The sequence below is a fragment of the Stigmatopora argus genome, chromosome 5 (assembly GCF_051989625.1).
Source record: "Stigmatopora argus isolate UIUO_Sarg chromosome 5, RoL_Sarg_1.0, whole genome shotgun sequence".
Lineage (NCBI taxonomy): Eukaryota > Metazoa > Chordata > Actinopteri > Syngnathiformes > Syngnathidae > Stigmatopora > Stigmatopora argus.
Genome location: NC_135391.1, coordinates 16,169,599 through 17,323,031, shown reverse-complemented (window position 1 = coordinate 17,323,031; position 1,153,433 = coordinate 16,169,599). Strand labels below are relative to the sequence as shown.

The following is a 1,153,433-nucleotide window of genomic DNA, read 5'->3' as shown; positions in this document are numbered from 1 at the left end:
GAGGGGCGAATGAATAGTGCACATCATTAGCCTCTTTCAGTTTAATTGGATTGGAGTCTAGTGCCATCGTTGGCAGGAATGAGCTAACGAAGTGACCTAAAAATGCCCCAAAATACGGAAACTTATTGCATTCACCTTAAAAATGAAAATAGCCCTGGCCGTTTTTCAAATTAATTTATTTTTGGGGTTGTTTTTTGAATTATTATTTGTTTTAAACACAGGTTTTCATATTAATTTATTTTCTGGGGTTGTTTTTTTAATAAATTTTCTTCTTCTTAGTTTTTTGAATTAATTTTCTTCTTTGTTTTTTTAATTATTTTTTCTCCTTCTTTGTGTTTCAAATTAATTTATTTTTCTGGTTGTTTTTTGAATTATTTTTTTCTTCTTCTTTGTTTTTCGTTTTTTTTCCTCAGCCCGGCCGCACAGGGAAAATATAAATAATATACACACACACACATATATTATATATATATATATATATATATATATATATATATATATATATATATATATATATATATATGTTTATATATATTATATATACATATATATATATGTTTATATATATATTATATATACATATATATATACCATGAAGTGGACAAATAAATAATCAATAAATGATAATGATAAATATTAAATAGATTATCACTGAATAATAAATAAATAATCCAAAAAAGATGTAATACATAACTAGTGAACATTATAAGTAGTTAACATAATAAGTAGTCACCATGATAAGTAGTCAACATGATAAGTAGTCAACATGAACAAGTAGTCACATAAATAAGTAGGTACAAAAATGATTAAAGTGGTGAGCAGTTTTTGTCGAAGTTTGGTGAAAACTGGCTTTTGCCTTTTGTGCGCCATGATTTTGTGAAACTTTTAAAATCAAATGTATGAGAATTTGACAAAACTGTCAGACAATTACATTAAAAGGTTTTGCCGTTGGAAATGAATGGCGCTTTTTTTGGGCAAGACTGAATGTTATTCGACGTCAAATGTCAGTTTTGCTCAAAATATGTCAAAAGAAGATTCCTGCTAGACAAGGCCATCTTAACCTAGTTCCTGGAATGCCCCCTTTCCTGATTTAACGCGTGATGATGAGACTTATCGCCCATGTGGGGATTGTGACAGCCCGAGCCCAAACACGTGCCACTTGCGTCCGTGTGTTGCTTGCGCTTGGCGGCCCGCACCACGGAGGAGGCGACTGATGTGGCACCCACCCACCAGCCATTCAGCCGCTTCAGCGCGTCGGAGTTGCTCCGCATGGAGGAGGTGCTAGTGCTCCAGCTGGGCTCCGACACCCCCGCGCCCACAGCTTTCACCTTCCTGCACCTTTACTACTCAGCCTTGGGTGGCGTGTGCCATGACGAGGGGTAAGTCCCCATACCAAAACACAGCGAGGTTTGACTGCAAAAGACCAATATATTGTCGACTAATGCAGTGGTCCCCAACCAGCGGTCCCTGGACTGGTACCAGTCCGGGAGCCACCTAGTGCCGGTCCTTCAGAGTAAAAAATATTAACGTTTTCAATCTCGCCCTCCTACTTGAAATGAGAAAAGGTGTTATAATAATAATAATGTTTTTTTTGCCGTCGTGGGTGTCGTTCGTGCACTGACCCCACCCCCACACAATTTTGTCTTCAGTTGTCCCCCATACCCCCCCCCCCCCCCCCTCCCCATTAGCCGGTCCGCGAGAAAATAGAGAGCTTTACCGGTCTGCGGTGAGAAAAAGGTTGGGGACCGCTGGACTAATGGACAACGAGCTGATTATCAAATAAAACGGCAACTATTTCCATACAGTGGTACCTCGACATACGATCGTAATCCGTTCCGAGACTGAGATTGTATGACGAGCTTTTCGTAACTCGAGCGGATGTTTCCCATTGAAATGAATTGAAAACAAATTAATTCGTTCCAACCCTCTGAAAAAACACCAAAAACTTTTTTACCTTACTTCTACGTGTTGACACCACCCGAATGCTCCGCCAAAGTCTTCAAAACGAACGCATCAAGAGTTGTGTGTTTTTGCCTCCCCTTCAAAATGTTTAGAAAATGACGCGCACAAATGTCATCACAATATGATAACGCGCGACCATTTGCCAGCTTGTCAGGGTGCCTCTTTTCAACAAAATCCGAAAACTTGCCACTTCGCGAGCATGTGTTTGATATCTTTTGTAGCCAGGGGCTCCGCCTCTTCCACCACCTCAGCGCTAGTGAGTTCTGGCAACAAAAGTTCACTCTCCTGTAGGTCGATTAAATCCTGTGTCATGAGTTCTTCGAGGTGCTCGGCGATAAGGTCATTCACATATGCCTCGTCAACCCACAGCCCCAAGGAATTTCCAAGTGACATGATATCATCCACTTGCTGGGGAATGTAACTTTCCTGGGTGATAATGAAGGCAAAAATGTCTTGATAAATTCCTTTCGAATTGGAACTTGCCGCTTCCCCGTGTCGGATTACCGAGTGTATTCCAGATCTTTTTTTAAATTTTCCAAACCAGCCATGACTCGCTTTAAAGGGTTCTGAAGTTGTTGAAGGCTCTCCTTTCGTTGTTATCAAATTCATGTAAATTCCGCTGGCTTTTTCACATATGGTTGACTCGACTCGGTCATGCTATCTTCTGCTAATTGTTTTTCTTTTATCCACAATAAAAGAAGGTTCTCCATCTCGTCGTGAATGTCACTGCGCTGGTGGGAAATTATAGTTAGTCCCTTGGAAGGCCTCTTCTCCTTAATTGCGTCCTTCTGCTTAAGGATGGTGGATATAGTTGACGGATTCCTCTCGTATTGCCGAGCGAGCTCGGTAACACGTACCCCACTCTCACATTTTTCAATTATTTCGCGTTTCATGTCCATTGTCAACGGTCCCCTTTTCTTTGCAAAACTCTGCAGATCCATAGTATTGTTTACCTGGTATGTAAATGTAGACCAATGTGGGGGAAAAACGGTTGGGGAAATGCAAAGTCCGCCCAGTGCTCGTAGATATATTTTATACATGAAAGAGATGCAAAAAAGACAGTGCCATGGCCACCTGGCTTGGTCGCATCACGGAATTTTGATCGTATCTCGGGCGAATTATTCGATCTTAATTTCCGTCGTAACACGAGCATGTTGTATGACGAGCTGTCGTATCACGATGTACCACTGTAGATGATTTATCGCAGGGGGGTCCGGTCCTCGAGAGCCCCTATCCAGTCTGTTTTCCTTGTGTCTCTCCACCAACACACCTGAATCAAATAATCGGGATTGGTATGAAGCTTCTGGACAGCTTGCTAATTAGTTGATCATTTGATTCAGGTGTGGTAGAGGAGGGAGATATTGAAAACAGACTGGATAGACTCCGATAGAGGCTCTCGAGGACCGGAAGCTGACCTAGAAATTCTCAATAGCAAACATTTTCTTATTAATTATTCATTGATTTTCAGTACCACTTATCCTCACAAGGGTCGTGGGGGTGCTGGAGCATATCCCAGCCACGACGGGTAACAGACAGGGGATACACTGAATTAGTGGCCAGCCCTGCCCAAGACACAAGGAAATGGACGCTCACGCTCATACTTAGGGGAAGTTAAGAGTGTTGAACCAGCATGTTTTTGGGATGTGGGGGGGAAAGTATAATACTCACGCAAGCCCAGGGGGGCCCGGACCCGCGATTGAACCATCAATCTTGGAACTGTGAAGCTGCCCTTATTAATTATATTTATATTTTTTATACGTATACTCAATTCTTTAAGTCTGGTTTTGTGTTTTGGGCTAATGGGGTCAAAGGTCACAGGGCCCAATTGAATTTGTATGTTTCTACTCAAGATAATGCAAGAATGAAGGATGGTATTATTGTCAAACTTGCAGGATATGTTTGTCGTATGGAACGGAAGCGTAATCTTGGGTATAATGCGGTCAAAAGTCATAGAGGTCAGGAATGGAATTTGGCAATTACTTGTTTCATACTTAGAGAGTGCCCACTCTAACAAATTTGCCCATGCTTTGAGTTTGGTTGCGCTCAGTGCCTCTCTAGTTGTTGTTGTTGTTTTTTAATTTATACATCATTTAATTAAAAATTAGAAGGGACCAGTGGATTGCTCTCTTATTCATTCATTTTTCAATTTTAAGAAAAAATATTAGAAAACTGACTTTTCACTTATTTCTGTAGTTCTTTCTTTAATTGAGGACTATTAGTATATGCATTTTTTCAAGGTCACGGGGGGTGCTGGAGCCTATCCCAGCTAACTATGGGCACCACACGCGGGACACCCTGAATCGGTGGCCAATCCAATTGCAATTACACTCATACTTTAGGGCAATTTAGAGTGTTCAACCAGCTTTGCATGTTTTTGGGCTGTGGGAGGAAACTGGAGTACCCAGAGAAAACCCACGCAATCCCGGGGAGAACATGCAAACTCCACATAGTGAGAACCAACCTGGGATGGAACCCTCAATCTCAAAACTGGGAGGCCGACCTGCCTACCACGCAGTCAGCGGTCCGCCCACTATTAGTATAGTGTAGTAGTTTTTTAAATTTAAACCCGAAATCAAATATTCTTTTTATTTTTTTTTAAATATATACTTGGAAAAAAAATATGAATATATAATTTTTAAATCTTATTGACATTTAGAAAAGTCTAGGACACTAATTTTCTGTAGTATTACTATTATGTTTTCAAATTGACAATGAGAAAAAAAAAATCTAAAACAATTATTTCCATGTTTAAATCATGTTCATTAATTTATTTGGGTGTGTATTACCTTTTATTTTTTTTTATTTAAAAAAATATATTTTTAAGAAAGCAAAAATAGTGGTTAGTGCGTCGGTTTCACAGTTCTGAGGTCCTGGGTTCAAGTCCAGGTCGGTCCACCTGTGTGCAGTTTGCATGTTCTCCCAGGCCTGCGTGGGTTTTCTCCGGGTACTCCAGTTTCCTCCCACATTGCAAAAACATGCATGTTAGGCTGGTTGGACAATCTAAATTGCCCCTAGGTATGAATGTGAGCGTGAATGGTTGTTTGTATCCTCGTGCTGTGCGATTGGCTGGCCACCAATTCAGGGTGTCCCCCACCTCGTGCCTGAAGTCAGCTGAGATAGGCTCCGCCACCCTAGTGAGAATAAAGCGGTTTAGAAAATGAATGGAAAAAAAGAAAAAATATTAAGAGTACTTTAGGCTGAGTTTATTTATACTCTCTTCAAAGAATAGTATTGCCTATTTTAATTTTCTTTACTTGGAAAACAGGTAAACAATCACCCTGCCTAATTTCAGTATTTGTCAATCTTTCACTGAGGACTACCAAAAATGTATTTCAATTTTATCACTGCGAATAACATGATTTCATTTCATGGCCACACAAACCGATGTGACCTGTCAGACTGAGTTTGACACTTGTGCTTTTGAAGAACAGAGATGCCGAGTGTGGTCAAGCTTGAAGCTCAGCTGAAAGCCTGCTTGTGTCGCCTAGTTTTCACCAAAGCAAAAGTAATGTATTTGCCTGACACTTTTGACTGGAGTTGTGCACTTGCTGCCGCTGACTCATCTGAGTGTCTCCTTCCTCTCCCCACAGCCATCCGTGCTGGCCCTGGCCCTCCTGGCCCACGACCTGGGGAGCTGGCAGTCCCCTGCCGCGTCGGAGGTCCTCCGGCAGCTGCAAAGACTAGCAAAGGTACGCTGCCGATGAGGGCTTCGACGATCAACACTTATCAATTGCCTATTAATTGACAACTCTTAGCCAATGAGTTAAAATCAGCATTTGTTGCTCATTTTTCAGAATCATTGCTGGCAGTAAATGTCCAATTTATTTTAACCAGGAGGCCCGAATAAACGGGAGATGTTCATTGTCCCCTCCCATTTAGTCATTCATTTTCTGTACTGCTGATCCTCACAAGGGTTGCAGAGGTTGCTAGAGCCTATCCCAGCCAACTCTGGGCAGTTGGGAGGTCACCATGAATTAGTGGCCAGCCAACCGCAGGGCACACAAGGAGACGAACAATCATTCATGCTCACATTCCTACCTTGGGGAAATTTAGAGTGTTTTGGGGATGTGGGAGGACACCAGAGTACTCGGAGATAACCCACGCAAGCCCAGGGAGAACATGCAAACTCCAAAAAAGGAAGGTCGGATGCCACCTGGGATCTCATCTCATCTCAGTTTCTGAACCGCTTTATCCTAATTAGGGTCACGGGGGGTGCTGGAGCCAATCCCAGCTGTCTCCGGGCCAGAGCCGGGGAACACCCTGAATCGGTGGCCAGCCGATCGCAGGGCACAATGAGACAGACAACCATGCACACTCACACCCATACCTAGGAGCAATTTAGAGTGTCCAATCAGCCTACCATGCATGTTTTTGGAATGTGGGAGGAAACCGGAGTACCCGGAGGAAATCCACGTAGGCCCGGGGAGAACATGAAAACTCCACACAGATAGACATGACCTGGATTTGATCCCAGGACCCCACAGCTGTGAGGCCGACGCGTTAACCACTCGCGCCACTGGGCCGCCCGCCACCTGGGATCGAAACCCTTAATCTGACCCGCTGACAACTTGGGCCACCGCAGCCTTCCCAGTCAAAATGAATTGGACGTCTGGCGCCGTCAATGGAATATAACAAGAAAAATGCAAGAATATCCTCCATTAATATCAAGACTAGTACAAAATCAAATTTACCCAATAAATACACATCTTTATAATTGCATTTGTGTAGTACTTGTATTTTTGTATTGGCGTGAAAACATGTAGTATGGTAGGAATAGTAGGGGTGATCCTACTTTTTTAATTATCGTGGCCAGGTTTGGTCTACATTATCCGTGAAATTTGAGGAATTACTGTTCTTTCGGCTTCAGGTGGGAAAGGGTGATCTGCGTCACTGGCGGCTTCTGGTGGCTAAGCGTATGACGGAGTACCGCTCTACTCGGTGCCACAAACCAGATGGCAGAAAGCTGGTGTGGCCGCTTTCCAAAAGGACGATGCAGATTCTGCGCACCGCCCGCTGCACTGCCCCGGGCCTGCCCACCATACTGGAAGACGTGTGGGACCAAAGGTCACCATAATACCATAACACATGACAACGATGGCCATTTTAGATAATACTAATCTCATTCTCTGTTTTTGACGCCGAAAGCCGTTCAATCAATTTTGACTGAAAGCGCCGTTCGATCAAAATTGAATTGGAGGTATAATGGTGTAATTGCAGTGAATGAGTTGAGTGACATAACCGGTGCATCTCATCTTTGTTTTAAGTTTATAAAAATAAGTCAATGCTTGTGGTTAACTCTTCACGTATAGACATAGTAGGTAGAAAAGTCACTTATGAGCAGTTTTTTTCTGGTATGATACTAAAACGTGTTTTTTCCACAGCGAGGAGGACATCAGCAGTGCAGAAGACAGCCCATGTGGCTCTCTAGGCAGTGTCGGTGAAGGCGCCTTCTTTCCCACTTCTTGTTTGTGATTTTTTTTCAATGTATTTAAATCCACGGTTATATAGTATGTATTTTTATAATTCACAATGATACTGTACAACATGATGTTATACATCGCCAGATGGATATAAAGCTTTCTATTACATGTCTAAATGGTTATTCATTCATTCATTCATTTTCTGAATCGCTTATTCTCACAAGGGTTGTTGTGGGTGCTGGAGCATATCCCAGCTGACTTCGGGCCAGAGGCGGGAGACATCCTAAATTGGTGGCCAGCCGATCGCAGGGCATGAGGAGACAGAAAACCATTCACACTCATTCATACCTAGGGGCAATTTAGTGTCCAATCAGCCCAAAAAGCATTGTTAGCATAGTTTGCGACTTTATGTTATCATGTATTCCATCTCTCTCTTTCACTCTAATTGGCAATGAATATCGTCGGGCTCACAGTGGGGGTCCTGGGTTCAAACCCAGGTCGGTCCATCTGTGTGGAGACTGCATGTTCTCCCCAGGCCTGCGTGGGTTTTCTCCGGGTACTCCGATTTCACTCACACATTCCAAAGACATTTACGGTAGGCTGATTGGACACTCTAAATTGCCACTAGGTATGAGTGTTAGCGTGAATGGTTGTTTGTCTCCTTGTGCACTGTGATTGGCTGGCCTGAAGTCAGCTAAGATAGGCTCCAGCACCCCTGCGACACTAGTGAGGATAGAGCAGTTCAGAAAATAAAATGGAAAAAAAGGAAATCAAGAATGTGCACAGGCGTCCTGGGTTCAAACCGAGGTCGGTCCACCTGTGTGGAGTTTGCATGTGTGTGGGTTTTCTCCGGGTACTCCGGTTTCCTCCCACATTCCAAAAACATGCATCAGGCTGATTGGACACTCTAAATTGCCCCTAGGTATGAGTGTGAGCATGAATGGTTGTTTGCCTCCTTGTACCCTGCGATTGGCTGGCCACCAATTCAGGATGTTGCCTGCCTCTGGCCCGAAGTCAGCTGGTATAGGCTCCAGCACCCCCTGCGACCCTAGTGAGGATAGAGCGGTTAAGAAAATGAAATGTAAAAAAAAAATGAAACCACGAATGTGCACAACCCCCTACTTTCATTATGTTATTGACTCACGTGCGCGCGCACTCAGGCTTCATCTCCTTGATGAAGGAGGAGGAGGAGGAGGTGGAGGAGGAGCAGGAGGAAGGAAGGAAGGAAGGAAGAGAAAGGCAGCGCTAGGAGGGAATGCCAAGCATCCGAGCTCCATCCCCACCAACGTCTCCCTCCTCATCATGCAGCCGAAAAAAAAGCATCCGAGGTCGGCGATGAACCGCCGCGGATGAGCGCCCGCCCGAGCACCAGCGCTAGGAGCAGCAGCGACGCCTATGATGCGCACGCTTGACCGGATTACAACGACGACGACGGCCGCTGAGTGAGGGACGGAGGCCGCTTCCCTGGCCAAGATGGTCCGCGTAGCCAGCGCCCTGGGTTTGGTCATTCTGTGCGTGGCGGTGCTCATCCTTTCGCTCATTAGCTACGTCTCACTGAGGAAGGACAGCCTCTTTGGGACGACCGTCAGCGGGCCCAGGATCATGTTTCACGCGGGCTTCCGGTGAGTGATGAGCGGGGCTCGAAGGTGCACGCATGCGGCCAGGTGGCTGCTTGGTCGATGCAACACGCCATGCTGGTGGTCGAAAAAAAACTGAAGGTTGCACGCCAGATTTTTTACCCCATTATAGGCCAAGTAACAACGTATTTCGGATTTAAAAACACGTAAAGGTGCAGTACCTTTAGGCTTTCTGTTGCAGGGGAAAGAATCTCGTTCACCTAATTGGCTACTATTGATTTGGTAGCAAAGAAATGGCTATTGTTATTGATATGATATAAATTTTTAAAATGTAATTCCAATAATAAACAAACTTTTCCCTAATATTCAATTATTTTAAAATTCCATTTCTTAAAAAAATATTGAAAAATTATTTATTAATTTGTTATTTATCATTAAAATGATTTTTTTTTATTTCCATAAGAATTTTTTTCACAGTACTCTTTTTCAAAAATTATAATTCTATTCTAAAAAAATTAGAGTATCATGTGAAAATATATATTTTTTTATAAAACCTTGCTAGGTGTCCTGCTGAAAGAGTGGTTAGCACATCTGCCTCACATTTCTGAGATCGAGGGTTCGAAGACTTAGGGCCTTCCAGTGTGATATATGCATGTTATTGCCTTGTTTGTTTGAGTTTTCTCCAGGTACTGTGTTTTTTTTCCAAAGGATGATCGCTCAAAATTCTCCCTTGGTATGCGTGTGTGTTTGTGTGCGCATGCATGCATGGTTGTTAGTCTCCATGTGGCCTGCGATTGGCTGGAAAACAAATTCAGGATGTAAGTTGCCTACTGCCTGCTGTTGGCTGGAATAGGCTCCAGCACCCCTGCGACCCTCGTGAGGATACGCTGCTTAGAAATTGAAAAATGAATAACATTTCTTTGATTATTTTTTTAAATTATTTATTTACAGAACAAAAACGTTTTCCATGGTACTCAAATTTATGAATTTAGGAGGGATAGGAGTCTGTATTTGTGATAACATTTGTAAACGGAAACTACTTTGACAATTCCATTCAAATACATTGCTCACTTTTGATATTTGGGGACTCTTTAATTTATTAACTACTGTTGACCGTGACAGACATCCAATCTATTTGGACTGGGAGATGCAGGCAGTGATCCCTCCCAGTCCAAATGGATGGACGTATATTGCTGTTGATGGCCATGGATTGGACTGCCAATGTCAGTTACTGAGTAAAATTCAATTCAAATAAACATGGAGAATAGGCAGTAGTCCATTGCAATGGATGAAAATATTACAAATGCTTCCAGGCATCTTTTGTTGGCAGAGACATGTTAAAAATATGTCAATTTCAGATCACAGTTTGCCATGAACTTCCTGGACCCTTCCTTCATTCCACTGACCAACGCCCTGAACGAAGAGCTCCAGGGGAAACCATCCAAGTGGAAATTCAACAAGACTGCCTTCTTCCAGCAGAGGTAAGATAGAGGGAGACGTTTGGGCTAAAAGGAAATGAGAATGATGGGAGAGAATTCCCAGACTGATGGAAACAGGGACATTCCAGCAAGATTGGCTTTAAGGGGCCTCAAACTGGGAGCACAGGTGCCAACTGAGGCCCGCAGGGCAATATTTCTTGGCCCCCGATTTGTCAAAGCTCAGTGTTGTATGGATATGTACATATAGAGGGTAGGTTTGTTGGCAAGGAATGAGAATTTGATGGCAAACTGACGATACTTTAACTCTCCTCTTGTGCATCAGGAAGGACATCTTCAACTTCATTGACATTCCGCACAACTTCTCTCTGACTAAAAGCAGCGTGCGCGTCGGCCAGCTGATGCACTTTGACTACTCCAGCCACAAGTACGTCTTCTCCATCAGCAACAACTTCAAGTCCCTGCTGCCTGACGCCTCGCCCATCCTGGACAAGCACTACGGCACGTGCGCGGTGGTGGGCAACAGCGGCATCCTGACGGGCAGCCGCTGCGGCTCCGAGATCGACGCCGCCGACTTTGTATTCCGCTGCAACTTTGCCCCCACCGAGGTATACGCCCAGGATGTGGGGCGCAAGACCAACCTGACCACTTTTAACCCCAGCATCCTGGAGCGCTACTACAACAACCTGCTGACCATCCAGGACCGCAACAACTTCTTCCTGCACCTGAAGAAGCTGGAGGGTGCCATCCTGTGGATCCCCGCCTTCTTCCTTCACACCTCAGCCACTGTCACCCGCACTCTGGTGGACTTCTTTGTGGAGAACAAGGGCCAGCTGAAGGTGGAACTGGCGTGGCCCGGCAACATTATGCGTGATGTCAATAAGTAAGACCGCCGTCCTCATTTCCACTGATATCTAACAAACTACTATGTACATCAAGTAAAAGTATTTCAAAGTCACCAACTTGCACGAGGCAAGCCCAACCATTTACTAGTCCTTTACATCAATTACTGAGCCACAAGGCCTCGTAATAAGCCCTCTAGATCTTAAGATTGTGGCCCGGTGGAGCGAGTAGTTAGCACGTCGGCCTCACAGCTTTGGTGTCCTGGGTTCATGTCCAGGTCGGTCCACCGGTGTTAAGTTTGCATGTTGTACCCGGGCTTGCGTGGGTTTCCTCCGGGCACTCCAGTTTCCTCCCACATTCCAAAAACATGCATGGCAGGCTGATTGGACACTCTAAATTGCCCCTAGGTATGGGTGTGAGTGTGCATGGTTGTCCGTCTCCTTGTGCCCTGCAATTGGCTGGCCACTTATTCAGGGTGTCTCCGCCTCTGGCCCGGTGTCAGCTGGGATAGGCTTCAGCACCCTCCGCAATCCTAATGAGGATAAAGTGGTTCGGAAAATGAACGAATGATTTTAAGATTAGCATAGATGCTAGCACTCATTGTAAACTACTGCAAAGTTCCACAAAAATTACCTTTGGGTGGCATGTTAAAATTTGTGCAGGGAAACCCCATTTGATTTGTAGTCTGCTGCTATCAGCGCTGAGCCATAACAACCTGTAAACCGTCTGCTAGCACTAATTTTAAACTACTAAGACAAAATGCCAGAAGATCCTCATCCAGAAAGAAGACCGGTGTTGAATCCTCATTCCGCTGTCAATCTAATGGTGTTTCCGAACCACTGTACCGCGAGCAATGGTCAGGTGTGCTGCGGGAAATTGCAAGAAGTCACACAATGTAATATTCAGAGAGAAAAATGAATATGAATATAACAAGATTAAAATTGAACTATTCCAGGGTTTAAATCAAAATATGATTAATGTTAAATTATAGATTATACTGTTACACGATTCAAATTGTGAAACTGTCATTTTGTTGCTTATTTTTGTCTAATATCAACCGGAAATTGTTTGGCTTGTAGACCCCAGAGCTAGCTTCTACGCGACCATTGCCACCAAAGTGATCTGGGGCCTAACGAAGCCATTTCTGCACAACAGTAGCAAAATCCGGTATACCCGAGACGTCTGTCCACATCTGCCTCTTCAGTTAATCTGACGCATACAAACGACATTCACTGTTATTTCACACAGCTTCCTACAAGTCTGACCTATTTGATAGGTTGTCTCATGACATTGTCGTTTAAAATTCAAGTAATAATGAGAAACACTGAATTTAACTGTAAGACATCTTTGCTCTTAAAGCCTCTGAAACCAGCAACAGGAAATGAGACTTTTGCAGTGGAGTTCGTTCGTTGTGGTGATTTCCTGTCTCGCCACGCAACCGCAACTTTTTTTCAACCATCATTCTCGCTCAGCCATAATTTAGTGTTTTCAATCATGAATTCACTGTTTCTCAACATTAGTCATTTTTCTTTTACAATATATCCAACAATGATGGACACTTCTCTTATCTCATCTCATTTTCTGAACCGCTTTATCCTCATTAGAGTTGCAGGGGGGGGTGCTACAGCCTATCCCAGCTGACTCCGGGCCAAAGGCGGGGGACGTCCAGAATCGGTAGCCAGCCAAATCAAATCAAAAGCATTTATTGTCATCATACACAGCTGCGTATAATGAAATTGGTGGTGCTACTCCAAGCTTTTCAAAGTGTGTTTTCCCAGTTAAAAAAAAAACATAAATAGTAGTATAAAAGTATACATCCCGGCTAGGTGAATTCTAAAATATTGCACATAATTCTAAAATATTGCACAGATTCTAAAATATTGCACAGATTCTAAAATATTGCACAGATTTCTAAGATATTGCACATTGTTATTGCACACCCCAAAGTTATTGCACAGAAGGGATTGTGTGTCGTGCTAAATAAAGTTCAGAGTCCTGATGGCTGTGGGAAAAAACTGTCCTTAAGTCTATTTGTCCATGCTTTGTGAGACCTGTAGCATCTGCCAGAGGGCAGCAGCTGGAACAGGTTGTGACCAGGGTGGTATTGGTCCCTGACAATGTTCCTGGCTTCTGCTGAGGTAGCATCCTCACGTAGTTTCCATGTTGCTCCAGGTGGCTCAGTGCTGTGTGTAGAGCTACGGCGATGGTGTCCTCAGTGGACCTATTTGCTCTATAGGCAAACTGGTGAGGGTCAACTGAGAGAGGGATTGTATCCCTGATATGGCGGGCGACCAACTTTTCAAAGCACTTCATGATCACAGGCATAAGTGCAACAGGCCTATAATCATTCAGGCTGTCAATGGTTGGCTTTTTAGGGACAGGGATAATGGTGGCAGATTTCAGGCAGGATGGGATGATGGATTGTTGCAGGGAACAATTGAAGATCTTTGTGAAAACACCAGTCAGCTGGTCAGCACAGGCTTTGAGCACCTTCCGAGGTACTCCGTCAGGGCCAGCAGCCTTCCTGGTGTTCACAGTCCGCAGTACCTGTCTCACTTCATGTTCTTGAAGCTCCAGTGTACTGCTGCAGGGTGGTGGTGGATGTGTTGAAACTGGGTATGATTTGTCAGTCTCAAAGCGGGCAAAGAAACGGTTCAGTTCCTCTGCTAGTGAGGCATCTGCGTTAACAGACACCTTATTGTCATTGTAATTGGTAATATGTCGTATTCCCTGCCACATCTTTTTTGGGTTATTTCCTGCCAAGTGCTCCTCAATTTTCCTTGTATATGCTGCCTTGGCCTTTTTAATGCCTCTCTTCAGCTCTGCTCTGGCAGCGCTGTATTGTACTTTGTCCCCTGACCTGAAGGCGATGTTACGGCATTTGATGAGTGCCTGTGTCTCACTGGTCATCCAGGGTTTTTGGTTAGGAAAAACCTGTATCCGTTTGTTAACAGTGACGTTGTCCGTGCAGTTTTTGATGTAGGAAAGTACAGTGTCGGTGTAGTCCTGGAGGTTGTGGTGTTCAAAAAGTTCCCAAATGGTGCGGGAAAAACAGTCCTGCAGCTGAGAAAGGGCGTCCTCGGGCCATGTTTTTATTATCTTCCTTGGTGGCCTTGTTAGCCTCTGGAGTGGGGTGTATGCCGGGGTGAGGGACAGGCAGAGATGGTCTGATCCAGCTAGGTGAGGGAGGGGTGTGGCTCTATAAGCACGTTTGATAGTAGAATAAACATGGTCTAGAGTTTTATCTCCTCTGGTATGACACTTCACGTACTGGATAAACTTAGGCAGAACAGGAGACAGACAACCATGCATGCTCACATTCATACCTCAGGGCAATTAAGTGTGTTCAATCAGCTTACCATGCATGTTTTTGGAATGTCGGAGGAAACCGGAGTACCCGGAGGAAACCCACGCAGGAGAACATGCAAACCCCACACAGGTGGACGTGACTTGGATTTGAACCCAGGACCCCAGAGCTGTGAGGCCGACGTGCTAACCGCTCGCTCCACCGGGCCAACCTTGATGGACACTTTTTCTTGATTATTTAACTAATAGACATCAATTAAAGCCTGTGGTGAAGATTTTGTGGAATGTTTTCCTGGCTTTGTTTGCAGATACTGGAAGACCAAGAACCTTTCACCCAAGCGACTGAGCACTGGCATTCTCATGTACACGCTGGCTTCGGCCATGTGCGACGAGATCCACCTGTACGGCTTCTGGCCTTTCGGCTGGGACCCCAACACGGGCAAGGACCTGCCCTACCACTACTACGACAAGAAGGGCACCAAATTCACCACTAAATGGCAGGAAACCCACCAACTGCCCAGCGAGTTCAAGCTGCTCTACAGGCTGCACCGCGATGGCGTCACCAAGCTCAGCCTGACGCATTGCACGTAGAGGGGAAAAGTGGGTTACATCTGCGCGGGTGTGTGGCAGCGTTCCGCATGCCGAGCGCTCATTTCGCACGTCTGCCTCGTTTGCTTTTCGTATTCTGGTGTGCATGCTCGCCAGTGGTGGGGTTGATGGGGGGACTGCAGTGGAACCTCCGTGAAAGAAGACCTTCACAAAACCTAAATATTACAAAAGGTAATTTTTAAACGTTTGTTACAGTGCAACAAATACCCCCAAAACATTTCAAATTATCCACCAATAAACTCCTAAAATGGGCAAAATGTTGGAGGTTCCACTGTAAATCCGAGTTGTATTAGTTGCCATTGATGGTGATAGACAAACCAGATCTGCCACATTGGCATATTTACATTATTGACACCACAATAAGGAAACGATTAAGAACCATCTTCTTGCTATGACATCAGTATATAATTTTATTCATAAACTCTTTGCTACTGAGTAATACTTTAGATTGATTATTATTTTTTTAAATCTAAAAATGTTCTAAATCCTCCTACCTAAGCCCCTCAAGAGGAAAACAGAAAAAACGTCTCTCATCTCATTTTCTGAACCACTTAATCCTCATTAGGGTCGTGGGAGGGGGCTAGAGCCTATCCCAGCTGACTCCAGGCCAGAGGCGGGGGACACCCTGAATCAGTGGCCAGCCAATTGCAGGGCACAAGGAGACGGACAACCATTCACTCACACTCTCATACCTTGGGGCAATTTAGAGTGTCCAATCAGCCTACCATGCATGTTTTTGGAATGTGGGAGGAAACGGCGTACCCGGAGGAAACCCACGCAGGCCCGGGAGAACATGCAAACGCCACACAGATGGACATGACCTGGATTTGAACCCAGGACCCCAGAGCTGTGAGTCTAACGCGCTAACCACTCGCTCCACCGGGCCGCCCATATACAAATATAGTTTAATATTTCTTAATTTTTAAAAATTATTTTAAAAGCCACATAGAAATAGTCTGATGGAAGAACCACTACTCCATCTTCCATTTCATATTGGAAATGCTGCAAATTCTATAATGATCCATTGCTTATTTTGAACACACATAAAAGTTACACATTGTCCAACTTTTACCATTTATAATTTTTGGTTTAGGAGAACATTTAAGGGGTGGCCCGGATGGGTGGTTAGCGGGTCAGCCTCAGAGCTCTGGAGTCCTGGGTTCGGATCCAGGTCGGTCGGAAATTGCATGTTCTCCCCGTGCCTGCATGGGTTTTCTCCGGGTACTCTGGTTTCCTCCCACATTCCAAAATCATGCATGTAGGCTGATTGGACACTCTAAATTTCCCCTATGTATGAGTGTGAGCATGAATTGTTGATTGTCTCCTCGTGCCCTGCGATTGGCTGGCCACCGATTCAGGGTGTCCCGCCTCTGGCCCGGAGACAGCTGGGATTGGCTCCAGCACCCCCCGTGACCCTTGTGAGGATAAAGTGGTTCAGAAAATGTTTTAGACACAAACTAATATAACAGTAAACAACATTTAGTTTATGTAATTCAATTTGACCTGAACTTGCAAAAAAATAAAAATAATATAAAATCTCTGGCTGTAATGTTAACTCATTGGCATTGAAACATCATCTTTCAATGCCAGCCATCCCATTTAAAATTTGATGTCTATCGCAATCAATGGCAATGAATCAGCACGACACAACGTAAGAAAAAAAAAAGAATCACTGCCTAATCTCAGGGAAGGAGTTAGATCAGTGTTTTGAAATCCGATCGGGCGCGGTTGACCACAAGATGATTTATCCGACAATCTGCGCTAATCTTGTTTACAACACTTTGTGTCCCAATTCTAAAACTTTTGGATAAATAACATTCCAAATAATAAGCCATAAATTCACAGAGATAGGTCATATAATAGATATATATTTACAAACAAGATATTATTGTGTTACTCAATATTGTCAAGGAGTTTGTTACATGCAAAGATGTTTTTAGCCTTTTAGGGTGACAAAATGAATGTCACAGTACTGATAAGAAATTATAGCGCAGGAAGAAAATAAATCAGCTTTTTGTTTTCCAAACAAAAAAAATGTAATAGAGGTAGAATAAAATCGTAGAAATAAAAGACCCTGTTGAGTGAAGTATTAAAAAGGAAACTATGTCGTTTTTACATTGTCATTTTACATCTGAAGTTAGTTCCTCTTTTTTATATTGATAACACTTTTTTCAGGACTTAATTAGGGAAAATTACACTTCAATGGGGTAAAACACATTGTCATCCTTTTAGCTTTATAAAATACTTGTTTAGAACCAAAAGACAGTTCTTGCGCTATAAAATATAAGACTATTCTGTTTACATATTTTTTTCCATGCACAGAATGACCAATCCAACTAATCTCGTAACATAACTTTTTCACTTAACATTAATTTCCAGTATAATTACAACTTGGATCTAAAGAAAATGACATCTACTTTTGCAATTAAAAATGCAACAACTATTTTGTTGATGTCAATTTAAGACATTGTTTTAGGATTACTTTTTACTCTGTGGTGAAGTGACATCTATTTTCTTTCAACGCTTTTTCTTTTGGTCAAAAAGTAGGACTGTACTCGCATAATGTTAATGACATTCCACGTGAATTAAAACTTTTTTTCTATGTAAAATCATAATTTTCTCGTACAAATTCATACTTTATGCTGGGCTAACATCAGCTAGTGTGACTAAATCTTAAAGTCATAACATTTTGAACCAAATTCAAATTTGCAGCTTGGATTCTGACCTTCTTTATGGAAACCCTCAATGACAGAAACCCATAGAGACTTGCTGCATCTTGTTACGATAGCATGCTCTACTCAACCTCACATGCATGCGAGAGGCACCTAACAATTCTTTTCTAAAATCTTCTTTGAGGGGAGGTACATTGCGGATGGCTATTTTGCTTAAAAGTACAGTGGTACCTCGAGATACGAGCTTAATGCGTTCCGGGACTGAGCTCATATGTCGATTTTCTCGTAACTCAAAAGAACGTTTCCCATAGAAATGAACTAAAAACAAATTAATTTGTTCCAACCCTCTGAAAAAACACCCGAAACAGGATATTGGATTGGAAAAACATTTTTATTTGTTCTAATTCGCCATCTATTAACAAAGTAACAAATAACTAGTGGTTTAATATTACTAAAATGTATTTAATAGTTCTAAAATTAGACAGATTTTGCGGAAGGGAGAGAGAGTGACAGAGAGAGGGGGAAGAGGGGGGAGACTTTTTGCACAGCAACGCGCTCGTAACATAACATAAACAAATGTAAATGAACTTGGATTACGATGTAGACACTCAAAAATAAACTGAATTTAACCTTACACTAAACTTAATTCTAAATTTGTTTTGAATTTTGATACCTTTCTTCTCCCGGGTTGGCTCTATTTGCCCCGCCTCCACCCTGACTTTCAGATGCAACATATCGAGGATTGTTTGCTTTTGTATTCCCTTCAAAATATTCCGAAAATGATGCACACAAATGTCCTCACAATAGGATAACGCACGACCACTTGCCAACAAGAAGTAGTATATACTCCTCTCGTATTAGCAATCGCTCTGCCATTCGCACTGACTAACGGGGGAAAAAAACACTGAAAAAAAATCAACGCTCTGCCCAGTGCTCATAGAGACATTACATGAGGGAGTTGCGACTACAGATACATTACACGAGGGAGTTGCAGGGAGAGAGAGTGCCCATGATGTTTTTATGAGCAGCCTCTCGTGTCCGCTGTCTGCTCGTACATCAAAATTTGTCTCGTATCTCAAGATAAATATTTGCTCAAAATTTTACTCGTATCTCAAATTGCTCGTATGGCGGGGCACTTGTATGTCGAGGTACCACTGTACAGAGTTTCAATGAGCTAATGTTCACAAACTTGCACAAGACAAAAGGCTTTAGGGTTCCGATGGTCACCCTGTTCAGTGAAAATGATGAGAAAGTCGTAGGAATCAAGGTGCAACTTTGGCACACTAGTATGACAACTACATGCTATTAGAGGGGAAAAAATGTACCCTTATTGGTATGTGTATATACTACTAATACACCTTTGGATTGTCTGAAAATTTCAAATTATATTTATTTATTCATCAAATTACATATAATTATTATTTAGATAGTTCAGGGGATTCAAGAATGGAGATAAAACATGTCAAGCACTCACACAAAGCTACAACCATTAATTCATGTTATTGTTTGTATCCAAATTTTTAAAAAAATAAGCCACACTTAAGGGTAAGCGGTCATTACAGCAGATAATTCAAAAGTTGACACTTGAGATCTTTAACCCTTCATACGGGAAGGGACTTTTTGGTCATTTAATAAACGTAAATTTGAGAAATTCTGTATTTTACTTAATAATTGTTATGCATTAATAGATACATGAAAATGAATAAAAACAAACAATGGTTACGGTTGCAAATAACTCCCCAATTTTTTCCCCATAGTATTTAACTCGTTGCATGCCATTAGTGGTAATAGATGTCCAAATCATTAAAATTTGGAAAACTGAACGCTGATCTTTCAGTGCCTTAGACAGCGCTAGACGTCCAAGCCATTTTGACTGGCAGGGGCGAATGGATAATTTGATTGGATATCTAGCTCCAGAAATGGCAACAAATTAGTTAATTGCTGTTCCCTCCATTCCCCATAAAACAAAATGAATGTGTTTATTTTTGCTCAATTTCCTGACATCCCAGTGGCAATACAACCGTTGTTAAAAGGAATGCCAAAGTTGTACTCTCAGTAAAATTAGTATTGACTAAATGTTCCTATTTCTGCTGTAAAGTTCCCAAATCTCAAGCAGATCAGGATCATCTGTTCACATTTTCCCAAAGTGAGGTAGTAGGAAACAGGACCACCCAAACGAGTCGTTGGTGGTCTTGAATAAAGTGGAAGGCACATGACTGTATGCCACTTGACTGGAACCTGTGAGTGGATGGACGTCACCGGCACACTCAGATTGAGTTGTTGTTGTTGTTGCTTGGACTCTTTTGCCTAAGTCAGTGTTTTTATTTTTATTTTCATTAATATTGAATTGAGTTGAATGCTTTTATTGTCATTATACAAGTATAATGAGATTTAAAGCTTCAACATGAATGGTTTCCAGGTGAACAAAGGAATGTATTACAAAAATGGCTTTGAGGGAAATTATATTAATTGGGTCCAAAATATCTAGCTAAAATGGTGTGACAAATATAGTTAAAGAATGTCAAGCATGAAATTATCTTCCTTTGATTTCTTGTTTTGGCGATTTTTTTTAAAAGTGTCATTTTAGCTATTTATAATAGTATTTACATATTTTTTTCCTTGAATGATTGCCAATTCAATGTGCAGAATTAAAGGAATGGAAAAACAATCTGAAATATTTTCCTCAAAGACATTTTTTGTTTAGGATGATGTGATGACTGTAATCCAGACCAAAACTATGGAGGGCCAGGAGTGCCAAAATAAAATGAATCAAAATGAACAAATATAAAAATTATAATAACATTGGAACGGTAAATTTGATATAAAATGTAAAAAATTAAATAAATGTATGTTGAATTGAAGCAAAACTTTACTAAATAAATGTGAACCATATCCCTAAAAATGTTGAGATACATGTATAACATTTTAAAATTTGAAATATATGCCAAAATACATCAACATTTGATATAAATAAAATTCAAAATTTAAAAACAATGAAATTACATAATTAAAACAAACAAATCTTGAACTACATCTTTAAAATTACATGATTAATCATTGGGGGGAAAAGTAAAATTTAAGCTAAATATATAACAAACCAAATGAATAAACATAAATATTAAATGAGATCAAAAATCAAATGCTTAACTTTTGAAATAGAGTCAAAAACAGTCAATGACGCATTTAATTATGTATACATTCATTTAATTTTGCTACCCTTGGTCCTCCATACTAAATTAATAGAAGTAAAATAGCAAGAATGTTTTCTCGTTATTTGAAATGATCAATTTTCTACCAATCTGTACATAGTACTTAAAGTGCCACCAACAAAATACTAACACGAGTTATATTTCTTGTTCATTTTGCTGTGTGTGCATGGCTAACATAAATACTGAGAGGCCTAAATATAAAGACATCAGTGTTCGTTGGGTCCCTTCGACCAAAACATCTGTATATTTCAATGACTTAATATATTCTATGATAAATATGTGCCTGCATATTTAACTCATCAATGACTCAATTTGTCCAATAAAAGTTTTTTTCCTCTGATTGATTTTAACTAGTGAAGATTTCTATTGACTGCCATGCAGGTCCAAATAGATTTATGTATCTCTATTACCATAAATGGGAGCCATTGAGTTAATAAAACTGTTCCACATTTTAATTTATTATTGAACTGATAATAAACAGTAAAAATCTGCATGGCGTCAGCAGGCACACCTTCTCCAAAGGGCAACGTCTTGAGTTGCCACCGTCGGGCCGCCATCGCCGTTGCGCTCAGTTTCAGGCGCACTCTGCTCCATCCGCTTCATTACCATATCCAGTAAAGTCTGCACTGCTTTGTCCACGCCTGAGCCTGCCAAGGCGCTCGTCTCAAAATAGGGTATGCTGTGAATCAAAAGAATAAACTTCAACATTGATGAACATGGGAAAATTCGGTGATTGATGTAACACAACGCCAGGAACATTTGTCCAATATACAGTGGTACTTCTACTTACAAAATGAATTGGTTACAGAAGTGATTTTGTAACTTGGATTTTTCATAAGTAGAGGCATACTTTACATTCAATTGGCATCATTTGTTCCACAATCTTTAATACTAGGCAGTATAAACCAGTGGTGGACCGTCAGGGCCTGAAAGGCCTTCTCTGCTGGCCTAAAGAAATGTCTGAATCACAGACTGTTGTTAATTATGTTTGGCCATGAATACTTATACTAAATAATTCCAAATTGTCTATCAGCTTCCTTTCATTGCTTTTCCCCTGGTTGCACTGCTTCCAGATGTGTGTTTTGATATTTAAGCATCTAACCAATCACATTTCAGCCATTATTTGTTGCCAGGGTCAGAAATCTGCCTTGAGGACTTCACAATCAGTTCTGCAGGCTCTGCTGCATAAAACAAGCGTTGATAAAACTGTTGCTTTAACCAATCAGATTTTGAGTTGGCGACACCAAGGCCTTCTCACAGGCGTATGGATACGTCATTGCTTTCACCAACTATGATTGGCTAGTAATAGAGTGGACTAGCCAGAGCTACCAAACTGTATCTGGAGCGAGCTGCATAAGCAAATATATTGTTGCTTTGATTTAATAGCGGTTTTGTCAACCCGCAATGGCTGAAGGAGGAGAAGAAATTGATTTGTTTGCAGATTTACTGTCAAAGCCATTTTCAAGACGGACTTTTCAAGAAAACCGGGACATCATTAAGAAAGGTCGGACAACTCCGAAGCAAGCAAGCCTGTCACAACCGGGAACTAATATTTTCAACACTAAATTGAACAAAAATTTATGCCAGAAATATGACAGGACAGGCTCGACTTTCAGCATTAGCTTCGATGGTGATAGAATAGAAGGAGGAAAGAAAGGAGGATGGATATTGTGTGCAGTTAAAAGGATTTTTAGTGAGTAAAATATGGCTATATTCCTAAATAATATTTCAATTGTATGAGGTTATTATTAATTGGATTGGATAACTTTATTCATCACGTATTTGGGAAATTTCATTGTGACAGTAGCAAGAGGGTGAGAATGCAAATACAGCAAAGGCATAGTTACACAGTTACAAGTTAGACAGTCCATCACAAAGGCAGCAGAACAACAAAGCAAAAGCACAAAGTACAAAGCAAAGCAAAGTAAATGGGATCATTAAGAATCACTAAATCAAATCATTAAGACAGAAAAGCAGCAAAAACACAAAACGAGCAAGAGTGGACGGAGCTACCGCCACCAGCTGCCACTTGAACGGCGCCATCTTGGTTGCGGTAGCAAAAACAGATACAGACTCAAGGAAAAGACGTTGATAAAGATGATTTGTTATGTGTCGCAGCTGTAGCTGCAGTAGAGGTTTTATAGCCATAAAATAGTTTTTGAGTGTTGGATTGTTTCCGACAGCTGAAGGCGTCACTAGGAAATTCACGGACCGCCACTGGGTTCTGACAATAACATTGCTACATTTATGAGGTGGCGCGTGGCACAGTGGCAGAGTGATTACCATGTCCGCCTCAGTGCTCAGTTTTCAATCACCAGGCGGTGTGGACTTTGCATGTTCTCCCCGAGAGTGTGAGCATGAAGGTTTGTTTATGTCATTGTGACCTGCGATGGGCTGGCGACCAATTTGGAGTGTCCCCCGCCTACTGTCCATCATTGGCTGAGATAGGATTCAGCAACCCTTGTGAAAATAAGCAGATCGGAAAATGAATGAATGAATATTTACATGTTGTCAAGAGATGGGTGGTTTGACAGATTTAGGAAAAAACAAAAGATATCCACACTTTGGGACGATCATGTTATGCTTACGCTGTGCCCTTGATGGACTAAGAGGTTAATTATAACTATTAGATCTTTGAATGATTTTATAGGAATGGGTATCCATAGTATGCTACAACCGAGTTGTTACGCTTGGTCGAGATTAGATTTGAACTTTATTTCATCCCGTATTCGGGAAATTTCTTGGTTGCAGTGGCAAGACAAACACAAGACACACAAGACATTGTAGACCTAGGTAAAAAAATGGAGCCACACACAGGAAGTCCACAAGTTGGGGACCTTCTGCAGACTGAGACTGAGGTTACCACACAGTCCCTCAGTAGTCTGGAGATTTTAAAGATCATCTTTCTTGCCTAGACCCTCCTAAAATGTCCTATCACCTAATCAGCAGCAGCGGAGAGGCTGGTGGGGGGCTTCAAAGCAGCTACCGCTGACAGTCATCAGCAATGAGTTCATGGTTCATGCGTTATTCATTAGCGTATTACCAATTTAAATACTCAGATTAGCGCGTCGGCCTCACAGTTTTGGGGTCCTGGGTTCAAATGCAGGTCAGTCCTCCTGTGTGGACTTTGCATGTTCTGTGGGTGCTTCGGTTTCCTCCCACATTCCAAAAACATGCATGTTGGGCAGTTTGGACACTCTAAATTGCCACTAGGTATGAGTGTGAGCGTGAATGGCTGTTCGTCTCCTCATTCTCTGCAATCGCCTTTTGCCCGAAAAGTCAGCTGGGATAGGCTCCAGCACCCCCCGTGACCCTTGTGAGGATAAGCGGTTCAGAAAATGAATGAATTAATACTCAAATTAAGAGAACACATCAACAACTTTCTTACTGTTCTAATTGTTTAAACATTATTTATAATTAGTATTTACCTCATTGGCTGCAATCAAACTTTGTTCAATTGCTGCCACCCCCTCATGAAAAATAAATTGGACGTCTATCGCTCAAATTAAGAGAACACATGAGCAACTTTCCTACTGTTCTAATTGGTTAAACACTATTTAATTTGTAATGACCTAATTGGCTGCAATCAAACTTCATCCAATTGCTGCCAACCCTCCCATTAAAAATAAATTGGACGTCTATCGCTCAAATTAAGAGAACACGGTTCAGAGAATGAATGAATACTCAAATTAAGAGAACACATCAACAACTTTCCTACTGTTCTAATTGTTTAAACATTATTTATAATTAGTAATTACCTCATTGGCTGCAATCAAACTTTGTTCAATTGCTGCCGCCCCTTCCCATTAAAAATAAATTGGACGTCTATCGCCGTAAACGGCATGAAATGCAATCATTCAATGCCAAGCATCCCAGTTGAAAACGACTTCATGTCTATTGCTGTGAAAGTTGATGAATCGTTCCATTGATTTGATCAGCCAGATAGTCTATGAAAGCCAGGCCAAACCTTAGTACAGCACTGACCCGTATTTGTCCGCCATATCTCGGGCCTGCCTGGCGTGCACGTCCCTAATGCTCCGGAGATCGCCCTTTGTGCCTACCAGTACCACATCTGGGTTGTCACAGTAGGCGTTGGCCTGGAGTTGACCTGAGGACAGCAACCGTAAAGCAGGGCCAAGTCCATTCAAAAGTAAATAAGAGAAAACAGGGTGGTGATTACTATATACTATGTCGTTTGTGGATATACACAATTTTAGTGGGTGTTTTTTCTTCAAACACATACTCATCCAGTTCCTGACATTGAGGAAGCTTTGCTGATTGGTCAGGTCAAACATGAGCAGAAAGCCCATGGCATCCCTGAAGAAAGCTGTCGTCAGGCTTCGAAATCTACCCAAAAAAATCTATTTTAGATATTATTTAACACAGTTAATTATTTTGAATTGCACATTGATTCATTATTAACAACCCATGTGTTTGTGTACTGCCATATGCCTACATGCAGTAAATATAAAACCTCATATTTTTAATAGCTTTTCAAGGCTATTGTGTGGAATAGATTCTGATTTTGCAGAGTTTTGTAACATGTTACAGTTCAATTGTGTACATACAGTATATTCTATAGATGTATGTAGTATACTCTTCCTATTAAATTCAAAAATCTAAATGCCCAATCCTCTACACTACAGAGATAAATTCCAAGAACATCTGTGAGCTTCTAAAAATATGCATTGAGAGTTGTGAATCAAAGAACTCTCATTTTGAACATTGTGATTTCAATTTGTTTTGCTATAGTGTGTCATGATGTTTAAAATATTTACTTTTTTGAAAAATTTGAGCTGCATTTTTGGGGGTAAAATTTGATATTTGAACCGAAAAGATGTGGTTGTGTTTATGTAGCTTTAAAAAAAAGTTTGTGGTCAGACAATGCGGAAAACAGTAATTCTTGAAATATAGGTGTCCCAATTACATTTTTTCGGATGACTGGTTAGCGCATCGGGGTTGGTTGGGTTTTCTCCAGGTACTCTGGTTCCCCCCCCACATAAAAAAGACAAAAAAAACCATGCATGGCAGGATGGTTGAACCCTCTAAATTGTCTGTCGGTATGAGTGTAAGTAAGCATTAATGGTTGATTGTCACCTGCCCTGGGATTGGCTAGCAACCTTTTCAGGGTGCCCATACCCATAGTTGGCTGGGAGAGACTCCAGCAGCCCCTGCGGGCCTTGTGAGGTTAAGCACGACAAAAAAATGAATCAATAATTCATCATTCACTTTACAAAGAGAGAATAGAAGACAGTGCCTAGTAATTAAATTGGATACCATGTTATCATATATACATATACAGAACCCAAATGCATTTCATGCATTTAGCGGCTGTTTGGATGTAACCGTGCCTCTCTTGTCCGGCCGTGTCCCAAAGCTGAAGGTGGACTTTGAAGTTCTTCTCTGTTGTACCATCAGCATTTGTTCCTGTGTACATCTGCCAGAAATAAAGGTAATGATTTTGGGGGGGAGCTGTTTTATTGAATATTTTTTTAAGACTAGCAGTGTAAATCAGAAAAATAAATACCGTATTTTTCTGCCTATAGGTCATACTTTTTTAAATAGTTTGGCTGCGCCTGCAACTAATACTCAAGTGCATGCAACCAGGGGCAAAGGGGGCCCGGTCCAAGCCCGGACCCAATTTTATGCACTATCAGGTGTACCTTCAATACATAGATGGCCTACGTATTTTAAAACGGTTTCTATATAAAGGTCGCACTACATTATAAGGCACAGTAGATGTAGTAAAAGTAGTGGTTGGGGAGTTGCATTTTGCATTCACAAGATCAAGGGTGAGCAAACCAGTCCTCAAATGCCACTGTGGGTGAAATTTTGTTTCAACCGATCCAACACAGACAGTTTAATGAATTAAGTTTCTGCTGAAACAAGAAACACCTGACTTGTTACGTGAAGTGCTAATTATGCGTGGCGTCGTAGTTGGACTGAAATGCAGGGAAGCAATCGAGGACGTGGAATGCAGTGCTCCCACAAAATTAAGATCAAATAACAAAATCAAACCTGACGTGGTTAGTGGGTCGGCCTCAAAGTGGGGGACCTGAGTTCAAATCCAGGTCGGTCCACCTGTGTGGAGTTTTCATGTTCTGCCGTTGTCTGCGTGGGTTTCCTCCGGGTACTCCGGTTTCCTCCCACATTCCAAAGACATGGATAGTAGGCTGATTGGACACTCTAAATTTCCCCTAGGTATGAGTGTGGGCGTGAATGGTTGTTTGTCTCCTTGTGTCCTGCAATTGGCTGGACACCAATTCAGGGTGTCCCCTGCCTGGTCCCCGAAGTCAGCTGGGATAGGCTCCAGCATCCACCCCCCGCAACCCCAATGAGGATAAAGCGGTTCAGAAAATGAGATGAGATGGGAAACTTGGCATGAATCAAACAAAGTAGACAATCCAACAATGACTAACAAACACACAGGGTTTAAATAGACAGACAAGGGCTGATGATCAATCACGTGCAGCTGGTTACGAGAAAAAGGGAAGGCCGGAGGGACACAAGAGCCAAAAAGCACACACACACACACACACACACACACAAACCCTAACAAGACAAGCTCCCAGTGGTCAATGGAGCGTATTTGAGATAACGCTTCGAATACAGATGTGTGCCAATGCAAGGCTCCCATTGGTCGATGTAGCAGCAGTCTTTTGAGAAAGCTTAGGTTTTTTTATGGTGCACCTCATAGTGCGTAAAATACAATGTTTATTTCTCTGTCTACCAACTCTGTAATTTCTTTTTTAAGGCTATAGTTTTCTGAAAAAACGCTATGATAACAGATACCTAGTCAACCTATTCTTCTCCATTATACTGTTGTTACTTTAACGTGTTTGTTCTTGGTTTCTAGTTAAATAAAATATTCCTCTCAAAAATGTGACATACTCCAGTGTGACGTACATATAATTTTTTTCTCCTCATTGTGTTCTTTGGCTAGTGCAACATATAGTTTGATAAATACGGTAAATGAAATAAAAGTGTAAGGAAAAACTCAACAAAGTGAAATAGAGGGGAAAAAAATAAATGCATGCAATGCATTTTAATTAATTCAATTTAGATTCTAAATTGAATTAATTAAAATGCATTGCATGCATTTATTTTTCCCCCTCTATTTCACTTTGTTGATTATTCTAAATTTTAGAATAAATGAAAATTAAAAAAGACTGGAATAAAGGAATGACTAACTTTAAAATATATGGACAATAAGTAAGAATAGAAATAAATGAACTGAAAAGTATAAACAGAAATAAATAGAAATAAATGCTGGAAAAAAGAGAAAATTACATAAATTTTATGACATAAATGTAGAAACAAAAATATACTGAAAATTTAATATACGCAATGAGACATTTAACTCATTCAACAAACATTCATTCGTCCATCCACGTCAAAATGGATTGTACGTCTAACACGGTGAATGCTTTGAAAGGATTACCATTCACAGTCAGCCCGCCCAATTAAAATGAATTGAATGTTTATCATTGTCAATGACAGGCAATAAGCAAATAAATGATGTATTTACTGACTTTTGGCTCTCCTGGTCCACTAGAGTCAAGTAGACGTCACTCACCAGCCGTTTTTCCCGAAAATCGATGCCCACAGTGGAGTTGAACTTGCGGCTGAACTTGTTATCGGTGTACCTGTAAAGGAAGGTGGTCTTGCCCACACCCGAGTCACCCAATGCCAACAGCTTGATCAGATAGTCGTAGTCCCACTCGGCCATGGTGCTGCTTAGCCTGCTTACCGGGGGGTTAGAAAGTTGACGTAAGCTTAAGGCGGCATCTTAAAACTGCGATCAGAGCGCGTGACTTGGCCCGAGCTGCGTCCACATGAGCAGTCAAAAGGGTTTTTAGATCTCCTGTTGGGCTAGACAGAACCCCTTTCATGAGGTGCATGTCGGCGCTTTCTCTTGCCGTGGCCAATCACATTTGGCTGACAGGCCCACAAGGCCATGATAACAGCAAAGTTTTGTCGGCTTAATGCCTTTATTTAGAGGATTTCCCCATGGCTTCCAGTGAATGATTCTAAAGTCAGAAAGCATAGCCAATCAGCAGCGCCAGTAGTTAATTAAACACAAAAAGAGCAAACATTATCTGTAAATGTCATTAATGAAAAGATCATACTGGTGAGTTCAATAAATAACCATCACAATTAATAGTAGTGTGATCCTTCACCACTTCTCGGCTTCAGTACATCGCAGATTTTGAGTTAAGTATAAAATAGTTTATAAAAATGGCAAAATTGATGCTGAAATCGTAACGAAAGATGGGAGATGAAAAATGGCGGAAGTCAGAGCTACCCTTCTTCTTTGGCACTGAATTGGGTGGCACTCAGCGCCAAAGAAGAACAATTTCATCGCAGTAGAAGAATGATGCGCCGAAGATGAAGAATTTCACTGCAGAAGAATGATCTGACGAATATTATAAAATCTGAGTCGGACCACATTTTGCCTTCTCCTGTTTTGTTGCGAATGAATTTCCCATCGCGCACACTACCACTTTGATAAAGACTTCGCCGAGCCTTTTCCAGCTTTATTTGGATTTTGAATCGTCTTTTAAAATGCCTCCGTGGCCGGATGATTCGCCTAAAGACGTTTCGCCCGCCTCCGTGGCCGGATGATTCGCCTAAAGACGTTTCGCCCGCCTCCGTGGCCGGATGATTCGCCTAAAGACGTTTCGCTGATGGACGTTTGACAGACGGACAGGTCGCCGAATGGACGTTCCACCGAACGGTCATTCGGCCGAACGGACGTTCCACCGAACGGTCATTCGGCCGAACGGCCGAACCTCCGTTCGAACGGAGGTTTCTCCAAAACGGGATTCGCGCGCTCGCCCCGCCCCCGGATCGTGTGTGTACAAGTTTTTCAACCTCGGCTCGCGGGCCGAGTACCAATGCCTCCGAAAAGTCCTGCCGAATAATCGCGGTGACTTAGCCTAAAAAGCGGAGGCACCTTGATGGGCCAGTCGGCCCCGTGACCCGGCCCCGGCCGGAACAGTTAGCGACACGGTTCGTCTGTCGAGGAAGAGTTCCCTAACATAACTGAAGAGACTGGTTATCTTCCAGAGCAAGTTTTTTGGAAGAGGATGCCTTCCTGGACATTCAAAGAAGAACTGAAAGTCCCAGAGTTCACATGGATCGCCTGACACTCATCATGGTAAAGCCAGCCTTAAACTACAAGTTCAACTGTCCCCATGCTTTAAAAAAGAAGAACCAAGACTTGCTGCCTGTCTACTGGATGAGCAACCGGAAAGCCTGGATGCCAAAAGCCGTCACAAACGGTTTCATCCCGAACATGAAGCTGTATCTTGCTGACAGGGGGCTGCTTTTCAAGGTGTGGACTGTTTTATTGCTGGATATTAATCATTAAATTTTATTATGACCAGATCATTTATGGGTAGTAGAAATGCACCTACTGAAGGCAGGTATGATACTGGTGTGTGGCCATAGCAAGCACTTCTGATGTTGCTCACAGTGGTCCTCACTATATATTGTTTGTATGCCCCTCATCCTCATCTTCCATACCGCCCATCCTCGAGAGGGTTGCGGGGGTTGGTGGAGCCTAACCCAGCCATCTTCGGGCGAAGGCGGACTACACCCTAGACTGGTCGCCAGTCAGCCGTAGGGCACACAGAGACAAACGAACATTCGTACCCCCAATCATACCGCCACCAGCGGGAACTTAACCTCTACACCATGAGGCAGCGTTTGTATGCCCCGACATATGAAAAATTGCCTGGCTCTCAGGAGAGCTCCCCCACATCGAGAGGACCCAGAGGAGTTGGCTCGAGCATCGTCTTAGGATGCCCTCTGGACGCCTCCCGGGTGAGGTATTCCGGGCATGGCTCACTGGGAGGACGCCATGGGCCCGACCCAAGACACGTTGGCAAGACTATGTCTTCTGGCTGGGCCAAGAACACCTTGGGATCCTCCCGAAAGAGCTGGATGAAGTGGCTGAGGAGAGGGAAGTCTGGGCTTCCCTGTTAAAGCTGCTGCCCCCGCAACTCAACCTCGGATAAGCGGAGGGAGATGAAGGAATGATATCATCTCATCTCTTCTTATTTTCTGAACCGCTTTATCCTCACAAGGGTTGTGGGAGGTGTTGGAGTCTATCTCAGCTGACTTCGGGCCAGAGGCGGGGGACACCTGAATTGGTGGCCACCCAATCGCAGGGCACTAGGAGACAACCATTCACGCTCACACTCGGAGCAGGGGGCAATTTAGAGTGTTCAATCAGCCTACCATGCATGTCTTTGGAATGTGGGAGAAAACCAGAGTACCCAGAGAAAACCCACGCCAGCCCAGAGAGAACATGCAAACTCCACACAGGTGGACAGACCTGGATTTGAACGCAGGACGCCTACTGTGAGGCCGACGTGCTAACCACTCAGCCGCCGGGCCACCCACAATTGAACTGTACAGCGCAAAATGCTAATGAATAACAGAAAATTGAAAATGGACCTTGCTACAATATTCCTGAAAGGTCAGAAGTTCAAATCCCGGCTACAACTTCCCTCGGTCAAGCCCAAATGACTTGTGCATTACTGAAGGATTGAATGGTAAACCATTTTTGAAAAGCATTGTACAAATCTTTATTTGTTACAAGTTACAAGAATCATCCATTATTGAATATCAATGACAGAGTTCTACTTTAAGTCCAGTATTCTTATTTTATTTCTACCAAAGGCATAAAAACATAGTGAAAAAGGCCAAAACCAAAATACAGAGCTGCTTTGGGAACAATTAGAATAGCTGAAGAAATGAGTCAAGCTTGCCTGTATTACTCAACAACAATATTTTAGGAATTTGGGTCAGAATGCATCACGTGAACATAAGCACTCATAAAAGTCAGATTGAACTTGACTTAACATTGCAGTTTTTATGGAGGCAATATGTAGTGATTTTCCATCATTTTATGGTGCCAGGAATTGATTATTATTTATATATGTATTTTTTTCCAGGAAATTGTGTTTGCCATGATTTTGTAGTGTCAGGAAACCAAGTAGAAGTATAACTTAAGGAACTTTTTACTGAAGAGTACTTTTGTGATCACCTGGTCGCATTTCTTGGATTTTGAAGCATTCATTTGTCACCTCTTTACATGGGCTTAAAATAATTCAACAAACTGTTAGTCTGGCTTCCCTTTTTAGTGCTTTTCTTGTCGTTGGCCTTCTTGGAAGCAGCGGGGATTTTCAAAAGTGGCCTCCGCTGTTCCCATTCGCTGAAAAGTTCCATTTGAAGGTTGACAGGGAGCTGGGAAAACACCAGAGGGTCCACATTACACGGCAGTCGATGTGTCGTGCTAAGGTCTGGTGTACCGCAGGATGACGCCGCTGGATGGGAGGCCGCCTCGAGAACAGAACAAGCGCTCTGTTTAGGTCTGACCTGATGTGGTGAGCAGAATTCATCAACTGCGCCACCTGCATTTTCAGAGTTAATCTAAAAAGAAGTCAAATGGGAAGATGGAAATTTCTTGTGTTTTGCTCGATATTATCATGAAAACTACTACTATTTACTAAACTTTCAGCTTTTTTTCTATTTCACGCTGTCCTTTGCATCATCTTCCCTACACAAGCTACTTTTATATCCTTCCTCACTACATTCATGTAGTAACTTCTCCTAGGCTCACAGGACTCCGAGGTCAACTCATGGCTACTAGGTGTCAAACAGCTCAAGGCTCTGGTGGTGAGGCAAAAACACAGAAATAGGTGAGGCCATGGATAAAGACTTCCGGACAGATCCATAGCAATTTTGTTCACCATTGCTCCGGCATCTGATTAAGATGCGTCCTGGACGTTCGGAAAATCGTTGGGAGTTTGCCTAGGAAAAGGGACGTCTGGCCTTCTTTGCTGCCCTCGGGACACGACCTCTGATCAGTGGGACAAAATGGATGGATGGGTAACTGCTTTGGTCATATTTGAAAAATACAGTTTTGAAAGGCCAATTATGAAGATGACTATAAATGGACAACGCTTTACCTCGCCCGTTGTCAATATTATTACTATTATTACGATTACTATTAATATCATTATCATTATTACCATTATTATCATTATTATTATTAATATTAATATTACGATTACTATTATCATTATCATCATTATTATTATAATTATTATCATTACTATTACGATTACTATTATTATTATCATCATTATTATTATCAATATTACTATTACGATTATGATTACTATTATTATCATCATTATTATAATTATTATTAATATTACGATTACTATTATCACTATCATTATTACTATTACTATAATTATTATTATTACTATAATTATTATTGTTACTATAATTATTATTGTTACTATAATTATTATTATTACTATTACTATAATTATTATTATTACTATAATTATTATTATTACTATAATAATTATTATTATTACTACTACTATTATTATGATTATTATTATTTTTGCATAGATTAGATAACTTTATTGATCCCGCATTTGGGAAATTTCACTCTAACAGTAGCAAGAGGGTTGAGAATACAGACAGGAAAAGACATTTTAGACATAAATAAATAAGTAATAAATAAATAAATAAGCGTGTTGCATGTTTATATTCCTACTGAAAGTATTAAAGCCACTGAAGAAAAAAGGGCGGGCAAGTTGATTTTAAAATCACAATTCTGAGATTAAGGTCAGAATCCAGACTTTAAAAAAGATTAAAGTTGCCTTAAATTTCTTTCATTCGACGTAATAATATTTTTTCGCCTCTATGATGCATAAATAGGGTGGCTCCCTGTCGTCACGATGTTATTACTATTTTGAACACGAGAGGACGACATTACACCTTCTTTGTGAATGCCAACACTTATTATTGCTATGACTTTGGATCCTTTTTTTGTTTTTTCCCCATTATATTTATTTAACAGCAATTCCTGTGCATCAAGATGCCCTGCCATGAGGATTAAATGCAAACAAAGTAGTAGTGTTAAAACTGAGAGAGTTCTGTACCTGGCTTTGAGTTGATCTTAGTAGGGCGGTAGTGGGGGTGAAAAAGGAAGCGATAGACTCCCTGCTGCCGGTGATGGGAGCTTGGATCTGCAGGTTGTTGAAGCACACGCTGATGAGAGTCAGGTGAAACGGTGCAGCCGTGTCCATCATTTTGGAGAAAAGTTTCAGGCCTAAGGAGAGCAGCTGGGCCAAGGTGTCGGCACTGCTGTCTAAATAATGTTGCAAATTTTAAAACTAATAGTTATTAGGAGGGGAACTTTAAAGCGTTCTTACCTGAGATTATCTCGTGCCCGACGTGGTTGGGAATAGGACACTGACGAGTCTCCCGATTACACCACTTGTTGCTCGCTGAATGTTTGCGAATGGAGAGGCGGAAGGTTCGCGGTTTCCTGCCGTCGTTGCGCATCCTGGATTTCACGCAAAAGTTTCATGTTAGAGAGGGCTGCCACAATTAATCGACAACTCATCCAAGGTTCTAAGTTTCAATGAGAGAAATATGAAACTTTCACAGCCAACCTCACCCAAATATCTGTAAGTCCTAAAATGTCAGAAAGTTCTACAGACAATTTCATCACAATTAAAAATGGTACCTCTACATACGAAATTAATTTGTTCCGGAACAGGTTTCATAACTTGAATTTATATACATAGCCGCGTTCTGAAAGTAAATGACCTAATCCAGGGGGCTCAAACTTTTTTGCTCAAAGATCTAATTTTCAAGGAGCCAACTTTGCACGATCTACCCCTTTTTTCCGGGCCCATGACAAAGCTCTGCAGTTACGTACATATGCTGATGATAGACATACCTGATGCCAGCAGGCCAAAATAGTGTAGGCAGGTAGTAATTGTTATTGGACTCGCGATGGCGTTGTTTCCCAGTTCAAGTCCCATATAAAATATTACTACAAATCCAATCTTTGAATCAAATCTTACTGTCATGCGATCTACCAATACTAGTACCTTAGCGATCGACTGGTAGCTTGCGATCAACGTATTGAGTACCCCTGCCCTAATCCTTTCCGAGGTTCCCAATACATACTACTAACCCCTAAACCAGGGGTCGGGAACCTTTTTGACTGAGAGAGCCATAAACAATTAATATTTTCTAATGTTATTTCTTGAGAGCCATTCTCGGAATTGAAAAGTAAAAATATATGAGTGTAATTTTTATTTATTTTTGTCATTTCATCACTTTTAACGTACAAAAAGTCTCTGATTTCTTTTGACAACATTGTTATGTGGTGGCTTACAAAATCAGTATCAATGATATCATGCATACAGAAGAGTAATAACAAACAAAATTATGATCAAAATAGGGGTACAGGTAGTGCCGACGCCGCAGTGACGCTCTTGTTAGTGCGTTCGGGACTCAGCTCTCTCACCAATGATTTCCATATTTTACCTCACAGGTTAGTGGAGAGCCATATGTACCCATGGAAAGAGCCACATATGGCTCCCGAGCCATAGGTTCCCTACCCCTGCCCTAAACCCGTCAAAAATAATAAAATTATACAAATTTTAAATCTAATTTCATAAGTAGAGGCACCACTGAATATTCCTGCTCCTGAGAATTTTTTTTTTTACATTTTGATAATATTTAGTGTCATAACATTTGTGTCTAGTCTTATATGCCAATGATCACCTTAGTTATTGTTTATGCATGCCACCATCCTTAGTGTGGACGTGATGGCAAGTTGTTGACAGGACTTCCTGCTTTCCCTCCAGTTGCTAGTGAGTGAGTGATGTGCCGGATCGTTGATTGTCGAACATTTTGCTTTTCAATATTTTCTACTGAAATTTTTAGGGAGATGGGAATTTCGTATCTGCTTATTAGAACTAAACAAATTTTTAAAATGAATTATTGATGATGAAAAATGAAAAGAAATTTTCTTTTGTCTCCCAGTGTTTCAAGTGATTTTTTAAGACACTGGAGTGCTACTAATTACAGTAGAATGGACAAACGTTCACTTGCTGCCATCCCTCAACTTCAAATGTCTTGGACGTCTAATGATGGTAAATCCATTTAAATTAGATTAAATTAGATAACTTTATTCATCCCGTATTCGGGAAATTTCATTGTGACAGTAGCAAGAGGGTGAGAATACAGACACAGGAAAAGACATTTTAGACATAAATAAATAAAATACATGTATAAATAAATAAGCGTGTTGCTGAAATATATATATATATATATATATATATATATATATATATATATATACACATATATATATATATATATATATATATATATATATATATATATATATATATATATATATATACACACGTACATGTATACATACGGTTGGTCTTGAACAGCAGAGGGACGATTGGATACGACAAAATTGTATGTTTGACTTCATTTTGGGAAGCTAGCTTAGGTAGGGCTGCTGGTGCTTTGAAACTAGGTCTCGAAGTTATTTTGTAATACTCCCTGATATCCCTTATGTAATTTTAGGGCCATATTGGTATTGGGGCAACATGAGTAAAAATAAGTAATTATCAAACTAATGGTAACTCAATGGCTCCCTTTGACGGCAAACCATTTGGACTGGGAGGGGCTGGCAGCCAAATGGATTGGACGTCTAACACCATCAATGGCACTGAAACATTCACTGCACCATAAAAAAGTGTGGAAAACTGACTCAAACCTCTTTAGCAGGGTGGTGAGGAGCTGCTGAATCTTTTCCGTCACTTCTTTCACACATGACATTTTCTTGAAGGAGTCTTCGTCACTGAGGGACTAAAATCAGGTGATAAACACGGACTTTACGCAGCGAAGAAATGTCGCCGTGTTACCTGAGGAGCTCCAGCGGGATGCACGGGAGAGTCATCCAGGCCCAGGGATAGATTTTTCAGACGTATTGCGCAAGGAGAGCCCATTTCCTTGGCTAGCTGGGTGGGCGGAAAAAGCTGCAAGTCCTTGATGCTGAGCAATCCTAGTGATTGGAGCCTTTTGGCCGTTTGGTATCCAACCCCTGACAAACACGATGAATTAGCAACTGTATTTTTATAAAGCTTCTACATTTTCTTTGCATTGTACAAAGCACCATTAGCTTGATTTGCTAGGCTAATCATCCCAAGGTTACATTAGTGAGAAGATGAATTATTCATTTTCATATGTAAAACATGTTGTCAAGACAAAATAGTGTGGGCCACTATCGAAGAACCATTAAGAGCTAACCATCCACAGTTTAGTATGACTAAGCTAGGTAGCTATGAGAAAAGAATGAAAATCCATAGTGCGCTATACGTGTCCGCTGCAAGCTATAAAGCCAAGGTCAAGTGGATTTTGATTGTTTTTCTTGGTAATTGTAGCCAGGCCACCCAATTGTGCGGTGGTTCTTTCGGATCATTTCTGTGCAAATTGCATGCGTTCGATTCATACTCAATGGCAGTGAGATTGTGAGTTTGAATGTTTGTATGTCTCAATGGGTGCCCTATAACTGACTCCCAACCTTTTTAGGGTGCAGTCTACCATTCACCCAATGTTAGCCGGGATTAGCTAGAAGTTTTAAGAGTTTGAGTTTCATTTATTTAATAAGGGACAGTACATATTAATGAACATATTCATATTCATGTTAATGAACATATATATGCAAATATGCAAGATTGTAGCCGACGGCTAATTTCCATCTTTAGTCCCTTGTTTTACTTTTACTTTGGTGCAACATTTCTCTCTCGCACTTTTTTCTGTTTCACTTGTTTTGAGCTTTTTCCATTGTTTTTTCTTATTCTCAACTTAAAAAAATACAGGGAGGAAAACAAAAAAATCGGGAAAAAGTGCTGTATTGTTATTTTATGTTATTATGACTAGTGCTCAAGTGTGACAGATAATAATATTAAAATAAAAAATACATACATAAATATTAGATTAGATAACTTCATTCATCCCGTATTCGGGAAATTTCATTGTCAGTAGCAAGAGGGTGAGAATACAGGAAAATACATTTTAGACATAAACAAATAGGTAATAAATAAGTTAATAAATAAATATTAACATCGCATCTCAAAATTTTTCTCGTATCTAGAGCGAATTATTTGCTCGAAATTTTCCTCGTATCTCGAGCATCTCGTAGGTAGAGCTGCTCGTATGTAGAGGTACCACTGTATATATGTACATACGTATATATATAAATATACATATACATACATACATATAAATATACATACATACATATATATAAATATACATATACATACATATATACATATACATACATACATATATATAAATATACATATACATACATATATATATAAATATACATACATACATATAAATATACATACATATATATAAATATACATACATATATAAATACATATATAAATATACATACACATAGATGTACAATATGTATTTTTTCTCTTCACCACTGACAGCTTGTTATGTTTATTTAGTCAGTTGTTCTGCATTTCACTATTGTTATTTTTTCTATGTTTGTCATTATGTTCAAATAGAATAAAAAAATGCCCTCACAAAAATGCGATTTATACTCTAGTGCGACTTAAAGTCTGAAAAATACGGTAAATCCGTTTTTTGGTTAAAAAAAAAGTCCATAACTCCTAGCCCCATGATTAGAAACTCATTTTTACACTTGTAAAACTTACCTGGAATTTTACGAAGGCTGCTGAGGCTACCCATGATGTCGCTGATATTCTCCGGCAGGAGTGTGGTTTGCTGGTTTGGCTTAAATGTGCCAGACACCAGCTTGGCCAACAGTTTGTTGTCAGCCACACCAGCACAACCGGTGAGTCCAAGTCGGCTGTAGATGGCTTCTCTCAGCTCGGCGGCGATGTGCGAGCCTAACGCCAACTCTGAGTGTTTGCTGGCTTCAGATTCTGCAGCTTTATCTGTGCATGCATAAAAATGAAAAATGGACGAATACATTTTTTAAACAACTCATCATAGCAAGTTTGGCATGTTTTGAGTCTTACATGACGAGCCGTAGACGTGGCCTTTAAATGAGAATTGGGGTGTGTGGGGCAGGCGTTTCTTGACCATCTCTGTGATGTCTACAAAATTCTCATCAAAGCCAAGCCTCTCCACCAGTGGACAGTAGGACAGCAGCAAATCTAGGAAGGTGGAAAACAAACAAACAAAATAACAAGGTAAGAAACAATGAACACACACTTGCATATATTGAGACTGTATCAGGGTATTTGTTGTTTGTTAGAAACATGCACTAACTTCATTTTAGTCCAATTGGAATTTCAAATCAGCGAACTCAAAACACTGTACAATACAGTAATACCTCGACATACGAGTGCCCCGACATACGAGTAATTTGAGATACGATTAAAATTTTGAGTAAATATTTATCTTGAGATACGAGACAAATTTTGATATACGAGCATACAGCGCCCCCGAGAGGCTGCTCATAAGAACAGTGTCTTTCTGGTCGCAACTCCCTCGTGTAATGTCTCTACGAGCACTGGGCATTTTTCCCCGTTAGTCAGAGCGAATGGCAGAGCGATTGCTAATACGAGAGGAGTATATACTACTTCTCGTTGGCAAGTGGTCGTGCGTTATCCTATTGTGAGGACATTTGTATGGATCATTTTCGGAATATTTTGAAGGGAATACAAAAGCAAACAATCCTCGATAGGTTGCATCTGAAAGTCAGGGTGGAGGCGGGGCAAATAGAGCCAACCCGGGAGAAGAAAGGTATACAATTTTAAAACAAAATTAGAATTAAGTTTAGTGCAAGGTTAGATTAAAGTTATTTTTGAGTGTGTCTGCATCGTAATCCAAGTTCATTTAAATTTGTTTGTTATGTTACGAGCATGTTGCCGTGCAAAAAGTCTCTCTCCCCCCTTCCCTCCACGAAATCTGTCTAATTTTAGTACTATTAAACACATTTTAGTACTATTAACTCACTAGTTATTTGTTACTTTGTTAATAGATGGCGAATTAGAACAAATAAAAATGTTTTTCCAATCCAATATCCTGTTTTGGGTGTTTTTTCAGAGGGTTGGAACGAATTAATTAGTTTTTAGTTCATTTCTATGGGAAACGTTCATTTGAGTTCAAGTAAATCGACATACGAGCTCAGTCCCGGAACGCATTAAGCTCGTATCTCGAGGTACCACTGTACATGTGAATTCAGTTTCTGAAATGAGACACTGGCAGCAAACAAAGCCCAGTCTAGTAGCAATGTAGTCCATTGGGGTGAAGGATGATGTTAAAGTGATACATCTTCATTCAGAGGCAAACATATCTACTGCAGTGTTTCCCAACCACTGCGCCGTTAAAGATGGTCAGGTGTGCCGCGGGAAATTACAAGTCATGCATTGTAATGTTCTGAGAGAGAAATCTTAATATTATGAGAATAAAATTAAACTTTTACAAGATTAAAATAAAAATATAATGAACATTAAATGATAGATTGTATTATTACAAGATTCAACTCGATACAATGAGATTAAAATCATTTTGTTGCTTATGTTTTGTAACGCGAACCGGAAGTTGTTCGGCTTAATGGGCTTTAACTTTTGATGACGTTAAATCTGTGTGAGCACAAAACTGCTCTTTGTGTGATGTTATGAGATTTAAGTGATATTGAGAGTTAAAAAAAAGGCGGAATGTTACAAGATTTAAATCATTTTGTTGTTTCTACGTTACGTTGAACCATAGGTTTTTTGGTTGCTAGGGCATCAACTTTTGGCGACGTGTGTGTGTGTGTGAGATACAACATTACTTTTCATGTAATATTAGTATTTTTCAGTAAGATTGGGAGTAAAACTCATACAATTATGAGATTTTAAACGTTACATTACTTACTTTTACATCACTTGAACCGGGAGTTGTTCAGGGTTGATTTTGGAATGATTTTGAGGATTTATTTGATTCCTGTCGATAAAACTTTGATGAGAAAGACTTTATATTGTTAATTTAGGGCACATAGATTAAAATTTGTAGATTTTTAGCTCGTTCTGTGCCTTGAGATTTCTTCAATGCAAAAATTGTGCCGCAGCTCAAAAAAGGTTGGGAAATCCTGATCTACTGTGGACAAGATAAATTTAGCCAATATTCATAACTTTTCAGAACAATGATAAACGAAAACCTAATCAAGTAACTTTTCCTTTATGAATCAACATGAATTGTCTCATGATGAAATGCAATGTTTCCCAACCTTTTTTGAGCTGTGCCACTTTTTGCATTGAAAAAATCTCAAGGGACACCACCATCTCAAAATCTTTTAATTAAAAACTATGTCGCCTATATATAACAATAGTCATTCTCATCAAAGTTTAATCAGCAGGAATCACATAAACCTCCAAATTATTCCATAATCAAATTTTTCACACTGACCTAATGTCACCAAAAGTTGATGTCTGCGGACCTTGAACAACTTCCGGTTTGAGTGATGCAAAAATAAGTAATATGATGTTTTTAATTGCATCATTTTATGACTTTTCTCCAAATATTACTTAAATCTCATCCTATTACGCAAAAAAAAGTGTTGTGCTCACACAGACTTTACATCGCCAAAAGTTGATGCCATACAAACCAAACAATTTCCGGTTGATATTAGATACAAATAAGCAACATAATGACTGTTTCACAATTTGAATGGTGTAATAGTATAATCTATAATTTAACGTTCATCATATTTTGATTTTAACCTTGTAATAGTTCACTTTTAATCTCGTTATATTCATATAAATTTTTCTCCCTGAATATTACATTGTATGACTTCTTGCAATTTCCCGTAGGACACCTGACCATTGCTCACGTCACACCAGTGTGCCGCAGCACAGTAGTTGGGAAACACTGATGTAATGAGTTTCGGCATTGTCCAAATCTATTTTGTGCCAACCTGTAACTTGATAGGACATTTCTCTGTAGGGCGTCAGGTCTTCCCCTTTGACCAAGACAAGCTCAGGACACTTCTCCATGGCATCGGTGACAGACATCAGCTTTGTAACACCCTGTTGTCTCGCCACATAATTGCATGTGACTACGATGTACTTCTGTTGGACACCTGGTTAAGTCAGATGACATTTAGAAAAAAATGTAAATGAAAAGTTAAGTTTCTGCAGTGCTTGCCAACTCATTCTGTATAAAATTGTATAAATTACAGTGGCTTACTTTTCATGACATTCATAGCCAAACGTAATGTTGGAGAAGTTTGATGGATTTGGGAACTAAGTCTAATTCTTTGTGTAAATGCACGTCCTTTTTTAATTAAAATGTAATATCAGGGCTATTAAATGTTGTAACATATAAAAGAGAGAGGTTACCTAGAGGGACATCCCTCAATGTTGGATTTCGAATCATTTCCACTTGAGCATAGAAGCAGTCAAGGTCAAAATGCAATATGACTCTCTGTGCAGGTGTGGGTGTCTCATTTAGTCCCAATTCCGAGGCTGTCATAAAAATATGGGCACACTTGAAGATATTTTTTAACACCCAGAAATAGGTATTTAACAAAATAGGTGTTGAGGTGTTTTAGGTTTTTTTTTACCAGAACGAGAGGCTCGCGACGAATCTGGTAATAGTTGATCCCACTCGTTTTCCTCTTCTATCTCGTCATCGCTGCTTTCCATTGTTAAATTAGTGTGTTAGTTTGTAATTAGTTTGTATCAAAGTGTAAAAGTTAGGATTATAGTCTCAATGTTTGGCTCGCTGTTAGCAGAGAGTAACATCACAGAGTAAGAAACCAATGATGTGGTTATAAACAGCGCCATCCTTCGACTGGCGAGAGTACTGCGGAGTCATGCACAATATTGACCTTCATTTCTGGTGATAGAATTGTAACCATGATGCATATTGCATTATATCTTTAAATATAAATGTTTAAATAACAAAATTTACGTTTTGAAAATGTATATTAACTGCCAACTGCCGTCGAAAGCTTGGAAATAACGTCTATATTTACGCTAAGTGTTAGCGGATTGAAGTAACCACAAAGCAAGATATCAATGCCGCACTCTCAAACAGCGCCACTTATCGACAGGGAGTGATTACTACAAAGTCGTTGACAAAACTGACTTTATTTTCTGGAGATAAAATTTGAATTGCGGGGTATATTGGTCATATTTTGGAGGATGACGCGTTTAAACAATAAGATACATGATTTTAAATTGTGTCTAAACTTTTGGAAAACCGAAGCCACCGCGCCCCGAAGGCTATATATAACTCGGCCCTGTCCGAAGAACTTGACGCATTATGATAATTAGACTACTGACAGACGACCGTGTGGATGATCAACGATGTTCCCGTCGTCTGGCCTCTTCTCCCGGCTGCCCTGTCCTATATCCCGGCGAGGCTGCGGCCGAGTCCACTGTTGGTACAAACATGCCGAGAAGGTGCGCTGTTTAAGCACTAATTCTCCGCCGTCGTTGAGGTCTTCATTAGCAGGTGAGCGCCAGGTGGCCGTTGCAGTTAGTTGTTTCTTTTCAAACTTTTTTAAAAATGAAACTTAAAAAAAACATTTGTCACTAATATTTTTCGCCATATTAGTTGTACTATTTAATTATACACGGAAGACAATCTTTTTGTGGACAAAATGAAGTGTATATATAGGAATTATAATGGAGTCGCCTTTCGGGCTAATGCTAGGAGACTCATCGGGTTTTGAAAATGAAGCTGAGTATTACATCTCATCATTTCATCTCATCTCATTTTCGGAACCTCTTTGTCATCACTAGGGTCGCGGGGGGTGCTGGAGCCCATCCCAGCTGACAGGGGACACCCTGAATTGGTGGCCAGCCAATCGCAGGGCACAAGGAGAAAAACAACTATTCATGCTCACACTCGTACCTAGGGGCAATTTAGAGTGTCCAATCAGTCTACCTTGCATGTCTTTGGAATGTGGGAGGAAACCGGAGTACTCAGAGAAAACCCACACAGGCCCGGGAAGAACATGCAAACTCCACACAGGTGGAACGACCTGGATTTGAACACAGGTCCCCCACTGTGAGGCCAACATGTTAACCACTCAGCCGCCAGGCTGGCCACATTGTGTATATTGTGCATATTTTGTCAAATTATTGATGACTTGGAAAATATGTAACTGATGAACAAAAATAGTATGCAACTGTGATCCAAATATTGAGAGCTCACCATGCTCTACCATTCGGGTTGCTGAAAAAGCGCTTTGCAATGTCGAATCATCCTGGTTTATCATCACAATGTTGCATTTCAACCAGAAAAGAAAGTGGCTAACAAGCAACATTCGGAATTCCGGAATTTTCCAGTAGACCAAACTTTTCCACAAATTGTGTCTGTTAACTCATTGGCTGCCTTGACTTCGCTAGACGTTTTAATTCATTTTGACAGGGAGCATGGCAATGAGTGGGTGACACTCAAACGTGAGTTATCAAAACCAGAAATCCCAACATTTAAATGAATTGGACATCTATCGTTATCAATACCAGGCAATGTCTTAAGACATTCATTTGTTTACAATAATGTTGAATTTATGTCAAATGGACTGTTCATATATCCGTCAAGGAAACATTTCACAAGTCCATCTCGGAAACATTTCACAAGTCCATCTCACAAAGAACTTGATTGAGACTATTTTTCCAGGAAGCTTGAAAAAAATATACGCTGCTAATTGGATGATGGCTCTTCTCCCACTCGTCACCAAACAATCCACGTTGAGCCATGGTGTGATGTATTGGATGTGTGCCAGTTGGGAAAAGAGCAAAAACATAGTTTTCGGTCAATAAAATCTGTTGGTGTTTTTTTAAATTGTTTTTTAATGAGGAGATTGAGTGTTTGGATTTCCTGAACAATGTATTGAGAATTTTTGTTAAGGGTACATAGAGGATCCCAAACGTACTTGAATCCGTGAGAAATTCAAATCCCAAATCAACTTAATCATTGGGTGGTATGGACGTGGGTATGTCCAACAACCTTTCATTCATGTTTAGGTTTTGTGTAATTTGATAAAAGCAACTGAATTACATCAACCACTGTGAATATCCTTGATGACAATATGCAATTTCCTTCCTCTAAAATACTTAAAACACATGCTTTTGTCACAGCTGCTAACTCAAAGGCTCTATGTTGAATATTTCAACATAAAATACCAGAAAAACTATAATTTTGTGTAATAAGTGTGCTTCTGTAAAACAAGTGTGGCTCATTTGATTCCTTCCTTATAGGTGCCCAATACAGCCAGCCATCCATCTGGGGTGTTTCGCAGGTCGCAGACAATGTCACAGATGAGCTTGATGAGCTCCATCGCCTGAACAAGGAGATCGAAGTGACCAAGTACGAAGTTGAGCAAGAGCAGAGGCGCCTGTCGGGCTACTGTGCCACACACGTTGCCCCCACTGAGGCGGAAGTCCAAAACGGTAATGGCAGTCGGTACGGACAAGGCAATACAGTCAAAGAGCCTTCCCAATCCAGGAAGTATGTGGTTGATAATTCCAAGCCAAGAACTGACTTGGAGTACGACCCTATGTCAAATTTCACGGCCGAATTTTCATCCCTCAATAAGACATTAAAAGGAAAGGGCCTTTACCAGTGTGGTGGAAACAAGCCAGTCAGTCAGCAGACGTGCTCCAATGAAGTACAAAATCATACCGATGATGACGGCATATTGATCATCGACATGACATTATCGCCTGACAGGAAGTCGGCTAAAGCAGATTTGGCTGACAATGATTTTGATGCACACATTGGACCGGTGCTTGAGGTTGGTATTTTTTATTTCTTACCCAGTACTCTTAAATTGAATTTCCTCATCTGATCTGATCAGAAGGCCCAGGAGAAATCATTTGAAGTATCTGCCGATGCTCTGATCGACCTGACTCAAAGTCCAGAAGGCTTCAATGGAAAGGGTCCCGATACCTCTGCGTGTTCTCAGTCTGCCGTTGAAGTAACGGCACAACATCACATTTCGGACCCGTATGAAGAACCAGTTGCTGTGAAACTCCCCGACCGTGTTGAGACAACGTGCAGTGCAGAGTGCTATCCTTCCAAGGAGAGCGTTGAGGAATTGGGCTCCACAGCTAGCTGCACTATAGGCCCTAGCCACCAGGAGCCGACAGAGGATGACAACGTCATAGTTATCGATTCCAGCTCAGATGAGGACCATGAAGATCTGTACATGGAGATGTCTGACAGCGACCCTTTAGAAGAGTGCTACCGCATCTTCATGGAGGCCTACAACGAGGAACTGGAGCACCAGGAGCAGCCGGAGCTTTCTGTAAGTTTGTTTTACGATAACCTTTCACACGGACGGTGAAGCAAACAGTTTTTGTTCTTGCAGGTAAAAAATACAGCTGTGGTTATGGCCAGCAAGGATGAAATTCCAGCGGTCCAGCCCCAAGAATGGCCAGAAAAGACGGATATTGCGGTGTCCAAAGAGACAGAGGTTGGCCAGGACGCATTCTTACTTATTGACAATTTGACTATACAGTAATCCCTCAATTATCGCCTCTTCACTTATTGCGAAATCACTACTTTGCTGTTTTTTCGGCTTTTATTTTTTTTTCGATGTTTTTTTTTAATGTTCATAAAAATGTGAAAATCCACGCTGAAGCTCAGAAGCGGTAGCCACTCTTGCTACTAGGATTCAGGACTGAAGAAAGTTGTAACAGGGGTGACCCTACTTCGCCATTTTTCGACGATCGCGGCCATGTCTGGTCTACATTAACCTCGATATTCGAGGGATTACTGAACTCACTCTAAAATGTCAAACTGCAGCCAAAAACTAGTGTAAATGGGAAAAGTAGTGTTATCAAGCAAATATATTTGTGAAGCAAACAGTTTTTGTCCTTACAGGTAAAAAATACAGCCGTGGTTATGCCCAGCAAGGTTGAGATTCCCGTGGTCCGACCCCAAGAATGGCCAGAAAAGAGAAGGATTGCGCACGAGTCCAAAGGGACAGAGGTTGGGCAGGACACATTCTTATTTATTCACAATTTGACTATACAGTGGTACCTCGAGATACGAGCTTAATGCGTTCCTGGACTGAGCTCGTATGCTGATTTATGCACCGCTCCGCCCAGTGCTTGTAGAGACATTACACAAGGCAGTTGCGATGGGAAAGACAGTGCCCATGATGTTCTTATGAGCAGCCTCTCGTGTCCGCTGTATTCTCGTATATCAAAATTTGTCTCGTATCTCAAAATAAATATTTGCTCGAAATGTTACTCGTATCTCAAATTGCTTGTATGTCGGAGCACTCGTATGTCGAGGTATTACTGTACTCATTCTAAAATGTCACAAGCTGCAGCCAAAAAAGTGGTGTAGTCAAGTAAATATATTTGTGAAGGTTATGAATTGAACAGGAACTGACTTTCTATTTTAGGGTATTGTTAAATCAAAATTGATATTTTTAAACTCTTGGGGTACCCGTCCAATTTACATACGCCATTAGGCACACTGCTTCACCATCTTGGACGTCCACTGCTCGTTTTTCTTTGTGTAGTTGTACAGCAGTTGAAAGGCAGCTAATGCCTGTAGAAACCACATGCATAAGCATTACAACAATGGTCGAATGGTAAAGCTTCACAAAGGCTCTGAAATAGCAGTATTGGGTGCTGACAGAGTATCGGATCAGGACTTCATGATTACCTACCCAAAAATGGGACTTATATTTGGCTGGTGTGAGTTCAGAGATTACAATAATTGTAATTATGCTATGTAGTTCCACTCTTTATAAAACTCCAAAAATTTAGTTTTTGCTCACATTTTATGAGTTGAGCTCAAAGGTGGACGATTTCTAAATGAAGATGTCGATTGGGCAAAGTGGGCTTAAGGTGGCCCTTCGCTGCGCATGTCTTTATTGGCATTAAAAATGTTTCTTTACCAGGTTCCGTTAGCAAAAAGGAGACCAGAGCCTCAGATTTTGGTTCCGTTTCGAGGACCAGCAAACACAGCGCCCACGTCTCAGCAGAAAATTGCAATTGTGAAGGCCACCGTGAAAGGAAACGGAGTCGTCTATTCATCCGTCGGTCAGAGACAGCAGGATATCCAGTCTGCAACAGTTATTTCCACACCTGCAGCAGCTGTCACCACTTTGCCTACTCCTCATCACAATGGTAAACATTATATTAACACATGTACACCTTGTATACCATGATTAGGATGGGTGAAAGACATTTTCTGTCTTCACAGTGTACGCCAACTACGTAGCTCTAGGCTCTACGGTTCTCAACGTGGGCAACAACTTGCACCTGATCCTGCCTCAGGGCGCAGTGCCAATCACCTCCAACTCCAGCAGCATCACTTCCGTTCTTACTCCAATCACCTCAGGATGCCCAGGCTCCGTTGTCGACCAGACTGCCAGCACGTCAGTGCTAAGGCATCGCTCAGTCACCCCAGTGCTCATTCCTGCCACCCCGCTGAGACCTTCCAGGCACTCAGTGGCAATGGTGCTTTCCACGGCTGCTGGTAATCCGCCTAGCCGGATGGCTTCTAAGGTATGTGGCAATGTAATGTCATGTTACATTTTTTTAATTAAAATTAAAAAAGTCTTCTCAATCTGCAAACCACCAGATTGAGTTACAAAAAAATGCAGTCTAAAACACCATTGTAGGTGACTTGTATACAGGAATTTTCAGACGATTTAAACTACTACATTTTCTATTCAAAAAACTGCGGCCAGGTTTTTGGATTATTATAAGAGTGTATTTTTTGCTATAAATATTCCATAATGTGGACAACTGCAGCTTGTGTATGAGCATATACATTTTTCATGTACAGTTTTGGGGATGATGTTTATAGTTGGGGACGCCTTGTAGTAAGGAATTAGTTTTTTTTATTTTTTTATTTTTTATAATTTAGCAAATCTGTTCACAACTGCATCAAAGCTATTGGAACAGATTTTGCCAATGCTAGGCTACTTACTATATTTCAACACTGTAAGGTATCATTTGTACCAGAACAAAAATACACTATGGATGAGGAACAAATGCAGGAGTCCTTTTTGTGGGATTTTTATTTAGAGACAACAAAGAATATACATAATATTCATAGTAAATTGGAAAGCAGTAGGCAAAATGGATGACTAGTAACATAAAAGCGGTCAACGTGGTTGGGGAAATGCATGAGCCAATCAACTATCTCAACCAATAATTAGCCGCTATGCGATCACTCGTATTCCGCATGCTGGCATGTTTTACATTGTATTTTTTTTTATGGAAGCCTGTCACCACGAAACGAAAAGGGAAGCAGCAGCAGCTTTATGAGGCCAAAACTAAGGTTCCTCACGACATTCGACAACGCTACGTCACTCAGTTTACTGAAGCGTTCCTCGACACAGTCACCGATGTTGACGAGGCCTTCAAAAAGGTAATCCCGTCACCGGCCGCAAAGTCCCCTTGTGACTCTTGTCTCGTGCTGCTTGGCAGGCGGTGGCCGAGGAGAAAGCGGTGTACAACCGCAGCGTCAACAAACTCAAGTATCTCAGTGTAGCTGTGAATGCCCTTAAAAGGTTGAAAAAGCAAAATTGTGCCACTACAAAAGGTAGGAAAGACCTATGGTTGACACTGAAAAGTTTTATTGTCTTGACTTGTGCTATTCTTCATGTAGATGAAAAAGTCTATGGCAAAACAAGCAAAGGATGTATTCCGCTCAATTGGAAGAAGCTCAAACCAAATGGTATGTGCCATGCCCCCGTCCATATTAAGCAGTACAATAGTACATTTAAGAGCTTTCAAGATATTTGTGCATTTATTTCAAATTATTTTTTAAGACATTGTTCATGGTGGCTGAGCAGTTCAAAACACTTCCATTTCAGAAAAGAAAATAACAAATAGAAAAAAGATAGTTTTGCATATTGACACATTTTCATTTGGGATGACATGAGGACAAATGCTGAAATACATTTTTATTGTCCAAATCTGATGGACAAAAAATCGTAATAAATTAACATTGTGGAAATCAGATGGACAAAAAGCCAGTGGAAAATGCATCTTAATAACAGGTGGACAAATATGTTTTGCACCTCTTCCCACCATCAGGATTTTGTTGGCGGTATTGTGTAAATTGGCCTTTCTGTTACACCAAAATCCAGCAATATTAGCGCACAAGGTCTACACTAAGGGGAGTGGTAAAAAAATGATGGGTGAGCAAGCCTACTAAAAAGCATCATTTTGTAAAATTGATTTTTTTATTTATTCATTTATTTTAAGGTGACTCTTCTTTGTATGACTTTTTGCGGGACTACATCCTGAGTGAGGAGGAGTTAGTTGAGAGGAACTTTCCTTTACAGCACCCAGAAAAAGCCAGTTCTGCTGTTCTGTTCGCCAACAAGAAGGCCAGCAATGACCGTAAGATCACAGACATATACAGTGGTACCTCTACTTACAAATGCTTCATTCATTCATATATATGAAATTTTTAGGTTATGAAATTCTTTGATTTGCAAATTGATGTTCCGGGCTACGAAAATATGTAAAACTAAGATTGAGTACAAGCAGACACTTTGATATATAACAGGGTTTAAAAGAGTTGCTCTTGAGTGCTATCTCTGGACTAAAGGCAAGACAGCTTCACTTACCACTCATTTCACTCACCACATCCAGGCAGCTTTGTAGCCTCATTGAAATCTATTTATACAGTCATGGGCCCAGTACCCATCAGCCCTTGAACGCACGAATGCATCGCGTTGCCACAGACAAGCATAGCTACAATACACTTTCAGTACCGAATATTTTTCCTTCTTAAATTGTTGTGCTGGAGTTGATTTCCTTGTGGCTCTATGAATCCGCAAGGTTAGCACACTATAGAAACAAGCCAGTTTAGCAGAGGACCCATTGCGTCAGAGTAATTAGTGAGTCAATATATGGCACCCTCCTTGTCTCCCTGGTGGTGGGTTCCTGATTCCTCACTGAGCTGTTGAGTGTTTCCTCAGTGTGCTTAACATACTTTGAAGTTGTGGATTTTTTTTTTAATGTTAGTAGGTTTATTATTATATTTTTGTCTAATTTTGTATACAATTGGGGGAGAGACAGAGAGAGACAGGGCTAAAGAGCGTGACTTGTTTTTTATTCAGGGTTGTCGCCATTTCAATGGTTTAATAAATCATTTTCTTTTTTTCTCATTTCTGGATCTTTCCTCACATCTTTCATACCAAATTATTTACATCATTATTTACATATTCTAGTTGTTAGTTTTTTGAGGGCCGTGGAACGAATGAGAGAATTTACATATAAAGTACTGCTCTACTTGCAGAAATCCAAGTTTCAAAACTAGTTCTAGAACTAATGAATTTTGTAAGTATCGGTACCACTCTACTGACTATTTTTGTCAACAGTGCACTTTAACTGTACCATTTTGACTCTGCCTGACATCAGCCCTGAAGAGGATTTGCTGTCGTTGTGGAGCCATGTACTCTGTCAACAAAGCGGGTAAACACACCCGAATGGAGGAGTGCAACTATCACTATGGCAAAGGAGTAGAGAAGAGAGGTATGTTACTTTAAGCTAGTCTGCTGCCATTGAAGGTGATGGACGTCCAATCCATTTTGACTGGGTGGGAAGGCTGTCCGCAGCAATCATTGAAAGTCAAAATAAAAATGGATGTCTGTCACTGTCAATGGAAATTTCTGAGAGCTTGTTGCATTACTTTTGAGAAACAAACTCCAGTTTTTACCAGAATAATTCATTTTGTGGCTTTTTTTATTTTAATTTTTTTAAACTGTTTTTGTCTTTTCAAGAATAATTTCTATTTTCCTGAAGTTCCCCCAGCTCAAAAGTGTCTCGAACAGACATATCCGTTTTCCCTGTATTTTATTTATTTTATTATAGGGGCGCAATTGGCTGAGGTTGACCGGTATGTAAACATGTGCTAAACCTAAGACTTAATAGGAAAACAAATATTGAGGGGGGCAAAAGTGAAAGGGAAAATGGGCAAAAGCTCAAAACATTACAAATATTTGATGTATAAACAAAAAAAATCTGGAAAACCATTAAGATTATACAAACCAAACCTCAGGGAAAAACTGAAAATTGTATTTACATGGAACAATTTGTCTATTTAACTTGTCCAAATCTTTGAAAGGGGTCAAGAGTTGATCAACCCCTACCCTAGTTTACAGTCATTGTGCCATTGACATTTGTTGAAATTGCAGTACCCGGTGGAGTTGAAACTCGCTACAGTTGTTGCCAGGGAGTGATGGGAGCGCCTCCTTGCCAAATATTCAAGGTGGGAGGCACTTCGACGCTAGACGAGGCCGACGGCTTCCATTAAGCAGTGTGTCGTCCCTTACAGTTGCACGTGCATGATTCCCTGGAAATGGATGGCTTTGTGTCCAGCAGCCCCCGACATCCTCAAGATAGCGGCTGCCCTGGAGTCTACGCACTTGACTGTGAAACGGTGACCTTTGCACTTTGCAAAACATCAAGAACTTTTTTTGTAGTTGATGTTCCACCTATTTTCCCAAAAATGCTAGTTAGGATGATTTGTCATTCCAAATTCACCTTAGTTGAGAGCATTTTTTTGGTGCGCCCTACATTCTGAATGCCAATTAACTCATTGAAGGTGGTAGATGGCGAATCCATTTTGATTGGGAGGTTTGGCAGCAATTATCCAATGGCATTGATTTACTTTTTTAAATTATATTTATTTTAATTGTGTATATTGTTAGGTTAAAAAAAACATACACTGCCTGTTAAAATGAATCAGATTCAAATTTCTGTCAATGGCCCTGAAACATTGAAAAAAACTAACATGATAATTTTTTGCAACTATTTCTTTTTTTTAATCTGAAAAATCTTTCACTGCCTCAACAAATTCATTTGATGTCTATTGCCTTTAATGTCCCTGAAACGATCGTTTACGTTTATTTTTTTAAAGCATTTGCTATCAGTTCAAGTTCAAATGGATTGAACTCCTATTGACATCCATGGCAGCCATTAAGTTAAATCCTGGTCAAAGAACTGATAGAGATAACCCTAGCATACCAATGCAGTTTTAAACCAATGACGAAGATAGCTGCCCAAACTAAAGTTTGTTTTTAAAATCACACAAGCTCAATCCTGACTTTTATCTATAGCAGGGGTGGTGAACAAGTTAGACAGAGAGTAAATTTAAACTGTGAGAGTCAGTCACACCACACAGTGACCTGCCATAACAGACCCCCCCCACACACACACACACACAATTAAAACCATTTCATTCACCATAACATTTTCTTTCCTTTACAAAACGTACACCCTCAACACACACACAGCACATGCAACATATCCAGAGTTAACAGATCAACTATGAAGCAAAGAGCCACATTATATACAAAATATGATTAATACGCTCAAGAGTCGCGTGTTTACCACCCCTGATCTATAGCATCATTTTGTCTTCAGTGTTACACCATTCAAGGCCTGGAGCTATTACGAGTGACCGTCGTGGACCCGAGCCTCCAAGTGATCTATGACACTTATCTCAAGCCGTGCAGTGAGGTCATTGACTACAACACCAGGTAAGGAATTCATTCATTTGATGCGTTCAGGAGGCTGCTGACGGGGCCGGTGTCCAGATTTTCAGGTATAAGTGAGGAAGACATGATGGACATCCAAACGTCTCTTGCGGAGGTCCAGAAGTCCTTGTTGAGCTTTATCAGAGCTGACACCATCCTGATTGGGCATGGTCTGGAAGCTGATCTCTGTGCCCTTAAGGTGACATGGACGTTTTCACCAAATAATGCTGTCACAATGTTGCTTGATACATTTTCAATACTCTATTGATAAAAAAGCTAAACTTAAATATATACATGTATGTTTATATAACAACTCTTTCATTTCCCTTGAAGATGATGGACGTCCAAAAATGTGTCTCTTAAAAACTAAATTCAAGCTAGTTAAAGAAGTAATCATGAGTGGATGATCCATCCATTTGAAATGGGAGGTATAGCAGTAACTGATTTGCTGTTGCAAGCCCCTCTTCAAATGGATAAGACATCAAGCACCATAAGTGGCAGCCAATGTGTTATCAAGGAAAATATAAAAGTATCCTCCATTATTATCAAGAGTAGCGCCAAATCCAATTCGCCTCACGGCAAATTTTGGGGACTATTGGTAATGCAAAACAAAAATAGAGTATTGATAAATATGCAATTAAATATCATATCCGCATATATTTCTCTATTGATACTTCAATCATTTTCACATCTCTAACCCATCTCATTTTCTGAACCACTTTATCTTCATTAGGGTCGCGGGGGGTGCTGGAGCCTATCCCAGCTAACTCCGGGCCAGAGCTGGGGACACCCTGAATCGGTGGCCACCAAATCACAGGGCAGAAGGAGATGGACAACCATATAAAATCACACCCATATCTAGGGGCAATTTAGAGTATCCAATCTGCCTACCATGCATGTTTTTTGGAATGTGGGAGCAAACTGGAGTACCCGGAGGAAACCCACGCAGGCCCAGGGAGAACCTGTACACTCATAGGTGGACGTAACCTGGATTTGAACTTGGGACCCCAGAGCTGTGAGGCCGATGCGCTAATCACTCACGCCACAACTCTAACATGCAGTATAATTTTTATTTTATAGGTCCGTACCTGCTTTTCATCAACAAGCAATAGACTTTGGCATTAGTACCATTTTGGCTATTTTACCTGATTTCAGAACGCACTGTAGTCCAATTTTTCTAATCTTAATTCAGACATGACATTTAAATTTGCTGCCCTTGATATGAGCTATATTCAAACCTTGTGCTCAGTGGTAGCTGAAATAAGGGTTTTAGTCCATCTAGATCAGGTGTCTCAAACCGATTCCACCGAGGGCTGCAGTGGGTCCTGGTTTTTGTTCCAACCGATCCAGTGCCGACATTTTAACCAATCAGGTGTCTTCTAAAATAAGTAGCACCTGGCTGCAATCAACTGATTAACTGATTACACTTGCAAAAGGTATCTTCTTGTTGAGTTGGAATGAAAACCTGCACCCACTGCGGCCCTTTGAGGACCGGTTTGAGACCCCTGAATTCTAGATGGATCTTTGGTACAGTCACAGAAATCTGATTTTGTGAGATGGATCGAAACAACACTTGGAAGGTAGTTTCATAACCGATATGGACAAGGTGCTTGTCAGTCTGAACAGTTGTGATGAGCTAAAATTCTCCTGGATGTTTAATTTTTGTGGGCATGTTGCAATTTGGTGTTACACACACAGTTGTACTCCAACTTGTGAAAGTGTTTATTTTTCTCATCTCATTTTCTGAACCGCTTTATCCTCAATAGGGTTGCGGGGGGCGCTGGAGCCCATCCCAGCTGACCTCAGGCCATAGGTGGGGGACACCCTGAATTGGTGGCCAGCCAATCGCAGGGCACAAGGAGACAAACAACCATTGACGCTCACACTCGTACCTAGGGGCAATTTAGGGTGTCCAATCAGCATACCATGAATGTCTTTGGAAGGGAACTGGAGTATCTGGAGAAAACCCACGCAGGGGTGAACATGCAAACTCCACAGAGGTGTACTGACCTGAACATCATTACAAATTTGAATACACTGTGAGGCTGCCGGGCAGCCCTTGTGCTTAGTTTTGTATCCCTAAATCATCAAAAAGATCCCAAATGGCTTTAGACACAATTGACTCTGAAATAGTTTTAAAATGATGATTAAATCACAAATAGGCCTAAGAAATCAAAAACATGATGAAACTTATGATTTAATGTTGAAGATTAAAAACAAAACGTGCAGATTTTTAAAACATGCAGACGGTTGACACCCAATCCATATAGAATGTCAATGGTGCTAAATGCATTAATGTTTTACATCAAACAAATGTCAAAGATACTCCAATTAGTATGCACAAAATGCAGTTTTATGCCTGTAGTCAAAGAAATTGTTGCTGTGTCACTTGTAGTTGCTCCACGGCACGGTGGTGGATACAGCAGCCGTCTTCCCCCACCGCCTGGGCCCACCGCACAGGTTGAGCCTCAACAGACTCACATCTGAATACTTGACCCGTATCATCCAAGAGAGCGGTGGGTCTCACAGGACTCCTTAAAGAACATCTAAGGCTATTAATTGTGGCCATCGAACAAACGACAACAAAACACTCTCGTCTCTCTTAGTGTGCGGTCACGACACAGCGGAGGATGCCACCGCCTGCATGGAGCTAATGTTGATGAAGCGCAAAGACGCCAAAGGGAAAAAATGAGGGAAATAACGCTACGCCGTTGCTAAACACATGTTTTGAGTTATATTAATACTATACTTAATTTTCATGTTTGGATATTGTTTACCTGTTTCAAACCCATGACACAGAAATTAACCCTCAATTGTAAAGTTGGAGATGGTTGAGGATGGTTGTTATTTTGTCATCACTAAGTAAAAATGAAATGAAAATAAAAGTTTTTAGTTGTCTTTTTGAGTCAGCCAATGAACTGCTGCCTTTTAATGAGCTCAGGTGGTGTAAATGCAATTAGGCCACACCTGTGGAGTATGTGATTGCTGAAAAGAGCATTCCACTTTCATTTTCCATCACAGTAGCTACACCTGCACATGCAGTAGTTGAAGGTAATCTAAATCAACTTTGTTGCATCATACATCTAGCAATTCAAATAAAATTTCAATAACGTCATATTTTGAAACATTGAGGTATAAAGAAACGTTGACTTAAATGCATAATGACTGTTTAAATTAATTTAATGTACTCCTCTTATCTGCAAGAACTAGTCATTCTTTTTTAGCAGTGCATAGAACATTGACTTAAGAATATCAATCTGTTTCTACACTTGGATGTAATCAGATTTCCACAACTATAACTTCAAATTTGTCTCATAGCCCAAATATTCAAATGTGCAACATTGATGTTATTGCAGCAAAGTGCTGTTTCTAACATTTCTGCACTTTTTTTTACTAGCTTTTCCATGGATTCATGTGTCCTTAATATTCTGCTCTGGTGAGTATAGTAAAACATCAAATTCAAGTTACAGAAACTGCCATTTTCATTACTCAGCCTTCTTTTTGATTTTTCTGCTTTGCCCACAGAATCGGCGCCAGCAACAGCGACACATCTGGATGACAATCAGCGCGGAAAGCAAGGCGGCTGCCAGCAGGAACCCGATCACATCCAGGCTGTGGTACTGGTACCAGGTGAGCTCATGGGAGCGCACCCTGAGGTGCTTGGCACCCTTGTGTCTCATTGTAAACTCAATCCAGAATACAGCCTCATCCAGTGCCTTCATTGGTCGGTCGTGGTGGATCACGGAGAGGCGCTTGGCGTTCTCCTTGTACCTTTGCAAAGTGACATAGGAGTGCCAACATTAAATGAGTAAATTTATTCATTCATTTTCCATACCGTAATGGTCGTGGAGGCTTCTAGAGCCTATCCCAACGAACTAGGGGCATCCTGAATTGGTGACCAGCCAATGGCAGGGCACAAGGACACGGACACGCCATAGACTCTCACACTCCTACCTAGGGCCAATTTAAAGTCATCAATAACCCTACCATGTACTTTTGTTGGATTTTGGAGGAAAGTGGAGTACCCATAGAAAACCCATGCCTGGTTAGAACATGCAAATTCCACACAATGGATACTGACCTGGGATTGAACCCTCAACCCCAGAACTGCGAGGCCAACACGCCAACCACTTGCAAACCGGGTCATTTAAATCAAAAAATATTTTATTAAATTTTACCAGTCCTTCCTTGTTAAAATAAATTGCTTGTCAAAAGTCAGTGGCAATAAAACCTGATCATTCACTGGCAACCTTGCCAGTTCAAATAGATTTGACATCCATTAGCAGCAAATGAGTTCAATTTTCAGTATATATTTCAACAATAAACAAAAGGATTAAACATTTGTATTTTATAATTTCTTGATTTCAGTTTGCATTTTAACATTTAAGCATTCCATATTTTTAAGTGTTTTTTAATTTTTTTTGTCTTGTTTTAACGTGTCTGATCAAACATCAATATTGATTTATCTATATGTATTTACCTTTTTAATTCATTCATCCATATGTGCAGTGTATCCCATGAAGGTTGTGAGGAGGCTGTAGCCTATCCCAGGCATTTATGGGAAATAGGCAGGGTTGCCAGCCAATTGCTTTTTTGTTCATTTGATTGTATTGTATAATTTTTTTTTGTTTCATTTTCAATGTTATACATTCAAAAGTTAAATTCAATATTTATGTACATATACTTGTTAGTTTATGTATTTGTTATCATTTTGACTCTACTTTTCCCCCTATTTAATCCTTTTATGGACTGTGGTGACTACAGTCACTCATTCCAATCCCAGATAACACTAAAGTTGATTTTTTTTCTTCATTGTATTTAACTCATTGCATGCAAATGATGGTTATAGACGTCCATTTTATTTAAGATGTGATAGAATGCTTATATTTTCAGTGCTGTATATTCAATGAGTGCCCTGTTAATGAAAAAAAATCATAATTCATGCATGAAAGGGTTAATTTTATTTTTCATTCTCCCATTAAGCACAGTGGGTCTGAACTAGGCGAGGTTAGTGTCAAATTCACAAAATTCGACGATCAAGTTAATCTCTTCTGATTCTACGTATTTCCCAAATGTCAGTTCATAAAGTTATAGGACCCCAACTCTAGCGGAGCATCAAAACTTACGATTTCTCCTCAATGACGGTCCTGATGGCTTGGGCGAGGTCCTCTGACGTCATGAAATTGAAGTTGGCGATGATGGCGGCACCCTTGGCCTTCATGTGTACCATGTTGTCCGGCTGGTCGGCAAACATGGGAATGCCTACCATTGGCACCCCATGATAGATGGCTTCGTAAATGCCGTTAGTTCCGCCATGAGTGATGAAAGCTCGTGTCTTGGGGTGACCTGGGTGGGGTAGGAATCATGTTGAACCGTTTACCCAATTAGGCTCTGAAAAGATGGCGGCTGCTAACCCAGTAGGTCGTTTTGAGGGATCCAGTCGTAGACTCTCGTGTTGGGGGCCAAAGTCGAGGGTTTTTTTCCACTGTATCGCCATAGCACCTATAAAATAATCATTACACTGGCTAACAATGTTCATTTTCTGTGTTGCCAGTGCTATCAGCCAGCAAGTGTACGTGCCACTAAAACCAGTCCAACCTTTTGGGGGATCTGCCCAAGGCCCGTAGCAATCATGTCAGCCTTTTCGCTGCTGACGTTCTTGACCATGGATCCCAAAGAGAAGACAACAACGCCATCGTCACCTGAACTCTGCACAAACTCTTCAATGTCCTGAATAGAAGACAACAGCGCAAACTGGTAAGTTGAACACACTGTAGTTCATTCTTTTCAATAGGAAATGAGCCTGTCAAAAGAGCTGGTAGTAAAAGATGCTTAAGTTGCTCATTGAGCTGGAATCTGAGACTTTTTACCGACATCACTTTTTAATCCTCCTATTTGGTTCACCTGGGGTAGTGCTTTGGCGGGTCTGCAGTGGATGCCGCCAACAAACTTGAAGTTGGGCAGGAAAGGACGAGGGTAGTCAAAATCCCAGTAAGTCCTTATCAGCCAGATGTCTGCCCTGCCGATGATTTCACAGGCACTCGTGGGCTTACCTGTTAGCAAAAACGCAAAAATGTCCATTTGTAAAATTGACTCAGTTGATGTGTATAGAGGATGCTAAAATTCAGTAAGCTCTTTAGCTCATTCAGTTCCATTTAAGTTGAATGATGTAAACTACATTTTTACTGGCATTACTGGCATTTAGTGAGTGACGTTTCACTGCCATTGAAGACAAAAGACGTCCAATCAATTTTGACAGAGAGGGCTGATAGCCAATCACTGTTTAAAAAAAGTATCACCTCAACGGGTACTCCGATAGATTGTGCTTAACTGAGCCACAACCCATAGTCTTTTTCTTTGTAATATAAACCAAAAACCGCAAAACACAGTTTAAATCCTATTTCGTTGACCCTTCACCTGAAGTAATGTCGGCAAAGGTAGGACTTTTTACGCATGCGTCTTCCTTTAGTTTTATTGCTGTGGCGGCCCGTGTTTTATCTGTTTTACTCAGAAATTGAATTGAAATATATATCAGAAAAATGGTTAATACAGTAATCCCTCGAATATCGCGGTTAATGTGGACCAGACATGGCCGCGATAATCGAAAAATCGTAAAGTTGGGTCACCCCTACTATAACTTTTTTTTCTTCAGTGCTGAGTCCTAGTAGCAAGAGTGGCTTCCGCTTAGGAGTTTCAGCGTGGATTTTCACATTTTTATGAACTTTAAAAAAAATTAAAAATTAATCATTTCTTCAGTGCTGAGTCCTAGTAGCAAAAGTGGCTTCCGGTTCCAAGTTTCACATTTTTATGAACTTAAAAAAAAATATTAAAAAAAAGAGTGGAAAAAAAAAAAAATTGCAAAGTAGGGATTTTGCGATAATTGAAGACGCGATAACCGAGGGATTACTGTATTAAAGACTTTTGACCAGTTTGACAAATATTGTGTTGCCAATGAAAAGTTATTAACAATGACATGAGAAACAAAACAAGGATTTAGCCGACCCGTGTTAATATTTTCAGATGATAAATATTAGTGTTTCAATTGGTATGCTTGCTCTTTAGTCAAGGGGTATAAATGTAGTAACATATTTACCATTCGGTAGGCCTTTGATAGGATGCCTCATGTTGGGCACTTAGTCTGTTTTTCTTTCTCACTCCCGATTTGACTTTGTGTAGTAAAATCTCTGCACGTGCTAACCAGTTGTCCAACGGGCCGCACGTAAATATGAATTTTATTGAAAAATTTTAAGTTTCAACGCATCCTATTTGTTTATTTTTGAATACTCTTTGACAGGAACCTATCATTTAATTATCGGATTGTGTAAAATGTCATGATAGTGGAACTTTAATAAAGGAACCAGGGGTGGATGTTGATGGTGCTGGCAGTGTGGCCAGACCCAGACCTCTAGGGGGCCCAGTGTGTCGTCATAGAGGGGGCTTGGGTGGGAAAGGAGAGCAGAACAAAACATGCTTGACTCTATGCTAGCTTTCTGCTAACACTAATATAGCATAATCTTGACCTCATAAATGTACTACAGTCTTTGTCGCTTATTCTTGGACAATGCAATCTAGCTGGTGTATCCTGAAGACGTATAAACATCGATACTCAAGCCTGATTTTTAATTCTTTGTCACAGGGCTGAGAAATTACCATAATCGATTGCATATACTTATTATTGCCTTCTGTTTCTGAGTTAGCCAGTAGAGGGCATGCGTGCTCTTGGTTGGTGCTTTCTCCGGTCATTTAGTGAGTGAGCCGGGCGATCGTCGTTCATTTTGAACTTGTCTGTTTTTAAACATAATTTTATCATGATCAGAGTTAATCTAAGAAATGTTCAATTTACATGCGTAAAAAATTTGAGCAATCATCTTTCACATGAACGTATTTTCTACTAGTTGCTATCAATGATGTTTTTAATGGTGATGCCTCAATTCAAATGGAGTTGACATCCATCGCTATGCGCCTCCTACCTTTGAATTCCGTGTAGTATTTATCCGCATCTGACCAAATGGTGAATTCAATGAAGACGTCATTTAAAGCGTAGAAGAGGAAGTTCCACAGTCTCTCAGAGAACGTCATGGTGTCGGTCAATTTGCTCATAGCGGCGGGCACAAAAGACGGCGGTGATGGTAGTTGGCCGCAGTAACGCTCCCAGTTGTAGGCCATGCTGAACCGCAGCGAGTAGACCAGTGGAACGTCCAGGATCTCAGCCACGAGATCGCTCCCCGGGTATATGGGATCAGCCAAGAGGAGGTCGTACTGGCCCTCCTTGAGCTTGTTTAAAAGCGTGTCTGACTTGACCACTCCATCTAGATACTTGAATGCGTACTGCATGTCGCGCTTCATCAGTGCAGCAAATTTAATGTACAGTTGGAAGTAGTTAAGGTAGTCAATCTCGTACATGGAGAAGGACAGAAATTCATCCAGAAAGCTCTCCATCTCCTCCTGAGAGAAGGAGACGTTGAAGGGCAAGTAGTGGAAGCGTGACTCATCGCTGGCGTTCATGAAGATCGAGGCGCTGGGAATCAGGACGCTCACACTGTGTCCACGCTCCACCAGCGTCTCCAGGACTGGCTTCATGTTGATCCAGTGGCTGGCCTCGGTGTACCACACCAAGATGCGCCCACCATGGGTGCCCACCGCTGCGCCCAGCAGCAGTAGACTGCAAAACACCACCTTCTCCAGCGCCATCCGTGTGTGGAGTTGGAGTGACCTGAAGCTTTTTTTTAAATAACCTGATCGTAGGAAAGGAATCATTAACTAGATACAACTGAACTCTGCCTTGTATTTGGACTCATAACAAGTGCTTATAAGTCAGAGGTGGTGACTTTAACGGTCCATGTTGGGTTACTTCAACAATCTCTCCAAGTTGTTGACTGAACCGAAGCTGCAGACTCGGGAACATTCAGTCATATTTCTTTTCATTTTGCCCACTCTTGCTCAGTGGTAAATAAACAAGAAATCACCCAGTAACAAGAGTACATTTCTACATTTAACATCAGTGACTGAAGTTATCTTAATTAGGTTAATTATTAGTTAAAAGGGGGGGCAGTACTGTAAATGGCACAGTAAATTGTAATCAATCTTTTCCTATAATGATGACAACTTAACTATTACCAAAGGTAACTCTTAGGGCGTTTTCAGAATAGAAAAGTCCATAGTTCACTTTCTTTGCTCCAGGGCAAAATACATTTGGTCTGGACTTTTTAGTGCGGTTCATTTCACAATTTTTGCAAGCAACCCAGTATTTCACAAAAAACTATATATTTTCAAACATCGTTGAATTATTGGACAAAACGGTCTGAGTGGGGTAACATGGTAAAATACAGAAGTAAACAATCAGAGCTCTAGCTTGCGGTACTCGTGCTCATATTGATATGGTTCATTCAGCTTTTGGAATAAACTTTGGCGAATCAGACGGTATTGATACAACTTAGATTTTATGTGCAAATATATACATGACATCCGGTCTCCTCATCGCTCCATCGAACCCCACTTCATGTTAGACGACGTAACCAAACAACATATCCCATAACACCAGTGGTTACTGGGTGCCTTATTTCTTAATAATTACTTATACTACTCATAATATTATTTTTATGCATGTATTAGTGCGGGTATCAGTGCAACTCTAATTTCAATGGCAAAAAAATTAATTCATGAAATAACACTAAAACAGGAAAAATACTTGGAATGATGTTGATGGTTTCCCTGAATTTGAGTCTTATGAGTGGTAATGTCAAAAGTTACAATGTGCGGAATTTAAAATCTTTTCATTTCTATAGAAACACTGGTTTGTCTATCATTGTCAGTGAGTTAAAATTCCCAATAGGAGAAAGGTTTCTTATGGAAGGTTTCCCAAACCGCCCCCTTATTAACATTTTAGATTTCGTTCTTGCGTCACATTCAGTGGCATTTGGGGGGGAAAACAATATGCATTTGAATGCACTAATCCTACAGTGTGCGCTAAAGGGAACGAGACTTGCTGCACATTTAGAAAAACAGCGAGTAATTAGCCTGGCGTCTGTGGTTCTTCAATTCACGACCTCAAGCCAACTATAGGCAGTCAGCAGGGGACACCCTAAATTTGCAGGGCACAATGATTGAAACACGCACAGTTACGTACAGACAATTTGGAGTGTTCAATCAGCCTAGCTTGCAAGTGTTTAGGATATGATGGCAAAATGGAGCACGTATGAGGGCACTCCGGAAGGTCATAACCCACCAGGGATAAAAAAAATAAAAAAACACTGCAATAGAAATGGCATTGGAATATGCACATTCACAGCTAGTTTTCCCAGTTTAAATGAGTTTGAGATTTATTATTGTCAATGGCAGAAAATTAGTTAAATACTGATGTTAAAATATGAACACTAACAACTTTGCAGTGTTATTGAGGCCCCTAACCTTAATACATTTTTGTTTTATACAACATATTAGAGCATTGTAACTGTATTTATTCATGAATATATATATATATATATATATATATATATATATATATATATATATATATATATATATATATATATATATATATATATATATATATATATATATATATTTTATATATATTATATATATATATATATATATATATATATATATATATATATAAAGAATATATTCTTTATTCATCCATTGTATGTACCCTTTATCCTCACAAGTCGCTGGGGTGCTAGAGCCCATTGCAGGGCAGCAGGACAGGAATACACCCTCAATTGGTTGCCAGCCAATCACAGGGCACAGTGAGACGAATGACCATTCACGCTCACAAACATAACTAGAACATTGTAGAGTTTCACTAGCCTAGCATGCCTGTATTTGGGATGTGGGCAGAAACCAGGGTACCCGGAGAAAACCCACATAGGCCCAGGAAGAACAAGCAAAATCCACTCAGGAAGGTTGGAAGCCAACGGGGATTGATTCCTCGATTTCAGAACAGTAAGGAACCCTATTTTCTTTTCTTTTTTTTTTCTTTTCTTTTTTCCTTTGATGTTTTGTAACTTGGACCGTTTTTCATATCTTGGAACAAAACGTATCCAATCAAAGCTTTTCGTAACCTAAATATTTCAGGTATATTTTTTTCCCTTAACAATAAAAAGTAACTTGCCCTGTAAAGCAAGGGTGTCAGACTCGGGTTGGTGATGAAATAACGTCAACTTGATTTCACATAGGCCGGACCGTTTTAGATATAATATTTAGATTTTTTTTAATAAATGGATTAAAAGAACTGGATTAAAATCCCTGAATATTCAGTTTTTTATAGATCTAAGACAATGTTTATTTTAGCTTTTTTTAATATATATGTTTAGATTTTACAAAATGATTTTTGAACTAAAAACACAAAAAAAAGATTAAAAAATTACAATTATTGATTTAAAAGGGGGAAAATCAGGAAATTTAATATACATCTATACTCTTCATTTTAATTTGATCCTAAAACAGAAAGTCGGCACTCATGATTTACTTTCCCGGGCCACACAAAATGATGCGGCGGGCCAGATTTGGCCCCCCGGCCGCCACTTTGACACATGTGCTGTAAAGGGTTAACAAATGTTCAATGAGTTATAGATATTTTCAACTGATTTAGGATTCTAGTTTTTTATATACGTAATTAGTTTACCAACTTTTAAATCATTGGCTGCCATTGATCACAATAGCACTCCAATCCATTCAAACTGTTCAAAAAGATTTGACATTTATCACCGTCAATGGCACAGGAAGACAATAATTCACTGGATGTGTCCCTGTTTTATTTACAGAATCCAGCACTTACCAAAACAGCAAAATAGAAAACAACATTTTAAAAAAAATGTGATTGGCTCCGCTCTCCCCAAGCGTGCATACGGGTAATGCTCTATTGAGAGTGATTTTCCTTATCAGCGTCGTGCACGCCTCCTCAATCCGTTATCACAATGGGCCAGATCAGCGCAGGCGGAGAAAAGAATTTCTGGAGTTTTTGGGGCGCCGGCTGAGAGGCCCCCTAAAGCACATTATCCCCTCAAAGCCAGTTGGCTCTGGCCGCGTTGAAATATCCCGACTCGACCCCGGCGCCGGGTGGCTGGGTGGGTTGCAGGTGCGGGCCGTTCGTGGTAGGAGTGACGTGCCATTGTTGGACCGTACAAGCCCTTCTCTCCTCTAGAGCACCCCGTGATGGTGAAGGCTTCCTAATCTGATTATGCAAATGTCTACTTCAAAAAGCAAAACGCTGTAACCTCTCGCTCCGCCAGCGAGAGGGTGCCTACTGGGGAGGAATTTCCAAGCGCGCTTTGTGCTGAAAACTTTAATTTCATTAAAATCTAAGTTATAAAACGATTTCAAAGTTAACTCATTGGCTGCCATTGACAGAGATATACTACATCCTCTCCAATATGAAGGGGTGACTAGCAACGATCATTCACCAGCCTTGTAGTGAGCACTTAACTTTGAGAAAGTTTACTATAAACAAGCCCACTCACTAAAGTTATAATGGATTTAATTTTAATATCAATCAATAGCATTTAATGAATTCATCTAAATCAGGCGCCCCTGCGGCTTGAGTGGTTAGGATGTCGGCCTCACAGCTCTGGAGTCCTGGGTTCAAATCCAGGTCGGTCCACCTATGTGGAGTTTGGATGTTCGCCCCGGGCCTGCGTGGGTTTTCTCTGGGTACTCCGGTTTCCTCCCACATTCCAAAGGCATGCATGGTAGGCTGATTGGACACCCTAAACTGCCCCTAGGTATGTGTGTGAGTGTGAATGGTTGTTTGTCTCCTTGTGCCCTGCGATTGGCTGGCCACCAATTCAGGGTGTCCCCTGCCTCTGCCCCAAAGTCAGCTGGGATAGGCTCCAGCACCCCCTACGGGCCTAGTAAGGATAAAGCGGTTTAGAAAATGTATGAATGAATGAATTCATCTAAATATAATCCCACTAATTTGCGGTCAGAATGTGTCCAGCACTTTCCAGTACATAACAGTTATGTAGTGTAAAATAATTCCAAAAATAAACACATTGTTGAATGATTGTATCAAGCAGACTTTGTGATGCCGCGCTTAGATTGGATATCCCGTGCGCTTTCAGTCGTAAACTCCTGTTCCACGGTGGTCTGCTGAGGCCCCCCCTCTATCAAAATAAGAGGCGGTTGATGTGAACTGAGCCCAAGAGTAAACAGCTATTAAAGGGAAGCTAATGGGCTGTTCAAGGGAGCAGAGGGCAGCTGGACACACTAGCCAGCTTGTGAAATCTTACAGCTGACTCCTTTTGTGGAGCGCCCGAAACAACGTCACCCCATGCAATAAATTATTTCCAACGTTAATGATTCAGCTTAATTTTACAGTGGCTAATCATCAATTTTAATGTACAGTCTAAGAAAAAGTGCTCACAATGTCAATAGATTGGAAGTCTATTGCAAATAATTGGCAGCCAATGAGTTAATGTTTTATCCCTTTGCATTTTATTTCTGTATATTCATTTATTATTTATTGCGTGTTTTTTTTTTTGTGATTACATCCTTTTAGCAAAAACATTTGTATCAATTTTCAAACCTTATTGCCATTGTTGAAGACCTAAAATGAAAACCATGTCTACTTTTTAATATTTCCTTTGTTCCCAACAAAATGATTGAGAGAATTCTATCCATTTTTGGTGGAATTGCCAGCCAAAGTCAAAATTAGGGTATTGTGAGATCTTTGCGGATAATAATGTACACTAATACTTTGAGATACAAGCTTAATGCGTTCCGGGACCGAGCTCGTGTGTCAATTTACCCGTATCTCAAATCAATTTTTCCCATAGAAAATAACTAAATATAAATTAATCCGTTCCCACCCTCTGAAAAAACAACAAAAACATCATAATACAATGGAAAAACATATTTGTATTTGTTTTAATTCAGCACTTATTCAAAGAGAGAGAGAGAGATTGATAGGAACACGCTCGTAACATAACATAAACTTTAAATTTAACTTAAATGAACTTAGATTACTAAACACACACATTAAAAATAAGTTTTAATTTAACATTACACTAAATTTAAACCTTCTTGTGGAATAACCGAGGCAAAGATATTAATATATTCCATCACAGCTTTTAACCCTTTATATGGCATTCATAATACAATGAGAGGAAAGTCACTTTAGGGCTCCATAGCCAGTTTATTTGAGATTAAGGGACAATACATATTAATGAACATATATATTAATCTTTGGTCCCCTTGTGTAGGTTAAAAACACAAAATAAAATCAACAAGGCGATAGTAGGGCAGAAGAGGAAAAAAAACATGACAAAAGACTAGAAAGCAGGATTGAAACGATGAGACATACAAAAATAGCACAGGTTTAGGCATTGTTGTGATAACAATGTTGTTCATCCAGCAGCCAGGGTTTAAGATGATTGGCAAAGAGGTTCAGAGATGGGAGTTCACGTATGGTATTTGGTATTGAGTTCTAAGTATGTGAGGCACGAAATACCATGGAAAATGTCAGTTTATTTCAATTGCCAGTACTAGTCAGTTGCCTTGTAAATAGGTAAAACCCCGCATTTAAGACAATAGCTGTCCAATCCATTTGGACTGGGAGGTCTCCTATTCCAAATGGATTAGATGTCTTTTGATTTCAATCGCACCCCAAGTGTTAAAAATATTTATTTGCTGTATGCATGCAGAATGCTTATTTGCAATGTAATGAACTATTTAACAGGAAAACCAAAGAACAACAACGACTTGTGCTTAAGTATAAATTTTGTTTTGAACCAGCCTTTTTGGGGAAATTCCAACTAGCACTTTGAACCATTTGGCCTAAATAAGCCCCCACTGAAAGTACAGATTCTAGACAGAAGAGGAGTTCAATCTTTTTCAGTATTCTTTTTTTTTCTCTGAGCAGTACAAGGAACCCTTCATTGACCATCCATAAGGTCACTGGCGGGTTAAACACTGGGTAGTTCAGGGGCTACAGGGGTATTCGAGTGGGCCGTCCTCCCACACGTTTGCTTAACTGGACAGCGCTTGACTCTCAGGGTCACAAGTTAAGCTGCCTCTCTTCTTGCCCGCTGTTAGCACCGCTCAGCTTTGTGTCCGGCCGGCTGAAGCTTTGTTGAACGCAAACAAAAAGGAGGCAGTCCCAATGTTTGACTTTTGCTTAGTGCCAAATCAATACACCAGCTAATATTCAGTATGTTTCTCTACTGAATTTTAGTTGTATTTGTATGATATTATACATCAGAAACTTTGTTCCCAGTAGAGCAGTGAAGTGGACTGAAATGAGAATTGAAAATGTCTTGAAAACTTGAAGTGATTCTCGAGTTTAAAAAAAGAAAAGAGATTTTTCCATCAGTAAACAATACCGTGCTTTAAGGAATTTCTCTTAAAATCAAACGCAATATATATTACTGACTTGTTTCCGGGACAGAACAATTCTGCTATAGAATACGGGGGTATAAATAATTTAAAATGCCGTCTGGCGTAAAACTTGACGCCAAATCTGACGTGCTATTTTACGGAGTTGCCATGCCTATCTGTAAAGGGATACGCTGAAAGTCCACCCAACGCCTAAATAATAATATCTTTTGTAATTGTACATATCGTGCATTTACGATCTTCAACTCTGCAAGCGTCACACAAATAATCCATGTTCCCGGAAAAAGATGAGTAAGTGCCCGGAAAAGGGGCTTCTGGTCCGACGGCATGCTCAAACTCTGCCAGTGGCCGCTACCCCTTAGCGGGCTGGCTCTTGCGTCCGCTTACAGCGCGCTAACCTCTGGTCCGGCATCATGGAGATGCAGCTTCCTTGCAGACAATGGGAGACTAGCGAGATGTTGGGAGAGTGCCAACGGGAACGAGAAAGCAACTCTAAAATTACATTTAAAAAATATACTGTATATAAGAAGCTTCTTTAAGTTTCAGGAATGTTTGATTTTAGTTTAAGGTCGTTTGATTTGTTCGTATCTTTGGTCAAATTTATTTCCCATTGAGCCTTTTCATATTCACATTCAGCCGTTATAAAGGGAAATGTAAAAACCCATGTTTGTCCGCCAGATGGCGGCACGAGCCCGTTCTACCAGGGCCGAAAGCCGTCCACTTTGTAGTACATTGTAGAGTTTTACGTGTGCCCTATGTGTGTGTGTGAAAATATGTGCCGTGTTGGATTTGTACAGTTTTTAATCGCTTAATCGGAAATTGCAATCCTTAATAAGGGGAGCATTTAACCGAGGTGGACAGGTATGTAAGAGAGAATCTTTAAACATGGATAGTGGTTGTTGTGAGACAGCCATTGAAAGCCCAGTAGAGGGTAGCAAGGTTCTAAAGCAGGGGCCCTGAAACCGGTCCTCGAGGGCCGGTGTGGGTGCAGATTTTTGTTCTAACTGATCCAGCACAGACAGTTTGACCAATGACATTTCTGCAGAAAACGAGAAACACCCGACTGCAATCCACTGATTGCACTTGAAGGACACCAGATTGGTGAAAAGGTGTCCACTCAATGGGTTGGAATGAAAACCTGCACCCACTGCGGCCCTTTGTGGAATAGTTTGGAGACCACTGTTCTAAAGTGAGAATCAATGCATCCGTGAAAATATTTTCAAAATGAAATAACGGATAAGGCAATGCATTTACTATTTGGGGATTTTGTAACTTGGATCTTTTTCGTATCTCGAGTCACTCATTTGCATATAAAAAAATTGTAACCTGAAAATGTCGTACTTAGAGGCATTTATAAGTAGAAGTATGACCGTATATGTTTGTATTAAGCAACTGAAATGCACTTGTGTTGTGACCCCTAATAATACTCGAAAGCTGAATTCATTGTTACTATTTTAAACTCATTCACTGTCATTAACAGTGATAGAAAACAAATCCATTTGAACATTCAAAAACGGGTGTCTGGGGTCAATTGCAGTCAATTGGGTTAATATTTGTAGTATACTGAAATGAGAGGGTCAAAAATGGTTAAGCTGTTTTTCGTAAACATATGCATTCCAAGCAGGCAGCAATATTAATTAACAAACAATTTATTCAATAAATAGTTCAAATAAATAACATTTATCACAAGTGGGAACAAAAATATCTTACAAAAAAGAGGTAAGGGATGCTAATTGTTCTAATTAGCTTCACAGTAAACAATCAGAAAACATGAATTAATCTTTGGCGAGATGAGATGCAAACTGTACAAATTTGAGTCCACACTTTTGAAAGAAAAAAAAAGACTGCACAATCCGGTCAGAGAAAGGGATTTAAAAGTGCTTTCAGAGGCCATCACAGATATGACAGCCAAGTTTTTAGTCGACAACACCTAACGGTACGAGTAAAACATCCATGCACGATACAAACACAACGCTGCTAATGTGCAGTCCTCCAAAGATGTCCATTTGGCGGTTCTACCAGGGCTCAGAACCGCCGCAGCTGGACCCGGGCGAGGAGGGCGCTTCGGTGTCGCTGGCAGGCGTCCAAGGCCGTGAAGGCGAGCACAGCTGCTCCATGTTCCCGCGTAGAAGCGTTAGGAGGGCGGCGGGGGCGTGTGGGTGCACGGACCGCTTGGCATTGGCTCCGCCCTGGCTCTCCAGTAGGCGAGCCAAGAAGTCGATGTAGCGCATGGCCAGCCGCAGGATCTCGTTCTTGCTCAGCTTCTTCTCGGGTGGGTGTGTGGGGATGAGCTTGCGCAGTTCCGAGAAGGCACTGTTGACATTGTGCTGGCGCCAGCGCTCGCGCGTGTTGGTGAACACCTTCCGGGTCATCACGAAGGAGATAGGTAGACCTTGGCTTCCTGTGATGGTACAAAAAAAAAGTTGCGTCTGTTAACGGTGGTGGCCAATGACAACAATAGATGAGGCAGTTTTTCTAACAGTGAGTTCTTTTGCTGTATTATCACATACATTGGGTAAATTTACATAGACACATTTTTTCAGGGTGGCCCGGTGACTGAGTGGTTAGCGCGTCAGCGTCACAGTGGGGGGACCTGAGATCAAACCCAGGTCGGTCAACTTGTGTGGAGTTTGCATGTTTTCCCCGAGCCTGCGTGGGTTTTCTCCAGGTACTCCGGTTTTATCCCACATTCCAAAGAATTGCATGGTAGGCTGATTGGACACTCTAAATTGCCCCTAGGTATGAGTGTGAGCGTGAATGGTTGTTTGTCCCCCGGGTGTCCCCCGCCTCTGGCCCGAAGTCAGCTGGGATAGGCTCCAGCACCCCCATTTTGCCACTAGTGAGGATAAAGCGGTTCAGAAAATGAGATGAGTTGAGAGACATTAATTCAGATTACGTATATGCCTGATCGGAATAAAAATAGGCTTCATGTACATACCCCATTTGGATTATTCTAACCCAATAAAACCCACGCCATTCAAGATTTTATTCCAAATGAGAAAGTGTGATGCATGAATATGCAAGTGTCCGCTGAAAACAGGTCATGTGATCACAATTATAACCAAAATTCTGATCGGGTTAAAGAGATTTTGTCCACGTTAACGTCGCTAGTGAAACTAAGGAAATACTTCAACAAACGTCCACGTGTGGTGTAACAGATTTAATGCTATTTCAGCAATTAAATTAAGCAACAACAACTCAGGAGGAGAACCATCTGTACCAGTGTTCCTATGCAATTTTGCAACAATAAACGGTGACAGACATCCAATCCATTTGAACTTGGAGTGAAGTTATCAATGAGTTAACATGTTTAAGTACCATTGATGTCCAATTCCTCTCCGTGACATTTAGAAATGGTTTGAATAATTATTCCTGCTGTTTGCGAATCATATTTTAGTTGATATCTTGAGTTACGTCAAGGTCAACGATTGATTAAAGACAAACTCATTTGCGCTTTAGTTGCATTTGCCAGTGCAGCTCCACATTATGGAAGTTAATAACACTGCTAAAGTTAAGAAATGCATATTGAAATTGAATGTATATTGTCAAATGCATTTTACCACCTGTACAAATTTTTGTTTTGTTTTTTTAAACCCTCGCAGGGCACTCATTTATCTCATTATTTGCCATTGGCAGCACTAGATGTCCAATCCATTTAGAATTGAAGGGGCAATAGAATATTCATTTGTTCAAAACACTGAAAGATGAGCGTTGACAGCCACCCTTCCCAGTTTAAATAAATTGGACGTCTATCGCCGTGAATAGCATGCAATGAGTTAAATGAGGTTTTTTTTTAAATACTTTAGTATTGCTTTGGCCTTTAAATTTCTTTTTAAAAAATGTCATTTAATCCAGTTTTTATGGATGTATATTTTTATTTAATTGTTTAAAAATAATATGAAAATATAAGAGTGATTAAAATCTGTAGGATAAACCAAAATTCAGTTAAAAGTTTTAAAATAGATATACGATTACTAATATTTTTGCTTTTTGAATAACCAAAAATAGTCTTCTTTCCCCAAAATAAAATGTCTTCAGTGTCAACATTTGAATCGTTGAAACATTTTCTTGTTTTTCTTTCCTCCCGTTTGCTTCTCCCTGTTTCAAATTCCTAAATCTGAAATATTACGTATGAAAGTGAAACGAAAGAGCGTACTGGGAAAAAAAGGGTCAATAACGTTATCAAAAAGAAAATCATCACAATTTGCGAAATCCGAGTAAAACCGCCTTGCATATCCAATCAAGTACTCCAAAGTAATCACTGCCACACCAAATGTCCCTGCAGCAGAATGAATAACAAGTAGGTGGCTCACTTTAGTTGTCGGTATCCGCATTTTTTTCTGGGGGAGATGAAAATATTCTTACCTGGTGGTCAAAGTTGTTTCCTGCGGATCATGAGCCAGAGAGCGAGGAAGGGGGAAATAATGCAGCATAATGGCAGCTCACCTTTTATAGCGGATTTTTGTGTGACGTACTCATTGTGGATGGTGAGGAGGGGGAGATAGCGGTGGCGGGGGTCTTGCTCGTCAACGCCCCCCATTAACCCCATCACACCGCCCATCTATTAGAGACACAATAAGGAGTCAGACCACTTATCACTGTGTGAACACTTGCTAGCAAGCATTCTCACTCCCCTCCCCAAATTCAATTATTATTTCATAGCCATTTTTCCCACAGCAAATTCCAATTAGCATGAAGACTATTGGTGTCATTTTTAAGGTTAAATTCCAATCTTTAATCATAAATTAAAGGCATAAGTATGTCGATGTAGAATGAAAACGTTTTGGTTTTGTATTTAGGAAAAATGTTTTGTGTTAGCTTTTCCGCCTAACACGATGTTGGGTTTATTTGTAAGGAAGTAGATTGTTTGTTGATCTGTCATATATAGCCTTGTCATTTAAAAAAAAAAAATTCTTATGTTTAGGACATTTGTGTAGATTATTTATCCACTTGTTTACGTTACTTTTCATCATTGTCTTTTTTTTCTTTATTATTTAGGATATATTTTAATAATCTTTTTAACATTTCCAGCACCATTGATGATATTAGACATGTAATCACGTGGCTTGTTCCATCTTACTGCTACGAATTTAAATGCGTTTGTCACTAGTAGATTCCCAATACATTTTAAAAGGAAGTTGTAGCAGCAAATGAAAGAATGGGTGACAGTTTTAGCAATCATATTCGCTGACCTGCTATCCGATGGTGCAGTGGCTTTGGAGTGAGCATTCTGGGTTCGATTCCCACTCGGTGGCAGTGTGAGTGGGTTTCTGTCTCTCTCTTCTGGCCTACGACTGACTGGCGACCAGTCTAGGGTGTAGTCTGCCTTTTGCCCAAAGACAATTGGGTTAGGCTCCAGCAACCTTTTCGAGGGTGGGCGGTATTGAAGAGGAAGATGATGATGATGATTCGCTGACCTTAATTTTTTCATCACCTAACCGTTTCAGAGACAGTGTCCACTCAGTTCACAGTGGACAGCTATTCAAAAGTCACAAGGGTTCACCGGGGGTGCCAGAGCCTAACCCCCGCTCACTAATAAACCTGAATTGGTGACCAGCCAATCGCATGGCACAAGGAGACAGATAATCATTCACGCTCACACTCATACCTAGTGGCAATTTAGAATGTTCAACCAGCCTACCATGCAAGTTTTGGGGATATGGGAGGAAACTGGAGTACCCGGAGAAAACCCACACAAGCCCGGGTAGAACATGCCAACTCCACACAGTGAGGACCGACCTGGGATTTAAACCTCGACCCCGGAACTGTGAGGCCGATGAGCTAACCACTCAAACACCGGACCACCCGTTATTATTATATATAATTTTTAAAATCATTCATCATTATTAGATTCTGTAATCATTATTAAGGGAAAAATACATTATTTAATTCAGTGTTCATGAAATTAATTAATTAATAAAAAATTAAAATGACAAACACAAATACACTGTTTGTGGACCCATTAATAAACACTGTAAAGTTGATTTAAAAAAAAACATATTTAACTCATTGCTCACCTTAAGGGCGTTGTGGCTTAGTGGTAGAATAGTTGTTTTCCAACCCAGAAGGTGTGGGTTAGTTTCCTCGCCATAGTGACCTTGTTCAAGTGTCCTTTCGCAAGATACCGAACCCCACGTTGCTTCTGATTCTGTGCCATTAGTAGGTAAAGAGGACATAGTGTCCAATCGCTTTTAATGCTTTGAAGATGGAAAAGTGCTATACAATTGTAAATCCATTCAGTATTGACAGCAATAGTTGTCCAATTCTGTTAAACCGAGCAGACTGTTCCAGTGTTATTGACTGCCGTTAATGCCGATGAGTTAAATGCCTGTAAGTGTTCAAAACATCTTAATTTGTGCATGAAAGGGTTCAACTGTTAGCACTTTCACATATTGTCATGCTCGGAGGTTTTGTTTTCATTATTTGTTTTTCTGCACGCGTGTGGAAAAAGTGACGTTTCCGTAAACTGAGACGTCGCATACTCTGATCCGACTGCAGCAGACATATCGGCCAACCCACCACGTATAGGGCATCACGGCATTTAACGGGGTTTCATTTTAATATAACCCGAAAAGGTAAAAGTAGCACATCCAGATTGACAGAAGAACAATGTGGGTTTTGTGCATCACTGTGGTAATCTTGTCCAGACCTGCACATAAATTAGCCAGGAAACGCTTGTCCACGCTTCCCAAAAAAAACCAGCCCTGCTTTCAGCGATTGTTACTGGTTTTTTTTCACCCTTCAAGTGTCGTTTGAAAGACGTAGCCCTCTCCGCGTGGAGTAGGAATTTGCATAATCCGATTAGTGGAGCCGGGATTAGCCCCCTCGAGCCCGTTTTGGGGAATCAGCCATTCATGGACGGCACCCTCACATCCAAGAGGCTGCACCTGCAGGTCCCGCGCCATCACGCTGACCTTTTTCGCAGCTAAACTTTTAACATTATTTTACAGCCTTTTGCTGTTGTCCTTTTGGACACTATTTTAGAACAGCTCCCCAAATGGGGATTAATCATGGGATTAGTCAATATCTTTGATTGTTTTAGGTGTTTCCAAACATGATTACAGTGGTACCTCTACTTACAAAATTAATTGGTTCAAGAACTTGTATGGTAACTTGGATTTTTCATAAATAGTGCAGTATTTTATATACGAATTCTCTCATTTGTTCCAGAGTCCTCCTATAAAACAACCAACTAAACCCTTTAAAACGTAACAGTGTACCTATTTTTTTAATAAAAGAAACACACAAATATGAGACAAAATGATGAGAACATTATTTTATAATGTATTAAAATGAATAACAAGCTAGCTGGCTGGTGGTCTAGTGCATGGGGCGGGAACCTTTTTGACAGAGAGCCATAAACAATTCAAATTTTATTCCTTGTGAGCCATACTCAGAATTTAAGAGTAAAAATGTGAAAATGAGATGTGGTTTTTGGGGGGTCATTTTATTTCATTTTAATTCTAAATGAATTATTTTGACAACACTGTTAGGTAGTTGCGAATCAATGAAAGGAGAAAAGTCTAATGAAAAAAAACATGATTTCAGTTAGAGGTAGTATCAGCTCCACGGTACTCGGACGTTTGGTCGCCTGGGTGAATATAATTTTGAGAGCTGGTTTCAACAGTAGATATTTAGATATTAAACTCTCTCTCTCATGAATATAATTTTGAGAGCTGGTTTCAACAGTAGATATTTAGATATTAAACTCTCTCTCTCATGAATATAATTTTGAGAGCTGGTTTCAACAGTAGATATTTAGATATTAAACTCTCTCTCTCATGAATATAATTTTGAGAGCTGGTTTCAACAGTAAACTCTCCGTAATGTTGTCAAACGTCCGGCGACCAAACGTCCGGTCACGCAGGTCCACAGTGCCGACTTGCCGCTCCTATTAGTGCATTTGGGACTCGGCTCTGTCACCAGTGATTTAAATACATATTTTACCTCACAGGTTAGCGAAGAGCCACATGCACCCATCAGAAGAGCCACATGTGGCTCCCGAGCCATAGGTTCCCTACCCCTGGTCTAGTAGTTTACTTGCCTGACTTCGTTGCGGGCAGGCGTGGGCTCGATTCCCATTGGTGACGGTATGTGAGTATGGATGGTCAACTTGCTCTCTCTGTGCCCTTTGGCTGATTGGCGACCAGTCCAGGGTGTAGTCTGCCTTTTACCCAAAGTCTGCTGGGATAGGCTCCAGCAACCCCCGCAAACCTTACAAGGATGCGTGGTATGGAAGATGAATGAATGAATAATAAGGATGCACAACCATTGCTATTCGAGCAGGTGCATAAGTGCAAGGAGGAATCTAATGTTAGGCAACAGACAATGCATACGAACAAATGCACATAAACACACACCTAAACAACCTCAAATTATGAATTCAAAACAGCTTCGCATTAAATGGGTGTTTTTTCAGAAATAATTGACGATGTCATTATGTGCTGTAATTTCTTCGTCCTACACCTGATACTTTCCTCCAGCTGTTCTAGCCTTGCCTGAACACGATTCTTCAATTCCCTTACACATTCTCCATTACCCTGAATTGTTGTTCTTTGGTACAGTGGTACCTCGTCATACGACCGCTCGTCATACAAAATGCTCGTCTTACGGGGGAAATTTCGATCGAATAATTCGCCCGTGATGCGGTCAAAATTTCGTGATGCGACCAAGCCAGGTGGCCATGGCATTTTTTTTTGCATATCTTTCGTGTACAACAATATCTACGAGCACGGAACTAATCAATTCAGATGAGTTTCTCATACGACCAGGAAACGCACAACGCGCGGGCAAAAAGAGGGCTTTCTGGGTAATGAAGTATACTCGTGCACACAACAACCATAGGCAATGGCAACCTTTCTCAGAATAAAACTTCATTACCCACAATCAATACGTGGGTTAGCTCAACTATTATATTTCCTGTTATTCTTTCTCAGGAAAGATGCTCCCGCGATCGTTCTTTAAAGACTATTTCTCGTTGGCAAGTGGTCGTGCGTTATCCTATTGTGATGACATTTGTATGCGACATTATCGAAATATTTTGAAGGGTAGACAAAAACAAACAACTCTTGATGCGTTCGTTTTGAAGACTTCGGCGGAGCGGCCAGGTGGTGTCAACCCGTAGAACTACGTAAGGTAAAAAAGATTACAACAAATTTAGAATTTAGTTTTGTTTGAAGTTACATTAAACGTTGAGTGTCTGTATATAGTTATCCAAGTTAATTTAAATTTGTTTGTTCGTTTACGAGTGCATTTTTGCCGTGGATAAAGCCCCCCCGAGCTCAGTCCCGGAACGGATTAAGCTCGTATCTCGAGGTACCACTGTACTTGATACCCTCTACCGTCTTCACATCTACTTCTTATAACTTTACTGTTCCCCTTGGGATCTTTTTATTATTTTATTCTGTTTAGCTCTTGCTCACCTTCATTCCTCTCTTTTCTAGAGCAGACCTTCACTTCCACCGACTCAGGGTGTCCCCCGCCTCTGGCCCGGAGTCAGCTGGGATAGGCTCCAGCACCCCCACTATTGAGGATAAAGTGGTTCAGAAAATGAGATGAGATGAGACATATTCTAACTCACAGGCATCAAAGTGGGCCACATCATTTTGTGCGGCCCGAGAAAGTAAATCATGGTTGCCGACGTTCTGTTTTATGATCAAATTCAGACGATCATTAGAGATGTATAGTGAATATTTCTAGGTTTTCCCCCTTTTAAATCCATATTGCAAATATTGCAATCCCAAACTGTATTTTTTTCTTTTTGTGTTGTTTTGAGTTCAAAAAGCATTTTTTTAAAAAACCTCTAAATATTATGTCTAAAATGTTTTTTCTTTCCGCTTTTATTTTTTACTGTAAATAAACAGATTTTTAAAAACGCAATAGTTATGCTTTCCTTTTAAAATAAAAAACAAAAGGTTAAAACACAATAATATATTTAATATTTACCCTCTTTTCTGATTAAAAAAATGGAAATAAATGTAAAAAATCCACTACAAGAGAATATTTGCTATTAAGAGGCTCAAAGAGAAGACTAATTTTAATTTTCAAAAATGATCTGTCGATCAGCACAATCGGAAAAGCTGTCACTTCATTAATCGATTAATTTTGGCAGCCTAGTTGGAAGACATAACGGCCCTCCGGATGAAATCGAAACTACGATGTGGCCCGCAACAAAACATGAGTTTGACACCCCTATTCTCACCGTTATTAAGTATATTTAATACGCAAAAATATAGTTTTTCCTCTTAAGGTAGTTAAATGAAATTTTACTGAATTTTGTGTGTTAAGATCATGTCCCTCCCGGCAGAATAATTGCAGTCTTGGAAAACGTGTACATCAATTCACTTGTATCTCAAGGCAGCTTTTCAATGCACTTTCTCCCATCGTCACCTGCATTTTGATGGATGCCGCCGGACACTTTAAGTGCCCGGCGATCCGCGATGGCCGATAAGAAGGTGACCTTTCCACAGGCGGCCCCTTTCCCACACAACACTTCGGACAGGCGCCCCGCCCCCTCCCCGCGTCATTAAACAACATTGTCTCTGTCTTTTTTTTGTGCGTCACAGGCTCGTTAGTGGGTTATTGATGCCGGGCAGTCAGTGTGGGATGAGCTCGTCCAGGCGCTCCCAGTCCAAATCCCCGGGGGGGACTCTTTGTCTGGAGGACTTGGGCTTGTTGGGGGGTGCTACTGTGGATCATTCCTCAGGGAGACGCTTGACTCTGCTGGCTGCTAAAGATAAGCGTTTTCTCTCCACATGCTTTGGTGGCGATAAGGGGATTGTTGGGCTCTGCACTTGAATCTATTTAACCCACTCAGCTTTTTATTGTTTCATTGCACAAATCAAGTATGTAAAAATACAGTTTCATAAAAATCTAAATTGTCTTACTGCGATCATGTCATTAAATACAATTTGCTGCATGTCAAATTTTGGTGTGATTTGAGGAGTTTAGCTCATTGGCTGCCATTGTCAGCGAAAGATGTCCAATGCATTTCAACTGGGAGAGATGTGATCATGTTGTCCTATATATATATATATATATATATATATATATATATATATATATATATATATATATATAGTGTATATTATATACAGTGGTACCTCAACATACAAGTGGCCCGACATACGAGCAATTCGAGATACGAGTAAAATTTTGGGCAAATATTTATCTTGAGATACGAGACAATTTTTGATATACGAGCAGACAGCGGATGCGAGATGCTGCTCATCAGAACATCATGGGCACTGTCTCTCTCCCCGCAACTCCCTTGTGTAATGTCTCCAGTCGCAACTCCCTCTTTGTAATGTCTCTGGTCGCAACTCCCTCTTTGTAATGTCTCTGCGAGCACTGGGCGGAGCGTTGCATTTTTTCAGTGTTTTTTCCCCGTTATTCAGTGTGAATGGCGTATATACTACTTCTCGTTGGCAAGTGGTCGTGCGTTATCCTATTGTGAGGACATTTGTGTGCATCATTTTGGGACTATTTTGTAGGGAATACAAACTCAAACAACCCTCGATATTGACTGAAAGTCAGTGTGGAGGCGGGGCAAAAAGAGCCAACCCAGCCGGGAGAAGAAAGGTATCAAAATATCAAACAAAATTAGAATTAAGTTTAAGTTGAAAATTTAATTTATAATGTTAGGGCGTCGGCCTGACAGTTAAGAGTTCAAGGGTTCGAACCAAAGTGGGTCCTCACTGTGGAGTTTGGGTTTTCTCCAGCTACTGCGGTTCGCTACCACATTCCAAAAACATGCATGGTAGGCTTGTTGAGTGTGAGTGTGTCTGGGTGTCCATCTCCTCGTGCCCTGTGATTGGCTGCCCATCAATTCAGGGTGTCCCCCGTCTGGTGTCCGAAGACAGCTTGTATGGGCTCCAGCACCCCCCACACCCCTTGTAAGGATAAGGAATGAATAAATAAAAAACTATAGGGCCACCCGATACCAACTACTTCCACTTGACTTCGGTGCGGTCAGTCTGGGTTTGATTCGCACTTGGTGGGCGTAAGGGTGTTCCCCGCCTGTGTCCCATGGTTGGCTGTGATATGCTCCAGCGTTCCCTGAGGAGGATAAGCGGTCTGGAAGATGAATTAAAAAACTAAGGTTCCGGCACCCTGAAATCCTCACAACAAAATTAATGAGTGAAAGAATGAATGAATAATAAACTTTGATACTAAACTTTGAATACATGTTGATACTTTTAGAGCCTTTTATGGTGCAAATGAAATAATTTGACAGTGGAACCACTGACATCAGGTAGTTTTGAGAGAACTGTGCACTAACTTTTATATATATTAGGATGCCCTCATCTTTTGTTTGAAGGGCCATGACTCACAAAATGTTTGCGCTAAATAAAGGCTAAATGGCCTAATAATGCACTAATATTTTTAAAAATTATGCAATTTGAAGAAGAGTCCGTTGGGAGATTCTGGGCATTGATGTGGAATATATATTTCATTTCGCCTTCTGGCACCCGGTGGATGATTGGTTAGCGCGTCGGCCTCACAGCTCTGGGGTCCTGGGTTCAAATCCAGGTCGGTCCACCCATGTAGAGTTTGCATGTTCTCCCCGGGACTTCTTGGCTTTTCTCAGGGTACTCCGGTTTCCTCCCACATTCCAAAAACATGCATGGTAGGCTGATTGGACACTATTGTCGCTTAGTATGAGTGTGAGCGTGAATGGTTGTTTGTCTCCTTGAAAGCCACTGTCTCCACTGAAAGCCAAATTCAGAGTGTAATAGTGCCACCCAGTGAGTGATTTTCTCACTTACAGTTTTAGTAGACCGCTTATTTGTGGCAGGGTTTTCTTTTAGAGCAGGGAACTCTTTACGTGACCACCCCCTCATAATCCAGACCTAAATAAAAACGTGTACCACAGAGATTGGGTCGTTCCATCTGTGTGGAGATAGCATTTCCTCCCTGGGCCTGCGTGGGTTTTCTACGGGTACTCCGGTTTCCTCCCACGTTCCAAAAACATGCATGGTAGGCTGATTGGACACTAAATTTGCCCTATGTATGTGTGTGAGTTTGAATGGTTGTCTGTCTCTTCGTGCCCTGCAATTGGCTGGCCACCGATTCAGGGTGTCCCCTGCGTTGTGCCGAAGTCAGCTGGGTTAGGCTCCAGCACCCCCCGCGACCCTAGTAAGAATAAAGCGGTTCGTAAAATGAATGAATGGATATCACTTTAAAACAGGTATGAGTAGGTTTTATTTTGTTCTTTGGCTGGCACTGATGATCATTGTCGTCTAATCCATTCTAACTGTTTGCTTCTGTCATTGTTTACTACATTTATATATGTTGCATCTCAAGAACCTTAATAGATACAAACTTGCTTGGTAGTGATAGAGTCTCATTGTTTTTGCCGTTTTGATCTCTGAAACGATACAAAACTGCTGCCACAGAAACAATGACACCCAGTTTTAAAAAAAAAAATCAGGTTACCTGACTCAGCTCCATATGTTTCTTTGATTTGGGGATTTTTACTTAAATTTTCAGTCAAACAAAATCTAAAATTATATGTTGGTAAACAGTTTATATATATATATATATATATATATATATATATATATATATATATATATATATATATATATATATATATATATATATATATATATATACACATATATATGTAAACTTTTGTTTACCACGATATCAATCTCAATTTTGAATTTAAAATATGTGACACATTTTTTTGAATGGAGACCAACTTTTAGGTATTGGCTTTTGGGGGTTTAGTTTGCATTTCTCGTCTTGGCTTTTTCCCCCTGTGTGACCTGTCTTTGTGATTATCAACCCAAGTTTTACCCGTGAGTTTGGTCTATTTGCTTTAGTTTTTCAGTTTCTCCTTTTTTTGTAAAAAAGTTTTATTTTTGTGAACAAATTTATGTTAATAAAAATTAAGTTAGTCCACCCTCATTCCTCGTGTCCACCTGCTTCCCTTAATTAGGGTCTTACGCCGCACACCACATGAAACGTTAACACCAACACATAATGCATGCAAAATATATTTATTTTTCTTTTAATTGGCATTTTTTTCTTAACATAGACTTTTTTGTCTCTAAAGCAAAGTTTCACTTACAATGAGACACATTTGCAATTAAAGGACAAATAAATATACATTTGATGTTAGCTTTAATTAGAATTCAAATGTACTAGCTATGATAATATGATAAGCAGATTATATCATTATTGCAGTTTTTCTGCAGTACGCAAAAATGAGGCACAACTTTATTAGGCAAAATTATATTAACTCTCATTAGCTGATCGTTCACTGCCAGAATTTGTCCAGTTATGCTTTTGTTCATTTTTTGCGCTCCTCAATCTGCTCCACCTCGCTGGACTCGTCCACCACTTTGCCGTTGATCATGGTCTGAGTGACCACCTTGACGATCTTCCTGGTGCGCACGTCGGGTTCTTCTGACAGGGAACAACATGATAAGCTGTGCAATCAACTCATTCATTCATTCATTCATTCATCTTACGTCATTGCTTTCTCACAAGCGTAGGGATACGTCATTGCTTTCACCAACTATGATTGGCTAGTGATAGAGTGGACTAGCCAGAGCTACCAAACTGTATCTGGAGCGAGCTGCGCAAGCAAATCTATTGTTGTGTTGATTTAAAAAGAAATTGATTTGTTTGCAGATTTACTGTCAAAGCCATTTTCAAGACGGACTTTTAAAGAAAAAAAAGCTGGACAGCATTAAGAAAGGTCGGACAACTCCAAAGCAAGCAAGCCTGTCACAACCGGGAACGAACATTTTCAGCACTAAATCGACTAAAAACATATGCCAGAAATATGACAGGACAGGCTCGACTTTCAGCATTAGCTTCGATGGCGATAGAAAAGAAGGAGGAAAGAAAGGAGGATGGATATTGTGTACAGGTAAAAATGATTTTTGGTGAGTAAAATATGGCTATATTCCTAAATAATATTTCAATTGTATGAGGTTATTATTGATGATTTTTTATGTGTCGCAGCTGTAGCTGCAGTAGAGATTTCATAACCATAAAATAGTTTTTGAGGGTTGGATTGATTCCGAGAGCTGAAGGCGTCGCTAGGAAATTCACGGACCGCCACTGCATTTCACTAAGGGTGAAAGGCAGACCACACGGCAGTCAGCGGCACTAAGGCACACTGGGGGAGAAACGACCCTTTGCACTCACAATCATACCGCCACCAGTGGGAATCAAGCACTGAAGTCAGGCGAGTGAAACACTACACCATCAGGCGGGCCTGCAATCAACTCACACGATATTGATTTATCAGTGAATTCCGTACAATCAAGTTTAAGCTTTAACTTATAATGTATCAAACATTTCCAAGGAGCCCTCTTAATCGAAAAATAAAAAATAAAAATATACAGTACCTAATCCCTCGAATATCGCGGTTAATTTAGACCAGATAATCGAAAAATCGCGAAGTACGATCACCCCTATTATATCTACCTTTTTTTCAGTGCTGAGTCCTAGTAGAAAGCGGAGGACAGGGGAGTGGCTTCCGCTTACAAGTTTAAGCATGAATTTTCACATTTTTATGAACTTTTAAAAAAATCGCAAAGCAGTGAATTCGCGATAAGTGAAGTCACGATAATCAAGGGAAGACTGTGTACACCGAGTGCCACAGAAATAAAATGGTAAAAAGAAAATGCAAACAATATTACTTTAAAAATGAGTTTTAGTAGGTTTTATTTTAAGTAAATTTTAACTTTTTACTTTAAGTACAATAAATATTTTTACAGCTACCTTTCACTGCCATTGACAATGACATTCATTTATTCATTCATTTTCGGACCCGCTTTATCCTCACTAGGGTCATGGGGGGTGCTGGAGCCTATCCCGGCTGATTTCGGCACAAGGCAGGGGACACCCTAAATTGGTGGCCAGCCAATCGCAGGGCACAATTAGACTATCAACCATTCATGCTCACACTCATACTTAGGAGCCATTTAGATTGTCCAACCAGCCTACCATGCATGGTTTTGAAATGAGGGAGGAAAACAGTACCCAGACAAAACCCACACAGGCCCAGGGAGAACACGCAAACTCCACACAGATGGACCGACCTGAATTTGAACCCCGGACCCCAGAACTGTGAGGCCGCAATATTTTATTTGAAATCAATTTTAGATGCATCAAGTATTAACAGCGTTGATCTTAATATGGCATTATTAGTACTATATCGAAGAAAAACATGGTGTAATAGTGTCCAATCTGCCGTCGCTCTCCTAAAATAATTCATTAGAAAATGATTCCAAGAATGATTAAAATTACTCAGAAATACCCCCAAAAAATGGCTTACAAATATGTATAGAATAAAAAAGTGTAACAGTTAAACTGTTGGGCGGCTAGGCAGCCGAGTGGACAGCCTGTCTGCTTCACAGTTCTGGGGTTCTGGGTTCGATCCCAGGTCAGTCATCCTGCGTGGAGTTTGCATGTTCTTGCATGGCTTTTCTCTGAGTACTCCGGTTTCCTCCCACAATCCAAAAACACGCATGGTAGGATGGTTGAACACTCTAAATTGCCCCTAGGTATAAGTGTGAGCGTGAATGGTTGTCCATCTGCTCGTGCCCTGCGATTGGCTGGCCACCAATTCAGGGTGTCTCCTGCCTGTTGCCCGTAGTTAGTTGTGATAGGCTCCAGCACCCCGCGACCCTTGTGAAGATAAGCGGTTCAGAAAATGAATGAATGAATTAAAGTATTGCAAAAATATTGTATTGTACTACGAGTGATATACAGAGGTGGCAGTGTGAAGAGTGGTCATTACTTCTGCATCACAACTCTGAGATCAAGTGTTCAATATCGGTTCCAGCCTTCATATGTACGTGTTCTCCCCATAGTTAGTTGGATAATGGCTCTATCACCCCCACGACCCTCACATGGATCAGTGGTACAGAGGATGAATGAATGATTTGCAGTTGTACATATAGGGTATGTATTTTGACGTCATGGCTGAATGAAGCAATTTGCTGACTTACTTTTAGGAGGTGGCAATATTTCTTTCACCCTGCAGGACGATAAAAAAGTGTTTAATGTTGCCATGCTTAACCTAGCGTTGGAGCACTCCCTTACATTTCCTCTCCCTCCAGCAGCTTCCGATAGGTGGCGATCTCCATCTCCAAGGTCTGCTTGATACGCAGCAGTTGTTCGTAGTCGCTTTTATTGCGCTGCATGTCAAGGCGCAGCTGCGACAGCTCGTCCTCCAGCTGCGCCAGGGCCGACTGCAGATGCTCCATTTCCGCCGAGTACTTGTGGGTCGTCTCCACCAGGTTGCCCTCCAGTACGGCCGTCTAACAAACACACCCGCCACGTATTGAATTAAATGCTTTTATTGTCATTATACAAGCAGGGGGGCTCGGCTTTGCTTTATTGTTGCGCTATTTAAAAAATCTGTTTTGAAAAATGGGTTATATGAGAAAGGAAAAGTTCAGTGGGTTGCAGGGGGTGCTGGAGCCTATCCCAGCTGACTTCGGGCCACCCTGAATTGGTGGCCAGCCGATCGCAGGGTACAGGGGGGACAAACAACCATTCACGCTCACACTCATACCTAGGGGCAATTTAGAGTGTCCAATCAGCCTACCATGTATGTTTTTGGAATGTGGGAGGAAACCGTAGTACCGGGAGGAAACCCACGCAGGCCCGGGGAGAACATGCAAACTCCACACAGGTGGACGATAGCTGGATTTGAACCCAGGTCCCCAGAGCTGTGAGGCCGACGCGCTAACCACTCATGCGACCGGGCCCCCAATAATCAATAATAATAAATAAATCATCAACAAATGAGTAATAGTAACTAAATAAGTAGTCAACAACATAAATAAGTAGGGAAGTGCACAAATAACAACAACAAACAAACAGATAATCAATAAAAAATAATAAAAAATAAATCAGTAATAAATAAATAAGTAGTCCAAATAATATAGTATAAGTAGTAGTCAACATAGATAAGTAGTCAACATGAATAAGTGGTCACATAAGTACGTAAGTACAAAAGTGACTAAAGTGGTTAGCGTCCTATGGAGTTTTAGTGCAAGCACAAAATAAGTCTTGTTTCGGTTTGAGGTGTTGAAGTCGAGTTGAGTATGGTGAGGGCTCTTGGGAAGAAACTGTCATTGAGTCTGTTTGTCTTGGCTGAGTTTGTATAGGCCAGAGTTGCTCTAAAAATCATCACAGTAATTGGCATATTACCACTTGCAACACTAAATATTTCATAGAATCATTCGCTATATGTACTCAGCTGTCATTTATTGTCAATCATTTTGACATCGTACAATAGCACTATGTAAACGCGACATACAGCCTATCCGTATAGTAAAATGATGTTCCAACGAGACTCATAAAGCGAGCGTCCTGTTTGCTCAGCACAAACACCTTGTTAATCACAATGATATCATTGTGTTGGCAGTTGTTGCCATGTTGCTTAACTCAGAGGTGAATAATGATTAAGGTATGTCACACGTGTTTTTTTTTTAATTTATATCATTTGTTAACAATTACTTTGTTTTGATACAGCAACAACGTGATGTGGTTTACAGGGACAATTTCAATGACGTCACCAAAGCCCACTGTAACACATCTTCACGTGTCACAGTATTTATGGAAGTATGACGACGTCTGTGCCATCAAAATTTGCAGCCATTTTGAGTATTTTATGTTTCCCCTAGCTAACATTTATAAAAGAAAAGAAATGAAAAGCTATATTCTACAGTTTTGTCCGCATCTTGTTGACAATGTATGAGTTGCATTCGTGCGGATATGCGCTCATAATCCACAGATTTTGGACATACATCCGATTTTCATCCAGATACAAAAGAATCCGAAAAAAATGGAATTGGACTGTACCCCCCGATGAAGGGTGTGCTTTGGAAGAACGGACCTCCTGATCAGTTATCCAAGTGGTGTTCTATTGTTGGACTTCTGCACTTGCTGTGGATTAACAATAATGAACACCAAGACATGCTAGGCCGCAGTTCAATGATTGACTTTGTGGTCATGTCATCGTATTTGCGGCCGCATGCCTTCCACATTTGTGTAAAGACAGGGCTCGGAGCTGTCAATCAATCACCCCCTGGTGGTGAGTTGGCTCCGATAATGGAGGAAGATGCCGGTTTTGTGAAGGTGACTTTTTTTACTCCCAATATTACTTCAATCTTCTAATATTACGGAAAGAGCAGTTTTGCGCTCACATAGACTTCAGCCAGGCTTTAAGATGATTGGCGAAGAGGTTCAGAGATGGTAGTTCACGTATGTTAATTGGTATTGAGTTGCAGGCATGTGCACGTAAGGGAACTACACAGTCACCTCTAGAGCCAGCCCTTGTTGATGTGTTGGATTTTTTTTGTACAAAATGTTGCAGTGGAGCAGGGGCTTTGTGTTGGAGGATTTGGAAACTAAGGTGGCATCTGCATATTTAATGGTACTATTTTTCCAGTTCAGGCATTTGTGTGTTTTTAATATCTGACAGTGGTGGTGCGTTTTGGTGTTCCGTGCAATAGTTTCAAAGTGTGCTTATAATGGTTTCAATTGGTTTTAGTGTTGTTTTGCAGGCCGATGACCAACTTGTTAGGCAATAAGTCGTGTGATATGAGATATGTGGGACAACATGTGGGGTGTTGGTGCTGTTACCTGCTTGCGAAGACCATCCAACTCCACCTCTAGCGCCTGCAGGAAACGCCGCCTCTCGCTCAATTCTCCTTGGGCGCAGCGAAGAGCCTCGTTGCTCTCCTTGACCTCAGACTGCACCGCATCTAGCTGTGCGCGTGAGCAGCAAAACCATTCAAAAATGCTTAGATGCCATATTGGAGCATCTCTCTGTTTTGTGCCTCTAAGATGCGTGGCCTAGTGGGGATGTTGTGTGATTGACTAGGTGTGATTGAGGGCAAAAGTAGTCCATATAATCTGACCTTCTTGAGATACCAGGCCTCGGCCTCCTCCTTGTTCTTGCGCATGATCCCTTCATACTGGACCCTCAACTCTGCCATGACAGCACCCAAATCTGGGCCCTGAGTGGCGTCCACCTCCACGTTCAGCTGCCCGTTGGCCATGCGTGCCTTCAAAGAGCTCTTTTCCTTCATTTAAAAAACGACAAAAAGCAGATAACTTCAACTTACTTCACCTTCACCTTTGCGGTAAAACTAACAATCGCAATTATTTTGGGGGGAAATGCCTGATATATATACACCGTACTTTCACGACTATAAGGCGCACTAAAAAGTCTTAAATTTTCTCCAAAATAGACAGGGCGACAGGGCGCCTTATGATGCGGAGCGCCGTCTGTAAGCTCTAAAGCCAGACTGAGAACACTTCTTGCCGACACGCTTCTTATATAGAGAGAAGGCGGACGTGGGTGGGTTCAGATGCTAAAGGCACGCCCCTACAAGGTACCCGTATATAGTGTGGGCATGTGTTTATTGCAAAACAATTTTGGTTTGGTTTCTAAGGCCCCCCAAAGCAGCGGTGAAAAACCAAGTCAAGAAAATGAACTCTGAGCTTGCCGTCATTCCCGGAGGCTTAACTAAAGCGCCGGGCTAGTTACGCCACTATTTGCGAATGGATTGTGGCCGCCTGGACGAACGTGTCTGCTTGCACTGTTGTTAAAGGCACTAACAACAGATGCTTGAAAACCGCTGGACATCGGCATCAACACAGCTTTAAACTGGGTTTTGGACTTTGTCTTTCTCATCCTCCACTGTGCATTACGACGCTCAGCTGGTTTATTATTTGGGAGGGGGCCCGGAGCTCTGTAAGGATCAATATTAGGAATAAATCATCTGTGGAGTAACTCGCAAACCCTGGTCTCTTCCTTCGATGCTGAACACGCACAGTTGTTAGACAGGATCAGACTGAGTTAAGAAATTAGGGATAGGTGCTAAAACTGTACATCTAACATTACGCTAGCTACTATTTGTGAATGGATTGTGGCCGCCTGGACGAACGTGTCTGCTTGCACTGTTGTTAAAGGCACTAACAACAGATGCTTGAAAACTGCTGGACATCGGCATCAACACAGCTTTACGAAGGGTGGCAGGCGGCACCGGGCTAGTTACGCTAGCTACTATTTGCGAATGGATTGTGGCCGCCTGGACGAACGTGTCTGCTTGCACTGTTGTTTGAGCTTTTGCCAAAGCCGGCATCATTTCTGTGGAGCCACATGGCAATGACAGTGACTCTGACAACGAAGAGAGGGAACCCGGCCTTTTTAAAAACGTGTTTTTAGCGTGTGTCCATATGTTTAAGAAAATGAATGAATCTCTCTCTACATATGGAATATATATATATATATATATATATATATATATATATATATATATATATTCCATATGTAGAGAGAGATTCATTCATTTTCTGAACCGCTTATCCTCAATGTTTGCGAGGATGCTGGAGCACATCCCAGCAGACTTCGGGCACGAGGCGGGGGACATCGGGAATTGGTGGCCAGCCAATCGCAGGGCACGAGAAGTCGGACAATCATTCACGCTAACACTCATATGTAGGGGCAATTTAGAGTGTCCAGCCTTCCATTCATGCATTTTGGAATGTGGGAGGAAACTGGAGTACCCGGAGAAAACCCACACAAGCCCAGGGAGACCATGCAAAGTCCACATGGGAGTACTGACATTCGGTCGAACCCAGGACCCCAGAACTGTGAGGCCGATGCACTAATCATTCGTCCACCGGGCCCTATACTGCACTTTAAGATGGTTATTGGGACTTTTGTATACACTCAGGATAAAAATGAATCAAAATGAACATAAAAGTACATCTATGTCAATTTATTTTTGAAACCTCATAGAGCATAAAAGTACACGTTTTTGTTCTGTGTGTCAAAGTGAAACCACCTATTGATTACTTCCACCTTTGGATGCCATTAATTCTATTTGGACGTCCAATCCATTATGACTGGGCGTCATTCAAAAAAAATGTGGAACAAGCTGCATGTCTTTCAGTTGTCTTCATTGATCGAAGGCCTCATCACTGTATATCCTTGTTTTTTCTGAATTTGTAATGACTAATTAGGCATTGGACATTGCGTGTGTGTTTTTTTTCTTTCTCTAGTGGAAGAATATAACATTCATTCGGACTGGTCAAAGTGGTAGCAAATTAGTTTACATAGCTGTGGCAACCTGGACAAAGTCCAAGAATTGTTCTCGTAATTGGCTGATTACATGGGACATGCCTTGTAAATAGAATCAAAACAATAGCAACTTTTCAGATCGCAAATCGTCTTTTAATTAAACCATTGAGAACCCAGTTTGAACTGTTTCCAAAAAAAGACATGGTTTTTAATGTCTTTTGAAATATTGTATTATTCAATGAATAATTGAAGTCCAAATCTTAAATTTAGCTTTTTAAAACACAATTTTCCCAGGCATTTGTCGTCTTTGAGGGTTAAAGAGGTTTAAATCATTATTTTAGGTGTCGATTAGCAGGATGAGCAATTCATAGACAAACAGAGCCTACTAGTTTTACTATATTTCCCTGTTTGAAATGTGTAACATTTCATTCACTGTAAGATACATATCCTGGACACAACGGTGTACCGGCCTTCCAGTTCTTCTTGCATTTGCCTTGTTGAAGGCGTGCCTGTACATACGTGATGTTTTTCAAGACTGTTCAAACAAGGCAGCTTTGCTCGCAGCTGCCCGTATCTTTTGTATGTTACACAAAGTCAGATAGTAATTAAAAAAACACTTTATGAATACTTATGCTGTTTAAGACTAAAGGGAGACACATAAATAAAATATGAAATGTGCCACTTGACAGCGATGGACTTCGAATCCATTTAAAGTTGGAGGGTTGTTCATTCGCTGCCAAACACCTACTTCAAATGGATGGGGCATTTATGAGGGATAAACTCATCTAAAATTCATGTAAATTCCCAGAAAAATATAACAGAGCTATCTATATATGATTGGATGTCTATCATCGAGAATGATAGCGAAAAAGTTAATGATTTTTCTTATAACATATCTTCGACAATGTTGGGGATTATTTCCTGATTTCTAAGTAAAATAATGCCTCTTAACTCAGGGTATGTTTTTAAAATGTAATTAAATTTTGGAGGAATGGGGTCAAAGGTCACAGAGGTCAGAAAAGGAATTTCTCATCTACTTTCTGTGTTATACTTTTTTTTTGGGGGGGGGGGTATTTATTATACACATTGTTCTACTTAATGTTTTATATTTTTTATAAACTGTACTGCTAGATTATTTTGATCTGAATCAGTTTAAAACACACATTAAAGATCCTGACCTCATCGTGGTTCTTCTTGAGGTAATACAGCTCCTCCTTCAGGCTGTCCAAGTCTCCTCTCAGTGAGGAGATGATCTGGTCATGGTCAGACTTGGCCCGCCTCAAGGCCTGGCAGTCGCGCTCCACCGATTGACACAAGACGGCCTCCGCCTCCCACCTGGACACAAAAATATTATTGAATTCTTTTTACCAATGGCACGACGTAGCAAGTTGTCGCGGGCCGCGGTCGCTAAGTGTTTGACAAGCCTGTGGAAAGGGTGGAGATGGAATGGAATGTTCCAAATAGACACCTTGTCCGGCTGTCATTTCGCACGCCGACGAAAAAGTCATAATTCGTAGGACTTGGCAGTCTGGCGCTCTAATGTGAAGGCCGAAACTAGGAGTCATTGTGTGTTTGCGGGCATCTCACTTGACCCTGAAGTCATCAGCAGCCAGCTTGGCGTTGTCGATTTCCAACATGATGCGGGCGTTCTCCAGGGTTCTCTTCCTCACCTGAGAGAGACGGTCGTAACTCGTTTATTCTGATTGACTTTGATAGACAAATCATTTAGATGTAATTAGTTTGGTAAAAACAAGTACTTTGATGGAAATGTATTCTGGCTCCGAGGTGGCTAGTTTAATTGGTGAGCTCGGATCATCAAGAAAAGCATCTATATTTATGTAAAGACTATAACTAACAAATACATGCCCAAAACCACTGAGTTGAAGCCACAACCAAGAAATTTTGTCTTCATCCAAGATCAGTGTGCAACAGGGGTGGCCAAGTTCGGTCCTCGAGAGTCCCTATCCAGTCTGTTTTCTCCCTCCTCCACCACACCTGAATCAAGTGATCAACTCATCAGCAAGCTGTCGAGAAGCTTCATACCGATCCCGATGATTTGATTCAGGTGTGGTGGAGGGAGACATGGATGGAAAACAGACTGGATAGGGGCTCTTGAGGACCGGACTTGACCACCCCTGGTGTGCAATGTATTATCAATTGGTGGGCTTTACGTTTGATTTTTGGTCCAGACCTCTTGCCCGATGGCGTGCGCCTGCGCCATCATGTTGTCCACATCGTGTCCCCTGGGATGCCTTTCCACCATCAGCTGCTTGATCTTCAGCTCCAGCTCGGCGTTGGACTTCTCCAGAGAGCGAACTTTGTCCAGGTAGTTGGCCAGACGCTCGTTGAGTCCTTGCATGGTTTCCTTCTCGCTAGCCGCCGGCCCGTTAAGGGACAGGCCAGCGCTCAGCAGGTGGAGACCGTTCCCCACCGACACCGAGCGGGACAGAGACAGTACGCCGGCTGTGGACGCCGGAACTTTGGAACGGGCCCTCACCGAAGTGCTGGAAAAGGACGGCTGGCGTGCCGAGTAGCTTCGCACGGACAGTGTGGATGCCATCTGGTACAGTTGTTACATACATAAATGCACCTGGGGTAATACTTTGTAATATAAGAAATAAAACTTCCTCTAAATCATGAATGGTTAATATTTTTAGTAGATTCGATTAGATAACTTTATTCATCCCGTATTTGGGAAATTTCACTGTCACAGTAGCAAGAGGGTGAGAATACAGACACAGGAAAATACATTTTAGACATAGATAAATAGGTATTAAATAAGTCAATAAATAAATGAGTAAGCGTGTTGCTGAAATATATATATATATATATTTCAGCATATATAAATGTCTCTATATATACATATATATGTATGTCTCTATATATACATATATATATGTCTCTATATATACATATATATGTATGTCTCTATATATACATATATATATGTATGTCTCTATATATACATATATATATATGTATGTCTCTATATATACATATATATATATGTATGTCTCTATATATACATATATATATATATGTCTCTATATATACATATATATATATATGTATGTCTCTATATATACATATATATATGTATGTCTCTATATATACATATATATATATATGTATGTCTCTATATATACATATATATATGTATGTCTCTATATATACATATATATATATATGTATGTCTCTATATATACATATATATATGTATGTCTCTATATATACATATATATATGTATGTCTCTATATATACATATATATATGTATGTCTCTATATATACATATATATATATAGGTATGTCTCTATATATACATATATATATATATAGGTATGTCTCTATATATACATATATATATGTATGTCTCTATATATACATATATATATATATATGTATGTCTCTATATATATATATATATGTATGTCTCTATATATACATATATATATGTATGTCTCTATATATACATATATATATATATATGTATGTCTCTATATATACATATATATATATATGTATGTCTCTATATATACATATATATATGTATGTCTCTATATATACATATATATATATATGTATGTCTCTATATATACATATATATATATATGTATGTCTCTATATATACATATATATATGTATGTCTCTATATATACATATATATATATATGTATGTCTCTATATATACATATATATATGTATGTCTCTATATATACATATATATATATATGTATGTCTCTATATATACATATATATATATAGAGAGAGAGAGACATTTATATACATACGTATATAAATGTACATATACATACATACACATAGATGCACATGTATACATATGATTCAAACTTGCTTGTGCTCAACATAATTGAAGATACACCAATACAAGTGCAGAATATGTTTCTAATATAAAACGAAAGAGGTCATTAAATTTGAGGTCAAAAGTCACGAAGGTCTCAAATGTTCGTGATAGCGTCATAATGGGTTCGCCTATTTGAGTCAAATTTGCAGGGTAGGTGATGTGACGAGAAAAGAAAGGGTGACAAGTCATAAATAAGGTAATGCTTTAAATTTGTATTGGAGCGTATATAGTTATACATGGAAAAAAGTTTTTAAACATTTTGAGTTCAGAGTAAACCAAATTGAGTTTTCAGCAACAACTTGAATTTGCTCATTTTTCAAGTAAAAATTGTTTGATTTTAAATTCCAACTTTTTTTAACAGTACCCCCTTAAAACAAAATAAGTTTGTTCTCAAATCCTGTATTGAGGCTTATTTCTATTTTCAAAGCATCATTAGAAATCCCATTTTTTAAAATCAATTTAACATTACAACAAAATATAAATGCAAAGCGTGGTTTGAACCCACAACCGTACAAACCTAACCCAGACTAAAAACCATAATCCTCTCTTAAAATCCTGATTTTGAAAGCCCATTAAAATCCAAAGCAAACAACTTTAATTTTGAACCTAAATCCTGTCTGAAAATGACATTTTTAAACCAGTTTTATAAATTGAATTCATTTAAAACTGAACAATTACAACAACAAAAAAATCTCCATAAGGTCCTGTTCACTTTTTGTCATGATGACACTTACGTTTTATTGAGGTTCTGGTTTTCCTGATGCGTCCTCTTCGTGAGAACCGGGGAGGTGCAGGTGAATGTACCAATACACAGACTGGCCTCTCTGTCCCTTAGGGTGGAGACAATGAAGAGGAAGGGATGAAACCTGACACCTTGGAGGTGGGGAAAAAAATGCTTACCCTAAACTCAACTTGTTAGAATACTTTATTATTTGTCTGCTTAAGAATGTCAATCACTTGAACCAAACTTGCTCTAAAAGGGAACCGCAAATGTGACATTTTATCACCACGCTGAACCTACAGAGACACATTAACAACCTTGCTATTGTTCTAATCTTTTAGTAATTTTCATAATGGAAGCCCTCCCGGTCCAAATGGACTGGACGTCTGTCGTCGTCAATGGCACGAAACATGATCTTACATTTTTGCAGTTGTCACAAAAATGGCCCGACAAGACGGTAGTGTGAGAAGCGATGCCGTGACACCACGAACAATGGTGCCAAAGAATTAGGAGAAAGCAAAGACCCCTGGGAAATGGAGCAAAGGCGTTCCCGGCCCGGATTGGAAAAGCAGCCATGTTGACTCATCTATAGTTATTGACTTACATTTCCTGTAAGGTATCCGTCAGCACAAAGCAATGGCTGGCCTGAAAATTGGTATTAACCTATTTGGAAATGAGTTATGATTTTATCTATACTGTGATCCATCAACACATTGTGGCCTCTTTCAGAACAGCACATTTTCTTTATCTTAAGTATATTATTATGGATTTTGAGTTGGCGTTAAAAATGCCACCTAAGCATCCTGGCATCCAATGAGCCCAAGAAAAAAGACATGACCAAGAAAAAGTGACGTTACTAAGCTACAGGGTATGGCACACCATTGTGGCATAAGTGCTTCTGCGCCATAGAAACGGTCGCGAAGCTGGCATGATGATAGGATGTCACCACACTGCATGGGGCCACTCAGAAGGAGACTCAACGCGGAGATTGGTGACAACATGGTCGGAGCCATTGAATTTGGCAATCGTCTTGAAAGTGTCAAGACAACAACAACAGCAATCTTTCTGAAAGAAAAGAAATGGTGGTCGCCAAATTCCTTGTGCGCCGAAAACCTCTTGCTAAACCTCCTCAAAAGCTCCCCTACGGCACCTCCTGAATATTCCATCGATGATCCAACGCCTCTCGAATCTGACGAAAAAGACTTGGGCTAATGCTCCCTAATAACCATTTTTTATTTTTATTTAAATTAAGCGGAGAGGAACTATTTGCACTGTGAGTACACTATTTAAAGTATTTACATTTTTTCTATATAGATTATATTTACAAATTTATAAATTACAGTCTTTTCACATGCTTATAGCTGAAATCATAAATACACTTCTTGAAAATTGTACTTTTTTGTACTTGTATTTTTGTATTGGCGCGAAAACGTAAATTCGGTTGTAATAATAGGGGTGATCCTACTTCGCGTTTTTTCAATTATAGCGGCCAGGTCTGGTCTACATTATATGCGATATTTGAGGGATTACTGCAGTGGTGTGCCGTCAGGGCCTTCAAGGCCTTTTCTCCTGGCCTAAGAAATATCTGAATCACAGACTGATGTTAATTATATTTTGTCCATGAATACTTAATTAAATAATTCCAAATTGTCTGTTAGCTTCCTTTCATTGCTTTCCCCCCTGGTTGCACTGCTTCCAGATGTGTGTTTTCATATTGAAGCATTTAACCAATCACATTTCAGCCATTATTTGTTGCCAGGGTCAGAAATCTGCCTCAAGGCCTTCACAATCATTTCTGCGGGGTCTGCTGCATTGAACAAGACTGTTGCTTTTAACCAATCAGATTTCGAGTTGGCAACCCCACAATGATTTTTCATAGGCGTTAGCATTTTGCTGGCTGGGATACGTCATTGCTTTCACCAACTATGATTGGCTAGTAGGCGGGCCAAAGCAGTACCCGAGGCAGCCAGAGATCGCAAACTCCACCCACAATGGCCGACAGAAGCAAAAACAAATGGATTCTGTTGCAGATTTGTTCACAAAGCTATTTTCCAGATGGACTTTTCCAGAAAAAAATGGACATCATTAAGAAAGGGTGGTCAACTCCGAAGCTAGCAAGCCTGTTACAGCCAGGAAAATGGTGTGTGTGGCACTTTCAGTGTGCTAACTTCGCTGCACAAGCAAATAGTATATTGTTGTGTTGATTTAATGCTATTTTCAAAACGGACTATGCCGGAAATATGACAGGACAGGCTCGACTTTCATCATTAGCTTTGATGGCGATAGGAAAGATGGAAGAAAGAAAGGAGGATGGATATTGTGTACAGTTAAAAAGAATTCTTGGTGAGTATAATGTGGCTATATTCCTAAATAATATTTCAATTGTGGGCCCGGTTCTGATATCTGAAAAGTTCCAGTGTTTGTATTTAATCACTAAATGCTGCTAGGATGTGGATTTTACCCCAGTTTAATTTTTGCCTTGTCTTTTCCTGAGGAAATCACCCCCCTGGTCTGGTTGTAATGTCTCAAAAGCTCCAGTATTTGTATTCAGTCAATAAATGCTGCTAGGAAGTGGATTTCACCTAATTTTAGTGCATTTTTTGTCATTTGACATATGGACGTATCGACGTTCATCGCTGTCTTTTTACCGGGGAAATGATACACCGGGACCAGTTCTGATGTCTAAAAAGTTCCAGTATTTGTATTTAATCAATGGATGCTGTTTTCGGCTGGATTTTACCCCATTTTTGGGCAATGTTTGCCCGTACGCCATTGACGTTCATCGCTGTCTTTTCCCGGGAAAATTACCCCCTGGCCTGGTTTTAATGTCTGAAAAGCTCCAGTATTTGTATTTGATCATGAACTGCTGCTAGGAAGTGGATTTTACCCCATTTTTGTGCATTGATTTATTGATTATTTTTTATGTGTCGCAGCTCTAGCTGCAGTAGAGGTTTTATAGCCATAAAATAGTTTTTGAGGGTTGGCTTGATACGTTGAAGGCGCTACGAGAAAATGCACCGACCGCTACTGATATTCATACACATACATATACACATACACCTACATATATACATATGTACATCTGTTTATTACTACACTATTTTACATATATACATTATTTATATGTAAAATAGTGTAGTAATTTGTGCACACCATTTGTTCGCTTTGCTTACTTTTGACCCAGACGGTTCGCTGTAGCGTGTTGACGTCACGTCCGGTTCATTTTAAATTCATGCGCGCGGTTGCAGCGTTCCACGTCAGTTATTATTTTCCCTTATGCCCCATCGCTTCGCTAAAGAAGAAGCAACATGGACCGGTATGTAATGTTAATGTACTTAAATTTCCACTTACACTGCCTTTCACTTTTCTCGCCGTTCCACGAGAAAGAAAAATTACTATCTTAAGTTTTTGTTTACGTCCTCTTACTATCGTCCTGTCAAAAAATGACCCTCTCTAAATGATGCTTTATGAAAGCCCGAAAGTAAACAAGCTGAAAGAATGAATAAATCAAAGGGGCTCAATTCAATTTAATTAAAATAACTTTTTTGTGAAATAATCCCAAAAGACGTCGTTGCATTCTTTTATTTCTTCTCTAAATCGCGATCCAAATGACATGAGCATTTTCAACTGCTCAAAGTGTTTTGTTTTTTGGATTGGATAACTGACCTATTTTGCTATTTGTGTATGTCTCATTGTTTCTATGCTTTCTTGTCTTTTATCCTGTTTTTCCCCCCTCTATTGCCGAATTATTTTTATTTTTAACATCAACCTACACAAGGGTCTAATTATAATATTTCATATTTGCATGTATATGTTCATTAATATGTATTGTTCCTTTAATAAATAAATCAAACTCTTTATTGTAATTTTGGGACTAGTGGACGAATGAGCAGGACCACCGGCAGGCTGTCCCACCTGCCATTGCGAGTGCAAGACCCCAGCAGGATGAGCAATGCACTCACAACTCCCCGCAGGTTGGTGCTTTTTCTTATGAACAAAACAAACTTGAATAGTATTGTTACTTGGCTTGGCCATGGTGCTTTCAAAATAAAATCTCCTTTGTGATGTAGTTCACAAAAATTTGAATCACAACATTTTTCATGCCTAGTATGTCGGCCTTGCAGTTCAGGGGTCGAGAGTTCGATCCCAGGTTGATAACTCACTGTGTGTAGTTTGCATGTTCGACCCGGGCTTGCGTGGGTTTTCCTCCCACAGTCCCAAAACAAGCAGGGTAGGCAGGTTGAGCACTCTAAATTGTCGCTGGGTTTGAGTGTGAATGTGGTTGTCTGTCCTGTAATTGGCAGGCCACTGATTCATGGTGTCCTCTACCTGGTGCCCAAAGTTAACTGGGATAGGCTCCGACAACCCCCGTGACCCTTGTGAGGATAAGCCATTCGGAAATGAATGAATGAACATTTGTTCATTCTCAAGTCAACCATTGTAAAATGAGCTTTTAAATTTCATGACCTCTGGGAAACGTTTTTTTTGTTACACAAATATTCCCCCCAAATGCCTGCCCACAGGTATGCTTTTGTTTTGTAACATAAACTTTACATAATTATTTATTATCTTGAGTAAATGATGATCATGACAATAAACAGGTAAAATGCTGGTAGAAAGTTTTGTGTCATTTTACCGATTTATCTTGCATTGTATCATGCAACACTCGTATACGTAATAATGAAGCCGTTTCAACTCCCAATTTTCAGTTTTGTCATTTTATTTCCCATATTGACTACCATGAATACATTGCAATTTTGTTTAAAATGTGCTAAGCTTAATTTGGGAAAGTTAAAGGGGGCTGGTGGAAAAAATGACAATTCAATATCTTTTTTTTTTTGGACAGTGAAAACTTTTCAATGGGAAAATTCAGCGTCGGTAAATCACTGTTGCAGACATCTGAGAAGCGGACAAGCATCTTTGGTCAACGGTATGTGAAGAATGGAAATGCTGTGTAAATGATCAGTGTCGATCTATGGAAAATAATATAGCCATATTTGATTTTATAGAATAGAACTGAATGAAGCCTGTTGCATCCTTTATAGAAGGGGTCACCAACTTTTTATGTGAGACTTTACTTCTTGAGAACTGATGGATCAGTTTGTTTGATGTCACAGATAAACCTGACATTTTTCTTTGTTAGATAGTGGCAACACAAAAACTTTTTGTCTGGTGGCAATTGGCAACAGCGCCCAGTAAGAGCCTCGCTCGAGAAAAATAGATGTTCAAGTAGTGCAAATCCTAAAATCTCCAATTATGGTGCCCTATTGTCTGTCAGGATGGGAGGTGGAAAAATAAAGTACATTGTGAAATTCAGGTCACTATACATATTTACTTGTTTTATTTTTTTAGGGTACCAAGAAACAGTGGAGCTAGCATGCCACGCAACAGCTCCATTTATGGTTTCGGAGCACCCGAGAAGCTCAAAGATACACGCCCTCTGCACGACAAAGCTTATGTTCAACAGTGCATCAGACAGCTGTATGAGGTAGGTTTGGGTTCAGCAGTGTAGATTGCTCCTGAATTGTAGGATGTAGCTTAAACAGCATTTGAATCTTTTCTTTTGAAATTGATAATTATTTCTCAATTCTTCAACATGTTTGTTTAAAATAAATAAATTTTAAAAAAAGACCACGATTCTACATCTGCAGACATCACATTTTGGGTCTTGTAGAGCACAATTAATAATTTGTAGTTTGGAATTGAATAGAATATGTAGATGCCAGGTCTCAATAACATTTATGTATATATTTTTTAATTTATGTTACTAAAATTTGCATTTAAGAAAAATGTAATGGGCATCTTTCATATACATACAGTATATACAAATCTAAATGAAAGATGTTAATACAAAGAGAATTACTGTGGTACCTCGACATACGGGTGCCCCGACATACGAGCAATTTGAGATACGAGTAAAATTTTGGGCGAATAATTATCTTGAGATACGAGACAAATTTTGATATACGAGCATTCAGCGGGCGTGAGGCTGCTCATAAGAACATCATGGGCACTGTCTTTCTGGTCGCAACTCCCGCATGTAATGTCTCTACGAGCACTGGGCGGAGCGTTGCATTTTTTGAGTGTTTTTCCCCCCTGTCGCTAATACAAGAAGAGTACTACTTCCCGTGCAAGTTGGCAAGTGGTCGTGCATTATCCTATTGTGAGGACATTTGTGTGCATCATTTTCGGAATATTTTGAAGGGAATACAAAAGCAAACAACCCTTGATAGGTTGCATCTTAAAGTCAGGGTGGAGGCGGGGCAAATAGAGCCAACCTGGGAGAAGAAAGGTATAAAAATGTAAAACAAAATTAGAATTAAGTTTAGTGTAAGGTTAGATTAAATTTATTTTTGAGTGTGTCTGCATCGTAATCCAAGCTCATTTAAATGTATTTACGTTATGTTACGAGCGCATTGCCGTATAAAAAGTCCCCCTCCCCTGTCACTCTCTCCCTTCCGCGAAATCCGTCTAATTTTTAACTATTAAACACATTTTAGTACTATTAAACCCCTAGTTATTTGTTACTTTGTTAATAGATGGCGAATTAGAACAAATATAAATGTTTTTCCAATCCAATATCCTGTTTTTGGTGTTTTTTTGGGTGAAACTAATTAATCTGTTTTTAGTTCATTCCTGTGGGAAACGTTTATTTTAGTTACGAGTAAATCGACATACGAGCTCAGTCCCGGAACGAAGGTACCACTAATCAAATTATAGTTCAGTTCAGAGCCCCAACAACATTTTTTTAATTTTTTTTAAACAGCAACTCATTACCTGCGTTTGATAAAAACAGACTTTCAATTCATTTTGGGAGTACTGGCTGCGAATGCTCATCTTTTCAATGCCATTGATGCTGCTAGCCCCTCCCAGTCAAAATGCATTGGCCGTCTAGTGCAGTCATTGGGAGCCATTAAATGTGTACTATAAACGGTTAACGTGTGCGGTCTTTTGGTCGCCCGGACCCAAACAACGGGTGACCAAAAGACTGGCGACAAAACAAGGTAAAACAACACGGTCTACGCATCAATAAAAGCCAACAAAGGCCCTGAGCAGTTTCACTGAGCGGACGTGTGAGTGTATAAGAGTTTGTATGTACATGAGTTGTCCCCTTAGGAAGGGACGTCAGTCAGGGTCTTAACAAGTTCTCCAACAAAACACAATAAAAGTGCGGGAAATTTGGAGCTTTTCTTTAGCCTAATAATTAATAGGGCATTAAGTATGACTAAATAATAATTCGCAGTTTGTATTTAGGGAATTTGAGCAACGATTTAAATTGTAATTATCAATAACCTTCCGGGCGACCAAAAGACCGGCGACCAAACAACCGAGTACCAAGGGTTAATGGGTACTATACGTATTTAGTGTGCGCTTAGTTTGCCCTTGCATTTTTTTGGGGCTTGGGGCATTCTAGACCTGCCGTTACAATCACATCAATGAAATCTTGACACTGGCCCTGCGGCTATTTGGGTGAGCTGTGTACATGTGCTATCATTCTTGATTCATTGAATAATTTAATGTATGTCACATTATATTTATGGAATGTTTTTCCTTTAATATTTAAAGTAGCGTAATCCCCAAATGTAGGCAATCACAAATATCATAGTACTGTAGAATAAGCTGAACAAATAAATGATTGTACTGTAGTATCTTGTTAAATTAGTAGACTGTCCATTTATTATTTGCTTTTCCTTTGCAATTTAGTTCCTGTCAGAGCGGAGCTACAATGTGGCATTCAAGACCTTACAGTCACCTTCCACAAAGGAGTTTGTCAAGATCTTTGAGTTCATCTATCGTCAGCTGGACCCCACTTTTGAAATGCCAAACTGCAAAGTGGAGGAAGAAGTTCCAGCTCTCCTCAAGTCACTTGGGTTACTAAAGAACCTTTTTACTTCAAACAGTTCCTCTCTAAGATATGCCGATGAATTTAACCTATGAGATCTGCTCGTTAAGTAATGTGTTGATCTTGGACACTTGAAACGTGTGCCGCAATTATGTTTCATTTCCGTGTCCTTTACCCCATCCCACCCAACTTAGTGCTATCCAAGCACTTGTTCGATTGATCCTAAGGTCTGTTTAAGTATGCTGCACCTCTTAATCCTTAGGGTATTTTGACAATTGGGCATCTGTGAAGTGTTTTAAGTTGTGATCTAACATGTTCAATAATATCAACTTTTGCTAACTATGTATTCTATCTATCTCTGTGTTTCTGTTTCAGATATCCTTTTGTGCTGTCCAAGTCCTCCATGTATTCAGTGGGTGCTCCCCACACATGGCCTCAGGCCCTGGGTGCCCTTATGTGGTTAATTGACACCACCAAGGTAAGCTACAGCCCCTTTGGCATTGAAAAATGTTTCCTATGTAAAAGTAATTGCATGAGATGTTTCTAGAAAAAGATTGAGAGAACAGGAATTATTGTGTCACCAGATCTTCTCAGGCATAAATCAGCAGGATCTCCTCTTCAGAGACTTCTGCGAAGATAGCGAAGACATTGATGACAGTGCAGATTACAATAGGGTACTTTCAAGATCTCTCTGTGTGCTAACATCTTGGCTGGGCATCTCACAAATTCTTCTGCCTGCAGCTCTTTCTCAACTATACAGCAAGCACATATGAAAAATACATGCAAGGCGTGGACACCTACGAGGAGGACGATGAAGCCTTTTCCGCTGAATTGAGTAAGTTCCAGTTGAGCAATTAGATGAAGTTCAGTATATTTGAGAAAGCTGGAATGCCATTGTGTTTTCTCTGTCCTTTGTATTTTCCTCTTTTTGTGCCTGTGTTGGTACAATTGTTCCCTGTGTGTTTTGTGCATGGATTCACAGAGAAGATTTGCAATTATGATGAAGATATGCTGGCTGTAATGGAGGAGAAGCACAGAATGCTAATGGATGATGTTGACCGACTGGAGAAGGAAAACCAAAAGGTTTTGTGATTGTGACTTTGCATCCAACTTAAATTTCATGTATGGGGTGTGCCATCGAGTATTTAGTTACCAATGAACATAAGATCATTTGCTGTTGGCCTCTGACTATTTTATCAAGACGATCGGCAAATGCATCTCTCTTTCTCCACAGGACCGTCTCGAATCCAAAAGGATGGAGATTATGAGAATGCAGTCAGACCTTCAGAAGTTGCGCGACTATCGTGCTGATGTGGAAGGCTACCAAACAAACATAGAGAAAAAGTCCCTGGAGCTGGATGATGAGTTAAACCATGCTGGTAAACAGAAAGCAAAGTGGTTTTACCCCCAAAAATACCCTTTCCCCCCTCATATAGCAGCAGAGGGTGCTCATTTACTTAAAAATTCAGCGTGACATGGGAGACTGTTATTTTTATGAACGGATTCTTCCTGAATTTTTATGTACAGCTAAATTGCAAAGCATCCACGCTTATTTTGAATTATGTGGAAAAGGAAAGGCTGTGGCTTTGTCGAGCGACAAAGAAAAATCAGTGCATTCATCCGCGGAACGAGAGCGCTCAGCTCACTGGTTGGACTTCCAGTAAATTGGAATAAGACTACTTTGTTCCAATTGGAAGAGATAGCAGAAGTGCTTTGCCTCACCTAAATATGTATTTTTGAATTGTTCTGTTCTCTGCAGCCAGCAGTCTGGAGTCCCTGAAGGTTGAGCAATGTGAGCTGCAAAAGGTTCGGCAGAACCAAAAGTACACGCCTGCCGACATAGAGAGGATCAACCAAGAAAAACAGGAGCTCCAACAAGCCGTCACTAATCATGGCAAGTCTCTAGAACAAGCCCAACAGCACCAGTGGAGCGAAGAAATAACGCTGGCCAAATTAAAGGAGAAGGTATTCCTGTTCAGTGACTATGGAAATTAGGAATTGAGGTGATAACTGTCATTATTTCAGTTTATAGATGCGAGCTAGCCACTTCATTTGCCCAGCGCAGATATGACCTGAAACATATCTGCTGTTTTATTCATGGGTTGTTAAGTTTTATGTACGGAACTTTTTAAAGCTATGTTTCTTTCCTCTATAAACAAAGTTGAATTGAATGGATTTTTTTTTCTACTTCAACACCCATTTTTACCTGAACCAATGCTAAAGAATTGAATACGCTAATAAATAGCTGCCTACGGTAATTTTTTTATTACTAGTTTACATTGGCCATTCAAGTTGTGACATGCTGTCGATTACAAAAAAACCTGCATCTTTTCCTATGAACACGTTCCAGGTTGAGTCGAAGCTTAACGACTACCACAAATTGGCCCGCAAGCTGAAGCTGATTCCGATGTCTGCAGAGAATGCCTGTGGGCATGACTTTGAACTCAGGCCTTTTGAAAATGGCCCAGGGAACATGCAACTCAAGCCACAGAAACAGGTAATCGATCGATTTATTCCACTGAGATATTTTTGCTTGAATCTTGACCAGTTTGTGTGTCTCACTGTAGAATCTTTTGAGAAAACTGCTAAGTGATATGGAGGATGAGCGCAGCAAACTGTCCAGTGCCAAGTTCAACCTGGAGGAGTCTGTCGAACAGGTGACAAAAACTGTTTCTCATGGCCTCTCCAAGTACACACCTATATTTCTCTTTTACTGATATAAACACGTTTTTTTTAATGAAGACACAACAATGTTGGCTTTTGTTTCCCTCGCTTTTTTATTGTCGCTGGACATAGTAATCTTTACTTTTTGAAGTCACCTTATACTAAAAGATTTACATGCACCAGACATTACCACTCTTGCACCAACTGATTAGCTTCCAGAAGGTTCTCCTTTTGGTGTTGTTGACAGTACAGTAATCCCCCAAATATCGTGGCTTCAACTTTCGTGGTTTCACTACATCGTGGATTTTTCATTTGTAAGTTCATAAAAAATGAAAATCCACGCTGAAACTCGCAAAAGGAAGCCACTCCTCTGTCCTCCGCTTGCTACTAGAACTGAAGTAAAATAAATAAATAAATAAATTTTACCCGATTTTTTTTTTTTTTTTTAATAGAGGTGACCCTACTTCACAGTTTTTTGTTTATCGCGGCCATGTCTGGTCTACATTAACCGTGATAATCGAGGGATTACTGTACTTCCTCTTCCACTGTTTCTGGGAGATTTGCTGAGGATGATGCACCTCTTTTTTGATTGGAGAACCCTAAAGTGAACGCGCCTTTGCTCCTGTTTTAGGTGAACATAAACATTTTGGACAAGGAAGTTGACCTGAAGGATCTGAGAGAGCAGATCCGCAAGTTGGACGAACACTGGGATGCCGTCCAGAAGGTACGAATAGGTGTCCTTGTACTAAACAGCCTACACACTTAAGTTGTTCACTGTTACTTCCATAGATGACTATTTTGAAAATGAAAGTGGTAAGATTTGCTAATTGCTTTAACTGCCTGTGGAACCAACTATTGCACCTTTTTATCAATTTGCTTTGTTTAAAAAAAAAAATTAAAAGTTCAAACCAAAGAGAAAGCTCTATGTTTAACGGTTGATCTTCGTTTCTACACTCATCTGTGGTCACGGGCTGTGGGTCATGACTGAAAGAACAAGAAAAAGTAGAACTTTGCGAGGCTATATGATGAACAACAGTGGGGATTGGTTGGTAGCAGAGGGGGACAATTATTGTTCAAAAGATTTTTACTAAACCAGAGAAATTGTGTAATCTTATCTTCGCTGATGGTGAGACCTGGTTCCCATGCGACACCACCTATAAAAACTAGGGCTGCCCCTAATAAGAAGCACTGATCAATTTGTCGTTCCCGCTTGCAGGAGATTGCTCGAGAGGAACAAGAATGGGCGAATGAAGTGGATATGGTCGAAAGCAAATTCAATTTTCTGGAGGAGAAGGTCAACTGCGGTTACGATGAAGCCATGCAGCAGAATAAGTCGCTGCAACAACAGTGAGTGGATGGCATGAAAGACACTTGATTTATTACAGCACTGAGATCACTTCGAAACCTGGTCTCCTCTAGGTTGGTGATTTTCAAAGAAGCATTCATTTGTAAATATTGGAAACATTCTTGTCTGACACTGTTAAGCAGTGCCAATGTAAATAGTCAACATTATTTTAGTGAGGGCAGACTTACTTTGTGTTTTTGACAATTGGGCATCTGTGGGGTCCGCTGTATGCTCGTTTGTCAAAATTTGTCTCGTATCTCAAGATAAATATTTGCTCGAAATTTTACTCTTATCTCAAATTGCTCGTATGTTGGGGCACTTGTATGTCGAGGTATTACTGTATCTCTAAATTTGACTTGTATAAATTGAGGTACCACCTGGTGGTGCTGGAGTCAAATGAGGAGAGACGTATGGTGGCCAACAACCTCACGATCGTGTTCACCAAAGCCGCAGCCCACCTGTCGGCCATGGAGGTAATTACTGAAGAGCTGGCCCCGTTTTATTTCCTTAAGTAACCAAGAGTCCTTCTCAATTACTGTATTGTTATTGCCGCCGTTTCGCAGGATTTAATAAAGGACTTGGAAAGCCACATGCAACTCATGTACACCAAAGCGCTGGAAGACGATGAAAAGTTTGTCTCTGAAATGTTGGAACTCTCCAAGCCAAGGTTTGGTGTACCTTGATTTTTTTTTTTTTTTAATTGAAGTTCAGTTTTTTGTTGTTTGCAAAAAGTTTCTCGTGTACTGTTAATAGGTTGAATAAATGATACTCATCGAAAATGTATTTCAGTGCTCTTTTGTGAAACTTTATCCCAAAAATTGCAAACGTACGTGCGCTATGTGACTGTATTGTTATGTCTGATTTCTATAATGGAGTCATGTGTTTAATTTTGCTATGCCTTTTTGGTAAAACTGGTGGAGCCAAGGGTAGTAATGTGTAACAGGGCAATCATAAAGTATTGCGTCCCAATTGTGCTCTTGAGCTAATGGAGAGACAATGTATAAAAGACAAGTTCCATCTAGTTTTAGAGCTGAGCTGCAAGAGAATGTTGGCTGAATTTAAGCTGGGGGGGGGGGTCCAGTAAATTGGGAGGTGGTCTGACCCGCAAACCTTGCATCAATACAGGAAGTGTGCGAAAGTGGGTGGCAAGGAGGGGCCGTTGGGGGCATTGAAAAGTTTGCCAGAAATCAGTGGCGCTCCGTGCATTTTCTCGTAGCACCTTCAACGAATCAATCCAACCCTCAAAAAGTATTTTATGGCTATAAAACCTCTACTGCATCTACCTACAGCTGCGACACATAAAAAAATAATCAATACATCAATGCATAAAAATGGGGTAAAATCCATTTCCTAGCAGCATTTAATGATTGAATACAAATACTGGAGCTTTTCAGACATTAAAACCAGGCCAGGGGGGGGTGATTTTCCCGGGAAAAGACAGCGATGAACGTCAATGGCGTACGGGCAAACATTGCCCGAACATGGGGTAAAATCCAGCCGAAACCCGCATTTATTGATTAAATACAAATACTGGAGCTTTTTAGACATCAGAACCAGGGCCGGAGTATCATTTCCCCGGGAAAAAGAGCGATGAACGTCGAAACGTCCATATATGTCCATACGCAAAACAGCAAAAAATGCACTAAATGGGGTAAAATCCACTTCCTAGGAGAATTTATTGATTTAATACAAATACTGGAGCTTTTGAGACATTACAACCAGGCCAGGGGGTGATTTCCCCGGGAAAAGACAGCGATGGACGTCAATGGCGAAATGGCTAAAATTGCACTCCAATGGGGTAAAATCCACTTCCTAGCCGCATTTAGTGATTAAATACAAACACTGGAGCTTTTCAGATATCAGACCCGGGCCCACAATTGAAATATTATTTAGGAATATAGCCATATTTTACTCACCAAAAATCATTTTTAACTGTACACAATATCCATCCTCCTTTCTTCCTTCTTTTCTATCGCCATCGAAGCTAATGATGAAAGTCGAGCCTGTCCTGTCATATTTCTGGCATAGTCCGTCTTGAAAATGGCTTTAAATCAACACCACAATATATTTGCTTGTGCAGCTCGCTCCAAATACAGTTTGGTAGCTCTCTCGTAGTTAGCGCACTGAAACTGGCGGACACACCCTTTTCCCGGCTGTAACAGGCTTGCTAGCTTCGGAGTTGACCGCCCTTTCTTAATGATGTCCATCTTTTTCTGGAAAAGTCCGTCTGGAAAATAGCTTTGTGAGCAATCTGCAACCAAATCCATTTGTTTTCCTCCGTCGGCCATTGTGGGTGGAGTTTGCGATCTCTGGCTGGCTCACTTTGGCTTTGGTCCGCCTACTAGCCAATCATAGTTGGTGAAAGCGATGAGGTATCCCTATGCCTGCGAAATGGCCTTGGTGTCACCAAATCGAATTCTGATTGGTTAAAGCAACATTCTTATCGACGCTTGTTTAATGCAGCAGAGCCCGCAGTTCTGATTGTGAAGGCGTTGAGGCAAATTTCTGACCCTGGCAACAAATAATGGCTGAAATGTAATTGGTTAAATGCTTCAATATGAAAACACATCTGGAAGCAGTGCAACCAGCGGAATGAAAGGAAGCTAACAGACAATTTGGAATTGTTTAATAAGTATTGATGGACAAAATATAATATATGATTCAGCTATTTCTTAGGCCAGCAGACGGCCCGCTACTGCCAGAAATGTTTTGACAGATGTGATGAGGTGACGCTGAGGGGCTTTGTGGGGAGCCGCAAAGAAAAAGAGTGATGGATAACTTCCACGTGGAGTTTCTATATGCACTGTGTGTTGGCTGCGAGGGTGCACACAGGAAGACACAGTCAAGGTAAAGGCTCGTGTGTGTGCACCAGTGTGTGTGCACCACTGTGTGTGTGTGTGTGGGGGGGGGGGTGGGGGGGGGGGTGGGGGGGGGGGGGGGTCGGTGTGTGTGGGAGTGGTGGGTGGTGCATTTCACACATCTGAATCAATCTCAGCCTCAATAACTATTTTATGCCTATAAAACCTTTACTGCAGCTACAGGTTTCCTCCCACATTCCAAGGACATGCATGGTAGGCTGATTGGACACTAAATTGCACCCAGGTATGAGTGTGAGCGTGAATGGTTGTTTGTCTCCTTGTGCCCTGCGATTGGCTGGCCACCGTTTCAGGGTGTCCCCCGCCTCTGGACCAAAGTCAGCTGGGATAACAGCTTGACCATCCCGATGGAGTCTTTATTGTTGCTGGTGACTTCAACAAAGAGTGTTTAAAGACTGTTCTACCTAAGTTTATCCAATACGTAAAATGTCACACGAGGGGAGACAATACTCTTGACCATGTTTATTCTAACATCAAACATGCTTACAAAGCCACTTCCCTCCCTCACCTAGCTGGATCAGATCACCTCTGTCTAGCCCTCACCCCAGCATACACTCCACTCCAGAGGTTAACAAGGCCACAAATAAAGACAATAAAAACTTGGCCCAAGGACGCCCTTTCTCAGCTGCAGGACTGTTTTTCCCGCACCAACTGGGAACTTTTCGAACACGACAACCTCCAGGACTATACGGACGTTGTACTTTCCTATATCAAAAACTGCATGGACAACGTCACTATAAATAAACAAATGCAGGTTTTTCCTAACCAAAAACCCTGGATGACCAAGGAGACATAGGCACTCAACCAGGTTGGTTAGATGCTTAAATATGAAAACGCACATCTGGAAGCAGCACAACCAGGGGAAAAGCAATGAAAGGAATATGACAGACAATTTGGAATTATTTAATAGGTATTCATGGCCAAAATATAATTAACATCAGTCTGTGATTCAGATAGGATGGAGCCTTGATTTTTTTAAGTCCCCTTCTCACTTCAAAGTGGAACACGATTGTGTATAAAAGAAGAAACAAAAATGTCTGATAATATTGTTCTTTTCCCATTGATTTAAAGCAAAGAAAAACGAGTTAAAATACACCAAAGTGTCTTATTGATCAGTGCGACAAGTGTAGCCTGTTGCTACAAGCGCTAAACAATGTCGAATCAATCAATGTAATTTAGATGTATAGATTGGGCAAAATTGGTGGTAATAATGCATGCAGGAAGTCTTTACGACTTTACTCAGTATCCATTTACATCAAAGCAATTGTTTACCTGAAGCTATTTGACACAAATGCACAAGACGCTGAATGTGTTTTGTCATGTTTTTGTGCCAACAAGACAAAAATGTTTCAAAGGGTAATAGATAGGAAATAGATGATTGGCTGTAGCCGAATGGGAAAAAATGTCAAAATCCTCCTCTGTTTTGAAATTTCATGCCTCCACTATTTGAAAGTTAAGTTAGGCTCCACCACCCCTGTGATCCTTGTGAGGAATAGCAGTTTGGAAAATGAATGAAGTAAAAACAAGTAGGATAGAGAAATGACTAAATAATATATAGAAACACAATAAATTCAGTGGTAGCTCTTTTTAATTCTTTGATTAATTGATTCCAGAACTTGTTTTCTGACATGGATTTTTCATAAATATAGAACAATATATTATATGTAAATTCTCAAATTTATTCTATGGTCCTCAAAAAACTACCAACTAATGCTTCAAGACACCCAAAAATGAGAGAAATGATAAGAAAATGATTTAATAATGTGTTGAAATGAATAACAAGCATGAAAAAACGTTTTCTATTCACGCAGGAAGTGTGAGGAGGAAGCTAACAGACAAAGCACACGAACACATGCACATAAACACAAATCTAAACAACTCCAAATTATGAATTGGTGACCAGCCAATCACAAATAATAACAATGAAAAAATAAAAGATCGTATACCTTTTGTAACAAATAAATAAAAACAACAAATTTAGAAATGACATAAATACTGAAAAATTAATAGATAAAATAAATATATTAATGAATAATTAAATAAAAACATAATTTAAATAAATCTTGAAATGAAGACATAAAACAAAAAGCACTGTAATATGATACCATGTTTAAATCATTGGCTGCCATTGCGTAGAGGTCTAATGCATTTTGACATCGATATTTTGATTTTGTTCATTCGCCCATCCCAGTCAAAATGGATTGGACGTCATGGCACTAAGATGCCAGCATTCACAGCCAGCCCTCCCAGTTTAAATGAATCGGGCATTGATTGTTGTCAATGGCAGTAAATGCATTGGGAACACATTTAATCAATTAGCATATACGCATGTATTTATTGAAGTTAAGTTGTCAGTAAAAACAAAAACAAAAAAGTAAATATCAAAATAAATAAATATCTATTGTTGGAATATACTACTACATATTATCGTAGGAGAGTGGATGCAGGATTTTAGCGGCTGATGGGCAGTCGCGAGAGAGGAAGCCCCGGGTGGGCTGCAACTGCTGTGATGTGATGACCTACAGACAACAGAAATGGGCCTCCATTACAGCTAGTATTTTTCTTGTAGAGATCGACCGATTTAGTTTTTTCAGGACCGATGTAGTAGTTAGAGAAACCCGATAACTCCGCTCTAATTTCGGAGAAAGGACAGCTAAGACGTGTCTCTTTACCAACAAAGGACACCGAATTGAAGCATAGTTGCAGCAAGTCTCTTGATATGTTTAAGATAAATGATTCCTTACTGAGCAGCTGTGACAGGTAGTTTATGATCGTGACTGGATGTTTGGTCGCCGGACGTTTGGTCGCCGGACGTTTGGTCGCCCGGACCCAAACAACAGGCGACCAAAAGTCCGGCGACAAAACAAGGTAAAACAACACGGTCTACGCATCAATAAAAGCCAACAATGGCCCTGAGCAGTTTCACTGAGCGGACGTGTGAGTGTATAAGAGTTTGTATGTACATGAGTTGTCCCCTTAGGAAGGGACGTCAGTCAGGGTCTTAACAAGTTCTCCAACAAAACACAATAAAAGTACGGGAAATTTGGAGCTTTTCTTTAGCCTAATAATTAATAGGGCATTAAGTATGACTAAATAATAATTCACAGTTTGTATTTAGGGAATTTGAGCAACATTTTTAAATGGTAATTATCAATAACCTTCCGGGCGACCAAACGTCCGGCGACCAAACGTCCGGCGACCAAACGTCCGGCGACCAAAAGTCCGGCGACAGAAAGTCCGGCGACCAAAAGTCCGGCGACCAAAAGTCCGGCGACCAAAAGTCCGGCGACCAAAAGTCCGGCGACTAAACGGCCGAGTACCGTTTATAATAGGTGTAACTGTGAATGGAGCATGAAACAGCAGGCAGGAGAGAGAAACAAAGTGTAGCTGCATCTGAGCCAAAATAACCCACTTTCAAATCGATGTCTTCATATCGGCTGTTCGGATTTAAAAAAAAAGCCTTATATACGTCGAACTGCCAAATATCGGCGGCGATAATCGGTCGATCTCTATTTTTTAATCATTAACAAAGAATGGCGAAAGAGTAGTAAGTAGGTAGCAGTAGCCCCATAAAATGTATTACTTTCCATGTATAGAGGTCTGCCCTGGCTGGTGAAGGGAGACAATTGGTTGTGGTCATCCCTCAGGAAAGTGGAAGAGAAGGAGGAGGAGCTTTGACGGGGAAATCCACTGATAGAGGGCGGAGCAATTGGTGGCTGCTTTTTGTGTCGAGCGCGGCAATTTTGGAACCAAACCTGCCACCAATCCCGCATCATATAGCCGCTTTAACCAGTTACAGGAGAGGTCTCCAAACCGGTCCTCGAGGGCCACTGTGGGTGCAGGTTTTTGTTCCAATCGATCCAACACAAACAGTTTAACCAATGAGGTTTCTGCTGAAAAAAGAAGCACCTGACTGCAATCCACTGATTGCACTTCTAGGATACCAGATTGGTGGAAAGGTTTCCTCTTACAGGTTGGAACGAAAACCCGCACCCATTGCGGCCCTTTCTGGAATAGTTTGAGGACCACTGAGTTACAGTGAAGGTTGGTACCTGTATGACCCGCCGACTTAGTCCTGTAATTGCCGCCACTTTCTCCAGCGTTACTGCATCAGGGTTGTTGTCTCGGGCAAAGTGGCTCTGCATCACCTGAAAAAAGACGGATATTTTCATGAAAGAGCAGTGAGATAGTTTGGTGTTAAATTGCTGCCACAATTCCATTATACTAACGTGAAATACCGTAACGTGAATAATGTGTTTCATAGGCTTAATTTGAAGTAGCTTGAACAATAAAAAGTAAGATAGGACCCCGGGTTGGGCCTACCTGCAGCTGCTCTGCCGTGAATGATGTCCGTGCTCTCTTGGTGGGCTTGGGTTGGCAGTCATGGTCACAGGGCAGGGCCCCCTCAAGGGTCAGGCCTGTTCCTGCAGTGAAACCCAAGTCAACTGATTGTCAGATTTAGAAAATGCGATGGTTGGCATTGAAATATCCAATTTGAATTTGCCCTGCCATTCAAAATAGATTGGACGGCTCTTGCGGCATCAGTGGAAGCTAATTACGGAGAACCAAATCAATCCTTCCTTTTTTAAACCTCTAGGTTGCAAAAATGTCTTATTTTTGTACATAATAAAATAGCCTTTTTTAACATTAATGTAATTACCAAAACAAAATAAATGAAAGCAACTTGACTTTTTTTTTAAACAACATAGCGTTATAGACTTTTTTTATATTATCATATTTTTAGTCTATTTTGTGTTAAAAAACAAGTAAATATTCTGTTTCATTTCTCTATTGTTTAAAAATCAAATTTTGGGATAAGTAAATATTCTCTTTCATTTCTCTTTATTGTTTAAAAATCAAATTTTGGGTCAAGTAAATATTCTCTTTCCTTTCTCTTTATTGTTTAAAAATCAAAATTTGGGAGGAAAATGAATGTGAAATTAGAAAAAGGTTAAACTGTTCGTATCTATCTTTTTTTTATTAAAGTTTTTCCTAAAAAGAAAAAAATCGAAATGTTTTTTCAAAGATTTCTCTTTGAAGAATTTCAGACAGACAAGTGCTAAAGTGGTTAGAATGTCTGCCTCCTAGTTCTAAAATTGAGGCTTCAATCCCTGGTGGGGGCTAGTTTTCCTGTATGGAATTTGCATGTTCTCCCTGTGCCTGCGAGGGTTTTCTCCGGGTGCTCCAGTTTCCTGCCACAGCCCAAAAACATGCGGGGTAGACTGGTTTAACACTCGAAATTGACCCTAGGTAAGAGTTTGAGCGTAAATGCTTGTCCGTATCCTTTTGCCCTGCAATTGGATAGTAACCAATTACCATATTTTCTCGCATATAAGCCGCCGCCGCGTCTAAGACACACCCTTAAAATTGCCTTAAAATCTCCATATTCATGGTTAAAATAGGGAGTGCAAATGTGTTACTTTGAAGGGAAAATATTAATCATCGCACGTTATATTTCTGAGATACTGTATGAATCAAAAGCACATTATTAGGGCCAATATCATAAGGAAGTTAGTAATTCATCCAGTAATGGTTGTTTGCTTACTGCAAAACAGAAAATAACCACAAATAATAAATGTTAATTTGCAGACATATACTGGTGAAAAAGAGTATAGCAACGCTGTAAGTCTTGTGCGCATATAAGCCTTACCCTTGATTCAGTCATCATTTTTTTTTGTTACAAATGCGGCTTATATGCGAGAAAATACGGTAGTAGCTGGAGCTTCAGCAGTTGGGAACTGGATGAATGAAGAATTAACAGAATAAGAATAAATATATTTTCCAATTCCTGTAGTCTTTGATGAAATGACATGGATATGCCATTTAAGGAAGATATTACAAAACATTGGCTTTTACTTTGCAAAATGTATTTAGATCATATTCATATTCTGAATGTACCATTTCTGGCAGCCTGGCGCAGGTTGTCGACGACAGCGTCATAGTGGAGGCGGCAGAGCACCCTGCCCTCCAGCAGGCCAAACTCCTCTCCCGTGGAGAGCTGGCGTTTGCAAGAGAAGCAGGCGAAGCAGGCCAGGTGGTAGACGCTGTCCCGCGCACGCCGTACCCAGTCGCTGGCGTGCACCTGACGCCCGCACTGCGCACACCGGCTGCCAAACCTGCTGCAACACATCAGTACGTTGCTCAAAAAAATACCTCCATTTATTCTACAAGTCTACTACTACTAAGTGTACTGAAAAGCCCCCAGATGTTTTCATTTACGGGTGACAGGGCTGATATACTGGTACACGGACGATTGGTCGCCGATCTTTTGGCCGCCGGTCTTTTGGTCGCCCGGAAGGTTATTGATAATTACCATTTAAATCGTTGCTCAAATTCCCTAAATACAAACTGCGAATTACTATTTAGTCATACTTGATGCCCTAGTAATTATTAGGCTAAAGAAAAGCTGCAAATTTCCCGGACTTTTATTGATTTTTGTTGGAGAACAATGAACAAAGGCTCTCTGTCTGAGATTCTTTTGAGGTTGATTACAGACAGCTTCCATACAATGCCAAGCTGATAAGGAGTGGAGCTCCAAGGCCAGCGGAGTTACGGAAGCGAGTGGACAGACAGTGGAAAATCCGAAGAAGGATGGCACCTTTCAAGACAGTCATGGACCAGTCACCATCTTATTGTTAATCAGCTAATGAATATTCATATTTGTATTATTATAACTGGGCAAACTCGGGTTTGGGCATTGTCTTTCTCATCCTCCACTGTGCACAGAGACGCTCAGCTGGTTTATGTTTGGGAGGGGGACCCGGAGCTCTGTATAGATCAATTTGTCAAGAATAAATCATCTGTGGATTAACCCGCTAAACCCCGGTCTGTCTCCTCCAATGCTGAATATGCAACATTGTTAGACGAGATTTAGGAATTGGAGTCAGATGCTAAAACTTAACGTCTAACAGTTATCATAATATTTCTTTTCTGATCTCTGTAACCCCAAAATTCAAACACCTCATATCCTGCAAATTTGATAATATATTTATTCCATCATGGGTTATCGTAAACACAAATGACCTCCACTTCTGTAGGTTTCACCTAGTGGTGGAGGTAAATATAACACAATAAGAACTAATAAGTCGAGCTATCAACAAAAATAATTGGTAGTGAGTTAACTTAAAAATGAATTGTTTGTGATGGCCCTGGAACTCATTTGCTTGTTGCTGTGTCTTACCTAAAGTAGTCTAATTTGCAGTAGACTTGTTTGTTCTTGACATAGCAAGTGCTCTGCCGGCGAAGCGAAGTCCTGCAGACGGAGCACTCAAGGCAGCCCAAATGCCAGTGGTGCTCGTTTACCTGACACACAAAGTATACCATTATTATGCCTTCACAAGCAGTGAAATTCATCGTACGTGGACCGACCTCGAGCAGGTATCGGTCGTGGATGTCCGCACCGCAGCTGACGCACAGCCGCCGTCGAGGCACGTCAGCCCCTGGAGGAAAGCACCGACAGGCGGCCTGCGGAGGGCTGGCCACCCGGGCCTCGGGCTTCACCTCCGGCTCGTACTGCGGCGCAAAGGTCGGACAGTTGACAGTTGAGTAGTTAGAACTAGTATACGTATGTATCAAGTACGCCATAAAATGAATTTGTATTCTGTATACGTATGTGTATATATACACATGTATATATATATGTATATATATATATATATATGCATATATGTATATATATGCATATATGTATATATATATATATATATATATATATATATATATATATATATATATATATACACATACATATATATACACATATATATATACACACATACATATATATATATACACACATACATATATATGTATGTATATAATATATATATATAATCTCATTTTGTCCCCCGCCTCTGGCCCAAAGTCAGCTGGGATAGGCTCCAGCACCCCCCGCGACCCTAGTGAGGAAAAAGTGCTTCAGAAAATGAATGAATGAATAAATCTTACAGGCCATATGTATTAATGACATTTTCTAAAATATGTAGTTAAATTGAAAACATTGCTTTACTAAGGCGAGAAAATATTAAAACTAAATAACTAAAAAAAGATGGAATTTTAAAATAAAAGTATGTTTGAAAAAAATCTACACTAAACATACAATACTGTATTTAAAATAAAATCTATATAGAAATTATGTATAACATATGCTTTATAAAATGGATTCATTTTCCAAACAGCTTATCCTCTCAATGATGGGGGGGGGGGGGGGGGGGGGTGCTGGAGCTGGGTGCTGGGATAGGTCCCAAATGACTATGGGTGCCCAGCAGGGGACACCCAGAATGGCCAGCCAATCGCAAGGCACAAGGAGACGGACAACCATTCACGTACATACTCATACCTAGGGGCAATTTAGAGTGTTCAACCAGCCTAACATGCATGTATATGCTGCACATAAAAATATATGTTTTACAATCTTATACATTTATGGAAACATGCAAACTCCACACATTGAGGACCGACCTGGGATCAAACCATCAACCCCAGAACTGTGAGGCCAATGCACTAAACGCTCCATTTTTTTCAATTATTTGTATTATTATTTTTTAACACTTACAGGACACTCTTTGAACTCATCAGATGCCATTTGCCGACCCGTCCCAGGCATTATGAATTGGACATCTAGCATTGTCATTGACACTCATAGATGAGCGTTCCAAGCCATTCCTCCCAATTTAAGTGAATAGAACATTGATTGACATCAATAGCCTACTTGGGGAAAAAATCAGCTTTAGACTGTTACTTGGGACTGTAACCAGTGTGTATGTATTTCTGTTTTTATTCTTGTTTATTTTATTTAGTTTTAATATTATTTTAATAATTTATATGCTTATTCATAAATATGGTAGTTTATTTAGAACTAAACTAAAACAAATCAATATGAGTGATAACTTCACAATAATAAAGTCTGATATTTATTTATTTATTCATTTATAAGAGCAAAAATAGTCTTCAGTGTCAACTTTTGAATATACTAGCTGTCCCCTGTAGTGACCACTTTCCTCGAAAGGGTTAAAGGTGAAAAATAAATGTCTAAATGTAAACATATATTGAGCACATGTAACAAAATGCAAACTCATGTCATAAGATTTAAAATGGTAAAATAAGGTTTTTTTTTTCATTTAAGCCCTAAAATAACTGATAAAATGAGTGACAGTTTAAACATTCTGACTCTCTCAAAATCACTGCAATCTTTTAAATTAATGTTGTTGTTTTTTTTAACAGTTCAAATACAATTTGAGCATGATTTAAGAATAATTATTTTATTTCCCACTCGAGTATTTTTTTTACTGCATTTTCAATGGTTATTTCTTCCTTTTCAAAGCAAAGCCACTCACCATATTTTGTCCTTTGGAGCTTGCCCGCTTGCCAGTAATAACGCACAGACAGTGCGGCTCCTTTTGCACATTTTACTTCCGGCGCCCCTGAAAATAAAATAACTCCCCAAACCCCTCGCCCTGCTGCATTTAAACCCAGCCCAAGACAATGAGACACAATTAGACGACAAAATCGTATCGATTAAAAGAGAAAATACGCTCGCAATTAGTGATGGATTGAAAGGAGAGTGTCAATTTCATGTGCCAATCAAGAACGACGGGGGAAAGCATGTTAATAGCCCATTTCGTCATTCAAAGTGCACGTGAAAAAAAAAAGTCAAGAGGCTGCAAATGCAGATTGGGCTATTGACGATAGACAATAGTAGCCCATGAAAAGAGCTTGATTGTCCCACTTTTTGGGGGTTATTAAAGCTGCATTCAATGACAACTTGCACTTAAGGTAGTCGACGGAGCATTAGGACCACACAAAGAAAGAGGGGGGGGAAGGCATGTGGCAATATAAAGTTTTGATATTACAAGATTTACCACTGTGCCACTGTAATTATGAAATGAAAGTCTGCATTAGAGTCCAAAGAGCCCATTTTTTAGTCTGCAGCAAATTCAGAAAATAATATTGAGTATGGCCTGCACAAGAGATTCAGCCTACATTCTGTGCACTTCTCAGCTAGTCAATTAAACACTGAATCTGTTTTTGTCAAATCAGGGGTCAAAAGATGATGTTTAAATAAGTGTAGGAAACTTTAGAATTGCGGTATTTTGACAAAAACTTATTTATTCATTTATCTTCCATACCGCCCATCCTCAAAAGGGTTGCTGGTGCCTAACCCAGCTGTCGCCAGGTTAAAGGCAGACTACACCATAGACCAGACCTGGGCAATCCGGTCCTCGAGAGCCGCTGTGGGTATAGGTTTTTGTTCCAACTGATGCAGCACATACAGTTTAACTAATCAGATTTCTGCTGAAACAAGAAGCACCTGACTGCATTCCACTGATTGCACATCTAAGATACCAGATTGGTGCACAATGCCCTGACGAACAAAGGTCAAAGGTACACAAATCAGGAACTCACCACTGGAGTGGCTCCGCCATAGTGCTTCAGAAAGATGAAAAAGTGCCCGCAAAGGGGTTTTTTGGCCAGCCTGTCACGCTCATATTTCGCCGGTGACTGCTATCCCGCCAATAGCTAAGGGCAATTTATAGTATTCAAGCAGCCTACAATGCATGTGTTTGGGATGTGGGAGGAAACCGGAGTACCCGGAGAAAACCCACGCAAGCCCGGGGAGAACATGCAAACTTCACACAGTGAGGACACACCTCGGATCGAAGCCTCAATCACAGAAGTGTGAGGCCGATGCGCTAACAACTAGGGCACTGGGCCGGCATTAGAATCACTCGGCTCTCCATGATATTGTGTCTGTTTCCACAGATTTCCAACAATGATTCCTAATAGTAGTATAAGTCCCAGGTTTCTGTTTGATACAAACTTCCTCCAGCAATCCTCTGGCTTGTCCATGTCCAGACTATAAATCTAGAAAATTGACATAAAAATGAATAGTACAGACTCTATACATATACAGTAATACCTTGACATACGAGTGCCCCGACATACGAGCAATTTGAGATAAGAGTAAGAACATCATGGGCACTGTCTTTCCCGTCGCAACTCCCTCATCCCTCGTGTAATGTCTCTACGAGCACTGGGCGGAGCGTTGCATTTTTTTCAGTGTTTTCCCCCCGTTAGTCAGTGCGAATGGCGGAGCTTGCTCGATACTTCTTGTTGGCAAGTGGTCGTGCGTTATCCTATTGTGAGGACATGTGTGTGCATCATTTTTGGAATATTTTGAAGGGAAGACAAAAGTAAACAACCCTCGATCGGTTACTTTTAAAAACTGCAGCTGAAAGTCAGGGTGGAGGCGGGGCAAATAGAGCCAAACCGGGAGAAGAACGATATAAAAATGTAAAACAAAATTAGAATTAAGTTTAGTGTAAGGTTAGATTAAACTTATTTTTGTGTGTGTGTCTATATCATAATCAAAGTTCATTTAAATTTGTTTATGTTATGTTACGAGCGCGTTGCCGTGCAAAAAGTCCCTCCCTCTCTCTCCTCCGTGAAACCTGTCTAATTTTAGTACTATTTAACATCATAACCGCTAGTTATTTGTTACTCTGTGAATAGATGGCGAATTAGAACCAATAAAATGTTTTTCCATTTCAATACCCTGTTTTTTTTGTGTTTTTTCAGTGTTGGAACAAATTAATTTCTATTTAGTTCATTTCTATGGGAAACATTGATTTGAGATACGAGTAAATCAACAAACGAGCTTATTCCCGGAACGCATTAAGCTCATATCTCAAGGTACCACTGTACCTGGGTTCATGCAAAAATTGACTTGACTAATAAATAATGTGCTTACTTGGCGCACTAGGTGAAGGGCGACAGCGGTGAGGGCGGCGTAATACGGAAGGGTCTGCTCGTTGGAGATCCCGACCGCAACCAGTCCACCTATGGAAGCTGCCGCGAAGCCCGTCAACCAAAGTTTGGTGTGCTCCCCGAACCTCAGCGCCGTCGACTTGACGCCTACCTTGATGTCGTCCTCCTTATCCTAAGCCGCAAGAACACAGATGCGGTCTGGTTTGTATGTTCCCTCCAAGCCACTTTGATTTCATCTTTTCATTTGCTTTCTGCTCTCTCTGTTAGATTTTCTGTCCCCGTTGACATTATTTGCAAAAATAATACATTTAGTTTGACATTCATTCAACCCGAACAAACACCTGATGTGCGTAAATGGTATCGTAGATGAGCGTCCACATGACTCCGGAGAAGTAGAGGGGGAGACACACAGACCAATCGCAGGCCCCCTTGACAGCGGCCCAGCCCAGCAGCGTCCCCCAGTTGAAGACAAGACCTCCAAACCACACAAGCAACAATGTAAGAATGATTAGAAGAATAAAAATGTGTGAGATAAAAAACTTCTCACCAAGCACCAACTGCGGCCAGTAAGTAAACCTCTTCATCAGCGGATATGTGAACACGAGAGGCAAAGACGCGACACCCAAAGCAATGCTATAAAAAACAAGTAAAAAAAGACACAACTAGCTGAAAAAAAAGTTAATATTACAATTATTGTCATCGTGATTGTAATGATTGAAACTAAAGACGAAAATGTGTATTTGTGTCTTCTAAAGGAGAGCACACCTTACTGTTTGTCATACTTTTTTGTTGGAATGGATAATTGACATTTCCATTTAATTGGATAGTGAAAGATGATTTGGGAAATGATTAAATGGGTCCTGTTATTCATCGAGGAAAAACAGAAGATAAGAGAGTGCCATGTGGTTGACTGACATTGCAAGGCAATATGGCTATAACCTACCTACAGCATCACTACGCTATTGAGGTAGAAAGAATCACTAAACGCGACGACTCCTTGTTAAATCCAATTTGACTGGGGGTCTGACAGCGATCCAATTCTGATCTTCTCTTTAACAAATGAAAATGGAAGAATTTCAAATTGGCTTTCGCACCCTGTGATTTTTATGAAAGCGGTCCTTTTGTTCTCTAGACACTAGTAAATATTTGAAGTAAACAGTTTGTAAGCATGGCGGCTCGGTGGGGCAAGTGGTTAGCGCATCGGCCTCACAGCTCAGGGGTCCTGGGTTCAAATCCAGGTCATGTCCATCCGTCTGGGGTTTGCATGTTCTGTGTGGGTTTCCTCTGGGTACTCCAGTTTCCTTCCACATTCCAAAAACATGCATGGTAAGCTGATTGGACACTCTAAATTTTCCCTAGGTGTGGGTGTGAATGTGCATGGTTGTCCGTCTCCTTGTGCCCTGCGATTGGCTGGCCACCGATTCAGGGTGTCCCCCGCCCCGGAGTCAGCTGGGATAGGCTCCAGCACTCCTGCGACCCTAATGAGGATAAAGTGGTTCAGAAAAAGAGTTGAGTTAAGTTCTTAAGCAGTAAATTTGAATTTGTTTGTAGTTTCAGCTGAATATAACTGAAATACAATTGGTTAATGCACCATTATGAATTCATTCATTTTCGAAACGCTTATTCTCACAAGGGTCGCGGGGGGCGCTGGAGCCTATCCCAGCTGACTTTGGGCACCAGTCGGACTACACCCTGCATGGTGGCCAGCCAATCAAACGAGAAGACGGACAAACATTCACGCTCACCCTCATACCTTGGGGCAATATAGAGTGCTCAACCAGCCTACCATGCATGTTTTTGGAATGTGGGAAGAAACCAGATTACACAGAGAAAACCCACGCAAGCCCGGGGAGAACATGTAAACTCCACACAGGAGGACTGATCTGGGATCGAGCCCAGGACCCTAAACCTGTGAGCCCGACGCACTAACCACTAACCTCCCGGGACGCACCACCATTGTGAGTTAAAAAAGGCGTTTGACACAATCTGTTGTGTATTACAACATACTGTGCGTACCGCCCTTTAATAACTGTGTTAAATGACAAAGGTGTGGTCATGGTGTACAATACCTGTAGTAGTTGAGACAGAGGAGCACCCCAAGAGCGAGCGAAAGCTGACCTCCAAGGAAGACCAAGGCCTGCAAATGGGAAACGTCCCCACAAGCAATGGGCCGCGTGGCCGTCCGACTCACCTTGAAAATAAAAAGCATCAGAAAAGTGAACTGTCATCCAAGAAAGGGCCAACATCCCGCCCGGTACCTTTTGGTCAAAGTTTTTGTCCCACATGTCGTTGATGGTGCAGCCGGCCCCTCGCATCAGCACAGCACCCGTAGCGAAGAGGGTTAGCATTCCTATGTCCGGAAGGGAGCCCGGCTCGGCGGCCAGCGCGATGCTCCACGTGCACGGGAGGTACAGCAGCCATGTGCCTGTCAAAAACGGGCACACAAATCAACACGAAGTGACCTGAATATGGCTGAAATTCAACAAGATGTGACCCAAAATAAATTCTTTGCCTTTTGAATGATCACTTTCAGGCCTCCCAGTTTGAGTGGATTTGACGTCTACTACCGTAAATGTCAGCGTTAAGGTGGGTGAAGTATCAAAAGATGTAGAAAACAAAACAAAAATTCTCTTTATTCCTCTTGTCGGCTGCAGAAGGGACTTTTTCACCGAGAGAGCAGTGATTCACCGAGATTCGTGTATAACGCGCACCCAAACTTTGCTTCAGTATTTTTAGTACAAAATGTTGCACGTTATACCCGAATGAATACGGTATGTACAACTAGTATTGTGATGAGACGCACCTATTGGTTTGTCCAGCCTCATTAAGCGCAGATATGGTCGTACAGGGGCACAGGCTGCATCAACAATGGCTGCCACAGATGAACTGAACCGTTTCCTCCCGTGACTGACATTGGAGAAGACGTTTCCGTAGATTCTGGGATGCACAAGGAAAGACGGGGACCGGGGCTTTTCCTCGCGGGGAAGAGTGAAGATGCCCGAGGAGCAAGTTAGGCTCCAGCTCAACCTTCTGAGAGCCATAAGCTTAACCCAGCAGGTGGGTTTCATTGGCAGCATTGTGGTCCTTATGGTCTTATTCAGTGTTGCAGCATATGTGCGCCTAGGATACGCAAACATGTACAAAGAACAGCAAACATCTGTTATCAGTTGTGTATGAAATTTTGGAGATGAACCCTTGAGTCATGAAGTTTAACCTAACAATGGCAAGCATGTCTTTTGCTTTTCGCCAAATGATACATCAGTAAATACTAAGGTTGGCCTGACATGTCTTTGTGCTCGAGTCTTAAACCCCTAATTTTGAAGCTCTATCTAAGCCCTGGCAATGTATTAACTCGACTGCCATAGACAACTATAGACATCCAATCAATTTAAAATGGAAGGAATGGCAGCGAATCGACATTCATTCATTCATGTTCCATACTGTGCATCCTCAAAATGGTTGCAGGAGTTGCTGGAGCCTAACCCAGCTGTCTTCGGGTGAAAGCTATACTACACCCAAGACTGCTCACCAGTCAGCCGTAGGGCACACAAAGAGACAGACAACCACTCACACTGCCACCAAGTGGGAATCGAACCCAAACTGCCCGCACCAAAGTCAGGCGGAAGAATCACTGCACCATCGGGTGGCTTCGAATGAACATTCCCACATCAAATGGTTGGTCATCTACTAGTGGGTCCCAGCCCAAATGGGTTGTACATATATTACACTTATTGACATCTTGTAAATTATCTCATCTCATTTTCTGAACCACTTTATCCTCACCAGGGTCCCAGGGGGTGCTGGAGTCTATCCCAGCTGACTGCGGGCCAGGGGCGGGGGACACCCTGAATCGGTGGCCAGCCAATCACAGGGCACAAGGAGACAAACAACCATTCACGCCCACACTCATACCTAGGGGCAAATTAAAGTGTCCAATCAGCCTACCATGCATGTCCTTGGAATGTGGGAGGAAACCGGAGTGCCCGGAGAAAACCCACGCGGACCCGGGGAGAACATGCAAACTCCACACAGGTGGACCGACCTGGATTTGAACCCAGGTCCCCCACTGTCAGGCCGACGCGCTAACCACTCAGTCGCCGGGCCACCCTTCTTGAAAATTAATCTTTGAAATAAAATTAAAGCAAATTGAGCTGTAGTAAAGTTGTTGATGTCTTTATTTGGTTTGAGCGTCGTAAGTGGTAATATGCCAACGATACCAAGCAGTCGATGTAAAAACAGTGAATTTTAAAGCAACTCTGGTTCATTTACCACACAACAAATAACAAATAAAAAAACTCGCTTACACGCAATTAGACTGCTCTGCTTCCCGTTTATTTCTCCTTATGTCCGATGGCCTTTGTGATACATGTTAAGAAAGTGTGGAATTAGGGCAAGGGATTTCTCATGAAAGTCTAGAAATTACCTTCAAAGTCTAACCTGTCATTTGCTTCAAAACAAACACAAAATCCTGTTACTTCCTTGTTTGGTGGTCCGTCTTGAAAATGGCCTCGGACGGAAACAAGGTTACTCACCATGGAAAGGTTCCTGACGCAAGATGGCTGCCAGTCACTCAATTAAATGTATTTTTCCAAACATTTCAAATTTTAATCCTGGAGTTGTGAACTTAAATGAACTTCACTGGTAGATGTCCAGTCCATTTCACCTCAAATAGATTGGACGTCTATCACCGTGAGTAGCAGACAATGAGTTAAAAAAAAAGTTCCAGATGCACCCCCAGACCAATTAGTTTCTCACTAGTACACTTACAGTAATACCTTGAGATACGAGCTGAATGCGTTCCTGGACCGAGTTCGTATGTCGATTTACTCGTATCTCAAATCAACTTTTCTCATAGAAATGAACTAAATACAAATTAATTCATTCCCACCTTCTGAAAAGACACCAAAAGACAAAAAAATATTACAATGGATTTTTTTTTTATTGGTTCTAATTCATCATCTACTAACAGAGTTCAAAATAACTATCTTGTGGTTATGATGTTCAATTCTAAAATGATACATTATTCAGTACTACGCGGAGTGCTTATAACATAACATAAACATAAATTGAACTTAGATTATGATACATCTCATCTCATTTTCAGAACCGCTTTATCCTCATTAGGGTTGCGAGGGGTGCTGGAGCTTATTCCAGCTGACTTCGGGCCAGAGTCAGGGTCACCCTGAATTGGTGGCCAGTCAATCATAGGGCACAAGGAGATGGACAACCATGCACACTCACACGAAAACGCAAAAAAAAGAAACACGAAAAACTTAAATGCTTCGTCCAGTGCTCATCGATATCTTTAGACGAGGGAGATGCGGCGAGAAATACAGTGTGCTGTTATCATAAGCAGCCTTTCGCATCTCGGCTGTCACGTATGCTCGTCTCTCAAAAATTGTCTCGTATTTCAATCCAAATATTTGCTCTATTTGCATTTTTACTCAAATGTATCTCAAATTTCTCGTATGTTAAGGTATTACTGAAGTCCAATCCATTCGAACTCGGAGGATGGCAGCAAATGATTGGACTTCTGTTGCCGTCAATGAGTTAATCAGAGTCATAAAGCTGAAGAAAATCCCAAATCCGTCCAACTGCTGATCATTCTATTCTAGTATCACTGTCACTAACACGTGTCTGTCTTGTCTGTTTTTTGTGTTTCTCCCTCCCGCTTTCAGCACCAGATGGTTTTGTATTGATCACGGCAAAAGACGCCCTATTTATTTGGACTAGGAGTCACTTGATCCACTCAATGGCCTCATTTTGCGGAATTATTAGTGTCAGAAACATGAGCACGAATGAATTAAAACTTTATTTCAGTACCCCATGGAATGGGATAACAAGAAGTGCGGACGAAGAGCAACGAAAAAAAATTATAAAAGCAAAACGCATTGCATTTTGAAATATGAACATTTCTGTCTCTATCAGCTCGTTGCAGCAGCATTAATAAATGAATAGCAAAGAATCTACAGGGGAAATGGGATGGGATAACAAGAAGTGCAATTATATGAAGAGCAACGGAAAAAAATTATAAAAGCAAAACGCATTGCATTTTGAAATATGAACATTTTTGTCTCTATCAGCTCGTTGTAGCAGCATTAATAAATGAATAGAAAAGAATCTACGCCTTTCAATCAAATGACGAGAAGATGTGTAAGGAACATCTACTCTTTGGATGGAATCACCTCCCTTCCAGCGACATAAACCTCCACTATGTTCCGATCATCGCCTGCACGACAGGAGCAAAATGTTTTACACTGGCATACAAACGGAATTATCTGGCATTGTAATAACTGGTCACTCACCCAAATTCAAGAACTTTTCCAGTAGAATCTGAAAGTAAATGTGGTTTGTTAACTCTCATCTGAAAAGACCATTTTAAAATCAAAGTATTTAAGCATACAAATGGATCTTTTTTTTTAGACCTGCTTATGATGAAAATAATTTTCAAACACAAAAAAATGACACCAGTTAAAAGCGCAGCCATTCTGTGATGCGAATTATATCAACACATACACACTGATATATTCCACCACAGGTTCAGGTGATAAGTTTAAATTTACTGTCTGCCAGTGACAGTGATAGATGACCAAGAGTTGCTCTAAAAAACATCTCATCTCATTTTCTGAACCGCTTTATCCTCACTAGGTTCGCGGGGGGTGCTGGAGCCCATCCCAGCTGACTTCAGGCCAGAGGCCGGTGCACACCCTGAATTGGTGGCCAGCCAATTGCAGGGCACAAGAAGACAAACAACCGTTTACGCTCATACTCATACCTAGGGGCCATTTAGAGTGTCCAATCAGCCTACCATGCATGTCTTTGGAATATGGGAGGAAACTGGAGTATCCGGAGAAAACCCACACAGGCCCGGGTAGAACATGCAAACTCCAAACAGGTGGACCGACCTGGATTTGAACGCAGGTCCCCCACTGTGACCTAACCACTCATCCGCCGGGCCGCCCTGCTCTAAAAACAAACTCTTTATAAATTGCCCACGAAAACTAAAGAAATAATCCTGGACTTTCGCAAACGCAGCATAGATCTGGCCCCACTCCTCATAAATGGAGTATGCGTAGACAGGGTCCAGTCCTTCAAATTCCTGGGGGTCCACGTCACGGACACGCTCTCCTGGTCTGCCAACGCCACTGCAGTGGTGAAGAAGGCCCATAAGTGACTCCATTTCCTGAGGGTACTAAGGAGGAACAACTTGGACACTAAGCTTCTGGTAACCTTCTGTAGAGCCACTGTGGAGAGCATCCTGGCATACTGCATTACAGTGTGGTACGCTGGAAGCACGGCATCGGCAGCAGACAGAAAGGCCATGCAGAGAGTGATCAACACTGCCCAGAAGATCATCGGCTGCTCTCTGCCCTCACTGGATGACATTGCCAGCCCTCGCTACCTCAGCAGAGCCAGGAACATTGTCAGGGACCAATACCACCCTGGTTCCAGCTGCTGCCCTCTGGCAGACGCTACAGGTCTCACAAAGCACGGACAAATAGACTTTAGGACATTTTTTTTCCCACATCCATCAGGACTCTGAACTTGAGTTAGCACGACACACAATCCCTTCTGTGCAATAACTTCGGGGTGTGCAATAACAATGTGCAATATCTTAGAAATCTGTGCAATATTTTAGAATCTGTGCAATATTTTAGAATTCTGTGCAATATTTTAGAATTCTGTGCAATATTTTAGAATTCACCTAGCCTGGATGTGACTTTTTATACTTTTATACTACTATTTATGTTTTTTTTTACTGGGAAAACACACTTTGAAAAGCTTGGAGTAGCACCACCAATTTCGTTATACGCAGCTGTGTATGATGACAATAAAGGCTTTTGATTTGATTTTGATTTGATTTTACCACACGGTAACAATAGTCAAACTAAGGAAATGCATCAAAAACCTTTATACTGTCCTAATAGCTTTAATCCTTTATAGAGAAAAGGACAATTTTGAGTCATACAAAGAAACACAACAAACAGGTGCACTTGACAATAAAAGCTGTGTTAAATGAGTGCCTTATAGAGAGCTAATGTTATTCATGTTTTCACTACAATACTGATGTACTTTACCAACCAATGTGTGTATTATCACCAAAATCTGGGCTTGAACCAGAAATATGCCAGTAAAAAAAGGTAATTTTTATTTTGGAACTTGTGAAATATTAATGGTAAAAAACTAGTATATTCAAAAAGTAGCTCCTATATCTGAAATTTGCTAACCAAAAATGCCGATGAAAACGATTTTTTTTCAGTGAACCCAAAGAGACATTTTTTGTATTTTAACAAGAAACATGAAATCGATGCACATGGATTGCTTACGCAGGCAAAAATAAATAAATACATCATGGCGCGAGTCAGACCTCTGCTCTTAAGCTTAAATGCTGCCAAATTGGACATCTTTGGTGACATACCTTTGGTTGTTCATGCTGGATTAGGTCAATGGGTCCTCCAGGGACTGCAACATTCACCCTCAGTGCATCAAAGTCTTTGCCCACCTCAAAATTTCCTATTTGGTCATCCAAGGACAAAGCTAGAGACAAAAATATCATCTTCACATATCAAGACGTAGTCATCGGCATGACTTTGTATAGTACCTTGGCTGCCCCCCAGCGTTGCCAGCCTGAATGCTTCCTCGAAGGTGAGCGTCTCGTGTTCAGGGTCCTGTATGGTCAAAATTTTGGAAGTGTCCAAGGCTCTCCTCACGGCATCCAGCATTGAGGCTGAATAGCCCCCTGCCACGTCTGCAGTGGGATAAAGCCCCGTCCCCCCAAAAAAATGCATGAAGATCAAGTGAAAAGGTGAAATGTCACTTCTTTTTGCCAGGTGCTCCTTTAAGTCTGCTCGTACCTGTTCCGAGGCCCAGCTTCACTTTGTGGTTCAGCACTTTACGGACATTGAGGAATCCACTGCACAACCTTGGAGGATGAATCGTCATTCAGTAGGTGACTCACAGATAGTGTCGTACTACCGATATGGCACTAAAATGGTGACATCAGTATCGGGGAGTATATAGAAATAACGGGCTAAATGCTGCGGATTATCAGATTTACTCGCATATAAACCGCCCCGCGTATAAGCCGCACCCTTAAAATTGCCTTAAAATCGTTGAATTTTACAATTTCACATGTATAAACCGCCCCCTGATTCACAATTTTCACCTCCATATTCATGGTTTTAATAGGGAGTACAAATGTGTTACTTTGAAGGGAAAATCTTAAGAAAAATAATCGCATGTGGTAATTCTGAGATACTGTCTGAATAAAAGCACATTATTAGGGTGAATATAATAAGGGAGTTAGTAATTCATCCAGTAATGGTTGTTTTCTGACTGCAAAACAGAAAATAACCACAAATAGTAATTGTTAATTTGCCGACATATACTGGTGAACATATAGCAACGTTGTAAGTCTTGTGCGCATATAAGCCGTACCCTTGATTCAGTCATCATTTTTTTTTGTTACAAACACGGCTTATATGCGAGAAAATACGGTATGTACTTTTTTAATGTAGTTTACAACTGACGGTCACCCTAGTCAAGATGGCCGCTGGCTGCACATGCTGCCATAAACATAAGAGCACTTGTCTTCTCAAGACAATGATAGATGTCCAAACGTGTGGAGTACAATTATTCTTTTGCTATGAATTAAAATGAGTTCATCATGAGTATGCATCCACTCATTGGCTGCCACCATATGCTTTAAATGGATTTTACGTCTAGGGCTGTCAATGGAATCCAACGAGTTTGATGGGACCGGCGTGATGAAAGTCTCTTTCATCCTTCTGCCATGAATTAAAATTATTTTATCATTACTAGTGGACGTCCAGTTCATTTAAAGTGGGAGGGAGCAGTGAATGTACATTTGTTCAATGGCTGACATATTTATTACATCAAATGGATTGGAGGTCCATCATTTTTCGAGGCCCAAAAAAGTATAAATCACATACTACATTGACTTCATGTTTTATGCTAAACTAAATTCTGAATGTAAAATCTGCTTACTCCACAAATGGGGAAATATTTACTGTTTTTCTGTTTGTTTGTTTGTTTTTCTTTTAAATCCATGAATAAAAGAGAATTTTTGTTTTTTAATAACTGCATGTCAATGTCAGATTCAAATGAAAATGTCATTAAAAAAAACTATTTTAATATTTTAATTACATATACGTACATCCTTTTTAAAATTAAAAATACTAAAAAAATAATGTTCAAATATAGGGAAATTAAAGATGTATGTCTCATCTCATTTTCTGAACCACTTTATCCACATTAGGGCGCGGGGGGTGCTGGAGCCAATCCCAGCTGTCTCCGGGCCAGAGGCAGGGGACACCCTGAATCGGTGGACAGCCGATCGCAGGTCACAAGGAGACGGATAACCATGCACGCTGACACCCATACCTAGGGGCAAGTTAGAGTGTCCAATCAGCCTACCATGCATGTTCTTGGAATGTGGGAGGAAACTGGAGTACCCGAAGGAAACCCACGCAGGCCCAGGGAGAACATGCAAACTCCACACAGATAGACCGACATGGACTTACTTGAACCCAAGATCCCAGAGCTGTGGGGCTGACACTCAGATGGCAACTGTGCGCCTTTTTTTGTGTGTGTATATATATATATATATATATATATATATATATATATATATATATATATATATATATATATATATATATATATATATACAAAAAAAGGTAAAGAGACCAGAGTGCCTGAATTAAATTCGCAATTCAATAAATAATTCAATGTAAAACTAAAATGTTTATATTTCAATATTTTCTTACTCATTTTAAGATTTATTTTAGCATATATTTTTTTATTTTAACATGTATTTAACTTTTTAGATAATGATTCACATGCTCATCGATGAATCCGTAGTTTCATTCAAAATGGATTGAACGTCTCGCACCTCCACTGGTAGCCAATGGTTTGATGGTGCTACTCAGAGAGCCAATTATGTTTGCTTAGCTCACAACACAAAGTAAAGTGTTTTCAGAGGGGGATCAGAAACACTTACGAGAGGTTAGAGTTAGGACAGTGTGACAAAGAAGCTCCAGTGTCTCGGAACAAGGCCAACTCTTCATCACTCAGATGGCAACCGTGCGCCATCACTGTCTGTTGAACGACGATAAAAATGTCAAGAAAATGTGAGGACCCCAAAGTTTGTAGCCCCACGTGGGATTGTTCTCACCTTATTGGTAAGCAGATTGTGTTTGTGGTAGACATCAGTGTAGGAAGCAGAATCAGGAAACAGCTCCTTTACAATCTTTACTTCCTCAGCATTTTCACTGATATGACTCTGCAAATGAACACAGTGATCGTTTTAAGGAAGGGCAATGCAGGATTAGACTTTTTCATGTCCTAACCTTTTGAAAATTCTTGTTTGTCCCTGTGTTCAGTAGTAAGAGTAACTTACTATGTTATTGATTAGTATGTACTTAGCAGAAAACCAGAAAAGTGAAGGCTTATTTTTCAAGATTTTTGCAACTTTCCCCAGCTGAATTCGAGAGCTTTGGTTGCCACGACAGCTCACCTGAATATGCAGGTTGTTATTCTTGGCGAGTTGTCCCAGTTGTCCCAACAAGGCTCCAGAGCATGACAGGACAAAGCGAGGCGTCACCACGGGCTTTACCAAAGCATACTGACAACAACACAACGCTGGACTTGGGATTTGTCTTTGATTTATTTATTTAATTATGATTTTCATCATCCAGACTCTTACCTTTTTCTCCAGAAGCTTAGTAATGAACCTCAAAGAGGAGAAAGAAATCATTTGGATTATAAAAATCTGCAAAATTAAAGTAAATGTTCTGATATATATAATATGTATATATATATATATATATATATATATATATATATATATATATATATATATATATATATGAATTACCCATTTCCATGTGCAATGATTCAGAGTTGTAAATAAATCGGTTTATTCCTTATGCGCATCATTACTGCAATGGTGAACATGAATTCATGACACTGAATTGGCATAACTCCAAATTTACTTAAACTTGAGAACATCTTTTAAACTTTATCCACATGGAAAGGAGACGTGCTGAGTCCAGCCAACACATGTTTTGCCTGATGTGATTGTGTGGTGATCTCTGTCCAGTTTACCAACACAGTTAGCAATATTCTCCCAGACTACAGGGGGCACTAAAAAGTGTCAACTGCATGCAAATAAGACTACAAAGCAGCCGATGACTGATAGAAAATCGGAACCGTCTAGAGCAGGGGTGCTCATCACGTCGATCGCCATCGACCGATCGATTGACAGGGTACTATTGGGAGATTGTCTGAGAGTAAAATTTGATCCAGTCTGTTTCCTTCGGGCCTGAACAATGTCTCGTTTTTACTGTGACATTACAATGTCCCCATCGTAATACGTACTGATACTATTTTGAACATGCATATTTGACTCATTTAACAATCATTACGCTCTCATCACGATCTGAAGTGTGGTGCCGACAGCCTCAGCTAACATAGAAAAACTTGCCACAGCTGCTTGTTAAGTCATTCCTTTGATGTTGAACACATAAAGAGACTTGCTGCATCTATGCTTCATTTTGGCCCCCTTTGTTGGTAATGAGATGCGTCTCAGCTGACCTCCCTCCAAATTCCGTGACGACTGACACCCTCCTCCTGTCCTCCGAGAGGTTGGCTCATTGAACAAGGTAGATTAATAAAGGTGGACTCCTTGAAAAGTAGATCTTGGGGCAGAAGAGTGTGAGCACCCCTGGTCTACAAATGTCCATGTGGTTTAAAAATGGCAGCAAAGGAAAAGATACATCTATACATATATTTCAGCAAAATGCTTATTTGTTCATTTATATATTTATTTATGTATTCATTAATTAATTAATTTATATATTTATGTATATATTGATTTATGTATTTATTAATTAATTAATTTATATATTTATTTAGATATTTGTTTATGTATTTATGCATGTTTTAATTAATTAATTAATTTATATATTTGTTTGTTTGTTTATTTATTAACTTATTTATTACCTATTTATTTATGTCTAAAATGTCTTTTCCTGTGTCTGTATTCTCATCCTCTTGCTACTGTGACAATGAAATTTCCCGAATACGGGATGAATACAGTTATCTAATCTAATCTAATCTGAAGGAGAGATCACTTAACCGATTTCAAATGGGTTATTGGCTGATGTATAAAATTAAATATTGCTTGTACCAACCGGCGTGTTTCCTCCAGGGACTCTTGAATGGTCTCTTTGTAATGTTTTACCGAATTGTTCATGTCCATACACACTTTACCCACCAAGGCTCGCTGTCCCAAATTGTCTAGGAGGCAAAAAAAAAACACAATTCCACAAACAGTTCTCGAACAATAAACTTGAATCTTTTTTAAATGAATTAAAATACAACTGAACCGTACTTGATTAATCGACTGGAGTGCTTTAAAAGTTCGATGAACATTTGCTTGCATATCATACATTTCTACAACCACTGAGCAAATGCATTCTTACCTGCAATGTGGCCGAGCAGGAGAGATGAGTCTGTATGTATTGTGGCAAAATAACAAGCGGTGGTTGTTCCGTTTCTCAGAGTTCTCCTCTGTGATGAACATGGATCCAATTACAGGATTAAGACATTTGTTTCTTCAAGTGATTATATATTGTTCAAGCAGCGAATAGTTCTCATATTTCTCCAACGAGTTGTGGTACGGTGGCCCGGCGGCCGAGTTGTTAGCACGTCGGCCTCACAGTTCTGGGCTCGTAAGTTCGATCCGAGGTCAGTCCTCACTGCGTGGAGTTTGCATGTTCTCCCCGGGCTTGCGTGGATTTTCTCCAGGTACTCCAGTTTCCTCCCACATTCCGAAAGATTCTTAGGTATGAGTGTGAGTGTGAGTGTGAGTGTGAATTGTTGTCTGTCTCCCTGTGCCATGCAATTGGCTGGCCACCAAATCATGGTGTCCCTCAGCTGGTGCTCGTAGTTAGCTGGGATAGGCTCCAGCACCCCCCGCAACTCTTGTGAGGATCAGCGGGTCAGAAAATGAATGACTGAATGAGATATGGTACAACTTGGATAGCTTTTATTGTTGCCAGGGTTACTAGGTTTTTCTAATCATTCTATCCATGTTCACTGGAGTGAGCAAATAAACTTTTGTTCTGCCGTCAATGGAACAAAACGTCCCCTCAGTCTAAATCATGGGTGTCCAAACTTTTTTCTTCAAGGATTCGTTATCTCATTTCCCATCTCATCTCAATTTCTGAACCGCTGTATCCTCGTTAGGGTCGTGGGGGGTGCTGGAGCCTATCCCAGCTGACTCTGGGCCAGAGGCGGAGGACACCCTGAATCGGTGGCCAGCCGATCGCAGGGCACAAGGAAACAGATGACCGTGCACACTCACACCCATACCTAGGGGCAATTTAGAGTGTCCAATCAGCCTACCATGCATGTTTTTGGAATGTGGGAGGAAACCAGGACATATCAACGTTCATCGCTGTCTTTTTACCGGGGAAATGATACTCCGGGCCCGGTTCTGATGTCTAAAAAGCTCCAGTATTTGTATTTAATCAATAAATGCTGTTTTTGGCTGGATTTTACCCCATTTTCGGGCAATGTTTGCCCGTACGCCATTGACATTCATCGCTGTCTTTTCCCGGGAAAATCACCCCCTGCCCTGGTTTTAATGTCTGAAAAGCTCCAGTATTTGTATTTAATCATGAAATGCTGCTAGGAAGTGGATTTTACCCCATTTTTGTGCATTAATTTATTGATTATTTTTTATGTGTCGCAGCTGTAGCTGCAGTAGAGGTTTTATAGCCATAAAATAGTTTTTGAGGGTTGGATTGATACGTTGAAGGTGCTACCAGAAAATGCACTGCCCGCCACTGATATATATATATATATATATATATATATATATATATATATATATATATACATTAACCACTATAATGTATTAATATTTAAATATCCACTTAATTTTAATTTAAAAAAAAAGATTTGCTGCTTAGGTTATTGAGAGCTCTATTCCAAGTCAGGTAATGCCTCTTTGTCAGATTCGATTTTTCAAGGCACATAGTGCAGGGGAGTTGTGACTGCTGTTTCTTTTTTTCTGCAAATATGGTTTTGTAAAAGGACAGGCCACCTGTCTCTTCTTTCTCACTCTCCAATTACATCATTTCCACAAGATTCTCATCAGTTTGGGGAGTTGAGTGTCTCGCGAGCACAACTCCATCATCATTTCTGAGAAGCCAATTTAGAGTATTCAACCGGGCTACCATGCATGTTTTTGGATGTGGATCGGAGTACCCAGAGAAAACCCACGCATGCGTGGAGAGAACATGCAGACAACACACAGAAGGTCGGAATCCACTGGGGATTGAACTCTCGGTCTCAGAACTGTGAGGTCCGCGCGCTAACCACTCGGTCACTGGGTCGCTCCCATTGAAGTCAATGCATGAAATTTTTCAAAAATCGTAACTGTCTTATTTTTGCAGCCTAGTTTTAAAAGATTATTTGATCAATGTCAAAGCAACTGTCATTTACTCAGTGTTTTTTTAACCATTTCATGCATGAAATATTTTTTTTTCTTACTAGTGTGTATTTCTGTTTTTTCTATTTTGACTTTCATTAACTCACCACGACTCGAGTGTAGACGTCCTGAGCAAAAGAGAGGTCTTTAAAGCGTGATTCCACTGGAAAGGTGTATTTGTTGAGCCAATCAAGAAGAGGCAGGTCCAGGGCCGTACCGGCGTAGCTGTACTGCGGGGCATGGATGTGGGTGTCCACCATTCCTGGCATGAAGAATTCACTAGAGAGAAGCAGAGTTTTGTAAATTATTTTAGGTGGACTTCCAAGAAACTGACTTTAGTGTCTACTTTGGCACACTGACTGTTTTTCCAGCTGCGTTACTGCTGTTGGACTGAATGAAAACTCTAGAGAGAGTCGATTGAGCTCTTTGCCTTCTCCAATGAAGGTGATCTGATGACAGAATGGACATTACGTAGTTGATTGGCAAATTATTGATAGAGGCATGCATGCTGGCAAAAATAATATTAATTATTTACTCAGTTCAATGACAATTAAAATGTTAAAAACGAGTCACTTGTTTTCATTACCATTATCCCTACAAGTGTCACAGGGCCTGTCCCAGCCAACTACAGACAGCAGGCAAAGAACACCCTGGATTGGTTGCCTGCCAATCACAGGGCGCAATGAAATAGCCAACCAGTCACACTCCCAATCACACCCCCACCGAGTGGACATTGAACCCAGACTGCTCACAATGAAGTCAGGCAGAAGAACCACTGCACTACTGGGTGGCAGTGCAATTACACAAACAAAAAATCAGTTGAAATCAATTTTTAACAGAAAGTGACAAGGTGCCTCTTACAAACTTATTATTTTGTTCCAACTTGCACACCACTGTGACAGTAGCCACATAATTTCTCAAAGCAGTTTAGTGTTCAAAATTGTTGTCATGGGGCGCCCCGGTGCCACGAGTGGTTAGCGTGTCGGCCTCACAGCTCTGGGGTCCTTGTGTTCAAATCTAGGTCATGTCTACCCGTGTGGAGTTTGCATGTTCTCCCCGGGCCTGCGTGGGTTTCCTCCGGGTACTCTGGTACACTCTAAGTTGCCCCTAGGTATGGGTTCGAGTGTGCATGGTGGTCTGTCTCCTGTGCCCTGCGATCGGCTGGCCACCGATTCAGGGTGTCCCCCGCCTCTGGCCCGGTGTCAGCTGGGATAGGCTCCAGCACCCCCACGGCAAAAAATATTTCAAGATAATTATCGTTATTGTTTTATCGCCCAGCTTTAATTTGAACTAAAATGGACTTTAACATTAGTATTCTTTAACATAGGTAATCTAAGTCTGTCTAGGTTTAACTTTGGACAACCTAACATTTCAAGTTAGCCCAACCGATCAAGTTCTGTTCATTTAGAAATGTAATAACACAAAACGTGATGATTCAATCTACCATAACTCATAAGAGCTGCAAATACACAATGTAAGAAAAGTTGAAGATTTTGAGTTGTGGTAATTTAAAATCAACAAACACGGTCTTCTTCACTGTATACTCTTGATCAAAAGTTTTGAGACTTGTTCTAATTCAACTGAATCATGAAGTCCTTGGAGCTGTAATCACTCTAATAATTTGCTTCAATGTAGTTCATTTTTTCATCTTTCATACCGCCCACCCTCGAAAGGGTTGCAGGGATTGCTCCAGCCTAACTCAGCTGTTTTCGGGCAAAAGGCAGACTACACGCCTAGAGTGGTTGCCACTCTGTCGTAGGGTACACAGAGAGACAGACGACTACTCACTCTCACAATCACCCTGCCACCGAGTGGGAATCGAATCCAGACTGCGCGCACTAAAGTCAGGCAGGAGAACCACTTCACCATTGGGTGGATTTAATGTAGTTCATTGAGCTGTCATTCACATTGCGTGAATTTGTGTGTGAATTTGTAAAACTATTTATAATGAATGATATTATATCTATTTATATATATATATATATATATATATATATATATATATATATATATATATATATGCATATATATGCACACACACACACACACACACACACACACACATATATATATATATATATATATATATATATATATATATATATATACGCACATACATACACACATATTTATATTATATGTATATATAGTATATATGTGTGTTTTTTTAAATAACTTTTTAAAAAATCACTAGCCCTATAGAGTTAAGAATGTGTCGAAATTGATTTTTTAAAGGGTTAAGATAAAAAAACAGCAATAATAATGCATTAAATAATACCGATTGTATGATTTACAATAAATATATGTCATACTTTAAAAATCTACTACATATCTGGGTCGCATTTGATATTAATAAGAATACAATTTTGCCACTTCTACTCCTAGTAATAATAATTCAACCTTTCCGTCGGGTCCGACTCCGAGCAGCGCATCTTCCCGGACTTGGACGGCTTCTTCCGGGGTGGCATGGATCAAAGTCCCCCTGAAGACGCGTTTAATCGGGGTGGTTCTGTGCGCGTCAGCCATGGTTCCTCCGCTGCCTTGCGTCCGTGACGCGCACCTGCAGCTAGCTCACTGCGGCTTTAAGTCGCGCGTCCGAGAGGTCGGTCGCACCTGACAAAGGAGGAGGTGCCTAACCAATCGAAAGGGCGTGGGCGCGCGTACATAAACTCTCTTTGATAAATTTCAACTTGCTCCGAGAATGCAGTCAATAAATGGCACAAAAGATTATATAATGATGAACAAATGAGGATTTGCTTAAAAACAAAAACAAACAAAAAATAACAACAAAAAATATTTAACTCATTGTCTGCTATTGACCTCAAAATCCATTTACATTGCGAGGAGCAAATAAATGTTTGTTCAATAACGCCTCCCGTCAAAATAGATTGGACGTCTAGCGCCGTCAACGGCACTGAAACGTTGAAATGAAATTAGAAGTCTCTCACTTGCAATGAGTTTCACTACATCAAACTTAGAGTGCTACTTGACGCAATAACCAGTTCGTATTTCAGTTTTTTAAATCAGTTTTAATGTCCATAATTTAGTTTCTTCATTAACATTGTTTATAAATGGATTAATGAATTCCCAAAAAGGGGCGGCCCAGCAGCTGAGTGGTTAGCGCGTCAGCCTCACAGTCAGGGACCTGGGTTCAAATCCAGGTCGGTCCACCTGTGTGGAGTTTGCATGTTCTACCCGGGCCTGCGTGGGTTTTCTCAGGGTACTCCGGTTTCCTCCCATATTCCAAATACATCCATGGTAGGCTGATTGGACACTCTAAATTGCCCCTAGGTATGGGTGTGAGCGTGAATGGTTGTTTGTCTCCTTGGGCCCTGCGATTGGCTGGCCACCAATTCAGGGTGTCCCCCGCCTCGGGCCCGAAGCCAACTGGGATAGGCTCCAGCACCCCCCGCGACCCTAGTGAGGATAAAGCGGTTCAGAAAATAAGATGAGATGAGAGATGAAAATTCCCAAAAAGAAATGGTATTGAGTAATATGTTTTTGCAAATGGAATATTAGTTGCTCATATATAGGATTTTTTAAAATCCTTTCATGCATGAATTTGTTTGTGTTTTTTCTTAAACTTTTTTTAATTACATTACATACAGGAGAAAGGTCACAAACAAACAGCCCAGGGGCCAATTGTGGCCCGCTGGCCAATATTTGATAGCCAACTGTAGTATTGTCCACACACTTTTTGTGATGGGCAAAATAATTATATATTAATAAAGCAAATGAATTAATTGAATGTTCCACTTTGGGATTTAAAAAATATTTTAATATTAATTGGAAAGAAAAAAATCCGTTCTACCCGCGACCCTAATGAGGATAAAGCGGTTCAGAAAATGAGATGAGAAAATCATTTCTATTTTACATGGGGGGTATGAAAGCGATCATATGAACGCTAGAACATCCAAACTAAGGTTTTACATCAACAATTTTGCACTATTCTATAGTTTCAATGTTTTTTTTTCAGGTGCCCTGGTTCAAATCCTGGAAAACCTTGGTTTCCTCCCACATTCCAAAATTTATGTATGCTAGATTAGGTATTTAAAAACTCCCCGTTGTCCTCGCTTTATGTGAATGTATATAGGTTTACATTTGCCCTCTAATTAACTGGTACAGGGTGTATCCTGATTTTACCATAAAGACAATGAAGCTACTGAAAAAGGGTCACATATTCACAATACCAGCAGTGTTTGAGCCAAGGTCTTTCTGCTAATGCTGGTCCCATAGTAATCAATTGAAGTTATATACAGAACATACATTGCCGTAAATACATTGTTTTCTATTTATGGCATCACACTGATGTCACGATGATTTGTACTGTTTGTCAAACTTTTGCTGTATCTCTCATATAGCAATGTTTTTTTTTAATTCATTTATTTTCCAGACCGCTTATCCTGAAAAGGGTTCCTGGAGCCTATCCCACCTGACTTCAGGCACCAGGAAGGGGTCCCTATGAATTGGTGGTTAGCCAATTGCAGGGCGTGAGAAGGGCATGACGCAAACCCACGCAAGCCCGGAAAGAACATGCAAACTCCTCACAGCGCAGGCCAACCTGGGATGGGACTCGGACGTTTTGTCGAAAGACGTTTGGTCGACCGGACATTTGGTCGACCGGACATTTGGTCGATCGGACATTTGGTAGAACGGACGGGGCGTCGACCGGATGTTTGGTAGAACGGACTCTCTCTCTCTCTAGGTCTCTCTCTCTCATAATTTGACAGCGAGCGAATCCGGCGACCAAACGTCCGGTCGACGGCCCGTCTGTTCTACAAAACGTCCAGTCGACCAAACGTCCGGGGACCAAACGTCCGGGGACCAAACGTCTGGGGACCAAACGTCCGGTCACAACCTGGGATCGAACCCATGACCCTAAAATTGAGAGGCTGACGTGCTAACCACTTTTCCGCCGGGCTGCCGGTTTTAACTATTTGTTGAAAAATTATACAACAACACGCTCTTTATTTTCAGATTGAGATTCAACAGACCTGCCCCAAATTTTAAATGAATCAAGTAGTGCTGAAACCTAAAAATATTCAGTAAAAAAGAAGCAGCATGATAGCATACATATTTTTGCTGAAATGTAAAGACATCTAATCATCTACAAATACTTTGGATCAGTCGTTTCGGCTGTTGAGACCATTGTATCTTAATTTAGCACAATATGATTGAGAATAAATGAATATTGAAATTGTAACAAATTGTGTTGTCTGTGTTTTGTGTGGAATTGGATTGGATAACTTTATTCATCCCGTATTCTGGAAATTTCATTGTGACAGTAGCAGAGGGTGATTAGACAGAACAACAAAGCAAAGGCACAAAGTACAAAGCAAATCAAAGTAAATGGGATCATTAAAAATCACCAAATCAAATCAATAAGACAGAAAAGCAGCAAAAACACAAAACGAGCAAGAGTGGACGGAATAAATGTATTGCTATTTTCAATTATCTTGCTCACATTACTCATGTGTCCTATTGGACAATCTGAGGGTGATTGCTGGTACTGAAAGTGGATATGGTCTCTCAAAATGCAAATCACCACAAATAAGGTAGATAGACAGAAGATAGACAGGTAGCCATGTTGTGTAGGGCAACCAGTGATTGTAAACCCAGTCTTGAAACATACAAATATGCCTATGATATAATTTCACTGGGCGTCCCATTAGCGCGAGTGGTTGGCGTGTCGGCCTCGCAGCTCTGGGGTCCTGGGTTCAAATCCAGGTCATGTCCATCTGTGTGGAGTTTGCATGTTCTCTCCTGCATGGGTTTCCTCCGGGTACTCCGGTTTCCTCCCACATTCCAAAAACATGCATGGTAGGCTGATTGGACACTCTAAATTGCCCCTTGGTATGGGTGTGAGTGTGCATGGTTGTCCATCTCCCCTGCGATCGGCCACCGATGGGTGAGATTGGCTCCAGTACCCCCTGCGACTCTAATGAGGATAAAGCGGTTCAGAAAATGAGATGAGATCCTTTCACTGCTCTTCCGATACTAGCTTTGGCATCCGTGCGAAGCTAATTAAGACATGTTAACTTGAAAAGTCTGACTTTTTCTTCTTCTTTTTTTACAGTGTACTTGTCGCACGTCATTAAAAAAAAAGGACAGCGTGATGAAAATGGACCCAGGGACGGACTTTGGACACGCCTGCCTTTAGGTAAAGAATTACTCAAGCAGTGCCAGCATTGTAGTGAACTCATCCAGAACTGTAGACCTTATTCACACGATTGAAACACCTTACTTCACGCTGTCTTGAGCACATGATCATCCTGTGATCTCACCCTGAAGAGAGTGAGGTTACTTCAGGCCATGAATGGGTTGTCCTCAGCACTTTCATACTGTTGTGAAATGCTGATTGTTTTATTTTGATTCTATGAAACACTTGTACTGCTACTACGACTTCCACTGACAAGAGAAAATATAGGCAATATGAGTAATATAGAAAAAACAGTTTAACATAATCTATTAATGGAGTAATACAACCACACTCTAAAATAGTGCTTAAAATGAATAAGTGTAAATTGGTCCATTTTTTTATGTAGGTGCAAGGTGCAAACAGGAATAAAACCATTTAGTGCGAGTGGATAATTGACAAGTTATAATATATGGCCAATATTTAGCAGTAGAGTTTTGCACCGCAATTTGCACAATAAAAGAACAGGATTTTTCTCATCTCATTTTCTGAACCGCTTTATCCTCATTAGGGTCGCAGGGGGTCGTGGAGCCTATCCCAGCTGACTTCGGGCCAGAGGTGGGGGACACCCTGAATTGGTGGACAGCCAATCGCAGGGAACAAGGAGACAAACAACCATGCACTTTGTTAAAACTGAAATGTGATCAATTCATCAGTAGATCCATTTGCAGATTAAAAATATTCTTATCATTGACATTTAGTTAATGTGTTGGTTATTCCAGTTTTGGTTTGGAGCCGTGCGTGTCTAGTTTTGCACCCGACACTATCATTTATCACATGGCGCCGAGGTAATTATCACAAGATTTCCTTCCTTTACTTCCTCAATAACATCCAAATAACACCATTGCAAGGATGAGTCATTGAATTGATAGGATTCCCTTGTAAATGTAGTGTCAGAGAAAAATGATGTCCATGTCATAAGTGGACGCCAGGGCCTTGTATTCCAAAATTTAACATTGTAGTCTTGTCACAACCAAAAATGTGATGTCCACACGTGTGGACACCAGGTCCTAGGAAGTCAAGCCAACCAGAGCTTGACCACATTTTGGATCGTCTTAATTCAATTCACTGTTAGTACCTTTTAACCTTGCCTTGTGTTCATATTTGTCTTACCTCCGAGTTTTTGATTTGCCTTAGGACCACGTTTCTCACCTCACGCCATGTTCAGACCTGCCAACGCTGCTTCCCTTGTGTCTTCGCTCTGTCAGGGTACATTTCAATAAAGAGAAATTGCCACGAGCAAAGCTATCTTTGTGGCTGCTCCGGGGCCCTCCATTCACAATCATAACAAAAAGAGCCATGTGATTGGACGTCAATTATCGGTCGGCAATGGCACTGAATGAGTTTACAGAAATTTTTCTCATTTTTAAAATTTGTCAATTAATTTTCCATGTCGCAGGGGTGCTAGTCTAACCTAGCAGACTTTGGGCATTGGGCGTTATGGCGATTTGTCGCTGTTACCTAGTAGTTTAGTGCATGTCAAGTCTAATTTGTGCTCCTATAACCCATACCCTTGATTCAGTCATCATTTTTTTTAGCTACAAATACGGCGTATACGCGAGAAAATACAGTATGTCCCTCACGGCACCCCCGAGTGGAACATCCATTTATGTTCACACTTATACCTAGTAGCAATTTAGTCTGCAACCAACCTACCTGGCATTTGGGAGATCAATGTATCCGTTTTTTTATGTTTAAATTTATAGTCCTTTGATTTAACACACACAAAAAACAGTAAATACAGGGTAACCCCATAAAGATTGGGAATTTTTGTGCGTATTGGCAGACATGAGCAAGTAATCACTCTGCCATTATAAAACCCACATTAAATTCAGGATGAAATTCACATATCCAATCTGAGATGTAACGACTTTAACAATCCATTCATACACAAAGACGCCACCCAAAGGGAGTAATTTGGAACAAATAACAATTCAATATACTATGAACAAAGTTTTACTTTCATCACTTTTGGTTTTATTCATTCATTCATTTTCTGAACCGCTTATCCTGACAAGGATTGTGGGGATTGCTGGACCCTATCCCAGCTAACTACAGGCACCAGGCAGGGGACACCCTGAACTGGTGGCCAGCCAATTGCAGGACACAAGGAGACGGACAACTATTCACGCTCACACTCATATCTAGGAGCAATTTAGTGTTCAGCCAGCCTACTCTGCACACAGTGAGAACCGACCCGGGATCGAACCCACGACCCCAGAACTGTGTGGCAGACGGGCCAACCACGTGACCACCATTCTCGGTTTTATTGACTTAAAAACCCTGAAGAGTGAGGTTACTTCAGGACATGAATGGGTTTCCCTCAGCACTTTAATACTGTTGTGAAATGCTGATTGTTTTATTTTGATTCTATGAAACACTTGTACTGCTAAAGAGAAAATATAGGCAATGAGTAATATAGAAAAGAAAAGTTTAACATAATCTATAAATGGAGTAATAAAACCGCACTCTAAAAGTGCTTAAAATGAATGAATGTAAATTGGTCCATTTTTTATGTCAGGTGCAAGGTGCAAACAGGAATAAAACCATGAGTGCGAGTGGATAATTGACAAGTTATAATATATGGCCAATATTTAGTAGTAGAGTTTTGCACCGCAATTAGCACAATAAAAGAACAGGAGTTTTCTCATCTCTTTTTCTGAACCGCTTTATCCTCATTAGGGTCACGGGGGTGCTGGAGCCTAACCCATCTGACTTCGGGCCAGAGGCAGGGGACACCCTGAATTGGTGGGCAGCCAATCGCTGGGCCCAAGGAGACAAACAACCATTCACGCTCACACCCATACCTAGGGCCCATTTAGAGTGTCCAATCAGCCTACCATGCATGTTTTTGGAATGTGGGAGGAAACCCACACAGAACATGCAAACTCCACAGTGGACGTGACCAAGATTTGAGAGAAAGAGAAAGAGAGAGATAGAGAAAGATATAGAGATAGAGAAAGATATAGAGATAGAGATAGAGATAGAGATAGAGATAGAGATAGAGATAGTGATAGAGATAGAGAGAGATAGAGAAAGAGAGAGAGAGAAAGAGATAGTGAAAGAGAGAAAGAGAAAAAGAGAACAGGCCAACTACTTGACCACCACTCTCGGTTTTATTGACTTAAAAAAATGCATTTTATATTGTACAAATAAACAAGAGTGAATACTGTTCTCCTTCTACACCCTGTATTTCTGTCCTCTAAACTTCTGCAGGTTTTTGGATGGGGAGGATACTCAAGTACCCGGAGAAAAGCCACATAAGCTTGGGGAGAACATTCAAAGTCCACAGAGTGAGGACCAACCTGGGATCAAACCCTCTACCCCATAACTGTGAGGCCGGTGCGCTAACCACTTTTTCACGGGGCGTCTACAATGATACAGTGAATTGCAAATATAGTAATTTAATTATTAACGTCTCAATAAACAACGTCATTTTGACTCCCTCCCATTCAAAATGGATTGGACTTGGCCGTTATTGTTTTAAATATAAACTTTCATGTACGAACTACCAGACCACATACGCTGTGAAATCTATTGCACATATACCTTGGCTGGACTAAATGTTTTAATGTTCAAAGTTACCCCCCTTTATTTAGTTTAACTATTATTATTTCTTATTCACTAAATGGCTCTCATTGAGGGCGATGGTCCAGTCCATTTTTCCATTCATTTAATTTGTGATTTTCATTCTGGACACATCAGGAAGTTGATCACACTTGCTTTGTGTCTCCTTAGGCACTGATTTACTGTCTTCCCCTTGGTCCTCAAGGTCACTGAAGTCATCTTCGTCTTCCACAATAAAAAAGTCGTCATCACTTTCCAAGTCTTCTAGCTCACTCTTTTTGCAGCTTTTGCTTTTCTTTTTGCTGTCTTTATCCTCTTCTTCTTCTTCTTGGTCAAGATGTAAGTTAACTCTATAGTAGTGGGAGATAAATGAGAATCATGATCATTCATTGTAGATATTATCCCGTCAACAAGCAACTTGACTATTCAAATTGGAATTTAATTCAACATCCGAAACCACCAATGGGAGCTGCTCCCAACGCTAGTAGCAGTGCTCAAGTCTCACTCTGGAATGTGTGCGATACTAATGTATTTTTGCTTTTTAAACAAACGTGAGTTCTACTATTTTTAATCAGATAATTGACAATGATTTGAAGAATAGATTAATTTCCTTTATATGTAAGTGTTAACTGAGGTTTTGCAATATTCACTACTTTTTCTACAGTTGGACAGTTTTACAGAATTACAATGAAACCTAAGTGTGACCTCTAGTGAACAAAATGAGCTACAAAAGTTCATGTAGTTGGAAAAATAGGATTCAATATGTTTTCTGTAAAAACTGATGGTTCTGGCCCATTAGCCGTCTATCTGCCACCACTGCTCTCAGGTACAACATAATTACTATATTATTTAGTATTAGTGTTGCACTGATATCATTTTTGTTCCTGATTCCAGTGCCTGTTTTGTGGTGTCGTCTAACACCGATAATGTACCAATACTTTTTTTAAAAACTCAATTTTCCCATTTTTTTACACGAAATAACTGTATCCTCACTTCAATGTGAATTAATTGATAGCATAGCTTGGTCAGGAACTGCCTAACTCATAGCCTTTTTTTATAGTAGGGTCGCCACCTTGGGTAAGTCGCTCGGTGGCTGAAAACGAAATATCGAAGAGTACATATTGTGCAGCTTTGATGCGTTATTTCTCAGTAATCCCTTATACGAAGGAACCCATTTTGATGCGGTATTGGTGGAACACTAATGGTATGCTCAATGTTGCCTAATATCTCAAATGTCATTCATTAAAAATCATAATTATTTCTGATATGAATGAAAAGGTAGAGGACCACCCACTTACGGAATGACAATGTCCTCTTTCTTCCCACACTTGCAGCATATCTCAAGCTGAAGAGAGCAGGCCTTACAAATGACATGATAAGCATCTTTTATAGTCTTCTGAGAACATTTGACGCTGAAATAGAAAAATATATGCACATTGAGCAGGGGCATAAATGTATTGTTATCTCCCAATACTAAAGCGTTCACAATATAAGGCTCACGATAACGATTAGCTGACAATATGTTGATATAACAATTATCAATGCATGGAGTCTATGTTTTATAATGCAGATATTACATGAAAAAAACACTTTTCTAAATGTAATATAAGCAATGTATATTTATTGCACTGTCGTGGAGGTAAAATGCATTTATTAAAGACTAAGGGAATATTTTAGTGCAACATTACTTGCATAAATATAGCAACACTATATTATTGACACATTTCTTGCACAAAAACGAGGACCTTTCTTAACTCATTGCCTGTAATTGACAATGACAGATTTGTTTATTCGCCTCCTTCCATTCAAATTGCAGAGCTGCCAAATGTTAAAAATCATATTTCATAGTGGGTAAAGAGAATTTTATGATTTTGTGACACTTTTTCCTAGTGCCATTTACCAGCGACCCAAATAGCTTATTGGCATACAAAATATCGCGATATATCATATATCGATATACAGTGGTACCTCGAGATACGAGCTTAATTCGTTCCGGGACTGAGCTCATATGTCGATATTCTCGTAACTCAAACGAACATTTCCCATTAAAATGAACTAAAAACAAAATAATTCGTTCCAAACCTCTGAAAAGACACCTAAAACAGGATATTGGATTGGAAAAAATGTTTTATTTCTTCTAATCGCCATCTATTAACAAAGTAACACATAACTAGTGGTTTAATATTACTAAAATGTGTTTAATAGAACTAAAATTAGACGGATTTCGCGGAGGGTACAGAGAGGGACATAGAGGCAGGCGGGGCACACCGGTGAATCGTAATATAACATAAACAAATTTAAATGAACTTGGATTACAATGCAGACACACTCCAAAATACATTTAATCTAACCTTACACTAAACTTAATTCTAATTTTGTTTTACATTTTTATACCTTCTCCTGGCCGGTTGGCTGTTTGCCCCACCTCCAACCTGACTTTTAGTATCGATGCGCAGTTTGCTGTTGTATTTATTCTCTTCAAAATATTCCGAAAATGATGCACACAAATGTCCTCACAATAGGATGACGCACGACCACTTGCCAACGAGAAGTAGTCTTGAATTAGCAACCGCTACGCCAAAAGGAGCCAACGAGAAGTAATATATACCTTGTATTAGCGATCGCTCCGGCATTCGCACTGAGTGACAGAAAAAAACACTGAAAAAAATGCTACGCTCCGCCCAGTGCTCGTAGATATCTGTTATACACGAAATAGATGCAGCAAAAAAGACAGTGTGCTACAATGATAAACAGCCTCTCATGTCTTGGCCACCTGGCTTTCTTGCATCTAGGAAATTTTTCTCGTATCTCGAGATAATTATTTGCTCGAAATTTTACTCGTATCTCGAAATGCTCGTATGTCGAGGTACCACTGTACAGTGGTACCTCGACATACGATCGTAATCCGTTCCGAGACTGAGATCGTATGACGAGATTCTCGTAACTCGAGCGGACGTTTCCCATTGAAATGAATGGAAAACAAATTAATTCGTTCCAACCCTCTGAAAAAATACCAAAAACAGGATATTGGATTGGAAAAAATGTTTTATTTCTTCTAATTCGCCATGTATTGACAAAGTAATAAATAACGAGTGGTTTAATAGTAATAAAATGTGTTTAATAGAAGTAAAATTAGATGCATTTCGCGGAGGGGAAGGGAACGGCACACACGGAGGCGGGGGGAGGTGTTGGGGGGACTTTATCCACGGCAAGGACGCACTCGTGTAAAACATGTTTTATTTCTTCTAATTCGCCATGTATTGACAAAGTAATAAATAACGAGTGATTTAATAGTAATAAAATGTGTTTAATAGAAGTAAAATTAGACGCATTTCGCGGAGGGGAAGGGGACGACACACACAGAGGCGGGGGGAGGTGTTGGGGGGACTTATCCACGGCACTCGTAAACGAACAAACAAATTTAAATTAACTTGGATTAATATATAGAGACACTCAACGTTTAATGTAACTTCACACAAAACTGAATTCTAATTTAGTTTTAATCTTTTTTACCTTTGTAACGGGTTGGCCCCACCCCGACGTTCCGCCGGAGCCTTCAAAACGAACGCATCAAGAGTTGTTTGGAACTTGCCGCTTCCCCGTGTCTGATTACCGAGTGTATATTCCAGTTCTTTTCTTTGCAAAACTCTGCCTATCCATTGTTGTTTACCTGTTATGTAAATGTAGACCAAAGTGGGGGGGAAACGGGTATGGAAATGCTAAGTCCGCCCAGTGCTCGTAGAAAGATTTTATACACGAAAGAGATGCAAAAAAAGAGTGCCATGGCCACCTGGCTTGGTCGGATCACGAAATGTTGACCGCATCACGGGCGAATTATCCGATCAAAATTTCCGTCGCAAGACGAGAATATTGTATGACGAGCGGTCGTATGACGAGGTACCACTGTAGTATTGACCCGCTGCTAACATATAGTATACGCGAGTGTGTCCATTCGATTTTACCCACCATTTTCGGAGCTGTGTTAGACTTTTATACTTGTTGTACTTGACTTTCCACTCGAGAACATCCTTGCATCGGTGACAGAGTCCATCGTGGGTCTTGGAGTTTGCCTTCTATAAAACCACGTTAAAGAAAAGATTACATTCTGTTCGATCACTTCAATCTGCTGAAAGGCGAACTGTGCGCGCTAGTTGATTTTCGGTCGAGATTTATTATGAACAAGTCTTACCTTTGTTTGTACAGTCGTTCCAAATTTGTTGTTTTTGTACGCGGTGGTGTTTTGGTGTTTTTGAGCTCGCGAACGAGACGCGTTACCCCTCTGTGAGCTCATAATAGTTATTAAATATCTGACTGCTAACTATTTATCTCTACCAAACTGCACGCTGCTGGTCAGCTGACCCGGAAGCAGTTCTCACGTTGCTCTACCATTGAAAAAAAAAATGTATGTTATTTTTAGTCAGTTTATCTTATAATGAAGCCAACATATGATGTATGTATCTATATTAGTATACTATCAAAATTACTAAGTTGGCTACAAATACATCAAGTCAGTCATAAAGTAAGCGACCATACATATAGATATACATCGCTTTTATATGCAGCTAGATGGAACATGCGCTGACAACTGTCGGCCATTTTGTGTCAGTGCTGCTCGTTAAATATTAGTCAATGGAGTGGGAATATACTTTGAAATAGCGACAAATTACTCAATTTTTAACAGACTTAATCTTGTTAAATAAATACAAGTTAGGGATGCAGTCAACAAAGTTCAACCAACCCGAATTACTGCCATGCGATAGACAATACCGTTTGAAAATACGTCAATATTTTGCTTATTTAATAGTATGTTAGTGGAGAATTTAAAATATTTACATACTCAAGAGATTCACTGCTTTAAGATGGGCGCTGTTTACTATTACCTTTTGCATCTAGTTCTATGTATGCTATCTATAACGGGAATTCCCATCAATATCATATATACAATAGATGTCTGATACATGCTACAAGCCAATTAGAAAACGTGACACAGTTTGTCGGCCTATTTGCATCAAGACCACCTGATAAATATACAGTAGTCAACAGAGCGTGTATGTATGTACTTTGAAATAGCTATTAATTGGTCACGTTTCAATTGTCTTAGTTTTTTTGCATAAACATGAGAGGTGCATAAAACAAATTATATAATTTATTTTTTATTTCTGCACACCATGATCTGCGATTGGCTAGTTACCTATTCAGGGTGACCCCCGCCTGGTGTCCGAAGTCAGCTTGGATAGCTTGGATAGGCTCATGCACCCCCCGCGACACTTGGGAGGATAAGCGGTACAGAAAATGAATGAATGAATGAATAGTACCCTTTGGGATACTTTTCTGACCCAAGATGGCCACCAGTTACCTACACTCGCGACCCCGCCTTTATACGTGGCGAAAAAAGTTCCAGCAGCGCCACATATAGTTAATGTTGATTGGTTGTAGTCGATATCAGTCAAAACGTCAGCCTCTCGTACTCGCAAAGACGACCCCACCCATTTAAGACATACAAGAGGTGCAATTGGTCGGTGTGGCATGTAAAGGCAGTGACAATTGGTTTTCACATCTGTCATTCACAAGCCTTTATCCGCTTGGAGCGATGATGTCTCATGATTTACATCCCATTATGAGTCAAGCGATACTGCGATTAACTTCGGGACGATAGGCGAGACGGACTGACGCCGAACCGCAAATAAGTTTATAGATCAGCGTTTATTTTATACGTACCTATGTTACTTTCAACCCGTTTGGAATTTAATGTTTCCTGACTCGATTAACGAACCGTCGGGTTTCTATGGTAAGGAAAACCGAGGGCAGGAAGAAAAAGGAACCGTCACGGAAGCTGCCAAAAGTGGAGGACGAAGCCTTTTCTACGTGAAAATCGTGCCTCGTGATTTTGTTTGCACATCTTTCTGTCGCCTCGAAGGATAATATATATTCATTTATTTGATTTGAAGACAATACCAAAGGTGTCGCCCAGAAGACTGAGGGGAACAACAGATATCTAGGTAATGTCACTTGCAGGTATCCTCATATTTTGCCTTTATTAAAAGAGAGAAAGAGAAAGGACAAGGCATCACTTGGAAATACGTTTCGGCGTGTATTGCTAATTACAACCACCCGACCAGTTACTGCGACCTCAACCAACCAGTTTAGAATCAGTGTAATCTCGCTCACTCCTGCCTTTTTCCACCATTTTAGAGCGCCTGGCAATGCACCACAAGTAGGGCGAAAACGATGGACTGCTGGGCTTTTTGGGGAAAATGAACAAGCTCTCCCTGCTTTCCTGCTTTTAACTATACTGTGAGATGCCACGGCATCCTTCGCTAGATCAAATCGGGACTCTTTATTGTGGTACTGCCAATTAAATAGAACGCAGATCACATCGGTGTCATCAAAATGCCCCAGTACTGCAGGGCAAAGACTTTATCCAAGTTGGACTCGATAAGATGTGTTTCATTACTCTCATCTCATTTTCTGAACCGCTTTATCCTCACTAGGGTCACGGGGGGTGCTGGAGTTTATCCCAGCTGACTTCGGGCCAGAGACGGGGGACACCCTGAATTGGTGGCCAGCCAATCGCAGGGCACAAGGAGACAAATAACCATTCACGCTCACACGCATACCTAGGGGCAATTTAGTGTCCAATTTGCCTACCATGCATGTCTTTGGAATGTGGGAGGAAACCAGAGAATCCGGAGAAAACCCACGCAGGCCCGGGGAGAACATGCAAACGCCACACGGGTGAACCGACTTGGATTTGAACCCAGGCCCCCGACTGTGAGGCTGACGCGCTAACCACTCAATTGCCGGGCTTCCCCGTTTCTTTACCAACTTTAGTATAATTTGATATTCAGGTCCCCAACAGTCTTGTTAGCATTTTTCATCAGGCGAGAATCTGCTCTAGGGCTGCCACAAACATAGATTTTAATACTGGATTAATCACTGATGAATCAGATCATTTGGCTCTTTTACTTTAAATGAGTTCACAGTCAAATCTCATTACTATGACACCCATTTTAAAAACGATTTTATTGTATAAAAAAAGGCTTTACTTTCTCATGTTATCCATTAACTCATTCCAAAGCTCTAAAAAAAAAATGTCACTGGCGAATCTTCTTTTGGCGGATCTTGTGCATCTCATTGTCTAACTGAAGTCCGGGATGGGCATAAGCTTGGCCAGTTTCATCGCCTTCACCTTGATGAGATCGTCGCTGACAGGCAGACTCTGTCCTCTTGCTTACTTCAGCTACATGAGCATCCCCTCATCAAGCTTTGGGTCTTGGAGCCTGCGTCAGCTTCATGCGCTTTGATGGAACTCCAGCTTTGATTGATTTTGATTGGTTCTCTTAACTTCGATGCCTCATTTCTTGCTCATCTTCCTGGCTAGCTTGGACTGATTCGACTCCTTCTTCAAAGCATCAATGATCTCCTTCTTCTCCTGCAGTGTAAAGTCGGTTCTCTTGCGGTTCTGAGCTGACATTGTGGGCTAAATTTGAAAAATAAATGAATTCGAAAGTACAACACACAAAATAGTGACATAGTAGCGAGATTAGGGGGTGGCATAGTAAATTTATTTTGAATTGAATTTTGAGCAAAAGTGGCATAGCATCGAGATTTAACTATATCTGAGATGCCCATCCATTTGAACTGGGAGGGCTGGTAGTGAATATTATGTCCATTCACTGACTTCAAATGGATTGGGGTCAATGTTCCCCTCTAAGCTGCGCGCGTGCGCAATTGCGCACTACTCTCGTCTTCTCTGCGCACAACAAATCATATGGAGCGCACAAAATAAAATCCCAATTTTTTAATTAAAAAAAAAAAAAAAAATATATATATATATATATAAATATATAAATAACTAACCATATAACCACTCATCTGCCGGGCTGCCCATTCATAAACATTAATCATTACATTTTATTATTACTAAATCATTAATGTGTAGTAGACATGCACCTGCTTATGCCAGGTGTGATACTGGTGTGTGCCCATAGCGAGCAATGATGATGTTGCTCACACCGGTACTGTGTGCTCAGGGAGGTTGTCTTTCTGCCCAGACAAACAAAAAATTAGAGGGAACATTGATTGGGGTTCTATTGTGGTCAATGGTAAATAAAATCATCATTCATTTTCTGAACCGCTTTACCCTCATTACGGTGATGAAGGGTGCTGGAGCCTATCCCAGCTGACTTTGGGCAGCGGACACCCTGAATCAGTGGCCAGCCAATCGCAGGGCACGAGGAGACAGATAACCACACACACACTCATACATGGGGGCAATTTAGAGTGTCCAATGAGCCTACCATGTGTGTTTTTGGAATGTGGAAGGAAACCGGAGTACCCTGCCTCTCTCTTCTTACATCCTAGGGTGGTGCACTGAGAAATTATAAGATTTTTTCTTCATCATCTGATGCTAGGATAATGGCCAGCCAGCTAAATGGTGACTGTTGTTACTTCCTTCAAGGTGGACTCATTGATTTTTGAATGCATGTCTACATTGATAAGACGGTCCCTTGATGCAGTTTTGTTGTGGCCAGTAAATGTAAGGTTGTAGTCGCCCAATTGAAAAAAGGAAGGGTGGGGAAGTCTCATGTGATTGTGGGACATGCATTGGCCTGGAGGCATGTGGCAAATGCTACAGAAAAGGCTTTCACTCCTCTTTGAGACATGCAGTGAAGCATACAAGCAGAAGTACTTTGTACACTTGATACATTACGTGATACAATCTTATTCTTAAGCCCTGTGTGTGGAATGGAGACAAGAGTTCTTCATTTCATCACCTATGTCTGAGAATAGACATTTAAAGAAAGGCCCAGTTATTGCTGGAAGGGAATCATACTTTCCATTGTTCTAACAAGGCCAAGTTTACCAAAGATGGGCTTCTGTAAAGGGCCACCCAATTATTTGACTTTGGTGCAGGCATTTTGAGCTCGATTCCCACTCTGTGGTGGTGTGATTGTGAGTGTGAGTGGTTGTCTGTCAATCTGTGTGGCTTACAGCTGACTGGTGACCAGTCAAATGTGTAGTTTGCCTTCTGCCTGAAGTCAGTTGGGACATACTCCAGCAACCCCTACGAGGATGCGGAGTATGGGAGATGAATACATTCTTCTGTAAAATACAAAACTCAATGTTTCATAACAAAGGAATCGGTTTAAAATGTACAACCATCTGAGACTTTCTGTAGCTCCAAACCACGAACAAACTGGATCATTCATCTTAACTATAGGTTTCTATGCTTTTTTTTTCCAGGAGCATCAAATAATTATCCTTAGGTTGGGGTCAGGTGCCAATTGAATGATGCTAGAGTGCTTTTAAAGCCTCTGGGCAGACAGAGATCTGGCTCTATTTACAGATGGGGCCGTGTCCTTATTAACCTGCTTTTCCATATTTCTGCATTAAATTCCTGTTGTCCCCAACAACTAAGCCTTTGTACATTAATTGCTATCATGAACAATACATTTTTTAATTGATTCATAATATAAAATTAGGGCTGTCTCGATGACATAGGGAGTACAAATGTGTTATTTTGAGGGGAAAATCGGAAGACAAATCATCACAAGTGCTATTTCTGAGATACTGTATGAATCAAAAGCATATTATTAGGGTCAAGATCATAAGTTAATATGCCTGTCTTTGTAAATGCAAAATATCACATTTATTCAATTTGAAAAAATAAATGAGTATCTTGATGAGAACATGATGCTTTCTAATTACAGAAATTACAATTTTCTTGCCAGAAGTTTAAGATGTCGTGGCAGCCATATTGCTTCTAATGTCAAAATATCTCTATTTCATATTACTCCAATAGTTGTCACTTTCGGCCAAAAAATAAAACAAAAAAAATCAAAGTGGAATTTTGTTTCATTTCAAAATCAAGGCTACTCGTGTCTGGCCAGTCAGAGCACGTTTAACTAGGTTTAGATGGCAGTGCCCTAGCTAAGATGGCCACCCCCCACCTAGGTAAGATAGCCATGCCTCGAGCGGGCAGTGGCGGGAACGTGAGTTTTTTTCACGTTTTATGCAAGATACGTACGTTTTCTTTCTTGAATTTCATTCTTCGACGTCAAAATAAATTTTGTTTAGCGTTTTATCGGTTTATCTTTTCTCTATTTTGAAATAAATGACCGTATCGGGGGCAGTCGCTTGCGTCGTGACGTCAACTTGCAGTTTCGTGCATGTCATGTTTTTATGCGCATATAAGCCGTACCCTCGATTCAGTCATCATTTTTTTTGTCCGACAAAAGCGGCTTGTATGCGAGTATAGAATATATGAAACATAGAAACAGCAACAACCTCAAAGCCTCAACCTGAGGAGCAGGTGTGACGTGTCCTTTATTTTAGGCGAGGCTGCCAGTACCACGTATAAGAAGATCCTGATGAGCCTGATGATTGTTAAGAGTCATATATGCATGTTCATAAAAGGTGCAAGTATTGCGCATTTCAGGGTTGTGGTACAAAGGAGACATCTGTGCTGAAATAACCCAGTTTTAAATAGATTTAATAAATAAAAAACAGATACTACTTGTATGCGTCGAATTGCCAATGGATATAAACTCTAAAACCAATTTGCTTTCTCTTTCAAGGATGAACCACTTATCCTTCAGCGAGCTTTGTTGCCTCTTCTGCTGCCCGCCTTGCCCCAGCAAAATCACAGCCAAACTGGCTTTCCTGCCCCCAGAGCCCACCTACACTCTGATGTGCGATGAGAGTGGCAGCCGCTGGACGCTCCACTTGTCCGATCGCGCCGACTGGCAGTACTCGTCCCGTGAGAAGGAAGCTATCGAGTGTTTTATGACGCGCACCTCTAGGGGAAACCGCATCGCCTGCATGTTTGTCCGCTGCTCGCCCAGCGCCCGCTACACGCTCTTATTCTCCCACGGGAACGCGGTGGACCTGGGCCAGATGAGCAGCTTCTACATCGGTCTGGGTTCCCGGATCAACTGCAATGTCTTCTCCTACGACTACTCTGGCTACGGTGCCAGTTCTGGGAAACCCTCCGAGAAGAATCTGTACGCTGATGTCGACGCCGCCTGGCAGGCGCTCCGCTCGCGGTAAGCAGGGTTGAAATTGATGGATGCATGCATATTATAGTCTGTGGCTGAGAATGGTAAACATCAAATGGGAGTGTTTGCATGTGGATTTTCCGAAGCCTTAAAATTGATTTTTTTCTGACCATTTTTATGATCCTACACAGCACATTTTAGACATCAATTTTCCAAATACTAAAATATGCAGTTTTTGAGTAAATGTACTTATCCTGAGACCAAATCTAAAATAACTGAGAGAAAAGAATGCTTGAAAATATGTATTTTTCAAAAGAATAAGACTTCCATTTTCTCTTGCCTTTTCCCTCCAAATAACTACATTTAATCTCATTCATTCATTTTCCGAACTGTTTATCCTCACGAGTGCCATGGGGGGTTGCTGGAGCCATACCCAGCCAACACATCCTGAATCGGTGGCCAGCCAATCGCAGGGCACAAGGGGACGGACAATTCATGCACGCACTCATACCAAAGGGCAATTTAGTGTTCAACTAGCCTAGCCTGTATGTTTTTGGGATGTGCGTGCCAATGAAAACCTCTGATCGTATGGTACTTTACATTATTCATGTTTAAGTGTTACTCTGCCAAGTATGATTTAAATTTTTAAATTTTCCCATTGCTCTATAAATAATAATTATTTTGTAGCACTTTAATTAAAAAAAAACCTTTAAAAACCCAATCTTTTTCCACCCTATTCTGATCTCCTCTAAAAGGCTTACCGTATTTTCACACCTATAGGGCCCACTTAAAAGTCTAAAATTTTCTCTAACATGGTCGATGCGCCCAATCGGTCGGTGCGTTTTGTCTGTGCACTAAACTCAATTTTTGTATGGCCCTGACCGCTTGAGTGACTGGTTTTATTTCTTGCCGGCACGCTACTTATTGCGATCAACCCAGCGGACGATCACCCTAAAAATAGCCTCCCTGTGCATTCCAAGCATTACGGTAAATCCATTCAAAACATCCCAGGGGAGTGGCAAGGCATTTGACTTCCGCAGCGCCTTTAACCCTAAAAAACACTCAATACTTAAAGAAACAGCATATCAGCGCTATACAGAGGAAATGACTGGCGTGAATGACAACACAATGCAGGTGTGAACGCTTGGAAAATGGACTGAAGCCATGGATCGAACACAATTTAACAGCTTTGCTAACGGATTGCTAACAGATTGCTAACGGATGGCCAACAGATTGCTAACGGATGGCCAACATTGTAGTTCGGCAGGCAGCATGACGATTTGGAATGAATTGTCGATGCCGATATAACAGCAAGGAGAATCCAAGGCTTCGGAGTGATGCATGTAGCGAGTTACAATGGATTGTGGATGACTGGGCTCAGCAATGTTGTTCGAGCTTTCCCCAAAGCTGGAATCAAGGTCCCGGAATACACAACTCTGACTGACAGTGGAGCCTAGCATGTTAAACGCGGAACTCTTTATATCAGAGTGTACCTTTGACCTCAATAAAGCATTATCAAACTTGGTTTTGCTTGTGCTGTCTTTAAACAAACAAGCTAGTGACAAGCCTAACATATGCTAGCAGCTAGCATAACATACGCTAGCGGATAGCATAACATACGCTAGCGGATAGCATAACATACGCTAGCGGCTAGAATAACATACACTAGTGGCTAGAATAACATAGGTATGCTAGCGGCTAGCATAACATACGCTAGCCTAGTGTCATGCTAGTGCCCTATCGTTCAATGTATTGACAAAAAACAGAAAATATACCCGTAAATGAGACTGCGCCCTATCACACGGTGCGTTATATAGGTGTGAAAATACGGTAATTTCCAATCACGCAGTCAGATTGGGGACATCCTTAATCGTATACCTCTGGATTATTTTGTTGTTTGTTACCCTTTGCTTATTCACTGCCACTACAGCAATAGGAATTATATTTATTTAAACAGGGAAACTGGGTGGCAATTTTGTTGGTCATTCTACTACGACTTCTTTCTATTAATGTGATGTTTGACTTGTGCATCCAGTCGGGCTGCCGAGATAAATTAATCAAGAATTTAATTAATTGACAAGCATTTTGATAATAACTTCAAAAAACGAAATGTAAAAGAATTTCATTTCAACTAATTTTCTGAACCGCTTCATCCTCATTAGGGTCATGGGGGGTGCTGGAGCCTAATTCAAAAGAATGTATAAGAGAAAAAAATGTACTCTAATTATTTACAACAATACATTTTTAAAACTATAAATACCTTGAGCGTAAAACAAGGTAAATATCCTTTTGATTTATTTTTACAATTATTGTATTCATTAAAAAGACAATGATTAAATATGTGGGTTTAAGTCGTTTTTTACTTACATTTTTGTGCAACCCTAGTGTCTGTTTGTTTATATGGAGGAGCAGAAGAGGGAAACTATGTTTTTGGTTTCCTGCTGTAAGACATGCATACGGTGGACAAAAGCTCCGGCTAAAATGGTTGGCTATTGTTAACTGGAAGAACATGAGCTGCTTCTGTTTCTAAAATGTTTTTTCCTTTGACACCTACTGAATTTTAGCAAGTTTTTGTGCAGCCTGCTAATGCTTTTAATGACCTGCTATTAGTTGACCTATCATTGTCAGTCACATGAATTTCTTCAGGGAAAAAAATAGGTTTAACAATGTTGCCCAAAGTAAATTTAGAGCATTTTCTGTTCATTTATTGGGTGTTTACCCTTTTTGCTCAATGAACGCTAATGTCAGCCCACGCCTTTTAACATGCAAATTCTATTTATTGCCCATCGACCGGGTTTATGAAGAGACATATTTTGAATGCTACTGACAAAAAGGGACATCCAATCATGTACAATCAACTAGCTTTGATATCAAAAATTACAAATGTCGGATCTAATCCATATACATTTAATAACTTAGAATTAAAGGAAGCACACAGCCGTGATGAGTTTTTCCTAACTTTAGCTGAAGGAGGGGGTCAGAGTAGCCAGCGCCAGGAGATGTCTATCCTCCAGCCTGACCAGTTTGAATCTCTGCCTGCCTCCCACAGATCACCTAGCTATATTGACAAAGATCATGTGACATAGAAATGGGTGCTGATATGAACTAAACTTGAGGTGGGAAAATGTGAACAAAGAAATGGGCGTGTCATGGTAGATGACGCGCCCCTAACTCATAGGCGTCACGGACGGAAATTTCACTAGACTATGCAAAATTCTATCCTAGTGACTACACTAAATAAACCAATTGACTAATAAAAGTATAAGAATACATTCCATACTCCACAACAAATAAGACGAAGATAGCGATGGGTAAGGCCATTATTGACTAATTGACTAATCGCCCATGCTTTTGCCATGCTTCTTTTTATTGGGCATTGGCTGCCATTGATGGTGCTAGACATCTGATCCATTTTGACTGGGAAAGGTGAATTAAATGTTCAATAACTGCCACAATACATACTTAGCATATACATGTGCTGGCACTGAATGAGAACAAACTAAAAATCCTTATTAAAAATCATTAAAAACAGAAATGAAGAACATTTAGGCAAATTAATTTACAATTATCTTGAAAATAAAACATTTAAATTATTGAAGAAAAATAAAATAAATAAAAAGCACATTTATTGTATTCCTTTGACTTTTATGCTTTTTTGCAGTTGTATTTATTAAAATTGTAGCTGTACTTTTAACACTATTTTTATATACTTGTGTAATCCTCCAATGCTTTACGTATTTGTTGAATCTGTTTGTGAAATGCAAAATCAGGCAACAAGCGGTTAATTACAAAACTTAATTAACTTCCAAAATAATGATTTGCGACATCCCTAGTGATGGGTTGACAAAGTTCTTGCATCTGTTTTACTACAATGTGCGTCACTTGCAATCTCCTCCCTTGAAAAGTTTGCTTAGTCATGGGACAAGAGGTTCTTTCACCTGAGCAGGGAGTGGTTCAGCTATTAGTCAACGCGCTCCAAAGCAGAAGACCAATTATCATTCTAAAAATGGCTAAAGCTGGTAGTGCATTGTGCAAACTGGAACATATGGTCGTGTTTCTCGGTTGAATTGGATCATTTTCCTTGCTTTCGGTGATAAAAACCGGGCCAGCAGTCTAACCGGCCAGTGTAATCTTCAGTGGTAACCTAGCAACTGATTTGCAATGAGCATTCAGACCTAGGTCTTCCCACACTTTGGCCAAGCAAAAACAAACAACCAACTTCCTGCTTCATTGTTATATAGAGCAAGTACCACTATCAAGGACAACAGTAAGGCTCCCATTGATTGGGCGTCTACTAGAAGGATGAAAACAGCCACATGATTGGACCTCTATCTTAGTCACTGGTAAAGGCAGAGTTTTTAGAGAGGTAATCTTCAATAGGTTTTTCAATTGTGCCACATTTCGACATTTCTCAATGGTACAAAATAATAGTAATAGTTATAAAAAAGAATGTGGGTGGCCCAGCAGAAGTGTGGTTAGCCCGTCGGCCTCACAGTTCTGCGTCGTGGGTTAGATCCTAGGTCGGTCTACACTGTGTGGAGTTTCTATGTTCTTCCTGGGCTTACGTGGGTTTTCTCCGGGTACTCCGGTTTCCTCCCACACCCCCAAAACACTCTAAATACCCCCTAGATATGCGTGTGAGCGTGAATGGTTGTCCTTTGTCTCCTTGTGCCCTGCGATTGGCTGGCCTCCGATTTAGGGTGTCCCCTGCCTGGTGCCCGTAGTTTCCTGGGATAAGATCCAAATGGTTTATTTTTCTATCACGGTCAATGGCAGACGATGAGTTAATACTTAAAGATAAATAAATACATTTCAAAAACATGATACAGATCCTTTGAAAATGATGTTATCAGGCCCGATTTCCGATATATGGAATTGAGCATTGCCAATAGAAACCAATGTCATAATGTTGGCTGTGATGGTGGTACAAGTATTCTTTGATTTGGTAAAGTGTAAACTATGTGTTCTCTTTTGGTTGGAAATGCAACCAAAAGTCAAGATCAAGTCAATTGACATGAGGCATAACCCCAGAGTTATGTCAAGACGAATATATGTGGGGTATAAACATTGGTCACATGGCTGGCTATGGTACGGTGAGGTCTGTCCAAGGCTAGATTGTCGTTAAGGGTTTTAGTTTGATTTGCTAAGAGGCAATTTAAACACAAGTGCAGCTTCTTCGCTAGATGCTGCCAAGACAGAAGGCAGTTTGTTTTATCTCTAGTCTTTCCACTGGCGCTGAATACGGCTTGTTGCTTTGTCATTTTGAATGATAATCCTGGTATGAAACTCATACTGTATCCTGTTTCCTGATAAGCAGGTCTACGCGCCGTACAATATTGTAACATGGACTTAATTGTGAAACTGAAGTAATGATGGTTGTTGTTGTGAAATTGGCGTATATGAGAAACATGAGAGCTGCCTCATTGAGTTATTTTGATAGCTGAAAACCTTATTTTCCGGACTATAAGCCTTTTTTTTTTACATAGTGTGGTTGGGCCTTCGACTAATGCTCCAGTGTGACTTCTATATTGATTTATCCTCTTTATTATGTATTCTCTGTCTGATGTGACTTATCTGAAAAATAGAGTAATCACTGTTTATTTTTGCGATTAGTTAACTCATACTTATGTCTATCATGTGGGAGGGGCAGTTGAGTATTAGTTCATTCACCCTTCATAGCCCAAATAGATTGGACGTCCTGCGTAGCCAGTGGTACTAAAACATAAGCTTTCGTAGCCAGCCTCCCTTTTTTAAATGAAAAGCTATTGGCATCATATCATGCAATGAGTTGAATACTATGGTGAAAAAAATCAAGTTCAGAGAGTTGCTTGGGGCTATAACTGGTGTGTATTTTTAAAATTTCTAAAATTTATATTAACATCGTATTCATCTGTAAGTGTATTTATAATTATGAAAAAAATATAATATGCATGCGGGCAGCCCGGTGGATCAGTAATATTAAATTTTTGGAAAATTACCAAAATAGTCACTTGCTTTTTAAAAAGTTAAAAGTCTTAAGTGTGTTAACCTGCTCACTGTCCCTGAAAGGCTTAAAATATTGAACACCAGCCTTCCCAGTTCAAACAGATTGCTGTAAAATGCATGGAATGTGTTGATGAAAGTGACTGTTTCTTTATTTATTTCATTACTGTTATTTTGATGACAACAGTACCTCTAATTCCACAAACACCAAATATCAGCACATGGTTAACGTTGTTCTTGATAGTAGTCGGGTGTCAAGTACAGAGAAAACAGTGGGCCAGTGTTCTCTGCTTGGATTTGGCATAGTCAGCTGACAGGCTGCTCGCTGCGGCGCGCCGTGATCAAAATAATCGGCTGTGGAATGTCTTTTCTTTTGCCTTTTTTTACGCTACGGTTGCGCTTTGACAGTGAGTTTTACCATAGTGTCATTACTTACTTGCGTGCTTAATATTCGAGGCAGCAAACGGTGAGTAAGTGTTTTATTGGTGTGGATTTGTGACTGTAAATTTCCAACCTCACCTTAACATCTTTGCTGTCATTGATGGTCATAGATGTCAAATGCATTTGAACTGCAATGGTTGGTATTGAATGAATGTGCCCAGGGCAAACAGATTGAGCCTCTATCGCTGTCAATTTAAGGCAATGAAATAATACATGAAATAACATTGGACTATTTAGAAAGTAAGTGTTGATTACCCCTTAGTACAAATGTTAATACGCTAAAATAATGTAAAGTATATATTAAAAAAACATAAAAAATCAGTATCAAGTATTTATTTATTTATTTTTTAATAGAAATAATTAAGATTTAAAAATATTACCTGTTTTTGCATTAAGTAGTTGGCAAATCAAGTTGGAAAGTTAATATACTAAATTATAATTAAAATCAAATCATCAACAAAAAAAGAACTAATAATAAAATAGGTATGATTTATGTATGATGTAAATAAGTGACACCAGGCATTAAAGTTTTAGATGCAAACATACTATATAAGAGAAATTTTATGAATAAGTCACACTAAATACAACAATTTCTGTATTGGCCCGAATATAAGACGACCCACTCGTTTTCCAGACTTAAGTTTGGAAAAAAGACATTTAGAACACCCAATTAAATTTTTATACAGTAAATAATTACAGAACATCTCAAGCAAAGTATTATAGCCACATATTCAAAAGAAATAGCATGTTTTGCCTCTTTCAAATGCAAAAAACTGTCTATCATATTTTAATATCTGAACATTTAAATATGAAAACTAAAGTGCAATTACATTTGTAAATGAATGGCTTCTGTTTTTTTAAATGTAAATTAACCAATCTACTGTGATAAAACAACAAAATTGCAATACGGTATTCGACGATCAAAACTGTTCCTGATGAATTTGATTAGTTCTAACACCCCTTTTTCAGTGCCATTGGCAGAAATAGAAGTCCAATTTATTTGAACTGAAAAATCTAGCGGCGATTGAATAATTAATATTAAATGCACTGAAAATTCCCTCAAGTGACCTGCATGTGTCTTTCCACACAGGTATGGCATCCGTCCAGAAAGCGTGATTGTGTACGGCCAGAGCATTGGTACGGTGCCTTCTGTGGACTTGGCCTCTCGCTACGAGAGTGCTGCAGTCATCCTGCACTCCCCCCTCACCTCCGGCATGAGGGTGGCCTTCCCTGACACCAAGAAGACTTACTGTTTTGATGCCTTTCCCAAGTAAGTCAGGAAATGGAGGAATGGTGTGGTGGTGGTGGGGTGAACAAAACATTTTTTGTGATATTCTTTGACTGTTTTTCCCTTTTTCACACGCAGTGATTTTTAGGTTGTTTTCTTATCTGACATGTCGTGGCGTATGACTTCCGCCTTTATTAGAGTGTTAGTGGTGTAGGTGTGTCGCATCACTAAGAATCATTGTCTGAAAAAGGAACAAAAACAGTCAAAGAATAATAAAAGAAGACAAAATGAACATAATATAACCATTATTTTGATAATCGGCCATAGTTTTGAGTCCATGAATAGTTTTAATCTTATATTAAGCACTCACTTACTAGCTCATTGGCTCCCATTGACGCCGCTAGACGGCCAATCCATTTCGACAGGGAAGGGACGAATGATTAGCCCCCTACCAGTCCAAATGGATTGGATGTCTGGCGCACTCAATGGCACTGAAAGATGAGCATTTACAGCTAGTGCTCCTACTTTAAATGAATTTAAACAATAATGAGTAACAAAAACAAAGATTTATAAAATAATCACTTGTCCTATGAAGGGTTAACCCATTCACTGTCTTTGACAATGATGTAGATTATATATTTATAGGGATAAAATGATAAACATTCTTTAATTCATACATTTATTTTATTTCCTCTTTTGTTTGTATTTGAATTTAAAAACATACCGTATTCGAGTATAACGAATACCAAAAAATTGAAGCAAAGTTTGCATGCGCGTTATACACGAATCCCGGTGAAACACTGCCCTCTGACGGTGAAAAGGTCCCCTCTGTAGCCGTTATGTAGAATGGAAGACGTAGAACCTGTCTTTGTCCACCAGATGGCAACAATCTACCTTCTCTTACAAAAGACACCCCTCTCCAAATAGCCTTCGGCAAGTTTATAAGATAATATAGGGTTGTATTTTTAAAAAAAAATTTGCTCCAGGGAAACAAGTCCGCCCAGGCAGCGCTATCCTTGCTCAAGTAGAATGGAATCAATTGTTTGGTGAATCTGATGATAATCAATCAGACTTTGACATTTTTAAAAATATTATGATGATTAATTAGACTTTAAAGATTTAAAATGGTAAATTCCAAACGAGAATTGTGTTCTTATTGGTAGTAGTTTGTTTTGCCAGGTTTCCACACCATATGTTGTGAATAAACGTTTTGTCATGGCGACATGTGTTCAGCATTTTCCAGTTACCGGTACTGGAGCAATCCTTGGTGAGTTGAGGAAAACTAAAAAAAAAATGTTAAAACCGATTTTTAGTCACAATTTATGGATGCGTGTTATACTCAAATAAATACGGTAAATAAATATTAAATTTTTAAAAACAGTTTCTTTTAAATATTGCATCAAAGTACAGAAAATTTATTTGTAGATCCACTTTTTGTCTTCAATGCTCATTTCCAGCAAAAAATAAAGCCCACTATAATATAACAGGGTGGCCCAATGGATGAGTGTTTAGTGCGTCGGCCTCACTGTTCTGAGATCGAGAGTTCAAACCCAAGTTCGGACCTTCCTGTGAGGAGTTTGCATTTTCTCTAGACCTGGGCTTGCATGGGGTTTCTCTGGGTACTCCGCTTTACTCCCACATCCCAAAAACATGCATATTTATGGCTGGTGGAACACTAAATTGCCCCTAGGTATGAGTGTGTGCGTGAATGGTTATGCACCTCTTTGTGCCCTGCAATTCTCTGGCCATCAATTAAGGGGTGTCCCCACCTGGTGTCTGTAGTTGGCTGGGTTAGGCTACAGCACTCTGTGACCATCGTGAGGATAAGTCGTGTGGAAAATTAATGAACACAATTTACATATGATCAGATGAGTGGAGGCATGTCAAAAATAAGTGGTGATTTGTCGATTGTGAAAATATTGGTTTGTTGCCTCCCTGTTTGACCAATGCGAACCGTTGTCTCTCCAAAGCATCGACAAGATTTCCAAAGTGACTTCGCCGGTGCTGGTGATCCACGGCACGGATGACGAGGTCATTGACTTCTCCCATGGACTGGCGCTGTACGAGCGCTGCCAGCGCCCCGTGGAGCCACTCTGGGTGGAAGGAGCGGGACACAATGACGTGGAACTCTACGGACAGTACCTGGAGAGACTCAAGCAGTTCGTCGCGCATGAGCTGGTGAACTTGTAGAGGAGGAAAGATTTTCGGAGAGTTCGTTGTTAGTTGGTTTTGTTCGAATCTTCAGATTTTTTGCTGGGTTGCAGGCGCCATTGGCCTGTGGGGAAATGCTAGTGGTGGAATTTTGATGATAAACCACTTCTCCTGCTCGGAGCTCCACTTCCCTCCGGTCCATTCCGCTGCAACTGTGAACTTTTGAACACACTTTTCTTTTCTGTTTTGAATTAGTTGTTTTTTTTTCAACATGTTGCACAATTGCACAATGCTTCGGTATGCAAATGCAGGAGGAAGTAGATGACATAAAAGTTGAAGGAGAGCCTGTGTGACATTTTCTTTCTGCCTTTTACTAAGGATGCCGTCCTCATTTGTTAAAGGAGACCTTTGAGCCGGCCGCAAAGGTGCTGACGTTCTCACTAACAGCCTTGATCCAAACTGGAAGGCACTCTCCAATCCAATTTACAGTTTTCTTTTGTATCATTGCAGTATGTATACATGATATTTGCACATATCAACTGTCACTGAAGAACTGTGAGACAAACTGCTGTGCCGGTCCTTGTTGCCAAATGTTTAGTAGAATATATTGCAACGAGGTGGGCTCCACACTTTATCATATTATTTTTACTCTCAGATTAGCATCACTATGCAGACATGAGTTTTCAACAATTGTCTTTTGAGAAGATTCTTGTTTCTGACAGTGTTTCTTTCTTTTTCGTTAACTTTTAGGGTGAGAATCCATATCTATAGCTAATATTAAAGATACTGCTTGTATAACTACTATTTAAAAGAATACATTTTACATATGTTGAAAAATAAATACCGCTAATGCCCATCCAGGCCTATATTGGCACCTGGAGTTCTTATTTATGTTCAGTTCAGGAAGATTACAAATGAACTTTTTTCACTATGCTTACTAACTCGCCATTTTTTGTACTGTATTTTTTGGAGTATAAGTCTCACCAGTAAAAAACTATAACAAATTCTAAGTCAAATTTGTTTTACAGAAACAGACCAACAACAGACAATTGATCTTGTGTTTTTAAGTAGTTGGCTACCACTGAAGAAGGCGAGTAGGAGGTGCAAGTTAATGAATGTTGATTAACAAAATAATATATAAATATAACAATTGAGACATACCATCCACATGTGGATGTCCCGTTTTGAGTCATATAGGCTACATCCCACACCACAGACTAATATTACATGACTCAAAATGTATTGCCCACATATAGTATGTGCATGCCAGTTCTTTAAGATCTTTTTTTAATGGCACAAAATCCTATAAAGGCTTAATAACAAACAAAGAAAAATAGGCTAAGTAGTTATACAGTATGTTGGCCAAAACCTTAACCTGGTTATTCAGCCACACAAAGTGTAAACGACACATAACTTTATGCAATTTTTTGGGATGTGTTGGTCAGTATGAAGTAACATTTAAACCTATGAACTTTGATGTCGTAATAGATACAATTCAAACTTGAGTCAAAATGTAACAGGACAAGAGGATGATGGGGGGGGGGAGTGCAATTTAGAGCCTGAAAAATACGGTCTACAGTCTATAAGGTCATAGATCAGCATTAAAAGACCCTTGTTTTACTTTCATGCTCTTGCCTGCATGCCATTTCTGAGTCCATTGTTGATGGTTTACTTGCCCTTTTATTGCTGAGTGAACCCATTTCAATGTACAAATGACTATTTACTATCAGAGCTGAGATAAGCAAATGTCAATGTTCAAACAATGCCAATCCCTATTTGTTTTTGGCCTACAAGCCGGAAATCAGGTATGAAGTTGGACCATATTGAGGTTGCGTATACTTGCGTCGCATCGACTGATTGGTCTTGGGTTTCTCTTTTTACAAGAGTACCAGTCATTTCTGTTTAAGCAAAATTAAACCTTTGTGCAATTTGTACATAGAACATTATATTATGCTTGTGCTTTTTGTTCCACAAAAAAGCAGTTGCCATCTCTTATACTGGATTTTTGATGTCAGATCAAGGTACAGTCCTCAATGTTTTGTATTGCTCTGATTCAGGATTTTTTCTTTTTCGTACCGCATATTTCGATATAAATGGAACTCAAACTGTAATGACAATATTAACTTAAGCAACTCAAATGCGGATGGCAAAAATAAAATGTTCATTTAGAGGAAATTACGTTTGAGTCTGACCTTTTTTTGCTAGAATTTAAATAAGTTTAGGCATTTAATCCATGGTAAATGTGGCTGACAGATGAATGATAGAATATACTATTAATATACAGTGAGTTCAATACGTATTTGAACACCCTGTTATATTGCAAGTTCCCCCACTTAGAAATCATTTCAATATTATTATTGGTTTTCTCAGGTGTTCAAATACTTATTTGCAGCTGTATAACACAATAAATTGTTAAAAAAAATCAAACATTGTGATTTCTGGATTTGTCTTTTAAGATTATCTCTGTCACAGTGTACATATGAATAACATGAATAATTTTAATTGGGGGACCCAATGGATGAATAATTTTAATTGTTTTTTTCCCCCCCCAATGTTTTGAATTTTAATTAATTTATCAAAGCAACCTTACTAAGAAATTGATTTGTTTATAATGAGCTAAATCAATGAGATTATGTTTTGGAGTGAATGTTTAATTATTAAAAAAAATATTACACTAAGTATTTAGTAAAAAAAAATGTATACTGTGGATTTACTGTATATATTTGACTTTGATACTAAACCAAGAAAATTGAATTGAATTGAATGCTTTTATAGGCCATTATACAAGTATAATGAGATATAAAGCCTGACCATGAAGTGCACAATAACAACAACAGACAAATAACTAATCTAATAATAATAAATAAATAACTACTAAGTAGTCAACAACATAAATAAAATGGGAAAATGCTTGAAAATTGAGCAATCCATGTCCCCCCCACAAATTTAGTGCTCAATTGACTGCTAGAAGTGTTTATTGAACGGGCCCGACGCAAAATGGCGGACCCTGTGCAATTTAGCTCTCAATTCGCATCAGACATCGAGCCTTATTTTTATGATATCTACTACCAAGCCCAGCTATATTTTATTCCCGCCAGCAGATGACAGTATCACATTGGTTTTAACAAGACCCTCCCGTAGCAGACCAGTGCCCCATTTTGAGACGTTCAAGAACTCATTAAAGAAAGACTAAGCAGTAATAAAATGGATAGACAAAGTGTTCGTTGCAAAACACAGCTGTCATCAAACATTCCATCAGGTGTTCCAAATATTGCAAAATGCACAATTTGAATGCAGAAAAATCATTTTAACTTGCCCCACCACGAGAAATATCGGGATAAAATTGTCTCCTACTCTATTCGGCTGTCTCTTAACGCATCGTCACTTCCTTTCCGAATGTGTCCAGGGTTGACCCGACTGTTGGAGGCGGCTGGGGGGTAAACGACTGCCCCTCGACAGGCACACAAAACCCACCATGTGTACAAAAGGTGTATATAAAAGCCACGCGCAGAGCTAGCGGTGAGGGTGAAGCTACTTGCTGCGTCTCAGAGTTGACTTTCAGAGCGGATGGACCAGAGTGGCAGCGGGAGCAGGACAGCACGACCACCGCCGAAGGTAACTCACGAGCCGCTTCAGGATGCCTCGTTGCTGGCGTCTACAAAAAAGGAGAAAGCTTCTAAATGGTTATTTGCTTTGACTTTGCGTGGTATGTTACATCTTTATTTTGTGGCCAGCTGTCAATGGTTGACAGACGAACTGTTAACTAGTAATTAAGAATCTCGATTTTACGCTTTTTGTGTTAATTGCGGTCAAAACAAGACCGTAAATCATTATTTGTACTGCTGCTTGAGCAGAAGCGGAACCCCTTTTAATGTAAGATAGTGGAAGTGATGAGTGTAGCAAGAATAAGGCGAGTATAGTACATACTGCGCTCCAAGGATCGTTAACCCACTGGCTGCCATTGACAGCGCGAGACGTCCAATCTAGACCCCAATTCGCAATGGATGTCGCGTCTCTCGCACTCAATGGTACCCAATTAGTCATTTAACAAACAGGACTCGTGTTGATTTTTGAAAAGTCGAATTACATTTGACAATTGTCATTATTTATTTACTGAAATGCTTTGAATAATTCAAAGCACATTCGTACCTATTTTAAAAATTTGATTTTAAAAAAGGTGCGATTTTCCTTTAATGTGTGTGTGTGTGGGGGTCCTTTTTTACCGATTTACTATTGTGACAACAAAGGAATCCCGTGCATCCATCTCATCTTCTGAACCGCTTTATTCTCACCAGGCTTGTGGGGGGGTGCTGGAGCCTATCCCAGGGGACACCCTGAATTGCTGGCCAGCCAATCGCAGGGTACAAGGAGACAAACATCCATTCACGCTCACACATACCTAGGGGCAGTTTAGAGTATCCAATCAGCCTACCATGCATGTCTTTGGAATGTGGGAGGAAACCGAAGTACCCGTAGAAAACCCACACAGGCCCGGGGAGAACATGAAAACTCAACACAGGTGGACCGACCTGGATTTGAACCGAGGTTTCCCTCTGTGAGGGTGACACGCTAATCACTCGCGCCGCCGGGCTTCCCCCGTGCATCCAGTTTAGCGGAATTAACAAAACTGAAAAAGTCAATGCAACCGGTATCTTTTTAAATAAATAAATAAATAAATAAATTTTACTCCTTTACAGTGCTAACATCAAACATTGTTTTCATGTTGAATTTGATAACTTTTGTCCCATCTTCTACAATTTTTAGGAGTGATATTCTACCAATCTTTTTCCTTCTTGCGAGATTTTACGCAAGCGTAGCTAAACTTAGCTCTGTCAAATCAATGTACAGTATTACCTCGTGTATCACAGTTAGTAGGTTCCAACACCATCCACAATACGTCAATCACCACAATGTAGGACAGTATTTTTACGTGTGTATTTAATATCATTTAGACTTTCAATACATTCAATCCATTGATCTAGTCTCCAATTGTGACTCCAATTTGCCTCGGTTCTTGCACAAGAAGGTTTAATTTAGTATAACGCGTGTATAGTAATCAAAGTTCATTTCAAGATCAAATAAAATCAAAAGACTTTATTGTCATCATACACAGCTGCGTATAACGAAATTGGTGGTGCTACTCCACAAAGTGCGTTTTCCCAGTAAAAAAAAACATAAATAGTAATATAAAAGTATAAAAAGTCACATCCCGGCTAGGTAAATTCTAAAATATTGCACTATCTAAGATATTGCACATTGTTATTGCACACCCCGAAGTTATTGCACAGAAGGGATTGTGTGTCGTGCTAACCCAAGTTCAGAGTCCTGATGGCTGTGGGAAAAAAACTGTCCTTAAGTCTATTTGTCCGTGCTTTGTGAGACCTGTAGCGTCTGCCAGAGGGCGGCAGCTGGAACAGGTTGTGACTAGGGTGGTATTGGTCCCCGACAATGTTCCCGGCTCTGCTGAGGTAACGAGGGCTGGCAATGTCATCCAGTGAGGGCAGAGAGCAGCCGATGATCTTCTGGACAGTGTTGATCACTCTGCATGGACTTTCTGTCTGCTGCCGTGCTTCCAGTGTACCACACTGTAATGCAGTATGCCAGGATGCTCTCCACAGTGGCTCTATAGAAGGTTACCAGAAGCTTAGTGTCCAAGTTGTTTCTCCTGAGTAACCTCAGGAAATTGAGTCGTTTCTGGGCCTTCTTCACCACTGCCGTGGTGTTGGTAGACCAGGAGAGGTTGTCCCCCAGGAATTTGAAGGAGTGGACCCTGTCTACACATACTCCATTTATCAGGAGTGGGGCCAGATCTGTGCTGCATTTGCGAAAGTCCAGGATTATTTCTTTAGTTTTCGTGGTGTTTAGTGTGAGATTGTTCACCACACACCACAAAGACAGTTTGTTGACCTCATCTCTGTAAGCAGACTCATCCCCCCTGAGATGAGTCTGACCATAGTGGTGTCATTGGCAAATTTGATGATGGAGTTAGACTGGTGGGTCGGTGTACAGTCATATGTGTACAGGGAGTACAGAAGAGGACTTTTACGTTAAATTCAAACTTTTATGTTAAATTTAAAGTTTATGTTATGTTACAAGCGCGTCTGTCAAGTCTCTCTCCTGTCCTTTCTCTCTCGCCCGCTCACGCCGTGGTAAGTCTGTACTCAGTAATGTCACATTTTAGTATTGAAGATCATAACCACTAGAGAGGTATTTAGTGCTTATGTTTTTTCAGAGAGTGGGAACTAATTAATTTGTATTTACTTTTCTTTGGGAAAAAAATATTTGCGATACTAGTAAATTGACATACAAGCACGGTCCCGGAACGCATTAAGCTGATCGGTCAAGGTATCACTATACAGTGGTCTCGACGTACGAGCACCCCTAAATACGAGCATTTCGAGATACGAGTAACATTTTGAGAAAATAATTATCTCTAGATACGGGAAAAAATTCGAGATGCGAGAAAGCCAGATAGCCAAGACATGAGAGCCTGTTTATCATTGTAGCACACTTTTGTAGCGCATCTTTTTTGCCGCATCTCTTTCGTGTATAACAGATATCTATGAGCACTGGGCAGAGCGTTGCATTTTCCCGTGTTTTTTTTCCCCGTCACTCAGCGCGAATGCCGGAGCGATTGCTAATACGAGGTATATACGAGGTATATATTACTTCTCGTTGGCTGCTCATAAGAACATCAGGGGCACTGGCTCCGCAACTCCTCGTGTGATATCTTTGGTCGCATCTCAGGCTTTGTAATGTCTCTGGTCGCAACTACCTCTTTGTAATGTACACTGGGCGGAGCGTTGCATTTTTTTCAGTGTTTTTTTCTTCCCCATTAGCCTGTAAGCTCCTGTTGGCGGAGCGATCGCTAATTCAAGACTATACTTCTTGTTGGCAAGTGGTCGTGCGTTATCCTATTGTGAGGACATTTGTGTTCATCATTTTCGGAATATTTTGAAGGGAATACAACAGCCGTAGTAGGTTCAGGTTTTCATTTCAACCAATGAAGAGAATAATTTTTTGCCAATCTGTTGTGTTAAAATTGTTATTAGTTGATTGTGGTCATGTGCTGCCTGTTTTAGCAGAAATCTCATTAATGAGACTGTCTGTGCTGGATCAGTTGAAACAAAAAACCTGCAGCCCTTTATAGAATAGTTTGGACAAGCCTGCTTTTCACGGTTAGAAATGAACAATAAAAGTTTTTTTTTCCGAGCACATGGTGCTTACCTCCCATTTGACATCCACAGGAAAAGAGCATAATTAGCCAAGTGGACCCAACTTCAAGGAGATTGTGTCACATTAATAATTGACATAGGGGATAATAATACAGAAATATAAAGTTCCAATTGACTGGAAACCAATTCAAGGTGTGCCTACTGCTCAAAGTTGGCTGGGATAGGCTCCAGCACCCCTGTGACTCTTGTGAGAATAAGTGGAACACATGAGTAAATGAATATAAAGTTCTAAGTTTTGATTCTGAAGGATAGACGGCATTTAAACGTCATAAAATAACACATTTATCAAGTTTTTTTTAATTATAGCAGAACATAAACGTTCAATTTTTGCTACCATGACTAACCCTGTTACATAAGGATGAAACACCCGACTAAGTGATGTCATTTCCTCATTCTCTGTGTCTTTGAGCAATGACTGGACCACATTACTTTATGTCTGGTGTCTTTTTTTTCTTTTTGGGGGGGATTTGGTCATAAATTTAATTTCAATTGCATCAAAAATGTCCTGAATTGAACTTGCCTTGATCTATAAGAACCCTGATTAAATGACATAATGACATAATACATGATCTTCTGGAATTTTTTCACAGTGTAGTGCAATAAGAAAAAAAGGACTCAGCATGTGTGTGATTCGATGAATATCCTTTTAGTGTGACCTTATTTTTATAGGACAACAGTTATTTTCAAAATGTGATACGCTTATATTGTTGAATTACTTTAGTGCTGGGTATGATAAGTAACTAAAAAAATAAGTTCAAATAATAATTGAATTAAATTATATTATCACTGGAAGACGTCCTATCCATTTGACTGGGGGGACTGTTCGACAGCTGCCAAACCCCCCTAGCCATAATGAATTTGATGCCTATTGCCGTCAATGGCAGCCAAACAGTTAGCTGTATGAAGACACAAGAGATTTATAATACATAACATACCTAAAAGCACACAGGCCACATTAATTTTAATTAATTTCCTTTTTATTCTTTAAAAAATACCTTAAAACATTTTTTTTATTTTTTTTTATTAATTGGATTATATTTAGAATTATTCATATTTTCATTACTCATGACTTTTTAAAAGAAATTGTGTTATTTATTCTTCAAAACTCTGAGGCAAAGATTTTGCTTCAACTATTTTTGTAATCAAACTATTGGATTGAACACAGGAGGAAAAGAAAGAACAGAAGTCCAAAACTGACACACAACAGATAGCATGGAAATCATGTGACGAATACAACCAGATTGTTCATCATGGACGCAAACTGTCTGTGTTCATAATGTCCAAAGTCCAAAAGGTGGTTGTAAACACTGAATGATGACAACATTCTCAAAAGTATATTAACATTATTGGACCAGATGGCACTAATTAGAGTTGGACAGGGGTGTTCCACTTTCAGGTCGGGTTAGATAACACAAGAAAGGAAAGCACAAAGTAGGCTGAACAAAATTTATACAAACATTAATATATCAGGCACACCTGCTCACAACAGAAGCAGAGGAAATGAGGCTGCAGAAACAAAAACGGTCTTAGCAGTAGAGTTGGTAAGCTCTAGGTATGTGTGATCCAAGTTTCACAATAACGATTATCTCACAATAAGGCATTACAACAATACAGTCGTACCTCTACTTACGAAATTAATTGGTTCCAGAACATTTTTCGCGGTTCTAACACAACTAAACCCTTTAAAATTCAGTGTCCCAATTTTGTATGAAAGATGTGAGAAACACACAAAAATTAGAGAAAATGATAAGAAAATTATTTGATGTCTTAAAATGAATAACAAGCATGCAAAATCTATCCGTGTTAAAACACAGGTGAACAAGAGGAAGCTAAGGGGAGGCAAGAGACAGCACACGAACACATGAACGCACATCTATTCAATTATTCATTCATTCATTCATTTTCTGAACCGCTTTATCCTCACTGGGCTTGCGGGGGGTGCTGGAACCTATCCCAGCTGACTTCGGGCCAGAGGCGGGGGACAGCCGATCGCAGGGCACAAGCAGACGGACAAGCATTCACACTCAGACTCATACCCAGAGGCAATTTAGAGTGTCCAATCAGCCTACCATGCATGTCTTTGGAATGTGGAAGGAAACCGGAGAACCTGGAGAAAACTCACGAACATACAAACTGGATTTGAACCCAGGACCCCAGACCTGTGAAGCCGACATGCTAACCACTCAAGCCGCCGGGCCGCCCGAGACTTCTTTATTTTTACAAATTTGGCCTCAAACTAAAAGTTGCTGTGCAATTGGAAATAAACAAAATAATCAACGGAAGACATCATCACCATTGGCAAGCAGACTATTTTAATCCTCACAAAAAGAAACAGTGGAAATTTACCTCCTATATGGCCATTTACAAAAAAATAATGAATTAATTTTGAAGTTACTTATGATGAAGACAGTTTAGCTGGAACTGTAGCATGTACTGAAACAACATTCTTGTTCATTTAGGACGTGGAAAAGATGGGTCAGCATTGAGCTCCACGTGTTTAGCCTGCTGGCCCCCTTACGTGATTCACTGTTATATTCCTACTAATAAATAGACATTTCAATCCGATGGGTTCATTCAGTGCACACACAAACCTGATTCCAAGTTAAGTTTTGCAATCGATGCTATTGCAAAAATGTTCCATGTTTTTTTATCTTTTTGCTGCACTTTTCCAAATTCTTTCTAACCGCCTGAGTGACTCATTTGTGCAAACATGCAGTGTTGAATGACTATTGTTTGTCTGGCCCTCCTTCTCCAATTCTGTTCCCCCCCCCCCGTTCAGATAGCAGCAGGCGTCTGCAGACGTAACTACCATGCCGGCAAGTGATGGTCCGAGCCGCTTCCCGGTCTTTGCGGCTCCCCCCAAAGGCAATCACCAACGCTCCCCGGGTTACGTACCGGGTCGGGTGGCTCCAGTCCGCTCATCCCCACTGGTGAAAGCTCCGCCTCCACCGCCGATCAAACCGCAGCGACAAGCTACTTTCAGCTTGTCGGAGGAAAACCAGAGGCGAGAGCGTGTTCAGAGCCTCAAGCTCAGAAAGAACACACTCATCTGCTTCGGAGTATCCATGGCAGCTTTCTTCTTATGCCTCATACTTGTACTTAGTCTCACTAGTGGGGACATTTTAGATGGTAAGCATTGTTTAGCCTTTAAAGCAGCAAATACCAGCCATCATGGAAAATGTCAAAATACACTTGTATAATGGGTATTCACCGGTTCAGAAAATGAATGAATGAATATTGTCCCATGGGCCTCACTAAATAAGTCGCAACTTTGTGATCGGTTCCTTACAGGGATTTATTTCTGACACCTTCTTGGTTTTTTTTTTGCAGAGAATTGCCCTGACCACAGCCCGTCCTTGAGTAATTGGAACCCAGGCCACCAGCCAGAAAAAAATATTGTTGTCAAGAGAGGAGATCTATTTCGACTGGAGTCTTCTGCAACTTTCCGATCACTCAATATCCAATCCGGAGGTAAGAAATCTAACAAAAGTACTAAATATTGAGCAGTCACGTGGAAATCTCCATTAACAAGTTGTTGTTTTTTCTTTTGAAAAGGCAACAAATTTTATTGAGGTATTTGACGTGAAGCGTTTTTTTTCTGCAAACGATTAAGAAATATAATTAATTTTGAGTTTTTTGGTAGTGTTGTATTTTTTTTCAAAATGGAAGGATTGTATTAAATAGATTGTTTCTTTGTGAAACTTTCTTTATAAATGGGGGCAGACAGCACAAGCAGAATGAGAGAAAAAAATACATACGACTGTTTTGCACATTATTTACGTTGCTTTTGGTCAATGTTCTTTACCCTTTTTAACCCTTTAGAGTGCAAGTGGCTTTTTGGAAAATAAATAAATAATTCCATAAATTGCACTCATATACACATTATATTTTGGATCATGTCACTTATTTAGGTCTTTTGCCGAGTAAACGCAGCTTATGGAGAAGCACCACCAATTTCGTCGTACGCAGTTTCTGGGTGTGATGACAAGTAGGCTTTTTGTTGTTGATGATGACGACAGGGCCTATGTCCGATTATTATTATGTCGTTTACAATATTAACATTTGGAATTCCAAGTGGGACCCAAAGTCATGTCCAGATGAAATTGATTTATTTCTTATTATCTTTGGAGGAATTTCAATAATGTTCAACTCATTACCTCCATTGACAACAATAGACATCCAATGTATATTTTAAGTGGGAGGATTGGCTGTGAATGCCCATGTTTCAGTTTCATTGACAGTGGCTGATGTCCACTGGAAAGGTCGAATGACCAAATGCTTTATTGAAATAATATACCCATTTAATGAACAAATATTCAATTGGCCCTCCCAGTCAAAATGAATTGAACATCTATTGGACTTGGCCACCCCTGCTCTAAAGGGCTCAACTTAGTTAGGTTATTCTGTCTTTTGTTCATAAAAATGTAGGGGAGATAATTTTTTTCTTGATTGAATTGGGCATTTTATCTTTAGGCCATATCGCCCAGTCATTGTTTTGAAAGTCGAGTCCAAGTCCTCTTTCCTTCCTTTTACAGGTCGTGTAGTCTTTGCCGACAAAGCAGACGGCTCTAAGAACATAACCTTGAGAACACATCACATCCTGATTGAAAGCGGTGGCGCCCTATATATTGGCACACCCAAATGTCGCTACCGTTCCCATGCTGCTATCGCCCTGACCGGCCGCTACGACAGCAAGGACATCGCTGAAGTACCCGGTCTGGGACGCAAGTTCATCGGCGTCATGAGCGGCGGAACCTTGGAGCTTCATGGCACAGAGAGAGTCTCGTGGTCACTGTTGACTAAAAGCGTGCCTGCCTCTGGCCTGGCCACAGGGGGCGATAACTTCCAGCGGAACTTCAGCAGAGGCATCAACCTCCGCGTGGTGGATCAGGACACTGGCGACGTCCTGCTCAGGGAACGTTATGACACCCATGATTCACGCAATGATAGTCGCCGGCTCACTCGTCTGCTTAGGACCCTGCCAACTGGTCGCATCGTGGCACTCGCTGTTGGAGACTCCGCAGTCAAAAGTCTTCTGGATGAAACCAAGAAGGCTATCGAAGACTCGCTCGGCAGCAGCTACGTCTATGATCTCAAGTACAGGTGAGGAGGCCTTTTGCACCACGAAAGAATTTACTCTTGTCCCGTGATCTAATCTTTGTTGCATAGGTGCAAACACGTAGCCCTGGGGCCATATTTCGGCCCTCACTTTTTTTTATGTGGCCCGCAAAACTAATCCTGTGAATCCTCATCTGTTGCTACACAGTAATACCTCCACTTACGAATGCCTCTAGGTATGAGATTTTCAGGTTACGATTTTTTTTTATATGCAAATGAGTGACTCGAGAAACGAAAAAGATCCAAGTTACAAAATCCCCCCAAAAGTAAATGCATTTCCTTATCCATGATTTTATTTTGAAAATATTGTCATGGATACATTGATTCTCACTTTAGAACATCGCTACCCTCGACTGGGCTCTCATTTCATTGCTCTCATTCTATCTCATATAGTAATGACAATAAAAGCATTCAATTCAATTTAATTGGCTGTCTTGCAACAACCACTATCCATGTTTCAAGATTCTCTCTTACATACCTGTCCAACTCAGCTAAATGCTCCCCTTATTAATGATTGCAATTCCCCTTATTAAGCGATTAAAAACCGTACAAATGCAATGCAGCACATATTTTCTCTCTCACACACACAGGCCACACGTAAAAGTCTAAAATGTACTACAAAGTGGTCAGCTTTCAGCCCTGGTAGAACGGGCCGCGGAGGGAACTATTTCAGCGGCGCAGGGCACATTTTCATATGCTTTATATATTTTAAGACATTGATACATCATTTCCTTATAATTTTTTCTCATTTTTGTGTTTTCTCACATCTTTCATACAACATTGGGACACTTACTAATTTTAAAGGGTTTAGTTGGTAGTTGTGTGAGGACTGGGGAACGAATTAGAGAATTTACATATAATGTACACCCCTCTACTTACGAAATTTTCAAGTTACAAAAAAAGTTATGGAACCAATAATTTCGCAAGTAGAGGTACGACTGTATTACTAAATAGTAGATTGTTGTCAATTTTTAAATGTTGAGATTAAGCTTGGCAGATATGACAAAAATTGATTAAAAACAACTATCAGTCTGTTGATAATTATCACGATAACTAGCACCTCTTTTTGCAAATTTGAAACTTCAAACTTCTGTCAATAAGTAAATGAATTACTCTCATTATTCAATCATGTAAGTAACTATGCAACCTTTAAAAGAAAAGCTAATCTAAAATATGATGATTTTAGGTATTTTTGTTGGGCAATAAAGATAAGATAACTCCCTCCTTACACTATGAAAAGTAATGAATATTAAAACCTGCAGAAATTTTGACAGATGTCTTTGTTTTTATAAATTTACCTTCAAACCAAAACTTGCTTCGCAATCTGAAATAAATAAAATCATCAACTGAAGACATCACCATTGGCAACCAGGCTATTTTCAGCCTCACAAAAAGGAACAATGTACAGTTATTTTATGATTTTTCAATGTTTTCATAACATTTGCAAAAAAATCAGGAAACTCTTTGATATCATGTAAAAAAGGAATTACAGGCTGTCCTCTAATGAGTTCAGGGAGTTTTCAATAAGGCTAAATAAGTGGGTCTGTTTTTGCACATGTATATAATGAGGCATTTAAAAAAAAGAAAGAAAACGACAGGGAGCCTTTAAATCTCATTATACTTGTAAAATGGCAATAAAAGCATTCAGTTAAACTTGGACCTTGTAGTGCAGGGGTGGCCAACTCCAGTCCTCGAGAGCCACAATCCGGTCTGTTTTCCATATCTCCCTCCACCAACACACCTGAATCAAATAATCAACTCATCAGCAAGCTGTCCAGAAGCTTGCTGATGAGTTGATTATTTGATTCAGGTGTGTTGGTGGAGGGAGATATGGAAAACAGACCGGATTGTGGCTCTCGAGGACCGGAGTTGGCCACCCCTGTTGTAGTGGGTCGGCTCGGAGTTGTTCTGCATGCAACCATGCACACTCACACCCATACCTAGGGGCAATTTAGAGTGTCCAATCAGCCTACCATGCATGTTTTTGGAAATGTGGGAGGAATCCGGAGTACCCGGAGAAAACCCACGCAGGGCCGGGGAGAACATGCAAACTCCACACAGATGGACCGACCTGGACTTGAACCCAGGACCCCAGAGCTGTGAGGCTGACTCCCTAACCCCTCGCGCCACGGGGCCGCCCAATGTTAACCGCCTGCCTGCTCCTTCATAGCTGAAACCGATGATGTAGGGGGAGGTAAGGGTAAAGACCCGGAGAGTGAACAATCGAGTAGGTAGACGAATAGACTTGTCTGTATCGTGCGATGAGTTAAAATTAAAAGTTGAAAGTCCTGAAGAACATGATTCTTGGGTGATTGAATTTCTTGCAAAATACACAACAAAAATGTTGGCCGCTGCAGCAATGAAACTAAACGGATTAAAAAGCGAACCTTCCCTTATATCCTTTGCGGAAAATGTCTCTGGCTTCCTGCAAGATATTAATGGGATTTAAAGAGTGTTTAGCGCTTTTTTGATTTATTTTACAAAGAAAATGATAATGGGTTATGGTTCAATGAATTCCAATCTACTATAAAATTCAGTACAGTACCCCCTGAGGTGCTAGTGAGACTAACAATGATAAGATGTCTAATTATGTGCCTCTTTTCATCTTTTTGCTTTGAATTTAAATTAGTTCTTTACTAGCAAATGTCCAATTTTGAAGTGGACGCGTTAGCAGTTAATAAATGTTCATTTGCTGGTACCTTCGCACTCAACGAATTGGATGTCTTTTCGGCATAAATGGCTGCTAATGCGTTAAAAACAGTGTAACCTGTTATCACGTTTCATAATAATAGTTAGCTCTCCTAGCCCTACTTAACTTCTACTTTAGCTCCCCAGTAACTTGACTTTTCACCCATAGTTTACTGTGTTTGGGCTACTTTTGTGTGATATGTCCACATTAGCCTCTCATCCATAATCCAAGGGGATAGGCTCTAACGTCGTCCCTAATGAGGCCCAGACCTCCAAACGTTGAAGCCATAACATTTGTTCTGTGATTCTTTAATATCTGGAATGATGCCCTATCTTATACCGTGCCATTGCAAATCCTACCTTGAACGAGTCCATATTTCTCTTCCTGTTTTCTCTGGATCTCTGCTCTTTGTCAGGAAAGGAAGCACACACCGGATAACAAGGTTATGGGCGTAAAATTTCCAGGATTTGTGCAAAATTGAGTGATTATTCAGGAAGTGTAGTGTCTCTCTCTTTGGATTCTTCAAAGGACAAATATGTTGACAGAGTTGGTCAGTTTTCCAATTGTCTATTGAACACAAACTACCAAAATTTTATACCTCTTCCATGCAAGGTATAGCGCGAGACTCGATTTATTTATATCCGGGCCTGGCTCGATCCTTGCTTGGCAGACAAATTGAGCACTATGCCAGCTTCTCCAGTGTCACATTTCACCTCAGGGTACCGAGCCAGCACAGAGGTCTTTACAGAAATCCACTCAAAACCACACCGTAGCACTTCAAGTTAGTTGATAAAGACCTACCAGTGCGAACGCTTCTAATCTTTTACCGTTTATTGAATGGAATTTATCTGTGCTCTTGCCTGAAACCAGACCTACAGCTGACATACTCAACATAGACATGCAAGGTCCAAAGTCTCACTGGACTTGAGTGCTTCAAAGCCAAGATCTAACGAGGAATGTGACTGTCACACCTACACGTTAGACGCAATTATGTCAACACCATTTATTCTCCTGCTCCAGCAAATGTACGGAGGTTTTTCTCCCTGCATGACTTTAGAGCCATTTCAACCAAATAATGCACTATTGCAACACACGGCTGCTTTGCACATAGATCAAAACAGTTTTGGGGCTCTGGAAATGAACTTGTACCTGCTTTTAACTTAAGTGGACTATCCATCAGCAGACCCTGTGTATTTAATGTCTCTCAGGAGAGCATTTAGCTGCCCGCACACACCCAGCAATAATGAGGCTGTTTAAAGGCTGTGAAGCTCAACCAGTGGCAGAGGCTGCAACTAAAAGTGCGGCGTTTACGCTCTCCCTTGGGCTTGCTGCTTGTACTTTTATCAGTACACGCACAGCGTGCAAGTTGAAAAGATCTTTTTTTTCTCCCAGGACGATCGACAAATGACACACAAGTTGGTGTGTAGCCACTCAATGCACTTTTTGAGATGTTTTAGCACTACATTTTTAAAATTGGATTGTTTTTAAACTTTCTTTAAGTGTTTACTTTTGTGTTTTACTTTATTATTAATTAATGTATTTGTATTTAATTGAGTACTGGGAATTGGTAGTCGAGTAGTTCCCGTGTCGGCCTCACAACTCACTCAAGGTTTTCATCCCAGAGTCGTGTGGAGTTTGTATGTTTGGTTTACTCTGGGTACTCTTGTTTCCTCCCACATCCCAAGAACATGGATGCTAGGCTGGTTGAACACTACATTCCCCCTAGGTATGAATGTGAGAGTGAATGGTTGTCCGTCTACCAATTCAGGGTGTCCTCCGCCTGGTGCACATAATTAACTGGTATAGGCTCCAGCACCCCCGCAACTCTTGTGAGGATAAGCGATATGAAGAATGAATGAAAACGGATGGAATCAAAATATGACTAAAATAGTTCTGGGATAGTCCACCCCTGCTGGGTGGTCCTGTTAAAGCATGTTCATCTCCTTGTCTGATATATTATGTCCGCCAGACACCAAATTTTAATAGATTGTTTGGATACCGGAAATTTTAAAAGTAATGATGACATTTTAAACTAAGGACTGGATTACACGCCTTAATCAGAGGCTCTAGCCTTTTTGCAGCTGCACCCTTTGGGCTTCTCCACTTGGATGATTTCATCTTTGTATATTTTAAGTGATTTTTCCTCTAACATGCCCACTTTCTTAACTCTTTATAAAGTGACTATTTTGGGGGAATTTAAAAAAACAAACTCAACTTTAATATAATTAATTATAATTACATAATTTTGATTTTGGCTCCTGGTCAGGAACATCAATCAATGGCCACCCATTTAAAAATGATTAAGAAAATAAAATCTCCAGTGATTTAGCTTATTAGGCTCACAGAACTGAGCTGAAAGGGTTAGTTCTGGCACTCAGTCACTTCTTATTAATTTTGAAGCATTTTCATGAGGAATGGAGTTTGAGATTAATTTGAGTTTGATTTATTTGATAAGGGACAGCACATATTAATGAACATATTTATATTTATGTTAATGAACATATATATGTAAATATGTAAGATTGTAGCCAAGGGCTAATTTCCATCTTTAGTACCTTGTGTAGGTACAAGATAAATGATGATGACATACACGAGACCAGACCTGGGCAATCCGGTCCTCGAGGGCTGCTGTGGGTGCAGGTTTTTGTTCCAACCGATCCAGACAGTTTAACTAATTAGATTTCTGCTGAAACAAGAAGCACCTGACTACAATCCACTGATTGCACTTCTAAGATACTAGGTTGGTGGAAAGGTTTCCTCTCATGGGTTGGAACGAAAACCTGCACCCTGCGCGGCCCTTAGTGGAATTAATTGCCCAGGTCTGCACTAGACACACACACACACACACACATACACACACACACACACACACACACATACACACACACACACACACACACACATACACACACACACACACACACACATACACACACACACACACACACACATACACACACACACACACACGCGTAGTAAAATTTTAGACAGCGTCGTGATCACAATTTTGTTCGTCTAACAGCCAGGCTTAAGATGATTGGCGAAGAGTTTCAGAGACGGGAGTTTATGTCTGTTAATTGGTATGAAGTTCCAGGTATGTGCGGCGTGGACAGATAAGGTGCTTTGGCTGAAAGCACTCTTTTTGAAGGGAAATACACAGTCACCTCTAGAGCCAGCCCTTGTTGATGTGTTGGAATTTTTTTGTACAAAATGTTGCAGTGGAGGAGGGGCTTTGTGTTGAAAGATTTTGTAGATTAAGGTGCCATCTGCATATTTAATAGTACTATTGTTCCAGTTCAGGCGTTTGTGTTTCTTTAATATCTGACAGTGGTGTTGGGTTTTTAAATTTCTGTCCAGTACTTTCAAAGTTTGCTTATAAATGGTTTAAATTGGTTTTAGTGTTGTTTTACAGGCTGATGACCAACTTGTTAGGCAGTAAGTCATGTGTGATATGATCATTGTGTCAAAATATATTATTATATATTATATTATTTCTAATGAACCTAAAATTGGACAAATTTTATTTAATTTTATTTAGCTTGTTTTTTTTTTACATCTGTCGTTTGAAGGCTAGGTGAGAGCCAAGAGTGATTCCTAGGTATTTAAATTCTTGGACTACATTGATTGTGTTTCCTCGGACAAAAACGTTGGGGTCGCTGATTTTTGTCGCTCTTTTTATGGTCCTCAATGACTCGAGATTTATTTTCTAATTTCCTATCATAAAGGTAGGACACCTTGAATTCCAAAATCACTCAAAACATTACAAATGTAAATAATTATTTCTCCTGCTCCATTGTCTCTGCAGGCAGGCCTGGGCTTTGGTCTCGGTGGTGAGAGGAGGTAATGTGTCATGCTCGGAGGATGTTAGGGAGCACGAGAATCATGACACTGGAGGTAGAGCCCTGGCAAGAGGGAACTTCACCACCGTCAATGGTGTGCACTTCTCTGTCACAGCTTACAGCGAGTGGAAGAATGGTGAGGAATGCCTGATGGTGGAAAAGCTCTATGATGATACAATTTGCAGTTGCTGCCAGCCCCTGCCAGTTAAAATGAATTGGATGTCTGTTGTCGTTAATTGATGTGTTTAATTTAATTTTACTAGTTACCACAGCACATACAATGGAAATGATAATGCTACTGTACAGTAGATATATACTTAGGCTGGCAGTGAACTAGTTAAATATCAATGTTAATTGCTTTGAGACAAACTACCACAGCATATCCTATGTTAATTATAATGTCCATTTACCTGGGGTGGCAATAAGAGTTAAGTAACATTTGTACCTGTAAATGAGTTTAGTAGTATTCTAGGCTTTGAAATTGTTAAGTGTTATGTTTTTGCTATTAATGGGTGTTTTTTTTAAAAAAAAAATAACTCAATCCAAATCATCTGGTGAAAAACATCATTTTTAATATTACAATATATCACAAACACCCTAAATGTAATTTTGTTCTCATATTACTATATACCGTATTTTCACGACTATAAGGCGCACTAAAAAGTCTTAAATTTTCTCCAAAATAGACAGGGCGCCTTATAATGCAGAGCGCCGTGTGTATGCACCGAGCTCGCTCCAAAGCCTCACTGAGAGCACTTCCGGCCGACACGCTTCTTATATAGAGAAAAGGCGGACGTGGGTGGAGTCAGGCATGCGGAGGGGGTGTGTTTAAGAAGACGCTTTTACTGTCGTTCTTGGTTGCCATGTTAATGGACAGAACCTACCACCTATAGTGATTTTTAAGCGAAAGACGTTGCCAAAAGAAAAGTTTCCAGCCGGCGTCATTGTGAAGGCAAACCAAAATGGCTGGATGGACGAGGAGAAAATGAGAGATTGGCTACGTGAGGTGTATGTTAAGAGACCGGATGGCAGAGTAGGAGGCAGCGCCGGGCTAGTTACGCCACTATTTTCAAATTGATTGTGGCCGCTTGGACTAACGTGTCTGCTTGCACTGTTGTTCGAGCTTTTGCCAAAGCCGGCATCATTTCTGTGTAGTCACATGGCAATGTGAGTGACTCCGACAACGAAGAGAGGGAACCCGGCGTTTTTGATAAATCATTTGGACAATTGTTCAATTCGGACACAGAAAATTAGGACTTTGATGGATTTGTGGGTGATTATTGATCAAAAAATGTGAGTACATTGTAAAATGGCTAAATAAAGTACAACCAAACTCAGTTTTGCTTCCGTTGCCTTTTTAAAAACGTGTTTTTAGCGTGTGTCTGTATGTTTAAGCTGGTGTATGTTTTGCCATGCCTGGCTGCGCCTTTAAATGTGGTGCGTCTTGTGTGTGTGTGTGTCAAATACAAAAATAGCACTCGTCACTGACAAAGGCAGTGCGCCATATAGTCGAGGAAATACGGTATATATATATAAAAATATAAATATTGGATAACTTTATAACTTTATTCATCCCGTATTCGGGAAATTTCATTGTCACAGTAGCAAGAGGGTGAGGATGCAGGAATAGGAAAGGCATTTTTGACATAAATAGATAGGTAATAAGTAAGTTAATAAATAAATACATCAATAAATATATCGTTAAACATAACCTTTCAAACTATTTATCGATGGCAGCTTTAAATATCCACATTTTTAAATGTTTTTAATAGTTCCAATCAATTCTACAGTGCTCACCTTAGAGATTTTTCTTTGAAAAATGTGATCCCATTTCGCAATTAAAATGTGATTATTCCCCTCTCCCAGGTTTCCCTATTTCAGGATTTCAGGTGGATGCCGTAGATCAAGTGGTGCTCAATCTGCAGGATGAGGTGCAGCAAACCTGGCAGCCTGGCAATCAAATTGTCGTTGCCAGCACCGATTATTCCATGCATCAAGCAGAGGAGTTTACACTTTTGCCCTGCCCGCATTGCACTAGTCAGCAGGTCCGAATTCAGGGTGAGTCAATGTGCTGTTTCACCAAGTCTAGAAATAATAGGAATATAATTTAGATTTCTTTAAAATAGTTTGGGTTTTGTCTTATTTGCTCACACCCTGATGTTCTAACACTTTTCCCATTCTACTGTGTAACACATTTCCTTTTTTCATGAATCTGTTGTCACCAAAGAAAACACTCCCTTCCTGCAGAAAGACGTGATAAAGCGCTGCTCTGATAGTGTTAAAACCAAGCAGGTGCTTTGCGTTATCTTTTCAACCAGCACCCTATGGCCGTAAGCACTTTTTTTTAGGTGTCTCACTGGTTTTCTTCACCAGATGTATATTATTTTAGTGGGTCAAGTTTAAGGTGCGTCTGAGGTTTAGCATATTTCTCTGGTTGGCAGTAAATTTTTAATTGAATTACAGTAGTGTGTTTGGAATACTGAAACTTTGGTTAATATGTTGGAACATCCGAACTTGTACCCAATGCGTTATCTGACACTGGTGATTTACCATGATTGGTTCCCATGGGAAACAATGGGAAACACTTTGGTGTGCGTTAGTAGGAGTTGCCATTGAATGGAGTAGACACCCCAGTTTTTTTAACTACATAGGTTTGCCGTGAGATATTCATTTAATAATAGTTACAAAGTAGTCTGGTATTTCTTGTTTTCCTCTTCTTTTCTGAGGGGTCACAATATGAGGAAGGGATGGACAAACTAACCAATGTGTCAGGAAGACAGAGGACAGGAAAGGACAGGGTGTGTAGAATAGTGACAGCTAGGCCTACCGCAATCAAGTGACTAATCAATTTGCATCAAGAGGAAATGACTAAGGGCCACATCATTGGACAGTCATCGTCAATGGCCCCGAAAGCGCAAAAAAATAAAAATAAAAATAAACTTTTAACTTTTTTTCTCAAATGTAGTAGCAATTATGGTATTGAGTATTTTTCTGAGATTTGATAGTAAGGTTGAAAAGTTGGCCTCCTAAGAATTGCCCAACACCTTTGTTGAGCCTCTCATGAATAAAATTCCTATATATTTTTATCTATATTTTCTCATCTCATTTTCTGAACCACTTTATCCTCACTAGGGTCGTGGGGGGTGCTGAGCCTATCCCAGCTGACTTCGGGCCAGAGGCGGGGGCCACCCTGAATTGGTGGCCAGCCAATCACAGGGCACAAGGAGACAAACAGCCATTCATGCTGACACTCATACCTAGGGGCAATTTAGATTGTCCAATCTGCCTACAATGCATGTGTTTGGAATGTGGGAGAAAACCGGAGTACCCGGAGAAAACCCATGCAGGCCCGGGGAGAACATGCAAACTCCACACAGGTGGACGTGACCTGGATTTGAAGCCAGGACCCCAGATCTGTGAGGCCGACGCGCGAACCACTCGCGCCACCGGGCCGCCCGTTTCAGAAAATAAATGAAGGAATTTTTAATAAGAATCAGCTTTACAGGTGGACCGACCTGGATTTGTACCCAGGTCTCCCAAAAGGCTGACATGTTAACCATTCAGCCGCCGGGCCGCCCCCACATATATTTCTATTTTGTTTAAAAATTAAAAACAATACATCACTTTTTATTGATCTACTTTATTTAAAATAATGGAAAAATAACCGTAAATATTTTATTTCTCTTGTCCCTATGAAAGAGGATTTCTTTGTAATAAATTAACATTTGCATATTTGCAAACAGAGAGTTAGTTAAATAATAGTCATGAGATTTTTCTCAGTAGTTCTTGCTTCCAATACACATTTCCAGCTAAAATCCAGAATAATTTAACAAAAAATAACGTCATTTATACATCACCCAATTAGTCAAAGCTGGGCGATTTGCTTGATTATCAAAATAATGTTTTTTTGTCTCCAGTCCTCTCATGCTGATTGCATGTGTGTGCTGCTTAGGGAAGCCTCTTTACAACCATGTTGGCGAGATTGTAGATGGAGTGGACATGCGTGCTGAGGTGGCCCTACTCTCAAGGAACATTCTCATCTACGGGGAAATGGAAAACTCATGTTACGGAAACAACCTCTGTCACTTCTACAGCCATGATACCTACGGAGGGCACATTAAGGTGTGAAACTCAATGGCGTGGACCATTTTGGTTTGTGCCTGATTTTATTCTTCAATTCAACTCTGGGAATGTTCTATTTTTCTGCTCGCATTTTTGCATAAAGAACTACTGTCTTTCTATACTACTCTCTGCCATGGCCATTTTACTCCTTATTCTCTGAGTTTTAGCTTATCGTTTTCCACATTCCATCTGGAAATATACAGTCTTAATGACTTCACCTGATGCATTTAGGTTCCCAAAAACATGATATTTCCATCGTTTGGAGGATCCTGGAATTGGTTAAAATTCAACTCAATTCCTATAAATAGACTGAATAGGTAGGCTGTAAGAAGATGTATTTATTTATTGGCTGCCATTTTTATATACACAGAGCTGCCAACTGCCCTTGGCCCCATTTCAGGAGTACCCTTGTCCCATTTGCGGAGTTTATCCGGAGTGAATGCGATTCACGCAAAATCCATTTGCGCTGAAGTCGCACAAGTCGAATCATTCATCAGAACCTGTATCTTGGAAATGATTCACAATGCACTCTTGTTACCAAATTATTTCGGTTTACCGTGCAGTTGTATCAAGATGGCGGAAGCCGTCGCGATGGTGTGAATTTCGAGGCATTTAAATTGGAAATTTGGTACTTTTCTGAAATGGTTGCTTAAAAAAAATTTAAGTGACAATTTTGGGGGATTTCCGGAGTTTAGGGAGGTTGTCCGGAGTCCCGGAGTTTGCGCTGCATTTCTGGGTAAACTGAAATTCCGGAGTAGTTGGCAGCTCTGTATACATTTCAAATGGAGTGTCGGCCCGGTGGAGCGAGTGGTTGGCGCGTCGGCCAGGTGGAGCGAGTGGTTAGCGCGTCGGCCTCACAGCTCTGGGGTCCTGGGTTCAAACCCAGGTCACCTCCACCTGTGTGGAGTTTGCACGTCCTCCTGCGTGTGTTTCCTCTGGGTACTCCGGTTTCCTCCCACATTCCAAAAACATGCATGGTAGGCTGATTGGACACTAAATTGCCCCTTGTCAGCTGGGATAGGCTCCAGCACCCCCCACGACCCAATGAGGATAAAGCAGTTCAGAAAATGAGATGAGATTTCAAATGGGAGGGCAGACTTTCCAGTCGAAATGAATTGGACGTCTACCCCCGGCAGTGGTTTTGAAACATGATCACTCACTGCCAGCGCTTCTGGGAGAAGTATCGCTATTTACTGTACATGACAGCCATTGAGTTAAATATCGTAGAATTGCAGAATGGAAAGATACATCAAGAGTAAAGTCCTGATTGTTCCCTTACTCAGTTTGAAACATGTCTGGTGTATAGATGAATGCCACAATATGTTAGAATCATCAAATAATTCCCTGCCCTTCGCGTTCTATGGATTGGATGTTCTTCGCGGTAAATGAAAGGGTTAAATTTCTGCTTTACGTGCGACAAACAAGGCTGTGCATGGATTGAGTCCCAGTTTGCTTAAAGACCTCAACAGAACCTGGGGATTACGCAGTCCAGACACGTACCAAAGACCCCCTAGAGACTTTGTTTGCGCTTCATTATTACGTACTTGTGGTTTATCCTTTTGAGCTTTTCTGTCTTTATAAAATGAATAACAAGCAAGCCATTGTTCTCTACTTTTGTATAACATGTATTATCTCAACGACCCCCTCCTCAAACCTCTCTGTCAGATATTTGGAAACTTCTCCTCTGTGCATCTGTCTTACGTGGAGCTGAAGCACATGGGTCAACAACGGGAGAAGAGTAGCTACCCCATACACTTCCACAAGTGTGGCGATGTGGACCAGAAGGGAGGCTACCGGGAGCCCACCTATGTCGACGGACTCTCGATTCACCACTCATTCTCTCGCTGTCTCACCATCCATGCCACTAATGGCTTGCTGGTTAGTAATTATTTGCTAAATCTAAATCAGGGGGAATTTAGCAAGATAAATGCTCTATTTCAGAGTTGTCAAAATTGTGGTATGGTGCCCACATCTGGCCCGCAAAAGTAAATCGATCGAATAAATATAATGAATTGGAAGTAAAATTACTTTTGTCTTTTATGAAAGGCTGGTGAATACAGAAGTATTTCAGCCCACGTCAGTGTCACTTCCTGTTGATATAAGGGCCCCTACAGGTCATTTTTTTGTGATTTTTGAGTCGCTGTTAGGACAATTTGGGGGCATTTCGGGGTCACTTTCTTGACATTTTAGGTCTTGTTCTGTTAATTTTTGAGCAATTTGTGGAAGTTTGATTTCTCAAAATTAATTACCCCCACTGGAGATTTTTATTTTAAAAAAAAGTGAATGGAAACGTCTTTGTTTGAGTTGAAGGTGAGGCTATCTGCCTGCTAAATAAACCACCACTTTCTTTGAGAAAGAGTGGTTATTTTATTGCAATCTTTTATCTTGAATGTTTTTTTGCTATATAATACATATATGTTAGATGACTTACTGCTTTGACTTGTGGATAAAGTTTTACATTTTGAACAAGTACCAAATAGCCACTTTTGGAGCCACACAGGGATGAAACTAGGAAAACATTTAAATAGGGGAAAAACACAAGATTAATTTGAAAATTGGGGCTTTCTGATATTCTTCTGCAACCTTTATTATATATGTAGATACTGTACAGCTAATTCTCGGATTAAAAGCGCATTTTGTATTCAAGTTTGCCTGTTGACAATTTGGCTGACATTGCTTTGACGTCAATGGCTCATCATGTCATTTGACCTTTGTCATTAGGGCTATTGGAATGACATCAAGGAAATGGAAAGGACAAATGGTTTTAGATCATATAATATCAATGTAAATAATATCCCCACGTCTATCTCATCCCTGAAGTTTTCCTGTCAACACTCTGCAACTGGCAATTGCCAGCCAGTTTCCCACAGCACTAATCAGTAAACCCTTTTTTGGAACAACACCAGCATCTGTGATGCTTTCCCATCACTGTTATTGTGCAAAGAGGAAGCCAGACACAGTTTGTGACGTGCTAAAATGCCTTCATATAAACCTTGAACAAGGTAATAGTAGATAATTTCTTCCTGAAAAGACAGGATGCTTAAAGCTGTGGAATTTTCCTCTGGCCACCTGGCTTCAGCTGGACTTAACTGTGAAAAATTGCTTTATTATTCAACTTTTATGTTAGGGATTGCATTGCAACCCATCTAATTCATTTCAGCTTAAATAATAAAAAAACTCCAACTTTATTTTAAAATGTTTATTAATTTCTTTTTTTTTTACAAGATGTGATGTCCACGTAGGTGGATGCCAGATTTGTATAAGTTATTTAAAAAGGGGGGTTCAAATGATCAAAAATAGTCCCTTGCCCTATAGAGCACGTGTCAAAGTGGCGGCGCGGGAGCCAAATCTGGCCCGCCGCATCATTTTGTGGGGCCTGGGAAAGTAAATCATGAGTGCCAACTTTCTGTTTTTGGATCAAATTAAAAGAAAAGTATAGCTGTATAGTAAATTTCTTGATTTTCCCTCTTAAATCAATAATTGTATTTTTTTAAATAATTTTTTTCTGTTTTTATTTCAAAAATCATTTTGTAAAATCTAGAAATACATAAAAAAGCTAAAATAAACATTGTTTTAGATCTATAAAAAACTGAATATTCTGGGCTTTTAATCCAGTTCTTTTAATCCATTTATAAAAAAATCTCAATATTATATCTAAAATGGTCCGGCCCACATGAAATCGAGTTGACGTTAAGGCGGCCCACGAACCAACCCGAGTCTGACACCCTTGCTATAGAGGGTTAACAACTGAAACAATAGGTGCAGTGTGCATCTGTAATATTTATACGAAAAGATTAACTGGTAATACCTTGTTTAGTCTTCTCTTGTGTCTGCTTGGAGTTTGAATTTGGTCTTGTCTCTCGAGCAGATAAAGAACACTGTGGGCTACGACACACTAGGTCACTGCTTCTTCTTGGAGGATGGCATCGAGCAGCGTAACACGTTCTACCACAACCTGGGCCTGCTAACGCGACCCGGTACCCTGCTTCCCACTGACCGCAATGAGACCCTCTGCCTCAGCATTAAGGACAGAGTCTACAAGGGCTACACTCCTTCACCCAGCACAGAGTGCAAGTAAGCCAATTCACTCAGAGTCAGTGCAGCCAAAAATTATGAGTTTTTCCTCTCGGGCTAGTGTAGTTTATTAGAGACTGAAGGCTTGTCAAGGTACCATTTAAGTATTTGTTGTTGAGTTCTTTTTGTGGATTATAACTTTGAAGTCTTACTCCCTGTGAAACAGTTGTTTCGAAACTTGTTAGCTATCTAGCATGATTATTTATTCACTCAGCTATTCATTTTCTGGACCACGTATCCTCACAAGGGTTGCGGGGGGAGGTGCTGGAGACTCTCACGTAACTACGGGCACTTGGCGGGGGACACCTTGAATCGGTGGCCAGCTAATCGCAGGGAATTCATGCTCGCAATCATACCTAGGGGCAATTTAGAGTGTTCAACCAGCCTACCCTGCATGATTTTTGGATGTGTGAGGAAACTGGTGTACCCGGAGAAAACCAACGCAAGCCCGGGGAGAACATGCAAACTTCACACAGTGATGACCGATCTGGGATCGAACCCTTGATCCCAGAACTGAGGCCGATGCGCTAACCACTTGAATTTGCTTAAAAATAATAAAATACAAGAGCCCCCAATAGAAACTTTCTGTAAACAAGACAGGAAAAAAATACCATGTAACGTGCAATTTTAAAAGAGGAAATGTATAAAACGCCACACGGCCCGGCAAATGTGTGGGTAGCACGTGAAAAAACTCACTTACTTGTGACTGCCGTTGCTCACTCAGGGCTCCGCCATCTTACCTTTTACCGGTAGTTAAACGTGCTTTGACTGGCCAGACGCGAGTAGCCTTCATACATGTGTTCGTAGTGTTTACCATGTCAGCACATCCCAATAATTGTTAAGGCTGATCAGAGGTCTTGCGGTCAATCATTAAAACATCAGCCTTGATACCTGTGTAATGTGTATCTCATGCTGCTATTGCATCCAGAGACTTGGTGAAAACTAGACCGCTACAAACACACACTTTCTGGTTGTACTGCTCACGTGACTTCCTTTTTTAATTCGTCTAAGTGCGATGATTTTTCTTAAGATTGTCCCTTTAAAATAACACATTTGTACTCCCTATTAAAACCACGAATATGGAGGTGAAAATTGTGAATCGAGGGCGTCTTATACGAGAGAAATCGTAAAATTTAACGATTTTAAGGCAATTTTAAGGGCACGGCTTATACGTGGAGGCGGTCAATATGCGAGAAAATACAGTAGGTGTCCTGGCTGCGCAGCACATTTAAATGAAGGTCTCCCTTACAAAAGTCTAGATGTATGGCGCTTTTAAATGGCTAGTCTGAAAAAGGGCAGCATGGGAATTTTTTTTCACCTTCACCCTAATAGTGGCTATGCATAAATGAGGCTGCTGTGGGAAGAGATGATGGTGTGGGCAGACTTTGAAAAACACCATATAGATCTGTTCTATGTGAGAGACACAGCTTTATCCGTGAAATAACATCCACCTCTCTAGTCTAGATGTTTTCCTATCATAGTCAGAGAAGGGCCACTGTGAGAGAACCAACGACTTGTGTGTTTTGGCAGAGCTGTTCCTGTCCAGGTTTATGTTGGAGCACTAGATTATTTGGGAATGTTTGAGAATGTGCACTGATTTCATAGTCTGGTCATCTCTTGTGATTGTTTTCCAGGGCGGTTTCAACCTTCTGGATCGCTAACCCCAACAACAATCTTATCAGCAACGCCGCTGGTGGTTCTCAGGTAATGACATCAAGAAGCCTCAATAAAGAAAACGATCCTTGTAGTGCTGAGAAGAAAATGAGCTATCAATAAAACAAGGCTTAAGAGTCTTTATTTGGATTTGGTGTAATTCCAAAGTTGAGAGCTTTCCGCTAATAAAATGGAGGATCGGGCAGTCTACATGTGAGAGGATATTTCATTTTCCTCTATGCAGGGGATTTTTTTATTTAAATGTCCAGTAAATTTTGATTAGGATGAAGCAAAGTTTCTCTAAAAATGAACAGAGTGAGTAAATGTTGCTAAATGTAATGACGAGAAGGCTGCTGCAAAATACTGTTATTGACCTTTGTTGTGAATAATCTCACTTAAAATGTACCTAGTTTCCCAATTTGCCAGGAGTCATGTCTAACTAAATGACTCTTACAACTATTCAAAAAAATGTTTTACTGTTTTCTTTGCTTAAATTAATTTATTGTTATAATGTTAAAACTCTGCCTTGCTTCACATTTTATTTTTCAATAGAAATTTATACTTCCAGTATTACAAAATGTATTTGTTTTTTAATTTTGAAATTATAAAATAATCCAGGCAGTTCTGAAATTGAAGGTTCAATCCAGGTGGGTTCCGACCTTCCTGTGCGGAGTTTGAATGGTTGCCCGTCTCCTTGTGCCCTGCGATTGGCTGGCCACCAATTCAGGGTATCCCCCGCCAAGTACCCATAGTTAGCTGGGATAGGCACCAGCACCCCCCGCGACCCTTATTTAGATAAGCTGTTCAGAAAATAAATGAATGAATATGAACTGTATTAATTTTAAAAAGTCATTTTTTTACAAATGTATTTTATACTGCTGTGTTATTTATTTTTAAATCCATCTATTTATCATCCAAATGCTGCCATTTCTTGGCAGTCATCTTTTAAAAAGGTCCTTTATTTATTTTTAAATTCATATAATTACTTTTATGTTTGCTTCATCTAAAAATGCTGCCTTTCCCCAAGAAAAATGAAAAAATGAAGTTTAATTGTCACAATTCAGTTTTCCCATAACAGTCATTTTTGTGGTTGTAACGGCAGCATGATAGATACAAACTTCAAAAATATATTTTCTGTCTCTTCCTCTTTATTTCTTTCAGGATGCTGGCATATGGTATGTGTTCCACAGCGCCTCCACAGGAGACTCTCATGGCTTGGAACCAGAGACAAAAGCAGAACTCACCCCCCTCGGGATTTTCTACAACAACCGTGTTCACTCCAACTTTAAGGTAGTGCTGTAAAGATGAATAAAATGAACATGAATAAATGGGCCAGATTCATTATCATATATCATAAAACAAAATGTTCAAACTGGATGTACATAAATTTGATATATTGTAGGTCGTGTGTTAATGGCTGGCGGTTAATTATCATATTTGTTGGCTAGTGACAGTTATAAATGTCCCATCCATTTCCGTTCGTTCATTCACCGCTCCCAGTCCAAATGGCTCAAACGTCTATTGCCGTCAATGGCAGCTAATGACTTGAATCCTCCATGTCTGCAAGCCCATGTACAGTCTTTTGCTGTGTATAGTATGTACTGTACATTGTCTCCTTGCAGTGTATATATAGAAGGACTGAAATAGATTTACAACTTTTGATAGTCAATGAATCTCTAATTACATTCAATCATTTTCTGTACCGCTTATCCTCACAAGAGCCACGGGGTGTGCTGCAGCCTACCACAGCCAATTACGTGCACCATGCGGGGGACACCCTGAATCAGTGGCCAACCAATCGTAGAGCACAAGGAGACAGACAACCATACATGCACACACTCATAACTATGAGCAATTTAGATTGTTCAACCAGACTACCCTGCATGCTTTTGGGATGTGGCAAGATACCAGAGTACCTGGAGAAATCCCTTGCAAACACAGGGAGAACTTGCAAGCTCCACACAGTGAGGATCGAGCTAGGATCGAAACCTCAGCTGAGGTGCTAAGTGCCCTCGCTAATGACATAAATTACATTAATATAAAGTATATATGTTTATATGCGTGCATATATATATGTATATATGTATGTGTATATATATGTATATATATTTATATGTATACCGTATTTTCACGACTATTCGGCGCATTGTATTTTAAGCCACAGTCAGTAACGAGTGCTATTTCTGTATTTTAGACACACAAAGCACGCACCGTTTCATTACACGCATATATATTTATATTATTTATGGATGAACATCGAAACGCAATAGCGCTGGCTACCGGAAGCAGCCTATTTCCGGGTTCCGGTGCGCAGTGACTGCTGAGAAATATAGTTCTTGCACGCTACACCCACACGCTAAAAACATGTTTTAAAAAGGCAACGGAAGCAAAACTGAGTTCGGTTGTACTTTATTTAGACATTTTACAACTCACTCACGTCATCACCCACAAATCCCTCAAGTCCTCATTTTCTGTGTCCGAATTAAACAATTGCCCAAACGAGCCTTCCAAAAAGCCGGGTCCCCTCTCTTCGTTCTCAGAGTCACTGTCATTTCTATCAATCCATTCACAAATCTTAACGTAAGAGGCCCGGCGCTGCCTGCCACTTTTCGTGAAGCCAGGCATGCCATATATATATATTATTCATGGATGATTATCGAACCGTAATAGCGCTGTCTATGAAAGCAGCCACAGACGCTATTTCCGGTGCGCAGTGACTGCTGGGATAGATAGTCCTTTTGTCTATACACCGAGGTTGACGGCTGTGATAACTTTGCACTAATAATATAAATATACTACAACGGCGAAGACACTAATTTGGTGCTACATGTACCAAATGCACGCTACACCCGCACGCTAAAAACACGTTTTTAAAAAGGCAACGGAAGCAAGACTGAGTTCGGTTGTACTTTATTTAGCCATTTTACAATGTACTCACGTCATCATCACCCACAAAACCATCAAAGTCCTCATTATCTGTGTCCGAATTGAACATTTGTCCATCGAAAACGCTGAGTTTAATACGTTTGTCCAGGCGGCCACAATTCATTCCCAAATGGTAGCTAGCTAGTGTAACTATTCCAAGGCTGTCTTCCATGGTTTGCAACTGTGTTGATGCCAATCGCCAGGCCTCAATCCGTTCACAAATGGTAGCTAGCTAGTAGCTAGCGTAACTAGTATTCCAAGGCTGTCTTCCATGCTTCGCAACTGTGTTGATGCCGATCGCCAGGCCAGTCCATTCGCAAATAGTAGCTACCGTAATTACCCGAATATAACGCGCACTCGAAAATAACACGCAGTTAATTTTGGGCCAAAAATATCTGGAAAAACGCAGTACTCGAATATAGTGCGCACCTAAAATTCCCCGCTGACGAAAATCAGAAATCTTACCTTTTTTTCTTCGTTTCACGATTGTTTTGTTCAAACAAATTTATTCATTAGAATTCTTCAAATGAAGAGTTCCTCTCTCTCTTTGTCTGTCCTCTTGTTATGATCGCGCCGCGTCGCTGGGTCGTCGCAGCGCGATCGGGGGCATCTGTTACGGTCGCGCCGCGTTGTGCGACGCGACCGTGGATGTAGGTAGACCCAAATACAGGAAGCAGGATAGGACGAGGCATTCAGCGTGATACGGAGTCCTTTAATGAATCAACCAAGGCGTGGAAACAAACGTGGCCGCATGCGGCGCGCATACGGACAGAGGCAACAGAATAACGACAGCTAGCGACCGCTAGCAACCGCTAACAACAGTCAATGATAGTCAACGATAGTGAACGATCCGGCGACGTGTGATGACGCGTCGCTACTTAAATACAGGAAACGAAAACAAACAATGGATTGGCTACAGCCGGTATGCGTCAACTTCCTCTTCCTCCCACAACACATCATCCGATTGGCTTTACAAGATGACGTAAAATCCATGCGTCGGCTTTAGGAGGTGACGTAAAATCCGTGCGTCAGCTGTACGAGATGACGTAAAATCCGTGCGTCAAAGTGAGTTTGACAATGCTTTTTTCGATCGAAAATTTGTAATTTATTTTAGTTCTTGATTATAACACGCACCCCCAACTATTGGAATTAATTATATAGCAAAAATCTGCGTGTTATATTCGAGTAATTACGGTAGCTAGTGTTGATGCCGATCGGCACCCACAATGCATTGGGTGTATTGACAAAAAAAACTACATATCCCAGCAGTCACTGCGCAGTACTACGGGAAAATAGAGTCGCAGGCTGCTTGCCATAGTTGTCCTATCGACGGATTTATTTTATTTTATCGTGATAACCATTTTAGTATTGGTCCATCTATAAAGTGCACTGGATTATAAGGCGCCCTGTCTATTTTGGAGAAAATGTCAGACTTATGTGCGCCTTATAGTCGTGAAAATACGGTATGTATAAATATATGTGTATATATATGTATGAACATATACAGTGGTACCTCGACATACGATCTTAATCCGTTCCGGGACTGAGATCGTATGACGAGATTCTCGTAACTCGAGCGGACGTTTCCCATTGAAATGAATGGGAAACAAATTAATTAGTTCCAACCCACTTAAAAAACCAATAACAGGATATTGGATTGGAAAAAATGTTTTATTTCTTCTAATTCGCCATCTATTAACAAAGTAACACATAACTAGTGGTTTAATAGTAATAAAATGTGTTTAATCTAACTAAAATTGGGAAGATTTCGCCGACGGAAGACAGAGACGTTTGGGGGGGTGGGGTTCGTTTTTTTTCCACGACAACGCACTCGTAAACGGAACAAACAAATTTAAATTAACTTGGATTAATATATACAGACACTCAAACATACGTTTAATGTAACTTTACACAAAACTGAATTCTAATTTTGTTGTAATCTTTTGTTACCTTTGTTTTCCGGGTTGGCGGTTTGCCACGCCTCAACCCTCACGTTCGCTATCGATGGGCTGTTTGCTGTTGTACTACGTATTCCCTTCAAAATATTCCGAAAATGATTCACACAAATGCCCTCACAATAGGATAACCCACGACCACTTGCCAACGAGAAATAGTCTTGTAGTACATTTTAGCGATCGCTCTGCTGCTCATAAAGACCGGGTCGCAACTCCCTCGTTGAAATGGCTCTGAATGCAGCCGCTTTGAACGGCGCCTATGAGAGAGAGTTGCGACCAGAAATATTACAAAGAGGGAATTGCGAGCCAGTGCCGCTGATGTTCTTAGGAGCAGCGAACGAGAAGTAATATAATACTCCTCGTATTAGATAATAAAAATAACAGGAAATGCAACAGCTCACCTTACCCACGTATTGATTGTGGGTAATGAAGTTTCATTCTGAGAAAGAGTGCCATTGCCTATCGGTGTTGTGTGCACGAGTATACTTCATTACCCAGAAAGCCCTCTTTTTGCCCGTGCATGCGCGTTGTGCGTTTCCTGGTCGGAACTCGTCTGAATTAATCGTTCAGTGCTCGTAGATATTGTTATACACGAAAGATATGCAAAAAAGGCTTGGTCGCATCACGAAATTTTGATCGCATGACGGGCGAATTATTCGATCGAAATTTCCGTCGTAAGACGAGAATATTGTGTGACGAACGGTCGTATGACGAGGTACCTCTGTATATATACATGTATATTATACATATATATATATATATATATATATATATATATATATATATATATATATATATATATATTTATATATATACATACAAACACACATACTGGTGTTATTTTTGCAGAGTCCACTTATCGGCTTGTATATTAAATCAAAATAGTATTTTCTTTAAAGAGGCTGGTAAAAAAAGGTTTTGTTACATTTTAAAACAGCCTTCCTAAGTACTAAATCCCTGATCAAAATAGTTCTTGATTAATTTACTAATTGTCAACTATTCCATTAATTGCGACAGCCCTTCATACAATAAATACTTGGGTCAAGGGATTGCTCTAAGTGAAATATTCTCACAGGCACCTCATAGTGATATTGACTTAAATGTTTTTATATCCTTTTGGTTTTATAGATTTTTATGATTTATATAACCTCGTTGACTTCCGTGATTGTTGCTTGTGCACACGCGCACACACACACACACACACACACACACACTGGCTCGCAAACTGGCTGTAGAACAAGCCTCTCTGTTGTGTTATGACAGCGGTCGTCAGGTGAACTGTGAGTTCTTTGTCCAGGCTGAGAGAGCCAGAGAGGGAGAGAGAAGTAACAGTCCAACTATACTCTGCCTTAACCGCAAAATTGACACGCAGCATGTTTTCGTAAGCCCAACACCCACATTCATCTACATTCAAACCATACAAAACTAATGATCTTATTAGGTGTGTATGTATATGTATACAGCCCTCAACCCACAGGGGTCTTGTGTGATGACCGTGAGTAAATTAGCTTCTGCTATCACGCCATGAAATACACCACCGTCTTTTGACTTTGCAGGCCGGGTTGTTCATTGATAAAGGGGTGAAGACCACCAATGCAAGTGCTGCAGACCCCAGAGAATACCTGTGTCTGGACAATAATGCCAGGTGTGTTTTACGTGACCTGTTTTGTGTCGGACAGAGATCCGCCATGTAAAAATTAAATAAGTCATTAATTGATTTGTGTAAGAATAGTATTGGATTCTTTTAGGATTTATATTTTTCTAATTTTGTTTCAGAATTTATGGATTTATTTTATTTTTTATTTATGTATTTCTATATGTAAGCATTTCAATCTTTATTTAATTTGATTTGTTTCCTCAGCATTAATATACATTTTTGGGGGATTTGGGCGCACTTATTCCCTTCCAAAAAAAAAAAAACAATTTGAAGTATCCTTCGCCCATCAAACTATACAAACAAATTAAAATGAAAAATGATATATATACATAGAAATTTAAACAAGCCAAAGTTCAAATTAATATAATCAAAATAAATGAATAAAAACTTAAATCATTAAATGCTGCGTAAATAAAAATCCAAATAAATAATAATAAAATAAATAAATAATTTTTTTTTAACTGTATGACTAAATATTGTAGTAAATCATAATATGAATGAACACATTAACTCGTTGGTTGCCATTGACGGCAATAGAGCAAGAGTTTGGTTCTTATGAGGTTATAGTTCCCCAATGAATCACCATTTTTTTTCTCTATACTATGGCCTTGACTGAGGATATATGGATGATATTACTACAGTGTCGCATTTTGGTGGTGGTCCTGACAAGCTGGTGTTGACAGAAATAACAAGCTTGAACACATAGTGTCCTCTCTTCCCAAACTTGGCTCCACGGAAAAATCCTACACATCCACGGGGACTGTTGGCCACACTGAGTAGTAGGTCTGGAATTGGAAATGCTCAAATGTGTGCTCAGTATTAATGTTGCATGCCAAAGAGAGCATGGTTAAGGACACCCGGAAGAAGCTTGTAGATGAGAAATGATGCTACATTCACTCCCTAAACTGCATTTGTGATTTTTTTATTTGCAATTGCATGGGAATCAATGCATCCTGTTTGTGACTTTTTGATCAAACAAGTTGGCCTGGCTCGAACTTTAACAAATGGGTCCTCAAACTATTCCACAAAGGGCTGTAGTGAGTGCGGGTTTTCATTCCATCCCATAAAGAGGACACCTTTTCACCAATCTGGTGTCATACACGTACAATCAGTGGATTGCAGTCAGGTGCTTCTTGTTTTCTGCAGAAATCTTATTGGTTAAAGTGTCTGGTTTGCTCACTAACCCTGCTTTAACATCTCATAACCATACCCTAAAAACGCACATGCCCACTGCCAGCTAGCTAACTCATTCATTCATCTTCCGTACTGCGCATCCTCTATGGCAGGGGTGCTCAAACCTTTTTTGCTCAAAGATCTACTTTTAAAGGAGCCAACTTTGGGCAATCTACCCTTTTTTTCCGGGCCCCTGACAGAGCACAGTAGTCATGTATGGTGATGAAACACTGCAGGGGTGCTCAATACGTCAATCGCGAGCTACCAGACCATCGCTAAGGTACTATTGGTAGATCGTATGACAGTAAGATTTGATGAAGTAAAATAATAATAATTATATTGGGCCTGAGCTGGGAAACTGTGCCATCGTGAGTCCAAGGATGATTACTAGCTGCCTACACTATTTTGGGTCCTGCTGCATGAGGTACATCATCGGCATATACATAACTGCTGAGCTTTGTCAGGGGCCCAGGAAAAAAAATGGTGGATCGGGGCAATGTTGACTCCTTGAAAAGTAAATCTTTGAGCAAAAAAGTTTGAGCACCCCTGATATACCAGATGGCACCAAGACCCAACATAGTATAGGCAGGTAGTAATCATGCTTGGACTCACGATGATGCTGTTTCCCAGCTCAAGTCCCATATAACATTTTATTACAAATCCAATCCTTGGATCAAATTTTACTGTCATGCGATTTACCAATAATACCTTAGCGATCGACTGGTAGCTCGCGATCGACTGGTAGCTCACGATCGACGTATTGAGCATATCCCAGCTAATTTCGGGCGAAAGGCAGACTACACCCTAGACCACGTGTCAAAGTGGCGGCCTGGGGGCCAAATCTGGCCCACCGCATCATTTTGTGTGGCCCGGGAAAGTAAATCATGAGTGCCGACATTCTGTTTTAGGATCAAATTAAAATGAAGAGTACAGATGAATATTAAATTTCCTGATTTTCCCCCTTTTAAATTAATAATTGAAATTTTTTTGATCTTTTTTTTTCTGTTTTTAGTTAAAAAATCATTTTGTAAAATCTAAAAATATATATAAAAGCTAAAATAAACATTGTTTTAGATCAGGGGTCTCGAACTCAATTTACCTGGGGGCCGCTAGAGGCCGAGTCTGGGTGAGACTGGGCCGCATCAGGATTTCCACAAGAAAAGCACTGATAAAACTTTCCAACGTTATCAAATATCTTTATTTTTTAACAAAAAATAATGAATTAAATAAATTAACTTAAAGATGAATAAAAAATAAATCAATCAGTAATATAAAACCAAATAATACTAATGAGCATACAGTAGATATACACTGGCTGGCTAAGTAGAGAAAATGAATTATTTTTATTCCGTTTCAAATGTCTGTATTAACAGCTCTTTAACCTTTAACTTTCTGAACTTGAATGGAACATTGAACATGAAATATTCTGAACACGGCTTCTTTTGCCTACTCCTTGCTGCTAGAGACCTGGCAGCGCTTCTTCTCACATAGTCACATTTGGCTTGAGGGAGGAAGCAGTGGAGACCCTCAGTAGAGCTTGAAGATGCTCATCAGTAAGTCTGGACCTGTACTTGGACTTATTGAAGTTCAAGGTGGAGAAGAGCTTCTCACACAAGTATGTGCTCCCAAAAAGGCACATGGTCCGCTTGAACCTTCGGGAAAGTTCAGGGAAGCTGGGGGTCAACTCTCTCAAAAATTGCCCAAGCTTGTCTGCTTCTCCACTCACCTCCCTGAACTTGGCTTTGAGTGCAGAGTTGCACTGCAGGTCAATGAGCTCCATTTGAAGCTCAGGAGGGGCATCTTGCACATCAAAGGAGAAGGGGTCCGCAAAAATTTGAAATGTGGCTTTGTTTGTCTTGAAGTCTGCAAATCTGTGATCAAATTCCTCCTGTAGCTTCGAAATGGCCTCAACATACTTCTCACCACTGAATGGTGTGCCTGCATCCACGAGAGCCTTGCATGCTGGGAAATGGCAAAGGTTTGTCTGAGAGAGCTGGGCTTTCCATAACACAAGTTTAGTGCAGAATGCTCTCACGTTGTCATAGGCAGCACTGACAAGTTGCCCCTGGCCTTGTAGCTTCTTGTTCAGTACATTAAGCTCATGTGTGATATCAACAAGAAAAGCCAAGTCCATGAGCCATTTGGGATCACTTAGCACAGGATCAATCAACTCACAAACGGCGTAGCTAGCTTTGACTGCTGCATTACTGTCTTTGGTAGCCTTCTTGAAGAGATCCTGTTGCCTCAGAAGACGTGTTTTAAGACTGGCAACCTGGTTGGCTCTCTAATCTCCCTGGTATTTTTCGTACTCCTCAGCATGTCTCATAGTACAATTACGTTTCAAATTGTATTCCTTGTGCACCGCAACTTTTTCAGTGTAAATGAGACACGTCGGGGTGCCCCTGTGTTCAACAAAGAAATATTGCACTCCCCACTTTTCTTGAAACTGTCTGTGCTCATCACCGACCTTTCTCTTCACGGCAGGCTTTGAAAGAGACATCTCTGGGGCTCTGTAATATGTTTTTCCACTTGGAATGAGTCTCGGGTTGATCTTTCACATTCAGTCGCGCGGGTTTGTGGCGCATGTGCACTTTCGCTCTCCGTTTCAATCGCGGAGATGGCTACAGACACTGACACAGGCTGGATCACGGATCATAGCGCCTCATTCAGTTCTATGCTGAGAGCAGCGGAGGAGTGTGCGCGCCGAGCGGAGTGATCGGCCTCACGGCTTCCCCTCCGCCCAGCTGATTGGAGGAATGAATGAGTGAGTGAGCGAGGCACTGGACAGCCCGGCCGATGTCCCGCCCTCCAGAGCCGTATACCTCACCGTGATTGGTTCATTCAGCTCCGAACCAAAGTTCCCTCTATTTTTTTGTTGGTCTGAGCAGAAAGACAACCTCCCTGAGCGCACTGAGTACCAGTGTGAGCGACATCATCGGTACTCGGATGATTCGCCTAAAGACGTTTCGCCGACGGACGTTTGACAGACGGGCAGTTCGCCGAATGGACGTTCCACCGAACGTTCATTCGGCCGAACGGAGGTTTCGCCGAAACGGGATTCGAACGCTCGCCCCGCCGGATCGTGTGTGTACAAGTTTTTCAACCTCGGCCCGCGGGCCATATACGGCCCGTTAGGATTTTTAATCCGGCCCGCCGCCGGTATTGTCCAAATTATAGTAAAAATCAATGTTCGTCTACCATCAATGGCAGTCCGGGAATAAGCACTCTTGGGCAGGCAGATGTAGCAGAACCGAGCCGTAAAATGACAGCAATCGGGTCAAATCCATCCTAAAACAGCATTTAATGATTAAATACAAATACTGGATGATATCGCGATGGAGGCAAAAAAACGTCTATAGACGTCCATTCGCCAAACGGCTCAAAATGCTCTCAAATTCGGTCAAATCCAGCTGAAAACAGCGTTTAATGATTAAATACAAATACTAGTATTTGTATTTAATCATTAAACTAACAAATACTAGTACGACCTGTCCGTCTGTCAAACGTCCGTCGGCGAAACGTCTTTAGGCGAATCATCCGGTCACGACATCATCATTGCTCGCTATCGGCACACCAGTATCACACCTGCCACAAGCAGGTGCATGTCAATGTTCCCTCTAATTTTTCATGTAAAACATGCTGTAAAACAAGAAAAACATGAGTGGACAGAGCTACTGCCACTGGCTGCCACTTACACGGCGCCATCATGGGGAAAGGGGTAAAAAAAAAAAAAAAAAAAAATCGATCTTTCATATTAAGACGGGGGCCGCAAATTGGCCCGCGGGCCGCAAGTTTGAGACCCCTGTTTTAGATCTATAAAAAACTGAATATTCAGGGCTTTTAATCCAGTTATTTTAATCCATTTATTTAAAAAAATCTCAACATTATATCTAAAATGGTCCGGCCCACGTGAAATCAAGTTGACGTAAAAGCGGCCCGCGAACCAACCCGAGTCTGACACCCCTGCCCTAGACTGGTTGCCAGTCAGCCGTAGGGCACACAGAGAAACAGACGACCTTTCGCATTCACAATCATACTGCCTACAGCGGGAATTAAGGCTACACCTGCCCGCACCGAAGCCAGGCAAGTGAATCCCTACGCCATCAGGCGATGTTACCAGCTAACTCACTACATATAATTAATCCAATTACTAATCAGACCTGAGACAAAAAAATAAATAAATCAGGCTCCGAGGATCGATTTCCGATATTCATTTTGATCCATCCACGAATAAAGGAGAGACATTTTAGTTGATGTGTCCTCACCAAAAACAAGAAAGCACGTGATATCTAGAGCCCTGCCTCCGATTGGTATAATAAAAATGTGCACATTAGAAAAGTGTCAATTGAAGTATATTAATGATGTAAATAGGTAGATATGAGAACCTTATAGTAATTACATTCCAATAGTTTTTGGTCAGAAATATATATAAATCTGTTAAATAAGTAATGTAACATGAGTAAGAAATGGTGATGAGATTTTTTGGGAAGGTTTTGGTGAAAAATCGTCCAGTCTTGATCAGAAATATTAAAAAAAGAAAGGTTTTAACAATTTGTTAAAATCCAAATGTGTGTATTGAATATAATATGAGTAGGAAGTGTGCAAATGTGTGATGCTGAATCTGGCAAAAAATGCAAATGTAAGTATTGCCCAATTTTAATGTATCTGTATTGAATGACACCCAATTAAGAATGATTTGCAATTGTGATGCTGAATGTAGAATTGAAATTTCTTTGGTTGAAAATGTAGATTCTCGCACAAAAATGTCTCGAGTCACATGAATTTTTGGAAAGTGTTGAAGTTAAAGCAATATGAATTCTACCTGCCAGATTCCGACCTCACCAAAATTCCGACCCGACCCAACCTCGAGTGGCGGCGGTTATCGACACGCTACTCTCCTTCAAGAACAATGACATGGGGGCGTGGATACGAGGTGGTGACATCGTGATCCAGAATTCAGGGTGAGACAAAAAATACTGTTAATTTTTTCAAATGTCAGCCATTTATACCAAGTTGTTTGTCTTTTTTAACAGCTTTGCAGACAATGGAGTGGGATTATCCTTTGCCAGGTACGCAAAGCTCGTATCAGACCTAATGCAGCTATTTTATCTTTGTTAACGCTTCTTAAATAGACATTCTTAGGTTAGATAGTTGCACCCTCTAGTGGAATGCAAATGAATCACTTCATTCATTTCAATTCACTTAATAATACAGTAAAACCTTGAGATTCAAAGATAATGCATTCCGGGACCGAGCTCTTATGTCAATTTACTCGTATCGCAAATAAATTTTTCCCACAGAAATGAACTAAATACAAATTAATCTGTTCCCACCCTCGGAAAAAAAACATCAAAAACAGGATATTACAATGGAAAAACATATTTTTATGTGTTCTAATTCACCACCTACTCACAAAGTAACAAATACCTATCTAGTGGTTATGACATTCAATACTAAAATGTGACATTCAGTACAAGCAGATGGTAGTGTTTACAGCGGAGTGCATGGCGGAGAAGGGAAAAGACAGGATAGAGACTTGACGGACAGCAACACACGTGACAATAACATAAACTTTAAATTTAACTTAAATGAAATTAGATCACGATACACATAGTTAAATTGGTGTGAGCTTGTTGTGCTATAACAGGGAAATTTCAATGTATTCTACCGCTGCTTTTGAGTCGGAACTTGCTGCTTCCGCGTGCCTGTTTTCCCTTAATTTTGCACTGATTAACACAAAAAATGCAACCAGTACAGACGCTGCTCGTAGATATCTTTACGCGAGGGAGATGCGGCAAGAAAGACAGAACGTTGCTGTTCTCATAAGCAGCCTCTCGCATACATCGGGAACCGTCTCATATGCTCGTATCTCAAGGCAAAAGTTTCCTTGGAATTTTCCTCTTATCTCAAATTTCTCAAGGTATTACTGTATGCATACTGTACAAAAATATTTTTTGGTCTGTAAAAGATTAATCAACTAATTCAAATCTAATTAGAGAAATGACAAAATATACATAATGTAAACTAATTCAAGTATTATAACAGGGAATACTTATTCTAACAGGTTCAAAAAGAGTATTTGGACTTTGTTTTTCAGTCAACAATCATTATTCACTATCTATTCAAAAAGTTGTCTATTCATCTGAAATTTAATAATTGTGATTCAAATTTATTGTAGTGCACTGCTCGAAATGAAAGCCTTACATGAGTTTTTGTATTTCTATTTCTTCACTTGCTCATGATGCAGTGATGGCAGTTACCCAAAAGACGAGGGCTCCAGTCAGGAAGTCACGCAGTCTCTGTTTGTGGGAGAAAGTCAAAACCGCGGTACTAATGGCGGTCAGAATAAATACTGGGGTTCAGGAGGCACTGATGAGAAAATGAGGACTCTCCCGAGAAACAGGTAAAGGGAACATCTTTTTTAATATTTCAGCCAATGAATTATTTAGGATGACACAAATGGAAAATAGTTGTAGTATACAGTTTATAATATGTATACATAATATTTTTTTCATTATTAAATTTTCTTTATTGTGTTCTGTTCAATTATATTAGCTGTTTGGGATACATTTTTGGAGTGGTTATTCCACCCCAAAATATGGTAATCATAGGTATAAGCCCCTCCAACACCCCCTGTGACCCTTGTGAGGATAAGTGGTTCAGAAAAAGAATAAATGAATGATTGGAAATGTTTTTTTTTTTTTTTTTAATCTTTAAACGTATCTGCTGATCACAGAATTAGAATTTCCATCCTGTTCTGCTCAGGACATTCCCAATCCGAGGCTTCCAGATCTACGATGGGCCGGTGCGGCTGACCCACAGCACCTTTCGAAATTTCATCCCCGTTCCAGATCGTTATACCAGCGCGGTGGGCTTCAGCCTGAAGAATACCTGGCAGCTGACGCCGCGAAACAACGTGTCTCATCTCCGTTTCCATACTAGTGTAAGCACACACCCATCCACTCTTCATTCCCGAAATCCTACGAGCAACGCCCGGGTTTCCTTTGCAGGTGGAACTGCGGTCCTTCTTCGGTCGTCCTGGGCAGTGGTTTGATGGAAACGACCTGGATGGAGACAAGAACTCCATCTACCATGATCTGGACGGCTCACTCACAGGTTATAAGGACTCTTATGTGGGAAGGGCTGACAACTACCTCATCCAACATCCAACTTGTGTGAAGAAGCCTCAGTGGAATGGAGTGATTTGCAGTGGCCGCTTCTCTCAGGTAGGATTACGCTCTGATAAAAGGCAATAAGTGTTCACTCGGAAAACAATTTTTCAAATTGACCTTTCTAAAAATACATTTTAACGCAATTAAAGTTTTATTTCACTGAAATAAAGATCGGTAAATGATGGAAAGTGTCATTTTGGAAAAGCTACTCCACCTAGACTTTTTTCCCTCATTTCCTTACCGTTTGGTAAATACCACATGGGGTGGCCATGATTGATATACTGAGATCCTCCTTCACTTTACGGCTTCAACTTTTGCAGTTTCACTACATCGTGGATTTTTTTCTGAGAGATATTAAGGGGAGAGGGAGAATGGCCGCGTCAAACATCATATATATACAGTGCCTAGATGCGTCTTTCCATTTCCTCTTTTGTTGTGAGTGAATTTTGCATTACGCTCGTCACGTGTGGGAAAAGACATTTGTTTGAGTCGCCGTTGAAAATGCCTCTTAAATATTGACGTTCCTCGATATGCTAAAGGAGTAGGATGTAATTGCAGCATAAATAAATCTACACTGTTTCGTTCTTTTGTACATAATTCAGCTGCTAGGAACCTTGTTAATCTTAATGGGGTCCGCCGTGCGGTTAAAAGTGACATATGAAAAATGAATGCATTTCCCCTCTGGTGATGCACGCGTGTTGTGGCGATTTCTATGCTGCAAATAAATAAAAATAAATTCTCGTGAGGTGAAGAGGTCCGAGGTGTAGCGGCTGGTCTCTCCGGCCAGCTTGCTGTGCTGCATATTGCAGCGACCGTTCTTCTCCCCGAAACGTTGCTTTCCTTGGGAACAGTCGTGCAATGCTGTTGTTCACCGCCCGAAGCTCGCATCTTCTGAGGTGCGAAACTGCAAATTGTTGTGTGTACGAAGAAACCCCGACTCCGAGGGATAAAAAAATTAACCAGCATTATGATGGATTCACACCATTAGATAGGGCCTTGAAGCTGGCATGACGATAGGACGCAGGAATAGAGGTGATCCTACTTCGTGGTTTCTCGATTATCGCGGCCATATCTGGTCTACATTATACGCGAAAAACGAGGGATTAGTGGATACTGTATCTATATGAGTTTAGATATAACATGTACGCTGTGAGTATGAGTTTGGAGTTTGTCACTGAATTGAATTGAATTGAATGTGTTTATTGCCATTATACAAGTATAATGAGATTTAAATCTATCACCACGTAGTGAACAAATAACAACAAACAGACAAATGAGTAATCAATAAATAATAAATAAATAAGTAGCCCAAGTGAGATCAGCAGAGCGGAGCAGCCTTGTTCCGTCTGAAGTGCAGAACGAGTTCCATGGTTTTGGAGACGTTCAGCGCCAAGTTGTTGAGAGCGCAACATTCGCTGAGTTTATGGACTCAACAATAAACAAACAAACACATAGATAATCAATATAAAATAATGATAAATAAATAATCAATACATAGTATACAGTGGTACCTCGACATACGAGTGGCCCGACATACGAGCAATTCGAGATACGAGAAAAATTTCGGGCAAATATTTATCTTGAGATACGAGACAAATTTTAATATACGAGCAGACAGCGGACGCGAGATGCTGCTCATAAGAACATCATGGGCACTGTCTCTCTCCCCGCAACTCCCTCGTGTAATGTCTGTGGTCGCAACTCCCTCTTTGTAATGTCTCTGGTCGCAACTCCCTCTTTGTAATGTCTCTGGTCGCAACTCCCTCTTTGTAATGTCTCTGGTCGCAACTCCCTCTTTGTAATGTCTCTGGTCGCAACTCCCTCTTTGTAATGTCTCTGGTCGCAACTCCCTCTTTGTAATGTCTCTGGTCGCAACTTCCTCTTTGTAATGTCTCTGCGAGCACTGGGCGGAGCGTTGCATTTTTTTCAGTGTTTTTTTTTCTTCCGTTAGTCAGTGCGAATGGCGTATATACTACTTCTCGTTGGCAAGTGGTCGTGCATTATCATATTGTGAGGACATTTGTGTGCATCATTTTGGGAATATTTTGTAGGGAATACAAACTCAAACAACCCTCGATATTAACTGAAAGTCAGTGTGGAGGCAGGGCAAAAAGAAGCCGGGAGAAGAAAGGTATCAAAATGTCAAACAATATTAGAATTAAGTTTAGTGTTAGGTTCGATTAAACTTTTTTTTGAGTGTGACTGCATCGTAATCCAAGTTCATTTAATTTTTTTTGTTATTTTACCAGCGCATTGCCGTGTAAAGTCTATCAACAGAGACGAGTACCCCAATGTTGTTCCTTTCTCAGAAAATGAAAAAATACATAATTTAGATTTACAGCAGAAGGATTAATAGATCAACATGATTGGCTGTCTATCAGTGAGACTGAAATATCATGGACACGTTAATGTTTTTTTTAAATAAACAAAATTGTTGGGAAAGGTGTAAAAAGTTCTGTTCAAGCGTATTTTAGTTGTGGAAATTATATCTTATACCACTATCATAGCTCCTTTTCACAAGATGGCTGCCAGTTAGTTATGCTGACAATTCCAAATTCCAAATGTTCTTGTCAGGTTATGCATGTGCAAATATATAATAGCCACTCTTTTTCAGGTGTACATCCAGACCCAAGGTGCTCCCAGCCTCACTCTGTCTATCAACAGAGACGAGTACCCCAATGCTCCTCATGTTCTAAGGGGCATTAACAGCCAGGGGGCACCATCGCAACAGTATCAGCCAGTCTTAATGATGAGCAAGAGCTACACTCTGCACTGGAGCGGAAGGGCACCCAGAGAAGTCGTCCTCTCCCTCATCAATTTTGACAAGTGAGTAAAGCTGACTCCTATTAGAAATTCACTCATTCATTTTCTGAACCGGGCGGCCCGGTGGTGCGAGTTGTTAGCGCGTCGGCCTCATAGCTCTGGGCTCGTGTGTTCAAATCCAGGTCACGTCCACCTGTGTGCAGTTTGCTTGTTCTCCCCGGGCCTGCGTGGGTTTCCTCCGGGTACTCCGGTTTCCTCCCACAATCCAAAAACATGCATGGTAGGCTGATTGGACACTCTAAATTGCCCCTAGGTATGAGTGTGCCTGGTTGTCTGTCTCCTTGTGCCCTGCGATCGGCTGGCCACCAATCCAGGGTGTCCCCTGCCTCTGGCCTGGAAGCAGCTGGGATAGGCTAGAGCTATTCCCCCGCGACCCTAAAGAGGATAAAGCGGTTCAGAAAATGAGATGAGATTTTCTGAACAGCTTATCATCACAAGACTATGCGTATCTGGAGTACCCGGAGATAATCCCCATGCAAGCTCGGGGAAAACCTGCAAACTCGGGGACCCCAGAACTGTGAGGCCGATGCGCTAACCACCCATCCGCCGTGCTGCCCTCCAATTTGAAATGACTAATTTATATATACATATGCCATTTACTGATGTCGACAGCAATAGACCGGCTATGAATGTGAATGAATAACAATAATTCAAATGAACCATATTCAGTTTCACTTATATTCCTTCTATTAGAGATGACTGGGTGTTGTTTGGACTGTGCTACCCACCGGACACCACTTTCCAGATCATGGCAGACATTAACGACAGGCAGAGCAACACATTTGATGACATCACTGATTTTGGGCCCGTGTTTTCTCTCGCCGAGTTGGAGTCGAGACCATTGGATAGGAAGTACTACTTTGACCAAAATGTTGGGTAAGAGAATAGTTAATATTATGTGTGAGTATGTTTATTTTGAACAAAAATACAATCTGCTTCATAAAAAAAATGATCGCAATTTCAAGCCATCGCAAATTATTATTTTTCAACTAGCTAAATAGTTGACGATTACTGCAGTGTTTCCCAACCGTTCTTAAGATGCGGCACACTTTTTGCATTGCAAAAAACTTAACATACACGACAATTGAACACCTTCTAATATAAAAGAATTTTATCTATGTTTGCAATATAAAGCTATTCTCATCAAAGTTTCATCAACAGAAATAAAAAAATATATATAAAAAAATTTACACTGACCCCATGGACCCCAAACAACTTCAGGTTCACATAATGTAAAAAAAAAAGAAGTAATGTACCGATTTTATTCTCGTAATTGTATTACTTTTTCTCTCAATATTATTTCAATCGTAATATTACTATTTCATGAAAAGCTATGTTGTGGTCACACAGACAATATATCACTAAAAGTTGATTCCTGTAAAAGTAAATGACTTCCGGTTCACCTTACATTAAAGTTAGCAACAAAAAGACTTGAATTCTGTAATATTACAAAATAGACATATTGTTCGTCATATTTCAATTTAAATCTCGGAATATTACAAATTTTCTCTTGGAATATTACATTGTATGACTTCTTGGCAGGTAATTTCCCACGGCACACCTAACCGTTGTTCACGGCACACCAGTGTGCCCCGACACAGTGGTTGAGTGATAGGTTCATTAATAGATATACTTTAATAAAAGGAAGACATCTGGGCACATATATCCAGCTTTACTTGCAAGTGAGAATCAATCCTGACTCGTCCTCGTCACAGACCATTCTAAAGAAAGACATCCTCTCCTGTCCATTTAGTTGCATTAGAATCAAAACAATTAAGGTTATCTTATTCAAAACAATTGCATAAGCGTCTAACCGAATAACACAATTAAGGTAAAAAAAACACCTGCAACAACAATTGCATATCAGGTATTCAAAACAACAATTCAGGTCGGAAACCAAAAACAACTGCATAAGAATTTAAACAAGCAACCCTCCATTCAGCAAAACAATTCCATATTAGGTGAACCGAGCAACACTATTTTAAAACAATTTGCGAGTATTTTCGGAAGTCGATTCGATATCGCCATCTGCTCCGGAATCCAAGTCAAAGCAATTTAAGAGTCCTTCACAAATCTTCATTGCGAACTTGCGACTGGGTAAAGGGTCGAGGTTTTAATCTAGATCAACAGTCCTCGGATCCAGGGACTGGGTGAGCTGTCAAGTCAATAGTCTTCAGATCAGGGCAAAACAATTAAACGTCCTCGGAGCCAGCTGCAGGGGGAAGTGTCCTTCGGTAACAATTATACTAAGCGTTTGTCTGCTTATAATGATTAATATTTCACATATACATATAATGATTAATATTCCACACATACATATAATGATTAATATTCCACACATACATATAATGATTAATATTCCACACATACATATAATGATTAATATTTCTTCGTTGTACACACTTAATAGTACCCCAAATAACTCCAACATTGAGAAACACTGGATTACTGTAATTTCTGAGCTTTGCGGCACACCTGACTATAGACTGACTGCACTGACCAATTTTGACAAGAAAATGGCATTTGTTCATGTATTAGTGGACTATCAGTCCCCCAGTTCAAAGCTGGGGAAAAAGTAGTGTGTTATTGTCTGAAAAAGATTGTAATTTTTTAATCATCGAATAGTTGTCACTTTATTCTGGCAGCACTACAGGAATTCCAGCCGAACTTTACGTACGCTACTCTGTTCCCACCAGCTTGCTGTGGTTGTACCTGCGAGCCCGGCATAGTCGTGACGGTCACAGTTACTGCTCACTCAAAGGCTGCGAAAGAGTCAAAGTCACGGCCACTACGTCTTCCCAGCAGAAGTGCAACTGTACCAGCGAGGCATACCCCAAGTATGCCAAAACCCCCTCGGCCATCCTCCCCATGCCAGCCCCACACACGGAACTCTGCAAGGACTGTGGAGCCAAACAGGTTGATAGGTGTTCAATAACGTGGCATGTTTCATCCTACTGCAGAGCTGCTAACTACTCCGGAATTTCAGGAGTTTACCCGGAAATGCAAGGCAAACTCCGGGACTCCGGACAACCTCCCTAAACTCTGGAAATCCCCAAAAATTCTCACTTATTTTTTTTTGAAGCAACCATTTCAGAAAAGCACCAAATTTCCAATTTAAATGCCTTGAAATGCACACCATCGCTACGGCTTCCGCCATCTTGATTCAACTGCACTGTAAACTGGAAGAATTCGGTAACACAAGTGCATTGTGAATCATCCGAGTTACAAGTTCTGACGAATGATTTGTCTTGTGCGACTTCAGCGCATATCGATTTTGCGTGAATCGCATTCACTCCGGATAAACTCCGGAAATGGGACAAGGGTACTCCTGAAATGGGGTCGACGGAGGTTGGCAGCTCTGCTACTGTTGTAATTTCTGTGACTTTAGCGTTAGTGAACATCCAATCCGTTTGAACTGGGAGGCCTTACATTTGTTCATTAACTGCCAACCCTACCATTTCAAGTAGATTTGATCGCAAGCTCTGCCAAAGGCAGCTAATGGGTTAAATCAGGGATGTTCAAACTATGGTCCGGTTTTATTGACCCGTAGCAAATTATGAAATTCTTTGATTGTGACCAGCAGAAAAGCTTGAGTTCAGCCTACATTGTATTGCACTTCACATTTTCAACACAAGGTGGAGTTAAATAGTGCCTCACCTTGCTCGCTCAGGGATCAAAAGTTTACTAACTTTAAATGTTCCAATCAAGGAACAAAACTTAATAGATTTTCAATTCATTTATTTTTGTTTTTTGTTTATTTCCTCAGCTTGTGTTTACCAGTGAACCGTGGATGTCTTACCTCCAGACGCAAGTCAAGTCTGTCAGTGTGAAAGAGCAGCAAAGAGGAGACAACACATCCTTTATTGCTGTGAGCATATATTTGTTTACCATAGAAGAAAATATATTGAAACACCGTCATTCTATCATTCATTTTCTGAACCGCTTTATCCTCATTGGGGTTGCGGGGGGTGCTGGAGCCTATCCCAGCCGACTTCGGGCCAGAGATGGGGGCCAGACGAAAGCAGGGCACGAGGAGACAGACAACCACTCACTTTCACACTCGTACCTAGGGGCAATTTAAAGTGTCCAATCAGCCTACCATCCATGTTTTTGGAATGTGGGAGGAAACCGGAGTACCCGGAGAACATGCGAACTCCACACAGGTGGACCAACTTGGATTTGAACCCAGGACCCCAGAGCTGTGAGGCCAACGTGCTAACCACTCAATCCGCCGGGCTGCCAACACCGTCATTATTAATTTTTATTCACTGATAATCAGATCTCAATGTTTCATTACTTTGCTACACTAAACCAAAACATTTGATGCTGCAGATTTTTGAGCCATCTGTTTTCTCTCTGCTAGGTAAATGAAAACATGATGCCTCTAACTCAGCCTGGCTATTTGGTAGTGTCTGTAGACGCCTGCTTTGGCAAAGTCACCAAGAAGGTCTCCTTTTCCAAGATGGACGCAAAAATGAAGCAGCACCTAACAAGTGGAATACCTAAGAGGTTAGTTGGAGACTAACCTTGACTTTTGGGGGCAAGGAACGTCGCTCTCATGTTTCTCATCTGGGTGAACAGGTCCATTGTGCTGATGGCAACGCGAGGTCAGCCCGAGGGGCTTCTTGATGTGGCACCGTATCTTGTCTCTTTCGGTTTGGCCAAGGCAGCAGATTTGCACAATAAAGGTTTGTAGTGATGACAGAATCAGATGGCATTAAGTGAAATGATACATACAAAATTGTACAAAAGTTCAGTTTCTGAGTAAATGGAATTGTCCTGAGAATAGGGATTTTTTTTCCAAAAAAATAATACATTTTTGCCACAACCTTATGGGTTAGTTGCAAAATCGAAACGGAACTTACCGTATTTACTCGCATATAAGCCACATTTGTTGGACAAAAAAATGTTGATGGAATCGGGGGCATGGCTTATATGTGCATAAAAAGGCGACATACACGAAACTGCAAGGTGACAAAGACGAAACGCCGTAACGCAAGACAATGCGGCCGATACGGCTATTTATTTCAAAATAGACAAAAGATCAAAAGATTAAACGCTAAATAAAATTTATTTTGATGTCTATGAATGAAATTCAAGAAAAAAAACGTATCTTGCATAAAACGTGAAATAACTCACTTGTGCTTGTCACTGCTCGCTCAAGGCGTCGCCATCTTACCTAGGGCGCCGCCATCTTACCTAGGGCGCCGCCGTCTTACCTAGGGCGCCGCCGTCTTACCGAGTTGAATGTACTCTGACTGGCCAGACGCGAGTAGCCTTGACACGTGTTCGTAGTGTTTACCATGTCAGCACATCCCAATAGTAATTAAGGCTGATCGAAGGTCTTGCGGTCGATCATTAAAATATCAACCTTCATACCTGCGTATTGTGTATCTCATGCTATTATTGCACCACAGGCTTTTTTAACACTATACGGCTACGGACTCTATGTCAGTCCGTCGTGGTGAAGAAGCAGCTGAGCGAAAGGCCAAGCTTTTAATTTACTGGGCAATCTATGTTCCTACCCCCACATATAATTACGAACTGTGGATAATGACCAAAAGAACAATATCCCGGATACAAGCGGCCAAAATGAGTTTTCTCCGGGCTTTTGCTTAGAGACAGGGTGGGAAATTCGGTCTTCTCGCATGGGCTCGGGGTAGAGTCTTTGCTCCTCCGCAGCGAGAGGAGCCAGATGAGGTGGCCTCCACAATCTGATCAGGATGCCTCCCTGCTCAGGTGTTCCGGGGAGGAGGCCATGGGTCTCCCCTGAAAACTTGCAGACTATGTCTCCTGGCTAGCCCAGGAATGGCTTGGGATTCTCCCGGAAGAGCTGGATGAAGTGGCTTGGGGATGGAAGTTTGGGTTTTCCCTACTGAAGATGTTCCCCCCACAATCTAACCCTTCGACTAAGCAGGAGAAAATGGATAGATGGATAGATTCTCATATGAATTCTAAATCTTTCTGAAACAATCTTTACACTGGTGGTTTTGGTGGAAATAAACAATACAGTGGATGCACTTCCTCAATCGTCCACCAGTTGACAGCACGCAGAAGCTTTGCATTGCAATCTGTCAAAATAAATCCACAAAGAAGTGTGCTGAAAGCAAAGCATGTTCACCAACTTGTGTTTGTTTAAAACAACCAAAAGCAAAAACACTAACAGTTTTGGTTTAAATGGCCAAACAACAGTGTCAGTGTTGTTGCACCCAAGTTATGTTGTTACTTGAAATTATTTTTTTGTCTTTTGGTGCTGTGGGATTTTGTTTACCTGGAATGCTCAGGGTAGTGTTCTGACCTGCCTTTTAAAAAAATCATTAACAGAGTGGTATAAATGTTTTTTTTCAAATATCCGAATGCCAACTTCAATATCAGAATTCTGACTTTAAACTCAGAATCTTGGCCACTTTTTATTTTCGGTGGCTTTAATCCTCTTCTGTACGAATCTCTCCCTGCAGAAAGCGTGGCACTCTGGGCTTTTCATGGCAATGCCTCCCCGCCTCCGTGGGTGTGTCTTAAGACAGGCGACAGGGACCTCGTCCTGGGCCCTCAGGAGCGGTATTTGCCCCTGGCGCTTCCAGCCTATGGCTGTCCCCCATCCGCGGGTCAGCAGACGCGCAGAGACCTGCAACTGCTCAAGCGAGCCACAGGGTCCCAGTGAACTAGCGTGAAACCCACGCAAGTGTATAATGAATGTGAACTGCTGAACTTTAATTTATTAACAATGGCATATATGTTGTGTTTGAAATGCTGTGGCTGCGTGTGCGTGTGTGCGTGTATCTGTGAAAGTACAGGCCGATGAGTCAATGCACTTTTCTACAAACAAATGGACCTTTTTTAAAAAAAATAGCCAGTAAAAATGAGAAAGAAGATTACAGTATTTGGGGACTGTATGTATATAAAAAATGCACACTGAATGGAAAACAAAATGTCACATGTTCAGGGGAATTTCATTTTCTCAGAGACCAAGAACAAGCATACATTATGGATTATAGACTAGATGAACGTCTGATAACATAACATATTTAAGACAATAGCTTCATGTGCATCTCAGCAGAAAAAATGTATAGTTTGAGAAAAAAACTTCTTTTTTTCTGTAAGTGTATGAAGACTAAAAGCCAGTATTTCCAGAAAGTGGTCCCCCAAAATGGGGGGGCATCCATTTGATCAACGCCAATCAAATATGAGCATTCCACATAACCCGCCCTTTCTCTTGACATAATAATTCCCATTATGACATGCAGCTAGGCTCAAATCTATGTACGTGCATGGGTGTAACTTGTGTCAAAAAGTGATTGCAAGTTCTGTCATTTTTTTGATAAAACATTTCCTCTATTATCAGAGGTCTACAAATTTCACAATTTACATAATTAACGCATTCACTGCTATTGACACTGATAAGGATTCAATCCATACTGTTGCTAAATCGCCTTTGCATGTTGGAGCCTTTCATGGAGGATATTTTTTAACTTGCTCAACCGATTTTCAATTGGTTTGAGGCCTGGACCATTTTTAGGTCTTGATCACTGCCAACCTCTCCTTGTATAAATGGATTTGACGTTTTTGGCCAATCAGTTAAATATTTTGAATGCCGTTTTTCACGGTTATTTATACTAGGTGTTGTTTATTCATTTCAATAACTACAGCTTAAACAACATACCAAATTTATTTCCAAGCCCTTGATTTCACTAAAATCACAACAAAATCCATTAGTCGTCATCTTCAGTTCTGAAGAACTCAGCACAGAGAGCCCTTCTCTTGAGAAAAATAGTCTGCAGCAACAACAACGATGTACATTCACATGCTTATTTAACAGTTTCTTCTACTTTGCCTTTTTCATTTTAATATTGTTTTATAACTGGAAACATGTCTATGTAGGAGTTTAAGTGCAGGCCACTCAAGGGTTGACTGTACACAATACGAGAAAGCCTTATTAAATATACAAAGTGGACTGTAAAGACATTCTGGGGACATTTGGGCAAATGTGTTTTGAGTGTAAATCATGAAGAGGCCTTTTTTGGATGTGAGCAGGGCTCCCCCACTCAGCATTGTGGATGTGCATACGTGACTATGTGTGGCCTTGTAACCACTCATTGGTTGAACTCATTCTCTGCCATTGACAGCGATGAACGCCCTAGCGATCGTCCGATCACTTTAAATAAATTGCATGTCCATCACAGTCAAAGGTAATGAAGCATAATCATTCACTGTACTGGGACAACTGGTTGTCTATACTGTCGTATGTTTTTTGTTTAAAAATGGATAACTGCCTTTCTTATCTTAATTAAAAGTGGTAAAAAGCTGCTTTTTTGTAGTCTAACAGTCTGAAAGAATGATCTACCTTTAGGTGTTCACACGCAACCATTCAAACTGTCACATAACGGAGAGTGAATTACTTTAAAACAGTAGTTATGTACAGTAAAAGTTAAATAAATACCTATGCAGCACCAATGATGTTTCCAAGGGAGCTTCATGGCCTTTTCTGCTGATCTAAACCCAATCAGAAATAACAATTCTACACTTTTTCCAACTTTTAATGAAATTAGTTTAAGTTTCGGACTGTAATTTAAACCAATGAAGAGGAAAAAAATATAAATATAATTCGCACTGCAGTACATTTTTGGGAGAGCATTTTTTTATTTGATCAGGAACAAAGAACAAACGTGTTTAAGTAATAAGGGTGAAATAAAGAACGGGGCTAAATCTGTTAACATCAGTTTTCAGATAACTCTAAAAACTGATATAACAGGCTGTCGTCGGTGGTCAGACAGAATAAACATTGATGTAATTCACACATTGAGTCAAAGTCACAGGCCCAACCAAACAATGAAAAGAGGGCACTGTATAGTGCAGAGAAAAAAACGGTTCAGACCAGTGGTTCTTAACCTGGGTTCGATCGAACCCTAGGGGTTCTGTGGAGCCCCTGCCGCGGAGGTCAAGACCCCTTCGACTCATCATTTCTATTCATGATAACATGCCTCACTTGAGCAGATGATCACGTGACATTGCTTGGCCAATCAGTGCTGTGAGGAATTTATAAATCTTGAATTTGAAAAAGAACATATTTCATCTTTCACTAAAGTAGGGTTCGGTGAATCCACATGAAACTGGTGGGGTTCGACGAATGCGCATATGAAACTGTTGAGTTCGGTAGCTCCAACGAGGTTAATAACCATTGGTTTAGACAGTGGTAATTCTACTTACGAATGCTTCTACATACGAAATTAATTTATTTATTTATTTTTATATATATATATATATATATATATATATATATATATGTATATATATATATATATATATATATATATATATATATATATATATATATATATATATGTATATATATATATATATATATATATATATATATATATGTATATATATATATATATATATATATATATATATATATATATATATGTATATATATGTATATATATATAATTTGTTTGTTTATTTATTTATATATAGTTTCATGACGTGGTCATGTGATTGGGCTGCTTTTCCGATTTGGCAAACCTGGGCACGCACTGGACTGATTGCTTCAGGAACTTCTGACTTCCAATTACAAACATGATCTCCAGAGGGACATATATCCATGAAAAATATTATTTTTACAAAGCGGACACATAAGGAAAAACGACACAATGTAAGGACGGCTCACCGAACAAAGTATGTACCTGTCTGGGATCGCGACATAAAAAGATTTATTTGACTGTTATGGCAGTAACAACCTCTGCTAGCCAGCTACCAACCACACCTAGTAATATTAGCTTCCCTCGTAAGTATTATTTTTTTTTACTTCCAATATTTAAAAACAATAACTTTTTTTTCCTGTGCCAACAATGAATAAATTTAGTTTAAGTGAGAACTCTTACTCCTGTTTGCTGTTACCAATTTGACCACATGGGGGCAGCTTCGCATTTCTAGCAATGGCGATAAAAGGATGCCTTTTAACACCCCACGCCTTTGGCACACTTTAAGTCACGGTTGGGCAAACTATTGCACAAAGGGCCACAGAGGGTGCATAAATAGGACACCTTTTCACCATTCTTGTGTCCTACAAGTGCAATCAGGTGTTTCTTGTTTTCTGAAGAAATCTCATGGGTCAAGTGCCTGCTCGGGCTCGATTGGACCAAAAACCTGCACCCACAGTGGCCCTCGAGGACCAGTTTGGTCACCCCTGCCTTAAGTGGATGGCTAACTAAATTCAATTTTTCTTTCTGACTGAATAAATCCCATTTAAAAATGTATAAATGGACAATTCAACACAGACTCAGAAAACAATGGCGCTGAACTACCACATTGTGAATAAAATCATTAATTCAGTTATTACATCAAATATGTTGTTAATTTGATATCTATTCTATTTTGGACTATTACCGTATTTACTCGCGTATAAGCCGGATTTGTCGATCAAAAAAATGCTGACTGAATCGAGGGTACGGCAACTATAGGACACCAATTTTATTTACTTCCTTATGATATTGACCCTAACAATGTGCTTTTGATTCATACAGTATCTCAGAAAATCCATGTGCGATGATTATTCTTAAGATTTTCCCTTTAAAGTAACACATTTGTACTCCCTATTGAAACCATTAATATGGAGGTCAAAATTGTGAATCAGAGGGTGGCTTATATGCGAGAAATTGTAAAATTCAACAATTTTAAGGCAATTTTAAGGATGCGACTTATACGTGGGGCGGCTTATATGCAAGGAAATATGGTAATGCTGCAATATGCTACCATTTGAATATTGCCATCACATTTAGAGAAATGCCAATCCTAAAAATATGACACTATGTGGCCAGAGCACCCTGCAACTATTAACTTATTGGCTGCCATTGAAGGGTATAGACATTGAATTGTTTTGCACCAGAAGGGGATGGCAGTGGTTAATAGTGATAAATGTTCAATCATATGGTTAGCACGTCATCCTCACAGTTCTGGGGTCGAGGGTTCGATCCCAAGTCGACCCTCACTGTGTGCATCTTCTCTGGAAAAGTAGCAACCAATTCAAAGTGTCCCCCATATACTGACCACAGTTGGCTGGGATAGGCTCCAGCACCCCCGCAGCCTTTGTGCGGATGAAAGGTATGGAAAATGACTGACAGAATGAATTATATCACTAGTAGACGTCAATCCAAGGTTGGTATCCCGTTGTCACGTCAACCCAATCACTTAAAAACACCTATAAACGGCCAAAACATCAGGGTTATCAATGTTACTTAACTCATTTACTGCCAGTCCGACTATACGACTTACGTTATTATTAGTCATGGAATATGTGCCATTGTAGTCAGCAAAATTCATCTTAAAAATACACCCATTATGAGCAAAGCTAGAACATTTAATGATTTTGAAGCCTTATGCCTAGTATAGTCCCAATCCAAATGGATTAGACATCCATCGACGTCAATTTCACTGAAACATGATCCAGTAAATATTGGTGTCTGAGCATGTAATGGAGGGGGCTTCTCCTACTTAATGGTTTGAACGGTTCCACTTGATTCCCTGCTGATGCGAGTCCTGAATAATTAATTGATCTCGACTGCTCAGAGGGGGGGTCTGTCTCCATGGCGACCTCTCCTCCCTGAGGAATGATGTCAAGCAGCCTATTGTCACCTGAACGGACGGTGAAACAGACAGGCGATAGGGACCCTGTTTTGGAAGGCTTGAGGTTGATATTTTTCCTTTCATTGGAATTTACTTGCTTTTTTATGACATTGTCAGCATTTTAAAAAAGGCATAAACTAAATGATTACATAATTCTCAATTTTCATTCAAATGCTTTTTTTGTCATTTGAGTTTGCTTCCCTATTGACACTGCTGTCACTTTGATTTTCCATCTTCAAATTCAATCATGTTTCTGAGTGAATATTTCTTTGTCTCACAAATGAATTTGCCTCTTGTGTGAATGGTTCTATTCAAATAATTATGCCTGGCCTTTTGCGAAAATTGAGACTTGCGTTTCAAATATTGAGATTTCTCTGGATTTAACTCTCTCCTTGCCTCTGACAACGATAGATGTTCAATAATGTGGCTCTTTTCGTCCTTCTGCTGGATTAAAATGAGGTAATTGAAGTGGTAGGATGGGCAAATGAGTGTTTATTCATTCTCACTTCCACTCACTCCAAATGTATTGGAAGTGTATTGCTGTCAATGCCAATGGCAATGAGCTACTAGTATTATTAGCAGTAATGCCAAGTCCTTTTCCGCGAGACGTTGCACTTTTTGTAATCAGGTTCCACAAACGCAATAAAAAAAGGATTACGACTTAGTTGTTTGTCTTGCAAAGTGCTTACGCCGAATTCTTAATTCAAATTGGTTATTTGGACGCGAGGGAGTCGCTGTGTTTAAATGCTACAACCCAGCGTGGGATTTATGAAGGCACCACTCAAGCCATTTAGTCGCATTGTAACCATGTAGCGGTGTGCAGTCGTGACTACTTTAACAGGCTCTCAGTGGGCTTTAATGTCGGTCATATTGTTTAAAGAAAAATGATGGTCTAACATGAAATATTTGCAATTATGGTATTAAACAATGCCTGGTCCCCCAAAAAGTTGCCACCTGCATTTAACTTGATAAATAGGTACGAGGCCCCTATTGGATAATTACATGCATATCTATCAGCACAACAAACTATTTAACCCCAACTGGTGCAATGAGGTATTTTCTTTTTTTCCCAAGCAACCACTTGGAAAGACACATCTTGTGGTCATTGGCATGCATCGGGCAGAGAAAACATTTACGGCGATTGCAGAAACTACTCAAATTGGGTTAAGAACTGTCTACTCTAAGGCATTAATGAAATCTGGAGGCCAAAATGTGGCTGGCAAAAAATTCTCAACCATGAAATCAAATCAAAGAAAAAAATGTGGTAGAACTCAGGGCTATGTTTAATAATGAGAGTACTTGGAAGTATTTTCACATGCACAACATAAAGAGAACGCAAGGAATTGGGACTGTGCATCTGCAGATTTTTTTCGACCTCCAATCACATCCAATTTTTTTCAAGATGTTGTGCTGAATGGGCGGCCCGTTGGACGAGTGGTTAGCGCGTCGGCCCCATTGTTCTGAGATTGTGGGCTCGATACCAGGTCCAGACCTTGCTGCGGGGAGTTTGCATGTTTTCCCCGGGCTTTTTTCCGGGTACTCTGGTTTCCTCCCAGATCCAAAAAACCTGCATGGTAGGCTGTTTGAACACTCTAAATTGCTCCTTGGTATGAGTGTGAGCGTGAATGATAGTGCATTTCCTTGTGCCCTACGATTTCCTGGCCACCAATTCAGGGTGTCCTCCACCTGGTGACTGTAGGTTACCCCTGTGAGGATAAGGCAGGAGTTGGCAACCCAAACTGTTGAAAGAGGCATATTGGATGAAAAAAACAAAAAAACAAATAAATATGTCTGGAGCCGCAGAAAAAATAAAAGTCCTTATATTAGCCTTATAATGAAGGCAACACATGCTGTATGTATCTCTGATTGCTTACTATCAAAATGACTAAGTTGGCTACAAATCCATCATAAGCATTAGTGATTAATTATTTATTTTCCCTGCAGTACATTCTGTAGAGAACGACACACCATATGAGTGCTCTGTTGTACCATGCTGCCTCAAGTTTAACTTCATGACAATATTAATGAATTATGTTTCATTGCTTTGATGAAATTAAAGAAATGGAATTTAGAAAAAAATCTGATTTCTGATGTCATTTTTATTTTGAGGATTCGACAAAACCACAACAAAATGGAATGTGCACAACATCCATCTGTGAATGGGTTTCCTTCCACGCTTCATTATCTCCAGGGTTCCAACAATGTTTTGCTGATTCGATACTTATATTTTAAGATTAGTAAAAAAGTAAATGACGAATCCTATTTTATTTTTATTAAAGCGAGCCATGCAGATTTAATACTTTAACTAAAGAAAAGCCCGCGAGTATTAAAAAATATAAGTAATTATAAAAAAATAATTTCAACAATACAACTTAAAAATAAAAATGAAAACAAATTGTAATCCATTGCATAAGAGGACTTAATTGATTGCAATATTTTGGGACTTTTCTTGTCAATGACTTCTTATCTTTAATAAGAAGTTACAGTGAGAAAGTTTTCTCAAATATTCATGTTGAATACTACTATGTAGACTACTTATTTATGATGACTATTTATTTTGTTGACTACTTATTTATTTATTACTCATTTATTGATTATTTGTTTGTGCACTTCATGGTGAAGCTTTAAATCTCATTATACTTGTATAATGACAATAATGGCATTCAATTCAACATATTATGACTTTTTCCCCTTAAACATTTAGCATTTTTAATTTCCTATTTCTTTCAGATTTTTCAGAATATTTTCTCTCTCTTGCTTTTGCATTACTCCCATACTGTACCAACTAAATATACCAGCTCTTCCATGAAGTATGCTGTAAATATGACATCACTCATTTGTTGCCCGACAACAGTAAAGGATGCGAGGACCTTAAAACGAAAAGAGGCATGACACTGGTCCCGACTATCCCGTTCTGTGTTGCTGTGGCATCCCAGTGATGTCGTTATTAATTGATTGCGCAAATGAACATGTTTAGCCACCCACTGTTGACTTTACTTTATTTGCAAGCATTAAGCTTCCTCCCCATCCAACTGCATGCCTTTGTGTGTGTGTGTGTTTTGGTGAGCCACATTGCTTCCTCACCTAGCAACTGGTCCTGATGCCATGCTCAAATGTTCTAAGAACACATGCATGCCACGTGCATTTCCCATTGGATTGCTAATCCTATACTGGTACCTTGCGAGATGCTTCTGGTAGCTCCACACCACGCAGGTTTACAAGCAAATAGCAGGGAGGTCGTCTCTATGGTAGCCAAATGAGATCATCGTGGTTTCCCAACATTTTATGTCAACCACATTAGACCAGTCCAATGATAAGAGAGTGATGTTCATTTGATGAGAACAAGGGACAGTTGTCTCTAAGTTGGGTTAATACAGATTGACAGTGTGAAACACGTGCGCAGGCGCTCTTGCTCGCACCAGGACGTCTTGCCCACCTGTGGCTTTCCCTGACTCCTGGAGCCAGCCATTTTCTCCCAACCTCCATTCCTCTGCCAACCACCTGTGTGCTCTTCTCCCCTCTCCTCGTCTCTTCACTTGTTAACCTTCTGACGTTTTAATATTTTATTTTTTTATTTTCCTGCTCTAATTCAAAGGAAGAGGGATCCTGTTTGAGCAGAAGAGGATTCAGAAGGTCACGCAGTAAGTCCTGTAAGGAGCATCCGTGATTGAGAAGCGGTAAGAAACCAACCATTTACGCACTAACTCAATTACTCCTACTAAGAGCGATTGATGTCCAATCTATTCTGAACAACATATGGCCTTCATTGCATCACAGTCAGAATAGATTGGACATCTATCGCCAACAATGGCAACCAGTAAGTTCAAGAAATCACAAGTTCAAGACTATGGCAGGTACAACAGTTAAACGGTTGTCAATTTTTTTCCCATTGAGTGTTTAAAGTATATTAAAGTTATTGTGTTGACAATGTCAAATCTGTACATTTTTAGTGGAGATTTGGTTCTTGTAAAAGTTGATTTATGAGCAGATCTGCTTAATTTTAGAGTTAATTTATGAAATAACATTAAAACATTTTCAAGAGTAGGAAGATTGTTGATCTGGTTCCTTGGTTACATGGTTTTGTGGGGTAATTTTGCAAAGTTGTTGTTGGTTAATGTAAAAACAGTTCATTTTTACAGCAACTCCGGTTTGTGTATCTCCATCAATAGCATCAAAGGCTTTTATAATAATAATAATAATAATAATAATAATAATAATAATAACATGACATAGGCTTTGTGATCATCATTGACTCGACAAAAGCCTAATTGTCATCATACCCAGCTGTGTATGACGAAATTGGTAGTGCTTCTCCACAAAGTGGGCTTTCCCGGCAAAAGGCCCAAATAAGTGATAATTTCAGACTCGTTTGCATTTGCCTTTATGGATACATAGCATCACCCCTCGAGCGCAACCAAATCCCGGCGACTGCAGAAAAGGTTTGCCTCGCAGATGCCAACAAAGAAGAAAACAGATCACTTGCCTCTCACTGTCTCCTCACTTACCTTCAGTCAGCCAGCAGGAGGCAGATCACCGCCCAACGTCCTTCATGTTACCTCACCCCTAAGTTATTTCACAGAAGGGATTATGTGTCATGCTACCGCAAGTTCAGAGTCCTGATGGCTGTGGGGAAAAACTGTCCTTAAGCCTATTTGTCCCTACTTTGTGAAACCTGTAGCGTCTGCCAGAGGGCAGCAGCTGGAACAGGTTGTGACCAGGGTGGTATGTGTCCCCGACAATGTTCACGGCTCTGCTGAGGTAACGAGGGCTGTCAATGTCTTCCAGTGAGGGCAGAGAGCAGCCGACGATCTTCTGGGCAGTGTTAATCACTCTCTGCATGGCCTTTTTGTCTGCTGCCATGTTTCCAGCATACCATACTGTAATGCAGTATGCCAGGATGCTCTCCACAGTGGCTCTATAGAAGGTTACCAGAAGCTTAGTGTCCAAGTTGTTCCTCCTGAGTACCCTGAGGATTTGAGTCGTTTTTGGGCCTTCTTCACTACTGCCGTGGTGTTTGTAGACTAGGAGAGCTTATCCGTGATGTGGACCCCCAGGAATTTAAAGGACTGGACCCTGTCCACACATACTCCATTCATGAGGAGTGGGGCCAGATCTATGCTGTGCGAAAGTCCAGGATTATTTCTGTATTTTTCGTGGTGTTCAGTGTGAGATTGTTCACCGAGCACCACGAAGACAGTTTGTCGACCTCATCTCTGTAGGCCGACTCATCCTCTCCTGAGATGAGTCCCACCACAGTGGTGTCATCGGCAAATTTGATGATGGAGTTAGACTGGTGGGTCGGTGTACAGTCATATGTGTACAGGGAGTACAGAAGAGGACTCAGTACACAGCCTTAAGGGGAGCCAGTGCTCAGTGTAATGGAGGAAGAGAGGTGGGGACCAAGTCTAACAGTTTGTGGTCGGTTGGTTAAAAAGTTCTTTATCCAGCAGCAGATGGAAGAGGATAGTCCAAGGTGGTAGAGTTTGTCTGCCAGAATGTCCGGTATTAAAGTGTTGAAGGCTGAGCTATAGTAAATGAAAAGCATCCTCACATAGTTCCCATGGTGCTCCAGGTGGCTTAATGCTGTGTGTACAGCTACGGCGATGGGGTCATCAGTGGACCTATTTGCTCTATAAGCAAACTGGTGAAGGTCAACTGAGGGAGGGATTGTATCCCTGATATGGCGGGCGACCAACTTTTCAAAGCACTTCATGATTACAGGCGTGAGTGCAACAGGTCTATAGTCATTCAGGTTGTCAATGGTTGGCTTTTTAGGGACAGGGATAATGGTGGCAGATTTCAGGCAGGATGGAATGATGGATTGTTGCAGGGAACAATTGAAGTTTTTTTTAAAAACACCAGCCAGCTGGTCAGCACAGGCTTTGAGCACCTTCCCAGGTACTCCGTCGGGGCCAGCAGCCTTGCTGGTGTTAACAGACCACATTACCAGTCTCACTTCATATTCCTGAAGCTTCAGTGAACTGCTGCAGGGTGGTGGTGGGGGTGTTGAGACTGGGTCTAATTTGTCAGTCTCAAAGCGGGCAAAGAAACGGTTCAGTTCCTCAACTAGTGAGGCATCTGCGTTAACAGACACATTATTGTCATTGTAATTGGTAATATGTCGTATTCCCTGCCACATCTTCTTTGGGTTATTTCCTGTGAAGCAGGCTATAAGCATGTTTGATATTAGAATAAACATGGTCTAGAGCAGGGGTCCCCAAACTTTTTCCTGTGAGGGCCACATAACTTTTCCCTTCTCTGATGGGGGGCCGGTGTCAGTTTGTAACAGAAAAAGTGTGACGATCGTAGGGGAGCTTAATTTTTTTTTTATTGTTTTCCAGAAAGCCACACATAACCAAATAACCCTTTCCAGGTTCTTTACAGAAAAAAGTCAGAAAACAAATAATAACACTATTAATGAAATAAATAATAACTAAATAACCCCCTCTGAGTTCTTCACATAAAAAACAGGAAATAAATAACACTATTTATGAAATAAATAAGAACTAAATAACTCTCTCTGGGTTCTTCATAGAAAAAAAGCCATGGAACATTAACTTTCTGTTGTGCCATGCACAATCTTAACAGATAAAAGTTCAGCTCAGTTGTCAGAGCAGAATCTCTCTGACACATATGAGCAGTCTCCTAAAGTTCTTGTGTTTCTTCCTTATAATCCTTTTGTTCCAATAGGCTTGTAGACACCGCTGTTTGCAGCTCTCTCATCAACTTCCCTGTGAAAACCACAAAGGAAGCAGGTTGAGAAACTGAACTAAGTGAAACCGCACCTACACAGCACAATACATTTCACTACCAGTATGGTTGTAAAGATGGATTTTATCCCAGTAGATTTTATTATGATTATATTTGTTTATGCTCAGAATGACTCATTCAAATCAGAAAAGTGAGCTTACCTATGTCTGTTCATCAGTGTGAACTGTGGGCCTGCATCTGGCTGGTGAGAAGTTGAATATCAGGTTCCATTCTAGTTACAGCCAGTCTCAAGCACTGATGCAAATGTTCATCTGTCAATCTTGATCTCATCGGAGTTTTCAGCAGTTTCATGCGAGAAAAGGTTTTCTCGCAGATATACGTGCTGCCAAAAACTGAGGACATTTTCATTGCATGTTTTTTAATGTTTGGATATGTGTCGTTTGGGAGGGAGGCATAGAAGTCAATGAGACTGTTGAGCTTGAATGCGTCTTTCAGAACATCACAGTTCTGTAACTCAGCCAACTCAAACTGATATGAAGGCTGGGCTTCATCAATGTCGGCAACAAAGGGGTTCTGAAAAAGACGGATTTCTTTTGCATGAACATGTAGTTCAGTGAATCGCACACCGAACTCCGCCTTCAGCATTTCCAGTGCTTCCACGCACTTTTCAGCTGGGAACGGGACCGCTGGGTTCTCTGTCGACAGGTTTTGGGTAGCAGGAAGATGGACAAAGTTGCGCTTTTTCACTTGTTCCAAAAGCAGCGCTAATTTCACCTCAAATGCTTTTATGTGTGAATACATGTCGCAAATGAGTTTCCCTTCGCCTTGTAGCTGCAAGTTAAGGTGGGTAAGTATTTCTGTCACGTCTGTTAAAAATGCGAGGTGCCATTTCCATTCTGGGTTGATCAGCTCTGGGACCGTTTTGTCTTTTAAATGAAGAAACGCGTTAATTTCGGGTGGAAGCTCGTAAAAACGCCTCAAAACTCTGCCCCGGCTCAGCCATCGGACCTCTGTGTAGTACAGCACATCTCCGTGCGTAGACTCCAGTTCAGACAGGAATTCTTGGAACTGCCTGTGTTTAAGTCCCTTTGCCCTGATGAAGTTTATGCACGACACCACGACCTTCATTACAGAATCCCACGTCAACACTTTGCAGCACAGTGCTTGCTGGTGAATTAGGCAGTGGACTCGTAGCGGGGCGGTGAGACCCCTTTTTTCCAACTCACGGTTCATGCGTCCTATTAAACCGCGAGTTTCGCCCACCATGCTAGGAGCCCCGTCAGTCGTGATGCTAGCCAGCTTTGACCAGTCCAGCTCCAACTTCTCCATGGTTTGGCACACTTTGTCAAAAATATCCTCTCCCGTTGTGGTCCCTTTGAGACTTTGGAGGGCTGCCAGATCCTCGCATATCTCAAAGTTTGCGCTAACTCCACGAATAAAAATGAGCAGTTGCGCTGTGTCTTGCACGTCCGTGCTTTCACTGAAAAAAAGTCAAATTCTTTCGTCTTCTGCTGCAGCTGGGCATAGACATTATTCCCGATTTCTTCAACGCGTCTGGTGATTGTACTCGCCGACAGACTTACGGCATTAAATGCATCTTTCTTCTCGGGACACACTTCCTCCACGACAACATCCATACATTTCTTAAAAAACTCTCCGTCAGTGAAAGGCTTACCGTTGCTTGCTATCAGTTTAGCAACCCGAAAGCTGGCCCGAACGGATGCCTGGTTCAGCTGAGCTTGGCGTAGAAATGTAGTCTGCTGAGATAATAGTCCAACTTTTAGCTTTGAGAGTTTGTCTCCTCGTATTTGGCCTTGCACGCTATCGTACTTGTCCTTGTGACGGGATTCGTAGTGCCGGCGAAGATTGTATTCTTTGAATACTGCGACCGTCTCTTGACAGATGAGACAAACAGCCTTTTCTTTGCATTGAACAAAAAAATAATCGTTTGTCCACTGCAGGTTAAATACCCTGCATTCTGAATCAATTTTTCTCTTAACTAACCTTTTCGCCATTATTCCGTTCTCAAACAGGTTCAGGTTGCACAGTTTTTATATGCTTGAATAGCATCGCAATAGCCATGGTACCAGGGCTCCGCCCTCACCTGCGATCGTCCAGATGTCTCGCTAACACTCTGCTCACACATGCAACGGTGGAATGCCCGCATGCATCAAAGGCAAACACTCTCCCCGCGCGTGTCACCAAAGGAGCAATGCGAAGGCCCGATTCACTGGGAAGATTTGTGGGCTCAGCAGGGGTGCAATGAACCAAACACAAGATTAAAACGTCCCAGTCTTCAAGGCCAAATAGGAAAATAAATCCGATAGCGTCTCTGGTATTGTTCAGAGGGCCGGTCCAAATGTGCCGGCGGGCTGCATCCCAAAAAAAATAAAATTAAAAAAAAAAAAAATAAAAACTATAGCGTCTCTGGTATTGTTCAGAGGGCCGGTCCAAATGTGCCGGCGGGCCGTATCCGGCCCGCGGGCCGTAGTTTGGTGACCCCTGGTCTAGAGTTTTATCTCCTCTGGTGTGAGACTTCACATACTGGATAAACTTAGGCAGAACAGTCTTTAAACACGCTTTGTTGAAGTCACCAGCGACAATAAAGACTTCATCGGGGTGGTCAGGCTGCTGTTTGTTTACAGCCGTTAGCAGGAGGCTAAGTGCCATGCTAACATTAGCATCCGGTGGGATGTAGACAGCCATTACAATGACAACCGTTAGCTCCCTAGGTAGATAGAAGGGCCTGCACCGTACCGCCAATAGCTCTAAATCAGGGGAGCAGTGAGTGTTAATGATCCTACTGTCGCAACACCATTCATTGTTTATGAACACGCAAAGTCCCCCTCCTGTGCTTTTCCCTGATAATTCTTTCGAACGATCATTTCGGAATAGCGTCCGGCTAGCTAGCGATACCGCGGTGTCGGGGATTTGCGGGTGTAGCCATGTTTCAGTGATGAGAATAATGTTGGTGGCAAGCTGAAGTTCCAAATCATCCATTTTGTGGGTGATGGATCTGGCGTTGGTCAAAAAGATACTCGGAAGCGGTGCTCAGTGTGGTTGCTGCCTTAGCTTAGCAGCTAGGCCCGCCCGGCATCCGCGCTTTTGCTTTCTTTCCCTTCGCCGCCTCTGTCGTACTCTGAGTGGGCTGACTATCCACGGAGATCTCGGAGGTCTCGAGATGTCCTCGGGGATATCGTAGGTCCTTTGGTAATCTGTTGTGATGGATATATCACATCTCCTTCCGAGGGTAATTAAATCCTGGCGACTGTAGAAAAAGTTTGCCTCGCGGATGTTAGTAAATAACGATAAGATTGAGAAAACGAAACCCCAAACTGGAGAGCATTGAGCCGCTGCACCCGTGCGCGTCGCCATCTTGGAAAATAAAAAAATAAAAACATAAAGCAGTTAAAAGACTAAGGAGCTTGGTTCCTTAGTTTGAGTTTGGTATGATTAGATTAGATTTAGATTAGCACTTTATTTCATCCCGTATTCGGGAAATTTCCTTGGTTGCAGTAGCAAGACAGACACAGAAGACATTGTAGACCTAGGTAAAAAACTGGAGCCACACACAGGAAGAGCACAAGGAGGGGACCTTCTGCAGACTGAGAACGAGGTTAAATATGCAGAATCACTCTTTCAAGCTGATCCTCACAGTCCCTCAGTAGTCTGGAGGTGATCATCTTCCTTGCCTAGGTTCTCCTAAGCTGTCCTATCACCTAATCAGCAGCAGAGGAGAGGCCGGTGGGGGGCTTCAAAGCACACAAGCACACGACTCTCCCATGGCAGCCCAGCAAGCACCGACAGCTCCTCCATCTGACTGGGGAGAGATCTCACGCTCCCATAACAATGATGGAATGCACGGTCTGGAGCGTTGCCTCTTCTCCCGGCACTATCGTCCACTGCTCCCAGCTGATCCCGCGTGCATGACAGCGGATGCACGGCTGAATGGCTCCAAAGACGTCTAGGACTAGCACAAAGAAATCAAGCCACGCGACGGGTGCAGTGTAAAATAACGCCTCCTCTTTGGTGCGGGCAGGCACGGGCTCAATTCCCGCTGGTGGTGGTCTGATTGGGAGTGTGGATGGTCGTTTGTCTCTTTGTGGGCCCTACCACCGACTGGGGACCAGTCTAGGGTGTAGTCTGCCTTTCGCCCGAAGACAGCTGGGTTAGGCTCCAGCAACCCCCGCAACCCTTTCGCGGATGGACGGTATGGAAGATAAATGAATGAATGAAAAGTGCTTATCCCCACAAGGTCCATGGGAGTGCTGGAGCCTATCCCAGGTAGGAGTACCCGGAGAAAACCCATGCAAGCCTGGGGAGAACACGCAAACTCCACACAATGAGGATCCACCTGGGATTGAACCCTCGACCCCAGAACTTGGAGGCCGACGTGCTAATCACTCGTCCACCCAGGCATAATTATTTCATACAAAATTTATATACTTCTATCATTTCAAAAGCTTGTCAGGGGTAGTATTAAAAATCGTGCAACAAAGTATTGTAATTCAATGTAAAAAACATGTCTCAATTTACAAAAAATACCAAATTAAATAATAAAAATGAAAATAATTTTAAAGTAGTTTTGGTTTGTCTAATCAATGGCAGTGAATGTGTACATTTTTTAAATAACCTTGAAGCAACTGTAGGAAGTTTGTTCATCTGTTTCCTTATTTTGCCTGTTGTAAGTGCTGACATGTCAGATTTACTTTTTGCTCAATTTAAAAACATTAATTTGCAGAAGAGATCTGGTTCATCTAATCGCCTTCAATGATAGTCAATAAGTTAAGTAATGACCGACTTTGGTTGGGAAGAGTGCACTGAATAAATAATATTTGCTACCCAATTCCTTCCATTTCTTGTTTCATCCCTCCATCTGGTGACTGTCAAACACCATATGCTTGCTCTACATGGATAAAATATTATCAGCACCTACATAAATCATAAAATGAGTCCACACTTTTAGTTTTCTATTTTTTTTTCTCTCCCTCTCTACTTTTAGACCTGGCCTGCTCTTTACTAATCACCTGTTTGGAAGGTACACATGGTATTTATGGACTACTGTGAGCATACAAATGCAACCCTGTTTCGTTTGTCCAACCGCACACTGATCAGTAACTTTGCCTCTAGGCGTCTATACGCGCCAGACAGGTTTTTCCCTCATTAGAGTCCAATGCTTATGCACAAACTAAAAATTGAACAGCGCCTGATGTTGAGTCAACCAATTTCTCATGTTTCCTTAGTAGGAATATACATTTGTTTTTTCTCATTTAAATAACAGCTTGTCATCTGAAGGTATTTGTGTGTTTGTTTTTTTGAGACATTGGAGGAAAATGGGCCTAGCTGCACAGTTGATTTGCTTTTTGATTGGATACATGGAAAATTTCATGTAAAGACGTATCAGATACACAAAGCCAAAGTATTTGGGTAAATGTACAAATAGTAGCAAAAGAGCAACCCCCGTAGTGCCTGTATATAGAAGCTGCACATGAATTATTGATGGCGGCAGCCTGTTTAAAAATGCACCTCAACCTTTCCGTCACACAAAAAGAAAAAGTCGCAATTAGTGTTAGATGCGGTGGTAATGCAAACATCACATGCCGATCATTTTAATCAATCTTACTTTGGATATTGTTTTGTTTTGTCAGATACTATTTCTTATCACAGTCTTGACAAAATAAAACAAACAAAGGCCAGGAAGGATCAATTGACTATCAAAATATTTGTGGCTTAATTTGATCATCAATTAGATTTGGCATCGCTAATTAACAATATGAAACAACGAACAATTATTTTGGACATATTACAAGCAAGTACAGTGGTACCTCGAGATACGAGCTTAATTCGTTCCGGGACTGAGCTCATATGTCGATTTACTCGTAACTCAAATGGAACGTTTCCCACAGAAATGAACTAAAATCAAATTAATTCGTTACAACTTGTACAACATATTGACTGCTATAATTTCAAGATTTTTTTTTCATATTTAGAATTCTGCATTTAATCAGATTTGGTCTAAAGCAGGTCTGCACTAAGGCCTGAAAATTATAAAATGATTACTCCGGTTTCCTCCCACATTCCAAAAACATTCATGGTAGGCTGATTGGACACTCTAAAATGTACATGGTTGTCCATCTCCTTGTGTCCTGCGATCGGCTGGCCACCGATTCAGGGTGTCCCCTGCCTGGGGCCGGAGACAGCTGGGATAGGTTCCAGCACCCCTTGAGACCCTAATGAGGATAAAGCGGTTCAGAAAATGAGATGTGTATCTGTATATGTATATATATATATATTTGTGTGTGTGCGTGTATATGTATAAAATGTTCTCGATTACTGTAAGGATAAGAGAATTTGTCTGCATACAGCTGATAAAACTATAGAAACATTTACATATTCGATCAAAGTTTCAGGCTAACATCTCATTCGGATTCAACAGCAGAGCTTAACATTGGCACATTTGCTAATGAATGATTGTAATGCAAGAGGCCGAAGTGACCGACAATTCTCACATAAAGGCTCTTTGCTTCTCTTTCCTAACTTTTCATCACCACTGGTTTCTTTCATCCTGCATGAGCCCGCCTTCTTCCGTGAGCAAATCTATCAAAGTTATACCAGAATGTGAGATGAATATATTTTGACTGGCAATGAAGGATGACAAATCTGATGGTCGATAAGAGGATCATTCATTTATTCTCCCATTGACGACAGTGGACGCTCAATCCATTTGGGCTGGAAGTGCGGATGTCTCGGAGCCGATCATGCCTGTGGAAACCCGGGACATTCGTTTCATTTTCAGGGGATTGGAATGACGACAATAGACATTCAATCCATTTTGGCTGTGTGTGGTATGATCATTAATTGTTAGCTAATCTTTCATTCATTTTCTGAACCGCTTTATCCTCACTCGGGTCATGGGGGGTGCTGGAGCATATCGCAGCTGACTTCAGGCCAGGGGCCTGAATCGGTGGCCAGTCGATCGCAGGGTACGATGCTCACAGGGGTCATTTAGAGTGTCCAATCAGCCTACCATGCATGTTTTTGGAATGTGGGAGGAAACCGGAGTACCCGGAAATACCCACACAGGCCCGGGGATAAAATACAAACTCCGGGTGGACCGACCTGGATTTGAACCCAGGACCCCAGAGCTGTCAGGCCTGATGCGATGCCAGGGGGGGGGCAAACCGCTCCTGTGGGTGCAGGTTTTTGTTCCAACTGATTCAGTACAGGCAGTTTAACCAATGGGGTTTCTGTTGAAACAAGAAGCACCTGACTGCAATCCACTGATTGCACTTGCAGGACACCAGATTGGTGAAAAGCTTCTCCTCTTTATGGGTTGGAATGAAAACCCGCACCCACTGTGGCCCTTTGTGGAATAGTTTGCCCACCAATACTGGCTAACCACTCAAGGCGTCGGGCTGCCCTATCCCATTTCAGAAAAAAATAATATTTATTGCTGCATGGGCACCTGATGGTGCAGTAGCTCACTTGCCTGACTTCGGTGTGGGCAGGTGCAGGCTCGATTCCCGCTGGTGGCAGTGTGATTGTGGGTGTGATTAGTCGTTTATCTCTCTTTGTGCCCTATGGTTGGCTAGCTACCAGTCAAGGATATAGTCTGCCCTTCACCCGAAGTCAGCTGGGATAGGCTCCAGCAACCCTCGCAACCCTTACGAGGATACGCATTACGGCAAATGACTGAATTAATGCTGTCATGGCAGTGGTTGAGTTTAAGGGCTACAAACCACAAAATAATCCTGAGGAATAAGAAAGAGAAAACACAATCATATATCCAATACAGCTGTATGGAAAAAGAATGAATATATTCAATCTTTTTCCTTACAGCTTATCCTCACAACGGTCGTGGTGGGTGCTGGAGCCAATTCCAGCCAACTATGATCTCCGGTACTCGGCCGTTTGGTCGCCGGACTTTTGGTCGCCGGACTTTTGGTCCCGGACGTTTGGTCGCCCGGAAGGTTATTGATAATTACCATCTAAAATTGTTGCTCAAATTCCCTAAATACAAACTGCGAATTATTTTTTAGTCATACTTAATGGCCTATTAATTATTAGGCTAAAGAAAAACTCCAAATTTCCCGTACTTTTATTGTGTTTTGTTGGAGAACTTGTTAAGACCCTGACTGACGTACCTTCTTAAAGGGACAACTCATATACATACAAACTCTTATACACTCACATGTCCGCTCAGTGAAACTGCTCAGGGCCATTGTTGGCTTTTATTGATGCGTAGACCGTGTTGTTTTACCTTGTTTTATCGCCGGACTTTTGGTCGCCAGTTGTTTGGGTCTGGGCGACCAAACGTCCAGCGACCAAAAGTCCGGCCACCCAAAGTCCGGCCACCCAAAGTCCGGCCACCCAAAGTCCGGCCACCAAAAGTCCGGCCACCAAAAGTCCGGCGACCAAACGTCCGGTCACGATGATCCCCAGGCGGGGGACACCCTGAATTGGTGGCCAGCCAATTGCAGGGCTCAAGGAGATGGACAACCATTCATCCACACACATACACCTAGGTGCAATTTAGACTGCTCAACCGGTCTACCCTGCATGTTTTTGGGAATTGGAGTACCCGGAGAAAACCTACGCAATCGTGGGGAGAAGATGCAATCTCCACACAGGAAGGTTCAGACTTGGGATCGAACCCTTGATATGTTTCTAAGGTATTAAATCCATTGTGTATAGCAGATGCTTAATATCAGGTGACTTGGACTCACATGCAAAATTTGACGTTAAACCGACACCTCAACTTTATATGCTTGTTGTTATTAATATAGATTTGTTGGGAAATTGTTGTTTTAGGTTTGATAGTTGCTGTTTCAGTGCACATTCTAAGAAAAGATTCCACAAATTTATTTTGTCAAAATACATTCAACAGACTGATCTCATTTTGAAAGCAATATTTGAACTTATTTCTTTGCTGAATGTCTTCTTCTTTCCTTTTGTCCTCAAGGGAAGATGACAAGAAAATCTCACAGTCGAAGAGTTCTCACTCCGCTCTGTACAGAGATCAAGGTAAAGGCCTGGCAATTAATGATCATAATAGGCTTTTATTTTGGAAGTCTATGTCCTGTAATCATTCATGTGGGACCCAATAATATTTTTGGCTCCTGATACTGATTCTAACAACTAGCTCTATGGCATGACTTAATGTCGAAACTGAACCAACCTTTTTTTAAAAATCTTTATCCACTTTTCTTTTCATACTTAACTGCATGCACTGCTTTACTATTTGTCTGCCATTAATTGCACTCGTCAGTATGGACAACAAGTCCTCCTTTTTTTTTACAGAGGCATGTGTTGTTGGACTATTAGGTGAAAAGTACAACTCTAAAGGTTCATATTGCAGCTCATCGGTGTGCTATTTTTTAGTACTCTAACATATTGATCACATAATTTTAGTGCCTTTTTGGTACCGATACCTGATTGGAGCAACACTAGTAATCATCTCACGTGTTACAATTTGAGTGTCAAACAGTAGTATAATTTTTGCCGGGTTTCTAGATACTCAGGATTTAGAGACAGCAATTTCAAAGCTCAGATTTAAGGCAGAAACTAAGCCATGGATTTATGAAAGTTCAATAAGGAAGCGCACAATCATTTTTCCCCTCCTCACCAGCAGATTAACTTCTGCATTTAAATGTGGAGAACATTTCAACACCTCACATGGGTGCTTTGGAACAGACATTATTACACACGTGAAAAAAAATCACTTTTTTTTCTCTATTGTGTGAAAATGTCTAGTTTTTTTATTATTCATTATCCTGCAAATACAAAGCACTTTTGCTTGAACTTTTTTGAATATATATTTTTTCTATATTGAACATAGAAAAAAAGCCTACCATTTTGACAAGCCTATTAAAAAGACTCACCAGTAACAATGTTAGTGATGACCCGAAATGACCTGATAGTATATTCACATTCATGACCAATAATGAGCTTTGTATGTGGCATGCATGCATTTTTCTTTTTGGTGAAGTAACTTCTGTAAATGAGAATGTTATATTCATAGGCTGTGGATATTGTAGAAATTGGACATGGTTGCTGGAGGTTATACATGGTGTATACTGGATGAATATAATAGAAAGCTGATGCGATATCTAAGTTCTTGGTTGCCGTGGAAACCTTGTGGAGGAGGACGCGTGATGTTAAACAGAGGGATAGATGAGAGGCTGACATGTCATAACACTATCTACGAATTCTTCAAAACTGCTGTTTATTAGTCTGCATTGGATAATGTCCTTTCATTGGCGGTTCATGAATGAATGCAATTACGTACTGTCACTTGTTATTTATGCTTGCTGATCTTGTACTATCGAAAAGTCTCAGAGAAAGTTGGTTTGTGTTGAGTGAATTAACTCATGATTAGCCACAATGTAACATAGATTCATGCGTGCGACACATTTTATTAGAATTAGAAACATTAAACTATATGTGTAAAAATATTGTTCAGTGGTACCTCTACTTTCGAACATTTCTATGAAATATTCAGATTACGAAATGCCTCAATGCGAAAATACGAAATAAATTCATGTACGAAACCTAAAATCTAAAATTTAATCAAACATCGCCCAAAACCAAAATATACATTCTCTATCCTCTATTTTCTTTTGAAATTATAGAAATTATATGAAATGAAAGAATTGCTCTCCCAACACTTCCTCTCTCACCTTCGCACTCACCCTTTAAGAAACATAGAACATTTTTTGCACGTTTTTTTAAAATTAATTTTAATGGCTCAATAAATATTTTGATTTTTTCTCTGTGTTTTTCAGCAATTTAATACAAAACTGGTAATCTTAGATAACTTTTAAAGAGTTTAGTCAGTAGTATTGGGGAGCTTTGAACAAATTAGGGCTTTTATACTTAAAAGGCATCTCCATCAATTGATTTTGTCAGTAGAGGTACCATTTTATATTGAAACGTCTGAAAAACCTCCCATGAAAGCCACATTGTTTAATTGTTTTAGAAACACATTTCAGAACTCGCATCAACAGGAAATTGTAGACTTTGTTCTCCTGACACAAGCCTTCATCTCACTTTTTGTGGAGAGATCATGAAGTGTTCCCAGAATAGCTGCCCAGAGTCATTACAGGGACATGTCACCTGAGACCACAACCTAACCAGATGCCTGAACCACCTCCATGTAAAGGAAGAATGGCTCTTCTCTGAGCTTCATCGTTTGCTCCTTTTTGCACTCAAAAGAGACTCGGGTGATTCATTTCCTTGTCCATGACAACGAGATGGTGTTAAAAGTGAGAGAACATGGCATTATCTACAGGTCTTTTTCATTCCACTCTTTCAACTCAAAGCGGAGCTCCTATTACCTAAAGGTTCTTTTTTTTCACCTGCATCTCAGAAGCCCTCAACCGCGCTCCTCCTCTCTCACTCATATCCCTCCCTCTGCCTGTGAGGAGGAAAACGACGCACACGAGCAGAACATGCAACAGGGTGCAGCTTCTGCGTCGCGGCTTATCCGACTGGGCTGAAATAGGGGTTTTGTCTGCTTTTTTCTCTGACCACGAGATCAAACGCTGAGACAAAAGTGACAAAAGGGAACATTTGTCTTTTGTCACTTCTCGGACACTGACAAGAAGCTGCAAAGAGTTTCTCAGTTGGCAGAGCAACATGCCACCTGTGGCTGCTGTTTGAGGAAGAAGGCTGGCCTACTTTGAGCATCTTCTTCACCAATGTCTTCCAAGAAGAAGTGGGCTGAGCGCAGGGACACGCGAAAGGAGCAAACCTTTGCCACCCGCGACGATGCGTCCGTGGCGTCCGGGGCATCGGGACGTCTCACCTCGAGAGGACGTTTCTCTGAGTCTTGGAGAAGGCTGAGCTCCAGAGGGGGATCCACCAAGAGGGGGCCGCTGGGATCTCAGCAGCCACCGGTGAGATGTTTTGCTGCTCTCCATTCATTTCACTGTATACGACTATCGGGGTCATGGCAGGGGGAAGTAGGACAGCGAGCTGTCAACTACAAAGTCGAATGTGACAGCAAGTCCTGCAGCGAGGGATTATGGGAATGTACTTGACCAACTTCTTGGTTTTTTCTGGGTGCTTCGGTTTTCTCCCACATGCCAAAAACGTGTGGTAAGATAGCACCCTAAATTGTCCCTAAATTAACTTCTTGGTTCACTGCCATTGATAGATATCTGAGCCATTTGGACCAGGAGGGTTGTCCAGTCTGTCCCAGATTTCTCTATTTCGGGATCTTTTGGAGCTAATGTCTGCAACAATTCTGCCTGTGTTTGAAATGTAACTTGCAGTTAAAATGGTCTATAATGTGGACATAGATCTAGATTCTGTGCCCAAATATTAGTTAAAAGTACTGTGTAATACTGGACTGGCTGAGAAGTTATTAAGTGAGGAAAACAATTTGAGAAGTTAAGAGAGTCTATTTCTTATCATGGTTGGACATTGGTTTTGGAGTCCGCCAGGGTTCAGTAAATGTTATTCTTTATATGAATTGTATGCAAAGTGGTCACAATCACAAACACTAAAATGAGTTTTATTTATAGATGACACAAATATTTTTTGCAGTTGTAGTTTGAACCACTGGGGAGAGGGGAGGCGGTGCGAGTGGTTAGGGCGTCGAGAGTTTGATACCAGGTCGTTCCTGAGGGGGTGGAGTTTGCATGTTCTCCCCGTTTTTGTCAGTTTTCTCCAGTGAGTCCGATTTCCTGCCACATCCCAAAGACATGCTAAATTGCCCCTGGGTATGAGTGTGAGCGTGAATGGTTGTCTTTCTCCTTGTACCCTGCAATTGGCTGGCAACCGATTCAGGGTGTCCCTCGCCTGGTGCCCGTAGTTAGCTGGGATAGGCTTCAGCACCCCCATTATCTTTGTGAGGACAAGCAGTACAGAAAATGAATGAATACTGAGGAGGGTCTCTGATGAAGTCCGTAAATTAGAGCCCTGGTTTGAAAGAAACAAATTATCATTAAACCAAAGTAAAACCAAATTCATTATATTTAACAAATACAATAAATAAAGTTAAATATAAAGACAGGTAGATGGGGTGGACATTAAAACCGTTTTTCTTGTGGTCATTATTGATGGTGGTTTACTGCAAGGCTCATATAAAACAATCAAAGTAATTTGTCCAAAAGCATTTCTGTCCCATGTAGAGCAAAACACATTCTTGACCATAAATCACACCACATTCTTTGCTGTTCTCTAATCATGTTATAATTACACCACTGTGCAGAGGCCTGGGGTAGCATTATATATTTTTTATTTTATTTTTATCATTATTTTTGAATGGCTTTTCTGTGTGTATATTTTCTTTTTCTTTTTTTTTGTCTTCTAGCTTATGTCCAAAATGAAGCAATAAAAAAAAAAAAAAAAAACAAGAACTGCTGGACATGAAACAGTGATTAGTGATTGATAATTAATTCATTTTTTTCCATTATGAAATGCCAACAAATTCTGTAAATCTGGGATTTGACTAAAACATTTCAGACGTTTCTACTTGTTGCTAAATAAGTGGTAGGGAAGGGAATAATAATTTCCAGCTTTAACAACGATCTCAGGTTTGAGTTTAAAAAAATTCAAAAATCACTATTGATAGGTCAAATATAAATTTGAAATTAATTATACATTTAAACAAAAATGCATCTACTCCCCTTTAACTTTGTTTTATGGTTGAAAGGCTCGACAGACTTGATGGTCATTTTCCTTAGTGTACGTTTCTATCCGTGCCTTGTATCTACTCATGTCTGCTTGATCTTGGGAAGGACGAGTAGCATGTCTGCATTGATACATAAAAGTCAACCTCGCAATGATGAAACATCTGCTCTATTTTTCAAAATGATTGCTAGTATTTGTGGATGAAGGTAAGGGCACCAAAAATTGACTGCTCATTGCCAGATTTGATTTGGGTTGTCAGACACCGAGGATAACTGCAGGAACTCTTGCAATGCCACTGACAATGTTAAATGTCCAATCATTTGCTTCTTTTCATCCTTCTGCTGTGAATTAAAACTATTTTGCCACTAGTGGACGTCCAATCCATTTGAACAGGGAGGCCTGGCAGCGGACAGTGAGCGAGTCAAGTCTACACGTTTGGATCAGAAATGTAAATGAATGAATAGGATAATTGACAGCAGCATCGACTGTTTTTAGCCTCATGGGTCTCATGCAACAAATGTTTTTGTCCTGCAGAAAAAAAACTAAGCTTGAGCCTGTGGGATTTGTGTTGCTTGGATATAAACAGCAGTGAAGTAGAGTGTACAAATCTCTAAGAGAAACACTGACAGGAGTACCGGAGTATATATACAGTGGCTGAGTGGTTAGCGCGTCGTCCTCTCTGGACCTGCGTGGGTTTTCTCTGGGTACTCCAGTTTCCTCCCACGTTCCAAAGACATGCAAGGTAGGCTGATTGGAAACTAAATTGCCCCTAGGTATGAGTGGGAGCGTGAATGGTTGTTTGTCTCCTTGTGCCCTGCGATTGGCAGGCCATCAATTCAGGGTGTCCCCCCCTCTGGCTCGAAGTCTCTATCGAAACTATGCATGCAAAAAAGTTGTACTTCCAAATTTATTTTACCCGTATGTAAACTTAATTGTTTTCCAGAGCAAAAGCAGATGTTTGCAATTATTTTTTTTAATCATTTACTAAATAGTCAATATCATTTAATTGAAGAGCACAGACTTCAGAATATTTGGTTGTTCCGTTTTTTTATTAAAAAAAATTAACATAAATACAAATTATTATAATATATAGTATCTAGAAAGAACATAAATACAAATTATTATAATATGTATCTAAAAAGATGTCCCTTTTTGTTTCCTTTTTAAAAAAGAGAAATATATCAATAATTTTTAAAGAAGTGAAAGGACCCTGGGAAATAGCTAAATATTTAAAAACAGTTGATCTCTACCTAAAGTAGTGGTTGATTAATCGATTATTTGATCAATCGTGGTGGCCCTGAATTTTTCCCTTCAAAGTAACACATTTGTACTCCTTTATTAAAACCATGAATATGGAGGGGAAAATTGTGATTCAGGGGGCAGCTTATACGCGAGAAATTGTAAAATTCAACAGTTTTAAGGCAATTTTGTTCCGATTATACGCTCGGGTGACTTATATATGAGTAAATACGGTAGTTTAATCACATCCATATATGCTCATCATTTTGCTTTGGGCAGCTGCAAGCAGCCCATTGATATGAAAAGTCTCTTCAACAACAATTTGTAAGCACTGAGCGGAATGTAAGGGCACAATTAAATGCTAGAGACAGATTTTTTTCTTGCACGACACAGCAGAGCTCCAAACAACTGGCAATTTTCTGCAGTGGCTGCTTTCAAAATGAGCTACCAGAGTTGTCCTATCAACAAATGGAGATAATTACATGCCAGTGAACATTATTTGATATCTCATAAACATTCTGCCCCTTTTATTACTATGTAGATATGTTATCGTTCCTTAACCCAGCTACCCAAATGACAAAACATGTGAGTAATTGCGTTGAAAGTAGGGTCTCCCATATGTGGCCCAGGGAATCCAATATCACATTATTATTAAATATGTTAATATAATTAATTTTATTCATTCATTCACTTTCTGAACCGCTTATCCTCACCAGGGGGGAAGGCTGGAGCCTATCCCAACTGAATTCGGCACCAGGCTGGGGACACCTAGAATTGGTGGCCAGCCAATCGCGGGGCACAAGGAGACAGAAAAACATTCACGCTCACATTCATACCTAGGGGCAATTTAGAGTGTTCCTACCCTGCATATTTCTGGGATATGGGAGGAAACCAAAGTACTCCAAATAAAATCCACGCAAGCCCACATAGAACATGCTAACTCCAAACAGTCTGATCTGACCTGGGATTGAACCATTGCCCCTAGAACTGCAGAACCGATGCGCTATCCACTCGGTTACTGGGCCACCGTAAGTTAATCTTAGCTTCTTAAAATTAACCTTAGCATGTTCAGAATAGGAGGTTAAAAATGCAGTGACGAAAAAATCATTCACAGATTGCAATTTCCTATATTTTGACTATATTGGATTCGAGAGATATTTAAAATGCAATGGAGCATCCCAGCTAATATTACCTAGCCTTTGACCAGTGTAAAGTCCAGTTAGAAAATATCAGTAGCATCCATCACTCACGCTTAAATGTATATACGAAAAAGGCATAGCTCTGGTCATGTCCCTTCCAGACAGTATTTCGATGCCCTTATCAGGCTGTCTCGTTCCTCTGTCTGGTCCAGGTGACGCCATCCTCACCTTGATTTTCATTACTGCAGACAATTCACTTTTGCAAAATCAACACATTCTTGCATTCTTCCCCATGCCAAAGGACCCCGTCGGACTCTCTGAGATCTTTTCATTCTATGGCCCTGTTAGTAATGTGCAAGGACACATTGCTATTATTAATGCTTTTGCTGGAAATTTGCACTTATTCTGTTAGTATTTTACTCAACTAACGACCCAGACATATGTGATTCCTTCAACTGTCATTTTTAGTTTAAAAAACCCAAGTTGAATCAATGCCAAATCGCGCAAAACAACAGAAAACCCTCAGCTTACTACTGATCGACTTTTTCCCCCCACTCACAATGTCATTTTAGTGCACTTCAAAGTTTTCCAGGGTCTTGATTCTAATCCTAAAATTGATTCTGATCCTAAAAAGGCATTGCATTTTGTCTGCTAGGTCTTAACGTGGTTTTTAAATTGTGCCTCTGAAATTTTCTAAAATTCTATGAGGTACTTAGTATTTATTTATTGAAGTTGGCTGTTAAATCTGACCCAGAAATGGCATGGATTCTGTTTTAGGTGGTCTCGAAAATCACTTAAAAAGTCTTAAATTGTACTTGGTGAAACCTGGAAACTTGATTTTCTAGTTGGTGATAGTATATTGTTGTTTTATGTTGAATATTAATTATGACTTGATGTGATGCTGATGGTGATTTTTGAGTCAGAGTCAAAATAGTTTGGACATCAATCATTAACAATGGCGCTTAAACTTGATCACACAATGCCGAACAGCCGGACAGCTCAAACGGATTTGACGTCTATTACTGCGAATTGCAGCAAAGAGTAAATGTAGGAAATACTTACATTATATTTAATTTTTGGATTGTAAGTGGTATCTTACTGCACAATCAATGTAAGAAAAAACAATTCAATTTTAGATTAAATTTAGTTCAGGTATCATCAATTGCACGTAATGAGTTAAAGAAAGAGCAGGTTATATTCTGTGTACGTTTCCATTCTGTGTGACTTGCCAGACAATGGCTCATGTGTCTAAAATGTTAAATATTCACAACTTAATAGGGGGCAGTACTTGACCAACCGTTTTTAACGTTCTTTTGGTCAACTCGTAAAATGAGTCAAAGCTCCAGGGTATAACTTGATTTATGCTCTGGTGCACAGTAGTTTTGTATACGTCAAACTACCTCACCTTCACAGGCAGAAGATTGGGTGATTGACTCTGCCCCCCTCCTATTATGTGTCCTGCCAAACCTGGAGAACAGAGAAGTGATGGTGGAATGGTGGAAAACTGCTACCTTGAACTCATTATTTTTAGCATCTGTGTCATTATTGCTATGCCCTGCAGATGATAGAGCCATCTGCAGATCATGGAAGAAGTCGGTTTGGTTGTGGGGGTGGTTGGGTAGCCTTAAATCCCGCAGCCATTCACAAACCTTGTGCTGTTTGGCTGACATCTTGTGACACAGTTGGACTGAGTGGTATTGAAATCAGGCACTTCGCCCACTGTCATCTCTCCCCTGGCATTGGAGCTCCACTTTAAACTCTGGTTTGGCCCATTTCTCTGCTTTCCCTGTTGGTCTAGAGTTGATGAGGCCGCCTTGTCTCAAGAAATAAAAATACCCAATTATGTCACAGTTTTAGCCAAATGATGCGTAGTAATTAGATTGTCACAATGAACTATTTGCTAGTATGCTCCCATTTCCAATGGTGATGTTTAGCCAAATGTCTGTGGTGATTATCTTTGCAAATAAGATAAACCGCAAACAGCTATTAACTTATCGGCTGCCATTAAGAGTGGTAGACTTCTAATCTCTTTTGACTGGAAGGGCTGAGAGTGGTAATTTGCTGTCAAACTCTCCCATTCAAAGGGGATTGAACTTTATCACCGTAAACGGCACTGAAACATGATCATTCAATGCCAACCACTACAATACACTTTTAGCAACAAGTTAGAAAAAACAACTAAACCCATCCCATCAAGTTCATGACATCACCTGTTAATCTCTGACATATAGTGGTACCTCTACTTACGAATGCTTCTACATATGAGATATTCAGGTTATGAAAAGCTTTGATGGGAAACCCTTTGTTCGAAGGTACTAAAAAAAGTTGAAAAACGTCGAAAAGAAATCAAACATCCCCAAAACATAAATAAACGTCCTGTATCTGTTATTTATTGAATTATTTTTTAATTTACATTTTAATAGACGTTTTGCTGGCCTCCCACTCAGTGGCAGTAAGCTGAAAGGTTAGCACGCTGTAGAAGAGAGCCTGCTTGTACAGCGGAGCGGCCACCGTGCGGCAAGGGAACACTGCGTTGGTCCAACCCAAAATGGTGCGTTCGATGCGTATGCCTGGATGCTAGAGCTGGCCCGAAATGGGGACGCAGCGGAGTATAAGAGCGACCGTTCTACAGAAAGCCTCTTTTCCTGTGCTTTTTCATATTCTCCGGGACCATCAGCTCCGGTCGGCGATGAGTTCCTAATCCGTATGCCTTTGGCCCTGGTTTTTCACAGAATACTTTCTCGAGTTTTTCTGAGTGTGCGTAACCTCATTTTAAGTTGTGTGTTGACAAGCGTGTGTACGTATGTTTACTCAGCTACCATTCACAATTCTATGGAATCACACGAGTGCCAAGACTAACAAAGTGAGAGTGAGAGTGGCACATGGCGGCCTGATGAAGCTATCTTCATTCTCCCAAACCATTTTCTTGTCTTTTGGTGTAGTGTGTGTGCGGTCGATTGGTCGCCGGTCTTTTGGTCGCCGTCTTTTGGTTGCCGGTCTTTTGGTCGCGGTATTTTGGTCGCGGTCTTTTGGTTGCGGCCTTTTGGTCGCGGTCTTTTGTTTGCGGTCTTTTGGTGACCAAAAGACCGGCGACCAAAAGACCGAAGACCAAAAGACCGGCGACAAAACAAGGTAAAACAACACGGTCTATGCATCGATAAAACCCAACAATGGCCATGAGCAGTTTCACTGAGCCGACGTGTCAGTGTATAAGAGTTTGTTTGTACATGCGTTGTCCCTTTAAGAAGCTATGTCAGTCAGGGTCTTAACAAGTTCTCTAACAAAAAACAATACAAGTCCGGGAAATTTGGAGCTTTTCTTTACCCTAATAATTACTTGGGCATTAAGTATGACTAAATAGTAATTCGCAGTTTGTCTTTAGGAAATTTGAGCAACGATTTAAATGGTAATTATCACTTACCTTCCGGGCGACCAAAAGACCGGCGACCAAAAGACCGGCGACCAATCGACCGTGTACCGGTGTAGTGCCCCCCACCCCCTGAAGAGTTTTAAAAAGCTTAGAATAGTTGGATTTGGTCATTGAAAGCAACTGATTTTAATGTTGCGTTCATCCCGCTTATGTTTTCTAACTAAATTAGTTTGGGCACTAGACACTTGGTCAGGGCATTGACTATTATCATGCAAAATATTTAATTTTGTATGGCTGATTACTCAGAGTCCTCCTGCTACTGTCTTTTGTCCATGTGGAGACTGCGACAGTGGCAAAGGCAAGGTTATACAAGGATAATAGTTAGGATGATCTTTGCTGCGTCAATTCATCTGACCAAAACATAAATAAAACCTTTTTTTCTTCGAAGATACCAATTTTACTTGAATAACTGGAGTAATAATATGATTCATATCTTACCTCATTTTTTTTCTTTTTTAAATAATTGGAAAGGCATTGAATAGTGGGGGAACAGAAATGTAATGTATCTCACTTTTGGGAAACAACAATACAACACATCTCACTTTTATTACAAATGAAGAATAACAATTGCTGCTCCGCAGACATATGTGGGTGCTGTAGCTCATCACTGCAGAGTAGTGTGAACTGCTCTCATAAAAATTGTGAGAGTAACAGTCAATAGCGCAGATGGTCTGGTGAAGGCATATTCTTGAATACAATATATTTGTCTTGTTTCAGATCAAACTGATGAGCACCTTGAACAACAAACATTTAAAATATCCCATTATTATTATACGTTGTCATTGTTTCATTTAATTGTGACAGTATTTATTGATCATCTGTACCGCTTATCCCCACAAGGGTCAGGGGTGCTGTAGTCCTATCCCAGCCACCCATGGGCACGCCGAATAGTTTTTTTAACAGCATGTCTACTAATATGTTATCATGAATTTTCCCAGCTGATTTAGACTGAAAGTGTACCCTTTAGAGAGTTATTATCACTTGTTAAGAATGGTGCTAGTTAAGTGACATAATTAGTGAATTATTAGTGTCTAACAATGTGCCTCGCACTAATGAAAAGGATTTTCATTTTAAAAGCAAAGGGAAGTGGAAAGATGTCATGTGGCGCTACGCAGTGTGTGCGTACCAAGTAGTTGGCCTGTCTGTGTGGCATTGAAGCCACTTCTTTTATCTCCACTTCCTTTAGTGAGGTGCTGAGTTGAGTCATAAACCCAAGACTGGACTGACGGACGACATGTAGTAATCCGCTTAGCAGGTTTCAGTAGATTGCACAAATATGATGGCTTTTTTGATGGCGGTGATGCTGTGTGTGATTGACTGACATCCTTAGCCACAGTGGAAACGGCTGGAAGTATCCAAGTCGTTGGCTGCACTTAACGGCAATAGATGTCTAATCTATTTTGGATTGGTTTTTTAGTTTTTTTATGGATTGATTTTAAAATAACTATTTTGTAAATAATTCATAATTAGCCTGCTTAAATGGCTCCCCTAATATTTTTTCTTTTTTAAATTAATTTTTTTAATCAATTGCATTTGTTTACTGATATCAGTTATAAACACGGTGGCACGATGAGGGAGTGGTTAGCGTGTTGGCCTCACAGTTCTGGGGTTGAGGGTTCGATCCCAGGTCGGTCCTCACTGTGTGGAGTTTGGACGTCCTCCCTAGGCTCGCGTGGGTTTTCTCCGGGTTCTCCAGGTCCTCCTCCATCCCCAAAACATACAAATTGGCTGGTGCGTGAATGGTTGTCCGTCTCCTTGTGCCCTGCAATTGGCTGTCCACCGATTCAGGGTGTCCCCCGCCTGGTGCCTGTAGTTAGCTGGGATAGGCTACATCACCCCCTGCGACCCTCGTAGCAGAAAATTAATAAAGGAATGTTCTAAACACAGCTCTCCCAACATAGCTATATGTACATAGTACGTGTTGTGGTAGTTACTAAAATTTAATCTGGAAATCATCCAAGAACAGTAATAAATTCAATCCATTTGGACTTGGTACGATTGCTACGATCAATCCACGGACATTGAATCAATGGTAGCCAAACAGCTTAATGGGTCTTATCGTGTTCAAGAAGAATTGTGGTTTTGGTGTGAAGGCATGTTTCAATGACTTAACTGAAACATTTTTACACTTTGACTTTTGTTGAACTTGTTTAATGTGCATTTAAATTAGGCTCCCTCATTTTGTGTTTATTTTTTTTAAAGTATTTTTTGTGGTCAGGAAGGCACTGAACCCAGCCAGAGTGCTTTTTTTAAAAGCTGATTTCATCTCACGCTTTCTATTTGAGTGGCTTGCGTTTGTCAGATTTGCAGCCCGGGCTCTGATCAAAGCTCTATAATTGGAGTTTCTTCATCTAATGTATTCTCATTCAGGCAGTGGGCGAGTGAAACAGCAGAAATGCCTGAGAGGGAGAATTTTTTCAGATGCTCAGTCGTGCCTCGGCTGGAGATAGCTTCCATTTAGATGGCTCAGATTCAATTGAATTATTGCAAAATTAAATCTGATCCCCGTTTTCCCCATTGCTGTCTTTCAAAACACTAGCCTTCATTGATTTTTGCAGGCAGTGATTGCAAAATTAAAAAATCTCAAGTCTTTAATATATTGCAAAAAATGTTCAGCACTAAACTACAAACTCAGCTTTCGTCTTACTGAGATGTAGAGAAAGCATGATATGTTCTTAATCGAGCCTTGTCATTTTTACAATTAAATATATACATGCTTTACTGCTATATCAACATTTACGAATGAAGGTCCACTGACGTGTGCCTTTGAACAACAACAACCAGGCAAAGCGTCTGATGCAGTGGGCTTTAAGACTGCAATGCTTGCTGCGATAAAGCTGCTTTATAACTTTTTAATGAAATGCTTAAGTAAACGTTTATTACCCCAAACTGTAAGACTGTGGTTACACAAACAGGCTATTCTTATGTTGCCATAGTGACTTGAAGGCTGCTGCACTTACACTTGCAACACTAATCTAGGAATAGGCTCTGCATGCTTTTTAGATCTGTTTCAATTCACACTGCACTGAGTTCAAAGAGTCTTTGCTTTTGTGATGATGACACTGAATAATGCTGGCCAATTTTTTTTTCTAAAATTGATTGGACGTCTAGCCCCGTCAATGGCAGCTATTGAGTTAAGATGGCATCCGGGTGTACAGATTTGGAATGAAATGATCATTCCAGCACCTTGTGACACTGAGCTGTGTCTGCGTTGCTCTGTTGACTCAGAAGATTAGCTCGGCAAGCACTAAAGTGTGGTTGTGTACTGGGTGGTGTGTGCGGATGTGTGCAGATCTCTGAATTGACAACAGGGCTTTTGGAGCTAAAGGTATTAACAGATTGCAATGAAGTTATCACGTTTCTAAAGAGAAATACTATAGTGCTGTTTTAAAATTGTGTTGAACCTACCATATTTTGTGGCATTTGCGTCATCAAAAAGACACCTATAATTGAGAGAAAGCAACATTTTGATAGCAGTATATATCTATATCCATCCATCTCTCTCTCACTCTCTCTCTCTCACTCTCTCACTCTCTCTCTCACTCTCTCTCTCACTCTCTCTCACTCTCTCTCACTCTCTCTCTCTCTCTCTCTCTCTCTCTCTCTCTCTCCATATGTATATATACAGTGAGGCAAATACGTATTTAGTCAACCACTAGTTGTGCAAGTTCTCCTACTTTAAAAGATTAGAGAGGCCTGTAATTGTCAACATGGGTAAACCTCAACCATGAGAGACAAAATGTGGAGGAAAAAAACAGAAAATCAGATTGTTGGATTTTTAAAGAATTTATTTCCAAATTAGAGTGGAAAATAAGTATTTGGTCACCTACTAACAAACAAGATTTCTGGCTGTCAAAGATGTCTAACTTCTTCTAACGAGTTCCAACAAGGTCTCCACTCGTTACCTGTATTAATAGCATCCATTTTAACTCATTATCGCTATAATAGACACCTGTCCACAACCTCAATCTCTCACACTCCAAACTCCACTATGGCCAACACCAAAGAGCTGTCGAAGGACACCAGAGACAAAATTGTAGACCTGCGCCAGGCTGGGAAGACTGAATCTGCAATAGGTAAAATGCTTGGTGTAAAGAAATCAACTCTGGGAGAAATTATTAGAAAATGAAAGACATACAAGACCATTGATAATCTCCCTCGATCTGGGTCTCCATACAAGATCTCACCCCGTGGCGTCAAAATGATAACAAGAACGGTGAGCAAAAATCCCAGAACCACACCGGGGGACCTAGTAAATGACCTACAGAGAGCTGGGACCACAGTAACAAAGGCTACTATCAGTAACACAATGCGCCGCCAGGGACTCAAATCCTGCACTGCCAGACGTGTCCCTCTGCTGAAGCCAGTACACATCCAGGCCCGTCTGCAGTTCATTAGAGAGCATTTGGATGATCCAGAAGAGGACTGGGAGAATGTGTTATGGTCAGATGAAACCAAAATAGATTTTTTTGGTAGAAACACAGGTTCTTGTGTTTGGAGGAGAAAGAATACTGAATTGCATCTGAAGAACACCATACCCACTGTGAAGCATGGGGGTGGAAACATCATGCTTTGGGGCTGTTTTTCTGCAAAGGGACTGGGACGAATGATCTGTGTAAAGAAAAGAATGAATGGGGCCATGTATCAAGAGATTTTGAGTGAAAATCTCCTTCCATCAGCAAGGAGATTGAAGATGAGACGTGGCTGGATCTTTCAGCATGACAATGATCCCAAACACACAGGCAGGGCAACAAAGGAGTGGCTTCATAAGAAGCATTTCAAGGTCCTGGAGAGGCCTCGCCAGTCTCCAGATCTCAACCCCATAGAAAATCTGTGGAGGGAGTTGAAAGTCTGTGCTGCCCAATGACAGCCCCAAAACATCACTGCTCTAGAGGAGATTTGCATGGAGGAATGGGCAAAAATACCAGCAACAGTGTATGAAAAGCTTGGGAAGAGTTACAGAAAACGTTTGGCCTCCGTTATTGCCAAAAAAGGGTACATAACAAAGTATTGAGATGAACTTTTGGTATTGACCAAATACTTATTTTCCACCATGATTTGCAAATAATTTCTTTCAAAATCAAACAATGTGATTTTCTGTTTTTTTTCCACATTCTGTCTCACCCTACCATTCATCATTTGAACAATGTTGATCTTTTGATTCAGGGATGGCTTCATTTTTCAGCTTGTGGAGCTCCCGTTTGTTTTAAAGTGACAGGAAAGGTCAGGTGTTCAATATGTTTCGCGTCTTGATGAAGTTAAATTATAAACATTGTCAAATGCTCTAGTGATTATCAAACACTTTTCAGTGACTGGCACAACAAAGGGTTCTTTGAATACATAAAAGGCCAAAATTACTTATTTGACACTACTGATGGTGCTGGATGTCCAATACATTTAGCCTGAGAGTGGCTAGCAATGAATGATTGCTGGCTGGCCTTACTGTTAAAATGGACTGGACATCTAGTTTCGTCAATAGCACACAAAAAAAGAGCATTCATAGCTAAATACTTTGAATATGGATCCTTTTCATTGCAGGCATAGTTTATTTATTGTGAATATTCTCAATTTGTTCATTTTTATACATTTATTTAATTTTTTTAAATAAATAAAAAAGAAAAAAAAGTAAATTCATTCATTCATTCATATTACACACTGCACTGCACATCCTTGAAAGGGTTGCTGGAGCCTAACCCAGCTGACTTCGGGCGAAAGGCAGACTACACCCAGGACTGGCCACCAGTCAGCCGTAGGGCACACAGAGACAAACGATCATATGCACACACAATCATAGCGCCACCAGCGGGAATCGAGCCCGTGCCTGCCCACACGGAGTCAGGCGAGTGAACCTCTAAACCACGAGGCGGCTAAATGTGAATATTTTCTCGTTTATTTGTATTTTATATTTACTATTTTCATTTCATGTATTAAAATAACTTAAATATAGATAAAACTGCAATTGTCTTTTTTTATATAAAAAAATGAATATTTTAAAGGTGGTTTTTATTACAGTCAGAGCAGTGCGCAAAAGGGTCAGACAAATGAAAAAAATACATTATTTTAACTGTGCATTAACCAGAACTGTCCCCTGACTACTTGCTATAGTTGGCTGGGATAGGCTCCAGAAACGCCACGGCCTTTGTGTGGATAAGCGGTATACTAAATGAATTTTTGCATGAATATCCTAAACATTAAATGTGGATCTTTTGTTGTTGAAGTTGAATACAACCAAATTGTGATTAATGGACTGTATTGCAGGTGTGTCAAACCAAATGATTCGAACATCGTTCTTTAGTGAATTAAAAATGGTCATTTGAACTTTTTATTCAGTCTTTTGCGTACCAATAGAGGGAGTCAGCGTACCACTAGTCTTTCTTGTAACATGTGGAGAACCATTGTAGCACTTCATGCAATATTTGAATAACGTTAATCTTACATTACGAACATTTAGATCCGATAAGAGCCGGTTAATCTCTTACAGAACCTCCACATCGAAATTTGCGTTGACTTTGAGAGCGACTTTTCATGGAATAGCAGACTGAATAATCATCCACTTTCTGTGCAGTCTAAGCCTTCAGTTAAAAGATGTAATGAATTTAAAAAGGCACCTTTCAGGCTGATTGGTTCCAGCATATTAACTGTTCTCAATGATACCCGAGTGAGTAGGGAAAATTGTTTTTTTAGCACTAATAGAACACAAATGCAAAACCATTTCCGCGAAGCTTGCACACTTCCGTTGTTTTATGCAAAAGAGCCATTATCTTAAGCAACTTGGACATGTGAATACAGATGTATTTAGCTTTGTGAGGTATATATACAACTTACTGTATATTATCTTTCTCATACTTCTATTTCATATATCAATGCATTTGATTATATACTTAGTCAAAATGATAGTAAATTATGCATTGTGTTAATTCCTTCTACCATTGATTTTTATAATATGTTCTAAAAACATACTTTAATCAACTTTACATTGCTGTTACTATTAAATAAATCATGTGGAACAACCACAAGATGTCCCTATACTAGGAAATCAGGGGTGTGGAAAATGACCACACAACACAAACATATGGTGCGGAAACAAATCAAGCACACTCATTGGCTGCCATTCCTGGTAATAGATGTTTAATCCATTTGAACTGGAAAGGCTCATCATGTTTCAGAGACACCGATGGCCATATATGTCGAATGTCGGATTAGATGAATTAATAAAAGTGGACATGCATAGCCACCACCACTACTACTGCACTGGGAAATAATCAGACACCAAAACAAAAAAAGACCTGTGTCTTGTATTAATGTTTTTCTTTAAATAATTAAGCATTTAGGTAAATTGTGATTTAAAAAATGTTTTTTTTCCATATCGCCTAGCTCTAATAATGACTAGACAGTCAGAATTTTTAGGGTCGACCATTAACTATTCAGACGTTATTCATTATTAAAAATATTTGTAGGAATGCTCCGGCAGCCTGCATCAAATCTCCACTTTAGTTTTTTCTTGCCCAGTTTTTGTTTTTCTCCTCAGGATCAGGAGGTAGAGTGGCTATCCTGTAATTGCAATTGTAGTGACTACCTTCAGAGGCGCTAGCAAAGGATCCTTAAGAAGAGGGACCTTCAACGCTTTATTTCTAAATGCGGAGGCAGCAACTTCATCAGAATTCTTTTCTTTATTTGCAATATTTGAGTTTTTTTTTTAAATTGGCTGCTATTACTGGCAAAAGACTATTTAAACCGGGAAGGCCTGGAAGCATCCAATCCCAGTTCAAATGGTTTAAATTGTGTCATAATTTCAAATACTTGCCATCCTCTTACCTTGTTTGGAAAATCAACCACAAGGCTGTCTGGTCAAATGCACCGTTTACCCAGCTGATAACGTCTAACTGTGTTGCTGTGGGTAAATGTTGATGTTCCGGAATAGAAATAAAACATTTAAAAAGATTTTCATTGTCAAATGTTAAATGCAAAAGATTGCTACCATAGCAACAAAGAAGTCTATTTTAAAAAAGCCGAAAAATCAACATTTCTATGAACGCGGTAGCATACACGTGATCGTAATCATTGCCCGTCTCCAGATGGAGGACGATACTCGACACAGCAGAGGTCTTCCTGCTTCCTCAGGGCAAGACAAGTAGGGGGTCGCTGTGTTTGTGTGTGCGTGTGCATTCACAGAGCTATTGAACTGTCATCCTGAGAATAAGTGGCGCACACAGGCAGCCAAATTTGATAAAAGCTTTTTCTAGCGTCCATCCAGAACGCAAAACTTTGTTAGCGCATACCTTCAGTCACATTTTTCCATATATCTAACAATATTTCTACTAGGTGTAAGAATATACTTTCTGGATGGATCAGCTCATCCACAGATGATACTTATGCCTTTCAACGTGTACTCAATCATAGTTTTCAGTGCTTTAGAGAACAGAAAATAATTTGGACGTCTCATTGTCTGTGAATAGTAAATATAAATATTTTGCCGGATCGTTAGGGCTGCACAAAAAACAAAAACAAAACAAAAAAAAAAACATTGATGGTTTGTGCCCCCTTTAAGAATTTCTAGTTAAAGGGACAGACAACACATTTATTATGTGCCTTTCATCAGAAACAATCTTGTTTAGCAAATTAAAAAAGAAAGAATGAGTTTTTTCCAATGTACAGTGGTACCTCGAGATACGAGCTTAATCCGTTCCGGAACTGAGCTCGTATGACGAGGTTCTCGTAACTCGAACGAACGTTTCCCATTGAAATGAATGGGAAACAAATTAATTCGTTCCAACTATCTGAAGAAAACACCAAAAACAGGATATTGGATTGGAAAACATGTTTTATTTCTTATAATTCACCATCTATTAACAAAGTAATAAATAACGAGTGGTTCGATAGTAATAATGTGTTTAATAAGAGTAAAATTAGACACATTTCGCGGAGGGGAGAGAACAACACACACGGAGGCGGAGGGGGGGGGGGGGACTGTTCGGGGTGACTTTCTCCACGGCAACATTGCACTCTTAAACGAACAAACAAATTTAAATTAACTTGGATAACTAAAAAAACAGACACTCAACCTTTAATGTAACTTCAAACAAAACTAAATTCTAAATTAGTTGTAATCTTTTTTACCTTACTTAGTTCTACGGGTTGACACCACCTGGCCGCTCCGCCGAAGTCTTCAAAACAAACGCATCAAGCGTTGTTTGTTTTTGTCTACCCTTCAAAATATTTCGATAATGTTGAATACAAATGTCATCATAATACGATGATGCGCGACCACTTGCCAGTTTGTCAGGGTGAGTCTTTTCAATAAAATCCGAAACCTCTTGCCACTTCGCGAGCATGTTTTTGATATCTTTTGTAGCCGCCTCTTCCACCGCCTCCTCGCTACTAAGTTCCGGCAACAAATATTCACGCTCCTGTAGGTCGATTAAATCCTGTGTCATGAGTTCTTCGTGGTCCTCGGCGATTAGGTCATTCACATCTGCCTCATCAACCTCCAGCCCCAAGGAATTTCCAAGCGACATGATATCATCCACGAGTTCATCATGTGCAGCAGGGGCTGCTGTTCCAACGTCACTTTCAGCGGAAGCTGGCCAACACGTACCCCACGCTCATGTTTTTCAATTATTTCGCGTTTCATGTCCATTGTCAAAGGTCGCCTTTTCTTAGCAAAACTTTGCCGATCCATTGTAATACGTATTGTTTACCTGGTATGTAAATGTAGACCAAGTGGGGGGAAAACGGGTGTGGAAATGCAAAGTCCGCCCACCAGTGCTCGTAGACATATTTTTTACACGAAAGAGATGCAAAAACAAAAAAATGCCATGGCGACCTGGCTTGGTCGCATCATGAAATTTTGACCGCATCACGGGCGAATTATTCGATCGAAATTTCCCCCGTAAGACGAGCATTCCGTATGACGAACGGTCGTATGACGAGGTACCACTGTATATATGACTCACAAATAGAAATATTATTTGGAGCTATACATGAGAAAATAAAATAAAATAAATTGCCCTTTCATATTTGATTTGTAATTTTTTGGGCCCACCATAGTCAGAAGTGTTTTGAAAAAAGGACAGTACCCTACATTAGTAGATGAAGTGCCAATATAGCTGTATTGCTAGTCTTCTTCGATTCCTTTTCTATAAATATTAACTGTCACTGGAAGTGGTGAACTAAGATTCCCTCCCAGTCAAAATGTATTAAACGTCTCGTGCCGTCAACGACACTGAAACATAAGCACTCCAAGCCAATCCTCTCAGTTTAAATGCATTGGACATATATCATGTTCAATTGTGAGCAATGAGTTAAACACCGCTCCATTTATTTTCCGAGCCGCTTATCCCCACAAAAGTCACTTTGCTGTTGAAAGCCTATCCCGGCCAACTGTGAAGAAGAACCGGGAGACACCATGTTGGTTCCCAGCCAGTTGTAGGGCACAGTCCAACGAACAACCATGCACACATACTGATAACAAGTGACAGACTTGTGTGATCAGTCACCCTACCATGCATGCAAGTTTTTGGGATGTGGGAGGAAACCGGAGTACACGGACAAAACGCACACAAGTACGGGGAGAACATCCAAACTCCATACAGAAACCCACCAGGGATTCAATCTTCAATCTCAGAAGGTAGAGGTGCTTACCATTTTCTACTATTCCGCCCATAAAAACCGCAATGCACTGTTAATTTATATTAGCCTGTCTATTGCATCTTTACTGTAAATTAGCATTAGGCAAACAGGTTATAGTACCATATTTTCTCGCATATTAGCCGCCTCCGCGTATAAGCCGAACCCTTAAAATTGCCTTAAAATTGTTGAATTTTACAATTTCTCTCATATAAGACGCCCCCTGTTTCACAATTGTCACCTCCATATTCATGGTTTTAATAGGGAGTACAAATGTGTTACTTTGAAGGGAAAATCTTCATAAAAATCATCGCACGTGTTATTTCTGAGATACTGTATAAATCGATTGCTGGATTGCACATTCCTAAAAGGTGTTGCCTGCACGTAGACAACTTCAAAAAGGAAGTCACGTGAGCAGTACAACCAGGAAGTGTGTCCGTAGCGGTCTAGTTTGTCATCCCTAGGTAAAATGGTGGCGACCTGAGCAAGCAATGGCAGGCACAAGTAAGTGAGTTTTTTTCACGTTTTATGCAAGATACGTTTTTCTTCTTCTTGAATTTCATTCATAGATGTCAAAATATATTTTGTTAAGCGCTTTATCTGTTTATCTTTTCTCTATTTTGAAATAAATGACCGTATCGGCCGCATTGTCTTGCGTTATGGCATTTTATCTTTGTCACCTTGCAGTTTCGTGCATGTCAAGTCTAATTTGTGCCCATATAAACCGTACTGTACGGCATATTTGCGAGAAAATACGATAAATCCTTTCAATTGTTGCCAGCCGTCCGTCACTGTCAGCCAATAAGTTAATGACACATGAATGCATCTACCAAGTCTCTAACTTGGTTTGCACCCCGTCTCTTCAAGAGCATACTGCTTGGTTTTGTGTGATTGACAAGTAGTACTGGAGCTCGCTGTCACTCCTGTCACTGGGCAAATAGATGGTGTCACTGGGTCTGCTGGTCCTGTTGCCCCAGTAAGGAGACCGGCTGTCATGAAACACCTATTGAGTGTTGCTCCACGTCACTCTGCGATGTACAATTTGGAAACCACACATGAGGACAACTTAGAAATACAGAACATACACATTATTTAAAAGAGCCAAAAATATGTTTACGTGCTGTAGGGAAAATGAAGTTTACTATATCTTGAAAATGCCAATAATTATGAGTGTTGTATTCCATTTCCATATGTTTATTGTTGTCCCAACACCATCTGATTCTGAAGCACTCAGAAAATTGCACATTTGTCAAGTTAATTTTGCCTTGGGGGAAATGAAACACTTGTGAGACCATCTTGTTGAGTCTTCTTGTCGGCGAGGGCCTGAATATATGTTAATATTGTGGGAAATGGGAATTAGTGTCCCCATTCCCCTTTGGATTTGAATATTTTAATTGTATGTGTGTAATGCCATCTTGTGGTGCAAAGGAAAAGGCCTTGAAAATCATGGGAGCACAATGTAGAGTCTACATTGCAAAATAACATCAGGCCAAAAGCTGCAGACCCAAGTACATTTGCGTCTATGTACATTGTACACGCAAATGTTGGGTTTGCAGCTTTTGGTCTGTTGTTATTTTGCAATTGTAGGCTGCCATCTAGAGTCAAGAGAGTGATAGAGCAGATTTGTATTTCACGCTTGATGTAAAAGGACAGGACATCATTCTTTTTTTTCTGCACCGGTCAAAATCTGTACAGAAAAAGAAGTAGAAACTCAAAGGTGGCTTGTAATGAAAGACTTTAGCACACATACTGTATGTACAGAGTACACACAAAGTCCCCCCACTGAATAGCATTGCACATGATGGACAGCTCCTGCGAGGTCTGGGAGGCCCCTAGAGAAGGCGAGGCGGTGGGAGGTGAGCTGAAGATTCTTAATGTCAGTGGCTGACTGTCAACTGTGACTTGGAAGTGCAGGCTCAAAGGCAAAGTGGGATACTTCACATATAGTAACAACAATGTGAGCGCCATCAGGCGATTATGCTAATCTGTAATGAAGTTTTCTGTAGCTATTCCTGTCTTTAATTTAAGCGGGAATTTGGAGATGTGCTTCAGTTGACTTATGTTGCTGGCAGCAGAAACACAATAGTTTGCTTTTATTGCAGATCACTCGGTTTTCCCCTAAAGGTTTGTCATTTTAAGACAAACTGTTCCATTTTTTTATTTGCACATACACTTAGCTGACCTCAATAACTCATTGGCTGCCATTGACGATACTAGATGTCCAATCCATTTCAACTGGGAGGGCTGCCAGCAATTTAGTTAATGTCAGCCCTTCTAAATCAAATGGATTGGACGTGCAATTTGTGATAAATCCTTTTAAATTCACAGCAAATGGATGAAAAGAGTGTAGTTACACGACAGAGTTAACTGCAGCTGTTATCTTAGTTGTATTTTTGTTTGTTTAGTCATTAACAGCCACCCGATGGTGCAGTGGTTCTTGCGCCTGACTTTAGTGCGGACAGTCTCGGTTTGATTCCCACTCGGTGGAAGTGATTGTGAGAGTGAGTGATCATCTATGACCGACTGTCGACCAGTCTAGGGTGTAGTCTGCCTTTCGCCCATAGACAGCTGGATTAGGCTCCTGCAACCCCTGCAACCATTTTGAGGATGGGCGGTATGGAAGATGAATGCATGTTCGTTAACATTAATTTATCACGGGTGGTGGATAAGTAGTCAGACTGCCCTGCTGCTGTTGTGATGGTATCTGTTTGATTCCCGCTTAAGTGGGTTGTGTCAGGAAGCTGGGCGATCCGTTACCTGGGAGGTTGTGAATTAAGAAACTTTTTGCCGTTGTAGAATAAAGTTTCAGGGCGGCCTGGCCGGAGAGTGGTTAGCTCATTGGCTTTACAGTGGGGGCGACCTGGGTTCAAATCCAGATTGGTCCACCTGTGTAGAGCTTGCATGTTCTCCCTGGCCTGTGTGGGTTTTCTCCAGGTAATCCGGTTTTCTCCCACATTCCAAAGACATGCATGGTAGGTTGATTGGACACTCTAAATTGCCCCAGGTATGAGTGTGAGCGTGAATGGTTGTTTGTCTCCTTGTGCCTTGCAATTGGCTGGCCACCAATTCAGGGTGTCCCCCGCCTTTGGCCCGAAGTCAGCTGGGATAGGCTCCAGCATCCCCATAGTGATGATAAAACGGTTCAGAAAATGAGATGAGCTGAGATGAGAATAAAGTTTCATTGCACATTCACTCGGTGGAAAGCAATGGCACGCTTACTTTGAGGTCACGCAGAAAGTTATGCAGAGGTGTACTTAGAATTTTATAGAAAAATACTATTATTCTGTTGATGGGGGGCAAAATTGAATTGTTCCTGGTGGGGGGGGGTGCAACAGAAAAGAATTGACAAGCAACTGAATTAGTATAAGTCATTGCACGATAATTAAGATTAACCCTTTAAAAATTATAATATACGTATATATGTACATTTTTAATTAAATATTTATGCCTAGGCGGGCCGGTGGCCAAGTGGTTAATCCCTTACAGTTCTGGCGTCGAGAGTTCAATCCCAAGTGAGTCCTCACAGAGTGGAGTTTGCATGTTCTTCCCGGGCTTGTATGGGTTTCCTCCGGGTACTCTGCTTTCCTCCCACATCCCATAAACATGGTTGGTAGGCTGGTTGGACACTCTAAATTGACCCTAGGTACATGTGTGATAGTATGAGTGGTTGTCCATCTCCTTGTGCCTCGCAATTGGCTGGCCACCAATTCAGGGTTTCTCCCAGCTGGTGCCCATGTTGAGCTGAGATAGGCTCCAACACCCCCACGATCCTTGTGAGGATAAGCGGTTCGGAAAATGAATGAATAAATGAATATTTATGTATGTACTAAAAAAAGAGAAACAATTATAATATTCTTTATTAAGCCATTAAAATGAACAAGAAACAAAATGATATTTTCCAATGAGGTGGAATTGCAATTGGCAGCTAACCCCTAAACCAGAGGTAGGGAACCTATGGCTCGCGAGCCACATATGGCTTTTTTGATGGGTTTATATGGCTCTCCGCTAACCTGTGAGGTGAACTTTAGAAACAGCTGGTGAGAAAGTGCAGGAATAGGAGCGTTACGTTGGTATTATGGCATTGACACTACCCCAGCGCCTTATAATCATTTTTTTTTCATTACACTCTTCTGCATAGATATTCTCGTTGATACTTATTGATTAGCAACGTAACAATGTTGTCAAAATAATTCAGAGACTTTTTGTACTTTAAAAATGGTGAAGTGACTAAAAAGGCATTTTCATGTATGTTGACTTAAATTCAGAGCATGGCTCTCAAGGATTAACATTTAAAAAAATATGAATTGTTTATGGCTCTCTCCATCAAAAAAAGGTTCCCGACCCCTGCCCTAAACATACGTACACACGCACGTAAAGACACAACTAGACATCTTAAAATTATGGCTCTTGCATATGCCAGTGTGCCATTTTTGGGTTGGACTGGCGTCATTTTCTGCTGGGTTCGGGCAGCTCTGATGTGCGCCTACAGTGCGCCAACCTCAGTTCCGGCATCATAGATACGCAGCTTCGTTCTAGTCAATTGGAGGTCAGCGAGGTGTTGAGAGATAGCCAATGGGAAAGCAACGCTACCATGACAACTAAAAAATATTTACATACTAGACACAGGAAGTGTATTTACATTTCGTCGGATATTTGATTTCGTTTGACGTTTTGTAACTTGGATTCGTATCTTGGAACAAAACGTTTCTGATTGAGGCTTTTTGTAACCTGAATATTTCATATGTAAAAATATTCGTAAGTAGGGCCACTGTATAAATAATTTAAAACAATGTGATCTGAAACTATTTGGCAGTACATTTGATTCATTAATTAGAGAAAATGTAACCATCGTGATTTTGAAATGGACATTGCTGTTAAAACCTCTTACATTTGCATTTTTTCTTGTAAGGGAACTTTTTTTAACTACTTACGGTTAACAATAAACATGCAATTACTGACAAATAATGGCCAAGGCATTGAAACTCTATTTAAATACTGTGGGGGTGCCTTGGATGATTATTAAATTGAATTAATGTAAAAGCATGATAAGACGCTAGTATTTTCCTCAGCTTTGAACCCTGTGGTTTTTAATTCAGACTGATTTGTTTATGGATTTTTTATTCCTCAATTTGAATATATGGATTTTTAAAGGCTGGTTGTCGTGTGGTGTAATAAATACTCCATTATACAATGTGGACACCACGACTAGCACTGTAAAGGGACAAATATGACTTTCTTGTGAATATTTGTGGGTCTGGCCTATTTACAGCATTTGATACCTAATCAGACTTTTTAAAAATCTACCTACAAATTTTCCCAATCCTGGGGACACTAATACTTCGTTACCAGCCAATCGCTGGGCACAATGAGACAAACAACCTCACATATGGACAATTTAGACTGTTCCATCAGCAACAACAACAAGAAAAACTAAATATCTTCTATTTATTTATTGAAAATATGTGTTTAATTTACTTAAATCAAAATTAGAGTTAGCATACTTGCTTTTGCATTGGATAACAATGAGACTGTTATGTAGCATTCCTAGTTCAAATTTTAACATCTCATTTTATTTGCTTCCGATGCACATTTCCAGCTAAAATGTTCAGCCTATAGTAAAGTAATAGAAAGCAAACAAATATACATATATAATCATTAGAATCAAAATCTCAAAAATATTCAGTGCTTAGTCAACAATTGGGGCGGCCCGGCGGATGAGTGGTTAGCGCGTCGGCCTCACTGTTCTGGGGTCTTCGGTTCGAATCCAGGTCGGTACAGCTGTGTGGAGTTTGCATGTTCTCCCCGGGTCTAGGTGGGTTTTCTCTGGGTACTACAGTTTCCTCCCACATTTCAAGTTCATTCATGTAAGGTGGGTTGGACACTCTAAATTGTCTCTAGATATGAGTGTGAGTGTGAATGATTGTCCGTCCACTCCTGCCCTGCGATTGGCTGGACATCAATTCAGGGTGTCTCCCGCCTCATGCCCGAAGTCCGCTGGGATAGGCTCCAGCACCCCCCGCAACCCTAGTGAGGATAAAGCGGTTCAGAAAATGAATGAATAGTTAACAATTAACATGGTAATTTTTTGCAGCCCCAGTGTAACCAACATTTCTTAACAGCCGTGTTAATTTTATTACTATTGACGGTGATCATTAAATCGCCAGTCCTGCCAGTCCAAATGCATCATCCATCGTCTTTTTTTAAATATCTCGCGGAACCAATTTAAGGAGCATCTGCACGTCAGTAAGTAGGTCGCACTCCTTGTAGACACAGGGCTCTATTTTTTCCCCCGGTCTGCTTCCATATTCAGTCTCCATCCAAATTCCTTGTGAAAGACAAAAACGGCCACTGGGTCCCACTTGACCATTAGCCTCCCTCTCTTCACTACTTCGTCCCCCCTTCATTTTAGAGTCAGTACTTCATTCTCTCTGTCAGTATCATCAAAAGACAGCCACTCGGTCTCCGCGATCCATCTCTTTCCCGTCTGCGCTATTCTGCAGCGCACCGCTTCCCTCTTTTCTCACACTTCTCCTCCCCCTCTCTCTCTTCCTCTACCTACATCCTCCTCACTCCACATGCGCCTTTATCTCCGGTTCCGCTGCTCGACTTGGGGAAATACCGTGTACTCTTGTTTCCGTCTTGCACGAAAGTGGAAAGTGATGCTCCTGGTTTTCCAACCTCGCCTGGGTGGACTCCGATGATTATCGTGGTCCTGACGAGGGTTAGTGGGTAGAGGGACCCGACAAGAGGGGGCTTCATCTCCTCTGGGAAGCTTCCAAGTGGTGCCGCTGGTTGCGCCTGGAGGGTCATGCCCCGGGACTTGGAGATCTTCTCCCTTTTCTGCCCCACCTTGATCCTGGTGCTGGAGGCAGAAGCTTCCCGGTACCCAGAAGAGTGGGCACCATGAACCAACTGGATGCGCCGCGGCCAATCAATTGGACTATCAGGAAACTGTGCCACGCAGCCTTCCTGCCATCTGTACGCCTACTTAAGGTAAAAAGAATACAATTGGAACTAGATGAATACCTCCTGTGTCACATCTTTGGAATGGATGCTTCCAGGAATGTACAAGTGTGGCAGAACTGCTGGTGCAAAATTGACATGGTGGGGAAGGACAAAGATGGAGAGTGGTTGTGAAATGATGAAAGGATGTGTTGAAAGGATTGCAGATCTGGTTAATACAAGGCAAAAGAGTGTGAAAGTGAAAATGTGGATTTGGAGTTTAGTAGTCACTGAGTGGCAAGGTGAGAGAGATTAAATAGGAAGTTGAAGGTTGACGTGAACAGCAGGAGGCAGATGAGAACATTTGTACAGGCGGATGAGTCGGGATGTTAAATGAATGATGACAGATGCGCAGAGGAGGTGTAGGGATGGAGACTAGGTCGATGTGAAACCAAAGTTGGCATGTTTTCGAATGGATTCAACAGTGCACCTTGACGGAAAGTAATTTTTTGTGTTTTTTCCCCAAAAGAGGCTTTGAGTGTCATCCTTGGTTGTGTTTTCATGATCAGCACAAGTGTCGTAGGAATTGCGCAATAGTCCGGATGACTGTGTTTACGGACACATGGCAAGCTTTTTTTTCTTTTCACTGCACACATGTATTTTGAGAGCTACTTCACCTTGTCCTGATCTGAGGGAAGTCCGTTGCTCGGATGTTCAGGCACACTGCCGGTGTTGCGTGACTTTCATTTGCATATGTACTGCCTGCTTAAATGGATTTTATTGTAACACGTGATTGAATGTGGATACGTCTGCGTGTGTGAGCGTGCCTGCATTTTGATTTCTTACTAAAGGGGTTGCCTTAAACCGACGGCGTCATTGATCTTTTTCTGCTTTTCTTTGGTTTTTCATTGTACATTATTTAGACAGTAAGTACTATGAGAGGATCAACATCATGCCAACAATAAAATACAGTAGTATAGCAGGTCAACATGTTCCGAAAAAGGCAGTTTTTTTTAATAAACAATAGCTGGAATTGTGCCTACATCCCAGCCGACTTCAGGCAACAGGTGGGGGACACCCTCAATTGGTGGCCAGCCAATCACAGGGCACGAGGAGACAAAGGACAACCAATTATAGCTAGAGGCAATTTCATACCTGTCAACTTTGGCCAATTTCTCACCTTATTAATGATTGCAATTCCCCTTACTTAGCAAAAATTTACGTGTTAATGCAACGCGGCACATATACTGAAAGTTAAATAATGAATGAATTTATACCTTTTTATATTTATTCTGTCACAAGAAGAAACAAACAAAAATGATAGGGTGACAGGAATATAGATGTTCAAGCCATTTCAAATGAGATGGATGCAACTGTTGGCACTCTCAATGATCCCAGTTCAAACGGATTGGATGACCATTCCTGTCAATGGCGTTGAAATATTATAATTCGTTGGCAGCCTCCCCAATTCATCTACAACCGCAGCATTTAACAGTGTTATTATTAGATGGTGGTTGCCTGGAGTGCTTGTTGAAATTAATGTGAAATGAGCTGTACTCTATTACAGGAAATGATGCATTCATCATAGTTTGCAGCCAGTTTGCGTAAGTCACGTTGAGAAATGCCAAAGCAATCCCCAAATTGTACAAGACTGAAATGCAGATGACTGCAGAATTTGTAATTTTGCCAATGAGTGGTTTTCCTGCTTTCTCTTTTTTCTCTTCACTGATGCTAACAATATACTTTATCTATAAAGTTAGACTACTGAAAATTAAGCATACTAATATGGTGGTACGTTGAGTCCATTTGTCAAAGACGTTTTGATACCTATTCAGTCCTTTAGGATAGAGCCTTACCAGATGATGAATGGTTGTCGATTGACAGCCTTTTGTTACAAGAAGTGTGTGTGTGTGGTAATGTTATAATGTGTGGTAACCTCAGTCTCAGTCTGCAGAAGGTCCCCACCTTGTGGACTTCCTGTGTGTGGCTCCAGTTTTTTAACTAGGTCTACAATGTCTTGTGTGTCTTGTGTCTGTCTTGCTGCTGCAACCAACACATTTCCCGAATACGGGATGAAATAAAATTATAATCTACTCTAAAACAATAGTCTGTTACTGTCATCTGAATCATTGAAATTTAATGTCTGTGGTATTCTGAAGGATGCTAATTCTAATGCTAACAAGAAAGAATAGTATTTTCATTCATTATGATCTCATTGTTAATGCTGGTATTCAAAGCGTATTTATTACACATGACTATCTTTATTCTCCAAACACATTCAGGACTGTAGTCTGTTTTCCGTTATTTGCACATTGTTGTGAACTAACAACAGTTTGTTCCTTAGGTCTGTCTGTGTGTACATTATCCTATTTGCAATTCAAAAGCAGGCACGCTTGCTTTCTTGTGTTTTTTTTCCAAAGAATCTATATTTGTTATGAATTGAATGCATTTCAACCCATGATATTGTATTGTATGATTTATAATACCATGTCATTTAAAAATGCCTAAAGATAATGTATACCATAAAGCACTCTGAATTGCATTTTCATTGATTACGTATTTCACAACTAATTAAATGCTCCCAACAGTTTCCTATCAATTCTTGGTTGGGTTCTGTCACTGCACAAGAGTGATGGTTGTCCTCATCTGGCCACGAAAGAATTAGAAAGTCTAACCAAGACTCTGAGCAAATCACCAGTGACAGGAAGTCTAAACTAACAATTGTTAAGGCTTACACAATATGGAGTGCCCTAAGGATAGGCTTTTTGGATTTTGGGCATTTTCCTCCTTCTTCTTAGGAAACTGAGGTTTTCTTGTTTCAATCTTAAAAACCTTAGTAAGATGTTGATTCAAACCGAATCAAGATCGTGTCTCTTGTTGCCCCCTCTAACCGCTTGTTTCTTGGCTCTGACACTCTTTATACCTGCTGCTTGTTTCTCCTCGTTTCTTTTATTTCCTTCATTGCATTTGACAGACAGTACTTGAAATCTCATCTCTGTCAGCCTGTCTCTCGCTTCCCAGGTCGGAGACATGTTGGAGAGGTTTTTTTTCTTCCTGTACAGAAAACACAAACAATTTGACAGAAAAAGGAAATGGAAATGATTTAACTAGCTTTTTCAGTAACCATCTGTTGTTTTGATATGACCCCTATACATGTCATTTATTTTTGCATCTGGATTACTGTTACAGGAATGTACCTTGTCCTTCACAAATTATTTTGCAAAACCAAATTCTAATTAATTTTTGATTGTAAAATGCAGAGCTTTTCTATATGTATTCAATTCGACACATTACAAAGACATGATATTTCGAACTGGTCAGCATTGTTTGTTTTTGCAAATATTCTCGCATCATAATATGATCCCTGCAACACATTCCTCCAAAAAAGATGGGATAGCATATTAAATCATGCCACACAGGCTCAGTTTCGCTCAGAAAAGTATTCTCACTTGACACTTTATTGCAACATGCAATTACAATTGAAAACTCCAGCATGTAGAGAAAAAGCCATTTATCAACAACACCCAGGCCTGAGCTCATCTGAGACCGGCTGATGTAGAGTGTGCTGTAGTAGAACATGTCCACGCTTCAAATTATTTGTGAAAATCATGGTCATTTTGTCATCTAGGCGCAAGAGGAAAAGGACCATCCTTTCTATCGTAAGGAATGTAATGTGGTAGCAATACAGTGAAATTCCAGCCATCAAAATTGCTGTTTTTCTTTCTGCTTTCATTTTTTTTGAAGCTTGAAAAAAGATAAAACTTAAACAAGCAGACAAAAACAAATAAGGGTATCTAATTCTCCGCCCAGCCCACCTGACAACAGGCCCCCCCTGAAAAAAATGTCATACACTATCTTTCGTTGAACCGCCTCGTGACCGGCCGTTTGGTCGGCGGACTTTTGGTCGCTGGACGTTTGGTCGCGGACGTTTGGTCGCCCGGACCCAAACAACGGGCGACCAAAAGTCCCGCGACAAAACAAGGTAAAACACCACGGTCTACGCATCAATAAAAGCCAACAATGGCCCTGAGCAGCCTGAGCCGTTTCACTGAGCGCATGTGTGAGTGTATAAGAGTTTGTATGTACATGAGTTGTCCCTTTAAGAAGGTACGTCAGTCAGGGTCTTAACAAGTTCTCCAACAAAACACAATAAAAGTACGGGAAATTTGGAGCTTTTCTTTAGCCTAATAATTAATAGGGCATTAAGTATGACTAAATAATAATTCGCAGTTTGTGTTTAGGGAATTTGAGCAACATTTTTAAATGGTAATTATCAATACCTTCCAGGCGGCCAAACGTCCGGCGACCAAAAGTCCAGCGACCAAACGGCCGAGTACTGAACCGCCTTTAACTTTCGCTATGGCACACATTCACTGTGGCATTGTTTCAATAAGCTTCTGTTGTCACACGATATATTTGTAACCAGTGTTGTATTCATTTTTCACCAATTGAACTCCAAGTTCAGCTTTGTGTAAATCACACGTCTATCCGTTTCTATTGCTCTTTGTTTCTCCCCCGCACAAAATCATGAAGCAATATATAACACTGTCTTATGCAAAATTCATGAGGGGTGGAATGCTGCTGATAAAAAATATATATTTCTGTTTAATGCTAAAAATAAATGCATTACATAAAAAGATCCTTGACTGCATATTACATCATCCGGTTGGAGCACGCCAGTGTGGAACATATGGAAGTCTATATGTATAAACATTAGCAGAATTGTCCGGTGTTATTGAATGCCATTGATGCCAATAGATGTCAAATTCAATTGAACGGGGAGGACGAGAACTATAGGATCATGTTTCCGAGCGATTGACAAAGGGTAACAGGATATGTTATGTGTGTGTTAGGGTGTGATGTCAGAGTTGTTTGAAACTAAGCATTAGTCAAGTTCCTGATTCTTGATAGTGCATTTGAGGTTTGACTTCCTTTCATTTTTCTACTCACATTTCCAGAAAGTATGGAAAGCATACATGGTTTTAGAAAAGAGTGTCATCCCTTTTGACTTTGCCCTTTCGTCGCTTGTTTGCAACTCACTTTAGCAGCAAAAAGCCCATTTAGAAGGATTTCAATCAAATCATCATGCCGCTAATGAGCTGCAGTGAAAACATAAGCTTCCAATTCACACATTTTCTTTCATTTCCCATCTGGCATTCTTGAACATTCTTTGAGAAATGATAGCATTTCTTCTAGGTCAGTGGTTCTTAACCTTGTTGGAGCTACAGAACCCCACCAGTTACATATGCGCATTATAGGTGTGTTGCACTGAAGCAAGAGAGACAAAGAAAATGTTGGTCATATGATCCGAAATGTGTTCATATTAAAAGGAGAATTTTAATTCTTCATAATAAGCAGATAGTCATACTATCCTTAGACATAATAAGCTCATTTGCATTTGAGGTTATCGTTTGCAAGACTGTGATTTCTGACATAGCCCAAAATGCACCTCTTGTTAAAAAATAATGGAGAAAACAGCCTTGTCAGAAATTGGAGTTTGTGCAACTCCACTCTTTTTCTTGTCTTCGTATTTGTGCATGCAGTAGCGGTGTTGACAGATTAAGCGAACTTCCCACTGAACTGAGTGGGTTATATTTACGGTTGGATTGGTTTGGAAGCTTTGTGATCTGGCAACACTGAGGTGCAGAGCACCCTGCACTCATGATCGCCATACTTGAGTGTCCATGGTGCCTTGTGTGTGGGGGGGTTTAAAACATTAATATTTATTTCGCTGATGAACCAGCAACAAATTGCTTGCGGACCGGTACCTGTCCATGGACCGGTGGTTGGGGACCACTGCTATAGAGGGTGAGGATGAAACGGGCTCCAGTCAACAATTGTCATGTATATTACTGCTTTGTTTTTTTTGTCTTATCTGGGAAATGAGTATGTCTAGAATGGCAGTGCAGGATGACGATGCTTACCACTCAGATGCTGAATCTTTGATGAGAACGGGGACGTTGAATGGACCTGCATAATTTGGCAAAACACATCTACCTGTCAGCACGCAAAGAGTGCCTCAATATATATACATCCACCCACCCACATTTTCCAACTCGTCGTGAGCATCTCAATGCCTTTGACACCAGCAGTGGATGTATGAAGTCTAAACATCGACCTTACACCTTTAAAGTGCTATAGGGAATGATTTACTGGCGATGAAACACTATTTAATAATGCATGAGGGCAATATATCCCCATAAAATAGCATGGAAGCACTGACACTTGAAGGTACATTCCTGGCCAGCCTCCTTTATATTTACTATATATATAAATAAATTGTGTGAATGGTTGTCTGTGTGTGCCCTACGACCAACTGGTGACTAGTTTAGAGTGTAGTCCACCCTTCACCTTAGGTCAGCTGGGATAGACTACAGTACCCCGCGACCCTGAGAAGGATGAGCGGTGTTGAAGACTAATGAATAATGAATGAAAAACTTATTGAAAGATGCAACGTTGAACTTTCGCATATTACAATTTCATTCACACATTCCTACTTCATAGTTTCACATCTTTCACATTTTAACAAAACTTCATTTTACCACTGCAAGTCCAAATGAATTGGAAAAAAAAGTTTTCGTTGCACTCCCCTCTGTGTTTACCCCTCACGTCTCTTTTTGACATTGTTTACAGCCGATCAATGTCTTTTCAATCACTTAGTATACATCCATGAGTAAATGCATTCGTCAATGCATTTCCTTTGAAGCATTCCCGCTTATCTGTCAAGGCTGTTACGGTAATGAAAAGGGCCGCTGAGGTGTGAGACCTAGTGATTGAAATGGCTTCCCCCAGGACGTTAAATTTAGATGAGCTCTTTAGGGAGAGTCCGACTTATGCTGCCAACGATGACGGTGATCAATCAAGCTGCGGTTATTGTTGCCGCATTACCCAACTTTGTCAGAACTGCTGAAATGTCCAAAATGAAGCGACATGTGCAGGAGCGGTGCAGCATGTCAGTATGAGGTCTCATAATAAAAATGAGGGGGGCAAATACACCTTGCTTGTGTGGTGATTGGTGGTTTAACTCGGGTCCTAATCCATCATAAATCTTCACCAATTTTAGTCAATGTCTCGCAAAACTTCCCTAGGTAGTTTTAGGGTATTAAGATGTGTTTCAATGGCAATTGCTTTTCTTTTGCCAGCATAGGTAGAAGAACCATTTTCTTCTTTTGGAGCGTAATGTGAATTAAAGGGGGTAAAAAAAGGCAAATATACTCCCGGCATACAAACATGGACAACAACACTGGTTCTAGGTACAAAATAGCCGATGATTTGCCGGCGCCATAAAGTCGAAACATTGCAGGTCAATGACATCGTAAACCATGGTCTTCCTATACATTTGTTATGTGATATCTGCTGATTGTCTCCTATGATCTGAACCATCAGAGGAGCAGCAGAGAATACTGTACCCGTGTACGTTTAAAAAAAAAAACAGCCGCCTGATAGGCGTTCACACGCCTGAATTGGGCCAGGAATGAGCCAGATTCCCGCTGGTGGCGGGATAATTGTAAGTGCGAACGGTGGTCCATCTCTGTGCTCTACGTCTGAGTGGCGATCAGTCGAGGGTGTACCAGTATGCCTTTTGCTCGAAGTCAGATAGACTCCAGCAGCCCCTGCAACCCTTACGAGGTTGCGCAGTACGGAAGATGAATGAATGAATAACAAAACCGAACACTATTATCTTTATGTGCACTCAACTTCACTTCGCAGTTTACAGTCCTTTCACTGAAGTTCGTGTACAGGAGAGCACTTTGAGAAAGCTGTGCATGGCTGTTTAATTGAAATAAATTACCTTTCCAGTCAAAAGGCTTGGCAGTAATGATCAAATGTATCTTTCATTTGTAAATGGTCCTCTCAAGTTCAGTACATGCTTGTCTTTTCCATTTTTTACTGATGTATGTGCCCTTTTAATACAGTGGCAAGCTTTAAATCTTGAAGAGCAATAATAAAAGAATGCAGCAATTGTCATGAAAAGAAATGTATGCATGGTATAAATTGGATCTTGGAATGCGGAAAATGAAAGTGGAAAGCATGGCCACTGCTATTTCAGTCCTTCTCTCCCTGGCATTTCCATGGTTATATCAAAGCAGCCAAGCTATTCCAGATAACTTAAACAAATAGTGAGTTGCGAGGAGCATTTATTGGAACTTTTGTTCCAAATTTACAAATGTGTTTATGAATTTAAAACATGTCAACTCATTGGTTGCTATTGTAAATGTCCAATTCATTGAAATTGAATTGGCTAAACACGATCAAAGGACGCATAATCATTCCCTGCCACCCTTTCCATAATCCATCTCAGAGAATCAAAAGCTGCCGTCCTCTAAGATATGTGGAATGCCCCTCACAACTCAGAATTTCTAGTCTTTCCCTAATTCATTACATAACGTTTTGGCAATGTAGTCCATTTCTATAAATGTCTCTATTGATGCTGCGCCGAAGTAGACCGCTTTCACTGGAGAATTATTCAGGCAGTTATACATCTACATCTACATATATCCCTCTCCATCCCATTTTGGTCCTTTCCATCTTCTGTGCATCTTTTGCAGCAGACAAGCCAGCTGTCGTATATTTAACTCTTTCGCTGCCATTCCTGAGAACATCAGATTCGGGCAACGATGAATGTGTGTCTGGTGCAGTTAGCAGTTTTTGTGTTTCTGCAGCCCTGCCAACAAACTTATATAATGAATCGAGATGGCCGTCACTCTGTCTGCCTTCCTTGAGAGGACATCTTTATCCATAATAAGCTACATGAGTGTGTCTCGGTCTGGTTGTCATTTTTGGTATGAGAGTATATCCCTGTTTATCAAGCCTATCAGCCCAATTGGACCATTTTCAAGCAAAAATATAAAAAACTGCCTCAACATGAACAGAAACCACCCCCTCCACTCGGTGACTCACTCCAGGCTTAACCAGCTTTAAACATGCTGGCGATTATAGTGTAGAAAAAGAATAACTTTGATTTTTAGTGCTCAAATTCCCAAGTTCTCTTGAGTACTTACTTTTGAGTATTTTTAACTTTATAAGGTTATTTTTTAACTTGATTACATGAGTGGAATTACATACATGATGTATTGTAAAGTCTTAAGGATTAAGACTTCCCTACACCAGGAATGTCGAAACTCCGAGGGCTTAATCAGAAATATCTATCTATATATATGTATGTATATATATATATATATATATATATATATATATATATATATATATATATACATACATACAGTGGGGCAAATAATACCACCAATTGTGCAAGTTATCCTACTTGAAAAGATTAGAGAGGCCTGTAATTGTAAATATGGGTAAACCTCAACCGAGAGATAGAATGTGGGAAAAAAACAGAAAGTCACATTGATTTTTAAAGAATTTATTTGCAAATCATGTTGGAAAATAAGTATTTGGTCAATACCAAAAGTTCATCTCAATACTTTGTTATGTACCCTTTGTTGGCAATAACGGAGGCCAAACTTTTTCTGTAACTCTTCACAAGCTTTTCACACACTGTTGCTCGTATTTTGGCCCATTCCTCCATGCAGAGCTCCTCCAGAGCAGTGATGTTTTGGGGCTGTCGCTGGGCAACACGGACTTTCAACTCCCTCCACAGATTTTGTATGGGGTTGGGATCTGGAGACTGGCTAGGCCACTCCAGGACCTTGAAATGCTTCTTACAAAGCCACTCCTTTGTTGCCCTGGCTGTGTGTTTGGGATCATTGTCATGCTGAAAGACCCAGCCACGTCTCAGCTTCAATGTCCTTGCTGATGGAAGGAGATTTTCACTCAAAATCTCTCGATACATGGCCCCATTCATTCTTTCCTTTACACGGATCAGTCGTCCTGGTCCCTTTGCAGAAAAACAGCCCCGAAGCATGATGTTTCCACCCCCATGCTTCACAATGGGTATGCTGTTTTCCGGATGCAATTCAGTCAGTATTCCTTCTCCTCCAAACACGAGACCCTGTGTTTCTACCAAAAAGTTCTATTTTGGTTTCATCTAACCATAACACATTCTCCCAGTCCTCTTCTGGGTCATCCAAATGCTATCTAGCGGACCGCAGACGGGCCTGGATGTATACTGGCTTCAGCAGGGGGACACACCTGTCCGTGCAGGATTTGAGTTCCTGGCGGCTGATAGTAGCCTTTGTTACTGTGGTCCCAGCTCTCTGTAGGTCCTTCACTAGGTCCCCCCGTGTGGTTCTGGGATTTTTGCTCAACGTTCTTGTTATCATTTTGACGCCACGGGGTGAGATCTTGCATGGAGCCCCTGATCGAGGGAGATTACCAGTGGTCTTGTATGTCTTCCATTTTCTAATAATTGCTCCCATAGTTGATTTCTTTACACCAACTAATATAAATCGCACTGGAATATAAATCACATTTTGGGAGGGCAGTTTTTATTTTATCAGAAACCAAGAACAAACATCCGTAAAAGTAACAATGATAAAATGGAGAACATTTGGTTAAATAAGCATCTGTTAACCTAACATTTTTCAGGTAATTATTCAAGTTTATTTTTGTAAAACAAAATATTGTGGGTCCCAAAATATTGAAATTCCAACATTCATTAGAAATAATGGAGAGGCACTCTTTAAGAGACTAACTCCTTCTAGTTTTAAAGATTAGAAATGCAACAGATTTTAGGTTGCATCTAAGGTTCTTTTTTTGGCCATTTTCTGGGATATTTTCATTATTTGCTCCAGGTCAATACAAATTGGACACCACACCTCTACATGCACAATACTTTCCCCATTTGGTCTTCAGTAGCTCAGTAGTCAGCGCTCTTGACTGCAAGGGTGTGGGTTCCTGTCCCAGCCAACTCTGGCGAGCAGGCGGGGGGCACCCTGAAGTGGTTGTCAGCGAATCGCAGGGCACAAGGAGACAGACAACCATTGGCTCTTACAATCACACCGCCACAAGTGGGAATCGATTCCATGTTTGCCCGAACTGAACTCAAGCAAGTGAACCACAACCCCATCTGGTTGTCTTCAAAGTATAATATAATTACAAATTTCCTTTTTTTCTAATATGAGTTTTGGTAAAAAAAATCTGTAGAAATTGATCGTCAAATTTACGGTAATCGTGCTTCACACAACACTCATGTAACATATATTTTTGAATTTTTGAATTTCTGATATTGTTATTCTGACAAACACAGCTGCCGTTATTTTACCGTACAAGAACACTGTGATGTGTGATCTCGATTGAATGACCAGAACAAGAGGGTTGTTGGTCAATTTTATCCCTGAATCTGTGACGCTTGATGACATCATCCATATCTGGAGAAAAAAAACCACGATAACCTAAATTCTAGTCGTGAACTGTACGTTTGCTTAGGGAAACTTCTGAAACAAGAGTGTACATCTCTATAATAATCAGAAGCCTAGGTGCTGAAGACAGGCTTGTGCCAAATGGAAGCAGACAATAAAAGCCTGCAGTGGGGCTATAAATGAGAGGAGCTATTTAGGGACACTCCACAGCTTTGAAATGCACACTCTTTGGACCCCTGCCACGTGTTAGCATGCATAGCACGTATATTCTCAAACATGTGCTATGTTGCAATCCAAGCAAACTGTAACACACCTAGTACTATTTTCTTATTTACATATTTGTGTGGAGGTATGTCCCCAATGGGAGTGAATGAATTGATAGAATGGGCTCACCAGGTGGGAATAGAGGAGGGGAAATGCAATTAGAGGGGCAGTGGTGCAGCCGAGCATCAGATGGAGTCAGTCCTCGCGTTAATTACATTTAACCCCTCTGAGTGACACCGTGAGATTTGTCGCCATGACACAACCATGCCAGCGACAAACATATGACATACAACCTAACTCATTATTAGGCATGTGCTTGCCCATCACTTAGAGGTTGTTTCCAGACAGTGACATCTAAATCTGATGTCCTAAAATGAAGTGTAATAATGAAAAATAACACTGATTTTTATTCTTTCTCGTATTATAATTTTGCAATATGCCAGAGGGATGTAGAATTGGATGCAACATTTGGCACTCACAAAGTGTCGTTTTTTAATTATGTAAAAGTTACTACAATTGTAAAAAAATGAGATGATTTGTGGTATAGTGAGTAGTTGTGGGCTTTTATCTTTAGCATACTAGAGTTTAAACAGTGAGAGAGACCGCTACATAAATTACAGTTTTACTACGCTACTTAGAGCAGTAAATTTGGTGTTGCGCTCCGATTTCTGGACAGAAATATTATCTGCATGTTGATAAAAAAGAAGTAAAATACAGTTACGGAAGTTGATAGATTGGACTTCAATGAGGCACAATTCACAGTCTTTTTAATCCTAAAACATACCAAAGTAGCCTATCTGGCCGTTTGAAGTCTGATTTTATGATTAAGCTTTGGCCATCGACCATTTAACGGAAGTGACGTAATATACTAAGGTGTTATATTTTCGGTACTCGGATGTTTCGTCGAAAGACGTTTGGTCCCCGGACGTTTCGTCGAAAGACGTTTGGTCCCCGGACGTTTCGTCGAAAGACGTTTGGTCCCCGGACGTTTGGTCCCCGGACGTTTGGTCGACCGGACGTTTGGTCGACCGGACGTTGGGTCGACTGGACGTTTGGTAGAACGGATGTTTGGTCGCCGGGTTCGCGAGTCCCGAGGTTTGAGTCACGAAACTTTCATTTGTTTAACCCTAACCCTATTCACTCAATGTTAAATAATAGTCATTAAATCCCTATTCACCCAATGTTAAAATCTATCAATTGCATGCGAACCTGTTCTACCAAACGTCCGGTCGACCAAACGTCCGGTCGACCAAACGTCCGGTCGACCAAACGTCCGGGGACCAAACGTCTTTCGACAAAACGTCCCGTCACGATATTTTCAGACAATGCCGCTTTTTTCATCCCTCTCTTTAATCTTCACTCTAACTCTGTTAATAAGATCACATTTTAATTGAGCTAGCTCTGGAGGAGCCCCACCTGTATACTGCGAATGGTGCAGTTTCCTAACCCTCAATTCGGACTCATCACATTATAAAATCACTGCGTCAGAATTGGCTATTGAACTCAACTGCAATGCTAACTGTTGTTACTCTGGCAAAGTCATTTTTTTTCAGGCTTATGCATATTTCATATTTACACATCGTTGAGCATTATTTTCACTTGACAGTTCCAAGTTGTCAGGTCTGAAAAACTGACAAAAAAACAAGATTATTGAATTTGGGACTCCAGGACCTGAAATCTATTGCCAAATTAAAATGTAATTGAGCACCGAGGTAGTATTTTCAACTCAGCCACAGCTTATATCCGCATCTCAACTAACCTGCCACCATCCGCAGGTCGCCCAGACTCTCCACCTGACACTTGTGACAGGGAGGGACATGGGAAAGAGGTGTAATCAGTAAAGCGATGAGGTATTTGTGCACAACATGAAGATCTATTACCAGGGAGGGAGACAGAGCAGCCAAATTCCAAAGCCAATCACAGGGTTGCTGGGCGAATGAGACAAGCGAACAGCAGAGAAAAATTGGAAACCAACAAGACAACTCTGCTGTCGCTTTAACATCTGTAACCTTTGAAATGTCAAGGTATTTGTACATTTTGTGACCTTAACATGACAATTGGAGTCCTATTTTACTCTACTCAACCAGAATGTAACCCTCATAACACAACTAATCACAATCTGATCTGGGCATATTTTGGCTGCTGATGTATTGCAGCCATTCTTGGAGGAATAATACTTGGCTACTATCTATCGTCTGATAAAGTGTAGACAGAAGAGTGCAACCCCTGTGAGGGAAGGTGGGAGCTGCAGGCATGTCAAAAAGAAGAGTGAGAAGCAGCTCACGAATCAGGGTGTGAAGGACAGTCAGAGAATCAGGCATGAGGTTTGCCACGCTTGGTTGTCCGCCAGCTCTCTTTTGCCTTATCAGGCTATTCCAGACATGGACTGGAAACATAGTACTATACCCACAATGCACTGAAGCTCTTGTCCATCTACTTATGCGCATACCCTAACCTCCTTTGCTGTCAGCTTGGAGGTCAGTTTTATCCACTGGTCAAGGCCGTATTGCATTTATGTAAGCGGACGAGAATAAGTTATGGATATCACAATACTTCAAATTGTCGCCTCATTCACTGCAGATAAAGAAAGACCAAGACAAATTATTATAATTATTTATTGTACCGTTTTCTCTTTTTCAATTTACATCAGGCGTGCTTAAAGTTTTTTTTACCTGAAAATCTATTCGTTTTCAAGTACTCCACCTCCCACCTTCTACCTTGTTTTCTCGGCCACCGACAAAATGTATTGTTGCAATCCTCGCATCACTAAATGAGCCAATACAGTGATCCCTCCATACTTTGTGGTTCACGTTTCATGCATTCAGTGCGTCTTATGGTTTTATAAAGTATTCATCAAAAAAAGAAAGAAAAAAGATACACATTTTCATGTTGAGGTCATGATGAGGTGCGAGAGAGTATATTTTGCAGCACGGCAAACGTAACTCATAGGTACTCATATAAGACCCGAGATTGACCAATGAGAGCACTGATGGGCATTCAACACAAACTTCAAATAAGAGTAGCTTTATCTTTTGAGCTGGTTGGCTACTGACATATTATTGTTGTGCGAACTATCAATAGAAAGTTGGCGATCTACTGGTAGAGTTTTAATTGTACGTAATTACATCCAGATTTCCTTTTTTTTCTTGCCCTACACACCATTGAAAATTGATAAAACTGTTCAGATAAAAAATGTTGGACTTGACATCAGCTTACTATTTTACATAATCAATAATTCATTAAGCAAGCCCAAATGTCCTCCAATTTTGAAATCACCAGGCTAGGCTGACTTTTCACACACGCAAAGACCTTTTTGTGGCATCGCGTGTTCTTCAAGCTCCCACTGATAGAGTGTGACTTTCACTCATGAACTGATAAGGTGCTTGATGAATCTGCAGGGACATCTCTACAGCCTGGAGTTTCATCATGAGTGCTTTTAAAAATCAGTAGATATCCATTTCAAATGGCATATTGTTCATAGTGTTGGGAATGCAGAGGAAAATGTGTGGGTGTGAAATGGTAATAATAGACTCCCGTGACTGGATCTGAAATGGACAAAATAAGCAAACCTGACATACTAAACAAATGGTGTGTAAGGGTAAGACATAAATTCCACGCTAAAGCCGGCGGCCCGGCGGCTTGAGTGGTTAGCACGTCGGCCTCACAGCTTTGGGGTCCTGGGTTCAGATTCAGGTCGGTCCACATGTGTGGAGGTTGCATGTTCTCCTTGGGGCTGTGTGGCTTTTCTCCAGGTACTCTGGTTTCCTCCCACATTCCACAATCATGGATGGTAGGCTGAACTTTAAAAAAAAAGGAAAAAAATGTTTTTTTTTTCTTCAGTGCTGAGTCCTAGTGGCAAAAGTGGCTTCTGCTTAGGAGTTTCAGCGTGGATTTTCACATTTTCATGAACAACATTTTTTTTAAATAATTAATAGCGTAAAAAATTGCGAAGTAGTGAAGATGTGATAATTGAGGAATTACTGTATGATCATTTACCATCAACCCCCTCCCCAATTCCACCCTTGTTTCTGTTCTACTTGCACTTTAAACAGCCTGAAGGGAAAGAGTTATGTAGGATGTATTGAGTGGGTGATAACCTATTACATTTGTATCTATTATTTCCATACCTAAAAGAAGATGCTTCACATATTTCATTTGGAATCAGGTTGTTAAATTCGCTTGCTTTTCCAGATGATAAAGTAAAGGAAGTGGCATGGAAACATGGAAGCTTGTCTATTAATGCCTGATGGAAGCTACACTGATTCTTATTGTGCCTCATTTAAAAGTAATCCTGCTGTGCACACATTTCCGTTGGTAAAGTGCTCACTCGACTCCATTGATCTTGCCAATCACCTGTACTAGTCCAACACTTTAACAGCTCTGAGATAGGATAGGGGATAAAAACATATGTGACAAGCACCCCCACGACCCGCGTGAGGATAAGCGGAATGAACAATGATCAAATAATAAATTTAAGTGAATATATACTACGACTATGATAATTACATTTTTGACAGCCTGAGGATTCTTAAATTGAACACGGTGTGAAATTTATCATGCTGCAATCTGAATTTTATGTCGTATTTAGTCATTATTATAGTAGTCCCTCGAATATCGCGGCTTCAACTATCACGGCTTCACTACATCGCAGATTTTTTTGTGGGGGAATTTTTTTTAATTCGATTTTTTTTGTAAGTTCATAAAAATTGGAAATTCCACGCTGAAACTTGCGAGCGGAGGCCACTCTCCAGTTTGCTACTACAACTCAGAGTTTTTAAATAGGGGGGCCATGTCTGGTCTACATTAACCGCGATAATCGAGGGATTACTGTAATGATACATCGATCTGGAGTGACACATTGATCCAAGGCTCTTTCGTGTAATTGTGACAGACTTTGTTATATTGGCAAATATCGTACTATCACGGAATTGCTCATTTAAAAACAAAATCAAGGTTCACTTATTTCTTTCTTTCTGTTTTTACAAAGGGAAAACTGTTAATATTCTCTGGATAAATCAGTGAAACATGAAGTTCATGAACCTGATTTACTTTTGCAGGCCACACAAAATGATTTGGTGAGCCCGATCCATCCCCCGGGCCTTGAATTTGACACCCATTTTGTACGGGTTTTAGTACTCGATAAATTGGGAAAAAGACTACTTTAAGCATCGTTCTATCACTATTCCATTGTTGGTCTTTGTGTGAATTTCACAGTACATATAATAGCGAGGGACGTCCAATCTATTTTTGTCACCGGCGAACACAGTTGGACTCAAATTTACAAGACAATGGCGAGAGGCACAGAAAAATTATAAGCCGGCTACAAGGTACAACAAGAAACACATGGTACAAAAGTAGAGCCAGGGCAAAAGACTAAAACATAAGGAAAAGCTCTTGGTGGTGACGTTGCTTCCGACAGCTTCCTTCAATTTAAGTGCGAATATGTCCAAAATAGATTGGTCGCCCATCGCTGCCGATACGCTAATCTCTAGATTATATACAGTACATGGACAAAACATTTAATTATCCTTTATAACCTAACCATGCCACTGACAAATGCACCTTCCAAAAGTGATTGCACAGCATTATTTCCGGGGATAAAGTTGATAAACTCATGAATTTATCGAGTGAAAACGCTTGAGCGTTATCACCGGTGTCATGCTCAGCATTTTACATAATATCTCAGATCTCACCTGAACGCATTTAATGTGTGCATTTAATCAGTAGCCCGCAGAAGGCGAAGACCCATCTTTCATTTTTACGTAGCAACATGCACTCCGTTCTCCGACACGCACAGCTAACATGTGTAATGAATGAATCATTGTAGGATTAATGAATTCTGTTTGCAGTGCAATTAGAATTCATCATTGGCGTAGAGGCAGTTACAGTTTGACTCAAGCGTATTTCAGTCCCCTCATTTAGGTGTCAAATTGGGATCCTTTTCTTTTCTCTGTGTATTATGAGCCTAATTATAATGATGCCGTATTGTCTTTATTGCTGGCATGGATGGGTTTATTGAACGCTTTATTACATTAGATTTCCTATTATTAATGGATCAGGACTGTTGCACTTGTTGATGCAAAGCAACTGTAGTGTTATGAAAAGTATATATATTTCTATGAATGTGATTCAATGTACAATTGCAGTATAAGGGGATTCTCTTTCAATAATATTCTCATCTCATCTCATTTTCTGAACCGCGTAATCCTCATTAGGGGTGCGGGGGGTGCTGGAGCCAATCTCAGCTGACACCCTGAATTGGTGCCCAGCCAATCGCAGGGCACAAGGGGACAGACAACCATGCACAATCACACCCATGCCTAAAGGCAATTTAGAGTGTCCAATCAGCCTATTATGCATGTTTTTTTTTGGAATGTGGGAGGAAACCGGAGTACCCGGAGGAAACCCACACAGGCCCAGGGAGAACATGCAAACTCCACACAGTAGTACTATAAATGTATGGTCATTAACTAACTGCATTAAGCAATTAAAAAACTCATTACACGATTAATCTTAATTTTCTGCCATTGCTGCCTGTTAAAATTCAGGGCAGAAGAATGAAACAAGCCATGCGACTAGACGTCTATCACCGCTAATGGGACTGAAAGAGATAATGTTGATAATAAAAATGATCATTTGAAATCATTTTTTTCTATTTGCGTTATTAAAATGTGAAATGTGAATTTCTTTTAAAAAGAGGCAGAAATGACCAAAATTCTAGGTCAGTTAAGCGCACATAAAATTAAGTGTGGCTTTTGCCCTCTCTAAATTTGCAAATTCAATGAAATAATCTTTCAGCCTAATGCTGAAAAATGTCAACCTTGGATTGGCTCACAATTCATGGTGGCGATAAATCTGAAAGTCAACCTCTGAATATAGGAAGGTTATACTTAGCTCTCAGGGCAAATGTGACATTAGCTGGAATGACAAAACTATTCTTGACATGGCTGAGGGGATCATAACTTAATTTATTAATTTTGTTTACACAGATTCTGAGGTCTGACTCACGGACAGTGCAGTTTAGTTCGGTAGTTGTTTTCTCTCGTTTCCGACTGTGTTGCGTCAGGAGATCCTTTGCCGGATTTTCTCCAAAAATGCGACAAATCATTTTAATGAGACTTGTTTTCCCCCTCCCATTTTCTCATCTGCCTTGGAGGCTGAGCTTTATGATGATTTACATGACAGGCTTGGCTGGGAGTGTGCACAACAGCAGAGCCTTGATTAATTGCTTCACTTATTTAAACTAAAGCAAAACATGAACCTGCACTTCACCCGACGTACTCTGAAAATTTGTCTGTAAACTAGCTAATTAGAGGGTTGTGGTTATGTTCTTAATTCAGTCACTGCCATTGACAGTGATAGAACTCACATCCATTTGAGCTGGTGTTCTGACAAGTTGAGTTACCTCGTCGAAGTAAACTCCTCGTTGCTGACAGCAGCCTAAATCGAATGCAGTCATTGTCATAAATTTTCAAAATCAAATTTTCCTTGCATACCTAGTTGCTTGTACTGGTTAGGTGTTTAAACGCACTACAAAATAAATACACTTTCGAATTACCGTATTTTCTCGCATATAAGCCATATTTGTCGCTCAAAAAATGATGAATTATAGCCTGGGTATATGTGTTCGTAGTGTTTACCATGTCAGCACATCCCAATAGTTGTGAAGGCTGATCGACGTTCTTGCGGTCGATCATTAAAATATCAGCCTTAATACGTGCGTAATGTGTATCTCATGCTATTATTGCACCCAGAGACTAGTTACACACTTCCTGGTTGTACTGCTCAAGTCACTTTGTTTTTGAATTTGTCTACATGCAGACAACAGCCTTTCGGAACACAGAAAGAAAATGATTAAACATTTGTGATTATGAAATAAAACAAAATTCTGCTTTGATTTTTTTTCTTTTTATTTCTTGCTCGAAAGTGACAACTATTGCAGTAATATGAACCGGCGAAAGAATTGAGATATTTCGACTCTAGAAGCAATATGGACGCCACAACATCTTAAACTTCTGATAAGAAAATTGTTATTTCTGTCATTAAACAGCATCAGGTTCTTGTCAAGATAGACTTATTTATTTTTTCAAATTTATTAATTTGATATTTTCCATTTACAAGGACAGGCATATTAACTTCCTTATGATATTGACCCAAATAATGTGAAATCCAGCAGACGATCCTTTCCATTCATACAGTATCTCAGAAATACCACGTGCGATAATTTTTTTAAAGATTTTCCCTTCAAAGTCAAACATTTGTAATCCCTATTAGAACCATAAATATCGAGGTGAAAATTGTGCATCTGCAGTGTAGCTTATCAAATCAAATCAAATCAATCAATCAAGTAAAAAGCCTTTATTGTCATCATACACAGCTGCGTATAACGAAATTGGTGGTGCTACTCCACAAAGTGCGTTTTCCCAGTAAAAAAAAACATGAATAGTAATATAAAAGTATAAAAAGTAACATCCCGGCTAGATGAATTCTAAAATATTGCACAGTCTAAGATATTGCACATTGTTATTGCACACCCCGAAGTTATTGCACAGAAGGGATTGTGTGTCGTGCTAACGCAAGTTCAGAGTACTGATGGTTGTGGGAAAAAACTGTCCTTAAGTCTATTTGTCCGTGCTTTGTGAGACCTGTAGCGTCTGCCAGAGGGCAGCAGCTGGAATAGGTTGTGACCAGGGTGGTATTGGTCCCTGATAATGTTCCTGGCTCTGCTGAGGTAGCGAGGGCTGGCAATGTCATCCAGTGAGGGCAGAGAGCAGCTGATGATCTTCTGGGCAGTGTTGATCACTCTTATACAAGACAAATTGTAAAATGCAACAATTTTAAAGCAATTTTAAGGGTACGGCTTATACGCGGAGGCGGCTTGTATGCGAGAAAATACGGTAGTACTCACTTGGAGCAGCAGCAAAAACAATGACATTGGTGTCAAAATGGAAGAAAAAAGGAATAGCTTTACTTGTCCGCAGTAAGAAAAAGGTTGGGGACTAACGCTTTACAAGATATTTAGAAATTTTATATAGGTAACATTACACTGGGGCAGCACGGCAACTTGAGCGGTTAGCGCGTCGGCGTCACAATGGGGGACCTGGTTTCAAATCCAGGTCGGTACCCCTGTGTGGAGTTTGCATGTTCTCCCTGGGCCTGCGTGGGTTTTCTCCGGGTACTCTGGTTTCCTCCCACATTCCAAAGATATGCATGGTAGGTTGATTGGACACTCTATGAGGTATGAGTATAAGTGTGAGGGCGAATGGTTGTTTGTCATCTTGTGCCCTGCGATTGGCTGGCCACCGATTCAGGATGTCCCCCGCCTCTGGCCCAAAGTCAGCTGGGATAGGCTCCAGCAACCCCGTGACCCTAGTGAGGGTAAAGCGGTTCAGAAAATGAGTGAATGAATAACATTACACTGAATGTACAGTTGTTAAACATGTAAAATTGCAAGTTGGTAAATAAATTAACATTAAACAGTTAATTTGTATTTCATGCCTTTATTCAGATTTTCACATTATATAATGTTATTCACATACTAACTTCGGCAACACGTATTCTCACAAGGTTTACACTAGTGCTGGAGCCGATCTCAGCTAACTGTGGCCAGGAGGCGGGGCACACCCTGAACTGATTACCATCTAATCGGAGTAACATAAATTGGGAATTATTTTTCCACAGTGTGTGTGGTCAAACTAAACACAACTCATTTTTAGACCAGATCTGGTTCGTCTATCACCATCAATGTTGGTGATGAATTCAGATTCACAGCTGCCAAAATGGAAATACAGTAGAACCACCAAAGTGGATAAAAAAAGAAAATCATTGCCATTTAATTTTAGACTGTCCCAGATGTCAAAATCCAACACTTTCTTGTGCTTACTAGCCAGCTCTAACTTGATGAATTCACTCACAGAAGCATCCGTCAAAGCTTGCGCTCAGCTGCTCATTTGGGCTTCACCTTCCTCCTCGTTAGAGACAGCAGAGAGGACTCAGGTGTAAATTTGACCAGATTGTGCGAACTGCTATCCATTTTCACTTGTGTGAACTCCCACAAGATGAGGCAATGCTATGCAACAATATGTTGCCGTGAACAAGCTATGAATAATCAATTTCCAGGTTTAATTCCCAATTGCGCACAGATTCAAACATAGGCTTGACATCTTTGTAAGGTGCGTTTATATTCTTTCACAAACTAATCTTCATTTTTTTATGTCAGGAATAATATGGCTTGTATTGCGCAAATCCAGGAATGCGCAAATGATTGCGTCCTCAGCTTGACTTTGAAGCCGCTATGTGCATCTTCGGCTGACTCAACTTTTATTTTAGTAATAGCTACACGCTAAATATTAAGTGTCATGCAAAGTTTTTACTTTATCATTCTGAAGTCAATACAAGAAAAGTTTTATCACTCTGAATATTTCTTTAATGGATGCCAACTTATAGTGCTATCCTCCAGATAGACTTTAATTGACTTTGCTTGAAATGCTGTTGTAGGGGTTTGGTGTTTTCATCAGTTGTAGTGGTAACAAGGTTACTTCTGCCTTTACTTTAGTAAAAAAAACTGACATTTGTCTTGGTAAAATAAACATGAATCACAAAGTTAGAATTTGTGTTGAGGCAGTGTAAAATGTAAGCTTCTCAAAATTGGCCTGAAATGCTGTCAAGGACCGAAAAAATGCCAATATTGACACTCAGTCCAAATCATGATGTTGTTATTGTGGTTGTTGTTATTGATTCACCTAATGCGTCCGAGGATAATACTCAGAAGCGCTAGACTCGCTATTGGGAGGCTGGCAAGTTCGCTGAAGGAGAGACCCAGCTCCCGGCAGTACCGGGCAGACTGAGAAAAATAAAAATAAACTGAAATAGAACTGAAACTGTGAGAAACTGAGAGAAAAGAAAAACGCCTCCTATGGCACGAGTCTGGGTGTGTTGAAATGGATTGGTTGGTCTCCTGGGGGAGTCCTTCACGGGACAACACAAGACGGTTCCGATATCTTGTCCCGCAAACAATTGCCTATCACTGGCTCAGGAAACCTGGCACGTCCATCTGGGAAATGATTAATTTAGGACCACTTTCAGGGGAGTGATTGTCAAAAATCATATGACTGCCGATTGGACGACGGCTCTTCTCGTCACACTTGTCACCGACCAATCGACATTAAGCCTTAGTGTGACCTAGAGTAATACCTTGAGATATGAGCATAATGCGTTCCGTGTCCGAGCTTGTATGTCAATTTACTCATATCTTCATTAATTTTTCCCCTCAGAAAATTATACTAAATACAAATTAATCCGTTCCCACGCTCTGAAAAACCTTAAAAACAGGATATTACAATAGAAAAACATTTGTATTTGTTCAAATTCACCACTAAGTAACAAATACCTATCTAGTGGTTATGCTCTTCAATACTAAAATGTGACATTTTTCAGTACGGACTGACGGTAGAGGCTTACTGCAGACAAGAGAGAGAGAGAGAGAAAGAAACAAAACTGACTTTGTGATATTTAGGACTCCTCAAAAGCAGACAGCAGTAGAGACAACAGTGCACAAGGTTGTCTTGAATGGCAGCTAGCAGTGTAATTCTTTTTTCCAGTCAATTGACCCGATTAAGGTAAGACAGACAGCTATTTCCTAAAATGGAATTTCACTTCGTTAGGCTTCAAAGCAGTGTTCCTTGAAAGCAGTTTCTTGACCGAAAACACTCACTATCTTTTTTTTAAACTAAGATTTGTAGCAAGGCTCATAGAAAGGAATGCTGTACATATTCAGTGATGTTGCAGTTAGACCAGGGGTCCCCAAACCGGTCCTCGAGGGCCGGTGTGGGTGCAGGTTTTTGTTCCAACCGGTCTAGCATAAACAGTTTGACCAATGAGATTTCAGCAGAAAACAAGAAGCACCTGACTGCAATCCACTGATTGCACTTGTAGGACACCAGATTGGTGAAAAGGTGTCCTCTTTATGGGTTGGAATGAAAACCCGCACCCACTGCGGCCCTTTGTGGAATAGTTTGGAGACCACTGAGTTACACAATTGCATACCTGTCAACCTCGGGCAATTGCTCCGCTTATTAATGACACACTTAAAAGTCTAAATTTTTTCCCCAAAGTGGATGCAGTGCCCAATCAGTCAGTGCGCCTTTTGTATGCACTAAATTCAAGATTCTGTAGATGTCACTGCATAATGCTGACAGCTTAACTGTCTGGGTATATTGCTTGCTGACATGGTATATTTATATAGTGAAAAGGCAGACGTGTGAAAGGGGAACGCTCGTGCGCATATCTTGCTTAAAGCAATACAATATTAGCATTTGACGATGATCTTTTCGTCTGCTACCAGTGACCAAGACCATCCGGATTAGAGCCAAAATGGGTAAAACGAGATCGGTTTTACAAAAAAATTACTTTAAAAAAATCCTGTACAAAAGTTTTTACACGGGTTACACAATTTGAAATTATCCAAAAACGTATAAAATACGTAAAAAATGTATAAGTTGACAGTTATGCAATTGGGGCTACCTTTGATGGCAATGAATATCTGGTTCGATTTAACTTTCCAATAGCAGCCAATGAGTTAATAGTCTCAAATTTTGCAAAATTTTTAGTTAATGTCTCTAAACAATTAAGTTATTGCGAAATTAGTTGTCAATTACCTTAATCATGAATTAGCTGTGCTCTTATCAACATAATGAAGGTGTAATGCAGTGATAGTCACGCCGATGTCACATTGTTGTTACTGTCACTTCAATCTCTGATCAAGCTATTAGTAGCTTTCCCTATTTTCCACTGTAAATTATTGTTTTAAATCATGACTGTTGAGAAAGCTAGTGTTAGTAAATTCCCACTTCACTTGAAAAAAACATGTTTCATAAATGTGAGAAATTATCTCCGTTGGGAGGAATAAAAACATGCAACTTTTCTCTATGCTCTCATTGCTAAAATATCTCTTTCAATGAGGATTTAAACATTTAAACACCCAAGTGTGGATTGAGTGGTAATCTCAAGTGGAAATGTCTCCAGAGAGTTAACTGCATGAGAATAGCTGGTAAACGCAGAATACTCTTAAGATGTACATGGACCTGACAAAAAGAGAGCTCTACAAAATTGAAGTGAAAAATACAAAAGTGGTGTTCAGTGACCAGACAAAGTGGTCCCAAAATGAAGGATTTTCCATAAATGCATCCAATTTACAGTCAGTGACATTGAAATTATTGATTCATTTATTTTTTGAACGGCTTATCCTCACAAGGGTTGTAAAAGGTACTGGGGCCTATTCCAGCTGACTTCAGGCACGACAACCATTTACCGCTCACAATCATACCTAGGGGGAATTAAGAGTGTTCAACCAGCCTACCATGCATATTTTTGGAATGGTGGAAGAAACCCGAGTACCTAGAGAAAACCCACGCAAGCCCAGGGAGAACATAAAAATACTCCACACATTTGGACTGACTGAACCCAGGCTCCCAGAACTGCGAGCCCGACGCGCTAACCACTCGGCCGCCAGGCAGCCTCATTGAAATTATGTTCCACATAATGGATATCTACATTCCATTCCTTTTCCAAGGAGTGTGAAATTAAATTCACCTGCTGGCTGAAACAAAATATTGTTTGAAAAGACCATCCGTCAATCATTGGCATCAATCGTTTCTGAGTAATCACTTACACCTTTCATGTAGCATAATCTTTGTCCTTTAATGAAAGCAAATGCAATGGGAAATTAGACATGGCTTTTTAAATATCACCTGGCACCTACAATCATTTTTAGCAGACAGAACATCAGATAAAAAGTCAGCCCAATCAATCTCTCTCTGTTGACATTGAACTTGCTATGTGAATACATTTCATATCAACAGGATTGAGTGATGTATGGGTAAAAGTTTAATTCAATATTAATGCTGCTTGCATTTAGGCAAAGTGAAGTACCTGGTAGTGTATGCCACTACCAGGATCAATAGGCTGCCATCTTTGAAAGATTGCTGCCAACCCCTCCCAGTCCAAATGGACATCTAACATCGTCAATTGCGCAAAAAAATGAGCATTCACTGCCAGTCCTCTGAGTTCAAATGAATATGACATCTTTTGACAGCACCAAGAGAAAAATAATGTACGTATAAGGTACAGAACATTGGATTAAACTAAATAATCTAAATTAAATTGAATTGCAATAAAGCTCAATTATTCACTTGTTTCATAAATGTAACTGTGTTCGAAATTAATATATAAACATTCAGTCAAGCCTGCGATTGGATGGCCACGAATTCAGGGTGCTCTCCAGGATTAGCCTCCAGCACCCTTCGCGGCCCTTGTGCAGTTCAGAAAAAAGAATGGGTGAATACAGTGATGCAATTAAATACAGTTCCTTTTCTGCATGTGGCAAATACTGTTTATCCGCGACATCTGGTGGGCGTGTTTTAATTTCCGCTGAATATGTTGAAATCTTATGGACATAGGCATCAAGGATTCCTGGGAGAATAATTTAAGCAGATGTACTATGCAAAAATGTTGAAATTATCGACAGTTTAAAAAAAATCATCTTTTTAAAAGCCAGTTAGAGCATTAACACTGTGCGTTGACTTTGGGAAAGGAGCATTATGTAAGAATGGTGGCCAAAAATGAAACTGCAACCATCGTAAAAACATTGCACTCACAACATCTCTTCCCTTTGGATTGCTAGATGAGCGCTTCGCCATGAAGAATCATGCCCACGTCCTATTAATGCCCAATGCAGCGAGTACTTGTTTTTTTTTTTTTTAAGTCCTATTTGACATTTTCATTGCCTATAAATGGTGTGTTTTCATTTCATGGCTTATCTTGTGGAGACGGACAACCATTCACGCTGACACTCATACCTAGGGGCAATTTAGAGTGTCCGATCAGCCTACCATGCATGTTTTTGGAATGTGGGCGGAAACCAGAATACCCGGAGAAAACCCACGCAGGCTCAGGGAGAACATGCAAACTTCACAGACGTGGATCAACCTGGATTTGAGCCCAGAGCTGTGAGGTCGACTCGTTAACCACTCAAGCCGCCGGGCCGCCAGGAACGAACTTGCCAATTAGTATTCACAAATATATGTTTACCATGTTAACACAAAGTTATAGTTAGAGAACCGAGTAAGGAGCCCCACATAATTTGTTTCTTTCAAATGAAATCAGGATCTGTTATTCTGACAAAACATTTCACTTTCCTTGGAAAATTTCTCAGTAAAACCCACATTGAACCACTTGCTGTGAATTATGCGAGGAGTTAGACACAAGAGTTTGGACACAAGCATATTGATTAGAGGGTGAAGGTAAATGGACTTGCCCTAGTATTGACTTTGACTTCAAGGTACTGAAAGTGTTTCACACTGTCTCAATAGCTTCCTCAAGGACATGTCCACATAGGCCAGGATCAAACCTACAACCTTCAGACTGGGAAATAAACACTACTATCTTGTCCAATAGTGTCAAACTCAGGTCTTTTGTGGCCCGTTAAAGCAAATCTTTAGCATTAACTTTATGTATCTTGCTAAAAAAAAACACAATTTCGAAAACATGAATAGGTTACAAGCATTTTAGGTGCCAATCTTCCTTCTAAATTAAGTTGGATAGTTTCTCGCTTCTAATTTGAAAATTAGATATCACGCACATCAAAAATTTGACCACGTGCAATTATCGTATCTGAGTATAAGTCGCACTAGCCAAAAAAATGCTAAATGAAAGGGGACAAAACATATTTAAGTTACACAGAAGGTGTGGAATGATATCAAGTCGCACTGGAGTATAAGTCACGCCCCTCTCCAAACTATTATAAAAAAACTGTGAATTATAGTCCGTAAAATTCGGTAAATTTTTAATGCAACCGGTAGATTTGCAGATTTTACATTTGTTTTAATAATTACTATTCTTGATTTAATTCCCTGAACCACCAGCACCAATGTAATTTTTTTGCAGACAAAGCGCCAAAATACAGTATTCATCAGTAATAAAGTGAAAATTAATGGAATTATTAGTAGTTATATCACTTTTTGACTTGCAGCCCTGAATTTCAAATTAAAAATTGTATTGTGAAAATAAGTAGTCTCAAGCCGTGGTAATCAAGTTTGTTGTACTGTATATTCAATGATAAGCCATCATGTATTTCTAGAGCAAATGTATTTTCTAAAAAAACAAAAACACACCTGTTATGTCGACTGTGACAACGATGATGTTTTGTTCCTGGAAAATAAGGCATTTATCTTCTCTTTATGTAATAACTGAAAATGGGCATCTCCTTCAGTTGATCCAAACGTCACAACTGAATTGATAATGCATAGTGTAAGGGTTACTGCGCTCTTAACCCAAGCATATGTGCCATCTGTCTAATATACATAGCTGGCAGGGAAGAGATACCGAACATTAGCAAGTGATGATTCTCTGCGAAAGAAAAAATCCCACGTCAGCTCTTTTTCCTTCCTTCCACAATCTGACGGATTGTTCATCTTTTTCAACTCTCAATTCCAAATACACACTCCAAATCCTGATAGGCTCTAAGCAGAAGATGCATGAGAGGCAATTTCCGAGCACTTGGCCTAAATAACCTCACACAGGCACAAGCATATGCCCAGGCAAAAAGCAAATTGCTTTGCAAACAGGTGATGATCAACTTGTCATCCTTCCTTCTTCATATTCCTCTCTGTTCTTATTTACAAAGCCTCAGGTGCACCCGACACCAACTCCTCTGACTCCATGAGGATGACCCTCCCTGTCCTCCCCCCTGTATCATAAGCAGAATGGCAATGCCACTGCGGATTAGCTTCTGCTTGGCCAGATGCTCAGCTCGGCTTAAGCGAGGCCTGTGGGAAAGAGCGCTGCTTATTCTGTCCCTGGGAGATGGGTTGGGCCATGACGGCAGATAAAATAAGCAAGCGTCACTTACACTCACGCAGGGCAAATTCTCAATTAGGTTGGCATGCAATTTGCATTTGGGTAGCATGTCACATGCAATATTCAGGTGTATTCACAGAAAAGTTAAGTGTAACAGATTTCCATATTTGGAGCTCAGGGAGGCATTTAATTTTAATGTCTGCATTGATGACGAATGAAATCCAAACCATTTGGAATGGTAGCAATTTTCGCTGCCAGCCCATCCCATTAAAATTAATTGGTTTCATTTTATGTGTAGAATGCCTTTTTTCTATTTTTATAATTTCGAGTTTTGTGTGGCTATTCAAGCTACCCAAAGTATTTATTAAGCTATCATGATGGTCTACAATCTACACTTACTCGACAAATCCTTTAGACCGGCCAACAAAAAATGCTGAACACTTAATTTTTGTCACTGAATCCAAATCTGAGACCATTTGCTTGGTACACGGTCGATTGGTCGCCGGTTTTTTCGCCGATCTTTTGGTAGCCGGTCTTTTGGTCGCCCGGAAGGTTATTGATAATTACCATTTAAATCGTTGCTCAAATTCCCTAAATACAAACTGCGAATTACTATTTAGTCATACTTAATGCCCTAGTAATTATTAGGCTAAAGAAAAGCTCAAAATTTCCCGGACTTTTATTGTTTTTTGTTGGAGAACTTGTTAAGACCCTGACTGACGTAGCTTCTTAAAGGGACAACGCATGTACATACCAACTCTTATGGTCGTCGTTTTTTTGGTCGCCGTTTTTTTGGTCGCCGTTTTTTTGGTCGCTGGTCTTTTGGTCGCCCGTTGTCGCGGTCCGGGCGACCAAAAGGCCGCGACCAAAAGACCGGCGACCAAAAAAACGGTGACCAATCGACCGCACACGATTTTTTTCCTCTAAATTATACCTTCTTAGAAGCCAACATTATTTTGTGCAATGCAAAATTATTGCAAATTTTTAACAGATTGAGCAAATAGCTCGCACTGGAAATATTTCCCAAGCGTAACATTATGCAGCAAAAATCATACTTTCTATGCTACCTTTTAGACCACTGTTTCCTAACATTTTTTGACCTGCTGCTCACTTTTTGCATTGAAAAAAACTCAAAGGCACACCACTCGCTGGAAATCTTCTCATTTAAAACTCTGTCACCTATATTAACAATATAAAGTCGTTTTAGGAATTAAAAAAACTCCAAAATCTAATTTTTCACACAGCCCTAATGTCACCAAAAGTTGATGTCTGCGGACCCCAAACAACTTTCTGTTCGAGTGATGTACAAATAAGTGATGCTTTTAAATGTCATAATTTTATGACTTGTGCTCCCAATGTTACTGAAATCTCTAATATTACGTGAAAATTAATGTTGTGCTCGCAGATTTTACATCGCCTAAAGATGATGCCTTGAAACAAAACAACTTTCGGTTCACATAACATAAAAACAAGACAAATCTTAAACCTTGCAACATTATGACTTTTTTTACTCCCAATATTACTTTAATCTCCCAGCATTACATGAAGAGCAGTTTCGTTCTCACACAGACTGACCGTCGACAAAAGTGGAAGCCCATCAAACAACTTTTGGTTCACGTTACATAGAAATAAGAAACAAAATGACTTCCATCTAATAATATAATGATTTGAGTGTTTTAATAGTAAAATCCATGATTTAATGTTCATCATATTTTGATCTCGTTATATTTCGATCTTATTCTCGTAATATTACGATTTTTCTTTCTGAATATTGTAAATTATGGCTTTTTGTATTTACCCGCAACACACCTGACCATCACTCACGGCACAATAGTTGGAGAACCACTATTTTTGGTTTGATGTGGGTCCTTTTCACATTGCAATTTTAGTGACAGTCCAAGGATTTGACAACAAACCCACACTTGCAAACATTATTCAATCATTGGAAAAAACGGTCTGGGTGGGCTAACTTGGTGAAATATGGAAGTAAAAAAAATCACAAAACTTGAGTTTACTGCAGTCTTGTAAGCCTTCCTCCTTTATCCTAGTGTTTAACATCTTAACTGCATCAACATTTTTATGTATTTCAACGCCTAGTTTTTATGTTGGCGTTTGACCAAATATCAGGTGGACATTCCATCTTCTTATTGCTTCATCCAGAGAACCTCGACTCATGTTTGCCGATGTACTGCTAACCACAGACTAACATTTTGCACCATGCCTGTGGAAAGCCTGTTGAGTGCAAATAGGTGTGTGATTTCAGAATTGGCTCAAACCACAGTGTGGTCACTTTCCCGCATATAGCTTAATAACTCCATCACGGTTCCCTTGGAATTTGCTGATCTGTGTTTACACCAGACCAAAAGTTGCGCAAAACGAGCCTTTTGGGCTTCAAGCTACACCATGCAGGGCAGGTGGAATTACGTCATTAAATTAGATGCCTTACAAAAGATTTAAATCTTAGCACCAATGTGTCTGGTTTCTAGTATAAATATTGTATCTCATCCCACATAATCTAAGACATAATCCTTTAAAAAGTTTGATTTCAGTAAGATATGAAGGGTCATTTTGAAACAGTTTTCCCTTCATTCCATTGGCAGGTATTTGACTTTTTGTTTTTTAATTGTTCCAAATAAGAAGTCATTTGTTTTAAAGAAGTTTCTACTCATGATTTTACTCATTTTTCTATTTTCCAGTGGGCATGTGTGTGCAAATGCTCATGCATGCCTACTAAACTCACGTGTACAGGTCAGTGGATACTACAGTAGTTCGGTTATGAGAGTGCATTCTATCCTTTTAAATTAAATTCAAGACACGGTACTGTTATTGGCCATTACGGGTCAGGATTTAAATGAGTCACTCGACTGCTGTTTATCCAGAGCATTTGCATGACTGTAATAGATGGAGTTTAACTCTTTGTCTGCTGTTGATGATGATCATTCAAATCGATGTGAATTCTACTTGTGATGGGTAGGAATTAACAGGTTAGGCTTCAGTGCGCTATGTAGAGCTGTGACAAACACACCCAGTTGGGCTTTTTGGTGTTTGAGGTAGGGGAGGAGACTGATGGTTTTAGAATTACCGGTAGTCAAGGGCTGCCTCATTGTGCACTGTGAACACGCGCGCGCTAATACACTCATAATAGCTTGCAGCAAGAATCATACGTCAAAATGCTATCTGCGGTTTGGTTCATTAGTGGAAGCCCACAAGACTGCAACCTGATGCCAGATTCTGGTGAGTTGGTAAATTGTCACTGAAAATGTGCTTTGTTTTTGTCCAAAATGTTGAACAAAAGCTCACTTTTGTAATGATGGTAGATTGTGTACTGAGAGTGTAAAAAATGTGTTGCTCTTGTATTTAAACAAAAGAAAACTTATGAACCATTTAACATTTTGGGAGAATGTTAACTCAACGTGATGTATTTTGTCTTCTGGTCTCGATAAGTGGATTTTTAAAAAGCAGTTTATTTTTATACAATGGTGCCAAGTTACGACAGTAAACATTGGTAGCTAATAACCAACAGTCACACATAATTATAATGTATCCTTCCACAATACAGTCGTACCTCTACTTACGAATGCCTCTATGCACAAAGGTTTCAGGTTACGAAAGCGTTTGATATGCAAATGACCCTCCCAACATACTAAAACAACACCCTAGTTACAAAATCCCCCAAAACATAAATACATTTCCCGTGTCTGTTATTTTATTTAGAAATTGTCACGGTAACAATCTGGCCTGCTTTACCTCCGACAACAACAACTCTCTTTTGACCACTGTCACAGAGTTCTTCATTTAAAATTATTAGTTTGAATGAAATGAATAAGTGGGCCCTGTTATTCATCGAAAAGCAGAAGATAAGAATGTGGCGTGACTGATATTGCAAGGCAATGCAGTAATACCTTGAGATACGAGCTTAATGCATTCCGGGACCGAGATCATATGTTGATTTACTCGTATATCAAATCAACTTTTCCCTTAGAAATGAACTAATTACAAATTAAGTCGTTCACACCCTCTGAACCCCCCCCCCCCCCCACCAAAAACAGGATATTAGAATGGAAATACATTTTTATTGGTTCTAATTCACCATCTACTAACAGAGTAACAAAAAAATATCCGGTGGTTATACTAAAATGAGACATTATTCAGTACTACGCGAGTGGCTGGAGAGCGTACCTGCTTGCTTTGGACCCATTGTTTTTCCATTAATTCTGCACTGAATAATGCAAGAAAAACCCAGAAAAAAATCCAATGCTCTGCCCAGTGTTCTTAGATATCTTTACACGAGGGAGATGCGGCCAGAAGAACAGTGCATTGTTATCATAAGCAGCCTCTCTTGTCTCGGCCACCTGGCTGTCTTGTATGCTCGTATCTCAAAATTTGTCCCGTAACTCAAGGCAAATACTTGCTCGGAATTTTACACGTGACTCAAATTTCTCGTATGTTGGGGCACTCATATGTCAAGGTATTTCTGTATTACCGGCCTTGACCCACCACGTAGCACTGCTACACTATTGAAGCAGAATGAAGCATTGCCTCTCTGTACTGAATGACGAGATGGATAGACTGTTAGTTCTTTGGAGTTCTGTTTAATGTTTAATGTTTAGATTTGTTTTTATGTGCATGTGCTCGTGTGCGGGTTATTCATTTTAATACATTAATAAATCATTTTCTTATCATTTTCTTTCATTTTTGTCAGTTTCTCACATCTTTCATACAAAAGTGGGACACTTTAATCTTTTTTAATGGGTTTAGTTGGTAGTGTTTTTTAGGACCGTGGAGGAATTACAGAAATTATGTATAAAGTACTACTCTACTTACAAAAATCCAAGTTACAAAAAAAACAATTTTTGTGTAGATGTACAACTGTATACTTAAAGAAGTGCACTCATTATCAATGGCTTTTAATTCTGACTGAGAACTGAAGTGATATTCTTTTGCTTGCCATACAAAATCACGTAATGTTACTGACTGCTATCACTTATGAACCATGCTCAAAAGGTTTTGTGTTTCATTGGGTTACTAAGTCAGAAAAAAATACATTCACAAGTACAAAGCAACACAACTTGCATAAACTGAAAAAGTTAATTATTGGAACAATCGCTTCCCAATTTTTAATTAAACTAAAGTATTGTATCAAATTCTGTTGTATAGTAAAAAAAATATAATAATAGTAGCAGATGTTGAAATTTCAAGTCAGCCTATTTTACTTGGATTTGGAAGTTTTCATTGAAAGTTTCATTCCCAAACCCAAGTTATCACCAAAACCACACAATTTGAAGAAAACTGAACTTATTTTAGATAAGGAGAAATCCCAATTTTAAGTGAACTGAATTTAAATTTAAAGCTTCTTCCATTCGTCTATCATTTTTCTCTCCCTCTTATCCAATGGTGGGTTGCGGGGAAAGCAGTTTCACTAGGGAAGCCCAGACAGACCTGCCTCTTCCCAGTCACTTTGTCCGGCTCTTTCAGGGAAGACAGTTTTCTCCAGCATGCCTTGGCTAGACCCCGAGGCCTTTCCTCAGTGGGACTTGCCTGGAACACCTCACCAGCGATGCATCCAGGAGGCTTCCTAATTAGATGTCGTGCCACCTCATTTAGTAGGAGCTCTATTATGAGCCTCTATCGGGTGACCAAGCTTCCCACCCTATCTTTAGTGAGAGCCTGGGCACCCTGTGGAGAAAACTCATTTCAGCCACTTGTATCCGGGATCTTTTTCTTTTGGTCACAACCCGGAGTTCGTGACCATAGGTTAGAGAGTAGGGACGTAGATCGACCGTGAATAGTTTTGCCTTTTGGCTCAACTCCTTCTTTACCTTGACAGATCAATACAGAGTTTGCGTCACTGCTGACTCTACAATGATGGACTTGTTGATATCCCACTCCATTCTTCCCTCTATTGCGAACAAGACACAAGTCAAGTTACTTGAATTCCTCCACTTGGGTAAGGACTTTTTCCTTGACTCAGAGAGCGCATTCCACCCTTTTCCACGAGTACCATGGTCTCATATTTCGATATCTTGATTCTCATCCCGGCCGTTTCACCCTCCGCTGGAAAAAAATGCATCAGTGAGAGTTGAAGATTGCAGTTTAATGAAAAAAACAGAACCACATCGTCTGCCAAAGTAGAAATGCGATACTGAGGCCACCAAACCGGACACCGAATGCCTCGACTGCACCAAAATATTCTGTCTGTAAATGTTATGAATAGAAAGGGCAGCCATGGTGGAGTCAAATACTCACTGGAAAAAAAATCCAATTTACTACTGGCCATGCGACCCAATTCGATAATCCAAGTTAGCACAACTTATTTTATTACTTAAACTTGATGAGTTACGAATACGGGAATAGACAGGTTAACGAAGAAAATATAAAAAGTTGGGCTTTTTTAAAATCTTTAATTATCACAATTTATTGGAAATGTGATTTTTTTCTGGGTTTTAGTTGGAATTACCTGCAAATTGTAGAAACAAGTGAGTTGCTCGGTTTTGTTTTCGTGACCTGCTTAGTCATTTGCACACCCCAAGACTCAAGTCTGGCCTCAGGCTAAGTGTGGTCCAGTCCGGTTTGTGACGGGTTTGCAGTGGGTTTAATAGCGCTGTGGTTTGACAGCATCAGTCAGGCGGATGCGCACTGTGTTGTAACAGCGGCGGCGTTGGTCAAAGGCTTTTACAAGCAAGTCTCAGCGCTGCTGGATGGGAGAACGGACATGACCGCTCTCCCACAATCAACAGCAAAATGGAAGGAGGCCATTATTCTTGATGAAATTATGTTCCTTCATTTTGTTTGCCAATGCATGACAAATTCCCACCTAAATTGGCTTGTATAAAAAACAAAAATGAACCTAGGTTGGCACTGTAAGATATTTCACATGGCAAGACACAAATTGCAAACAAGTCAGAACAATGGCACATTTAACTGTATCCACACTATACTAAATGTTGTTTACACTGTTTTGCTGCAATTGATGGTAAAAGGCATCCAACGTGCTTTTTTGATTAAGTCGCATGCTTAATACTGAGTAACAATTTGAAAAAAACATTTTGTATCTGATTTTCATGGGAATTCAAACAAAAATTGGCACACAGATTCTGAAATTGAAGTCAACTTTTTTTCTAGATATTAAGTATCCTGTACAGTTTACCTAGTCATCATGTTGTTATTCTGCACAAAACTAGCCTTATACTTTGCCTTAACATTGCTAAATAAATATTGCAGTCATGGCTGTTTAGCACATATTTTATGTCGACATTTGATTTATTTTTTAACATGTCTTTTAACTCAGTGGCTGTCACCGACGGTGATAAACATCCAATCCAAACTGAGAGTGCTTGAAGAGAACCAGTTAAATGGTTTGGATGTCTACTAGTGATAAACACATTTAAAATTCACAGCAGATAGATGAAAACACTCACATGACTGCATGTCTATTATTGTCAATGGGACTGAAAGCGTTAAGAATAACATCTTTCATAATTTAATTTTTTTTGGTCAAGAAAATGGGAACCTATAATGTACCTCCAGTGAACTTGTTCCCCAATGTGGTGTTCTTTTTTCATGGAATCTATTTTCTGTTCATCAAGGATTAAAATATGTATTCTGTCATCACTTTAACCAATAGCATATCTACTATAATCCCGTGCCGCAGGCCCGCTCTTAATGTGCACAGCAAGATAATTCAACCATGTGTGTGTAAGCCTCACTCACACCTGCAGAAAACACGACTAACGAATGCACAATTCCACTGCGACTGCAAAATGTTGGCCACTTATTTGGATGTTGTAGGAAGCAACATCAAGACTACTTGCATATTAATGATATCCAATACAAGAGCTGTGTGTTATGTTCTTATGTGCCCATGAGATTTTTTTAAACTATACATATCCTCTTTATGTGGCTGTCTCTCCTTTAAAATATTACATGGATATAATTGTGATTCTGAACAGTTGCAAATTTATTTCAAATGAGGTAGGATCTTACCTCGAATGCATAAAATATCAGTAAGATGGCACACACTTTGCTGGCTGCACATCACTTAGCAATGCCACATGGACTAACATCATTTACTGCCTCGGTGCATCTAACTTCCCTTTTTAGTTTTCTCCTTTCTGTAGATTGGACTCAACTTTAAAAGACATAAACATTTGAATCACAGGATTTTGAATTATGTGTGAGGGACTTAATTTAGTGTGGACTTTTTCGGTGTGCTGTCGTCATCCGTGAATTATGTTTGGAGGTGTGCGTCCCATGGACAGTATGCGTGTTGCCAAATTACTTGTCTTTGAAAACACCATGTTTTGAATTATGCCTTGTTGCATTAAAGGTGATGTCTCAAAGAAATAAAGTCAGATGGTGTAAGAATTTCCCAGTTTTTTCATTTAAAACTTTTTATCTTGTTCCACAGGCACAGAAATCATGGATAGAGAGAGCGTTCAGCAAGAGGGAGTGTGTCCATATCATTGTGAGCGCCAAAGACCCCCATAGGTAAGTACGATTCATAAATTACAAATGTTCATGATTAACTCTTGTTGTCATTGACGGCAACAGATGTTCAATCCATTGCAGCGAATGATTTAATTAATAGATTTAGAGCAATTTTCGACTTAAAATCTTCGATGTATGCATTTTAAAATATTATTATTTGATTTAATCTTTATTTTCATACCACCTGTGTGGAGTTTGCATGTTTTTCCTGGTGTGGGTTTTCTCCGGGTACTCTGGTTTCCTCCCACATTCCAAAGACATGCGTGGTAGGCTGATTTGACACTCTAGATTGCTTCTAGGTATGAGTGTGAGAGTGAATCGTAGAGTTTTTGCTTTGGAAAACAGTGATGGTTTTACATAATATTCAGTCCAACTTCTTTCGTCCAATGCTAAAATATGACACAGCTGAGTTGAGTTAAATGTTTGAGGCAGCCTCACACTTAAACATGATAATTTGCTGTCCATTGAAATTATAATCCTTCCATTTCTCTCTCTTTCGCACACAGTTGCCAGCAGTGTGAATTGCTAATGATAATGAAAACCGAAGTAGGAAAAATCTATTTTTTTCTTGTCATGTTACCCACAATTCTTGTTTTACATAACCCCTGCTTTTTTATGGAAAATTTCGTCCCAACATAGCTGTCACCTGTGTCCTTGCCTGCGTTTATTGGCGCACGCCAAAGACAGACACATTCTATTGCGTCATTCCGCAACTGAGAAGTTTATAGGATTTTGCATATGCCAATCAATGGTTTTGTGAGTAACACAACATTAAGGATGCTATTGATGATGCTAGATTAACACTAGTCAAAATGGATTGGACATCAAGCGTGGTGTCAAGAGCACTAAAACATTTTTTTTTTTTCTCATTGACAGTCGAGTTGACAATGAGTTTGAATATGTTATTGTAGTTCGCTGAAATGCTCACGGAAACGGCAATGGTTTTATTTTTATACAATAATGTGCTTAGAGTTTGGGAAGGAAATTGTAACGTAATTTAGTATTGAGGAGAATAGTATTATATACAAATGTTTTACTGTTTAAAAAAAAAACTGTTCTAAAACATTCAACGTGGATCTCCAGTGGTTTAAATCGAATGCAACTGAACTGTACGTCATAAATCCATCGCAGTGGATTATAAAAAAATGTAATCCCTCTGGGGCTTGCAAGATGGTGACATGTCTAGAAATGGGAGCGTGTCAGGCCATACTGCACAATAAAAAGCTAAACTAAAATAAAATGCTACCTAAATCACATCACAAAGAAGCACTAACACTAATTTACATAGGTCGTTACATTAATGTAATACTATATATCTCCCAGATTAGCTTCTCCACCATTTCTTGTTCTTAAAAAATTATGGCCACGTACCTAGCTCTCTGTTAAACACCTCTTCGACAGGGGTTAGGGTTATGAATAGGGCTAGCTTCAGACCATGTGCCAGAGGAAATAGGGTGTGGTTGAGGCTAGGGCAGTGGTTCTTAACCACGTTGGAGTGACCGAACCCCACCAGTTTCATATGTGCATTCACCGAGCCCTACTTTAACACAAAATAAAAAGTTTTTTTTCTTCAAATTCAAGATATTTAAATTCCTCCCAGCACTGATTGGCCAAGCAATGTCACGTGCAGCCAGTGATAGTTAGGCAGGGCATGTTATTGTGAATGGACATGATGAGTCCACATGTCTTGACCTCCGTAGCAGAGGCTCCACAGAACCCATGAGACCGCCTCACCAAACCCCTAGAGTTTGATCGAACCCAGGTTAAGAACCACTGGGATAGGGTTAGCTAACCCCCATCTGGTAAGCTGCAGACACACACTTCCTCAAAAAAAGTAATTTGAAAAATTAATTTCACGTACCACTAAAGCAGTGCTTCTCATTTATTTTCTGTCGCTCCCCCCAACTCTCTGCCACCACTGTAAATAGTATTTTTTTTTTTCAAGTAAACTTCTGCATAAGATTGTATCCTGAGTGAATGTGCAATTACAAAAAAGTATGTCCCAGGCATTGCCTCACGCTGCCTCCTGGCATCGATTAGACCTTCCACTTGTCATCAGATATGTACATTAAGGTACGTACCTCAATTTACACAATCGTTCCAGAGTTCCAGAGTCGGTTTCGTACTTTAGATTATCTGTGAGTAGATACGTATTTGAAATTGGAATGGGTTATGGTTTAATGCGTTCCAACCTTCTGAATACTACAGCCTAAACCATTTACAAATGATAAAAGTACTATACCAATTTTGTATCAAATATATGAATAGAGCTTCATGAAGGACATGAAGAAAAATTGAAGAGACCACGTTAGAACTCGTGAAAAATGGGGGTCAAAGGCACATGAATCAGAAACTTGCCGCCACTGGAGCAGCTCTGCCATGATTAAAAAAAAGATTAAGAAAGTGTCCCAATGCGAGAGCAACTCTATCACGGCAATTTCAAAATAAAATACTGGATGCTACTAGAGGCTGTTTAAATTCCTTAGATTTCACGTTTCGTAATTTGTAATCTTTTGTTTCTAGAGACAATTTTTCAGGAAGCAGAAAACTGAACTATACGTATGTTGAATTCCCAGAGAAAAATTACTTAGACAGTTATTTTAAGGTGACGATGATCATTTATGACCAACCAAACTTGCTCTGACACATTTATCAGGCTTCTTTTGTAACTAAACCTGATCTTAGGATGGGCTGGTACTGGATTGCCAAACAAAAGCCAAATATGGTGAGCAACAATGCACCACCATCGTTGAAAAGGAACAAGTTCCTGAAGGCAACCAGCAGTGTGTGAAGGCATCGTTACTTGTTAGAAGAGTTGGCATCAGACGAACGAACCTCAGCGTGAGGAATGGGTTGATCAGTCAGACGGGAAGGATAGATGTTTGGCTCCATGTGCCCGTTATCGTCACCGAACAACAAGCAGAAATGTACAGATAAAGCCGACAAATCTCTCTTCTCTTGGCTGATGCCAACCCAGACTCGGAATCCCTTCGTTTCACTCCCACAACTTCTCTACACTGCAGTGGTGTTCTACTTTTAGTTGGATCCTCCTGCTGGATATTATATTTGCAACATCAATCGCAGTTAGTTAAGTAATGATTAGGGATGTACCAATCACATATTCTTGCACCTGAGTCCAAGTTAGCTTATTTTGAGGATTTGCCGATACTGATATCTGATACCTCAGCAATACATATAAAGTAAAGAACAAAACGCGCATTCAAATGCTTATTGCAGGGGTACCTCGAGATACGAGCTTAATTCGTTCCGGGACTGAGCTCGAATGTCGATATTCTCGTAACTCGAACAAACGTTTCCCATTGAAATGAACTAAAAACAAATTAATTCGTTCCAACCCTCTGAAAAAACACAAAAAACAGGATGTTGAATTGGAAAAAAATATTGTATTTCTTCTAATTTGCCATCTATTAACAAAGTAACACATAACTAGTGGTTTAATATTACTAAAATGTGTTTAATAGTACTAAAATTATACAGGTTTCGAAGGGGGGAAAGAGAGAGAGACGGACGGACAGAGAGAGGGGGCGGAGAGGGGGGGGTCTTTTTGCACGGCAACACGCTCGTTTCTTTACATGAACTTGGATTACGATGCAGACACACTCAAAAATAAGTTTAATCTAATTTTACACTAAACTTAATTCTAATTTTGTATTAAAGTTTGATGCCTTTCTTCTCCCAGGTTGGCTCTATTTGCCCCGCCTCCAACCTGACTTTCACTATCGATGGGCTGTTTGCTTTTGTATTCCCTTCAAAATATTCCGAAAATGATGCACACAAATGTCCTCACAATAGGATAACGCACGACCACTTGCCAATGAGAAGTAACATATACTCCTCGTATTAGTGATCGCTCCGCCATTCGCGCTGAGTGACGGAAAAAAAACCCTGAAAAAAATGCAACGCTTCGTCCAGTGCTCGTAGATATCTGTTATACACGGAAGACATGCGGAAAAAAAGACAGTGTGCTAAAATCATAAACAGCCTCTCATGTCTTGCCCACCTGGCTTTCTCGTATCTCGAAATTTGTCTCGTATCTAGAGATAATTATTTGCTCGAAATTTTACTTGTATGTCGAGGTACCACTGTATTGCTATTTGAAAAAAAAACTATCCCAACATCATACCATTTAAAGCAGGGGTCGGGAACCTTTTTGAGATAGAGAGCCGTAAAGAAATGTCATTCCTTGAGAGCCATATTCGGAATTTAAAAGCCAAAACGTGAAATTTTAAAGTACAAAAAGTCTAAGAATTTTTTTGAATTGTTACGCTGTTGCTAATCAATCACGATCAATAAGAGTATGCATGCAGAAGATTCTAATGCAGGCTCGCAAGCCATATGTGGCTCATTTGTTGGGTGCATATGGCTCACCGTTAACCTGCAAGCTAAAATGTACCTCTACTGCCGCTATAATCTTTTTTTTTTCTTCTTTTAGACTCCCTTGTGAACGCACACTCTCGTTGATCCTCCCGCTAGCAACAGTGTAATCATGTGGTTAAAATAATTCTGAGACTTTTTGTACTTTAAGTGTTGAAAGGACCCCAAAAAACCCACACAATAAAAAATATTATAGTTAAACTGGCGCTAAAGGTTCCGTCAACACCACAGGGCCAACGTAACGCTCCTATTGGTGCGTTCGGGACTCAGCGGTTTCCATATTTTTGCTCACATGTTAACGGAGAGCCATACGCACCCATGAAAAGAGCCACATGTGGCTCCCGAGCCATAGGTTCCCTACCCCTGATTTAAAGGATTAGCATAGCAGTGTGACCTGGTGACCACATTAGGATATCACATTTTTGGTCACATAAGCCTCAATATTAACCCTAACCCATTTTCTATCGTAAAAGTGTGGCCTATATTACCCAAATTGGGATTTCCATGTATTTTCTGGTTGCCTTCTTTTTTGCGTACTCTTATGTTTATATCCCCATCTAGATTACCCCCACAGACCTCTGCACATCGCCTGTGTGCTGTCTCTTTTTTGGGAGATGAGCTGCAATCTGTTTTTTCTTTGAACTGGAATTATCAAATTCATAACATAGACCAGGGGTAGGGAACCTATGGCTCGGGAGCCACATGTGGCTCTTTCGATGGGTGCATCTGGCTCTTTGCTAACCTGTGAGCTAAAATATAGAACCCGCTGGTGACAGAACTGAGATACTACGTCCAGTGCTGCTTTTGTCTTCTTTTTTTGCATTAGACTCTGCTAGAATGCATATTCTCATTGATTAGCAACTGCATAAGAATGTTGTCAAAAGTATTCTTTTTTTCCACTTTAAAAAAGTGGTGAAATTACTAAAATAAAAGACACCCCTTTACATGTATTTTGACTTTTAAATTCGGAGTATGGCTCTCAAGGAATAACATTAGAAAATATGAATTGTTTATGGCTCTCTTCGTCAAAAAGGTTCCCGACCCCTGACATAGACCATCAACGTACCTGACAAAAAAAATGACAATAAAAGCAGCTGCAGTGGAACACTCCCAGTCAGGTACACTGTGGATTTCTGGAACAAATAGAAGATCGTGTGCCTGCCGAAGCTGTATATCCAGAATGTGGAAGATGGCTGGTTAGATTCATGTTGGTGGGATTTATGGTTTTTGGAGTTGGCAGAAACCTAGCCTATTTTTGGAAGGCGATGGTGGTACACCATGATTTGGATGAGCTGCCATTTAGTACTTGGTGGAATGCTCAACCAAAATTTGAACTTTGCAGATCAGAGAGGTCTAAAGCAAGCTGGATGTAGTGGGTGACCAAGTCACAGGGGGCAACTGCAAAATGGATGTTGTGCTTGAGCATCTCCATCAGTGGGATGAGAACTAAAAGAGGAGCAGGCAGCTTGGCTTGAGAGACACAGACAAGACATTGAAATTTAGCTAATTGCAACCTGGAACCAAAATGCAGAAAACCTTTACACTGCAAGTAAACATCTTTTTTTTTCTTTTGCAGTCCTATCTCCCGCAGAGAGGACATATTTTCTTTCTTTTTTTCCCCCAGAAAGCGACATACGTATTAGCTGCCACAGTAGACTCAATCCAATTTGAGCGGGAGGTCTGGCAACGATCAAATGATGCAAATAAAAGATGTTCGTTCAATACAAGCCATCTGAAAAAGTTCTCATCTCATTTTCTGAACCGCTTTATCCTCATTAGGGTCGCGGTGGGGTGCTGCCAAGAGGAATAGGGAGAGTTCAGAACAGCAAATCAGATTACACAGATCTTGTAATAGAGTGCATCTGAAGCATAGGTGTCAAATTCAAAGCCCAAGGGTCAGATCAGGCTAGTCACATCATTTTGTGTGGCCCGTGACAGTAAATCAAGTGTGTCGACGTCATCTCTCTTGCTGAAACTAAATCAGTCCTCAATGAAAGATTGAACATACACTAATAAGATCAATCAATATTTATTGTTAATTTCTTTAAAAATATAATAAAATTAGTGTTTTTTTCTCTATTTTCTCTTTTTAACACACATGCACACACACACACAGAGGCATTCTCTTCTGGACTAAAAAATATCTGAATCGTAGACTAATTTTAATATATTATGTCCATGAATACTTTGTGTATAAATTCAATGGGACTGAAACATGATCATCCACTGCACGAGTCCAATTTTTTTCACTTATGACTTTGTTCTCCTCTATGCAGGTGTTGCTGTGGACGCCTGATAGGACAACATGTAGGTCTTCCCCCTGGAATTTCATCCAGTCACAATGAAAATAAGGAGCGGCCAGCCAAGAATGACAGTCTGTCGGAGAAATGGTCCATCAGCAAACATACCCAGCTCAGCCCCACTGATGCATTCGGCACCATTGAGTTCCAGGGAGGAGGACATTCCAACAAAGCCATGGTGACATAAAACATAGAAACATTTTATAAAGTGGAGGTTTTAGCATAATCACAAAGAGAATAAACTCAACTTTACGATGACAAACCGTATATAATCTGCTTCACTATGATGTTTTATCTCCTAGAAATTAAATAATGAAGAGAAAACATATTCTGCAAGTTTTGACCAAACTTGACTTTGCAACCACCTTTAGTGACAACTAACAACACTGGCAGATAAATTTAGCTCTTCTGGAGGAACAACTGATTGTACATTTCTCAAGCATGAAACGAAGAGCCGTTTGAATGCATTTCATTTTACTTTTAAAATTATTCCTCAAACAAAAGTTGCCATTGAATTTCATTTACTACTGCACACTATTGCGTGATCAGTTCCAGTTCAGACCTAACCATTATTGTCATTATATTTAATTGATTCATCATCCTTCATTCAATCATCTTCCATACCGCACATCCTCGAAAGGGTTGCAGGGGTTGCTGGAGCCTAACCCATCTGACTTCATGCGAAAGGCCACTTTTGAGTCATTCTCTGATTCTTTCTCCGCTGCCTTCACATCTATTACCTGTACGTGGACACCAACCAGTTTAGTCCACTGCCATGCATTTGCAGCACCATCCAAATTGCAAACAGGCAGCTGATGTAGATTCTTAGCAACTTCAGTCTTTTTCAAAAGAACTTTTCGATCTTCCTAACTCATTGGCTGCCATTGGGATAGTCATCCAATCTCTTTGAACTACAAGGGCTGTCAGTTCAAATGCATTGGAGATCAATAAACACATCTAAATTCACAGCAGAAGGATGGAAATATCCAGATGATCTACCATTACACAGCAATGTTATGTTTTCTGAGTTTGGCCTCGGAATCCTACCATCCACCTTGCACAAAAATTAGACCAATTGGAGTCTGGTATTTTGAAATATGATAAAACGTCATTTGAGGGCGGCTCGACGGCTGGGTGGTTAGCGCAACCGGCCTCACAGCTCTGGAGTCCTTAGTTTAAATCCAGGTTGGTCCACCTGTTTAGAGTTTGCATGTACCGGTTTCCTCCAACATTCCAAAGATTTGCATGGTAGGCTGATTAGACACTCTAAATTCTCCCTAGGTATGAGTGTGAGTGTGAATGGTTGTCTGTCTCAAGGAGCCCTGCGATTTGCTGGCCACCAATTCATGGTGTCCCTCGCCTCTGGCCCAAAGTCAGCTGGGATAGGCTCCAGCACCCCCCGCGACCCTAGTGAGGATAAAACGGTTAAGAAAATAAGATGAGAAATTAGATGAGATGTCTTTTGAGTCAGACCGCTGGAACAATTGGTTAGTGTGTCGGCCTCACAGTTCTGAGTTTGAGGCTTCAATCTCAGGTCCTTACTGTGTGGAATTTGCATGTTCTCTCTAGGCTTGCTTGGGTTTTCTCCAGGTACTCTGGTTTCCCCCCACATCCCAAAAACATGCATGGTAGGCTCGTTGATACTCTAAATTGCCCCTAGGTATGAGCGTGAGCATGAATGGTTGTCTTTCTCAAGGAGCCCTGTGATTGGCTGGCCACCTATCCTGAGTGTCCCCCGCCTGATGCCTATAATTGGCTGGGATAGGCTCAAGCAACCCTCGCGACACTAGTGAGGATAAGCCGTATGGAAAATAAAAATGATCATTCAATTTTCAGCTACAAATGACAACAACAAACAAAACACTTTAAACCATTATGAATCACTATCCATCATCCAAGCAACACAAGGCAGCATAATCAATTAAATCTGTGGAATTGGAAGATAATTAAGTGCAATGAGTTTGTTTCAAATGACTTTTGCGTGTGATCCTTCCACTCAATGTCACTTTTCTTTGAATCGCCCATGCATTGTGCATAAATTATTATAGGGATACGTATACATAGTTGCTCATTTATTTCATGTTTGAATTATTCATCCCATGCATATGTCATATTCTGTCTGAGGATAAAATTGATAGGGAAACAGATGTTTTCCTAATTCATTTGGCCTTTAATTACAGAAAACATCTGTCTCCCATGTTTGTAGCTTAAAAAAACACTCACTATGATCTATTACACATATCCTTCTCTGTGCATAGTACGTGCGAGTGTCTTATGACACCAAGCCGGACCTACTGCTGCATTTGATGACCAAGGAGTGGCAGTTGGAGCTTCCCAAGCTGCTCATTTCAGTCCATGGAGGGTTGCAAAATTTTGAATTACAGCCCAAACTCAAGCAGGTGTTTGGCAAAGGACTGATAAAGGCTGCCATGACGACCGGAGCCTGGATTTTCACCGGAGGGGTCAATACAGGTACAAATATTATGAGTTATTGAATGTGCATCAGTAGATTGTCAATATGGTGAAAAATGTTGTTCCCTATCCCCCATTTGGTCCTTATTCACACATACAAAACAGGAGTTATTCGCCATGTGGGTGATGCGCTAAAAGACCATGCCTCCAAGTCAAGGGGGAAGATCTGCACTATTGGTATAGCGCCCTGGGGCATCGTGGAAAATCAGGAGGATCTGGTTGGCAAGGATGTAAGTAATAAAAAGAAAATCAACTTGTGCTGCACCAATACTATTTTTGGCTCCCTGTATAAAAGGGGAGTGATTCCGAATTGAGGGATATTTTGTCTAAAAATTGATGTGTAATGAAACAAATGTTCCCAAGTCACAAGAAACAACAGTGAAACAACTAAGAACCCAAAATAAAATTTTAATTTCACTTTACCTTTTTAAAGAAGAACATGCCTCTTATATTAGTTTCATTCTCACCAGTAATTTTGAATAAAAATAATCTAAGATAAAAGTTACGATTTTTTAATGTGGATCTTTTTTCCTATATTGCAGTAGCAATTTTAATTATCAAAGGGTTTTGCTATTCCATTATAGGAAAAAAAGATGCACGTTAAAAAATCGTAACTTGGATCTTACATTAATTTTATTCAAAATGACTGGTGATAATGAAATTCATCTCAATTTGGTCCCAGGACTAGAAAAGTGACAAAAAACGTGCCGGTTTGAATAATCTGTATATGTAGTATTTAAAATTTCAAAGATGTCATATGTAGGAATGGGTAAAGACTATGTTTTTATTTTTGCAGGTGGTGCGTCCTTACCAGACTATGTCCAACCCGATGAGCAAGCTGACGGTCCTGAATAGTCTCCACTCACATTTCATCCTGGCCGACAACGGCACCACAGGGAAGTACGGCGCAGAGGTCAAACTGCGCCGACAGTTAGAGAAACACATCTCCTTACAGAAAATCAACACACGTAAGTGATTAGCACACATACGCTATTCGACTGGCCTGCTTTTGTCCGAGTCATTGGCACAGTACATTGAACTGCTTGATGACTCTATAATCCATGAACAACCCAGTGGGTTAATTGAGTTTAAATTGTACTATTTTGCCGCAGGCTGATGAATTACTTGATGCGATACTTACGGTGCACATGCTCTGTTCAGGATATTTTTTTATCCCTAATGAATGGGCAGCCATAGACGTCCAACTAATTTTGACTGGCAGTTTCATTCATTTTCTGAACTGCTTATCATTACAAGGGTCGCAGGGGTTGCTGGAACCTAGGAGACGTACAATCATTGACGCTCAGACTCATACCTAGGGGCAATTTAGAGTTTTCAACCAGTCTACCATGCATGTTTTTAGAATGTGGGAGGAAATCGGTATACCCGTAGGAAATCCACGTAAGCCCAGGGTGAACATGCAAACTTTACCCAGGCGGACCGTCCTGGGATTGAACCTAGTACCCTAGAACTGGGAGGCTGGCGCGCTAACCACTCATTTGCCAGACGTCTCCTTTATCATTCACCCAAAAATGTTGCTTCAATAATTTCATGGTGTTATTTATTTGATTCAAAATATTTTTTGGATTGAATAAACTTCTTCAAAAATGTTGCTTCAAAAACAAAAGAAAACAAAAAAATACACTTCTATCAAAGAAAACATTTTAATTCAAAGAAAAATAGTGTTTACATGCATTTTTTTTCTTTATTTATGAATCCTAACCCTTTTTTTTCCTGGATTGAAAAAGTTTGTTTATCTTAAATGCTTTTTTTAAAAACTGAAAATTTTGAGTGAATAATAAAGAGCTTATAATAATAATAATAATAAAAAAAATCAAAATCCAGCCCCAGATTTCATGATTAATTATTTAACTGTACCATATTTTTCAGACTGTAAGCCTCTACTTTTCCCCTCGCTTTGCTATCTATAGTCTCTTGTGGGTTTCATGGATCTATAGGCCAATTGATCTTTCTGTCTTTTGGTGTGAATATCCCTATTTTTCAATGTAGCTTATTTTTAAATAAGTCGCGTTTTTTGGTCAAATTCTGGGTACATGTTATAGTCATGTTTTTCTTATAGTGCAAAAATTAAAGTATTTGTTTGAGATTTTTGAAAAGAAGAAACAAAAGATGAAAAAATGTTTACTTTTTTCACTTTTTCATGCATTTGTCGATATTCTGTGCCATTTTTTTAAGAGGGGGTTGCGGGGGTGCTAGAGCCCATCCAATGTAATTATGGGCAGGAGTCTGGGCACACCTTGAATTGGTTGCCATCTTCCCAATGGGTTTATTAATGTGTTTGTTTTAAGTAAAACTCCCAGTAGATGTTCTCTTGTTTCTGTAGTGCACTAATCAATGAAAAAAAAACAATGATACAGTTACATAGTTGCATAATATCCATTTTTTTTCTCATTCCCATGTTTGGTTCCCAATCCTCATTTACAGCAAAAATGTTAAATTCACCGTTATATTACGTTAAATTACGTGATTAATAATCATCGATTAAGTGACTATCGAAAATATAGTTTTATGGCAGCCATACTTGTAGTTTCTACATATTCTTTGTGTGTACATTTTATAATGCATATTTTGCAGACATGCGCTCGTTTTTACTTGTGTTTATGGCCTTCAATTGGTATGCAGTCGCTGTCACATTGTATTTCTCAGTTTTCAATGTCCATTTAATACCTTAGCTGGAAACCAAATGAACCTTCACAAACACAAAATGCATTTTGCTTCCTTTTTCTCCCCCCTCATATGCTTTTTCACACTCAGACAAAAAAGGTGGAACCACACTCAAGCCCCCCTGCCTGATTCCCACTTTAAATATATTTCTCAACAGCCTCTATCGCCGTAATGTTTACAAAGTGTCAGGGACAGCAACCTGATTTATTTGCCATTCCCTACTTTTGTTGTAAAAACACACACAAACACATTTTGTAATATCTGAAGGGTTTTGCTGATATGAATCCATTATTTTCAAAGCCAGAGAGCAAAGTTAAATGGTAAATTGAGTTATACATGTATAACACCTTTGCACGTTCAAGGCACTAAAAGCGCTTTGATACTATATCATCAATTATCTACTGCTGACGCATCAGTAGGTGAAAATAATATTGCACCATATCTTTGACGACAGCATATTTTGCTTCCTCTCTTGTAAAATATCTGTGTTTAACACCATATTATGCGTACTTTCTTTCTGCTCATGGCTGCAGTCTTGTGACCTGTGGACTTCCCTTTGTCATCCTATGCCTGGAATCATACAAAAGGGGCTGGGAAGGCAAAGGGACGTCCAGTTGCCACACAATCACCAGGAAGTGGGATGCTGAATTTTAAACTTGCTTTTTATCAAATTGTCTAAGGTATGCCACGACTAACACATACAGCATATCTTTAACAGAGGTAGGTAGAGTAGCCAAAGATTTCCCGCAAGCAAAAGTAGCATTACTTCAAACTAATATTCTTCGAGTAAAAGCTAAAAAAAATATTTGGTGAAAAGAATACTCAAGGAATGAGGATTGTGATCTTTCTTCACTTCCCGGCTTCAACTTTCGCGGCTTCACTACTTTTTCAGGAAAAAAGGTCATAAAAATGTGAAAATCCACACTCAAACTCGCAAGAGGAAGCCACTTCCCTGTCTTCCGCTTGCCACTCTCCTGTCTTCCGCTTGCCACTAGGAAAAGGGCAGAAGACAGAAGAAGAAGAAGGTCAAGGTCAACTGAGGAAAAAAAATGGCGGGCAGTGGGCGGTGGCCGTCTTTTTTATTCAAAAATAGAGCTCTCTGAGTGGCCGGGAGCCCGTGTGAGGGTGGATTTTTATCAGAAATGCGACAATACGGCGAGGATGGCGGGACGTTGAGGCGGAGCAATGTGGAAGTTGAGATTCCATTTAAGTCTGGGTAGTGGGCTGACGTCGTTGGCGCTTATTTGAAAATAAAACTTGCTCGGGGAATTGGACGGCAGAGAGTACAGGCGAAGGGGGATTTTTTTTTAGAAATACGAGCCCTGGGTGACGTTACGACAGATGGAATAGGCCTTGTCCGAAAACAGAATACTTTGGCCGGCGAGGATGGCGAGACGTCGAGTTGGAGCAACATGGAAGTTGAGATTCCATTTTAGTCCGGACAGTGAGCTGACGTCATTGCAATTATCTGAAAATAGAGCTCCCTGGACAGTTGGACTCCGCTGAGGAGTTTAAATGCGGTGGCGCATGCCGGCCGCGTCGGCAGGCGATGCGGTGGTCCATGCCGGCGACGAGCGAGGCCTGCCCCGCTCGGAACAGGCAGCAACAGGTTTTTTTGGAAGCGGGTGCCTTCCCGGACATTTCTGTTCAAAGATTAACTGAAAGTGTGAATCATCATCATGTGTGGGAATGCTTCTACCTGGCTTCATGGTAAAGCCAGCTTTAATCAACAAGTTTGACCGTCCTCATGCTTTCAAAAACAAGAACAAAGCCTATGTTTTGACTGATTCGTTTAGAACAGACAACAGTGATTTTTAGGTCGTTTTGTTACCTGACATGTTTCCATCCCACGCTTAGACAGGCGAGTACAGTAATCCCTCGAATATCGCAGACAATGGACCCATGGCCACAAGAAGACTGTTAGGTTTGGTTTGGATTAATATTTCATTTTCTCTTCTGTGTATGTTTTGTTACTTTCTTTGGCTCCTGTTAAATTTACTAAAGTTTTGTTTGAGCACTACTTCTCTCGTCCTTGCCTGCCTCCCTGCAATTGGGTCCAACTCCGCATTTCCTCGCCACGATGTCACCAAAGACAAAATTAATGTGTATTTACATTTTAAACTTTTATCCTTCTGCTCTTAACTAATTGACTGACATTAAAGAAGACAGCGGTTCAATCATTGGAGTGAATGGAAATCAAATCAAGGTTGAATTTGTAATATTGGCAAATATCGCATTGTCACGTCATGTCAATGTTTCGAGCAAACGTCTATCGTGACTTTGGATATACAGTAATGTAAATGTAGAGGTAGTATAGAAAAAACATGGATTAAGAATGTTGTTAGGCGGCATTCAAAATGTTGCTTTGCAATGATTTACTGTAAGAAAGTGAAGAAGTCACAGGGAATAAAGGAAAAGAAGCAGACAAGACAGATCTGACAGGGTGAGCTACAGGGGAAAGCACGAATGCCAAGTGAAAAAGAAGCTTGGAGCTGATCACATGGCTTGACGGAGATGACACATTATCTTGATGAGCCTTCAGTGAAAAATAGCAAAAAGGCGACTGCTGAAAGGCCAGCTCATCCATAAATGTTTTTTTTCTAACTTCTGTCATAAACCTGAAGAAAAAAATGCATAGGATTTGCAGCGATATTCCATATTCTCCTTAGAAGCTCTTGTAACAAAAGAAAATTTCGTAAAATTCAAATCTAGTCTAGCAGAAAGAAGGAGCCACTGTGAGTGCTTGTGCTTCCAATTTCACTTCCATTTCCAGGAATATCAGAGTGACACAAATGCGTTGTAGTATATGAGCTATATGTGCTTTAACACTGGTAACCTTCACTCACCCTCCTCCATGGGGAGTTTCTTTAATCACGGCACACGCACAAAAAACATGAAGTAGGCAAAGTAATTGAATCTCAAAAGGCATCAAAGCTCCTGTTGTCGATTATCCATGAGATCATGACCTCCTCCATGGAGAAACCCATGTACAGTAGATTAATGTCTAAATAATGAAGTCTTTATATCGTCCACAGTAATGTAGCCAAATTAGCCCTTCCAAAACTAAATGTAAGGAAACATCAACAGCATTAACATAAGTTCATAAATTTACTTGTTGGCTTCCATTGATGGTGAGAGATGAACCTAAAAATGAATGTTTTTTACATTAACCGCACAGTCATTTAGGCTTATTACTATTTGCAACAGGGCGGCCCGGTGGAGCGAGTGGTTCAAATCCAGGTCGGACCACCTGTGTGGGGTTTGCATGTTCTCACTGGACCTGCGTGGGTTTTTTTCCGGGTATTCCGGTTTCCACCCACATTCCAATGACATGCATGGTAAGCTGATTGGACACTCTAAATTGCCCCTAGGTATGAGTGCGAGGATGAATGGTTGTTTGTCTCCTTGTGCCCTGCGATTGGCTGGCAACCAATTCAGTGTCCCCGCCTCTGGCCCGAAGTCAGCTAGGATAGTGACCCTAGTGAGGATAAAGTGGTTCAGAAAATGAGATGAGACTATTTGCAACATTCAAACTTAGCAAAAATATAATTCTTCCCAATGGTCCAACAGCTTAATTATTTTATAAAGTAACTCCCTGGGTGCCAATAACGCTGATAGATGTTCAATCCATTTTGGCTTGTTGGCAGTAATCAAACCCACTGAAACATGATTATTTAATGCCTTCAACTCATGTTAACATTGATTGGAGGTCTATTGCTATCAGTAACTGCCAATGATTTAAAAGTGTATATTCTCTTACCTTTTTCATTTGATACATTTTATTCATCATTTAGATATTTTTCTATTAAAAAAAAGAAAAAAAACAGCACGTCATTTTTATGAATTTATTTTGTATTCTTTTATTTAAAACATTTTAAAGGAATGGTGAACTTCCTTAGTTTTTTCAAATATTTAAAAGTATTTGTATATTTTCTGTAGTATTTTTTTCATTATTATTTGCATGACTGATTTCAAAGATGCTTTCGTTTTTAGGGTTATAAACTTTAGTTTTGATGGAAATTGCCTTTTGACGTTCTAATATTAGTGGTATTTACAAGTATTTGACATATTTTCCTTCAATATCAGTTTAACTTTTCAATCATTTGTATAGTTATATAATTTTTTATGAATTGATGTCAACCCTATGTTGCCTTAATTGACTTATTTTAGCATAATGCTACACAGCACGTCACCTTCTCCTTATTGTTTGTCTCCTGTGTCTCCTATCATCTAAAACATGGCACAAGCTCATTTTGCAACATATTGCTAAATTGTTAAATGCCAGCTATGTCCCCACTTTTTAAAGATCGCTTTGTTTTTGCAATATTTTGCATAGCAAATTTAAAAAAAATGTCAAATTTGAAACCAGACTCCCAAATTGCATAAGAACAAGTGTCTGCTTTACTACATTTTAGTTTCCTTTTTAGTTATCTCTATAATAAATAAATATAAAATATTTACACACATGAGCATTACTAGCATTATCATAATGTTTGGAAAACCAGTCTTTCAATTTGTGTTTCTTTTGTGTCTACAAGTGTAAGGGTTAAAATTCTTGAATCATTAACTGCAGCCTTGCACCAAAAAGATTGTGTGCAATATTTTTCCAAGATGAAAACTTTTTAAAGCTGTATGACCTCCAATGAATCCCAGCACATGATAAATGTAAGGGTGTTCTGCCGCCTTAGCAATAAAAAATAAATAAATTCTGTTCATGAGTTTTCTGTCATTTTCGTAGATATTTCCAATCAGTGAACTCATTGGTGAAATGATGGACTTCAATCACCGTCAATGGCAATGAAATAAATGTACAGTGCTTCACAAACAGCTAAAATGAATCATAGAACATTTCTGCCCAGTATTATCTCCTGGGTTTGTGTATGTTTTTGAGTGTGCATACTTTTGCCACTATTAAACCCTACCACAGATGTGCCACATGGTGACTTTTACTTTAATGATAATTATTTTTTGATACCGCAACATTGCCTCTGCAGTCGTCAAAACTGCCTAAACAGCAACGTGGAAGAGTCCATTCTTGCTATTCTTCTTCCTCTTTTTCTTTTTCCGCCTTGCGTGTGTGTTCTCTTGTGACGTATCCACTCTTTGAAGTAGACGAGGGGCCCTAAAATATTCCTTTATGTAACTGTCCCGCTTGCGAGGATGTGTGAAACAAAATGTCACAGTTTTTCTACATGAGAGAGGTTGCGTGAATTATGTAGAACTGGGGTGAGGATGTGGGAATGGATGGATCAAAAAATGCACAGCTTTTGAAGAAGAGTCAAACAGGACAAAAAGGGTGATGGGTTTAGGGAATGGTTTGGACAGAGACCACTAAATATGCAGGCTAAGAACATATACCCATAAACTCATGTGCTCCAAACATTCCTAGTTGTGCTCACGAGAGCTAGGCAATCTCATCTATTTATCAATATATTATAATATGAAGACAATGTTCGGGTTCAATATATTGTGTTAATATCTTTTTGAGAAATCCATAATTGTCCATTTAGCTTGTTAATGAATTTTTCTCATAGACAATGATGTTACCAAGTAACATAGATCAAGGTCCTGCATATGCGTGATTTTTTGTTGTTGAATCGAGCTCTAACTATTGACAATGAACACTAGACAACTCACTGATTTAGACATACCAGACCCAACTACAATTCATATCTTAATAATAATCAACTTTTCACACAGTAAACAACAAATAAGGCTTAACTATATGGCTTTAGCAAACTAGTGGCTGCTGTGATGAGATTATTCCTGAAGTCCAATTTAGTCAATATGTGAGTTCAAACTTATGAAACTGAAGGCTTTTTACTTAGAATTTTGAATTGTTGAAGTGTTACTCTTTTGAGTTTACCGTGAAAACTTGGAAAAAGCCAGTGGAACTGATTGGCTTGAAATGTGTTCGAAAAGTGTTTGTTCTTAATGTGCTCTGCATTCCTTGACTCAGCATTAACTTGCAAGAGCGATTTAAGTGGGAGGGTTTTGCTTCTTACTTGGTTCAACTATTCTACTAATGAGAGAGCTGCCATTAACCGACTACTAATCAATTATAAAATTAATTGACCATTACTTTGATGAATCGCTCAGACACTTTGTTGAACTAAAAAAAATGTACGTAATAAAATATGTTTTTTTTCAATGTTTCATATTTATTTGTACTTTTTTATTTGAAAAAAAAATCAGTGATGCTTTCTTTCATTAGTTTTAATCATTTTTTTAGGAAAAGTAAATAAAAAATACTAAAATAACAAACTTTTCTCCTTTTCTTTTTTACGTTAAAACATTTTAAATGAGTGATTAATCCAATCAGTCATTCGTTTTTCGGTCCTTTATCCTGACATGTGTTGCGGGATTGCTGGAGTTTATCCCAGCCAATGTTGGATAGCAGGTGGGGAAACCACTAATTTGTTGCTAGCCAATCACAGGGCAAAAGGAGATGAACCATTCTCAAAACTGTGAGGCTGGCGTACAAACCACTCATCTACTGTGCCGCCCCAGTGATTAATCAATTAACAAAATTATAGTTTGTGGTAACCCTAATTTGTAGTAGGAATGTGTTGCATTCATATGGGGGCAGCAATGTAATAAAGTGGTTAGCATGGTAACAAAGTGGTTAGCATGGTAACAAAGTGGTTAGCGCGTCTGCCTGACAAATCTGAGATCAAGGGTTCAATCCCTGGTGGGTCCAGACCTTCCTGTGTGGAATTTGCATGTTCTCCCCATGCCGGTGTGTGTGTCTTCTCGGGGGATTTTGGTTTCCTCCTACATCCTAAAAACATGCATGGTAGGCTGGTTGTCCTACTCTAAATTTTCCGTAGGTATTTGTGTGATTGTGAATTTCCTGCGATTGGCTGGCAACCATTTCAGGATGTCCCCGCCTACTGCCAATAGTCGGTTTGGCACATGCTCCAGCCCCCCTGTTACCCTTGTGAGGATAAGTGGTACAGAAAATGAATGAATGAATATTGATCTGTCATATCATTTTTCCTCATTGTTTGTTCTTCTTTTTATCATTGTTGTCAGGAATTGGTCAGGGTGTGCCAGTGGTGGCTCTCATTGTGGAAGGAGGCCCAAATGTGATCTCCATCGTGCTGGAGTACCTCAGGGACACCCCACCGGTCCCTGTAGTGGTGTGCGACGGCAGCGGCAGAGCCTCCGACATTTTGGCATTTGGTCACAAATACTCGGAGGAAGGAGGGTATGCGCTTAAAGAATAACGTTTGGACCTTGGACGTCTGCCGCAGTCAGTGGGAGACAATGAGTGACTAAATTTTCTTAGTAGTCGAAAACTGTCGTCCAAGTCAATGTAAATGAGTGCAATTAAGGACAAACTATTATTAAAATAAAAACATTTCCAGCTAATTAAAAACATAAGTGCAAAATATGCTAACGTTTGATTTTAATGTTTCTCAGGAGACCCAGCTTGCAAAATAGTTTTTACTAGTTTATCTTGCAGTGTTCAGTTCCCCTCACTTTGTTCTTTCTTATTCTCCTTGTTTTTTCTCTTTCAGCATAATTAATGAGTCTCTGAGAGACCAGTTGCTGGTGACCATCCAGAAAACTTTCACCTACAGCCGCACACAGGCACAACATCTGTTCATCATTCTAATGGAGTGCATGAAAAAGAAGGAGCTGGTGAGTGTTGTGTAACATAGACCCATCCATCTTCCATAAAGTGCCTCCTCGTAAGCATTGCAGTGATTGCTGGAGCCTATCCCAGCCAACCTTGGGCGAAAGGCAGACTGTACCCTAGATTGGTCGCCAGTCAGTTGTGGGGCAAACAGAAAGACAAACGATCATTCACACTCACAATCATACCGCCACTGAGCGGGAATCGACCCCACGTCTGTCCACACCAAAGTCAGGCGAGTGAACCTCTACATCATTAGCATAGACCCGAATATCCTCAACCAACATTTGACTGAGACATTGACAAGAAATTCTTATCTTGGAAAACAAAAAACATTCTATTCCCCCTACTACCGCTTATCCTTACAAGTGGCACGAGGGTGCAGGAGACTATCCCAGCCAACTGTGGGCATTAGGCGAGGAACACCCTAAATTGATTGCCAGCCAAACCAAGGGCACAACAAGGCAAACAACCATTCATACTTAGAGGAACAATTTCGAGTGTTTAACCAGCCTACCACAGATGTTTTAGGATGTGGGAGGAAACCAGAGTACCCAGAGAAAAGCCACACAGGGAGACAGAGAGAACATGCAAACACCACACAGAAATGTCTGAACCCCCCATGATTTGAACAAAGCAGTCGTCCACCCTGTTGCCTATACGTCTTATTATTTTTTTTTAACATCTATTTTACTGTACATGCTACTAAAATCTGCCTGTCCAATTAAACGGTATCTGAACTGCTATACCCGGCTCGGGGGTGTATGGTTGTTTGCATGTTCTCTCTGGGTCTGCGTGGGTTTTCTCCAGGTACTCTGGTTTCCTCCGACATTCCAAAAACATGCATGGCAAGCTGATTGATTGGACACTCTAGATTGCCCCTAGATATGGGTGTGAGTGTGAATGGTTGTCTGTCTCCTTGTGCCCTGCGATCGGCTGGCCACCGACGATTCAGGGTGTCCCCCGCCTCTGGCCCAAGTCAGCTGGGATGGGCTCCAGCACCCCCACGATCCTTGCGATGATAAAGTGGTTCAGAAAATGAATGAATGAATGAACTGCTATACCTCAAATTGACCGCACAGGGTGGGTTTATACAAGGTTCATGGCATAAGCACATCCTGTTGAGTGCACTCATCACACACATCCATCTCTCAGCTCCCTTCGGAAAGCTGTCAGTCACATAAAATCAACTTCTGACAGGAATTTGTTTTAATGGCCAGTGTGAGAATATGCCTTGTGCAGAACTATTCAATGTTTGCTGCATCACCTGTGTATGCAAATGATTTGGGCGCTATGGCAGTGGGAATCAAAATATTTCACATCATTACAATATATAGATGAAATGGCCCATATTTCGTTTGTTTACTTGCAGTATTTTAGTGGACATGACTAACTTTACTTTTGAAATAACATTTTAATTGGGGGTTTTAAGATGATTCCAAAAGTATTCAATTCAATTCAATATAGCCTACAATGATAATTCAGCCAACATTTTAATTGGGGGTTTTACGATAAGTCCATATAGCCTACAAAGATAATGCAGCCATGTTCTCGGTGAATATGTAGAATCGGTGAATGTGTGAGTGCCCTTGTCACACACAGGCACACACAAATCCCACCCCCCATCCCCCACACACATATATATGCCCTTTAAAATTTTAAAAACTGCATTATACAAACTCTGCTGCCATAATTGTGTGTGCACATACAGTAACATTGAAGAGTAGAAGTTGAGCGAAAGCTTTGTTAATCTAACTTTTTTTTGGCTTATGTTGTTCTATTGCTTTTCTATGAATATTTCTGAGGCAGGGCTTATATGTAGTGTGACTTTTTTCCCCTCATCATATTAATAGCACCTTCCATTTATATTATCATTTTGATAGCAGATTTTTGGGAGTAAAAGGAAAGGTGTGTTTTGCAATTAGTTGCACAGTACAATAGTACTTTTTGCGAATGATTCCACAAACTAAATATTCAGGTTATCAAAAGCTTTGAACTAACTTTTTGTTCCAACATGTGAAAAACAGTCCAACTTATGAAATAAAAAACCCCAAAACGTAAATACACTTCCTGTGTCCGATTTGATTTATATATTTATTTATTTATTTCTCGTGAGAGAAAGTGCTTTCCCATTGTCTTCCAACATCTCCCAACATCTTGCTGACCTCCTATTGTCTAGTGGGACTGGAGACTGATTGACAATCCAGTCTGTTTTCCATATCTCAACTTCAACACAACCGAATCAAATACCCTCGATCGTATTCTGCCTTCTGGAAAGATTGCGGAGGAGTCGATGGTTTGATTTAGGTAAATTGGAGGAGAGAGACATGGAAAACAAACTGGATAGTTGCCATCAAGTACCAGAGTTGATGACCCCTGTTTTAGGGGACAGTATTCAAGATTGTGGGATGACTTATGCTAATTCAATGTAATATATGCTTCTACTTACGAAAAATCAAAGTAAGGAAACTACTTCTGGAACCAATTAATTTCGTAAGTCGAGTTACAACTCTATTTGACATCTTTGATGTTTATTCTTACTTTTAAAATTTAGCTCAACCCCCATGTAATCAATGTGAAAATGATCAATATCTGTTCACTTTGTTATCAGTCTTCTGGACATGATGTTATTGGGCCCAATTTCTGACCATGTGATTGTATATCCCTATTTTTAATGTGTTGCTGCCGCAAGCACTTATTGACTCCTTACTCTTTATTAAGTAGTAGGTGTTGAATAAGTGATCACAAGCCAATAGAGGAGTAATTAGTTATGCATAGAAGCAGCTTCTTGCACTTAACTATTCAACGGTGTTCTAATTAAAATGAAATGTATTCAATCTGTTGTAAATGCAAGCCAAATGCAAAGCAGTAGGTTGGAAGCCTAGCATCAAGCTCAATTCTTACTCCATGTAAGAGGATTGATGACAACCCCAATGGGCTTCTAGCAGTCGACTGATGGATATTCTCAGTACAATACAGCAAAGCTGAACAATAGTGCCTGCATCATTCAACAGGAGCAGGTGTAGAGCCCAGATAATATGCTGTTGTGAACTTACACGATTACAATGGAAAATAGAGTCGGAACGACACAATATTGAGGCTGCAGTTCATCTGCATCTCGTTTTAGGTGATTTTTTGGGGGATAAATTTCACTAACACGTTAGTCACATTGCGCTGGTTTGTTTTGGAGTAAAATATTGATGAAGTGTCTTTTTGCTTATGTATTCAATCACAAATTTCTCTTCCTTGTTGGTTTGTATAAAAAGTCAGACATATCAGGAGACTGCCCAAGTACCATGGAGGTTCTCAAAAAGCCGAAATGGATTACACTTGTCTATAAGCCAGAGAGCAGTTTGCAATATGTGGACATGACGCACACAAAATATGGAATAATATCACAAGACACTCTTGGACCGCAATTTAAAAAGTAAAGAACTACACACGCATATTCATATGTAAGATTCTTTCACTCATTTTCTAAACTGCCTACTGACTTTGGGCACCAGGCGTGAGACACCCTGAATCGGTGGATGGGCAATTCGCCGGGCACAAGGAGACGGACAACCATTCACTCATACCTTTTTTTGGAAGGTAGGAGGAAACCGGAGTACCTGGAGAAAACCCACGCAAACCCAGCGTGAACATACAAACTCTACACCAGGGGTGGCCAAGTCCGGTCCCCGAGAGCCCCTATCCAGTCTGTTTTCCATGTCTGCCTCCACCCACACACCTGAATCAAATAATGGGGATGGGTATGAAGCTTCTGAACAGCTTACTGATGACTTGATCATTTGATTCAGGTGGGGTAGAGGAGGGAGATATGGAAAACAGACTGGATAGGGGCTCTCAAGGACTGGACTTGGCCACCCCTGCTCTACAGTGTGAGAACCTCTATCTAAAAAAGTGTGTATGCACCAAATGACAGCTCAGAGTACCCACCCCTTTTGGAGTCCGTGGAAGGGGTGCTGGAGAGTGCTCCTCCTGGGGACTCCCTCATTCTGCTGGGGGACTTCAATACTCACGTGGGCAACGACAGTGAGACCTGGAGAGGCGTGATTGGGAATAATGCCATGTCCAGGAAGAGCTGGGGGACATTGAGTCCGAGTAAACCAAGTTCCGCGCCTCTATTGCTGAGGCGGCAGACCAGCGCTGCGAAATGACTTTCCTTCACAAGGTGTCCGGACTCTCCCTGGGAGATAATGTGAGAAGCTCGCTCATCCGGGAGAGGCTCGCAGTAGTGCCGTTGCTCCTCCTCCACATTGAGAGGAGCCAGATGAGTTGGCTAGGGCATCCGCTTAGGATGCCTCCTGGACGCCTCCCTGGTGAGATGTTCCGGACATCTCATTGGGAGGAGGCCATGGGGCCAAGGCTCGCTGGGGCGACTATGTCTCCTGGCTGGCTCGGGAACACCTTTGGATCCTCCCTGAAGAGCTGGATGAAGTCGCTCGAGAGAGGGAAGTCTGGGCTTCCCTGATGAAACTGCTGCCCCTGCGACCCAACCTCGGATAAGCGGAAGAAGATGAGAGGAGAGATGAGATAAAGAGGTCAATAGCATAAGTCAAACTGGCATCTTTTCAAATTAATGAATTTAATTAATAACACCTAATCCCCACTAATGTAATATGTAAAACATGCTAAACGATGTGCAAATGCCACAAACAAAGTAACCTACACATGTAAAAAGTGGTGCTTTCTTTTCTTTGTTTTACAAAATGATCACTTTTCATTAAAAACACACCAATAAGTGCACTTTTTGCCTGTACAGCTTCTAACCATAAGTCTTCAATCTTGTTAGTTATGCATGAAGTTGGCCTTCTTCTTCCTCCCTTTAAATATATTGTTATGCAAGTAAGGGAGCTGAATAAGTGCCTTGATAGTTCCCATCTTCCCATGAATAATTGAGTGAACAATAGCCCTTATATGTTTAATTCAAATTAAATATTCATCAGTAAAAACTGTTTTCCTTGGGCTTCTTTACAAGGGAACTCAGTATGATGCGCAAAATGATCTTTTAGGAAAAGAGAATTTTCAGAAAATATGTGAATTTAAGAAAAGATGAAAGCCGGCCAATGAGCTTTAGGGAGAAAAAAGCTGATCAAGTAGCCAGAAAGACAGTTTATTATCAGGTTTATATGTTTAAAAATGTACAAAAAAACTCAACCCCCACTATTTTCTCTCATCTTTGTCATACTGTAAAATTTTTACATTCATACAAAACAAAACTGTTTTTACGTTTACCAGAGTTGAACTTAACTCGCACCCCAATGTGGCTTTTTTAATTCTTCTGCTAGAAGATTAAATGAGTCCAATTTATTTCCATCTACTAGTAAACAGATTGAATTTCTGTTGTCGTCAATGGCAGCCAAGATTTAAAAACTAATACTACATCACACTGAATGTTTTTTCTAACTGCCACTATGAACATATGATGCAGGCAAAGGGGTTTAGTGAGCTAAAATGTGGATTGCACAGCAGCCTCTTTAAGTGAAATGAAGCATATTTTCTAATCAGCTTGCCACACTGCAGCATGAACAGCATTTTCCCCCTGATCCCCAAAGCATGTAGCTGAACATGTATGAAGATGACAGTATCCTCCAGTCAGAAAAAGATTGCGCAGCTTTCTTTCCCACTGGCTCCAAAACTACGTTTTTATGGTTGTTAATTTTTCTTGTCTGCTCAAAGGTGAAAACTGAGGCATGTTTCCATCGAACTTTCATAATGAAAGACTGGTCATAAAAATATTTTTTAATATTAAAATTATATTGAAATGGAAACACCTCTTTTTTAAATTACTATATGTCACCCAGTTGCATGGTTACTTCTCCTTTGCACTTGTTATGGACATCCATTTACTTTTAGTAAACTCTTGCAGAATGAGACTGAAAGAGAGTTGCAAGGCTTTTTGAAGGCAATTATACTTTGCAAAAGCATTTGAAAATGTTTCTTTTGTTTTGCACAAAACTGTCATTGAAATGCTACCTGTGAGTAAAAAGTTAGGAATATTACATCTGACATGATTTCATTTTTTAAGAATCTTAAATTTTTTGGTCTTCAAGGTGGTTTAAAGGTGACCCCGATCGAATCACGTGATTGTAAATGTGGCACGATAATGTAATTGTTCAAAGATCGGTAGTAGTTGAAGAAAATTTTATTTTTTTAAATATACATATCAATTTGAGTGGGGGGGAAGCAATTATGCTTTACTTCTATTGTGGAAAATTGATTAATTTATCTTTTGAGATTGGGAGAATTTCCACGATTCTATTTTTAATACAATATATTTATTTATTGATGTAAAACTGAATATTGAATTTGTATACAACCTTATTTTGTGCTGCACAAGTGTATAATAGGGGGTTATTTACTTTGGGATCGGATTACTAGATTGTGACTGTGGCGTTGATGTTCAAAATCAGGACATTCAAGAGCAAAAATATGTGACCAGGACCTCCCTACTCTGGGTCCACGAGTCTTTTTTGAAACAAGGTTTAAATTTCGAGACTATAAAAAGAGGTCAGATGGCCCTCTGAGATTATTTGCTTTGTTGTTGATGTGTCTGCATCGCAAGCATACTTGAAATTAATTTAATGGCTAACAGTGACAAGTAATAGACATCCAATCCATTTGGATTTGGATCAATTGGACTTCTACTAGCAATAAACAAATTTTAATTCACAGCAGAAGCTTTAAAAGAGCCACACATTGATATACGTCTAGCATCATCAGTGGCAGCCAAAGTATTGACGTAGCTTGCATTGTCTAACAGATTATGTTGTTTACACGGGCCCTCTATTACAAAAGCACAGGAGTCACCTTGGGGATATGATTGGAGAATGGGGGAGAGATAGGACAAGGTGGGGTGCCAGTGGGAGGAGTCATGGTGGGATTTGGTGGGGATGAAGAAGATGGCTGGTAGAAGGAGAGGTTGAGGTGGACACATCTGGGGAAACATGAACAAAAATGATGGTCCACTAACATTATGGTCTTTCTTTAATGACTCCATCTGTCTCCTGTACTTTAGGTTGTAGACTGTATAATATACGTTTGGGAATTATTTATTGTGCTTAGTGAGCTGGTTTGGGGTTAAATGTTACAAATTGGATAGCTTACACATGTAATGAATACAAAGATCTATCTGAAATATTATCCAGTGTGGTCATCATGAGGCCACTTAGTCATGATTTTTCCTCCTAACTGCTTGGAAGAAAAAGCATACATTTATTTTTGTTTTTTGTAGATGTGGAAAAACCTCGACATTAGGGATATCCTAATGATTTTTTCGCAGTGCCATTCTGATACCCATATTTTGAGATGCATAAAAATAATGTGTCGGCCTGGTGGATCGTGGTTAGCATGTCGGCCACATAGTTCTAAGATCGAGGGTTCAAACCCCAGTGAGTTCCGACCTTCCTGTGTGGAGTTTGGATGGAAGTTGGACCGCTTATCCAAGTGTTGCGGGGGTGCTGGAGCCTATCCCAGCCTAGTATGGACAACAGACGGGCTACAGCCTGAATTGGGGGCCAGACAATCGGAAGGCACAAGGAGACGGACAACCATTTACACTCACTCTCATACCTAGAGGCAATTTAGAGTGTTGAACCAGCCTACCCTGTATGTTTTATAAAGTGGGAGGAAACCGGACTACCCGAAGAAAACCCACATAAGTAAGGGGAGAAGATGAAGACTGCATACATAATGTCCAAACCTGAGATCAAACCCTCGATCTCAGAACCTTGAAGTGGCCACGCAAACCACTTGTTTCTACTGCCAATACATTTTAAAACAAAACTGGGAGATCATGATGGCAAAGTCACCCACTACTCGAGGTTCAGTCTGATTCAATCTGAGCAAAGAGATTACTGTTCTGCAATTCAGTTCAAATCCACCGAAGCATGTCGCTTTACTCATGCTCTTTGAAATGGAGGGTGATAATATTAAGAAGAAAAAAATATTTGGGATCCACACCTCGGTGTCTATGCAGTCTTGCAATTACACACGTTATCTGTGTTCCCCCTCTCAAAGACCGGTAATCAATACCTGAAAATCCCTTTGCACTATCATTGCACCTGGAAAAAGACCTTGTGATCACATGGCTGTGTGCATGTGTTCAACATAAAAACACATTAAACTGCTTGCCCCATTGGTGATTGCGTGACACAGGTCTAAGTTTTTATGCCAAGCTTCATTCCTCATTTCCCACAGGGATGAATCCGCGACATCAGCATATGCGGCACAAATGATTGTGTCAAAATAATAGTTATTATAAATCACCAATGAGGATGGGATTAGTCTTTAAACTGTCATGTTTGTATGGAATAAAACCTAATTGGAAAAGGGAGTAAGAAAAAATGGCTGGCTTGTAATATTGCTGCGCTGGCCGAGAGAAGCGCACCGATTCCCAGCGCTCTATGAAATGAAGCCATTTAGAGGAAGGAGATGGGAAGGGAGATGGGCTGCGGGAAACAAGGGAGGTGGGAGGAGATGGATGCCTGGATTAGACGAGGAACTCGTCAGGGAATCAGAGCACGCTCTTCAAGGTGCCCTCCACGCATCAACACACACACATATATATATGTATATATATATATATATATATATATATATATATATGTGTGTGTGTACATGTGGAGTGCGTGCACTTTGCCCAGATGTTTTAGGTTTGATTTATTTAATAAGGGACGGCACATATTAATGAACATATTCATATTCATCTCATCTCATTTTCTGATCCACTTTATCCTCATTGGGGTTGCGGGGGGTGCTGGAGCCTATCCCAGCTGACTCAGGGCCAGAGGCGGGGGACACCCTGAATTGGTGGCCAGCCGATCGCTGGGCACAAGGACACAAACAACCATGCACACTCACGCCCATACCTAGGGATAATTTTAAAGTGTCCAATCAGCCTACCATGCATGTTTTTGGATTGTGGGAGGAAACCGGAGTACCCGGAGGAAACCCACGCAGGCTCGGGGAGAACATGCAAACTCCACACAGGTGGACGTGACCTGGATTTGAACCCAGCACCCCAGAGCTGTGAGGACGACATGCTAACCACTCGCACCACCAGGCCGCCATTCATATTCATGTTATTGAACATCTACGTATATGTAAATATGTAAGACTGTAGCCGAGGGCTAATTTCCATATTTAGTCCCTTGTACAGGTTGAAGGTTAACGATGACACATACGCACACACATACAAGTAGCACAGTTTTAGACAGTGTTGTGATGACAATTTTGTTCATCTAATTGCCAGGCTTTAAGATGATTGGCAATGAGGTTCAGAGACGGGAGTTCAGCTATGGTAATTGGTATTGAGTTCCAGGTATGTGAGGCACAGACAGAGAAGGTGCTTTGTCTGAGTGCACTCTTTTTGAAGGGAACTACACAGTCACCTCTAGAGCCAGCCCTTGTTGATGTGTTGGAATTTTTTTATACAAAATCTTGCTGTGGAGGGGGTGCTTTGTGATGGACCATTTTGTAAATTCAGGTGGGATTTGCATATTATGTATTGGCCCTATTCGGGCGTTTGTGTCTTTTAAATATCTGACAGTGGTGGTGCTTTTTTTGGTATTCTGTTCAATACTTTCAGAGCTTGCTTATAAAAGGTTTCAATTGGTTTTAGTGTTGTCTTGCAGGCCGATGAGCAACTTTTTGGGCAGTAAGTCACGTGTGATATAATCATTTTGTCAAAATACAGTTTTGCTGACTCAGGAGTTAGATTGTTTCTAATGAATCTAAAATTGGACAAATTGAATTCTATTCAGTGTTTTTTTTATTTGTCATTTAAAGACCAGTTGAGAGTCAAGAATGATTCCTAGGTATTTAATTCTTGGACTACATTGATTGTTTTATCTTGGACAAATACGTTAGGGTCACTGTTAGACTGACAGACAGTCTCAGATATGTTTAAATATAGTTTTGATTTTTCAAACCAGGTATTCACGCTTGTAATTGCATCTGTGAGGTCCTGTGCAGCATGTTATTTGTCTTTCGCATGAACATATAGAATGGCATACATTTGGCAGGCAAACATACACAAGCTAGACCTGGAGCTTTGTGTTGATTATAAGTCTCCAGTGTGTAGGGCCAGGCGGAGGTACAAGAGGAGAAGCGTAGAGCAGTCGTTTTGCGTAGCGTGGAGTTCGATAGCCGAGAGCTCTATAGAGGGATCCCAAGTGAAGGTACAATGCGTAATCGAGGCCATGGTCGTGGTCGTAATCGTGATCGCAATCGTGATCGTGATCGTGGTCGTGATCGTGGTCGTGATCGTGGTCATAATTGTGGTCGTGGTCCATGGGCAAAAACAAGAGGTTGAAGATCAGGTAAGACGAAGCAAGGAGGTAACGCGAGAATGCACTTAACAGTAAACTGATTAAGATGATCCCGCAATGTGGTCAAGCTCTGGTTGTCTTAAATAGTCCTTGATGTCTGATGAGCCTCACCTGCCATTGCTTAACCCATCAGCTGTTGAACCTGTGATTGGGTGACAGGAGCAACCACCCACCTGTCTGGCCCTGGGCCTGACAGGCGGCCAGCCAATCGCAAGGTACAAAGAGACGGACAACCATTGACGCTCACACTCATAACTGGGGGTAATTTAGGGTGTTAAACCAGCCTACCCTGCATGTTTTTGGGATGTGGGAGGAAACCAGATTCCCCGGAGAAAACCCACCGAAGCCCGGGGAAAACACGCAAAGTCCACACAGGGAGGTCCGACCTGGGATCGAATCCTCGACCCCAGAACTGTGAGGCCGACTCATTAACCAGTCGTCACTGGGCCAAGATCAAATATACAGTATTAAAAAAATATAAAAGAATGCTTTAAACTATATGTTAAAGACCAATTAAGTCTGTATTTGTTCATAAATACCATTACTGAGTTAAATCTAAACTCAAACAGCAAAAACTTTGATGCCATTCACTTTATTGCTGTCTATTTCAACTGTGGAAATTTTGGTATTAGTACATTTATCCTCTTGGATAACAACAAAAAAACTATTTTGTAGATAAACAGCTAGTTTTTACTCCCGAGAAACCTCTAACATTCAAATCAATTTAGAATCCTGTTATACTGTGAGTTTGCCAAGTTATGATATTTACAATACAAAATGAGGCGCCTCGTGATGTAGAGTTTCACTCGCCTGACTTCAGTGTAGGCAGCTGTGGGCTCGATTCCCGTTGGTAGCATGATGATTGTGAGTGCATATGGTTCTCTAGGGTGTAGTCTTCCTTTTTCCCGAAGTCAGCTATGTTAGGCTCCAGCAACCCCCGCAACCCTTTCGAGGATGCACGGTATAAAAAAAGAGCCATTCATAGCAGAAAATAAGAAATGGGGAGGAATTGTTAACGAATTTTGAAGCCAAAACGTCCTCTATTTCTGGAATGACCCATATTTTCATTTCTCATACACTTTCTGTCCCCCCCAGATAACAGTCTTTCGAATGGGGTCTGAGGGTCATCAGGATATTGACCTTGCTATCCTCACTGCACTGCTAAAAGGTAGGCCATGTTTATGTGTGCCGAAGCATGAATCTATAGTAAGTGGCTTCCATGTTGCCCCCCAGGGAAGTTATTTAGTATTCAGCTACTGTGTTCAAAAGAGGAGGAGGGAGAGGTTGGTGATATCATTGCAAAAACCATTGAGGTGCACGTTCAAGTTGCTCAAACATGTTTTCATTTGTATGCGTGTTCATACTTCTTTTATGTCTGGAGGCTTCTTGTGTTTGCATCCTAAGGAGATCGTTTAATACAATTAAACCATTCAAAGCCAGTTAAGTAAATTCTCCACCTTGGGCCTACGTATTTATCCATCCTTAGACAAAAATTGTCCTTCCAAGTGCTTGGCAAGATGTTATACTTTACTCATCAGACATTTATCCATTTGAGCTCTGCCTCAGCAAATAAACAGAACTAACACTAACACATATAAAAAGTTTTACATTGCAACAACTGCATAGAAAAAAAATGAAAAGACTACTCAGGATTACTTATTGCAATTTGAAGTGACATGTTTCTCCACTAATGAGTAATATTAAAAAAAAACTGTGTTAGCAGGGAATTCTACTCACCTCACTTTGTCAGAAGTAAAATTTGCCAACAGATAATCGGAAAATTCAACGAAAAACCAATAAAAATGAAAACATTCTAATAGTTTGGTATGTATTTTTTATCCTCTGTAAAAATTACTACTTCTGAAGTTTACTGAGATATTGAGAAACACGCAGCATTTTTCATTGTGCCATTTGAAATGGGAGTGAATGATCAGTGGGAGTGTATGATCACTTACTACTCCAGTGACTGTGATCCAATCCATGATTTTTTTGTTTTGTTTTTTTAGGGCATATTAGATATATATTGATGTTCCTGGTCATTTAGTTTTCTAAATTTGACTACTTTGAAAGTTAATCTTTGACTTCTATCTTCTCCTCCATTGTATCATGTAGTTCCTAGTAGTTTTCCCATACCCTTCCTTCCACCATCTCACACAATTGATAGATTTGGTTGGTGGCTCAGGATCTAGGCTTGATCAGAGTAATTCTGATGGTGCAACTGTATGCTATCACGTACAAGTGCAGTTGCACCCGCAAAAATAGGAGCGGGAAATGTTTTAAATAATTTATATGTACCATCGTCACGATGCGCAATTTCTTCACCAATTTGTGCCTTTTATTGCCTTGGAAAGAAACATTCTGTTATTGCTTCAATGTTTTTTTTCCCAGCAGCTTTTTAAAAAACATCTCTTTTGACACTGTCCATTTTGAATTTAAATTTTAAAAAGTGGTAAAAAGAAAGGAAGGAAAATAAGTCATTTTATATGCGCATTTTACTTGCAGCATAGTAAATGAAGGCGTGTGAAGGCTTTGAGTGTAAAGTGAAATCCTGCCACTGTCACATCTGCCCAGGAGTATTTGACATCACTGGATTAGACACAAGCAAGCTACCGCCTAAATCACAACAAAAGATTGAATACAGTGCAAAGTGGGAAAAGAGCAGAGAAGAGGTTGTGAATTTATGGAAGTGGTGGAACAACACAGACTTTGGAAAAATTAATGGACCACTGCTTAGGGGAGTCGGCCCGGTAGCTGAGTGGTTAGCGTGTTGATCCTCACTGGGTGGAGTTTGAATGTTCTCCCTGGGCTTGCGTGGGTTTTCTCCGGGTACTCCGGTTTCTTCCCACTTCCCAAAAACATGCAGAGTAGGATGGTTGAACACTCGCGTCAATAAAAGCCAACAATGGCCATGAGCAGTTTCACTGAGCCGACGTGTGAGTGTATAAGAGTTTGTATGTACATGAGTTGTCCCTTTAAGAAGGTACGTCAGTCAGGGTCTTAACAAGTTCTCCAACAAAAAAACAATAAAAGTCCGGGAAATTTGGAGCTTTTCTTTAGCCTAATAATTACTAGGGCATTAAGTATGACTAAATAGTAATTCACAGTTCGTATTTAGGGAATTTGAGCAACGATTTAAATGGTAATTATCAATAACCTTCCGGGCGACCAAAAGACCGGCGACCAATCGACCGTGTACCCTAAACTGCCCCCAGGTATCAGTGTGAGCATGAATGGGTGTCCATCTCCTTGTGCTCGGCCACCACTTCAGGGTGTTTCCCGCCTGGTGCTCATAGTTGGCTGTGATAGGCTCCAGCAGCCCCCCGCGACCCTTGTGAAGATAAGCGGTTCAGAAAATGAATGCATAAATGTTTAAGAGAGTCAATATCCTGAGGTTTCTCTCGATTAAAAATCATTTGCTGCAGTTCAGTGCTGCAAGGTCACATGCCTTCAACACCCTGCATAATAATGCACACAAATCACCAGTAATGTTCTTATTAGCGAGCTTTTCCTCTTATTAGCGGGGCTACATCTCAAATCACAGCATGAGGCTCCAGTAATGCGCTCACAGTCCTTAAAGTCAGATCACTTTGTCGAGTGATTATTCAGCTGGGTTCATTGAATATTCTTGTCTACACACCAAATGGTTATTGCAGTTTAATTTGCAACAGACTGATTTCTCAAATTAGGGAGTTCAAAAGGCTTGCGTTAACTACTTCACACTTGTAGGCTGTATGGATGTACTTTGAGCGAACCCTGAAAGTGATAAGTACATCTGATATGATATCCTCCTTTAGGTGCCAACGCCTCCGCTCCTGACCAATTGAGTTTGGCTCTCGCGTGGAACAGAGTTGACATCGCCCGCAGTCAGATATTCATCTACGGACAGCAGTGGCCAGTAAGAAAATAAAGTCTGATTGCTAATAAATGATAGTGTGAACAAATGATTTAGTTACAGAAACAAGTCCAGTTAGGTTATTGGTTGCCAGTGATGACGATAGACATCCGCTCCATGGTCAACTATTTTAATCGTTGATTAAAATTTTAGACACAGTGTTAACCTGATGCTCTTTTTTTAATCATCCTTTTTTTACTTTTAATTTTTTTATTTCATTTTTTTAAACAAAACTGGTAATATATTTTTTTCCATTTCTGTAGTCCTTTGTCTTTGCAGATAACTGTCTTATTAATTAAGCAAAATTAGATGTGCAAGCAATTGCTTTTACGTTGAAAATCACTAATAGTTACATGACATTTAACTTAATAAATAATGTATATTTATATCGTTGCTAGGAGACCAAAGGACAACTAATTGCAAAAATAATCAGTGATTAACTCTGTCATTCCATTGACGATGATAGACCTCCAATCACATGGCTTTTTTCATCCTTCTGCTTGAATTGAAATGAGTTTGTCACTAGACTTTTCCTGTCAGTTAGTTCATTTCAATTGGTCGATAATGCTAGTGAATGACAGCGATTGAGTTTAATCAATTATCAGGCTAATCAGTTGCGGCAGTCCGACTAAAAATCGCTTAACAAAAAGAGATGACCTTTGCTCTGCCTTTCTTTGATTATAGTCTTGTTTTTCACTCCTTTTTTAACCAAATATTTTGCAACAGTAATGTGGTGCAGTGGTGTTTTCTCCTATACAGAGTTAGTGGTAATGAAACTGCTTCATTTGGCAGCTCTGCTAACATCAGTATGCATCCCCTCACACAGGTGGGTTCCCTGGAGCAAGCCATGTTGGATGCCTTAGTTCTCGACCGAGTGGACTTTGTTAAGTTGCTGATTGAAAATGGAGTCAGTATGCATCGTTTCCTCACCTTGTCCAGACTGGAGGAGCTATACAACACAGTAAGAAGACTTTTGAGTCCTACCCAATTACTTTGCAGAACCCAGTGTACAGTCATACCACTACTTTGAAAAATTATTTGGTTCCAGAACTTTTTTCGTAACTTGAAAATTTCATAAGTAGAGGTGTACTTTATATGTAAATTCTCTCATTCATTCTACTGTCCTCACACAACTACCAACTGAACCCATTAAAATTGGTCAAAGTGTCCCAATTTTGTATGAAAGATGTGAGGAAACACAAAAATGAGAGAAAATTATAATGAACTGATTCATTAATGTCTTAAAATAAATAAAGCATATGGAAATATGAAATAGTTCCCTTGGCGGCCCATATACTGGGAGACGTAATACCCGTGTTTGTCCGCCAAATGGCGGCAAGAGCCCGTTCTACCAGGGCCGAAAGCCGTCCACTTTGTAATACATTTTAGACCTGTATGTGTGCCCTATGTGTGTGAAAATATGCGCCGTGTGCGCATTTGTATGGTTTTTAATGACTTAATAAGGGGAATTGCAATCATTAATAAGGGGAGCATTTAGCTGAGGTGGACCAGTCCAAATGTAAGAGAGCTTCTTGAAACATGGATGGTGGTTGTTGTGAGACAGACAATTGAATTGAATTGAATGGTTTTATTGTCATTATATGAAATAGAATGACAGCGATGAAATGAGAGTCCAGTAGAGGGTAGCGATGTTCTCAAGTGAGAATCAATGTATCCGTGACAATATTTTCAAAATAAAATAACGAATAAGAAAATGCATTTACTTTTGGGGGGATTTCGTAACTTGGATCTTTTCCGTATCTCGAGTCACTCATTTGCATATAAAAAATTCGTAACCTGAAAATTTCGGACCTAGAGGCATTCACAAGTAGAGGTATGACTGTATTACATTTCCTTCTTTCTGATTGCAGAGACACGGCCCGTCCAACACGCTTTACCACCTGGTCCGGGACGTCAAAAAGGTATGAGCATCACTTGCACCATTTGGGTATGTTGGCTGGAATGTGTGTGTAATAAAGAACCACATGTAGCTTCTCTAGTATCATTTGCATTGTAATGTTTGTGTGGCTAGTTCTAGTTGCTCCGAACCGCAAATAGAGGCTGGCTGTTTCTTTTTCAGCTGGTGCTGCAGGCTGCAGTAGCTATGTAGAGCTGTGCATGATGATCGTCCCTTTGTCGATTTCCATTTACTCATTCACTATTTACTCGGTTCTTTCTCCAAGGGGCACGGCACCATTGCAAACAAACACCACACGCATTAAACAGTCTTCTATTCACAGATTTTAAATTTGAGAAAACAGCTGTGGAACTGCTGGCTGAGAAGGAATAAACTGCGATGTGTTTGTGTTTTTTATCTGTAATGTGTGCAGGTGAATTTGCCCAATGGCCATATATGTAAAATATTGTTGCATCGCAAACATGTGAATTTCATCGTGAAGATCATGAAATGGCTCTCTTGACTTGTTGCGAGCTCAATCGACAAGATTTGCAGATTTTTTTGGTTGCTTACAACTTGATTGGAACATATCACAACAACATTGTAATCTTTGCGTTCAGTCCTCATGTCCTCTTGCCAATCACCCCTTCAGGTGAGAATTACTGGAAGGGTCACCATCAGTAGGTTTAGTGTCAAGGTGTTCATTAATACAAGTGCTACTGATTGCAGTTGCAATCCTGATTTGGGCTTTAAATGGTCACAAACAGCTTACCCAGATGGGTTCATCAGGTGCAGGATGTTCTGCTACAAATTTTAGAATATGTTGTATGCTACAGTCAATTCCTTTTCCATTTTAACTTTTGATCTACTGCCTATCTGTCACCCACTTGTTCTCAATGTCTCCGGTTTCCTCCCACATTCTAAAAACATGCATGTTAGGGTGATTGGACACTCTAAATTGCCCCTAGGTATGAGTGTGAGCATGAATGTTTGTCAGTCTCCTCGTGCTCTGCGATTGGCTGGCCACCAATGCAGGGTGTCCCCCGCCTCTGGCCTGGAGTCAGCTGGGATAAGCTCCAGCACCCCTTGCAATCCCTGTGAAGATAAAGCGGTTTGGAAAATGAATGAATTATTGTTGAAAGAGCGCAGTGCAAAACACAAATTGGCTTTGTTTGCAGCAGCTGCTCAAGCAGAACTGAACTTTTCCTCAGGAATAAATGAACGATGACTATTCATGGTAGCTTTTAACCTTGCTTCCACATTTTGTCGGGGAAAATAAGTTTGTTGGTTTTGTCACCCGATATGAAATATCAACAAAATATACTATGGATCCATAGACGAACTTACATTTTCTACAATATTTATACACGGGTGCGATTTAAACATTTTCATTTCAAATAATTATAAAAGATTGAACAAGATGAAAAAAAAACGTTGTTGTAGTCCTCAGAGGTATGGTTGAAATCCAGATCAAACAACTCAAATAAAGGGAGCGCGTTACAAAATCTAATGAAGTCGGAAACACGCAACCACAAAAAGGAAGTAACAAAAAGGGTTTTTGACAGCAGCTCGACAGGATCTAAAAACTGAGGGTAGCTGAGGACATATGCAGAGTGCCACAAGAGAAGGATAGGAGTGGAGAGTCCTTTATGCATCGGCGCAGATCTCACTGAGCGAACTCTCGCCTCAATGCATGTACAACTTTGAGAAAAGTCAATTTCCTGCCATCTTCTGTTAGACCAATCAGAATTTAAATCTATTTCAAATTTGCTATTTTTTTTCTGCATGTAAAAAGTCACATTTGTCTTACGTAGCTCTCTGTCCCTTCCACGCCTTGCGAGTTTTTCCCCCAAAGTAGGAGAAATTGTAACACCTGAAGCCCAAACCATTAGAGATTCTTATTTTCCTCAATAAAAAATGTGATACAAATTCAAAATCAAATCAAGTGTCTTCAATACACGTACTGAGGCAACATCACACTATAATAGCTTTACTCTGGTTTTTAGTTTATTCACATTTAACTTTAGTTTAAAAAATATCAGCCGGACATTTGGAGTATACTAAAAGTAATATAAAGGTCTTAGTCATTTTAAAGAACAGTGTATAAGCCATTTAACAATTGCAAGAATATTAAGATCCATCAGTTGCCACCACCAGGTGATAGTGACACCGTATTGCCATGCATTGGTGCATGATAGCCAAGGTGCCGGGCCCCTCTTAGTGTCTCATCAACCATCGCTATCAGAAATACTTAAGGCAGTTGAGTTCATCAGGTTTAAAAAAAAAAACTGAATTTGAGCATAGTCGGGCTTCTGAATATGTTTACATGGTCTAGTTATGGCTGTTTACTGTCTAAAACGTGGCTTATTGGCTGGTAGGAAACTAATATACATTTTTCCATAGTTATATACAAATATATTAATATATTAATCGTTCAATATCGGGATTAACCAGGATCGAATCAAATTGTGAGCTGTGAATTGTGATATGAATCGTATTGCCAGATATGTAGCAATACACACCCCTAGTCAGCATCTTGTTTCGTGCAGTGTTCACCGACCACCGGTCCGTGGACCGGTACCGGTCCGTGAGCCACCTGGTGCCGGTCCATCAGCGTAATAAATATTGAGATTTTCAATATCGCCCTCCTACTTGAAATGAGAAAAGTTGTTATGATAACAATAAATAATTGCTATTATGCTTGGGACTTTTTTTTTTTTTGCCGTCGTGCACGTCATTTGTGAACCGACCCCAACCCAACAAAGTTTTGTCTTAAGTTGTCGCCATTTCCATTAGCCGGTCCGCGAGAAAATAGAAAGTTTTACCGGTCCGCGGTCAGAAAAAGGTTGGTGACTGCTGGTTTAGTGGGATCCAGGAAATGCACATGTTAAAAGCATTGCTGTATAGGTTCTTGCTTAAATGGAAAACTGACTGACCTATATGGCGGTAGGGTCAGGCCAGAAAGCAGTGACGACACGAATATTAAGATCCATCAGCAACCAGACACCATCTGGTATTTTTAAACCCACCTAAGAAAAAAACTTCAGAAATCTTATCAAAAGAGTTGCTGCCTATAACTCAGATTCAGAACTCATTTGTTTTCAGTACTTAGTTTCAAACAGATTTCATCTATTTAGAAGAAAATCATCAAAATTACTTTCCTGAAAACAATGCACTGAAATGGGTTAATTACAGTTTTACTATTTATATTGTCTGTTTCCATTCGTTCATTCACTGGGATTTTTTTTTTTTTTAAGTTTTATGGACCATGAGAGGTTTAGAATAAAATTAATCAAGATTAAATGATTACAAGTCCTTAAATTGTTTTTGTTTTTTATTAAATCTATCTTTTTTGGTTCAGTAATCCCTCGAATATCGCGGGTAATGTAGACCTGACATGGCCGCGATAATTGAAAAATCGCAAAGTAGGGTCACCCTTATTATAACTATTTTTTTTCAGTGCTAATTCCTAGTAGCAAGAGTGGTGTCCGCTTACGAGTTTCAGTGTGGATTTTCACATTTTTCTGAACTTAAAAAATATATATTAATAGCGGAAAAAATCACAGTGAATTCGCGATAAGTGAAGACGCGATAATCGAGGGATTACTGTATGTATACTACTCCATCCCTGAGAAACAGGGTACATATAAGTCTTTTTCATAGTTGCTTGTTAGTCGTCTGTCATTCAACCATTCTCTTCCAGGCTGTCTATTTCTTCGAATGAAATCCCTAAAAGTACATGATCCATGTTTCTTCATTTTTCATAATAGCGCTCCAAAATACACATGCACATTAAGGTTATTCTGCACCCACTGAAACTTATTCATGGCTTTGGAATTTGTGTTTAGGGCCATACCTGTTGAAATCTTGTCAATGTTTTTAGCACTTGAGAAAAAATGCCAAGGGCTGGAAGAGAGATCTTGTCCGTGGTGTTCTGTGTTTTTCATTTCTCCTGCTCGTACTTATTGTGCGTTTTACTCACTGACGCTGTGTGTTCTTTCCAAGCGAGAATATCCAGGGTTCAGTTGGCTCTACTTCAAGGTGAATCCAATAATCCCGTTTTCTTTTATAGCCACCTCAGTTTGATGTGGATTTGTTGTTGTTTTTGTTATTGCAGTGTGTATTTTAATTGCCGTTGTAACGTGTAGTCAGCAAATTTTAATGTTTTGTTCTTTTCTAGGGAAACCTGCCACCAGACTACCGCATCAGCCTCATTGACATTGGATTGGTCATTGAATACCTTATGGGCGGGGCTTACCGTTGTAACTACACTAGGAAAAGATTCCGAACTCTGTACCACAACCTTTTTGGGCCCAAACGGGTGAGCATATTTTTTGTGTGCTCTTTTAACACTCATTGTTTTTCCAAGGTCGCAGCTTGCTGTTGCACCAGACAAAAAATAATCAGCATCTAGAAACTCTTATGACAATCAAAGCAATTAAAATGACAACTATCACATACAAATTTCAAGATTTGTCCATTGTCACATTCAAACATGATATTTGTTTCAACTGAATAAGTGTTCATGCTTTTAGTACATGTTCATGATCACATTTATAGATAATTGTCACATTTGGGTATTAGTGTGCAAATGCCTTTTTGCATTTTTACATATTAATGATCGCATTTTTACATGTTTCATGTAAATTCTGATATCTCTCATGTAAGATTATGATAGCAGCAGTGTGCTCTCAACACCCCCTTTAATTTCCCTCATATTAGTCATTTAGAAAAAAAAATACTTGTTAGTCTTAGTCTACTTTGAATCGACGAATACTCAAAACGTTTTCTAAATACACATACAATAAGGATATATGTCACGAATTTTGAATATATGACAGAAACTTGTCACGAATTGTGAATATATGACAGAAACATATGTCACATGTTCGTCTTGTCTTGTAAAATCTAGCAATCGTCTCAATATGTTACATTCAGCCAAGACACGTTTTTAACTTTTCATTGGCATAAAAAAAAAGATGTTTGTCAACTAAATTGGGAGTTTTCTGTAATGCCATTTTTTTCATTTAATACTTTTAATCATCGCACTTACCGGCTCCCATTGGCAGGAATAGACATCGAAACCCTTTGTACTGGGAGGGTTTAGCAGCAGTCAATGGCAGGCAGTTAATTTGAATCATTTTATGCTTTTAAGATGTAGTACATTATTATATAAATATAATATATTGCCCTTTTTCCAGATTGTAAACAGAAACAGGATATTCATCATTTTTATTAACTGAAATTGTGGCAGCCAAGCAAAATCCAATTGTTTAATGCATAGAGGAAAACAAAACATTTACGCACATTTGCTTTGTAACATGAAACTAAGCAACAGACGATATTATAACATTTAAATCAGAGGAGTGTAAATTGCAAATTGTGGCCAGTGAGTGGTCCATCTATTCCATATTTGAGCTACTATTATGATGCTATGCTAGGAATCACCAAAATATCACATACTGGTAACTTAACTGCATTGTATCATTAAACCCACAATGATAACAATTTTCATTACAACCAGTACCATTCATCTCACTGCGTGACAAGAACATTGCTGGTCGTACACACTGTGACAACAAATGCATTCATTTGATTTCACATCTTTCATTAAAAAAAAGCAAAAACAAAACAGAAAACAATTAAAATGAATTTGGAGGGTCTCAATTACCACCGATCTGCTTGATGGCACTCCTTTTACATGTGTATGTTGTCATATCTCTGTTTGCATGTCTGCGATAGAAGCAATTAAAGCATCTTAATGGAAGAAGATGGAGACATACTAGTGGGAAACGAGAGGGAATCTGTTCTTATTTGATCTTTTTTTTCAGAGTAGCTCAATCTCACACATCACACGCTCACATACACACACATAAATACATGTTAACAAAGAACAAAGCCTTTAAATAGATGCAGATATCAAAATCCCCCAAGGAAAGCATGCCTATTTTTACCAACTGGGATGCTAGCTCATGAATGCATAATGCAAACATGGCCTTGTTTTTTTTCTATTACACATACACAGTAGTGTACTAAATCCACCCATGCATTTTGCTTTAATACATGTGTGGAGGTTCCAGCTGTACACTTACAGTAGTACATAATAGTGTTTTTAGCAGCAACAGATTACTCCATGAAATACATCCCAAAAGGTTCTGTTCAGTCTGTTCATGTTCTTGTTGCTTTTTTAGCCCAAAGCCTTGAAACTGCTGGGGATGGAGGTGAGTGTTTCCATCATGGTCATTTTCTTCACTGCTCGTCCTCCAAATTGTTCTTCCAAATGATGTGCTAGTAGTCTGTGCTGGTTATGTGCTTTTGTCTCTGAGTCAATCAGTGTCTTTTTTTTAAGTCATCACTCTTCCACGTCTCTGAACAGTGTAAATATGTGAGTCCCAAATATGATACACCTCTTAAGAGCATCTTCTCACAAGAATTTAAGTAGGATCTCATACAAAATGGAATGTGACCGACATTTAAAAAAAAAAAAAATAGAGAAGCATTCAGAAAGAGCAGTCTTCCCTCTTCCCCAAATTCAAAGCATCATCTTAAATTGTAGTGTTTGCACTGTTAGGTTTGTCTTCTTTTAGACTGCTTTCACCTGTTGCCGCCTCCCCCAAGATGTCTCAGCCAGATCTGCTGCCTATGTGTCAGCGATCTTTTCTCAATGTCTCGTTAACCCATGTCTTTGTATTTAATTCCTCTCTGTTTGTTCATTTTTTACGTCCTTGTCAATGTCATGTCATTGTTAGGTGTGTCCAAGCCTTGCCCTGGTCTGTTAGACTATGAATCTTTTGATTTACCTTGGTATTTTTTGGATTCCCTGCCTTTGTTTGCACTTTGTTTTTTTAAATTAAACCTTTTGAGTTATCTGAATCATTCCTGGCCTCCCTATTTCCCTGTAATTGGGTACATCCCTTGTTACACACTGGCTTGCTTGCACCAAAGTATTATATTACAAACATCTTGCAAGTATCATAAAAATCACCTAATTCATTCTTGAGTTATTGATAAAAATTGCTTTTCTGACTTTATTGACTTTTGACTCCTTATTTTAAATATATCCTGCTTGTTTGATATAGAAATTCATGAATTCGTTCTTGAGTTACTTCTTTAACCTCTTTAATCCAAAAATGTAATCTCCTCTATTTCATATTATAAACATATTCTGTAATATGGGGGAAAAACATCATGAATGTTTAATTATATTCCCTTTATTTTTTCAGCGTTTATTATAAAAATCCTCTTATGACCCGTTTAACCTTAGACCTCATCACCCCAAAATGTTATCACCTTTCATTTGTTTTTCATAATTATTGCGTTATCTTTAATAGAAAGGTGGAAAACAGATGAACTCAGATTTATTTTTGTACCTGCATGTGAAACTAAATTGGAAATAGCAAAATTTGACTTACTTTGTGTGTGTACGTTTTTTAATAGCAATAGCATCCCCAACAAACTGCGGTAAAAAAAAAAAAATGAGTTCCAAGGCGAGGGGCCTTTTCACCAATTTCTTGAAGTAAAATACATACAATGCTTTAATATAACGCAAACCTCTGACTCTTCAATTGCAGGTTCACCAAACTTTCCTAAAAAGCCCTTTCCTCCTACTACTAGTATTTATATGCCATCACTAAAATGTCGATTTTTTAAAATTACAATTTGTCAACTAGTTCAATATTTATAGAGTGTATCGTTGCCATCAATAAGTATTTTGACAACCGTACTGGAACGTTTACAAAATATTAGCTTGAATGAAAGGGTCTTCCATTTTTGTACAATTTTCTGCAGAATCCTTGTGAGAAAACCTTAGTCTGAACTCATAGATGCACAGAACTGGCAGAGTAAAGACAAATCTATTGTGTGGTCCCCAAATGTGTAGAAGCTGCAGTTTTCTGTCAATTGTGTTTCAAGAAAAACATGCATGCCCTTTACCAATTTGTGTGTGTCTTCTTGACAGTATCATTTTGCCTTCCTTCGCATTATCGTCAGCTTTGTCGTAATCAATTTTCAACACAAAATGTCAAATTTATACTTATTTCAGGCTGATTGAAACAGTTTTATCTGTGACAATGGAGCATTCTACTACCGCATATTCTTTGGTGTGGTTATGTTTCAATGAATGTAAAATATCTAGAGCGGCTAGCCATTAGATTTTTTAAATTGACCATCAAGTGCTCCAATGATATGACTTGAAATCAATAGCTTTGTGATGACCTGCTGCTGTGTTTACTAGCGGTGCCAATCTCTCGAGGGGAATACACGGCTAACAAGTAAGAAGAGGAATCAAATTTGAAATGAGAGAATATTCTTTCAGAAGTGATACGTAACTCACGAGCCACCATTGATAGCATTAAAATCAATCCATTTGAATTAGGAGGGGTTGGCGTCAATTGAATTATCTTTTGTCAGCCCCTTAACTATTCAAACCGTCATTGTCATCAATGGTAGTTAATTACCTGAGGTCCAGTCAACAAAAGAAATCGCATATGGATTTACAATATCATGTCAATTTCATTCATTTGTAGCCGTTAACATACTGCGTTGAGAATGGTTTAGGGCTGCCATATAATATTTATGAGCTTCATCACCCACAATTATGGCTTGCAGGGAGAATTTACATAGCCATCTATCTTTTCCTTCCCCTTATTACATGTTCTGGACCACAGGATGACATACCGATCCGCAGAGGCCGTCAGAAAACCACACGCAAGAGAGAGGAAGAGGTGGACATAGATTTGGACGACCCGGAAATCAACCACTTCCCATTTCCCTTCCACGAGCTGATGGTCTGGGCCGTGCTGATGAAGCGGCAGAAGATGGCGCTCTTCTTCTGGCAGCACGGTGAAGAGGCCATGGCCAAAGCTTTGGTGGCGTGCAAACTGTGTAAGGCAATGGCGCACGAGGCTTCTGAGAACGATATGGTGGATGACATCTCACAGGAGCTCAACCACAACTCCAGGTGGGTGGCCGTAAACACCATGGTGTGTTTTCCATGCTAGAAAAATAACTCCATTCTGGCTCTTTCAGTCCCCAAACAGTAGAAGTGAGATACACAGAAATACTTAGTAACACGCATCATTATTTAAAGATACGTATGTTTTGGTTATTATTCACCTAGAGGCGTGCATATTGCTCAAGGCTTTTTGATTTCTAGCACCGTCAATGGCAAGCAAAGAGTTACTAGCAAATATTCTTGTATTTATTTTTAAAATCCCCCCAAAAATGTTCTTTGTTTTTCTTTTTTTCATTTTTATTCAAATTAAATATGTACAATTTTATTTTATTTTTAATTAAGTAGCTTTGATAACAATAACATTACAGCAAATATTCAGTTTTTCCCAATTCAAAATGTTTGTTAATTTTTGGTAAAAAAGGGAAGTTTTAAAAAGGCTTATTTTTAGTGGCCCGACGTTGGAGTGGTTAGCGTGTCAGCCTCACAGTTCTGGGGTCCTGGGTTCGATCCCAGGTTGGTCCTCCTGTGTCGAGTTTGCATGTTCTCTGTGGCCTTGCATGGGTTTTGTCTGTATACTCCAGTTTCCTCGACCATACCAAAAACATTTAGGGTAGGATGGTTGAATACCTAATACCTTGACATACGTATGTCCCAACATACCAGAAATTTTAGATACGAGGAAAATTCAGAGCAATTTTTTGCCTTGAGATACGAGGAAAATTTGAGATATGAGCATAACAGATGATTTCCAATGTGGCCGTCCAAGTGGCTGAGTATGCGAGAGGCTGCTTGTGAGAACAGCATCGCTCTATCTTTCTCGTCGCATTGCCCTCGCGTAAAGATATCTACGAGGACCGGGCCGTACAGGCTGCATTTTTTTACTGGAAATAGCATGACCGAGTCAATAATCTTTGAAAAAGCCAGTGAAATCTACATGGACTTCAGAGCAAAGGATGCATCTGAAAAAGTGAGTCGTGGCTTGTTAATAATTTAAAAAAAATGAACTGGGATACTCTGAGTTCTGAGGCATGGAGAAACCGGAAGATACGACTTGAAAGCCACGGTGGAATACATTAACATCTTTGCCTCGGAAAAATCGCACAGGAAGGTAAAAACTTGAAATTTTGTGTAACGTAAGATTAAAACATATTTTTAAGTGTGTAGTAATCTAAATTCATTTAAGTTGAATTTAAAGTTAATGTTATGTTACGAGCGCGATTCCGTCAAGTCTCTCTCTTGTCTTTTTTGCTCTTCCTCCTCCGCACACTCCACGCTACGTCTGTCCTTACTGAATAATGTCACATTTTAGTATTGAAGATTATGACGTCCAATGTTCCCTCTAATTTTTTGTTTGTCTGGGCAGAAAGACAACCTCCCTGAGCTCACCGAGTACCGGTGTGAGCAACATCATTGCTCGCTATGGGCACACCAGTATCACACCTGCCATAACCAGAAGCATGTCTACTACATATAAATGATTTAGTAATAATAAAATGTAATGATTAATATCTATGAATGGGTGGCCCAGCGGATGAGTGGTTTGCGCGTCGTCCTCACAGCTAAAAAAAATTAAAAAACAATGGGGATTTTATTTTGTGCGCTCCATATGATTTGCTGTGCGCAGAGAAGACGAGAGTAGTGCACACTTGCGCACGCACGCAGCTTAGTGGGAACATTGATGACGTCTATACATAGGTATTTGTTACATTGTGAGTAGGTGGTGAATTAGAACAAATAAAAAGACGTTTTTCTATTTTTATATCCTGTTTTGGGTGTTTTTTCAGAGGGTGGGAACAAATTAATTTGTATTTCAGTATTTTCAATGGGAAAAATTGATTTGAGATGCGAGTAAATTGCCATATGAGTTCGGTCCTAGGAACGCATTAAGCTCGTATCTCAAGGTATTACTGTACTTAAAATTGCCCCTAGGTATGAGTGCGAGCATGAATGGTTTTCTGTTTCCTGGTGACCTGCGATTGGCCGGCCACCATATCAGGAAAACCCTGACTCCCCAGCCTCCTCGTGCCCGAAATCAGCTGGGATAGCCTCCAGCACCCCCCGTGACCCCTGTGAGGATAAGCTTTCCAGAAAATGAATGAACAAACCTTAATTATAAATTGTGTTTTTCTTTTTTTTCTAGAATCAACTTTAGACTGTTTTGGGGGAGAGCACAACCAAAGTGTATTTGTGTATTGATTTGTTTGTTTGAATTTAATTTTCACTCCCTTTTTTTCTAATTTAGAATTTTATTTTTTACCAAAAAAGTATGTAAGATAATGAATGATAGGCTAACATGTTACATGACCACTCGCTGCCAAAAAAAAAAATTCAGATGCTGGGGGGGGAAATAGGGCTGCTATACACACATATATATATATATATATATATATATATATATATATATATATATATATATATATATATATATATATATATATATATATATATATATATACATTTTTATGTCTGTCCTCCTCGTTGATAGGCATATTATTAGGATTTTTTTTACAAATGTTTTGAACATTGCGGAATTCCATGACAACACACTGAGAAATATTTCTGTTTGTGTAACAGCTTCATGAAGCTAAATGGCATAACATAATAAGCTCAATGTCTATCTGTGTGTTTCAGCATTAAAGTATTCTCTCATGACTGCTTCTGTTTATATGCAAATCTAATTTTGAATAAGCACCAGATGGTCTGTGATGTCTGGATCAATTTCATGGTATCCTTACATGTTGCGGCAAGGCACACTACAATCTCTGTTCATGTATTTTCGTGTGTGTTAATGTCCCGCATATTATTTTCTAGGGAGTTTGGCCAGCTGGCAGTGGAACTTCTGGACCAGTCCTATAAACAGGATGAGCAGATGGCCATGAAGCTCCTGACATACGAGCTGAAGAACTGGAGTAACGCCACCTGCCTGCAGCTGGCGGTAGCGGGCAAACATCGGGATTTCATCGCGCACACCTGCAGTCAGATGCTGCTGACAGACATGTGGATGGGACGCCTGCGCATGCGCAAGAATTCGGGACTTAAGGTAACATAGCATTTATTATTTTTGGTTTTGGTTAACATTTTGGAATTTCATTTTTCAATGCCTTTGATGCCAAATTTTGACTTAATGATGCTTAGGAAAAAATGACCTAATGAGATTTAGAACCTCCAAGATTGCTGACACTTAGAATATCTTTTATCTGATGTTATTTAGAAATTATTTTACTTAATACTCCATAACTATGGTAAATTTGAAAAACATTGACTGAATGACTTTTATAAAGTATTTTTGACTTCCATTTTGAAAAGTTTTGACTGAATGACCTTTAGAGAAAAAAAATAACTCAATAACATTTAGAAAAATTTTGACTTCCACCGTTGATGATGCTTATATAAATTTTAAACCAGTGATCCCTTGGAAAAAAAATTGACTACCTAAGTCAGGGGTGTCAAACCGGTCCTCAAAGGGCCGCAGTGGGTGCAGGTTTTCATTCCAACTCAACAAGAGGATACCTTTCGCAAGTGTAATCAGTTAATTAAAGTCAGGTGCTACTTATTTTAGAAGACACCCGATTGGTTAAAATGTCGGCACTGGATTGGTTGGAACAAAGACCAGGACCCACTGCGGCACTCTGCGGAATCGGTTTGACACATGTGCCCTAAGTCAATGCACTCTTTAAACTGAAGGCTCTTTTTGTATGCCCTCTACTGGCTAATTTGTAAACTAAAGACAGCATAGGTCCATGTGTGTTGCACAGCCTTTACTGGAAAATTCCCAATCTACAGAAAGCTGCCCTCTGCTGGTTAACTCCTAACTGGAATTCTGCAATAAATTCAAGCTTCAATGCTAGATACATACTGGCCCGTTCTACATCGCTCCCAAGTTTCAAGACAATTGGTTTACAAATGACGGAGGAATAGGACTCCAAAGATAGTGTCCACAAAGACAACCACAATCTGAGTAGCGACTTGATGGGCGGGCTGATGTTGTCACCCAAGAATGATGACTCAAAATGTTGACCCATGACTTTTGGGAAAAAAACAACATGACCGGTTGCACTTAAAAATGTGAATGTTTGCTTCCAGTCCCTTTCAATTCAAATGTATTGGATATCGATATCAGTCAATGGAAGTCAATGGGTCTAACTCATCACTTAGGAGAATGAGTCTACTCAGAAACCAAGTAATAAGCCATCTGCCATTCTGTTGTCACTTTAAGCCTCCTGATCCTTCTCTGAAGCTAGAGAACAGAAGAACTGACCTTATTACTGGAAATCCTTGAAACCTTTATACCATTTTTCACTGTCATTGCCTACTTAATTATTGTCTCTTAGATGAAACAATGTTCTTTTCCCTCAAATTTTTTTGTTCAGATGTGTAAAATGAAGAGTCGAGGTTGTTTTTTTTTCAGCTAAATTTGACTTTCTCATGTCCCGTGGAACAAGATGAAGGCAAATTAGATAAGTGCTTTAATTTAGGGCTGTTTTCTTCTGGGTTGCTGAGGGTGCAGTCAGGGAGAAGTGTGTGTGGGGGAGGGGGGACACCCTTTTTTGGGTTAGTTTCCCATAACAGGGGTATTCCTTGACCTTTGAGTGTAATTCTGAGGCTCATGGAAGCAGAAAGACAACCAGCACGCCACAAGTTGAACAAACAAGATGGTTTGCCCTGAGGGTATGATGACACGGTGCAAATAACACAGTCCAAATATTGTCAAAGTAATGTGGGTGCACATCTCAGAAAGGTTATATAGATTGCAGGCATCCATTCCCGACACTGCAACTCATCATGACCGAGTCACTGACTTAACAATATCGATTTCAACACACGTTCAAGTCTAACAAATGTGTGACATCTTTTGATTCTCGTAAGTCATGACAACAGTTGCAGCCCACACGCTCAACATTTCATTGTCACGGTAGCAAGAGGGTAAGAATACAGACACAGGAAAAGATGGACTGGGATGGATGGATGGATGGATGGACTGGCAGTGATTCTTTCATGGCTGGCCTCCTTCCCAATCCAAATGGATTGGACGTCTATCGCATTCAATGGGTCTGAAGTGATATATTGTAACAAGCAGTGGGTGTTATGCCTTTATACTACTGCAAGTTGCTGCTGGCAACACATTGCCATTAAGACACAGAATGGTTTCTCATACTTACAAATGACCCCTTAAACCTGAATATAAATTTAAATGAGTGTTCAGTGCATTAAAACCCCCTAATAATTACTTCGAAAGCGATTACAAGAGCGGCTTCTGGCAACTGTAATCCATCTTCTCTTGTTTTACATGCTCAAAATGAGAAATATGGAACACATAAGCATGTTTTGAGTGCACCTCTGTGCTCTTTGTGCACATAAATATGTTTTCTGCAAGGACTCACCCTTTTTTAATTACTATATTTTCTAACTAATGCCAATTTCTAAATGTACACACAAGTAAATTCGGAAACTAGACTTTTACCCAAAATACAGTTGCGTCTTCTTGCACAAAACATGTTTTCTCTTCACAAACACACACACACACACACAAAGATGTACAGACACAAAAAAATATTTCTGTGCACACAGTTATGATATTCCCATCTGAATTCATTGAAATGATGGAAGTCAATTTTAATGTGCCACAGAGGAGTTTGTTATACTCCCTTTGTGGTAATTTATATTATGATGTTTATTAAGAAGATGCAGCTGGACAGGAGAGAGCTAAAAGGGTCAGACAAAGATGGAACAAAGGGAATGGTGACAAAATAACAAGCTATAAGTAGTGTAATGAGATTATTACCATTTACCAGCAAACAGGTGTTCAAACTCAAGGCCCGAGGACTAGATCGGACTCGTCACATAGTTTTGTGTTAGTTTTATCAGGAGCCATCACAAGACTGTATTATGTACTGTTTTCATTATTCATTCATTCATTTTCTGAACTGCTTATCCTCACAAGGGTTGGGTGGGGTGCTGGAGCCTATCCCAGCTAATTTCGGGCACCAGGCGGGGGACACCCACCCAATCCCAGGGCACAAGGAGATGGACAACCATTCACGCTCACACTCATACGTAAGGGCAATTTAGTGTTCAACCACCCCACATGCATGTTTTTGGGATGTGGGAAGAAACTGGAGTATCTGGAGAAAACCCACGCAAGCCTGGGAAGAATATGCAAACTCCACACAGTGAAGATCCACCTGGTATCGAACACTGAACCCCAGAACTGTGAGGCCGTTTTCATTAATTTTCATTTAATTACATTTCTTTTTTCAACATGTTGATGAGAGCAGATAGTTAAATAAGATAAAATGTAATGAAGTTATTGCAAAATTCATTTTCTCTCCTCTGTGACCTTTAACATTTGATCTCATAACTCTGAAATATAATCACAACTTCCGTTTCATACCTTAATAAAAACATATTCTGCAGTTTGATAATAATCCCTTTCTTCGCTCTTGACTTATATTGTATATAACACAAACATGCAGACATACTGAACCGAATATATGCATGTAAAAAATATAAAAATGATTAATAATTTATACTAATAATAATAAGTGGCATTGAAAAATGTTAAATATCACATATTAGGGCATGTAGGCCTCTCTTATGTATGACATTAATATTGTGGGCTGTATTAAACAAAAAACATGTTTAAGGATTTTTTTACATTAAGAAAAAATCGTCACAGTTCCCTATGAAGAGTTATAAACATTGACATATTGCAAGTAGTATTTTATTGTTATAAATCCCATTTTTTAAATAAATTAAATCATTATTGAATAAGTTTTTGTTGGCTTGTCATTTAAAAAACAACTCTCTTTAAATATATTGTATTTTCGGTAAGCAGTAACAATTCTTGATCATCCATTTACAATAAACGAGTTCAAAGTAATAACGAAAAGCCATAACTGCAACGTGAACTCGGACAAAAATGAGTTTGACACTCGAATATAGTAGAGGAATAGCAAAAACAGGAAAGAATCGGTTAAGAAGCTAATGATATGGAGCGTAATATGACTAATCACCTGTGAAAAATTGTCATCTTAAGTATAATTTGTCCTTGGTATTTCTTATTAGGCACAAGTAATTGTAGCAGGAATCTATTACCATACTTCAGGCGAGTGGGATTTCTACCACGACAACTTTGTCGGCATCCACGGTCACGTTCACGATCATTGAAATCCCATTACGCGTCACATTCACAGATGATCAATGATGGTCTTGAGCCGCGTCTCACCGCAATAACCTCCGCACCACTTCTCACTCATAAAAGGGGTCATTTCTATCTCATCTATCACTATAAGCACCCTCGCCTCCCCACAGGTGATCTTGGGGCTGCTCCTGCCGCCGTCCATCCTGAGCCTGGAGTTCAAGAACAAGGACGAAATGTCGTACATGCCCCAGGACCAGGAGGCATACTTACAAGAGAAGGAGGAGGAGGAACCTGAGAAGCCTGTCAAGGAGAAGGAGGAGGAAGACATGGAGTTCACAGTAAGATCTTACTGTGAGGCGCAGTACAACTCCGTGGTGAGAGAACCCACCTCAGCCCTGCATCTCAGAACCTGTGCACATATTTACACATTCACTAGTCAGGTCCAAATCTAGCAGACTTTCATTCTGCCCCAAATGATCATTCGTTTTAAGCCTCACCCTCCTTGCAGCATCAAAATCAACAAATACACACAACACGACCAACATTCCTGTTTCTCGTTGTCTTAGCCAAAACCTGGTGGTGGAGTTGTAGCGTCTCTTGTGGGTTTTCCTCGTGAATGTTTCTACTTCCATCGATCTCCTTTTCTCCCCGTAGCCCCTCTTGTTCTCTCTCCCAAACCTCCCCCCCTTGCTTTTTCCTTCCCCCTCTCCGAATTGTGAGGTACAGTACAATGCCAGCTGACGGCTGCCTCTCACGCTCTCCTGGTGATGGCTTGCTGCTGCGGACCACTCCGCATGTGGGCTGCTGGGGATTTGCATTTATGTAACTGTGCCTTCCTGTTGCTGCACATCTTTTAAATCATCCAGAGTCTGAGCAAGCACCTTTTCACTGCCGTGGAGTTGCTCTTGTGCGCATATATCGACTTGGATGGCAGGCAGCACTTTTTTCCCAGTTCAATCTAATCAGTTCAGGAAATATATCAGGATCCAGTCTGTACACTAAAATCAAGAGCAGACAATTGATTTGGTATTCACAAGCTGGGTCTTATATTGTCCATTTAACTGATTGCATTGAAGTTGAATACCTCTCAGCACCACCCCCCAACTATTTCTCATCTGCACCGAGCGCAGCCAGAAAGCAGGCACAAAGAAACAGACAATGTGACTCCGTAATAGAAGCGGCAGTTTTGGGCTGTCTATGAGTCTTTTTTATATAATGATTAGTGTTTTTTCATAACTGTTTATTTTTACAAAAAGTACTGGAATTCTTGTGGATGTGTTACATTCGGAGGTTTGTGCCAGCTTCTGACTGTACAAATGCACCGCCAAATACTTATTAGCAAGGGCAGCGAACGAGTTAATGAGAAATAATGTGTGTATTATATATCATAGAAAGGCTGTATAAAATATTTGCATTGCAAAGGTGCTCAGTTTTATTTTTCAATGCAGAGTAGAAGCTTGGTTTTTATGAGCAAATGGAGATAATTATAAATATAAAAATAAGAGTAATTTAAAAAGGGAACAAGTTATCCAATCCAATCCAATCCAATATAATAACAAAATGTATTATGTACATACAGATTTAAAAAAAAAAACTGTTTAAAATACAAGATAAAGTATTTACAAATAAAAACCTCTGAAATCTGAGGGCATTTGTAGTTTCTAATTTTTTTTATTAGAAATGGGAAGAGTGAGTATGCAGCTGTTTTTCTTATTTAAATATCTTTAAATATTCTAAGTTAATTAGAAAAAGTAAAGACAAAAAGTATAAAAATAAATCAAATGAAAGAGTAGTTACTACTAAGAGAATCAAAGAAGAGGTTTTAGCCATTTTTAAGGTAGGCAATGTGTCTAAGTGATACGTAGGTGTGTTGTGACAGCAAGCAGTTTCCAACACAGACTCAGGAGCATGAAATCATATGCCTAATATTGTGACAGGCGCCTTCCCCTAGGTGCTGAAAAAAAGTACGAAAAATGAGAGCAAGACACAGACATGACAAGATGTTGATTAAAATGATGATCAATTAATTGTCGATTAAGTCGCCTCTTTGCAAAGCTTTTCTCAAAGTTTTTCCAACTGAGCATTATACTCTATACAATCCAAATATTTCATACAGCTGATATATTTGTATAACTTATGATTTGTGAAATTCCCTGAGAGGCCTGGTACCGCTTTTTCATTAAACACATGACCCATGAAATGGGGGCTAGAACTGTCGCTCATGGATTTAGCAATTGTGTCCCAGATGGAAAGTCGATCTCTTCCTTATTCAGTTTTTTTTCCGTCTTCTTCTCGTCTTCTCTGGCCTGTCTTGTTGTCTGAGACACAATCCATGAGTGTGTCCCCTTGTGCCATGGTGTGTAAACTCACTCCCATTCACCTCAAACACACATTTCACATTTTGGAATGACAACATTGCCTGTGCTTGCTTCTTTTGGATATGACATGATGAATGAGGAAATTATGCACTTGCCTCGAAAGTAACCTTTTTGTGTGTTGCTTCTGTCTTGTTTTTACCACTCCCCATCCTGGCCGCCTTCTTGGGATGGCATTTTCCTCCCATCACTCCATTCTCGCATCGGCAATTGCCCTCAGGCCATGCTGGGGAAAGTAGCCACGGAGACGTCCAGGAAGAAGGATGTAGAGGAAGTTCAGAACCGCCACCGCCTCATCCCCATGGGACGCAAGATCTACGAGTTTTACAACGCTCCTATCGTCAAGTTCTGGTTTCATACGGTCAGTTGGTGGTTTGGAAACAATGTAATTCATTTGACTCAATGCTCACAAAGTTTAGAGGAGGTGACAGGACATCTGCTTCATACTGATTAGGTTCGGGTCTGAATCTTTGCAAGGACTTGCACTACACCAGTGGTCAGAAGTTTGGGGTCTTTTCTTTTGAATGACAAGGAGTCTCAAAACCTTTGACTATAGACTGATCAAAAATTTCTGGCCAATTACTCATCTCATTTTCTGAACCGCTTTATCCTCATTAGGCTCGCGGGGGGTGCTGGAGCCTAACCCAGCTGACTCAGGGCCAGAGGCACGGGACACCCTGAACAAACAACCATTCACGCCCACACTCATACCAAGGGGCAATTTAGAGTGTCCAATCAGCCTACCATGCATGTCTTTGGAATGTGGGAGGAAACCGGAGTACCCAGAGAAAACCCACGCAGGTCCAGGAAGAACATGAAAACTCCACAAAAAGTGGATGTTACCTGGATTAACCCAGGACCCTAGAGCTGTGAGGCCGACGCACTAACCACTCGCTCCACCGGGCCGCCTTGGCCAATTACTCATTTTTGAAAAGCTGATCTCAATTTTTACTGATCGATCTTTTTTTCCATAAACAGCAATAAGCACCTTTAACTTATTGTCCGACAGTGACAGCGAGCAATGAATTTAAAGTAGACCTTACTGTAATTACAACATGGTCTTGCTTTTTTGCTTCCTCACCAAGCCTGACTTCTGATTTAAATATCATTCCCTGTGATCAGCATGGCGATGAGCCGCAATCCAAGTGCCGTTGGAATCAAATCAGTTAGTTGATGTCAGATGTTAATAGGCACGACCACAGGAGACATGTAATGGATATTTCCAGGCCAAGTGTATAGTTGTAGCAGTGAGGTGTCTGGACATCAGACCTCTATTGTGAGTCATCTTGTCTCTCATTTAGTAAGTGGTCATTTCAATTGGCAACTGTCACTGGAGTCAACTCCCTCAAATCATAACTTTTTTTACATGATAGTGTACTAAATGGGGTGCCACAACTGATAATTTTGGTAGCTAACTAAACGCCGATGTGTTTCATGAGACACCATATGTAAGTCATGCATTATTACTGGTTATATTTATCTGGGCTTTGCATTTTAGCTGCAAATGTGGAATGAACAATGAAATTTCATTTTTATCCAAAGAAAAAGGAACTGTTTGCAAATATCTCATTTTGATTAATTGCAAAGATAACCATTGGTTTTCTTTAAGTACACCAGAAATCAGAAAATATTAATTCATTTTCATTCATTCTCGCTGCGTGGGGTGCTGGAGCCAATCCAAGTTAATAACGGGCAGTAAGGCAGTGGAAAGCCTTAATTGGTGTTCAGACAATCGCTGGGCACGTGGAGATGGATTATGATCATACCTGGGATCAAACCTTCGATCTCAGAATTGTGAGGCAGACGCAGTAACCACTTGTCCAACGGGCTGCCTCAAATATGCCGCAAATATCACATTATATATTCTCTTTTTTTCTCTTTTTTATAGAACTAAACAAAATACATAGAAGGAATATCGTATTTTTTTGATAAATAGGTTAAAAAATTAAAAATTAAGGCTGCCTGGTGGGTTGTAAGAGAATGATTAGTACGTCCGCCTCATAGTTCTGAGATTGAGTGGTCCGACCTTCCAGTGTGAAGTTTGCAGATTCTTCACGCCCCCCTGTGGTTTTTCTCCAAGTATACTCCGGATGTTTTTTATTTTAAGCATTTTTTTTAAATTGTTTCCTCTTCTTTACAGATGGCATATGTGGGCTACCTCATGTTGTTCAACTACATTGTTTTGGTCAAGATGGACCTGTGGCCTTCCACTCAAGAGTGGATCGTCATCGCTTACGTCTTCACAAATGGCATTGAGAAGATGAGAGAGGTACTCCTTTACGTGCACATTTACATAAAACATGCTACACCGGTGACTTTACTTAATGCTTAATTCCGGCTGAAATGTCAGACTGCTTTTGAGGACAGAAATGAACTATTTATTGCCATTGACAGCGAGAGACGTTTAATCTCTTTTAACTGCATGTGCCTGGGCGGGGTTCATTCGCTAGGAATGGACATTTGTCGCCGTCAATGGCACCTACACATTATTATTCAATACCAGCCTTTTCAAATGAGACTGTCTTCAGTTGTGACATGTTTGTGTTGTAAATGTATGAAAACTACTCATGGTTTTGTCGCATCTATTTTTGCTGAACAGCTGCTCAATTCTGTCAGTGATCTCATACTGTCCTCTACTGGCAGTTGTTTTCTAATGCATTTTTCTGACAGGTCAAAACAATATGTAGTCCTTTATAGTATTCACCTGCTCTTTTTTTTCTCCCTCATGCCCCTGCGGTCTCCCCTCCCAGATCTAATTGTTCTCCAACCCTCTTCTAGATCCTTATGTCAGAGCCAGGGAAGTTGTTACAGAAGGTCAAGGTGTGGCTTCAGGAGTATTGGAACATCACAGACCTCATGGCCATCCTCATATTTTCTGTCGGCATGGTTCTGCGTCTCCAGGAGCCCCCGCTCATGAGCTATGGACGGGTCATCTATTGCGTCAACATCATCTACTGGTACATCCGGCTGCTCGACATCTTTGGTGTCAACAAGTACCTGGGTCCCTATGTGATGATGATTGGCAAGATGGTGAGATGTAGCTGGAACGTCATCGTCCGTGCTCGCCGTTACTAAATGACTTGTTTGTATGGGCTGCAAGATCCTTTATTCATTCAATTTCCGTTCTGTTTATCCTTTCAAAGGTGGTGGGGGTGCTGGAGCCTATCCCAGCCAACTATGGGCAGTAGGCGGGGGATTGGTTGCCAGCCAATCACAGGGCTTAAGACGACAGACAGCTAATCATGCTCACATTCATACCTAGGTGCAATTTATGGTGTTCAACACACCTACCATGCATGTTTTAGGGATGTGGGAGGAAACTTGAGTTCCCGGATAAAACCAACAGAAGCACGAGGAGAACTAGTAAACTTCACACAGGAAGGTCAGAAGCCACCAGGAATTTAACCCTCAGTATCAAAACTGTGAGGCAGATGTGCTAACCACTTTTCCCACCATGCCGCCCAAATAAATCATGCAATTCATACAGTGGGGCAAATAAGTATTTAGTCAACCACCAATTGTGCAAGCTATCCTACTTGAAAATATTAGAGAGGCCGGTAATTGTCAACATGGGTAAACCTCAACCATGAGAGACAGAATGTGGAGTAAAAAAAAGAGAAAATCACATTGTTTTATTTTTAAAAAATGTATTTCCAAATTAGAGTGGAAAATAAGTATTTGGTCACCTACAAACAAGCAAGATTTCTGGCTGTCAAAGAGGTCTAACTTCTAACAACCTGTATTAATAGCATCTGTTTTAACTCATTATCTGTATAAAAGAAACCTGTCCACAACCTCAGTCTCTCACACTCCAACGTCCACTATGGGCAAGACCAAAGGGCTGTCAAAGGACACCAGAGACAAAATTGTAGACCTGCACCAGGCTGGGAAGACTGAATCTGCAATAGGTACAACGCTTGGTGTAAAGAAATCAACTGTGGGAGCAATTATTAGAAAATGGAAGACATACAACACCACTGATAATCTTGGTGAGCAAAAATCCCAGAACCACACGGGGGGGACCTTAGTGAATGACCTACAGAGAGCTGGGACCATGTTGACAATTACAGGCCTCTCTAATCTTTTCAAGTAGGATAATAATAATAATCGGACATAGGCTTTGTCATCATCATTGACTCAACAAACAAAAACAAAAGCCTAATTGTCATCATACCCAGAAATTGCGTATGACGAAATTGGTAGTGCTTCTCCATAAGGTGTGTTTTCTCGGCAAAAGACCCAAATAAGTGATAATTTTGGACTCGTAATTTTGCATTCTGCCGTTATGGATACATCGCATAACCCCCCCGAGCGGATCTTTTCATATTACCTCACCCCGAAGTTATTACACAGAAGGGATTGTGTGTCGTGTTAGCGCAAGTTTAGAGTCCTGATGGATATAAGAGCATAGAGCCGCTGCATCCGTGCACGCCGCCATGATAATAACTTCCACAATTGGTGGTTGACTAAATACTTATTTGCCCCACTGTATGTAAAATGAATTAATCAGGCCTCTGGCCATTTGTTAGCTATTTTTTTGTCAAGTATGTAGCAGGGAATCAGAAAACTGATGTCCTCTAATTGTGGAACGACCCTGTGATTTTTTTGTGGTGATTATGTGGTGATGTAAACAAGCTCTCTTTGCGATCACTCAGCAATAGAGTGGGGATGGAATCATTTAGTCAGGTAATTGTTGTAATTAGTTGTTATGACTTTGACAAGCAAGATGGTTTGTGGGAAACTTTTAAAAAAACACACAACACAAAAAAGAACATGTCAGGTCATTTTGGAGACTTTGTGGAATTCAATTGGCAGGAATGTGATAACATAGTTCGTATCCATCAACGAGCATAAGCGCTGAACAATACAGTAATCGAGTACTTGAGCATACCTGATTTATTTAGCTCTTTATTGTGCACAGGAATCAATGTTTTTTTTTTGGGGGGGGTTATCTTTGTCAATGTCAGGCAATGAATTAAACCCTTTCATGGCCAGTTGTCACGCAGTGGACATCGCTTCAAAAGTTCATTATCTTAGCAGTGCACCCAGTACTATATGTTGTGGTAGTTAGAAAAATTGTGTAGTCAGTAAAAGAGGTAAATTGAAATTGCCAGTGATGAATTATACCAGTCCTCCACATTTGTGAAATTACATTTTTGATCATGTTGGCCACATAAAGTAGTGTTCAAAATAATAGCAGTCCAATGTGGGTAACCATGGTTAAATTCCATTTTTGTGTATTGAGCCACCTTCTTCCTTTAACCTTCCTCTCCACCCCTTCTGTCAGATGATCGACATGATGTACTTTGTGATCATCATGTTGGTGGTGCTCATGAGCTTTGGGGTGGCACGGCAGGCTATCCTTAACCCCAATGAAGATCCCTCCTGGATGCTGGCACGGAACATCTTCTTCATGCCTTACTGGATGATATACGGAGAGGTGTTTGCCGATCAGATTGACCGTAAGTTCACATTCAACAGTTCTTGACTCTGGCGAGAAATGCAAGTGTTTTTGTTTTTTGTTTTTTCCTCTCACAGCAGAATTTGAAACCAGACTTCTAATCGTTGAAATTTACCGTTTGACTACACAATGGAAAAGAATCATTTGGTGTTTCTAGGGCTGCCACTAACTAATCAGCAGCTCTTTTATCATATAATCAGCAACTATTTGGTAGTCGATTATTTGTTTTGATACTGTGTCTTAAGAGTAAATTCTCTCTTATTTTTTTATTTTGGAATTTACAAAAATGAAAATAAACTCTTATTTGCGCATGTTTAGATTTTTTTTTTTAAGTACACAAAATATTTTCAATTAAAAACCAAAAGAGGATAAGAGACTTTTCATTATAGTTTCTGAATTCTGAAGCAAGGGTGAATCCCAAAGCAGACAATCCAAAAAAGGAGATAACAAAAATGCCTGTGAAAGCAGGTCAACGGGATCTAAATACTGAGTGGAACATAGAAATGTAAACAAAACAATCAATTCAACATCAAGACATGTTAAAGAATGAAAACAAGATGTTGCAGCGAGAAAACGTAAACAAGACAAGGGCCTAGCTAGTGATGAATAGCAATAACATGAGGGCGCAGGATTACAATTTGGAAAAGACAATCAACAATTGAACCTTCGTTCTGCATACCGCGTATCCTCACAGGGTTAGCGGAGGGTGCTGGAGCCCATCCCAGCCAACTACAAGCACCAGGCGGGGGACAACCTGAATTAGTTGGGAGCCAATCGCAAGGTACAAGGAGACCAACAACCATTCAACCTCCCACTCATACCTAGGGGCAATTTAGAGTGTCCAATCTTCATACAAAATTGGTTTTGGGGGTAATATTGAATACCGTAGAACAGTTGGAATAAATACCTAGGGGAAATTTAGAGTGTGCAACCAGCCACCATGCATGTTTTGGGGATGTGGGAGGAAACCGGAGTACCCCAAGAAACCCAGGGAGAACGTGCCAACTCCACACAGGAAGGTCCGAACCTGGGCTTGAACCCTCGATGTAAGGCAACATCTGGGTCCAAATACCCTGCTGATAAGATCCGCAGGATACTGCATCTGAGATTTCACCCACTGCCTCAAATCTGGCCTTTGCTACAGAAGTGAAACTAAACTAGCAAATGAATGTGACTTTTTTTTTTTTAATGTAATAAATTACACTCCAGTGGTACCTCTACTTACGAACGGCGTTTTGTAACTTTTTCATTGGAAGAAAAATATTTTACATTGAATTAGTATAATTTGTACCATGATCTTTAATACTATCTCATAATTCCTTTTGAAAATGCTAAAAATATACCAATTTTCTATAAATATGTATCCAAAAAAGAATAAAGAAAATTATATTATAAGACATGTGTCAAAGTGGCGGCCCGGGGGCCAAATCTGGCCCGCCACATCATTTTGTGTGGCCCGGGAAAGTAAATCATGAGTGCCGACTTTCTGTTTTAGGGTCAAATTAAAATGGAGAGTATAGATGTATATTCATTTTCCTGGTTTTCCCCCTTTTAAATCAATAATTGTAATTTTTTAATCCATTTTTTCTGTGTTTTTAGTTCAAAAATCATTTTGTAAAATCTAAAAATATATTTTTCAAAAAGCTAAACTAAACATTGTTTTAGATCTATAAAAAAAACTGAATATTCAGGGCTTTTCATCCAGTTCTTTTAATCCATTTATTAAAAAAATCTAAATATTATATCTAAAATGGTCCGGCCCACATGAAACCGAGTTGACGTTAAAGCGGCCCGCGAACCAACCCGACTCTGACACCCCTGTTATAAGACGTTAAAATGAATAAGAAATGCAAAAATATTTTTCAATGGGGTGGAACTGTGTCAGCTGTGTAAACACACAACTTATCAACTTAAAATTATTAAGTTATGTTAAATTATTACATATATTACACACACTCAGAAAAACTAAACTCCTTAACCAACGAGAGTTGAAGACACACAAATCCGGAACCCATGATCCCGGAAAAAGTGCACAAAAAGGGGCTTTTGGTCGGATGGTCGAGCTCATACTCTGCCGGGGGCCGCTACCCCATTTCAGGCTAGCTCCGGCGTCCGCCTGGAGTACACAATTTTGGCTCGGACAGGCGCCGTTCCCTCCGTCAAACCCAGTGGCCGCTCTCCTGCATAAACTGGCTCTTGTCCGCTTAAACCGTGCTAACCTCGGTTTCGGCGTCATGGAGACGCATCTTAATTCTAACGAATGCGAGGCCAGTGAGTTGTTGGGAGATAGCCAATAGTAAAGCAACTCTACTACGACAATTAAGAATATAATAATAAAAAAAATACTGGACACTTCACATTTTGGATTGTTTGCGTTTGCAAAGTGTTTCCCATCAAGGATTTTCATAACCTGAATATTTGGGTGGACTTTTCAAATTTTGAAATAGTTGCCCAATACTTATTGGTTCCACTGTCAATAATTTGCAGTGAAACAACAAGAGTAAATATTCTCTGATTCCTGTAGTCCTCAAATTAATATATAATTATTTATTGAAAGGAAAATAATAATTGTCTAATTCCTGTCATTCTTGATAAAAGCAGATGACTATCTTGATGATTAATAAAAATGATTCAGTAAAATGTTATAGTTAAACTCCCATAGTAGTATTGTATAAGGGCTCATTGCAAAAATAATTGGGGATTAATTGACTATCTAATAATTGTTTGTGGCAGCCCTAGCTCTTTCCGTGTCACAAACGGTGCATTTTCTGTTACATCACTACATCAGTCTTCTGTTTTTGGTATTAGTTTGTCTTAGTCTTTGCCTTTTAATGTCACCATAGAGAAACACAAATACCGTAGGGTCAGAGTGTATTTGTTTCCTGTTGCTTTTTTTGAATATATTTGCTTGTCCATTACGGGAGGAGCGGCCCAAAGAGAAGAGATCTGAAATAATGTTTTCATTCTGTGTTTCAGATATGCATAGTAGGAAGTTACAGCACAGGCTGAATGAAAAACTCTGGCTGGTCGAAAATTACTTACGAACTCTGGGAACCTGGCGTAGTAGTGGCGCATCCCACATTGCCCAGTGCTCTCAAAATTCCAGTAAATCTACTCACTATAGGTTTAGTAAGGATAACACTGACCTGAAATCACGCCCTTTGCTTCCTCATCCTCATTTTACCTCCACACCATGCCCACTCTTGCCACTAAAGGCCGCAAGTGTGCATGCAACACCATACACTTGGTTGAAGTTGCCCTGTTTGGTGTCTTGGGTCAATTACTATATATTGTAATACATGGTGTCCCCAAAAAATGTGACATAATTTGAAGTGGGAATAACTTATGAAATAATTGTCTCCCATTGACGGTGCTAGACGTCCAATCTAGTTTGACTGTAAGACAGGATATTGTCCAAAATGGAGGGCGGCCTGGTGGAGCGAGTGGTTAGCGGGTCGGCCTCACAGTTCTGGTGTCCTGGCTTCAAATCCAGGTCTGTCCACCTGTGTGGAGTTTGCATGTTCTCCCCAGGCCTGTGTGGGTTTCCCCCGGGTACTCTGGTTTCCTCCCACATTCTAAAAACATGCTTATTGGATTGGATTGGATTGGATAACTTTATTCATCCCGTATTCGGGAAATTTCATTGTCACAGTAGCAAGAGGGTGAGAATGCAGATACAGGAAAGGCATTTTAGACATAAATAGATAGGTAATAAGTAAGTTAATAAATAAATACATGAATAAATATATAAATAAATAAATAAGCGTGTTGCTGGAATATATATATATAAATATACATATACATACATATACATACATACATATATAAATATACATATACATACATACATATAGATACATACATATACATACATATACATACATATACATACATATACATACATATACATACATATACATACATATACATACATATACATACATATACATACATATACATACATATACATACATATACATACATATACATACATATACATACATATACATACATATACATACATATACATACATATACATACATACATATACATACATAAATATACATACATAAATATACATACATACATATACATACATATACATACATATACATACATATACATACATATACACACATATACACACATATACATACATATACATACATATACATACATATACATACATATACATACATATACATACATATACATACATATACATACATATACATACATATACATACATATACATACATATACATACATATACATACATATACATACATATACATACATATACATACACATACATACACATACATACACATACATACACATACATATACATACATATACATACATATACATACATATATATAAATATACATATACATACATATATATAAATATACATATACATACATACACATAGATGTACATGTATACATATGGTAGGTCTTAACATTCAGCCATTTGTTTTGTTAAAGAGCCTGACAGCTGATGGGAGGAAGGATCTGCGGAAGCGCTCCTTCTTGCAATGAGGGTGCAGCAGTCTATTGCTGAAAGAGCTTCAGAGGGACTCCACGGACTCGTGCAGGGGGTGGGAGGTGCTGTCCATGATGGACATCATCCTGGTCAGCATCCTCCTCTCTCCCATTTCCTCCACAGAGTCCAAAGGACAGCCCAGAACAGAGCTGGCCCTCCTGACCAGCTTATTCAGCCTGTTTTTGTCCCTCTACGTGCTCCTGCATCCCCAACAGACCACTGCATAAAATATTGGACACTCTAAATTGCCCCTAGGTATGGGTGTGAGTGTGCATGGTTGTCCTTCTCCTTGTGCCCTGCGATCGGCTGACCACCGATTCAGAGTGTCCCCTGCCTCTGGTCCAGTCAGCTGGGATAGGCTCCAGCACCCTATGCATCCCTGATAAAGTGGTTCAGAAAATGAGATGAGACAGTCCAAATGGATTGGATGTCAACCACTATCAATGCTTCTGTTCTCTGCCGGCATTGGGTGTTCATCATGGTTAAATTATTTTAAAATGATTACTAAACTATGAAATGATGTCACAAACTGTCGGGACAGCCTGTATTATAAGTCTGACATGAGAAATACATGATGGATATATTAAGCCATGTCAAATCTGTCACACATCACCCTGCCTTAGCGCTGACTCCGTTTCATGCTGAAGCTGCACAGCATACGCCAGACTACCAAATATAAGAGGAATTAAAAAAAATGCAACTCAACGTTTCATGATCAGCCACCCGTCATCATGTATAAATTGTTTTTTCACGTGGTTCAGTTGTCAGAGTTCTTGATTTTGAGCGTACAAAATTGTGAAAATAGACAATTACTTCAGTTCTCTGTCTTTGGGCTGCATTGTGTGAACAATTGACGAGCATGACTAGAATGAATCTGAAAAAAAAAAGCAAACAAACCAAAGAACCCAGGCTTAATGTTCCACTGGTAATCCACAGCAACTGAACCATCACAGATGGAAAAAACATGGAATTTATCTTAACGACATTACAAAGCGCCATCAAAACAGGTTATGGCTAAGCTAGCCTAGGTGGGACAATGTATTTAAAACATGATCATGTTTTAAATACACTGTGTTGATACATGATGAACGTGTTTTTGTTTGCTCCCTCATTATGGAAAGAAGCATAAAATAATATATGCTTCTTGTTTCTAATTGCCAAAATATGCATTTTGTCCTTTTTCAGTTTTGATATATTTTTGTATTTATTTATTTTACTTTTGCTTGCATTTGTCGCATTGATCATGTCAGCTCATTTATTTCAGTGAACTTTGCACTTTTGATGGAATGATACGACGATATGAGACTATTAAGCGATGTTATTCATGTGTGCAGCTCCCTGTGGGCAGAACATCACCACCCAGGATGGCGCGGTGGTCGCGCTGCCTCCCTGTAAGACGGGCGCCTGGATTGTCCCGGCCATCATGGCCTGCTATCTGCTGGTGGCCAACATACTGCTGGTCAATCTTCTCATCGCCGTGTTCAAGTACGTGAGGCACCCTGATGGCATTACCTTTGAAATGTTATTATTTTACCATTATTTTACCATCATTTTATATCTTATTTTTAAATGAATACAACATTGAATAACTAAATTGATTACATTACAATACATTAAAAGCCGCCTGATGGTGTCGTGGTTCACTCGCCCGACTTCGGTGAGGGCAGGCGCAGGCTCGATTCCCGCTGGAGGTCCAAATAGTCGTCTGTGTCTCTGTGTGTCCTACGGCGAACTTGCGATCGATCGGTCTAGGGCAGGGGTGTCAGACACGGGTTGGTTCGCGGGCCGCGTTAACGTCAACTCGATTTCATGTGGGCCAGACCATTTTAGATATAATATTTAGGTTTTTTTTATAAATAGATTAAAAGAACTGGATTAAAAGCCCTGAATACTCAGTTTTTTACAGATCTAAAACAATGATTATTTTAGCTTTTTTTATATATTTTTAGATTTTACAAAATTATTTTTGTACTAAAAACACAGAAAAAAATGATTAAAAAATTACAATTATTGATTTAAAAGGGGGGAAATCAGGAAATGTAATATATATCTATACTCTTCATTTTAATGTGATCCTAAAACAGAAAGTCGGCACTCATGATTTACTTTCCCGGGCCACACAAAATGATGCGGCGGGCCAGATTTGGCCCCCGGGCCGCCACTTTGACACATGTGGTCTAGGGCTTTCACCCGAAGTCAGCTGGGATAGGCTCTGGTAGCCCCCGCAAGCCTTTCGAGGCTGCGCGGTACCGAAGATGAATACAATACATTAAGAAGAAAAAAATCATAGTATTTAACTCAATGCATGTCACTGATGACATTAGATGTCCACTTTTTTATGTGGGAATACTGGCCATTGATGCACATGTTTTGGCACTCGCGTCCAATCCATTTTGACTGGTTGAAATGGATTAGAAATCTAGTGGTGTTAATGGAAGCCAATGAGTCAAATGAGTTTTCTGTAAAGGGTTAAAATAAATACATTATTTTTGAGTGAAAGAAGAGAACCCCTTTTTTAGACAAATTGAGGATTGCTTTAAAGATGATTGGAATTTTGGGGGGTTAAAAATAATCGGGCGGCCCGGCGGATGAGTGGTTAGCGCATCGGCCTCACAGCTCTGGGTTCCTGGGTTCGAACCCAGATTGAGCCACCTGTGTGGAGTTTGTATGTTCTGCCCGGGCCTGCATGAGTTTTCTCCAGGTATTCCGGTTTCCTCCCACATTCCAAAAACCTGCATGGTAGGCTGATTGGGCACTCTAAATTGCCCTTAGGTATGGCTGTAAGTGTGAATGGTTGTCCGTTTGCTTGTCCCCTGCGATCAGCTGCCCACCGATTCAGGGTGTCCCACGCCTCTGGCCCGAAGTCAGCTGGGACAGGCTCTAGCACCTCTCGCAACCCTAGTGGATAAAGCGGTTCAGAAAATGAATAAATAAATGAAAAAAAATACTCTTTGGTCAAAGGTGAGGAAATTTTTTGTCAATTGTTTTAGTAATATGCTGCATTATTAGTGAGGTAAATGGGTAAAGATGTCAACCTTGTTAATGGGAGTTAGTAAGATTTTTTGGTACCAAAGTTATTACCGTAAATGGTCAAATTTAGGAATGTTGAAAAAGTGACAATTTCTGTAGTAATATGTCAGTTGAAATATATATGATGTCCATCGACTAAGGTGTAAACCTTTTCTTTGAATGCTTCCATGGGATTTAATGGTAATGTTTTGGTAAAATTAAAGACCAATTGGTAATGACACCCAGAATTGGTTGCCACCCAATGGCAGGGGACAAGATATGGACAACTATTCGAGCTCATACTCATAGCTAAGGACAATTTAGAATGGCTAACCAGCCTACCACGCATGTTTTAGGGTTGTGGGAGGAGACCGGAATACCCGGAGAAAATCCACACTGCCAGCGGCACAAAAAAATCCACACAAGGTCGGAAACCACCGGGGGTTTCATCTTAAATAATAGATGTTCCATTGGAAATTTCTAGCTTTTATCTGAATTTAAATGTAAATTTTGGTGGGAACCAGGAGGTTTTGGGCAAAAGTGAATATCCTGTACTGACAAAAAAGTGAGTGGAACAAGATTAACAAATTTTAATGCATAAAGTGTAGAATTTTTATACTGTATGTGAGAGTCATGTTATCTCAAGGCATTTTGCATTATCCTTAGTATATTAAAAACAGCTAATGTGTTTTGTTGTTGAGTTTATCTGAGTGAATCCTCTTCTACTGTAATTGTTTTTATAGCAATACATTCTTCGAAGTGAAGTCCATCTCCAACCAGGTTTGGAAGTTCCAGCGCTACCAGCTCATCATGACCTTCCACGAGCGTCCGGTCCTTCCTCCACCGCTTATAATCTTTAGCCACATAACCATGGTCCTCAAGCACTTGTGTTGTCGGTGGCGTAAGCACGATGACGACGAGAGAGACTACGGACTGAGTATGTGGTGTTCAAGCTTTTTTACAGTCTTAAGTCTCGAGTATGTGAAAGTTTTTAGACGTGAGCCCAGCATAATCACCAATTGTGTGTGGCTCCAGTTTTTTACCTAGGTCTACAATGTGTTGTGTGTCTGTCTTGCTACTGCAACCAAGAAATTTTCCGAACACGGGATGAAATAAAATTCTAATCTAATCTAATTTGTCAATTATCAAGTGAATCGACTATTTTGCTAGTAGAATTGTTTAGAAACATTTTTTACTTAAATTGTCCAACTCCTATTTTTGAAAAGTCTAATTCGTAAGGTTTTTATTATTGTTATTAATTGTCTCTCTTTTTTAATGATCAATCAGAAATCATGTTGTTGTTGGCTGTTTATCGGTTCCTTAAAACCTGAAACAATAAGGTAGTCTATTGATGATCCGCCATTATAACCCGCTTGAAATTGTATCCTACGCAGAACTTTTCATCACAGAGGACGAACTGAAAAAGGTCCACGACTTTGAGGAGCAGTGCATAGAAGAATACTTCAGAGAGAAGGATGACCGATTCCACTCGTCTAATGACGAAAGGATTAGAGTCACTTCAGAAAGGTTTGTCTACTATACCAACAAGTTCAGTTTTAATGCAATGTTCAGATTAGAGTTAGCGGGGATTTCTGCATCCCTATTAGAGATGAGTCATAACACATTGATGGACTACTTTTCTGCTTACACCATGGGTGTTGAAACCCGTCCTCAAGGGCCGCAGTGGGTGCAGGTTTTCGTTTCAAGCGAACAAGAAGAGACATTTTCACCAATCTGGTGTCTTAAAGTTTGAATCAGTTTATTACCGCAGGTGCTGCTTGTTCCAGAAGAACCCTCATTGGTTAAACTTTTAGTGCTGGATTAGTTGGAACTAAAACCTGCACCAACTGCAGTCCTTTGTGGAATAGTTTTGACACCCCTGGCCTAGACTGATCACATGACTACAAACAGAGTGAGCATGAAAGCAACATTAACTTATTAGCTGCCATCATTAGACATCTAAAATACTTTGATTAGTAGGGGCGAATGAACGAATGTTCATTAAACATGCATTCACTGTCAGTCCTCCTGGTTTAAATGAATTAGACGTTAGTTGTTGTCAATGACGGTGAGTTAAAGTATGTAAGTGTACTAGAGAGATTAGCATTCTTTTTCAGTTTGAACTAGTGTTGATTCTCTACCACATTGTTTTGATTTTTTTTTTTCCTTTTAGCATTAAATAACTATATTCACTTAATCAAATAATTGCTGTCATGGCAACACATCTTAATAACCTTTGTATCTAGGCTGTATGGGTGAAAATAAATTATTGAAATGTGGTGTTTGTAACTGGCAGCCATTTTGAGAAGGGCTGCGCGCAGTTGGGAATTTATTTTCGAATAATATGTATTGCTTCGGCAGCTTCGGCGGGCCACAACACGGTGACCGTGATCACGTCCGCCTTACATATCTGAGATCGAGGGTTTAAACATCGATGGGTTCCAATACTCATATCGCGATTGGTGCAACACTAGTTTTAACACTATCACTGCAGTTAAATTTTAATTAAATTAAAATATGTGAATGTATTTGAAAAAATTGAATATTTTGTAGACAACGAATTGTACTTGATTTATTGAATTCAGTCAACCTTTTGCATATACACTCACCGTTTTTAAAATCAGAAAATGTGGTTGCTTTGTTAACAATATCACTGTTTGTCAGGGTGGAGAACATGGCGATGCGTCTTGAGGAAGTCAACGAGCGGGAACACTTCATGAAGGCCTCTCTGCAGACCGTGGATATCCGTTTGGCTCAAATGGAGGAGTTGATTGGACGGATTGCTGTGGCATTAGAGCGCGTGACGGGTGTCGAACGCGGAGAAGTCAACAAGGTTCGATCTCGTACATCATCCGATTGCACCGACTCCGCATACATCATCCGTCATGGGGAGTGCACAGACGCGGCATACATTCTCCGCCAAAGTAGCTTCAACAGCACCGAGGGGAATGCGTACCGTCTGCAGGAGGCGCTGGAGTGCAACGCCGAAGGCTCCATGTCCCCCCCCTCTCCTACACGAACGAGAAGCCATTCCTTTTATGTGGGTGGCGGACGTAGTGGCGAACGCCCCAGCGGTCCCGAACGGGCAGACAGCTTCTTTAAAGAGCGCTCACTCAGTCTCCATCGAGCCAACAGCTCACAATCTGTGTCCTCGTCCGCCGCCAACAAAGAACTGAAGCCTTTACCATTGGCAACGCTTTCGGTCTCCCAGCAACACCGTCCCTCATCGTGCATCGATATCTACGTCTCGGCCTCTGAAGAGGTGGCTCCCGCCGAGTTTCTTTTGGATCCCCTTCGTGTGGTCCCGCCCTTCCAGAGAGACACGTCGCTACAGTCAGACATCATTGAGGCAGCGCTGCCAGGAGGCCGGGACTTTAGCGTCGCCGACAGGCACTCGGATGGGGGGGCTGCAGCCGTGTTCGATGACGGCGCTGCGGCCGATTTGTCCTTGTGTTCCGCTCACCTGTTACCGGACAGCGCCCTGCCCGCTTGGGATGCGGAACCGTCACCGCCCCCCTTGACCGGGCCGTTGGAGCGATCTAAGAGCAGTCGCCTCCTCTCAACGGTGGGCACGTCCTTCCTGGAAGAGCCCCCATTGGTCAAGTCCCACAGTCTCATGTTCACGACGAGGAGCTGCTATGGCGGACTGGGTGCGGGCGTCCAGGTCAAAGCTGCAGAGTACACCAGCATCACCGATTGCATCGATACACGCTGCGTGTCATCACCATACACACCTGTAGAACGCACGCACTCCCCGGGAGCCTCCACCTCGTTCCCTTTTGATAAGCCCTCAGATGTTGGCTCTTCTCATCCAGAGAGAGAAGCCGAGCTAAGCCACACTGAGTCTGATCCAGAGGACCCTGAAGACCTAGTGGCAGTCCCCGATACCCCTCGTCTGGGGACCCTCAGCGGACCCGGCGGGGCCCCTCTCTGCTTCCCCATCTCCAGGCTGGAGCGAGCCAATAGCTGCTCTTCTGATGACTCCCATCCTTCGCTCACGCTGGACCCTCCGCACAGGAAGAGCTTGTCAGTGAGTGAGAGGATGGAGAAGGGACCGGGTCTGGGGGCAGACAGGGGGCCCGGGGGTCGAGGTCTGGCGGGAACCAGAAACCCCTTCCTCAGGAGCAAGTCCGGGACACGGCCTGACGCTGCTAAGACTGACAGCCTCTCCATGAGGAAGCTGGCTGCTCCGTCAGCATTCCGCAGCTTTGATAGACAGAACTACACGTGACACGCATACACATCACACACACACACAGTTTAAAGTGAAAAGGGAAAGCGTTAAAGCAGGACCTGAACCAGATCTGCCATGCATTCAGAATCAGCAGCCCAAGTACGTGAGCGGGTCCTTTTCTCCACATGTCAAAAAACAAAGAGCTATGGATTTAGATTAGTGTTTACCCACTCCCATCTTGTATCTAATTCAACTCTCAGTGGAAACTGTTTGTGCTGTATGTACGCCAACCACTCCCTATTATGCCATCTTTGTATCTCATTCACATCATAGAAGAAAAGAAACAGAAACTACGAAGGTAAGACAAATTCAAGGGGATCATACTACACCAGATCGTTGTTGTGGTAACACTTAACATATCATTCATTCATGATGTGCTTATCATATTTAGGCCACGTAAGGCATTGATTAAAATTGCAGAGATTTGCAAAATAGTTATAAATTCCAACAGTAAACACTTGAGGGCTAGATAACTACCCTACTGAGTTCCCCCCACCCCCTAAAACATTCCTGTTATATATACTGCGAGCACTCACAGTTAGTTAAATAGTTAGTTTTGATTATCAGTTTCATAATTATCTTATATTTCGCTTCTCTTTACCTGCAACCAAAATTGACTTTCTATCCAAAGAATGGTCGTTGTTTCAGGTGCACCGTTATTCATTGGCTTTCCTTCACCTGGATGTAAATTAAAAATACAATACCACTCAACTGACACTAGGTCAAATTATGCCCAAAGGACTTTGCTTTACAGCATTTGAAATTGCACAAAATTTACCCCACAAATTCTGCTGCTCTTTACTCTTTGAGTTCATACATAGTCTTATTAGTCTGTTCTGAAACTGGATCTAAATATCCTGACCAGTATATGTTCACATATTACTGTGCAGTAGCAGTTTTAGGCCATTTACATTCTATAATAAGATAAAAGTATTACCGTATTTACTCGCATATAAGCCACATTTTTTGGAAAAAAATGATCGAGGGTACGGCTTACACGCACGAAATTGCAAGGTGACAAAGATGAAACGCCATTACACCATAACGCCATGATGCCATAGCGCAAGACAATGCGGCCGATACGGTCATTTATTTCAAAATAGAGAAAAGATAAACAGTTAAAACGCTAAACGAAATTTAGTTTGACGTCTGAATGAAATTCAAGAAATATATATACGAGAAATTGTAAAATTCAACAATTTTAAGGCAATTTTAAGGATGCGGCTTATGCGTGGGGATGGGTTATATGTGAGTAAATAGGGTACATTTACCCTTAATGTAAAGAAATCACACCAGCTGTCTCCCATATGATGGTCTTCAGCCTTAGGCTGCAGTTGAAGGCCTGATATGTCACAATGTTGAGCAAAAACGTGCCAATTGAGTTTTTCTAACTTGTGAACGGATTCGAAACACTTACATAAGCCAGCGTGTTTTGCTGCTGCTTCAAGATATCCGCTTAAATGGTGATATATCGTGGCCACACAACATATATTATAAATATACGGATTCAAAACTTTACTTATTGAAACATCTAACATCATGTGCGTGAAACCAAAACCTCCAAATTCACTGAAAGTCTATGACTGTTAATACTGAGATACGGTTCGCTTGACGCTTCCAAATGTTTGAGGTCCAAAGGTTGCTCTGTAAATGTAAATTATTTTATGGCAGCAGAATATAGAAGAAAGAGGGGTCATTATATATTTTTTACTCTTTTCTTTTTAACTCGTTCACTGCCATTGACAATGATAGATTTCCAATGGATATTTGTCACTAAAACCTATGAGCTAAATATTGCATAGCTTGTAAGGATAAATGCAAGTGAATGATTAAGAATAATTGGGCTAAAGTGAGTGACACACACGTGAAAGTGCCTTCCAACCTCCACGACATATCAAAGATGGGTTCCAAGTTTAGATGTTGGATCAAACGATTTTGAAACAGTTGAGGAGAGAATCTGGTAAAGAGGGCTAGATTATCTTTTACATGAATCAGAATATATACAGTTACTATAAATCTTCATTGTCTGACCATTAATTCCCATTTGTCTTTATCATGAGTCCAAATGATTCTATTAAACCTTTCATATCATGAATGTTTCATTTAAATAACTGATAACTTCTTGTTTGATTTCCAACTATATATAGAACCTCTTGATATTTCTATAGTTTTCTAAAAGAAAATTCACTAAATGCTGATGTATTTATGAAGTATAAGAGTGTCTCATAGACATTGTACAATTAATAAAGGTATTTAAAATAAATTTTATCATATGTTTAAAAACAAAAAAAGGAATGATACAGCAACTTGCAGTTGCCTGGTTACTATACTTCGGGGTGCCTTCAGGGCATTGGCGAATTATGTTGCTGCTGAGTCACATATTTTTGACTTTCTATGTTCCTCACACAAAATTGAATGTGGCCTCAGCACAAACATCTGCTTTAGCTCATATAAGTCTAAAGAGTGGAGGCTTGTCAGAAATGAACTAGATCCAACAAGTTTTTCTTTGCATAGTGTCTCACAACTACCTGTATGTTGATGATGGTGAAACTACAACATGTTCATCTTGAAGACATTAATAACATTAGTTCCAGTGTTGTCCATTTAAGATGGGTCAAAATTCCTAACTACATATGGAGCTACAATGGAACCTTTAAAGTTGAACAGAATCCCGAATCTGACAGTGTGTCAAATTTCTACCGGCCATCCAGTTTTTCCTCTGGTACCCGATGAGTGGTGCAAAAATATGCACTAATAATTTACATGGAGTATAAGGAAGTTTGCTAATTAGTGTGCATGAGTTGCCTGTGTACCCTGGCCTATTTCTAAAGTGGACTTCCAGGAAAGGGTCAAAACCTGGTCTAAAGTACATTGTAAAAGATTAGATGTTCATTTTATGGTAAATTGGTGGCAGCTGTTTGCTAGAGTTTTGCCATTTACACCATTAAAAATAAATGGGAAAGTGATGGTTTTCTATTTCTATGTGTGCCCTGCAACAGACAAGATGACGACCAGTCTAGGGCGTAGGCCGCCTTTCACCTGAAGTCTGCTGGGATAGGCTCCAGCACCCTTAAAAGGATAAGGGGTATTGCAAATGAATGAATGAATGAATGAACACCTGAAAATGGTCTAGAGCACATGTGTCAAAGTGGCGGCCCGGGGGCCAAATCTGGCCCGCCGCATCATTTTGTGTGGCCCGGGAAAGTAAATCATGAGTGCAGGCTTTGTTTTAGGATCAAATTAAAATGAAGAGTATAGATGTATATTAAATTTCTTGATTTCCCCCTTTTAAATCCACAATTGTATTTTTTTAATCAATCTTTTCTGTGTTTTTAGTTCAAAAATCATTTTGTAAAATCTAAAAATATATTTTAAAAAAAGAAGCTAAAATAAACATTGTTTTAGATCTATAAAAAACTGAATATTCAGGGCTTTTTATCCAGTTCTTTTAATCCATTTATAAAAAAAATATCTAAATATTATATCTAAAATGGTCCGGGCCACGTGAAATCAAGTTGACGTTAAAGCGGCCCCCGAACCAACCTGAGTCTGACACCCCTGGTCTAGAGCTTGAGTCACCATTTTTCATTACTTCGGTGCTGAGTCCTAGTAGCAAGCGTAGGAGAGGGGAGTTGCTTCTGCGTGGATTTTCACATTTTTATGAACAAATCTTATTAACAAAAAGAATTCCCCGCAGAAAACAAACCGCGATGTCGTGAAGCCACTATAGTTGAAGCCGCGATATTCGAGGGATTACTGTACATTATGATATTTAAAAAATAAATAAATAAACATCTCAGAGATTCTTTGCAGTTCAATTGTAGATAATTGAAAGGGAAAAGCTTGACCCAAAGTCAATGCTCAGGGACAATATTAATCAGTGATATAAGATTATAAATATGTCAGGAAAGATGAGACTAAATGGAAACCAAGATATAGATTCGAAAACCTGCACTGGAAGTTGAAAGAAAAGCTTGTTGTCTGTCCTCATAAAATACATCAAAATTTATGTCCGTACTTAATGATTTCACAAGCATTTCCTTGCTATTGGCTACAACAACAATGATATTAAAAGTTTTTTTCCCCCTTCATGTGAAAAAGCAAAGCTTTTTTTTTAATCCAAAGAAGAGATGAGTTTTCTTTTGACCTGCACAGCCAAGGCCTCATATGAGGCGGGCCTCCACTCAAGTTTCAAAACAGATGTTTGGGTGGAGGAATACGTTGACTTGAACATTTACAGTGACATGATGCTATAAATGTGGAATTCCTGTTGTGCGAAAGGATCAATCTAATGAGGAGTGTGTGTTTGTGTGCATTTACCTGTGTACAGTATTTTCCTAAAACATTATTCCATGGAAGTTTAAACATTCGAAGATAATCAGGACACTTTATTCCCTCCTTGTGATGCTCCAGTTAACTCATTGGCTGCCATTTATGGTGACATAGGACTAGCATTTAAACATGATCATTCATTTCCAAACTTTCTGGTACAAATAGATCTGATGTTTATCACTGCCAATGGCAGTGAATGAGTTAAAAAAGAAGTATCCTATTCCTTGCAATAACTTCTAAGAAGGTGTCCTCACTTTTTATTTATTGGATCAAGTCCTTGAGATGCATGCTATTCTTCCACTTAATGTGTACAGAGATGACCCATAAGGACAGAGACAGAAAGATTATTCTTTGAAATCAAAGTAGTGAGTATTTGGATGCAAATACAAATCTGTATTCTTAAATGTTAATAGGATCATGTCTGGCATGCATTGTTGAATAAACAAATAGATTGCCAAACTGATAGCCATGGGCTTTGTTTATTTGTTTGTTTGTTTTCTGTTACCTAAACTAATTGTTTTAACTCAAAATTGTAAACATCCACTCATTCATTCATCCTCTGTACTGTTTATATCCTGTCACAAAAATTGTCATTTTTAAGGCAAAAACGAGGCTTTGGATCTTATCTCTCAAAATTTCTACTCGTAACATTCAATTCAATCATTCATCCATTTTCTTAATCGATTATACTCACAAGGGTCATTTGGTTGCTGAAAGCCATCCCAGCTAACAACTCACACACTCCTAGGGTCAATTCCATGCATGTGTTTGGGATGTGGGAGGAAACTGGAGTACCTGGAGAAAACCCACACAAGCCCAGGGAGAAAATGCAAACTCTACACCGGAAGCTCCAAACCTATGATTGAAACCTTGATCACAGAACTGTGAGGCCGCCGCCCCTCAAGGAATATAAACAATTTATAAACACATTGCATATGCCCTAAGCCACTCAATACTGGTAAAACACTCAGTGTTTGCGACCAAAATCCAATTTTTCCAAAAATATCCCACTATGACTTAGGCAACTAAACTATAGGTTATTTGGCTAACAATTTAAAACAATCCAATTATTCATTCATTTTCTGAACCGCTTCATCCTCACTAGGGTCACAGGGGGGGGGAGCTGGAGCCTGACCTAGCTGACTTCGGGCCAGAGGCGGGGGACACCCTGAATCGGTGGCCAGCCAATCGCAGGGCACAAGGAGACAAACAACTATTCACACTCACACTCATACCTAGGGCCAATTTAGAGTGTCCAATTAGCCTAATATGCATGTTTTTGGAATGTGGGAGGAAACCAGAGCACCCAGAGAAAACCTACGCAGGCCTGGGGAGAACATAGAAACTCCACACAGGTGGACCGACCGGGATTTGAACCCAGGACCCCAGAGCTGTCAGGCTGACATGCTAACCACTCATCCGCCGGGCCGCACAAACCAATTAGTCACTACAAAAGAACAAAAGTAATTTTACTATCCAATTGTGTGAGAGTAAACAGCTAAACTGAGGTTTACCAAAAAGAGCTATTCATACTGTCAATAAACTTCCCTGGGCCTTCGATTGCTGGGTAACCTGACCTTACCACCAACTGTGTGTGTGACCCACTGGCCATTCATGGGGGAGAACATAAGTCCCCCCCTCTCCAACACACACACACACAAACACATTCCTCTTCATTGCAGCAGCCGCTGACTATTTGTAAGCAACCTGATGACGACACGTCTTGCTGACCCACATGTGCGACTCACCCGACTAAAATATGTATATATATTTTTAAATAAATTAAAAAAATAATAATAATTATATATATATATATATATATATATATATATATATATATATATATATATATAATAGGGTGGGCGCGCCCCTTCTGCGTACCCTCCAAGGAAATGTTTATAGCCTTGGAAAAGGAGAGTCAGGAAGACTCAAGTTCCATATCATAATTCCTAGAAGTGTGAGGCCAAGAGGAAAGTAGGCTGGGCTTGAGTGAGAGACTTTGTCAATGGAGTGACGTGTGTGCACACCGTTTAGGTTACAAGGGACAATAAGGCATGCTCAGCTACAGCTGAACTTTCTGTTTTTCCAATTCTTTGTTTTTTATTTATGACCTCGGAACTTTTTCGCTCAGTCAAGTAGCATAGAGATCCATTAAGCACACACAACCCCCCTTCAGCTCCAAAGGGTTTTCGAGGAATTTTGCCCCACAAAAGAACCACCCACTTGCACTATGTTGCGGTACAAGCGGTCCTCCCCCACCCTTTTGCGGGCCTTACTGTATATTGTATGAGACCTTGAATGTATGTTTTGTCCGTCATAAACCATCTGCACAGATGCAGCGCACACGTGTTACCATTTTGCAACATGAGTATGCCTAAACTTTTACATTCACGAGACCAAATCTGGGACATTTGGGCTTGACAATTCCTGAAAAACAAACCTTCATTTTTTACACTTTCTGCTAAATAATTATCAATATTAGCTATTAAACGACCATGAACCTGATTGGCTCCGTTTACATATCAATCTTAGCTTTGTCTCAGGAGTGGAATCTATTTAATTAGTTAGCTCTCTGACTGATGACTAAAAGGATAATCTTAGTTATGTAAATAAGCAAAGGAAAAACAATTTTAGTCAGATTTCAGTCAAAATAAAAGCTTTTACCAAATAGAGGGGCTGTTACTAATAAAACTGTAATACTTCGTTGGATATTAAACCAAAGGTTTAGGCCAATGACTGAGAGTACACGTGTGTACAGGAACAGCTCAAACTTTGCAAGTATGTGCCATTGCGTTCACATTTTTCCGAAACTGGAATACTTATGGGGCGACCCGGCGTCTTGAGTGGTTAGCACGTCGGCCTCACAGCTCTGGGGTCCTTGTTTGAAATCCAGGTCGGTCCATATGTGGAGTTGGTCTGTGTGGGTTTTCTCCGGGTACTCTGGTTTCCTCCCACCTTCTAAAAACATTCATGGTAGGCTGGCTGATTGGACTCTCTAAATTGCCCCTAGGTATGAGTGTGAGCGTGAATGGTTGTCCGTCTCCTCGTGCCCCTCGATCAGCTGGCCACCGGTTCAGGGTGTCTCCCATCTCTGGTCCGAAGTCAGCTCGGATAGGCTACAGCACCCCCCGGTACCCTAGTGAGAATAAAGCGGTTCAGAAAATGAATAAATGTATGAAATAATGTGCATCAAGCGTGTATCTGACAATCCCCCCATTTTATAGATATACTATTTAGATATATTGGAGATATGTGGCTCCCTTCTGCATATTGTCATGTCACATAAATGGTATCTGATGATTTGTTGGGACTTGGAGGACATAGATTTATAGATGTTTCATAATGGATATTAGTTGAACAATCATTAGAGCAAAGTTCATTCAGACATACACAAAAAACAAGCAAACAAAAATACTCGCTGTCCGCCTGACTTCGAGACTTCATGCACAGTGTCAAGTCATGTCATGTTGGACAGAGAAGCTAATTTGGGATGAGCACCTTCCTTGTGCAAGACTGCTGGGACTTTGTCACTACAAGTCACAGCAGGTGGCTGGGATTACATTAAGAAGAATCAAAACACGGAGCTACTATTTCCTATCACACAATTACACGTCATCCATTGCTCTTCTGAGCTTCGCTATAGCTACTTATCACGAACCAATGAAAGAACAGGGAGCCTGTGTTGGTCCATGTATACGCATCAGGAACACATCAGCCAGATATTGCTATAATGTTGGTTTATTCAACACAAGACATCAGAGGAAGACCTAAGATGCCATTTTTGGGGTCCTGAAAATTTCACAAGCTGGTAGTTGAATCAGAATTCCTTTACTGTCAGTGGGCAAGATTCATTTATTTTCAGAACCGCGTATCCTAACAAGGGTTGCAGGGGTTGCTGGAGCCTATCCCAGCTGACTTTGGGCCACCCTGAATCGGTGGCCATCCGATCACAGGGCACAAGGAGACGGACAACCATTCACACTAACACTTAGAGGCTATTTACAGTGTCTAATCACCCTACCATGCATGTTTTTGGAATGTGGGAGGAAACCGGAGTACCCAGAGAAGACCCACACAGGCCCGGGAGAACATGCAAATAGTTTGGACACCACTGGCTTAGTGTTTAAGGGTGAAGTCAGCTGGGTTCGGCTCCAGCACCCCTTGACCCTGACAAAGATAAGCCGTTTTTGAAAATGTTTATGCGTGTCAATTGTCAATGCATTACCACAGTAACGAATAATATAACGATAATGCTTGCAAGTATCTCTTAGCAATATCCAGAATGCTAGTTAAAACAACAAACCATACCATAACTGCCTTTACAGATGTGTTTTATTGTTTTTAAAAATGTGTAGTTTTATCAGTTAAATTGAAATCCTTGTAACGTTTACTCCCACTTTTAGCAATAACCACAATGCTAGTTAAAACATCAAACCATACCACAACTGCCTTTGCAGATGTCTTTCATTGTTTTTAAAAATGTGTACTTTTATCAGTAAGATTGAAATCCTTGTAACGTTTACTCCCACTTTTTATTGTCGACGGTAATTTTTCCCAGTCGATCCTCGTCATTGAAAGCAACACTGTTACGGTCCACCCCCTTTCTGCCCATCTCGCCTTATGATTGGCTGACGCACCCGGGTCGAGGACTTCCGTGAATTGGCAATTCCCTAAAACAACGGCTCACGTTTCCCGTGGGCCAATGGGCGTCCGCCTCCACGATGACGCCGTGGGATTCCGCGAAATTGTTTCTCGGGAGTACGAGGACACAGCAGCGGCAAAGCAAGAAAAAAAAGCGAAGACGCGTGTGGAACAACAGTCAAGTTAGAAGAGACGCTGGGATTTCTGGACCTCCTTAAACCAGGAAGCTGACAAAGAATTCAGGAAGCTCCCCCTAATTGCCGCGTCTGCCTCATTTTGCTGTATTTAGTTGGAACGGGCCATTCTTGGTGGGACAGTCACATTGACGCCGACACGTGTGAGGAGGATCTCGCTTCTTGCTTTTTGACACACTTCGTCACCAGTCATGTCCGAGGCGTCTGCGCCCCCTGTCCGGACGGACGACCCCCTGAAAGAGAACCAGGAGCACCGAACTTTGCTGATGGTGGCTATGATTCTGTTGGACTTAAACAAATGCCGGCCCGCGGCCGTGCAGGAGGAGGAGGAGGAGAAGCCGGTCGAGAGCAAGAGGAGGGCGGACGAACCGCATGAGCCCTCGGAGAAGAGGCACCGCTGCCCCTTTAGTGGTTGTGGCAAGATGTACGGAAAGTCGTCCCACCTTAAGGCCCACTTAAGGGTACATACTGGTAAGTTAAACTCACCTGCCTGATTTTTATCTATTTATTAAGGAACTATTTTTAACAGAACCACATTTTCGTGACGTTTTCTGTCGACGTCGCAGCTAAAATAGGTTTTTGTCAAGTTATTGCGTCATTGGATCACGATATAAAGGCTCGTGGGTGCGTGTCGTGATGCTGAGTGAGGAGGCGGATCGATAACTAATAATAGGAATCATCGTGTCAAACCAGCAAGGAGGAGGTGTGTCGTGTGTAATGGGCGTTTCTCTTGATACCGCTGAGCTCATTGGCTGCCCTTTGATGGGTGACTTAATATTAATAAGAATTGAACCCGTTATGTTAAGTGACTATTGTTGGTCACGTAATTAACTGAAATATGAGTGTGTATTACACTATTTTTTTCAAATTATTATTGTATAAGTGTATCGCCCACTCAGGGAGGGTTTTTGCAAAGGGAAATATAGGCAACTGCCCAGGGCACTATCTATTTGGGGGCGCAGGAGGGCCCTCTGCCAATTTTTTTTGTTGTTTTTTTCCCCCAAAAATTACCAGTTGTCTCTAGACCTCTAGACTGGGGGTGGCGAACAAGTTAGACACATAGGAAACATTTTAAACTGTGAGAGTCAAAGAGCCACAGGGATTGTAAGGATAGGCGGAAAGAAACAGGAATGAATATACATTATAATTCTAAACCGTATTGCATTGATACAATTTCAATAAAAAGTAAATTACCAACAATATAATAAAATCAGGGCGGCCCTGTGGCCTCACAGAGGAGGGACCTGGGTTCAAATCCAGGTCGGTCCACCTGTGTGGAGTTTGCATGTTCTTCTCGGGCCTGTGTGGGTTTTCTCCGGGTACTTTGGGTACCCCAGTTTTCTCCCAAATTCCAAAGACTGCATGGTAGGATGATTGTACACTCTAAATTTCCCCTAGGTATGAGTGTGAGTGTGAATGGTTGTTTGTCTCCTTGTGCTCTGTGATTGACTGGCCACCAATTCAGGGTGTCCCCTGCCTCTGGCCCGAAGTCAGCTGGGCTCCAGCACCCCCCGTGACCTTAGTGAGGATAAAGCAGTTCAGAAAATGAGATGAGATGAGGAAAAAAAATCAAATACAGTAATACATAAGTTTATTTTAAATTGTTCGTAGTATTTAACTCATGCTTTGCATTGATGGCGATAGACGTACAATTCATTTAAACTTGGAAGACAAGGCTCATGTTTCAGTGCCATTGAGGGCGCTACACCCAAACTATTCCACAAAGGGCCGCAGTGGGTGCGGGTTTTCATTCCAACCCATAGAGAGGGCACCTTTTCACCAATCTGGTGTCTTAAAAGTGCAATCAGTGGATTGCAGTCAAGTGCTTCTTGTTTTCTGCAGAAATCTCATTGGTCAAACTGTATGTGCTTGATCAGTTGGAACAAAAACCTGCACCCACAGCGGTCCTCAAGGACCGGTTTGCCCACCCCTGATTTACACAGTCATTATGGATTGGATTTCTGCTGCCGTCAAAAGTAGCCAATGGGTGGATTCACTGTTCGAATGAAGTGGACGTCTATCAGCGTCAATGGCACTTAACTCAACCATTTCATGCCAGCTAGAGTGTGCAGCGCGAGCGATAAGAAGGAAAGCAGTAAACACGAACGTGGCAGCAGGTCACTGCGACACGGTTGTCCCAGCGCCGGCGCACACATGCTGGAGGGATAACAGGCCCCAGCGGGCCCGCCCCTGCTATCCGCTACTTCCTTCTACATCATCAACACCACCCCCATAAACGGCTGCTTGTAAACAAGAGGAAACACGTGGTCGAGTGGTGCACATGGTGGTGGAAGAAACCATTTTTTTTAACTCATTGTGGCTGTGTCATGACTCACTTTTGCTCAATCAACGTGTTATGGATTTTGTTCCTACGAAACACGTGCGGGCACACACCTCCCACAAATTTTGTTTTTTCACTGACAAAGATCGAACAGTTTGTACTTTTCCTGACAATTGCCTCATGTTTTTTTTAAATTGCTTTTTCGGGAAGCAAAACAGTTTCAAAAGTTCTAGTAGTTAGACTGAAACTATATTAACACTATACAGCAGGACATACACGATTCTCTCCATTTCTCCACTATATAAATAGAGAGCAGTGTTGAAAATGGATGACAAATTAATCATCCCAAAAATCAATCATTTCAGAGATTTTATTTAATCCTGTTGCCACCCAATCAACCCACAATATAAAATCCAGGTGCATAGTTCACCCTAGGGTCGCAAAAATATGATGAAAAGTTTTGATTTAACCCTTTAGAAGGAACTCATTTGACTTTAACTGCCTGTGATGTGTGCTAGACGTCCCCAGTCAAAATGGATTGGACGTCCAGCGATGTCAATGGCCCTAAAAGATGAGCATTCAACAGCCATTTTCCCCAGTTTAAATTAATTGGGCATCTATATTTTTCAATGGGAGTCTTCATCTCATTTCACCTCATTTTCTGAACCGCTTTATTTTCATTAAGGTCGCGGGGGGTGCTGGAGCTAATCCCACCTGTCTCCGGACCATAAGCGGGGGACACCCTGAATCGGTGGCCAGCTGATCGCAGGGCAGCAGGAGACGGACAACCATGCACACTCACACCCATACCTAGGGGCAATTTAGATTGTCCAATCACGCTACCGTGCATGTTTTTGGAATGTGGGAGGAAACCGGAGTAACCGGAGAGAAAAAAAGCTATGGGAAAATACATAGGGGTATTTATGTTTTTTTTCCCATGTTAATTATATTAAAGTGATTTTATTAATTAATTTGTTTATAAATATTATTTTTTCTGAAAATGGGGGCGGCCGAGTAGTTTCCGCGTCGGCCTCACAGTTCTCAGATCAAGGGTCTGATCCCAGGTTTGGAGCCTTCCTGTGTGGAGTTTGTTCTCCCCGGGCTTGTGTGGGTTTTTTTCAGGTACTCTGTTTCCCTCCCACATCGCAAAAACATGCTTGGTAGGCTGGTTGAACACTCTAAATTGCCTCTAGGTATGAGTTTGAGCTTGAATGGTCCTCTGGCTCCTTGTGCTCTGCAATTGCCTGGCCACCAGGCAATAGGGTGTGATCTAGCTGGTGCCCATAATTAGCTTTGATAGTCACCATTACCCCGCGCACAGGGATTGCTTCAATTTACATTGAACTTTTGTAGCTCAGTACTTCAAGCGTTCGACTGTCAAATGCAGTGACCTTTTCACCTCCACCAAGACAGGTTGCTTGTGGATTAGAGTAACATAAAGTAAAAACATCTGCCGTAACATCTACAGGTACTGTCGTACTTCTACTTACAAAATTAATTGGTTCCAAGACTTTTTTCGTAACTTGAAAGTTTCCCAAGTAGAGGTGTACTTTATATGTAAATTCTCTCATTCGTTCCACGGTCCTCACACAACTACCAACTAGACCGTTTAAAATTGGTCAAAGTGTCGCAATTTTGTATGAAAGATGTGAGGAAACACACACAAATGAGAGATAATTATAAGGAAATTATTTATTCATGTCATAAAATAAATAAAGCACATGAAAGTGTGTCCTGCGCAGCTGAAATATCTCCCTCTGGGACCGTTATAGATGTAATATCCGTGTTTGTCCGCCAGATGGCAGCAAGGGCCCGTTTTACCAGGGCCGATATGCCATCCACTTAGTAGTACATTTTAGACTTTTACGTGTGCCTTATGTGTGTGTGTGTGTGTGTGTGTGTGTGTGTGTGTGTGTGTGTGTGTGTGTGTGTGAAAATGTGTGCCACGTTGCATTTGTAGTTTTTAATTGCTTAATAAGGGGAATTCAAAACAAAATAATGGATTTACTTTTTGGGGGATTTCGTAACTTGGATCTTTTTCGTATCGAGTCACCAATTTGCATATAAACAAATTCATAATCTGAAACTTTCGTACCTAGAGGCATTCGTAAGTAGAGGTATGACTGTACTGAAGCACCAGAGCCAATTGCTCCCTTTATTAAAGATTGCAATTCCCCTTATTAAGCGATAAATAACCCGTACAAATGCAACGCGGCACATGTTTACTCACAAAGGGCGCACTTAAAAATCTAACATTTTCTCCACAGTAGACAGGGTGCCCAATCAGTATGCACTAAATTCAAGATTCTGTAGATGTCACTGTATGATGCTGACAGCTTGATGTCTGGGTACATTGCTTGCTGATGGTAAAAAGGCTGACGTGTGAAAGGGGCCTATAAGCCAATAAGGGTAAAACAAGCTCGGTTTTACAAAAATATGTACTTTAAAAAAATCCTGTACAAAAGTTGTTACACGGCATACAGATATTGATCTTTGTAATCCACATCTGGTTGTTCCACAGGCGAGCGTCCGTTCGAATGCACCTGGCCGGCCTGTGGCAAGAAGTTCTCACGGTCGGATGAGCTGACCCGCCATTACCGCACGCACACGGGGGAGAAGCGCTTTACGTGCCCACTCTGCGACAAGTGCTTCATGAGGAGTGATCACCTGACCAAGCATGCCCGCCGCCACGCCGGGTTCCATCCCAGCATGCTGCAGAGCGCCGGCGCCGCCGCCAAGAGGCGCCGCTGCTCCGTTTCCGTGTCCTCGTCCGACTCCGGAGACCGAAGCCCTCAGGCAATCTAAATAGAGACACGTGGACACACCCACTCGGGTGCTGCCCTCTGCTGTCACGGAGGGTTTTTCCGTGTCATGCATCCTTTCGTTACCAATGTGACAGGTATTTATTCAAAATTTTCTGTCATCTGGGATTATTTTTAATCATTTTTTTAGTGCCAGCGTATTTTTTAACGGATATGACACCGTCGAATCAGTCGTAGAATTTGCATATCCTCCACATGCTTGTGCGGGAGTTTACCGGGTACTCTGGTTTAACACTCGCAGAGCCAAAACCAGCGTGTTAACTTCACTCTACATTATCCTTGGCTGTGATTGTGAATGGTTGCTCATTCATGATTGGCTGGCGACCAATCTCGGGTGTTGGGCCAGGAAAGGAATTGGTGATCAAGCACCACTATCTTCAGAGAAAGGGAATAAATATTCAAATATAACACAGACAGTAGAACTGTATTACCATGTACATAGAGGGATAATTGATGCATAGCATTAGTGGAAAAATAGAGTATTATCTAGATTAGAATTTAAATAATTGCAAAATTACTTCATTTGAAGAAAGTACCTTGATGAGCATCATTCTACAAATTATGATGCATTTTGTGCATCATGCAAATTGTTTTCTTCACATGATGTCTGTGCCTTCTTGGGGTTGTTTTCCCCATTACTCGCCATTACCCGAATGAATTATCATTATTATCTTACTGATACTAAGTGACTTGTCAGAACAAGCTGATGCACACTTTTTTCCGTATTGTGCCATATTGAATTTTTGTCAGGGATTAAAATGAACTTTTCGCACCTCTTGGTGGTGATGTTGAAGCACAACATATCACTGTCTGGCTGGGATTTCTGATTTAGTTCATAATTTTTTATCTGTTCTGTACACTGTGTTTTTGTAATGGTTTTATCTTATTAATTCTGCCAGCCCTCACAGTCAAAAGGTATTGGAAATACGTATATTACTGTTAATGGCAGCCTATGACTAAATGGGGTTTTACTTCTCAACATGAGCCACTAATTTTTTTTCTTTTGTTGTGACATCTGTGATTTATTGTTGGTGACTTTCAAGTCGAAGGCCTTATGTTGCTACTCTAATTAAAGTCACTGAAGACTCTAATGCATTCAAAGCATTGTCATATTTAATGCTTAACATTAAAAACGTTCTAAGACTGCTCTTATACATGCTTGATTGGATATATATATATATATATATATATATATATATATATATATATATATATATATATATAGAAACACACACATATATATATATACATACATATATACATACATATACATATATATACATACATATATATACATACATATATATACATATATGTATGTGTATATATATGCGTATACATATATGTATATATGTGTATATACATGTATATATGTATATATATGCATTTATACACATAGATATAGAAATATATACATATGTATATATATATGCATATATACATACATATAAGTTAATTACAGCTGTGTTTACTGATTGTATTTTTTACAGGGCAGAAGCAAAGGCGGTGCTAAAATTACATTAGCTGTGTGTTTATTTTTCATCCAGCACATGTAACAATAATGTTAAATTCCATCATGTAAGTGTTTACGGGATAAAATGGATTAACAAATGGTCTAAGGTACAAAAATAAAATCAAGTTTCAGATTTTCTTTGAAATATTATAACAAATACCCACATCTTGTTAACTTTTTTGTACTTAAGGCAACTCTATCTGCAAATCAGTTCATTCATGAGAGCTTGTGCAAGTGAAGCTGCGAGTTCCAAATTTTTCCAATAACTATCCACAATAATGGCATGGGATTTACAGTATGTATGATACATGCATGTGTGTGTGCAAAAACTGGAGTCAAATCATTTTCTTGTCTGATGAGTGGAGCTATAAAATGTATAGTGAGAATAAATGTGTCCTTTGGCCGCAACCCTTCATGTACATGAATTTTTAGAGAGAAAAAAAAAATGTAAACATTTCAGCAGAAACTATACCACTTGTGTGTGCAAGAAAAAGGCCCAAAAGGGTGAAAATATATTGTGCAAATTGAAATAATCCAACACACATTGGAAATAGGCTGGAACTGAACTGTGCAAATGCTCCCTTTTTCCCCTATTTCCCTTTTTTCACTTATTTAGTCCAGTCATGCTACATGGCAACCTTGTACAGTACAATGTTGCAGTTTGGAGCCCCAACACTGCAGTCTATAGTTTTTCAACAAACAACAACCAAACAAATATTAACCCTTTCAGTAATACGGGTCACTCCAGTGAACAACTATTCAAGAGTTTAACCCTTAATAACGCAGGCAACTATTTTTGTTAATTTATTATTAGAAGACCTTTAATACTTTGTAGGGTAAATGTTTATTTTTTGGTCATCTAAAAAAATGTTAGCAATTGTTAGTATATTATCATTTTCAGACTACCAATATTTTTTTTAATAAATAAATTTAAACATTCATATAAATTTAAGCAAAACAAACAATCACGCACTGTTTATGTGCCCCCAAGTAACACCAAAGGTCATTGCATTTCATTGATGGCAATAGACATCCAATTCCTTTAAATTGAGATGACTGGCTACAAATGCTCATGTTTCACAGCCATTGATGTCAAAATTTTGACTGGGAGGGCGAATGAACAATTGTTCGCCCCTCCTAGTCAAATTGAATTGGACGTCTAATGGCAGCCAATTAGTTAAATAAGTGGTTTTAAAAATGGGTGTAAAAAAAAAAAGATAATTCATGCGTGAAAGGGTTAAAGTCTTGATGAAAACAACAGTAGTTCAAATTGTAAACTAGATTTCAGGTAAACCGAGTCAGCAATAGCATCCTTTGACACACGTTGAGGAGAAGCAAATGTCCTACCATAGGAGGAAAACACCAGCATTCATATATATTATACGTATACTCATAAAAAGTTAGGGATATTTACTATTTTCACTTTATCCCATACTTTTGATATAAATGACTGAATGGGTCATTTCTATTCTAAAACATTTTAGCTTGAACTGAATGTTCTCACTCTTAATAACAAAGAAAAGTGATTAGATGAACATTGGGGTTAAAGGCTGGGTTACTGGATTTGACAGGTGGTGGAGGGTGCGGCCTGGCAACAAATGCAGGTGGGGTTGACTGACTTGGGTGGGATCAGATCCAGATCCTCATCGTCCGGTATCTCATCCAAGCGGTAACCGTCCTTCAACAGCTGGATGTTGAGATCTTGGTTGATTTGCTAGAAGAGACAAGATGAGCAGGCACGTTTTGTGGTATACAAAATGAAATTGGATGGACTAGAGAAAGCCTCGTAATCACCTGTGCCTACCAACAAATAGCTGTTTTCCTAATCTCCAATGGCAGTTTTTAAATGGTAACATGTTCAAATGATGTTTATGAGTGTACAATAGGGCCACAATTAATCCAAAACTAATCTATTACAGTGAGGAACATTTAGGTTTACAGTTTCAAAGTAGGGTTTCAAATTAGGATTAGGGTACCAAATAAGGGTTTCAAACTACAATTACAATTTAAATAAAAGGCAAGAGTTACAAATTAGCGTTAGGGTTTCAAATTGGTGTTACAAACTACAGTTAGGGTTTCAAATTAGTGTTTCAAAATACAGTTAAAGCTTTTAAACCTCAAAATAGGGCTAGGGTTTGGATTGGATTGGATTGGATTGGATAACTTTATTCATCCCGTATTCGGGAAATTTCGTTGTCACCGTAGCAAGAGGGTGAGAATACAGATATAGGAAAGGCATTTTAGACATAAATAGATAGGTAATAAGTAAATAAATAAATAAAATAAATACATGAATAAATATACACATACATACCTATATATAAACGTACAGACGCTCCCCTACTTACGAACATTCAACTTACGAACAACGGTACATACGAACATGTCTGCAAATTGCGTCCAAAAATGTTCGCAAGTCCAATTTTGTATTTCGCGCCTTTTTCGGAGTAGTACTTCTTTCCGCCGCTAATACCGACGCCTGGCGCTGTGAGAGCTCAGCTCACCCAGCATCTACCTTCTTCTTCGTTGCAATGCGGAAGTGCGTGAATGTATCTCCAGTGTGCAAAAAACCTTTTTCATTTGTATCATTAAATATCTCATGCATCCAATATTGAATATGGTTGGTAAAAAGCTAAAGGCTTCTATTGAGGGAGTTGCAAGGAAGAGGCAAGCCATTTCATTTGAAACGAGTGGCAATAATAACGAAGCTTGATGCGCGTGAGAGTGGTGAGCGTTTCACGGGCATTGAATCGTTCGACCGTCAGTACCATTTATAAACAGAAAGATCGAGCAGCAGGACCCAAATATTGAACGTTGCACAAAGTTTGCAAATCAATTGAATGATGCCATACAGTGCTACCGCATCATTTATGATGAAAAAAAGAAGAAAACTGTGCAATCGTCATTAGGTCGCTTCTTTTGGCCAGTTTCTAATACATAAATCTCTCTCTCTCTCTACAGTACTGTACATATTCTCTCCATTTTATTAAATGTTTTTTTTTTTCAGTACAAACCAATGCGTGTTACTTATACAAGCCTTAAACATACAAATGCACTTATATAAACCTTCAATATACTTATATCGGCCTTAAACATAAATTATAATACAAAATATAGCACTGAATCAACTTACAAACAAATTCAACTTATGAACAATCGCTCAGAACCAATTGCGTTCGTAAGTAGGGGAGCGTCTGTATATATACATATGTATTTGGGAGTAGAGTTTCTGACTAGGGTTTCAAAGTATGGTTTTATACTAGGATTAGTCTTTCCAATTAGGGCTTCAAACAATGGCTAGATTCCAAAGTAGGGTTTATTTATTTATCTTCTTATTTATTACCTGTTTATTTATGTTCCCGAATGAATAAAGTTATCTCATCTCATCTCATCTAAACGCTGAGTAAGGGTTTAATATTGGGGTTTCGAAATAAATTCTTTAAACCAAATACAATCTTTGACTATGAACCAAAGACAGCAGTAACCAAGTTCCTTTCTCAGGGATTTCTGTGTAAAGCAAAGTACCTTCTGAAATGTGCACAGTAACTGAGCATCATCCTCCTTCCTGGAACAATTATTTTCTTGTCATGACACATGCCTCGCTTTCAGTCAGCTATTACGCAACGCTGAAACCGAGACCATCTACTTTCAGACACTAACGTAGTTTTGTTGCAAGGCAGGAACTCACCTCGGCAGAGGAGTATCCTGACGACGAGTATCTTGACATGTCGAAGTCATCATCACTGAACAAAAGCAACACATGTGAAGCGTGACTTCTATTCGCAAACGCGAGATATGTTCGTGCAGCTCACCTATCTGTGTCTAATGCAACCAAGGGCTTCTCATCAGGACTCTGGTCTAACGAGGAATAGCCTTTGTTTGGCACCACCAATCTGTGCAGGAAGAACATTAGTAGAGATAAAGTGAGTGGGCTAAAACAAGATACGAAAGAAATAGAAGAGGAACATCACGTAAACAACAAAATGATTGGAGAGAGCGAGAAGATAGATGGAACAGGCAGTGTCTCGGAAAGCCTCAATCAATGAAACTCTTCCTGTTAAGAGTCCATGTGACAGACCAACATAATGGATGGGAGATAGCATCTATTGTACAACTCAAACATCTTCCTGGAAGATGAGAATTGACCCGCACAAGGAGTTCAAGTTGGACATATTATTATTGCAATGGCATATTTAAAGGTCTTAAGAAAAAAAATCCGAATTCTGCAGCTAATCCAGAATGATGCTGCCTCACTAATACAAGGAAATTGGACCGTATTTTGACTGCTTCCAGTGAGTCAAAGCATCAAGTAGAAAATCTTACAGCTGGTCTACAAAATACATGCTGGATTTGCTTGATGCCTATTATTATCCTGACACCTTACGTCATCAGGACCTGGTTTGTTGTGTGTCCCAAAAACAAGAAAAAAAGTACGGTGAGGCGGCATTCAGTTATTATGCTCTTCAACTGTGGGATAAATTACCAAATTGGTAATTGCTTTAAATGAGCGCTAATAACACTATTGTTTACTAAAGCATGTCCCTGAACAAAGATCGGGCTGGAGTGAATGGATGAATGGTTTTAGTGTTGTTTTGCAGGCCGATGACCAAGTTGTTAGGCAGTAAGTCATGTGTGATATGATCATTGTGTCAAATTTAAACTGCCACTCGAACTCCATAAAAAATAAATAAAATGACAGAGCGACTTCACTTGGATCGTTTAGTGGTTCGGCTCAGTGTTGTCCTGCATCACAATCGCTCATTTTGGCTGTGTTATACCCCTATATATAACCATGGTAAAAATAGCTGTTTGTTCTATAAGATCTTCTTCTACGGAACGTTGGTCTGGAATTAGATGCGACGTGAACGCTAATTCCAGACCAACGTTCCGTAGAAGAAGATCTTATAGAACAAACAGCTATTTTTACCATGGTTATATATAGGGGTATAACACAGCCAAAATGAGCGATTGTGATGCAGGACAACACTGAGCCGAACCACTAAACGATCCAAGTGAAGTCGCTCTGTCATTTTATTTATTTTTTTCTATTTTTTTAGGCCTCTTGAGTACCTGTGCACAGCCAGCAGCCTTATTGAAAAATTTCTTGACACATTTTAACTCACTCTCCTCATTTGAGGACAGCCTGTAATTCTTTTCTTACCTGATATCAATGAGATTCCCAATTTTTATGCAAATGTTAAGAAAATTTTGCAAAAATCATACTTTTATTTATTTCCTATTTCACAGCAACTTTTCGTTCGAAGGCAAATTTATAAAAATAAAGACGGCTGTCAAAATTTTTGCAGGTTTTATTATTCATTACTTTTCATAGTGTAAGGAGGGAGTTGTCTTATTTCTATTGCACAGCAGAAGTCATTTATTTACTTTTAGTTTCAAATTTGCAAGAAAAAAGATAATTATTGATGTCTACTGTAATCAGCTAAGAACAAATTATTAGAATCTTGACCAGGGATAGGGAACCTATGGCTCAGGAGCCACACGTGGTGCATATGGCTCTCCGCCAACCTGTGATGTAAAATATGGAAATCGCTGGTGAGAGAGCTGAGTCCTGAAAGTACCAATAGGAAGCATCACGTCGGCCTTGTAGCGTGACACTACCTCTAGCACCCCTTTAATCATTTTTGTTTTCATTACCCTCTTCTTCATGCATACATTGATCCTCATTGATTAGCAACAGCATAACAATGTTGTCAAAAGAATTCAGACTTTTTGTACTTTAAAAGCGGTGAAATGACTAAAAAATATGTACACATTTTCATGTATATTTTCTTTTAAATTCTTAGTATGGCTCTCAATGAATAACAGTTGAAAATATGAATTGTTTAAGGCTCTCTCTGTCAAAAAGGTTCCCGACCCCTTATCTAGACAGTCATTTTCCTCTTTGGTCAAGAAGATGTGACTTCTATGATTTGTATATTAATAATTTATATTATCTATTGATTGTACACCTTTCGCAGTCAAAGGTAGTGAATGAGTTGAGAAATGTTTGTTTGTTTCTTCTGAACTCTATTCCAAAATCTGTTTGTCAGTGTACGCACCGTGTTCTGGCCATGACGTTGTTCTTTTTAGGCTGATTGTTGACTGGGCTGCCCACACTGCTGCCATTCTTCAAGGAGCCCTTCTTACCCATATCTCTCTGTTTCTCTGCACAACAAAAACAAGACATCATCTTTAAAAGAACAAGTAATAAAGGTCAGCGCGCTTGGTTTACATGTAGCACACACTTTTGAGCTTCCGACAATCTTTGTATAAAGTTGAAATTTTTCTCATTAACCATCATGTAGCTATTTGTAGCCTTCACTGAATGTTTGGGGATTTTGGAGGTAACCTGAATAGCTGGAGAAAAGCCACAAAAGCCCATGGAGAACACAGTGAGGACCCACCTGGGATCGAACCCTCAACGACGGAACTGCGAGGCTGACGCGCTAACCACTAGTCACCGGGCTGCCAAAATAATAATTCAAGGCATACTTTGTAAGGCTAAGTAACGTACCATGAGGGCTCTAGTCTCCTCCGTGCATGAGGAAAGAGAGAGAACAGGCATACGCTCGAAAGAGAGAAATATCACGACACCTGGCAGGATGTCGAGACACCCGGACACAGCAAGCGAGAGAGAGGCTTTTGTGGATTTATCACTTGTATGTCAAAATCTGCTCACATATCGAGACTCATTTTCTCCCTAGAGGATGCTCGTATTGTGAAAAACAAGTGACCAGCTCGTGTGATGAGGGTCCGCTAGATATGTGCAGTATTTTCCGGACTATAAGTAGCCGTTTTTTAAAATAGTTGGGACATGGGTGCGAGTTATACTCCATTGCGATGTGTTAATTTTACACTGAACCGCAAGAGGGCGCTCTAGGCATGTGTGGATGGATAATTTCAACATTGCAGATAAGTGGACCGAACTGAATGACAGATGGACACTAACTGAGCGCGTTGAGGAGCCACAGGAAATGCTAAAATATATTGTAACATCGACAAAGGAGTCGCCAGCTTTCAATCATTTATTTCAAATTTGAAAATAACACGGCTACTGGCCGCCCTAGCCCACCCAAACAACAACAAAATCCGTAAAACCTCAGTCCAACACTTACACACGTCTCTTCTCTCTCCCTTTCCCCACTCCACGGTGCGTTCAAGGACAGTACATAAACAAAACTTTAACATCGTTACAACATCTGATTTGAGTGTTTTTTTTATAATTAATTCTTTTTTTTTAAATCAAGAAAAACTTAAAACAGTTGCATTTCCACTTTGTTTGTGTAATTTACAATATTTTGCAGCATTAATAAATTAAAAACGGAATAAAATTTTCTTTTTCGTTGTTTTCATGCCCTATAAATATTTAATTAGACAATTAAGAGGGGCAAAAAGAGGATTTAAAAAAAGTAATATTTATTCTTTTAATGATTGATCTACATCAAAATTAGATGAACGATTAGTTTTTCGATTGACTGTCCCACCACCTTCTAAATTAGATCATTCTGATACTTTTAATTTGGTGATACATTTATGCATAATAGCAATGCCAATCTGACTCAAATATGCTTCCCCTGAACTTTTGAGGTAAATGTTGATGACGTTTCATTTTTTCCAATGACTTAATTTCAAAGGTCACAGAATAATTAAGCCTGCACCGGACAATAGCTCTGACATTCTGAATAGACTGAATACAATTAAATGTGACTGCATTCATGGTTCTTATTTTATTCGGGTGACGCTGCAACATCCAGAAGTAATTGCCGGAGGCTCAGACTAATTTATGTGAGTGGGAATGTTTAAAAAATACATACATAAATAAATAAAAGATTGACAACTCAGTGTACGATTTCATCCAAGGTGTTGTATAGACTCTTAAATGTACTACAAGTTAAAGGTCGACCAATATATCGGGCTGATATATGGACTTTTTCCCAACATCGGCCTTTGGCCGATGAACAAAAAAAAAAGTCCATATAATGAGATTTTGATCGGGCATCTGTGCGGGCAACTACAGTACCCAGTGCCTCTGCTCTGATGTCCTAGAGTTACTATTAGACTACTGTTAGACTAACCTTAACTCTTTACCCAGCCAATCCCAAGGAACCGAAGAGCATTATTTGTGGCAACACTGTAAGCATAGGAACTTTTTTTTTGGCAATTGGAAGTATTATTATATTTTGTGGATATTGTGTTTTTCCTAGCTACTTGAACCAGCACTTTACACTAAAACCACTTTAGTTTACAGTTTGCATTAATTAATGGTGCTGCTTGATTCTGTTATGATCGATTATATTTTCGTCAGTGATACTTGATGTCATGATGTTTGAAATAAAAAAAATTCACTGATTTTTCAGAATACCCTTTGATTTGTTTATTTTTGGGGTAGAATTTAAGAAACTTGAAAATGTCAAACAAGCTCTTTTTAAATAGTGGGTTAAGATCCCTTGGAAACATGTTTTACCGTTGGTATCGTGAAGGGCTTTCATAACTGAATCTGTTTATTAAGAAAAAAAATATCAGCTTTTGATATCAGCAATCGGCCCAAAAATGTTTTAGATATTGGCATTGGCCTTGAAAAATCCCATATCTGTAGACCACTCCAAGGTTTATAGCAATTAAACATCATTAGATTGGACTGGGCTTCTGGGAGGACAAAAATAGCAGACATTGCAAAAACATTTTCATGCTTTAAAAAGATTCTTTCAATCCTCACCTATTTTCATCTGCAGGGGGGACGGCTTGTAGTTGATTGTAACGGGTTCCCCCTCTCTCGTATCTGAGTCGGTCTCCGAGGCCGTGGACGAGGTTGGGTCCTGGCGATATGGGTGCAAATATATTCATAATTTGAGTGAGGACTTGCTTGCCATCGACAGCACTTGACATTCAGTCCATTTTGTGTGGAAGGAGTGAATAGTAGTAGTGTCAATGGCACTGAAACATGAGCATTGTTAGATGGTCATCCCAATTCCAATGAATTGGATGGGTAATTAATGTAGATGTCCTGTTGATTTTGGGGCATTTCTGGGTCACTTTCTGTTCATTGAACGGTCACTCTTGATTTTGGTGGATTTCAGGTCACTTTCTGTTGTTGATTTTGACTTTTTTTCCGGTAATTTGGAGACATTTCTGGGTCTCTTACTGATAATTGTGTTCTATTTCAAAGAAAAAATATTTTTCTTTTGTCATAACTAATGACCACTTCTGGAGAAACACTGAAAGAGGTTTTTTTTAAAGATCTATATTGAGTTGATGATTTTAGAATATTGACACCAGCATTGTGGACTTCCTGTGTGGGGCTCCAGTTTTTTTCCTAGGTCTACAATGTCTTCTGTGTCTGTGCTTGCTACTGTCTTGTTACTGCAACCAAGGAAATTTCCCGAATACGAGATGAAATAAAGTTCTAATCTAATCTAATTGGTCAAGTGCAGTGTCATTTTGATATAACCGGATGAATGGAGACGATAATATTCTATATACATTCTGCGCTTTCATGGGTCACTTTAATCCCATGCTCATCATCATTATCTTTATTTTCAAATGATTTGATTTTTTAGCTAAAAGCTATCAACGAAATTAGAGGCCGTAGCAATTTGCCGGTGGTTATGTGGATGTAGCTGGCATCACATAACATTTGACGTAGGAGCACACCGCGACCCGAATTTAACATAAAACACCACATTTCGTTCACGCTCTTCACTGTATATGTGTAAGGGATATAAAATAATGTGGTAATTACAAATATCTCAACACCTTGTCGTAGCGTGAATTTGTCTTTGGTATGACTCGCAAGGCCAAACGCGTTAGCAGTCGGAGGGTAAATATGTATTTAAGGGTCTTTTTTAGAAGAAACCCAACCAGTGGAAAAGAAGGTGACATGCTGACGTACCAGCGGCTGCATCTCTGATTGCATCTCCACCTCCTGCGCGGAATTGGGGACTTGAAATCGGTCGATTTCCTCCATCATGTCGACTCCTGTTCACCAAGCGAGACGACGAGGACGCGTTTGGATGCCGATGTTAGACGCGGAAAAGGAAGACCTGCGCTCCCACGGAGGCAAGCTTCATCCCAGCTGGTACCAACGTCGACGCTGCTGGTGGGGTGACCGGTGGGCCACCACCCACTTCCGGAAGTGGGCCAAGCTGAGGCACGGGGACTGAGCAGAGGCCTTGAACGCCTCATTGACAACCTATATAGTACATGTATATGTATTATTCTGAGCCAAGCTCATGCACGGGGACTCAGCAGAGGCCCTTGAACACCTCATTGACAACCTTTATATATGTATTATCCAGCCCGGTGGATGAGTGGTTAGTGCAGACCTGGGCAATTAATTCCACAACGGGCCGCAGTGGCTGCAGGTTTTCGTTCCAACTCATAAGAGGAAACCTTCCCACCAATCTTGTATTTTAGAAGTGCAATCAGTGGATTGCAGTCAGGTGCTTCTTGTTTCAGTATACATAATTCTGATGAGTTAAACTGTCTATACTGGATCAGTTGGAACAAAACCCCCCAAAACAGAGGTAATGTGTCTTCTTTTTATTACTTAACTAAAACAATTGGTCCCAGGTTGGTCCATACTGTGTAGAGTTTGTATGTTTTGCCCAGGCTTTCGTGGGTTTTCTCCGAGTACTTCGGTTTCCTCCCACATTCCAAAAGTATGCAATATACACTGGTTTAACACTCCAAATTGCCCCTAAATATGAGTGTGAGTGCAAATGGTTGTCTATCTCCATGTGCCCTGCGATTGGCTGGCCACCAATTCAGGGTGTCCCCCGCCTCTGGCCCAAAGTCACCTGGGATAGGCTCCACCACCCCCCGCGACCCTAGTGAGGATAAAGCGGTTCAGAAAATGAGATGAGATGAAAACCTGCACCCACTGCGGCCCGTTGTGGAATAGTTTGCCCACTCCTGATATATATGTTATTGAATGTACAATTCATCTTTCTGTGTATGACACCAATACAACAGAGAGTTAAGGGGTTGAATTTGTGTTGTTGCTCGTGTGTCTGTGTTTATGTCCAATAAAGGCTGTCATGAATTGAAGCATAGCAGTCGCAACAATATTAAAGCCCTCGAGTTAATGAGCTGCTGGTCATTTATGTTAGAGAGAGTTAGAGAGAAAGAGTGAGGACAAGCGCGGCTACGTCTGACCTGAAATAAATTGATTTCTTCGTATCGGCCGGTCAAATTAAAAAAAAATCGATACCAATATACGTCAAATGTTTAAATATCGGCCCCAATAATCGGCCCAACCGATTATCGGTCGATCACCACAACAAATCTATTACTACATTGTTATTGACTGTCCTGTTGGGTTTCAAATGGGTTTCAAATGACAAGTACATATTGTAACACTGTACAATTGCACAATTAATAATAGTAAAGCATCCAATACCTGTTGGAAAGCTATCGCTGTCAATAGAACCAAATCATGATGGTTCACAGGCAGAGAAAAGCATTTCACAATTTTAAAATGTATGCAATGCTTAAATCACCTGTAATTGATTGGTGACTACCAGTCAAGTTGATAGATCATGCAAGTAAGTCCCAGTCGTGTTTGGCTCTGTATTTAAATGACCGCCAGAGAGCAGCATTGTCACGCTTTGTGCAACTCAACACTCCAGTGAGGAATTTCACAACTCTGAATGAATTCACTTTGTAGTTTTAGCCTGCAGGTGGCCTCTACTTACGAAATTAAAAGAACGAAAACAGTTTTGGAACCAATTAATTTCGTCCGTAGAGATACGACTGTAGTATTCATTTTCAATTCCACCTATCCTCACAAGGGTCGTGCTGATCCAATTCAACCTTGGGCAGTAGGCGGGAGTCACCTTTAATTGGTTGCCAGCCAATCGTAAGGCAAAATGCGACAAACAACCATTCAGACTCACACTCATATCTCAGGAAAATTTAAAGTGTCCAACCAGTCTTCCATGTATGTTTTGGGATGTGGGAGGAAACCAGAGTACACAAAGAAAACCCACGTAAGCATAGGAAGAGCCCGGAATTGAACCCTTGATCTCAGAATTGTGTGTCGGACACACCACCGTGCTTTCTAACTGCAACATCCTTAAATTAAATGGAAGACTTTTTAAAGGTACAACTTCTTAACCATGTAATTTGCATGTTTTCCCAATTCCCACATATTCCCACATATTCTCCAGACTCCCCGGTTTCCTCCCAAATACAAAAAAACATGGGTGTTAGCCTGGTTGAACCCTCTATATTAGTGGTCCGTGGACTGGTATTGTTCCGCGAGCCACCTATAGCCGGGCCGTCAGAGTAAAACATATTAAGGTTTTCAATCTCGCCCTCCTACTTCAAATGAGAATAGTTGTAATAATAAAAATAATAAAATATTGCTATTATGCTTGGGTTTTTTTTGCTGTCGTGGGTGTCGTTCGTACACCGACTCCACCCCACACAATTTTGTCTTAAATTGTCGCTCTCCCCATTAACTGGTCCCCAAGAAAATAGAAAGAGCTTTATCGGTCCGCGGTGAGAAAAAGGTTGGGGACTGCTGCTCTATATTGACCCTAGTATGAGTGTCCATGGTTGTTTATTTCATTGTGCCCTGCGATTGGCTGGCCACCAATCACCGCCTACTGCCCAGAGTTGCCTGGAATAGGCTCCAATTCACAGCAGACGGATGAAAAAAGCCACATTATTGGGCATTATCATCATCAATGGCACTGAAAGAGGGTTTTTTTAAGCAGGGAGGGACAAAATAAGATGAAAAAAATACCCACAAAAATTTGGGGTGGATAAAAAGTTTGATGTTTTATTTCTGGGACACATAGCGGCCTTAGCCCTTATACTGACGCTTTCAGGGATGTTCCTTTTAAATCCAATCATTGCACTGATGAAAAAGTAACAGCCTTAGCTAGTGAGACGTCAATTTTGAAATGTAATCACTTCATTGCATGAGCTTAACTAAAATTACTTGAATGACTATGTTCGTGGGATCAGAACTGGCATTTCTATAAGGTTCCTCATTTTAAAATTTGATTATAAATGTTATTACACTTATCAAATATTCATAGACAGGAAAAGTAACATATATCGCTACTACATCCACTCACACATGTTGGACCTCTTTGTGTCAGCAAAACCATTCAACATTGGCCTTTTGGTGCACACATGACCAAAAAAAAAGATTAATTTTGGATTTCTTTTGTAATGGTTTGACAGACTGATGAGTGTTACGTAAGGCCTCCAGCAGTCCAGATGGAGCTGCAGATTACTGGCCCTATGTCCCCTGTTTATTAATAATCTCTAGGTGCTATTTCTCCCGATTCTTACATAACAACTCGCTTTCATCTCAGCTCACATCGAACAACCCCGGAAATTGCCCCTCTTGAGATGTAAGGGAGCAGTGACTAATGGCAATTGCCTAATCTCACATCCCCATGAACACCATCCAGGATGCACAGTACTCTCCCAAAGCGGAGGGATTACATCGCAGTGGAGCACAGGAAGAGCTAAATTCTCATTTCTAATTTGCTTCCTTTTGGTGAAGCATCCCAGTGAATGATAACCTTGTTCCATTTATTGTGCTAGGAATCAATAAACATTTATCCCGAGCAGCCCAGAGGTTCATTAAAACGTGCCGACCTTCAAATCTTATGCAAGAATTTACTCTCACTACCCTTCAGGGCTTGCTTTGGACGCATTGTTTTTTCACTTAATTCTGCATTGATTAACGCCAAAAAACGGGTAAAGAATGCGAACTGTACGGCCGGTGCTCGTAAATATCTACGTGATGGAGATCCGACGAGACAGAGCGATGCTGTTCACGTAAGCAGCCTCTCGCATACTCGGTCACCTGGCAGCCGCATCAGGAACTGTCTCGAATGCTCATATCTCAAATTTGTCTTGTATTTCAGTGCAAAAATTTGCTCGGAATTTATTTATGTTGGCACACTCGAATGTCAAGGTATTACTGTATGCTGGCGTATGCCCAACGAAATGTAGCTGTGTAGTAATCGTACTTGGAAGCACAGGGGTCTTGTTTCACAGCTCAAGTTCCATATTAAATCTTACTAACATCACATCTCATTTCATTTTCTGAACCGCTTTATCCTCACTAGGGTCGCGGGGGGTGGTGGAGCCTATCCCAGGTGACTTTGGGCCAGAGGCGGGGGACACCCTGACTTGGTGGCCAGCCAATCATAGGACACAAGGAGACAAACAACCATTCCTAGGGGCAATTTAGAGTGTCCAATCAGCCTACCATGCATGTCTGTGGAACGTGGGAGGAGGAAATCCACGCAGGCCCGGGGAGAACATGCAAACTCCACACAGGTGGAGCGACCTGGATTTGAACCCAGGTCCCCCCACTGTGAGTCAAACGCGCTAACCATTCAGCCGCCGGAGCCGCCCTCTTACTAAGATATATTTATTCAATATGTGGTCCCTGGACCTGTGGTGATGGTTAATTTATCTTTGTTATTGAGTGCTATGCATCATAGCTCACAGGATGAGCAATATTGAAGATGAATGAATGAATGAATGTTTTTCAAACATAAAACAAAATCATGTGTATGTACTTGTACTATGTGTACTGTATATATACTATATTGAATTTTCAAAAAAAATTAATAATAATTGTCATGGTAGAGTAGCTTTCCCATCTCCCAACACATTGCTGGACTCCCATTCGCTAGCAGGAAGTTGCATCTCCACCATGCCAGAACCAACGTCAGGTACCAGAAAACAGCACGCTCCAGACAGACATCAAACCCGGACCGAAAGGGGGGAGAGACCACCAGTTGAGTTTGAGTGCAACCATCTTACCTAAAGCTCATTTTTCAGGCACCTTTTAAACTTTTTACGGAACCATGGTGGAGTATTTGTGGCTGGCGGTGAGTTTTTGATTCGTCTTCCTTCGACGCTGGTTCGTCACAGACTTATTTCTTGAGTTTGTATGAGTGTGTGGACAAAATTCTATGTTGTGTGTTTGTGTTTACTAAACTGCCACTCGCAATTTCACAACACTGGAAAAAGTACATTTCTTAGTCATTTTAATGGCTTAATAAATCATTTCCTTCCATTTTTTTTCATACATATATACATTTGCATAATTAATTCATACAAAATTGTTATACTTTTAAAGGGTTTAGGGCAGGTGTTCCTATCTCTGGTCCTTCTCTATTGACTAAAAATCCAAGACTTCACTTGTGAAACCAATACATTTTATAAATAGAGGTAGCACTGTACATCCATGGGTAGAAATAAGACTTGATAATAATTGGCCATCTTTATTTTAGTTGAGAGCAATTATTGATAATCATTCTGTGTAACTCTTATTCTAAAAAATGATATTAAATTACTATCAATTGTCATTGACAAAGATAGGCATCCGATTCATTTGAACTGTGAACTCGTTTTTGTCCTTACAGTTAAAATACATTGGATGTTGATCACCTTTAATGACAGCCAATGAATTAATGCATTTTCTTAGTCTATCAATTAAATCGGAACAAAAGGCACGTTAACAGTAATTATTCAATATTTCAACAAAACATCACAGAGGAGTTTGAGCAATGGAAATGTAAGTTAAACTATGCGCGACATCATTAGTGGTGGAGGTCCCTTCTCATCCAATACCACTATGTTTGGTTTGCCCACTCCAGTTGGATGAAAATGAGTGGAGGATATCATGGTCTGGCTGTGTGGAGCAGTGTAAATAGGCTGACAGATGGACAGTCCCAGAGACACAGAGCGGAGATAAGAGGATTGGGGCAGCTTCACGTTGCTCTTGGTCTGCCTTCAACTTTTTACACAGAGAAGTCATCCACAGAGACCAAAAACGGGAGCTCCTTTTCTGTCACTTTGCATTACTAGGCCGCCAGAAGATACTTTTTATCAGGCTTTTGCTTGGTCTTCTCCGGTTCTGGTGCAAAGAAGGGTTTAGATGGCACCTGGCAAGCCTTGTATAAAATGACCAGGAGGATGAGGATAAGAACACCTACAACCGAGTTGCAGACGATGGCGGCGACTGCCCATGCCGAAAGCCCCGTCCTCAGTTCATGTTCCATAGCTGGATGCTTCCACAAAATTTACTTCCTGGGTTGCGCCATTGAGAGCCTGAAAGAAAAACACAATGCCTTTCATTTCCAGCCCCATGCACACACGCACACGCACGCACACAAAAATGCCTAGCTGAGTTTAGCGTGTCACATGGATCTTGCTGAGTCCACAGATGAGCTCGCTAAAGACCACTTTGTCGCGGCCAAGTTTGTCACTTTTATCCCTGCAGTCTCTAACTTTAAATCCAATTGTGCATGTTAGGAGATACATCACTGCTTCTTTTGTGCAAGATTTGGTACTTAAAAATGATTTCAGTGGGGTGGAGATTCTTGGGTTTTTACTTGAGTACTTAGGAAAGCATTTATAATTTCTGTTACATCTTATTTTTGTATTCAAAGCAAATGCCCACTTAAACAACAAAAATTCTCTCCATTATCTATTTATTTTCTTCACCATTTTTTCACACACAACATCTTACTATCTGTGGCTTGACAGTTCAAGGACAAGCACGTTTGAGTTTTGTTTGAAGCATAAACAATGGATGCTAGATGCTTCAATGAATTGGACATGCCAGATGGAACTACAGACGTCAATATTTTACAATTTCATATGTTGTTTAAGCTGATGTAAATTCGAATTTTCCATGATATACTATTATAATATAATGTTTGAATGCACATCCGTTCACATTAATTAATTGTTAATTAATTATGATTAATTCCTTTCCCTTAAGATGGCTATCTCAAATGAGCCAAGGCTTTTAGAATATATCTGTTTTAAATATGTACCTCTGAAATATAATTACAGAAGTCATGTATGTAACATGTGTATATATATATATATATATATATATATATATATATATATATATATATATATATATATAGTATATATCAGAACTGGCATTTCTATAAGGTTCTCTCTCCCTCCCTCCCTCCCTCCCTCCCTCCCTTCCTCCCTCTCTCCCACCCTCCCTCTCTCTCTCTCTCTCTCTCTCTCTCTCTCTCTCTCTCTCTCTATATATATATATATATATATATATACATATACATATGTTACATACATAATGTAATACAAATTATCACTCTCAAGGCTGACAAAGTGAATATGTGAGGAGAATCGAAAAGCAACTGATAAGAAAAGAAATGTTGAAAAGACACGTTTGGAAGTTTTAGCCGCGGAGTGCTCAAAGGAAATGTGTTCATGTTATCAGCTTATACAGCTGGGTGTATGTGTGTGTGTGCGTCTTCTTTCAGATAAAGAACGTTCGCACACACCCACACAAATGCACACACAATGCATTTCTAATGAGGCATCATCATGTATGCCTTTCTATTCGAAAAATTCCACCATCCCTCCAAACATCAACTTTTTTACAGTGTTTGTCCTCAGGAACAGTTTTTGACCAATTAGCCTGGATTAATCACTGACCAATTGTAGAGCACATTCACACAATGCTTGCCACAAATTATTAATTTGATAATTGATGAATTCATTAATTAATTTTCGACACCACTTTTCCTAGTCAGGATCATGGGGAGGTTATCCCAGGTGACATGAATGGCGGGCTACACCCTAGAATGGTCGCCCGTCAATCGTAGGGCACACATAGAGACAGAAAACCATTCACACTCACGATCAGACCGCCACCGAGTGGAAATAGATCCGGTGCTGCCTGCACCAAAGTCAGGTGAAAGAAACAATTCAATATTGGCTGGTGAGTCGATTATTCAATTTTTGAGATGAGTGTCCTGATTGGTTCATACAAGCTAATGAACCAAAAGGAATGTGGTAAAGAATAATTGGACTAAGATTACTTAATTTACGTACTTACTGTTTTTTCCTAAGAAAAAGTCAGCTGATAGCACTAGGGAGAATATTTAACAGTTCACAAATGTTCCATCGTTATTTTAAACAAATTTCTGGGTGGCTAATAGAAAAAAAAATCTTAGTTTTTCTACGTCACGTCCAGTGAGTCTCCCAAGTAAACAAAACTTCCGGGAAAAAGTGCCATTAACGTGCGTCTTAATGGATTTTTTTATCCATTTAATGTTATGAATGTAGATTAAAAAAATGAGTGTATTCTAGAATTTCCTGTGCTGTACGCAATTTCAAAGTGGTTCTCCTCATTATTATTAAAGTAAATTGCTTTGAAATAATGCATTTACCTTTAATACACTTGTCATAAACTCTAAAGTATTAATGGCCAACATGGAAAACAATATTCAATCATGATTTGATGTATGTAATATCCTTAAATGATATGCCACAATTCTAGTAGACTTTCCGAACAAAATGCGATGCAATACTGCTGTGTCTTGAATACCTGGAATAACTAAATAACAAGTCTAAAATTAATGAATACACAATTGACTATTGACCTCAGAGAGAAAAACTCAAAATCAGGCCCTGAGAATGGAAATCCTTTGAAAATACCTATCAAATTTCATTCTGATGCATGCACAAACAACCACGTTAAGAAGTGGTGGAAGTAGTATAAATAGTATTAGAAGAAATAGAAGTAGTATTGGAGGAAGAGTATTAAAATAATTTTTAAAAATATATATACCGTATTTTCACGACTATAAGGCGCACATAAAAGTCTTAGATTTTCTCCAAAATAGACAGGGCACCTTATAATCCAGTGTGCTTTATATATGGACCAATACTAAAATTGTTATCATGATAAAATAAAATAAATCAGTCGATGGGGTACACCATCCTCTACAGCTCTCACAACTACGGCAGGCAGCCCCCGGCTCTACTATTTTCCCCGTAGAAAAAGTACTGCACAGTGACTGCTGGGATATATAGTTCTTTTGTCAATACACCCAATGGATTGTGGCCTGGACATTGATATAAACACAGCTTTACAAAGCGTGGAAGGCAGCGCTGGAATAGTTAAGCTAGCTACTAGCTAGCTACTATTTGCGAATAGATTGTGGCCGCCTGGACGAACGTATAAAACTCAGCGTTTTCAATGACTAATTTGTTCAATTCGGACACAGAAAATGAGGACTTTGATGGATTTGTGGGTGATGATGACGTGATTACATTGTAGAATGGCTAAATAAAGTACAACCGAACTCAGTTTTGCTTCCGTTGCCTTTTTAGCGTGTGGGTTTAGCGTGTATGTTTAAGTTGGTGTATGTTTTGCCATGCCTGGCTGCGTCTATAAAATCGGTGCGTCCTTTGTGTGTGTAAAATACAGAAATAGCACTCGTTACTGACACTGCGGCTAAAAATATGATGCGCCATATAGTCGTGAAAATACGGTACTAAATATGTGTTTATCTTCTTGAGCTTCTTCCAAAGTAGTAGTGGAATATGTGCTCACGTCGTTTAACCGTTTGATTCATTTCTGCACCAATTTGTTCTGTGTGGTGCTTTTCATAGGAACTTTCTGCATCATTTAGTTAGGTAAAGTGTCTTTTTTTAATTTTATATTATGAAAATACAATCGTGACACTCGTTTATAATGATACACATTTTATTATCAATGTGCCCATATACTGTTTATAGTATATCTCAGCAGTACTGTATTGTTTATGTATAACAATACATAATTGATGTAAGTGAAAAATGGTCATCACAATCAGAAGGTGAAATCTGCATTATTCCCACCCCCAAAAGAGAGTTAATAGTTATTTTCTTTTTTATTACTTAACTAAAGCAATTGATCCCAGGTTCGCCCCTACTGTGTAGAGTTTGCATGTTCTCACTGGGCTTGTGTGGGTTTTCTCCGAGCACTTCGGTTTCCTCCCACATTCCAAAAGTATAAAATGTACGCTGGTTTAACACTCTTAATTGCCCCTAAATATGAGTGTGAGTGCGATTGGTTGTCTGGCCCCTTGTGCCCTGTGATTGGCTGGCCATGGATTGTTGGCTGGGATAGGCTCCAGCACCCCCCACAACGCTTGTGAGGATAACTGTTCTGAAAAGGAAAAAAAGCAAAGCAATTGTATGGATTTTTTTGTTTCATGATTTTTAAATGTGTCTTTAAGGACAGTTTAAAGTTCAAAAGTCATTTATAGCGTTCATGATTTGATTAACAACAGAGCATCGGTTAATAAATGACACTGCACCAAACTTTTGGTCCGTAAACTGACAATACACAGTGATGAGATCGCACTGTGCCCCTCTTCCCATTGATATAAAACAACGTTTGTGCTTATGCTCACATGAGCCAATAAATGAATGTAAATTGATGCAAAGATGGGCTTCAACATAGAATGCTGTCTTTGTTGAAATGTGCATTGCACACAAAGCTGTCCTTGCACTGGACATTCTAATCAGGTGAACTTTTGCATAATGCATCTCTGCACGATGAAGTAACTTCATCTCATGTGACAAAGTACCGGTGACCGTGTCACAGAAACAAAAGTACAAAAGTTGTTGTCCACTAATCTTTGTCAGTTTATTAAGGGATTGCCTGCCATTTACGGCGATAGACGTCCAATCCCTTTTGACTGGACATAAGTTCATTCACCTCTCTATGTAAACTAGCAGTCAATTTGGAAATTGTTATTAACATGTCTTCATCGAACAAAGACCAGGAAACAGATTGCATGCACTGTAAATGTTTAACCTAAAACAAAGCAATTTAAAAAACAAGTCAAAAATGTTCTTCCCGGTATATTGTCTACTGTCTTACATTATTTTGCCCTATTCTGAATCAATACCAAAAGTCTCACACTTTTCATCAAAACCCAAACTTAATAACAAAGCATAGTTTTTGTGGGAGGCTTACTTTTTTCCTTTTAGTTGATTTTCATCCTCCTTCTCTCCCACAAAGAATGGCTACACATTGTCAGCCCCAGTCCACGAGGAAAGTCCTAAGGGATGGAGGGAAGTCATAAAAGTAAGCCCAAGCCCTCTTCGTGATGAGCCGGGATGCCGATCACGATTTTTTTCCAGTGTCATTATTTGTATGAATTCTATTTTATGGAGGAAAAAAACATTGCATTCCACGTGAAAAAGAATGGTCAGTTGTTTTCCAAAAAATATTGAAAAGTTAAAAACTATTGTCTAAATTATGACATCAAAATACAGACATCTTTTGATTCACAAAAAGAAACATCAAGGTGAAAAAAATGATAAATTAGATTTCTGCAGAAAAGAACTACTGAATGATGTAAGGTTTATAAATCGTTATTTGTATCGTATCTTAATGCATTTAATTTTGGAACAGTTGGAATGTGAGCCAAAATGTTAGCGTACATCGGACGGAATTTCAAAGAAAAGAAAAGGAAAAATAAAATAAAATAAAGCAATGTAGCTGCTTCAAACAATTACCACATCCTGACGATATGGCATGCTAATACAAATTTCACTATTTTGCACATTAACGTAGCAAAGAAGGTGAGACGTGCCAATCATAAACATTATGTTGGGGATCGTAAGGTATGAAAATACTCAACAGCTCATATTAAAACCATATTTAAATGCCAGCAGGCTAATGTGGGGGAGTGGTTAGCGTGTTTGCCTTACAGTTCTCGGGTCGAGGGTTTGATTCCAGGTCGGTCCTCTTGTGTGCAGTTTGCATGTTCTTCCTGGGCTTGAGTGGATTTTCTCCAGGTACTCAGGTTCCTTCCCACATTCCAAAAATATGTATGGTAGGCTGGTTGAACACTCTAAATTGCCCCTACGTAGGAGTGTGAGCGTGAATGGTTGTTTGTCTCCTTGTGCCCTGCGATTGGCTGGCCACCGATTCAGGCTGTCCCCCGCCTGGTGCTCATAGGTAGCTGGTATAGGCTCCAGCACCCCCCGCAACCCTTGTGAGGACAAGCAGCTCAGAATATGAATGAATTTGGTTTTGTTGGTAGTTCACTCATTCGCTCTCTTTGATGTATATATGAGTCAAATGAAAAACATCAACAAATATTCTGCATTTGTTAAATGTGCTTTTCAATGGTAGGTTTGGAAACAATCGTGCCTGCGTTTTTGTCACATTGAATTGAAAGAAGAATTTTCAAAATAGATAAGTAACATAGACAATGGAGAAGAATGCTAATATACATTGAAAAGCGTAACATTTTTATACGTCACATTTGTACATTTGGCGGCCCGGTGAAAGAGTGGTTAGCACGCGCTTCTGGGGTCTAGCGTTCGATCCCAGGTTGATCCTCATTGTGTTGAGTTTGCATGTTAACCCCTGGTTTGCGTGGGTTTTCTCTGGGGACTCCGGTTTCCTGCCACATCCCAAAAGCATGCATGGTAGACTTGTTGAACACTCTAAATTTCCCTTAGTTACTCTACCCAATCCCAGCCAAATATGTCACACGAGGGTGCGGACAAGCATTCACAATCATAACAAGGGGCAATTTAGAGTGGTAAACCAGTTTATCCTGCTTGACCTTGGGACGTTAGAGAAAACCAGAGTAGCCGGAAAAAATACCACACAAACCCGGTTAGAACATGCAAACTCTACACAGGAAGACCGAAACATGGGATTGAACCCTCAATCTCAGAACTGTGAGGCTGATGCTCTAACCACTCATTCACCAAGCCACCCATCTGCTCTCATCTCATTATCTGAACCCCCTTAACCTCACTAGGGTCGCGGGGGATGTTGGAGCCTATCCCAGCTAAATTCAGGTCAGAAGTGGGGGACTCCCTGAATTGGTGGCCAGCCAATCACATGGCCCAAGGAGACAAACAACCATTCACGGCCCCATACTCATACCTCAGGCCAATTTAGGTCCAATCAGACTACCATGCATGTTTTGGAATGCAGGAGTTAAACCGGGGCACCCGAAGAAAACCCACGCAGGCCCGGGGAGACCTCCACACAGGTGTACCAACCTGGATTTGAACCCAGGTCCCCCCACTGTGAGGCCGACACGCTGCCCACCAAACCACCCAATAACATTTAATAATAAATTAAGTTGTAGCTCCCCATTATTGTGTGAGAATGATAACTCCTCCTTATTTGAGCCCTCTTGCATCCCCCCTTTTTTCTGGTTACCATGCAACACAACAGCAGGGTCCCTTGTCCTAAATCTTGTGTCAGACAAAAGCATTCTTTTCAAGGCAAATTTAATCCTCCCCCACTTCCTTCAAGTAGAAAGTTCAGTTAACATTCATAGCAATGTGTTCAATCCATTTAAACTAGGATGGCCTGGCAGCGATCGTTGGATCCCACTTCAAATAGATTAGTCGTTTTTAGAAATATTTACATAGATATATGTATATTTATATGCGTATATATACCACTGAAATCTAAATGTCAGGTCATTTTGTTTTTCAGAGCTCCCCCCGCATTGCCTGCTTGATTGCATTTATGAAGCAAATACAGAATGAATAAACAGTTTATGTAGTTTTTCTGGTGTTCTTGCTTATTTGAAACAGTTTAATTTTCAAGATACATACTTGTTTCCCTTCACTTGTATTCACTATCTTTCTCTTTCAATTACACATGCACAGAAGTGAATGAATTCCCATGTAAGCCAAAATGCCTCACAAATGTAACCAATGAATAAATGCGTGGAGCATAAGACTATTTCATTTTAGGAGAATTGATATCGTTTCTGCTCATGATTCTCACACGAGGCTCTGTCATTGCACTGAAGCACATAAATGAGAAAAGTGTTCATCTCAGCATTCCGAATGTCACTCTCCTCGTTCTTTATTATCACAAGAATATGAGGTCAGATTCCCTAGCTGAGCATTATGGAAGGATATTAGTTCCTTATTTCATAACGTAGTAGACGCCATTCACTGATGTTATGAAGCCTGTTTTTTTGGAAGCTATTTTCGGCACATCTGCTTGCTTGTTGGCTGCCTCTCATCTTTCCACTGTGGTTGATTATACACAGTGTGAAGATGTCAGACTCAATCCTACAAGACGAACGTGTGAGGACACCTGCTGGATAATTCTGTACATTGCGTCTAAACCAGGGGTGGGCAAACAATTACACAAAGGGCCGCAGTGGGTGTAGGTTTTCATTCCAACCCATAAAGAGGACACCTTTTCACCATTCTGGTGTCTTACAGGTGCAATCGGTGGATTGCAGTCAGGTGCTTCTTATTTTCTGCAGAAATCTTATTGGTTAAAGTGCCTTTGCTGGATAGGTTGCAACAAAACCTGCACCCACAGTGGCCCTTGAGGACTGGTTTGCCCACCCCTGGTCTAAACAGACAATCATTTATGTAGAATTTTCAAATGTAACTTGTATTGAGACGGATTTTGTTTGTTTGTTACATTGGTGCATTCCAAAGAGAATATTGCTCTACTTTTTCCCCCCATTTTTAATATGCTGCCTTTTTGGAGCCTATCTTGACAGCCATTGACATTTGACATCTAACACTATTCCAAATTCCCATTAAAACCCATTCACATATTCAAAGTCACAAATTCATATCATTCCCATTCGTATTGCATTCCATTCCCATATAGTAGTTACAAGAATACTCATTGATATCTCTCATCTCATTTTCGGAACCGCTTCATCCTCATTAGGGGTCGCGGGGGGTGCCGGAGCTTATCCCAGCTGACTTCGGGCCGCAGGTGGGGGATACCCTGAATCGGTGGCCAGCCGATAGCAGGGCACAAGGAGAATGACAACCATGCACACTCACACCCATACCTAGGGGCAATTTAGAGTGTCGAATCAGCCTTCCATGCATGTTTTTGGAATGTGGGAGGAAACCCACGCAGGTTTGCAGAGAACATGCAAACTAGACACATGGACGTGACCTGTATTTGAACCCAGCACCCCAGAGCTGTGAGGCCGACATCCTAACCACTCGGGTCACCGGGCCGCCCAGTCATTGATATATTTAAATAAAAAATTCAAAGGAGGAGCGGCCCCATCGGTTCAATTATGTGTTCAGACCGTTTGCATTCTGTCCCCGGGTTGAGTGGGTTTTCTCCGGGTACTCTGGTTTTCCTCCCACATCCCCCTAATGCTTTATAGCAAGGGTGTCAGACTTGGGTTGGTCCGCGGTCCGCTTTAACGTCAACTTGATTTCACGTGGGCCGGACCATTTTAGATATAATATTTAGATTTTTTAAAATAAATGGATTAAAAGAACTGGATTAAAAGCCCTGACTATTCGTTTTTTATAGGTCTAAAACAATGTTTGTTTTAGCTTTTTTTATATATTTTTAGATTTTACAAATTGATTTTTGAACTAAAAACAGAATAAAATTGATTAAAAAATTACACTTATTGATTTAAAAGGGGGAAAATCAGGAAATTTTATATACATCTATACTCTTCATTTTAATTTGATCCCAAAACAGAAAATCGGCACTCATGATTTACTTTTCCGGGCCACACAAAATGATGCGGCGGGCCAGATTTGGCCCCCGGGCGGCCACTTTGACACGTGTGCTTTATAGGCTAGTTGAAGACACGAAATTGGCCCTCGGTTTTAGTGTGAGCGTGAATGGTTTTGCATCTCCTTGTGCCCTGTGATTAGCTGGCCACCAGTTCAGGGTCCCCTAGACACCTGCACATAGCTGCACACCCTTGTGAGGATAACTGACATGGAAAATAAGTGAGTGAGTGAGCAACATAGTTACACCCCCTGCTATTTCTTCATAATCTTCTGCATCAGTAATATCTCACTTGACGCCACCACACAAAAATGTTCTGAGAAAATCTTAGGGGAAAAAAGTAAACCCCCCGTCACCAACATGAACTCATGTGCTGCAATTGATGGAAAGGGAAGGGTTCACAGTGGCTGAACATGTTTTCAGTTTCCTCATATCATGTTTTTAATTGAAACATCGTCACGCAAGACAAATTAAGTCAGTTTGGTAGTTTTATTGACACTTCATTATCTTTAGTTGTTCATCATAACCTAGAAGACAAATTTTGAGAATTAGATGAAAAAAGTAACAGTTTTTTTTCTTCCACGTGTACCTGATCAATCCACTCGTTGAAGGCGGACACACGAGTGAAGACTGTGGGCTTCCTCACATAGTTGCAGCCCAGACCAGAGACAAAGCTAGCAATGCCGTGCACCTCCCAGGCTCCCTCCATATTCTTACAGTTCAGAGGGCCTCCGGAGTCACCCTGAGAAGAAGGACATGATAATTTATTCTGCTGAAGTTACATCCACACAGCGCTGACCAGCACAAAAACACCATGCAGCGAAAACAACCAAAAATAAGGGTCAGTAACTGAAAATGTCAATGATAAACATGGTGTAAAGGCAAGAAATCTCCTTTTGAGAGTGAGTAAAGTGTAAGATATGAAAATGGACCATCATTTTGAGGGAAAACTGCATCTAAATTACAAAAACTTCAAATACTACCGTCCTGCTAAGAAATGGCATATCACTTGGGACCTTGGTTGTGGAAGCGTGAAATGACTGATTTACTTTTGTCTGGCTTTTAAAATATTTAATCCAAAAGAAGAATTTGCCTTGACAAATGTGTTAGGAATAAAGAAAAATGTGTCATATTTGTGTTCAATAGCTCACCATCAATTGCTACCCACGCAAGTCGAACACCGTCAATGGCAGCATATGAGTTAAAGGGTCAGTTCAGATTTTTCAGGGAATTGTATGTGCCACCCTTCAAATTTGAAATCATCATCATGTAAAATACTAAAACTTGCAGTTGAGCACATTTACTTGTCCTGATAACAAATTCCAAAAAAATGAACTGGGCAATCAACCATGTTGGCTTAATATACACACAATCTCCATCTCATCTCATCCCGATTTCTGAACCGCTATATCCTCACTAGGGCCGCGGGGATGCTGGAGCCTATCCCAGCTGACTTCAGGCCAGAGGCAGGGGGACACTCTGAATTGGTGGCCAGCCAATCACAGGGCACAAGGAGACAAACAACCATTCACGCTCACACACATACCTCGGGGCAGTTCAGTGTGTCCAATCAGCCTACCATGCAAGTCTTTGGAATGTGTGAGGAAACTGGAGTACCTGGGAAAAACCCACACAGGCAGGAGAACATGCAAACTCCACACAGGTGGACCGACCTGGATTTGAACCCAGGTCCCCCACTGTGAGGCCGACGCGCTAACCACTTAGCCGACGGGGCGCCCACTCCACACAATTCGATATCAAATTCAAAAGCAATGTCTAGCACATTTCTATCATAAAAGCCAATGGAAATATATAATATAAGTAGAACTGGGCAATGATTACGCAAGCAGTTACTGTAACCTTTATCTGTAAACTGAGCTAAACAAACCTTTCATAGTTTATTTCTGATTATTGACAAATATCTAGCGGAAAAAACACAAAAGTGAAGGCTTAGACAGATTCAGTCAATTCTGGAATGACCCTAAAAAGAGTTCCGACAAAGAGTGTGATCCTTACATTACATCCAGCCACGACTCCATCGCCACCGGCACACACCATGGTGGTCCTAATAGCGATGCCCCACCAGTCAGGCTGAGAGCAAGTGGAGTGGTCAGCCACAGGCATCAAAGCCTGTTGCAGCTCATCAGCAATGGGGCCTCCGGCTAGAAAACGAAAGCCCACCTGATGACAAATGTTCAATTTAGTAGCACTATACAAGCAAAAACACCTACTGTACAGTCGACCCCAGCCAGTGATGAAGCAGGGATAGAGGTTGGTCAATACGGTGCCAGCTGGTGGGACGCACGCCAGCTGAACCTGATCGCTCAAAGTCACCGGCTCAGACAGCTTGATCATGGCGATGTCATTTCTGCAGGGTATAAAGGAAGTTCATTGTTTGTACTGGAGGTTGATTTAGAAGCATCAAGTGAGTGTTCAGAATTTAGATCGTCAGAATAATAGAAGACTGTTTATTGAGCTTTTCTTCCAACACGTGCATTCGGAAGATGAATTCTTCTTGGAAAGAAAAGATCAGACTGCAGAAAACTTTGCCAACTCAAACATTTCTAGAATGAGTTATCCAAGTTCATGAACGTTGCATTCAACAATCATGTTACAGTTCAGTTCAGGGCGGTCGCGATTGAACAATAATTAGATGGGATAATCTCCAGAATCCCTGCAGCCCTTGTGAGAATAAAATGCTTTTCCTGGAGTTTGACTAGATATTTTCTCTGTGACAATCCAGTGTGCGACCTCTGAGCCAATAGCACAGTAGTATTTTAACTGGCCCAATTTTTATGGTCTTGTCAATTACAATGTAAATCATTCATTTGTTGAACTGCTTATCTTAACAAGGGTCACAGGGGGATATATATATTTATATATAGTAATATTTTTTTCTACCTTGATTTTTCATTTATAACAAATCCACAAAGGTCTACTGTAAATTTTACACTTACTGAAGCAGTATAGCATTTTTATGTTATGTTTACATGTATTTAACAGTTTTCTTTTTCTTTTTAAATGGTATGATTCTGGCTGTCACATTCAGCTGCCAGTCTGGTTATGTTGTGCATTACAGAGCCCAGGTGCGTAGGGGTGGGCAGAGTTCCCTGCCTCGCACCTGCGTCCTGTCTTGTCAACAGAGTATTTAAACACAGGTGAGCCAATGCTGAGAAATATTGCTTTCCTAGTCACCATTACCAATTCCAAATCTTTTCCCCTTTGCTGGTTGCTATTCTTCATTAAATGCTGAGTTGTTTTTTATTTACTTTTTGCTATTGGTGTTTGGTATCTTCAGCCTTGTGTAAGTTTTAATGTGAAGGTATTGTATGTTTTAACAGTGCTGCTTTCAAAATCACAGTTTCAGACCTTCCCACAAATATTAAGATATTAGCCTTAATATCACAATTCTGTTTATCCTCCTAAAATGAACCACATGGATCAGGACTTTTTCAATTTTCAATTTTCGTACCTTTATGAGTATAAAATGCACCCGACTATAAGTCGCACTAGCCAAAGAATGCATAATGAAGGGAGGGGTTACTGGAGTAGTTTTCATTCTTCAGATATTTTTCTAAATGTATTAAAACGAAGAACAAACATGATAAAATATAATAGTATAATACTACAACAGACAAAATAGGCACCTGTTAATGTAACACAATTTTTTTTGGGGACAACTATTGCATAAAAAACAACACATCCCGGTTACAGAAATGTATTTTTTACTGCTGTAAAAGAAAATTCATTTTTTAAGCATCTTATTCTCACAGGGGCCACGTGACTTTTTATATTTATATTTTTATATTACTTATTTATGTTTTTACTGGGAAAATGCACTCTGTGGTTTCATTATACGCAGCTGTGTATGATGACAATAAAGGGCTTTTGATTAGATTTTTATTATAAGATGTGGCAGTCAAAGTGAAAAGTTAAAATACATACAACATATAAGTCGGAAAAGGTGCAACATATAGTATATTGTAATATGGTATATTTCTTCTTACCCTAAAGCCACGAAAATGGGATTCCATTTCTCATGCACAATGATCTTTTCAGGCAAAATGGCCTTGGAGGCGGCCTCTTCCTCCACCAGGTTGTGTTTGCCCACAAACACCCTATATGAGAACTTCTTGCTACACAGGCACAGATGTATGTACATGCAGCTTAGTATTGAACGGAACTGACAATAAATATGATTCATTTATAGCGGTGTAAATTTGCTGTCAGTAAACTGGGCATCTTTCCCTCTCCTACTTGATGCAATGAGCAGCAGTCATAACCCAGTTTTCAGCAATCAGAGATCCCCCACAAGTGTGCCTCCACTCTCCATCCCTCTCATACTGAAGCGAAATCTGCACATTGAACAAAAAAGGTTTGGGGAGCTCATTTCACCGGCAAACATCTAACTACTACTGCGCTTGAGTGTGCCATCTAAGCACCAGATGCAAGGCGTGTGACACTTGCCAGCGCATATGAAAAGGTAGACAGATGTGTGATTCAGTGTATCGGCGTTACCTGCCAAGGCCAGCTGTGAGGCCTGGCGTCTTCACCGTTGACCACGCGGGAAGTTTGCGGCTCAATCGGTGGCGTGCCGCAGCCGAGGGCTGATAGGGGAGGACGTGTGAAGGGCAACAGGTGGAAAAATGCATTATCTTTTAACATTTTGAATCACCAATCTCTCTGACATGGATCATAACATAAGATTAGCCCGGAAAGTCCCAAACCTAGTGTAAAATAATGTAACAGTGTCTGGTAATGTTTGGATTTGATGGTAAAATAAGAACCTATTTTTCTGAGTTTACAAATTTATTTTCAAAGGATTGTCTTTTTAGTGTGACCTTAAAACTAAATGATTTTTCAACTTCATTTTTTAAAGAATTAATTGTTTTAAATTTTATTTGACATAGAAATATTTAGCTTACAAGATGTTCCCCAGCCCCCAAATCGGATCCCTCCATTAATTAATTCTCATCTCTCATCTTATTTTCTGAACCGCTTTATCCCCACTAGGGTCGCAGAGGGTGCCTATCCCAGCTGACTTTGGGCCAGGGTCGCGTCGGCCTCACAGCTTTGGGTTCCTGGGTTCAAATCCAGGTCATGTCCATCTGTGTAGAGTTTGCATGTTCTCTCTGTGCCTTCGTGGGTTTCCTCCGGGTACTCCGGTTTCCTCCCAAATTCCAATAAACATGCATGTTAGGCTGATTGGACACTCTAAATTGCCCCTAGGTATGGGTGTGAGTGTGCAAGGTTGTCCGTCTCCTTGTGCCCTGCGATCGGCTGGCCACCGATTCAGGGTGTCCCCCGCCTCTGGCCCAAAGTCAGCTGGCATAGCCTCCCCCCGCGACCCTTGTGAGAATAAAGCGGTTAAGAAAATGAATGAATGAATAATAATTGATTACTTAAGTTAGCAACAGTTTTGTTCTTTATTTTTTACAGTGCAGTTAATCTAGAAAAAGAATTTTCCAACATCAGCGGAAGACAAAATGCCCACAAAAAAATGTACAGGAAGGCTGGGGCGGCCCTCAAAAGTGAAAAAAATCCCCACATGAACCATGCAAAGAAAAATTAGACAATCAAGGGCCATCTGGCAGACTGTCAAGAAGTGGATCCCTCTATCCTTAATATGGAGTCATTGATTTACCTGTGGCAATCCCCTCAACGTACGCACACACACACACGCACGCGCACACACGCACGCACACACACACACACACACACACACACACACACACACACACACACACACACACACACACACACAAACAAGGCCAGATGTTCTTACCAGCAGCAAAGAGAACTGAGGCCAACACAACAGGAATCATGTTGATAGATGCTTCTCTAAAGAGGCCACTCAACACTGCTCACTTTTAAACGTTTTTCCGCAGGCACCCCCCGCCTTTGGGAATTCAGTGGTACATGCTAATAGTATAATAAAATGCGCCAATGGCAAAGCAGCCAGCACAGGTGGATTCTCTGGAAAATTTCTCATGACCTTTATCTGGAGACACAAGTCAAGTCTATTTATTTGTTTTTACTGGTTAGCACATACAGTGACAGATGTCCAATTCCTTTGGACTGGGACTGACATGCCTCCTCGTACAAATTAGTTGGATGCCATCAACGGCAGTGAATGCTTTACGGTGTCAGCCTCGGGTTGGCATTAACGTCAACTCGGTTTCATGTGGGCCGGACCATTTTAGATATAATATTTAGATTTTTTTATATAAATGGATTAAAAGAACTGGATTAAAAGCCCTGAATATTCAGTTTTTTTAGATCTAAAACAATGTTTATTTTACCTTTTTTATATATTTTTAGATTTTAAAAAATTATTTTTGAACTAAAAACACAGAAAAAATGGATTAAAAAATTACAATTATTGATTTAAAAGGGGGGAAATCAGGAAATTTAATATACATCTATACTCTTCATTTTAATTTGCTCCTAAAACAGAAAGTCGGCACTCATGATTTACTTTCTCGGGCCGCACAAAATGATGCGGCGTGCCAGATTTGGACCCCGGGCCGCCACTTTGACACCTGTGCTTTAACCGTTAATATGGGACTCATTAAAATACTGGAAAACAATCTTTAAGGTTATAATAAAACCATAAGCAGAATTTATTGTCATGGAAATGACCCAAAAGTACAGGAAGTGACCCAGACAAAGCCCCGAAATACACAATAAGTGACCCCAAAAATGTCCTCAAATCAGAAGTGACTCAAAATTATAAAAGAGTCACTTGGAAATATACCGCACAATCATAAGACAGTCACCACCGGTGGATTTGAAATTAAAGAAATAGAAAGTGACTCAAAATGAACAGGAATACATCTTGAAATAATCCAAAAAAAACTGGAAGGCACCCAAAATGAGCAAGAAGTGACCCAGAAACATGCTCAAATTAACAGGAAGTCCCCTGTAATTTAACTTATATCAACAGGAAGTGAACCAAAGAACAGGCAGGGACCAAGGAATACCCTAAAGTAATGTAAAAAGAGGAGGTGACCTAAAAACACAACAAAATCAACAGAACCAAATTAATCAAGAGGTGGTCCCTAAATGCAATAGTAAAAGACTAAAATAAATCAAGATGTGACTTGTTAATGTGCCAAAAATAACAGGAAGTCAAGCAAAAAAGGGAAGTGACCCATAGATGCACATTAGATAACAGTAAGTGAACCAGGAACCAGAGAACCACAGGAAGTGACAGACATAAGATCACTGACCAGCAAATTTTGGCATCCCCAAGCAATTTCTCAAATAATTGCATTTTTTTTAATTAATGCCTTATTTATTTATGAATATACTATTATAAAAATAATAATGACAATAAGAACTAATAATATAAAATAACAATTATGTAACTTTAACTCATTATACTACAGTAATGTGTTCAATTACCCACAATAGTCACCTAACCTCTCAAGAGTTGATTACACTTCACTGTAACCTGGAATTAAATGCTTGCATAAGAGCATGAGAAGCCAACATCTGGATAACTGGCACACGGAATGTTTGTTCTGAAATGCAAAATGAAAATTCAAGGAAGGGGGCATTAGAATAATAAATAACCAGATGGTGCCATTGGTGCAGCTAATATTGAACATGACAGAACCTGTAGAAATCGGTCATGATTTATATACAAGGCATTTATTGAACTATTAAGGCTCCTTGATTATTTTCATATTCTAAGAATTGACATGAAAAACGTATGATTGATACATTTGCATTTGAAATTATTCACTGAGCATTGCACATAATTTCACTTTTTGATTGACATATTCACAATCATACCGCCACCGAGCGGGAATCAATCCCATGCTTGCCTGCACCGAAGTCAGGTGCGTGAAGCACTACACCATCAGGTGGCTTCAATGACATATTTAACATCACAAATATGTATCATTCCTATTTTTGTTACATTTGACCTGCATGTTCACTCAAGATTTGACATTTTCAGCAGGCAGCCTGGTGGAGCGGAGAGCACACATGCCTCACAGTTCTGACATTGAGGGTTCAATCACCAGTGGATTCCAACCTACCTGTATAGAATTTGTATGTTCTCCATGGGTACAGCAGTTTCCTCCTATATCACAAAATGATGCTGAGTAGGCTATTAGAATGCACAATTTTTGACCTCCCAAAAAAAATAAATCCCATTACAAAATACTATGTACACATTCAAATAAATATACAAGGTTGATCTTTGTCCATGGCCGGCCCGGTAGTGTAAGTGGTTAGCGAGTCGGCCTCACAGCTTTGGGGTCCTGGGTTCAAATCCAGGTCACGTCCACCTGTGTGGAGTTTGCATGTTCTCGCCGGGCCTGCGTGGGTTTCCTCCGGGTACTCCGGTTTCCTCCCACGTTCCAAAAACATGCATGGTAGGCTGATTGGACTCTCTAAATTGCCCCTAGGTGTGGGTGTGAGTGTGCATGGTTGTCCGTCTCCTTGTGCCCTGCGATCGGCTGGCCACCGATTCAGGGTGTCCCCCGCCTCTGGCCCGGAGACAGCTGGGATTGGCTCCAGCACCCTGCGCGACCCTAATGAGGATAAAGCGGTTCAGAAAATTAGATGAGAAATCTTTGTCCATTAACATCTAATTCATCATATTGTCAAAACACATCCTGTTCTCATTTTTGGATCGAAATGTCACCATCAGTTTGATTGCATAGCCACAGAATTTCCCCATGAATGTCATCATCTAATTATCATCAGTAATTGAAAACAAAAACATTGCATTCAGTGAGCTGACCACTAGATGGGACAATTTATCTCTGAAATTTTGTTTCCCGTTTTTGCCTTTTATTTTGTTGAGAAAAAAAACACGGAAGTATTAATTGAAAATTCTAAAGAAAATCTGAAACGTTCCTTTTTTATCCACAACGTTGGATTCAGGCGAGCCTTTTTCCCCCTTGCTCTGTGGAAACATATGAATGACAAAACAAGAGAAAACAATGAGATAGCCCACATCCCTCTGTGACTTCCTCCATAGCCCTGATATGCAATTATAATTGAAAGCTAATTAAAATTCTTCATCAAATCTGCCAGACATTGTTGTGCTTATCGCTGCTCTGTGCCCACAATACATGACCCCCAGCCCCTTTCCACCTCGCTGTGTGATGATTAAACCTCTTGTATGCGTGACATTGTTGGTGGGCAGAAGAGATACCTGCAGCACGGAGCATGTGATGGATCTACCGCAGTTCTGGGCCAACCTTTGGAAGGCCCCCTCTAGGCTTTGTAGCAACTGGGTCTCAGTCTGTTTTACCTGTCAGCAACCACTGTTGAACTCTCTGTGACTCTCAATGTTTATGGTTGCCTTCTATCTATTTGGACCAGCAAGGATTGCCTCTCGATGATAGCTCGTACAGGGCAAAGCGATTGCTATCAACAAATATCATGAGTAAGCGCTTCTGCACATTGCCTATCATTAAGTTCTTTGCCACTCCTTAAGTTCACTAAAGAGTTGAATTGAAGAACTAAACTGGAAGCTAAGCCACCTGATGGTTGAATTGAATTAAATGCTTTTATTGTGATGATACACGTATAATGAGATTGGAAGCTTTCACCAAGAAGTGCACAAATAACAACAACAAACAAACAGACAAACAAATCATCAATAAATAAGTAGTCCAAGCGAGATCACGAGAGCGGGGCGGCCTTGTTTGTCTGAAGTCCAGGATGAGTTCCATGGTTTTGGAGACATTCAGCACCAAGATTTTGAGAGCCCATTTAGCGGTTCACATGCCTGACTTCGGCGTGTGAGATCGATTCCCGCTTGGTTGGACGAATCACGGGTTTAATCTGCCATTTTCCCGAACTCAGATGGGATAGGCTTCGGTAACTCCCGCAATCCATACGAGGATGTGTGGTATGGATGATGAATGAATGAACTCTAGGCCAGTGTTTCCCAACCTTTTTTGAGGCACACTTTTTGCAATGAAAGAATCTCAAGGGACACGATCAATCAGAAAATCTTTGAATTTACAATTATGTCACCTATAATAACAATAAAAAGTCGTTCTCATCCAGGTTTTATCCCCAGGAATAAAATAACCCCCCCAAAATATTCCCAAATAATTTTTTTAAGGGTACGTTGCATGACTGCGGTATAATTGAGTGTGGTCATCTGTCTCTCTAATATGTTCATTGATTCATTCCTTTTCTAAACCGCTTATCCTCACTAGGTTCACAGGGGGTGCTGCAGCCTATCCCGGCTAACCAGGCAGGGGACACTCTGAATTGATGGCCAGCCAATCGCAGAGCACAAGGAGACGGACAATCATCCATGCTCACACTCATACCTAGGGGCAATTTAGACTGTTCAACCAGCCTACCATGAATATTTTTGGAATGTGGGAGTAAACCAGAGTACCCGGAGAAAACCCACGCAAGTGAACATGCAAACTCCACACAGGAGAACTGACTTGGGATCGAACTGTAAGGCTAATGCGCTAACCGCTCAGCCGCCGGGCTGCACTCTATTCATTATCATTTAATTTGTTTAATGCTTTTAATTGTAATTTGTTCCCTGTATATATATATATATATATATATATATATATATATATATATATATATATATATATATATATATATATATATATATATATATATATATATATATATATATATATATATATATATATATATATATATATATATATGTATGTATATATATATATATATATATATATATGTATATATTATATACATACATATATATAGTTTTTCTTGCTCAATGGGGTTTAGATCAGGGGATGTCATCAATTATTTCAAACTTTATTCCATACAGGTGGTGCATTTTACTACCCATTAAAAAGATCAAAAGTGACAAACAAGAACAGGCAAATACTTTATCCTCACAAAGGTGAATGCTGGAGCTTATCCCAGCCAACCGTGGGCTGTAGTCAGGGGACACCCTGAAATATTATTGTATAATTTAATATCAAAGATTTGTTTGTGCAGTCCTTCTCCATTTTCAATGGATCATCTTTCCTACCAATCAACATTTTTTCTTTTGTTATTAAATTGCACCCCAGGATTCCCTGCCATGTTAGGCGCTAGAAAGAGCACGCGGCAAGGAATAAGCTGTTTAATTAAATCTTCACAAGTGCCTCGTGCTCCGACTGGTCTTCGGGCAGGTCTTGTTCTTACTTGTAAGATTTCCTGTTAACTCATATCTCGCGGTGTGGAGGCTTGCTACTATGAAGACCTAGTATTTGTTTTGATTTGGAGCAGTGCTCCTACGCTGGGACGTGCTGTTTAATACGAATCAAAAATCAGTTCTCTCTGCTATCTTTCATAACAGTTTGTGAAATGAGCAAATGATTTTGTGTGGCAAAATTGGTTGCACAAGATGACATCGGGTATTTAGATAAGAAACAGCAAGATTGTTACATGTCATATCTAAGGTCATTAAGTCATTGGCTGTCATCGACATTGACAATGGACATGCAATCCGTTGTCACTGAGAGGGGTGAGCAGTAATTATTAGCTTTTTTTCCCTTCGGTTTTAATTTTCATTCAAATAAAAAAGCCATTAGTTACTGCTATATCTGAAAAGTGTAAAAAAAACCTCACCCCACATCTTAGAAAAAGCACATCAAATATTTATCCTGCCGTAATAGCTGCAGGCAAGACATCCCTCCACACAAAATATCTACTTCTCAACTTCGAACAACCTGAACTCATATATCACACAAAGAATGTACACTATGTGGCGGGATGCCACTTTCAAATCTGCCCTGGTTATTTGTTTTTATAAAATCCTGTTGTCAAAATAAATAATTCACGCCTCTTTAGGGGAAATACGAGCAGGCTTTAAAATGTCACTTAAATAATTACCGGTTTGAATATTGAAATGAGGATTCGACACCTGCACATTCCAGCAAAACAAACAAGCTGATTCTGCCTATTACAGCTTTATATAATTCAACCCTTCCTAAGGCAAGGGATTTTTAGTCATTAAAAGAACAAAAGGGCGGCCTGGCGGCTGAGTGGTTGGCGTGTCGACCTTAGGGTTCTGGGTTGGGGTTCTTTAGCCCCAGTCAACTTTTGGCACTAGGTGGGGGACTCCCTGAATTGGTTTCCAGCCAATGGCAGGATACAATTAAACCAAAAAAAAACATGCACGCTCACTCACACCTAGGGATAATTTAAAGTGTTGAAACAGCCTTCCATGCATGTTTTGAGGATGTGGGTGTAAACCCAGAGAAAACCCACGTAGTCACGGGGATAATATACAAACTCGACACAGGTAGGGCGGAAACAACCAAGGATTGAACCCTCAATCTCAGAACTGCGAGGCAGATGCGCTAACCCCTTTACACAGTGCCATCAAGTAAATTTTATTTATTTAATATGTTATATTTAATATTCTTCATTGTATTTTACCCCTTGCGGAGGATTGGTGGTCGGGTTGTTAGCACGCCAGCCTCACATTTCTGAGGTTCAATCCCAGGTGGGTTCCGATCTTCCTGTGAAGTTTACATGTTCTCCCCGGGCTTGCGCAGTTTTATTCCATTTTTTTTCTTTTGATTAGCTGGCCACAAATTTGTGGTTTCCCCCACCCAGTGCCCATTGTTGGCTGAGACAGGGTCCAGTACCCCCTTGTGAGGAAACTGAATGAATATATTTTAATGAAATCATAAATATATACTGGTTATGGTCCCTAACACTGTAAAAATTGACTTCCATTTTTTATTTCAATGGTACTTAACTTTGCAACTGTCATTGACAAAGAGAGACGTCTGTTTTTTTTAAATTGGCAGAACTTGCTTGATTGGGTATGGCAGCCACTGAGTTAAATAAGTGTCCTATAATGTGTTAAGGCTAGTCATGTGGATCGCAACCATTCTGTTCATTATAAACAACATTCATAATGTATTATGTCATTCATGGGAAACAGTAGAAAAAAAAGTTGAGACATTTTTTATGAGCAGTGGTTTGATAGCGTGACTGATATACCTTAGTTTATTTCCAGTGAACGACTCTTGAACTTGGCACAGATCCCAGAGTCTAAAGGCTGTCCTCTTCAGTGGTCCTGTACTTAAGAAGCAGTGTTAAGTCTCATTCAGTGCGCACAGCAAGCGGCCAAGCATGTCCAAGACCACAAATCCCCAGCCAAGTGAGTAGACACCATTGTATATCAACGAGATGAAATTGCCAATTTGTGAATGAAAGATTTGAGCAGAGGCTTGGCATTTTTCCTGGGGCAAATTTAATTAATTTAGAGCTTCACTTTGACAAAAAAGGAGAAAAGGCATAAAAGTGTTCGGTTGACATTTAGGATAAATCGGAATAACAATATCACTGGTCAAAGTCTAGCTGTCGGCTTTTATTGCTATGCGTAAACAAACTCACTTACAAGGAAGCAGTTTACGGTGCGTAGAATCGCTAATCAAGATGCTAGATTTCATATCATGAAAGAAAACTTGATTTTTTTTCAAATGATTGTTGTGATGTCCTCATTAGAGATAAGTATAATTTTTCACACTCATACCTAGAGGTAATTTAGAGTGTTGAACCAGCTTATCCAGCATGTTTTCTGGGATTTTGGAAGAAACCAGAGTATCCCCCGAGAAAACCCACACAAGCCAGGGGAGAACATGCAAACTTCACACACTAACATCGGATCGAACCCTCGACCCCACAACTCTGAGGCCTATGCGCTAACCACTTGGCCAGGGGGCTGCTTGTTTCAAGTGTTAATATAAATAAAGAAATATTATATGTCCCTGGCCTGAAGTCAGCTTGGATAGGCATCAGCACCCCCCGCGACCCTTGTGATGACAAGCAGTTGAAAAAATGAATGAATCAATGCTGTTTAGTATCTATAAATCTTTGGATGATACTTATAGATCATTTTGTTGCTTTTGATATTAATTCATTAACTGCCAGAGGGATCATATTTCACTGCTATTGACAGTGGGAGGTGCCCAATCCAATTTGATTGGGTGGCTGGCAGCAATTGAACGATCTTCCCAGTCAAAATGGATTGGACATTTCTCGCAGCCAATTGCATCTAAAGAGTTATAGTATCTAGAAATGTAAACTAAATAAATTTAAAATCAATCACCCAATCTCGATCCTCCGAAAATGACACCACCGTCCCCTGCTTTCGATAAATTCCAATCCGATTTTTGATTGGGGACATCCCTAGTTCATACAAAAGAAATGTTGCGAATTCAATTTGCTTTAAAGTGCTTTAAGTGTGTTCCAAAAACACCCTAAATTGGTGGCCGGCCAGCCAATCACAGGGCACGAGGAGATCCAACCATTCGCGCTCACACAAATACCTTGGGGCAATTTAGAATGTTCAACCTGCTCAATCGTTTTAATTCCATTAAGTTAGGTTTGAGCATTTCATTAATTTACACTTCTATAAGAAAGATAATATAAAATACCTTAATGCGTTGATAATAATAATAATACATTTATGAAAAAAACGAATAACTCCACGTGCAGCCAGATTCACAGCATGTATCACCATATTCTTGGCTTCTCTGACATTTAAACCTTTCTTTTACCATCATATCACCTACGCTCTTTACTTTCCAGTTACAAATGCAGCCTGAAAATGTGCTAATCCTTTTATTCGTTCTTGAGCTATTTTGTCCATAAACATTCATTCATTCCAGGGTGCTGGAGCCTATTCCAGGCAACTATGGGCAGAAGGCAAGGGAAAACATGAAATGCCTGTCAGCCAATCGCAGGGCACAAGAAGATAGACAACCATCCGTGTTCACATACCTAGGAGTAATTTAGGGTGTTTACCCAGCCTACCATATATGTTTTTGGAATGTGGGAGGAAACCGGAGTACCTGGAGAAAACCCATGCAAGTCTGGGGAGGACTTGCAAACTTCAAACACGTAGGTCCGAACCCTCAAACTCAGAACTGTGAGGGTGACGTGCTAAGCACTCCTCCACCAGACCGCCGCATAAATATGTAGATTAAGAAAAAACAGTCAATCAGACAGACATGCGGAAACACTGACAGTTTCACCTACTGGCAGAGGCTATAAAAATATATTATAGTTAACTGCGGATAGTACCAAAGAAAGTCACTTTCCTTATAAAGGCACGTCTATTGCCAGCAATGCCATTGATACAAGCTATTTTTTTCAGGCAAATACACTTCTGCCTCAATGAACGCTGTGGTAATTGCAGTGAATCCTCAGCTCCTTGACGTTCAAGAATCGTTCAAACCCTCCAGCACTTATGGATGCACCATTTCTAATTTTAATTGTCTGTGTTATTAGCACAAGAACACACCTAATTTAGTATTTCCTTTATTCCATTGTTGGGAATAGTAAGGAAGGTGTAATCACGAGCTCATCACGTATCACTATTGAACCGCAGCAATGATTTGCTCTTTGCATGAATCTGAAACAGCAGGTAGCTATAACAGGAAAACGAAAGGAAATGCTTCTTGATGGTAGATAAGGCAGGAGAATGAACAGGTGTCATTCACAATGCAGAAGCCCCGGGGTTCGTGTCACAGTGGTACAAAATGTTTTATAATCTCACAAAGGACACAATAGACTTTAGATTGTTTTCCCAATTCGCACAGTTCAATTAGAGTGCTGGCAGTAAAACTTTACAATTGGAGGTGAGTTGGCTAGACTGAAGACTTTTTAAGTAGGGACACTGAATTCATTTAACATGACTTAGTTCCACTGTCATTATTTTATTTATAGTATAAAAATAGTTGGCCTCACTGTTCTGAGATCGAGGTTTCGATCCTGGGTACGGACCTTCATACGTGAAGTTGGCATGTTCTCCACGGGCTTGGGTGGGTTTTCTATGGGTACTCCGATTTCCTCCCACATACCAAAAACATGCAGGGAAGGCTGGTTAAACACTCTAAATTACCTCTAGGTATGAGTATGGGCATGAATGGTTGTCCGTCTCTTTGTGCCCTGCGATTGATTGGCCACCGATTCAGGGTGTTCCCTGCCTGCTACCCATAATTTGCAAAACCAGCACCCCCGTGATCCTTGTGAGGACGAACTGTGAATTACCAGATTTAAAAAAATATATCCTTTCAATCTATGAATATCCTATAATGTATGATTCGGTATAAATCTTTCAATTAATATTTTAAATATTATTACACTATTAACAGAAATACCACAAATCCTCTATTTGAGCGGCATCTCCATTTGAACGGCACCTCTAATAGAACGGCACCTTGGTGGAAGAATTGAAAAATAGAACGGCACCCTCTAATTCAGGGGTGTCAGACTCGGGTTAGTTCGCGGGCCGTTTTAACTTCAACTTGATTTCACCTGGGCCGGACCATTTTAGATATATTTCAATTTTTTTTTAATAACTGGATTAAAAGCTCTGAATATTCAGTTTTTTTATAGATCTAAAACAATGTTCATTTTAGCTTTGTTATATATTTTTAGATTTTACAAGATGATTTTTGAACTTAAAACACGGAAAAAATGATTAAAAAAATTACAATTATTGATTTAAAAGGGGGAAAATCAGGAAATTTAATATACATCTATACTCTTCATTTTAATTTGATCCTAAAACAGAAAGCCGGCACTCATGATTTACTTTCCCGGGCCACACAAAATGATGCGGCAGGCCAGATTTGGCCCCCGGGCCTTCACTTTGACACGTGCTCTAATTGAACGGCACCTCTAATTGATGATGAACGGGAACTCACTCAGACACTCGACGCTGATGCCTTGAAATAGAGGTTTTACGATAATTTCTTTCCTAGCCACCTTGTGGTGTAGAGGTTAACTCGCCTGACTTTCATGCAAACATGGGTGGGCTCGACTCCTGCTGGTGGCGGTATGATTGTGAATGCAGATGATTGTTTGTCTCTCTGTGTGCCCTACAGCTGACTGGTGACCAGTCTAGAGTCTAGTCTGGCTACGTTAGGCTTCAGCAACGCCCGCAATGCTTTTGAGGATGCGCGGTATGGAAGATGAATGAATGAATTCATTCCTTATCCGAGCCACCTATCCCTAAAAATTACAATAAAAATAAAAACAACATTATACAACTATGACTGTATCTGAATTCCTTATAGAAGAGTTAAATATACCCTCTTTGTTTTACTTTAATATATAGTTTGCTTTAAAAATACATTAATTAAAATGTACAATTAATTCTCGCATAAGACTGTTGTCCTCTTTGATTAAAAAAGTTTGTATTTTATATACTGCAATACGTATTGGGACTTTAAAGTGCACCCAACTGTAAGTCTGCACCCACCATATTTAACTTTTTCCCCCCATAAATTTTACTGGGCCAACTGTTGGTGCAATGATTCTTCTGCCTGACTTTGGTGCGGGCAAAATAGGTTTGATTAACAGTTCGTGGCAGTGTGATTGTGACCATGAGTGGTTGTCTGTTTCATTGTGCCCTGCGATTGGATGGCAACCAATTTAGGGTGTCCCCTGCCTGCTTCCAGTGGTTGGCTGGGATATGATCCAGCACCCTCTGTGATTCTTGTGAGGATAAACAGTATGGTAGATGAATGAATGAATCATAAAGTGTACTGGACTAAAAGCCTCAGGTGTCAACTTTTTAATTTAGGGTTTTACACCCAGACATTTAGCGTATTAGCCTGTATTTTTTTTTTTTTAAAGAAGCCCCAAGCACCAAAGCCGCATGGTGGGTCCAATTTCTTTCAAGCACAAAACCAAGTAACAACTATATATTTTTTAAAAAGGTTCGAGTCATTATTTTCCTTTTGCAATTGTAGTATGCCTGCTAGCCTAGTACTAATTGCAAACATGAACACACATGAAGAACCGTGTGTTGCCCTGATTATATGCAATCTTCCGTGTTATTTTATTTACCCATAAACTGTATTACTGAATTTTTGGGATGATAATTGCATAATGATTATGATTATTTCTATGCAGTCTCCAGCAGGCAAAGATGCCCCAAGGCCAAAGGTTTGGAGAGTGTGGCCCCTCTAGTCAGCTCTGTGGCGGAAAACCCTCACCCCATTGGCACCACCATCAAGGGAACGATCCCAACATGGATCAATGGCAGCTTTCTGCGGAATGGTCCGGGAAAGTTTGAATTCGGCCAAGACAAGTAATCTACTATTCATTGTCCACCATTAATGTCGATAGATGTCCAATCCATTTGAACCAGGAGGGGCTGGTCAAATGCATTGGATGTCTAGCTTCGTCAATGGCGCTGAAACATAATCGTTAACTTCAACTAAAAAAATGATGCCCCCTCAGATACACCCACTGGTTCGACGGCATGGCCCTGATGCACAGGTTTCACATCAGTGATGGCACGGTGACTTACAGTAGTCGCTTCCTGCAGAGCGATTCGTACGTGTGCAACTCAGCCAAGAACCGTATCGTGGTATCAGAGTTTGGAACGCTGGCCGTGCCCGATCCTTGCAAGAACATCTTCGCCCGATTCTTCTCACGTTTTCAAATCCCAAGTATGAGAAATGTAAATTAATCTACTGTCTGACATTACTGAACGCATTAAATCTACAAATGAAGCACGAGCACAAAAGCAGATGTGCCGCACGCTTGCAGGCAAAGTAAAACAAATGAAAACATAATAGCTTGTCTTTCCGAGTTTATGTGCATTGAATTGGCAGTTTCTACAATTACAACAGGTGCATCATAATGACTAAAAGTCGGAGGAAACAAAAAGAACCCTGTCTTAAAAAGGTTGCCACGGAAATATACACTTACCTACTGCGAAACATTGATTGTTTATTCTGTTATGGGGCCGCTCCGTTTACGAAAAAACATTTATTGTTTCAAAGCAACGGATGTCAACATATCATTTTCTTTCTCCGTCTGTTTTGCTATGCCAAAAACAGAGTTCCACATAAATTTGACAAAAACATTCCCATTTATTTCCAATGGCCCTGGATATTCCCAAAGGAAAAAAACGAACTCCATATCGTTAAGATGGGACCTGAAAACCCCATTAATCGACAGGAAGTGACCCTGAAATGCTGTAAAATCAACAGGAAATTATCCAAGTCACTGAAAATCAATGATGATCTGAAAGTATCCTAAAATTAACAAGGAAATGACACAAAATTGTCACACGGATAGACATTGAATTCATGTCATCTTAGAGAACTGACTGTGAATGCTCATTTTTCAGTGACAATGACGACACTAGATGTCTAATCTATTTGAGCTGGGAGGGTCGAATGAGCAAATGTTGACCCCAACCAAACCAAATGGAATGCACTTCTAGTGCCATCAATGGCAGCCAGTGAGTTACAAAGGAAGTGACCCAAATTTAACAGAACCTGACCAAAACTCTACACGAAATCTTGCATGGGGAGAGATGGCAAAGAGTTTTGCATTTCCTAGTTTATTATAGAAAACATTTGGACGCTTCACCTTGACCTAATCTCACACCAAATTAAAATCCCGAGAGCAGCAGATTTAACCTCACCATCGTGATGCAATACCATAATTCATAACCTACTTATCAGAGGTAACCTACCTGAATTCCCTATCTTCTTTTGTTGTAAGTTCTTCTATACACTGAGGTGAGAGTGAACTATTTGCATTATACATTTAACTAAATATTTAATTCTATACATACACCCAATGGGTGAGATTGCAAATTTTATTCTAAATCAAACCTAGTTCAAAGGGTAAAGACATATCAGTTGGAAAAAAATCAGCCTGTGCTGTTTAATATTAACCCTAAAAATATACTTTCCACACTTGTTTAAAATGAATTAGTATATCATAGATGCATTGTTCCACATAATTTGATCTAGATAAATTGCTGATATGCACTGCTCTAAGGCCAATTAGTTTATATTCGCTGTATGGTACACAGCAACCGTTTGCCTTTGACAGCCAACTCTGAATGTGAAGGACATGCAGGTTTTTTGTAGTTTTTAATTTTTTGAAACTGTTAGGTTTTTTTTAAACTTTGGAAAGTTTTACTCAATGAAAACAATAGAATCATAAAACTCAGCACAAAGAACCTCTTAAAAGAAATTTATTAAGGCACCTTGAATGAACAACTAAGCATAAGGGTCCACAGCATAGTCACCTAAACTGTGAGATTAGTGTAAATTGTCAGGAATAGGACAGGGGAAGTAAATGCAAAGGCTGACAGTTAGGTGTTTGTAGTCATGGGCACAGGCGCATAGTTCAGAAGCAGGTAAGTAGTCAGAGGAGCAGGTTTCATTGAGCAGGACACATTTAAGGCAAAGATCAGTCAAAGATGAAGAAGTTGATTCGCAAATGAAGTGACACTGAATGTCAAGAGACTGCTCCTTAAATATACCCAGCAGAGCAGCTGGTAACAATGTGCGGGTGGCGGTTTCCTCATAGGTGTAATGGCAGCAGGGTGTGGTGGAATCTCTCCCATTAGTGGAGTAGAAAGCAGAACCATGTCATAAATACTATACTTAAAACGACAAGGAGTGTTGGTTTAATTGTTAATTACATTCGGACTTAATTTCTATATATTTTAGCTTGTTTTATGAAACATAAATACAGTAATCCCTTGAATATCGCAGTTAATGTAGACCAGACATGGCCGCGATAATCGAAAAATCGTGAAGTACGGTCACTGCTTTTTTTCCCTTCAGTGCTGGTCCTAGTAGCAAAAGTGCCTTCCGGTTATGAGTTTCCGCGTGGATTTTCACATTTTTATGAACTTTAAAAATAATAATAATTAATAGCAGAAAAAATCACGAAGTAGTGAATAATTAAAGGATGACTGTACAATCAATTTTCAGTTATTTTTCCTTTTAATTAGTTTTTAATCATTTCAACCATTTTTTTCAATGATAGTTTTCGTAATTTTCGTTAATTGTCGATGAAAATCAATTTACGATTTCCTCTTTAGCAGGTCAATGCATGCTCAATATTATTTTCCCCCGAAGTCAGCTGGCACCCTCTTTTGAATTCCTTTTCACCTTCCCCCTTCCTTGGGAATTTCTTGAATCTACAAATCTTCGGTAGAAATTCAATTTTCAAATATTTGTTGACAGGGAAGAGATAGCCGACTTTTATTGTGCTTTAGTAAAGTGTAGGTAAGAAAGGGATTGCTATTTTAACCCACTTTTTAAAAACACTCCCATCGTTATTAACACAGCTGTATACATTTTTATTTTGTTTTGTCAACAGAGGCCACAGACAATGCAAGCGTGCATTTTGTCAAGTACAAGGGAGACTTTTACGTGAGCACAGAAACAAACTATATGAGAAGAATTGATCCCCAAACTCTGGACACGAAGGAAAAGGTAGCCAGATGACACTTTCTCGCCATGTTTTACCATACAGATGCCATCTTGATTCATGTCAATCTTAGGTGGACTGGAGTCAATACATTGCTATCAATGCAGCCACAGCTCACCCACATTATGATCGTCAGGGGGCCACGTACAACATGGGCAACTCATATGGAAAAGGAGGTAGCACACCTCAATGCGACATTTGATAGTGCTGCACACCAATCGACTGACTAAAAGCTTACTTTGCAAAAACACAAATGCAATATCATATCATATAGCATTTGCCCTGTGTAAACCTATGACGTAATCTACACTCGCTACCTATTCATTTTTTTTAAACAACCTTTTTCCAGGCAGGCCCATGAGTGGTTAGCACGTTGGCCTCACAGTTCGTTGGTTGCCATTCACAGTATGGTACCCGGACATTTCGTTGAAGGACACTTCGTCCCCGGATGTTTCATCGAACGAACGCTTCGTCGCCAGACAGTTCGTCGAACAGACATTTCGATGCCGGACATTTCGTCGCCGGACACTTCGTCGCCAGACAGTTCGCCTACCCTTAACCACTAACCTTAACCACTATTAAAGAAGACAAAGGAAATTCAAATATTCTTTATTAAAGAAAATAAAACAGCAAAAATTCGCTCGACAACACAAACACATTAACATTTGGGCGTGTGCGTACTAAATGGACTCGTCTCTAAACACACTACGCACGAAAGGGTTCCTACGTTAAACGGTTCCTACGTTGAGCGCTCCATTTTTAAAATAAAGGGCAATAAATAAAATTATTTTATTAAAAATGTTATTAAAAAGAAGACAAAGGAAATTCACATATTCTTCGTCATCTTCCTTTTTTTTGCTTGGAATTCCTATAGGTATCGTGTATACAGACTAGATTTCCGATGCGCGTTGTGAGGCATTGTGAGGAGCGAATGGGCCTGTTCCTAAAGATGGCTGACAAGCGACGACGTCTAGCTCCGTTGCCTCACAATGCGCGTCGGAAATCTAGTCTGTATACATGTCTGTTCGACGAACTGTCCGGCGATGAAGCGTCGATTCGACGAAACGTCCGCGGACGAAGTGTCCGTCGACGAAATGTCCGGTCACGCACAGGGTAATATGATACTGATCAAAGTATCAGTCAGAAAGAATTGGATCAATCATTGTCAATGGTATTCATTCATTTTCGCTTATCCTCTCACGGGTCGCAGGGGGGTACTGGAGTCTTTTCCAGCTGACTTCGGGCACCAGGCATTAGAAATCCTGGCTTGGTGGCCAGTCAATCGCAGTACATAAGGAGACGGACAAACATTCACGCTCACACTCACCTAGGGGCAATTTAGAGTGCTCAACCAGCCAATCAAATTAAAGTACACCACATTCTCCCGGCTACCCTTTGACGCAAATACTAATTACTTTCTTAGTTGTGCTTTCTACACAGCAATTTTTTTCTCAGTTGGAGATTGGTTAGTTTTTAGCAACGTTATTTGTTCATTATCCTTTTTGTGCTGTACATGCGTCACAGTCATCACACATAATTGGTGTGCTCATAACCGGTGTAAGAGTGGCAAAAATGTGTTATTTGCATACCTCAATGGACTTGGAGCAACCATCTATCCTTTATGAAGTTTTTTTTTAACTAGGTGTTTTCTTTTCCTTTAACATATCTTTGCAGAATCAAGTTTCTGGCAAGTTTAATTTTCTCAGTTCATTACAAAATTTATTCATGCATTTTCTGTACTGTTTATCCTCACAAAGGTTGTCCGGGGTGCTGGAGCTTATCTCAGGAGGGGACATCCATGAATGGCTGTTCATCTCATTGTTCCCCTGCGATTGGCTGACAACCAATTCAGGGTGTCTCCTCCACCTGCTGCCCATGGTTGGCTGGGATGCGCTTCAGCATTCAGCAATGAATGAAATAATGATGTCTGTCATTGCTTATTTATGTGTTTAACTCTATCACTGCCTTTAACTACACAATATTTTATACACCTCCACACAGCTTGATGCATTTGCGGTCTGCCTCAGGTTTCTTCTACAACATCATTCGCGTGCCCCCACCTGAGGAGACAGGGGCAAGAGAGGACTGCGCAGACCTCCATGGAGCCCAAGTGATATGCTCCATCCGAGCCAGTCAACCTAGAAAACCCTCCTACTATCACAGCTTTGGTGAGATGAGGCGCGTCACCAAAGGGATAAAGTCGAATGAATCCATTCTATGAGAAATGCTCTGGCGCCTGCCTACTTTGACAGGCTTGAGCTTATACTTGACTGTTTTTCCCCCTACTCTTATTAATTACTCATTTAAAATTATAGTCTCACTTTGCTTCTCTGTCACTCGCAGTGCCTTTGTATTGTGTTCAGCTCTCACCAGCCAAGCGTTTGACTGTCCTTATTCCTCCCAATAGGAGTTTTTATCCTGCGCTTTGGCTCTTCAAAAATCATTTGGAATAATAAATTGTAAATATTAATAACTAAAGTCACGAAGGAGCACCAGCAAGAGAGGTGTCTTTGATATGTAACATGATTGATGACCCATTCTTTCACTGGATTGGTTGTGGACTAGTCAGTGCCATTTTTAAGCAGACCTCCATGCTATTCCTGGACGACATTATAAAGCCTGCCAAAGCGCCCACTTGCATGCCTTGCTAGATTAACATAGAACCAGATGATTTGTTTATTCCCACACTCGATTTATACAAATGCACATATTTTAGTAGTCTTCAAATTCCCCTGTGATTGATTTCTGTTATTTTGCTTTAAAAATGTCAATGGCCTTTGGGTTCCTCTAGGACAGGGGTGGGAAAACTATTCCACAAAGGGCCGCAGTGGCCGTGGGTTTTCATTCCAACCTGTAAAGAGGACACCTTTTCACCAATCTGGTGTCCTACAAGTGCAATCAGTGGATTGCAGTCAGGTGCTTCTTGTTTTCTACAGAAATCTCATTGGTCAAAGCGCCTGTGCTGGAATGGTTGGAACAAAAACCTGCAGCCACAGCGGCCTTTGAGGACCAGTTTGCCCACCCTTCTACCAGAGCTATACGACTCATCTACGATATCATATTCTTAGTTTCTTTCAGAGGGTCATTATGTCTACCAACTAGGGCTGATTGAATTATCCATTCATTCATTTTCTGTACCCCTTCCTCTCACAAAGGTCACAGGGGGTGCTGGAGCCTATCCCAGCTGACTTCAAGCACCAGGTGAGCGACACCCTGAATTGGTGGCCAGACAGCTCTGGTGTCCTGGGTTCGAATCCAGGTCGGTCTACCTGGGTGGAGTTTGCATGTTCTCCGGGTACTCCGGTTTCCTCCCACATTCCAAAAACATCCATAGTAGGCCAATTGGACACTCTAAATGGCCCCTAGGTATGGGTGTGAGTGTAAATGGTTGTCCGTCTCCTTGTGCCCTGCGGTGGGCTGGCTACCTATTCAGGGTGTCCCCCGCATCTGGCCTGAAGTCAGCTGGGCTAGATTCCAGCACCCCCTGCAACCCATGTGAGGTTAAAACGGTTCAGAATGAATATTTTTATTTAGTAACATTTTTTATTTACAAAAAAAACTAAAATAAGTAAAATCCTCCATTTTTTTTGGAGTGTAAAAAAAATAAATTTGTTAGTATTGTTGTGTTAAATGGTTGAATGCACATGATTTATACTTTTGCGGGCTTCACAAAATGTTTGGGTAGGCCAGAGCAGGCCCCCAGGCCTTGGTACTCAATTGAGTTGCATTCATCGACATCAAAAAGCATTTCTAACTACGTATATTCTGTTGCTGAATGAAAATTCTATAAAAATAACTAAACTAATATTGTACCAAAAAATATAAATGGAGTCAGTTGTATCTCACAGCCCTACTTTCCTCTTGAAATAAATGTCAGAAAAAGAGAAACACTTGTCGGGCTACAATAATTCACGCACTTGCCTATGTTTATGTCTCTTACAGTTATGTCTGAAAACTACATAGTCTTTGTGGAACAGCCCATCAAGCTGGATCTTCTCAAATTCATGCTGCACCGCGTTCAAGGAAAGAGTTTTCACAAAGTCATGACCTGGGAGCCCCAGTACGATACAATCTTCCACTTGGTCGACCGGCACACGGGCAAAGTGAGTCAGACATTGTGAATTGGTGGCCAGTCAATTGAAGGTCACAAGAAGAAGAACAGCCATTCACACTCGCACTCGTACCTAGGGGCAATTTAGTGTGTTCAACCAACCTGCCATGCATGTTTTTGGGATGTGGGAGGAAACCAGAGTACGCAGAGAAAACCCACGTAAGCCCAGGGGGAACATGCAAACTCCATACAGATGGACATGACCTGGATTTGAACCCACTGACCTGGGATCGAACCCTTGACCCCAGAACTGTGAGGCTGAAGTGCTAACCACTCAGTCACCTGAATGCAACACCAACCATCTCATCTCATTTTTTGAACCGCTTTATCCTCACTAGGGTCACGGGGGTTGCTGGAGACTATCCCAGCTGACTTTGGGCCAGAGGCGGGGGGGCACCCAGAATTGGTGGCCAGCCAATCGCAGGGCACAAGGAGACAAACAATCATGCACACGCATACCTAGGGGCAATTTAGAGTATCCAATCTTCCTACCATGCATGTTTTTGGAATGCGGGGAGGAAACCGGGGTACCCGGAAGAAACCCATGCAGGCCCGGGGAGAACATGCAAACTCCGCACAGGAGGACCAACCTGGATTTGAACCCAGGTCCCCCACTGTGAGGCCGACAGGGCCGCCCATTCAATGCAACCAATTTGTTAAAAATATATCGTGCAAGTTTGATAATAATCCCTGCATTTGCTGTTGAGTTCCAAGGAAATTCCTTTTCTGACCCTTTGTAACCTTTGACCTCATGACCCTAAAATGCAATCGCCTCTTTAATTGCAAATTATAAATTTACCCTGCAAGTTTGATAGTAATCCCTTTATTCATAGTTGAGCTATCTTGAACACAAACTGACAGTAGTAAAAAGGGAAAAAAATACGATGAAAATAATCAGGTTAGGATTAAGGTGATTAGCAATTGCAATAGCATTAGAGGAAGGTTTGTTGTTTTCAATTCAGGGTTCTGCTCGATGATTACATTAATGGTAAAATTAGATTTAAAAAATGTTGCCTAACTAATCGTTTAAGTCCTAACTTCATTTGAAAATAGGCCTTTGGTGTCAAGGAGTGAAAATAACCTGGTGTGTGGAATGCGATGTTTGTGATTGATGAGATATGTCACTTGTGAACAGGAGAGTGAAGTGAAGTACCGTGCGGCTCCCATGTTCACACTGCATCAGATCAATGCCTTTGAGGATAACGGCCTGCTGGTTATGGACATGTGCTGTGGGGATGATGGGGAGGTGATTGGAGACTTCACCTTGGAGAACCTCCGTCAAAAGGAGATGGACAAGGTCTCATTTTTAAATGCAGATATCCTATTAAAACAGATACGCTAATATTGTAAATTTTGCTAGATGAACTTATACCTTTTCCTTTTTTGCTATGACCTTATTTATATTTAGGATATAAATGAATTCATTTGTGATAGATGTTAAATCCTTTGGTTTTGAACACATTTATAGATAATAAGAATTGTTTGAAAATGCATTTTGCTTGTTATAAACCCACTTTGCGTATGTGTGTGTTTTTTTTGTCAGTTCTACGATACTTTGTGCAGAAACTTACCGAGGAGATACGTCTTGCCATTGAACATGAACAAAGAAACTCTTCTGGACCAGAACCTGGTGACCTCTCCTAACTATACAGCCACAGCCAAGATGACCAAACCCGGACAGGTACCATAAAATAAGTGTGTAATTACATGAACCGTAATCAGTAAATCATTTGACTCACTCGTGCCAATGGCGGTGCTACACGTCTAATCCATTTTGACGGGGAGAGGCAATTGACTGAATAAATCATCAGGCTTTTTTTAACCCTCTGCTGTGAATTTCAATGAGTTCATTTGTAGAACATTCATTCGTTGCTAACCCTCCCACTTTGAATGGATTGGACATCTATTGCCGTCAAAAGCAGCCAGTGATTGAATTGAATTGAATTGAATGCTTTTATTGTCATTATACAAGTATAACAAGATTTAAAATTTTAAAATGCCCAGTTTTAAACTTGACATTTTAAAGAAAGAAAATATCTTCTTCATATCCCAGTGCAAAGAAACATCTTTGACAAAAACACAGAAATAGAATTTTCTTATCTGTGGTCTATGGTAAAAATTCTGGATGTAAGCAAATATTTTCAGGAAGTGGCCTTTGTAGATGGTGGCATTGCTAACATTTATAATTGATGATCATTTAGCCAATTAGGTGTGACTATCACATTTTTTCACGATGTCACTCATAACCATTATCACAAACACCTTCTGCAACAGTCTATTAGCATGTATCCGCGTTGGTAAAACTGAGACCACAAAATGGCTGCTCCTATAAACTTTTTTTTTCATGTTTAAAAAATAGTTGCTCCAATAACAGATATATAACAAATTCACCATTTACGTAAATACTTTGAGTACCGTAATTACTCGAATATAACGCGCACTCGAAAATAACACGCAGGTATAACTTTGGGCCAAAAAAATCTGGAAAAACGCAGTACTCGAATATAGTGCGCACCTGAAATTTCCCGCTGACGAAAATCAGAAATCTTACCTTTTTTTCTTCGTTTCACGATTGTTTTGTTCAAACAAATTTATTCATTAGAATCCTTCAAATGAAGAGTTCCTCTCTCTCTTTGTCTGTCCTCTTGTTATGATCGCGCCGCGTCGCTGGGTCATCGCAGCGCGATCGGGGGCATCTGTTACGGTCGCGCCGCGTTGTGCAAATGCAGGAAGCAGGAGAGGACGAGGCATTCAGCGTGATACGGAGTCCTTTAATGAATCAACCAAGGCGTGGAAACAAACGTGGCCGCATGCGGCGCGCATACGGACAGAGGCAACAGAATAACGACAGCTAGCGACCGCTAGCAACCGCTAACAACAGTCAATGATAGTCAAATACAGGAAACGAAAGCAATGAATGGATTGGCTACAGCCGGTATGCGTCAACTTCCTCTTCCTCCCACAACACATCATCCGATTGGCTTTACGAGATGACGTAAAATCCGTGCGTCGGCTGTACGAGATGACGTAAAATCCGTGCGTCAAAGTGAGTTTGACAATGCTTTTTTCGATCGAAAATTTATAATTTATTTTAGTTATTGATTATAACACTGAACTGAGAGAGGGTGAACTGAGACGAGTAGGAGGCTAGAGGGGGGCAGTGGTGGTCTCGGCTTTCCGATTTTCGATCGAAATTACGAGATGACGTAAAATCCGTGCGTCGTCTTTACGTGATGACGTAAAATCCGTGCGTCAAAGTGAGTTTGACAATGCTTTTTTCGATCGAAAATTTATAATTTATTTTAGTTATTGATTATAACACTGAACTGAGAGAGGGTGAACTGAGACGAGTAGGAGGCTAGAGGGGGGGCAGTGGTGGTCTCGGCTTTCCGATTTTCGATCGAAATTACGAGATGACGTAAAATCCGTGCGTCGTCTTTACGTGATGACGTCAAATCCGTGCGTCAAGTGAGTTTGACAATGCTTTTTTCGATCGAAAATTTGTAATTTATTTTAGTTCTTGATTATAACACGCACCCCCAACTATTGGAATAAATTATTTTGCAAAAACCTGCGTGTTATATTCGAGTAATTACGGTAATTGTCTTTTATACGAATGTCATTTATGTATTTGGGGCGTCTTGCGCTTTAAAGCTTCTTTTGAAAAAATTATATTTAATGTTTTTACTTGGTTTTTTTGTATTTTCTTTTTGAATTTACAGCATTTTTTTCAACAGTTGTTATTAAATCTGCTTTAAAAAATGTTAAATTATTATTGAAACTAAGAGGAGGCCTACGTTTATAAAATTTTAGTAAACATTGTTTTTTTGTGGCCGGCCCGGTGGATCGAGTGGTAAGCGCGTCGGGCTCACAGCTCTGGGGTCCTGGGTTCGAATCCAGGTCATGCCCCGTGCGTGGGTTTCCTCCGGGTACTCCGGTTTCCTTCAACATTCCAAATAAACATGCATGTTAGGCTGATTGGACACTCTAAATTGCCCCTAGGTATGGGTGTGAGATTGCATGGCTGTTCATCTCCTTGTGCATTGCGATCGGCTGGCCACTGATTCAGGGTGTCCCCCGCCTCTGGCCCGGAGTCAGCTGGGAGAGGCTCCAGCACCCCCCGCGACCCTAATGAGGATAAAGCAGTTCAGAAAATGAGATGTGATGAGATTAGATTGTTTTTTGCTTAAGTTCTGAGTTACACTCTGAAAGTAAATAAAAAGATTCGGTTTTCATGTTGGTTCAAGAAAATAAAATGATCACACAAAAATGTCCTTTGTGAATGAAATTTGGGCCTCATCCAGGTCTACCTGACCCACGAGGAACTTCACAATGATGAACTGCTGCAGTACGGCGGCTTGGAGTTCCCTCAGATCAATTACGAGCACTACAACGGCCGACCTTACCGCTACTTCTACTCGTGTGGTTTTGGCCACGTCTTCAGCGACTCCCTGCTTAAAATGGATGTGCACACCAAGGAGCTTAAGGTCTTCACAAATTTGGGAATATTTGTGATAGATTCTTATCACATCGGCATAAGAGAACAAGCAGCAACACTTTGAGACATGGCAACTTTTTTATTGTCGCCGGAAAATCAGTAGAGCAAAAGATTTTTGTTTTTCAGGTGTGGCGGTATGCTGGTTTGTTCCCGTCCGAGCCTGTCTTTGTTGCTTCGCCTGAGGCAACCGAAGAAGATGATGGCGTTGTGCTGTCAGTCATTATAACACCGCGAGAAGTGAGTACCCTTCTTCAGCAACAATCAAAACTATAGATTTTCATTTCAGATGTTGAATACTTCGTATGATACTGTAATACAATATACAAAAAAAAATTCAGGAACACGTTTTTTACAAATTGATCTTAATTAGGGGTGGGGAATTAACATTCCATGAAGGCAATTTGCGAAATTGGAACCACCTCTATTATATTCCATTCAAATTTAATTTATGCCAATGCTACTCTGGATTTCTCCTGCATCCCAAAAACTTGCATGTGAGGCTGGTTAAAAACTAAATTGTCCCTAGGTATGAGTATAAGCGTGGATGGTTGACCATCTCCTTGTGCTCCAGCACCCTTGTGAGGCGTGACGGACCTTAACCACTATTAAAGAAGACAAAGGAAATTCACATATTCTTTATTAAAGAAAATAAAACAGAAAAAAAGTGGTTAAGGTTAGGGGAACTGTCTGGCGACGAAGTGTCCGGCGACGAATTGTCCGTCGACGAAGTGTCCGGTCAACGAACTGTCCGGCGACGAAGCGTCCGTTCAACGAACCGTCCGGGGACGAATTGTTCGTCGACGGACACTTCGTCGGGTACCTTGTGAGGTTAAGCGGTACGGAAAATGAACGAATATGCTGCTGTTTATGTCGATATAGTATACAAATGTAGTGTTATGATTATTAATTATGTCATTTTTCATACCGCTTATCCTCACAAGGGTTGCAGAGGTGCAGGCGCCTACCCAAGGCAAATATGGGCAGTATGTGGGGGACACCCTGAATTGGTTGATGTGTAAATGAAGCAAAAAATGTCACTGTCGAGAGCATTGTATACGCTACACATAGCATTTTTTTCTGATTTGTACCATTTACATCTGTATGCATCAAAATGAATGCAATTCTTTTGTGGGGATTGGTCAGACTTTGTGGTCAGATGTGGTCCCTGGGCTATATTTTACACAGGCTTGATCTTGATAAATATAGCGGGCAAAGCTATTTTTGTTGTTGTTGTTGTTGTCATTTTATGCATCCATCAATGATTACTGTGAGGCAAATGTCTTTTTTCTAGGACAAAAGTACATTCCTTCTTGTTCTGGATGCTAAGACCTTCACTGAACTGGGTCGAGCAGAAGTCCCTGTCAATATCCCATACGGAACCCATGGAATCTTTAACCCTTTGGCCTAGAGGATCCATTTTTAGGGACCCATCAACCAATCCACAGAAAGATTCGTCCATAACACTGATTAACTTTCTAGCTGAACAAGAGAGAAAATACGCGCTGGAATGCTGTTGATGGCTTAAAAATGGGGTCAAGAAGAAGAATGTCACAATGATTGGGAAGCAAACACATCATAGAGTGCATTTAACTAAAGCTCAAATGTAAAGATTTGAAGGACAACAATTTTCAAAATCACATAAACAAATGCCAGCAGAAGACAATAAAAAATCTATTTGCCACTTTTTTGTTTAAATCTGAAGTGCTTTCACATCAGCGTGCCACTTGAAACGTGACACTCCCAGCGCTGGCGCAGCCTGCACTTGAGAAACATCAAAATGCATCGGCGCAAATTCAATTTCTGTCAAAGTAATGTGATAGAAATGGACATGGTGGAGAAATGGCTGGAAAACAAATGGATCCGGATGGTCGATAGCCTCCTGAGAGTCTGCCAGAGGTCGCGTCACAAATTTGCTGCTGTTGAAATGAGCAAAACAACGTTGACATTCACTTAAACGCCGAGGTGTCGGAGCAGATGAGGGAACCGGAGCACTTTGATGTCGACATAACAACAAAAAACAACTGTAATAGGCAATGTCCAAGGCTGCTTGAATCATGGGCTGAATATGAAGTAGTTTGTCAAGTCCACCATTGACACCATTGGTTACTTTCAGTGGTTTACCTGAGCACAGGCGCCAGAGCGTCTTTAAATGCGACATAATCAGTGCTTGATTAATAATCACCAGCTCACTCAATTAATTGCTGACCATTGATGGCGAGAGGCGTGCAATCAATGTCCACTGTGGCGATGCATTCATTCGCCCGTCTAAATCAAAAGGGAGTGGCCGTTTATTGCTGTCAATTGCACTGAAAGATGATAATTTACTGGCAGTCAAATGGGACTTCATCCCAATCATGGGGCTCTCATTGAAATAATAGGAATAAAATCCACGCTAAATGGTTATTATGAGGCCTAATCAAAAGTTATTATGTGTGTATTATGTTTATCTTCATTTAAATGTATTTTTATTAACATGACATATCTCATCTCATTTTCTGAACCGCTTTATCCTCACTAGGGTCATGGGGGGTGCTGGAGCCCATCTCATCTGATTTCGGGCCAGAGGTGGGGGAGTCCCTGAATTGGTGGCCAGCCAATCACAGGGCACATGGAGACAAACAACCATTCACGCTCACACTCATACCAAGGGGCAATTTAGAGTGTCCAATCAGCCTACCATGCATGTTTGTTTGGAATGTGGGAGGAAACCGGAGTACCCGGAGAAAATCCACCCAAACTCCACAATGGAGGGCCAAGCTGGGCTCGAACCCTTGACCACAGAACTGTGAGGCATTCAGTCGTGAACATTAGTAGTTTTAGAGAACATGGAAACTCCACACAAGAAGGCCGGAACGCACTGGGGATTAAATCCTAGTACTGTGAGAGAGTCATGCTAATTACTCTAGCATAGCTATAGACCAGGGGTCTCAAACTTACGGCCCGCGGGCCAACTGTGGCCCTCGGGACGATAATTTGCGGCCCCCATCTTAATATGAAAGATTAATGTTCGTGCGGCCCGCAAAATTGATATGAATGACACTTGTGTTCGGAGCAATGTTCCCTCTAAGCTGCGCACGTGCGCAATTGCGCACTACTCTCGTCTTCTCTGCGCAGTAGCAATCATATGGCGCAGTAAAAAAAAAAATTGATATTTTTTTTTGTATTTTTTTTTTTTTTTTTTTTTTTTTTACCCCTTTCCCCATGAGGGAGTTTAAGTGGCAGCCAGTGGCAGTAGCTCTGTCCACTCATGTTTTTCGTGTTTTACAGCATGTTTTACATGAAAAATTAGAGGGAACATTGACATGCACCTGCTTGTGGCAGGTGTGATTCTGGTGTGCCCATAGCGAGCAATGATGATGTCGTGACCGGATGATTCGCCTAAAGACGTTTCGCCGACGGACGTTTGACAGACGGACAGGTCGTACTAGTATTTGTTAGTTTAATGATTAAATACAAATACTAGTATTTGTATTTAATCATTAAACGCTGTTTTCAGCTGGATTTGACCGAATTTGAGAGCATTTTGAGCCGTTTGGCGAATGGACGTCTATAGACGTTTTTTTGCCTCCATCGCGATATCATCCAGTATTTGTATTTAATCATTAAATGCTGTTTTAGGATGGATTTGACCCGATTGCTGTCATTTTACGGCTCGGTTCTGCTACATCTGCCTGCCCAAGAGTGCTTATTCCCGGACTGCCATGCCCGCCCAAGAGTGCTTATTCCCGGGCTGCCATTGATGGTAGACGAACATTGATTTTTACTATAATTTGGACAACACCGGCGGCGGGCCGGATTAAAAATCCTAACGGGCCGTATATGGCCCGCGGGCCGAGGTTGAAAAACTTGTACACACACGATCCGGCGGGGCGAGCGTTCGAATCCCGTTTCGGGGAAACCTCCGTTCGGCCGAATGAACGTTCGGTGGAACGTCCATTCGGCGACCTGCCCGTCTGTCAAACGTCCGTCGGCGAAACGTCTTTAGGCGAATCATCCGAGTACCGATGATGTCGCTCACACTGGTACTCAGTGCGCTCAGGGAGGTTGTCTTTCTGCTCAGACCAACAAAAAATTAGAGGGAACTTTGGTTCGGAGCTGAATGAACCAATCACGGTGAGGTATACGGCTATGGAGGGCGGGACATCGGCCGGGCTGTCCAGTGCCTCGCTCACTCACTCATTCATTCCTCCAATCAGCTGGGCGGAGGAGAAGCCGTGAGGCCGATCACTCCGCTCGGCGCGCACACTCCTCCGCTGCTCTCAGCATAGAACTGAATGTTTTATCAGTGCTTTTCTTGTGGAAATCCTGATGCGGCCCAGTCTCACCCAGACTCGGCCTCTAGCGGCCCCCAGGTAAATTGAGTTCGAGACCCCTGCTATAGACTCATGCTGAAATCGATCAAAATGCAAAATATAATTTTTTTAAAGTTTTTTTTTCCATTTTGTTAAAAGCCAAAATTTTACTGGCCAACATTTCCCCATTTTCTTGTTAAATATTTTATAAATATTTTTTAAACCTATTCTAGACATTGCTGTGCTGATTACAAATCAGTTTTTTTAATGTATGCTTTAGTTTTCATGCAATCAGTATTTTAGACAGACCTCAATCTGCACTAAACTCAATGCTGTTCAAGTTTTTTTTACTGTTTTCACACAGATAATTAATTTTCACATGGCTTTTCTTCATCACGCAGGAAGGTCTGAGCGGCAGCATATTTTTCCAATTAATGTAAAATCTCATTTAATATACTAAAAATTAAAAACAGTTCTATGTTGTCTTCTGCCTCTTAATAAGCATGCAGCACGGGTCTCCCAAAATACGCATTAATTAGCTCATAATACTTAATCTAATCAGTCATGCTTAGCCTCTCTTTGAGAGTCTGACCCTGTGTGTGTGTTCACTTTATTAGCGCAAGAAGACAGACCCATCCTGGTGACCTTTGCCCTTCGTTAACCACAAGAAACCCCTTATCAAGGGAGCAGTACTGACATTGCATTTAAACTATGAGCAATGAGAATCAGCGGTCAGTCCGAGGTGTTGTCAATAAAAAATTGGGAGGATTTTCTGAGGGATTACGGCCCGAGGGGTTACCGTATTTGCATGCTGCCTTATCTCGCCTGATTTGAAGCTGACACTCACCCACAAGAGGCCTCAACTGTTGTCGCCATCATTGTTTCCCTACAAAAGCCTCATGATATGTCCCATATTCCGTGTATTAGTCACACTTGTCAGTAGCATCATCTCCTCTGGATGCTGACAGCACCGATGTGCTTTTTGTTCACGCACGCCATATACTTATCTTCGCCATCATCAGCATCAACCGACGTGCTGATTACACCATTTGTGTATGCAAGTAGTTATTCTTACAATAGTGAAATTGTTGTCCCCATATCACAAAAGAATATAGGAGCACAAAGGCATGCATTTACATGAATTTGTGAGCATATGTCAGCCTTGGCATAGCATTTTAATGAAGTCCTACATTTATCAGCCACAATATTAGGTATATACATGAGATTCAATATGAACGATGTATCAAAATTGTTCTTTGGAAAAAATCTTTCATAAGTTAGACCTGCATGGATAGCCATTGTCGTTGGAAACAATATAATATTCAGTTTAAAAAAATCATTCATTCATTCATTTTCCATTTTCCAAGGGTCGTGGGGGGGGGGGGGGGGGTGCTGGAGCCTATTCTAGCCAACTATAGGTACTGGGGGTGGGGGGCACTCTGAATTGGTGCCCAGCCAAATGCCGGGCACAAGGAGACGGACAACCATTCACACTCACACTAATACTTATAGGTGCAATATAAAGTGTTCAACCAACCTACCGTGTACGGTCGATTGGTCGCCGGTCTTTTGGTCGCCGTCTTTTGGTCGCCGGTCTTTTGGTCGCCGGTCTTTTGGTCGCCCATTGTTGCGGTCGGGGCGACCAAAAGACCGCGACCAAAAGACCGGCGACAAAACAAGGTAAAACAACACGGTCTACACATCAATAAAAGCCAACAATGGCCATGAGCAGTTTCACTGAGCCGACGTGTGAGTGTATAAGTTTGTATGTACATGCGTTGTCCCTTTAAGAAGCTATGTCAGTCAGGGTCTTAACAAGTTCTCCAACAAAAAACAATAAAAGTCTGGGAAATTTGGAGCTTTTCTTTAGCCTGATAATTACTAGGGCATTAAGTATGACTAAATAGTAATTCGCAGTTTGTATTTAGGGTATTTGAGCAACGATTTAAATGGTAATTATCACTTACCTTCCGGGCGACCAAAAGACCGGTGACCAAAAGATCGGCGATCAAAAGACCGGCGACCAATCAACCGTGTACCCCAACATACCATGCATGTTTATGAGTGTGAGAAGAAACCCACGGAAGCCCGGGGAGAAGATACCAAGTCCACACAGGAAGGCCCGGACCACGGATCAAACCCTCGATCTCAGAATTTTGATGCTCTAACCACATCCATAGAACATAACACCAACCAGGCATCATATTTTGGGTCATGTTAGCCAAAATATATTAATATTTTTTATGCAAGTAAAGTTTTCAATTCTGATAACATATTATATTTTGAATGATTTATCATTATTTTATACACAGGTACTTTTTTATGAATGAAGAAAATTATAGTTACAAAAAAATTCAAACTATTTAAATATTAATACAATTTATATTCACTAATCATGGCTCATACTTACACTCCGAAGGTTTTATTGATTTCATATTCGATTTAACTCTACACACTACGGACAAAAACAGACATCCAATTTGTTGAAACTATAAGTCTTGCTTCTGGAAGCGTTCGTGCCATTCACGGCGATAGCCATCCAACCCATTTTGACTGAGAGGGGTCACCCATCCATGACCTTGCATTCTAGTTTCTGAGGCTGTAAATTCCAATTTTGAATAGTGTTACTTAAGCTCACAATGAAAAAAAAGGTTGGATTGAAATATTCGTCAAATTGACTTCTTTTATATTACAGGGTAATGAAAATGTCCCATCACTGTTGCTTAGGAAACAGAAATGATGCTTTCTGCTGAAATAAAAGAAAAACAGTACCCTTTTGGATTGAAGCCGCTCCCAAAAAGCCATTTTGTGGCGGAAAAATGGAGAGCAGATGGCAGGTTAAGCCCAAGTTGTAATGACTAAGCCCGAAACTCTTGGAGGGGATGTCAAGAAGCTAGGACCAACACGAACAGGATGAAAAATTTGCCGTTTGGGCTGACAGTCAAGCATCATTACTATATATGAGTCAGTCGGGCGGCACTTTGTCACTGTCACTGTTTTTAAATGGAGACTTTTGTTTTCAAGATTGGTAAGGATTTATGACTTTTTCACTGCTATTTGAGCGATGATGTACAACAAAGTCATTTTGTTTAATGTGAAAGCGCTTTGAGAAATGGCACATTCTGCCAGCTTGTCCATTCTCGGAGAACAAATACAGTATAATACCATGCATTGTGCTAACGGCTTTAATCTCCCTTTCAGTCAAGGGAAACATAGATGCCATTGCCAGGATATTGCTGAAATGAATGATGTCATTTGGTCGGGCCGACCTGAAATTCACTGGAACAATTCTTCTCCGAATCGCTTTGATTTAATTCTGTCAATCTGAAATAAAATATGTGGAGGACGTCTGAAGTCAACTATAGTGGACAAAGCCTTATGTTTCATATTGACACTGCCAAGGAGGTATTCATTCAGCAAGAAAATCATTATTTTTCTGCAGTATTGCGCTGCATCATACTGCCAGCTAGTTCTAATGCAGTAGGCAGCAGTGACAAAGCCACATGAAGTCAACTAATTCAAAAAGGAATTAGAGAAAATATATAACTGCCTATGAATGACAGTGTTTCCGTGGGTCAGATTTAAAATTTAAAGGGGAAGTAGTAAAAAAACAAAACAAAAAAAACAGCTGAGGTGGCTAAATTTCAAAATGTCTAACTCCCGCATTTGCAAAATAATACTTTTACAATTTTGGAGACACTGTTGACATATTTCTGGAGCCACAAAAAAATTAAAAGATATCTAGCCTTATAATGAAGGCAGCAAATGCTATATGTATCTATATTAGCCCACTAGCAAAATGACTAAGTTTGCTACAACTACATCATGAGCATTCATGATTAAATGTTTATTCTTGCAGTGTATTCTGTAAAGAACGATGTTCAACTATCTGTGAATGGGTTTCCACCCTTTATTATCTCCCAGGTTCCAACAAAACATGCAGCAGTAGTGGAATTTGGAGATCCAATCCATTCTTAAATCTATTTTTTCTCTACTCTCATTTCTCGAGAAGTAATGCCATCTCACATTTTCTCGGTACTCGGCTAAAAATGTAGCATGCCTTACCCGGAAATGTTTTTCTAGATGCCTCTTTTTGTTTTTTGACAACTTCTTGCTACAAAGCAAACAGCATTCAGTGTAATCCTTCTTCATTGGCAATTTCGCAAACACAGTACAGATCTGGCCCCACTCCTCATAAATGGAGTATGTGTAGACAGGGTCCAGTCCTTTAAATTCCTGGGGGTCCACGTCATGGATAAGCTCTCCTGGTCTACAAACACCATGGCAGTAGTGAAGAAGGCCCAGAAACGACTCAATTTCCTCAGGGTACTCAGGGTAACCTTCTATAGATCCACTGTGGAGCGCATCCTGGCATACTGCATCACAGTGTGGTACGCTGGAAGCACGGCAGCAGAAAAAAAGGCCATGCAGAGAGTGATTAACAGTGCCCAGAAGACCGTCGGCTGCTCTCTGCCCTCACTGGCAGACATGGCCAGCCCTCGGTACCTCAGCAGAGCCGGGAACATTGTCGGGGACCCATACCGCCCTGGTCACAACCTGTTCCAGCTGCTGCCCTCTGGCAGACGCTACAGGTCTCACAAAATACGGACAAATAGGCTTAAGGACAGTTTTTTTCCCACAGCCATCAGGACTCTGAACTTGCGGTAGCACGACACACAATCCCTTCTGTGTAATAAGTTCGGGGTGAGGGAACATGAAGGACGTTGGGCGGTGATCTGCCACCCACTGGCTGACTGAAGGTAAGTGAGGAGACAGTGGGAGGTAAGTGATCCGTTTTTTTTCTTTGTTGGCATCTGCGAGGCAAACTTTTTCTGCAGTCGCCGGGATTTGGTTGCGCTCGAGGGGTGATGCGATGTATCCATAATGGCAGAATGCCAACGAGTCTGAAACTATCACTTATTTGGGCCTTTTGCCAGGAAAGCGCACCTTGTGGAGAAGCACTACCAATTTCGTCATACGCAGCTGGGTATGATGACAATTAGGCTTTTGTCGAGTCAATGATGATGACAAAGCCTAGGTCCTATTATTATTATTATTATTATTATTATTATGAGTGCAATGATTCATTCCAAGAAACGTTGATTTCTCTGATATCCTCAGTTATTTTTCTTGTTTCCCCTTGGAATCCATGGCCCAACACATAGTTGCCGGTTTGTTTACAACAGCCACCTGCCTAGCATCCCACCCTGCTGATAGAAATGTGTGTCGCAGACTATGACTCAAATCTTCATTGACAGAAATGCTGACATTTACTATTTATTCTAATTACAGCATTGGAAAACATTGAGAATGTTTGTGTCATGTTTGTCCTTGTACAAAAACCATATAAATACAAAAACTATATTTCTCTCCCCCATTTTCAAACATTTTTTAAAAAGCTCCTGGGAGCCACTAAGGCAGCGCTAAAGAGCCACATGCAGGTCCAGAACCTATGGTTGCCGACCCCCAGGCTAGATTAAGGACAGGAATACGAATCTGTGAGCGGCAGTATGGCTTCATGCCGGAGAAAAGTACCACAGTCATAATACTTGTGTTGAGCCGAGCAATGGAGAAATACAAGGATGGTCAGAAAGAGCTGCATTGTCTTTGTAGATCGACAGAAAGCCTATGATAGGGTACCTAGAGAGAGAGTGTAGTACTGCATGAGAAAGCCTGGAGTAGCAAAGGAGTATGTCAGAGTTGGTCAGAACATGTATGACAGTTGTACTATAGCAGTGAAGTGTTTAATTGGAGTGACAGAAGAGCTTGGAGTTGAGGTGGGATTTCACCAGGGGTCAGCTCCAAGCCCCTTCTTGTTTGCCATGGTGATGGATAGACTGACAGATGAGGTGAGACAGGAATATGAGGTTTGCAGATGATCTGCTGTGAGACCAGGGAGCAGGTGGAGGAGAACGTAGAAAAACAGAGGTCTGCTCAAGAAGAGAGAGGAATGAAGGTGGCAAGAGTAAAAGAGAATGCATGTGTGTCATATTTAGATATTAAACTCTCTCTCTCTCATGAATATAATTTTGAGAGCTGGTTTCAACAGTAAACTCTCTGTCATGTTGTCAAACGTCCGGCAACCAAAAGTCCGGCGACCAAACGTCCGGGCGACCAAACGTCCGGGCGACCAAACGTCCGGGCGACCAAACGTCCCGCAACCAAATGTCCGGCGACCAAACATCCGGGCGACCAAACGTCCGGGCGACCAAACGTCCGGGCGACCAAACGTCCGGCGACCAAACGTCCGGCAACCAAACGTCCGGCGACCAAACGTCCGAGTACCGACTACACCCTAGAGTCTAGGGTGGGTGCAGGTTTTCATTCCGACCCATAAAGAGGTCACCTTTTCACCAATCTGGTGTCCTACAAGTGTGATCAGTGGATTGCAGTCAGGTGCTTCTTGTTTTCTGCAGAAATCCCATTGGTTAAAGTGTGTTTGCTGGATCGGTTGCAACAAAAAACTGCACCCACAACGGCCCTCGAGGACTGGTTTCCCCACCTGTGCCCTCAACTGGTAGCCAGCCATCCATAAAGCACATAAAGAGACCATTCACACACAATCATAGAACCACCAAGTGGATGGGAGGTGTCGGTGTACCTAATAAAATGTCTTTAAGCCTTAGTGACTGGACCCTACAGTCTTTCATAAAAGGGTAAAAAATGACCCATGATACAATGAATGTGTTTTTACGTGATTTTTGTCATTTTGCTTAAGAATAATCACTTGTATAATATTTAGTATTATACATATTTAGGACCATTCAGAATGATTTCATGTTTGAAATATCTTTATTTTTCACTTTTGTATGTCTGTCTGTCTGTGTGAATGTATATGTCGTACTCTCCAGTCATTGATTGACAGTCCGTGTCTTGTTTCCCTGTTTTACCTGTTTCTGGCAGTGATCATTGCACACAGGTACATTGCATTTCTCACACCTATTGTTGACTTTGCAATCTTTGTTACTTGGGCAGATCTGACCCTGTGTATTTCTTTCCTGTGTCTGGGTTGTGGCTTTTGTCACCCCGCACCTTTCCATTGCTTCAATAATCAGGGTTTGCAGTTGGGGGCAACTTTCCAGTCGACTCCTCACGTGTGGTGTGACAAGCTGCTTTGACAGCTCTTTGAGGAACAGACGTAGTGGATTGGTGATGTCTTTCTTGAAATCTGGGTGCTGAGCCATGAAAAAGGGTTGCCATTCTGGGTGCCGATGTCATGTTGTACCACCTCCGTGTTTGGCGCTTGCGTTTTTCTCATTGTAAAATGTGATCACTTCTGTTTTTTTCTTTCTGCTATGCTCATCCACTGCTTTGTTGTGGTGTATCGTGCTCAGGAGCACAACAGAATTCCATTGAAAATGGATGTGGGTCATTTTTGAGTCACTTATGGAAGCTTGGGGTAGTAATACAAAAACTGAAATTTCTTCAAATGTAGAAAGGGTAAGTTATAATTGTGAATGACATTATATAAAAGACGTTTTGGGGGAAATCCTGGCATATGAAATGATAACTAATTTGCTTTCCGAATATATTTCAAGAAAACAACCTCACCGGGTCATTTTTGACCCACTTATGCATCTGAGGCAGGGGTGGCCAAGTCCAGTCCTTGAGAGCCTGTATCCAGTCTTTTTTCCATGTCTCTCTCCACCAACACACCTGAATCAAATAATCGGGATCAGTATGAAGCTTCTGGACAGCTTGCTGATGAGTTGATCATTTGATTCAGGTGTGGTAGAGGAGGGAAATATGGAAAACAGACTGGATAGGGCAGACCTGGCAATCCGGTCCTCGAAGGCCACTATGGTTGCAGGTTTTTGTTCCAACCGATCCAGCACAGACAGTTTAACCAAAAAGATTTCTTCAGAAAATAAGAAGCACCTGACTGCAATACACTGATTGCACTTGTAGGACACCAGATTGGTGAAAAGGTGTCCTCTTTCTGGGTTGGAATGAAAACCCACACTCACTGTGGAATACTTTGCCCAACCCTGGTTAACTAAAAAGATTTCTACTGAAACAAGAAGCACCTGACTGCAATCCACTGATTACACTTCTAACATACCAGATTGGTGGAAAGGTTTCCTCTTATGGGTTGGAACGAAATCCTGCACCCACTATGGCCCTTTGTGGAATTAATTGCCCAGGTAGGGGCTCTCGAGGACCGGACTTGGCCAACCCTGATCTAAGGGTTAAGCATAAGAGCAACTCAGGTAGGTCAAATGCGTTATTTGTTCCCAAACCTACTATGGAGGGAAAGTGGGAAACAAATCTCTCGCATTCCGCACGTACTCCAATGAGGTCAGAGCACACGCCCCCTTAACTACCACATCGCACGCAGCGCCCTCTAGCGACCGCCTCAATTCAGCAACCCACCCCCTTTCCTTAAAACGCTGGCGATCCCCCACACGCGCGCAGTCAGTGCTGCGTTCATCGCGAGGCTGACACTTCCCGAGCTCAATTTTGCGCACGGACTTTTCTCTCACTGCCGCGAGACTCTAAATGCTCACAATTCCACGAGGGAACAAAATAGTGTCGGGGAGTTTTAGAATGCTGACAGATGAGGAACTCTTACTAGTTGGGGGTCGCTGTGAGCGCGCACGGATCTTGACTAACTGCGTTCATGGATTGACTGGCTTTTGACTTTTTCACATCTACCATTATTTTTTCCCGATTATTTTTCAGCAAGCCTGATTAGAATATTTGCTCTAAATTTAAAACGCTGGATTATAATGGCATCCAAGGGACGGTAATTTGGAGTTGAATGAGGATATTGTGTCCGCCTCCTTTTAAAACACGGATTAACCTTTGGGATACTATTTGTAAAACAAAAATTGGAAAGCCATTTTTTGCTTCAACATGAGGTCCCACACTGCGTGGATTTGCCTGTGCAGTTTTCTTCTGCGCTTAGGTGAGAGGTTATCCAAACAAATTCATGTCTCATACCATCACTGTTAGGTTGCAGGGTGCACTTTAATAATGCGTTGTAATGTGCTTAAATTAATTTAAAATCATTTTTTTACGTTCATAACACCATGTAACTAATCGGATGCCATTGACTACGATAGACGTCCAATCCAATTGGACGGGCAGAGAGCTTCTGATTGCTGCCACCCTTCCCGAGGCAAAGTGGATTGGACGCCTATTACTGTCAATTGTGTCAATTAGTTAATCAGCACATTTGATATTGTCGCATTCAGCGGAAAGTTGATTAATTATAGTTCAGCACATTTTATATAGTCGGATTCAGCGAAAAGTTGATTTATTCTTTTCACCACAAGGGGTCACTCTTGTCCTTTTTCTTTCTCATTGCACTTCTTTGGGACTTCTATGAGACTTGTGCCCCTGTCGTGCCACCGAATTACTCAAAATCTATTGAAACTATGATTAAAAATAAAATAAAATACATGCCTCTGGATGTGAGGTAGATTCAGTGGCGATTTAACAGTGTGTGAGGCAAACAAATCATATTTCCATGGCAACCAGAACAACAATTGCACAAAAACTGGGTATCTCAAAAGGTTTTGAGGGTATCAAAAGCGAATATTAGTTGTCACCATCTTTCACACCATCACTTAAAAATTCCCTAACACTTTTTGTCTCCCGGTAGATGATGCAGCGAGTCCCTGGGATGGCTCATCAGCGTTGTCGGCGCTCCTGGCCGATGGGCACGAAGTGGCCGGAACGCCGTTGGAATGGGTGGACTGCATCCAGGCGAGCGACATGTGCAACCAGGATCCCCGCTGCAGCTCCCGGTACCGTGTGATGCGCCAGTGCCTGGTGGGCAAGGAGAAGGAAGCCCTGCTGGACACCAACCGAGAGTGCCAAGCGGCCCTCGGGGTCCTGCTGGACAGTCCGCTCTACGACTGTCGCTGCAAAAGGGGCATGAAGAAGGAACTTCAGTGTCTGCAAAACTATTGGACCATCCATATGGGAATCTCTGAAGGTAGGAGGCGCGTGGATGAGTGTCTGTCACTGTTTTAATAATAAATAGAGCAACTTGATATTCAATGGAAGACCATTTATCAAGCCATTTTCTGTAATCGAGTGTATGCCAGATTACTATTTGCTATTTTTCCATGGCAAGAAATTAGGGACAATTGGTAAATGAGACAAATTCTATCTGAGGGCTGGTGCCACAAATGGGCATTTTTTTCCTTTCAAACTGTAGATTTAGTTGCTAACTTTTTCAGTTTGGGTTTCCAGCTGAGTTTGAGTCCTCATAATAATCTTTTTTTTTTTTCATTTCAAAAGCAATTGGGGGGCTAAGGATTCATCAAAGTGTATTGACATATGCAACACAATCTAATCTGCATCCATCAAAGCAAAACCTCGATTCAATGTTGAAAATGTGTCTGCAGCAAATTTGGCGAAATCATAAAAATAGTTTCACATATTTTGTCACAAGATTGTTTCAAAGGTGTACATATTGTAGTAAAATAATTGTATTTATTTTTAAATATTGCAGCGTCCAAAGAACACATTTAATCTCGTCATGAAATGGGTGCTTTGTGTTCCAGCACATTTCTATAATGTTATAAACTCAATGTCAACTCACTTGATAACCTCTTTCCCTCAACTTGCTGTTGTATAACCAGCAGTGTGGACGTATTACATTTTCAACCTGCACAAGGATATACATAATATCCCACTATCAGAGCATAGAGCTCTGACTATTAAACTAATCTCTGCCATTGATGGCAATTGAGACCCACAATTTGCGGGACTAGGAGGGCTAGTAGGTGACTGTAAACCCTCCCATTCAAAACGGATTGGACGTCTCGCTCTGTCAATGGGACTGAAAGATGAGCACTCCCAGACTGTTCTCCTAGCTTAATCCAAATAGACGCCTATCATTATCACGGGCGGTCAATGTTAATAAATAAAATCAAACAGAAATCAGAAAAATCGGACAACTTTTGATCGCTGCCACACTTTCCAGTCCAAACGGATTAGACACCTACTGGCGTTAATGGCAGCCAACAAGTCAACAGCTTGGAAGACGTACACCAGCATGCTATTTGCTGATGCTTTGTACCCAGGTGTCCTCTTAAGGCGATGCGGATGAAAAATACATGCTTTTCCTACTCACTCCATCCTCTCCAAGGTAATGGAGCCATAATGGGATTACATTAGGAGGACCTGTTATGGGAGACTTATTGTTTTTCACCTAAAGTGTTCCATATTACCATATAATTAGTTTACGTTTGTATAGCCCGATGGCCCTTATTCGTCCACTTACCCAGCACATAAAATAGCACTCTTGTTGTAACCCCTGGCTTTTACACCGAAACACGTTTAAAGGGTGAAAAAGTCATTTGGTGTTAAGATTAGGACATCAGCTGCTGGTCTCTTGTAGATGAGGCTGAAGGGGGTTTGACTTGGGCAGGACATGATGCACTCAGCTGTTGTGACATGCAGGCTAATGGTGGGAACGTCTTTGAGGACTGTGGACTTTTGCGTGGTGATCCGTGAAGCGATTCTCCGGCTGGGGTGCTCACAGCAGCATCGGCCGGCTTCACTTCATCACACTGATGGCAACAGAGGGTGCCTGTCATGAGTTCAAGGCAAATTGAATGACGCCGACGCGCCCCGGGCCTCGTGTCTCTCTATCCGCTGCACCATGTTCTCTTCACGGCCTGTTTTTGATCTTTCGGAGACTTTTTCCTTGTTTTGGAATTTGTCGTTCCAATTGACCGGCTCTCTCTCTATGAGATTCAGTTTCATTCCGTTGTCTGCCCTTCAGGAGTGGAACATTTTTATTACGGATATTGTGCACTCGAGTGTTTGTTAAGAATATCTGGAGTACAATACCCTTCTGTCACAAAACCATGTCATGTGGATTTTACTGTGATAAATAAAAACGGACCTGCGATTGGCTGGCCACCAGTTCATGGTGCCCCCACTTACCTGGGATACGCTCCGCCCCCGACCCCTGTGAGGATAAGTGGTATGGAAAATTAATGAATAAATAATATAAATGGAAAAATCTGAAAGATACAATGTTGGGAGTAGGAGTTTTTTTTAGTGCTGTGGGAAAACAATGCACATCTGGCAATCATGTCACATGTGCTGCCATTATATATAATGTGATCCTTTTTTGTTGTTAGGACTGATGGCTGTTTTTGTCAAATTTTTGGGTGAGGAACTCAAAACTAATCTCAGTTTGTTGTAGATGTCATGTATTTTTAATATGGTTTTCTTAAAAAAGAAGAAGAAAATATTATCATTCATAAGGGTGGCTCGGCAGCTGAGTGGTTAGCGTGTCGGCCTCACAGTAGGAGGCCTGGGTTCAATTCCAGGTCGGTCCACCTGTGTGGAGTTTGCATGTTCTTGTGTGGGTTTTCTCCGGGTAATCCAGGTACTTTGGGTACTCCGGTTCCCTCCCACATTCCAAAGACATGCATGGTAGGATGATTGGACACTCTGAATTGCCCCTAGGTATGGGTGTGAGTGTGCATGGTTGTTCGTCCCCTTGTGCCCAGCGATTGGCTGGCCACCATTTCAGGATGTCCCCCGCCTCTGGCCCGAAGTCAGCTGGGATAGGCTCCAGCACCCTCGTGACCCTAGTGAGGATTAAGCGCTTCAGAAATGAGATAATAATACATACAAATAAAAAACATAATATAATATAATATTTATGATAAATTATTATTATTATTATTGTTATTATTATTATTATTATTATTATTATTATTATTATTATTATTATTATTATTATTATTATATAGTAGTGATCACTCACCAGCAGCCCCTCCAATTTTTTGCCGTCATTGGGAGTCAATGACATATCCAGTCGCCGTCAAACAGAAAGAACCTTGTATTTGTCTTGTGGTAAATACCTTTTTCACTTAGTACGAGATTCTGGAATAATTACGGGTCTACTCACAAACCAACTCAGAAAATAATGTGATTAAAATCTCAAGTCAGATAAAAGAGCTTTAAAATTACTAAACCAAATGCACTTAGTAGAGGCCTTGGGTGCCAGTGAACATCAACATTTGATACATGAGCTGTTATATTATATATTGCAAAATAGTTTTGTTTCTCAAATGCATAACATACAGATTTGCGTTCATTATATATTTGTTCATTGGTCTGAAATTGACGTGTCTTTAAGTAGTCTTGGATGTCAGTTTTGATAAATACATGATGCAAGGTCACTTTGATGCATTGTGTACAGATTACCAATCTGAAAGAAACATGAACACTTGAAACAAAAGAAGATACTTGAAAAGAACAGTTTAGCGGCAAAGGGGGGCATGGCGGATTAGTTTTTAAAAGAGAGAAGATACGTATATTAAGAATAAGGCAGTAACCTCATCATGATTGTCTTTCTTCTTTTGAACAAAGCAACTTTACCATCTATAAAGGAGTGCAAAACATAAAAGCATTTTGCACATCAGTTCACACACAGGACATTTGTGAAGACCTTGATAAAGTCTGCGTCCTCAAACGCTACAATTTTCTGCAGCTCTTCCTTATTTAGAATAACCCCAAGATAACCTTGAGCCTTAACTACTGTGACATGAGAGACTTTTGCACTTCACTTATACATACAAAACTTTTTTATTGCACACTCAAAATGACTTGCATACGAGGATGTGAATATATATGCGTATATGTATGTGTGTATGTGTGTATGTATATATATATATATATATATACATATATATATATATATATATACATATATATATATATATATATATATATATATATATATATATATATATATATATATATATGTATACATGTGTGTGTGTGTATATATATATATATATATATATATATATATATATATATATATATATATATATATATATATATATATATGTGTGTGTGTATATATGTATACATATATGTATATATGTGTGAGTGTGTATTGGATTGGCACCAGTGCCCCATGACACTTTTGAAGATAAGCATTTCAGAAAATGAATGAATCTACAAAGTATTTTGAATTGAAATTAATGCTTATATTGTCATTATACAACTATAAATAAATTTAAAGCTTCACCATGAAGTGCACGAATAACAACAACAAACAAACAGACAAATGAATAATCACTAAATAATAAAAATCGATAGTACATAAATAACAATAACACAAATCACACTATAATCAATGAATAAGTAATAAATGAATAAGTAGTTAACATATGTAGTCAACAACATATAATAAGTGCACAAATAACAACATCAAACAAACAGATAAATAATCAATAATAATAACAATAAAATAAATCATCATTAATTAAGTAACAAATACATAAGCACTCAACAGAATAGATAAGTAGTCGTCAACATAGACAAGTTCAACGTGAATAAGTGGTCACATAAGTACGTAAGTACAAATGGGACTAAAGTGGTTTGCAGCCTATGGAGTTTCAGTGCAAGTACAAGACAAGCCTTGATTAGATCTTCCTAGGTGCAGAACTTGAGTTGTGTATGGTTACGACTTTTGGGAAGAAACTGTCCTTGAGTCTGTTCGTCTTGGCTGTTATGGTCCTGTAGTGCCTGCCTGCCAGAGGGCAACAGGTTGAATAGGTGGAAGCCAGTGTGTGTATTGTCTTTCATGATGCTCTTTGCCCGTCCAGGGACTGCGATTTGTAGGTGGTGGACAGGGGGGGGGATAGGGGGAAGTTGATGATTTTTGGGCTGTGTTGATCACCCTCTGCAGTCTTTTCCTATCGGCTTCTGTGCAGCTTGAGTGCCACACTGACACTGCGTAGGTCAGCATACTCTCGATGGCTAACCGGTAGAAGCTCACCAGCAGGTTGGTGTTAAGGTGCTCCTTCCTGAGTACTCTCAGGAAAGGTAACCTCTGCTGTGCCTTCTTGACGTGTGCTTTGGTGTTTGCTGCCCAAGCAGCGGAGATATGGACCCACACAGGAATTTGAAAGTCTTGCTCCACACATTCACCGTTGATATACAGGAGGCACGGAACGGCCTTGTTCCGTCGGAATTTCAGGATGAGTTCTCTGGTTTTGGAAACGTGCAGCTCCAAGTTGTTGAGAGCGCACCACTCGCTGAGTCTGAGGACCCCATCTCTGTAGGCTGTCTATTTTGTGAATGTTGCCCTTGTTACAGCTTGTCTATATTGAACACCATGTTCAGGAATAAGGGTGACCATATGTACACTTGGCACTAGGACACCCTAGGAACAGTTTGATGGTCTGGAAGATGTCGTCCTGGTCGGACAGGCCTAAATATTTGTGGGGGTCTGCTGGTAACACCTGGCAGAGTCCTCTGTTAGAAGTAGTTTCAACTCAAATACTGGCATAGCTCTGCCCATGTCCAGGGAAAGTCGGGGGCAGTGAGGCCGAGTGGACGGTTGTCCATGTTCTGTGCCTCAATTGCTGAGGCAACTGATGGGTGCTGCGACCAAAAGGTGGTTGTTGCCTGCTGTGGCGGCAATCTCAAAACACCGGCATTAAGGAATGCCGTCAAGCTGAAGAAGGAGTCCTAATGGACATTTCTTGCCAGATGGATCCTGAATGACCGGTGTCAGAGTCTGGTCCACATAGCCAGCAGTCGGATCTGTTTCCAGTGAGGTGGGTTGGACTCCGCCAAGGCTGCCCTATGTCGGGGTTCGGTTTGGTGGCCTCCGTGTTGGATCTCTGTTTTTGGCAGATAATGCGGTTCTTTTGGCTTCATCAGGTCACAATCTTAAACTACGAGGGCTGGATCGACATGTGGATCAGGTCACTGGAAAGTCTACTTTTAGTTTGTTGATCAGTCAGCACTATAAACAGTACTCTGGCTGGACTACAAAGCATTACATGCCTGGGAGTATTGCTTATTGACCTCTTATATGGATAAGTCACGAAGCGAGAGAACAGAACTCAAACGTCGTTGAAACGTCTTTTAAAAGGTGTAGGAGTAGTTGAATATAAAGATGAAGAATATAAAAGCAAATTCTTTTGATCATGCTTCCCATCAGGTGTGGGAAATTCACTCTCCAATGGCGCCATGTGAGAAACTGAAGCTTTTGTGAAAGGCCACACCAACACATCAATTTGGGGTGCGTTCAGTAAAAACATTGTCTTTGCTGAAAGCACATGGTTTTAGGGTTTTACATATTTTTCTTATAATTGCATTTTTTTTATTTCAAGTTGGCCAATAAAGCCATTGCCAAGGACATTGCAGCAGTCATCAACAAATGATCAGTGGTTCCTTTTATACATGTAAAACGTCAATGATAAAAAAAAAGATAACACATAAAAGCACATATAGGAAATTGGTTCCCTTTCATTCGCACCCTAGGATTGGTGAGCGTGTGGCCTTGCGAATCAAAACATTCAACGGATCACTCCCACACCTCCGATGTACATTATTTACTGGGCTTCGCTGCAAAAGAGCTTTCATGAGGACCTTTCCGAGCGCTTTAATTAGCTGAGCCAGCTTCCTCTGGAGCTAGAGAACAGACACTACCGCCACCCACATTCACCAACCCCAATCATCCACATGACAATTTAGCTGGAAATTGTTCAAAGGCAAATTAGCATGCAAGCGCCACTGGCTGAAGTTCACAAGTGCGCTCTTGGAAAAAGTGTGGATGACTTCAGTCCTATTGTCCAATCCATAAACAGCCAGGTTTCTATAGAAGATAGACAGTCATAGACAAGTTTCATCCTCCCATTGACCAACTAAAGCTTGTCTTTACAATTTTGTAAACTGTATTTATTTTGTGGGCATGGGAATGTGTGGAACTTTTACTTTTCTTTTCTCATGGTGACTCAACCGCAAGTAATCCCAACTAAAGGGTGCGTTCAACAGCTACCCGGAGAAAAGTTTCGAAGTGATCTCTTTAATTACTGTCCAGAAATACAGAACAGTACAGTGTTACAGAACACCAAGACACATATAGAAGGCACGTATAGTAAAAAATAAAGTACAGGGAGGGTGTCTCTGAACCAATATCAAATTTTTATTAGCAATTCCAACTTGCTTTTCACTCTAAAGTGAGTGAAGTTCAACTTTCAATTTTGAGTTTTATCTCATGCTGTTGCCTAAATGTCCATATAAATAAAAATAAAATGAATTTGCATTATCTTAGTAAATCAAATCAGGAATAATTATGAACATGAAAAACAAAAATGTAACAAATAGTTGGCTTATTTGTGATTGTATTTTTATAACTATAAATAGATCAATTCATATAAAGCACTATTTAAATAAACATTTTAAGTAATTGCTCACAGATTTTGCCTCAATTTTCTTATATGACCTTTTGGGCAAGGAATTTTAATTTCAGTGAATTCCAATCCACGTAGGTGAAGGAAAGGAGGCCTTAAAGCCCTTCAGTGTACGCCACGGGTGTTTCAATGCCAATGACTCTGCTTGATGTCCAATCCACATTGAGTGTGAAGGGTGAATATAGGTCAAAATGGATTGGACGTCCATTGCTTTCAATGGGAGACAGATAATTTAAAAAGTGCCTTATCAAGAGTTGATGTGGTTTTGTGTCTTAAAAAAGAAGGGCAGGGGTTATTTGGTTATTTGGCTTTATCGTCAAAATCGACTGTATGTCTAAACGAATAAAATTACTCTAAATTAAAATGTGAGAAAAAAACAAGTGCACTGACTATTGTACACATATTTTGGGGGGAATTGAGAGAATTGTAAATGAATATTAGTATTCTAAATAAATAAAAAACAAGTGCACACTTTTTGGGGGTATATATTTGGTTTATTTGCAGCTTTTTCTTAAATGTCACCATTTCAAGATCATCCACGGAGTAGTCCATTCCATCATGGTAATATCATAAGTTGCTTATGACGTGTGATATCATGTGAATATCACACGCTACTGCCACCAGCTTAAGAGGGTGTTATGAGGCAGCGGCTGGGTTGAGCCAGAGAAAAGAAATAATGAGGGAGGAGAAGTGAAAAGAATGAGTAAGGCGGCAGAGGAGGTTTTACAAAGGTACATAGTATTCCTGGGTGAAACCATCATTACTATGAGCAATGGTGGCAGTCACTGGCCATTACCTTAGCCATCCACTGTCATAAGCAGAACATTTTTCCAGGCTGCCCCTCATGTCAAGCGGATCAGGAGGGGAAGCAGCCCCTTGCATGCTGAATACATCCTCCCGCCTGCACCCTCCTCTAAGTCTGTCTTGCCGCCGATACAGCCAGCTGCTTCATCATCATAAGAAAGAACCTGGCAATGGCTTCTTTGGGTTTGGGGTGGGGGGGGGGGTTGAATGATCAATAAATTCTCTCTTTTTTTGCAGACCATATTTTCAGCTTTCTTCCTTGAATATGATGATGCACATCCCATTTACCTTTCTTAGTCAAAGGTAAATGGCTTGGCTATGAATGTGGTCGTGATGAGTTAGCAATATGGGATAGTAAAATAAAATTCTGAGATTTTTTTTTTAAACTAGAAACAAGTTTACCTCTTTTGGGGCACACATCGAACTCAGTGGCCATTATTGACTGGCTGGGGCGAGTGAACAAAAGTGCACTTTTGTTCATTCACGCTGCCAGTGAAAATGGATTGGATGTCTAGTGTTGTCAATGGCAGTGAAAGATGAACATTCAGAGGCAGTCCTCCAAATTGAAATGAATTAGACGGCTATTGTTCTCATTGACAGGTAACAATTTAACAATTTAAATACATAAAAAATCTCATCTCATTTTCTGGGTCGCCCGGCTGACAGCAGGATGCATTCCTCCATCTCTTTAGGTACGCATTGGACACTAACAGACTAGGGTCGCGGAGGGTGCTGGAGCCAATCCCAGCTGTCTCCGGGTCAGAGGCCTTGAATCGGTTGCCAGGACACAAGTAGACGGACAACCATGCACACTCACTCCCAAAACCTAGGGGAAATTTAGTGTCCAATCAGCCAAGCATGCATGTTTTTGGAATGTGGGAAGAAACCGGAGTACCCAGAGGAAACCCACGCAGGCCCGGGGAGAACATGCAAACGCCACACAGATGGACATGACCTGTTTTTGAACCCAGAACCCCAGAACTGTTAGGCCGACGCGCTAACCACTCGCCCCACCGGGTCACTACATAAAAAAATAAATAATAAATTTAGACTTAAGTTACTGCAGGGCATGTATTTCAGTTTTTATACATACTGAACTATTTTTATTGAAAAATGTGTAATTTAAAATTCAAATTAAAAAAATAAAAATAAATATTGAATGATTAGTACATCCGCCTCACAGTTCTGAGATCAAGGGTTCAATCCCTGGTGTATTCCAACCTTCCTGTAGCATGGGTATTTTTCCAGGTACTCCCATTTTCTCCCACATCCCAAAAACATGGATGGTAGGCTGGTTTAACACTCTCAATTATCTCTAGGTATGAATATGTGAATGGTTGTTTGTCTCAGTGTGCCTGTTGTTGGCTGGGATAGGCTCCACCACCCCCGCGACCCTTGTGAGGATAAGCAGCACAGAAAATGAAGGGATGAATTGATTATGAAAAAAAAAAACATAAATAAACATTATTATCATTAAGTGCCTGTGCCACTTCACTTGCATTGAAAAATGTTAACAAAATGTGATGCCCATTTGGGTGCAGACAGGATCTTTATGGTGTTAAGTTTTGTTCATTTTTTAAATCAACAAAAAAAGTAAGTTACCCTATGTGGATGGAAACTTTTAAAATGTTGAACAAAAGTAAATAGTGCAAAACTCCCTTAAATATCTCTTTATCTCCCTCTATTTGTGCTGCCTGCACCCAAATACAAAGTAATAACTTCTCAAAGAAAGAAACTCAGTTTTATTGAATAATATCAAATAATGTGTTGCTAGATTTCCTTTTTGACCCAAAAAAAAACAAAAAAACAAATTTAAAACTAATTCACTCTAATTTCTAGAGACACGTAAATTATATGCCGTATTCGACTTTTACAAGAAAGCAGTCTTCGTTCATTTATGAAATTTCCCAAATACGGGATGAATAAAGTAATCCAATCCAATCCAAATCCAAAAAAACACACACCTCATTAGCCTATGAAAATAAATATTTGCAATGCATTGGACTATAAACTAAAAAAGTAGTCTTGTGCTCCATCAAATACGTTTTTTAATCCTCTGCTATAAATGAATGCAAATTAATTCATAAAAATCTATTTCTTACTATTTCAATCAAAAGTAATAAAATGTAAGTAAATGTAGATGTTTTTGACAATTTTGCTGCTGTAACAATTTATACCTCATCTCATCTCATTTTCTGAACCTCTTTTTCCTCATTAGGGTCGCGGGGGGTGCTGGAGCCACACAGGTGGACCGACCCAGATTTGAACCCAAGACCCCAAAGCTGTGAGGCCGACGCGCTAACCACTCGCTCCACCGGGCCACCCACAATTTACACCTTTGAATGAAAATCATTCTTTTTAACAAAATGCCTCTAAGGTGACAGTATTAATTGACCCTTTACCTTTTGATCCATCTTGGTGAGTTTTTTCTTAACTCACTGGCTGACGTTGACATTTGTTCATTCACCTCCCAGTCAAACTGGATTGGACATCTACCCCTGTCAATTGGCCGGCAATGGGTTAACACAAGCATTTACTGATCCAGATGGAGTTTTACACCCCTACCAGTTACCATGGTAACCTCGCATTATAATACATTTCTAACAACTTGCACATATGGCTTTATGGGATTTGAATAAATAATTTGAGGCGGCCCGGCGGATGAGTGGTTAGTGCGTTGCCTGGGTTCAAATCCAGGTTGGTCCACCTGTGTGGAGTTTGCATGTTCTCCCCAGGCCTGTGTGGGTTTCCTCTGGGTACTCCGGTTTCCTCCTACCTTCCAAAAACATGCATGGTAGGCTGATTGGACACTTTATATTTTGCCTAGGCATGGGTGTGAGTCTGCATGAAAACGAATGAATGAAGGAATGAATGAATAAATTATACATTAAAAAAATTGCAATAATTTTGTAATGTACTACGTTTTTAACGTGGCGCCTCCTAAAGTCCGACTCGTCACTATGCCGCTAAATGAATGTGTGTTTCCCAAGTCAACTTTCAGAGCCACAGGCTAACATCACAGCACGTCTCGATACAAGCTTTGTTAATTGAAATTGCTGCACGCTGTCAGCTGAGGCCTCCCCTCTGCTTATCGTGGAGTTGAATTATTTTGTAAATACTTTGTCTGGCAGATTAATTATTTTGCTGCGTTTCCTGGGGGGAAAACAACGCACCCATAAAGAAGCACTAATCATGTTTTTACATGAAATATTGAAGAGCTCCATAGCAACATTTAAGCTGTTTTACTTTTATGACAAACCAAATTCCGCCTTTGGTTTTGATATAAAAATAGGAAATTTGAAGGCTGATAGAACAAGAGCGCAGAGCTGCTTTTAATGATCCCCTTGACCTACAGCGATGCAATAAAATGATTTTTACTCTTTTTTTCTGAAAGTTTTCAATCACCAATTGCCAGACATGCATAAAATGGTGATTCCAGCTAAGTGAGTGTGTAACTCCATATTACAATTACACATCGCCCAAGGAAATGTAAGGGAAAGCGTTTCTATTTGAAGGTTTTCCTCCCACTGGCCTGAACGCGCGCCGCCTCGTTCGAATATATGACTTGAAATATTATCACGGGCTAATCCAATATCTTATTTGTCAGGTTTGAAATTGAGTTTAAAATGTCAATATCACTTCAAAAGCAAAGCTGTAAACGGAATTTATTCTCTCCGATGCCTTCGCGGCAGCAGAATTAAAGGAAAGACATACATTCACACTAAGAGTTTCTTTCACTCCGTATTTACGACTCATGCTAATGTAATGAAGTTGACGTTTTACAGCGTCGCCTCCTCAAGCGCAATTGGACTCGGCAGGTCTCCGACAGCTCATTTGGCAGGTCTTTTGGAGCTCTGACGGAAAAAGTTTGTCACTCTTCTTTGTTGTTTCCCCTTGTAGTGAGCGCCACCAGCAGTTCGTCTTTGTGTGTCTCTCAGGCTGCCTTTCATTCTGCTTTGGTTTAACACAAGTGTCATATTTACGATCAGGCCGTGTTGTGACTTTTCTCCAACATTAGCCTGCAGAAAAACAGGGAATGGGAAATCAATCAAACAGGAGCACAATAAGGGGAGCTTTGAATGACAGTTATTAAAATTGACTTTGCTGGCAGCCATTAGGAGGTTGCCAAGAATGCCGCGGAAAATCAAAAGGACAATCTCCACCACCTCGGGAATTGAGCTTCATTGATAATGCATGCGCGGCGATGACGGATGCGGCGGCAGGGCGCGCGGGCCTGACGGTCTGTCATGCTCTGCTCTGGCGGAGAAAATGAAGGCAAATGGAAGCTTAATTACAGCAATAAATCGTTGCCCCGCAGCTAAAAACATATCACAAAACAGCTGGGAAGACTTTCTATCGCTCGATGATGGGATGACGCGTGATTGGCTGTGGGTCAAAGAGCAGTGGCATTGGAGTGCGTGTGATTAATTTCATTACATGCGTTAAGGATTGCAAACGGCATTCAGTGGGTGTTGAGACTAAACATGCTTTTTGAAAGCTTTTCTGAAGGAATCTGTTGGGCTTAATTTGAAGAAAACATCTTTTGATAAGAATTCCATCAGATTTTTGCGCTGTAATTATGTGACTTATTTGGGGTTGAAAAGTGAGCTAACCAAGCTCTCATCTTAAAAATTGTGGCAAAATGCAGCATGAAAGAACTGCTCAAAAATATTTTTATATGCTTTTCTTTTAGGAAAAGCAATCTCTTGGTTGGGTTTTCTCTGGGTGCTCGGCCTTGCTAAAAATGGATCATGACTTAAAAAATATAACTTGTTCTCACATCATTATATTATCAATGTTGTCGACAATTAGGATTGAATTCACAAGTAGAGGTAAGTTGTAACGTGCTACATATTCTGTATAATCACTATTGGTAATTTTTTTCAGATTAGTTGAAACGTTACATTAGGCATTACAGAAGTATTTTTTACGAATAAATGTAAAATGTAGTTGAGTGATTTGTCATTTATCATATTTCACGCATTGACTGTGATTCCTGCTCCGAGACAAATAATTGAGACAATCAAATAAATCGGACTACGAGCGCAGTCAATGGCAGTAAATAAATTTATAAAGACTGATCAATTTTTGTGACCTCGGCCAATAGATGAAACTTAAGGAAGGCGGAGTTTCATTCATTCATTTTCTGAACCACTTATCCTCACAAGGGTTGTAGGGTGTCTGGATATCCAGCAACATATCGCTGGCCTGTCTGATTTACTTCATTTCAATTAATCTTTTCATTCACGAATTATGATATATACAGTAGTACCTTTTACCTTTTAAAATACGTACTTTGTTCCAGAAGTGGTTTCATAACTTGGATTTTTCGAAAGTAGAGACACATTTTACATGTAAAATCCCTTATTTCTTCCAACTGTTCTAAGGTCCTTAATAGTACCCCCAAAACTATTTAAACATTGTAAAAGTATACCAATTTTGTATGAAGATTGGACACTAAATTGCCCCTAGTTATGAGTGTGAACGTGAGTGTCTGTCCACCAATTCAGGGTGCCCCCCCTTGTGCCTGAAGGCAGCTGGGATAGGCTCCATGCGACCCCGCCCCACGATCCGAGTGAGGATAAAGCGGTTCAGAAAATGAAATGGAAAAAATAAAATGAAAATATGTACAAAACACAAAAGATTTGAGAAAATGATTTATTAAAACATTAAAATTAATAAAACAATAAAGACGTGTTCCTGTGGGCTGGATGGAAGACTGGGTATTGGGAGTTTGTCACCTGAGAAAACATACGTACACATGCAGACGTAAACACGCAACTTAACAATTGTGTCAGGTGTGGTGAAATATCAATTCAATGATGATTGCTTTTGAGGTCTTTTCATAATCACCCTAAATACATCTCTTTTCATTTGTAATACATTTTACAGCTATTCTACCGATCTCTAGTGCTGACTTTCAATCTCAGCAGGAGTGAGCGTTTATCAGGTTTTTGTTCCAGATTTCTAGGCGTGTTCTGGATGTTATACAAAAAACATATTGCAGTTCACACTGAAAATCACTTACTGTTTTTTGACATTGAACACACAATAACTGTGTCCACTGCAGAGAAACTAGACATAGAATATTGATACAAGTTCAGCATGCTGCTTTCCAACCCCCAGAAAAGCTTCTGAAGGAGCATCACTTGCGGAAAGCAAGTGTAATTAAACACACTGTGGGATGTCCCCATGTCTCAGGCAAGCAGGCGTGCAAGGCAGCCAACATATGCTTCCAAACAAGCTCAGATGTATAATTTGATCAGCACGTACAAACAAAAAGGAGAAAACAAGAAAAACTCCACGCACTCACTCCAAACTTTGAGGATTAGAGGATTACATTTTCCCTTCCATTTCTTCCTCTGTCGACACACGCACACACTGTGCTCAACTGCCAGAGGCTCCATGAGCACTTCTCTATCTTGTTATGATTGTTAATATTGATGCAACGGGGGTCGAGAGCTTCACATAAAGCAATGACTTTTCAGATGGAAGACCTTCCAAATATTTGTTTTCGTTCCTTTGCAGCTGCACAATTGAACATACCCTTTTACAACATGGAAGTCTACACATGTGCAGGGTTTTTTTCTGGCTTTTCATCGCTTTTTAATGCAACACATATTTTTGGAAACTCAACTCACCCCTGATGTTTCTGCGTTCAGATTTGGTGATTAGGCATTCTCACAAGACATAATACAGTAAAATGCTGGGAAAGACTCAAATATTCTGTAAGAGCTGATTGATTCTCTGATTGTGCATGCACCACCTCTTGTAGTTTACACAGAGCGAAATGGACAGAAAGTTATCATTCAAATTCAATAGATGTTAACTTAATTCGTTTTGTAGTTTGGAAACGAACAAACAAATTCCAACATTGATTGGCTACAAAAATTGTTAGGGTGGAAAAAAAGTTTGAATGTTGACAAAGTGTTGATAGGACGAACCATTTGTAGTGATGCCCCGATCTGATACTCAGTTATATTGGTATCGGCACCCAAAATGGCTATTTTTAGAGTATCGACAAAATCAATTTTTGTCACAAGATTGACTCTGAAACCAGGATTAACATGTGTTTTCAGTACCATCGAGCTTTTCCACTCCAGTAAACAAAAACGACTAGGCAAGCATGGCCACTGAGTGGGATAATTTCTCTTTAGAAACTAATGACGGCAACAGAGCTTGGTGTAAAATAGAGCATTTCTTATTCAAGTGAAACTTGGTGGTCTGGAAGCTACCACCAGGGCTCACTTTAATACTTACCGTTTTTTCTCGCACATAAGTAGTATTTGTAATAAAAACAATGACGACTGAATCAAGAGTATGACTTATATGCGCACAGGACTTGCTACATTCTCTTTCACCAGTAGATGTCGGCAAGGTAACATTTACTATTTGTTGGTTATTTTCTGTTTTGCAGTAAGACCAGTACTAGATGAATTAATTCCTTATGATATTGACCCTAATAATGCGCCTTTGATTCATACCATATCTCAGAAATACCACATGTAATGAATTTTCTTAAGATTTTCCCTTCAAAGTAACACATTTGTACTCCCTACTAAAACCATGAATATGGAGGTGAAAATTATGAATCAGGGGCAGCTAATACGCGAGGGGGGGTTATATGTGAGTAAATACGGTATGAACTTTATTACACAGTACAATATTTTTAGCATTATTTTTACTGGATGAAAAATTCTGGCTCGGATTTGTATTGGATCGGTAACAGCCCAAAAATTATTGGGACATCTATAATCAGATGTGCTGTAAAAGTGTATTGTTTTCATTTTTTTTTTCAAACAGTGACTGATATATTATCACCCACAACACCATTGTTCTAACTGCTCTAATGTTTATTCATACATTTGCTCTTCCACTGACAGCGAAAGAGGTCCCATCCATTTTCAGTGGAAATGATCACTTCCAGCCGATCCAATTCAAAATAGATTGCAGTGAATTAGGGAAAATAGAATTCTTGTTTTTTGTTCACTGGTAAAGCATATGTACCTCGCAAGCAAAGATAAATGTGCTTTTGACTACATGGCTAACTTACATGAAACCCTGAGGTGCAATACCGGAAGCTAAATGACCATGAACATTTTTTAAAAAACTAAAGCATGTACAGCATTGGATAGGGAAATGTGATAACCATTGGGTCTGGAAAAAGGAAAGTCAAGATGAAGCGTCCCTTCATGACAACCAATGAAATACTGTAGAAACGGGTAGCACGGAAAACTATAAACACTCATGTCTTTTCAGGCAGCGATGTGGACGACTCGTCTCCGTATGAACCTGTGGCACCCGGCCGACAGCAGGATGCATTCCGCTTGGCCTCCATCTCTTCAGGTAGGCATTGGACACTAACAGACTAACTTTGAAATACACCACACTTTGCATTAAATACTAGTTTTTGTTCTTAAAAGACAGACAACTTGTCAAACAGCCCTAGCAGAAGAAAAATCATATTTCATACATTTAAAAAATATATATGTTGTGTAATTTGTGGAGTGAGGCCACCTAATGGTGTAGGTTTCACTCGCCTGACTTTGCTGCGGTTAGGCGTGGGATCCATTAGCACTTGGGGGATTGTCTGTGTGAATGGTCGTCTGTCTCTCTGTGTGTCCTACAGCTGACTGGCGACCAGTCTAGGGTGTAGTCTGTCTTTCGCCCGAAGTCAGCTGGGATAGCCCCACGGGGATGTGTGGTACAAATGATGAATGAATTAATAATAATGGAGTAAAATGTAAATAGAGGAAGTGGCTGTCTGACATAGGGGCAGCCATTTTATCAATGGTGGTACGATTTTAGCCAATCAAACAATAGATTGCCTGCTGCTCCCCATGACATCAGTCATACCCATTGCACATTTCTTTGAGTCTGTCAGGGTTCACGTGCGTGGCTATAAATTACCTTTAAAAAAAGCCAATTTATTTTGTTTATTAATCATTGTGTCAATGACGCTCGTCAACTTGTTTTTATTTTGTCTTTCATAATGTCTTTAACTGATTATACCAAAAAGTTGCCAACAGATTTTTTTTTTTCATGCGTTCAACACTTATGATATTATTGTTCATTCATTCATTTTGATCCTTATGTGGGCCTAGCCCAGCTAATTTTGGAATTGGTTGCTAGCCAATCACAGAGCAGTAGGAGACAAACCCACCAATTATGCAAACTCTCAAACCTAAGGACAATTTGAAGTGGTCAATCAACATACCGTGCATGTTTTTAGGATGAGGGGGGAAACTGGATTTACCTGGAGAAATTCTACAGATTATTCACATATTTTTTATCCAATTACCATTTCAGTCCTTTGCCTAGTACTGCATTTTAAATCGTTGTCAATATTAGTTTGTTATAGTTGAGAGATTTTTAGATATTGGAACACTTTGTCCCTATTATTGGTCTCTTGTGTCTACAGTTGTCATGCACTTGGCATAACAGGTAGTATTTTGCCACATTCTGTTCCTTTTGGGGTATCTTTTAACTAAATGATTGTGCTAGCTTTCCAGTCTATTTTAAGTGGGAGGTGGAGGTTCTACAGCAGGGGTAAGGAACCTATGGCTCGGGAGCCATATGTGGCTCTTTTGATGGGTGTATATGGCTCTCCGCTAACCTGTGTGGTAAAATATGGCAACCGCTGGTGAGAGACCGAAGTCCCGAACACACCAATGTGGCGCCGACACTATCTCTAGCGCCCTTTTAATCATAATTTTTCTTCATTGGACTCTTCTGCATGCATACTCTCATTGATACTCATTGATTAGAAACAGTGAAAAAATACCTTTTTTTACTTTCAAAGTGGTGAAATAATTAATTAATAAATGCACACATTTTCATGTATTTTTTCTTTTAAATTCTCAATATGGCTCTCAAGGAATAATGTTGGAAAATATGAATTGTTTATGGCTCTCTTCATCAAAAAGGTTCCCGACCCCTGTTCTAAAGTGTCCCTGAAAGTGTGAAAGAAAAAAGGGAAAATTCAAGTGTTGTATTGGAGTTACAAGTCCACTGGTTAATGGACCCTCTATTGCCATTTCTCAAAATGTAGCAACCGAGGCTATTCCATTGGTGTAAAATCTATAAAGTTCCTCTGCGTTAAATTACCCAACGTTGCTTTATAGACCTTTCCTTTGTGGTTCTTGGTCCACTCCCAAATCCCCACAAAAAAATTGGTATTCCCGAAACTGTTCGTTCAAAATTAGAAGTGAGCAAACAATAATGTTTTAGTAAAAATGGGGAAAAAAGGAGGGGCTAATGTAGGAATTGGCTACTTTTTCTATGTCGTAAATCCTTAGAAATTAAAGAGTAGGCGTAAGAATATGTAAGGTCATATCAGTGTTCGTGATTTTTGTGTGTTTTGTGGGCATGAGGTAAACTACACAGCAAGCCCATATTGTATTGATTTGGCTTCCAGGTTGATTTCCTCTTTACTAATTAAACAGCTTGGACTCAGCAGGCGCCATAGAGCTAATGATTTAATTTACCGCTTATTACCATCATGGTGCCGCAAATCAATGCAAATCTAACTTTCAAACAAAGCCGCATGAGTTGGATGCTGCTGTTCAATAGGTTTAGCTATGTTTTCAGGCCGACAAAACGCCACAAATGCACATCCAGTGGTTCACTTTCATCCTCTTCTGTCAAGACATTACCAGAGGATGTTCTTTTACTTTTTTACCCTTGTTTTTTTTTTTTTTGCCAAAAGTAATCTACAAACACTAAAGACAGCATATTTTGTCCTTGCGCATTTCTCGCTTTGTAGGGATGTACCAGAAAGGCACGCTTTTTGCATAATCTTCTTAACTTGGAATCAGCGGTGCATCACTTGGTCTCACATTTAATGTTTGCATGTCAAAATAAAGAAGGATGATTGCACTGTTAGAATTGATTATTTAGGAATTACGGGGAATACCGATGGGCTTTTAAGTTTTACTATTTGGAGGACAACACATTTTTTTAGGCAGGTTTAGCGACAAATAAAGAAATGTAGCCTGAATGGAAATGGCATGAACGAATTGGAGACTTGAGAATTTAAGGGGTTAATTTGTTTTGAAGAGATTTTTTGAGGCGGTACTTTGAGTAAGATGTTTGAAGGGGATTAAATACAGAGATGTTTCGATTTTTCTTTGTCTTTCTTTGTCACTAAAAAACGTGTGATGAGTGACGACAAGGATGAAAAGTATGATGAGCAGATGATCACCATAGAAACAGGATGGCAAGTGATTGCAATTTCGGGAAGTGGCTCTCTCGCACGTCTTTGGCGTGCTGGCTCAGGAAAGTGCAGCTCGAAAAAAAAACTAAATTACAAAAATTCCGATGCCACTTGTTTCAGAGAACAACTAAAAGTATAGGTAATTTCAAAACGTAATTAATTTGCAGGCAATCGACTTCCATTTTTTTGGTCGTTTCGTGTCAGCTTCTACAACTCCAAATGAAGCTGACTTCTCTCAGTTAATAGCAGGCTAGCATTTGTAATTTCTAATGAATTAAAAATCCCTTAAGATCAACAGTTAAGGTAAAGAAGTACAATTTGTCACCTCCAGTCAAATGTGTAATGATTGCATGCCAATTTCTAGTCCTCCCAGTTTAAAACTTAAGCATATGATACGGTCCATTTAGTTGATTAAGATGTAACAGGGGATTCATTAACCTAGCCATTTTCATTCAGCTGTTTTCCATCATTTTCCCAGAGGTGAAATATCGGATTTGCTCCCAGGAATCTGCCACACTGCCAGCTTACCTCATTATTTATCATTTCTGAGCTCACAGAGTAATTGATTGCCAGCCTGAAAGAAATTCCCAGAAAAACAAACATTATTTATACTATTTTACCGATGTAGTCTAAAAACCAATGAAAACATTATGTTTTGCTTTCAAGTGACATTAATTAAACATGCAAAAGATATTCTGGTTAAAATTTGAAAGTACATATTTTTTATTTTGAAGTGTACAGGGCTGTAAAATAATCATATTCCAATAAAATAAAACATTCTTTTATTCATGCCAACTTGAAATTTTGGGTAGGCATAGCTTCTTAAAGCTACTATGAAAAACTAAAACTAAAAAATACTACTACAAATTCAGTCAAAAGTCCTCTTAAGTATCTTGTCATTTTTAGTATTTCTCACCCATTTTATCAAGGTAACCCTTTTATGTTGACACATAAATATTATTTAAACATGTTTCATTTCATCAATAGTCAATCAAATGTATTATATTATGATAAATACTATAATAATACCTCTATATTACAATTTAACGATAGTAAAGGTGAAATGATTAAAACCATAACTACACTCTGTTTACAGCCCCAAGTAATGTAGTTTTTTTTACATAGAATTTATGTCTTTGTATGCCATTGACGGCAATAGACAATATTGATAATTCTAAACTAGGAGGATTGGCTGTGAATTCTCATCTTTCGAGTTCCACTAACGGCGTCAGAAGTCCAATTCCTTTTAACTGGGGGGTGAATGAACGTTCATCACCCCATTTAAAATACAGAGAATGACTAGCATTGTCAATGGCAATGAGTTAAATGAATGCTCTCTGAGGTTAAAAAAACAATAAAAAGGCACCCCCCGCCCCCAATTGTATGTCAATAATTAATGCAACATATTTGGAAAAACCAAGGGTCAAAATACATACCCAGATGAGACAACACTGTATGTTACAAAATTGTTGGCTAATTATTCACCGAATAATTAAAATGTATGTAAAATGTAAATAAAATAACCCTTTGTCCCAGAAGATTTTTTCCCCCATATTGCATAGAACTACTTCCTGTCCTCAAAATACCAAGATTTCTTGCCGGTGCAATACACACGGAAGCTATCCCGCTAAACAGGTTTGTTTGCCCGTTAGGAGGTAAAGCTAGAAATCTGATTTTAAAAAGGGCATTATTGGCTTTATGTAAACATGGCCAGTGTTTTTAAGGCAATGCCGCAGGTAGAACTTAAGTCTGTTCTATTTAGGTCTTGTCTTGTTTTGTCGCCACTTATTTTCACATGCACTCAGACAATGAGGCAATGAGTCACTTGAAGCTGCGGGGTCCGTCTCCCTAACAAGAACACTAGTCGCATTCAATGACTTCATCTGCATTAGCTGCAACATGACTTCATCAGGATGTTTGGACTGACAAATGCTTACTTGTTGAATTGCTTGGCATTAATGGGAATAGTCCGATCCGTTTTGACTGCGATCGAACTATCCCCGATAGCCTGGATTGCCCATCTTTCCCCGTCAATGGTAGTGAAAGAGTGATGGAATTCAAGATTTTCATTTGATAAACCAATGTGAACAACCTTGAGTATAAAAACAATGCCGTCTGATGCATACAAGTCAAAATCAGGAACAAATTATCATGTGAAGGTAAAAGGCTTTCAGAACTGTATCCTTGTATGAATATCTCTTGAGTTTTATAACATTAATAGCTGAGTGAAACACACGACCTACTGCATACTAGCGAGTCAGCTTGAACTCATTCTACAACATTAAATGCACCACTTACAGTGATAAATACGCATTTGTCGTTTGTGTTGTTGCAATCTCAACCCCTGGAAAAATGACTTTTTAATGATGACAAATCTTCTTTTTTCTTTTTTCAACTACATTAAGACAAAAATGTATTTGTATTGCTACTCACAATTCGCTTTACAATATTAAGGAAATTATAATATTCAGCTCTGGAAATCAGAAAAGTCTAGCCCCTTTTTTTCAAGGAAAAATACCAAGTCAGTCCTTTTATGTACTTAGCATCATGTAAAAGAATGCCAGGTGGTTTGGAGCGAGTGACTACGGCAATAATGGACTGATATTATTATTATTATTTTGAAACGGTTTGCATGGAACAGTTTCAGGCCTGACAATCATTTGAAACTCAGTCCTTATATGAAAATTAATTTAATCAGGCCCTCATCATCAGAAACACTAGCAATCACATTCCCTTTCCTTCCACTCTATTTGATACTTCACTAACTACATTTAAATGCTAATTACGCCATGTTGATATGTCGTCCGCTGGCATCCTGACTTCACAAAATGTTAACTAATTAATGCAGAATTGTATTTGGTGGCGCCATTTTTATATTTTCTTGACCTAAATGAATGCATATTCTTTTTATAAGCACATTGAGTTGATCATACTAGACACCGCTGTGCACTATTATGCATGTGGATGGCATGTAACACAGTCACTGTTAGTGCCTAATTATATTTTGCGTGCACATCACTTGTACACAATGCATTGCCTCTTACACGATTAAGTATGAGGAGACAGGGGCAATGTTCACGTAAACTGTTTTAATAGAATTTAGTGGGACTTGCGGGAAAATATCACGAAACATTATTTTAGCTTTCTAAATTTATGAATCTCTTCAGGACAGAATTAAGAAGCGTTGGTCCTCAGAGATTATACTTTGGTGCCATGCTTTCACATGATGATAAAGATACAATTTAAAGAACTTTGAGTTTCATATCTTTAGCAAAGACATTTGAGACAATCAAAAAAAAAAGAACTATTGTGAAATGTGTCGAATAGAGCAAAGTAGGCTGCAATTTGGAAAGTTAAATTTTAAAAAAAAAAAAAGCGGCTTTGTAAAATGGCATTTCTTGCATTCAATCAAAAATGCAGTGAAATTGCGAGTTTTCATGGGGATTATTTTATAAAGTGTGGCATGATGAAAGAGTGGTTAGCACTCACAGTTCTGAGATCAAGGGTTTGATCCCGGGCTTTCTGTGTGGAGATTGCATGTTCTCCCCGTAGATATGTGGATTTTCTCTGGGTTTTCCGGCTACCTCCCGCATGCAAAAGGTGCATGGTAGTCTGAGTGTATATTACCCATTGGCGTGAATGGTTGTTTGCCTATATTCGTACCCTGCAATTGCCTGGCAACCAATTGAGCGTGGACCCCGGCTCCTACCCATAGTTATTTGGGATAATCTGTAGCAAGATGGTGATCCTTAATGTCGATAAGCAGTACAGAAGATGAATGAATAAAGGTTATAAAGTGACAACAAGCTGCAACCAAGCTATATACTAATAAAAAACTAACTAAAATATATTGAGCTACAGGAAATGTAGGAATGACCTTTCCCATTTTGAATTCCAAACACATCCTGAAAGTTTGATAATAACTTTCTTCAATCTTGAGTTATTATAAAATAACTTTTCTGGCTTCTGACCTTTGACCTCATTACAGCAAAAACGTTGCTCCTCTTCTGCTTCAGAGTACAAACACATCTTGTATGTTTGAAAATAATCCATCCATTCATTCTTTAGTTATCTTTGACTGTAACATAAAGATCAACACAGAGGTAATAATAATTTACCATGGCTACACTTTCACTAGTACCTGTGGTTAAAAACCCATTCCATTTTAATTGCTTTCTGATTTTAATTACAATCAAACAATTTGGCTCCATGCATCACATGGGCACCCGCTTGACTATATTCAATTTTAATTGAACTAGAAATAATAATGATGAAAAAATATACATAACTTTAGTAAAAGCTGGTTTATTCATTAAAATTTCATGTTTGCCTTTTAAACATGTTCTATAATCGCCCTTTTTTTCAAATCTCACTTTGGTGTCACCCAAAAGACAAAGCCAGAGCTGACAGCTCTTTCATCAACATTTTTATACACAATTTGTGCAGCGCCTTTAAAACTGCAGACGATCAAAACACTAAAAGCACGGTGTTGAATTTTACAGCAATAGGTAAAATATGCACTAAAAGCTTAATGTGTCTATTTATGACCAGCAGCCCAGCGAGTGTATGGAAGTGGTGGAGAGAAAGCCTTACGACAACTTAATCATTTCAAAAACAGTTGTATTGCTCAATTGATGATCACTCCGATGAAAAATGATAAGGATGGTGTAACAAATTAGGGGGGTATGAAATGACTTTGGCAGCTGTACAAAATGTGACAGCATCAATGTTCATGTTTTCTTCCGCTGGCCAATACCCAACACTATAGTAGATATTATAGAGGTGAGATCTTAAGGCCGAACCCAAGACCTGAAATGTCAATCATTACTACGGGTTCAGGACTGGTCGGCTTCTCTGTCGCGGAAAAAAAATGTATACTAAAACGCAGTGATGCCTTCAGCAAAAACTATCTTATAGCTATAAAACCTCTACTGCAGCTACAGCTGCGACACATAAAGAATAATCAATAATAACCTCATACAATTGAAATATTATTTAGGAATATAGCCATATTTTACTCACCAAAAATCATTTTTAACTGTACACAATATCCATCCTCCTTTCTTTCCTCCTTCTTTTCTATCGCCATCAAAGCTAATGCTGAAAGTCAAGCCTGTCCTGTCGTATTTCTGGCATACGTTTTTATTCAATTTAGTGCTGAAAATGTTCGTACCCGGTTGTGACAGGCTTGCTTGCTTTGGAGTTGTCCGACCTTTCTTAATGATGTCCAGCTTTTTTTTCTTGAAAAGTCCGTCTTGAAAATGGCTTTAAATCAACACAACAATATATTTGCTTGTGCAGCTCGCTCCAGATACAGTTTGTTGGCTCTGGTTAGTCCACTCTATCACTAGCCAATCATAGTTGGTGAAAGCGATGACGTATGCCTGCGAGAAGGCAATGACGTATCCCTACGCCTGCAAGAAGGCATTGTGGTGTTGCCAACTCAAAATCTGATTGATTAAAGCAACAGTCTTAGCTTGTTTAATGCAGCAGAGCCTGCAGAACTGATTGTGAAGGCCTTGAGGCAGATTTCTGAACCTGGCAACAAATAATGGCAGAAATGTGATTGGTTAAATGCTTCAATATGAAAACACACATCTGGAAGCAGTGCAACCGGGGGGAAAACAATGAAAGGAAGCTAACAGACAATTTGGAATTATTTAATAAGTATTCATGGACAGTCTGTAATTCAGATATTTCTTAGGCCACCAGAGAAGGCCTTGAAGGCCCTGACGGCACACCACTGCTAAAACGATGTGTGGTCTCTCTCACTGACTTTTTTAAAATAAATATATGTTTATAAAAATGTAGACTAAAATGCGATGTGTGGATACTTCACTAAGGAATACTTGTTACAAAACAAAAAATTGGATAAAACAGAGAAGGCACTGTAATGTAATTGCTGTGTTACTATTAAACAGGAGCTGCAGAGCAAGAGCATGCTCTGCGCACGTCACATGAACGCCGCCCTCATAATAATCTTCCCCTCCGCAATTCCGCATCTATTTTGACCTCGTATCCCCAATATGCAGGAGCAAGAAGTTAAGAATAAACTAAAGACAGGAGAACTGAAAAAACAAACACGTGAGGTGTGGAAAAGCTTCAAATTGATGACACTCGTATGTCATGGTATAAAAAGAGGTGCTGGTTGATCTGACGATATACAGTAAATCATCAAAATGGTACAGATGTTTTATTGTTAAAGAAATTCTTGGAACAGCCAGATATCTCATCTCATCTAATTTCCTGAGCCTTATCCTCATTAGGGTCACGGGGGTGATGGAGCCTATCCCAGCAGACTCCGGGCCAGAGGCGGGGGACCCCCTGAATCGGTGGCCAGCCAATCGCAGGGCACAAGGAGACAAACAATCATTCACACTCATACCTAGGGGTAATTTAGAGTGTCCAATCAGCCTACCATGCATGTTTTTGGAATATGGGAGGAAACTGGAGTACCCGGAGGAAACCCACGCAGGCCCGCGGAGAACATGCAAACTCCACACAGGTGGACGTGACCTGGATTTGAACCCAGCACCCCAGAGCTGTGAGGCAGACGCGCTAACCACTCACTCCACTGGGTCTACAGCCAGATATAATAATCTAAAAAATAGTGGTGGAAATCACTAGTTTTGTTACAATAAAATAACGATTCTTTGGACGATACAATATTTGCCGATATATTACAAAGTCAGCCCCACTTTGCTTCAATTTGAGAACTGGTTGGACACTCTAAATTTCATGATATAACTGTGTTTTTTTGTTTCCTTTTCGCACTACAAAGGTATTCGCACCACCAAAGAAATGCTCTACACATTTTGCTCATTTCCCGTCTGCCACACAATCTACATGTCGACAAAGTCAAACAAAAGATGAAGCACGTGAGTGCAATACGAAGGAACATTAGTCTTATTTACAATCCCGCACGTGGTGTTGGCAGACAACGCCTCGCCCCACTGAGTTTCGTTACCTCTGAAGATGAATCATTGGCGCTTCATACTGCGGCTCCACTGCTTTTTGATGCATTTATGTCATTTTGTGCTTCTGTGGTAAAGTCTGCAAAAAACATCACATGTGCTACTATAACTTTGGTTGGTTAGTTCGTACCCTGGTGGAGTTGGACTCCAGGTGTGGACCAAGAATGCATTCTAGTGTTGAATAACTGGAGAAGCCTGCTTTCTGTCGTGATTTTGTTCCTCAGGCACCAAAGACTTCAAAGGCCAGACATAAAATCTTTGCATTAAAAAAAGTATTTAAGGCCATGTAAACTCAAATAAAACCATAAATATGCTCATATTCTTTTTATCCAAAATTAATAATAACAATTTAAAAGGTTAAAACAAGAAATGATTAAACCCTCTCTGAGTAAATTGGGGGGGGAATGCATTTAACACATATTTCTGATTTGTAAGAATATAGAAAAGAAAACAAGATTTCCTGGAAATGGCCATTGTAGGTGCTGGCAGACATTTTAATCGATGTGGATGTCTGTGGGTCCAATTGATGTCACAAAAAGACTGCGCTGGCAATCGTTGTAATTGTTTTGTGTTTAAATACTAATATGAGAGGTCGAAAAAATTCACAATTTACAAATGTATTAATTCATTTTCTGTACTGCGTACAATCACAAGAATTACAGGGGGTGCTGGAGCCTATCCCAGCCAAGTATGGGCACCAGGTGGAGGACATCCTGAATTGGTGGCCACCCATTTGCAGGGCAGAAGGAGACAGTCAACCCTACATGCACGCATTCTTACCTAGGGACAATTTATCATGTTCAACCAGACTACCATGCATGTTTATCGATTGTGTAAACCAAAGTACACAGAGAAAGCCCAAGCATGCCCGGAGAGAACTTACTGAGATTGAATCCTTGATCTCAGAACTGTGAGGCTAACATGCTAACCACTCAGTTACCTGGCCGCCCCATTTCCATGCTCAGATAAAATTAATGAGCGACTTCTCATGAAGGTCACTAATACTAATTATTTTCTTTCCCTAAAGGCCCACTCATGCTTCTCTGTTACATCCAAAACCATCTTCCCACATCCTAGCCTATTGATTATATTTTAATCCCATATACTACACCTGCACATATAAACATGTAATGTAGAATGCCTAAAAAAATCAACTGATTATTGACTTTAACCCGAATGCTGTCGTCAAATAAACTTGAGCAATGAATGACTTTACAATGATAGCAGAAGCTCATCAAAGTCCAACTAAATAGGCCAATCACATCCACCATACAGAGCTATTTTGTTTTAATTAAATATAATTGTTAATATTCAGCAAGAGAAATGCATTGTGGTCTTTTGACCCAACATTGAGCTAATGAACTTAATGGGGGCGTACGGTAGCATAAAATGACGAATAGTGAGGTCGCTCAAGGAATTAAGTTGCACATCTTAAAAGTGTGAGTCACTAACTCTCGCTCATAAGCTTCTCATCTCGGCTCTGTGTCTCCTATCCAATTAAATGCCCAGAGCTACCACGGCTTGTGGAATGGGGATGGGAGGGAGGAAAACATTATGGCTGAAATATTTGACATTTTCACATTGTCCCCTTTACAATTACTTTAGGCAAACAATGACAATTAGGCAGACACAGAGGTCTTTTTAGACATGCAGAAAACATGGCTTTTTTGTCATTAGAGCTTTGAAAGGATCGCGGCATGTGTTCGGCTGCACGTTAATGTATTTGCATGCATACTGTAAACCTTGAGTGTGTTTTAGCATTGCTAAAGTCTGCTTTTTTAAAGCTTACTTAACCTAAATCTATGATTTATTTGAATCAGTATATTGCTTATTAAAGTATTATTACATAAACATTTCAATGTAATGGATGGACAATAGCCCTGATAGAGTTAATGTCCAATAAAAAAATTGAAGATGAAATTTAATTTCTAAATTAGTTTAAAAGATCTGAAGTCTTACACCTTTTTTTAAATACAATTGTTTTGTTCACCGCTTATGATGTAACACACAATAGTTTGTTATTTTAAAAAAAGGGTGTTTAAAAATCTAAAATGAAGAAAAGCGCATTTGCAGACCAATATAAAGGGAAAGACTGCATCCCAACAGAAAAAAAATAATGTTTAATATATTTACGTGCAATAGTAGAGAAAAACATAACAAAAAGCCAGTAATTCCAGGAAGTAGTCATTTTATTAACAATTTTAGCCAATTAAATGCAACTATCCTAGATGAGCCGCCCTTGATTGTCACATCAGCAATGCTCCGAATCCTATGCACCTGCGCTCAAATATATATCAGTGTGTAAGTGGTTATGACTGGTATCACAAAATGCCTGTGCTGCGATTTATCTGGTGTTTAAACATTTTCTCCAGAGAGCAAAGAAATTTGACATTTGCATACTTAAGGACGATGAGCAACGTTTTTTTTCACGGGAAGATCATTTATGTTGGCTGCTGTCTGTCCTTTTAAAAGTATTTGTTGAAAGTGAATAAAAAAAAACGTGGGCACTGCACTTTTGCTGCCACACGAATAAAAAACAGAAGCACTGGCAGATGCGAATGTTAGCAGACTACTGATGCTTCTTAATCGTCAGAGTGTTTTCAAGTGTGCTTACACTAAATTTAAATTCCATCTATCTCAGCCGTACCCCCTCAGCCGCTCTGCACACGCTCACACTTGAAAATGTTCTCATCAGACACGGATGGCAATCATTTCCTGTTCTGAGGTACAGTTCAGCTGGTCCACGCTCTTAAAGTCTTCCTGTGAGGATGGCTGTTTGAATGATTTGCCATCTGAGGTTGATATTGTAGCCCCTCTTTGTGCCTAATGCAGACCCCGCTGCAAGGGCGAGCGCATCGCTAATGACTGATGAGCCCTTTGACACAGCCATGCTTGACATGCTCCTCAGGGTCCGGACTAAAGACTTCCCTAACAAGCTCTCACACACTCACCCAGGGCCATATTAAATCCAAACTTTGGCACCTTTCCTAATTACTGAGAACATACGCATAGCCAAGAGCTTCTTTCTGAACCTGGGATGAAGCCCCCCCCCTCTGTGGCTCTGCGTCCCTAGAGTAAGGGATGATATATGAAATGCACAATTCAAATTAGGCTGACGGAAAGCAATTACTTGGAAAAGAAGATTGTTCTCTTTGGGAAATGGTGAGGAAGGAAAAACATCAAATTCCAGATAGTGTACATTTTCTCCACCTCTTCTGGAGTAGAGTTCACCGTTATCTAGCTTTATTTTCAGCCGCCTCGCTTCTCTGTCCCTATAGGGCTCCTCAGTCAAATTCAAACTGTTCTACATGTCTGCCTTTCTCTCCCCGAGTGTGCAAATGAGGCTGACGTCCGCAATGCTGGCATGATGCCCATTAAAAGCCTAGTTAGAGTCTACACGGCCAGAGCCTTAGATAAACAGTAATAAACACTGCTAATCACACATTGCCTTCTGAGCAAAGTTTATACAAACATTATAACAGTGTCCAACAATGAAGGCCTTCAAAGACTACTCCGATGCATTACTTGCATTTAGAACTTTTTCATTCATTTCATCTTCCATACCGCCCATGCTCGAAAGGGGGGTTGTTCGCAGACTACACCCTAGCGTGACCGGACGTTTGGTCGCCGGACGTTTGGTCGCCCGGACGTTTGGTCGCCGGGACGTTTGGTCGTCGGATGTTTGGTCGCCCGGGTGAATATCATTTTGAGAGCTGGTTTCAACAGTAGATATTTAGATATTAAACTCTCTCTCATGAATATAATGTTGGGAGCTGGTTTCAACAGAAAACTCTCTGTCATGTTGTCAAACGTCCAGCGACCAAACGTCCGGCGACCAAACGTCCAAGTACCACACCTTAGACTGGTCGCCAGGTAGTCGTAGGGCACATAGAGAGACAAACGACCATTCACACCCACAATCATACCAACACCACCGGGAATCGAGCCCACGCCTTCCAACACCGAAGTCAGGCGAGTGAACTTCTACACCACGAGGCGCCTGCATTAAGAACTTGTGAATTTTGAAATTTATATTCATAGGCTTGTTTTCATTTGATAGTTCAGCTTGCAAAAACGGTGTACTTATATTCTAATTTTGGATAATGTATTTAAAACCAGAGGAGGACTTTAGACCTTCACCAAGGCAGCTATTTCGGACTTTTATGAACATTTGACCCTCTCTTATTGCATCACTTAACTTGCAAATTTGAGTTTCATAGTTCAAGTTATCGCAAAACTCATTTTCTCATCTCTGTGACCTTTCACCCTATCATCAGAAAATTTTAATTGCGTACTCCTTTTCATAAAATAAACATATCCTGCAAATTTCATAATAACCCCTTCCTTTAATATTGAGTTTTCCTGAACAGAAACAAACAGACATGAAATAAAATACATAATACACTTCCTTTTGTAGGATTCGCCTACTGGTAGAGGCAAATAACATTTACTTTACTTACTGTAAATTTGACCATACCGGATACCCATCTTAACGTCCAAAATTGCACCCATTCTTTGTGCTCTTTTTACTCATTAATTAATTTTCAACATCGCATGGCAAAAAAAAGTCACAAGCACAATAGCAATTATTATTTATTATTATTATTATCATTATTGGCATTAGTAGCATTATTAGCATTAATAGCATTATTATCATTATTAACATTATTATCATTATCATAATTATCATTATTATCATTTGTATCATTATTATCATCATTATCATTATTATCATTATTATCATTACTATCATTACTATCATTACTATCATTATTATCATTATTATCATATTATCATTATTATCATTATTATTATTAATACAGACGCTCCCCTACTTACGAACATTCAACTTACGAACAACGGTACATACGAACATGTCTGCAAATTGCGTTTAAGTCCAAAAATGTTCGCAAGTCAAATTTTGTATTTCGCGTCTTTTTCGGAGTAGTACTTCTTTCCGCCGCTAATACCGACGCCTGGCGCTGTGAGAGCTCAGCTCACCCAGCATCTACCTTCTTCGTTGCAATGCGGAAGTGCGTGAATGTATCTCCAGTGTGCAAAGAACCTTTTTCATTTGTATCATTAAATATCTCATGCATCCAATATTGAATATGGTTGGTAAAAAGCTAAAAGCTTCTATTGAGGGAGTTGCAAGGATGAGGCAAGCCATTTCATTTGAAACGAGTGGCAATAATAACGAAGCTTGATGCGCGTCAGAAAGTGGTGAGCGTTGCACATTCAGTACCATTTATAAACAGAAAGATCGAGCAGCAGGACCCAAATATTGAACGTTGCACAAAGTTTGCAAATCAATTGAATCATGCCATACAGTGCTACTGCATCATTTATGATGAAAAAAAGAAGAAAACTGTGCAATCGTCATTAGGTCGCTTCTTTTGGCCAGTTTCTAATACATAAATCTATCTCTCTCTCTACAGTACTGTACATATTCTCTCCATTTTATTAAATGTTTTTTTTTGTCAGTACAAACCAATGCGTGTTACTTATACAAGCCTTAAACATACAAATGCACTTATATAAACCTTCAATATACTTATATAGGCCTTAAACATAAATTATAATACAAAATATAGCACTAAATCAACTTACAAACAAATTCAACTTATGAACAATCGCTCGGAACCAATTGCGTTCGTAAGTTGAGTCAAGTGTCTGTATAACAACTTTTCTCATTTCAAATAGGAAGGCGAGATTGAAACCGTTAATATTTTTTACTATATCGCTCCGGCACTTGGTAGCCCGCGGACCGGTACCGGTCCAAGGCCCTGTGTTTGGAGACCACTGGACTACACTAAAGACTGGTCGCCAGTCAGCTGTAGGGCACGCACAAAGGTAGACAACCATTCGCACTCAAAACCATACTGCCACCGAGTGGGACTCGATTCAACGCTACCTGCAGCAAAGGCAGCGTAAAGAATCACTTCGGCTCATTTCATGCTCATTTCATAGTCTGAAAATAGCACAGTGATTTTCTAGTATTTTGTGTTTTGTTTTGTACAAAGTTACGAGCACTGTCACACTTGCATGTGGTACGGAAATGTTAGCACTCTAATTTAAGAAGAACTTTTAAAGTCCCATTATCACCGATTGGTACAGTCCATTAAATAGTAGTATCTTGTCAAAGAGCATTAAAACAAATTAAAAATCGATCAAGACTCATGCAGATCCATAACTACTGAAATTGTAGCAAAAATGTCATTTATGTAATGTTGCCACCAGCTTTCTTTAAAGACCGTGATATAACGAGAGTAGAAAATCTAGCAAAGGGCTGAGTATCCTCATTTTATTTATCATGGAATACAAAATTGAAAGTTGACCAAAGGAGTAAACAAGTCACAAAAAAACAGGAGATTTTAGCATACAATTTCAAACTGGAGGCTGACGGACGATAACACAACCCCCGTCCGTGATAGAGAGAAAAGAAGACTAACTACTGGCTGCTTCACTTCCTCCAATGTGTTCAATTCAATCAGTTCATCACTCGCTCGGCTGGAAAAAAATAGAGGCTTACATTGCCAGTCTTCTGGTCATGTCAATTTCCAACATGTTTTCCGCTAAAATAATTGAATTTCTTCAAAAAAGAAAACATGATGGCCACCACAGTCATGAAACTAAACAGAAGAATGTGAAAACGCCATAAACCAGTGGTATGACTCGGTAACAACTGACCAACAGCGAAATGGGATTAAAACGCTTTCTTTGTTTTTTTTTATTCATCTTTTTACAAAGAAACTGACTATGAGTCAACTCAGCAGGTCAGTGAAGTCCAATCTATTGAATTCAGAAAAAAAGTAGATTTGTGTTAGTTGGCCTTTCAAATAACTGCCCAATAAATTGTTGGGGTGGCCTTTTTTTGTATGAGGGGGTAATGAGGGCATTCATTAACCATTCAACCCATCAAGGTCCTGTTTATTTTTTCCGTCAGCCTCACACACTTTCTGGATAACGTTTTGTAGCGCTTCCAGCAAGGTAAGTTAATAGGTATGTGTAGAGTGTAGCCATGAGAGCTGTTGATGGGCGGGGTTAATTACGAGGAGCAGGAGTCGCGCATCTTTGCTGAATTAGTCGCGATTAATTGAACGCTTTCCTCAGAATGTGTGTGCGTCTAAGTGGCAATCCTCTCATCACAATCCTCATATATGTCATGAGCAACAACCATCTTCCCACTGAAAGCTTTTTCCATTTTATATGTCTTTTATCATTAGCTTATCAACCGCTTCCCTTATGTGCTCCAGCAAAACAAACCTTCTTTGAAATGCACTCGGAAAATCAATTAGTAACACAATACTGCACTTTTCCCCTCCCATTTGCAGTCTTTGCATCCTTCCCTCTTCCCCCCTGTTGTTCCTAGTGCATCCTGCGTGTGTGTTTGGGAGTGTACGGAGCCCCATCACTGCCAGGAAGTGAGCTTTGTGTCTTATGTTCACCCCAGGACATTTTTTTTTCATTTGAGCACCAAATTCAATCTGGGCTCGGCAGTCAGCGGTGGTCGCAGAAGAAAAACAAGTTGAAGCGGCTTCAACCCGGAATAATCTCTGTAGTTCATCCGTCTCCTCCTGGACCCCCAGTGGCCAACATTTGAGCTTGCAGATGGTCAGTGGAGATTTGAGAGCTGCAATTCATCAATGTAACTGGACAAGGGCCCTGGAAAGCTCTCGTCCAGCTGGACCACTGGGCCCGTGGGTGCGCCTCATTCAGTCAGGCTTCTTTCTACCCTCCTTCAGATACTTTTTTGGACTTTATTTTGGCAAGGCCCTAGTCAGAAGGAAACATCTTAGTCCCCCTAGTCACAGGGGAGACCAGGGATGGAGATTTAGGAACATTTCAGATAAGGAACAAGGGAAACCAATGTATCGGTTACTGTGATTGTATTGTACTGTTGTGCTCAAGACCACACGATGTGAGACCAAATCACAAGACAATACAAAGCGCTTCAAAATGTGGTGTGAGGTTCTCACATTTCTATTTGATTTTAGATTAGATTAGAACTTTATTTCATCCCGTATTCGGGAAAGGTCTTGGTTGCAGTAGCAAGACAGACACACAAGACATTGTAGACCTAGGTAAGAAACTGGAGCCACACACAGGAAGTCCACAAGGTGGGGACCTTCTGCAGACTGAGACCTAGGTTACTGCACAGTCCCTCAGTAGTCTGGAGGTTTTAAAGATCATGTTCTTTGCCTAGATATAAAATGTTTATTAAACTACTGTGATTTTTTTGGGGGACAGCTCGGATGAGGTCTAAATAATTTGTTTGCTTTATTCTTGGTCTAATTCTTCTCAGGGGAGACATTCATGGATGGATCACAATGAAGTTGTGAGTTCACGGGAAAAATCACTGCCCATGATGAAATATTTGAACACCCTTTGAGCAGTTTCTTAAGAGCAAAGGGTTAATTTTTCTCGACTCTGGATCTGAAACCAGAGAATAATTCATTTCAAGGGCTACCCTTTTTCTTTCCCATTGTAATGCACTGCGTTGTACGTAACCCCATTTGTGGGATTGATATTGCGTGATACACTACTTGGAACAATGTGGCTTTCGTGGTGCACCCCTCCAAAAACAAATGTTCTTCTTCCTGCTGCAGGCTGTTTGATAGACACATTGAGAGATTGGTTGTGTTAAATAAGAGATTAATCTCTCTGGTCCTCACTATGGCGCCATGACCTCAGAAATATCATTATCTACAGGGGAGAGAGGTTAAATTCTCAAATACTATAGCTTGAATGCAAGTGAATGGGGTACAAAAGAAGTGGTATCTTTTTTTCTGAGTGCCCTGTGCTAGAATGCAGCACACCTAATGGCATCGCCGTTTATCAACAAATATCAGGGTTAATTACAGTGTTTCGGCCTGTCATTACCCCTGAAAAACAGAGGGGGATTTAACCGTTTACCATTTATAATGGCTGACAACAAAGTGGGAGATTCAAATAAAAATACAGGGGTCTGAGGCTTGTATTTTGAGCACTGTGATATTTACTTATCTCAAGTCTTTATTTAATATGTCAACATAGGACATAGAAATCAAAAGCTTCAAGCGGCTCATAATAACAGTGTAGGTTCAAACTCTCATTGCGTGCTTTGCGTAATTTAAATTATTTATTGACGAACATCTCATCTCAAATGTGGATGAAATTTATTGAAGCCTCTGAGACACAAAATCAGTATTTCAGATGGAGCGAATCTACAGGGGTTGCTTCTCCAGTGAGTTTCTAAGACAATCTGATGAGATTGAAAAATGTGCATCCTGTTTGACCAGGACTCAAGATCAGTGCTTTGTTTGTTGATCATGCTTTAGTGGCAAGCCTTGTGTGTGTGGTCTATATAAATATATTGACCTAGTATTATTGTATATTTGCGTTGTTATTGTTTGTTTTGAATGGGCTTGGTTTGTCTTTACACTTTGTTGCAGAATGTGGGGAAAAAAATTCAGATTGACAATCCCATCCAACCATCCATCATCACTTTTTTCTCATAATTTTGCAGGAAGCTTCCTGATCAGAGAAATAGCTACTATTCACATTCATGTTATAGGTGATATAGAGTCTTTTTTTTAACCAAAACAAGCAGTTTTTTTAACCAAAAATAATCTTTTTTTCCCTTTTTATATGTCGGGTAAGTCTGCAGGCCTGGAAACAACCCAAACCAATATTGGGAGAACATGCAAAGTCAACACAGGAATGACTCCCAGCCAGATGTGCTAACTGCAAATCTACCATGCTATCATGAATCAACTCTGCCATCCCCTATGGGCTTCCATGTACTGTAATTTTGTTCCATATTTTAAAAACATGCGGCCTGGCGGCTGAGTGGTTAGCGCATCGGCCTCACGGCTCTGGGGTCCTGGGTTAAAATCCAGGTCGGTCCACTTGTGTGGAGTTTGCATGTTCTCTCTCCCCGGGCCTGCGTGGGTTTCCTCCCGGTACTCTGGTTTCCTCCCACATTCCAAAAACATTCATGGTTGGCTGATTGGACTCTCTAAATTGCCCCCAGGTATGAGTGTGAGTACGCATGGTTGTCCGTCTCATTGTGCCCTGCGATCGGCTGGCCACTGATTCAGGGTGTCCCCCGCCTCTGGCCCGGAGTCAGCTGGGATAGGCTCCAGCACCCCCCACAACCCTAATGAGGATAAAGTGGTTCAGAAATCAGATGAGACGAGATGAGACATTTTTCTCTTTTTTTTCAGATATTTTAATAACATTTTCCCAGGTTAAAATTCATTTCAAATATTACTTTTATCCTATTTTAACATTTGTCAAAGTTATTTTTTAAATAGGTATTCATGTAGTTTTCAAAAATATCTAAAAATATTTAGGAGTGAATTGTTTTCAAAATCATTTTTCATTTGCCCATCAAAATGGACTTAACATAATAGTCAAAGCAGAAGAATAAGAGGACATGTCTTGATTGGACATCTGTCATCATCAATGGTACTGACACACCTAAGTGAAACCAATAAAAATAAAATGTACCTCTCTTTGATTAGGGATGCTGACAGTGGCCCCGAAAGGTTTGCACTGCGCCGATACTGAGCGAATCTGCAACCCTTGCCTGGACGCAGCCAAAGCCTGCAACCTTAACGGCACCTGCAAGAGACACCGCTCAGCCTACATCGCCACCTGCCACAAAGAGGACCCCAACAAGGGGGAAACCTGCAGCAAGAAGCGTTGCCACAAAGCGCTACGGCTCTTCCTGGACCGCGTGCCTCCCGAGTTCAGCCACCGCCTGCTCTTCTGTCCCTGCCAGACGGAGGGCTGTGCCGAACGCCGTCGCCAGACCATCGTGCCCGACTGCTCCTATAAAGAGAGAGAAAAACCCAACTGCTTGGAGCTCAGGACGCTCTGCCGCCAGGACTCTCTCTGCAGGTGTGTGCAAATTAATCAGATGCCAATTGAAAATATCTCTTTTCGTGTTCGGGGGCCTGAAACCACGGCTTGTCAGGGCCCGGGGCCGGTCTGGTTTTAGTGTCCTCTAATCGATGGATGCTTGCGATTTTCAGCAGAGCAGTGTTAAGCCTTTTGAATCATTTTGCAAAAAAAATGTTTTGCTTTTGGCAAAGCAATAGTAAATCTAAAAAATGATTTCAGTGGAATGATGAAAATTCTCAAATTAAGAATTTGGGGGAATTTGTTCTTCCGTTCTTCCATTTTTGCCTACTTTGTACAATTATTCCGCGAGGCAGCTTCTAAACTTACGCCCCAGGAAATCAAGTACCCACCATCCGTATGATACAAAATCCTCTCTTGTGGGATTGAACTCATTCCAAAACATGAAGTATTCAAACTCATGAATGACAATTCACGAGGGGTGCCAACTCTAGTGAGCAAGATTGAAAGCAAAGGTTTATTCACCACCAGCACTCATCTCTTGTGTAGCCTTTTATGTTTAAAATTCTTGAATTTATTCATTGCCATTGACATCAATAGACATCACATCCATTTGAACTGGGATAGCTGGCATTCACTGATCATGTTTGAGTGACATCGATGGTCATAAAAATCCAAGTGTTTTTGTGTGGGTAATGGTGGCTTGACCCAGTCCAAATGTAGTAGAGGTCTAGTGCTGGAATGGCAAAAAAAAAGCACCCCCGTCATTTGTTAATACCGCAAAAATAGTAACAATGAGCATGGTGAAATGATTTTGTCTTCGTCTTTACCAAATGAACTGCAACAATGTGAGGTTCCATCTGCAGCTCCACAGTCATACCACTCTGTCATGGTCATTAGATTGCTACCCTGTCTCCCAGTCTACGTGGATAGGATCGCTATCACCATCTATGGCAGCTAATGAAGTCGTTATGAAAGAAAATTCAAGCCACACACAAACAAAAAAATAAAACAGTCTTAGCCAGAATGCATGTTAAGGTTGTAGCATAAAATATCTAATTTCAAATAAAATCAGAAACATTCCCTTAAAATATATATAACATTTTAGAAGTGATATTTTTGTAATGACATAACTCTGTGCGTTTGGACAAAAGGAAGGTTCTTGATGGGATTCCAGAATTTCAGTGTAGTTCATTTTTAAAGCAACTGTGATTAGTCAAACCATCGTCCGTGGCAGGGAATTAATTAACATCTTCAAAATAAATAATATGCTGTATACCAGGATATCTCGGCAGGCGAGTTGGTATCATAGCGGCCCCACAGTTCTGAGATGGAGGGTTCGATCCCAGGTTGGGACCTTCCTGTGTGGAGTTTGCATGTTCTCCCTGGGCTTGCGTGGGTTTTCTCCGGGCATTCCGGATTCCTCCCTCATTCCATTCCCCTAAGTGTGATTGATAGCGTGAATGGTTGTCCGTCTCCTTGTGCCCTGGCTGGCCACCAATTCAGGGTGTGTCCCCCGCCTTGTTTGGTGGGAACCAAAAAATTTTACGGGTACAACACTACTCTTCATTATAAACTGGTCTTGATGAGATGGTGGTCAATTAAGCAGAAAAAGAACATTAGTGGCTCACTTTGAGTCCACAGTGACACTGTTGGATCCAGACAGCCACGTTCAATTCACACCTAGCCAGCCGTGACATGTCTGCTTATGCCGGAGTCCCCGCGAACAGGCACATCACACTCAATGTACTACTCACTTAATCAACTGTAAGACTCTTTATAATTTTCAAAACTGTGTGTGTCCAGCCAGTTCATTAGCCTAATAGCATGAAAACGGTGGGACATTGAATAATTTCAAGTATTTAAAACCTCATTTGAGAGCCTAATGGAGTTTGACCGAGCACTAGACCCTTCAACGTCGATCGCTAAAAATAAAAATCCATTCACTGAGAAGCATCAGAGGAAGGAAGAAAAAAAAAGTTATTGGCTAATTTTCCTACTGTGACAGATGATTAGGCAGGTGATACATCTATTAGTGCCATGTCTCCGTTTGAATACTTCAACTTGGGGTGAGGAACCAAAGCTTTTTGCTGAAAAATATACAATTAACTTTTGAGCAAGGTGTTCCTTCCATGAATTTTGTACATTTTGCTAAATGAAATTAAATAAGCAAATAATACAAAAAATTCTTTTCAAGTAACCCCAAAATGTCCACATACCAATAATTATTGCATTTTTGTTTGGTTTTAAAAAACATTATCTAACTCACAGAACAGAGTCCTTTTGTGCATCACATCCCAAAATATTTAGTTTTAACAGCTGCAACTGCACAGTCCCAACAGTCTAATTTCTCCTGCTCTTAAATGGATTACATCTTGTATCGTATGAACAACATAATCCCTACGTAATTACATTTTGCAGCTCTTTGAACACTCTGTTACATTCTCTTAGAGAAATCACAGTAATCTTGGCCCCAAACAAATGAACTCAAATGAACCGCCCAATGCCAGGAATTGAAACAAAAAAAACTTTAACAGGAAACAAATGTTTTACTGTATGCTGCCAAATTATAATCATGAACATCTTTCTCAGTCATCATGTTTCTTTCATTTAATGTTTTTGCATGTGTGTGGATGTGTGGATGAGGTGTGTGAAACTCGACGAATAATCAAAATGTATTTGCCTTTATGTGGTATAATTCAGCAGTGTTACGTCCACGGGAGACGTCGAGGCGAGGTAGAAAGGATTAGGACCCCGTCGCGGGGAAGCAGGTGAGGACGAGGCAATTTGTGCTCATAACAACAACTTTAATCATTTAAGAGGGACCTTACAAAACAACAAGGACTTGTGAAACGAAACACGAACGAAACCGGACTAGGGAGAACAAGTGGAATCGAGGAGCAAGGTAGCGTGGCTGCATGGTAGGGAATCTACGCAGACGATCCGACAATGACACTAAACTCAGTGGTGTTTAAATACACAACTCAGAGACTAATTACGAATCACGCGCAGCTGCGCGAACACAACGGCAGGGCAGGAAGGACAAACCAGAGTGGGAAAAACAGCAGCAGGCTGCTCCTGACAAGCAGTTTTGATAGCTTATTTTTCACTTGGCGGCCCGGTGGAGGAGTGGTAAACACGTCGGCCTCGCAGTTCTGAGATCAAGGGTTCAATCCCAGTTGCGTTCCGGTTTCCTCCTATATCACATCACATTAGTGAATGTTTGTACGTTTTCTTGTGCCCTGCGATTGGCTGTCCACTAGTTCAGGGTGTCCTCCGCTTAGTGCCCATAGTTCGCTGGGACACACTCCAGCACCCACCGCGACCCTTGTGAGAATAAGTGGCACGGAAAATGAATGACTGATGAATACTTGTCATGGAGGGGATGATTTGCAAAGCGTCGGGGATGTATTAACACCCCCCACCACCACCACCAAGTCATTATATTACTTATTTTTACGTTAGGTGAACCGGAAATTGTTTGGGTCCGCTAACGTCAACTTTTAGCGATAAAATACTGCTATAGGCGATGGCCCCGAGCGTAAGCTTTAGCTGTTGTGCCTTGAGATTTTATCTTTTTATTTTATTTTTTATTTTGTGAAAAAAACGGTTTCATCTCAAAAAACATCGGTAAACACTAGTCCACATTTGAGAAACTACAATCAAGAGCCACTTTTTCACATTCAAGCCATCCAAAGTGGCCAACCCTTCTCCTCCAATTTACGATTGTCCTGATAATTGCATGTGTGTGGGAAGACTGAGATTATTTCTTTGACCTGATACCCCGTCCGTGTCAGGGGTTCACCTGTGCATTGAGAGAGATGTAATAGGACATAAAAGCTTATTATCTGTGGGCACGCAAGGTCAGTAACTCGATGAGCACGTGGCTACACGTAATTGTACGCTCTAGTCACTTGCGGGCACTCCCCCTGACAGTCCCTTACCCTTGCATGCATTCAACAAAATGGCATATCTGTGCGATCATGTCCTTCATGTGACATGAGGCATTAACAAAAGAATATTTGTCCATGAAAACATCAGAATTGATTTAATTTAATCGGATCAATTATTGACACGGCAGCATTGGGTTTAATCTGTGCTGCAGCCTCAATATATTCTAGACGGAAATTGAATTTTAACTCATTTGTCATGCTAATAAAAAGGCATTGGAGCGTCAGCTTGTGGCTCCATGTGAAGAAACCCTGCCGACAAATTTTAAATTAGAGCCCACGGTACCTCAACGTTTTTGGGGGCGTGGGAAATAAAAGTTAACTCCCAACAATGCACATCAGGAAAAAAGCCAGGGGAAACTGTTTTTTCTTGCTCTTCCCTCTGGGAGATGTGTTGATTAAAGGAAGGGATGATCATTCAACGACGGGCTTGTCTTCCCTTGGGGACATCCACCTCCAAACAGGAAACACAGCTCACCCGTCTGAGCTTCCTTTATCCCAAATTCCAGGGTTATCTTTGGAGAGAAGAGGGAATGTGTTTGTAACGTGACAGAAAGACAAAGAAAAGAATGAAGAAAGTCTCCTGAGATGAATCAAACCCTGGGAAAGAGCAGCAAACAAAGGACAAACAAGGAAAAGGGAAGTTATAATTGCCACTCATAAGGGGATTTAATCAGATGTTATGTATTCATTCATTTTCCAATATGCTTATCTTCGCAAATGGTGCGGTGGTGCTGGAGCTTATCCCAGCCAACTACGGGCAGTAGGGGGGGGTTGCTGAATTGGTTGTCTGCCAATCGCTAACCATTCGCATACGCTCACAGATACGGACATTTAGACAATGGTTAGTCAACCTAGAACACATGTTTTTGGCATGTGGGAAGAAACCAGAGTACCTGAAGAAAACCCACTCAGACATGGTAAAAACGTACAAATCGGCGATTGACCCCTCAATGTTAGAACTGAGATGGACGTGCAAACCACTTTTCCGAGTCGCATTATTTATTAATAGATAAGATGGGGGCACATCGGAGATGTATGGCGAGAGCTGGAGTTGCTTTAGCATCGTTGACGGCTATCGACGTCTAAACTATTTGGAGTGTCAAAGTCATCTTTGTTACAGGTGATATTGCAGTTAAGGTTTCCTTCGGCGTGCCATTATGTCTGTCAACTAGGACTCCCACAGTTGATCGAAATAGCCGAAATGCAGAACTAATTGATGATCAAAAGAATTAGCATCTATTTTGAATAACTATTTCACATATTCGCTACTTTTAAAAATGTTGACCAACAAAAAAAACATCTATCAATCCTCGGAGCCGATTTATTTTTTTTAACTGAGCTGATTAACAAATTGGGGGTTTAGCGTAAAACCTCAATTTGAGCGGCACCTCTTTTTGAACGGCACCTATAATAAAACGGCACTTTGGTGGAAGAATTGAAAATTAGAACGGCACCTCTAATTGAACGTCACTACGGGGGAAAGTTTGAAAAATAGAGCGTCATGCCGGTGAAACAGGTTTTTCCTCAACCTCAGAAGGTGGTCAAATGGCAAGCTCTTTCTTGCCTGGGATTCATACTGTTGTCACATTAGCGATGCCACCAAGAATTGAAGAAGCTCCATATTTATGTGGCCGTGATTTTAGGAGGCTGCACCAAATTTATACAAGCCCCGAGGTGTACTGGAACGCCCCAATCAAGGCCAAAGTCCGACAGTTCTACGAGAACTGGATGTTGCACGGCGAGAAGAGCTACACCAAATTCGGCAACATGCGAGGACCAACAATGGAAGTTTATTTGAAATGGATTGTCGATACTTGGGATCATCTGGCGAAGGATCTAATCATCAAGTCGTTCAAGGGATGCGAACTGACCAACACTCTCGCCTGTAGCTTATGAGTTTGCCGTTAGGGTGTGTTCTCACAGCCTTCACCCTCTGATATTCCAACCTCTGATTTTGCCCAAAATGGCGTGCATAGTTTTGAATTTGTTTGGCTTCCTAAAAACTCAATCAGCTCCAGTTAAAAGTTGCACAAGTCAAAATCCCGATTCTCGTCAGCAGTTGGGACTTTGCAGTGGGACGATTCTCTCTATTTTGTTTCACTGTCATTTCACATTGGTTGTACTTCCAGGAGGTGCGCAGAGTCCCTCTAAACAGAAAATAGATATTTGACAAGAGTTCAAAGATATATTATTGGCTATGTTTGTGGTGGCATTGTGCACAAAGATTTCATTTTCTACCTGCTCTCTGTCGAGGCAATTGTTGATATTCAGTGGAGATCTGGGGACTGGACGACAGGCACGCGTTAAATGGAGCAGCACTCATTTCTTCCACTCGGCTGTACTTCTGCCGCACTCTGCTATGATGTTATTTTGTTCCATAATCCAGGACAAACAAACAAATACACACACCCCAATCCTCCTTTGCTTTTCAACCTTCAAATGAATGCTCTCCTTTGAGAACCGCGTAGTCCAACAGCAGGCTCAATTTTGACGCCCATTTTGACCATAGGAGAACTGCAATTCTGTGTACGTGCCTGTGTCAAACCAAAGAAAGTCCCGATCCATCTCTATGTCAGGCTGAATCCAGGGTGCCTTGAGTGTACAGTGAATATGAAGTACATTGATAGGCTGCGGGATCAATGCAACGCTTCTACATTTGATTAAATTCCCAGGCATCCCCACGCTCACTGGGGGCCGCTTGTTCATCGAACGCTTTGCCCCCCTGCTTTTTGGAGCGGAGCGCTTAGTGACGATCGATTACCCAACAGGTAAAGATAAACGTGCACATGCACAGGAAGCTTTGTGATAAAGAATTGTGGGCAGAGTGACTGACCCAAATAGAAATTCCATGCACTCTTAAACGTATGTAAACATCCTACCTGCATTCACTTCCCGTGAATCCTTTTCCAATTGACTCAAGGACATTTTTTACTCTCGCTCTGCGGATAGTGTTTTGACTCTGAGGAGAAGTAATTTGTTGTTTTTATGTATGCTTAGATAGACTTTTTAGATACCTTTCACGACGATAGACGTCCAATTATTTTAATTAAACTTGGAGGAGTAGCTCTGAATGCTTATCTTTCTATGCTATTGACACCACAAGATGCCCAATCAATTTTGATCTTGAAGACTGGCAGGGAATAATCAACAATTCTTCTCCTTTAAATTATTATGTCCGATACTGTCTCATCTCATCTCATTTTCTGAACCGCTTTATACTCATTAGGGTCACGGGGGATGCTGGACCCTATCCCAGCTGACTGCGGGCCAGAGGCGGGGGACACCCTAAATCGATGGCCAGCCAATCGCAGGGCACAAGGAAACGGACAACCATGCACACTCGCACCCATTTAGAGTGTCCAATCTCAGCCTACCATGCATGCTTTTGGAATGTGGGAGGAAACCAACGCAGGCCCGGCCGGGGAGAACATGCAAATTCCACATAGATAGACATGACCTAGATTTGAACCAAGGACCCCAAGAGCTGTGAGGCCACCGCGCTAACCACTCGCTCCACCGGGCCAGCCATGGTCTATACTACTGCTTTTGTCTGGATTGTCTGGAATAAATATTTAAACTTCTCTGTCAACAAAGGTTTGCGTCATAGCCTGATCCATAAGTTTCTAGCAGGGTAGCATGACAGCCAGGTGGCTGTTGTAAACAAACGAGTGTCTGTGTGATGGGCCAAGGATCTCAAAGGGAACAGACATATTAGTTTTTTCTTTCAATATTTTGAGTTGCCAACTCCTAGGTCAACTTCTAACCCTGTTCCCTGGCCTTTCTACTCTCAACATCCTTCTACCAATATAGTCGCTATCTGTCCTCTGGACATGTCCAAATCATCAAAGTCTGGTCTCTGTGACGTTGTCTCCAAAATGCCTAACAGCCACTCTCCCTTTGATGTATTTCTTTCTATGTATTTATTTATCTACATATTTTTATTTATGTTGTTCCAATATTTAGTTCTATATTTAATTACATTTTCCATATTTTTTTTCAGAATGCTTTTCCTGTTCTTATGAGTTTTTGATGTATATATTTGTTCATATGAATTTAGGCATCATAGAGTTAGTATCACAAAAACCAAGCCTAACATGAGTGCCATGAGACAGCAAAATATTTTGTGTTAATTTCGACCGGTTACATTCACATTAGCCCTTCAGTGTAATTCAATATCTGCCGCTCTGCCCAATCCAATTGAATTGGACAGCTATCATTGACAGTGCCGCTTAAGTATATTCTTCTTACACACATTTAACATTTTAGAAATATTAAAAATAAAATTTAACCAACTTTATTCACCCATTGAGCTTTCACAATACTTCCTAATTAGCTATTTCCTAATTTTGTGGAGAAAATATGAACCATTGGTTTGTCCTAGACCTACTAAAAAAACGTGTAGCTTTAATGTGCAGCTAATGGTTGTTTAATTACTGGTGATAAGAGCTCAGTAGTGCACAATTAACTCACTCTCACCTTTTTCAAACACATTTGCTTGCATGGGAAACGTCTGGTTGCATGTTTAGACAATATTTAGGCAGTTAAGATAACCTTGAATAATCTGTTTACAGCTTCGTGCTTGATTTAGCACTCTCATTCTAATGACACAACACTCAGTATGGGTTCGAAGTCATTTTACAGCTACTGGAATAGAATCTGCAAGTAGTGTGGCAACCAAGTATACAGAGAATTGTGGTAAATGTTTTCTAACACAAGAACTTCACTGGGAACATCTGTGTTGCTGCATTATGACTATGAAAACGTCTCAGGCCATATTCCACTGGTTAAGTAATCCTGCAGGAATCAGACAGAAGAAATCACAAAGGTTCTCACGAGAAGCTGCAAATTCAGGTGCTTTCGCGCAATAGTATGTGAGACTACCACAAAAACATGCAGAAGGAATATGTAACGTACTTGTAAAATAACGATGGTTAAGGGCAATTGTTATTTGTCCTTGTTTTATCACAAAACAAACTATAAATATTGTCCCCCCCCTGGGCTAGCATGGGATTTCTCCAGGTACTCCACTTTCCTCCCACATCCCAACAACATGCAGAGTAGGCTGGTTGAACATTTGAAAAATCCCTTAGGTATGAGTGTGAGTGTGAAGGGTTGTCTGTCTTTGTGGCCTGCGATTGGCTGGCCACCAATTCAGGGTGGTATGCTGTAGACATTTCGCAGGCGATGAAATTTGTCAGATTGGCGCCAATGTCGTGAACACAAACAAACTGCAAGTGGTATAATTGAGCCTTAAACAAACCATAACAATCAATCAAAACGGGCAAGAAAAATACAATACTAGTGACTCTTCTCTGTCTTTCCATTGAATACCATCTGTCCGCATGGGTCTTTTCAAATGGACTGGGAATTCCAATGACCGTAGGTAGTCTGGCCAAAAATAGCAGCTGCTAGCTAGCATGGTCAACGAAAAAAGAATCTACAAACCACACGATAAGAAATACATGCACAAGCTAATTAGAAGAACAAGCGATATGAACAATCTGCCTCTAAAGAATTTTTTAATTAAAAATGGAAATTGGGGGTATTACATGTAAAATGGTGCTGCAACACTGGTTATTTTAGAATTCTCACTCTAAACCACAAGTGCCCCAATACTTTGATCAAGATTGGGTGGTAGATCTCAAAGACCTCACACCAGAGGCTGAAATCAGTTAAGTTCTATGTCAGAAGCTCTTTAGCCTATCAGTTATCCTCCCCGACCTTAATTGGCATTCATGACAGCAAGTCAGATCTTGTTTTTGCATGAGTCACAATACATGCGCAGTCAACCTTGTCCACGGCCCCCTATAAACATCACCCAGAAAAAACGTTAAAGCGAAGGCTTCATTCAGGCTTGAGTTGCCATTTAGCACAAGTTGTCAGAGCAAGGTCATGACCAAAAATATCGGATTTTTCTGGATGATAAGGTGCAATTAGGTCCTTTATTCTTACTCAAGATTGACAGTGTGCCTTAAGTATAAATTCTGGTTGTGCTTAAAGATGTCGGACTTACAAAGTAGACAAAATTATATGGTGGATTTTGGCAAAATTGAACACACAACAATATGCATCGTAAATTTTGGGTTACTATTAGGTAATGCCTAATTATAAGGCATGTTAGCGGTAATATTTTCATAATAATGATAATTTTCAGCTCAATATTGATACTGACACAAATATCCAATACCATTCTTAATCCAGTTGAAATTAATTGATTGCAGAACTTTTTTCGTAACTTGAAAATTTCGTAAGTAGAGCAGTACGTTATATGTAAATTCTCTAATGCATTCCACAGTCCGCACACAACTACCAACTAAACCCTTCAAAATTGGTCAAAGTGTCCCAATTTTGTATGAAAGATGTGAGATGTCATCCCGGATAAAACATTTCAGTATTGATACTTTTGATAGTCCAAATCACTGTACTGCATTTGCCTTGTTTAGCTTTTAACATTCTACTTGTTTTATTTATTCAATTTTTCATTTGGTGAATGATGAATGTGGATCTTGAGCCCTTTACTAAAGCAATATAACGCAGTTATGCTAAAACAAAAGACAAAGTCTTAGAAAAACTATGTTTGCATTCACCACAGTAATACAAACTAAGACAGGCCAATCGCACGGGAACAAACATCGTGACTGGAAAGTCAGAGATGAGAGTCAAACTAAAAGCTCAAAGTAGTGAGGTGGATTTGCTAACCATTAGGCTATATCATGCAGTAAAGGTAAAATTTCAGCATGTTTTGGTGTCTAAGGCTACATCTACATTGTAAATTATGTTTTGTTTTTTTGGGCAACAACACGTATCTAACAACAATAAACATGAATAACCAATTCTGATATTTTGAAATCTGACGTGACCCTTTTTCTGATGTGGATATAAATCAGATGTGTATATATTCAATTCTCTACACCATGAATGCTCATCCATCAACAAGTAAATTACATCGCCACTGTTTGATAAAACAAACAACAGACGTGAAGCAATGGTGGAAAAAAGACACAAAAAAATTCAATTTGCATTTTGATACTGAATTTGAAGCAATCGAGTTGAAAAAAAAACAGTTGGCTTTGGTAGCATGAAATCCTCTAAAACTGTGGACTGAGATAGTACTTCTGCAAACAGTTCGACATATCACACATGTAGCAGTGTGCATGAATGTGACATCACAGACGTATTCCCTTCTCACTGCTTGTAGCATATTTTGGTGCCCAAAAACAATTGATCATCATGCGTTGCGGTGTGAACCTATTAGCAATTTAGATTGCACAAGTTCACCTAAACTTGCGGCCTACCACTTATGAAGCAAAGTAAAGAACTTTCATCAAGGCCACCGAAGAAAGTGAGGTGGCAGACGGAATGAAAGTACATTGTAAAGTGAATGAGTTCCATGAAACCACGTCGCCGATGGGCGCGAGGACTTTCTATCAACATGGCGTTTCAGCTCCCAACGCAAGGTCACCATGCTGTCTTTGCCTTTTTTATAATAATTTTTGACGTAATGAGCCACGCACCACAATGCGTGCAAGCATCCGTCATCAATGCTGACCATTGTTTGCTGCTGATTTTAATCAAACCGACAAAGTCACGCACGCAAGACTGTGACTTTTGCTTTGGCGCCTTTGCAAATAGTAGGACACTTGAGGTTGAGGGCGGAGGATATGAATGAGATAAAAGACAGAAAGCACCCCTTTTGTTTTTTCATTTGCCTCATCCAAGTGCTTTTATGCCATCCCATTAAGTGGCCGCCATTGTCCTAGCTGTTGTTATGCTTTGTGTGGTTGGTGGCGAGATAACGTTGACAGCCTCAATGTGCTGAAGACAAGTGATAAGGGAGAAGAGCGCTTATTTCTCATTTGAAGAGAAATAATCATCCTTTCCATGCTATTAGAGGATTTAGGAAGTCTGATAGCTATTTTGCCTCTTCCGTCAGCAAATAGTTTCTCAGACTGACACTCATCTGATTGGACTCGCGTTGTTTGTTACGACCGTCAAGTGATCGGAATAAGAATTTATATAAAAACCCATTAGTTTTCTCTTACTGTCAGACTGGACGGACATGCACTCGGCGGCAAGCGGAATGACTGTGTTTAAAGTGTCAGGTTGGCTGCGAGAAGCCTACCTCTGTGGGGGCTCCCCTGCCACTTCCCCGGGGGGCTGAGAGGCTGAAATGACCAGAAAATTCTGTTGAGCTAGACAGCCTGTAATTTTAGAAGCAAGTGGTATTGGCTGGCACTATAATGGAAATCCTGTGGAAACCTTGAGAGGGGCTGTATCCTGTTGTTGGACCACCATTGTGTGAAGACTCAGCACACCTATATAAACGTTAAATTACTGTCTTTAAGTCATCATTGTCTCACACAATTCTGCTTCTAAAAAGTAACCTAGACCTTTTTCTAATTTTGCTTGAGCTTATATAAACACGGCATCGCCACCTTAAAAGAACCTTTGCTCGTACACGGTAGAAAACCTATTTTCGCTTTGTATGTGGGGCTTTTAAAGCCCAAACCAATAAACCTTTTTCGGGCAGTCATTGAACCCACTGGCTGCCACTGACGGCGCTAGATTGGGGCTGGCTGTAATCATTTGATCAGTTGAAGATCAGTGCACAACACCTAGTTTAGAGGACATTCATATCATTGTTGTCAGTTACTCCCACGCACAATTCAATTTAATTAATCTCATCTCATTTTCTGAACCGCTCATTAGGGTTGCAGGGGGTGCTGGAGCCTATTCCAGCTGTCTCTGAGCCAGAGGTGGGAGACAACCATGCACAATCACATCCATAACTGGGGCAATTTTGAGTATCCAATCAGCCTACCATGTATGTTTTTGGAATGTGGGAGGAAAATTGAGTACCCGGAGGAAACCCACGCAGGCCCGGGGAGAAGATGCAAACTCCACACAAATGGACCTGACCTGGATTTTAACCCAGGACCCCAGAGCTGTGAGGCAGACAGACTAACCACTTGTTCCACCGGGCCACCAATTCAATTCAATACACACTAACAGATTAACACGCTGAATTGGTTAACAGACAATCATGGGGCGCAAGGACATGGGCATGCACACTCACACTCATACCTTGGGGTGATTTAGAGTTTTCAACTAGCCTACGATGCACGTCTTTGGGATGTGTCAGGAAACCAGAGTACCCACGCGGGCCTGGGGAGAACATGCAAACCCCACTCAGGAAGATCAGAACCCACCAGGGTTTGAACGCTTGATCCCAAAACTGTGCGACGGATGTGTTAACTATTCTACAGCAGTCCGGCTTTAAAGGGGTTTTAAACACAGTACGTGTGATTTTGAACACAAAAATGTGTAGTGTATCAAACACTTAATTAAGGAAGAATTCTTCTTTGTGTTTTTTGTATCACAAGAAGGCCAGAGGGCTTTCAAAACAATCCCTGCTAACAGTCCAACAAAACGCATCATTTGAATACCCTTTATGTCGCATTATTTGCATTTAAAATGCGGGGAAAAACAGTACATGTATACATAGCTGAATAAGGGTTTTAAGTCCAAATGCAAAACAAACAAGATAGATGTCAGCATTTTGACAGCAAATAACCTATTTTTCCCATTCATTCCTTTTCCAAACCACTTGCCTTCACAAGGCTTGCGGGGGGTGCTGGAGTTTATCCAAGATAACTATGGGACACCCTGAATCGGTGGCCAGCAAATGGCAGGTCACTATCACTTACAGCACTCAGGAAGCTTTAGTGTCATTTTATATAATAACTCATTGGTGGACAACCTTTCTTCCAGGTACCCCGGTTTCCTCCCAAATTCCAAAGACATGCATGGTAGGCTGATTGGACACTCTAAATTGCCCTTAGGTATGAGTGTGAATGGTTGTTTGTCTCCTTGTGCCCTGCGATCGGCTGGCCACCGATTCAGGGTGTTTCCCCGCCTCTGGCCCGGAGTCAGCTGGGATTGGCTCCAGCACCCCCTGCGACCCTAATGAGGATAAAGCGATTCAGAAAATGAGATGAGGTGGTGGGCAACCTGATGGACGGGTGGTTAGAGCATCAGCCTCACAGTTCTGAGATCTGTGTGGAGTTTGCATTGTTCTCCCCGAGCTTGCGTGGATTTTCTCCGGGTACTCCAGTTTCCTTGGATTGGCCTTGCAGTTCTGGGGGGTTTGATCTCAGGTGGGTCCTCACTGTGTGGAGTTTGCATCTTCTTCCCAGGCTCGCATGAGTTTTTGCTGGGTGCACATGCCAAAAACATGCTGGGTAGGCTGTTTAAACACTCTAAATTGCTCCTAGATGAGTGTGGGCATGAATAGTTATCCGTTTCCTTGTGCCTTGCGACTGGCTGGCCACCAATTCAGGGTGTACCTGGTGCCTATAGTTAGCTTGAATAAGCTCCGGCACCCCCCGCGAACCTTGGGGGGATAAGCGATTTGGAAGATGAATGGGTGAATCGCTCAAAGGCTGCCACTGACAACGATAGAAACCTAGTAATCCGTTTTTACTGGCGGCTATCATTCGCTGAGGCGACAGTGATTGATCGCTGCCAGCTCTCCCAGTCAAAATTGATTGGGTAGTTTGAGGTAGGATTGACCCACTTTCTAGTGCCAGGAGAAGGACAGCCTTTGACATCCTCACCTCATAACCCTACCTCAACATATACAACTTGGTCCACTCTACTCGCAGGATGTGGCAAAATACTAACACACACTTTGTCTTGGATGTCACCATATTTTTTCTTGAATACTCCCATCAGACTTCCATGATTGACAATGTTGCCTGCACTAATGGCAACAGGCTCAACATCAGCACAAAAAGAAGAAATGTACGGAGAAGCCACACGGTAATACATTCGTGATTGAGTGGCACTTATGCACAGCGACTGCGTATTTAAAATGGTGACTTACCGAGTGTGGAGTGGTTGTAAAATGCGAATGTGATTTGTTTATGTCAGACTTCATCTGTCAGTGTCATGCAGCCAATCTTCAGGTTAATGACAATATTATATTTTTTAGATGGAACTATTGATTTGCATGCAACAGTTGTATTTCAATCGGCATCTTCTTTCATCACGCACAGGAAATGGGAAGACGCAAATTGTGAACACATAATTTGCGTTCAGGGCGGCCTGGTGGAGCGAGTGGTTAGCGCGTCGGCCTCCAGGTCATGTCCATCTGTGTGGAGTTTGCATCTTCTCCCAGGGCCTGCGTGGGTTTCCTCTGGGTACTCCGGTTTCTTCCAACGTTCCAAAAAACATGCATGGTAGGCTTATTGGACACTCTAAATTGGGTACTCGGACGTTTGGTCGCCGGACGTTTGGTCGCCGGACGTTTGGTCGCCGGACGTTTGGTCGCCCAGACGTTTGGTCGCCCAGACGTTTGGTCGCCGGGCGTTTCGTCGCCGGACGTTTGACAACATGACAGAGAGTTTACTGTTGAAACCAGCTCTCAAAATTATATTCACCCGGGCGACGAAAACGTCCGGGCGACCAAATGCCCTGGCGACCAAACATCCGTCGACCAAATGTCCGGTCACGCTAAATTGCCCCTAGGTATGGGTGTGTGCATGCATGGTTGTCCGTCTCCTTGTGCCCTGCGATCGACTGGCCACCAATTCAGGGTGTCCCCCGCCTCTGGCCCGGAGACAGCTGGGATTGGCTCCAGCACCCCCCGCGAACCTGATGAGGATAAAGCGGTTCAGAAAATGAGATGAGATGAGAGGTTTCCGTTCATGTTGGAACTCTCGTTATCCTGGTCATTCCTACAGTCAGTAAAGAACTATGTTCAGGTCATTGATTACATTGATGAATTCATGAATTCCATCCTCACTCTAAATGTGATTTTGTGGCCAATCTAATCAGCCGGATTTCTTTGAATAATAAAAATCATGAAAATAGATTAGGATTTTTTTAAGGGATAAAAAGCAGCAAAATTATTGAGATTTACAAATATATTACTATAAGCAAGAAAAATATCCATGTTTTATTCTGTGTTACAGTGGAAGTAAACACCACTGGGGGAACATTCCCGTAGGATGCTAATGTTAAGATAGCATCGTACTAGGCTTCTAATGTCTGCACTATGGGGTTATTTAACTTTTAAATTAGCTTTTTTTCCCAAAATAAATTGCTCAGGTATTGGAAAGGGACTCGATATCTACAAATCCTGAAAAAATCAAGTGATTTGGATGCAAAAATATGCAACTGAGAATTAGCAATTAAGAACAAAACAACCATTCTTGTATGTTTTTTTAATTTACCGCCAACAAAAGTCTTACACTACACTCAGGAAGTCATAATTTTCCCGACTCCCTATGAACATTTTCGGGGTTTTGAACATTTTTATGAGGCCTTGTACTATCGCGTTACGCCGTAAAAAAAAACAAAAAAACGGTATGTTGTATGATCCCACAAATAGATCACACAGTGTAGTCAGGATGTTGAAACACATCATTTAGTTTGTTCATCTCCTTTATTCGCTTTGCTAATGAACTCATCACATTTGTTAAAAGGCAGCATATCTGCAGGGGGTACACACAGTATCTGTGCACGAGGTGATTATTTTCCCATCCGTTTTGAGGCATTAAGATGATTAAGCGCCCCAAAGAAGACCATCATCATGATAAGATTTCCCTTTTGTGAGGTGGGCTCATTGAAGGCTTTGTAAAAGACATCAACAAAGAAAATATTGTCCCCTCAACACGCATGAGGCTCAATTTGCATACCCTTGGTGCACAGCAAAACGAACGAGCCCACAAAAAAATGTAAAAAAAACATTCATAAGTGAAGCATAAAACGTTCAGCTCGGATGGCCGTGCTAGTTAGAAAGTTCAGTAAAGACAGCAGTGTTTTGTAACAAAAAAAGCCATTTGTTTTTTTGGTAATCGAAGCGAACAGCAGGATCTCATGATAATTTAGCCGAAAATACACGTCAAACACAATCAGCATGTTGGTTTTCTTCAAATTGGTCATATTTCAGGAACAATAAGATTTTGGAAATAGCGCATCCATCAATTTTCGCGAGCGCTTGTCCTTATTAGGGTTGGGTGTCAGCTGGAGCCTGTCCTCGCTGACTTGAATTACAGTTTTTACTCGGCAACAGAAGTGCACATATGACAAAAAAAAACTCACACTAACATTTTTAGAAACCTTGTCCACTCTTGACTATTTAAATGAGTGTTTTTTTTCATCCAAAATGCTGCTGCATGGAAGCCAGTCAGTACATGTTGGCCTTGATGGTGTTTCTTGGCAAGCCATTAATTTTTTGAGTTGATACTTGTTTAAGAACCACTGTTTTAATCTAAGTTCATCATTATTCTTTGTCAACGTTGCCACGCTTTTTTCAAAGTCAATGAAAAAAAATCACTTGCAATTCATCTATTTTAGACACAGTCTGAGTCTCATGACATTTAAAAAAAATCTCTAAAGATTAGCTAATGTCATGCTCACATTCCATTCCAAGTTTTGACCCAAATGAATCAATTTTTGAGTGCTGAATAAAATTCAAACTGGACTCCTCCCCACAGCTACGTTTAGCTTACCTGAACTTCTTTTACATACAAAAACAGGTGGCAATGCATATCCAAAATTGTCTCATGAAACACTGATTCTTTCATTAGCCTTGCAAAATTTGGCTACACTACATTAATCAGACATTTTTGTCAGGGTTAAACCATTCAAAATTCTACTAAACCACCTGTGATTTTTACAGCAACTTTAACTCTGTTGCAATACCCCGACAAAGTGGTCAGAAGAAGTGTGGATGAGGAGAGTTAAGTGTGATTCACATAGTGGGCACCAATGACGTGAACAGAACAGACAGAGTAACTTTCCTCAAGCTCCTCCCAATAAACCTACTTAAGTGGATTAGCAATGCCACCCTGGGGGCCTCGGCAGACTTAAAGCTCTTATCGCAAACACAGTGAAGAACAACAACATCAAAAACACACGCACACACTGACACACCACTTTTATCGGCACCCAAGGTTGACGCCTAAAGTGAATTTTGGGAAACGGCTGAGATTTGAAGGATAATCGTGGAAGAATTGGTCTAAAGAAGCATAACGCTCTCATCATACATTAATTAATTACTGCCAGGTTGGTTGTGCATGTTGTCAAGATAGGGAAAACAAAAAAAAACTAAAATCAACGCTGGTTCCGAGTCCTGGTTGGTATTTAGTCCACCTGTTTGACTGCCACAAAATACATCCACATTTTGTGAATGTATGCTTTTGATCCTGGAAAAATTGTGACATATATGAACAAAGTTTTAATAGGACATCGTATTTTCATGTTAATTTCATGAAATCGTGTTTCAGCACCATGGACAGTGATAGGCATCCAATGCAATTTAACTGGGAGATGAAATGATCACTGCCAGCTACTCCCAGTTCAAATGCATTGTATATCACTTTCAATGGTATGCCAATTAGTTGATGACCTTCTTATGTATTATATGAACATTTTAACATGCAAGCATAATTATACATGCATACACATAGTTCAGTTAAAACTCATGTTACTGCATTTCAAATGTGACAATTATGAAAGCTGGTTATATTTGGAAGAAGAATAAAAACGTAATTGTGAACATTTTTAGATCAATCTCGAGACTTGAGTGCCAATTCTGGCTTGCTTTGTGGCCAGTAAAATCAAAAGAGATGAATCGATTTAATGCTTCTCGCTAAAATACTGAATTGTAGTGTCCTTTTTTCAAATGTTGAGACGCTGAAAATATTATTTATTACTGTTAGGGTGCGACTCATTGCTTATTATTATGATTTGGATCATAGAGATTTTCGTTTTCACGGAGTTCTATTCTTTGTGTCTCTCCATAGGAAATATTTATTTTCTTAAACTATTTTGTAAATATATTTCTTAAATAAAAAAATATATTAATTTGTTTATTTTAAAAAACTTTAAATAGTATTTCGTCATCAGAATACCTTAAGCCTAAAAAATATTACAGTAATTTTGTTTGGTTTTAATATTAAATAATTTCCCATGTTTTTGTCTACATTAAGGGAGTCACAAAAGCAAAAAAAAAATTGGAATTGTCTTTAAAATGTGTCTTGTGTTTTTGGCCAAATTTTGGGATTATTCTATCCTAAAAAGGGAACAAACTTTTTTTTAAATAAAAAATGGGAGTCTAATTTTCATTTTGGTAGATTGTGTTAATATAGCCATAGAAAACAATATTCTGTGGGTCATGAAAGATCCGACAAAATTGTAAAAAATGACTGGTACGAAGGGTGTTGCCTTGTCAAATATGAAAAATAAAAGAACAGAAGAAAAAGATTGCATCATTTCGTATCATTTTCTAAATACAGAACAAATGGGTGAAATGTCACTAGATGAAAGACCAGGATGAACTGTCTTTTCTTTTCAGCATCTATATGACATTTTTGGCTTCTATGTGCGATTCAAGATGTGCTTATGCTCCATTTGTTTTCATGCCCTCGCTGTCTTTCTTACTGCTTGTCCTCTTGATACGCTTGTTGCACAGGTCCAGGTTGGCTGATTTCATGGCAAATTGCCGCAGCATGCCACCCACCGTGAGCACTTGCCCCAACCAAGACAATCACCAAGCCTGCCTGGCCTCCTACACCAGGCTCATCGGTCAGTATCACCGCTGTGACGCTAGTTTGTTTGGGAAGGCGCAGCGGCTTCTGGGAGATCTCACCGTACTTTTCACAAATGTCAGCAGCACTATGAGATTACAGACAATAGTTGGGGGTCAGGAGAGGAAGGAGCAGTGCTGCAGTCTCCTAGCCTTGGCTTTATTTTATTTATTTTTTATCTGGTAGAGTGAGGCTGTCAGCTTTTCCCAGGCGGCTAAGTTATCTCCCCCAGCGACGTGGACACCGGTTTACTACTAGAAGTAATTAGCGAGGCATAGAGAGCGTGTTTACTTAATTAAAAGACTTGATGACCATCTGTTTGCTCATATTTAATGTTGCTCCAACAATGTGCACTGGCTAATGCGGCCATATTTTGATAACGGCACCTCGGTGTCGACATCCGGGCTCCTCGGAGATTATACTCGGTACGGAATTGGAATTCATTTTTCGCACGCAGTTGCATAGATTGCACCCAGCGACGAGATAAGTCACGCTGCTCACACAAAGTGGATGACATGGCTGACTCCAGCTGACAGACCTTTCAAAAAAGTGAAGTGTTTTGCCGCGCCGCTGTCCTCGGCCGACATCCTAAAGCGAAAATATTCATAAGCATAATGGCCTCTTTACATGAAGTATTATGACGAGCACTCGCTTCCGATAAAAACTACAACAGTGCAATGTCATTCCCGCGTCGTTGTTTTCTAGAAACTATTTGCAATAAATGCTATCCATTAGTGACCCATAGATGGTCTACACTCTACATAAAATGCGGTGGTGTCTAAATGTGCGTGGATGCCTTCGCAGGGACCGACATGACGCCCAACTATGTGGACAGTAGCTTCACCCATTGGACCGTCTCGCCATGGTGCACCTGTAAGGGCAGTGGAAACCAGGAAGAGGAGTGTGCCAACTTCCTACGGAGCTTCACCGACAACACTTGCTTGAGTAAGTCAAGTTTAATGGGTTTTATTATTACTGTTATAATATGGAAAACTGGGATTTTAACTATTTCATGCACGGATTATGACATTTTTTTTCTAATTTAACAAAGCACTCATTTAACTAGACCTGTGAACTAGATGTACGAGTTGACCTTCCCAGTCAAAATGGATTGGACATTTTAGCGCCATCAATGGCATGTAAAGACGAGCATTCGTGGCCAGAACTTTGTACATTTAAATGAATTTGGCATTTAGCTCTGTCAATGCCATATTACTATGAAAAAAAATCCACTAAATCTACTTGTTACTTGGGGCTATAAGAAAGTGTATTTGAGTTTCTATTCAATTAATATATATTTTATCAATATTATAGTAACATGTATACTCATTTAGGATTAAATAAAAATAAAATACTAAATTGAATACAGTGGTACCTCCATTTACGAAATTAATTGGCTCCAGAACTTGTTTTGTACCTTGGATTTTTCATAAGCATAGCAGCATTTTACATTAAATTAGCATAATTTGTTCCACAATAATTAATAGTAGCCACTATATCCCCTTTTAAAATGCTAAAAGTATACCACTTTTATATGAAATATGTTTGCAAATGTGTGTACATGCAAAAACAGTAAAAATATGTCATTAAATGATATCACAACACCGAACTAACTAAAACGAACTAACTAAAATAAAAAAGACCAGTCTTCCCCACCTCAGTTCAAACATGTCATGGCTCAAGGGGTTGATCTAGCTCAAATCTCTCTCTCTTGCTAGCTCACTCCCCCGTCACTCACGTTGATACTATGTGGCCACGTGGCGCTCCTCGTGGTGCATTCGCCACGCGCAAGGTCTGATGCGTTCCTCAGCTAGGCTTTTATGAATTTGGCTTGTCCGCAGTAAGCTTTAGCATGAATGGATTTTCACGCCCATTCCCTACTGCTCCCATACATGTTAATAGACTCTAATAGACTCATGCAACACGCTTATTTTATTTACTTATTTCGTACCTATTTATCTATGTCTAAAATGTCTTTTCCTGTGTCTGTATTCTCACCCTCTTGCTACTGTGACAGTAAAATTTCCGGGAATACGGGATGAATAAAGTTATCTAATCTAATCTTTTATTATATATGCAATAGCTCTTCATGTTGTACCTTGGAAAAATTATCGGACATTGGAAAAACAATTTTGATATCAAAGTGTTTCGTAAGTAGAGGTACCACTGTATTAATTGTTAATCATTCTGGGGTCCTGGGTTCAAATCCAGGTCGGTCCTCCTGTGTGGAGTTTGCATTTTTTCGCCGGGCCTGTGTGGGTTTTTTCCAGGTCCTCCGGTTTCCTCCCACATTGACTTTTTTGTTTTCCAACACTCAGACTGTTGTTGTTGTTGTCCTTGTGGACACAAACTTTGCGGTCATGCTCCTCCGACATCCACAAAGCAAGCGACTTGAAACCTGATAGCTAAGATGCATTGTCCAGCATCTCTTTATCCTCAAAGCAAGAGGCTTTTTATTTTTGTATCGAGCCTGATAATTTCCTTGCGGAATCATCGGCCAGTTGAGGGCAATACGGACTTATTGTTCATGACTCAGGCTTGCTTTATTTATCGGCAGGACAGTCACACTTATTTTTCGTGACTCATGTTCGTTTAACTTGAGGACAGATGAAGACACATAACTAAAAATTTAAACAGTTGACCCAGAATATTCTGCTATGGTCACAATTTTGGACTGTAGTTATGTGTTCGAGCACAGCTTCAGGCTTCTCAGCCCCTGGAATTAACTTGAATTGTGGCAAACTTTAGCTTTTAATAATGTTAAGGAATTATTAAAATATGTATAAAATTACGGCCGCTTGATGGTGTAGTGGTGCACTTGCCTAACTTCGGTGCAGGCAGGTGGGGGCTTGATTCCTGCTGGTGGCGGTATGGTTGTGAGTGCTAATCGTGACCGGACATTTCGTCGAAAAACGTTTGGTTCCCGGACATTTGGTCCCCGGACGTTTGGTCCCCGGACATTTGGTCCCCGGACGTTTGGTCGACCGGACGTTTGGTAGAACGGACGTTTGGTCGCTGGGTTTTTGTCAAATTATGACAGAGTTTACTGTTGATATTTTAATATTAGATATTTAGATATTAAACTCACTCTCTCTCTCATGATTATAATTTTGAGAGCTGGTTTCAACAGTAACAACCCGGCGACCAAACGTCCGTTCTACCAGACGTCCGTTCTACCGCACGTCCGTTCTACCAAACGTCGGGTCGACCAAACGTCCGGTCGACCAAACGTCCGGGGACCAAACGTCCGGGGACCAAACGTCCGAGTACCGTGCGAATGGTCGTTTGACTCTCTGTTTGCCCTATGGCTCACTGGTGACCAGTCTAGGGTGTAGACTGCCTTTCTCCCGATCTCAGCTGGAATAGGCTACAGCTACCCCCGCAACCCTTATGATTATGTGCGGTACGGAAGATGAATGAATGTATAAAAATTTCAACACTTCACACACGAAAGGTATTTGTATAAATACTGATTTCAAATACGCTCACCAAATAAACCATTTCGTCTTATATCTGTTTGCTATGCCAGCTCACATAGAGCATAGACAAATAATCATTCCAATAGTGGAAGTGAAAAGTGAAAATAAAGTCTAAGAAAGGATTAATGTAACATCAAACTTGTCAGCTCTACACTTTCATTCAACTTCAGTAGACGTCTCCTTTCCATCTAATAAAGTCGGAATTACAATGAATTAATTTAGTCCGAAATAAGACATTTCTTTTCTGTTCATTCTTCCTTGCAGCCACATTTGCTCAGACCTCAACACAAAAGAAACCATTTACAAGTCATTTTCACAAGCAATCTCAGGCTTATCGAGTGTCGTAAAAATCTGCTTCAAAATTAAATATTACATATCTCCTGTACATCTCTTGTTCATGTAGACAGCAGCTGCGGTTAAAACATTTTGGCTCTTCCTCAAGTCGCAAGCGGAAAATCCTTTCTTGGTGCTAGGCGGCACCTTTAACATGTTCCACTGTGTGGATAAATGCTTTCAGACCATTTCAATAGATTGCAGGGGTTCTGTTTTAGCTGAATGTGCAGGATGAAGGATGAGGCTCGCAGCTGAAGAGGCGTCTTGAAAAATAACGAAAATGCAGCATCTCCCTCCTCTGCAGCCGAGGGTGATAAACTTCCACACACCGGGGAAAAGAGGGTGAATTTTAAAGAAGGTTGTAATGTAGAAGGCTAAATCTTTGACTCATTGGCTCCCATGACAACGGTAGACGTCCAATTCATTTGGACAGCGAGGAGTTATCAGTGATCAAATTATCCCTGGGCTTGCGTGGGTTTTCTCTGGGTACTCCGTTTCCTCCCACATTCCCAAAAAACATGCACGGTAGGCTGATTGAACATTCTAAATTGCCCCTAGATTGGATTGGATAACTTTATTCATCCCGTATTCAGGAAATTTCATTGTGACAGTAGCAAGAAAAGGCATAGTTAGTTATAAGTTAGACAGTACAGTCGCAAAGGCCACAGAACAACAAAGCAAAAGCAAAAAGTACAAAGCTAATCAAAGTAAATGGAAACTGGAAAATGGAAACAAAAACTGGAACCACACACAGGAAGTCTTCCACAAGATGGGGAACTTCTGCAGACTGGGACCGAGGTAGAGAATATGCAGAGTCACTCTTCCAAGCTTATCCGCACAGTTCCTCAGTAGTCTGGAGCTGAAGACAACAGTAGCAGAGTAGGGCACCTCGACTCCGTTGCTGGTAAGCGCCGACAGCTCTTCCATCTGCATGATTGGTCAGAAGCGTTGCCTCTTTTCCCGGCACTTTTGTCCAGCTCCGAAACCCCGGCGGCACCGAGGTGTTGCTCCTTCTGCTGCGTATTGTAACAGCTAGTCCCATGTGTTTGACAGCGTAGGCATGGCTGAATGGTTCCAAAAAAGAAGTAGCCGAAAGAAGCCAGGCTAACTGAACAAGGAAAGTTGTAAAAACATTAAAGTAAAAAGTATAAAGTACAAAGTAAAGTAAAAAGGAATGTGTTAAGAAATATTAAAATGTAATTTAAAAAAAGATAGAAGGGCTGTAAAACACGAAAAACATAAGAGTGTACAGAGCTACTGCCACTGGCTCCCGCGTGAACGGCGCCATCTTGGTGCTCAATTATGCGATATGAGCGTGAATGGTTGTCCGCCTCCTCGTGCCCGGCGAATGGCTGGCCACCATTTCAGGGTGTCCCCCACCTGGTGCCCCAAGTCAGCTGAGATAGGATCCAGCACCCCCCGCGACCCTTGTGAGAATAAGCAGTTCAGAAAATTAATGCATGAATATGGCTAAAAAAAATTAACACACGATTCAATGTGGCATGTTTATTTACATACTCCAAGGATAAACATATTGGATAATTCATTAGGTATGTCACTATCTATCAGAAAAAAAATCTGCCTTTACCGTGATAATAATGTTCGTGTTTATTCACCTGTCAAGGAGGTTATAATTTAAAATTATTGGATTTGCATACACGTCCAATAAAACACAGTTACTGTGAAGTGGTATTAATTATAAATGAGTATTTATGTGATGGTCGGGAATGATGGAGAATAGATTACCAGTGCAGCATAAGGGGATCTCATTCCTTTATAAGGCACCCACTCATTGACTGCCATTGACAGCATTAGACATGGAGAGATGGCAGCGAATGATCAAAATAGATCTAGCTAGCGCTCTGAATGGCACTGTCAGATAAGCATTCACAGCCACTCAGTTTAAATAAATTGGTCGCCGTTCCCTATTCGCAATGAGTTGATAAGTATGAAATTTAAAAAATTGCAAACATTGTGACTTCTATGACCCAAAATGTCATGTCCACGTATGTGGACTTGAGTTTATTTTTTTTTGTTTTGTTTTTTAATCATAAAACAATTTTTACTAATTTTTGGTGACTCTTTGACTAACTGAGGATAGAGCATTACACGTATCTCTTGATAGTGCTTGGTGATATTGGAAAAATATATCACAATTCGCCATAAAAAATGTTATTATTTCATGATAATTGAGAGATGTATCCTTCTCAATATACTTTGACAAGAGAAATAAACCTGTGATGAATGTGAAATTTTTCAATTAATGCTGAATCAATAATCCAGTATGTAGTGTGAACAGGATTGGCACAGTAAGATACATATCTTTGCACAAATCGATCAGGCCTCAAAATCAAATCTCTGATTTTCTCGCGAAAAAAACATATTTCTTATTTTTTCTCCCCCCTACTTTTAAGGTGACAATAAGAATATAAGACAAAATAAGGTTAAGAAAAATGTAATATATTTTGTCTGTTCACTCAAAATTATTTTTCACGAACCTTTTGTTTTATTTATTCACCAACTTTAGGAGGTTCTCATTCCAGCTATAGTAATGAACATCTTTTAATTTGAACTCTTTCACATCCATTTACCACATATTGTTTCTTTTCATCCTTCTGCTCTGAATTAAAACGCATTCATCAGAAGTCTATCGCCAGCAATGGCAGCCAATGAGTTAACATTAAAATTGTTTTGCGTCCTAATCTTTATAAAAGGCACATTTCGTTTACGCAGCTTTTGCACTGGCTTTCATTGCTCATGTTTGCATGGAAAAACGTAAAGTGTGCAGCTATAAGGTATTGCGTAGGTGTAAACTGAATGTGACCAGTGGTATAAAATCTATTCAATCATCTCTATATGCTGATTTTATAATGGTGATGGTTGCTAAGCAATTATCAGGCTTCCCCCCCTTCCGAGCAATGAGACACAAGGCTTGTGCTTTACAGAAGCAAAAAGGTACACCGCCACCATTTTGCCACGTGTCTGAAAAGCCGACTGAACGGGGGTTTATCACATTTCTGCAGAGGCTCGCACATGTGCTTAGACACAACAAATGCACCCAAGGCGAAGTGAAGCGGCTCATATGTATTCACGCACTAACACTGCCCCGTTAGAGACGAACGACGGGCTAGTTTTAAAAGGATTCATTCCTCAGTCTGCGCATGGATCGCAAAAACAAATTGGGGTTCATCATCTCAAAGTGTGGGTGTGTCATTTGCAGGCGAACCAGCCATATGAATGCGCCTTTATTGAACGGAGGACGGAGGACACGAAGCAAAGATTTTATGAGTACATCTATTGAATCCCTGAGGATTTTCTTGCAGAAAGTTAAATTGACTACACGATCAAGCGGCATTTCCGTAAGGAGCCCATCTTTGATTATTGAAGACAGGCCAATGTTACTAAAAAATCCTGAGCGGCCTCCCTGTTGACAGATTTGAAAACACAAATCTCAGTTTGTTTTCGATTAGTTTGGCATACAATTCTAAATCCCACTTATGAATCAAAACGTTTTGGCTCATGGCTACCTCTTCAAACATCTCCCCCATAGCTTCGCTTGCCAAAGATTGGGCGGGCGACCAAGCAGTTGGCTCGCATGTTAACACTGATACGGTTGTGGGCGGAGGGCCCCAAAGCAAGCGACGGAGAAGGCAGGGTGTAACGGACGATAGTTTAATTTTAACGTCACGCCTGAGTAGTGTGGACATCGGTGAGAACAGGCGTGGCGGTAGAGAACTGTAGAGTCCATAAAAAGAGTCCGAGGCCAAAGTATCAGGTAGGCTGGGCGAAGTCGAGGACGACAGCGGTTCTACAGGTTGGGCCACAGGGGTGCTGGCCCCACCTCTACTTTTTGTGGCTCCTGAAGTGCCCTTGTTTCGTCGATCAATTGGCGAGGGAAACAATGAACACTACAATTCCCCCACTGAACTGTTGATAGCAGTGTGGTCCTATTGTGTCAATACAACTGAAAGGGAGAAGAACAGACCTGCAGATAACTTGATTTTCTCAAAGGACAAGCCGAAAGAATTAGTACTAATTCTCGCATTTTCTGAATCGCTTTATCCTCACCAGGGTCGCAGGGGGTGCTGCTTTTTTTTTTACCTAGGTATACAATGTGTGTCTTGTTTCTCTTGCTACTGCAACCAAGAAATTTCCCGAATACGGGATGAAATAAAGTTCTAATCTAATCTATCCCAGGTGACTACGGGCAAATACATACGTCTCCATTCCGATCCACTCACCCGCGGACTGTAGACGCGGAAAACGTAGATCACGAGAAAATATAATCTCGGAAAAACTCATAAGACAATTATTAATAATTGTGATTGTTTTTTCATGAAAATATTACATAAAAAATGAAAAGTAAAAAAAATCTTAACATTTAATTAAGCACTGGTGCCCACTTACCACTAAATATGATAATAATATTACATTTAATTTTGTGGACTAGACGACGCAAAGGTTGATGCATATATGCACTCCAGGTCTTTGTGGGGTTAATTTTATTCTTCCCTATAAAGCAGGGGTGTCAAACTCATTTTTTGTCGAGGGCCATGTGGTAGTTTCAATTACATCTGGAGGGCCGTTATGTCTTCCAACTAGGCTGCCAAAATTAATCCATTAATAAATTGACAGCTTTCTCGATCGTGCTAATCGATAGATCATTTTTGTAAATTCAAATTAGCAATTATTGATTTAAAATGAGGAAACACAAGAAATAATCTACAATCTTCATTTGAATTTCATCATAAAACAGAAAGTTGGCACTCATCATTTACTTTCTTGGGCCACACAAAATGATGCAGCAGGCCAAATTTGGCCCGTGGGCCGCCACTTTGACACCTGTGCTATAAAAGATAGACAAACAAGGGAATAGCAGGCATAAGGAGACAAAAAAACAGTCACTCGCACAGTCATTTTTAGGGTATTTCAACTAATTTCAAACTGTTATTACCTTGGTGAATTAGCTCCACAACTCAATACCTAGCCGCCTTATGGTGTAGTGCAGTGGTCTCCAAACTATTCCACAAAGGGCCGCAATGGGTGCAGGTTTTCATTCCAACCCAGAAAGAGGACACCTTTTTTCACCAATCTGCAGAAATCTCATTGGTCAAAATTCCTGTGCTGGATCGGTTGGAACAAAAACCTGCACCCACAGCGGCCCTCGAGGACCGGTGTGGGGACCCCTGGTGTAGTGCTTCACTCACCTGACTTCGGTGCCGCCTGCCGCAGGCTCGATTCCCGCTGGTTTCTATGTGCCCTACAGCTGACTGGCGACCAGTCTAGGGTGTAGTCTGCTTTTCGCCCGAAGTCAGTTGGGATAAGCTCCAGCAACTCCCACAAGCCTGACGAGCATGTGGGGTACGGAATATGATTGAATGAATGAAGTTAATATCTTAACTCACTCAGTCGTACTTCATGTAGTTCATTTAATAATATGAAATAGTTGTGTTAATTTTTATTAAAACGGTATTCACAGACAGTCCAATTAAAACACAGATCTGGTTCCTCACCATCAATGCCAATCAAGGAGCTCATTAACTTATTGACTTGACGGTGCTAGATGTCCAATCCAATTGGGAGGATTCCCAGTTCAAACAGGTTGGACGTTTACTAGTGACAAACTAATTGAAAATAAGTGGCAGAAGAATGAAAACAGCTACATTGGTTGACTAATGTGGTCTTTTTGGCTAATACACCACTTGCAAACTATTTTTTTCTTGCAGGAAATGCTATTCAAGCCTTCGGATACGGACTGGATTACATGGTCGGCAAGAATGGGTCTCTCGGCGACCCGGCCGCCACGCTGAAGGCGGGGTTGGATCAGTTGGCAGAATCAACAACCGAGCCTCCCTTTGTGACCATTGTGAAGGTAAAAAAAAACTTCTTTCTAAAGTATTCCATTCATATGCAAGATGTATCGTGTAGAATTTTCTTATCTTGTCACATATGGGTAAAATAAAGGTTAGTCTGTATGCGTATCAGTGGGTACATCGCTGCAGTCTTTGCATACATTTGTTGAAATAGGCCTATTACTTGAAGAACCACAAAAATCACCTCTCAACTCAGCAAGCATGAAAGGAGGATTTTCAGCCATCCAAATTTACATCAAATTCAATCTCTACGCCTTTTGAAGCAATTGGCACATCAGATTCGACGCTTCGTGATAAGACCGTTTGGGCAACACCCAAGATGATGACATTTGTTGAAATCATTTATTACTCTGGCACAGAATGGAACGGTGAAAGAAAATTGAAGGTGGGGGATTTAATCTGGATTAAAGCTTCTAAAATACTGGCCCAGGGCCTTTTCCACTGAATACTGTCTCATCGGAACGGCGTAGTCAAATCGACTGGAACTGGGTTCAATGTCTGGTGCGGAAAAAATGCACAAATGTTTGTCTTTTAATAGAACGATGCATCAGTTTCCATTCAAATAAAATTTGACAGAAATGACAGGAGCCCACTGCCAAAAACTCCGCCTCCATCATCTGGTAGAAATATTTCACGCTGTGGTTTTGGCTGGGCCACATTTTCCTCCCCCCAGTGCAGCCTTCTATGAAAAGACTAATGATGTCTACTCACCTTTGCAGGAGATATGCTTCCAAATCTGGGCTAAATTAGACTTCAATAATTCTACTGCTGATTGTGATGTTAATTCTTTTTTATGTATGCAATGTTTCGGAATGCAATTTTGCAAGCGGAACGAACAACGTCCATTAATATTATCTATTTTGAGACATTACAACCGAGGACTATTGTGTTTGGCTGCCCCTCGGAGAAGGCATTTTAACCTGAACTATGGTTGTAATGAGGAATTAATAAAAAATAATGAGCTCCATCGGTAAAAAAAATTATGTTACGGACACGTGGGGGTCGGCATTGGTTTCTCTTTTACGTTTGTGTGTACATGACGGTATAGATGCATCGATCCGTGTCTGTTTAACAGCAGGGCGGCCTTTAATTTATTGTAAAAATGGTAATTAGGAAACAATAAGACATGTGATTACTCAAGCACGAAGTCAATAATTAGTAAGCGAGCTGCAGGGACATTTTGGGCAGCCCCGTGTTCCACACCCGGCAATTAAAACTTGTCAAACTCTGATAACAGATAAATTGGGAGAAGGTTGTTAGACTACCGTTGGCAGAGCTTGGTAATAGACGTCTTAGCCTACATGTAACCTGGAGGGCATCCTAGGAGACGGACGCAAGCATGCTTGAATGGCTATTAATACCGCACGCATGAATACCTGGTCCATTATAGAGCAAAAGTCCTAGATTTGTTGTTTTCGGAATGCTAATGAACCAATATGGTACAACTAGATGGAAATCAGTCATTGTGAAACCAGTTCTAAGACTTTGGTGACACACATATAACTACCACAGTACTAAAGTAATAATATATAATAAAATGATGAAAAAATAATCTTGTTATACTTGTATAATGACAATAAAAGCATTCAATTCAATGCAATTCAACTAAAATATAATTGGTATGAAAACTATGTCTTGCTATTGTTAGGGCTGGGAAATTTTATTTTTTTTTGTTTTGTTTTTATTTTTATTTTTTTTATCTCAAACTTTGTCAGCCATGTCTTACTTCATTGAATGCATGTATATGCAGATGCAATCTGACTAATTTGACAAATATTCAAACAGCCCAGTCTAATAAGTATTAATCATTTTCAAGGATTTTATTTCACTCCAGATGAGATAATGGTAAAACTAAAAATTCATTCATTCATTTTTCATTCCACTTATCCTGAAAATACTAAACACAAAGAAATGTGGACTAAAATACAAAATGCATTTTATTTTGTGCATGTACCTTAATGCTGTTATGCAAACAACATCCTACATATAATAATAGTAAAAATAATAATGATAAAAATAATGATCACCGCAACCCTAATGAGGATAAAGCGGTTCAGAACATGAGATGAGATAATAATAATAATAATAATAATAATAATAATAATAATAATAATAATAATAATAATAATAATAAATAATATTAATAAACAGAAAAACTTTTTTTCAAAAATCAAGGTCAGACAATGTGAAAAAAAAATGGTGATGCTTTTTTTAGGCCAGTTTATCCATTCCAAAACTAAACACACAACGCAAATTACCCACATTCTGCACTAAAATATATGTCATTCTTTGTGTATACGCTAACCTAAAGCTAATACACAGTACTACATCTATTGTATAAAAACAACCAGATTAAAAAACAACAACAATATGAAAACCACAAAAAACAAGATTATTAATATATATATATATATATATATATATATATATATATATATATATATATATATATATATATATATATATATATATATAATATTTAGATATATTTTTTTATAAATGGATTAAAAGAACTGGATTAAAAGCCCTTAGTTTTTTAATATATTTTTAGATTTTACAAAATGATTTTTGAACTAAAAACACAGAAAAAATGATTAAAAAATTAAAATTATTGATTTAAAAGGGGGGAAATCAGGAAATTTAATATACATCTATACTCTTCATTTTAATTAGATCCTAAAACAGAAAGTCGGCACTCATGATTTACTTTCCCGGGCCACACAAAATGATGCGGCGGGCCAGATTTGGCCCCTGGGCCGCCACTTTGACACATGTGCACTAGATTAATTAATCCAGGACCTCCCAGGACTTTATTGCTGTCAATGGTACCAATGAGTAAAAGATTTAACGCTTCAAAACTTCATAATGCCTTGTTATTGCCAGATACTATTTAACATGTTTTAAAAGACAAAACTCTGACAGTAGCTTAATATTTGCACAGCACTGGATGGGCTGCGGTAATAAATCAACTTGTAAATGGTTTGTGCACTTGCAAAATATATTGATGTATGGATTGATGCCCAGTTGAAACTTTTGTGTGTCCCTATGGAGAGAATTGATAACTGATTATGTGAGGTGAAGTCAGCTAAATAAAGCGTGTGTGACTAAGCCCACTCAGGTCACTCATGCTGAGTCTTTACAGCTCATTTAGATGCATAATTATTCAACACGTCACTTCCACTTCTGACTGTGGGCTTTATCCCGTACTGAGTGCGTAAACGTGTGGGTGGAAAACTCCGTCTTGTGAGCTTTGCAAGTCTCAGGAGTAGACGTTACCAGCACTCATATGTTTTATGACCTCATATTGCGTGTTTTAATGAGAAAGAAAATCATAAACCACCAGCAAAATTATAGTTTTAATTTTTTCTTTGAAAAAAAGGAAAAGGAATGACTCCAGCTCAGTCGTGACTGAAAAGAGTAAAAAGCTTCGAATGAATGGATGGCTAAAAGTCTGCTTTTGACTTTGCAGGAGTGTCAAACACATTTTTGTTGTGAGTCACGTCGTAGTTACAGTTTCATTTGAAGGGCCGTTATGTCTGCCAACTAGGCTGCCAGGATTAATCAACTAATAAAGTGACACCTTTTTTGATAGCCGACAAATCGTTTATAAACATAAAAAAATCCAAATTTTTTTAGCCTCTTAACTTAATTTACAATTTAGAGAGAAAAAATGTAAGATATATATTCTTAAAAACATATTTTAGATAGGAAGAAAACATTAAACATATTTTTTCTCTTTTTAATTAACAAGAAAAACTGTAAATATTCATTTTTTATTTATTTACAATGAAAAATTAAATGGAAAAGGATCATATTTTCAGTTTAATTCATGTATTTTTAGATTTTTGAAATTCCTTCTTTTTGATTAAAAAAATGCTTACTGAAAAAAATTGTAATAAAAAAGATTTAATTAAAAATGTAATTTGTAAATGTAAATTTTAAAAAATCCTTTATAACAGGGGTGGCCAAGTCCGGTCCTCGATCCGTTCCCGATCCAGTTTGTTTTCCATATCTCCCTCCTTTACCAAACCTGAAGCAAATGATCAACTCAACAGCAAATTGTCAAGAAGCTTGATACCAATCCAGATTATTTGATTCAGGTGTGTTGGTGGAGGGAGATATGGAAAACAGACCGAATAGGGGCTCTTGAGGACCGGACTTGGCCACCCCTGCTTTATGACAAGTATAAAATAAAATACAGGGATACTTCTACTTACTTTCCTAATTACCAAATGTAAGGTTTTCCATTTAAAAAAGGGATACAGGATAATTATATTGAAACATTTTCATCTGTAATGTGATATCATCAAATTGTGTTTGACACACACACGCACGCACACACAAACACACACAAAAGTAAAAAAAAATAACTAGATCATTTTCTCTAGTTGGTGGCTTGCTTTGAAAAAGTGTCTCTTCATCATTTATCTGGGTCTTTATTTTTTTATATCGCAAAACCCTTTTTCTTGAACAAGGGTATGTAGACTTTGTTTGTTATTTTAAACCACAGAGATTAATTAAATGTAGTCAACAACGGACAGACACTATGCAAGTTTAAGTTGCTAAATCACAGGTTTAAAACTCAAGGTTGAGGGGCTAGATCATGTGTGGACTATGTTTTCTTCATGTTTCCTGCTAAAATAACATTTAAACATCATTCATGCACTCCTTAATTTAAGACTGAGCAAAAAAAAAAAGATCCTCACATGGGTTGTGCTGGAGTCTATCCTAGCTAAGGATAGGCACTCAGAGAAAACCCACACAAACCCATGCACATGCAATCTCCTCAAAGTAAGATCCAGACCTGGGATCGTACCTTTGATCCCAGAACTGTGAGGCCATCGCACTAACCACTCATCTACTGGGCCACCCAAATATACTTTAGTATTACGTATATTGATTTATTGATTCATTCCTGTTCTGCTCACCCTCACAAGGGTTAATTTATTAATATTATCTACTCTATGAATACAATACAATTTATAACATACAAATGAGACATGAATACAAATACAAATACAAAACTGAACATTTACAGATTCAAAATTTTAAATATTTTAAAACGTTTTTTTAATTCTAAAATTTAAAATTAATATTTTAAAACGTTTTATTTTATTTTAAAATTTAAAATTAATATTTCAATACTTTTTTTTTATTTTAAAATTTAAAATAAATGTTTTAAAACGTTTTCTAATTTAAAATTTCAAAACATTTTTAAAGAAAAAAAGGATTATATCTATGAAGACACTCAAAAAGGATTTGTACTAATTTTCAGTCAACAATGTCTAAATATTTTTAAACGTTTTATTCATTTTAAAATTTAAAATAAATATTTTAAAACGTTTTTTTTTATTTTAAAATTTAAAATAAATATTTTAAAACGTTTTTTTTATTTTAAGACATTTTTTAAAGAAAAGAAAGATTATATTTATAAAGACAGTCAAAAAAGATTTGTACAATTTTTCAGTTGACAATGTCTAAATATTTTAAAACGTTTTTTATTTAAACATTTAAAATAAATATTTTAAAACGTTTTTATTTTAAAATTTAAAGACATGTTTTAAAGAAAAAAAGGATTATAACTATGAAGACACTCAAAAAGTATTTGCACAATTTTTCAGTTGACAATGTCTAAATATTTTAAAACTTTTTTTACTTTAAAAATTTAAAATAAATATTTTTAAACATTTTTTCTTTTAAAATTTAAAGACATGTTTTAAAGAAAAAAAGGATTATATCTATGAAGACACTCAAAAAGGATTTATACAATTTTTCAGTTGACAATGTCTAAGTATTTTAAAACATTTTTAATAAAAAAAAACAAAAAAAATATTTTAAAACTTTTTTGATTTTTTAATTTAAAAACATTGTTAACGAAAAAAAGGATTTTATCTATGAAGACACTCAAAAAGGAGTTGTACATTTTTTCAGTTGACAATGTCTAAATATTTTAAAACGTTTTTACTTTAGAAAAAGTATTATATCATGAAGACACTCAAAAAGGATTTGTACAATTTTTCAGTTAAGACGTTTTTTTATTTTAAAAAAAGTATTATATCTATGAAGACACTCAAAAAGGATTTGTACCATTTTTCAGTCAACAATGTTTCTAAACAATTCATTGACTCCCAAAGATGTTGTCGATGCATCACAGTAAAGGCAGTTAGCCAACTTAATGGCCCTTGAACGAAACACAACTATGATGTGACCGACTTGCTCTTAATAAATTGTATCGCAGTGCCAACCTCGTAATCAATTTGAAAAAAGAGCCATCATCTATATTATGTGTAGTGACCTTCTGATAAACAAGGTGGACTTTCCTTTGTCAACAATTTATCTTCTGGCCAAAGTTGGCGAATTTGGTCTGTGTGCATTTTGCTGCAGGAGCTTGAGTAAACTAGTGCACGTTTAGACATTGTCGGCTCCGTCACGGTGTCCAAATGCGTGGGTGTGTTTGTGCCTACTCAAAGGCCTCGGTGTATGTGTGGCTTTTGGCTGCCGCCACAGATCTGGACCCATGTCAACAGGCTACTGCCACACATCGCTGCCCCTGCTAATTAATTGGCTTTTAGTTGCAGATGTGTCTGGTGCATTGTCAAAGCAACCCATGTTGTTTTTCCCCCATACTCTTCAATTTGAGGTCTTTAATATACCATTTATTTTTTACTGTCCTTCCTCAAATAAATGTAAACTTTCCATTTCCTGCAATGATAATTCAGTCCAATGTTTCCATTCTGGATATTTTTCCTCATACTTCTTTTAATGCAGTGCTTCACAATTATTTTATGTTATGCATGAAGAGAAGAATTCTACGTTTCAAAGATAAGCCCATCCACCCACTTCCCCAACTCTCTTGTAAATAGTATCATTTTTTTCTTTAAAATTCCTACTACACCTCAGCACAAGATTGTATTAAAAAATAAAGCAAATGGGAAAGAGTATTAAACAATTAAGAATAACTTTAACATTTCTGTCTGTAACAAAAGAGACTTAATGTGTATCCATTTATTTTGTTGCTTATGTTTTTTGTTTGAAATTTTGCAAATATTCAGCATGTTCTCGCTGAAAAATAACTCAAGCGGATTATACACCTGATTGGGGTGTAACGTCTTTAAATGACATCCTAAATTATTTGATTTCATACTGTCCTCTGCCAGCCTTTTTTGGCAAAGCAAACATATCATATTTCCTCCTCTTGGCTTACAGGTGACTTATGTTTGAATCACTATCTTTGATGCTCTCTGCCTATCTTTCCATCGCTGTCAAATGCTTTTCCACGGTGTTTTGCTGTAGCAAACTCTTAAGGGAAAAGCCAGAAGTCAGTCAGTCGGTGTTGCTGACTTCTAGTAGGGCAAAAGTCAGATGCTCCCGGGTATTGCCCCACTATTTGAGAAGATTTAATGAGAGATGAACTTCTGAGAGATGACCTTTTTTCCACTCTACATTTGGGAAAATGGTATGAAGTGCAATTTCTGCAAAGGTTACATTGAAGGAGATGAGTTGAGAGGACGGTGGAATAGAAAATGTTTCTGTACGGCAGCCCGACAATAAAAATGATGCCTCCCGCAAATTGAGTGCGACTGTTTTAACTTTGAGGCAAATTGTTATTCTTTTGTGTTAAGAGGAGGTAGACAAAAAAAAGTTCTCCAAATGCCAACAGATGCGAAGGATTCAAAAAGAAAAAAAAACACATTAGACTATTGTGATGTGTAGCAATAACTGCAATTCCAGAGACCACACATTTGAGCTGCCAAATGTGGCTGCCATCAACGCTGATAGAGCAACCAAAGTTGCTTTAAAAACCAACTGTTTTTGCACTGACCACTCAGAACCACTTACAAATCTTAAACAAGGGAAACAGATCAAAAACCTTTCTACTGGTCTAACAGCTTAACAGCTATTCCTAAAAGTGTGATTTTAGAAAAATATAATTGCAGATTTTGTAATGAATTTTTATGTATTGCGTCTTCATTGCACTGTAGTATTTGTCCCCTGAAATATTGTTTTATTTGAATACATTTTGTGAACAACTGGATAAAATACACACAGGCATGCGAACATTACTATTATATACTACATTTAAACAGATTTACATACAAAATCGTATAAAATAAACAGAAAATATCCCTGGCCAAATTTTTTTAAAAAAAACATGCTCCCGCAGAGGGACAGGAACAGGCTGAATAAGCTGGTCAGGAGGGCCAGCTCTGTTCTGGGCTGTCCTTTGGACTCTGTGGAGGAAGTGGGAGAGCGGAGGATGCTGACCAGGATGATGTCCATCATGGACAGCACCTCCCACCCCCTGCATGAGTCTGTGGAGTCCCTCCGAAGCTCTTTTAGCAATAGACTGCGGCACCCTCATTGCAGGAAGGAGCGCTTCCGCAGATCCTTCCTCCCATCAGCTGTCAGGCTCTTTAACAAGACCTACCGTATGCATGCATGTACATCTATGTGTATGTATGTATATATGTGCTTATATATATATATATGTGTGTATGTATGTATGTGTATATATGTGTATATATATATATATATATATATATATATATATATATATATATATAGCAGAATTTTTAAGTAACACCACAACATTTCAGTTAGATTTAAATTCAGAGTTTCAATTTTCAAGCGTAGTATTTTTCAGATATTTTTATATATTTCAGGAACACGCTTATTTGTTTATATATTTATTCATGTATTTATTTATTAACTTACTTATTACCTATCTATTTATGTCTAAAATGCCTTTCCTATTTCTGCATCCTCACTCTCTTGCTACTGTGACAACAAAATTTCCCGAATACAGGATGAATAAAGTTATCCAATCCAATAAAGTTATCCAATCCAAAAAAGAAAACTGGCAAAAATCAGACCAAAAGAGTTTCTGCCCATAAATCTGACTTCAGCACTTATCTTCAAACATATTTCATAAGAAAATCATGAAAATGTCTTTACGGCACCTATAATAAGTGTTCAAATCCTGCTCTGTGTTAGCTCACAAAATGATTGATTAGCTGCCAATAACGGTGCGAGACGTCCAATCTGTTTGGAGTGGGAGAGGCTAGCACCAATCATTTGCCTCCAGTCAGAATGGATTGAACGTCTATCAACGTCAATGGCGCTGAAATAAGATCAATCAATGTTGGCCTATTGCTGTCGGTGGCAAGGAAATGGTAAAAATCTGGAGTGATAATGCAATCAATGTGCTACATTTTTCAAATTTAGCACACTATGAAAAAGTATCATTTTGTTTTTCTGTTTTCAAAACCACATATGACAATTGATCTTACAAGTGTGTTGTTCTGTTTTCCTCCCATTGTAATTTATTCCAAATTGAATATTGAAGCCAATTCCCGGTCGCCAAAAATTTCACTAGATTGGCTCGCTAGCATGTTTTTCTTATTAATAAACTCTGTAATGATAGATTTAAAAATGGGTTGGCTCAAACAGAAAGAGACAACTCACAAAGCAGCACGATCTACGAATATCCACGCATAAACACATTTGCTACAGCAAAGATTTCAAGTTTGTGCAAAAGTGGACATTTTGACTGTTTGACTAATCATTTTTTTCTTCTTTCTCTGCTCGCGCTCCAACGATGTCACCTCCTGCCCGGATCAAATGCCACTAGATGAGACAGAGAGTGAGTCACGTCTAACCTTTTACGCGTCTAACTCTCTCCCTCTTTGTGTGTGTGTGTGTGTGTCAGTATCCCGAACCGCGAGATGGCGGATCCGGCAAACCCGAGGGCCTGCCAGAGGATCACTGCGCCTGTGTGCGTGCCAACGTCTGGGCTCTGCTTCCCGGCCTGGCTTTGGCTCTGCTCCGGGCTCAACATGCCTTATAGAAGTGCCAAGAGGGGGAAAAGAGGTCACCCTCCCATGAGCTGAACCCAAAAGCAGAAGGTGTTATTTCTCTGACTGATATTAAGAAGGCAGAATGCTGGACATCTGACATGAACTAAACTAAACATCCAAGAGGAGAACGGAAAAAAAAAGAAAAAAAATACATAAATAAAAGGATGGAAGTTGAAGTGCTTGACCACACGGATGGACCATATGGCTTTACAAAAGGACCTTCCCGAAGATGAGGGCCATGATTCTACAAAGATGGTCAAAGACCGACAAAGGTTTAGAAACAAACACATTTGTGCTATTGGTCTGCTTTTTGTCGTGTTCTTGACTCAAGGGGATCACAAACATGATGATTACAACGTGTAATCTCTCATCTTTAAAGTGTATTCAGTGTTCTATGTGTTGGTATAGTATCTGTGACCATAAAAAATGAAGAAAAAAATGAAGAACAAAAAAAAAAGGCTCATTCATTTTGGGTGCCCCAGTGAAATTTGATGAAAGTCAGTCAAACTTGTATGTGGTTCTTTACTCATTTGAGATGTAGCTGTTGACATCCACTTGCACATATGAATATCTGTCTCTATGTATTATATGGAAAAAAATGGAGAACAAACACATTGCTTTCCTTATTTCAGCCAAAATGATATCTGCAGTACAGTCAACTTCTGATGACCGTCTGTTAACTTTGGATTTGCTACTTATGGAAGGCCTTTATCAGTGTTTGTGTCTGTATAAGGAATGATGACAAAGAATGTATCCAGGAATGAGATTAAATGAACTGTCTGCTTTGAAAGCTACAAAACGTTTGCGTGACTTCTTGAGTTTATCAAGACAATCATTGCCATGTGTTTAAAGTGAATAAAAATGTCTACAAAGCAAGTCAATGGCTGCCATTGACGATTAAAGATAGAAAATGGATTGGACGTCTATCTTCGTCAATGGTACTGAAATGTGATCAGTCGCTGGGTTGTGTAGACTTTTCATCTCCAAATCGGCATCAGATCTATTTTTCTGTCCACTTCAATCTGTTAGTGCAAAATTTATTTGACAAATGCAAAATGTATTTTTATTTGCTAAAAGTTAGATGGACTGTTTTTCCTGTATGCAAAATTGCCAAGTGTAGTTGCCACTTATTTTAGCTCCGTATAAAGATTGGAAATGAGAAAATGGCTTGTCTGTTTTGTCACGTTATCTCTAAAGTGTTCACCTTACTTTTTGGGGGGGTAGAAAAGACATTTTAGACATAGATAAATAGGTAATAAATAAGTAAATAAATAAATAATTAAGCATATGTGTGTGTATATATATATATATATATATATACATGCTTAATTATTTATTGATTTACTTATTTATTATACATATGCATATACACATATACATATATATAAATATGTACATACAGTTGGTCTTAACATTTAAACATTTGGCAGCATTTTTAAGTAACACCACAGCATTTCAGTTAGATTTAAATTCTGATGTTTCAATTTTCAAGCGTAGTATTTTTCAAGCATTAGTATTTTTGAATTTCTCATGTGGAATTGTATGCAATTTTTTACAATACTATATATTTTTACCCATTACTACTTTAACCTTCCATTGCATGGTTGTACAGCAAGAAAATTCCTCATAAAACTAACAATTCTTTTTACTACGTGTGTTCTGAGATACATTTACAAAATGGACATTGCTGTGTCCCTGTATGCACATTATGAAAATTCCTGGCAATCCAGTAATAATGGGCTGTGATAACTGCCAAATCATTATTGGTTTAAAGCCCCCCTACCCACACACATACATACGCAATCTATGAAAGCTAACCAACAGTAAAATTCTATATTTTATATATAAATGGTTTTGAAAAAAAAGTATATATATATATATATATATATATATATATATATATATATATATATATATATATATATATATATATATATATAGATAGATAGATACCAACTATATATATATAGTTGGTCTTAACATTCAGACATTTGGCAGCATTTTTAAGTAACACCACAGCATTTCAGTTAGATTTAAATTCTGATGTTTCAATTTTCATATAATATAGATATATATATATATTTTTGTTTTGTTTTGTTTTTTTGTTCAAAACCATGTAATAAGGGTGTGTAAATAGAAAGGAGAAAAGCATACACCTGCAAAAGCTGGCGTTAACGGCGACACGGTCATTCAAAGGCAAGGGTTGACACGTGGGAGGAAAGAATTGCTTTTTAAAGCCATGTAATGGCTGTTTCCCCATGAGGCTTGTTGTGGCCACTCTCATCTCACGACACCAACTAATGATGCTGCTCAGTCATCCAACAGTCCCACTTTCTCTCAGTGCCCACATGTGCTGGCAATGCACATCCTTTGCAAGGCGCTTTCAACTTCATCTTTTTATTCCTCCTTAAGAAGAATTTGGGTTTTGATGTCAACATACAGTGCAAGTTGCGTGCCGAGGCAACATAAACAACCACGGTATTTGATTCCGATTTGGACACTGTGGCCAACGGTTAAATAGTCATGATTTATAAACATTGGAGCTCAACTGCGTTCGCACAGTAGCTGCAAGCGACTCGCATCCGACTTAAATTGGAGTTAATTAACAGCCTGCTGCATCTCGTACCGAAGCAAAAAAAGCTTTCTTGTACACAAGTATCTGATGCATGGCGTTGCTTTTGATGACTGTCTCTTCAGGAATTCATAAATTATGTGCTTTTAACTGCTTGGGATGATTATTTATATTCCTGCTTTTGATTTTCCAATATTGCAATCGTGAAAATAATTGCTTTTCTGGCTGTGTCTAGCTTCCTCTTTAGAAATATCAATTCTTATTGTTTATAAACAGTGGATTTAGGCTCACAGGTGTCTAATGCGTTTGACTGAGAAGGACAGCAGTAGATTATGTTTCTGTGCCATTGATGGCAATAGATGTCTAGCAGGAATACACTACTGAAAAAAACATACATTCCGTATATATTCATTAACTTTATGATACGCATAGCAGTAAGCATCCCTGATTTTTCGAACCAATATTTTAAAGGAATATAAAACACCTTGATCATGAGCTTCCCAGTGGAAAATACATATTTTTTCTGATGATTAGTGATGAATAATGCACACAAAGCTGATTCTTTCCAGAAGTAGGTGAAGTCACCATTACCAGACATATTTAAACGCCTTTCCTATTTTAAACAATCAAATCATCTGAGATTGCCCCGTTACTTGTTAATCGTCGTCTGTACTCTGCATTAATCACAGCTTTGGAGAGAAATAAGCTTTAATGCACCCCAAAGATCAAACATTTTATAAGTAAGTCTCAAACGGAGAAAGCCGAAAAAAAAGCGACAGGTTGAACAGGTACAGAAACCATAAAGAGTGTGTGCCTATTTTCTTTGCTACTTTTCAACATACTTGAATACCTTGTACCACTGTTTTTCATATGTGGATGATTTACATAAGTATAGTTTTGGGCGCATTTGGTAGCTTGCGTTGTCTTCGGACCAAAATTCAGATATTCAATTTCTGCATTTTTGTCCCCAAAATTGTTCATCCCTGCTATAAATATCTTTAAAAAGGGAAGGTGGGAGGGTAAATCCTACAGTTCCGGACAGAAATCACCCTCCCTTTCCCAGGGCAGACGTAGTTGCAGGGGTACTCGGACGTTTTGTCGAAAGACGTTTGGTCCCCGGACGTTTTGTCGAAAGACGTTTGGTCCCCGGACGTTTGGTCCCCGGACGTTGGGTCGACCGGACGTTTGGTCGACCGGACATTTGGTAGAACGCACTTTTGGTAGAACGGACGTTTGGTAGAACTGACGTTTGGTAGAACGGACGTTTGGTCCCCGGGTTTTTAGTGTGGAAACCAGCTCTCAAAATTATAATCATAAGAGAGAGAGAGTAAGTTTAATATCTAAATATCTAATATCAAAATATCAACAGTAAACTCTCTGTCATAATTTGACAGCGAGCGAACCCGGCGACCAAACGTCCGGTCGACCAAACGTCCGAGGACCAAACGTCTTTCGCCGAAACGTCCGGTCACGAGTTGCAGGGCTTCAATTCGAGTGAGATTCTATTTAATGCCAGTTGTCAAAGGAAGGTAATGATAAAAAAGAGCGTTCAGTGAGGCAAAATACATGCACACTTACACTCTGCATACAAGTGTTGGATTTTGGGTTGGCCATTTGAAAAGAAGCTCAAGAGGCATAAATCTGTGTTCATCATTGCAGTATAAGATGTCTACAGACTGACGTTTTTTGAGTCTTTGGCACTAACCATAAAACCTAATTTTGATAACAGTACATTTATTTGTTTCACGTAAAAACCAGGCAATTAAAATGGCAGCTGACTTGGGGGTCCTGATCCACGGAAAACAAATTAATCAAATATTCATGGCTGCCTATGTTTGAGGTTAAAAAACATAGCAGATCAGCAGTTCCTTAAGGCGACTCAAGAGGGTTCTTATGCAGGAGTTTCAAAACAAGCAGCACAATTTAGGCACATTTCCGACATTTTAACCTCGCGCGGCAATGTAGCCGTGAGACAGCTTGAAAAGGGAAGTAAAGTGCTTTTACAGCAAAGAGAAGTGCTTGGTGGCGGCTGGCTAGGCTTGTTAAATGTACAGCCAAAGTGATAGCGTTGTGTGTCTGCACAATTTAAGCTCCACAGATAGAAATGCGTAGGTCATGCATCTGCATTTGGGGCTGTTGTGTAAAAACTTTAAAGCACTAACTTGTTGGCGCTGCTTTTGTAGCCGCATCCCTGCGTCGCTTCCTGTGTTCAAACTCCAAACCAATGTTTACTCTCCTCTCCCGGCATGTGAACACTTGTGTGGAAACAACTGAGCATGTGGATATGACGAAAACAGGATCTTGATCGTGTGTGTAAGTCAATTAAATTAATTTACTTTTTTTATACCAGTAAAAGCACATGAATAAAACTCCAGGCACGAGGGCCAACTCCAGCTCACCTCTTATCTTAGTTGGGCCCATGCGTGACCGGACGTTTGGTCGCCGGACGTTTGGTCGCCGGACGTTTGGTCGCCCGGACGTTTGGTCGCCCGGGTGAATATAATTTTGAGAGCTGGTTTCAACAGTAGTTATTAAACTCTCTCTCTCATGAATATAATTTTGAGAGCTGGTTTCAACAGTAGATATTTAGATATTAAACTCTCTCTCTCATGAATATAATTTTGAGAGCTGAATTCAACAGTAGATATTTAGATATTAAACTCTCTCTCTCATGAATATAATTTTGAGAGCTGGTTTCAACAGTAAACTCTCTGTCATGTTGTCAAACGTCCGGCGACCAAATGTCCGGCAACCAAACGTCCGGGCGACCAAACGTCCGGGCGACCAAACGTCCGGGCGACCAAACGTCCGGGCGACCAAACGTCCGGGCGACCAAACGTCCGGCGACCAAACGTCCGGCGACCAAACGTCCAAGTACCGGGCCCATGAATGTTAAAACATGTGCTTCGACTTTGTGTTTCTCATGAAGGGTGTTTTCTTTTTCTTGAGTTTTTGTCTTCAAAATAAAATAAATGAGAAGATATATTATTTTAAATGGAAACAGTTTTTTAAAGGATTTTTAAAAATTAAGACTATTTAAACATGTGATTTACCTTTTTTTGATGAAATATTTAAATATAGATCAATTTCTATGATTAAAACAAAAATTCTGGTCTATATATATAAAGCAATTACTGTTTTAAAATATTTGACTTCATTTGAATGCATCTTGTGACAGCGTCATAAAACTCTCATAGTTATAACATGATCATCACTTATCAAGAATCAAGTATATATATCATGAATTAATAATAATAATCGGACATAGGCTTTGTCATCATCATTGACTCGACAAAAGCCTAATTGTCATCATACCCAGAAACTGCGTATGACGAAATTGGTAAAATGCTCTTGATGAACCTTAATTTCAATTTTCTTACCTTCCTAACTTATTTCACTTGTCTGATTTGGTGAAGTTACAATAACCACAATTACTAATAACATCTGTTATAACCATTCATTTTTGTTAATAACATGAGTCATGACTATCATCCTATTCTTATGACGCTGTCATAAGAAGCATTCCACTTAAGTACTTTGTCCAAAAATGAATGATAGGTTAAAAAGTAATATTTTATCTCTTTTACAGAAATATTTTCCTTCATTCATTCATTTTGTGAAATGCTTTAACCTCACAAGGGTTGCGAGGGGTTGTGGGGCCAACCCCAGCTGACTTTCGCGCACGAGGTGGGGGACATCCTGAATCGGTGGCCTGCCAATCGCAGGACACGAGGAGACAGACAACCATCCACGCTCACACTCATTCCTAGGGGCAATTTAGAGAGTCCGACCAGCCGACCATGCATGTCTATGGAATGTGGGAGGAAACTGGATTACCCAGAGGAATCCTACGCTGGCTTTGAACCCAGGACCCCGGAACTGTGAGGCCGACGCACTAACCACACAGGCGCCGAGCCACCCCTTTTACAGAAATACTTTTTTTTAAATGCTCCAAAAAAAGAACATTTACTATTCAAATAGTTACAAATTCATTTGATAATCAATGAGTCGTCCATCGATGGCAGCCCTAATCGGCAGGCATAATAACATTCAGAAGTAAAGCAGAACTAACTTCGATGTGGCCCTCAACACAGATAAGTTTGACACCTCGTAGTTAAAGTTGTTCTTTTCTTTCGTCGCCATTTCCAGGCACTAAATGGTACGAGAGAACATCGGCGAAGCTGAACATTTGGAGAATAAGAATAAGCGTCAGGTAGCTTCACAATTGATTAATGAGTCAGTGGGATAACGTCGCTTATCAACATTCTGCACGTGCTGGTAACCGAAGGTTTAGCAGGGCTGGGAATACTGCAATCGCACTCGGCTTCCATCGGAAATCCCATCACTGTACGTATTCAGTTTTTTTAGTGGGGTTTCTCTCGTCTTTGAATAGCACACAGACTGCTTTTACCCCGATCCAATTGGGCTATTCTACCCTCGGTCGAATAAAGAAACAAATAGTTTTGTCTGAAAAACAATGAAACTTCTCTGCGTTTTTTTAAAATCTATTTTAAATTAGCATTAGAAATGATGAAATACAATCTTAATGAGATATTAATGAGTATGTAGGCAGCTGAAAAACATCCTGGCTAAAATATTTCGTGATGGATATGCTTAAAACAAAGGCACATTCGCAGCTGACGCACCTGAATGTATGAGACCATCTTAGACTGATCCATTTTGATACGCTTTGTGGATATGTTGCTTCTTAATAAATATGGATGCCTTGCTACATTGGCTTGCTTAACCACTATGACACGAACATGGCATGACAGTAAAAGAATAATCATTTTCATTGTCATTAATTCCCACTATTAACAAAATGTGTTTCCTTCATTTCCATCATCATAGTGAACATGAAGCATGTAGTGGAGAAAGGTGGTTTATCGCACTACAGGGAGCAGTTTTAGGTGACATGCAGTTCCATAGCAAAAGTGATGAATTTTTTTAATTGGGTGTGTTGTAAAAAAAAGTTTTGTAATTTCTTATATGAAAATAGTGAGCATTGTTGAGCACATTGTCCCAGCTACTGTAAAATTTATTCATTCATTTTCCTACCCCCTTATCATCACACGGGTCCGGGGGTGCTGGAGCCTATCCCAGCCACCTATGCGCACCAGTCGCGGGACAGGTTTTGTAATTTCTGATATGAAAATAGTGAGCATTGTTGAGCACATTGTCCCAGCTACTGTAAAATGTATTCATTCATTTTACTACCCCCTTATCATCACACGGGTCCAGGGGTGCTGGAGCCTATCCCAGCCATCTATGGGCACCAGTCGGGGGACACCCTGAATCAGTGGCCAGCCAATCATGGAACACTAGGAGCTGAACAACATGGTGTAACATGCAAACTCTACACCAGGGGTGTCAAACTCGGGTTGGTTCGCGGGCCGCGTTAAGGTCAACTCGATTTCATATGGGCCGGACCATTTTAGATACAATATTTAGATTTTTTTTTATAAATGGATTAAAAGCCCTAAATATTCAGTTTTTTATAGATCTAAAGCAATATTTATTTTAGCTTTTTTTATATATTTTTAGATTTTACAAAATGATTTTTGAACTAAAACACAGAAAAAATGATTAAAAAATTACTATTATTGATTTAAAAGGGGGGAAATCAGGAAATGTAATATATATCTATACTCTTCATTCTAAAACAGAAAGTCGGCACTCATGATTTATTTTCCCGGGCCACACAAAATGATGCGGCGGGCCAGATTTGGCCCACGGGCCGCCACTTTGACACATGTGCTCTACACAGTGAGGTTCGACCTGGCATCAAACCCTCGACCGGAAAACAGTGAGACCGACGTGCTAACCACTAGACCAAGAGTAAAATTAATCAATTAAATTTTTTATTCCTGAAACCATGCTCATCTTTACCTTTTTTAGAATTCAAATGTTATGATAATACATCATAATAATAAATGATATAATATATATTTTGTAATGACAGCCCATGAGTAGCCACAATTTTAAGGTTCATACACTTTTTGAACAAACTAGATCAGCAAGGTTTTATTTGTATTACGCATAATTACCACACATTTGCCACTTTTGCCAGTTTTACTAAAAATACAAACTTACTTCATAACAGAAGAGGCAACCTGGAAAGAAAATAGACTTAACCTTTAAAAAAAAAGTGCACACGTAGTTTATTAGCTTTCCAGAGTAATTAGCTCAATTAACACCCTAAGAACCGCCACTACGTTTAGCCAAAGCAGCAAAAATCACAGTCACAGGTGACAGCGTGAGGTTCACTCAAGCAAAGCAACGAACACAGATGAATGCAAATCATTCATTCATTGTTCTTCTGTTCCATTCCATTTCCACATTAACAACCCTGTTTATTGATGAAATATCTCAGAAGCTGCACTCATGATTCGGCTGTCCTTGTCACTTCTGAGCAACATTTTAATCAAAATCTTATAAATGGTTCCTGCTTTGAGGTCGTTTGTGGCATAAAGGAAAAATACCATGATATAATAAAAAAATGAAAAAAGAAAGGTGCCTCTTCACAGCAAGACTCATGGATTGCAGGTTAAAGCTCTGACATTGGTGTTTTTCTGAAACCTTTGAATTCTACAGGACATAAAAGTTTTTGCAACATCACTTTGGAGACAAAAGCAATAATCCTTTAGACGTCTGAGTGGTCTGAAAACCTTAAAAGAAATAATATTCATTTTTCTTAAATGTGCACAGTTTTTATGCTTAACTTATTTATTTATTGTGAGAATTTTAAAACATAGATGCTGAGTAATTTAAGCCTCTTTTTAAGAAGGCCTCCTTCCCAGTGCCAGGGGAGGTCGCGTTAACCTTTGAAAGAATGAGTATGATTGACTATCCCCAAAAACTGTGCGAGGCAACACAGGCGTATTTATCAAACCTGAGGTTCGGTTACTATTATCACATCAAGACAAATTGCCATTTATCTTGTGGCTGACAAGTTAGTATGTCAAACAAAGCAAGAAATCATCTGATATAATTCGATTATCACTTTATTAGTTTGCAAGTTAATTACAAATCTAACTTTTGGCAGGTTCGCACGCTTTCATTGTTTTATTCAAACCCGTAAGTAAGTGATCACTCGTGACCTCGTATACATTTCAAATGAGCAGATAAATGCTTTTATGTTATAGTTATATAAACCTGCGTGGGTTTTCTCCAGGTACTACGGTTTTCTCCCACATTCCAAAGACATGCATGGTAGGCTAATTGGACATTCTAAATTGTCCCTAGGTATGAGTGTGAGCGTGAATAGTTGTTTGTCTTCTTGTGCCCTGCGATTGGCTGGCCAGCAATTCAGGGTGTCCCCCGCCTCTGGCCCAACGTCAGCTGGGATAGGCTCCAGCACCCCCCCCCCCCCCCCAATTGAGGAAAAGGCACTTCAGAAAATGAGATGAGATGATATGAGACGTCATTATGAAGTATTTCACATTGAGATGTGTTGCTGTATTTTGTGCAGGCGCAAAGGTCGCCGTGTCTTTTTTCACCATTTCTTTTTGGTGTTATTTGATAAGCGGTTACATTTTTGACAGCAGTCACAATGCTTGAATTGCCACTTGTCTCATGTATGCGTTATTTCATTTTGTAGCATTTCCCCCCCAATTTATATTGCTTTACAAGTTCTTTATGTTTCAGGTAGTATTTATATTTTCATTTGACCTTTTTCCCCATGCAGACAAATGACATTCGCTAGTAATCAAAAAGTGTGTGCGATAACATAAAAACATCTAATCGTAACAAACTCATTTCAATTCACATAATTGGACATCTAGTATCGTCAATGACACTGAAAGACCTAATTTTAAAAGGCATTGAGAAAATCCTTTCTAAAATCCCAAAATCAACATCCATTTAAACATGCCATTGAAATTTTGATGAGATGAGATGTTTGTTCTTGGTTACTGATAAATAAATAAAAACACTGATCCCCAAAATGCTATTTATACTCCAGTGTGACTTGTATATATAATCTTGGCCATTCTTTGGCTACTGGAATTTATATTGAAGTCTGAGTTATAGTCCAAAAAATATGGTGTATACTGTAAACTATATTTTTTGGAGTATGTATGTTTTTCTTTTTTGGGGATGATTTTTTTTTAAAGATCTTAGTGTTGAATCAGTGTAATACAATGTTGCAGTGTATATTGAATTGGATTGGATAACTTTATTCATCCCGTATTCTGGAAATTTCATTGTGACAGTAGCAAGAGGGTGAGAATGCAGATACAGGAAAGGCATGGTTACACATAGTTACAAGTTAGACAGTACAGTCGCAAAGGCCGCAGAACAACAAAGCAAAAGCACAAATTACAAAGCAAAGCAAAGTAAATGGGATCATTAAGAATCACCAACTCAAATCATTAAGACAGAAAAGCAGCAAAAACACAAAACGAGCAAGAGTGGACGGAGCTACCGCCACCGGCTGCCACTTGAATGGCGCCATCTTGGTTGCGGTAGCAAAAACGGATACAGACTCAAGAAAAAGACGTTGTAAAGTTGGATAAAACTGGTACCACACACAGGAAGTCTTCCATAAGATGGGGAACTTCTGCAGACTGTGACTGAGGTTGAAAAAATATGCAGAGTCACTCTTCCAAGCTTATCCGCAGAATTCCTCAGTGGTCTGGAGCTGAAGACAACAGTAGCAGAGTAGAACCCCTCGACTCCGTTTCAGGCCTGGTAAGCGCCGACAGCTCTTCCATCTTATCCCATGATGGAATGGTTGGTCTGAAGCGTTGCTTCTTCTCCCGGCACTTTTGTCCAGCTCCGAATTTCCAGCGGCATTGAGGTGTTGCTCCTTCTGCTGCATATTGTAACAGCTAGTCCCATGTGTATGACAGCGTAGGCATGGCTGAATGGTTCCAAAAAAGAAGTAGCAGAAAGAAGCCAGGCTAACAGAACAAAGAAAGTTGTAAAAACATTAAAGTATAAAGTACAAAGTAAAGTAAAAAGGAATGTATTAAGAAATATTAAAATGTAATTAAAAAAGATAGAAGGGCTGTAAAACACAAAAAACAAATAAGAGTGGACAGAGCTACTGCCAATGGCTGCCACGTGACGCGCCATCTTGGTTAAGGCATGTAATTGGCAAGACTGTTTTCAGACACCATGTGCAGTCTAATTTTCCACTGCCAGGCATATGTATTTACAATTGGTTGGTTTACATATTTAGTTTTGCTGATTGTAAACGAGTTGGGGCAGGCATTATTCTACCCCACAAGGGCCTGAGGCTCTTGGTTTTTAATTAACATGTTTTGTTTTTCTTTAGCATCCCGGTGGTCATGTGTTTAGCATGTCGCCCTCACAGTTGTGAGATTGAGGGTTTGATCCCAGGTCCAGACTGTGTGGAGTATCCATGTTCTCCCCGGGCTTACGGAGGTTTACTGCGGGTACTCTGGTTTCCACCCACATCCCAAAAATACTCACAATTGCCCCTAAAAATATGTGAGCGTGAATGGTAGTTTGTCTCCTTGTGCCCTGCGATTGGCTGGCAACCAATTCAGGGTGTCCCCCCGCCTTGGTGCCCATAGTTGGATGAGGTAGGATCCAGCACCATCCACGACCCTTGTGAGGAAGAAGTTTTCTTTATCATTATAGGGGGAACAGTTTCGTATCAGGCTACTAAATTAATCACAGTCCTTTTTGGCACTTAATTTTTTCCATGTAATAAATGTCAGTGACTTACCAGCAATAAAACTAAATGCACATCAGTGATCCATGAGTGGATTGAACTGCTTAAACAAACGCGTCACATCCTTGAGATGAGATCGGTTGACAATGCTTCTGGGCTCAGTGATGTGCACATAACAATCATAATTGCTCTTTTAAACAGGTTCACAAGTTTAATTTTGAACATATTGACCTAATTTATTACGCTTCCGCTTTAATACTGAATTGGGCACTCATTTAATTACAATGAATTAAAAATTAATTCAGTGTAATTTCTGGACAGTAAAGTATACCTGACTATAAGCCTTAACAACCTAATTTTAACAGATAATTTGTTTATATTTAAACATCAGTACACTATGAACTGCCGGTGTTCACATTGTCTTATGAGATAATTACGTCAAAAGACTTTAGCCTGTAAAAATCGTTAAATAAGCCATACTGGACTAAAAACCACAGGGTTTGAAGTTGGAGGACAAAAGTAACAGTGTGAAGTCCGGTTTTAAATAATAATTATAAATAAACCAAAAAATCTACATTACAGTGTTATTACAGGTTATACCCAGCATTTATTTTGAAATTTCTCATGGACATCATTTGAAAGTGACCTAGAAATCCACCCAAATCCTGGAAGTGACCTGGAATTGAACTTAAAACAGCAGGAATTGACTGAATAAGCCAGGATAGGCCCATAATAAATTAGGACTGAAAATCAACAGGAAGCGAACCGCATCAGCGCCACAATACTGGTACATGAACAAAATTCAACAGGAAGTAAATTCCCCAAAATTAACAGGAGATGTGCCCCATAAATGCGATACATTCAATAAAAGATTACCATGCATAAATTACAAAAATAATGCAGTGCAGTTCAGTAAGGTGGTGAGAAGCGTGAGGACACTTGACACAGTTGCTAGAGTAAGGGAATTGAACCCAGAAGCCCTGGTTTGGGGCATAACTACTACACACCTGAGTCAGGCTGCCCCATAACCTATTAATGGACAAAATCATCTCAAACTGTTGTAAACTGGACATTCTTTTACATCAATGAAAAATAAATGAGAAGCAATACTAACAAAAAGACACAATAATTTAAAATAGGGAATGACAAAGGAATGTACATCATGTATATTATTAGGCAACAGTTTTGCTTGTGTGGCTTGCAGAGGACAGCAGACCACTTGAGATACAATTCCTTGCTCCACTCAATTGTCGGGGAAAAAAAATGAACGTCCAAAAGTAGTGGGCAGAGGGATGAAAGAATAAAGGAACGGCAGGAACAATGCGGTATCGGGAAAGAGAGCAGGACTCAAGCTCTCGGAACTGGGCGACTTTGACTGTGCCAAGCACATGTAGTAGTGGTTATTGATGGAGCCATCATATCAAATCTGAACATCTGTAATGAAATTCTTCTTATTTTATTGAATTTAGCAATGGGATTGCATCTCTCGTGCCGCTGTGGTCTGGCCTTCAATGGAAAGCCACCAAGCACCCTATGACGGGTATGTGCACACATCCAAGCCCTCCTTTTATGATGCGCATTAATACTCTTTGGATGCTATTTGTTACTCACCACTGATGCTGCTATATTGGCAATTAGACCTGCAGATGTGGCAACACTGTTCATTTCATCCCAATTTAACCATGCCACTGATGATGCTAGATGCCGAGTCCATTTTGACTGGAAGGCGTGATTAAATGTTTGTATAAATAAAGGGTTTATTCACAAACACTTAAAAAAATGTTAAATTTACTGTGAAATTCTGGCAGAATATTGTTGTTAAAATAAATGTATACAATTATGCTTCAGTGATAGTACATTTTATGATTTTTTTTATGGAAATGGATGGTTGAAGACCGTCATCTTCGCATTCTAGCAAGCCAAGTACCAGGCCGGTTGGAGGAAATACTGTGCGTATAATAGGTTCACACACAAATGGTTACTTAGAAATTAAACAACTCTACCGACGACTAAAACTAAACTGTGCTGTTAGTGCAGTAGTCAGTATGCTCAACTGGCATTAACTATGCAGCTTCAAACCCCAGTTGGAGAGGGAGGAGATTAAGAAATAAAGTGCAGTGATCTCACCATTAAACCTTAACAACTTTTAAATTAGTTTGCTGTAAAATATAAATTAAAATACAGCTCTTTTTACAATAGTTTGAGTTTTACAGTAGACCTTGTACAATTTTCTGATCTTTTTAATAGTTCAATTTTGAAAACCGTAGTATACAGGATTTTCCAGGGCTTTTGAAAATGTCAAGGCCGCCAATTTCATCAGAAAGTGAATTTAGTTCACTATTTTTGAATATATTCTTCCTAGATAATGCAAGATCCAAACACGAACACCAAAAAGGCCACCAGTGTATGCCTACAGTCGTTGCCTGCTGATGAAAGTATACAACTAACAAAGGGGCAGGAAAATGGGCCTGTGTGTTATTAAAACAGAATGGAGAATGTGTATTATCTAACACATATATCTGCATTATTCATTATAAATATAGGACGGTAACTGAATATTTCATTGGACTTGGGTTCATGATCAGACTGTTCCAAGGGGAGGCGCTCAAATCCAAATTTGCAAAAAACGAAAACTGAAAACCAGGAAAGCGAGAAAGCAGAGACAGACTAGAAAATTCACTTGACAGGTTTGGTTATCTTGAATGCTAGTTGTCTGCTGACTCTTTTTTTCATTGATAAATGTAGCAGAACTAGGCTATAATATCACATAGCCATACATTTAGGAGGGAACTGGCTAATAGATGTAGTCCAGATCAAGACAAACTTTTTGGTCTACACCACATGTGTCAAAGTGGCGGCTCGGGGGCCAAATCTGGCCCGCCGCATCATTTTGTGTGGCCCGGGAAAGCAAATCATGAGTGCCGACTTTCTGTTTTAGGATCAAATTAAAATGAAGAGTATATATTTATATTAAATTTCCTGATTTCCCCCCTTTTAAATCAATAATTGTAATTTTTTAATCATTTTTTTCTGTGTTTTTAGTTCAAAAATCATTTTGTAAAATCTAAAAATATATAAAAAAGCTAAAATAAACATTGTTTTAGATCTATAAAAAAAACTGAATATTCAGGGCTTTTAATCCAGTTCTTTTAATCCATTTATAAAAAAAATATCTAAATATTATATCAAAAATGGTCCGGCCCACGTGAAATCAAGTTGACGTTAAAGCGGCCCGCGAACCAACCCGAGTCTGACACCCCTGGTCTACACAGTACTCATCACGTGTGCATGTTTATTATGTGCACATAGTGAAAGCATCATAATTCCTGTGTCCTGTGGTGATTTCAAATGCTGTGGGTGGATTTTTTTTTTCAATTTACAGGAGCATTGCAAAACTTGGCAAGTCAGAATATTTGAATTTAGAACGGGTGACCCATCAGGCTCCCTGCTTTAAATACAACACAGAGCAGACCCTGCGGGATTTTTTTTCATCGTGAATAAGATTTTCAAAATATTTAGTTCACGTTTAAAGCAGAGCCTGTGAGGGCCAAAAAAGTATTTGTTTAGAAACAGCGAGAACGAATTGGCAGTGAGGGATTTTTCAATGCTTTCGATGGTGGTATACAATTCAATCCATTTAGATTGGCCGGGGTGGGGCGGTATGGGGGGTCAGTCAGCATTCAATCGCTGCCAGCCTCTCCCATTTCAGATATCAAGTGTTTGAAATTCTAACAAATATTTGGAGGTCATACAGTGTATGTAGTTAGTATGTGATACATCGCTGAGTAATCATGAGTCCTTCATAAAATTATTATCAACTGTAAATGCATATTTTTAGGTTTTATATTAACATGATTTTCTACCATTAAATTTGATTTGTCTTATAGAATAAAACATGAAGCGAAAGTATTTACTAGTTACCTTGTGACATCAAAGTTCAAGGTCCAAGGCGTGATTTTTGTTTGCAGCGAGCTACAATCATAGATAATTGATACAATGAACAACGGATGTATTGAAAATAACCACCCTTGCGAAAATGATAACTCCCTATCTTTTTATTTTTCTTTACAAGTGATAATTTTGGAGAAGCAAAGATTCCTCCCAAAGCCAGCGTTAGGACAAAAAAAATCATAAATTCCATTTGTGCTGAGTGTTTAGAGGTTCAAAATTCAATCACAATGTACCTCCATTACAGTGAGCGAGAGCTTCCCTTCACTGTGAACTCTGCACAATAACTTGCACCCCCCGCCTCCCTCCCCATCAATTAGAAAATTACCCCTGTGTATGAAATACTGTTTAATGCAGTGCTATATCAATTACTCTAAAACAAAGTTTTTTGCTGTCCAAGCACATTTGCTGCAACTGTACAGATGCTCATATTTATTCATTGGTGTTAACAGTCCTATCAAGGCTGAATGGAAATCATATGAATTATTGTCCGAGAACAAGTTTGAGATGACAGATAAGTAAATCAAACATTTTTGGAAGAATGGCATCATGGTGACGGAGATTACGAACACTGATATGAATTAGTGGCTATTAAGGTGAGATCTTTAAAGCAGGTAAAATGTTATAGTAAAATTTAGCCTGACTAGAAATAGGAAAGTTATCTCTTTTAAAAATAGTTTTGAAGAAAATGCATTAATCCATGTCACATTTCTGCCATTGCGGGTGATAGACGTCCATTCTATCTTAAATAAGAGGGTTGGTTAATACTATAAAAAAATAAGAAATAAACGTTTACAGTGTTACTTAATTTAAATTAGAATTTTTAGTTTTTATTTACATACCCAGGGAGCAGCCTGGTGGACAAATGGTAAGCGCATCGGCCTTCACAATTCTGAGATCGAGGGTTCAATCCCTGCATGGCTATACTCTGGGTACACGGTCGATTGGTCGCCGGTCTTTTGGTCGCCGGTCTTTTGGTCGCCGGTCTTTTGGTCGCCCGGAAGGTAAGTGATAATTACCATTTAAATCGTTGCTCAAATTCCCTAAATACAAACTGCAAATTACTATTTAGTCATACTTAATGCCCTATTAATTATTAGGCTAAAGAAAAGCTCCAAATTTCCCGGACTTTTATTGTTTTTTGTTGGAGAACTTGTTAAGACCCTGACTGACGTACCTTCCTAAGGGGACAACTCATGTACATACAAACTCTTAAACACTCACACGTCGGCTCAGTGAAACTGCTCATGGCCATTTTTGGCTTTTATTGATGCGTAGACCGTGTTGTTTTACCTTGTTTTGTCGCCGGTCTTTTGGTCGCCGGTCTTTTGGTCGCCCGTTGTCGCGGTCGGGGCGACCATAAGACCGCGACCAAAAGACTGCGACCAAAAGACCGGCGACCAAAAGACGGAGACCAAAAGACGGCGACCAAAAGACAGCGACCAAAAGACGGCGACCAAAAGACCGGCGACCAATTGACCGCACACGCTATACTCTGAGTACTACGGTTTACTCCTACATCTCAAAAACATGCATGGTTAGTTGGTTGAACTCTCTAAATTTCCCCGAGGTTTGAGTGTGAGTGTGAATGGTTGCTTGTTAGGCAACCCTTGTTAAGATAAGTGGCACGCAAAATGAGTGAATAACATACCCAAATGGTGGTTGAGTGGGTTGTGTCAGGAAGGGCATATGGCATAAAACCAAATCTGCCAAATTTATCATGCGGTTTTGCTGTGGCGACCCTTAAAGAGATAAGCCCAAAAGTCAGTCACAGTTTATTAAAATTTTATTGATTTATTCATCATTCCAAAATAAAACATAACAATGATTAATACTGCGACAAGGTGTCCCCGGCCTCATGCCCATTGTTGACTGGGATAGGCTCCAGCAACCCTCGTGACCCTTGTGATGATAAGCGGAACGGTAAATGAATGAATGGTTAATGATTAATCGTCAAAAATATAGTAATATAGTAACAAAATGACGCCGTCACGCGGAAGCCAGTGGCAGTAGCTCTGTCCACTCTTATTTGTTTTTCGTATCCTTCTATCATTTTTTTAAATTACATTTTAATATTTCTTAATACATTCCTTTTTACTTTACTTTGTACTTTATAGTTTTTACTTTAATGTTTTTACAACTTTCTTTGTTCTGTTAGCTTGGCTTCTTTCTGCCACTTCTTTTTTGGAACCATTCAACCATGCCTACGCTGTCATACACATGGGACTAGCTGTTACAATACGCAGCAGAAGGAGCAACACCTCAATCCCGCCGGAAATTCGGAGCTGGACAAAAGTGCCGGGAGAAGAAGCAACGCTTCTGACCAACCATTACATCATGGGGTAAGATGGAAGAGCTGTCGGTGCTTACCAGGACGGAAACGGAGTCGAGGGGTTCTACTCTGCTACTGTTGTCTTCAGCTCCAGACTACTGAGGAACTGTGCGGATAAGCTTGGAAGAATGACTCTGCATATTTTTTCAACCTCGGTCACAGTCTGCAGAAGTTCCCCATCTTGTGGAAGACTTCCTGTGTGTGGTTCCAGTTTTATCCAACTTTACAACGTCTTTTTCTTGAGTCTGTATCCGTTTTTGCTACCGCAGCCAAGATGCCGCCGTTCAAGTGGCAGCCGGTGGCGGTAGCTCCGTCCACTCTTGCTCGTTTTGTGTTTTTGCAGCTTTTCTGTCTTAATGATTTGATTTGGTGATTCTTAATGATCCCATTTACTTTGATTTGCTTTGTACTTTGTGCTTTTGCTTTGTTGTTCTTTCTAATCACCCTCTTGCTACTGTCACAATACAATTTCCCGAATACGGGATCAATAAAGTTATCCAATCCAATCCAATTATGAACAATATTTGATTTTTTTTTTAAATGACCAGAAATTGTGATTTGTCCTTTCATTGGTTTAAAAGTTGGTTAAATTAATTGCTTAAACAAAACTTTTAATTAGCTATCCACTGAAGTACTCACTGTCCATGAAAATGTCAAAATACTGTTTTTGAACAATAACTTGTCTGAGTTTTTCGTCAAAACTTTTGAATGAAGGTGAAATTTTTTGACATGTCAACGTTTTTACAATGTAATTTCCTATTGAATCTAAACGAATCAAAATCAATTGTAGGTATCCAAAGAATGGGTACCCTGTTGCCCAAAAAATTGGTGAGTTACATTGCTATTATAAAGGGTATATCTCTGGACCTAAATAAATATTTTCTTTATCCCAGTCAGTCAAAGGATTTGTCTTTGGTTGCATGGACAGAGGTGACTTGAGTTAAAAGGAAAATCCACCTGCAACATAAGGCAGCAGCTGGTCTCACATTCAATTTGTGTGTAACTGCACACCGTTTGGACTATCCGAAGCTTGTGTACATTGTAGAAGCATTGAGGCATGGAAGAAAAAGGAGGGGGAGCAAAAAGGAGGTGGGTTTGTGAAACCAGGGACCTAATGTTGGCTGAATGATGGGAGTACAAAAGAAAAACAACAGGAGCAAAGCCAAATCACACTTCTACCCTAGTCGGAGTGAAGCTCCAGGTTTGTATGTGCAACGAGCTTGTTAGCAGGACAACCACAACGCATACAAGCAACAAGGGCCAACCCCACAGGACCCCTCATGCCCCTTCCTCCAGCACTTGTAGGCTGAAAAAATCCAATGTCGGGTCCAAACATCTCCTCGTACAAGCACTCGAGGTGATGGGGGTAGGAAACAGAAGAAAAGATGGGGGGAGAATATAAAAAATGAGGGAGGCACAAAGGACAGGTGGATGAGAAGATGTGAACACTGACATATAATGAAGAATGAAACTGAGGAAAAGGAAAATGGAAAGCAGGGGGAGGGGTATTGTTTTAGCTGCGGTGATTGAGATGCCGTTCGTGTGCACGTATGTGATTATTAGAAGCACAAGGCAGATAATGTGTATATTTTAAAAAAGATGATAAGGAAATCTGCCAGTGAAAAACACATTAATATTGCTCTTTGTTTTCCACTGAGTCAATCTGCAGAGCTATGCTTCTCTCTTTCCACAGACACATTCGGTACACCTGCACACTGTTTTCTGAATTTATAGAAGATTTAGTGGGTTGGGGGAAAAAACATCAAAGTCTCTTCTCTGAGCAAATTCTATGCTTTTAGGACTTGTACAGGATACTAAAGTACAATCACTATCTCAGTGGCAGCAATAGGCTGTGAATGGCAAACGTAAGTTGTTTTTAATTCTCGTCTCATTTCATCTCATTTTCTGAAACGTTTTATCCTCATTATGGTCGCGGGTGGCGCGGGAGCCTATCCCAGCTGACTCCGAGCCAGAGGCGGGGGACACCCTGAATCGGTGGGCAGCCGATCGCAGGTCACGAGAAGACGAACATCCATGCACACTCACATCCATACCTAGAGGCAATTTAGAGTGTCCAATCAGCCTATCATGCATGTTTTTGGAATGTGGGAGCAAACCGGAGTACCCGGAGGAAACCCACACAGGCCCAGGGAGAACATGCACACTCCATCCACACAGATAGACATGACCGGTATGCCAGGTAACTTCAGGCGAAAGGCGGACTAGACCCTACACTTATCGCCAGCCAGTCGTAGGTCACAAATAGAGACAGATACCCACTGGCACTCACAAACACTCCGCCACCGAGAGGCAAACCACTACAACCTCAGGTGCCATTGAGCTCATATCAAAATTCTAAATAACATTTTATCACATTCCTGAAATTTGTAAACAATCAATTAAAATTGGAGAATTTTTGTAGTCAGACCACCACCACTACACCATCATTAAGCTTATATCAAAAATCTAAAGAACATTTTATCACATTCCTGACATTTTTGTACAGTCAGAGTAAAAATTCAGAACACCACATTCCATTTTTTATTCATCACTATATTAATAAATACCATTTTATATTTTAGTTAATAAAAATGATTCATGCTATTATTTTAGATTCTATTCTTTTACATGATTTATATGATATATTTTGATGGAGGCGGGGGTGTCCCAGTGGATGAGTGGATAGAGTGTTGGACTCAGTTCTGAGATCGAAGGTTCATTCCCAGCCTTGGACTTCCTGTATGGACTTTGCTATGTTCTCCACAGACTTGCATGGGTTTCCTCCCTACATCCCCAAAACATGCAGGGTAGGCTGATTAAACACTCTAAATTGCTCCTAAGTGTGAGCGTGAATGGTTGTCCGCCTTCTTCTGCCCTGCGATTGCATGGGCACCAATTCAGGGTTTCTCATACATTGAGCATATCGCTAGTTGGGTTAGGCTCCAGCACTCTCCGTCTACCTTAGGATAAGCGGTAAGGAAAATGAGTGAATGATATTTTCGTGGTGCAGTGGTTCTGATGCCTGACCAGAGGAAATCAGTCAAAATAAAGCCTGCGCCATAGTTTATTGCTCAATGTGATGAATGTTAATAGTCCAAAAAGAACTAAAAGAAATGGGTATTCCTTTGACTTTTACATATTATTTTCATAATAGTGAACGCCCTGTGGGAGGGCGGTGATGTTCTCGTGCTAATATCCAATATTGAATTTGTTTCGGAATTTAAGAGGGAATCAAATTAAAAGATGAGTGTTATAACTAAAGTATATACTCCTTTCCCTAATGCAGTGCTTCTCAAATAGTGGGGCGGGCAACGCCAGGGGGTGGCAGAGCGATGCCAGGGGGGCCACAAAGTGACACCTGGGGGCTTGTGACTTAAGAAACATACCTTTTGCCAGAGTAGAATAATGTTTCATTGCACAAACGTTGCTCGCCCTATCCAAAATTGCCACCATTATGCATTATGCACACTGCTGTTTAAAAAAGGAGTCCTTGTCACACTTCCCAAAAAATGTTCTGGTGTCCAATCAATTTTCTGTTGTGAATTCAAATGAATCTAATGGTAGAAGATGTCCAATTCATTTGGACAAATAGATTCGCCAATGGTAGCCAATGTGTTAAGCAGTATCTGGCCAAGCCATGATAGAATTATTTACATTAAAGTGCGTGTTGAGAAAAACAATAAACAACATTGAGAAGAAAACCAACAGCATACACAACATCATAAAATAATATAGATGACTATACATGAGAGATAGCTCTTCATTAAAAGTGAACGCACAATGTAGTGCACATCACCAAGTGATGCATTTATCACAAATGATTACTCGCGCCTTCTTGGGTGTCTAGCTCCACATCATGATGAGTGCATGTTATCAAAAAGAAATCAGCGGAAATATCTGTGAGTTGGAAAGGAAACACATGGAGGGGAGTGAACATGTCATGGAAAATATGATTAATTGATGAGGTCAAGTATGTTGAGTGAAATGACAGTTGCAACTAATGGAGGAAGCTAATAAGACGGTAATGGACAAACTTGATTGGTTCTGAAGGAGGCCAAATGCTTGCTATCAACAGGAGAGCTTTTTTTAATGGGAGTTTGCTTTTAAAGGTCTGACGAGAGGCTTGGATTAAGGCTCCATCTTTTAAAGTTTAAGCGTTTCGACGACAGTACTTTGAGGAGCAAACAATCAAAGGGCTTGGCCTTCAAACACCCAAATCCTAGTCGGATTTCTGCCCTCAACTATTCATTTTAAAGCTAAATAGCCTCTCGATGCCTATAAGCATCATGCACAAAAGGGAATATATTGCCCATGTAGGATGGAGCACTGTGTATATACTATTTGAGTTATGGATTAAAAAGTGTTGTTTCTTTTGGCTATCTTCTTTCATCTTCAGACAGCTGGGACACGCCATTGATAGGCTACATCAGGGGTCTCAAACATGCGGCCCGCGGGCCAACTGCGGCCCGCGGGACGATAATTTGCGGCCCCCGTCTTAATATGAAAGATCGATTTTTTTTTTTTTAATTTTTTTTTTTTTTTTTTTTTTTTTTTTTTTTTTTTTTTTTTTTTACCCCTTTCCCCATGATGGCGCCGTTTAAGTGGCAGCCAGTGGCAGTAGCTCTGTCCACTCATGTTTTTCTTGTTTTACAGCATGTTTTACATGAAAAATTAGAGGGAACATTGACATGCACCTGCTTGTGGCAGGTGTGATACTGGTGTGCCGATAGCGAGCAATGATGATGTCGTGACCGGATGATTCGCCTAAAGACGTTTCGCCGACGGACGTTTGACAGACGGACAGGTCGTACTAGTGTTTGTTAGTTTAATGATTAAATACAAATACTAGTATTTGTATTTAATCATTAAACGCTGTTTTCAGCTGGATTTGACCGAATTTGAGAGCATTTTGAGCCGTTTGGCGAATGGACGTCTATAGACGTTTTTTTGCCTCCATCGCGATATCATCCAGTATTTGTATTTAATCATTAAATGCTGTTTTAGGATGGATTTGACCCGATTGCTGTCATTTTACGGCTCGGTTCTGCTACATCTGCCTGCCCAAGAGTGCTTATTCCCGGACTGCCATTGATGGTAGACGAACATTGATTTTTACTATAATTTGGACAACACCGGCGGCGGGCCGGATTAAAAATCCTAACGGGCCGTATATGGCCCGCGGGCCGAGGTTGAAAAACTTGTACACACACGATCCGGCGGGGCGAGCGTTCGAATCCCGTTTCGGCGAAACCTCCGTTCGGCCGAATGAACGTTCGGTGGAACGTCCATTCGGCGACCTGCCCGTCTGTCAAACGTCCGTCGGCGAAACGTCTTTAGGCGAATCATCCGAGTACCGATGATGTCGCTCACACTGGTACTCAGTGCGCTCAGGGAGGTTGTCTTTCTGCTCAGACCAACAAAAAATTAGAGGGAACTTTGGTTCGGAGCTGAATGAACCAATCACGGTGAGGTATACGGCTCTGGAGGGCGGGACATCGGCCGGGCTGTCCAGTGCCTCGGTCACTCACTCATTCATTCCTCCAATCAGCTGGGCGGAGGAGAAGCCGTGAGGCCGATCCCTCCGCTCGGCGCGCACACTCCTCCGCTGCTCTCAGCATAGAACTGAATGAGGCGCTATGATCCGTGATCCAGCCTGTGTCAGTGTCTGTAGCCATCTCCGCGATTGAAACGGAGAGCGAAAGTGCACATGCGCCACAAACCCGTGCGACTGAATGTGAAAGATCAACCCGAGACTCATTCCAAGTGGAAAAACATATTACAGAGCCCCAGAGATGTCTCTTCAAAGCCTGCCGTGAAGAGAAAGGTCGGTGATGAGCACAGACAGTTTCAAGAAAAGTGGGGAGTGCAATATTTCTTTGTTGAACACAGGGGCACCCCGACGTGTCTCATTTACACTGAAAAAGTTGCGGTGCACAAGGAATACAATTTGAAACGTAATTGTACTATGAGACATGCTGAGGAGTACGAAAAATACCAGGGAGATGAGAGAGCCAACCAGGTTGCCAGTCTTAAAACACGTCTTCTGAGGCAACAGGATCTCTTCAAGAAGGCTACCAAAGACAGTAATGCAGCAGTCAAAGCTAGCTACGCCGTTTGTGAGTTGATTGATCCTGTGCTAAGTGATCCCAAATGGCTCATGGACTTGGCTTTTCTTGTTGATATCACACATGAGCTTAATGTACTGAACAAGAAGTTACAAGGCCAGGGGCAACTTGTCAGTGCTGCCTATGACAACGTGAGAGCATTCTGCACTAAACTTGTGTTATGGAAAGCCCAGCTCTCTCAGACAAACCTTTGCCATTTCCCAGCATGCAAGGCTCTCGTGGATGCAGGCACACCATTCAGTGGTGAGAAGTATGTTGAGGCCATTTCGAAGCTACAGGAGGAATTTGATCACAGATTTGCAGACTTCAAGACACACAAAGCCACATTTCAAATTTTTGCGGACCCCTTCTCCTTTGATGTGCAAGATGCCCCTCCTGAGCTTCAAATGGAGCTCATTGACCTGCAGTGCAACTCTGCACTCAAAGCCAAGTTCAGGGAGGTGAGTGGAGAAGCAGACAAGCTTGGGCAATTTTTGAGAGAGTTGACCCCCAGCTTCCCTGAACTTTCCCGAAGGTTCAAGCGGACCATGTGCCTTTTTGGGAGCACATACTTGTGTGAGAAGCTCTTCTCCACCTTGAACTTCAATAAGTCCAAGTACAGGTCCAGACTTACTGATGAGCATCTTCAAGCTCTACTGAGGGTCTCCACTGCTTCCTCCCTCAAGCCAAATGTGACTATGTGAGAAGAAGCGCTGCCAGGTCTCTAGCAGCAAGGAGTAGGCAAAAGAAGCCGTGTTCAGAATATTTCATGTTCAATGTTCCATTCAAGTTCAGAAAGTTAAAGGTTAAAGAGCTGTTAATACAGACATTTGAAACGGAATAAAAATAATTCATTTTCTCTACTTAGCCAGCCAGTGTATATCTACTGTATGCTCATTAGTATTATTTGGTTTTATATTACTGATTGATTTATTTTTTATTCATCTTTAAGTTAATTTATTTAATTCATTATTTTTTGTTAAAAAATAAAGATATTTGATAACGTTGGAAAGTTTTATCAGTGCTTTTCTTGTGGAAATCCTGATGCGGCCCAGTCTCACCCAGACTCGGCCTCTAGCGGCCCCCAGGTAAATTGAGTTCGAGACCCCTGGGCTACATGAAGCGACTCAAGACGGAATGGAACTAAAGAGAAAAATGTGGGGGGAGTAAGGTATGAAAATCTAAAAATCACAAAGTAGTGTATTCAAATGACAGCGACATGCTCTGTGTGACGGAGCTTTAAATTCAATCTAATATTCATTCTCACTAACTGTCTTCTCTCATTTTTCACTTCGTATCTGCTTGCCACATGTGAGTACTGCTCCAGGCCTCTTTTAAAACACAAGTTAAACTCCCTTTTAAAAGACATTATAGGTAATTTGCTGAGATTGTAAAATGTGACATATAATTTGAAATGTTAATATTTTAATATGCATCTGGGGCATATAGAATCAAAATGTTGAAAGATTTAATAATCATCAAAATTTCTATGGCATGTTTAAATGGATGTCGATTTTTGGATTTTAGAAAGGATATTCTCAATGCCTTTTAAAATTAGGTCTCTCAGTGTCATTGACGATACTAGATGTCCAATTATGTGAATTGAAATGGGTTTGTTACTATTAGATGTTTTTATGTTATCGCACACACTTTTTGATTAGTAGCGAATGTCAATTGTCCGCATGGGGAAAAAGGTCAAATGAAAATATAAATACTACCTGAAACATAAAGAACTTGTAAAGCAACATAGATGCTACAAAATGAAATAACGCATACATGAGATGTTGAAAAGTGGCAATTCAACCATTGTGACTGCTGTCAAAAATGTAACCGCTCATCAAATAACACCAAAAAGAAATGGGGAAAAAAGACACAGCGACCTTTGCGTCTGCACAAAATACAGCAACACATCTCAAAGTGAAATACTTCATAATGACGTATCATATCATCTCATCTCATTTTCTGAAGCACTTTTTCCTCAATAGGGGGAGTGCTGGAGCCTATCCCAGCTGACTTCGGACCAGAGGCAGGGGACACCCTGAACCGGTGGCCAGCCGATCGCAGGGCACAAGGAGACGGACAACCAGTCACACTCACACCCATACGTAGGGGCAATTTAGAGTGTGCAATCAGCCTCCATTCCATGTTTTTGGAATGCGGGAGGAAACCCACACAGGCCCGGGGAGAACATGCAAACTCCACACAGTTGGACTGACCCTGGATTTGAACCCAGGACCCCAGAGCTGTGAGGCCGACACACTAACCACTCGCACCGCCCCATAATGACGTAACACATTTTTAAATATATAAACTAAATGGTTTAACATTGTAGGGATATTAAGTTTAATGTAAAAAGGTTTAATTTCTTCTTTTTTTAACTTTAAACTAGAGACATGTGTGAATTGACACTATTCTCAATTGAGATAAAAAATACGTATTTTTTTTAAATGACGCAGTCAGACTTGTTATTGTGGATCACGAATGCACTTGGGTTAGGCGTCTATCACCATCAATGGCAAGACAAGTATATACTATTTTAAATACTATTTTGAAGAACTTAGAATTACTTTTGGAATGGTATCATTTTAACAGCTCTAATTTTTTTTCATTGCGCAGGTGTGAACATTTCATTATGATAGCATCACAATTGCAACATGATTGCAACATAATTTGTATGAAACGCACATGTTAAAGTTAAAATTAAGAAAACAAGTGCTGGCTCTGGTGATCAAAAAGGCTGTTCCGGGGGGTCTGTGCATAAATGCTGACGGAACCGAGACCCCGGGGAAACAGCAGAGAGGCTCTCATGTGTTGCACCTCTTCAATTCCTTGTGCGCACACCCTACAGCACTCAGTTGTAAACTACTGATGTTCGTGTATGAGCATTAGACCAGACCAGACCGCCTCGCCCTCGCAGGCTCACTTATCTGTGAATGGCCTGGCTTCTGTTAAGCTACACCAGCAGCAGAAACAAATCAGCCCTGTCATCTGCTTATTCTTGAACTAGGAAGAAATGATCTTCTTTTATTGAACTTTTATCTGTTTATGGGATAATCTCATTAGGGTGTAATGCATTTTACAAGATGGGCCTCCTTCATCACGAGCCCACCTGGGTCAATAACCACTGAGGCTGCGAAAGAGGAAACAGAGTGCATGTCTGTGTTTTGAACCAAATCTATTATCATGCTCTTTTCGGTAGGATGCCGTTTAGCTCATTTCGGGTTTGCATGCACACTGCATCATTAGTTTAACCCTTTTCAGGGCAGTCATTGTTGACTGATGACGCTAGAAGTCCAATCAATGTTGACAGTAATTAATGACTTGCCCAGTAAAATGTCCCATTCCATAATTTTATTCTGATGGAGTGAGTAGATCAATAAATTGATCAATCGATAGATAGATATTGATCTAGCGAACTGGATCGAATTCAAAATAAAGGACACTGCTCGACTCGAATTAGCCTTTGGCGAGATTTTGGTAGTACTTTCAGTTGCATTTTGATTGTTTAATGTTGTAGTAGTGTCACTCACAAATCTTTACAAGTCAACAGAGGGCTCGTCACTGAAATATTTTTTATTTAAATTAATAAATGAAAATTGCTTGCATTGGATCCCTCGACAATGATTCATTTCTTGTGCATAATAAAGGGTCGATGATCACAAATTTGCTGTTTATTCCACAGTTACGGTCAAAGTGTTGTCATAAATGAGAACAAATGCATGCATTTATGTACAATATTTGTACAGCTTGATCAAGTCAGGAAATGCCATGTAATTTCTACTGTACATTAAATCAATCTTCATAAAATGAGCCTAAAGCTAAGGATTTCTCACAAATATAAAAGGCGTCCATTCAGCTTGATATGTGAGGGAGTGTTGCAAGCACGGATCCATATGATCGTTTTGACCTATTTATATAGCACCTCTTTTATGCACGAAAGGTGTCTCATACATTACATACATTTTTCACTCACAAGTGGCAGTGATCGACATCTATTCCATTAGAATACGATCCTCAGGCAGCCCTCCCAGTTCAAATGGAATGGATGTCTATCGCCTTCAATAGCAGTGAATTACTAGATTGGGGCACCATGGGTTCAGAGTATGTGAAAAGGACAAAAAAAAGGAAAATTCGAATCTTTTTCATGCTTCATGAAGTGGGATGACTCCTGATACTGAATCCAATAGAACCTTTGACCCTAGAAGAAAAACTGAAAACTGATTGCCGCATTGATGCTCACACCCAAGGCACATGTGGAACTACCATTATGCCTGTAAAATTAGGTTTCAGTGAACGAGAAAAAGACTGACAAATGAATATGATTCCTCTCGTTTACCTCACATCCCAAAAATGTGAAGTGCCAGCATCAACATGCATCTACTGATAAGTCGATACTTTCAGTTTTTGAGTTGGGCCGAGCCATGTTTTTTTTAACCCAGGACATTTTAAACAAGCAATGCACATCCAAAGAAGATGCACAGAAAGTAATTACTATTATCAAGTCAACGATGAGTGAGACAAGTCGCATTTGTGCACCATTCCAACTTATCAGCACAGTGTTTGTGTCCACGCTTGTTTTCTTCCTAGTGCTACAATCAAATAACACACAATTATCTAGTCTCCACAGCCAGCTAGCTCATTTTAGTAATGACATTTACAATGAATAACTAATATAGATGTGACAGACACGTTTAATAGAAGGGTGCTTTTGTTTATTAATTGTTTTGCTACCAGTTGGTTGCGATCACACCTGGACATTTGATATTTGTTTTTTGTTTTTTTAAAAGGAACGACTATGATGAAGTGATTTTCATGAAACCAATATTTTCAGCACAGTTTGAAATCTTCTCTTTTCCCAGAGTTATTATCCACTGTAGATGCCCATCCACAGATAATGACAGCTTCGCTCCAGAGCTAGGAAATTAACAGGAACCCGTCTACCCTTCTAGCACAATGGAGCTGGGGCCCCCAGTGTCATTGCTCAGCTAATTGTAACCTAGGGGAGGGGTCTGGGGGGCTGCTGTTAATACCGTCCCCCTACCTATCAGAAATAACATTATTTCATTGCATGTGTGAATTGATCAATAAGATATTTTATAGAAAAATACATAGAGGAACTGGGGAGTTGGGTGATAGAAATGTAAACAGTGCCCCCTTGTGAAGCCCTGGTGCAACTCATCTGCATGTTTGTCAAGGGATTTAGCAATATTCTAATTATCCAAAGCCCATTGGACATGTTCACACAGACAAAAACTGCATGTGGGTAAGTGGAGAGTGAGAGGTAAAAGAAAAAGGGGGTCATGTGGAGAGAGAGTGAGGTTATCTTATGGAAGCAGCTCATGACCATGTTCGATGAAGGAATTAGAAGATGGGTAAAATACCAGGGCAGCCACGAGCTGGTGTTTTATTTTTTATCTTTTTAAGTGCATTAGTGCAGCAGAGGTTGAGTTTTAATTAGCTTAGCGGGTATTAACACATTTGTTTAGCCTGTTGCCATAGCGCTCGCACCGGCTTAATTATATCATAGTCATTTTTTACCAACATGGCCTCTTCGGAACATAATAACTTGTGGATTACGGACCTCATCAATATTCAAACAGGTGCACTTGTTGAAAATGCTAGTACATCCAAGTTGTAACAGTGAACAAATCATTTTGAGCAGAAACTAATAAGATCATCATTGCCTGACTGTGCCCCAGCAAGGCAGAGAGAGATGTTTACGTTGTATTCCATCCACACTACACTTTATAACTCGGCTGCACCCCATATAATCCCTATTAACAGATGTTAAGACTCCTCAAAGCAGTTATCTGTTGTTAGCCTCTGATGTGCCAACCACGTGGTGAGATGAATGGCTTTATTTGTCTAATTTACATCACGCACGCGGCGAGACAGACAACACCTGGAGGACAAGGCGGCGAGATCAGGGTGACTTTGGCGCTCCATGCCCGTGCACTTCCACATCAAAAACTCAAATCATCCACTCACCACTTCCTCTATTAACTGCGTGACTTTAATAGGATTATAAGGAAAATCCAGTTTGAAAGGTAAAACGAGGGTGAAACAGTAGCTGGGGGGTGCAATCAAAGACGTCTTGGAGGGGTCAAGATGAGAATTGATAATCACATCTGTGCATTAAGTAAAAGCAGGCCTAATCCTCTTATATCATTGAAGACAATCCTCGTATGTTGACGAACGGGAGCCTCATCAAACTGCGGCTTACTGGATTCGAGCGCGTTGAATCAATACTACAACTACAAGCCAAATGTTTATGTTCCTATCAGTCTACAGGTCCCATCAACATCAATGTCTTTTGTACTTGACGAGGTGTTACTGTTGGCCAGGCCGACGACTCCATTGTCCTTATGCGATCTGACAGGCTCTTGCTGCTCTCCCTGACCACTTGCTGCCAGCCTTATTTATATGCTGGCAGTGAGAAGCAACTTAGAGCAAGCAAATTGGCTCTGCACAGAGAGAGACAGCCATCGCTGCTTTGAAGTGAGAGCATCTGTGTGCCTGACAGAGGTGGGGAGAGGAGCCAAAAATTGGAGTCAAATAAGAATGCTACTACTTTACAATAGGACTGCAACAAAAGAGCTCGTTGGCCACCACTGGCGACGACAGACGACTGATGCGTTTGGACTGGGAGGGGCTGGCAGGGTCAATGGCAGTTAATAGAACAATTTGATTTGGATATAAATCCAGATAAAATCGAGTAATTTGGTTCTCATTTCACTGTGGGATGAGAACGATGATTGGTGACCAGCCAATAGCAACAAGTGAACTCATGCCAAAATGCAACTAGTGAATCCAGAGTCCTTCTCAATGAATTGCCCAGGTATTACAACAGTTCTCCACAATTTTAGTTTGCACTTGATCGTTGAATTTTTTTGCTAATCTTGGGGTTTTAATTATAACTCTCCCAAATGTTGAGAGTTTTTGTTTTTGTGTCTGTCTCAAAGAGGGAGGCCTTTGGATTTTTCTCTCAGGACAAACACTTCTACTTCATGATTGAAGATTTTAAGTAAAACCACTTCGTAACACACAAATATAATTGTTTTCTTGTGTAACCAGCATTCGACAACCTTTAAAAGTGACTGAAACCTTGAATGGAAAAGACAACACCATTATTATGTGCATCCACTGGAAAGAATCATGTTCAATAAATTGAAAAACAACCATTTAATTATTCTGATGTGGATTAGTAGAGAAAAACAAATAAAAGACAGGATTTCTAGGAAATGGCTATTGCAACTGGTGGAAGCCAGCTATCAACCCAGGTATTATTTCAGCCAATCAAATGTGAGTATTCTAGATTGCCCACATTTCCTCATCAGGTCAACAATAACATTATCACATGTATTTGTGCTCAAAGTTGGTGTGAGTGGGTATAAAAAAAATGGCAGCACTCAAGTTTAAACATTATTTTCTCTGTTATCAGAAGTTTAAGAAATTTACCATTTGCACATTAACATTTTCTAATAAGTATTTTTAAAATATTGTTTTAGGATCTTGGTCTCATCTTTGTCTTGACTTCCAAAGAGCACAATTTAATCCACAAAGTACTACTACTATCTACTACTTTATTCTTCAGGATTTCAGAAAACATCGCATGCCATAGTGTGTTTGGACAAATAGCCTACAATTTATATTCAGCATTTGTTTGCAGTTTGACCTTGGCAGGGGGGAATCATAACGCGAGCTATAATATTTCAATATTTGGTTTGCAAAATGATGTAGCTTCTATCAACGATGCAATATTCGTTAATCCATACAGTTCAATACTCTGAAATTTAAAGTGTAGTGTTAATTAGTGTATCCACATGTAACATTTACATTTTGTGTTGTACTTTGCAATTTTCTAATAAAAAAAATGGGTTGTAATGAGTACTATTATTGTCAGAGCACAAATGTAGAAAGTGCCCACAGCAAAACAAGTTTCTTTAGAAGTCTAACAAGAAGGTGAATGCCTCTTCCTATGTTATGTGCTATTGCATATGTACTCCCAGGAATGCAGTTCCATACCTGTCGTGGCAGCCTAACAGAAGGTCTCTGCAGTGTGCAAGTCCCTGCCTAGTGTCCCTTTGTGGAGACAGCAGCCATGCATCATCCGGCCATGTGTGTCCTCTGTGGTAGTGACAGACAAAAGTTAACCCAATCAGTAAAGTCTTAAGGGATTTCAACCTCAGCACACCGAAAGCCGTCTCTGGGCCACTTCCACAAGCTTTTCTCACTCAAAATGACACCTCATCTCACATCATTTAGTGTGTAGCGCAAATAAATTATAAAATGAAAAAAATATGTAATAAATAAAAATGTTTTTATGGTAATTTAAAAAATGAATTACCTAACAAAATAGACTGATAAAAAACTAAATCCTGTTTTACCTTTTTTATTGAAAGTGTAATACAATAATAAATAAAAATGAAATTTGATGAAAAAGATTTTCTGTTTTTTTCCCTTTTCAAGTTAAAAACTAAAATGTATGTATATAAAATCTTCACCCTTTTTTCCCCCAATGAAAAATAATAAAACAACAACAAACACAAATAAGATGCTATTAATAGGCTCAAAAAACCTCTAAATGGTTAATTGATTATCTAAATAGTTAATTTGACAATTTGTCATGTGCCAATAAATCATGCCAGTCATAGTTGGCAAACAATGTTTGACACACCCGACATAATGCATTCATCTTAATCCAACTTGTGCCGTATAATCTCAGTGGGCCCAAAATCCGTCTTGGGTGAACATGAAAATTCATGCCTGAGCTCTCAGCATTGACTGAAAAGGAAGTGGGGGGGAAAAACGCTTTAGATCTAAAGGAGCAACAGTGAAGTGAGGATTACTGAAGGCCGTTGAGCTTGTTAGCACAGCCATACCTTTATCGCACCAATACATACTTTTTGTTTCAACAGCATCTGAGTGATTCTCGCTACGGAAAGCTGAACATTGCCCAAAAATACAGTTGAAATAAAGAGTCGTCGAACACTGGTACCAGTGCTTTTAGAGAGCTGGAGGAAGCACCAGGGAGTAGTTGCAAGTAATTAAACTGGGGCATCAATGTCACTGCTACCTGTTTATGACTCTAAAGAGAAGCATTTTTGTTGGCGCAAAGGCTCGCTTTTCACTCATTACTACCGATTAACAGTGTGAAGTTCTCTCACAAAGACATCCGAATTTTTAGATAGAGAAATAGATGCTCATGAAAACACTGCCTTGGGAAATACCACGTCTTTACTGATAATTATCATGTTTAGTTTAATAACTCTTTTGGTATAAGCGGGGAAAAGGCCAACTTGGTGAGTCAAGTCAAGTCATAGTTATTTGTATGGCACTTAGTCAAACTAAATACCTCAGAGAGCGACAATGATAAATACCAGATTAGTTCAAAGTGCTATCATGACAAACACACAGTAAATAGTAATGAATATTAATGTGGTTAGTGAAAGTGACATTAAACAACTCATGTAGTTCTAAAGTGCTGAAAACAAAATAAAATACTCAAATAATTTTACAGCGTTTTAGATGTCCTCATAGCTAATCTTAGCTACAAGCAAAGCTTATTATAACATTAGATACACAGCAATGGTATCAATAGTCAGTGAATGGTGGGTCCAAAATTATATTGTACACAGATCTTAATGTGGGCGGCCCGGTGGAGCGAGTGGTTAGTGCGTCGGCCTCACAACTCTGGGGTCCTGGGTTCAAATCCAGGTCATGTTCATCTGTGTGGAGTTTGCATGTTCTCCCCGGGCCTGTGTGGGTTTCCTCTGGGTATGCCGGTTTCCTCCCATATTCCAAAAAAACATGCATGGTAGGCTGATTGGACACTCTAAATTGCCCCTAGGTATGAGTGTGAGTGGGCATGGTTATCCGTCTCCTTGTGCCCTGCGATCGACTGGCCACCGATCTAAGGTATCCCCTGCCTCTGGCATGGAATCAGTTGGGATAGGCTCCAGCACCCCCCGTGACCCTAATGAGGATAAAGCGGTTCAGAAAATGAGATGAGATCTTAATGTGACATTAGTCATCATCAGACATTATGTGATGATTTATTAGTATAAAATCAAGGTAAGCTAAAGTAAATTATTTTGCAGCGTTATCAACAAGCTAACTTTAATGATTAAAGGCAGAATTGTTTTAGTGTAGGATCGATTTACAACTGCAAATGAGAGTGGATGTGTACTGAGGGGGGAAATTTCTTGGGCCAGCTGGTTCAACAAAATTATGCAACATTATGCATGATTCTTCTACTCAGTGAGATATTGATCATTTGGCTGTGAGCGCATACTTGATGAGATACAAGACTGGACCAAGGAAAATTGACATGTTCTGAATGAGTTACTTTGACAGAAAATTCCATGAAAATCTGCAATTCATTACCACTCTCTTACTGGCTGACACTGACATGAGTAGACGTCCAATCTATTTTGATTAGGACGGTCTAGCAGAGATTGCCAAACTGCATTGGATGTCTATTGCTGTAAAGGAGAGTTATATATACTCCTGCTCATGTAATAATGTCTTATTCTCCATTATGAGGCACGCTTTTAAAGCTAGGAGGAATTGCAGTGCAGTCAAAGCATTTGCAGAACATGCAATTAAATATAGGCCACATTGAAGTACCTTCCTACCAGATCTGGACGTTACAAAAAGCAAACACACACTCATGTTGTATGCATGCTGTTTTGAAAACAGATTTGTGCAACAAGAGGCAATCAAAAACTGCAGAAAATGACTGATTTTTAAATAAGCAATTATTCCAATGCACATATTTAACACCCAGAGTGATCTCAGTAATATGTTGAAGTCTAGTAAATGGTAGAGTGTAAAGGAGAGAGTACCTCTGCACCTTGAAAGATAAGTCAAAATCATTAAAAATTGCCATTTTAAAGAGACTGTCTTAAAAACAACCGAAAGGTGTCAGGGGTGTCCAAACTTTTCCACAAAGGGCTGTAGCGGGTGCAGGTTTTTGTTTCAAATGGTCCAGCAAATACAGTTTAACCAATGAGATTTCTTTGGAAACCAGCTGCACCAGACTGCAATCAACTGATTATACTTTTAAGACAGCAGATTGGTGAAAATATATCCTCTTCATCAGATGGAATTTTAAAAAAATGCACCCAATTATGGTGGAGGACTGTTTTGGACAACCGTGATCTAGGTCAAGGGTTGGCAACCCAAAATGTTTAAAGAGCTATATTGGATGAAAAAATATATATGTATGAACCCGCAAAATATTGAAAAGCCTTATAATGAAGGTAACACATGCTCTATCGAGGAGGCCCGGCGGCTGAATGGTTAGTGGGTCAACCTCGGAGTTCTGGGGTCCTGGGTTCAAATCCAAGTTGGTCCACCTGTGTGGAGTTTGCATGTTCTACCCGGGCCTGCATGGGTTTTCTCCGGGTACTCCGGTTTCCTCCCACATTCCAAAGATGGATGGTAGGCTGATTGGACACTAAATTGACCCTAGGTATGAGTGTGAGTGTGAATGGTTGTTTGTCTCCTTGTGGCCTAAGATTGGCTGGCCACCAATTGAGGGTGTCCCCCGCCACTGGCTCGAAGTCAGCTCGGATAGGCTCCAGCACCCCACGAGGCCCTAGTGAGGATAAAGCAGATCAGAAAGAAGACATGCTGTATCGATATACATTAGCCCACTATCAAAATGACTAAGTTGGCTACTAATACATCATGAGCATTCATGATTTAATGTTTATTTTCCCTGCAGTACATTCTGTACAGAATGAAACGTGACGTGACAGGTGTTGTATGATGCCGCCTCAAGTTAAATTGCATAACAGTATTAATGAATAATGTTTCATTGCTTTGATGAAATTAAATAAATGCAATGAATGCAATGATTTGAGTATTCGACAAATCAACAAGATGGAACATGCATAACATGCCTTTTCACCATCTGAGAATAATAGTGGTGGAGTTTGGAGATGAAATTCACTTCTAAAATCTTTTTTGCACTCCTCTAATTTCTCCAGAAGTAGTGCAATCAAAGTTTTGCACTCCTTTCCAACTGGGTACTCGGCTGCAAATTTAGTATGCGTTACTTGAAAATGTCTTTCCACATGACTTTTTTTGTTATTTGATAACTTTTCGCGACAAAGCGAACATTCAGGCAATCCTTCCACATTGGCAATGGGTTTAAATGATGTGTTCCAAGAGAAATTGAATTCTCCGTTTTCCTCAATTATTTACTCTTTTCCCCTTGGGTTACATGGCCCATCACAGAGTTGCCGGTTTGTTTACAACAGCGACCTGCCTAGAATCCCGGCCTGCTGATAGAAACATTGTGTCAGGTTTGTTGAACTTTAAAAATTAATCTACTGATTCTTACAGCTTTGGAAAACGTTAAGAATGTTTGTGTCTAGTTTGTCCTCCTACTGAAACCATATTAAAGCAAAAACTATATTTCTCTCCCCCATTTTCAAACATTTTTGAAAAAGCTCCAGGGAGCTCCAGAACCCATGGTTGCCCCCCATCTAGAGGAACCAAATGCTATAGTCAATTAGCATACATTCACACTTTACTGTCACTATATTCGTGACTGCAAATTTTAAGGCTCAAGCCTACCAAGAATAGAAAAAAAACGCTGTGTGTAATTTTAAAGGCAAATTGGCAGAGTTCAATTATAGAAGTAAGTCTGCAACAATTACCCCGAACGTGTCAAGACAGCAAAGACCCACCAAGAGCAAAACGAAAACTTTTCAGGCAGAAAATATGACTAATTCCAAACTTGATATTCACGGCGTGACAGCAGTCAAACTTTGATACTTCTAATTGCAATGCAAGAGTCTGTGTGCAGCGTTTTACGGAGAAAGATTAGCAGTGGGAATCGAGGAGGGAAGACCGCTGAAGAGGATAGACAGTTCAAAAGAGGTGACATAAACAAGACAGAAATGCAGGCATGCAGGCGAATGACGGGCACACAAAGAAAAAAGAGGATGTAGTCACGTTTCAAATCATTTTCCGCCCAAGATATTCCAATGGAATTCATTCCCATGAGCTTGGTAAGTAAACACCGTGGCACAGCCAATCTCGTCTTACCTTATTATTGTCAATCGCACGCAAATGTCACAAAGAACTACATCCTGCTCATTCTAAATAGTTCCTGATTGAAAAGGAGAAAAGTCTGACATTTCTGATACTATTACACAATCATTATAATGTTGGGAAATGATTTACTTTTTTCAACTTGTGCATGCAGACATTAAATAAATCAAGCATAAAGGGAGTAAATAGATTTGTAATTTACTTCATGCCAAGGTAAGTCCTTTATATATAAATTTGTACTATCAACAAGCAAACCAAGCTAATTATAGCAGTAAAAGCGTGATTGTTTTCCATGGATAAGCTTAAAACAAAATTTTAAAAAAATATGAAAGCTCCATTGATTCACTGTATGTATTGCGCTGCCATTTTGGATATGATGATATAACTTGCAATGCAGGAGCATGAAAAACATGTTGTTTTGACTAATTACATTTTCTGGTGTTGAATTATGGAGGACAGAATGGACATCAAAAGCCGGAGAATCCAAAGCAGCCAGGTTCAGAAAACATGCAGGCTTGCAAGCATAAAGAACTCTAAAGTCTAACTTCAAAGAGGTTAAAAGGAAATATACACAGTGTGTGTATATACATATATAAAGATATACGTATATATATATATACACCGTATTTTCACGACTATAAGGCGCATATAAAAGTCTGAAATTCTCTCTGTGTAAAATGGCTAAATAAAGTACAACCGAACTCAGTCTTGCTTCCGTTGCCTTTTTAAAAACGTGTTTTTAGCGTGCGGGTGTAGCGTGCATTTGGTACATGTAACACCAAATTAGTGTGTTCGCCGTTGTAGTATATTGATATTATTAGTGCAAAGTTATCACAGCCGTCAACCTGGGTGTATTGACAAAGGGACTATTTATCCCAGCAGTCACTGCGCACCGGAAATAGCGTCTGTGGCTGCTTTCGTAGACAGCGCTATTACGGTTCGATAATCATCCATAAATAATACATATATGCCATGCCTGGCTTCACGAAAAGTGGCAGGCAGCGCCGGGCTTCTTACGCTACGATTTGTGAATGGATTGATGGAAATGACGGTGACTCTGAGACCGAAGAGAGGGGACCCGGCTTTTTGGAAGGCTCGTTTGGGCAATTGTTTAATTCGGACACAGAAAATGAGGACTTTGAGGGATTCGTGGTTGATGATGACGTGAGTGAGTTGTAAAGTGTCTAAATAAAGTACAACCGAACTCAGTTTTGCTTCCGTTGTCTTTTTAAAACATGTTTTTAGCGTGTGGGTGTAGCGTGCAAGAACTATATTTCCCAGCAGTCACTGCGCACCGGAACCCGGAAATAGGCTGCTTACGGTAGCCAGCGCTATTGCGTTTCGATGTTCATCCATATATAATATATATGCGTGTAATGAAACGGTGCGTGCTTTGTGTGTCTAAAATACAGAAATAGCACTCGTTACTGACACTACGGCTTAAAATACAATGCGCCGAATAGTCGTGAAAATACGGTATATATATATATATATATATATATATATATATATATATATATATATATATACATACATACATATACATATATATATATATATATACATACATATACATATATATACATATACATATACATATACATATATATATATATATATATATATATATATATGTATATATATATATATATATATATATATATATATATATATATATATATATATATATATATATGTATATATATATATATATATATATATATATATATATATATATGTATATATATATATATATATAACAGGATTGCAATTTAAATATGAGTTCTGCACAGTGGAGCTCCGTGATTATTTATTGATTATTATTTAATTATTCACCCCATTACCCATCTGTATTCAAAAAAACAAATTTTCATGTTCTACTATTCTTTTGTTCCCCCCTTAAAGAGTCACCAATAATCTTGTGTCCCTTTAACATGGGTGCCAATATTTTAAGACTTCCCTATAGGAATATACATATCAGGTACTGGTATTTTGTTTAGAATTTATTATTCATATATAATTTCATCATTCATTTTACATGAATGCACTAAAGATTTTAGTTTGGTCTTTAAAAAATATTTGAGGAGGCATTGGATACATATCGCAGATATATCCACATCTAAAAGGCTATGATTACAGAGCTTTTCAATTCCAACTGTTTTTTTTGCCGTACATGCTTACATTTTTATGCAGTACACCCAGTCCAATTACGATATTTTCAATTCTGACCTGAGCCTTTTTCAGTTGTCGACTAAATTTCCAGTTGGGCTGGTTAGGTTTGTGCCTAAAAAGCCCCACGTGGAAAGAGACCAGAAGAGAAGGCGAAGGCTCTGCTGGAGGAGGATTTAGTCGAGCTGTGTTTGGATGATGAGTGACGGAGCGGAGTGAGATGGGAATTCAGGGGGGAGGCTACAAAGACACACTGTAAAGAAGGGGCGGGCAGAGAGAACTAAAGCGACTTTATGGAGGAATGTGAGTGTTCACTGGATGGACTGATAAAACCATAGTTTGCTGTTGACAGGAGGTGAGAGGGGCACTAGAAAACACACCAAAATCTTCATCATCTTTAGCAACCGTCATCCAAAATGCTGTTTTGGGGAAGAACTGCCCATGACTGAAAAACAGGTAAGTTTTTATTCTCCACTAATATTACATGTCCAAGTTACAGTGTTTGATTAGGCAACTTTTAACTTTAGCATACCTTATCTGCCGTAGTTAAATAAAGGACAGCTTTTGTCCACTGGGATGTACCGTTACTGAACAAACCAGTTTTAAACATGAGGGTGTTGCAGTAGTGACCTGAGGGTGTCCCAATCATTTTAAGTTCCAAACAATATTCATGTATAATTTCAAGTAGAAATATGGGATACACTGGGAATTTGTTTTTGTTTTTCGTTAGTTTTTGTTTTTTTACTGGTCAAACAGCGTGGAGTGAAACAGCAGTTTATGTGAAAACAAACATGTTGTTGGGGTGTTCCGGGATTAACGTGCATGTCCAAACATGCACAACATTGCTGTGCATTGAGTTCACTGAACATTGGTTGTTTGACAGCTTTTTGGAGGTTCTGCACAAATCCACAGCAGGATATAAAGAACATGTTGTGTATATCATTGTCAATGGCACTGAAAGTTAAAAGTGCACAAAATTTCTTAGTTAACTGATCTATTGCCTTTAAATCCAATCAAAATAGAATTCTGGCAGATTTTGTTGGCTGGTACCATCTTGTTGGAAAAAGATTTTATATTGTATTGTCACGGAAATGATGACATAAGTTTAAAAACAACCTCTTTGCTTGTATTTTTTTTTCACAAAGATAGACATTCCATTCAAATTGACTGGACGACTATTCCCTTCACTAGCAAGTGGTGAGTTAAAAGAATTGGTAGCGCTCACATTAGACCTGATAATCGTTCTGTACATTGTACTTAAACAGAATTTTGAATCCGGCTCTGTCCCTAAATGTAGGATGCACCAATGGTGCTGTTGCGACCTACTGAGGCACACTCATCTTAAAATAACCGTCCCAAATAGAGCATCCCCCTCGTGAGTGAAGCCCATGAGTCAGTGACATTCAGTGTCACTCCATTCCTTGATTTTCATCCTTACAAACTAGCCCTTAACACAGACATTCCAGCCATACATCATGGCCTTTCCCTTTGTAGTAGACTATACCGAGCGGTACAAGGTCAAATGGGTTTTATTTTCGAGTTGTGCGCATGTATCGCCTGAGAGTGGAAAAAAAAATTAAAAAGGAAAATCTTGACCTCCACGAAAAGTGAGCTCATTGTTCGTTCTCTGCCTCCCACATTACAACACGCACACACATGAAGCGTGAGCAGATTAAGAGGTGGGAGGATGGTTATGCTCCAGAACGACAACCTTATCACTCGGTGTTCAGCTTGCAGGGTCAATGGGCCCCAGTGCCAGGAAAGGCCTCATTCTTTTCTACCTTGCTATGCACATATAATGCTTCAAAAAGACCGGCTGACTCGCTGTGTGCATCATGCACGAATGTGTGTATTACATGCTGATTTTGTATTTATTTTTTTCCACATGTAATTTGTGCCTCAAAGGGACAATCATGCAAGACAGCGTGCATTAAACAAACCATGAAAGGTGGTTTAAAAAGGATAAGAGATGGGTAATAACATTAAAAGTCATTTAAAAAATCCACATCTAGGAAAAAAAAACATTTTGCTGTTTTTACTCTGTGGTAAAAGCCTTGAGGCAGAATATTTTATTTAATGGGGTAAATGACTTAAGAAGAACTCAACAAAACTCCCTTTGTAAAACATCGGGTCAAAATATTAGCTACACCAGTTCATTACATTCAATACAAGAAAGGTCAATTTTAGCTCAATAAATTACAAAATTACATGCTATAGTCATTAAAACTATCCCAAGTGCAATACAACTCACACTCTTTTGTAAATTTTGCCAACTATTTACTATTTTTACATTTGGTCACAGTGACCCATTAAAAATTAAACCCTAAGAGATTAAAAACAGCGACCAGTTACTTTTACGGTGGACAATTAATGAATTGAATTGAATTCTTTTATTGTCATTATACAAGTATAAAAAGATTTAAAGCTGCACCATGGACTACCCAAATAAATAATCAATAAACAATAATTATGAATAATCAATAAATAAGTAATAAACAAGTAGTCAGCTCTGGGGTCCTGGGTTCAAATCCAGGTAATGCCCACCTGTGTGGAGTTTGCATGTTCTCTCAGGCCTGCGCGGGTTTCCTCCGGGTACCCCGGTTTCCTCCCACATGCCAAAAACATGCATGGTAGGCTGATTGGACACTCTAAATTGCCCCTAGGTATGAGTGTGGGTGTGTATGTTTGTCTGTCTCCTTGTGCCCTGCAATCAATCGGCTGGTCACCGATTCAGGGTATCCCCGCCTCAGCTGGGATAGGCTCCAGTCCCCCCTGCAACCCTAATGAGGATGAAGCGGTTCACAAATGGTCAAATAAATAAGTAGCTACAAAAAGTGACTAAAGTGGTTAGCAGCCTATGTAGTCCTAGGGCGTGACCGGACGTTTCGTCGAAAGACGTTTGGTCCCCGGACGTTTGGTCCCCGGACGTATGGTCGACCAGACGTTTGGTAGAAGGGACGTTTGGTAGAACGGGGGTTTGGTAGAACGGACATTTGGTAGAACGGGTTCGCATGCAATTGATAGATTTTAACATTGGGTCAATAGGGATTTAATGACTATTATTCAACATTGAGTGAATAAGGTTAAGGTTAAACAAATGAAAGTCTTGTGACCCAAACCTCGGGACTCGCGAACCCGGCGACCAAACGTCCGTTCTACCAAACATCCGTTCTACCAAACGTCTGTTCTACCAAACGTCTGTTCTACCAAACGTCCGGTCGACCAAACGTCCGGGGACCAAACATCCGGGGACCAAACGTCTTTCGACGAAACGTCCGAGTACCGTTTTAGTGCAAGTACAATATACAAGATTGGTCTTGATTAGGTGCAGAACTCCAGTTGAGTATGGTGACGGCTTTTGGGAAGAAAATGAATGTAGCAGAACTGAAAGTGATTCTCTAAGCAACAGCTTTCAGATACAGTATGAATGGCTGGCTTTCTCAGTACATTTCCACGTAGTATTTATGCAATTAGTCTGTAAAACCATATCAAACAACCAAAATTTTGGGGGATTTTGGAACTGTATTTATGAATTAGTTGGTGTTTTCTGTGCCCTACAGGTACTGGGAACAAATTTAACTCATTAGCTAACATTGACAGTAATTCGTTCATTCATCACATTCTGCGAGTATTCACTTGTTATTCTTCGAGTTTAAATAATTTGGACGTTTACTCTTCTTGGGCGGCCCGGCGGATGAGTGGTTAGCGCGTCGGTCTCACAGGGTTCAAATCCAGGTCGGTCCACCATTAGGATCGCGGAGGGGTGCTGGAGCCTATCCCAGCTGACTTTCGGGCCAGAGGCGGGGGGACACCCTGAACTGGTGGCCAGCCGATCGCAGGGTGCAAGGAGACGGACAACCATTCACACTCACACTCATACCTAGGGGCAATTTAGAGTGTCCAATCAGCCTAACATGAATGTTTTTGGAATGTGGGAGCAAACCAGAGAACCAAGAGAAAACCCACGCAGGCCCGGGGAGAACATGCAAACTCCACACAGGTGGGTCGTGACCTGGATTTGAACCCAGGACCCCAGAGCTGTGAGGCCGTCGCTCTAATTACTGAACCGCTGGGCCACATTTTTTAAAATATAATTTATTATTTGTTTTTAATGGAACCTGATGAATTTGAGTGTGTTTTAAGGGAGAATAAAAACAAGAGAAACATGAAACAAGGCAAAGAACCACAGTATATACAAAATATGATAAGAAGCAAAGAGCCGCATTCCTTTTGGGCAGGAGCTGCATGCGGCTAGAGAGCCACGTATTCACCACCCCTAATGTACATGATCACATCTTCAAATGCTGAAATTACAAAGTTTTACTTTGCCTATAATTTTTAAAACCATTGTTTTTAATACACAATACGCGTGTGGATGATAGGCCAAACTGTAGAAAACTTTTTCCTGGGGGTGCTGGAGCCTATATAGCCGATATACACATATTGATTTAAAATGAAGCTTCAAGTGTCATTGGTCACGTGATATATTCCTCGCCAAAACACGTCACAACACAACAATTTTAATTTAATGCTCCAACTTTTGCTGGTCACAAGCTTTCAAGGCCAGTGCCCTTGGGCCCAGCACGACTTTTGATGCTTGATGAAATTCTACAGAGACAACGCCCGTACGTACCTTGTTTTACATTTCCAGTTGTTTACAGCTTGATTGTAAACTCAAAGGCGAGTTATGGAATTATTTTGTACGCCGTGGACGCCGACTGAAACAAATCTTTTGCATGGGGCTATTGCCATAATAGCAGTTTTGTTTTAATCGCAGATTTACCTTTCCGTTCATTTGTTTGATTTCGTTTCCATTTTTCATTATTTCATTCTGCAAGGCTTTGATGTTACTAAAGGCTCACTAAAGGCAGAAAAACACACGGACTTCTGGCATCATTCTTTTCCGAGTTTATCTCACTGGATAACTTAGCCCGAGCACTTTTTCACTTCTTTTACTCAGCGGAAGATTTACTAGAAGGCCGTCGTTTTTAATTGCGTAACATACACACTTATTAAGCACAACTGAATAGAACGATAAAAACAAATAAATAAATAAAAACCCAAAGAGACTCACGTGGTACGTCCGTAACGAAGCCATGCAAAAAGAGTTGTAACACTCCCATTGGGACCTATTTTACGTTTTTTCTTGGTTTATAGAGTCGCGAATAGGACGGGCGACCATCGTTTAAATGCTTGGCGGAGGTAAATTGAGTAAATGTATGTGAATTTTCAATTCTGTTCTATCTGCGCTCTATATGACGTATATTTTAACATTTATATGTACATTGGATTTTTTATTATCTTAGTTAACTAGCGATTTTCTCCACCTGTTTTTTAGCTGACTTTGGTAAGTGGAAAGATATCTCATCTCATTTTCTGAACCGCTTTATCCGCATTAGGGTCGCGGGGGGTGCTGGAGCCAATCCCAGCTTTCTCCGGGCCAGAGGCGGGGGACACCCTGAATCGGTGGCCAGCCGATCGCAGGGCACAAGGAGACAGACAACCATGCACACTCACACACATACCTAGGGGCAATTTAGAGTGTCCAATCAGCCAACCATGCATGTTTTTGGAATGTGGGAGGAAACCGCAGTACCCGGAGGAAACCCACACAGGCACAGGGAGAACATGCAAACCTCACACAGGTGGGACATGATCTGGATTTGAACCCAGGACCAATGTTCCCTCTACTTTTTTGTTTGTCTGGGCAGAAAGACAACCTCCCTGAGCACACTGAGTACCGGTGTGAGCAACATCATCATTGCTCGCTATGGGCACACACCAGTAACACACCTGCCATAAGCAGGTGCATGTCTACTACACATAAATGATTTTGTAATAATAAAATGTAATGATTAATATCTATGAATGGGCGGCGCGGCGGATGAGTGGTTCGCGCGTCGGCCTCACAGCTAAAAAAAAAAAAGGGATTTTATTTTGTGCGCTCCATATGATTTGCTGTGCGCAGAGAAGACGAGAGTAGTGCGCAAATGCGCACGCGCACAGTTTAGAGGGAACATTGCCCAGGACCCCAGAGCTGCGAGGCCGACGCACTAACCACTCGCTCCACCGGGCCGACCATCAATTTGTAATCTTTATATCAACATGATTTACAGTCAGTTCAATATTAGTATTATCAGCATTAGAACCCCCTTGCTATATTGCAAGTTCTCCCAAGGAGAAATCATGGAGGGGTCTGAAAATTTCATCATAGGTGCATGTCTACTGAGAGAGATAATCCAGAAATCAAATGTAGTGTTTTTTTTTTCAATAATTTATTTGTGTGATGCAGCTGCAAATAAGTATTTGAACACCAGGCTATCAGCTAGAATCACCTCCTGCAGTATGTGCTAACCTGGTGAAAAACAACACACATTGTGATTTCTGGATTTTTCTTTTTAGATTATCTCTCACAGTGGACATTCACCTACGATGAAAGTTTCAAATACCATAACTACTATTAGGACTTTATAGCAGGGGTGTGCAACTCTGGTCCTTGAGGGCCCCTATCCAGTCCATTTTTCATATTTCCCTCCACTGCCAGATGTGAATCAAATGATCAACTTATCAGCAAGGCAGAAGCTTGGCTGATCCTGATTTGATTCAGTTGTGTTGGTGGTGGGAGACATTGAAAACAGACTGGGTAGGTGCCCTCGAAGACTGGAGTTAGGCACCCCTGCTTTATTGCGTATGCAGTGTATCCAGAAAATATTCACATTGCTTTGCCATTTGCACCTTTTACCATGATACAAACTCATTATTAATTCTATTAATCGCTTGCATAACAATTACATTCTGCATTATGACCATGTGAAATAAGTTACTTTTTTACTTTTTGTAAATTTATTAAAAATGTGGAAGTAATCCAATGTATACATAAATATTCACAGCTTTTTCTTAAGACTCAGTTGATCCACATTTGGCAGCTATAACAGCCTGAAATCTTTTTGAACATGTTGCCAAAAGTGTAGCACACCTTTCGGCAGTTTCATCCATTGTTCTTGGCAGTACTTCAAGCTACATCTCATGTGAAGAACTCTGTGTACAGCCACCCTTAAATCTTTCCAAAGATATTCAATTGAATTCAAATCTGGACTCTTTTTGGCACACTCCAGGACATCGATAGTGTAGTTCTGAACCACTCTGTAAAGATCTTGGCTCCAGCCATTGAAAAATGATTCATCGCCCTAATGTGAGTGAGGTCAAGAGCACTCTGTAGATTACATGTGTCAAAGTTGTGGCCCGGGGGCCAAATCTGGCCCGCCGCATCATTTCGTGTGGCCCGGGAAAGTAAATCATGAGTGCCGACTTTCTGTTTTAGGATCAAATTAAAATGAAGAGTATAGATATATATTACATTTCCTGTTTTTTCCCCTTTTGAATCAATAATTATAATTTTTTAATATTTTTTTTCTGTCTTTTTAGTTCAAAAATCATTTTGTAAAATCTAAAAATATATATAAAAAGCCAAAATAAGCATTGTTTTAGAGCTATAAAAAACTGAATATTCAGGGCTTTTAATCCAGTTCTTTTAATCCATTTATTAAAAAAAATCGAAATATTATATCTAAAATGGTCCGGCCCACGTGAAATCAAGTTGACGTTAAAGCGGCCCACGAACCAACCCGAGTCTGACACCCTTGCTGTAAATGGTTTTTACTCAGTATGTTTCTCTACATCCCTATAGCATGATGTTTCCTCTACCAAGCTTCACTGCAGGGATGCTATAGACCCGGTGCTGAGCAGTGCGTGGTTTCCTCCATTAACAATGCCTGGTATTTACACCAAAAAGTTCAACCTTGGTTTCATTCGACAGGATTTTTTTTTCCTTTGCTTTTTGGCAAACTCCAGATAGGCTGCCATGTTTTCCTTCCAACTAAGGAGTAGTTTTCATCTGGCCATACAGGCTTGATTGGTGGAGTGCTGAAGATACGATTGTCAAGGTTCTTTCCAAAGAGGACCACTGGAAAAGTGGCCATCAGGTTTTTTTGGTCATCTCCCTGACTAATATCCTTCTCCCTCAAATGCTCAGTTAAGACAGCCAACCAGAAAAAGTTTCTTTAGTTACAAACTTTCATTTAGGGGTGCTGGAAGCCACTGTGCTCACTGTAAACTTTAAAGCAGCAGTTTTTTTCTGTATTCTACCCCAGATTTGTGCTTTAAGACAATCCTTTTTTATATGAAGTCCTAGGACTTTATGCTTGGTGTTCGCATTTTGGCATACACTGTCTTCAGTGGAAGCATACATACAGGTGTGTGTCATTCCAAGTCAACTAAATTACCCACAGATGGACTCTAATTAGGCTGCAGAATGATTGGTGGAAATGGAATGAAACTGAAGTCAGTTTTGAGCTTCATGGCTGAGGGTGAGAATAAATCTCATCTCATCTTATCTCATTTTGTGAACCGCTTTATCCTCTTTAGGCTCTTGGGGGGTGCAGGAGCCAATCTCAGCTGTCTCCAGGCCAAAGGCGGGGAACACCCTGAATCGGTGGCCAGCCAATCTCAGGGCACAAGGAGACGGATAATCATTGACACTCACACCCATACCTAGGGGCAATTTAGTGGCCAATCAGCCTACCATGCATGTTTTTGGAATGTGGGGGGAAACCGGAGTACCCGGAGGAAACCCACGCAGGCCCGGGAGAACATGCAAACTCCCCACAGATGGACATGACCTGGATTTGAACCTAGGACCCTAGAGCTGTGAGGCCGATGGGCTAACCACTCGCCTTATCGGGCCGCCGACAATAAATCTTCTCATATAAATATTAGTTATTTTTAATAAATTGTATGGGTATTTGTGTGTAGAATTTTTAAACAAGAGATTGATTAAATTCAATTTATGCTAACAATAAAATGTAGAAACATTAAAGCAATGTAAATATTTTCAGGATGTACCGTAAATATGAAAACGTGAAATCGACCATATTGGTTAGTTTCCACCCCAACAGTGACAGTATGTGAAAAAGCACAATAAAAACTGTAATGACAAATTTCATGGTAATTGTCATGAGTCAATGCAGCAAAGGGAGCATCAATTTAGTGCTAAAAACACTCTTATGAACCATTAAAGACACATTTACCTCTCTATATTCCCAGCTGTTCATCCTATGCAAATGCATAGAGTGCCTTATTAGTATTTAACCAGCCACACAAACCCAGTCGACTTCCTTATCGGTTAATATTTGAGGCGCCTGATTGTTTGGTTGACCTGCTGTCTCATTTTAATGTGTCATCTGAAGGCAATCTCATTTCACCAGAGGGGGTACGTCATGAAAAGCTGGGCCACTATCAAAGAGGAGGCCAACAATGAGCACAGATGATGTGATAAGCATTTGATTAAAATAGAACACACATCCCGTGCTTCTAAAAATCCTTCCACAGACAAGAAAATGTGTCCAGGACAATGTAGCAGTCATCAGTTGATTATGCAGTATTACACTTTTGCGCTATCATGCTGCCTCATAGGCACCCGGCTCACGTCTTCCTCTTTCAGTCCGAGCTGTGGGGCCCGTAATGACTCTCTGCTATTCTGCTCTCCAGCACAGAAGCGCCCATTCATGCTCAATCTCCTTTTACAATGCGCTAAAAGGATTAGCCAATTAGACGTTATTTGGTGTCATTGTGAGTGCACGACCGTGCGTGGTCAGTGTTAGCGGTGAGAGTGAAAGATTGATAGCTTGCTGTACCGTACACTTCATTCCCGTTTGATTTTCCACTGGAGGTCACATTAGTCATCCGTATACCGGCTGTGTCTGACAGGCCACAGTGGATGACAGAGAAAGTGATGGAGTATTACTTCTCAATAATTCAACCTATCATTGGGAGTTTCCCCCATCCCCCTCCTTCTTCCTCTTACTCCTGCTTTAATTTGTGAGTTTAATTTCCCCCGTGTCATGGCTATGATAAGGGGAAGTGGCCGCTTCATTACACGCGAGTCATCATCAGTTACTTTGCATGAAACATAGATTGATTCCGGTTATCCAATGTGTTAAATAAATTACTCGCAGCAGTATATGGGTCATTTTCACATAATTCAGCAAATAACGGTAAAGACACTTTCAGAAAATGAATAATTTACAAAATGCAATTCAAGCATTCTGATTATCTCTAATTAGCAACACTAGCACTGCCTGGAAATATCTTAGCTGGAACTTTAATGAAAACATAATTAATTAAAATTTAACCTGGATTTTACTAGTCTGAGCTCCTTGTACTGGTGAATGATACGATATTGGTGCCCCATAAGAGCCACAAGGTCTTTCTCAAGGTCATCACAGAGTTTCGCAATGGTGACAGATTTTTCTTTCTTCTGGATGACAACAACATCAATTGGCCCATTATTTGTCATTCTGGTCTCTACTCCCTTCTCCCATTCGTGGTATAACACTTGCTCCTTTGATTGCCTTATGTCATCAGTTCCATCCCTGTAGATCTTTTTGATGTATTTCTTGCAGACAGCACAGTTTCTAAACATACAACGGTAAAGACAAAATTTATTAACGGTAAAGACACAACATTCCACCTCAGCCTTTGACATTGGTAGATGGTATTTCTTGGCACTCAGTAAATGATAGTGTTCTGCATGCATACACCATGCCCAGTTCATTAAAAAGCAAAGTAATTATGTTCACCAAGTTTTTAGGACATCGGTAAAGACATGGAATTGTTACGACATTTCACAGGTATGGTCCTTACCTTGGTTTTAGTTTCATTCTCATGGCTTCTGCTTAGCTGGCGTTGACAATATGGCTGACAACATCCTGGTACTTCTCCCACACCAGCCACCTGGTGTATTTACTGTGAATTTTTTGGTGTATTTCTCATGTGATAACGGTAAAGACACACTAACTGATATGAAAGGTACATCAGTAAAACTGTTTGCAGTTGCAATTCTTTTGCATTTTTCTCAAAGACAACTTGAGTGAAAATACTATTGAAACAAATCTAAACAACACATTCTAAATAGAGACAAACAAATAAATCATAACCCGACTTTTCATTCCTATAAACTGTGACACTAGATTCTGGACATCTAACGGAGTGGACAAATTCAACATAAACTGGCTCTCAATGTATTTGTGTCTCAAATAGATTTCTCTTAAAATTGGTGCCAAATGTAGTATAATATGTGGCAAACAAAGCAGTAGTAATTAATTTTTATAACTTTGTAACACATAAAGGGAAAGTCCAGGGCCATATCTTTACCGTTATTTGCTGAATTATGTGAAAATGACCCATATCCACATTTTTGCATCATTTTAAATATACTGGATAAATCCATGTGTATGTATGAAAAGTTGAAACAGTTGTACTGTTCACGTATGGAATGAGTACTTTCTTGTGCAGTTTAAATACCCAAACTAAAGGAGTACTCAGAGAGTAGCCCTCATAGAGCAAACTTCTGCCTAAGCAACCACATTCAAATCATTGCCTACTATATATATATTGTGAAATTCATTCTCTGACCTTTGACCTCATTAGCCCAAAATGTATTCACCTCTTCTATTCATATTACAAACCCTTTAACCATAATATAAGGTAATGGGACATTCATTTTCTGACCTATGTGACCTTGGACTGCATTAACACAAAATTTAATCACCTCTTCTCTTCATATTATAAACACACTGAAATTTTGAGACAACTCAGACAGACATCTGAAGCCTAATTCATAACCTCTGCCCTTTCAGCCAGGTGTCAGACATAATGCCCACGTGTCGGATCTGGCTTTCATCTTTCTATCTAACAATAACAAAAGCAATATTTGTAATAGTTGCCATTTTTAAAAAAGTTGCTGTTGCAAGCAATTTTATGCTATTTTCCTTTTTAAAATAAATGGAATACTTGTTGGTTTTTTTCTGTTTTATTTTAAACCAGAAAAAGGGACCATTCATTCAGTTTCAAATCAAATCAAATATTCAATAACGAAATTGGTGGTGCAACTCCACAGTGTGTTTTCCCAGTAAAAGTCAATGTGCGTCGGCCGGGAATTGAACCCGGGACAACTGCTTGGAAGGCAGCTATGTTAACCACTACACCACCAACGCTGAATTTCTTATCCTCAAAGATTTGTGCGTGGTGATGCAGTCTATCCCAGCTAACTACCGGCACCAGGCAGAATTGATGGCCAGCCAGTCGCAGGGCACGAGAAGACGGACAACCATTCATGCTCACACTCATAGCTAGGGGCAATTTAAAGAGTTCAACCAACCTACTCTGCATGTTTTTGGGATGTGGGAGGAAACCACGCACGATGTACGAGTGGTTGGGACGTCCGTCTCATAGGTCTGAGACCAAGGATTCAAACCCCTGTGAGTTCTGACCTTCCTGTTTGGAGTTTGCATGTTCTCTCTGGGCATGCGTGGGTTTTCTCCAGGTACTCCAGTTTCCTTCCACATCCCCAAAACATGAACGGTAGGCTGGTTTAACCCCAGGTATGAGGGTATGACTTGTTATCTGTTTCATTGTGCCCTGCAATTGACTAACCAACAATTCAGGGTGTCCCCCACCTGCTGCCTATATTGGGCTGGGATAGGCAGCATTTAACCCCCCCCCCAACCTCCTGAACTTAGTGAGGATAAGCAGTATGCTAAATGAATAATTGTAGTGAAAATGATTTACTCTGGGTAAATACTACTCTCCTTAATTTCAGGTTTGTTAATATTCAATTTCTATTATATTTTATACTCCATGAGATTAAAGCAAATAAATAAGAAAAACAAACCCATACTTTTGTAGCATTAATAAAATCACAATTCAGTAAAAGTGCAGCAGCCACAATGGTAAGTTTCTAAGCTTAAGCCCACCCGACCCAAAGAACAATATGGCGGCCGAGAGTGACCTAAAAAAACAGACAGCTTGAACCAGATAGATTATACATGCATCTGTTCAAAATTAACATACAGACATTGAGAATTAAAGCGGTGCCATCTGGCATAGTGAAGGTACAGTGAAAGGTTTCATGCTTATTGTGGAAGAGAGGCAGGTATAAATCTCACAACATAGTAGCAAAATGCTGCCTTCCAGTAGCTGTGCTAAAAACGATTGGTTATGCTGGGGGTAGGGGGTGCATTGTGACCAAGCCTTCCTTTGTGTCAGGCGTGTCAGCGGTGGATCAAAAGCTAAAACGCCTTCCCTAAATGTGAAAACGAAGCGCAAACACTTCGGTGCATATAATGGAGGAACATGTGTTTCTATCAGCCCTTTTTGGCTGACTGTTCATGAATAGGGATGGACATCAAATTCATTTGAAATGGGAGAGTAAGCAATGAGCGCCCAATCCATTTGGACTGGGAGGGCTGAAAATGACTTGGAATTTGATAAACATAGCTTTTGCTACTATGATTGGTAGGGAAGTATGAATTCTTTTTCTGAACCGCTTATCCTCACAAAGGCCATGGGGGTCCTGGAGCCTATCCCAGCTAACTACGGGCACCAGGCGGGTCACCCTAAATTAGTGGTCAGCCAATCGCAGGCCACAAGGACAACCATTCATGCTCACACTCATACCTTGGGTCAATTTAGAGTGTTCACCCAACCTACCATGCATGTTTTGGGGATTTGGGAGGACTATTAGTAGAAAACCCACGCAAGCCCAGGGAGAACATGCAAGAACCATAGTGACCTGTGATTGAGCCCTCGGCCCCAGAACTGTGAGGTCGATGCGCTAATCACATACCACTGGTCTGGTCTGCCTAAAAAAATTGTTTAATTTCTTTTACATGAAACCAGTTTACTTAACATTTTCATGTATTGTGATAACTAGACTTTAGAAGGAGTAAGAAAGAGCTTGAATAGTCAAGTGAATTTCAAACTTGGTTAACTTTATTTTTTAAATTGGTGCACTGAGATACTGCAGTGTGACAATGGTCAAGCAAAAAACTAACAGAATGAGTGTGAAATAAAAGACACTTTTCTTATAAGATGATGTCACAAAAATGATCTCATCACTGATTTTATTTTGTGTAACAATGACAACAATTCAGCAGATGTGCTGCAAACATGTCTGTTTTATTCACATTAAGCAGAAAATATAAGCCCAATGACGACATCTAGGACTTGTTAGATTTACAACTGATTTGTCTGCACCCTTCAGGGACTATCAAATACAGTATATCTTCAATTATTATTTTTATTTATTTTTGTGAACACCTCAGATATCCTCAGCCGTTGAATACTATGAGGCAGTGAGGTGGTAAATCACAGTGAAAGTGAAGCTCTTCAAGCCCTTCTCCATTGTGAGGTAGAGTCCTTTATTTAACGCTCAAATACGGGGGCCGTTTGGGGAAAATACGTCAACTGGAGTCCAACACAAAGAGCGGCACACTTCAAGACACAAAGAAGCAAAGGCTTGTTTGCTCGGTGTGGGTGCAGGGCAGAGAATGATCGGTGGGATAAACCAAGAAGGGTCGCTGATCTCATCCAAGGTTGATGCGGGAGCAGGAGGTGTCTGGGGTGACAGTGGGGAGGCGGATCTACGGTGGGATCTTTTGTTAGGGCCTTCAGTTAATCACTTGTGCGGCACACGTCCATTCTGAGAGTGCGCATGTTGTACACTTACTCCCATGGGGTTGCTGGGGGGGTGAAAAGAGGGAGGTCCCAACGCAAACACACCAAATTTCCATTTACATGTCAGTTATAATGCAAAGCTGACCCAACCCCTCAACTGCACATTAGCAGATCCACTTGGCCCAGTAGCACTTTAGTGTTCAAGAGCATAATACGTGTACATGGCAGTGAGGTTTGGGGCTACACGTGCAGGACTGGATGGTCACTCTAGAGAGGCTGGCTTAGAAATGGATGCTTAGCAGGTAAAATGCTATTTCATTTTCTATGGGGGTGCTGGGAGGGTGATACCGAAAGATGGATGAACAATGGTAGTAACATGGTTTTGGCAGTGCTTTTTTAGATAATTGTTTCTGCGTACCGCTTTGTTTTCATGGATTACATGACGAAATTTAGGATAATCTATAACAATCACACCATTGTTTTCTTTCAGTATAACAATTTCAATGCCAGTTGTTGTATCTTCCCATTATTTTCTTCATCGTGCCATTCGATTGCAATGTGCCTTCTGCTTATTGCTTTTCTGATAATGAAAAAAGATCATCGAATACAATGCTATTCATGATTTTGGCTTCTACAGCACAATCAAATGTCATTGTCAGGGTACAACATTAGTACACTTGCCCTCATTGACGGTCATAGATGTCCAATCTTGATGAATTATCAAGCTTCAGTGCCATTGACGTCAATAGATGTCCAATCCCTATGAACTGTGACAACTGGCAGTAATTAAATGTGTTTACATCAGTGGTTATTTAACATAATCCATTATTTTTTAGAAAAACACACCTCATACTATGCCTAAAATACAACAACTTTTTTTACTCATTATTAATAAGGTAATGTTCAATGTGTGGCCTGGCAACCAAGCGCTAGCATGTCGACCTCACAGTTCTGGGTTCGAGGGTTCGATCGTAGGTCGGTCCTCACTCTGTGGAGTTTGCATGTTCTCTGTGGGCTTGTGTGGGTTTTCACCGGGTACTCTGGTTTCCTCCCACATATCAAAACATATAAAGAAGGCTGTTTGAACAATATAAATTGCCCCTTGGTACGAGAGTAAGCTTGAATGGTTGCCTGTTCCTTGTGCCCTGCGATTGCCTGGCCACTGATTCAGGGTGTCCCCCACCTGGGGACCGTAGTTAGCTGTGAGAGACTCCAGCACCCCCCGCAACCCTTGTGAGGATAAGTGGTTCAGAAAATGAATGAATGAATGTTCAGTGTTAATAAATTTGACAAAAATACATACTATACGTTGAAATAAATGTGATAAAACTTCATTTGTATCGAACACAAATTCTTGCTGCCATTGACTGCAAAAGATGCCCTCTTCATTCATTGCCAACTTTTCCAATTCAAATAAATTGTACGCATACTAGTGACGAATGAATTTAAAGTCACAAGAGCGGGATGATAATAGCCACATGATTGGACATGTGTCATAGTGACATCCAGTAATCCTAAACGACCCTTAAGTCAAAGCAATGTGATTAAATACACTTTAGGTTGAGCCTTTGTTGGCGTGGTCATTATAAAGTGGTGAGGGGCTAGGGACCAGCTGGTTAGGGGCCGCTTGCCCCTGAGCCTGATCGCCACCACTCTCCAAATCATGTCACACAACATCTGTGTGCCTCATTGTCTTTCACTGTGGCTGGAGAACAGAGATGGAACCTGTGGAATTATTCCTAGCAAATGACAAATGAGAAGTAAACACTGGGAAGAGAAGCATATTTTTCCAGTAAAATGAATGCTAATATTAATTAAACATTTGGAAGCGGTCAGACCAAAAATCTGAGCACAAAGGCCTTTTGAGTCCAATCTGACGGTTAAGCCATAAATCTAGACATACAAAGTCAGGCACGCTGCCAAGATGATTCCACTATGTTTATTTTGCAAATGAAAGCACACCTGCACCATATGTCGCCTCTTCGCTGAACGGGAAGGAATGAAGTTAAGTAAACAACAGTTAAAATCGCTTTAACGGCAGAACTGGCATGAATTTTATAAGGGGATGGGGGGGGGGGGGTTGGTGATTTACTACTTAACTTTAAAGCGCTATGTTCCAGATAAAGTCCTCTGGAGGTCATGAGTTGAATCATTCCTTAACTTGCCTGCAGGAACATGGGGAGCGTCAGCAGCCTCGTTGCCAGTGACCAACTCAACAGTAAACACTGCAAGGCGTCAGAGTTGAGACTGAAAAACAGAACAAATCAGCCTAGGCGCGATGGAGGTTGCAGCCTCGACGGCTTGCTAAAGTGCAGCTTCACTCAGGCTTCCCTCTCCCCCGTTCATCCCTCCAAAGGCCTCTCGCACTCTCCGTCAGGGCGAAGTGAGGACTTTTTTTATATTAAGGTGGGTTTACGTGCGAACATACCATTATAAATACACAATATTGTTAGATAATACCAAAATGAATGCGCTTGTGGAGTGAAAGCTGTATTACACCACAGGTGAGCCATAAACCAACAGCAGCACATCACAGAGGAGGATCAATGGAAGACGACATCAGCGTGGACGTGAAATCTAATGAGAGGCCGAAACTGTTTCTCATATCTGGGACTGATGGGGTAAGAGTACAGACGCCCCCCTACTTACGAACGAGTTACATTCCGAGCGATTGTTCATAAGTTGAATTTGTTTGTAAGTTGCTCAGTGCTATATTTTGTATTATAATTTATATTTAAGGCCTATATAAGTATATTGAAGGCTTATATAAGTGCATTTGTATGTTTAAGGCTTGTATAAGTAACACACACTGGTTTGTACTGAAAAAAACATTTAATAAAATGGAGAGAATACATACAGTACTGTATACATACATTAGAGAGAGAGATTTACTAGAAACTGGCCGAAAGAAGCTATCTAATAACTATTGCAGTTTTCTTCTTTTTTTCATCATAAATGATGCAGTAGCACTGTATGGCATCATTCAATTGATTTGCAAACTTTGTGCAACGTTCAATATTTGGGTCCTGCTGCTCGATCTTTATGTTTATAAATGGTACTGACGGTCGAACGATTCAAGTTGTATTCCCGTGCAACGCGCATCAAGCTTCGTTATTATTGCCACTCATTTCAAATGAAATGGCTTGCCTCTTCCTTGCACCTCCCTCACTAGAAGCCTTTCGCTTTTCACCAACCATATTGAATAATGGATGCATGAGATATTTAATGATAAAAATGAAAAAGGTTCTTTGCGCACTGGACATACGTTCACGTACTTCCGCACTGCAACGAACTGGGCAGAGGAAGGTGGATGCTGGGTGAGCTGAGCTCTCACAGCGCCAGGCGTCGGTATTAGCGGTGGAAAGAAGCACTACTCGGAAAAAGGCGCGCAATACAAAATCGAACTTACGAACATTTTTCGACATAAACGCAATTTGCAGACATGTTCGTATGTACCGTTGTTCGTAACTTGAATGTTCGTAAGTAGGGGAGCGTCTGTAGTATTTTGTTCAGTTATAAGTGTTAGGTTTACTGTGGCTCTCTAAGCATTAGCTCATTAGCTGCCACTATTGGCGATAGACTTACAATCCATTTGGTCTGGGATGGGGTGGCATGACTGTGACTCACCATGCTGCGCCAGGTTATGCCTGTCATCATACCAGGACTGACCTATTAGAAAATAAAAAGTAAAGGATTATGAATTACAAACAATCATTTGGTGCAGTATGGATACAGTTGGACTAGTGGTTTGCGCACAGTTCTGAAATCCAAGGTTCAATCTCATGTGGGTTCCAACCTTCGTGTGGGGAGTTTGCATGTCTTCTCTGTGCCTGCGTGGGTTTTCTCTGGGTACTCCGGTTTCCTCCCTTGTTGCAAAAAAATCATGGTAGGGGTGGTTGAACACTCTAAATTGGATTGGATTGGATAACTTTATTCATCCCGTATTCTGGAAATTTCATTGTGACAGTAGCAAGAGGGTGAGAATGCAGATACAGGAAAGGCATAGTTACACATAGTTACAAGTTAGACAGTACAGTCGCAAAGGCCGCAGAACAACAAAGCAAAAGCACAAATTGCAAAGCAAAGTAAATGGGATCATTAAGAATCACCAAATCAAATCATTAAGACAGAAAAGCAGCAAAAACACAAAACGAGCAAGAGTGGACTAAGCTACCGCCACTGGCTGCCACTTGAACGGCGCCATCTTGGTTGCGGTAGCAAAAACGGATACAGACTGAAGAAAAAGATGTCGTAAAGTTGGATAAAACTGGAACCACACACAGGAAGTTTTCCACACGATGGGAAACTTCTGCAGACTGTGACCGAGGTAGAGAGAATATCCAGAGTAACTCTTCCAAGCTTATCCGCACAGTTCCTCAGTAGTCTGGAGCTGAAGACAACAGTAGCAGAGTAGAACCCCTCGACTCCGTTTCCGGCCTGGTAAGCGCCGACAGCTCTTCCATCTTATCCCATGATGGAATGGTTGGTCTGAAGCGTTGCTTCTTCTCCCGGCAATTTAGTCCAGCTCCAAATTTTCAGTGGCATTGAGGTGTTGCTCCTTCTGCTGCGTATTGTAACAGCTAGTAAATTGCCTCTAGTCATGAGAATGAGAGTGAATGGGTTTCTGTCTTCTTGTGACCTGCCCACCAATTCAGTGTGTCCCCGCCTGGTGCCCATAGTTATCTGGGATAGACTCCAGCACTCCCCGCGACCTTTGTGGGGATAAATTTAACGGAAAATGAATTACAGACAGAAGAAAATTGAGCTAACTTTTACCTTATATAAATAGACTTGGCTTTGGTTGTGTTGCTTGATTGACAGAAAGTAGCCTTGCCTATGGATGTGACATCCCATTACACCATTATGCTTCATTAATAAGTCAGACTTCACAGTGCACTCTTTAAAAAAACCTTCCCTCTACGTTAGGATAGAAGTCTCTCAGCAGGTAGCAACAATTTCTCATAGGCACTTGTGAACCTTGCTGGCTTCATAATGACCCCTTTCCAAATGAATGACCTACAAATACCTTGATCTACTCAGGAAAGTGATTTGAGAATACCTTGAATAATGAGGTGAAATGACCTTCTTTAAATGCTCTATATGCCTCAGGCCCCAGAGTCCAAAGTAGATGGCAGAGGAGGCAGCAAACAGCAAATAGAACAGGGAGATTTATATTTTAGTAAACCAAAAAGGCACCCCATATCCCAGTCAAGTAATTGGAGAGAAGAAATGCTGAGCTCAGAAGCATCCCATGTTATTAACTACACAGTAAACGGCTATTCATCTTCCCCGTGGCTGCATATTATGGGTGGGTGGTGTGCTTTACAGATTAAAGGAGAAGGGGACAGAAAAAGAACATGAGGTACTCAGTGGTACAACTTTAGATAATTTAGCATTCAAGATATACATCATTCAAGTTTTATATTGGTAAATACAGCAATACCTTGAGATACGAGCATAATGCGTTCCAGGACCGAGCTTTTTTTTTTTTTTAATTATCGAACCAGCCACAACTCGTTTTGAAGGGGTGCGCTGTTGTCTTTTTCAGATGCTTGCTTTGCTTTCAAGTCTATGTAGATTTGTCTGGCTTTTTCTCAGATTATCAACTCCGTCACGCTATCTACAGTAGATATCTTTATGCGAGGGAGATGCAGCGAGAAAGACAGAGCAATGCTATTCTCATAAGCAGCCTCTCCACCCGGACGCCTGCATCGTATTTCTTGTATGTTGGGACACTCGTATGTCAAAGTATTACTGTACTATAAATAGGTAGGTGTAAGTATATGCATGTACCGTAAAAAACCCACAACCACAAACGGCGGTGAAAAAAACATAAGACAATCTTGAAACATGGAGAGTTGTTGTTGACGGCGAGTACGGCAAAGGCACTCGGCCACAGCTTCTTCAAAGCATAAGTTTAAGCACACAACGGCAGTCAAAGAAACATGGAGGGTTATTGTAGGGAAATTGTCAGGCAAGAAGAAGTGGCTCTGCGAAAATTTCAAACTAAAATACTGGATATAGGAAATGTATTGACGTTTTCGTAACTTGGATCTTTTTTCGTATCTGGAGGCACTCATTTGCATCTCAAAAGGTTTCGTAACCTGAAAATTTCATTCCCAGAGGCATTCGTAAGTAGAAGTATGACTGTATTGCGTTTTTGAAGAGGTTCCTACCAGTGGCATGATAAAACCTTCTGAGCCAGAAGGCTCAAAGCACCCAATTTTTTTAGGGGCAAAAGGTTAAACATTTGCATGCAAGCATCAGATTACTAACAATGAGCAAAAAGGTGTGCCAAAAGCATGAGACTTCAGTCAGCCAAAATGACTGTTCTTTGCTCAACATCAAGACATCCCAAAGCATGAATAAGAAAATTCGTTAACCACAATGACTCCATCAGTCACCATTTTATAGCATCTTTAAATTTAGTTGTCATAATGCCAAAGATTTTCAGTGTGACACATCCTCGACTCAGCGAGGCATAGAATGAGTTGCTTTTGGTATGGCTGTCAGCTAAAGGGAGTTAGTGAGTATTGATGGGGGTGAGGGGCACAAAGCGGCGAGGGCAATTCTGACAGCGTGTCATTTCACTCTTCTAGACCACTGCTGAGAAGTCACTGGTCCGATCCACTGCATATAAGCCTTTAATTCCCAAGAGTGAGCCCTCCACAAAGGCACCACGCAACAGCCTGGACAACATCCTCAGCCAGCTCAACAAACCAAAGAGTCCAGACATTCTTCACAAGCCAGACACCCCCCTTGGTCCATATCTAAACTTGAAAAATACAATCATTGGGGTCAAATGCCAATTTGCCCTAAAATGATTTATCCTCACCTTTCTTTTCAGGGAATCTGTCGGACTCCGGACACAATTCCATGTCAAGCCTCCCCACCCAGAGCACCAACGGAAGTGCTTCCATCGGCCCTCTCAGTCACAATGATCACCCCAACTGCTCCTGCAAGGGAGCTGAATCCAATTTGTGCCCCTGGGTGTACAGCGGTAGTCGAGATGGCAACTACAGGGCTGGTTTGAGCCTTGGGGTGCTGTCAACAAAGAGTCATGGTGAAGGTGGCTCCCCAATGTCTTCAGATGGATCCATACGTTTTTCTGAAACTGTGGGCGGGAGTCGGACCCCTCTGACCACAGATGAAACACTGATTGAAACATTGGAACAGAAACTACAAGAGACAGACAATGAAATGCAGGAATTACAGGTAACTGGACTGTCATGTCACCGTATCTAACACATCACTTTAAGTTAGCATTTTAACTCTCGAGATGGGTTTTGGTCTCGTGGCTACATTTTAAGGGTCTCATCAAAACAAGCACTTCACATTTATTTCACTTTCTGGCCAAAAGTGATGGTCTCCCGTTCTGCTAACTTTTGAGAAATCGTAGAAAAACATGTCCCGATCCGATAATCTGTGTTAGCGCTCGATATAGCGATTTTTGGACAATTGGATTTTGTCACAAGATCGAATCCGACCCAGTGTATATTTTAAACACCATTGACCTTTTTTAGCTTTTCCACTGCAGTAAATCAAACCACGAGGCAAATGTCTGCTGGGTGTGACAATTTCGCTTTAGAGAATAATGACAGTAAGAGAGTATTGTGTAACCAGAAAGGGCTCCCTTTGAATACACTCTTCCCTCGATTATTGCGACTTCACTTATCGCGAATTCCCTTGTTTGTGATTTTTTTCTACTATTCTTTAAAAAAAAAAAAAGATTTTTGCAAAGTTCTTAAAAATGTGAAAATCCACACTGAAACTTGCCTTGCAAGCGGAAGCCACTCCCCTGTCTTCCGCTTGGTACTAGGACTCAGCATTTAAGAAAAAAAAGGTAGTTATAATAGGGGTGATCCTACTAAGCTTTTTTGATTATCGCGGCCATGTCTGGTCTACATTAACCGCGATATTCGAGGGATTACTGTACAGTTCTATTATTTTTTGGCATAATTTTTACTGGATGAAAAATTCTGGCATCAGATCGGTATATGATTCCTATCGGCAAAACGTCTTGAAAGAAATGGTATCAGATCTGAAGTAAAAAATATCCACATCAGGACATCTTTAGTCATCCATTTCCATCCTTACGAAACATCAGGTGAACTGTGAAGTAAAAAAAACAGCAACTTGCCAGTTATTTGAAGAACAGCAAAAGAAGTGTACCAATGAAATGCAAGCGGTTAACCATCGATGCTCCGCAACATTGCAACAGGCCTCGCAGATGGCGGCGAGTACCCAGGAAGCACTGCAGGTCAGCCAACTCCAGGTCAGAAAATCGCAGCTCCTTCTCCAATGACTAATCTATTGGCACATTCTTGATAAACAAGATTCATATTATGCAGGCAGAAAACGCGAGGCTCAAGGAGGACCTTGCCAACCTCAGCCGAGAAAGAGACCTCATGGAGCAAAAATTGAAGACCTATGAAGCAGAGAGTACGCAACTCGCGCCGACGCTTGAGGAAACTCAGTGGGAGGTGAGAGACAACTGTGACATCACAATACTCGACCCTGTTGCAGTCCATGTAAAGTAAAAATTGATTCATTATGAAGAATGATCATGTTCCAGTGCCATTAAAGGTACTAGACGTCCAATCCATTTTGACTAGGTGAGGCTAGCAGCGAACAGTTGCTGCCAACCCTCCTAGTCAACATGCACGAAACGTCTAACCCCATCAATTCCAGTAAATAATTTAAACAGGGCCAAAATATCAAGAGTGAAGAATGTTATTTTTGCATGAAATTGTATAAGTTGTTTCCTATTGCCTAGTGATCAGATCACATGCATCGAGACCATTTTCCCAAAAAATTGTGAATGCCCGAAAAGGTTTATTTTGTGATGAAAATAATTTGAGGGAAAAAAATTCAAGTATTTGGATAATGAATGTTTAATTTTTTTCAAGAAGATAATTTCAATATCACAATCTCAAGAATACTCTAAATTGCCCATATGTGAGTGCCCTGCAATTGGGTGGCCACCAATTCAGTGTCCCCTGGCGGATGCCTGAGGTTATCTAGGATCGGCACATTCTATGTGTTTTGGGAATCAAATTAGAATTACAGATTTAAAAAAAATATAATATCATGCAACAGTTTATTCTAGTTTATTTTACTTCCAATTTTGGGGTAAGAGACTGTTCCAAATGGCAAATGAGAGGTCATTTTGCCATTATAATTATTAGCGGAGTTTTATTAGTCATCAGTAAAATCCCTCAGTTTTAAATATGAAGAACAAAAAGCTACAATATACCAGCAGGCAGTGATGAATAAATGTTCTTGTCTGTAAAATTGGAGCATTTACTACTACCGTGCTTGAACAGGCCCCAGTAGGTTAGAAGACATAGAATACTGTGATCTTTGTGCCACGATGTAGGTGTGCCAGAAAGCGGGGGAGATCTCTCTTCTGAAGCAGCAGCTACGAGACAGCCATGAGGACGTCAGTCACAAACTCAATGAAATAGTCAGCCTCAGGGCACAGCTGAAGGAAATCGCAGCGAAAGCAGACAAGTTGGCCAAGGAGAACAAAGACAACGGCGACAGACTGCGCTCCCGCACCATCCAAGTAGAGGTGAGGTTTCTACCCAAACCTATTACACGCTCGGGATCAAACACAAAATCTCTACTTACTCATATTGCAATTTTAGAGGAAAGCAGTTTACTTCGTAATCATACCCAGTTTGCAGTTAATATAAAAGTACGCTTGAAGTCACAATGCAAATTCATGTGACTGTGCTTTTTAATTGCTATTTCCCAGCAGGTTTATATTAATTCATTCATTTTCCGAACCACTTATCCTCGCAAGATTCCCAAGGGGTGCTGGAGCCAATCCCAGCTAACTATGGGGACCAGGTGGGGGGCATGAATTGGTGGCCTCCCAATCCCAGGGCACAAGGAGATGGACAACCATTCATGCTCAGACTCATACCTAGGGGCAATTTAGAGTGGTCAACCAGCCTACCTTGCATCTTTTTGGTATGAGGGAGGAAACTGGAGTACATGTAGAAAACCCACACAAGCCCAGGGAGGACATGGCACCCATGGAATTACTAACCAGGCCTGACTCTGTTTAGCAGAAGTATAAAAGTTAGTATTTTCTATCATAGTCGTTTGCTAAGGAACTATTTGACATTCTCAATTCTTGCGTTTTCAAGCAGAATCACTGTAATTGCTTTCTAATTTCTTTCCTTTTGTTAAAATCACTGCTGTGCCACACGCACAGGCATGAGCACTTTAACAAAATTAGAAAGCACACAAAACGGGGCGTTTAAGGTGATTTTTAAAGTCCTGCTATCACAGATTTTTACACATTAAATGATAGAATCTGTAAAAAAGGATTAAAAAATAAATTATTACCGAAGACTCACACAGATAGATAACCATTGAAATTGTACAATAAAAATAATTTATGCATCGCTGTGACTGGCCGTTGTCAAAAATCAATGACTTAAGCACCGTGACCAGATGTTTGGTCGCCGGACGTTTGGTCGCCGGACGTTTGGTCGCCGGACGTTTGGTCGCCGGACGTTTGGTCGCCGGACGTTTGGTCGCCCGGACGTTTGGTCACCCGGACGTTTGGTCGCCCGGGTGAATATAATTTGAGAACTGGTTTCAACAGTAGATATTTAGATATTAAACTCTCTCTCATGAATATAATTTTGAGAGCTGATTTCAACAGTAAACTCTCTGTCATGTTGTCAAACGTCCGGCGACCAAACGTCCGGGCGACCAAACGTCCGGGCGACCAAACGTCCGGGCGACCAAACGTCCGGGCGACCAAACGTCCGGCGACCAAACATCCGGCGACCAAATGTCCGAGTACCCTTAACGCAGCACATGATCTGGCAAAGGTGTATGACTCAATGGAAAACTGTAGTCGAGACTTGTTTGTCTTTATCTTGTGGCGAGACAGAATACGAAATTTAAGGTGGGTCAGAGGAGGAAGTAACTGTACAAGTCCAAATCAGAAAGTGAAGCACTGTATTATGGCCCCAGTGACTGAGAGACAGGAGAGTCTGACAAAAAGGCATCTTGGGCTCAATTAACTTCGGATCTGCCAAATGGCAAAAATGTGATCTGTACTTGTAGACCAAAGTATTGTTGTTTTTAATTTATAGTTGAATGTCAATATGGTTGCATTTACTATGAATTGTGCTCAATAAACCTTGGGCATGGATTTTTATGATTTCCTTAATCACCTCATTTAGATAAAATATTTTATGTATTCCGTTCCATATACATCTGTGTAATTATGTTCGAGATAAGGTAAGAATGGAAAATATTGGAATTATAATCAAACTTGCAACATGTTTGGAATATGAAATGGAAGCGGTGACTACATTTTGGGGAAGTTTATCATAATTTGATAGCAGGTTAGCCTATTTGATTTAAATTTGCTGGGTAGGTGATATAATGAGAAGAGGTGAGAAATATGGAAATTATTTGAAGTTGGCTGCTTTGCGGGAAGGAAGTATGTTCGCTTAAAGTTCTCCTTTATTTAAGATATGAAGTTTTTTCTCATCTTATTTGCAATTCCTTTTAAGTTGCTGATTATTTAAGTCATTCTTGAATACTACAATAATGTATTTTTTAATGACGCATTTGATGGTTTCCAAAAAAAATATGAAAATTTTAATAATTTTGGTTTTTAAAAAAGTGACTTGTGTCAGGGCGGACCGGTGGTGCGAGTGGTTAGCGCGTCGGCCTCACAGCTCTGGGGTCCTGGGTTCAAATCCAGGTCATGTCCATCTGTGTGGAGTTTGCATGTTCTCCCTGGGCCTGCGTGGGTTTCCTCCGGTTTCCTCCCACATTCTGTAAACATGCATGCTAGGTTGATTGGACAATCTAAATTAGGTATAGGTGTGAGTGTGCATGGTTGTCCGTGTCCTTGTGCCCTGCGATCGGCTGGCCACCAATTCAGGGTGTACACCGCCTTTGGCCCAGAGACAGCTGGGATTGGCTCCAGCACCCCCCACGATCCTAATGAGGACAAAGCGGTTCAGAAAATGAGAGACAACGTGTCTATTCAAAAGTAAATGATGGATTACAACATTCTAAAACACGTCTACTCCAATGGAATACGGAATCCATTCGAATGCTGCCAGTGCTCAAACCGTCAAATGAATGAGACGTCTATCACCTTCGTTGGCATGAAAACCAAACATCAGATCATTTACTACCAGTCTGATTTTCTCCCTTTGCCCCAATATAGGTTTGCCAAAATGAACTCCAACGCAAGATGAATGAAGCCAACCTACTCAGAGAAAAAGTGGGCAAACTGGCCAAACACATGGAAGGCACTTCCCAACTTGAACCTTGCGGATCAACGAAGGAGGAATACGACAAACAAACCTCCACAGAGCTCCTCCATAAAGAGGTGGAGAGGCTACGGCAGAAACTCTGCGAGGAGAAGGCAGCTCAGGCCAGCCTAGCCTTAAACTTTGATCAGGAGAGATGCACGTGGAACAAGGAGAAAGACAAGGTCATCAAGTACCAGAAGCAACTCCAGATTAACTACCTGCAGGTGCACAAGAAGAACCAAGACTTGGAGCGGCTCATGAAGGAGTTGACTGCTGAGCTGGAGGCCCGGGCAGACCTGGGTTTGGAACTCACATACACCACCTCAAGGTTAAAGACCTACGATGATGTCATCGCCACTGAAATATGATTGCCCGATTAATACAAATTCCACTCACTACAGACACTTGAGGTCATGGCCAATGCTAATTAGTGTTATTGTAGCACTGGGCATTCCAAATTGAAGATTTGAGCTATAGTGGCATTTAGTAAAAGGAAACAAAAGTTGGGAATTTTTCTTTTGTTTAGTAAAATTGTTAATTTATTAAGGGTAATTTATTGAAGGTTACGTTTTTTGATAGTTCTTTTTGTACTCTGCGGGATTTTTCATCATTAAAATGGCGAACTACTAAGACAGGAAAGCACAGTGAGCAATATTCACTGCCATTCTCGGCGATAGATGTCCAATCCTTTTTGACTGGGATAGAAAATAATCGCTGCCAGCCCTCCCAGTCAAAATAGATTGAATGTCCTATGACCATCATAGGCAGCCGATGAGCTAAACATATCTGTACAAAAATGACCTAATGACTCTACTTGAAACAAAAAAAAATCACTGTGATTAGATTTAATTATATTACATGTTTTTTTTATTTAAATGCATTTTGAGGATACTTTATTTTCTTAAGACTCTCCTGCATTTTTTTCCTCAATGTTAATCAATCCAACCCACATTTTATTCATTTTTTTCCATTCAACTTTAAAATATAAGTTGATTTCTTGGCATGGAATATCAGAATAGTACAGTATGTACTATAATGCAAATTTAGAGAGATTTTCGATAAAATACTGTGTGAAAGCGCGCGTAAGTGTGGGAGTAAGGAATTGATTAATGGGTACCAGTGAGAATAAAAAGAAATAAATTCTCGAGATGTAGTGGAGAAGAAATTGAAAAAGTGCTATCTCACCATGCATCTTCATTCTCTTCATCCTTTCCTATACATTCAACTTTGTTGAACTTATTTGGAAGGATTCCATTTGGATCATTTATGGAGGGAGAAAAATCCCCCGTCATGTTACTCACTACGTTGTACAATTTGATAACGACTGCATTTAATATGCTTTTGCATATTTTAGTCTGCGTTCAGAGTGCTGATTGATCTGATTCCAATTGGATTCCTCCTCAAATCCTGTTTTAAGGCTGTCTGTTCACAATATTTTCAGCAGGTGCCCAAATCGGGTCTGGGATTATTCACACATGGCCACATTTTTAGCCATTTGACAGGTTGTCTTCCCAACGCAGGCGTCATCAAGCGTAAAGTGACGCCATGAACATTTGAAACCCATGGGTGCCATCCAGACTGAGAAGCGTCTTGTCAGATATGAAACTTTCTCATATGTGGTTTCAACCCATCTTGCAAAAAATCGGTGCTTTGTAACTGTTCAGACTACAAAAGAGACATTCCGTTTCAATCTGGATGAGCTAGGCTACCAGTTTGAATAAGATTATAGAATGTTTTCTGAGTTTACTTGAGATGGTGCACTTGCTGATATCGAGAAAGTAGTCAAAAGAGAGCTCATATGAATGGTAAAACAAAACAAACTAAATTTTTCACAGCAGGCCACTGACAATCTGGCATATTGTGTTTTCCAAAGCTTTGTTGGATCCTTCTGTCATTGACAATGGCACGTTTAAAAGTTCATGTTATGGAAAGAAATAATGACCAAATCTGTGTGTTCTGACAAAATGTTGAGTCACATCATTTGTAATAAATCTTTTATTTTCATGCTTTGTAATGGTGAAATTCAAATCACGAGTTTATTGAAATAACTCCCATCTCATTCCAAATTGGTTCATTTACATTGTATTTTTTATCCAGGGTGTGTCTGAAATGTTTTTCTACCTACAGTTTTGGTTTTATTTACCCGTGTGTGAAAGTATCAATAATTGTAATTTTTTAATCAATTTTTTCCGTGTTTTTAGTTCAAAAATCATTTTGTAAAATCTAAAAATATATTTAAAAAAGCTAAAATAAACATTGTTTTAGATCTATAAAATAACTGAATATTCGGGGCTTTTAATCCAGTTCTTTTAATCCATTTTAAAAAAATCTAAATATTATATCTAAAATGGTCCAGCCCACGTGAAATCAAGTTGAAGTTAAAGCGGCCCGCAAACCAACCCGAGTCTGACACCCTTGATTTGCACCATTTTTTATTCATTACAACTAGTTTGTGGTAACACAAGAAATGCAAACCAATCAATTTCAAGTAATTTCTTACTATTAATTGTTTTTTTATTTTCTGAACCGCTTTATCCTCATTAGGGTCGCAAGGGTTGCTGGAGCCTATCCCAGCAGACTCCGGGCCAGAGACCCTGAATGGTTCCCAGCCAATCGCAGGGCACAAGCAGACAAACAACCATTCACACTCATACCTAGAGGCAATTTAGAGTGTCCAATCAGCCTACCATGCATGTTTTTGGAATGTGTGAGGAAACTGGAGGACCTGGAGAAAACCCACGTAGGCCTGGAAGAACATGCAAACTCTGCAGAGGTGGACCGACCTGGATTTGAACCCAGCACCCTAGAACAGTGAGGCCGACGTGCTAACCACTCATCCCCAGGCTGCCCACTATTAATTATGAATTCCAACATCACGCTCATTTTTAAGTGTAAAAATGAGTGAAAACCTCATTAAGTTATCTGACTTTGAACCACCATTGTACATTCTTTCAAAACCAAAAAAAGCACTTTTCAATAGCTATTTCTTGGAAAAAAGCCTCATCCCAAATCCTTTGTCTCTTTCTCATTGTCATTCTCCAGCTTTTGTGGATTTGACAAAAGTGTCTTTGTCTTGTTTAATCATCTTTAAATGAACTGATTGGAACAAAATCAGAGGTGAAATAAAATCAAGGCTCATGGTCAGTATGCTGCCCTTGTGTTAATAACATTTATGGAAAATGACAAAAAACTGATACCACTTTCAAAATTTGATTGAAACATTTACATCCAATACATTTATACTGTGTGTAATATTGTATATTTTATAATTTACATTTAATAATAAACATTAATCCATTTTAAAATATTTTTAAACAATGGCACATCCAGCTCACAGTTTTGTGATCAAAGGTTCAGTCCTGGACTCTGCCCTGCGATTGGTTGGCAACTGATTCAGAGCATATCCCGCCTACTGCCAGTACTTAGCTGGGATAGGCTCCAGCTCCCCTGCGACCCTTGTGAGGAAGAGCAGCTTGGAAGATGAATGAATGCAATTTTTAATTCATAAATACATTCATAGGGTGGAAACGTGGTTAGCATGCCACCTCTGAGATCAAGTGTTCAATCCCGGTGGGTTCCAACATAGCATGTTCTCCCTGGCTTGTGTGGATTTTTGCTGGGTACTTTTTTTGCTACTACCTTTTTGCTGGTTTCCTCTGACATACCAAAAGTTTGCATGGTAGGCTAGGTGAAGACTTTAAATTAGCGGTGGGCGAACCAGTCCTCAAGGGGCACAGTGGGTTCTGGTCTTTGTTCCAACCTAGCCAACACAGACGGTGTAGATCTCTTACTTTTGCAGAGATGTACTTGGTCACAACATATGTTCTAACTCTCCCAGTTCAAATGGATTGGACGTCTATCTCTATCCAGTTCTCTATCCAAAATGGATTGGACATCATAGCCAATTGTCCAGATGTAAATGATATGGTATGCAATGAGTTAAATACTATGGGGGGAAACCAGTACACTATCAGGCAGCTTAGTTTTATTCATTCATTTATTCAATTTCTGAACCGCTAATCCTCACAAGGATCACACGGGTGCTGGAGCCTATCCCAGCCAATTACGGGCACCAGGCGCGAGACACCCTGAATCGATGGTCAGCCAATCGCAGGGCACAAGAAGCCATTCACCCTCACACACACACATACACCTGGTGTTATGATCACGCCGCTGTGTCGTGGCGCGATCGGGAATGGATTAGGACCCAGTCGCGGGGAAGCAGGATAGGACGAGGTAATTAGCTTCAAAACAACATCTTTAATAACTCAGAAGGGCTTTACAAAACAACAAAGGCTTGGAACAAAACGGGAGCGTGGGCAACGGTACCTTGTAGCGATCGTGTGCCGTAACACGGAGGGTGTCACTCAGGAATATGCAGGAGCATGCAGGACTTACAGGAACGATCCAACAATGATACTAGAACTCATTGATGTTTAAATACAAACTCAGGAAGTAATCAACAGATTGATTCCAGCTGCTCTGCCTTGACGGCAAGCCAGGATGGACAAACGGGCCGCTCCTGATACCTGGGGGTAATTTGGAGTGCTCAACCTGCCTATCATACATGTTTTGAGACGTGAGAGAAAACACGCAGAACCCTGGGGATAACATGCAAAGTCTGCAGAGTGAGTAGCAACCTGGGTTCGAACCCTCGACCCCAGAACTGAGAGGCCGATGCGCTCTATAAAAAGTTAAAGGCCTTAAATGCCAACTTTTAATTTGCTGTGACCACTATCCCTGTACGGGATTACTCATTTCCTGCCATTGACAAGGATAAACGTCTAGTTCATCAACATAGGGAGCCGTGGGACTTTAAATTGTCATGTTTTAGTGCCATTGGCAGCGCTAGACTTCCAATCCATTTTGACTGAAAGTGTTGACGACGAATTTTCGCTGCCATCCTCTCCCAGTCAAAACGGATCGCGCATCTAGCGCCATTGAGTAAGATGAGTGCCATACAAAGGATTCAAAAGATACGCCCACAGGATAATAATGCTTTGCGTTATAATGAGTCACGGTCCATTGATCTCTTCTCTGTGTCATTGGCCAGCCATTAAGAAAGCCCTGAGAAGACACCTTCTGATAACTGAAGCCTGCCCTGCAGTGACATGATAATGACACTCATATCCTGCTGTGATTCTCCTCACCGGCTGCCGGTCAAGAACAAGAGTGGGGGCCTGAATTCATTATCGAGGGGGAGGCACTTTTGCAAACCATATTCACTGCAACATGATCATATTTTCAAGAGGAGTAAAGAAGAATATGCTTATCTATTTTATGAACAAAGTTGTTCCATGAATGTAAATACTGCTAAATAATAAATGAGTCAATAACCATGTATCAGTTGCTAGCTTCCCCTCATTAGTCATTACACTCACAGACACCAATGTGCGACCATACCCTTGAGCAATTAGTTGCTCCTTAAATATCAGGGGGCTTGTTATTTAGTCCTGTATTTTATACTTTTTATTGGTTTATTCCAAGAGCTGTGCTACGGCAAATCCCCGAGCTCCTCTGCAGTCAGCAAAGTAATTGGGGAGGGAGTCCCAATGGGTCCGCACGCAATGTTCAAGCTGATAAGATGACGTGGTAGCAGGGGGGAGATAGGAACGAGTATAGTGTAGCTGTGTGGAGGATGGGAGTAGTACATGCATGTATGCGCCAAAGAGAATAGCTTAGCGGTCTTTAGAGACTTACTGGTTGGCTGGGACACCATCTGGACCCCTCCAGTTGCATCACCCGGGGTGCGCCTTTTCTATAGGGATGTCAATATGAGGAGGGGGGTTGTGCACATGCCAATTCAAAGCCCCCCTCCTCTTCAGCTGAAAATTAGTTAATTAACTGTGTCTTTCGGAGAGAGTGAGAAAGAAATGCCCTTTTGTTTGTGCCATTCAATGTAAGCCAGCTCTTTATCTGAAGCATTGCCAAATTAGCAGAAACAGATGAAAACCCAATCAAAAGGCTCTTCGGTGAGTCCCTATCTTTAATTAATTTGGGTTGGCGTCAATGGAAAATAGATATGCCACATGGAGGATGAACATTCATCATCCGCTGCCAGCCTCTCCCAGTTCAAATGGATTGGACGTCTATCTCTATCCAGTTCTTTGGAATTGTACCGGAGTAAAATCTCATCTCATTTTCTGAACCGCTTTATCCTCACTAGGGTAGTGGGGGGTGCTGGAGCCTATCCCAGCTGACTTCAGGCCAGAGGCGGGGGACACCCTGAATTGGTGGCCAGCCAATCGCAGGGCACAAGGAGACAACCATTCACGCTCACACTCATACATAGGGGCATTTTTTTGTGTCCAATCAGCCTACCATGCATGTCTTTGCAATGTGGGAGGAAACCAGAGTACCCGGAGAAAACCCACACAGGCCAGGGGAGAACATGCAAACTCCACTGTTACGACTCTCCCTGGTGGTAAGATATTCCAGGCAGTCGCAACTACCACAGCAGAAAAACCCGGTCAATGACGAGCCAGACACACAAGGGCAAGGCACTGAATCCTAATTTACTTCCAGTGGATTAGACATGCCTTCCATATGAGCTAATCTAAAGCAGTTTGTGCATGCTAAAAAATGTGACCGAAAATCTACAGCAATCAATGGGAGCGCAATTCAGGGTGTCCCCCACCTGGTGCCCGTAATTAGCTGGGATAGGCTCCCGCACCCCCCATGACCCTTGTGAGAAAACGCAGTACAGTGGTACCTCTACATACGAGCTTATTTCGTTCTGGGACTGAGCTCGTATGTCGATCTTCTCGTAACTCGAACGAACGTTTCCCATTGAAATGAACTAAAAATAAATAAATTTGTTCCAACCCTCTGAAAAAACACCAAAAACAGGATATTGGATTGGAAAAAAATGTTTTATTTCTTCTAACTCGCCATTTATTAACAAAGTAACACATAACTAGTGGTTTAATAGTAATAAAATGTGTAAAATTAGACGGATTTCGTGGCGGGTACAGAGAGTAGGACATAGAAGCAGGCGGGGGGAGGACTTTCCGTTGTAACGCACTCTTAACAGAACAAACTAATTTAAATTAACTTGGATTAATATATACAGACACACTCAAACATACGTTTAATGTAACTTTACACAAAACTGAATTCTAATTTTGTTTTTTTTGTTTTTTTACCTTTGTTCTCTGGGTTGACTCCACCCGGACGTTCAGCGGGAGTTTGTAAAAGGAACGCATCAAGAGTTGTTTGTTTTTGCCTTCAAAATATTTCGAAAATGACGCGCACAAATGTCCTCACAATACGATAACGCGCGACCACTTGCCAGTTTGTCAGGGTGCCTCTTTTCTACAAAATCAGAAAACTCTTGCCACTTCGCTAGCATGTCTTTGATATCCTTTGTAGCCAGGCGGACCACCTCTTCCACCTACTCCTCGCTACGAGTTCCCGCAACACCTCCAAATGTTCACTCTCCTGGAGCTCGATTAAATACTCTGTCATCAGTTCTTCGTGGTGCTCGGTGATGAGATCATTCACATCTGCCTCGTTAACCTCCAGCCCCAAGGAATTTCCAAGTGACATGATATCATCCATGACAACGAGCAAGCTCTGTGACACGGGAAAATGAAAGCTCGCCCAGTGCTCGTAGATATCTGTTATACACGAAAGAGATGCGGCAAAAAAGACAATGATAAACAGCCTCTCATGTCTTGGGCACCTGGCTTTCTCGCATCTCTAAATTATTCTCGTATCTAGAGATAATTATTTGCTCAAAATTTTCCTCGTATCTTGAGCTGCTTGTATGTAGAGGTGCTCGTATGTAGAGGTACCACTGTATAAAAATAAATGAATGAATTCCTGGTTTGAAGTCAAAAACTTCTTACAAACATTCTGCTCAACAAATATTCCATTTATTTTAAAATGAACATTGTAAACGAACAGTTTTCAACATTAACATTTTTTCCAAGTGGTGACATTTTTTTTCAAAAATTTTACAATTTTTGTGAAAAAGTGGAAGATGAATATATTATGCCATATATGTCACACAATATATGTCAGTGTGGGTTTGGCTTGCAGTCCTTGAATTTGACAATGGTTTTTTTCATCAGCATGAGAATTCCACAAGAAAATAAATGTTCAACTGGAATGTGAAGTAAATATAAACAGTTGCAATATATTTATCTCTACTTTACATATAAAGCGATATCAAGATATATAAAACGTTTAAATGTGTAAAAATGATGTGTCTCAGTGGGGGGGTGCAATTATCATTTATTTACACCAATTCTGTGCACAGACACAAAGTGATCGTATCCCGAGTTGATGATAAAACGAAGGTGAGTGGCACTGCTTCCATTTAGCTAGAAAACAAAAAGAGGTCAGGATAAATTAGGATTTTGCCCCAAGTTAATTATCTTTAAATAAGTTTGACAAGATCACATTTGACATACTGAAATGGAATTTGACTGAAGATTTCCCTCCGTGCGCTTTAACTCTGCAGGAAAATGAATTTGTGAGGATTTAAAAAGAAAGTGACTAATACATGCATATATTCATCATGCCTACCTTTTTCTGCCACAAACTCAAAGTGAGAGGCATTCTGGGATGTGTTCTTTTCTACTTTAAGGTGCTTGACTGCAAAAAAACAGAGAAGGAAGAATCACGAGCCTGTCCGGCAGATTTAATTAACTCATCCCTAATTTACACTAAAATGAAACGGACAATGACCACGCTTAGATTAGGACACAGCCTTTGGAGAACTTGTAACACAATGAGTCATCTGGTTAGGCTTTGTTTTAGGGCATAATTAAAGAAAAACAAATCCCCTTTTCAATTAATTTTCATGAACATCTAAACCTTTAAAAATAAAATAACTGCTTAGCTTAAATTAGACCCGACACGTGTATGCTGCTTCACATTAAATCAAAATTCAAAGTGAAAAATGAATGAATAACTACGTTGACTATTTTCGTGCTTGTCTTGATTACAGCCATTACTGAGTTGAGGCCAATCCCAACTGACCTAAGGCCACAGTTAATATTTATACAATACTTAGGCTTGGCATTTAGCTTTAACATTCAGATTTAGATAAGATTAACATTAACATTTAGTGGTAAATTTAGCATTTTCAATTAAATTCAGATACAACTTATTTTGACTTAACTATTCAGCTAATTCCTTTATGTTGACAAATTGACGCAAAAAAAGTTATGTTTATTCTTGGCGACCCGGTGGCCGAGTGGTTAGCCAGTCGGCATCATAGTTCCAATGTTTCGATCCCAGATGGGTCCACAGTGTCACTGTGTGGAGTTTGCATGTTCTCCCCTGGGCTTGCTTGGAATTTCTTTGGGGACTGCAGTTGCCTCCCACATCCCAGAAACATAGAGGGTATGCTGGTTGAACACTCTAAATTGCCCTTAGGTATGAATGTGAGCGTGAATAGTTGTCTGTCACCTTGTGCCCTTCGATTGGCTGGCCACCAATTTAGGGTGTCCCTGATTGCTGCCCGTAGTTGGCTGCGACCTTTTTTGAGGATAAGCGATACTAAAAATGAATACACGTTTATTCATGGATGCTAAATGTGACCAAAATAAATAAGTGCCCTTGCATTCATTCATTTTTTAATCGCAGTCTACCAATGCATGTTTTGGGGATGTGGACTGGGAACTGGAGATCAAGGATTCCGTCCCTTCCTACCTTTATGTGTGGGTTTTCTCTGTGTACTCCAATTTCCTCCCACATTGAAAAAACATGCGTGGTAAAACTGATTGAACACTCTAAATTGCCCCTAGCAATGAGTATAAGCGTGAATGGTTGTCCATCTTCTCGTGTCCTGCTATTGGCTGGCCCCCGCCCGGTGCCAAGTCAGCTGGGATAGGCTCCAGCACCCCTCGCGAGCCATGTGAAGGATAAGGGGTACAGAAATTGAATGAATGCATTAATCTTACACCACATACAAAAAATAGTCATCGAGTATTGAGTACATTAATGATCTGCATCAAAATCTCTTAACAGAGAAAGTTAACACGTGATGAGAATTTTCATTTTCCAATGTAGCCTACTATTGTAGCTGTCCAATGTCACTGAAGAAAAATGCGTCATTTCTCCAAAACGAATGATGAACTCTTGAGGATACATTCCCGTTGACATCCAAAATGTATTCGTGTTTCTGGTAAGACGAAAAGAGAACGCACAATATCATTCCTATTTGAAAATGAAGTCTTAACCCTCGCAAAACCAAACTGAAGCGATACTTACCCGTCGATAATATTTTCTGGGGGATGGTTTTCATCGTTGGAGGCAGCCAAAACAACTGTGGCCCCCAGAGAACGAAGCGATGCCTCAATCATAGGAAAAAATACGGCCCCAAATGTGGTTAATATGCCGCAAATAGAAAAAAACAGAAACAACCTCGCGTTGCCAGGCCAACCTTTCACGTCGCGTGAAAAATACGTCACGAGGCGCGACATGCGTCATTTCGTCGACGCATGTAACGCGTTCGCTGTTTAGCACTTAGCTGTTGATTTAGCCACCGTTTTCTTATGGCGAATGGATGCCAGGATGTGTTATTCACGCGAGGGGGCGGGCAGGTAAGTTACCTCACACTGGTACATATTAACATGAAAAACGACATGTTTGAGGACGGTGCACTTTTGTGTAGCATCTATGAGTTAGCTTGATAAGTTAGCCACATACCAACACGCTGCAGTATGAGTGAAACACTAGAGAAAATAAAGACATCAGATCCAGAAAAATCGAAGTGACGAACCCTATTTTGCTGAAGGAAGGGAGAGAAATAGTTTGTAATTAATTGTCGGAAACGGGTGCAAATTCCACATAAATGAATCTTCTGCACTTAACTCCTCACTCCTTAAATTTAGGAATTTGCGTAAAATGTTATGGGTTGGTTTTCTTGAGTGAGACCTTAATAAGATGGTTATGTGATACAAACTTTAAATTGGCAATATAAGACAAGACCCATTCCGGCGAATTTACAGTACAGGGCTCAAGATATTTAATAAAAAAAGACAAAAATATAGGCCAAATATAATATAAATCATATTAATATCAATCATATCAAATTGTTTTGGGAGATTTTATGTTGGGTAAAAAGGTCTTTAGTGAAACATTATTTTATTTTTCCAGAGTGATGACTCCGATATTTGGGATGACACAGCATTGATTAAAGCCTACGACAAGGCTGTTTCTTCATTTAAGGTAAAAATAAATCAATAAACATTTATATGCAATTATTTATCATTTCGTATTAATTACTCATACATCTAGTATACTCTTGCTGTTGTGCCAGGCTGCTCTTAAGGGAGAAAAAGAACCACACAACTCAATCAAAATCCCCCCAGGAAAGAAGCGTAAGAATAACAAAAAGAAGGACAGCAGGAAAAGAACCAATACATCGACGGATAAAGAAGTGAGGATCTAGATCAAATATGCTACTATCTTATTTGTTTAGAGGATGACACAAGAATTTACACCCATTATTGTTACAGTGGCAAGTTGGAGATTCCTGCTGTGCCTACTGGTCAGAAGACAGTCAACTGTACTCGGCTACCATCTCCTCTGTGGACAAGACAAAAGGCACGTGCATAGTTGTCTACACAGACTACGGCAATGAGGAGGAACAGAAGCTTGAAGACTTGCTATCAGAGATTTCGGAGGGCGACCACGAAACAAAGACCTCGGTAAAATATTTTTCAATATTGTATTATGGTTTAAAACACATTGGAGCTACAGCTCCAGTTATACACTCTTGCTTTATAATTACAAGAGAAAAAATAGAGATTGGAATATAAAAAAATCAATCCACAATTAATTACGTTAAGACTATTAAAGAGAAAACCAAGCTATTTTCAAATAGAGAAATAAACCGTTTATTTTTTGCACTCGCAGACATTTTTCTTTTTTCTTCACAGACTGGGATGGTACAGTAATCCCTCAAATATCGCGGTTTCAACTTTTGCCCCTAAACTACATTGCAGATTTTTTCTGGGGTCAAATTTTTATTTTTATTTTTTTTAAGTTCATAATAATGTGGAATTCCACGCTGAAACTCGCAAGCAGAAGCCACTCCCTTGCCTTCCGCTTGCTACTAGGACTCAGCACAGAAAAAAGCTAGTTATCATAGGGGTGATCCTACTGCGCGGTTTTTCGTTTACCACGGCCATGTCTGGTCTACATTAAGTGCGATATTCGAGGGATTACTGTACTTCAGGCATCATTTAAAAAAAAAAAGATACAGCGACACTACTTTATTGCAACAATCTTGTCAAAACAATATTGGTGTCTTATTACATTGCCTGCTATTGAGAATACAGATGTCCATTTCATTTGACCTGGGAGGATTGGCTTTGAATGCTCATCTTTGAGTGCCATTTACAGCACTTAGCATCTATTTCGTTTTGGCTAGGAGGGGGCAATTAATCTTCGTATGCCCCATTTTTAAAACAATGCATGGATTTTTAGTGGGAGCATACCTTTTAGGATACAAAGTATTGCAATATAGTCTCACCATAACAATATGTTGTCATTCCCTGAGTATAAAATTTTTAATAAAAGAAAATTGGGTCCTTGCATAATTTTTTCTGATTGTCAATGTGCTAACAATGCTTCATAACCATCCCACTTTAGACTCAGGAGGGAGAATCTTCCACAGAAGAGAGTGACCGGTCGACAGAACCAAACCAGCACAAACAGCAGCTAAACAGTAAAAACCAAAAGGGTAAATTCCACAAGCTTCCTCCTCCAATGTGGGCTTCTGGATTACCGCCTCATTGCCCACCTCCAATGCCACCATTTAGAAAGGTAAAATGAAATCTACTTGAATAACGTACACGTTTTTGCATTGCCATTGAAAAAATAATTTACCTATTTATTTTGGTTGTAGGTAGCAGATGATAGTGGATCTAGAGTGGATTATTACATTTTAGTCACCCACGAGTTTTTAAAAAGTTAGTAAATGAAATTACAAAATGAAGCCCAGTAAAAGGGTATTACATCAACTTTTATGAGTGATAAAATTTTCAACAGTCCCAAATCTCATGATTTTGCCAGTAGGCTTCCTGTAAATTAGTCCAACTCATTTTGAGCATTTAATAGAGCCTTCTTATCCGCTAGTAATATTAAACCATTTATTATCAGCATGTATGGAGTCATTCAGTGCACATGACAAGTCTCTATGCTACCATAAATTGTGAACTTTTATTTATGCTAATACCCAGTAACCACTTCTCACCGGTCAGATAAACCCCTGTTCAGGAAATGCGTTTTTACTCACTTCCACTACAATTATGTTTTCACTCCCAGGGTGGAAATAAACAGCCTGGTAATCGTGGGCATTTCCCTCCCCCCTGGCCACCAATGCAGTTTGGCCCACCGGTGAGTTCATCGACAGTTACAAACACGGGCATGCATGGATTCTTACAAAATCACATTGTTTTTGTGCAATTTCAGATGATCCCACCACCTCCACCCATGAGTCCAGATATGGGAGATGACGAGGCCATGGGCAGCATGCTCATCTCATGGTACATGAGCGGCTACCACACGGGCTACTACTTGGTATGCTTGTTTCATCCAGAACTACATATTTACTGTGCACTGGACCGTAATATATTTCATCATAGGATTGTTTTTTTAATGAAATTTCACTTTTGTAGGGTTTGAAGCAAGGTCGCAACAACGCTGCCAACTGGAGCAAACCGCACCCAAAATGAAACAAGAAGATAAAGAGTTTTTCACCAAAAGTGGCTGCTGTATTTCTTTGTGAACATTCATCTGTGGGAGGAGTGTTTTGTATTCACTGTAAATAGATTTAAATAAAGGATGCAAAAAAGCGCTTTGTATAACTCCCTCAAATTTACGACAATATACTATGAAACTAGAGACAGTGGTTAGCATGTTGGCCTCACAGCTCTGGGTTCGTGGGTTCAAATCCAGGTTGGTCCACTTGTGTGGAGTTTGCATATTCTCCCTGGGCCTGTGTGGGTTTTCTCTGGGTACTCCGGTTTCCTCCCACATCCCCAAAATATGCAGGGTAGGCCTCTGGCCCAAAGTCACCTGGGATCGGCTCCAGCACCATTCCCCCCTAGTTCCATTTCATCAGGTGATGCTGATGTACCCAATTAAGTTTTTGGTGACTTGCATGACAGGCAAAGGACAAACATGAGCTTGTAATGGCATTTGTTGTCCAGCAGAAGTCAGGATCGTACAGAACAGTCAAGTATGAGTGAAAAAAATGCTTTCATAGACCAATAACTTGTACATAGTAATACATTTTGTCAATCTCTGAAGATTTTCCTCATGTTTTCTTCTTGCCTCGTTCTGTAAATTTGAGCTTCCACAGCAGCACTGCCTCTGTCATTTTCACACCCTGCCTCAGAAGACATACAGTAACATATGGCAGACATGATTACAGTCACACATCGATGAATGTAATCCTGTAAACCCTCAGGACGCTGGCATGGAAGTGATTTACTAGGGAGAGAGAAATTGGAAAAAAATGAGTCAGTGTAGGATGTAGCATTTATAAGTGTTGATCATTGAATAGGGGAGAGAAAACAAGACTTAAAGCCTCAAAAGGGAAACAGATGCAAGTGCCCTCAGATGTTACCCCATGCTTTGATTAAAAATCTTGATTTGTGTACAATTATTTATCATTCCCATGGATCTGACATTCTAAATATGATTCATGCCATAAGAAGTGCACTATAACTATGTTCTTTTATATTTAGAAGAGACAACCACATGATTGTAGACTCAAAAGCCACAGCTATGCCTCTGGGTCCCAAATACTTGAGTTCATTGAAAGGGAGTGAAATTGAAAAAAATGTTAATGCTGGTGACATGATACGTGTTTACTCCCACTTTTTCCCAAAATGTACGCTTCTACAAGAATTTGTCAAAATTTAATTCCCACTGGCCCCCTTTATTCCCAATGAGGAAAACAGCTTGATATCAACAGGAAGTAGTGACCTACAAAAAAGCCCCAAAATTTATAGGCAGCGGTTATAAAAACTACCCGAGTTAAAGTGCCCCCATCGCCACGCCTCCAACACCCATGATCATCAATTCCTTTGTAACATTTTGTCACTCCATGTATTGACTAGTTATGTTTGTTTTTGCTACAAGTGGGCATAAATAAAGGGGAAAAATATAGTTTGCAATATTAAAAAAAAGAAGATTCAGATAAAAGCAAACCTATCTTTTCCTCCCAGATGGATTTCAAATGTGCCATGACAAAGCGAACGCATAAGCACATTGCCGTGTGGAGCTGATCTGCCTGAAGGGCTCACATGGAGCCCCCGAGAGGACTTGAAAGGCGGGTGGCCTGCTTGGGGAAAGCATCCCTCAAACCTCCCGACCTCCTACTGACCACAGCGACATGAGGCCTGTAAACATAATCTGCAATTCCCCAACAGGCATCTCCCAGTTGGATCACATTGCTGCATGAGATGCAGCCCTTTAGCTATTTACACAAGCACGCATCAACAAACATCCTGCTTATAAATAAGGCACCAATGGGTGGGTCCTTACTACCGCAAACATGTAACTAGTCGTCTCTACATTGCATCAGAACTTGTGGTCCAAAGCCAACAAAGAGTAGCAATGTTTGTGTGTGGAAGAATAAAAAGTCTCATCAAGATAATGTGTAAAAAGACTGCACAATACCGTTTTTAAGAAAATCACTCATGCAATACTTTCTTAACCCACTGGCTGCCATTGATGGTGATAGATGTCTAATCCATCTGCACTTGAAGAGGTCGGCAGCGAATAATCGCTGGCATCCCTCCCGGTTACAATAAATTGGAAGTCAATCACTAAACTCACTCACTCATTGTAGGATAATAATCGATAATAATCCTTATATTCTAGTCCATAACTGTCACAGATCTGTTTTTAAGCTGCAAAGATCAAGTAGCAAGGAAACAAATAGTATCTTTCACGCTAGAATTATTATTTTTTTATATTCCTGAACCATCCTAGAATCCAATTTTGTTGAATCTAATAGGTATTGAGACAGGAAGAATGTAGCTTTGCCCCAGAAATAACCAGAAGGTCAGTTTTGTGGATCCGCATGTTTAGGTGGACCAATTCTATTGTGTGACCTGAGCGAGCATATAGGTATTCACCCTGTGTGCTTTCATCTACCCTGCTGGTTTCTGCTACTATGTGGATGTGGCCTCTGTTTGGCTGTGACTGATTTGTCCTGACCTCTGTGAATTCCACTCACAGCAGGTGCTTCAAATTGCTGGTACTGCCAATTGTCAGGCAGATTCCATTGTCATAAATTAAGTATTTAAATCTCAACCATGGTGACAAAGGCTACTTTACAGCCATTGTTTTACAGCTGTCGGTGGAATAAAATTCACGTGTAAATAATAGCCACAGTATATTGAAGTAATCAAGAAAAAGCAATACACATTAAAGTATAAAAAGAGAAAAGCACATCAAAAGCAAATATAATATAGTGAAAACACATTAAACACATCAAAACCAAATATAATAAAGAGAATACTGTTCAAATGGTCAAAACAGAAGGTTTTGGAAAACAATGTCCATTAATACTGGTCATCAATAACTATTTTAGCATTGATGCAAATGTGCAATTTATAAATCCAGATAACTATTTTAGCATTGATGCAAATGTGCAATTTGAGCCGGATAAATCCAGATTTCACCTTATTTTTATATAATGTAAAGTTTAACGGTTCTTTTGCGATCATAAATGAAAAATATGTACAATGTAACAAAAAAAGCAGCTGGCACTCACGAGATTCTTCATAGGAGTGACCAGGTTGCATAGGATTATTCTTATTCTTAAATGAGACAATAAGAGGGGGCGGCCCGGTGAACGAGTGGTTAGTGCGTGGACATCACTGTTCTGAGATCGAGGGTTCGATTACAGGTCTGACCGTTCTTTGTGGAGCTTGCATCTCCTCCCTCGTTGCATTTCTCTGGGTACTCCGGTTTCCTCCCACATTGCCAAAACATGCAGGGTAGGCAGGTTGAACACTCTAATTTGCCCCTAGGTATGAGTGTGAGCGTGAATAGTTGTCCATCACCTTGTGCCTGGCGATTGGCTGGCCACCAATATGGGGTGCCCCCTGCTTGGTGCCCGTAGTTGTGTTGTACAAGTTTAAGTTGCACAAGTGATTATAGACTGATTTCCAGTGTGTCGTCAGTTTTCCTCCTGTATGATAAAGTTGTCATGCAATGTCATTGGCAGTGGCTCCTTACCCGGTAACCGGTCAAATAATCCCATGGGCTATTTAGCCAGTAAGAATTCTGTGTGGGGTAAATAGTAAGAAACTACGACTACGGAGCCACTGCCTAAATAATAGTCATTAGATCCCTATTCACCTAATGTTAAAATCTATCAGAGTTGTGTTTTATTGCCATTGTTGTGCATGTTTATGTGTGCTTTTGTTAATAAATGTATGCCATAAAAGTTGAGAGTTATCTTTATATAAAGGTCCTTATCAATTATCATATTAAGGAAATAAACCTTATAAAATGTAGTTTCTTACTATTTACCCCACACTGAATTCTTACCAGCTAAATAGCCATATGGGGCCATATAGGCTATTTGACCGGTTACCGGCTAAATAGCCCCTGGGACTATTTGACTGGTTACCGGCTAAGGACCAACTGCCAATGTCATTTTATTAATTTCATCTGCACCAAAAATTCTCCATGATGACAAACGGCGGCCAAAAAAGAGTCTATGTTGTGATGCTCCAATAGGACGTCACTGAGTGTCAACCAAGATGCAGGACACTTTCAAAATAAAATAACGGACATAGAAAATGTATTTACGCTTTGGAAGATTAATAATTGTTTCGTAAACTAGAGATGTCCTATTTAGAGGCTTACGTAGGTAGAGGTGCCACTGGATTTATTTATTTATTTATTATTCAAAATAATTTACTTTCACGAATTTGGCGATTTTTTTGACTTATCATAAATTCCCAACAAGCAAGAAGGCATTCCTGTCACGTTACCGGTAGAAGTTAGTGTAAACTGGGCAGGGCAAACTTTGGTCCCGGGTTCCCTCCGGTAATTTTTGGTCACCGCACTAAGGGGTACACGCATTTAAAGTTGCCTCTGACAAATAAGCGACCCAAGTCATTTTTAACTTTATACCGTTTCGACGTGCTCGCTCCCCTGTGTGTGCCACCATCTGTATCCGGTGTTGGGCTCTCGTTTTCGGATTGAAGTCTCTACGGAGAACCGGCGGGGACTCCCCGCAGATGTGAGGCTGCTAGCAAGTATGTTTTGTCGGAATCAAACAACGAGAGCCACGGTTGCCCGTTGCTCGGCTCTTGAAATGGAAATACGACGAGGGAAGTTCAGAAAAAGTTTTTACGTCAACACATCACAGGTAGGCAAAGCATCGACACGCCATTGGGGGCAAACGCTCTATTTAAGTCTCTTGCCCTCTCAGTGAACTTCTTTTTCCAATTTAAATGCTTAATTTGAAGTCCCATTTGTGTCTCAACAGACATGCAATCCGTTAGAACAGGAACGGTTGGCAGTGATTGCTCGTTTCAGTGATGATAGATGTCCAATTCATTTCAACATTTCAACTCAACAGATCAATTGGACGTCTATTTTCGTCAATGGCAGCCAATGAGTTAGCCTTGTCTTTAAATTTAGAATTCTAAATAGTGTCAAGAAGTACTAGTAATGTTGAAATATATGAACTTTGAACTAATGAAAGGGCTTGATGTTACATGTAAAATCTTACTTTTTTCCCCCAATTGTGAGTAAGAAAAATTATAATATGCCACTGTTTACATCTAAAACTGGGGCTCATGTTGAACTAACTCATTTGGGGCATTTATAACCTCATTTTGAAGTCGTTTCGCTTTAATTACACAAGAGAGGTGCATTGCATTTTGCATATCGTCAAATAAAGTTTTAATTGCCTTTCCTATTTACACTAATATTCCCTTCTGTTTAGCATTATTCCTCCCCTCAAGCAAAGCATCCTAACTTCCCAACAGGGATTTGAGGGTTTTTGGTGTACATTTGTGGTTTGGTTGCAACTGAAACTTAATTTCATGTCTTCTACTTAATATTCCAAGATAGTTTAGTAATATAATTGTGTGCACCAGAAGGTTTCTACCTTGCTCAGCATCCAGTAAAAGTTGAAAACTATGGTGGAAACCCATCTCTGTATGAGAATGTTCTCTTTTATCCTGTTAACATCTGCTTCGAGTTGGCTACTGTATTTGAGCGATGCAGACTGTCTCAGACGGATTTCTAATCTTGCTCCCTAACTACTTTGACAGCAAGTCCTCCATCCTGCTTTGATGGAAAGTCTCTTCCTGCCTTTTGAATCCATGACACCAACTTTGGTTTGCTTATGGCTTTTGGAGTCGTAAATAGTAAAGCTATACTGCATGCAGCTAACATACCAGTAACATCACTAATATGGCACAGTAGTGAGCCCCTCCAAAATTCATTGATCCAGTGATTATTAGATGTGTAAGAGTGTATTGATCTGGATCGAGACATCGATTGTTCATTCATTCATTCGTTTTTCAACCTGCTTATCCTTGCCAGGTCTCGGGGGTGCTGTAGCCTATTCCAGCCACAAACGGGCAGTAGGCGGGGTACACCGTAGTTGCGACACATCGATCGAAAGACCTTACATCAAAACAAATTGTGGAAGCTTTAGTAATACCCACAAATATTGCTTAAGGAATCAATATTGTATCATCGTGAATTTGGTGATTTATAGATGGAACGATACAATTTGGTTTGATACATCGATCATTCAAGCAAGGATCAATCAAATTGATCAAATTCCACAGCATTGATCAACCATCTTTTAGAATATTTTTTAATTCAAAAAATGTTTCCGTAACAAAATCAAACTCAAAAGTGTTTATTTTGCTAGGTTTGTATTTTTTGTTATATCATTTAAAACAGGTTAGATTTGTTGCAGTACACCAAACCCTTCTTCTCTCCAAGTTCTGCCTGCTTGTAATTTAACCAGCAGTCAAAATTCCCATTATAGCTTTTATTATCTTTTTAGTGTTGTGTTTGTGTCTGCAGTTCATTTCCATATTTTTGTTTTTGTTGCCTGGTTGTCAGTGTTAAGCTTAAGTAAAATCAAGGTTACAGTTGGTGCCTTTTGAAGTCAGACACTGAAATAATAAGTGTTTACTGTGTTGTCCACAAATGTGAGCAGCTGTTTCAGTTAAGTCAAGTAAAAAAAATACCCACAAAAAACATTTAGTTTGTTTTGGCATCAATAGTTGGGTTGTTTTATCCAAAGAGGAAAAAACATGAGTACATTGATAGCCTCCCTGTTAAATAAAAAATAAAACCCAGTGAACTGTTGTGTAGTGCAATGGAATCACCTTGGTAACACAAGCAAAGTTACATTATTTGGAGTCATAAACAAAATGCTGACATGTGCAAGGCACCAAAAACTTAGATTTGAATAGATGTTCTTCTATCAGCGCACTTGTATTATTGCTGTTGATTTATTTACAACCAAGATGAGATAAAATATCGTGGAAAAAGTTCATTTTGTTTCCTGACAGACTCAAGATGACAGTTGCTGACTCATCTTTTAAGAAGTAGCCCAAGTTCGAAGTTTCTTATTGTGGCGCTGATAATAAGAATGTGGTGCGTTGAGAGAATTGTGTTTCTGTGTGTGTTTTGAATTTGGGGACTGAACTTAAAATTGAGGCTCCCTCGAGGAATGGTAATGGTAGAAAACGAAAAAACCCCATTAAAGATAAGGTATTGATTCTGTCTCTATTTCCAGCTGTGAATGTGTTTTGCTAATATTACAATGAAGTATTACTGTATACTGGTTTGCTCGGGTGCAGTTAACCCATTGTTGGGGTCCAATGTATTTTTCCTGGGAAGTGGAAATGAACAAATGTTCATTCAACGCTCCCAGTCACAATGGATTGGACATACATTGCCATCAAAGGTGATGTAAGACGACTGTCTTTCACATTTATTCACTCCCAGTTCATATGGAGAGTCAGCTTGAAATATATTTGATGTTCAGTCAGTGGATATATGTGATCAAAATGAAATGGTTAAAATGTTGTGAATGCAGTCTGAGCATTAAATCGTTTCTTTAGCTTGCTTCGGCATAGGGACAAATGTAGCTTGAAATCAGAAATTGTCAAACGTAATGACCTACTCTTATTGTCAAACATATTCTAAAAATAATGAAGAATCAAGCTGTAGGGAATTTGAGCGTTTCTCAGGGAATCACCTAGATTGGATGAAACCAAACTAAGCAAGCAACTCCATAGACTCCAGGCTTATTAGGAAATTTGGCAAGTAACTGTATAGATTCAAAGGCTGTTCGTGGCATCAGTCGTGGAGGTTTTGGCATGGAACCGCTTATAGGTGGCCCGTAGTCCGCTGGGATAGGCTCCAGCACCTCCCGCGACCCTAATGAGGATAAAGCGGTTCGAAAATGAGATGAGATGAGATTTTATTTGATTTTAGACCTTTTGTATGGAAGCATATTGTTTTTCATTATTCATTTTCCATACCGCCCATCCTCAAAAGGGTTGCGGGGGTCGCTGGAGCCTAACCCAGCTGCCTTCGGGCGAGAGGCAGACTACACCCTAGACCGGTCGACAGTTAGTCGTAGGGCACACAGAGAGACAAACCACCATCTGCACTCCCAATCACACCGCCACCAGTGGGAATTTAGCCCTCGCCTGCCCGCACTGAAGTCAGGCGAGTGAACCGCTAAACCACAAGGCGGCTGGAAGCGGAATTTGATTCACTTAAAAAAGCCATGACTTTAAAGCTTATATATTTATATATATATATATATATATATATATATATATATATATATATATATATATATATATATATATATATATATATATATATATATATATATATATATATATAATATAAAAATATATAAAAAATATTTCCCAAAAATAACAGCTAAAATAAATTATTTAGAAAAACTGAGTTAAAAAAATAATTAAAAAAAAAACACCCCAATAATAAATTAGTCAGAAAATTGGTCAGGCCTTTATTCATTTATTTTTATTTTTTAAAGTGAATGCAACACGCCTCTGTACTATTGTAATGAAACAGCAACAACGAAAAATATTTTGAAAATATTCTCTATTCCTTTTTTTTGTTTTATAACATTTTAAAAGAAAAAACAAAAAAGGAAGAAAAGTTAAAATTTAATAATAATACCATGTCAGTGAGTAACATTTATTTATATATGAGCTGATGATTGGCTCATTGCACAAATGATCTGTGATTAAGCAGCTATCATACTTATCTTAAATCGCTGCCCTAATATGACGGAAATGTTTTGCATTTCAATCCCTCACACTTTCTGTTCTGTAGTTTTTTTTTTTTTTTTACGGTCTTGGGAACAATGACGCCTCATTTGCATTAATTCTAAGTCTTCTGTGTCAGCTAAAGCCACCCAAGGGTGCACTGAGTGTTATGACAATAATTAACATGAAATACAGTATATTCTATTTCACTATTTTAATACTTTGAGTTATTTTCTAACTCGGCAATGGTCACCTAACCAGTCCACTTTACTGTGGTTACCACCAACTAAGCCTTAAAGTGGTTTGGATAAATATTGTGATTGTGTGAGAGACAGAGAGGGAGATGACACACCCACTTGGACACAACCCTCCCAGATACATGAAGGTCGTCATTTATATTAGTGAAAGCTTTTATAAGTGTTTAGTTTTTGTTTCTATATCCACCATGTACATCCAAAACTAATATGGTTACAGAGAATTTGCCTTTTTTAATTAGCATTTCTGTTGTTTTTCCTTTTTTTTTAAGTTAACATTTTCAACCTTTTCAGGGACAGGTTTGCAAAAGATAAAACATACGATTTTTAACCCTCTGAAGAGCTTGTAACTGTCATTTAAAAATAACTAAAAATATTAAAATCATTAATATAATATTTTTGATAATAAACATTGTGTTTTTATATTCCAATTATGTTTGTAGAATTATTATTTACAAATAAATACAATGTTAATGAAAAAATCTAAATTAAAGAAAATGAAATTAATAAAAAAGAAATACACATACAAACCCAAGTGACACTCAATTTTAAAAAAATAGTATTTGTGCCATTGGCGGTGCTAGACCTTCAATTTTTTTGTGATTCGGGGGGTGAATGAACGGATGTTTAGCTTAATAGCTGCTAAAGGGTTAAAAAATAAATCACTCGTTAAAAGAGTGCTCTAGGTGTACTGAACAGCCACAAAATATCTGAAATAATCAACACCAGCCCCTCCAAACAAAATAAATTGACTATTATTGCCATCAATGGCAATAAATCAGTAATTTACACATGAATTTTTCAACTCCTGGTAAATTCCCATGGGTGCAGACTTCCAAGACAACCTGTGTGGGAACTGGTTGATGAACTCAGCTTGCTAATGTGCCTGTACACCGGAAATAAGTAAATAAAAGCCGAATCTCAGACCGTGAGCCAGCTGAGGAAAGAGTGGTTTCCAAGGAATGACAAAATGTTCTTTCATCGCCTCAAAGGGGCTCTTGTGTACCTCATGAACAATGGCTCTTCGCTGCTCTGCAGCTCCAAACTCTTTCCTACGTCATAAAATGCTTTGCAAACAACCTTGTGGTGCTCAAGATTGGATGCTAAACTTCATCCTTTTGCCAGAATCTGGCTGTCGAGGAAGTGTTTTTGGGCTTTCACAAATTATTATTTTGAAAAGGTTTTCACATGTGGCGTCATAATTACAACCCAATACTTACCCTCTGGAATAGTACACGTGCCAACGTCTATACGTACTCTGATTCAAACGTATAATTGACACTCTTCATATAGAAAGAATAAGACACAACTTAAAAGAAAGACTACAACATTTGTTAAATATAATTTATTATTTATTTTTAATCGGCCCTGGTGATTTTCAGTGTGTTTTAAGAAAGAATAAACGTAAGAGAAACATGAAATGAGACAAAGAGCCACCATATATACAAAATATCATTATAATCAAAGAGCCACGTTTATTTTGGCCAGGAGCCGTGTGTTCATTACCCATGCTATTGATTATTTGTGTTCTTTTCTCTTTTGGTGGGGGGGGCCGTAAGGTTGTTTAACCAATTTGTTTGTTTTTGTCTTCTTTCTACCCTATTTTTCTGCTCGGTTTGTATGTTACAATTAGGTCACCTTACTTTGTTTATTAACTACAAGCAGGGGTTTCCGGCTTTGCCAGTTCCACCTGCTTGTTTAGAACTAAAAGACAATTGTTTCGCTATTTAAAAATATCTCTTTTGAAAAAATGGGTGTTTAACAAATAAAAGATTGGGTTTACACACTTAGAGAAGGTGAAAAAAATCAATCACTCGTCTATTAGAAAATTCAACTCTCTACGTTGCACGGTTTGGACAAACATAGGGAGAGAAGCTTAACATACACACACTCACCCATCCATAAATCACGCTTTATAAGGATTAAAATCTTTTTTTTTTTTTTTTCGTTTGAAATAAGAACATATTTATTTGTTATTCGTTTTAATATATAAAATTCAAATGTTCTTTCAGAATAATGAATTCAAAATAAAATATTAAATGTTTCCCCCTTTTTAATTTTATAAAGGGCCATTTTTCAAAAATGATTGAACAATCAAATAACAGATTGTAACTAATAAGAAGCTCAGAAAAGGTCTTTCACTTTAATGACTGCGAAAATAGTTGACCACTAATTTCATTGGAATAAACTTGTTGATGAATATATTTGCTTTCTAGCAGAAAAATGCTCTTTACATTCCAAACAAAGTTTGGCAAGCTGCCTCTTTTGGAAGCTGTCTTTTTATGCTGAGGGATTTTTCGCCAACTAATGTTCAACACGTTTTGCTATCATTACACAATCTTTGTGTGCATATTGCTGTGAAGCTATATTTCCTCTTTTGCCCAAGCATTAGCGTTTAATCTGTTTCTTCACTTACTTCAAGCCATGAGAACAAATCAGCCATCTCCTACTACTAAGCATATGATTTGAATGGGCTGTTTATTGCAGAACAATCCGTTATTGTTCATCTCTAAAGACTTTATGTATTTCGCTGCAAAATTCAAATGAAACTGTGTGTACTCACACACTAAGATTTTGAGCATAATACATCTTTTTCTTTTAGAATTTCACACATAACTGGTAATGTCCTTGTCGCAATGCAGAATTCGCCCCTTCAATCTATAACGGTCTCATTTGCATTTTTACGCACTGAATATTACCTCATTTGTTTGTGAGGACAACAAAGCCCTGAAGGTATCTTCTTTCCCATTCTGCATGACACATGAACACTCACCTGCTGTCTAGTAGTAAAAAGATGTTGTCATCCTCTGAGTCAGAGCTGCTCATCTTTGTCAAAAGCAACATTGTGCTTGTGCTTTCCGTCTGCCATTGACGACACTAATCATGACATTTAAAAAAGAAAAAAAACAGGAACTCATTTTAAGAAATTTCATTTGCTTTCATTTTTGTTTTGTATATACGTTTTTAATGTAAACATTCTCTTTCAGTGATTTTCTTAATAATAAAAAAACGATAAAACTTATGTACTGATTTTAAATCTTAAAAAAAGGGAAAAAACAGTAAATTGATCTTTCTACAGAAATTTTACATGAATTTTAATGTACAAAAAAACAAAGTTGACACTATACTATTTTTTTCGTTATCTCCAACGGACCAGTTAAATATAGACATTACTTTCACAGACTCGTCTTCATTGTATGACAGAATAATACAGCAATTGGTTTGTACATTTATTTTTGGGATTATGTGTCATTGGATTGGATTGGATAACTTTATTCATCCCGTATTCGGGAAATTTCATCGTGACAGTAGCAAGAAGGGGGGAATGCAGATACAGAAAAAAACACAGTTACAAGTTAGGCAGTACAGTAGCAAAGGCCGCAGAACAACAAAGCAAAAGCACAAAGTACAAAGCAAATCAAAGTAAATGGGATCATTAAGAATCACCAAATCAAATCATTAAGACAGAAAAGCAGCAAAAACACAAAACGAACAAGAGTGGACATGTAACCAAATGAAGCAAGCATCATGTCAAGACATATGAGCCAATGTAACAATAAAATCAGCTCTTTTTTGGGGTGAAGATGAGGGTGGCAGTGACGCCTTTCTTAGAACAGAGATTATGTACATTATTTTTTTTACCAAAAAAAAAATACTCACGGACCAGTAGAGGCCCGAGCCCCAGTGGTTGGGGACCACTGATGCATGTGATTTACTCTTGCTGGCGACAGGTTTCATATCTGTGCCCTGACTTGCTCCTGATGATCTCATGTAAAAAAATAATAAACTCCAGTATAGTATCCTATCAATTGAGACCTCCAACGTTTGAGTCACACATAAAACATGGGGTTTGGCATGTCTACACACGAACCAAAGGCTTCTCTTCATACATCCATTTAACAACTGGCTGTGATTAGTCATTCATTGCAACTGTTCCTTGTGTTGGTTTGGGTTTCAGTCACTTGTACAAATTCACATGTGGACAGTGACTGAGCCCTTAATTGTAGCACTGAGCAAAGTCCACCGGATTTTCTCAATAACATGCGCTTTGCTCACCTGACGTTTGGGTAGACAGATGGAAGTGATAGCATCATAGGAAATTCTCACGGCAGTTGTGCAACTTTTTGTATTTTTGTTGCAAACTATTCAATGAATCGGCTGCTCATCAATCACATTCTTTCACATTCATTTCCTTTCTAACTGTACCTACCTCAAGAGATTTGTATTATGTGGGGCACTCTCCTGCTTTAAGGCTCAGGTCCCCGGATGCCACAAATAAAATGTTCCTTTTTTTATCTCCTCCTCTAAAGCACTAACCCACTTTCCTGAACACTCAGGAAGTCCTCTTTTGTCTTTTCCTCCGAACTGTCAGAGAAGATTATTGTTTGTTCTGCGACTCTCTTTTTTGATTTATCTTCATCTTCTTTTCGGCATTTGCTCATCACCCGACGTGACCTTCGCTGAAGCCAGTTTGTGCCGATGTTAACTGGGTATAAAATAAGAGCTTGGCTGCCATATGCCAAAAGTATCTTCTTGTGAATACGAGACCTTGACATTAAACAAATGCTAACCCACTCCCCCACCCACCCACCACACATACATACTCACCACTCACCTATACGAATGTCTGGATATCATTTACAGTCTGACATTTAAGGCTGGCCCCCTATGAGTTATTGTTCAAGTTTTAGCAACACGAGTCTCTTGCGCAGTGTTCTTTCTTGTTCCTTTCTTAGACTTCTCAAATGCACCCACAACTGTGCACTGTTATCAGTCTGTAACCGGTACAAGTCGTTAGGCTTATGATTACACACCTTTTCAACCATTCCATGCCCCGAACAAAGACCCTGCTGTGTTTTTCTGCTATTCATCAAATAACCATCTGACCCAACTGTGAAGTAGATGGAGTCAAGGCCCCTCTTTTGTACATAGGAATGCACTGTCAAGGCGGGTGCCGCTAAGGAATGTTCTTACTCTGTGTATTTTAAAGGGTGAAAATGCATTTGTACTGGCCAGTTAAACTCGATGTGATTATTGGTGACCAGAAAAATCATTTTATTTGCTACATTTTCCCCCCCACACCAAGACACTATATTTTTGCAAAATCAACACAATCTCGCAGAAAAATAAAAAAACTCAAAGACCCTCAAGTGTTGGAAATTCCATTCCACTGGAAAACTCTCAAGTTGAATACCTCTTCCAATTCTTTCATAAAAATATTTTGGGGAAAAACCTGCGGCGAAAGGGTTAGGGCTGCCATTTTATATCAGCTCATATATGTATTCTGTTACTCATGGTTTTACAAAAACTGAGAAGATTTGAACTATGAATATTATTTGCCTGACTTTGGTGCTGGCAGTCTGGTTTCGATTCCCACTCAGTGGCAGTGTGATTGTGAGCGTGAGTAGTGGCCTGTCTCTTTTTGTGCCCCACGGCTTACAAGTCTAGGATGTAGCCCAACGTCAGCTGGGACAGGCTCCAGCAACCCCCGCAAGCCTTACCAGGAGCTACGGTATGGAAGATGAATGAATGAAAATATTTGCATAGAAAAATCCCAATGTCTCATTTTGATTAATTAAAAAGATACTTATCTGCTTTATTTTTTTATTACATGTTTTGTCTTTTTCGGCTGCCCTGCAAATTTCAGTTAATTCAGCTAATCTTTTAGCAAGATATTGTGAAATTTGTTTTCTGACCTCTGTGACATTTGGACTTTGACTTCATTACGTGACAATTTAATCTCCTCTCGTATTTCATATTGCAAATTTGATAATAATCCTGTAATTCATTCTTGAGTTAACCTAATCAAAAGAAAAACAAAACAAAAAACAAAACAAAAAACAATTCCTCCGTTAACACGAATTTTATTGCTGAAATGAATTTTTAATTGTTCTCAAGCGATTATTATTGTTTGAAACTTAATCTCTAATAACTGTTTTAATGTCACCCCTCCCTTTGTCTGTGAATCTGTTGAGCTGGACTATTCGAGAGCAGATGGGTCATAGAAGGCCCAGCTGGTTCGCCTGAGCTTTAATGTGCTCTTTACTGAACCCCGGTGGCAAATTGGCTTGTCCATTCTGGTCGTTATGGTCGCGCTGTTCCTGCTGGTTCTGCAAATGTTATGTCCACTAAGGAAATCATGTGTTCATTATAGTTTGTTTATTTTTGTCATTAGCATGATCACCTAAAGGCGGAAAGCATGTTCCCGTGCAAAAACATTGGACAAAACCGTGGTAGCGTGATGAAAAGTGGTCCATTTAATTGATTTACAGTTTACTGCTTAGAAAATTACATTTAAAATGATTTTTAAGTTCCATTGGTGGATATAGAATTCCGATCCATTTCAACTGTAATGGTTATCATTCGATTGCTGCCAGCCCCTCCCAGTTCAAATGCATTGGCTGTCTATTGCTGTCAATGACAACAAGTGACTCCATTGACTTTTGTCTGTCACATATTTTTAATTAATTAATACATTCATATCCCGTACCGTGCATCCTCGCAAGGGTTGCTGGAGCCTATCCCAGTGGACTTTGGGCGAAATGCTTACTATACCCTTGACTGGTCGCCAGTTAGCCATAGGGCACATAGAGAGACAGACAACCATTACTACGCCCAATAATTCCACCACCAAGCCAGAATTGATCCCACCCTTGGTCACACCAAAGTCAGGCGAGTGAAAACCTAGACCAGGGGTGTCAGACTCGGGTTGGTTCGCGAGCCACGTTAACGTCAACTCGATTTCATGTGGGCCGGACCATTTTAGATATAATATTTAGATATTTTTTTTTATAAATGGATTAAAAGAACTGGATTAAAAGCCCTGAATATTCAGGTTTTTATAGATCTAAAACAATGTTTATTTGAGCTTTTTATATATATTTTTTAGATTTTACAAAATGATTTTTGAACTAAAAACACAGGAAAAATTGATTAAAAAATTACAATTATTGATTTAAAAGGGGGAAAATCAGGAAATTTAATATACATCTATACTCTTCATTTTAATTTGATCCTAAAACAGAAAGTCGGCACTCATGATTTACTTTCCCGGGCCACACAAAATGATGCATCGGGCCAGATTTGGCCCCCGGGCCGCCACTTTGACACATGTGACCTAGACCATCAGGTGGCACATATTCTTAATACTGATTTAATATGTTCTCAAATGTGACAAATTATTGGACTGCATAATGTTAAATACACCATGTTAAATACTACACACACAATTAAATTAAGTGAAAAAGCATAATAGTAGTAATACTGTAACAAAAAATGTCAAGCTCAATATCTATAACATTAACTAATTATTTGAAAAAGCATAACAGTATTAATACTATAACAAAAAATGTCGATCTCAATATCAATCACTAACTGATTCTATAAACCTGTTGCTCACTGTTTTCAAATACGCCATTATTATTTTCTGTATGATTTAGTTTTCATGCATTCAGAATTTTTATATTCTTATATTAGTAGTATTTGGACAGTTTATGTATATTTTACCCCATAGGAGATTGATTTTTCAGGCCTTACACCAGGGGTAGGGAACCTATGGCTCGGGAGCCATATGTGGCTCTTTCCATGGGTACATATGGCTCTCCACTAACCTGTGAGGTAAAATATGGAAATCATTGGTGAGAGAGCTGAGTCCCAAACGCACTAACAAGAGCGCCACTGCGGCGTCGACACTACCTGTACCCCTATTTTAATCATAATTTTGTTATTTTATGACTCTTCTGCATGCATGATATTGTTGATATTGATTTCGTACGCCACCACATAACAATGTTGTCAAAAGAAATCAGACTATTTGTACGTTAAAAGTGATGAAATGACCAAAAAAATGACACTTTCATATATTTTTACTTTTCAATTCCGAGAATGGCTCTCAAGAAATAACATTAGAAAATATGAATTGTTTATGGCTCTCTCTGTCAAAAAGGTTCCTGACCCCTGCCTTACACAGTAATATACATTTTTCTGAATCATTGTCCACATTCACTTGTCATAGTTAACTGGTTTTAACATATTATAGCACTTTGGTAACATCTTTGGTTTCAGCATCCCTATAATGCTACATTATAACGAGTTTTTGCATCAATGCACCACATTTTTTTGTTCACCAGTATGATGCAAATCTATATTTATTTCTCTAACAAATGTGTTCCTAAATCCAAAAGAGGGCGCCATTGCTCCACTGCAGTCTCTGTAACGTAAAAGGTTACAAGTGTCTATTTATAAATCTATGACATGCATTACTTTGTTGAAGAGTTCACATTTTTGTTCTGTGAGCACACGTTTTTAGCACACTTCTGATGTTCAAATCTCGACTTCAGCTTCCTTGTGTGCAATTTGCTTGTTTTAGTTACTCTCAATGCTGTCTTTATTCCCCCAAAAATTATCTTTAATCAATTTGAAGACTCAAAGGTGTTAATGCTGAATGTGTGCGTGGCTGCCAAGCAGTTTTGCGTCTACTTGACCTTTGCCAAGAGCTCACATTTGACCCATGTGAGGCAAAGATTTATAGAAAATGGAAGGATATATATATTTTTTTAAATTACAAGTCAGTATAAACTTGGACAGGCCTTCCGAATATACTGGAGAAGGAAGAACTCTTAACTGTATATGCTAAAAAGTATTTTTTTTCTTAACTCTCTGAATGATTTGTGTGTCTGGCTTGGAGTATAATTTTTTTAACATGACTCTTTGCGACGCCCCTTTCATCTGATGTTAAATTAGAAGCCAGATCGGTGAAAATTTACTGAGTCAAACTAATACACCTAATAACAAGGTAGACTGCGGATGATATTTATGATGTCGTTGCGGTGCTGCCGCGGTGACAGTTATGAGTGTGTAGCTGTCGAGGCAAGTCTTTTCTTCACGCTTTGTACCCAAGGACTGAGCTCCAGGGGGATTTCTCCATGATACGTCTGCTTTCGCAGCTCATCACTCGCTGCTGTCATCGGCACAGCAGATGTGAGTCAGTGCCTACCATGACTACACCGAAGAATTGAACACCTCTTGCCATAATTTTTTTTATTGTTCTCGGGTAGACAAAGAAGCATCATAGGGTTTTACCTTTCAGACACACTTCACAAATGGATGACCTTGCTTCATGGAGCAAATGTCAAGTTGTATGCATATATCAACTGTCAGATAGCTGTGCCCTAAAAAAGTATTTACACCCTTTCTTAATTCTTAATATTTTTTTCATCCTTCTACCATGACTTTAAATGAATGTGTCACTACTACATGTCCAATCCATTTGAACTGGGAGGGCTAGCCACGAATAAACATTTATTGCGAACATCCATTCATTCGTTACCACCACTCCCGGTTCAAATGGATCAAACGTCTATCTCTGCCAATGACAACTAAAGAGTTCTTGTTTGAGGTATTCATCCAAACATCTCCCTTGAGATTTTCTAAACCAGGGGTCGCCATTCTGTGGCTCCAGAGGTGCAGGAGGCTCTTTCCTCTATCTGCTCTGGTGCAATTTTAAAAATAAATAACTACCGTATTTTCACGACTATAAGGCGCACCGCATTATAAGGCACACCCTTAATGAATGACACATCTTATTTTTTTCCATATATAAGGCGCACTGCATTGTAAGGCGCACTGCTCTGCATTACACTGGTCTACCGCACCGCATTATACGGGTCTACAGTAAACGCTGGGGTTACGTTATGCATCCACTAGATGGTGCTGCGCTAAAGGGAATGTCAACAAAACAGATCAAATCTAAATCCAGTTTCTAATATTTTGCAAAATTACAAAAGATTGGTGTGTAACTCGCTAAGTTTCAAGGAAATTAATCACATTTGGCTGCCTTTATAATTGAGTTTTGACATTGAGGGGTGCACCGTCGAGAACTTGCTCCGGGGTGCAAAATTCCTCGGTATGCCACTGTAAGGAATTAATCAAAATATTTTCAATAATTGGGCAAAAATTATATTGGCGCTTAGCATGAGAAAACTGCTATTAAATCAAAAATTAATAGCATACTTCTGATGTTCAAACTGCTATTTAATCAAAAATTAAGTATTGATGACCCCTGGGACTACAACAAAGTTCCCACCCAAAATCAAGGAGAAAATTGCGTTTTTTGGGTTAGTGGTTGTGGATTTATATGAAAAAAAAATAAAGAACTATGGGGAACCTTCCGAAGGAGCATTGGAGGATACGATACAAGAGACGAACCCGCAATCCCAAAATGGAGTATCACCAGCACTTCGTTCTTCTTGGACATGTTGAGTCAATGTTGAGTACGGAATAATGTTCGGAATTAGTGGTGCGCAGCTCCAAGCATGCGGTCAACGTGGAGAAAATCATGAGCCAATCAACTAGCTCCAAGTGTCCCAACCAATAATTAGCCGCATTGTGATCACGCAGTGTGTGTGTGCACTGTGCACAGCGCACACAGAATTTGACTTTGAATGCATGGAGAAATGTGAGCAATGTGCATGCAGGTGTGTTTTCTGCGCATTTACAAATTCCTCACACGCTACGGAAAATGGCTGAGGAAAATTATAGGAAATAATTTTGCCTCGGCAACCAATAATTGATCATTTTTCAGCATAAACATAAACATATTTACACCGTGAAAGCTCAATTGAAAATGTATTTATGGCAATATACTGCAATAATTTTCTACCAACTATTTCTTGCCGACCCATGGCTGGGATAGGCTCCAGCAACCTTTACAACAGGGGTCCCAAACTTGCGGCCCGCGGGCCAACTGCGGCCCGCGGGACGATAATTTGCGGCCCCCGTCTTAATATGAAATATCGATTTTTTTTTTAAATTTTATTTTATTTTTTTTTTTTTTTTTTTTTACCCCTTTCCCCATGATGGCGCCGTTTAAGTGGCAGCCAGTGGCAGTACGTCTGTCCACTCATGTTTTTCTTGTTTTACATGAAAAATTAGAGGGAACATTGACATGCACCTGCTTGTGGCAGGTGTGATACTGGTGTGCCGATAGCGAGCAATGATGATGTCGTGACCGGATGATTCGCCTAAAGACGTTTCGCCGACGGACGTTTGACAGACGGACAGGTCGTACTAGTATTTGTTAGTTTAATGATTAAATACAAATACTAGTATTTGTATTTAATCATTAAACGCTGTTTTCAGCTGGATTTGACCGAATTTGAGAGCATTTTGAGCCGTTTGGCGAATGGACGTCTATAGACGTTTTTTTGCCTCCATCGCGATATCATCCAGTATTTGTATTTAATCATTAAATGCTGTTTTAGGATGGATTTGACCCGATTGCTGTCATTTTACGGCTCGGTTCTGCTACATCTGCCTGCCCAAGAGTGCTTATTCCCGGACTGCCATTGATGGTAGACGAACATTGATTTTTACTATAATTTGGAAAACACCGGCGGCGGGCCGGATTAAAAATCCTAACGGGCCGTATATGGCCCGCGGGCCGAGGTTGAAAAACTTGTACACACACGATCCGGCGGGGCGAGCGTTCGAATCCCGTTTCGGCGAAACCTCCGTTCGGCCGAATGAACGTTCGGTGGAACGTCCATTCGGCGACCTGCCCGTCTGTCAAACGTCCGTCGGCGAAACGTCTTTAAGCGAATCATCCGAGTACCGATGATGTCGCTCACACTGGTACTCAGTGCGCTCAGGGAGGTTGTCTTTCTGCTCAGACCAACAAAAAATTAGAGGGAACTTTGGTTCGGAGCTGAATGAACCAATCACGGTGAGATATACGGCTCTGGAGGGCGGGACATCGGCCGGGCTGTCCAGTGCCTCGCTCACTCACTCATTCATTCCTCCAATCAGCTGGGCGGAGGAGAAGCCGTGAGGCCGATCACTCCGCTCGGCGCGCACACTCCTCCACTGCTCTCAGCATAGAACTGAATGAGGCGCTATGATCCGTGATCCAGCCTGTGTCAGTGTCTGTAGCCATCTCCGCGATTGAAACGGAGAGCGAAAGTGCACATGCGCCACAAACCCGCGCGACTGAATGTGAAAGATCAACCCGAGACTCATTCCAAGTAGAAAAACATATTACAGAGCCCCAGAGATGTCTCTTTCAAAGCCTGCCGTGAAGAGAAAGGTCGGTGATGAGCACAGACAGTTTCAAGAAAAGTGGGGAGTGCAATATTTCTTTGTTGAACACAGGGGCACCCCGACGTGTCTCATTTACACTGAAAAAGTTGCGGTGCACAAGGAATACAATTTGAAACGTAATTGTACTATGAGACATGCTGAGGAGTACGAAAAATACCAGGGAGATGAGAGAGCCAACCAGGTTGCCAGTCTTAAAACACGTCTTCTGAGGCAACAGGATCTCTTCAAGAAGGCTACCAAAGACAGTAATGCAGCAGTCAAAGCTAGCTACGCCGTTTGTGAGTTGATTGATCCTGTGCTAAGTGATCCCAAATGGCTCATGGACTTGGCTTTTCTTGTTGATATCACACATGAGCTTAATGTACTGAACAAGAAGCTACAAGGCCAGGGGCAACTTGTCAGTGCTGCCTATGACAACGTGAGAGCATTCTGCACTAAACTTGTGTTATGGAAAGCCCAGCTCTCTCAGACAAACCTTTGCCATTTCCCAGCATGCAAGGCTCTCGTGGATGCAGGCACACCATTCAGTGGTGAGAAGTATGTTGAGGCCATTTCGAAGCTACAGGAGGAATTTGATCACAGATTTGCAGACTTCAAGACACACAAAGCCACATTTCAAATTTTTGCGGACCCCTTCTCCTTTGATGTGCAAGATGCCCCTCCTGAGCTTCAAATGGAGCTCATTGACCTGCAGTGCAACTCTGCACTCAAAGCCAAGTTCAGGGAGGTGAGTGGAGAAGCAGACAAGCTTGGGCAATTTTTGAGAGAGTTGACCCCCAGCTTCCCTGAACTTTCCCGAAGGTTCAAGCGGACCATGTGCCTTTTTGGGTGCACATACTTGTGTGAGAAGCTCTTCTCCACCTTGAACTTCAATAAGTCCAAGTACAGGTCCAGACTTACTGATGAGCATCTTCAAGCTCTACTGAGGGTCTCCACTGCTTCCTCCCTCAAGCCAAATGTGACTATGTGAGAAGAAGTGCTGCCAGGTCTCTAGCAGCAAGGAGTAGGCAAAAGAAGCCGTGTTCAGAATATTTCATGTTCAATGTTCCATTCAAGTTCAGAAAGTTAAAGGTTAAAGAGCTGTTAATACAGACATTTGAAACGGAATAAAAATAATTCATTTTCTCTACTTAGCCAGCCAGTGTATATCTACTGTATGCTCATTAGTATTATTTGGTTTTATATTACTGATTGATTTATTTTTTATTCATCTTTAAGTTAATTTATTTAATTCATTATTTTTTGTTAAAAAATAAAGATATTTGATAACGTTGGAAAGTTTTATCAGTGCTTTTCTTGTGGAAATCCTGATGCGGCCCAGTCTCACCCAGACTCGGCCTCTAGCGGCCCCCAGGTAAATTGAGTTTGAGACCCCTGCTTTACAAGGATATGGAAGATGAATGAATGAGTTTTTGGTTGAACATAGGGATTGTACAAATAATTGCTTAAATCAGGGGTGTCAGACTCGAGTTGGTTAGAGGGCCGCGTTAACGTCAACTCGATTTCATGTGGGCCGGACCATTTTAGATATAATTAGATTTTTTTTATAAATTGATTAAAATAACTGGATTAAAATCCCTGAATATTCAGTTTTTAATAGATCTAAAACAATGTTTATTTTAGCTTTTTTAATATATATCTTTAGATTTTACAAAATGATTTCTGAACTAAAAACACAGAAAAAATGATTAAAAAAATACATTTTTTGATTTAAAAGGGGGAAAATCAGGAAATTTAATATACATAAATACTCTTCATTTTAATTTGATCCTAAAACAGAAAGTCGGCACTCATGATTTACTTTCCCAGGCCACACAAAATGATGCGGCGGGCCAGATTTGGCCCACGGGCCGCCACTTTGACACATGTGGCTTAAATTATTGTTTTCAACTGGAGGGTCAAAGCAACTCTGTAATTGTAGCACGACTGCAAAAATCTAGTACAAAGCCATATTTTTAACAGCCAATCATCTTTCAGGGACAGAGACTCTAAAAGTTTTCTTTACAAAGCTTTAATCTACATCCTCTTAGTACTTGGCTTTCTTCTTTGGCAAAAGTAGTGGCTTGAGTCACCTGCCTGAATGCATATCACTGTGACCTGTCATTGTGATAATGACATAAGCCTTCTCTCTGATTTGTTCTGTTAGGATGGTTTGGTCCAATGGTGAGTCAGTCTGTTGTTTTGTAAGATATGCCTGTGGTGTTTCATGTTCTGAGGATTTACTGCTGGTTTATTGCGGATGCTAGAAACACAACTATAAACGTTGGTGTATATGTGCTCAGCAGAGTCGAAACTGGTGACACAAACCACTGTGTTTCGTCCACTGGCTCAACACATTCATTGTTGTAACATTTATATCCTTTGAATATTCTTTGAAAAGAACCATGTGCTAACCCTGCCTTGATTTGTTGCTGTACCTTAAAATAATAATAATAATAATAATAATAATAATAATAATAATCGGACATAGGCTTTGTCATCATTATTGATTCGACAAAAGCCTAATTGTCATCATACCCAGCTGCGTATGATGAAATTGGTAAAATCTCTAACTCAATTGAATCATCATGCTTCAGTGTCATTGACGCTTTTAGACGTCCAATCTTTTAGGACTGGAAGGGCCTAGCAGTCCAAACGGATTGGATGTAAATTGCCATCAGTGGAAACTAATGAGTTAACATATGAAATAACATCTCTGTAGATTAAACAATACAAGCTTTGTTGATGTGTTTCTTTAGTATGAGTGTTTGGATATGCCAAAATGACTGTTTGGTCAATGTTAAAAAAAGTTAATTTTGAGAATAAATGTGACTTTTCTCTCACCATCAATAGCAGCCAATGAGTGTAGTTTAGAAAACCAATATTTGCAATCTGAAAGCTGAGACCAGTCGGTGAGCAAAATATGGACGACGGCTTCCTTGGCATCTTTAAGGTCTTAAATGTACAAAACTGGACAAATTGCCTTCAAATATCTTTGAAAAGTTTGCCGTGGAGTTCTTAATTTCCTTAAATCTTAATTTGAAATTGTGTCTCAAATTCAAGCAACAAAGAAAAATGTTCTGACTGTTAACGCAAATTAATGCATTTTCCGACAATTTAAGAGTTGATTGATTGTTTTGCAAGGTCGAAATTGTCACTGAAAATTCCATTAAATTGTGTTCTAGATAGTCATGAAGTGATCTTTAAAAAATACATAAATTTCTTTTTTGAGACCAACTGAAAATAGGATTTTTTGCACAAGAAACATCCTCTCCATTTTACCTCAAAAGAAATGGGCTATTCAGCTTCTCATCCATCTGAAATTGTAAGGAAAGGCATCACAGACGTTCTTGTGGATGGATAGAAGGTATTTCCCCCAGATGGACTCTAAAATCCTGACTCAGACGAACGGCATCACTAAAGCTACAAAGCTCAGTCCGAGTCCACATTTCACCCATTTTCACTTGCGCATTAACTCACATTCTTCCGGACGTTCCAGAATGCTTTTGCATGTGTCCACATCCCGCCCTTTGCACCAGCCACTCAACTATTTCTACCTTAAGAACAATAAATCTGCACCGTAAGTGTGTGTATGTTGATGTCTGCGACACATTTGAGGGGTGATTTAAGATTTGGAGGGCGCAGGCTTTTCTTTGGGAAGTGACCCAGCTTGCTACTGCTTCCCCCCCTTCCTCACAAGTCAAAAGGCTTGGGAAAACTCATTTTGTTTTTACTGTTTGACTGTGTAAAGGGCATGTTGCAGTGCGCCATTCGCCCTTTTTTGTGGCTCTCTAGAAGATTCTTGAAAGGAAAGAGCTTGATCCACTTTATGATGACATCAAGAAAATAACAAGGGATCTATTACAGTCTAGTAGATGAATGAATGCATGGTTTGATTAAAAACCCTCAGACAAATATGCTAGACTCGTTTCCTGTACTGCTCCTGCCTGCTACCGTATCACTCACATCGCAAGGACACACCCAGGCACTACATCCACATTACTGCTGTAGCAATAATGAAAAAAATGCAGGTTGTTTGCTTTCTTTTGGTGTACATTAGGTGGAGGGCTTGTAAACTACCCCGAACTCCTGGATACTTGCTGCACCACCCAAAATTCATCAATTAAGGAAAATATTCACATAAGACAGCAGCTATCAATGCTTTACTGCAGGATATTTACATAGGCCGATTTCACTCTGGTTCACTCGACAGACTTTGCTGTAGGCAGGCGCTGGTTTGATTCCCGCTGGTGGCGGTATGTTGTGAGTTACAATAGTCGTCTGTCTCTCGGCTCCAACAACACGCACAACCCTTGAAACTTCCAGAAGTAAAATTCTTCTTAAAATCCCCATAGAGCCCGAAATTGGGCTAACCGCTGTTATGTTTTTTTTAAAAACTATAATTATTTAAAAAAATGTATGTTAACAGATGCCTATTTAGCCAGTTTTTCTCCATTATATTATTGGTACTTTAGCGTGTTTGTTTTTGATTTTTGATAAAATATAATAATATAATAATATGTGATATATATATATATATATATATATATATATATACGTATATATACATATATATATGTATATATACATATATATATATACGTATATATATAGTGTGACATATAGACTGAAAAATATGGTACATTTCTATAAATTTATTTCTGAAACCTCATTCAGCTCTGAAGTTTTTGTTTTATGTTTGAACAACATATGGTCTTCATTATATTTATATTTTCTCCGTTTTTTTGCAAACAGCTATAGCCCAAAACTGCTTAAATGCAGGATTATAATGAAATACAACATTAAAGGATCTATAACATTTGAACATTCATTTAATCATTCATTTTCTGAACCGCTTTATCGTCGCAAGGGTCGCGCGGGGTGCTGGAGCCTATCCCAGCTGAGTTTCAGGCACCGGGTGGGGGAAACCTTGAATCGGTGGCCAGCTGATTGCAGGGCATGAGGAGCTAGACAACCATTCACGCTCACACTCATACCTAGGCACAATTTAGAGTGTCCAATCAGCCTACCATGCATGTTTTTGGAATGTGGGAGGAAACCGGAGTACCCGGAGGAAACCTACGCAGAACATGCAAACCAAGTGTCCAACCAGCCTACCATGCATGCCTAAGTTAGTGCGTCCAAGCACAAATACTACCTCAACATACCGTTGTGCAGTTATTATGATAACTGAAGTATAATTATACCTCAGATTGTACTGCACCTTGGCTTGTTGCTGCCAACTAGTGGAAAGTAGTGGAAGTGCGGCAACCTATTCTTTATTTCCACCAAAACATCTGCAAAGATTGATTCAGACAGATTTTTAATTGATATGAGAATTGAGCAACGTAATATCTCCGATATGTCGCTGGATTGATTTTTTTTTTTAAAACACCTTTAGTCTTCTGTCATGACACTAAGCATCCTCAGGGTGCTTAATGCCACTTTATCGGTGATAGCTACCAAGCTATGTTGGAGCAAGTGGTGTTTATCCATTTAAAAAAATATATCTCACCTCTCAAATAAAGCAAAGGCTCGCTAGGAGCACATGCTGTTCAGTCATTTGGAGAATGGGTTATGATAGTGGGTCGAGACAGTGAACACACCCTAAGTGCTCAGTCTTTGGAATGCAGAGCGTCATGCATGTTGGATAGCGCCAGAATCTCCGGTATGACTTGTAATGAATATTTAAAGGGCTGCGATAAATGATTGAAGCGCTCTTTGACACCGGGTTTATACGTTGTAAAATATACATGTAATTTTGGCTCAATGCGGCTGACCTGATAACCCATTAATGTATTTCTTTTGAACTTGAATGTTGATGGTCCGAATTTTTAAGGAAAACATTAAATATACTTGTATTCATTAGCCAGTACATCAGTTGATTAACCCAGTAAGGGGGATAGACGTCAGAACCGATGATCGCTGTCATCCTCCCTGTTAAAATGGATTGGCCGTCTATTTACATCATTGGCTGGCCAGGAGTTTAGATATTGTATCTATACGTTTTATAGTGGAGTTTACAGTCAACAAGAAGAAAACTTTCCTTGCCTTGCTTGTGTGAAATGTGGAATGATTATGTATTTTTTTTCAAAGAGGCGTGGAAGCTGCTTCAGTAATTTTTCATCTCTTAAGTTCTTCTCTGTAGGTGAGTCGTAGGGGTTAAGTCAGCACGGAGGGAGGGAGGGAGTTAGAGGGTTTTACTATAGGAGAGAAGGAGGGCGCACACTGGGACAGTTGTGCCGGTCACTCCCGCAGAGGCGATGGCCTTTTTGTCAAGAGCTCTCTTGTCTTCGCACAAGACACTCTGTCACATTCACAATCCTGACAGTGGTGCACAAAAGAGGAGAGGGATGCGGTTTAAAAGGCGCTATTCTTCCCTGGATGGGTGGTAACCGTAGGCGCCTTGTGAGGATCATTCATTGGAAAAGTAGGAGAAGAACTTGCAACACTGCAGAGAAGGCTGCCATTGGGGATTTGTTTTGGGTCCCGTACCTGTTACAGTGATGTGACGTCTCGGAGAACAAACTTCTAAAGGATGCCAGTTGATAACCTGACAAATATGGAGGAAAAACTGTGGATATTAGAGGATCTCAATATGATGTACATCCGCCAGATTGCTCTCAGTTTGCAGGTAACGCTTTTACATAAATGGTATTTCTATCCATTATGTGATTTATCATAATTCTGCTTTTGAGGCTCTGTATAACATTACATAATAGATTTAAGAGAAAATAAACCGTGTTAACATCTCTTTATGCATGGGTGTAGAACTGCATACAGACTGCTGTTTTTCATAGTCGGTGACATGCTAAAATTCAAACCATCCTATAACAGCATAAAATTGATTAGATTAGAACTTTATTTGATAAATTCTATTGGTTGCAGTAGCAAGTACAGACACAGAATACATTGTAGATCTAGGTAAAAACACAAGGCATCACTATTGCCACTAAAATTTTCAACTCAATATAGCTACCTAAAAATCTACTCTATAATTGATACAATTATCAAATGAATATAATACAGTAGAGAGATAGATATTCAATCATGAGGTTCTTAAAACCTTGAAAAAATAGATCATTCATTTGGAACAACGCTTGTCCACGTCATGGTCGCAGTGTGTTGGAGTCTATCCAAGCTCGGGCGAAAAGTAAACAACTTTGACTGGATTCCTGTCAATTTTAGGGCACACATAGGTACAGACAACCATTCGCACTCACAACGAAACTGCCACGAAGTGGAAATCGATGCTCTGCTGCTACTTGAAAATCAAATTTACCCCATGACAACAAATTTCTGGTAACGTGGTCATGCAAAACCAAATACCTGAGTATTGATACTTATATCAGTATGTACTACTACAATCTGATGCATGGTCTTGAAGATCATTTATCATCTTTTTTCCGTTTTCATATGATGCAGTATTTATTTTCCGTTCCGCCACCTATAATTGTTATTACATTATGCATAACATTTTACTATTGCCCAAATGTGTCCAGTCATTTTGTTGTCAAAAACTTGTCTTGTTTTTTCAATCACCCTTCTATTTTTCAATCTTTTTGCTGCTAGCTTTGTTTTTCTCCTTTTCAAAAGAGCCTAATAACCACTCGTAAATGATGTTAATGTTTACAGTTTTGTTTTAGAGTTTTAGAACTGTTGTTGTACGTTACCGCTGGTACATCTTTGTAGCAGTATCTATAAAAACACTGTTTAGTTTGTTCAACTATACAAGTTGTTTTCAAACACCTTTCTACCTTCTTATTTAAACTATTCAAATGCCACAGTGGCAATGAATGCTTTTATCCACCTCCCAGCTTACTTGTAGGACCCCATGGTAGCCAAAATCTATTTTCAGAGTATGGTGCGTTCCCTTTAGTGGGCTGTTGATCCCGCAGCTGTGCCCTGGTGTTGTTGAGTCCGGACAGGGGTTTGTGTGCTCATGCTGACGCTGAAGAGCACATTGGAGTGAGAGCAACAATGTGCATGCCATCTATCCCCTTAGGGTTCATATGCAGTGCACAGCTGCACATTTCATGTCTCGCAAGTCCCTTTGGGAGTATCTGTCTATATGTGTTTTAACTGTGTCTTACACATTGTGTTCAGATAGAGGAAGGAGTCATGCTATTCTGCCAGTGGCATTACTACACAAACTATCTCTGTCTTTTCATTTGAAAGGGGTAAAAAGGCTCCTTCTTATCACTGACTGGATGTTGGCTTTGGCTTGCTTCATTTATGGATTCATGATTGTTAGAAATGTCTGTGGCGCACATGGGCAACTGTGTTTTTAATCTTAAATATTTTTTTAGCATGACTTGAAATCAAGGCATATTGAGAATCAGTTTTTCCACATACAATGGAACCTCAGTATTTGAAAATTTGGATTTTCGATGAATTGTTTGCCTAAATTTCTTTTTAGTTTGTTTTTGTTTTTGTTTTTTAGTTATCAACAAAACATGACCAACAAAACATTGATTCAATTCATATGAATAAATTAATAAATTGTGTAAAATGCATTATTTTTGTATGGTTTGGTCAAGTCAGACATTCTTAAATGTATGAATAATCATTAAAAGGAAAAAAAAACAGTTCATTTATTCCACTAATCTTTTAATATGCTTGTTATACCATGGAACAATTCAGTGATCATGAGGTCTATTTGGCCTAAATTGATCAGTCGCCAATAAACATATTAGTTCTTTACACAGAGGCTTTATTTGTTTCACCCCTAAATGAAAGTGTCACTTTGTCTACTGCTGACTCTGGCCAATTACAATGTGAAGCAATGCCAGACATTTTAACCGTTACTATTTTATGCGGTTATTAGTAGAGGAATTTATTACAACGAGAAAACAATTTGGGTCAGTCTGCATGTCGCTACACAGCGAGATCAGTATTTGGCGGACATAAATTTCTACATGGTCGAACTTAACATCTTCCTCACTTGTTTGCCCTCCCAACTGACTTGGTAGGTTTGAGACAGGGATTCTTTGTGTAAGGCAGAGTGTTTCAGTTTGCTGCCTAACTGTAATTTCTAGAGGTTTATTTGCTTGCATAAAAAAGCTCCTGCTGGATCATCACAAGTTGCCGTTATTACAGTGGAGAGCCATTTGGGATCCCCCCTCTGGCCCTATATACCTGTAATCCACAACCACCTCATCCACATGCCACATGAACAAATGTATGAGTCACAAAGGAGTAGAATATAGCTTTAAAAAAACTATTATATTACTAAAATGACACGTTTCCACAAAGGGTGTCATCAATGTCGCTGCATTATGTTTTTGTGTAATGGTGGTTCTGGGCAGAGAAGCATGTTTCCATTCATATACTCATACTATTTAGTTATTGTTTAAAGTTCCATTCAAAGACACGTGTTGTGTATGTTTTTTGTTCGAAGGTTGTTGCATTTCTTCAGGCATATAATTTCTTGGTCAGGAGTCACGCGTGCAGGCATAGTTATTTTCATGCCCCGTAGCGAGGCACTTTCTGGGTTTTCACGTTTTAACAGGTCTGTATGAGGAACGGCTGCATTCTTGGCTTCTCGGCTTTTTTCCCTCTTTACTCAGAAGTCTCTAACTTCATGACTTCTTCCTGAGTCACATGTGTGAGGAAGCCTGTCGTCCACATAGGCAGGATTCCCCCCTCAAAACGAGAGACGGGCGATGTGAAGCAGGAAATGGTCTTGTGTAATTACTGTTTCCCACCGAGTGTGACGTCATGATAGCATTGAGCCCTTTGCCATGAATAGACTTAAACACAGCATTTCCTGTCACCGCAGACGGATGCACAAGGTTACTTTTTTCTTTTATCAGACTTCCGCCTTGTTTGTAACCCTGCTATGTTATTCTAACCCTACCTCACCTTGACTAATACTTTCTGTACCCCCTCATTAAATCCAGAGTCCCTTGGATGGACACTTTTTCTAATTTTGGCTGCTTCACAGACCTTGGATTTGTATCTGGGAAATGGTCGTGTGAAAAAATAGGACGTTGCATTCTTACGTTCATGAATGTGTTCTCCTTGATAACATCACCTGAGGCATTGGATTGTGCAGTAGTCTTGCCAGAAACAAATCATATACAGAAAAATATCAAACATATGTTTTTTCATTCATTTTCTGAACCACTTATCCTCACAAGGATTGCGGGGGGTTCTGGAGCGTATCACAGCTAACTACGGGCATCAGGCGAGGGACACCCTGAATCGGTGGCCAGCCAATCGCAGGGCACAAGGAGACGGACAACCATTCACGCTCAGACTCACACCTAGGGGCAATTTAGAGCCTAACCTGCATGTTTTGGGAATGTGGGAGGAAGCTGGAGTACCCGGAGAAAACCCACGCAAGCCCAGGAGAACATGCAAACTCCACACAGTGATGACCTGGGATCGAACCCTCGACCTCAGAACTGTAAGGCCGACGCGCTAACCACTTGCACGCCAGACTGCCTCAATATTTTCCCCATTTTACTAGCTAGATTCATAGCACTTTCTGACTGATTCCACTAATTAAATCAGTTCCCAAGACCATTAAAAAAAACACAGCAATGGTATACAAGGAGGGAAAAAAAGCAGTTCGGCTTAAATTTTGGTTTTAACGTGATAGCGTTTCCATGTTTTCACACCAGTTTTTGCCAGGTATGAAAATGGGAGCTCCTCCTGCAACTTATTATGGTACATCCGGTGCTGAGACGAAAGTCTTAAAAGCTGTGCAGCTCTCAATAATGTACTTTTTCAAAATACAGTGATATCTCTACTTACGAAATTAATTCCTTGCAGAAGTGGTTTCGTAACTTTTTTTCGTAAGTACAGACATTAAGATAATTGGTTCCACGATCATTATACTACAAACTAAACCCTTTAATAAATTATAACGGTATATCAATTCTACTTGAAATGTGTGCAAATGTCTGTATGCTCCGTGATTGTGCCACATTTTTAAGGGAATGGTAGGAGCCACTTTCATGGGAGTCAGCTGTGTTCAGATTTCAAATGCACCAGCTTGTATGCATCTGGCAAATTTAATGGTGGCATGAGAGACCATATTTGTCTTGAAGTCCAGGCTCAAGTGTAACTGACCCACGGAATGGAACATATTACAGCCATGGTGACTGAACCCCTGACCTGCCCTATGATGAGCAGGGTTATGTGGGAGTTTCTTCTTGGTGTCATGTTTGACATCTCACACGGTCCCACTATGCTAAAGGTAGCCGTGGTCATGATTTGGATTACTGTGAGATTCTCCACTAATTTTAAATGGCATGTAACTAGTTCCAACAAGATTCTCCTGTTATCATTTCTTTTACCTTTTAAAAAATTACCATTTGCTTCTGTGCTTGCGGAGTTCCACACCTAATGCTCTGAAAATGTGAGGTCTGCGGATGCCAGAGCTCAAGTTGACAGTATTTTATCTCTGTCTGCAGTCAGAGAGTAAACCAGTATACACTCGAGCAAGACTGATCAATCTCTTCCTTGCTGGTAAATTTCTAGTGGCAGGAAAGGTTAATCCTATTTGTATTGAATACAAAAAAAAAGTTTTGGAAGAAATTCTGGGCAGCGCTGAGTGTCTGATTAGCAAGTTGTTGCACGTGTGCCACGGGAATATGAAATCGGCTACAAATCGGGCTTGGGCCGAGGTTATTATTCAGTGGAATGAGTAAAAAGATTTTTTTTAAGAACAAGGTGATATATTGTGGCTAGTAAAGCAGATGTTATGGTATTTTTCCAATTTCTGCATGAGGCTGTTCAAATAGTCATAAGTACAGTAAATGTGTGTTTGTACTGTAGGTTAGCATAAGTAAACTCTGTTTAGCTACCATGGATGTTTTCCTTTAAAGCAAACAGTCACGTCTGAGCCAATACACATTCCTCTACAATGGAGTACTTCATCGAACACGCCTCCCTCTGCTGTGGATGTGGAGGGCTGGCAATGAATGATCATGTTTCAGTGCTTCTGACACCGATAGACGTCCATAGACTCCATTTTGACTGGAGGTCAATTCTAAACCAGTCAGATTTGATAGGACCTCTATGGCCTTCAGTCCCAGGCATGGGTTAAAGGTCACATCTTTGTCTCATTTTTATATCACAGTGTGTGTGTGCACTTGTTTTTTTGCCAATCAGTAGGTGGCATGTGCTCACTATGTTCCATTTCTTCTGCAGTTTCATGCCAGAAACAGGCGGAGTAGTAGAAAGAAGGCTTTATATCGCAATCTGCACACACCCATTGCATTCTTGGAACCCAGAAAAAAAATGTAAGGCTCTCTTCCTACCAACCCCTTGTCAACTGAGTCGAAACATTTCCGTCTTACTACAGCACCCAAAAACTTGGAACCACCCTTAAATGTAACACTTAAGTTCACACCCAAGCCCTTGCAGCAGTTGAGGAGCAGAATAAGTGCTCTGTTAAAGATGCTGAGGTTGGAACCAACTTCCTTCGAAAAACAGAAGGCAAAGAGAGAAAAATACCCTGCCGGGTCGACAGGTGCTGTTATGTTATTGCTTCTTTTGTTTTCATTCTCCCACATTTTGCACTACATTCACTCTGTTAAAACTCCAACTTGTTAAAATATGAATGTGGCATGGGATTTTATTTTTATTCTCCGAAATATTGACTCCCCAACAAAGCACTCATTTTTTTGCAGACCAAAGATAAAATATCAAGCGACAATATAAAAGTCAAGAAATTCACAGAGAGCTCAATTTTTCATATTGCAGTCATACCTCCGCTTACGAATGCCTCTAGGTACGAAAGTTTCAGGTTACTAATTTTTTAATATGCAAATGAGTGGCTCAAGTTGCAAAATCCCCCAAAACACACACACACACAGACACAGACACACACACACAGACACACACACAGACACACAGACACAGACACAGACACAGACACACACACACAGGTCACACGTAAAAGTCTTAAATGTACTACAAAGTGGACGGCTTTCGGCCCTGGTAGAACGGGCTCTTGCCTCCATCTGGCGGACAAACAGGGGTATTACATCTATAACGGCCGTGGAGGGAGATATTTCAGCTGCGCAGGGCACATTTTCATATGATTTATTTATTTTAAGGCATTAATAAATAATTTCCTTGTATTTTCTCTCATTTTTGTGTTTCCTCACATCCTTCATACAAAATTGGGACACTGACCAATTTTAAAGGGTTTAGTTGGTAGTTGTGTGAGGACCATGGAACGAATTAGAGAATTTACATATAAAGTACACTTCTACTTACGAAATTTTCAAGTTACGAAAAAAGTCTTGGAACCAATTAATAAAGGTACGACTCTACATTATTTCTTGTAAAAAATATCCAGATGTTTATAGCAAAAAATACATACAAAGTACATTTTATTTATTCATTCATTTTCTGAACCACTTTATCCGCACTAGGATCGTAGGGGGTGCTGGAGCCTATCCCAGCCGGGCCAGAGGCGGGGGACACCCTGAATTGGTGGCCAGCCAATCGCAGGACACAAGCAGACGGACAACCATTCACACTTACACCCGTACCTAAGGGCGATTTAGAGTGTCCAATCAGCCTACCATGCATATCTTTGGAATGTAGGTGGAAACAGGAGTACCCGGAGAAAACCCATGCGGAACATGCAAACTGGATTTGAACCCAGGAGCCCAGAACTGTGAGGTCAACGTGCTAACCACTCTAGCGGCCAGGCCAAGTACATTTTAACATTCTTTTACAGAACAAATAGAACATAAATGTCAAGAAAATCACAAAAAAGAGAGCTGAATTTATGGCATTGGAATATTTTTTAAATTAATTTCTTCATGAGAACCAAATATTTCAACCTTATTTGTTCGCAACCTTATGTGATGAAGTCTTTGTTTTAGCTGATAACCCTCTGATATTTCTTTAATTTTAGTTAGTTTTGATCAAATCTGGGTTAAAAAAGATGTTTGGATGTACTATTTTTCCCAGCGTAATACATTTCCGAGGTACGTACCTGAATTCGTTATTGGTTCCACAAAATCAGGTGGCTCGGACTCGGCTCGCTTGCAAAAATATGCAATCGGGACATCCCTAGTTATTTTTCTTGACGTGTCCTTATGGATTCAATTTGTGTTCCTATATTTTTGTGCCAGATTTGCTGGTTTATTATTGATTTTTGTGCACCACAGCGAATGTTGCATTCTATTTCTGGTTTTATTTCTTCTCAGCATCATGACTTCCACTGGCATGGAGTCGCTACACGTCAAACAACTTGGGTTAAAGTCATCATAATGCTCATTAAATCAACCCATTTCCCATGGAGTAACATTGGCACCGAATTAGATTATTATAGAGGTGTTTACTGGGCCAATGGGTGTGTGTGTGTGTGTATTTGGCAGATGGAAGGAACCCTATCACCCCCATCCTGCTGTCTGACAAAATGTGGTACCATTATGTATGTAGGAGAATAAGGAAGGGTCATTTTTTCCAATAGTTGAGGAGGATTTTGTTCATAAAGTAATCCATATTTAACAAACAGAGCTGCAGTGTTGCTGCTTGCATGTTTACTAAAGGTAGAAGGATACATCCATTGTGGCAGATTTTGTAACCTCAACAAAGAGTGCCACTGTCTAAAATAATAGCTTTTCTTTCATCATTAAATTGGTGATTTACGACTCCAGTTTGATCTTAAATCTGGTTTGACAGATCTTTCAGTTAAGATCCAATCAAATCAATTGAAATGAAAAACAAATGAATCATTATCGTGTTTTGCATATGTTGCTTTGCTAATAAGAGTAGTTTTCGTTCAAATGTCTGAGATGTTTCAGCGACAAAATTGTCAAAAACATAAAAAATGTTTCCTATTGTCTATTCCTTTAGTTGAAATGTAGCTTTCTTGTTTGAATTAAAATAGAATTTTTCATTATTTTTTATTTATTTACACCCCTATGAAATTAAGTTAACATCTTAACTGTGAGAGCAATGGTTTCAGTTAAGTGACATGTTAAAAAAAGTCACCAACATATAGCAATACGTATATCGGATAATGCTTTTGTCATACTAATCTAAGCAGATGTTCGCCATTAGTTTTAGTTTCTTAAACTCCTGAAGGTGAAAAAAAACAGGAAAGCATGAGACTCTTGCAAATCAAAGAGAAAACACTAGGGAGAGCCAGTGAGTGCTGATTTGTACCATAAAATGTTATGTTGACAGTTATTAGATTAGATTAAACTGTATTCTTCCTGGGAAATTCATATGGAGCCAAATATAAAAAAGTATTTCTATTTTCAGTCAACCTCTTTCGGTATTGAGGACGGAGATAAAATCTGTTTTGACTAGGAGGCGGTGGCAGTGATCGAGCGATAAGACAAATTGGAGAGAATGTCTAATGTTGTCAATGGCAGCCAATGAGGTAATAGCATTTAGCCCATGACTGTGCTATTAGAAATGCCACAGTCAAGCATTTTATGGGGGAATTCCAAATTTAACAGGCGAGTTCTTGGGAGTAGGAGGACTATGGCGGAGATCTGCTGAAAGGGGGCTGTTGTTGTGGTTTGAAGTGCTGAAAGGCTTTGCTGAGCTGTTCTGCAACAGCCCAACTTGGCACGATGAGGTCAGTGGGAGCAAGTGCCCAGCAAAGTGATGTCATGTTTCAGGTTCACATTTTCACACAGTCGCCTCGTTAAGCCTCCTGTCATTTCCTTGCAACCTCCACTTGTCCATATGTCCTCTTGCAACCTCAGCGCCAACAGGTGACCATATGTCATTAGACTGACTGCATGTGTTATAATCCGTCGTTATTGGGTGATGGAAAGGTTAATCCATGTGTGCCTCCGTTTAGCAAAGCGTGAGGAGAATCTTGGTAATTTTGATTGGGTGCAGCAGTAATAATCTTGCCAATGACACTTATTTACTCCTAAAATGGCATAAATAATGGAAATGAAATTATTTAACATCTTGCCATACTTCCTTATGTCCAGAGGAGGGCAGATGCACCAGTTTTTTTAATTGTACTACTGTTGTGTACAGTCTACAACATTATTAAAGTTGTATTTTTTTATATTAATTTCATACCTGTGCAGGTATCCATTTTTACTTCATATAATTTGCATTTTCTCACATTTTTTCAGACTGAACTATCAAGTAAAAAAGTACTCATGTTTAGTTATATAGCCCTAAATGACCCAAAACATACTAAAGAAAGGACTTCACAGACACACAACATGATTTTCAATAATACACACTAAAAGAGCATTGATAATTTAAAGTCAAAAAATGACAAAAATCGCTTCTCCACAAGACCACTATATATATATATATATATATATATATATATATATATATATATCATTTGCCAATTCAACTGATGCTTAATTCTCTTGTTTTTACAGTTTTTCCACTTTTATTGTGTTGCTTCAAATAGTGTCTCCAAATATAATTATTATTTTTCAGATCTATTGCATTGTTTTCCTTATACATTATATTGCCAATCCTATGATTTCAAGCTAATGATATTTAAAAAAGTCACATTTAATAACTGTACAGAACTTTTGGGTGCATACTGAAAACAAATTACTGTCTCCAAATTCCCCTTAAGGCACCCAAAGCATGAAAATTGTAATCTTATAAACTGTGCAGTGACTGCTCAGAGTTGTCCTTATTTATATTTTATTATGGTGCATGAAAATGCAACAAAATGAAAGCAGGCGAAAGGATTAGATGTGCTCCTGAAAATGGCCTTAACTGTGTGCAATGGTAAAGAGAGAATGCAGCATTATGTTGCCAGTCAATCAATAAGAAGTGCTTTGTATTTGGAGCAGTAAAGAAAAGAAAGGATGCTGGATGGAAAAGTACAGTAAATGAGCATGATGTTTATTCATTATGTTGCTTCTTCAGGTGCACGCACGATTTATTCGTCAACAAATGAGGTTGACCTGTGAGTGTAAAGTGTTCAGAGGATGCGCACTTTGTCACAGCTACCTGCTGATGAAACCTTAATCTGATTAGCTGCAGTATATTTACAGCTCTAAATCCTATGTCATCAAGCCTCATCTTGTTTGGGTCAATCTTGTCTTTTCTCTCATGACACATTAAGACAATTAAATCAGAAAAAAACATAACAAGCAATTTCAAAATTAGAAAGAGACAGGAGATAAGCAACTTCACTGCCATTGATAAAGATAAACTTCCGATCCATTGTACTGGGAGGGGCCATAAAATGAACTAGCATTGAGAATGAATTAACATTTAGAACATCCCAGTCAAAATAGATTGGACAGGTATCACCGTCAAAGGCAGTTGACTGAGTTAATTAGGATGTTCTGAATATTACCATATTACTTTCAGCTATTCTCTTGAGAACATGTTTGATTGACGTATTATTAAAGCAAAGAGTTGCACTTTGTTGTCATGTTGCTGCAGGCAAAGCTGCCCACAGTCCAACTTTCTCCTCATCCTCCTACATGTCATCTGCTCGCTTTTTTTCATTTCACCGCTCATTCCAGCAACAGTTCTTTGCTGCAGTACAACAATGCAGTTTGACACCTACCTTTTTATATTCTTTCTTCCTCTTGCGGCAAACGAGCATGACTTCTGTCTCCTCATGTTTGCCAATGACAACTCGGATGCCCCATTAATCAATTTATAGTGTTGAATTCACTTAAGTCAACTGATTCCTTCTCCAATTTCTGTTTATTCCCACACTCCAACATTTCCTCCTTACGACCTCACCACAAATGGTGCCTCAGCAGTTGACAAGGCCAAACGCTTCGCTGCACAATTTGGCAGCGTGAACACAGACAGGCGTGCAGGAAGATGCAGTTTGTATTTTTATCGTGCGGGATGACAAGGCACTGTCAGTAATTACATATACACTGAGTTAGTGTGGGGTTGATATTATTTGTGATGCCTGTCTTCTTGTAGCATAATGGGGTCAAACATTGACAAGCACATGATTTTATCGTACTAGTTTTGCAGTGGTTCACTCATGCTGCATTAATCTATGTTAGTGTAAGAATTGAAATTGTGGTTTATCAAATGTCTGTATCATTATTTTTGCAACCACCAACTTCATTGAAGTAAACTGCACCGGCCATACTATTAAAATCTCTAAATAAAATGTGCTTATACGCCTCCCGTGACAATAAGCCACACGTGGCTATGCTGAAACTAAATCTTTGTAGTAAACATAGAGATCATTTTGAATGTTTAATTATTAAACATGATAATAATAGTAATTTCACTATGAATAATCAATTTTGATTCAGAAATCATTATTTCAGAAAGGTTATTTGAGGAATTCATTCAAATCAGCAAATAAAACACATCACGTAATAAATGGCCCGGGTCAAAATTTGGGAATAAAGTAGTAGTTGACAGCTGACCTGAATTCATATTAGTTATATATTTGTAGATATTTCATCATAAAACAGTTTGTCTACATTATTTACGAACAATACATAGGTTTAGCTTTAAAAATCATCGCAATCCTGCACGACCGTTGTGAGGATAAGCGATTCGGATAATGAATGATCACCGTCAAATAATGTAACCTTGTAAAAATTAAACTATGTTTCTTATTATCATTTTTATTTATAGACTAAATCAGCCCCCATATATTGCAGAAAGTCACACTTTACAGTGAACTGTGGGATGAATTGGGGAATTGGTAATTGTGCCCACGTCATACTGTCCCAGAAAGTTTAGTCACTCCTTAAAATAGAAATAGAAAGGAAAAAAAAAGCTAAGTTAGTCTTTCTTTTCCACCGTGGGTTGCCTGTGTCAGCACCAACTTGGCATTCAGCTTCCTTGGGATCTTATGTTGACTGTTGTGTGTATTTCTAGAGGAGCCTGGAAATCTATGAATGTCAGGGGCTGATAAGCAATCAGCTCCCCAAAACTGCTTAGCTTTTTCTATTATTTTTGCAAATATACTCCATTTATTGGCTCACATACAAATCACATTACTTACCCTATCATTGTTTTCCAAAGCAGAGGCAGATAAAAATATATTTTTGCTCAATGCGAGACACATTTTATCCATGTTTTTTAATCACACAAATAGGCAAATTATTATGTTTAAAAACAATCATCAAAAAGTTTTTCCTAATTTATTATTATATATTTTTTATTATTAGTTTGAAATAACTACAGTCAAAATGTTTTATATGCAAATGAGTGACTCGAGATATGGTAGAACGGGCTCTTGCCGCCATCAGGCACATTTTCACATGCTTTATTTATTTTAAGACAATAAATAATTTCCTTATAATTTTCTCTCATTTGTGTGTATTTCCTCTCATCTTTCATACAAAATTGGGACACTTTGACCCATTTTAAAGGGTTTAGGTGGTAGTTGTGTGAGGACCGTTGAACGAATTTAAGAATTTACATATAAAGTACACCTCTACTTACGAAATTTTCCCTTGGTTTTATAGTAAAAAAAGAAAATGTAACTGCTCCCAAAGTTCCTTTGATTGAGACCGATAAAACTATACTTCAACTATAATGCTTATCATTTATTGTTCTTCAACAATCTCCGTTAAACTTCTGCTGATGAGCCACTGAAAAAAAATGAATAAATCTAAAAAATTAAAATATATTGTGGAAAAATACTGCAAATGCTAATTCCTCCTTCATCAATACATTTTCTGGGTGCTGGATCCTATTCCAGCCAACAGTTGATAGTAGGTGAGGGACACCTTGAATTGTTTGCCCTCCAATGGCAGGGCACAATGAGAAGAACAATCATTCACACTCTTATCTAGGGCAAATTTGTTTTTTGGGAGGAAACCGGAGTACCCGGAGAAAACCCAGCAGCCAAGGGGGGAACCTGCAAAATACAAATAATATTTTGAAAAATAAACATTCATCTCTTTCATGTTCATCAAAGGACTTCAAACATTCATTGATACATTAACTGAACAAAGTGGATTTTACTCACTTTAAAAAGATAACCATTCTAATGCTACACTGTCACCAAAAGTACAAATTTTGGTTTTTACTTTTCAGAAATGAAGGTAGGTAGGTTGGTAAAATTTGGGCTGCTTTTAACAAAATCTTATATTGGATAATAGGTTGTAATTTAGGATGTTTTTATTTTTTGAACTGGGTTTTATGGCGTGATTGTGCTATAGACTGTATTTATGATCGGCGACTTTGCTTTTGCGTGTTTGACCATTTATAATATAATCTTTTTGTGTTTTTACTCCATTGTTGTGTAAGAAGCTAAAAAGTGAGAGCATATGCAGTTTTTGGGATCTCTAAAAAACTAATTGCTGTTTTTTTTGTCATTATGATGTTAATTGTTGTTAATAAAAAGAATCAGTTATATATAATATATTTATAATCGATACATTGTGGCAAACCTGTTATGCCGTGTACTGAAACCCCTTTGATCCATGCCTTTGACATAAAAGAGGTGTCACTTCCAATAGACACCCATTCCCTTTGAGCCCTTTGAACTGAAGTGTGTAATAAACAAGGATAGATCGTCTCGTCCAGTTCATTTGGACTGTATTAGACATCTGCCGTTATCAATGGAAACAAAATAACCCTGACTGCTCATGACGTGAAGAGAAGCCTTTTGGTTGGCCCATTCGTTGGTCACTCTTCGCCTCCCCTCGTGTTGCGGCGGCTTGAGAGAGAGAGAGAGAGCGAGCGAGGGAGAGAGAGAGAGAGAGCGAGCGAGGGAGAGAGAGAGTAGGGGGGAGTCAAAGCCGAGCCGAGGAGCATTCGGGACTATAAGCGAACACGATGTCAGCGCAGAAGACGATGGAGTGCCTTGTCACGTAAATAAGCGACTGTGTGGACTGCGGGGATCCTTAGAAACTTGCATTTTTTTCCTCCCTGATCAAAAATCTACTTGATATTCCGTCTACAACGTTCGAGTTATTTCCAGTTTGTATGCAGGACCTTTGTGGACCAACACTATGAACTACACGAACATCCAAATGGTAAGATTGGCTTATTTTGGTTGTTTTATATATCGGGACAAAAAGGCATCTACCGCTGCGGGCTGCGTGGAAAATCTCAGTCACTTGTCATTGTCGACGTCAGACGTCGCGTGAACCACGTGGATTGACCGTGCGGTAGGGCCAGCACGTTTGAGCCAACCTCCTCATTGGTGCCGAGTGGGCTTTTATTTATCACTGATTAGGCGCGCGGCCAACTTTGACGTGCCGGCATGTGGGATCACAACATGAGCGACTGTGCCTATGGTCAACGCAAGACAGGGGAAAGTTGTTCTGCATTCAGCATATTGACACTGTAGGGGCGTCCCGATCCCATATTTTTGGATGTGAGTCCGAGCCACCTGATTTTGAGGATCTTCCGATACAACGATTTGATGAAAAAATTACAAAAAAGTACAGCAGTAATTTCAACAAAGTAAATCTGAATCACAAAACCTTATGTTTTGCTGACTACTTGTGCAGTACAAAACAAGTTACTACATGTGTATGAATATGCATATATATATATATATATATATATATATATATATATATATATATATATATATATATATATATATATATATATATATATATCAGCAAAACATAAGGTTTTTTCACAACGCAATCGTAAACGGAACAAACAAATTTAAATTAACTTGGATTAATATATACAGACACTCAAACATACGTTTAATGTAACTTTACACAAAACTGAATTCTAATTTTGTTGTAATCTTTTGTTACCTTCGTTTTCCGGGTTGGCGGTTTGCCACGCCTCCATCCTCACGTTCGCTATCGATGGGTTGTTTGCTGTTGTACTACGTATTCCCTTCAAAATATTCCGAAAATGATTCACACAAATGTCCTCACAATAGGATAACCCACGACCACTTGCCAACGAGAAATAGTCTTGTAGTACATTTTAGCGATCGCTCCGCTGCTCATAAAGACCGGCTCGCAACTCCCTCGTTGTAATGGCTCTGGTCGCACCCGCTTTGAACGGCGCCTATGAGAGAGAGTTGCGACCAGAAATATTACAAAGAGGGAATTGCGAGCCAGTGCCGCTGATGTTCTTAGGAGCAGCGAACGAGAAGTAATATAATACTCCTCGTATTAGATAATAATAATAACAGGAAATGCAACAGCTGAGCTTACCCACGTATTGATTGTGGGTAAAGTTTTATTCTGAGAAAGAGTGCCATTGCCTGTCGGCGTTGTGTGCACGAGTATACTTCATTACTCAGAAAGCCCTCTTTTTCCCGCGCATGCGCGTTGTGCGTTTCCTGGTCTGAATAACTCATTCAGTGCTCGTAGATATTGTTATACACGAAAGATATGCAAAAAAGACAGTGCCATGAGACCTGGCTTGGTCGCATCACGAAATTTTGATCGCATGACGGGCGAATTATTCGATCGAAATTGCCGTCGTAAGACGAGAATATTGTATGACGAGCGGTCGTATGACGAGGTACCACTGTATATGCATATATATGTGTGTGCAGCAGCTGCATGTCAGGATCATTGAAATACTGGGTGTCAGCCTCTATATGTCTTATGTGTCTAAGTATAAGTTAACGTGACTTAGGAGGCTTATGCATGTGAATGGATATACAGTGGTAGCGTGACTTATAAAAGTGACTCAATACTGGAAAATCAAATTTCCCATTTTTATTGAGTACTGTAGTCTGACTGCTGCTGCTACTTTGTGACTGCGGAGACCAAAACTTAAGTTATTTTTTATCACATAAGATTTTTGTACTAGTAGATCTATGTTTTCTTAGATATATGAAAAAAATCGTTTCTTTCATTGCAAGTTTAAAAAAAATAATAGTAAAGAATGACTATATGTGAAAATTGGCCATTAACTGATATTAAAATATCAAATAATTAAAGAATTTCTTGCTTAAACCTATTAGGAAAATATTGAGAAGCACTATTGTAGCAGTGAATTCAACTGACTTCACAACAGGCTACTTCTTGGCAGATAGAAACAAATACAGAACACTTTACATCTGTTTTCCTGAAGATCCTATTTTTGCCTGATTTCAGTGTAAAAATAATAGAAGCCATGCCTTTTCTCGCTTAAAACTATCATGATTCATTCATGCATGTGACATGACCAAGGCAGCTTCAATCCAGCCGTCTTCACAGGAAGTGATGAGCAACACACATTAAACCACCATTGTTGTTTTGATTGCGACAAATTTACACATTGCTCACACAGTGCTAATTTTTTACTTTTTTTAAAACATAAAACACTAATATATTAAAAGTGTCATTTTGAAAGTTTACTTTGTAATTCATTTTAAAATTTTGTCACGCATATTGGGACTTTTAGTGAACATGGCAGGCGCTTCTACACTTGTGACTCTGCACAACCTCCTAATCAACGTTTGTGTTGCCACTAAAAAATCAGTAGAATCAGAACACTGACTCCTGAGCTGTATTTAACATAATGATAGGCTTAAACTTGATGCACAAGGAAAGTTTGTCTTTACATTTTATGCAAAACTCCACAATAGTGCACTTCTTGATGCTGGAAGTGTTTAATTTTGTTGGAACGGACAGACGTCCATTCTATCCTATCTATTCTGCCAGTGAGCGACCTCAGCCAGCCTCTATCAATTCAAATGGATTGTACGTCTATCATAGACGTTGGTATCCAATGAGTTAAATGTCTGTGCTGATTTTTTTTTTGTAATCATGTGTGCGCTGGATTTTTAAAGGCCACATGTATCAGCTAGAAATTGGAAGCGCTTGACATGTGATCTTTCCATTCCCGGAATGCATGCAGCGCGTCGTCTGTGTGCGCGCAGAATTTAGCACTACGTGTTCCATGTGTCCCTGCTGCTGTTACAGCTTCAGCCATGTTGACTCATTAGCTGTGAAAAGGTCACTGAAGGTCTCCTCTTTTCATGCTTTCTGTGCAATACGACAATTGAGGTCGGCACCACTTCATTGCATTAGGCCATTACAGCAATTTAGCAGCGCAAGCTAGAATACCATCCCAACTCTGCTTTTCATTGTGTCTGCAAATTCTGCACGGGCAGTAAGCGAGAATGGAATCTTCTTGCAATCAATAACCACTCACTGCAGAGAAGATGAACTAGCTGTCAGTAGATGTGCCTTGCACTTCTTTTTGAATATGCATGGAGATAAATGTCTTGTCTTTTTCCCTTCACTCTGCTCTGGAGTGTGCTCTGGAGGTAATTGTTTTTGTCTTTCTCCAGAGATGCTAAGTACTATATGGATCACAATTCACAGAAAGGGCCAGTCCTTCCTTTGATTCATCTGTTATTTTGACGTACAGGTAAAGTAGTCAGGTTTTATCAGAGGAATCAATGTCAGTGCCCTTTTAGCCTATCACCCACCGTCCTGGCATCTTGCCTCTGATCGACATATAGTACATGACAGCAAGTCCGTTCTCATGTTTTTCTGCACTAGACACAACACTGGCAGTGCATACAAAGTGGAAAGCAGAATGCTAGAATTATTAAATACTCAGAGGTAGCTGAGATAACTGTAATTTTTTTAAGTGGCTGACCTCTTTATAAAAGCAATGGCTGTATTTCAAGGGTACTCGGTCGTTTGGTCGCCGATCATTTGTTCGCCGGTCTTTTGGTCGCCTGTCTTTTGGTCGCCGGTCTTTTGGTCGCCGGTCTTTTGGTCGACTGGAAGGTTATTGATAATTACCATTTAAATCGGTGCTCAAATTCCCTAAATACAAACTGCGAATTATTATTTAGTCATACTTAATGCCCTATTAATTATTAGGCTAAAGAAAAGCTCAAAATTTCCCGTACTTTTATTGTGTTTTGTTGGAGAACTTGTTAAGACCCTGACTGACGTCCCTTCCTAAGGGGACAACTCATGTACATACAAACTCTTATACACTCACACATCCGCTCAGTGAAACTGCTCAGGGCCATTGTTGGCTTTTATTGATGCGTAGACCGTGTTGTTTTTTCTTGTTTTGGTCGCCGGTCTTTTGGTCGCCTGTTGTTTGGGTCCGGGCGACCAAAAGACCGGCGACCAAAAGACTGGCAACCAAAAGACGGCGACCAAAAGACCGGCGACCAAACGACTGCACACGATTTCAAGTGAGTTTCCAATCAGCGCAAGTTGTCAAACCAAGTTAATGGCTAAAAATATACTTTTTTGTGATCCCATAATACAATGTGGACACCAACAGTTTATAGTCCAGTATGTATTATGAATGAACAAATAATTGTTTTGTTGAAAAAAAATGGTGTCTGGGCCTTATTGTCCAAAAAATTATATTAACTTTCTATACATATCATAGTTTTCTGCTTTTTCTCTCGCCTTCAACCCTTTGCCTTACAGTGGAGTACGTTTTATATATATGAACAAATGGCCTTTCTCTTGTTTGGTAAGTTCAGTTAGGTGCAGCTGTATCATATATAATAACGCAGTGTGTGTGTATTTATATAAATAAATATACGTGTGTGTTGGGCCCCCCAGTTTAAAATATCTAGTGCACAGAGAAATGTAACGTATTCCTCTGCTCAAAACGAATGAGTGGATTGGACTGTGTAAGAAAATAACAGCTGTTTATACTCTACTGCTTCATAAAACATACACAGCCACATACACCAATTACTATATATCTTTTAACCCAGAACAAATGTACATACTCTTTTTTTATATGTAGTTTAGGCTTTTTCAGTCTTCTATTGCTAGCTTTTGGTCATCCTGCTTTTCGGGCTTTGACCTCAAAGCCACTTCAAAAATGGCTTTTCTCAGTAATATTCTTTTTAGTTGTTTTCCTCCTGCTTTTTTATACACAGAAGTTTTTAGCGACCTAAAAGATTTATTCTGACCATGTGAATTGTAAAAAGAATGATAAATGTGAAGAATAACATAGAAGCAAACCTCTAGGGTCAAACAATACATTCCATTCGGCTGGTTGTCCTACAGTTAGGAAGTAATGCAAATAATGTATTGTTGTAGCGTACATAGAACTGATGCCAACATAAATGTTTATCAACATTAAACACATTTGGAAGTAATATTCTACCGATCTTAGTAGTCAAGCGTATTTAAAGACATTTAAGACTGTATCTACTGTACAATGTACAAGTTAAGGATCATTACTGGAAAAATGCAAGGTTTCCCACTTTGGCAAAAGTAGCAAATCATTATGTTTACAGGATTTTTATAGTGGTAACATTTTGGAGTATATTGGTTTACAGCTTCCAGATGCTTATGTTAATATTTTTTAATTACAAGAATGTGAAGGGATTTAGCTCAAAACCCTCTGGCTTCTCGGATTTCCTGTCCTTCTCTTCTGCTTTCTTTCATTAATTCAAACACAGCATTTCACGATTCATTCTCAAAAGAAACTACAGGAATATCAATCCAAGAACAGTAATGAATGTCCAATGTATTTTTACTGTTGGCTAAATTGAAATAGTAGAATTGGTTGGTAGTTGCTCAAAACTACCAGGGGGTATCCGTTAATATAAGTTACGGTTGAGCATCTGCTTGCTCAGATAAACGAGATATAAAGTACACACTAACTGAGGTTGGTTTTGATGCATTGCCAGACACACTGCATCAACAGCAGACAGATAACCACACCACCTCCTCACCTCTGTGACTGCCACACAATTACTTTGCCACCAAACTGTCTTTTTAATGTCTACTGCAGCTGTAAACGATCGCATAACACTGTGATTGACGGCGATAGACGTCCAATTGTTTGTTTGCCCCCACTCCCTGTCGGAATGGATTGGATGTCTCTCGCCGTAAATGGCATCCAATAAGTTCATGTATTACTAATATGGGTACCAGGAGGGGGTCACCCTTAGTTGGTGGCCAACCTACCTAAAGGCAATTTAGAGTGTTCAAACAGCAAGGCATGCATAATTTTGGGGATGTGGGAGTAAACCGGAGCACTTGGAGAAACAAACCCACGCAAGCCCAGGGAGAACATGCAAACTCCACACGTGATGCTTGGATCCCAACTGGGAATTGAACCCTTTGAACTGTGAGTCCGACACGCTAACCACTCTTCCACTGGGCCACAGCGAATAAGTTGAAGATGTTTAACTCAAGGAAAAATAATGACAACACATTGTGGACTTTTTCATGAAAGACCATGGCTTATAGCAATTAAGAGGTTTTTGTGGGACCTCCGAGAAACTAAACACAAAAAAATGACACTGATCACATTTTGTGAAATCAGTTTTCCCCATGTACAACCACGAAGGTAGACCTAAACATAGGTGCATGTGATGATGAGTAGTAATCACATGACGATGAAGGGTGAGCAATCTGCGATACTCGTAGCTGATTGGCTAAACTATTAGCGATATTGAAAAAATATCTGCCACCGTTTAAAATGTCCACTTGTTGGTAATACTTCCTCTTTTCTTCACTAATACACATCTGAAAAAGGAAATTGTCTTTTTAATCATAATTATTCCAACAAGATTCTTTCCATTGGATTGCACATAATAAACGTGTTGTATGTCTCGAGACATCTCGGCATAAGAAGACCAAAAGTAAAAAAATGACGGAATTACATGTTTTTGATATAGCTCAGCAAAGAATCCAATCTATGGTATTCTGTAAAGTGCCTTGCTACGTGATAGGGCACTATTAGCCCAATTAGGCCACATCACATTGTTCTCTCTGAATCTGGAGCATCAGTAATCAGAGCTGGTTTAAAGGACTCATAAGATGGAAAAAGATTTGATAGTTGTCTCATCTTACATCTGTCACTCATGTTTGTCAATAATTCATTCTTTCGTTTTTCTGCTTCTGGGTTCAATCACTCTGTCTGCACCCTTTTGCAACAATGCTGGCTTTTCTCCTTCGTCTGTGCAAACCAATTTCTGTCCTCATATATTCATAGTATGAACGATTAATGAAATTATTTTTGTCCATATGCACGCTCCAGAAGCACCAGAATATTCCCTTATTAAAAGGGTCACCAATTGAAAGGCTTTATGAATATTTTGATTGCCTACTTTGACTTGAGGGTTATTCCAGGATGCTATTAATTCAAGGACACGAGCACACATTCCCTTAGCAAGATGGGGAGCTACTTTGTCATGATTGGGCGTCTTTGGCTCCGTGTACCGTCTTGTCAGACAAAAGTGGGGGCCAGCACATGTGCTCCATAACACATGTAACCATATATTGTAAATAAGACAGCACTACTAACAGTTATGAATTATGGAATGCAATAAAAGCAGGTTTGACTATCGGCGCCCTTGGCTAAAGAGTGAGACAGGGAATAAATGAGTGCTTTTCCACAGCTCGCTTTATACAACAACTGCATGCAATACTGTACTTTCTCATGTACACTGTCTGCAGCATACACGAATGTTAGATTCCGCCTCTAAATCAATTATCTAAGATTTACTCTCCGATTCAAAGAGGGAGGCCGTGTGTGAATTGAAGTCGTTAATTGGCATGGCAAGTTAAACTCAGCTGATTTGCAAGCGTCAGCTCATTAGAGCTCTTTAAATGCGCTTGAGTGCATTGCTTGGCAAATGTTGAGCCTGGACTTATGAGAAGATAAGTGCCCACCCGCTTGTTTCCCTTAATGTTTGCAGCTCAACAGGGGCTCCTGCAAGCTCATCCTCATTTCACCCTCCCTTTTGCTCCTTTTGCTGCAGCTTCTTAGGCTATCCCACATACAATTCGGACCTTTTTTTGTTGAGACATAGATACAATTCCTACTGTTTTAGGAATGCAACCAAAAGAATGTAAAGGAATGTAATTTACATCAACAATTTTTTAAGGGTCCACACATACTCAAACCACTTTAATACTTCATTGCAAATGCTTTGTAGTCAATTACAGCCTGAAATCTGGATCGCATTGACATTACCAGAGATTGGATTCCATTCCTTGTGAATTTCTGCCAGGTGAACTGTCTTCAGTTCCTGCTTGGTTTTGATTCCAGTAAGTGAAATGCATACTCAATTGGATCCAAGTCAGGTGATGGAATTCGCCATTGCATAAAATTCCACTTTCTCTCAAAAAGCTTAATATTCAATATCCAACTGCCCTTTGATGTCTCCTACTGTGCATTGTGAAGCATTTGGATTGGATAACTTTATTATTTATCCCGTGTTCAGGAAATTTCATTGTGACAGTAGCAAGAAAAGGCACAGTTATAAGTTAGACAGTAGTCGTAAAGGCCGCAGAACAACAAAGCAAAAGCACAAAGTACAAAGCAAATCAAAGTAAATTGGATCATTAAGAATCACCCAATCAAATCATTAAGACAGAAAAGCACCAAAAACACAAAACGAGCAAGAGTGGATGGAGTTACCGCCACCGGCTGCCACTTGAACGGCGCCATTTTGGTTGCGGTAGCAAAAACGGATACAGACTCAAAAGACGTAAAGTTGGACAAAAACTGGAACCACACACAGGAAGTCTTCCACAAGATGGAGTCTTTTCAGGGATTAGGGTTAATTTGTTGGTAGGTTAGATTCAAATTGTGTTTAAACCATGCTTGAACGCGCAGGGAGAATATTGGAACTCAACTCCAAATAGGATAGCCTTGGCCACTCGTAAAAAGATACAACACATTCTGACGATTGTTGCATGTCGCCTGGAGGTGTGAATCATCTTGTCCTACTGAGAAGTGTCATTCACAGCTATGCGTGCTGGGCTTTGCTAATTTAAATCACAAAATATAACACCTAATTTTTTTAATTGGTATTCTGATGTCTTCAAGAAAGAACTTGACTGATGAGGTCAACAAGAGGTTGTGTGTGGAGCACACGTGTGGATAGTGTGCAGGATAGTATATGCAAGTGCTACACAAATCAATAATGAACGAATGTCCATTCCAACTAGATGGGATGTTTAGGGGTGTCTGTGGCACTGAAAGATGAGCAACAAATGTTAATTTTAATTCACTGTCTGCTCCTCCAATCTGTTTTAACTGGGATGTTCATTTGCTGCTAACTTTTTCAGTTCAAATGGATTGGATGTCTATATGTAACAAGATTATTTCAATTCACAGAAAAAATTTGATTTCTCATTGAACAGTGGCGCTCAAAGAGTGTCAAATAGTAGTATCGAAAGGGTATTGCACTTTTTCTGTCAATATTGAGTTGAAAATTTTAATGTGATGAAAACAAGCATTGCCTGATTGGTAATGATGACTGATCAGGTAATTTTGCAAAAAAATAGTATTTTTTATTTTTTTTACATGGATATTGTCAAAAGAAACAGGAAAAAATTGAATTGATACTAAACACCACCGGTAGTAGAAATTAGCTTTCATGGCAAGCTAACATTAAGATCACATTATGGAAAAGGTATAATGTCTGAAATGTGGAAATATTTTACATTTGGATGTGCTTTTTTTTTCTTTTCCAACAATTAGCAATGTTTTAGATCAGCACTTATCCTTAGATCTTCAAAATCAGGTTAGTCGCACTCTCACTCAGGTAGAAAAATATAGGATCGGCAGAATATCAGACGATACATGAGCCATTGTCTGTGGAGGTCTTAATTTGTTAATTGCCTGACAGTATGTCCTGCTAGTTGCTTGCATTAGTATTTGTCCATCACTGTTGAAAAGCCTCCTACTTACATGTTTACTTGTCCCCATTTTGAAATCTTATCAGAAGCATGAGTACATATTTGTTTTTTTTAATGACCAGACATTTTTTAACCACAATTCCATGTCCTGTATAACCTAAATAGGATGTTCTTTTCACATCTTAATGTTGGTACTGAAAATAAACACACATTGGTCACGTGCAACATTCTTTTCAACCCAACAGTTGTTGATAAGATTTCGTCTTGAAGCGGCACCTAGGCACACATAAATTTAAACACGGCAGCCGCATGGTTTATATGCGGGGGGACCACACAAGTAGTCATAAAGTAGATAATAATGTATCTGTGTGTAGCGGACTAAAATTAACTTTGCTTTTACATGAGTCCGCTTTAGGATTTGTCTGTTGGCAGATTTCAGCTGCAGCAGTGCGATTCTATGATAATGCATGTCCAAAATCAATCTATAGCATATGAGCTTTCACTTTAGAATGCGATTAAAAGGAGACACAGTACTTTACTCCTGGTGCTGTTTCAGCACTTTGAACAAACACACTCTATTCATGCACTCTTTAGGACAAGACGTCTATTTTCCCCTCAGTTATTTGATGGCAGCTGCAATCTACAACACTTTAGGGATGTTCTTATTAGAATTAGAACATTGCTTATGATTCCTGTGGGTGTTTTCGCTCATCATGCTTGTTACTTCCGCCTTATCTCATGCCAGTGGCTTATGTTGTTAATTAGTGTGGTATTTGATAGATTATCATTGTAGTAAAAGATGGATTTGACGAAGTGAAAGCAAATGATTTAATATGGTTAACCCTAAACCAGGATAAAGTGTTGTTGTTGTGAAATCTCTAGTAACTCATCAAGCAGTGCAAGTAGGAAGAAGTTTAAATTATGAAATACATTACAGCATTTACAACAGCCATTTGTTTCAAATTACAACGTTGGTTTCCTGGGTTTTAGTGTTTTAAGTCTAAATATGACATTGTAAAAATAGTTCCTTTTTATAGAGCGACTCTGGTTTATCTATCCTGGTTATTTGGAGCAAATGTAAAATGACATGACCTTTTGAGTTTGGGGCCAACAGAATCATTTTCCTTTTTTTCTTCTCCATATTTCTTATGTTACTGTTGCCCCACATGGAGGAAAAGTGGGAAACAGTGAAAAGGAAGGGAAACACATCATTGTCATTTGCTGTGTGTGGGTAATTCTTTGTCTAAAAAAAACCCATGTCTTTCTACATGCACATGGGGGCTTAAAATGCTTGTATGTCATCAACCCATTCTAGAAAACCACTAGCAATGGGATTAATAATGCCAGGCAATGAGTTCTATTTTTTCCTAATATATTTCGAAGAACAGATATCCGTAAGCTTTTAACTGTAGTACCACAGTGTGGTTGGGGGGAATGGATACAGGGCAGAGTTCAAGGGTTGGCGATCTAACAGCCAAAGCCTACTCATGTGGAACTAGAGATCGTAAACAATCCATTACACACCATCTGCGGGGGCGTCAAATCTCCAACCAACACTTAAAGTATGTTTGTCTTGATGTTGTGTGAGTGTGATTTGTGTGTAAAATCACACTAACGGGCACACTAGTGAGGATAAACGCAGACACAACCTGACCAGATGGGGACAGAAAGGTCATCGAGGAAGTGACCATCTGGTATGGACCCCTACCTAAACTTTACTCTTGCATAAGTTTTTCTTGCTGTAAATTCCTAGAAAATGTAGAGTTGATTCCATTCATAAGATTCTTTTCCTAGTCCGGTAAAATTCTGTGTGAATAGCGAAATGATAATTTGACACTAAGTCACTGTACGTCAGACCACCACCTAAGGGAGAAGTCTTGAATAAATTAATGATGAGATGTAGACCTGACATTTCTGTTAGCAGTAGGAAGGATGAGGAGTGGATTGTTGATGGCTGAATGTGTTAGGAAAAGATAAAAGACAGGTCATTTCAGTTTGTTTCTAAATATAAAAAAGGAAAACAATTGTAAAATGTGAAATCAATTTGCATCTCCGGCATGTTTGGTTGATTAAATATGTCACAGATGATCATTGAAATTTTGGGGGACTTTGATCTTAATATTGCCAAGCCCCAAAGTATAATATTCAAATTGCTATGGCAGTTGATAAAAGAAAAAACATTTTTTTTATTTAAAACATTGAATTAAATTTAAAAAACGCCTATTACTGGACATAGACGTTCAATCCATTTTGACAGTGACGGCTGGCAGTGATCATTCACAGCCAACTTCTCCCAGTTAAAATGGACTGGATGTTTTTTGCGTTAATAGTGAGGGTTTGGGAAAAAATTGAAGTGCTGAAAACATAAATCAAAGGGCGCAATGGCAGCCATGTGAACCACTATATAAGCATGTTTGATGGGTTTATTTTTCATCGGGTATCTGGTGGTATGCTGCTTGCTTAGCTAAAGGCTTAGTTTGAGATCTCGGCTATTTGTCTTCTATTTTGAGATGCCCAGAAGGAAAAGCCTGCTAATTAAGCCGCTATAAATACAGGACCTCCGCATAGCAGGTCACACTTGGACCTGTTTCAACTGGACTCATCCTGATAAAGTCTGAGCTGGGCTTTTGCTCATTACGCCATTTAGCCCAATTCAAAGGAGAGAAATGAGAACGTATCCAATATCGTATATTTTTTAAGGGTATTAGCGCTGTGAAATGTTTTATGCTTTTCTTTGGAAATTTTTGATGAACTGATTAGCATCAATCGACCCTGCGGATGAGCCCGTCGGCCTGGGTTCGAATTCAGGTCGGACCGGACCACCTGTATGGGGTTTGCATGTTCTCTCCGGTCCTGTGTGGGTTTCCTCCGGGTACTCCGGTTTCCTCCGACATTCCAAAAACATGCATGGTAGGCTGATTGGACACGCTCTAAATTGCACCGAGGTATGGGTCTGAGTGTGAATGGCTGTTCGTCTCCTTGTGCCCTATGATCGGTTGGCCACCGATTCAGGGTGTGTCCCCCCCCCGACCCGAAGTCAGCTGGGATAGGCCCCAGGACCCACTCTGGCCCTTGTGAGGATAAGCAGTGCGGAAAATGAATGTATGAAGAATATAACATGTTTTCTTGTCAAGAATACATTCAGCAATACGTAGTCTGAAAATCAAGTTTGTAATTACTATATTCAGTCTTGTACATTTGATTTTCTCCCCTGATGTTCCATTGCATATCACAATGAATGTATTTAGTGGTTTGGCTTCACAGTCCGGGAATATATTTGTGATCTTTTTGGTGATTTACTGCTCTTTTGGAACATTTCACTGCCATGTCGTACTGTTCTCCAAAAGCTGGTAAATCTGCATTCTCCACTCTGTGAGCCTGTCACATCAGGCAGGATTCATACAGACAGGTAGCGGAGGTATTTTGAGGACAGTGAAGTTGTACTAATGAGGGTCCAGAGGAAAACATAAGTAGAGGAACTGAAATGAAAAGAAGAAAGAATTAATGAATGTGACTAGCTAGAGTCAAGGAGGTAAAAAAACGGAGCATGAGATTAATTGTGTGCATTTGTCAATCAATCTTGTTTTTTGACAGCCATAGACGTCGATGTTGTTGTCCATTTTATAGATATATATAGAGAGATATATACTGTCAATGGCAGTTAACAAAAACATTTCTTGGTATGTTTGTGAGTGCGAATAGTCATCTGTCTCTTTGTGTGCCCTACGGCTGACTGGCGAGCAGTCTACGATATAGTCTGCCTTTCGCCTCAAGTCATCTGGGATGGGCTCCAGCAACCCCGCAATCCTTACGAGGATGCGCGGTATGGAAGCTGAATGAATGCTTATCCTGACAAGGGTCAAAACGGCACTGGAGTCTATCCCAGTCATTTATGGGCACTTGCCGTTGGACACACGAATTGCTTGCCAGCCAATTGCAGAAATCAATTGTTGTCAATAATTTTTGAATAAACAATTATTTGTCAGTCGGTCAAATAATTTTAACAGCCCTACAGGTTAATTTAGTTTTAGTGGCACCTAAATGAAAGGGCAAATGCAGCTGATGTGCAGATATATGCTGGAAGTTCATCCCAGAGGTGCCAATTTACATATATCCCAGTGTTGGACAGCTTCTTTCTGAATGTATTTCCTATTGGTGCTTTCACCCTTGTCCATCTGTGAAATTAAGCCATTTTTGATGTTCTTCCCTGTCTGTGTAGGACAGTGACATCCAGAAAAAAATCGACCATGAGATCAGGATGCGAGACGGGGCCTGCAAGCTGCTGGCTGCCTGTTCCCAGCGAGACCAGGCCTTGGAGGCAGCCAAGAGCCTGCAGACGTGCAGCACTCGCATCATGGCCTATATGTCCGAGCTGCAGAAGATGAAAGAAGCGCAGGTCATGCAGAAGGTCACACGGAGGTCGTCGGATGCCGGCCCCATGGATGACAGGCTGCCGTGCAAAGGGAAAGTAGCCATATCAGGCAAGTACTCTCTTTTTTGGACTTATTCATAGTATTATCCTTTAATGCCAAAGAAAATACATCTAAAACAAAAGCCCCATTTCTTGTTTGCTGAGTAGAAGGCAAAAAAGCTAATAGAATCTTGAGTGTAATTTGATTCTGTGAGACCAGCTCTTCATTAGTGCATACTTGACTGTGCGTATTGACTGTGGTGAGCTTGCTGACGAGCACACTCCGCCCATCACATCCGGTGAAGGCAGGCAAATGAATCATTATTGAGTGCAGAGCACCACTTGTCTCTTCTAACATAATTCACACCAGGGAGCATGAAATTCAGGCTGTTTATTAACTTGCCAATGGCAGATCACTGTACTACCGTATTTTCTCGCATATTAGCCGCCTCCGCATATGAGCCGTACGTGAGCGGTACAACCAGGAAGCGGTCCAGTTTTCACTAAGTCTCTGGCTGCAATAATAGCATGAGATGCACAGTACGCAAGTATCAAGGCTGATATTTTATTGATCGGCCGCTAGACCTTCGATCAGCCTTAACAACTATTGGGATGTGCTGACATGGTAAACACTACGAACACATGTATCAAGGCTACCCACGTCTGGCCAGTCAGAGCACGTTTAACTACGGTAAGGTGGCGGCGCCCTTAGCGAGCAATGGTAGCCACAAATAATTGAGATTTTCACGTTTTATGCAAAATGCGTTTTTTTTTTCATTTTTATTTCATTCATAGATGTCAAATTAAATTTTGTTTAGCGTTTTATCTGTTTATATTTTCTGTTATCATTTTTTTGTGCGACAAATACGGCATATATGTGAGAAAATACGGTAGGTATTAAGTTTATCCTGGATCTGTGATTAGCATGTTTGTAATCTCCTCTCCCATGTGTTGTTATGGCAGATCTCCGTATACCGCTCATGTGGAAAGACACAGAGTACTTCAAAAACAAAGGAGGTAAGGAGGAGCTGCTGTGCGACCACTTCAGAATTTTCAAGAAGCAGATACAGCCTAATAGAGCCCAAAGAGTATTTAAAGCTGGAGTCACAAACTCCGGGCCTCGAGGGCACCTATCTAGTCTATTTTCTATGTCTCCCTCCACAAACCCACCTGAATCAAATGATCAACTCCTCAGCAATCTCTCCAGAATTATGGTTATTTGATTCAGTTGTGTTGAAGAAGGGAGATATGGAAAACAGACTGCATAGGTGCCCTGGTGTTGGGGACCCCTAATTTAAGGTATCACAAAACTTTTTTCCATGGCATATAACTACTTCACACAAAGTACAATTTGTGCTTATATTTTTTTCATCAAATTATAGCATATAATTGATTTCTTTTCCCTGATAGGCTATGTGCTTATGTTAAAGCAGGGGTGTCAAACCCAGTTTGGTTGGCGGGCCACATTCATGGTGACCAGATCTCATGTGGGCCGGACCATTTTAGATATAATATTTAGATTTTTTTATTTTTATAAATGGATTAAAAGAACTGGATTAAAAGCCCTTAATATTCAGTTTTTTATAGATCTAAAACAATGTTTATTTTAGCTTTTTTATATATTTTTAGATTTTTAAATTTTACAAAATGATTTTGGAACTAAAAACACAGAAAAAAATGATTAAAAAATTACAATTATTGATTTAAAAGAGGGGAAATCAGGAAATTTAATATACATCTATACTCTTCATTATAATTTGATCCTAAAACAGAAAGTCGTCACTCATGATTTACTTTCCCGGGCCACACAAAATGATGCGGCGGGCCAGATTTGGCCCCCGGGCCGGCACTTTGACCCGTGTGTTAACGCATTGGACTTTCACACTAAACTTTCCAATGACCTTCCGTTTTGTCTAACTTCCTCTTGAGGAAGTCAATGTGGGTTAATTCGTGCACGGTCTCTTGGCACTCGGCTGGAAATAATCTACATGACCTGCACATACAAATGAACTCAGGAGACAGGTAGTGGACTTTTAACCAAGCTTAATGAGGTTATTAAGCGTACAGAGACACAGTCTGAGCATTTAGGGTATTAAGAGAGTAGGTAAGAGGTAGACTGTTTTTTTTAAGTGATCTTTTTGTATAAACCTGGTTTTCATCTTCTTGCAGAGCTCCACCGGTGTGCAGTGTTTTGCCTCCTGCAGTTAGGAGGCGAGATCTTTGACACGGACATGGTCATAGTAGACCGCACTCTCACGGACATTTGCTTCGACAACACCATTGTGTTGTAAGTTCCAGACCTGTTTCGCTCAACACATGCAATTAAATGACTGCATTTTGTCGCTAGTGAAGTTGATCGTATTTCTCCTTGTGCGACAGCAGTGATGCTGGCCCTGCTTTCAAGCTGCGTTTGGAGCTATACAGTTGCTGCTCAGAGGACGACTTCTCAGCAGGGAATACACCCAGGAAGCTAGCCAGCAAGCTCAGCTCCTCATTGGGTCGCTCAGCTGGGAAGAAACTGCGAGCGGCTATTGAGCCTGGCCCATGCAGCCCAATCAGTAATGGGGGGGCCTCTCCTCTTCTTCTGCCAGTTCCCTCTGTACCGTAAGTAGGATAATAATATAAACAAAAAAGCTTGGCTAACTCTTTCAGGGTCGTTGTCGCCGATAGACGTCCGATCCATTTGAAATCGGAGGGCTGACAGTGATTGAACAATCGCAACCAATGATTAAGGACTGAAATACATATTTTTCAATCTATCCACAGGGGACCCAAGTACCACCTGCTGGCCCATACCACCCTGTCGCTCTCACACGCGCAGGATAATTTCCGCACGCACGACCTCACCATCTCAGGCAACGGTGAGCGTCAGCCTTCATCCGTCTGTCTTCCTCCTTTTCTTTGCCAAATTAGCCATCTGTCGTTTTCACCGCTTTTTGTGTCGCTGCCTTCTTGCATACGTCATCATTTTCCAACGTCACCTCTCCTGCCTTTCTCCTCCTTCTTTGTCCTCCCATACTCTGTGACTGACAGTCAAGGTCACAGGAATAAAGATAGGCAAGGCAGTGTAAAACAGAAAACGTAATAAGGGCTTGTGATGTTTTATTCTTGAGCCACTGTGTAAAACCTTTCCTTGGCGATCTCTGCCACAGACCCTGCAGCTGCTATTCTCCATGTCTCCTTGTGTGTTTTGTCGTAACAGGCGACATTGTATAATAACCCTTTGTAGGTTAATTTTATAAGAACTTTTTTAGACATCATTAAGTAATTATAAAATAATAGTCTATCTTATTAATTATTTTTTGTGTTCATGTTTTTGTCATTTTTAATTGCTCACAAGGATCATGGGGGGTGCTGCAGCAACCCGCCTACCATGCATGTTTTGGAAATGTGGGAGGAAAACAGAGGATCAAATCAAATCAAAAGCCTTTATTGTCATCATACAGAGCTGCGTATAACGAAATTGGTGGTGCTACTCCACAAAGTGCGTTTTCCCAGTAAAAACATAAATAAGTAATATAAAAATATAAAAAGTCACTTCCTGGCAAGGTAAATCCTAAAATATTGCTAAATCTAAGACAGGGGTGTCTGACTCGGGTTGGTTCACAGGCTGCTTTAACGTCAACTTGATTTCACGTGGGCCGGACCATTTTAAATATAATATTTAGATTTTTTTTTATAAATGGATTAAAAGAACTGGATTAAAAGCCCTGAATATTCAGTTTTTTGTAGATCTAAAAAAATGTTTATTTTAGCTTTTTTATATGTATTTTTAGATTTTACAAAATGATTTTTGAACTAAAAACACAGAAAAAAATGATTAAAAATTACAATTATTAATTTAAAAGGGGGAAAATCAGAAAATTTAATATACATGTATACGCTTCATTTTAATTTGATCCTAAAACAGAAAGTCGGCACTCATCATTTACTTTCCCGGGCCACACAAAATGATGCGGCGGGCCAGATTTGGCCCCCGGGCCGCCACTTTAACACATGTGATCTAAGATATTTCACATTGTTATTGCACACCCCGAAGTTATTACACAGAAGGGATTGTGTGTCGTGCTAATGCAAGTAAGTACCGGGAGAAAACCCACGCAGGCCCGGGGGAACATAACCTCCACACAGGTAGACTGACATGGGCACTTAATAATACATTTGACAAAATATTTTGAATAAGATTTTATTTATTATTAACAAATTGGTAAGAAAATTGTTAATAAAAGAAAATTGTTAATAAAAGTAAATTCACGAGAATATTTAAGAATAAAATTGTGATACAATGCATAGGGATGTTTTCCTAAACTCCCACTTGTCACTTCCTGAGCATTGTGAGCCATTTACGCCCCAAGTCTTGTTTCTTTTCATTCACTTTTAAATTTGGCACCTCTCCACGTCACTTCCTATCAATCTTGCGGGATTCCTGGGTCACCTCCGGTTTATTTTAAAGGTCACTTCCTGTTGATTTAGGGCCGACTTCTGCTCGATTTAATTATTTTCTGAGAGACTTTTTCTTCATTTTGGGTCGCTTTTTGTTGATGTTGGGCATTTCTTTGAAAACTATGGTTGTAGTCCCCAATAGCACTCCAAAGTTAATTTTGTCTAATATTTTAATTGATATTATTTCAGTGAGTAATAACAGTTTGCATTTCTGCCCTGTCTGTGTGCAGAAGAGTGTTCATACTGGCTGCCTCTCTATGGAAGTGTATGTTGCCGCCTTGCAGCCCAGCCTCAGTGTATGACGCAGCAAATGATGAGTGGACCTTTAAAGGTGTCGGTGAGTTCAGAACAGCGCGAGCACCTTTGTGCCTGCTCCAAGCCTTATTAATCTGAGATTACGTTTTATACTTTTTAAAGCCAAAAAAACTCAAAAGTGGTGATGTTTTTTAAATGGCCGAAAAATGAGGAGAAAAAAAGACTTCATTAAGACCCCACACAAATGGAGGAGAACCATTTCTACTTTTAACTTATTAGCTGCCGTTGTTTGGGAGCGAATGAACGCACGGAGATAGCACGTCTACTAGTAATTCTCTTATTCAAATTAACAACAGAAGAATGTAAAGAAACACATGATTGGACGTCTGTTATTCTTGTCAATTTGACTGAACGACTTATCAACTTGAGTCTATCTTGATTTCAGTCATGACAAATGAAGTTCCTCTATTTTCATTGTTAAAACAGCTGGGAGCCGGACTTCACAATTGGACTAAAGTGTATGCGGTCCTGAAAGGAATCAGCCTCTTCTGCTATCAACGACAAGAAGATGTGAACGTGGGTGGCGTCGACCCGGCTTTCACCATCGCTATCAACAAGGTCAGAAATGTGTTCACACATAAGCTTGCAAATTTGTGCATAGTCTTCTGAGCTTCTAGAAGGCCTCAAAAAAGAAAATTGAAGTGCCCTTAGGCACATTCAACTTCATTTATGGTGTAAAAATAAAACAAACAGTTGATAATGATGAATTGAGCACAAAAAGTGATTTATACTACCTCAGGAATAAATTAGCCACCTACTAAAACAATAGTACAATGGAAAATTAGGGCCGTAGAAAGAGGAAAAAGTGATTACTAGAATAAAATCTTCATAATACAATATTGAAGTTGTAGTATTTCAAAAGTAAAGTTTTATCTTGAAATATGACGACATGAAAGTTGCAATATTATGAAGAACATGGTTATATTAAGATATTAAAGTGATATTTTGTAATAAAATGAGATTAGCTGCAGTTCTCCTAGTTTAAAAAAATCAGTTGGATCTCAATAATATGTTTTGTACCTCACAATTTATATTTTCATTTTAACGGAGGCGGTCAAAGTTACATAAAATATATAGCAGCAAATTTAGCTACATTAGCCATACTGAATCCATACTTTCACTTTTAATCCTTTAATCATGCCATATCTTCCTCATAATTTTACAACTTTAATCTCATATTATTTTTCCTTTTTTTTGTTTGACCCTAAATCCACCCTTGAACAACACAACACCTTATATAAACTTTTTACAAGAGACCAGTGTTAAAACATATTGTGGTTGATTCTTGCCCTAAATAAGTCAGCTGAAAGGATGTAGTTCTCTTTCTAAAGCTTCATACTTTTTAAAGAAACAATTTGTTCATAACACAGTCTCATTTAATCTTGGGGACCTGCCTAATGAAGCATTTCGACCCGCTCATCAATAGTTATTGTAATTCTGATATGATAATAATATTCTCATCGCGTGTGATGCCGATGCCCGCAGGCCTTTTCATTTGTATCTGGCCCTTTTAATGGAGCTCAACTACAGCAAAGTCACACTTTTTTCAACTGCCTGGCTCTTTTAAAAAGAGCACTAGAGGGCAAGTGAATGGAGCAACACTGCCATCTAGCAGATGTTGAATACACACATTCCAGAGTAGGAAAGCAGTTGCTGGGATGAAGAATAATGAATCATTTAGTGGAAGCTCATTGTAGGGTTTTTTCCCCCCATTTCCCTCAGGAGACTAGGATACGCGTGTCGGAAAAGGATGCGCAGGGCAAAGCTCAGAACGTTTGCATCAGTAACCAGTACGGCGGCGAAGACGTCACGCACACACTGACTACTGACAATCAGGAGGAGACGCACAGGTGGATGGAGGCTTTTTGGCAGCACTTTTATGACATGAGTAAGTCAAATTCATCTTTCAGTAGTCATTGTTCTTATTAACTCAGTCGCTGCCATTGTTCAACAGATGCCATCAATGGCTGCCAATTACTTAAGAATGTTAAATGCTATAATTGTACCATTAGGTTTTTAATTCATGTCACACTGATTAAACCAGTCCTTTGACACTTTGACCTCAACGTTTCATAGAGTGATGTGGTTTTATGCTTGAATTTGTATGATTTTTTTCAATTGTACCACCATGATTGATGAAGTTTTCAGACTCTGAATTGATCATTCAGATTCATACATCCCTTCTCATACTGTACTATAGTGACATTTAGTTGTTAAACATTTAAAATACATTTTCTAAGTAACATGAATATCTATCATTTCAATATGGCCCCCCGCTGCTATATAGGTAAGTGCATTTGTGTTTTCATTATATTTTTTTTCACAAGCTTCAGGTGGCCTTCTAATTAGGTGCAGAATTTATAGTCATTTAAAAGTTCAGATTGTGATATTTTCTGGAATAAATAGCAAAATTTGAACAACCATTTGGATTACCGTAATGATTGCATAATAAGAGGCTACTTTTCCCCCCTCATTGTCAACCCAGCGTCTCATAGTGCAGGCCAATGTATTCATGGATCCTTACATCTTAATTAGCTTGTTATCAATGTCCCATAATTCAATGTAGTCAGCTGTTTTTTATAGTCCAGAGCAATTTAAGTATGAACAAATCTTTCTACATTTTTTTGGTGCGTTTATAGTCCAAAAATGACAGCTTACTTCACGTAAAAGACACACCAAACCAAACATTTCCTAACACACCCTAATAACTGTGACGCAGGCTTGCTAACCATCATCAAGTTGAGTCCAATGTAATTCTTTTCAAGTGCACCAGACATGTTTGTTCGCTGATTGCTTCCTGCCTGTTGTCTCCATTTCTGCCACACAGGCCAGTGGAAGCAGTGCTGTGACGACTTGATGAAAATTGAACAGCCGTCACCACGAAAACCGGCCCCCGTCACGCCTAAGCAGGGCTCCCTTTACCACGAAATGGGTAGGACATTTGCATACCATTTTCTGCATGAGGGGGAGTAATGTGCGTTTGCGATATCTCTAATTTCACAATCTGCTTGCTTGTTCTGCACTTTAAGACCGTGACTCACTCTGTCCTATTTTCTCTACTCCTCCTCCTTCCTTCATGACCCCTTTACCTTTTAATTTGACCATTTCACCACCTTTTATCTACCCGTTCATCTACCTCAATTAATCTTTGACACCTCGCCGTGTCCTATCTTGTCTTGCCGTCTCTTTTTTTTCCCCTCCCTCTGGGCTGTTCCTAAATACCGCTGGCAGCCCCGCTTGCCGCACCCTCGTGTGAGGGTCTTCTGCTACAAGACAATGCTGTCTCCGCCGAGATTCGGGCTCTCCTCTCATCCTATTACAACGACAGGTGACGTAGCAGGAGGAGAAGCCTGTGTGATGATTTCCAATGTTTTAGGTTATTTAGCCTTGAGACAATCCGTCATGAAGATTGACAGTTTTAGCAGCCATTGAGAGTGCTGGGCGTCCAATCTGGTTTGACTGGATGGGTTGTTCTCAGTCAAAATGTCCATAGGCGTCCAATCAATTTTGACGCGTAGCACCCCCAATGGTAGCCAATGACTTCATAGTTTGAACGGTAAATATGTCAAATGCGAATGCTCAATGTGACATTTTCAATTGTAAAGTATTATGGCATGTTTGTGTCTTCAAAGAGTGAGGAAGATGCACGTTGAATTTAAAAACCAAAATTAGGAAATTTAGAAAATTCGAGAGTACAGCCAGTGTTGCAAATGAGTTCAAAATTAAGATATAGAACAACAAATGAACAAATTCATATAATTAAATAACCCCTTCTAAAGAGCATTTAATTAGGAATGCAATGATATATTGGCCAAAACTGAATATAAATATTAATCATTAATAACTGAGGCTTAAAACACAAATCTTTTATTATTCTAAGTACTTTTCTTAAATTAAAAACATGCTTGTTTAAACCAATTTATATATTTTTTTAAATGTTTCTAGTGCTTAGAATTACAAAGCTATTTGCTAATACAGACGCTCCCCTACTTACGAACATTCAACTTACGAACAACGGTACATACGAACATGTCTGCAAATTGCGTTTAAGTCCAAAAATGTTCGCAAGTCCAATTTTGTATTTCACGCCTTTTTCGGAGTAGTACTTCTTTCCGCCGCTAATACCGACGCCTGGCGCTGTGAGAGCTCAGCTCACCCAGCATCTACCTTCTTCTTCGTTGCAATGCGGAAGTGCGTGAATGTATCTCCAGTGTGCAAAGAACCTTTTTCATTTGTATCATTAAATATCTCATGCATCCAATATTGAATATGGTTGGTAAAAAGCTAAAGGCTTCTATTGAGGGAGTTGCAAGGAAGAGGCAAGCCATTTCTTCTGAAACGAGTGGCAATAATAACGAAGCTTGATGCGCATGAGAGTGGTAAGCGTTTCACGGGCATTGAATCGTTCGACCGTCAGTACCATTTATAAACAGAAAGATCGAGCAGCAGGACCCAAATATTGAACGTTGCACAAAGTTTGCAAATCAATTGAATGATGCCATACAGTGCTACCGCATCATTTATGATGAAAAAAAGAAGAAAACTGTGCAATCGTCATCAGGTCGCTTCTTTTGGCCAGTTTCTAATACATAAATCTCTCTCTCTCTCTCTACAGTACTGTACATATTCTCTCCATTTTATTAATTTTTTTTTTTCAGTACAAACCAATGCGTGTTACTTATACAAGCCTTAAACATACAAATGCACTGATATAAACCTTCAATATACTTATATCGGCCTCAAACATAAATTATAATACAAAATATAGCACTGAATCAACTTACAAACAAATTCAACTTATGAACCAGCTCGGAACCAATTGCGTTCGTAAGTAGGGGAGCGTCTGTATATGTTTTGACGAAAGTTTGGCGACACTCTTTTTCCTTGTCGACGATAATGTCAAATATTTATTCATCTTATTAGACGTGCTTCATAACTGAGCAAAGAATACCCCGAGATTTGGTACAAACGTAAAGCTGGCATGCAAAATGACTTGAATGGCTGGACATCGTAAGGCTTTTTCTTTTAAAAAAAGTGGTCTATGTAAAGTAAAGCTTTTATTTGTTTAAAAAATAAATACTATGTATATATAGTCAGGCTTTTTTCTTTAAAAATGACCATGTATATTAAGGGTTTTTATTAAAAAATGACCATGTATAGTAAGGCTTTTTTATTTTAAAAAAAACGACCATGTACAGTAAAGCGTTTTTCTTAAAAGACGACATAGGGCTTTTTTTCTAAAAAAATGACATAGTATTGTAAGGCTTTTTTCTTTAAAAAAACGACATAGTATTTTAAGGCTTTTTTTCGTAAAAAACGACATAGTATAGTAAGGCTTTTTTCTTAAAAAACAACATAGTATAGGCTTTTTTCTTTAAAGACGACATAGTATAGTAAGGCTTATTTTCTTTAAAAACGACACAGTATAGTAAGGCTTTTTTGTCTTTTAAAACGACATAGTATAGTAAGGCTTTTTATTTACAAAAAAGACCATGTATAGTAAGGCTTTTTTCTTAAAAAATGACCATGTATAGTAAGGCTTTTTTGTTTAAAAAAGACCATGTATAGTAAGGCTTTTTTTCTTAAAAAACGACATAGTATAGTAAGGCTTTTTTTCCTAAAAAAAACGACATAGTATAGTATGGCTTTTTTCCCCTAAAAAACGACATAGTATAGCATGACTTTTTTTCTTGAAAAACGACATAGTATAGTATGGCTTTTTTTCTTGAAAAACGACATAGTAGAGGAAGGCTTTTTCCCTAAAAAACGACATAGTATAGTATGGCTTTCCCCCCTAAAAAACGACATAGTATAGTAAGGCTTTTTTCCTTTAAAAAACGACATAGTATAGTAAGGCTTTTTTTCCTAAAAAACGACATAGTATAGCATGACTTTTTTTCTTGAAAAACGACATAGTATAGTATGGCTTTTTTTCTTGAAAAACGACATAGTAGAGGAAGGCTTTTTCCCTAAAAAACGACATAGTATAGTATGGCTTTCCCCCCTAAAAAACGACATAGTATAGTAAGGCTTTTTTCCTTTAAAAAACGACATAGTATAGTAAGGCTTTTTTTCCTAAAAAACGACATAGTATAGCATGGCTTTTTTTCTTGAAAAACGACATAGTAGAGGCAGCCTTTTTTTTCTTAAAAAACGATATTGTATAGTAAGGCTTCTTTTCTTAAAAAACGACATAGTATAGTAAGGCTTTTTTTCTTTAAAAAATGACAGCAAGTAAGGCTAAGAGAGTCGGAGAATAAATCTGACTTCTGATTCTTCACCTTCTAGTTGTTGCTGTGGTCCACTGGCAAAATCATTGGGTCAGAACATGAGGTGGGAATCAGGAGTGAGTTCAATTCCACTCGTTGCAATTCTCAAATTGTTTATTGAGGTAATGAAAAGGATAAATACAACTTCCAACTTTACAGTGGTGCAGTGGCAAAGACAATGGGTCAGAACTTCAGGTGGACTCAAGTTCAAATCAGAAGTGAGTTTGATTCCACTCTTTGCAATTCTCAAATTGTTTATTGAGGTAATTAAAAGGATAAATATAACTTCCAATCACATCATTTCAGAAGACACTGTGGTCCAGTGGCAAGAACAATGGGTTGAAATTGAAGTTGGACACAAGTTCAAATCTGGAGTGAGTTCAAGTCCACTCTTTGCAAATCTCAAATTGTTTATTGAGGTGATGAAAATGATAAATATAACTTCCAATCATCTCATTTCAGAAGTCACTGTGGTCCAGTGGCAAAGACAATGGGTCAGACAGACCTCAAGTTAGTGGATTTGACTGCCATGTGGGAGATGGGGTTCGAATCCTGCTCTCGTTTGACTAATCACTATACTAGTAGTTCAGTAAATGGGTAATCCTTTTTTCATTCAAATAAAGACTTAGTCATTTTTTTCAGCAAAACAGTATTTCCGGTCAGCCTTCGGCTGACCGGAAGACAGTTGGGAGGGGGGGTTCGACAGTCGGCCTGCGGCCGACTGCCGACACCATACAGTCGTTGACTGGCGACACCGGGACGTGAACCCTCGACACCCACGTCGCAGGCAGGTGACTTACCCACTACACCACGAGGCGGCCCGCCTATACATGATTGGAAGTTATATTTATCCTTTTCATTACCTAAATAAACAATTTGAGAATTGCAAAGAGTGGAATTGAACTCATTCCTGATTTGAACTTAATCCACCTGAAGGTCTGACCCATTGTCTTTGCCACTGGACCACAGTGACTTCTGAAATGATGTGATTGGAAGTTATATCTATCCTTTTCATTACCTCAATAAACAATTTGAGAATTGCAAAGAGTGGAATTGAACTCATTCCTGATTTGAACTTGAGTCCACCTGAAGTTCTGACCCATTGTCTTTGCCACTGGACCACAGTGACTTCTGAAATGATGTGATTGGAAGTTATATCTATCCTTTTCATTACCTCAATAAACAATTTGAGAATTGCAAAGAGTGGAATTGAACTCATTCCTGATTTGAACTTGAGTCCACCTGAAGTTCTGACCCATTGTCTTTGCCACTGGACCACAGTGACTTCTGAAATGATGTGATTGGAAGTTATATCTATCCTTTTCATTACCTCAATAAACAATTTGAGAATTGCAAAGAGTGGAATTGAACTCATTCCTGATTTGAACTTGAGTCCACCTGAAGTTCTGACCCATTATCTTTGCCACTGGACCACAGTGACTTCTGAAATGATGTGATTGGAAGTTATATCTATCCTTTTCATTACCTCAATAAACAATTTGAGAATTGCAAAGAGTGGAATTGAACTCATTCCCGATTTGAACTTGAGTCCACCAGAAGTTCTGACCGTTTGTCTTTGCAACTGGACCACAGTGACTTCTGAAATGAAGTGATTGGAAGTTATATTTATCCTTTTCATTACCTCAATAAACAATTTGTGAATTGCAAAGAGTGGAATTGAACTCACTCCTGATTCCCACCTCAAGTTCTGAACCAATATTTTTGCCACTGGACCACAGCAATAACTAGGAGAAGAATCAGAAGTCAGATTTATTCTCCGACTTTCTTAGCCTTACTATACTATGTCGATTTTTTAAAGAAAAAAGCCTTACTATATACAGACGCTCCACTACTTACGAACATTCAACTTACGAACAACGGTACATACGAACATGTCTGCAAATTGCGTTTAAGTCCAAAAATGTTCGCAAGTCCAATTTTGTATTTCGCGCCTTTTTCGGAGTAGTACTTCTTTCCGCCGCTAATACCGACGCCTGGCGCTGTGAGAGCTCAGCTCACCCAGCATCTACCTTCTTCTTCGTTGCAGTGCGGAAGTGCGTGAATGTATCTCCAGTGTGCAAAGAACCTTTTTCATTTGTATCATTAAATATCTCATGCATCCAATATTGAATATGCTTGGTAAAAAGCTAAAGGCTTCTATTGAGGGAGTTGCAAGGAAGAGGCAAGCCATTTCATTTGAAACGAGTGGCAATAATAACGAAGCTTGATGCGCGTGAGAGTGGTGAGCGTTTCACGGGCATTGAATCGTTCGACCGTCAGTACCATTTATAAACAGAAAGATCGAGCAGCAGGACCCAAATATTGAACGTTGCACAAAGTTTGCAAATCAATTGAATGATGCCATACAGTGCTACCGCATCATTTATGATGAAAAAAAGAAGAAAACTGTGCAATCGTCATTAGGTCGCTTCTTTTGGCCAGTTTCTAATACATAAATCTCTCTCTCTCTCTACAGTACTGTACATATTCTCTCCATTTTATTAAATGTTTTTTTTTCAGTACAAACCAATGCGTGTTACTTATACAAGCCTTAAACATACAAATGCACTTATATAAACCTTCAATATACTTATATCGGCCTTAAACATAAATTATAATACAAAATATAGCACTGAATCAACTTACAAACAAATTCAACTTATGAACAATCGCTCGGAACCAATTGCGTTCGTAAGTAGGGGAGCGTCTGTATGTGCTTTGCACTGCATTTCAACAGTGAATAAAAAAAATAAGGTTAAACTTAAAAAAATAATTTAAAAATCTAATAAAATTTGGAAAAACCTACATGAAAAATATTCATAATTAGGTTTAAAACAACCAAACATGAGCAAAAAAATTAAAATGTATTTCTTTAAAGATTTTTTTTTAAATCCTCAATATTTTTGTGTTTTTATTTTTTAATATCTAAATATAATAGTTTTTATTAGTTTTGTTTCATTTATTCTAATGTTTTATCGTTATGTTTTTTTTCTTTTAGAATTTTCACATTTTATTTTCTATTTTTGCTATTTTTTATTTAATAAATTTTAATATACTTATTTATTTGCTTTACGTATAAGTACGTGCTTATTCAAATAGCCTTTAGGATTTCTTATTTTATTCAAACGTGTTTTCATTTCCTCTTTCTTATGAAATGAATTTCCTATCTGAAGATGGATAGTAAAAAGTGTGACTTGTGTCCATAACTACTGTTTGATGGTCCCTGTTCAGTCTTTTTTTCTACCGTGCTATGTTAATAGTATGCCCAGTCTATGGTAAATGTTGTAGACCATGAACATTTTTGCAAGGTGTTGATAAATGATGCAATTCTGGCTTTTCTCCTTCAGTTATTGAGTCCTCAGAGGAGTTGGGGTGCAGCGTTTCGGACCTGTTGGCCCGGAGGATGCGAGAGTTGGAGCTGCGCAGCCAGCTGGGCGTCTCTCCAAACTGGATGTCCCTCTTCGAGGAGGACGCCATCCCCCCCGGCCTGCGGACCCACCTGGACGCACGTCGCCTCTCTCCGCGGGGCCTCCCGTCCTCGGACGCCAGCCTTGCGTCGGATAGCGACCGCAGCGCCAGCCCCTGCTCCCCTCGCCACGGCTTCTCGCTGTCCCCGCCCCCATCCCGCATGAGGCCGCGCACGCTGTCGCTGGACGCCAAGCTCAGCACGCTGCGGGGGAGGGGCTACGGAGGAACGGGCGCCTTCCTCCGCCCCTGCCGGCCTCCCTCCTCGTCACCGCTGTCCCAGCGGAGCACGCAGACCACGCTGTCCTCCTCTAGCTCCTCCTCCAGCAGCAGCTCCAGCAACAGCGAGGGCGGCGGACACAGTCCCGAGTCGTCCGAGTGCGCCGCTTTTTCGCGACCCTCGCCGGCCAGACGCAGTCTCAGGAACCTCAGGGCCAGACTGGACCCCCGAAACTGGCTCCAAAGTCAGGTGTGACCTTAATCCCAGGGGGTGCTCTTACCAGACGTCAAACAAACTATGGAATTTAGGGTCAAACCGCCCCAAAGCACCTGCCCACCTTTCCTTCATTCAAACTCGATGCTACTTGGGACTCTTTCCCATCCCGCTTCACTCACGTTGTGTCATATGTTCATGAATTTGTTGTTGGGACTAAATCTTATGTTTTTATAACGCGTAACTCATTGTATGCCAGCAATACAAGCTAGCATGTGATGGAATGCGGAAAAAGCAGTGGCATATTTTTCGTCGCATACAGTAAAATCTTTGACAGTTGGTGCCTTGTGAGACTAGTGAATTTAGTGACAACATTTTTTTTTAATTGAAACTACCAAAAAACGAGAGATATATCAGTGTATGTTGGCTGTGAACTCAACTTTAACTCATTAGCTAGCATTACCAGTACAAATATTACTGTTATGACAGAGTATAGGGATAAACAAAGCGAAGAAAAATAAGATTACGAGAATGAAGTTAATATTATGAGATGAGAGTTATAATATTACGAGAATAAAGTCATATATTGTAATTCATCAATAAAAATTTCCAGTATTACAAGAATAAAGAAAAACATCGTAACCTAAGGAGAATAAAGTCGTAATATGACAAGAAAAAGGTTGTAGCATTGCAAGATTGAATTCTTTATATTATTTATCTTTATATAATTTGTATAGAACGATGTACAGCTGATTTCAATAGTCATTGCAACATAATCTGCATTTTTGTCAAAATATTACTATTTTAATCTAATTATATTATTAAACATGACTATTGTCTCATAATATTGCGACTTTTGCATAATTATACAAAGTTTGACTTTATTCAGGTAATATTAAAACTCATAATATTCTGACTTTATTCCCATAGTGCTATTTTTTTTTATTTTTCTTTGGCTGTTATATGCTGTTTTATACTGCACTTTTTCCAGTTAATGAGATCAGCAGAAAATGGCTGCCCTCCCCAAAAAGTATGTATTCAAATTCCATAATCATTTTCGATGCAACAAATTACTTAAAACTTCCATCTCAACGCACCTTTACTGTATTTACATGCTCAAACTGGTGTTAAAGATTTTTTTTCCTTCAAATCTCACTCTACCAGTAACAAAAACTCTAACACTGAAGAATAAACAGTTTACTACAGCAAAATTCATGAATCAGGATTCTCTGGTTTCTGTAATAAGGTCGTCTATATAATATATATGAAAAATTTGTTAAAATTGTTTTGCGGTATCTTTTCTTGCGCTAATGTGTTGACCTTATGTTGAATAAAAAGTGAAAAATACTGAGGCAAAGTTTTTTTTAGACACCTCTGCTCAAAATGTGTCTCCCAATGCTGTGATATGGAACTATTTAATAATATTCACACAAAAGTATCCTGTTATCACCCCAGTATGAACGGTTGTACTATTTATGTTTTTTTCCAATCTTATATCATTTGACTGACACTTCAACTACTAAAAATGTGATCATTTTATTATACACGTACTTACTTTGGGTTCAAATAAAAGATTGAATAACAGATTATGAAGTGCAACATTAAAGTTAAAAATAAAAAAGTTGCCTTTAAAAAAAAGAAATTGTTTTATTGAACTGAATAAATGTTAAGATAACATTGGCAATTATGAAAAAAAATCATTTTGAATAACAGATTATGAAGTGCAACATTAAAGTTAAAAATAAAAAAAGTTGCCTTTTTAAAAAAGAAATTGTTTTATTGACCTGAATGTTAAAATAACTGGCAATTATGAAAAAAATTAATTAGTATTCAGTGGTTGTTAAAGTATTTTTTTTCAGGTTAACCTGTTTTTAATGTCAGCATTCACAACAAATGCAAACAACCATGTAATTGTTTTTACTAAATAAATATTTATTATCATTTTGTTGCCTATCCCAAAATCACGCAAGGCCAGCACTAATACTAAATTAGTTATACTTAAATTAGTTCCTATAAAGGGTTAAAACCGCAAAAGCTAGTCAATTGGTTAGATCGTGTTGGTAATCTATTTTGCGGCAAAGCCTCTCAGGATTCATTTTTTTCAAATATGAAAAATATGTATAAACATCTTAAAGGAAGATCGGAAGAAGGCTTTATTGTCAATCTTAAGGGCACCAAGCCTTAAATTCACCAATAGTACAAAGCACTTAAACATACAAGGGAGGTAGCAGATGCTGAATGTGTGCAATGTGCATAGACAAATAGTATGGCCTTTTATACTGGGCTTCAATACCTTCAGTGTTTGTGCTATTTTCACTTCACATGTGCTATACATATTTAAAAAAAAATCAAGTTACAGTTTAGAAAGAAATAAAGAGACCTGTGGGCTGCCACCAATTATTTTGACAGTGGACAAATCCCTAACTATTCAGTCAACTCATCACTTCAGATATCAAAATTTGGCTATATATGTGCATTGGAAACAAAAACTATGAAAAGCTGGACTATGAACACTAATATATATTTATGTAACTGCTTCTATTAAATGTATCTTGTTTTTTATTTTAATTATTTAAAATAAATATGTAATGTTAACTTAAAGCATCATTCATTTTCTGACCGCTTATCCTTGCAAGGATTGCGGGGGGTGCTGGAGCCGATCCAAGGTGACTCCGGGCCAGAGGCGGGGGGACATCCTGAATCGGTGACCAGCCGATCGCAGGGCATGAGGAGACGGACAACCATTCACACCCATACATAGGGGCAATTTAGAGTGTCCAATCAGCCTACCAAGTATGTTTTTGGAATGTGGGAGGAAACCAGAGTACCTGGACAAAACCCACGCAGGCCAAGGAGAACACACAAACTCCACACAGGAAGACCGACCTGGATTCTTACCCGGGACCTCAGAACGGTGAGGCCGACCACTCATTCGCCAGGCTGCGACTTCAAGTATTTAATATTAATATATATATTTGTGTTAAATTTGTATCAAATAAAACAGGGAAGTCCAAACTACCGTAAGGGGGAACTATGTTTTTTTATTGGTGCGCAAGAAATAATGAAAATAATAATTGAATACGATTTACCAAGATCCTTTAACTCAGCCTACATTCTATTTCACTTCTCAGCTTCAACACTAGAGGGAGCAAGTTACTCAAACAGCTTGTTCATTATTTTTAAAACCTGACATGTTGAAATCAATTTTTGTCAAATGTGCAGAATTTCAGCTAATTAATAAGAAAGATAGTGGGAGAGTAGTTCTTATATAAAAATTTTGGGTCTCTTAATTTTTTTCCAGAGCTGCATATTAACCTCGAGCATTACATCAGTAGACTATCATAACATTACATAGGTCAGTACAGTTCATGGCAATAAATCAAATTTGGCAACAATTACATTGTATTTTGTTTTGTACAGGATGCTATACCGCATGGGTGAACTCAGCAAACACCCCGCGGGTGCGACGCCCTGAGCGCCACACCGGCCAAGGTGCTCCACGCCCAAGTAGAAAACTTGGCCGGGCATGTTCCGGCTTTGCTAATGTATGAACTTGCAATGCGGTGGAGGCGTTTGGCGCCGAAGGTGTTATAATGTCCTGGCAGGACTTGATCCACCTGCGTGTGAGATCGCAATTAGATTCTCACGCAGTGTGTCGATGGGTGGCGCTGAAATGATCTTACCTGCTCGCTGTCCACCAGGCCTACCAGGCGCTCGCAGCTGCCGATGTAGTCGCTGACATGGCTGTACGGCAGCCAGTCGATCATGGCACCGTCGTACACCACGTCGCCGCTGAACAGAAGCTTGTTGTCAGCGTCATGGAGACAGATGCTGCCCCGTGAGTGGCCCGGCATGTGAAGCACTGTTAACTGCCTGTCGCCCAGATTGATGACGTCACCTTAAAGGGGATGCACGGTATGGAAGATGAATAAAATGAATGAATGCATGGACATATTGAGAAATTTTATGTCAATGTTTTAAATGTACCGTATTTTCAAGACTATTTGGCGCATCGTATTTTTAGCCGCAGTGTCAATAACTGTATTTTACACACACAAAGGACGCACCGTTCTTTTAGACGCAGCCAGGCATGGCATATATATATTATTTATGGATGAATTTCGAAGCGTAATAGCGCTGGCTACGGAAGCGGCCCCAGATGCTATTTCCAGTGCGCAGTGACTGCTGGGATATATAGTCCTTTTGTCAATACACCCAGGTTGACGGCTGTGATAAATTTGCACTAATAGTATCAATATACTACAACGGCGAACACACTAATTTGGTGCTACATGCACCAAATGCACGTTAAACCCGCACGCTAAAAACACGTTTTTAAAAAGGCAACGGAAGCAAAACTGAGTTCGGTTGTACTTTATTTAGCCATTTTACAATGTACTCACGTCATCATCACCCACAAAACCATCAAAGTCCTCATTTTCTGTGTCCGAATTGAACAATTGCCCAAATGAGTCTTCCAAAATGCCGGGTCCCCTCTCCACTGCTCCCATGCTGCTCGCAACTTTGCTTTGAAAGCCTGGTTGATGTCGATGTCCAGCGGTTGTAGTTCTCCGGCCTCCGGGAATGACGGCAAGCTCCGAGTTAATATATATTATATTTATATATATATATATATATATAGTTCGCAGTCTAGCTTTGAATGCTCTTTTGACGCCAACATCTAGCGGCAGGATTTCTTTTGTAAATACAGTCGAAATGACGGCGAGCACCAAATTAGTGTGCTCGCCGTCATACTGGGTGTATTAAGAACTCTATATCCCAGCAGTCACTGCGCAGTACTTTATCTATGGGAAAATAGTAGAGTTGGGGGCTGCTTGCCGTAGTTGTCCTATCGACTCATTTATTTTATTTTATCGTGATAACAATTTTAGTATTGGTCCATATATAAAGCGCACTGGATTATAAGGTGCCCTGTCTATTTTGGAGAAAATTTAAGACTTTTATGTGCGCCTTATAGTCGTGAAGCTACGGTAGTTGAGAAATAGGGGCAAACAGAGACCGTTTAACCCAATGGGTGACGTTGCCAAGGGTTTGACTACTTCTTTTGTAAGTCTTGAATGTCCATAATGCTATTCATTCCTTGCAAGGGATTAAACACTGCTCTGAGTCATGCATACATGCAGTAATTATTGACACAGCAGAACAGGTGTGTGCGTTTGATGGACTTTGAGTGCAATAAAGAGACGGAAGCACAGTTTAATAAGTGACCTATTTTTTTATAAGATCTTTTCAACCATTGCCAAAGTCAATGTTATTTGTTTGGTATTTCTGCCAAGAGTAACGAGGCATGTCAACTTCTCAGCCGGTGAACCCTATTATCACACTTAAATATCTAGTAATTGCGTCAAGGATGCTTTTACAGCAAGAATGCAATCCTTTGCCAGGTCAAGTCCATCAAGGGCCATTAAGAGTGAGAATTTAAATCATATATGCTCAAAGAAATCACTAGGAAATCACTAGGAAATATTCCAAAGAAATGCATGGTAGGCTGATTGGACACTCTAAATTGCCCCTAGGTATGATTGTGAACGTGAATGTTTGTTTGTCTCCTTGTGCCCTGCGATTGGCTGGCGCGAAGTCAGGATAAAGCGGTTTAGAAAATGAGATGAGATTAGGAGATTTAAGTAATACAGTGGTACCTCGTGATACAACATGCTCGTGTTCCGACGACAATTTCGATCGAATAATTCGCTCGCGATACAATTAAAATTTCAAGATGCGACGAAGCCAGGTGGCCATGACATGAGAAGCTGTTTATCATTGTAGCACACTGTCTTTTTTTGCCGCATCTCTTTCGTGTATAACTACTATATCTACGAGGACTGAACGATTCATTCAGACTAGTTTCGACCAGGAAACGCACAACGCGCATGCACGGGCAAAAAGAGGGCTTTCTGGGTAATGAAGTATACTCGTGCACACAACACCAATAGCCAATGGCACCCTTTCTCAGAATAAAACTTCATTACCCACAATCAATAAGTGGGAAGCTCAGCTATTGCATTTCCTGTTATTCTTTCTAAGGAAAGAAGGTCCCGCGATCGTCCTTTAAAGACTATTTCTCGTTGGCAAGTGGTCGTGCGTGATCCTATTGTGAGGACATTTGTGTGCATCATTTTCGGAATATTTTGAAGGCAATACAACAGCAAACAGTCCACCGATAGTGAGGGTGGAGGCGTGGCAAACCGCTAACCCGGAAAACGAAGGTAACAAAAGACAAAACTAGAATTCAGTTTTGTGTAAAGTTACATTAAACGTATGTTTGAGTGTGTCTGTATATATTTATCCAAGTTAATTTAAATTTGTTTGTTCGTTTACGAGTGCGTTGTTGCCCTGGATAAAGTCCCCCCGAACAGCACCCCCTCCGCCTCCGTGTATGTCGTTGTCTCTCCCCTCTGCGAAATGTGTCTAATTTTACATCTATTAAACACATTTTATTACTATTAAACCACTCGTTATTTATTACTTTGTCAAGATATGGCGAATTAGAAGAAATAAAACATTTTTTCCAATCCAATATCCTGTTTTTTGTGTTTTTTCAGAGGGTTGGAACGAATTAATTTGTTTTCAATTCATTACAATGGGAAACGTTCGCTCGAGTTACGAAAAGCTCGACATACAATCACAGTCTCAGAACGGATTACGATCATATGTCGAGGTACCACTGTATTTGGAGAAAAGTCCTAAAATTATGCGATTTAAAACATTACATTATTTATTTTTGCATCACTCGAACCAGAACTTTTGGTGACATTAGGTCAGTGTGAAAAATTAGATTTTTGAATCATTTTGGAGGTTCCTGCCGTTAAAACTTTGATGAGAATGACTATTGTTTATATAGGCGACATAGTTTGAAATTAAAAAGATTTAAAGATGGTGGTATCCCTTGAGATTTTTCCAATGCAAAAAGTGATCTAATACTCTCCCAGTTCAGATGGATTAGACATCTATCGCCGTCAATGGCATCCATTGAGTAAAAATTGATGGCTAATCAGCCAATCAAGCGTGGCCCCCCGTGACAGATGGAGCCACCGATCCAGCGTCTTACCTTCCTGCAGGATGTGCGTGGGCTGCACAGCCTTGACTTTATAGTGCCTCGCCCTCCACCCAGGACTGGGAGCCTCGGCGATCTCCCGGTCGCTGAGCCAGGTGACCGTCTCGTAGTTGTCCCCGTTGGCCAGAGCCTCCACCTCGGCGCTGTGGACGCCCACCTGTTGGAACTGATGCAGGCCGCCCGAGTGGTCGAAGTGGGCGTGGGTGGCGATGGCCAGCAGCGGGTTCTTCCGCTGCGGGTCCTTGCCCAGCAGCCCCATGGCGTCGATGTAGTCCGGCAAGCTCCTCAAGCCCAGTCCCGTGTCGATGACCAGATCCTGATGGGAGCCGCGTAGCAGCCATATGTTAGCCCGGTTCTCCGACTGGTAGAAGCGTTCCTGGATCCAGTAGAGGCCGTCCCCCAGACTCTTGTGAGCGTACCAGTCTGCCGCGGACATCCCAATTCATGCAGGTTTCACGCGTGGATGAAGCGCTAATCGGGCTGTCAGATCGCTTTAGTGGTCGCTTTGGTGGTTGCGCGGACGCTAGCTCGAGGGGAGAGCCGAGAAGCGGGTGTTTCCATTGAGGCTAACGCTGCGGCCGCGGACACGCCCTTTGCAGAGGGAGACCGCGGGGATTGGACAAAAGTGCGGAAGTAAAAATTATTCACGCTTTCAACGATTGGCTGCAAATTCACGCAACGTCACGCATGGCTCGTTAAAGCCAGCTGAGCACATGCAAACGCTGACCGGTGTGGTGTGGTAGCAAACACAACTCTTGTCAAATTAACGACAAAGTAGTTGTATACGAACGTAATGTGGACGCTAAAGACAAGATAGCGCTTGACGACAAACGTCGTTGACTTTTGAGGTAGCTTGACAGCTGTTAACACCCCTTTAGTTGTAAGTATGATCACACCGTTACACACAGTTCTGCATTTTTGAAGAGCATGACTGACCATGATGACGGCATTCATCAGGTGCAGTGGCGGTTCTGTCAGCATGGCAGGGAAGGGGCGTGGGGTGGCTGCGTTCACCTTCAATATTGAGGCACTGGGCATCGGCAGGGGCAGCATGCCAGAAGCCAGGGTGGGGCCCAGTCCACTCTTTCCTGTAAGTGTCCAGTGCATACATACCCACACTGAATATATTATACACTCAATCTATTGTGAGATTGGAAATCGGGCCCGATCTTGTTAGTTTCAGAAGATCGGAATCAGGTAAACATCATATTTAAAAAATGTATTAATTGATTTTTTTAATCAATTATTTTCAGAAGATCGGAATCAGGTAAACAGGTAAATGTCACATTTAAAAAATGTATTAATTGATTTTTTTAATCTAGGTTGACACAAAAATGAGAACTTTTTAACAATCCAATCAAACTAAGTGATGAAACATTTTGTTCTTAGTAAAGGACAACGGGCAGCCCGCTGGAGCGAGTGGTTAGCGTGTTGGCCTCACAGTGGGATATCTGGTTGGTCCACCTGTGTGGAGTTTGCATGTTCTCTGTGTGGGTTTTCTCTGGGTACTCCGGTTTCCTCCCACATTCCAAAGACATGCATGGTAGGCTGATTGGACATTCTAAATTGGCCCTAGGTATGAGTGTGAGCATGAATGGTTGTTTGTCTTTTTGTGCCCTGCGATTGGCTGGCCACCAATTCAGGGTGTCCCCCGCCTCTCGCCTGAGGTCAGCTGGGATAGGCTCCAGCACCCTCGTGACCCGAGTGAGGATAAAGCGGTTCAGAAAATGAGATGAGTAAATTACACCTTTGAAGAAACAGTGATGAAATGTTCCTTTGTTTAAATTTACGTCCTTTGGATAGCATCTTTTTATACATTTTTTTTTTAAATTAAAAGCTGCTGTTGAGATTACCACTGGCTGTGGCAACATCTCAGATGGGATATAGTGAATTTCATTCAGGAATCAACATTGTTAAAAATGGCAGTGTTAACTTGTTGAATGTGGTTGTCATTACTTGCTCATGTCTGCCAAATACTCACTTTGAAACAAAATCATCCTTTTGGGGTGGGGGAGTGGCGGGTTGTCCTGTTTCTTCCAAGTTGTTGCTGTGGGGAGCGATAGACATCCAATCTATTTTGACTAGGTAGCATGGCAGAAATTGTTCAATCACTGCCAGCCTTCCAGTCAAATTGAATTAGAATAGTTTGGTTTTAAATCCAATTTGCTTTTTTTTTGCTACATTAAATTTTCTTTTAACTGATTTTTATTGACCTGCTAACCCAGGGTTGGGGAAACTTTTCGGCCCGGGGGCCACATTAACTTTAAAAATTTGACAGGCGGGCCGGGTCAGCACAAGATACGATACATATAAAAACTGCATCCGTTAACAGTACATATGAAACATAAACAGAAAAAAGGACTAAAGTATGAACATACTCGTCACTCATCTGGGATTTATGGGGTGCTTTCTTGGTTTTCATCAGACTAAAGGTCTGTTCACACATATGTAGAGCCAAATAACACCAGAATCCTCTGTGCCATCTTCTGGATGTTTGGAAATTTGGCTGCACTTAATGAAGCCTAAAACTCAGAGACTTTCAGGGAGTTGAACTTGTCACATTGGAGCTCAATCAGTTCCAACTGCAACTCTTGTGGAACCGTTTCCGGGTCTTGTGAGAAAGGGCATGACACCAGCTGTCATTTTTTCCAAAATCACAAAACCGACGGCAGAATTGCTCATGCAGGTCATCCAATGATTTCCTGTATTTTGACCGCATAAAAAAAAAATAATAATAATTTGGACAACGTCGGCGGCCCGGATTAAAAGGCCTAACGGGCCGTATATGGCCCGCGGGCCGTAGTTGCCCATGTCTGTGCTAACCATTCTGCTGCCATGCCATCCGTTTTACTAATTATTTGGAAGAAATTAATACTCAATTTTTCTAAAAGTAAAATTGCCCAACTTTCTTCTGAGGTATAAATTGGAATAATACAAGGTAAGTACATTAGTCCATTCCTGTTATAATAGGTGTACTACAAAATGCTAAATTTAAACTTGTAAATATATATTTTTTACTTTAAAAAAATTAATTGCAGGTCAACAATGCATTTGGAAAAATTCTATGGCTCTACAGCACTGTCTTAACTACTGTTATTGTACCAAGTCCATCTTCATTCTTTTCATAGCCCATCGACTTCAAGCCTGTCCCGCTCAGAGTGGGCGAGGATATGGAATACATGCTGGCTCTCAAACAGGAGATGCGGGGAGTAATGCAACGGATGCCACGCAACCTCAAATTTCAGACCAATAAGGGGGGTGAGAGCTTTTCAAACATGTTGTTAGATAGGGAAGATCCAATAAGAATTGGCTAGAAGACAAGACAGCACTCAACAAGGGAGACATTTTCTATATGATCCTTTTATAAGGGGTAAAAGAGATGGCTTTGTGGAAGAATGTTGTTTGATCTCCTGCCAATATCCCAGACAGGTCCATCTATGGATTTTTAATATGGGACAATTGACTGATGGAACAAAATGGATTCTTAGCAATGCTGAATTTCTGAGTTCCAATCTCATTTATTTTTTTTTATTTTTTTTTTACTTGAAACAGATCTGGAGAAATACACAGAGAGATACTTGAAGGAGAAACAAAAAACTGCAGATGAATGGACACCAGGTTAATTTTCCTATTTTCTTCTTTGACACATCTTTGCAGGATTATGAGGATGGATAATAATTTTTTGCCTGTTTGTATATTTTAAAGACTGGAGCATCTTTCCCAAAGAATTGATGCCGCAAAAGAAAACGGGCAAGAAAGAAGGTATACAGTAGTATTTAAAATAAGGGGAGGGGAAAGCATCATTTAGTTAGTTGGCTACCATTAATGTAGGTAATGTGTTAATTATCATTATGGATTTATTTTTTAAAGAAAAAAATGGTTGAATTATTTGTCATTTTTGTTTACTTATGCAAATTTCTTTTTTTTAAACTTCCTTTCAGAAGAGCTTAAAAATCTGACCATTTTCCAAATATTTAAAGTAATTTTGGTGTAAAGACTAAATAACTCCATGTTACAGGCCCAAAGAAGAAAAGAGTGAAGATAAGCAGCAAAGCTGCAAAAGAAGTACTGAACAAATTGGATGTGAGGACAGTAGTCTGGTCTTTTGTTGTGCTTTGCTTGAATGAAATGTTCCTGTTCTTTATGGGATGTTCTTGTCGATAAATAAGGAGCTGGAAAAGAAAGGTGACAATGACAAATCAGATGAGGAGAAGCCAAAGAACAAGGAAAATGAGGGTGGTGATGATGAGGAGGAAGAGATTGAAGAGGAGGAATATGAAGAAGAGGAAGTTGAAGTGAGTTATTTTTAGAACCATCTTTTGTGATGTTACTGTTTTTCATTGAATCCTGGTTGTGCGTGGCAAGATTTAGGGTGTTTTAAGAGGCAGCTTGATTGTTTTGCATGTTTAGAAAAGGACTGCAAAAACCAAGATATATCTGAAAGAGGGGATAAACATAGCGTTTTGTCACTTTAGCTTACAGTACACATGAAAAGCTGCATGAACACATGCAATGTAGGTCAAAGTACTTCATAACATCGTTGAGAGCTGTACTCACAAAATTAATTGATTCCAGAAGTGCTTTCATAACTTGAATTTTTCCTAAGTAGAGTCTCATATTACATGTAATTGCCCTCAAGGATCTCAGTGGGCGCAGGTTTTCATTCCAACCGAAGAGAATATATTTTTGAAATCTGGTGTCTTAAGAGCGGATGAACAAACGTTCAGTCCAAAAATGTCTAGATGAGTCAATGATGAATTTGTGGTAAATGAGTGCCATGCTAGGGTTAAGAAAAACGAACAAAATGTGCATGATAGGGTTAATCATAAAAAGAAAAGATGACTGGCTCTGACACAGTACATCCCATGCGAGGCTGACTTTGTGATAAATTCCAATACTTTGTTTAAAAACATGTTAAATTAAAATTGTGCAAATTATACACTATGTACTTGAAGCATAACCAAGGTGTTGTGCTTTGCAGAATAAATTGGCCCAACTTCCCTTGAACCAAAGTAATTGTAAAATCTAAAATATGTATTGGCAACTAAAGGATTTTAAAGTTCACCTTAAAACAAATTTGACATTTCACATGCCAACTGCCTCCCATTGTTTGATTAGTTGCTACCCAACAAACTGCAGATGTGCCAACAATATGTCAAGGCTGGAAGATAGATTTGTGGTCTGTAATGCATTAAAATCTTTTGTTTTGTAACAGGACAATGACTATATTGACAACTACTTTGACAACGGTGAAGACTTTGCTGCAGGCAGTGATGACAACATGGACGGCGAAGCAACGTATTAACTACCTCAACTTATTACGTTTCCTTTAAGATTGTGAATGACGCCAAAAAAGTGTAAATAAGACACCAAAGTGTATGCACGCTGGCAATATTTGAAAATAAATTTATTTTACTCTCCAGCCTATATGCAACAATTACAGCTTTAAAGGCACATTGTCAACAGAGGTGATGTTATAAAAAAGTCCTATGGAAATTATGTGCAATTTCTAATTTTCATCACTGAACCTTTTTTATGCAGTACCCAGGCTATCAAAAAGAAAAATATGGAGAAAGTGAACTCAAGACTTTTGAATACTAATGGTTTAGACTGGCTCAATAGTCTTGAATGAAATATATTAAATCTATATCAAGCACATTGTGAATAATCATTCTTTTCAAACAATTGTAATTAAAAAAAGGACTGACTAAGAAATTGACAGGGATAGGAATCCAATCCATTTGGAAGAGGAGTTTAAACGGAATAAATGTCTATCACCATCATAGGCAGCTAATGAGCTGAGGAAATATATTTTTGGTGACTAGTGTTATATTTGATCCTTATTTTGACAAAAAAGACAGGAATAAGAAACTTGGGAATGATCTTAAATTGCTTAAATCTAACTCTGATGACCAAAAATTAGAACTAAGCCATTTTTCTTCCTAGTGCCAAATTACTGCCAGTATTACACCTTTGCACATATTTAAACACGAAAATGTTGCTTCGCATTAAAGTAGCAGCTTGGTTGGAATGAACCACAAGTCCAGGTTCGCTGAGTTCGAAATGCATAAATGTGTTCCACTAGAAAGACACTAATCAAGTCTTTGCATGTGGTGGACTGTCCACTTTGAGTCCTTGCGGGGCTTCCTGAGGGACCCCTGCAGCGTGGTGTGAGGGGTACGTTCCTACTTGATGGTTTTCTAGAGGAACGTGCTCATGTGCGGCGAGCACAAGGCTGGGAATATCTACATCTGTACCGTGATGCCCAACTTCACCTTTCATAAGGACTTCATAGTAAAGCAGGTAAAAGACGGGCGTGATAATTCCAACCACCAGCATTATGACCACCGCCGTCCACCACCGCATGCCCCAATCGGCGCCGTAATACGGGTCCTTTTTCTCCGCCGGTTTGTATTCCACTTTTCCCGGCGAGGGTAGCACGGGCTGGGCCGTCAAGGAGGACACGACCTCGTGGAGGTTGCTCCTGGACGGTTCAGAGGATTTGACCAGTTGCTCGATGTCCTTGTCCTTCACCTGAAGGTAGCCTTCCACGCTGTCTGTGGAAGAGGAAGAATCGGTAGACAACTCCGGCGGGTGGAGGTCCGCGGAGTAACTGGGATTCGGGCGCCGGGATTCGCCGGGGGAGGCCTGTTTGAGAGGTCCGCTGTTGTAAGTTTCAGTCAGCATGCTAAAACGCTTGACGGGGATTTTCACTGAACGCAGGGCGAAGAAGTCCTGCTCTGCCACCAGGCTGTTGGAGCGTTTTAGATCTGTCACCTGAGAACACAGAAAATTGCAATTGAGGCAGGCTTCCGAAACGTGGGCATTTTATGACAAAACAACTGTTATAAAAAGACAAACAACACCTAGTATAAATGACCTCATGAAACATGGTTTCTTTAGGTATTCATGTTAATGGATTTTTTTGTCAATGATCATAGCTCTGTTACAGTAAAGCCTTGAATATGGCGGTTAATGGAGAACGGACATGGCTGCGATAATCGAAAAATCACGAAGTTGGGTCACTCCTGTTATAACTACCTTTTTTGTATTTTTTTTCTTCAGTGCCGAGTCCTAGTAGCAAGAGTGGCTTCTGCTTACGAGTTGCAGCGTGGATTTTCACATTTTTATTGAACTTTAGAATATCTATTTTTAATAATAGCAGAAAAAAATCGCAAAAGAGTGATTTCGCCATAAGTGATGTTGCGATAATCAAGGGAAGATGGTAATTGGGAAAACTTTTTTTTAAAGCAGAAAAAATGACTTTCATTCTGCAGCACGAGTCTTACCCATGCACTTCAACACTGACAGATTCGAGCACAGTTGCGTGTGATAATGAGTCTTAACGCATTGGCTGGCAGTGATGGTGAGAGATAAAGAACCAGATTTGCACTGAAATTGAGGTGTTTTCACATTGAACACAGCATTTGAACCCAACGAGTTTAGTGGACTTGTTTTCAAATTTCATATTTCATGCTGAGCAAAGGCGAACTAATACGGCATTTCCCTGCGAGCCGTCCGGCGTCGCCACAGCGAATCAACCTTTTCCATTTCAACCGGTCCTTTCCATCATCCTCCCCTACATCAGTCACTTTCATGTCCTCCCTCACTATACCATACCCATGTATATTCTTCTAGCCCTCTTTCCTGGCATTTCCACACTCAACTCCCTCTGACTGATATAGTCCCCAACTCTCCTCTACACACGTGTAGTTGTGTACAAAAAAATGAATATACGCCAGTTTTTTATTTCATTAAGAAAATACTTTCAGCCAAGATGGACATGGTAAATGTGTTTTTTGTCTATTTAAGTACGGGGCCTGGGTGGAGCGAAGAAGCTACTTTTAAATAATAACCAGACTCCATCCAATGATAAACTCAATGTTATGTGTAAAGGTATGCAGTGTGTTAGTTATCAAGGATTAACATTTGCTATGAGATGTGGATTCGGATGATAATCAGCAGGCACAGTAATCATGGTAACCGAGTAGTGAAACAGAATGACTAGGTCAGATCAAATGCTATTTGGCTGCAACTATTTTTTTTTCAGAATAGCATATTCTACTTGTAATGCCAAAAGTTAGTGATTGGATCAGACTTGACTTTACATTGTTTAACATAATAACGCACAAACAATACAACATGATGTGATAATCATTTACTGAGTAGCAACAAAAATATTAACTTATATTGTTAGCGCGTTGGCCTCAGTTCTGGGGTTGTGGGTTCAATCCCAGGTCAGTCCTCAATGTGGAGTTTGCGAATTCTCCCCCGGGCTTACATTCCAAAAACATGCATGGTAGGCTAGTTAAACACTCTAAATTGCCCTTAGGTATGAGTGTGAGTATGAATGCTTGCCAATTTCCTCATGCCCTTCAATTGGCTGGCCATCAATTCATGGTGTCTCCCGCCTGGTGCCTGAAATCAGCTGGGATGGGCTCCAGCACCCCCCACGACCCTTGTGAGGATAAGCGGTTCAGAAAATGAATGAATGAACTTTGTTGTAGCCTTACTGCAAAGGTTCAGTGATGCTTCCTCAAAATAGTCCAACTCCTTAAAATCAATAGCACAAGTGCAAATAAAAGGAATAATGGAGCCCCTTAAATCATTTATGTATTGAGTATGACTATGACATTAACTACTGGAAGGCTAATGAACACATTATTGGGTTCAAAGTAGTAACTGTAAAAAAAAACAAAAAAAAGCTGCAAAGTAGTGTACTTAATTTGTTTTATATATAAGTCAGTGTGCATGTCCAGGGAAGAAGTCATTATAATTGAGATTGTACTCCATTAAAAACTGAAAATTATAAAGTACTTTGTCACAACATTAGAAGTACTTTGGGATAAAGTCAAGCAGATTCAACAAACCAGAAAGTCCAGATGCGTTTTATTGAGCTTAGTGAAGAACCACCACAGGTTACATGACGGACAACCTTCAAGCCAAATGTTAATGGGCTTACAGGCAAAAAAAATTGAGACCGTTTGACTCCAGGGTCGGCCAAACTAAAGGTCCGCAGTGGGTGCGAGCTTTCGTTCCAACCTCTAAAGAGGTATGATATAAGTGCAATCAGTGAATCAGTCAGGTGCTTCTTTTTTCGGCAAAAACCCCATTGGGTTAAACCAGGGGTGTCAGACTTGGGTTGGTTCGCGGGCCGCTTTAACGTCAACTTGATTTCACGTGGGCCGGACCATTTTAGATATATTTAGATTTTTTTATATAAATGGATTAAAAGAACTGGATTAAATTCCCAGAATATTCATTTTTTATAGATCTAAAAAATGTTTATTTTAGCTTTTTTAATATATTTTTAGATTTTACAAAATGATTTTTGAACTAAACCAGAAAAAAATGATTAAAAAATTACAATTAATGATTTGAAAGGGGGAAAATCAGGAAATGTAATATACATCTATACTCTTCATTTTAATTTGATCCTAAAACAGAAAGTCGGCACTCATGATTTACTTTCCCGGGCCACACAAAATGATGCGGTGGGCCAGATTTGGCCCCCGGGCCGCCACTTTGACACGTGGGTTAAACTGTTTGTGCTGAATCAGTTGGAACAAAAACCAGATTTTTTTTTTTTTTTATAGTTGTCTATAACTAGTAGATAGACGTCCAACCCATTTGAACTTTGGATGACAGATGAAGACGATTTGACATCTAGTTCTGTTAAATGCAATAAATGAGTTTTTATCAAATGATTTAAGGTCCATTTTTTGGATTTGTTTTTGAGAATTGCGAACTTCTATTTATGACGGAATTACAATATACTGAAACTAGGAATTATTGTGGTAAACCTTTTTTTTCTGTTAAGCAAGTATGAAAAGCAAACCATTTTGGAGCTGACAGACGAGGTAAAATAGGCTTAGAGCTATTGCACAAAAAATAGGCATAGCCACTCCAACAATTTAAAGAAAGAGCTCTGAAGAAAAAAAAAACTCTAAAAAGGAACTGCCAACTTCCAGGGGTGAAAGCGTTACAATCCATTGCTCCAAGAAGACTTTGAAAGAATAAATATATATAGAAGCCATTCCAAAAGATGCAAACCACTCATCAGCAAGAATAATCTGAAGGCCGGCAAATAAGTACAAAGATCACCTACTAAAGAGTTTGAAACAAAGCGTTACGGACTGAGCAGACCAAGATTAACCTGTACCATAATGATGGAAAAACCAGAATATGGAAAAACAAAGTATCTGCTTATGATCCAAAACATACAAGCTCATCTGTAAAATATGGAGGAAGTAGTGTCATGGCTTGGGCTTGCATGTCAGTTTCTGAGAACATAAATGAGCAGTGATAGCTACATCTTAATTGCTCTAATTATATGCTTGAATTTGGCACACTTTGGTGGGACAGGACCTGTTTCAGCGGTCTCCCTTCTCAACTCGGTGCTGACTGACAAAACCACCTTCGAACTGTGTTTTAATTTCCTCTCAACTTCTTCCTTGTGAGAAAAGCTTGATGCAATCACTTAGATAATTGGTTTAGATTGTTACACTTTGAAGGGATGCAGTTACTCAAGTTTACATTTTCATTGAACCCTTTAACCCAGCTGACTTCGGGCAACAGGCGGGGGACAACACCCTGAATTGGTGGCCAGCCAATCGCAGGGCACAAGGAGACAAACAACCATTCACGCTCACACTCATACTTAAGGGCAATTTTAGAGTGTCTGATCAGCCTACCATGCATGTCTTTGGAATGTGGGAGGAAACCGCAGTACCCGGGGAAAACCTACAAACTCCACACAGGTGGACCGACCTGGATTTGAACCCAGATCCCCCACTTTGAGGCCAAGGGCGCTAACCACTCATCCGCGGGGTTGCCAGTAGATAAAATGTGCACTATGAAATTAAAACCATTTCAGAAAGCTTATTTGGATTAAAATGTATTTTTCTTATAAGGGTTTACATAAAACTTGAAAATATTTTAGGAGAGAAAACAGCCTAAATAAAGAAAAATTCATTTTTTTAGTTAGTTAAGGCCTTGAAAAAGACACAACCAGATAAAAATCTTAAAATTTTGACAACTCTTAGCCTACATTAAAATAGTCATTGTTACCTATTTTTTATCAACAAGAAATAAATAATAATAAAAAAAAAAGGATTTTAATTTTTAACACCAACCTTACGTTGACAAAAGTTGAAGATCACGGACCCTGCAAATTTTCTGGTTCAGGTAACATAAATCTAAGCAATATAACTTTAATATATTTATTTATTTATTCACAATTTACTCCCTCCTTTTAATTTTTTGACATCACTAAAAATAATGCATTATATAACAAACAATAATGTGTTTATAATAACATGTGCAATTTCTTAGACTGCAATATTTTAGGATTACCTTGCCCGGACGTGACTTTTTAAATTACGTATTTATGTTTTTACTGAATCACGCACTTTGCGGAGTAGCACCACTAATTTCATTATATGCAGCGGTTGTATAATGACAAAAAGGGCTTTTGATTTGATTGATTTGAAACACACACAAAAAATCCGTCAGGTTTTTCCATATCATTCAGCCCTGACAATTTTTTGCGTGTTTGTTATATAATGCATTATTTTGCAGTCATTTATTTCCTCTAACTCTCCGAATAAAAAGTCTGAAAATACATACGCTAGCATGCATGCTATGCTGTGTGTCATGCTAGCACAACGATAGCAGTGCGTCCTTTAAAACAAAGCACCCTATGTATTGACAAAAAAACTGAATTTTTTAGACTTAAGTGGGTCCTATAGGTGTGAAAATACAGTACAGACGCTCCCCTACTTACGAACATTCAACTTACGAACAACGGTACATACGAACATGTCTGCAAATTGCGTTTAAGTCCAAAAATGTTCGCAAGTCCAATTTTGTATTTCGCGTCTTTTTCGGAGTAGTACTTCTTTCCGCCGCTAATACCGACGCCTGGCGCTGTGAGAGCTCAGCTCACCCAGCATCTACCTTCTTCGTTGCAATGCGGAAGGGCGTGAATGTATCTCCAGTGTGCAAAGAACCTTTTTCATTTGTATCATTAAATATCTCATGCATCCAATATTGAATATGGTTGGTAAAAAGCTAAAGGCTTCTATTGAGGGAGTTGCAAGGAAGAGGCAAGCCATTTCATTTGAAACGAGTGGCAATAATAACGAAGCTTGATGCGCGTCAGAAAGTGGTGAGCGTTGCACATTCAGTACCATTTATAAACAGAAAGATCGAGCAGCAGGACCCAAATATTGAACGTTGCACAAAGTTTGCAAATCAATTGAATGATGCCATACAGTGCTACTGCATCATTTATGATGAAAAAAAGAAGAAAACTGTGCAATCGTCATTAGGTCGCTTCTTTTGGCCAGTTTCTAATACATAAATCTATCTCTCTCTCTACAGTACTGTACATATTCTCTCCATTTTATTAAATGTTTTTTTTTCAGTACAAACCAATGCGTGTTACTTATACAAGCCTTAAACATACAAATGCACTTATATAAACCTTCAATATACTTATATAGGACTTAAACATAAATTATAATACAAAATATAGCACTAAATCAACTTACAAACAAATTCAACTTATGAACAATCGCTCGGAACCAATTGCGTTCGTAAGTTGAGGAGTGTCTGTATATACATATTAGCTTGACTACAGCAGTTTATTTCACCATGTTTTCTATGCATTGTGGACTCAAGTAAAATTGTTAGTTATGAATTTGAACAACGCGGCAAAGCAGGTAGGGTATGTTCCCATTCCTCCTTTATGACCGAAAAAAACTGTGCGTGCGAATGTCTCTGTTCTGTAATTACCAGGCGAATTAGTAGCAATCAGTCCAGGGTGTATTCTGCCTTTCAGCAATGAACTGCACAAACTTAGCAATAGAAATTTGATGAATAGAGAGCTTGGTCAGTCTAGTGCATAAAAGATTACCATGGGAAAATGTCTCTGGCAAAATGTGAGATATTGTTGAAGAGCTTTTTGTTGAATTTGACAATTTCTCGCGTATAAGCCGCCCCCTGATTCACAATTTTCACCTCCATATTCATAGTTTTAATGGAGAGTACAAATGTGTGAGTTTGAAGGGAAAATCTTAAGAAAAAATCATCGCACGTGATATTTCTGAGATACTGTATGAATCTAAAGCACATTTTTTTGGGTCAATATCATAAGGAAGTTAGCAATTCATTCAGTATGTTTTCTTACTGCAAAACAGAAAATAACCAATATATAGTAAATGTTACTTTGCTTACATTTACTGGTGAAAACAAGTATAGCAAGTCTTGTGCGCATATAAGCCATACCCTTGATTCAGTCATCTTTTTTTGTTACAAATATGGCTTACGTGCGAGAAATACAGTAAGCCGATTAATTGACTCATCCCCAAAATGATCTTTTTGACACTTTTTGCATTGGAAAAAATCTCAAGGCACACCACGAGCAGAAAATCTTCTTTATATTATTTTATTTATTTATTAAACCTTATTTTAATTTTGGGCTTTTTCTCCCAATACTACGCAAAAGTCATGTGCTCAGAGACTTTACGTCGACAAAAGCTGAAGCCTCTGAAACCAAATAACTTCCGGTTCACGTACCGTAAAAACAGGAAAACGACTTAAATCTCGTAATATTACGACTTTGTTTCCTCCCAATATTACTTCAACCACCTAACATTACGAGAAGAGCCGTTTTGTGCTCACACAAACTTAATGTCGACAAAAGTTGAAGTTATGGGTGAACACTTACTGAGCAATGATACTGCAAGGCAATGCTGTTCAGCGTGTCCCCCTCGTGAATGTCTCGGTTCAGGTAGATGATGTCGTCCATCTTCTCCCTGGAGGTGCTCCTCCGATACCGCTCCTTGCCACGCGGCCGCAGCTCGTATGTCTCCCCGTCCTCCTCGGACAGTTCGTTCTCGGAAGCAGTGGCCGAGAACAGGCAAGCGTGACCCCCGTTGGCAGGTTGAACCATGGTGGGCGACTGGAAGCCATAGTTCGGGGGCCGTGCACTCATTTTCACTACATTAGAGAAATTAAATAGTAACTTATACTGATATGACAATAAGTGTGCACTTTTTTCTGAATAGTAAATAAAAAAACATGTTGCTACATTATGTGCGAGCTAGATTTGTTTTCTTATTTCACGGCACCTTCAGTTTCCGTCTCAATGTAACCACCGACATTGACCTAGAAAGGGTGACCTGATTTTAGTTACCACGTGAAAAACTGTCAACATTTCCTGAATTTGTAGTTTAGAAATTGCCTTTGAAAACTGTAAGATGTTATCAAATCCATATTCCCATATTTAAGGAGGTATTTTTATGCTTCCGCAAAATATAAGGAAAATAGGTCAACTTAATTTCCCTTGAAACATTACTCTCATTGCTTACTTAAATGCTAAATGTATCAGTTTGAACAAATAGAAATGGCCCTAAATTGATTGACCAAATTTACAACAATAAAAGTCATAACACAATACAGTCCTATCAGCAGTACCGTAGTACATTTATATTGCTTTATATTTGAACATAACAAGAATTGAAGTTTTTTTTATTTAGCAAACGTATTGTTAATATCATTCTTGAAAATAAGATACATATGAACAGAAGTGTTAATCATTTAAAACTCAAAAAAGGTCACAGTGAAGACAGTAAAAGGTGTTCACTCAGTGAGTTTCTTCACATCAAAGGCAGCCAATTAGTTAATTAAAAATCCAATACCTTTATTGTCATTCTGTGATCAATGTAAGAAAAATAGTAAAGAAAAATTTAGACACTATAATTTTAAAATAAATAAACCAGAGTATGACGTTAATTAGTGCCCATGTTGTCTACATTATTGCTCTTATTGCACAGATTAGTTACTGATTATGTTGGAAGTAGTGTTGCTTTCCACAATTCAGAGTATTTTAGAGCATTATGGCTAAGCATGAAAATAACACGTAAAAGACAAGCTACAAATCACAATCTAATTATTCATATTATAACTTGATATGACTCCTAGGATGCTTGATTATAATGTTTTTATTTATCCAACACTTTTTATCTGTGAAATTCGAATAACGTTTTTGAAGCTACAGAAATGTAATGCTTTTCCAGTGATTAAATAGTGAAAAAAAATCTTAAAACCTCAAATACTCAGCGACATAAGTAAAATAAAATCACATCTGTTTATCTCGGGCTAATGCTAACTAGCCTTGTAAGGCTGCTCGGTGACCACATTTCAATCGATTACTAATCTAGTTTATAGAGACATATAGCGGAGAGGTTAAAAAAATGAATAAATAACTAAATAAATCACGCTTACCTGAAGACGTGAACACCGATCAGTCGCCCAAAAGCATAACTACGGGCGGTACTACCGCCCGTCGCACCTTACCGTTTCAGATCCTCGGAATATACTAGTTGGCTACTGTTTAGCAAGCGTCTTCGCTCAAGGCCACGTCCGCACACGCGTGACGTCACAACACCGGCTGCCATAGACATATTACTTTTCTTAAACTAGATGTCTGAAGCATGCTGAGAGCCAATGGGGACGCGCGTGTGTCTTGTAAACGAGGAGGAGCGTGTAATTTAAAATAGCTATAAATCGCTCAATTTCAAAACGATTTTCAAATGGTTAAGTTTTTCATGAAACTGAAATGTGCATTTTGTTTATCACAACAACGTGGATCACAGGCACGATTATTCGTTTTTTTATGCGTCTTCAAACCTATTGAGAATTCAACAAGAGTATTTAATGGAGAAAATCACCTACTAACGCACAATGGTCATAAACTACTTACGCCGCCGATTCCCCGATAATTGAATTGAATTGAATGCTTTTATTGCCATTATACAAGTATAATGAGATTTAAAGCTTCACCACAAAGTATACAAATAACAATAGCAAACAAACCTACAATAAATAGTCAATAAATAGTCAATAAATACTAAGTACATAATAAATAAATAAGTAGTCAACATACTAAGTAGTCAACAACAGAAATAAACAGGGAAGGGCACAAATAACATCAACAAACAAAAGAACAGTTAAATAATGAATACATAATAACAATAATAATAATAATAATAATAATAATAATAATAATAATAATGAAATAAGTAATACATAAATAAGTAGTCAACATAATAAGTAGTAGCCAACATAATAAATAAGTCGTAGTCAACATAGTTAGTAGTCCACATGAATAAGTGATCACATAAGCAAGAAGGTACAAAAGTGACTAATGTGGTTAGCAGCCTAAGTAGATTATTGTTTATGTGTTCTATATGTCTAACGCGGCAAAACTACTAGAAGGGAATTGATATACAAACTATAAAATATTTTTTCAGTATTCCTCAACGTTTTAATTTGTTTGTGGCGCCAGTTATACATGTATTTAAAGCCAAAAGACAAAATGTATTTGCTCAACATTTGCACAAATAAAATAAAGAATATTCATTATTTTCACATTTTTCTTTTCATTTGAATATACTAGGTTGAGAATAATTTCCAGTATATTTTTATTTCATTTGAAATGCGGTTTCTACATGATGAGGTTGACTTAAAAAAAAAAAAAAAGTACAGGAATTATGCTAGTTTAGAGATATAACAACATAACACCTCCTGAAAATAATAAATAAATATTGTTCAACGACAAATTTGACACATTTCAACTGTTATAATGTCACTTTTCCGTATGTAATTTGGCCTAATACTAGTTATAGTACTACATACCCTTTGACCACAGCACCAATATACAATTTTCCCACACGATGGCGCCGCAAGACACTTTAAAACGAACAAATGTGACCAGACGAATCCTTAGTGGGGGGATTAAATTTAACATCGTGTCTCATTAGCTTCAAGCACCTCGAAACAAACCGGACGTGCGCGTGGATCAACTCGCTAATCTTTGGACCGGCTCGGCGTGCGCGCTCCCGCGTGTTTGTGCGTTACATCTTCCGTCACATGGCCGCAACGGACCGGTGGAGACAGATAGAAGTCCTCATGATTTAAATGGCATCCTCTCCACCTCACATTATTACTTGGAATCCAAGCACGGCCCCCCCAAAGGGGATAGCCGATTTATAACACCGTCAAGGGGATTGTCGAAGGCTAATTTACCCATGTTTTCCTCAACTTGAAGGACGTTTTACAAGAATTCGAAATGGACTTGGAGTGGTCAGGTAAGTTGTTGTTTGTTACATTAAAAAAAAGTTGATTTATTGAGTTTAAAATACGTATTTTGCTTCGCAACGTTTGGGATGCACAGTGTGTCATGTTTAAAATTCTTATAGTAGTGGGGATGTTTCACTTCTTGCTTACTACGAACTCAGTGCACATGAATTGGACGTCTATCGCCGTCAATGGCAGGGAAACATGTCCATTCACTACTAGCTGCTTGTTTAAATTGAACGTCTACTGTTGTGGTTGGCTTAAAAGTGACATGATGCTAATTTTCTTTCACCCCCGCCTCTTCCCCAAGAGCCTAAATATTGATTAAACGCAATCAGTAAATGAATGGCCGGCGAGTCCATTGACGACAGAGACAAAACGCTTCCATGGTTACATGCAGGATCTCCAGTGTGACTGCTACTCTTTGTGTGGGCTCTCCCCCTCGCCCACTGAAATCAAACAGGGATCCGCACACAATTGTAGACCGGGAAGGGAGGACCCTCTTGTTAAAAAGTCCCCCAATTTATAGTTGAGCTTTAAGTCTTCTGAGCGAGCGCACTTGTGAAACGAAGCCAATGCGGGTGGATTTCATAGCAACGCTTGATATTTTCCACCACTTGATCAATTCCTAAGTATAATGTGTCCAATTTGTTTGTAATTGCTTTGATATGATGTCATCTTTTCTTGTAAATCTCTTTTGTTGCCTGGGTTTAATCCGCCGTCTCCCACCAGCGCAAGAAGGGAGGGAGCAGCAGTTCTGTATCCATTCAGCACTTACACCTGCTCCTCACCAACTGTCTTGCAATTGTTTTACCACAAAGCCTCACTGGGTCTTGTTTGAAACCTGCGCACATTGATTAATATTGTCCATTTTGTCCACATACAACCCCTGAGATCTTCTCTACTCTTCTCTCTTTGTCTGCCGATGTTTATGTGGTCGCCCCAGTGGCCCGTGTGAGGGCCCGAATGTGATTCACGGGGAGGAAACTGTTTTAGTGCCTGCTTCGCCCTCCTTCTGTCTCGGCCTCCTAATGGCAACGAGGAACAAAAGGGGGTGGCTCCTGTAAGCGGGGGCTACTCATTGATGCAAAGTGTTGCACACATAACAGACAGGCTGAGATGGATGATTGCTGCCTATGAGAGAGGATGTGTGTATTGAGGAAAATAAACATGACGATAACTGTATTTTTTGACTACGTGTCTTCGTTTTTCAAACTTTTTTAGTCATGATTAATAGTTTCGATAAGTTAAGAAGAAAAATGTTCAAAGTATTCTCTTTTTTGAGACTCATTTCATTAGATGCAATGGACAGCGATGGACATTTGAACTAGGAGAGATTTGCAGCGAATGGGCATTCATTCATTCATTTTCTGAACCACTTATTCTCACATGGTTTGCGGGTGGTGGTGGTGCCTATGCCAGCTACGGGGCAGCCTGAATTGGTGTCCAGCCAATCGCAGGGCACAAGGAGACAGACAACTATTAGTGCTCACACTCATACTTAGGGGCAATTTAGAGTGTTCAACCAGCCTATTCTGCATGTGTTTGGAATGTGGGAAGACAGTGAGGACCGAACTGGGATTGAACCCACGACCCCAGAATTGTGAGGCCGACACGCTAACAACTCGTTCAACGGGCCGCCTAGCGATTGGTCAGTAACAGTAAATATTCTCTGATTTCTGTAGTCCATGAAAGAAAACCTATTACACTAATCAAAAACAAAAGTTAAAATAACTAAAAAAAAAGTCAAACGAATAATTGTTGGATTGAGTGAATGCAGTATTTAGTGATTAAATACAAACACTGGAGCTTAAATACAAACACTGGAGCTTTTCAGATATCAGAACCGGGCCCACAATTGAAATATTATTTAGGAATATAGCCATATTTTACTCACCAAAAATCATTTTTAACTGTACACAATATCCATCCTCCTTTCTTTCTTCCTTCTTTTCTATCGCCATCGAAGGTAATGCTGAAAGTCGAGCCTGTCCTGTCGTATTTCTGGCATAGTCCGACTTGAAAATGGCTTTAAATCAACACAACAATATATTTGCTTGTGCAGTGAGCTCCAGATACAGTTTGGTAGCTCTGGCTAATCACTTGCCAATCATAGTTGGTGAAAGCGATGACGTATCCCTACGCCTGCGAGAAGGCAATGACGTATCCCTACGCCTGCGAGAAGGCAATGACGTATCCCTACGCCTGCGAGAAGGCATTGTGGTGTTGCCAACTCAAAATCTGATTGGTTAAAGCAACAGTCTTATCGACGCTTGTTTAATGCAGCAGAGCCTGCAGAACTGATTGTGAAGCCCTTGAGGCTCACCCTGGCAACAAATAATGGCTGAAATGTGATTGGTTAAATGCATCAATATGAAAACACACATCTGGAAGCAGTGCAACCAGGTGGAAAAGCAATGAAAGGAAGCTAACAGACAATTTGGAATTATTTAATAAGTATTGATGGACAAAATATAATATATGATTCAGATATTTCTTAGGCCAGCAGAGAAGGCCTTGAAGGTCCTGACGCCCCGCCACTGTCGTATTATTAGGCAGCCTTCTTTATATTCATATAAAATGTGGAAGCAGACAAAGATTCCGTTCACAGCATGATATTTGAAAAGAACTTTCTGTTGCCCCTCGTGACCCTAGTGAGGATAAAGCGGTTCAGAAAATAAATGAATGAATGAATGAGTTTCTTTTGTTTGTTTTAAAACAGTACAAGCAGGAAAGGCAAAGTCAGTTTGTGGAAAAGAAGGCCGTGTTTAGTCATGTGCGTCACTCGAACGCAGCTCAAAATGTTACTTTAGTGTTTCAGATTGAATGTGAATGGAGACCATTAGGGCTAGAAATCCTGTAAAGTTTTTTTTTGCCTGGCACAGCTGACACATTATAAATCAAAATCGTAGTTAAGTCCCGTATAATGGCAATGTTGAATGCCATGTTTCCGTAAATCCTATAATTGTTCATGCTGCCTGATGGAAGACATGTTTCAGTGGTTGCTGACCTTGGAGCAGCAGGACATGGAAGTGGTGGACCAACAAGGATGGCCAACAATCCTGAGGTCTCTTTGTCAAGTTGTTTTTTGGGATACATTGAGTTGCCCATTCTATTTGGCCAAGTAATTTCCTCCAAAATGATGGAAGTGTAATAAATAGTGTGTTCTCAGTGTATCACTGCAGGTGGGTTGCACTTGTAGCAGCTTCTTTTTCCCTTTTTGATGTCCTTCATTGTTGTGTATTTAGTCTTGGCAGAGGAATTTGAAAAGTTGGTGGGGGTGGTTGAACACAAAGCGCTTGTATTTGTCTCAAATAGATGCATTCATCCACTTTTTTAATGTTTGGGTTTTACTCATAATGAATAAACCACAGCAAATTGGTTTATAATTCATAACTATTTTGATAGTCGACTTATCATTTAAAGGATATTTTTGGGAATTAAAAGTGATGCAAATTCTTTTTTGAGGGTTTCTATCCTATTTGTTTATGTTTATTCTATTTGAGGGAAAGGCAAAAACAGTTCATATTCTTTTAATACTTATTTAGTTTTATTTATTTAAATAAATTCCAGACGGCTCAATGGATGAGTGGTTAGTGCGTTGACTTCACAGTTCTTGGGTCGAGGATTTGATCCAAGGTGGGTGGCTCCTCACTGTGTGGAATTTCCATGTTCTTGCTGGGCTTTCATGGTTTTTCTCCGGGGACTCCCGTTTCCTCCAACATTACTTACTTGGTAGGCTGGTTTAACACTTTTAATTGTCCCTAGGTATGAATGTGAGCGTAATTGCTTGTCCTTCTCCTTGTGTCCTGCGATTGGGTGGCCACAAATTCAAGGTATCTTCCGCCTTAGTTGGGAAAGGCTCCATTACCCCCCGCAACCTTTCGGAGGATAACCAGTAGGGAAATGAATTAATGAATATTTAAAAATGTCACTAATTCATAATGACAAAGCAGGACTAAAGCAATTAATATTCTATCATTTCTATAGTAATTGTGGAAAGCAGTTGATTATTTGTAATTAATCAAAATGAGATATTTTTAAACATTTGGAGTTGGCAATTGCTGTTTGTTTCCAAAGCATCTTGAATAAGCATTGATTTTGTGAAAATTTGACTTCATGCTTTTTTGTTTTTGCAAAGCGTTTGGACTATGAATTTCATCTGATACGTATCGGGCACAATAGCTATTACTACTTTGGAATAAATATACAGTTACATAGTTTTAAAATGCCAACTTGATGTTTTTGGTTCCAATAAATATTTCCAGCTAAAATCTGAAGACTCAGAGTTATTTACTGTAACAACAAATAACATTTACACGTGAGCCAATGAGTCGACTCATCGCAAAAATAATCTAATTAATTACATTTAGCCCGTCCCGCTGGATGAGTTAGTGCGTTAGCCTCACAATTCTGAGTTTCAGGGTTTGATCCCAGGTTCGGAGATTCCTTTATGGAATTTACATGTTCCCCCGGGTTTGTGTGGGTTTTCTCCGGGTACTGCGATTTCCTCCCACATCACAAAAACATTCAGGGAAACCTTAAAATTTCCCATAGGTATGACCGTGTGCGGTCGATTGGTCGCCGGTCTTTTGGTCGCCGGTCTTTTGGTCGCCGGTCTTTTGGTCGCCGGTCTTTTGGTCGCGGTCTTTTGGTCGCCTGGACCGCGACAACGGGCGACCAAAAGACCGGCAACCGAAAGACCGACGACCAAAAGACCAGCGACAAAACAAGGTAAAACAACACGGTCTACGCATCAATAAAAGCCAACAATGGCCATGAGCAGTTTCACTGAGCCAACGTGAGTGTATAAGAGTTTGTATGTACATGCGTTGTCCCTTTAAGAAGCTACGTCCATCAGGGTCTTAACAAGTTCTCCAACAAAAAAACAATAAAAGTCCGGGAAATTTTGAGCTTTTCTTTAGCCTAATAATTAATAGGGCATTAAGTATGACTAAATAGTCATTCACAGTTTGTTTTTAGGGCATTTGAGCAACGATTTAAATGGTAATTATCAATAACCTTCCGGGCGACCAAAAGACCGGCGACCAATCGACCGTGTACCGCCCAAAGTTAGCTGGGATAGGCTACAGCACCCCCTGCGACGCTTGTGACGTTAAGCGGTTCAGAAAATAAATACTTGAAATAAGTAAAAAAAAAATAAAAAAAACATATGTGCTGGAACTTACTTATTCATAATAGGATTTTGATTTTGGTGTTATTTTGCTATCAATATATCAAACAAATTACAATTTCAGATTAAAAAGACCTTTGAAAGTGACAAGCATGTGTGCTGCCATCTTGCACTTTGGAGTCTTTTAAAGGGTCGCCTCGACACCCAAAATACTGGGAATGTGTGTACTTCTACGCCTTTGATTACAACGGAGGGGAAAAGGACACGCTGAATAATACGCTTTGGATTTTTCTGGAGTGGAGCGCTGCTTGCCAAACGTTGTAGAAACAAAAGAAAAGAGAACTGTGCCCATGTCAGTAACGCGCGCAAAACCTCAAAAGTACCATGCGAGAACAAAAGTTTGCTCCTTTAAATTCAGTGAAACGTGAAGACCGGCTTCTCCCCAATGAAAACACAGCCTCTGTCCCTGGCTTTTGAAAGGCAATTAGCATTTCATCCAGGCCCAAGCGGTTACATGCAATGAAGTAATATGCGTTCCTATTTGGCCCATTGGTCTGCGAGGTTGTGGTGAGCACAACCAACGTTGTTTAATCCCCTCAAAGTGTCTTTCTGTCTGGCTCCATCACTTTTTGTCACACAAAATAATCAGCCCGGAAAATGCTTTTTCTTTCAGACCAAGCAGCCACTATTAGCTTAACTGATTCACTGCCAGTCCAGGTCACAAAGTTTAGGTTGTGTTGGTGAGTAAAAGAGTGGGATTTATTTTGAAAACACCCATTGACGACAATAGACGTCCAATTCATTTTAACTGGAAGAGGCTGGAAGCCATAAAATGCTTGTTTCGAAACCTCAGTTAAAATGGATTGAACGTCTTTTGCCCTTAATAGTAATTAAGGTATGTGAGCAATGTTCCCTCTAAGCTGCGCGCGTGCGCAATTGTGCACTACTCTCGTCTTCTCTGCGCACAGCAAATCATATGGAGCGCACAAAATAAAATCCCAATTTTTTATTATTATTATTTATTTTTATTTTTTTTAGGTGTGAGGCCGACGCGCGAACCACTCATCCGTCGGGCCGCCCATTCATAGATATTAATCATTACATTTTATTATTACTAAATCATTTATGTGTAGTAGATGCCCATAGCGAGCAATGATGATGTTGCTCACGCAGGTACTCAGTGTGCTCAGGGAGGTTGTCTTTCTGCCCAGACAAACAAAAAATTAGAGGGAACATTGTATGTGAGGTCTGATCTCATCTCATTTTCTTTGCAATGTGGGAGGAAACCAGAGTACCCGGAGGAAACCCACACAGAGGAACAAACTCCACACAGGTGGTCCGACCTGGACTTGAACCCAGAGCTGTGAGGCCGATATATATATATATGTGTGTGTGTATATATATATGTGTATATATATGTATATGTATGTATGTATATGTATATATATATATATATATATATATATATATATATATATATATATATATTAGGGCCACAATCAGATGTAAAATGGGGGTGCCAAAAAATGTTTAACTACACAGTTGGAACCACTCTCTTTTCATACATTGCTTGTTTCCTAAGTAGGGGAAATACATTCTTGCTTTTATTTGGAGGTATGCGAGGTATGGACTAAACCTCAGGAAAGCTGTTTTCTTTTTCACAGTAAAATGCACATTTGATTGACAGACTCTCACCCCCTGAAGAAGAAAAAGGACGGTGGGAAGTATCTTCTGACAATAGGCTGAGGGGTGACCTCATGCGTTTTTGTTCTTTTAAGAGGGGATTCAATTCGAACTTTTCTATGTTGGAATGGAAGAATTTCACTGCAATTCATCACCTTATTTCCTCCCGCACTGCTCCTCTTTGTTGCTGGTCTAATGGCAGGGTGTTCGATTTTGCCCCTAAAAATAAACACTACTCTGTTTTGGGATAGAGCTCTCTAAAATAAGTATGTATAATGCAAACCTTTGGTGCATTTCACAATGTATGTTTTAGCTGTACTCAATTATTATGTTTCGTTATTTCGTCCCTGTATGGCGACAGCACTGACTGATCTAAAAATAGCAGAACCAAAGACTTCATGCAAAGTGCAATTATGGGCTAGTGAGTTGACCCGGAATGCTAGCTGTGGCTATGCAGACTGTGGGTGGTTTCTGAGGCTCGACACTTACTAAGGTGGGGGCACCGCGGCTCATCACAAGGTGTCAATAAACAACAATGACTTCATTAATACGTGCTGTATTCACAATCAACTTGAAGTGACTTCAAAAGACCACAAAATTTACAAGAAATTATCTTGAAATACCCCCAAATATACAGAAATGATGCAAATCCAGAAGGAAGTGATCTGTGGGAGTTGACCGACGAACAAAGTTTCCTCATGCCATTTCTACAGAAAATGCCCTTTTACTTCACTGCTCAGGAGAAACCTGTTTCTGTGCAAGTTTATGTTCAAAATAATTCAAGGACAAATAAATGGTTTAAATATGTTTGTAATATGACACAAAAGAGGTGACTACATTTGGGTGTACCAAGATCAAAGGTAAAAAAGGTCAGACAATGGTTCAGTTTTTCTCCTTAGGCAGGTTTGATATATTAGAGTGCTCCTCATGTCTATTAATATACATATATATAACTCTATGTATAACTCTCATCTTATCTCATCTAATTTTGTGAACCACTTTATCCTCATTAGGGTCGCAGGGGGGTGCTGGAGCCTGTCCCAGCTGACTCCAGGCCAGAGGCGAGGGACACCCTGGATCGGTGGCCAGTCGATCGCAGGGCACAAGGAGACAGACAACCATACACACTCACACCCATATCTAGGGGCATTTTAGAGTGTCCAATCAGTCTACCATGCATGTTTTTGGAGTGTGGGAGGAAACTGGAGTACCTGGAGGAAACCCACGCAGGCCCGGGGAGAACATGCAAACTCTTGTTTGAGACCCTTGTGAGGATAGGAGGTACAGAACATAAACAAATGAATAGAATAGAAAACAATAGTTTTTGATGTCACCTTACCTTAGAGACTATCAGAGACAGAGGTTATGGATGTAGAGGAGGAACTTTAAACTTTAGAACTTGAAACGTTGTTGGTTTTTTAAATGTGTTTTCATGTTTTATTTTTATTTTTACATTCAGCCTCTTCTCTCACTCACTCCAGGTGTTTCATTTCCTTGCTTCACATCCACTTTCTTCATCACGATCACAAGTTGTCGGTCGCTGTCATGAAAGATGTAAAGCTGTATCTTGAGACACATTTTGGGTCAAACTTTACATTGTATGCCGAGGTACCAATCTATTGTATTTTCCTTTTTGAACAGCCAAATATTAACTAATTGGCTGCCATTGACAGTGAAGATGAACCAGATCTGCTCCAAAAATTAATGCATCTTTACCAAAATACCACTTCACTGCAAGCTCTCCCAGTCAAAATGGATTTGACATCTATGGTCATCAATGACAGTGAAACATGGCAGGCTACGAGTTAAAAATAAAAATTCTACCACATTTAGGGGTTTTGACTTTGAGGATTCCACTGCATAATACAAATGTACACAAAGATATGCGGTCAGTCCGTATGTTGCTATTTTGTGGTCTTAAGTGACCAAAATGTGTTCTGCATAGGCATCTCTGAACTGTGGCAGCCTTATGTTATAAAAACCACATGGAAAAGCCCTTGATTAAACTCTACAGACTGATATCCTACACACACCCTCTTCCAAAAGGGAAATACAAGTATCGTATTCCACTTCAAAACCTTCAACAACTTGGATCTTGTTGAAATAATTACGGCAAAGGCAAAATCCGCAATCTAATTTTAGTCACAACAAATTCGGAAGTCGGACATATTTCAAATGATCCACTGTCAAACGCTCACCAGGCAACTAAAATCATCCGCCGTCACACTTTACTACTACAGTCATCTTCAAAGTCTAAGCGTGCCATTGAATAATGAATGCGATAGATTACGACACACTGGCCGCTGTCAGGCGAAACCCAAGAGTCATCTTCGGCGCAAGTTCGGGAGCTGCCCGGCAACCGGACACCTCTTCGGCGTGTGCGACTGAGATATCTCGTAGGTCAGTGAGCAAGTGAGGGTTAGTCATCAAGAGCGGCACTTTGTGTTCATCAAGCTAGAAGGAAAGGTTGACAGGGTCAAGCCACAGCAGGCCCTATTACCAGCATGTCCTCAGTGTTCTTATCAATGAACCTGCTGAGAAGGGATTTTGAGCAAAAAGCCTTCCGTATTTTCATGACTATACGGCGCATCGTATTTTTAGCCGCAGTGTCAATAACGAGTGCTATTTCTGTATTTTACACACAAAGGACGCACCGTTTTCATAGACGCAGCCAGACATGGCAAAACATACACCAGCTTAAACATACACGCTACACCCACACGCTAAAAACACATTTTTTTAAAGGCAACGGAAGCAAAACTGAGTTTGGTTGTACTTTATTTAGCCATTTCACAATGTACTCACGTCATCATCACCCACAAATCCATCAAAGTTGCTTTGTAATGCTGAGTTGGTGCCGATCCCCAGGCCGCAATCCATTCGCAAATAGTAGCTAGCCAGTAGCTAGCGTCCATGCTTCGTAAAGCTGTGTTGATGCCGATCGCCAGGCCACAATCCATTGGGGGTATTGACAAAAGAACTATATATCCCAGCAGTCACTGCACAGTACTTTTTCTACGGGAAAATAGTAGATTCGGGGCTGCTTGCCGTAGTTGTGAGAGCTGTAGAGGATGGTGTACCCTATCGACTGATTTATTTTATTTTATCGTGATAACAACTTTAGTATTGCTCCATATATAAAGCGCACTGGATTATAAGGCGCCCTGTCTATTTTGGAGAAAATGTAAGACTTTGATGTGCGCCTTATAGTCGTGAAAATACGGTAATCCATCACCTCTGGTCATTTTGTCTCTTCTGATTTAGGGTGCTCACATTTTCATGTCGGACAAGACATACATGACAGCAACGTTTTAAGAAGGGGAATGTGCAGGGAAAGCACAAAGCACCCACCAAAATCCACCTGGAAACTGTCTCTGGAATTGGCTCGTTTTATCTTTTTGCTGTGGATTCAAATGATTGTATGATTTTTCTAGCAGACATCCAGTCCATTTGAAGTGGGAAGGCCATCCCTCCCACTTCAAATGGATTGGACAGCTGTTGTTGTAAATTCCAGTGTCACGTCGTGCGGACGTGCAGACGGGAAAACAGGGGGATGGCCCTAATTGCAGGGAAACAGGGAGGCCGGGAACAGTGGTTTACCCAAAAGGTTTTATAAAGAGACCAAGACAAAAGTCACTAACTTCACTATAACTATACTTTCATGGTTTCCATTAAAATAAGTTAACAATTTTCCCGCAAACATTTTTTGACAGTGCAACACAAATAATGATCATTTTAATATTATTATTGTTTTTTTTGTTTGTTTTTTACCAAATGTCTTTCTTTAAATTAATAGTGTTCAATGTTGAGTCTGAGAAAAGTCCGAAACTTTTGGAAATGAGGACCACGACAGGAAAAGTGTCTCAAAATATGATTTTGAGACTCCGACTGTTCTTGAGAGATTCCACACACTGCTTCTCATATTTTTATTCACTTTTTTGCTGAACATGCATCTTTGACAATTACGATTGTGTGTAGGTATGAAGGTTTGTATTCCATTCGTCTTATCTATATTTAGCGACATGATCTGGTTCCTTTTGTATGTATAGAAATAAACATTTCAGTAAAGCCTAAGTAGTAATTTATCATTTTTAATTTAAAAGACATTCAATGATTATAGGTGTGCCTGTATTATGGATAGTAGGTGCTGTTATTTGCATTCTAGGTCATTAAGTCATTAATTTGGTAAGGCTTTCATGACACTGTGTGTGTTCCTTGAAAGAAAGAGGCACAAGAATAAAGATAATAATGAGTAAGACAAGTGAGATCACAGAATCTGTCACTTTTGAAGCTTGGCCGTGGTAACTTTCCTTAAATGTGGTGTTTTATTTGGCAAGCTAAAGTTTAACAATACATTACATCTAGTGATGGACAGTGTGTGTTATGCATTTCAAAGAATTTCTCTACCAAGATTTTTTTAAATGAGAAAGCATTCTCCAGCCCTGGCAACAAGGGTTGCGAAACCCGTAACCTCTTACGCATGGGTGTGCATAGATGTCTCAATTCTGTGTGCTAAAGCTATATAGAAAGTGTTAGAGGTTTGAGCCAAACACACCACGATGTCATCTTCTTGACAGGCAGGTCCTTGGTCTGCCTGCAACCCCTGGGGTCATGCCTAGCACATCGCAAAACAACCGAACAAAAATACCCCGCTAATTGTAAAACCGGTTGGCGCCATTCACACAGCATCTGTTTTTTTTTTTCAAATCAGGCACCTTGAAGGGACTGTGGGATTCATGGTCCATAGACCACCCTTCCTTTGTGAGTGGGCTTTCCAGAGAACCTGTTTTAATTGATCTAAGATGATCAATTATGATTTTCCTCAACATAGAGTGTTGGCTTTAAAAAAAAGAGCAAGTTGTGGTTGTGAGTAGTGTTGGTTAATGTGATGATTTACATTTGCAGTTAAAAGTTTATATGCTCTTTTAAAGAACATAATTTCTCTTGTCTCTTGAATTTTCAGTCATTTCTACAACTCAGATTTGACCAAAAGAATGATTGAAAAAGATAATATTTATGTCGTTTGGTTCTTTTATGGCTTTATCATTATATTATTATTAGAGATCCTTCCTCTCATCTGCTGTCAGGCTCTTTAACAAAAGAAATGGCTGAATGTTAAGACCAACCGTATGTATACATGTACATACATCTATGTGTATGTATATATTTTATATATATATATATATATATATATATATATATATATATACGTATATATATAATGTTAAGACCAACCATATGTACACATTTACATATATCTGTGTATGTATGTTTATATATGTGTATGTGTGTATATATATATGCATAAATAAATAGCTAATAAATTAATAAATACATAAGTGTGTTGCTGATATATATGTATACATTTACATACATCTATGTATATATATTTATATATATATATATATGTATATTTATATATATGTGTATATATGTATGTATGTATATATGTATATGTATGTATATATATATATATATATATATGTATGTATATATATACATATAAATATACATACATACACATAGATGTATGTAAATGTATACATATATATATATATATATATCAGCAACACGCTTATGTATTTATTTATTAGCTATTTATTTATGTCTAAAATGTCTTTTCTTGTTTGTATTCTCACCCTCTTGCTACTGTGACAGTGAAATTTCCCGAATACGGAATGAATAAAGTTATCTAATCTAATCTATTATTTTATTAATAATATTATTGTTGTTGTTTTTATTATTACTATTATTATCATTATTATTATTTTGATTATTGTTAATCATATGTTAAGACTTAACTCATGGACCCTAAAACTGTGAGGCCAACACACTAACCACTCAGCCGCCGGGCCGCTATTATCATCATCATTATCATTATTATTATGTTAATGGTTAACTCGTGAGCTGCCATTGACAACAACAGATCTGCTGTACGATAGCATTGTCAAATACCACTTGCAACTCTGAAACTAAGGACCTTGCTACTGTTCCATTGGCTTTAATATTATTTCACGAATTGACATTGGAGGCTGCCTGATTTTGTAGAGGTTCACTCACCTGACTTTGTATGCGGGCAGGCGCAGGGCAGGAGATGAGTGCACAATATACTGTAGCAACTACTACTGCTACTACAGTATACATTAGTTAAATACACTACCACTAACAAAACCAATAAAACCTAATCCTAATATTTTTTCACAAAATACTATCTCAATATAGTTAAAATTACTAGTACCACTAGGTAATTACGTAGATATCCTGAAATCTATTTTGACAGATTTTTTTCTGTATCGGACCAAAATGTTCAATTGAAAGGCAATTTAATAGTTTTGTTATTAATCTGTGAGGAATGTCGCGACATCCCAAAGTAAAAGTAAAATAACAGGAATTTAATTAAATCATGTTTAATAACAGGATTTAGTCTGTTTGTAGGGTAACACACAACCCACTGGTTTTAAATCCTCTTTTGATTGCTTCCCCACTCAGCTTTGTATTGTGCACACAAAATCACCATGTAAGATTAAACTGATTAACTAATTCACTGCCATTGACAGCCATAGACGTCCAGTGCCTCTGAACTCCGAGAGAATCGGGGCGAAAATGATCATCATATCAAAAGAATGTTTTGATGTTAATCTTGGCAAGTCTGCGTTGCACAGATTATGAATGAAGGAGAACGGCCACAGTCCTCAATTGGCTCCAACTCATTTGTCATGCTTCGTTGTGTTGTTGTGTTAACCATGACAACTGTTTTACTGGCTCTATCCAGCCGCGGGATTATTCTGGGGGAGACGGTTGGGCCGAAAGAGATTCAATGCTCATTGGAGGAAGCAAGATAATTAGAGGGGGAGAATGAGGATTGTTGACTAGCTAGGAATGCATTGAAGTCGAACTACTGATTTGATCATGTTTGGTGAAGAAAAATAGTCAACAGCAAGTGCGTTTGCAGTTTTAACAGCACGAGAACAACAGCTAGTGGAATTATGACATATTATCAGTTTGTTATCTATCATGACCAGATGGCCTATTTTTCTAAACATATGTCTACTTTATTCTATGCAACCTATCATTTGTGTTGTACAGTGGCGGGCCGTGCATTTGACACCTAGGCCTTCAGTAGTGCTGTGTGAATCAATCCAACCCTCAATAAGTATTTAATGGCAATAAAACCTTTAATGCAGCTACAGCTGCGACACATATAAAAAAAGAATCAATGATAACCTAAAAAAATGAAATATTATTTAGGAAAATAGACATTCATTTGGTCCTAGGTCAAAATCCAAAAATTGTGTTTTCTTCTTTTTGCAATTATTTGTACAGGGATGACTACTTTCCTCCGTTTGGCTGGGTTGCTTTTGGCACTGTCTGTCCCTGGCGCAAAATCAGAGTCAGCAATTCTGCGATTCTCGGGGCGAACAGATTTTGTCGTCAACGAGAGCAGCACATCGGTTGTCCGACTGGTCGTGGAGAGAGTGGGAGATCCGGTCAATGTCACGGCGTTGGTTCTGGTAGGATTTGCACTTTAGTATATGCTTTTAAAAAATGAGGAAATCATCCATTATAAGTGAACTGTTTTTATTTTTTTTTAGCTGGAGGGAGTGGACACTGGAGATTTTGAGGCTGTCACAGCTGCTGCCTTTTTGTTGTCCACTGAACGCAGTAAGACCATATTCATTGCAGTGAAAGATGACGAGCTGCCAGAAGCAGATGAGACATTTACCTTCAACCTCACACTACAGGTAAAAGCTCCATTATTTTGGTTATGAGGTAATACGTTTTTTTAACCTAGGTCTACAATGTCTTGTGTCTTTCTTGCTACTGCAACCAAAAAAAATCCCAAATACGGGATGAAATAAAGTTCTAACCTGACCTAAGTTAATCACTTTATTGTACACCTCAATCATCCTTGCTACAAACTCTCACTGTTCTCATTCATAAACCTTAACACTAAGCAATTGTCCTGTGGAGACGTCAAGCGCTTTAAGCCTTCTTTTTAGATTCTTTGATATGTGTCCCCCATAAGCCTTTTGCTTGGGTCAAACAAGGTGGGGGGAAATGTACAGGACTAGAGCGCCTTTGAATTGTCCCTTCTAAAAGACAACACTTTCCTTTTAAAACCCAGTTACAGATTAAAGCATGCAATTATTGGAATTGAATACGTTTTTAAACAACATATGACGACAAAATTGCATTATGCACAGATGGCGTGGAGCTACATTATAAATCTTTCTCAAGAGAATGACTTTCACAGCGAGAAGCCATTGTTTTAGTTTCCTTCTACTTATCAAGTTTAAATAATGAGTTCAGAGGTCTAAACTGGTCATTGCTGTCCCATCAGTTGACCAAAGTGGAAGATGGAGAATTGTGTGTACAAAATATCCTTCACATTCAACATCCATTCATTCATTTTCCGAACCGCTTATCCTCACAAGGGTCGTAGGGGATGCTGGAGCCTATCCCAGATAACTATGGGCATCAGACGGGGGACACCCTGAATCGGTGGCCAGCCTATCGCATTGCACAAGAAGAAATATACTAACAGTTCACGCTCACACTCATACCTAGGGGCAATTTAGTGTTCAAACAGCTGACCCTGAATGTTTTTGGGATGTGGAAGGAAGCCGGAGTACCTGCCGAAAACCCGCCTGGGCAGAACATGCAAACTCCACACAGTGAGGACCCACCTGGGATCAAAACCTCGACCCAAGAATTATGAGGCCAACGCGTTAACTACTCGGCCCACCGGGCCCGCGTTGAATATGTTTACTTTTTATAATTTGTCGCTCAAGTTTTAGTTACTGTGGGTGCAGGTTTTTGTTCCAACCAATCCAGCACAGACACTTTGACCAATGAGATTTCTGCAGAAAACAAGAAGAACCTGACTGCAATCCACTGATTGCACTTGTAGGACACCACATTGGTGAAAAGGTGTCCTCTTTCTGGGTTGGAATGAAAACCCGCACCCACTGCGGCCCTTTGTGGGATAGTTTGGACAACCCTGCCTTAACTTTTTCAATTGCTTTCGCTCTGCAGAGCTCCTCCAACGGTGTGACACTGGGAACACCCAGCAAAGCGACCATAACCATCGTTTCCAATGATAATGCCTTCGGAATCATTGCCTTCAACTCAGTAAGAAAATCCAACATCGCCTAGTCGAGTCTTCTGGTCAAATATTATTAAACTGTTGTTTGTCAGCTAGCATCTACGTGATGGCGAGCATATGCATTTGTTATTAATCTTATCCAACGACAAATTGCACTAAATGAACCCCTTCAAAAGATTATGTATAAAGAGAAATTAATTTGTTTGCCATCATTTATCTTTTTACGTCCAGACGGAGGAGGTCATAGTTGATGAAAAAAAAGAAAACAACCAGTTTGTGCCTCTCACGTTAATTAGAGAAAAGGGGACATACGGAACAGTGACTGTGAATTTTGAGGTGAGTTAACATATAAATCATTTACCTATTCCATTTGTTTTTCAAAACGTATTGCAAACTTTTGCACTACGTTTATTACGGACATTTAATAAACTGTTATTTTCTGCGTATGATATTCATGTCTTATATTTGCCCCAAAATTCAACCTTCAGATTAGACATTCTTTTTGGTAGTCGTGGATACTGTGTTATGTCCCATACATTCACTGGTATCTATGCTCAAAATTTGAAATAAATATTATCATTGTAATCATTTGGTAATGTGTTCAGCTGTCTGAGAGAGCAATGCTCCATTCTGGACTATTCACAAACTTTGAGCAATGTTGGAATGTAATGTATTGTTTTGTAACACTCAAGATCGGTTTTGTTTTCTGAGTCCACAAAGATAAAAAAAATTGGTCTTGTTTTGGTCTCGGTAATTTTTGGTATCTGGCAAGTCATGGTCACGGATTGTGTGGTCTTGGTAATGGGACCCTACAATGCACAGGACAATCTTAATTTTGCATGCACTCATGTATATTTGACCTTTCTCTTTCAGGTCTCGGGAGGGCCCAATCCTGCCTTAGAGGACCTTTCTCCAGACAGAGGAAATATCACTATTCCTGTTGGACTTTCTGTCGTTCACTTCAACATCCTAATTCAGGATGATCAGGTAACTAGCAACAACCACCAGTGATCAATTGGTTGCAGTACGTATTGATGAACCGTTTCGTTTATTTGGAACAGATTCCAGAAGACGATGAAGTATTTTCAGTCCGGCTCACAGGCGTAGCAGGCGGAGCTCTCCTCAGGCCCAACGGCAGTATTGTTCACCTGAGGATCCGACGTAATGACAGCCCACTGAGGTTCTCACACTCCTTTGTGGCAGTTACAGAGTCTGCCGGAATCATCGCCTTGAATGTGACACGGGGTCGATTGAGTGAGGACGGGCCACTTGTCGGTTCTGTTGACAGTGAGGTACTTTGGTCAACTTAGTAAATACAGTGTTTGGTTCACCACTGTGTAATACAGACCATTTTATATCTCCAGGTCAGTGTGGATTATATGCTTTCAAATGTCAAAGGTTTGGTCAAGGCCACACCTGATGAAGACTTCCTCGACCTGCAGTCAGTTAGGACCATCACCTTCCCTCCATTTGTCTACCAGACCAGGCTGCTATTTAATATTACAGATGATGAAGTGCCAGAAATTGCAGAGTCATTTCAAGTGGTCCTACTGGAGGCGAGCCTCAAAGGAGATGCGGTGTTAGTTTCACCTAATTCCGTGCTCGTGACCATCGAGCCTAATGATAAGCCTCATGGCGTCCTATCAATCAGCAATAGTGCCGTCATTCAGCCAATCAGTATTGATGAGGATCTGATACAGAGGTACATGACACACGCTATATTGTAAGGGACAATGACATTCCAGTAGACTGACACGTTGTCATTGTAATGTATTTCCCCCCCAGATTTAAAGGCCTTGTTATTGCAAGAAATGGAGGTAGCTATGGCCAAGTGTCTGCCAACTGGTCCATTAGTCGAAACTCAAGTGTCCTCCAGCCAGTATCTGACGACTTGGCCCCTGAGTCAGGGGTGGTGACATTTGCCCCTGGCCAGGTAACTGCTGTGATTCCAATAATCATTGTAACAGATGATCTACCAGAAGAGGCGGAAGCTTTTGTCCTGAGGTTGCTACCACACTCCGTCACTGGGGACGCTGAAGTGGACGAACCCATGGAGGTCAGTAGAGCAAAAGAAAAAATCAGCTGAGGAGGGAGAGAGGGGGAATGGATCAGAGTTGGAGAATATTAGGAGTCTTTGCATAATAGTCCCTGTATAGTTGCATGCATGAAACAGCATGATATATCGCCCAATTGAAAAATGTCAGTCCGTTTGATGACTGCAGACAAAATTGAGATGTTAATGTGGAAACAGTCTGAAGTGTTATGCCTGTGTTATTCGCAGAGGTGGATAATATGAGTAATTTTTGGGAGAAAATGTTCCTCTTACCTCTCTTTCTAGCACACCATACATTTTACTTTTACTTAAGTAGATTTCAGAAAAAGAACTGCTATGGTTACACTGCTACTTTGAGCAATGGTAGATTCCTTTTTTTTTCTTTTCCTTCTACAAATTTTTCTCCAGAGATTGCCACAGTGGCTCTACCAGTTTTACAAATGTGACGTTTCAGCATTAATCGAATAACTCAATGATACCAATATGTCGTAACAGTACAGTCATATGACCACACACAAGTTTACAGTCAGAGGTCCTAAGGTCATGCCGCCCTGTTCCATAACTTAACAACTACTGTACTGGAAAAATACAAGTCTTCCACATAAATAGATATGATCGTTTTAATTCATGGTAGGAAATATGTTTTCGCCACTAGACGACATTCAGTCTTTTTGGACATGTGATGTTTAATTTTTCTCGTCGTAATTTGAGGTTTTTGATGTATTTTCTTTGTGCTAATATGGTCATGTAATGGGTGTAATAGTTCTGTATGAAAATAACAGTTAACATAGATGACGTGCTGAAAAAATGTGTTAAAAGAAAAAAACTCCCAATATAAAGCACTTACTCATTACTTGTGTATTTTTTTCACCAAATGCATTTCTTACTTGTATTTAAATAAATTTTTGGGATGCCTACTTTAACAATAGCCAACTAACAAAGGCAGCTGACAGCAATTGTTTTGGTTAACAAATTTGGTGAACCTTTTTCAGGCAAAGTTAAGTGTCAATTTCTCTTAGTTGAGAGCCTTTTAGTAAAGGAGTTTAAGAATGGCATCCAGCTTGGAATTTAATTGGCAACCCGGCCAACCTTCTTCTTCAAGATGGACATTTTTTCTATTTAAATCCAAGAAATATTCACATATTTGTAACATTTCAATCACCCTACTATGCTCTTGTTTTTTTTATTGCTTTGCATGTGGGTTTAGTTCAAGGGTGTCAGACTCGGGTTGGTTCGTGGTGCCGCTTTGACGTCAACTTGATTTCACGTGGGCCGGACCATTTTAGATATAATATTTAGATTTTTTAAAATAAATGGATTAAAAGCCCTGAATATTCATTTTTTTTTTAGATCTAAAACAATGTTTATTTTAGCTTTTTTTAAATATTTTTAGATTTTACAAAATGATTTTTGAACTAAAAACACAGAAAAATTGATTAAAAAATTACAATTATTGATTTAAATGGGGGAAAATCAGGAAATTTAATATACATCTATACTCTTCATTTGAATTTGATCCTAAAACAGAAAGCTGGCACTCATGATTTACTTTCCCGGGCCACACAAAATGATGCAGCGGGCCAGATTTGGCCCCCGGGCCACCACTTTGACACATGTGGTTTAGTTTAACTCTGAATGCTATCTTACGTAGCATACATCGTTCCATATGTTTCTCTTTCATGTGGTTGACATAAATCACAGTGATTCTGTCGAAGCACTAGTGAAATTGTGTTAGGCTCTTACTGTATGCTTTTATTTTCATCATATCTCTGTGGGAAAACAGTGGTTAGATTTAAGTCTGATTTGTGCTGTTGCATTTAATCTTTGGTCACACATGAACACACACACACACACACACACACACATGGTCACGTCCACTTGGAGTGCTGCATCTGGTTGCCACTTGTGCCCATTTACTACTCTTAGCAGAATGTGTAAACAATTCACAAATGTAGATTTTCTTTCTAATATCATAATAAGATTCGTTCTCAACATATTTTACAAAATTGTGACTCACACATGAGGCAAAATATCGCATGCAGGACTCACAGAAAGAAATAGGCCCTAATTAAAGCAGTCATCACAACTGCAGTTGAGTTAATTAAAGAGAATGAATGGTTAAAATTAGCTCAAAGGTCTGTTTTTTTCAGCTTTCTCAATCCTTCACCTCCTCATTTCACTCGTTGCATTAGAATAATTCTTTTTTTACTCAGTGGCAAACTTGATCGCCCACTCTTTTAATTCAGATAAGATTTTGAGCCGAATGTACACTTACTGACCTTATCCACTCTTTTCTCAGATGGTGTTTTACATTCAAGACAGTGATGACGTCTATGGGATATTTCTCTTCAACTCTGAGAAAGAGCAAAGCATTAAAAGCCAACCAGAAGGTCGTTTCCTGTCACTGAACTTCCTGAGGGACGGTGGCATGCTGGGCCAAGTCTCAATGAGTCTAACAGCCCTGTACATTCCAGCTGGTCCATTAGACCCACTTTTGGCCCGAGACCAGGTTCTAAATGTTAGCAGGACTGTGAATGTTGTCTTCTCTCATGAAAGTACGGTCCATGTTGTACTGCCAATCAGGAACGATGCTTTTCTGCAGAGTGGAGCTCATTTTTTCATACAGGTAACTTGAAAAGAATGTCCTCTGAGTCTGAACCATTTGAAGTTTGGAGTGTCTCTTTGGAATATGTGAGTTGTTTTAAAAAGTAACTCACATCAGGTCAGCTGTCATGGGAACCTCCTATCCTATTCCCACTCTACAAATCCAGCCTTAAATTCATTTCTAATATCCTTGCAAGAAATATGAAAGTGTTTATTATAACCAGAAACAAGCAGATATCAGAAAAGCACATTGTATCATGTTTCTTCTCCATTTAGTTACTACATCTGCCTTTGTCTTTATTTAACAAAAATAATTATAAAGAGTAAATGTATGGAATTTAATATTTTCGTTTTTCTCCCACAAGTTGAATGCACTGCACCTTGATGACATCACTCCCCTGATTCCTTCAAAAAGTCCAAGATTTGTGGGACCTGTCAATCTCACCCTAACAGTCACTCCTGATATTGCAAATGGCGAAATTGGTTTTACAAGTAACACGACATTGGTGGTACACGAACCAGAAGATGCCCATTCTAGCATGGTAGGATTCCACCTTGAGACTAACGGCTAACAATCTTGTATTATATTGCAGTTGATGGTCATAACGTTTGTTATAGATGAGCCTCCCACTCCGGCGGGATGGTACCGATGGCCAGGCTGTTGTGTTCTGGAGCCTCAGGCCGATCGGAGCGAATCATGAGGACGTAACCTTAAGTGACCTAGCACCTCTCAACGGCTCTGTTGTTTTCATGTCAGGACAAAGCGAAGCCTCCATCAACTTCACTATCATGGCTGATAAAACACCAGAAGTCAACGAGACCTTATTGCTTACCCTGGATAGGTAGGGATTTTTTTTAAATAGGTAGTTAACTCTTTCATTGCCAATGATGATGATAGATGTCCAATGTGGCTTTTTATCTTTTTGATGTTAATTTAAATCAATTTATCACTACTAGATGTCTAACCCATTTGAATTCTAAATGGAGTGGACTTCTATCACTGTCAATAACAGCCAATAAGTTACTAAAGTATGTGTTGTGGTCTCTGCCATCCTCTTATTTATTTAAGTTATTGAGCCATGTAACGTGCTTCAGATTTACTCAAAATATGTTTTTTTTAATTGTTCATGCTTTCTTTTAACTGATTTTTGGGCACTTATACCAACTCAATAGAATTCAGAGTAAAATTGTTTCACCAATTATATCAATTAATACACAGTATCATTTTTAACATTTACAGGAGACTCCCATGTGGCACATTTAAATTGTTCTGCCTATAAGGACACGCATTCCCAGTTTGTAAGCAGCTGAACAAGAAAAGTTAAAAATTGGAGAATTTATTTGTTGTGGTGTTTGGTAAAAGAACGAAAGAATATTCTATTTAAAAAAAATGCTGATGATGCGAAATATCAAATCAATTTAGACTTGGAGGGCTTGCAGCAATTATTCAATTATTGGATTGGATGTCTATTGTGTTTAATAGTACATGAAAACAGAAATAAAATCAGGTATTTTGAGCAAGTGGCAACCCAACGTTTAGCAGACATTTTGTCAATATTGGTAATACTCATGTTTTAGCCAACCAAATCTGAGTCCCCCAAATTGCCTGCCATTATTACATTAGCCTATATTCAAGTCTATAAGTGCATATTTGAAGGTTTTTTTTCCTGACTCCACAAAATTGTTGTGCTTGTAAATGCTATCATTTTGTGTTCATACATTAATTTTCACATTCTCAAAAGTCTAAGAAATTCACCATTGGATACATCAGTTTTGAGCAAACAACTTTAACATAAATTAAAGTCATTTTTGAGCATGTTTTGTCTGTTCTCCAAAGGTGACTTTAATATTTATATTTATTTACTTTGATGAGGTTGTGTGCATGCGAAAGGTAGGCTTTTGGTGTCCCGTTATGTGTGGATGTCCTAATAGGAAGCACAACTTTCTCTTCTCCCACGCCTTCTCTGCAGGGTGGAGACTGCACGCTTTATTGTATTCTTCGGGTAAGTGAAGTGTGGAGTGAACCTGGGCCTTTGGTGAAGCTTGAATCGGGACTTTATTTTCCAGAGAAAGGGCCACTTCAGGATTTCTGGGGTCTTTGGTTGATGTGGGAATGAGAGGCACTAGTGATTTTGTGCTGGTGCGAAAAGAGGGAATCCAAAAGAAAGTGGTGGTTGGGAAGTAAACAGAGAATCCTCTTCACGTGGTTTACTTCAATTTAAGGAGATTTGATTGCTTGCCCTTTTATATCTTTAAAAGTTGGAGTTTGTATGCATGGTGTGGCTTTGCTGTGGTTAGATATTTGGAGTGCTTCATGCTGTCTTACTTATTTTGTTTCTAATTTAGCCTTCATGTGATGCTTCATCACCAGAAATCCAGAGGAAATATGTGTTGGAATTTATCATAAGTGGTAAACTTTACCTTAGAGCAGTACACTTTTGTTGTGAAAGTGTCCTAAAAAGAGAAAGATAACCGCTCATTCACCAATTAACTCATTGGGTGCCAATGGCGCTGCAGGATTGAAGAGAGACTGAATAAGAATGTTTATTCGCTCTACCAGTGAAGATGAATTAGATGTCTACCACTGGCAATGACTCCAAACATGAGTATCCGCAGTCATTCTTCAAATTTAAATTTATTTGACGTTTATCGTTGTAGGCAATGAGTTCAATGCTGAAATATTTGTCACGTAAAGATGAGATTAAATGACATTTTCTTGTACTACTCATTCTTGTGTCCTAGGAGCAATGTTGAAAACCAGATCCTGAAAGCTGGCTTTACCACTAGAGAGATCGTCATCATGGAAAATGATGACCCTGGTGGAGTCTTTGAGTTTTCTCCATCCTCCAGAGGTCCATGGTTTATCAATGTAAGCCCAAAAACCCCTCTAAATGTTTGATTCAATATTAGAAAAAGCTGTATTTCTCCGCTTGACCTGACAAGTATAGTCATATCCCTTTCCAGGAGGGTGAGGCTGTGGAACTCCATGTGGTCAGAGTCCACGGACAGCTGCTAAAACAGCTGGTGCGTTATGACGTCATGCCTGCAAGCAATTCCGAATTCTACGGGCCCACGGGCATTTTGGAGTTTAAACCAGGCGAGAGGGAAGTGATGGTGGCACTGGTAGCAAAGTCTGATGGCGTACCAGAAGTAAGTAACCTTTTTTTATGGTAAAGGAAGTGAGTCTGCTTTCTCATTTGGTAGGTTCACAATTTGTTGGTCTAGAACACAGGTGTCAAAGTGGCGGCCCGGGGGCCAAATCTGGCCCGCCGCATCATTTTGTTTGGCCTGGGAAAGTAAATCATGAGTGCCGACTTTCAGTTTTAGGATCAAATTAAAATGAAGAGTATAGATGTATATTAAATTTCCTGATTTTCTCCCTTTTAAATCAATAATTGTAATTTTTTAATTATTATTTTCTGTGTTTTTATTTAAAAAATATTTTTGTAAAATCTAAAAATATATTTTAAAAAGCTAAAATAAACATTGTTTTAGATCTATAAAAAAACTGAATATTCAGGGCGTTTAATTGAGTTCTTTTAATCCATTTATAAAAAAAATCTAAATATATCTTATTATTATTAGACCACGTGAAATCAAGTTGACGTTAAAGCGGCCCGCGAACCAACCTGAGTGCCTTGGTCTAGAACTATAAGTCAAATTGCTCTAAACAACTGGAAATATGGGTAAGTCAAATGGCTTTGTATTTTTGCTCAGCTGGACGAGACTTTCTCTGTGGTACTCAGCAGCCACAGCACCCCTCCCAGTCGCATCGGAAGCCATCGGGAGGTCAACGTTACAGTGCGCAGAAATGATGACCCCTTTGGGGTTGTACAATTCAGCCAATCGGGAGCAACACAGGTCATCCGTGAAAGCAAAGGCAACGAGACATACAAAGGTAATTTGGAGTAGTGCATTAAAATGAACTTGCAAGAAAAAAAACATCTCTCTATATTTTGACTTCCAGTGAGATACTCTGTGGAGAGGAGCAGGGGGCTTTTTGGAGAAGTTTCTGTTTCATGGACTCTGGAGCTAGCTGCATCTGGAGATGTTACCCCTATCCAAGGAAACATCACATTCAAGGAGGGGGACTTCCTGAAAAACTTGACTCTCCAATCTTTACCTGATGAGGTACAGTGAAAAGAAGTCTACCTTACTATGTTTTCATCACTTTCTTCAAAATCAGAAGGCTGTCACAATATTTAAATGACAGTTTAACATTTGTCATGACAGAACTGATGTAGCTGAGCTTTTACTTTCAGGTCAATTAAAGTAAATTAAATTAGCTTGTGATCAGGCATTTGTAATGACATTCCAATCGAATTGAACTGCAAAAGGCATTCCACAAAAATGTTCCTGTGGTTTTCTTTTTGTGACTTGGTGATCAGTTTTATATTTTGCTACTGCGTAATTCCAATTTGAAGGGCCATTTGTCACTCATCCTTTCCCTAGTCTTTCCTGTCCCCCTGTTTTTGTATCCGATCAGTTAGCTTATGTACTGTGCCCCTACCACACTGGGTGTTCCCTTCGTAAATGAAGTTGTGACTATTTTGTAATGTTGCTTATTGTATTAGAAGTTTTTACCAATGTTGTTCAGGTTACTTTTGAAAAGTAAAGAATTATTGATATTATTATTTCTTTACATTACCAGTTACTCAATTATTAAAGTAACTTCATTATTATTATTTAATTTTTTTTAAACTGTCTAAAATATTATTATCTGGGTGCCCATCAATTCATGGTCTCCGATGCCTGTTGCCCATATTTGGCTGGGCACTTACCACTTCAGTGTGCTTTTATTTAAACATTTAAACATTTGTGTGTGTGTGTAAACTGGGTTTGTATGTCTGTTAGTATGTCATATACCAGTAAGACCTGCCCTACTCTCTCAAACTCTCTCTGATTGGCTTATCCTGACCAATTTGAGACCCCACGAAGCGAGAGAGAGCAACAGAGACCTCTGTAAATGACAGATAAACTCACATGCTCTAAAACATTGCGTGCAGGATGAGGAATTGGGAACAATATTTTGCCTAGTGTGTCTCACATGCATTCATAAGTCCAGAAAAAGTTACAGCAAAAATGTACTTTGTGTTATGTAATGTAACACATGTAAGGGCATTAGTTCCAACACTGGTTTTTACACATTAATTAAATTAATTCCATCAAAGTCTATTGAAATAAAATCATCAAAACTCATATCTTTGGCATTAATACTGTGTTTTTCTGAGGTGATAGTGGACCTCTAAGTAGCCTATATAGTCATGTCCCTGCTTTTATTCTTTCCCCTTTTCACACAGCTACATTTTTGACTAAAGATAATAATACAAAAAAACATAAAAGGAGTATTTCAAAAATCTTGTGCATATAAATATCTGGTGTAAATGGCATAGTGAAGATCTAAACTCTTAAATTGGTATATAATTATTTCGTGCCTCTTGAAAAGGAACTGTAATTATGTATGCATTTGTAATATATTTTGGTCTTAGATTCCTGAAAGCCTGGAAAATTTCACAATCACCCTGCTGAATGTGAGTGGTGGAGCAAGGCTAGGAAACAGGGTCACCGCCAATTTTCAGATCAGCAAAAATGATGACCCCATCTATTTTTCAGGTAGGAGTTTCATTATCAAACATTTGTTGTTAGAATACCATTTATCTTCACATAACTCTTTCTATTATTTCCCCTCCCCCGTGTCATTTGAAGAACCTGCCATTGTGCGGCTTCGGGAAGGTGGCGTGGCCAACTTTAGCGTTCTGCGGGCAGGGCGAGCAGATGATGTCGGCACTGTGGCATACAGAGTGGAATACGGTGACGCGTCACCTGCCGATCTCAGCCTTCCCAGTAATGGCACGTTGGTGTATGATATAGGAGAATGGAGGAAGAACATCTCGGTGGCTATAGAAGATGACAACATACCAGAGACTGACGAGAGCTTCTTCATTGTGTTGTACAATGCTACGGGTGAGTGGCTGATGATTGTTTCAGTGCCATTGACGCCAGTGGATGTCCAATCTATTTTGACTGCGAGAGGCTTCCAGCCTTTTCAGTCAATCATATTGAATGTCATTTGCCATCAATGGCAGCCAATGATGTAATGAAGAAATAGTATCTAGGTTACCTACATTTAAAGCAATGTATCGAACTCGATTATTGACAGCTTTGTATGAGTATCTTGTTTTAGATTAGATTAGATTAGATAACTCTATTCATCCCGTATTTGGGAAATTTCACTGTCACAGTAGCAAGATGGTGAGAATACAGTCACAGGAAAAGACATTTTAGACATAAATAAATAGGTAATAAATAAGTTAATAAATAAATAAATAAGCATGTTACTGAAATATATATATATATATATATATATATATATATATATATATAATATATGTGTATGTATGTATACGTATACGTATGTGTATATATATATACACATACGTATACGTATACATACATACACATAGATGCACATGTATACATGGTACACGGTCGATTGGTCGCCGGTCTTTTGGTTGCCGATCTTTTGGTCGCCGGTCTTTTGGTTGCCGATCTTTTGGTCGCCGGTCTTTTGGTTGCCGATCTTTTGGTCGCCGGTCTTTTAGTCGCCCGGAAGGTAAGTGATAATTACCATTTAAATCGTTGCTCAAATTCCCTAAATACAAACTGCAAATTACTATTTAGTCATACTTAATGCCCTAGGAATTATTAGGCTAAAGAAAAGCTCCAAATTTCCCGGACTTTTATTGTTTTTTTTTGGAGAACTTGTTAAGACCCTGACTGACGTAGCTTCTTAAAGGGACAACGCATGTACATAAAAACTCTTATACACTCACACGTCGGCTCAGTGAAACTGCTCATGGCCATTGTTGGCTTTTATTGATGCATAGACCGTGTTGTTTTACCTTGTTTTGTCGCCGGTCTTTTGGTCGCCTGTTGTCGCGGTCGGGGCGACCAAAAGACCGCGACCAAAGACCGGCGACCAAAAGACCGGCGACCAAAAGACCGGCGACCAATCGACCGCACAGCTGTATACATTCGGTTGGTCTTAACATTCAGCCATTTCTTTTATTAAAGAGCCTGACAGCTAATTTGTTTCATGAGAAGTCCGCATGTGTGATTTTTTATGTTTACAGGTGATGCCGTGGTGTACGGCACGGACAGGGCTGTCGTTGTCATTGAGGCCAACGATGATGCTAATGGTATTTTCTCACTACAACAAACGGAAAAGACCGTTGAGGAGGGGAAAGACAATAACTTCTTGTAAGAAGCTGTCTTTGAATAACTAAATACAAGGACTGTTTTATATTACTGTGATTGACTGGTTAACAGATTGGTGTGTTCCCTGTTTTGCTTAATCACGTTGACTGTCTGGAAAAAAGTATAAATCTTGGAGCTTAACGGGACATATGAGACTTCTATCAATCTTGTTTGATAAATTGGAAAACAGAAGTCAACTTTTCTGATGTGTAATAGTAAGCTAATAGAGACAGAAATGTTATCAATGCTGGTGCAATTTTAGCCAATGAAGTAATGCAAGTACCACAAGTTGCCTGCCCTTCCTTGTGACATCATTAATACTCATTTCACATGTTCCAGCCTTACAGTGGGTGTGTTTAGTTTTTTGTCGAAAGATCATTGTTTTCATTTAAAAAATACTTTTGAGTGTTATTAGAGGCCATAACCACAATTTATTTCTTATGAAAGTGCCCCAAAATCATCAGGAAGTGACCAAAATAAACAGCAAGTAAGCCAGAAGTGACCCAAAGTCAACAAAAAGGGACACAGAAATGTAAAATAAAATGCCCCATAATTAACAGAAAGCGACTGTAACACACAGTATGTGGCCCATAAATGCCCCAAAATCAATTGATTAATATATCTTTGGTTTACTTACTAGTAGAGCAAAGCATAATTGAAAAATACAATACTTCATAATTAATAAAAGAAATAACACCACAATGTAAAAATGATAATATTAAGATTTTTTTGAATTGCCAAAGTATAGAAATAACGTCACCAAAGTCCAATAAAGACTTAACCCTTTATAGGGCAGGTGGCTATACGTATTTGGTATTGAAAACTAAAAAAACCATAATGCAAATGCTCCTCTATCAAAGCCATTGACGTTCTGACTTGGTTGTTACTATTTTTTCTCCTCAGTGTCTTACGAGCACGGGGTCATTTTGGAAATGTAACAGTCTTCTGGCATCTTTATGCCAATGATTCCATCACTCCTTTGTTGCAAAGTCAAGAATTTACCAACACCTCTGGCTCCATCACTTTCACTACTGGAGAAGATTCCAAAGCAATCGTGCTGGTAGCCATTGCAGATGAAATTCCAGAGTTCAATGAGGGTTTTGTCCTCAGGCTGATAAATATATCTGGTGAGTTGGGAAACATTTAATCAGGGTATATACTCTTTATCACAAAGTTTTGTCAGGTAATCTGGTATGTTTATATTTTATTTTTTAAGGTGGTTACCCTGGGGATGGTGGTCGACTTGCTGAGAGTTCTCTGAGCGTCTCACTAGTCATTCCCCTCAATGACGACCCATACGGTGTTTTTGCCATCGCTGACAATAATCTGGAACAAGAAGTAGCGGAGGACGTACTGTCAAAGGATGATATGGCAGATTTCACATCTTTTACTGTTCTCCGACAGCAGGGCACTTTTGGTGACGTGCGGGTGGCCTGGGAAATTGTATCAGGACATTTTCCAGGTGGTCTTCCTGTAATGGATGACCTGTTACTTCTAGCATCCTTCCAAGACGAGGTACAGCTCAGGCCTCGTGCCAGAAGACATCACTCTGCAACAGACACGTGGTTTTTCTCCGGAGCTCCCGGAGCGTACGGGATTATCCCACCCAAAGAGTCGCCTCCTGTCCCGGGAAACTTTACGTTCTCTGCTTGGCTGGTCCCAAAAGCAGCTACTGATGGTTTCATAGTCTCCAAAGGACTGACTAACGGCACTTTGTTTTATGGTGTCAAAGTCTACACTAATGAGTCTCATGTTACAGTGAAGTTGTACTACACAGTGAGAGGCGCAAATAATACTCAAGTGGCTCAGGCCACTGCCGACAAATTTGTGGAAGATAATACATGGCTACATGTGATTATTATTGTGGATGATGGGATTGTTGAGTTCTTTCTGGATGGGAAGCCCATTCCTGGGGGTCTGAGGAGTATCAAAGGAGAAGGCATTGCTGATGGTGAGTTTCTCTATACTTTTATCACTCTGGCCAAAATCTTTTGTTTTGCCCCTCTGCAAACGTGACTGTTATCCTGTGTATATACATAGTTGTCCGCAGTGGCGGGTGGTGCATTTTCTGGTAGCGCCTTCAACGTATCAATCCAACCCTCAAAAACTATTTTATGGCTATAAAACCTCTACTGCAGCTACAGCTGCGACACATAAAAAATAATCAATAAATGTATGCACAAAAATGGGGTAAAATCCACTTCCTAGCAGCATTTCATGATTAAATACAAATACTGGAGCTTTTCAGAAATTAAAACCAGGCCAGGGGGTGATTTTCCCGGGAAAAGACAGCGATGATTGTCAATGGCGTACGGGCAAACATTGCCCGAAAATGGGGTAAAATCCAGCCGAAAACACCATTTATTGATTAAATACAAATAGTGGAGCTTTTTAGACATCAGAACCGGGCCCGGAGTAGAGAATTTACATATTAATTCTTGCTCTGTTTACAAAAATTTCAAGTTATGAAACAAGTTCTGGAAGCAAATAATTTCGTAAGTAGAGGTACCACTGTTTAGCCAAACTTCACTTTCAGCACCACGGTCAGAGTCAGGAGGCAAAACAGTTCCCTAAGTTGAAGCAATTGTAACAATCTTAGTGGGTATGCTGTTCTATTTGAAGTGGTGTGCAGGAAATACCAAAAGTCTGCCCATACACGCCAGACATAACACACTCAACAACCAACCGTCTTTGTTCACAACTATTGAGTCTCCCAACGCTTGAGTAGGCCCAGTTGGATATTGTTACCGCTCAAAGGAAGCAGTCAGCATCTTCTTATATTCTTTCTTCCTCTAATTATGGGAGACAATAGTGGGAGCCCGCACTTACTGAAGGCTCTCAGGAGGTGGAAAATACCATGAAAGGCTCTTTAGTTAACTTCAATCATAATCAATAGTCATAATCATTTGCTGTTTTTGTCTTTCGGTGGTTCGTCAACTTGGAGTTGTATAGTTTTGTTTTATAGAGTTTTGTATTTGCCCAGTTTTGCCGATTTCCAGCAGTTGTTGGAAGGTCAAGAAAAGGTTACACAATTTAAAATTTAAAATTACAAGCAGCTATTAAATATGTAAATGATTGCAAATTTTTTTCTTCTCATCCCCTCAAGGTCCTTCTTCCATATTCATCGGATCTGATCCTTCCGGTCAAGAACTTTATACAGGCCTTCTACAAGATGTGCGGTTATATCATACAAAGCTTAATCGGAGCCAAATACATGAACTTCACAGTCAGCCTGCCAAAACTGACCTGCGCATCATCTCGGGCTACCTTCGCTACAAGGCGCAGGAGAACCAAAAGTCGTTCGTGGTGGAAGTAAAAAATGACGATGAAGAGGAGGGTGAGGAGGTGTTCTACCTGCAATTGGTGGCAGCACGCGGTGGCGCCCGCCTGGCCATCCCCAGGCCCACGGGGGTCATACGAGTCATGAAGAGTGACAATGCCAACGGACTTTTTGGGTTCACCGGTGGTTGCATACCTGACGTAAGTGCATCAGGTTTATCACAAACACAATTGACAGTACATCCAATTGGAAAGTGCATCCAATCATGCGGTTCTTAAAATCCTTCTGCTATGAATTTAATTGACTTTATCACAAGTAGACATCCAATTTATCAGAACTGGGATTTGAACCTAGGACCCCAGAACTGTAAGGCCGATGCGCTCACCACTCACCCGCCGGGCCGCCTAAAATATTCACAGAACCCAAAAATATATAATATATCAGAGATTTCACAATTATTAGCGATGTAATTTTTGTTTGCTAAATTATTTGAGCGTACCACACAATTTAGCTATAAAATATTGAGCCCTACTTAATTAAAATTGCTTGAATCTTAACAGAGCTTAGTCAACTACATAATGACATTTGACTGTTAACAATGTTATCAGTTATGACCTAGTTCAACTGTTTAGGATGGTTGTTTTCCTTTGTTTAAGTGCTATAAGTGGTAATACAACAAAATGACAGTGACTTAATTTATGAAACAACGTCAAAGCAGTTACAACAGTAGCAAGGAAGTTACTGCCTTCCAATGGTTTCAGTGTAGTTCAGGGAGTTAAAGTGTATATGCTGTGGTCAGAAACAGTTTATTTTTAGAGTAGATCTTGTTTGTCTAAAAGCAATATGCTAAAATAAAGTGCAACCTCACTACTATGAAATTAAGGAAGGGGGAATGAAGAGTCAAAAACTATCTTTAACGGGAACAGCAAGGAACATCTGGGTTTGACACGTGTGCCTGAAGAAGGCTGATTAAGTGACAAATGAAGGCTTGCGGCATGAGAAACGGGGACAATTAAAACCTACCTTTCCACAAGAAAAAAACAAAACCTGTTATACATATAACTATCTAAGAATTGCAAAGGCATGTAACTGCCTTCATTCAGCTATCTTTACAGAGAAACCAAACGTACATTACACATGTAACAGAATCCCACTTTTTTGTCAGCGCCTGTCTTGCATATTTCATTAGTCTTCATGCCTGATTGCAAAATGCCCCACGCTCTCCCTTTTTAGTCCAATTGGTCTCAGGTGGTGTGACAGATGGTGCATACTGCTCTAGGGCATTCCTGTTAAAGTACTTCAGGATTCCATCCATGGAACTGGAAACCTACCTATTGTTTCTCATGTGTTTAAGCACAACAGGTGGTTGAGGGATGACATTCCATCAAACAGGGGGTAGGCTCTAAATCACATTGTTAACGTGCTGGAATTAGGTTTGGAATGTCAGTTACTTCAGTCAACCAGTTGCTTCATAGCTCGAACTGGAGAACATTATGGTTTCAAAATTCAATTCAAAATAATCCTTACATTTTCAGATTTTCTAATACATACGTATTCCAGATATCAAATGCTTGATTTTTAAAGACGATCAGTAAAATGTTCTATTGTCATTATCAAATACTTTGCCTACTCGCAGTAGCTGACTTGCAAATTTGTAATTATATTAACTTTTTCTCAGGGGTAAAAGTTAGCTGTTTAGCAAGCTGTTACTGCTGAGTAGGGTTGCCAACTTTCTCCTGTATTGATCTTAAAAGGGATGCGTTTTGTCCGTATTATCTTTCATATATTCATTTTCCATACCGCTTATGCTCACAAGGGTCACGAGGGGTGCTGGAGTGTCTCCTAGTCAATCCAGTCAACAGCATTCACACACACACACATACACACACACACACACACACACACTCGTACCGAGGGGCAACACTTAAAGAGAAGCTTAGTGTGAAAAGCGGAGCCACAGCAAGCCGAGGGCGACGCATGTGTGCCGCCTCGACCGGCCAGTCAGGCCGGCGGTGAGGTCTACCCCACGACCCGGCCCCGGCCGGAACAGGCAGTGACACCGTACGTCGAGAAAAAGCTCCCTAACATAACTGAAGAGAATGGTTATCTTCTGGCGTAAGTTTTTTGGAAGAGGATGCCTTCCCGGACATTTGTATTCAAAGATGAACTGAAAGCGCCAGGGTTCACACGGAAGCCAGCCTTAATCTACAAGTTTGACCGTCTTCATGCTTTAAAAAACAGGAACAAATTCTTCCTGCTTGTCTCCTGGATGAGCAACCGGAAAGCCGGGCTCACAAAAGCCTTCACACTTCACTGCCAACCCTTCAACTTCAAATGGATTGGATGTCTACTATTATTGTTGAAGTCATTTAAATTCACTGCAGAAGAATAAAAAGTCTCATATGGTTGAACATGTCCCACCATCAATGGTTTGAAAGTTTTAAATATCCTCCAATTCTGGAATCACCCAGTTGTATTTCCATTCTTTTTGTTGTTGTCACAGTCCACTGAGGAGGGTTCAACTATTTCATGTGTGATTGAGCGGATGCGAGGATCCATGGACCAAGTTTATGTCAATTACTCTGTCATCCAAATGAATGGTGAGGACAGTGCGACGCCGGCAAATGGAGATTTTGAGAATGCCACCGGAGCTGTGCTTTTCATGAATGGGCAGCGCTCTGAGGTATGTGACAATGGCTCCCCATTTGTTAAAACCTACAAACAAGAAGTTATACACATTTGTTTCAGGTCCTCAACCTTTTCGTGTTGGATGACAACCTCCCTGAGCTACTAGAGACCTTTCAAGTTATACTGGTATCGGCAAGCTCAAGTGATGGGAAGCTAGGCTCAACTCCTGCTAGCGGCGCTAGCATTGACCCCACTAATTCTGTCAACACGGTCACAGTAACAGCGAGTGACCACCCCTATGGTATATACCATTTATATATTAAAATCAGTTATATTCTCAGTTCTGATACGCAGAGTATGATGAAACTCTACTCTTTGTAGGTTTACTGCAGTTTCAAGATTATCTTCCAGGCGAGGGATTAATCCTGCCGGCTTTAGAACCCGCGCACATCACTGTCCGAGAGGAAGATGGGCAGGTCCGTCTGCCAGTGGCCAGGGCACAAGGCCTTTTGGGAAGGGTCACAGTGGGATACAGGACGACCCCCTTCACAGCTTCCAGCCCTGAAGACTATGAGGTCAGTTTATGCACTTGAATGTAACATATAGACAAAATTTCATCTGAAAGAATAGTTGTGTTTTATGGTCAGGACTCAGAGGGTATGCTGGAATTTCTCCCAGGAGAAAGGTTAAAGTTCATTTCTGTCAGGATCAATGACAATCTTGTTCCAGAACTGGATAAGGATTTTAGAGTGGAGCTATTCAATGATGATGGAGGAGGTGAGAAAACAGTAATTACATAACATTCTACTCAATTTGGTGTTGATTTGACATTTCTTCTGTTGGTTTCTGCAAGACTTGACAAGATTATCAGCAGTTATGTCTAATTGTACTTTAAGATTGCTCTTTTGGAATCCCGTTTCTACGTTCCTATCTTTGCAACCTTCCTTGTCTTTTTGATATTTACTCTCCTGATCCAATACTCTGCTGTGAATTCCCTTTCGTCCTCGCTTGTGATCCTGATTTGTGATCCACCAGTGGATCAGTTTCTGCATGTTGAGGAAAGTGGTAGTGGGGAGCGTGACTTTGATTTCCTACCATCATCCTTTCTCCATCATGGTAAGTGTTCGGGTATTTTTAATTGAATTTTATGGCTTTTATGGATCCCCTTTCTCTCCAGTCACTCAAGCAGTGCAATTAAGGACAGCATTTAAGACACAACTCTCCGCACAATACCACTTAATGCAACTCGATTTGTTATAATATTTTAGTTATGTTTTTAAGCATTTTGATGTGAAATCGGACTGGTGTGGAAATTTGGTTTTTGTCTTCAGCGTAGGGACGGAACTCATTTGGAACTAGTGGGTTCCCTGTAGAGTCTTTTTATTATTACCATGGTGTGTCACCAGTAGGTGGATGACAATATAGTGTCAAAGCGCTTTTAGTGCCGCAAAGATGGAAAGACGCAATACAAGTATTAGTCATTCATTCATTTTCTACACCGTTTATCCTCACTAAGGTCACAGGGGATACTTGAGCCTATCCTAGCTATAACTCTGGGCACCAGGCGGGGGACATTCTGAATCAGTGGCCAGCCAATTGCAGGGCACAAGGAGACATACAATCATTCACACCCACACTCATACTTAGGGGCAATTTAAACCAGCCTACCCTGCATGTTTTTGGGACGTGGGTGGTAACCGGAAAAGCTGGTGAAAAACAAGGCAAGCGCAGGGAGAACATGCAAACGCCACACAGTCAGAACCCACCTGGGATTGAACCCTCAACTCCAGAACTGTGAGGCTGACGCCTTAACCACGCAAGATGCGTGGTCGTGGTTGAGGTCTTAGGACAAAACAAGAGGTCAGAGATCAGGTGAGACAAACGAGGATGTAGCGCGAGAAGGTACTTTACAGTGAACTGATAAAGATGATCCATCGACGTGGTCAATATCTGGGTGGCTTAAATTGCTCTGTGATTGTAGTTGAGCCACACCTGGGGTTGCTCGACTCATCTGGTGCTGGACCTGTGATTGGCAGACAAGTGCATCCACCTGTCTGGTCCTGGGCCTGATATATAATATATAATATAAGTCATTGCTGTTTTCCACTCACCATATTATCATGATTATTATCCATCATTTAGTCATCTTCCGTACCGTACATTCTTGTAAGGTAAGGGTCCCTGGGGCCTATCCCAGCTGACTTTGGGCAAAAGGCAGAATGCAACCTAGACTGGTCCTCAGTCAGGCATAAAGCATACAGAAAGACAAATGACCATTCGCACACACAATCATACCACCACCAGCTGGAATCGATCCCATGCCTGCCTGCACCAAAAGCAGGCGAGTGAACAACTAAATCATCAGGCGGCTTATTATTAGGCATAATTTGACTTAATTGAATATATATATATATATATGTATATATGTATATATATATATATATACATATATACATACGTATACATATATATATATATATATATAATATTTAATTTAAATAATTAAATTTTTGATTCATGACAGGTTTTCTTCAGGTCACTCCAGGTTCCTCCCACATTTCAAAAACATCCATGGTAGGCTCGTTGGAGACTCTAAATTGCCCCTAGGTATGATTGTGAGTGTGAGCGTGGATGTCACCTGGCTGCCGACTCACGGTGTCTCCCGCCTCGCACCCGAAGTCAGGCGCCAGCACCCCCTGCGACCCCTGTGAGGATAAGCGGTTCAGAAAATGAATGAATGAATTAACTCACAGTGCCCGCTGGACAATTGTTTAGCGCTTTGGCCCCACAGTTTACTCCTTCCTGTGTGGTGGTTACATGTTTACTCCCGGGCTTGCATGTGGTTTCCCCAGGTGCTTCGTTTTCCTCTCACATCCCAAAAATATGCATGGTAGATTAACTGAGGGCCCTTTATAGGCTTAAGCAACTTTAAGTTTGAATATATTTTAACTCCCTTATATCCCTGAGATACATATTTGAACAAGACTGTTTGTGTTAGTCTTCTAATTCTGAGTCCTTTGTGTGTTTTTTCTGTGTGTAGCCAGCCTAGGAGCTGCCTCACGGGTCACTGTTACCATTGCAGCCTCTGATGATGCCCACGGAGTCTTCAACTTCAGCCCTAGCTCCCTGTCTGTTAATGGGACAGAACCAGAAGATGGACATAGCATTGTCACTCTAAGGGTCAGTTGAATATAGTTGAAGTCCCTCAGACATTATGAAGATATTGATCTCAAAATCAAAAAATATAAATAAATAAAAATATAAGGTCTTAAAATGGACATTCCAATAAACAAAGGAGGTATTGCCCTCCAGTTGGCATAAGTAAAATCATGGGTCAGCCAATCAGTCCGTTCTTATCAACGTATTTCCTAGGCGCATTAAGCTAGAGCTATTTATAGACTATATACACCGCATTTTCTCGCATATACGCCGTATTTGTCAAAAAAAATGATGACTGAATCGAGGGTACGGCTTATATGCATACAAATTAGACTTGACATGCACGAAACTGCAAGGTGACAAAGACCAAATTCCATTATGGAAGACAATGTGGCCGATACGATCATTTATTTCAAAATAGAGAAAAGATAAACAGATAAAACGCTTAACCAAATTTAATTTGACGTCTATGAATAAAATTTAAAAAAAACGTATCTTACATAAAACCTGAAAAACCTCACTTGTGCCTGCCGTTGCTCGCTCAGGGCGGCGCCATCTTTCATAGGGATGACAAACTATACCAATACGGACACACTTCCTGGTTGTACTGCTCACATGACTTCCTTTATGAATTTGTCAACGTGCAGGCAACACCTTTTAGGAATGTGCAATCCAGCAGACGATCCTTTCAATTTATACAGTATCTCAAAAATACCACGTACGATAATTTTTCTTGAGAATTTTCCCTTCAAAGTAACACATTTGTACTCCTTATTGAAACCATGAATATGGAGGTGAAAATTGTGAATCAGGGGGCGTCTTATACGAGAGAAATTGTAAAATCCAACAATTTTAAGGCAATTTTAAGGGTACGGCTTATACGCGGAGGCGGCTAATATGCGAGAAAATACGGTATGTGCAAAATGCTTCTTGTAGTTCATTTTGCAACATCTTACTCCCATCGCCCAGGTGGACCGATCTTTTGGCGATCTTTCCAATGTGACTGTGTACTGGGAAGCTGATATCAGCTCAGAAGGGGAACTCTTGAACCAATCTGGCAACATCTCCTTTGGCGTTGGCCAGACATCACAGAGCATCACTATCACTGTGGCCCAGGATGACGTCCCCGAGTTGGACAGGAGTTTTACCGTGTCTTTGGTTAATGTTTCTCACGGCCGACTCGGTGTCGTGACCTCTTCAACTGTCACCGTTCTTGCCAGTGACCACCCTTATGGTGTTTTTGTTTTCTCCAACACCACAAGGCCCGTCCGCCTGCCTGAAGGTGACTCAGCTGTTACCCTCAGCATATTACGACAGAAAGGACTAATGGGACAGGTGTGTGTTGTTTGTGTCTCTTTTTAACAACGTTTATTTTATGACTTCCTGTGTCAATTCCTTCTCTTTTTCCAAGGTGCGAGTCACATTTAGAACACTTAAGGCACAAGATCCGGAACCCTACAATACACCTGGGGTTGGCCGAGCCACAGAAGGGCGAGACTTTATTCCACTCTTAAATTCAGTTATTTTCCTGGCCAATCAAAGAGAAACTAACATCACTGTCAGAGTGCTGGATGATGAGGATCCAGAGAGAGATGAGTCTGTGTTCATACAGCTGATCAGTGTGCAGCTTGTTGGTGGAGGGCAACAGAGGCCTAGTAAGTGACAGACTCTACCAGTCATTGAACAACATGGTATCGTTTCATTCTTGGTATCTTTTTTTTTGTCCTGGCATATACTGTACGTATGTATGATCTCTACTTTGACACTAGTTTTTGCGAATCCCTGGCTTATGATAACACTGTTAATAATGGCTAGTGAGTTCTGCAGGTATTACAAAACCTTGATTAACACACATCATGGCTGTGCTCGTAAGCAATGTAATTTAAATTTTTATATTTACAATAAAATCACAGAAATGATACCTGTGTTGGCCTGTCCAAAACTGAGACAAGCCTCAGACCTTCCAAATCTTGTTTTGAGACCAGTCTTAAGACTTAAATTACTTTTCCTGAGACACCAGTTGTTGGAAATCCCTTTTTACCATTGACATATTGATTGACTGATCGTTGCCGGGCTCTCTCAGTCAATATGGATTGGACTTTTATTGCCGTCAGTTGCAGCCAATAAGTTAAACCTTTCTTTCTTACAATATAGCCTTAATAACATTCTCTTAACGTTCCTTTTCAGTTTCCAACTCCCCATCACTTGGTCCCAGAATGGAAATCATCGCCCAGGTGATAGTGGAGGCTAGTGATGATGCCTTCGGTATACTCCAACTATCAGCTTCTGCTGTCAGCGTGGCTGAAGATTATGTTGGCCCGATCATAAATGTCACACGTGTCGGGGGAATATTTGCAGATGTATCGGTTAAGTTCAGAGCTGTGCCTTGGACCGCCAGAGTCAGTAAGTTTGCCAGTGAAGGCTTGCGTCTACCATTTCATATCTCTGTCCTTTATCTAGATTCACAGTACATGTTCCCTGCAGGCGAAGACTACAGCGTGGCCTCCACCGATGTCGTCCTTCTAGAAGGGGAATCCAGCAAATCGGTTCCGATATACGTCATCAATGACGTGGTACCGGAATTAGAGGAGACTTTTGCCGTCGAGTTGATCAATCAGACTACTGGAGGAGCCCTGCTGGGAGAGCTCACACGTGCCATTATCACCATATTGCCTTCTGATGACCCATTTGGTGCCTTTGGTCAGTTGATGTTGATTCTCCTACATTTTTTAAATGGTTACAACAAGTTTATAAGTTTTTATTGTCACGAACAGTCTTCCATGCTGCCCCAATCACTGTCGAAGAACCAGTGACCAACTCAGTCGAAGTTTCCCTGCCAATAGTTCGGAATGCTGGTTCTATTGGGACAGTGGTAGTCCAATGGCAGGCTACTGTTAATGGCAAGCTAGCAGTGGGGGACATCCAACCAGCATCGGGAGAAGTAAGCTTTGCTCCTGGAGAGACCACGAAGACCCTCCAAATGGAGGTTTTAGCTGATGATGTTCCTGAAATAACAGAGGTAAACCAAAAATTAAATCACTTGGAAACAATTGTTCTCAAAACTTGTGATATTTTTTTGTTTCTTAGATTATAAAGGTTGAACTCACCAGTGCCAGTAATGGTGGAAATCTTGGCGCTGATAAAACCGTTCACATTACAGTGCCTTCTAATGACAACCCGTATGGGACAGTCTATTTTGGACAGCCTGTTTACCGCATACAGGAGCCACTGGAGGGACGCCTTGGAGCCAATATTACTATCCAAAGAGTGTATGTGTCATTATTGAAACATTACATTTTTGGTGTGCATCTTGTCACCTTATTTTATTCTCTGCCTATAACAGAAATAGACATTAGTCAATGAGCTAAGATCCCTTACTTTGTTTTGGAGATATCAAGAAATTATTTTTCTGATGTGACATCAATGATGTAATCACCTTTTTTTTATATCACAACCATATCGTCTAAGTTTGATAATTATCCCTCCATTTATTTTTTAATTATCTGGAACCCAATACAGAAAAAAACACACCCAATTTTATTTTTCTGATGTCTAATAGCAGAGAAATGTATAAACAAAAAACTGTGTTTCCACCAAGTGGTCGCCCAACATGGGGGCATATATGTTATAAATGCCGGTTCTATTTTAGTCAATCAAATGGGCGTATCCTAGAAAAGAGAGATTCACGATTGTCACACACCACTGAGGTGGGTTCAACAATTCACGATTAAATAATTAGAGCAGGGGTTTCCAACTCCGGCCTTCGAGGGCTCCTGTCCAGTCTGTTTTCCATGTCTCCCTCCACCAACACACCTGGATTAAATAATCAGGATCGTGATCAAGCTCCTGGACAGCTTGCTGGTTAGTTGATCATTTGATTCAGATGTGGTAGCGGAGGGAGATATGGGAAACTGACTGGATGGGGGCCCTCGAGGACGGGAGTTGGAGACCCCTGAATTAGAGCAACAGTCTTTCAGGCCATTCACACAGTATATATAGTGTTGTCTATACACTTATACATCTTATTTCTTTAATTTCAGACATGGGCACTTTGGTCGCTTGCAAATCCTGTACAGCACTTCAGAGATTGATCCAGTTGACTCAGCACAGGCTGAGGGCCAGAACCTGCTGAGCTACTATGATGTCCCAAAAACAGGGATTCCTGGTGCTCTGCCTCAAGAGTCACTTAACATGACCGGTCTGAAGGATCCCTTATCTGCCTGTGCTGCTGTGTGCTTGAGGAAGAATGACTGCCAAGCTTTCTCGCTATCCTCAACCACAATCCCGCCTTCCTGTACATGGGTCACAGCAGGGGCGGACCAACTTGCACCGATGCAACAGATCGTGACATATTTGAAAAATATATCCGCCGCTGCTTCTCTGTTCAGCAGCCAGGCCTTGGCAGGGAACGACTATGTCCCTGTGATGGCCCAAAGTGCCTTTATGGAGGACGGCTCAGGAGAAGCAAATCTCACTGTATTCATTTTGACTGATCAATTGCCTGAAAAGGACGAAAGCTTTGCCATACAGATCCTTAAGGTACCATCATATCAATGGTTTAGTTAAATGTTTTACTGATTATATTGAATTAGCTCAATCAATGTGATATTACATGTCATTTGAAGGTAGAACTGATGAATTTGACTGCAGAGCAGAAGAACCTGCCCTCTATTGGCCAGCCCGATAAAGCAGTGGTCACTATAGGATTGAACGGGGATGCGTTTGGCGTGTTTTTGATATACAGCGACAGTCCCAATGCCACCAACGAGGGTCTCTACATTGAGGTTCACGAAGAACCGATGTTGATTGTTCCTCTGATTATTGAAAGAAGAGGAGGTAACTTGGGGACAGTGACTGTGGAGTGGAGGTTTGTTGGAGGAAAAGCCACACCAGATAGAGACTTTGCCAAAACCGGGGGTACTCTAGTTTTTGATGGTATGTGTATCAGTCTTTACTTTGCCTTGATGTTTTTTTGTGCAGTATCTCGCCAGACTATTTCTTCTCACCATGTTTTTTGATTGTGTCAGCAGGTGATCTGAAGAAGACAATAAAGATCGTGATCAGAGATGATATTGAACCAGAAGACAATGAGAACATTATGATTGGGCTTGTTAATACGGAGGGAGGAAGTCGCATCCTCCCTAGCTCAGATACCGTCAACATCGTGATTCTGGCTAATGATAACGTGGCCGGCATTGTGGGATTCCACCCAGCGTCGCGGTCAGTCATTGCTAGAGAAGGTTGGTAGCCAATTCTAATTCAGTGACTGTTAGTTTGGACCTGCTACTTATATTTTATTTACTTTTCAGGTGAAAAGCTGACCTTGTTAGTTTTGAGGACCGCTCCAGGTCTAGGTAACGTCACAGTAGACTGGAGGATACAGGGTCCCTTTGTAGAAGGAACTCTCACTTACACCTCGGGGAAACTCTTATTTCATCAGGTAGACCACAGAAATCATGGAAGAAAATGATGATAAAAGTGTAAATCATTTGTTTTACTTGTAAATCTTCAACAGGGACAGTTAAACAATACGATTGTTGTACAGCTTCTGGATGGTGCTACACTAGAGGATAAAACTGAGTACAAAGTTTTCCTGACAGACATCCAAACTTTTGGTAAGAAACCTGTTTGGACTACTACTTGTTTCATAAATTTGTGAATGAAAATATTCCTCTGTTGAAGGTGTTTCAACTTCAGGCCAAGCCACGTTTGACGTTCAGGGAAAAGAGGCGGTCTTTATCGTTGACACTAGCGATGAACCATATGGGCTTTTGACCATTGCGCAATCGTCCCAAAAGGTGACCACTGAGGAACGAGAACACACTGTAGATATCTATATCAACAGGGAGTTTGGACATTCAGGTCAGTTTGTTCTGTTTTAGAGGAGCACTTGTGTTTACCAAATACTTTAGACTGATTCTTTTGGGTTTTTTTGCCAGGATCTGTAAATGTTACCTATGAAGTTCTCAAAGGTTCTCTGGAGGACCTCACGCAGGTAGAAGGTGTTCTTGCTATCCCCGGACAAGACTTCTTGGATGGGACCGGTTCTGTCATTCTTGAGGAGGGTCAAACCTCTGTTGCGATCCCAGTCACCATACTGGAGGTAAATACTAATATCTTGCATTATTTACATAGGGTGCAGGGAAGAGGCCATTCTGTGTTATATGAGAATAGTTAAGTTGGTGTTTTGCTTTTGCATTGTTTTACCAGGATGACATTCCAGAGTTGCAGGAATACTTCTTAGTCAACATTACAGCGGCTGTACTCATAACAACAGTTGCGACTGCTCCTCAACTAGGTATTTATTGTTATTGTTATTGTGTGGTCTTTAAACGTTGAGGGAAAATGTTGCTACATTTGTAGTATAGTTTGTATTTTGTCTTCTTGTCTGAATTTGCTTTCCTTTTATACTTTCTCACAATCTATCACTATGTGAGTAGAAGTTGTTTATTGCACATTACCTGGTAACAACATTTTGCACAGTGTTTAAGTCAATATTAGCAAATTAAAGTGATACCTGATCTTCCACTTGGTCATAGGGTGGTTCAAGGGTGGTGCGCTTTAAATATGATGTTTCAAACTACAACTGGGGTGTCGGGACAATATTTCGCAGCCCTTTATTTGACATCAAATTGTAGTATTATGTGGACTGCACGTATTTTGCCATAGGAAATAAAACGTAATACTTAAAACATATAATTTTAAACAAAATTAAATAACTAGTTAAAATAAATCAATAATAAACATTGATTTTTAAAAAAGCCAGGGGAAATTACATATATACCTATGGTATTTCAAATTAAATTAAACAAAGAGTGAATAAAAAAGGATGAAAAAAAACATTGATATTTTAAAAGGTTATTGGCAATACATAATGTATACTGTAAATAATATAAAATTCTTTAAAATGTGCCTCAAAGATAAAAGGATAACCAAATTGCATTACATAAAACAATAAATAATTAATCCTGGAATTGTTTTCCCCATTTTTCTCTTTTATGCTAAAATATCTTAAGGCAACGATCATTTTTGGTGGTGTTTTTCACAACTACTTAGCCAAAATGTATCAGCACCATTACCTTCTTTTTGGGGAATCCTTAGGGCAGTCCAGACCCATTCAGACTTCCACCCAGATTTCTGGCAATTCCCGAATGAATTGAGTTTGAGACCCCAGTTTTAGAGCTTCTAGAGTTTGCTTTGTAGAGCAAATAAACTACAAAAATAAAGATAGTACTTAACATTCAAACAATTTAGGCATGTTAATCTTCTGCCATAGACACTCATGGTTTGGTGGCAGAGGTCAGCATTGCTGCCAATGATGGAATAAGAGGAGTCATTGAATGGACAAACACCATGTAAGCCAACACTGAGTTTATCTGTTGCCATGCTTTCAGTAAATGTTAATTCAAACATGTGAAATGTTCACATCTCTGGCTTTTAGGTTTGAAGTAAATGAAACATTAGGGATTCTTACCCTGGTGGCCTACAGAAACAAGGGCACATATGGGAATGTTTCTCTTCTCTTCCATGCTCAGAACCTTGAAGCTCAGCAAGGCCTTGATTATAACATCAGCGAAACGGTACAGCCTCAAAAATGTGGATTTGCCAAATTTTGAATTTTGAGTATTATTACAAACAAAAACTCCCGTCCACTCAGATGCTTCATTTTGTCAATGGCGAAAGACACAAGTTTGTAGAGGTACAGATCATCGATGACATCATTCCAGAGGGAGTGGAACGATTCCAGATGATATTGTCCAATCCATCACCTGGCCTGGTACTTGGCACCAATACCACAGGTTAGCCACATAATCCAAAGATTCTTGCTGAGGAACAAAAGTATACGCCGCCATTGTTTTGCATCCCTTGTCTTCCAGCCACCGTTAGCATCCTGGCTAGTGATGACGGACACGGTGTCATATCTTTTAACATCAGTGAGCCTTTCTTACTAAAGGAGCCCACATCTGAGCTAGGCCTGAGCGAGAGTGTAGCCTCCCTCTATGTGGTTCGGAACCCTGAAGAGGGCACATTTGGAGTTGTGACTGTGCAGTTTATTATAACAGATGCCAATGGAAGTCTTGCTAATGGAGATCTTGTACCAGCAGAAGGGACTGTGGTGATGGAGGATGGTATTAGGTTTAAGGTACACCTAGTAGAAACAACATAGTAGTCATCCAATGCATTTTGACTGTTAGTGCTAGCAGCAATTATTCGCTGTCATCCCTCCCAGTGAAAATGGATTCCAGCTTGTCACTCCAGTTGTTGATTGCATGTTTTCCGTGCATTTTTTCAGATGCTGGATATCCGAGTATTGTTGGACGGTGAGCCTGAGATGAACGAGACATTCACAGTGAGTCTGTTTGATCCAACCGGAGGTGCGCATCTGGGTGACAAATTACACGCAGTCATCACAGTCCTAGAGAACCTTGCTCCAGCTGGCTTGTTCCGTATTGGACCTACTCTTGATAGGTCAGAAACTAATTTAATACAAAATCTACTGGTATCATACACGTTGAGATTAGGTTGGATGTAAATACTATGTATGGCACCTGTGCAGAAGTAGCATCCAGGTGATGGCAAATGAAGGAAGTGGACCAGTTTTCCTCACAGTGTCCCTCAGCAATGGTCTGGAATCTGCTGTCAGCGTGGAGTGGGAGACGCAGTCGGAAACAGCTGTCGCTTTCGGTGATTTCATGAATATATCATCTAGTTTTACAATGAAAAGTCATAATATATTTTTGTTGTCATCTGTGTCTTAAAGACGGCCATTTCCCAGCTATGGGTGTGTATCAGAGCTTCGAGGACAGCCCCACATCTAATTGGTGCTCTGTCACCGGACTGCCATCTTTTCTTGCTGTGAGACTTGATAAGACCCCCGCTGTGGGATCTTCCCACACACTGGCCACGATCTATCAATGGCAAGGAGTTTTTGTGTCCGTAGAGGTAAATTAAGAATTCTAAATCCGGAAAAAGAACTTATCTGTTATGGTTTGTAGTATGTACTATAATCATTTTTTACTTCTTACTTCCAGTCTGTGAGGATTCAGGACCCTAGCTCTTGCGTGGGCTTCACGGCTAAAAACACCAGCTACATCGCAATAACACACGGCAGCCCTCCCTTTTCCCCTGCTTCCAAACTTAGCATCTTGAAAGTACATAGGGACCTCAATGTCACATTGGTCAGTAGAACATCCACTGATTTTCTTGTCATTACTACATTGTTTGGTTAACTTAGATTTTTGTCATGTTAGGAACAAGTCATGAGCGTGAAAAGTCTGGATGTGAAGCACTTCACTATTGATGAAAGATATTTTCTTGTCGCATCAAGTCAGGTGATTTGATTAATTTTAGCTTTTCTGTTCTGTGGAAATCATTCAATGTTTTTTTTTACCTTTTTATGTCAGCAGATATTTGTTTGGACCAACAACTCTTTCACCCTCCTTCAGACACTTGACTTTAATGAAGACATAGTCAGTGTGACTCCATTCATCCACGCAGACGCTCCTTATTTAGTAGTTTGTTTAAACAGAGTGACCACCGGCTGCTTCCTACTTAACTGGACTGATGGAAGATTTGGAAATTCACAACCCTTCCCTGTCACAGGGAGAGTTAGCCAAGTGGAGACAGTCCAAATTAGAGCGGTGGACACTCTTTTTTTGGTGCTTCGTCAAGGTAGGACGGCTGGCAGTGAGCGGTCATGTTTCAGTTACATGGATGGCAATGGGAAGGCTGGCAGCGATCATTCGCTGCTAGCCCTCCCAGTTCAAATGGGTCCATTGCCATGATACTGAAACATGATGACTTGTCATTTCTTCAGGTGTCCCACCCTCCTGTGAAGTTCTACTGTGGAAATTTGGGCAGCATTCACCAGAGTTGCATCAGTCCATTCCTCACCAAGGCCTCGCTTTTGTTCATCCATTCACTGCTTCCTCTGAAATCAGTAAGCACTTGCATAAAAGGTGAAGTACAAGTACATATAAATTTCAGCTTTTTTTCTCCTTCCCAGTTTACGTACTACTTGCTGGTGGCAACGGCTCATCACTCTACGCCTGGAGGTCTGATTACAGCCTCTTCACCATTGTACTGAAGGCCCCTGCAGCTATGAGATTTGTCTCCTTTAAAGTCTCATCCCTCAACAACACCAAGATAATCTTGGCTTCTTCTGAAGAGAATCGCTCTAGACTTTATGAATTAACCTCAGTCTCAAATCAGTCCGACTTCATTCCCAGGTATTGCCTGATGTGATGTCATATCACAACTCAAGTCAGGTTCACCTCAGTTTCACTGGATAATTCAGTTGTTTCTTTCCACCCTAGTTTTGGCGAGTTGCATTTCCTACCTGGCGACAACGAGCTACAGATTGCAGTGAATGTCTTGGATGATGACGTTCCTGAAGAGCAGGAGCAGTTTCAAGTACGCCTAAAGAATCCCAAAGGAGGGGCAGAGATTGGATTCGGGGGTCAGGTGACCATTGTGGTTCCGAGCAATGACAACGCCCATGGAGTGATAGGGTTTGCGCAGGCAAGATCACACACATCTTTTGCTTTCAAATGTCGCTCACTTTGTTTATCTGAATCATGATTATTTTTTAATATATGCAGTATACATTTTTAAGCGGAAATTTAACTCTTTGCGATTTCCAGAACTCTCTGTCCCTGGAGGTTGAAGAGTTGGAACAAAATCATCAAATTTCCCTCACTGTGGAGAGGAGAAGGGGGACTTTTGGCAGATTGACTGTTCACTGGTCTGCCAGTGGGAGTCTGGCAGATATTTATCCCACTTCTGGAGTGGTGCGTAAATATCCCTCACTGATGTAACATAACATTAAATCCAGGAAGGGATCCTGGTTTACATCTGACCTAGAACAACATACTTTTTTACTAAAATAAAGTGTAATTGCACAGTTACCCAGCGGATGTTGGCTTATGTATCATTGTTGTCTTCTATAGTGCGACAACATTTAGAACACATGTGTCAAAGTGGCGGCCCCGGGGCCAAATCTGGTCCGCCGCATCATTTTGTGTGGCCCGGGAAAGTAAATCATGAGTGCCGACTTTCTGTTTTAGGATCAAATTAAAATGAAGAGTATAGATGTATATTAAATTTCCTGATTTTCCCCGTTTTAAATCAATAATTGTAAATTTTTAATCAATTTTTTCTGTGTTTTTAGTACAAAAATCATTTTGTAAAATCTAAAAATATATTTAAAAAAGCTAAAATAAACATTGTTTTATATCTATAAAAAACTGAATATTCAGGGCTTTTTAATCCAGTTCTTTTAATCAATTTATTTAAAAAAATCTAAATATTATATCTAAAATGGTCCGGCCCACATGAAATCAAGTTTACGTTAAAGCGGCCCACGAACTAACCTGAGTCTAAGCCTTGATTTAGAATATGAAAAATCTGCATTACTTGATCTCAATGTGAAATTCATTCTCATAGGTTACATTCTCAGAGGGTCAGTCGGTGGCTATCATTCCACTGACTGTGCTGGCCGATGGTGTGGCAGAGCTGAGCGAAAGCATTACCATCTCTCTCAAGGATGTGACCACAGTTGGGCTGCAGGACATACAACAGGCCGCTGTTATTGACAATTTGCGGGCGCAAGCTCTGCTCACCATCCTGCCAAATGGTTCTCCCTATGGAGTTATTGGATGGCATCTGGACTCTCACATTACTCCAACCCAAGAACCACAGGGTGAGCAAGGAATTTCAAACTACTCAAAGTACTTTTGTTTATTCTGTGGCAATATTTAGACCTGACCAGTGCCTGGATGTACTATATATTCTCTGATAACAAAAGCTGATTATGCTTCTTAAGAAGGGTTTACCGGAAAAACACTTTTGAAACTTACTGTAAAAGGCTTTTTTTACGTCTTCCTGGAATAGAAATAATCTGATCTTTGTTTTAATCTATTTGGGAAGTCTGTCAGAGAATATTTTAACAAATGTATTGCTCATTCACTCTTTATTCCGCAATCATTTAACTTAATTGGGTGCCACTGACGGCGCTCTACACCCAATCCATTTTACTGTGAGAATCTGGCAGCAAATGATAGCTGCCAAACATCCCAGTCAAAATATATTGGACGTTTTGTGCCGTCATTAGCACTGAAAGATCATCACCCTAGTGACTGTCATTGTCAATGGCAGGCAATGAGTTAAATACTATTAAAAAAAAAAAAAATGGGGGGGGGGGGGGGGGGATGTCACTTGACTAATTTCTTCTGTTTATGTTTTAAATTAATTGTAATGTTATTTGTAGTTTTATCAACATTCTATCAGTGAACAAATTATTCTTTTTTTGGTAATGATTAATAATAATAAAAAAGATAATATAACTGTAATTTAGACCTAATGCGTACATATTTGGAGCACACTTAGGGACCAAATATTGATTTTGAGGCCTACATAACCCAAAACTTGATGTCTGCATATAGTGACACCAGAAGATCGTGAAGTTATTATTTATTTCTTAATTTATTGTTACCCAAAATAGTCACTTGCTCTATAAAGGATTTGAAAACCAAACTCAACTTTCCCCTTAAACTTGCAGGCCTCCCAGTCAACCTGACTTTGTCTATAGTTCGGGAACAAGGCTCCACAGGTGATGTGGAAATACATTATGAAACCAAGCCAGCCTTGTACCAACCTCCATCCAATCAAGCTTCTGCAAATTATGACTACATTGCCAAAGATGAAATCCTAATCATGCCAGAAGGAGCAGCTGTCACCCTTGTAACCATCATAATCCTTCCCGTAAGAATGATCTGTTGTAGCAGAAGAAGAAAAAATAGTTTCTGCCCATGAATAATTGGCCACAAATGTGTATAAATGTATTTGTCTCAGGATGACATCCCAGAACTGTCTGAGAGTTTCCTGGTAAATATTACCAGTGTGGCTGCAGTTGGCAGGCCACCTGGAGCAGGTCAACCGACTGTGAAGAGACCGGGCATGGAAGTAGCTGAAGTAACCATCCAGGAAAACGATGACCCTCGAGGGATATTGCAGTTTGTTGTGGCCGTAAGTGCATGAGTCATTCCAGAAGTGGAGAATATTTTGGCTTCAAAAATCTTGAAAAACGAGGCATCACCTTTCATATTGTCTGCTCCAAATTCAGCAATAGTAGCTAAAAAAATATCAAAGGCTTGCTTTTTAAAGTTTAAGGGTTATTGATAATATTGAACCCTTGGCATAGTCATAATGAAATGATTAAAAATTTATATTAATGTTAGCTTTTTCTCTGGAGAGGAAGCGATTTCTTTAGCTAGGTCGGGATTTACAGTAAGTGGGATCTAAAATGTTTTCCAATTTTGGAATGACCCGAACAGTTATCCTATGGCACATTTGTCAAAGTGGCGGCCCGGGGGCCAAATCTGGCCCGCCGCATCATTTTGTGTGGTCCGGGAAAGTAAATTATGAGTGCCAACTTTCTGTTTTAGGATCAAATTAAAATGAAAAGTATAGATGTATATTAAATTTCCTGATTTTCCCCGTTTTAAATCAATAATTGTAAATTTTTAATCCATTTTTTCTGTGTTTTTAGTTCAAAAATCATTTTGTAAAATATAAAAATATATTAAAAAAGCTAAAATAAAGATTGTTTTAGATCTATAAAAACTAAATATTCAGGGCTTTTAATCAAGTTGTTTTAATCCATTTATTTAAAAAAAATCTAAATATTATATCTAAAATGGTCCGGCCCACGTGAAACCAAGTTGACGTTAAAGCAGCCCACGAACCAACCCCAGTCTGACACCCTTGTCCTATGGGCTGGATGAATTTAAAAGAGGAAAAAAGTCATAAACTGATGGTTCAACTTTATTTTGTAATTTGACTAGGATAGCCCTATTGTGGCATTTGAGATGTCAGCACCTGACAACATCCTCCAACTGAAAGTAGCACGACTTTCTGGTACAATTGGAAAAGTGCATATCTACTGGGAGGCTCAACCCCTTACTGCTGATATCACTGATTTCACCCCCTCATCTGACAACATCACTTTCCAAGATGGCCAGGTAAAAGAATATTTTCAAAATAGGACTCTTTGGATAAAATCCTAATCTATTGGTGTATCAGAGGGAAGCTGTGATTACTCTCACCATCTTGGATGATGACCACGTGGAGGCGTTAGAGAAATTCAAAGTGACTTTACTGCGGGTGATTGGTGGCGCTCGATTAGGAGATTCAACCTCTGTGATTGTCAATATTCCGGCTAATGATTCACCTCTGGGACGATTTGGATTCAAAGAGATGGAGGTAAAAGTTTTCTCTATAAACTCTATGCCATGCACAAACGGACAGATTACCAGAAACTACTCATTTATATAGATTATCCGAAAAAAAACCCATTATATCTCATAACCTCCATGTTTTCCAAGGTTACTGTACGTGAGCCAGAGTTTATTGGCGATCCTGCTGCTGTTGCTCGATTTGCGGTATTGCGCAGTGAAGAAGGTGAAGGAGCTGTGACATTGGTGTGGCAGCTGCAACGAGAAGCTGTTAATGACCTTTCACCTCAAAATGGAACTCTTAACTTCACTGAGGTACACATTCAGAATGTAGTGGTAGAATTCTAACAATTTGAAATGCTCAACTTGGCAATCGAGGGGCTGGCAACGATTTGATCAGCATCCTAACTGTTATGGATTTAACGTCGATTACTGTCAATGGCAGTGAATATATTAAATAAACAGAATATATTTCTGTTTTATTCATTCATTCATTTTCTGAACGGCTTATCCTCACAAGGGTCGCGCGGGGTGCCTATCCCAGCTGACTTCAGCCCAGAGGCGGGGGACAGCCGATCACAATGTTTTATATTTGTTTTAGTTTTTATATTATTTTTTTCAATTTTATTTTTATCTGATAAAAAATTTAAAACCAGTTGAAAAATTACTAGAATACACACACCTTAATGGGGTTTTAGGTAGAGCTACAATATAACTTGAAGAAAGGGGGGTAAACAAACCAAAAAATTGGAACTTGTATTAAAAAAAAGAAGAAAGAAATAGTTCTTCCTGCAACATTTGTGAGGATAAGCGGTATGGAAAATGAATGAATGAAATAGCTTGTTTATCTCCTGATCAAAAGTTCAAGACTACATGATATAAAAACCTAAATCGACTCTTATTTGTTTAACAATTTACATGTTTTTATTTAGATCTGGCATCCACATATGTGGACATCACTTTTTTCATCATATACACCACAGTTGTATACCAAATGTTAATATTGTGACCTGCATGACCAAAATCTGATTTCCAAATATATGGACACCAAGTCTTAAAAATAGTCACTTTACTGGGGTAACAAAAAAAAGGAAGAAAGAAAACTTAAATGTTGAACAAAAGTAACATAGATAGCTATTCCAAGTTGAACAAACTTTTTTTGTGTTTGCTTTTGGTGTTAAGTTGTGTTAAGTATCACCATCGGAGAATTTCTGGAGGCATCACCGCGCAGCAAACGAGTTAAATGTGATGTTGATTTTCCAGACTGAATCGATGAAGACTTTTGTGATAAATGCCCTTGGTGATAGCATGCTGGAAGGCGATGAGAGCTTCACTGTTAAGCTCTTTCCAGCAAGTGATGGCAGTGCTGTTATTGACCCTTTAAATGGTACTGAGAAAATAATTTTATTGCTACTAAGATGGACCTGATAAAGTATAACTGACATTTTTCCTGATATGTTTTACCTCAGGCTTGGCAACCATCACTATCATGGCAGACAAAGCTGCCTTGGGTATCATAGGTTTGGCGGAGTCTTCCAGGAACATTTTCATTGGAGAACCTGAAGGATTTTATAATGGAACCGCTGTTGTCAAGTGAGATAAATTTAATAGGAAAATCTCCTTTAAAAAAAGGTTTAAAGAAAATGAAAAATATCCTTTTCTCCCCCAGTCTTATTCGTGGGCCAGGTGTGTTCGGGGAAGTGCAGGTGTTTTGGAATATCACCCCCGCTTTGGATGCTGAATTCAAAAGTATCTTTGGCTCAGTAACAATGAAAGATAAGCAATCTTTTGCTTCTTTTTCTCTGGAGGTACTGACAATTGCAGAATGCAGGCTTAATTTAACGGTGAATGAATAATCTCGTTTTCGGTTGCAATTCAAGGCCATAGATGATGATTTTCCCGAGGAACGTCACGATTTACAATTAATACTGACGTCCATGACCCCGGGACTGGAAATCAGTCCCACTGCACAGCATGCCAGAATAATCATGGCTGCCAGCGACAACCCTTATGGACTGTTCTCCCTCACCCAAACGCAGATAAGCACAGACGAGGTGGAGAAAACTGTAAGTTCAACATAATAGTCATAATAACATTCCTGATTTAGAAGCTGTTAAATATTTGACATGAATACAAAATTAAAAATTGACCCTTAACTCTTTTCTTTTAGGTGATTTTGACTATTAATCGCACAATGGGTAGTTTCAGAAACGTTTGGGTCACCTACCAAACCTCAAACTACACAGCAGTTAGTGGAGAGGACTATTCTGCTGTTTCCGGGCGGGTGCTCTTCACCCCAGGTCTGACAGTAGAACGCGTGTCAGTGCGTATCCATGACGACAATCTTCCAGAGGGGCCTGAAATGTTCCACTTCAATATTACAGCTGTAGAGCTAGTCAATGTCAGGTACAAAAACACAACTAGTCTTCGAAAAGATTACATTGAATTTGATGTTGGTGTATACGGCCTTGGTAATTGAACTTATTTTTCTAATTTCTTGTCACCCCCTATTGGTCAGTGGTATGGATTACACACTGACTGAGTCAGGTTTCCGACTTGACCAACCTCCAGCCATCGGTGACATCTCATCTCTTGCTGTTTACATACTAATGAATGACAATGCTGAGGGTGTCTTAGAGTTCAGTCATGACCACATTAACATCACAGGTGAGTCAAAACTAAGGTGACATTAAGTCAATCAATGTTTACAAAGCACCAAATCCAACTTTTTCCTTCAGTTGAAGAGGATGCAGGCACTGTATTGATTCCAGTGGTGAGGATGGCAGGTTCTTATGGAATGGTCTCTGTGGAGTATGTCTTGAGAGGCTTGAGTGCAACTCCTGGTCTTGACTACATTGCAAACAATGGCTCTGTAATGTTCATCCATGGCCAGCAAAGTAGTGTTATTAATGTTACTATTATTGATGACACGGAAAGGTGAGAACATTCAGAGATAGGGTAATAAAAGGTCATTTCTCCAACATAAATAACCTCTAAAAATGCTATGTTGTAGTGAATCTGCAGAGATGTTCCAGATCGTACTGGTTGGAACCACAGGTGGGGCAGTACTTGGCTCTCAAACAGTCACCAGGGTGACGATCAACAAGAGTGACTCTCCGGGTGGTGTTGTGCGGTTCCGTAATGAAAGCCTGATCACCATTCGGAACCCAAATGAAACTCGAAAACTGATGCTGGTCTTGGAGAGGACTGGTGGCCGAGTAGGCAATGCAACGGTCAGTATTGCACCTGACTGGCATTTCATGAACAAGTTCATATTTTGGGCGAATGTGAACTGTTGTGTACTTTGTTATTTACGTATGTTTTTGTGAGCATGTTCATTCCTGAATCAATTTTGGACAGCTATTCATTATTCATTCAACGGGTTTTGTTAAAATGAGAAAACCAGCCTCAACACACTGTAAATGGAACTTCATAATTGGATCTGGCAACCAACACTTGCACAGTGCTTGCATCATCAAAATATCATGTTGTTACGATATTACTATGTGCGACATGATATTATAAACACATTTAACATAATTGGGTATAATAGCATGTAGCTATTAATGTTTGCCAAATGGTATTATTCAGCTTATTCACATTAGGATAGTTGGCATTGGGTCAAGTTAACATAAAAACACCAGATAACGCTTTTTTCTTGGGCTGTGGGAAAGATTACCACTTGCAAACGATTGTTTTTGTTTGTCATTTTTAGTAAATAAGCATTACTAATATGGTTCCACTCATATGTTGAGCTAAGCAGGAATCAAACAATGTGCATATTGATGATAAATCTTCGTCTAACCATTTTCAACTCCTTAATCACTCGGTGCCCTTTTGAAAGGTAAAAGGTCGTTTCTTCTCGGAAAGTATCAAATTCTCTAGTAGAACATTTTGAGAAAACATGTGGATGCGTTCCCTGGCAATGTTCGACTCAAGAAGTGGTATTTTATCATATTTTAAGAAATATGACACCATATGAAGGCATCATAAGTTGTGTAACGTTCGCACAGGGTTGGGCAAACCCGATCCTCAAGGGCCATAGTGGGTCCTGATCTTTGTTCATCAGATCCAGAAAATTTAACAAATCAGGTCTCTGTGGAAACAAAGCGCACCTGACTGCAATCCACTGATTGCAATTGTCCGACCCCGGATTGGTGAAAAGGTGTCCCCTTTATGCGTTGAATGAAAACACGAGCCCACTGATGCCCTTTGTGGAGTAGTTTGCCCACCACTGCGTTAGCGGTTCATTAATATTCTGTGAACATCTTGTTTTACAAAAGCTGAAAAATTGTATCTTTCTGAAAGTTCTATTACGAAAACATTTTTTTTAAAGATATTGATAGAAAAGCTTGAGTCCTCACACATTGTTATTCCTAATTGTGTTTTCATCCATTCATTGTTCAGGTTGCTTGGATTGTCCTCGGCCCAAATAGCAGAGATGCTTTGCCTCCATCCAATAGAGACATTAAAGAGCCATTGAATGGGACTTTTTTCTTCAATGATGGGGAAGAAGGCATGCGCTTTATTACACTCCGGGTCCTTCCTCATGGTGAAGTGGAGGAGGAGGAAATATTTATAATTGAGCTCAGCCTTGTCAGTGGGGATGTGGACATCGACTCGCAAACTGGATCCATAACACTGAAGGCAAGCAAACATTAGCTGCCATTGACAGTGATAAACATCTGATCCATTTGAACTCTGAGGGGATGGCAGCGATCAAACCTTGGTTACACGTTCTATTTAAAATAAGTAAAAACTATACTTTGAATGTATCTATATTGTTTCACCATGCAGGTTGAAAAATTTGGAGACCCAAATGGTATAGTTCGATTTACAGAGAATGCACTGCAAGAACATGTTTACAATGAACCCACAGAAGGACCAGTCAACATCTCTTTACATGTTACACGTCGAGAGGGTGTTATGGGAACCATTCGGGTAAAATCATTTCAAATGCTAAACTGAATACAAATATATAGCTTTGATTTATTCATGCCATGAAAGCTGTGATTTTATGTTTTAGATTCACTGGCAGATATTCTCTGACTTTGACAAAGCTGGAGATTTTTGGGCATTTTCTGGCTCGGTGCTAATCATGGCAGGACAGAGGGAAGCAGAAATTGTTGTTAGTCTTCAGCCTGACACTGTGCCAGAAGTAGAGGAGCTTTACACTGTTCAACTGACAGCAGTGGAGGATGGTGCTACTCTGGATGATAATTTGGACCTTTTACGCACCCATATAAGGTCAGTTTGTGATTTTTAGTGCCAAGTTTAGAAGTCACGCTTCTAAAATCAAACTCTCACCAAAAATATACTGTGTCAAGTTTTTTAGTGAAAACTATCACACTAAAATAACATTAAATCCCTACAAATGTCTAATTCCCATCAAATATAGAGATAAATTTTACTTCTTTCAATGGCATGTTTATTACCCTGTTATTTACTATTGCTGTTTTCTTTTGTATTTATTTTTTGTTATTATGAAAAAATAATTCATTATTTTATCAATTGGATTTTTTTCCAGTGAAAACATTGAATTTACGTAATCTGTCTAATTCCCATCAAATATAGAGTTACATTTTATTTCTTTCAATGGCCTGTTTTTTACCCAATTATTTACTATAATTTACGTCTCAAAGTGGCGGCCCGGGGGCCAAATCTGGCCCGCCGCATCATTTTGTGTGGCCCGGGAAAGTAAATCATGAGTGCCGACTTTCTGTTTTAGGATCAAATTAAAATGAAGAGTATAGATGTATATTACATTTCCTGATTTCCCCCCTTTTAAATCAATAATTGTAATTTTTTAATCCATTTTTCTGTGTTTTTAGTTCAAAAATCATTTTGTAAAATATAAAAATATATTTAAAAAAGCTAAAATAAACATTGTTTTAGATCTATAAAAAACTGAATATTCATGGCTTTTAATCCAGTTCTTTTAATCCATTTATAAAAACAAATCTAAATATTATATCTAAAATGGTCCGGCCCACATGAAATCAAGTTGACGTTAACGTGGCCCGCGAACCAACCCGAGTTTGACACCCTTAATTTTCGTCATCTGTATTTGTCTTTCGTACTCAGAGTCCATGCAAATGATGACCCCCATGGTGTCTTCTCATTAAATCCGGAGCAGCAGTCTGTGTCAGTTGTTGGATCAGGGCAAGAGATCCGTAGAGTTCTGGAGATAAATGTGGCTCGGCTCGCGGGGCTGTTTGGCAATGTCAGTGTGGGCTACAAAATCTCTGGTGGGACCAAGGAGATGATGGACATAGTGGGAGAGCAAGCTGAAGGACAACTGTTGTTCAGTGAGGGCCAGGCTTTCAGTGCTGTCATGCTACACATAAGCAACCAGGTGAGTAAAAATATAGCCAGACAAGTTTTTCATCAAGAGTTTGACAATACATATTGATACGATGATATATCGCAATACAGTGGTACCTCTACTTACAAAATTAATTGGTTCCAGAAGTGGTTTCTAGACTGATTTTTCGTAAGAAGAGACATGATCTTTAATAATCGCGTTTGTCGGTGCGAACAGCGCGCTAACCTTGGTTCTGGCATCATGGAGACGTAGCATTCTTTTACCCAACGGGAAGCCTGAGAGGAGTTGGGAGATAGAAAATGGGAAAGGCACTGTACGACGAGAATGAAAAAGATAAAAAAATCAATACCGGATACAGGAATTGTATATTCACCTTTTGCGGATGTTTGATTTCTTTTGACATTTCGTAACTTGGATTTTTTTTGTATCTTGGGACAAATTATTTTCCATCAGGGCTTTTCGTATTAATTTTGTATGTCGAAGCATTCATAATTAGAGCTACCACTGTACTTTGTATGCCAAGATTAGTAATCTACTATCGTTATATGGATCAATGTATCATTTTTAAAACAATGTCAGTGTTTAATAAAGGAGCCAACAGCTTGCTACCATAATATTAGACCAACATTTCCACGATAATGTTTATGTTCACTTATTAACTGCTAGTGATGGCGCTAGATGTCCATTTCATTTTGACTGGTAGGAGGTGACTAAACATTAGTTCATTCATTGTCAACACATTTAAATTGACTGATTTTTTCCTTTTATAGGTCTTTTTGTCCTTGGGAGAGAGTTTAACAGTCGAGCTGACTAATGTAAGAATGCTCAGTCCTTTAATTGGTGCCCCACCCACCCTCTATCATGAGTCCACTGTTGTTAGGCTGACTGTACCTGAAGAAGCCGCCAACTCAGAGGTTAGTATTATCTATAATCACTATAGATCACGTTTTAGTATAATGTGATAAATCATTGCGCCCAACCCGAGTACTGCATATGATGTAATATGCTCCTTAGGTGGGTTTTGCCTCTTTGGCTTTATCAGTTTCAAGCATTGAAACGGGGAAATGCCAAGCAGAAGTGACACGAACTGGGTTATTCGGGGATATCAGAGTCCAGTGGAGGGCAGGGTATCCCCCGGGAGAGTCTCTACCAGGTTTTACAATCGGAACAATTGTGCCAGATTCAGGTAACAAATCCAGAATATGTCAGGGTATCATGCTACAATTGCGATTTTACAATTTGAAATGTAATCTTTCTTCATTCAGGATCTTTGACCTTCTCCCATGGAGAGAGGAAAAAGATAATACATCTGACAGCCATGACTGATGCATCTGAGCCAACTGCTCATGCATTGTACCTTACTGGAGCCACCTCCACCACAGTTGAAGGTAGCCATGTAAAGCTCAGGTAAGAGTTCCCTAAGTAATTTGGACTTTTTAATGCTAATTTAGACCAAATCAAGTACATTTGTATAAACAGGTCAGGATTTACATTGACAGAAGTAGAGCCGCTAGGAGTCTACCAGTTTTCTCCCGATTCCCGCCGGCTGGTCATTGAGGAGGACATTCATACAATCACACTCTATGTCCAGAAGCTCTATGGTTTTCGTAGCAACAGAACTCGCCTCTCTTACACAACAATAGCAGGGAGCGCAGTCGCAGGAGACGATTTTATCTCCGTTCCAGACGGAGCTTTGACTTTTGACTCGCCTCGCCAAACAAACCGTTCCTTCCAGCTTTCCATCCTTGATGACTCCATCTCAGAGCCAGATGAATATTTTCACGTGAACCTTACAGACGTCAAAGTCCTTGGTCCAAACTTGGCTGGGGCAGAGCTCTTCCCTCGAATCAACCCACCATACAGACTGGCAACAGTTACCCTCTTGGCCAGCGATGTGACCAGTGGAGTTCTAAGTATAGGACCCGGACTGGTCCAAGTATCCGAAGACAATGATGAAGACAGCCAGCAACAACGAAGGGTTCTCCTCAGGGTGCGCAGGTCAGACAGCGTGGCTGGAGATGTACGAGTTAAGGTTCAAGCATATGGAGGTACTTTGATGTACTAAATCATTGTATTTTCAGTTTTATTATGGGGGGTTAATTTACATGTGATATTCTCCAGACGGAAGCACAACACCGTTCCCTTTTGCCCTGGAGCCTGTTTGGCCTCTAGCAAAGGAGAATCATGACTTCCACCTGGAGTCTAGTATTGTCCACTTGCTGGCTGGCCAGAATGAGACTGAGGTGTTCCTCTTTATCCTGGATGACTCCGAACCAGAAGGAAAGGAGGTTTTCTTTATCTATCTCAGTGATCCTGAGGGAGGGGCGCAAATCACTGACAGTCTACAACAGGGCTACGGGGCCTTTTCCAAAATCACAATTCTTGGTAAGATTATAATTTTCAATTACAATGGGCAACACTATAAAAAAAAAGAAAAAAATAACAATTTTGATGTTTTATGTGTAACAGCCGTTTTCAACATTTTTTTTTCGGTTTCCGAATCCAAATGATCTGATCCCAACCTTTTTTTCGCGATGAAGAAAAAACAAGATCAGTTGGATTCCACAAACAACGATCAGTTTAAAACAGCTGTTAGATTGAGGTCAAGAAAAATTGTGTTTTATAGTGCTAATAGCCCTTGTAAGGTACATTGAATGAATTAATGAATTAATGAATGAACAAATGAAAAAGGGTTGATTTGCTTTGAGTCACTGCTGTCCTCATCCCCGATTGCCATCTGAATCAGCAACTATGGTGTCATCAATGTTTTTTACCTACTACCCTCCCTAACCTCACTACCCTTTTTGTATCATTTTCTTCTCAGGAAGCGATTTCCATAATGGCATCATAGGCTTTAGTCAAAAGTCCTTGATTGGCCAGGTTCTGGATGAAGATTCAGGGAACAAAACAGTTCAATTGTATGTAGAGAGGCAGGAAAACAGGTACGTATTTTATTGTAATGTGCGCAATACAAATTTATGCCAATTCCCTCAATAAAAGGGTTTCATTGGAAAAACATGGTTCACTTGCTTTTACCTGTCATTTACAGCAATAGATGACCAATCAATTTTGAATGGGAGGGCGGCAGCGATTACAATGACACTGAAACATGATCCCTCTCAATTACCATTTTCTTTTCATGCGTAGAGCCTTTGAGGATGTACAAGTTTTATGGAGAGCTACTTTTGACAAAACAGTGCCAACTCTTATCAGCAATGGTGTCAACCTTACTAAACAGCTGGTGCACACATCAGGATTTGCATCTTGCAAAAGAGGAGAGGTCATTTGTACTTTTACTTTGGAGATCCAAGATGATGAGGTGAGATAGATTGTTTTTCTTACATTCAAGTAAAATACTGATCTATTCTTTAGAGCAAAAAAATAAACCTATAATCCATCTTCCCATAGGAACCAGAGTACAGCACTTGGTTCTTGGTGGAGGTTTTTCAGGTGGGTTCAGGCGCCACCATTGATGAAACCGGCCGATTTGCCAACGTCACCATGTTGGAGAGCGACGATCCACGAGGTGTTGTGTACTTCGACGTCAGCCACAGGTTGCCCACTGCCACTCCCACAACTACAAAGCTGAGTCTTCGGGTGCTCAGAAGAGCAAGCATAGCTTCAAAAATATCAGTATGGTATCGTACTATGGTACGCATGTTTCACTTACATATTTTTTCAATCAGATTAATAGCACATGAGGAAAATAACTTGTTACCTCCTACAGAAAGTGGAGTTTATGTATTGGTTTCCTTGTGTCTGCCTATTTGTTGGCCTGTATATTTGTGTTCAGATTAACTCATGAACAAGTTAAGTGATTTTTATCAAACTGGGAGCATATGTTTGTTATATGAAAAGGAATAGGTGCTTAAACTAAAAGGTACTTAAATCAAAAGTCAGATCAGAATAAGACTTGCTAAAATCTCAAAAATGTGTTGGCCCATTTGACTCAAATTTCAAGGATAGATGACGTAATCAGAAGGGAGTGTGATATTATTTTGGTGATTCTTTCAATTTGGCTGCTTAGGCTGAACTGTGCTCCTTCAGGGTTATTCTTTAGTCTCTATTTGTAAATGGTTAAAGTCATAACATTCCATTTAATAATAATAATTATGATTCATATAATTATAATCATCTGAATGTCTTTTTTTATAAGTATACTGTTGTTCATAGATACACTATCCATGCAGAATTATATTGAATGCACTCAAACCGCCAAAATATTATTGTTCCTCCATCACTCTCACCTAGTCATATTGAAGATTAAAGGAGGAAATAAAATGCACAACACAGGAACATAGTTGGGCTCTCCTGCTTTCATCTTGTCAACTTTAATCAGTTTCTCCTGAAAGCCAGTGAGAGACACAGGTCGCAGTCCTCTTGGTGGTTCAAACAAGGATCAGGCCTCTGAGACTAGTCTTGTTTGTGGGTTTTAGGATCACAGTTTTATGTGATAGCATATCAAAGAAAGTATTGTTGTAGCTGAACTTCAAAAGATTTTTTGTGTGGACTCTGAGAGATAGTAAACCATTGTTTTTACATTACATTCCCATGTTATTCTCCACTCTTAAAAGACTGAACATATACATATATATCATATCATCCATCCATTTGTTTGGCAGCGTGTGCGGTCGATTGGTCGCTGGTCTTTTGGTCGCTGGTCTTTTGGTTGCCGGTCTTTTGGTTGCCGGTCTTTTGGTCGCCGTCTTTTGGTCGCCCCGACCGCGACAACGGCCGACCAAAAGACCGGCGACAAAACAAGGTAAAACAACACGGTATACGCATCAATAAAAGCCAACAATGGCCATGAGCAGTTTCACTGAGCCGACGTGCGAGTGTATAAGAGTTTGTATGTACATGCGTTGTCCCTTTAAGAAGCTACGTCAGTCAGGGTCTTAACAAGTTCTCCAACAAAAAACAATAAAAGTCCGGGAAATTTGGAGCTTTTCTTTAGCCTAATAATTACTAGGGCATTAAGTATGACTAAATAGTAATTTGCAGTTTGTATTTAGGGAATTTGAGCAACGATTTAAATGGTAATTATCACTTACCTTCCGGGCGACCAAAAGACCAGCGACCAAAAGATCGGCGACCAAAAGACCGGCGACCAATCGACCGTGTACCGTTTGGCAGCAGCAGTTCTCATCATTCCCAACTCATTCCCGATAGATTCATTTCATTTAGCTAAGTGTTTCCCATTTATGACTGGGTATCTTCGTGGTGGCTTTCATGAGGACAAGCGTTATAGAAAATTGAAAGAGGGTTGAAAAAATAACTCACAAATCTGTTTCCCCTTTAGGAGCTTCCCAGGGAGGAGGTGCTTGGACCATTTGTAATCCATCCTGCTAAGGAAGGACTAGATTTCTCTCGGCAGGAGGGTCAGCTGACCTTTGATGCAGGTCAAAGCAACACATCCGTAGAGATTTATCTAACCTCTGACCCCACATCGTCTTTACCCCGGCCTAAGCGCTTCCAAGTGGAGCTGATTAACGCGACTGGGGGCGCAAGAGTACACACTGAATTCGGCCAAGCTAATGTTACGCTGGTGTCGAATCTTGCCAGTGCCTCTATGTGGGCCTTGGTTGGGAAGTTACATCAACCTCTCGACCCGCCAACGCTCAACCAGGTGTTGCGAGGACTTATCGATCAGACAGCCACCACTCTGTCTCAGGAACAGATGACAGCTATGTTTGAAGCTCTGGAAAAGGTGAACAATTCTCATAAAGGTCTGCTTAACTATTTCAGTGCCATCAGCAATAATCGACGTCCAAATATATTGGTTCATTTCATCGTTCTGCTGTAACTTTAAATTAATTTGTCACTAGCAGATGTCCAATCTCTTTGAAATGGGAGGGTTGGCAGCAAATTAGTTACCATTTTAAATGTCTTGCATGTCAATTACCAACAATGGCAGGCAAAGAGCTGAGATGTTCCAGCCTCCTTTCTAATGTATATATTTTTTAACAAGAAAAAAAAAAGAGTAATTCCCTAATTAAATCAAAGGTTAGGTGTTACTTGCTTTTTATTTATTAATCTACTAATCTGTTACTAATCTGCTTTAGTCAACTGATTTAAAGTTGTATAATATAGATTCATAGTAGGCCTGTGTAGTATATTAGTAATTTATATAATATATGTGTGTGTATGACTTTTCAGTAATGCTGTATTACTATATCATCTTATACATTTGTGCAGTGTTGTTCGCCAAGACTGAGCTAAATGGACCTCCAAATCACAGGCACATAATTAGAATTGTTCCAAATTGAGAGTAAACAAATCCAAAAGTCAGGCCACTCAAGGCCATAGTATAGTATCTTTGTCATCATCTATAAAACCCTTTGCTTGCTTTACTTCTTTTAATGATAATGAGAGAAACAATCATTTGTATCCATTCAAAGCAAAACTCTCCTTTTAAACCATCAACTCGATTACTTTTTGCTATTTCACTGACATTTGCTTGACTTCCACAAGAAAAATAGACAAGTAAAATTTTATTTGAGACTATGGGTTGGAAAGAATGTCACAGATAAGAAGCATGATGGCGAATTACTCTTTAAGAGCCCAACAGAGGTGTAAACAATTTCGTGAAAAAATCATTTATTTCACTCTAAAAGATACTACTATATCAATATACTGTAATACATATCTAATATACTACTAGTAATACTAGTACTACTAATATACTATATTTATCTTTTTCATTCATTCATTTTCGGAACCGCTTTATCCTCACTAGGGTCGTGGGCAATGTTCCCTCTAAAATATGCGCATGCCCAATTGCGCACTAGTCTTGTCTTCTCTGCGCACAGCAAATCATATGGAGCGCACAAAATAAAATCCCCCTTTTTTTAAGATGTGAGGCCGACGCGCGAACCACTCATCCGCCGGGCCACCCCATTCATAGATATTAATCATTACATTTTATTATTACTAAATAATTTATGTGTAGTAGACATGCACCTGCTTATGGCAGGTGTGATACTGATGTGTGCCCATAGCGAGCAATGATGATGTTGCTCACACCAGTACTCGGTGTGCTCAGGGAGGTTGTCTTTCTGCCCAGACAAACAAAAAATTAGAGGGAACATTGGTCGCGGGGGTGCTGGAGTCTATCCCAGATGACTTCAGGCCAGAGGCATGCAAACACCACACAGCTGGACAGACCTGGACTTGAACCCCAGAGCCGTGAGGCCGACGTGCTAACCACTCAAGCCGCTGGGCCGCTCACTATATTTATACTATTAAAATTCATCCAATACGAGAACTGCATTGGAATTAATTGTGTGCTTGTTGCTGGCCAAATGACAATATAATGTGTTGAATTTCTCTCTCTTTTTTAATTTTTATTAAACTAGTTGCTCACAGTATCCGAGAGAGAATGCCTTGATAACAGCAGCCGTAATTTGACGTACGACCTGTTGTGTGGTTTGGCCAAGCCCAGCAGAGCTGACACACGGGGGCTCAGCCACCTCGCCGAAGCGACGGAACGATTCGCGTTCTCCATCATCACACGCAATCATTGTGAGATGTAAGTATGCAAAATTTTCTCTAAATGTGTCTTATTTTTTGATTAATACATCTTTTTGCGTCTTTGCCTCAGAGGGGGCACCACCCTGGACACATGTGCGCACATGTCCATCTCGGCCTTCCAGTGGTATCCCACTCAGATCAACGGGCACAAATTCTGGGGACATAACGCAGATTTCTTCCAGATACCTGAGACTTTGCTGGCAGTGCCGGCTGTCTCCACGCTCAAATGCAACAACCTCAGCCAGATTCAGATTATAGAGTTTAGAAATGACCTCTGGTTTCTCAGCAATGATACAACAAATGCGCTCAACGGGAAGGTGAGGGTTTTCATTGTTCTGCTAGGTTTAAACAGCAGGCGGCAGTATTGCCCATAGTTTTTTTTAATACCTATTTGTGTAGGTTTTCTCAGCCAGTCTACAGGACAGAAGGTCAAGACCTCTTGGAGATGGCATAGAAGTGATTTATCGAATTCACACTGCTGGTCAGCCACTTACACCAGGACGTTCTATGTGCCTTCTTTGGAACCAGACCACTGAAAGGTAGTCCAACCACATGGTGATATACACTAAATATCCTTTGCAAAAAATCCCTGCTGTATTTTTAGGACTTTTCCCACAATTTTAGTAATAATGTAACTATGAAAATAATCATTTACGGCAGAACTAAGTGACTGCCTTGACAGAGATGAATGGTTAATTCATATGTAGGAATTATGATTATGGTGATTCAATGCCATTGACGTCAAACTTTGAGAAAAACAATAGTGAGCAATGACTTAATTTCCCGAATAATTGCACAATGAAAATTAATGACATGCCCATTCCTAACCCAGACAATACTAAACCTAGTATCATGTGCTTAGCACTCGCTATCACCTTCACATATTGTGGCAAGGTCAACTCCTTAAAGGTCCACGCACATATATATTATATTTTCTGCAACACTATGAGTCCTCCTTTCACCATCACTCTAATGAGAACATTCCGCAGGTCTTCATTTCTGCTTAGTGCTTTGGCAAGTTTTGCTTGGCTGGAACATTGTTTTTGCAATAATCACACCGCTGATAGATTGGATTGAGAGAGGAGTTGAAAGAGGGAAAGAGACGAAAATAATTGACCTCATATTTGTTATCTTATACAAACTGAATGCAATCTTCAAATATTTGCGACCTAGTTTTGTCATGTTGTTTATTTCACATCTGCTTTCTCAATGCTCTAGCTGGTCATCGGATGGTCAGTACTGCCGGGTTGTGAAAGAGAGCGCCAACTACGTGGAGTGCGCCTGCTCCCACTTGTCTATCTATGCGGCCTATGCGGAGTTTGCCCCACTTGCATCATATAACCAGGGCTTCTATGCCTCTGGGTTCATCTGCATCTCAGGTACACCACATGGATAGCAGCATGGACGGCTAGCATCGAATGCTCACATTTCAGTGCCAACGACGTCAATGACTGTGAATACAATTGTAAACATATTTATATATTTTCCCCCCATTTTCAGCCTTTGCCTTGGCCATTATAGCACACATCCTCTGTTCCCGTCTCCCTATGTTTGCTGCCAAATTGCTCGTTCACATGATGGTGAGCTGCCTCGGAACGCAGGTAATGACAATTTTGTTCTAATTTAATACACCACATGAAAAGCATTACAACATACAATATTGTCACAATGTATTTATCACATCCTAAATGAACATTGAAGGTACAGACAACACCAATGTAATGTGCATCCCAGCGGAAACAGAACACTTTTAATGCTGTTGACATTGATAGATGCTATTTTCATCATTCTGCTGTGAACTTCTCATCTCATCTCATTTTCTGAACCACTTTATCCTCACAAATGTTGCAAGGGGTGCTGGAGCCTATCCCAGCTGACTTCGGGCCAGAGGCGGGGGATACCCTGAATTGGTGGCCAGCCAATCGCAGGGCACAAGGAGACAAACAACCATTCATGCTCACACTCATACCTAGGGGCAATTTAGAGTGTCCAATCAGCCTACCATGCATGTCTTTGGAATGTGGGAGGAAACCGGAGTACCAGGAGAAAACCCACGTGAGCCCGGGGAGATCATGCAAACTCCTGACATTGAGGACCGAACTGGGATCGAACCCTCATCATCATGTCACAAGAAAGCTGTGCCAGGCATCAGTTTTGGGGCTTAGACAATATTTTCTCTATTATACAAGGGCTATAAAATGTGCGATTTTCACACGTAAATAAAATACACCATTTATTTTATCATCAGAGGTCACAGAAATGTGCCATTTCTATTCTTAAATACTTTGATAAATCATCTTTCCTATTAAGGTCATTTATACTAGCTGTTATCGGTCCTTGTATACTTCTTGGAAATATTGGCTTTTATTTACACCTTCTTCATTATATTACACATCCGAAAAAGGAAATTCTGTGTCTTTTCAATTTATTGGATTTTTTTTCCACACATGATGAAGCTGTTGTCTATCCCTTTAATATCCTGCAAGAGCACAGCACCCACCTGCTTAGCCACCACACACTATATCTTTCTTTCATCTTTGCAAATATTCATGAATTTACAAAAGGATAGACGATCACCGGTCTACGTGGTTTGCGGGCTCTGGTGTCCTGACAACGCAACCATGCCCCCCACCTTTCCCATTAAAAAGCTGTCAAATGACCAGTGAGCAAGATATGCGGACTCTGGTTTGCCTCTATGGAGTTTGTATGTGTGACAAGTGCGAGACTGGTAAATTTCCACAGGTAGCCCCTCGCTTTGGTTGACAAACATAAGTCTTGAGTCGTTGGGGGCTACGCACATTGGGCACAACCCGTTTATGGCCCAGAAAGAGCCCCCGGATCTAAATGGGTTTGGAATGGAAAATTCCGACCTGCTTTCTTTCTATGTCAATGTATGTTCAGACCTCCTACTTGCAAATGAGAATTGGGCTATTGTTCATAACATTGTGTTTTTGCAGCGTGACCTTTGAATTATTTGGGGCTCATTTGGGGGTTTTGGGGGGGTTACGCTGAATTAATTTCGATGCTATTGTCTTTGTTAATCCTTTATAGGGCACGCATTTAACTGATTTTTTTTCTATTGATTGAGCTATAGGGTGGCCCTGTGGATGAGTGGTTAGTTCGTTGGCCTCACAATTCTGGGGTCCTGGGTTCAAATCCAGGTTGGTCCACCTGTGTGGAGTTTGCATGTTCTCCCCCGGCCTGTGTGGGTTTCCTCCAGGTACTCCGGTTTCCTCCCACATTTCAAAGACATGTAGCCTGGTTGGACACTAGATTGCTCCTAAGTATGAGTGTGAGCGTGAATGGTTGTCTGTCTCCTTCTGCACTGCGATCGGCTGGCCACCAATTCAGGGTGTCCCCCCCTCGTCCTCGAAAGTTAGCTGGGATAGGCTCCAGCACCCCCGTGACCCCTGTGAGGATAAATCAGTTCAGAAAATGAATAAATGAATGAATATTGCACTATAAGGTTAGTCCATTTCACCCATCCATTTTGACTGGGAGAGACTGACAGGGAGTAACCATCCCAGTAAAAATGTACTGGAGGTCTTGCATCGTCAAATGCATTTAAAGATGAGCATTCACAGAAAGTTCTAGCAGTTTAAATTAATTGGATGTCTATCGTTGTCAATGGCAGGAAATTAGTTAAGTACTTGAATAACAAAAAATATATAGGATAAGCGGTTCAGAAAATGAATGAATGAACTCGCATACTGTACATGGACATCACATTTTAGGTTAGGTCAACCACTCTTTTCGGAAAAAATTGCGGACTGCATAACTGTGACATCCATTTTTGTGACACCTGGATTTTTATGCATTTTTTTTTAATTACCCCTTTGCTCTATTAAGTTTTAATGCTGTGTTTTCTAACAGTTCCAACCAGAATTTAGGCTCCATAGCATTCATGGTATGAGATTTTTCTCACTCTTAATTTGCCCTGCTGGGACAAGAACCACAATCAATGCTGAGGAAATGTGCTCTCCGTCTGCATGCTTTTTTAAATTTATATCACCGTTTATGACCCACAATTGTCAAAAAGACCAAAAATATGCCTTGCTCAAATCGAAAAAATGTCTTCACTTATGAGAACAGAAGCCTGTGCAGTCCATACACCTGTTCTAATCTACTAAATCCCTTCCCATAACATGTCGCCCATCTAAATTGAGCATTCGGGAAGAGGTTCGGATGGAAGGGAAGTTACACACACCACTTAGGTACGGGCAATTATTAGATACTATGTCAATGTGAAACACCCAATTAATGATGATCCTTTTTCAAAAAAATAATTTGAAAATAGTTAATTAGATGTAGCCTTCCATTTTATAAGAATAACTCAAAAGAGGTATTCTACTGGTATTGTGGTGAACTCAGTGACAAACTATCTCAACTACAGTAGAGTAAAAAAAAAACATGCAAAATATGAGAATCCGAAATAAACTCCATGTGAAGTCTAGACCAGAGAACTTATAAGATTACCAGAAATGTTTTGCAATCAAATGAAACCTTCTGGGAATTGGTTGACTACTCTGGCTCTGTACTCAGCAAGACAACTGAAAATTGTCTGAGTGGAATGGAAATTTACCCAACGCAGGTGTGTGTGTGTGTGTGTGCGTGTTTGTGTGTGTGTGTGTGTGTGTGTGTGTGTGTGTTTGTGTGAGTTTAACAACAAATAGCCTGTCGTTCATATTTCATTGTGTACAAATCTGCTTCCCTAAAAGAATTGAAAACAAATTATGTAATTTAAAAAAAATAATTTAAATGAAAAAATATTATGTTCTATTTTTGCAATTCAATGTTTGTGCAATTTGTTTATATGTCTAGTATTTGTACTATTCTATTGGCTCAAAATTTATTTTGTTTTCTGTGCTAAAATTATACTATTTAAATTTGTTTATATGTCTAGTATTTGTACTATTCTATTGGCTCAAAATTCATTTTGTTTTCTGTGCTAAAATTATACTATTTAAAAAAGACCTACATTTTTATTTAAACATTTATTCATTCATCTTCCATGCCGCCCATCCTCGTAAGGGTTGCGGGGGTTGCTGGAACTTATCCCAGCCGACTTTGGGTATAAGGCAGACTGCACCCTAGACTGGTCACAAACCAGTTGTAGGGCACACAGAGAGACAAACGACCTTTCACTCTCACAATCATACTGCAATTCAAAGCCCGTTGTCACCATAATATGCATTTTTCATCCAGTCTACTGACATACGGGATCGGGATCAGGTGGACCAAACAGAACACACTCTGTGTTAGTGCTAGCATCAATCCCTCCTGTGTGCATTGCTTGTCCAAACTTTACACTCAAAACATTCATTGGCTTTGCTCCATCACCCTTCAACGGCTTAGTTCAAGAGAAAACTAATGTTGATTTTCAGTAAATGTTTGTCCACTCTTACTGTTAAGTTCTTGCTGGATTACATCTAAACCCAAAGAAAACACATTTAAAAGTACGAAGCCTTATGATAACACAACTTGCGCCCTCACGTACGCATTGGAGAGTCATTGTGACTCAGTAAAGTGTTTCTCCTCCTCTCTATGCCTGTGCTGTCCTTTATCTGGGTGCGTGTTTAGGTAACTCTTGTTCTGGTGAGAGGATTTCCTGTAACTCTGGGACCAGCTCCAGCTTTCAGAGCTTTGCTTCTCAGCCCATAAACACATCAGCGACAACCTCTCCTACAAGCACAATAATATCCCACCGGCCTGCCTTCCCGTATCTCAATAGTGTGAACAAGCTGTGGGATTCCCAAAAGTGTCTATTTAATAGAGGGTCGAGTCATGTTTTGGGAGGGGAGGAGAGTAGAGGCGAGGGGGGGCATGATCGGGAAGAAAGATCAACGCACAATGTAAATTGGTGTTTTTCCTCAGGAAGTTTACCCGTTCCCATCATGACCAATCAATCATCGAATGAAAATACAAAGTGGTTGCTGTGTTTGACGTCAAAGAATGTCCTATTCTATTTTGGACAGTTTGCCCTGCAGCAAAAAAAAAACATTGACTTTTCTTTACTCGCTCGTGTGAGAGGGAGGCTAACGCAAGTTGTATAATTTGGAAACAACAGGGTGGGTGTCTTTCTATGAGAACCACAGTTCGGGCTTGACCTCGACCCAGAAGTAGGACAAATCTGGCCTTACATGTTGGATTTTTTTCTCATCATGAGATAACAACCGATGAAAATCATGTTGTTTCGTGTAATGTTTTTGTCGTTGCTTCTTTTTTGTCTTTTAGTCTAAACTAATGCCTTTGTGCCGCACTGTCTATTTCATGGGATTAGCTAATAATCCTTTCATACCAAAATTATTCCTTTCATGTGTATTCATACGGTTGCATATTGCGTTCACCTTAAAAATAAAAACTTAATGACTGGGCTATCTCCCATTTTCTTAGCCCCATATCTAAATAAAACTTGATCGCGCTGAATAAACTGAATGGAAGCAAGGGGTCTTCCTAGAATTTGGAGAAGGCAATCCACGTGAGACTTCCAACTATCTCAATAACTGCTGGTTGCTTTATTTTTGAATCATTTTGTTTTCCTTTCCAGCCAGGCTCAGGTAAAAATAAAAAAGGAAGGAAGAAGAAAAAAAAAATTCCGAAAACAACTCTCAAAATATATTAATCAGAAAACCAGAGTTGGGACGAAAAAAATATTAAAAAGTTAACCCCAGAAAATAAATTATTTCAAACAACTGAGTTTTAAAAAAAGTGCATTCAAAAACAACCCCAAAAATAAATTAATTTAATTTTATATATTTAAGGTGAATGTAATACGCTTCTGTACCTTCATATAGGACAGGGGTTTAAACTTGTGGCCTTGTGGCCAACTAAAGCCCACAGTATTTTTTGGCCCTCAATTGACATTTAATTGGAACATTAGTGTTCTGAGTATTTTGCGATGAACGATAAAAAAAAATTAAGTATAATGAATGAATTCATTAAAGACCCATTTTGGAATTTTTTTTTTAATAGTATTACATTAAAAGATACAAATCATGAATGAAAGAAAAATTATAAAATGAAAAATATATATAAATGAAAATATAATTATTTAATTAAAAAAATGTGCGTCCCTGTGATTGAGTGGTTAGCGTGTCGGCCTCAGAGTTCGAGAGTCGAGGGTTCGATCCCAGTTCGGTCTTCACTGTCTGGAGTTTGCATGTTCTTCCCAGGCTCACGTGGGTTTTCTCCCGGTACTCCGGTTTCCTCCCACATTCCAAAAACATGCATACTAGGCTGGTCGAAAATTCTAAATTGCCCCAAGGTATGAGAGTGAACTCGCATGGTTGTCTGCCTCTTCCTTGTGCACTGCAATTGGCTGGCCACCAATTCAAGGTGTCCCCCGCTTGGTGCCCATAGTTAGTTGAGATAGGATCCAGCACCCCCCATGACCATTGTGAGGATAAGCAGTTTGAAAAATGAATGGATAGAAAAAATCGAACATATTGCAATTACCGTATTTTCACGACTATAAGGCGCACTTAAAAGTCTTAAATTTTCTCAAAAATAGACAGGGCGCCTTATAATCCAGTGTGCTTTATATTTGGAAAATAAAATAAAATGTGTCATTCATTGAGGGTGTGCCTTATAATGCAGTAAGCCTTATAGACGTGAAAATAGGGTAGTTTGAAACAGAATGAGAATAGTGCATAAATTCAGCTAAAGTGTATTTTACACCGGGAATTTTATTTATTTATTTCTTTTTTGACTTTGCATAACTTGATTCTTTGGCTGCCATTGATGCCAATAAACAGCTAATTTGTTTTAACTGTGAATCAATCAATTTAATAGCTTTTACCCCTCATCTTTTACTAACTCCTACAACCCATACTATGTAATTTGGGCTGGCAGTGAATGAGTAAACCGAAAATCATTTGAATAGATGTCTTCTGGAGTGAACACTGTCCCTTAATGGTTTAACATGATCAGGCACCGAAATGCTCTCTCTTGTTCTCTCCCTTGCTTTTCACATCCGGTGTGACTCATTTGTTTGACCAATGACGATCTTCAATCTAATTACGTGCCCCACTTCATGTTTTATTGTCATTACCCGGGAAATTATCAAGGATCCCAGTGGAAGTGCTTGTAAACAAACATGGCTTAGTTCCAATGTGACAAAATTCAGAGATCCATTGTTCAACCATGAAATTTGGGTATCCAAAAGTGGTACAGTTTAGAGTTCAAATTAAAATGTTCTAGAAGAAATGAATCACAACAAAGTAAAGACACGGAGTATAAACGATCATTTGTAAAGTCTGCACTGTAAAAAAAATGAAAAAATAAAAATAAATAATAAAATAAATAAAAGCTTCAAATCACCCAATTTCACTTGATTTTTTTGTTTTGATGCAAAATTAAAAGAAAAAATACAAACAAAGCAGTTTAAACTCTGTACTATTCTGTAGTGGATCCCAGGCTACCACAGTGTACAGAGAACTGACTCCCCAGCCAGAACACTCTTTTGGAGACATCAGGTGTGAGGCCAGTTATCGTCTCATATCAATAGTCAACAATTTTACTATAACCCAAAAACTTGATCATGTACATCTTTTAATCAAGTTTAAAATAGTACCTTCATATTTATCTATTTTTTAGCACTGTATTAGAGTGGTTAGCATGTCCACCTCACAGTTCTGAGATCAGTGGAAATTGCATGTTTTCCGTGTGCCTGCATGGGTTTTCAGATTGGTGGAATGGAAAAATGAATGATTAAATTAGGTAAGAATACTCCATGGTAAAAATAGTAGTACAGTGGTACCTCGACATACGATCTTAATCCGTTCCAGGACTGAGATCGTATGTCGAGCTTTTTGTAACTCGAGCAGACGTTTCCCATTGAAAAAACAAATTAATTCGTTCCAACCCTCTGAAAAAACACCAAAAACAGGATATTGGATTGGAAAATGTTTTATTTCTTCTAATTCGCCATCTATTAACAAAGTAACACATAACTAGTAGTTTAATAGTAATAAAATGTGTTTAATAGAAGTAAAATTAGACGCATTTCGCGGAGGGTAGAGACAGCGACATACGCGGGGGGGGAGTTAATATTTTTTACCTTCGTTCTGGGCGGGTTAGCTGTTTGCCACGCCTCCACCCTCACGTTCGCTATCGATGGGCTGTTTGCTGTTGTATTCCCTTCAAAATATTCCGAAAATGATGCACACAAATGTCCACACAATAGGATAACACATGACCACTTGCCAACGAGAAGTAGTCTTGAATGAGCGATCGCGGGAGCTAACAGGCTAAGGAAGGAATAACAGCCTACCCATGTATTGATTGTGGGTAATGAAGTTTTATTCTGAGAAAGGGTACCATTGCCTATCGGTGTTGTGTGCACGAGTATACTTCATTACCCAGAAAGCCCTGTTTTTGCCCGCGCATGCGCGTTGTGCGTTTCCTGGTCGATGCTAAGAGAAACTCGTCTGAATAAATCGTTCAGTGCTCGTATATATCTGTTATACACGAAAGAGATGCGGCAAAAAAAGACAGTGCGCTACAATGATAAACAGCCTCTCATGTCATGGCCACCTGGCTTGGTCACATCTCGAAATTTTGATCGTATCTCGGGCAAATTATTCGATTGAAATTTTCATCGTACCTCGAGCATGTCGTAGGTAGAGCTGATCGTAGGTCGAGGTACCACTGTACTCCTTGGACAGTGACGGCTGGCAGCGATTGTTCGTTCTACCAGTTCAAATGGATCAGACATCCGTGAATGGCACTGAAACATGATCATGGCATGCAAACGCAATGAGTGTTGTTGTAATCGTTCATTTTATTGTCCATTCTGCAACTGACAATGTCCTTACTGGAGATTCAAAATTTCTGTTGAACAAGCAACTGTTGACCTAAAATTCGCTTCCATGAACTTTCATCTATTTCCAGAAAAAGCACAATACAAACAGTAACAGGAGGCCACTGCGACCTCTCCCCTTTAGCCTGGTTCAACAGTTCACTAGTACCTCGACTAGTAGGTGCTATTTACATAACTTAGCTCAGTGACTATGTACGGGGGTGTTGAGATCCTTGAGTTATTAACACCCTTTGCACGTTGTATTTTATAATGGGGGACATAATTCTGTGAGAACTGTTGCGTTGCTCCATTTCATCATAAGATGTACTCAAAAGATATTTTCTTGCAAATTAGGTCAACAACAATTCCGATTGCGCCTTTCCTCACATGTATTTATTCACGTGCAGCGTTCTGTGCTAGATACCTTTTACCTTATTTCCGATTCGCCGAAGAACAAACAGGACTGCTGGTGCAGCGGATGATAAACTAAGTGGGGACCTGCAGAACTCTTGAGTAACATTCTATTTTTGGAGTTTGGCCGCTTGTCTCGGGTGCACTGTGCATGTCAAGTGAACTTTGGAGGACTTTTGTTTATCCTGAACGCTTTGGTGCTCCAGATGGGTTCATGCAGCATTTGCCTGCCAATATGGGAGCACAAGAAATTGAGTCACTAATGGCTGCAGCTATCTTAATTGCCTGAAATAATTCGCCTCACTTCCTGGGGGGGAGGATCATGATATCTACAACGGAGGAAGGATATAGCCACTAGCTTAATCACATTCATTATTAGGTATCTTGTTTTTCTGAGTTACACAGAGAGTACAGGGCCTGGCGACTGAGTGGCCTCAACAGCTCTAGGGTCCTGGGTTCAAATCCAGGTCGGTCCACCTGTGTGGAGTTTGCATGTTTTCCCCTGGCCTGCGTGGGTTTTCTCCGGATACTCTGGTTTCCTCCCACATTCCAAAGACATCCAAAGTAGGCTGATTGGACACTCTAAATTGCTCCTAGGTATGAGAGTGAGCGTGAATGGTTGTTTGTCTCCTTGAGCCCTGCGATTGGCTGGCCACCAATTCAGGTTGTCCCACGCCTTTGGCCCGAAATCAGATGGCATAGGCTCAAGCACCCCCTGCGAGATGAGATGAGACAGAGAGTACAATGATACAGAGGACATATTGTACATAGATACACGCACAAATACACGTTTTAATAGATGGAGCATTGTTTTTAATTCTGTTACCCACAATAGATTGATGTGGAGAACCATGGGAGACATGCATGAGATCAGAGTGGATTTAAGGTTTTGCAGCATCTACAATGACCTGTAGGGGTCAGACGAGCTCCGTAGATTAGTTCACGTTTTAAACTGCTACTGAAAGAAGTCTCTGACTAACCTTGGCACTGATCTGGTACTTCCCAAAGGTGTGTTTGTTTAACAGCTACAGCGAATGTCCATTTTATTGGCAAGGTAAAAACTTTTGAAAACTGTCACTCTAACCCTATTCATAATGACTCACATCAAGGAAGTTTATTGAACCTATTGATTAAACTATTACTTGAAATCCACTGCTAACAACAATGTAGTTGCTCTTGATGAAATTAATTAGCAGAAGAACACCATGCATGGGCAATTGTGTTTTATTTTTGTTTTTTTCAAACGAAGGTTTTAGGAATGGATCAGGGCTGAAATATTTTTAAATAGCACTATACCCGAATCCAGTTGCAAATATATTGAATATAAAATATCAGACCAACAATCCACAGTGTTCTGCTGTTTTGTCTCTGTCAATGACCGAATAGAGGCTGTTCTGACAAGTTTCAATGATAAGGACTTTTAGGAGTTGATTGAACTTCATTTGGCAAACTCATCCATGGTCTCAAACAGTCCGTGTTGTAAAACGGCAAAAGCATTAAACCAGTGATAGTGATTTCAGTCCAAACCTGTCGTGAGGTCAAGTAAAAAAATAAAATTTCAAAACATAAACAACATACAAATCTGCGTTATTCTAGATATTTCTGTCATACGACATTTGCAGTTGAAAACGGTATCCGACTAGCGTTCCCACCCCTGTGTAATTTATCTCGGCATATATAGTGACGACGCCATCGATTACCCTAATGCAGGGGTGTCAGACTCGGGTTGGTTCGCGGGCCGCTTTAACGTCAACTTGATTTCACGTGGGCCGGACCATTTTAGATATATTTAGATATATTTTTTTTTATAAATGGATTAAAAGCCCTGAATATTCAGGTTTTTATAGATCTAAAACTATGTTGATTTTAGCTTTTTTTAAATATATTTTTTGATTTTACAAAATGATTTTTGAACTAAAAACTGAAAAAAAAAAGATTAAAAATTTACAATTATTGATTTAAAAGGGGGACAATCAGGAAATTTAATATACATCTATAATCTTCATTTTAATTTGATCCTAAAACAGAATGTCGGTACTCATGATTTACTTTCCCGGGCCACACAAAATGATGCGGCGGGCCAGATTTGGCCCCCGGGCCGCCACTTTGACACATGTGCCCTAGTTGACAGATTGTATCAATAAACATATACTAATAATAATAAAAATAGGTCGAATCATCTTCTACTCGTTCCCTTTATGCCTAGCAAGTATGCTTTCTATGCTCTCCAGACACAAAAAAAAATTGACGTTCAGTATGAGTAACAGATTTAATTTTCCAGCAGTAGACATACTTCAAAGAGTGAATACGAGTAGAGAGGAGCCCTGTTAGAATATCCTTCAAATGCATGTGACAGAGTGATATTTCCTTTTTTGGCTGAGTCATGAGAAAATAGTTGACTCTCAATCTCATGAGCCCCATGTTTACCTTATGGGCAATCATCTTAAACATTAACTAGGGGAGCAAATTTAAAACGGCCTTCCTTTGGCCTATGCTCTACTTTTCAACAAAATATAGAACAAGTTCAAAATGAACTGTGACTGCCCGGCTCACTTCTTAAAACCTATGTGGGCTCAAGTTAGCCTTAATTTTTTACGTCTCCTTCCCAGATTACATTGTTGTTACCTGTCAGGTTTGATCTTTGCTTTATCACACCATGATAGAGAATATTATGTTTCTGTACATCTCTAATGGCACTGTATAAGACATGTTGTGGTTGTTTGTATGGAAAACACACCAAAGGGGAGAAAGAGGTTGTTTATTTGCCAACAGCTGGCTCAGCAAGTAAACTTGGGCCTGAGGTTCTACACCAAACACCCGTGACCTTTACTTCTATCGTGTGGTCTCAGTGAACTGGAATTGCAACTCAGAAAACAAACAGCTTATCTTGTTGTGACTATTCAGCGAAGCTTGAAATATGGAACGTGGTCCAACAAGCCACTGATATTTGAGATCTAACACTTGCTGTTTTGGCTTTTCTTTACATTTAGAATAATGCATTGAGTTGGTATCAGCTTTATATTTTTCAACCTTACCTGTTTCCCTTCCGTCCTCACAAATAAAATGACCCTGGCCTACTAACCCAGCTATCTGCCAGCCCCGTCTGACCTCTCTCGTGCAACTGCCTGTCCAGTGTGATTTAGCACATAAACGACACGTCCGCCTCGACTCACCAACTCTAGAACGTGAGGAGACTGATGATGCTTGCAGGAATGGATTGGAAAATAGCACGTCTATGTAAATAGTAGTAGTAGTTGTATAAATATTGCTGAGGGAGTTTGACAGCTGCAAATAAATCAATTTTTGCAATGATAACTGGATGAATGAATGTTTTAGTGGCATTGATGGCAATAGAGGTCTAGTCCATTTGAACTGGGAGGGTTGGCAGTGATCATTTGATTGATCAATATGGAACTAGATTTGTGCTGTGATTCAATCGGACGACTGTTATGTCCTGCCACTCATCATTTTGCGTGAGTACCATTTAATAACTATGACATAATCAATGGAGGGTGTACTTTAAAGTAGCTATAAATTATTCAATTTTCAAGGGATTTTACAATGAATTCTCATAAAGCATTATATGATTTGCATAGCAAAAAAAAAATGTGCATTTTTTTTCTACATCGTGACTGTATGAATCTTGGCGACAAAAATCAGTGAAGATCAGTCATTAGTATTTTTCGAATAAAAAAGCAAAGAAAATACTGTTTATTTAGGATTTTATTATTTAAATTAAAAAGAAAAAGTTTGAAACGCAGTTGTTAATCACTTATAATTCATTCATCTTCCGTACTGCTTTTCCACTCAAAGGTGGCGGGGTGCTGGAGCCTATCCCAGCAAACTACAAGCATCAGTGGTTACTAGCCACTCATGTTTACCATCACACCACAAATAAACAAAAACAAAGTTTACGAATAAACATCCTCGTTGAAATGTGATAAATTTGATAATTTATAATGTAACATTAACACTGTTAGAACAGTCAGAAAGTTGTTGATGTGTTTCCTTAGTTATGTGTCGTAACTGTTAATAGGGCAAAGTTACTGAGTAGTAAATGTAAATACAGTCTCTAGCAGCAGCAGCCAATGAATTTTTAAAAAATCAGAACTTTACTTGACTTCAAATTCACATTTTGCATGACAAATGTTTATAATGACTCTCTCCGGACAGGAACAAGCTTTTTTGAGTAGTCAGTGGACATCGCAAAAGCCATACATAACACAATTTCATACTTCTGTTTTTTGCTTTACTGTTTTTTATTGCGAACAAAGGCAAACAGCCAGGCTGCAGGCTGTAGGCTGCGGCTGGAACCAGCTAGATCAGACCGGTAGCTGATAGGGGGGGAGGGGGAGTTAGAGAAAGAGGAGGCTGATTGTGGTGGGGGATGTACTGCGGTTGTTGGTGAGGATGAAGAAGAACTCTGAGCTATAAGAAAATGGATAGAATGGCTGGAGGAGGGGAAACTAGGAGGTATAGTGTTTTGCCTGTGGATGGATAGTCTGGCAGGCAGACAGCTATGGGTCCCCCACGAGCCCCTCCCTGCATTGGTCAGTGATGTAATGCAGTCGAGTGCTATTTAAAGCCATGCTGCTGCACAGCTTCTATAGCGTCACAACACTGGGCTACATTGATCAGTAGTGAAACTCTCACTGTCCGGGAGGATGAGAGCAGAAACCACCAGTAGCAGTGGGTGCAGTGACCAGGTGTTGCATACTTTAGCCTGCTTCACAGTAAATATAAATCAACCACACGTCAAATGATTAAAATGCAAGCTGGGTTTGATCAAAAATGTTTGCCCTCAGAGATCTTGCCCATATAGCAATTCTGATATTGCTCATTCTCAGACTTATAAGTCTTCATCTGGCATTGACAGCAATAGACGGCCAGTCCGTTTGGACTGGGAGAGGCCGGCAGTGAATGAATCTTCAATGGCAGTGATTGAGTTTTGATACTCATAAAACATGCAATATGCTAAACATTTATCAATCATTCCAGAATTGAAGCACATTTTGCCATCTGCTCCTTATTCATCTAAAATGGGTAATGAACTTTAAAAACCTTGTTTAGCACTTTTTATATACTATGTGTTACATTTAAGGCATCATCTCTTTAATATTTACAATATTTGACATAATCACAGCAAGTTTGTACTAATGTTAGCGTTTCCTAGGAAAACAGTAACACCCCATTTGTTGCAGATAATATTTTCCAAGAAATGTCGCAATAGGTACAGTGTTTTTATGGTGTCTATTTAATATTATTTGGACTTCTAAAACCCTCTCTTTACTATTATTTCACTTACCCTTTACAACACTGATATAAATATATATGTATATGTGTGTATGTATATATATATATAAACATGTATATATATATGCATGTATATATACGGCATAAATGAATCGACCATATGTTACATCTAGAAAGAAGAAGAAAACATTCGGAACATGGCAGCGATATCCTTTTCCAAGGGCACCAAGCGAGTGGAAGCACTAGGAATAAAAATATGTTTAAGATTGAGAAGGCCGTATCGGAATACTCTCCAAAATTGTGACCTCCATTCAACAATCTACGCTATAAACTTATCATATATACGTGCGGATTCGAATTGATTTGTCCTGAATCTCCGATAGTCGATCTACAATTGGTGATGTATTACTGTAGATCGTAGTTGTTTAGCTAGCTGTTACTCTTGTTCAAGGGGACAAATTTCCTTATGTAACCAAGTAAAGTAATATTTAAAAAACATTTCTGAGCTCATCCATTCTTTTAGAAATTGTCTGATGCTGCCAAATCTAACATATTGTGTAATTCACTGTTTTCTCCATCCACCATGATAAGCCAGGTTTACATGCATGTCGTTGGACACTCCATGAATAATAACTTATATTTTATCCCCGGTGAGTAATACCGTGGTGTGAAAATGCTTGTTTTGTCTTTTGTTCAGCTCTGTCTGATTGTATAACCTTGTAATGTTGGAGGAAATCAATTTATTTTTGTCCCCTTCATTCTTGTTCAACGAGTTGATATCTTCTTCAGGCAAGTCATCACATGGTACAAGCTGTGCTGAGATCTATCTCCCTGTTCTCTGCTATGAGTTAGTCTGTTGCCTGAGGGTCTAGACAGGTCGACTCCTTGTGTCTTGCACAATAAAGAAGTTAAGCGGGGGACAAAGGACAGGGTGGTAGATAAGTTCCGATAAATCCCCTTTCTGCACCTGACTCCTTCCCACCCTGATGACCTCCACTCTGTGAAAGGTCATCATTATCTGACTGCTGCTAACATGTCCCTCTTTTTTCACAAAAAAGTAAAGTACACTAACTCTAACATCCGTAAGAGTTTCCAGATCAGAAACTCCAGCGCAATCACACCGTAAACCATACCCGGTTTAATAATAACCTGTTCAAATTAGATCCTCCCATTCAAGACATGATTTATGTATGCAACTCTATGTATTGTTTCGAAGAATTTGACTCTTCAACTCTGAATCAGAAATTACATACGCTCATGGTGATATCCTAAAATCCAAACGGTTGTATCAAGTAGCCCAAATACAATGAAGCCGCATAAATTTATATCCCACTGTAAATAACCCAAGTGGGCCCAAACCTGCCTAATCTCGCAACACCATATTTTAATCCGTACAAACCAGGCCTACCTCAGTCAAATATAATGTAAAGACATGATTTCTCTAAAGTGGTATTGGTTTTAAAAAGAGCTATAAGATAAGCAAATCATTACTGCATGTACTCATCATAAAGACAAAAGCAACAGGTGTGCTGGACTACTGAAGCAGGGGATATAGTCCAATTTAGACTGATCCAAGGTCAGCGTGTGCATACTGAGAGGTGGTTACATAATATGATAATATGTTCTCACCACTAATTAGGTCTTTGACTTTGTCATGTCATTGCCAGAGAGTTTTTCTCCAACTTTCATGAACTGAGGGATTTTGCACAGTAATCTGCGTTGACATTGTTGTTTTCAAAATTCACTATTGTAACACATGCACGGGCTGTTTGCTATACTTCTAAGTGACCTTTTTCCTCGGCAGACCTTATGATTGAAGCAAAGTTGTTTTTTAGGTCATCCACATACAATTTCCTTGTCTCCTGAGCCATTCATTATTTATCCCTTACAAGGATTGGAACACTTTCTCTTGTGTCATTGTCCGAGTTGAGACTGCTGATTTCACTCAGTGGTTTATTTGTGTTTGTTAGAGACGTTTAGATGAACTCTTTCTGTATCATCCCCAATGATAGATATCCAATCATGTGGCTGTGTTCATACTTTTGATGTACATTTATATTAGTTTGTCACTAATAGATGTCTAAACCTTTCGAACTGGAACGTTTGCCAGCAAACATTCATTTATTTGTCTCTCCCTCTCAGTTCAAAAAGATTGGATGCCTATCAATGTCATTAGTAGCCAATGACTTAAAATGGAATGCCACACAAACATATTTTGCCATACTAACCTAACACTAATGAAATTGATTGGGGATTTTTTTTTTGAGCTAAAGGAAGATAACAGTTGAAGGAATAAGTAGACTGTGTATATATGTAAGTGTGTATATATAATTTTGCATTAATGTTTTTACATTGTTGATATTTTTTTTAATAAAACCTAATAAGCTGCAATTGGCTGGCCACCAATTCAGCGTCTCTGGTAGTGAGCTGGGATGGGATAAAGCGTTTGAGAAAATGAGATCAGATGAGAAAATAATGAATAAATGGGTCAACAATAACAATCGTAAGGCCTTGTTTAACTCATTACCTGCTATTAATGGGTATAGTCATCTAATTTATTTAAACTGGAAGGAATGACTGTGAATGCTTATCTTTCAGTGCCATTGAAGATGTCCAATCCATTTTGACTGGGTGGGGCAAATGAACTCCAACTAGTTACACAAGTGACGTATCAAGGGTTATTAATAAGGAAATTATCAAATAAATATGGGGGGTCACTTGGTTTAATTCTTGAATAATTGTACTTCAAATACCCACTGAAGAGTGTTAGGGAACATTGCAACTATAATTTAATTTCTTTTTTTAAATGAATTTCATAACGTTCTGCTAGCAAAACTGTTGGATGCTGTACTGTCGCTACATTGCACATTGTTTTTGTTTTCATCAAATGGTATGGGTGTGTCTTAAGTTGGCAAGCTCCTAACTACCTGAACCATTTCACCTTCTGGGCTCAATTCCCAGCACTGAGAACATGAGTTTCTTTCCTGTGCCATTCCACCCACTCACACCCTGCAGGGCTAGGATGGGAAAATGACTGAATCAGTAGTCATTTTTATGTAAACATGGTGGCTCTGACTTAAATGGGGGAAATCCAAAAATGGTTATGCATATAGTTTCTTTTCTTGCTGATTTCCAGCGATCATTTCCTGCCAACCTTCAAATGGATTGGACGTCTATCACTGTCAAAGCACTGAAAGAGATATTAAACAGGGTGGAACGGGATATCCACAACCAGTGTAAATCCAAGAAATATTTCTGTGACCACAATATTTAATGTTTGATTTAGTTGGGAAGTGACTCAACAGGTTACACTATGAGGGCCTTGCTCCGTCTGCAGCTGTCTTTAATTCACCGACTGTTAATGATGCTTTTCCATGGAAGTCAATGTTATTCATGTAAACTATATATTTTTTCAGATCTGTTTTCTGGTGTCAGCTTTCCGTGGCCGGGTGCTTTCAGAGGACAGCTGTGCAGCTCTTGCGCTCTTCTCTCACTACTTTTACCTCAGTCAGTTCTTTTGGATGCTTATACAGGTAAGTGCAGGTGTCAGAATTAGGGTCACTCGACCCAAAGTTATGATCATTAAGCGTCAATTAAGCATTTCAATTGTCCTTCATGGAGGAAAGAACTCAGTGTCTTATAGGCTTACAGTGGGTTTTTTTCATTTTTTATTGCAAAGGACCTCCCACATTCATTTTCCGAACAACTTATCCTCACAAGGGTCGTAGGGGATGCTGGAGCCTATCCCAGCCAACTAGGAGCACAAGGCAATGGACACCCTGAATCAGTCGCCAGCCATTCACAAGGCACAAGGAGACGAAAAATCTTCCAGGCTCACACTCATAACCAAAGGCAATTTATAGTGTTCAACCACTTGCCCACCGGTCGCCTCTACCCCCATTCGATACAAAAAAAATCATTGTTTACTTAACTTGTGGATAAGGACTGGTACCACCTCATGCAGGCAATACCAGCCTCTTCATTTGAGAATGGTCTCGGGATTTGTTGCTGTTGCTAAAATCAAAACAGAAATATGAAAACTAATTTATATGTCAAAACTTCCCAAATATTTTGTTTTTATATGTTCACATTCAACATTGAAAAGAATCACCGAAACACAAAGAAACCTAACAATAAAATGATTTTATCATGATGAACATCTTAACATAAAACTATTTTAATCCTTGTCATCTGCAGACAAGAGCACAGGAATTCCATGACTCGAAATGCTTGTAACCAAATGCTCCGGAACACTACAGTATCCCATTTTAACTCATTCACTGCCAACCCAGCTCAGAGAGAATGCATTGTGGTCGTTAGTAAAAGAGGGACATCAAACGATCGCTGCCAGTATTAATGGATTTGGCATCATCTGCCAATGAGTTAAAAAAATGGAAAGCCCTCATGAATTTACTGTCAAATTAATAACAAACTACTGTAAAAAAAAATCTATTTTTGAATGACTGTTTTACATAAATGACTATAAGATGTATGAGTTACCAGTTTTATGATTCTCAGTGATTAAAAAAAATCTGCGATAATATATATGGTTACTGGAGCTCAATAAGTAAACTTTGGCAACACTAGCTTCCAGTATTTCAGCAGTGAAGAATTGAAAATGGACACATTTCAGCCCTTGAAAGAATCAAAGCTAACATTAACTCACTCCACGCCCCCCCAGTCCGAATTAACTGATTATCTATCGACGTCAATGGCAAATAAAGAGTGCAGCTATATAACAGCCACTCTTGTTGTAATTGATTGCCGTCACTTAGCTCTTTGTCCTCTACAGTCTTTCCCCTCCTATCAGGCAGACACTCAAGAGTCCTGCTCCTCATACTAACAGGCGCCAGAAAAACCCATTTCAAACCACAAGGAAATCAATATGTACTAGATTCATAAGGGAGGAAGGGTGTTTGTCTGTGCCAAGTGAATGGGTCGACCAGCATATCTAACAGTGAGGCCTGAAAAAAGGCAATATCTGTGTCCGGATTGGATTTTCAGCATTACATAACATTGTTGCTCTTTTAGTTTATTGAAAAGTTAACTTGCACTCTCTCTCTCTCGGCTGGTTTGCTACACAAACACTGCAGTGTTTTGCCGTCATGCTCGGCCAACAGGGCATAATGCTCATTTCCAGTCAGTGACGCAGGAGGTGGGACTCGAACCCAGACTGCCCACACCAAAGTCAGGCGGAAGAACCACTACACGATCGCGTGGCCGAATTCAAACCAAAGTATTAAAATTGCACTGGGAAACTTATGAAAAACAAGTTGAGTTTTACACTGATTAAAACTAAAATTATCTTGATGACTCCAAAAATGTCAATCAGTGAGTCGGGCATCTCTCATCTCATTTTATGAACCGCTTTATCCTCACTAGGGTCGCGGAGGGTGCTGGAGCCTATCCCAGCTGACTTTGGGCCAGAGGCGGGAAACACACTGAATTGGTGGCCAGCCAATCGCAAGGCACGAGGAGACAGACAACCATTTATGCTCATGCTCATACCAAGGGGCAATTTAGAGTGTTCAACCAGTCTACCATGCATGTTTTGGAAATTTGGGAGGAACCTGGAGTATCCGGAGAAACCCTGTGGTTAATCAATAATTTAATTATTTAAATTAAATATTATATATATATTAAATTAGACCAAATGTATGCATGTTTTTCGAATGTGGGAGGAAACCAGAGTACCTAGAAAAAACCCACAGAGGGGAGAACATGCAAACTCCTGTTGTTGTTGGGGAGTCCAAGCGAAAGTAAAGCAGGTCACAATGTTACCGGTACAATTTCAAAATAATATAACAGATAAAGGAAATGCATTTACATCTTGAGGGATTTCATGACTTGGATCTTGTTTTCGTATGTCAGTCCTGGTCATTTGCATGGTTTCGTAACCTTAAAATTTTGTATGTAGAAGCATTTGCTGTAGTCACTGCTCCAGTGCATTTTTTTAAGAGGTCCATATATTCAGTACAATATTTTCAAACTTCTTTAATAAAATGGAGATCCTCTTGTTTAAAAACATGACATGATAGAGAATGTTTTGTATCCCACACAAAAGGTTTGTTGAAAACTATTAAATCAACATTTCCTTTAAACATATTTATTTCATCTCCATATTTAAGGCATGCTGATGCAAATTTAACTTTGAATTTATTACTGCGACTTTCACTGTGTTTCCTCCCGGTGCTCCAGAGGAATAACAGGATATCTTATTTTCCTTAGGCCCATCCTATTATTTTCTGCAGACACAACTATCAAGAAAAAAACACATTTGTCTGGCAAGCCACAGGAAACACAATCTATTTTTTTCCATGCCCTTCTTCCAACTCCGACCTTCACTATCAAAAGTCGGCGAGTTCACCTCAAAGGCCACCTCATTCATTTATTGTGTCTTGACAGCTTCTCACACCACCAAGAGAAAGTCCGACCTTAATTCTGACATTTTCCGATTGTCTTTTTGACACGCGGTTGAGCTGTTATACAACCTTAGCATGTGTAAAGCAGTTTGTTGCGTTATCTGTTACACAACAATAATGTTTATTTGAGAGCAGAGGTTGTCCGAGTTAGAGGTCAGCATCCCATAACCTCCTGTTGCGTCACACACAGTTCTCTATTTGTAAATGTGTTAACAGACAGATGGGCAATCACAAACATCATCAGCTTTATAGGTGTTGTATAAAGGTTCATTACTCTGAACAAAGAGCGGGATGGTCTTTTGTGTCCTCTTTTATAGATTTTGAACTTTAAGCTCTGCATCTACCCAAAGGAAAAATATATATATATACTATGTCCTAGGACATAGGTGTAAAAATGATGAAGACTCCTTATATTCCATTTTGTTCCTCATTGTCTGCCATTGATGATGGAATGAGCTGGCAGTGATTCTTTGATTCGTTCATGGCAGTGAAATGCTATCATTGAAAGTAGTCCGACTGCTACTTGATACAGCTCATTTTGCGTGCGGCACCATATCCAACTTGGCCCTGATTCACATATTCACACGTGTTTTCAGCACCTCTGCGCTTTTCGGCTGCTGTAAATCAAACCAGAATGACAGGTTCTCTCTAGAAGCCACAGATACACTCATGTTATCAAGTTAACATTTTACTCCATAAAATTAGTTGTGTTCAATTGAATTACCAATACCTAAATTTTGGAGTAATCAGAATATGAAAGGGTAAGTTCTGTGAGCTCGATGTGTTCAATTGTGGTTACTTGGTGCCTTCAAAAGTACAGTTCTAAAGTTACTTTGGGTAGATGCAGAGCCAAGCAGTTTAGCTCAGTTGCTGAAATATGGTGCTGTCATTTATAGTAAAAGTGATTCTGCATATTTAACCTCAGTCTCAGTCTGCAGAAGGTCCCCCACCTTGTGGATTTCCTGTGTGTGGCTCCAGTTTTTTTTACCTAGGTCTACAATGTCTTCTGTGTTTGTGCTTGCTACTGTCTCGCTACTGCAACCAAGGGAATTTCCCGAATACGGGATAAAATAAAGTTCTAATCTTATCTAATGACAAATCCCACGTATTCAATAACAATTTAAGATCGGTTTACTTCAAATTTCGAGATCTGCTTTCTTAACGTAAGATAACTTTACTCAAAATTTTATATTTATGTTTAATGTCAAGGGAGATAAGGGGACTTAAAATTTCAAGTTCAGATAACTTTTTTTCCCTCACCCTATTAAACATGATTCTTTCCACTGAGATCCACATTATAAAGTTGTTATGTGTCACTTTAAATCGTTCATTCCTTTTGTGTCTCCAGGCTGTGAATTTTTGGCAAGTGCTAGTAATGAACGATGAGCACACGGAGCGGCGATATCTGCTGTACTTCCTGTTGGGGTGGGGTCTTCCAGCTCTTGTGATCGTTATACTGGTCGTCGTTTTGCTTGGAGGCTTCGACTGGAGTATCCACGCAGTCTACGGATTGGTGCAAGGGAACGTGTAAGTTGACTGTTTAAAAAAAATTCAACATGATGTCACTTGTTTAAAGCCAACACCTGATCTGCTGACATCATGTGAGGCGATCGCTCAACCAATCAAATGAATGAAGCACAGAATGATTCAGTCAAGGAAATTTTCCCTCAGAAGTGGAAGTGTACAAAATTAAACAAATTAGAAAAGCAAACAAAACCATTCCTTGGCCTTAGGTGTGCCAGTGCTCGTGGACATTAGCTATAAATAAACACAACATTCCAAGAAGTTGAAAGAAAATTAATCCTTCTAAACAAACACATGAACTCATATGGAAAATGCATCTTTTTTCCTATACAGAGTTTTCCGTGCTTGGTAAATGCACAACTCTTAAAAATATGGTCCTCCTGAAATCACATCTAAAATTAGCTGCTCGCCTTAGGTGTGGCTGTTGTCCTTGGAACTGTGTATGCACACCAGTTTCCTGTGGGCGGGTAAGTGGCCGTGAGACAGTGGGTGCATAGATGCGAGATTTGCGGATACACAAGAGCAAGTCAGGTAAAAGTGAAGTTGCCATTCCTCTTTTTTGGGAAAGAGGCAGTATTCATCATAATATACCATTATTTTCAAAGTTATGGCTGTTATGCTGACATCCGGTACGACATCAACCCTTTGTAGGGCACTCATTTAGCTCCTTGACTCCCATTGCTGACTCCAGACATCCAATCCATTTTGAAAAGGAAAGTATAGCAGTGAGAAATCGCTTGGACATCTATCACTGACACATGAGCATTCTTTTAGTTTACACAAATTGGACATCCAACCATATCACTCAATAGCAGGCAAAGATTGATTAAAAGTACTGAAGGCAGTTTAATTTATACTATGTCTTAAAATAGAGGCAAACAAGGGCAGTTATTTATGTAAATCAATCACTGACATCAACGGCACAAGACGTCCAATCCATTTTGACTGTCAGGCGAATGAACAAACATCAGTCAAAATGAGTTCTCGTGCGATCAGTGGAAATGAAAAGAAGCATTTGCCCAACGCCCTGCCAGTTTCAATGAATTACACATCTATCCTTGTCAAGTTTGTTTGGACTATTACAATTGATCAGACATCAATCATCGTCAATGGAAAATAATGATTTAATTTTGAATTATTCAGAAAACAGAAAGGAGTTGGTTTTTAAATTACCAAATTAAACTAATTCATATTTTATTACCAAAGCAAGTAACTATGCAGTGTATATTGTACAAATGTGAGTATCTGAGAGGGGAAAAAATGAACCAAAACTAGTGTTGTTGTACATATTTGACAGAACAGGTTCAGTTCCCGGTCAAAGCTCCAATTGCCAGCCAGTGCCAGTCCCAAGCCTGGATAAAAAATGTGGTGGCTTGTGTCAGGAAGGGCATCTGGCATCACATCTGAGCCAAACAGATCATGTGAGTGACTTACTGTAGCGAACCTGGAACAGGACAAACGGAAAGTCACGACAACAACAAAGAGAATTAACTGGAATAGCGCAAAATTGAAGCTTTATTTACAGTAGGTGTTTTATTGGGCATTTTTTAATTCAGCTCAAGTCACTTACGTGTAATGTGCTTTGGGCCGGATTTCCTTTTCTTGTGAAATTTCCAGTACAGTAAGCTCTCACCCAACCACAAGGCCACGGAACAAATATCCATATTAGAGCATGTTTACGCTCTCACACTACAAGTGTGTGATGCAAATGTCTATTTGGCATACCATCCGTCATGTTATGGCTAACTCCAAGCCAATTAGTTTTCTCTGTAGTCACTGAAAACTGAGCTTCTATCTGGACTCCACTCTCCCACCACACGTGAAATAGACAGTCACATCAATGTTTTGTGCTGGCTTGCTTGGTGTTGTAATAGGAAGGGGCTAATGTTCTCAGATTCTGCTGGGAAAGTTGATGCTGTGATCAAACTGCTGCAGAGGGGCTTGTGAAAACCGTCACATTGACAGAAAACAAATACATATATGTTCATTCGCCCTTAAAGTCAGAATTACTTGGACATCTAGCCCTCTCAGTTGCACTGAAAGTTCATTCACAGGCAGTCCTCTGGATTTCAATGAATTCGGATTCTATCATTGTGTGTCCAATTCATTCACTTCCTTGTTAATTTAAGGGGACTTTTGGATCACCTATCGTTGATCTTGGGTCACTTTCTGTTACATTTTGGGGCATTTCATTTTTTTCTTTTTGTCAAAAATAATTAACACAAATTTAAATTTATTTTACCCAGTTGAAAATCAATAGGAGTGAATAGAAATGTTTTTATGGCAGTTGAATTGGAAATGTAATGGGAAATATTTGTCCAATTTTGGCAGAATTGTACATTTTAGTTAAAAACGTGCTGGTAACCTTTGTGCCCCTTGATTTTTTTTGGGGGGGGATGTGTGAATTAATCAGAAAAAATGTGGGACAAGTAGAATTTTAAATTTTTTTAGATTTTTTTCCTTTGGAAATGAATTCCTTTTTTATTAAAAAAATTAAAAAATGATTCTGCCATGCTGTGACCCGTAAGCATTAGGAGAAATTCATACAATCCTTGAGTTGCGTCAATTTTTGGAATGTTTTTAAGTTGAAAGGGTGTGGATCTGGAAAATGTTCTGGTAAACAGAACAAACAAATAAAATGTTGTATGTAAGGACGAAGCAAAGCAGTGATCGTTTATGTCTACTTTCTGCCTATTGAATTTTCCCGGTACTCGGACGTTTCGTCGAAAGACGTTTGGTCCCCAGACGTTTGGTCCCAGGACGTTTGGTCGACCGGACGTTTGGTCGACCGGACGTTTGGTCGACCGGACGTTTGGTAGAACGGACGTTTGGTAGAACGGACGTTTGGTAGAACGGACGTTTGGTCGCCGGGTTGTTACTGTTGAAACCAGCTCTCAAAATTATAATCATGAGAGAGAGAGTTTAATATCTAAATATCTAATATCAAAATATCAACAGTAAACTCTCTGTCATAATTTGACAGCGAGCGAACCCGGCGACCAAACGTCCGTTCTACCAAACGTCCGTTCTACCAAACGTCCGTTCTACCAAACGTCTGTTCGACCAAACGTCCGGTCGACCAAACGTCCGGTCGACCAAACGTCCAGGGACCAAACGTCTTTCGACCAAACGTCCAGTCACGAATTTTCCCCAATGCTCCATTTTTAGGTGCTTCATCCCGAACATCTATGCTGCACTGTGCACCTCTGTGCTCGTTCCGCTCATCTGTCTGGTTGCCGTGCTGGTCGTCTTCATACACGCCTACCAGGTTTCTCAGCAGTGGAAGGCCTACGATGACGTCTATCGGGGTCGTGCAAACAGCACAGGTACGGTTGCACAACGCGTTACTGTACCTTTATACTAAATATTAAAATGAGCATTTGTACTGTTAAATAGTCAAACATTTTCCCTCCCTTAATTGGGTGAGGTTTAGTCACTTAGACACTGTAAAGGAATTCTCATTTTTTTTACAATTATGCAGAGTCATGTGATGTACAGAATAATCGTATTGCACCCTGAAGTACAGCAAGAGTATATTTTGAGTGCAAGTGGTTGAAAAAAGCAGCATGTCGAGTGAAAAAGGCTGAGAGCGAGCAACCTCATGCAAAACAGGTTTTAAAAAAAAGATTAAAAACAGTGTGCGAAGTATGACGGCAAAGTCATAGTCAAGAATGTATCATTTTAAAAGCTGTTTCAAAAAAATCTCCGAATGTTTGACTTCAAACTCTGAGTGATGAGATAATCTTCAAAATAATCTGTGTGAGAGTGCAGCATGTGGGGCCACACGTAGAAACTTGGAAGGAGCATGTGAGACTGCTGACGTCACTGAAATCTGTGTTCGAGCCTAAATAGACAGGCGGAGGGAAAAAATAAATACCCAGGACATATGGATTAACGAAACAATGGCTTCTATTTATAGCCAAATCCTTATCCGAAGGCGTGTTTACATGACAATTTGTTCTTTTCAGATGATTAAATATCTGTTATTGCATTCTTATGCCTTTTGATGTTCCCTTACAACTGCACCTTGATCGATGATTGGCGAGGAATGTTAGCACTTCAGTGGGACGGGTGAGATCTGCGAGCATAGCGCTGGATTCATTCAAATTATTTAGTCAAGTGGTTCTCAAACATTTTCCGGCATCAAAGAATACTTAGCTTACTGCGTACCAACAACAGGGCTAACATTAGGCCAATGGCTTCCATTGTATTTTGACTGAGAAAGGCAGACTGTGATCGCTTAGTGCAGGGGTGTCAGACTCGGGTTGGTTAGCGGGACGCGTTAACGTCAACTCGATTTCATGTGGGCCGGACCATTTTAGACATAATATTTAGATTTTTTTAAATAAATGGATTAAAAGAACTGGGTTAAAAGCCCTGAATATTCAGTTTTTTTTATAGATCTAAAACAATGTTTATTTTAGCTTTTTTTAAATATATTTTTAGATTTTACAAAATGATTTTTGAACTAAAAATAGAAACAAATTGATTACAAAATTACAATTATTGATTTAAAAGGGGGAAAATCACGAAATGTAATATACATTTATACTCTTCATTTTAATTTGATCCTAAAACAGAAAGTCGGCACTCATGATTTACTTTCCCGGGCCACACAAAATGATGCAACGGGCCAGATTTGGCCCCCGGGCCGCCATTTTGACACTCGTGATTTAGTGGATTAGTTTGAGTACATAAAGCCACTCAGACAGTCTTGTGCGCACCACTGAAGTAAGCCTACGTACCACTGGGGTTACTCGTACCACATTTTGAAAACCACTTTTTTTTTAGTTTGTCGTGTGACCGTTATGTTAATATCAATTCATTTGTTTTCCATACTGGTTAACCTAATAAGGGTCGCGGGGTGTGCTAGAGTCTATCCCACCTGACTTCCGGTACCAGGCGGAGGACATCCTGAATTGGTGACCAGCCAATCGCAGTGTTATTATTCACTTTTCTTTAATCGCGCAGGAAGGTGCTGGTTCATTACGCAAGCATTTGAGAGTAACGTGTTGGCAATGTACTTATCTTCAATAGAACAGTACGTGATATTTATAGTGGTGACGGTTGCACGATCCCTTACATATTGTTCGTTTAAATGGTGGTCATGAGGTTAGATCAGCACTTGTGCAAACCCTTCACAGGCAGTCTTGAAACTTGTGGTATTTCCTGTGGCTTTTTCAAATACTACAACGCAGTGTTTGTATGAAGTAAAAACAAAATCGCACTGCTGTGCATTCGGTTCACAGGCAGGGCTTGCACGCCAGCGCACATATTATGCTGGCCACTTGCTCATTACTGCTGCTTGTTGTTACAGCTGCTGAAGCAGCCGTGTCAGCACCAGCCGCACTTTCTAACCGACTGTTTTGGTTGAACCCTTCCCCTCTTCTCGGTTTATCCTCTCACAGTCCGATAAAATGTAAACTAGAGCTGAGAAGAAGCTTGCTCATTGGTCACGAGTGGGCTTGCACTCTCAGGGGTTTAAGTGTTTATTTCTTATGTCAGCCAGAGAAAAGCGTATTCAACTTCCGTGTCTGACTAGCGATAAGACAATAAGTCCTCATTTGGACGGCATTTTTTATTTATTTTCAGACCTGATTAAACAACTCAAATTCTCTGTTGACTGTATTAAAGGAGCCTAAGACTCTTTTGTACACAAAAGGATAGTTCTCGCAGATGTATGTGTTTTTCTTTTGACGCTTTAGTTTGATTGACAGGGATAATTGCCCAATGCATTTCGACTCGGAGGACTGGCACAAATGACCACCAAATGATCGTTCGCTGTCAGCTCTCCCAATCAAAATAGATTGGACGTGTATTGTTGGCAGCAAATGATCCTTGATAGGACACAGGTTAAAATACTATGAAATTTAAAAAACAACAACAAATTTAAAAGTATCTAGTGGCATTACCATTTTTTCATTATTAAAAAAATCAAAAAGTGACAGAAAGTGCCATAATATAAAAAAGTAAGTGACGTAAGTGAAATGACCCAAAATCAACAAGAAGTGACCCACGAACATCACAAACTTAACAGGAAGTGAACCGATGTCAACAGGATGGGACCTTGTAATGATTTGATATCAGCCTGTAAACTGATGGCTAGTTTCCTTTAAAAATGTCAACAAATCAGTCAGAATGTATTTCTTTTTTTAACTGTTTAGTTGTCTTTTATCAGGAATCCATTCGGTCTGGGAATTCTGGCAATTAATGATCACGGCAACCAATGAGTTAATAAAAATGCCTTTCTTCATGAGGATGTCGTTTTCAAGTACGTGCGGTGGAACCAAAACTTAGACGCACAGCTTTAGGCTTCATTCCAGTTAATCCTGCGAGGCTGAGAACGAATTGCTCCAACTTAGATAAGCCTGCGTGGAGCACGTAGTAAGTGTGTGGATTTGAAAGTGACCTTGCAAAATGAGTCACTAGCCCGCCGTGTGCAGAACAGACTGTACACTTCACAAGTGGGATTGAAACACAGGGCCCACGTTTCACTTAGGTGCCATTTCTGCCATCTTTTTCCTCATCTTTTGGTTTTTTTTTCAATGAGCTTCGCTCTCCTCGAGTGCCCCTCCCTCCTCGCGTTTGATTTTTCCAACCATGTAAGCACATTCTAGTATGTAGAAGACAAACCATATAGGTTACTCGGACGTTGCGTCGAAAGACGTTTGGTCCCCGGACGTTTGGTCGACCGGACGTTTGGTCGACCGGACGTTTGGTCGACCGGACGTTTGGTAGACCGGACGTTTGGTAGAACGGACGTTTGGTCGCCGGGTTGTTACTTTTGAAACCAGCTCTCAAAATTATAATCATGAGAGACAGTGAGTTTAATATCTAAATATCTCATATTAAAATATCAACAGTAAACTCTGTCAGAATTTGACAGCAAGCGAACCCGGCGACCAAACGTCCGTTCTACCAAACGTCCGTTCTACCAAACGTCCGGTCGACCAAACGGCCGGGGACCAAACGTCCGGGGACCAAACGTCCGGGGACCAAACGTCCGGGGACCAAATGTCTTTCGACGAAACGTCCGGTCACGACCAGATAGCAGTCAGGATGCAGAAGTTCAGTAAACCCTCGAATTTCGCGGATAATGTAGACCAGACATGGCCGCGATAATCGAAAAACCGAGAAGTAAGATCATCCCTATTATTACTACAATACTACAAAAAATACAAGTACACTATGTAGTACAATTATCATGAAGTGTATTTATTAAATATTAGACTTATAAGCATATGAAAAGACTGTAATGTATTATTATCTAAATATAATCTATACATAAAAAAATGTAAATTCTTTAAATACTGTACTCACAGTGAAATTAGTTCCTAACCGCTTGATATAAAAAAAAGAGGGTAATGGGAGTTTTAGTCCAAGTCCTTGCACAGTCCAGACCTTGAAAGGAAGCCCCCTTTCAGCAAGGTACAGCTTCGCGTTTGGGATTAAGAGGGCTTTTGTGATACAGTCTTTTATTATGCTCACATGCAAGAATTGGGTTTTGTTAAATTGGTGAAGATCATTATGACATTTGTTCTCTGTATGCAAAGGGGAGTATAATTTACTTTAAAATTAAAATATTTTTTATCGTGGAATCAATCTGTTGACAAATTTTAGTTTACCCTTTAAAATGTACTATATTTAAGTTTACATTTTTAATTTTTAATTTACAGTTCACATGGTGGCAAATTCTGATTTACCTTTTAAAATGTAGTATATTTTAAGTTCACATTTTTCATTTTAAATTTACAGTCCACACGGTGACAAATTTCTTCGATCTGCCTTGCAACAAATTTATATTGTTTTTTTTTTAATTCCTATTTAGATTCACATTTATCAATTTAAAAAGCTTATCCTGGTGAGAATTTACATTTACAATGAATTTGAATGTTTAGATGTATATTTCAATTTGCATTTATAAATTTCCTTTTTTAACTACAAATTTTTAAAAATTGTCATTTCTAAATTAAAATGTGCAAAATGGCATGTTATTTTCATCTTCACCTTCTTTTGTCTGTTGTTCCAGAGGTGCCACTAGTCCTCTACCTGTTCCTGCTCATCTCTCTCGTGTGGATGTGGGTAGGACTTCACATGGGCTACCAGCACATGTGGATGCTTGTCCTCTATATCATCTGTAATTGCCTGCTGGTGAGATTATTTGCCTCTTTACGCTCCTTGATGAATGTTCATTTGCCTATACATTGTGAAGGATTTACATACAGTTTTGACTGAGACTCTAAAATAGCCAAATACCTAATGTCTTAAGCGACGGGTGTCCAAATTATGGTTTGGTTTTTTATTAGCCCGCAGCAAATGATGAAATTATCATTGAGTATGGCTCACAAAAGATGCTTGAATTCAGCCTACGATCAGTTGCATTTCTCATCTTTAGCACTAGATGGAGTTAATCACTCCAAATTGTAGCACTCTCCATTAGTTCCAATAAGAGGAGGAAACTAGAATTTGAGCATTTGTTTTTCTGTAAAAAAAAATGTATTGAACAAATAACAAAAAGGGATAGTGAGCTATCTTGGTTGAAATTTTAATTGTGATTAATGACCGTTCATAATTAACTTCCAAATAATATTAATTTAATAGCAAAAATGACTATATATAATATCCCATTACTTCATGATAAATTTGTCGCTGGTATCCCTTAACTCAGGGGTGTCAGACTCGGGTTGGTTTGCGGGCCGCGTTAACATCAACTCGATTTCATGTGGGCCAGCCCATTTTAGATATAATATTTAGATTTTTATTTATAAATGGCTTAAAAGAACTGGATTAGAAGCCCTTAATATTCAGTTTTTTATAGATCTAAAACAATGTTTATTTTAGCTGTTTTAAATATCTTTTTAGATTTTACAAAATGATTTTTGAACTAAAAACACAGAAAAAAATGATTAAAAAATTACAATTATTGATTTAAAAGGGGGAAAATCTGGAAATTTAATATACACCTATACTCTAAATCTATACCCTAACCCTAACCCATTTTAATTAATTTGATCCTAAAACAGAAAGTCGGCACTCATTATTTACTTTCCCGGGCCACACAAAATGATGCGGCGGGCCAGATTTGGCCCCCGGGCCGCCACTTTGACACATGTGCTTTAACTCATTCACTGCCATTGACATGTATAGATATCAAATCAATTTCAACAGGGAAGGATGGCATTGAGTTATCATGTTTAACTACCCCTGAGGGCGTTAGACGTCGTATCCAGTTTGACTGGGGGGACTGGTAGCAATGGAATGATTGCTGTTAGGCCTCCCACTTAAAATTGATTGGACATTTATCGCCGTCAATGCCAAACAATATTCAATCAAAAGAGTTTAGACACCTTTGATTTGGGACGACTGATTCTTTGAGTAAGTGAGAAAGAAAGAAAACTAATCATCCTTCCTGCTCAATATAACCCCTGTAATGTTCGAGAAGTCCATTTTGATTGTATTGCTGTAATGCGCTTTTGAAAGTGTGTAGTAGCCCACAGTGATATGTGGCATTCATGTGCAAAAGACAACAGTGTTACACTAAAGTAAATTTGTTTTGTTGGAAAGAATGCAGAAGGATGAGCAATGATGTCGACGTCAACACACAATGTTGAGTTTACTGATCACTAGAGATCCGCAAGGTGACATCATGCATGCAAGGAACTTTGTGACCAGTAGTGCAGACTGCTGATTCTCCTAAAAGCCAGACGTCATTGCTCTCAAGGAGGGCATTTTGGAGTTTTAGACCATAGGACTGTAGGTCACATGCGTCAAAGTGGCGGCCCGGGGGCCAAATCTGGCCCGTCGCATCATTTTGTGTGGCCCGGGAAAGTAAATCATGAGTGCTGACTTTCTGCTTTTGGATTAAATTAAAATGAAGAGTATAGATGTATATTAAATTTCCTGATTTTCCCCCTTTTAAATCAATAATTGTATTTTTTTAATCAAATTTTTTCTGTTTTTAGTTCAAAAATCATTTTGCAAAATCTAAAAATATTTTTAAAAAGCTAAAATAAACATTGTTTTAGATCTATAAAAACTGAATATTCAGGGCTTTTAATCCGGTTCTTTTAATCCATTTATAAAAAAATATATATAAATATTATATCTAAAATGGTCCGGCCCACGTGAAATCAAGTTGACGTTAAAGCGGCCCGCGAACCAACCCGAGTCTGACACCCCTGCCCTACACCATCAGGGAGCCTCAAGAAGTTTTATATAAATTCGATTTTAGCGTAAAACATAAAATGAATCCAGATGATTTACTTTTCCGTGCCACCAAAAATAATGTGACTTGGCTGAATCTGGCCTCCGGGCCGCCGGAATTTGACACCTTGAGTTATGAGTTGGTAGTAAACAGGGCCGACGCATCGAAATAACAACCAGTTGGAACATGATATCTGTTTTTTAAATCTGGCGTGTTTCTGTTCTGCAACACGCTGGGTTTTTTCCATTATAAAAATTTCTGCGGTGCGCTCGTGCACCGCAAAACACCATTAAACAGCTGCACATGGGAGTGTCTAGAACTGCTTTTGTGTATGCTTGCGTGTCTGTCGCCAGGCAGGTTCCTCATTTGTCAAACACTTAGACACCACATATCCTCCTTTACTTCTTCCTTCCATGAATCTCTATTATTGGTCCACATCTGTGGCGCAGCAGGCTGAATGAGGGGATGTAATCCAATCACAGCAGTACTTCCTCTCCTTAGCGCCTGCCGATTTACCTCATAGCAGCATTGCAAACAATTGTTGGCCAATTTGGAAATAAGTATCCATTTGGCTGCCATTGACGGCGCTAGACGTCCAATCCATCTGGAGTCCAAATTTCTACTCCCACTCAAAATAGACTAGACCTCCACTGGACTTCAATGGCACTAAAACTAGGGCTGCCACGATTCATTGAGTTATTGACAACTATAATTCATTAGCAAATGCCTCATATAGAGATTTTGTCAACCTCAAAATATTTTCTCTTCTTCGTTCTTTTTCAATTTTAGAACCTTTTTATTTGTATTCACTTTTTTTTAACATTCCTTTTATATAAAAAAGGTAACTTTAAATATTCTCTGTTAATCTATTTATTCTTCTTTCATTTTTAACTTTTATCGATTTACATATTTTAACGAAAATCAAAAAAGGTGGAAAATGGTAAATAGTCTCGTTTTATTATTGTTTAAAATTTTGGGTTTGATTCAAGTAGGAAACGCTTTATCATCATCATTTTGTTTAAATCAGTTGTTTTTTTAATTTAAAAAAGCGGAAAAATTTTATTATAAAGCTAATATTTTTGTTTCATTTTTAAAAATGTCTCCTTTAAAATGGTGGGAAAACAATAAGATTCTTTCTTTTACTTTTTATCTTTCAATTAAAAACGTAAACATTCTCATTTTACCTATTTATTTATGTTTCAATTTTATCTTTTATTTATTTACATTTTTTTAAAAAGGCAATGGTTAGTATTTTCACACTATTTTATTTTTAGATTTGTTTTAAATTTTGTAAAAAATAATTGAATGTGTAAATATTCTTCAAAATCAAGACTAGAGATTTTATATAGATTATATTTTAGCAACAAACACAACAATGCACACAATAGACAAAAGGATGAATCTAGTCCCAGGGCCAATGGTTTGACCCCTGTGATCACCATTATATACCCATTCCCTACCCATTTGTAACTTTGCTCATTCGGCCTTCACTAATCACATGTTCTCTCCACTGATCAGTGCACGCTTATATAACAGGCCCATATTAAAGCTTTCTCCGAATGGCTGTTCCTAATGATCTATGCTTAAGCACCCATGTTGCTTTTATGAGCATGGAGCTGCCTTGATTGCAAACAACATACAAACCTTCATTTGAAACATTGAAATACTAAGATATATTTTTAAATCAACTTTAGAGTATCATTGAGAAGCTTAACCATATTCCTGCTGTCATTCATTAAATCTTTTTTTTTTCATTTTCTAAACCGCTTTTCCTCACCAGGGTTGCGAAGGGTGCTGGAGCCTATCCCAGCTAATTACGGGCACCAGGCAGGGCACTGCTCCCTAAAACCCACACATAGATTGCAAGAGTTTTAAACTGACAATTTACATTATATGAAGATAAAAATGCACGCCTATTCATTTAAGATCAATATTTTTTCTGAGCTTATTTCTACTTTTATCAGTTTTTTCCACGCACATCATAACACTTTGTGGCAGGGGTATGTTGCAATATTGACGCCTGCACTGATATCTGGCCGGTTAGCTCAGTTGGTTAGAGCGTGGTGCTAATAACGCCAAGGTCGCGGGTTCGATCCCCGTACGGGCCACTAGTTATTTTCGTCATGAAATATCTAACCCAGCTAGCTACGAGCACCAGGCAGGGCACTTCCTGAATCGGCACAAGGAGACGGACAACCATTCAAATACTGATATCCCCTATTCTAACCCTTTAAAAAACTAAACAGAAAGAATCAATCTGCCTCATAGATTTAACAGTGTAAATAAGGTTATAATGGTTACAAAGTTTAATGGAAAATGCAAACAAATTAATGACTGAACAGGGCCTTATCTAATCTTTATTTCTGTTTTTAGTCGTGTTATATTAACCTGAAATGTCCCATAATCAACCTACTGCTGTTAACTGACCAGCAGTAAAGCATTCCCGCGAAAGTTTTCAAAAAAATTACAGTAATAAATAACATTAAAGTTGTTGTTTTTTTTTAATTACCCGAACTAGTCGCTTGGCCTATTAACTAATCAACAGCCCATGATGACGATAGACATCCAAACAATTTGTACTGGGAGATCCAAATGGGTCCACTCCCAGTCCAAACGGATTGGGCGTCTATCACCGTCAAAAGCCCCAAAACTTAAAATGTCCCACTTTCAGTTTCAAACGACATCCTTGTCGGCAGCTGCAGTCATCGCCCGAGGATGTGTGTCGTGAAATACAAGACGGTCTTGTGGTATTTGTCACCTGCCTGTTTTGGGGTAATTCACATCCTGGCACGAATATTTGAGCAAGAGGGTTTTGTAATGCTGCGGAAATGGCAGATGCACAAATACCAGGGCTCTAATGATGTCATGTCTCAAAGATGAAGTAATCTTCCATTAGCACTGCTTGAACAGATGATGATTTCGCTGAAGCTTTACAAAGCCAGGAATGTTACAAAACCGCGTTGGAAAGTTTTGTAACCTATTAAGTTTGCCATTCTGCAATCTGTGCAGGGACTATATGTGTTTGCAGTCTACTTTGTCATGCACAACCAGCTCTGCTGGCCCTCTAAAGCCACCTACAATGTAGAAATGAGTGGCCATGACAGTCTGGACTCCAGCCTTCCGGGAGCTGGACCTACCACGGTCGGGGCCGATATCAACAAATCAACACAGAACCTCATCAGCGCCATGGAAGAGGTAACGCCCACCATTCTGATCGATGATGAAATCATTTATATAACCTTTCCCTTTTTGTGTTTATTTTGTATTTTATTGTATTAATTCAGGTGTCCCGATGGCCTTACGTTTTTCCAGTCTTTGTTTTTGTATTTCATTGAAGTCTATTTTTTGGTTCCCGAATCTTTTCACTTTATTTTACATTAGCACGTCAGCCTCACAGCTCTGGGGTCCTGGGTTCAAATTCAGGTCATGTCCATTTGTGTGGAGTTTGCATGTTCTCCCCAGACCTGCGTGGGTTTCCTCCGGGTACTCCGGTTTCCTCCCACATTCCAAAAACATGCATAGTTCCTCCGGGTAAGGGTTAGGTTGAAATATTGACAGTCAGTGTGGCACCTGGCCGGTTAGCTCAGTTGGTTAGAGCGTGGTGCTAATAACGCCAAGGTCGCGGGTTCGATCCCCGTACGGGCCAATAGATATTTTTGCCATGAAATATCTGATGTAGAAAACTGATATCTTACAAGCGAGGTTTACTATAATTTTCGGACTACAAGTCGCAATTGAGTAAAATTTGCATGGACCAAGAATGCACAATGGAAGGAAAATATATATATATGTATAACTTGCTCAGTAGTATAAGTTGAATTTTTGGGGGGCAGTTTTTTATTTTATCAGAAAACAAAACATTATATACGTTAAAGTAATAGTAAAATGGGGAACAACAGAAAAAAGCACCCATTAATGTAGCATATTTATAATGTAAGTCTTTTTTATGACTATAACCTAAAAAACAACCTACAAAGCTGTTGAGAGTCAGATTAAACAAATAATAGACATATCAGTCGTAGACCCAGACTAAATATATGAAAAAAGTGCGACTTATAGTCCGGAAAATACTATAATTTATTTTTGAAACATTTAGTATTTCTAGAAATCTGTCAATTGTCACAGCCATGCACAACATTCAAGTTCAAGATGCCTATAATAAAAATCATATTTATACACTGTAAATGTGTCATTAGTTCCTCTCATAGAGTTCCAACAATTTTACCATAAAATCCCACAAAAACAAACTTGAGTTGCTAAAGCTAAAAACTAAAAAAAAATCATAAAATGAGCAGCATCACTATTACAAGTAGTCTGTAAAAGCTTACACATTATTGTAATATTGAAGGCGGTGTACACAAACAAGCACACATCACTCTTGCACTGTCTCTAGAGAACACCCTATAAGGACTCTTCCAGCATGAGCGTTGGAAGACCCACAACTCACGGGAATCTGCTAATCTTGTTTTATTCATGAGCGCACAGCACTTTGGAATTTAGCCTCAACGATAAAAACACCACCACGCGAGTCTTATTTTGTAAGCTCAGAGAGAAATTGGAGTGAAATCAGAGCACACAGAAGTAGACTGAGTTACCAGCAGACTCACAACTGGTCTTTCAGGTTCTTTCTTAACTCAGGCTATAGTTTTTGATGATGAAGACAGTGAGGTGTTTGAACGATCATCATGAAAGGGTGGGCTGATATACGGGAGGTCAGACAACTTAATGGATGGATTTATGAGTTAATGTGAGTCATTAATGAGGGTATTTGGGCATTGTTGAAGTGCCACTCCATTCAGACAATGAAAATGAAAACAAACCCATTGGAACAGTAGAAAGATTGTCCATATGTTTCCTTTAAGTGTTCTAAGTGAAATTATGGGAACATTAAAGTGGTTAATGTAAAAACAGCCCATTTTTAAAGCAACTCTAATGCCAATTATTTTTAATGAAGAAATATGCATACCATTAATAACAACAACAACAAAAAAATGGATTTACTAGGGCTTGGGCTCAGTAAAAAAAATGGGGTGGGCAAACCGGTCCTCAGGGGCCGCTGTGGGTACAGGTTTTTGTTCCAACCGATACAGCACAGACAGTTTAACCAATCATCTTGACGCAATAAATAGCACCAGACTGCAATCCACGGATTGTACTTGTTGGACACCAGATTGGTGAAAAACCCGCACCCACTCTTTGTAGAATGGTTTGTGCACCCCTGAATTAGAGGCTTTGTAGTTAATTCAACCTTATCAATTGATTTAATCTCATCACTGTCACAGTACTTCAAGGAGCCTTAGCACAAGAAATTATGTATAGTCAAGTAATTACATTTATTTGCCCAAACTCATATTTAGTTATTAGAAGAAATGTTATTTAATTGGATATTTTGGGAACTATTAGCTGGGTGTGTCAATTTAGTTGGTGTATCAGAAAACTGCAACATGAAAGGTTCCGTGTACGATAATTAAAATGCATTACTTGATTAAGTTGTTGAATCATTTGTTAATATTTAATTGTGTCCAAAATCTGGTTTTATTGGTATTGGTCTCGTCTTGGTCTCGGCTTGTCCTGGTCTTGTTTTGGTCTCGGTAAATTCTAGTCTCAGGCTAGTCTTAGACTGGTATAGTCATGTCTTTGGTATAGTCATGTCTTGAGCAGAACACTAGGCTGCATCCAAGAATTGTATGTTTTTCTCGTGTTTTAGTTCTTGGCAGGTTGTTTAACCCCCTAAAAGCCTAACAACCACATGACCTCTCTTTCACCCCATGAACTCTCGGTGCCCTTGTTTTTAACCCTAAGGGTGCTTGAATGACATGCACTCTGCCTGACCCAAACTCATCACAGAAACATGACTACATGACACAGGGTGTGCTTGTAAATGTAATAATAGTAAGTGGGCCAGCCCTACTATATTTGAGCCATATTCATAATTTTCTTGGATTTCAAGTGAGAAAAAAGTTCCTGTTAAATAACGACTCCATGACCAACACTTAGATGATGACTTTTTATTAGGTGTCTGCGGACTGGGAGCATGCGTCACTGAGGACCGGCACACAGCCCACGGTTGGGTTCAAGCCCAGTCCGGTGATGGGGACATACACAACTGAAGGCGGCTTCATCAACACCAACTTGTCCACCACAGACGAGGAGTCCCAGGAGTTTGACGACCTCATATTTGCCTTAAAAACTGGTGAGGACACACAGATGTGCTGCACTGATGAGCACACAAAAGGTTTTACAAACAAATCAAAGGCATAGTGGCCATGTTTACATGTAGCCAATATTCATACTATTTTCAATATGCCATCTTTTTTTTTGTTTATAGATTAGAACTTTATTTCATCCCGTATTGGGGAAATTTCCTTGGTTGCAGTAGCAAGACAGACACAAGACACACAAGACATTGTAGACCTAGGTAAAAAAAAACTGGAGCCACACACAGGAAGTCCACAAGGTTTTTTAGACATCAGAATTAGTTGTTTAATTTCTCGAGTATAAATAAAGTAACGTTTAACTAAAGGACCATGCTAAGAAAGCAGACTTCCACCTATGCAACCAAATTCAAAGCATCACGAGATGACCTCTGTGACCTTTGGCCCTCTTCTCATCATATCACCTAGCCTACAAATTTTAGTTAAATAGGATCAACTGTTATCTTGTTTCTGCAAAATAAATTCCAAACCTATGTTACATTGACTTCATTACCTAAAATGTTATATTCTCTTCTTTCATATCCTTCAAATTTTATAATCATCCCTTAATTTGTTCTTGATACATATGGAACCCATTACATAACTTCCCATGTTCCGCCCAGGTTTCATCGACTATCAGAAATAATTTGTAATGTAAATGTAAATAAATTAAAAATAATCATTAATTAAAACACTACTAAATCCCGTTTCCTTTGTAAATATTACCAACAATAAAAAAATGTAATGTTCCAATCTTAAACTACACTTACCTAGTCATGAGTTTTCTCTTCATTCCCAACCATTTTACTCAGATTTTCGCAATGTATTCAACAACAACACCTACTTCCTGTACTCACAAGAGTTCCAACTCACCTAGATTGACTGGCCCAACACACATTTTAGAAGTTTCCATTATGTTCTGTCTAATTTGTAACTCTCAACAGTTCGTTGACCTACAAAAGCTAATTTGATACATCTTGTCAGTCATCATACTTTCCATTTGAGTCATACATGTAGGTCAACAACAAAGACACTTAGTTCATTAAAGGAGCACCACCCTCACTCTTCAGGTTAAACTAGTGTTTCAAATTCAATACGATGCAACTTATGTATCATCAGACTGGAACGAATTTGTCACATTTTTGTATGGTTGCCTTTCCAAATAAATAACAGTGATTAGTTTGAATCTGCTTTAGCTGGGCAAGACTAATGGCAATTAAAATTATTAACTCATAGGTTGCTATTGACTGCGCTAGACATCCAATCCATTTGAACTGGGAAGGATGGCAGCCAATGAACATTCGATGTAGGGATGTTCATTCACTGCCATTGCAATAGCAGTTCAAATGAACTGGATGTTTATTAGTGAAAAAATTTGATCAATGTACATCACAAGAATGGAAATAACCAGATGATTGAATTGTTTGTCATCGTCAAAAGAGTTTAAAGAAAGATATAAAATTGCTAAAGAAATAGGAAAATGCTCTCTCACACATGTAGCACACATGTTACATGAAATTGTTACAGGCTGAACTGTGACTTTTGAACGCACCGTTTGGCCACATGTCACAGTGAACTTTTAGCCCGCTTGAAGACCAGCAGAACGAGGCACTCATCTGGAAAAATAATTGTCCAACCACAATTATGTAAGCGGGTGAGGTCAGGAAGCAGCCATGTAATGAGGCTCTTCACACACTTCATTTGCCAGTGAACCATCAAAGAGGCTCGTTGAGCTGATCATTTATTTACATGCTGCCTTTCCTAGAAAAGCTAGGCATTTTCTTATCATTTTGTACTGACACGCACAAATGACACACCAACATTTTACATAGAGACTGCTGGTAACAAAATCCAGCTATTACATTTTATTCAAAAGCTATTAAAAATCCAATCATGTCTTAAATTGTTATCAATCTTGTGATCCAAAATACTTAACATGAACTTGCTTGAAGGGTTGTTGTTTTTTAAACCCAGATTCAAATGTTTTTTCCCATTATCATTGTCGTAAGTTGTAACTATGTTCTCAAAACCTAAAGTTTTTAAAATAGGTGCGCCTTTGTTGTGTTGACAGAATTTTTTTGAAAACAACTGCTTTTCTGAGGCTACTTCCTTATTTACTTACATATCGGTATAGACTTATACCTATCAGGCAGACCGTATCAGGCAAAAAATGAGCATACCAGCCATTTGTTTCTGAGATTCTGAAATATTTCAATTTGTGACAGTAAATTTATTTAAAAGAAAGAACACAGTATTCGTGCCTTTTGTAGTGCTTAAAGGTTTAAGTCTGTTGATGTTTTTAATCAAATATTATATAATACAAAACTCATATTTAAGGAATTGACGGGGAGCACATTTTATGTGCATCTTAAATACGATCAATAATTGGAACTGAGCTGCCTCGTGGGGTAGTGGTTCACTCACCTGACTTAAGTGCGGGCAGGCGTGGGCTCAATTACTGCTGGTGGCGCAGTATGATGATGCAGATGGTTGTTTCTCTCTGTGCATGCCCTACGACTGACTAGCGACCAGTCTAGGTTGTAGTCTGCCTTTTGCCCGAACACAGCTGGGTTAGGCTCCAGCAACCCCTGCAATCCTTTCGAGGATGGGTGGTCTGGAAGATGAATGAATGAATGATCAAAAATATTTAGCTTTAAGAAAACCTCACTTTTCTTCTTGGTAAACTTGCAAGATATCAGTGTACTATATCAGAACATTCTCACTGAAAATATTTTCTGGCCCGTACGGGGATCGAACCCGCGACCTTGGCGTTATTAGCACCACGCTCTAACCAACTGAGCTAACCGGCCAGTTGCCAGAATGACTCACCGTATTACCACATAACCCAGGCCACATAACCCAGGCTTCTGAGTGTCATTCATGTAACAAAACAGATAAAACCAGCGATAACTCAATAAAATATTCTCTTGCATGAATAGATATGCATTTTTTATCTTCATATAATGTCAATTGTCTGTTTAAAACTCTTGCAATATATGTGTGGGTTTTAGGAAGCGGCCTAAATATCAGTGACAACGAGTCCATTCCGGGCAGCCACGACGGGGGCAGCGTGAGCAGCTCCCAAATTGTGGAGCTACGAAGGATCCCCATCGCTGACACACACCTCTAGTAGAACCCCTCATCCTCGCAGCACATCACAGTATTTTTATACGAACTTTATTTTTATTTGCACTAAAAAAAAATTCTGGTGGAATAAAACATTTTCATTTAGTGATTTGATATGATTTGTACTGCTTTTATATGGATGGATGAACATGTATCAGAATGTTGGACTAAATTAATGGATGCAGTTTGTCTGAGTGGATATTTAGACATTTTTGTAGCAATTTACTACATGTGATAGAGTTTGTGTAACATTCTTAATAAATCGTATTCTGTTTAAATTCATTGGGGTTGTTTCATCCTTCCTTATGCCAGAAGTGACTTGTTCGCTGCATTCCAATCCATTTGAACTGGGAGTTGCTAGCAACGATAATATTTTGTTGTGAAACAGTTGGAAAAATATATGTATATATTTTTTTTAAACCTAATATATATATATATATATATATATATATATATATATATATATATATATATATATTAGGTTTAAAAAATATATATACATATATAAAAAATAAAATAAAAGACGTGAATTCATTACCAAAAAGTCAAAATAGATAGAAAATTGAAAATGGTTAAAAATAGGTAAATTTAACAAATAATAGGAAAAGAAATTAAAAATATGAAAAAGGGTTGCATGCAAGGGATACATTTAATTTTAAAAGTATTCCAAAAAATGAAGAAAGATACATTGAAAATAAGACTGACACCGGGCAAAAGGCAGACTACACCCTAGACTGGTTGCCAATAAGCCGTAAGAAACATAGAGAGACAGGCGACCATTCACACCCACAATCATACCAGCAACAGCGGAAATCAAGCCCACGCCTGCCCACACCAAAGTCCGGCGAGTGAGCCTATACACCAGCATGTGGCTGCGATCCAACTTATTCATTATAAAATATGAAGAAAATATTTCTTAATCCGGAAGATCATGTTTATGAGCCATGGTTAACATTGGACATCCAATCCATTTGAACTGGAAGGGAAGGCACCATTTGCTAACAGCACTACCCATTATAAGAGATAACCTTATTTAAATTCACAGCAAAAGAGTGAACAAAGCCATAAGATTGGAGGTCTATCATCGTCAATGGCAGTGAAAGAGTTAAACCCAGTCTATACCTTCACACATACTCCTGGAATTTGAAGATATCTTTGAGTGCGACCCATCCAAACTGGCACCTTGACCAACCTTTGTTTTCAAACCCTGACATAAACAAACCATTTAAATCTAGACAGGTAGCAAATTTATCTGCAAGGTCAACAAAATCGTCCAGCAAGAATCGAATTCACATTATTATTCCACTGTGACAAGTGGAGCAGAACGCAGGGCAAGATCTCATCAAGATAGTCAGCTCGTGTTCATCTCATCACGATAGTCGGCTCCTGTTCATTTCAAAAGTGGAGAGTGACATTTTGGTAAACCAGTGAACGCAGCACACACTGTTGCACGGTGTTGCATTAGTGTTACATCATTAACTGAGAGTCTGTGAATGGCGGGCTTTTATCTGACTCTGACAGTCGGCTGTTTGATAAGGGCACTGGAGTTCAAGAAGTCGACAGACGTATAAATCTAATAGAGATTAAATGCTTTTTTCATGGGCTTTGCTTTTCCTTTCACTGTTTTGTGTGTGCCTTCCATAGAAGGAAAGAAACATTCAAAAATAGCCTCACAAATGAATAATGTGCATGTCATCAGAATGGAGGGAAAGTCAGTTGTATACTTTTTGAGTAACGCATTTACAGTAGACCAGGGGTGGCCAAGTCTGGTCCTCGAGAGCCCCTATTCCAGTCTGTTTCCCTCCACCGACACACCTGAATCAAATCATCGGGATCGGTATCAGGCTTATGGACAGCTTGTTGATGTGTTGATGAGTTTATCATTTGATTCAGGTGCATATATATATATATATATATATATATATATATATATATATATATATATATATATATATATATATATATATATATATATATATATATATATATATATATATATGTATATACATATAAATTGTTCCTATTGTGTTATTGTTTTACATACATAGCATGACAGATATAATTTTGCTGCATATTGTCACCTTATGGCTATCTTAAACCATTTTGCATACATTTTAATTTGGATTAATTTCTTGAATTTCCTGAATCAAATCATCGGGATCGGTATCAAGCTTATGGACAGCTTGCTGATGAGTTGATCATTTAATTCAGGTGTCGTAGAGGACATATATATGTATGTATATATATATATATATATATATATATATATATATATATATATATATATATATATACATATACATATATATATAAAAAAAATCCTATTGTTCGTTCTGATTGTGTTATTGTATTATATGTGTTATTGATTTACAAAGATAGCATAACAGATATGATTTTGCTGCATATTGTCACCTTATGGCTGTGAATAGCAGTCAATGAGGGCCCTGTCAAACGTAAACAGCAGCAACATTATACACAATTAGCCGGTATAAGGAGTCATAAGTATATTCTGCCGAAGCTTATGTGTATGGTCTGATGTGGATGTTCTTGCTTTTCACTGTGTGTTCACAACCTAAATCCATAAAATGCATGCATGAATGCTGCCAGCATGTACATTGTGCACCCAAGTGTTGGACAGTTGACACAGAATGCTCCCTACTGATATTTTTAACCCTCACTGCAGCCTGAAATAGTTGTGTTTGCATAGATAAGCTGTTGGACCAACTTTTTATAATGGGACAAAGCCTCTTTGGATTTAAGCCCTCGAGCAAGATCATGGTCACGGTTATCTCATTCGATTTGATTTGATAAGTGCATGTGTCTTCATAAATCTCATTTCAGCTCTATTTAATCAGCTGTTATAACAAGTGGCAGATAACAGACAACAAACCTGGAATGACTGTAAAAGAAGTTTGCTGTTGTGCTGTTAATCTCTGGAGAATAGTTATGTTATAATCGAGCCACCAGAAAGGGAAAGTTATAAATATCAAAACCAGTTCAAACCACTGAGACCTTTCCTTCATTAATTTGACGGACCAACTATCCTCACAAAGATCGCAGAAGAAGCTAGAGCCTGAGTTGGAAGCCAGATAATCCAGAGAGAAGAACAATTTTGTACACATACTATATGGTTGAGCCAAGTATTTGCTCCTATTTGCACATTTTCTATCAAATTATTAAACGCTCCTATTTTTATGTTAGTCTAATATTGTTTCAGCTAGCTGTTAAAATTTGGAGTGTTTGTTGTGTTTTCAATTTGAGTTGTTTTTTTCATATGTATTTTTATATATGAAAACAAAAAATATACGTTAGAATTGAAATGGTGCGTTACCTAATGGCAATTTAGTAGTATTTTGGCTCAAGATGTTTCATTAGTGAAAATGGGGCAGATTGACATTTCCATTTTCAAAAAGCTGTATTGCCAGTAGGGTTCGTTTTATTTAGCAAATGTTCATGTTTTATTATATCATTACACTGTGTGCTTCAAGTACATCCAGATGACGCACACGCAACGTGCAGTACACACTAATCCATCCCGTATTAAAGGAAATGAAGAGAGCAACTGCCAATCCTGAGTCATTTTCACACAAGGAGCACACTCATTGTCCTTTTTTTTCTTCTTTCTTTTTCTCTCAACCAGCATTCATTCGAGTCTGAACTGGAGCAAACCAGATTGGGTCAGAGTTAAGGTCAGCCTTGATGACAGTAACATGTAAAACACAAGAAAAGCATTACTAATTTACTACATGCCTTAATTTGTCCAACAAAAACGGTTGCTTGGCAACAATTTGGACATGGCAACAAGCATCAAATGCGTTTTCGTACTTGAATGTTCTTAGTGCTTTTACTGTGTGTGTGGTCAGCATAGCAGACAGCAGCTGCACAGACAGCGCGACTTTGGTGTCGGTCCAGCCCAGAGGAGTAAAGGTTGAGGATGAGGGGGGACTAGCCCGCCGGGCCTGTCCGGTTTAGACGGATGGAAAATTGGGGAACATGAGATGTGAGTGTCTGAGTTTATTCCTGAGTAAAATGTAGGTTGAGAAATCCGACAGCACTGAACATTCAAACCAGTCGTGCGATTCTAGCAACTAAGCTCCCATTAAAAAGTAATTAAAAGTACTGAATGATGCACAGTGGATATGTGTTGATCTGCCACATGGAAATGGCTTTTGCTGGGGCTGGTGAATAATCATTTTTTTTAGTGCTGTTGATGTTGATGAAGACTAAATGCTCACTGCCAGACCTCCCAGGAAAAATGGTTTGGGCGCCTGTCGCCGTCAAAACCAGCTATGAAGTTCTGCAACTTCAAACCTAAACCCAAAGTTGATGTAGTTCGACTACCAAACCAGAACAAGTGTTGTGGTTGACCCTGGATTTTGTCACGTTTGATGTGATAAGCACAAGACCATGGTGTTATGTTATTTTGGAAGTGGGCTATCACCTTGAGGCAGCTACGGGAAACTGGGTTAGTGAGGACCTGTCCATGTGAGGTGTTTTTTAACCAAGGGTGAAGCTTTATTAAGCTCATAGGTCTCGTATTAACATTAGCTTGTTGCTCTCTGTGGCTCGGCAGCTGAGTGGTTAGTGGGTCAACCTCGGAGTTCTGGGGTCCTGGGTTCAAATCCAGGTCAGTCTACCTATGTGGAGTTTGCATCTTCTGCCTGGGCCTGAGTGGGTTTTCTCCAGGTACTCCGGTTTCCTCCCACATTCCAAAAACATGCATGGTAGGCATGTTGGACAATATAAATTGGCCCGAGGTATGAGTGTGAGCATGAATGGTTGTTTGTCTCCTCGTGCCCTGTGATTAGCTGGCCACCAATTCAGGCTTTCTCCTACCTAGTGCCCAAAGTGAGCTGGGATAAGCTTCTCCAGCACCCCCTGCGACCCTAGTTAGGATAAAACGGTTCAGAAAATGAATGAATGAATAGTTGGTCTGTATCACAAATAGGAGTATGCTTAACTGCTTCATAACATTTATTTAATAACACTACACACCTAAAATTTAAGTTTTTGCGGGCTACATGAAGACATTTTGGGCCACATCTGGGCTCTCCATATAGTATAACAAACTTGACGCAGGACGACAAAAGCCAATTTTTAAACGAATGCATTAGTGTTTGGAAGATTGTTGTCTTCGTTCGGACATAACCTTGTCAACATATAGTAACCCGCATGGAAAGAACACCAATGTAATAAGGTGGAGAAATATTTCAATGGAACGCAGTCTTGAATGTGCTGATAGCTCAAGGTTGGCAGGGTTTGCCCGGAGTTCAAATTCTCCTGCAGACTGGCTGCTTCGAAGGGGACTGCTAACATATCAGTTAGGCGTGACTGGAAAGCTCGGACACGCAAAACCATAATTCCCCCCCTCCTTCCTTGAGTCGCACCTGTTGTTTTTCAGCAGTGAAAGCCACACTGGAGAGAGGTCAATGTGTGGTGTGGGTAAGGGTTGTCTTTGCAGTCTGTGACTCAGTAGAATGTGAGGATGAAATCTGTGAGTCAGCCCAGGCTATAAAAAGGAAGCTCGGGGTAAAATAGAATGCGCGTAGTGAAGTAGCACTCCTCTAACTCTCCCATCTCAGCACATACTAACATGAATTTACCTAGGTCTTTTGGCTATTAACTCATTGATTTCCATTGACGTAGTTTATCTGCTGTCAGCCCTCCCATTTCAAATAGATTGGACGTCAACTATGATTAAACTTAGTCAAAAAGATTTTCCAGACAGTTGCAAACATTAGCCGAACCACTTCACCTCCACTCCTCATTCGTGCGTATCAAATTCCTGAATGACATAACCCAAGAGAATGTGCCGTTCCATTCCTGCACACATGCCCCCCAAATACAACTGACAGGAACTGTTTGTGCATCTTATCCATGTGATCAAAAGGTTATCTTATACCATGTCTTTATATTACTGTAAACTGTAGAACAGAACATTCTATTTTCTCGCGGACCGGCTAATGGGGAGGGCGACAACTTAAGACAAGGGTGTCAGACTCGGGTTGGTTCGCGGGCCGCTTTAACGTCAACTTGATTTCCCGTGGGCCGGACCATTTTAGATATAACATTTCTTTTTTTTTATAAATGGATTAAAAGAACTGGATTAAAAGCCCTGAATTTTCAGTTTTTTATAGATCTAAAACAATGTTTATTTTAGCTTTTTTTATATTTTTAGATTTGTCAAAATGATTTATGAACTAAAAACACAGAAAAAAATAATTAAAAAAATACAATTATTGATTTAAAAGGGGAAAATCAGGAAATTTAATATACATCTATACTCTTCATTTTAATTTGATCGTAAAACAGAAAGTCAGCACTCATGTTTTACTTTCCCGGGCCACACAAAATGAAGCGGCGGGCCAGATTTGGCCCCCGGGCCGCCACTTTGACACATGTTACTTAAGACAAAATTGTGTGGGGGTGGGGTCGGTGCACGTACGACACCCACGACGGCAAAAAAAACAAGTCCCAAGCATAATAGCAATTATTTATTATTATAACAACTTTTCTCATTTCAAGTAGGAGGGCGAGATTGAAAACGTTAAGTTTTTTTACTCTGACGGACCGGCACAAGGTAGCTTGTGGACCAGTACTGGTCCACGGACCGGTGGTTGTAGAAGGCGTTTGGAATATTTTTCTGTTAGAAATAGCTCTTTGTGTTTACTAAGAAAAATGCAACTGTGGTGGAAGCTGGGGCTAATGTTAGGATTTAATAAGCGCTCTATGGAACGTCACTTAACAACATGACTCAGATAGTATTGTAGTAGTAGTATTATATGGAATCCCTATGACAGAGTGGACATATTTAATCCCACTGCATGCCACTAAAGGCGGCAGTCAAATACATTTTAACAGAAAACTTTTTACATTAATAACTTATTTTTAAAATATTTAAAATTACTACTCTAAAAAAATTATGAAGAAAAATAAACATAATTTTAAAAAGTTTGTAAAATGTTTGAAAAGATGAAATTTTTAAAAAGGACGAATACAATAACATATAAACACAAAATGAATGTCAATTTTAACTGGAAGGGCGGGCAGCATTTATTCCAATGAGTTATAATGACTAACGTCTAACTATAAACCCTATGATGGAAATGATGAAAAGCTAGTGCAAATATATCAGCCTCCTAAGAAAGATAGAAGGCCGGTAGTCATAAAACTGGAAACATGAGAGGGTTTCTTAACCCTTTATAGGACAAGGGACTATTCTAGGTAATAAGGTAAAAGAATAAAACAAAAATAAAATACATTTAAAGGTATCTGAACATGACATTTTGGGTCGAGGGTCCTACATATATACATATGCCAGGTCTGCACTATAATTATATTTATACTTTGTATTAATAGTAATCATTACTGTATTTTAATATGTATAATATAATATAAAAGAGATAAATGACAGTGTGGACACCAATCTCAGGCACACATGGAAATGGTAATTATTAGATGGCAGTGGCGGTCCGTGCATTTTCTCATAGCGCCTTCAACGGGTAAAATCCACTTCCTAGCAGCATTTATTGATTAAATACAAATACTGGAGCTTTTCAGACAATACGAGCCAGGGGGTAATTTCCCCGGGAAAAGACAGCAATGGACGTCAATGGCGAAACGGCAAAAATTGCACTAAAATGGGGTAAAATCCACTTCCTAGCAGCATTTAGTGATTGAATACAAACACTGGAGCTTAAATACAAACACTGGAGCTTTTCAGATATCAGAACTTGGCCCACAATTGAAATATTATTTAGGAATATAGCCATATTTGTAATTTTACTCACCAAAAATCCTTTTTACACAATATCCATCCTCCTTTCTTTCTTCCTTCTTTCCTATCGCCATCGAAGCTAATGATGAAAGTCGAGCCTGTCCTGTCGTAATTCTGGCATAGTCCGTCTTGAAAATGGATTTAAATCAACACAACAATATATTTGCGTGTGGTACCGAGCGCACCTGTATGGTATGATTGAGTCTTGTATATCAGGTCTCGCTCTATTTTAAAGTCAGAATTGCGGGAAAGTTTCCTAAGGCCTACTGAGAATATTTAATTAACTGTAATGCTATCAAGTCAAATATGCTTTGACTTTCATTCGGCAAAGATCAGATTAAATGAAATGAATAGAGAAGACCGTCTATCGCCGTTAATGTCACTCAAACATGATTATTCACTGCACAACTTGTGCCTGCTGGCAAGGTCAGCAGTTTGGAGCAGAAGTGCCCAGAATTGGTATGAAGTAGCTGCTTGGAGATTAAAAAAAAACCTGAAACCCCTCTACCTCTCCGCTGTCCATCTGTGGCTCCTTTTTTTTTTTCCATTGAAGAATATACTAGCTTTGTAACACAATACTCAATCTGAACTGTTTCTGTGTTGTATGCTTTCCGAAAGAACTTGTGGATTTTATCATTTCATGTGACTTGAGAAGGTGAAGGTGAAAAAAGTGATTAAAGTTGAAGTTAGAAAAGCATACCACTTCACATATAAAATGTATATTATATTTCATGTCCATATTTTGATTTACTCTCATTGATTATCAACTCAGGCCTGACAAAAAATTGCAAATCACTGTGAATATTTTTGACAAAAACCTTCCTTAAATTTCCCCCAAATCAAAAGAAAGTAACAGGAAGTGACCCATAAATGCCCCAAAATAAAATGGAAAGTGCCACATAATTGGCCCTTTATCATCGTCAATAGCCCTGAAAGAATCTAATAAACCACTGAGCTAAACAGACTCACCATTATACATAATTTATTAAAAAGGGGTATCCGCTTATTGCAAAACAAAATAATTTTTTCAGGAGTAGAAGCTGCTGAGTGTACGTGAGTCGCCGTGTCCTCCCAATGATGTGACACAGAGTGCACCACATTGGATTGTGACGACTGGGATTAACTCAGTGTGAGGAAACAGCTGAGGCTCGTGTAGCGTCAGCATTTATGAGTAACGCGTGCATATATATATGCTCAACTCTAACAATAATCCCCTGCTCCTTTTCTTTCACAAGGGGTCCCCCAATCCCAAAAGTCAAAGGTGGACACAACTACTGAGTCATCACTAATGCAGTAAAGCTGACGGGAAAAAAGCACATTTTTGTTCAGTCACGTAGCACCTGAGGGATCAAAAATCCCAGTTATGCAACAGATGATTTTTCATTCCTCACATTTCTTTTCTCTCCTTGATGGATTTACAGGGGCCTGTTGAGGGACAATTGCTTGAATTTGACATGAAGTAATGTCAAGTGGTGTGGAAAACATACACGCACACAGTTTGACGTAGAGTAATTGATTCCTGGTTTATGAAACGATTGTAGGTCACTGGAGGGCTGCTGAAAAGTAGAGCAGTTGAAAGACCCTTAGGTAGGTTAGATTAGATTAGATAACTTTATCCATCCCATATTCGGGAAATGTCACTGTCACAGTAGCAAGAGGGTGAGAATACTGACACAGGAAAATACATTTTAGACGTAAATGAATAGGTAATAAATAAGTTAATAAATAAATAAGCGTTGCTGAAATGTTGCTGTGTCAAAATCATGCTCGTCCAAGGCCACATTGTAGTCCTTTAAAATTTTTTTTTCCCTATTTTATCAATTTTTTTAATGGTTTCTGTCAAATAGCCGTGCTGTCTGCCAAATAGTCTCGCCATAGTTAATCCACTGATCATCAACTAAGGGAGTAGCAAATTTATCGTCAAGTATTTTGATATTCAATTAATCATTCAAAGACATCTTTTACTCAAAATTGCCCGAAGTGTGTGTTTTTTAAAGGCACGTCACTGCAAATATGTCATTGACATTTAAAAAAAAAGTAATTTTGTATTTCAATTGAAAAAGGGGTAAACTGGTAAATATGTCTTATTTTTCTGTAAATATTTATTATTAATGTTTATTTTCTGCAATTAATCTATTTTTGTTCCCACCTACTCACAGTTGTGTTCAAAATGATTCACCCACTGCCATATAGTGTTGAAGCAAGTCTGATATTTCATTTGTTTTTCACAGAAAACCTAATAAGAACTTCACCATAATATAGACAAATGTAATTGTTTATTTCAAAAGTTTTAAATTGATATAGACAAATGTAATTGTTTATTTCAAGTTTTAAATTGATATAGACAAATGTAATTGTTTCTTTCAAAAGTTTTAAATTGATATAGACAAATGTAATTTGATTTGATTTTGATTTGATTTATTTCAAAAGTTTTAAATTGATATAGACAAATGTAATTGTTCATTTCAAAAGTTTTAAATTGATCCGTTTAGGAAATGTCATACTATAACACAACTGCACTGGCAGTTCAATATTTTAAAAATAACTGTTAATACTGCATTTTAACAAACAACAAATAAAAACAAAGATCTGCCCCCAGAGTCCACAGATTTGACAACAGAGCAGTTGTACAAATGAATGATCATATTTGATGACCATGAATATTAATTATTTCCCTGCACGGTGCAGTATTAATTACTAAACATGTTCTTGGAGTAAAAATTAACAATTAACATGACAATTTGTGTTTATTTCTAAAAATAAAAGATTTTATTCCAATTGGTTCTGTGTCCATCCTATTACATGTAACTGTTTCATTGTCATGTTTGCAGTGATAAGGGAAAAAAAGCATGTTTTTTCCATTGGAATCTGAAGCAATGTTACAATAAATATTCATGCATTATTATGATCTTTGATTTAGGACTTTCCAATTATTAGCTGTACGTATTATTATTAGTAATGTTGTATTTTCAGTTTCATATAGTAGTACTTATTTATTCCTACAATACAAAGCCATATTTGCTAAGTGGGGTGCAGGAGTTAAAATATTTATGTCGCAGCGGTCTATTGTTTAAGGTGTTTAGTTGAACAAATTCTTTTGAGGAAAAATAACTCAACCAAGTAATCATGTTGAATGGTCATTTCGAACAAAATGTTTATTCAAATCAAAAAAGGAAGAACTTGACAAAAGAAAATCATTCAGAACATAGCATATTCATAGAATATCCATACAACACGATTAACAAAAAACTGAAACGGAAAATGAAGAAAATTCAGCGAATGATATTGCACTTTGTTTCTAAAATGTCTCAGATGTCATATACCGTCTGAACATTTCAGTTCCTGCCTTTTATAAGCTTAGTCTTACTTTTGGACATACTCACACCAGCCGGTATTGAGCAAACATGTCAGCTTATTCATGAAGCGTAAAAGCGTCACAATACAAAAGAATGGGGCGGTGGGGGGTCTTGAAGGAAATGCAGGTAACCAAGTACATGTTTCCTCAAGTGAGGAGGGCTGATCAACAGCCTGAGAGACCACAAGGGTTATCTGTTCAACTATAACAATGCTCTCAAATAAATGGAAAAATTCAGGAGGCCTCTCGGGCTGTTTTGTCTTGCTTCGAAAAGGACTTTTTTTCCCTTTTTGTCCTTTTGAATACAACTGAAAATATAGACGAGAAAGGAAAGGAAAACCCTAAATAGGTATTTTCTTTGTCAAGGCCACAAAGATAAGATCACTTGAATGATCTGCAGTTTGTCTGTCGTCAGAAGTGTTCCCATCGTCGTCGTCTGGATCTCCACACATGCCACATATTGTAAACTAAACCTTCAACATTAAATAATGCATGTCCTACACAACACTGCTTAACTGGAAACATTAGTACCTATTTTTGTATCCAGACCTTCACCATGTAATGCTTTTTCTATTTTTTTTTTTTTAGATAATCAAATTGAAAAAAAAAAGTGCTGCGCATCCTTTTGTTTGACAAAACCATTATTACCGCAGCTGGCCTATTGTGTTGAATGAGTTAGAAAACCAATGTAGTACTCATATCAACCTACCACTACTTGTTCTGACCAGCTTGCACAAAAATGGTTTGCTTTTCCAAACTAGAAATGGCGTCAGTGCTTGTCTTTTTTTTGCCCACAAATAAAGCATTCTGGCTTCACTGGTCTGATAAAATGAGCACGTGCAGCAGGACAAAAGGGAATGTGTCTAATAAAAGCTGCCTCGCTCAAGTCCACATTGTTTCTCCAAATAGTTTTGCTAACTCAAAACAAACAGAATTCTTCAATATTTCTGAACAGTGCAAGTAAAAACAACTTCTTTTCTGCTATATTAGCACTGTTGAACACATGAAACAGTACCTTCTGGCTAGTAAGAGGTTAGAAGAGGGGCAGCAGGCATACAGACAGAAGAGAACCTTCCAATTCTAGTAGCAAAATGATACCTGCAAACCCCTGCTCCAGAACACACACAAACTAATAACAAACAAACGGAGGGAAGCCATACAAGATCCAAGCAGAGTAGGCAACATCTTCAAATTCAAAAAGCTTCTAGGTAGACCAAAGTGTGCTGCGGTTGGTATTGTGGTTGTTATTTAAAAAAAAAAAGAAAAAAGAAAGTCTAGTTGTCAAAAATCACTAAGGAAAAACTTCTTGAACGGGCTTATTAGGAAAACAAAAATCAGTGCATTGTTGTTGTCATTTTCAGTCTCACATCTCCAAGAGTCTGGAAACAGAGCCACTCGGTCAAGAATAAAGATGTGCAAAACCAAATCCCAAAATGAGGCAGGAGGACTTTTGCTCTGTATGTGGCGCTCTCGCCGACGACAACCATATCCTGGACCGGCGCTTTTTTTCTTTTTCTGCTAAAGAAAAGTCTGGACGTGACTGGTGAAGCCTCTTGTCCGTACGTACGGAACCTTCAGACTCTTCCTTTCTTCTAAAGGGTCCCCATAGATGAAAATGTCTGTACACAGCCCACCCTCAACAAGCGAGTGAGCCGGCCAAACAGCGACTCTCTGTCGCTGACACATTTGTCTAATCCCAACGGAGTCTTTGTCGATCTGATTTCTCTCTTTTTTCGTCAATGACTCCGCTTTGGGGAAGAATGAACAACGTGGAGCCTCGTAGCGTGCAGGTTTCTTTCGATTTCGAGTCAGCCAAGGGAATTTCCGAAGCCAAGGGAATTTCCGAACCACGCCTCAGCGTGATGGACAGGCATCGGCCCGGCGCACTTCTGGACGGTCGGCGTGGTCGGGGTTAGGATCCACCTGGAGAAAGCAAAGGTAAATCAGCATTGAGGAAAACTATTTGACCATTATTATAAATTATTTTTGTCCTATCTGTTTTTGTGTGCCTATCTATTCAGAACAGCTGAACCATGCTTAGGGGTAGGAACTTAGTATTATCACCGGATACAATTATTTCTGAAGTATCAGGCAGTTTTTGGTCACAAGATGGATCCAATCAATCAATGGCAGGTGTGTTCAGGACAATCGTGCTTCCGGTTGCTGTATGTAAAATATGCCTGCTTTGTGGGACTATTTCAGTTTAGAAACTAATCAGAGTAACATTGTGTAATATTTGGAAAAACAGACTTTTTCTTGAGCTGTTAATGGCAGGGTTCACAATAATATAAATATTATTATTTATCATTTATTGGTCTAAAAATATGGTTAACAAATCTGGAGAAAAAAAAATTGGACCGGGCATAAAAAATAATAATATTTTCCTGTCCAATCTGTCTGGTCTTTTTTTGAGGGGAATATGACAATATGTATGCAAATAAATACAGCATCACTCTAAGGCTCACTGGCGACCAGTCTAGGGTGTAGTCTGCCTTTCGCCTGAAGTCAGCTGAGATAGGCTCCAGCAACCCCCACAACCCATACAAGGTGCTTCTTTAAAGCTCATTATTTTCCTGTCTGCAACAAGGCTCCAGTCAAAAAGCCGAAATATACCGTAAATATAATTCTCAGTGCAATTTGGTCCGTTGTGATTCCCAGGTAAGAATTTAACTCGAGCAAGATGAAGACGATAAGATCTGATTTAAGTCCCTTCAAACTAAAGTCTGAGGGTCACCTTAGAATTGGGCTTCTGAAGTAGGCAACTGTGCGTTAAAAACCGGGCTTACCTCTGAGTAGAGAGGTGGAGGTTGGAAGCGGAACTCATGAATGTAGGCAAAAAGAGGTCCATCCAGATCCTCGCGAGCCGCTGGCACATCCAGACTGCTCTGTCGCTGCTCTTCCGTCACAATTTCTGCATAACTTGGAGGAGCTAAATAAGAAGCGAGGAATTAGCAATCCAGGGATTCCCTTTCCGAAATGAACTTCACCTGAAGGAGCACCGAAAATCATCCAGCCTACCTTCAGGCCTCTCGGGCAGAGCCATCCCCAGCCAGCTCATGCTGCACTGGCTGCTCACGCTGGATGTGCGGGATCCAAAGGGATGCAGTGGGATGGTTCCGATGACTAGCGGCAGGTTCAGGGAAAGGTTTATTGCCCCTGGTATGTCCACATACACCTAAAGAAACACAAAAGGAGAGCATGAAAACTACTGAAATGCAAGAAATGCCCTGAACTGATACAATAGAAACGGCTCCATGTTATGTGGGTCAATGTCTTTAGGTCAGATGCTTATCGTAGACACTAGGTAGATCCTAGTGGCTGTTTAGAGAGTAAATAGGTAATAAGCGCCTACGGGGTTGCTGCGGATACGCTGCTCTAATGCTCTTATCGCCATGTGGAACTAATACCAGGTGCAGCCAGGTTGGATAATGTGTCAATTCCGATAAAATACAAAGCCATGGTAGAAGAAGCAAGAAGAAATGTAGTTTCAATACACTTACCATGAGTGAGTATTCCACTCTAATGATAGTGCAGTCCAAGATCGAAGGAGAGACGGGTGGGATCTTTAGCATTTTGCCGCTCCAGGTCTCAGTCTTGCCAGAGGACAGCGACTCGCCCCTCAGGTTGGCCACTAGCTGCTTGACCTCCTTCATCTTCCCTTTGGCATAGAAAGTCTGCGTCTGATAGATGGCCGCCTTTGGCACCACCATGCGGGACGAACAGTTCTCAATCTCTGCGAAAATCTGGATCGACTCTCCTGTAAAGTCATTGGCGGGGAAGAAATTAAGTCACTCGCTATTTGAAGAAACAATGACTGAAGTGAATCGGCTGGATTCTTACCTGGGGTGTACCCCTTCCGTTCAATTTTGGCACTTAGGGAAATTGGACCTGAGGTGCAGAACCAACAGCAAAGAGTCTTGTCCTTTGTGCCGGCCTGTGGTGACTGGAGGAAAGAAATTGGTAAACGTGAGAACTAATTTGGCTAAAACTGGTCCAAGTTTTGAGCTTTGGATCACACTTGTTGGAGTAAATGCGTTCTTTTTAAGTATTTTCTATATCCAATAAGAAAGCATACCTGTCAACTTATTCGTTTTTCCCGTTTTTTTTATCATTTCAAATTGTGTAAACCATATAACAACTTTTGTATGGGATTTTATTTTAAAGTATTTTTTGTAAAACCAATCTCGTTTGACCCATTTCGGCTCTAATCCGGGTCGTCTCGGTCACTGATAGCAGATGAAAACGTCATCGCCGACTGCTAATAGTATTGTCATGCTTTAAGCATGATATGCGAACGCGCATTCCCCTTTTACCTGTCCGCCTTTTCACTATATAAATATAGCACGTCTGAAAGCCATCCACTTTGGAGAAAAATTTTGATTTTTACATGCGCCATATGCGAGAAAATATTTGCCGCTTTGCATTTGTACGTTTCTTTATCGCTTAATAAGGGGGAGCAATTGGCAAAAGTGGACGGATATGAGGAAAGTCCCTGATACGATCATGTGATCAGAAATAGTCCAATCACATCATTTTCAGAGGCCCAAAACCAGGTAAAACAAGATTAGGTTTTTAAAATGTAGTCATTTACTTTTACATATTAACTGGCATTGAAGGCAATAGACAACCAATCCATTTTGACAAAGGTGAACGATCCCTGTCAAAATGGATTGGATGTTTAATCGCTGTCAATGGCAGCTAAATATGATGACTCAAGGGCAGCTTTCCTAACTGAAATGGAATTGATGTCTTATTTTCTCTAGAAGTTTTATTAATAATGTAAAACAAAACACTGAAACAACTTGTTTGAAAACTTATTTTGTGCTGCACAACTTCTTGACAAAAGGGAATTTGAGATTTTTTTTCCCTTTCTTATTCTTTGTCAAATGTATTGTGGTTGGGAAACCTCTAGCTCCAACACATGCCTGTATGTTGCGTACGAGCCCTAGAAACCTTCGGAAACCTTGTATTAAACTAGGCTTCATCCAAAAATTCAGATATTATATAACAGCATTGGGTGTTCACCACACTTTACCGCCTAGAAATTGCATGGGAAGACGAGCTCTAAATATTTCTGAGTTTACGACACGCTAAAGGAAAATTGCTTCTCGGATGAGTCATTGTGGTGTCACACACACTTCCTCCTTACCAGCAGTAACGGAGTGTTGATGTCAATGTGCTCAAAGACGGTGAATTCCTTCTTAGTCTTGATGGGCAGCAGCCACGGCCTGTGGAGTTCTGCTTTTACCCAATAGCGCACGCTGCCATGCTTCCCTTCAAAAGAGGTAGCCAGAGGTCTGGAAAGGAGGGATGCGGAAAGGTTCACATTTAAAAATGGTGACTTAATTAGGATTTTGTTTTGTTTTGCGGCGAAAGAACACTCACGTCTGTGGAAGCTCCAGGCTGAATGCATACTCGTGTCTTCCTGAATGGATAGTGGTGAGTCCTTCCTCAGAGTTGTCATCGTCTGAAAAATAAGGCGGACACTATTCCAAACACATGTATACCATACCTGGATACATTGCTCTACGAGGACATCTGAAAGTCATACCACAGAAAAATAAAAGAAAAAAAACAGAGGGTGGGGGAGAAAGAAGAGAATAAAATATTTTTTACTCTGCAATCGAGCTGTAAATTTGTATGGGTGCAAGCGCATTTGATCAAGCCTACCATGCAATTGGTGAATATTATCATTAAAAGAGTGTTGTTCAACTTGTACAATTTTGATCACACAATAAAAAATTAGGAGCAGATTCTCAACACAACACAGACCGAAGAATCCACAGCCAAAAAAACATAGAGTTTACTTAGCAAAACGAAACCATTATGCACAGCTTTCTGACTCCAATGTGGAATAAATATACATTTGCCATTGACGCCATAAGGAGGCAATTCAAAAGCTGCTTCTGCCAGCTCAGCAGTCCCTCCCCTCCTAGTCCTACAAGCAGCAGACGTGTGGTAAACAAGTGCAGAGCTGTCAGTCAGGAGGAGACCGGTCTAAACCGGAGCGAGCAGCTCCTACACGCACACCCCCACTCTCTGGCACAGACACATGCATTCATTACACATTCACTGTGCAACACTGCAGCTTGCTCAGCTCTGCTCTGTGCAAAACTACTACAACCTTTTTACATTCCACCGCGAAAGCCCAATTCTATTACATAGATCAATAGAGTAGGATTAATAATCAATGGTTAATATTATTTAAAATACCACTTAAACTATTTTTCCACTCGTATTGGGAAGATATTGGTGAACACAAGCACAAAATGATACAAGAGATGCCCAAATAAGCACTATGATCTTCTGATAATGTAATGACATAATTTTTTTCTCTTTCCATGGTGGCATTTTGGTTTGGTTAACCTTTTCAATACTGCTGCAAATTCATACCATTATTAAAAAGGGATTTTCTATCGTTTACTTGTGCTTATGTAACATGTTTTATTGCTCGACATGTAAATTAGTTGCTTAAATAGCGTATTCTCAAAAAACGTCTAAAGGTCTTTTTGTCCTTGACTTGTTTATTTTTGTCCACACAACCTACTACATTAACATAAAAGAAAATAATACAAAGGTAAATGATGTTCAATGACTAACAATTCCAACTTCAGTTGAAACGTTAATTTCTTTTGTTCCCCGTTTTAAGGAATCAGAATTTAAGCAAAGCCAACAACGAATCTTCTAGGAGTTGAATCTGGTTGTTTTCAATGTTATTAATCCATGAAATTCTGCAAGATTATCAATTGATCATTGCAAACTGTCAATTAAAAACTTGTTCAAGTCACTCTGCAATGGTTACGTCATCGAGCCACACATGAGCACCTCAGCCAATCGCAGAGAGACAAGGGCGGAGACAAGCCTGCAACCCCGCCTACTCCCAATCCAGTTTTCTGAACAGGATTGAACCGCTTTGAACAATGGGTGGAAACTTAAGAAAGCGACAAAGAAACACATTTTCCCGCATGAATATGTGCTCATTTTCACCAACAAAGCCATTACGAAACACGTTCATAATCTAAAGCCTCGTCCTCCGATTTAAAAATGACTATTATAGCCTTTTTTTTGCTTAATTGAGTGGAAAAAAAACAGCAAACCATAGCTGTCATTCATTTTGACACATCTGCTCCTTCAATTAACCACTTATATATCTGCCATTCGAACTCAAAAACAAGACCAAACTCACTTATTAAACGCTTACAACTACATCTATCATGTGTTTTTCTAAATTGATATTGTTATGTAAAAGGTGGACCTGCAACATCCCCTTAAAAAAACTTAGAGACACAAGTCCAAGTCGGTCTTACCTCTCTCGTGTCCAATTAGAACGTCTTTATGGTTGAGATATTCCACTTCTTCCGTGTAGTTTTGCGTATAGGCGGTGTTGGAACCGGCGTTCCGCGACTCGGTCCAGCGAACTTTGGCGAAACCTTTGGTGTGGATTTTGAGGGACTTGACGCGGATTTCGCCGGTCACCTCGACGACCACCCTCCCTGAGACGCAGTCCCCGCTGGAGAACACGGGCACGTTGCTGTCATTGAGACAGTCGTAGCTCACCGTGAAGCTCTTTACCTTCCCGAGCACCATGGTGGAGGTTTAAAAAAAAAGTAGGCTACGGACAACCAAAAAATGTTAACGGTGTCTGGTGGAGGGGGAATGAGGGGAAAAAAAGTGTTGGTGCCTCCCTGCGAGAAGCAGTAGGCACTATCAGTGGTCTCGATGTGTGCGGTTCATTGAGATGCGTGAAGGCTGAATAACAGCAAAGGATGCTGTTATCGTGCGCCTCTCAGCCAGCTTGGTCTCCGGTCAAAGACAAGGCAGTTTGGCAGCTCCGCTCACTTTAAACTACGGGAGATGTGGAAAAACAACCTTGTGCGCATGCGCAAAGCTCCATCACCGCCCCTTTTTTTTATCCGCCTTATGGGAAGGAGGAGAGGGCCAGATGACAAGTTTGCTCCAACAGCTGAAAGATGGCACAAAAAGATACTGCCATAATATCCTCATTATTGTTGTTATTCGGTAAAATACAACGAGTTCCTTTACTAGGTCACGCATGTAACCCAAGCTCACTTACTACAAGCGATGTATGGCCATTGTGTATTTGTCTGTATAAGCATACATCATTACCCAGGGGTGTACAAACAAACTATTCCACAAAGGGCCGGTGTGGGTGTGGGTTTTCATTCCAACCCATTAAGAGGAAACCTTTTTACCAATCTGGTTTCTAATGAGTACAATCAATAGATTGCAGTCAGGTGCTTCTAGTTTCTGCATTATTGGTTTAAAAAAAGCTGTGCTGGACCAATTAGAACAAAGACCAGGACACACTGTGGCCCTTCAGGACCGGTTTGCCCACCACTGCCATAACCCAAACATATGCCCTCTACAATTCCCAAACAGGAAAGAATCACCTTGCACGGATTGATCAAGATAGAAATGCTATTATATTTATCTCATTTTCTGAGCCACTTTATCCTCACTAGGGTCACAGGAGGTGCTGGATACTATCTCAGCTGACTTCGGGCCAAATATTCTCAGTAGGCCCCTGAATTGGTGGCCAGCCAATCGCAGGGCACAAGGAGACAAACAACCATTCACACTCACTCATTACTAGGGGCAATTTAGAGAGTTCAATCAGCCTACCATGCATGTCTTAGGAATGTGTGAGGAACCCAGAGTACCCGGAGAAAACCCACGCAGGCCCAGGGAGAACATGTAAACTCCAAACAGGTGGATTTGAACCCAGGTCTCCCATTGTGAGGCCGACACACTAACCACTAACCCACCGGGCCACCCTGCTATCATACTGTTTGGAAAATTGGGTTTTGAGTATTTGAATAATATAAAAACGACCACTCCAATTGTACATTATGTTGTTTATGCATCAAGAATTGTAAAAAATGAACTATGGTTAGTGGGGGCAGGGATCGCATTGTGTTTGAACAGAAAAACAACTCCAACAAACTCAAAACGCCACCTGCAGGCGTGTATTGTTACTGCATTCAAATGCGACACCACCTGTTGAGTTCTGCTTGTTGAGCAGCGCTGAAATAAGCAACTGCAAAATAATAATAATAATAATAACAACAATAATAACAACAACAACAACAACAATAATAATAATAATAATAATAATAATAATAATAATAATAATAATAATAATAATAATAATAATAAATAATAATAATAATAATATGTTTTTAAGACAGCAGGATTTGGTTTTGCATGATGTTCAACTCACAAGTGGTTTTAATTTTGGCCTCATCTGAATAAAAATGATGGGAATTTAGTTTGTACAGTTCTGAACATTTTCCCAATGTCATACGGATATTTAAAGCCAACCTATTCAGCCTCTGTCACCTCCAAAGAATCGGACGTCTATTGCCGTCAATGGTAAGGAATGAGTTGACGGGCAGCGCATTGGCCCATTGAAAGTCTGTAGTACAATAATGGCCTGGGCGTCAGGACTTCTGACCAATGCTTCCCTCTAGCGTTTTTAGTGTGTTATTACATAAAAACAAATGGGCACCAAAGATAAGTTTTAACCCTTTACTATATGGCATGTGATGATGTGAGTATGCGTGGTATTCATTCATTCATTAATTCATTTATTCATTCATTTCCTTAACCACTTTATCCTCATTAGGGTCAGGGGAGTGCTGGAGCCTATCCCAGCTGACTTCAGGCCAGAGGCAGGGAACACCCTGAATCGGAAACCAGCCAATCGCAGGGCACAAGGAGACATACAGCCATTCACACTTACACTTATACCTAGGCCATTCACAGTCACACTCATACCTAGGAGCAATTTAGCGTGTCCAATCAGTCCACCGTGCCCTGCGGCTGACTGGCGACCAGTTTAGGGTGTAGTCTGCCTTTCGCCCAAAGTTAGCTGGGTTAGGCTCCAGCAACCCCTGCAACCCTGTCGAGGAAGCGCGGTATAGAAGATTAATCAGTCCACCATGCATGTTTTTTGGAATGTGGGAGGAAACCAGAGTACCCGGAGAAAACCCATCCAGCCCCGGGGACAACGTGCAAACTCCACACAGCTGGACCTACCTGGATTTGAACCCAGGACCCAGAGCTGTGATGCCGACGCACTAACCACGCAAGCCGCCTGGCCACAGTATTTTTGGTAATTTAACAAATTTTAATGTAATGTTATAAAACTTTAAAAAAGACCTGACGTCCACATCACATTGAGGGTCATGTAGGCCACACCTGTGACGTCATATGTCAACGGCAGGTCTCAATTATGAATAATTGCGCCATACTCAGAATTTAAAAGTAAAAATACATGAAAATGTGTGATTTTTTTTGTGGCATTTCACCAGTTTTAAAGGATAAAAAGGTATCTGAATTCTTTTGACAACATTGCTACAGTGTTGCTAAGATGTTGTAAGATGAATTTCCAGTGGGTGTCGGTATTTCTACCTGTCACTTACTGTATTTCCCCTCCTAAAAGTTGTTGCGCTAACGGATGCTCTTATTTTGTTAAATCGACCCGGATGTTGTTATGAACACAAATCATTTGAAGCCCGTGAAGTTTTTTAGAGGGGATTTTTTGCCATGTATTTAATTATTGCATTGATATGTCTATTTCAAATACATACTCAAAGTTTGTGTCATCAATCTGAAACTAGACCTAACATCGTAATGGTGATGACAGATGCATTTGTGAGTATATGTCGATGTACGTTTTAAGTAGAACATTTCCTATGACGTGCATTCGACGAGTTGCACACGCACAATCATGAAACATTTAAAAAAAACTTATAAATTTGCAATCTGTAGCCAGTGTATATTATAGTGGTGTAATACTACCAAATTACACTGATGATGTCCACTTTAATGTTTATATAATATTAGGAACATTTATGTGTAATGGAATTTTTAGGCAGTGCAAACTATTCATTCATTTTCTGAACCGTTTTATCCTCATTAAGGTGGCTGGGGGTGCTGAAGCCTAGCCCATCTGACTCCGGGCCAGAGGCGTGGGACACCCTGTATCGGTGGCCAGCTGATCGCAGGGCACAAGCAGACGGACAACCATTTGTAACCACACCCGTACCTAAGGGCAATTTAGAGTGTCCAATAAGCCTACCATGCATGTCTTTAGAATGTGGGAGGAAACCGGCGTACCCATAGAAAACCCATGCAGGCCCAGGCAGAAGATCAGAGCTGTGAGGCTGACATGCCAACCACTCAAGCCGGCAGTGCAAACTAGATCCCCAAAAATGAATAATTCCCTGAGTCAAAGCAGATGAAATATAGATAAGTAAATAAAACTTGGCAGCCTAGTGTTTGAGTGGTTAGCGCATCGGCCCCACAGTTCTGAGATTGAAGGTTTGATCCCAGGTCTATACCTTCCTATGGAGAGTTTGCTTGATCTCCCCGGGCTTGTGTGGATTTTCTCCAGGTTCTCCGGTTTCCTCCCACAGCCCATAAAACATGCAGGGTAGGCTGGTTGAACACTAAATTGCACATAGATATGAGTATGAACATGAATGGTTGTTTTGTCTTCTTAAGCCTTGCCATTGGCTGGACATCAATTCAGGATTTCCCCCACCTGGTGCCCGTAGTTGGCTGGGATAGGCTTCAGAAAATCAATGAATGTATATATAGAACTACAGTATTTTATTTTTTTTAATTGTTTTGACTTTGCAGGATGGGCGTTTGACATTTGATCCTGATAGCAAAGTTGTGCAGCTTCCCTATATAAACTACCTCAGAGAGCTCGGGAGCACCTTCAGCAATGCCTACACCAACTCTCCCATATGCTGCCCTTCTCGTGCAGGCAAGTTTTCATTTATTGATGTACAGTACATTGGCCATAATCCAATTGTGGATTTATCAAATGATGTAAAAGGGTTGAAACATGTCTGTGTTACCTGCAGCCATGTGGAGTGGTCAGTTTGTCCACCTCACCCAGTCGTGGAACAACTACAAGTGCCTTGATGAAAATGCAACCACATGGATGGATTTGCTGGAGAAGAATGGCTATCATACGAAGATGCTTGGCAAACTGGATTACACGTCAGGGAGTCACTCTCTCAGGTAATTGACCTTTCGTAAACTCGACACCTAAAACGACCATTGGCCAATCATACATCCTAGCAACCGTTGTTAAGGGACAACATCCGACAAGCATCGCCATTACCCCTCATTGTCACAATGCTTATTTCTGTGACTACGATAAGCAATATCTGACTGCTTGTTTTACAACTTTTTGGAAGTCTCGGAAAGGATCAACAAGCACCACACATCCAAAAATGTGAAGCAGTGCACTTATAGAATACCTTAATCAGGCACGATGTACCCCAGGAGTATATCATAATGAATGCCTTTCTTTCCCTTCCCAAAGCCGGAAAAAAACAAAATAATTTCAATAGATTAAACCACAGGTGAAAAAGTGGCGGCCCGGGGGCCAAATCTGGCCCGCCGCATCATTTTTGGTGGCCCGGGAAAGTAAATCATGAGTGCCAACTTTCTGTTTTAGGATCAAATTAAAATGAAGAGTATAGATGTATATTACATTTCCTGATTTTCCTCCTTTTAAATCAATAATTGTAATTTTTTAAATCCATTTTTTTGTGTTTTTAGTTCAAAAATCATTTTGGAAAATCTAAATATATATAAAAAAAGCTAAAACAAACATTGTTTTAGATCTATTAAAAACTGAATATTCAGGGCTTTTAAATCAATCATTTGAATTTTTAATCCATTTTTTTCTTTGTTTTTAGTTCAAAATAATTTTGTAAAATCTAAAAATATATAAAAATATTTTCTGTTTTCCACTTTAATATGGCACATAATTAAAGAAAAATTTGTTTTCCTTTTGCAATGAAAAACAAATGATTAAATAAATGATTTTCCCTCACTAAGAAAAAAAAGCTCAAATAAACATTGTTTTAGATCTATAAAAAACTGAATATTCAGGGCTTTTGATCCAGCTCTTTTAATCCATTTATTTAAAAAAATCTAAATATTTTATCTAAAATGGTCCGGCCCACATGAAATCGAGTTGACATTAACGCGGCCCGCGAACCAACCCAAGTCTGACACCCTTGGATTAAACAATCAGGGTCATTCCCAGCTAAATGTCTCCAAAATAAACAAGCCTACTGACATGTTCACTTAAAATTAGTTGAAATTAATGCTACGGCTAACTAGCGAGCTGTCTTACCTAAAATGTGTTAATAGAGGCAAGAACATTGATACAACTCGATGTTAAAGTTGTAGTTACAGTTCTAGAATATAATATCTTACTTGGATGTAATTGCTTTATCTTTTAAGTATAACTAAAGCTAAAGCTAGTTAAATTAATGTGGTCTATAACATTAAATCGATGGCTGCTTTTTTTTTCAAATAAACATAGCACCCCAATGTGCGCCTTGAACTTATTTTGCTTTTATTTTTCATATAATATTTAGGGAACAGACACCTTAGTATCCCAGGCCTTTGCTTTGCTGTAAGTGTTGAAGCTTTATACCTCAATAGCATGCCACATTTTTTTTCATATTTTCAATATAACACTGTGCTGCATATTTTAAACCCTTTGCCTCAATCTGGAGGATGTTGCACTGGTACGTACTGCTAAAAAAATAACTTACTTAAAACCCTCCGGTATACATCCGGCGTCACCCAGATTGTCGGGTAAGCTTGTGTGAAAAGCTTTTGCGAAAGATTGTCAAGGACATGTGATGAGTATCAGTTTTTTTCTACAATTGTGCCTGTTGACATTTAACATATTGATGCTCATACTGCACAGTAATCGTGTTGAGGCCTGGACACGTGACGTTCCCTTCCTGTTGCGGCAAGAAGGTCGGCCTGTCACTCAACTGGTTGGGAACGAGTCCACAGTCAGAGTCAATATGGTGGACTGGAAAAACACAGATTTTGCCACAAAATGGATCCATCAGACGGCTGCGTCTTCTCAACGGCCGTTCGCCCTTTATCTTGGCCTCAATCTTCCTCACACGTACAAGACTGATTCCTTGGGTCCCAACGCTGGCGGATCCACTTTCCGTTCATCTCTTTACTGGCTGAAAAAGGCATAATTCATCTTTCCTCTACTCAAATGTGTTGCTCCCGCTAAATTGTGGCGTTTATTCTTCGCAGGTTCAATCTGAGAGCGTTTCTGTTCCCACGTGGCTACCCTTGGCTACTATGCACCCTGTGGACTACTACTCCACGGTCACAAAAAACTGCAGTGGGGATTTCACAAAAGAGGAAGTGAGAAGTATCAGAACCTTTTACTATGCCATGTGTGCAGAAGCAGATGCCATGCTGGGTTGGTGGAACGCAGTAAGCGTGCAATACAATTCAAGCATTTGATTTATGTACTGAATGAACTCTCCCCAGGAATGGTAATTTCTGCACTGAGAGACACAGCCATGATGAACAACACAGTAGTGATCTTTACGGCGGACCACGGAGAGCTGGCCATGGAGCACCGGCAATTCTACAAGATGTCCATGTTTGAAGGAAGCTCCCATGTTCCCTTGCTAATTATGGGGCCTGGGCTTGTGTCGGGGTTACAGGTCAACCAGCTTGTGTCATTAGTTGATCTCTACCCTACTGTGCTAGGTAAGAAAACTGTTAAACTCATCATTGTCGCATTGTATTACTGTATTTTCTCACTTATATGCAGTATTTGTCTCTCAAAAAACTGATGACTGAATCGAGGGTACGGCTTATATGCGCACAAATTAGACTTGACATGCACGAAACTGCAAGGTGACAAGGACGAATCGCCATAAGCCAAGACAAATGTATTTTGACATCTATGAATGAAATTCAAGTTTAAAAAAAACGTAACTTGTACAAAACGTGAAAAAACACAATTACTTGTGCCTGCCATTGCTCGCTCAAGGCACTGACATCTTACCTAAGGGTGACAAACCAGACTGCTACGCACACTTCCTGGTGGTGACTTCCTTTTGAATTTGTCTACGTGCAGCAACACCCTTTCGGAATGTGCAATCCAGCAGACGATCCTTTCAATTCAAAGAGTATCTCAGAAATACCACGTGCGATTTTTTTCTTCTTCTAGATTTTCCCTTCAAGGTAACACATTTGTACTACCTATTAAAAAAATGAATTTATAGGTTTAGGGAGCGTCTTATACGATGGAAATTTTAAAATTCAATGATTTTAAGGGCAATTTTAAGGGTATGGCTTATACGTGGTGGCGGTTAATATGTGAGAAAATACGGTATGTCTTGCAACTCAGGCTACCATTAAGTGACAAGTGGCAAGTAGGTAATCAATTATAAAAATGAACTGGTATTTTGATAGTTGATTAAGTCATTTACTTACAGCCATTACCCAGAAAACATCCTCAGAATGTTGTGTTCTATGAACACAAGATTTACACAAATAAATATTAGATTGTCTCTACACTTTTTTGTTCTTTAGTAAAGAGCAGTTGAACATCATAAACAACATTGTCTTATGTAGGGTATTAGTCATTAAAAAAAAATTCCAATCCATATCCAAAGCCCTAATAGCAAACACAATCCATATCCAAAGCCCTAATAGCAAACATTCTATATATTTCTAGTTATATTCATTCATACATTTTTAACACCACTTATCCTTTTCTGGGTTGTGACACTTATAGAATGTATGCAAATGGGAAGTGATATTTAAATATTTTCTACACAGTCCTATGCGTCTATGTTTCAGATATTGCAGATATCCCGGTAACTGGAAATCTCAGTGGCTACTCATTGCTGCCTCTTCTTTCCAAATACACTACATTTCCTAAAAAGAAACATCCAGATTGGGTTTTGAGTGAGTATCATGGCTGCAATGTCAATGCATCAACCTACATGCTAAGAAATGGCAAGTGGAAATACATCACATACGGTGATGGAGTGAGCGTGCCTCCTCAGCTTTTTGGTAAATACTTTACTACTTCTATACTATTTCCCACACCCCTTAAAATTAAAACACTTTTTGGGGGGTTTTGTTCCTCAAGAGATTTTTGTTCCTTTTGTTTCTTTGCAGACCTTGTGCTGGACAAGGAAGAACTTCACAACGTGGCTTTCAAATTCCCAGATGTGCAGGCACATCTAGACATGCAGTTACGTTGCATTGTAGATTATCCCAGCGTTTCTGCCAGTGTCCATTTTTACAACAAGAAAGAATTTGGTGCATGGCGCCAAAGAGTAGGTAGCAATTACAGTCGATTGATTGCTAATCTCAGGTGGAATCTTGACTGGCAAAAAGATGCTGCTAACAATGAAAGATTAATTGAGAGGTGGCTGAACAAATCCTAATAATTCTTTAGTGTTTTATTGTGGTTAAAATTGCACTTTTTTCCTACATTTTTAATAGAAATTTTTGTCTTTTAGAATAAATCATATTTGTAAATTGTGGCTTTTTAATGTTACCGCATCATTGTTTTAATGTATTGTCCTATATTTGTGTTTTAATAACGTTTTATAGAATGTTCTAGACTATTTGAATGTATTACAAATGTTCTGCAGAATCTGTATGCTGGTTTGTATAATAAGAAATAACCAAATTGAAATTTTTTGAATACACGTTTGGACTGTAAGTTTTTTTCTATTCATGGATTCAAAACGTTTCACACCTTTTTTTTAATTTCTATTTAAGCCTTTAACAATACCATAACAAAAACTGCTTTAAATATCGCGTTATGACTATAGTACGTATATTATTTTGGGGGCAGAGGAGGGAATTCCATCACATACTGATTTTATTTTGAAGTGTTACCGCAATGACTTGGACATCCGGGTCAATGGCAGCAGCGCCTTGAATTGTCGAAGTAAACAGTGGGTCTCCCTAAGTTTTTATTCAATATTCATTTCATACTCAGCCTAAAGCGCAAAAAAAAATACAAATTGCATTACGTATTTGTATATTTCTAAGCGTATGACGCTATCGATTAACGTTTTAAAGCGAAACAAGCTAATGTGTACCTAAACTTCATTTGCTAAATCACTGTTTAATTAGTACTGGAATATTGACATTCAGTCGTAAATCAACATCACAAAAGTGTTTCCCTGCGATTCAGTGCTACTTGTAGACAGACTTCATGTAGACAAACACAATATGTATAATGAGTTCCCATCCCACAGGTAGCATTACCATGTCGAGTAATAAGGAAGTTAAAGCTGCCCTAAAAAGTGCCAGAGAGGCTATAAATAGCAAGGACTTCAAAGAGGCATTGAAACAATGCAAGGTAAGCACAAAAATCAAGGTGTCATCATACTCAAATTTTCAACTCGATATCAATACTTACAAATAGTAAATGCCCTTTAATTGTGTATATATATGTATGTATATATAGATGTATACGTATGTATACATGAGGCAAGTGGTTTAAAATCAAACCCACTTTTCCCCATGACAAGATATTTCTGGTGACCTGTTGTCATGCAAAAACGAAAGGAATAACTGAGCATTGATACTTTTAGTTACAAAAAATCGTACATACGTTTCAGTTCTGATATTTTAATACTTATCGAGGGTTTTGACAATCCTCGCATCATTTGTGATGTATCTGTGTCTGACTTAACTATGTGCTGTCAGAATGTTTTGAAGCTTGAGAAGAACAACTACAATGCATGGGTGTTTATTGGCCTGGCTGCCAGTGAGCTGGATCAACCCGATCAGGCACAGACAGCCTACAAGAAGGCTTTGGAGCTAGAGCCTGAGCAGCTGCTGGCATGGCAGGTAACTGAAAATATCTCTATTACCAGATTTATAAATTAGTATATTCTAACTTTGTTTTATTACAGGGCCTGGGCAATTTATATGAAAAGACAGATCAGTGGGATTTCAAAATTGAGCTACCTAATGTCTATCAGAAGCTTGTCGAGCTGTATGCAAGGTAAAAGAGTATATCTTAGAAGAACAGCGTCTTTTGTTTCACGCAAATGGGTTTTCACCTATTGAAATTGTATTTATTCCACCTTTCCAGCTCAGATAAAAACAAGTGCTATGAAGTGATCGGGAAGCTGCAAGAGATACATCAATCTGACAAAGAATATGCCAAGGTGTGGAATTTATTTATACTTGTACTGTACTATGTTGTCACTGCATGTAAAATATTTCTGAGTGAATGAGTATTTCAAATTAGTTAATTGTAAAAGACAAAATTGTGAAATATTTCAAGCTGTAAGGTAAGGAATAAGTTACACTACATGAAATACTGAAGGTGTTTGATGATCCTGGGATATATTGCAATATTGCATTTCACGGTTCTCGTATCAATTCAAAATTCATCTGAATCCATTTTTACACGTGTTTTTGGTGGAAGTTAAGTGGGTGCACTTTCACACGCATCCACTAGTCGGCAGTAGTCAGCCACCATGCCCTGGCATGTCATAATCATTATTTCTCTAAATAATCAAATTTTACTAAATACATACTTGTCAACTTATACATTTTCTAGAGTTTTATACGTTTTTCGATCAGTTCAAATTGTGTACGCCATATAAAAACTTTTGTATGGGATTATTATTATTTTTTTTAAGTATAAGTTTTTTGTAAGAACGATCTCCTCTTACCCATTTCGGTTCTAATCCGGATCGTCTCGGTCACTGTGCGTGTCAGCAAGCAATGTATGCAGACCGTCTAGTAGTTAGCGTCATACAGCGTCATACAGAATCTTGAATTTAGTACATACAAAAGGCGCACTGACTGATTGGGCACCCCGTCCACTTTGGGGAAAATTTTAGACTTTTAAGTACGTCCTATGTGAGTAAGTATGTGGCGTGTTGTTTGTTATTATCGCTTAATAAGGGGAATTGCAATTATTAGTAAGAGGAGCAATTAGCTCAGGTTGACAGGTATGTAAATATTAAATTTATTCAATAAGTGGACACTAATGCCCCAATAAAAACAAGTGTTCTACCTCACTTGCATCTAAAAGTAATGTTTGTGTTTTGGCCCTGTTGTGGTTAGTATACCTTGAATGTTTGCCTTTTTTAAAACGTTCTTTATTGAGGGCCATACATCCCTTAAGATGTTTTTTTTCCATATTTAGAATCTTGCATTTAAGATAATTTGCCCAAAATCAGGTCTTTATTAAAAACTCAGAAAATTATATAATTAAGGCCATAAAAAATGTTTACTTTTATTGCTGAATGATGTCCATTTTGATTTTTTTTTCAGAAGGGATATCTAAAAATCAAAATAATCCTCTTAAAGTGCTGTATCGAGATTAATCGGGATCGAATCGTGATGAGAATTGTATCGCCAGATATGAGGCAATAGACACCCCAATGAAATACTGACAATTCTTCCCCAAAATATTGTAATTCCTTTATATTCACATCTATTGTGTGCAGTTTGACCACTATTTTTGTTGTTTACATATACATAGTTGGCAAAGGTTTGGCTGCAGTTTATTCGACTCAAAGAGGAAGATGGCGCAGACAAGAAAGCTTTATTCGAACTCTGGCAACAAATGGCCCAGCTCCTCTCAGACTGCTCCAGTGAAAATGATCAGGACACTGAAATGCTAAAGCATGTAAGCATACACAGTGACACCTAACAACGTTTGCTCGTGGTCGCCGAGTACTATCACTTCGTGTTGTCCCTCAGAACTTGAAAACATTTAAAGAAGCAATAAGTGATGCTGCACTATTAATAGCAGTTTTCTTTATCATCTTGTATAACAGTTAAGCACAGCTTTTGAGAAAGCCGTGATTCTGGTTGAGCCGAAACCTGGAGAAGAACATCGGAAGCTCTCAACTAATTATATTAAATGTCTTTCCAAGGTATCTAAGAACATAAAATGTTATTGGCAACATTGTGCACGTCCTTTTATGGTGAGGCACTTTTTACAGGTCTCTTAATCAAGGGTTTTTTGTTTGCCACAGCTGCCTGAAGAAGAAGAGAAGTTGAAAAACGCGTGCGAGTCAGTGTTGTCCCTCTACCCCACTCAAAGTTTTCCTCTTGAAGTCCTTTGTTCCCACTACCTAAAAAAAGGTTCTCACATATGTAAATGCTGACCTGTTTAGTTTTAAATATGCAATATGCAGAAAGGTTACATGCTGTGTTTTGTATTATAGGTGTCCAGAATGAGGACTCACTCAGTTGCTTTTCACGGCTTCGTAATTTAGCCGCAGACAACGGATTATGGAAATTGGGATTTGGGATGAAAGCACTCCAAGAGGGCAACTATAAAGATGCCATTAAGGATCTCACGCAAGGTTGCATACACAGAAAAACACACTCAGGACACTGTATTAGTTCCCCATTCAATTTATAGAACCATTGAGCAGAACAATCTTTTTGTAAACGTGTATACATACAGTATTTATTATAGCAGATGTTGAATAGATATAGTGGAATGAAAGGCTTACCATGTCTTATATTGGTCCTTATTAAATTGTGCAGTTGTACCCACTGACCGTTCTGTTGAGCATCTGCATGATCTAATTCATACAGTTGTGAAAAAGTTGAATTCTTCTCATTTGGTAGGACTGAAGAAAACCAACTTCACTCCGTTGTGGCACAGTCTGGCAGATGCTCAATTTAAAGTGCACAAATATGCAGAATGCGCAAAATCATGCGCTCACGGTATGATGCTAAACATCAAGTTTTTTATTGAAGTAACCAATTAAAAGGAGTTTGAGAAAGCTGATAGTATATGTGCTTGTGTTCCAATAGGTTTAAAAGCATGTTTGCCTGTAGAAAAGGAATTGAGGATCAGACTCCTGAAGCTAAGGCTTGAAGCTTTGGTCCGGAGTGGAGAGGAGAAGGCTGCAGAACAGGCTTTGGAGACATTTTCCCTGGTAATTACATTGGGTCCTATACGTACTTGTGAAATTAATTTTGTTCCAGAAGTGGTTTTGAAGCACGTTGGATTTGGGTCGGGATGGCGCCGTGCTCCTCTGTCGGACACGGTAGCTGTTTATCTCCCATGGGGCCCGGGCTGGCTCTTGTATCCGCCAATAGCGCGCTAACTTCGGTGCTGGCATCATTGAGAAGCAGCATCCTTCCAGTGAATGAGTGGGCAGCGAGGTTTTGGCGGATAGCCAATGGGAAAGAAACTGTACCATGTCAATTAGAAAAAAAAATCCACATTATCTTTGTAAATGATGACAACTTTTGAATGAAATTGAAATAAAACGTTACTTTTGAAATTAGAAAAGGTTTACATAAATTATAACGTTTACAATGTTGCTTTTGGACAACAACAAAAATTGTTTGAATAATTATATGGTGTGACAACCAACCCCATCCTAATTCTGACAGCCAACACGTTTTGTATGGGGGTAAAAGCTAAGCTGACAGTTAGCTTTTAGCTGTCTATCCAGAGAATGCAAATCAAAATTGTATATTTTTCACCTCATGTCTGACAATAAACCCTGATCTTCCCTCTATTTTGAAATCACCAATGTCACCAATGTTTATGTACTTTTAAGATGGCTTAACCTACAGTGGATCATATTTTGTTGTCCCGTGCGAAACATATTTTGATTGTGGTGTTATTTGCCTATCAAATATTCCATTCATAACATGACCTTTATATTCAACTTATCATCTTGTTTACCTACTTTTTAGATCCCTGATGCTGACAAAGACCCATTACTATTAGCCCTTAAAGGCCGTGCATACCTTAACAAAGGGAAAGTAGCTGAGTCAATCAAGGTCAGTTTGACACATCACAATAAATACATCCTGCTTAACTCATTAGTTCCACATTCAATTGATTTATTGCCATTGATGATGATAGGCATCCAATCACGTGGCTGTTAAAAGAAAAATTAAAACTCTTTAAATGACCTTATCACTAGTAGACTTAAAGACTATTTGAAGTGAGCGAGATGGCAGTGGATGAACTAATGTTTACCAGAACACCGTCAATGGCAACCAATTAGTTAAAACAAAAAACAAATTTAACCTCTCTTTCTTTTGCAGTTGTCTTCACGGCTTGAAATGTCCCACCCAAATTTGGCCGAGGTGTCAGCCTTGAGAGGATTAGCTCACTTAGCTGAGGGCCAGAAGCAGCTAGCAGAGCAAAGGTAGACCACAAATGTTATTATTTTATTCTCAATACTATTTAACCCCTTCCTTGTCTAGTTTCCTGAAGGCGGCCGCACAAAGCCCCAACTGTGCCGAGTATTTTTTTTTGCTAGGCACACTCTACTGGACGATGGGCAAAGAGACTCGTAAAGACAAAAACAAAGCGCAGTCACATTTTCTCAAGGTTAGTAATAAATTGTCTGTCTTCAGTTGGTTTCTAAGTCTCATTCATGTGTATTTCAGGCTGCTAAATTGGACCCACATCTCAGTTGCGCATTCCGGTGCCTGGGACATTATTACCGTGAGGTGGCTAATGACTATGGTCGGGCACGTGGTTGCTACAAGAAGGCCTTCGAGTTGGACTGTGATGATGCCGAGTCTGGCGCAGCTGCAGTTGATCTATGCATGGCAGAGGAAGACATGGTAATTTCTGGACTTAGTTTCAGACTCCTCCTTGAACACAGGAAACTTGTGCTAAGTGTCGTTCTATTGGCTATTTTTCAGGACACTGCTTTGGCAATACTCCAATCAGTGATTGAAAAGGCCACGCCAGGTTCTGCTAAATGGGCCTGGTTGAGACGAGGTCTTTACTACCTAAAGGTTGGCGAGCATCAACAGGCAATTGCAGAGTGAGTACCAATTAACTATTTATACTGGTCTTTTTTATTTCAAATATTTAAATATTTTATTGATATTTTAGTAAGTCAAGGATTGGAGGACAATTGGCCATCAAAATACCTGAAAAGAAATATTCTCTTCTTTTATAATTTTATGCTACATTCATTCATTCATTCATTCATTTTTCATGCGCTTATCCTCATGAGCGTAGCAGCGGTGCTGCAGCCTTTTGTAGCCAGATGTGTCGTTGAAGTTTTGCAATGTTGTCATTATCTTCTATTTCCCGGTTCATAACAAATAGCTTACTGTATGAAGTAGTGGAAAATCCCATCCTTGTTCAGTTTCGGTACCACCCTCTTGAGAGAATAAAGGTGAATGTAAGTTGTCTTTCTCTGTGCATTTGTGGACGACAGCCTTGCCTGTGTCCGGAATATTTTTTAATAAAACCTTTGAAGTCACTGTTCATCGCCTCCAGCCTGTATTTGGACAACCAACATCTTCCACATCCAAAATTAATCGAACCTGAGAAGGAAGACAGAGCTCTCCTCCTTCACTTTCTGATTTCTAATTACGGGCAGTAGGCAGGCACCCTAAACTTAGTCATCTATAATAGGTATTAAAATGTGAAATGCTTTGCAGATCAGTGTTACAATTTTTACAACATAGATATTTGGTATTTACAAAAACTAATAAACTATTATTCCAGCGACAAGGATGCAGGTACCAAACCTGACCTGATGCTGGCTTTCTCTCAGGAGTAGAAGCTAGCCGTTTAGCTTGCTATTACTAGTACCCAGTGAACACATTGACTTATGTAAAATATAATGTTTAAAAATGATAATAGAAAAACTATAAAAACATTTTTTTTAAAGTTATAATAAAATATACACTAAATTTACTCAGGAACTGCTTGTTTTAGTAATTTGAATTTGGATCATTAAAATTAAATGGGTGGGATGTAAAATGTCCTCCAATTCTGAAATAACTCATTTGCCTATCTATATATGCTTGCAGCCTCCAAGCAGCTTTGAGAGCAGATCCTGAAGACTGTGTGTGTTGGGAGTGTTTGGGCGAGGCCTACTTAAAACGCCAAAGTTTCACAACAGCTCTGAAGGCCTTTGGGAAGGCCCATAGTCTTCAGCCTACCTCCATCTACATCCTTTACCAGGCCGCGGCCATAAAGCAAACCCTGGGCAAGTTCCAAGAAGCCATCACAGAGTATTTACAGATCACAACAAAGCACGACTATGTCCCTGCTTTGAAAGGTAGATTATTGCGCAAGTGTGAGACACTGCAAAATTGTGACATGTAATTTATAATCAGATTGTGTTATTCAGGTCTTGGTGAGTCTCAGCTCGCCCTGGCAAAAAGTTTTATGGAGGATTGTAGAGATGGAGGAGCCATTGACCTGATCCAGCAAGCTATACATAATTTTCTAAGGTAAATCCAAATTCTCATTTGCTACTTGCTCAGGATTTACAGCAGAAGTGTTCAACACGGGTGGCCTTCATTTAGTGTGGCCTGTGAAAATAAATCATGTGCATTGACTTCATGTTTCTTTCTCAGATAAAATTTACTGTAACTTTTAGACTATAAGCCTCTAATTACTAGTCCGGGCAACTAGTTGACAAGCAACCAGCTCCAACCAAACCTGATCGAAGTTGTGCTCCTCAGAGCTGTGCAGCTGAGATCTGACTTGTCCTGTTTATGGAAGCTGCTGGGAGATGCCTGCTCTGCTGTAAGCTTAGTTTCACCAGAGAGAGCTCAAGTCCAGATGCCGGCAGCGTTGGCTGGTTTGGACCCAAAAACTCAGCTCCACATGCTGAACCAGGCTCAGACGCTTAGAGTCGGCGAGAGGTACGGCGCCTGTCAATTCTATCCTACATCTTTAATTCATTGGCAGGAATTGACATCTAATCCTTTTTGTCTGGGAGGGGCTGGAGACAATTGAACGATCCCCCCAGTCAAAATGAAATGTCAATCGCCGTCATTTAACCGATCCATTCCCACAGGTGTTACACTCGTGCATTAAAACTGATGCCAGAAGTCGCAAGCCTTTGGTATGACCTGGGACTCAACCTTTATCAACAAGCTCGCCTGACCTGTGACTATGATGATGAACAAACATTACTACTGGAGAAATCCCAACAAGTATTTTTAATTCTAGTATGTATTATTTTTTATTTTTTAACATTTTAAATTTACTTATGGCTCTTTCCAGTGTTTAAGAAAGGCAGTAATGATGGACAGTGGCGAACATAGCTACTGGAATGCGTTAGGAGTGATCAACATGAGCAAAGGTGTAGTGTATTGATCAAAAACATATTTTTTTTGTCATGGGGTATTCAGTAACCAATTTCTCTCTTTTAAAAAAAAAAAAAATAATTTCACATTTTTCCAAAACAACAGGTCTGGAGAACTTTGCACTGGCTCAGCATTGCTTCATCCAGTCCATTCAAGTTGAATCTAATGTATGTATGATAGGTTGGACATTGGATTCAAATATTTTTCTTATAACTTCATATATATTTACAGAATGTGGTTGCTTGGACCAACCTCGGGACATTGTATCTGAAAAAGGACAATATAAAGGTTTGCATTTCATATTTTGATTATTGTGGTAGTTTTTTGTTTCACTATTGGCAATCTTGCATAAGAAAATGAGGCAGATGTACAGGAATATTCCAAAATAAAAGGCAAAAATATTTTAAGTGAACATTTTCAACCTTGTCATTTCCCCATCAATCTTTCTGTAAGCGTCTTTTTGGATAAAAATGTTGCCAAATGTTAAAATATGACATTTTGTAAAATGTTCTCCACCAAGACAGTGAGTCATTTTGCTGCATCGGGTCAAACACAAATGTACTTCTATTTTCAATGCACCATCTTCTTGTTTATTTTTTTTCCTCAGCTCGCACATGAGGCATTTAAGGTTGCACAGTCATTGGAGCCGCTGTATGTCAACTGCTGGATTGGACAGGTTTTTTTGCCTTAGAATTAATTTTGTATGTTGTTCATCTTGATTAATTGCCTTTTAATCTCACACTACTACTTGTTCCCAATACCTACTTTACAAAAGATTTGAATAGTTTATCGTGAACAACTGAATCAAAATACACTGGTGTGAATATTGTTAACACTTAACGTATACATTTAATCAGATTGAAACCATTAAACGTATATTATAGGCTACATCTTAGAGCAAAAGTTCCATCTTGCTTGGAACGTAAACTCCAACTACTAATTTGTTTCTTTTTTCACACGTTTTTATCATTAATCATAGTTAACGCATTAAAACCTTGCTCTCATCTATCCTGACAGGCTTTGATTGCAGAGAGAGTGGGAAGTGATGAAACCATGGATCTTTTTAGACACACCACTGAACTTAGCACTCATGTACGTGACCACTGCTCTCTAAGAATTCACTTTGAAAATGTACAAAATATATACTTAGCCCATTCTGGTTGTTCTTTTTCTCCTTTCCCTTTTCTTCTTGATCGCTCACCTTTATTCAGATGGAGGGAATCAAAGGTTATGCCCATTGGGTGTGTTCCACTTTGCTGGATAAAAGCAAGAGAGACTCTGAAGTGTACCGCTACAACATAGTCCAGATGAATGCTATCACTGCAGCCCAGGTGGCACTCACAAAGTACACCGGTATGCTACAAAAGTCCGTTGTACTTGGATCATGTAGACAGACGTCTGAAATGTCAAGTTTTCCTTCCAGAAAGAATCCAATCGGATGTAGATGCCTTCATCATGTTGGGATTTCTGAATGAGCATCTCCAGCTAAAAAGACAGGCTATGAATGCTTATCAAAGGTATGACTGAAAAAACATTCCATGATCATGTTATTTATTATTATCATTATTTTTTAATTCTCTTCAGGGCCGTTGAGCTACTTGATTCCAAGTTGCACACTGATCAACTGTATTTTGCTCGTGGCAACTATGCTCGTGCATTATGGTAAGAAATTCAGAATTTTTACTGACAACACCTCTATTTGCTGTTGTTCTACCAAACAAAATAAATTCTACTATTTTTCTTAAGTGCTTGTGGTCAGTGGAGAGAGGCAGTCAATTTTTATATTTCCACGCCGCTGGAGGATCTTAGTGATCTGTCAGGGCTGGCTCTAGCCTACTGCAAGGCAGGGCTAATACAAGAGAGCATCAGCAGTGAGTACCAAACATTTAAATACTGTCAAATTTAAGACTACTATTAGAAGCCATAATCATAGTGTAAATTTATTTTTATTAGTTTTTAACGTTTTTAAAAAAATGTATAAATGTAAATTTTCATACAAAATGTTATATAGTTTTAATATATATTTCTGATTGAGACCTTGCATCCACATTTACCAATTTCATCATACGCAGCAGGGTGTTTGTATTGTTTTTTAAATGATACCCTTTTCTCACCGCGCATGGGTAAAGCTCTTTCTATTGGGTTTGTGTATGATAACTAAAGACAAAAGCGGGGGGCACGGGCGACATTCACGACAGCTAAAGACAGAAGTGGGGAACGCAACACAACGGCAAAAGAAACTTTGTGATTTGGTAACCCTGAGGTGCAGCCCGCCATTAGCTCATGATCTCCATACTTCAGTGTTGACGTTGCTTTGTGTGCATGAGGGTGGCAGGGGACTCTTCTTATAGGGTACTCCAATCTGTTTTCCAGATCTCCCTCCTCTACCACACCTGAATCAAATGATCAACTCATCAGCAAGCTGTCCAGAAGCTTGATACCGATCCAGATTATTTGATTCAGGTGTGTTGGTGGAGGGAGCTATGGAAAACAGACTGGATAGGGGCTCTCGAGGACCGGACTTGGCCACCCCCTGGGATACTCATTTAAATACTATCAATATTGAAGGGGAGTGTGTGCTATATATTGGTGGCCAGAATCAGTTTATTTTTTATGTAAATAACACAAAAAAAACAGGAAATGATCCTGAAATTCTTCTAAATCAATTAAATGTGACCCAATATAAACAGGAATTGGATTGGATTGGATAACTTTATTCATCCCGTATTCGGGACATTTCATTGTGACAGTAGCAAGAACAAAAGCAAAAGACCCAAAATCCACAGGTAGTGACCCAAAATCAACAGTAATCGACCTGAAATTTACCATCAGCATAGCATCCCCACACAATTTCTCCAAAAATAAAAAAATACTAAATTTTAAATGAACATGTAATTAATTTATAAATGTATTTATTAATAAATATGAAAAATTCTATAATGATAATAAAACATTAACATAATTGTGTCATCTAATGATGTTAAAGTTAATTTAGTTTCTTTTATTTTCCTCTTTTTAAAAGCCACTCGCCCCATTAACTCATTGCCTGCTATTGACAATGATAGCATCCAATTCATTTAAACTGGAAGGACTGGCTATAAATGCTCATGTTTTAATTTGTTGATGAGTTGCTGTTAGCCTCCTAGTGAAAATGGATCGGACGTCTTTAACTGTAAGTGGCTGCCAATGAGTTAAGTGTGTGCCCCATCAAGAATGAAAATTCAATGTGCTATGCGACTGTGAAATGCTTATGTTTTCCGCAGCATACGAGCGTGCCCTGACTGTGGCCTCGAGTGAAAAAGAGACAGCATATGTGTTGACAGCTCTTTCGTTGCTGCAGTACCAACAGGGCAATGTAGACTCTGCCAAGACACTGCTGTTTAAATGGTCAGTCCACTAATTCCGCAATTTCCAGTGAAATAGTTGCTGAATGAGTCTGTCTTTCGCAGCTCCATTTTGAAAGAACCAGTACCCGAGTCACTTCTGTGTTTATGCGCCCTCGGGTTGGTCCACAATGATACGACGCTAGCCTCCGCTGCCCGCGCTGAGCTGCTCAAACAAGGCTCGTCCTGTGCGACAGTTATCGAGCAGCGCTGTCTTCTCACCTGCACCTTACTGGCACTGCAGGGCAACTACAGTGCAGTGCAAAGAGAGGCCTCCAAAGCTGTACACAGGTGAGTACTACTTTGAAATTGTATTTTACCTTTCAGCTTACTTCTTGTGGGAACTTTCAGCTATCCTTGGAACTCTTCTTTGTGGTCACTATTGTCCAAACTGGTACCCCGTTACTACCCCAGGAAGGCAAATGTGAGCAACGTGCCTTGCAAGTTATGCCATATTTTGCCACAAAATAATGTCATGCTGCTGTTTTACAGGGGGGAGCAATTGCTGGACATGTCGCCTGTCTTTCTAGTATGACTCTGGGAAAGGTAGAATTTCTTATCTTTATAGTGTGTTGTAGATCTATTTGAAATTATTGGCGGTGAGAGACGAGCCAAATCTAGGTACTCTAAAATGAACTGTTTTTGCATTAACAATAACTTTTTCGTATTCTACTGGCATTTTTATTTCATAGATTAATTCATTGACTGCCATTGACTATGTTAGACGTCCAATCCATTTGTACTGGGAAGAGATGGCACCAATCGTTCAATGGCTTTGAGCCCTTCCAGGCCAACCGGTGGGCTTCTACACATAGTCAATAGTACTGAAGCAGGATCTCTCAAAGTCAGCCATTCCATTTTAAATTGAGTTACCGTATTTATTCGAGTATAACGCGCAATTTTGTGCCAAAAAACTGAAGCAAAGTTTGGGTGCGCGTTATACACGAGGTCTTCGCGTTGATGACCAAATCCCAGTGAAAAACTGCCCTCCGCAGCCGCTATTATGGGAGACGTAAAACCTGTCTTTGCCAGCTGGCGATAATCTACCTTCTTTTACAAATGCCAGCCTTCTTCAAATAGGCTTCAGCAAGTTTATGGGGATAAAGGGGCAAAAAAAATTAAAAGTTGCTCCAGGGAAACGTTAGTGGGGCACCTGCTCAAACGAGTCTGCCCAGGGAGCGCTATCCTCGTTCAAGAAGAATGGAATCAATTGTTTGGTGAATCTGATGATGAAGAATCAGACTTAATTTTTTTTTTAATATTATGATGAAGAATTAGACTTTAAGGATTTAAAATTGTAAATTCCATTTGAGAATTGTGTTCATACTGGTAGTACTTTGTTTTACCAAGTTTCCGTACCATATGTTGTGAATAAATGTTTTGTAATGGCGACATGTGTTCAGCATTTGCTAGTTACCAGTACCGGTGCAATCCTTGCTGTGAGCTGAGAAAAACAGAAAAAGGAAAATTTCTACCTATTTTTTGTCACAAATTATGGGTGCGTGTTATACTCGAATAAATATGATAAAGTAAATTGCTGTCAATGTAGGAGCCTATCTATTATCGTTGTCACCTTTGTCGTGTTTGCTAAATAAAACGATTTTATTCTGTAGAGAGCGCTCCTGTACAGTGGGGTGAACCAGCTGGCCTGTGGCAGACACTCTGGAGAAGATTCTCATAGGAATGCTCTGAAGACCATGCAGAGAGCTGTGTTGCTCTGCCCTGGTAGCTTGCGAATATTTATTCAAAAAGCCCAAAGCTATGAATTAAATATGTGTAGCTTAGAAGAATTTCAGCGTTCAGCGCATTCTTGGTTTTTAGAAGGTGCCAGTTTTAGAACAATGTCTCTTCTACTTGCAGATGATCCAGCAGCGTGGGCAGGATTAATGGCTGCATGTCACACAGAAAAGGCTGCTTCTTATCTCTCTGGCTCTGTTTCTCGTAGGCAAGGACTGGAGCAAACCCTCATGTTGGTGGTTTCTGAAAAAGGTATGTATTTTATTATTTAGGTGTTTTGGAAAGCGGGGAGGCGTTTGGGATAAAATTGAAGACACAAAGTATTATTTTAATAGCTGACTAATGTCTTTTTGTGATGAGTATTTATTTTTAAATACCGTGTTATTCACTGTTGTATTACTCTGGCATTAAGATTTAAGCTGGAAATGAGTTTTGGAACAAACAAACAAAAATATTTTATTGAGCCATTATACACAAATTAACACATATCACGTAGTTTATTGTCTGATGGTCCTCAGCCGTTTAGAAGTCAGTCTTTGGTAAGCTCAAAAGAGTTTAGGCTTGCATAGGACTTCTGCTGACCCTAAAGTTTGTAAGCCGACATTTGTATTCTAAATCTAATACTATATGCAAAATAAATATTACGTAAAATAAAATATTCATTTTATAGATTGTATCACAAAAAAATTAAACATAGGGCACAAGCTTGAACCCTTGATATCAGAACTGTGAGTATACTACATGCAAACCAATATTTGCATGCTACTTTTCTTACAAATTAGTATTTAGGGGAAATTGATGTTTAATTCATCTTTACAAGCTTAAATTGCCCAAACTCTTGTTTTTAATGAGGCTTAAATTTGAAGTATGCTTGATAAGCATAATGGGTAACTCCTGTATTGATGTAGTATTTGAAACACAAAATGTATAATAACATTTGCACTTAAACATTTTAAAAACAAATGTAATTAATTGCGAGTTAACTCTGAAAACATGCCTGTGTGTATATGTATATAGGGTTGGGTGGTATGTGTATGTGTATAAATATGTATTATGTACTTGTGTATCACAGTGCGACATGTTGATGGGCTAGAGCTCTCCATGGTCGAATCTCTGGAAGGATGGGTACTACAACAGGCAGTCAGTGGTCTCATGCTGAGTGGACAGCTTGATCAAGCAGAAGCACTCTGCTCACAGGTGACCTTTCCACTCTTATACTCACTCATTTTCAATCAATTACTATATTTCACAACTGAATTACTGCTGACAGTGTAATTGCATGGCGTACTTTGATCCAGATGCTGAAAGTATCCCCAGAGCATCCGTCAGTGGTATTGTCATTGAGACAAGTACAATGCCAGCGTCTCCTTAAGGCCAGGGATGGTACTTTCCTCTCCGAATCTGTCCTGGAGCAGCTTAATAATGCTGTGATGTTGAACCCACACAATATTGCAGCATGGCATGTAAGAATGAGCAACCATAGTCATTTCAAGCAACACTGGAAAATGTGATTTGCCTCATCATTCACATTTATGGCATTTTGTGTCAAATTCATGGTCGTGGGGCCATATCTAGTCTGCCATTTCATTTTTTTGTGGTAGTAGATGGTATGAAATGGTTGGTGTAGGGGAGGATGATGCAAAGGATAGGGTGAAATGGGAAAAACATCATTTGATGTGGCGACCTCTCACGAGACAAGCCCAAACTGTAGGATATTAGTCCTCAATGAAAGATCTAGTACCACAGAATTCAAAGAACATTTACAGTTTTTGAATTTTTAAAAAATTAAAAAAACAATACATATTCTTTACAAATTAAAAATAAAGACAACATGTATAGTTGTATCCTTTATTTTTTCATAAATAATTGAAAAACTGGATATAGTTTTTGGGTTTTTCAATTGATGTGAAAAAATAAAGTGATATAAAAATGAATACGACCCATATTTCATCCATATTTCTTGGTTTTATTTAGTAAACCAATAAACCACATGATGAAAGCGTTTTTTTTCCTTTGAAAATGTAAATACATTTTTAAAAGCTTACAAAATTTTAAAAAAGCATTTGTAAAGATTGAGGAGATTGATTGGTGGATGGATTCATTCATTTTATGTAAATACACTGTAATAAATAGATGAGTTAATTCATTTGATAATTAATTAGTAGTCACTCAGTTGTTTTATCATGGAAGCACGAGTTGGCAGACATAATATTCCTAAACGATGAGTTCAGGGAATTCCATGTGGCATTCGACAAAATGAATTGACACCCTTCATTCTAATGTGTTTCATCCAGTGGTTAGCCACGGTGTACATAAGCCAGGGTCTACTGGTCCAGGCAGTGATGGCACTCAGGCAGAGTTTGCAGCTTGCCTCCCAGATCGGCCTGCATGGCAGTCAAATCGCCAGCCTGCTGCATCTCGGCCTCCTAGCCGTGAGGGCCTGCATGGTAAGTGGGTGCTTGCTTTCATACTCTAGCTTACAAATACCGTAAGACAGAAGAGATGAAAGACAAAGATTTGAGGGTCAAACAGAAGGTCAACATGATGAGCATCTGTGACTGTAATTGAGAAGATTGTAAATTCTTCCTATGTGCTTCCATGTGAACTTTTCAGGCAGGTCTTCCTGGAAACGACTGGAATGATCTGGCTCTCCAAGCTACGACAGAGGCCTTGAAACTAGGCTCTTCCCCTGTGGCGCTCCTGTTCCAGGCTCTGGTCCAGTTTGCCACCAAGATGGCTGCCAGGTAGGGTTTTTCTCATGTGTCAAAAGGTTCTTCTCAAATCACCGGCTTGAAACATGATCGTTCATTGCTAACATTTGTGTGGTCTGTAGGGAAACCAGACGGCTGTTGGAAAAGCTGGTCTATGTCCCCTCTCAAGAATTCCCTGTGACGGTCGTGCATGTGGCCAGCTGGTATCTTCTAAAGCACCTGCATTTCAAAAACGACGAGCAGCTGATTAATGTAAAGCACACTATCACTATACAGCTGAAACATTTGTGGCTACTTTCTTTGCTTTTAAATCGCTGGCTGCCACTGATGCCATTAGATTCATCCAATCCATTTGAACTGGTCGGGGTGGATGAAGAAATGTTCGTCTTCTACCAGGCTTCTCAGTTTAAATGGATTGGAGGTCTACTAGTAACAAAATCATATAACATACATATACACCACTGAAGGAATTCATTTTTTTCATTTTCATGCAGGTACTTATGGAGCATGCTGAAAGAAATGGTGATCATCGATTGAAGGACTTTCTTTTACAGCTTACGTCTTTATCCTGAATAATATTCATTGCTTGGGGTAAAAAAAAAATCATCCGTTTATGATCTTTGGCCACATTGTATGATTTTTAGACTCAATCAACCTGGTTATGACCAGATCACTGGTGTCCACATTCAGTATGAAATAAAGATTTTTCATGAATCGTTTACACCTTATGAAGAAAAAAAATGCGCCCGCAGTGGGCGCTGTTTTGTAAAAGGATCACCTACATCTCCTGGTGTACATATCGGCCGGTTAGCTCAGTTGGTTAGAGCGTGGTGCTAATAACGCCAAGGTCGCGGGTTCGATCCCCGTACGGGCCACTCGAATTTTGTCGACAAATATATCGGCACTTTTTGTGAAGGTGTCACTGTAGCGATAATGTACACCAACTTACTCATATTCAACAAAACACTATTGTAAACAAATTTAAATGTAAACATACCTTATCACTAAATGCCTAAATAACAATCCCTCAATTCATTTTTTTTTTCACTGAAATCCAACACTTTGTCAGTCACCCTTCACATATTTCCACCCTGCCTTTGAGTATATTTACAACTATCATCAATTATGCATCAAACTGTTCTCATTCTCTTCATCTCGTCCTACATTTACACAACAGTGATGGATAAGTGCTCAATAGCGCTGCAAGCTCTAAGGCCACGCAGTAACTCGCTAAAGAGGCTTTTATCTTTTTTGAAGCTGTCTCTGCTTTCATACTAAGTCCAGATGCATGACCGCCATTGCCGCAATGGTGAACCACCACGGTGCTGATGACAGGGTGCTACCCTAACTTGTCAGCCACCTTTCAAGTGTTTTTGTTTAACCAGCTGTGCTTTCTCATGTCGTCCCCTGACCATTTATTATCCGATTTTTGGTTTTGGCAGGCAGCATATTGGCAGATTGGATACTTGCCAGCTCATTTATGATCTACCTTGAACAAACACAAACACTTTATTTGCTCCAGCAGCTTCGACTTGTGTTTGTTTCACACGTTGCACCATTTTTCCTCAGCTGAGTCACACTTACGCAGGGTGTGATAAATTCGGAGCTTTCAATCGTGACAAAGTTGGCATTTTCTCATGCCAGTTGGAAAGAAGTATCAAGAGAATTTGGACAGCAACTCACTCATTGTTTACGCCAGGCAGATTTACATTTAGCCAACATCTCTATAGGCCATGGGTGTTCAAGCCTTTTTTTCTGAGGGCCGCTTAAAAAAATCAAAAGCTGCAAGGGCCAACTTGAAGTCTTTCCACTTTCATTTGTTATATAGACGATAGGAATCAATCACAGTCCAACATGAGCTTTCTAAATGCAAATTGAGTAGATATCTGTCAATGCAAGTGAATGAGTTTAGGGCTAGAAGCAACAAAATAAATACAAGGATATTCCAAAATATATACTAATATACCTATATTTTCACTACTTGAACAAACTATGGAGAACAAGGAGAATTCATAGTGGAAATCAAAATATGAAAATTCTACACGGTTGTAACAACATTCATTCATCATCCGTACCGCCCATCCTCGCAAGGGTTGTTGAGCCAATCCTAGCTGACTTCGGGCAAAAGGCAGACTACACCCAAGACTGGTCGCCATTCAGTCATAGGCCATACAGAGAGGCAGATAATCTTGTTTCAACATGTTGACAGGTTTTTACCCTTCAGCTAATGAAGAGGTGCTGTTTATGTGACCATCTAGTGCAGGGGTAGGGAACCTATGGCTCGTTAGCCATATGTGGCTCTTTTGATGGGTGTATATGGCTCTCCGCTAAGCTGTGGGGTAAAATATGGGAACCGCTGGTGAGAGACCTAAGTCCCGAACGCACCAATGGGAGCGTCACGCCGGCACTGTGGCGCCGACACTATCTCTAGTGCCTTTTTAATCATAATCTTCATTAGACTCTTCTGCATGCATACTCTCATTGATACTCATTGATTAGCAACAGTGAATGTTCTCAAAAGAATTCAGAGACTTTTTTTTACTTTCAAAGTGGTGAAATGATTAATAAATGCATAGATTTCCATGTAATTTTATTTTTAAATTCTGAGTATGGCTCTCAAGGAATAATATTTGAAAATATGAATTGTTTATGGCTCTCTTCCTCAAAAAGATTCCCGACCCCTGATCTAGTGTTAAAACTGCCAAGTGCAATATAGGCTCAATTTAAGCCTTTTGTTTGTGCCATATTCAATGATATTTTCATTATTTTCTGCGGCCCAACAAAACTAGGCAGTGGGCTTGAGTTGGCCCATGGGCTGCATTTTGGACCTGAATAAGCCTGTAATCCGTTTTATCAAATCTTTATGACTGTCCCTAGACACGTAAACCTGCTATTGAGACAGCTTCTGGCCATAATCCACTCACAAGGAAATTTGTTTTGAGTACAGGAAGAAGTTGTTACTGCATAATACATGTTGAAAAACAGCAAATTGCTTTTGGAGTGAGGCGGAAAAACAAAGACTTCATTAGTGTATTGAAAGCCTTGAACAATAACTTTTTAATTGGAACTAGAAAGTACTGGGATAGATACATTAATAAGTAAGCAAAAAGTTTGGTGTTCGCAGGATTCGCCGGTACATGGATATAATATAACTTGTCTCATCATGTTTTCCTGAACAGAAGAAAATAGTACATTATTCATCGTCCATGGAGGAAATTCACAGCATAGATAACAGTCCGCGTAATATGTGCCACAGATGTTGTTGTATGTAAACAAGGTGCTGGGCGCATGCAGTTGTCACTTATAGTTTGTCACTGCTATTGTCACCTCATCATCATAGATGAGTCAGTTAGCTACACAAGCATTTTTTCTCAGTTTCATGGGCATCCTGCATGTTAAACCACTTTGAAAATTAAGATTAAAGTGGCAGAAAACATAATTACCAGAAAAAAATCCTATTTAATAAATGGATTATTTATTTTATAATATAGTTGAGGAAACACATCTAGAAAAACTATTATATTCAGGCAGTAGTTGTCCCACATGGGCAGATATTTTATCAATGCTGGTACAAGTTTCGCGAATAACCACCCAGATTGCCCAATCATGCTTGTTTTTTAAAGTCCCAGTATCAGGGATTTTTGCACCCTAATTAAATGACAGAATCTTGTCAAAGAGTGATTAAAAAATAAACTATCAAGACTGACACAAATCCGTGATTATAGAAATTATAGCAAAAAACAAATAATTTAAGTAACGTTTTAGATCAGTGATCTTTAAAATTAAAGATTTCACGTGGGCCGGACCATTTTAGATATAATATTTAGATTTTTTTTAATAAATGGATTAAAAGAAATAGATTAAAAGTCCCGAATATTCAGTTTTTTATAGATCTAAAACAATGTTTATTTTAGCTTTTTTTAAAATATATTTTTAGATTTTACAAAATGATTTTTGAACTAAAAACACAGAAAAATTGATTAAAAAATTACAATTATTGATTTAAAAGGGGGAAAATCAGGAAATTTAATATACATCTATACTCTTCATTTTAATTTGATCCTAAAACAGAAAGTCGGCACTCATGATTTACTTTCCTGGGCCACACAAAATGATGCGGCGGGCCAGATTTGGCCCCCAGGCCGCCACTTTGACACATGTGCCATAAAGGATGTATGATTCAATGGAGAAAAAAAGTACATAGATATGCACCCATTGTGCTTATAATGGAATAAGAAATGGAAAATGGGTTGGAAGAGGAAGTTAGTCTCGAAGAATATGAGATTTTACAGTCAGAACGTGCCCCCCCGTGACTGAGAGGGTTAGGGTTAAGGATCTTGGACTCCATTCACAAAGGATCTACTGAATTGTAAATATCTTACATTTAGGACCCTTGACTCTACAAATAAAAAAGTGTGAAAAAAGTGAAAAAATAATAATTTCTCATCTGAAATGAAAACCATGATTTTTATGTGGTGCAATTTCAAAGACACCGGCAACACCGCTGGCTCCACCTGCTGTTTTGGTTCCCAGGCCATTAACTAGGGCAGCAAGCCTGCATGCTCACCATCTACCACTGATATATTTTCATGCAGTTTAGCCCCCCCAAAAAACCCAGATTCATTGGCCACATGTCATCTGTCACTTCATCAAAGCAGTCTTCAGTAAAAATGTTAGTATCAAAACAACAGACTAGGCTACCTACTGGCTTATCCACTTACTTCTATGTCACCTGACATATCACAGCTGTCAACTATTTTTCAGATAATCTATCTTTCTCGTTTTGAAGATTCCATAGAGGAGATGGATAGTTAACTCACTGGCAGCCATTGGCGGTAGGCGTCCAATCCATTTGAATTTATTGGTGGTGGGCCTCTCCCAATTAAAATGGATTGAATGACCGTTGGCACTGAATCATTCGCGGCCAGCCCCCAAAGTTCAAATATGATTAATGACAACGGGTTAGTACATGCCCTTTTGTGTGTATTTTTTTCTCTTTGTGAGATGTTGTGGCATTAATTGAAGATGAACAAATGAAACAAAATAATACCACAGCTTTCTGGACAAAGAGAGCTAATTAGCAGCTTGAGTTTGTTTCAAATGCTGACAGCCTTTAATTATGTTAATTGGCTATTTGATGTACTCCACTATGACATTTATTTTCCGATGTGTTGTCTTTCGTATATTGGTTTTGTTTCATCTTGTAATGATTCCCTTACTACCGAACTGTATTTGCCATTAATGCCATAATGTACTACAGTCAATACTCAATCGACCACAGATGACTGCCACAGAAGACACCATTTTTTTTAAATTTAGCATTATAGATCCATTTTTCAGGCTCATACCAGAACACAACATTCTTCATCAAGGAGGATAACTGACCTCGTCTCAGAAGATGCCATTTCATTACCGCTAGTGGGTTTTACAACTGTGCTTGTCTATTGGGGATGATGTACACCTTTGTCCCTTCTCATCATTTTTGATAAAGATTGATTTCATCACTCCAGAAAGGCATTAAAATCTGATGTTTTTTAAAGGCTCAGCTGTATGCTTTTTTTGTCAGCATTTTTGTCTATTCTGGGTTGCTCCATCTTCTGTCACGAGTTGCCTTGACTCCTGGCCTCTGGAGGTTGTTTCTGTTGTCTTCTATATATTTGTCAAACTCATCTTTGTCGAGGGCAAACTGATAGTATTGTTTTCCTCCGGAGAGCCATTGTATCTGTCAATTAGGTCTGCCACAATGAATCAACAACTAATTGATTATCAAATGAACTGACAACTATTTTTATAGTCAATTTATCTCTTAGACATAGTGTTAACTAGTAATTTCTCCAAATCCTATTTTTTTCAATCAACGGTGATTTCAACCATACCTATGTGGAGTTTATGTGTTCTCGGCGGAATTGCGTGGGTTTTCTCCGTGCGATCCGGGTTTCTCTGACATCTCTAAAATATGCATGGTAGGCTGGTTGAGCACTCCAAATTGCCCCTAGGTGTGAGATGCGAGGATGACTGGTGGTCCAACTTCTTGTGCGATGTGGGTGGCTGGTTTACCAATTCAGGCAAATTAGTTATCTTTTTATTTCTTTTTAAGGAAAAAAATATTTTTCATTTCTAGATTACAAAAAACAGTAATTTATGTCTTTTGATTAAAAAATATCTAGTGCAGAAAAGAAAAAAAGTAATTATTCACTTAATTGTGTCATACTCAACTGGATACAAATTTTATTTAAATGAAAAACATGTCTATGGTCATAATTTACTTAGGCAAGACATGTAAGATTATGTGGTGGGCTGGATATGGCTCCCGCGCATTGAGTTTGACACAGGTTTGAAAGTTTTGATCTACTTTTGACATTTATTATTTAGTACACCATGACATTCCGAAATATTGTACAGGGTAAGACCAGTTTGTGTAATGGACTTGATTGATTTTCCATTGTCTCTCAGCTTCATACAATATGTTTTGACCACTTGAGTTTAGAGAGGGGCTTAGCTGTCCTGTGGTTGGAAATGCCTTCTGAAATCAATTAAAAAAAAAATCTCATTCCTTAATCAATGGCATTTGACATGATGGACCAGACAATGGCAGCCATGCCAGCCTCTTTGAGTTTAAAAGGATGGCACTGAGACATCAAGCTTCCATCATTGTTTTACCATGTTCTTTTGGATTGGATTGGATAACTTTATTCATCCCGTATTCGGGAAATTTCGTTGTTCCAGTGGCAAGAGGGTGAGGATGCAGGAATAGGAAAGGCATTTTAGACATAAATAGATAGGTAATAAGTAGGTCAAGAAATAAATACATGAATAAATATATAATTAAATAAGCGTGTTGCTTAGCACATATATACATACATACATACACATAAATGTACATGCATGCATACGGTAGGTCTTAACACACAGCCATTTTTTTGTTAAAGAGCCTGACAGCTGATGGGAGGAAGGATCTGCGGAAGCGCTCCGTCCTGCAATGAGGGTGCCGCAGTCTATTGCTAAAGGAGCTTCGGAGGGACTCCACAGACTCATGCAGGGGGTGGGAGGTGCTGTCCATGATGGACATCATCCTGGTCAGCATCCTCCGCTCTCCCACTTCCTCCACAGAGTCCAGAGGACAGCCCAGAACAGAGCTGGCCCTCCTGACCAGCTTATTCAGCCTGTTCCTGTCCCTCTCCGTGCTCCCGCATCCCCAACAAAGCACTGCATAAAACACTGTAGAGGCCACCACAGTGTCGTAGAAAGTCCTCAGCAGTGTCCTGCACACTCCAAAGGACCGTAGACTCCTCAGTAGGTAGAGGCGGCTCTGGCCCCTTTTGTACAGGGCATCTGTGTTTGTGGACCAGTCTAGTTTGTTGTTGAGGTGAACACCCAGGTACTTAAAATTTTCCACGATTTCAATGTCTGTACCCTGGATGTTCACCTGAGTGGTCTGTTGAGGATTCCTCCGAAAATCGATGACCATTTCCTTTGTCTTACTGGTGTTGATGTAGAGGTGGTTTTGCCTACACCAGTCAACAAAGGCTGTGATGACTCCCCTGTACTCCAGGTCGTTCCCGTCCGTCACTCGTCCAACAATAGCGGTGTCGTCAGAGAACTTCTGGAGGTGGCAGGTGTCTGTATTATGTTTAAAGTCCGATGTGTAGAGGGAGAAGAGGAGTGGAGAGAGCACTGTGCCTTGTGGGGCCCCCGTGCTGCAAGCTACCACATCAGACGTACAGTCCTGGAGTCTCACATATTGTGGTCTGTCAGTGAGGAAGTCGATGATCCATGCGGCTAGGTGGTTCCTTACTCCAGTTTTATTAGTTGTCAAACCGATTCCGCAAAGAGTCCTGGTCTTTGTTCCAACCGATCCCGTGCCGACAGTTTAACCAATGAGCTGTCTTCTAAAATAAGTAGCACCTGACTTAAATCAAATCATTATACTCTTTTAAAAGGTATCCTCTTGTTCAGTTGGAGTGAAAACCAACACCCCCTGTGGCCCTTTGAGGACCGGTTTAACACCCTTGTTAGAAATTACATAACTTTGTGATATCTTGTGATAAGCATGTGCACACACACGGACACACAGACAACGATAAATGTGCAAATAATTTGCGATGCGGACTGTCTTTGAATGCTAATACTCCTGTGCCAGAAGTAAGATAGCTGCCATCCCTCGCAAACAAAATTGATTGGACATCTATCGCCATTAATGGCAGCCAATGATTTGTTCTGTAAGTGAGTGGCCTATATAAAGGGTTCTAACAACAACTATACTTTAGACAAAAATAATTGAAAATCAAGCTAGTAATAGCAACAGCTTACCATCTGCTTCCTACAAATGACCTCGACCTGGTCACACCACATCCAGCCCCTACGCTACCAATCCCTCATGCCCCTCCTTTCGGTGTACCGGAAGGCTGCATCAACAGAAGTGGGTGTTCTGATCATCAGAGGAAAAACACAATGCCTTGAATGAGCTTAAAGAAGATTAAAGATTTAAAAGGCAGCAGAGCATTTGCTTTTGAACTGCAAAACACTGCATCAATTCCATCACTGACTGTGTTTGATTATGCATGTGATTGTGATGATGGTGCTTCTCCACAACTCCACAGGAACTCAAGGATGAAAGGGTGGGTGGAGCACAAGCCTGGCTGACAGCCGGATCTGGCAACGCAGTGTGGCAATTTCCTCTGACCCAAAATACCCTGAAGCGTTTTACTTTATCGGCAGGTATCGTAAACTGAAAAAGGTTTACGGTGCTTTGGCTTCCTCCCATATCCCAAAAACGAATGAATGCCTGTCCATCTCCTTGCGCCCTGCGATTGGCTGGCAACCATTTAAGAATGTCGAATGTCTGCTGCCCATAGTTGGCTGGGATAAGCTCCAGCACCCTCCTCGATCCTGGTGAGGATAGGAAAATGAATTAAGGATGAATAAAGTTTAATCTACCGTATTTACTCGCTTACAGAGCTGCACCCTTAAAATAGGCTTAAAATCGCTGATTTTTACAATTTCTCCCGTATAAGCCACCTACTGAATCACAATTTTCACAAATGGAGTACAAATCTGTTACTTCAGAGGGAAAATCTTAAGAAAAATCATCACACGGGGGATTTCTGAGACACTGTATGAATCAAAAGCACATTATTGGGGTCAATATCATAAGGAATTAATTCATCCAGTAATGGTTGTTTTCTTACTGCAAAACAGAAAATAACCAACAAATTGTAAATGTTACTTTGCCGCCATCTATGGGTGAAATAGAGTATAGCAAGTCTTGTGCGCATATAAACTGTGCCCTTGATTCAGTCATCATTATATTGAGGTACAAGTACTTATTATATGTGAAAAATACGGTAATCTAATCTAATGAATTTGTTTAAAATCCTGACCGGTAAATACTAATCCATCCCAAATATTCCAAAGCATGTGTTTATTAGCTACCAGCATTTAATTGCATCCGGTCAATAAACACATTCTATCAAATAAGCCTAATTGGAATTGGGTCAAGTAAAAGTGTTTTTTCATAATTTCATTTCAACAAACCTGGTCTTCTGTTATCCTGCAATCTGTATTAAGTTGTCCCAGCAAAGAAATCTAATTAGAAATTATTGCACTCACCAGAGGAGCGCATTTCGCTCGTGTGTGCATTCACATAGTGTCAGCAGGATCGTTAAAAACAATAACGTGCAGGCTGCAGTTTCACATAATTTACGCTCTGTCAAAGACAGTCGATAGGAACCATTTGGCACGCATGCCTATTGAATTCAAGGTGGACTTGCCTTTTATTAAGAGCCTTTGATTGGGTCAAGTGAACAGCAATGTTCAGTTGCATTTTGCCAAATTTGAATTTATTTTATAGTTTAGACACTAAAAGTAGTTCATTGCATTGGGAGTAGGCACAAATAACATGCCGTTTCACAACAATGTGCACTTTCAAAATTAATTTCTAAACAGCCAGTCACTCTCCTCCAGATGGCTGCCAATTACGCACGCCGCCTTGAAAACAAGAGCGCATTTCGTCCGTCCCAAGACAATCATAAATGTCCAAGTGGCATATAATCATCCTTTTGCTGTGATTTAAAATGAGTTCATCACTTGTATAGACCCTCAATCCATTGAAGTGGAAGGAAGGCAGTGAATGAATTTCAAATGGTTAGTGTAGCACAGTCAATGGTGGCTACTGACTAAACAGCAGAGGCTCTGACATTGATGAACTAATATATTATCAAATTTGGACGTGTAGCACAGTCAATGGTGGCCACTGACTAAATAGCAGAAGCTCTGACATTAATGAACTAATATATTATCAAATTGGTGGAGAAATGAGTTAGTTATGCCCAAATTTTAATTTCAATGCATTGATTTGGCAACATCGCCCATTGGGGCTTTTTTCTTTTTTTTAAAGGTATTTTACCGTGAATTCAAATAAGTTTATGCCCAATCCATTTTGAGTAGGAGGTTTGATAGTGAATAAATGAATGTTTAATCCCTGTCAACTATATTGGATCTTTAGAGATGTCACTTACAAACAATTAGTGAAGCGGTCTCTGACCAAGCCATGATAGCAATTAATTTACATTCATGTAAGTGTAGAGAGTAGTATTAAAACTAGTATTAGTATTAAAAAAACAGTTTTTAAATTATTTGCACACAACAGCTTGGTGGAATTGGTCTCGGAAGCCCCCCAAAAATGGTATGAGTACAACACTATTATTTTCAGGAGCAATGAAGCAAACTAAAGTTACATTTGACTCTCGGTAGCAAAGCAGGCTGCATGTAAATTTAACACTTAAATCATTGAATTTGTGGATTTCTGCAAAGTGGAAATAGGCGGTCTGGTGAATCAGGAGCTAAGAAGGAAGATGCAATGAGTTATCATGTTTGTGACTGCAGTACAAGCATCCAAAAAGAAAAAGTCCTCACTATTTGCTGCTGCGTGTGGGTGAAAACATTGAGTAAAGCCCCTTTGAAGGGAAAGGGCATATCCAGACATAGAACAGAGTGAGAAGCTTACATTTGAAACTAGATACACATCGAGAGACTTTTCACCTCCGAAGTTGTTTGTGCAAAATGTTGAGCTATTATCGTCTTTAAAAAAAAACATTTTTAAAATCAAATGACGTGTGATTTTTCCTTATTCGTAGCAGTAGCACGGCACAACAACAGTAGAATCTGCATTTTATTCTTGAAAAACAACCCCCCACTTGAGTGTATAATGTTACAAAACAAAGTGTTCTGAGTTATCAAGACAGGTATGGTTTTATAATGAACAAGAATGCTTACATTTGAGCAAAATGGTCTCTTATCTTAAATCTCAGTTCCTTAAACTGGCACTTACTCTGTTGAGTGGTTTTGCTGGCAAAATGGACTTGAAGGCAATTTATGACTGAAGAGCAGGAAGTGATGACTGTTTTTGTGAAGAAAGTAACATTAAAGACCCTTCATCCAATGCTTTTTGCTCCTATACGGAACAGACACCTAACCTTAAGTCCTATAACGATATTGGTAAAGCAAGAATCCAATGACATTGATCAATGCAAAAAGTATATCAACATTGTCTTATTTTAGTTCTGCAATTTTCCTAAAAATATTAGTTAATGTCTGAAATGTTTCTAACACAAAAGTGACACAACCACCCAAATTGCGCTGAATTTTTAATTTCTTTATGTGAATGTAACTCATTACGCAACCCTAATGAGGATAAAGCGGTTCAGAAAAAGAGATGATAATTAAATAAGCCTGCCTTTCAAAATCAATTCCGATCCTGTGTTTACAAATAGGCGGCCTGGCGGGTGAGTGGTTAGTGCGTCGGCCTCCCAGCTTTGGAGTTCTGGGTTCGAACCCAGGACTCCCAGCTTTGGAGTCCTGGGTTCGAACCCAGGGCGGGCCAGCTGTGTGGAATTTGTATGTTCTGCCCAGTCCTGCGTGAGTTTTCTCCGGGTACTCCGGTTTCCTCTCACATTCCAAAAACATGCATGGTAGGCTGATTGGACACTCTAAATTGCCCTTAGGTGTCAGGAGCGGCCCGTTTGTCCCTCCTGGCTTGTCGTCAGGTCAGAGCAGCTGCAAACAATCCTTGACTACTTCCTGATGTGGGTATTTAAGTACCATGGAAATGGTCATCGTTCCTGCGTGACACACGTGTCACAGCATACATCGCTACAAGGTATTATTCCCCAAACTCCGGTTCTGTTACGTTTTTGGATATACAAGCCCTTGTTATTTTGTAAAGCGTTTGAGTCATTAAAGCTACTGTCATGAGAACAGCCTGTCTCGTTCTATCCTGCTTCCCCGCTACTGGGTCCGAATCTCCCCGATCGCGCCGCGACGCAGCGGCGCGATCATAACATTAGGTATGGCTGTGAGTGCGAATGGTAGTCCGTTTGCTTGTGCCCCGCGATCGGGTGTCCCCCGCCTCTGGCCCGAAGTCAGCTGAAATAGGCTCCAGCACCCCCCGCAGCACCAGTGAGGATAAAGCGGTTCATAAAATGAAGGAATGAAGAAATGTTTACAAATAAAAGTGAAAGGATTTCCAGTTGGCCCTTGAAGCTTAAGATTTTTCTGAATTTGGCCCTTGTCGAAATAAGTTTGGACATCCCTCCCATGTGTTAGATAGTAGCAGAGTGCTACTATTATACACGATGTACTACAAGCTGACTCGCATCACCCCCACCACCCCCACCACCGTCATCATCATCATCACCATCATTCGCCTCCTCCTCATCCTCGTGTGTTGGTCCTAACCCGGCCAGCAGTGAAGTGCACGCTGTGAGTGCACACGCTCGCACATTTACACATACACCAACGCTTCAGGCTGGGTGGCTGCTGCACTGGCAACATGGAGCAAAAAGCAGCCAAGGACGAAGGCACGTCAAGGGGACAAGAGTCCTACCAGCGGCGCATGTGGAAGACTTTCCAGGAGAAAACCAAGCCGTGGCTCAGTCCCAAACTGGGCTCCGAGCGTCGCGCTAGCGGCGGAGCTGAAGGAACCAGGAAGGAATCCGGTTTGTGGATGTTCAAGAGGAAAAAGAAACACTTGGACCGAGTCTTTTCGTCGTCGCAGCCCAACCTCCGCTGCGCCTCTCCGTCCGGGGACAAGTGCGGCGAAGGTGGTGGTCGTGGCGGTGGTGGCGACGACGTGACGGCGGCCGGGGCCAGCCGAAGTGCCGCCGAAGGGCTGCTGCACCATCGCGGCTCGGCTTCCGGGGGAAGCAAGCCCGAGCTGGCAGCTCACGGAAGCCCGAACATTCACGTCTCGCAGCGCATCGCGTCCCAGCAGAAGAGCTCGTCCCTGGGATCGGCGTGTTTCGAAAAGCTGGTGGTGGATCCGGCCGTGGTTCTGGAGGAAGCCGGGAAGCTGCGGAGTAAACCGAGAGATGCTGTCAGTACAACTCCATTACTTAGCCAACACACTACACTGCACGTGATATTTCAAACAACCTCGTTCATATTGCATTTGACCTGAATACACAATCACACGTTTCGCCATGAGGCAACATGCCCACTGCATGCATCGTTTACTTTGCTCCAATATAATGTTGTAAGGGCCTTTTGACTGCAATGCCAGTGACACACACTCAGCAGCTACATAATAAAGCCAACTGCAGTGCCGCATGCTTTCCTCTTGACCAGGAGTCTCCAAACATGGCCTCAAGGGCCGCTGTGAGTCCTGCTAATTGTATTTCAACCTATCCACAACTGACAGTTTAACCCAGGGGCGGGCAAACTATTCCACAAAGGGCCACAGTGGGTGCAGGTTTTCATTCCAACCTATTGGGGGGGTCATCTTTTCACCAACCTGGTGTCCTACAAGTGCAATCAGTGGATTGCAGTCAGGTGGTTCTTGTTTTCTGCAGAAATCTCATTGGTTAAACTGTCTGTGCTATATCGGTTGGAACAAAAACTTGCACCCACAGCGGCCCTCCAGGACCGGTTTGCCCATACCTGGTTTAACCAATTGGGCTTCTGTTAAAGCTAAGCAATAACTAACAGCAATCAACTAATTACACTTGTAAAATGGCAGGTTGGTGAAAAGGTGTCATGTTGTTGGCTTGGAATGAAATCCTACATCCCCTGGGGCCCTTAATGGAATAGTTTGGAGAAACCTTTTCTATACATTCATTCATTCATCTTCCATACCGGCCATCCTCAAAAAGGTTGTGGGGGTTGCTGGATCCTCACCCAGCTGTCTTTGGGCAAAATGCAGACTACACCCTGGACTGGTCACCAATCAGCCCTAGGGCAAACAGAGAGACAAATGACCACACGCACCTCCAAACAAATCCCAAAAATTATTCCAAAATTGAATTTTTCACGCCAACCGCATGTCACCAAAATTTGATGTCTGTGGACCCAGAACAACTTTCGGTTCAAGTGATGTAAAAATAAGTAATGTAACATTTTTAATCTAATAATTGTATGACCCTAACCCTAACCCAACTCCTAATATTATGTGAAGAGCAATGTTGTGTTCACACACACACGTCGCCAAACGTTGATGCCCCTGAAACCAAACAACATCTGGTTCACGTAACATCAAAACAAGAAAATCCCATAACATTATGATTTTTTTGTTACTTCCAAAATAACTTCAATCTCATAACATTATGATTTTTTTGTTACTTCCAAAATCACTTCAATCTCATTACATTACGTGAACAACAGGTTTTGTGCTCACACAGACTTAGGTTGAACCCTGTAAAGTTAAACAACTTCCCATTCACGTTACAGATAATTCATTCATTCCATTTTCCGAACCGTTTTATCCTCATTGGGGCTGCAGGGGGTGCTGGAGCATATCCCAGCTGTCTCCAGGCCAGAGGCGGGGGACATCCTGAATCGGTGGCCAGCCAATCGCAGGGCACAATGAGACGGACAACCATGCACACTCACACCCATACCTAAGGGGCAATTTAGAGTGTCCAATCAGCCTACCATTTATGTTTTTGGAATGTGGGAGGAAACCGGAGCACCCGGAGGAAACCCACGCAGGCCTGTGGAGAACACGTTACAAAAAATAAGCAACAAAAATGACTTTAATCTCATAATATAATAATTCAAATCTTGTAATATTAAAATATACTATGATTTAATGTTCATAATTTGGATTTTAATCTCGCAAAATTCAATTTTATTCTATTTATATTCTGTTTATGTTAAGATTTTTTTTCAGAACATAACAATGTATGACATGTAATTTCCTGCCGAGTGGTTGGGAAACATTGCCCTAGGCAAACATGTCTGCTGAGTTGGTCAACATCTTTTTAGACACCAATGACAGTGACAGATCATTGTGTAATATTGTAAACAAAGCATTCCTTGACTTTAATACAAACAAAGGGATTTATCATTTATTAGTTGAAATATATTTTGCATTACTTTTACTAGTGTAAATATATGGGCTTCGATCAGTATTGGGAAAAATCGGATTGAAACGGAAGTCAAAACGTCCGTCTTGAATCCCAATTTGTTATCGAAATTCTCCTGACAGGGTTGATGATGGAACCGACAAGTTGCTAGCAATGTTTTTCAATAGAACAAAAGTTTTCACTAAAATAGTGTCTATGCTTTGATTGTCTATCAGAAATGTTGCACGGAAATATTGTCTTATGTGAGGAGGACTAAGGAAGATTTTGGTGGATTAACGGCGGCCGTGTAAAATATATATATTTTTTCCATTTAGAAATAATGTTTTTCTTCCAATAGTTGTATTGTAGAATATTGTAGATTGATTTCCTGCATCATGTATCGACAATTTTTTTTGCCATATTGTGAGATCATCGTTATTGTGAGCCTTGTATCGCAAATCGCACCATATTGGGAGGTACCCAGAGGTTCCCATACCGATATGTCTGACAACCAGAGCTGAAACCAATAATGGACTAATCAATAAAACTATTTTGATAACAGATTAACTCATTCACTGTGATTAACAGTGATAGACATTGAATCCAATTAAACTGGGTTGGCTAGCCATGAGTGATGATGTTTCACTGCCATTGATCGTGCTTGACATCCAATCCGTTTGGTGGCGGTCAGTCATCCCAGGTAAAATTGATTGGTCTTCTATCACCATTAGTGGCAGCCAATGAGTTAATTTTTACAATCTTAATTGAGCTAAAAATGGTCCTAATCCTCCTCTTTTAGCAAACACGCGAATTTCACATATCTTTCAAATTACTTTGATACAAAAAAAACTATAAATATTGTCTTCATTTATTTATTGTTTAAATTAAAAAGAAATATTTTTTTTATTCTATATTTTATTTCCTTTTTTAATTACTTCTTGGCTGGCATTAATGGCAGTAGACATCCCACTCATTTGAACTGGGAGAGCCTGGCAGCGATTGTTCAATCTCTTCCAACCTCTCGCCGTTAAAAAGGATTAGTAGATATCTATCACTGTAAATACAGGCCTGCGTACAATAAATTCTACTTTTGCATATTGATGTTCTTTGAACAACTGAAAGATAAACTGTATGCAGAGCTGCCAACTACTCCTAAATTTCAGGAGTTTACCCAGAAATCCAAGGCAAACTCCGGGACTCTGGACAACCACCCTAAACTCCGGAAATCCCAAAAAATTGTTCCTTACATTTTTTTGGAAGCAACCATTTCGGAAAAGTACCAAATTTTCAATTTAAATGCCTCGAAATACACACCATTGCTACGGCTTCCGCCATCTTGATTCAACTGCACTGTCAACTGGAAGAATTCGGAATCACGAGTGCATTGTGAATCATCCGAGTTACAAGTTCTGACGAATGATTTGTCTTGTGCGACTTCAGCGCATATCGATTTTGCGTGAATCGCATTCTCTCCGGATAAACTCCGGAAATGGGACAAGGTTACTCCTGAAATGGGGTCGACGGAGGTTGGCAGCTCTGTGTATGTGTAAGAAGCAAGACTCAAAACATGCTGGTTGCTTTGCAAGTTTTTATTTTAGCAAATGGCCTCAGTAATATGTGGAAGAACAATAAACACACAGTAAACACAATAAACCACAGGCTAGCAACTCCTCGTGTTGGTCTCGAGTCTGATCACGTGCAACACATTTCAAATTGTTGTGTTAGTTATTTTAGCATCAAAGAGCAAGAGGATAAATTGGCTTAAGTGAGACTTTTTGCACCGGTGAATCGTAATATAACATAAACAAATTTAAATGAACTTGGATTACGATGCAGACGCACTCAAAAATAAGTTTAGTCTAACCTTACACTAAACTTAATTCAAATTTAGTTTTACATTTTTATACCATTCTTCTCCCAGCTGGGTTGGCAGTTTGCCCCGCCTCCACCCTGACTTTCACTATCGATGGGCTGTTTGCTTTTGTATTCCCTTCAAAATATCCCAAAAATGATGCACACAAATGTCCTCACAATAGGATAACGCACGACCACTTGCCAACGAGAAGTAATATATACTCCTCGTACTATCGATTGCTACGCCATTCGCGCTGAGTGACGGGAAAAAAAACACTGAAAAAATGCAACGCTCCGCCCAGTGCTCGTAGATATCTATTATACACAAAAGAGATGCGGCAGAAAAGACAGTGCGCAAAAATCATAAACAGCCTCTCATGTCTTGGCCACCTGGCTTTCTCGTATCTCGAGATAATTATTTGCTCGAAATTTTACTCGTATCTTGAATTGCTCGTATGTCGGGGTGCCGGTATGTCGAGGTACCACTGTACACTTCTGTTTCCCAGTCAGTCATAGAGCACACAGACACAAACAACCATTTGCACTCACAATCGTACCACCACTAAGCTGGACTTGATCCCATGCTTCCCGCAGGTGATTGAACCACTACACCATCAGGTGGCTATTATCAAGTAAATAATGTAAAAAAAGGCGAGTGAAATAGATGCTTTCTAACTGCCTTAAGGCAAATTTTGGATTTTATTGATTCTGGTTAGCGGTTGCTCCAGAACCGGTGCCAAATTTGAAACCGGTTTTGGTACCAAACACAAATGTCAGAGGTATAAATCTGCATCATGCTCAGAACTGGCTGTCCAATCACTTAACTCTTGTATCGTCGGAACATATCTCATTTTGCTGTAGTAAGGCCTTTTTAATCACATCACTTTGTATGCCAACATCATCCAGATAGCTTTCCGAAAGTGATTTAACAATGAAGTATACTTCTCACTCCATATTGGAGTTTGTGCCACCTTTAAATCTCTCTTTAGCTGCATACACTCAACTGAAGAGGACTTGACTCACATTGATCTCGCAGCATCATTACTGCGCATGGCAGTTAAGTTAAATAATACATCATGCGCTCACTGGCTCGTGTCTGCGTTTTTTATGACAGTACATTAATATTGAAGAATTTGGCGACGTGTAGAAGTGTTTGCGGTCAATAGTCATACATTTGAGACATATGGAAGGGAGGTTTGCACATTTTGTATTCTAGTAATTGAATGGAAGACAAGACATGAGCTGATAATTTGAAGAGGTGAGGTTTAATTAATAGTGATTTAACTCGAACACTAAAAAGGTGTAATATGCTTGAAATGTGGCGCATTTCTTCCTAATGGGAAATCTTAACACCCCATTTAACTATAACCTTCAAATCTCTGAAATAAATCAATTTAATGATGTATTAGACTAAAAACTGGTGAGGTCAAATGGAATATGCTTATCTGAACAGAAACATACCAAATAAAGAAGGTTATGTATGTATGATAAAAAAAGTTGTACCTGATTGAAGAGTATAGACTATGCAGTTATATCATGTATCATGCACTCGATAAACAAACCTGTTCAAACTTATCACAATGAGTACAAATAGATTTGATGTGTATCGCCGTCAATGGCTGCAAGGTGCTATTTCATAAATTAAATATGCACTTTTTTTCGCTGAGTGGTGGGAGGAGGGATTAAGGGACTAAATTTGTAGTGGCAGTTCATTTTTTAAGTGCATTCCACTTGAACATTGGCGCACATTTCATGCTACTGTGTGTGTTCAAAAAGTGGCAAAGGAAAAAAAACAGCAATTATATCTGTAACATCTAAATGAAGTTAATCGTTTCACTTTTCACTTGACTCTCTCTTCACTTAAATGGTGCACAGTAAATTGACTTTTTTTTTTTTGTACTTCACTTAAATAAATGAATGGTAGGCTGGTTGAACACTCAAAATTTCCCCTATATATTAGATTAGATAACTTCAGTCATCCCGTATTCGGGAAATTTCACTGTCACAGTAGCAAGAGGGTGAGAATACAGACACAGGAAAAGAAATTTTAGACCAAAAAAATAGGTAATAAATAATTTCATAAATAAATATATAAATAAATCCATAAGCGTGTTGCTGAAATATTTATATATATATATGTATATATCTGACTTTGAATAAATCCATCTCCATCTTTCGTCTTCCTTGGGAAGTCAGAGAAGGCATCTTGTTCTTTCCCTCAGCTGGCCTAAAAATATATTACATCCTCTGCAGCTATTTACCTTGAGAGGTCATCTTTATTCCATTGTCTCCCTGATTTACCTCCAGTGATCCCATCATTATCCTGTCTGGGTTCCAATAACCTGCTGAGGACAAATGTAAAATGCATTTTGGTGGTTATCTGCACGAGCACTTAACCGTGACATTCTTCTTGTCCTTTGTCACTGTTGTCCTTAGAAAACAAACAGGCAGCCCGACTTTCTGTATTGAGAATATACTGTATGTGCCAAGGGTATCGCTGGATCTCTCTTGTCAAACTGCTGTCAAAGAAAGACAATCTAGCGTTAGAAAGACTAAAACCTGGGATAGACATGACAGCTGAGATAACAAAGAAGCAGATGGAGATAGAATAATGAATGAAAAGATAATGTCCTTAGTCATGGAGCAATCGTTTCAGAACCTAAGCAGAACAACTTGAAATTGAAAATTTGCTTGGGCCACAATAAAATGGCAAAATAGAAGTCATTGGATGTGATTGTGAAAGTATTCAGTTTTTATTTTGGTAGTTAACATTGACCCCTGATGCTGATAGACATCCTAGCTATTTGAACTGGAAGAAGATGGTTGCCAAAAATTGCACTGATATTTGATATGATAGTTCATTGCCAACTCCCAAAGTTCAACTAGATTGGATGCCCGTCACGAATAAGCAACCTTTTGGAAAGCTGATTTTATTTGGGCACACTATATTAAAGCATCATGCCTGTGAGGCCACATTTGAAATATGATCAGTTGCACAGTTTTGATATGTTTTAAATTACATTGACCAGCACTACGGTTTCAAAAAGTATTCCCTAAGAAACTGACATCTGATTGGACATTGAGAAAAACAAGTTCAAATTGAACTGCGACCACCGGGCTCCCTAAATGTCTCTGGAACCCAAAAATATGATAAGCATATCTAAGCACAAACAATAAATTAATAGTCATCTCTGACACAAACATAAATATAAAAATGGTTGCAAAATCCAATATATATATATACCCTTAGAATATATTTCATCTCATTTTCTGAACCACTTTATCCCCATTAGGGTTGCGGGGGGTGCTGGAGCCAATTCCAGCTGTCTCCAGGCCAAACGCGGGGGACATCCTGAATCGGTGGCCAGCCAATCGCAGGGCACAAGGAGAGGGACAACCATGCACACTAACACCCATACCTAGGGGCAATTTAGTCCAATCAGCCTACCATGCATGTTTTTGGAATTTGAGAGGAAACCGGAGTACTCGGAGGAAATATGAGATGAGATGAGATGAGGTGAGACTTTCCAACCTGTATGAAAAAAAATTGCTTCTCTTGAATATACACTCTGCTGGTTTCATGCAAGCAATCAATTACTCCCTGTGCCTCAAGATTTAGTGAATGTTATGTGATCGATGTCCACATTGATCTGGGCTGCCCAGTGGCCTTCACCTGCAACAGTTTTTAAATGAAGCACTACCATTAAGCTAGTTCTGTGTGGGAGAGTTTAGAAATTGAATGGCTCAGTCAGATGAGAGGAAGATGCAGACACGGTTTGTGATAAAAGGATTGATGCTAATGTGATATTTGCAACTCAATGTGGGTCTCCCTTCCCTTGTGGTGAGTGGATATTGAATATTTGCAAATGAGGCTCCTGCAGCCTCTGTCAAGGAATAATGAAATAAAACCATTACGATCAAATATAGATGCTGTTTGTTGAATATACCACTCATTCCATGTCAGTGTATGGAAATCCCCAAATAAATGAATGTTTGTTGTGTTCTGACACTGGCATCTCAATGGAGTTTTATACTCTATGCTTTTGTGTCAAAATGATAGTTTTCAACATCATTGTGAATAAAATGTTAAAACTATGATGTATGACACAGCATAGTACCACTATGTTTCTGAGTCAATAATAAGCTGCGGTCTGCATCTTTCTACCTGGTGATTTATGCTTTTGTCTTTGTGGGGTGGAGAGTATTTACTCATTCTTAAACACAACCTGTTCACCTAACCGGAAAATGGGTATTTCCACAATAAAAAATTGCCTTCATTTGTATTTTTGGGATAAAATACCCGGTAAATCACGTGAGGATTTGTCTCACGAGTACTTCTGAAAACTGATTTCAAGTGGACACACTATGTTAAAACATATTACATGAGCCGTGCATAGTGCAGTTGTAAGCGGGTCGGTCATCCAGTGGCCAAAGTTTGTCTTGAGAGACACTGAACCCAAAAATTGATAGTTGTAGACCTGGGAGCCGAGCACACTTCACTGCTATATGAATGGGTTAATGCGAGCCACTGTCAAACGCTTTCAGAAATGTAATGGTAAAGATAAATTGCTATCTAAGTACATTCCATTTGGTGTTATATTACAGTGATTTTGGTCATTGATTCTCATTTGCCTGCCAATTTGCTATTCAAAGTTAGTTGCCCTTTACTTGTCTACAAAGAGGTTGAGCATATGCGTATGCTGCTGTCTGTACCAGCAACACCAGTACCAGAACTGTTTTTGTTTGCATGTACTGTATTGCTGTGGCTGTTGAGTTTATTATAGCTAAATCAGGCATCAGCAATTCATTCAAGTCAGCATTGGCTTGAAATCAAATATAGCAGACTGCGGTAATGAATGAATTGGCTCCGGATGTGTACTATTTCATTTCATTGGTATGTAATGGTTGCCATTCTGTCACGTTACAAAGGGGATGGTTTTCGTATCCCATGAGAGACAGAAGTGCTGCTCTACTTTTTCCTGGAGCATCTTTTCACAGCAGGTGGCTGCTATTTTCAATTCATCATTATACATTTGACAAATACTCTATAAAAAGATTGACTACTTCAGAACATTTTCATCTGTTTATCATTCGACTCATTTGGTGTAACTTTTTGGTTCTTGTGGTTCCTGTAGTCTGAAAATCTCACTAACTTTTTTTTCCTCTTTATTTTTTAGATTAGATTAGATTAGAACTTTATTTCATCCCGTATTCGGGACATTTCCTTGGTTGCAGTAGCCAGACAGACACAGAAGAAATTGTAGACCTAGGTAAAAAAAACTGGAGCCACACACTTATTGTGCCCCTCAAGGGTAAACACAGTAGCAGACACATGCAGGCGGTTTTATTTGTGACTTGACACATTCTATACTAAGAGGCAGCATGTTATTCCCCTCTGTCATGTGACACCCGCAACTACAAACGAAAGAATTGGCCTTCCACACAAGCGTGTGGGTTTGTCTCGTGCATGACTTCTGGTGACATCTATGTGAGCTGTGACCTTAGGTAAAGATTCCAACTTCTATTAGTTTGCATGGAATCGCTTTCTAAACCTCTCTTGTTAGTGTACTTTATTTGCCTGATAAACCCTTTTAAATATACTGGTGAGCTCAATTACATCAATGGTGAGTTCATTGTGCATTTCACTTTTGACTTTTAAAAACATTGAAAATCTATTCTATGAAAGATATTACTCAGAGAAAAATGCTGTTTTAATTTAATATGAAGATTTATTCCTACTTTTTATCTTAATGTTCAGTTATTGTTCCTCTACACAATGTAATTATTTTTGAAAAAGTTGATGATGTCTTTGAGATGGAGTTTTTTCCCCCCTCACTTGTTTTAAGAACCAATTAGCTGTACTGTGGTATTACTGTATATAGAAGCTTCTGGCAGTATGAGTGTTGGCGTGGCACATCTTAAATCGAAAGATAATTGATGACTCATGGGGTTTATTATTGTACTTGTACAACTGCTCATTTTTGGACTTCCTTCCAGGTCTGGATGGTGGGATGATTTGATGACACATTGTGTGCGTGGAGAGGGAGATTTCCTCTGAGAAGTCAGCTTTATCATCTGCCTAACAATAGTAGACTGTACTTGCACTGCATGTGGAGGTATCACACACTGTTATTCACTCATTCAAGCCTCCAGAAAATTTAGTCACCGGTTACCCTTGTGTGCATGTTTTTATCCTCAGGAATTGTAACCTTTCATGCACGTATTATGATTACTCTTTTATTTTTTAACTGTTACATGGGACTCATTTAACTCATTAGCTGCAATTGGCAGTGCTAGACATCCAATCCTTTTGGACCGGGAAGGGTAAATTTATGTTTGTTTAGGCAAAACAGATTGGACGTCTCGCACTGTCAACGGCGCTCAACCATGAGCATTCACAGGCCGCCTTCCCGTCTTTCTCGATCATTGACATAAAATGAGATAAATATTCATTCAATTATTATTTGAGCTTCTTATCCTCACAAGAGTCGTAGGGGTGCTGGCGCCTATCCCTGCCAACTTTGGTCACTAGGCGAGGGACACCCTGAATTCTTTATTAGCCAATCACAGGGCACAATGAGAGGAACAACCATCCATGCTCACTCCTAGATCTAAGGACAATTTAGAGTGTTTAACCAACCTACCATGCATGTTTTTGGGTATGTGGGAGGCAATCGGAGTACAGGGAATAAACCCACACAGGCACGGGAGGAACATGCAAAATCCTCACGGGAAGTTCTGAACCAACCAGGGATTTAACCCTTGATGTCAGAACTGTGAGGTGGATGTATAACTACTGCCCCCCATTACATGTATGTATACTACAAAAAGGATAAATAATTAAAAATAAACTAATAATAATAATATATAAACAACATAGAAATAATATTTTTTAATCACCAAAAATAGTCACAATGACAGGTTAAATTTCTTGAGTAAAAATAAACAAAACATAACAACAAATAGTGGCTTGCTCTATGAAGGGTTAAAAGTCTCTGTGTGTGAACTTTTGTAGTGACCATTGTCCCGCAAAGGGTTAATGTTTACTTACCTCTAGTTTACTGTCTTCCTCTAATGCCTTCTAATTAGCTGGATTAGAGTTAGCTCAAGCTTAACACTGTTCTCACAATTTTCCTCGGGCTGCTCAAGTGAGAGTCAAACGAAGATTGTAGGGATTGGCCAGAAAGTGAGTATTGAGCAGACATAAATCCATGTGTAGATTTGAAGGGCGCACTCATGGCCATGCTGTGACTGGCCTTGCTGTCACTTCATGTCAGTCTCTACATTAGCAGCCTCAACTCCAAAGCAGTTGTTTATTTCTTTTGCCTTTCTATGCGCTTTTTATAACCGCCATCACTCATTCCTCTGTGTTGCGGTATCTTGGCCTACCTAACTTTAAATGAATCATCTCAACTGTGAGAGAAATATGCTTAATAGTAGTGGCTATTCCAAATTGTTCATTACCACTTATGTAATGTACATATATATATATATATATATATATATATATATATATATATATATATATATATATACATGCCACCTTGTCTATATTGTAACTTTTCATTCATCTTCCGTACCACGCATCCTCATAAAGGTTGCGGGGGATGCCAGAACTTATCCCAGCTGACTTCGGGCAGAAGGTAGACTACACCCTAGATTGGTCGCCAGTCAGCCATACTAGGGCACACAGAGAGACAAACGACCCTTCGCCCTCACAATCCTACTGCCACCAGAGGGAATTACAGCGGCTTCATTACATCGCAGATTTTATATTAAGTATAAAAAGAAGTTCCTAAAAATGTCAAAATTCACACTGAAATCGCAACCGAAAGACAGGAAATGAAAAATAATGGAAGTCAGGGCTCCGCTTTTTCTTTGCATTCTACGCTAAAGAAGAAGAATTTCACCGCAGAAGAAGAAGAATTACACCGCCCATGGCAGGAAACAAAACAGACAAAGCGATTGTGATTTTCCTCATTCATTTTACATCACATAATTAAAACGTTATTAGCTGAGAAACGTATTTAGCTGCCCGAAAAGAGTACTTGGCTGGCCCCGGCATTCGGGTGGTCGTTAATGTCGAGTACTGACATATAAACAAGCTTTTGTTTCATTGCCAGGGTGATACCATATTATTTTATATAAAACTCCATAGATAATTCTAATATTTCTGAATTGGCAGGTATAAGCAATTCATACTGTATGAGAAATGTTTATTTCGATTTATTAATTTGCCGGGATACTGGTGCAGAACTGCGTGAAAGGTCTCCCAATAGGGAAAACAGACACATTTCTGGTGCAGACAATCAGCTGGAAAATGTGAGCATAAATTGCATCAAGTGTGAGTGCAAAGAACAATAATCAGACAAAGTGGTTAATTCTTTTAATGTGTGATACCTTTGCCAACCTTGGGTAGCACCATGGCTGCTTTACATTTGAGTAATTGAAAGTCTGGAATACATTCTGAAATGTATTTCATTATCTGTTATGAAGGGGGCAGCCTGGTCGGTGGCAGCACATCCGCATCACAATTCCAAGATCAAGGATTCAATCCTTGGTGGGTTCCGACCTTCCTGTTTGCAGTATGCATGTTCTCCACAAGCCTGTATGGGTTTTTTTCGGGGTACTTCGGTTTCCCCCTACATCCCAAATTGATGACTGGTTGGCTAAATTACCCCTAGGTATGAACGTGAGCATGAATGTTTTTTGAAAGATGTCTGCCCAGGGGGCCATAATTAGCCGGTACCCCGTGGCCCTTGCGAGGATAAGTGGTACAGAAAAGAAATGCAAATGAATGAATATCTGGTATGGATTTAATATATCTTGGCTTTCATTTCCAAGTTCACCCTGTCTACATAAGTCCATCACATCTGTCCATCTGTCTTTTTATACTCCAAGGGCGCCCTGCTTCTTCTTCTTGCACTGATAAATCTTGCAACTTCCTCCAATCCGCTCCAGTGATAACAGTGCGCTAGAAATATTATGGCGAAGGAGAGGCTTGCACAATTTAGGATGCTCTATCATACTGGGAATGCCTATGTTCATCCTTTTTTGATTGGAAGGGGTGTATGAATGAATGTTCAAATGAATTAGATCCATTAATGGATTGGACATCCATGGTGCCGAAGGTCCTACCAATTTCAATAAATCAAATGGATCAATGACACGAGTTAAATTGATAGTAAAAATGCTCTATTTACTTTTTTATTTCAAATATGAAAAGGGAAAAACAATAAATATATTCTTTTATTTATTCATTTTATTGTAAATTTAGAAAGGCAGCTTGAATATGATTCGCTGTGGCATTGTTTCAATAAGCTTTTGCTTTGTCACAAGATTTATATCCATCCAGCGCTGCATAATGTTTTCACCAAGATCTTGCATTGATGATGATAGAGTTGAATCGTTGAACAAAGCTTTCTCCAGCACATCCCAAGGATTCTCAATGTGTCAAGAGCGGGACAGGAGAAACAGAGGCGATCGATAACATTGGTAGAATTAGCTTGGCACAGGACCAGCTGTTGCACGGGCTGTAATGGGATCTGTAGAGGCTATAGAGAGCGAGCAACAGCCGAAACAAAGGCTCGGGGCGGAGCTCACAGTTACCGGCACAATGTTCATGAGCAGGAGAGCCATAGTTTTCAGGTTCAGCCACACGTGGACATCCGTTTCGGAATTCCAATGAATAGAAAGAAACAGCTGAAATGACACACACAGTAACATGTTGCATGTGATAGTGGTTAGGAATAATGACTAGATGAGCTTTCTAATAGGTAGACTACAGGCAGGGTGTGGTGTAATATACCCAATAGTGGAGTAGGGAGCTGGTTCATGACACAATGAAGTTGAGGTTTGGATTCTGTGGTGGCCAATATATGTGCTGAAATTACCGTATTTTCTGGCATATTGACCGCCTCCGCGTATAACCCGTACCGTAAGGGTGTTGCTTGCACGTGGACAAATTCAAAAAGGAAGTCACATCCTCGCAAAGGGTCACAGGAGGTGTTGCAGCCTATCTCAGCTGACTTTGGGCAAAAAGCAGACTGCACCGTAGACTGGTCGACAGTCAGTTGTAGAGCACACAGAGAGACACTCACAATCATACCTCCACTGTGCGGGAATCCCTCTCACGCTTGCCCGCACCGAAGTCAGGAGTGTGAACCACTGATGGCTATTTGAACCAATTTGAGCCCCGTGAATCGTGGCACTGTCATTTTTTAGTAGTTCCATGCCATCATCAAAGAAAAAAAGTCAATTCGTAGAATAATCTGGTCATTCAAAATATTCTGATAGTCAGGTGAACTCATTCTTGAGCTAATGTTGCTGAAACTAGACATGACCAATTGCAGCATCACCAGATCATAACACTGCCTTTCACAGAAGGCACTAAGAATGATGTATACATCACTTATTCTGCCTCTCCTTAGCCTGATGTGCCCATCATTCTGGAACAGGGTGAATTTAGACTTATCAGATCAGATCTTCTTGCATTGCATTGCTTGAGTCTAATCTTTATGCTCTCCAGCCAACTGAAACCTCTTAACGCTATATATCCTCTACCATCATCAATGCAAGATCTTGGTGAAAAATGAATGCTACACTGGATGGAAATAAATTTTGACAATACAGAAGCGTAATAAAAGAATGCCAGAGTTAATGGGTGCCATAATAAAAGCTGAAGGTGGCCCAACCAAAAATCACAGTGTATGACCCTTTCTTTTGGGGTGGTGATGTTTTTTTTTTGGACTGGACAGGTTATATGTTAAGTTAGCATATTAGTTAATATATTGCTAACTAATGTATGTAGCATTGCTATATCAGTATGACTACTCTCACCAAGTGGAGATAATGTAAGGGGGAATACACTTAATTACCAAAGGATAAGAAGAGGGCAGATAGGAGTCTGATCAGCTAACATTAGTAATGTGTAATGTAGAACAGCATTTATGAATGTTTTTCTTTCCCCTGTCAACTTATTACCTGTCACATTTGTGAGTGAAAAGCAAGCATCTTTTTGGATTTGTGAATGATGGTTTTTGAGGAAGAGAGGGGGAGCGAGAGAGAGAGAAAGAGAGAGAGAGAGGCAGAGAGAGAGAGAGAAAGCAAGAGAGAGAGAAAGAGAGAGAAAAAGACCAAGCGCCTTTCGAGTATTCAAGATTGTCGCATCTGGTTGGCCTTTGCTGCGTGCGTGAGGGAGAGAATCAGTCTGTTCTGTTGTAAAGGCAGCAGCAGCAGTGATAGTACAGTGGAGTGTTCAGTGTGGATGTCTGGATGTTGACGTTACCCCTCTCAGCTGTGGGGCGAAGCCATATGGTAGGTTTCTTCGTCGGCCGGCATCAATTTTGGATGCCATACTTTCATATAGATTCGTTGCCAGAATGCACACGTTTTGCTCAGGAGCATTTTATTCTGTGTTTACCAGGGTTTCACTCTAATGATCAATGTTTCCACCGCTTCAGCACGTTCACACATTTGCATGCAGAAATAATTTTCATACATGGTACTTTCCATAAACCTGAATACCTGCTTTGGTCATGTGGTCAGATGTTGTCTGTCTGTGCGGTTCGTTTAGCTGTTTGTGTATAAAATGACAGTGTGGGGTGTTGAAGTCGAGTGGGCGTGTGGTATCTGTTTTCTAATTGAATGCAACCTGAGCAGGGTGCTTGTGTGGCAGGGACCTTCCAGCCAATTAAACCAGTGTGATGTGACATGACCACATGGACGTAGTATTTCATGATCATTGTTTATGCCTCTGCCTTGACCAGACGCTTTGGGGTGGTATAGTTAATTTATGAGAAAACACCCGGACAGCCGGATGTGGAACGTGATTGGAATGAGAGCGCAGTAGCCTAAGATGGCAGTTGGCCCAAAGAAGTAAGTGTAAGTAAAGACAGTGGAGGTGAGATGAGAGATGATGGCTGGAAAGGTTGGCGAGGACTTGACAATCGCATGTGTAGATAGATGGGGATAAGAAAAGATTAAAGTAGGCATGTTGTTATGCTGGAGTAATTCTTGGTCACCCCGATGTTGTTGTGGTTCATTCACCTAAATTCAGTGCAGGGAGCAGGGGATCAAATTCAACTCATTGGCAGTGTGATTGTAAGTGTGATAGGTTCGCTGTCTCTGTGTACACCCTCCAACTGACTGTTGACCAGTTTAGTGTTTAAGCCTTTCGGAACAGGTCAGATAAGACCTCCAGACTGGTGAGCGGTATTTCTCATACAATTTCCAATTTGTCATTGTGTTCCTTGGTTGCATCATTAATATACATCCCAAATGTTATGCATTTGTGTAACAAAGTGCAGCATTCTAAAGACTGTTGACTGAACTAAACCATTATTTATAATAGATTTTCTTCTTGACAAGTCCAAATAACCACCTGTTAATGTAGTATTGAGTCTCTTTGCATTAATTTGTTGCCAGAGAACTGTGTTTAAGCTCATAAATTCAACTTCAGTGAGAGGAAATGACCAGCAAGGGCAGTCAACTGCCATTTTGAGTGCACTTTCGATTTTCAATTAAATTTTTAGAAAGCCATTACCCATTTACCCTTTTGTTTCATCGAGTGGCTGGCGATTTATACCGCGTTTTGCCATGTATAAAACAACATTTCAAGTACTCAAATGTTCCCAACCAACCAATATGATCAGGGAGTTAATATAACCACAAACGTGTGTTGTATATTGTTCTTTAGACATTCATTCATTCATATCCTGAACCGCTTTATTCTCACTAGGGTTGCGAGGGGTGCTTTAGCCTAGCCCATCTGATTTCAGGCCAGAGGCAGGGGACACCCTGAATTAGTGGCCAGCCGATCACAGGGCACAAGGAGATGGACAACCATTCACACTCAAACTCATAGCTAGGGGCAATTTAGAGCAGTGGTCCCCAACCACCAACCGTGAGCCACCTGGTGGCTGTCAGCGTAATGAAGATTAAGGTGTTCAACATCGCCCTCTTACTTGAAATGAGAAAAGTTGTCATAATAATAATAAATATTTGCTATTATGCTTGCCGTCGTGGACGTCGTTCGTGAACCGACCCCACCCCCACACAACTTTGTCTAAAGTTGTCGCCCTTCCCATTAACAGGTCCGCGAGAAAATAGAAAGAGTTCTACCGGTCCGTGGTCAAAAAGAGGTTGGGGACTGCTGATTTAGAGTGTCTAATCAGCCTACCATGCATGTTTTTTCAATGTGGGAGGAAACTGGATTACCCAAAGAAAACCCACGCAGGCTGACATGCTAACCACTCAAGCCGCCGGGCCGTCTTTTAGACATTGTGTAGCAGAATATGAATGAACCCTTAAGAAGGCAAGAGACTATCTTTAATAATTTAGAAACACCTAACCTGTTAAACACAATTTGGGTCATATAGCCCACAATAGTAACATTTGGTATACAATTGTGGCCTTTATGACCCAAAATGTGAGAATCATATCATAATTAGATAATATTAAATAACAAAATATAATTAAAACCAGAAACTAAACTGCCAATGATAACGTCCTATTTAAACTGGGTGGATTGAAGGCTCATGCTTGGTGTCATTGACAGCACAAAACTGTCAATCAATTTTGACTGGGAGAGAGCAAATGAACTTGATAGAAAAAAATTGAACATCTTCAACGGTAGCCACGAAGGTAGAGTATATATATATATATATATATATATATATATATATATATATATATATATATATATATACAGTGGTACCTCGTCATACGACCGTTCGTCATACGGAATGCTCGTCTTACGGGGGAAATTTCGATCGAATAATTCGCCCGTGATGCGGTCAAAGTTTCGTCATGCGACCAAGCCAGGTTGCCATGGCATTTTTTTTGGCATATCTTTCGTGTATAACAATATTTACGAGCACCGGATGAGCTATTCAGACCAGGAAACGCACAACGCGCATGCGCGGTGAAAAGAGGGCTTTCTGGGTAATGAAGTATACTCGTGCTCGCAAAAGTATCCCCGGCAGCAACTCTATCATAGGCGCCGTTCGATGGGACGCGAACACAGATGCTACAAGCTAAAAGGAGCCGCTAGCCAGCGCCCCTGTAGCTCCCATGAGAAATCCGACTCGGATCGCTGCCGCCTGTGCGACGAGGAAACAGAGTCGTCTGAACACTTATGGCTCCGCTGTCCGGCCTTAATGACCGAACGCTACCATCGCGGCTTGGGCAACTCCCTGGATGAACTTATCCGTGTTCCAGTGGCAGCCCTAGCGCTGCTGAGGGTAATCCTCAGGCGCCTGAGGTGAAAAAGAAGAAGAAGAAGAAGAAGAAGATGAGCAGCGGGGCGATCGCTGATAAGACTGCTTGCTGCTCGTTGGCAAGTGGTCGTGCGTTCTCCGATTGTGAGGACATTTGTGTGCATCATTTTCGGAATATTTTGAAGGGAATAGTACGACAGCAAACAGCCCATCGATAGCGAACGTGAGGGTGGAGTGTTTGTTCTGTTTACGAGTGCGTTGTGTGGAGGGAAAAAAAAAACGAAGCCCCTCTCCCCTCGGCGAAATCCGGCCAATTTTAGTTAGATTAAACACTTTATTTCTATTAAACCACTCGTTATTTATTACTTTGTCAATATATGGCGAATTATAAGAAATAAAACATTTTTTTTCAATCCAATATCCTGTTTCTGGTGTTTTTTTCAGAGAGTTGGAACGAATTAAATTGTTTCCCATTCATTTCAATGGGAAACTTTACCTCGAGTTACGAGTAACTTGTCATACGAGCTCAGTCCCGGAACGGATTAAGCTCGTATCTCGAGGTACCACTGTATATATATATATATGTATGTATAAATGTAAAACCTCTATTTCAACGGCATGCGGTTCTATTTTTCAAACTTTCCCCCGTGGTGCCTTTCAATTAGAGGGTGCCGCTCTATTTTTCGACTAGCTGGTAAGAATTTTGAAAAGATGCCGTAAATTTTATGGATGAAAAGAGAAACCAGGTAACATATAGTACATCTTTATTTAACAAAAGGCACAAATTGAAGGTGATTACTGGTAAGTAATTACAAATTCACTGGTAAAAATCAAGTGACACGTTGCTGTTGTAGCTGTCCTCGTCATTCACATCACCTTCCGCATCAGCGTCGAGTTTCTGAGTGAGTTCACGTTCATCGTCGCCAGCATTGGCTCGCGCTTGCTGGAGAAGTTGCAAACTAGTTTGAATCGGTCCGTCTGTCTGACCTGAAACAATGGATCTGGCAATCCTTCGAGCCGTCGAGATCGTTGGTCAGTCCGCATCCCTTGAACGACTTGATGATTAGATTCTACGGCAGATGATCCATTTCAAATAAACTTCCATTGTTGGTGCTCGCATGTTTCTGAATTTGGTGTAGCTCTTCTCGCCGTGCAACATCCAGTTCTCGTACAAATGTCAGACTTTGGCCTTGAATGGGACGTTCCAGTAGACCTCGGGGGGCCTGTATAAATTTGGTGCAGCCTCCTGGAATCACGGCCCCATCAATATGGGGCTTCTTCAATTGCTTCTTCGTGGCATCGCTATTGTGACAACAGTATGAATCACTAGCAAGAAGGCGCTTGCCATTAGACCACCTTCTCAGGTTGTGAAAAAACTCAATTTCACCAGCATGCCGCTCTATTTTTTAAACTTTCCCCCATGGTGACATTCAATTAGAGGGTGCCGTTCCATTTTTCAATTATTTCACCAAAGTGCCGTTTTATTAGAGGTGCCGTTCAAATGGAGGTTTTATATATATGTATATAGTATATATATATGTATAATATATATATATATATATATATATATATATATATATATATATATATATATATATATATGTATATATATATATATACATACATACATATACATAATAGAAAGAAAGTTTAAATGAAGATTTTGTTTTGTGTCGCCCCAAAAAACTGCAACGTTTTTGTGTCAATATGTTTAGACGAGAGTTGTGTTTGTGTGCCTATGTGATCGCATACTGCCGTTGAGCGGCGTCTGGCTGCTTGACAGTTGGCTTGACAGTAGGGCGACCATTCCGCTGGCTCTCTGCAATACTTGATGTTCACAGTGTGCAGGTTGTCAATGCACTGCATTAAGAGGTGATGCAGAGACGTTGAGAAAACCTGTTAACACTCTTTTATTCATTGTGTGAAAGTTGTTTCTTGAGCGTTAAACATAATATGGCAAGTTTTATTAGCCTGTCATTCCCCTGTTACATTACCATTCTTCACCATTTAATGTTAACAACGTTATGCTCTCATGAAAGTTAACCATATATAGTAAAACTGATGCAACAGCAGGTAAACTTTTGAATTGAAATATAGTATTCATAGTGTGTGTGCTGAGGTATTGAGTAAAAGGAAAAAAAGAAATGTCCCATTGATGGCAACAGACAGCAAACAATTGCTGCCACCCCTCCTAGCTAAATTTGATTGGATGTCTATTCAATAGACATCCAATCAAATTTAGCTAGACTATTGGCGTCAATGGCACCCAAAGACTCAGGAGTTCAATCTTTTTCGACAAACCCGCTAACCAAAACAGCAGGATTCAATCACTCAACGTTGTATTGTGAAATTTCCTACTACATTTATGGAGAATAAAATCATCAGTTAACGTCACAATTTTGTACAATAATCCTCCCCCAAAATATTTTTTCTTTTGTCCCCTTCCTTTTTCTTTTCCTTTGACATATTGATATTTAACATGTTTATAACCAAAGGCAATACGTCCACTGGTGTGTGTGTGTTTTCTATCTATCTTTTTATATTGGGCCATGTCCAGGCTTACATCTGATATAAATAGGACAGAAATTGGACTACAACAAATAATATGGAGGTCAGAGTACTAGACTCAAGAAAAATTACACTTTGAGGCTGTAAGAATTGAAATAACAATGCATGGTTTACCTGCGTGATCACATGCAGACCTAAATATTGATCAGTTTGGTCACCTTTTATGACGAGCTGGCTTTAATTTATTCAACAAAGCCTACCCCAAATTCTTAAATGGGTTATTTTCATCACATTGTTTTATCCTCTGCAATCTATAGTTACCTTAGGTAGTAACTATAGATTGCCAGCTATACAAATTCATCTGGGATCGAGTCAAAACGTTTAAAAGGAAAGGTCTCTATCTAAGTACAGTGGGCACTTTGCAGGCAGTGTTGTATTCTTGGGATAAATGTCATGCAAATGCAAAGTATTTGAGCAAGTGAAGCCCATTTGCAAGCAAATGTGATGAACTCTCTGCTCTCTTCCTTTTCAGTACACAATGACATGCATGGCTCACTATTGGATTTGTGTGTCGCAATTTTCGATTCGTGATTCAAATTCAAAGCCCTAATGTTAAATGATGAGACCATAGCAACTAGAGGTTAATTAGTGCGACCAAAATACAAACTCTAGTTTACAGTTACCCTTTTTTTCCTCACAGTTTTGGGATGTCTGCTCATTTAGATATCCCATAAGGGACCAACACCGGTTTTGGAAATCTCTTATTTTTCTCCCAGTGCTTCTCAGGGGTATTTGAGAATTGTCCTAATCTCTTTTATTTCTATTCTTAGCTTCATCGCTATGCATGATAGCCCAATGCACTGGCTAATTAATAAGAAGGAAAAACATAAGGAAGAAGAGCTTGAGTCAGTGGCTTGTTAATGGCTCCAAGGGGAACCATGTTGAGAGCCAGTTGGGGTTCCACAAAGGAGTTGAAGGGATAACGTCCTTCAAAGATTTCAAAGCTTCCAAAGTGGATTACCTATGACGTAAATTAATGCACCTCAGTTTGACCATTCATTTTCTGGAGACAGTTTTACACACAATACCAGGTGGCCCTTGTTTTAGTAATAAATTATCTTTTATTAGATTTACTGTATGTTTTTCTCATCACTACAGGGCATCACAACAGTGGAGCCTTGTAATGCAGAGCCTCCACCTCCTAGTCCAGCTATGTATCAGCTGGATATTGTCCTGAAGAAAGGCAACAACTTGGCCATCAGAGATCGCACAGGTAGGGTTTTCTCATTGTTATCTCACTCATGCTGCCAATCAATGTGGTGGTGAGTGCTTTGTACAGAGTGAGAAGTGAAAAGAAATGTAGTGCAATTCCTATAGCCTGTTAAACTCTGTTTTCTATTTCAATATGTACAGTGGTGCCTCTACTTATAGGGACTTTCCACGACAACACACTCTTAACCGAACAAACAAATTTAAATTAACTTGGATTAATATATACAGACACACTCAAACATACGTTTAATGTAACTTTACACAAAACTGAATTCTAATTTTGTTTTAATTTTTTTTAACCTTCGTTAGTTGTTTGCCACGCCTCCACCCTCACTTTTGCTATCGATGGGCTGTTTGCTGTTGTACGTATTCCCTTCAAAATATTCCGAAAATGATGCACACAGATGTCCTCACAATAGGAAAACACACGACCACTTGCCAACGAGATGTAGTCTTGAATTAACAATCGCTCCGCCAACAGGAGCTAACAGGCTAGGGCGAAAACAGGAAATCCAATAGCCTACCCACGTATTGATTGTGGGTAATGAAGTTTTATTCTGAGAAAGGGTGCCATTGCCTATCGGCGTTGTGTGCACGAGTATACTTCATTACCCAGAAAGCCCTCTTTTTGCCCGCGCACGCACGTTGTGCGTTTCCTTGTCGAAACTCGTCTGAATAAATCGTTCAGTGCTCGTAGATATCAGTTATACACGAAAGAGATGCGGCAAAAAAGACAGTGCGCTAAAATGATAAACAGCCTCTCATGTCATGGCCACCTGGCTTGGTCGCATCTCGAAATTTTGATCGTATCGCGGGCGAATTATTCGATCGAAATTTTCGTCGTACCACGAGCATGTCGTACCACGAGCTGATTGTAGGTTGAGGTACCACTGTACCTATTTTGCATGAAATACATATGGAAATGTATTTATGTATGAAAAAAGTTAAGAAAATGAAAAAGAATTCAACCAATAAAATGAATAAGAAATGCAAACATATTTTCCAATGGAGTGGAATTGTGAGTGCATATAGGTGAGGGAGAAAGAGGCAAACACTTGGCAGCTGAGTAAACATACATACACATGCACATAAACACAACTTAACAACTTAAAATGTGCGGATTTCGCGCACTACGAAAAAGTCATGAAACAACCTTGTGACAGACAAGGGTTGAAGGCACACAAATCAGGAAGTCACCTGAGGGGCTCCCCCAAGGTCCTGGAAAAAGATGAAAAGGTGCACAGATAGGGGGCTTTTGGTTAGATGATTCTGTTCCAACGGTGGTCACTACCTCGACAGGGATGGCTCTTGCGTCCATCTGGAGTGCACCGTTTTTGGGTCAGGCTGGCCTTGTGCTTCCCTATCTTCCCCATCGCACACGTTGGCGGCTACGCCGATTGACCGGCGCTATGTTAGTGCATAAGTTTGCACTAATTTATATTATTTTTTTCTTTACTGAGCATTTCAGACTGAGCGGATATTTCATCCCACAGTAATGTTTATAAGAGGATATTTTACAAACAAAGGAAAGGACAGGCGTCTGGGTGCATAGCGCAATGTCAGTAATTGTATTGAATGACTGAATGATAGCCCTGTCCAATATTCCTATTGCACTGTGGGTAAAGGGATACCCTTTATGCTGCAGCCATCTGTCATGTCCAATACGGAGCACATGCACCCACTGTTTCAGCAGTGTCTGGTAGGGTTGGCACAAAACAATTTTCATAGTTCGTATTAGCGCCCTTCTCATTTTAGCTGGAAATGTGCATTGAAGCCAAAAAACTGTGGGAAAAATGTTGGACTGTTATTATTTAACTCTATCAATCTTTTCCTTAGCAAAGTATATTTGCAAATTAATCTGGTTACTTTCATCAAAGACAACAGAAATCAGAGAATATTTCATTTGTTTTTCAAATGTTTTCTTTCCTTTTTTTCCAAATTAATAAATAATTCACACGCACACTCATACCTAGGAGAAATTTAAAGTGATTCATTCATTCATTTTCTGAACTGCTTATCCTCACAAGGGTCGTGGGGGGTGAATGAATGAATACTATCAAGTTCAAATGGATTGGACGTCTATTGCCGTTGAAGGCACTGAAATATGATCATGATAATCCAAGTGATTTTTTATGCATACAACTATAGTATATTCATTAACCTCCAGGAACCTGGCGCTTATTTTAGTACATGATTAAAGTAGAAATGTAATTAGATGTTCATTTATCATCAATTAATAATTTAAAACCATTTGCCTGTCATGTGATGGGCTAGAGAGCTATTGATCAGGAGTATGTAATTGGAATTACAGATAAATGATGAAAGTAAAGAAATTAATAATTCATCATTGGAATCATGTATCAACATGTCTGTAATGAGCCTTGGCAAAGATTATATATTGTAAGTTTAGACATCATTTTAACAGTTTGCGTCTTCGTCTACCAAATCCATTTTTAGATGACACTTTTTAACTGTGGTATTGCTGCATTTTCTTTTTTTTAGTTTTCCTGTTCCTGAGTCATTGCACTGTCCACTGCTGGCTGCTGCTCTTGTGTTATTCCGGCAGCAATAAATAGTTTTGCTTTATGTGCATTTTAAACTGCTGTCAGGAATAAAGGAAACATTTTTCAAAGATACTAGCAGAGATTTTGGCCACGCTTCAGCCAAGCATGCCTGCGCTGAGTAGACTGCTATTTGATTTCAACACATTTATTTCCAGTCGATGAACATGTAGATGTCAAACACTCTTGTTCAGAGGTTTGGCAATACAAGACGCAAATGTTCCCATTATATTTAAAGGCAGACCATTTGCATAGAATGAGACACTTTCGCCTGCAACACTTCTAGTCATCGCTCAAACAGAAAACTGAATGCAAGAAAATTCCTCTCCTCTTAGACTTCCATTCTTGAACTTAAACCTTTACTCCCACGTCTATATTACACAGCACTTCCATTTTACAAAATTCTGAATACAAGCAATTAAATGTGCTCATCCATTAAAGCTAAAGTCTGTAACTTCAGATGGTTGAAGCCACTATAATAGCATTTATGTTGGGATAGACCACAGGTGTCAAAGTGGCAGCTCGGGGGCCAAATCTGGCCCGCCGCATCATTTTGTGTGGCCCGGGAAAGTAAATCATGAGTGCTGACTTTCTGTTTTAGGATCAAATTAAAATGAAGAGTATAGATGTATATTAAATTTCCTGATTTTCCCCCTTTTAAATCAATAATTGTAATTTTTTAATCCATTTTTTCTGTGTTTTTAGTTCAAAAATCATTTTATAAAATCAAAAAAATATATAAAAAGCTAAAATAAACATAGTTTTAGATCTATAAAAAACTGAATATTCAGGGCTTTTAATCCAGTTCTTTTAATTCATTTATAAAAAAAATCTAAATATTATATCTAAAATGGTCCGGCCCACAACGTTAATGTGGCCCGCGAACCAACCCGAGTCTGACACCCTTGGGATAGACAATGCAGCCATCTTCCTTGCTAAAGGACACGTTGATGCTACTAAAAACATGTTGAGCCGAACTCAGGCTCAACATCCGACAGTACACATTTTTGGTATTATAAAGACACTGTACAGTGCATGTGAATGATGACATCATGGCCTTGTGCAAGCTTAGTGTGTGTGGTCGCTATTGTGGACAGCTATTTATTTTTGTGGCCAAGTCTGGTCCTCGAGAACCCCTATCCAGTCTGTTTTCCATGTCTCCCTCCACCAACACACCTGAATCAAATAACCGGGATCAGTATCAAGCTTCTGGAGAGCTTGCTGATGAGTTGATCATTTGATTCAGGTGAGGTAGAGGAGGGGGATTTGGAAAACAGACTTGTATTGTTTTCATTGTGGATATTTGAACCCTGCATTAAAGGGTAAGTGACACTATTTGGTCATTAAAAAATAGTAAATATTAGAAATTATTATAAGATTAGTCAGGTAACAAAGTCTTTGACAAAAATGTTTCGACTTAATTGCGGACGGTCGTGACTCATCTGTCTTTAAGTCTCAGGTACCATACTTAGCTAGTGAATGAATAAAACGATTTTCAGATGGTGGTGTCCCTTGGGATTTTTTCAAGGCAAAAAGTGTGCCGCAGCTCCAAAAAGCTTGGGAAACACTGTTCTATAGGTCCAGCCAAAAGTAAAATAAATAGAATAAGAGGAGAGACCCTTAATTGACGTCTCTGTAAGGGTTAAAAAAATATAAATATATATTTTTATATATATTTGAAGGTTCTTTACTACTGTGGTGGTTAAGATAGTTAAACATTCATAAATTTTCCGTACCGCGTATCCACGTAAGGGTTACGGGAGTCTATCCCAGCTGACATTGGGCGAAAGGTAGACTACAGTCGTTAGTCAGGCGTAGGGTACACAAAGAGACAAACGACCATACACACTCAGAATCATACCATTTAGGCAAGCGAACCTCTACACCACCTGTGTCAAAGTGGCGGCCCGGGGGCCAAATCTGGCCCGCCGCATCATTTTGTGTGGCCCAGGAAAGTAAATCATGAGTGCCGACTTTCTGTTTTAGGATCAAATTAAAATGAAGAGTATAGATGTATATTAAATTTCCTGATTTTCCCCCTTTTAAATCAATAATTGTAATTTTTAATCCATTTTTTCTGTGTTTTTAGTTCAAAAATAATTTTGTAAAATCTAAATATATATATATAAAAAAGCTAAAATAAACATTGTTTTAGATCTATAAAAAACAGAATATTGAGGGCTTTTAATCCAGTTCTTTTAATCCATTTATAAAAAGTCTATCTAAGTTTATCTAAAATGGTCCGTCCCACATGAAAGCGAGTTGACGTTAATGCGGCCCGCGAACCAACCCGAGTCTGACACCCCTGCTCTACACCATGAAGAGCCACTAGCTAAAAAGGGGAACATATTGTTTTCATTGTGGATATTTGAACCAAATGACCATCAAGTGAATCGAGCACAGTAAAGGGATTTCTGTTTTTAGGGGTTCTGTTTAATTATGTCAACACTATTCTTTAAATGATGCAATTTAATTTGATAGCCTTTGGTTGCCAAACTAAGTTACAGCAGTCCAAGAATATATTTTGTTTCCACAACCACAGCTTTATGTTTACATCTTTATTTGTGACAAATGGTGATGCTTCATTTTTACCTCGCAAAGATATTTTGTGAGTGCCATTTGGACCGGAAAGAGGGGCAGTGTCTGAATGAAAGTTATGTATATATTTTTAGCTCTGGCCAGGAATTTAATGTGGAGTCCCGACCAATGAATTTGATTATAGCTCTAAAATACCAGGACAGTAGTGCCAAGTCTTTGGAAATCAATGATCCACTAAGCTTTGCAAACTGGTTCTCTCAGAAGCAAATTAAACACATTTCCCTTTATTGCTTGTATCGAGGATTGTATTGAGTGTAAAAATGCAAATATTGTGGTTGTTATGTTCGGAGTAGTAGCATTGAAAACCTTGATGCCTGAATAAAATAAATGTAAAAAAATCAGTTAATCTTCAGATAAAACAATCAAATAGAGATAAAAAATATCAAATAAACTAAACATGCAAAATAAGATCATAACAAATAAGAATGACATCTTTTAAAAATATATAATTTTTTTTACATATTCAAAAAAGATTTGGTTTGTATTTGACTTAGTTGTAAATGTTTATTTTAAATGCATTTTCTCATTTTTTAAGGATTTTCCCATTTTAAGTAACATCTTTTTATTTCTTTTTATTTTCATATAGTTATGTATTCCCAATGCTTTTTCAAGTATTTTTATTAACTCATTCTCTGCCACCTTACGTATATCTGCTAGAATACTCACAGTGTATGTGTTGTGGTAGTTAGTAAAAGAGGAATTAGTATTAAAAACAGCCTCTGACAGCAGACGTCCTGTCAAAATGGACTGAATGTCTTACGCCATCAGCCTATAGTAAAAAAATCACAACTTTCATACACCACTCCTTCGAGCAACTGTGTTTTAGATGAATGTAATTTATACAATATGTCGTGTCACATTTGAAATACAACCAGAAAACTTGTTTACAGCCAGTCAATGGATGCCGTGTACATCTCGATTTACTGCTATTTCCCTTGAAGATACTGACCAAAAGGATAATACAAGAGTGGGAATGCTTTGATAATGGAATTCTCTTCATCTCTTGCCCTTTCTCTCTTTCTCTAGTAATCACTTCTGTCACAGTGGATTGAGGGCATATTAACAAATAGACTAACACACCAAAGAAACACGCTTAACGTTTTGCTTTTCTATCATTCGGTCTGTTCAGCATCTGCGTAATCTAAATATTTCATAAAGTTATTTTTGTGCCTTTCCTACAAATTCATGCATGTGCATCTATGTGTATGTGTGTGTGTATGTGCATGTGAATGTGTGTGTGTGTGTGTATGTATGTGTGTGTGTGTGTGTGTATGTATGTGTGTGTGTGTGTGTGTGTGTGTGTGTATGTGTATGTGTATGTGTATCTGTATGTGTGTGTATGTGTGTATGTGTATGTGTGTGTGTGTGTATGCGTATGCGTGTGTATATGTATATATAATATATATATATATATATGTATTTCAGCAACACACTTATTTATTAATTTATTTATTTATTACCTATTTATTTATGTCTAAAATGTATTTTCCTGTGTCTGTATTCTCACCATCTTGCTACTGTGACAGTGAAATTTCCCGAATACGGGATGAATAAAGTTATCTAATCTAATGTGCAATCTGTGGGTTACTTCCAGGGTTAGGGTTAGGGGATGGACGTTTATTGCCGTCAACAGCAGACATGGATTTTATTGTAGCCATATCCTCTATGTGTTCATATCGCGCAGGAACCAGCGATCCATATGTCAAATTCAAGATTGCTGGGAAAGAAGTGTTCAGGAGTAAAACAATCCACAAAAACCTCAATCCAGTGTGGGATGAAAGAACAAGTCTTCTGGTGGAAAGCCTGAGGGAACCGCTGTATGTCAAGGTATTTTATCAAGCAGAAAATATGTTACCGTACCTTGAAATATCACAAATTCCTATTTAAACATGTTTTTTTAATCAAACACTCTAGGTTTTTGACTATGACTTTGGACTTCAGGATGATTTTATGGGCTCAGCATATCTCTACTTGGAATCCCTGGAACATCAAAGGTCATCTTATTTTTGTAATGTAACTGTTCATTGCATATGCATACGCTTTGTTATTTACCGTTAATGAAAACACACACACTCACTTTAAAAGAAATATAGTTCAAATACATCAAAATAACAAACACTTGCTGGCCAACAAATAGTCTTTTGCTTCCCTCCTGTGGTAGTTTTTAGAAACACGTCATCTATATTATAAATTGTAGCAGTAGCTGTATATGTATAGGCTCATGCAATGAAGTACATTCAATTAATGCACATTCTGTTGAATTTTGCATTGAAGTGTATTTTTGTTGAGATTTTTTTCCCCCAAGCTTTTAAGGACCTGGCAGTAAACAATAATTTTCAGTTTCAGTTTCAGTGGGAGGGAGGACAATCACTCTCATTTTACATGGATTGGAAATGTGTTTATGATTGTCAATTTGAGCTGGTAAATTATTGCTTGTCATTTTCAGATTAGACACCATTCGAGCAAAGTGAATGCAGGTTTTGACCGAACAACGCAACTCACAATTCCTAAATTTAAAAGGACATATGTGAGCTCAATTGACAGAAGAAAAATATGTGTTCAAGATGTGTTCATTCAAATTAATTGGTTAAAGCTGTTGTTTCAAGATGTTAAATAGAGGAAGGTATGGTTAAGGTTACGTTAGGGTAGGGTACAAATAGAACTTATTAAAGTATGCAACTCGCAAAGTTCTTAGACCTCTGATCATGGAGAAAAACGTGTTTTAAAATATAAAAAAAAGCGCTGAGGTCGTTTACAGGACTACGCTATCATGTGTGAAAATGCACAAACTTTATCAAAGAGTCCTATTGTTTTCCTGTTTTTACTTGTGTTTCGCTGGGCGAAAAATGCAAAAAAAATGTAAAAGTCCTTTCAGAAAGGGCGGCCCGGTGGTGTGAGTGGTTAGCGCATCAGCCTCACAGCACTGGGGTCCTGGGTTGAAATCCAGGTCAGTCCAATTGTTTGGAGTTTGCATGTTCTCCCTGGGCCTGTTTGGGCTTCCTCCGGTACTCCGGTTTCCTCCCACATTCCAAAAAACATGCATGGTAGGCTGATTGGACACTCTAAATTGCCCCTAGGTATGGGTAAGAGTGTGCATGGTTGTCCGTCTCCTTGTGCCCTGCGTTCGGCTGGCCACCGATATTGGGTGTCCCCCGCCTCTGGCCTGAAGTCAGCTAGGATAGGCTCCAGCACCCCCCCATGGCCCTTGTGATGATAAAGTGGTTCAGAAAATGAATGAATGAATAGAAGTTGTCTTTCTGGGCACAATTAAGATCATTTCAAAGCTGATAATGGAAACACTGCCCTCTGGTGGCGGAGAGCAAGTGTGCATGGTTGCCCATCTCCTTGTGCCTTGCGATCGCCCAGCCACTTCATCATTGATGTAGTAGATGACCGATTGTGGCAAGAAAACTTTCTTGCTTTGTGGTCTAATGTTACATTAAGCAACAGCTCTACGTTGCCGTCAGAAATTACTCTCCCTAATGTGAAAGAAATTCTGTGCCTTTTCAATTCTTTCAACTGGCACACACATGATCAAGGTGTTGTAGGTCTCTTCTTTGAAATTTTCCTTTGTATTGACTGAAATTAAGGCATTACTTTTGTCAATTGTACACCATGCGTGTTCTGGGGTCCTGTGTTCTAATCCAGGTCGGTCTGCCTGTGTAGAGTTTGCATGTTTTCTCCGGGCCCGTGTGGGTTTTCTCCGGGCCGGCGTGGGTTTTCTCCGGGTACTCCATGCATGGTCGGCTGATTGGACACTCTAAATTGCCCACAGGTGTGAGCGTGAGTGTGAATGGGCCCCACGATTGGCTGTCCATTGTGTGGATAAGTGTTTCAGAAAATGAATGAATGAATATAACAATGATCTTGTATGTTTGCTTTCAGGACGCTGGAAGTTTCCCTGGACCTAAAGGACCCGCATTATCCAGACCATAATCTGGGCAGCCTTGAACTTTCTGTCACTTTATCACCACGAGAGGGAGATATAAGAGATGCAGTAAGAAATCTACAATCTTGGCAACATTTCTATCTCTCTCTGGTTCTTTGTATTGACCTGAAATTTTTGGCTTCATTTACTCCCAATTACTGGAAACTCGTCAAATCAGCAAGCGCATATGCACATAGGCCAATGTAATTAATGTGTCGGTGTAAATTTCATGTTCAAAGCTCGGTGAATGTTTGCTTTCTTGCGCTAGATGCTTCCGAGTCACATTTATTTCTGTTCAATTATTTGTCTGCTTAATTGGACCCCCACATGTTCGACCCAGAACAAGGCGGAGTCATGGGGGAAATATCTTATTCCTTTTGATCTGATGTATTAATTTTGTTGCTTATTTACTTCTGCAGTTCAGTGAATCCACACTTGACAGAACAAATACATTTTATTTAGGTTAAGAACCATTTTGGGTCACTCCAACTGTGAATAAAACGACTGCAAAGTCGTGTTTGTGTGGTTAGGATGGCTAGACCTACTGTCTAACGTGTTTCAGTGCCATTGACAGTGGTAACCGTCCCAACCATTTTGAATGGATAGTATGTTTATTTTCCCCTCACATTTAAAAAGGATAGGGTGTTTATCGCTGTCAGTAGCAACCAATGATCGATGATAGAGTATTATGCCACACAAAGAAAGAAAAAATTGTTGAGCCTATGAGAATAAAGTCATTATGTTACGACTTTTAATTTCACCATATTAAGAGAATAATCATGTCATGCTTTCATGAGATTAAAGTCGTGGTATTGCAAGAAAAAAGTTGCAATATTTCGAGATTAAAGTCAAAATGCAATGTAACTACGTGATTTTACGAGTAATAGTAGGGTTACATAACTTTACGTAACATTTAAGATGTACGTTATATTAGGAGGGTACTCGGACGTTTCGTCGAAAGACGTTTGGTCCCCGGACGTTTGGTCCCTGGACGTTTAGTCAACTGGACGTTTGGTGGACCGGACGTTTGGTCGACTGGACGTTTGGTGGACCGGACGTTTGGTAGAACGGACGTTTGGTCGCCGGGTTGTTACTGTTGAAACCAGCTCTCAAAATTATAATCATGAGAGAGAGAGAGAGTGAGTTTAATATCTAAATATCTAATATCAAAATATCAACAGTAAACTCTCTGTCATAATTTGACAGCGAGCGAACCCGGCGACCAAACATCCGTTCTACCAAACGTCTGTTCTACCAAACGTCCGTTCTACCAAACGTCCGTTCTACCAAACGTCCGTTCTACCAAACGTCCGGTCGACCAAACGTCCGGTCGACCAAACGTCCGGGGACCAAACGTCCGGGGACCAAGCGTCTTTCGACGAAACGTCCGGTCACGTATTAGGTGAATAAAAATATGTAAGTACGGAAAAATATGTAAAATTACGTTGAATTTTGACTTTAACCGATACTCTATGACTTTAACCTGTTGTAATATTATGACTTGATTTTTCAGTGCCTACGTTTTTTCTTTCTTTGTGTGACCCTAATAATCGTTGTAATACTTAGTATTAGAGTACTACAAATGCATGTTTGGGCTTGAAAACACAAGGCACCTGAACACTGTTCCCTCTAAGCTGCGTGCGTGCGCAATTGTGCACTACTCTCGTCTTCTCTGCGCAGCAGCAATCCTATGGCGCGCAGTAAAAAAAAAAAAAAAAAGATTTTTTTTTTTTTTTTTACCCCTTTCTTCATGATGGCGCCGTTTAAGCGGCAGCCAGTGGCAGTAGCTCTGTCCACTTATGTTTTTTGTGTACAGCATGTTTTACATGAAAAATTAGAGGGAACATTGACATGCACCTGCTTGTGGCAGGTGTGATACTGGTGTGCCCATAGCGAGCAATGATGATGTCGTGACCGGATGATTCGCCTAAAGACGTTTCGCCGACGGACGTTTGACAGACGGACAGGTCTCCGAATGAACGTTTGTTCAAACAGCGTTTAATGATTAAATACAAATACTAGTATTTGTATTTAATCATTAAACGCTGTTTTCAGCTGGATTTGACCGAATTTGAGAGCATTTTGAGCCGTTTGGCGAATGGACGTATATGGACATTTTTTTGCCTCCATCGCGACATCATCGCGACATTTTACCGAGGAATTCACTTCCCTGGGCTCGGTTCTAATGTCCAAAGAGCTCCAGTATTTGTATTTAATCATTAAACGCTGTTTTCGGCTGGATTTGACCGAATTTGAGAGCATTTTGAGCCGTTTGGCGAATGGACGTATATAGACGTTTTTTTGCCTCCATCGCGATATCATCACGACATTTTACCGAGGAATTCACTTCCCTGGGCTCGGTTCTAATGTCCAAAGAGCTCCAGTATTTGTATTTAATCATTAAATGCTGTTTTAGGATGGATTTGACCCGATTGCTGTCATTTTACGGCTCGGTTCTGCTACATCTGCCCGCCCAAGTGTGCTTATTCCCGGGCTGCCATTGATGGTAGACTAACATTGATTTTTACTATAATTTGGACAACACCGGCGGCGGGCCGGATTAAAAATCCTAACGGGCCGTATATGGCCCGCGGGCCGAGGTTGAAAAACTTGTACACACACGATCCGGGGGCGGGGCGAGCGCGCGAATCCCGTTTCGGCGAAACCTCCGTTCGGCCGAATGAACGTTCGGCGGAACGTCCATTCGGCGACCTGCCCGTCTGTCAAACGTCCGTCGGCGAAACGTCTTTAGGCGAATCATCCGAGTACCGATGATGTCGCTCACACTGGTACTCAGTGCGCTCAGGGAGGTTGACTTTCTGCTCAGACCAACGAAAAATTAGAGGGAACATTGCACCTGAAGCTCCTGCTTCTCCCCCTGCATGTCTGACAAATGCTTCACTCAGCTAATCTAAACCCTTTCACACTCAGGCCACTACTAGCATTTGACCACCTCACATCACCCCCTCTCTGACTCACTGCTTCAAGGGCGAGACGGTGGGGCTGCTCTGTAACTGCTTTGTCTCAATTCACAGACCATGCTTTTGAGAAGGAGCTGGAAACGATCTAGTAAGGTAAACTAAAAACATCATGTAACCCTCACTTTTTGCAGATGATCCTTTATGTTGTCATCCCTCATTTTCCCTGCCTCTGCTCTTTTGGAAAGGTTTCTTTCATGCTTGGCAGTGTCACCTCTTAATTTTCCGCATGTTGCAATCCACACAAAACAGTAGATCTGGGCAAGCTGGCATAGAATAATCACATTTTTCTTTCTTATCTATTTTTTAAAACATTAATCAATAATCATCTTATATTATTATAGTAAGTAGTATTTATACTGATGGTTTTAAAGAAGTGTCAAAAACCTGAAAAACTGAATAGTAGTTCAAACCCGTTTATTAAAGTTTATCTTACCTTATTTTTACAGGCTTCACAAGTAATTGTAGGTAATAGTAATAGTTTTTGTGTTTTTTCTTCATCTGTGTCTTCATCCTCTTATTCTTTCCCTTCATCTTCTTTACCATTTTATTCATTTTTTTCTTTTTTGTTTGTTTTTCTTTTCATTTAATTCTTCTTATGGACACTAATTTTGAGGAGTCCCCATCAATGGTGAACCGATCATGAAACTTAGTAGCTTTGGTATGTAGCATGGGTCAATATCTATTGATCCTTAGAGCGCATTTTTTATTTTTTATTTTGTATCGGGGGACTAATTAATTAATTACAGAGATTTGTGGTACCTGTGAATCATGTAGTTATGAGTTAGCCAGTAGAGGGCATGCGTGCACAGTTTTTAGCCTCTAGTGTGCTGTAACATACTTGTGCTTGTTTACCTGATTAAAAAAAAATCCTTTCAGGTCAGTTTTTGGCTCGGTTTTTGGTTAGGTTTGCAAAAAGAAAAAGATGCCCAAAGAGCCCTTTGAGTTGAGTTATTTTGCTATTTTGCTTCCCATTACAAACAGTTGGATTTTCATCTTTTTCATCCTATTTGAATATTCATTCATTTCCATCACTACTTCCTGTCAGGGTTGCGGGGTGCTTGAGCCTATCACAGCTGACCTTGAGCAATGAGGTGTCCCTTATTTTTTTTCTCAGGGAGTTGCCAAACCTATTTGCTTCATGATTTTATTTCTGTCTCAGCATGTTGGATCACGCATGCAGCGTCTGTCTTTCTGTCAGTCTGTCTTTCTGCAAATGTTGACACTTGGGACACTTGAATTCTTTTGAGGTAGTGCTTCCTCTTGACTCCAAATTTTGAATGTGCCTGGTTGAAGCTGGGCGTTCCGCTGAATGGCGCCTTTGAAGTCGTCGATATGGGCCACCCCGCCTGCGATTTGGGAATACACGCAAACGCTAATGAACTTGCAACCCTTTTGACTCCCTCCCTGCCTCCTTGCTTTCTTCCACACAGTGCACTGTTTTATTTTTAAATCTATTTTTAATGAAGCATTGAACATGTATTAGAAGATGCAAGCTCTTCAAGAAACAGTTTGAGATAGTAATTACAAGTCAGAGGCAGATTAAATCCAGGTCTGCATCTTCACCACTAGGCAATTTCTTTTTTTGGCACTTCAAACATTTCCCTCTTCCAAAGGGCTTATAAAAGTTGGACTGTGTGCAAATATTACCAAAGTGTAGATCATTTTGGGACTTCAAGCATCTTCACGGTGCGAATAATTCTTCTCCTGCTGTGCATTGGCACAGAGAGGCATAATCCCAAAGTAAATAGCCCTTGTATTTTCAGATTATAAAAACGTGTAGTTAGAAAACAGTTAAATTAAATTGTTGATCGGGTACAACGTAAAAAAGTGACCTGGAATTAATCATTAACATTCAACGCCATGTAGGATGGTAGCAATTGGCAGATGTGAAAGTAGTTGCTTGGGAGGTTAACTTAACCACCAGCAGCCATGAGCAGTGTTCAATGTCTGGAGAATAGAAATTAAGAGTCTACATCTACAGATCAAAGGGTTGTGCTTGTGAGGCAGGGTTTGCTTGGAGTTTAATGAAATTCATCTGCAAAACAAAAGCTATGCTAATAAAAGAAGATGGATGAAAGGAGAGGAGGGAGAAATTTGTTGCAGTGATGGATATTCTAATCATTCAAAGAGAGGTTAAATACGCTGGTAAGTGGTGAGGAAATAGACATAAATCGAAAATTGAACTGGCAGTGAGTGATCATGTTTCGGCACTATTAACGGTGATATGCATTCAATTCATTTGGGCTGGGAGGTTAAGCAAAAATCGAAATATTACGACCAGCCTCTCTCAGTCCAAATTGACTTTTTTGTTTGTTTGATTTATTTAATAAGGGACAGCACATATTTTTGAACATATTCATATTCATATTAATGAACATATTTATGTGAATATGTAGGATTGTAGCCCAGGGCTAATTTCCACCTTTAGTCCCTTGTGTAGGTTGAAGATAAACGATGACACATACCACACACACACACACACATACACACACACACACACACACACACACACACACACACACACACACACACAGACACACACGTGTGTCACTGTCAATGGCAGCCAAAGGGTGCCATATTCCAACAGGTTTTCCATGCTATGACTTATTCAAGTTTTGTGTTCTTCATCGTTATTTCCTTGTCAATAAAATTCCTTAACATTATCCTTAAAATAATCCATAAAAATGTAATAATAATCTCTTTACTTACACGAGTATATCAAAGGTTGTTATTGATAGCACAATGAACAAAATGATAAAACTACGTCTTTAAGACAAAGGGTTAATAACTATATTAAACATGTGACAAGTCACTAAAAGGGATTGAAATTTCAAGAAAAATAATACAATAATTCACTTTGCTACAAAAATAATCACCACTTCCCTTTTTTAATTCTTAGCGTTTTTTCCCTCCGCAACCTTTGACCTCGCTGACCCCAAAATGTAATCACATTTTCTCTTTAATTCTGCAAGTTTAATATTCCCTCTAATTCATTCTTGAGTTTTTCCTCCTCAGACATGTGTGACCTTTGACTTCAAAATACCAACATTTATTTCGTTCTTCCATTTTATGGTAAAAAGTTAGCTAATAATCCCTTTTTACGTTCTTGAATTTTCTTGAACACAAACTGGCAAACAGAGATCTGGAACAGATTACATAATGTCCTTCACTTCCATAGGCTTCACCTAATTACAATCTATTATAAGCCTTGAAAGCACAGAGATCTAAATCAATCACCACATTTCGGAGGAAATGTTGAGTTTAAAGTTAATTTAAAGTATGTAGCTGTTTGTGTTGACGTCCTTAGCTGATTTTTTCTTTGCCTGTGTGCGCCTTGATGCCTGTCTGAATGGATGTTTTGCCTATGACAGTGCCAGAGTATGCGTCTGTCAGACGTACACAGAAAATCTCAGCTGTGGCGAGGCATCGTCAGCATCAGTTTGATCGAGGGTCGCGGCCTTCAGCCAATGGACTCAAACGGTCGAAGTGATCCTTACGTCAAATTCAGGATGGGCCACCAGAAGTACAAGAGCAAGGTAAATATGTCACTGTGCCAATTGTTCACAACCTCATTCATTAACTGTAATCCATTTTTGTGGACTCAGACAATTTCCAAAACATTGAATCCTCAATGGAGGGAACAGTTTGACTTCCACATGTATGAGGAGCAAGGAGGCTACGTGGATATTACAGTCTGGGACAAAGATGCTGGCAAAAAAGACGACTTCATGGGAAGGTATGAAATCACTGAGGGTGTAACGGTTGATGTGGATGTGTTGAACCATTCTCACTCCTCGAGTTCTATTGTTTACTTTATTTGAAAATAATTAATTTAATTTCTTTTTTTTTTATAGTAAGTATTTTTTAAATAAAAATGAATCGAACTCCGTACTTCAAAAATCGAATCGAAACAACATTTTAGTATACCGTGGCAACCCTAGAAATTCTACAAGGTTTTCCAAAACAACAGAAAATAATAATTATTACAGCTAAACAAAAATATTAAAGATTTGTTTAGCCAAACCAGCTTTTGACCTTCACTTCAATGCTCACATTTTTTATATAGATCGCATGTGTCAAAGTGGCGGCCCAGGGGCCAAATCTGGCCCGCCACATCATTTTGTGTGGCCCGGGAAAGTAAATCATGAGTTCCGACTTTCTGTTTTAGGATCAAATTAAAATGAAGAGTATAGATGTATATTAAATTTCCTGATTTTCCCCCTTTTTAAATCAATAATTGTATTTTTTTAATCAATTTTTCTGTGTTTTTAGTTAAAAAATCATTTTGTAAAATCTAAAAATATATTTAAAAAGCTAAAATAAACATTGTTTTAGATCTATAAAAAACTGAATATCCAGGGCTTTTAATCCAGTTCTTTTAATCCAGTTCTTTTAATCAATTTATTTAAAAAAAATCTAAATGTTTTATCTAAAATGGTCCGGCCGACGTGAAATTAAGTTGACGTTAAAGCGGCCCGGGAACCAACCCGAGTCTGACACCCCCGATATAGATGATGAATTTGTTTAAGCCAACCCCTTTTATGTCCGTGTGTGGTTCAGGTGTACAATCGACCTGTCGCTACTGAGTAAAGAACACACGCACAAGCTGGAGTTGCCACTAGAGGAAGGCGAAGGCCTGTTGGTGATGCTGGTGACGCTCACAGCTTCAGCTGCCGTTTCCATCTCGGACCTGTCGGTCAACGTACTCGACGACCCTAACGAGAGACACCAGATCAAGCAGAGATATGTGAGTCGACTGAATTTATACTCATTGAGTTCCATTGACGGCGATAGATGAATAATCACTGACAGACCCTCCCAGTCAAAATGGATCGGACGTGTATCGCCGTCAACGGCAGGGAATTACTTAATGCTCTTAACACAATGGAAATCTCCACTTGCAGTGATAGCCCATGATCAGACGAGGGCGCTCTTTAACCGAGAAATTCACCGTCCCTCTCTGTACTCACAAAATGGGGGAATGCAGTGTGTGTGAGTGTGTGTGAGTGTGTGTGTGTCTATAATAGAGGATGAGAGGTAAAGGCTGAGGGTTCCACTGGAAGGTAAGGCGTGTAAAATGAAAAGAAAAAGCTATTTCACCTCTCTCACAACTTGTACAGACCCCATTTTTCTGCTCGGCTGAAGGTCCAATTTTCTTTCCTTCCTTTTCAAGACTACCTTTCCTCTTCCATCGTAGCACCTCCTCTCTTTGTCTCTGTCCAAATCGTCTCTCCTGTTACATGGTGAAATATAGACGTGGAAGTATACAGTCATTACTATAATTCTTTTACCCACAAAAGCCGTTTTCTCATTACAGAATTTAATAAAGATGTGTCGTATTCAAGAAGTCTGATAAGATTTAAGCATCACCACTAACAGAATAGTTCTGTTCAAAGACCAATAGTCTGCCCTATTCATATATGGGGCTTTTATTTGTACACTTTTGTTGTGTAATCATGCAGATGAATGGGTTTTGTTATATTACGTGTTATCAGTATACCAAAAATTAATTGAGATTGATATGCAGGCTAAATCAACACTTTAGAAAAAACGTAAAACTTCATTAAAGACAGTAATAGAACAGATGCCAAAACATTGAACTTCCTATTTTTTTTTATATTTTTTTGTAATAAAAATGCCATTTTTTTAAATGGTTGATATTTAGAAAATATTCCATTTATGCTTATTCTAAAAGAACTACAGTTCCATAGCATTTTGGTTATTAAACAAAATTGAACAGCTGCAGCAATATGTAGTAACCTAAACTAAAATATGCTAATTATTTAAAAAGAGTAGTAGAAGAAATGTTTTTATCAAAAAACGCTATTGCAAAAACCATTTTCCCCATTTTTTCCCTTTGTATTTATGTTTAGACGGTCAATAATTACAAAAACTATTATAAACTGCTAATGTATTTTCATGGCCACTTATAATGTACTAGTTATGTTACCTAATAACAGTATTCATTTAAAAAAATAGACCAAAGTTTTATTTTTCATATAATAAACACTATTCCTGTATTTTAATGCAATAGTTAAGCCACGTTGATTTTAAGTTAAACGTGTTACACAGCTCTTGTATTGCTTCAGCAGGTGTTCCTAATGAATTGGGATGTTCTACATTGAATACAGCAAACAATAACATGCAATACATTACATTGTTTTTTTTTAAAATTTGATTTCATTTTCCATATTGCTTATTCTCACAAGGGTCACAGGTACATACAGTGTACACATCACATGGCATTTTCACATGAGTATTTGAAGCGCAATGTACTTTGAATGCAGCGTATGCCATATGCAACATGGTGCAATACACTCACTTAGTGACAATTGCCTTGGATGTGCTATTGCTCACCGTAACCTTTCCTTCATCGCTAATTACCGCTTCCCAGACGTGCAGGGAGACAGCCCGAACAGGAGAGGGAGAGATTTATGTATTATGATGGCAAAAGAGCATACACACTAATGGCTCTTAATGGGCCTGGGGTGGCCACCAGAAGGATGGAAGGGAGGAGGAGGAGAACGTGGTGACCTCCTCTGAAGAGTGGTGACACACATGCGCACACACATGCTAGGATAAAGGACACGGGTAGATGGATGATGGTGAACTTTTGTGAATAAGTAAAATCAATATAGATCCGTATGTCGACATTGTGATCAGTTGTACTAGCTCTGGTTTTGGGAAATTGTTATCCAATAAATAGTTGACATACTGTGGTTTACAGTAGGCAAAATAATAGCCCACAATGCCTTTATGAACATTTAAACAATAGTAAACTTTTACGGCTTTTCTTCAATAGTTCTAAATCCTCAAAAAGTTCCTCAAGGGCTTTGAAAAGACAAAATTGACATATGTAACCAAACAACATTTACACTTTGTGCTAGACATTTTAAGCCAGTTTTAGCCTTTTAGTTTGCCCCTTTCAAGCTGATGTTTTTCTCTTCTTAAGTATTCTCACAAGTGTTTGTATCTTTCTAGAAATCGTTCCTTGGAACAAAGAGTTCTCCATCCTCTATATTCTTTCTCTCTGTTTCTCTCTCTCTCTCGCTCTCTCTCTCTTTCTGTCTTTGCCCCCTCACTCTCACACACACTCGCCTCTCATCTCCCTTACAGAGCTTTTGGACAATGATATCGCCTGAAACAGGCAGAGTCTGACAGAGTTGGTAATAATGAATTAAGTCTGTAGCCTGGCCTGACTCTGAGATTTAAATTATAATTACTCCTGTGGGGATGGACAGGGCTATTGCCAGAGAGAGAGAAATAAATTGAAGTGAAGTGCATTTCCACTCTTGCTTTTAAGACTCGCCGACATGCTCCTCAATTTGGCCTCAATGTACCTGAGTGTTTGGGCAAGAACAAAAACGTCGTCTGTGTGTGTGCATGTGCCTGATAGGGCTGTTACTTTTGGATAAAAATGGATTGGAACAAACACCTAATTCGTTTGGTTTTATGTACAGTCAATAAACAGTGAGTTGAGACCATTGTGGTATCACTCAGACCTGTATATTTATATGAAATTTTCTTAAATAATCTTGCCACTATACACCAAGCTGTTCTCCTTCCAATTTTCTTTTGATGAACGTGCAACTCATTTGCTTCTTCCGGGTCTTACTTGCACCCCCAATGTACAGTGGACACAAAAAGCCCGTGATTAGAATGACCCAGTTACTATCAAACTCATGTTAAATGGGAGTCATCACACATCTTACACAATTTAAAGCATATCTGATTAACCCTGTGCTTCTCAAATAGTGGGGCGCAAAGTGATACGTGGTAGCTTGTGACTTAAAAATACAACAGAAAATAATTGAGAAGCACTGGTTTAACTCAACATGAAGAGGTTACCATAGGATGGAAAGCCAGAGTTTATCCTTAAATTTAATCGAATTGAAACTAAATGTTTTGGCACATATTGCTGTAATGAAGGCAACATTGAACTTTTTGGCCATGATGCCGAAAGGCATGTTTGGCACATTTATACTATCACGGCAGCAAAACAGATTGCAAACCTCAGGGCTTTAGAATGAATGGAACTGTAAGTAGTATTCTGGAACAATAATTTCACATAATTTAAGTACATCAACACATTTCCTTTTATCTGTGATCCAGTCAGGTAAATTGTCAAGTTCACGTCAGCAACAAAATGGTGGTACTCGGACGTTTCGTCGAAAGACGTTTGGTCCCCGGACGTTTGGTCCCCGGATGTTTGGTCGACCGGACTTTTGGTAGAACGGACGTTTGGTCGCCGGGTTGTTACTGTTGAAACCAGCTCTCAAAATTATAATCATGAGAGAGAGACTGAGTTTAAATTCTAAATATCAAATATCAAAATATCAACAGTAAACTCTCTGTCATAATTTGACAGCGAGCGAACCCGGCGACCAAACGTCCATTCTACCAAACGTCCGGGGACCAAACGTCTTTCGATAAAACGTCCGGTCATGCAAAATGGTTACTATCAAATCAGAATTGTCAAAATCCAACAGAAGGAGTGAGCTGACTCATTGATAATCATTTTTTTCATCATATTTTTGGGAATCTTGTCAATTATAATCTACCAATAGTAATCTACTTCCATTTCAATAGTACAGAACTAAAGTGTATCAACAAGCACACATACTGCGGCTACTCATTTGCCGTCTTGGTGGAGCTGGCTATAAATGCCAGCGATATTTATTTTAAAATAAGGGCTGCTAAAGGACATTTTCTACCCTTTTCCTCCCTTAATGAAATGTCAGGTTATTGACCCATCTTTCTCTTAAATGCTAATTTACCAGCCTCTTTGACCTTTCACCTCTGTTCTTCTGCTGTTTCAGAACATGTGGAGGTCATTGCATAACCTGAAAGATGTTGGTGTGGTGCAGGTAAAAGTCATTCGTGCTGAAGGACTGATGGCGGCAGATGTCACTGGTAAGATAGGGCGGCAAATGTTGTTTCAGTGCCATTGACGGCGTTAGACGTCCAATGCATTTGAACTTGGGGCAATGTTGTTTGTTTGGTGTCGAAATGCTTGGGGGCCTTTAATCTAAAACTTGCTTCAAAATTATTGAAAAAAAAGCCTGCACTTTGCTGTTTTTTTAACATATTTAACTATAAAAGGATTAATGTGCTCATCCAACAGATTAATGCTTTAAATTCAATTATATAAATTTTTCTTTGCTATCTACAATGTTTGGTATAATCAAGGTAAAAGGGCTATAAATGTGTTTACTAATGTTACTTTTTTCTCAGAAATAGAAGCTAGTATTAAAAATATAATTGTCTTAATCTGATTATCATATTATATCATATAATATCATATCTTAGTTGCAGGAGGTACAGTGAGAGTTTAAATCAAGAATATGAAATGTATTATTATTATTATTATTATAAAATTCTCCTTAGCCCATGGTTGGTAGTATATAAGGTTGCATGATTGTTCTGGGTCACATGTTCCACAAATAGAAATAAATTTTTGAAATATTTGCGTAAAGCGATATTCCCACAGTTATAACATTTTCATTCATTCATTCATTTTCCGAACTAGGGGCAATTTACAGTGTCCAATCGGCCTACCATGCATGTCTTTAGAATGTGCGAGGAAACCGGAGTACCCGTAGAAAACCCATGTAGGCCCAGAGAGAACATGCAAACTCCACATGGGGGACCGACCTGGATTTGAACCCAGGACCCCAGAGCTGTGAGGCAGACGTGCTAATCACGCAAGCAGCCGGGCCGCCGGTTATAACATTTTCATTTTACAGTTAAGATTCAAAAAATGAAAAATTCCATTTTAGGGGGCACTACAGGCTAATTGGGTATTAAAAAAATACTGTCAAGCATTATTTTCTCTTCATTTAAAAAAGATTTGGTTTAAAAACAAGCAAATACCCACTCAGAGTTGCATGTTTCTATATTTGATATGTGGATTTCTCTGGCATAGCTTCATTTTCATTGGACATTTTTGACAAGAAAGTCATTCACATCAGGATTTGATTCTATTTTTTTTTTAATGTTGACTATGCGTCACATTGTACAGTACCATGAACTTAGCCCGAGATAAAATGTAATGTTGGTTTAAGAGTTTGGGGGAGTTCAAATAGACTTTACACTGGGCACTAAATTCATCTCTGTGTATTTAGGGTAGAAGATGCTGGCTGCTCATTTGAATAAGAGAGAAAAAAATGTTCATTTCAACGAACAAATCTCCCCCTTTCCTTGCCTTTGTTTTCTTTCTCCACTTGCTCCCGCCTAATCTGCCATTCTCCATTAATTCTTACTTTTAATTAGGTATGCAGTGGACAGGCCTAGTTTTTCACTCTGCATTATCTAGTTGAGACTATAGAAAGCATGTGTGTGTTTCTCAATTGGAAGCAGCAAGAGTCTGTATTAGCCAATACAAAGTGGAACTGCTAGATTTGGTTTATTGAGACCAGGGCAGCCAGAGAACATCTACTAATGGCTCTTGTAGTTCACTTGCAGCCGAAATTTACTCGCTGACCTTGTTTCGCGGCTCATCATTCAGTCGGCGCAGAAAAAATAGCCCTGTATCAAAGTTATTTACCTTTTTTTTGCACTGCCTTGCCCCATTTTACTTAAACAAAAGAACCATTTTAAATGCATGTTGCGTTTTGAGGTCATCATGGCATAGTTTTGCCCAAGTATTTTTAAATAAACATTTGAATTATGTGTTGTGTACATGCACAACTTTCATCTGACACGGCAAATATCAACTTTGTTTCTGTTGTCCTAAATCGCGTGTGCGGTTGATTGGTCGCCGTCTTTTGGTCGCCGGTCTTTTGGTCGCGGTCTTTTGGTCGCGGTCTTTTGGTCGCACCGACCACGACAACGGGCGACCAAAAGACCGATGACCAAAAGACCGGCGACAAAACAAGGTAAAACAACATGGTCTACGCATCAATAAAAGCCAACAATGGGCATTTCACTGAGCCGACATGTGAGTGTATAAGAGTTGGTATGTACATTCGTTGTCCCTTTAAGAAGCTACGTCGGTCAGGGTCTTAACAAGTTCTCCAACAAAAAACAATAAAAGTCCGGGAAATTTGGAGCTTTTCTTTAGCCTAATAATTACTAGAGCATTAAGTATGACTAAATAGTAATTCACAGTTTGTATTTAGGGAATTTGAGCAATGACCGGCGACCAATCGACCGTGTACCCTAAATCGAATATGTCAAACTTAACAAACTGTCGTATTGTAGTTTTAATTTCCTTCAGATTGTGGGATATTGCCTGATCCACCAAAAATTTAGGCTGTCGCCGACGGTGCCAGACGCCCAATCCAAACTTAGTTTACTTACTGTTGGGCAAATGAATCCTTACAGACATTGTTAACATCAAAACTGTCTCTATCAAGCTCTGCATCTCGTGTCCATTTAGTGTGTTGGTAAATTTCAAATGGTATGGGGCATTAAACACCTTTTTGTTTCCCTTTCTTAAATCAAATGGAAAACAGAACCCAGATTGTTTTGTTTTTTGGCTTGACAATGTCTGGAAAAAGTTTCAAATAACTTTGTGTGTGATGGGCAGATGCAACAGCCACACAAGAGCCCTCAACACATGAACACCCTATTTTATTAGTTGAGCACAGGGGAAGGCCGGTAGACAAACAGCGTGAGAAGGGAGGTCAGTGAGAGAAAAGTAGTTAGCTCTCTCCTCTCTTGTTCCCTTTCATGCTGCCTGTCCGTCTCCTCTTTTTTCTTTTCTTTTCCACATCCCACTCCAACCATCTCTCTTCGTCTAATTGAAGTGCTTTTGTAGTGCTGAACGAGAAAGAGAATTGAAAACAGTCTTAAAAGCCAACAACTCTCCTTGTCCTGCTCCTTGAGTAGATGCTTTAATGTGAGTCATTTCAATAGTGATACATTATAAGCAATTTCACATTCAACTGGAGGAGCAAGGATGGCATTTACTTCATTACCTACTTCAAGGACTTCAATGGAGTTCTTTTTCATTTATTGTATACGTATTTTTTTTTCCCAATAGCTTCCGAGCATGATCCCATAAAAGAGCTGTGCCTTGATTGTTGCTGCCATTGGCAGGGATGGATGTCCAGTCTGTTTGAGCTGAGAGGGGTGGCAGTGATCGAGATGATCAATGAAAATGAATGCGTAATGAATAGTAAATGCTACACTGTTCAAAAATGATTTAATTCAAATTGAATATAAATTTCACCAGTTTTCCTTGAATTTTGAAGTTGTGATGGAAAAATAAAAAGAAACAACTCATCAAATTAACATTGCACTTCAGTTAAGTAGTTTGATTTGTTTTCATTTTAAGTTTCTGAAGTTAACTTGGGGCGGCCCGCCGGTTGAGTGGTTAGCATGTGTCGCCTCACAGTTGGGGGACCTGGGTTCAAACCCAGATTCTGATTTTGATTTCTGTGTGGAGTTTGCATGTTCTCCCCGGGCCTATGTGGGTTTCCTCCGGGTACTCCGGTTTCCTCCCACATTCCACAAACATGCATGGTAAGCTGATTTGACACTCTAAATTGACCCTAGGTATGTGTGAGAGCGTGAATGGTTGTTTGTCTCCTTGTTCCCTGCGATTGGCTGGCCACCAATTCAGGGTGTCCCCCGCCTCTGGCCCAAACTCAGCTGGGATAGGCTCCCGTAACCCTTGTGAGGATAAAGTGTTTTAGAAAATGAGATGAGAGGAGAGATATTACATTCATAAAATAATTTGAGGCTTATAATGGAAAAAAAAACAAGTTAAAACGAAACACAACTAATCTTTTAGTAAATTGAACTTCATTTAAGTAGTTTTAACTCAACATATGTATTCATAAAATAACAATTTAAGATAGGTATTTAAGTTAGTTAATGACCTACTGCATCTTTTATTATTATTTTAATTTTTAACAATGTATTCTTCAATAAATGTTATTTTTAAATATTTGCCAAATCAAATTTTCAATTAAATGTGCTTTAAGACTGAAGGTTCTTAGTCATATAAACACAATTTAAATATGTCATGGAAAAACCCATTACCATACACTGTCAGACCCCTCCATCGTAGATTATAATTTGTTATGTGTGCACTGCAGTATTTATTCTGCTTTCTGCTTCGAGGTAAAAACTGACCTCCTTTTAAATTAGATTAAACGCCCCCAAATAACTGCCATGACGTGCTGTGAGGGCATTCAAGTATAATGAGAAAAAAGCCACAACCAAATTAATTCATTCATTCATCTTCCGTACCTCGCATCCTCGTAAGAGTTGTAGCCGGGGTCTATTTCGGCAACCAATTCAGGCCGTACCCCACCTACTGGCCATTGTTAACTGGGATAGGCTCCAGCACCCTCGTGACTCTTGCAAGGACGAGCGTAATGAATGATGAATGAACCATAATTAATTCTGATGGGCACCTCAAACTCTCAACTTTAAATTTTCTGCGAGGCAATTAAACCGCTTTCTCATCCGTGCCGTATTCATCCGCCACAGCTTCCTTTGGGGACCACGAAATGAGTTTTCTCTTGCTTCCCTCTGGAGGCGCCATTGAGATGTGACCCTATGTGGGAGGAGCTTTAACTGGACAGTGGCTCAAATAGAAGCGTGTAATGTTTGAGACAGCTGCCTTGGTGGTAACGACCAATAGAGTAAAAGTTCATCACTGGTGGCAACTCTAGATCATCAGAACCTGCCAAGTCATTAAAAAATGGAAATTAGACCAAAATAGAGAGGTACTACAGCGGTATAATTTTCTGTCCCTTAATTTATATTGATTGCAATTTTAATTTAATCAAACTTGAATTTGTGGCATAACAGTCCATGATGTGGAAGTGACAGGATGATTCTATATAAATTCAGACATCCAGAGGAAAAAAAATGGCATACGTTGGACAATTGATGGCAACGGACGTCCAATCCATTTGGATTGGGAGAGGCTGGCAGCATATAATTGTCATTGGCATTCGATTTTTTTTTTTATTTTAAATTTGCAACAATCATTTGCTGTTACTGGTTGAATGGAGGGGGCCCAGCGGACAAGTGGATAACGCGTTCACAGTTCTGGGGTCATGGGTTCAATCCCAGGTCGGTCATCACTGTGTGGAGTTTGCTTGTTTTCCCCAGGCTTGTGTGAATTTTCTTCGTGTACTCCGTTTTACTCCTAAATTCCAAAAACATTCAGGGTATGCTCGTTGAAGACTCTAAATTGCCCCTAGGTATGAATGTGTGTGAATGGTTGTCCGTCTCTATGTGCCCTACGATTGGCTGGCCACCAATTCAGGGTGTCCTCTACCTGGTGACCATAGTTGGCTGGGATAATCTCCACCACCCCCTGTGACCCTTGTTAGGATAAGCGGTTCAGAAAATGAATGAATAAATGGTTGAATGGAGCAAGTCAATTCTCAACTTTTGAACACTCGCCTGACCTGAATGACATCTTATGACTTTGTGCCATGATATTTTAAAATGTGAAATTGAGTTAATACGTGTAAGACAAGTGACTTATTTTGGTACCTATTTGGTTTCATTTTAATGATAAAAATTTTAGGAAAATCCCTTGGTTACGGCCCCCAAAATCATTTTAATGATAACAAATAAAAAAAATAGTTTTAATATCAGAAACATTTTTTAAAATTGTCTTGTTTGTTTTTAATTAAAAATCAAATTTTAAATGAAAAAAGACCATAATTGTGGTTTTACTCTTTTATTTTTACGCTATTTTCAAAAATTGATAATGAGATTATATATATGAGTTTTTTCCTGTTTGTTCTTTTTTAATTGACAAAATATATTGGGTAAAAAAACAAAAGGTCCAAAAAAACAACAACAAAAAAACTCCCCAAAAAACAGAAGAGTGCGTATTTACTAATATCTTATTGCCTCCCAATGACAACAATAGACGTGCAATTCATTTAAAATGGGAGAACCGGCTGATAACGCCCATATTTCAGTTCTCCTTACACCTCCAATCTATTTTCCCACTCAAAATGGATTGCACCCAATTGACTTAAATGGGTGCTTAATTCAGGGTTAATATCAACAACACACAATATTAAGTTTCTTTTGGAATGAGTATTTTCATACGACAAAATATGTACAAAAATACAGTTTAATATTGCAGAATATCAATGTTTTAGGCCGCATAACCTCACTAGGGGAGCCTTTAATCAAACATACCGTTGTCTGGAGGATGATATACTCCTTAATACTTTGTCTATTTGACTGCATCTTGTTTTCTATTGTTGGAGACACGTCTGTCGATAGCCACTTCAAACAAGCCACATCAATAAGCGTCTCAACAACTGATATGAGAGGCAACACCTTCGGCAGCGCATTGATCACTGTGACATTTGCTTTGCACACCCACTAAATGTCCTGCCCTTGTCACAACATTTGAAGAAAATCACACAGATCGATGATGCTCACAAGCGCGCAAATCCAAGCACACATGCTCGCTCACACAAATGCCAAAAGGGGATTGAACTCAATTCCAACTTTTGTGAGTCTTACGAACGTAATAAAATTATTTGAGTCCTCTCAATAGTTCCCCAGGACTTGTGTGACATATTTTAAATATTCTGGCCCAAGCCTTTTTGCCTCATTTTCTAAAACAAACCTGCTTCCCTCACTGATACAACTACCCTAAGTAAAACACATGGGACCTTACCCTTTGTTTAAAAGATATGGAATTAAAAGCTAATGAAAATATGGCAGCATGAAAAAAATAATTTATGTCATGTAATTCGCCATGTTTCTATTTAGCTAACATATCCAAAAAAGTGTATATTGAATAACTATATATATATATATATATATATATATATATATATATATATATACATATATATATATATATATATATATATATATATATATATATATATAAATATATATATATATATATATATATATATATATATATATATATATATATATATATATAACTTTTGCGTCATTTCTGTACTTACCAATAATAATATTATAATATATTTAATTTTAAAAATGGATAATTAATTATCGTATCTTTATTATATGTATACTAATTCATGGAATTAAAACTGAAGAACTCTTATTATTGCTGGAATAACAGTCGATTTTCAAAGCGCCCTTTATTATAGTATTGACTCAGTAAGAACCTTTTTTATTATTTTAACATGTGCATGTGCATGTGGAAAGTACATCTTAAAGAATGCATCAATTCATGCTTTATTTCAGAGATTTGACAAAACCTCTCCTTGAAATCTCAAGCAGAGAAAGTCTACTTCTCCGTGTTATTTCGTTTCATTATTTTTTGAAGGCCATTCATGTATTTTTCTTTTCTTTTCCTGTCTAGGTAAGAGTGACCCTTTCTGTATAGTGGAGCTGAGTAATGACCGGCTGCAAACTCATACTGTTTACAAAAACCTCAACCCAGAGTGGAACAAGGTCTTTACTTTGTGAGTACTATTATATACTATAATAAAACATTAAAATAGCAATCTAACTCGTTACCTGGCATTGACAGTGATATACCTTAAATCCATTTCATCTGAGAAAATTAACATATTTCATGAAAAAAAAGGGTTTAAGCAAAGAAAATACTTATATTGTATCAAATTTGTAGTAAATAATTAGAACAAACTTTACATAACTTCTTAAACAACTGATACAATTTGAGTTCAAAGTCAGGTAATTCCCATTATTGGCACATGTTAATTTAATTATTCTACAAGCCCCCACCCCCCACAAATCCTCGTTTCTATATACTACATAAGACCGGCCATTTTTATAGCTTACTTTGATGAGTCTGACACACCTCTACTTTGGCAAATATAGTGCAAAGATGGACAATGCGTTTAAACTTTTTTTTTTGCCCATCCAGTAATGTGAAGGACATTCACTCAGTGATCGAGGTCACTGTTTACGACGAAGACAGAGACAGAAGTGCAGACTTCCTGGGGAAAGTGGCCATTCCTTTACTAAGTGTGAGTCAAACTATTGTTTATTTCTCCCTGAGAAACATTAGAAACGAAAGGAGCACTTTAAAAGATCAGACTTCTGCCTAAGCAACCAAATTCAAAGAATTGATATTTGCAAGTGAAGGCTAGTTATAACATGACATTTGACCTCATGAGTTTGATTATAATCCTTTTATTCATTCTTGAGTAATTTAAACACAAACATACTGACAAAAATATACAAACCTATTTGATCTTTGAGTCAGGGTTATTTAGGAAATACCGTATTTTCACGACTATAAGGCGCACATAAAAGTCTTAAATTTTCTCCAAAATAGACAGGGCGCCTTATAATCCAGTGTGCTTTATATATGGACCAATACTAAAATTGTTATCACGATAAAATAAAATAAATCAGTCGATAGGGTACACCATCCGCTACAGCTCTCACAACTACGGCAAGCAGCCCCCGACTCTACTATTTTCCCCGTAGAAAAAGTTCTGCGCAGTGACTGCTGGGATATATAGTTATTTTGTCAATACACCCATTATGACGGCGAGCACACTAATTTGGTGCTCGCCGTCATTCCGGCTGGATTTACAAAAGAACTCCTGCCGCTAGATGTTGGCGTGGACATCGACATCAACACAGCTTTACGAAGGCTGGCAGGCAGCGCCGGGCTAGTTACGCTAGCTACTATTTGCGAATGGATTGTGGCCGCCTGGACGAACGTATAAAACTCAGCGTTTTCGATGACTCATTTGGACTATTGTTCAATTCAGACACAGAAAATTAGGACTTTGATGGATTTGTGGGTGATGATGACGTGAGTACATTGTAAAATGACTAAATAAAGTACAACCGAACTCAGTTTTGCTTCCGTTGCCTTTTTAAAAACGTGTTTTTAGCGTGTGTCCGTATGTTTAAGCTGGTGTATGTTTTGCCATGCCTGGCTGCGTCTTTAAAAATGGTGTGTCCTTTGTATGTGTCAAATACAGAAATAGCACTCGTTACTGACACTGCGGCTTTAAATGCGATGCGCCATATAGTCGTGAAAATACGGTACACAATTAACTCCAACAACTCACTACCACAAAATTTAATAAGGTCTTCCATTTCATGTTTCAAACATATTTTGCAACTTTTATCGTTCTCGAGTTATCTTCAACAGCAACATACAAACCTCTGTGACCTTTGACCTACTTACCCCCAAATTTAATCACCTCTTCGATTTAATATAACAAACAACGTATAACATTGATATTAAACCCTTTATTTGTTCTTTATTTATCAGCAACCTAAACATACAGAAAAACAAGCAAACAAACATACAGAACCAAATACATAACCTCTGCTTTTGTAGGTTTCGCCTACTAGCTGAGGTTAAAAAAACACACAGTTGAAATTCCAATATAAGAAGCATAGGTTATTTTTGCTCACATATTGACAAGTTTGAGGGTGTCAGAAAAGAGATTGACAGTTGAGTAGAACATAACGGCGTGAATGAGAAATGATATGAAAATGACACTGATCAAAAGCTGAAATGACACACATTTCAGAAAGTATATTTATATACGCTCTTGCGGTGATTGAAGCTGGTGTCGCATATATAAAGTGTGATTCCCCAGGATAGTTAATTTCTGTTTGACAGAGGCGAGCTGCTATGGGTAATGAACAGGTACTTGTCAGAGTTGCCACAGTTGTTTTGGGTTCCCTGTCAGCGCAGGCAGCCGGGGTTCAAAGGTGGCCCGAGGAGCCCATTCTGTCGGGTATTGCCAGACAGACGCCTGTCATGTCCCTCTCCCCGCTCGCAGATCCAAAATGGAGAACGCAAAGCCTACGTCTTGAAAAGCAAGGAGCTGACAGGGCCAACAAAAGGGGTCATCTTTCTCGAAATAGACGTCATTTTTAATGCTGTAAGTTCTATTTTTTTGGTTCTTCAGATTCCCTAACGTATTGAAGCAAAAATGTTTATCCCCAACCTTTCTCTCACTGCCGATGTCTTAATTCTTTCCATTTTCCCATCCTCACTCATCCTCATTTTTTGCTCTAATTATGGAAGGCTCCCCCTCAGCACTCTTTGTTCGCCCATTCCGTCGCTGTGTGTGTGTGTGTCCCGTAGCTGCCATCTTAATACCACCCACCCGTTAGCTCCAACCTCTCACAGGGTGCGCGTGTGTTGTATTGTGACAACAGAAAACTGGAAAATATTCATAACAAAGTATATATTTCACCACATTGTTTTCCTCCAGGTGAAAGCTGGTCTCAGGACACTGATTCCAATTGAGCAGAAGTACATGGAAGAGGAACCCAGAGTGTCCAAACAGGTAAATTACTTGGGGCTCTTAATTTTTTTCCAACCATACTCATCATAAGCATACTCATCTGGATCTATAAGAAACATTAAATTAGTTTAGTTTTGCAAAGTGAATTTTCATCCTTACACTATCTTATTTATAAAAATATGGAAACTGGAGTAAAACTTCATACTTCAGTCCTCTTTCCCGAGGTTTAACTCATTCTTGTTTTCCTAATTACCACAATTACAACATTTGGAATACTCCAGAAATCACATGGTGCAAAAGGTGGTAGCCCCATCATACATGTAGGAAATTTGACATATATGGCTTTGAAGAAGAACATTTAGTTAACCTAGTGTTTCATTATACATTAATTTTTCATATTTTTTTTTTAATAGTAGAATGCCTATATCATATACTACATGTCAACACGCTATTTGCATACATGTCACATGGCTGTATTTCATATACATATTTGCTTATTTTATGCTAATTACCTAGTTATTGTTATTGCTCAAATGAGACATTAGTACTATATAAAATGATCTGAATTTACATTGGCTTAGAAGTTCCAAAACAAATTTTGCGTTAATAAAAATGACTGAAATGTAAGATTATCTTAAGAGAGAATGTCATCAGTCGGGTAGAATGAATGCTAAAATAAAAGTGTAAAAAGTCTACGAACCCTTTAGCCACCATCGCGCCCCATGCGTGCTTCGCTGTGGTAGGCCGTTACCAGCGAGCCGGGCCAGCGTGGTCTCGTCAAAGCCAACAACTGTGCGGGCGAGATAAAACAAGGTGATTGAAGAGGGAAAACAGCGTTTGATTTTTGTTTCTTCTCTCCTTTCTCCCTTCTCTCATCTGTCAGCCGACTCGCACCCACCCCGGCCCGCTGAATAGAAATGTCAACCTGTCAACTGCGGGGTGCATAAGTAGATTGGCCGTCCTTCTAGATGGCCCTTTTTTGCTACTGCTGCTTTGCACTTCATTGTCACGCCGCTCAGTGTGGCAGCAGCACAAAAGGCTGAATGGCTGGGGCCGGCCCACGTCACACATGTCATACGAGTGACCGTTTGGGCTTAGTAGTCAATGCCGCGCCATGCCCTGCCGCACACATCCTTCGCCAACACGGTGCTTTGCGCAAAAACATCTCCCATACCACCCTGCTTTCAACTCTGTCCGTTTTTATGTCGTCTCTGTTGTACTGTCTTACTCCCCCCGCCCCTCTTGAGTGTCAGAATCTCAATCTCACCTCTGACACGTGGAGATGACCCTTGTCAGGGTCTCACAATGATGATGTCAGTGGCTGCTTTGGTAGGCTCGCCCCATGAGGCCGGGAGGGTTGTTGAGTGCCAGCACGTACCTACTGTTACTTGCTGGTTAGTCAGAAGAAAAGTATTTGGAGAAGACCTTTTACTTAATGACTTATACAATAAATCAAGGCTATTTAAGCATTTATGAAATAATCCCTTAACAACTGCAAGGTTACACGTTTTCTTTGTTACAGTTATATATCCACATATCAAAAGGAAACCATATATTTATGGCCAAATGTGGTTTTAAACTGGTTGTCAAAAATCACAATGGAGGGTACATATTCATTTAATAAATTAATATAAGTGTTTCTATGTTGCGTATTTCGACCTTCATAGGATCTGTGCATGGCACACACTTTAATTTTATTTGTTTAACAATAATATTGATTATTCATATTAAATCATTCCTTAAAAATAAAAGGGCCTGGTAGCAGTTTAGCTCGCGGGTATAAAAACTGATTCTGATTATTATGTATTAACTACTCCATTTAGAAATATCAAATGCTCATGATTATTATTATGAGTTTAACTTGTCTTTAGTAAAAGCTTCTCATAATTTTCACTTTGAGAATACTTGCCGCTCCTCACCTACCCAAAATTCAGCAAACATCCCCAATTAACATGGAAACACCTTTCATGTTATCATCTTAAAATCACAAATTAAAATGAAATATATTATCTTTATGCTTGGTGTTGGATTATCGACACTTTTTAGTTAAAAATCGGACCATCCTGCAGTAAAAATGGAAATCAAAATATTAACCATTGTTTTTTTTTTAAAAAGATACATCATTCTTTAATCAACAGCTATGGAGGAATACTCCTTTCTCTCCTTGTTTATGCCACATTATTGCAATTTCAAATTGTACCGTCCCTACTTTCCAGCTGCTGTTGCGCAACTTCAACAGAGTGAGGCGCTGCATCATGTTCCTCATCAACACAGGCTGTTACATCAACAGCTGCTTTGAATGGGAATCTCCACAGAGGAGCATCTGTGCGTTTGTGGTACGTACAACTCACTTGAAATCGATCTGATAGAAAATTAAACAAGTAAACATTATCACTGGAAAATGCAATGTCTGAGAAAATGTGTGGAAATGCGTTCATGGTGGTCAATGATGAATGCCCATGGATTTCATGGGGGTCACTTGTTGTTTTTTGGGGTAATTTACTGTAGATTTGAGGTCACTAATTGTTGATTTTGGGCCCTTTCTGAGTCACTTTCTCTTTACTTTAGATTCACGCCTGTCCACTTTGGGCATCTTGTGGATTATGTGGTAAATTCCATCTTGTTTGCTATTGATTTAGGACATTTTTGGGTCACTCCTTGTTGATTTTAGGCAAATTCCAGGTCTCTTCCGAATGATTTCTTTTTGATTTTGGATCACTTGTTGATTTTGTGGCTGATGTTATTTTTATGGTGATTTCTTGGCCTATTTCGGGGCATTTTCCAGGTCTATTCCTGATGAATTTTTGATCTGAATAATACTCCCCGATTGAGATTTTTTTTGCTGCTTCACTAATGGAGATTTTCCGTGGGCTCAAGTTGCGAACATTCGCTGCCAAATCTCCCAGTTAAAATGGATTAAATGTTTATCGCAGTTAATAGCAATGAATGAGAAAACGAGGTCTGGTCTTAATGCATTAATTCTGAAGACAACATATTCAATTATAGCCGGCAGTATATTTGGATTGTGCACATTATATTGAGTATTTCAAGGCAATAAAACAGGCATGTAGGCCAAGGACAACGTGTTTTATAGTTTGTAGAAAGGCTGAAATTCAAACATCATTTTTGCTTTCCCCCTCCCACTCTTGTGAGTGTGTTGGCGTAGGAGTGCACACTTAGCTAAAAGCATCCAAGTGTTTAGGACCTCTCCTTTACACAGGTACCCCCTCCCCTCATCCATTTCTTCATCACTCTCTCATTCCTCCCTCACTTCCAGAGGCCTCTTAATCACTTCGCTCATCTCTTTAAGTGGCTTTTTATGGGGGGCCATCTGGCCAAGGTGGTGCGTTTGTGAAGGTGTGCGTCTGTGTGTGATTACCGGCACGTGTGTGCGTGTGTTTCTGTCTCGATGGACAGATGTTGCACTTAACTTTTGAAAATGGCAGAGGTGGCGTTGTGGCAGCCCCTAAATGTTTAAGTGTGTGCTATACTTCACGTAGGAAACTTGTCACAAAAGCGAGCTACCAAGTGCGGAGGAAAACAGCAGGAGAGCAAATGTAAATTTAAAATTAGTTTATTATCGAAAAAACAACAACTATTAAAGTATTTGAACAACATACTGGGATTAAAATGTAGTTACATGTGTGCACATTTGTACACATCTGTCCTATAGGGGGAGTACAGGGTTGGTTGTCCCATGAGTTGGTTGTCACACTTGCTCCCCGCCACCAGAGGGCATTGTTTCACAGTATCAGCTTTGAAATGATCTTAATTGTGCCCAGAAAGACAACATTTATTCATGCATTCATTTTCTGGACCGCTTTATCATCGCAAGGGTCATGGGGGGGGCTGGAGCCTATCCTAGCTGACTTCAGGTCAGAGGCGGGGGACACCCTATGTCGGTGGCCAGTCGATCGCAGGGCACAAGGAGACGGACAACCATGCACACTCATGCATACCTAAGGGCAATTTAGAGAGTCCAATCAGCCTACCATGCATGTTTTTGGAATGTGGGAGGAACCCGGAGTACCTGGAGAAAACCCATGCAGGGCCGAGGAGAACATGCAAACTTCACATAGGTGGACCGACCTGGATTTGAACCCAGGACCCTAGAGCTGTGAGGCCGACGCGCTAACCACTCAAAACGCCGGGGCGCCAGACAACATATTTTTTAAAGCTTTCTTAGATTTCTATTTAAGATTGTGTTACCATAAAAAGTCTGAAAACAAAGTTACAATTTTGATTGACATTCTATAGCCAGTAAGTACCAATATTTAGTCACAAATTATGGGTGGCCATTATACACGTGTGCGCGTTATACTCGAATGAATACGGTAATTAATCTCCCATGTCTTTTGTGATATTCTAAAAAGACAGTAATGTTTTTCCAATATTATCTCACCAACGTCTAGCACCATCGATGTTCATCAACCTCGTTAAAATGGATTTGATGTCTATTATTCAATATCTATTTAATATAATGTTTTGGGAAGAAGACACGTGGTCTAGTAGAGTGTGGTTGATTGTCTATCTCTATGTGGGCCCTACAACTGACTGGCGACCAGTTTAGGGTGCAGTCCGCCGTTCGTCCGAAGTCAGCTGGCATGGGCTCCAGCGCCCCGCAACCCTGTCAAGGATAAGCGGTGTTAAAAAGTGATGGATCGCCGTAAAAGACCAAATTCTGAAACGTCAGGGAGAAAACCAAAGTTTATTGTCCGAGTTTGGTAAAAGATGGTCATCACAGTCATCCCAAGGAAAAAAAGTGTTTCTCCTCCTGCTAGATTTGCCGCTTCCGTTGGCATGTGTACAGCTGTCATCAGCGTTGTCTCACATGCAGCGTTTCTATCTCACGCCTGCGGTTCTGTCTCCCACCCATGAAAACCGCCAGTGCGCCAGCTTCCCCCAAGGCGTTGACGGAGCACCGTCACCTCCTGTCCTGCGTGACGGCATACGTCTGCACGCCATTCCCTGCACCTGCATGGCGTGATTTCCCATCACTCCATCTTCCTCCACATCGTGTACGCACGCTCTCCTCGCCGTACAAGGTTGTGGTTGCCTCTAAACAAATTTGCTGTAACTTTATCTGCAATTGGGCCCCGAATTGGGAGCAAATAGAGGTGGCTTTGTGAGACTCCGGGAAGGGCGAGGGCAGGTAGCCGGGGGAAATGATACTAGGCGCTTTTATGTCAGGTAAAGTAGGACTCTTATCAGGAAGAGAGCCCAGACAAGGGAGCTACTTCTAGAGGAAACTGGAGCACCTATCACCTGCTTTGCATTTAGATAAAAAAAACACCTTGCTGAAATCAAATTTTACACACGCACGCACGCACGCGCGCACACACACACACACACACACACACACACACACACACACACACACACACACACACACACACACACAAAAGACAAGTACTAAAGCATCTCTTGGTGTATGTGTACACTCCAAACCACTCCAGGTTTCTTAATATTGCTCCTTTGACTGGTATTCAAAGGAGCTGTCTTAACTTTTTAAACTTTGAGAGCTAAGGGTTCGTCTTTGCCCACAGCAAGGGACAACTTTGAACCACTTTACTTGAACATTTTACTACTCTCGTCATTTGATAGTTGAAATATAGCGGCGGGAGCGAGGCGGAATACCAAGTTAGAGTTTAATCACTGGAGATAAAGACTCGTGAATGACAAAAAAAATGTCAGGGCACTTTTGGAAATTGGAATAGTGTATTTGCAGCTTTGTGGCAATTAAGATGTACAAGTTTCATCTGATTTTTCAATAGGGTCCTTAAAAGAAATGACAATGCGTTTAGAGCATCTGGCTTTCTTGTAAAATTGTGTATTCTGCGGGTGTTCAGCAGGGGGCAGTCTTGTACTGCTGAACAAGGCTCGACTGGTCCTAAACACTGGTCCCCCCCACACACATACTTCATTGCAGCCCCCCCACCCCCATCTCTAGTTTCATCAAACTTAACAGTGCTTCTACTTGCTATCTGGCAACACTTAGTGCCAGCATGGAAAATGATGTAAGAGAGATAAAGGCGACCTCTGAAATCCAAACTCGGGTTTCACTCCACTGAGACAGAACAGGGGGAAAAGTTTGCCTGGTGTGTGGTTAATGTAAGCCAAAGTACTGAATATTACCCTCCCACAGTGCCGCGAGGACGCGGGCTGTGTTTTGAAACAAATAACGCAGGCTTCAGCTCTCCATGAGCACTGACTGCTTGAATAAAACATTTGGACTTTTCCGTGTTGTTGACATCCTTTAGTGATCAGGGGATTTCTCAACATTGAACCAAGCATCAAAGAATTTCGGAATCCAACTGCAGGGATTGTTAAAGAGGATATTGGTTTTGGACTTTTGTTATTCTTGTCAAAATTTATCTCATCATTATTTGCTGTTATTAGAGTCCATTTTGATTATGTCTCATGATTAAACCACTAGACGAATAAGACACATTGTTCTAACTATTTAGACTGCTTCCTCACAATGACCCAATACTGATATATTTCTTATTTTTATAAACCTAAATGGATTGGCCGTCTAGCGCCGTTAATGGCACTAAAACAAGAACATTGACAACCAGTCCTCCAGGTTTAAATTGATTTGACATCAATTGTTGTCAATGGCAAACAATAAGTTTAATAATAGTCTTACGGGGGGCCATAACCAGAGTTTTTCAGTTTTTACTCCATTGGTACTAAGTTTGTTTTTATTAGCATTTTATTAATTCTAAATTGTAGTTATTCAACGATAGGCATACAAAAACACTGAATAACATTAAAAATATAATTCTATTCTAAATGAACACTAGCGTTTTGGTTCTGTAATAATGTTTATATTGTTGCCTACATGACTCAAACTGGGATGACCACATATGTGGAATAATAGTGACTTGGCTAATAAAGGGTTAATGTGATTGTATACAGTCAGTTTTAATTTAAAAAAAAAAAAACTTAATGTATGATAAGTCATTTCTAATAGTCCAAATGGTAATCTTTGATTAAATGCTAAGTGAATCTTTGCATTGTGTGCTCCAATAATAAAACAACCAAATTATTTAAATATTTGTACCCACTGTAGATTTGCAAACAAAAAATATTTCCCATCAGCATTGATTCATTGTCAGCCATCGACATCCAATCCATTTTGCCTGTGAAGGTTGACAGGGAATAAACAGACAATCATGATAAACTCATATAATCACATAATTATATTATCTAATAGTGAAAGATTACTACTAGGTGAGAGATAAGCATTGTAAACACAAATAAAACAACAATAAACATCTCAGTGTAATCACTAAGATACTATTACTAAGCTATACTGTTATCTTAGTTTCATCATCGTATTTCCATGATGTTTTCATTTTTTTTCCCCTGCACTTCTTGGTGGTCACTGCCATCCACAGCAGGTTCCTTCCTCAGGCGGAAAGCACGCAATCTAGTGTTGGGTGGGGCGCGGCGGGGGGTGGCTACGATGGACCCGTCTCGCTGGAAAGGTCCAGGAACCGCGGGGCCACTTTTAAACAGCCCTGGAGGGCAGGGTGGCGGTTTGGGGGTGCTGAGACGAGGCAGGACCGTCCACTTCTGCTGTTTCTGTCTGTCACAACGGGGCCCTCGGCTAAATAGCCAAATGGAAGAGAAATGACAGGGCCAATATCGGTTAACAGCCTAGAGCTTCTTTTATTTTCTTCTTTTTATAATAAATTGAGGCAAAAACCAGGACAGTAAGTTGTAGGTTTTATGATTTCAACACAAGCATCGCAAAATTATATACTAAATATATTTCTCCTCATGCATTGTTAGACATGTTACTATTTATTACTGAATAATTATAACATGAATAATGTGCAAAGATGCCTGTAATTGTATGTTTATTTATAACTTCAACCAGAACGGTTTGAAAAATAATAATAATAATAAACACGAGAGCTCCTTTGTTTATTTTAGTTAAGTTGTGTGCCAGCACCTCATTTGCACTGTGCTTTATTGAACATGTAATTCATTAACGTTACTCATCTTGCTTGTTTTGATTTGTAAGAGGTTTACGTGAAAATGTTACTCGGCTTTGTGTGAGAGTGCATTGCTGTCATAAATAAGTTTAATAAGAAGGGAAGTGGTCCAGTAGTTTTGAATGACATATTTTTGGAATTGTTATTTTTTTTTGTTAATCTGTAGCAATTGAAAGTTGCTTTTGCGTGACAGAAAAGTTGTTCCTGCTGGAATTCAGTATTTGTTTATTGGACATTAGCAGTATGATTTATTTATATGAAAAATACATCTGACCAGTTTTGGAAAATATTATCTTTAATTCATGCTTAGTTTGTTTCTGCCTAATTTCACATTCAGTTTAAGGTCTTGGTTATGAGTTCCCAAACTTTTCAGCGATGAAAAAGACAAAACATTTTTTTTCAGATGGCGAGATGCATGTGTTTATGTGTGGGTGGACGCAAAGAAAATTATACACTGACGGTTGAGCGATGAATGCGTCTGTGTTTTGGCCGGCCCTTGTATTCTAACTGAATTAGTACATGCACATGCTCTCCTTTTGGGATGATAGAACAAGCTTTCATTAGTCTAACAATGGGAGAACTTTACTTTCAAGGGATTGGCACCTTGCTCAATCTGTAATATGCGGTATATTATTAGGTTTTTGTAGGTTGTCATAATTTTTTTATTTATCATGGTATTAAAAATGTTATTTTATGATATGCTTTTAATGTTTTAAGGGGCACCTTGTGCCTTTTAAGCTTTTAATTGAATTAGTAGTTCAAAATAAGTGTTTTTTTTCAAGTTTACAGTGATGTCCAGGGAATGATGCTACTTCTGGTAATTTATTTAGTTATATATTATTGTTTATTATTTATTTTTGTTATTTATCAAAATTGTGCATTATTAATTGTATTTTTTAATGAAATAATATAACATATACAACTTCAAAATGAATAAAAACAGTAATACACTGGTTAATGGCGGCCATAACACTGCCAGATTCATGTTAATAAAGAATGTTCTCAGACTTTTACTTCAGTCTTAGCGCTGCAAACTTTTATCTTGCACGTTGATACTTGCACTAAAACACCTTAGCTACTTCACGTGCTGTTAACCACTTTACTCACCTTTTTTTGCCTCACTTCATTTTTATGACTACTTATTTATGTGTGCCTTTTATGGTGGGACTTTAAATCTCATTGTACATGGTCAATGACAATAAAGGCATTCAATTCAGTTCAATTCATGAGGGTTAATTTAATTTTGGGGGGGTACTCTCACAAAATATCAAATTCAAATTAAACTTAAATATTGTTAAATAGTCCTCCTCCATCATTAGCAATTTCTTCTTCCCACAAGACTTTTAAAAGTGTGTCAGAGCAAAATGCTGGTCTTTATCAAAGGTTAATTTTTCTGACAGCGCCTTGCTTGTTTGATGATGAAAATGGAAGGACCATCGTGCTTTTGGCAGATAGGTTAGCAATACATGTCTTAGTTGGGGTATTGCGGCGTGGAGTGACAAGGTTAGGGACTCAGGGTGTGGCCGGTGCAAGGTCACATGCTGGGTTTCTGGGGGTTTCGTGCCGAAGGGTCAGAAACCATCGATGACCTCAACCCCTGGAATGATTGGCACGGAGGGAAAAGACTCTGACGGCACGTCAAGGCTCGAGAGAGAGTCAACAATGTAAACGTTCCTAGCCACTTTGTTCAAACATTTTTTTTGGTCTTTTCCTTTTCATTCCAGCTCTTTGTCATCCTGGTCTGGAACTTTGAACTCTACACTATTCCGTTGGCTTTGTTGCTGCCCTTGGCTTGGAACTACATCCTCATCACGTCAGGCAAGGATACAAGGCAAGATGTGGTGAGTGTGGCCTCTGTAAGCTTGCCGATATCCCTCCGCCTTTCTTTCATTCCACTGTAAAAGCCTCTTTGCCGGGCACACAATGCACTGCTAAAACTGTGACGCCATTATTTTATGAGGACACGCCGCTCTTGTCTCTCCCACAATATTATCGCATTAAAGTATACTCGTACAAGATTAGATCGACTTAAATCGTACTTCACCATTGTGCAAGTCAGTAGATCCAGTACGGACATTGAGATAACCCAAAATGCAGCGTTTGAATAAAAACAATTAAGATATATATGAATACTCATTTAAAACCCCATTCTTTAAAATTAAAATGCAACCATAAAATGGATGGAAATGTAGTATTATTTTCGGATATGGGGAAAAATCCCTCTGTTGAATTTCATATCTTTGAGACAAAGAAAAGGGGGAAATAATAGGCAGTCACCTTCAACTACGTTATGCCACTTACCTGCAGGTTTATTTATTTCATTCATTTATTTTTATCTCTTCTACCAATTAAATGATGTCAAAGGAATGTCACAGGAAACAGACATGTTTTAATCATGCTGGGCCACATTTCGGGGAGAGAATGCGAGACTTCGGAGTGAGCGTGCACAATCAAGCGATTAATTTTAATAAGTGTTGAAACCAGCAAACACGCCAGATATCCACTTACTGGTTTTCAAAAGTGTGTATTTATTCACTTTAAAATATAATTTTAGTCAGACAGGATTCAAAACTAATTTTACACTTTTGAATGGTGATGAAGAAACTCCCATTGAGGAGATATGATATATGAAATACCTTTTTTTTTTTAATCACGTTTTCAGAACTCATCTCAAGCATAACAAAAAAAATCTGAATGTTCTTCTAATCCATTTATCTTGTTTACCTCATTTATTACCTTTTAAATGTGAATGGCTCTTAAATTTTAGAGGACATTTTTTGACTGGCCTGTGGATGGCGACATTGGTTGACAAAAAGAAAAAAAATCTCCCTCATTTACCAGAGGCTGCAGGATGATTTGTTCACTGTATACCTGCTGCTAGCCATATATCCCTTCCTGATGAGAGTCCTCTTCCATGCTCTTCCTAATTAAACCTAGTCAAGAGAGCTTGTACATTCTTGTACGTTTCCACTTACTTCACATATGAGTAAGTGCGTGCAGCACCCACTTGATGCTGGATGGCTTTTCTCCCCTCTTTTGAAAGCGACGATTGCGCCTCCAGTGCCACAGCAATTGCTTTGGAAATTAAAACATGTTGATACTGTTGTAGTCAGGCAAGTGCTTCTTTGGACGGAAATTCATGTCTCTCTACTTTAAAATGATTATATATATTTTTAATTCAGGATTTATGACACACTGGTTGCCATTGAGAGCATCCATCGTTGCCAGCCCTTTATAATGTAAAGGGTTTGGACGTCTCTTGCCGTCAATGGTACTGTAAAATGATTCACTGACAGCCCCCACTTTTTTAAGGAAAACTTTATTTTTTGTAATGTGTGCATCCATGCGGATGGTGAAATTAAACTTACTTTGTTCAGCAAAATGAGGGTTAATTTTGAGAAAATGTTTAGTTCTCACAATGTTATCAACTGTAAGAGAGATTACTCTTTTTTTTGCTGTGCTGAACAATAAATGTAAGATACAATGCTCTGGACATGTGTCATAGCTAGAACATGTAAATTCTGGAGAAATTGAACGGGAATGATCTCATGTTAGTCGATGAACTCTTGATAATTTGGTTCACTCTCTTTTAGGGTATTTCTTGGTCACTTCCTGTTAAATTTAGATCACTTCTTGTTGATTTTGAGTCTTCTGTAGTTTTAGGGGTAATTCTGGGCCACTTACGATCGATTGTGGGACACTTATGGGTAATCTGCTGTGGATTTTTGGACATTTTGGGCCATTTGCTGTTGATTTTGTGATATTTTTGGGTCACTTATTGTTGATTTTGTGATATTTCTGGGTCACTTAGTGTTGATTTTGTGATATTTCTGGGTCACTTACTGTTGATTTTGTGATATATCTGGGTCACTTACTGTTGATTTTGTGATATTTCGGGGTCACTTACTGTTGATTTTGGGATATTTCTGGGTCACTTACTGTTGATTTTGGGTCACGTGCTGATTTTGAGACAATTCCAGGTCACAGCTTATTGATTTGGGGGCAATTCTGGGTCACTTGCTATTGATTTTAGGGTAAGTCTAAGTCCCCTCCTGTTAATTTGGGGGAATTTCTGGGTTCTTTCCTTGTGACTTCAGGCATTTTCCTGATCATTTTAAGGCATTTCCATCCAGGTCATACCCGGTTGTCTTTTTTTTGTTAAAACAAAAATAATGACCATCAATTGAGATTGTTTCTATGCTCTGCTATTAATATACTATTTTTTGTGTGGTGTGTGCAAGTGAATGTCAACAGGAGTGAATTAAGAGTTTGTTGTGGGTGTTCATCACTGACAATGAGAATTGAATGAACCATTGTGCCATTGGAAATGAATTGCGATTTTTTTGAAGTCAGTTTTTTGGGGGAAACAGTGAATTTTCGTGCTAAAAAAAAATCAACCCTGCTTTATGTGAATTTTTGGGTTACGAGTATTTTGCAGTTGTAATACTGTGAACCAGGTGTAAAATATCAAAATATATAGTTTGGAAAAAAGGGCAATTTAACTGTGCACAAAAAAGAAAACAAGGGGGAGAAGTTTTTTAATTAGTTGAACAAGCAGTTGTGCTCAACCCAGCTCAGATCAACACCCAAAGGTGAAGCTTATGCAGAGGCAATGTGTGCTAAATTCACAAAACGTATACGCAGACTTGCTAATCAGCTGAAGGGCCTTGATTCATGTGACGGGTTCAAAGTGAAGAGATAAACAAATGCTATGTTGTCTGCATACTCCAGTGGACCACTCAGGGTCACTGTCTGTTGTGTGCTTACACGCTGCCTCGCAAACAGATCTCAGATCAGCACACGTTACCCTCGCCCCAACCTTGACCACTACCTGCTAAGCAGGTGCGGCACCCTTAGAACAGCGATTAATGGAGAAGACATACCAAAGAGGTCGTTGACCTCTTCTCTTATCATGTAGCACTCTGACCTTTGAATCCTGACTCCTCAACACCCTTACCTGACTTCCATGTCTTCCCACAACATGACCTCGGAAACAAACAACTTAACTAAAGGAGAGAAGGACCTGGGATGTCTCTCCAGTAGCTGGAAAATGAAAGAGCATAGAAATTAAACACATGACCTTTGACTCCTTTTGCATGGTTGGGGGTTCTTATTTCAGACAAATGTGTTGTAACACAGAGTCGCCTCGTGGTGTAGAGGTTCACTCGCCTGACTTCTCTGCGGGCAGGTGTGTTCTCAATTCCCGCTTGTGGCGGTATGATTGGGAGTGCCGATGTTTGTTTTTCTACGACTGACTGGCGACCGGTCTAGGGTGTAGTCTGCCTTTTGCCCGAAGACAGCTGGGTTAGGCTCCATCAACCCCCACAACCCTTTCGAGTATGGGCGGTATGAAAGATGAATGAATGAATGAAAGTTTTCACCACAATCTGCCAGTACCTTTGCTTAGACAGACAGTACTATGGTCAAAATCAAAACAGCACACTTCTCAGAAGGGGAATTCTGATTTTGTATTTGGAATCGACAGTATAAATAGGGAGAGAAAAAAAGATTTGATTCAAGACAGTTTTGAACTTAATTTCCAGGATGGAAATATTGGTTACCTTTGCTCAACATAAAACCCTATGCCTAACCCTAAATCAACACAAAAATTGCACAAATGCTCCCAGCCCAAAACTTTTTTTCACTCTCTGACGATCTAATAGCCAAATGTTGTTATTGTGTTCAGTACATTTGCTCTCAATATTTGAAAATGTATAACAACCGTTCCAGTAGAGCCCCCTCTTAGCCGTTCCGTTGGCCTTGAGAAACTCTCAGCAGATGTTATAAAGGTGTTAATTGCTGCACAGACACTCATAGAGGGTACATACCAAACATGCTGATGTCTCTTTCCACAAGATGACGGGCAATTAGGTCTCGTCACACTGGAGGACCTTTTTTTTAATACCATGCTACGGACCATTGCTTAAATTCAACCATTGAATCCTCCAACATAATACAGAAGAAATTTTCTAAATGGCCTGAAATTCCCCACATTTTAGTGAAATCTCCAATAATATGTTTACGTACAACTTAATCTTTTGCCCACAAAATGAGGACTTTCATTGGAATTCATCAGCTGCCTTTGACGGCGCTCGACGTACAATGCATTTTGACTGATAGGGGCGAATGAATGAATGTTCTAGCACCATCAATGGGAATCATCATCTGTTCAGTTGCATATCAATATATTTTCTAGAAATAAGCCACTAAGTGTGATGTGTTACTCTGATACCTTATGGACTTATTTTTGACTGTTTGGTCTTATATTGGCTAATGCCAATAGCATTTTTTATTTCAAAATAATAGCTATCATGGGATGGTCATACACTGTTTAAAAAAACATGTTTTTTAATTGCATACCTCCTAGGTGACAAATTTTATCAAAAGCTAAAATATTGCTGGTCAGTTATGTTGGCAGAACACACAAGTTCGGTAGCCTACATTTCCTCTTTTTAATAAAGCTTTCATTTTTATAGATGCTTATGTCAATGTCAGTGTTCATAAAACGTTAAAATTTAAATTAGAACATTCAACATCATTTGCCAAATTATAAATTGAGCACAAAAACTCCTCTTTCTCAAAACACCACAGAACTTGACGTTTTAACATTGGCAACTATCGCATTGGTGTCCAAAGAATCAATATCATATTGTAAGGAAATTGTTGATTAAAACATTAATTCTTGGTAGTTTGAAAATTGCATCATTTTTTAGTGAAACAAATTAAAAGCACACAAGAAATTCTGTTGAACTTCCACATTTTAACGTGCATCTAATCCGTGGAGCTGTACTTGCACAAGTTTACTATTTACTTTTTTGACTGTGAAGCAGTTATGTGACACCACCGTGGTGCTTATTTGGATGGAAGTCAGTAATAATGTACACCTTTGTATCATTCGAGAACAAGACTTCATAGCCATTTTTATCTACTCTATTTTCCCACCGAGCTATCATCTCCAAAAAAACCAGCATCTTTAAACACACTCTGCCTTGACACCTGCCCTCATTAAGGGCCCGGCACAATACAGGTACAGAAAGTAAATATTATAAGAAAGCCGAGAAGATGAAGAGGCAAGAGCCTATTAGACCGCGCGAAAGTCACACATCCACTCTCTGGCTTAGAAACAGCAACTCCGAAAAGTAAATGAATGTCGAAAACAAGGATTTGGAGTGGGAGGGAGAGGTGGGAAAATAAGCACAGGGAGAGACGGGGCGACCGAGGAAGAGAAATGCAGCGGTTGGCAGGCGCTTCTCAGACGTGGCATTTGGTGACAGGTGACAAAATCAAAAGGTCACGTCACTTTTAACTGAGAGCGCCTGTGCCCCGCTGATTTCCCCCGTGCCACCCCGACACCGCGACACTCATCTGGCTGCCTCGCTTTTACTCTGCTAAACTGGCAGGGAGGATGGCAGGCAGAAAGAGAAGAGTTTGAAGCGGGACGGGAGCACGGGGAGCATCGCAACGCCGCCGCAGAATCCTCCAAGCCTCCTGTTTTATCATGTCAGTGTGTTACTTTCTCTTCATTTCCATCCATTTATTTGAGTCCCTTCATCACCGTGAACCTTTGTGACTGCTGGCGTTTGTGTTCCTTCTACTTGTTGTTTTGATGGTATGTTGTAGAGTTTATTCTTTATTGTTGGGCCTAAAGGTATTTATACAGTCTATTCAGGATCTGGTATGCACCGGCTGTAAATTCCGCAGTTGAATTTTTGGAGAAACAACATTTGATACTTTCATTGTCTTTGACAGCAACGAGCATTCAATCAATTTGAAATCGGATGGCATTGATTATCATGTCCCAGTGCCACTGACAACGATAGATGTCCAATTAGTTTGGATTGGGAGAGATAGGTAGCATCACAGCTACCAATAAATCCATGTGTTGTGCATGCATGCCTGCAAATTCCCAACATACAGAAGGTTGCCCTATACTGGCAACCACCTAATTATAATTCTGCAATTAACTAATCATTAAATACTGGCCGGTAGCCGAGTAGTTAGTGCGCTGGCCTCACATTTCTGGGGTTGAGGGTTCAATCCCAGGTCAGTCCTCACTGCGTGGAGTTTGCATGTTCTCGCCAGCCTTGCGTGGGTTTTCTCCAGATACTCTGTTTTTTCCCACCTTCCCAAAACATGCAGGGTAGGCTGGTTAAACATTCTAAATTGCCTCCAGGTATGAGTGTGAGCGTGAATGTTTGTCCATCTCCTTGTGCCCTGCAGTCCCCCCCGCCTGGGCCCCTAGTTAGTTGGGATAGGCTTCAGCACCCTCCGCGACCCTTGTGAAGATAAGCGGTTCAGAAAATGAATGAACAAATGAATAAATACTGGCCCATGCTACCAAATTTTAAGACGATGATAAGGATTATAGTTAAACTTAGTGTCCACAACAACAGCAACATGCGTGACAACTTCTATATTGTTTTCATCAGAACAACAACTGGAATTAAGATGAAAAGGATGTTTTTAGCAGGATGTTGACATTGCTATATGAATAAAGGAAATACGACTACATCTAATCAAACTGAACTGTTCTGACAATGGGGAGTGGGCTAAAGTATTACTCATTATGTTGTCAGCAATGATAAGAGACCGTGTCAGCAAATAGGCAATACGGAAATATGGCTTACATTGACTTTCTTCTTTGCAATAATAAAGGCAGATCTTCATTAATATGGAGGCCTCCTTCACACCCAGCCCCCATCTTCCAGTCCCAGTGGTACAGGGGCCTCACCCCAATCAAGCTCCCTGCTGGGCAACCCTGGCTGGGGCACTGCAGATGGAAGCGGCCCCCCCTCCGAGGGCTGTGTCTCTGACAGCTTGTGAAGGGCCCGCACGGGTCAGCCGAGCCCAGCCGGCAGCCCCTTATCACACTTGCAGCCCTCCCTCGCCCGGCGCAAAATGTGGCGTCGGCATTACGCACACACTGGTAAACGGTGCATAACAAGTAGGGCCTTGAGATCCAGGCAGCGAGTCAGACCAACCTCGGCAGCTGCAGAGGTTAACCTCCCCCCTTCAACGTATCAAAGACGAAAAGCAGAGGAGAGGTGGAGGAAGGGATGGAGGCATTGCAGAAAAAAAGCAGGAGAAAGAATATCTTCATGTTCGCTGGAATGTCTGCCCAGGCATCAATTCCCCTTGCGGCTGTCATTGGCAAGGTTAGGCTAGCAGATAGTGGAATTCTCCCGTCTAGACTTAGGAGATGAAATGCATTGGTCAGTGTTATTACATCTGGCTTAATTTTCCAATCTGCTCTCTCTTTTATAGTCATGTGAGTAAAGACGACTGAATTAGCGTTATACCGAAAAGAGACGCTGGAGGCTCTGTTGCCCATGAATCTGAAACTGCGAATGTAAAGCTTGTAGGCAGTGAATCACTAATTTCATGACAATATGATACAATTGGCTGGGCACCAATTCAGGATGTCACCCGCCTGGTGCCCTTAGTTGGCAGGGATAGGCTCTGGCACCCCCTACGACTTGTGAGGATAAGCGGTACTAAAAATGTGTGTATATGATAAAATATTGATTCTTAAGACCCTGTTATGATTGCCAATACAATTACAAAATCTGCCATGATACAGTTTGATTCAAAGGAATTAGATCGATTTAATAGGATATTACGTAAATATAATGTTATATAATAACAATCGGACATAGGCTTTGTCATCATCATTGACTCGACAAAAGCCTAATTGTCATCCTACCCAGCTGCATATGACGAAATTGGTAAATTTATAAATAACAGTCTGTTACATTTGACCTTAAAGATGCCATGAAATGGTGTCATAAAATGAAAATGACTCCACTAATGTAATTTTACATGTAGAAAACAAAATTGGCAGTTAATTGTTTTTAATTGTTTTTTTTTTGCATTGCATCAGGGAACACCCACCTTTTTTTCAGCGATTCTGGTTGTGATGTCATCATCTGATGGAGATTTTCTTTAGTAGGTTTGATCATGACAGCTGAGAACTCTAGACTAATTAACAACTAATATCATAAGTAATCCTTTATATCACTTTTTTGTGTCCAAAATTTGACATGACGGGAAACGAAACATAAGCATGAGAGCAATGACTTTTTTTTTCAAACATCATAACGCTAGGGAAACCTAAAAAAAGTTAATTCAAAAACGACCTAACCAACATGCACAATGCACAAGGCAATTATAAATCTTTATCCGCACAGTATGCCGATGGCAGCCGAGGCCCAATGGCGCTGGTTAACGCATATCAAGCGCTCTTGGTAATGCTATGAAAAGAATGAAGTTTCTGAAATGTACTCAAGTGCCATCTTGTATTCAGAGCACATGTGCACTGAGAGCGTAAATGCAGAAGTATTGACAGACTGGTGGTTATGTTTACAGTGTGATTTGGCTTTGATCAATTTGCCATTGACAACGATTGACGTACAATTCATATTAAATGGATCAAGAACACAACAAAAGAAATGGCTGAATGTTAAGACCAACCGTATTTAGATTATATATATAATATATAATATAATATATATATATATATATATATATATATATATATATATATGTATATAAATATATATATATGTATATATATGTTTAGATTAAATCCATTACATGTACATCTGTGTATGTATATGTATATTTATGTATATGTATATATATATATATATATATATATATATATATATTTCAGCAACACGCTTATTTATCTATTAATTTATTTATATATGTATTTATTAACTTATTTATTACCTTTTAATTTATGTCTAAAGTGTATTTTCCTGTATTCTCACCCTCTTGCTACCATGACAATGACATTTCCCGAATACGGGATGAATAAAGTTATCTAATCTAATATAATCTAATCTAAGCGCCCCCATTTCAGATAGATTGGAAATCCATTGCCGTCAAACGCTCTTAAATTTGATCATTCACCTCAGTCTCCCTCAGTCAAATTGTAGAACTGTACGCCAGTTTAAAAGTCTCAATGTCATTGCTCTCGCTTATTTTCTTTGTGTATGCTCTATATTATCACCATGTTTGTATGATTTTATGGGGCATGGTGTAATCTGTGAGAGCCCCCTGCATCATTCCTGTATTATTTGAATAGGTTTGAATATGTTAATCTCCACCTCTGTCTATATTGAATTCACCGGAGCGGCTCTGCGGGCAACATTCGCTCGCCGCGATCCCGTCGCCGGCTTTTTCTTTGAGGCTGCCGCTTCCGTAATGATAGTAATTCAAACAACCTGATAATGGCGGGGATAAGCAGACAAATCGTATCGTGTAGCGTACAAGTTCTGAACTCAGAGGTAATTTCTATCCCCCCTCAGTAAAAGCGGTAGTGTTTAGCCGTGGCAATCTTCAGGGCAGATGACACGATCCGTGGCGTTTTATTTATTAATTTGACATCGTCTCGTCGCAGGAAACATGACATCTCTGTGTAACTAGAGGCAATGGCGAAGCGAGTGCAGGAGACAAACGGCTCTATCCTTCTCTCTGTCTCAGTAGGTCATGCTTCTCCAGCTCGCTCATGCTCATTCCCTTTGTTTAAAGTTTGGAGTGTGTGCCAGGCGTTCCCCTCTAAAGCCTCTGTGTGGAGGAATCCATTCTGTTTGTATTTTGGCACGCATGAAAGGATTTGGGTGGAACTGTGATGACTTTATAAACAGTTATAGCTCATTTGTTGGAAGAGCCTGAAGGCTTTCATATTACAATAACTCTTCTACAAATTTTGCCGCAGCTGAGAACACGACTCCGCTATTTGGCATTTATGTAATGTAGTAATGATTTTTTTTTTGTGAAGTGGGAATTAACCGCTGCTATACAGTTTCAATAAGAAGTGCGATTCATACACTTTGCCCCGCTGACTGGGAGTTATTGATAGAGCACGTACGCAAGAACACGGCGCACTATTGACTCTACCCGCTGCTGTTCTGAACTCGTCTTTTGTTTGTGTGGGAAGATGAATTTACATAAGAGGCTTATGTCAGCTGCCACATAGTTTGTTCACTTACTTCAATGAAAAACAAAAAGGACAAAAGCTATTGTCGCTTTAAGTCATGATTTTTGGATTTCTCCAAGCATGGATGTGGGGGCGAGGAGGCCAGTCAAAAGGTTTGATGGGTTTCCTCATGCTCAATGCGGCACCACAATGAGGTTTAAAGGGGGTGGCAGCTCATGGGGTTGTTGTTTACTAAATTGGGGGCAATTACACAACCTTGGAGTTTGAGATGTGGGATATGAATGATTGGGAGTGAGGATGAACAAGAAATGAAGGGAAACATTATTGATGCACTTATTAATGTGCCATTTGCTTATTTTCTGCTTTTATTGAGAATAATTACATTCAAAAATGGTGGTATAAAAGCAGTCTCTCTACATATAGACATTTAATTATGTGGCTTGTTTTGTCTTTCTGCTGTGAATTTAAATACGTGTATCTCAAGTAGACTTCCATTTCATTGGCAGGCTTGGCCTACCACTATGAGAATCATTGTTTTAAAGTGAAAGCAGAGATCACATTTTGATTCTTTATAATGATAATCAGTCTTGGTTTGCCAAGTACTATGGAAATTAGAACACATTTACATTTTTTGCGATTAAGAAAAACCTGATGGTGCAGTGACTTTGACTTTGGTGCGGGCAGTCTGGGTTCGAGTCCAACTCAGTGGCAGTGTGTGGTTGTCTGTCTTCCTGTGTACCCTACGACTGACTGGCGACCAGTCTAGGGTGTAGTCTGCCTTCTGCCCAATGACAGTTGGGTTAGGCGCCAACAAGCCCCGCAACCCTTTCGAGGATGGCTGGTATGGAAGATGAATGAATGAATGAAAGTCCACATGGATTGGATGTTTATTGGTGTCAACAAGTAACTATCAGTGCTTTTTTACTTTTTCTATTATTTAAGCGGTGTTTTTTATGAATAAAAACATATCTGTTTAAATCCCCATAACAGGGATAATTTTAAATATAATGAAATTTAATTATTTTTTTTCTCCTCAAATATTATAGATTAGTTTTATATTTGAATAATTGTACCCTTTTTGCAAGTGGACCATTTTCTATCACTCTCAAACACTTTTTTTTTTACCTCTCTATGGCTGGAGTTGTGCCTTTACCTTGGATGTTGAATAGGATTTAGATCAGAGTGCCTTGAACTCTGTTTCAAAAGAGTGACATTTTTTCATAGTCACTCTTGACTGTTTTTGCTTATTTTGAACCTTAAACCTGTTGGGTGACCCAAAACCAGCAGCTAAACTCACACTTTCTAACATGTTACAAACAATCAGATGCACCAAATAGTGTCTACAATTTGAAAACATACTTGAAAGTAGAAAAAAAATGAGCCTACAAAGTGAGGCCACTGATGTCAAAAAATACCAAACAACGCTCTGTAGTCTCTTCTTGCTGAATAATCGTGGCTCTTTTGTGCTATGTGATTTCAAATGATGAATGGATGTTAATCCTTTGCACATTGAAATTCTCAACCAGAGCATTTCCACAAGTGTCAACATATTTCAACAATGGAATGTTTCTAAAATTGAGTTTGGATTGACTGCCAGCAAATGAACCAGAATTGGTTCACTTGCTGACATCCTTATCCAGTTTAAATAAATGGGGCGCCTATTGCCGTCAATGGAGGCCAAACACATTCCTAAACTGATGTACCATGTAATATTTATCCATTTGTGTGTGTGTTTTTTCTCCCTCGCAGCAAGTGATGGAGGATCTGATGGAGGACGAGGATGAGGATTTTGACAAAGATGACAGGGTAATTATTTCCTAACAGATATGCACTTGTGTAAACACACACACACACGCACACACATGCAAAAGTACACAAGCCGCCTCAGGGTCGGTTCAGGTTGCCTTGTCAGGAAACCCAAAACGATGTAAATACTTGTGTCTTCCCTACCTCCTTTGCTTGAGGCAAAAACAAGTGTACAAACATCGTACAGCTTTTTTTTAACCTTTTTGACAGTGCATTTCTCACCTTCTCGTCAAACGCGGTCGTGTTTCAGTCAATTTTGATTTGCCATCCTGCTCTCATTTTTAGCAGAATTACATTACTACCGTCATGCTTCAGCTCTGTTTCCTGAGAACACGGACTCATATAAAGTGCTTAGTTGGCTATTTAAGTCCATTCACTGGCCCTTTATGTTGCAATAAAACAGCATCTGGGCTTGTCCAGACACTATCAGGTAACAACAGGTGGCTGCTTTACTGCCCCTGCTCGTTTACACGGCAGGAACAGCTACTGAAACAAATGCCACTAGATAGATTACAGTACTTGGTAATTGGAAATTGAAATGCCGTAGCAGCTGTGCTTCCATCTATCGTGTTGTGCTGGAGATACTTTTCAATCTGATGCCACAGTGTGAAAAGAAATTGTAAAATCGGGACGTCTAAGCCTGATGTATGATTTCAAGAGTGAACATAGCCTGGAAAATTGAATTGGACCAGATAGCGGATGCCTTAAAAGGAGGGGTGTCAAACTCATTTCATTAAACTAATTTAGTCAGAGGGCCATTAGATCTTCCAATTAGAGGTGCCACAATGAATCGCCAACCATTTTGATAGTTGATTAATAGTTTAGCGACCTGAAGTGGTCTGAATCCTTTTTAAAAGCAAATTTTCTCTTATTATTTATTTATTTTTAATTAGAGAAAAGCAAAAAAGAGAAAAAAACAAACTATTTTCCCTTTTTTGATGATGTTTATATATATTTATTTATTCATTAATTTTCAAGACCGCTTATCCTGGTCAGGGTTGCGGGGCGCTGGAGCTTATCCTGAATGACTTTGGGTTAACCACACCTTAGACAGATTGCCAGTCAATTGTAGGGCAAACATAGAGACAGACAACTCTTCGTATTCACAATCACACCACCAATGAGTGGGAATCGATCCCATGCCAGCTGCACCAAAGTCAGTCGAAAGAACCCCTGCAGCAACTCCTTGAGGAATACAGTAAATATATATTTTTTTAAATCAAATCAAGAAAAAAAATTCTCTTCTTTCATTTTTATATTGAGTTTGTTGAAAATTTGTGTCATTATTTTTTGTAATCCTAATTTTATTATTATTATTTTTTTAAACACACTTTCTGTCTCCATTTTGACTCGGAGAGGGTCGCTGCTAACCCTCCCAATCAAAATGGGTTGGACGTCCAGGGCCATCCACGGTGCAGAATGAGTAATCACCGCTATTCATCCCAGTTAAAATGAATCGCTCCTCTCAATGGCATGCAATGAGTTAACAAGAAAAAAAGAATCTGATTTCTGCAGTTCTCATCAAGGACTATAGAAATATTCCTTAATCCCATTTTCTTGAGAAACATGATGTGGGAACACATGATTTCATAGGCCACACAAAATTACCTTGCGAGCCAGTGACCCCTGGGCTTTGAACTTGACACCTGTGCCTCAAAGGCATGTTGCAGCAATATACATTTGAGTAGGGCTTAAAGTGGGAGTTTGCATGGTGTGATTTGCTCATCTGAGGGTTTTCGATATGCTCAAATATTCGGGTTATTTGTAGTTAGCTGCAAAAGGGTTTAAAAAAATTGCACCCAGGTGCAGATGGTCAAATCATTGTCCCAGCAATAAGCCAGGCAATCAGTCAGCCAGCACGGCAGTTGACTGACGAGGATACGTGAGCATTACATCCTCTCCATGCTTGTGAAGTTCCAAGGCTGAAAAGTTAGTGGACACTGATTGAAGAAATGCAGCCAAGCAACCTTCAATCTGTCTTTCTTTATGTATGTGTACCATCACTATATTCCCCACTGGCTCCTTTTGGGGAAAAATACAAATACAAGCACATGAAAAGTAAAAGATTATACATTTTGAAATAACTTTCATATTGAAATCAGGTTCAGCAGCGATAGAAGCCTGTCCGGCTCGGCCCAGCAAAATGTGATTTTGGTGCCAAACTGATTATTCCGTAGGCCAAGGTCTCTGTGCTCGCGGGGGGCTGTGACGACGGATAGCGAAGCAGCCACAAAGGCTACAATTTACCAACTCTGGCTTCATACATTTTGATCTATTGCTCCCTTCAACTGTTAGCATTTCATTTGAGCTGCAGGGAAGTTTAAAAGGGGGTATTTTCCTATTTCTTCGCCTACATCTCTCCCCACACTCGGGCCGTCGAGCGATTGATGAGTCTCTTGCATGTTTTTGCCTTCATCCTGACAAATAGTCCCCTTCTCTGTCTCTACCACCTGGTTAAGTGCTGAACAAATTCAACACCTGACAAATTGGTCCTTTAGATTCAAAAGCAGTCTTTTTTTCCATTGGGTACAGCTTCAGAGTGTTTGACGGCCTTAAAAAAACATGTCAAGGAGGTCCCATTTTACAGTGAAGCAGAGAAAAAAGTGAAAGGAAGGAATAGACAAACGTGCCAAAGTTTCATTTTAATTGAACTCAGCACATGTTGCAAACATGCACAATTCAACCCAGATGTTTACTCCAGTCATGTGCGCCACAAGGCAGCTATTAGCTGGATAACCTTTGCTCCAAAGGCTAAATGGGGTATTACGTGGCCAAAAACTGGAGCACCTGTTTTTGATTGTGTACAAGACCCCTTGCAGCCCTTGGTTTTTTCTTTCTTGATTTGGCTCTCCGAATAAGTCTGACAGACTTGCAAGCAACGCATATTGAGTGATATTCTAGTGCGTCAACGTTGATACTTGTCAGTATATTTACTGAGCTAATTGATGGAGCACATGCAATTGCTACAGGCTTTATGTCTAGTCCAGTGGATATAAAAAGTCTAAACACCCCTATTCAAACCAGTATCAATTGAATTGAAATATTTTTGTTTTCCTTTTTAGTGTTGACATTCAATAAAGAATTAACATAACTCACTGTCTGCCAATGATGGCGATAGACGTCCATTACCTTTGTTTGGCAACACCCTCCCAGTTCAAATGCATTGGATGTCTACTGAATATATCAGAAACCCAGCCATCTAGACAGGGGTGTGTGGACTTTTTATATGCCATGTACAGATATAAGATCTTCCTTAATATGAATAGTTGTTATTCTATTCAAAAGTTGGCTTGAATCGTGTGGAAGTGGTGCCATATAGGTTCAATGCTAACATTTTGTTTTAACATTGAGGCCCCATTTGCATTATTCCTGAAGATTTGCTTATTTTATTCCAATAAAGGATAGGTATATGACACCATACACAATGGAAAAGTCTATAACGGTCACCATGAGTAATGGAAACATTTACAATATTACTTGACATCTGTTGTTATAGTTGTTTGTCAGTAGAACAAGTCACCAAGGGCAATCCTTATCTGTTAGAGCTTCCCTCTTGGAGACATGTTCTCCCCTGTTAAAAGTCAGATATAGATGTACAGTGGTACCACTATTTGCAAATTCTTCTACATACAAAATATTCGGGTTATGCAAACCGATACAAAAAAGATGCCGGAGCCTATCCCTGCTGACTCCAGGTCAAAGGCGGGGGATACCCAGAATCGGTGGCCAGCCGTTCGCAGCCATCTCATATGCTCGTATCTCAAATTTGTCTCGGATCTCAGGGCAAAAATTTGCTCTGAATTTTCCTCGTATCTCAAATTTCTCGTATGTTTGGAACTCGTATTTCAAGGTATTACTGTATAATTGTATAACTTTTCACTGTAATCCAATAGAATTCAATCAACCCTAGCTTGTTGCTACACATTTGTCTACAGGACCTACAAAGGACTAAGATTTTTCTACCTTCAGGCTCTGTCACCTGTTGCTTCAACACGGGTAAAGGCATTTGTGATAATGTGCTCAAGGGCTAGGTCTACGCCTGTGCAATGAAACAGTTGTCTTCCAGATGATGGGGGAGGGCTAGGGAAAGCGAGAGAAACAGAGTGAAAGAGCGAGAGGAGATTACCCTCACACGGTCGACTGGTCACTGAAGCGCCTGTGCTCCGCTCAGCTAGGCTCCACTAGCCTCAGGAGGACTTGACACAGATAAGATACACACTGCAATCATGTCCTGCTCACGGGCTTACTGCTCCCCTCGTCTCTTTGTGCGTGTCTATCTAGCCGTGTCACAACCATACAATGTAACACCCACCACCACCACCACACACACAAATACCAAATGCAGCATCCTTTTGTCCTTGACCTCCTGATGTGCGGGACTGATACTAACTCATTGACAACGATAGACATGCCATTCATTTGGGATGTCTTTGCTTGGAGACCTCTCAGTTCAAATGCTTTGTACATCTAGTACTCAGTCAAATTCTCAGATGAAGGATGAAACGAGACACATGATTGTCGGTTAATCATTGTCACTGACACATGAAGAATTAACAACATTCATCTTATCTCATTTTCTGAACCGCTTTATCCTCACTAGGGTCGCGGGGGCGTGCTGGAGCCTATCCTAGCTGACTTCAGGCCAGAGGCGGGGGACACTCTGAATTGGTGGCCAGCCAATCACAAGGCACAAGGAGACAAACAACTATCCACGCTCACACTCATACCTATGTGCAATTTTAGAGTGTCCAATCAGCCCAACATGCATGTCTTTGGAATGTGGGAGGAAACCGGAGTACCTGGAGAAAACCCACACAGGCCCGAGGAGAAAATGCAAACTCCACACAGGTGGACCGACCTGTATTTAAACCCAGGTCTCCCGCGGTGAGGCCGACGCACTAACCAATCATCCGTCGGGCCGCCCAAGAATTAATATCCCATCCCATTTTCTGAACCGCTTTATCCTCATTAGGGTCAGTGGAGCCTGAATCGGTGGCCAGCCCATCGCAGGGCATAAGGAGGCGGACAATCATGCACACTCACACCCATACGTAGGGGCAATTTAGAGTGTCCAATCAGCCTACCATACATGTTTTTGGAATGTGGGAGGAAACCGGAGTACCCGGAAGAAACCGACGCAGGTGAACATGCAAACTCCACACAGGTGAACCGACCTCGATTTGAACCCAGGACCCCAGAACTGTGAGGCCGACGTGCTAACCATTCAGCCGCCGGGCTGGCTAAAATTAATAATTTCTCATCTGAAATTATTAGTGGGACTTTTTTTGTGGTGACATCACTCAGTAGCAACTCTAGTAGCAAGGTTTTATGGCCATCAGCGAAATGGGATTGAAACAGGTTTTTTTGTTGCACTTTTTGAGGTTTATTTTACAATGAAAACAACTTTGGTTTTGTAGCTTAGCAAAGAACAGCCTATCAAATTCAGTAAAGTACTCCTAAGGTGGTAGTGTAACTTTAAACAACTGTATTGAGTGAAGCTGAATAATCATTTGTACTGACTCCGCACCTCCTCACTCCTTGGCACGCCATGCGACGGTTCTGATAGCAACACGGCATAATGTAATTGCACTAAAGAGAGCGCTGGGAATTATATCATCCGTATATAAAAAAAGAAATGTGTGACTGAAATGTTCCAGGAATTCTATTATGCAGTGCGGCTGGGTTATCCTCTGGTATCAAGGGGGTCGCCATTGTCGTAATGGGAGTCTGCGTGCTTTTTTTCTCGTTGCTTGTGAAGGATGAAAAGCGTTGCGCTGTAAAAGACGTTATTGACTTTCCGCTCCATTTTCCTATCCTATCTATTCCCCCTGTTTTCTGAAGGTGAAAAAGGTGCCCATGAGCATTGTCTCGTGAGCATTGTCTTTCTATGCAAACGATACAGCATTGTTGATTTGTTTGTTTGTTTCCCCCCTTTTGTCACACAAGGCGCATCATCTCTCACCAGCTACATTCCCTTGTGACACTTTAATTGTTTTGTCTTTTTCGTGACATTTTTTAATCTTCTAGCTCAGTGGTCCCCAAACGCCGGTCCGTGGACCAGTACCGGTCCACGAGCCACCGAGTGCCGGTCCGTCAGAGTAAAAAATATTACTGTTTTCAATCTCGCCCTCCTACTTGAAATGAGAAAAGTTATTATAATAATAATAAATAATTGCTATTATGCTTGTTGTTCATGAACCGACCCCACCCCCACACAATTTTGTCTTAAGTCGTCGCCCTCCCCATCAGACGATCCGCGAGAAAAAGAAAGAGCTTTACCGGTCCGCGGTGAGAAAAAGGTTGGGGACCCCTGCTCTAGCTCACAGGTGTTAAACTCAAGGCCTGGTGACCAGATCTGGCCCAGAAAAGTAAATCATGTTCTTTAACCTAATGTTTCTCGCTAAAATAAAGTTTAGATAAAAATTCTGCATTCCTCAATGAATTATTGAGGATGACAGAAATGACAGAATGTTAACTTTTTATTATATATTTTAACTTTTTAATTTAAAAAAAGAGAAAAGTAATTAAAATATGACTCTTTATTTTTAATTAGAGTAGCATAATAAATTAAATAAATAAATAAGCAAAATAAATTTATGTGAGGATAAGCGGTTCGGAAAATGGATGAAAGGATGAATGAATCTTTTTTGTGATGGGCTGTGATGAATGACTGTTTTTCCGTTTTTATGGAATGAATGAATGGATGTATGAATGAATGAATTAATGGATGAGTGGATGGATGAATGAATGAATAAATAATAATAATGGACATTTAAAATTAAACATGGCTAGTTTTTAAAATATTTTATTTTAAATCAATTTTAAAAAAACATATATATTTTTTCTATCATTTTTTAAATATGTAGATACAAAAGAAAATATATGAGTTGTTGTTATTTAGAGGCTCACTAAATAGGTTTTGACATTTTTTGGGGTCAAAATACTAAATATACTAAATACAGGGTATCCCAAAAATGTATACACATTTTAGCAGCCGATAACTCAATTATTTATTCTTTCTTTATAGACTGAATCCATTGAACCAAGTGATGGCAGCCAGACTTGACTTTGAAAAAATGAAAGATATTCTAAAATAATATAATAATAAAATAATAAATAGTCCTTTGTAGTTGCAATTGTCTGCTAATCGAATCATTAAAATTGAATGTGGGCTTATGATGCGATGGACAGATGAATTTGAAATGCCTATCTCATGAATAGCTTGCCACAAAGACTTTCTTGGACTTCATTGAAACGTTTCCAGTAATCTTTCTTTTTTTGTGGGGCTTGTCGATGAATCCAGGTAGCCGTGAGAGGCACATTGTCTTTCTTGCCGCATCTCCCTCGTGCAAAGATCTGTACGAGCACTGGCGGAGCGTTGCATTTTTTCTGTTTTTTTGCGTTAGTCAGTGCAGAATTAAGGGAAACACAATTGGCCCAAAGCAAGCCGGTGCAATGAAGGGTAGTTCGAAGAAAAGCCGTATGATGACAATCGATATTAAGCACGAAATAATCGAAAAACATGAGTAGTGTACTGCGCTGGCTCACCAATACGTATGGAGAAGCAGGAAGTTTGCCTCGAAAGCCGCTGTGGAATACATTTACCTTTTTGCCTTATTACGTAAGATTTTCTTTAAGTGTGTGTATAGGAATCTAAGTTAATTTAGGTAAAATGTAAATTATGTTTATGTTACAAGCGCATCCGTCAAGTCTCTCTCTCTCTCTCTCACTCTCTCCCATCTGCGAACACCGTGTTGTATTGAATAATGTCTCATTTTATTATTAAACATCATAACCATTAGTTATTTGTTACTCTGTTAGTAGATGGTGAATTACAACCAATAAAAACATGTTTTTCCATTGTAATATCCTTTTTTGGTGTTTTTGTCAGAGGGTGGGAACGGATTAATTTGTATTTAGTTCATTTCTATGGGAAACGTTGATTTGAGATACGAGTAGATCGACATACAAGCTCAGCCCCGCTAGTATATGAAGGTATGACTGTATGTGGTCTTCTGTAACGCTTATTATGGACGTCCTGAACAATTCCCTCAGCTTCAAACTTATATCCATTGAGTGATGGTAACTTATGTTGGTGGTTCTTTGTTAAACTACCTCCTAAATTGCCTTTGCACTGGCATATGTTCAGCAGTATTTTAGAATAAATTTCCTTTTTTCAAAGTCAAGTCTGGCTGCCATCACTCTGTTCAGTGGGTTCAGTCCATAAAGAAAGAATACATAATTGAGTTATCAGCTGCTAAAATTTGTATATACATTTTTTGGGACAACCTGTTTATTTGAAAATGGAATAATAGTTGATTGTGGTTCGCGACAAAACTGAGTTTGACACTCCTTGCTGTTGCTATTCCTTTTGGTTTCCTAGCTTTCTACCCTTACTCTTTCAATAGTAAAGCCCAAACTGACTTTAATCTATTTAGAAGGACCCTAAACCAGAGGCCGTGGATGACAGCTGTGATAAAAACCATATCTTTGAGGATATGGTGGCTTCGTGGCATTTTGAGTGGATGCTAGGATTGGTGGTAAGTGGGCATGCGTGTGTGTTTCCCCCCAGTCCGTTACTGATTTCTAATGATGTTTCACTGTCTATTATGTCACCCATCACATCTTTTAAACCTGTCTTCTTGTCTTGTCGGGGTTTCTGTACCTTTACCCGTATGCATGTTCTGTACTTAACCTAGTGCTAGCTTGGGGGCTCTGCAGTTGCCTTCCAGAATGATAATAATGGGGCTTCTAGCATGAAGGTCTGCCTAGTCGCTTTATATGACTTCCCTGTAGTATTGCAAGATGACAGCTGTAGATTGAAGTGTGACAGTGTGTTAAGTATGCTCTGGCTGTGGGACCATAGGCTATGTGGTATTTAAGGGGGATTTGAGAGTAACTCAAACTAACAGATGTAATTTCTATCTTTTAAGGGGACACGCCGCGCCACTTATTGATTATCACACAAGTCCCGACAACCTTTATCTTGCTTCCCACTGTAGGGTGAGGTGATAATATTGTGGCATATGGATAGGGTGGTGAAAGTAAAACTTTATTAAGCTCTAAATAGCATTCTGTAATGAGCTGAAGCAAATGAACAGTCAAACCAATGCGGCAGTCTAGTGATCCACCTTGTAACGTAATATTAACTCTTTCAGTGGCACTGGAGATGATAAACATCCAATCATGTGGCTCTTTTCATCCTTCTGCTGTGAATTTAAATGACCCTTTTCACTCTGGCTGCCCCGTTCGCCTCACAGTTCTGAGATTGAGGGTTCAATGCCTTGTGGGTTCCTGTGTGGGTTTTCTCTGGGTACTCCAGTTTCCTCTCACATTCCAAAAATATGCATACTAGGTTGTCCCTAGCTATAAGTGATTGGTTGTCTGCCTCCTTGTGACGTGGGATTGAATGGCAACCACTTCAGGGAGCCCCCCATCTGCTGCCCATAGTTGGCTGGGATATGTTACAGCAACCCTCGTGACCTTTGTGACAATAAGTTGTACAGAAAATTAAGGAACTACCATATTTTCTGGACTATAAATTGCCGGTTTTTTATAGTTTGGATGCGATTTATGTGTAAAATTATTCAAACATTAATTTCACTTGACAACTGAAAACAGCTTAACAAAAAATTGTAACTACTTTTTCTGGTAAAAAAACATATTCAGCATGTGGTTGCCACTATTCTTTTTTTTTTTTTTTTAATATTATTTTAAATGCCTTTTAAGATAACATATCTGTTCTTTGTTTTTAAATTTTATCAAATAAAACTCCCCTAAAAATGCCACTCATATTATTTTTTCCCTCCCTCATTATGCATTTTTAGCGAGTGCGACTTATACTCAGGTCTAACTCATAGTCCAAAAAATACATTCAACGTTCATTTTAAATTAAACGGCTGGCAGTGAATAAATATTTGTTGAAATTGAAAAAAAATGCTCCATGTCCGGATTTGTCAGGCAGTCAGGATAGGCAATAGGAACGGCAGAGACCAAACGTGACTGAAATTCACGTGGACTTACTATTTCCCACGTCAACCTAAAAAATAAACAACGATTATCCAAATATTAGGGATTTTATCAACCATCATTTATGTAGTCATTGATTTTCAACACCGCTTATCCTTGTAAGTGTGGCTGGGTGCTGGAGACTACCCCACCTGACTTCAGGCAAAAGGCAGACTACACTCTAACCTGGTCACCAGTCAGGTGTAGGTCACATTTCCTAAACATTTAGAGCCAATGAAGGTCACATTTATGTTCCACCGCTACCCAAAAACAATAAACTCTTTCTTAACCTATTCATTTCACTGTGGTGACAAATGTTTCTTTGTTTGTTTGTTTGTGATAATGCCAGAATTCAGTAAGTACAAAAATTGTGGTGCTGAGAAAAACGTCTTTAAAAAAAAGTGGGAACAGGTGGCCAAAAATTAAGAACCTACTCGCTAAACTTTCATGGGATTCTCATCCCTTTGTACCCCAAGCATATATCGACAGGTCCCTTGGCATGTGGGTGATTTAAGTAAGCTTGTGAGTTCTCAAAAGTTTCCAGAGAAAGAAAAATATTCCACGTTGCATATAAAACTCCCAAGATCATTATATCCTATGCAGCAATATATACTTCCTTGCTGTTATTGTTCTCAATCACATACAAAAACAGCTGAAGCAACTGCACTTTTCTACTGATGAACTATACATCAAAGCACTCGGAAAAGGCACTTGCTGCACTGTAGGTGAGGAGTTCCCGTGCGCTCTCATGCACCCAAAGTAACTTGAGCAGAGCAATATCACCGAAAAGAATGTTGACGCTGGCGTGTGCTCCTTTTGCGCTGTCTCTCATTGGACAGAATGTGGAGCACAACACTTGACAGCAGTGTTGTCTGGATTTGAAAGTCAGACGTGTTCACAGGCTCCCGCCACCTTTTCTTTTAACAAGAGTCATAAATCTGTAATGAGCACAGAAGATGCATATTTTATTTACTTTTTTGAAGACGTGAGCCCTTCACTTCACACCAGTGCACTCTCGGTCTCTTTGCTCCGCCTTTTCTTTCTTTTTTTTCTTTTTTAACTTAAACAATATGGCAAATGTTGAACCTTTTTGTGGTCGACTACAAACAAAGTGGGATTTAATTTAACAAAAGAAAATTATATATTTTCCCTTTTTTTTAAACTAACATCAGGTAATGAAACAATTTGACAGTGAGTTCATTATAATAATTTTATACTGCGATACAATAATAACCTCAGTAATAATACTGAAATGACACAGTGGCAAGAATCTAAAAAAGTAAAAGAAAACTTTTTTCTAAACCAATAGTCAGTTATCTTGATTTAAGATTATTTCATCCATTCTCTCTTCTGCTTATCCTCACAAGGATCATGAAGGTGCTGGAACTTAGGCAGGGACACCTTCAATTGGTTGCCCGCCAATCGAATGGCACACTGAGACAAACAACTATTCACACTCACACTCATACGCAAGGACAATTCAGTGTACAACCAGACTACAATGCATGATTATTGGGAAGTTGGACGAAATCAGAATACCTGGAAAAACCCGCTAAGCATGCAAACTCAACACAGGACGATCGGAACCCCTTTGGTTAACGAATCCTCGAGCCCAGAACTGTGAGGCAGAGTGCTAACCACTTACCACCGTGATTTAATATTACAACAAAATTGATTAAAGTCATGTCAGAGATCTAAAGATGGCTTCACAACTGTGGATGGGCACAGAAAGATGTTGCGAAATAGCAAAAGCAGGCCAACAGAGGACATGTGTAATGTTGTCCCATCCATCACACTCAGCCTGGTTGCTTGCAGGGAAGGACAGGCAAAGGAGACGTAGTAGCAGTGGAGCAGAGGTGAGGCAGAGTGGGAAAAAAATCGGGCAAAGTGGGTGCACTTTGGGTTCCTGAAAGTGGGGAATAAAGCGCTAAAGGTTATGGGGACTATTTCATAGCTGTACTGACCTTGGAAGTTATAGAGTGGTTGCAGTGGTGAAGGTGACTCACTGGGCTAATACATGCTAATACACACAATTATGTGCACAATGGTGTCACACAAATATATGCAGTAACTTTTTTCCCCCCCGCAATTCAAATTGTATATTTGCCTGGTAGTTTGCATGTTGAGTGACTCACCATTTGTCGCATGTGGCTAAGAGTGCTACTTGGTGAAAATATATGAAAAATCTGTATGAAATTCCATTAATCTAAGAATTTCAAATATGCGAATTTCAGAAAAACTAAAGCATACAGAAATAAATGAATACATTAAAAATGCACATTGATTCCTTTTACTTAAGCTTTCATCCGTTTTAGAATTAGTTTTGGCATATGGTTAGCCTATTTTTCTATCTTTTGACTAAAAATTATCTCCACACTTCTCAAATAACTGTATTGTTTGAAGATCATTGTACCTCCTCTTGCTTTGCCACTCATTGGACTGTTATATTATGTGTCCTGATCCATTTTTAAAAGTCTTAGGGATGGTCAGACAGTTTTACAACCCCAGAGAAGTGTAAAAATTCTAAAGATTGAACTATTGCAATGTTTTATTAACAGCACCAAAAAATCAGTCAGAAAGCAGCACCAATACAAATAGCAAGGAAACTGGATCATTTTACTAGACCGGTTATGAAATTGTTCTACAAAACACAGACCCAAATATGTATGCTTGATTAGTTTGAACCCTGCAAAGCATCTAGAGCCCTAAGGATGTCAGGAACTGCTGTGCTTTGTGTTTGAAGAAGAATAACTAAGCAGGGTGAGGCAGCATTCAGTTACTATGCTCCCTAACTATGGAAGAAGTCATCTGAATTTCTTTGCTCAATTATTTAATGCCTGTAAATCAGGGCTAAAATGTTATTATTTTCCACAGCCATCCATTCATAACTGCCGATACGGTTTAAGTTTGACCTTACTGAATATCTTTTTTTTATTTTTTGCTTTTTACAATTTCAGTTTTGGTTTTTAGCTGTCTTGATTATTAAATGTATTAATTTTGTGTATCATTTCTTATGCATTTTTTTCACTTCCATGTGATCTAAAGCAAGCACGTTGTGTTGAATTGTGTTACACAAATACATTTGCCTTGCCTGCCTAAAAATCCCCATGTACTGTATGTGTGAGTGTAACCCTAAATCACCTTGCCTTTACAAGAGGTCAAATTCTGAATAAGTTCCCCACTTCTTTCTGGGACTCCCTTGGCTCATGTATGGTACGCCTGTGTATATTTAACCATGCTGTGGGCAGTAAGGAGGTGAAGAGACTAATTACCTGTGTAGACCTTGTGCCTGGTTCACCTCCAGCAGGAAGCCCTTGCTGGAGTTTGACTTTGTCTGTTTTGGAATAAACCTTGCTGCATGGGTTTGCATAGCTCTGGTACCATCTAGACCAGCAATTGACAAAGTATGGTAACACTTTTGCATTTTGATTAAATCATCATCTCTTATATTAATTTATTGGTATCCATTCGTAAAGTGAGACAATAATTTACATGAATTCCTGTGGGCATTACTAACTCCTTGACACCCATTAACTCTCATCAGGTAAAGGAATAGGAATACTACCTAACATTCTTTTGCTGGAAAATTTGTGTCCAAGGTTTGTATCATGTGTTGCAAAGTGTGACATTTGGTCGCCGATCTTTTGGTTGCCGGTCTTTTGGTCGCTGGTCTTTTGGTCGCCCGGAAGGTTATTGACAATTACCATTTAAATTGTTGCTTAAATTCCCTAAATAGAAACTGCGAATTACTATTTAGTCATACTTAATGCCCTATTAATTATTAGGCTAAAGAAAAGCTCAAAATTTCCCGGACTTTTATTGTTTTTTGTTGGAGAACTTGTTAAGACCCTGACTGACGTACCTTCCTAAGAGGACAACTGATGTAAATACAAACTCTTATACACTCATACGTCGGCTCAATGGCCATTGTTGGCTTTTATTGATGCGTAGACCGTGTTGTTTTACCTTGTTTTATCGCCGGTCTTTTGGTCGCCCGTTGTCGCGGTCCGGGCGACCAAAGGACCGGGACCAAAAGACGGCGACCAAAAGACCGGCGACCAATTGACTGCACACGCATGAATTCTGAAGCCTAATGGCTACAAGAGCTACCGTGTGTAGAAGCGAGTGGAAACGGTTCACTGCGGGAGATTCTATCATCAATGAGGACATAAGACAGCGCTTGTTAAAGTGAAATGGTACAGTAGACAGAAACAGCTAAGTCAGTCTAACTACATCGCACTGGGATCAAACGCTCCACTAAATATTAATCAAAGGAAATACATGCAGATCTGTCGTGTGTGCGACTTTTCCGTCACCACACACGCAAAAGGAGATCAATATTTTGCCCTTTGTAGAGCTAAAGCAGAAAACCAAACTAAAATGGGCTTTGAGGACAACACCATTTAAAAGACTCAAATATCAGTCCTGGCTACGTATATAGGAGGAAGCACACAACTATTCAAAGAGTTGTTTAACTTGTAATCAATAAATATATTACAACAGGATATATTTCATTGAAATAGCATTAGTGTGAAGCAAACGTGACTGCTGTGTTAAAATTGCACCCGATTCTCTTTGTTTCTATTTCCTCTACTGTAAAAATTGAAATGTCAAATGAAATGTGACATAATGCTAATATGTAGCTCCCAGAGGGCAACTCAAGCCATCATTGTTGATTTTGTAGTGAGAGCAGACATGATTTCTACCCAGGAAAAATACACTTTCTTCTATTCGCATGTTTGGTGAGTGATGCTGAGAAAGGTATTCATTCCACGTCTAGTGTACAAATATGACCAAAAAACAGCGACCCTGCCTACATTAATTACAAAGACAAAAGACACGTTAAATTATCGGCTGATAGACAGTGGTGGCATTTGAAGGCAATAATTTTACCATCTGAGTGTACAAGCAGAAAAAAGAAACCAACAAAAAAAACATAACCCCAAATTGAAAATAATTTAGCAAATTAGCTGCCATTATGTGATGAATCAATGCATTGGATGTCTATCTGTAGAAGTCTATTTGTTATTCATGGCCTTGTTTGGTCCTGCAATTTGCTTTTGAATTATATTTACTTCAATCCATACTAATGTCAATCCAAATTAGAATCCTTATCAATTGAAGGTGTGAAAAAAGCTTAAAACTCACACCAGTACTCCTGACAGTTAGGATTTCATACCATACTTGGGCACGTCTTAACTTCCAATATACAAAATAACTTGGATGGAATGCTCATTTATTTGACTGCAGTCACAAATCTGTAGCTCCCGGACTGAACCGGTAGTTACTATAACATATCGTCACAACACATTGCACATGAAACTGCAGTTGCAGTCCATTAAAATGCACAATGGCACACTTGTTAGGCGGCCTTATTATGCTATCTGTCGGAATGATTCAGGCAGCGCGCTCGCTCAGGTGCTGGGATTTGTCTTTCCCGTTAAGCCTTGCTGCACTTTTGGCCAAGTCAGATTTTTTTTAAAGTACATTTGTCTCTAGAAATGTAAAACAGGTAGTTGAGACAGACGGACTGAGACACCTGTAAAGATTCTCGTTTTCAGCCTGTTCTGGAATGGTCTCACTTTGTTGATGTCAAAACAGTGCGGATCAATTCATGTAGTGGAGTGACAGTCCAGGAGGAGGAGGCCCTTGTTGTTTTTGTGTTGGGGTATACGTAATAATGTTTATGAAGTTACTCAGCAAGACCAGGTGTGCAAATCAAGCTTATCTAATAGCTGTGGGGTGCGTCACTGTGTGTGCGTATTGGGTTCCATTATAGGAACAGGTTGCCTGGCTCCATATGTGCGCAGTAAGTGGGGAAGCTGGGAAAACACGGATCTCTATGACTCTATGTTATTACTACCTCCCGCCTCACTGAGTCTCGTTTGAAGACAGGAAATAGGAGTCAGACCGCAGTCCGAGAGGCATGTGGCAGTGTTTTATACTCGGCTGACCTTTGGCTTATCCTAGGCACCCCCACCAGCTCTCTCACACCTATCCTCTGGCCCCCACACGCGCTCTGCAGTGTCCCTCGAAGGTAATAAGGGCCTGATCCGGCCCGGTATTGATGGGCCACAACAGATTGGGTGCTCTGAGATTTGTTTGAGTGGGGCAATGAAAAGCAGATGGAATCAGAGGAAGTGATTCACCAGCATTTGAAACAAAAAGAGAGTCATCAATTATTTGCAAAGAAAAACAATCCCTTTCCTTTGGGACTACTAGTCGTATCTATTTTGTCTTGTGAGGTTTTTCTGTGCATACGGTGTTGACTTTCTAAATGTCTCAGTTACATAATTTTCACATTATCAGAAGTATGTATCCAAACCCTTTATGATGACCTCCACCTTCAAATAAAACTAGTAGAGCTGTTTCTCTCTTTGAGTGCACCTCTAGTTTCTTGTGTTCTTGTAAATATCAAATTGTTCTACCATGATTGCAGTTTATTGTTGCAGCAGTATGGCTATCTAGTATGTCATACATCATATGTGTGGCAAAATCCTTAGGTGTATACGTGATGATTTAATGAACATTTCTCTAATTTAGTCACATTCAGCACTGACAAAAGTGTCGTTTTCATTGCTTTGAGTAAACTGACTTAATCTATAGATTAACTCCCATTCATGATCCTACCTTGTTTTACCATATTCTGATGGTACCAAGCAAACCACTTGTCATTCTCCATCTTAGTCTGGAGCACGCACACCAAACACATCTTCATGTTTAGCATCACTGTGTCCAGAATGCACTGGTTTGTCCAAGATGGAAGGCTCATTAACTAATTTTCTCACATTGACGGTTATAGATGAAGGAGATCTGCTGTAAAAATGAAGTTTTTATATTCACTACACAGTAATCTTTGTAAAATTATCACGAACAACACTGAAGTTAAGCTAACAGTAGCTGCAAATCATTGGCTGCCAATGGCGGCAATAGACCAATCCAGCCCAATCCATTTTGACTGGGAGTCTCAGACAAAACGGACTGAAACACAATGGTTTTGACATCTATTACTGTCAACGGCAGTGAAGGAGTTGACTGCTTCACGACTTCCTAAACTCTTAAGAGGTTTTTGGACTGTCAAACGTCTGGTCCTCTCGATAGCGACCAATGTGATCAGTGATAACGATGTCACGGCCATTGACATCATGATAGCTTGCCAAGACAGTGGCACAATTGGACTCAGCCTGCTCTTGGCAGCGCCAAGAAGGAGGGAGGGAGGTGAGAAACAGAGGACCTGAAAGATTGATGTTTCCATTTGGCTTTCTTTTTCATACTGCTGTTCTATTAACATATTCAAATTGCCTGTGTGAGCCTTTGTGCGGCGGAAAGCATTTTGATTTGTTCTGCCGACTTTATATCTCTATTACTGGCTGGAATGAGCACAGTCAATTGGAGCAGGATATCCGGCGATTTGGCTCCCTGGCACAAGCCTTTGACGCTATTTAACGTGTATTGTTTCCACTAAGATGCCTTTGCCCGTTCTCTCTCCTTTGCATTTCCCTTTCCTTGCTCTTCCGGTTGCACCCTGTCTGTTTATTCCTACCTTGCCCACAACCCTATCTGTGCCTTTGCAGGACTCTGAGAGAAAGGGCTTCATGAACAAGCTTTATGCCATTCAGGACGTGTGTATCAGTGTGCAGAATGCGCTGGATGAAGTGGCCTCCTATGGCGAGAGGATAAAAAAGTGAGTCGTAAGCCTGCTCCTCGGCGCCCGGCCCACTGTGCTTTACGCTACGCTCTGCACGTCCCGGTGTTTTTTCCGCAATGCCAGGTTGCCCTACTTTGCCTTGCCAGCCTGATTAGAACTTACTTGCCGGCAAACGCCGCCAGCATCACAAACATGATCCTCCTGAATCATATACTGCTTAAACACCTCGACGGCGCCCCCTGGCAAGATTTTCTCACAACCCTGTTTCCTCTCTTTCCAGCACCTTTAATTGGACTGTGCCTTTCCTAAGCTGGCTGGCCATGGTCGCTCTTGGAATGGCAACCCTCATTGTTTACTTCATCCCGTTACGATACATTGTGCTAGCATGGGGTAAGCTATAGATCATCAGGAGTGTTCGTGCCCGGCAAACGTGCGTTTACCTGAACAGTGGTGCCTTGAGATACAAGTGATCGAAATTTGAAATTTTTCCAGATACAAGCTGTCATTCATCTGATTTTTTAATTAGCGAGGGGCAGAACAATGTCCATTGAACTGAAGTATAAAAAAGATGGTTCACTTCTTGTAATTTTCTTTAACATAGCATGCCGCATTGTAGCTAATTTTATTTAGTCATTGATTCCAACTGACAGCCCTCCCAGTTCAAATGGATTGGACGTCTATTGCATACAGTGATTTGAAACATTATCATCATCATGTCCTTAAGTCGCTGTCTGCCATTGATGCGACAGACCTCCATTCCATTTTAACTGCGGGGGATGGCTCCGAATGAATGAATGTTCAAATGGTTTGGATGCCTGCTAGTGATAAACTAATTTAAATTCATAGCAGAATGATTAAAAGAATCACATGATTAGACATCTATTTTTATCAATGGCAATAAAAGAGTAAAGGCACCTCTGTTTTAGCAACAACAACAAAAACAGTCATCCTTTCAAGCTACTCTGACACAAGTGTCAAACTCACATCTCCAGTGACCAGATTTAGACCAATTGTATGTAATTTTATGTGGCCAGCAAAAATAAATAATTTTCTTCAACTAAAATTGAAATAACAATGAATGGTGGAGGACAATAGAAATCAAAAGGACATTGTTTTTTTTCCCTTAAAAATACATTGGTAGAAAAAAGAGTAAAATATTTCCTGTAAAAAAAAATAAATTAAAAACAAATAGACCTAACATTTTCCTCTTTTTTGTTTTTCTTTTTATAAAAAAGTAAAAAAATGAAAAAAAACAAAAAGAACAATTTATTTTAAAAATGATAAAATAAAAAAATCTTTTTTTTGTTTATCAAAAAAAAGTACATTTTATTTTCAAATTTTAAAAGAGGTGGCACATTTGAAGTGTGGTTAGGACATCTGCCACACAATTCTGAGATCAAGGGTTCAATTCCGGGTGGGTTCTGACCTTCCTGTGTGGTGTTTGATTGTTCCACCCACGCCTGCGTGGGTTTTCTTCCGTTACTCTGGTTTCCTCCCACATCCCAAAAACATGCATGCTAAGCTGGTTAAACACTCTAAATTGTCCTTAGGTGTGAGTGTGTGCGTAATTGGTTTTTCGTCTCATTGTGCTCTGCGATTGCCTAGTAACCAATTCTGGGTGTTCTCTGCATACTGCCCATAGTTGACTGGGATAATCTCCAGCACCCCCACTACCATTGTGAAGATAAGTAGTACGGAAAATGAATCAATGAATGATTTGATTGATGAGTTGTTGGTTAGTTGATTCCTTGTGCCAAGCTAAAAAATATCATCTGGTCCACGGCAAGCATGAGTTTGACACTGCTGCTCTAGTATGTCCCAAAAAACACATTTGGCTCTTACCTATGTAATTCACTGTACAGTAGTACCTAAAATTGGTGGATCTTTGGTGAACAAAAATACTAATGTCCACTTAAACACTTCCTGTTCCAAATTAGTTGTCCTTGTTTTGCTACAGGGGTGAATAAATTCACTAAGAAGCTGCGAGACCCTTACGCCATTGACAACAACGAGATCTTAGACTTTTTGTCCAGAGTGCCCTCTGACGTCCAAGTGGTGGGTAGACATTTTCTCATCTCATTTAAAGTTTTGTTTCAAAAAAATCATTTTGGCACTTAAGTGTAGATCAGCAGTTGTCCAGATTCATGTGGTTTACTTCCACATTAACTTAGAGATCAGATTTCCTACAAATCCTTCTTTCGACAGGGAAGGCATGAAAATGCAGTCTGCCATAACATGCTGAGCGGCCCATAACAAAATGCAGTTTAAAGTGCAATTAAACAGCAACTTGTGAAAATGGTGGTGTAATCCTGCACCAATAGATGATGTCGTATCCGCGAAGCCCTGCTGTGCCTGGCTCAACACATGCAAGCACAAACACAGATTTTGTGACCTGGGGCCTCATGATATCACCAATCCCCTGCCACATTAGTGTGGTCAAACTTCCTCTTTGATGGCTTGCTGTCTTTCATCTTTACAAGGTCATGATCTTTGCTCTTCCCCGATTCGACCCTTATGCAACTTTACCATCATGGGTACATTTTTTTTCTTTGGCCGTTATTTGCACGAGGCAGGTAGCCGTCACATTAAATTAGCTTAAACTGTCCCCTCTGGTGAAATACAACCACCTGACCCACCTGGAGTCTAAAGGGAGAGGGATGTAAAGGGGCACAAACCCAGCAGGTACAAGGCCTTTACAAGGACCCTAATGAGGGCCTGCCGGTTAGGGGCATTCTGGTCTGGTTCCCATACGCTAATGAGTGATCATTTAAGAGCTACTGTCTTATTTTTTTATTTACTCGACTTAAGTAAAGGATCAGTACAATGTACTATAACGGATCAAGTAGTGCCAGTTTATATGATGATATAATTTATACAGCATATACACATAATTTATGTATCAACATCATGAGTTATTTTAAGTAATATATTATAAAAAGTACACTGTGCTCACCTCTAAAATGCTGAAATATCTTAGATCAATTTTGTGGGATGGCCGCTTGTCTCTACACTAGGGGTGGCGAACAAGTGAGACACAAAGAGACACATTAGACGTAACCCACGGAGATGATTGGCGGTCCCCTACGTCAGAAGCAGCATAAAAAAAATCAAATCTTCCAAATTATTTTTTAAATATCATTATTTGTTTTTAACAAGGCCTGATGAATTTCAATACGCATTAAGAGAAAATAAAAATAAGACATGAAACGAGCCAATGAACCACAGTATATACAAGATAGGATAAGACGCTAAGAGCCGCATTCATTTTGGACGCGAGCCGCATGCGGCTCGAGAGCTATGTGTTCGCCACCCCGGCTTTTTACGAACGAACCTATTAAAACCATGAATATGGAGGTGAAAATTGTGAATCGGGGGGCATCTTATACGAGAGAAATCCCAAAATTCTATGATTTTAAGGCAATTTTAAGGGTACGGCTTATACGCGGAGGCGGTCAATATTTGAGAAAATACGGAATCTGGCTTTTTGTGTGACAAATGCATCTTGAACTTATTGAAGACACCAAATCAATAGTGAGCTTTCTTTGTGTAGAATGTGCACTACAAATGACTTCAGATACCTAACAACTTTGTCAAACGTGTATAAAATGAGATCTCCAGTGGTGCATAGACATCAGACAGGATGAGACTTACTGCCTGATCAGTTTTCTTAAATTACTAGATTTCTCTACAGTCAGTATTTAAAGACCTGTAGACCATATAGGTATGCATACATTCCAGGGACGCTTATAAGATAAGAGCATACATTGTATTAACAGAAATGAACCGAGAGTTCATGTCCTCACAAAAGTGACCAAAGCAAGGACCTTTATGGGGCTGGGCCATCTCTACCTGACGTTTGGGAGGCGTCATTGCAATACTAGGTTTTACGATGCCATTAGCCATATGAGCTGGGGAGTGCGTAAGTGAGGCCAATGCAATTAGCGTGCCAAGTGGCCATTTATGATTGGTGTAAAGGCATGCTATCAAGCCGTAGAAAAAAATAAGGGTGAATTCCAATTAAGCAGCTAATGAACAACGGGGAGTTAGGTTAATATTTTTAGACAACATTTATGGACACATTTAAACCCTCTGCGTGTATTAATGGATCAAAGGCAGGATAGTTAAAGGATGATGTGTTGCCAGATGCTGTCGGCCATGTCCGCTCAGAGTCTCGTTCACCTTTGCATTGTCCTTATGTGGCAACTTCAAACTTTGTTTTTGCCAATTTGCAGGGGGAAAAACCCCACAAACTTTTATTTATGGTTTTCTTGCTAGTTTATGCCACCTTGACATTTCTCTCTTGATGGCAGGGACTATTCCACAAAGGGTTGCAGGAGGTACAAGTTTTTGTTCCAATTGAATCTAGTTTAACCAATTAGATTTCTGCTGAAACAAGCAGCCGCTGACTGTAATCAACTGATTAGACTTTTAACACACCTGTTTGGTGAAAATGATATCTGCTTCATTGGTTGGAATGAAAACCTGCACCCATCGCAGCACTTGAGGACCGCTGTTCTGCCAACATTTCCTACCTCTACAAAACTTTCTATTGGAGGCAAATTTCACAGCCAAACTACCACTGTGTCCTGTTGTGTTTTCTGGACTATAAAGTGCAACTTAAATACAGACGCTCCCCTACTTACGAACGCAATTGGTTCCGAGCGATTGTTCATAAGTTGAATTTGTTTGTAAGTTGATTCAGTGCTATATTTTGTATTATAATTTATGTTTAAGGCCGATATAAGTATATTGAAGGTTTATATAAGTGCATTTGTATGTTTAAGGCTTGTATAAGTAACACGCATTGGTTTGTACTGAAAAAAAAAACATTTAATAAAATGGAGAGAATATATACAGTACTGTACAGAGAGAGAGATTTATGTATTAGAAACTGGCCAAAAGAAGCGACCTAATGACGATTGCACAGTTTTCTTCTTTTTTTCATCATAAATGATGCGGTAGCACTGTATGGCATCATTCAATTGATTTGCAAACTTTATGCAACGTTCAATATTTGGGTCCTGCTGCTCGATCTTTCTGTTTATAAATGGTACTGACGGTCGAACGATTCAATGCCCGTGAAACGCTCACCACTCTCACGCGCATCAAGCTTCGTTATTATTGCCACTCGTTTCAAATGAAATGGCTTGCCTCTTCCTTGCAACTCCCTCAATAGAAGCCTTTAGCTTTTTACCAACCATATTCAATATTGGATGCATGAGATATTTAATGATACAAATGAAAAAGGTTCTTTGCACACTGGAGATACATTCACGCACTTTCGCATTGCAACGAAGAAGAAGGTAGATGCTGGGTGAGCTGAGCTCTCACAGCGCCAGGCGTCGGTATTAGCGGCGGAAAGAAGTACCGTAATTACTCGAATATAACGCGCACTCGAAAATAACACGCAGGTAATTTTGGGCCAAAAAAATCTGGAAAAACGCAGTACTCGAATATAGTGCGCACCTAAAATTTCCCGCTGACGAAAATCAGAAATCTTACCTTTTTTTCTTCGTTTCACGATTGTTTTGTTCAAAACCGGATAGAGAAATCTTCAGGTACGAGCGTGTCGAGTGTCGTGGAGTTATGCGTTTGAATTTTAGGGCAATAGATGATACACAGAGTGGACAAACATATCATGTAGACATGTTATGTTGCAATACCTTTTAGACTTCCTTGAACATTGACTACATTTCAATTGACAATACCATGTTTTAATTCAAATATCTATTGTCATTCTCAAACAAGAAAAGGAACATACAAATTGAATAAATAAATGATTTGAAGATATGCACAATGAAAAAGACTATCACATGTAACAAGGGAATGTACTGCCCCCCGCTGGACATATTTTTAAATACAAGTACGTACTACACTACAATGTAGTATTCTACTTTCCAGCTTATTAATGCAGGATTGTGATGTTTGTGAGGCTTGACGATCTTTAATATGCATGTATTTTGAATTCAAAGTTGGAAATTGCACAATGTCCGTGCGTCAAAGTGAGTTTGACAATGCTTTTTTCGATCGAAAATTTGTAATTTATTTTAGTTATTGATTATAACACGCACCCCCAACTATTGGAATTAATTATATAGCAAAAATATGCGTGTTATATTCGAGTAATTACGGTACTACTCCGAAAAAGGCGCGAAATACAAAATTGGACTTGCGAACATTTTTTGACTTAAACGCAATTTGCAGACATGTTCGTATGTACCGTTGTTCGTAAGTTGAATGTTCGTAAGTAGGGGAGCGTCTGTATATAGTAAGGCTTTTTTCTTTAAAAAATCGACATAGTATAGTAAGGCTAAGAAAGTCGGAGAATAAATCTGACTTCTGATTCTTCTCCTAGTTATTGCTGTGGTCCAGTGGCAAAAATATTGGTTCAGAACTTGAGGTGGGAATCAGGAGTGAGTTCAATTCCAATCACTTCATATAAGAAGTCACTGTGGTCCAGTTGCAAAGACAAACAGTCAGAACTTCTGGTGGACTCAAGTTCAAATCAGGAGTGAGTTCAATTCCTCTCTTTGCAATTCTCAAATTGTTTATTTAGGTAATGAAAGGGATAGATATAACTTCCAATCACATCATTTCAGAAGTCACTGTGGTCCAGTGGCAAAGACAATGGGTCAGAACTTCAGGTGGACTCAAGTTCAAATCAGGAGTGAGTTCAATTCCTCTCTTTGCAATTCTCAAATAGTTTATTGAGGCAATGAAAAGGATAAATATAACTTCCAATCACTTCATTTCAGAAGTCACTGTGGTCCAGTTGCAAAGACAAATGGTTAGAACTTCTGGTGGACTCAAGTCCAAATCAGGAGTGAGTTCAATTCCACTCTTTGCAACTCTCAAATTGTTTATTGAGGTAATGCAAAGGATAGATATAACTTCCAATCACATCATTTCAGAAGTCACTGTGGTCCAGTGGCAAAGACAATGGGTCAGAACTTCAGGTGGACTCAAGTTCAAATCAGGAATGAGTTCAATTCCTCTCTTTGCAATTCTCAAATTGTTTATTTAGGTAATGAAAAGGATAGATATAACTTCCAATCACATCATTTCAGAAGTCACTGTGGTCCAGTGGCAAAGACAATGGGTCAGAACTTCAGGTGGACTCAAGTTCAAATCAGGAATGAGTTCAATTCCTCTCTTTGCAATTCTCAAATTGTTTATTTAGGTAATGAAAAGGATAGATATAACTTCCAATCACATCATTTCAGAAGTCACTGTGGTCCAGTGGCAAAGACAATGGGTCAGAACTTCAGGTGGACTCAAGTTCTGGTCCAGTGGCAAAGACAATGGGTCAGAACTTCAGGTGGACTCAAGTTCAAATCAGGAGTGAGTTCAATTCCTCTCTTTGCAATTCTCAAATTGTTTATTGAGGCAATGAAAAGGATAAATATAACTTCCAATCACTTCATTTCAGAAGTCACTGTGGTCCAGTTGCAAAGACAAATGGTCAGAACTTTTGGTGGACTCAAGTCCAAATCAGGAGTGAGTTCAATTCCACTCTTTGCAACTCTCAAATTGTTTATTGAGGTAATGCAAAGGATAGATATAACTTCCAATCACAACATTTCAGAAGTCACTGTGGTCCAGTGGCAAAGACAATGGGTCAGAACTTCAGGTGGACTCAAGTTCAAATCAGGAATGAGTTCAAATCAGGAATGAGTTCAATTCCTCTCTTTGCAATTCTCAAATTGTTTATTTAGGTAATGAAAAGGATAAATATAACTTCCAATCACATCATTTCAGAAGTCACTGTGGTCCAGTGGCAAAGACAATGGGTCAGAACTTCAGGTGGACTCAAGTTCAAATCAGGAACGAGTTCAATTCCTCTCTTTGCAATTCTCAAATTGTTTATTTAGGTAATGAAAAGGATAAATATAACTTCCAATCATGTATAGGCGGGCCGCCTCGTGGTGTAGTGGGTCAGTCACCTGCCTGCGACATGGGTGTCGAGGGTTCACGTCCCGGTGTCGCCAGTCGACAACTGTATGGTGTCGGCAGTCAGCCGAAGGCTGACTGTCGAACACCACCAGGAACCCCCCCCTCCCAACTGTCTTCCGGTCAGCCGAAGGCTGACCGGAAATATTGTTTTGCTGAAAAAAATGACTAAGTCTTTATTTGAATGAAAAAAGGATTGCCCATTTGCTGAACTACTAGTGTAGGGATTAGTCAAACGAGAGCGGGATTCGAACCCCATTTCCCACGTGGCAGTCAAATCCACTAACTTGAGGTCTGTCTGACCCATTGTCTTTGCCACAGGACCACAGTGACTTCTGAAATGAAGTGATTGGAAGTTATATTTATCATTTTCATCACCTCAATAAACAATTTGAGATTTGCAAAGAGTGGACTTGAACTCACTCCAGATTTGAACTTGTGTCCAACTTCAATTTCAACCCATTGTTCTTGCCACTGGACCACAGTGACTTCTGAAATGAGGTGATTGGAAGTTATATTTATCATTTTCATCACCTCAATAAACAATTTGAGATTTGCAAAGAGTGGACTTGAACTCACTCCAGATTTGAACTTGTGTCCAACTTCAATTTCAACCCATTGTTCTTGCCACTGGACCACAGTGACTTCTGAAATGAGGTGATTGGAAGTTATATTTATAATTTTCATCACCTCAATAAACAATTTGAGATTTGCAAAGGGTGGACTTGAACTCACTCCAGATTTGAACTTGTGTCCAACTTCAATTTCAACCCATTGTTCTTGCCACTGGACCACAGTGTCTTCTGAAATGATGTGATTGGAAGTTATATTTATCCTTTTCATTACCTCAATAAACAATCTGAAAATTGCAAAGAGTGGAATCAAACTCACTTCTGATTTGAACTTGAGTCCACCTGAAATTCTGACCCATTGTCTTTGCCACTGCACCACAGTAAAGTTGGAAGTTGTATTTATCCTTTTCATTACCTCAATAAACAATTTGAGAATTGCAACGAGTGGAATTGAACTCACTCCTGATTCCCGCCTCATGTTCTGACCCAATGATTTTGCCAGTGGACCACAGCAACAACTAGAAGGTGAAGAATCAGAAGTCAGATTTATTCTCCGACTCTCTTAGCCTCACTTGCTATGTCATTTTTTAAAGAAAAAAAGCCTTACTATGCTATGTCGTTTTTTAAGAAAAGAAGCCTTACTATACAATATCATTTTTTAAGAAAAAAAGGCTTCCTCTACTATGTCGTTTTTCAAGAAAAAAAGCCATGCTATACGATGTCGTTTTTTAGGAAAAAAAGCCTTACTATACTATGTCGTTTTTTAAAGGAAAAAAGCCATACTATACTATGTCGTTTTTTAGGGGGGAAAGCCATACTATACTATGTCGTTTTTTAGGGAAAAAGCCTTCCTCTACTATGTCGTTTTTTAAGAAAAAAAGCCTTACTATACTATGTCGTTTTTTAAGAAAAAAAGCCTTACTATACATTGCATTGCAGACATGTTCGTATGTACCGTTGTTCGTAAGTTGAATGTTCGTAAGTAGGGGAGCGTCTGTACTTTTTTTTCTCCAAATACTTACATTTTCTCAGAAGCTGGTAGTGCGCCTTATAATCCGATGCATCTTATGTATGGATCAGTATTGGTTAATCATTGTATGGAATTCCCTTTAGCACAACTCCATCTAGTTAATTAATCACACAACTCCGAACCAGTACTACGATGACTACTACTACAGCTCCAGTTAGTCTTAATCCCCTACTGCTACTACTGTCTGCTCTCCAATCTCGTGGATAATGTGGACCAGATATTGCCACAAAGTAGGATCACCCCTATTATATCTTCATTACTTTTCACATGTACATATCAAAAATTGTATACATTAAATGTTACAGTTATATACGTGTAAATACTGTAATGAATTACTACTTAAATATGATCTATATAATAAATGTGTAAATACTTTATGTACTGTACTCACAACGACAATAAATTACTTATTTATGTTTTTACTAGGAAAACGCACTTTGTGGAGTGGCACCACCAATTTTGTTATACGCAGCTGTGTATAATGACAATAAAGGCTTTTGATTGATTGATAACTCTACCCTGCTTTGAAATTTTTATAAACATTTTGATTTTGGATACCGTGATATACTGAACCGAGAGAAGTGCTTTTGAGGAATGACACTACTACTATTATTACCACCACCACCAGCATCTCCACTAACACTACACTGCGTGTTATAATCCAGTGCGTCTTATATATGAAACACATTTTAAGATAGAACATTCAGGTGTGACTTATAGTGCTCAAAATACTTTTGTATGTGGGGTGATGAATACAGAAAGTATTAAACAAATAATTAAACTTTCAAACAAGGTTTGCATGTATGAATTATGTGACAAAGGAGATGAACAGTTCTTTAGTGACCACAAGATTATAATGTAACTCAATAGCTGACAGGAAAACACAAAGAAAAAGTATTTTGAGCCAATAAAAAGGTGAATTAAGACTCAATAAAAATAAAAAAAGTACTTGCCATTTTTAACCGGTGTGCGTGTGCATGTGCAAGCGTACTGGCCATTGGTAGGAATTTTTTTAATGGTTAGGAAATTTTGGCAGAACACTAGTTTGGACTTCCAGGGACCTTTCATTGAGTTTTTACAGTTTTTGAAACCTTCATGCTCTCTTTAGTGTACCAAACGCATTATTGTGCCCACTGCAAAAAGGGTTATATGGGATTTATTCCACCCACCTGGCTTTTGGCTCGTGTGCCCACACTAGCGTCACACAGTCAAAGGTTCTGAGAGACATTGGGTGAGGTTTTGGTACACCTTGCTGGTAACACTGTTAAGCGAAACGCTGTACACGGCACCCCTTCAGCCGAGCGCACTTCAAAGCCTGTTTTGCACTTGTACTGTCAACATTTGGGAGCGGAGCGAGGGTGGAGCAGCCTTTGAGCACTGCTGGGTCTTTACCCACTGCCTCTCTTGTTGTCTGTGTTCACTTCAAGCTTCCTTCTTGTGCTACCAAATTGCTTACGTGCTCGCCACATTTTACTTTAACCCAAATGCAGTTTTCTTTCTCTTTCGCTAACGCCCCACTTTCTCCTTGCTTCCTCTGCCTTTTCATCTGTTTTGTACTTTAACTGGCGCTTGTCGTCTGCATTATTTTGTCGTGTATATGATTATAGGTGAGGCAAGCGGGAGCCAAGGGTATAGCGTCAGGCAGGCCTGTCACCTGTGAGGCGGAATTGAACCTGTGAGACATGAGCCCCCGTCTTTTCTTTCCCGGCTGGCAGCTCTTCACAGAGAGAAAAAGCTTGTTTGATTGAGATATTGTTTTTTTCGCTCACCTTTTTGTTTTTGTCAATCCACTGTGCTTCTTTTTAGAGACATAGAAACTTTTCTTTGCTTGTGCGTGCAAAGTTTTTGTTTGGACAGGAGTGTGGATTTAAATTGCCACTTTCCCTTTTTTTAAAAAAAACTCCTGTTGTAGGCGTTTGGCCGTATAATGGACCGCTAAGATGCGATTCTGTACAATGGCTGTCCTAGTTTTGTATCTTTACTGAAGCTTGTTATCAAATAGAATGTGGAAGTTAGGTGTAAAGTATTAGAGCTTTTCTTTATATGAGTAGGTTGGCAATAGTTATTTTTTTAAAATTATTTTAATGCTAAAACTAAAGCAAAGTGGAACATCTTACATTTTTGGATGAAATTTGTCAAATCAGAGGTTTTTTCCAGGTTGCAACAAGTCAAATATATATATATATATATATATATATATATATATATATATATATATATATATATATATATATATATATTTTTTTTTTTTCAAAACCGGTCACCAGCCATTTGTAGGGCACACATAGAAAGAGACAACCATTCGTACTCACAATCACACTGCCATCGAGTGGCAATCAAGCCCACCCTACCCGCAACAAAATTAGGCAACACTCCACCATCGGGTGGCACTTATTTAAATAGTATAAAAAGTAATCAACTGTAACTGAGGGCCATAGGTAAAGTAGAATTCTGGTTGTATTCATTTTATATATACACATTTCGTTTATAACATTAATTTTAATTAATAAAAAACAAAAGATATTCATTCATTCTTTTCCTGAACCGCTTCATCCTCACAAAGTTTGCGGGGGGTGCTGGAGACCATCCTTGCTGACTTTGGCCCAGAGGTGGGGGACACCCTGAATCGGTGGCCAGCCAATCGCAGGGCACAAGGAGACGGACAACCTTTCACACTCACACTCATACCTAGAAGCAATTTAGAGTGACCAGTCAACCTACCATGCATTTTTATGGAATGTGGGAGGAAGCTGGAGTACCCAGAGAAAACCCACATAGGCCCAGGGAGAACATGCACACTGCACACAGGTGGACCGACCTGGATTCAAACCCATGACCTCAGAGCTGTGAGGCCGACGTGTGAATCAGTCAGCCGCTGGGCCGCCCATAAAAAAAGATAATGATTCCAAATAACAATTATAATTGAAACCTGCACGTATCAACACAGCGATGTCACAAATGGCAGTCTCCCGTGAATGTTATGGAACAACGACAGAACTGCCACTGTGCACGCACACACACACCGGGTCATATAAACTGCACTCAGCCTCTTGGGGTTTTCCCCTGTTGTCTGCTTTAGTTGGCAGAACTATAAAAGAATCCACACCCACATGAAAACAGTATCTGTCATCAGCCGGGTGTGTCTCTGTCCGTCTCACCCACTCCTCTCTTCTTTACAGTCATTGTTTCGCCCTGTCCGTTTTCCTTTGTTGCTCACTCACTTGGCTGAACTTCCTCCCAACATCTATCCATTCATCATGTCGGTCTTGTTTTCTCCACCTGTAATATTCCTTCATCAGCAATTCTATTTTTTTCTGATGTTCAATTTGCCTCTCAATGACACTGAGGTCTGAAACCTAGCAGCCATGAAGGTTCTCTTGAGTGTCACTATGCCGTATGATTTCAGCGACCCTTTAGAATTGGCCAAAAGGGATAAGTAATGTTGATTCTGTGACTGTCAGTAATCTGGTCGCGATGCTAGGGATTGCCATAAAGCTTCTAACAAGCAGCCGGAGACAAAGGCTTGTTCAGCCATCACTCGTCAAGAGACGAAACTACGCTTGTCCACCACAAGACACAACACAGTGAACATACTGATGCCATCTTGTTGTCAGTGCAGAGAATCAGAGAGGATGTCATTCATTCAGACAGGCAGAGTAGCCGACAGTACATCCGCCTTGCAGGAATTCCACAGACGGGCTATGGTGATGCGTTCGCTCAATCTGTGGCTAACGCTGATCTGTCTGGATTGTCATAATACATACATGAGCGGCAACTGTGCTGAGGTACTCACGTATCTGAATTTCTAAAAATATGTTTGGAAGCAATTCTCTTTTGTCTTTGCAAGTCAGAGGTGGGCCTGTTTTGCCCACCTCTTCAAGGGCCACTCGGTGCAGGTTTTTGTTCCAAGCGATCCAGCACAGACAATTTGACCAATTAAGTTTCTGTGGAAACAAGAAGCACCTGACTGCAATGCACTGATAACACTTGTAGGACACCAGATTTGTGAAAAGGTGTCCTCTTGATTGGTTGGAACGAAAACTCGCACCCACTGCAGCCCTTTGTAGAATACTTTGCCCACCCCTGCTCTACGTGGCACTTTTACACTTTCACTTGGTCTCTGACACTCATGAGTGACTTTTTTTCTCAATTTGATGGCTGTCCAATTTATTTAAACTAGGGGGTTGGGGCTGTGGATGCTCATGTTTCAGTACAATTGAGTGCTCTACAGTAGCCATTCAATTCATTTAAATGCTTGCTACCTGTACTTCCGGTAAAAATCCTTTGGACGTTTATTGCCGTCGAGTTAAATGCGCTCCAAAAGTGTTAAGTTCGAACGTACCTTAGTCGCTCATATGCTTTATTATTCATAAAACTCCAGAAGGTTTATCTATTCTGTTTAGCTGCCAAAATGAAAGAAAAAAAACAATCAAAGGGTTCCAATGTTTTTTTGTGCTTCGTTCCTCCTCTTCATGATAACTCTGATGTCTCTTTCCCATGAGCCCTTGCCCTGTCCTCTATTTGATTGTGATGGCTTCCCTTAGGCCACCATTTCACATCTGTGGAAGCATGTGTTTATGTATATTCCTAGGGCTGAACAGTGTGTTAGTATGTGTTGTAATCAGTGTGTAATCCCTTCCTTGAGGCCACTGTTCCACACAGCTGGAGTCAGAGAGCCTCTGGAGGCTGTGTGTGCTGTTCAAGCATCCTTTGCTCGCTTCACCTGACCGGGTGGTGTGTGTGTCTGTATTGTGTACTTATGTGTGTTTTAACAGGTGCAGTACAGAGAGCTGAAACAAGATCCCAATCCCAGTCCAAATAAAAGGAAGAAAAACAACCCGGGGTAGAAGTCTTCCCTTGTCCACTTCCTATGTGCTGCTCCATTACTGGACTCTGAGGAACTGAGGGAGCTGGTCGGAAACCAAAGTGGCCCGGCTAGAACTACCCCAGAGCTCACACCCTGTTCTTTTGTTTCATTTTCATGTCCATCACTGGCTCTTTGAGTTACAAATTTGGAGGAAAAAAAATTTCTTACCCATTCTTTAGAGAAAAAACAGGAAATTAGTGGAATTTATGGATTAAAAAAAAACATTAAGTGCATTCCTGTTCATGAGAAAATACGGCTCATTAATAATTGCAATTGTTGCATTTTGAAAATGGTTAGTCGGAAACGTTGGTTCTCACTTTCTCTAACACTAAAAGGATGCGACATTTGAAGGCAGCCATTTAAATTGGACTTTACACAATTGAACAGCTTTGGTTTTCCAAACACACAAGCACACACATACACACACACTTAGGGAATATATATAACCACCATTTGCATTACAACTGATTTTCTTCACAATTGAAATTCTAAATGTTTTCAGGGTAAATATTCAGCTCCAAAATCCAGCCACAGAAATTCAGCTCTAAAAAAATTGTAGCCAGAACTCTAACAAAAAATTGGTGAAACATTTATGTAAGCAGGAACAGGCAATTAGTTGCCATATCATTTCTGTAATAAACACAACATGTTGTGAGTCATGAGTTATAACACTTACTGAAGACATGTGGCTGCTTCTTTAACCTCTCTGCAGGAGGACACTAATAACCTTGAGTCTGTGTTACATGACCAGTGGAGTGAACCTCACCTAACTTGCCTGGATTGGCAATAAAATAAGTCAGGGATTGTTTGCTTTTTCCCTGTTATCTGGATGAAATGGACTTTTACCAAGATGTCTGGAATTAATTGCTCATGTTTCAGTTTGACTGGGAGGGGTGTCAGTGAATGATTCCAGTCATCAAAATAGATTGGACATCATTTCCTATCTGTGGCAAGCATTAGGTTAATTTATGGCAACATTGAAGCAGTCAGAAAAGTAGAAATGTTTTTTGATCTGGTTCCTTTGTTTGTCCCCTTGTTTTTGGATCAGATCTAGTTAATTTACCACCGTTATGGCAACAAATGACTTAAAGTTGAACACATTTCAAAAAAGAAGAATAATGGAGCAGGTTGACTCACACAAAAAAAATCATCACAGGAAATACATTAAATTCCCAACCAACTGTGATAAAACCAATCACTATTCTGTTGTGCATCCCCAGAAACACGAGTACTCAAAAACAGACGCATTCTGACAAACACACACAAACAATGCTGTGCCTCAGGCCGCACTTTCCAATCACTCCAACTTTCCAACTTTTGATCCAAGAGGCGCTAACATGTGTGAAACGTGAATGCCAACATGGCTGTTGTGTGTTTATGGAATCAAAGACAAGTTGGCATTTATTATGTTTTTGTGTTACCATTTGAAGCCCCCTTCAGCTGGGTACTGTATACTTTACTTTTGTCGAGTAGATTATACATTCTCATGGAGCAAGGGCCAACCATAGAGGTTGGCTTGGGTAGAAAGAACTTGTTTCTTTAATTTAACTCCGTAAAATATTTTGCATGAACTAAAAAATACCAGCCCCCTCTTGTGACAGGAAAAAAATCCAATAATTTGTCGAATGACTTCCCAGATGAAAGCTGCACTTGTTTGCTTTTATTTTCACTTCCTGTATGTGTACTGGTGTTCCAAAACTGTTGGTGTGCCCATTCATTTATGCATTTAGTTCACAACTATGCTTTTGTCCAATGTTGCAAACAAACCAAAGTGTTTCATGTTTTGTTTGCATTTCAAAGCTATTAATCAGGGGTGTCCAAACTACAAATTAGGCACCATTGCCGGCCCTCGCTTTTTTCCTTCTGAACAGCGACTATTACCTACAGTAAATTCCCATTTGAAAAGGCCCATATCCTTTGCTACCATTGTTCTTACATTTTACACTCAAATAATTCCATTCCCATGTCTCATGTCGTTTTCTATTAATAACAGTGTAATCTTCAAAAAATATATACACTAATGAATGAAGTTGAAGAATTTTTTAGTGGCCCTCACCTACTTTTTCGGTATACGGCACTTGGAAGAAAATGTTTGGACACCCCTATTCTAAATGAATGTATGATCAGACTGTAAAGACAAAACTCTTTTTTCACCCACTTGAAATGAGACTAGTATTTATTTTTTAACTCTGTACATAGCTAAATCTTTATTGAATAATGGGTGTATTTTTTACGTATGCTTGTTGACGGTCTATTGACTCTTAAGTATTTGTGCCTGCCTTATTTTAAAGATGTCTTTTTGTGTGTCTGCCTGCAATGTTTTATGCCTGCCTGCGACATCCCCATCATGTGTTTAACCTGTGACAGAGTGCAGCAGCTCAGGTGGGCTGCCTTATTTAAAAAAAAAAAAAAAAACTCCTTTCACACCAAAATAAAATGCATCTGATGTGTGTCCAAGAAAAAAGAAAATCAAAACCATTAAATCAGTTTTTATCTTTATTATTCTGAATTGTGCCGATGTGTTCCTAATCTAAGTGGAGCTTTTGATCTCAGAAACAACCAGGCTTGAAAAAAAAAAAATATAAGCAAGTGAGATTGGAGAACTGTATAAAAAAATATATTCACCTCCAATGCTTCCTACTTTAGTGGGTTTACTTCAGCCAATAGGATTTCTCCTTGGCATTGAAGATTGTCCAGGAGCTGCATGAGTAGGACTGTATTTTCTCCTTTGTATGCTTTCACTGCCTCGCACACCTGGTCTGAGTGTTTCCCTCTGGCCAGCTCCAGCAGGGTTTCAACGTCACCCGCCAGCCCTACCGCTCTCTGATCGGTCCAGTCTAGTGTCACTGTTTGGAGCGGGTGTGCCTCAAGGGCGTTTGCCAACGTGCGCAAAACATCGCTTGACGCCATGCCGTCGGACAGAACGCTTTCATCCTGGTAGCACACAAGCAGGTTTGCTAGCAAACCTGAGGCCGCTTCCAGGACGTCGTCATTTAACATCTCAGAACAATTCAGGCTGGAGTCGCCCACTTGAGCGCTGTGGATGAGCTCTGCCTTCTGACTCGCATCAGGGACGAGGTCCAATGCGACACAGCCTTTATTATCCGTTTGCTGGAGGAGATCAGAACCTGGAGGAATAACGACAGATAATAATACAATATTAAATATTCAAGGCAAATAAAAGACAATCAATGAGCAAATTTATTAAATATCAGTAAATCTTTCAGCGCCACTGATGATGTCCAATCATGCGGCTCATTTCTTCTTTTTGCTTGGAATTGAAATTATAGTTTGTTACTAGTAGATATCCAATCAATTTTAACAGGGAGGGTTGCAATGCTGTCATTGGAAGCCAATGAGTTACAAGAGTAGGACGGTGGTAGTTTGAGTGTTGTATGTGATAGTATAGTAGTTACTGTGTGGTCAATGTAAAAACAGTACAACTTCAGAGCTGATTAGGTTTGTTTATCACTGTTAATTGCAGCCAAAGCTAATCTGTCTCGGTCTCTTGGTCTCTCGCTCTCTCTTTCTCTCTCTCTCTCTCACACACACACAGTGTGTATATATACAAATATATTTTTTTAAATGGGAATTTTGAAGTGCGTACTGGCAGACATAAGCAAGTAAAAGCATTGCAAGACAGTGACCTTGAAATTAAATTAAAAAGTGGTAAATGACCATATAGGTTCAGGAGACTATCAGGCTCTAGAAAAAAAAGAAAGAAAAAAAGTGGAGATGCGAATCCAGAGGCAGACTTCAACTTGCCCTGTATGTTGGATGAGTACTAAAAATTTGTCAAGTGACTGTTTTAATTCCCATTGCGCCTACTCACTTCATTCCAATTCTGACTTCAAGCCCCCATTTTTCTGAGTCTTAGCGAACGACAGTATCGAGCCTGTGAGTCAAGTGCGAGCCCTTTTGTTTGCGTTTTTACAGAAGCATTTTTGTGGCCACCTGCTCTCAGGCCACTTGACTGCTCAGCCTCGCCACTCATGTGTGTGAGTGCACAGCTTCAAATGTGACACACAAACAGGTGAAGGGCTGTCAAAAGCCATTTTGGTAGTTGTTCCCGGTCGGAGCATTACACTTGTGCTGGAAAATGTGCAAAGCTACAAAAGTCACTTGGTTTGAAGATGACACTTTAAAAAAGGGTCAGAAACTAATGGCGAGTGCAGTAGCTGTGGATTTGCCAAGGTCAGCGCCCATCTATCTTTTAGTGTGGGGGAAAAATATGCATAACTTGTGGAATTAATCTACATAAACGTGTACATAAGTGAGTATGTTTTTAAATGCTGCGGTCAAACAATGCGAGGGGAGGGTCAGACAAGGACGGAAGATGAGACGAGAGAATATTTTTCTGCTTTCAGCAGGCTTACATTCATTTGGGAACATTTCATATTGTATAGTACAATGTAGTAACATAGGTACAATTCTAGAATGAAGGTTGGTCAATTTGACAGTTTCATGTATTTTCAATGTATTTATCATAGTATTCGAGTGGGATTTTTGTATAAAGGCACCGGTTTCTGTTAAATGACAGTAAGCACTGGTATGGACAAAGATGCAAAGAGAGTTCATGCCTTGCAGCGTAAACTGTTGTCATTGTGTCAACCGCAGTTGACATAAATATGGCGCTGGTGTGGAGAAACAAGGGGCCCTTGCAGCATAGCTTGGAGCTCAGTGCGTAAAATTGATACTGACTGGCAGTTTAGCATTCAACTCTTTACTCCAGTCTTCGCTGCCATTGACGGCAATAAAAGTCCTCTTTATTTGAACAGGCAGGATTGAACGTCTATCATTGTCAATGGCAACCAATGAACAAATTCCAACTGTCCACTTGAAGCTGTCGTATGATCAATCATTGACTACAAATCACTTGGACAATATTATGCTACAACTGTCTAACCGCATAAAAATGTTATTACTCACACTACTAGAGTCAAATGACTTCCTATATTGATAGATGCAACACAATGATGATTACTACACAAACCTGTATACACAGTTATGGGATGGCAAAGTGATTTCAGGTTGACACTGGATTTCACATATGCTGCGGTGGAGATAAATACACCACCTGGGGGATTACACTGGAGCACAGGGTAATTACACCATCCTGTGTATTCTCGGCAGCTACGGTAGAGGAATGCACATGCCGAGTGAACTCGTGGAGTCTAAAACGTACTCATAAACACACTGAGTGCAAAGCCCTTTGGCCTTTAGAGGGCAGGCGAAGACAAGGAATATAAAAGCCTGAGTGGAGGAGGGGGTAAAATTGGTGCAAAAAGAGGCCAAGAGTGAGGAAAAGAAGATGCTTGCTCTCCCTCTTTGTTTCTCTTGTCTGAAAAGAAATTAAGCGTCTCTTCCTTCCTTAACTGCCTGCAAAGAGGCATGATGAGTGAGTGAACGTCAGCCAGGGGCAAGACATCATAGTCGGTGAGGAGGTTCTAGTGCCGTGAAGCAAGAACAAGGACAGCCTAGCCAACTAAAATGGCAGTGTATTGGGATGCCAAATATCAATGAGAAACACAACAACAAGATTTTTTTAGATTTGTTAAGTGGGAGTGACAAAATGGAGCTTATACGAGTATTTGGAGGTTAGCCATTATTAAATATTGCCTCAAACGTTCGTGTAGGGTTTCACAGATTTATGACCAGAATTTTGGAGAGGTTATAGTCAGATTATGGATTTCGGGAATATTCAGTTCAGACAGATTAACACACTAAAGCTTTGTTTGTCTCCAATACAAGGCACCATTCATACTATAGCACAGGGGTGGTGAACATACGGCTCTCGAGCCGCATGTGGCTGCCGGCCAAAATGAACTCTTTGCTTCTTATCATATTTGTGTATAGCTGCATTTGATGTGAACATAGAGGGTGGACACTTATATTGGAAGGAACACATTGTTGTTTTGTAAGGGGAAGTGTTATAACCCAGGGGTCAACTATGGTCAATAATATTGTATTATTGTGTGTTTTTGAGTGTGTCTGTCTGTTTTGGCAGGTGACTGCGTGGTGTGGCTCTTTGACTCTCACAGTTTAAAAATTTAGCTCTTTGTGTCTAACTTGTTCGCCACCCCTGCTATAGCAGCTCTCACGGGTTGCAAACAAAACAAAAACAACATTGACTGGAAAAAAAATCTAGTCGGAATTTTTGGATTTGCTTCATAAACCATTCAAGTGCATTTAAAAGCCAATGTCCCACTGCCATTGAGAGCATGCTGACCTATGCTGTGTCAGGGTGGCACTCAAGCTGCAGAGAAGCAGACAGGAAAAGACTGCAGAAGGTGATTAACACAGCCCAAAAGATCATCAACTGCCCCATACCTCCCCTGTCCACCATCTACAAATCCCGGTGCCTAGGAAGGGCAAAGAGCATCATCATAAAAGGCAATACACATACCGGCTTCCACCTCTCCAACCTCTGGCAGGGGGTACAGGAACGTAACAGCCAAGACAAACACACTCAAGGACAGCTTCTTCCCAAGGGCCGTCACCATACTCAACTCCAGTTCTGCACTTAGGAGGACGTAATCAAGACCAATGTCTTATTTTGTACCTGCACTAAAACTCCATAGGCCTCTAACCACTTTTTGTACCGACTTATTTATGTGACCACTTATTCATGTTGACTACTTATCTGTGTGGACGACTTATCTGTGTGGACGACTTATCTGTGTGGACGACTTATCTGTGTGGACGACTTATCTGTGTGGACGACTTATCTGTGTGGACGACTTATCTGTGTGGACGACTTATCTGTGTGGACGACTTATCTGTGTGGACGACTTATCTGTGTGGACGACTTATCTGTGTGGACGACTTATCTGTGTGGACGACTTATCTGTGTGGACGACTTATCTGTGTGGACGACTTATCTGTGTGGACGACTTATCTGTGTGGACGACTGATCTGTGTGGACGACTGATCTGTGTGGACGACTGATCTGTGTGGACGACTGATCTGTGTGGACGACTGATCTGTGTGGACGACTGATCTGTGTGGACGACTGATCTGTGTGGACGACTGATCTGTGTGGACGACTGATCTGTGTGGACGACTGATCTGTGTGGACGACTGATCTGTGTGGACGACTGATCTGTGTGGACGACTGATCTGTGTGGACGACTGATCTGTGTGGACGACTGATCTGTGTGGACGACTGATCTGTGTGGACGACTGATCTGTGTGGACGACTGATCTGTGTGGACGACTGATCTGTGTGGACGACTGATCTGTGTGGACGACTGATCTGTGTGGACGACTGATCTGTGTGGACGACTGATCTGTGTGGACGACTGATCTGTGTGGACGACTGATCTGTGTGGACGACTGATCTGTGTGGACGACTGATCTGTGTGGACGACTGATCTGTGTGGACGACTGATCTGTGTGGACGACTGATCTGTGTGGACGACTGATCTGTGTGGACGACTGATCTGTGTGGACGACTTATCTGTGTGGACGACTTATCTGTGTGGACGACTTATCTGTGTGGACGACTTATCTGTGTGGACGACTTATCTGTGTTGACGACTTATCTGTGTTGACGACTTATCTGTGTGGACGACTTATCTGTGTGGACGACTTATCTGTGTGGACGACTTATCTGTGTGGACGACTTATCTGTGTGGACTACTTATCTGTGTGGACTACTTATCTGTGTGGACTACTTATCTGTGTGGACTACTTATCTGTGTGGACTACTTATCTGTGTGGACTACTTATCTGTGTGGACTACTTATCTGTGTGGACTACTTATCTGTGTGGACTAATTATCTGTGTGGACTACTTATCTGTGTGGACTACTTATCTGTGTGGACTACTTATCTGTGTGGACTACTTATCTGTGTGGACTACTTATCTATGTGGACTACTTATCTATGTGGACTACTTATCTATGTGGACTACTTATCTATGTGGACTACTTATCTATGTGGACTACTTATCTATGTGGACTACTTATCTATGTGGACTACTTATCTATGTGGACTACTTATCTATGTGGACTACTTATCTATGTGGACTACTTATCTATGTGGACTACTTATCTATGTGGACTACTTATCTATGTGGACTACTTATCTATGTTGACTACTTATCTATGTTGACTACTTATCTATGTTGTTGACTACTTATTTATGTTGTTGACTACTTATCTATGTTGTTGACTACTTATTTATGTTGTTGACTACTTATGTGACTTGTTTATTGATTATTTATTTGTGCACTTCATGGTGATGCCTTAAATCTCATTATACTTCTATAATGACAATAAAAGCATTCAATTCAAATGAAAAAATCATTTCCATCTTCAAAAAGAGTAGGTATTTGTTGTGACATTTAATAATATGGCATTTATGGACAATTATATAGCTTTATTAGGTAGTGTGTATATTAATGACATATTTTGATATTATTTTCAGAGCAAAAGAGAACACAGTATTTTTAGGGGAAAATTGTTTGAAACATAATTAGTGCCATTGAATTTTGCACCTTTGTGCTGGGAATTATATTAGTGTAACACCAATAGTCCAATAAATGGTAGCAAGACACTGGCATTATGATCCCAGCACCATTTTTACTCACTGGCTATGAACATGTGTTTCTTCGTCCAAATTGCTCAAAATTAGGTCAATTTTCATCTTATTCATGAAAATTTGCAATAGTTCAACAATGCCGCCTGCTAAAGAGGCATCACGCAGACAAGGGTCATGTGAGGTGGCTTTGGGCAATGGGAAGACGAAGGGAAAGGAAGGTTGAGAGTTGCCCTCAGCCGTGGCATCTTTTCCCTGCCAGGTCCATAAGCCTGAAGGGACCCACCACACATACACGCACAGACAGGCCAAGGCTTTATAACAGACAGGCTTACAAAGGGGTGAGATCACTCCGAAACAAAGCCTTTGTTGGTGTGCCAGTGCCAGTGATGCCCTCTCTGGCCTAACTCAAACCTTGCCAGTTTGGCTCAGCCCGCCTGTTGGAAACCAGGACGACAAAGTGAATGGTCCTCCGGGGGGAAAAAAAAACATATGTCCAGGAGGCACTATCAGGCTCTACAAAAAGGAAGAAGTGAAATAGGCAAAAGGCATCTGGCCTACTAGCCTGCTTCCTATTGGGGGACTGTGTCCTTCTGTTAGGCCTGTCACCCACATTTATATTAATAGTCTATTAATCATGAAAGCACTTTGCGATTGGCTGGCCACCGATTCAGTGTGTCCCCAGCCTGGTGCCCAGAGTTAGCTGGGCTAGGCTCCAGCACCCTCCATGACCCTAGTGAGGATAAGCGGTTAAGAAAATGAATGAATAATCATGGCACTTATCAGCTCATACAATGATCAAGTGTATTTTAACCTGTGCTTTACATTTTGGCTGGAAATATTCATTGGAACAATGAGCTGAGAAAAGTTGAACCGTGAAAATTATATCACTAAATGACTAGCATTGTTCCATCAAACAAAATATGTAATGTATATCTTGAAAAAAAACTACAGTTATCAAGCATAACAGAAATCAGATAATACTTATTGCTATTCCTTATTTAATTTTTTTAAATAGGAAATGTAACCCAAAAATAAAATGAGAATAGTATTTTTTCTTATTTTGTACAGTAATACCTTGACATACGAGTGCCCCGACATACGAGCAATTTGAAATAAGAGTAAAATTTCGAGCAAATATTTACCTTGAGATACGAGAGAAAAAAATTAAAATATGGTCATACATCCAGGTCTGGCCAACGCGAGAGGCTGCTTTTGAGAACAACATGGACACTGTCTTTTCCGTCGCAACTCCCTCGTGTAATGTCTCTACAAGCACTGGGCGATGCGTTGCCCTTTAAACTTATTTTTGAGTGTCTGTATTGTAATCCAAGTTCATTTAAATTTGTTTATGTTATGTTACGAGCGCATTGCCATGCAAAAAAAGTGAAAAAAAATCTCATCTAATATCCTGTTTTTGGTGTTTTTTCAGAGGGTTGAAACAAGTTAATTTGTTTTTAGTTCATTTCTATGGGAAACGTTCATTTGAGATACGAGTAAATCGACATACGAGCTCAGTCCCGGAACGCATTAAGCTCGTATTTCAAGGTACCACTGTAGGTAAAACTCTCAAAATATAAAAGAAAATAAATTATATTTTCTGTTTAATTAAAAAAATTCAACAAAAAATTAAAACATTTAATTTTTAAATGGCAAAAAAAGATTTAGACGCATTTTAGGTAAAACCATTTAAGGGCCAAATATCAAAAAACTCATTTCGTGGCAGCACTGGTCTCTTTGGCAACATGTTAAAGTGTCTTCGGTGTGTTTTTTCCAAACAAAACAATATTTTTTGTAACCAGATCGGAGAATCTACCCCCCTCAAGACAAAAGTTAAAGAAAGGAGATTGGTCAAGGATGCCTAAGCCTACAAGATAGTTTAGTGAAAAAGCCCACTTGAGACACTGGAGCCTGAAGTCATGAATGCTTTCTCCACAAAATCTGCTCGACAAGAAGGCCATCAAGTGTGAGGAAAAAGCAGAACGTCAGGAGACAACTTGAATGGTAAAGCCTGCAGCTCATTTCAAACTGAAGCTATTCTGCTCACCGCTTGTTTTTTTATTTATTGTTTTGAACCTACGTCCCTGTGTGGTGAACTGACCCGCATCAGGTTACTAAACGTCTTCTGTTCACAGGCATGCATACACACACAAACACAAGCGTGTACTTTGCTTGTCACTCTAATTTTACATATAGCAGGCGTTGCTTCTTCCTCTAACCTCCTTTAATTGCCAGAAAGCAAAGAGAAATGGCTTTGTTTCTTCTGCTGGACCAAAGAATCCTTGATTAATTTATTTTTAGAGGAGAGCATATGCACGTGTTAAAAGCCATATACAATCTCATTTTCTGAACTGCTTTATCCTCATTAGGGTCACGGGGGGTGCTGGAGCCAATCCCAGCTGTCTCTGGGCCAGAGGCGGGGGACAAGGAGATGGACAACCATGCACACTCACACCCATACCTAGGGGCAATTTAGAGTGTCTAAGCAGCCTACCATGCATGTTTTTGGAATGTGGGAGGAAACCAGACTACCCAGAGGAAACCGACGCAGGCCCGGGGAGAACATGCAAACTCCACACAGGTGGATGTGACCTGTATTCGAACCCAGGACCCCAGAGCCGTGAGGACAATGCGCTAACCACTCGCACCACCGGGCCACCCGTCATAAAAAATGAAGTATAATAATACAAACACGAGGAGGTAGAGGCGTAAATTGGGGAAAAATGCTTAACTTAAGTCAATACTTAGCTCAATGGCCGTAGGCATGCACTTTGTCACAGTCCAGCTATACAGATATTTTGACGGCCATTCAAAGCCTACCATTTTGGCAATCGATTACACTTTCTTTTCTAAAAAGTGCTTTGTTTTTATTATTTTTGTCAGGTTGTAAAACTTGCTTAATGAACACGTGTTTTTGGATTACAGTGGACTCCTGGGTTATGATTATTCCGGAATTGGGATCGTAAGGCTCAAATTATGGTATGGCGGGCAGTAGAAATTATTGTTATACAATTAAAGTTTGAATTAAGGACGCAAGATTCTCAAATGAGCCAGCAATAAACAGAGAGAAAGAGATAGATAGAGAGAGACAGAGAGAGAGAGAGAAAGAGAGAAAGAGAGAGAGAGAGAGAGAGAGAGGGAGAGAGAGAAAGAGAGAGAGGGAGAGAGCGAAAGAGAGAGAGGGAGAGAGCGAGAAAGAGAGAGAGAAAGACAGCATCTCTCTCATGCATCGTAGGAGGAATTTCAGCCAATCTTTGGCCATATTTGTGACGCCATGATGCACGGCGATCACCATTTTGTAACCTTTAGGCCCCGCGAGAGAAATTCTTGTTGATGCCGTAAGGCGTGAAAAATCCCTGTAAAAGGGGCCAAAACAAACTTCATAATCCACTTCGTAATGTGAAAAAAAAAACGACCGCGGGGGGTCGACTGTATTTTGTAAAGACAACAAAATGTGAGTTCTTTATCTCAGCCTATGTGAATGGTGGATTAAGGTAACCATCTCAATCAAGTATTGAATCGTACTATAGTAACATATAATTTTCAAATACTTTCTAAATTCTAAAGGAATTATTACCATGGATATCAGAATACTTAAAGACATTTCCCACAATAAGAGCATTTTTTTGTGATTGGATCTGTGAACATCTGCACCATCTGAGACACATTTCAAATGGATTCAACGTCTATCGACTATCTATTCGTTCATGCAACTGCTGAGTTTGGTGATATACTTGCATACCTCCAAACTAGTTTGGCGTCACGTTGGCAGAGAGCTATAAACAATCAAAATAGCTGTGCTGACAAAATCAACACATTTCATTTGCCAATAAGCTCGGCTGTGTTTTTTGGCCACATAACTGCATGCAGCCAACTGCTGTAGTAAATTATGAACTAAATAGCTAATTCCAAAGGATTGGCTCCTTTTTCCAGCGTATTGGCCAGACAAGTGTTTTATTTCCACATTATATGACTCTATCAGTGAGATGTGGGTGATATTTGATTACATCAGCCATCACTTAGTAGATGAGTAGCATCTAGAACACATGGTGAAAGTTGGTTGGTGCAGTTGCAAAGTACAGTCAATGTATTTCAATACCAATCTATTAATGACCATATTACTTTCCATAAGCCGTGAGCTCAATTCCCGCTCGTGGCGATATGATTGCGAGTGTGGTTGGTCGGTTGTCTCTCTGTGTACCCTACGACTGACTCGCGACCAGTCTAGGGTCCAGTCTACCTTTCGCCCGAAGATAGCTAGGTTAGGCTCCAGCAACCCCCGCAACCCTTTCGAGGATGGGCGGTATGGAAGGTGAATGAATGAGGTCCATATCCAAGGTTTTCCATGAATAAACCAATTCCTTTTCAGACCATATTCATATATTGGAGATATTTAAAGCAGGGGTGGCGAACACGCGGGCCAAGGCCAAAATGAATACGGCTCTTTGTTTCTTATCATATTTGTATACAGTGGGGCTCTTTGACTCGTTTCATGTATCTCTTATTTTTATTCTCTCTTAACACACTCAAATTTATCAAGGGCCCATTAAAACACAATAGATTATTTTAAAAATATAATTGGGCAGATCTGCGATCGGCTGGCAACCGATTCGGGGTGTCCCCTAACTCTGGCCCGAAGTTAGTTGGGATAGGCTCCAGCACCCCCTTGAACCTAGTGAGGATAAAGCAGTTCAGAAAATGAATGAATTTGGCAGATTGGAATTTGGACACTGACCTTGAAATGAGCACAATGTTGTTTTGTAAGGGGAAGAAAGTGTTATGGTGAATGATATGGTTTTAATTGTTTTTGTGTGTGTCTGTTTGTTTTGACTGGCCACTGCGTGGTGTGGCTCTTTGACTCTCCCAGTTTAAAATTTTAGCTTTGTGACTAACTAGTGCGCCATAAGCACTATTGAATGAGTTCAAATGTACTTCCCACAGATCTCTTTAAATGACCTACCTGCAGCCTCCAGAAGCATTTTAGCAATGTCATAGTGTCCATTGAGCAGGGCATCATGCAGAGGGCTGACTCCATCCACCATAAAATTAAGCAGTGGGGTAGGCCGGTGACGTAGCAAAGCCTCCACGCAGGCAGTACTGCCATGGTTACATGCTTCATGCAGAGGGGTCCAGCCAACATTGTCTAAAAGCCAAAAAGACAAAATCCAATTACTCACCAGTATAAAATTGCTTGCTGGTCAAGCGGCAAATTTCCAGATCCTATTACACTTGTTTCTCAGGTTTTGACAGTGTAACATTGTTAGAGCTTTGTAGTGCCCAGAGCGCTCACTTTCTGAGCAATATGACATGACATAAGAAAACAAGAGGTGGTGTGTGTTAATTTTCAATTTTGAAAATTGTAATGGAAATTAATATATCTACCATATGTTCAATGATACTTAAATATAATAACTAAATATAATATAGCGGCCCAGTGGTAACCATGTCGGCCTCACAGGTCTGGCGTCGAGGGTTTGATCCCAGGTCGGGCCTCAGTGTGGAGTTTGCATGTTCTTCCCAGGCTTGGGTGGGTTTTCTCAAGGCACTCCAGTCTTCTCCCACATCCCAAAAACATGCAAGGTAGGCTGGATGAGCACTGTAAATTGCCCCTGGGTATGAGTGTGAGTGTGAATGATTGTCTGTCTCCTTGCGCCCTCTGCGATTGGCTACCCAGCAATTCAGGGTGTCCCCTGAATGGTGCCAGAAGTTAGCTGGGATAGCCTCCAGCACCCCCCATGACCCTTGGGAGGATAAATGGTTCAGAAAACAAATGAATGAAAATAATAATGACTTTTTCTGTTGCACTCTAATTGTACACTTCTGAATTGTAGCTTAGCCTGTCACCAAAAACCCCCAACAACAATTACTAAGTTCATTTTATAAATATCTTGCAAAACAGATCAGACGGGCATACAAAATATTATTGTTACCTAAGCAGACAAGAGTATTTGACTAAATACGGTAACAAAATCTACAAATGGACATCTCGGAACGGTTCACTGTTTAGACGCACTCTTTGAATTTTGGCAAAATGTTAACTTTGACAATGATGAACACTAATGTGTTAATATGTCATGGTGGGGATTGAGACCGAAATAAAAAGGGTTTTACCTTGAACATTGACATCAACGCCTGGGGACGCCAGAATGCTAAGTACAACGTCCACTTTGTTTTTCTTGCATGCTTGGTGGAGGAGGGTCTCGCCTTTGATCAGGAAACACACAAACGCACAATTAACAAGAACAAATTTAAAAAAAGAAGCGTCAAGGTGCCCAATAATCACACCCATAAGGTGAATACAATATAACAGAAATCCAGACAATGGAGAAAATTACATTCCTAAAGTATTGAAGTGAAAGCCACCAACGAGAATTCAACTCGATAAGTTAATTTCGTCCATGAGCCAAAATAGTGCTCTAAATTTTATCCAATTGGGTTATAGCCACACAAAATTTGAAGTGTTTTATTTGGCAGACCTTGTAACGCGGAGATTTATATTTTTCAAATATGTTTCATTTACAAATCCAAATGTTTGTTAGTAATAACAAAGATGTCAATAAGAAATTTATTTCAAAACCTCGACTGACCCAATCAATCAGTGAGGAGATCTTGGCCCAAACCTGCAGAGCTTCATGAATAAGCAGCACTGTGAGTTCTATGCAAAGTTGTGAGCCATTATTGAGCTCTAAAAAAACATAGCGATTAAACACCCATTCTACTAGACCCCGTGTGTACACATTCCTGAAAATGCCAGGGCCAATCCACGCTCTGTTAAATCACTTTAATGGCTCCAATTTGGACACAACACTTCCATTGTTGGTGTAATTGCATGCTCACCATTTACTAGCACGGAAAGGATAAATCTGCTTGTCCTTTCTATAAATTCCCTGTTTCACACTAAAATAGAAAAGGTTGAAACTATATGTTGTACTTTCCTTCACCACAGGAATGTGTTAGAAAAGTATCATCAGCCAAGGATTAAAATAAAATACATTTCAGGAGAGACAATAAGCTTGGTCCAATAGTGACAATGGGTAGCAAAATGCTTCAATTTTGAGTTTGGCGTTTTAAATTTGGTGCTCCAAAAATGTACAAGCAAATTTTTTTAAAGGTATATTCAGAACAAAGCCATTATACAGACACTTGGTATATCAGAAATTGTCCAAACATGTGAATGTTTAGCCAATCCATCCATTGAATCTAGCTCAGCATTGACAAGTTACTCCTGCTTTTTGATGTTAATTTAATTGGTTTGTTTCAGCTGTTAATCCATTGCAGAATTTAAGTGTCAAAAGTGCTCAAGCAGAGTCTGAACTACCTTGCCCCAGTGTGCCCAATAGAGATTGAATTCTGTTTACAATATACAAGTAGTTATCAATTTTAAGGTTGAGACGTACTCATTGCAATGTAGTTTTACACAAAGCCTGCCTAAGAACTAACATGAGGATTTCGCAATGTTAAAGGAAACAAGTTCTGGAAGCAGCAACAGAAAGTTTGCCACTGAAGAGATGAATACTGCTAGATGTGTACTTGCTTTTATGAACTCAACTGATGGCTTATGACATAGTAATGCTGTGTGAATATCAAATCAGATGTTTCACTTGTGGTACAATGTGAAACTTAAACAATTCCACGTTCAATGGCACATTCTGCAACTGAAATCTCTGCTGAGCATCCAGAAGCAAATATGAAACTCAAATGGACAAGTTTTTGGGGGGAAACCCCCCGCCCCCCAAAAAACGATACCCTTGACTGCTTCTTTGAGATAGATGCAGAGGTTCCATGGAAGAGATACAGAAGCTTCGCATAAGCAAAGCAAGTTTATACGTGCGGGTGAAAGCAGCTGTGGGAAAATGGAGGCAAAAGGGGGTAGGATGGGGTTGGGGATGAGAGGGCGAGAGGGGAGGAAGCTGTGCCGATGGTTCATCAAAAATTAATGTCGACCGCATTAGTATAGACATCACGTAGCGGAAAAACAACACACGCCCAAAGCCTCAGTGCTCCCAAGCTCCTACCCCCCCTCAGCTCTCCTTCACCCTGCTCCCCTCCAGCATGGGCCCTTTCTGATCAGGTGAAGCAGCGGAGAGATGAGCTCTGACACCTTCGAGAGTTCACACCGAGTGCCACGGCTTTAATTGCGGCAAGTTCCACCAGTGAAGCCGCTGTATATCGGCAGCGCTTCCCTAATTGCTACATTTAATGTCCCTGTAAAGGTGTGAGGTCAAACTCTTCATGTTATATATTTAGTATTGTTTGGTGTGTCAAACACATTCCCACCCATGTAATCTAATGATTCGAAGCCATTGAGATTTGAAACTGAGTAAGATGTTTATGCTAAATAGGCTTCAGAAAGCAGAGAGCATTTTAAAAACTAAACTAACAGTCGTTGTCCTTGAATTGTCCAGTTAAGTACAGATAAATACCTTTCCTTTTGGATCTCGTAAGTAACGTAAGGAACACAAAAAATCTAGGGCCAGTATAGGTTGAAAAATGTAAAGAGTTACGTAACGAAACTAGTTTTTGCTGTAATATAACACATGCAACAGTGTTAGTTCAAGCAGTTATAAACATAGGAGTGAAAATTTTGCATAGTAATAATATAACGATGTAATTGGTACATGCATCTCCGTCCAGCTAAAGCACAGAACTACTACCAGGCCAAGTTAACTTGGTATCATAATGACCACATGAATAAATGGCACATTGCAAATTACGTATAATGTGACAATTCATTAAAAAACAATGAAACAAATCATTATGCCTAACAACAATGTTTTTTGAAACACATTATTTAATAATATGCTGTTTATATATTCCTATTCTATTACAGTGGTACCTCAAGATACGAGCTTAATTCGTTCCGGGACTCAGCTCGTATGTCGATATTCTCGTAACTCGAACAAATGTTTCCCATTGAAATGAACTAAAAACAAATTAATTCGTTCCAAGCCTTTGAAAAAACACCAAAAACAGGATATTGGGTTGGAAAAAAATGTTTTATTTCTTCTAATCGCCATCTATGAACAAAGTAACATATAACTAGTGGTTTAATATTACTAATATATGTTTAATAGAACTAAAATTAGACAGATTTCGCCGAGGGTAGAGAGAGGGACATGGGGGAGACTTTTTTTGCTCCGATGAATCGTAATATAACATAAACAAATTTAAATGAACTTGGATTACGATGCAGACACACTCAAAAATAAGTTTAAACTAACCTTACACTAAACTTAATTCTAATTTTGTTTTACATTTTTATACCATTCTTGCGGCCGGGTTGGCTCTGTTTGCCCCGCCTCCAACCTGACTTTTAGTATCGATGTGCTGTTTGATGTTGTATTCCCTTCAAAATATTCCGAAAATGATGCACACAAATGTTCTCACAATAGGATAACGCACGACCACTTGCCAACGAGAAGTAGTCTTGAATTAGCGATCGCTCCGCCAACAGGAGCTAACAGGCTAAGGGGGGAAAAAAACACTGAAAAAAATGCAACGCTCCGCCCAGTGCTTGCAGAGACATTACGAAGAGGCAGTTCTTATGAGCAGCAAACAAGAGGTAATACATACTGCTCGCATTAGCGATCGCCCCGGCATTCGCGCTGAGTGACGGAACAAAACACTGAAAAAAATGCAACGCTCCGCCCAGTGCTCGTAGATATCTGTTATACATGAAAGCGATGCGGCAAAAAAGACTACAATGATAAACAGCCTCTAATGTCTTGGCCACCTGGCTTTCTCCTATCTCTAAATTTTTTCGTATCTACAGATAATTATTTGCTCAAAATTTAACTCGTATCTCGAAATGCTCGTATGTCGGGTGCTCGTATGCTGAGGTACCACTGTATTTGTCCTAAGATAGCCTCAAGTTTACATAAAAGTTTCAATCGAATTTTACATGGTAGAGAGAACTAAGCAGTGACAAGGTATCGCAGTCGAGACCCAATTTGTTTAACTTGTACAGTAGCCCTTGCAGTCGACTAGATGTGACCAATGGACATCACCATGCATTGGATCCTTTTCAATGAACCTAAAGTATGGAGAACACCATCAAGACTTTGTTTATTTGTGTGCGGTCGTTTGGTCGCCCGGAACCAAACCGTTGTTTGGGTCCGGGCGACCAAAAGGCTGTGACCAAAAGACCGGCGACAAAACAAGGTAAAACAACACGGTCTATGCATCAATAAAAGCCAACAATGGCCCTGAGCAGTTTCACTGAGAGGACGTGTGAGTGTATAAGAGTTTGTATGTACATGAGTTGTCCCCTTAGGAAGGGACGACAGTCAGGGTCTTAAAAAGTTCTCCAACAAAACACAATAAAAAGTACGGGAAATTTGGAACTTTCTTTAGCCTAATAATTAATAGCGTATTAAGTATGACTAAATAATAATTCACAGTTTGTATTTAGGGAATTTGAGCAACGATTTAAATGGTAATTATCAATAACCTTCCGGGCGACCAAAAGACCGGTGACCAGAAGACCGGCGACCAAACGACCGAGTACCATGTTTATTGATGACCTGATTCATTACCTCAGTCCATTAAAAGCCTGAAGCTATAGTGTTTTTGTGTGAATGTGAGAAAGAGAGAGAGCAATGGAGAGCTCTACCTGCTGCATTAACTTTGTTGAGTCCTCTTGGGGTGCATTCTTTGCCGAATTCATTCTTCAGTGGGCTCACAGTTCTGGACAGGACACAAAGGACACAGTCCAAGGGTTTATGGAAATAGGCATGAATACACAAGGTACTGACTCAATGAGAAATTATCCATTATTCACATTAACAAGTTAAGTTTTCAATGGGCGTCTATGTCAATGGAAGGGTGGGGATATTAAGTAACATCCATCAATCCCCATTAGCAAATGAATTCCCCATGGCACTGAATTATATCAAAACTTCCACACCCGTCTGGTGTGAAACACACGCACACCTAAACACAGACACAATTTCTGTTACAAAGCACTTTTCCTCCTACTTAACGCCTGAAATGCAGACCCGGAGAATTGTAGGCGAGCGAGCACATTAAGAGGAATAACTGGTGAAAGAAAGTGAAGCCTCTTCAAAGTGGCAGCGTGCTAATAGCTGTGGGCTGTCAGTAGTCCTGCGAGCAGGTACGTGGGATCTGCCTGCATGGAGCCTTGACAGGTGTGAGTGTGTGCATTGCGCTGAAGCGGAATGCTATCAGTATTACAGGGAGGCGGCTTGTTCGCTGGTAATTGGCTTGTTTCAGAAGGCAGGAAGGAGCTCCCGGCACCGAGGGGGAAACACACGTCCTGTCACGTAGCTTGTTATTAGCGGGGACAAGGCTGAGGAGACACTCGCTCAACGCGTCAGCGTGTGGGCTGATGTGTGTGAGTCATTGAGTGAGGCAGTGTCGCCAAGCACACCCTTGTTCTGGTTGATGAGGAGGCTGACAGGATGAGGATAGCAAGAGCACCTTTTTTCAGTCCATTGGAGAGCAGCATGTACCTCGGGCCTGAGGCAGACTCCTCACTTAAAATCACCAAGGTTGCAATAAGTGCATTTTGATATTAGGCAATCATAGACTATCTTCAAGGCAAATAAATGTGCCACCTGAATTCAACGCCGAAGAAGAAGCGCGGCCCTTCATTTTTCGGTGGCAATTTCAGTGTGAATTTTTATGAACTTTTTTATACTTAATATAAAATCTGAGATGTACTGAAGCCGCTAAGTGGGGAAGGATCACAGTATATCTATATAATTTTTTAAAAATAATTCAATAGTCCCATGGCCGTCTGTTGAGTCACAACATAACCAGCCTGAAGGCATTTAAAATGCATCATCTTGTCTGCATGGACAAAGCTAAATCTGTTCAACTATTCTTGGGCAAACATTGCAATATCTAGCAGATAGAAGTGGGATTTTGGCCTGAATATACGCATATGCACGAGTTGCCTGCATAAGGTCGACAAACTATAATAACAATCCCATTAATGTGACTTAATGACTGGGCTATCTCCCATTATCTTTGCCCCAGATTGAAATAAAACTTGATTGCGCTGAATACACTGAACGGCAAGCGTGTATGCGAGCAGGGCTCCTACTGTCTAGAATCGCGTGAGACTTCCAAGTATCTCGATAACTGCCAGTTGCTCGTTTTTTGAATTATTTTTCTCCCACTGGCGGCCAGCCTCAGGAAAAATAATTTAAAAAATAATAATAATCAAGCAAGCAGCAGTTATCGAGAAACTTGGAAATCTTGTGCGAAGAGCGTTCTGTGTATGTGAGCATGTGTCCTCTAGAACTTGGGGGATGCAGTCCACGCAAAACTTCCCAGTATCTTGATAAATCCTGCTTGCTCAGTTTTTTAAGTTTTTTAAATATGGTAATTCAATTCAATTCGATTTATTGGCGAAAGAAAAGCACAAGGGCTAAGGGCCATGTAAAGAAGATAAAAGAAGTGTGTAAAAAACACGGTGTTGTCACTGGTTCGCGGCCAACATGTCATTCAGAGCTTTCTTGAACTGAGCGACTGTCGGCTTCTCGACCACACTCTGCGGAAGCCGGTTCCAAGGTCCGGCGATGCGCACCGAAAAAGCAGCCTTCCGCCGATTTAACCGGAACCTGCGAGGATACACCTTCCATGAATGACCCCTCAAAAAACAATCCCTAGAATAAATACATTTGAAAAACTGAGTTTTCAAAAATAAATTAATTTGAAAAATGGCCAGGACTTTTTTTTTAATTTTCAAGGTGAATACAATAAGCTTCTGTACCAAAAGGCCCACGGTGTGAAACTGTTTTTTTGTGCCAGCTTTAACTGAGTGCACAAGTTATATTTCTCTTCATTTCCTTTGCAATTGTACACTCTTTAGATCTCTAAAAGGTTTCATCTTCAGTTCTAAAGATAGTTGGAGAAGAAAACTAACTGACACCATTTACCTTCACAAGCTGCAGTAACATTTAGCTATTTATATTTTGACGTTTGCTGAAAGCGTTGTGTGACAATCGCCCTCACAATAAATAGCGAGGCTCTCAAACATAAAGAGGTTCTTAAAATATACCGAGTCACAGCGGCACATCTTTTGAAACGTTTCTAAACAGCGCAGAGCAAGATTGAGTCGCGTGTCAGATTCCCAGACAAAAGATGCGTTAATTGATTATGAGAGTCATCGTTCTTTAAATAAATATATATAACCAAGCTTCAGCCATGAAATGGAGGAAACAAGATTTCCTTTGGGTTTCTGTTCTCAATTCATCACACACTGTCATTTTAATTCCATTCTTTCTTTCAGGGTCAAATGATTGCGCGTGGCCCTCGGCACTTCTTTATCTCCTCCATGCACATTGGCTTTGCTCGTTTGCGTCGCCCTGCCTGTGAACGAATAAAATGTGAGCTCTTGATTGGCAGCAGAGAGGACGCATGAAGCAGAAGGAAGGGAGCGTGAGAGAGGCAGAAGGTGGCAGGAACCTGAACTAGTAGCCTATACATAAACCTGTTCCCTGATGACTCCTGCCCTTCTCCACACCAACTTCCTGCTGTTGGAACAGCTGAGGTCTGGTATGAAGCAAAATGTGAAGGTGTCTACCGTGTTTGAATAAATCAGATAATCTTTTCGAGTCTAAGGGAAGCAAAACTGACCATAGGAAAAACAGCAATGAAAAACACCAAGCAAACGTAGTGTGGGGGAAAATTCTGTTAGTTGTCCCAAGGGGAAATAAGTGCTACCCCTTGCTATCCAGAAAACCATATAAAATGTTTATGTAGAAATATTTTTGGGGAGGTAAATTCATATCACTCATCCTGAAAGGATAGGAAACACATTGGCTTGAGGGTTGAGCACAATTCAGTTCAAGATATAGCACAACTCACTCCAAAATCCCCTACTGTAGAGCAGCCACAAACAATTATTTTGATAGTCAACTAAACAACGATTATTTTTTTAGGAAAAGTCGACTCATTGGCCTATTTTATAATTGTGGGATAACAATTTAGCTGTGCAGAAAAAAGTTGGTCTATGTATCCTAGGTAACGATACATTGCTTTCCAAAGCAACAGGCATACGTTTGCAATTTATTTTGTATCATAAAATTCGTTTTCCGGGCTACAGAAATTAGAAAGCATTTTTTGTTAATTCATTGTTTGCAATTGACTGCGATAAATGTTTAATCCATTCAAATGTTTGATTCATTCTAGCCATTCCTCTATTTAGTAGAAATTGTAATGCCCCTCCCTCCAGGTTTAAATGAACTGGACTTTTATTGCTGATGGCAATGATTTTAGATGCTCAAAGAAGAGAATTCAGAAAACGTTTTCTTAAAAATAGCTCTCTAAGGTATTAATTAATTATCAAAATGAGTTTGGATTTTGCAATCTACTGTTAGGCCAGTGTTCTTTTGGCTCATGTTTTACAACGCGTCTCACTAATGAGATTACAAATAATGGAGACAGGTATCTTACTCGGAGTTGGTGTCCGAGCTTTTGCAGCTGTTGGTGGTGCCCTGTGTCCAGCTGTGACTCCGAGCTAAATACCTCAGAGCAGGCAGGTAGGACAACAACTGTAAAAAAGACACAAAAGTAAAAATGAGTTAGGGTGGTCACCCACAAGAAAAATAAATAAATAAATAATAATAACAAAAAATTGTGCTCACCAGTTTCTTGAGAGACAGAGTTCCAGCCTCCACTGTAATTCCATGTTTGCAGCACATATTCCGGAATATTGCATCCACCAATGGCAATTTAAGCCTGTTTGTGGTAATTCTGGCAATCATCTCTGCTACAAGTGCTGAAGACAGAGCTATGGGAACGAACAGAATAATCAATTTCCACAGCATACACAACATGACATGTAGTATTGTATATTAATTCAATAGTAAAAGAACTTTTGCATGTTGTATATGTATTGCTTCCTTACTTTGACTTGTAATTGCAAAGTACTCAGTCAAATCTTTCAAGCCCTTTTCAACAATTTTGGGGTTCAATTTTATGTGCTGTGTGCACCAAAACTCCACCAGTACTGATAGAAGGTCCAGCAGGATGGGCAAAAGACGCCATTTCTGCTCGTCTCTGTCAGCAAGGTCCTTTGGGGAAGATGAACAACAGCTTAGTTTGGAAAACTTCAAATAGCACTATCTGACCTGGATTCTAAATTGTTTACCCCAGCCTTCATTATGAGCTCGATGAGTCTTTTTACAGAGCCAGAAAGAAGAGTTAGATATTCCCACACGGTCCAAAAGGTCCCATACAGCAAAGAACCCGATGTTACTACTTTATGGACTTCTGTTTCTGTACGATGAAAACAATCCCTGAGGGATAGGTTTGTTAATTACAAATAACAATTATTATTCTCAAATATCACCCTGTAAGAAATCCTGTAAATCTTCCAGTTTTAAAAAAATGTATGCTGTACCCCATGGTGATTGAGTTGAGTTCCTTTTGAAAGACATTCTGAAAAAACGCCAGAATATCACTGTGGAATTGTATAAGAGTTGGCAGTGCCGGCCCAGGGAGTTGATGACAAGTGTCATTTCCTGACAGGCAGTAACTATAGAAAGAAACAAACGCAAAACACTCCAGAAATTGGGAAAATTCAGACAATAGTTACATGTCATCCCACTAGCATGCACATTCCAATTCTTAGGAAAAATACTGTAAATATAAAACTTAAAAAAAAAAAGTTAAACAAACAGAAAACTTTTGAGTTTTAGTGAGCAGAACTCAATTTTTTTCTTGAGTAACTTGGTAAATTAAGCATTCTTAACTCATCAATTTAACGCTGTTAACTTAATATATGTTGTTATAATGTTAACTATCAGGTTTTGGGGCAAAATGTATATTGCTAATGAGCAGAACTTATGATGCTAAAAAAAACCTAACTCTAAATGCAAAATTTTGCTAACAAAACTAAACTAAGAAACAACTTTTAAATATCTTTTAGAATGGGAAAATCTCATCTTAACCATTAAGAACTGTGTGAGAACTATTTCCACAAAAAACATATTTCTTTAATTTGTATTGAAATATTAGGGACATTTATGTAATTAATAAATGCAGTGCAAATCTTGCTTAATGCTCCTTGAAAGTATTTCCGGTTTATTTGAAATGTATACGTTTGCGGACTTAAAATAAATGTAAGTTAAAAGTGAGCTTTTTGCAACAATTTGTATTGCAAAGTTTTCCATCAAAACTTGTACATGCAAGCGAAGTAGGCTCACTTAAAATTTCAAGTGTGTTTTTTTTGTTTTGTTTTTCTGAACAGTGTGGAAGGGCCTTTGCTGAAACTGTATTAAGTAAACATCACATTAAATTGCCATATCTAAAAAAATACTTTATAGCCTAGAACTGCTGTTGTACAGTTGTAATAAAGGTTTATTATTCTGAAATTTGTGGATCGAATATTTTAACAAACAGCCACAAGGACTTCGAATGAACTCTTCAATTGCCATTGAGAATGAGAGATGTCTAATCATTTTTACCCTTCAGCTGTGAATTTAAATGAGTTTTTGCAATAAGAGATGTTGACTTTGTTCGGACCAGGAGTTCTGGTGGTGTGTAAAAGAAAAGAAAAAAAAGGAAGTGTACCTTATGGCCGTCTCTAAAAAAGACCAATTTCCTTTCTTACAGTGAGGACACTGCAGCACTTGACTATAAAACTTCTTCTTATCCCAAGGAGCAATGTTAGTTAGCAACCGATGCATTGTTTCCTGGAAGCGCCGCATGAAGACTGTAGTGGCACTACCCTTAATACATAAAAAAGAGAGAACAATGGTGCTGTCAATATAATTTTGATGACTGAAAAAAAATAAATCCCGGGTTGCAGATTTTTTTCCCTAAGCAACTAGAACCAGTTATTCCACATTTTCTTGCCCGGGGAGACACAGCTCCAGGAAATGAACCAAGTCTGCCCCTGTGTCTTACCTTCTGTGCGTACTCTACGAGAGACACCATGTATGACGCTGGAGGCACAATCCCAGGGAATACAGTATTTTGGATTGTTTCTAAGGCATTCATGTAGAGCCCACAGTCTATCATGGAGCCAATGTTGCAGAATGTTGCTATTTCAGCTTCCTAAGAGAAAATAGCACATCAACTAGAAGTCACATGCAAAAGAAGAAATGTGGGTGAAAAATTGGAAAAAATGGCTAATGGAATTTGGAAGTGATTGGCAATCGAAAATTTTCCAGGGGAAGGAGAGTGGGTCACCAGTGACTGTCAATTCTTGCCAAAAAGCATTTAAATTTGAAGATGGAGAATGGAAATACACAAGCATTAATAATAGCAATCTGATGGTGATCCTCCTGGGGTAGGTACAGACAGGACAGCCATGTTAATAGGTATGCCAATCAAAGCACTAAGATGAGCTGACCAGTGACCAGAGGACAAGACGCCCTTGCCCTCAATGTCACTTTCCATTGAAATGTATGACATGAAGGAAATTGAATGACCTGATCTTCACATGGTTATTTTAGAGGTGCACATTATACAAGTCCAGAAAAAAAAGATGTGTGAATACATACCTGTGACATAGGACAACGGGGCTTGTGATAATCCACAAATTCTGAAAATATAAATCTTGGTCGACCCTAGGATAGATAGTAAAATCAAACTGTAATATTCTTGGTAGGCTATTTGAGCAGAAAAATTAATGCTTTTTGAAAGGATACAGACACCCAACCCCACCCCCACACAGTCCAAAAATAACCATATAATTGAATAGCTGAATCTTTTCATAGTAAATTAATTTCATATTCAAATTTTTGTAAAGAGCCGGTTGATGTCCCTGAAAACCCACCTGTTGTTTGATGGCACAGTCCCCTAGGTCTACCTCTAGTTTCAAAAGGTCAATCTCCACAGACTCATCTGCATCATTATCATTACTTATGTTCATGTCCATGTTGACGCAATTTTTCTGCCAAGGATAAAAATTACAATTTCATACAATGTCAAGAATATTTACAAAGCGACATAAAAATCACCATTAGATGTGAGAATTGCTTAAGCCAATAAATCATCAGAGTTGCCATCCTCCTTCGGCCCCATTTCAGCAGTACCATTGTCCCATTTCCGGAGTTTTTCCGGAGTAAATTAAATGCAATTGACGCAAAAGCGACATAAAATGTAGAAGAAAAAAGAAAAAAAAGGACAATTTAAATCAAACTCTTATAATCATGTCTTTACATTATTTGAACAGCATTATGAAAATAATTTTATCTATGTGTTTGGGTCCTTCTACGTGCGTTTTACAGTAATTCCATCATGTGTCACGCTGAAGTTGCACATGCATATTGTGTAATGTGCAAATGTCGGTCCTTTTGGAGGCTTCAACATGGGATATTTCGTCGAACCAATAAACTTCTGCGACTGTCTGGGTTTCTTATTAGAAGTTTCAACCAAATTGCCATCCATTTTGTGCTTAACCCAAACAGGCATATTGATGAGAATTATCAGTGCTGTGTACGCCTACTTCCCTTTAGATTCTAAAGGGAAGTAGGCGTACACAGCACTGATAATTCTCATCAATATGCCTGTTTGGGTCTCAAACTTGCGGCCCGCGGGCCAACTGCGGCCCGCGGGACGATAATTTGCGGCCCCCGTCTTAATATGAAAGATCGATTTTTTTTTTTTTTAATTTTTTTTTTTTTTTTTTTTACCCCTTTCCCCATGATGGCGCCGTTTAAGTAGCAGCCAGTGGCAGTAGCTCTGTCCACTCATGTTTTTCTTGTTTTACAGCATGTTTTACATGAAAAATTAGAGGGAACATTGACATGCACCTGCTTGTGGCAGGTGTGATACTGGTGTGCCGATAGCGAGCAATGATGATGTCGTGACCGGATGATTCGCCTAAAGACGTTTCGCCGACGGACGTTTGACAGACGGACAGGTCGTACTAGTATTTGTTAGTTTAATGATTAAATACAAATACTAGTATTTGTATTTAATCATTAAACGCTGTTTTCAGCTGGATTTGACCGAATTTGAGAGCATTTTGAGCCGTTTGGCGAATGAACGTCTATAGACGTTTTTTTTGCCTCCATCGCGATAGTAATTGTACTATGAGACATGCTGAGGAGTACGAAAAATACCAGGGAGATGAGAGAGCCAACCAGGTTGCCAGTCTTAAAACACGTCTTCTGAGGCAACAGGATCTCTTCAAGAAGGCTACGAAAGACAGTAACCACAGACATCACAGACACTGCCCAGCTCGCAATATATGTCCGTGGTGTTGATGACAATTTTGAAGTAATGGAGGAGTTGCTCACAGTAATTCCAATGCATGGCCAGACCACCGCTAAGGAAATATTTCACCAGCTGTGTGATGCCATTGAGAATGCCGGTTTGCCATGGAAGAGCTTTGTTGGAATAACAACCGATGGAGCCCCATCAATGACAGGGAGGAAGAATGGACTGGTAGCAGTTGTTAAAAAAAAACTGGAAGAGGAGGGTGTTGAGGAGGCCATAGCTCTGCACTGCATTATCCATCAGCAGGCCCTTTGCAGCAGATGCCTGAAGTTTGACAACGTGATGTCTGTCGTTGTGAAATGCATCAACCAAATCAGATCCAGGGGCTTAAAGTACAGAAGGTTCCGTGCTTTTTTAGAGGAAATTGAGTCAGAATATGGGGATGTGCTCTACTTCATTGAGGTACGTTGGCTCAGCAGGGGAAACGTGTTGAGATTTTTTTAGTTTAGAGCAGAAGTAAAAGACTTCATGGAGATAGACGGGGTTGCTGTTCCTGTGCTCAGTGATCCCAAATGGCTCATGGACTTGGCTTTTCTTGTTGATATCACACATAAGCTTAATGTACTGAACAAGAAGCTACAAGGCCAGGGGCAACTTGTCAGTGCTGCCTATGACAACGTGAGAGCATTCTGCACTAAACTTGTGTTATGGAAAGCCCAGCTCTCTCAGACAAACCTTTGCCATTTCCCAGCATGCAAGGCTCTCGTGGATGCAGGCACACCATTCAGTGGTGAGAAGTATGTTGAGGCCATTTCGAAGCTACAGGAGGAATTTGATCACAGATTTGCAGACTTCAAGACACACAAAGCCACATTTCAATTTTTTGCGGACCCCTTCTCCTTTGATGTGCAAGATGCCCCTCCTGAGCTTCAAATGGAGCTCATTGACCTGCAGTGCAACTCTGCACTCAAAGCCAAGTTCAGGGAGGTGAGTGGAGAAGCAGACAAGCTTGGGCAATTTTTGAGAGAGTTGACCCCCAGCTTCCCTGAACTTTCCCGAAGGTTCAAGCGGACCATGTGCCTTTTTGGGAGCACATACTTGTGTGAGAAGCTCTTCTCCACCTTGAACTTCAATAAGTCCAAGTACAGGTCCAGACTTACTGATGAGCATCTTCAAGCTCTACTGAGGGTCTCCACTGCTTCCTCCCTCAAGCCAAATGTGACTATGTGAGAAGAAGCGCTGCCAGGTCTCTAGCAGCAAGGAGTAGGCAAGACAAGCCGTGTTCAGAATATTTCATGTTCAATGTTCCATTCAAGTTCAGAAAGTTAAAGGTTAAAGAGCTGTTAATACAGACATTTGAAACGGAATAAAAATAATTCATTTTCTCTACTTAGCCAGCCAGTGTATATCTACTGTATGGTCATTAGTATTATTTGGTTTTATATTACTGATTGATTTATTTTTTATTCATCTTTAAGTTAATTTATTTAATTCATTATTTTTTGTTAAAAAATAAAGATATTTGATAACGTTGGAAAGTTTTATCAGTGCTTTTCTTGTGGAAATCCTGATGCGGCCCAGTCTCACTCAGACTCGGCCTCTAGCGGCCCCCAGGTAAATTGAGTTCGAGACCCCTGCTTTAGAACCACCGGAAAGGATACGATTAGTTTCAAAACAAAACAGTGGTGGTTTAGTCAGCCTTAATAATACTTACTTCATTTATGAAAATTGGGCATTTAAATTTGAAATTTGGTACTTTTCCAAAATGGTTGCTTCAAAAAAAAAAAAATCAGTAACATTTTTTTTTTTGTTTTTGTTTTTTTCCCCAGAGTTTAGGGAGTTTGTCTGGAGTCCCGGAGTTTGCATTACTTGTTCGGGTAAACTACGGAAATTCCAGAGAAGTTGATAACTCTGGATCATTCTACAACAGGATATCAATACAAAATAAAACCAGTTAAAGCCATCCCTGATTAAAAAGATCAGTCTGCGGCGGGTGATCAACACAAACCAAAAGATCATCAACTGCCCTCTGCCTACCCTGTCCAACATCCATGAATCACAGTGCCTTAGAAGGGCAGAGGGCATGATAAAAGACAATACGCATCCCGTCTTCCAACACTTCAACCTGCTGCCCTCTGGAAGGGGCTACAGAGCCATAACAGCTGAGACAAACTGACTCAAGGACAGTTTCTTCCCAAGACCTGTCACTCAACTTGAGTTCTGTACTTAGGACCTGATAAGTCTTATTACTACTACTTATTTATTATGTTGATCACTTATTGTGTCTATTACTATTTACTGATTATTTATCATTACTATATATTGCGCACTACGTGGTGCATATTCATTGTCATTCATTTTCTAAACCGCTTCATCTTCATTAGGATCGCGGGGGGTGCTGGAGCCTATCCCAGTTGACTCCGAGCCAGAGGCGGGGGACACCCTGAATTGGTGGCCAGCCGATCGCAGGTCACGAGGATATGGACGACCATGCACACTCACACCCACACCTAGGGGCAATTTAGAGTGTCCAATCAGCCTACCATGCATGTTTTTGGAATGTGGGAGGAAACCGGAGTACCCGGAGGAAATCCACGCAGGCCCGCGGAGAACATGCAAACTCCACACAGGTGGACGTGACCTGGATTTGAACCCAGGACCACAGACCAGTGAGGCCGACGCGCTAACCACTCGTCCCACTGGGCCGCCCCATATAAACAGCTTAACCATGAAATCTGACTCCATGAATCCTGATGGCACTGCCAACAGAGAGCATATAAAGTTTAAAAAGACCAGGCTTAAAAACGAACTCTGGGCCACACCAAAATTAAATGTATCATGAAACAGGAGTACAAGTAAATTATTTGTTAACAAATAGTGTGGTCTCTGTATCAAAGGGTCGTACTAACGTACTAATCCAGTTAAACCAACAATGTAAATTTGTTGAAATCTCATGGGTGGTTTAAAAACATTAAAAGGTCTGCCTTAATAGGTCTTGTCTTTTTCTTTAATGATCACTGGCATCCCAGATGAAATGGATTGCACGTCAGACAGCGGAAGTGAACAGGCTACAGTGGTATTGGAGCACAACCATCTGATGCCAACGTTTAACTCATTGACTTCAATTGACAACGTTAGATACCAAATTCCTTGTAACTGGGAAAGTTCAAAGGGATTTGGAATGTATCATTGTCAATGGTATGGGATGAGCTAACTCAGCCCTTTTAAAATAATGGCGCCGTTGAGAATTTATTTCACTTACCTGGAAGAGATACTGGACAATGTGACTAACAGGGTAGCAAGGAGCATTGTGAGAACGTGTCTCCTGTGTGATGGGCTTGGCTAGGACGTGAGTGATGGAGACATGAGTGGGAGGGGGATCGCTGTATACTATGGCAGCACCAGCTTCCAAGACCCTGGGAAAATTTAAAGCAAAATAAAGCTTCAAAAATAGATTCCACGTGTCTTTGTAGTATCTGCATGTTTTATATATATACAACCGTTTGAACATGACTGAAAAGGCAGCATCTTGGATGATCAGAAGCACACTCCAGCCTTGGAACGCTCCGGTAATTGCCCCACTGGTCACCTTCTCTCGCCAGTCTCTGACAGTATGGCAATCCATGACATGTGCAGGAATGGACACCTCATAAGGTCCCTCTGGGAGCCAAGAACCATTGCTAACACTGTCCACGACGTAATTTGGAGTCACAATCCACTTTCCTGGTAGGAGGAGGCATTATCATAGCGTGAATACAAACTGAAAATTGAAATACAAAATGAAACTAGAGTGAAAGTAAATATTTCTCCATTCTCAGACAAGTTTTATCAGGTTGAATTCATTCTTTGAGATGAATTCATGCTTTTTGTAAAGTTTGCGTGGTGTAAAACATTCCCGGTTAGTGTAATATATACAAGAAGGAAAACTGAAGTGGAACATGATAAACTGTGAGGTGAAAATAGCTATTCTGAAGATTGTCACATTATTGTTTTTATTCTGCATTAGCATTCAATGGTTACAAATTACAATAATGTATAAGGGAGAATGGTTTTCTTCACACATCACAAGAAATGTAGCATTCTTACTGCCAACTTGCTTTGCACAACTTATATATTATATGCAGAATGTTTATGATGACCAACCAACCTGCAGCACAGGAGGCTAAAAATTTCTCACTGTACAAAAGATGAGGGATTATTAAATGAGTGCAATTGCTCCTGTACATCTGAAAGAAAATGCAGAAATACTATTAAAATTGATTTTTACACGTGTCGAAAGAGCATTACTTACGGAACCCCCGGCATATTTTCCATTCAAATGTTTAATTCCGCAGAGCAAATCTCTCTTGTTGACATATTTTTTTATCCCTGAGATTTGGAACACTGGAGGGCAGCTCTCCATCCCAAACTCTGAAAAATGATAACACACACAATCACGCAGGTCATCATCTACATATTGAACACTGTCAAATTGTCACCAATCTGAGCCTAAAGGGACAACAGTCATAATTTATTGGCCAATTTGTCTCATAGTCGTTCAATCAAAGCAAGCAAGCAAACAAAAACGATGTATACATAGTAGTAAATGGAATTTGCACGCTAAAATACCTAAAAGGGTTAATTTTCATATCGATTTTCAAAAGCTTGTTTTTCATTAAAAGTTAGAGATGCAGTAATATACTTTTATACTTTGAAAAAGTAAACAATTAAAACATTTATTTACAACATCCTGTATGAATCACCTTACACCTCTGGGGTCCTGGGTTCAAATCCAGGTGGGTCCACCTGTGTGGAATTTGCATGTACCCGGAGGAAACCCACGCAGGCCCGCGGAGAACATGCACACTCCACACAGGTGGACGTGACCTGGATTTGAACCCAGGACCCCCGAGCTGTGAGGCCGATGCGCTAACCACTAGCACCGCCCGTGATCTACATTTCACAAATGTTAATTTGGGATACTCACATTATACAGAACACATTTTAAGCAAATGATACACTGTGCTCGCTTGTACAGATTGACGAAAAACATTAAACCGTTACTCCAGGTTTGCAGTTCCCGCCGAATGTTCAGTTAATAGACAAGGTACACCAACTTCGGACACTAAAACATTTATCTTACGTGTATCGTACGGCGTTTCACCGAATAAATTTCACGTTTCATTTACTACTTTCTTGCATAGGAAGAGAAAATGCTTCCTTAATCATAATCAGGTTCTCCGGATGTATCCAGAAGGATCCACGGTGCATATATTTGTAGGGGAGTCATCAAACATGGATCTGTTGTCGTTAGTTTCCATTTGAATTTTCACGTGCTTTTGATGTAACAGCTAAATATTACAAGTTAATCTCGTCGGGCTCATGCCTCCGAAATCAAAGCAGAGTGTGAAACACATTTTCTCGTCATGTTAAACCCTCTCCACCCCACCAGTTCGTATTATGAGCGCCTCCATTAAGCGGATGTTTTCAGACAACTAGATCCGGGTTGTTGTCACGGACGCATAAATGTCGGAAATTAACAAAAATAGACGAGCGGGATCTAATTCTCCTTGAATATCCAGTATCGTTGTTCTTTCTATTCCTTAGCAAATAATTTTTATAACAAACAATAATTTATCTAACGACTGACTTCTTTAAATCCACTATATAGAGTTATGGTTGCTTATGACAAGGGTTCGCATCTTTTCTGTATAACATAATCGCACACATGCGCTTCACTGATTTATTTTCTCCCTAAAATGGTTGAACATAATATTGCTTGTATGTCACAGTTTGGATTCAAAGTTCATCAATAAGGGTTCATAAAGGACGTTTTGAGGTAAGAATTCTTCCTCAAATAATATCAGCAATGTAACAACAAATACAATTAAGAGCTGGTCAGTTGTTATCAAGCATGTTTTGAAAGGTCTCGCACTAATTGTTGGACTAGCTTGTTTGAAAAAAAAGATCTTCCGAAAAGATTGTATTTTTTTTATTTGTACACAAATTCTTAACGATATTAACGACAGCCATGTAAAATTTTTATTACAACCAAAACATCTTAGTCTTTTATTTAATGTATTATATCTGAATGCCATTGACAGCAATAGACGTCCAAAACATTTAAACTGCGAGGCGAAGAGATGCAGATGACTTATTATCTTGTCAGTAATTACAAAATTAATCTTGCACAATGTAATGCAGGGTTAGGGTCTATTCATGGTGTCGTTTGACGGGCCAATATGTTTTAACTTGGTTTACACAGAATCAATTGACTAACCGAGAACAAGTGGATCAGTAAATTAATTGACAACCCTTTTGATTATCGATAAATTATTTAGAGACATTGTTGACCATAATATTGTCCAAATCCTCATTTTAAGCATCATAATAAAAACCATCTCTTGTATATTTATTTCTGGTGGGCTGGTGGCTGGCTGAGTGCTTAGCGTGTCAGCCTTATGGGGTCCTGGGTTCAAATCCAGGAGGACCGATCCTCCTGTGTGGAGTTTGCATGTTTTCCCATGGCCTGCGTGGGTTTTCTCTGGGTACTCCGGTTTTCTCCCATATTCAAAAAATATGTGCTGTAGGCTGATTGAACACTCTAAATTGTCCCTAGGTATGAGTGTGAGCGTGAATGGTTGTCCATCTCCTCGTGCTCTGCGATTGACTGGCCACCAATTCAGGGTGACCCTGCCTCATGCACGAAGCCAGCTGGGATAGGCTCCAGCACTCCCCGCGACCCTAGTGAGGATAAAGCGGTTCAGAAAATGAATGAATGAATAAAAATCTTAACTTAAAATTTAAAAAAGGGGAGGTGGGCTGTAACTATTTTTTTCTTTTATGTTATCCTCAATCTTTCTGCAGAAACATAATTTAAATTTTCTTTTAGCAAGAAACATTTAGTACCCATCCCATATAATTTACTTTTGAGGGTCGCACAAAACAATGTGGTTGGCTGGACTTATGCTCATATGCTCAACTGTTTATCCAAATGTTTGTTGCTGATGTATCACTCAATACAATTGAATAATCATGCTTTTACTTTCTTCCACTAATGGTGTCTCCTTCATTTTCAGGGTAAATGGCGCCAATTCTTTAGTGGTGCAAAACATTTAACTTGTTCTAGGAGTATGTTAAACCAGGGTGAAAAAAAGCAACTTAATACATACAACCCCATGGGCTAGCATGAAACAGATCTAAGTATTATTGTGTTGATCTCATGTACACCTGTTTAATTTACGCTGTTGTATTACAGCTGTTTTAGGTACGCCTTTTAAAACAATGTTGACATTGGCTCGACATGCTTTAAGTGGCTTTAAAGTGGCAGCCTGGGGGATGCACTGCTAAATATTTCAGCACAAACTCATTCCTGCAAATGGGCTTGTGCATTAGCCAGGCTGTGGTGCAAGAAAGAGAGATGGGATGATGGTTTTTGTATCACATGTGTGTTTGTTGGTCCATGCTCTAATAGCTGTTGAGTTGATGTGTCAGGCAGGGAAGTGTGGGCTTCAGTTGTCCCAGTAGCAGCACTGGGAAACACACTGGGGCACCTTCAACATCTGCTTTGTAAGGAGTTAATGATACCAAGAAGACAGGTGCATGTTTTTAAGTGCTCTACTAATGAGACCCTGTGTTCTGTCGAGACTAACAGGACACTTCATTAGGTACGCATGTATGATAATATGCCCAATACAGGTGCTTTATATATTTTTGAAAAAAGTTCCATCTAAAATTTTATGTCTTTTTAATGTCTTTCACCTGTGTTAACCAATAAGCTTACTTGCGGCTGCTTGGGCTGATGTTCACAGTTTTTTCCTCGGTGTGTTTGTTTTTATTTCCCTGCTTTCTGTCAGTCTTTGTTAGTCCTTTGTTCTCTGTACCAGTGTTGTCTAATCTCACGTCTTTTTTGCCTGTTTTCTTTTTCAATTTTTGCATATTTGAGTTTCATTTGTGGCTTTTTGGTTTCTAATAAAGAATGAAATAATATTCACATTTAATGCTATACAGTCTATCACACACATCAGTTGTGTGGCTATTTTTTGGGGTGAGGAAGTCTTATACCAGTGTGAGGATGGATTTCCTAAGAAGAGGGAGGCGATGAACCCCGCTCCCACTTTGTACTTGTAATCATCCGCCAGTGGTTGCCATCCATCCTTGTCCCAGCTCTGGATTTTGTCTGTTAAATGCAGATTCCTTTAGTTATGGGTCCATTTAATTGAGGTTTTACGGTCACTAATATCCAATTCAGACTATATCATTAATGTACTGGATTTCCTTATCCTTAAGCAATAGCTGCTTGCCTGGGCCTTTTGGGCGCTGGTGCAGACGCATGATGATGACAGAGACAAGAAGAGAAGGCAAAACAATAAAAGACAAGCTTAACTGGTGGTGCTGTCATTGTGGGGGAAAATAATATTTGTCCACTTGGACAGGCCTCCCTTTGTGCAGGCTAAATGAATGTTGAGCTTCCTGTCTGCCTTGTCAGGAAGAGTGGCATCGAGTGTGAGCAGCAGCGAGGAAGCTGTGTGTAGTATGGCGAGCTTTTTGCCGTTTGACAGGGATTATTAAAATCAGAGCACATGACGACGGACCGAGCGGCAGGCAGAGTGTGAGAGAGCCAAATTGACACAGACACTCTCCATTACCTTCCACTTGACTCTGCTTAATAACAATGTTGATATGAGAACCAGTGATGCTACACAGGTGGGGGATTGGCTTTTTAGCAGGAACGTTAAGCACCGCAGGGATGAGGGGGTTGTTGTCCTCAACGCTAGCACAGGCATGAGGATATGGGCTGTTTATTTAAGGGTTCAACTGAAGAGCATCTCATTATTTTGGGTGTTGTGTTTAACTCACTCTAGTGTCAATGGGTGGAAAAATAAGTAATACATTCTAATAAAGGTTCATCCGGCTCAAAAGGATCTTATTTGGGCAGGGATAACCTTCCATTTGTTTCAGATGCAATTGATTTTCGAAGCTCTTAAATGACTCTGGTCTGCCCATGTCTTGTATGATTGGAAATAAGTGTTTTTTGAAAGGCATCCACGATGTAGCACACTCCACGGCTTGCCAAGCTACGCAGTTGATTTACTCCTGAGAGCCTTCGCATATGTCTTTGACAACCTTTTGCGGTATAACCGAGGCATGCATTGCTGATTACATATATCTTTTGTTTATGTCTGTAAAATAGAATGGAATGGCCAGAAGAATTTCCCCAAGACCATGCCTTTGTTGAGCTGTTGGTCCCTGCAATTTCCAGTGAACTGGACTTTGAGCAGCTCATCAAAGACACAGAAGAAAAATTGAAACTCAACGGCAACTGGTCAGTAATACATCGTTGGATTACCCGTTATTAGTCAATTCTTGGTCACTTAAATGAAATGAGAATGTGCCCCAAAATGCAATGTCCATATGGACTCCAGGCCTCTATGGGCAGTAGGCAGGGATACCCTGAATTGTTGTTATTCTACCAATAATACACTATAAGCTGATTATTAATGAAAATAATTGCAGAATTAACTAATTAAAATGAACAAAACAACTCCAATCAGCCTACCTGCATGTTTTTTGAATGTGGGAGGAAACCGGAGTACCCTGAGGAAAGCCATGGAGGCCCCTGGAGAACATGCAAACCCCACACAGATGGACATGACCTGGATTTGAACCCAGGACCCCAGAGCTGTGAGGCCGACGCGCTAACCACCCACTCCACCGGACCGCCCAAGCACTAATGCAATACATATAATTCAATTAACAATAATAGACATCTATCGTTATAAAAAACAAAAATATAAAACAAGCAAAACAAACCCATTGTAGCTGCATTGATTTGGACTAATTCGGGACAATAGGCAATCCAGTGGTTATATTAGTTCCCTATAAAAGGTTAATAGCTAGAATGTATCTTTTTGAATTCACAAATAACTGCGGTTTATGGAGAAGTACTGCCCTTGCCCATCTATCAATTGCTATTACTTAAAGACCTAAAAACAGACATCATCTAGATATGCATGTGTTATCTACTCCTTTGTGAACGACCTGAATATTTAGCAAAGATAAACAACTGTCTTTGTTAGTCTGTTAAGCCCGAGATAGTGATTCCAGTGCTAAAGCATTAGATGTACTGTCTTTTTCATATATGCAAGCGTGTTGTATTGTCTTTTTATTCTTTGGTGTTGGGCCAGAAGATTCGAAGAAACAAATTGGCATCTTTTGTGGTTAACATTCATGCTCATCGCATTCAAGATATAAAATATTTTTTTTTCTTTGGCACTGGAATGCAAAGCTTTTTAACACTGAAATTGTTATGTCTGACAGAATGACACAATTGTATTGAATTGTTCACAATAAGGACAAGGCTAAACAGCTGTTCATCACATGGAATGTGGAAAATGGTTCATCTGGTCTATTATTCTCACTAGTTACAACAATAGATGCATCTCATATTTGAAGTGCATTATACTAACACAAAACCAACCAAAGCAAGGTCACAAGTTCAGTTGATTGCTTGGATTTATTTTTATGTCTATCAATTCATTCCAACCTGTTGAATGCATCTTGCATCTCTAACTTTATCTACTACTTTTACTTTTGAAAGTACACTATACAAGTAGCCGTGCGGCTGAGTGGTTAGCACGTCGGCCTCACAGTGGGGGACCTCGTTTCAAATCCAGGTTTGTCCACCTGTGTGGAGTTTGCACGTTCTCTCCGGGCCTGTGTGGGTTCTCTCCGGGTACTCCGGTTTCCTCCCACATTCCAAAGACATGCATGTAGGCTGATTGGACACTCTAAATTGCCCCTAGGTATGTGTGTGAGTGCGAATGGTTGTTTGTCTCCTTGTGCCCTGCGATTGGCTGGCCACCAATTCAAAGTGTCCCCCGGCCTCTGGGCCAAAGTCAGGTGGGTTAGGCTCCAGCATCCCCCGCGACCCTAGTGAGGATAAAGCGGTTCAGAAAATGAGATGAGGCTATACAAGTTAGTTATGGAAGTAAATCTCCAAAACTCCAATTTCTTTTTTAGTATCAACATTCATTCGTTCGTTCGCTCTCTCGCTCATTCCCTCGATCACTCACTCACTCAATCACTCAATCAATCAGTCATTCACCCGCTCACCTGCTATTTTCAGTTTGAATTTTGATGCTGAAAAAAATGTTCTTGAAGATTCAAAATCTAATTCCGGGGGGGGCCAGATTTATTTACATACTTGGTTCTTCTCTACTTTCTGTTTTGGTGGTTTTGCTGACTTCAATTTTAGTTTATACAAGACAAATTAGAAAGGTACAGATGGTTCTTCATAGATTCCAAGTTGGGTTGGCATTATTCAGTGGGGAAAAAAATCACTGCATCCTTAAGTACATGTAACTCATTGGTGGCAATTTAAGGCGATAGACATGCAATTCATTTTAACTGGGAAGGCATGCGCCAAATTATCTGTTGTCGTCAATGACACTGAAACATGACAATTCACTGTATTCCTACTTTGAACACTGCTAATAAAGATTGTGTGCTCTTATATGACAAATTCCTTTTTTGCCTCTATGTCTGAGGCAATACTCATAAATTACAGAGGGATGAAAAAATATAATTTTAAACAATTAAGCTTCAACAGGTTACAGAGAATAGAGATCGAAATATTAGTCAATGGTTGCACAAATTGCACAAATGGATTGATTAAAAAAATGCACGGGGATACCAAAAGGATAAATCTATATTTCAGGTCTTTTATCGTTTGAGGCGTCATGGGTGTGAGGACAGATGATGAAGGACGGGCTAAATGTAGCAAGTGAACAAAGACTCACTCTGGCACCTTAATGTCTCGATTTTTCTCACCCTCCCTCTCTCTTTCTTTCCTTACCCCTTCTAAATGGGAACATAATAATTGAAGATTCCACATCTTGAAACGAAAACCCTTGGGTAGGTAATTCAAGGCTTATTACTGAAGGCCGGACCATTTTTCTGCTTTCTAAGCATTAAAGGGTTATTTTGTGTTCCTGCAGATGGGCAAGGGATAACCATTATGAGAACAAAGCATCTAGATAATGGAGAATGGGGCTAAAAATAAGGCAATCCTTTGCACGCAATAGGGGTCCACTGGTCAGCATCTTTGTCAGGCTGCTTGCTTCATGTCAGACTCTTTCCTGGATAACATTTTTGCTTCAACTAGGGTGGGCTGAATCACATCCACTGCCACCTAATTGGCTTATCGGTAGTTGGGATAAATTACGGAAGTGTAGGGGAGGCACGGATATCTGGAAGAAAGTGAAAACAGCTAGGTTGCCCATGTGAAGGCCTCCAACCTGATTACTAGTGACTGTCTCGCTCTAAGTTCTCAAATTTCCCAAATCTGCACAAGAGCTGCTACCCTAATTGAAGGAGATTAAGATAGGCTGACAACGGGGCTGGTTCAATACAAGTGAAATGCTGTAATGCATTAGTTTTCATCAGATAGGACTGTGTGTGGCTTTGTGGGGGTGTGGCGGCTAATTAATTTTTTAGCAACGGCCAAGAAAATTCCGGTAAGTTAAAGTGCCCCTTTTTGCTTGCCTGCCACTCTCAAATTGCAACATTGTGTTGGGAAGTATCATGTGCTTCTCATAGTTAGTGTTTCCCCATTGTGTGCTAGCTAAAGATTTTTTGTCTTCTGGCTGTTGTGTTCACAGACCAGTCTTATCGGTTCTCAGGTGGCCTCGAAGGCTGAGAGGTGAGGGCACTAAGTGGGCTCAGGACAGTCCACTCAGAGATATGGTTTCAATGTGTTCATTTAAGCTCAGTTGCTCCTATTCCCGTTACAGAATGGCATCCTTTGATTAAGGCAATATGTAGCTCTTTTGGCAGTGACTGGAGTTGGGGCTAAGTATTTGAAAATGATCTTGGTATGGCCCCATCCACACCCTCCCACTCCTTGTAGAGAAGCAGTGGAGAGCAGAGCGCGACAGATAGCACCACAGCAGCCCACCCACACTAAATTAATTCTGACAAGGAACTTAAGATAACGTCAAAGCGCTGACTAATCATGGGATTGGGTTTCTGTAAATCAGGGAGCTGTGAAATGTGCCATCATATCTAATAAAAGACCTCCCTCCTCACTGCCTTTCTATTGCATTGGTGTTTAGGGTTGGGGGTTAAGGAAGACAGTGGCAGGAGTGGTGTATGTGTTAACTGTCGAGCAAGGCCGGTGTGAAAAACAATTATATTGCTCTTAAACAGAGTAAGGGCAAGGAGATGACCAACCTGTTCGTCAAGAGGCCAAAAGAATCAATTTTCCTTTCCCCCGTGGGATCTTTTGTCAAGTTCAGCTTCCGCCTTGTTGCCATCACGTGTGATTGTCATCCTTACCGGAACAGTTGAATAGTTTTATTTACTGCCGCTACTTTGTTTTGGTCCTATTTTTTCATACCTTCCTCTTTCTTACATTCCCTTTATGTCCCCTTTCCGAGTGTCTGAGCTTCTACCAAGGGAAGTTGTGGGGATGAGAGCTAATCCGACAAAGTTGATTAGGCTTCAGGTAGCTTTCTCACCAGCGATACAAAGGTCACAACATTGTGGAGAGCTGGATGGACTTCCTGACACAAACTATCCACATTGAGTAGATAACTTACAGCTTGTCTGTAAAGGAGGGGTAATCGAAATGTTCCAATGCATTGAAGAAATGAGGGTCGAGCAGAAAGAAAGTACAGAAAATTGTATAGCTAAGAACTGAAAATGTGTCAAATAGAAAAGTCAGATGCATTTAATAGATGAAACTGTTGAATGTTACTCAACAAAGTTTCTATGACCAGACATAAAAGCTATTTTTTTAAGTGGCAGCATAGTTGAAGAGTGGTTGCCTCACAGTTCTGAGATTGAGGGTTGAATTCCTTGTGGCTTCCTGTGTGAAGTTTACATGTTCTGCCCGTGCTTGTGTGGGTTTTCTCTGGGTATTCTAGTCTCCTCCCACATCTCCAAAAACAAAAACTGGTTGAACACTAAATTGTCCATAGGTGTGATACTGGTTGTTTGTCTCATTATGGCCTGTGATTGGCTGACAACCAATGCATTGCATATGTTGTATGTTGGCTGAGAGGTCTCAGGCAAATATAGAGTATAAACTTGTAACATATATATAAACTCACTACAGTAGAGGTGTGGGGGTCGATCTTGCTGTTAGGTTTATGTTCTTTTGGTGTTTATTTGTATTTTTCCCTGTATGTGAATTGCCTATTGATTTCACCTGTTTTTGCTTGCCCTTGCTGTCTCTCCTTATTCGTTGCCTCTTGTGCCACCCACCGGTTTCTGATAGACTTGTCAATCCATCTCTGTCTATTTAAATCAAGGCTCTCAAAACGATTCCGCAAAGGGCCTCAGTGGGTCCTGGTCTTTGTTTCAACCGATCCAGTGTCGAGAGTTTAACCAATGAGGGGTCTTCTAAAATAAGTAGCACCTGGCTGCTATCAACTGATTACACTTGCAAAAAGTGTCTGCTTGTTCGGTTTGAATGAAAACCTGCACACCCTGCAGTCCTTTGTGGACCGGTTTGAGACTGCTGATTTAAACCTTTTGTCAGTGTCTGCGTCTGGTCGGATGAATTTGTCTGCATTTGTTATGCCCACGTCCAATCTTCCTTATGCTCCTTGTGTTTTCCCTAAGTAAATTTGGTTTTGCTTTGTTGTTACTTTGTTACTTATCCCATATTTATTGTATTAAGGTTTATTTTTAGTGAAGTAAATGATGTTATTAACAGTACACATATGTCAAGACCACCCCTTCCTATGTTGCCTGCTTCCCTGCCTTTGGGCCCATTCCTCCGCTCTCTCAACCTGCCCGTTAAACACTTGCCATGTGATTGATCCCTGTTCAGAATAAGACTAGTCATCAAAGCTGAGTAATAACACTTAACTCGGTTACATTAATTTAAGTTTTGATTGAAAGAATATTTCTAAGAATTGTTTTACTATGCCATATTTATTACCTTTAACTGGATAGAATTTGAAGAAGAAACATTACTTTTACCCCAAATTTATACCAGGAACAGCTGTGACGCATCTGCAACTTCACCACGAAAATTTCTCTGAGCAATCAAGCTCTACCGTTTGCCAATGTCTGCGGTAATCAGGCAGAGGAAATCACAAGTGCTCTCATGAGTGTGCAAATTCAGGCTCAAACACACGATAACGTGCGAAACTTCTACAGAAATGTGCCAGTGGTCAGTACATCCCATTGTGACTACTTCGTCAGGCACTTGTGAATAAACGATGGTTAAGAGCAACCTTTGTCTTTTGTTGTTTTACCACGAAACAAAAAATAACATTTACATTATTTAAGTTTTGTTAATTTATCTTTTTTCAGCATTAGTACATTCATGCTCATGAAAAAAGGAAATCAATATTTGATCTGTTCATAAAAATATAAAGTTGTCAAAGTTATCGTTCACAGCAGCGCTTTATTTCAAAAGTAAACTGGAAGTTTTACATTTTATTAGTGTTAAACTTTCTTTGCATCGCGGTTATTGTGTCAACTTCATGGGGTCAGACCATCCAGAAGATGGAGACTTCAGTGTCAAGCCTACGAATACATCCAGAACCTCATAGACCTTTCACAGGAGGAGAAATTTGTCAGTGTTTTGAACGGCAAGCTGTTGTAAGGTCAATCTAAACACAACTCAGGAAAGGAATCGAGACAATACTACATTGCAAAACTAATGTTTATTAACAAATGGAGCATGCCAAAAAAACGCCAGTATCAAAAGTCACAACAAAAGCACGACGTAGTCGGCGAGTACAACTAAGGATGCAAAGTACAAGATAACACAAAATACAAACGTCCAACTTGTAGGAGATCTCAGAAGATTGGCGGGCAAACACGGCAGCAAGCAAGGGCAAGGCAGGCAATACTCCGACAATCCGCTAGTAGTGGCAGGCATTCTTAAATACCGGATCCACCAATTTGCTGCAGGTGTGTTGCACAGCCCCGCCCCGCCTCCTTGGCTTAATCAGCTGCTGAAAATAAATGAGTCACCTCAGGCTGCAGAACATGACAGTCAGATTGAATAGTAAGCTTGAGAATACCTCCGGCGTTGAGAACACAGCCAAACTGCAAGCTTTATAATCTAGACTTTACTCCGCTCTATTGCTGATTTAAATCTCTCTTCCAGTGTTAATTTAATTTCATAGGAGGAAATATGTTGAGAAAAAAACAACAACCTTTCTTGAAAGAAAATCAGATGGTGTAAGCATTTACTCATTACTTGAGTATTTTTTTCACTGAATATATTTTATTCTTGTACTTGATGACGTCTGAATTGAGTAACATTTTTAGCTACTCTACCCAACTCTGGTAGTCATCCAGTTATGATTGTTTCATGGTGGTAGCTGATTATGTTGTCATCCAGAAGAGATTGTTGTTGGTCTGACGTTAGCCCCTAATATTAGATGGAATGGTCTATTTGCAGTGGAAATGGTTACGTTGCCAGACAAATCTTCATTGTTCTATTGAAAGTATTACTATTGAAGCATATATGGGAAACAGAAAAAAAGTAATTTCAACTTTAAGTGACATGTAAGAATCTCAGGCTAGCAAGCTAGAAGTCGTCAAACTGTCTTTAGTCCTGTTTTTAAACTCATAACAAAATCATAATTATTTAACATGTACTGCCAATAAAGACAATATTCTACTCTATTCATGAACTTCAGCAAGTTAGTTATAAGTGCGCTACAGATGGGAAGCTGTTTTGAACCTGCTGTCTATTTAAAGCCCTGGTGTAGAGCCCAGAACGTAGCCAATAAACAAATATCAGCTTCTGTGCTAAAGTTTTTGGAGAACAATGCATTAGGCAGAGATGTAACCAGTGCATTTCTAAAATATTTATTTTAATCCTGCATGCAAAGTTCTTATTCTATGATAGTTATATCAATAATCCTACATGGCCGAACACATTATAATCGATACATGCATTTTGAGGAATGTGATTTTTATTTCCCCTTCTTCACCGTGACGGACCGAGGCAGAGTCTGCATCACTCCAGACGCTGCACCGGTCCGCCAGTCTCTTGTTCCATTCTTTCCTCATTCGTGAACAAGACCCCAAGATACTTAAACTCCTCCACTTTGGGAATGGCCGGTGCTCGAGAAGGGAAATCCAATGTCTGCATGTCCGCTCCGCTCCCCCCGGCTTTGGCCGTTATATGTCTGCCTAGAGAGCTCTATTTTTGGATAAGGCCAACGGCGTTCACCTGGTGACCGCGAAAGGAAATCCAATGTCCGCTTCGCTCCCCTGCGCCATCTGGCCGTTATATGTTCGCCCTGAGACCTCTAAGGCTGGGGGTGTCTGCCCGGTGCTCGCCCTTAATTTCATTCTTCTTAGGCACTGAGATGAGTGACGGTCCCTTGTCTCCAGCCTGCGAGTTTCAGCATGAATTTTGACATTTTTATATAAATTTTATATAAAATACATTGATAAAGTAAAACCGCGTAGTCATTAAGGATGACATGCAATACTATAGAATCACTCGATGAAAAATCATTAGAGGTCTTTGAAAGAAAACCATTGTCATTCCATGTCTGTAACAACTTTTTTTTTAAATGATTGAGTTTAGATCATATTTAAATTTGTAAAATGACTTGTCTAATGTACAAGGTGTTACATAGGGTTTTCAACACCTCCCATGTCAGAAAAGGACTCAAGACCAGGGCCTCCTCTTGAGGGGAATGTGAGGTCCCACTTAAGAAAACAGCCTTTGGACAAAATGCTCTAAATGCTCTTTTTGTAAAGGCCAGTAAGATCTGGAACAGTCTTCCACTTGCAATCAGGGAGTGTCCCACATTACAAACCTGCAAAATTCACCTTTAACAGTGGATTAAAGTGGTTCATAAATGTGCACCGTCCCTCATCATCATCATGTCCCAGATGCTGAGATTCTCAACATACCTGTAAGGGAGAGTCCGGACATTTTGCACAGGAAACACATTTCATTCTCTTGTATTTGGAATGTTATTCTTTCGGTCACAATCCACAGCTTGTGACCATAGATGACGGTAGGGACGTAGATCGACCGGTAAATAGAAAGCTTCGCCTTTCGGCTCCGCTCCTTCTTTACCACAATGAACCGATGAAGTCCACATCACTGCAAATGTCGCACCAATCTGCCTGTCGATCTCCTGTTCCATTTTTGCCTCACTCGTGAATAAGACTCCAAGATACTTAAACTCCTCCACCTGGAGAAGGACCTGATCCCCGACCCGGAGAGGGCATGCCACCTTTTTCCAGCTGAGGACCATGCTCTCAATTTAGAGTTGGGGATTCCCATCCCGACCACTTCACACTCAGTTGCAAATTGTTCTAGTGAGAGTTGGAGATAATGGCCTGATACGGTCTCAGGGGTTCAGTGGAGCCTCTGCCACATTGGTCAAGACACATGACTCATCATGTCTATTCACGATAACATGCTCCGTTCGACAATTACTTGCTACAGATGATCACCTGACATTGCTTGGCCAACCATTGCTGCGAGGAATTTATATATCTTGAATTTGAAAAAATTAAACATATTTTTATTCACACTAAAGTAGGGTTCGATGAATGCGCATATGAAATTGGTGGGGTTCGGAGAAATTCGCATATGAAACTGGTGGAGTTCGGTAGCTTCAACAAGGTTAAGAACCATTGGTCTAGATATTCTGTCCGTAAAAGTTATGAACAGAATCAGTGACATAGAGCAGCCCAGGTGGAGTCCAACCACCACTGGAAACGTATCCGACTTACTGCCAGCTATGCAGACCAGCCACTGGTCATACATGGACCGGACACCAAATATCAGGGGTTTTCCTACACCATACTCCTGGAGTACCCTCAACAAGACTCTCCAGAGAACATGGTCAAACACCTTCTCCAAGTCCAAAGAGCATATGTATACTGGTTGGGTGAACTCCCTTTACCCACAATGAACCCTGTTAAGGGTATCAAGCTGATCCAGTCTTCCACGGCCAGGAGAAAAAACACACTGTTCCTAGTGAATCCGAGATTTGAACTCCCGGCAGACCCTCTTCTCCAGTATCCCTGAAGAAACCTTCCCAGGGAGGCTGAGGAGTGTGATTTCCCTATAATTGGAACACACCCTCTGGTCCTCCTTTTTAAAAAGGGGAACCCCCACCCTGGTCTGCCAATCCAGATCCACTGTCCCCGATGTCCACAAGATTTTGCAGAGGCATGCCAACCAAACCAACTCCACAACATCCATAGATTTTCGAAACTCCAGACTCATCTCATACACCCCCGGGGTCTTGCCACCGAGGACCTTTTAAACTACCTCAGTCACTTCAACCATAGATATCAGAAAATCCGCCTCAGAGTCCTCAGGCTGTGCTTCCTCTTGGGAAAGCATGTTGTCGAGTTGAGGAGGTCGTCAAAGTATTCGGCTTACTGATTCACAACATCGAGAGTCGAGGTCAGGAGCGCCCCATCCCACTATCCTCTGTTTTGGTGGTGCACCACTCTCCCGCTATGTCACGCAATGTGATTCATGCACAACCATAAATTGAATCATAATAAAATGATAACACCAACTTGATCCAAACTGCTATTTACAAAGAATACACAATCAGGCCTGTTTTTAACATGGTTTAGCATGAGGAAGTGATCATTAAACTGGCAACATTGATTCTCCCGCACAGACGTTTGGACCAGTCTATAACATTTTATTCCCATGCAATTTTCTCTCTCGGAAATGAAAGTGTGTCAGCTTGTTCACTTATTTAATGTGTTGTCATTGTAAGACATCTGGATGTGTTAATGGCTCAGGATCAGGCAGAAGGCAGTTTATAGACCCACAGTTGGGGTATGAGCGATCTGATTGGGAAATGAGCCTGTTCCACGTGACTCTCACAGTGACACACACTAAGACACATAGGTGGATTAAAAAGATTCATGCTTTTTGTGAATTACATTATCACCATATACTAGGCTTTATTTATTAGACTTTTAGTGTTAATTATTCAGCATGAAAACAAACAAAAAATATGCGCTAACAAATACGGTGGAAAAAATTGAATTGGGGGATGCTGGTTGAACAATATTTCTGTCCAAAGTCATGACAATAGAAATTATTCAATCTATGGTCTGGTATCCTTTGAAGTTTCATGTATTTAGTGTACTGGTTATTATATAATATGCTGATTAACATGACTAAATGTTATGTATTAAAACTAAATTAATTAAAAAATCTTGAGACACACTAGTGTATTGTGAAAGTAATTTAGTATTCCATGTTCTAAACTACTCTTTTTAAGTTATTCATTCATTTTCCATGCCACTTTTCCCCGTAAAATTCACAGGTATGGTGGACGCAATCCCAGTTTACTCTTTGCAGTAGGCATGGTACATGCCGAATTGGTTGCCAGTCAATCGTAATGCACAATGAAGCAAACAACCATTCACATGCATCCTCATACCTATGGACAAGTTGAAGTGTCTCATCAGCCTACATGCATGTTTTTTGGATGTATGCACAGGGAGAACATCCTTGAGCTAAGAACCATGTGGTGAACATTCTCACCACATTTCCACCATGATCATGATACCCTTTTTGTTTACATTAAAAAAATAAATATATTCTGAACCGCTTTATCCTTACTAGGGCCTTTGTCGGATTGTCTGCTTTGTTTGTACCATACCATGTTTATAATTTGCTCGTTACCCCATGTCTCTCATATCAGGTTTGATTTTGTTATTTGATGTCTAAGTCCTTGTTATTTTCTGAAGAACCCTGCCTCAGTTATTAATGTTTTGTCAGACCACTCCATGTCCTTGTCCCTGTGATTGCTTCCCTGCATTTGGGTCCAACCACCACGTTGCTCGCTCGATGTCACCAAAGACGTAACAAAATGTGTGAAGTAGGCCGCAACGTTACCGGGACAATTTCAAAATAAAATAATGGATACATGAAAAGCATTTTTGTTGGGGGGATTTTGTAACTTGGATCGTATGTTGGAACGGTCATTTGCATATTCTAGAGTTTTGTAACCTGAAAATTTCATACCTAGATTCATTCGTAAGTGATGAGCCAACTGAATTCCCCCCACCTCTCCCTTTTGTTATACTATACCGTAAGCAAAAAAAGAAAGAGAAAGGGCAAAACATGTTTCAAAGATAGAGGGAACTCGTTGGCTGCCATTGCAGACGCAATAAAGGCAATGAAGGCTTTTGATTTGATTTGATAGAAGACATTGCATCAATGACATGGATACCTAAGCATTCGAATCCAAACTTTCCAGGTTTAATGAATTCAGTGTTTGATAACTAGTTAACAGACCTTGTTAAAAGAGTAACCCCTAAACAATTGCTTAGCATACACACACAGTTATAGCATATCACTTGCTGCATTTAATCCGCCTTCTATTTTATCGTATGATAGAGATAGCGTTTGATGCGCTGTTAGTTCATGTTGAAGATGGTGTCCATGTGTTGGTGTTACTTTCAAGTACTCGGAGTGCACAATAATATCCTAGTAGTAGTTGTTTTACAGATACTCAGCTGTAAATTTTGGCAGACACACTTTGGTTGTCAGAAAGATTTAATGCCAATAAAAAAGCAACATGCATCAATTGCATATCTATCTTATTGCAGAAATTTATTCGAATATGTGCTGTTTCTACTATAATGGATAGATTTACTGTCTGTCTATAAATGATGCTGTCTTTGCCCATTCAGTTATGGAATTTATTGGTGTCCCTCAGTATTGAACAGCATCTGCAGGAACTTCAGGCCAAAATGGGAGATTCTTGTACAGGAGATCATCCACCAAGCCCAACAGAATTCCAGGAGTGGTTCAATCTCAAAATGGTCAACGATGTGAGCCCTGTTAGTGCAGGACATCAGGAGCTAATGTCCTTCTTCACTTCTTTGGTAATTACAGCACTGACAATGAGTAGTATTTTTTTTGCTCTATTTTTAGTGTTTTTAGTATACTGTAGTAAAAATCCACATTTTGAGATATTTCAGTCTAAACATGAAAGTCATGAAAACAACTTTGGATTCCCTGAATATATTTATCATTTTGTTTTAGTAATTTTACTGTTTTTTTTTTTTTATAGCAAAATTACCTGAGATCAACAGACGAAGGAAGAGAGGATGCAACACTGCACTTATTAGTCAACCTCTCTTCCCAAAGTGGTGTTTGCTTCCCTTGTACTCCATCTTTCTCCACCCCTTATTTTCATCAACTCCTTGCTTCTTCCTTTGCCATGATACATACTATCAAAGATGACTCTTCATCGGAGGTGAAACATATTTAAAGATAAAATAAATAATCTACATTTCCATTAATAATAATACTATTTTTTAAATAAATTGTATTAATGTTTTTTCTTTGATTTTTTTTGGTTAAGATCCAAGTAGCATGGGATGATGTCCGTCTTCAGCTTCGCTGTTATATTTTGAAGCAACTCTCTTCTGGAAGTGGCAGAATTTCTTCCTTGTCCACCACTCAACGAGTCCACTGCCTACAGCAACTGTGCTTCTTGTACCCTGAGTGTGAAGTACTCACTCATTACCAGGTAACTGTCATTTGAAACATTCATTTAGGAGCCTTCACTCATGAGGTTTTGTGACAAATTATTGAAATTAATCTGCTCTAAAGCAGGGGTGACAAACTCATTTTTGTCACAGGTTTCATCAGGGGTGGGCCAACTATTCCACAAAAGGCCGTACTGGGTGTAGGTTTCCGTTCCAACCCATCAAGAGGACACCTATACAGCAATGTTGTGTCTTACAAGTGCGATCAATGAATTGCACTCAAGTGCTTCTTGTTTCTGCAGAAACCTCATTGGTTAAGCTGTCTGGGGTGGGTCAGTTGGACCAAATCCTGCTCCCACAGCAGCCTTTGAGAACCTGTTTGCCCACCTCTGGGTTATAGCGTAGTGATTTTCTCCAGCTGGCTATTGTGTCTTCCATTTAGGTTTTCAAATTAATTTATTGTAACATTTATTTGAAATGTTTTTGAAAAGAGAGAAGAAGTCTCTGATTGCGTTTACTCTGAAACTTTCTTTTTGGACTACGGAAACTATTTAAATTCATGTTTAGCACAAAAAAAACATGAAGGCGATTCATGATTTATTTTCACTGGCCACACAAATTATTGGACACAACCATGGTTAATATACAAGGCTTTTGCAGTGTTCTGAATAACTATACATAGCTCTTTTGTTATTTTTCACAACCAGGGACTTAGAGGCCAAGCTACACTTGCTCTTCTGCACTCTGCCATGTGCTCCAATCCACCTGGCATAAGCAGCTTTGACAGAGTGACTATGGCCTTCCGCTCTGTGATCCCAACTCTCACTCAGACCCTTAGAGAAGACCTCCAAGCCCTTCCCAGTGTATTCGAGCCAAATGTTATCTTGGCCTTCCTAAATGCATCCTATCTCCGCCCCGTGGCTACTGAATTGTCCTCACTGATGGACAAAGAATGTGAAACAGCCCTGAGAGACAACACTATAATCAGCAGCAGGATGAAAAAGTATTCTTCCAAATCTCGAGCAACAGTCGGTAAGTGTTGTTTTATTCCTTCCTTAATACTTTATTAACACTTTTTTCTGTTTCCATTATTTGCTTCCTGTTTTGGAGTTGCTTTTACCATCATTGTTAACCTTTAAAGTTTTTTCATCCTCTGTCGTGTCTTTCCATCACGTTCCAGCTGTCGTGTGTGAGGGCCTGAGCCAGGATCCTTCAAACTGATTGTCAGTAACTATTCCCATTGTAATTACTTTCCTCCTTCCAATTTTAGTCAGTCTCCTCTGTTCGCTTAGAACAAGAATAGTGCAAGCTTTAAGGTCAAAGCCTCTTTGACTTAGACATCTTCTAAACACTTGAAATTCCTATCTAAATCATTGGCTGGCGTTAAGTGCCCATGGCCAATTTCAGCCAGCAAGAAAATGTTGCGGCCCCCTCCTTGATATTTAAGCTCCCTTTGTACGGCCTTTTTAAAGATCAAACATAACAAAATAGCATGGCTCTGACTAGTGTCAATTTTCAGCAATGTTGCCAATCATTTTTTTTTGCCAAAGAATAATTGGTTAGTGACCCTAAAATTTCGAAATCCCCCCTTTTACCCTTTTTATAGCCAATGTTTTTAAGTATGTGTGTGTATATATATATATATATATATATATATATATATATATATATATATATATATATATATATATATATATATATATATATATATATGTACGCACACACAAACAGAGTCGTATCTCTACTGACGAAAGTAATTGGTATATAAACATATCCAAGGCCAAACTCTGCCATTACGTCAACAAGTTAACTTTCTTTTTTTGCAACTTGATTCAGTTGTATACAAATTACTAATCAACATCACAATGCTCTTTAGACTGATGTTAGGGCCTTAAAGGATGGAAAACGGGAGAACAACTAATTGCTGCATTACTTCTTTGAGCAGATTTTTGGTTGGTGGAAAATTCAAAATGTCAGGATGATGGCATTGACACCCACGTCATTGCCTGGGACTAAAGAAAAGTGTACTTTTGATACTTAATTCCCTGCATATTCCCTTTGTTTGTTTTATATTGACTTATTTAGGACTTGCTGACGGTAAGGCTATGCCACAAAACAAAATCCAAAGCATGTGAGGCATTGTTTACTTTTTCAAAAATTGTGCACATGTCAGTTTCCCTGTGGAACAGTGCGAAAAGCATCTTTACATCTGCCATTCTTGGATAAACACGCCGGCAGCCTTGCCTTGCCTTTTCCTTCTGTCTATTCCTCTTGCTTTGGTTTTTCGCCTTCCTCTCCGCTTAAACGTGAGATGAGTGGAGGCAGCCAAGATAATTGGCCATGCATCAGTCGGCCTGTTTGATCACGTAACGTAGTGGAGGCTACACACCTACGTGCCGCTCAACAAACCGTCAAATGTAGCACCGGAGGCAGAACACGGCTCCAAAGGGAACAGGGGACCTGTGTTGTGCTGTTTTGCTTGTGCTCATATCAGGTGTTTGTGCATACGTCTGTGTGTAGAACCATCAGTTGCAATGCCGTTTTAAGGGATACGGCTGGGATTACGATTTGTCTAATCACCCACCCCCTTCTTTTCTTTCCCCCCAAAAATATGGAGAACCCCCATGTTCACCACCTAAATGCTCGTTGCTCTTATTGAGCGACTTTTCGAACAGCAATGCTTAATCTGCTTTCACACTTTACTATACTGTATCCCTCGCCCATAATTGTCAAGAAAATTATGGCTATGGTAACACAAAATGATTCTTTTTTCATAAGCATCCACTGACTCTTAACACCTCACCGTCCTCCCCTGCTGTGTTATTGTCGATTCCTGCAGTGGAGCCAGGCGGTAGATATATTTTGATAAGAGCCATGCCCGGGAGAGTCTGCGGGCTCCCGAGGGAGCAGCGTTATGTAGCATCAGCCACTGTCAAACCACTGAACCATTTAACAACATTGAATGCTAAGATCTGCCTTCACTTTTTAACCCTACTGCCTCAAAAGCAGGCACTGACACTGTAGCTCGACAGATGTGAAGGGCCCTCTCAACCGTCTTTTGCTTCATAATTCCACTTATTTTTTATCACTCGCACTTTCTTTCCATCGTTTCTGTCTTTGTCCATCTTGTAGTTTTCTACTATATGATAGCTATAGAGAGGCAGCTGATTCTCCTTCACAGGCTTGGTCAGTCTTTCACTTTTACTAGTACATATCCCTCTCTCTCTGTGTGCCCACTTTGCTGTAGAAAAATCAAATATATCCATATTCTTTTTTTTGATTGTCATAAATACCTCCGGCGGCCCTTTGTGGCGAGTCAATAGTGAGTCGGTCTCATGGCTCTGGGGTCCTGGGTTCAAGTCCAGGTTACGTCCATCTTTGTGGAGTTTGCATGTTCTCTCTGGGGCTGCGTGGGTTTCCTCTGGGTACTCCGGTTTCCTCCCACATTCCAAAAACATGCATAGTAGGCTGATTGGACACTCTAAATTGCGCCTAGGTATGGGTGTGCGTGTGCATGGTTGTCCGTCTCCTTGTGTCCTGCGATCGGCTGGCCACTGATCAGGGTTTCCCCCACCTCTGGCCCGGAGTCAGCTGGGATAGGCTCCAGCACCCCCCGCGACCCTAATGAGTATAAAACGATTCAGAAAATGAGATGAGATTAGATAATATAATTCAACTCCATGTGTGGGTGAAAGGTACAGAAGTCGGATGTATTAGGTTGTTTTTTTTATATTTATGTTCAAGATAACTCAAAAGAGTAAGTATATTATTATCAAATTAGCAGGATATGTTTGTAATATGAAACGTAAGAGCTGATTAAATTTGGGATATATGCCATTAAAAGTCATAGAGGTCAGAAAATGAGTTTTCTTTGATCTAAAGATCAATAAAGGGATTACTATTATCAAACTGGCAAGATATGTTTGTAATATTAAATGAGAGAGCTGAAGAAATTTGAGGGTTTTGAGGTGAAAAGTCACAGGGGTCAGGGGTCTGTGTGTGGGCCGTACAATAATATATGAAAGAACGTGACTACATTTAACACTTGTGAGAACACTTTCAGATCGAGAATCATTTACTGTCTCTAGATGAGAAAATAAATTTACATTTGGCATTCCAGTATGCATGCGTGCATGGTTCCATGAACATCAAAAACTTTCTGCGCAACCTCCCTGCATGCACACATCTCATTTATTCCCCAACAATATAGACCACATGGGTGATGGCGAACTTTTCAAATTCTGTTCAAACCCCTTTTTGATGGAGCTGATTTGAATTCCAACTAATTTCCCCAGCTGGCAATGTAGGAAGCTCTCCGTAGATAAAAAAAGAAAAACATGAATTGAGTTTGAACATGTACGACAAGCGCATTAACCCCCAGCATATACTCTTCCCTTATCCTGCGTCGCTCTTTAAACTGTTTCTTAGAGAAAGCGAGGCAACCTATTCAGTGGGGAAAGAGGTTGCGTAGTGACGCGAGGAAGCTCGACTGAGTCGCTGCCTGGCGTCGGAGTTGCTTGTGGGGATTGAGGCTACTTGGGAATGGCATTTGTTAATATTTAATAAGAGCAGCTCCTCACCATATCATATCTCTGCCTGAGTTTATACACACTGTCAGCCAGGGACGTGCAACTGCATGCTGCCGTGTAATTACGGGCGGGAAGAGGGGGGTTGGTCCTGAGCAATTTTTATGTACTATACCTGAGTGTCTGTGGTTGGTTGGGTTTACGGATGTTAGTCTATTCCAGCTGGTTTATCAAGAGCGGGCCGAACATGGTGGTAAAGTATCTGTCAGACTTTTCACAAGACTGACATTTTAAATCTTCTTCATCTTCTTCCGCTTACCTGAGGTCAGGTCACGGGGGCAGCTGCTTCATCAGGGAAGGCCAGACTTCTCTCTCCCCAGCCACTTTATCCAGCTCTTCCCGGAGGATCCCAAGGTCCCTGTACCAGGGAGGCATCCAGGAAGCATCCTAATCAGATGCCTTAGCCAACTCATCTGTCTCCTCTCGATGCAGAGGAATTGCGGCTCTACTCTGCCCCTTTTGGATGACCGAGCTTCTCACCTTATCTCTAAGGGAGAGTCCGCTAATCCTGCGGAGGAAATTTTTTTCAACCGCTTGTATCCGGGATATTGTTCTTTCAGTCACGACCCACAGCTTGCGACCATAGATGAGGTTAGGAACGTAGATGGACCGGTAAATAGAGAGCTTCACCTTTCGGCTCAGCTCCTTCTTCGCTACAATGGACCAATGCCAAGTCCGCATCACTGGAGACAATTTATGTAACTCGTCATGAGAGGTCTTCTGAGTCATTCTTTGTCTGTTCCCTCACCTCAGACCACTTTGCCATGGGTGACATGACCAGGGGCACAAGGCTCCTGACAACATAGCTCCAAGAATCATTTACGCATGCAAACCCCACCACCATGATCAGGTGATGATTCATCGGGGGCATTTTAAATCCCATTGACTTTTAACTAAGAAAGGAAAAGATCTTTGACAGATTTCAACCGTTCCAACTGCTTGCCCCCACACATACAGACACATCTCGTGAAATGATACAGAATTGTCCCAAAATCAACAGGAAGTGACACAGAAAAGCCCCCATAAACATGCTGGGCAGTTTAAATGGATTGGATTTCTATCGATGTTATTGGTTGTATTTTTCCAGTACCCTTCAGTGAAGGTGGGGTAGCTTCCTGTAGAGCCGCAAAGAAGGACCACCTTGGTCTCGGGTTGCATTGTTCACGTGTTTGGCTCAGCCTCCGTATTTGGAAATCACAGCAGGGCACCTCTATAATAAGGCCTTTTGAGGAAGCAGTGGGCCAAAACTGACCAAGAGAGTCCTGGCTCTCACACGACCTCACAGGTCAATCCACTGTGGCTTATGGCCTCCTTCACACAAGTGCACATTTACACGTGCAAACATAAGATAAAATAGAGGTGTAAAAAGACAACAATGGGTCATGTAGTCAATACGTGGTATACTTATACATCAACAATACCTTGATTGAATAATCAATTGGTTATTGCAAATCTCATTTCCATATCTGAAGAGGCGATATCGTATATCATCAGGGAATTGGTGATTTGCTCCTCTTATACATATCAACTAGAGGAACAAAATTGAAAGAGCAAATCCCTTCTAAAATCCATCTAATTTAAAGGATTGCCCTGTTTCTGACCTCTGTGACTTTGACCCTTTGCATTCTCATCATATCACCTACCCTAAAAAAATGTATTTTAGTTAACATGCTAAGGGTTATTGCAAAATTCCTCTTCTTACCCTTTGACCTCACTACCCCAAAATGTAATCACTCCTTCCATTTAGTATTACAAACATATCCTGCTGTTTTATAATAATCCCCCTAATCCATTGTTTCCCAACCTTTTTGAGCCGCGGCACACCTTTCGCATTGAAAAACTCTCAAGGGACACCACCGTCTGAAAATCTTTTAATTTAAAACTATTTTGCCTATATTAACAATAGTCATTCTCATTAAAGTTTTATCAGCAAGAATCACATAAACATCCAAAATTATTCCAAAATCAAAATTTTCACACTGACCTAATGTCTCCAAAAGTTGATTTCTGCGGACCTTGAATAGCTTCCGGTTTGAGTGATGCAAAAACAAATAATGTAATGTTTTCAATCACATAACTTTTATGTCTTTTCTCCAAATATTACTTAAATCTCCTAATATTACAGTTAAAAAATGTTCTGTTAACACAGACTTTATTTCAGCAAAAGTTGATGCCCAAGAAACCAAAAAACTTCTGGTTCTTGTTAGAGAAAAATAAGCAACAAACCTACCGTTTCACAATTTGAATCTTTTAATAGTATAAACTATAATTTAACATTCATCATATTTTGACCATGTAGTAGTTCAATTTTAATCTCTTTATATTTGTATTAATTTTTCTCTCTGAATATTACTTTGTATGACTTCTTGCAATTTCCCGCGGCACACCTGACCATTGATCATGGCACATCAGTGTGCTGCAGCACAGTGGTTTGGAAACACTGCTCTAATCATTCCCGAGTTATCTTGGACACAAACATCCAGACAAACAGACGTACAGAGCCAAATACCGAACTCCACTTTCTGTATAGGTTTCACCAACTGGCGGAGGTGATTAAATTGATCAAAGGCCCTTGAAGTAAATAGAATTGTGGCACACGTTGCAATGTTGGAAAATATCTTGTAATGTACGAAAAATCAATATTGTATAGTTTTATCATGAAATTCATGATTTAGAGCCGCAATAGCCAGTTTTGCACCAAAGTGAGAAATATATAAAACAGTACATTCAGTAACAAAGAATTCATAAAACAATGTAATATACTTTAAGCTTTTATTGTGTATGATGGAATAAAATTCACTGGCCTTTTGAGATGTTTCTACCTCATTGAATAAAATGTGGGTAAGCATTCAGCAGAAACCACCTGTAAAGTGCACGCATCATACGGCCATTTGCCCAGCACACTAGGTATATAATAGCTCGTGGGCACCCCGGTGCGGCACAGGTCAGACCAAAGTCCCAGCGGTCCGATTTACACATCCAACAGGCAGAAAGTGAGAAAGAGTGAAAATGGGAAAGCAATGGCGAGACGCCACACTGGAGAGAAATTAAATCACTGGCTAAATTATTGCATGATTGCCCATTCCCCAAAGACTTGGGTATCATTTGGTAGAAAGTGTCTCATAATTGGTTTTCGGTCATGTCAGACACATGCAATTCCCCTACTAATGGCTGTGTTCGGAAGAACTGGGCCTCCTGGGTCAGGGAAGGACGAGAAATAGCCAGACGGCAAAGAAGCATGGTACTGCCTGGGATAAATGAGAGCGTGTGAGAGAAAAAAGGGACACAGGGAAGGGGAGGTATGCCAAGATGGAAAGTGTTTTGTGAGCTAAGAGGAAATGAAGTGGCAATAAGTGCAGCCAAAGGGGAAATGCTCTTCATCGTGAGTTTAATACATCAGTCTGGGGATTTGGCAGCCCGCCACACAGCAATTGTTTACCTTTTTGCTCACTGGTTGCATCTGCTCTGTTTTGTAAACGGCATTAAACTATTCGCCCGTAAACACCGGAATCAATAACAACTGCTAAGGGAATTCCCTTTTTCCCGCCTTTCTCCCTCCCTCACGTTCTCTGTTTCAATCTCCCCACTAGCTTCCCCACTCATTCCCTTCTGTCTGTGCTCCCTGCCAGTCAAGAGCAGTACGTGTGTGTGTTTGCATCATAGACAATGCGCGTGTGTACTGCCAAGCTACTTGTGGGACCCACAAGAGATTCAGATGGAGATGACTGATAGCTTGCCAAAAATACCTGCTCTATTTGTTTGTTTCTTCCACTTCTGTTCCATTGTTGTCAATGTTAAGGGCATCCATTTAACTCATTGCTTGCCATTGATGGTTCTGAATCTCCAATCTATTTTGATTGGGAGACACTGGCGACAAATGATTGCTGCCAGCCCTTCAAGTCAAAATGAATTGAATGTCTAGTTTCGTCGATGTCACTGAGCATTCACTGTCATTCCTCCCAGTTGAACCTTTTATATCGGCCAGGCGACTACATCTGCTGAGGAAATAAATAGATACTACCATAAAAAAAACTAACATGGATTTCACATCTGGACATCAGATTTTTGGTCATGTAGGCCACAACATTTATCAATTGTAATACAAGTGTGGTTCGCACATTGTCACCCTCTTGATGTAATTGCCTTAGTAATTTTTCACAAAATAGATTATTCGTAAACATCGAATTATATATACTAAATCCATTATTTTCTGTACCACTTATTCTCACAAAGGGTTGTGATGAGGGGTTGGGGTGGATAGCCTATCTCAGTTAGCTGGGATAGATTTCAACACCCTGCAACCATGACAAGGCTAAGAGGTGTTGAAAATGAATGGATAATTGTAATTGAGACCTCATCTATGTGGACATCACATTTTGGATCATCTAGGCCGCATGTCCTGTTTGTGAGCAGCAGATCGGGAGTTAAGTTTAGTTTGTTTGCTTGTTATTTCTTTTTATTATTTACCACACAGTCCTATAAAGAGTTAAAAGCTACAAACTGAGACAGGACACACACATGATTTCAGCCATACACATACTGAACCATTACATGCCAGGCTCTATGCTATGGTGATATATAGTATAATATGCGGGAACATTGATTTTTTGTCTGGGAGAACATCATCACAATGTATGGATGATCTCTCTTATTTAAACATCTTTTTAGCCTTCTTCCAGCAACAGTCGTACATTGATTCATACTACACTGACCTTTGGCTGAACCCTTCTGCCTGCACGTGCCCCGAGTCTCTCTGCTCAATGGGATACACGAGGCACAACCCTATACGACACACCTGGGTGCTTTTAAGCGCACCCTCTCCATCAAGCTGCTACGAGAGCTTCCATTTGCCCTCACGGTTGTGACAAAGGTATAATGAGGTTTAGATGGCAGTGTACTAGACAGCTATGGCTATAGGGCTATTTGGCTAGGAAGACAACAATAAATACTGATATAGCATAGATAGCTTGAGGAGAGGTAAGGGAAAAAATCCTGTTAAACATCAAGGTCATGAGCAAGTAGAGTATTTAGTACACCGGTGCCAACTCAAGCCCCGGGGGCCTGATCTGGACCGCCTCCGTTATTTTGTGTGGCCCTCAAAAGTAAATCGTGCGTCAACGTATGTTTCTCGCTAAAATAATTTAAATTAAATTTGTGGACTACAATGAAAATGAAGCTTTCAATTAAAAATATTATCATCTGACAATTGATGAGTTGCCTATTCATTCAGCAATAATAATAGCCCTTTAAAATAAATCAAACTTATTATGTGACCTGCGAAGAAGATGTGTTTTACACCCCTAATTTAATGAATGGAATGCTGAGAAGATAATGATTCTGGCTAAATGAAGTATTTGATAGAGGATGCTAGGCTCTGATTAGTGGTCAGTTTCGGGAAGTAATTTCAGAGAATTTGGTCACTCTGTCTGCCAATGTCCCTGCCTCATCCATTTTGGATTGTTTACACAAAGTTGATGCTTGGTATCTTTGTAAATAGATATGATTGGTCTTGCGTGCATGGATGTGTGAGTTGGTGAGGCAAAGGCAAGCCTGTGGGTGTCAGCCAGGTCAACCGTGTGCACATGCAGCATGTGTGCACGGTCCCACTGGACCCCATTACTGAAGTGTTGCCGAGCAGCAGACTCATGTGGTCTAATTTCACATACACACCAATGTGGCCGCACACCAAATAATCATTCCCTACTCACATGAGATTTCATACATGCCTGCACACACACATGAACATAAATAGATGTGTGGACTTCCAATTGCAAACATAAGCAAATTTGAGGTCAGGCTATATTCCGGTGTGGCCGCGGTCTGGTTCTAGTATGGCATTTATATGCCGAGATTGACATGTCCTCTCTAAATTAAGTTATTCAAAATGACCAGTTTTACATGCACATAAACGCAGTGTGCTCACAAACACACCAAACTCTCACAAACATAATCTCATAATCACAGACATCGCGAGTGGGCTAACCTCAAATGTGATTAAGAGATGAACCTCTGGGGACAGTGTGTTGTCATATTGTCAGATTTTGTTTAACAATATATCAAAATTACATTAGGATCCAGGGGCAATGATGCTACAATTATTGCCCCCCGCCTCTCTCAATCTTCAGCATGCTTTTAGAGTCAAGGCTAATTCTGAGCTCATCCAGTCCCAGATGCCATTGCAATGGAGCTCATTTAGGCGAACACAAAGTATTTGTGCATGTGTCTGCGAGTATGGCAAGCCTTTTCCGTGCCACCCATTCTACTGCTTAATGCGGAACATCCCCGGGGTGATGTGTTTGGCAGCCTCCAAAATGGGAAATCCATATTTGCCAAAGGGGTCACTGTCGGGTTAGGAAGAAAAAGTTTTGCACCAAGAGAGATGGATGCGCATGTATCACTTGTAGGGGGTGCCAAGTTTTGCATATTCTTACTGTCTCTTTGTTTATGCGGTGCATTGGGAAAACATGAATGGGTCGATATTTATAAGAGGTGTCGTGCTAGGCAAGACTGCGGGTTGTGGGTGCTTTCTGATGTGCGCATGTCAGAAACCTACTTTCATGAAATTGTTTATTCTGCACTGAACTGTAAACTTTAGAGCCGCTCTCACCTTCTCTGTATCTGTGTCAGTTAAATCTCTGCAAACAATTGGTTGTCTCCACAGCACCAATGGAGGCTCCTGTGAAAAGCCGAAGCTTCAGTTTGACCTCCCACCAGTTGAAGGCCTTAACCCAGCTCGCCTGCACCCTGTTGGACTATGAGCAAAATGTTAAAGAGATGGTCACCAACATGACCTTCATTAATTGCATGGAAGACACTCCCTGCGTGAAAGGTAGAACATACATCAGTGTAATGTCTATCTCTTAATGTCTATGTCTAGCTCTTATCATGTGATCATGAAATTTCTTTTCCGGCCTCTGTGACCTTTGACCTCATTACCGCTAAATGTATTCACCTATTCAGTTTCATACTGCTAGCTTGATAATATTAACTATTTGTTCATGAGTTAACTTGAGCCCAAACATACAGACAGTCAAATATAGAGACATACTGAACAAGAAGACAAGGCGGGGGACACCCTGAATCGGTGGCCAGCCCATCGTAGGGCACGAGCAGACGGACAACCATTCACTCCTAGGGGCAATTTAGAGTGTCCAATTTAATTACAGCCTATATGTATAAATAAATGTACCTTAGATTAATTGAAGTCACTTGATCAATTCGCCACTTAACAGGTTTTTGGGGTTTCCATCTTCCTTTATTAAACTCTGGTGGTATGACAGAGAGACTGAGAGGCTTTCCTTTTTTTATTATTAAAGAACAGTTTTCAATGGAAACAGTATACATTAACACAAAATTGCCACCTATATGACTAAGTTATCTACAGTAATTTTATTATTTTATCCACTCTCTTTCTTAAGGTTCTTTTTACAAATTCAATTTAGAGGAAGGAGTTACTGGCTTAATTCACCAGTCATGGTAGTGGCCTGTGCTCCACTGAGGGTCATTTTTCCTGTCTATTATTCCTTTATTGCATCTTGGACTTTTCCCTTTATTATCTTTTTTGTTTTTTAGTTGAACTCTGCACACAGAAATATCGGAGAGCTTTTTCGTGCGTGCCGTAATTTCCATAAAGGTTACATTTATAAAAACAAGACTTGCAGAAAGGCTCAATTTACTGAGAGGTAAACAGCCTTTAAAGGCCAGTTATCCAAGTCATTAATTCCAGGCAATCAAATGGCTTAATTACCAGAAATTCATTAAACGGGCTTAAAGGTCAAAAAGTGATGTGCTGGCTGCTTCCTCCTTTTTCCATTCCATCCACTCATGTTCGCATAAATTGCCTCGCCTGGGGTCTCACTTTTAGCCTACTGATTAGGATACTCTGGCCTTGATGTGCATGCTTTTTAATTGCAACCCAGCCCAACATCGTGTACGCTTGTCTCCTGTCACCCCTCCACAAATACTTACACACACACCCAGATAATATCCCCTAATAGAATGACCCCTTGCGGAGTGTGGTTTAAGCCATCTGGGTTGAATTGGCTTCCAAACCTTGAAAATTAGACTGGTAACGACATCACTATTAGCTTCTACCACCTGTTTTTGCCCCCTCCTTTGAGCTATTGACTAATACTCTTTGGTTTTCACATCTCGTTTGACTGGTGGGTCAACATTGGAGTAATGGTAGTCACTGTATATACAGTTGCTTTCATACCGAGGGAATAAGTCTTGAAAGTACAGGCAAGACCTTTGTCATATACATCCCAATGGAAGGAATCTTGCCCAATACATTTAAAGAACAGGTAATCTCATTTATGCATTAAATGATAAATGAGGCAGACAGTTTATCAATGGCACAATGATTTATTAGCAAATCACAGGTGACTATTCCAGATTGCCCACCCATCCCCATTATCCCAGTGCTCCCCGATATCTTATGCATCTGTTTTCAGATCTGTCAGGGTTTATATATGTGTGTGGTTAATTTACACCACAAAATGGCTGCTCTTGTAATCTCTGTCATTTTTAGGTTTAACTCATTGGCTGGCAAGCATTATTTGATACCAACCTCGTCAAGTTAAAAAGTAATAGACATCTAGCCCCATAAGTAGGACTGAAACATCAGCTTTTACAGCCCATGCCCCTCATTTATATGAATAGAATGGCTATTGTTGTCAATGACAGGCAATGTGTTTTTTTTTTTTTTTTTTTTGCAATTTGTCTACTTAAACTCTGATGACGTCTCTCACATGAACGTTATTTCTGTAAGGTTGCCTTTAACAGTGATATACATTCATCCTTATTGTACAGCCCTCATTATTCAAATGGATGGATATTTATTACCGTCAATGGCACGGAAACTTGATTTCTAACTCTTTCACATGCTTTTCTCATGTAGGTATTTTGAAAAAGACCAAAGAAGAGTCCGACATTACAGGATTAGGCGGGACATCTACAGCACAAACACCTCATACTTCAGAGGTGAGTTGTTTTTATTAACCATATAAACATTAAAATTAATTATTGCAGTCCCTCAGAAGTTTTGAACAATCAGTTGACTGATTTTCTGTTTTGAAGGTTCTGGAGTTTGATTGGAGGTCAGCTTTTAGCGGGCTTGCTCCACATATGGCTCACTGTGTCAAAGTGGTTCTGGATGATGTTTGTACCAAACATCTTCAGCAAGAAGAAGCTCTCCATTCCTTACCACACTACATACTCTTGCTGGAAAATATAAAAGGACAGTGGGGCACCAATGACAACAATATAAATGGCAGTGAAGACAACTTTGACAACTATTTAGAGAGAGACACTCCAACTATGGTAGCCAAGGTACTCGTAAAAACAGGCAACACTTATCCACTGTTAATTACTTCTTTATAATAGTTGCATTTCCTGGAGCAGCATTTCCATGTATTCAGCTCACATTCGCAACCACCCTTGACTATCATGTTTATTCACGCCTATTTTCCTTGCACTCCCCCACACTTTAGCATTGACAGTATTTTCAGCTCTCTTTGCTTACAAGTGTCAGAATTTGCCTGTTCCCAAGAACTCTACAACATATTTACGTGTAGGTCAATGCTTTAAAGATTAGAGCCTTTCAACACAAAGGTTATACATGAATGCATTTGCATTCAATAACACAGACAGACAGCCGAGACCAGCATGGTAGCATTAATACATACTGTAGATATATTTTACTAGACAGTAATATAGTTCAAATGAATAATAGCATATCAATATTTAACACATTTCAAGGTTCAAACCTCAAGTCTTTTTTTCTTCATGTAAATTATCCTCAGTGTTATTTTAATTATGATATTTATGCAGACTGCAATAGTGCAATATGTCCATCATATTAGTTCCAGCCTGTAAGTACAAAGCTAACATCCTAAAACTATAACTTTAAAAAATAACAATAATAAAACTATAGTATTAGTTGCGGTATCTCTGACAGCAACATTCAATCTACTGCTAATACAGCTGTAGAATTGGTTCACCTTTACCTTCTGGTAAAAAAATAGCATGACATCAATCATAACACCTTTAATTGAATCATTTCCACTTATTTCATAACACAGTTAAATTCAACATAACCATCCACATTATTGTGGTACATACTGTAACAGGACATTTATTGGAGTTAACACATTCACTGCCATTGTCCGTAATAGACATTAAACCCATCTGAACTGAAATGGTTTCAGCGTCATTGATAGTGGTAGATGCACAATCTTTTTTGACTGAGAGGAGCTGGTGGCGATCAGCTAGCCCCTCCCAGGCAAAAGGGATTGAATTAAATTGAAAGCTTTATTGTCATTGTACATACATACATATACTTTGTATAATGTACTTTGTAAAACGAGATGCATTCCAGGTACAGCCCAGCCGGACATTTATGACATAAATATACATTTACAAATCAGCCGGGCTGCCTGCCGACTCGCCATAGACGTTCCTCTGGAATCAGTGTGAAAGTGAAACAATGGGTACTGGGACTTGTTGTGTCTGACTCTTCTTAGTGACAAGCTGTGTGTTGATGTGTTTATTTATTTAATATGTTTGAAAGGACGTTTATTGCCCCCTTATAAGTTTATTTATGAAAACAAATAAATAACTTGTTCCAAGTAGGAAGGTTGATGACCTGTTGACTTTTTGTTTTCTTAGTTTCAGTGTTTTTAGTGGTGACTTGTCAGTTACTGTCTGCTCAATGTAAAAACAGCGAATTTTTAAAGCAACTCTGGTTCATGAGCCACTGTCAATGAGTTAAATGAACATACTGTATGTATTTCATTTTTATTTCTATCCTTCTCTCAGTTTTGTGTTTCAGTGGTTATTGAGCTCGATGCCTTACTACCCTTGGCTGCTGCCTGCAGGGACATTTCTCTGCTGGAGGTTCGCTCAAGCTTTGTGGAGTCATGTAGCCAGGCAGCGTTAGCCATGTTGGTCCGTTTAGAGCAGAGAGCTCTAGAAGTACCATCTTCTTTACCACTGAGGGACCTGCCTGCTCTGTTGGCCACTTGTATATACATCCTTCAGCGACTGGAGCACTACCATGCACAGCTGAATGACTCCACCTCCAATTTAGCCAAAGTGTAAGTAAGGGTTAAATATCTCATTTAGCTAAAAATAAATGATTTGTTGTTTTGTTGTCTAAATCACTCACATCCTGATAAAGTTAGAAAAAAAGATCAGGGGTGTAGAGTTTTGGGAAAACAATGAAAATGAATGACAAGTGGTAATGACACCCATATTGTGTCTACATCTGTTGAGTTCAAAATATCCCCATGGCATTTCACACATAATGGTTGCCCTTCACAGTCTTTTTTTCCACCTCTGACCCTGTGAACCCGCCACCTACACTTGGCCTGTACTCTTTTTTTTACCCATAAAGTACATCTCCTCTCCTCACCCATCATTCTCTCCAGTTTCCTAGCTTCCTGCACCCCTCTTAAACTCTCACCTCTTTCTGGAAAGTTTTAAGGCAGGCAGATTCAAAGGAGACAATATGTCAACTTGAATTTTTACAATAAATCACATATATCTTTTTACAATTTATCCTGTGAATCAGTTTAAAGAAGTGCTTTACCCTCTTTTTAGGCACCTTAGTCTGCTACCTGTCCAGAAGTACCAGCAAACCGTTGAAGCCTTGAAAGAACAACTTATCAGCTATTGTATCCAGGTTTGCTACACCTGTGTGCTTCAAGATGCAGAGAGCCACCACTGGGCTGACCTTAAACCATTTTATGAGGTAAACAGTAAGAAAATACTTGAAAAATTATTTCGATGAGCTTCGTGGGTTGATGTTTTTGTACCACAGTGGGGAAAATAAGCCGTCAGACCTTGAAGTCCCCATGCAAACTAACCCCTAACCAATTTTGCATGAGATTTGATGTAAATTTTAAAAATAAAAATAAAAAATTAATTTGCAAAAACATTTGCAAAGGATAGGATCCAATGCGTTTGATTTCTCTGCCTAGTTTGGTTTAGAGAAGCACAATATCATGGGTTGCATTCTCACAAGGCTCATATCCCACTTTAATGCTTCATTTTTGCAGTCTGTGACAACACAGGCAAATAATTTACAGGCAGAATAAATATGTAATACCAATCAATAAACAGCAAAACAATCGCTCAATAATACAAATTACTGTACTTTAACAATGAAAGTATAAAATCTCAAAGTTTAAGTAGTGACATAATATGCTACTCAAACTTGATAAATACATAAATCAAAAAAACATTACCTAACTTGATAAAAATGTGGAATATATCTGATTAAAATTTTAAGTAGCATAATATTTTTTACAGCATATAGATATTTGGATTAGAGTGAAACTCCCGACTCAAAAATCGTGAGTGTGGAAGCTTCTGTTTTTGATGTTAAAAGTACACTCTCATGTACATTGCCATGTGACTCCGATTCTGTTGCATATTAGGAACCCTCTTGAGCTTTCCTGCATCTTCTTTTCATTTTGCCGTTCATTCCCGCGTCGTCTTTCGGAGTTCAGCTTCTACTATGAACTTCCTGAGAACATCTGTGGCTTCCATGCAACCCCAGGGGCCCCAGGGGTTTCAGCTGTCTGAAGTCTGCAGTCTATAGAGGGACTGTCTGGAAAATAGCAAAAAAGGCCCATGTGACTCTCTTACCTTCATGCCCTTAAACCAATCCAAACCTCCCGTCTTTCCTTCTATGCGCTGATTTTGCTTTGTTCCCACCCGCTTTTGCGGGTCAACAGTGTCGAGCAGGCCTGCTGTGTGCAGGTGTGCACTTTTATTCATGCACGCCTGTGTGCATGTGTGCTCACGGAGAGCCACATCTTACAATGTACGCTGCTTTTGGTGTGCATATTTCTCAAGTGAGCAGATAAATGCATCAAATTTCTCTCTCCGTGCCTTGGCAACATTTTCCAATATGCTTTAAACACTCTTTCCATTGTCCGAGACAAAGTTATTGACATGAGAATGAATGATTGGCCAGCAAGTATTTCATTTGATATATTAAAAGCATATGTGTTATGGAGGAAAAAAAGATAAATGAAGCCAGAATGTGAGATTTCATCCGAGAAAGGTTTTTCAACTTGTAAATCACAGGTGCCAGATCTGGCCCGCAATGTCATTTTGTGTCTCCAACGTAAGTAACTCATGTAAAGTGACAGCGATTTTTCTTAAATTCATTTTAAAACACATTCATGTAAATAATGGAGGACTACAGAAACTGGAGAATATTTACTGTTAATATAAAATAAAACTTATCTAAACATTTTATTTGTTAAAATAAAATAGTATGTACTTTTCTCTGCATGTAGGTGCCATCACCACTAAGATATCCTCTTAGCTCTCCATATTCTCATCCTTTCCTACTTGTTCATGTCTCTGTTTTCATCACATTTTTAATGTCATGTTTCACTTTCAATGACCATGTCACTATATATAATGATTATTTTTCTTACACAGGGTGAGCGCAGTTCTTTCTCGGTGCAGATGTGGTTCTACTTCCTGTGTGGTCTTCGTAGTGACCTGTGGGATGTTCTCCCACCACAGTTGGCCAAAGAGTTGCTGGGGCAGGTGTTGTCAGAAACTTTGCAGGTGTTAGTTCAACGATACGCCAGGGCCCAGCCTTCGTATAAAAGACACATGCAGATAAGGTATTTTTACCTTTAACAAAAAAATGGCTGTGTTAAGACCTACCGTATGCATGCATGTACATCTATGTGTATGTATGTATAAATGTGCTTATATATATGTATGTGTATGTATGTATAAATGTGCTTATATATGTGTGTATGTATATATATATATATATATATATATATATATATATATATATATATATATATAGATAGATATATATAGATATAGATATATACTATTTACTTACTTATTTATATATTTATTCATGTATTTATTTATTAACTTACTTATTACCTATCTATTTATGTCTAAAATGCCTTTCCTATATCCTCACCCTCTTGCTACTGTGACAACGAAATTTCCCAAATACGGGATGAATAAATTTATCCAATCCAATCCAATCCAACTACCTTAGAGGGCAAGTGACTAATTTGGGTAATTAAAAAATATTTAAAAAAAATAAACCCCTCTGATCCGTCATAGAGATCTGGTGGCCACATATGTGGCCATCACATTTGAACAAAAAAAAATTGAAATGGTTATGGCTCCCAGTTGTATTATTTAAAAAAAAAAATGTTATAGTATCATCTTTTAGCCATTGACAACATTACACATTTACTAAGATTATCTTTTTGTGTTTCAAGTAGATGGGCCAGACGTGGCCATCAAAGAGGCCTGGGGGGTCTGGCACCGTGTAGTTCCTTGAGCGCATCGGCCTCACAGCTCTGGGGTCCTGGGTTAAAATCCAGGTCATGTCCTACCTGTGGGGAGTTTGCATGTTCTCCCTGCGTGGGTTTCCTCCGTCTACTCCGGTTTCCTCCCACAAACCAAAAACATGCATGGTAGGCTGATTGGACACTCCAAATTGCGTCTAGGTATGGGTGTGAGTGTGCATGGTTGTCCGTCTCCTTGTGTCCTGCGATCGGCTGGCCACTGATCAGGGTGTCCCCCACCTCTGGCCCGGAGTCAGCTGGGATAAGCTCCAGCACCCCCCGCGACCCTAATGAGGATAAAGCGATTCAAAAAATGAGATGAGATTAGATGATATAATTCAACTTCCCCTGTATTTGTGCTACAGAAGTTTGGGTTTTTTAAATGGTGGTGAGAGCAGGCCATTTGTGGCATGCTTTGACAAGAGCCTGATGTTCCAATGTCTATTTGCGAGCCATGGGCAAGGGAATGATATGCTTACACAAATTGCAAGGCCTAAGCTGTCAAAGGCTGATACCTGAAACCAAATATAAGTACATAGTGACTTTGTGACCGTGTATTTTAAGACATACTTTTTTGTAAGTATATCTGTTGGCTGTTTGTGTACAAAAACACTCTTATTTTCCACATATTTTTATCCAAAATGGAAGGGCCACATCAGTGTCTTTTTGTGAGCGGATACACTCGAGGTCAACTGAAAGAATCCAGAGAGCTTCACATTCCAAGCCAGAAAAAAGCAGACATTGAATGAAGCACTATAGTCTAAAATGCAAAGTTCAATTTTACCCTAATTCGTAACACTATAATTCAAACAAAAAAATTATCATGTATTTTGTAACTTTTTAAAATTTACTTTTATTCAGTGTTTATACATTGATCATATTTACCGTTTCCTTTCCATCTGTACAAGATACGACATCACAGCCGTGCTGCTGTTTGTGGAACATCTGATGTGGAGTGTGTGCGATAGTCCCGAAGCCTTAATCCGGGGCGACCTGTCTTCAAGAATCACCATAATTGCGGGCGGCTCTGATTGGCCCTACCAAATCCATGGCTTATGTGAACAACTTCTGACAGTCCTTGTCATTGCCACAGCACCGCTTCCTTTATTACATAGGTTAGTGTGTTGCAAATTGTTACATTTTAGCATTTTTTTTACATTGTGGCATTGCTCAAAATTATGTTCCAAATGTTATCCAGTATCCAATATCTTTCCAGGATTTTTATGGATGGCCATGCAAATGAGACAACACCAGAGCAGTTGGAAGGGATCCACTGGCTAAATGCTCTAAAACCAGAGGTTTTCACAGAACAAGCCATACAGTATGTATTGAATGTAACACACATGTCTAACGTGTCAAAAAACATATAGACACACACACGCATACATTTCAGCAGTGACTACGTATCCATACAGTACATTTCTAGTTACATCTTCTTGAATACTCGAAAAATTGTAGGCTTGCCGCAGGTAATCGACTAAATTATTCTCACTTATAGACACATTTTCGATAGTCAATTAGTCATTTAGAGAGACAGTTTGATGCTTAAAATAGCCCCTACATTTTCAGCCATTTAATATATATACTCCTTTATTAATTAGTATTTTAAATTAATAAAACCAACAAATAAATGTTCTATTTTCTATTCATTACACTGATCAACAATAACAGTTCACGTGCTGTTTGGGGTGCTGTATCCACAGCTGGCCTTTTCTTTTGGTAAGGTCTCTATTTTCTTCAGGATTTATATTTTTCTGTGTAATTTAAAATTATTGGGAAGCAATATTTTCCTAGAATATAGCAGGCACCTTCCAAAAAGAAATATATGTTATACTTGGGTTTTCTCCGGGCACTCCGGTTTTCTCCAACACCCCAAAAACATAAATTCTAGACTGATTGAACTCTCTAAATTGCCCCTTGGTATGAGCGTTAGCATGTATGGCTGTCCTGCTCCTTTTGCCTTGCATTTTAATTCAGGGTGTTTGGTTTCCATGGTTGGCTGAGATGGGCTCCAGCAGCCCCACGATCCTTGTGAGGATCAATGGTACGGAAAATGAAAGAATGAAACGTTATGCTATGTCTTAGACAAATGCAGTTGCAACAGAACAACGGTAGGGACAATATGATGTGCTCAACTGCAAACCTACTAAAGTGTTCCATTATGTGTGACTCAGTCAACTGAGGCAAGCTACTGTTGACAACAAGAATATTTAAAAATGTCTATTGCTTGAAAACTAAAGCATACTGGAAAAAAATAATGCCAGAATACCAGTCAGCTACACCATGTGTATAGGATGAAATAATAATACAACCTCTGCTTTTTCTTTGGAAAACAATGATACAGTTACACAGTTTCAAAATATTTATAGTCCAACCTATCTCACTGTATAGTTTTTGGTTTTGGTTTCAATGCATATTTACAGCTAAAATGTTCATCCTAGAGACATCTGAAAATAGTAACTAGTCATTTACTTATGACTGAGTCGGTTAAATTATCACAAAATAATCAGTGATTAATCGACTGTCAGAACATTGTAGAAGCTATAGTAAATACAAAAGACACTGATTTTGTTCATAGTAATGCTTTAGAAGACCATGTACTCTACTTTATGTGTCTGTGATTACACGTACATGCACGCATGTCTACTTATGTGACCTCCAATATGTAGTCAATCACTCACCCCATCACCCTTGACTCCCCCCTCCTCCTCTGTAATCTTTCTCCCAGCCAGAGTTGATGTCGCTGCGTGCTGATGGCACACAAATCAAACTAACCCCCGCTCTTGTGCTCCAATGTACTGGCGAGTGGGAATTAGTTTATTTTTATGACCTCTTTATTTCTTTGCATACGCCTCCTTGCCTTGTGTGCAATGGTGCATTTGGGGGTGGAGGGGGATGGGGGATAGTCAAGTTTCTCCTTAGCTCCTAAAATAAAAACACATTGTAATGGTTATTAAATGAAATGGCAGAGAGTGTATATAAACCTTGTAGAATATAAAGTATAAGTACAGTACACCCTATTAGGATATGAGTTCAACTTGATTCATGAGCAAACCCTTATATAGTTACTTGTTTTAACGGATCTTAAAGAGGTTTTTCACTGCTCTTGCTAGCGATCATCATTCAGGCCATATGAACTGAGAAGGCTGGCAGTGATCGGATAGGGTGATCTCTTAGTTCAAATGAATTTTTATTTTTATTTATTTTTATATTTTTTATTGTCATCAATGGCAAATAAAAACTAAAATTGGCTGTAAATTGTATTTTTATTTAATGATTTTTTATTTACCGAAGAAACACTTTGACACCATGAATTGGTTGCCAGCCAATTGCAGGTCACAAGGACAACCATTCACGCTCACAGTCATACCTAGGGGGAAATGAGTGTGGTCAACCACCCTACCATGCATGTATTTGGGATGTGGAAACTCGAGCAGGAGAAAGCACAAACTACACAGCAAGGTCGGAATCCACAGGGGATTGAATCATTGATCTTAGAACTTTGAGGCGAGGTAACCAGTCTTCTGTCAGGAATAAATAAATAAACAGACAGACGGATAAACAAATAAATCAATTAAAAATACGTATGTGAAAAATTTAATAAATGTAATTAAGGCAATATATACTGTTCCCCAGAAAAATTTAAAACGTCAAAAATATTCCTAATTATTTAACCCATTTTAATAAAAAATAAAATAAAATACAGATGAATAAATGTACATTTGAAAAAATGTATTTATTCAATTTAAATGTATATAATAAGTACATTTACAAAAATGCAATACCTTTTCTTCGTGTTTCCCTCCTTGTTTAATTAAAAAAAATAAAAGAGAAGGAAATATTTCCTATGAAGTGGGTAAAAAAAGAGGATTCGATTCATGCACTAACAAAAAAATGAGGTGATAGTTCATCATCATCATTGTTGTCAATTAGTCAAATGATCGTGGTGTCTCTAGTTGGCAGATAAAATGGCCTTCCGAAGGAACCTATATCTCTATGTGGACCACAACAAAGGCTCTCTGTAGGTTAAAAAATACATAATTATGTAGGTTTATCCTGCGACCCTTGTGAGGATAAGCCTTTCGGAAAATGAATTAATGATCTTTTGTTCATGTTAAGAGTGGCAAACAGTTCTCCTTTCTCTTCCTTTCTTTTGGATGCATGTGTGTATGTATCTGGTAGAGAACTACACCAAAGCTGCCTAGATTTATCAGTGCAGTTAAAAGAGGATTTCTTCTGGATTTGCAGCCGCTCTGACATCATAAATTGCTCTGTCAGATGGAGCCATAGTTTGCCTCAGTCAAGCAGCGGGGTGCACCCCGCCGTAGCTTTTCTGCTCAAATAGAATGGTTAATTTCTGTGTGGAGGTCCCCTGTGAAGCCTGCTGCCTCCTTGCGCCTAAAAAAAACTGTCCATGCCTTCCATTAGATTTTATTGAGATGTATAAAGTAACACGCAGATGCACACACTCAGGCATCAGTGTGCCCTCGTGAACACATCTGACCGCAAGCATACACACTGAGTGGTGTACATGTGTACGTTTGCACACACCAAGGATACGGCTCATTACCCACAGCTGGCCGCAGCCTCTTGGTTATACAAAAGATGTAGGAGGGGGGTAGTGCTGTATATTCATGTGTTTGGCTGTCTCCCAAATGTTAATTTGCTTTTAGCTGGCCACGATTAGAGCTAATTCCTTCCTGGTGCACATTATATAAATACCGCCGAGAGTGGAGACATTTGTGGAGTTGGCTGAGGGACACCGGCCCATGTTTACATGCAGTCAATATTCATGTCAAAGGGACAAATAAAACTAAGTATCGATGACATCAGATGATATCAGACAACCTTATAATATTTAGACGTGACGCCGCATTTAAAGGCAGCCTATTTGTGACATCAGTTTTAGCCACGCACATTTTTTGGAAAACACATTTGCACACTGATAAACTCTAGCACATGTGCATGTGACAATAGGTCTGGGATGCTCCAATTTGATTGGCTAAAATTAACAACATTGATAAAATGTCTGCCCAGTCCTGTCATAGAAATACTGGCTTTTGTTTGTTTTTCTTCACTATTATATCAGAAAAATTAGATTCTGTGCCTTGTTTTTCAGAAACTTTATGTGTTCCATTTTTATGTTTCTGCTATTGTTACCGTTTTATCTGGGCTAGTGATTTTATTTTGAGAGTAATTGGCATTAGGTATTATATAGTCTAATATTTATATTCTTTCATTCTACTATTCACCTCTTGTTTGATTTCTATGTCTCTTTCGCAACTTTGATGCAATCTCCTTTTTTGATGCATCTCACCTGACACTGCAGAACTGTCAACTTTTTTTTTTCCATGTCTCTGCTCTCAGAAATGGCCTTATGGGCCAGGAGGCCTCAGCATGTCAGCTCAGGCTGTTGACCTCTGACCCAGGAAGCAATCCCAGGTTGCTACTGCGAATGCTGCTTCATAGGGACTGTCACCTGCCACGTATGCTCCTTGAAAACTCTTGTAAGTCATGTATAGTCTTATAGAAAAATCCACTCATCATTGATGGCGTTAGACGTCCAAACTATTTCAATTTGGAGGGCTGACAATGATTATTTGCTGCCAGCCATTCCTAGTCAAAATAGATTAATCTAGCATGCTGTCAATGTCAGTGAAACATAATCATTTAGAGCCAGTTTTGCATGGTATACGTGCTCCCTCACATTTTATTATGTCACCATTATCACCATCTTTGCCATCGCCATCATCATCATCATCATCTTCACCTTGGTCATCAGCATCACTAAATCAATAGAGTGTAGTAATAAACACTCAACAGACTGAGGCAGAGCACATATGCTGACCTTTAAAGATTTTGCATTTCTCCTCTCCGTACTGGCAACAGTCTAACCTTTAAAGACTGTTGCGCAATCGTGCATTAATTCACATTATCGTGACCTCATTAATAACAACGCTCACAGTGCCATTTTCTTAGCCGACCTGAAATTCTGGCTCCGAAGTGCTAGGATGCCTCAGCTCCGAGTCATAGATTAAGAAGGGAAGCACTGACTCTTGCGTGTTAGTGCAGTGGTGGCCTAATTAAGCAAGAAGTCGTAAGACAGAGGTTTGACTGAAAGCTCACTCTCATACAAGCATTTGTTATCGCTTTATGTGGGTACTAATTGAGGACAAGTGAAAGAAAAAACGCAACATAGGGTGCCCTATTGAAGTGTTAGGTCACCACAGGATGACATGTTCTTTTATCGTCTGCTTTGTCTTGGTATTATAAAAAACAAGTGAAATAGGTGGCTTTCAGAGTTTCGAAATTGAGTGTTCAATCTATGACCCAGACTATTCTGTGCGAAGGTTGCATGTTCTTTCCAGGCTTGGGTTGCTTTTCCTCCCACATCCCAAAAACATGCAGGTTAGGCTGATATAGTACTTTAAATTGCTCCTAGGTATAAGTGTGAGCATGAATGATAGTCAATCACCTGGTGCCCTGCAATTGGCTGGTGACCACTTCAGGATGTCCCCCACCTGGTGCCCGCAGGCAGTTTGGATAGGGTCAATCACCCTCCACGACTCTTGTGAGGATAAGCGGTCTGAAAAATGAATGAATGGATGAAAAAGTTTAACTGTGTAACTGACAATTTTGAAGTAAACTTGTATTTGATACCAGTGCTTTTTGATGCTCTTGCTGTTTTACTGGCCCCTGAACCCATTTTGTTAACCCCCCTCACAGAATGATGAGGAAAAAAAATACAGGGACTTGTTTACTGTAGGAATTAGAAGCACTGACCAAAATTAAAGGGATGAAAAATAAAATGAAATGACATGAAAACAATACTAAGCACATCTAAATTAACTGTATTGCCGAATCATTAGATTTTCTGAAACTTGTATGCATTAGCAAACAACTTTGTCTTTTGAATCCTCTCCCACATTTGCGCGCCAAGTAACGTATTACTCAGATAATGTTACTTCTAGCCGATTAATCGATTGGTGGACTAACCGACATGTTTTTCTAGCCAATTAATCATTTAAAGCAGAAATGTCAAAATCACAGCCTGTGTGCCAGATCCGGCACACCACAACACTTTGTGTGCCCTGTGAAAGTAAATAATTTTTATCGACTTTATGTTCAAAGCTAAAATCTAAATAAAAAATTATATAGTATTGGTAGAGAGTAGGTACTCTTTTTTTCCCTTTTTGGAAAACAAAAACAAATAAATGAACAGTTTCTAGTTTCTTTTTAATAAAAAAAACATGTAAAATTAAAAAAAAAATGATAATGAAAAAATATCCACTTTAATTTTTTTCATTTAAATAAAAATGGGGCGGCCCCGGAGATGGACAACCATTTACCTTCACACTCATACCTCGGGGGGATTTCAAGTTTTCAACAAGCCAGCCTGCATGATTTGGGGTTTTGGGAGGAAACCAAAGTACCCAGAGCAAACCCACACAAACCCGGGGAAAACATGCAAACTCCAAACTGTGAGGACTGGCTTGGATCAAACCCTTGAACTGTGAAGCCGACTCGCTAACCACTCTGCCGCCGGGCCTCCCCAAATTAATTAGCTCACAAGATATTTTCAATTATTTTTTTATGTTACAAACTTTTTAAAACATTTATGGGGTGTTGACATAAGAGTAACTCTTCCACGACAACTAAACAAAAATGGAATGACAGTGGGGGTAATTTCTTGTGCCATAATCAGAGAAACTGGTCATTTCTCAATCCTGTTTTCATGGACCGTCACGGTCACATCACTAAAACACTTTCTCCTTGAGGACCAATTACCAGACAGGCAGAGAACAAGATAGTAGCATAACCCACATAATAGACTAATTATAGGTCAGCTTGGTTCACTACTTAAAGCATGTTAGATGTGTGATTGTGCAAGAGAGGGAAAACATGAATGACATCAGAGAGGAAATCATTTCTCATTTGGATTTTGTGTGATGTTGCTTCAAACTGAATATACATAATATACACGGGAACTCAAATTTCGCATGTTTTTACCCTTAAGAAAAGATCATGTTCTATGCCATTGGCTGCGATAGACGTCAAATTTGACTTAGAGCGGCTGGGAGTGATCAATGGCAGTTAAGGACTCAATTTATTCAGAGCATGGTGGACAATCTAGAATTTAAAACAGAGATCCCAAACTCTTTTTTGTCACGGGTCACTCATTTTGTACCGCATTCTGCATTTTTATTTATATTTGTAATTAAAAGCAAACAAAAATATGAAAATACTAAAGATTCATTTTTTTTGTCTGAGCCTCATGTCTGACACCTAAGTATTATCAAACTCATTCTTAAAAACCAAAAAGTACATCACTCCCTCTTCTAACTACATTGGTTTGAGTTTTTTGTGAAATCCTACTAAAATCTCATGAGACTTTTGACTGCAGTGTTTCACACACTATTCAAATATCTGTCATCTCTGACAGACCACTGGATATCAGCCACCTCTGGAGCGACGAGCCTCTTCTCAGCCACCCCTGTCAATTTAACATGCACAATATCTGTGAGGCATATAGACATCTATAGGAGTCTTACACGCACACCTCTGTCAAGCCCCATGCTTAGACAGCTGCCCCCACAAGGACACCCTGTCAAAACCTCTTCCCTTTCACTTCCCATCTCCACATCTCGCAGGCAGGGAGTTTTGAAATATATATTTTTTTAAACACTCACAACCATCGAACACAGATGTGAGCTTTTTCTTCCTTTCCTTGTAATTCACAATGCTGTTTGTTCGCCCCTTCTGTTAACACGTGTCAGAATAAGCCTTGACATTCTCCAATATATTTTTTTCCTACCGAAGAGGAAAAAAGGATATCTGAAAGCTATTTTCTAAGATACATACAATGAGTTTAAAAAAAAAAAAATTCTTCTTAATGTGGAATTTGCAGAACAAAGGAGCACATATTGAAAACCAAATACAAGGATTAAGTATAGAAAGTAAAATATGTGTCAATACATGCACATGGAATTATGTGTATGAATTTACCTCTACAAAATATACAAAGTGAACTGAAAGTTAGTCATAACATTTATGTGCTGGTTGTAAGGGACTTTATGTGCAGTTCCTTTTATATTATTTCATTTTCGCATTTCAAACTGATGAGAAAATACAGCTATTCATTTGTCAACAAATCTGTAAAGTGATGATAAGTTCTTGCCATAGCTTTACTTATTTCACTTTAAGGACGGAAAGTTGGAAAGTCATAGAAACCTCACTGGACTCTTTGCATGAATTTCAATTGAAATTTGAAATTGACAGTTTTCCTATACATCAGTAACCTTAAATTTGTTTTTAAAAAGTAATTACTGAAACCATTTAAATATGTACATACACAAGGACAAAATTCGACTCAATCATACTCTGCGAACACAACAAATATTTCATTTCTATGTCATTGATTTACGATGTGTTGTCAGACGTGGTAAAAAGTCATTTTCAGATTATATTTTCCTTTCCCTTTCAGGCATAAAAGCACAGTATATAAATGGATGAACTACCATCATTATTGCCTTATTCTATTCATTTCAGATTCTTTAAATTTATCAACGGAAACAATACAATGACAAAATTGATAATTAAAATTACTACTCACCTGAGTCTTTTTTTAATAAACTGCAAATTATGGGATCCAGAGGTATTCTTTGTTTTCTTTCCCAAAAATTGGGGTGTCGGCAGAATAGAGTGGATGGTTATGGGTATCATGGTCATTTTTAAATGTTTACTCATCTATGCTGAAAAAAACATTTTTTTCCAAAAAATGTGATTATAATATAAGTTATGTTTATAATTTTTACAAGACGGTATTATTTAGCTTGTACCCTACTTGATTAGGATTACTGTTGGCCCGGAATAGTAGTGTTCCTTACGGAAAGTCAGTGGGGATGATTGTTTACGTAGTATTGATCGACCAATATGGGTTTTTCCAGGACTGATACCGATTATTAGTAGTTAGAGGAGGCTGATAATCAATTATTGGAGCCGATATTTATTTATACTAAAGGTGCAAAGATTAGTGTAAAAAAATATTAATGAAAGCTCTCAACTTCATAGAAGAATTTATTAAATCACAATATTGTATGAAAATATCAATAATATAGAAAACAACATACAGAAAAACAAAACCTAAATACAAAAAAAATAATGAAAATACGTACATAACCTCCTCCTTCCAAGTTTCATATACTAGTGGAAGTAAAAAAAAAAGTTGCTACATGCAGGCAGATCTTTATCTGACCTCAGATTGTAATGTTTATCTTGTCTTTTCACAATTGCATTTCCCTCCTTAATACTATACAGCAGGGGTCGGGAACCTTTTTGACGAAGAGAGCCATAAACAATTCATATTTTCTAATGTTATTCGTTGAGAGCCATACTCCGAATTTAAAAGTCAAAATACATGTAAATGGGTGTCTTTTATTTTAGTAATTTCACCACTTTTAAGGTGGAAAAAAAGAATACTTTTGACAACATTCTTATGCAGTTGCTAATCAATGAGAGTATGCATTCTAGCAGAGTCTGATGCAAAAAAAGAAGACTAAAGCAGCACTGGATGTAGTATCTCAGTTCTGTCACCAGTGGGTTCCATATTTTAGCTCACAGATTAGCGAAGAGCCAGATGCACCCATCGAAAGAGCCACATGTGGCTCCCGAGCCATAGGTTCCCTACCCCTGCTATATAGTATAATATTGCAGTGGTTCTTTTGCCTGTGGAAAACTTGCTATTAATTCACACTCGGTAATGGTGTGATTGTGAGTCTGAATGGTTATCTGTCTCTATTTGTCCCCTTCGATTGCCTTGCGACCAGTCTAGGTTGTTGCCCGCTTTTCACATGAGGTCAGCATGGATAGGCTCCAAGACCTCATGACTGAGAAGCATACCTGTCAACCTCTGCCGATAACTGCCCTTATAAATGATTATGAGTCCCCTTACAAACCCCCCAAAAAACTTACAAACACCGTATGACTCGTACGGTGTTTGTAAGGTTTTTGGGGGGTTTGTAAGGGGAATCATAATCATTTTATAAGGCCAGTTATCGGCAGAGGTTGACAGGTATGGAGAAGGAGAAGCAGTGTTGAGAATGAATGAACACATTCTTGTGAAACTTAGTGTTGTAACTGGATTTCCTTGTAATTTGAAATGACTTTTTTTGTGTTTCTGTTTACCCTCGCAATCTTATCTCCTTTAATTTTTATTGTTTCAGATTTCTGCCAGGAAAACCACGTCAACATATCTGCACTACATCGTAAGGCAGGAGATGCCTTCATCGTTGCACTTTTCAACATTTTTGCCTGCCTGAATGACATCCCTGATGCCTTAACTCGGCTCCTTGAGCCATACTTGGAGAGTGTGCATGTATGGGAACACCTCTACACATTGGCAGGTAAAGCAGCTGCAAGCCAATTGATTCAAATGGATGGCACTATTTCAGAAGGTCTTGTCTTTATTATCCCAACGTGACACATTCTACATCTCAGTTCTAAAGGCTCATGCTCTCCATAAAAGCTACACTTTTATATGTGGCCTGTAAAAGATGACTCTAATAAACTTGACCATATTCTTAAACAGGAATGTCAAAATTATTTTAGTTATGAGCTACCTAGTAGTTCTGGTTTCCTTTGGAAGAACGTTATGTTTGCCAACTGGGGCTGCCACGGTGGATCAACTAATTAATTGTCAAAGGAATTGACAAATATTTTGCTAGTTGATGAATTAGAGACATTGTTGACCTAAATATTGTCATTAGTGTCCTGCTCTGTTGTCTGGTCCAGAAGGCGCCATTCTCAACTGGCTTTCAGTATGGGAAACAACTTGGGTTTGCAAAAGCAAATTTATCACTCTCCTTACGTTCTCCGCTGATATACGTAAAGACATGCTCCCCCTACGTAGGCCAAAGGACACTGTCTGACTGTCTAATATTTCTGAGAGTTTGCCCTTCCACAGCTCCATTTTCAATGGTTCTAAATATGCACTTTATTCATCTCATCTCATTTTCTGAACCACTTTATCCTCATTAGGGTTGTGCGGGCTGCTGGAGCCAATCACTGTTGTCTACGGGCCAGAGGCGGGGGACACCCTGAATCGGTGGCCTGCCGATCGCAGGGCACAAGGAGACAGACAACCATGCACACTCACACCCATCCCTAGGGGCAAATTTAGAATGTCCAATCAGCCTACCATGCATGTCTTTGGAATGTGGGAGGAAACTGGAGTACCCAGAGAAAACCCACGCAGGCCCGGGGAGAACATGTATACTCCACACAGATGGACATGACCTGGATTTGAACCCAGGACCCCAGAGCTGTGAGGCCGAGGCGCTAACCACTCGCCCCACCGGGCTGCCACTTTATTCATTGTGTTAGTATTTTTCCTATGTAATGACCCATACAGTATACTTGATTCCTTCAAAACTGTAAATATTTCATTCATTTAATACTAACACTAAAACAGTATACGTACAGTAATCCCTCAAATATTGTGGTTAATATGGACCAGACTTGGCCACAATAATCGAAAAATTGTGAAGTAGGATAGCCCTATTATAACTCATTTTTTGTTTTTTTTCAGTGCAGAGTCCTAGTAGCAAGCAGAATACAGGGGAGTGGCTTCCGCTTACGAATTTCAGCGTGGATTTTCACATTTTTATGAACTTAAAAAAAAAACTTCAGTGATGAGTCCTAGTAACAAGCCGAAGACCTGGGAGTGGCTTCAGCGTGGATTTTCACATTTTTTATTTTTAATAATTAATAGCAGAAAACCAAAGACTACATACATTTTATTTGAATTTGATTTAAGTGAGAAACATGAAGTCAAAGCACATGATTTTGACTTTTTGGGGTACACAAATTTAAATCGCATAGCACAATTGGCCCATGGCGCTTTAGTTTGACTGTGATTTAAAATGTGAGATTGATCACATTTCACTACCATTGATGGTAATAGACAACCAATTCATTTGACTGGAAGGGCTAGGATCGATTATTCGGTGCTAGCTGCTCCTTGTTGAAATGGATCAGACGCCTATTGCCGTCAAAGGAAACCAATGATATAAATCCACATTGGCAGATTTGTCTATTGCCACATTCATGTTACTGGTCAGTCACATAGTTCTTACTTATATCACTCACTGTAGCTGCAAGTGGTTTCCAATCAATACACGAGTCGATCCGAGAGGCAGCTTTGCAAAATGTGAAAATCAAGTGACTTTGAAAAATAGACCTCGGTCTCACCTGCCTTGGAGCGGTACCTCGTCAAACAGCTATATCATTTTGTGTTCCGCTCCAGTCTTTTTCTGTAGGTCTGAGGTCGCACATTTGTTAGACGTCCCATAAGATTTCACAGCACTTCCAATACTGCCGGCATACTTTATCTGTCCCGTAGCCTTTGCTTCTATGGCGGCTGCTATGGGAAATTTATGGCTGCCATACAACTTCACGCGCACAGTAGGTTCGCGGCTATCAATATGAGCCGGATATGAAAGGGCAAAGCATTGGAAGACGTACTGTACGGCACCTTGAGAGGGTACTAGGACTTTCACTGTCGGGATACTGAAATTGATTGAAAACATCTGAATGTGAGCGGTTATTACTTGCTTTATTACAGACGGTTTCGCTGAATATATCAGCAATCTAATCCCTACATTTGGCATTTATGTCCAAAGTAAAGTTGTGATATAATAAGGAAGTGGACTCTCCCAATGGACTCACAATACTTGTCATAATGCCATTGCTGTGTGAGACCATGGGGGAAGTAAGCCCTGGGGTCAATTTTTTTCGATGTTAAATTTCAAGTGAGAAAATGCATGTATATAGTACATGTATATGCATTTATATAGTACATTTTTTTGCATTCATAATTTTAACAAATCTCTAGGGTATCCCTTCTTGAATCCAGCTTCATATGAAGTTATTTTTTTAATCAGTTCAAAATAAAATTATAGTCAAATTTAGTCTACTTGTTGTAATTGAGATGCACTTTTTGTTTAATGGTGAGGTCCCTGAAGGTTGTATCTGTTTCCATTGTAGTTTTTTTGCAAAATAAAAGCTATACATACTTAAAACATACCAACAAATTCTAATTGTGATTCATGTGTTTCTATTCAAGGCTATTTTCCCCCAAAGAGTTTTACTCTTGTAAAAGAGTAGAGAGGGCTTGTTGGTTTGTTGTCATTACAACTGTCTCCCGTTGAATGGGACTGGGTGAGATTGTAGCAGTCCTACTTTTGGGGTCAATAGGAGACTGTTTGCCAAGGCTCTTCATCTTGCCTAGGCTATGCGGACTTGGAAGGTCCGACTGTAGGCAGTGTATCGGCGGTGGGCCAGGCGTAAGGATTTGGGGCTTTATGGCCTCTTCCTGTTAGACTGGTGGAGCTTCTACTGCCTGGGCCTAGTGTCGAGGGTGTTGGTTGTTACCTCCTCCCGGGATCTCCTCCTTTTGAGCCAATGGGGCCTTCTCTACCTAGAGGATTGGTCACAACCAGCCACTGTTAGGTGAGTCAATACCGGTTGAACTACTAGAGAAACCTTTTCCATGGAAGATGACGATCCTGACCAGTCTTCTTGCTGTCTCCCAGAGTCAGCCTCCAGCTCAACCTCCATTTCATCAGAGCTTTTGCCTTTGAATGCGTAGTAGCAATGTTCAGGATTTTCTCTGAGATATCATACCATTGCATTATTAAAACAACACATGTTGCTGCAAAAGTGTTTTATGCCATTCAGAGCAAAGTTGCCCAAAATCAAAACGCAGGGTCCAGTGTCTCACTCACTCTCTATAGCTGGTTGGCACGAACATTACCCTCATACGTTTCTCTCGAACTGAGGGATACATCTTTCTTGGGATACGAATTCTCAGAAAGTGGCATGAATCTGTTTTGCAGTGGAATCCCATCATTTTAAAGCACTTTCCTTTTACCTTTTGTTTTAATCTTGGTTTCTGGTTGCTTTCTTTTTGGTGCTGGCATCGATGAGGCAGTCTTCTGTCAAGGTATCGGTGGCCATTCTTTCTCATAAATCTGCCAGTACTGCCATCTGATAAATGCCTTTCCCAAATTGTAGTGCATTTACGATAGACCAAGAGTATTCTGGGATTGGTCAGTTTCTTGACAACTCCAGCGTGCTCCCATTGAATCTCATTGATGTTAGGTGGCATTTTATAAACCTGTTTCCTCTCACTGGTTTGGGAAATCGGCAAAGCGGTTTCATTTCTGACTGACCATTTATTTCCACATTCTTTCAAGCTTGTACCACTATCTTCTGGGGCAGTTTTTAATAATCATCCATGGACAGTGAGGCCAAATTAAGGCCAAGTTAGCTTCCGTTGCCGAAGTCCTCTGTTCCAGTTGCGATAAGGCAGACTTTCTAGAATTTTCTTTTGCAGCAAAAAAGGCATGTTAAAAGCAAAAAAAAAATTCACCCAAAAATATTTGGTGTAGGTAGAAACAAGAGTAAATAAGAGAAATGTTAAATCAAATCCAAGACAGCTTGCTGAGCAATTTAAAATTTGATTGAAGCTTGAGCAGCAGGATCAAGCAAAACCGATATCTTCACAGGAGCGAAGTTAGAAAAGATAATAAACTTGGACTGACTATAAACTACAGGTGGTCACACTTTATGGTGCACACAAAGATAGTATTTATGATTAATAACCCAACTGTCAGTAGCACAGTCTTAAAATTGATTCAGCAATGTGAAGTATTCAGATTCAGAAAAAAACGGAATCAGTGTCTAAATCATAAGAATCTACGCATAAGCCGCAGGAGACAAAGCCTGTAAAGCCATGCAGCGGCTTACAAAGCAGAATTTATGGTAGCTAACATAAAGCAAAATCCAGCTAACATGCCATAGCGCCTGTTCGTTTGGCTCAACAATGACTATGAGTTAAATAAACCTAAATGTGTTGCCTTCCCCAGAAACAAAAGAGGAAGTGCCCATTGTGGTGGAGCTTATTCGAGTAATCGTCACCAAGTCGACAAACACCATCGTGACACACCTGGTCACTATGGTAACTGACTGGCAGGCCTCAGAAGGAACAAGATGTGTTCCAGAAAGTATCCTGACTAAAGTGCCCAAAAGCTGGAACTACACCCCAGTGGAAGCTGAAGCAAGCTCGACCGCTTCTCATAAGAGTAAGCAGCAAATGATACCACTGGTTTTCAAGTGATTACTAATTAAATATCACCTGTCTACATTCCCCCCACAGCTGTGATATCACTCGCCATTCAGGCAGTGTCCTTCATTTTCACTCATCTGCCGCTGGTTGTAGCGTCCTTGCCCCTTTCCATCCGTTATCTTTTCCAAGTGGCTGAGAAGCACCTTTCACAGCACGACCGACAACTGCGCTCCATGGGCTTGTTGCTCTGGTCCCTCTTCAATTGCCTTATCCACAGTCTCAGGCACCCATGCACACTTGAAGAAATCAGTGGTCTGGCCTTGAACCGTCAGGCCAAGGACCGCCTGGTCCTGTTGGCTGAATGTCTACAGGCTTCAATTGGGATTAAACAGAAGGTAAAGGTGTGAATAATAGATTTATAATGAGATTCTTCTACTCAGGAGTGGGTAATATATCATTGCTTTATACTTAATGATGGTTGTTCAGGGCTAGTTAATTCTAAAGGGAAATGGTAGTCTATGTGATAGGTGTTCCTAAAGGTTATTCAATTTACGAGACCGTATTTTGCTAACTTATTTGAGAGTTTGCTTGGTGATTAGGGACACATTGACACAAACATATGTTAACCTCACTGGTTGCCATTGATGGCAGTAGAAATCAAGTCACATTTATTAGCCATGTATAGCCCTAAATCATCAGTGATTCAAAAAACACAATTTAAAAAATATATTGAATACTATATATTGTCTTAAAAATAAATACTAAACAGCACTAGAGTAACAATAATAACACTACAACATAACTAAGAATAAAAATAGAAATTAATATTTTTATTACAAAAATAAAAAAAGACAACACCTGAAATAAACCTTACCCTAGGAAAAGTAATGATAAAAAAAACATGGAAAAAGGAACAGGAAAAAGTATAAGAAGCCTTGAGAAACAAACAAGAATTGCAGTGATTCCCCATTCAGGCCACAATGGATAGGTCACACGGGAAAAAAAACATAACTAAACCAAATTATAACATCCTATTTCTAATCCTATCATACTTGGTCACTCTTAAGGAGAACTAACTGTTCATTTAATTCCATGGATAAATGAACAGAAGTATTTTATTGTTATTTTAAGTAGGCATGTCTGCTGATTTATAATAATTGGAAATCACAAAATAACAAAATAGTCCACCCAAAATGCAAACATTTCAAGGTGCCTACTTGTATTTGTTCCCTGCTAGCCCCTCCCACGTCTCATAAATTGGACACCGTTCACTTTCAAGTTAATTCAATTAAAGAAAAAGGATAATACAAATTAAAATGATTATGTTAAGCTCAACAAACAATTGATTTATGTGTTTTTTTCCCATTAATATTACAGGGTGTTCCCAAAGCCATAGTACACAAAGTCCTGCAAGCTCTTGAGGAAAAAAGACCAAAGTGGACGAACATTCAGCTGCAAAAGGCCCGCAAACTCTGCAAAAACAGGTGAGGGGTCAACATGAGGAATTAACACCTAGGTCAAGGTCAAAGTGGCATTAATGTTCTCTAATGTGAACGTGTTCATGCATACAGGATAGTGTCATCCATCACATGGGTGGCAAATGTTGAATATTCACACAGGGTAGCATTTTAGTCATATAATTTGGCATAACGAATGATTTTTCCACTAGACATTATGTTTGATGTATTAAAAATAAGATTGCAGTTGAAACCCGGTAGTCAATGAAGGGGGCGGTCTAATGGACATTTTTGACATTGAACCAGTGAAGTTTATAGGGTTCTAATTTAACAGATTGTCTGCCATTCATGGCATTAGACGTCCATTCGCTTCCAGCTCTCCTGGTGAAAAGGGATTTTATGTCCGGCTCTGTTAATGGCACTGAAACATTAAAATTCAGAGCAATATTAATTAATGTCATCTTTAAGAAGAAGAACAACAACAAAAACAAGTTGTTGAGAACTTGAACCATTCCGCTGGGCCATGTGGAAGAATAAAAATTGTAATAATTGAAACTTGGCATCCAACTATTTGGACATGACATTTTGTTAGTAGAGTAGCATAATCCCTCAAATATCGCAGATAATGCAGACGTGACATAATTGCGATAGTTAACAAACTGCAAAGTAAAATCGCCCCTATTATTAAAACAATACAACATGTTTTTTCGCCTGCACAAGTACAATTACCAAGAAGTGCATGTATTACATATTACAACTATAAATCCGGTGAAAAGACTGTTAATATAAATATAATTTATGTATTTAAAAATGTAAATACTTTAAGTACTGTTTTCACAGTGAAAATAGTTCCCCTTCGCTTAATTTACATTTTAAAAAAAATAGGTTATTGGGTGCTTTTGTCCAAATATTTTTTGTCAGATTCGAGATTGGATCCTCGATGGAATCTACAAGAGGAGCTTTTGCGAGAGGTTTTCGGTGCACAAAGAATATGTTGATGAGGAGTCGTGACCACTGTTTCTTTGTTGGTACAAATATGCTTTTGTACAAGGACATGACAATGTCTAGATGATTGCCATATGCCATGGCAATGACCATGTTGTCATCAATCTCTGGGAAACTTTGCTTCGGACTGTGCGCCATATTGAAAGTTTCTTGCCATTTTGTCAAAGTACTAAGACCACGTTCTTCATCTTTATTGCCCTTATTGTTTTGGGGGAAATTAAACTTCCACTTCGCTCCTCTGCACTGACCAGCCATCAATTACCCGTCCAGATAGCTCTATTTTTGGATAAGAGCAACAGCGTCAGCCTGCCGCTGCCTGGAATTAAATGGAAACTCAACTTCTACTTTGTTCCTATGTGGTGACCAGCCATCTTAGCTGCCCAAATGGCTCTATATTCGGACAAAGGCGATGGCGTCCGCCGTAACATTGCCCGGACCTAGTACGTACTTTGAAACATTTTTGGGAAATTCCACCATCGGCTCTGCGACCGCGAGGCTCCCGGTGTCCGCTGAGCGAGCTCTATTTTAGGTATAGGACGACGGTGTCCACCGTAAGGTCGCCCGTGGCTCGCATTTCTGAAAAAAATCCACCCGAGGCTCCCTGCGTTCCAGTTTGCTTAGCAACATCTATTTTCAAATACGCGCCATGGCATCCGCTGTAAGGTCGCACGGGGCTCGCATTTCTGAAAAAAAAGAAAACCCTAAAATGACGGACACTGTTCGCTGCCCGCCATTTTTTTCCCGGTGCTGAGTTGAGTGGCAGTTCCCTGTCTTCCACCATTTTCTTAGTGGCAAGCGGAAGACAGGGAAGTGTCTGCAGCTTGCGAGTTTCAGGTGGAATTTTGACATTTTTATGAACTTTTTTTATACTTAATATAAAAAAAAATGTGACGTACTGAAGCCGTGAATGTTGAAGCCGCAAAGTGGTGAAGGATCACACTAGACCAATCTTGTATACCAAATGTTAATCTTATGCATTACTGACCCAAAATATGCTGTCCATGTAAATGGATGCCAGGTTTCAATTATCATTATCATAAATTTAACACCGGTCAAGTTGTTGTTGTGTGTGTGTGTGTGTGTGTGTGTGTTTAATTACTCAAAATTGACCCTTGCCCTATTAAAGAGCGATCTTAGTCTCTTCCAAGTTCCAGGTTTGAGAAAGCAAACTATCATGTTTCAGTGCCTTTGACATCGATAGTTGTTCAACTTATTTGAATTCGGATGGCTGGCAACGAGTTAATTGATAACGCTTTTTATCCTCTATGAGTCTTTTGGAAACATTATTGACATGATACCATTTCAAATACATTCGAAGTTTAGCGCCTTCAATGGCAGTAAATGTGTTAATGTATGTTTTAAATTAAATTATTCTGGTGCATAATTTGCGTGTGGTAGCAATTGTATTGTGATTGTTGATGGGGGAAAAGGAAGAGTGATTATCTATCACCTGTCTGAGACATTCAGTGAGATCATTACTATTCATTAAAATAACCTTCACAGAGAAGTGATGCCCGCCTTGTAAACAATCACATTGTCCGAAAAAGAGACAGCCTCTGTGTGTGGCAGATGCGAGCTCCACCTCTTTTTAACTTCATCCACATACTCACACGTAATCGTTTAAAGCTTTTCTTGGCCATCTTAACCAGGGTCCCTTTCTTTAGTCACCCACCTTGTCTTTGCAAAATAATTTGTAGAGGAGAAGATTATTGTTCTCCATCATGGTGACCCTGGCCAAGCTGACGGGATGCATACACAGATGAAGATGAATGCAGTTATTCCTTGGCGGAGGTCTGCGTCTTTCAGGGCACATTGGCCCTAATGACATGATTGATAGGCTGTCCCAAATCCGGAGGGGCTCTCATTAATCACCCCGCTGACTGAATCCAATCATGTGCTTCACCTGCACAGTGATGGACAGGAAAGGATACACCGCACAGGTGCTGACACGGATGCGCGAGCGCCGTCCCAGACAACACGACCGCTGGGGATGGCGGGCGAAAGAATGAGGAGGTGTACGGGCAGGACGGGACGGAGCCCTTCTTACTATGCCACCCTCAATGTCAAGTAGCCAATGACTGGCTGACAGACTGCACCATTCGTGCCTCCTTATAATTACAAAGTGGGGACAGAACAATGACAGGAAGTGTATGCCACGGAGAAGGTTTGATGGACGGTACCAGGATATCCATCTGTATAAGAAGGCTAGGAAAATGATGGGGGCATTTGTCAGGGCTGCATGACCATACACGCGTGAGGACCTTGACACACAATTACACACACACATGCAGGACATGCTGAAGAAAAGCACAAATCACTTTTAGTGCGTTGACATCCTTCACTCAAAATTTCTGCCTCGTATCATAAAAGTTGCAAATAAATGCTGTCACCTCGCTAATATTTTTTTGCACTGGCCGCTGAGGGCGCTAAACGTCCAATCCATTTTGACTATGAGACACTTGTCGGGAAATATCAGCCTTTAAAATGTATTGGACGTTTACTGCAGTCAACGGCAGCCAGTGGGTTAAAATACGGAACTGTAGGCTTCCTCTTTTTCCCTTCTCAGCATGCTAGGGGCTGCAGCAGAACTGACCGAGCAGAAAATGGGCCTGATGCTGCTGGAGGTCTGCCACAAAGCAGGGGGCAGCAACTACCTGAGGCACATCCATCATATCATCCAAGGCAATGAGGTAGGGAAGCACTTTCCCCCCAGCATGTTAGGTGGCTGCTGGCTCCAGGCCCTGAGTTTTGGAGAAGGAGCAGGCATCCTTGTGGGTACATGCTGGTCTGTTGTTCAGTTGACCTGAAGGGTGTTTCCCTGCAGGGATTCCATATGTATTACACTAGCCTCCTGTAATGTAAATTAAAGGCTTTCCTCACATTTTAGTTTCCTTTTGATTCTTCATAGTATTCAAATATAGATCACATTTTTTTCTTCCCTCTGGTCAATGTCATTATATATATATATATATATATATATATATATATATATATATATATATATATATATATATATATATATATATATATATATATATATATATATATATATAAATATATATAATATTACTTCAAATACCTCTAATGTTTGGGCTACAAAATGCATGCACCTAACTATAGAAGCGGTACCATCTGCATTTCACAAGTAAACTGTTTTTGTTCAGCTATTGACCACACTGGACAATAGACACACAGATGTTCAAATTTTATTAGGGTTAATTCACACCAAAAAACTGCAGTTTATTAGCCATGGTGGACTATATACATAGTTCAAAGTGAGGAGAAAAGTAGCAGGTCATAGACTGAAAATGACACTATAGTGTTTTGTGAAAACTGTCATTTCGCGTCCAAAGATAAGTAAATTAGCCAAACCAAAAAAAAAAAGTTGTTGATTTTCAATCCAACTTTTTTTGTTAAAACTCAAGGGGTGCCTGGGCCTGGAGAACTACAGATTACTCTCTGGACTGATCTCACGTCAGTCACAAAAAACATTTCAACAGGGACAAACTTTCACACTCATATTCACACTGTCGCTCATTTAACAAGCAAAAGAATAATAGTAATGGACTGATTGTTGTTGTTTTAATGGAGCCAAAGTTGTAGACCTTAAAACAATGTGTTATTGTATTGATTTTGTCTCTAATATTATCCACACTTTTACTAGTAAACTCATAACTAGAGTGACTTATGATAAAGACAAATGGCAATTTAATCCTCAGAGAGTTATATGAAGAAAGTGGCCTTCAATGACTGGCAAGCGCATAGTTACACTTGCCATATATTTTACAATAGATTGTCTATAAGGATGTGTCTTGAAATAGCAAGAACGCGTGGCATGTACATTTGGCTGTTGTTGATGGATTAAATAAACAGCAATAACTCTGCATGAAAATGTGATAAAATGTGAACGGGATACCAACGATGGCTGGAGCATTTCCACTTAGCCAAGGCTGAGACAAGAACAGGCGGGTCAGGGACACTCAGAGCTGGGGCTGAGGCAGAAGGATATGAGTTTAAGAAGCTATGTCAGTGACAGATGAGAGTGCCCAATTCACAACTGGACATAAACGACTCTGAACTACTCTCACACCATATAACTTTCATATATATTTTTGTTTCTTTACAACACACTTGCGAGTGCTGTTCTGTATTTTTGTCCTCTTTGTGATGTGTGGACTTCTGTGTTGTCCACAGAATTTGCTCATGTCTAAATTCAGTGGCAATGCGGACTTGCCCTGTGCCTCTCCCTTCTTGGTGAGCTTTGACGTGAGCAAGTGTGTCCGCACCAGCAAATTCAACCCGCTCGATCAGTTTGACCGACTTGGAAAAAAGAAGCTCAATCAGGTTAGTATGTGAATGTATTGCTAGTTTTATTTTTCTTTTAACCCTTTGTCATTTAGTAATTGATTCGCTACCATTGACGACGCTAGATGCCCAATCCATTTTGTGGAGTAAGGTAGCAATTGATTGCTACTAGCCTCCCAGTCAAAATAGATTGATCATTCACGCCGTCAAAGGCTCTGTAACATTAACATTTGCAGCCATTTATCTCAGTTGCACCTGTATCGTCGGACAATATGTTAAAAACTGTTGAATAAAATGACGGTATTTTCACACCTATAGGGCGCACTTAAAAGTCTAAATTTTTCTCTAAAATGGACGGGGCGTCCAATCAGTCGGTGCACTTTGTTTATGCACTAAATTCAATATTTTGTATGACCCTCACCGCTTGACTGACTGGTTTCATTTCTTGCCGACAAGCTACTTATTTCAATCAACTCTGCGGACGTTCACCCTAAAAATAGCCTCCCCACGTGTTCCAAGCATTACGGTAAATCCATTCAAAACATCCCGGACGAGTGGCAAGGCAGTTGACTTCCGTGTGCTCATAGCAGTTTTAACCTAAAAAAAAACACTCTCAATACACATTAGAGCTATACAGAGGAAATGCCTGACGTGAATGACAACAAAATGCGGGTGTGAACTCTTGGAAAATGGACTGAAGCCATGGACCGAACACGATATAACAGCGAGAAGAATCGCCCTTTCAGGTGTTGCGTCCTATAGGTGTGAAAATATGTTAAATAAAATAAAAAATATCTATTTTGTATTATTGGGGGCCATAATCGGATTGTGTTTATTTTTAATCAGTTTAATTTTGTTTTGAGGAAATTTGTTAACATTTAATAAGATAAAATATATAGGAACTAATATATTTTTTAATGGTTTTAATCATTAAAAATATTGTCTTAACTAACCAAAGTGATTTTACAGAATGTTCCGTAGGCTAATTGCAATGCCAATTAACTCTTGGCTGCTATTGATGGCGATATATGTCTAATGCATTTGAACTGGCAGAGGCTGGGAGCGAGTCATCTCCCTGTTCAGAGATGTTGGACATCTATTAATTTCAATAAAACTGACATATTATTATCATGTACTTTGGGCTTTTATAATTTTAACACAGCTGTTTGTATCCTTCAATATATTGCCCTGTTTTTCAGCCTATTACGGGAACCCGAAGAGCTTTGCATAGAACCATCTTATTAAGAAACTGATTAAAAAGACTTCTCCACTTTTGACGCCCATGTAGTTTATCAAATGGAGTAGAGGCAGTAGGGAGCTGAGTTTTATCCATCAATCTCTCTTGAAGAATGATCAAGAAGGATGGATGAATAGAGTTCTCCTTCTGTCAATAAAGCTCAGCCTGCTGTTGGGAGTGACATTTTGGCAATCAAATTACTGTTTTTTTACTTGCTTCCCCAATCTTGTGCCAAGTATGGTAGTAAAAGAGAAGAGGAAAAAATGGGTGATGTCTTGGTGCTTTTAACAGGGGTGGGCAAACAGGTCCTCGGGGACAGCTGTGGGTTCAGGTTTTTGTTCCAACCGATCCAGTACAAACATTTTAACCAATGAGATTTCTGCAGAAAACAAGAACCACTTGACTGCAATCCACTGTTTGTAGGAAATCCAATTGGTGAAAAGGTGTCCGCATTATGGGTTATGGGTTGGAATGATTGACATATTTGTTAGTGTGCACCCCGTTAAGTGTGAAACAAATTATCGCAAACGTTATTTATCTGACCTCTGTGACTTGACTTCATTCCCCCAAAATGTAATCACCTCTTCCGTTTCAAGCAAGTTTGATAATAAGCCCATCATTCATTCTTGTGTTCTCCCCAAATTCTTGTTTGGGCTATTATGAGCTTTGACCTCATTTCCTCAAAATCTCATCATATGTAACATCAATTTATACGTATTTATCTACAGAGTACATTGATTGAGTGGACATGGGACTGGCAAAGGTTGCTGCCGTCATATCGGAACATGTGTAAGGTTACCTTCCAAACTCTGCTGGCCAACAGGTAGGCTGATTCTACAAGTACACATTTGTATACTTCAGTTCTATGTTGTGTTGTCATACAGTTGAACTCATTTGCTGCTATTGATAGTGATACAATTCTAATCTATTCAAACTACGAGGACTGGAAGTGAATGATCATGTTTCAATGGCATTGATAGCGATAGTAGCGTAGCATTTTAATTGAGAGGGTTGTCAGAGATCATTTGAACGCTTAGTCCTCTCTGTCAAAATGGATTAGTGCCTATCACCATCAATTGTACAGAATGAGTTAACCATCCACTTGCACACTCTGAACATATAAGTTGATTATGGTTATACATTCCAAACCCTAACTTGGCAAAGCAAACTTAAGTGTACGAGATGCTGAAACGTGACAAGCCATCATAACCTCTCAAACTATTTTGGTGTCATCTGACTTCATCCAAAGTCCACTGATGGTGTCCTATCCACCTTACCCACCTTGTCCGCTCGTGTTCTCGCTCTGAAACGGGCATACATATTTATGCAGGTATGTGACACATATTAGATGGCCATACTTCAGGCTGTTCCCTGTTCTCCATTCTCAGCTGTCAGGTTGCCAGCGATCATGGAGCCATGGGGCTACTGCACCTTGTCTCCACGCCTACGTTCAATCCATTCTAAATCACCACCATTGTAAAACACACATACACACACACCTTCATAACAAAGGGCAAGCTCTGCATCTGCCAAGGACACAGGTCTAATAAGGGTGAAGTGTGCAGCTCCGCTGTGTTGTGATGAGCTTTGTCTTCTTGAGGCAGTGCTGCCTTCGACACACACTCACGCACATGCACAAGCACACACCCACACAAACACACCCACACACACACACACACGCTCACACACATACACACACGCTCACACACATACACACACACGCACACACACACACAATGACATTCTACTTTGCCGTGTAGTCTATTTTCCTCTATGTTAACTAGTAACTCCATTTGTTCATTCATTTTCTGAAATGCTCATCCATACAAGCCTATCCCATCCAATTTTGGACACAAGGCGGGAGAAATACCACGCAAACCCAGAGAGAACATGCAAACTCCATACAGTGAGTACCCACCTGGGATCATACTCTCGACCCCAGAACTGTGAAGCCGACATGCTAACCACTCGCAGGCCGGGCCATCTCCATTTGTTCAGTAGAACCCAATTATGTTCATAAACAGAGGCTTCCATATACATTGACATGGGTGGGAGAGAATGGCAGCCAAAGTACGATGAGGCATAAGCGTACGGTGGGTTAAAGGTTATATAACTCGGGCTAATTTCACTATATAGAAAGTGCCTTCGATGCTGTCATTTTCCTCATTAGTCTGTCTTTGTTGGGCCAGAAGTGCAGATTTCATGGAGGATTTAGAGAATGCTTGCTTAGATGCTCTCAAAGAGCATGGAAGTTAGTTTTCATAGTGGGTGTCATGTAAGCTTGAAAAGTCTCTGACTCCAAAAGACGACCAAAGCAAAGGATATTTGTGGGATATTGCGTTGGTGTCAGATGATTCACTGTTTATTGCCGAATATAAGAACACTCTTATTTAAATGCTGGCTCAAATACCCTTGGTTGTGTTTTCAGGAGTCTTCACACTGTGTCCAGTGTGTTTCTCTGAGTACTCCAGTTTCCTCCCACATTCCAAAGACATGCATGGTAGGCTGATTGGACACTCTAAATTGACCCGAGGTATGAGTGTGAGCTTGAATGATTGTTTGTCTCCTTGTGGCCTGCGATTGGCCGGCCACCAATTCAGGGTGTCTCCCGCCTCTGGCCGAAGTCAGCAGGGATAGGCTCAGCACCCCCCTTTTTGAATTTGTTCAAAAAGATCAGGGTCACCCCATGCTGAAATGGCACAACAGCATAAATAACTAATAACTTTCATGTAGCGGCCTAGTGGTTAGCGCGTCAGCCTCAGAGTGGGACACCTGAGTTCACATCCAGGTTAGTTCACCTGTGTGGAGTTTGTATGTTCTCCCTGGGCCTGTGTGGGATTTCTCAGGCTACACCAGTTTCCTCCCACATTCCAAAAACATGCATGGCAGGCTGGTTATTATAAGATGGTGTTTTTTGCATTGAAATAAGACTGAACAAGTGGTGCTCGTCTTACATTCGGGGTCTAGACATAGCCATTCACAACGCTAGATGGCACCAGATATTTTAAAACGAAAACGGAACTTAACTCCACAGGCCAAAGCGAACCCCCGTCACGAAGAAAAATAAATATAGCGGTAGCACAAAGAAGAAAAATAAGAAATAGCAACGAAAAGAGAAGAAAATAAGAGACTACAGTTACAATTAGACTTCACTTTGATGGTTAATGCTGTTGTTTTTTGTTGTAGATTGTTTAATTTACATTAAAAAAAACAGAAGCCATTTATGTAAAAACGTGATTGCTCTTTAGTTACTATATTGTGTTGCAAAGTTGAAACCCATGCTTTATACTCCCAGTCAAAAAAATTATCCTCTAAACAAATATGATATTCTGTGAGAATAGTCCATCTGCCAGTGCTTTATATGGTCCATCTTACAAGTTTTAGTCACCTTGAATGACTTCCCTGTACAGAGTTAATAATTTGCTCCCTAGACTGTATGACTGTGTGGCTCATTGGCCGGTGGCCTCCTATATTTTGTTACAGTGGCAGGACAGTTATTGTGCCCAGAGTTTATATCACATTCTAATAGAGCAAGGCTATGAGTTAAGAGCGGGAGGCTTTTATACCGGGGCCGTTAAATCACTGTTCAGATGACTTCATTAGCAGAGCAAGACACATGCTGCGACACTTATCCGTCCATACACGAATACTCGCGTCCACGCTCGCGTGCACGCTTCCCCCTCACTACCTTGAAGGTGTAGCATCAGGGTTAGACAGAACAGGTTGTGGATTTATTCAGGTGTATGTGTGTGTCCTTCTTTGTCAGCCGTCACTTCAGTTCCTTCAGCATGATGGCTCATCCATCATTTCCAGATTGAGCTTTTCAGCAGAAACTAGACTGATTAATACCACCCCAGGACCTCCCAGGGTAGCTCAGCTGACTGGGCTGACCTGCATTAATGTGTAGATAGATGGTTTGTGGGTGGACTAACTTACTAAGATGGTCTGTTCCCTCGAAAAATGGTTGTTCTCCTGGCTTCCTTTACCCAAGTGGCTTACTGAGGAACACTGACTGTAATCAGATACAAATGCATTACAGACATACATATTATGATGATTTTCCTCCATTGCTTCTCCAGTGTTTACTCTTTGTGCAGCACGCAGCAGAGCAAGTCATATTTCTCTTTACTATTTTGTAATGACTATAACAAGGTAGAAGTATCTCTGCCAGTTGAAGAAATTTACAGAGGCAAAGAGTAAAGGCAAATGTATTCAGTTGATGGTATGTCTGTTTGTCTGTATGTTTTTGTTCAAGATAACTCAAAAACAAATACAGGCATAATCATCAGAATATGTTTGTCATATGAAACGGAAGAAGTTATTAATTTTTGGGCAATGATGTTTCAAATAAATGTTTTTTTCTGCCATTTTGGCGTGATTTGCTGTTTACGTACTGTACTGACATTAGATTATTTGCCGTGCTTTAGATTTAGAATAGCAAATCAATAATCTTTTCCCAGGTTCTGGACAGTTACTTTAGTCTTACCGATAAAAGTTAGTTGGTAATTCAGTTTTTACAGATAGCCAAAGGTCCTTGGACATAACTAAATCGAGCAATTCAAAGAATCAGAGCCATATGTGTCCATGTTATATACAATTGCTCATTTCTTTCACAATGATTTAGCTTGAATTAGCAAGTGGTTCAAATCAATAACATTTGCTCTTGGTTTACAACCTTGTGCAAATTGCAGGTTTTCTGTGTTAATTGAAAAACTCTGCACACCACCATGTCCTCTTTTGTTAAGATGAAAACATTGGTTATAAAGTGACTCAACTTTTATGAATAGCTTCTTTTCAACTACACCAAGAACATATTTTCTTCAGTGAACACTTGTAGCCATACGGTAAAAGGGAACAATAAAGTTATTTTGTTGAAGCAGCTAACCCGAAGGCCTTGTATTGACATATTTCAGTGAATTCCTGCAAAAAAATAATAATCTACTTGAATCGAAAGTGTTTTCTAGGGTACAAGAGGTTTTCCAATGTCAAGGTGACTTTAACCACGTTGGCTTTGTGTGCCAAAGGGTTAGGGTTGTCGTTGATAAGAATTAGCCAGCAATGATTGATGAAGCTACATGTGTCAAAGTGCATCTTATCCACTCCATCATAGGCACTTTATTTTACTCAAGGACATCCAAGCTTGACCTTTCAGACACCTCCCTGAGGCAATAGACCAAATTTGTTTCTATTGTTGTCATGCATGATCCACTTTAGTAAATATTTTGTATTTTTAAGTGTAGGCATCATTTTACTCCACACCTTCACCATTCTAAACACATACAAAATCAATACTTCATTGTCTTAACCTCGCTGTTGCCGCTCAGTGCCATAACAATAGTTGTTTAATAGTAAAATGCCAATGTGTGGTGTTCTTGTGCTTGAGCAGGTCCTTAAATTGCCACGATAGACGCTTGTGCCACCATCTGTTCCAGGGCGCTGCCATATGGTGGGGCCTTTTTCTCAGGGAACAAAATAAAAACAAATATGTCAAAGTGTTCGTATTTCTCGGTGGATGCTGTTCAATCTGGGGTGGCACTCTTTGTCTGGTTTAACTGACTTTATGCTTCAAATAATGGGTGTGTGTGCTTCCTGCCCTCAATTTCATACACACATATGTATATATATATATATATATATATATATATATATATATATATATATATATATATATATATATATATATATATATATATATATATATATATATATATATATATATATATATATATATATATATATATATATATATATACACACACTTATAACAGAAGTACAGAGAGAGCTTCTCAGATTTTTCCAGCAAAACCACCAAATGTGACAAACATTTTTAACACTTTGGTTGCTATTGCAAGCAATAGATTTCCATTTCACTGGAGGGGTTTGCAGCTAACATTTGATTCCTGCCAGCCAACAAATCAAATTGGACACCTAGCACCATCAATAGCTGTTCACATAACGACTCTATGCTGGACCTACCAGTTGAAATGTATTTGATGTCCATCACTGTCGATAGCGGTGAATGAGTCAATTGCTTGTGTAATTTATGCGACCATATACAGTTCTTTTGCTGCATGTTAGGTTCAAAGAATTTCAAGGTTAGCCAAAAGTTGTATGTCTCTCAAAGAAACAAGGAGCCATGATCTGCCTCTCATTCTTGCAAGAGCAGAAATTCAATCGACTTTTCAGAAAAAATGTGATGTGTCATTGAGGTTGGCCTTCTTTTTTGTTTCATCCATAGCCGTGTGGACAGTTGGGAATGGGAGTTTGTGTTGATGGAGTCTGAGTGCATTTTTAGTCTGCTTGCCTATTCCCTAATACATGCATTGTTGTGTATTTTAGCATCCCTTGACTATATTGTCACATTGAGGTTTTCATTAGATTCAAAAAGGTGCAGGCGAGCTTGACAAACCTTCGCGTGTACACGTTGGCGCCGAAACAACTTCCGCATTACTCGCGTCATAGCGGTAGTACATGTGTCTGTGGATGTTCGGCTCTAATATTTGGAGGTTTGCTTCAAAGGCGAATAAATCAACCATCCCTGGGATAAGGCCATGGCCCCTCCTCAAGCTACACAGACAGTCTGAGAGGCTCATTAATCATATGGCCAGTCACAGATGTGATGGCTTCCACACAAACCACCAGCAGACTGTGAAAGTCACATCCAGCAGAGTCAACTGTCAGCCAGACAGGAGGAGGGTGCACTTTCTACGCGTCTGCATCCAACTTTCTTTTTTTTGTCAGACATTTCACAACCTCCTTACAACTTCTCACGTCTGACATAAGGCCCACTATTTGAAATATTTGGTTTGACCCTTTAAAAATGAGCTTTTGGGTCAAAGAAAATCTGTCTTCGAGGAGATTGGTCAGAGTCAAACCATTATGGAGACAAGAAGCATTTGTCATGAGTGTTCACCATTGCATTGCCTTTGGTCCCTTTGTCGCACAAATATTTTTCATCTGTGGCTGCCGGATGAGTAAAAAGGTCTGCCACTGTATTTTTGCCCGCTACTAGGCAATGCCTTTGCTCAATGGATTTGAACATGGAAAAAAAGTTAACATTAACCCTGGTAGAGCCATGATTTATCAGCTTGTTTTCCGGGTCATTGTGCTCTATATATATATATCAGTTTGAAACTCAATGGGGAAGTCATGTTGCTAGTATTCTGCTTCATTCTGAAAATCTATATACAATGTCTACCATTGTGTATTAGCGTTGAGGCTGGCAGGTACTTGAAAAAATAAATTGTATTTTGAATTACAGGTCATTGTGCTGTATAAATGTCCATGACACTGTATGGGAAGAAATTTATTTTCTGATTTTAGCCATCATATTGGCTAGGGCTGATCCGTCTGGCCAAAAAAAGAATCAATTTTTTTTTCCACATCATCCGATATCAAATATTGCTTTAAAAAAAAAAATCAAGTTGTAGTTTTGATTTTATTTTTTGTTTCATAAAAGTAGTTTCAATTAAATTGTGTTTGCCATTGTGTTCTGGTTTTAAACTATCTAGTGTTGGAAAAAAGTATTTAGTATTTTAGTCTGCATTGTTTAATTTGGGTAATGTTCCTTGTATGTGTTTAGATTTACAGATTACCTAAATTGGGATGTAATAATCTACTTTGGGGAAAAAAACATTAACATCAAGGAATATTTTGAGAAACTGTTAGAAATTGCCAAAGTAGTCAGTTTGCATCTCTACATAGTCGATTGAATATGGCACGGCTGGTCAAAACTGTCTAAAACAATAAATGTCAATCTCGCTCTTAAAATTGCCCAACCCTAGTATGTGTGTAAAATGGAATGTTGGCACTGGGATGTGATGTTTGAGTCTTTAATTGATCTGAGAAAATTATTTTGGAATGTAATGTAGGATGAAGCTGCATTACTCAGAGATTCAAACCTTCAAATTCGGACCTGTGAGGCAGACGTGTTAACTAATAATTTGTCATGCTGCCGCAAAGAGGATTTAACAAGTTGAATATTTGCACTTTTATCTCAGTCAATCCAAAACTTGTATTACTTCCTGCCCCATCATCTCTAATCTAACTTGGCGTTGGAGACTTATACTATTTTGTTGTTGTTGTCAATCGGTGTAAATACACTGATATTTAGGAAATGAACAGCCACCACTGGGTTCAATTTTTATGGAAGTGAAGCTGGATGAATTGCTGGGGTGAGAGACCGTGTACCATCATAGCTAAATGAAAATGCCATTTAATCTACTGCAAAGCCCTCAAAGGATGAATACAAATGCCAAATGGAACAGGAACAAGCCACCAAAAAAGCCACCAGTTTCTGATTAAAAATGGAAAGTCCCAAGGCACCGCAAATATACTGAGGGGAAGGTGTTTTAGATTTATTTAAAAAAAAGACACTGTTCTGAACCACAGAACAAAGTACATAAGTGCCTTTCTCAAATCTAATCCATTTGAAACAGTCAATGATCATATTTCAGTCTAAATAACTGTGATAGACCAATCCTTTTTTACTAGGAGGCCCAACAATAATTCACTGTCAGCCCCTCCTAGTAAAGATGGGTTTGACATCTATTGCTGTCAGTGACGAGGAATGAGTCAAGAAGTAAAATTATGATGTTATTAATAGAAGGCTAAAATGCATATGATGGTTTTAATCTTTGCTGTATTTTTAATGCCTGTAAATAATTTTATATTTCTTGCACTTTTGACCGCCTTTGCATGCACTAGAAATTGATTCAAGAGAGCCATGGTCTGACTTGTTTTTCCATATTTCCTGCTGATTTACTGAGTTTACTTTTTCTCTAAGAATAACTTCCTGTTGTCAAGAAGAAGTCTTCTACCTATGTTGTAATTCTTTACATTATGACATATTTGGTGCAACTAATTATTTCTTTTTTGTTTGCCTTGACCTAGCAGACCATGTTAAGAATGTACAATGGTACCTTAAACTATAGTTTTTGTACTGTACGACACTACTAACCCTAACCATTGAGTTGGTAAACTCCGCCATTTTAGTAACCATGGGAAAGTCAGGATAACATTCCCAATATCTCAGCTGAGATGTTTCAGTGGTCAATGAGGAATCTCAACAGAAGATTTTAAGAATGGTTTGGCATAGGATGATCCTGTCTCAAGAATGTGAATTTAAACACAATTAGATAATTGTTTCTTAAATGGAAAACATGCCATGTAAAGGTTTTATTTACTATGGAGAAAATATGCTTCTTACATTATTGTGGTTTTATTGGATTGGTAAAAAGTTCCTTTTTTTGTCACCCTGTATAATTGCCTAATTCCAATAATGTCTCGCTCATGGTCACTTCATGCACTTGAATTCTGTGAGTTCATGAGATAGCAGCACTCTGTTTTGGTACATCACGAGGTTGTATCCTGTCGTCATGCTCATTAGACTGTTTGTAGTGTCCAAGCCTGGCTGGCAAATCGCATGGCTCGCTTCGTCTTTCCCATTTGCATGTGGTCCAGGAAGAGATAATTAGAGGGATCTCTGCCTGTCACTGTTAATCTGGGACTTAGTGAAGAGCTGTGATGCCGACATGCTGATGGACTGACACGCTTCACGCTTGTCACACACGCACACACACACATTTGATACTAACCCCACAGCTTCTACACATACTCTCTCTAAGTCATTTACCATTTTGACCTAAGACCAATGCAATTATGATCTGAAAATTCCTTTGTCTCTAATGCTTCTTTATTCAAAAGAGGCTCCCAGCAGTCATATATGAACTAATGCATGTTGACTCTGGCTGTTTACATCCTTTGTACGATGCTGTTGACACAGGTTTTTGATTCCCAAACAGGCAGAATGCTCAGTAAGCCTCTTGAACAAGCCCAGCTGTCAGCCCAGTACTCTCTTGCACAAATACACACACATTGGTGCTCACATCCGCTGGCACAAACTAAAAACACACGCTCTCACAGTGCTGATTGGCATTGCTCCTATTTTCCCATAAATCCCACTGATTTATCCAATCAATCTTACTTGCGTAGGGGAGGGGTGCAAAGTAAGGTTAAAGTAAGATGATGCCCCCCCATTTTGGTAAGTTAGAACCTACATTTAACAAAAGAGAAAAAATGATATAGCCAATATTTACTACTGAAAGGCATAAAAAGAATTGGATAAATAGCAATGTCTCTAATTAATCAAATATCAAAGTATTTGTCAGTTCATTTACTATTCCATTAGTTGATAAGTTGATTAATTGTGGCAGGCCTGATTGTCAGACATAATGACCCCTTCAAATGAAACCAAAAGTAAAACGGACCCAGAGAATTTGGGTTCCCCGCCCTGATGACCTCATCTTAGAATCCTTGAGCAAGAAACTGAACCCTGAGTTGGTCATGATGTTGCGTCATGAGTAGTCAAATGGGGATTTGGTGTTAAAGCGCTATGAGTACCTTGGAGGTTGAAAGGGGCTATACAAGTGTAAGCACATTCACCGTTTCTATTCACACTTGCCTGCCATTTACAATGTTAGACGCCTAATCCATCTTAACTGAGAGAAGCTGTTAGAAATAGTTTGCTGCCATCCTCTCCCAGCTTAAATGATTTTTTTAACTTTGTCATGAATGGCCTTTGGACACTGTGTTCCCTCTAAATGAAAGCTATTCCTTTTTGAACATTGTGGTATTGTTTAACAGCACATACATCCGATAGTGACCTCAACTGTCTTTCTGTGTGACCCTTTGTCGCCACTGATGCCACATAAAAGTTAACACTTGACTAAAGGTTTTTTTTTAAGTGTACAAGGTCCTGAATTGGTGTTCTAATGTGGTCATCTTTCTACTAGAAGACACTTTTGTTCATAAGCTCCCACTACACTTGATTTCCCTTTTTCTTCTGCCTTGTTTTACTGTCTTCTTTTTCTCTCATGTCAAACACACGTGCAATCACCTCTGACACTCAGACCTACTCAGACCCTCACAAAGTGAAATAGCTCGTGCTGCTGTAAGTCCCCTCCGTGCCATTACAGGTAAGCGCAATGGTGCACTTGTCTTGACACTTGTCTTGACAAATACAAAGAGCTGAAAACTGCAGCTTTTTACATCAGCCTGTCACATCTGTTGAATGGAAACAAAATACACATCATCTTTTTTCCTGCCATATAAATAAATATACACACACATGGTGTTAACCCTTTATAGACCAGGCATTGAGCTCATTGACTGCCACTCACTGCACTAGACGTTTAACTCATTTTGACTTGTGCTGTCAATGGCAAAAGAAAGATTCACACTAAGCCATCAACGGCAACGAGTTAATACGTTTTTTTTTTGGTTGTAACATTTTTTAGTTTGTAGAATAAAAAAATAAGGAGAAAAATATACTGTGATCCTTCACCACTTCGTGGCTTCAACATTCACGGCTTCAGTACATTGCGTTTTTTTTTAATATTAAATATTTTTAAAAAGTTCATAAAATCCATGATGCAACTCGCAGGAATTCTAGTTTTTCTACTTTGTGAATGTTTCACTGTTTCTTGGCCTTGTGTTTTGTATAGAACCATGTCTCTTGGCTCTGCCCTACTTAAAACTATCCTGACTGGCTGTAAGTTAAGGATATCCATTGATATATTTTCTTTGAAAAAGTCCTTCATGTGAAGCAAACTAAAATATAATTTAATGAACACCCATAATTAAAACTGCAAGAGTTATTTTCATGTGAAACTCAATTTACAACCAGCAGGACTATTCATGTGGTGACAAAGTAACCTGCCCATCCATGGCAAAGTGGCAAGTGTGCGCTTGCACTCTCCTATCTTCATCCCTCTCTGGCTCTTTTACCTTTACACTTGTCTTTCTCTGCTCTTACTCTTATTTACCACCTCTCGCCTTGCCACTCTCTAACTCTCTTTGAAACGCCATTATGCTTTGGACCCACGTTTCTTTGATCACAGGCTTTGCTTTGTGACTATAAGGCCTCTCACCTCTTCAGTGCTTGTTTCAAAAGAGGAATCCACTTTTGTGGCTCACCTGTGGTGTTGATGGCTAAGAGCATTGGATGTCTGTGTTTTTCTGTCCATTCTGAAAAACCACACATTACTGTGAAGCTTCAAGTTGCAATTACTATATATATATATATATATATATATATATATATATATATATATATATATATATATATATATATATATATATATATATATATATATATAAATACATATACATATACATATATATATATATATATATATATATATATATATATACATATATATATATATATATATATATATATATATATATATATATATATATATATATATACATAGACCCTTGCGACCCTACTGAGGATAAGTAGCTTAAACAAAATCAATAAATGAATGAAAAGTTGAAATTTGAGGAATTCATGTGCATTATAAGTTCACTCTCCATTGAATATAATGGTCTATTTATAAAGAGGCAAATGGCCAACAAGTGACAACACTCTCTCTTAATGTGAATATCAGATATTAAGTTAAATGTATATACGGTATATGATATCTATGGTCAACTTCACCCAAAATGTGATTTCCATATATTGGACACCAGATTTAAATTATAACTACTGTATGTATATTATTATTATCTTTAAATGGATAATTATTTCATTTTCTGTATAATTTATAAAGAACTAATTAATGTGGATAAAACCACAATTAGCCTCCAGTTATGGACCCCAATAACATTCTAAAATTGATTTTATTTCCCCCTACGATATTTATCTAATTGATTAAAACCCAGAGGACAGGCCAGATGTTCACCTTTTAATGCCAGTAATGCCAATCGCTGCCCAAATCTCCCAGTCAAACTGAATTGGACTTCCACCCTCGTTTTTGGCAGCCACTGACTACAATGAGCGTTCTGAAGGGTTAAAGATTTTGGGGCTCTTTAGTGGTAAAAGTCAACATTCAGAGTACATAAACAACACTTCATATTATTACTTTTCAATGTCAAAACCAGAATAATTTGACCCAAGTAGTATGCAAGAGTTTAGTGTGTGCCGGTGTTGTAATATCACGTATTGTTGGATTATGTCTGATCTATAAGTATCCTGCACATGGCCCAGTGTGGGCTGATATCTGTCTGTGTAGATCTGTGTCACCACACGCAGATACAGCTGATATCGCTGTCATCTCAGCAGTCACATCTGACAGCAGTGATCATAATCAGTCTCCCCTGGCTTTCCTTCCCCACTATCTGTTTTCCTCTCAGTTACAACCTAACCTGATAGTTAAAATGTTCACCTCTGCCATTGTATTTTTCCCCCTTACATACAGCAATGGTATGCCTTGGGAATATTCTGTAAAAAGAGAATGGAGAGTTACTGTTTGTTGCTGTTATTTCTGTTTGTGTTTGTGTGCGTTGGTAGGTGGTTGTGTGTCATAGAACATTTTACAAAGGGATCAGGCCCGGGGGGTGTTGATGCATCACTGCAGTAGAGCAAAGTAGAGGGTGGAGGCAAACAAGTTCAGAGCAGATGTAGCAAACAGCCTCGCTCGGCTGTACGCACGTTGCACAGTTAGCAGCGTGTTTGTTTGATTTTTTTTTTTTAGAGGGAGGGCCAAATCTGTGTTCAGTGGCTTGGTATCAGTGACAGAAAAGATCAAGCCACGACACCACAAATGAAGCTGTCAAAGTGGCCCGACTGTCGGCGCCCGAGGAGAACGTCCCTCGTGTGAACATTTTATTATGATCGCGGTAAAACCTCACAGTGAGAAGGAATGACTTCAGTGAGAAACGGCAAAAACATACACACACACAAACAATTTCCCTTGGGTGGAGAGAGACAAAACAAGTGGCTCTTGTATCCTGGTCGGTGATGGAATGAATTATGAATCTGTGGAAAGGGATTAAGAAACAATGGTTTAAGTCACTGGGATCTTCGCCTAGTTTCTGCAACCTCTGCGCAGCAACTAATTAGCACTTTCAGCACAAGTGAATGATCTCATTCATGTGATTTCTGCTTATGTAATGCACAACTTTAGTCAAACACACATATACACACTTTACAGTGTTGTCAATGTGGGGACGTATTGTGGACATACAGTTACGTGGATGCAGTGCAGTAATGCAATTGTACCATTATTATCAGTCTCATTGTATCAAGTCTAAATGAAAAAGCTGCTTTCAGATAAGGTTTGATTCACTCTGTGAATAGCTCTTAAACTTCTTTTAACTCATTAAGGAAACACAGAGATGAGCATTTTCAGCCAGTCCTCTGAGTTATATCAACAAACATAATCTACTGGAAATGACCCATGTTAAATATGGTTACACACTGCTTGCGAGATTATTATGTTATACTTCTTTATTTGAGTCAAAGGGACCCTTAAGAGTCAGTCCTTATCCGCCCGACTACTGATTATTGTAAATTAAGTTCAGTTGTGCCATCATTCAGCCCCTGTACCTCTATTTTTTGTTCCTAAGTAAAAGATAAAACATCAAAATGGAAAATGTCTATCTTTGTGGTGTCTGTCGTGAAAGCATGTCATTCTGTCTTGAGCTGATTGGAATTTGTCTACAAGTGTGTTGTGTTTACCTCTGTCCAATGTCAAAACATTTGGCTTTTTTTCCCCCATCCTTCTGCTGTGAGTTTTGATTACTTGACCACTAATAGGGGTCTAATTCATATGAACTGTGTGAGGGGGTGAACAGTTCAAACGGATTGGACATCCTTCCCCGTCAAATGCAGCCAATGAGTTAAGTTATTAATATAATTTTGCCCCCACATAATTTCCATTCTATTTGTATAGCAGATACAATTCACATCAGCTAATTAGTATCCACTCACTGATATAGGGGGGAAGGGAGACAGGGACCAGAAGAGGCAGAAGCAGAAAAAAAATAGGGTGAGAAGCAGCACAGAGAGTAAGGGTGGATAATTAGACAGAATTAAGCCATCTCCCTAATCTAGCCCCTGAAAGAAAAGAGATGGAGATGGAATGAGGGGGCGCTGGGTTGAGGTCTTCACATTCACCCCTCTCGCTCCCCTCTCTCCTTGGTCTGGCAAAGGCTCTGAATGTGTGGGAAAAGAGGGGCCTAGTGCTTGAGGCTGGGCAGAATGGATCAGCTTGGGATTGGGAGGCTCGAGAAGTGTCTCATTGTCATGATGTCACTGCTGCTCAAGAAGGTTGACCTCTGACTCCTATAGATTCATGGTAGCCCACTGCAAACCCCCACCCCACAATACCCTTTCAATGCCAGAGGTACCAGATTGCCGACGGGCGCCCACTAGGTGGTACCCAAGCTTTTTGCTGTGGAAAATCGACGCACTTTAGTGCATTTAGCGACCATTCCCCATGTCTGTTCCACTTCATCCTTCCTTCCCTTTTTGTATGCCTCCCTTCAGTCACTCTGTTGTCTCGCATTTTGCTCCCCCATTCTCGTCCCGCCTGGCATCGGGGTAGACACCGATATAGCGCACGCCGCCAGATGTCGCAAATACATCATCTGAGGGATGAGGCACGATAGGAAAAAGTCAAGGCACGTACGAACGGGGGGAGAAGACTTACTGTGTGTGGGTGTCAGCATATGCCTGCATTTATCTGTGCATGTTTCTGTTTTCCAATGTGTGCGTGTGTGTCTCCTGTGTGCAGACGCGTGTGTGGAGGTCACAGCAGGTCAGCATATTGTCCCTCAGATGTTTGATATTTTATGTATAAGAGGGTGGCCAGAGCCAGAGGATGAGCACGTTCCTGACAGAGGCATCTTTTTGCCGACAATTCGCCACCTCAGCAATGTCGAGCCAGGCGTCACATCATCAACAATGGAGAGGAGCGGCGTTTATACCCGCATAAGGATGATAGGAGCAAGAGATAAAACCTACAGATAACCAGCAGGGTTGGGCCAGAGCGCCATTGCAATAAAAGGATTACGATCATGCAGAATGCGTTGTACCATCGAAAGTGGAACAACCTCTCTCAAATTTCCATTCAGTTTAGAAGGGAAAAATTTCCCATGTTGCGAGAATGAATTGATTACCAAATCGAACTTTATTATTTGAAGTAATAAATAATATTTGAAAGTGATTTACTTTCTGCTTCATTATGAGGTAATTCATTGGCAGACATTTACATTTAGACATCCAACCCATTTGAACTGGGAGGTGCTGACCGTGGTCATTAGTATTATTTTATCTTTTGTAATGTCTAATGAAGAATAGAGAAAAGTGTATTTAAAACTGAGACAAACACCTCACCTACCTCATCTCAATTTTTGCTGTCCTCAGTCTGACAACGGATTTTAACTCATTGGCTGCAATGGATGAAGCAAAGTTGCTTTAAAATGTAGACATTTTTACATTGACTACACATTCACTCTGACAAGCGATTACTTCCAACATAGATCAACAACCATACTGCATTTCTGACTGACTTTCGGCTTTTACCCCCTTTGGTGACCACAGAAAAACAGTAAATCCCATGATAGATTTTGCACATATTTTACGCCAGATGCCCTTCCTGAAAAAAACCCACACAAGCAGGAATTGAACCTGGGCCACTATAATGGAAGCATAGTGATCAGACCATTAAACCACAACCCGGGCCCATCCTATTGTTCAAATTTTAAAATATGACTAACTGTGCCTATAGTGACAACATAGACCAATAAAACTTGATGTGTAAGACAAAAATAAAACTGCAATTTCAGAATCAGCATGGCAATATTCATTTTAATCACGTGAAAATATAACTGAACTGATTCTATTTTCTTTCAAATGATCCCCCATTGAGTTATGAGCTTGTACTGTTGATAATTGATACAGAATATCAGTCTCTATTTAACTACTATTAGTGACTCAGCAGTTCCTTCTTGGTAATGACAAAGGGCCGGCTGCCTCTGTTGTGAATGTAGACCAATCAAGGATGTTGTCTTTTGTTCAAAGTCGGCTGGTTTAAGTTCTTGAATCCAAAATGGGAAGGTAAAATCTCGCCATGCCAAGCACACAGTCATCTTTGGAGGAGCATATTATTTTGTGAGGGGACAGTGCCGACTTCCCCAGATCAGACAGTGTGGTGGAGGAGATTCCCCCAGAGAGGAGTGATCCCTCACAGTGCTCTTCTTTTCCTCCTATGGGGGGAAGTTTTCCAACGTCTTGCTATTGTAGTCGGCCTCAAAAGATTTTCAGCAGTCAGCATTAAAAGGTGCAGATCTAAAGAGACACCTCCAACTGAAATACTGATAGAAGAAGAACTGATATAAAAATAAAGGAATGAGTGGGAGGTGAGCTGATAGAATCTAAGACACACATTAAATACTGCTCTTTAGAATTGCTTTGTGCCCTAACAACAATTTGGATTTTTTCCACTTTCTTCATCTGTTAAAGAGGGTTACCCCTTTTTAGACTCTCCTGTTCGAGCTCAGTAGTTTCAGAGCGTTTTGCTGTATTCCCTTCTGTGCTCAAACACGACATGAGAGGTGGTTACCCCAGTGACAGTTTATCCGTGACATCAAACTCGAATTGTGTTGTGTGTCGGGTCAGGGCAGAATTGTACTGCTGCTCTGACACTCCTCCAAGTGTTCCCCCTATCCAGGGGAAAAAGCGATAACAGTAATCTATGGTTAAAAAAAAGTGAAAGATCTCGAATGTAACTAATTTGTGACAATAGACATCCCTAACCCTATAGTTTTTAATTTTCCACTATTTAGCCTCAGAAATGGTCAAATGAGGGGTAGGGGGGTTTGCTCGTGTTAGGAAGAGAAGAGAAAATCTCTTCATGAATGTACAATGCATATTCACCATTTGAGCTTGGTAATGGAACAGATTGTGCTTGTATCATGAAGGTACACTATATATTTATGTTTTATTTGTATATGTGTATAAGCTATTCTACACGTTGGTTAACACCAGATTAATCATTAATCATTTGTGCAGATTCAACTGCATACAACCATGGCCAGTCCTAAGGTTGCAAAAAAAATAATAACATTAATGGACAACATTAAAAAACACATCCACTATTAAAAGTTTGTCAAACAAATACCGTGTGCACCTCAATGTGGCGACCACTGATATTCATGGCACCAACTGTCTATATTTTTTAAATGACATGTTCACAATGTTATTCTGACCTGCAAGCTCTATTCTATCATCACTAAATATCTATCTAACATAAAAAGAACTTTTTTTGCAGATAATAACAAACACTTTGATTTCATAAACTGTACTTAGACATCACTGTATACATGCACACAACAACACAGCCAGATACAAAGAAACAACAAGGTGCAACAAAGTGTGCACCGTCCTTCATTATCAACCCCCTTTTTAGTTATCTCCCGTTTCTCGCTTCCTCTATCTGAAGAGGTGGCACTTTTTGTCGCAAAGGAGCATCAAGACCTCAAAAAGCGAGGATACATATCATAACAAACAAAGTCATCATAATAAACCGCGAAAATCTAATCAAGAACTATTGATCCATGCGCTGAAAAGAGACTGAATGGCTTAACCAATATGGACGACATGATGGGGGGGCTTAACACTTCAGTTTTTTTCAATTCCCACCTTAGGACTTGCAGTCCTCAATGAAAAGACGATCCAATCATCACACCATTGGACATATCTTTTTTTAATGTAACACAATTTCTGTATTTTTTTCCCTGCAACTTTTATTGTAAGAGCATTTTAAAGGACCCTCTGTAATTACCTCCACCAGAAGGTGAAACATAGGAGGTAATATATTTTGTTCTTTATGTCTGGCTGTGCCTATATTTGTGTTCACGATAACTCAGGAGCAACTAAATGTATTATCACACTTGCAGTATTTTTTTTAAAATTTAAATAGAATAGGTGATTCAATTTTTGGTAATATGTTCAAAAGTCACATAGGTTTGCATGTTTGTGGTCCAACTGACTTAAGGACAAGTAAAGTAATCTGTAGATAAATTGATAACGCATTAGCTGAGTTGACTCAAATTTGCAGGAGAAAAAGGTCAAAGTTCACATGGGTCCTTAGGTGGAGGTCTTCCCTCTCAAAGTACCCCAATCGTGTATCAACAACTCATACTAATTCACATGTAATTCTAGTATGGCTTTGTTCTTTTTCATTTGCACTGTTTGATTCCTTCACTGCCATTGACGGCGATGAAATTCCATTCGATTTTAACTGGGAGGCAATTATTTGCTGCCGGCCATTCCCAGTCAAAATTAATTGAATCTCAATCGTCACGAATGGTAGGCTATCACACTATATGTATCTGAATTATAATGTCCAACCTAGGTTGTGATAAAATAATTTCCTTGCAGAGCCAGTCTTTGTTTCTACACATAAAATCAAAACATAAAATGCTTACATTAACAACATAACAAAATTAACATTCATGGGATTTTGTGACATTTGAAATTTAATCTATAGTAGTATGTGTATTATGCCTTTTTCTTTTCTTTCTTTTTTTTAAACAAAAACAATCTAATAGCCAATATCGCACAACAACTTTTCTTTTATTATTTGCAATAATACTTTGGCTTTGAAGGCTACTGATATTGATTTTTGTAAGGCAATGCATTTATTGTGAAGGTAAATGTTATTATTTTAATATTGGTCTCATGCTAATTTAATAGAGCGTAACATAAACATCAGGGTGAGAGCCTGGGGGTCTCGCTATCTCCGGTCGTCAACTTGCACTGGCACATCAACACCACTGTGCTAAAATTTAAACAATATGCAGTCTTTTTTCTTTGTGATTTAGCAATAATAACATCATGTGATAAGACTGTATGAAATATATTTTTAATGATATGTTCTTATACAGCTCAGTGGACTAGTACATTTGTCCTATAGTTCTGAAGATGGTAAGTGAGTCTTGGATCAGGTGCTTCACAGATTGAGTTTGCTCAGACATAAACACTCCAAAACTTTAAAAGTGACTTTGTTTTTTGTCTAACTTTTGAAAAAAAAAATGAAAACGCCAAAGAGTTTTAGCCTTTTATATTTTAGCACGTGCATGTCCAAGGCTGGATCAGTTGGTACATATCTCCATTGAGTCCAGAGAAGGCTTATTTGACCCCAATCAGCACACATTTTATCAGCATTGAGGTCATTAGCCTACACCCAGATGAGTCGTTGAAAGTCATTTGACCATTTCCCAGCTTCTCCTCTTGTCACCACTTCACCTTGGCTTTGTTAATCAATAGTCCATTCAAACAAGCAACCAAGCAGAAAACCTTTTTTTCACATTTTAATGTCTGGTGTGGAACGGTGGTGTTCACAGTACAACAAGCAGTAGGGTGCTTATGACTGCTCAAGATACTGTATAACAGGGTTGCCCAATTCTGGCCCTTGAGGGCCCCTATCCAGTCTGTTTTCCATGTGTCACTCCACCAACAAACCTGAATTAAATAATCAGGATTGTTATCAAGCTTCTGGACAGCTTGCTGATGCGTTGATCAGACTGAATAGGGGCCCTCAAGGACCAGAGTTGGGCGCCCCTGCGGTACAAGATACAGCATAACTAAATATTCAGAGAGATTTAAATAGTTACTTGTAAAGTTATCATTTCAGACACTCTACCACAATAAATCAATAAATCCTCAGAAAAAAACAGAGCAGTTTCTTCCATAAAACGTTTTGATATGAAAAAAAGATTGTGCTGATCATCAGCCATCATCAACAATAGGACATTCATTTTCTGAACCAGTTATCCTCATAAGGTTCGCAGGGGGTGTTGGAGCCTATCCAGCTGAACACTCTGAATTGCCCTGAGGTATGACTGTGTGTGTAGATAGGTGCCCATCTCCTCAATTGGCTGGCCACCAATTCAGGGTGTCTGCCACCTCCTGCTCGAAGTGACCTGGGATAGGCTCCAGCGCCCCCCGTGACATGATGAATTAATATTTTTCCCATATGTAAAAAAATCTGACAATAAAGTTACTTGAACTAAATGTTCTAATTTTTATATATTATGTATGCTTATACTATACATATGCTTTCATTTATTTATTTATTTATTTTTATTTAAAGAGCTAACAAAAAGAAAAAAATCCCTGTAAATATCCTCTGATCCTTCTTTGGTTTCCAGTGAAAGCTGACTAATTATCTTTGTTCATTCATTCATCTTCCATATCGCACATCCTCCAAGGGTTGCGGGGGTTGCTGGAGCCTATCCCAGCTGACTTCGTGCAAAAGTCAGACTACACCGTGGACTGGTCACCACTCAGCCATAGAGATAGATGACCATTCGCACTCACAATTATATCTCCACCACCGGGAATCAAGCCTGTGCCTGCCCGTATCTAAAGTCAGCCGAGTCAACCCTTAAACCTTCACGCTCCTTGCTTATTTGCAAATTTATTTATTATTTAAAGAGCAAACAAAAATAAAAATAAGTAAAATTGTTTCGCTCTTAAAAAGTGCCACCATTTCATAGGAAATGAATAGGAAGCACTACTAAAAATATTACTGCTATGGTAGAAATCCCTACTAAATACTGCTAAGCTTTGATTAGAGCTTGTATTGAATTTACTTTGTACACATGAAAAACTTCTCACAGTACTGTCACTCCAGTCTTTTCCCCTGCTTCCTGTTCTCATCATCTCACCGCTACGTATTAATATTTAATCCAATATTGAAAAATTGAAGCGGGCACACCATCGGCAGGGCTACCTCAGCTGTTCAGCATATATGAGTCCCCTTATGCGTGACACTTGGACCTACAGTTGGGACATTGCAGTCAAATGGAACAAAGGTAGTCTTGAGTAAAGGACTTGAACTCCTGAATAGCATTGCTAACAAGTATCCTCGTGGCAAATGTAAATGCTACTTGTCTTTACAACAATTGAGTTACCAGCATGTACTGGTTTTAAGCATTGGTTTGAATTTTGGAAGAAGAAAAATGTTTTTCAGTGCCACACCACTTGAACATCTTTACTCCATGTCAGTGTTTTAGTCTTCACTACTATTCAGTTTAATGTGCTTCACTTTTCTTAATAGCCCAGGAAACCCTGGCCTTTCAGTTGTTACCATGGCAACTGACCTATTTGCCTGCTGCATGTGAAAGTGAAAGAGCTTAAGAGAAACATAGACCATCACACCGATGGACGGACGAGGCTCATCATTAGACTTTCCACTCCTTTGTCAGCATCTCAGCTTCTGTCTCTCTCTCCTTCTCTCCACAACCTTACCAGTGACCTTAAATTACTGTGGTGTTATCTTTCCAATAAGAATGTGTTGTAGTGCATGTACACAGTACATAGACACTTTTCATTCTGAACTCTCCTGAAATGACACACTTGGAAATTCATTCAAGTTTTATTTCTGATAATGTATTGGCCTTGGCTGCACAGCACTTACAGACACTACATTGTGTGAACAAAAGTAAACGGACACTTGCCTTGACAGTTTCCACTGATTCTCGGGCCTCTTCCAGCTGCTTCAAACAGGTTGACGTCAAATTCTTTGAAACACAACTTGTCTTAGCATTCCTTTATTCAGCATGATTTGCACTCAAGAACTCATCCTTAAACAGATATTGGACTTTCCTACACTCTTTCTGCCAAATAAATTCTGTTTTTTATTCATTAACATTTCGTACTGCTTATCGTGACAGGGATCGTGGGGGAGCTGGAGCCTATTCTAGTAAACCATGGGCAACCGGCAGGGGCACCCTGAATCGGTGGCCAGCCAATCACAGGGCACAAGAAGGTGGACAACTACTCACACTGATACCTATTTAGAGTTGTCAACCCGCCTACAAAGCATATTTTTGGGAAGTGGGAGGGAACCAGAATACCTAGAAAAAACCCACCCAAGCCCAGGGAGAACATGCAAACTCCAAACAGGAAGGTCCAAACCTGGGATGGAACCCACACTCTCAGAACTTTGAGCTGGACACGCTACCCACTCGACCACTGGGCCCGAGTAACTACTGAAGGGCAAAATATAATTCCCCATTAAGCCATGCTAATTTAAGATTTTAATTAGGCATATAGGCATAAGTCAAATTCTTAGGTTCTCTTATGTACAAAGTTAAACTGGTCAAATAAGTTGTACTGAGTTTGTAGGATACGCTATCCCATTTTCTGAACCGCTTTATCCTCAATAGAATTGCAGGGGGTGCTGGAGCCTATCCCAGCTGACTCCGGCAGAGGCGGGGGACACCCTGAATTAGTGGCCAGTCGATCCCAGGGCTCAAGGAGACGGACAACCATGCACACTGAAACCTATACCTAGGGGCAATTTAGAGTGTCCAATCAGCCTACCATCCATGTTTTTGGAATGCGGGAGGAAACCGGAGTACCCAGAGGACACCCACGCAGGCCTGAGTAGAACATGCAAACTCTACACAGATGGACTGGATTTGAACCCAGGACCCCAGATCTGTGAGGCTGACACCCTAGGAAATGTTATGTAGTATGAATTTCATCGACAAAGTTGAGTGAACTTGAAATTTTCTGTGAAATTGGTTGACCAGAAATTTCAGCTATTTGTAAAATGTATTTGTTTGTTTTTATATCGTATACAGTGACTGAATGATCACTCCCCTCCCAGCTCAGATAGTTCGGCTGTTTGTCGCCGATTGTCTTCCAATCCATTTGGGCACTGAAAGAGTCAATCACTATCAACCCTCCTTTAGCTTTAAAACTTTGCCTTTAAACACAGTCAAACTGTTGTTGAAATACATGTGAGCATTTTACCTCCTTACCACTACAACATTGCGGCTGGAAACAAGTTTGCTCTGTCTAAACCTTGACATTGTAATGCATTATGAAGGTTTTTCATATTAAAATGTCAAGATAAGCTGCAGATACGGATGAAAGTACTTTGCCATTCAACAGGGAGAATTGTTCAAGTGAGAAATAGCCAACAAGATATATCTTTATATATATATATATATATATATATATATATATATATATATATATATATATATATATATATATATATATATATATATATATATATATATATATACATACAGTGCCATGAAAAAAGTATTTACCCCCTTGCTGATTTCTGTGTTTTTTGCATATTTATCACACAAAGGTTTCAGATCATCAAAGCAATTTTAGTATGACACAGAGACAACCCAAAGAAATAGAAAATGCAGTTTTCTAATTGATGAGATGAGATGAGAATTACTTTTTCACAAGGGCCAGACAAGTTTGTATTTTTTTCTGCCTTGGTAAATATAATCATCATTAATTAATTGCATTTTCTCTTTCCTTGGGTTGTCTCTGTGTCATACAAAAATTGATTTGATAATCTGAAACCTGTGTGTGTGTGATGAATATTCAAAAAAACACAGAAATCAGGAAGGGGGCAAATACTTTTACCCCTCACTGCATATATAAGACACGTCTTGTTGGCTTGTGCCATTTCCCTCGCTTCCTGTGCTTATCATCTTGTTTGATGCTTTGGAGGGACAGATGTAGTTCAGGTGCCTTGAATTTGCTTGATGAACTTTCTCTTACCCCTCAGCCCATTATTCCCACGCAAAAAACAATGGTGTTTGCTTTATATCTCTGAAGCTGCACACCGAGTGGGTTCTTTGCAGAGGTTAGGACGAAACACACCTGCGCCTGTGTGCCAATGTGAAACTTAAATGCAATTTATTTGTGAGATGGCACAGGAAAAAATAGAACAGAAATCATACAGATACTGGTCGATTTTAAAATAAAAAAGTAGAATGAAAATTCCCTCATTAAATTGTTCTATAAACACTTCTCACATCAATTCAAATTTCCAATGTCAAACATTTTCAAGTGCTTGAATTAATCTTTTTTAGAAAATCTCTGATCTCAGAAAGTATCTCAAAACTATTGCTGTCAAGCAATTCAACTTGTTCATAATCATTAATCGAATACAGTCTCTAGTTACCCCCCGAATAATCACATTTTTCATTTTTTATTGTTTTAATTCAAAACTGATTTAGTATTTTAAGTTTTAAATAGACCCTCTTAACAAAGGAGGCTACCAATGTGCTTACCGGCTGCCTAAGAACTTAGAGTTCGGGAACTTTACACTTGGATGAATAAAGCATCACATTTTTCTAAACAACATGTAAAAGATGCTGCAAGAGTGGTTAGGACATCCACTGTACATTTCTACGATTAAGGGTTCCAACCCGGCAGCTAGCTTTCATATGTGGTGTTTGCATGTTCCCACTGTGCCTGTGTGGGCTTTTTCTGGGTATTGCCACAGTAAAATAAGTGTTAAAAAAAGTGTTAAAAAGGGGTTAGAAAGGAAAAGAAGAAAAGAAAGAGATTAATTAACTGGGTTTATGGCTCTTTGGAAGATGACAGTTAGGGAATGCTGCTGCAAATGCATGAGAGTGGAATGAACTGGTATGAGCATGAATGTGTGATGTTAATGGACCAACAGGCAGCTACTGCAAGGAATCAGGGAACGATTATATCTCTGGTAAAATCAACAAGAATATCAATACTGGTTCAAAGGATATAGCACATAAACACAACCAACCAAAATCCTGTTACTTTGAGAATGTAGATATTAGATTAGATTAACCTTTATTCATCCCGTATTCGGGAAATTCAGTTTATAGCAGTAGCAAGCACAGACACAGGAAAAGACAATGTAGACCTAGATAAAACTGGAACCACACACAGGAAGCCCACACAAGGTTGGGACCTTCTGCAGCCTGAGTGCAGAAATAAATATGCAGAATCCCTCTTCCAAGCTGATCCACACAGTTCCTCAGTAGTCTGGAGCTGATCATTAGGACCGGTAGCCTTCCTGGCCTTAATGGTTCCAAAAAACGTCCAGGACAAGCCTAAAGAAACTAAGCTAATAGAACAATGTACAAGACTACGTTTCTTTTTGGTGCCAAACTGTACCGTGTGTGCTGGGGGCAGGGGGAAGATCAGCAAGGCAAGGCCCTTCTGTCTCGTTGTCATCGCGCAGGGCCATCGGGGTTTCAGCGTGCCAGTGTTTCTGTGTGACGCGGGTGGGCGCGCAGCCGAACGAGCACTTGACTGGCGCTGTGCACTTAGCTAGTGAGAACCGGCTTCTTTGGCTGGGCTCCAGGCTAACTCTTCGCGTTGTGAGGCTTTCTGTAGCCGTGAGCATTGGGCGATGTGGTACCAGATGCCACTCCATGTGCCCAAATCTGGTTGACATTTGTAGCGTGGGCAAGCGGACACAGGGGAAGAGGGAGAAAAGTCGATTACAGTGAAACAGCAGCCTAATACGCAATATTGTGGATTTAGTGGGTGTCCATTTCTAGATCTTGGAAGGTGAATCGCAGCCACTTATGGAAGCTGATTGAGAAATGTTTGACCGAGCTGAGTAATTTGATTAGGCTGGCATGCAGGGGAACAAACAGGAGTAGCCGGGTGACCAATCCGTGCCAACTCATGCTGGCATGGCCTTCACCCACCCTCCTGGCAGAGATAAGATGAAGTTTGTTGGTGGGGGGAGGGCTTGGGGACGCACAGTGTTTGGCGGGAGATCGTAGTGATGAGCAGAATGATGGTGGTGAGTAGGTGGTGATGTGAGGAAAAGGGTGACAGGAAGTGTAGGATTGCAATACATAGTGCCATCGATGTGCCCTATGTTTTAGAAGGCCTATACTGTTAATAACCTTCACTTGACACATACATTATTTCTTGTAATAGTTAATTAATGTATCATCACAGGCTTCATTAATTGCCTTTGTTTTGTGTTTCTGCTGTGTTCCCTTAATATGGTTGGGTGTTAACATAAGTGAAAGTGTTTGTTCAGTCATTTATAATGATTTAGAGCCCACTCACAGTTTTGAAGTGTTTTTGTTAAACTTTGTTTACTAGTTTTAATACTCAGTATTTTACTCTAATCAAATGTAAAAATGACAGACGTCCAATCCATTTTGGGACCCAGTGAAAATAGATTGGTTGTCTATCGCAATCAATGGCAATCAAGCTTGAGGCCCAATATACACACTTTTTCAAATCACACAATTGTGATTTTCTCACTCATATATTGCATCTATTTCACATGATCACGTGGCAGCATTAGGTTGCTTACATATGCATTCATAAGCATATAAGGATGATATAATATTTTTTTCAGATCCTCTTATCCCCTACAGGTATAACAATGTTAAACTCTGCAATAGACTTGGTCTTCTGGTTTCAGGTTTCATTTTCTGTCTTGAAAATTTTCAGAACGAATCGTTTTTAGTGATAGCATATATTTCTTTTATGTCACTGTACATACAATATAAGCATATAAAGTACTTAACCTCGCATATAGATGGTAAACATCTGTTTGACAAATATCCCTCATTCTTTACACGCACAGACATACAGTATTTTAACCATTGGGGTGTCATTTCTAGCTCTAGTGTCAACACCTGTGAATTCACATACAACTATAACCTTAACACCTAACATAGAATGCAAATATCCATCTAGCCTTTCATATACATAATTCGTAAACATACATAACAACCATACAAACATATATTTTCTTCCACATAGTCAAAAACACTTGCCTTTCTAGTCATACACCCTCTAAAAACAACATAAACACCTACATACCTGTTCACAATAGAGCATATATACATCCTTCTGGTAAGGTGCGCACACGCACACAAAGTAAATAACTATCTGCCCTTTCAAATATGCACACAATGCAAACACCTTATGCACACACACACACACACACACACACACACACACACACACACACACACACACACACACACACACACACACACACACACACACACACACACACACACACACACACACACACACACATTATGAATTTGTTGCCATGTGACTGATTTGTGTTCAAATGGGTCACAGATCAAATAATTTACCTTTTAAAATTAATAGAAGTGTAATTTCAACTGCACTCCTTAAAATATATTTATTAGCCGAGGTGCCAAATATGTCAATCTCAAAGATTGTGTCAGTCTATCGCATTTTTTTTTTTAACTCCCCTAGTCCATCCTTACTTGCTATTGGATTTGTCATTGATTGACATACAGGTATATCAGTAAAAATAATGTCAGAGCCCCTTTAGCCTATCATCCTCCCTCACTGGCGTCTAGACTTTGATTGACATTAATGGCAGCAAATTATGCACATGCACAGTCTACGGCGTCACTACAAGAGCGAGTGTCAGATTAATTTCAGCAAATTTACCACTTCCACAGATTGGCACAATAATTTATTATTACATTTTGTATATAACGACACATAGCATGAAGCAAAATAATTGTTTTCTTCCAGTTCTGCAGTACTGCACTCGATTAACTTATTGGCTGCCATTCATTCCGATTTACTGTTTGCACTCACCGTTCCAAGGAATTGGACATGTATTCTGTCCTCATCCTTGCTATTCAATTTGCAAATCCATACCCGATTTCTCTTGCCTTTTTAACACGGGTGAAAATGTCAGACATGTGTTGTGCTCTGTTTTTACAGCAGCATCTTACTATCAACCATTTTGTCAAAGACAACTGAGGACAGAGAGTGAGAGTCTTATGCGAGGGTGTGTGTGTGTGTGTGTGTATGTGTGTGTGTGTGTGTGTGTGTGTGTGTGTGTGTGTGTGTGTGTGTGTGTGTGTGAGAGAGAGAGTGTGTGTGTGGGCGGAGGTATATGAATCCTCTTAGTGTACAGAGTTCACCTCTCAGGTACTTTTATAAATAAGCCTCTGGTTTTCGATCATTATAGCAACTTTACACTGAACCCCAGCCACTGCGATGGTTAGCTGGGACTGGTCAGGTTGGTCCAAATAAAACAAAATAAAGAAATATATATATATATATATATATATATATATATATATATATATATATATATATATATATATATATATATATATATATATATATTTAAAAGGCAATAGAGACCTTCTGCACTGTTAAGGTTTTTTTTTAATATATCAGCTTCAACTTCATGCATTTTCCTTTTTTCCTCTCAATGTCCCTCCCTCCCCTCTCAGTTCCTTTTTTAATCTTTTATTCATAGCTTAGCAGGTGATGAAAAATTTATGTCCCGAGTCTAGCATTGAAATAAATGCAAAACGAAAACAGAAGCAGTTTATACTGACAGTCTGAATATCTCTATCTAGAACAAGGCGGCTCTTTGCCGGGGCGCTCGCCTGTTAGCGCCACTGTTTAAATGATGCTATTGGGCTTCCTGCAAAGCCGCCAAGATTAGCCAGTTTTGTTTCTCCTACTGTCATCTTTACAAAATGGGAGAGAAGTGGACAATATTTTAGATCAGAATGTGTCCTCCTTCAAATAGACATTGCCATATGCCTGCTCCAATTACTGGAATTATCACTGTCATTCGTCTCAGTCAAAATGTATTGGACGTCTAGCGCTGTCAACTGCATTGAAAAATATGCATTAATATCCAGGTTCTTCCCATTTATAAGTCAATTAAAATCATCATTGTCAATAGTTTACAATCATTTAAAATGTTAAGAATTAAATGAGACAATAATCGCTGTATTCATTCTTAGTTTTTTTTCTTCAGAAAAGACACAAATAAAGGGACAGACATTCAGAACCAAATATATGTAACATCTGTCTTCGTGGAGTTCATCTCATCTCATTTTCTGAACTGCTTTATCCTCACTAAGGTCGCAGGGGGTGCTGGAGCCTCTCCCAGCTGACTTCGGGCCAGAGGCGGGGGACACCCTGAATTGGTGGCCAGCCAATCACAGAGCACAAGGAGACAAACAACCATTCACGCTCACACTCATATCTAGGGGCAATTTAGAGTGTCCAATCAGCCTACCATGCATGTCTTTGGAATGTGGGAGGAAACTGGAGTACCTGGAGAAAACCCACGCAGGCCCAGGGAGAACATGTAAACTCTACACAGGTGGACCGCCCAGCGAATGAGTGGTAAGCGCGTCGGCCTCACAGTGGGGGTCCTGGGTTCACATCCAGGTTGGTCCACCTGTGTGGAGTTTGCCTGCATGGGTTTCCTCCGGGTGCTCCGGTTTCTTCCCACAGTCCAAAAGACATGTATGGTAGTCTGCTTGGACAGTGTGAGCGTGAATGGTTGTCTGTCTCCTTGTGCCCTGCAATCGGCTAGCCACCGATTCAGCTGGGATAGGCTCTAGCAACCCCCGCGGCCCTTGTGAGAATAATGTAGTTCAGAAAAATGCACATTGTTCAAAAGCGTGAAGATTCCATTTATTGGAGTTAATTTTGGAAGCTTTTATTGATTATCTGTTTGAGAGAATGCCCTGCATTTGGCTCTCCCATGCCTGAAGCCTGTAGTTAGCTGGGATAGGCTCTATCACCCCCCGTGACCCTTGTGAGTATAAGTGGTTAAAATGTAATTGTGATTAATGCATATCTTCATTAAAAGCTGATACCCTAATATTTTTGACAACTTAGATTACCAAATCAGCTTTTATTTGGTGTACTGAAAACACTATCCAACTTTTACAAACCATTTCTTTATCTGGCTATTCTCTAGGACTACTTCAATAGGTCATAGCTAATAAACTGACAGGTGAATACAATACATGCGGCGATGCCTAGGTGCATGTTATTTTGGGTGATGATATCAAAGCAGAGAAAAAAAACGCATCACTCCCTACTGTTGGGTTTAAAATAGTGCGACTCCAACAAAGCATCTTTCTTTGGTAATGATCATCAAGGCACCACTTGCTATAATGCGTCTACCACAATGTGTGTGAATGTGACTGCATTGGTGTCTCCACACCATCTCCAAAGCTGCCAAGTGTGTGAGCAAGTGCGTATGTCAGCCAGCAATTAAATAAAGATCTCTAATTGGCCGCCTCATATTAGGGTCAGCAGCTGGAAGGAGAAGACACATTTGCCGCTTACACTTTCACACACTCATCATGTGTTGAGTATGTGCTCGCTCTCCTATGTGCACGAGCGCAGCTCCTGAACAAAAATTCAATTATTAATGGACTGATTGCTCAAGTGGAGCTTCTCTGGGAATCTGAACCTGCCACACTGAATAAAATAAAACCACTGCTTTACATTTTCATTATACCAAACCGTGTTTTAAATTGCAAATGCACCTCACAAACCCCATGCCCCCACTCTGCCACCTCCCCCTTTCATCCTCGCTATTCCCCCTTCCCTTTACTGTCTCACCACGGCATCCCCTCTCCTTGTCGCCATCCCTGCACACACACACACACATTTAAATTTGACTGCTGTGGCGTGTACAGTTGCCATTAAGCAGTCTTATTAAAGAGAGAGGTTGCATTTGAGTGTGTGTGTGCACAGGGAAGTGCTCGTGGGCCGCAGTGGAGCGCCTTCGCTTATTTGCAATCAGGTCAGACAGGCAGCACAGCCACATACACTACTGTCACCTCCCTGCAGACCTCGTCTTCTACAACTCTCTCTCTCTCTCTCTCTCTCTTGCTCTCTCTCTCTCTCTCTCCCTAAGCCCCCCCCCCCACCCCCCTCTCTTCCTTTTCTCTGCTCCATGCGCTTCAGTGAAATAGCACATTTTGTCAAGTGCCGGATATCTCAATTATCTCCTTTCTCATTGTCTCAACAACGTTCAGGCTCTTCTACTCATTTATTTTCTGTCGTTCCTCGCCAACTTTAAGAATGGATGCCCTCCAGGGCACTGCTGGGATCCACGCATGGAAAATGATGAAGCTAGATGTTTACATTTACCAAAGTGTTTAGCAAATTCAGTGTTGAGTGTAAAAGCATATTCAAACCAGGAAGGCCCATTGTTGGATATCTTTGGCCCGGTACTCGGACGTTTCGTCGAAAGATGTTTGGTCGACCGGACTTTTGGTAGAACGGACGTTTGGTAGAACGGACGTTTGGTAGAACGGACATTTGGTAGAATGGGCGTTTGGGCGCCGGGTTGTTACTGTTGAAACCAGCTCTCAAAATTATAATCATGAGAGAGAGAGAGTTTAATATATGAATATCTAATATCAAAATATCAACAGTAAACTCTCTGTCATAATTTGATAGCAAGCGAACCCGGCGACCAAACGTCCGTTCTACCAAACGTCTGTTCTACCAAACGTCCGTTCTACCAAACGTCTGGTCGACCAAACGTCCGGTCGACCAAACGTCCGGGGACCAAACGTCCGGGGACCAAACGTCCGGGGACCAAACATCTTTCGACGAAACGTCTGGTCATGCTTTGGCCCTGACCAAAATACATTTGGTTATGATTTTTTTAGTTGGGTTGCTTTTCACATTTCAATTTTTGCAAACTACCTAGGATTTGAGAACAAACATGTATTTTAAAACACCGTTCAGTCATTGGGCAACAGGGTCTAGGAGGAGTAAAATATGGAAGTAAATAATCATGGAGATCCAGTTTGCAGCTCTCAAATTGATGTTTCACCCAGCTACAAGGGCTTCAAGGACATTTGGCGAATCAGGGGGTATTGGTGCAGTGTCATTTTTAGCTTGGCATCTGCCCAAATATCTAGAATGTAGAAGACATTCTATCTCCTCATCACTCCATGTCGAACCCCTACTCATGTTAGCCAACATACTGCAAACCAAACAACATTTCCCATAATGCATCACTTCCCTGGGGCCTGTTATGTGCAAATAAGTGTGTGATTTCTGCATTTGTCTGAACAACAGTATGGTCGCTTGCACACCTAAAGTAGACCAAGACTACCTCTGTAGCGCATTCTCAGACCAGTTGTTTGGTCCGCACCAGAGTTTAGGATTGGCCTGGACTAAACAGGGCAAGTGTTAAAACACTATGAAATACTTTGTGAATGATTAGCTAGTAACCGATGAGTGATGTCCAATCAGACCATTTTGACAAGGTGAGGCTGTCAAATCTCCAAGTTAAGATGGATTCAATGTCTATTGACATCATTGGCAGTTGATTCCAACACATTTTCCCTCTCATTTCAAATGGATTTTACAATGAATAGCTGTTTTCATTACTCCCAGTAATTAGCAAAACAGCAATTTTTGCAATTCAAATATTGTCATGGAAATTTTTGTATTAGCAAAAAACACTAAACTGTGGCAGATATTTTACTACAATTGGGAAATCTTTGGCATGAGGCCGATTGTATATGTATCCAGATAAATATTGCTTTTCAATTCAAAATAAATGAATAATTTAAAATATTACAGTAAAATTTGGTTCAATTTGGATCAATTTCTAAAAGTTCATTTAAAAATTGAAATATCCATTCATTCACCCCATTTTCCATACCATTTATGTTACTGGAGTCTTTCCCAGCCAACCATAATGAAAGGCACAACCATCCATGCTCACACTCATAATTAGGGGCAATTTAAGTGTGGCCAGGAAGCCATGCATGTTTCTTGGGGATGTGGGATGAAACCCTCACAATTTCAAAATACAGATATCCTGATTTTAGAAACAGAGTTTTTGTAGAGGAACAGACCCTTATTTACTTTAAATCCAGGATCAAATAATCATAAGGATAATTTGACACACAGTGTAATCAATAAAAGCTTCCATAGTTAACTCCTATATAAATAAAGGAACAGGCTTAAGACATAATTAAACTTTGCCAAAATGTTTGAAATATCTTTTATTTGGGGGCAAAACTATTCTGGAAATGCTGCTATTGACAGCCAATGGGTCACCTGGTAAAAAGTGTCATCGTAGTGTGTGACTCTCCAAATTCCGACCTATTTAGAGAAAAGCACATACAATAGACAAACATAAGTGAATGAATTTACAATAAAGCTTCAATATTTATGAATAAAAATGTCATAACAAGCTTAAAAAGATGGATCTATTGTGTTAGGTTTCCTTCCGTAACTTTTTAATTAACTGGCTACCGTTGATGGTAAGAGATGTCCAGTCCAATTAAATTAGGCAGTGTATGTTTATTTGCTACCACGCTCCCATTTCTGAAGGAGAGGACATCTACTATTGATAGAAATTGATAGTAGAAAAATGGCAAAAAGAGAACTAAAATCAGAAAATGAAAATAATTCACCAAAATTGTGTGGACTTCAGAAACGAAGAGGTAAATAATATGGAATATAGACTGCAGGTGGTGGTATTCAAGGTGAGCAGAGAGCAAAGATGTCATGTCAAAGATAGAATTTGTATGCGTGAATGCAGTTGATTCCACTGTAATGGATAGTGTGGACTGGTACAGTATTAATCTCACAGCAAGAGATGACCAAGCTCAATGTTTTGTTGTGTGCCGCATGTGCGCTATATTTGTATGCATACATTTGTCCTCTCTCCTTTTCATGTTCGTGTGTTTTCGCTCTTCATTTGTGAGAGAATGTGGTGATGGAGGGGGCAGAAAGGCTCTTGGGATTTGTGCTAAGGGCCACAGTATAACTCTGCTAGATCTCAGGACACATTGTTTATGCATGGGGCCACATTTGCAGCAGGCAATTGCAGTTGCACTGAGCCCCGAGTGTGCAGACAGGAGGTGTTTTGAAGTGTTGCAGTGTGTCTTTCTGTAGCAGAGGCTTCCGTTGCCTTGCCAGCCCACAGGGGGGCACGCCCATCTCCGGCCATGTTGTTCACCTTCGCATTGTGTTTAGCCTCAGCTCTCCGGAAACTTGTTTGCGGAACAAACCAGCAACATTTTTGCATATGTACACACTTGTACATGTGTGCGTGTTCTAGTTTGCTTATGTGTTGTGTCAGTCAGAAGTGAAAGGTTAAGCGCTTCTTATTTTCGTCCCTGTGCTGTTTTCAAAACATGTCCTGACTGGAAGCTGCTGCCTTGTGCACCATGGTTATATATTGGTCATTTTTATTCTTGTGGCAGGTATTGAGCATAAGCAGCTACCATTGGATATTCATTCATTCATTTTCTGAACCGCTTCTCCTCACAAGGGATGTCTGGGGCGCTGGTGTTTATCCCAGCTGACTAACCATTCACGCTCACACTCATAGCTGGGAACAATTTAGAGTGTTCAACCATTCATGTGTTTTGGGATGCAGGAGAAAACCAGAGTACCCGAAAAAAAAGAAAAAAAACACCCAAGCCCAGGAAGAACATGCAAACTCCACACAGGTGGAACAACCTGAATTTGAACCCGGGTCCCCCACTGTGAGTGAGGCCTATGTGCTAACCACTCAGCTGCTGGGGTGCCCAGGTACGTACTAATTAATAATCATGATGATAAATCCATTCATCAAAAATGTAAACTGTTGGTCAAGCAAAGTGAAAATGAAAGCCTTTTAACTCACTTACTATCTAACTCAATCCATGTACCTGTAAACACCTCCCAACATAAAAAATAAAGTATTTAAACGTGTCATTGCCGTATATATATATATATATATATATATATATATATATATATATATATATATATATATATATATATATATATATATATATATATATATATATATATATATATATATATATATATATATATATATATATATATATATATATATATATATATATATATATATATATATATATTTATATATATACACATACATATACATATATACATATACATATACACATACATACATGTTTATTCATCTTCCATACCATACTTCCTCGAAAGGGTTGAGTGGTTGCTGGAGCCTAACCCAGCTCACTGGGCAAAAGGCAAACTACACCCTAGACAGTCAGCCATAGGGCACACAGAGGACAAACAATCATCCGCACTTACAGTCATACCACCACCAGCCTGCCCGCATCAAAGTCAGGGGAGTGAACCTCTATACCACGAACGTACCTTTTTGAACCGACTTTAAAATGATCATTCTTTTTTTGTTTGCCTTGTTTTTTTATTTATTTTAACTCTATAGGATATTACATAAACTGTAATAGGATCAAGAAATTAAATGTTTTATTATTAATATTAAATCATTGTCTGCCATTAATGGTGATGGACCACCCATCCATTTAAATATTAACTTCAAATGGATTGGACGTCTATGAGCGACATGGTCATTCAAAATCACAGCCAAAGGATCAAACTGGTGTCTATCATCCTCATTGCCACTGCAAGAGTTAACTACCTTCTACGTGTTCTAAATTTAAATAAAACCTATCACCATCCTCTCCAAGTGAAGATGGTACGGTGTCTGAGCTCTGGCGCACACCCGATGTCATGTCATAATCTTGCTGCCCTCTGGCCAATCCGCCGCCTCCCTTTTCATCTTAATATGTATCCCAGGCATCATCTTTTTATGCTCTGCATTGATGTCACGATGCTCCACCGAGTGACATCTCTCTTCCGCCAGCATCTGTCACAGGCGCTTTTGAACAAAACGTGTCATTGCCGTCTCGTCAACAAGGTGGCACTCTGCACTAAGACAAATCCCCCCAAGGCTTTGCTCTAATACCCTGGGGACACCTTTACCAAGGGGGTAGATGAGGGAGCTAAAAAGCAAAAAGAGTTCTGAGAGATTGAGCGACTGGGAATGGAAGGAAAAAATAACTGTTCTTTTTTCCAATATCTGCAACAGTTGATTAGCATTTGTCTCCCGACATTTGTTCATGTATTACGTTAATATCTAGATATTAAACTGAACCTGTTTGGGAGGTGTAGTTAATTTTCAATACTACATAAACTGAGTTTTTAAGACAATGCACAATTGTCCCTAAACTTTTAACTTCATTTTATTTTTGTTACATTAAAATGAGTGGATATAACAGGAGTGAAGATTGTAATGCTTTGTTGTTATTTTCTAATTGTTATGACCATACGAAACTGGTGTCAAACTGGCAGCTCGGGGCCCAGTAAGTTAAAATCCTACTACGACAAAGACTCTCACAGATCCATTCATTCATTCTATCCCAGATAACTGTGGGCACCAGGTGCAGGACACCCTGAATCGGTGGCCATCCAATCGCAGGGCACAAGGAGACGGACAACTATTGCGCTTGCACTCATACCCAGGGCCAATTTAGAGTGTTCTATCAGCCTACCATTCATGATTTTGGAATGTGGGAAAAAATCCACGGAAGTTTGTGGAGAACTCCACACAGAAAGGTCCGGACTATTAAAATTATAGAATCAAAGTGATTTATGTAATCATTTGCCTCTGCAGAGTGGAAACCGATAACATAGGGGAAGGGCATATTGGGCTCCATTGTATCTGATTCCTTCAACTGAACAAACAAGCGTAGTGATACAAAAACTAATCATTCATCATCTGAAATATATGAACTGGGATTTTATACAGGTGTGCACTTGGCGATGGCAGGGCCAACACCACCAACAACAAAAGCCTTGTCATTTCAATTCTCATGTTAGTGTTATCAACTCTTCTTTGGCAATATAATATTTGTCACTTCGTCTTAGATGTCTTCAATTAAAAAAATAGATAAATAAAACAGTTACATGATTGCCTTATTAAGGGTCAGTCTAAATGCTATTTGTGTACCAAGTTTAAAACTGTAGTTTGCTGTACAAAAACTAAAACTGGACATGGGAGGCAAATCACTTTTGTCTTTGAGTTTCAGAAACACATCAGGGCCATTGTTTATTAGAAATGTCCAGCAGGTCACATTGCTTCTTGTAAAGATAGTCCGACTTGCAGAGTGCTCGTCTTCTCACTGGAAAGAGATCAGTAGCAGCACAGCCAAAGCCATCTGCACCAGACCTCAGATTGCAACATCTGTGACACACAAACACGTACGCACAAAGACTGTGTAGCTGTCATATACAGAGCATATGGTTGAAAACCCTCCCCCCTCACAAAACAAGAAAAGAAAAACGTGATGGCCACAACGTCTGAGCTGACAAGCTATGTCGAATTAGTCTCAATACTTTCTCATCGTAAAGGGCACTTATTCACATTATGCTGAGGTCACTCTCATAGCAACTGTCAAATTAGGGCACATTTTGATTTGATTGGCCACCTACGTGCTGGGAAAGACAATGATGAGTGAATGTTCAGCCATGAAAACCGATTTCCAACTGCTATGTTGAGGCAGTCGATGGTTCCAAACATGATATCAAGCTTCTCTGTTCATACAGAAATATGTAGATAATAATTACTACTCATTCTCTGTCTGTGACGGACGGTGATAGACGTCCATCACTGTCAGTGGTAGTCAAACTAGAGCAGTCACAAATAATTAGATGACTATTGAATTACAAAATAAATCAGCAACTGAAACAGTTCAAAACTTATATTTGTAATGTTTTCTTTATTCTTCTTCATTTTTATTTAAGGGTGGAGAATGTAAATATTCTCTTTTTTATTGTATTTTTAAATTATGTTTCTTTTTTAAAGGAAAAAAACATTGTTATTTTTATCTTTATTGATTTTTATTATGTTTACTTTCAACATGAGGCGGCCTGACGGAAGTCTTGGGTTCAAATCCAGGTTCTACTGTGTGGAGTTTGCATTTTCTACCCGGGCCTCTGTGGGGGTTTTTCCAGGTACTCTGGTTTCTTCCCACATTCCAAAAACACATGGTTGGTCGGTTGGGCACTCTAAATTGCCCCTAGTTATGAGTGTGAGTGGGAATGGTTGTCCCTCTCCTCGTGCCTTGCGATTGGCTGGCCACCGATTCAGGGTGTCTTCTGCCTGGTGCCCATATTTGGCTGGGATAGGCTCCAGCACCCCCATGACCCCTGTTAGAATAAGCGATTTGGAAAATGAATGAATACATTTTTTTAAGAAAAGGCAAACATATTAAATTATTATAAATAAATAATAAATTATGAAGATTTGTTTTATTTTAAAATTATTTTAGCAAGAAGTTGATTTACATTTGCGGTTAAAGCAAAATTCTGTGAATTGGGCCCCCAGGCTCCCACTTTAAAATCTGTGTGCTAATGTACAGTATCATTTGACTCAATTTAGCCCAAACGGTAAGTACACTGCACAAATTGAATATTATCCAATGACCCTTACAATAATGCTTTATAGTTTAGTTTGAAGAAAACTCCACTCATTATAACGAGTGGCCTTATTATAATTATTCGTGGTACCTTATTTACTGATCTGATGTTAAAGAAGCAAAGCAGCCTTCAGCTCTATTAATACCAGTCAATTGAACTCATTTTAAATCCTGCACTCCAGTCTGGGAGCATTCTGTCCGACTATTCAGAATATCCAATTTTCCTGTGTGGATTTTCTCGACACTTTGCTTTTCTTCATCTTGTGAGTTTGACGCTCCAGTCTCGCTCTGTGTTTGCCACTTCACCACCCTTTATCCCTCCTTCTCCTCCACCTCCTCACTCTTTCTTTCTCCACCCACAATCCCATAAAAGTGTAAGTGCTGATTGCTTTAAAAGACCGTACAGACATTTTGGCAGCCATTATCTATGCTTAAAGAGGAGGGAGTAGAGAGCCAGGTCTTTTATCCTGACAACTTTGCTCCTTCCGACCCCCCTGCTGGGTTGTGTATGTCAGAGTCTCGTAATCTGGCCCAATGTATGGCCCAGCGTGCCACAGTTAATGAGGATCTGTTTGAGAGTTAAACGCACATGAATAATCATCCGGGAGTCGCAACGACACGGCACAAGAGACATTTGTGGAACGGCATGTGGAATACTCAGATCAGAGATATCGTATGGAGAGGCTTTGTTCTGACTGAGAATATCAATATGTCATGTCGATCATCGTTCGTATGTTTTACATCAGATGTATGTGCTTTGCCAGGGTGTATATGGCCTCAAGAAAATGAGGGCACGTGACATAGAAAATGGATGGATGCCCTTTTGAACCTTGTGTTTCCCAAACCCTGTGCCATGGCACCCTGGTGTTCAGCAGCAAATGATCTGCCAAGAAATCGCACAGTCATTTCCAAGAGAAAAGTCGGAATATTACGAGAATTAATTCACACATTTTATTATTACGAGATCAAAATCAGAATATTGCGAAAGAAATATTGTAATGTCACAAGAGTAAAATTGGTCTTTTGCTTATTTTTAAGTTATTGGACATCAGGTTTGTGTGAACACAAAATTGATTTCCGGGTAATATTAGAAGATTTAAATTATATTGGGAGAGAAAAATGGATCCTTGATGTATATTATCTAATAACTATTTTTGTCACCACCCAATGGTATAGTGGTTCTTCCGCCTGACTTTGGTGTCGGCAGTCTGGGTTTGATTCCCACTCGGTGGCTGTGTGATTGTGAGAGTGAGTGGTTTAAGGGCACGGCTTATATGCGAGTAAATATGGTGAGCTATGTGAAGTCACTTGAGATTTATAAAACAAAACTAAATAAATAAATGAAATTCCTGGAGCAAATTACAAAGGGTGCAATCATATTTTGATATCTCTTATATGTTTCATTACACATGCATATTTTTGATCAAGCCGACCACCAAGTAGATACCGTATTTTCACACCTATAAAACGCACCGTGTGATAGGGCGCAATCTCATTTACGGGTATATTTTCTGTTTTTTGTCAATACATTGGACACTTCTTCCGATAAGGCACTAGCAGGACACTAGGCTAGCATATGTTATGTTATCCGCTAGCGTACCTATGTTATGCTAGCTGGTATCATATTTTAGGCTAGGCATAGCGTGTTTTTTAAAGACAGCACGAGCAAAACTAAGTTTGACAATGCTTTATTGAGGTAAAAGGTACACTGATATAAAGAGTTCAGCGTTTAACATGCTAGGCTCCACTGTCAGTCAGAGTTGTGTATTCTGGGAATTTGATTCCAGCTTTGGTAAAAGTTCGAACAGTGCTGGCCAACACGTTAGCAATCCGTTAGCAAAGCTGTTAAATTGTGTTCGATCCATGGCGTTCACACCCGCATTGTGTTTTCATTCACATCGGGCATTTCCTCTGTATAGCTCTAATATGCTGTTTCTCTGAGTATTAAGAGTGTTTTTGAGGGTTAAAAGCGCTGCAAGCACACAGAAGTCAAATGCCTTGCCACTCCCCTGGGATGTTTTGAACGGATTTACCGTAATGCGGGCATTACGGTAAATCCGTTCAAAACTGCATTCAAAAATGCGCGGGGAGGGTATTTTTAGGGTGTACGTCCGCTGGGTTGATCGCAATAAGTAGCATGCCGGCAAGAAATAAAACCAGTCACTCAAGTGGTTGAAAATTGAATTTAGTGCACAGACAAGACGCACCAACTGATTGGTCGCATCAACTTCTAGAGAAAATTTTAGACTTTTAAGTGCGCCTTATAGGTGTGAAAATATGGTACTTGAAATAAGTCATTTATTTTATTTAAAACGGTTTTTATTATTATTCTCATTGCAAAACACAAGGCTAACAGTAACTCATATGGATAACAAATGGGAGAGCAGATGAAAAGACTGGTAAGAATGGCCGCCTCACAATTGAGGGTCCAATCTCCGGTGGGTTCCGAGTTTGCATGTTCCCCCTGGGCCTGAATAGGTTTTGTCCAGCTACTCCACTTTCCTATTACATACCAAAAACAATCGTGCTTGGCTTGACACTCAAAATTGCCTAGGTGTCGGTGTGAGTGTCAATGGTTATCCGTCTCCTTGTGCTCTGCGATTAGTTGGCCACCAATGCAGTCACCCACTTGCTGCCCATATTTGCCTGCGATAGGCTTCAGCACCCCCGCGACCCTAGTGAGGGTAAATGGTAGGGAAAGTGAATAAATGATGCAAAATACTGTCACATGGGTCCCAAATCACCCCTAGGCTCCAAGTTTAAGAGCCCTATCGTATAAATGAATTTGATAAAAAAAATTAAAAAATCAGAATTTGTGCAAGAAAGTGTAGAAATAAATATCAAATACAATAATTTCATACAATATATCATTCCTAATGCATATGCACGACCCTCATTAACGTGTTGGGCGGTGCAGGACAAACTAAATAGAAAATGTATATAATACATATCAAAACGCCGTTCTTAAGGTATTTCATTAAGGGGAAAATGGTTAGAATAATTAATTATTTGCTATGCAATCATTTAAAGGAAACACATTTTTATTCCATTCATGGTGTAGGAGTGGTGCAGCAATGGTTCCCCCAAAAAGTCATTCGCTGTTGACCTATTTATTAAAAGAATAATAATAAGAAGGCATCTTGTATTAGGAAAATGCCTTGTTTTGAGAGGGATGTTGTGGGTGTTATTCTTGGTAACCTTGCCCCAGTGTTTTTTATAACACTCATAATCATAAATGTATGCTGAAAATTTTATCATCTTTAATTGTTTTTAAACAATATAAAAAAAATTTTTTTGCCATAACAAAAAACAGCACACCAACAAATTCTGGACACGTGCACATGGCATCAGATCATGGCAATTAGACCATCATGCAGTGATGTTTAAACATGCATGAAACCCAGCTAGTCTGAGTACCCAGAAGCAACTAGGTGGGAGACTGAGCCTAAGAGTCAAAACGGGGCCATTCATATGCTCCAGTGATCCTAAGTGCATTCTTGGCTGATGGTCGGGGGGCATCGTAGGCAACTGTGAAGCTAAAGCCAGAGAGTGCAGTTGTGGAGGCAAATGTCACTGTTTCACACCGCCCCACATCTTGACATCTTTTTTCAGTTCAGAGAAAAACAACTTCTAAAATCTGTTTCTTCAGCCCAAATGTGCTATTAAATATATATGGTTGATATGAATGGTACATGCCAAACCAGTATTGACTCTTCCAGCGTAATGACATCCAAACCATTTTAACTGGGTTGGCTCAAATGTTACCAAAGTGAATTGGACATCTCCTGGTAATAAAAAAAATAAAACAAATCTCCCCGGGCCTGCGTGGGTTTCCTCCGGGTAGTCTGGTTTCCTCCCACATTCCAAAAAACATGATGGTAGGCTGATTGGACACTCTAAATTGGCTGCAGCACCCCCCGCGACCCTAATGAGGATAAAGCGGTTCAGAAAATGAGATGAGGGGATATATATATAACATATATATATATATATATATATATATATATATATATATATATATATATATATATATATATATATATATATATATATATATATATATATATATATATATATATATATATATATATATATATATATATATATATATATATATATATATATATATATATATATATATGGGCGGCCCGACGGCTTGAATTTATAACACTGTCTTTTGAAAGACAAATTGGAATGAACAAATAAGCGCTAATCCATAAAGTAGCTTTTCTAGTATGTAACCTAGCAAAGTGTTTGGCACATTTGACACCATATAGAAACACTACCATTCCCGATTTTCTTTCACATCTTCCTTCCTCATTTGCTTCTCATGCATATATATCTTTCGGATGCCTGTTTACACTGCAACAAGACTTAGCCTCGTGGCTTGAATATCGCCACTCCATCACAAAACCAAACATTGCTCGTGTGCTTTCGGCCTGGCAAACTGGTTTATAAGGTGGTAAACACGTGTGTGGACCTGCCAAGATAATGAATAGGTGAAGCAGTCCATGCATACTAATGTTATGTTGTAGGCAGTTTTGTTGACAAGTGCTAATACTTCTTTCATACGATCATCAAAAGCAGCTAATACAACAGCCATTACTCCACAGCAATCCAAGCGAGACATGATGGATTGTGACCTTAATATAGGTTAGCCAACTTTTGAAAGTTAAACAACCTGCAATAAATCATGAAATTATTACTATGTGCTCTAATTGGTTAAGGACTGTTTATTTCCTAAAGAGGTAGGGAAAAATTGGGTTTCTCCACTTTTTAATTTGTAAAGTGCATTTTCATTACAAATGGCAGTTTAATGTTTACCTTCTTTGTCATGCAAAATGCTCAACACGCTGGCAATCTATTAATTGGACAAAAACGCAGTGCAAGTGTAAATCCTGGATTTCTCTCACTGTGCACCCCCCAAACACTGTGATCCCCTCCCTTCGCCCCTCAGGTGGTAAGTGGCACTAACATCTATCAGGCCCAGAAAGGAGCCAGATAACTCCAATATTCTAGCCAGTCCTTGTAGCCTGATGAAAGTGCTACCAAATATGCTCAAAATAAACATGTCAGCCTATCGTGTGTTCGATGCCAGCATCCGATTAAAAATAGTAAATATAAGGGACATGCACGGCAATTATGCCGGCCCCCCTGTTGAGTTTGGAGTTGAACTCATCCTGGTTGTTACCTCCGTCATATACATATAGCACCAGTTAGCTTCTGCTTTAACTCAGTGGCTGCGATAGACAGAGCTAAATGTCCAATCCATTTTGACTGGTGGAGCCTGGCAGCAAATAATCACTGCCACCCTCTCAGTCAAAATATATTGGACATTCAGATTAGCATTCACAGCTAGAGTTTCCAGATTAAAAAGTAAATCTCCAGCCCATTTGCAAAGTAAAACCCACCCAGTTCAGTGAAAATCAGCCCAAATTACAACATCCTGTTTATAATATGCTTCCTTTATACAATTCCATGTATAGTTTTCTATTAAAATGAGTTAACAGTGGCTGAACCATTGCTGTTTAACCCACAAGAATGATGAGAGGCGTACTTGTTCCAAGTATTGTAGTTTTTTTTATTTTAAAATCCTCAACAATAAAAAAAAACATTTGGATATTTATCCATTATTAAAAATATGTTTGTCAATAGAACTCATCAGTACAGCTTGGGCGTTTTTTCCAGAGCCCATTCTGAAGAGCATTCTGGGAGAATTACTTCTTTTGAGATCGGAATCAAAGCAGAAGCAAATCCTTCTGTTTGAAATGAAAAAGTTTCCCTTGTGCTATTGTTGATATGTTAATATTGAAATAACCACTTCATCAAAAAGTAAAAAATATTTTGAGGGATGCTTGAATGTTTTTTATTTTTTTATTTTTGCTTTTTTCTCCAAATTGCAGTTGCTCGTGTTGAAATTTTTGTTTTGTGAATTATCAATGCAAATAACTTACATTGGTAAGGTGACAACATGAATATTTTTACAAATATTGATACAACAAGCAATGATTTTATTTTTCCATTCAATTGGTGCTTTAGGCCTAGCTATGTCTGATTGCCAAATTGTTCTGCGAGCATTTGTTGTGATTGTGATGTAACAATCCTTCTTTAAATATAAATACTGCAACATCTGAACATCTGAAAATAGAAAAATGCCACTGTTTACAGTCTTCCATAAGGATTATGTACACAATATAATAGGAGTAAACTTTGGAGGTTGCTCTCCATTTATCCAGAAGACTGACTGGATGCAGTGCCATATTTTAAACATACGTACATAGGGGTTAAAAATGTGTAAATTTTGAAAAGGGAAACCGGAGTGGCATATGACTCCCTTGTGGCAACATCACTAGACATTGCCAGCTGCCTCTGACAGGGTGCCATCCAGACAAGTCACACTGCTGTCCTGTGTGTCCAAGAACAGTCAACACACGCTCTCGAGAACACCATATCCCCTCGAGGCCATCACTCACCAGTCACTCTTGAATGCTTCCTAGACCAATCAAGCACCATCTCCTGAGACATGGTGTCACACATTTAAGGATGCATGACAAAGTGATCCTTAATTTCCCAGTGGCCACTGTCTGCAGCCAGTGCTCTCCCTGCAAACATGCTTGCATGTACACACGAGCCCACCAGAGGGAAGGGAGTAAAATAAAAGAAAGTGTCCATATGTCAAAGAAAAACATGTCAGGTGAGGTTTGATTAGCTGTAAATGTCCTGAGACCATTTACAGCTGTATAGAGTAATTAGAGCAACCCTAAATAGTTAAATGAGAAAACAGCCTATTTTAAACGATGTCTGCAACTGTGGAAGGAGGAAAATAATGAAAAAAATCCATATATCAAAGGAAAACTTGTCAGGTGAGGTTTCTCTTTTGTAATAAATGTCCTGAGACCATTTACAGCCACATAGAGTACTTGGCTCAACCCTAATTTGTTAGGTTAGAAATCAGCCTATTTCTGATAAGAAAAATACTCAATGTGCACCTGTGTCCCAATAAGAAAGGCTAAATTTATTCCTGGTGAGTTACTGCTACAATACAGTTAAACCAGCGACAAATTATTGAAGGCAGTTATTCAACTTGCCTGCACATGGCCTATAAAATGGGATTTTTTGTTCAAGGGAACGGCAGTTTGGACTTATTACTCAAGCTGTTGTAGATACTCACTCACATGAAACAATGTGGGGCGGATGATGTTAATGCAAGGGAAGGTAAAGCCCCACAACTCCATGGTAAACATAGCTTTCATGCTGGATAAAAGGAGTCCATTTTGCAGGAGCTTTCCAGGCACTGTTCATTGTAGAAAGTAATGTTACCAAGCCAATTTTACCACACTTCTACAATTACGAGCATATTCTATAAATGAGGCCAAGGCTCTCTATGCTGAATGATCATACTTCATGTTCTGTGATCAGATTTACAGTATAGAGCCAATGTATAAAACAAATGTAAGAGATATGTATATATATATACATATATTTGTATATGAATATATATATATACATATACAAATATATGTATATATATATGTATGTATAAAACGAATTTAAGAGATATGTATATATACATATATTTGTATATGTATGTATATATATATATATATATATATATATATATATATATATATATATCATACCTGTCAACCTCTGCCGATAACTGCCCTTATAAATGATTATTGATTCCCCTTACAAACCCCCAAAAAACCTTACAAACACCGTACGACTCGTACGGTGTTTGTAAGGTTTTTATGGTGTTTGATGGTGTTATCCATCCTCCTTTCTTTCTTCCTTCTTTCCTATCGCCATCGAAGCTAATGATGAAAGTCGAGCCTGTCCTGTCATATTTCTGGCATAGTCCGTTTTGAAAATGGCTTTAAATCAAAACAACAATGTACTATTTGCTTGTGGAGCTAAGTGGTTAAATGCTTCAATATGAAAACACACATCTGGAAGCAGTGCAACCAGGGGGGAAAGCAATGAAAGGAAGCTAACAGACCATTTGGAATAATAAGTATTGATGGACAAAATATAATATGATTCAGATATTTCTTAGGCCAGCAGAGAAGGCCTTGAAGGCCCTGACGGCCCGCCACTGATATATATATATATATTCTATATATATATATATATATATATATATATATTTATATATATATATATATATATATATATATAATCTATCTTATATATATATATATATATATATATATATATATATATATATAATATATATTATATATATTATATATATATATATATATATATATATATATATATATATATATATATATATATATATATATATATATATATATACATACATATCTGTTAAATTCGTTTTGAACATTGGCTCTGGACTTATTCGATTTAGGGCTGAAAATGTTTGTTCCTGGTTGTGACAGGCTTGCTTGCTTCGGAGTTGTCCGACCTTTCTTAATGATGTCCAGCTTTTTTTTCTTGAAAACTACGTCTTGAAATGACTTTGACAGTAAATCTATAAACAAATCCATTTCTTCTCCTTCAGCCCTTGCGGGTTGACAAAACGGCTATTAAATCAACACAACAATGTATTTGCTTGTGCAGCTCGCTCCATATACAGTTTGGTAGCTCTGGCTATTCCACTCTATCACTAGCCAATCATAGTTGTTGAAAACAATGACGTATCCCTACGCCTGCGAGAAGGCAATGACATATCCCTACGCCTGCGAGAACGCCTTTGTGTCGCCAAATCGAATTCTGATTGGTAAAGGCAACAGTTTTCTCGACGCTTGTTTTATGCAGCAGAGCCTGCAGAACTGGTTGTGAAGGCCTCAAGGCAGATTTCTGACCCTAGCAACAAATAGCTGAAATGTATGTATATATATATATATATATATATATATATATATATATATATATATATATATATATATATATATATATATATATATATATATATATATATATGTGACGAAAATCCAATTCTGTTTATGGCCCACCTAGATCAATGTCTTAAGCTTCCCCAGATGAAGGTTTGAGACCACCAAGATATTTGGCCAGTCCTGTAAAACATTTTTTTGCTACCAAAGGTGGCGCTAGGTCTGATCAGGAAGAAAATCAATGCCAACGTGTTTTGAGCGGGGCACTTGCCAAACCTACCAAATATCATATCAATTGAACATTGGCCCTGGGAGTTATTAATGAGGGGTGGCACGTTGCCAAAACCACCTCTACTTTGACCACCCCTAATTGGTCAAAACTCTCCATTTTGATAAATTTCAATCTCCCAAGTCTCATGAACACACCCACTATTTTTGACGCTCATCAGTGAATGAATTTGTTCAAACGCGGGCCTTGTAAATAGCCAAAATCTAATTTTTCAGTGAATACAATTATTAGTTTTGAGGTATACAAATCTGAGGAAATAAATAACACAGCCTTTATAGTTTGTGTTGAGTCGGAAAACGCTGAATTTAGCAAGCTTTATAGTATGAGCTACCTATTCAATTTAGGTATGTTGTAGTAATGGAGCAATCCCTATTGATAGAAAAAAAATCCTTTCTGCAGACTTAAAGGATTAGGTATTCCCAAATGCCACAGTTGACATCCTGATATGAAAATCCAGGTGTTGTTGGTTTTTATTTCCTCCTTTTATTCAGAAAGCAGAAAAAAATATTTAATATGGGATTGTGACAGGTTTGGACTTTTCAGGGAGTATTTGTACTCATATTTATAAAATGGAAGCATTAAACATACCTTTATTGAATATTGCATTCATTCATTCTTCTTTCATATCGCGCATCCTCGTAAGAGTTGGGGGGTTGCCATAGCCTAGCCCAGCTGACTTCGGGCGAAAGACACACAACATCCTAGACCGGTCGCCAGTCCGCCGCAGGGCACACAGAGAGACAGACGACCATCCACATTCACAATCATACGCCACCAGTGGGAATAGAGCCCATACCTGCCCGCATCAAAATCAGGCGAATGAACCTCTTAACCATCAGGTGGCAAGATTGCATGGACCTAAATGGTAAAATCTGTGTTTTTTCAAAGTGAATGTCTGGCACAAATTTAACAACAATATACGTAGTGTGTTTACCCTGTTGAAGCTCGTCACTCTCGAGTAGTTGCAGTGAGTTCCTACATAATGTTTCAATTTTTATTCATGCTCCTCTTAGATATCGGTTACTTCTCCACTAATAGCCTGTATAAGCCTTTACACTCCATCATGTACAATGAGATACTGCTGCCACTCTAAGGTGATTGATCCTCAATTTTCCTAATTAGACTGTAGGGTGAAAAGTTGAAATGGTTCACAGAAATCTCTACCCACAATGGGATTCATCACCTCTTAGTGATTCAAGTTACTTGTCTTTGCATTCCCTCACTTCCCCCTTTGTGACCTTGCTACTTTGTCCCATCAACACTGGATTTAAAATTGGGGTCAGCTGTAGCTCATGTATGCAACAGACAAAGGCGAGAGGTAGTGTGTGAATGAAGCTTCGGAGACATCTATTCATCTCCTGACACGTGGATAAAACACTGGTGGTTTGAAAGTGAAATTACCTGCAGCCTTATCCTCCGGCAAGAGGAAGGCCTGTCATCAAGCGTCACGAAACACTGGGTTTAAAAAAAAAACTGCTGACAAAATCAAGCGGGGGGACGTAATAGGGATGGTTGAACTCTGTGAGCAGATTCATCTTTTTTTGCGCCACCTCATGCATCTCTTATATAGTATATCTTTGGATGATTCACTCCAGTGTGTTTTGAACTTACATAAGTGAAAGTCAATTAAAGACGTCTGTTTGCTAAATTATCAATAAATTACCGACTTGTGTTATGTTTGAATGCAGCAGTGGAGAGGTTGGTTGGTGAAGTTGCAATCATTGGACGACACTAAATTTCCTCTTCTTTCTCCACCGTAAAATGAAATAACAACACTGGAGCAGTAAAAAAAAAAAAGAAAGACAGATCACAAACTAGCTCCAACAACTTTTTGCCGATCTTAGCACTTAAACGGAGGCAGATAACTTTTGAATTTGATGGTCCGCTGTGCAAAGGCAGCATGAGAGTTCAAGGCATAGATTTTATTCTTTAAAACCTTTCGAGCGAGACTGTATCATTTGTCTTTCATATAAATAGTTGGGTCTGATCTTTACAGTAAAATAAAGGGAGGAAAAAACTCATCTCATTTTCTGAACCGCTTTATCCTCATTAGGGTTGCGAGGGGTGCTGTAGTCTATCTTAGCTGACACAGGCGGGGACACGTTGAATCGGGGGCCAGCCAATCGCAGGGCACAAGGAGACGGACAGCCATGCACACTCACACCCACACCTAGGGGCAATTTGGAGTGTCCAATCAGCCTACCATGCATGTCTTTGGAATGTGGGAGGAAACCCACGCAGGCCCGGGGAGAACATGTAAACTCCACACAGATGGACATGACCTGGGTTTGAACCCAGGACCCCAGAGCTGTGAGGCCGATGTGCTAACCACTCACCCCGCCCACAAAAACTCTTCAGCGAAATATATATAAAATAAGAATAGACAATTTGTCATGCCCAACTCACTGCATATGTGAAAACATACAAGCCGGGTAGTTTTCTCCTCACGACTGAATGTCCAAAAGGTACGAGCCATGTCAAAAAGTGAAACAGTAAAGAATATATCTATCTTTGGAAGATTTTTTTTAACAATTGAGACCCAATACATTTCTCTCAAAGTGAGCAATTAATGATTGTTTGGCGACCAAACCGATCTGCAGTATGCTCGCGCTCCCCAGTGATACCAAACAGAATAAAAAATTGAAAATAAATGAATGAGTAGACCAATGGAAAGTACTTGTACTATAGTGCATTTATATACAGGTTTTTCCATGCCTAAAGCAACTTAGCTTAACAGCCACCTACACAATCACACACCAATTGTGCTGCTGCATGCAAGGCGCGGCCAACCTATGGGGGGCAAATTAGGGTTGAGTGCCTTGCCCAAGGGTAAGTCATAGCCTGAAATCAAACCGCTGACCCTTTGGTCTCAGTACAATTGGAGCTACCAACTGTGCCACAGCCACCCTATGGACCGGCCCATCTGTTCTCTTTTGTTGGGTCAGGACTTTCCTGCGCCATTAGAAATCTGTAGTCCAAAGGTACTCTCAAAATGGTGTGGCAGTCTGACTTGTTTAAGTTTTGTATAACATTTTGGGAGCAGAAAAAGAGCTGCCGGTTGGGATACCTGTTTAGACGCCTTTTACCTGGCAAAATCCTTACTCTGATGATTTATACATCTTAATAGATGTCCCCTGCAGTGGTTTAGATGAGATGTCAGCAATGCACACTTTTATTACCTGGTGTGGTGTGTGTAATTAGGTTAAATAGATGGGTTTGGACACGCATGGTAAAGGATACATTTCTCACCCTGGCTGGATTTATTGGCCACGCTCCACTCTTCAGGGTCCGCTCTAATGCACTCATTTGCATGGGGACACATGTAGCTGATGTGTGTGTTACCATTTCGTCAAGCGCTCGACATAATGACTGAGGCCAACTTATGAATAGCTCGGTTCAGTGGCTGGCGACGGCCTGGCCCGGCAACTGCCTATTAGCTATGATATGAAAGCCGCCTGGCAAGTGTTGGATTGATACTTGACATGTCGAACAAAGCTCATTGTCATTGTAATTGCCATACGTTTTGTCTTAATTTCACGGCCGTCCATACTGCAAATGTGATAGGGCTGCCTGTTACTTACATCTTCAGTAACAGCTGTCTATTCAGCTCGTGTATGGAGCCGCCCTTTCATGTGTTCAACCTTCTTAAAAATAACGACTTCATAATAGCTATAATCACTTCAAATGCAATTATTATGCATCGCTACAATTAAACTGCATTCCACATGAACCATAATTCTTACTTTTTTTTTATTCTCCAGATGTCTAATCACGTGTAAATCACAGATCTAATAGTGGTGGAGGATGCGTTTTGACCTATTCAGTCTTTCCAAGAATCACTCTTTACCAGCTACTCAGTCATTTCATTGCTGTTGGTCAGTCCCAGCTGTCAAAGAAGACACTGATAATTTAGTATATGTAATGCAGTTGTTGTAATGAGGTCCAGGCAGCCACCAGTAATGGCAGCCCAATGTAGCCTGCAGTGGTAGATAGTAATTTTCATACTACTGACCTCCACATAGTCTTTGTAATTCTAGGGTATGAATATTTTTTTGGCCTAACCATACATTACAATCTTCCTTGAACTTTCTGTTTATATCTACCTTGTCAACACAACACCACATGTTCACTTTCCATTAAGTACCCCCAACTACATTCTCCCTCTCCTCTGCGTTGGGAGACACCATGAAGGGGATCTCCTGAAGACAAGGCCCATTGACAGACAAGAGTGGCAGTAACTTATTGTCCATTGATGGAGTGTGACAAATCATGTGGGAACGCAGGGATGCGTGGCAGCGAGACCCTGACTGTTGAGTGTGTGAGCATGCCTGCATCTCAAACTAGAAACGTGTGACTGAGTATTCCCGCATGTGCTTTTGCCTTTCTTTTTTTTCCACGTGTGTGTATTTGTGCATAACGTCTTAGTGTGTGGGGCAGGCGGGCATAGTCGGGACCCTTCACAGCTCATTTAGCCCCAATGGGGCCACCTGGGTGGTGAGGGAGCTCAGCAGGACGGCCCTGGCTCTGCCGAGTCCCCGCTGAAAGCCTCCTAATATAGGGGCTCCATCTAACTATTAATCAACATGGCCACACTGACAAATCACCACAACTATGACCTAATGAGAGTGGGGAGAGAGGACTGAAGGAACGAAAGCAGGCAGGGCTGTAATGGAGGAGGTGTTGATGGAAATGGAGGGTCTGTTAGCGTGGATGCTACCAATGGATGGAGAGAGCATAGTATTAATGATAAAGAAATGAATAAAAACAGGATTCTGTCACTGAGACTGGTGCTACGGGTTGTGAGGGGAAGCCGGAAGTTGATGTGAGCCACCATAGTCCTACTGGGACAATTATATTTGAAACGTGCAAATCATCTATGTCCAAAAGAAAGCAAAGCCGGTGGTCAAGAAGCAAATTCCAAATGCTTTGCAAAAGAAAAACAAAGAAACAGAAATGCAATTTGCCACAACAGAAACACAAAATGATCACAAAGGAGGCAGATACAGATACATCTTTGCTTTGGGCTTTTCAGAAGTAGTTGTCTACTAGAGACTGTTGTCTGTTGACTTTAGCCACTAACTCTAAAATTCATTTGAGACGCTACCTGCTAGCAGAATTGACACATACAACAGAAATAAGCACACATGTATGACTGATTAACGTTGACTGCTAACATGTACAGAGATCTTTTCTGCAAATCAAATGTCTGTTAAAGGAACTTCAGGCTCATATGCAATCAATGGGCAAACACACATTTAATTGTTTTATTTTCTGAACCACTTATCCTCACAGGGTGGTTGGGGTGCTGGAGTCTATCACAGCTGTCTTCAGGCACAAGGCAGAGGACGCACTGTATTGGTGGGGAGCCAATTGCAGGACACAAAGAGACGCCTATACTCATACCTATGGGCAATTTTGAGTGTTCAATCAGCCTAACCTGCATGTCTTTTCGAATGTGGGAGGAAACCAGAGTACCTGGAGAAAACCCACTCATCCGCTCAGCCACCCCTGCCATACATTGTTTTGTAATGTGGGAGGAAACTGGAGTACCCACAGAAAATCTATGCAAGCCTGGGGAGAACATGCAAACTCCATACAGGAGGACCGACCTGGGATTAAACCCATGACCCCAGCACTATAAGGCCAACGCGCTAACCACTCATCCGCCAGGGCGCCATGGCAAACATTTAATATACTGATATTTAATTGTCAATGTAGGGTGCTGAAGTCTATCTCAGCTAACTTACGGTGGTCGCAATTTTAGTTTAAATGTTTTCTCCAAATCTTGCTCACAAACAGCCAAGCAAACAATAATTTTTCAGCAGTAATTAGCGACATGTGCACTCGGCAGTGAATCCAGCCATTTTGGTGAATGCGCCGACGCAAATGAGATGTTAAAGACGATGAGTTTAAAAGCAAGCAACATTGATGTATGTCTCCTTCTGTGGTTCCCACCCTGAGGTGAGCCAGCATCTAATCTCTCCACTAGCAGTCTCAGGTCCAAATCACATTAGCTGGGATCAGAGGTGAAACTGGAGCTTTTCAACAGCAGCCTGTTCTCACTAATGAACCCCCATGGCCATCCAGAGCATATTACATCCAAGCTGAGTGACGGGGAGAAAGTTTCGCAATAATCATTATGTAACTGTGCAACGACTGGCTTTCCTTTGCCCTGACATTTCAAACACTCGATTGCAATATCTTGATGTTTCTCTATAGGGAATATGTTTTGAATTGCTTTACTGTGTATGATTGATGATTTGCCCAGGCCAAGAAATCTGCTTTCTCGTAATTATGGGGCTATACAATGTGATATTACATTCACCTTCCCCACTTTATTATGAACATGAAGGAGCCTGTAATTTATCAAGCAATCTTATTGCAAAAACAAATCCTATTTAGACAAGTCGTCATGGTCAAGAGTAGCTTGCAAAGTCCAATTCTGACAATAATAGAATTTTGCAGATTAGGTAACTGATATTTGCACATTTAGACTGCCAGAAGGGAGGGCTTAAGGTCTCACATGTTTTGTTCTTCTTCTCTCTTTTTTTCATTTTTCTCTTCCTTTTTCTTCTGTTTTTCCTTCTTCTTTTTCATAATGTTTTTTTCTTTTCTTTCTTCTGTTTGTTTTTCTTTTTGTTCTTCTATATCACTTTCTTCCTGATTGAAATGTGTTATATACATTTTAGGGCTGGATATGATCAATCTTCAGAGAAATATACAGTGGCACATCTACTTACAAATGCTTCTACATATGAAATATTCCGGTTATACAAAGCATTGATGGGAAACCTTTTGTTCAAAGGGTTGTTAAAAAAAATCCAAGTTACAAAATGTCAACGAAATCAAACATCCCCTGAAATTTAAATACACTTCCTGTATCCGGGGCGCTCCCGTGGACACTGTGCCGGTTGGGGTAGCAGGCAGTGGTGCAGTATGAGCATGATTCCACCAAAAGCCTCCATTCCGCGCACATTTTCATTTCTTTTCCGGAACATAGTGGGGCACCTCTACTAAGTTCCTGTTTCGTGTGTCTTCAACCTTCCTTCATCACGGAGTAGCATAATTTTCATTTGTGTTTGTGTGTTTCTGTGTGTGTGTGTGTGTGTGTGTGTGTGTGTGTGTGTGTGTGTGTGTGTGTGTGTGTTTACTCAGCTACCTCTCAGAACTCCACTCTCTTGGAATTTGTCTTTTCATTTTCTAATCATTTTAACAGATTGATTAATACTTTTCTTATCTTTTGTCATAAGCTTACATGCATTTGCATACAAAATCTGTATAATTTTATCATTTTTATAGGGTTTAGGAGTAATATTAAAGATTGTGGAACAAATGTCAATTCAGGGTAAAAAATATGTCTCTACCTACGAAAATCCGAGTTACAAAACCATTTACGGAACTAATTAATTTTGTATGTAGAGGTTCCACGGTATTTTTTTTTTCTCAACCCGATTAATTAATTGTGGCCTTATTGTTGCTTTAGTGTTCTGAATTAGCCAGGAAAGGACATGCACGTTCTTCAGATGTGCTTATACAGTGGGCTAATGAAAGTTTTAAGGGGTGAGCTCGGGGGTCGTGGTTCATTTGAAATAATTAACACATTCACTGCCATGGACAGCAGTGGATGTCAAGTCCAATTCAACTGGGAGAGACCTGCAGTGATTATTTGCTGCCAGCCTAACGCCCTCCACCCATTCAAATAGGTTGGATGTCTGTTGCCTGGCAGTGCCAACCAATCATTTGATCTCAAAAGTGCTGTGGGTTTTTTGGGGATGAGAAAGAAAGTCAAACCAATCAAACATCACTGATAATTTGGTCTTCAATTCATCAAGTTTTCATTGAGTGCAAAGAATGATTTTCCTGTCCTAAATTAATATGCAGCGAGTTACCGAGCACTACAATGAATATTCAAAACCCCCAAGTTCCTATTGATGCATATCTGTCCATGAGATCTATGTGATATATTAAGCCGTGGCCTGTCTGGTCATCGACTGGTGCAGGATGGAGGACCCAGAGAGAGGATGCACAACTGCATGTTCTTCCTATCCATTACCTCCATGGTTTAACAACTCTGTCTGTGTCTTCATAATGTAACAGCGCTGCACGTAACTTCCTAATTCACCTTAATCCACACATTCTGGGATGCATTGCTGCACATTTCTCATCTCATCTCATTTTCTGAACCGCCTTATCCTCATTAGGGTCATGGGGGGTGCTGGAGCCGGTACTCGAACGTTTAGTCGAAAGACGTTTGGTCCCCGGACGTTTGGTCCCCGGACGTTTGGTTGACCAGAGGTTTGGTCGACCGGACGTTTGGTAGAACGGACGTTTGGTCGACCGGACGTTTGGTAGAACGGACGTTTGGTCGCCGGGTTGTTACTGTTGAAACGAGCTCTCAAAATTATAATCATGAGAGAGAGAGAGTTTAATATCTAAATATCTAATATCAACAGTAAACTCTGTCATAATTTGACAGTGAGCGAACCTGGTGACCAAACATCCGTTCTACCAAACGTCTGTTCTACCAAACGTCCGTTCCACCAAACATCCGGTCGACCAAACGTCCGGTCGACCAAACGTCCGGGGACCAATGTTCCCTCTAAGTTGCGCGCGTGTGCAATTGCGCGCGTGCGCAATTGCGCACTACTCTCGTCTTCTCTGCGCACAGCAAATCATATGGAGCGCACAAAATAAAATCCCTTTTTTTTTTTTTTTTTTTAGCTGTGAGGACGACGCGCGAACCACTCATCTGCCGTTCATAGATATGAATCATTACATGTTATTATTACTAAATCATTTATGTGTAGTAGACATGCACCTGCTTATAGCAGGTGTGATACTGGTGTGTGCCCATAGCGAGCAATGATGACGTTGCTCACACCGGTACTCAGTGTGCTCAGGGTGGTTGTCTTTCTGCCCAGACAAACAAAAAATTAGAGGGAACATTGCCAGGGACCAAACATCCGGGGACCAAACGTCTTTCGACGAAACGTCCGGTCACGCTGCAGCCTATCCCAGCTGATTCCAGGCCAGAGGCAGGGGACACTGAATCGGTGGCCAGCCAGTTGCAGGGCACAAGAAGACGGACAACCGTGCACACTCACACCCATACCTAGGGGCAATTAAGAGTGTCCAATCCGCCTACCATGCATGTTTTTGGAATGTGGGAGGAAACCAGAGTACCTGGAGGAAACCCACGCGGGCCTGGGGAGCACATGCAAACTCCACACAGGTGGACGTGACCTGGATTTGAACCCAGGACCCCAGAGCTGTGAGGCCAACACGCTAACCACTTGCCCCACCGGGCCACCCTGCTTCACATTTAATTGCTCATAATGTGGAAACTGCTGTTAATTTTTTCATTAGTAATTGAAAATGCATACTCACCAGCCTCTTATGTAAACCTAAACCTGAATGGATCGAGACACAATAGCAAGGGTGTCAAACTCATCTTCATCCAGGCCACATGGTAGTTTTGGTGTCATTTGGACGGCAATTACGTTATTTGAACAACTAATTGATTATGTAATCTTTAGACATCTATTTTGTTGACATTGAAAGCATAAGAGGGATTCTATAAGAGAAGTGAGACCACAATAACATGGTGGACGCCCCTGCCAGGAAGGCATGCAAAATGGTCATTCCGAATGTTTTATTATCTGAACAGTATATTTTGCATACATCTGTACATCCAGCGTATATGTGTACCTTACATTGCCTTGGTGAGTGTACACTATATATTGAATAGCGGTATGCTTCTTAAGAATTCACACACATTTATCAAAACTACGACAGTTTCCCTTGCCAAACTAGCTCATTACTTGTTCCTGGTTGATATAAATGTTAATGAGTCCGAATCAACAGATTATACAAAATTACAGCCGATCTGTCGTCTGATACAGTGTAATGGCAGACAATTACGTTATCAGCCTTCTTGGGAGCTGCAGCTGTGTGGTGCACGATGCTGCATGAATGTAAAGAGATGGGAATGGTGGATTTATAACAATGAGACACAAATTCCACTGATGTGCCAGTGTTTGTTGTAGTCTGCACACTGCTGTGGATTTCTTCCAGTTTGTGAATATGTAGCGTTTGAACTAGACTGTTATTCTAGAATGTATTCTGGCAATACAAAAATAAAGGTGAAACCAGTTTGTTTGTCTTAAATCGAACATTTTGCTTTTACAGAGGAACTTTGAAATGCATATAGTTTTAAACAACCAGTTGTGTCCGGTAACAGTGTGAGCTTCATCCTCCTTCCTTATTGTTAACAATTGTTTAATTTCACCCAACATTCCCTAGGCTTTTGGCTTGATGGAGCTTGAAGTTGACCCCACACTAAGACTGGGTGATTTGGCCTAAAAATAAAATTGCAGGTTGTTTTTACATCGTGGGCGGCCCGTCGGCCGAGTGTTTAGCACGTTGGCCTCAGTTCTGGGGTCGAGGGTTCGATCCCAGTTCGGTCCTCAATTTGTGGAGTTTGCATACTTCTCTCTTCTTCAGGTACTCCAGTTTCCTCCCACATCCCAAAAACATGCAGTGTAGTCAGGTTGAACACTAAATTACCCCTTTGTATGAGTGTGAGTGTGAATGGTTGTCTGTCTCCTTGTGCCCGTGCATCCCTTGTGTGGATAAGCGGTTCAGAAAATGAATGAATGAACGTTTTCACCTAAAATATGATATCCAAAAACTCACTAATTGCTGGGATGTGAGAAATCGTTGTTCTTCCTTAGCTCATTGAACTAAGTGGCTGCTATTGACGCCAATAGCCCTGTTCAAATGTAATTGACATCTACTGTTGTCACTGGAAAAATTTATCACAATTTGCCTATTGTACATTAGATATGACTGATGTGCTTTGACATTAATTGCTCCTGATTGCTGTTTCACCTCCCGTCTTTTTTTACTTTCATCTTACCGATATATTAAGCCTTTATAGAGCCAGTGATTATATTTGATTATTTAAAAAAAAAGAATAATATAAATAACCAATGCTGTCCACATATGAATATCACCTTGTGAATTAACTAGAACCCAAAATATAATGTCCACATTTTTGGATGCCATATTTTGTCATTTCGAAAACTACTACATTAACAATTGGCACACATGTGTAGCCTACATGACACAAAATGTCTGCGTATGTGGAGGCCAGATCAATGAATCCAAAAAATGTAACATTTTAAATCAGTAGAAATGTTAATGGCCTCAATAACACTCAAAAGTTTTGAAAGAATGATCACTGCCAGCCTTTCCCAGTCAAAGTAGATTGGACATCTTGCATCATCAATAGCATCCATGTCACCGGTGTTTCAACACCTCGGCGCTTCACTCAGAAAATGCAAACAAATTTTAATCTGGCCTCAAAAGCTTTTGACATGATGTGTACTTTGCATAGAGCACACCTTACGGACCCACTTTACGCTTCCTCCTTTTGCTTGTGTACTCATCAATGGTGATGTCACATTGCTAAAAGAGCTACACAATGCTTGTATGCAGCATTGCCTGAGGTTTCTCGTGTGCATGTTTTCCTGAGCTGACAACACAGCATCAAATTCTTACAAGGTGAAGCACAACTTAAAATGGCTTTTCACCGCCCTGCTTATCTCCGTCACACTGCTGTTGGCAGAAAGAGAGAGAGAAAGAGCATTCAAACTTTGTTATTATACACAAGAAATGGGTAAAGTAGTGCATGAGATAGGATCTGGATTCGGGAGGAGCACAGCAATAAATTATACAAAGTGTTTGAAAACATGTACAGCTTTAATTAAGTGGCATTTGATATTAAATAAGGTGACGGCAGGGTTTTTATCTCCTTAACCCTTTACGTCTGTCATTAGCATGGGAGAAAATTAACCGTTTGAAATAGTATGAGAATGAGGCACTGATCCGATACAGCCACACGCACAGCAAAAACAAGGTGAGATCAATGTCTGAATGGACTAATCAGTACATTGCAGCCCCTCACAAGCCACAGGAGCCCGCTGCTAATAATGTCATTATAAAACAAGACTAAATACAGCCACATACACAATACATGCTATACTCAATTATCGACCACTTGGAGCTATTTTCGACCGACATACTCACGAGAGCAGCATTGTTTGTAGATTTTAACAAAGACCTCCAAGCATCCGCTAGTTGTTTCAGTACAAAAATCGAAAAAAAGTGATTTTTAACTCTGCACTTACAAAGATAAATGTTCAATCCGTTGCCGTCAACAGCAGATATGTAAAATACCCAAACCTGTAAAGGTTCATACCTCATATGTTCATGTGGGTAAAAAACAGCTTTTACAAACTGGTAATGGGAATCATTAATGTGTCTTCTTACTGGTTATTGAATCAACATTGAAGCATTTGAATCAGTGTTTAGCCAAAAGAACCAAACGTTAGGTTGTTAACAATACCCTACGATGTTCCCTTCACCACTGTTCATTGTTAATAAGTGTTATATGAAACTTAGAAATGTGTATGATATTCCCAAGAGACACATCTTTTTACATCCAATCAGAGTTGTCATCAGTGTTTTAACTAACGAAAGTGGTTTTGAGAGGGCCTTTACTCCCAAAATAGTTGGTCTCAGACTAATGATTTTCTTTTAGGCACTTCAAATTCATTAATGTGGTTTTAAAGAAAAACACTATATCATGAATATATTCATTCATTGCGTTACGAACTTTCCATTACACCAGTAAATGACAGCAACTTTAACTATGTTTTCACATATATATTTATTTTATTTCCCTCATCAGTTGGTGAAATCTATGTATCTATGTATTCACTTGTCTGTATCTAACGTAAATAAACTTTGGAAGTTATGTTGGTAATATGAAAAGGAAGAGGTGATTACTTTTTGTGGTAATGAGGTCAAAGGTAACAAATGTCAGAAAAGGAATCCTGCTGTAACGGTTTAGTCTATTTAACTCAAAATCGCAGAGTAGGTGATTTGATCAGAAGACAGAGTAATTTCATTTTCTTACCATCGTTTCTGCAATGGTTCATTTTTTTGGAACAGTAGTGATCTTTTTCACCTGTTCATGGTGTATTGGAGGGGTTGGATAGATGTGAAAATGTTTATACATACATGGAAGAGCCTGAATCGGATTTTTAAAAAATCATTCTAAAAAAGGATTTAACTGCATTTAAAAAAAAGTCTGATTTGTGTTACATATTGGGCAAATAAATTGGATTTGACATACAGTGTGAATGTGAACTTGATTTCTAACAATGTGGTCTTGATTTCAAACACTGTGGTCTCAACCCTAGCCATTTCCATGTTATTTCTTATGAGCTCGCACCATATTCTGCCACTGCAAAGCTGAACTGCATACAGAAAGTAAAGTTCCACATTATGCAATATGCATTATATTCATAGTGGCTAAGGAAATATGTGGCATGCTTTGAAGAGAAGTTTTGCCGGATCAATGTTTGAGATCGAGGCCTTTGTCTGAGAGCAAGTTACAGTTTCTCAAGCCTCAATGCTCCTTAGTAGATTTGACAGTTTATATATGCACAAATAACAAAGGCAAGGTGCTGAATAAGTAATATTCTTTTTCCTGGTAGCATAGTGGGGTGAAATCACAATGAACATTTTTTCTCCCCTCTGTACATGGTTCAGTGGGGAGATGGTACAAGCGCTTGTTCTCACTATTTGTGCTTATACAGTGCTCACACAGGGCAAAATCTCAAAGTTACTGACTGTTTATGTGTATCATCTTTGTTCATTAATTCATGGGTGATATTTTATGCATTTGGTGACAAAGTTTAAAGGAGTAGACCCAAATGCAGACAGGCGCGACACGGGGGGAGATAAGATGTTAAAGGGAGCTCTAATTAACTGTCTCCAAAATAGTTTGGGGACCTGCAGATCTTGTGCATTGAGAACATTGTTGGACTGGAAGATTGAAGGCACATGTTGAGTGCAGGGAAAGCAACACCCACTAAAGTTTACATTGAAGAAAGTTGGAACAGTTGTTATTCTTCTAGTTTTTCCTGATAAATTCTTCTGGGAGTGTCCCCACGCTTGTGTGTTCTCTCTCTGGGTATTCCAACATCTTACGTTGCTAAAAGATTGATGTTAGGCTAATTTTAAGCTATACACACTTTTTAGGCTATCAAGCCAGGTTTGGTCGGGCTTCTTGAAAAGCTAAATTTTACTTTTAATATGATATGTTGTTGTACTTTCTTTACAGTTGGAATGCCCTAGGACTAACTGGCGACCAGTCTAGGGTGTAGTCTGCCTTTTGCTCAAAATCAGCTGGGAAAGGCTCCAGCAACCCCCACAAACCCTTGCGGGGGAGGATGTGTGGTATGGATGGTGAATGAATTATATTTAGAAACAACAGTCAAAAGAAGGTTTTATGTTTCTAACTCCTAATTATCCACATTGTTGTTGTGCCCATAGTTAAGACACTTCACCCTACTTGCCTGTGTGAAAGTATTTCCAAAATAAGTGATTGGTAATCAGAAGGGCCGAAGACGCTATTTAACAGCCTCACTTCGGTCAGACTGCCTCAGAGTAGCTGAGGCTAGTTTACAACCAGCTAGTGTGTAGGTAAAACCTAATAAAACCTGTCAGGTGGAGTAAGTGTTGTGCGTGTAGACTGTAGAAGGTTAGAAATCCTTACTCCTCGATAACAAGAATAGAGCATGCAGTGCTACTCGATAGGAGCTAGACTGTGGTTTTGGCTCAGTATTCAACTTGCTCAACTGCCAAAGTGATGGTGCAGGTTGACAATCTGGTTCCACATTTTTTTTTTAAAGTTACAATGTATATAATTTTACTGTAGTTAGTACAGTTTCCTGTTTTTTTCATGGTCCATTTTGGGGACATGCATTTTTTTTGTAGTGTACCCTTTTTGCTCTCATGGAACTATATTTCATAGAGCCTACCCACAGAGCCCATTTGAGGAGCATATCAAACTGTGTCCAATTGCCGAGTGCTCACCGTCACACAGGGGTGGACAAGCAGCCTAATGATGTCTGAAATACCGGCACAACCGCTATGATGTGCTGTGATAATTGCTACCCTCCCGTCCACAGCACAAACACGTGGAATGGGTCGGCAAACACATTAATATGGAAATGTCTACATTAATTTGCAGCATGGTCTAAATTATTCAGTAATTAAGCCCCTGCAAATTTACACAAACTTCCCTCTGGATGACTGGAGAGAATAGACAAGGAGCTGCAAGCATGCAGACTGAGGGCTTTGAATTGTGTGCTCATAATACACATGACACTAAATAATAGACTGGAATCTTGCATGAAAAATTTGGACCCACAGCACATCTGCAGCAATTCAAATATGTGCTCATTTCCTTAGCATTTGGAATTTGGTGTATTATTTATCATTATTAGCTGCCTATGTTGACACTTCAAACCCCTTAACATCCTGCAAATAACCATCATAATCATGTCAGAAGTATGTTTCAGAACGAATGAAACAGTCGATACATAAATAAGACAAGTCTTTTGTAATTTTAAAACTTGAGGACTATTCTGGAATCTCATCATTGCCATATTTCTGAGCAATGTGACTTTTGACCTTTTCATTTTGCATCATATCACCTACCCAAATATGTTTAATCCACTATCAAGTAATGCAAAAGCTTCTTCTGACCTCTGACCTCACAAGCCTTATATTTAATCACCTCTTTTGCTATTAAAAACAGATCTGCAAGTTTGATAACAATCGCTTTATTCGTTCTGGAGTTATCTTGAGCAGAATGTACACATTTAGTTCTGCCCTGTGACCTTTAAACTCATGACCCCCTTTCCCAAAATTACATCTTCCGTTTCATATTACAAATATAGCGTACATGTTTGATAATAATGCTTTTAGTACCACTTTCTAATTATGAACATTCAATTTCAAAGGTGAAATAATATTAAACTATCTAAGATTCTAAGAAGACCAAACATTTGAAGTTGATGGAATCTGCTTCTCTGAAAATCAGATGGAATTAGGTTATCTAATTATTGTCATTGCTTGTGCATCGGTCTTACTCTATGTCAAAATGACAACTGAGCAGGAAAAAAAAATCTCATTAAAACAGGAAAGCTAATATTTTTCTTATTTCTTGTATTGTTACCTTATTTGTTTGTTTTTTTCTTTCTCTAGATTTTCCTCAAACCTGAACTGAGTTAGTGTACATCACATCTACATAAATCATCAGCTCTGGTTTTATCTTCAAAATGATGTTTGACAAGTAAATATGTCCTCAAAAGAAACAGAATGGGAATAGAAAAGTAAATATCAAAATTTATTTGTCAGTTCTACAGGAAAATATATCAGTCCTGAAAATAAGTACTTTCTTTAAAATACTTCTTTGTTGTCCAAGTTAATTGGTTTTACGTATGTCTTTGTATCTCCTGAGTGGCCATCAGTTTGCATTGGGGAGGATCCCAGGTGGGGTCTAATACTGAGTGGCATCAGTGCATGAATATACTGTAGAGCTGACAGTGACTTGATCTGACAATACAATGGATCAGTGCAGTGGCTACTAAATCGGAAGGTAGAGCATAATCCTTCCTGTCAAGTCTCTGTCTCGTCAATATTCAAATCCGGCCAACTGTCCAATGGCTGTCACTTACAATCTGCCTCCGCCTCGTAGTTCAGCGCAGGCATATATCGAAATTGAATTAGATGTTTGCTCTCCAATGGAAATGGAGTCAAAGAGGTGTTCCTTTGCCCTGCATTGTGAACTTGTCGTTTACCCCCAAGTGAACTGGACTGCAATATACAAAATCCATTTCAAAACAATAGATAATCCCTCTCTTCTGTATTTTAATGGTTTTGTATCTGTTAATCTTGGAACCGATGTCGAAAGCACAACAAGCAATGTCCTTCACTTTACTGTAAGGTAGCATTAATGTTGGTATCACATAGCACTGTTACTCTCCAGCCTGTATCATATATAGGAGAAATTAAATTCCACATTATGCGACCATAAAAACATATCCCTCCAAATTTGAATGAACAAAGAATGGCTAAGTCACACATTTTTCAAACTTTGCTTGGCCTTGGAGTTATACACCATTTTGAGTTACTCATGGTGGAGTTGTTGAAAAGGTGATACTTAAGCAGAAGATTTGAATTGATTTTATAGTGATTCGGAGTTAGATTGAGGTTTTTTTAAACAAGTTACTTGGCTTTAAGGTTGAGAATCTAGGTAATGTGGCCAATTTAGTTATGTATCCAGGTACATGGCTTGATACAAAACAATATAGATAAAGCTATAATGTTGGGTTACGATTTGGTTCAGTTTTGTAGCAATGGACAATTTTTTGTTTTTTGTTTTCTCTGTATGTAAAAAGGCAGGCATCTCAGTTCTGGGGTCGAGGGTACTCCAGTTTCCTCCCACATCCCAAAAACATTCAGGGTTGGCCTGTTGAGCACTCTAAATTGCCCCTTGGCATGAGTGTGAGGGTGAATGCTTGTCCGACTCCTTGTGCCCTGCGATTGGCTGGCCACCAATTCAGTAATCAAAATAATAATAGTTTAAGTGAAAGCAAGTACAAGATTAGCAAGCCCCGAACCTTCAGGACGTCAGAAGGCCGTTGTTTCTTCCCATGTGCCAGCTCAACTCATGCCCTACAATGATTTATTCCCGTGCACTCCACTTTTGGACACCTGGGTGCAAAAGTGCACAGTGGGCTGTGACTCCACTTCAATGTTGCCTGTGGAAGTGTTACACCAAAGGCCAAGTGCAAGAGCGTGAAATGAGATAGTATGGACTTAACACGGTCACGCTCAGTCTGAAGAAGATGCACACATGCAGGCAAGTCTTTGTATGAACACCTAGTCACTGAACTTTCCACTAAAACTAGCTACTTGTACTTGGCACTTTCCGATTCTGTTGTCTTTGTTGAATTTGTTATGTTTTTGAGTGCCACTGATGGTGACAAACGTTCAATTTTGTGGTGCCATTCATTTGGTACTAGTAGACGCCCAGTCCATTTGAAGTGGGAGGGCTCCCTGTTCAAATGAATTGGACGCCCATTCCTTCAAAGCTGCAGATGAGTCTTCTTTGTGTGTAATCTGTTAACTAAAATTATCATGTTTTTTTAACCATTACAATCTACACTCTATTTCAGAAGGTTGCTGTAATTTTGTAGCAGAAAAAGATGCCAGTGGAGCAGAAGACAGTTCTAAACCACTAATTGTCATAATTGTCTGGCATGTGTGCCCTGTCTTGTATCACTCTAAATCTTAAATAGAAATACTTGTCAAATTAATCTGTCACGCACATCCCAAACTGAAACCCTAAATGAGATGTTTAACTCAGTGACCTCCAGTCAAATTGGCTACAAGTAGTTTAAAATAATCTAAACGTCGTCTTGTAGGGATTAAAATGGGGAAGAAACTGTGTTTTAATTATGTTCTGTCTCTGTGTGTGCTGCCCGCTTTTCTCTGCCCTACCGCTGTGACACATGTCGCCATGGCATCCATGGAAAAGCTTGTGACCTTTGGAAAGTTTAACACTTTAAATATTTAGGCTTGGGTTATGATGAATCCTCCAGGCCCTGAGGCAATGTGCAAAGCCACTGATTAGAGCTGCTGTCAAAGTCATCTAGCCTCGTGTCTGGCTGTCGGTAGCGCACCATGTTTGACAGGCCAGCCTTTTAAACAAACACTCATCCCAGTGGCAGTTGGTGAGTGCATCCAAATCAGAGCAAATATATCCAACACAGACTTGGAGATAGGGTGAAGCCTATTTGTGAAAGCTGCAGAGGGAGCCACTAGCTGATGCTTTCCATTATGGTGCAAGCACTTTGTTGTCATGCATATTCTTTAGTTTATTGACATAACTTTTGTATGTTAGATTGTATTGTCTTTTTTGGGGTGATGGTTGTGTAGTGGTACTTATCGCCTTAAGTTGTATTTTTATTGAGATGGGTGTTTTGCCTTCTTAACCACAGATGTTACCCTGATGGCTCAGGTACCAGATTAATTTGTGTGGCCATGATCAATCATGTTGATCTTATCTCAGCAAAATAAAAAAGGTAAATAAAATGTGTCATCACCAAGTAAGTCAAAGATGACACAAATCAGAGGAAATATTTATGTTTTTCTGAGTAGAATGGGGAGTAAAATTCTTTATTGTTCACAAAAATTCACAGTCCACTGTATGTACGTATAAATTTTGGTTGTGTTTAATGACCTTGGGGCCCACTTTATTTATTTTTCATTTGATTGACTGCTCGAGTACAGGGAATAAGGGATCAAGACACACATTCATCATTCCTAAAAGAAGTTGATACAACAAATGTTAAAAGATAAAGGGTAAATGACAGATGCACTACATTGATAGACTAGTGTGTCTTGTTACAATTAGCTGTGTCTTGTGTATAGAAAAAAACTCATTTTTATCTGTGGATTTAAGCTTAGACCCAGAAGAAGACACTTGAAACTGTGAAGGTGTTTTACACGTTGCGTAACACACGCAACACGAAGAGGAAGTAACGAACAGTGTCCCTAACAAAACTTTCATTGGGATCTAAAAAACCCAAGAGTAACAGGCGATTGGCAGAGTGTTGCAGGAGATGGATCTGAGTCAAAAACCAAGGGAGCCACTCAAAACCTGTAGAAGGCATATGATCAGGTCATAGTGGCACCAAGAAAAATAAAAATAAGAGAAAAATGCACATTAAGCAAAGGCTAGCAAGTAGCAAAAGGTACGAGAATACATATTGCAATAATGACCACCATCGCCTGCATTTTAAGCAATCTGCTGATGAGATAGATCGCTGGTGCGACCCAAGGAACTCCACCCCTCTCCCACTCAACTGGCATTATATTAATTTTCCACACTGTTCATCCTCACAAGGGTTGTGGGGGTGCTGGAGCCTATTCCAGCCAACTATGGGTACCAGGGGGAGGCATTCTCATCTTCTTGCTACTGTCACAATGAAATTTCCCGAATACGGGATGAATAAAGTTATCCAATCCAATCCAACCCTGAATTGGCTAGCCAATCCCAGGGCAGAAGGAGACGGACAACCTAGCACACTCACACTCACCTAGGGGTAATTCAAAGTGTTCAACCAGCCTACTATTCGTCTTTTTTGGATGTGGAAGGAAACCAGACTACCCACACAAAGCGCAGGGGGAACAAGCAAATTCCACACAGGAAGGTCCAAACTCGGTCTCTGAACTGTGAGGCTGACGCACTAACCACTTGGTCACTGGGTCGCCGGCTCTATGTATACGCTATTAGATGTCCAATCCATTTGGACTCGGAGCGTTGGTAGTGGCACCGAAACATGATGAGCCCTTCCAGTTATAAGGTAGCCTATTATTTACCCTCAAAGACAATCTAACATTGCATCAATCCTGTAAATATATGAGGCTTAATACTGTGTGTCCTATTCTGCATTCAGAGGAATGGCCTAGTCAGCAGCTTCCAGTATTAATGCATGAAAAATGAGGAGAGCCCGTAAGAATTAGAGAGTGAGACTCCCCTTATTAAGATGTAAATTCCGGTGGAAACTTGGTGAAATGAGGATGAAGTTCTTGTCAAGTTGAGTCTACTTATGCATTTCTAACAGCCTTTGTGTTGTAGTTGTTGAAATTTGATACACCCGCCAATTCAGCCATTGTGTTTTTATTACTTATTATTTTCTCATTCTCCATACACGAGCCATACTTAAGGGAACAATTTACACTTTGGGTAACATTATCTAGTGAGAGTGTACACGGCAGCTATCATGCTAATTCCGTCTGAATCTGTGGTTGCCGTTTCTTCCTCCTCACTCCCAACCTTTGCCTCTCGCTCATTTCAAATTTGCACTTAACACCCTCCTGGGGAAAGGCTTCTCATTCATCAACAGTGTTTGTCCCAGTGACAAGCAGGGCGCCTCCTGCATATCAATATCAGCTAAGACAATGCTGAGCCTGTAACCTTCAGCTAAATGTCATTCTGCTTAATCCTATTTGAAAATTAAACATTGAAAAAGCAATGGCATACCTTCTTCTCTTCCTTGCCTTTTTGCTCACTCTCATGCCTTTAGGTGCTACAAATGCTCCAATAGACTTTGGTTACCTTTCTATTGCGTGTTTTTGTTCTTTTTAGGTAACTGAAGGAAAATTCTAATTTGACTGTCTCTTAGGTTAGTTCAGAATTCAACTTGAAATAACCAAAATTAGATTTTTTTTTGCTCTAGATTCAATCAAAATGAATTCAAATAAAACACATCAAGCAACAGTGTCATTGCTTAGGGGGACACCCTGAATCGGTGGCCAGCCGATCGCAGGGCACAAGGAGACCAACCATTCACACTCGCACCCATAGCTAGGGGGAATTCAGAGTGTCCAATCAGCCAAGCATGCATGTTTTTGGAATATGGGAGCAAACCAGAGTACCTGGAGGAAGCCCACGAAGGTGCGGGTAAAACATGCAAACTCCACCCAGGTGGACCGACCTGGATTTGAACCCAGTACCCCAGAGCTGTGAGGCCGATGTGTTAACCACTCATTCGCCAGGCCTATTTATTCGATTTAATTGATTAATTTTTAAGTATTAAATTGATTTGATTGAAATTTGAGTGGATAGTATAAAATTTGGTAGTACTGGAAAATATCATTGTCCAAAGAATCAACATCATACTATACCAGGTCATTATTAAACTGTTTATTTACATGGATATTTAAATTCCAAATCTGACCTAGGCTAGTTTTATGTGGTTTTAAATATGACTTGATTTTTTTGGAATGTGACAGCAGATGAACAGTTTGATTTGTGTATTAATAATTGCGGTCTGAACGTAGCTTTACCTCGTCACCTCTTCAGTTATTTGAGGATGTGCTGGCACTGAAACAAAATGAGAACATGAATTAAAGCTGCCTGGCCAGGGAGGGGAATGCAGTGAGACAAAAAGGATACTGTCATGTATTTAGATAAATAGGCCATTTCCCCCTTCCAGGTGGCAATTACAACTGTGACAGGGGCACTGGTGCAGGGAAAGACATTGTATGTCCCGGACAAATACACACTGGCGTGCTTTGCATGTGCATGATGTAGTCACGCTTGGGTCACCCCTTCGTCCCTCTCGCTCACACAACGATATGAAACATGTTCAAAGATGCAATGAGGAATTGGAGAAGGACGAAGGGCGGGATAAAAAGAGATGGTACGATTGCAATGAAAATGCAATCATTTGCAGTCAGGCAGGCGTAATTCCACTGCAGACCGAGTATGATGCACAAACTCACAGGCATCCATATGGATTTGATTGACCGCAGTCACTTGTCAAGTGACTCCATTGAAACACTGAGAGTGGATTAACAACAACGTGACCACGCTTGATGTGTCTCTGTAGAATGTGTTGGAGACAGGCACTTAAAGAAGACGTAGAACCAATGTGTTATTATCTCATTGGCTGCCATATTTGAACTGAGATGTCTGGCTTCGCTGCCAGAGCCCCCAGTTCAAATTGATTGGAAATCACTGATACATTTAGTGATATCTAATTTAAAATCAGTACAGTTACCAATTAAAATATTGAATTCATACAATAGGGGGGCCCGGTGGGCGAGTACTTAGAAAGTTGGCCTCACAGTTCTGGGGCCAAGGGTTCGATCCCAGGTGGGTCCTCACTGTGTGGAGTTTGCATGTTCTCACCGGGCTTGCGTGGGTTTTCTCCCTGTACTGCGGTTTCCTCCCATGTCCCAAAAAACATGCAGGCTAAGCTGGTTGAGCACTCTGAATTGCCCCTAGGTATGAGTGTGAGCATGAATAGTCGTCCATCTCCTTGTGCCCTGTGATTGGCTGGCCACCAATTCAGGCTGTCCGGCGCCTGATGCCCTTAGTTGTCTGGGATAGGCTCCAGCACTCCCCATGGCCCTTTTGACGAAAAGCAGTTTGGAAAATTAAAGAGCTCCGGTTTCCTCCCCCTTCCCAAAACCATGCAGAGTAAGTTTATTGAACACTATACTGCCCCTAGTTCTGAGTCTGAGCATCAATGGATGCGCTCTGCGATTGGCTGGCCACCAATTCAGGGTGTCGCCTGCCTGGTGTCTTTAGTTAGCTGGGATAGGCTCCAGCACAACCCGCAACCCTTATTGGGATAAGCGATTCACAAAATGAATGAATTAATGAATTCATACAATATATTTTATTTCACACTGATTGGCCGTTGTTGTGTGTGTTAATGTTCAGATCACGTGTGGTGAATTGGCATTTATAGGTGTGTAGGAAACAAACTAGGCAAGTATTGATATAATGGGGCATGGTGTGAGCTTTTTGACTCACAAATCAAAAATCACAAAGTTGGCAAACTCATTAGGGTATGCATCATGTTGATTTATTTCATGCATAGCAATGGAATTCCTCTTAAAGCCACCTTTAGTAAAATCTTCAACTCAAACCAGGAGAAAATAAGACAAAAGTCCCTTGACCTATTGATCCCAAGAATTCAATATTTTTAAAGGCAGACAAAAATTTAACATTTTTCAATAATTAAATCAGTCATCTGATCTTAAATCAATAAAATTTTGCTTCTCAAGCTGTGGTAAGTAAAAACTGTTTAGTTGTATATAACTGAACTTGATGTCACAAGTCTGAATAATTATTCGTTTAAAGTAGCTGCAGCCTGGAAAAACAGTCCCCTCCACCTCAGTCGGTCTGGTGGTCAGACTGCTGTTCATTTCTCAGCCGTAACCCTTCACGCTGTCTTTATGTGTTCAGGTGGGAGATGCAGGATGGTGCAGAGCTGGAAGACGATGAAAAAATGATGACAGAAGAACTCCAAAGAGCCTATTTTGTTTGCCACTGCGACGCGGGAATGCAGGAGTCTCGTGAAGCAGATGAAACGACGGCTGAGCGGACCCAAGGGGGACAGCAAGCATCCGATAAAACTGCTGCCCAATAACAGTCCGAGCAGTTGCAATTTTTATCATGTTGTAAATGTTTAGTTGTAATACGCACTTGCGGCTTTCAAGGTATTAGAGTGTGTGTCTTGTGTGCACTGTATAATGCAAGTATCTACAGCATGTGTGTGTATTGTGTGATAACAAAAAATGGGTCCTTCACACTAACTGTGTATCTTTTTCGCCTCTCTGCATCAGTTACATTTCATCTTTTTGGAGCACATCTCTAGACATCGGGTTCTGGGGAAGAGACAAGGCACATTTGTTTGTCTGGGACAAGATGGGACTGTGTGATCATGGGATTTTTTTTCCCAGACAATGTTTGTAAAGATGTTGGTGCCAGGATACATTTTCTCTTGGTTTCTGAAGAAAATAAAACTTCAAATTACGGCTGGGAAGAGACATGATGTTTGTTTTTGATAGAAGCCTCTTCGAAAATCGAACACAATCTGTAATGTCTGTTAGTGTTTGGCAACCCATGATAAAAATATTTTCTCTGTACTAATAGATTGCAATAGTGTTGTTGTTTTTTTATTACATGAAATATTCAGCACATATCCTTATACATTATAGTAATACATAAGTGACAATGAGGACTAATAGAGAGAACCCCTATTTTTATATACATGCAATGTTTTGAGGTAATAAAGTCAAATTGTGAAATTAAAAACCGCTAACATGAAACCCAAGGTTCGACTGTAGATCTCCAAATGATATTTGGTTTTTAATGCAAATGAAGGAGCGTTATGAATACAAAACCACTTCGATGACACAAAAGACGATAAAATGTTTAGCAAGTCAATTTTAGTCTCTGAGCAGAACTCAGGCTAAACAGCAACAACAGGACCATCAAATGTGAAGTATTTAACACAAGTACCTGGATTGCAAAATGTTTATTTTAAGATAACCGCTTTCCCTTTTCTTCCTATTTTTTCAGCCATCCTTGAATAAACCCACTTTGTATTTCGTACTGTTTCGTTTGCGGAAAGGTGCTGGCACCTGTCAGGGAATCTGACAATACGAATCATAACAAATCATTACAAAGAATGCAGCCCCAAAATATATTGAATATTCTATTATATTGGATTCAATTGAGGATTATTAGCACTGCGTAAACATTTCAATCAGAATGCTTTCAAACTTGCCTTAGTGTTATGTTAGCTAAAACAGGTACATTTTTATGCTGCAACCCAATTCTTTTACAAATCGTGTAGATTGTACACTAAGCCTATTCCAAATAAAACATGCTTCACCGTTCACATTTACTTCATGTGCATAGTATATTCAAAGGTAAACATATAGCTGCATACAAACAGACCTTGAAACCTTTTAACCTGATGATATATTTATGATTAGTTTTGTCTGTAATAGAGATTTAAGATCAGGACTTGGTTGGAATGCACAGAAAGTATTAATATTTTACTAGCTGCACACCAACACTTCAATACTGTTTTCACTTGACCTCAGTGTTACGTAATGATACCATGAATGATAGCAGCCTACTACTAGTCTGCCATTAACCCTTATATAGCACTCATTTTACTCACTGGTAGCCAGGGCCTGATATTTTTTTTTGAAAATGATTGCAATATAATCCAACTCCCGCTATATGTAAATGTTTTGCATGTTTTCAAAAGAAAATTGTGTTAAACTCGCTAAGTTTAAAAAAGTATTTTTGCGATAAACTGCATGTGTTTAAAGAGCCACTGTATATACAAAATATGATAAGAAGGAAAGAGCCACATTCATTTTGGCCAGGAGCCGCATGCGGCTCAAGAGCCACGTGTTCGCAACCCCTACTCT

General features: G+C 39.8%; 36 protein-coding genes, 2 long non-coding RNA genes and 5 other non-coding genes across 89 annotated transcripts in view; 23 read left to right on the top strand and 20 right to left on the bottom strand.

Moving 5' to 3' along the window:
• The window catches only part of LOC144075019 (cyclin-G2-like), an 8,033-nt gene extending 481 nt beyond the window's left edge, over positions 1-7,552 (top strand). Inside the window, exons 3-7 of the mRNA XM_077601786.1 lie at positions 1,138-1,379; positions 5,389-5,467; positions 5,553-5,651; positions 6,830-7,026; positions 7,344-7,552. Coding sequence (XP_077457912.1) covers positions 1,138-1,379; positions 5,389-5,467; positions 5,553-5,651; positions 6,830-7,026; positions 7,344-7,434 — 708 coding nt within the window. The 3' untranslated portion in view covers positions 7,435-7,552. The remainder of the gene's footprint in view (positions 1-1,137; positions 1,380-5,388; positions 5,468-5,552; positions 5,652-6,829; positions 7,027-7,343) is intronic.
• A 1,009-nt stretch (positions 7,553-8,561) lies between these two features.
• On the top strand, positions 8,562-15,686 carry LOC144075020 (alpha-N-acetylneuraminate alpha-2,8-sialyltransferase ST8SIA3-like). Its single transcript, XM_077601787.1, has 4 exons — positions 8,562-9,004; positions 10,318-10,440; positions 10,721-11,278; positions 14,853-15,686. Exons 1-4 carry the CDS (start codon positions 8,856-8,858, stop codon positions 15,133-15,135), a joined length of 1,113 nt encoding a protein of 370 aa, XP_077457913.1. The 5' UTR covers positions 8,562-8,855; the 3' UTR covers positions 15,136-15,686.
• Positions 15,687-21,476: 5,790 nt separating this feature from the next.
• LOC144074412 (ras-related protein Rab-27B-like) lies at positions 21,477-28,868 on the bottom strand. The gene is made up of 5 exons (XM_077600831.1): positions 28,611-28,868; positions 26,386-26,471; positions 25,278-25,381; positions 25,019-25,142; positions 21,477-21,713 (listed from the first exon to the last, which is right to left on the bottom strand). The coding sequence occupies exons 1-5, from the start codon at positions 28,761-28,763 to the stop codon at positions 21,533-21,535; spliced, it is 648 nt and encodes a 215-aa protein (XP_077456957.1). The 5' UTR covers positions 28,764-28,868; the 3' UTR covers positions 21,477-21,532.
• A 4,741-nt stretch (positions 28,869-33,609) lies between these two features.
• poli (polymerase (DNA directed) iota) lies at positions 33,610-42,940 on the bottom strand. 3 transcript variants are annotated; one of them, XM_077599984.1, is made up of 9 exons: positions 42,486-42,940; positions 42,262-42,387; positions 41,838-42,002; positions 38,953-39,090; positions 38,626-38,868; positions 36,811-36,989; positions 36,663-36,754; positions 34,282-34,415; positions 33,610-34,242 (listed from the first exon to the last, which is right to left on the bottom strand). In XM_077599984.1, the coding sequence occupies exons 1-9, from the start codon at positions 42,565-42,567 to the stop codon at positions 33,986-33,988; spliced, it is 1,416 nt and encodes a 471-aa protein (XP_077456110.1). In that variant the 5' UTR covers positions 42,568-42,940; the 3' UTR covers positions 33,610-33,985. The 3 variants fall into 3 exon arrangements, with proteins under 3 accessions (XP_077456110.1, XP_077456111.1, XP_077456109.1); XM_077599983.1 differs by having other exon boundaries at positions 33,614-34,217; positions 42,486-42,937; XM_077599985.1 differs by lacking the exon at positions 42,262-42,387 and having other exon boundaries at positions 33,612-34,217; positions 42,486-42,939.
• Positions 42,941-43,028: 88 nt separating this feature from the next.
• Positions 43,029-56,290, top strand: LOC144073971 (uncharacterized). Its single transcript, XM_077599981.1, has 18 exons — positions 43,029-43,381; positions 45,136-45,671; positions 45,735-46,184; positions 46,248-46,352; positions 46,763-46,870; positions 47,796-48,024; positions 48,101-48,405; positions 49,130-49,276; positions 49,336-49,450; positions 49,517-49,585; positions 50,119-50,256; positions 51,283-51,396; positions 52,059-52,132; positions 52,199-52,303; positions 53,290-53,405; positions 53,463-53,601; positions 55,798-55,918; positions 56,009-56,290. Exons 1-18 carry the CDS (start codon positions 43,234-43,236, stop codon positions 56,092-56,094), a joined length of 3,105 nt encoding a protein of 1,034 aa, XP_077456107.1. The 5' UTR covers positions 43,029-43,233; the 3' UTR covers positions 56,095-56,290.
• Positions 56,291-56,564: 274 nt separating this feature from the next.
• On the bottom strand, positions 56,565-62,128 carry LOC144073972 (UDP-glucuronosyltransferase 2A2-like). Its single transcript, XM_077599982.1, has 6 exons — positions 61,373-62,128; positions 59,307-59,455; positions 59,001-59,132; positions 58,817-58,904; positions 58,529-58,748; positions 56,565-57,173 (listed from the first exon to the last, which is right to left on the bottom strand). The coding sequence occupies exons 1-6, from the start codon at positions 62,091-62,093 to the stop codon at positions 56,888-56,890; spliced, it is 1,596 nt and encodes a 531-aa protein (XP_077456108.1). The 5' UTR covers positions 62,094-62,128; the 3' UTR covers positions 56,565-56,887.
• LOC144073975 (uncharacterized) lies at positions 56,723-79,653 on the top strand. Of its 3 annotated transcripts, none has more exons than XR_013300204.1 (4): positions 56,723-56,838; positions 56,928-57,032; positions 58,957-59,159; positions 78,179-78,436. It is a non-coding gene; the product is annotated as an uncharacterized LOC144073975 (long non-coding RNA). The 3 variants fall into 3 exon arrangements; XR_013300203.1 differs by lacking the exon at positions 78,179-78,436 and adding an exon at positions 61,962-62,315; XR_013300202.1 differs by lacking the exon at positions 78,179-78,436 and adding an exon at positions 79,301-79,653 and having other exon boundaries at positions 56,724-56,838.
• Positions 70,367-73,212, bottom strand: tal2 (T-cell acute lymphocytic leukemia 2). Its single transcript, XM_077601202.1, has 2 exons — positions 73,101-73,212; positions 70,367-71,136 (listed from the first exon to the last, which is right to left on the bottom strand). The coding sequence occupies exon 2, from the start codon at positions 71,105-71,107 to the stop codon at positions 70,751-70,753; it is 357 nt and encodes a 118-aa protein (XP_077457328.1). The 5' UTR covers positions 71,108-71,136; positions 73,101-73,212; the 3' UTR covers positions 70,367-70,750.
• Positions 79,654-82,722: 3,069 nt separating the features above from the next.
• Positions 82,723-95,474, bottom strand: LOC144073974 (keratin, type I cytoskeletal 18-like). Of its 2 annotated transcripts, none has more exons than XM_077599987.1 (9): positions 95,406-95,474; positions 92,999-93,367; positions 92,395-92,477; positions 91,986-92,142; positions 88,637-88,801; positions 88,359-88,484; positions 85,806-86,023; positions 85,712-85,740; positions 82,723-83,150 (listed from the first exon to the last, which is right to left on the bottom strand). In XM_077599987.1, exons 2-9 carry the CDS (start codon positions 93,365-93,367, stop codon positions 83,035-83,037), a joined length of 1,263 nt encoding a protein of 420 aa, XP_077456113.1. In that variant the 5' UTR covers positions 95,406-95,474; the 3' UTR covers positions 82,723-83,034. The 2 variants fall into 2 exon arrangements, with proteins under 2 accessions (XP_077456113.1, XP_077456114.1); XM_077599988.1 differs by having other exon boundaries at positions 82,723-83,147.
• A 3,097-nt stretch (positions 95,475-98,571) lies between these two features.
• On the top strand, positions 98,572-107,955 carry ndc80 (NDC80 kinetochore complex component). Its single transcript, XM_077600904.1, has 17 exons — positions 98,572-98,708; positions 99,271-99,366; positions 100,239-100,322; positions 100,745-100,880; positions 103,097-103,263; positions 103,611-103,713; positions 103,820-103,909; positions 103,977-104,070; positions 104,218-104,318; positions 104,470-104,614; positions 104,995-105,200; positions 105,586-105,732; positions 105,803-105,892; positions 106,531-106,623; positions 107,116-107,246; positions 107,615-107,717; positions 107,808-107,955. The coding sequence occupies exons 1-17, from the start codon at positions 98,701-98,703 to the stop codon at positions 107,925-107,927; spliced, it is 1,914 nt and encodes a 637-aa protein (XP_077457030.1). The 5' UTR covers positions 98,572-98,700; the 3' UTR covers positions 107,928-107,955.
• Positions 107,956-111,690: 3,735 nt separating this feature from the next.
• Positions 111,691-120,039, bottom strand: LOC144074533 (LIM/homeobox protein Lhx6-like). Of its 4 annotated transcripts, XM_077601014.1 has the most exons (8): positions 119,456-120,039; positions 117,489-117,632; positions 117,301-117,422; positions 116,019-116,239; positions 114,444-114,544; positions 114,173-114,268; positions 113,704-113,875; positions 111,691-112,639 (listed from the first exon to the last, which is right to left on the bottom strand). In XM_077601014.1, the coding sequence occupies exons 1-8, from the start codon at positions 119,456-119,458 to the stop codon at positions 112,572-112,574; spliced, it is 927 nt and encodes a 308-aa protein (XP_077457140.1). In that variant the 5' UTR covers positions 119,459-120,039; the 3' UTR covers positions 111,691-112,571. The 4 variants fall into 4 exon arrangements, with proteins under 4 accessions (XP_077457140.1, XP_077457138.1, XP_077457139.1 ...); XM_077601012.1 differs by lacking the exon at positions 119,456-120,039 and having other exon boundaries at positions 117,489-117,723; XM_077601013.1 differs by lacking the exon at positions 119,456-120,039 and having other exon boundaries at positions 116,019-116,236; positions 117,489-117,723.
• A 162-nt stretch (positions 120,040-120,201) lies between these two features.
• Positions 120,202-126,386, bottom strand: coq2 (coenzyme Q2 4-hydroxybenzoate polyprenyltransferase). Of its 3 annotated transcripts, none has more exons than XM_077601009.1 (9): positions 126,324-126,373; positions 126,191-126,241; positions 124,690-125,006; positions 124,145-124,311; positions 123,956-124,077; positions 122,434-122,519; positions 122,228-122,361; positions 121,870-122,058; positions 120,202-120,983 (listed from the first exon to the last, which is right to left on the bottom strand). In XM_077601009.1, exons 3-9 carry the CDS (start codon positions 124,961-124,963, stop codon positions 120,819-120,821), a joined length of 1,137 nt encoding a protein of 378 aa, XP_077457135.1. In that variant the 5' UTR covers positions 124,964-125,006; positions 126,191-126,241; positions 126,324-126,373; the 3' UTR covers positions 120,202-120,818. The 3 variants fall into 3 exon arrangements, with proteins under 3 accessions (XP_077457135.1, XP_077457136.1, XP_077457137.1); XM_077601010.1 differs by having other exon boundaries at positions 126,310-126,328; XM_077601011.1 differs by lacking the exon at positions 126,191-126,241 and having other exon boundaries at positions 126,310-126,386.
• Positions 126,387-127,679: 1,293 nt separating this feature from the next.
• gda (guanine deaminase) lies at positions 127,680-139,965 on the bottom strand. 2 transcript variants are annotated; one of them, XM_077600826.1, is made up of 14 exons: positions 139,810-139,965; positions 137,770-137,858; positions 137,517-137,688; positions 135,395-135,482; positions 135,104-135,209; positions 133,615-133,642; positions 133,426-133,533; positions 133,084-133,191; positions 132,910-133,007; positions 130,742-130,809; positions 130,489-130,635; positions 130,306-130,424; positions 128,192-128,219; positions 127,680-128,115 (listed from the first exon to the last, which is right to left on the bottom strand). In XM_077600826.1, exons 1-14 carry the CDS (start codon positions 139,933-139,935, stop codon positions 128,051-128,053), a joined length of 1,350 nt encoding a protein of 449 aa, XP_077456952.1. In that variant the 5' UTR covers positions 139,936-139,965; the 3' UTR covers positions 127,680-128,050. The 2 variants fall into 2 exon arrangements, with proteins under 2 accessions (XP_077456952.1, XP_077456953.1); XM_077600827.1 differs by lacking the exon at positions 137,770-137,858.
• A 6,737-nt stretch (positions 139,966-146,702) lies between these two features.
• Positions 146,703-151,695, bottom strand: c5h9orf85 (chromosome 5 C9orf85 homolog). The gene is made up of 4 exons (XM_077600829.1): positions 151,362-151,695; positions 151,139-151,245; positions 148,471-148,584; positions 146,703-147,522 (listed from the first exon to the last, which is right to left on the bottom strand). The coding sequence occupies exons 1-4, from the start codon at positions 151,461-151,463 to the stop codon at positions 147,279-147,281; spliced, it is 567 nt and encodes a 188-aa protein (XP_077456955.1). The 5' UTR covers positions 151,464-151,695; the 3' UTR covers positions 146,703-147,278.
• Positions 151,696-152,718: 1,023 nt separating this feature from the next.
• Positions 152,719-170,149, top strand: LOC144074180 (alpha/beta hydrolase domain-containing protein 17B). Of its 2 annotated transcripts, XM_077600431.1 has the most exons (5): positions 152,719-152,960; positions 153,121-153,171; positions 157,753-158,220; positions 165,686-165,865; positions 167,794-170,149. In XM_077600431.1, the coding sequence occupies exons 3-5, from the start codon at positions 157,754-157,756 to the stop codon at positions 168,011-168,013; spliced, it is 867 nt and encodes a 288-aa protein (XP_077456557.1). In that variant the 5' UTR covers positions 152,719-152,960; positions 153,121-153,171; position 157,753; the 3' UTR covers positions 168,014-170,149. The 2 variants fall into 2 exon arrangements, with proteins under 2 accessions (XP_077456557.1, XP_077456556.1); XM_077600430.1 differs by having other exon boundaries at positions 152,720-153,171.
• Positions 170,150-171,354: 1,205 nt separating this feature from the next.
• Positions 171,355-222,712, top strand: cemip2 (cell migration inducing hyaluronidase 2). Its single transcript, XM_077600429.1, has 24 exons — positions 171,355-171,589; positions 177,989-178,338; positions 178,540-178,680; positions 179,745-180,312; positions 186,822-186,991; positions 188,722-188,913; positions 190,808-190,977; positions 192,643-192,855; positions 194,846-195,051; positions 196,686-196,755; positions 197,866-197,994; positions 203,141-203,229; positions 209,244-209,375; positions 209,448-209,483; positions 210,662-210,817; positions 211,180-211,357; positions 211,425-211,640; positions 214,201-214,412; positions 215,103-215,285; positions 217,106-217,325; positions 218,176-218,277; positions 218,773-218,918; positions 218,991-219,097; positions 220,868-222,712. The coding sequence occupies exons 2-24, from the start codon at positions 178,020-178,022 to the stop codon at positions 221,068-221,070; spliced, it is 4,158 nt and encodes a 1,385-aa protein (XP_077456555.1). The 5' UTR covers positions 171,355-171,589; positions 177,989-178,019; the 3' UTR covers positions 221,071-222,712.
• Positions 222,713-229,607: 6,895 nt separating this feature from the next.
• On the top strand, positions 229,608-378,705 carry trpm3 (transient receptor potential cation channel, subfamily M, member 3). Of its 12 annotated transcripts, none has more exons than XM_077600296.1 (27): positions 229,608-229,708; positions 241,705-241,766; positions 306,546-306,625; positions 313,297-313,498; positions 315,579-315,792; positions 315,898-316,022; positions 316,589-316,760; positions 325,513-325,687; positions 326,001-326,124; positions 337,549-337,621; positions 340,248-340,348; positions 341,172-341,306; positions 342,217-342,267; positions 346,423-346,563; positions 348,434-348,463; positions 350,909-351,201; positions 354,007-354,235; positions 358,507-358,710; positions 360,932-361,072; positions 362,852-362,980; positions 363,490-363,741; positions 365,999-366,173; positions 369,149-369,277; positions 372,056-372,206; positions 374,474-374,667; positions 375,125-375,257; positions 376,395-378,705. In XM_077600296.1, the coding sequence occupies exons 2-27, from the start codon at positions 241,710-241,712 to the stop codon at positions 377,959-377,961; spliced, it is 5,277 nt and encodes a 1,758-aa protein (XP_077456422.1). In that variant the 5' UTR covers positions 229,608-229,708; positions 241,705-241,709; the 3' UTR covers positions 377,962-378,705. The 12 variants fall into 12 exon arrangements, with proteins under 12 accessions (XP_077456422.1, XP_077456418.1, XP_077456417.1 ...); XM_077600292.1 differs by lacking the exons at positions 229,608-229,708; positions 241,705-241,766 and adding an exon at positions 244,210-244,639 and having other exon boundaries at positions 363,490-363,531; positions 363,613-363,741; XM_077600291.1 differs by lacking the exons at positions 229,608-229,708; positions 241,705-241,766 and adding an exon at positions 244,210-244,639 and having other exon boundaries at positions 358,507-358,674.
• Positions 232,340-235,125, bottom strand: LOC144074960 (general transcription factor II-I repeat domain-containing protein 2-like). Its single transcript, XM_077601672.1, has 2 exons — positions 232,943-235,125; positions 232,340-232,762 (listed from the first exon to the last, which is right to left on the bottom strand). Exon 1 carries the CDS (start codon positions 234,069-234,071, stop codon positions 232,956-232,958), a length of 1,116 nt encoding a protein of 371 aa, XP_077457798.1. The 5' UTR covers positions 234,072-235,125; the 3' UTR covers positions 232,340-232,762; positions 232,943-232,955.
• Positions 378,706-386,990: 8,285 nt separating the features above from the next.
• klf9 (Kruppel like factor 9) lies at positions 386,991-393,386 on the top strand. The gene is made up of 2 exons (XM_077600312.1): positions 386,991-387,602; positions 391,934-393,386. The coding sequence occupies exons 1-2, from the start codon at positions 387,323-387,325 to the stop codon at positions 392,215-392,217; spliced, it is 564 nt and encodes a 187-aa protein (XP_077456438.1). The 5' UTR covers positions 386,991-387,322; the 3' UTR covers positions 392,218-393,386.
• Positions 393,387-393,749: 363 nt separating this feature from the next.
• On the bottom strand, positions 393,750-403,895 carry fam219ab (family with sequence similarity 219 member Ab). The gene is made up of 6 exons (XM_077601619.1): positions 403,637-403,895; positions 402,464-402,563; positions 399,807-399,912; positions 397,560-397,640; positions 397,436-397,490; positions 393,750-395,461 (listed from the first exon to the last, which is right to left on the bottom strand). The coding sequence occupies exons 1-6, from the start codon at positions 403,712-403,714 to the stop codon at positions 395,303-395,305; spliced, it is 579 nt and encodes a 192-aa protein (XP_077457745.1). The 5' UTR covers positions 403,715-403,895; the 3' UTR covers positions 393,750-395,302.
• Positions 403,896-412,815: 8,920 nt separating this feature from the next.
• lzts1 (leucine zipper, putative tumor suppressor 1) lies at positions 412,816-608,013 on the top strand. Of its 5 annotated transcripts, XM_077600305.1 has the most exons (10): positions 412,816-412,828; positions 579,528-579,631; positions 595,861-596,095; positions 596,194-596,310; positions 600,289-600,451; positions 600,537-600,904; positions 601,797-601,964; positions 602,041-602,172; positions 603,069-603,263; positions 605,904-608,013. In XM_077600305.1, the coding sequence occupies exons 3-10, from the start codon at positions 595,865-595,867 to the stop codon at positions 606,357-606,359; spliced, it is 1,830 nt and encodes a 609-aa protein (XP_077456431.1). In that variant the 5' UTR covers positions 412,816-412,828; positions 579,528-579,631; positions 595,861-595,864; the 3' UTR covers positions 606,360-608,013. The 5 variants fall into 5 exon arrangements, with proteins under 5 accessions (XP_077456431.1, XP_077456433.1, XP_077456432.1 ...); XM_077600307.1 differs by lacking the exon at positions 412,816-412,828 and having other exon boundaries at positions 578,951-579,631; positions 601,911-601,964; XM_077600306.1 differs by lacking the exon at positions 412,816-412,828 and having other exon boundaries at positions 579,132-579,631; positions 601,797-601,949; positions 602,026-602,172.
• Positions 419,536-425,166, bottom strand: ela3l (elastase 3 like). The gene is made up of 8 exons (XM_077600546.1): positions 424,851-425,166; positions 423,584-423,672; positions 423,323-423,420; positions 423,073-423,201; positions 421,297-421,433; positions 421,082-421,227; positions 419,655-419,807; positions 419,536-419,592 (listed from the first exon to the last, which is right to left on the bottom strand). Exons 1-8 carry the CDS (start codon positions 424,888-424,890, stop codon positions 419,575-419,577), a joined length of 810 nt encoding a protein of 269 aa, XP_077456672.1. The 5' UTR covers positions 424,891-425,166; the 3' UTR covers positions 419,536-419,574.
• On the top strand, positions 435,859-450,584 carry bco2l (beta-carotene 15, 15-dioxygenase 2, like). Its single transcript, XM_077600761.1, has 12 exons — positions 435,859-435,862; positions 436,970-437,147; positions 437,300-437,511; positions 440,198-440,313; positions 440,382-440,484; positions 442,336-442,476; positions 444,251-444,411; positions 445,555-445,716; positions 445,963-446,100; positions 448,724-448,906; positions 449,044-449,154; positions 450,209-450,584. Exons 1-12 carry the CDS (start codon positions 435,859-435,861, stop codon positions 450,323-450,325), a joined length of 1,626 nt encoding a protein of 541 aa, XP_077456887.1. The 3' UTR covers positions 450,326-450,584.
• LOC144074115 (GDNF family receptor alpha-2-like) lies at positions 461,315-540,481 on the top strand. Of its 2 annotated transcripts, none has more exons than XM_077600310.1 (8): positions 461,315-461,419; positions 462,817-463,152; positions 479,471-479,557; positions 499,909-500,287; positions 519,683-519,795; positions 520,602-520,742; positions 529,336-529,481; positions 539,192-540,481. In XM_077600310.1, exons 1-8 carry the CDS (start codon positions 461,326-461,328, stop codon positions 539,327-539,329), a joined length of 1,434 nt encoding a protein of 477 aa, XP_077456436.1. In that variant the 5' UTR covers positions 461,315-461,325; the 3' UTR covers positions 539,330-540,481. The 2 variants fall into 2 exon arrangements, with proteins under 2 accessions (XP_077456436.1, XP_077456437.1); XM_077600311.1 differs by lacking the exon at positions 461,315-461,419 and adding an exon at positions 461,575-462,117.
• On the bottom strand, positions 591,157-591,228 carry trnag-ucc (transfer RNA glycine (anticodon UCC)). The gene has a single exon. It is a non-coding gene; the product is annotated as a tRNA-Gly (tRNA).
• Positions 608,014-613,846: 5,833 nt separating the features above from the next.
• On the bottom strand, positions 613,847-616,537 carry hspb11 (heat shock protein, alpha-crystallin-related, b11). The gene is made up of 5 exons (XM_077601522.1): positions 616,216-616,537; positions 616,020-616,126; positions 614,524-614,592; positions 614,409-614,452; positions 613,847-614,318 (listed from the first exon to the last, which is right to left on the bottom strand). The coding sequence occupies exons 1-5, from the start codon at positions 616,425-616,427 to the stop codon at positions 614,226-614,228; spliced, it is 525 nt and encodes a 174-aa protein (XP_077457648.1). The 5' UTR covers positions 616,428-616,537; the 3' UTR covers positions 613,847-614,225.
• Positions 616,381-619,809, top strand: smn1 (survival of motor neuron 1, telomeric). Its single transcript, XM_077601521.1, has 8 exons — positions 616,381-616,547; positions 617,104-617,175; positions 617,267-617,386; positions 617,466-617,657; positions 618,604-618,777; positions 619,279-619,350; positions 619,426-619,533; positions 619,632-619,809. Exons 1-8 carry the CDS (start codon positions 616,500-616,502, stop codon positions 619,686-619,688), a joined length of 843 nt encoding a protein of 280 aa, XP_077457647.1. The 5' UTR covers positions 616,381-616,499; the 3' UTR covers positions 619,689-619,809.
• Positions 619,810-623,993: 4,184 nt separating this feature from the next.
• Positions 623,994-691,729, top strand: rtkna (rhotekin a). 5 transcript variants are annotated; one of them, XM_077600002.1, is made up of 12 exons: positions 623,994-624,355; positions 675,266-675,527; positions 676,421-676,474; positions 677,627-677,744; positions 677,837-678,061; positions 678,224-678,318; positions 680,131-680,237; positions 680,642-680,773; positions 681,938-682,103; positions 683,043-683,147; positions 683,447-683,543; positions 689,832-689,979. In XM_077600002.1, exons 1-12 carry the CDS (start codon positions 624,245-624,247, stop codon positions 689,836-689,838), a joined length of 1,479 nt encoding a protein of 492 aa, XP_077456128.1. In that variant the 5' UTR covers positions 623,994-624,244; the 3' UTR covers positions 689,839-689,979. The 5 variants fall into 5 exon arrangements, with proteins under 5 accessions (XP_077456128.1, XP_077456125.1, XP_077456124.1 ...); XM_077599999.1 differs by lacking the exon at positions 683,447-683,543 and having other exon boundaries at positions 677,840-678,061; positions 689,832-691,729; XM_077599998.1 differs by lacking the exon at positions 683,447-683,543 and having other exon boundaries at positions 689,832-691,729.
• A 782-nt stretch (positions 691,730-692,511) lies between these two features.
• On the bottom strand, positions 692,512-698,155 carry mblac2 (metallo-beta-lactamase domain containing 2). Its single transcript, XM_077600004.1, has 3 exons — positions 697,452-698,155; positions 694,066-694,280; positions 692,512-693,999 (listed from the first exon to the last, which is right to left on the bottom strand). The coding sequence occupies exons 1-3, from the start codon at positions 697,891-697,893 to the stop codon at positions 693,826-693,828; spliced, it is 831 nt and encodes a 276-aa protein (XP_077456130.1). The 5' UTR covers positions 697,894-698,155; the 3' UTR covers positions 692,512-693,825.
• On the top strand, positions 698,148-702,879 carry polr3g (polymerase (RNA) III (DNA directed) polypeptide G). The gene is made up of 8 exons (XM_077600006.1): positions 698,148-698,337; positions 698,415-698,547; positions 700,586-700,715; positions 701,010-701,075; positions 701,163-701,219; positions 701,476-701,540; positions 701,627-701,752; positions 702,673-702,879. Exons 2-8 carry the CDS (start codon positions 698,437-698,439, stop codon positions 702,760-702,762), a joined length of 645 nt encoding a protein of 214 aa, XP_077456132.1. The 5' UTR covers positions 698,148-698,337; positions 698,415-698,436; the 3' UTR covers positions 702,763-702,879.
• lysmd3 (LysM, putative peptidoglycan-binding, domain containing 3) lies at positions 702,833-712,921 on the bottom strand. The gene is made up of 3 exons (XM_077600003.1): positions 712,749-712,921; positions 711,190-711,461; positions 702,833-704,234 (listed from the first exon to the last, which is right to left on the bottom strand). Exons 2-3 carry the CDS (start codon positions 711,454-711,456, stop codon positions 703,554-703,556), a joined length of 948 nt encoding a protein of 315 aa, XP_077456129.1. The 5' UTR covers positions 711,457-711,461; positions 712,749-712,921; the 3' UTR covers positions 702,833-703,553.
• A 15,823-nt stretch (positions 712,922-728,744) lies between these two features.
• adgrv1 (adhesion G protein-coupled receptor V1) lies at positions 728,745-822,806 on the top strand. The gene is made up of 94 exons (XM_077600919.1): positions 728,745-728,930; positions 729,012-729,161; positions 730,456-730,551; positions 730,757-730,861; positions 731,399-731,512; positions 731,587-731,817; positions 731,890-732,227; positions 732,311-732,581; positions 734,878-735,204; positions 735,548-735,724; positions 735,801-736,024; positions 737,925-738,051; positions 738,147-738,332; positions 738,900-739,080; positions 739,150-739,313; positions 740,672-740,795; positions 740,889-741,146; positions 742,316-742,442; positions 743,343-743,566; positions 743,656-744,390; positions 745,546-745,919; positions 748,223-748,402; positions 748,468-748,648; positions 748,729-748,922; positions 748,995-749,124; positions 749,383-749,463; positions 751,388-751,527; positions 752,476-752,841; positions 752,918-753,161; positions 753,694-753,909; positions 753,991-754,206; positions 754,281-754,525; positions 754,594-754,775; positions 755,547-756,045; positions 756,132-756,441; positions 756,537-756,746; positions 756,816-756,946; positions 757,022-757,121; positions 757,189-757,368; positions 757,446-757,609; positions 757,717-757,804; positions 758,783-758,861; positions 758,948-759,086; positions 759,164-759,305; positions 759,384-759,649; positions 759,800-759,975; positions 760,064-760,191; positions 760,268-760,449; positions 760,539-760,685; positions 760,758-760,838; positions 760,914-761,178; positions 761,324-761,446; positions 761,513-761,735; positions 761,823-762,027; positions 762,150-762,296; positions 762,952-763,207; positions 764,066-764,268; positions 764,359-764,532; positions 765,351-765,527; positions 765,589-765,768; positions 765,891-766,055; positions 767,004-767,127; positions 767,210-767,333; positions 767,410-767,548; positions 767,621-767,806; positions 767,911-768,146; positions 768,259-768,407; positions 768,479-768,677; positions 768,754-768,973; positions 770,148-770,387; positions 770,538-770,681; positions 770,767-770,987; positions 771,825-772,095; positions 772,836-772,979; positions 773,080-773,251; positions 773,331-773,472; positions 773,545-774,113; positions 774,187-774,450; positions 774,890-775,007; positions 775,213-775,384; positions 775,474-775,716; positions 777,365-777,772; positions 779,421-779,593; positions 779,666-779,912; positions 779,995-780,134; positions 780,814-780,974; positions 781,096-781,196; positions 798,475-798,591; positions 802,829-803,007; positions 806,173-806,330; positions 811,034-811,155; positions 816,218-816,403; positions 819,224-819,401; positions 822,414-822,806. The coding sequence occupies exons 1-94, from the start codon at positions 728,745-728,747 to the stop codon at positions 822,530-822,532; spliced, it is 18,600 nt and encodes a 6,199-aa protein (XP_077457045.1). The 3' UTR covers positions 822,533-822,806.
• trnai-aau (transfer RNA isoleucine (anticodon AAU)) lies at positions 815,243-815,316 on the top strand. The gene has a single exon. It is a non-coding gene; the product is annotated as a tRNA-Ile (tRNA).
• Positions 816,781-816,854, top strand: trnai-aau (transfer RNA isoleucine (anticodon AAU)). The gene has a single exon. It is a non-coding gene; the product is annotated as a tRNA-Ile (tRNA).
• trnai-aau (transfer RNA isoleucine (anticodon AAU)) lies at positions 822,139-822,212 on the bottom strand. The gene has a single exon. It is a non-coding gene; the product is annotated as a tRNA-Ile (tRNA).
• Positions 822,807-833,434: 10,628 nt separating the features above from the next.
• Positions 833,435-841,502, bottom strand: arrdc3a (arrestin domain containing 3a). The gene is made up of 8 exons (XM_077600901.1): positions 840,968-841,502; positions 839,046-839,127; positions 838,810-838,957; positions 837,501-837,603; positions 837,161-837,417; positions 836,679-836,835; positions 836,447-836,589; positions 833,435-835,583 (listed from the first exon to the last, which is right to left on the bottom strand). Exons 1-8 carry the CDS (start codon positions 841,245-841,247, stop codon positions 835,515-835,517), a joined length of 1,239 nt encoding a protein of 412 aa, XP_077457027.1. The 5' UTR covers positions 841,248-841,502; the 3' UTR covers positions 833,435-835,514.
• A 2,663-nt stretch (positions 841,503-844,165) lies between these two features.
• arsk (arylsulfatase family, member K) lies at positions 844,166-850,213 on the top strand. The gene is made up of 8 exons (XM_077600866.1): positions 844,166-844,337; positions 845,328-845,457; positions 845,558-845,717; positions 847,432-847,714; positions 847,782-847,953; positions 848,025-848,249; positions 849,351-849,566; positions 849,675-850,213. Exons 1-8 carry the CDS (start codon positions 844,230-844,232, stop codon positions 849,944-849,946), a joined length of 1,566 nt encoding a protein of 521 aa, XP_077456992.1. The 5' UTR covers positions 844,166-844,229; the 3' UTR covers positions 849,947-850,213.
• A 180-nt stretch (positions 850,214-850,393) lies between these two features.
• On the top strand, positions 850,394-867,146 carry skic3 (SKI3 subunit of superkiller complex). 2 transcript variants are annotated; one of them, XM_077601414.1, is made up of 41 exons: positions 850,394-850,465; positions 850,772-850,875; positions 851,226-851,369; positions 851,435-851,526; positions 851,617-851,692; positions 853,024-853,170; positions 853,322-853,420; positions 853,523-853,631; positions 853,715-853,855; positions 854,127-854,225; positions 854,316-854,440; positions 855,213-855,299; positions 855,570-855,673; positions 855,732-855,858; positions 855,918-856,097; positions 856,179-856,303; positions 857,307-857,557; positions 857,630-857,732; positions 857,967-858,149; positions 858,305-858,443; positions 858,514-858,592; positions 858,702-858,763; positions 858,828-858,884; positions 859,204-859,272; positions 859,614-859,688; positions 859,808-859,949; positions 860,020-860,113; positions 860,181-860,258; positions 860,343-860,467; positions 861,860-861,983; positions 862,046-862,270; positions 862,331-862,403; positions 862,472-862,525; positions 863,593-863,704; positions 863,840-863,968; positions 864,789-864,913; positions 865,015-865,179; positions 866,011-866,163; positions 866,330-866,460; positions 866,550-866,679; positions 866,922-867,146. In XM_077601414.1, exons 2-41 carry the CDS (start codon positions 850,783-850,785, stop codon positions 866,997-866,999), a joined length of 4,704 nt encoding a protein of 1,567 aa, XP_077457540.1. In that variant the 5' UTR covers positions 850,394-850,465; positions 850,772-850,782; the 3' UTR covers positions 867,000-867,146. The 2 variants fall into 2 exon arrangements, with proteins under 2 accessions (XP_077457540.1, XP_077457539.1); XM_077601413.1 differs by having other exon boundaries at positions 850,423-850,875.
• An 82-nt stretch (positions 867,147-867,228) lies between these two features.
• Positions 867,229-867,302, top strand: trnai-aau (transfer RNA isoleucine (anticodon AAU)). The gene has a single exon. It is a non-coding gene; the product is annotated as a tRNA-Ile (tRNA).
• An 11,807-nt stretch (positions 867,303-879,109) lies between these two features.
• Positions 879,110-988,198, top strand: mctp1a (multiple C2 domains, transmembrane 1a). 7 transcript variants are annotated; one of them, XM_077599821.1, is made up of 22 exons: positions 879,111-879,799; positions 901,505-901,619; positions 908,462-908,604; positions 908,692-908,771; positions 910,663-910,774; positions 913,741-913,779; positions 917,058-917,222; positions 917,292-917,422; positions 918,247-918,433; positions 922,506-922,599; positions 929,969-930,071; positions 930,497-930,599; positions 932,388-932,489; positions 932,826-932,900; positions 935,075-935,194; positions 942,589-942,705; positions 954,558-954,614; positions 963,053-963,154; positions 972,197-972,306; positions 972,551-972,660; positions 974,228-974,325; positions 986,598-988,198. In XM_077599821.1, exons 1-22 carry the CDS (start codon positions 879,257-879,259, stop codon positions 986,667-986,669), a joined length of 2,778 nt encoding a protein of 925 aa, XP_077455947.1. In that variant the 5' UTR covers positions 879,111-879,256; the 3' UTR covers positions 986,670-988,198. The 7 variants fall into 7 exon arrangements, with proteins under 7 accessions (XP_077455949.1, XP_077455947.1, XP_077455950.1 ...); XM_077599826.1 differs by lacking the exon at positions 879,111-879,799 and adding an exon at positions 894,829-894,935; XM_077599823.1 differs by lacking the exon at positions 913,741-913,779 and having other exon boundaries at positions 879,110-879,799.
• Positions 925,368-934,243, bottom strand: LOC144073902 (uncharacterized). Its single transcript, XR_013300182.1, has 3 exons — positions 934,126-934,243; positions 933,559-933,648; positions 925,368-925,449 (listed from the first exon to the last, which is right to left on the bottom strand). It is a non-coding gene; the product is annotated as an uncharacterized LOC144073902 (long non-coding RNA).
• A 969-nt stretch (positions 988,199-989,167) lies between the features above and the next one.
• On the bottom strand, positions 989,168-1,019,825 carry slf1 (SMC5/6 complex localization factor 1). Of its 2 annotated transcripts, none has more exons than XM_077599830.1 (18): positions 1,019,339-1,019,825; positions 1,018,664-1,018,782; positions 1,018,520-1,018,598; positions 1,017,873-1,018,095; positions 1,017,635-1,017,788; positions 1,012,985-1,013,101; positions 1,012,710-1,012,775; positions 1,012,111-1,012,260; positions 1,011,775-1,011,932; positions 1,010,603-1,010,737; positions 1,010,351-1,010,498; positions 1,010,108-1,010,273; positions 1,009,845-1,009,990; positions 1,009,654-1,009,751; positions 1,005,842-1,005,915; positions 1,001,341-1,001,433; positions 1,000,190-1,000,372; positions 989,168-989,817 (listed from the first exon to the last, which is right to left on the bottom strand). In XM_077599830.1, exons 2-18 carry the CDS (start codon positions 1,018,772-1,018,774, stop codon positions 989,327-989,329), a joined length of 2,592 nt encoding a protein of 863 aa, XP_077455956.1. In that variant the 5' UTR covers positions 1,018,775-1,018,782; positions 1,019,339-1,019,825; the 3' UTR covers positions 989,168-989,326. The 2 variants fall into 2 exon arrangements, with proteins under 2 accessions (XP_077455956.1, XP_077455957.1); XM_077599831.1 differs by having other exon boundaries at positions 1,019,495-1,019,825.
• A 42-nt stretch (positions 1,019,826-1,019,867) lies between these two features.
• On the top strand, positions 1,019,868-1,152,137 carry kiaa0825 (KIAA0825 ortholog). 7 transcript variants are annotated; one of them, XR_013300230.1, is made up of 24 exons: positions 1,019,868-1,020,190; positions 1,023,545-1,023,676; positions 1,036,059-1,036,227; positions 1,036,416-1,036,601; positions 1,036,710-1,036,877; positions 1,037,544-1,037,868; positions 1,048,084-1,048,251; positions 1,050,322-1,050,404; positions 1,050,501-1,050,752; positions 1,052,241-1,052,518; positions 1,053,024-1,053,174; positions 1,054,881-1,055,071; positions 1,056,679-1,056,885; positions 1,056,987-1,057,091; positions 1,061,138-1,061,277; positions 1,066,993-1,067,172; positions 1,071,697-1,071,912; positions 1,071,987-1,072,291; positions 1,073,274-1,073,380; positions 1,076,925-1,077,048; positions 1,078,553-1,078,702; positions 1,080,629-1,080,723; positions 1,141,951-1,142,066; positions 1,151,449-1,151,521. XR_013300230.1 is itself a non-coding variant. In XM_077600190.1 (23 exons), the coding sequence occupies exons 2-23, from the start codon at positions 1,023,546-1,023,548 to the stop codon at positions 1,151,630-1,151,632; spliced, it is 3,915 nt and encodes a 1,304-aa protein (XP_077456316.1). In that variant the 5' UTR covers positions 1,019,868-1,020,190; position 1,023,545; the 3' UTR covers positions 1,151,633-1,152,137. The 7 variants fall into 7 exon arrangements, 6 of the variants coding, with proteins under 6 accessions (XP_077456316.1, XP_077456321.1, XP_077456318.1 ...); XM_077600190.1 differs by lacking the exon at positions 1,141,951-1,142,066 and having other exon boundaries at positions 1,151,449-1,152,137; XM_077600195.1 differs by lacking the exons at positions 1,141,951-1,142,066; positions 1,151,449-1,151,521 and adding an exon at positions 1,102,926-1,103,033.
• The last annotated feature ends 1,296 nt before the right edge of the window (positions 1,152,138-1,153,433 follow it).

What these genes read in the sequence shown, in the direction of transcription:
- adgrv1 (XM_077600919.1), top strand. Translation starts at nt 728,745, where the DNA reads ATGACTACTTTCCTCCGTTTGGCTGGGTTGCTTTTGGCACTGTCTGTC. An exon ending in CACTGCTTCCTCTGAAATCA is followed by an intron (nt 761,447 to 761,512) that starts GTAAGCACTTGC and finishes TCTCCTTCCCAG; the next exon opens with TTTACGTACTACTTGCTGGT. An exon ending in TGGAACCAGACCACTGAAAG is followed by an intron (nt 780,135 to 780,813) that starts GTAGTCCAACCA and finishes TCAATGCTCTAG; the next exon opens with CTGGTCATCGGATGGTCAGT.
- lzts1 (XM_077600305.1), top strand. Translation starts at nt 595,865, where the DNA reads ATGGGGAGCGTCAGCAGCCTCGTTGCCAGTGACCAACTCAACAGTAAA. An exon ending in CAAGCCAGACACCCCCCTTG is followed by an intron (nt 600,452 to 600,536) that starts GTCCATATCTAA and finishes CTTTCTTTTCAG; the next exon opens with GGAATCTGTCGGACTCCGGA. An exon ending in TGCAGGTCAGCCAACTCCAG is followed by an intron (nt 601,965 to 602,040) that starts GTCAGAAAATCG and finishes CATATTATGCAG; the next exon opens with GCAGAAAACGCGAGGCTCAA.
- klf9 (XM_077600312.1), top strand. Translation starts at nt 387,323, where the DNA reads ATGTCCGAGGCGTCTGCGCCCCCTGTCCGGACGGACGACCCCCTGAAA. An exon ending in CCACTTAAGGGTACATACTG is followed by an intron (nt 387,603 to 391,933) that starts GTAAGTTAAACT and finishes GTTGTTCCACAG; the next exon opens with GCGAGCGTCCGTTCGAATGC.
- coq2 (XM_077601011.1), bottom strand. Translation starts at nt 124,963, where the DNA reads ATGCTGCCAATGAAACCCACCTGCTGGGTTAAGCTTATGGCTCTCAGA. An exon ending in GAGGCTGGACAAACCAATAG is followed by an intron (nt 124,312 to 124,689) that starts GTGCGTCTCATC and finishes CGTTTTTGACAG; the next exon opens with GCACATGGCTGCTGTACCTC. An exon ending in CTCTGTCTCAACTACTACAG is followed by an intron (nt 122,520 to 123,955) that starts GTATTGTACACC and finishes TGTTTTTTATAG; the next exon opens with CATTGCTTTGGGTGTCGCGT.
- arsk (XM_077600866.1), top strand. Translation starts at nt 844,230, where the DNA reads ATGTATTTAATTATTGCATTGATATGTCTATTTCAAATACATACTCAA. An exon ending in TGGTGATGACAGATGCATTT is followed by an intron (nt 844,338 to 845,327) that starts GTGAGTATATGT and finishes TTGACTTTGCAG; the next exon opens with GATGGGCGTTTGACATTTGA. An exon ending in TCAGGGAGTCACTCTCTCAG is followed by an intron (nt 845,718 to 847,431) that starts GTAATTGACCTT and finishes CATACTGCACAG; the next exon opens with TAATCGTGTTGAGGCCTGGA.
- LOC144073971 (XM_077599981.1), top strand. Translation starts at nt 43,234, where the DNA reads ATGTTCCCGTCGTCTGGCCTCTTCTCCCGGCTGCCCTGTCCTATATCC. An exon ending in CGGTGTCCAAAGAGACAGAG is followed by an intron (nt 46,353 to 46,762) that starts GTTGGCCAGGAC and finishes TTGTCCTTACAG; the next exon opens with GTAAAAAATACAGCCGTGGT. An exon ending in GTCATTGACTACAACACCAG is followed by an intron (nt 53,406 to 53,462) that starts GTAAGGAATTCA and finishes GCCGGTGTCCAG; the next exon opens with ATTTTCAGGTATAAGTGAGG.
- LOC144075020 (XM_077601787.1), top strand. Translation starts at nt 8,856, where the DNA reads ATGGTCCGCGTAGCCAGCGCCCTGGGTTTGGTCATTCTGTGCGTGGCG. An exon ending in ATGTTTCACGCGGGCTTCCG is followed by an intron (nt 9,005 to 10,317) that starts GTGAGTGATGAG and finishes TGTCAATTTCAG; the next exon opens with ATCACAGTTTGCCATGAACT. An exon ending in ATTATGCGTGATGTCAATAA is followed by an intron (nt 11,279 to 14,852) that starts GTAAGACCGCCG and finishes CTTTGTTTGCAG; the next exon opens with ATACTGGAAGACCAAGAACC.
- poli (XM_077599983.1), bottom strand. Translation starts at nt 42,567, where the DNA reads ATGGAAAGCAGCGATGACGAGATAGAAGAGGAAAACGAGTGGGATCAA. An exon ending in GTCGCGAGCCTCTCGTTCTG is followed by an intron (nt 42,388 to 42,485) that starts GTAAAAAAAAAC and finishes TTTTTATGACAG; the next exon opens with CCTCGGAATTGGGACTAAAT. An exon ending in AATGTCCTATCAAGTTACAG is followed by an intron (nt 39,091 to 41,837) that starts GTTGGCACAAAA and finishes CCACCTTCCTAG; the next exon opens with ATTTGCTGCTGTCCTACTGT.
- ndc80 (XM_077600904.1), top strand. An exon ending in TGGAGAAGGAAAACCAAAAG is followed by an intron (nt 104,319 to 104,469) that starts GTTTTGTGATTG and finishes CTTTCTCCACAG; the next exon opens with GACCGTCTCGAATCCAAAAG. An exon ending in TGGCCAAATTAAAGGAGAAG is followed by an intron (nt 105,201 to 105,585) that starts GTATTCCTGTTC and finishes AACACGTTCCAG; the next exon opens with GTTGAGTCGAAGCTTAACGA.
- c5h9orf85 (XM_077600829.1), bottom strand. Translation starts at nt 151,463, where the DNA reads ATGAGCTCACAGAGGGGTAACGCGTCTCGTTCGCGAGCTCAAAAACAC. An exon ending in GAACGACTGTACAAACAAAG is followed by an intron (nt 151,246 to 151,361) that starts GTAAGACTTGTT and finishes GTGGTTTTATAG; the next exon opens with AAGGCAAACTCCAAGACCCA. An exon ending in CTAACACAGCTCCGAAAATG is followed by an intron (nt 148,585 to 151,138) that starts GTGGGTAAAATC and finishes TTTCTATTTCAG; the next exon opens with CGTCAAATGTTCTCAGAAGA.
- skic3 (XM_077601413.1), top strand. Translation starts at nt 850,753, where the DNA reads ATGAGTTCCCATCCCACAGGTAGCATTACCATGTCGAGTAATAAGGAA. An exon ending in CGCAGTCACATTTTCTCAAG is followed by an intron (nt 855,859 to 855,917) that starts GTTAGTAATAAA and finishes TGTGTATTTCAG; the next exon opens with GCTGCTAAATTGGACCCACA. An exon ending in GTTGGTGGTTTCTGAAAAAG is followed by an intron (nt 863,969 to 864,788) that starts GTATGTATTTTA and finishes TGTGTATCACAG; the next exon opens with TGCGACATGTTGATGGGCTA.
- fam219ab (XM_077601619.1), bottom strand. Translation starts at nt 403,714, where the DNA reads ATGATGGAGGAAATCGACCGATTTCAAGTCCCCAATTCCGCGCAGGAG. An exon ending in AATCAGAGATGCAGCCGCTG is followed by an intron (nt 402,564 to 403,636) that starts GTACGTCAGCAT and finishes CCATATCGCCAG; the next exon opens with GACCCAACCTCGTCCACGGC. An exon ending in GTTGCATTAGACACAGATAG is followed by an intron (nt 397,491 to 397,559) that starts GTGAGCTGCACG and finishes GCTTTTGTTCAG; the next exon opens with TGATGATGACTTCGACATGT.
- rtkna (XM_077599998.1), top strand. Translation starts at nt 624,245, where the DNA reads ATGTTTTGTCGGAATCAAACAACGAGAGCCACGGTTGCCCGTTGCTCG. An exon ending in TTTACGTCAACACATCACAG is followed by an intron (nt 624,356 to 675,265) that starts GTAGGCAAAGCA and finishes CTGTCTGTGTAG; the next exon opens with GACAGTGACATCCAGAAAAA. An exon ending in TCACCATCGCTATCAACAAG is followed by an intron (nt 680,774 to 681,937) that starts GTCAGAAATGTG and finishes CATTTCCCTCAG; the next exon opens with GAGACTAGGATACGCGTGTC.
- mctp1a (XM_077599821.1), top strand. Translation starts at nt 879,257, where the DNA reads ATGGAGCAAAAAGCAGCCAAGGACGAAGGCACGTCAAGGGGACAAGAG. An exon ending in GGAGTAAACCGAGAGATGCT is followed by an intron (nt 879,800 to 901,504) that starts GTCAGTACAACT and finishes TCATCACTACAG; the next exon opens with GGCATCACAACAGTGGAGCC. An exon ending in GAATCCCTGGAACATCAAAG is followed by an intron (nt 908,772 to 910,662) that starts GTCATCTTATTT and finishes GTTTGCTTTCAG; the next exon opens with GACGCTGGAAGTTTCCCTGG.
- mblac2 (XM_077600004.1), bottom strand. Translation starts at nt 697,893, where the DNA reads ATGTCCGCGGCAGACTGGTACGCTCACAAGAGTCTGGGGGACGGCCTC. An exon ending in CACGCACATCCTGCAGGAAG is followed by an intron (nt 694,281 to 697,451) that starts GTAAGACGCTGG and finishes ATCCCCTTTAAG; the next exon opens with GTGACGTCATCAATCTGGGC. An exon ending in GCCTGGTGGACAGCGAGCAG is followed by an intron (nt 694,000 to 694,065) that starts GTAAGATCATTT and finishes TCTCACACGCAG; the next exon opens with GTGGATCAAGTCCTGCCAGG.
- ela3l (XM_077600546.1), bottom strand. Translation starts at nt 424,890, where the DNA reads ATGATTCCTGTTGTGTTGGCCTCAGTTCTCTTTGCTGCTG. An exon ending in CTCAGTTCTCTTTGCTGCTG is followed by an intron (nt 423,673 to 424,850) that starts GTAAGAACATCT and finishes CTCCCCTATCAG; the next exon opens with CCCTCGGCTGCGGCACGCCA. An exon ending in CCCATTTTCGTGGCTTTAGG is followed by an intron (nt 421,434 to 423,072) that starts GTAAGAAGAAAT and finishes TATACCCTGCAG; the next exon opens with AAATGACATCGCCATGATCA.
- cemip2 (XM_077600429.1), top strand. Translation starts at nt 178,020, where the DNA reads ATGCCGGCAAGTGATGGTCCGAGCCGCTTCCCGGTCTTTGCGGCTCCC. An exon ending in ATCTCCGTTTCCATACTAGT is followed by an intron (nt 211,358 to 211,424) that starts GTAAGCACACAC and finishes TTTCCTTTGCAG; the next exon opens with GTGGAACTGCGGTCCTTCTT. An exon ending in ACAAGTGGAATACCTAAGAG is followed by an intron (nt 218,919 to 218,990) that starts GTTAGTTGGAGA and finishes CTGGGTGAACAG; the next exon opens with GTCCATTGTGCTGATGGCAA.
- smn1 (XM_077601521.1), top strand. Translation starts at nt 616,500, where the DNA reads ATGGCGAATGGATGCCAGGATGTGTTATTCACGCGAGGGGGCGGGCAG. An exon ending in CAATGCCACCATTTAGAAAG is followed by an intron (nt 618,778 to 619,278) that starts GTAAAATGAAAT and finishes TTTCACTCCCAG; the next exon opens with GGTGGAAATAAACAGCCTGG. An exon ending in ACCACACGGGCTACTACTTG is followed by an intron (nt 619,534 to 619,631) that starts GTATGCTTGTTT and finishes TCACTTTTGTAG; the next exon opens with GGTTTGAAGCAAGGTCGCAA.
- lysmd3 (XM_077600003.1), bottom strand. Translation starts at nt 711,456, where the DNA reads ATGAGTGCACGGCCCCCGAACTATGGCTTCCAGTCGCCCACCATGGTT. An exon ending in CCTTGCAGTATCATTGCTCA is followed by an intron (nt 704,235 to 711,189) that starts GTAAGTGTTCAC and finishes CTGTGTTCTCAG; the next exon opens with GTGACAGATCTAAAACGCTC.
- LOC144074115 (XM_077600310.1), top strand. Translation starts at nt 461,326, where the DNA reads ATGGCCCTTTGTGGAATTAATTGCCCAGGTAGGGGCTCTCGAGGACCG. An exon ending in CTTGGCCTCCATCTCTTCAG is followed by an intron (nt 479,558 to 499,908) that starts GTAGGCATTGGA and finishes CTCTTTGATTAG; the next exon opens with GGATGCTGACAGTGGCCCCG. An exon ending in CGCCAGGACTCTCTCTGCAG is followed by an intron (nt 500,288 to 519,682) that starts GTGTGTGCAAAT and finishes CTTGTTGCACAG; the next exon opens with GTCCAGGTTGGCTGATTTCA.
- LOC144074533 (XM_077601012.1), bottom strand. Translation starts at nt 117,704, where the DNA reads ATGGCGTACTTGATACATACGTATACTAGTTCTAACTACTCAACTGTC. An exon ending in TGCAAATTAGACTACTTTAG is followed by an intron (nt 116,240 to 117,300) that starts GTAAGACACAGC and finishes GATGTGTTGCAG; the next exon opens with CAGGTTTGGCAGCCGGTGTG. An exon ending in GCGCCAGGCTGCCAGAAATG is followed by an intron (nt 114,545 to 116,018) that starts GTACATTCAGAA and finishes GTTTCACTGCAG; the next exon opens with GAACAGGCCTGACCCTTGAG.
- LOC144074960 (XM_077601672.1), bottom strand. Translation starts at nt 234,071, where the DNA reads ATGGAGAAGTTGGAGCTGGACTGGTCAAAGCTGGCTAGCATCACGACT.
- LOC144074412 (XM_077600831.1), bottom strand. Translation starts at nt 28,763, where the DNA reads ATGGCCGAGTGGGACTACGACTATCTGATCAAGCTGTTGGCATTGGGT. An exon ending in ATTTTCGGGAAAAACGGCTG is followed by an intron (nt 26,472 to 28,610) that starts GTGAGTGACGTC and finishes TATTTCTGGCAG; the next exon opens with ATGTACACAGGAACAAATGC. An exon ending in GATATGGCGGACAAATACGG is followed by an intron (nt 21,714 to 25,018) that starts GTCAGTGCTGTA and finishes TTTGATTCACAG; the next exon opens with CATACCCTATTTTGAGACGA.
- LOC144073974 (XM_077599987.1), bottom strand. Translation starts at nt 93,367, where the DNA reads ATGGCATCCACACTGTCCGTGCGAAGCTACTCGGCACGCCAGCCGTCC. An exon ending in CGCACGCCATCGGGCAAGAG is followed by an intron (nt 92,478 to 92,998) that starts GTCTGGACCAAA and finishes CGTCTCTCTCAG; the next exon opens with GTGAGGAAGAGAACCCTGGA. An exon ending in AGGCCTGGTATCTCAAGAAG is followed by an intron (nt 88,485 to 88,636) that starts GTCAGATTATAT and finishes TCACGCGCACAG; the next exon opens with CTAGATGCGGTGCAGTCTGA.
- LOC144073972 (XM_077599982.1), bottom strand. Translation starts at nt 62,093, where the DNA reads ATGGCGCTGGAGAAGGTGGTGTTTTGCAGTCTACTGCTGCTGGGCGCA. An exon ending in TTGGGCAGATCCCCCAAAAG is followed by an intron (nt 58,905 to 59,000) that starts GTTGGACTGGTT and finishes ATTATTTTATAG; the next exon opens with GTGCTATGGCGATACAGTGG. An exon ending in CCCTCAAAACGACCTACTGG is followed by an intron (nt 58,749 to 58,816) that starts GTTAGCAGCCGC and finishes TACCCCACCCAG; the next exon opens with GTCACCCCAAGACACGAGCT.
- polr3g (XM_077600006.1), top strand. Translation starts at nt 698,437, where the DNA reads ATGGCAGGGAAGGGGCGTGGGGTGGCTGCGTTCACCTTCAATATTGAG. An exon ending in ATTTCAGACCAATAAGGGGG is followed by an intron (nt 700,716 to 701,009) that starts GTGAGAGCTTTT and finishes TACTTGAAACAG; the next exon opens with ATCTGGAGAAATACACAGAG. An exon ending in GAAAACGGGCAAGAAAGAAG is followed by an intron (nt 701,220 to 701,475) that starts GTATACAGTAGT and finishes TCCATGTTACAG; the next exon opens with GCCCAAAGAAGAAAAGAGTG.
- tal2 (XM_077601202.1), bottom strand. Translation starts at nt 71,107, where the DNA reads ATGACCCGGAAGGTGTTCACCAACACGCGCGAGCGCTGGCGCCAGCAC.
- hspb11 (XM_077601522.1), bottom strand. Translation starts at nt 616,427, where the DNA reads ATGTCGCGCCTCGTGACGTATTTTTCACGCGACGTGAAAGGTTGGCCT. An exon ending in TGAGTTTGTGGCAGAAAAAG is followed by an intron (nt 614,453 to 614,523) that starts GTAGGCATGATG and finishes ATTTTCCTGCAG; the next exon opens with AGTTAAAGCGCACGGAGGGA. An exon ending in TTCAGTCAAATTCCATTTCA is followed by an intron (nt 614,319 to 614,408) that starts GTATGTCAAATG and finishes TTTGTTTTCTAG; the next exon opens with CTAAATGGAAGCAGTGCCAC.
- slf1 (XM_077599830.1), bottom strand. Translation starts at nt 1,018,774, where the DNA reads ATGGAGAGCTGCCCTCCAGTGTTCCAAATCTCAGGGATAAAAAAATAT. An exon ending in ACTGTGCCATCAAACAACAG is followed by an intron (nt 1,012,776 to 1,012,984) that starts GTGGGTTTTCAG and finishes TATCTATCCTAG; the next exon opens with GGTCGACCAAGATTTATATT. An exon ending in TCGTAGAGTACGCACAGAAG is followed by an intron (nt 1,011,933 to 1,012,110) that starts GTAAGACACAGG and finishes TTATGTATTAAG; the next exon opens with GGTAGTGCCACTACAGTCTT.
- LOC144074180 (XM_077600431.1), top strand. Translation starts at nt 157,754, where the DNA reads ATGAACCACTTATCCTTCAGCGAGCTTTGTTGCCTCTTCTGCTGCCCG. An exon ending in TGGCAGGCGCTCCGCTCGCG is followed by an intron (nt 158,221 to 165,685) that starts GTAAGCAGGGTT and finishes CTTTCCACACAG; the next exon opens with GTATGGCATCCGTCCAGAAA. An exon ending in TGTTTTGATGCCTTTCCCAA is followed by an intron (nt 165,866 to 167,793) that starts GTAAGTCAGGAA and finishes GTCTCTCCAAAG; the next exon opens with CATCGACAAGATTTCCAAAG.
- arrdc3a (XM_077600901.1), bottom strand. Translation starts at nt 841,247, where the DNA reads ATGGTGCTCGGGAAGGTAAAGAGCTTCACGGTGAGCTACGACTGTCTC. An exon ending in TCTAATTGGACACGAGAGAG is followed by an intron (nt 839,128 to 840,967) that starts GTAAGACCGACT and finishes CTTATTTTTCAG; the next exon opens with ACGATGACAACTCTGAGGAA. An exon ending in AGCCTGGAGCTTCCACAGAC is followed by an intron (nt 838,958 to 839,045) that starts GTGAGTGTTCTT and finishes CCTCCTTTCCAG; the next exon opens with ACCTCTGGCTACCTCTTTTG.
- kiaa0825 (XM_077600190.1), top strand. Translation starts at nt 1,023,546, where the DNA reads ATGGAATGGCCAGAAGAATTTCCCCAAGACCATGCCTTTGTTGAGCTG. An exon ending in TGTCCTTCTTCACTTCTTTG is followed by an intron (nt 1,036,228 to 1,036,415) that starts GTAATTACAGCA and finishes TTTTTTTTATAG; the next exon opens with CAAAATTACCTGAGATCAAC. An exon ending in CTCCAACTATGGTAGCCAAG is followed by an intron (nt 1,050,753 to 1,052,240) that starts GTACTCGTAAAA and finishes TCCTTCTCTCAG; the next exon opens with TTTTGTGTTTCAGTGGTTAT.
- trpm3 (XM_077600289.1), top strand. Translation starts at nt 244,442, where the DNA reads ATGTCTTCCAAGAAGAAGTGGGCTGAGCGCAGGGACACGCGAAAGGAG. An exon ending in TGAAACTGCTGGGGATGGAG is followed by an intron (nt 348,464 to 350,908) that starts GTGAGTGTTTCC and finishes TCTGGACCACAG; the next exon opens with GATGACATACCGATCCGCAG. An exon ending in TCAAGTTCTGGTTTCATACG is followed by an intron (nt 361,073 to 362,851) that starts GTCAGTTGGTGG and finishes TCTTCTTTACAG; the next exon opens with ATGGCATATGTGGGCTACCT.
- gda (XM_077600826.1), bottom strand. Translation starts at nt 139,935, where the DNA reads ATGGCTGACGCGCACAGAACCACCCCGATTAAACGCGTCTTCAGGGGG. An exon ending in GAAGCTGGGCCTCGGAACAG is followed by an intron (nt 130,636 to 130,741) that starts GTACGAGCAGAC and finishes ATCCCACTGCAG; the next exon opens with ACGTGGCAGGGGGCTATTCA. An exon ending in AACGCTGGGGGGCAGCCAAG is followed by an intron (nt 130,425 to 130,488) that starts GTACTATACAAA and finishes TTTTGTCTCTAG; the next exon opens with CTTTGTCCTTGGATGACCAA.
- bco2l (XM_077600761.1), top strand. An exon ending in CTCTGGACACGAAGGAAAAG is followed by an intron (nt 440,314 to 440,381) that starts GTAGCCAGATGA and finishes TGTCAATCTTAG; the next exon opens with GTGGACTGGAGTCAATACAT. An exon ending in TCGACCGGCACACGGGCAAA is followed by an intron (nt 444,412 to 445,554) that starts GTGAGTCAGACA and finishes ACTTGTGAACAG; the next exon opens with GAGAGTGAAGTGAAGTACCG.